A 1153433-nucleotide genomic window follows, 5' to 3' on the forward strand; every position below is an offset into this window, starting at 1 on the left:
CTGAAACCAGGACACAGACCATGGACGTGATACACCAGCTGCGCCAGAGGTACCAGCTACGAGTTCCAGATGCAGTATGTAACAACTTCACACTACATACCATCTCTCCTGCCCTGAGAGACTGCTATCACAGATGGGGCCCAAAGTCATGGACTAAATCAACTCAACAGACTTTGGAGGGATAGCTCATAGATTGAGATAGTGATATCTGTGTGTATATCTATAAGCATGACGTAAATGGTACGGAATAAGGGGTGGATACTGTCCTGGTTTCAGCAGGGATGGAGTTAATTTTCTTCTCAGTAGCTGGTGTGTTTTGTGTGTAGCAGTTTCCTACAGAAGCTACCACCTTAGGCCCTCCCTCACTAAACAAAACCACAACAAGGATGCTTTCTTTTGCCTCCCTCTCCACGAAGCCAGTCAAAAATTGTTTGCGTTCGAATGGGATAACCCTAAAAGTGGTTGGAAGACCCAGCTCACTTGGACAGTGTTGCTGCAAGGATTTAAGAACAGTCCTACCATTTTCGGCAATCAGCTTGCGAAAGACCTAGAATCTTGGGAAACTCCGACTGAGGAAGGAAAATTGTTGCAGTATGTGGATGATATCCTGATAGCTACCAAAACAGAGGAAGATTGTATGGCATGGACGCTACTGAGCAGAAGCACCTTGAGTGGAACAAGGAGACTGAACGAGCCTTTGAGCTACTGAAAAAAGCTTTGATGTCGGCCCCGGCCTTAGGACTCCCAGATGTGAGTAAGCCGTTTCTTCTTTTCTTTCATGAGAAGCAAGGCACTGCCCTGGGAATATTAGCACAAGATCTGGGTTCATATCGATGGGCAGTTGCCGACCTCTCTAAGCAGTTAGACGCCACTGCAAAGGGTTGGCCTGGATGTCTACGGGCAGTTGCAGCCATGATACTGAACATACAGGAAGCCCGAAAGTTTACCCTGGGCCAGAAAATGACTGTTTTGGTGTCTCATACAGTGTCAGCAGTACTGGAAGCAAAGGGTGGGCACTGGCTCTCTCCACAACGATTCCTGAGATATCAAGCTGTATTAGTGGAACAGGATGATGTGGAAATCGTGGTCACTAACATTGTCAACCCAGCTTCTTTTCTTAGCGGGAACACAGGAGAACCGGTGCATCATGACTGTTTGGAAACCATCGAAGCAACATACGCAAACCACCCAGACCTGAGGGACAGCCCCATGGAAAATGGGGAAAACTGGTTCACAGACGGGAGCAGTTATGTCTTAAATGGCAACCGACATGCAGGATATGCCATCACCACCAGTCAAGAGGTAATAGAATCAGGGCCTTTGCCCATGAACACCTCCACACAGAAGGCAGAAATAATTGCACTGACCCGAGCCCTGGAATTGGCCCAGGGCAAAGTTGTGAACATTTACACGGACTCAAAATATGCCTTCGGAGTTGTGCACGCACACGGAGCAATTTGGAAAGAAAGAGGACTATTGAACTCCCAGGGGAAAAATATCAAACATGCAGAAGAAATTCTGAAGCTACTAGAAGCTGTCCAGCTCCCTGAGAAAGTGGCAATTATGCATATTAAGGCACACCAGAAAGTGAGCTCAGATTTGGAAAAAGGGAATGAGCTGGCAGACAGAGAGGCAAAACAAGTGGCCAAAACAAAGGTGAAAATAGAAGGGGCTCTAATTCCTGATAGGCAAATCTCCCTACAAGGTAAGCCAGAATATACCAAGGAAGATCAGAAACTTATCACAGACTTAGAAGGGTCATATAATGAAGAAGGGTGGGCGTATACCCCACAGGGAAAACTAATAATTCCCTCTTGTTTACTGTGGCACTTGATACGGGAGGAACATAGAAAAAGGCATTGGGGAACAGAGGCTCTGTATAAACATTTGATAAGATAAATTGTGGCCAGAAATTTATATACCACGGTGAGACAGGTGACTCAACAGTGTGATCTTTGCCTCCAGACTAATCCTAAAAATACTCCCAAACCAGAAGTGGGCCAGATTGGAAAAGATGATGGGCCTGGACAACAATGGCAGGTTGATTTTACAGAACTTCCAAGAAAAGGGGGGTATCTATCGATATTTGCTGGTATTAACTGATACCTTTTCAGGTTGGCCAGAAGCATTCCCAACCAGAACAGCTAAGGCTCGGGAGGTAACTAAAGCATTGGTACAAGAGATAATACCACGTTTTGGGGTTCCAGCAACCATATCCTGGGGAAAACAGGAAAAAAAAAAAGGGGAAAAGATGTGAAGAAGCTCAGCAGAGAGGGGGAGGCACGAGCCCTGTAGGCTGAATACACAAGATGTAATATACAACAAAATACTGACTTCAGTGAAATCAATGTAAAAGAGTTGTAGTCACATCTAATGGCTCTTAAATATATCAGATTTAATAATTTCCAGGAATTGTTCCATGTCCAGCTAAGCTTGTTGATGTGCATATTATTTAGCACAAACACAACAATTTTTTGCTATCAATATAAGTGTCACTGTGCTACAGGGGATCTTCTGGGTCATCGAGGGCAATCCTCTGCTGACAGAGACATCACTGAATTCCTTTCATAAGCCAACCAAGATCCATCACAATTTTTTTGTTGTTGTTGTTAAGCCTTCCAGTGCTATACTGTGAAATATGATTGCTCAAATTTTCAAGCAATCCTCTAACTTATTAAGTTTGTGGACTGTTTATCTGCATTTATTTCTGTTCCAACAGCAGCCTATACTATTTGCTTTTGCTGTAGTTGCAGTCTCTTCCATATCCAACTGTAGTCAACTGTTAGCCTTCTGAGGAATTAAACAAGAAAGAATCACTATCAAAGATTTGGAAGAGAAGTGAACAAGAGAATTTTGTAAAGGTCTATCACATCACACTGAAGGAAAATTGTAATACCTGCAACACTGACTTTGCATGTAATATTCCAAGACTGGGACTAAGCATATGCAGCTTAATAAAAATGGAAGTCACCATCTGCAAGAAAAAAAGAATCAGCTAACTTTTATATAAAAAACAAACAAACAAAAGCTACACCAAAGAAAGTCTGAACTGGCTAAACCTCCTAGTACATATATACAGTTTTAAATGCCTTCAGTGTAAGTTGTCTTTCTCTGGACATGGAGAGCACTGGAATACCATGCAAGTTTTAGACCCCAATTACAACAATCTAACAGGATAAAAAAAAAAATCTATAACCATATTTCAATGCATAAATTCCTTATTGTTGTTTTTAGTTGACAAATATCTATTTCATAGCAAAACAACATCATAGGAACAGTTGGATGGCAGTTTTAAGCTCAAATGAACCAGCATCACATGCTGGCAAGTCATATCTCTGCTTGCTTTTGAATGGCAGCACATGCAGGTTTATTCTTTGCCATAAGTTAGAACAATTATTTCTCTGTAGTTCACTTTTTATTTCAGACAGTGAGCCCCTGCACCCATTTTTTAAAGAATATCTTCCCTTTCCTTGATAACTTCATTCTGTTCCTCTAGCTGTCTGATCATCTTCTCAAATGACTCCTGCTCAGCTTTCAGTCGTTCTTCTGTCACCTCCTTTTCTTCACTTACCCTGAAAAGAATTTGAGAGAAATAAAATACATGCCCATAACCACAGTGTTTGATTTTCAACTCCTCCACTTTCCAGGTAAATAAGTATCCCTCTCTTCACTCTTAATCAGGTTAGTTCCTCATAATATTTATTTTATTATATTACATTGGAAGATGCATATAACTTTATGCAATACATTGTTTTTTTCAAAGATACCAGTCTCAGTAGAGTACATGCACATTAATGGGCAGCATGGAACAATAAAGTAAGGACCTGAGCCCACAATTAGATTTGTACAGTCTGATTCCCTACAGCCATAATGAAAACAGACTGGAATCCTTACAAGCTTAGGGCATGCAAACAGAAAACTAAATGGGAGAGCTTAGCTGCTGAGACAAGAAGGAAATTAAAAAAAAAACTTTTCTGTTTCTTCATCTATAAACTAATCCTTCTTTCACATTTACTGGTCAAATATAAGTCCAGAAAATGAATAATTGCTCTTGTTAGTTTTCTCTAAACAAAACAGTTTGTCCTCTTCTGTGGATTTTAAAATATCAAGCCACAGGAGTAAATTTTCCTTTCTGTCTGGGCCATGGCACCCTGTATCTTGCTGCCCAGTATAAATAATTGGATCAAGATTAAAAGATGACAATGTAAGGAAGGTTTACAATGATCATTTATTCTGCACCTCAAGAGCAGGCTGTAAAAACAATTATTCTGGTATCACGTAGGCAAGAAGATCATTATGCACAGATGATCCTATAACTATGCTAAAAAATACGGCTTAGAAATCATGGTTCTATAAAAGCTCTACAAAAATATTAAGTAACAAGCTTAGAGTAATAAATATTGCTCTGCACTTCAGCAATTTCTGTTGCTGAAGGCTCTTAAAGTTCAGTCTTTTATGATGATGAAACAGCTGCCACAACACAAGTGACAGGAGACCAAAGCAGTACAACTTTTAGAAAACTCCAATTTTAACTTATTTTAAGTGGAACAATACTATAGGAAGAGGAAAGGGGGTAAAAATATTTTAAGGGGGGGGGGCATTGGACTAAGCCTTCCATTCGTCCCATCAGACTCATTGACATTCTTAATAGAGAACTCCATTCAGGGACTGAGCCATCCATTTGACATCATGATGTTTCCCTTAAGAGGTGTCGTGGTTTTGTTTAGTGAGGGGGGGCCTAGGGTGGTAGCTTCTGTAGGAAACTGCTAGAAGTCGCTCCCCTTTGTTCAGGGGACTTGGCCAGGCCTAGGGCGGACCCACTGCTGGCCAAGGCCGAGCTGATTGGTAGCAGAATGTCTCGTGATAACGCCTCTGCGATAACGTATTTAAGAATGGGAAAACAGAAAAAAAAAAAAGAGAGAAGAGAAGATGTGAAGAAGCTGAGCAGGGGCAGAGGCGCAGAGGGGGAGGCACAGGCCTCATGGGCCTTGCAGGCCTCACCCTCTGGCCTCTCGCCAGGCAGCCGACTGGGCCCGACTCAGTCCAGCCCGGCTGCAAGAAGTGGAAAGGAGATGAGAAGTGAATAAGATGTAAAAAAAAGATCCTGAGAGAAATCTACCAGCCTGTTGTGAGGAACGGCTGCAGACGCCAAGGTCACTGAAGAAGGAGGGGGAGGAGTAATGCGGCTCCTGGCCAAGATTCCCCTGCAGCCTGTGGTGACAACCATGGTGGAGCAGGTTGTCCCCCTGCAGCCCATGGAGGTCCACGGAGGAGCAGAGATCCACTTGGAGCCCGTGAAGGACCCCGTACCGGGGGAGGTGGATGCCTGAAGGCAGCTGTGGCCCGTGGAGGGCCCGCTGGGACAGCTGTTCTGGAGAGACTGCACCCGTGGAAGAGATGACCCACGCCGGAGCAGTTCCACGAAGGACTGTGGCCCGTGGGAGGGACCCCACGCTGGAGCAGGGGAGGAATGTGAGGAGTTCTTCCCCCGACCATGAAGCAGCGGCGTAAAACAACGCGTGATGAACTGACCACGACCCCCATTCCCTTTCCCCCCTCCGTGCCGCTCGGGAGGGGGAGGTAGTAGAGATAATGTTAAGCCCGGGAAGAGGGAGGGGTGGATGGAGGTTATCTTGTTCTCTGTCTCATTATCCTGCTGTTTGTAGTAATAAATGAATAGTTTTCCCCAAGTCGAGTCTGTTTTGCCCGTGACGGTAGCTTTAAGGATTTCTCCCTGTCCTTATCTCAAACCTCGAGCCGTTTTTCCTTATATTTTCTCTCCCTGTTCTCTCAGAAGGTGGGGGGGAGTTGAGAGAGAGACTGCGTAGTCTGGTCCGATCGGGGCTGAACTACGACAAGAGGGCACAGATTTGTTTTGATATTTCAGTAGAAAAGCCATAAATACCACAATTGGGTCACCCACCCCGGGGTGAACTATAGACAGGCAGCATTCCCCAACTCTAAGATCAACCTACAGCCCTTCCCACAACAGCTCGAGACAGCTCGAGCAGACTGCATGAAGTTGGAAATAATAATACTAAAATTCACACCTTTTCTCTACAGACTTGGAGGGAGAAAAATAACATATAGCATACAATCAAATTGTGTAAATTAGGGCAGTTTTAAAGCTTGGAAAAAACTATTAATTGGAAATTTTCTAAATTACACAAAAAAGATACGGATTTAGGGTAAAAACATTCCACCATTCATATGCCCATGGTCTCATTTACAATCCTGTTCCCAGCAGTGTTTATCAACTCATTCCTAGGCCCCTTTCCCTCCACTCAAAGGCTGTCAAAAGGGGTGTGCAGACATCAGAAAATAAACAATGAAAAGGGAACCAGCTGTATTAACTCTGGATCCATCCAGATCCAACACCTAGGTACTCCTCAATTAAGCAGGTGTCCTGGTTTTGGCAGGGATGGAGTTAATTTTTCTCTCAGTAGCCAGTGTGTTTTGGATTTCAGATGTGAAGACCTCTCTCATGCAAATTGTCATCTTCTGAGGTGTGGTTTATAAAATGAGAGAATTAATTAGTAACCTATCCCAGCTGTGTCCCCCAGCCACAGTGTTACCGAAATCCAGAATTAAACTGCTTAACGACAATGAGAAGTTAAGAAGCAGGCCCTCCTTTATTGCAGCGCTGGGCACATGGGGGATTGCTCCACCCAGCGTGCGCACCTGTCTGATCAAACAGTGCAGTTAAATACACACCTGTTATACATATTCACTAGATTTCTGAGAAATATTATACATAAACATTAACTTTCTGAGAAGTCATTATAATCTTCCCCACCCACCACTTAATTCTCATTGTTTTGACAGTGTCATTGCCCTTCGAATCCTTCAGCATGACACTCTAATAAGTAGTATTCATTTTTAGGGCCCCTCCTGGACTCATCCCTTTCCATTCTCTGTTTACCAGTACTTGCTTTTAGGTGGCTAGTATGTACCTCCACCTTGCAAATGATGCTGTTAAGTGATATGCAGAGAAATTTCATAAATAGCCCCTATTATGCAGAATCTTTATGTAGAAGCATCTCTTCATAAGTATCTACAAGCCTGTTGCCTCCTAGATGCCTTAATGTGTCACATTAAAATCTCTTTTGTTGTATTGTGTGTTGTTTGCATTACTCATTATTTAGAGAATTTTTACTCCTTTTTTTGCCTGTGAGAGCTGTTGGGGTAGAAATGGTCTTTATTTTTTATATATCGCCTAATACATGAAAACCTGATTTGAGACTTAAATGTGCTTTTATAATACTGACAATAAAATGTGTTCAAAGCTGGTGTAGTTCAGCCCCAACCGGGACCAGACTACGCAGTCTCTCTCTCACTCCCCCCACCCTCCAAGAGAACAGGGGGAGAATTGGTAAACAAAAGAAAACCAGGAAAAAAAAAAACAAACACCACATGGGTTGAGATTGAACAAAAAGTAAATTTAACAGTAATGACAGAAGAAAACAAAAGTGATGCAATACAAATACAGTACAAAGGCTCACAACAAAGCTCTACACCCAGTTTCTTCCCAGGTAGCAGGAGGCTCCCCTCAGCACCCTCCTCACTGATACACTGAGCATGGTGTCCCATGGCATGGCACAGCCCTTGGGCTAATTTGGGTAAATTAACCCCAGCTGTTGGCTAATTAGTTAACTATCCCAGCTGGGTGCCCCAGCCATAGGGGCCACCAGCTCCAGTTCTCCTCCCAGCTCAGGTGAATGTTAACTCTGTCCTAGCCAGAACCAGGACATTATCCACCCCTTATTCCATGCCATCTACATCATGCCCAGATCCTACACTTTCCGATTAATCATAAACTTTTTCTTCCTTTGATCTACTTGTATGCATACACACAGATGTAACTCCCTTAGTCTATGGCCCATCCCTCCAAAAGGCCGTTGAGTTTATCCAGTCCATAGCTTTGGGCTCCATCTGGCATAACAGTCTCTCAGCGCAGGACAGACAACGCAGTGTTTCCTCTGGTAGTGTATCTGGTGCGAGTGATTTAGCATGTTCATAGTCTGCAGGCTGAAGATCTGTTGGTAGGTGCTAGTTGCAAGAGCCAGTTCTGGTTCCATCACTGCTGCAATTTTTCCTGTTTTGTTAAAGTTCATTCTTTGTGGGTCTAGATGATTTTACTGTAATACTTTTGACACAACAGAAGTCTCTCAGGGTGTGGAGCAGGAGGAAGCAAGGAGGGACATATAACAGCTAAATAATGACATCCAGTACTATATAGTAACCGACATCAAGCACTTCAAATCATTGGCTCTTTTCACCTAGAATCAAATCTCCTTGAGGTACACATCGGACTTTCCCATCCTCCCGCATCACCCACCAAGTACACCCAAGTCCTTGAGCAAAAGCAATGCCATGCATGGGTTTGCCTTTGCCCAGGGGAGGAATAACCCAGACTGTTTTCCCCAACATATTCCTTACGTGCACCACAGGGACTTTATCCCCTTCGACAGTATGTAGAAGTTCTGATTGGGCGGGGCCAACTCCATGGGTGGACCCCCGAGTGTTGACTAACCAGGTGGCTTTTGCCAAGTGTTTGTCCCAATGTTTGAAGGTTCCACCACCCATTGCTCTCAGTGTCATTTTCAACAGTCCATTGTACCGTTCAATCTTTCCAGAGGCTGGTGCGTGATAGGGGATGCGATATACCCACTCGATGCCGTGCTCTTTGGCCCAGGTGTCTAGGAGGTACTTTCAGAAATGAGTCCCATTGTCCTATTCAATTCTTTCTGGAGTGCCATGTCGCCAGAGAACTTGCTTCTCAAGGCCCAGGATGGTGTTTTGGGCAGTGGCATGGGGCACAGGATATGTTTCCAGCCACCCAGTGGTTGCTTCCACCATTGTCAGCACATAGTGCTTGCCTTGGTGGGTTTGTGGGAGTGTGATGTAATCAATCTGCCAGGCCTCTCCATATTTATACTTCAGCCATCGTCCTCCATACCACAGAGGCTTTAGCCGCTTGGTTTGTTTGACTGCAGCACATATTTCACGTTCAAGGATAACCTGTGCAATGGTGTGCATGGTTAAATCCACCCCTCGATCACGAGCCCAATTGTACGTTGCATCTCTTCCCTGATGGCCTGAGGTACCATGGGCCCACCAAGCTAAAAATAGTTCACCCTTATGCTGCCAGTCCAGATCCACCTGAGCCACTTCAGTTTTAGCAGCCTGATCCACTTGCTGGTTGTTTTGGTGTTCTTCAGTGGCCCGACTCTTGGGTACGTGGGCATCTACGTGACGTACTTTTACAACCAGATGCTCGAACCGGGCAGCCAATAGCTTGCCACAGTGCGGCAGCCCAGACGGGTTTGCCTCTGCGCTGCCAGTTGCTCTGTTTCCATTGCTTTAACCACCCCCACAGGGCATTAGCCACCATCCATCAGTCGGTGCAGAGATAGAGCACAGGCCATTTTTCCCGTTCAGCGATGTCTAAAGCCAGCTGGAGGGCTTTCACCTCTGCAAACTGACTCGATTCACCTTGGCCGTCAGCAGCTTCTGCCACTCGTCGTGTAGGACTCCACACAGCAGCTTTCCACTTTCAATGTTTCCCTACAATACGACAGGACCCATCAGTGAACAGGGCATATCGCCTCTCATTTTCTGGGAGGTTGTTGTATGGTGGGGCTTCTTCAGCACGTGTCACCTCTTCCTCTGGTGGCATTCCAAAATCTTTGCCTTCTGGCCAATCTGTGATTACTTCCAAGATTCCTGGGCGATTGGGGTTTCCTATTCGGGCTCGCTGTGTGATCAGTGCGACCCATTTACTCCACGTGGCATCAGTTGCATGATGTGTAGAGGGGACCTTCCCTTTGAACATCCAGCCCAGCACTGGCAGTCGGGGTGCCAGGAGGAGCTGCGCTTCAGTACGAATCACTTCTGAAGCAGCTCGAACTCCTTCGTATGCTGCCAGTATTTCTTTTTCGGTTGGACTATAGCGGGCCTCGGATCCTCTGTATCCCCCAGCTCCAAAACCCAAGGGGTCGACCGCGGGTTTCCCCTGGCGCTTTCTGCCAGAGACTCCAGGTAGGGCCACTCTCAGAGCTGCCGTGTAGAGCACATCTCTTACCTCTTGCCCTGTTCAGACCAGCCCAAGGGCTACTGTATGAGCAATCTCCTGTTTAATTTGTTCAAAAGCTTGCTGTTGTTCAGGGCCCCATTTAAAATCGTTCTTCTTTTGGGTGACTTTATACAGAGGGCTTACAATCATACTGTAATTTGGAATATGCATTCTCCAGAAACACACAACGCCCAAGGAAGCCTGTGTTTCCTTTTTGTCAGTCGGCGCAGCCATAGCTGTTATTTTGTTGACTATATGTTGACTGGGGATCCAGTACTCAGTCGCCGAGGCAACAGCTTTGGTGCCGGCAGGATCGGCAGCAGCGCAGCGCAGCCAAGGGATTCCCGAGGCAGGGAAGCTCAGGGGGGAGCGGAGCGAGGCGCCAGGAGCCCGCAGCTCGCGCGAGAGCGGCTGACGAGACATGGGCGGAGCCAGGGGGCACCGGCGGTCCGGCCCCTCTCCCCGTATAAAGCAGAACCTAGGGAGGGCTAGTGACCAGGACGGGCAAACAGAACGTGGCGCGGCAGGAAGGGTGTGACGCGGCAGTTTGCGCAGGAAGGGCGGCGCCCCGGGGCACTTGGTGATTCACGCCTCTCAGGGAACATGGCCAACACCCGCCTGAGAACAAAGGCTGCAGCTCTGGCCGGGAGGCCTGCACCGGCTCCCCCCGCGGCGGTCGATGCCTCCGTGCAGACGGAGCAGCCGAGGGGGGAGGCTGCGGTGCAGAGCTCGGGCTGCAGGCAGTGCCCGGACCCTGCTCCCGGGGCAGGGGCAGGCGGCAGCAGCCCTGACTGCAGAAGGTGTGCCCAGGTGGAGGGGCTCCTGCGGCAGGGGCTGAGCTGCAGGAGGCGGTCAGGAGGCTGCGGGACATCAGGGAGGCGGAGAGGGAGCTGGATACTTGGTTCCAGGCACAGTCTGCACCGGAACCGCAGCACCCAGTGAACCAATCAACCCCCCCGCACTGACACACGACATCAGCAAGCAGGCAGAAGATGCCACTGAATGGAAAGCTGCAAGGGCAAGGGGCAGCAGGAGGAAGCAGCAGCTTCCCCAGAACCCCGAGGTGCCCCTGCAGAACCGCTTTGCTGCTCTGCAGACTGAAGAAGTAAGACCCAGCACCTCGGGGGAGGCACGGGAGCCGTGCGAGGGAGCCCGACCGGCTCGTGTAATAACTAGCGCTACCGAGAAAAAGAGACGAGTGGCAGTAGTGGGTGACTCCCTCCTGACAGGTACGGAGGCACCCATCTGCCGCCCCGATGCGCTCTCTCGGGGGGGTATGCTGTCTCCCGGGGGCTCGTATCAGGGATGTCACCGAGAGGCTACCTAGCCTCATACGGCCCACAGACTATTATCTGCTACTGGTGTTTCATGTGGGGGCCAGCGACACAGCCGGCAGCAGCCTGAGAAACATCAAAAGGGATTTCAGGGCTCTGGGCTCAACAGTCAAAGGCTCTGGGGCGCAGGTGGTCTTCTCGTCAATCCTCCCAGTGGAAGGGCAGGGACCTGAAAGGGCCAGACGTATCTGGCAGGTCAGCTTGTGGCTCAGGGAGTGGTGCTACAGCCAGGGCTGTGGGTATCCAGACCAAGGGGTGTGCTTTGAGACGCCCGGGCTGCTAGGGGCGGACCGCGTGCACCTAACCGAGAGGGGGAAGAGTGTGTTTGGCCAAAGACTTGCCAGGCTCGTCCGGAGGGCTTTAAACTAGTGCTGCTGGGGGAGGGGGAGCACAGTCCAGCCCACCGCTGTCAGCATGGTGCCAGTGCCAGCACCGAGGGTCCAGAAGCTGAGGAAGGATCGCAGATAAGTGCAAATGAACCTAAACTACGGTCCAAGAGCACCCCTGTCGCTCCAGCCAGCAAGTCGGCTTTGTTGGGGGCCCAGCTGAAGTGTCTCTATACCAATGCACGCAGCATGGGGAACAAACAGGAAGAGCTGGAGATGTGTGCACACGAGCAGGGCGACGACCTTGTTGGCCCCATGGAGACGTGGTGGGACGACTCGTACGACTGGAGCGTCAACATGGAGGGGTACAGGCTTTTTAGGAAGGACAGGCAGGGGAGATGAGGAGGGGGTGTGGCTCTCTACATCAGCAACCGGCTGGAGTGTGTGGAGCTCCGCCTGGGGATGGAGGTCCTCCTCTCTGACAGAGAGCTTATGGGTCAAGATTAGAGGATGGGGACGGACAGGGGACATTATGGTGGGGGGTCTGTTACAGGCCACCTGGCCAGGAGGACAGAGCGGACGAAGCTCTCTATAGCCAGATAGGAGCAGCCTCACGGTCACAGGCCCTGGTCCTCATGGGGGACTTGAACCACCCTGACATCTGTTGGAGAGATAACACGGCAGGGCACAGGCAGTCCAGGAGGTTCCTGGAATGCGTGGACGACAACTTCCTCCTGCACGTGACAGAGGAGCTGACAAGGAGGGGTGCCATGCTCGACCTTGTGCTCACCAACAGGGAGGGACTGGTGGGGGATGTGAAACTCAAGGGCAGCCTTGGCTGCAGCGACCACGACACGGTGGAGTTCAAGATCCACGGGGCAGCGAGGAAACTACATAGCAAGCTCTCTGCCCTAGACTTCAGGAGGGCAGGCTTTGGCCTCTTCAGGGATCTGATGGGCCAAGTGCCATGGGAGGCGGCCCTGGAGGGAAGAGGGGCCCAGGAAAGTTGGTCCATATTCAAGGAGCACCTCCTCCAAGTTCAGCAGAGGTGCATCCCGACGAAGAACAAGTTGAGCAAAAATTCCAGGAGGCCTGCGTGGATGAGCAAGGAGCTCCTGGACCAACTGAAAGTGAAGAAGGAAGCCTACAGAGGGTGGAAGCGGGGACAGGTAGCCTGGGAGGATTACAGAGAGGCTGTGCGAGTGGCCAGGGATCAGGTGAGGCAGGCTAAAGCCCTGGCAGAACTGAATCTGGCCAGGGATATAAAAAACAACAAAAAAAAGCTTCTATAGGTATGTACGGGACAAAAGAAAGTCCAAGGAAAATGTAGGCCGCCTCCGGAGGGAAACTGGTGTCCTGGGTTTGGCAGGGATGGACTTAATTTTTCCTCTCAGTAGCTGGTATGTTTTGGATTTCGTGTGTGAAGAATGTTGATAAACACCCTGATGATACCACTTGTTGTGAATGAGACCAAGGACACAGTCCTGCTTTCCAAGTATCGCTGATTTGCAGATGTGGGAAGCTGGGAGAAGGGCCAGTTTGGGTCAATTATTCTGTCTAAGAGAGTATTCCATGCCATCAATGTCATGCTCAGTATATACGTGGGGGCAGGCGAGGGTGGGTATCTGCCTTCCTGGCATCCATCTTTCTTGCTCCTTTTGCTGGCATCGTTCCCTCTACCTTGCTGGCTCCCTTTTGCTTCTTTGCTTGCCGCTCGGTTTTATTTCCGGGATTGCTGCTCGGAACGGGCTGTATCGGTCATTGGAACATCGGGCGGTGAGAAAACACATATTGTTCACTTTGTATATTTTAATATCCTTATATTCTGTTATTATTGTAGTCTTCCCTTGTTATTTTAGTAAATTGTCTTCATCTCAACCCACGAGTTCTCCTTCCTTCCCAATTCTCTCCCCCATCCAACTGGGGAGGGTGAGGGTGAGTGAGAAACTGTGTGGTGATTCCGGCTAAACCATCACACCTGGTTACCTGGGACATGGAGAAGACTGAGGTGCTCAATGACTTTTTTGCCTCATTCTTCACCAATGAGGGCTCTTGTCATGCCACCCAAGCTGTAGAAGTGGACTGCAAGGATGAAGAACTGCCCACTGTACTGGAAGAGCAGGTTCGGGAACATCTGAGGAACCTGAAGGTGCACAAGTCCATGGGACCTGATGAGATCCATCCACAGGTCCTGAGGGAACTGGCGGATGAAGTTGCCAAGCCACTGGCCATCATATTAGAAAAATCGTGGCAGTCTGGTGAGGTCCCTGATGACTGGAAGAGAGGGAACATAACCCCCGTTTTTAAAAAGGGGAACAAGGAGGACCTGGGCAACTCCAGGCTGGTCAGCCTCACCTGTGTGCCTGGCAAGGTCATGGAGCAGATTCTCCTGGAAACCATGCTAAGGCACATGGAGAACAAGGAGGTGGTTGGTGACAGCCAACATGGCTTCACCACGGGCAGATGGTGCCTGACCAATTTTGTGGCCTTCTATGACAGGGTGACAGCATCGGTGGACAAGGGACGAGCAACGGACATCATCTACCTGGACTTGTGCAAAGCTTTTGACACTGTCCCACACGACATCCTTCTCTCTAAACTAGAGAGACATGGGTTTGATGGATGGACCACTTGGTGGATAAGGAGTTGGCTGGATGGCCGCACTCAGAGAGTGGTAGTTAACGGCTCGATGTCCAGGTGGAGACCGGTCACGAGTGGCGTCCCTCAGGGGTCTGTGTTGGGCCCGGCCCTGTTCAACATCTTTGTCGGCGACATGGACAGTGGGATAGAGTGCACCCGCAGCAAGTTTGCCGATGACACCAAGCTGTGTGGTGCCATCGACACGCTGGAGGGGAGGGGTGCCATCCAGAGGGACCTTGACAGGCTGGAGAGGTGGGCCCGTGCCAGCCTCAGGAAGTTCAACCAGGCCAAGTGCAAGGTCCTGCACCTGGGTCGTGGTAATCCCAGGCACAAATCCAGGCTGGCCGGGGAATGGATTGAGAGCAGCCCTGAGGAGAGGGACTTGGGAGTGCTGGTGGACGAGAAGCTTAACATGAGCCGGCAATGTGCCCTTGCGGCCCAGAAGGCCAACCGCATCCTGGGCTGTATCAAGAGTGTCGGGTAACGTTAGAAGGGGTGCACGTACGCTGGAGGGGCGGTCCGTGGCGACTCACGCACTGGACGCGGATGAATCCATGAGTGCGGGGGTCAGGTGTGTCCACGTATGTGGTGGACACGGATAAGTCCATGAGTGCAGGGGGCAGGTGCGTCCACGTATGTGGTAGGCACGGATAAGTCCATGGGTGCAGGGGGTAGGTGCGTGGCGGGCACGGATAGATCCACGGGCGCAGGGGGCGGGTGCGTTCGCGTGCGTAGCGGGTGTACGGGTATTTAACCCTGTGTTGCGCAGCATTAAATTGAAGGCTTGGCTTGACGGTATCCATGTGATGCCCTGCTTTCCCCGGGGCGGGGCTCCGGTGCGTGCGGGGTAGGTGAGCTGGCAAGAGAGCCGGCAAGTGGTGACCCCGACGTGTGACAGGTCCGGACGGTTTTGAGCTGGGGCCGCGCGGCGGTCGTGCCTGCCTGCTGTTAAGATGGCATCCATCTCTGATACAGTGAAGGTATTAAAGGCGTTGGGTAAAGATGTGAATTGTCCGGTGCATAGGGCACCGTTGACGGAGTTCATCCTATGGATGCAGAAAAGGGGCTTGATTAACAAGCCGGGGGAGGTGATGGACGTGGCGCGGTTACAGGCGGCGGGGAAAGAGTTACTGGAAGAAGGGGGGGTCGGAACGAAGGGTGTGGCGACGCGGCTGGAGATGTTAGGTTCGGTGAAAAGACTGCTGGCTAAGGCTCGTGAGGCGCGCGAAGTGTGGGTTGCGGCTTTAATTGCAATCAAAGGAGAAGGGCGGCCCTCGGAAGGGGAGGGGGACGAACGGGGTCGAGACGGCGCGGAGGGGACTGGGGGGTGGCGCTCCCGTGGTCTGCCTCGTTCGGCTGGGAGCCTCTGACAGTGATAAAGGGGCGATGGAGTTTGGGTGTGCTCCCCCGTGTGTTGCGCCTTGCTTGCCGGGGGGGCCTGGGCAGAGGGGGCGACTTCCCGGATGCGAGGACGCGGGGGTGCCCTCTGTCTCTTCTTTTGCCCCATCGGCTCCACCGCTTGTAAATTCGCGAAGGGGCGATAGTGAGGCGGGAGCCAGTTTCGAGGTGGCGCCCGAGGAGTCGCGGGACGCGGAGCGGGGTCTGAGCGCATTCCCGGTGGGGAAAAGAGCCGTGGTCCCTGAGACCAGAACGACGAGAAGCACTGCTTCAAAGGAACATAAACCAGTTTTAACGATTCTAACAAAAGTGTTAGAAGAACAGAACTGTGCTATTAATAACACTGACCTGAAGAGCTTGTTGACTTGGGTGTCCGCTCACGTATCAAACGCAAACCTCTGTAATATCTATACGGTGGGCTCCTGGAAGACCATAGGTATTAGACTGTGGGACTGTGTAACGCGGGGTGACCCTGCTCTTCAAAGGTTATTACCGGCGTGGCGTGTAATGTTTGAAGCCTTAAAGGATCACGCGCAGAAAGGGGATCCGACAGCACCCGTTACCCCGTCTACTCCTCTGCCCGTAGAAACAAAGACTAACAGCGAGCCGGAAAATCCCTTTGATCCAGGTCCCATAGATCCAGAAAAGGAGCCTTCAGTCTTTGGAGCTTCCTTGTTATAGAGGTGGCGTGTTTGTGTGTGTGTGTGTATAAGCATGAAGTAAATGGTGTGAAATAAGGGATGAATACTGTCTTGGTTTCAGCAGGGATGGAGTTAATTTTCCTCTCAGAAGCTTTGGATTTTATGTGTGAAGAATGTTGATAAAATGCTCTGATGATAAGAGTTGTTGTGAATGAGACCAAGGACACTGTTTGGCTTTCCAAGTCTCGTTAATGAGCAGCTGCAGGAAGCTGGGCCAAAAAAAAAAAAAAAAAAAACAACCAAAAAAAACCAACAAAAACCAACCCCAAAAACAGACAGAATATCGGTAACTTGGACATCGAGTGGGGAGAAACTGTACACTGTTCATTTTGTATATATTAATGTTCTTCTACTTTGTTGTTGTATGTTTCCTCTTAGTAAACTGCAGTATAAGGTAACGTATGATTGGCCGACCCTGGCCCCCATTCCCTCTTCCCTTCCCGCACCTCCCTCCACCCTCCCCCCGCCCCTCCCCGCCCAGTCCCGCTCAGGGGGCCGGGGAAGGAGGTGGACATGGTGTTAAGGGAGGGGGAGGGGGAGGAGGTTGTTTTGTTCCCTTTCTCATTCTCCTGCTTTGGTTTTAGTAATAAATGAATAGTTTTCCCCAGGTCGAGTCTGTTTTGCCTGTGACGGTGGCTTTAAGGATCTCTCGCCGCGGCCGCCGCCAGGCGCACCCCCCACCCCCCGCCATCTGGCGGGGCGGGGGCAGCTTACCCAAAAACTGCCATGGTTACAGATACTCCCGTCTGAGTTGACCAGTGGCCTTTAGCAAGAGAAAAGCTGCACCATTTGAATGAGTTAGTTGACGAGCGATTACAACTTGGACATATAAAGCCAACAGACAGTTCCTAGAATACACCTGTGTTTGTAATCCAGACAAATCGGGTAAATGACGACTCTCACAGGATTTAAGGGCAGTAAATTCAGTAATTGAGGATATGGGACCTTTGCAACAGGGGTTACCATCTCCTTCGAGGTACGAACTTTGTGTAAGTGAAAAGATGAATCCCTCAATATTGTTTCCGATTCTGCCTATGTGGTCAATGTAATACAATGCACTGAATGGACAATGTTAAAGGAAATTAATAATCCTTTGTTATATGACCAGTTTCAAAAAAAAAAAAAACAAACCAAAGCAAACAAACAAAAACAAAAAAAACCCCCCACATGTTGGAGCGAAAATAAGAATCTGGAAACAGGTAATTGGGAAGGACCATTCCCTCTTATGACGTGGGGGAAAGGATATGCTTGTGTCTCTACAGGAGCAGTGAACAAGTGGATCCCTGCACGATGGGTACGACCAGCGCTCCAAGCTGCCTTGTGTTCGTCGGATTGTTAACAAGCTGTGTGGCAGCTCCATGGACATCAGTCATGGAAAGAAGAAATGTGTGGGTAACTATGGCTGATGCCACAGGGTGGGGCGCCATTTGTCTGTCTATATCATCTTCAAATAAGCCTTTCAGAACACGCTTGGTCAATCTGCCAGATCAGATAGCGGTAGGACGGCAACTCTGTGTAAAACAACAGCAGCCGCGAGTGCTGAGTGCTAAATTACAAAAGATGGAACTTTTGGGATCCCTAAAGATGGACTTCTGCCTATTTTCTTTAACTATTCAGGAGCTAATGTTTCTAGAGGGGTAATGATTGTAAATGCTTTAAGACCTATACATTGCAACGATACAGCATGGTGTAATCACACGAGCACATATCAAAATCCAGACAGCATAAAAGACCTAAACGAAGTACACACAGCTTTGAATCTGATTGCCAAGATAATATAGAGTTTTGGAAACCAAGTGAAATTATTGCTGCTGCAATCTTTGCACGTGGTGTGGCAAGTGCCCAGGCGTTAGCTACGCTAAATCAATTGGGCTGTTGGCTTGCTAAGAAAACGCATACAACTGCATTGGTACTGTCAGCGCTGCTAACTGATGTAGATTCTATACCCTATGCTACTTTACAAAACAGAACCGCTGTTAGCCTGCAGAGCACATATTTGACAGGCCTTGCTGCATGTGCTGGCCACACGTGCACCAACACCTGGTCAGTACTCTGCCACTGAATCTGCTGAGGGGATAAACAGGGGTGGCTCGGAGCGGAGGAGAGAGGAGGGACCCAGAGCTCACTCTACGAACAACAGGGGACGCCCTGAAGGTGCTGCGCCTGCCTCCTTTCTCTGCTCTGACCCGGCTGATCATCATCCTCTTGCTCGGCGGTGTCTTTGGCGTAGTCGGGTTGGTAACAGAATAGATCAGTAGTAGATTTTTTATTATTAGCACAAAATCATGGTTGTCAGGATTTTGATGGGCTTTGCTGCATGAATCTGTTTGATTATTCGGAATCTATTCACAAAGTATTCAAAATTTGCAAAAAGGAGTACAAAAAACTGCAACAAAGTGATGATTTTGATATATTCAGAAATCTTTTTGGTGGATTGATAAAAGCTTATTACAAATAGCTGCAGGATGCTTATTCATTCTTTTTATATATGTGTTTTGATCTGTATTCCGTGTGTGTGTTGAAATATGTGCAGACTTTAATAGATAAAGCGTTGAAACAAGCCTCTTCTCATAAACAAAGAAGAGAGAGATGTGGGTATTTCTTGAGCCAGTACGATGTCAGTGAAAGCAAACTGACCTTGGGAGAGGGATACAATCATGCTCGCTGGAAGAAAGCCATGGAATGAGAAGGGAACTTTAAGATACAAGACATTGTTAGTGGAATTTATGGCTTGTTTCAACAGAGGCCTGCAAAAATTAGTCACTGGCTTTGTAGATAAGAAAGTTGCTGAAGTTATTAAGTTTGTAGTAATAGAGAATATCATAATAGAAAATTAGTAGAAAATAGTGAAATTTAGGGGCTTTTTAAAATATATATATATATAAGGTGTCATTAGTAATCTTATTAGCTTGTGTAGGGCATAGCTAGGTGGTTGCTATCCTTAGCTAAAAAATTGTGATACTAGGCATCATACTAGGTATAATCATTAACATTCCGTGCTTGGTCACCTGTCTATAAAAGTGATACAGAGAATAATACATCAGAACGCACACGCCATATGACGTCAGTTCCAACTGCCCATCTCACACGGTTGGGCTGTAGTGCCAGCCTGTCCAGCATGTCAAGCAGCAAAGCCGAACCAGGCCTTGTACTACCCAGGCGTTAACCCCGGAGGTATGCTCCGAACCAGGTACGACAACTAGATATCACAGACTATGCGCTATTTGGCTGTTTCGAATACATTCATGTTGCAATCGACGCCTGCTCCCGAGCTCTCTTCGTGTGCCCATTCACAACATCCATAACACAAAATCCATCCTGCACGAGAGCTGGGCTTTTATTTGCCTAGGATACCTCAGAAAATAAAGACTGACCGTGGGCCGTCACGGGTATCTCACCACTTCCTGCAGACGTGGGGAGTCCGCCATACTTTTGGCATTCCTCTGAACAGCACCAAGCAAGTGATTGTAGAACGTGCACACAGGACCCTGAAAGCACAGCTAATCTGCTTCAGAGAGGGGGGGGAAAGAGGGGTTCGCCAGGAGTCTTGGTCAGTGAAGTACTTGTGGTACTGAATCATATGTCCTTCGCTGACCCTTAACCCGTTTCCCCTATCCAAAATCATTTTTCCTCATGTCAGCTGCTGTTTGGGGGCAAGGCACTCCCGGGGATACAGTACCGCCTGCCAGAAGACCCACGTTGGGAAGGTCCTGCTGATTTGCTAACATGGGGATGAGGGTATGCTTGTATCTCCACAGGTGCGGGGACCCGATGGATCCCGGCCCGGTTGGTACAGCCATGGCTGGAGGATCAGCAGAGTAACCGAGCAGCGTGGCACTCTCCAGCTCATCCTAGTGGGATTAATCCTGATTGTGAGTCTTCCAGTGCCAGTGATAACGACTAATTTCTGGGAGCGGTTCACGAACTACATCAGCTTTACTCAGCACGTGACGAAAGACTGACACAAATGAAGTTGGCATTAGATTATGCCCTTGCGAGGCCTGGCATCGGTTGCAGCAACTTGGAGGGAGTCCTAGGTTTCCTAAGCTACTGCTGTTTAGACTTAAGCAAAAATGCTTCCTTGGCCTCGGAGAAGACACGTGCGCATGCTGCCCAGTTAGTATTCAACGTCAGGGCTCTAAAAGACTGGGGGCAGTTTTCGGACCTCTTCATTTTACCTAGATGGCTAAGAAATATTGTGTCCATAGGTTTGACGATCCTAGTAGTTGCTTTGATAACGCTTTGTTTGTTTCTGTTACTGTTAGCTTTCTTGCATGCTATGATTGAGGGGTCACTAGGCAACTATTCGTAATCAACTATGTTATAGCGGCATCCACCCCAGGGTACCAGCCATTAGACTAGAATGATTTAGCATAGAGGGGGGGAATTGTGGGGTAACGTTAGAAGGGCTGCACGTACGCTGGAGGGGCGGTCCGTGGCGACTCACGCACTGGACGCGGATGAATCCATGAGTGCAGGGGTCAGGTGTGTCCATGTACGTGGTGGGCATGGATAAGTCCATGAGTGTAGGGGTAGGTGCGTGGCAGGCATGGATGGGTCCATGGGTGCAGGGGGGCGGGTGCATTTGTGTGCGTAGTGGGTGTACGGGTATTTAACCCTGTATTCATAGAATGGTTAGGGTTGGAAGGGACCTTCAACGGTCATCTAGTCCAACCCCCCTGCAAGGAGCAGGGACATCCCCGACTAGATCAGGTTGCTCAGAGCCTCATCCAGCCTGGCCTTGAACGTTTCCAGGGATGGGGCCTCCACCACCTCTCTGGGCAACCTGGGCCAGTGTTCTATAACTCGCATCGTAAAAAATTTTTTCCTAATTTCTAATCTAAATCTACCCCCCTCTATTTTAAAACCATTACCTCTCGTCCTATTGCAACAGGCCCTACTAAACAGCCTTTCCCCACCTGGCCCACGTTGGAGGTGTTGGACAGCAATGCCTACTTCTCTCTCATCTCCTACAGTCCTCAACCCCCTTCTACTAGGGAAAGATTACATGATACCGCATTTGGGGAAAAGGCTCACAGGAAAATGGCTGAAGCAAATGCATCAGGAATATATACAAGAAAATTTTAAAAGGCTAGAATATCTCAAGACAGGAAAAAAAAACAAAAAACAAAACAAACCAATAAAAAAAACCCTCACAAAACAAACAAAAAAACCTCACACAACCACACTCTTCCTGTTGTTCTTGAAGCTCTTCTTAACTCCTTCCTCCTCTTTGCCAGCTGCAGTCCTGAGTAATGAATGTCTGTCAGATCTGAGTGGCAGCTTCCTCAGACCCTTTCCTTGTGCTTCATGTTAGCCAACTTGACAGTTTCCTGCTCAGAGGCAGGTGCAGAAAGCTCATAATGACATCCAATCATCATCTGATAGACTATCACTCCCACAATGGCTCCAAGGAAAGGAGCCACAACTGGAACCCACCACCACTGCTTACTAGTCCTGGAAAACAAAAAGAAAGCACACAAGGTAAGAACTGCAGCCTAAGCATTAGAATATTTGTGTTTGGATCTGGAATAATGCAAGATCTGGTCTACTACAAACATCCTAATTGACTTGCAAAAGACAATAATACCCATATGTCCACAGCAATTTTCAAGGCAGATATTGCCTCCTACCACAAGTTCAGGTGACAAGCAATTCAGAACAGCTACTTTGAGGACTTCCAAGTCTATCTCTCCAATAAGAAAGGAGAGAAGCAGTTGCTGTGTCTGAATTAGGCACCTTCACTTTCCTCCCACTGCTTGCAAGAAAGTAGCTCTTGATAGAACATTGCCTGTATTGCTCATGGCTCTCTTAATTGCCCCCCAACAAAAACAGAACCCAAGTATAACAAACACTCAATTTTCTACTATGTCGTAGTTCAGCCCCAATCAGGACCAGACTATGCAGTCTCTCTCTCACTCCCCCCACGAGAACAGGGAGAGATGATATAAGGAAAACGGCTCGAGGTTTGGGATAAGGACAGGGAGAAATCCTTAAAGTTACCGTTACGGGCAAAACAGACTCGACCTGGGGAAAACTATTCATTTATTTCTAAAACCAAAGCAGGAGAATGAGACAGAGAACAAGATAACCTCCCCCCACCACTCCCTCTTCCTGGGTTTAACATTATCTCTACCACCTTCCCCCCCTCCCTGAGCGGCACAGGGGGGAAGAGGGAATGGGGGTTGCAGTCAGTTCATCACACATTGTTTTATGCCACTGCTTCCTCCTTGGGGGAGGAACTCCTTGCATTCCTCCCCTGCTCCAGCGTGGGGTCCCACCCACAGGCCACAGTCCTTCGTGAAACTGCTCCAGCGTGGGTCATCTCTTCCACGGAGTGCAGTCTCTCCAGAACAGCTGCCCCAGCGCGGGCCCTCCACTGGCCACAGCCTCCTTCAGGCATCTGCCTGCCCCAGCATGGGGTCCTTCACGGGCTCCAGGTGGATCTCTGCCCCTCTGTGGGCCTCCATGGGCTGCAGGGGGACAGCCTGCTCCACCATGGTCATCACCACAGGCTGCAGCAGGGGAATCTGGGTCAGGAGCCGCATTACTCCTCCCCCTCCTTCTTCACTGACCTTGGCCTCTGCAGCCATTCCTCTCACAAGAAAAATTCTTCACAACAGGCAGGCAGACACGCCTCAGGGTCTCTTCACAGCTCATCTCCTCTCCGCTTCTTGCGGCCAGGCTGGGCCAAGTCAGGCCCAGTCAGCTGCCTGGCAGGAAGCCAGAGGGTGAGGCCTGCCCCCAGTCCACCAAACAACTTCTAGCAGCTTCTTACAGAAGCTGTCAGCATAGCCTTCCCCCCCCAGCCAAATGAAACCAGAACAACCACCACAGAAACAATTTAAAGCTCACGTACAAGGTGCACCTGAACTTCTCATAGATGGTCCTAGATTTCTTCCTTAATAGCAAAGTTAGGTCATTCACCACTGGAAACTGCCCGGCTTCTATGATCTCTTAAGAAGTCAGAGCATAGTAAACAGTATCATTAAAAATATTTATACGATACAAAGATACTTAATGGGTGCTAAGACTGTAATACCAGTGTTACCGCCTATTTGCACTCATAGTTTTTTTTTCCCCTTATGCGTCAAGGTTTTCATTGGCAAGCACTTACCAGAACACTTCAGTGCCCCAGCCAGGGATGGCTGTGAAAAGACGAGGCCCAAAGTCCCTGGCAGGGTTGACAGCGTAGCCAGAGTTGAAGCCCATGGAGGTTCCAATAACAAGGACAACAAAGCCAACTGTGAAAGCCTCCAGCCCCATGGGGACAGGGTTGTTGTAAGGATCAACAATAGCCAAGACACAAACAATCAGGGAGGCAGTGCCAATGACCTGGAGAGGGATAAGGAAGAAAGAATAATTTAATCCAGATTAGTCTTTTAAGCAAATTATTTCATAGAATCAGAACAGTTAGGGTTGGAAGGGACCTTCAAAGGTCATCTAGTCCAGCTCCCCTGCAAGGAGCAGGGACATCTCCAACCAGATGAGGTTGCTCAGAGCCTCATCCAGCCTGGCCTTGAACGTTTCCAGGGATGGGGCATCCACCACCTCTCTGGGCAACCTGGGCCAGTGTTCCACCACCCTCAGTGTAAAAAAATTTTTCCTAATATCTAATCTGAATCTACCTCCCTCTATTTTAAAACCATTACCCCTTGTCCTGTCACACCAGGCCCTGCTGAACAGCCTCTCCCCATCTTTCTTGTAGGCCCCCTTGAGGTACTGGAAGACCACTATCAGGTCTCCCCGGAGCCTCCTCTTCTCCACGCTGAACAGCCCCAACTCTCTCAGCCTGTCCTCATAAGAGAGGTGCTCCAGCCCTCTGATCATCTTTGTGGCCTCCTCTGGACCCTCTCCAACAGGTCCATGTCCTTCTTGTGTTGGGGGCTCCAGAACTGGACACAGTACTCCAGGTGGGGTCTCACCAGGGCAGAGTAGAGGGGGAGAATCACCTCCCTTGACCTGCTGGCCACGCTCCTCTTGATGCAGCCCAGGATGCGGTTGGCCTTCTGGGCCGCAAGGGCACATTGCCTGCTCATGTTAAGCTTCTCGTCCACCAGCACTCCCAAGTCCTTCTCCTCAGGGCTGCTCTCAATCCATTCCCTGCCCAGCCTATATCTGTGCCTGGGATTGCTCCGACCCAGGTGCAGGACCTTGCACTTGGCCTGGTTGAACTTCCTGAGGTTGGCACGGGCCCACCTCTCCAGCCTGTCAAGGTCCCTCTGGATGGCATCCCTCCCCTCCAACGTGTTGATGTCAGCACACAGCTTGGTGTTGTCAGCGAACTTGCTGAGGGTGCACTCTGTCCCACTGTCCATGTCGCCGACAAAGATGTTGAACAGGGCCGGGCCCAACACGGACCCCTGAGGGACACCACTCGTGACCAGTCTCCACCTGGACATCGAGCCGTTGACCACCACTCTCTGAGTGCGGCCATCCAGCCAACTCCTTACCCACCGAGTGGTCCGTCCATCAAACCCATGTCTCTCCAGTTTAGAGAGAAGGATGTCATGCGGGACAGTGTCAAATGCCTTGCACAAGACCAGGTAGATGATATCCATTGCTCGTCCCTTGTCCACCGATGCCGTCACCCCGTCACAGAAGGCCACCAAATTGGTCAGGCACCATCTGCCCTTGGTGAAGCCATGTTGGCTGTCACCAACCACCTCCTTGCTCTCCATGTGCCTTAGCATGGCTTCCAGGAGAATCTGCTCCATGACCTTGCCAGGCACAGAGGTGAGGCTGACCGGCCTGGAGTTGCCCGGGTCTTCCTTGTTCCCCTTCTTAAAAATGGGGGTTATGTTCCCTCTCTTCCAGTCATCGGGGACCTCAGCAGACTGCTACGACTTCTCTAATATAATGGCCAGTGGCTCGGCAACTTCATCCGCCAGTTCCCTCAGGACCTGTGGATGGATCTCATCAGGTCCCATGGACTTGTGCACCTTCAGGTTCCTCAGATGTTCCCGAACCTGCTCTTCTGCTACAGTGGGTGGTTCTCCATCCTCCCATTCCCTGCTTGTGCCTTCCACAGCTTGGGTGGTGAGACAAGAGCCCTTATCGGTGAAGGCTGAGGAAAAAAAAGTCATTGAGTACCTCAGTCTTCTCCATGTCCTGGGTAACCAGGACACCCGTTTCCTTCTGGAGGGGGCCTACATTCTCCCTGGACCTCCTTTTGTCCCCAACATACCTACAGAAGCCTTGTTGCTTTTGACATCCCTGGCCAGGTTCAATTCTGTAAGGGCTTTCGCCTGCCTCACCTGATCCCTGGCCACTCGCACAGCCTCTCTGTAGGCCTCCCAGGCTACCTGTCCCCACTTCCACCCTCTGTAGGCTTCCTTCTTTACTTTCAGTTGGTCCAGGAGCTCCTTGTTCACCCACGCAGGCCTCCTGGCATTTTTGCCTGACTTGCCCAATTTAACTCCTCTGAAGTCCCATGCTTTTAAGGCTTATTCTCTAAGCTGGAAGAGCTACACTAAGTCATCCCACGGAGCTATCAGACCACAGTAGACTGAGCAACCACTGGAATGGGAGAGGGGAACATGCTCATCCTGGCAGCCCACAGGCTTGATCAAGCCCACACCTTTTTCCCCTACTCACAGAAGAGCTATGAGTAACTGTTTGAGCAGCCAGAAAAGCTGAAGATATCTTCCTGAACCTGCATCCAGCTTGCCACAGCTGGATGGCTACTGTCCCTCTGTGGCCAATGGCAACTTTAAGGAGGCTGTCACCTCCAACACCAACCACCACCTCACACCCAGCTGACCTCTGGGTTGTGTAACAGCCACGGTAGTACCATGGGAGTGAGGAAGAACCATCCTTCTTCATGTTATGGCTCTTCAGGGGCTGAGAGCAAGTGGTATCGTTTTCACTGGTGTCCTGGCCAGTGTTGTACCCCTGGTTAATCCCCTTAACACAAGCCTTCTCACTTTACAGATCCTATGTGCTAGTGAGATACCTGTATCAGCTCTGAAAACCTTTCTGGATATCTTCTCTTTAAACTGCAATTAATTCTCTAACTAAAGGAGAGGCCCAGAACCACCCCAAAAAATTCCTCTTCAAATGCACCTTCATCTTCCCAGCACTCTCTTACCTGGTCAAAGAATCCATTCACAATGTTCAGATGCTGAGACGGGTAGGTGGCAAAGATACCAGCAGTGCCATTCTGTCCTGTTACATACAGCTGGTTACTGCCAAAAGCCCAGATGGCATCTAGGGTGGGGGTATAAATAAATAAAATTTAAAAAAATTAGAGAGATCAGTTGTTTTCCAACACACATCAGAGGACTGTGCTTGGAAGATAACCAAAATGTTGGCTCCACAGAGCCATTTTATTGAGATAAAATTCCCTGAGCGCCACATTGCTATGTGTTGCAAAACCATTTGCTCTAGAGCAAACACTCATTTGGAAAACTTAGGGTGTGATCCACCACAGCATTTTACCAGTCAGGCTCAGATGCAGATGGCCTGAGTCCCTGTTCCTAGCATTTATTGTTTGCCAGGCACCAAGAAAGAGTTAGAGCCAAAAAGTAAACACTAAGGTGACTCCAAATCTCTCCCAAGAGGTACCCAAATGCCTGTGGTACCCGTCTTGGTGTCAAGATATGAGATATTGCTATGAATCTGATCTACAGCTAATAGGATTTGGACTGATCTTGCACTTTCCTCTAAGCCAATATGCAATTAGTTCCATCTCTCAGGTTTGTCTTGTAGAGCAGTCAGCCCCTTGCCTACCACTACATAGCAGCTGGACAACTAGCCTAGTTGGGCTGGCTAGACTCCCTTCCTTGCCAGTGGAGAGAAAAACCAGACACTTTCTGAAGGTAGCTCTTCCATGGTTTAGGCAGCTAAGATGGGATTAACTCTCTTCTGAAGAGGAGACTTCAACCCACCAACTAGAAAAGTAACTGGTGTTGAACTGGAGTCTTGATGTTTACAGAGATAAAGGTAGGTCCCCCCCTGCTTCTTTCTAAAATGAAAAGCAGTTGGTGCTAGGGCTGGAGCAGCAGTTCCCTCCCTTCAAGTGGAAGCTACAGTGACCCAGACGTTCTGCTCAGCTACAGGGAACACTGCTCCTATTGCTTCCTGATATCTGTTTCTGGCAAAGTCTGAATCAAAAAGTCACCCTTGATATTTGAAAAAGAGCAATTTCCAGCACAAAGAGTTGGTTCTTGCCCACTGAATATTGCCCTGTGATGAGGAACACCACTCAGAAGGAATAGATGCATGAGAAACTGGATTTCTAGGATGCTTTCCAAGGTATAGAATAATTTTGATAAGGGTAGCAAACTGCTAGAAGTCCCATTGTCTGGAAGCTAACATGAGACAATGCAGAAGACATCCATGGTGAAGTATGTTTGTTTGTTTTTCCCATCAAGAATGATAAAACAGATCTGAAACAGTGCACAGATATAAAAATCTCAATCACTACTAATGTTTCACTGGCTTTTCTGGAAGATCTACTTTAGTCCAGACAGCAGATACAAGAGTGGTCCAGTGATCATTACTCAAGGGCAAAGACTCGCACATTGACAATGCTGGTTGGCCTTTAGATTGATTTGAGGAGACTTGAACCCATCATCATGAGATCAGGAAAACCCTCCCAGAAACACAGTAAGGAGGATTTGTCAGATCTCTACTCTGCAAGAAAATGCTTCTCTCTGATCTAGAAACCAGCCTCCCTGCAGTGAGTCAAAGAGCAGCAGTCTCACCCCAGCAAACACACAAGGTTTCTGCACTTACTGTAGTACAGCCCAAAGACTATGCCAGCTCCAAGGAAAGCCCTCAGGGTTTGTGCTAGGGCATAAATTGGTAGCTTGATCCAGGGCTCCCGGGCCAAGAAGCACATGGCAAAAGTGACAGCTGGGTTCAGATGTCCACCTGCAGAGAGGTTGGTGGTTAGTGTACTTTTACAGGCAGAAATTGGGTCCCAGAGAGGAGCCAAGGGACAGTGGTTTCCATACCAGTGTCACATAGGAAAAGTACAGCATACAACAATTGTCACAAGTGAAATCCAGCCCACATGGAGCCACAACATACCTGATACTTGTCCTGCGATCAAAATGCCAAGCGTTACAGCAAAGCCAGAGGCCAGGTTGACAGTCAGGAAACCTCCATGGGTCCCTCTGCTGAGCATGATCTGCGCAACAGAGCCACAGCCAAACAGCTAGGAGGAGAAGAAGGGATTAAAATTACCCTCTGTTTCACATCAGGGCCAGTTGCTGACCAATGCCTGCAACTGCTCCACTTATACCTGCATGCACCATCACAGCCCACCCATGACTCAAAGCCTTCAAAGAGTCAACCTTTGGTCACAGTATCTAAGCGTTATCTCTAGGGACAGCAGGGAAGGAGAAAGGACAAGCCTATGTCCTGGCAGGGGGAATCAAAACCAGGGCCAAAGTCAAAAGCAAAATTGGACCACAGAAGGCTGGAGGTCTTTGCCCAACTGTCCTAGTCCTGGCTAGGACAGAGTTAACATTCACCTGAGCTGGGAGGAGAACTGGAGCTGGTGGCCCCTATGGCTGGGGCACCCAGCTGGGATAGTTAACTAATTAGCCAACAGCTGGGGTTAATTTACCCAAATTAGCCCAAGGGCTGTGCCATGCCATGGGACACCATGCTCAGTGTATCAGTGAGGAGGGTGCTGAGGGGAGCCTCCTGCTACCTGGGAAGAAACTGGGTGTGGAGCTTTGTTGTGAGCCTTTGTACTGTATTTGTATTCCATCACTGTTTTGTTTTCTTCTGTTATTTCTCTTAGGTTTTTTTTTTTTTCTTTCATCTCAACCCACAAGTTCTGCCTTCTCCTTCCCCATACCACTGGTGGGTGGGGAGAAGTGAGCAAGAGACTGTGTAGCTTGGTCCTGAGCAGGGCTAAACTATGACACCAACCATCTAATTTTAAGGTGGTAGGTGAGAAGAATCAGCTAGATAGCATCCTGAACAGAGGTATTTACAGTGCAACTGTTCAGATGAGGGATCTGGGTAACACTGTTAAAAAGACAAATTGCTAAAATTGTTTAGCACAGTAGCACATAGATTGGTAGGAGACAATTTTGCTAATGCCTGGAAATACAGACATGACTGAAGAAGGCCATATTCAGCCTGACATTCATGGAGTCCTCTTTCAGGTGACACTGGCTGACAGTAAGGGACTGGGGCTGCCTCCTTAAGCTGAGGTACCTGCAGTTGTCCCAGCCCCAAGGTACATTCTCTCCTGTGGGCATGCTGAGCAGGGCCCACACCATCCCAAACCACTATGGCAAAACCATGTAAGAAAGGATCAGGGCAACACAGCTGACCTATCTCTGCAGCACTGACATGGCATAGGCACCATCAAGAAAAGTCCATACTCTACAGACAGCCTGCCACCAGCAGAACTGGAAGCTTGGCCTTCTGTCCAAGATAAGGGGTGCACCAAGCACTTTCAGGGACAAAAGCTGTTTCTGTTGGGTGACAAAGGGCGTTTCCTAGCAGCTAAGGGAGGCGTGTGCTCTTGCTTGAAGACATTTGCTCCAAGCAGGTAATCCTTCTCTTACCAACAACATCCAAAAGCCATCCTTCCTTTGCTTTAACAACCCAAACCAGTTTCCCCTGGCAGTTCAGTTCATCACTCATCCAACTGGAGGCTTTCTGCCTTGCCAAGTCTTTCCACTACCCACCATGTAATTTAAAGAGCCTGATGATCTGTATGCTTGAATCTTCCACTGACTCCACCTGAATTGATTCTTGGTGTCTACTAGGGATTATCACATCAGCAGGTACTGAGAGCATCCTTAAACTAGGACAGGGATTACAGCTTGCTCCTGAGATTGTCAAATCTAGGGATTAAGGCTTGCCTTATTTCTTCTGACCACATACCCATATCTACACACTCACCAAGACTTTTTGATTCTGTGAACTCCATCATCCCAGAATTACTCAATTGCCACAGAGGCAGTGTCTGCTCCTAGGGGATAAGCCATCAAATACACACAAAGGCAGCAGGGGTAGTTATCAATACTGGACATGCCCACTGAGCAACACATGATCTGGATCAGGGGCAAAGCCAAAACACACCTAACTCATCCCCTCGACAGCTGATGAATTGGAAACAAAGCAAAGACTGCACTCAGCCTGCTGAGATAGGAGCAGCCAGGTAGGCTGCAGGCTGGCTCATGAGGTGGACACTCTGTACACAGGTGCCTCTTGACAAGAAGCCAGGACCTCAACACAGGACTTTGTGTAGAAGGAACAAAGGAACCTGTAGAACTCATTAACTAACAAAAGGGACAGCTAGCACTGCTCTCTACTGGGTGCAGTCAAAACAGCCCCTTCAGTGCCCAGATGGGAAACCATGGCAGAGAAGATGCTCAGACAAAGGCAGAAAAGATGAGTCTTGTTTATTGTGCAGCAGAGCCATCATCCCCAGCTATGCCTAAACTACTGAGGGAAACGTAGCTCCAACTGAGCAAATAAATACTGGCAACAACCAGGGTGACATCTGTTCCTTCCCTTACCCCAGATGAGCCCCAGCATACTTTAGACAGAGGTTTGGAGAGAGTACTTGGCCACAGTGTTTGCCTAAGGCCACGCAGCACATCAGTCTGACCAGCAAGGGGACGAGCCCCAAAATAACCTGCAGTGGGCATCTGAGTTTGGCAGTGTTCACCCCAGTTTCTTCATAATTATGAAGTTATTTGTTATTCACACTGAAAGAACTGGCAGTTCTGCAAGTGGATGGTGGTTGGCTCATTAGCCTCATACCTTTTGATTGCAGAAACCACAGAGTAAAGTTTCCCCTTCCTCCCCTCTCCACCTCCCTGTTCACCTACAAAGGTCTTCCCTTAACCTGGAGGAATGCCAGCTCTGCCTTTTCTCAAGAGGTTATTCCCCATTCTCCTCTCCCCCATCCTTCACCTGGCAATAGCTTTTCCTCAGAAGAGAGTCTATGGGCTGTGCAAAAACACCCTGGAGCCACTTCATAGGAGCATTACAACTATTTATCAGATGAGCCCTAAGTACTATTTGGTTTAAATTCAGTGTAACACTGGAAAACTTGACCCTCAGCAGATAAAAAGAGTAAGGTGATATTTAGAAACAAGTTGTAACTTTGATATACGTGTGTGCAATTCCATCCTGCACCAGTGGAATCCACTAAGCATGAACATATAGTCTCATGCATGACATCTGCCCACAGCATTTGACTTTTAGGAACCAATTCAAATCATGCTCACCAGTGCTTTTGTGACAAGTGGCTTGACATTACACAGTTTTGTTGTGGTAGTGGCTATTACTCTTTAATGACACCATTTCTAGTTCTGCTAATTTCTATTTTTCCTTCCAATTCCTTTTCCCAGGCCATATGAGACAGCAGACCCTCAGCATCCTTTAAAAGTTTAAAAAAAAAAGTCTTCCTTTTCCAGTGCTTGCAGAGAAGCATTTAGGAGCAGCTAGCTTGAGTTGAAATGCAAGAAAAGTCAAATAAAAGCAATTCAGCATTTATCCCAGCAGCTTTTAAGTCTATGTGATGGATGGAAGAGTCCTTAGGTAATATTATACCATTATGGTCAGGAGACAGTGGTGCACACCCAAGGGGGAGATGGCCCCTCATTCTCTTGATTTTAATAACCTGCTTCCAACACCTCCACCCCCCCTTTTTTTTTTTAAAAAAAAAAAACCAAACAAACAAAAAACCCAACAAGCACAACAAAAAACAAGCACAAACCACCCAACAAACACACACACGACACATGAACAACAACCAAACATACATTACTGGAAGAACATCCCAGCCAACTGAAACCCAAGTTAGCACCTCAACATGGCAGTGAGCACAGCAGTCAACTGTTATGCTCCCATGATCCACTAGCCAAGTTCAAAAGCAGATTTAAAGTGCTAACAAAATGATTGCAACAAAGCATTACTCCGATTTATTAAAGCTACTCTCCTAGGACTTGAGGTCAGTGGACCCATTGACCAGGTTAATGGAAGCCTGCTCCCTAATTTCATCTTACTGGCTCTAGCAGAGCTAATGGCTCTTCCTGCCAACAGGAAAGCTTCTCACTCCTCATGAGCTGATCCAACTCCTTGCACTGTGAAAAATAACAAAAATCCATGTTCTGAAGGATCCATGAGTTGAACTGGTTCAAGGGTGGGAGGGACAAACTCCAGAGCCCGTACAAGGAAGAGGACAGCCAGAAGCAGCAAAACCAGGACAAGGTAGCAGGTCATGAGGTGAAACCTCATACTCGGGGAAACCTTAAATTCCCTGTATCCAGGGCATGTTTGGAGAATAGCCATTTGGCTTTGTCACCCAAGGTAAAAACTCCTTGTCTCAATAGCTGGAAACAAAAAAGCCCTGGAGGGGGTCAGGGCTGATAGGAAAGGACCTTGGAGGACAAAAAAAAAAAAAAAAAAAAAAGGTTGAAAAAGCTAATGAAGAAGCCAGGCCACCTGAGTTTATAGGCAGACCTTGTAAAAAGCAGCTCCATATGTGAGCTCAGGAGAAGGTAGTGCTCAGCACTCCCCTGCAAAACAACCAAGTTTCTTCCCTTTCTTGCCCTCTCTTTTTTTTTTTTTTGCTGATACTTTTTCACACCTTCAGGTGCAACACAAAAGGCCTAGATGCACTTGGTCTCAGACTTCAGACAGACTGATCTCTAAAACAAGATGGGAAAGGTTTGCTGGCATAGCCCAAGAGGAGTGTTCTTACCTAAACTACAACTTTCCTCTCCAGCCAGCAAATAAACCAGGGATTAGGCAAGTAGCCCGCTGTAAATCTACCCTAATCACATTGGTAGACAGGAAAGGCTGCTCAGCCCTTGCTGCCCTCTGGTTAGTGGGGAAGATGCCAGAAGGGCAGCCAAACTATGGGTCTACTCTGAAGAAAAAAACCCTAAGATATTGATGGAAGATTTTAAGCATTAGACACACAAAGGGACGCCTCTCTTCACATTAGAGTGAAACTTAGGACTATCCTATAATCCCTTCAAGGGGTGAGACTGGGAGAGGACAGAGGACTATCACTTTATAGCCAGTTCAAAACAATCTCCTAACTCCTTCTCTGCAGCTCAAAGTAAGAAGAGGTTAAAGGTATTGTAAGTCTCCCCCATGGCCTTTTGCTGTCTTCCTCAAGGAACAGGACCCAGCTAGGTAGATCTGAAGATAGATCCATCCCCATTGCTGTTTCTGCTCAAGCAGCATGCAGAGATATTCCTCAACTCCACGGCCTGTATGTCCAGGACGATCTTCACCAGCCACAAAGACAGTGCAAGGAGCACCGTCATCTTTGCCTTTCCTCAAAGCATTTCTCAAACAACCATACCAGTCATTATTTACAATTTGCAAAGCAAGGAGAAACATTAGACTCCACAGTCCAGCTTCTTGTCCAGCACAGCTGGAGACAGCCTGGACAGAAGCAGTCCTACAAGGAAGGGAAGTGGCAGATGGTCTGTCATGTTACGGCTCTTTCCACACCACACGCTGTCCCGGAGCCAGGCAATGCTGCAGGACTCAAGAGATAAGAGGGTCTAAGGAAAAGTTGTGCCACACATACATCACATGCTACAACAATGCTGCACAAAGCTGGAGAGACGAGCAGCATTCAGCACAAGAAACCGAGCAACTGTCAGCAGAGGAGTTGGGCATTAGAGAGAAAATTCACTGTTTTAGCTTGTTCACCGCCCCCCCCCCCCCAAAGCAAAACCCCTTATTCTGACATTCCTGGTATTCCTCAGATCAGGAAAAAGCTGACTTGCACTGAGGGCAAGTCTTGGTGCCTAAACTGTCCTGTTTCTAGGAAGAAGCCACCTCCCTGCTCCTGCATGGGGAAAGCTAGGAGAGACAGTTTTGAACAGTTAATGAAGAGCTTTGAGCTCTTCCGGTGGAAGAGGCGAGGCAGAGCAGCAGCACTGCCATTTCCCATGCCTTCACACCCAGCAGTGCAGACCCTTTTGCAGGGAAGAATCAGCAGCACTCAACATGCTTACAGCAGAGATTTCCAGTCCCCTTTAAAGCCTAGCAAAGGGCATTAACAAAGAAAATAAATTCTTAAAATTAAAAAAAAACACCTAACCCAAAAAAACCAAATCACACCACATTCTCCAAATGCAACAATCCAGGTTCAAGAAAATTGTCACAAATCAAATAGTGACTGTGGGAATGGCTGTGCCACCTCGGATGGCTGTGGGATGAGCAGCAACTTTAAGCTCTGCACTGTCAACAGTTAAACGAGGCTCCCTTTGCCTTGATCATCCCCACCACTTCGCTATTTTGGTTTCTGCGGTCTGCAGCACACTCATACCCCAAAAAGCTCCCACCTGGCCACAAAATCAAGGCAGCCCTGACTGAAAAGCAATTACAAATTGTTTTGTCAGTTCTTTGTGCCTCAATAGCAATGAATCACAGATAAACAGCAAGTTACTTCTCTTGCAAGTGTAAAACCCAAACAGAGCCAGCTTTGGTATTTACAGCCAGCAGAGCAAGGCAAACAGATCAAGCCTTTAGGAGGCACGGAGGCCTGCCACTGGAAACATGGCTTTAGTGAGCTGTTACAGTAATAACACAAACAGGAACTTGGAAAATGCCTTCAACATTTGCATTGCTTAACTATTGCCAGCAAGTGGTGCTTCCAACATAAGTATGAAGTTCAAACCTGAAGTGCCACTCAAAGTGCATTTTGAAAGGGGGGAAAAAGTAATCCTAATTATCAAAGGAAAGGTAGAATCAGCATTACTATTTTTGTAACAGCAAGCTCACTACCCACAAGCTAAAACCACATTGTGCAAGGTGCTGTACACAGCAAAAGCAGCTTGCAAGTAGAGAGCACCTTGCCTTTGCACTATTCAGGGCTTGGCTGCCTCAGTTAGATTATTTTTCTTATCTTAAAAGAGGCACTATTTCACTACCTTTACAACCTCCTTAAAAAATAAAAATAAAATCAAGTACTAGGTTTGTTCTTATGACAAAGCAACTTTGCAGGGGTCCAAAATAGCTTTGCTCTAGAAGACTTTGAGCATGCTGCAGTCATTATGCAAGTGAAAGGGAGGAAAGAAGAAGCTGAAGCCATGCCAATATCCACAGTGGGACAAGTTTTACGTTACACAATGACATTTAAAGTAAGCTGCAAATTTTAAACAGTTTCCCTCCCTTGGGGCTCAGGAAGTTGATTTCAGTGTTGCAGGCTTCTCTTGCCAGCTCACCTACCCCGCACGCACCGGAGCCCCGCTCCGGGGAAAGCAGGGCATCACACGGATACCGTCAAGCCAAGCCTTCAATTTAATGCTGCGCAACACAGGGTTAAATACCCGTACACCCGCTACGCACGCGACCGCACCCGCCCCCTGCGCCCATGGATCTATCCGTGCCCGCCACGCACCTGCCCCTGCACCCACAGACTTATCCGTGCCCACCACATACGTGGACGCACCTGCCCATGGACCTATCCGCACCTAGGGCGCAAATCACTGCAGACTGCCCCTCCTGCATACATGCAGCCCTGCTAACGTTACCCCACAATTCCCCCCCTCTATGCTAAATCATTCTAGTCTAATGGCTGGTACCCTGGGGCGGATGCCGCTATAACATAGTTGATCATGGATAGTCGCCTAGTGACCCCTCAATCATAGCATGCAAGAAAGGTAACAACAACAGAAACAAACAAAGCGTTATCAAAGCAACTGCTAGGATTGTCAGACCTATAGACACAATATTTCTTAGCCATCTAGGTAAACCGAACAGGTCTGGAAACTACCCCAGTCCTTTAGGGCTTTGACGTTGAATACTGACTGGGCAGCATGCACATGCATCTTCTCCAAGGCCGAGGAGGTGTTCTTGCTGAAGTCCAAACAGCAGTAACCCTGGAGACCTAGGACTCCCTCTAGGTCGCTGCAACCGATGCCGGGCCTCGCAAGGGCATAATCTAATGCCAACTTCATTTGTGTCAGTCCTTCGTCGTGTGCTGCTAAAGCAGTCGCCGGTTCAGATATGGCGAGGGCTGTGCGGTTGGCATTCCCAAGAGCCCAACAGGCCACGCGCTATGCAAACCTGAGTAGAGTTGGTGTGTTCTGGTTTTGTTAGTGAGGGGGGGCCTAAGGTGGTAGCTTCTGTAGGAAACTGCTAGAAGTCGCTCCCCTTTGTTCAGTGGACTCGGCCGGGCCTAGGGCGGACCCGCTGCTGGCCAAGGCCGAGCCAATTGGTAGCAGAATGTCCCGTGATAACGCCTCTGCGATAACGTATTTAAGTAGGGGAAAACAGGAAAAAGAGGAGGGAAGATGTGAAGCAGCTGAGCGGGGGGCAGAGAGGGGGAGGCGCGAGCCTCATGGGCCTTGCAGGCCTCACCCTCTGGCCTCCCGCCGGGCAGCCGACTGGGCCCAACTCGGCCCGGCCTGGTTGCAAGAAGTGGAGAGGAGATGAGAAGTGAATAAGATGTAAAAAGGATCCTGAGAGGCGTCTGCCAGCCTGTTGTGAGGAACGGCTGCAGACGCCAAGGTCAGTTCAGAAGGAGGGGGAGGAGTAATGTGGCTCCTGGCCAAGATTCCTCTGCAACTCGTGGTGAAGACCATGGTGGAGCGGGTTGTCCCCCTGCAGCCCATGGAGGTCCACGGAGGGGCAGAGATCCACCTGCAGCCCGTGGAGGACCCCACGCCAGAGCAGGTGGAGGCCTGAAGGAGGCTGTGGCCCGTGGAGGGCCCGCTGGGGCAGCTGTTCTAGAGGGACTGCACCCCGTGGAAGAGATGACCCACGCCGGAGCAGTTTCACGGAGGACTGTGGCCCGTGGGAGGGACCCCACGCTGGAGCAGAGGAGGAATGCGAGGAGTTCTTCCCCTGACGATGATACAGCGGTGTAAAACAACGCGTGATGAACTGACCGCGACCCCCATTCCCTTTTCCCCCCCCGTGCCGCTCGGGAGGGGAAGGTAGTAGAGATAATGTTAAGCCCGGGAAGAGGGAGGGGTGGGGGGAGGTTATCTTGTTCCCTGTCTCATTCTCCTGCTAGTTTTAGAAAATAAATGAATAGTTTTCCCCAAGTCGAGTCTGTTTTGCCCGTGACGGTAACTTTAAGGATTTCTCCCCGTCCTTATCTCAAACCTTGAGCCGTTTTTCTTATATCATCTCCCCCTGTTCTCTCGGAGGGTGGGGGGAGCGGGAGAGAGACTGCGTAGTCTGGTCCTGATCAGGGCTGAACTACGACATGGTGTAATGCATGAGTTGCTCCCAAAAGTTAGTCGTTATCACTTGCATTGGAAGACTCACAATCAGGATTAATCCCACTAGGATGAGCTGGAGAGTGCCACGCCGCTCGGTTACCCTGCTGATCCTCCAGCCACAACTGTACCAACCAGGCTGGGATCCATCGGGTCCCCGCACCTGTGGAGATACAAGCATACCCTCATCCCCATGTTAGCAAATCAGCGGGACCTTCCCAGCCTGGGTTTTCTGGCAGGCGGAAACAGACCTTTGGCAGTGCCTTGCCCCCAAACAGCGGCTGACGGGAGGAAAAATGGTTTTGGATAGGGGAAACGGATTGGGGGTTAGCAAAGGACATATGATTCAGTACCACAAGCGCTTCACCGACCAAGACCCCCGGAGAACCCCTCTTTCCCCCCTCTCTGAAGCAGATTAGCTGTGCTTTCAGGGTTTTGTGTGCGCGTTCTACAATCGCTTGCTTGGTGCTGTTCAGAGGAATGCCAAAAGTATGGCGGACTCCCCACGTCTGCAGGAAGTGGTGAGATACCCGTGACGGCCCACGGTCAGTCTTTATTTTCTGAGGTATCCTAGGCAAATAAAAGCCCAGCTCTGGTGCAGGATGGATTTTGTGTTATGGATGTTGTGAATGGACACACGAAGAGAGCTCGGGAGCAGGCGTCGATCGCAACATGAATGTATTCGAAACAGCCAAATAGCGCATAGTCTGTGATATCTAGTTGTCGTACCTGGTTCGGAGCATACCTCCGGGGTTAACGCCTGGGTAGTACAAGGCCTGGTTCGGCTTTGCTGCTTGACATGCTGGACAGGCTGGCACTACAGCCCAACCGTGTGAGATGGGCAGTTGGAACTGACGTCATATGGCGTGTGCGTTCTGATGTATTATTCTCTGTATCACTTTTATAGACAGGTGACCAAGCACGGAATGTTAATGATTATACCTAGTATGATGCCTAGTATCACAATTTTTTAGCTAAGGATAGCAACCACCTAGCTATGCCCTACACAAGCTAATAAGATTACTAATGACACCTTATATATATATATTAAAAAAAACCCTAAATTTCATTATTTTCTACTAATTTTCTATTATGATATTCTCTATTACTACAAACTTAATAACTTCAGCAACTTTCTTATCTACAAAGCCAGTGACTAATTTTTGCAGGCCTCTGTTGAAACAAGCCATAAATTCCATTAACAATGTTTTGTATCTTAAAGCTTCCCTTCTCATTCCATGGCTTTCTTCCAGCGAGCATGATTGTATCCCTCTCCCAAGGTCAGTTTGCTTTCACTGACATCGTACTGGCTCGAGAAATACCCACACCTCTCTCTTCTTTGTTTATGAGAAGAGGCTTGTTTCAACGCTTTATCTATTAAAGTCTGCACATATTTCAACACACACACGGAATACAGATCAAAACACATATATAAAAAGAATGAATAAGCATCCTGCAGCTATTTGTAATAAGCTTTTATCAATCCACCAAAAGATTTCTGAATATATCAAAATCATCACTTTGTTGCAGTTTTTTGTACTCCTTTTTGCAAGTTTTGAATACTTTGTGAATAGATTCCGAATGATCAGACAGATTCATGCAGCAAAGCCCATCAAAATCCTGACAACCATGATTTTGTGCTAATAATAAAAAAAAAAAAAATCTATTGCTGATCTATTCTGTTACCAACCCGACTACGCCAAAGACACCGCCGAGCAAGAGGATGTTTATCAGCAGGGTCAGAGCAGAGAAAGGAGGCAGGCGCAGCACCTTCAGGGCGTCCCCTGTTGTTAATAAAGTGTGCTCTGGGTCCTCTCCCCCTCCCCGAGTCACCCCCGTTTTATCCTCAGCAGATTCAGTGAAAGAGTAGCCACTAGACGTTGCTGCACGCGTGGCCAACGCATACAACAAGGCCTGACCAGACGTTGCTGCATGTGTGGCCAGCACATGCAACAAGGTCTGTCAAATATGTGCTCTGCAGGCTAACAGCGGTTCTGTTTTGTAAAGTAGTATAGCGTATAGAACCTATATCAATTAACAGTGTTAATAGTACTGATATAATTGCATGTGTTTACTTAGCAAGCCAAAAGCCCAATTTATTTAGCACAGCTAACACCTAGGCACTTGCCACATCAAGTGCAAAGATTGCAGCAGCAATAATTTCACCTGGTTTCCAAAACTCTATATTATCTTGGCAATCAGATTCAAAGCTGTGTGTACTTCGTTTAGGTCTTTTATGCTGTCTGGATTTTGATATGTGCTCGCGTGGTTACACCATGCTGTATCGTTGCAATGTATAGGTCTTAAAGCATTTACAATCATTACCCCTCTAGAAACATTAGCTCCTGAATAGTTAAAGAAAATAGGCAGAAGTCCATCTTTAGGGATCCCAAAAAGTTCCATCTTTTGTAATTTAGCACTCAGCACTCGCGGCTGCTGTTGTTTTACACAGAGTTGCCGTCCTACTGCTATCTGATCTGGCAGATTGCCCAAGCGTGTTCTGAAAGGCTTATTTGAAGATGATATAGACAAACAAATGATGTTCTGTCCTGTGGCATTAACCATAATTACCCACACATTTGTTCTTTCCGTGACTGATGTCCATGGAGCTGCCACACAGCTTGTTAACAATCCGACGAACGCAAGGCAGCTTGGAGCGCTGGTCGTACCCATCGTGCAGGGATCCACTTGTTCACTGCTCCTGTAGAGACACAAGCGTATCCTTTCCCCCACGTCATAAGAGGGAATGGTCCTTCCCAATTACCTGTTTCCAGATTCTTATTTTCACTTTTTTTTTTTTTTGGCTCAGCTTCCTGCAGCTGCTCATTAACGAGACTTGGAAAGCCAGACAGTGTCCTTGGTCTCATTAACAACAACCCTTATCATCAGAGCATTTTTATCAACATTCTTCACATACAAAATCCAAAGCTTCTAAGAGGAAAATTAACTCCATCCCTGCTGAAACCAAGACAGTATTCATCCCTTATTTCACACCATTTACTTCATGCTTATACACACACACACACAAACACGCCACCTCTATAATAAGGAAGCTCCAAAGACCGAAGGCTCCTTTTCTGGATCTATGGGACCCAGATCAAAGGGATTTTTCCAGCTCGCTGTTAGTCTTTGTTTCCATGGACGAAGGAGCGGACGGGGTAACGGGTGCTGTTGAATCTCCTTTCTGCGTGTGATTCTTCACGGCTTCAAACGTTACACGCCACACCGGTAATAACTTTTGAAGAGCAGGGTCACCCTGCGTTACACAGTCCCACAGTCTAATACCTATGGTCTTCCAGGAGCCCACCATATAGATATTACAGAGGTTTGCGTTTGATACGTGAGCGGACACCCAAGTCAACAAGCTCTTCAGGTCAGTATTATTAATAGCACAGTTCTGTTCTTCTAACATTTTTGTTAGACTCGTTAAAACTGATTTATGTTCCTTTGAAGTAGTGCTTCTCGTCGTTCTGATCTGGAGGACCGCGGCTCTATCACCCGCCGCTTTATCCTTGATCTCGGGGACCGCGGCTCTTTTCCCCACCGGGAAAGCGCTTGGACCCCGCTCCGCGCCCCGCGACTCCTCGGGCGCCACCTCGAAACTGGCTCCCGCCTCACTATCGCCCCTCCGCGAATCCACAAGCGGTGGAGCCGATGGGGCAGAAAGAGAGACAGAGGGCATTTCTGTGTCCTCGGATTTGGGGGGTTGTTCTTTCGGGTCAGGCTCCTCCGGCAAGGAAGGCGTGATACACGGGGAGTACACCCAAATTCCATCGCCCCTCTACCACCATCAGAGGCTCCCGGCCAAACGAGGCAGACCACCGGAGCGCCACCCCCTGTCCCCTCCGCGCCGTCTCGACCCCGTTCGTCCCCCTCCCCTTCCGAGGGCCACCCTTCTTTGATTGCAATTAAAGCCGCTACCCACACTTCGTGCGCCTCACGAGCCTTAGCCAGCAGTCTTTTCACCGAACCTAACATCTCCAGCCGCGTCGCCACACCCTTCGTTCCGACCCCCCCTTCTTCCAGTAACTCTTTCCCCGCCGCCTGTAACCGCGCCACGTCCATCACCTCCCCCGGCTTGTTAATCAAGCCCCTTTTCTGCATCCATAGGATGAACTCCGTCAACGGTGCCCTATGCACCGGACAATTCACATCTTTACCCAACGCCTTTAATACCTTCACTGTATCAGAGATGGATGCCATCCTAACAGCAGGCAGGCACGACCGCCGCGCGGCCCCAGCTCAAAACCGTCCGGACCTGTCACACGTCGGGGTCACCACTTGCCGGCTCTCTTGCCAGCTCACCTACCCCGCACGCACCGGAGCCCCGCCCCGGGGAAAGCAGGGCATCACATGGATACCGTCAAGCCAAGCCTTCAATTTAATGCTGCGCAACACAGGGTTAAATACCCGTACACCCGCTACGCACGCGACCGCACCCGCCCCCTGCGCCCATGGATCTATCCGTGCCCGCCACGCACCTGCCCCCTGCACCCATGGACCTATCCGCGCCTAGCGCACGAATCACTGCAGACTGCCCCTCCTGCATACATGCAGCCCTGCTAACGTTACCCCACAAGTGTGAACAATATCAAACCTTAAATCCATCCCTAATAATGTTCTGTTCTAGACTTGTGTTCAGGCCACTCCATCTCCCATGAAGACAATGTCCTAGATCCCAGGTCTTTCCTCATGTATTTTATTGTCTGAAGCCCATAACAGGTATTTACTGGGCTCAAATGCAGTTAAATGCATGTACACCCAGCTCAGCCTGCTGGCAGGGTGGGCAGCAGGGACTTTTGCAAGGTACAGAACAACAATCTCTCCTCCGGGACTATCCAATTTAAACTACTACCCAGACCATCTGAAAAGGGAAGAAAGTAATCTTCAAGATCCTTGTCTGTTTCAGGCAGGTAATGTAATAAAAAGACGCAGAGGAATCCAGGTGGTAGGGAGAAAAAAAATAATTTTAAAGAAAGTAAATAAAAACTAAGTGTCACTTCATTAAGAACAGACTGGGACAGCTCCAAGATGGAAAGGGATAGATGCCCAGCAGACTGATATTGCAGGCTTACTGCCCTGGAACCCATTTCCCTCTCTGTGTACCCTGTTTTTGACTGCTGACAACCTGGGAGCATTCACAGCATTTGGGACTGCCATTTCTCCCACCAGCCCACCACATCAAGAAGATGGGATAGCCACATGGACACAGTACCCACAGCCCTCCATCCACTGCCAAGTTGCTGCAGGAGATTCTAGGTGACTTTTACAAGACCTACGAGGTGGAGTTGAGTTTGTCACTAAAACTGGCATATTATTTGCCCTCAGACACCAGCTCAGGAATTCCTGAACAAGGTGAGGGATTTGCTTGTACACTTACACACACTTAGTTTAAAACACAGCAGGTGTAGTGCTCCTGAGGACAGGGCATGTGTTGCTCATTTTTGCCAGTGGCTGGCATCCATCCAGCCTGGCTAATGGGTGCCCATTACCACCCTTATTTTGGGGGCTGGTTACGATTTTGGACCAAACCCTTCCTCAGGCTCTGAGCACATCCCAACTCCTCTCTGCCCCAGAGAGGCAAGGCTGTAGGGAAAAGTAGTCTCCGTTGTGCCAGCTAACACAGTCAGAACAAGAAATAACTTTTTTTTTTTTCCCCAATCATGAGCCCTTCTGAAATCTCAGATCCACATGGTTAAGGGGTGCCTTGTTTCTCAGCGACATTAACTTGGCTAGCAGGAGACGTTATTCCCCCTTACAAGTCTTACCTTGCTTCAATCCTGAGACTAACTGCAGCAATATCAGTGATTCATAGACAGCAACTTTCTACCTGTTAATCACTTTCCTATCAGCTTCTACCCACCTTAATTCCAAATAACCCTTCCCTGAAAAATCAACAGGACTTGTTTGCAAATCACCAAAGCTGGGTCACTCTGACAATAAAGCCATTGCACTGTGTGAAGTTGCTTTCTTTAAGAGTGGTACCATTTTACAGGGTCTTAGCAGAGTCCCCTGTCCTCCCACACAGGACTCAGTAGCCCCCTCTTCCTCATCAAAAAAAATAATCTTATTTATGAAAGCATAAACTTGTGCATCAGTCCTTGTGTGTTGTTCCCCAGGCGCACATGCAGCTTCATAAAGCCTTCCTCTGCTTTCAGCTCCTCCAGCCATTATATTTCTCCTCAAACAGTCCTGCCATCAGTTACAAAGAGGTGTAAACCCACATTCATTCCACTGAAACCTCTAGGATTGCTCTGGATTTACACCACTTCAGAGGAACTTTCACCTGCAGATATTCACTGTGTGAACACCAACTCATTTCTGCTGCAATATCAACACACCAAACCTGTGGCCCATTGTGCAGTCCTGCCTTTTTGGATGCAGATGCCCAAAGCCATATATCGCTACCCCAGTTTTGCTGCTCTGGTATTTGCTCCCCACTCCTCACACACAACTATCCTACCTGTTCACATCTGCCTTTGACTTCAAAGCAAGCTCAAAACATCTGCAAACAAAGTCACTTATACAGATCTCTACCCTACTTTATCTCTTATATCCCATTCCTTTGGAAACTGAACACCTAAACAGGCAGAAGAGTTTTGTTGCCATTCACCACTTAAAAACACATTGAGTGACAGCCCAGCACTGTCACACATATAATGAGCACAAGCTCCCAATCGGCTGCCAGCACAGGCTGCCATGATATCATGCAGCCTGGCTGATAAGACCCTGGGGAACCTGCAGCCAGCAGCAAAACAACACTACCACAGTTTAAATATTGGCTACTTCTTCTCCATAGGACACACAAGGAAAAGAAAGCAAGGTGAAAAAAAAAGCTTTCACTTCTCCAGGTAGCAACATCTGAAGTATTTCAGTGCCAAGAAAATATTCCAGGGCAAACAGAAAGGAAGTTTTGCATGATCTCTAGCAAAACACTTACTGCTTACACAGAGACATTTTGCTCCCTACACTTCACAGATACACAAAAGCCCTCAAACACCCAATAAGCACTGCTTAGCCCACCCTTTTCCAACAACCCCAAAGCTCACCCTAAAGAAACTTGCATTAATTTTTTTTCCTGTGAGTAGGGACTTCTCCTCAAGTCCTCTTGCAGCAGGTTGCACAAGACCTGGGCTCATCCCTGGTGCAAACTCCAGCAGCAGCACAGCCCCTTCACCAGGACAATTTCCCCCCTGCACCCAGAGGTTAGAGAGCATCCCCACACCACACCAAAAACCTCACCACCAGGGTCAGTGTCCCCAGGCACTCCGCCAGCACCTGCCGCACTAATTTGTTCCGGATCCTCAGGTGCTCCTCAATAGTAGCAAGAATGTCCTTTTGCTTCCCCATCATGGCAGAGGTACCTTTCAAACAGCATCAAGGAGAAAAAACAGCATCTGATAAAACCTCAGCAAGGTTTTTTTTCCCTAGCAGTGCTGTCTTTGCTTATAAATAAGTTCAACGATGCCTGACACACCTCCTGGGTAACCACACCCCTTCCACCTTCTTTTCAAACCCAACTTATCCCCCCCCCCCCCCCCCCCGCCCTTTTCAGCGTGAGACAGAGTGGGTGGTTTTCTTCATTTTCTTTATTGCTTGCATAGATGAGCAAAAGATTCAGGAGTTTCAGAAGAAGGAGGAATTAAACATGGCAAAGATGTCCTGCTCAAACCCCTGTTGTTTTCATCACTTACCACCTAAAACATGGGGCCATAGCTACCCATCTCCAGCTTCAGCTGCAGAGCTAATAGCTAAGTGTGTGGACTGAACAGTGTCTTAACCCATTTGTGTGAACATAGTACCCTGCTTTCAGCTTGCTTTCCCTCCCAAGCTCCTGCAGGATAGCAAAGTGATGAGTGCTCCTGTGCTGATTTAGAGGCTGCAGGTGCTTTTGCAGTGAAATTGTGAGGCAGGAGGGCTTGATCCCCCACACCTGTAATGTAGGCTGAGGCCACAGCACCTCCTGACTCCAGCAATCACTTAGTTGAAGCTGGTATCATGAAACAAGAGCAGAGTGCTCTCTCTTTGAAAATCTGCATCTGAGTCCAAACTCTTGTGTATTGTTACAGTTTGTCTCCCTCTCTCAGGGCTTTGGGAGAGCATTTGCAGCCCAGTCCCCATGAAAGCTGTGAAGAAAAACCATGAGAGATCCCCAGTGCAGAGCCAATCACCATTATAGGACCTTGACAGACTCACTGAACCTCACAGGAATCAACTCTTGCTGCCTTTTCATCCTCAGTAACATCCTGTATCACACTGGGCCAATTCTATGTGAGGGCCTGAATGAAAGCTGTCCCAGTCTGTACCATCTGGGATGAGGGCTGCTAACAGGACATATGCCACTCATGGCATCTGGTTTCTGTTAAGTGAGTAGTAAATGTTCCCTGGGCTCCTTGACTCACCAGGAATTGATGCAGAGCAGCAGGGCTGAATTTGCAGGACTGAAAAGGACCCCTTTCCTGGATTTGTTCCCCCACCTCCTCTGCAAAGCCACAGATACCCAGCTTTTCCTCTTATTTAACCATCAACTTTCCTGTTGAAAAAGTAGAGCTTTTTAGTGCAGTGGTGAATGGGCCTTTATTTCATACAGAAACTGCAGCCAGTCTGAGAAAGCAGAGTCAGGAATGTGGTTAAGAAAGCAATAACGTGTGAGGAATCAAATGCAGGGAAACACTCGGGTCCAAACATAATTACAGGGACAGGAAACTTTCCTCAATACTTTGTGCTCAGGCCTGGTCTGGTATTGCCAGCATCAATGGGGTCCCCTGAACTATAGCAAGCACCCCATCAGCCCCATGCATGCTCACTGTGGCTGGGGTTTGCAAACCGTGCTAAGGACACCCATTTTTAACCTTATCTCCATATCTCTCCCCTCACCCTCTTGCTGTGCATCACTCGAGCCATGGAGGATCCACAGCCACTCCTCTACCTCGCTTCCTCCTGCGCTCCCCTATCCTTTATGCTCCACTCTGTCCTTTTCACCCTGACTTTATATCAAAGCCATCACAGCCAGAAATGAAGCTGTGTTGGGTTTTTTCCCTTTTGGCAGTTCCTAAGCTAAGGTCCGTGGGAAATTTTGCCATTTGTTGAACCACCAGTGTGCAGATGCTGTGTTCTGTGGTGTAGGTTTATTGAGATTTATTTAAACTGGGTCCTGGATCCAGTGGTGGGGACAGAACCATGAGACCAGAGAGAGACAAGTGAGGAGCAAGAGGCATAGGGAGGTGTGATGTTCTCCAGGTAGGTAGGTACATTTCTCCTGTCTGCAGCATCTGAGCTCCTTTGGCTATGAGCTGAGGATACAGAAATTCCTCATGACTGGTGAAGGGAGGGGAGATGTTGTTCTGGTTTTATTTAGTGAGGGGAGGGCTATGGTGGCAGCTTCTGTAAGAAACTGCTAGAAGTTGTCCCCCTTTGTTCAGTGGACTCGGCCGGGCCTAGGGCAGACCCGCTGCTGACCAAGGCCGAGCCAATTGGTAGCAGAATGTTCCATGATAACGCTTCTGCGATAACGTATTTAAGAAGGGAAAAACAGAAAAAAAAAAAGAGAAGAGAAGATGCGAAGAAGCTGAGCGGGGGCAGAGAGGGGGAGGCACGAGCCTTGTGGGCATTGCAGGCCTCACCCTCTGGCCTCCTGCCGGGCAGCCAACTGGGCCTCACTCAGCCTGGCCCAGTTGCAAGGAGTGGAGAGGAGATGAGATGTGAAGAGAACCTGAGAGGCATCTGCCAGCCTGTTGTGAAGAATTTCTTGTGAGAGGAATGGATGCAGACGACAAGGTCAGTGAAGAAGGAGGGGGAGGAGTAATGCTGCTCTTGGCCAGAATTCCCCGTCACCATGGTGAAGCAGGCTGTCCCCCTGCAGCCCAAGGAGGTCCATGGAGGAGCAGAGATCCACCTGCAGGCTGTGGAGGACCCCACGCCGGGGCAGGCGGATGCCTGAAGGAGGCTGTGGCCCATGAAGGCCCCACTGGGGCAGCCGTTCTGGAGGGACTGCACCCCGTGGAAGAGATGACCCACGCTGGAGCAGTTTCACGAAGGACTGTGGCCCGTGGGTGGGACCCCACGCTGGAGCAGGGGAGGAATGCGAGGAGTTCTTCCCCCGACCATGAAGCAGCAGCGTAAAACATCGCGTGATGAACTGACCATAACCCCCATTCCCTCTTCCCTCCTGTGCCACTCTGGGGGGGAAGGAGGTAGAGATAATGTTAAGCCCAGGAAGAGGGAGGGGTGGGGGGAGGTTATCTTGTTCTCTTTCTCATTCTCCTGCTTGGTTTTTAGTAATAAATGAATAGTTTTCCTGAAGTCGAGTCTGTTTTGCCCGTAACGGTAACTTTAAGGATTTCTCCCTGTCCTTATCTCAAACCTCGAGCTGTTTTTCCTTATATCATCTCCCCCTGTTCTCTCGGAGGGTGGGGGGAGTGAGAGAGAGACTGCGTAGTCTGGTCCCAATCGGGGCTGAACTACGACAGATGTCTAGGCTCCCAGGTTGATGACAGAAGATGGTGGTAACACCAGCATCAAAGCTGGAAAAGTCTAGACAGACAAAAGCCCGAGGAGCCAGGGTGGGGTAGACGCTCCAACACCATCTCTGTGGCTGACTCACTGCCTGATCCTGAGCAAATCCTTCACCTTTCCACACCTCAGCTTCTCCATCAGTAAATTGGAGAGAGTGACACTGAATTCCCTTCCTGGGGTGTTGTGAGGGTGAATCACTGCAGCCTCAGATCCAATGATTTAAAATGAGCAATAGGAACTTATGCAATTGCTTTCCCAACAGACAGCCATGTTATTATCTGGGAAGGAGCTTGAGGACAGGGCAGTGATGCAACGCTGGAAGAAGTGGAAGATCTTTTCAGAAGCAATAACTAATCAAAGTGTGAGTAAGGGCTGAAAGACCCCAATTCTGGAGCTTCTCTGTGCCAAGGCAGGAATTGCCCTGTGTAATGGTTTAGCCCAAATTACCACACAGTTTCTCGCTCACCCTCCCCCTCCCCAGCGGGATGGGGGAGAGAAATTGGGAAGGAAGGAGAACTCGTGGGTTGAGATGAAGACAATTTACTAAAATAAAAAGGGAAAACTACAATAATAACAGAATATAAGGATATTAAAATATACAAAGTGAACAATATGTTTTCTCACCACCCGATGTCCCAATGACCGATACAGCCCGTCCTGAGCAGCGATCCCGGAAACAAAACTGAGCGGCAAGTGAAGGAGCAAAAGGGAGCCAGCAAGGGAGAGGGAACGATGCCAGCAAAACGAGCAGGAAAGATGGATGCCAGGAAGGCAGATTCCCACCCTGGCCCAACCCCACTTCTATACTGAGCATGACGTTGATGGCATGGAATACTCTCTTGGGCCAGTTTGGGTCAATTATTCTGTCTGTCTTTCGCCCAGCTTCCTGCATCTGCACATTAGCGAGACTTGGAAAGCAGGACGGTGTCCTTGGTCTCATTCACAACAAGTGGTATCATCAGGGTGTTTATCAACATTCTTCACACACGAAATCCAAAACATACCAGCTACTGAGAGGAAAAGTTAACTCCATCCCTGCCGAAACCAGGACACCCTGCCACACCATTCAGCTGTACTCCAGGGAAACATGATCTAAGCACAAAACAATTAAAGATGTGTGTCAGCAGCAATAGGTTTCCAAACAAGCTCATCTCTCACAGTAACTGGTGCACAGGGTACTGGTACCCATACTGGTGGTTAGAAGTCGTCCACGGTCAGTAGAAGTAAACAAGGAAATATATAGCAGTAAGACTAACAAGGTGGGACCTCAGAGCTGCTGGCCTTTCCTAGTGTTGGGTGGACACAGCGAGATGTCCATGCCTTTAGCATTGCCTTACATGGACATTCAAAGATGCTATTTCACAGCACAAAGGCTCAAAAAAAGGAAATTTCCAAAACTCTGTCACAAAAGCTCATGCCTGACCTCCTGGTGGTGGTGCCAAAGCTACTGAAGCCCAAGCAAGGAAATTCTGTTGTCAATCATGGCCTGATTCAAACATCAGATGTTAAAGTGCCTAGAGTGAACTACCTCTATCAATCCATACAATGTCAAAAAATGAAGGCATTGAGGGGCAGGGAGGCAATGTAACACTTTAATTTATGGAAACTGCTGGTTGCCCAGAGGAAAACCCAACCAGAAAAAGGAAGCTCAGCAGGGAAATCAGAGACAATATTGTTCTGTTGTGCTCCTTCCATAACTCTCAATCTTTTCTTCCAACATCTTCTGAGACCCACAAATACGGCAGTAGCTAGGGATAAACCAAGATTTGAACCCATACTCTCTGACCTCAGTCCAATAGAGCACTTGTCTGTAATGTTCGTCACTTTCTTACTCCTTTCCTTTACCTCCTGTAGAACCATGCAACATGCCACAAGAAACTCGCTCTTCTCAGGCTGTTATTTCTAGACATGATCCAAAATCAACACTTAGGTTCCAAGTTTGCTGTTTGCATTGCCACTTGGCTCCCTCTCATCACTCCATGCCAGGGGAAAGACACAGATGAAATTTTAAAGGAAGAACCAATCCTTGGCTCCTCCCCTTCAGCTGTTTTCCTACTGGTTCTAGTGACACAAAATAAACCCCTTGGCTTCTGCAGAGTGCTGAATCAGACTCCAGCAATGTAATTTTTCCTATTAAAAACCAAGTTTAGCAAAGTAACCAGGATTTTCCTTAAGCAGTTGAATGGATAAACCTGGATCGATGGGTTCCACATCTTGCCCAAGCCAAATTGATTCACTCATCCCAGGTGCAATCCTATGAGGAGAAAAGCATGAATCACACAAATCTGTAATGAGTCATTGCACTGATGTCTGGGTCACCTGGTGCAAAAGCCATTGTGCCAAGAGAGGTCACTGGGTCAAAGCATGACAGGATTCGTTCTTGTGAAATGTCCCTTTGGAAGGTACCTCTGACCATCTCCTTCCCATAATCTACTTGACAGAGCAATATGGTGACATGTTCAGAAGATTTCATTAGAAGTAAAAATTATAGCTTGCTGTGTGAGGGATTTCAGTGATGGTCCGTGTAGGACCACTGTGGGACATCACAAGCTGCACACAGCTGTGAGAACGCGACCTTGGAGAGGGGAGCTAGGAGGGGTGTTATCTCGGAGAGGGGAGCTAGGAGGGGTGTTATGGAGCAGGATGTTGCTGCTATCCGGGAACCGCCGTTAGCCAGCAGGGCACGTACTTGGCAGGCCTTGCTGCATGCGCTGGCCACGCGTGCACCAACACCTGGTCAGTACTCTGCCACTGAATCTGCTGAGGGGATAAACAGAGGCGGCTCGGAGCAGAGGAGAGAGAAAGGACCCAGAGCTCACTCTACGAACAACAGGGGACGCCCTGAGGGTGCTGCGCCTGCCTCCCTTCTCTGCTCTGACCCCGCTGATCATCACCCTCCTGCTCGCGGTGTCTCCGGCGCAGTTGGGTCGGTAAGGCTCTCACAAAGGGAAAACAATACGCTGGTAACTGCTCATGCAACTGGAACTGCTTATGCTGGTAACTGCTTATGCAAGGCTACAACCGAGCAATAAATACCGTTGTGCTTTCAAATATCATATGCTGGGTGACCTTTGTGCATAGGAATCCTACGAACCGTGTACACTTGCCTAGCAAGGCAGGGTAGGAAGTGAGTGGGTAGGAAGTTTATAAGCTTCCTAAATGATTCTAGCTGGAGGGTTGAGTGCAGTGATTTCAACATCCTGCCTTAAATCTCCAGATTTGCAGAGCTAGATGTTAATTTTATGTCTGGGTCTGCTTAGCCCTCAACTTTCAGTTGGAAAACTGGAGAAATTCATCCAAGGAACAAGGGTAGTCTACACAGCTGAGGGTTGTTGATGGCATCTGTGTTTGGAGAAACTTAAGGTGAAATTGCAATCCTAATTATGTTCCTCAGACATCTAAGAGAGACCTGGAAGTTGGAAAACTGGATTTGAACTTTGAATTACAATATGGTTATGGGAATAATATTTAAAATCCCTGAAAACAGTTCTTCATGAAGCCCACTTCTTAGGACCAAGTGGAGCAAAAGGTGACCCTGAGCTGAGTCTATACTTCTTCTTCATAATTGTTCCATAGGGATGGATCCCTCAGAGTTACATTGGAGCATGGACTCACAGCCTGTTCCCACTGTCGGTTCCTTGTCATGTCTGATTTCCTCCTCATCCCAAAGCTGGTCCCAATTTACAGGAATAGACATCATTCATCACATCATTCCTGTAGAGAAGCCATTTTTCCAGTATAAGCAGTTGCATACCAGAACAACTACTGTACACTGAAAAAGCACCAATTCCTCCAGAAGAAAGCTATTACAAACAGCTCTCCTGAAATAGAGTTTTTTTTCAAGAGCTTCTCCCATAAACTGCTCTGTGCAGACAGTCATTCTTATGAGAGCTGCAGAGCCAGTCCTGACTTGGAGACACTGCTGGTGCCGTGCACCATGGCAGGAGAGTTCAAAAACCCTGAAGGCAGAAGACACAGAAATGGAGTGAAACTCGGATGGCGCAAAGTGTGAGTCAGGAGCAATAACAAGAACTTTCCCTACCAGGTGAGGCCATGTCCAGGAATGGAGAGGGTGTCTGCTCTCCAACCTGACCAGAGGTAGTCCCAGCACAGATGCCCCTGGGCACAGAAATGATCTCTTTAAGAGCAAAAAACACTTAGATGTTGCTGTGGTTTTGTTTAGTGAGGGGGGGGCCTAAGGTGGTAGCTTCTGTAGGAAGCTGCTAGAAGTCGCTCCCCTTTGTTCAGTGGACTTGGCCAGGCCTAGGGCGGACTTGCTGCTGGCCAAGGCCGAGCCGATTGGTAGCAGAATGTTCCCTGATAATGCCTCTGTGATAACATATTTAAGAAGGGGAAAACAGAAAAAAAGAGAGAAAAGATGTGAAGGAGCTGAGCGGGGGCAGAGGCGCAGAGCAGGAGGCGCAGGCCTCATGGGCCTTGCAGGCCTCACCCTCTGGCCTCTTGCCAGGTGACCGACTGGGCCCAACTCGGCCCAGCCCGGCTGCAAGAAGTGGAGAGGAGATGAGCAGGATGATGTGAAGAGATTCTGAGAGGCATCTGCCAGCCTGTTGTGAAGAACTTTTCTTGTGAGAGGAACGGCTGCAGACACCAAGGTCAGTTCAGAAGGAGGGGGAGGAGTAATGTGGCTCCTGGCCAAGATTCCCCTGCAGCCTGTGGCGATGACCATGGTGGAGCAGGTTGTCCCCCTGCAGCCCATGGAAGTCCACAGAGGGGCAGAGATCCACTTGGAGCCCATGAAGGACCCCACATCGGGGGAGGTGGATGCCTGAAGGAGACTGTGGCCCGTGGAGGTCCCACTGGGGCAGCCGTTCTGGAGGGACTGAACTCCGTGGAAGAGATGACCCACGCTGGAGCAGTTTCACGAAGGACTGTGGCGTAGGGGTGGGACCCCACAATGGAGCAGGGGAGGAATGTGAGGAGTTCCTCCCCCGACCATGAAGCAGCAGCGTAAAACAACGTGTGATGAACTGACCGCAACCCCCATTCCCTCTTCCCCGCTGTGCCGCTCGGGAGGGGAAGGTAGTAGAGATAATGTTAAGCTTGGGAAGAGGGAGGGGTGGGGGGAGGTTATCTTGTTCCCTGTCTCATTCTCCTGCTAATTTTAGAAATAAATGAATAGTTTTCCCCAAGTCGAGTCTGTTTTGCCCGTGACGGTAACTTTAAGGATTTTCTCCCTGTCCTTATCTCAAACCTCGAGCTGTTTTTCCTTATATTATCTCCCCCTATTCTCTTGGAGGGTGGGGGGAGTGAGAGAGAGACTGCGTAGTCTGGTCCCGATCGGGGCTGAACAAGACAGATGTCTTTTTAGATGTCTACTCCATGTGATCACTTTAGAAGCATCTCTTTGTTGGCTATAAAGGAAGCCTAAAACAACTAGCCCAGATGGAGATATCTACACATAGTTAGTGTAATCCACCCCCAGTCCCTAAGGAAATGCAGACCTGTAAAATGCAAAAGTATTTGTACCATAGATGAGGTGAGGTGTTTGCAAAAGGAGCAGAGAAGTCTTAATATTGTTCCATAATTCACATCAGGGGCTCTCTCTGCAGTACCACATGAGTTCAAGATCACCCGTGCTCAAGAAAGACAAACTGAAAGTGGAAGAGGTGTAAATAAATATCAGAATGACAAGCAGATGGGTGGAGTCTCTCCATTCCAGTATGGGCCAAAAGTACTCAAATACAGTAATTTCACTTGGTAAGGCGAACTCAAGGCCAAATTGGGATATACTGTTGCCAATAAGTACATCAGGAAGCAAAATAACTTTGTGTTGGCACAAGTGCAACTAGGGATGAAACAGTCATGGATAATTTTAGGCTGGAGAGTAAAAACTGTAAGAGCATGAATGTTCTGTAGATATTTTCCAATTCCAGGAAGATGTTTTCCTTTCCCAGGAGATGTAAAGGCAGGAAGTATAAGAGGGTTAAATCTGAAAGGAGGCATAGAGTTTCCTGAAATAGTTAACTCTCTTTCCTCAGTTTCTGTACCCTGACCCAATTCTGTACCCCCCAAGTTTTGCTTGCCCTCATATGGTCTCTGCAAGGGAATTCCTACTAACTTGCACCCTCAGAGAATAGAATCGGGCTCCTGAACTGTAAAAGCACCTTTGGAGCAAACTACACTTTATCTCTTATGACTTCAGGGCTGTTGAAGGCCTTCAACTACTAGTTCACCTGGATGCTCCCTAAATCCACCTCTGCAAATGCAAAGTGAGCTTGCCTACACTTGCTGCAAGTGAGAACAGAGTCTGCTGTCCAGTTTGGGACATTCATTCCTTCAGCTGATCTTAAATCAGCCTGAATCCTGGGGGAATTTCCATACCGGCCTATTTTTTTTTCCCCTGGTTAGTTTAAATATTAAACATCATCCTTAAGCAAACAGGCATTAAGGAACTGCATTGTAATGGGCATTTCTGACATTCCATAATGCAACAGGGATTTGGCACGGACAAACCACCTGAGACGAGCGCCCGTGGCCATGGAGATAACAGGGCTGTAAACAGAAGGGCTGGGCTGTGCGGTGGATAGAACACCTAAAATCTGAAGAGACATAAGCACCCACCTCCCAATTCACCAGGAGAGTCACTCTCCCAAAGAGAAGGACAATGTCCTTTACCTGACAGCTCCTGCACAGACAGACATCAGGAGGCATGGGACATGAGCTGGTTTTGGGTGATAGCTTTTAAACTGATTCAGGAGGCTACAATGAAGGCTTGATCTCATGGGTGGGGAAAAGCAAATAACTTAAATGCTGTTGTGATGAGAGCCACTGTCTCGGATGGAGTTACATTGGTTGACTGACCCTATGACTGACCTGGGGGGACTCAACATTTCCTTAGAAAAATGTCCTAGCCCCTTTTTTTTTTGGCCTTCCCAGAAGGAACAAAAGTGGGAATATACATACTGAAAGCCCAAATAAGAGTCAGCAAATGTAGATGCCAAAATAGGATATTCAGAAATTCAGTTCTAAACTGAATACACTGAAACAGTGCTAATCCTGTTCCCCTGGAATACATCCATTAGTTCCCATGTGTGGACATAGGATATCCAAGCCCCAGTTTGCTTCATGACCCAAGGCATGGATGGGTTTTATCTTGAGAAACCTACTGTCAAATCGAAGTGGTTTGCAGAAGCAGAGGAGAGGACATGGCAGGGGCAAGTCCTCCCCAGACAGACAGCCCAACTCAGACCTCCCTGATCTCCCTGTACCCCTTACATCTGAGGGCAGGGCCAGGTGTTGAGAACAGCCAGCCCAGAAGCCACAGGAGCTGCCTGCCCTGGCACAGGACAGGGGTCTGGGGATCAGAAACCAGCAGACGGAACAGATGCTTTCCTCTAAGTCATCAGTTCATTTGTAGCCAGCACTGGCAGCAGCTCCCAACTCCAATCACCTCCTCCTGGAGTCAGACACTTCTTTTCCCTTAGGTGAGGAAACTCCCAGCCCTACCAGCTGCCAGCACCCAGTGAGGGCAGGATGAGACCTGAAAGCAGCACTGAGTGGAGGCAAGCACAGAGTGTACTGAAGGGACATACAAGGGGTCCTCTCCCTCCACCCACAGAGAGCCCTTGCATCTCTCTCCCCTCTGGGATGCAGAGGGGATGGATCTCATCATCCTTGCGGCCCCACATCTCCTGGCTCCAGCCGTCCCAGCAAATCCCAATAGTGGAGTCCCATCCTCACCACAGCTCCTGTTCACTTTCAAACTGGAGAAGGAGCAATAGGAGGGTGACAAGAGCAGCAGTGGGTCAGGGAGCACAAAAAAAAACCACAAAGAGAAGGAGAGGTTACCCCTCCCCAGGCTGGCAGCAGCCCCAAGTCTCCCCATCACAGGCCATTTGCTGCACCGTGTGTTTTGTGGAGTGGTAGGAGCAGGGCAATGCCGCCAAGGTACCAAAATGTCCACCCTGTAGTAAGGTATCTTGCCACACACCCTACTTGGGAAACCATTTCCCAGCAAAATCTGTCAATGAAAGCCTGTTGTGTGTGGCTGGGGCTTCCCAGGCAGGAGCTCTGGATCCTCTGGGAACAGGCAGCATCTGTCCTGCTTTGCCTGTTAACCTACACACCGATGTACCCATTCCTCAGCTCCAGGCTGGGGGTATCAAACCCCCCAGCCCCTGCCAGGAGGTGCAGGTGATGGGTCTTTGATGTCCACCCCTGTTTCCTGAGCCTGCCACTCAGACGTCGCACCCACCCCTCCTGCTACCACATCCTGCAGGAAGCCCACAGACTGAATCAGACTTGAGTTGGGCAACTGGAGTCAGCAAAGTGGATACCTATTACTGAAAGGCAAGATAAGATCACTTGCACTCATCCCACTTGTGGCTTGGGGAGTATCTATTGCAGGCACCTAGCTGGGGCATCCACTCAGCCTTGTAAAACCCTTATGAAGAGGCACCAACTTGGGCTCCACACATGCTCTCCCACCCCTCCCACAATGAATACACTCAGCTGGCAGAAATGACGATGTGCGGAAGGTGGGAGTGGGGCTTGGCAATAGCCATCACGCTGCTCACTCATCCCTCCACCTAGCAGACTGAGTCAGCAACAATGAGGGAAGGGTGGAGGGGCAGAGAAAACCTGGTGGTATATGCCAGTTTGGACCACTGGGGAGGAATAAGACATGCCAGTCGTTTGTGGAAGGTTTCCATAAGGGTTGTGTCAGGAAGACTTGATACCTGCTGCTGACTAAGAAATCATGGGAAATCTGAACTCAAGGCTATTATTAACCTATATAGGAAACTTCTTGCCTTGCTTCTCCTCTGGGAGAGCAAAGGTGTGTGTGAGGGGAAGGAGAAGCAACAGTCTTCCTCAGGTCAGGTTTGCCATCTCAGCATTTCTGAGATCCCCGAGAGACAGGAGCTATGCCACCCACGTGCCTGCCGCTGGAACAGGCAGTTTTGCAGCATGAAGCAGAGCACCTTCCAGTGGGCATCCCTGATGCCCTGTGGACACAGCACCAAGGTGTAAAGGTGGTGGCTGAGCTCAGCAGGCCTCCAAGCACAAGCTGTCTGGAGTCAGCTCATGTGGACAGCCAGTAAACATTGCTGGGTTTTCAGCCAGGGGCCATGGACTCTGAGCAGCCCACAAGGATCCAGACCCAGGGCATGCAAGAGGGCAAAGCTGTTGCAGAAGGAATCACCTTGGTGGTGGTGGTGGTACCTGCCTCTGGGACTACAGCCCTTTGCTGCTGTGTCTCATATTGTTCCTAGGAGTGGCCACAGCAGCACATCCCAGCTCCTTCAGAAATGAGCCAAGACTCTTTGTTAGCTTTCAGTCAAGAGACAAGAGGTCTGCAGCAGTGTGTAGCCACGTACAACCCATGCTGCCCATACTGGAGAGGCAGGGTACCCCTTGGATCAGACATATCTTTCAGAAAGACATCAACTGGGGGATAAAGACCCATGTCCTAGAGGTGGCACCAAGCCTTTACACCAGCGGTGTCCCAGGAGGGAGGTGCAGACATACACTCAGGCTAAACAACCTGATGGGTTACTTCAAGTTGGACCACAGCAAGCCCTGCTGAGCACAGTCCAGGAACTGAGGCCGATTGCTAGTAACTCTTCCTGAGGCCCTGTATCTAGAAATGAATTCATTTTTGCTCACTGAAACAGAGTTTCATCAGCGGCCGAGGAGGAACGCTGCTCCCTTGACACCAGCCCTGATCATTTTCTGCTCATTACCATTTACCGTAAGGTGCTTCGGAGATGTTTCTGGAATGTGCAGTGCCCTGAGGATGACTCTGGGCCACAAAACTCTAAACCAGCTCGTAGACTATTGACGCGGAAGTAACGGACACTGCTGACGACTAATATGATCAAGCAAATGCCAATTTATTGTTGATACATCCCGGTTAATATAGCCCTTCTAATTCCGTATCATGCGCAAGCTCTCTACTAATTGGTTAACTATATCATGCACACGCTCCTAGCTAAAATATGATTCGTTAAGTCTCTTTGTTCACACGCACGGCTCTCTCCACCTGCACCCTGCTTCATGTTCAGCCCCCAGTCATGTATGCCAGCTGTTTTCCTTCTTCTCAAGGTTGCTTCGTTTACTTTCTCACAGGAAGCTTCATTACTTTCTCACAGGCGGCCTCATTATTTTCTCACAGGCAGCTTCAGTACTTTCTCACAAGCAGCTTCAGTGATGTCCTTGAGGCCTGCTGCTCACAAACATAACAATTCCATTCGGTCTGGATTGTTCACTAAGTGCCCCTGGTACTCCAGGTATCCAACAAATCCCCCTTTTTGTTTTGAACAATCCAGACCCACTTTCATCCTACGTTCCATAGCTTTCACAAAGCATTTTAAAATACACCCCAAAATCATCAGTGTCAACAGCAAACCCGTCAATAATACCAACCCATAAACTATCAAATCTTTTAGCCAGCCTGTGACCCCCAAGGATTTCAACCAGTCTGTTAACCTGCTTTCCACTTGTATTGCATGCATGTTGCATCGTAACTCTGCCAACTGATAGCGTATCGACTTAGAGTGATCAGAAACATTCATGCAACACATACCTTCAAAATCTTCACATCCATGTCCATGCGCTAATAACAAAAAATCAATGGCTGCTAGATTCTGCAAAAATATCATGACGCATGCTATCCATGTCTTCTAATAATCCTGATAACATGCTAGAGGTTAAATTCATTTGCTTTTGTGCCCAACAAGCTAATTTATTTAAGTTAGCTAAAGTTTTTGCAGTTGCTGCCCAAGGAACAAATAAAGATAATGCTATCCGCTCAGCTGTCCCCAACAGGGTTAAATTGCTGTCACAATGGGGAGTCAATACTTTTAGCGATCTTCTTGCTCGCGTATGATTCCATAATGTTCTCATAGATGGAGCAAACATTATCAATTTTCCAAAATAACATGGTCCTCCTATAGCCCTTTTTGATACTCCTGACCTTATTTTACTACAATATCAACTAGGTTCATGGTTGTTTGGGTTTTGGTTTTTTGGTGTTTTTTTTTTTGTTTGTTTGGTTTTTTGTTTGTTTTTGTTTTTGTTTTTGGTTTGTTTTTTTTTTTTTTTTTTTTTTTTGAGACAGATTGTCTGTATTGAGTTGTTAATCATTTTTTGCAAGCATGGTATGTTAATGATTATGCCTAGTATGATGCCTAGTATCACAATTCCGATTTTAACCAAGGACAGCAACCACCCAGTTATGCCACACACAAGCTTAGTTAATAAAATTACTGATCACACGTTATACATATTCATGATTACGAAGCAAAGCTAAGTTTCACTACCTTCTAGTAATTTTCTACTATAACATTTTTCTACTATTATTGGTATAACAACTCCAGTAACTTTCTTATCTATAAGAGCAATTACTAGTTTTCTGCAGGCCTCTGTTGAAACAAGCCATAAATTCTGCTAACAATGTTTTGCATCTTAAAACTTCCCTTCTCATTCCATGGCTTTCTTCCTGAGAGCATGATTGCATTCCTCCCCCAAGGTCGGTGTGCTTTCACTGATACTGTACTGGCTCAGCGAAATACCACATCTCCCCCTTCTTTGTTTATGAGAAGAGGCTTGTTTCAACGCTTTATCTGTTAAAGTCTGCACACATTTTAAGACACAGAATATAGATCAAAATACATATATAAAAGGAATTAATAAGCATCCTACAGCTATTAGTAACAAGCTTATATCAAGTCACCAAAAGATTTCTGAATATATCAAAACCATCACTTTGTTGCTGTTTTTGTACTCCTTTTTGCAAGGTTTGAATACTTTTGTGAATAGATTCCGAATGATCAGACAGATTCATGCAGCAAAGCCCATCAAAATCCTGACAACCATGATTTTGTGCTAATAATAAAAAAATCTATTGCTGATCTATTCTGTTACTAACCCAACTACACCAACGACACCACTGAGCAGGAGGATGATGATCAGCGGGGTCAAAGCAGAGAAGGGAGGCAGGCGCAGCACCCTCAGGGCGTCCCCTGTTGTTCGTAGAGTGAGCTCTGGGTCCTTTCTCTCTCCTCTGCTCCGAGCCGCCTCTGTTTATCCCCTCAGCAGATTCAGTGAAAGAGTACTGACCAGGTGTTGGTGCACGCGTGTCCAGCGCATACAACAAGGCCTGACTAGACATTGCTGCATGCATGGCCAGCGCATGCAACAAGGCCTGTCAAATATGTGCTCTGCAGGCTAACAGCGGTTCTGTTTTGTAAAGTAGCATAGGGTATAGAATCTACATCAATTAACAGCGCTGATAGTACCAATGCAGTTGTATGCGTTTTCTTAGCAAGCCAACAGCCCAATTTATTTAGCGTAGCTAACGCCTGGGCACTTGCCACACCAGGTGTAAAGACTGAAGCAGCAATAATTTTACTTAGTTTCCAAAACACTGTATTATCTTGCAACCAGATTCAAAGCTGTGTGTACTTCATTTAGGTCTTTTATGCTGTCTGGATTTTGATGTGTTCGCATGATTACGTCATGCTGTGTCGTTGCAATGTATAGGTCTTAAAGCATTTACAATCATTACCCCTCTAGAAACATTAGCTCCTGAATAGTTAAAGAAAATAGGCAGAAGTCCATCTTTAGGGATCCCAAAAGTTCCATCTTCTGTTATTTAGCACTCAGCACTCGCGGCTGCTGTTGTTTTACACAGAGTTGCCGTCCTACCGCTATCTGGCAGGTCAACCAAACGTTCTGAAAGGCTTACCCACAGATGATCCACTTGTTTACTGCTCCTGTAAAGACATAAGCGTATCCTTTCCCCCATGTTTTAAGAGGGAACGGTTCTTCCACTTATACAAAGCTCGACTCAGACAGGAGTATCTGTTAACCATGTCAGGGGCGGGGGGGTGGGGGCGCCTGGTGGCGGCCGTGGCCCCGGACATATAAGAGGAAAGAAAACTAAAACCCGAGGTTTAAGACAAGAATAGGGAGGGATCCTTAAAGCCACCGCTACAAGCAAAACAGACCATCACTAAAACCAAAGCAGGATAAGGAAAAGGGGACAAGACAACCTCCCCCCACCCCTCCCTCTTCCCGGGCTTAACACCATCTCCACCTCCCTCCCCTGCCCCCTGAGCGGGACAGGGATGGGGGGGGGCGGTAGGAAGAGGGAATGGGGGTTACAGACAGTTAATCACGCGCCGCTTTATTGATATCAACGGTTTAACTGCTGCACCTACAGCAGCAGCCATGACTGTAGCCTTTTCTTGTTCTAACATTCGCTCGGCAGCTTCCAGCAGTTGCCCTGTACTAGATCCTTTTGGCAGCACACTAAGGGCTCTCTTAGTTTTTTCATTAGCATTATTAAAGGCAAGCATATCTAAGAACTTTGCTTTCATGTCACCATCCAGATCAGGGTGAGCCATAATTGCGGTGTGCAACCGATCAATAAATTTCCCGTATGGTTCTGTGGGACCTTGTCTTATTGATGTAAAGGCAGGTCCGGATTTTTCATCGTACACCCTAGCAAGCGCTCTATAAGCCAAATCTTGGCCCAGTTGTAACACTTTGGTAGCAAATTACGCTTGCCAATCAGATCGTGTGTAGGGTCCCGCTCCCATCAGCATTTGAGTTTGCACCCCGAATAATGGATCACCCTGTTGTCGAGGCATTGCAGCTGCCCTATCACAAGCAGTCTGCCAATGCTGAAAGAACTGCAGCTGCTGTGGTGGTGGCAGAAGCATCTGGACAATCGGGACATCACAACGCGTGATGAACTGACCGCAACCCCCATTCCCTCTTCCCCCCTGTGCCGCTCGGGGGGAGAAGGAGGTAGAGATAATGTTAACCCTGGGAAGAGGGAGGGGTGGGGGGAGGTTATCTTGTTCCCTGTCTCATTCTCCTGCTGGTTTTAGTAATAAATGAATAGTTTTCCCCAGGTCGAGTCTGTTTTGCCCGTAACGGTAACTTTAAGGATCTCTCCCTGTCCTTATCTCAAACCTCAAGCCGTTTTCCTTATATCATAGAATCATAGAATCATAGAATGGTTAGGGTTGGAAGGGGCCTTCAAAGGTCATCTAGTCCAACCCCCCTGCAAGGAGCAGGGACATCCCTGACTAGGTCAGGTTGCTCAGAGCCTCATCCAGCCTGGCCTTGAACGTTTCCAGGGATGGGGCCTCCACCACCTCTCTGGGCAACCTGTTCCAGTGTTCTATAACTCGCATCATAAAAAATTTTTTCCTAATTTCTAATCTAAATCTACCGCCCTCTATTTTAAAACCATTACCTCTCGTCCTATTGCAACAGGCCCTACTAAACAGCCTTTCCCCATCTTTCTTGTAGGCCCCCTTGAGGTACTGGAAGACCGCTATCAGGTCTCCCCGGAGCCTCCTCTTCTCCAGGCTGAACAGCCCCAACTCTCTCAGCCTGTCCTCATAGGAGAGGTGCTCCAGCCCCTGTATCATCTTCGTGGCCCTCCTCTGGACCCTCTCCAACTGGTCCATGTCCTTCTTGTGTTGGGGGCTCCAGAACTGGACACAGTACTCCAGGTGGGGTCTCACCAGGGCAGAGTAGAGGGGCAGAATCCCCTCCCTCAACCTGCTGGCCATACTCCTCTTGATGCAGCCCAGGATGCGGTTGGCCTTCTGGGCCGCAAGGGCGCATTGCCTGCTCATGTTGAGCTTCTCGTCCACCAGCACTCCCAAGTCCTTCTCCTCAGGGCTGCTCTCAATCCATTCCCTGCCCAGCCTGGATTTGTGCCTGGGATTACCACGACCCAGGTGCAGGACCTTGCCCTTGGCCTGGTTGAACTTCCTGAGGTTGGCACGGGCCCACCTCTCCAGCCTGTCCAGGTCCCTCTGGATGGCATCCCTCCCCTCCAGCGTGTTGACAGCACCACACAACTTGGTGTCATCGGCGAACTTGCTGAGGGTGCACTCTATCCCACTGTCCATGTCGCCGACAAAGATGTTGAACAGGGCCGGGCCCAGCACGAACCCCTGAGGGACACCACTCGTCATCAGTCTCCACCTGGACATCGAGCCATTGACCACCACTCTCTGAGTGCGGCCATCCAGCCAACTCCTTATCCACCGAGTGGTCCGTCCATCAAACCCATGTCTCTCTAGTTTAGAGAGAAGGATGTCGTGCGGGATAGTGTCAAAAGCTTTGCACAAGTCCAGGTAGATGATGTCAGTTGCCTGTCCCTTGTCCACCGATGCTGTCACCTCGTCATAGAAGGCCACCAAATTGGTCAGGCACCATCTGCCCTTGGTGAAGCCATGTTGGCTGTCACCAACCACCTCCTTGCTCTCCATGTGCCTTAGCATGGCTTCCAGGAGAATCTGCTCCATGACCTTGCCAGGCACAGAGGTGAGGCTGACTGGCCTGGAGTTGCCCGGGTCCTTCTTCTTCCCCTTCTTTAAAATGGGGGTTATGTTCCCTCTCTTCCAGTCATCGGGGACCTCACCAGACCACCACGACTTCTCAAATACGATGGCCAGTGGCTTGGCAACTTCATCCACCAGTTCCCTCAGGACCTGCGGATGCATCTCATCAGGTCCCATGGACTTGTGAACCTTCAGGTTCCTCAGATGTTCCCGAATCTGCTCTTCCAGTACAGTGGGCAGTTCTTCATCCTCGCAGTCCCTGCTTGCACCTTCTACAGCTTGGGTGGTGGGACAAGAGCCCTTATCGGTGAAGAATGAGGGAAAAACCTCATTGAGCACCTCAGTCTTCCCCATGTCCCGGGCAACCAGGACATCCCTGGCCAGATTCAATTCTGTCAGGGCTTTCACCTGCCTCACCTGGTCCCTGGCCACTCGCACAGCCTCTCTGTAGTCCTCCCAGGCTACCTGTCCCCGCTTCCACCCTCTGTAGGCTTCCTTCTTCACTTTCAGTTGGTCCAGGAGCTCCTTGCTCATCCATGCAGGCCTCCTGGCCTTTTTGCTCGAGTTGTTCTTCTTCGGGATGCATCTCTGCTGAGCTTGGAGGAGGTGCTCCTTGAATATGGATCAACTTCCCTCCAGGGCCGCCTCCCATGGCACTTTGCCCAGCAGATCCCTGAAGAGGCCCAAGTCGGCCCTCCTGAAGTCCAGGGCTGAGAGCTTGCCGTGTAGGTTCCTTGCTGCCCTGTGGATCTTGAACTCCACCGTGTCGTGGTCGCTGCAGCCAAGGCTGTCCTTGAGTTTCACATCCCCCACCAGTCCCTCCCTGTTGGTGAGCACAAGGTCGAGCATGGCACCCCTCCTTGTCGGCTCCTCTATCGCCTGCAGGAGGAAGTTGTCATCCACGCATTCCAGGAACCTCCTGGACTGCCTGTGCCCTACTGTGTTGTCTCTCCAACAGATGTCGGGGTGGTTCAAGTCCCCCATGAGGACCAGGGCTTGTGACCCTGAGGCTGCTCCTTTCTGCCTGTAGAGGGCCTTCTCCGCTCTGTCCTCCTGGCCAGGCGGCCTGTAACAGACCCCCACCGTAATTTCCCCTGTCCCTGCCCTTCCTCTAATCTTGACCCATAAGCTCTCTGTCAGCTCCTCCTCCATCCCCAGGCAGAGCTCCACGCACTCCAGCTGGTTGCTGACATAGAGAGCCACACCCCCTTCTTGTCTCCCCTTCCTGTCCTTCCTAAAGAGCCTGTATCCCTCCATGCCGACGCTCCAGTCATAGGAGTCATCCCACCACGTCTCTGCGATGCCAACATTTTTTCCCCTTCTTAAATACGCTATCACAGAGGCATTATCAGGGAACATTCTGCCACAAATTGGCTTGGCCTTTGTCAGCAGTGGGTCCACCCTAGGCCCGGCCGAATTCACTGGACAAAGGAGAAACAACTTCTATCAGCTTCTTAGAGAAGCTGCCATCGTAACCCCTCCCTCACTGAATAAATCTATCACATCCCTACATTAGGACATTGATACTGCCCAGATTTCAAAGGAGATTTCATGCACAGAAGCAAGTTTTGCTCCTGGTGAAGTCACTGGATGTGGAGAGTACTAGTAGGTTTGGACTTTGCAAGACTGGATTCAGAGAAAAAAATTGAGCTGTGTAAGAATGTGCTTTGATGTTGATAGATGTGCCTTGTGGAGGCGTTAGAAAAAAGAAAAAGCGAGAGAAAGAAGGATGTTGTAAAGGAGGATAAAGTAAAAAAAAAGATGCATGGAATGTGAAAGCATTTGAAGAAATCTTTTTATAAAGCTGTGCTAGGCATGTCTGTTCAAATCTCTCCTGCTGTGCGGAATTTTCATGTTACTTTGCAGATAAACTTGTTGAGAGCATGCTGTCTGCCTCCATGGTGACAGAATGGCATCTTGAAGGAAATGGCCCTGCATCATCATTTCTCCTTCAGTTCCAGGCAGCATCTGTCACTGCAGAGCTGGTCTGTGAGCTGCAAATTAGACTCATGTTCTCCCTGGCCTGGGGAAGCTAAGCGAAGCTGTATTTTGTTCATTGCAGGCTGACTTTGTCAGGGTTTCCTTTGGTCTTGGTTGGGCAGAGTATCACTTGGTCATGAGGGACTTGTTGCTTAGGTCTCTGTTCCAGAAACCATCTCCTGATAATCTTTTTAACTGCTGTTTGCTATCTCAGGTGGCTTTTGTATGGGTAGAGGGGAAGGGAGGCATAGGTGAGGCTGATGTAGGATGTAAGATAACCCGGGTCTGGAGGCAAGCAGGCAGGATGCATGAACTGACTGTCAGGCAGACGGAGGAGCGGATGTGTGTCACTAAGGTCTGGCTTCTTAAGGATGGAAGGGTTAATGCAATTGTACCACAATTTCTGGTCTGTTCCTTGGTGCCTCTCTCATTGTAATGTTTAACCCCCTTGAAGAAGTTTTAGCTAGAGGAGAAAGAAATCTGAAAGTTACTAAGCTCTTGCATGTTTTGTGAAGGTAGGCATCTGCATGGAGGAAAGGTCTCCTCTAAGCCGCTACTGATGTTCACAAGTAGCATCACCTCTGTCTCCTCCTGCTGATGGATAGATCATGGTAAGCACACAATTCCTGTAAGACAATGAAGTGCACACGCACGCACACACATGCACACAAAGACTTTGCCTTGAGTTGTGAAATTATAGGAAATCAGTCTTGGTTCTTCAGTTCACAGAAAATCTTATTTTGGATAGTTCAGATGAAAATGAGGAGACAGGAATACGAAAAAAATTAGAGAAAGAAGGGAGAAATGTGTAACTGCACTAGCAGCTGATCCAACTGAGGTCAATATTTTGGATATTGGAGGAGTAGGAAAAATGTTGGGTTTTTTTTTTTTGAAGGGACTAACAGCTCTGTGCTTTTCCTGCTTGTTCTCAGCTCGCACAGAGGTACATTCACCTTTTCCTAATGAGACCAGCAATCACAGCAGTTCTCCATGGCCTTGCGTTACAGGGGATAAGGATGCTTGGCTTTACCAAGGAGTGCAAGTCAACTGGATGTATGTCAGGGAGGAGGAGGAAGCTCACATCTCCCATCTGCCCACTATGCAAATCCAATGACTGCTACCAGACTCCAGGGTCTTTTAGTTCCTGCTCCGTCCTCATTGCATGTCCTTCTGTACATCACTGGCACTGCACTGCCTTGAAAAGTCACAGACCCTTTCTCAGTTCATTCTTTTCTTAAGATCCCACTGAAGACCGTGCCAGACATTTTCAAGGTTACCTGCATGAGTGAGCCAAGGCATAGCTGGCTGGGAGGCAGCTATTTCTATTCAAACTGCTCTACCCTTGGGTTGTTCTCACATGTTGGCTGCTGTATCCCTGGGATCTCGTTATTGCACCTCCACCTCATTTCTTGTTACACTCAGCTCTTCCCAAAATGAGATTCCCAGCTCTGTAAGCCAAAGACTGCTTATAGCGTCTTTGCACAGCATCTAGGGCATCAGATTGAAAGGCAAGTAACAGCTGACAGTCCTGACTGAAATGTATCCCCTGAAAATATTTCTCAGCAGAAAATGGACTTTTTCATTAAATTGAATCTTTCTATAAAAAAATTATCAGTTCTACAGAAATTTTCCATTTTTTATATAATAAAAAGTTGTTTACCTTTTTGTTTTTGAATGGTTGTTCTGTTTCCAGAAATTGACTGGATGCTGGATTTGTGTATAAATTTATAGGTGCAGAAATATCAGAAATACATGAAGAAAATGTATGGACCTAGGAAGACAAGCCCCATGGAATTTTGCTTGCCCATCTCCATCTTATAATTCTATATCTCTGATTCATCCATCCTGTAATAATCATCCTCTGTGGTAGGAAACAGGTGGGCAGCGTATAGTATCTGTTCTTTTGTCAGGCACTGTCATGGGGTTTTTCTCTGTTAACCTGAATAGTTGGCATCTATTGTTTTTGTTGTTGTTCCTCAGTTAGATTTTAAGCTTTGTGGGTTTGTTTTAGGCACCCATACAGTGTGACAAGTCAGATTATGGCCACTGGAGAAGGACAAATCTTTCCTACTGAAATATTTTCCACAAAGAAAGGTCAATCTTGACTCCTCCTCTGTCCTTCACCTCCTCGGTAATAACTAATAAGGAAAAAACCCCCTCATTTTGAGCCTGCTGAACTTAATGGACTTCGTTGTTGGTTGCATGTGTCAGGGTCCATGTGAATTGCTGCACTCTCTGACAGGAGCCTCAGTTTGTGTAAGCCGTGCTTCCGTCCTCGGCCACTGGTCCTTCTCTTTCACTGAACACTATTTCCTATGAAATACTGAAATATCTTGCTAGCTGGCATCTTTTCTAGAAAGTTGTACTGCTTGTGAATGAATAGTTTTCTTCATTAAAAGTTTCTGTATTTTGAAAGTTTTGGTCCCATCTGGGCTGAAAAATGTACTTTTTGCAAGCTGCAATTCAATTATTTTTTTCCAGTGACGTCTGCTTAGGGAGATGTGTGGTAGATTTGTCTCCCTCCTTCGTTCCCCACAAACTTCAAGTAGGTCAAATGCTATCATCGATGATCTAACTTTAGCTGTGCTCCTTCAGTTCCCTACCAGTCTCCTGGACTCGACTTTACAAGTACTTTTATGTCACTTCACACAGTAGTGGGAGGAAGTAAAAATTATGGGCCGCAGGAAGGGTTCCAAAAAGTGCTCTCTCTTTTTCAGAAAAGGACTGGCATCTTTCCACACGCCGTCATTGTAGTTTATAGCCATACTACAGTATTTAACAGCATAATTTAGTAAGTGTTGGTACTCTGTCACAGAGTGTGGAGAAACTGTCTTATTCAACCTCTGGTGACGTGCGCTGATTCAGATAATGCATTGTGAGGTAATGTTACTGTTTTCTGGAAATGAAATTGGAGTCGGAAATGCCCTTATTGGCCATCAGCATAAGTATTGGTGTCATCCTGATCAGCAAGCAGAACTCAAGACCTTTTACCCTTAAAAGGTGACACTCTCATATTTTAGAATCATAGAATCATAGAATCACAGAATGGTTAGGGTTGGAAGGGACCTTCAAAGGTCATCTAGTCCAACCCCCCTGCAAGGAGCAGGGACATCCCCAACCAGATCAGGTTGCTCAGAGCCTCATCCAGCCTGGCCTTGAACGTTTCCAGGGATGGGGCATTCACCAGCTCTCTGGGCAACCTGGGACAGTGTTCTACAACCCTCAGTGTAAAACATTTTTTCTGAATATCTAATCTGAATCTACCTCCCTCTATTTTAAAACCATTACCCCTTGTCCTATCGCAACAGGCCCTACTGAACAGCCTCTCCCCATCTTTCCTGTAGGCCCCCTTGAGGTACTGGAAGGCCACTATAAGGTCTCCCTGGAGCCTTCTCTTCTCCAGGCTGAACAGCCCCAACTCTCTCAGCCTGTCCTCATAGGAGAGGTGCTCCAGCCCTCTGATCATCCTCGTGGTCCTCCTCTGGACCTTCTCCAACTGGTCCATGTCCTTCTGATGTTGGGGGCTCCAGAACTGGACACAGTACTCCAGGTGGGGTCTCACCAGGGCAGAATCCCCTCCCTCGACCTGCTGGCCACGCTCCTCTTGATGCAGCCCAGGATGTGGTTGGCCTTCTGGGCCGCAAGGGCGCATTGCCTGCTCATGTTAAGCTTCTCATCCACCAGCACTCCCAAGTCCTTCTCCTCAGGGCTGCTCTCCATCCATTCTCCGCCCAGCCTGGATTTGTGCCTGGGATTGCCATGACCCAGGTGCAGGACCTTGCACTTGGCCTGGTTGAACTCCATGAGGTTGGCACGGGCCCACCTCTCCAGCCTGTCAAGATCCTTCTGGATGGCACCACACAGCTTGGTGTCATTGGCGAACTTGCTGAGGGTGCACTCTATCTCACTGTCCGTGTTGCCGACAAAGATGTTGAACAGGGCCGGGCCCAACACGGACCCCTGAGGGACACCACTCGTCACCGGTCTCCACCTGGACATTGAGCCGTTGACCACCACTCTCTGAGTGCGGTTATCCAGCCAACTCCTTATCCACCGAGTGGTCTGTCCATCAAACCCATGCCTCTCCAGTTTAGAGAGAAGGATGTCGTGCGGGACAGTGTTAAATGCCTTGCACAAGTCCAGGTAGATGATGTCCGTTGCTCATCCCTTGTCCACTGATGCTGTCACCCCGTCATAGAAGGCCACCAAATTGGTCAGTCGCGATCTGCCCTTAGTGAAGCCCTTAGTTTAATTAATTTCCCTCCAAATTAGCTACCTCAAAGTGCAGACACACATTCCACTGGTTTATACCTGACACAACAATTGTTGGGTTTGTGCTGCTCTTCATGTCACACCTTTCCCAGCTTTTGAGCACTAGTAGATCATTTATTCACTGTCATTGCATATGGTTGTATCTGAATAAGCTCTTTCTGTTTCCAAAATATATGAAACGATTAAAGTAAATAAAAGTCCTTGACATGGATTAAAAATATATCCTAAAGGTGTCTGCAGAAGACCTACTGCAACACAAAATCTGAGTGAAACTTTACCACCCTTCCAACTACAGTACCCCTTTGTTCCTTGAATGCTTTGAATGCCTGGGGGAGATAGGTCTGACTAGGATCCTAGACTGCCATCTGATTTAGGGTGTTCTATGCATAAAGGGATGTGGAAATAGTGACTCTTCTGGGCTGTCAGAGACCGTTTTGTGTTTACCTCACCTGTGCAGCTACCATCTGTGTCTTATCAGGGGGGTCAGTTCTCAAATAGAGTAGGAAGAGGCAACAGTTGCATCAGAAGCTGGTCAGATATAATCTCCTGAAGAGATTTTAATGTGTTCTTCAGCCCAGAAGGCTGCAATAGTCCATCATAATTTCTATCAGCTGTACCAGACTTTGTACTCAGCATAAAAAAAATCATTGAATCCATGTAATATCATTTAATATCATTCTTCATGCTTCCAGTCACAATGTCAAGCCCTTTCTGCAGGACTGGTGCAGTTTGATCTACACTGCACTGATTTTTGACCTGTAGCCAGGTCTAAGTTGAAGCTTCCTCTGCATATCAGCCAAGGAGTAGTGACTGTTCCTCAAGTCACCCTTCTCTGAGCTTAGAGATGAGTTCTAGTATCAGAGCTGTGCATGCATCAGGTCCTGGCTTCAGTTCACAGGTAGTAAGGCTGGACTTGGCCTGATGAGGGCAGCCAGTGATAAGCTATCCACTGTGCGTGGGGAACCATCTCTTCACTGATTGGAACTGGAACTACCATGTGGGGCAGAGTAGTTCCCCATAGTGTGCACTGAAGTCGTTGTACCTCTGTACACCCCAACATTTCTTTGGGTAAATGCTTTTGTGCTCAGCACCCTCCCTTTCCACATTGGTTTTCCTAAAAAGAAACTCATTCTAGAAAGGAGATGCAGTAAACCCTGGTAGATCTACCAGGTTGGACAACAGTGAGGAGAGGGCTGCATTTGGTGCCTGTCTCACAATGTAGGTATAATTGAGGTTGTGCAAATCTACCTGTATAGCCTTTGTTCTATACCTGTGGTTCTATACCTGCTCTCTATACCTTCTATTCAGAGGGATGGTGTCCATAGTAGTAACATATGCACATCTATAACAATCATAGAATCATGGAGAATCCCAGGTTGGAAGGGACCTCAAAAGATCACCTAGTCCAACCTCTTGTGGCAAAGGGAACCTAGATGAGATTATCTAGCACCTTGTTCAACTGCGTCTTGAAAACCTCCAGTGATGGGGACTCTACCACATCCCTGAGGAGGTTGTTCCAGTGATTGATTGTTCCCACTGTAAAAAATGTATTTCTTATATTGAGATGAAATTTCTCCCAGTGCAACTTGTAGTCTTTGTCCCTTGTCTTCTCCATGTGGTTCCTTGTGAAGAGAGAGCCTCCATCTTCTTTGTAGCCACACTTTAAATCAATAACATATTTCCTCTATAGCCTTCACCTGAAGTTATCAAAGCAGGGAAGGTTGTATTTGAACAAGAATGAGATAGCTGGGCAATGGACTCTTTTGTATTCTTAAAAACCTCCTTTGTAAACATCAAAACCAATATGAAGCAAAGGCATATGTCATTTCACAAATGGATAAAGTGAAGTGATGCAACCCAGAGACAGTGATGAGTAACGCTGCCATAGGCTAAGCACTGATCCATACACTCCTCTCAAGATGGAGCACCTCTCCTATGAGGCCAGGCTGAGAGAGTTGGGGCTGCTCAGCCTGCAGAAGAGAAGGCTCTGGGGAGACCTTATAGTGGCCTTCCAGTACCTCAAGGGGGCCTACAGGAAAGATGGGGAGAGACTGTTCAGCAGGGCCTGGTGTGACAGGACAAGGGGTAATGGTTTCAAAATAGAGGGAGGCAGATTTAGATTGGATATTAGGAAAAAATCTTTTACGCTGAGGGTGGCGGGGCACTGTCCCAGGTCGCCCAGAGAGCTGGTGGATGCCCCATCCCTGGAAACGCTCAAGGCCAGGCTGGATGAGGCTCTGAGCAACCTGATCTGGTTGGAGATGTCCCTGCTCCTTGCAGGGGGGTTGGACTAGATGACCTTTGAAGGTCCCTTCCAACCCTAACCATTCTATGATTCTATGATTCTATGATATAAGCCAAATATAGGACAACTCCTGCTTAAACTGCAGAGCTTAATCTGCAGAGCCAGGTAGTCTCGTTCTCCATCCTGTTTTGGCTTGGACTACTCTGTGCAACCCAACCATCAGTGCAGGAATTTTGAGATCCACCCACCAAACCATCTTCTGATGCTCAGACTGGGCAGGGGAGGCTGACGCATGGATCAAACTCTACAACTCGGAGAGAGTTCTAAAGCAGGCGTGTATATTCGGCGCCGGGTGCGTGGGGGATCGCTCCTCCAAAAGCACGCACGCCGACAGCACGTTTTACCAAAAATGTATCCGGTGCAGGTGTACATATCCATAGGATTGCACAATACAGACATACATGTGCATGAGTGAGGCGGGGTTATTAAAAAACCACTTGCGTTAGCATTTCAGATCTGTCTCTGGTGGTCGTTCACTTCTTCAGGGGTCTGATCTTCCTCTAGATGAGCTTTAGTCATTCACCCATGCTCTCCTTTCACTTGGGGATTTCAGCAGTTTCCTGACCTCTGACCGAATTTGTGGTGGAACTAACATTCCATCCTTTGCTAGACATATCAGTCCTTGAAAAATACCAGTCCCTGATAAGCTTAAGTGAGTTTCACGGCAAACAGGATTGTTAGGCATTCTCTAGCAGACAGTTAGTCTCCTAAATCAAGCAATATTTAGCAGACAGTTAATTCCCTGTATCAAGGTTGGTAACTGGTACCACACACAGGGCCAGCCTGCCCTTCTTAGGTTGCTCTGTGTCTCAGTCTAATCTCACATTTCTTCTCATATCCTACACTTAGCTGCTTGCTGCTTATCAGCTAGCAGAGGTATGCACAGGGACTCAGACCCCCTTTGTCTTTGGCATTTGGGCTGTGGAATGCTAATGCAGATGGCCCCTTGGGACTGGGAGAGTTGGGCCCACAGGGGCAAGTGTTTCTTTGTCATCAGTGTCCTGGTTGCCTGCCCTCAAACCAAACCAGGCTGCTCCCTCGAGCGAACTCTAGTGTGCTTGTATGAAATATGATAGAAAGTGTTAGTTTGATTATTATTATGCAACATTTGTGTGCTCCAGCATGCCCTGGGGTTGCTTCAGAAAGCAGCAATAACAGAATAGACTGAGCGGAAGGAGTTAAAACAAGTAAAAATTGGGCTAACACTTTTCGTCTGTGCTTATATGCCATTGTAACAGTGTCTAGGGGCTTCTATTGGCTTGGCTTAAAAAAGATATTGCTAATGTCTAACATGTGGTGAGAGATGGTTCACCAGTACTGCTAGGCCCATTGTTTCACTTAATAGATCTTTGTTCTGGCTGAAAGAAGATAATCTTTTCTTGTAGAAGTTGGTAGGACGATCTGTGTATAATGTGTCTTCTGACAACCATTACAATTTCGGAGCCTGTTCTGTAGCTCACTGAAGTGGAATTGTCTCCCTTAACCTCTGGAGGAGGGACTCACAAAGGAGGCATCACAGTCATGAGGCCCATTTTGTGGGTGCTTTGGTAGGACTCACAACACTGAATTAAGTAATTGAATTCTCTGTGCTGTGTATGGAAAAAGTAAAATACATGATCCAATCTGCCTCAAAGGGTGAGGAGAAGTTTAGGGCCTCTGTCTCTCTGAGGAGGAGAAGCATCCATTTTTGGGACGTCATACTGTGGCTCCCCACTGAGGAGAGTTAACCCACCCACTCACCAGCTGCCTGCCAACTTGTGTGTTCGTATCTCTTCTTTTTAAGAGCTGAAAGCAATAGCTGTAACCCAGCAATGCATACATCCCAGGAGAGTGCCCTGAGCAGCGGGCCAAGGTGTACCAAGGGAGGACTCTGTATCCCTTTCTCCCAGTGAGATATCCTGTGTCCTGTATAATGTACATCACATTCACAGGAACAGTGTTAGCAGCCTGGGTCTCCTAGGAGAGGTTATGGAGCCAATCGCTCCCCGTTTCTATTTCTATTTCTATTTCTATTTCTATTTCTATTTCTATTTCTATTTCGACCTTTAAAATGAAATGAGGCAGATCAATGAGAGGAGTTGTGAATACCTCCCTGGACTGTTCTACAACTGTATAATCAGATTCATCTTCTGCATCATGGGAGTCTCAGGGGACAAATCCCAGCTTCCAGCTGGACAGAGGAAGAATCTGAACCTGTGCTTATCATGTCTCATGTGAATGCACTGCACCACCGCGAGGCTGCTGCTTACAGGAAAAGGGTATGCTTACCTGTATGTGTGCAAGGAACCTCCTCCCCCAGTCTGTGCTTGCTTGAGGTAGTCCTTGCCAAGTTTAAAACTTACCAGTTTGAGACCCAGAATTCAAGATGGTTTATGAATGCCATGGTGAGAGGATGTTTGCTACCAAGGCGTTTCTTACCATCAGAATCCGTTGTGTGTTTACCAGTAATAGTGCTATACAGGTTCCTCAGCAGCAACGTGGGAATGTTTAAGTTTGGGTAGGCACTAACAAAAGCTTGTGTGATACCAGTGGTGAATGCAAGTGCGCAAAGAGATGGGGCTCTGAGCAACCTGATCTGGTTGGAGATGTCCCTGCTCCTTGCAAAGGGGTTGGACTAGATGGCCTTTAAAGGTCCCTTCCAACCCAAACCATTCTATGATTCTATGAGACAGTAGAATGACCTCATTCCCTAAATAAATGAAGCACAAGGGCTCTGATTTGGTACCTTCCAAATGTTTTTCTTGTATTTCTCTCTTGTGAGTGCTTACTGTAGTGAGAGGGAGCTATGGATTGAAACCTGTTTTAAGAGCTGATTTCCTCACTGAGTAGGACAGCAGTGCCATTCCAAAAAGCATTTTCAGACTCCATAGCTGACTAACTTGAGACTATGGCCTATTCCTATTTCATTGGCTCTGGAGTGGTAGGACAAGCCAGGTAGTTTCAAAAGAAGCATGCTAAGGGACCTTCCTAGGCAACAACATCATCGGGTTCATTCTCTAAGTGATGCTCTGCACAAGCTTGTGCAAGCTGCTTGGGCAGCATTTGCACATTGCAGTGAAGCACCTGGTGCTATGTGTTTCCCCATCTGCCAAACCCCTGTGATGTGTGAGTTCTTCCTGGGACCACAAACGCGAACACCTCGCATGCTTCTAGACCCATGCGACGGTAGCTGCCCTGGTTGGTGTATTTGGGATTGGGGAAAATGTGCTGTAGGAAACTGGAATATTCAAGGTGGAAAAGTCCTCACGTTGCTTTGCAAGGACATTTCCAAATGGCATTACAATGTTAGTTACATGAAGGGAAAACGGGCTCATTCAAAGCCCAGATCATCTCTTAATAAAATAGAGTTGTCTAATGGACATCTGCCTGGAGTGGGGATGGGGTGGAAGTGGGGAGAGGAATCATTTCCTCTTGTGTGTTCAAAGGAAGAGTGGCTTCTGTGGCTACACCAGGAAAGGCTGATATGGAAAAGTGACTCCAGGAAAGGATTTACTGCTTTCTTAGAGACACAGAAATGTGATTAGTGATTGAGGTGTCTCCATGGGACTCCAGAAAGAATGACTGCAAAGCATGCCTTGTACTTGTACCAAAGGTTGCCCTCTGGCTACTCATGGGGATAGGATTGCAGTTTACTGTAATCACAGTGGTTCCATGAAACACCTTGGTGAAGGATGGATGTTTGACCTTTAATAAACCTTTAGTTTTATGTACTATGATTTAGCAGCTACAAATAAGAGAGAGGAGTCAGCATCAAACAGCCACTGGCCTTTGAACCTCTCTTAATAGAGTGTTCCTGATCTGCTGTATCCTGGTACAGGTGGGCAGGCAGCTACAGGCTTTCAGGTTGGCATGGCCTCTCTCTTAATTTTTATTCCTTCATGCTGGGGTTTGGCTTTTGTTATTTGCCAGTCCCAAGAATACAGTCCCATGCCGAAACAAGCCCACATTGCAAAGCTTTATTTGTTTTGCTTTATAGCACCTACAATGTAAAGGGGCGAACTTCCTGAGGTGTCCCCAGCTGGATGCCCCAGGGATGCAGCCCAACCTACTCAGACCATATGGCCATGTCCTTTCAGATACTTCAGGACGTACCTCACAGTCCCAAATCCACTGCAACGGCATAGCATCTACCTCAAGGAGGGTAAGGAAGGGTGCTAGGGAGCCTGAAGGTCACAAGGGAGAGTGGGGCAGGCAGCCTGAGAAATGGGGAGGGAATCAGGCAATGGCTTTTAGTGCTACCTTTGCTGTGCTACAGTGGAAAATTGAGCCTTCCCTATTTGTTGTGGGATTTTCCTTCTTCAAAGGGTCAACTTCACCAACTCTACCTTAATTCCCCAACTGGCCCAGGTCAGAGGATGTGTTTCTCTTTGTTCTCTTCATCCTCACAGCTCAGGGGAGAACACTGAATGGCCTTTAGAGCTGAAACTTCTTACTGGAGACCTAGTCCTTATTTTGGAGCTCAGTGACATTTGAGGCCAATTCCCACATCTTTGGCCTACTCAGCCCTCTACAGAGCATCTTCTCTGCCAAAAAGGCAGGAATGGGATTGGTGTATATGCTCTTCTGTATTTGCCTTTACCTTCAGATGAAAAGAAAATACTGACCATATTCCCTCCTTGTATTCATCACCTGATTTACATTTCATTTATTTCTGTAGCCCTGAACAGACATTAGTAACTCATAAGAGTAATAATAGGAGTTTCTACTGATAGAACTCCTTCCATCTGTGGAGTTCAAATTATGGACAAGCACCATTAGTCCCATTTAGAGATGGATTTATCTGGTGTAACTTGTCCATATGCAGATGTGGCCACAAGAATCAGGAAGAAAATACAAAGGCTCCTGATTTCAGTCCCAATCTCAGCTCATCTGATCATAGAATCATAGAATCATAGAATGGTTAGGGTTGGAAGGGACCTTCAAAGGTCATCTAGTCCAACCCCCCTGCAAGGAGCAGGGACATCCCCAACTAGATCAGATTGCTCAGAGCCTCATCCAGCCTGGCCTTGAACGTTTCCAGAGATGGGGCCTCCACCACCTTTCTGGGCAACCTGTTCCAGTGTTCTATAACTCGCATCGTAAAAAATTTTTTCCTAATTTCTAATCTAAATCTACCCCCCTCTATTTTAAAACCATTACCTCTCGTCCTATCGCAACAGGCCCTACTAAACAGCCTTTCCCCATCTTTCTTGTAGGCCCCCTTGAGGTACTGGAAGACCGCTATCAGGTCTCCCCGGAGCCTCCTCTTCTCCACGCTGAACAGACCCAACTCTCTCAGCCTGTCCTCATAGGAGAGGTGCTCCAGCCCTTTTATCATCTTCATGGCCCTCCTCTGGACCTTCTCCAACTGGTCCATGTCCTTCTTGTGCTGGAGGCTCCAGAACTGGACACAGTACTCCAGGTGGGGTCTCACCAGGGCAGAGTAGAGGGGCAGAATCCCCTCCCTCGACCTGCTGGCCACGCTTCTCTTGATGCAGCCCAGGATGCGGTTGGCCTTCTGGGCCGCAAGGGCGCATTGCCTGCTCATGTTAAGCTTCTCATCCACCAGCACTCCCAAGTCCTTCTCCTCAGGGCTGCTCTCCATCCATTCCCCGCCCAGCCTGTATTTGTGCCTGGGATTGCCATGACCCAGGTGCAGGACCTTGCACTTGGCCTGGTTGAACTTCATGAGGTTGGCACGGGCCCACCTCTCCAGCCTGTCCAGGTCCCTCTGGATGGCATCCCTCCCTTCCAGTGTGTCGACGGCACCACACAACTTGGCGTCGTCGGCGAACTTGCTGAGGGTGCACTCTATCCCACTGTCCATGTCGCCGACAAAGATGTTGAACAGGGCCAGGCCCAACACGGACCCCTGAGGGACACCACTCGTCATCAGTCTCCACTTGGACATTGAGCCGTTGACCACCACTCTCTGAGTGCGGCCATCCAGCCAACTCCTTATCCACCAAGTGGTCCGTCCATCAAACCCATGCCTCTCCAGTTTAGAGAGAAGGATGTCGTGTGGGACAGTGTCAAAAGCTTTGCACAAGTCTAGGTAGATGATGTCAGTTGCTCGTCCCTTGTCCACCGATGCCATCACTCCGTCATAGAAGGCCACCAAATTGGTCAGGCACGATCTGCCCTTGGTGAAGCCATGTTGGCTGTCACCAACCACCTCCTTGCTCTCCATGTGCCTTAGCATGGTTTCCTTGTGCCTTAGCATGTGCCTTAGCATGATCAGGTACAGCCATTTCAAGGGGAAAAAATATAATCATTCAAAAGACAAGATGTGAGGGATGCTTAGGAAGAAATTGAACCTCGTCTCTGGAGACTGCTGAATTTCACAAGGTTTTCCCAAAGCAGCAAAAGGAGCAATGTCTCAAGCTTTGGCCTCTATACTTATCAGCATGAAAAAACCATGAATGTGAAATCAAACAACAGGCTTCAGATGGGAGCTACAATGACTCTAATTTGTATGTACCATTATTTGATCTTCTAACCTACTAGGTTTAAGGAAAACCACAGTGGAATATCAAGCAGACATTAAATGAAACAGTGTCATTATTTCAATCCAATGAGATATGTTTTATATAACAAAGGGATTTGTTCCGATACTCAAACAATGTATATTAATGAAAGAGTTGAAATAGATTAATTTTGTTTTCAAAGCAAACACATTAAGGAAAGCCATCAAGAAGTAAAGAACATGGCATTTTTTTAAACTGTGCTTTATTTAGGGCTAAGCTGGAAAGCGTCATTTAATAATTACAGAAGATTACAAGGAGTTTTAGGGAATTGAGAGTGAAAGAGCAGTTGTATGGAACTGCAGCTGCATTACACATTTGTACTTCCTAGCTGTGAGCTCAGTCTGGCTGTCCTTACTCAGGCAAAATACCCACTACATCCCAGTGGGAGTTCTGGCAGAGTAAGGACTGTAAGATTAGGCCCAATAGGGAAGTAAAATTAAAATAAAATTAAAAAAAAAAAAGAAAGAGAAAGGAAGAAAGTTTGAGATTGAAATAAAAAAACTAAGAAAACCAAACAAGAACATTAAATCAGAGTAAAACCAAATAAAGAATCAGAAACGATTATCACACTGCTCAATCGATGCAAACAAGTGTGAATGATGTAAATCAAGTTTTAAGACTGTGAAAATAAATTATAATAAATATGATATTCTTTAAAATATGTGTTCTTAAATCATTCATTGTTTTTCTGAGTCAGATTTTTTAAAGCAATGTCTTATTTTTTAACTGCTCTGAAGTAATTTACCAAAGATAAATATCGTGCTTTCATTAAATAGTTTTCCTTGTTTTTTCTCTATCATTACAATTAAAAGTCCTACAAAATATGCAAATTTATTTACAGAAAAACAGAGCCAGCATCTTTTTTTAAACACCCCCCTGTTTTTCAGCATTCCTTGTAAACAGTTTCAGAAATTCTTCAAAGAGATTGTTTTTTAATGTAATTTTTTAAAAAATTTTTTAATTTTTTTTTTTTTTAAGATTAAGGTTCTAGGCTAACCCCTTACCCTGAAGGTTTCTAGAGCAAATATGGAAGCTACTGAAGCATAGGATGATGGGAATTTTGCAGACAGCAGATCATGAAGGCATGAAGCATTTAGCTTTGTTTTTTTGTTCAAGTTAGAAGTAATGTCTGATAAAAGGACAGCTGTTTTGTTTCCCATTTGCATTGTCTACAGAATCCAGTTTTGTTTTGGTTTGGTTTTTTGTAATAGCTGGAATGCTTGCAGTTAAAAAAGCTGCCAAAATAGCCATTTCTCTCCTTTTTCTCCTTGACAAATAACAGCATTCAACAGCAATTGGCAGAGAGTAGGAATTTATGCTCAATCTAAACTCTACAAAAATTACAGTTCTACAACATCTTTGTTCTTAGCATTAATGCTAACTTCTATGTAGTATTATTTTTTTTGCTTTTTTTTATATTGTCTAATTTTTCTATTATATAGGTATTTTAAACTTTATTTTTTAAAATTCTGTACAACTATTAGGATTTTAAATGGGGAGAGTTAGAAGCATTTACAAACCTTTTTTGTTTTCCATTTATTATCAACCATCTTTCCTTTCTCTTCTCTATGCCTTTTTATGTATTTATTTATGTTTTTATTTATTTACTTTTTTGCTTTTCATAGATATCCATCTTACCTGCATTAACAGCGCGATCCTTACATATTATACAGAAAACCATATGAAAGCTTCATAGACTCTAATTAATGTATAACCAAAGAACCTCCCAAAGTATCAAAGAACTATTATCTTGCCATTTTAAAAGCATTTCAGCATTTTTTTTTAAATTTGTACATATTTCATATAATTGCTCTCAAAAACTGTTTTAGGAACAGCTCAGAGAAAAGGAAAGAACTTCCATATTTTACATACAGCTACAAGTCTGTGATAAAAAGTTTTGTCCTTTGGTCCCTATATAGCTAAGGAATGACAGCTAAAGATGCTCAGTGACTGTTACCATGGTTCACGTGTGGTAACCACATCCTTGGTGGCAAACAGGCACTCCTTTGTCAGTATCCAGGTTTGCATCTCCTGTTTGAAGAAAAGCCGCTGTGGTGATATCAGTGCGTCTTCAGAAATCCTGGTTGATCTTGTTCCTATTCTGCTTTTACTTATGTGTTTGTTTTCAAGCGCATGTCCTTCAGAGTCGTCAAATGTGATAATTTTATTGAAGAAATGTTACAGTCTAAACAATCAAAGAGAGAATAAGTCTGAAGTCTTCAGCTTGATTGATATTTGCTGATATGTCAAAGGTGAAATCCAACAATTCCTGGTTTATTAAATATATATATATATATTTTTTTTTTTCTAAATGTGGCTCATTCAGCTGCTGCCCTAAAAAAATGAAGAAGATCATTGCAAATGAGGAGGGGGAAGTAGGGAAGGTGGAGGAGTATTTGGGATGGGGGGGGGAAAAGACCTAAAAAATAAAAATTAAATTTAAAACAAGCCTGTTCTTTTGGGCCCAATCCTGCTCCTGATGAAAATAATGGGTGCTTTCTTCTTCCTTCAATTGGCACAGGATGGGGCTTCTGGCTTGGTGTTTTGCTTTTGGAGGCATTGGCTCTGATTCTGCTCCCACTCAACGTCAACAGAATGATTCTCCTTGACTTCAGTGAGAACTGGATCAAATCCAAAGTAAGTAAGGTAGTCACGATCATGATAGAGAAAAATACAATTGTTCCTAATAGTAATAATAATAAATCAAATTAATAGTAGGGCATGTCTATGTAAATCTGTATCAGTATGTATGTGCAGATATCTGCATTTTAATTATTTTTAAGTGCGACTTTACAATGCCAGATCACAATCTTGCTTGGTGGGCTTTTGTAGTGTGAAAGGCATGGAGAAAGAATTGCTCTACGTTTTAATGGGGTGCCACCTATGACAGTGTATGAGCTTTCTATGAAGACATAGCTGCCAATAACATCTACTCCTTTGTGAGTGTCAGAAAGTGGGACTTTGAATAGGCAATTTATAGGAGGTTAAATAAAAAAAAAAAAAGACTTGCAATAAACTTTTTTTTTTAAAAAAAAAATGTAAAGCTAACATTTCTTAAATAAAAAAAGTTATTTAAAAAAATATAATCATGATCTGACTTGACTTGACATTTAAGGAGGATGCTTAATCATTAAGAATTAGCTCTTTCTAGCAAATAGATTCTTCTTATACACTCCGTGATTTATTACATCAAGAAACTTAGAAACTACAAAAGGTCCACTCTGGTGGAAAAGTGTCATCTGGAATATCAATCCATGCTGGCAGGTTTTCACACTGTTGGTTCAACAAACAGCAAACCATACACAGCAGTTTAAACAATTACAACACCAAAAATAATAATAGAATAAAAAAAAATAAAAAACACTAGTCAAGGACCCTTTTTCAGTTGTAAACAAAAAGATGTACTTTGCTTTTTGATCTGGATGATTTTTTTTTCCCACTCAAAACAATCCCTCCCTCCCCCTGAGCAATTAATTTTGGTTGGAGTTGCTGTAATACAGAACCTTAAAATTAGGAATTCTTGAAAAGACATACAATGAGGCTTTTCTTGGGGTTGCTTTTTTTGGATTGCTATAGTTTTCAAACTACTGCTACTATCATTACTCTTTTTGGTTTTTGGTTTTGTTTTGCTTTTTTTTTTTAATTTTTAGAGAGTGATTTGAAATATCCTAAGGGGAAAAAAGGTGTCAATTGAAAAAGGCCCCCAATTCTCCAGAAAAAAAAATAAAATCACAAGATTTTCAGTGAAAAAAAATTAACCATGCATTTTTTTCTCTCTTTTTTTAAAAAATTATTTGTAGTTATAAGAATCCCACTTTTTCTAAAGAAGTAGGAATCCATCTTTTTTTTTTCTTTCTATGTGACATCTAAAGGAGCATAAAATGCTGATGAGAAATCAAACGACAAATAAAGAAACCACTGCAAGTACCAAAAATGAAACAAAAATGAGCACAGCAAAAAATTGTGGCAGCACAAAGTAAAAAAAGGCACATGTGATCATGACTGGCGAATCATCAACTGATACAACATCCAAGAAAAATGCTTCAATCACAGCACCTGCACGAAACTTGACGACATGTCATGCAACCAATTCTTAGCTTGTTACATGACGCCATCATGTCACAGTTTCAACTTCAAGTTGATTTGAACTTATGGCCTGGGGGACTGTATTCTCCACTTTCATGTCATTACGTGAACTTTTTTCCTAGCTCAGTGCGAGACTGTGGTGGATTTGACTGGCTCTTGGTTGGTTTTGTTGGAATTTGATTAAATGACAAAAGAAGAAAAGATTTATATATATATATATATATTTATATATAGTGTGGAAAAAGGGAAAGGTGGGGAAAGAAGATATATAAAAAAATAATAATTTAAAAAAGTTACAAACACAACATCAGTCAAAAAGATCTAATGGAAATACTTGCCATTAAACTATAGAAAATGAAACAAGGAGAGCAAAACGACCTAACTGAACAGAAAGAAAAGAAAGAAAGGAAGAAGGAAAAAAAAATAAAGGAAGGAAAAAAAGGATGGAGGAGGCCTAGCCGGATACACACACATAAAACACACACTTGAATGTAGACACACAGTCAACAATGAACAGTAACAGAACGTTATGCAGCAGCCATTAAGGAGAGCATGCACTGAATGAATGAGCGCAGACACAGATTGTTTTGCAAAATCCAGAAAATAAATACATTTGCTGCCAACCAGAATGCTTTCATTAGCACTGGCCTTTCCCGCACCACCCCCAGCATCCTGGGCTTTGCTGGACAGCTAGCCAAAGTCCTCTGGGAGCCTTTCCATTTCCTCGGATGGACTCTGAGGCAGGTACTGCTCTTATTCGATTACATCTCAAGTTTAAAATCATGGGGGAGTAATAGACCAAGAGCTGCTTTGGCTACTGATAAAAAAAAAAAGAAATAAAAAGAAAAGCAAAGCAACTACTGCTGATTGCTGCAGGTCCATTTAGTGGTTCACAGGACGACAGGCTCCAAAACACAGCAATGCTGATATGGTGTAGGAAGCAGACTTGTAGGAGGACTTGGATGATACGATGATCCCTAAATCAGCATCATTAAAAAGACATTTACTCCTTTGCCGTTTAGCTCTGGCCTGAATTTAAAAAATAATGGAAAAAAATGAGAGGAAGAAAGAAAAAGAAAAAGAGAAAGAGAAAGAGAAAGAGAAAGAAAAAGAAAAAGAAACTGCCAGGGGCTGGTTGCTACAATCTCCAGAAACACCCTGTTCCTTTCCTACAAAGGAAAATGTCCCTTTATTGGCTCAGGGAGTTTTGCCTCAGTAAACACCAAAAATCACTGCACACAACAATACACTTTTCTCAGTCAGCAGCTTTGCACCCTGTTCTTCGGGTATTGCCTTTCTATCCCCTTGGTAGGGCTCATATCTCTCTTCCCAGCCTGTTTCTGAACAGTCACTGCACACAACTGAAATTTCACCTTACATTTGAGTGTCCCAAGAATATTGTTGGCAATTCTGGCAGTTCTCATCCTGAAGTCATGCATGCTGGCTAGAGAAAATTCTTTCTCTGGCTTTTTTTTTTTTTTACTATTTATATATTTTTTTCTGAGCTGAAACATGCTTTCTGGCTACAGCAGTTATGCTCAGCTGACAAGAGATGAAGCTGAACTAAGCCCCTGATCTGATGATCTGAGAATTGGCTTCAGTGCCACACTTTTCCTACAGTTGGCTGCTGTCTTGATTGGAGCGGACTCCTTCTTGATGGCCTGGCCCCAATGTCCTGCCCTTTGATGGGCTGGAAGTGTCGACCTGAGCTTCCTGGAGTTTGTGTGAAGGCAATAGACTGGTACCCCCAAGGCAGATGCAAGATCTGGGTCTACAGTTATTTCAGAAGCCAAAAGGGAGAAAACTGTCTTTTTGAAGATGGCCCAGAGTAAAGCTGTTGCCTTGATTTCTCAGGGCTTTCTGGCTATGTCATATCACAAGAAAAAGAACAGGTGGCGGAAGAAGGACAGCAGGCAGCACCATCATAGAAAGACGTGGCTCTTTCCTCACCTCAGCTGTGCCAGTAGCATGTGTTAGGCTTTACAAGGAAAAGGACTAACAGGCTTTGCTCCCCTGAATGGAGCAAGGGGGTACTGGAAATGGGATAGATCTGGTGGAACAAATAATGCCCTGCTCTGTCCTGGGAAATGACAGTGACACACATGTCCTGCTGGGTTGGAGTATGGGATAGCACCAGATGCAGGGTCAAGGATCACAGGTAAGTGCAAGAGAAACTAAACTGTGGACAAAAAAAACTCCTATTGGTCCAGCCAGCAAGTTGGCTTTGTCGGGGGCCCAGCTGAAATGTCTCTATACCAATGCACGCAGCATGGGGAATAAACAGGAAGAGCTGGAGATGCTTGCACACGAGCAGGGCTACGACCTCGTTGGCATCACAGAGACGTGGTGGGATGACTCCTATGACTGGAGCGTCGGCATGGAGGGATACAGGCTTTTTAGGAAGGACAGGAAGGGGAGACGAGAAGGGGGTGTGGCTCTCTATGTCAGCAACCAGCTGGACTGCGTGGAGCTCTGCCTGGGGATGGAATAGGAGCTGACAGAGAGCTTATGGGTCAGGAATAGACGAAGGAGAGACAGGGGACGTTACGGTGGGGGTCTGTTACAGGCCGCCTGGCCAGGAAGACAGAGCGGAGAAGGCCCTCTACAGGCAGAAAGGAGCAACCTCAGGGTCACAGGCCCTGGTCCTCATGGGGGACTTGAACCACCCCGACATCTGTTGGAGAGACAACACGGCAGGGCACAGGCAGTCCAGGAGGTTCCTGGAATGCATGGACGACAACTTCCTCCTGCAGGTGATAGAGGAGCCGACAAGGAGGGGTGCCATGCTTGACCTTGCGCTCACCAACAGGGAGGGGCTGGTGGGGGATGTGAAACTCAAGGGCAGCCTTGGCTGCAGTGACCACGACACGGTGGAGTTCAAGATCCACGGGGCAGCAAGGAAGCTACGCAGCAAGCTCTCAGCCCTGGACTTCAGGAGGGCCGACTTAGGCCTCTTCAGGGATCTGCTGGGCAAAGTGCCATGGGAGGCGGCCCTGGAGGGAAGAGGGGCCCAGGAAAGTTGGTCCATATTCAAGGAGCACCTCCTCCAAGGTCAGCAGAGGTGCATCCCGAAGAAGAACAAGTCGAGCAAAAAGGTCAGGAGGCCTGCATGGATGAGCAAGGAGCTCCTGGACCAACTGAAAGTGAAGAAGGAAGCCTACAGAGGGTGGAAGCGGGGACAGGTAGCCTGGGAGGTCTACAAAGAGGCTGTGCGAGTGGCCAGGGATCAGGTGAGGCAGGCGAAAGCCCTGACAGAATTGAATCTGGCCAGGGATGTCAAAAGCAACAAGAAAGGCTTCTATAGGTATGTAGGGGACAAAAGGAGGTCCAGGGAGAATGTAGGCCTCCTCCGGAAGGAAACGGGTGTCCTGGTTACCCGGGACATGGAGAAGACTGAGGTGCTCAAGAACTTTTTTTCCTCATTCTTCACAAATAAGAGCTCTTGTCTCACCAACCAAGCTGTAGAAGGCACAGCCGGGATCTGCGAGGATGAAGAACCGCCCACGGTACTGGAAGAGCAGGTTCGGGAACATCTGAGGAACTTGAAGGTGCACAAGTCCATGGGACCTGATGAGATGCTTCCACAGGTCCTGAGGGGACTGGCGGATGAAGTTGCTAAGCTGGTGGCCATCGTATTTGAGAAGGCGTGGTGGTCTGGTGAGGTCCCCAATGACTAGCAGAGGGAACATAACCGCTATCAGGTCTCCCCGGAGCCTCCTCTTCTCCAGGCTGAAGAGCCCCAACTCTCTCAGCCTGTCCTCATAGGAGAGGTGCTCCAGCCCTCTGATCATCTTCGTGGCCCTCCTCTGGACCTTCTCCAACTGGTCCATGTCCTTCTTGTGCTGGGGGCTCCAGAAGTGGACACAGTACTCCAGGTGGGGTCTCACCAGGGCAGAGTAGAGGGGCAGAATCCCCTCTCTCGACCTGCTGGCCACGCTCCTCTTGATGCAGCCCAGGATGCGGTTGGCCTTCTGGGCCGCAAGGGCGCATTGCCTGCTCATGTTAAGCTTCTCATCCACCAGCACTCCCAAGTCCTTCTCCTCAGGGCTGCTCTCAACCCATTCCCCGCCCAGCCTGTATTTGTGCCTGGGATTCCCATGACCCAGGTGCAGGACCTTGCTCTTGGCCTGGTTGAACTTTATGAGGTTGGCACGGGCCCACCTCTCCAGCCTGTCAAGGTCCCTCTGGATGGCATCCCTCCCCTCCAGCGTGTCGACGGCACCACACAGCTTGGTGTCATCGGGGAACTTGCTGAGGGTGCACTCTATCCCACTGTCCATGTCGCCGACAAAGATGTTGAACAGGGCCGGGCCCAGCACGGACCCCTGAGGGACGCCACTCGTGACCGGTCTCCACATGGACATCGAACCGTTGACCACCACTCTCTGAGTGGGGCCATCCAGCCAACTCCTTATCCACCGCGTGGTCCGTCCATCAAAACCATGTCTCTCTAGAGAGAAGGATGTCATGTGGGACAGCGTCAAAAGCTTTGCACAAGTCCAGGTAGATGATGTCCTTTGCTCGTCCCTTGTCCACTGATGCTGTCACCTCGTCATAGAAGGCCACCAAATTGATCAAGCACAATCTGCCCTTGGTGAAGCCATGTTGGCTGTCACCAACCACCTCCTTGCTCTCCATGTGCCTCAGCATGGGTTCCAGGAGAATCTGCTCCATGACCTTGCCAGGCACAGAGGTGAGGCTGAGCGGCCTGTAGTTGCCCGGGTCCTTCTTGTTCCCCTTTTCAAAAATTGGGGCTATGGTCCCCCTCTTCCAGTCATCGGGGACCTCACCAGACCACCACGACTTCTCAAATATGATGGCCAGCGGCTTAGCAACTTCATCCACCAGTCCCCTCAGGACCTGTGGAAGCATCTCATCAGGTCCCATAGACTTGTGCACCTTCAAGTTCCTCAGATGTTCCCGAACCTGCTCTTCCAGTACAGTGGGCGGTTCTTCATCCTCGCAGTCCCTGCTTGTGCCTTCCACAGCTTGGGTGGTGGGACAAGAGCCCTTATCGATGAAGACTGAGGCAAAAACCTCATTGAGAACCTCAGCCTTCTCCATGTCCTGGGTAACCAGGTGTTGTGGTTTTGTTTAGTAGGGGGGGCCTAAGGTGGTAGCTTCTGTAGGAAACTGCTAGAAGTCGCTCCCCTTTGTTCAGGGGACTTGGCCAGGCCTAGGGCGGACCCACTGCTGGCCAAGGCCGAGCCGATTGGTAGCAGAATGTCTCGTGATGACGCCTCTGCGATAACGTATTTAAGAATGGGAAAATAGAAAAAAAAAGAGAGAGAAGAGAAGATGTGAAGGAGCTGAGTGGGGGCAGAGGCGCAGAGGGGGAGGCGCAGGCCTCATGGGCCTTGCAGGCCTCACCCTCTGGCCTCTCGCCAGGCAGCCGACTGGGCCCGACTCAGTCCAGCCCGGCTGCAAGAAGTGGAGAGGAGATGAGAAGTGAATGAGATGTAAAAAAGATCCTGAGAGACATCTACCAGACTGTTGTGAGTAACGGCTGCAGACGCCAAGGTCAGTTCAGAAGGAGGGGGAGGAGTAATGCGGCTCCTGGCCAAGATTCCCCTGCAGCCTGTGGTGACGACCATGGTGGAGCAGGTTGTCCCCCTGCAGCCCATGGAGGTCCACGGAGGAGCAGAGATCCACTTGGAGCCCGTGAAGGACCCCGTACCGGGGGAGGTGGATGCCTGAAGGCAGCTGTGGCCCGTGGAGGGCCCGCTGGGACAGCTGTTCTGGAGAGACTGCACCCGTGGAAGAGATGACCCACGCCGGAGCAGTTCCACAAAGGCCTGTGGCCCGTGGGAGGGACCCCACAATGGAGCAGGGGAGGAATGTGAGGAGTTCTTCCCCCGACCATGAAGCAGCGGCGTAAAACAACATATGATGAACTGACTGCAACCCCCATTCCCTCTTCCCCCCTGTGCCGCTCGGGGAGGGAAGGTAGTAGAGATAATGTTAAGCTTGGGAAGAGGGAGGGGTGGATGGAGGTTATCTTGTTCTCTGTCTCATTATCCTGCTGTTTGTAGTAATAAATGAATAGTTTTCCCCAAGTCGAGTCTGTTTTGCCCGTGACGGTAACTTTAAGGATTTCTCCCTGTCCTTATCTCAAACCTCGAGTCGTTTTTCCTTATATTTTCTCTCCCTGTTCTCTCGGAAGGTGGGGGGAGTCAGAGAGAGACTGCGTAGTCTGGTCCGATCGGGGCTGAACTACGACACCAGGACACCCGTTTCCTTCTGGAGGGGGCCTACATTCTCCTTGGACCTCCTTTTGTCCCCTACATACCTATAGAAGCCTTTCTTGTTGTTTTTGACACCCCTGGCCAGATTCAATTCTGTCAGGGCTTTAGCCTGCCTCACCTGGTCCCTGGCCACTCGCACAGCCTCTCTGTAGTCCTCCCAGGCTACCTGTCCCCGCTTCCACCCTCTGTAGGCTTCCTTCTTCACTTTCAGTTGGTCCAGGAGCTCCTTGCTCATCCATGCAGGCCTCCTGGCCTTTTTGCCCGACTTGTTCCTCGTCGGGATGCACCGCTGCTGAGCTTGGAGGAGGTGCTCCTTGAATATGGACCAAATTTCCTGGGCCCCTCTTCCCTCCAGGGCCGCATCCCATGGCACTTGGCCCAGCAGATCCCTGAAGAGGCCCAAGTCGGCCCTCCTGAAGTCCAGGGCAGAGAGCTTGCTGCGTAGCTTCCTCGCTGCCCTGTGGATCTTGAACTCCACCGTGTCGTGGTCACTGCAGCCAAGGCTGCCCTTGAGTTTCACATCCCCCACCAGCCCCTCCCTGTTGGTGAGCACAAGGTCGAGCATGACACCCCTCCCCATTGGCTCCTCTATCACCTGCAGGAGAAAGTTGTCGTCCCGCATTCCAGGAACCTCCTGGACTGCCTGTGCCCTGCCGTGTTGTCTCTCCAACAGATGTCAGGGTGGTTCAAGTCCGCCATGACGACCAGGGCCTGTGACCCTGAGGCTGCTCCTTTCTGCCTGTAGAGGGCCTTCTCCGCTCTGTCTTCCTGGCCAGGCGGCCTGTAACAGACCCCCACCATAATGTCCCCTGTCCGTCCCCATCCTCTAATCTTGACCCATAAGCTCTCTGTCAGCTCCTCCTCCATCCCCAGGTGGATCTCCACGCAGTCCAGCTGGTTGCTGACATAGAGAGTGACACCCCCTCCTCATCTTCTTCTCTGTTCTTCCTGAGTGGCTCATACACACATACTTGCCGAATGTTTGGCTGTAGTCATTGCTTTTGTGCACCTTGCATGCCATGGACCTGTAGCAATCACACCCTTTCCACTTCTAGCCTCTACAGACTTGCTGTTGAATCCCATCTTGAGCATATATTTATATATGTATGTGAAGTTTTGATCTAATAAATTATCTGGGATTTTCACCTTATCTTCCAGACTTTTGTTTATTTGACTTATCTACTGGTTTGTTTTGTCCAGCTCAGATGTCAATTCTGCCATTGACAATATGTTCCACTTTGCACATCACCATGTCATATATATTCTGAATCTCCAGTTTGCTAAGATAGATGAGGAACTACTTTTAAGCCTTCTCTAACTCTCTAGGACATGAGTTTTGCTGTACAGAAGGAGTAAGACCTCTTTTGGAGCATGAAGTGGGGAGATGTCTCAGAATCATAGCATCATAGAATGGTTGGGGTTGGAAGGGACCTTCAAAGGTCATCTAGTCCAACCCCCCTGCAAGGGGCAGGGACATCCCCAACTAGATCAGGTTGCTCAGAGCCTCATCCAGCCTGGCCTTGAACGTTTCCAGGGATGGGGCCTCCACCACCTTTCTGGGCAACCTGTTCCAGTGTACTATAACTCGCATTGTGAAATTTTTTTTTCCTAATTTCCAATCTAAATCTACTCCCCACTATGTTAAAACCATTACTCCTTGTCCTATTGCAACAGGCCCTACTAAACAGCCTTTCCCCATCTTTCTTGTAGGCGCCCTTGAGGTACTGGAGTTGGATACCTGGAGTACCAGGGGCACTTAGTGAACAATCCAGACCAAATGGAATTGTTATGTTTGTGAGCAGCAGGCCTCAAGGACATCACTGAAGCTGCCTGTAAGAAAGTACTGAAGCCACCTGTGAGAAAATAATGAGGCCACCTGTGAGAAAGTAAACGAAGCAGCCTTGAGAAGAAGGAAAACAGCTGGCATACGTGACTGGGGGCTGAACATGAAGCAGGGTGCAGGTGGAGAGAGCCGTGCGCGTGAACATAGAGACTTAACGAATCATATTTTAGCTAGGAGCGCGTGCATGATATAGTTAACCAATTAGTAGAGAGCTTGCTCATGATACGGAATTAGAAGGGCTATATTAACCGGGACGTATCAACAATAAATTGGCATTTGCTTGATCATATTGGTCGTCAGCAGTGTCCATGACTTCCGCGTCAACATACTGGAAGACCGCTATCAGGTCTCCCCGGAGCCTCCTCTTCTCCAGGCTGAACAGCCCCAACTCACTCAGCCTGTCCTCATAAGAGAGGTGCTCCAGCCCTTTGATCATCTTCGTGGCCCTCCTCTGGACCTTCTCCACCTGGTCCATGTCCTTCTTGTGCTGGAGGCTCCAGAACTGGACACAGTACTCCAGGTGGGGTCTCACCAGGGCAGAGTAGAGGGGCAGAATCCCCTCCCTCGACCTGCTGGCCACGCTCCTCTTGATGCAGCCCAGGATGCGGTTGGCCTTCTGGGCCGCAAGGGTGCATTGCTAGCTCATGTTGAGCTTCTCGTCCACCAGCACTCCCAAGTCCCTCTCCTCAGGGCTGCTCTCAATCCATTCTCCGCCCAGCCTGGATTTGTGCCTGGGATTGCCATGACCCAGGTGCAGGACCTTGCACTTGGCCTGGTTGAACTTCCTGAGGTTGGCACGGCCCCACATCTCCAGCCTGTCCAGGTCCCTCTGGATGGCATCCCTCCCTTCCAGCATGTCGATGGCACCACTCAACTTGGTGTCATCAGCTAACTTGCTGAGGGTGCACTCTATCCCACTGTCCATGTCGCCGACAAAGATGTTGAACAGGGCCGGGCCCAACACGGACCCTTGAGGGACACCACTCGTGACTGGTCTCCACATGGACATCGAGCCGTTAACCACTACTCTCCGAGCGCAGCCATCCAGCCAACTCCTTATCCACCGAGTGGTCCGTCCATCAAACCCATGTCTCTCTAGTTTAGAGAGAAGGATGTTGTGTGGGACAGTGTCAAAAGCTTTGCACAAGTCCAGGTAGATGATGTCAGTTGCTCGTCCCTTGTCCACCGATGCCGTCACCCCGTCATAGAAGGCCACCAAATTGATCAAGCACGATCTGCCCTTGGTGAAGCCATGTTGGCTGTCACCAACCACCTCCTTGCTCTCCATGTGCCTCAGCATGGTTTCCAGGAGAATCTGCTCCATGACCTTGCCAGGCACAGAGGTGAGGCTGACCGGCCTGTAGTTATCCGGGTCTTCCTTGTTCCCCTTTTTAAAAGTTGGGGTTATGTTCCCTCTCTTCCAGTCATCGGGGACCTCACCAGACCACCACGACTTCTCAGATACGATAGCCAGTGGCTTGGCAACTTCATCCGCCAGTCCCCTCAGGACCCGCGGATGGATCTCATCAGGTCCCATGGACTTGTGCACCTTCAGGTTCCTCAGATGATCCCGAACCTGCTCTTTGAGTACAGTGGGTGGTTCTTCATCCTCCCAGTCCCTGCTTACGCCTTCTACAGCTTGGGTGGTGGGACAAGAGCTCTTGTCGGTGAAGACTGAGGCAAAAAAGTCATTGAGTACCTCAGCCCTCTCCATGTCCTGGGTAACCAGGACACCAGTTCCCTTCCGGAGGGGGCCTCCATTCTCCCTGGACTTTCTTTTGTCCCCTACGTACCTATAGAAGCCTTTCTTGTTGCATTTTATATCCCTGGCCAGATTCAGTTCTGCCAGAGCTTTGGCCTTCCTCACCTGATCCCTGGCCACTCGTGCAGCCTCTTTGTAGGCCTCCCAGGCTACCTGTCCCCACTTCCACCCTCTATAGGCCTCCTTTTTTACTTTCAGTTGGTCCAGGAGCTCCTTGCTCATCCACGCCGGCCTCCTGGCCTTTTTGCCCGACTTGTTCCTCGTCGGGATGCACCTCTGCTGAGCTTGGAGGAGGTGCTACTTGAATATGGACCAACTTTCCTGGGCCCCTCTTCCCTCCAGGGCTGCCTCCCATGGCACTTGGCCCATCAGGTCCCTGAAGAGGCCGAAGTCTGCCTTCTTGAAGTCTAGGACCGAGATCTTGCCGTGTAGTTTCCTCGCTGCTCCGTGGATCTTGAACTCCACCGTGTTGTGGTCGCTGCAGCCAAGGCTGCCCTTGAGTTTCACATCCCCCACCAGCCCCTCCCTGTTGGTGAGCACAAGGTCGAGCATGGCACCCCTCCTTGTCGGCTCCTCTGTCGCGTGCAGGAGAAAGTTGTCATCCACACATTCTAGGAACCTCCTGGACTGCCTGTGCCCTGCCGTGTTGTCTCTCCAACCGATGTCAGGGTGGTTCAAGTCCCCCATGAGGACCAGGGCCTGTGACCGTGAGGCTGCTCCTATCTGCCTGTAGAGCGCTTCATCTGCTCTGTCTTCCTGGCCAGGTGGCCTGTAACAGACCCCCACTGTAACGTCCCCTGTCCGTCCCCATCCTCTAATCTTGACCCATCCTGTTTGTTCCCCATGCTGCGTGCATTGGTATAGAGACACTTCAGCTGGGCCCCCGACAAAGCCGACTTGCTGGCTGGAGCGACAGGGGTTCTGTTGGACCGCAGTTTAAGTTCACTCGCACTTATCTGCGATCCTTCCTCAGCTTCTGGACCCTCGGTGCTGGCACTGGCACCATGCTGACAGCGGTGGGCTGGACTGTGCTCCCCCTCCCCCAGCAGCACTAGTTTAAAGCCCTCTGGATGAGCCTGGCAAGTCTTTGTCCAAACACACTCTTCCCCCTCTCGGTTAGGTGCACGCCGTCCACCCCTAGCAGCCCAGGCTTCTCAAAGCACACCCCGTGGTCTGGATACCCACAGCCCTGGCTGTAGCACCACTCCCTGAGCCACGAGTTGACCTGCCAGATACCTCTGGCCCTTTCAGGTCCCTGCCCTTCCACTGGGAGGATTGACGAGAATATCACCTGCACCCCAGAGCCTTTGACTGTTGAGCCCAGAGCCCTGAAATCCCTTTTGATGTTTCTCAGGCTGCTGCCGGCTGTGTCGCTGGCCCCTACATGAAACACCAGTAGCAGATAATAGTCTGTGGGCCGTATGAGGCTAGGTAGCCTCTCGGTGACATCCCTGATACGAGCCCCCGGGAGACAGCATACCCCCCCGAGAGACCGCATCGGGGCGGCAGATGGGTGCCTCCGTACCTGTCAGGAGGGAGTCACCCACTACTGCCACTCGTCTCTTTTTCTCGGTAGCGCTAGTTATTACACGAGCCGGTCGGGCTCCCTCGCACGGCTCCCGTGCCTCCCCCGAGGTGCTGGGTCTTACTTCTTCAGTCTGCAGAGCAGCAAAGCGGTTCTGCAGGGGCACCTCGGGGTTCTGGGGAAGCTGCTGCTTCCTCCTGCTGCCCCTTGCCCTTGCAGCTTTCCATTCAGTGGCATCTTCTGCCTGCTTGCTGATGTCGTGTGTCAGTGCGGGGGTGTTGATTGGTTCACTGGGTGCTGCGGTTCCGGTGCAGACTGCGCCTGGAACCAAGCGTCCAGCTCCCTCTCCGCCTCCCTGATGTCCCGCAGCCTCCTGACCGCCTCCTGCAGCTCAGCCCCTGCCGCAGGAGCCCCTCCACCTGGGCACACCTTCTGCAGTCAGGGCTGCTGCCGCCTGCCCCTGCCCCGGGAGCAGGGTCCGGGCACTGCCTGCAGCCCGAGCTCTGCACCGCAGCCTCCCTCCTCGGCTGCTCCGTCTGCACGGAGGCATCGACCGCCGCGGGGGGAGCCGGTGCAGACCTCCCGGCTGGAGCTGCAGCCTTTGTTCTCAGGCGGGTGTTGGCCATGTTGACCTGAGAGGCGTGAATCACCAAGTGCCCCGGGGCGCCGCCCTCGCTGACGCGCCCTTCCTGCGCAAACTGCCGCGCCGCGCCGCGCCACACCCTGTCTGCCCGTCCCGTTCGCCGCGCTCCGGGTCGCTGGTGCTCCCTAGGTTCTGCTTTATACGGGGAGAGGGGCCGGACCGCCGGTGCCCCCTGGCTCCGCCCACGTCTCGTCAGCCGCTCTCGCGCGAGCTGCGGGCTCCTAGCGCCTCGCTCCGCTCCCCCCTGAGCTTCCCTGCTCCGGGAATTCCCTGGCTGCGCTGCGCTGTGTCGCGCCGCTGCGGATTGTGCCGACTCCGAAGCTGTTGGCTCGGCGACTCAAGATATAAGAATATAAAAGAATATAAAAGAGAAGAGGAGAGGAGAGCCAGCACCATGCTTTGGGACAAAAAGCTGGAATTAAAGAGTTAGGGAGAAAGGATGGAGATAAAGGCAAGAAAGGACAAGAATTCAAGGCAGTGAAGTGTACCAACGGATGACAGAAGGTATAAGTTGAGTGGAGCTGAGCCAGAAGGTAGAGATGAGTTGTTAACATATAGTAAATTGATGAAGGCAAATTTTGTGCTTATATCCTGGAGTGAGAAATGTCTTCAAGAACTGATTCCCAGAAGAGCCTTATGATTCCCCACTCCTTTTCCAAATAGTTTTTCTGCATTTGAGGAGCTACTGTCCAAAGGATACCTGGTAAATCAGGGAAAGAAGGAAAGGACCTAACTTTAGCTGCTCCCCTTTAGAGTAGTTAGATAGGGAAGCCAGAGCACAAGGAAGGTAATAGGATAGAACCCAGGTATAACCCTGGCATGAAATGAATTTAATTGTTAACAAGGGATGGTGTTGTGAACTTAGATGACAGAAGAATGTGAGACTGGATATAACAAGGATCTGAATAAGAGAGACACAAGCAAAACAAAATTTGCAGTGATCCAATGAGCTGTGGACATTTGGTGTTAAGGAAGCATAGGAAAAGGCTTAGCTATGCTTGAGAAAGATTGAGCCTGAGATATCTAAAAGCTATCCCTTGAAAGCAGACATGAGCCCAGGGTTAAATTCTAAAAGTTGCTGCAGAGATTTTTTGAAATATGACTTCCAGGTGGTGTTTGAATTTGTACTGTTTGAGAGGGAGAGAGCACAGCCTGGTTAGTTAGAAACCTCCTTTTTCACTGTTACTAAATTTATGAAATTGTGTGCTAATTAGTGTATGATTTATAACTTTACATAACTGCATGCTACATAAGACAACACAGAATATTGAATGAGGTGATTTAAACTGGCAGAAGCAGAGAAGTCTGTGCTGCCTGGGTGGCTCTCCTCTGGAAAATGCCTCTCCTGATCCATAGCTGCTCCCTGCATCTCTTGAAGGCTTATCTACTCTCAATGACAATAAATGTTTTATAATATTGTGGCTCCATGTAGCTGTGAGAGAACAGACTACCTTGAGCGTCTTGGGCATGGTTGTGTAACAGAGCTTTCACTGTGATCCTTTGATCCTTGGGGAAGGTGTTTGGAAGCAAGTGTTAGGTAAAAAGGAGCAAGAAACCCAACTCGGTCTGGTCAGTGTCGGTGCTTGATGACTCCCACAGTTGTTCACAGAGGATGCTACTGCATCCCAGCTGCAACAAGAGGATGGGAATGTGGGGTAACTGGATTTGATTCCCAGCTCTTGGGAAGCCACTTTACCTTCTTCCATAGCATGCTTTGGATTCTGCTAGTGAAGTGTGTTTACTACCACATCTCAGAGGGGCTATGACTTACATTTGTGCCTGCAGCAGAAGGTGCTGGACATATCCACTATCAATTTGTCTCTGAACTGTAAGCTGTTAGAGCAGAAGTGTATCAGCCAGTCATTCCTATCTAATAGAAGCCGAAGCTCTCAGACTTCATATATTTTGAGGCTTGAAGGGGTCATTTCAGGCATTGGGGAACTAAACTGGAGAAATTCAGATGTCACTGACAGGTGAGACCATGACATACGTGAGGTGAGAGATGCCCAGACGGTCCCAGCAGACAAACAAGCTGCAGCGAGAGCCATCAATTCTAGTTTCCTTAATTCAGGAGTCATTCCGATTATGTGAAAAAACACTTTGTTCACTCATAGCATTCAATAACCAATCTTAAAGTGTAAGTTCATTTTTCTAGTCTCCTGTCTGCAGGAGTGAAAAATTGGAAAAAGTTATCTTTCCTGGTTGCTTACTGGCAACTACCTTAAAACCTTGAAATGTGGATTTGATTAAAGCCATTGTCCAAACATAAAGCATCAAGTGTCATGAGCATTAAGGACAATGTGGGGACTCCTCTGCTAGGCCTGGTAAGGAAGGAAAAGACAAGATAGAATCATAGAATCATAGAATGGTTAGGGTTGGAAGGGACCTTCAAAGGTCATCTAGTCCAACCCCCCTGCAAGGAGCAGGGACATCCCTGACTAGGTCAGGTTGCTCAGAGCCTCATCCAGCCTGGCCTTGAACGCTTCCAGAGATGGGGCCTCCACCACCTTTCTGGGCAACCTGTTCCAGTGTTCTATAACCCGCATCGTAAAAAATTTTTTCCTAATTTCTAATCTAAATCTACCCCTCTCTATTTTAAAACCATTACCTCTCGTCCTAAAAACCATTACCTCTCGTCCTAGAAGATGAATTCACAGACACAAAAGCTGGTTCTTTCTCAAGCTAGAGCTGACTGGAAGTTGCACTGAAATTTTAAAAGCACCTTGTCAAAATCTTCCAGTGTTTAATTATCCTTGCTGCTATGAAACTGCCTTATTTTGAAGTTGAGTTTGTCTAACTTTAATTTCCAGCTGCTGGACTTAGTTGTGCCTTTGGAAGCAAGATTGCAAAGTTCCCCTGTTATCAGACAGTAAGTACCCCCACCACAGTGATAAACTCAGCCTTCTCTTTGACAAGATGGGATCCTTTATGCCTTGTGTCCCAATGTCTGTTTTGCAGCCCCTGGATGATTTGGGGAGCCTGTTTTTTAACTTTCTCCAGCATTTATGCATCTTAAAGGGTTTACGCAGGTGCTGTTGCTGTGAGTGATGCCACTGTGACCTCATCTGCATAGTGTTTCCCTTTTGACACTTTCGGAAGCCTTGTTTGGAGGTGTTGGGCTGGGTACCTGATCTCATTGCACATCAGATCATGGCTCTATTTCTTGGAAGCAGAAAGTCTGTGAGTGAAACCAGGAAACCCTGCTAAATTTAGAAGAGTTGAGGAGGAAGAAATAATGTGAAGTAGAAATACCAAGCAGAAAAAAAAAAAAAAAGATTGCAGGATTCAATTTGGAATGGAGCATGAACCTGGGGGTGCAGCATGTATGAACTCAGCCACCTTGCAAACAATCTCAAAGTCACATGCTTGATGGGATGGGGGAGACTCAGACAGCAGAAATCCTCAGAAGGGGAAAAGTGAACAAAGTACAAGGCGATGATATCTGATAGCAACAAAAACAGACGAGAAGACTTTTGAGCTGCAGGTGAGGAGGTGATGACATCTCCAAATTGCAGACAAAATGACTCCTTGTTGGTGAGTCTGGTGCCCCTCTATTTGCACTAGTACCTTCAGCACAGGGATCTCATTACCAGAGAGTTTACTGGCAGATTGGAGAGATTTCAGTGAGGAGTAATAAAAATGATCAGGGACTGCTAGAATTGACATAATAAGGAAACAAGATGAGAAGAGTCAGATATTTATAGCTTGGGTGAAAGACAATTAAAAGGTGGGATGGGAGATGGACTGTGTGACCTGAAAGCCTTGTCTGTATCTAATAACTTCTTGTTGTCTGCTGTACAGAGGACTTGAATTTGCCAAGTCTGTCAGTCTGACTCTTAACAGCCCTAACTTCCCATGTTGAAAAGCTCAGGTAGATGTACTCTGGCTGCATTGACACCATCAGAATGTCACTGATACTGTACTTTGCTTAAAAAAAATAGTCATCAACCATGTTGTGGAAAAAAATTGACTCACTGACAGTAAAGGGAAGAAAATTAGACCTTCATAAAATAAAAAGCCATTGAAGACCTTGCTGAGAGCAGAGCTGATTGGGAAGGACTCCCAGGTTGTTCAGCTGGTGATGCTGAGCCCTTCTTGCTGCCCATATGGTGACCTGTCAAGTGGGAAGATCCATGCAGAGGGAGCACATGTGAGCACTGTGCGAGGTAGGTGCCTGTGGCACCCAGTTGTGCACGCAGCTGAGCAAAACCGCTGCTTCCTAGTATGCACCGATGTGCACAGGCTGTTGTCTCCGAGAGCTGCTGAGCTCCATGGACGGCTCTTGGGGGCGAGCTCTGTGCCAGCCAAAATGCTGCCGGTCCCACCGACGGCTATGGTCATGCATGGGCTTTCACTTCCCTTCCTACTGCCCCTACGCAGCGGGATCCAGCCCTGGGGGACAGGCAGGCTCTCCCCTTGACATGGCCCGACTTGCTGCCTCACCCATGGGGATCGCTGCACCTGCGTGTGGGTGGATGTTTGCGCATATAGATTTTTCGTGCATATAGTTCCCATATAGTTTTGAACAAACCCACTAAATATGTATTTTTACACATATCCTATCAAAGATGAGCAGCCGTTGTATTCTGGTTTTTCTGAGTTGGAGACCCCTGAGAAAGAGGGGAGGTGGCATTATCGCCCATCTGAATAATTACAGAGCAGTCTTACAGTGAGGGTTATTTAAAACCTTGACTGAGACCACGGCTGTCTTGCACGGTCCCCAGTGATGCAGAGGAGAGAGCCCTGGGTTTGCTCTGGACTTGAGAGACCATGGCAGACTTGGAGACAGCCACGCTGGAGACATCTCAGTTCATGGGTTTGCAGTCAAATTTAAATGCTGCGATGTTTGTTGAGCCTGATGGCGGAGTAGCTGCTCTGTTTTAATGATACCTGTGAGCAAAGGCCACATCTGCTTTCATCCATTTCACATTAATCTGACTTTCACAGAACAGATATAGCCTAGGGTGGTGGAAGGGAAAGAAAGGTGACCAAAAAAAAAAAGCCATCAATTTTTCACTACTTTTTCCATTCTTCTGAGCTGCAATACAAGGCTCTGGCCAAGTGTCCTGGTTCTGGCTAGGATAGAGTTAATATTCACCTGGGCTGAGAGGAGAACTGAAGCTGGTGGCCCCTATGGCTGGGGCACCCAGCTGGGATAGTTAACTAATTAGCCAACAGCTGGGGTTAATTTACCCAAATTAGCCCAAGGGCTGTGCCATGCCATGGGACACCATGCTCAGTGTATCAGTGAGGAGGGTGCTGAGGGGAGCCTCCTGCTACCTGGGAAGAAACTGGGTGTGGAGCTTTGTTGTGAGCCTTTGTACTGTATGTGTATTCCATCACTGTTTTGTTTTCTTCTGTTATTGCTCTTAAATTTACTCTTTGTTCAATCTCAACCCATGTGTTTTGTTTTTTTTTTTTTTCCTGGTTTTCTTTTGTTTACCAATTTTCCCCCTGTTCTCTTGGAGGGTGGGGGGAGTGAGAGAGAGACTGCGTAGTCTGGTCCCAATTGGGGCTGAACTATGACAGTTATTTTTTGTTGCCCAACGTGGGGCACGAAGGGTTGAGATAACAACAGATCTGACTTTTTTTTTTTTTTTTTTTGCTTGAAACAAATTTGTTTATACATGCTCATTGTATTGGTTGTCAGTTATTGGTCATGATGTTGCAGTGGTTGGTTATGTTGTTGTATTGTCTACGCTCTTATATGTACTACGTGTTCCCAGTGGTGGTGTTTATCACCTCAGGGAAAATGATGAGAATTATCCTTCTGTTATACTACGCCATATCCATCTATGACATGGTGACATCAATGGCCTTAGAGATAAATTGGTATTCCTATGTGGACAGCTTCCCGAATTCCTTCACTTCCAGGGTAGTTAAACCACTTTTTGAGAACTTTGAAGATCTGGGGGATGTTCAGGCCACTATGATGTTGTTGTTATGTATCTTGAATGTGTGCCAAGTCTTGTCTAGGGCTGCAAACCCACTTCTTGGGAATCTCCTCCCGAGATTTACCCTAAGGCAAGATACTAATATGTGGCATGGTATGAGGGAGAGTAAACTGACCTGCAATGTAGAGACTCAAACCCCAGCAACAGGCATTGCAGTTGAATCAGAGGGTGAACCTGTGCTGGTATCAGTTGCCCCTGAAGAAGACTTGCAAGAAGACTTGGAAGTGGAAGTCAGCTCGTTTAGTGAGGGATGAAGAAGCCCCTTCTAGGAGGGAGCAGGAGGAAGAAAAGGAAGGTTTATTTGCTTCATGCCCAGGAAGAACTCGGCAGGCAGGCTCTTCCTCAGAGGAAGAACTCCTAAAGGAGACAGTGAGCACCCGATTTCTGTCCCTGAGCGAGCTGCGAGACATGGGAAAAGATTTTAGCTGTCATCTTGGGGAGCACATTATCAGCTGGCTGCTGCAGTGCTGGGATGATGGGGCCAATAGCTTGGAATTAGAGGGCAGAGGAGCTAGGCAGTTGGGATCCATTTCTAGAGAAGCAAGCATTGACAAAGCAGTTGGAAAAGGGACACCAGCCCTCAGCCTCTGGAGGCGACTCCTGTCAGGTGTGAAGGAGAGGTGTCCTTTCAAGGAGGATGTAATGTGTCACCCAGGCAAGTGGGCCACCATGGAGAGGGGCATCCAGTACCTGAGGGAATTAGCCGTGCTGGAGGTCATTTATGATGACCTGGACAATGATCAGTTACCTAAGGATCCAGATGAAGTCAGGTGCACACGACAAATGTGGTGGAAGTTAGTTCGAAGTGCACCGTCATCATATGCCAACTCATTGGCAGTTCTGACCTGGAAAGCTGGAGAGGAAGAAACAGTGGATGAACTGGCTGGCTGACTCCGGCAGTACGAGGAAAGCCTGTCTTCCTCCCCACGGGCCCGCATCTCAGCTGTGGAGAAACTGTCCCAAGACTTCCAGCAATTCAAAGCAGATATGTCCCATTCCCCACTGGTACGGGCCAATATTTCAGCTATTAGGAGTAAACGTTTCCCTGCTCAAGAGAGATGGTATACGCGGCGAGGTACCCTGTGGTTTACCTTGTGTGACCAAGGAGAGGACATGAGGGAGTGGGATGGGAAGCCTACCTCTGCCCTAGAGGCACGGGTACGTGAATTGCGTGGAAAAACCATTGCAAATAGAAGTTCTCACCGGAAAATTGTTGCACCGGTCTCCAATAGGCAGAGTAGAAGGAATAGCTTTAGTTCTGACCCTCTTGAAGGGACCTCTCGTGCATATTTAAAAGAAATGACCAATGAATACTGTGGCCAGGATTAGAGGGGCCCTGCCTCCAGCCAGGTGGAGGAGAGGGACAACTGAGTTTATTGAACTGTGTGGATCTGATGGCCTGGCACATCAGACCCACAAGAGTATAAAGCTCTAGTGGATACTGGTGCACAATGTACCTTGATGCCATCAAGCTGTAAAGGGGCAGAACCCATTTGTATTTCTGGAGTGACAGGAGGATCCCAGCAGCTGACTGTGCTGGAGGCTGAAGTAAGTTTGACTGGAAATGAGTGGCAAAAGCACCCCATGGTGACTGGCCCAGATGCTCCATGCATTCTTGGTATAGATTACCTCAGAAGGGGGTATTTCAAGGACCCAAAAGGGTACCGGTGGGCTTTTGGTGTAGGTGCTTTAGTAGATGGAGGAAATTGTACAGTTGTCCACCTTGCCTGGTCTGTCAGAGGATCCTTCTGTTGTGGGGTTGCTGAAGGTTGAAGAACAACAGGTGCCAATGGCTACCACAACTGTGCACCGGCGGCAGTATCGCACCAACAGAGACTCCCTGATGCCCATCCACAAGCTGATTCATCAGCTGGAGAGCCAGGGAGTGATCAGCAAGTCCCACTCACCCTTTAACAGTCCCATATGGCCAGTGAGAAAATCTAATGGAGAGTGGAGGTTAACAGTGGACTATCGTGGCCTGAATGTGGTAACACCACCACTGAGTGCTGCCGTGCCAGACATGTTAGAACTTCAGTGTGAACTGGAGTCAAAAGCAGCCACGTGGTACGCCACCATTGATATTGCCAATGCGTTTTTTTTCAATCCCATTGGCAGCAGAATGCAGGCCAGTTTGCTCTCACTTGGAAGGGGGTCCAGTACACCTGGAATCAACTGCCCCAGGGGTGCAAACACAGCCCCACCATCTGCCATGGACTGATCCAGGCTGCACTGGGAAAGGGTGGAGCTCCAGAGCACCTGCAGTACATTGACATCATCGTATGGGGCAACATAGCAGCAGAAGATTTTCAAAAAGGGGAGAAAATAATTAAAATCCTCCTGAAAGCTGGGTTTGCCATAAAATGATGTAAGGTGAAAGGACCTGCAAGAGAGAGACAGTTTCTGGGGATAAAATGGCAAGATGGGCGTCGTCACATTCCATTAGATATAGTCAACAAAATAACAGCTATGGCTGTGCCGACTGACAAAAAGGAAACACAAGTGTTTCTAGAGGATGCATATTCCAAATTACAGTATGATTGTAAGCCCTCTGTATAAAGTCACCCAAAAGAAGAACGATTTTAAATGGGGCCCTGAACAACAGCAAGCTTTTGAACAAATTAAACAGGAGATTGCTCATACAGTAGCCCTTGGGCTGGTCTGAACAGGGCAAGAGGTAAGAGATGTGCTCTACACGGCAGCTCTGAGAGTGGCCCTACCTGGAGTCTCTGGCAGAAAGCGCCAGGGGAAACCCGCGGTCGACCCCTTGGGTTTTGGAGCTGGGGGATACAGAGGATCCGAGGCCCGCTATAGTCCAACCGAAAAAGAAATACTGGCAGCATACGAAGGAGTTCGAGCTGCTTCAGAAGTGATTCGTACTGAAGCGCAGCTCCTCCTGGCACCCCGACTGCCAGTGCTGGGCTGGATGTTCAAAGGGAAGGTCCCCTCTACACATCATGCAACTGATGCCACGTGGAGTAAATGGGTCGCACTGATCACACAGCGAGCCCGAATAGGAAACCCCAATCGCCCAGGAATCTTGGAAGTAATCACAGATTGGCCAGAAGGCAAAGATTTTGGAATGCCACCAGAGGAAGAGGTGACACGTGCTGAAGAAGCCCCACCATACAACAACCTCCCAGAAAATGAGAGGCGATATGCCCTGTTCACTGATGGGTCCTGTCGTATTGTAGGGAAACATTGAAAGTGGAAAGCTGCTGTGTGGAGTCCTACACGACGAGTGGCAGAAGCTGCTGACGGCCAAGGTGAATCGAGTCAGTTTGCAGAGGTGAAAGCCCTCCAGCTGGCTTTAGACATCGCTGAACGGGAAAAATGGCCTGAGCTCTATCTCTGCACCGACTGATGGATGGTGGCTAATGCCCTGTGGGGGTGGTTAAAGCAATGGAAGCAGAGCAACTGGCAGCGCAGAGGCAAACCCATCTGGGCTGCCGCACTGTGGCAAGCTATTGGCTGCCCGGTTCGAGCATCTGGTTGTAAAAGTACGTCACGTAGATGCCCACGTACCCAAGAGTCGGGCCACTGAAGAACACCAAAACAACCAGCAAGTGGATCAGGCTGCTAAAACTGAAGTGGCTCAGGTGGATCTGGACTGGCAGCATAAGGGTGAACTATTTTTAGCTTGGTGGGCCCATGGTACCTCAGGCCATCAGGGAAGAGATGCAACGTACAATTGGGCTCGTGATCGAGGGGTGGACTTGACCATGCACACCATTGCACAGGTTATCCATGAATGTGAAACATGCGCTGCAATTAAGCAGGCCAAGCGGCTAAAGCCTCTGTGGTATGGAGGACGATGGCTGAAGTGTAAATATGGAGAGGCCTGGCAGATTGATTACATCACACTCCCACAAACCCACCAAGGCAAGCGCCATGTGCTGACAATGGTGGAAGCAACCACTGGGTGGCTGGAAACATATCCTGTGCCCCATGCCACTGCCCAAAACACCATCCTGGGCCTTGAGAAGCAAGTTCTCTGGCGACATGGCACTCCAGAAAGAATTGAATAGGACAATGGGACTCATTTCTGAAAGTACCTCCTAGACACCTGGGCCAAAGAGCACGGCATCGAGTGGGTATATCGCATCCCCTATCACGCACCAGCCTCTGGAAAGATTGAACGGTACAATGGACTGCTGAAAACTACGCTGAGAGCAATGGGTGGTGGAACCTTCAAACATTGGGACAAACACTTGGCAAAAGCCACCTGGTTAGTCAACACTCGGGGGTCCACCCATGGAGTTGGCCCTGCCCAATCAGAACTTCTACATACTGTAGATGGTGATAAAGTCCCTGTGGTGCACGTAAGGAATATGTTGGGGAAAACAGTCTGGGTTATTCCTCCCCTGGGCAAAGGCAAACCCATGCATGGGATTGCTTTTGCTCAAGGACCTGGATGTTCTTGGTGGGTGATGTGGGAGGATGGGAAAGTCCGATGTGTACCTCAAGGAGATTTGATTCTAGGTGAAAAGAGCCAATGATTTGAAGTGCTTGATGTTGGTTACTCTACAGTACTGGATGTCATTATTTAGCTGTTATATGTCCCTCCTTGCTTCCTCCTGCTCCACACCCTGAGAGACTTCTGTTGTGTCAAAAGTATTACAGTAAAATCATCTAGACCCACAAAGAATGAACTTTAACAAAACAGGAAAAATTGCAGCAGTGATGGAACCAGAACTGGCTCTTGCAACTAGCACCTACCAACAGATCTTCAGCCTGCAGACTATGAACATGCTAAATCACTCGCACCAGATACACTACCAGAGGAAACACTGCGTTGTCTGTCCTGCGCTGAGAGACTGTTATGCCAGATGGAGCCCAAAGCTATGGACTGGATAAACTCAACGGCCTTTTGGAGGGATGGGCCATAGACTAAGGGAGTTACATCTGTGTGTATGCATACAAGTAGATCAAAGGAAGAAAAAGTTGATGATTAATTGGAAAGTGTAGGATCTGGGCATGATGTAGCTGGCATGGAATAAGGGGTGGATAATGTCCTGGTTCTGGCTAGGACAGAGTTAGCATTCACCTGAGCTGGGAGGAGAACTGGAGCTGGTGGCCCCTATGGCTGGGGCACCCAGCTGGGATAGTTAACTAATTAGCCAACAGCTGGGGTTAATTTACCCAAATTAGCCCAAGGGCTGTGCCATGCCATGGGACACCATGCTCAGTGTATCAGTGAGGAGGGTGCTGAGGGGAGCCTCCTGCTACCTGGGAAGAAACTGGGTGTGGAGCTTTGTTGTGAGCCTTTGTACTGTATGTGTATTCCATCACTGTTTTGTTTTCTTCTGTTATTGCTCTTAAATTTATTTTTCCTCCTTGTTTCATCTCAACCCACATGTTTTTGCTGGTTTTTTTTGTTTACCAATTCTCCCTTCTGTCCCATTGGAGGGGGGAGGGGAGGGAGTGAGAGAGAGACTGCGTAGTCTGGTCCCGATTGGGGCTGAACCACGACACCAAGCAACAGTAATCTTATCCAGCATACTGTTGATTTAAGCCTCTTGGATTTATATAACTTTGGAAATGGTGTACTATATTAATTTGCTGTGTTTTCAAGGGAAAGTTATTTATTGAGAGATATTTTTAACTGAAGTGCCAGGAGCCTTATATCACTATAATAAATTCATGCTATTTACTGGAAGAGCAGGTTTGCGAACATCTGAGGAACCTGAAGGTGCACAAGTCCACGGGACCTGATGAGATGCATCCGCAGGTCCTGAGGGAACTGGCGGATGAAATTGCCAAGCCACTGGCAAGTAATAATGGTAATGATAGTGTGAGACATATTTGGCTGTGGAATGACTTCCCAAGGACAATAGCGAGAGGCTCTGATTGTTAGCAAAAAATGTGAGGAAGCGCACTGTAGGGAACGGTTCTCCGTCAGCAGGGAGATGGCTGGATGATCTAATAAGTCTTTTCCTTCTCTAGGTTATGATTCTGTGAATACTGCCTCGGAGACTTCTCTTAAAGTCTCTGATACTGTAAGCTCTCTAGCACACAAGTCCATGGGACCTGTTGAAGTGCATCCGCGGGTCCTGAGGGAACTGGCGGATGAAGTTGTCAAGCTACTGGCTATCGCATTTGAGAAGTCGTGGCAGTCTGGTGGGGTCCCCGATGACTGGAAGAGGGGTAACATAACCCCCATTTTTAAAAAGGCGAACGAGGAAGACCCGGGCAACTACAGGCCGGTCAGCCTCACCTCTGGGCCTGGCAAGGTCATGGAGCAGATCCTCCTGGAAACCATGCTAAGGCACATGGAGAGTAAGGAGGTGGTTGGTGACAGCCAACATGGCTTCACCAAGGGCAGATGGTGCCTGACCAATTTGGTGGCCTTCTATGACGGGGTGACAGCATCAGTGGACAAGGGACGAGCAACGGACATCATCTACCTGGCCTTGTGCAAGGCACTTGACACTGTCCCGCATGACATCCCTCCTATTCCTCTTTACTTCTATTGTGTCCTTCTCCCTAGTCCTTCCTAGCCATGTCTCCATAGATCATCTTCTCTGTCTCTTTTTCTGTGCTGTCTTGGAGGCAAGGAACCTCTCCCTGAAGAAACTCCAAGGCCATTGCTTCTTCCAGCAGCAAAGTGGCAACCTCCTGTGTTCACACCTAGGCCTCTAATCATGACTGAACTTTGCTCATGTGCCCACCACATTTGTAGACTTCTTAACCTTTATACAATACATATTAGTCTCTGTTTACACACACGTGTGTGTGTTTGTGAGCCCATCCAAAACTCCAGTCAGGATCCTGTCCTTCCATCTACTGGAGTCTGTGCTCACGCACACCTATAGCAGTGGAGGTATTTTTCCTATGGGTGACAGATCTTAAGAGCTATTGCCTCCGAGGCTGATCAGTAATATAAAAATTCCAACCCATGTTTTTCTCCCTTACCTTTCTTCTTGTTTCTATAGCAATTTCCCTCTCTGTTGCCTCTGCACCAACTTTCTTCCAATGCTGGATGGCTCTGCTTTCCCTCTGCCTCAGCCCTCTGTGGAGGCAGAGAGTGCAGCACAGCTGTTTGACATTGACGAATTTGGGCTATGTCCTTGAACACCGCTTGCTCAATAACAAAAACCAGCAACTAGCACAAGATAAGGAAATACCAAAGGCAAAAATTTTAAAGACAACCGAAAAGCTACAACCAATCCAAATGAAGCATGAGGTGCGTGAACAGTATATTGCTACCAATCAAATTAGATGATTAAGTGTGTGCGCTTCGCGTGTAACTTAGAGTATAAAAGACTAACGCTGACTAACAATAGAGGTCTCTGGAACACCATCCATGGAGTCTGTGTTTTTACTGCCACCGCCCTCCTCTTCACTATAGCCCAATACCAACCCACACAGATCTCCCCTTCCCTGACTCCTGCCTGGGCTGCCCGGTGGAGGTGGAAGGAGGCAGGGCTCTCCAAAATGGGCTCCATCCCTGCAACAACTGCTGCTAAGGTTGTTGTGGGAAGTCCAAGATTAGGAGCCCAAAGATCTTAGAGCAGGAAGGGCAGTGCGGTGAAGGGGACTTTGCATCCATGCTGAGATTAAATGAAGCCTGATCATTTACACTGGAAATCAATACATTTACCTGGACTCTCGGAGTGTTATTTTTAGGAAGAAAAAAAATAAAAAGAAAAGAAAAAAAAAAGTTTTTGTCAGATGCTTCAGTTCTAACAACTGAAGGTTAAAAAGGAGACAGATATTTTATATGGATCTTTATATACATGAATATGCACACATACATATCATAAATATGTATACGTACAAAGGTACTATATATACATATGTATCAACGGAGACAATTACACATATACAGACAGAGAAGCTAATGTGATCTAACAGGGAGATGGGAGTCCAGCATGTCGAATGCTAATGTTTTCTGTGGCAGTTTTTTTAAAATGCTTGATGGCCCTGCCTCATTTTTCTCATTTATAAATTAAAAGTGATGGTAAAAATTAGCTCTTAAATTATAATGCCCTTCTTTCAAATAATTATATGACTGACTTGCTGTGCAGTGTTGTTACTAGTATTGTTCTCATTTAGCTACGTTACATTAAGAGCTGGTTGAAAAATGAAATGAAATGAATTATGAATGAAAAATGAAATGAATTATTTTCCAGGGAAAATTGTCATTATTTTGGCTTTCTTTCATGTGAATATTTTAGTTAAAAAAGCAAAAGAAATCTAGGGTGGGGGAGGTGGCCAGAGGAATAGATTAATTTTTGTCTTTTTTAATCAATCCGAAAATCAGTACATTTTTAACAGGAATTTAGTGTTTTGAAGGCCAACATTTTTAATCAAGACAGTTTTGGTTTTTGTACTGTTGGCTTTTCTTTTTTAATCTACTAGAATGAAAATTTGTTGCAGAAAGATCCAGTTTGGTCAAAATGTCACTTTTTGGTCACCCCCTCCTCCCCCAGCCAGTTTGATGAAAATATGTCAAGCAGCAATAGCTATGTCACCTCTGATTTATCTATTTTTCTAGAGCCATTAGTCTCAAGCAGTATATGAAAAAGCACCACAACTCCTGGAGAGTCAGAAAATGTCACTGGTTCCCTGTGCGGTGTTGCCTTTTCTCTCCCTGTCCCTGAGTGGTGACAGGAGAGGTGAACACAGCGTGACGGGGATCACAGGGTGGTGGAGACACCTCGAAGGAGATGTGGAGGTGTGTGGTGGGAGGAGGAGCAGGGCTGGGGTGAGATAGAGCGGGGATGCAGGGTGGGCTGGTGCAGGAGGGAGCTCTGGACTGCCCGGCACCAGGGTTGCGGTAGGGAGCAATGGGTAAGGGTTGAGCAGTCACGGCCATGGTTGCTCTCCTCAGCAACATCCAGAATTTACTTGCTCATGCAAGCATAGCCATGGCTCCCTATTCCCCTCTCAGCTGTGTTTTACCAACCAAGAGCTTTACAGGCAAAGGTTAGTGCAATTTTAACTCAGGCCATTTTGGGAAGCAGGGTGGTAGTGATGTTAAAGGTCAAATGTACATTATGTGGCTACTTTTCCAGCAAAGTCTGTAGACTTTTCCACTCCCGTTGGCCAGCTCGGTGGGTCCTGTGCTCTGAGGAGCATTTGTCCTGCCTCATACAGAGTGCTCATTCCTGCTTTTGCTGCTGGTGAATGTTAGGTGGGAGAGGAAAATAAGCTGTGGTAGCTACCTTTCTGCACATAATGAAAGGTTCTTTCTTACAAGGGGGCCTCAAGGAGTTTGCTATCTCCTGAGCATTGTACTTTGCTTTTTTTTGTAAAAAAAAATTTACATTGTAATTTTTTAATTAAAAAAAAGTACATGGTTGAGAACTAAGTCTAATTGGGAAGCTGTGAGCGAGCCTCTGTGCCCAGTCTCCACTGGTTATGCTTTTTTCCCCTCTGTAGATTGAATAGAGCTTATCAAAATGCTGATGAACCCCATGCTTCACTCTCCTGTTCTTGTTGCTTAGGGTTAGGTATAGATGCTATGCCCATTCCCCCTTCCTTTTCCCCATTGGATGCCAGCACCTCCTAGGATGACCTCACGACCCCTAATCAAGCCCAGCTCATGGATCTCAGCAGGTAGGGTTACGCTGCCTGTGGCCTCCAAGTAGATTGCCTGATACCTGGGGCTCAAGTGCCTGCCACGAGACAGGCCATGAGTGGGGGTGGGCTGCATGTGTGTGGGAAGTGCGCAGGAGGGGCGGCCCGTGGCGGTTCACGCAGATAGGTCCATGAGCACAGGGGCGTGTGCGCAGCGGGTGTACGGGTATTTAACACTGTGTTGCGCGGTATTAAAGTGAAGGCTTAGCTTGATGGTATCCGTGTAATGCTCCGGCAAGAGAGCTGACAAGAAGCCTCCCTCCATCTTTCCTGTCCTTGGGCTCTCTGTTGGGTTCTCTGCTCCTTCAGTGCATATGACTGCTCTATTTGGTAGAAAAAGGGAAAAGAAAAACGTCCCATTCCCTCCCAAAGACTGACAAACAGGAATCATAGCTGCAGCATAAGCTTCTCTGGTGGATTCTGCCTCAGCAAAATGAAATTAAGATTTCAGCAAACAAGCTCCAGTTCCTTGGTACCAGTAGACATCTGATAATTGCTAACTCCTTTTGCTTATTCTTTGCTCTGTTCACCCCATCAGTCTCTCCAAATTATATTTTCAGCTGAGTTTAATGAACGCCATTTATTAAACTAACACCAGGGTTCTGCTCTGGCCTCAGACAGATGTGCCTGCTAATATGAATAATTTTGTTCAATTGGATTATTCTGATGGAGAGCGGATCCCTGCCACTCTGAGGAGCGCAAACAAATGGGGAACAGCTTGCCTCCAGTTGTGACCAGCCACTCGTGTTCAGTAGAAGGCAGCTCCAGGCTCTGCAAGCAGCTTGACAGGGTGGTGTCCCCTACTGCTCCTGTCAGCCAGTGCTTCTGCTCCTTTCCATTTTCCCCTCGCGTACAGAGATAGCCCAGCACTCAGTGTGGCCCTGAGCCTGGCTTGTCGTTGGGATGTGAGCATCACTGCTACCTTTCCTGTGTTTACCAGTGTCGTAGTTCAGCCCCGAGCGGGACCAGACTACGCAGTCTCTCTCTCACTCCCCACGCCCTCCGAGAGAACAGGGAGAGATGATATAAGGAAAACGGCTCGAGGTTTGAGATAAGGACAGGGAGAAATCCTTAAAGTTACCGTTACGGGCAAAACAGACTCGACCTGGGGAAAACTATTCATTTATTATTACAAACAGCAGGAGAATGAGACAGGGAACAAGATAACCTCCCCCCACCCCTCCCTCTTCCCAGGCTTAACATTATCTCTACTACCTTCCCCCCACGTGGAGCGGCACAGGGGGGAAGAGGGAATGGGGGTTGCGGTCAGTTCATCATACGTTGTTTTACGCCGCTGCTTCATGGTCAGGGGAAGAACTCTTCGCATTCCTCCCCTGCTCCAGCGTGGGGTCCCACCCACGGGCCACAGTCCTTCGTGAAACTGCTCCGGCGTGGGTCATCTCTTCCACGGGGTGCAGTCTCTCCAGAACGGCTGCCCCAGTGGGCCCTCCACAGGCCACAGCCACCTTCAGGCCTCCACCTGCCCCGGTGTGGGGTCCTTCACGGGCTCCAAGTGGATCTCTGCTCCTCCGTGGACCTCCATGGGCTGCAGGGGGACAGCCTGCTCCACCATGGTCGTCACCACAGGATGCAGGGGAATCTTGGCCAGGAGCCGCATTACTCCTCCCCCTCCTGCTGAACTGACCTTGGCGTCTGCAGCCGTTCCTCTCACAAGAAAAGTTCTTTACAACAGGCTGGCAGATGCCTCTCAGAATCTCTTCACATCATCCAGCTCATCTCCTCTCCACTCCTTGCAGCTGGGCTGGGCTGAGTTGGGCCCAGTCGGCTGCCTGGCGAGCGACCAGAGGGTGAGGCCTGCAAGGCCCATGAGGCCTGCGCCTCCCCCTCTGCACCTCTGCCCCCGCTCAGCTTCTTCACATCTTCTCTTCTCTCTTTTTTTTTTCTGTTTTCCCCTTCTTAAATACGTTATCGCAGAGGCGTTATCAGGGAACATTCTGCTACCAATCGGCTCGGCCTTGGCCAGCAGCGGGTCCGCCCTAGGCTCGGCCAAGTCCACTGAACAGGGGGGAGCAACTTCTAGCAGTTTCCTACAGAAGCTACCACCTTAGGCCCCCCCTCACTAAACAAAACCACAACAACCAGCTGCATGGGCAACAGGATTCACCTTCTCCCTTTTTGTGATGAATGATCCTTGTCTGATCCTTCCCAGTGCACCATGTCTGACCTCCTTTACACTGACACCTGAGAAAATGTAGAGTATTAATTTACTATTGATCCTTCTTTACTCTGATCTTCTCCAATTATTTGGGCAAAGGGAGAGGGATGATATGCTTTTAAAGTCTTGTATTAATCAGAGAAAAGAGATAAAACCCATCTAAAAACTCCCAGACAGAGGTCCTCTCAGACTATTGTTTGGGACTTTAGTGTTGAAAGTTTTGGGTCAATCTCTGTAATACATTGTCTTCAGGCACCAGACATCCATCTATCTTTCTGTCTCAATACAAATTCTACCTTCTGTGAAACATAAAACTCCTGTCAGAGTGACATTACCACTTCTCACATTGACAGAACACACTGAGCGGAAAGTTGCAGAAAAATTACAGAGGCAATTTGAAAGACCAGAATAGAAAAAGTAGAAGATTTCTGCTCCCTGAGCATAAGTGGCCAAATCCCACAACAAGTCTTTATCTGGCACAAATCATCATTGCTTCATTAAAGCCTATTTTTTTTCCCAGGTGAAGGGCAGGCCCAGCACTTCTCCAGCTACTTGTGATCCTCAGGACAACTCATTCTAGAGCATTTCTGAAGGAATAAATGATTTTCTTTGTATCTTAAGCAGCACCCCAGAGTTACTTCCAGAAATCACTTGTGAGTACCAGAAGCCAGACTGACAGAAAGTGGGGCTGTGCTGACAGAGAAAAGACCCCAAAGCCAACCATGGTGCCAGCTCATGTGCCTTTACTAACAGTCCTTAAGCATGCTCCTCAACAAAGCCATTTACTGATAAGTTAATTCCTACATTCAGATTTAAGTTTAGGAATGCTTCTCCAGGAGCAAGGAATTCCTTCACGTCCTGATCAGGATCTGTGCACCTTTCTCTAAATTGTACTACATTGATCTTGATAGGGAACAGGAAAAAAAAAAACCTATAGGAATTCCCGGTGGGATTTTGTTTAACAAAGTCTGTACAGTCTGTACCAAATACTGCCCTTGTAAGCTAAGAGCAGAAGACAGAAAACCCTTGAATACACTCCCTTCTGAAAGCACCAGATCTCTTAAGAATTGGCATGTAAAAGCTCAGTTTTCTAAAGCAGTTGTTGGGCTGCCTGCCTGGCTCCCTTTCTCAGCGCCCAGTCTGCCATGGTGGAGCAATGTGTGCCATGCAAGGAGAATGCACAGAGGAAAATAAAGAGCACAGAAAGCATTCACTTGTCATAAGTCACAGGACATGGGATGCAACCTCTACCGACGACTGGAGATGCTTCAAGAGGGGAGAAGAAAAGAGAATCTTATCCAGCACAGACAAATTTGTAGCAGACTATACAGCCTGTGGGTTTCATAGAAACATAGAATCATAGAATGGTTAGGGTTGGAAGGGACCTTCAAAGGTCATCTAGTCTACCCCCCCTGCAAGGACCAGGGACAGCTCCAACCAGATCAGGTTGCTCAGAGCCTCATCCAGCCTGGCCTTGAATGTTTCCAGGGATGGGGCATCCACCACCTCTCTGGACAACCTGGGCCAGTGTTCCACCACCCTCAGTGTAAAAAATTTTTTCCTAATGCCTAATCTGAATCTACCTCCTTCTATTTTGAAACCATTGCCCCTCGTCCTGTCACAACAGGGCCTGCTGAACAGTTTCTCCCCATCATTCCTGTAGGCCCCCTTGAGGTGTTAAAAGGCTGCTATCAGGTCTCCCCGGAGCCTCCTCTTCTCCAGGCTGAATAGCCCCAACTCTCTCAGCCTGTCCTCATAGGAGAGGTGCTCCAGCCCTCTGATCATCTTCATGGCCTCCTCTGGACCCTCTCCAACTGGTCCATGTCCTTCTTATGTTGGGGGCTCCAGAAGTGGACACAGTACTCCAGGTGGGGTCTCACCAGGGCAAAGTAGAGGGGGAGAATCCCCTCCCTCGACCTGCTGGCCACGCTTCTCTTGATGCAGCCCAGGATGCGGTTGGCCTTCTGGGCTGCAAGGGCACATTGCCGGCTCATGTTAAGCTTCTCATCCACCAGCACTCCCAAGTCCTTCTCCTCAGGGCTGCTCTCCATCCATTCTCCGCCCAGCCTGGATTTGTGCCTGGGATTGCCATGACCCAGGTGCAGGACCTTGCTCTTGGCCTGGTTGAACTCCATGAGGTTGGCACGGGCCCACCTCTCCAGCCTGTCAAGGTCCCTCTGGATGGCTTCCCTCCCCTCCAGCATGTCGACGGCACCACACAGCTTGGTGTCATCGTCGAGCTTGCTGAGGGTGCACTCTATCCCACTGTCCATGTCGCCGACAAAGATGTTGAACAGGGCCGGGCCCAACACGGACCCCTGAGGGACGCCACTCGTCACCGGTCTCCACCTGGACACTGAGCCGTTAACCACCACTCTCTGAGTGCAGCCATCCAGCCAACTCCTTACCCACTGAGTGGTCCGTCCATCAAACCCATGCCTCTCCAGTTTAGAGAGAAGGATGTCGTGCAGGACAGTGTCAAAAGCTTTGCACAAGGCCAGGTAGATGATGTCCGTTGCTCGTCCCTTGTCCACCGATGCTGTCACCCCGTCATAGAAGGCCACCAAATTGGTCAGGCACCATCTGCCCTTGGTGAAGCCATGTTGGCTGTCACCAACCACCTCCTTGCTCTCCATGTGCCTTAGCCACAGAAGGGAAACAGATATGATTTTCACTGCTCTTTCTGTGCAATGTCTTTTATTGATCTGTCAGTTGGATGCTTCTGTGCTGCTCTGTTAAGTTCTTAGTACTGAAAGAGCTGTGAATTATGGGTTTTTCTAGGCAATATTGTCCTATCATGGCTACTACTGACTTAGCATGGATGGGGCACCGGGCAACTAGCTTTGAGACCCCAGTGTGGAGGGCTGGAATGACACAGACCTCTTCTGCTCCCATGGGGAGAATCAGAGGAGCTTGACTTTCTGCCTGTCCTAGCAGTACTCCATAGTGCAGAGGGCTCACGCATCCCCAGGCATGGCAGGTTGTACCTGCAACTTTGCCATATCACAGGGTACTTAAGGGCTCCTAGGAATGGCCACCCAAGTGACCTATGGATTTTATAGTGGTATTTTCTTCATTATTTTTTGCATTTACTGTCTGAAAGACACATGAAATGCCTCTGAATCCTTGCTTCCGAGTCCTGAGGGGGATTTTTAATAGAATATATTGATTTTGGCAGAGTTGCCTCAAATGATCCTTCTCTCTTAGTTTTGCTTCCCCCGCACCCCCCGTCGTAGTTCAGCCCCGAGCGGGACCAGACTACGCAGTCTCTCTCTCACTCCCCCCACCCTCCGAGAGAACAGGGGGAGATGATATAAGGAAAACGGCTCAAGGTTTGAGATAAGGACGGGGAGAGATCCTTAAAGTTACTGTCACGGGCAAAACAGACTCCACTTGGGGAAAAGTATTCATTTATTACTAAAACTAGCAGGAGAATGAGACAGGGAACAAGATAACCTCCCCCCACCCCTCCCTCTTCCCAAGCTTAACATTATCTCTTCTACCTTCCCCTCCCGAGCGGCACAGGGGGGAAGAGGGAATGGGGGTTGCGGTCAGTTCATCACACATTGTTTTACGCCGCTGCTTCATGGTCAGGGGAAGAACTCCTCGCATTCCTTCCCTGCTCCAGCGTGGGGTCCCTCCCACAGGCCACAGTCCTTCGTGGAACTGCTCCGGCGTGGGTCATCTCTTCCACGGGGTGCAGTCCCTCCAGAACGGCTGCCCCAGCAGGCCCTCCATGGGCCACAGCCGCCTTCAGGCCTCCACCTGCCCCAGCATGGGGTCCTCCACGGGCTGCAGGTGGATCTCTGCCCCTCCGTGGACCTCCATGGGCTGCAGGGGGACAACCTGCTCCACCATGGTCGTCACCACAGGCTGCAGGGGAATCTTGGCCAGGAGCCGCATTACTCCTCCCCCTCCTGCTGAACTGACCTTGGCGTCTGCAGCCGTTCCTCTCACAAGAAAAGTTCTTCACAACAAGCTGGCAGATGCCTCTCAGAATCTCTTCACATCATCCAGCTCATCTCCTCTCCACTCCTTGCAGCCGGGCTGGACCGAGTTGGGCCCAGTCGGCTGCCTGGCGAGCGACCAGAGGGTGAGGCCTGCAAGGTCCATGACGCCTGCGCCTCCCCCTCTGCACCTCTGCCCCCGCTCAGCTTCTTCACATCTTCTCTTCTTCTCTTTTTTTTTTTTCTGTTTTCCCCTTCTTAAATACGTTATGGCAGAGGCGTTATCAGGGAACAGTCTGCTACCAATTGGCTCAGCCTTGGCTAGCAGCGGGTCCGCCCTAGGCCCGGCCAAGTCCACTGAACAAAGGGGAACGACTTCTAGCAGTTTCCTACAGAAGCTACCACCTTAGGCCCCCCCTCACTAAACAAAACCACAACACCCCCTTTTTTTTTTTTCCTACAACCACCTCTTTAATTATAAAAAAAAAAGAAAGAGATAAGAGAGGTAGCCATTTTGGAAACATTTTGCCATTTGAATTCTTCAGGGCTTTGCTTGGTTTATTTGCCACATCAGAGAGACCCTGTCAGTGTTTGACAGCAACTTTAGAGCACTTGCAAGGAAAACAGAGGACTTCAGATCACTGTGGCCCAGACTGCTTGTGTCCCAAAAGAGAGATTTATAAGGTAAAAAAAAAAAAAAAGTGTATCCAGAATTAAAACTGAGTGAAGATCTTTCTTTCTTGGTTTTCTTGGATTAAGATTTCTTAATCCACTTCATGTTGTCTTCAGTGCAGCACCTCTTTCAAAGACATTTTGATCCTATTCCTTAATTCTCAGTGGAAAGGATACTGCTCTGAAGACTGGAACAATACATTTGTCAAAGATATTAGAGATACTAGTGAAAAATTAGAACACTTCATAGTTCTTTGGGAAGGTTAAAGATAGGGATTTCCTGCCTCTACCTTAGATGGGTCAAAAAAGGCCTGAATCAAAATCACTGTATCTTAGACATTACAGTTATAATGCCCTGGAAAGGTCACCTAATCCATCTCTGTGTCACTAATTCAGGATTGCAAAGTGCTTGTTGCAGGTTAGGGCCACTCTGAGTTTATTGGGGAATCTCTGTTGTGGAACAGTTTTGACAACAGGGAGACTTCCTGTCTCTGTAACAAACACATACGGTTTTATATTTCTGTTTCTCAAAGAATTATCTAATGGAAAAGTCAGTCAGTGGTGGAAAATATTTCCATTTCTGGAAACATCTTCATTTTTGTTATTGGTGATAGGCTAGGATTCTAATGAAACAAGCTGCTATTTCTGATATTTTTGACACTGTTACATGCATTAGAAGTTCCCTTGGAGCATCAAGCTGGCTCCTTTCCAACAACATGAAGCACGTTCAGATTTGTCTAGGTCCTCACTCAAGCAAAGCTTCCTTAACTTTGGTTGGGTTTTATTTACACACAGAAGGAAGACTTTCTAGAGATGCAGGATGCCCCTGGGGTGGGGACAGTGGCTCATCCCTTTTTAAGCATCCTTCGCACACACAAATGGTTCCTGGTTTATGTGTGGGTGCATATCTGTGCAGTGTGGCTCTAGTCAGAGGCCTAAGTGAAAAAGGCAGAAGCTAGAGAGTCACAAAGCTGAATCTTTTTGAGGGTCTACAACACAAAGAGAGGCTACAACCGTAGCTGACACCCTCTTCCCTATGCAGTTACCTGTGCTAGTGCTTTGTTTCCAGTGGTTCCCGTAACTCTTCAGTAGGGACGATTAGCATCCTTTGGCCTCTTCAGCTGCACCTTCAGCCTCTTCATGCCAATCTGGAAGCCATTCATAGCCTGGATAGCAGTTTGGGCAGTGGCAGGATTGTCAAAACTCACAAAACCTGTCAAAACATGAGGCAAGGCATGGGGCTTAATGAGCTGAAGGGGGCCAAGGCACGTACATGCAACGACCACTGAGAATGAGCATGGGGAAGAGGGTGAGGGTGGTGGAAGGGAGGGAGTGAGCAGGTAGGAGGGTAGGCAGGTGGGCAGGAAAGTGAGGAGAGGATGGTTGCCAATGGGGGACAAAGGGTAGGAGGAGTTGTTACAGATCAGTGTCCCAGGATGCAGTGCCTGGTTTGAGAGCCAGTTTGGACACAAGACTATGTGAAGCACGGAGATCCAAATGCTGGTGCCACAGTACCAGCACACACAAGATTTGTGTCACCTTTGAGCTGGGTGTCAGCAGATGTGATGTATGGTCTCAAGGCACTCTGTTTTGCTCTTTTTCCCTCCATCATGACTGGGGTAAATCTCTAGACCTTCCTTCACTCACTCACATAACCTTTCCTTTGCCTTCCAATATTCATGGTGAAATAAACCTGATATACCTACTGCTACTTCCTTATTATACAATATAAGTAAAATGTGAATTTAATAAGTTCTCCATTATGGTATTCATTGGCATGAATAGTTTGATTGTTGGCCACTTAAGCAATATGAGGAGTTTTATTAACTGGCAATTACTGTAGACTTTACTTTGACTCTGCAGTTGAGAAAGATGAACACTAATACTTTCCTAACATGGTTTCCATAAGTAGTTTCATACCTCACCAGTAAATCAGCCATGGAGTGCATCCAGCAGTAAAAACACCTATAGTGACTGAATATTGTATCTAATGGCCACCTAAAATGACATTCTTTGTCTCAATGGAAAACTTGCTCGCTGGGGATCAGGAGAGCCAAGACAGGTCAGAACCACACAGGATGCAATGCATCTAGCGCATTCATCTTTAGGAAGGGGTTTTGGTGTGGTTTTTTTGTTTTGTTTTGTTTTGTTGTTTTTTTTTTTTTTAATGTTAGGTCCAGGAAAAGGCCTCACTTGCCCAGACTGTATATAACTTTAGTTGGAGTGATCATGGCTCTGAGATATTAGTGAGGGAAGAGGCCATCACATTGTATAAGAATTGCTTCTGCTACGTTTATGAGAAAAGTCCCTGTGTGCAAATAACATTTCTGAGCACAAATATGGGGTAAGACTACCCTGGACCAGCCTGCACTCCAGACAAAGTCATCTGTTTTCCCACCCCTGCAAAGCTCTGGCAGCACAAATCAACCCTAGGAACCCAGTGCCTCTCAATAGAGAGGCTGAAATAAAGAGACAGTTTGAGAGCCCCTCAAAAAGCTAATGCTAAGCATTTGCTGCCAGGTATACAGCTGCTCCTGACAACGGCACCAGGCACGGCTTACAGCCTTGGACTGTACTGTGAATGCATTCAGCAGGACCTCCTCCCTGGTCTAGTTCCTCCTCGAAAGCAAGTCTCACAGATGACACAGGGTGGCTTGCATTTGAAAAAGACACACATACACATGCACATATATGCAAGCACACCTTCTCATTCTTGCATTAAATCTGTACTCCCTGCCTTTGGCTAATAACATAAGTTTATGAGAGGTCATAAAACCTATAGTCTTAGCCTCAAAGTGAGACAATAGGTTTACTGGGTATGGCAGATGTGGTTTTAAGAGGGAGGACGATAGAATAAACAGACATCCCTGTTTGTCCTCCCCTCTTGAAGCCAAGGCTCCAAGTAACTGGCTGTCCATGCAGTTTTCCTGCCAATCGCCTGGATGACGAGGCACCAACACTGTGGCTCTGAAGACGTGAGCAAAATTGTTGCTCAAGCCTTGCAGCAGTCATCAATCTCTAGACAGAAAACTGGAGAGCTATGGTGAGTAATGAGCTGGGGTATTATTCAGTGGCAATGGATCTGCTTTTGCAATCACTTATTAACCAGTAAGCAACTGGTAATGTTCCCAGTTTACATTTGACTAGTTGAATAATCTATCAGTCAACAAGGTCCTATGATTTGATCTCAGCAAAGGAACAAATTAAACATCTCCTGTTTTCACCTGACTTGATTCAGTCTTTAAATACTGCTGGAAAGTCTCTTGTAAATGCTTTACCTGAACTTCAACTTGAAATTTGCTGTCTAGCTACCTCGTATCTTTGAACATAGGATGTAGTGAAAGTCAGTTCTTTTTAAAATTACCTCTGAATTGCTACTAGTCCTGTCCAAGACCCATCAGCTACATCTGTAACAGTAAACTAAAATAGTGCCAGGGAAGTTCAGAGAAACTGTAACCCAATCATCTGTACCACTGAATTTTTAGAAAGGTCCTTGACATAGTTTTGGGTTGTGTCTAACTCTAAACAATTCCTGGACAACATCTGAGTATTAGTACAGAACAGAGGTTGTTTTCAGTAGTTTAGTTTGGATGTGGTCATGATATTCTGGAAAGTAAGAGAATGTAATAGTTTGGGTGTGAGCCATTCTGCACCAGCTGGCCCCAGTGCTAGGGGAAAGTGCCAGGTATGTTTACTTTACTAATATACACACAGCTGACAAATATCAAAGCTGAGTTAGCTGCAGTTGGATAATTGCTTATATCATGCCTTTAGAGAACCTAGCTTGCCTGTGAACTTTGATTTATCATAGAATCATAGAATAGTTTGGGTTGGAAGGGACCTGGTCCTGTTGCAATCTACCTCTTACTGACTAAGTATGCACATCTAAAGTATGTCTACACGTGCATGCATTTGTGAGCAAATCACCTTAGGATTCTAAAACATTCAATGGAGGTCTAGCCAATATAGTCAGTGGAGGGCAGGACATGATTGCTCTCTATTTTCAGGACACTCCTAACTGTGCTCAAATTAATCAAGTCCCACTGGCTGTGTAGCAGGGACCAGTGTTGACTGCAATGAAGGCAGGCACCTAGCTCAAATAGAGGTACCTCTATTGTGGTATTTACCTGGTTCTGCAGTTGGGACTGACATCTCAAAGTACAATGTTGTTAACTAGCTAGTGCCTGGGTGAGTCACTCCCCAAAGTGATATTAATTGCTGAATCAAACTCCTGATGCATGTAAATCCCACCAGAAATGCTACCGAGTATGATGGAAATCTACTATTTGTCTACTTTTGCCAAGACTAGACCTTTAGTTGAGTGATTTAGTTGATGTTGGCATCACAGAGATGTGGTGGGACGACTCCTATGACTGGAGCGTCGGCATGGAGGGATACAGGCTTTTTAGGAAGGACAGGCAGGGGAGATGAGGAGGGGGTGTCGCCCTCTATGTCAGCAACCAGCTGGAGTACGTGGAGCTCTGCCTGGGGATGGAGGAGGAGCTGACAGAGAGCTTATGGGTCAAGATTAGAGGATGGGCAGGGACAGGGGACATTACAGTGGGGGTCTGCTACAGGCCACCTGGCCAGGAGGACAGAGCGGACAAGGCCCTCTACAGGCAGATAGGAGCAGCCTCACGGTCGCAAGCCCTGGTCCTCATGGGGGACTTGAACCACCCCGACATCTGTTGGAGAGACAACATCTGGAATGCATGGACAACAACTTCCTCCTGCAGGCGATATAGGAGTCAACAAGGAGAGGTGCCATGCTCGACCTTGTGCTCACCAACAGGGAGGGGCTGGTGGGGGATGTGAAACTCAAGGACAGCCTTGGCTGCAGTGACCACGACATGGTGGAGTTCAAGATCCTCGGGGCAGCGAGGAGGGTGCGCAGCAAGCTCTCTGCCCTGGACTTCAGGAGGGCAGACTTGGGCCTCTTCAGGGATCTGCTGGGCCAAGTGCCATGGGAGGCGGCCCTGGAGGGAAGAGGGGCCCAGGAAAGTTGGTCCATATTCAAGGACCACCTCCTCCAAGCTCAGCAGAGGTGCATCCCGATGAGGAACAAGTCGGGCAAAAAGGCCAGGAGGCCCGCGTGGATGAGCAAGGAGCTCCTAGACCAACTGAAAGTGAAGAAGGAAGCCTATAGAGGGTGGAAACGGAGACAGGTAGCCTGGGAGGTCTACAAAGAGTCTGTGCGAGTGGCCAGGGATCAGGTGAGGAAGGCCAAAGCCCTGGCAGAACTGAATCTGGCCAGGGGTGTCAAAAACAACAAGAAAGGCTTCTATAGGTATGTCGGGGACAAAAGGAGGTCCAAGGAGAATGTAGGCCCCCTCCAGAAGGAAACGGGTGACCTGGTTACCCGGGACATGGGGAAGGCTGGGGTGCTCAATGAGGTTTTTGCCTCAGTCTTCATCGATAAGGGCTCTTGTCCCACCACCCAAGCTGTGGAAGGCACAAGCAGGGACTGGGAGGATGAAGAACCGCCCACTTGTTCTGGTTTTGTTAGTGAGGGGGGGCCTAAGGTGGTAGAGAAGAGCAGGTTCGGGAACATCTGAGGAACCTGAAGGTGCACAAGTCCATGGGACCTGATGAGATGCATTCATGGGTCCTGAGGGAACTGGTGGATGAAGTTGCCAAGCTGCTGGCCTTTTTATCTGAAAAGTCATGGCAGCGTGGTGAGGTCCCCAATGACTGGAAGAGGGGGAACATGCCCCATTGCCAGCTCATCCCTCCCTCTCCTGCCTTGTGACTCCATCTCCCTGGTCCCTGTCTGTGGAAGTCCACCACTGCTGAGAGATGAAGCGCAGAGGTTTGGGCAGCAGTTTTGGGTCCCCTGCTCCATGGACAGGGGACAGCCCATCCTGGGGATGCAGGTGTCTATGTGGGCTCTGGACTCTGCTTGAATAAACAGGAGAGGGGGAGCTGGAGGAAGGTACAGGGTGTGTTTAGTAGTGATCAATAAATATATTGTACTCCAGCTCACTTTTAATGCTGCAGAAAACAGGCAGTGATTTCACTTAATAAATGTAGACAGTCTTGCGGAGCTATGAGACCATCTATTCTGCTAGACAATTTCTGCACAACAGAACTGCACGTGACCTAGCGCCCAGTGTTATCTACAGCTGAGGCTCTCAGGCCTGTCTCTGATTTTTCATTTTCTTGTTTTAATTTCTCTGAACAGAGATACTGGGCAGCCAAATCCCCATGAGATCTGGTAGAGGGAGAAATAAAAAAAAAAAATTAAAAAATATTTTTTTTAAAAAAAGAATCATCTCCTTAAAGTCACTGAAGGTGGTGTGGATTTGGCCGCTGGGTGGGAGGGGGGCTGGTATTGGAGAGATGGAAAAAGAAAGAACCAGGAAAATTCAAATTTTTGTTGGCAAGGACTGGTTCAAAAATGTTTGTCACTGTGAATTTGTTGGTATGTGCCAGATCTCACTTGTCTGCCCACTCTCTGCGTGTGGTGCTGACGAATTTCAAATTTGCAGTGGCCCTGGCAATCACCACCTAAACTAGTGGTGGCACCTGTGGGAGGAAGGTGAGGTGCAGGCAACATGCTTGGGCTTAGAATCATAGAATCATTAAGGTTGGAAAAGACCTCTAAGATCATCAAGTCCAATCGTCAACCCAACACCACCATGCCTACTAAACCGTGTCCCGAAGCAGGGCTTGCAGCGGATCCCTCAGCTCTGAAAATGCTCTTCGGCAACCTTTGGTGACCAAACACAGGCGAAACTGGAACACCTGTTCACTTCCATCAGGCATACAAAAAATAACACTTTTCCCATCAAATTTAGAGGTGAGTCAATATATTATGGTATGGACCCATGTCAACCAACATGACTAATGTATGTGGTGTATCGTGAATTTGGGTAAGAGAATAGTTTTTGCTATTTAACTGATTCTTCTGGAAAGCAGAGAGATAGTGTGAAATGCAGTCAAAGCTGATGAGTCTCATCTGACTTTCTCATAGTGTGGCCCCACTTCACATAAAAGTAAGTGAGGTTTATTCAGCTGAGGAGCTGACACACTTTTTGAGTTCTCCAAACCAAGGGGTGCTCAGGTCTGGGTTTTTCAGTCTTGTTGCACACTTATGAAGTTTGGAACAACCTTCAGGCTCACAGACTGAGACATGTCTCTGAGGTCTGAATTTGCTTCGTTGCTATCTTTTGGCTCAGGGCCATCTCTACTATACCAGTCACAGTGAAATTTTCATTGAACACAGTTTTAGTTCTGGATTTGTAATTAAATTTAAGGGTAAAATTTTCCTATGAACTTTTTTTTCTGGCTCCCTTCCTAAGCATTTGGTCTATTCAACTAGTACTTAGTGTTTTGCAAATGCTATTGTATGTTATATTGCCAACCACAAGTATGAAAAAAATGTGCGATTTAGAAAAATACTAATACATTTGAGGTCTTGTTTTTGCTTTTATGATCACACTTCAAAGATTTTTTTTCAATGTTTGTTAGAGCTGTAAACTTATGGGGCAGGTGGGAATCATAGAATCATAGAATCATAGAATGGTTAGGGTTGGAAGGGACCTTCAAAGGTCATCTAGTCCAACCACCCTGCAAGGAGCAGGGACAGCTCCAACCAGATCAGGTTGCTCAGAGCCTCATCCAGCCTGGCCTTGAACGTTTCCAGAGATGGGGCCTCCACCACCTTTCTGGGCAACCTGTTCCAGTGTTCTATAACTCGCATCATAAAAAATTTTTTCCTAATTTCTAATCTAAATCTACCCCCCTCTATTTTAAAACCATTACCTCTCGTCCTATCGCAGCAGGCCCTACTAAACAGCCTTTCCCCATCTTTATTGTAGGCCCCCTTGAGGTACTGGAAGACCGCTATCAGGTCTCCCCGGAGCCTCCTCTTCTCCACGCTGAACAGCCCCAACTCTCTCAGCCTGTCCTCATAAGAGAGGTGCTCCAGCCCTTTTATCATCTTCGTGGCCCTCCTCTGGACCCTCTCCAACTGGTCCATGTCCTTCTTATGTTGGGGGCTCCAGAACTGGACACAGTACTCCAGGTGGGGTCTCACCAGGGCAGAGTAGAGGGGGAGAATCCCCTCCCTCGACCTGCTGGCCACGCTTCTCTTGATGCAGCCCAGGATGCGGTTGGCCTTCTGGGCTGCAAGGGCGCATTGCCGGCTCATGTTGAGCTTCTCATCTACCATCACTCCCAAGTCCCTCTCCTCAGGGCTGCTCTCCATCCATTCTCTGCCCAGCCTGTATTTGTGCCTGGGATTGCCATGACCCAGGTGCAGGACCTTGCACTTGGCCTGGTTGAACTTCCTGAGGTTGGCACGGGCCCACCTCTCCAGCCTGTCCAGGTCCCTCTGGATGGCATCCCTCCCTTCCAGCGTGTCAACGGCACCACACAGCTTGGTGTCGTCGGGGAACTTGCTGAGGGTGCACTCTATCCCACTGTCCATGTCGCCGACAAAGATGTTGAACAGGGCCGGGCCCAGCACGGACCCCTGAGGGACGCCACTCGTGACCGGTCTCCACATGGACATCGAGCCGTTGACCACCACTCTCTGAGTGCGGCCATCCAGCCAACTCCTTATCCACCGAGTGGTCCGTCCATCAAACCCATGTCTCTCTAGTTTAGAGAGAAGGATGTCGTGCGGGACAGTGTCAAAAGCTTTGCACAAGTCCAGGTAGATGATGTCAGTTGCTCGTCCCTTGTCCACCGATGCCGTCACCCCGTCATAGAAGGCCACCAAATTTGTCAGGCATGATTTGCCTTTAGTGAAGCCATGTTGGCTGTCACCAACCACCTCCTTGCTCTCCATGTGCCTTAGCATGGTTTCCAGGAGAATCTGCTCCATGACCTTGCCAGGCACAGAGGTGAGGCTGACTGGCCTGTAGTTACCTGGGTCTTCCTTATTCCCCTTTTTAAAAATTGGGGTTATGTTCCCTCTCTTCCAGTCATCGGGGACCTCACCAGACCGCCACGACTTCTCAAATATGATGGCCAGTGGCTTGGCAACTTCATCCGCCAGTTCCCTCAGGACCCGCGGATGGATCTCATCAGGACCCATGGACTTGTGCACCTTCAGGATCCTCAGATGATCCCGAACCTGCTCTTCCAGTACAATGGGCAGTTCTTCATTCTCGCAGTCCCTGCTTGCACCTGCTACAGCTTGGGTGGTGGGACAGGAACTCTTGTTGGTGAAGACTGAGGCAAAAAAGTCATTGAGAACCTCAGCCTTCTCCATGTCCTGGGTAACCAGGACACCAGTTCCCTTCTGGAGGGGGCCTACATTTACCCTGGACTTTCTTTTGTCCCCTACGTACCTATAAAAGCTCTTCCTGTTACATTTTATATCCCTGGCCAGATTCAGTTCTGCCAGGGCTTTGGCCTTCCTTACCTTATCCCTGGCCACTTGCGCAGCCTCTTTGTAGTCCTCCCAGGCTACCTGTCCCCACTTCCACCCTCTATACGCTTCCTTTTTCACTTTCAGTTGGTCCAGGAGCTCCTTGCTCACCCACACTGGCCTCCTGGCCTTTTTGCCCGACTTGTTCTTCATCGGGATGCACCTCTGCTGAGCTTGGAGGAGGTGGTCCTTGAATATGGACCAACTTTCCTGGGCCCCTCTTCCCTCCAGGGCCGCCTCCCATGGCACTTGGCCCATCAGGTCCCTGAAGAGGCCAAAGTCCGCCTTCCTGAAGTCTAGGGCAGAGAGCTTGCCATGTAGTTTCCTTGCTGCCCCGTGGATCTTGAACTTCACCATGTCATGGTCGCTGCAGCCAAGGCTGTCCTTGAGTTTCACATCCCCGACCAGTCCTTCCCTGTTGGTGAGCACAAGGTCGAGCATGGCACCCCTCCTTGTCGGCTCCTCTATCGCCTGCAGGAGGAAGTTGTCATCCACGCATTCCAGGAACCTCCTGGACTGCCTGTGCCCTGCCGTGTTGTCTCTCCAACAGATGTCAGGGTGGTTCAAGTCCCCCATGAGGACCAGGGCCTGTGACCCTGAGGCTGCTCCTATCTGCCTATAGAGCACTTCGTCTGCTCTATCCTCCTGGCCAGGTGGCCTGTAACAGACCCCTACCATAACATCCCCTGTCCGTCCCCATCCTCTAATCTTGACCCATAAGCTCTCTGTCAGCTCCTCCTCCATCCCCAGGCGGAGCTCCACACACTCCAGCCGGTTGCTGATGTAGAGAGCGACACCCCCTCCTCGTCTCCCCTTCCTGTCCTTTCTAAAAAGCCTATACCCCTCCATGTTGACGCTCCAGTCGTATGTGTCATCCCACCACGTCTCCGTGATGCCAATGAGGTCGTAGCCCTGCTCGTGTGCAAGCATCTCCAGCTCTTCCTGTTTATTCCCCATGCTGCGTGCATTAGTATAGAGACACTTCAGCTGGGCCCCCGACAAAGCCGACTTGCTGGCTGGAGCAACAGGGTTGCTCTTGGACCGCAGTTTAGGTTTATTTGCACTTATCTGTGATCCCTCCTCAGCTTCTGGACCCTCGGTGCTGGCACTGGCGCCATGCTGACAGCAGTGGGCTGAACTGTGCTCCTACCATTTGACTGCAAGAGCTGTGACCTTTCCATTTCACCACCAAGCTTACGATCAATCCATAAGCATGTCAGTACTGCCTCTAGTTGCTCTCTGAATTAAAATATTTCCTCCAACATCCAGCAATAAGGAAAATGAAATCTTCAGGTAGAGTTTAGTAGCTCACCTTGAAAGTATTTCACCTCATGCTAAACATTAAGCCATGTAGTAGTGTCTGGGCACTTGTCTACTTGGAGACCCATGGGAGAATTAACTCAAATTCACTTTTAAAGGAGATTAATTAAACTGCATCAGGACCCTATTTCAGCACTCAGAATTAAGATAAGTTGAAGTAAGACCCCTTTAATTTACATTTTAGGGAATGAACTGAAAGAGATGAGAGACCTCTTTGACATCAAATGAAGATGTCCAAGGAGCTGCTGGTGTGGTTTGACTAATCCATTTTACACTATACCTTATTTAATTCAGACAGAATGATCTAATTTAGACAAGCCCTGAGATGTTGAGACTGGGTATGATTGCATTGGGAATATCTGCCTTCACAGCTGTTCTGATGGTATAGAAGGTGTGTAAGAAGCAGGATGAACTATTAAATGAGACAATCAATCTTGGTCTGTACAGAACCACAGTGATGCCGTGGAGCTTTCACAGGTTGAGCAAATGCCCAGTCATACTCTTAAAAAATCAAGATTGCAAGTCTTCATCTGGGATGGGAAATCTCAGTAGAGAAGGTAAACTGGAGATAATAGCCCCCAAATGTTTGCTTTTGTGACCAAGCTTCATCCCACATCACCTTGATATGAGATTGTGGCAGTTCAGTGAAGTTCCCACTGACTAGAAAAGGGGAAACATAAACCCCATTTTTAAAAAAGGAAAAAAGGAGGACCTGGGGAACTACAGGCTGGTCAGCCTCACCTCTGTGCCCGCTAAGATCATGGAGCAGATCTTCCTGGAAACCGTGCTAAGGCACATGGAATTCAAGGAGGTGGTTGGTGACAGCCAACATGGCTTCACCAAGGGCAGACCATGCCTGACCAATTTGGTGGCCTTCTATGACGGGGTGACGGCATCGGTGGACAAGGGACGAGCAATGGACATCATCTACCTGGCCTTGTGCAAGGCATTTGACACTGTCCCACACGACATCCTTCTCTCTAAACTAGAGAGACATGGGTTTGATGGACGGACCACTCGGTGGATAAGGAGTTGGCTGGATGGCCGCACTCAGAGAGTGGTGGTCAATGGCTCGATGTCCAAGTGGAGACCGGTCATGAGTGGCATTCCTGAGGGGTCCGTGTTGGGCCCAGCCCTGTTCAACGTCTTTGTCGGCGACATGGACAGTGGGATAGAGTGCACCCTCAGCAAGTTCCCCGACGACACCAAGCTGTGTGGTGCCGTTGACACGCTGGAAGGGAGGGATGCCATCCAGAGGGACCTTGACAGGCTGGAGAGGTGGGCCCGTGCCAACCTCAGGAAGTTCAATCAGGCCAAGAGCAAGGTCCTGCACCTGGGTCGTGGCAATCCCAGGCACAAATCCAGGCTGGGCGGAGAATGGATGGAGAGCAGCCCTGAGGAGAAGGACTTGGGAGTGCTGGTGGATGAGAAGCTCAACATAAACCAGCAATGCGTGCTTGCAGCCCAGAAGGCCAACCGCATCCTGGGCTGCATCAAGAGGAGCATGGCCAGCAGGTCGAGGGAGGGGATTCTCCCCCTCTACTCTGCCCTGGTGAGACCCCACCTGGAGTACTGTGTCCTCTTCTGGAGCCCCCAACATAAGAAGGACATGGACCAGTTGGAGAGGGTCCAGAGGAGGGCCACAAAGATGATCAGAGGGCTGGAGCACCTCTCCTATGAGGACAGGCTGAGAGAGTTGGGTTGGGTCTGTTCAGCCTGGAGAAGAGGAGGCTCCAGGGAGACCTGATAGCGGTCTTCCAGTACCTCAAGGGGGTCTACAGGAAAGATGAGGAGAAAATCTTCAATAGGGGCTGTTGTGATAGGACAAGGGGTAATGGTTTTAAAATAGAGGGAGGTAGATTCAGATTGGATATTAGGAAAAAATTTTTTACACTGAGGGTGGTGGAACACTGTCCCAGGTTGCCCAGAGAGCTGGTGGATGCCCCATCCCTGGAAACGTTCAAGGCCAGGCTGGATGAGGCTCTGAGCAACCTGATCTGGTTGGAGATGTCCCTGGTCCTTGCAGGGGGGTTGGACTAGATGACCTTTGAAGGTCCCTTCCAACCCTAACCATTCTATGATTCTGTGATCCTAATAAGAGAGATCAGAAGTGCATTTGCTCACTATATTTCGTTTAGACCAGATAATGAAGCTGGGAATTGTACTCTGATGCCGTTGGTATTAGTTGCCTACAGATTTCGACCAGAATTGGATTGTTTAGATTTTTTCTCCGAGGTTGTCCTCATATACACTGCTGCAATATAAAAATCTGCACTGACTAGCTGCTGAGGGTGGAGGGCCTGGGGTGGGAGGGTTGGGGAGAGAGGAGGAGGGCAAATGCACAATTAGTGCATTTTCCTTTTGAGCACATCCTAGGGACAGAGCAGCTAATTCCTCTAGCTTCATTTGACTCTTTTAGATTCAGGGGGCTTGATGTGCTCAGAAGTTGTTGGTGCATACGGCTCTCCCCCTTCCTGTTATTTATGTGGAGTTGTATTTCATATTGTTGAGGTTATTTGGATGGACTCCAAAAAGAAGAAAAGCTGTGGCTTATCCTGAGAGTTGAGATGTCACAGTGGTAAGGAACAGGCAGATAGACAGACAGACAAGCTGTACTAATAATATCACATTCCTTTCTCTTTTCAGGTCAAATACCTACTGGTAGATTGTTGTTGTTGTTATGTGCACTATTGACAGTCAACCATCTTTGTTTCTCCACGTCAATGTCAATAGCGTTAATGGTGCTATGCCAGATTTAAACATGTATGACTAGGAACAGAATATATGTACTGGGAAAATACTTGCTTTCTGAATGGCTTTAATGTTTGAGCCCATGACTATAGGGCTCAAAGCATGATGATAGTACTACAGTTGCTCAAGAAGCTATCTATGCTTTGAACACCACCCCTGCATTGTCATCTACCCTCTTGAAGAACAAAAGAGAAAGGGAGAGGTTAAAAAGCTTGAAGCTATTTCTGTGCATCAGTTAATTAATAATCAGAGAAATATATGTTCTGGTCTGAAGATGGTTGGTAGGAGGACAGGATTTTGTGATAAATCGATTTTATGGGGGGATGTTGGGCTTTTTTTTTTTTTTTTCCCAGGGATTATGTAAAAAGGCTGCTCCAATAAATGATTTACCAAAGCAGCAAAGAAAGAAGAAAAATGCTAGGACTACAGCTCAGGGCATATAATCTTCCTGATTCTGCACAGCGTCTTCCAGGAAGTTACTGATGCTGGAGTCCATGACTTCTCCTGACCTGGTGTTTTCCTGCATGACTGTGTAAATGATTAGCAGGCAGAAACTGGGGTAGCATCTTGGAGAGTGCTTTTGTTTCTCCCCATTTCATGCCTTTCTCATGATGCCAGCATGATCACCAATGGCTTTATGTAATTGATATTACTCGAAGGCTGTTTTTCAGCTGAAATGATAAAGAAGGGAATTAGCAATCTATCTCAGAGTGCATTTGAACACTGTTTTGTAACTGTAAACTTTTCATTCATGGTGTCTCTGCATGGCCATTAATTAGTTTGTGCACTAAGTGCAGTCCTGGATGAGCACAATGTTAGGTTCCCATGGATCCCTAATTGGTCTTCTTGGGTTTTCTGTTTCTCTTTGCATGCTGCAAGGAGAATTAGTGGTTAATGTGCAAAACAGCCTTTTGATGATCTGCTATCAGGTTGGAATAACATGTTGCCTCTCTTCAGCAGAAGCTTTCCTCTGGATGAAGCTCAGTGCTTGCTAACTACACTGAAGATCCCCTAAATCAGAAGTCAAGACCACGGTGAATGACAGGTATACATGCAAGCTTTTGATCCATACTCCTGAACTGGGGGCAGATGGTCCTACAGCAGGTCCACTCATATAACCAGGCTGGTTTCAGGCAATGGAAAGGAAGAGAGGAACCTCAAAGAAACAAATATTTAACTTATCTTAAAATAAAGAAGAGTTATTTGATCTGTGTTCCACATGCTTGCCACACAAAACTACCATCTCAGAGATGCACTTTGCAAGAGATTGCAACAGAAACAAATAGACATTTGTGCTTATTAGCTATTTTAGGCCAGAGATACATCTTTCTGGTTCTGACTGTCAGTGTATTAGTCTGACTGCCATGAGAGATCTTTCTTGGCACTTCATGTTCCTCCAGCTATGAAAGTCACTAGCTAAGCAGAGGATCTCATTCTTCTGAACTTATCATCTTGTCATTCAACCCATGTTCATCTCACTAGAGGGAAATGAGAAAAACAGAAGAGTAAGGATCTGCCCCTCAGCCTGTGGAAGAGGAATTCCTGTGCAGTGAAAGAGAAGAAATGTCACACACGTGGGCTGGGTACTAGTGCAGGAGAAGTCCATGCCCCCTGCTTCCCTTGTGTCCAAAGTGCTGCTATCTAGGACATAAGAGGGGGCCTTGGCCAGACTACTAAGATGGAGCAACCTGCAGAAAGTACTGGCAATTGGTTAGACCAGAGGCCCGGCTCCTTTCCTTCCCCCAAGCATTTGAGTTAGTAATTAAAGAATTAGTTATTAATATAATTGGTTATTAATATAATTGTCTCCTTAGCACATGGCTTCCTTGCTTTTGTTACTAATCAGTGAAGGGTAAGATCTAGGAACGTCCAGGAGTCATTTTCTGCTTGGAAGGCAACGATGAGGTGTTCAAATAACAGGAGTCTTCTCTGTGGGAAAGGTGCTGGGGAGGATCTCCTGCCCTTCTCCCTGCATCGGGACCTGACTGTCTACACCACAGCACTTCCCTGCTACTTTAGTTCATTTCACTCCTAAGACTGCTCAGTTTCTCTTTCTCCATGTTTATTAGTCTTATCAGAGAATGGAGATTTTCCTTTAATTGCCTTGCAAGGTCTTTACCTTGCTATGTTCTTTACACAATGTACTAGCTGCTCTCTTGCAGTTTTTTAGTGCTATAAAGAATTCCAGGATACAATCTGTATGTAAGTAGCTCTATAATGTATGTGTGCATTGGAAGATATTGTATTGTAAAGTGATTTATGGGTACTGGAATACTCAATAAAGGAGTATGTCTGCAGATCAAGAGCATAGCACTTCAGCTGTTTTCCAGTGTCTAATAGGGCTGGATGACTTTTTGGAACATTTAACCTTCCACTGATGTTTAATTATGTCCAAGTGAGATCTGTCTATCCAGTTATCCATCCCATCCATCCATCCACCCATTTTTTTTAATGTATGGTCAGTAACTGGCAAATATGCTAAACAACTACTATTAAATATTTCACATCTACGGGATGAGATAATTGGAACTTCAGAATATTCCAAGAATTGGCTCAGAAATATGTTGAACCATTAATGTTCATTTTAGAAATTTATGGAATATTAGAAAAGTTTCAAAGTGTTCCAGAAAAAAAAATCTAATATTAGTTTTTAAAGATGTAAACTAGATGACATGGTAAACTTAGTTAATCTTTCATAAGCCTAAGTAAAACTATGAAAAGTTCGATATGACATGATATGTCAAAGAATTAAAAGGTGTACAATTAATACTAATCATCATGGTTTCATAGAAAATAGCATCTATCAAATGAACCTGATTGCATGAAATGGTAAGTTTGGTTAATAAAGAAAGTTTTCATACAGTATACTTAAACTTTTCTAGAGTATTTGTGAGAGCCCTTCTTTATAGAAAATGAAAGCAGCCCATATCAAACTTTGTAAAAATGGGATAATAGATAGACTACCAAAAAATTTTTAAATTGTGACTTACAAAATTGAGGAATTTCTAGTAGGCTCCTCCAGGAGCGTGCTGAAAGCTCTGCGCTATTCAGTTTCTCTAACATTACCTGGGAGACATCTAAAGTAATTACTGGTAAAATTTGCCAATTATACAAAACTGAAGTAAGTCATGTTGACCTGGGGCACTGTGTAGGCTGGACTCCGTTAAAGAGTGCTCATTTCAATCCAACCAAATGTAAAACTAAGTATCCACAGGAAAAAGCAAGTGGTTCACTTATAAAAAGGGGAAATCTTCACTAGAAAACAGTGCTTCTAAGAAGAACATGGGTATTATGGGTAATATGATAACATACAAGTGCATGAGCTCTCAGGATTATGTTGAAATACTCAAAGTCCCAAGACTCTTTACAGTCTTGAGATGAAGCCAGTCTCTGCGGAATATCCTCTAGAAGTAGCAGGGTGATGTTACTTCTGAGTATGACTCCGGAAAGATCCTTACCGGAATTCTGCATTTAGTTCTGGTGATTTATCTAAAAAAAAAAAAAAAGTTTTAAGAATTATTCAGAACTACAAGAATAATTCTAGTTCTGAAAAAGTAATGAGAGTTGCCACAGTTTATCAAAGAGAAGGTTAAACAGTCTTCTGACCATAGTCTATAATTTCTAATGGAACGTGTTCTTTTTAATACAGAAAAAAAAAAAAAGAGCTTGATTATTTCTTCTGGATGGAAGCAAACGTTTGACAAATTTAAAATGAAAATAAGACACTGAATATGCATTTTTTAAAAATAGTGAAGGTAATTAACTATTTTGGAACATCTTGTTTAGCAATAGAGGTGGAGCATCTATCAAATTAAATCTTGATTAAGAGATTTTTCTGAAAGGAATGCTATGACTCAAGCAGAAGGTTTGAATCAGTCACATGAGCTGAGGTATCTGGCATATGTCATTTCAGAGTTCAGTTCAAAGGATCAGACTGGTCCCTTCTGATAGTGCTTATCTATCTGTCTGTCTGTCTATTTATTTCACATTTCAGATAGTTAGAAAATCAGTTCTTGCCTACTAATCTGGCATGGACTGTGGTAACAGTCATGATAGAGGTGATGTCGTAGTTCAGCCCCGATCGGACCAGACTACGCAGTCTCTCTCTCACTCCCCCCCACCTTCCGAGAAAACAGGGAGAGAAAATATAAGGAAAAACGGCTCAAGGTTTGAGATAAGGACAGGGAGAAATCCTTAAAGTCACCTGTTGACGCGGAAGTAACGGACACTGCTGACGACCAATATGATCAAGCAAATGCCAATTTATTGTTGATACATCCCGGTTAATATAGCCCTTCTAATTCCGTATCATGCGCAAGCTCTCTACTAATTGGTTAACTATATCATGCACGCGCTCCTAGCTAAAATATGATTCGTTAAGTCTCTATGTTCACGCGCACGGCTCTCTCCACCTGCACCCTGCTTCATGTTCAGCCCCCAGTCACGTATGCCAGCTGTTTTCCTTCTTCTCAAGGTTGCTTCGTTTACTTTCTCACAGGAAGCTTCATTACTTTCTCACAGGCGGCCTCATTATTTTCTCACAGGTGGCTTCAGTACTTTCTCACAAGCAGCTTCAGTGATGTCCTTGAGGCCTGCTGCTCACAAACATAACAATTCCATTCGGTCTGGATTGTTCACTAAGTGCCCCTGGTACTCCAGGTATCCAACAGTCACCGTCACGGGCAAAACAGACTCGACTTAGGGAAAACTATTCTTTATTACTACAAACAGCAGGATAATGAGACAGGGAACAAGATAACCTCCCCCCACCCCTCCCTCTTCCCAGGCTTAACATTATCTCTACTACCTCCCCTCCCTGAGCGGCACGGGGGGAAGAGGGAATGGGGGTTGCGGTCAGTTCATCACGTGTTGTTTTACGTCGCTGCTTCATGGTCGGGGGAAGAACTCCTCACATTCCTCCCATGCTCCATTGTGGGGTCCCACCCCTACGCCACAGTCCTTCGTGGAACTGCTCCGGCATGGGTCATCTCTTCCACGGAGTTCAGTCCTTTCAGAACAGCTGTCCCAGCGGGCCCTCCACGGGCCACAGCCGCCTTCAGGCATCCACCTCCCCCGGTGTGGGGTCCTTCACGGGCTCCAAGTGAATCTCTGCTCCTCCGTGGACCTCCATGGGCTGCAGGGGGACAACCTGCTCCACCATGGTCATCACCACAGGCTGCAGGGGAATCTTGGCCAGGAGCCACATTACTCCTCCCCCTCCTTCTGAACTGACCTTGGCGTCTGCAGCCGTTCCTCACAACAGGCTGGCAGATGTCTCTCAGGATCTTTTTTTACATCTTATTCACTTCTCATCTCCTCTCCACTTCTTGCAGCCGGGCTGGACCGAGTCGGGCCCAGTCGGCTGCCTGGCGAGAGGCCAGAGGGTGAGGCCTGCAAGGCCCATGAGGCCTGTGCCTCCCCCTCTGCACCTCTGCCCCCGCTCAGCTTCTTCACATCTTCTCTTCTCTCTTTTTTTTTTCCTGTTTTCCCATTCTTAAATACGTTATCGCAGAGGCGTTATCACGGGACATTCTGCTACCAATTGGCTCGGCCTTGGCCAGCAGCGGGTCTGCCCTAGGCCTGGCCAAGTCCACTGAACAAAGGGGAGCAACTTCTAGCAGTTTCCTACAGAAGCTACCACCTTAGGCCCCCCCTCACTAACAAAACCATGACAGGTGACAATTGATGTCAATGTCTTATAATAAATGGCCCCAAATTGTGGGCTGCGGACCACTGAGACAGCTGACTGGTACTCATTCTTCATCTTGCTTCCAGCTGAGAGAAACTGAACAGATGAGAAGGGGAGATGAAATGAAGAGTGAAAGTAGATGGCATGATTAACTTTCTCTAAAGGTCAGAACACTCAGTGCAGAAGGTAGCTTGAAATACACAAGCATCTTCCTTATGTCACCTTCCCATCTTCCCGTGCATGAAACTACTTCTATACATTGAGGCAGTGTGAGCTGGAATGTGCAGAGAAGTGGTCCCTGCATTCTCAGCTGAATGCTCTCCAGATAGTGCCCCAAAGAAGCAATATCTTCCCTGAAGAAGGTTGAGGGCTGTAAATACTGACCCTGAATATGGTGGTTCAAACCAAGAAGAGCTTTTCTTCTTATGAGTCTTCACTTTCACAGTCTGTTTGTTTTTTTTTTAATACAGAAATTACTGTCATTACTAACACTGAAAGCACAAGGTTAAGATTCAATATTAGACTACAATTTGGACAGTTTAAATTACTGCACGGTCAGATCTCAGGTTTAGACTCATATATACATCTGGAAACAGGGCACCTGATCAGGACCAACTTTTTCTAGAAAGAGAAAAACAAGTAAAAATCTGATATAGAAAATCACAAAAGATTTCTCAACATAAGACAGAGACACTAAACTAACACAAAAAACTTATCTTTTTCCTGTAAAGACAGCTTGTCTAAAGGACGAGCAACTATATTTCTGACGCTGTGGACTGTGGTTCTACCCATTCTGCTAAGTAGGAGTTGAAGTCATCCAATGAATGGACGGAAGAAGTGAAGGATTCAGGCTTCAGCCATTCTTTGGAGACCTCAAGAATCAAATATTGGACCAGTATGCATACTTGTTTGCTATGGACAAGAAGCATTGTGGTTCTTCTAAAAGAAGCACAATATTCCAACCCGGATGATGATGATGATCTTCCTCACAAGGAACAAACTTACCAGTGAGGAATCATCCATACATAAGTGAATAGTATTTGGTCTTTTTTTTTAATAATGAGAGATGTCAAGGGCAAAAGAAAAGCTTCTATAAATATGTCGGGGATAAAAGGAAGACTAAGGAAAATGTGGACCCTCTCCAGAAAGAAACAGGAGAGCTGGTTACCCGAGATATGGAGAAAGTTGAGGTACTCAATGACTTTTTTGCCTCAGCAAGTGCTCTAGCCACACCGCCACAAGTCATAGAAGGCAAAGGCAAGGACTGGGAGAATGAAGAATCGCCCACTGTAGGAGAAGATCAGGTGTGAGACCATCTAAGGAACCTGAAGGTGCACAAGTCCATGGGACCTGATGAGATGCATCCAAGGATCCTGAGGGAACTGACCGATGAAGTTGCTAAGACATTGTCCATCATATTTGAGAAATCGTGGCGGTCTGGTGAGGTTCCCACTGACTGGAAAAGGGGAAACATAACCCCCATTTTTAAAAAGGGGAAAAAGGAAGACCTGGAGAAATAGAGGTCAATTAGTCTCACCTCTGTGCTCAGTAAGATCATGGAGCAGATTCTCCTGGAAAGCATGCTAAGGCACATGGAAAATAAGGAGGTGGTTGGTGACAGCCAACATGGCTTCACTAAAGGCAAATCATGCCTGACAAATTTGGTGGCCTTCTACGACAAGGTTATAGGGCTAGTGGATAAGGGAAGAGCAACTGATGTCATCTACCTGGACTTGTGCAAAGCTTTTGACACTGTCCCGCACGACATCCTTCTCTCTAAACTAGAGAGACATGGGTTTGATGGACGGACCACTTGGTGGATAAGGAGTTGGCTGGATGGCCACACTCAGAGAGTGGTGGTCAACGGCTCAATGTCCAGGTGGAGACCGGTCACGAGTGGCATCCCTCAGGGGTCTGTGTTGGGCCCGGCCCTGTTCAACATCTTTGTCGGCGACATGGACAGTGGGATAGAGTGCACCCTCAGCAAGTTCGCCGATGACACCAAGCTGTGTGGTGCCGTCGACACGCTGGAGGGGAGGGATGCCATCCAGAGGGACCTTGACAGGCTGGAGAGGTGGGCCCGTGCCAACCTCATGAAGTTCAACCAGGCCAAGTGCAAGGTCCTGCACCTGGGTCATGGCAATCCCAGGCACAAATCCAGGCTGGGCAGAGAATGGATGGAGAGCAGCCCTGAGGAGAGGGACTTGGGAGTGCTGGTGGATGAGAAGCTCAACATGAGCAGGCAATGCGCCCTTGCGGCCCAGAAGGCCAACCGCATCCTGGGCTGCATCAAGAGAAGCGTGGCCAGCAGGTCGAGGGAGGTGATTCTGCCCCTCTACTCTGCCCTGGTGAGACCCCACCTGGAGTACTGTGTCCACTTCTGGAGCCCCCAACACAAGAAGGACATGGACCAGTTGGAGAAGGTCCAGAGGAGGGCCACAAAGATGATAAAAGGGCTGGAGCACCTCTCCTATAAGGACAGGCTGAGAGAGTTGGGTTGGGTCTGTTCAGCCTGGAGAAGAGGAGGCTCCGGGGAGACCTGATAGCGGTCTTCCAGTACCTCAAGGGGGCCTACAAGAAGGATGGGGAGAGGCTGTTTAGTAGGGCCTGTTGCAATAAGACAAGGAGTAATGGTTTTAAAATAGTGGGGAGTAGATTTAGATTGGAAATTAGGAAAAAATTTTTCACAATGCGAGTTATAGAACACTGGAACAGGTTGCCCAGAGAGGTGGTGGAGGCCCCATCCCTGGAAACGTTCAAGGCCAGCCTGGATGAGGCTCTGAGCAACCTGATCTAGTTGGGGATGTCCCTGCTCCTTGCAGGGGGGTTGGACTAGATGACCTTTGAAGGTCCCTTCCAACCCTAACCATTCTATGATTCTATGATTCTATGAGCTGGATGATGTGAAGAGATTCTGAGAGGCATCTGCCAGCCTGTTGTGAAGAACTTTTCTTGTGATAGGAACAGCTGCAGATGCCAAGGTCAGTGAAGAAGGAGTTGGGGGAGTAATGTGGCTCCTGGCCAAGATTCCCCTGCAGCCTGTGGTGATAACCATGGTGGAGCAGGTTGTCCCCCTGCAGCCCATGGAGGTCCATGGAGGGGCAGAGATCCACTTGGAGCCCATGAAGGACCCCACACAGGGGTAGGTGGATGCCTGAAGGTGGCTGTGGCCAGTGGAGGGCCCGCTGGGGCAGCTGTTCTGGACGGACTGCACCCTGTGGAAGAGATGACCCACGCCGGAGCAGTTTCATGAAGGACTGTGGCCCGTGGGAGGGACCCCACGCTGGAGCAGGGGAGGAATGTGAGGAGTTCTTCCCCCAAGGAGGAAGCAGCGGCGTAAAACAACGTGTGATGAACTGACCATAACCCCCATTCCCTCTTCCCCCCTGTGCTGCTCGGGGGAGGGGGGGGGGGTGGGGAAGGTAGTAGAGATAATGTTAAGCTTGGGAAGAGGGAGGGGTGGATGGAGGTTATCTTGTTCCCTGTCTCATTCTCCTGCTAGTTTTAGTAATAAATGAATATTTTTCCCCAGGTCGAGTCTGTTTTGCCCGGGACGGTGACTTTAAGGATCTCTCCCTGTCCTTATCTCAAACCTCGAGCCGTTTTTCTTATATTATCTCTCCCTATTCTCTCAGAGGGTGGGGGGAGTGAGGGAGAGACTGCGTAGTCTGGTCCCGATCAGGGCTGAACTACGACAGATATAAGGAAGAAATTCTTCACCATGAGGGTTGTGATGCAGTGGAACAGGTTGCCCAGAGAAGTTGTGGATGCTCCATCCCTGGAAGTATTCAAGGCCAAGTTGGATGAACTAGATGATCTTTAAGGTCCCTTCCAACCCAAACCACTCCATGATTAGAACTGAAACAGTTTCCTAACTGCTTTCAGGAATGGAAGGAAGTCTTCTTGACTTACTTTCTGAGCCTTCCTTGTAAATGTTTGATGTCATGTTGTATGAATAGAAGATTTATGGGGAAAGTATATAATTGGAAAAAGCAGATGAACTTTTGAGGAGATAAATTCTTCTGCCAGTGTAAAACCAGAATGAGTGTAGGTTTTACAAAAGTTATGAGTGAGATCTATGTAGGTGCTCAGTTAAAGATGCACCGAAGAGTGCTGCTGAATCAAGATGAAGGCTATTTTCTCATTTGTTTTGTTTTGAGTTGTACAATATAAACAAGATGAAAATAACTACTGAAGCTTCCACCAGCCATATCACAATCCATTTCTTATCTTAATCTTAATTTCTTTGCTCCTAGATTCTCTCTTGGATCCCAATTTGTGGCTTCTTGATAAAGAAGCCATGTTTAAACAGTGCAGCTACTGAAATCACCAGTCATCATTCTTAGTCTATAAGAGACCAGTATCATAAAAGTTGACCTTCTTTTTGATAATATTCCATAGTGGGGAAATAAATTCCTTCCTGGGCTAATCAAGAAAAAAATAACAAAAAACAGTCAGGAAAACCAATCAGGAAGGTGCACTGTGAATTGTACTAATGATAGTGACTATTTTTTAACAGTTCTCTCATGTCCCAGGGAGTCTCTGAAATAGATTCATTCTTGATTTAGCAATGTACAGAATCTCCCCAACTTGCTCCTGCTGATCATTACTTAGATGAACAACTAACTGTCTCTCCCCTTTATGTTGCATGCCTGATACTATGTTATGGGTAGGTTGGGGCAACCCAATAGATACAGAAAGACTTGAAGCTTCTCTTGCAGGAAAGTCTGGAAGTTTCTGTTCAGAAGTCAGAAGTAGTGATGAATAGTTTTTGGCCATGCTTTTCAAACCAATACTTTACTTTCTATGGAGGCCACTGTGTGAAAATGAGCTAAAAGAAAGCTAAAAGTGAAATCAACAGGAATAAACCTCCTCATATGTGATGAGTTATTGGGAAACAAAAAGAAAAGAGAAAAATTTTTAATATCTAGACCAGGAGGTTGTGAACTGGCACTGAACTATGCTAGGTACAAAGAGGAGAAAGGAAAGGGTTATACAAGTACATTTTAAGCTGGAAGAAAACATACTGTTCCAGATCCAACCAGCTGTTACATCTGTGGTCCTTTCAGTGTCAATGTAAGACCTCTGTGTTTTCAACTACCTACAATAAACAAAGAAATGATCAGCTGGCTGCTTCTGTCATCAACATCAATGGGAATGAAACACCTTCATATTATAGCGTAGACGATGACAAATTCCTCTGGGTCTGCTAGCAGAGCATTTACCATTAATGGCCTTCAAAAGAGTAACCTGAATCCTAGAGATCTCTATGAAGAGCCTTCTGCAGTCCCTCAGAAGAGTTACAGTCAGTCTATGGGACTTGAATCATATCATAGATTGACTGAAGACTAATCTCATTCTGGCTTCTGGGGCCCCTGCCAAACTCTTGATCCACCATTGGGTGAGAGATAGGAAAATAAGTGTGCATTTTAATTACTTGTTGTTCTGGTTTTGTTAGTGAGGGGGGGCCTAAGGTGGTAGCTTCTGTAGGAAACTGCTAGAAGTCGCTCCCCTTTGTTCAGTGGACTTGGCCGGGCCTAGGGCGGACCCGCTGCTGGCCAAGGCCGAGCCAATTGGTAGCAGAATGTCCCGTGAGAACGCCTCTGCGATAACGTATTTAAGAAAGGGAAAACAGAAAAAAAAAAAGGAGAAGATGTGAAGCAGCTGAGCAGGGGGCAGAGAGGGGGAGGCGCGAGCCTCATGGGCCTTGCAGGCCTCACCCTCTGGCCTCCCACCGGGCAGCCGACTGGGCCCAACTCGGCCCGGCCTGGCTGCAAGAAGTGGAGAGGAGATGAAAAGTGGACAAGATGTAAAAAGGATCCTGAGAGACATCTACCAGCCTGTTGTGAGGAACGGCTGCAGACGCCAAGGTCAGTGAAGAAGGAGGGGGAGGAGTAACGCGGCTCCTGGCCAAGATTCCTCTGCAACTCATGGTGAAGACCATGGTGGAGCAGGTTGTCCCCCTGCAGCCCATGGACGTCCACGGAGGGGCAGAGATCCACCTGCAGCCCGTGGAGGACCCCACGCCGGAGCAGGTGGAGGCCTGAAGGAGGCTGTGGCCCGTGGAGGGCCCGCTGGGGCAGCCGTTCTGGAGAGACTGCACCCCGTGGAAGAGATGACCCACGCCGGAGCAGTTTCACGAAGGACTGTGGCCCGTGGGAGGGACCCCACGATGGAGCAGAGGAGGAATGCAAGGAGTTCTTCCCCCGACGATGACACAGCGGCGTAAAACAACGTGTGATGAACTGACTGTGACCCCCATTCCCTTTTCCCCCCCCGTGCCACTCGGGAGGGGAAGGTAGTAGAGATAATGTTAAGCCCGGGAAGAGGGAGGGGTGGGGGGAGGTTATCTTGTTCCCTGTCTCGTTCTCCTGCTAATTTTAGAAATAAATGAATAGTTTTCCCCAAGTTGAGTCTGTTTTGCCCGTGACGGTAACTTTAAGGATTTCTCCCCGTCCTTATCTCAAACCTTGAGCCGTTTTTCTTATATCATCTCCCCCTATTCTCTCGGAGGGTGGGGGGAGCGAGAGAGAGACTGCGTAGTCTGGTCCCGATCGGGGCTGAACTACGACACTTGTCCTGGTTTGGGCAGGGATAGCGTTAATTTTCCTCTCAGTAGCTGGTGTGTTTTGGATTTTGTGTGTGAAGAATGTTGATAAACACCCTGATGATAGGAGTTGTGAATGAGACCAAGGACACTGTCCTGCTTTCCAAGTCTCGCTAATATGCAGATGCAGGAAGCTGGGAGAAAGACAGACAGAATAATTGACCCAAACTGGCCAAAGAGAGTATTCCATGCCATCAACGTCATGCTCAGTATAGAAGTGGGGGTTGCCTGCAGAGTGGGGGGCATGCATCCATTTTCCTTTTCTTCCATCTCTCTTGCTTGCTGGCATCGTTCCCTCTCCCTTGCTGGCTCCCTTTTGCTCCTTTGCTTGCTGCTCGGTTTTGTTTCCGTGATCGCAGCTCGGGACGGGCTGTATCGGTCATTGGGACATCGGGTGGTGAGAAAACACATATTGTTCACTTTGTATATTTTAATATCCTTATATTCTGTTATTATTGTAGTTTTCCTTTGCTATTCTAGTAAACTGTTTTTATCTCAACCCACGAGTTCTCCTTCCTTCCCAATTTCTCTCCCCCATCCCCCTGGGGAGGGGGAAGGTGGGCGAGAAACTGTGTGGTGACTCGGGTTAAACTACCACATTACTGAAATAAAGAGAGAAGAAATCTTGCTGGAAAACACATTTATGAAAATACTTTTTATTAGAAAAACTGAAGACCTGAGAGAAGCAGGATAGTTCTTGATAATTTGGACAGGGATCTTTATTTGAAGGGATGGGGTAAAAATATGAATCATCCCTAAAAAAAACTATCATCATCTCTTGCATTGACTCCTTATATCAGGTAGCAAAAATTCTTGTCTCATAAGCATTTTTAAAAGCCCAATAACACAATAATCCTCCTGGAGCCTGTTCAGCCATGTCAGGAGATGCACAATGACCAGGGTAAATACTTTACAATTTCTGGAAACCTTTCTAGAGAAGGATTTGAAAGGGTCATTAGAGACCTACCTTTAGAACAATCATATAATTTCACCTTTAAATGGTCAGAACACAATGAGATTTGTAGGTCATATTGCCAAAAAGGGAAAAAATCTGTTGCTTGTGAAGCAGCCAAAGACAGCATCTGCTCTTAGATGTTAGATGCACCTCCTCCCTTTTATAACAATAAACATACCTGGCTAAATATCAAGGACACTGAAGCTCAGCTGGTGAAAGGGGCATAGTCCCACTGTCTTTAGATTTTCCACGGATTACATCACTGAGGTTCTCATTAGAGATGTGTCCTGGCCTGCAAGGAAGACCAATAAGATCCTGAGCTCTATTAACAAGAGCACAGTCAGTCAATTAGGGAAGCGATTACCCTTCTCTGCTCAACATTTATTATATCACACCTGGACATCTAGTTTTGGGCACCCCTTTCCCCCAACATATGAAAGACAGTGCCAAAGTGGAGTGAGTTCATCATAGGGTCATCAGGATGAACAAGGGCTGGAGCACTTGCCCCATGAGAGTAAGAAGATAGACAGAGATAGTCTTTTCACTTCAGGAGAAGATCAGATTGGACATTAGGAAAAGGTTCTTCACTGAGAGAGTGGTTGGTCTGTGGAACCAACTCCCCAGGGAAGTAGTCATGGCACCAAGATTGTCAGAGCTCAAGGAGCAACTGGACGATGCTCTTAGTCATATGGATTAGTTTTAGGTAGTCCTGCGAGGAGCAGAGAGCTGGACTCGATGATCCTTATGGGTCTCTTCCAACTTGAGATATTCTATGATTCACAGTGGTGCATGGTGGGAGAATGAGAGACAAGGGACATAAATTGAAACAAGAGTGATCCAGACTGGGTATAAGGAAAAGTTTTTTCAACTTGAAGGCCAGCAAGCATTGGAGCAGGTTGCACAAATTCAAACCACTTGTTCAGTGGTTTTCGTTGTTTTCAATAACTTGCAGAAATATCTGCTATTGCACAAATATATATATAGTACTTATATGATGTACATATCTACAGATGTGATATATTACGGATCAAGATTGGAAAGAGTGGAGATGATGATGAATTTGGTTGGGGATTTGATAAATGGTTAAGAAAGTTATACCTATTTTTATGGGGATGTGCAAATTGTTACCCTGATGACAGCCTTTGATGATGTCAATATATACTATTTGAAGATGCTAATCTCATCTGGATATTTTTTTTTCATTTACTTAATTGAAAAGGAAAGATATCACATGCACCAATACATTAAAACAATTATAGGGTTGCAAAATGAAGCACTTGAGTTAGAAATGCAAAAAATGATGTTACCTATAAAATTTTAATTCTGTATTGTTTTGTAGATGCATTAAGGCATTGCTTCTAAACACACATTTCTGTATTTTTCTTTTCCATGGCATCCTTGTTTTAATTACTGTAGTGTTCTGGTTTTGTTAGTGAGGGGGGGCCTAAGGTGGTAGCTTCTGTAGGAAACTGCTAGAAGTCGCTCCCCTTTGTTCAGTGGACTTGGCCGGGCCTAGGGCGGACCCGCTGCTGGCCAAGGCCGAGCCAATTGGTAGCAGAATGTCCCGTGATAACGCCTCTGCGATAACGTATTTAAGAAGGGGAAAACAGAAAAAAAAAAAGGAGAAGATGTGAAGCAGCTGAGCGGGGGGCAGAGAGGGGGAGGCGCGAGCCTTGTGGGCCTTGCAGGCCCCACCCTCTGGCCTCCCGCCGGGCAGCAGACTGGGCCCAACTCGGCCCGGCCTGGCTGCAAGAAGTGGAGAGGAGATGAGAAGTTGAAGTGAAAAAGATGTAAAAAGGATCCTGAGAGGCGTCTGCCAGCCTGTTGTGAGGAACGGCTGCAGATGCCAAGGTCAGTTCAGAAGGAGGGGGAGGAGTAATGCGGCTCCTGGCCAAGATTCCTCTGCAGCTCGTGGTGATGACCATGGTGGAGCAGGTTGTCCCCCTGCAGCCCATGGAGGTCCACGGAGGGGCAGAGATCCACCTGCAGCCCGTGGAGGACCCCACGCTGGAGCAGGTGGAGGCCTGAAGGAGGCTGTGGCCCGTGGAGGGCCCGCTGGGACAGCTGTTCTAGAGGGACTGCGCCCCGTGGAAGAAATGACCCACGCTGGAGCAGTTTCATGAAGGACTGTGGCCCGTGGGAGGGACCCCATGCTGGAGCAGAGGAGGAATGCGAGGAGTTCTTCCCCCGACGATGACACAGTGGCATTTAACAACGCGCGATGAACTGACCGCGACCCCCATTCCCTTTTTGCCCCGTGCCGCTCGGGAGGGGAGGTAGTAGAGATAATGTTAAGCCCGGGAAGAGGGAGGGGTGGGGGGAGGTTATCTTGTTCCCTGTCTCATTCTCCTGCTAATTTTTATAAATAAATGAATAGTTTTCCCCAAGTGGAGTCTGTTTTGCCCGTGACAGTAACTTTAAGGATTTCTCCCTGTCCTTATCTCAAACCTTGAGCCGTTTTCCTTATATCATCTCCTCCTGTTCTCTCGGAGTGTGGGGGGAGTGAGAGAGAGACTGCGTAGTCTGGTCCCGATCGGGGCTGAACTACGACATATAGAGAATGAATAACATAACAAGGTGAGGAAAATAGCAATGTATCAGACTCATTATTGCAAGTGTTGGAATGTAGACAGTAAACAAGGCAGGGAAAGGATGGTTTTGTAGTTGTACTACCAAATGTTGCCTTGGAGAACTAGAATTAATTTCTATTTCTGCCATGACATCCCAGTTTTGCTGGATATATCATGCATCACAAAATTCCTTTAATAAGATCTCCTAGGCTACTTTTTAACTAGTAAATAAAATAGAGCAGGCTCTGAGTGCAAATGGTACATCATGGCTTGTATCTACATGATTAAACACTCTTATCCTTCAAAAGAAGGTGGCCTTGTCTATTCTGCTGTCTAGGGACAGTCCCTGGCTGAGCCATGCCCAAGCAACGTCCAGCCATGAGTTAATTGTCATGGCCCACAAACATTTAAAAAATATGTATAGTTATGGCACAGTGTTTGAGCAAATATGTGAGATTTCTTTAGTTTGCCAGTGAAGATGAAGCTTTACTGTGTGCTCCTCTTTTCTTGGTGCTCGTTGCATGACCCGAGATCTCACTGTCAGAAAGGTTGTTGTCTGTACCTGCATTTGAAGCAAACTTAAATGTAGCATGCCCTGCACTGTACTAAATACTTTGAGAAAACAAGCAAACAGACTAATCATGCTCATGATATCTCAGATTATGCATCTAAGATTAATAAATAGTTTTGAATATCTTTCTATGCCTCATCATGCCCTTGGTGAAAATGAAGACATTATGAGCACTGTGAAAATGCTGTTACTTAGCTCTGTGAAACTCTCAAATGCTCTGCTGGGAAGGGCCTTATGAAAACAGATGAGGAAATAATAATAAATTGATATTCATAGCAGGGCTTGAATATTTTGCAGGAAGGAAGGCCTGAGGCCAAGCACAGAGCTGTGAGGACCTATTGGACAGCTGCTCAGTAACTAGCTAGCTGATAGACTTCAAAATGCTGAAGAGTAGTTGTAGTAGTTTAGCCCTACTCAGGACAAAGCCATGCAGTCTCTCACTCACTCCCCCCACCTTCCAGTGGGACAGGGAGGAGAACTGGTAAACAAAAGGCGGCAAAACACGTGGGTTGAGACGAAAACAAAAAAATAAATTTAAGAGAGATAACAGAAGAAAACAAAACAGAGATGGAAAACAAATACAGTGCAACAACTCACAATAAAACTCAATGCCCAGTTTCCTCCCAAGTAGCAGGAGGCTCCCCTTAGCACTCTCCTCACTTCTATACTGAGCATGGTGTCCCATGGGATGGCACAGCCCTTGGGCTAATTTGGGTAAACTTACCTATTCTGGTATTATTTAGGGATGGGGGGGGCTACGGTGGTAGCTTCTGTAGGAAACTGCTAGAAGTCGTTCCCCTTTGTTCAGTGGACCCGGCTGGGCCTAGGGCGGACCCACTGCTGGCCAAGGCCAAGCCAATTGGTAGCAGAATGTCCCGTGATAACGCCTCTGCCATAACGTATTTAAGAAGGGGAAAACAGAAAAAAAGTAGAGAAGAAGATGTGAAGACGCGAAGTAGAGGCAAAGAGGGGGAGGCACGAGCCCTGTGGGCCTTGCAGGCCTCACTCTCTGGCCTCCTGCTGGGCGGCCGCCTCAGCCCAGCCTGGGTGCAAGAAGCGGAGAGGAGATGAGATGGGTGATGTGAAGAGATCCTGAGAGGTGTCTGCCTGCTGATTGCGAAGAACTTTTCTTGTGAGAGGAACAGCTGCAGATGCCAAGGTCAGTGAAGAAGAAGGAGGAGGAGTAATGCGGCTCCTGGCCAAGATTCCCCTGCAGCCTGTGGTGATGACCATGGTGGAGGAGGCTGTCCCCCTGCAGCCCATGGAGGTCCACAGAAGAGCAGAGATCCACTTGGAGCCCGTGAAGGACCACACATCAGGGGACATGGAAGCCTGAAGGAGGCTGTGGCCTGTGGAGGGCCCGTGCTGGGACAGCCGTTCTGGAGGGACTGCACCCTATGGAAGAGATGACCCACGCTGGAGCAGGGCTGTGGCCCATGGGTGGGACCTCACGATGGAGCAGGGAGGAATGTGAGAAGTTCTTCCCCCAACAATGAAGCAGCAGCGTAAAACAACACGTGATGAACTGACCGCAACCCCCATTCCCTATTCCTCCCTGTGCTGCTTGGGGAGGGGGGAATGTAGTAGAGATAATGTTAAGCCTGGGAAGAGGGAGGGGTGGGGGGAGGTTATCTTTTTCTCTGTCTCATTCTCCTGCTGTTTGTAGTAATAAATGAATAGTTTTCCCCAAGTCAAGTCTGTTTTGCCCGTAACGGTAACTTTAAGGATCTCTCCCTGTCCTTATCTCAAACCTCGAGCCGTTTTCCTTATATCATCTCTCCCTGTTCTCTCGGAGGGTGGGGGGAGTGAGAGAGAGACTGCGTAGTCTGGTCCCGACTGAGGCTAAACTTCGACATTATCCCAGCTGTTGGCTAATTAGTTAACTATCCCAGCCATAGGGGCCACCAGCTCCAGTTCTCCTCCCAGCTCAGGTGAATGTTAACTCTGTCCTAGCCAGGACCAGGACATTATCCACCCCTTATTCCATGCCATCTATGTCATGCCCAGATCTTACACTTTCCGATTAATCATCAACTTTTTCTTCCTTTGATCTACTTGTATGCATACACACAGATGTAACTCCCTTAGTCTATGGCCCATCCCTCCAAAAGGCTGTTGAGTTTATCCAGTCCATAGCTTTGGGCTCCATCTGGCATAACAGTCTCTCAGCGCAGGACAGACAACGCAGTGTTTCCTCTGGTAGTGTATCTGGTGCGAGTGATTTAGCATGTTCATAGTCTGCAGGCTGAAGATCTGTTGGTAGGTGCTAGTTGCAAGAGCCAGTTCTGGTTCCATCACTGCTGCAATTTTTCCTGTTTTGTTAAAGTTCATTCTTTGTGGGTCTAGATGATTTTACTGTAATACTTTTGACACAACAGAAGTCTCTCAGGGCGTGAAGCAGGAGGAAGCAAGGAGGGACATATAACAGCTAAATAATGACATCCAGTACTGTAGAGTAACCAACATCAAGCACTTCAAATCATTGGCTCTTTTCACCTAGAATCAAATCTCCTTGAGGTACACATCGGACTTTCCCATCCTCCCACATCACCCACCAAGTACACCCAGGTCCTTGAGCAAAAGCAATGCCATGCATGGGTTTGCCTTTGCCCAGGGGAGGAATAACCCAGACTGTTTTCCCCAACATATTCCTTACGTGCACCACAGGGACTTTATCACCATCTACAGTATGTAGAAGTTCTGATTGGGCAGGGCCAACTCCATGGGTGGACCCCCAAGTGTTGACTAACCAGGTGGCTTTTGCCAAGTGTTTGTCCCAATGTTTGAAGGTTCCACCACCCATTGCTCTCAGCGTAGTTTTCAGCAGTCCATTGTACCGTTCAATCTTTCCAGAGGCTGGTGCGTGATAGGGGATGCGATATACCCACTCGATGCCGTGCTCTTTGGCCCAGGTGTCTAGGAGGTACTTTCAGAAATGAGTCCCATTGTCCTATTCAATTCTTTCTGGAGTGCCATGTCGCCAGAGAACTTGCTTCTCAAGGCCCAGGATGGTGTTTTGGGCAGTGGCATGGGGCACAGGATATGTTTCCAGCCACCCAGTGGTTGCTTCCACCATTGTCAGCACATGGCGCTTGCCTTGGTGGGTTTGTGGGAGGGTGATGTAATCAATCTGCCAGGCCTCTCCATATTTATACTTCAGCCATCGTCCGCCATACCAAAGAGGCTTCAACCGCTTGGCCTGCTTAATTGCAGCACATGTTTCACATTCATGGATAACCTGTGCAATGGTGTGCATGGTCAAGTCCACCCCTCGATCACGAGCCCATTTGTACGTTGCATCTCTTCCCTGATGGCCTGAGGTACTGTCGTAGTTCAGCCCTGATCAGGACCAGACTACGCAGTCTGTCTCTCGCTCCCCCCACCCTCCGAGAGAATAGGAGGAGATGATATAAGAAAAAACAGCTCAAGGTTTGAGATAAGGACGGGGAGAAATCCTTAAAGATACCGTCACGGGCAAAACAGACTCGACTTGGGGAAAACTATTCATTTATTTCTAAAATTAGCAGGAGAATGAGACAGGGAACAAGATAACCTCCCCCCACCCCTCCCTCTTCCCAGGCTTAACATTATCTCTACTACCTTCCCCTCCCGAGCGGCACGGGGGGGGAAAAGGGAATGGGGGTCGCGGTCAGTTCATCACGCGTTGTTTTATGCCGCTGTATCATCGTCGGGGGAAGAACTCCTCGCATTCCTCCTCTGCTCCAGCGTGGGGTCCCTCCCACAGGCCACAGTCCTCCGTGAAACTGCTCCGGCGTGGGTCATCTCTTCCACGGGGTGCAGTCCCTCTAGAACAGCTGTCCCAGCGGGCCCTCCACGGGCCACAGCCTCCTTCAGGCCTCCACCTGCTCCGGCGTGGGGTCCTCCACGAGCTGCAGGTGGATCTCTGCCCCTCCGTGGACCTCCATGGGCTGCAGGGGGACAACCTGCTCCACCATGGTCTTCACCACGAGTTGCAGAGGAATCTTGGCCAGGAGCCGCATTACTCCTCCCCCTCCTTCTTCACTGACCTTGGCATCTGCAGCCATTCCTCACAACAGGCTGGCAGACGTCTCTCAGGATCCTTTTTACATCTTTTTCACTTCTCATCTCCTCTCCACTTCTTGCAGCCGGGCCGGGCCGAGTTGGGCCCAGTCTGCTGCCCGGTGGGAGGCCAGAGGGTGAGGCCTGCAAGGCCCATGAGGCTTGCGCCTCCCCCTCTCTGCCCCCCGCTCAGCTGCTTCACATCTTCTCCTCCTTTTTTTCCTGTTTTCCCCTACTTAAATACGTTATCGCAGAGGCGTTCTCACGGGACATTCTGCTACCAATTGGCTCGGCCTTGGCCAGCAGCGGGTCCGCCCTAGGCCCGGCCGAGTCCACTGAACAAAGGGGAGCGACTTCTAGCAGTTTCCTACAGAAGCTACCACCTTAGGCCCCCCCTCACTAACAAAACCAGAACAGGTACCATGGGCCCACCAAGCTAAAAATAGTTCACCCTTATGCTGCCAGTCCAGATCCACCTGAGCCACTTCAGTTTTAGCAGCCTGATCCACTTGCTGGTTGTTTTGGTGTTCTTCAGTGGCCCGACTCTTGGGTTCGTGGGCATCTACGTGACGTACTTTTACAACCAGATGCTCGAACCGGGCAGCAATAGCTTGCCACAGTGCGGCAGCCCAGACGGGTTTGCCTCTGCGCTGCCAGTTGCTCTGCTTCCATTGCTTTAACCACCCCCACAGGGCATTTGCCACCATCCATCAGTCGGTGCAGAGATAGAGCTCAGGCCATTTTTCCCGTTCAGCGATGTCTAAAGCCAGCTGGAGGGCTTTCACCTCTGCAAACTGACTCGATTCACCTTGGCCGTCAGCAGCTTCTGCCACTCGTCGTGTAGGACTCCACACAGCAGCTTTCCACTTTCGATGTTTCCCTACAATACGACAGGACCCATCAGTGAACAGGGCATATCGCCTCTCATTTTCTGGGAGGTTGTTGTATGGTGGGGCTTCTTCAGCACGTGTCACCTCTTCCTCTGGTGGCATCCCAAAATCTTTGCCTTCTGGCCAATCTGTGATTACTTCCAAGATTCCTGGGCGATTGGGGTTTCCTATTCAGGCTCACTGTGTGATCAGTGCGACCCATTTACTCCACGTGGCATCAGTTGCATGATGTGTAGAGGGGACCTTCCCTTTGAACATCCAGCCCAGCACTGGCAGTTGGGGTGCCAGGAGGAGCTGCGCTTCAGTACCAATCACTTCTGAAGCAGCTCGAACTCCTTCGTATGCTGCCAGTATTTCTTTTTCGGTTGGACTATAGCAGGCCTCGGATCCTCTGTATCCCCCAGCTCCAAAACCCAAGGGGTCGACCGCGGGTTTCCCCTGGCGCTTTCTGCCAGAGACTCCAGGTAGGGCCACTCTCAGAGCTGCCGTGTAGAGCACACCTCTTACCTCTTGCCCTGTCCGGACTGGCCCAAGAGCCACCGCATGAACAATTTCTTGTTTAATTTGTTCAAAGGCTTGCCGTTGTTCAGGGCCCCATTTAAAATAATTCTTCTTTTGGGTGACTTTATACAGAGGGCTTACAATCATACTGTAATTTGGAATATGCATCCTCTAGAAACACTTGTGTTTCCTTTTTGTCAGTCGGCGCAGCCATAGCTGTTATTTTGTTGACTATATCTATTGGAATGTGACGACGCCCATCTTGCCATTTTATCCCCAGAAACTGTCTCTCTCTTGCAGGTCCTTTCACCTTACATCATTTTATGGCAAACCCAGCTTTCAGGAGGATTTTAATTATTTTCTCCCCTTTTTGAAAATCTTCTGCTGCTATGTTGCCCCATACGATGATGTCAATGTACTGCAGGTGCTCTGGAGCTCCACCCTTTCCCAGTGCAGCCTGGATCAGTCCATGGCAGATGGTGGGGCTGTGTTTGCACCCCTGGGGCAGTTGATTCCAGGTGTACTGGACCCCCTTCCAAGTGAGAGCAAACTGGCCTGCATTCTGCTGCCAATGGGATTGAAAAAAAACGCATTGGCAATATCAATGGTGGCATACCACTTGGCTGCTTTTGACTCCAGTTCACACTGAAGTTCTAACATGTCTGGCACGGCAGCACTCAGTGGTGGTGTTACCTCATTCAGGCCACGATAGTCCACTGTTAACCTCCACTCTCCATTAGATTTTCTCACTGGCCATATGGGACTGTTAAAGGGTGAGCGGGACTTGCTGATCACTCCCTGGCTCTCCAGCTGATGAATCAGCTTGTGGATGGGCATCAGGGAGTCTCTGTTGGTGCGATACTGCCGCCGGTGCACAGTTGTGGTAGCCATTGGCACCTGTTGTTCTTCAACCTTCAGCAACCCCACAACAGAAGGATCCTCTGACAGACCAGGCAAGGTGGACAACTGTACAATTTCCTCCATCTACTAAAGCACCTACACCAAAAGCCCACCGGTACCCTTTTGGGTCCTTGAAATACCCCCTTCTGAGGTAATCTATACCAAGAATGCATGGAGCATCTGGGCCAGTCACCATGGGGTGCTTTTGCCACTCATTTCCAGTCAAACTTACTTCAGCCTCCAGCACAGTCAGCTGCTGGGATCCTCCTGTCACTCCAGAAATACAAATGGGTTCTGCCCCTTTACAGCTTGATGGCATCAAGATACATTGTGCACCAGTATCCACTAGAGCTTTATACTCTTGTGGGTCTGATGTGCCAGGCCATCAGATTCACACAGTTCAATAAACTCGGTTGTCCCTCTCCTCCGCCTGGCTGGAGGCAGGGCCCCTCTAATCCTGGCCACAGTATTCATTGGTCATTTCTTTTAAATATGCACGAGAGGTCCCTTCAAGAGGGTCAGAACTAAAGCTATTCCTTCTACTCTGCCTATTGGAGACCGGTGCAACAATTTTCCGGTGAGAACTTCTATTTGCAATGGTTTTTCCACGCAATTCACGTACCCGTGCCTCTAGGGCAGAGGTAGGCTTCCCATCCCACTCCCTCATGTCCTCTCCTTGGTCACGCAAGGTAAACCACAGTGTACCTCGCCGCGTATACCATCTCTCTTGAGCAGGGAAACGTTTACTCCTAATAGCTGAAATATTGGCCCGTACCAGTGGGGAATGGGACATATCTGCTTTGAATTGCTGGAAGTCTTGGGACAGTTTCTCCACAGCCGAGACACTGGCCCGTGGGGAGGAAGACAGGCTTTCCTCGTACTGCCGGAGTCAGCCAGCCAGTTCATCCACTGTTTCTTCCTCTCCAGCTTTCCAGGTCAGAACTGCCAACGAGTTGGCATATGATGACGGTGCACTTCGAACTAACTTCCACCACATTTGTCGTGTGCACCTGACTTCATCTGGATCCTTAGGTAACTGATCATTGTCCAGGTCATCATAAATGACCTCCAGCACGGCTAATTCCCTCAGGTACTGGATGCCCCTCTCCATGGTGGCCCACTTGCCTGGATGACACATTATATCCTCCTTGAAAGGATACCTCTCCTTCACACCTGACAGGAGTCGCCTCCAGAGGCTGAGGGCTGGTGTCCCTTTTCCAACTGCTTTGTCAATGCTTGCTTCTCTAGAAATGGATCCCAGCTGCCTAGCTCCTCTGCCCTCTAATTCCAAGCTATTGGCCCCATCATCCCAGCACTGCAGCAGCCAGCTGATAATGTGCTCCCCAAGATGACAGCTAAAATCTTTTCCCATGTCTCGCAGCTCGCTCAGGGACAGAAATCGGGTGCTCACTGTCTCCTTTAGGAGTTCTTCCTCTGAGGAAGAGCCTGCCTGCCGAGTTCTTCCTGGGCATGAAGCAAATAAACCTTCCTTTTCTTCCTCCTGCTCCCTCCTAGAAGGGGCTTCTTCATCCCTCACTAAACGAGCTGACTTCCACTTCCAAGTCTTCTTGCAAGTCTTCTTCAGGGGCAACTGATACCAGCACAGGTTCACCCTCTGATTCAACTGCAATGCCTGTTGCTGGGGTTTGAGTCTCTACATTGCAGGTCAGTTTACTCTCCCTCATACCATGCCACATATTAGTATCTTGCCTTAGGGTAAATCTCGGGAGGAGATTCCCAAGAAGTGGGTTTGCAGCCCTAGACAAGACTTGGCACACATTCAAGATACATAACAACAACATCATAGTGGCCTGAACATCCCCCAGATCTTCAAAGTTCTCAAAAAGTGGTTTAACTATCCTGGAAGTGAAGGAATTCGGGAAGCTGTCCGCATAGGAATACCAATTTATCTTTAAGGCCATTGATGTCACCATGTCATAGATGGATATGGCGTAGTATAACAGAAGGATAATTCTCATCATTTTCCCTGAGGTGATAAACACCACCACTGGGAACACATAGTACATATAAGAGCATAGACAATACAACAACATAACCAACCACTGCAACATCATGACCAATAACTGACAACCAATACAATGAGCATGTATAAACAAATTTGTTTCAAGCAAAAAAAAAAAAAAAAAAGTCAGATCTGTTGTTATCTCAACCCTTCGTGCCCCACATTGGGCGACAAAAAATAACTGTCATAGTTCAGCCCCAATTGGGACTAGACTATGCAGTCTCTCTCTCACTCCCCCCCACCCTCCAAGAGAACAGGGGGAAAATTGGTAAACAAAAGAAAACCAGGAGAAAAAAAAAAAAAAAAAACCAAAAAAACCCCAACCACATGGGTTGAGATTGAACAAAAAGTAAATTTAACAGTAATGACAGAAGAAAATAAAACAGTGATGGAATACACATACAGTACAAAGGCTCACAACAAAGCTCCACACCCAGTTTCTTCCCAGGTAGCAGGAGGCTCCCCTCAGCACCCTCCTCACTGATACACTGAGCATGGTGTCCCATGGCATGGCACAGCCCTTGGGCTAATTTGGGTAAATTAACCCCAGCTGTTGGCTAATTAGTTAACTATCCCAGCCATAGGGGCCACCAGCTCCAGTTCTCCTCCCAGCTCAGGTGAATGTTAACTCTGTCCTACTTTGAACCAGGACAGTAGTCCTGTGCAGTGGATGAGACAGGATAGATGGATATAAAGAAGTTGAAGATAGATATATGGATGGATGGATGGATGGTTGGATGGATTGATAGATAGATAGAGACTCGTCCATTCTATAGCTTGAATTTGCCTTGCATCAGAGAGGTTTTGGGAAAACTAAAATAAAAACAGATGTAATGGGTAGCCAAAATGCTGTGGTGGGTCTGCAATCTCACAACAGTGGTATGTGGTAAGTCTACGCTCTTCAGATGAATCACCTTGAATTCAGAAATGAGCCTGCCCATTGGAAGGGTCATTATTTCAGACTTCTGAACAGAAACTTCTGGCCTGAATGAAAGTAGCACTAGAGACCCCTCTTCTGACATTTCTACACATGGGGATGTTTGCATTTGAAACTATAATATCCTTGGAGCATATGTAGAACCAGCCATATACAATTAGGGTTTATATACTCTATGTAATGTCAAAGGGTTTTTAGAGGAGGTGGCAGCAGATAGCATGCTGTGCAGGCACATGAGTGCCCGGTCAGGTTCTCTTTCTAGGTCCCAGTGCTGATGGACTGATTTGAAGCCCAGAGCATTAAGTTTTTAATCTCTTTAAAAAAGGGTTTTTTTTTTTTTTTTCTTTTTTTTTTTTTTTCTTCTAGTGTTAAGTATTAACATTGGTCATTTCTATTAGTCGCATCAATAGCCATTTCCCCTTTGAAGGTAGCCATGAGTAGCCACAAAGACCCTGCAGTAATGAGTTCCTCCATCTAATTGCCCCATGAGTAAAACCATTTTAAATGATTGTGTAAGTGTGCATGTGAGTAAGTATGTACAAACATATCCATAACTTAAAAATATTCTGGATGGACTCTATCACTTGTGTGGAGAGATGGATAGAAAAATGATAGACACATGGATAGACAGGTAAACAGAAGATAGATTCTGCTAAAATATTCTTGTCTAATAAATTGTTAAGCTACAAAAGAAAGCAGAATTCCCTGTGTACAATGTATAGATTTTCTTTAATGTTAGTTATTGGGAAAAGGCAGAGCTGTACCTTTACCTGAATTGCTGCAAACAGATGTTCCTTATGCATACATGCTTGCTTGGTCTGAAAGTTTTGGTAAGTCAGTGCATAACTGACAGTTAGATTTATCTCCCCAATAAGCAATCAACATTACAATAAAGGAAAAATGCTTTCAGTGCACCTTTGAGAGTGCATCAGAAATTAATCTAAACATCAAATTAATTATAGTTTGTAAATGAATAGTGGCTCACAGCCCTAATACTTCTCCCACTCCTCCTCCTCCCCCTAAAGCTTCCCCCAACCAACTGCAATGGCTGGAGGTGCTGTGCAGTGAGTTTGATGAGCAGCTCCTTCTCTTTCTTACTCATACAACTCTTTCCTTATCAGCTGGAGAAGAGTCCCATCCTTACTCTGCATACCTGAAGTCTCAGAGCCTGGCTGCTTTTGAGTATAACAGAGAGTAACTAGCAAATAATAAACTTTTGTGCCTCCTTCCCCTTTCCTCTGGGAGCCCTAAGCACCCCTGTAATGGTGTCCTCCTCCTCTTGGCTTACTTTCCAACTAAGCTGGACACCTCATGAATCTCTCCTTGGCTGGCTGGCTGTGCTAGGTCCTTCAGAGTGGAGAGGACCACAACAAACCAGTGCTGATCTGAATCAAAATATCCCATGGGTCAGGCATGCTTAACATGCTTGGAAAATCGTTCCAATATGGTCTCAACTCAGGCACTCAAATTAGTGGCTTCTTCCATTACACTCTGAGCTTTGGTCTGTAGCCTGTAGCTATATAGAAATGACAATCTGATATTGTCCAGGGACTTGAAACAAAATGTATTGCCACTAGATGATGCAAAGCAAAGGACATAGCCTAATTCCATGACCTACAGGGAGAAAGGCTCAGGTAGAGACCTTTCTTAGGAAATTTTAAATCAGGTTAAAAGAAAAAAGAAAAAAAAAATTTAATCATAGTACTGGTAATAGCAGCGAGCAGAGCTCCACCTCTCTCCCAAGTGCTTTCTAATAATTCCTCTATCTGGTGAGAATCTTCCTATTTACCAAAAGAAGAATCAGAAAAGAAATCCCAAAAAACTTTGAGCTGATACTGAAACTCTCCTCATCCATGGATCCTAAAGCCCTGTGAAAATGAGTCAGTGTCCTGCTACAAGAAGGAGAACCAAAGACACACAACTAGGTTGGTCCATGATCGTCCATATGGGGCAGGAACATGCGACTTGAATTTCTTACCTTTACATCACCTTATTCCTGGATCTGCTCATTTCCCTGGATGAACTTAAGGACAGTTGGTTTTTGGTTTTGTTTTTGTTTTTGTTTTTGTTTTGTTGTTTGTTTGTTTTTTATTTTTGGTTTGGTTTTTTTTTTTATTAAATGAGAAACTGCCAGATTTGGCAGGGCATGTTGGAGGCACATTGTGAGCAGGTGCTGAACAATATTTTTCTGATGTACCTCAGGGTCTGTTGTTCCACTCCTATGTGTTATGGAGCACTGCCAATGCACTTAAGATCTGATCTGCAATGCCCCTGGTCCCAGGGTCCTGCATAGCTTTGCCAATGTCCTAGTCTCTTGACACTTCTTTCTTCTTTCTATTTCAGCTTCCAGGTTGAAACTCTCTAGACCATCACAACCTGCCTGCTGCCTTGCATCTCCCACTCCACCTTTCTGCTATCACACTACAGTCTTGAGCTGCTACAGTGTGTTTTTAATAACAAACGTTCAAGGCCAGGTTGGACGGGGCTCTGAGCAACCTGATCTAGTCAGGGATGTCCCTGCTCCTTGCAGGGGGGTTGGACTAGATGACCTTTGAAGGTCTCTTCCAACCCTAACCATTCTATGATACAAACCCTACCCATCCCTCAGCCCTTCTCCTGAGCTCCACCCTCTCCTATGTTCAGTCCTCATTCCTCACTGCTTTTCTCACCTTTAATCTCTCTCCTTTGGCTCCCCTGTTTCTTTTCATAAGCTAGGAGACAGAAGAAGTTTAGTAGGGAATAGAAATATTTAACAACAAAGGTAATTAACTACTAAGACCCTCATCAAGTGATGTTATTTTGTCTCTTTTGGCATCTTCAGAGATGATTGGATGTTTTGCCAAATGGAGTGGCTCACTAGCAACTTTCAAGTGGGCTCCCTGCAGGAATCTGGAATGAAACTCGATGTCTGTGTTGTACCAAGAGTCAAACAAGATGTTTCCTTTAGGCCATATAAATCCATGATCCTAAGAAGCCCTTGCAGTTTGTAGTCAAAGCTAGAATGCTCCTTGCTACGTTTAATGTGGGACATTTCAAAAGGGTAGGACATCCCTTCTGCCAGTGTGAAAGTCCATCTGGAATGCATAGAAAAGGAGAAAAACATCCAGCAGTTGTGGTTGCTGACACCTGAGGTTTCAGACCATGTCGAGCTGAGTGGAGGGAAACTCCAATGTCTCTGTGGCCATAGGAGAGGTTCTTCAGAGCTTCCTGGAGTCATCGTCCCATGGGGAGAAACTGAAGGTGCCACATCGATGGGTATGGGGAACAGTCATATGCCGAGGAGACACATGTGGAGGACAAGGTGGGGACATGGAGCAGAACTGGCCTGACAGTATCTGCTGCTCGATGGCGTGCAAAGAGCAGGCAGATCCAGGTGCTCACTGCTCTCAGAAAGAGGTGACTGGAGGAATGAATTTCCAAGTGTACCAGTAAAGCAATTCCTCCAGCTTTAATTTATCTACATCTTATTTGACACCTTGGGGTAATCATTTGGCCTCTGCTGCTCCATCCAAGACCTCATTTTTCTAATTTCTGTCATGTTTTCCTAATTAATATTGCCCAAACCTATCCTTTTCTCTCTCTTCTCTGTTAAAATATTTTCCTAGAACACGTCTAACTCTGTATTTCACTAGTTTAAAGTCTTCAAATGTCTTCTTAAAATGTATCTTGTGTCACAACGGTAAGTGCTCCTGAAATTAGGACTGTATTGTAGTGTCATCCCACGACAGAGGTAGAGTTAGCCATGTGTGAGCAGCTTGAAGAATGGCTCTTCTCACATTGATTACTTGCCTTAACAGCCTTAACAGTGTCATTTTACTGGAGTTTTCTTTTTGCCTTGTATGCAAACTGATCACATTTAAATTATCTGCATAACTGAGAGGGGAATTATCACCAGAACCATTGAGACCAGCACATAAATGTATTTCATGTCCTGACATTTAGCATACCTACACATGGAAGAACTGACACACATGCAGTGAGAAGGTGAGATACCCAGTGCAGTCTCTGCCTTGCACAGAGACAAGCATCAGGGTCCTGCAGAAGTTGACGTTCAGGCTGTGGCACACTGTACCTTTGTGCAAGACTTCCTAGATCAGCCTGCTGCAAGAATGGGAGTCATTATCTTCAAGGAGTGTCCAACTAAGTGTATTTTTTCCCTGAGTGAGACAATGATTCCTGCTGTGACCTTGCCATTTCACTGGGAATGGACAGCATGGCCCAATAGGAGAAACATGCTGGCTGTAAAAGAAATGCATGGGAAGAGGCTGCAGGTATCAGCTAGGCATTGAGTGAAGGACTAGTGAGAGAGGAGAGAGAAGGGCAGAATGGTGAAGAGCTGTGAAGGTGAAATCAGTAAATCTGAATACAAGAGGGTGGACAGGGCAGTGAGGAGAAACCCAAGGTGATGCTGATATGGTTGGTGTGATGGAGGCTCAGGCCATGCAATAGACAGGGTGTTGGTGAGTGAGAGGCAGAAGTGTGGATTGCACTTGGCAATCCAAACTTGTTACAGCTGCATCAGGCTGGGGGGGAATAAAAGCCAGAGGTCTGGAAAATTATAAGAGAAAATGAAGGATTTGGTTCTAGCCTGGATATGTGCAGCAGAAGAAAAGTCAAAGGCAAAGAAGCCTCCCAAATTAAATAACTTTTTTCAGTGAGAAGTCAGGGTTGTTTCTCAGGCAGTCTTACACACTACAGCAAGCAGTCCTGCTATGGAAAACAATAGACACATTTTGAGCACTTTCTCATTTCATATATGAGATTGGTGTTTGCTGTAGCTTGCATTCCTCACTGCTCCATGTCAGTCAGGAGGCAGCGGCCTCTGAATTAGGAAAGTCAAAGGCTTCATAACCACAGTGTGGTTTCTTCAGTGCATGCAGGTGCTAATGGTTCTCTGCAGGGTCATGGACTCCAGAAACCAGGAGAAAGGCTTGTGGCTGATCTTGCTTTCTTCCTGACACTCCCTTGGCTGTCCCTACGCTACCCTGCCAGTAGTGGCCAAAGGAGATAACTTTATGCTGGAAATGCAGGGGAGAATCCAGAGCCAAAGGGGAAGGAATAGAAGTCCTATTTTGAGATGCTGCTCTACTGACTCACTCAATTTGGGTCAGATGCTTGCAGGTAGTTCAACAGTGAGACATGAGCAGCAAATTATGTATTTTCTGTTCCTGTGGAAAACAACATGGTGACATTTTTCTCCATAGAATTTAAGTTTGTCTAAAGCAGGACTTGACAATTTCTTGACATCCTGGGGCTAGACTCTGTTACAGCAATTTACTTGGGATCTGCATAGCAGATACATTTTAAAAGGTCATATAATGGTGGAATATCTTTCTGAGGCCAGACAGAATTGTCCCCCCAGGCTATCAGTTGGAGAGCTCTAGCTGGGTTTAAAAAAAAGCAAAACAGAATGCAAATGCTATGTTTTCACACATTGAGTTTTGGGAAATGTTTAAGCAGAAAAGGAAAGAGTTTTCTTACTTTCAAAGTTAACAAAATTCTTTCTTTTCCTTTAGGAAAAAGTATTTTTTTTAAATTGTCTTTCTGAACAAAAAATTATAATCTGCACCAGCTTCAGTAGACTTAAGAAAACAAATGAAATATCTGATTTTCTGTAATACTCTCTACATTTTTACATTGCTTTAAAGTTGAAGGTCAGCAGGGTGGGAGGTTTTGAAGAGCAGCGTGACATACTTGAGATAACTAGCTACCTATACTTCTGCTATTTCTAGCCTTCTGGAGGTGGTGCACATTGCAGCATAGTCAACATGTTTCTCTGAGACCAACAGTCTCCTCCTCAGGGCAGGAGGAACTGTGCATAGAGAAGGAGCACGAAACTCTTGGAAGTACTGTCTGACATGCACCATAGCTAGCAAAGGATAAGGTAAGAGTTTTGGGAGGTGGGCTGTCCACAAGGGGAAAGGGGAAGGCAGCATGGAAAAGCAGCATAGTTTGGAGACTGAGAGTGGCTTTAAAATAAAATGAAACTGCAATAAATCTTAACTCTGGAAGTCTGCCTGAGAGACAGAGTCCAGATCAGCTGCAAGTAATAGGAAAAGAAAAGTAATAGTTTGTCCCGTTGCACTTCTCAGCGAAGGTCTGCAAAGAGTGCAGGATGGTGGAGAACCGGAAATTACACATTCCAGTGTTGGGCACATGAATGGGGGAGATCCTCTGTCCACCAGGTGAAATGAGATCAAATGTGGCAGAGTCCCCATGCTGCTGCACTGTCAGAAGGGACTCTTCACAGCAACACCTTTGCAAACAGCGGGATCCCACTGAGACACCATGTGCACATCACCACATGGCTGTTGGCTGGCTGAGCCCTCCTGTCGTGATTGCAGCTCAGGGTGTCCCTATAGTTGGTGGCTCACAGGCAGCTGAGGCTGTGCTCTTTCCATGCTCAAGTGGTGGGGTTGAGCCAGCAGCGAGGCCAGAGTTGTGCAAGTATGGTGCAGCTTTCAAACCTAGCCTGTTATCATGGCCTGAGGTCTGAGGCACAGGGCTAACTCGGTCTATCTGTGTCTGCTGTGGTGCTGACTCGGGACTGGTGAGCTCAGAGCGTAACTGTCTGCGGTCCACTAAGCAGCCATCTGCGTAGAAGACCAGGCTTTCAGCTGATGTTCAGCCCTTGTCCCCTTGCAGTCTAATGCTTAGACAGTTGCCGGAAAGCTGCCCTCACAGCTCTGTCTCCCCTCCAACCCCGTGACCTGTTTTTCCTTTTCCTTAGGTTCAGAAATTCCCTTTCTGCCACATGCTCCTGCTGCTGACCCCATCATCATCTCACCTACCTCCCCAGCCCCCTCCATTTTGCTCCAAGTGCTTTAGTCTTTTCTGTACCCTCCCTACCTCCCTTTCTGGGGTAGGGGTATTTTCCACCCCACCACCAGCAGCCACAGCACCCTGCTGCTGGTGAGATGCCAAACCTTAACCTCTAACCAGTGCACACAACTCTGAGCATGAGACAATCAGGAGAGAAAGAGGGAAGGGGGAAAGTATCGACAGGAGTAAATTGAGAGAAATCATAAAGCTTAAGGAGAAAGAAAGCAGTTTGAAAGGTAAAGTATTCAGAGAAAGCCCTTTCCTGGATGAATCTAGCTGTTTTGTTATCTTTACCCACCAAAGCATTTACTTTGGTTTGTCGCCCGATCCACAAACACTTTCGAGGAGATGACATTACCGAAAGGCAGGAACATCTGCATCAGCTCAGCATCCCCAAACTCCTGGGGCAGATGGTAGATAAACAGGTTACAGCCCTCTGGTCCTATCAAGAGAAAAAGAAGACCCATGAATGGAGAGAAATAGGATATGAGAAAGCACATAGTGGAGATTTACTCCGGCATCTCCTCTCTGACTGGTGAGGGGTCACCTCTAGGAAGCAGTCTGCAGACTCTCAGAGGAACAGACAAAGCAGAAGACCAGGAACTCAGAAAGTCACCTAGAGGCTATGGTAACTTCATTAACCCTCCCAGGACAGACACTAGGATAAAATCTAGAGACAGAGGAATGCAGCAGTACATGTGACCATGGAAAGATAGAATGGAAGAATAAGAACAAAAAGAATGAAAGAATGTGGTTTATAATTTTTCTTTACTCCTCGTAATCTCATTTAATCTGTAGAGTTTTGGGTTACTCACACTAACCTGTGCCTCTTCTCAGTGTCTGCATGCAGAAGATTCATTATCCTTCTTGTATCTGTGTGGGGACTGTGATAACAAGTAGAAAGATATGCACAAACCCACAGGCTTATTTTGTTTTGTAGACTTTTACATTCAACCCCCCAGCTCGACTCAACCCGAAGACTCCCCTAGATCTGGACTGTTTAGCCATGTCCCCCATTGTTGAGGGTTCTGCAAGAGAGATTACGAATGGATGTACATTCAAATTGCTAGACAAGAGGAATTGCCTTTTTTGCCTCAGTGATGTAGCATACACTCTTACAGACTTCAGAGGGTGCATGGAAAAATATTCAGAGATTAGTTCTTAGTTGGAATATGCAGTTTTGTTAAAGTAGAGACTCTCAGAATATGTTCTGTTGAAATTGTATTTTGTGGCAGAAAAGGGAGAACCTGCCTCTGGTCAAATAGCCTAGAATGAAACTTTTCAATGTGACTTTTATTTTTAAGCATGCTGTACTTGAGCAAAAGTCAAAAGGCAATAGGTGATTTTGTTGGAAAAAATGAACAACTAAACCCCTTGCAGTGTTCACTAGCAGAAAACTGTATAGTTTTAGGAGAAAGGGACCGTTTTATTCATGGTCTTATTTCCAAAGGTACTTCCAGTTGCTGCTCTGCTCTGGAGTGATCTCGACAGGTAACTCCAGCTCTGCTTTACCCAGGGGGGGTCAAGATGAGTGAGACAGAGTGCATGCTCCTTGCTGCAAGGATAAGAGGACAGAGGACAGGAGAATTTCCTCCTTTCCCCCCAGCCCATGAGCCTACAACCCTGTGACCTGACTCAGCCAACTTTCCCTCATTTACATCTAGGGCACAGTGTGGGGAAGGAAAGGGTTTTTTTTTAATACTCTCATTTTCTTCATCAGGGCATAATTATGGTGTCATAACACAGCAAATTACAACTTTGCCTTTCCTGTTAGGGAGAGGAGTTCGTCTAGATGCTCTCACCTTTTATTAGCCATTACTCATCCCCCTGGCTGGTAGGAGAAGTATGGTGAAGTCAGGATTCTGACAGATGCCCATTTAAAGTTCATTAAAATTCCTGGGCCTCAGCATGATTGAAGTAATAGACTCTCCACATTTGCTTTTGGATTGCTGGATGTCATAGTTCAGCCCCGATCGGGACCAGACTACGCAGTCTCTCTCTCACTCCCCCCACCCTCCGAGAGAACAGGGGGAGATAATGTAAGAAAAACGGCTCAAGGTTTGAGATGAGGACAGGGAGAGATCCTTAAAGTTACTGTCACAGGCAAAACAGACTCCACTTGGGGAAAACTATTCATTTATTTCTAAAATTAGCAGGAGAATGAGACAGGGAACAAGATAACCTCCCCCCACCCCTCCCTCTTCCCAAGCTTAACATTATCTCTACCACCTTCCCCCCTCCCTGAGCGGCACAGGGGGGAAGAGGGAATGGGGGTTGCGGTCAGTTCATCATACGTTGTTTTATGCCACTGCTTCCTCCTCTGGGGAAGAACTCCTCGCATTCCTCCTCTGCTCCAGCGTGGGGTCCCACCCCTACGCCACAGTCCTTTGTGAAACTGCTCCGGCGTGGGTCATCTCTTCCACGGGGTGCAGTCCCTCCAGAACAGCTGTCCCAGCAGGCCCTCCACGGACCACAGCCGCCTTCAGGCATCCACCTCCCCCGGTACGGGGTCCTTCATGGGCTCCAAGTGGATCTCTGCCCCTCCGTGGACCTCCATGGGCTGCAGGGGGACAACCTGCTCCCCATGGTCATCACCACAGGCTGCAGGGGAATTCTGGCCAGGAGCCACATTACTCCTCCCCCTCCTTCTGAACTGACCTTGGTATCTGCAGCCGTTCCTCTCACAAGAAAAGTTCTTCACAACAGGCTGGCAGATGCCTCTCAGAATCTCTTCACATCATCCAGCTCATCTCCTGTCCACTTCTTGCAGCTGGGCTGGGCTGCCCATGAGGCCTGCGCCTCCCCCTCTGCACCTCTGCCCCCGCTCAGCTTCTTCACATCTTCTCTTCTCCTTTTTTTTTTTTCTGTTTTCCCCTTCTTAAATACGTTATCGCAGAGGCGTTATGACAGAACATTCTGCTACCAATCGGCTCAGCCTTGGCCAGCAGCGGGTCCGCCCTAGGCCTGGCCGAGTCCACTAAACAAAGGGGAACGACTTCTAGCAGTTTCCTACAGAAGCTACCACCTTAGGCCCCCCTCACTAAACAAAACCACAACAATGGAAAATGAAGTCCTAATGAATATTTGCTAAGCACAATTTTCCCCACTGATTTGCTAAAAGGACTGTCACGAAGGAACAGCTGATCCTTTGCATCTTGTGCATTTCCTAGAGGTCATGAGGATGATGACAGGGTTTCTTCCAAATGGAGGGGATAGTGGTACGGTGAAATAATTAACTAATTAGGCACCCGGTCATCTGCTTAGCTAAATTAATTTTGAACCTCAGTGGCTCACAATCAGGCTCTTCTATTTCATGCCAAGTTTTCCCATCTTTCCCCCAACTCCTGTCTGCCTCTTCCTTAGACTCCTCACTGAGCAACTGTGCCTTCTCTGTTCCTTGCTGCAGTTCATTTCCACACAATGTGGAGTTATTGGCATGGTAAACTAGATATGAAACAGTCTGAAAGTGTTAAACAAACAACCACCCCCTACGTGTCTGTTAGAATTGAGAAAATTATGCCCAGAAGACCACAGTCCAGAATAGCAGGGAAAAATTCATTCCTTCATCTGAACATGACCCAGAGCATTTCTGCTGCGAGATTTGAGATTCACATAATAATAGAATGGGTAAAATCTTGGCTTTGCTGCATTAGTGTCAAAATTCCCACTGATGTCACCAGAGCCAGCAGTTTGCTCTGTAAAACTGGCAAATTCTTTCAAAAATACCATCTGCATTTCTTGGGGTCTTGGATGTTTTGTGCATGAATAGGGATTCTGCCTGCATGTGCTGAGAAACACCCACTAAGGCATAAGGCAGACCAGGAGGCACATAACTTTATCTACACCAGGTTTAGAGATTGGGCTCAAGGAGAGAACAACCTTTAGTTCACCTTGAAATCAGCTTTGCCTCACACTGCTCAGAGAACAAGAGGAAGAGACCAGGGAGGATGTGAAAAAGTGGAGACCATCCTCAAAGCCCAGTTCAGCTCTGAAATGTGGCTGGGAAACCCATGCTGTGGCTTCCCATACCAACTCAGACATTCAAGGCCAAACTCACTCTGTTCCTAACTACAGAAGGTTTTTGCTAATGACCAATGCTGATAACTCCACCTGCTATTGAGAAACATCCTGAGGTAGTTTGATTTGTTTTACCATCCTCACATATGAAAATTCTGCCATTAGGATTTAACAAGCAATTTCTTGTTAAATCCATCCATCTGTAAGTTACCTATCACAGTTAAACTCCTTAGTAGAGAATTCACAAAACAAGATCTGCCTGCCTCAGTCCTTCTGCCTTGTTTGTTTTTTTTTTTTTTTCTTAAGTCAAGTTAGTCTGGGCATTCCAGTTTTAAAGGACTCGGTCAGGATCACTGGAGCAAAAGCAAGATCATAGCTGGTATGGCAAAACCTTAGTGAAAACTCTAACTATCTTGTTGGAGAGAAAGATCTTGTTTTGGACTGAGTTAAGGGATTATCAGACATCAGTATACTTGGCAGTTCAGGGCTGAATATGGTACTAAAGTTATTTATCACACACTTTACTTTGGTTTTCAAAAGGGCTGTAAGTCAGCTTGAAATCTAACCCTCATGACACATTATGAGAAGAGAATCAAGGTTCATTTCTACCCTGACATCTACCATGGCTCTTGGTTTTATGGCTTTAAGTTATAGATATCTCTATTTATTAATACACAAGAAACACAGATAGCCTTGATTCAGACAAAAAGGAAAGTTTTAAGGAACACGTAGTTTATAAATGGTCTGTAAATTACAGGCAAACCACACTGGATAATGGAAACACCCATGACTGAGGGCACAGAAGCACATGGTAGAGAATTCTGTGGTGGGTCCATGTTGATTTGGCTTGATTTGGCCCGAGCTGCTAAGCCATTGCTCTACCCATGCTCCTCACCCTCCAGCTCATTGTTAGTTTTTTAGCATGGAGACAGCTGCAGACCCAATCTATCCCTGGATGTCCACTCTTGACATGAGTAAACTCCATATACCTGTGCTGACATCAGTTATCCATCATTGCATCACCAACACTGAGAATCAGTGTCACAAGGAAAGGCTATGACTAGACTGCTCTTCCAATAGTAATTAGAAATGGGCTGTCCCATAAGGTTGTATGAAGTTAGCCTACAACCCTTTGGTCAGCTGCACACCTCACCTCTACAGCAAATACTCAGAGGCTGAAATTTCATTGCCTCTTCTGCATCCACTTGCTATTCAGTCCCCAGCATGTTTGAGCACAGGGCAGATGAGAGTCACAAGCCTGCACCACTTTATTTTAATATCTAAGTGTACTTCTGAGTTTCAGAAACTATGTCTAGAAGAGTAATACCATACAAATTTAAAATTATCCCCCAAGTTTTGCCTGGTTGACATAGCCTGAATCAAGACTTAATCTCTAGCTTTGATTGTTTTGTATCTGTTCCACCCTATGCACCTCGTCAGCTGCCAGCATCCTCAGCGCTCATGTGGAAGTAATAACAGGGACCTTGCAGCAGTCAAGGGGCTCTGGGCTTGTTATCCAACCAGGATCTGGGAGCGGAGAGTTAGCATTGTTATTAACAATGTGATCATCGATGTTATTGTTGTGGTAGGGCTGGTTCATTAACGAATCAATGTTTGTGCACATCTTTCCAAATATAAAGTACTCTTCTCAGCACTGAGTATTGTTATTATTAGAGTTCCCTCTTGCTGTGTTTTCCTCTTAAAGGTTAGAGATGCTTAAAGGTCTTGAGCCTCTGTTAAAAGGCAGCGTCACGCCTTAGAGATTCTCCCTCTAGCAAGCAGCAGAGAAAGAAACAACATCTAAACAATGCAGGAAACTGGAGGACAATAGGAACAGCAACCTGCATTGGACTGATGGTTCATGTATATCTGTCCCCCAACCATCCTCAATACCAGCTGCTTACAGGAAGGAGCAAGGTTTTATAACTTGTCTACTGGGTGACACTCACCCTCAACCCACAGAAACATACCATGCATTGTGAACACAGGGGTCTTTGGCCAGTGGGTCTCCAAAGTGTGCATAACAGCTATGCCTTGCTTCTGATGGTTCCTGGCACAATGCTATGCTGAGCAATGATCTGCTTGCCATTTTGTCCCGTGCTTAATCTAGCCCCAGTAAGTAAAAAAGAGCAAAGTCCTTCAGCATGGGGGAAACATCTCTGTAATATGTTAGATCTGTGCATCTGTTCTCACAGCAGGGACATGTACTAGAGCTAATCAGGAGCTGGAAGTTGTGTTCCCCAGGAAATTCTGACATTGGAAAAAAATTAATTCCAAATTAGATCAAAGTGGCGGCATTTCTAATTTTCCTACAAAATGAGATTTCTCCCCTAAAGTAGTTCTAGGCCATCAGAATGTTTTAGTCTGATAGCGTAATCTTGATTCATTTCATTCTGACTGTTACACTACATTAAAATATTAAATGTCATTATATATATAATAACACATATAACATAGAATATATCTGAATTAGTGACTTAATAGAGGATAAAAGTTGAAATGTAATTATTTAAAATGAGGGTCTCTACACTGAGCTGAAGCACCTGACTCTAAAGGCCTCACTTAAGCAACTGGTCCCCTCTTCTTGTCAAAAGGGAGCAGTAGACTCCCTGGAGGACAATTGGGACTACCTGAGTGGGTTGCCTCTGAGGATCCCACTGCTCCCCATGACTGTAAAGGGAACATTACATGGCATGGTCACCTCCCAAAACCTTTATATGCAATAGTGGGAGATCCACCTCTCCTTACTTTTCATGTGTCCAGTGAAGCCATCCAGTCGTGCAGACTAGATAACCCAAGCTCCTCTCATAGTCTATGTAAAGAAGTAGGTACTTTTACTACATGATTTGTCTCACCCTAATACAGAGATTGTGCTCTAAATGGGCTGATTTCTGTTTCCAGATTATTAAAAGAGGCTGAAAGGACTAGATCAGCTCCTCTAAATAGCAGGTGTCTGAAATCATGTTACTGGCTTCTAATGAAGGGCCACCAGTGCTTTGTTTCCTATTAAATTATTTATTCCAATGCAATTGCATTTTTATTCACATTCTTGTTACTTGTCTCGAACACAGACCCCCACTGAACATTATTGCCTATGTTGTTAGCAGGTCTTTCCATGGCCCATGCACATCAGCATGCTCCCCTTCCTGGGGACTGAGGAGATCTCAGTAGCGATTCCCCATGAGGATGTTCCTGCATCCTGCTTGTGCCACATATGGAAATGGAGAAAAGACTCAGTAAACCAGGTATTCAAAGCAACTGAGCACTTAATGGATAGTCTCTAGGTGTATGAGGAGGGGAATCAACATTCTGGGGCTAGAAAGGAAGACAGCCCATTTACTCACCTTCTCTCTGTTGCTGTGGGATCATGGGAGGTGGCTGTGGGAATGCTTGGCTAATCTGGCCATAAGCAGCAGGATAAGCAGCTATAGGGGAGAGAAAGGGAGAGAAGAAAGAGGGACAGATTTCAGTGCTGGGAAGCAAGGAGTTTTCACTCCATCATACAAAGCTAGAGGTGGGCTTTCCCCCTGCATTTTGGCTCCGTGAAGGGCCATCTTGTGCAGCCTGACACGTGGCAGAAGCACCACGGTCATGCTCCAGGAGGTGCCACACATTCCTGAGCACCCACCTTCCATTCAGTTTCATCAGCAGTAGCACTGGGGACAGCCACATGGTGTAAATGGGGGTCTCTGCTGAGATGTCTCCCAGCAGAGATGTGTAACCATCCCAGATGGTACCACAAACACATTCATTCACGAGCTCAGCACATTGGTGCCCATGCTGACAGCCATGCACAGAGTGCACACACACATTTTTCTCCTGCACCCTGATTAATTCACATGTTTATAAAAACAGTTCACATGTGTGTTTCCTCCCTTACTCTAACCTTCGTATGCTCACGCACTGTATAGGCACAGTTGCACATATTCTCTTGGATATACATTTTCTTTCATGTCCATAGAGACTTCCTCTCTCTCATACAAACACAGTGGAAACAGTATGCAGCAATTAAACAATTTTCCCCACCTCAGCTCCCCCACCAAGCAGACAAGGGGAGCTATTCAGTACCACAGATGGCAGATGATGTGCCTTGCTGCTAAAAATACAGAGTACGGGTCACCTGCGAGCCCAGAGAGAGGGGGATAGGGGCCATGTGTGTGCAGAGGGGTTAATTAACAGCTCAAAGGGTTGAGCTTCTTCCTATCTATCAAACCTCACAAGCAATAAATGACAATAACTAAAACTCCGGCAAATGAGCCTACATGGAGAATTAAATTAAGTTTCCAGATACAGTGCTGACATGAGATAATAGCCATTCCTCAGCGGGAGCCCATGATTGCTCCAATTACCACAGGAAATAATGACTTTGGGGTGGTAGCTTCCTTGCAACATTGGCCATGGACACCTCACAAGGGGAGGCTGAACATGGCAGGGTTGTGGTCTGCACCAGGTCACTTTGGCTGGTGTAATTCCATCAACTGCAAAGGAGCTGCTCAGCACACAGGGCAACACAAGAGAAGGCTCACCCATTGGGAGCCATGGAGAAAGCTGCTGGGAAGCCAGGAGTATGTCTGCGTAGCTCCTAAGCAAGCCTCAAACTAACTAGCTGGGATATGTTCAATGTAGACATATCCTAAAATATGGATACGTGCAGACATACCATACACTGCCAGGCACAGCAGCCGTGGCTCTGCAGGGTCTGGTTGCCTATCTCCTCTCCTCACTGCAGCACTCAGGAGACCCGTTATAGAAAGCGTCCTCCAAATCTGTGGCCTGATTTTGCACTTGTGCACTGTGCTAAGCAGACCTACTGATGAAGCTGCAACGAGGTACAGGTCAGTGGGAACCTTTCCCTGGGGAAAGGGAGGAGGTTGCCTCCTTAGGGAGAGAAGACTCTGGGCTTTATGTTTGTTTTCACAAGAAGTGCAAATTTAATCTGAGAGTCTGTGGCCCCCAGCTTGCCCCTATATCAGCAAACATCTCCCTTCCTCGAGCCCCCTCAGCTGTGTTTAGAGATTAAAGGCTTTAGAGAAGAGAAAGGTTTATTTGGAGAAAGTGTTAATACTAACAACCTGCATACTGCTGCACTCCAGCATAGGCTTGCTGCAAGGGGTCTGCTGCAGTGGGGCTCTGTGCTGTGGAGACACAAGAGAGAGAAGGAATTAAGGGATTAAAACATGACAGGCACTATTTCTTTCTCTTCCCTCAGGGGCTGAAGCTCCCAGAAGAGGAGCAGCTCACTCACTCTACGATAGGACTGCACAGAGCCCCCCATGATGGCCAGGAGGGCTCTGTCCCCAAGCCGTCACTCTGAGACTTTGGAGCAGAGGGTAAGCAAACCTCTCCCCTCCTTTCCCAAGCTTAAATAATAGAGCCCACTTCCTTGGCATTGCAGTAATCAACCCCAAAGAGTCCTCATCTTAAGCCAGGACTGACACTGTGTTAGGTGCTGTGCAAACTCAGATCTCAGTGACAGCTACAGTCACATGGAACTTTCAGAGTAGAAAACAACAGGGATACAGCAAGAGGAAGGAGAAAAGAACAAAGCAGTGGCTCCTGCCATCCCAACATCCCCTTGAACAACTGTGTTGCTGCCAGGAAGCCCCCTGTGAGAGAGGAGATGCTGCTTGGAGGGGAGGGGGACACCACTTGTCTGCTCCAGGGAGGATGCTGTGAATCTCTGCGTAAGGCATGCAGTCCCTTGCTGGCTTCAAAGTGCATTTTCTCTCTTTACAAGTGTGCATTACTCCCCTCTAAAACTGTTTATTTTTATGAAACTTTGAAGTCTAGCTCAAATACAACCAAAGCTAGTTAAGTTTTTTTTTTTCCCTTTTTCCCCTTTGGTTGATAGGGAGAGAAAAAGAGAGAGAGAGGAACATGTTGGATAAGCTCTTTCTTTATCTGCAGCAATAAAATATTTAAAGCAAAGCTTGGCTGAACCTCCAGTCTAAATGTCACCTTGGCCCTAATATTTAACTTCTTGTTATGAGTTTAATTTGTATTGGTGCTGCACGGTTCTAAACTTACACAGTTCTACACTTACACAGTTCCTCTGGCTTCTTACTTGCAGGATGATCCCTTAGGGAGCTGCCACTTTCCCCCCTCCATCCCGCCTTCTTCCTTCCTACAAGTACAGAGGTATGGCTGGAGGCAATGGCTTAGAGGATGTGAAGGTGTGGGCCTCTTGGAGGGAAATCTGGTGCCACTGACCTATCTGAGGAAAGACACTGACTGTATGCCAAGGTGTGGGGGAAGTTGGCAGATGTGAGTGTTATAGATCCAAGGAAAATGGACAAAGTGTTTTCTTACAGATGCAAATACCAGCTTGTGATGGTTTAGCCCGAATTACCACACAGTTTCTCGCTCACCCTCCCCCTCCCCAGGGGGATGGGGAAGAGAATTGGGAAGGAAGGAGAACTCGTGGGTTGAGATGAAGACAATTTACTAAAATAACAAGGGAAGACTACAATAATAACAGAATATAAGGATATTAAAATATACAAAGTGAACAATATGTGTTTTCTCACCACCCGATGTCCCAATGACCGATACAGCCCGTCCCGAGCAGCGATCACGGAAACAAAACTGAGCGGCAAGTGAAGGAGCAAAAGGGAGCCAGCAAGGGAGAGGGAACGATGCCAGCAAAACGAGCAGGAAAGATGGATGCCAGGAAGGCAGATACCCACCCTGGCCCAACCCCACTTCTATACTGAGCATGACGTTGATGGCATGGAATACTCTCTTGGGCCAGTTTGGGTCAATTATTCTGTCTGTCTTTCTCCCAGCTTCCTGCATCTGCAAATTAGCGAGACTTGGAAAGCCAGACAGTGTCCTTGGTCTCATTCACAACTCCTGTCATCAGGGTGTTTATCAACATTCTTCACACACAAAATGCAAAACACACCAGCTACTGAGAGGAAAATTAACGCTATCCCTGCCCAAACCAGGACATAGCTTGAACCTTAACTTCAAAGTTTACCATTGATCATGATGGAAACTTGCAAGGTCTTGCACTTTTCTCCCAAAATACAAGGAGGAATAGTGAGAAGACCAAACTTTGAAGGGACAAACCCAATTAGCTGGCTAAGGATTGGAGGTTCCTGTTCATTATAAGCATTACTGGACTTTGAGGATGGGGTAGTCACAGGAAGAAATAAGTGAGATTGCAGTCTTAGGTTGGAATTTGGTTGATTTCCTAGCTGACTTTTGGCAGGTCCCTCAATATGTCTGTATGTGAAAAGGGAAAGTATTGCCCTACTGTAAGGATTTTCACCCCTTGAAAAGGGAGGTGAGTAGAATACATTGAAACTGGTGGGAGGTCAGTGGAAGGCATAGTAGAGATGCAAAATTGTATTTTTAAAGAGTAGATGCTCCAGGAAACTGGAATAATAGAATTATAGAATCTTTAAGGTTGGAAAAGACCTCTAAGATCATCAAGTCCGATCATCAACCTAACACCGCCATGCCCACTAAACCATGTCCTGAAGTGCCACATCTACACGTTCTTTGAACATCTCCAGGTGACTCCACTACTTCCTTGGGCAGCCTGTTCCAGTGCCTGACCACTCTTTCAGTAAAGAAGAAATGCTTGTAAAATATAAAAGCTATTTCCATTTATTCCTGCCTTCTTGAAGAAGAAAGCAACTAAAATATATTTTTTTAACCTCTACTCAAAACTATTTTCCTCTAAAAATAGAATGTTGAGCATATTGCTCCAGAAGAAAACTGAACGTCTATGAAAGGTTGATACACCAGTTCCCACACCCCTTTGGGAGAACTTGGACCCTCCAAAATGACTAAGTCCTGTGAAGCAGCAGATATCTCCTGAGGAAGGTGAGAGGATGTGGTAAAGGGAGCAAATCTTTATAAGATAACTATGGTTTTGCAGTCTACAGTAAAGGAGATAATCTACAGTGTCTGCCCCAAAGGCAACTGTCCTTCCTTGGTTGCACTCATTTCTTTATAGAGCTAGAAGAAGAAATTGTCTCCACTGCTCAGGAGATAAACTCACAGTATTTCCTTCCTCTGCAGCTGAGGCTTTACCCAGGTATGCTAAATCTCTCTCTGACATGCTGACAATTAGCAATGACTGCCTCTTTGTTGATATGGGAGAAGTCACTGAGCAGTACCTGTATGACTGTGGTCCTTTCCTTTATTCCTTGCCTTAGCTGGTCACACATGGGAACTGCCTGCTCTCCCAGCTATAGCTGAGTCTCTGTCCTGAACAGGACCACCTGGCTCACTGCAGAGCTGCTCTCCTTACCCCGTCTCTGGATATCTCGCCTACCTTTGGAGCCATACTCTGTTCTGCTTAGGAAATACATACTGAAAATCATGGTTCACCTTTAAGAATAAATATTAAAATTGGAAAAATGTTTTATTTAAAGAGTTTGGGACAAGATGCCTTTAAATACAGCCTTTTTTTTTCCCTCCAACATAAAGCTTTTAGAGTTCATTATTTTCCTGAGTCTTAATGACTTGTCAACAAGGCTAGTATCTAACTAGGTGTTTCTTTCTCAGGAGGCTGTCTTGTGCCCCAGATCATGCAGGGAATTTCCTCCTGGCTCATAGCACATGCAAGCCAGCGGGAAGACTCTCCCCTGGTTTCAGTCAGCTTTGCTCCAAGCTGGGAATCATTTACTCATAAGTAAAGAAGATGTAACGTGTCTGGTCTAACACACAGGACATTAACACTGACCCAACCATCCCTAGATGCTCTTGAAAGGGAGCAAGTCAACAGCATCCCTGGGCTATAGGACTAGACAGCATGGGGAGGCAGCAACCTCTGGCTTGGGGCTCTGTGTTTTACTTGTAGTCCCATACCTCAGCTTAGCTGTTTGGGAAGAGCAGTTGTGCTGAGTCACCACTCGCAGGAACTTAACCTGGCAGCTCTTTGCTCACTGTCATAGTTCAGCCCCGCTCGGGACCAGACTGCAGTCTCTCTCTCACTCCCCCCACCCTCCGAGAGAACAGGGGGAGATGAGAAAAGAAAAAAAAAGGCTCGAGGTTTGAGATAAGGACAGGGAGAGATCCTTAAAGTTACCGTTATGGGCAAAACAGACTCCACTTGTGGAAAACTATTTGTTTATTATGAAAAAAAAAGCAGGAGAATGAGACAGAGAACAAGATAACCTCCCCCACCCCTCCCTCTTCCCAGGCTTAACATTATCTCTACCTCCTTTCCCTCCCCGAACGGCACAGGGGGGAAGAGGGAATGGGGGTTATGGTCAGTTCATCACTTGTCACTTTATACTGCTGCTTCCTCCTCGGGGAAGAACTCCTCACATTCCTCCCCTGCTCCAGCGTGGGGTCCCTCCCACAGGCTACAGTCCTTCGTGAAACTGCTCTGGCGTGGGTCATCTCTTCCACGGGGTACAGTCCCTCCAGAACAGCTGTCCCAGCGGGCCCTCCACAGGCCACAGCCCCCTTCAGGCCTCCACCTGCCCCGGTGTGGAGTCCTCCACGGGCTGCAGGTGGATCTCTGCTCCTCTGTGGACCTCCATGGGCTGCAGGGGGACAGTCTGCTTCACCATGGTCTTCACCACAGGCTGCAGGGGAATCTCGGCCAGGAGCCTCCTCCTTCTTCACTGACCTTGGCCTCTGCAGCCGTTCCTCTCACAAGAAATTCTTCACAATCAGCAGGCAGACGCCTCTCAGGTTCTCTTCACATCTCCTCTCCACTTCTTGCAGCCAGGTTGGGCCGAGTCAAGCCCAGGTGGCCACCTGGAGGGAGGCCAGAGGGTGAGGGCTACAAGGCCCACAAGGCTCACGCCTCCCCCTCTCTGCCCCCACTTCAGCTTCTTCACATCTTCTTTCTTCTTTTTTTCCTGTTTTTCTCCTTCTTAAATATGCTATCGCAGAGGTGTTATCAGGGAACATTCTGCTACCAATTGGCTTGGCCTTGGCCAGCAGCGGGTCCACTCTAGGCCCGGCCAAGTCCACTGGACAAGGGGGAACAACTTCTAGCAGCTTCTTACAGAAGCTGCCACCATAGCCCCCCCTCACTAAATAAAACCAGGATACTCACTAAAGAACTCATCTTCCTTCGCTCGAAGAGTGTGTTTACTCAGCAAATGAAGATGTGACTTCCGTACAGTGGATGTGTCCGTGCTGGCCAACATGGCCTATGAAGATGCAGGGACACAGACTCCAGGGCTGGCTGAGTACCCTGGCATGGAGCCAAGGTAGCTTGGGCAGCCATGAGGATATCTTCATGCTGCTGCTCACTCTGCCAGATGAATTAAACCTAGTAAAGAGCATAACTGCCTGCGCTCCTATCTGTAGTGTGGATGAAGCCAACAGCTGGTATGGATCCAGAAATCTCAAGACACAGATTAGACATTTGAGGAAGTTGTGTCCATGCTGTGCTAAGTAAATTGACAGCCCTCCTACATACTAATGACCCATGGGAAGTTCAGCAAGGGCTCAGATGTACAAGGGACTCACAACCCAGAGCCAACCTGCCCCAGGGTTTTACGTGTGACTGTAGGCTGGAGCACACCACGTGCTAAAATTCGAAGTGATGAGGAGACATGAATAATTTCTGTGCTTCAGCAGGAGACGACCATGAGGGAAGGTTGCTATATTCCTCCATAAGATACACATAACTTAATAGGATATGCACCCCTGTGGCCTTCACACAGATCATGCTCCGCTAAGGTAGGAGAGTTACCCTGTCTCAGATACCCTTTCTCCCCATCCAGCTGGCCAGTCTTCTCTGTTACTGCAAATATTAGTTGAACATGGGCATGCAGGGCTGGGAACAGACCTCAGCTCCTCTGCATGCTGTCTGTGCCAGGGTGTAAGCCCACTGTGGCCCAGAAAGTAAAGAGCTACAGGAGACACTAGATGAGGGACATGGAGGCACCTTAAAGGGGCTTTTGGACCAGAACTAGCATGTCTCTAAGTTGTAATATCATCAAAAGACCTTGGAAGTCCTAGTGACTATCTGTGCAAATGTGCCCATAAATAACATTTGAAATAGCTTTCCTTGTGGTCAGACTCATGGAGATCTTACATTCAACATACAGACATTTAAGAAAATAAACGTGATGTAATGTACACACTGAGGATCAGCTGGTGAGGTGAAAGAAGCAGAGAGGCTCCCGAGAGGCCAGAGGACAACTATCAATCACATCAGCCCTGCTGAAGTCCATGTAGCCTTGCTGCTTTGCAGAAGCTGAGGATCTGGCCTTCCCAGGGCAAACTAAAGGTGTACTGTGAAAACAGATGCTAATATAACTTAATTTGGCAGCTCAGGGCAAGAGTCTTATCCCTGGACATCGCCTCTATATTCATTTGATCATTTGCATATCTCCACGGGAAAAATCCTGCTCAGATACAATTGTCCCTTTGCAAGATGATCCTGGCCGAGATGCCACAAGGTGACCATGGCAGATAACCTTCCATAAACCTGGAGACATAAAACAAGCCAATGACCTACTATATGGCCATAAATATAAATTTAACGAAGGCAGCATTTATTCATTAGGCAGAAGTCAAGACACGACTCCCAAGTCCTTCAAAGAAAATAGATCCGTTAATGTCACTTTCCAAATCCTCTGCCTGATGCCAAAAACCAAGGATGATTTTCCAAGTCAGCATGAAATACCAGTGCTTTAAAATTAACACCAGGAAGCTTTCTTACTACTGATATATCTCTAGATTGAAATACAACTTTTAAAGGGGCATTCAGCTAGTGTTATGCCCGGCATTTAGCTTTTGTCAGAGAATGAAAGGATGGAGGTGGCAGAATGAAGCACGTTGTTAAAAATAAATAAAATTCTATTAAAAAAAATTCTATAAAGAATCCCTCCTGAGATGCCAGTAACCCAGCTTCAGTGTCTGGCCAAGACAAGCTATTATATGGGTGCTCCAGGTGAAAATGATTGTAGGGGACAGAGGGCTGGAGTCTGCTCTGATGGTCAGGGGTGTAAATCAGGAGGAGCTGCACTGAAGCCAGTGGGATTGGAGAGGAAAAAGGATGATGGCTACTGATGAGCCATCAAAAGGAGGCCCTCCATTCCCCTCAGTGGGATATGGGACACTGTCCCTGTCGCAACTCAGGGCAAGAGAAAGCCAAGGAGATCTGCTGTCCAAAATCAGAGAGGTATAGTGCTTCTGCGAGACAAAAGCAGGCTCTGGCACATTTTTGGCCCCTAAGACACCCTGGGATTTCACTTTGGTGGAAGGAGTCAGCAAACCTTACACCTATATGATATCCTCTTCATCTCCTGCTTCTGATTGTCTACACATTTCCTGACAGACATGCTTTATTCCATCTATTTCACCCTATTTTGCAGTGCTGCTCCTTGCATGAGTCTACAAAAACGTGTTATCACCTGGATCCACAGCTTTGTGCTCTTCCCCATCTATTCATTTCTCTCACTGTCCCAGAGGTATTTTACATCTCTCCCAGGAGCTACAGCTTGGCCACTTCCACCTCTGGGATGGGGGATGGGGGAGGATGGTGATTAAAGAGAGGCAGCGCTGTTCAGTTGGGGCGGGGGGGGAATAAAATAATGAGAGCAAAAAAATTCTATGTGAAGGCCAGGATTAAAATAAATAAATAAATGAATAGATAACTGAGTGGGAGGGCTCTATTCACCTTCTCCTTAAATCCAATTTAGATCACTCTCTACACCCCTAATCTATATCCATAATTATATCATTTTAAAAAAAAAAGCTTGCAAAGGTCTTAAGAAATTTATATAGATTAAAATTCATGGGTGCCATATTACAGATTCCATATTATTAAGATTGATTAGGACAGCTGATGCTGTGATTAAAGAAGCCGGCAGTTATTTTTGTAATTAATTAGGTATTCAGACACAACAATAACTGCAATAACAGAAAGAATGTGCTGATCCGGCAGAAAACAGAGACTGATCCTGTGTTTTATAGTCTTGTTTTGCCATTTAGGGGCTGGACACCACTCAGTCAAAGCCATCTTGTCCCACTGTCTGTTCCCCTACATGTCAGAGAAGCCAAGAAATCCAGGGCATTTGTGCCCTTTGCTCCATCTTCTTAGTTGGAAAAGTCCTTTTGGTAGCATCCTCAGGTATTGTAGATACTTGCTTTGGACAACATATGGGCCTACTATAAAATTAATATAATTTATCCCTGGAAATGATTTTTATCTTTATTATTTTCTTAATAGTCCCACGTCCAAGCCCCATCCCTAATCAGGCCCCTGCTGAGATGGATGCCATGCAAAAACATGGTACGAGTCGTGTCTGGCAATGAAGATCTTCCAGTGGACAAAGCAAGAAAGACACAGAAGACTCAGAAATGCAGAGAGGTGGAGGTGGCTGGCCAAGGTGGCAAACTAATTCAACAGCAGAGTCAGGATCAGACTTCCGTCCCTTTGCCTGAGGCCATAAACACATAAGTGAGAGTCAGGTTTTAAAAGCTATTAAGGCACTTAACTCCATATTTTTGGGGAGCTTAGTTTAAGTCACTTTTAAAAATAAAGCTCGAGGTCTTAACTCACTTAGGTGCCTCTGAAAACATCAGCACAGAGCTTGATTTGTATTTACACCTTCTTCCAGATCAGAGGAGAAAATACTTTGGCTCTGGAAAGGCTCCCACAACTGCCTTAAACAACTTCATTCATTATGGCTGCAGCACAATCGTTGGAAGTACATGGCATCATTAAAGTAGCTTAGGCTACAATTGAAGATGGCAACTTGTTATTATATTTTTAATGAGTGCATTACTGTGGGGTAACGTTAGCAGGGCTGCATGTATGCAGGAGGGGCAGTCTGCGGTGATTCGCGCGCTAGGCGTGGATAGGTCCATGGGCGCAGGGGGCAGGTGCGTCCATGTACGTGGTGGGCACGGATAAGTCCATGAGTGCAGGGGGCAGGTGCGTCCACGTATGTGGTAGGCACGGATAAGTCCATGAGTGTAGGGGTAGGTGCGTGGCGGGCGTAGATGGGTCCATGGGCACAGGGGGTGGGTGCGTTCACGTGCGTAGCGGGTGTACGGGTATTTAACCCTGTGTTGCGCAGCATTAAATTGAAGGCTTGGCTTGATGGTATCCGTGTGATGCCCTGCTTTCCCCGGGGCGGGGCTCCAGTGCGTCCTGGGTTGGTTTGCTGGCAAGAGAGCTGGCACATTACTTCACTTATTTATTTTACCAGTAAAGCATGGTTTATGGGACGTGGTTGACTGAAGGAAGTCAGTCCTTTTCTCTGCCTGCACAAGTGAAGCCTTGATCTTGCCCAATGCCACTGGATGGTGTCTGTTGTGATCAGGACTGATCCTGGACTGACTGGTCCAGAGCAGCAGCCTGCCCATCAGCAGTGCTGCTAGCTAATTGAAAAGCTAATAGATAAGGCTGTCATATTAGCATGCTGCAACTCCCTCTTCCTACAAAATTAGCTTGGGTAATGATAATCATTACAGATAGAGTTTGAATCCTGTCTCTGCTGGCAGTGGGTGAAATTGATTACTACCTGATAGCTCTTTGTTAGGCCAAGGAAAATGAATTGACGGTCTCAGTTCAGTTCCTAAGGCATGAGTTTCTATAGCACAGTAATTCACCTGTGAGGGACACCTTTATTGCCAGTCTCAGAGGTAGCTTGGAAACATGTGGGCATAAAGGCTTGGCTGCCCATTCGTACTGACAGCTAGTCCTCACTGTAGATGTCTGGACCCCAAATAGGGTATGAAGTGGAGCTTGCTGTCTTGCTAGTCCAGATGTACCCACCATGTAACCAAAGGGGAGTGGGGGGAGCTCTGCTGTGTCTGCAGAGGGGAGAGAGAGAGCTAGTCCTGGCAGTGGTGGGCAGTCAGAAACAGAACTGTGTGCCTGAGACCAGTAAATGAGACGACATGTTTTTAACGTATTATGAGCAACCAAGGAAACTTTGCTTTTGCTTTCCTCAGCAACCAAAGCCCAGACCAGATATACTGAAGAACCCGACATCCTGGAAACCATTCTCCATCTGAGACTCCACAAAGCTGTCATGCCACTGGATCCATCCCTGGCTCTAGTCAAGCTGGACCTGGACATCCCTTGGCCCAGGAGGAATAAGTTTGTTTGAGAGCTGTTGGATGCTATGAGGTGTATTTCTGCTTCTTCCTGGGCACATCACCAGGCAGAAGACCACAGAGCAGTCCTCATTAATTTCTGGGGGCTCTGCTCTGTGCCTCCTTCCAGTTCCCTCATTTCACTGATCCTTTGACAGCCAATCTCTTATCTCTCATTTGCTGCCCTTTGCTTTCTTCATTTTCTCATCTCTCTTATCTATCCTTCCCCTTCTCTTCCCAATGAGGCTTTATTTTTGGAGCGAGTATTTTGTCCAGTCCCTCACAATGCAATCCAGCAGGGTAGGACCTGTTACCAAGGAGCAGAGTGCTGATGGTGTGAGTCACAGCAGTAAACAGTGCAGATGGTCTCCACTATTATTGTACATTACACACTATTACAAGGGAGTCACTAGGCTCTGGGTGGCTAAGAAGCTTTGGCAGAAGAGCGCAATCCCTTTTACTATGGCTAATGTGGAAATGGCAAATGCTCTTGTGCTGCTGCAAAGTGACTCACAAGATCATGGAACAACAGATTATGCTATTTGTCCCCACTATATGTTGTGACACATTGCCATGTTCAATAGCTCTGCAAGCTGAAAGACTAAAGGACAGGCATTAATACACAAAAAGCTCAGATCGCCAAAGGGGCTCAGATGAGTGGAATGGGAAATATTTATTGCCTTCTTATTCTGTCCATGCCAAAAAGTGCACTGCGAGGCATTATGTACTGGCTAAGCCTGGAGAAGGTGAGAGCATGGCTTGCAAAGAGTATGCCTGTAAGGAATGGTTTTCCAGTGCTACTACATGGATCCATAGCCTGGCCAGAGCCACAGAAAAAGCTAATTCCTGCAGGGACTGGGGCTGTGATCAGAGACCTGGTGAGTAGGGACTTTCGACCTACTCTTGCATTTGCCCAAAAGCCATGGGTGGTTCAGTAGTCTGACTCAAAAGATACCATATGTGTCCCTACTCCAGACAAAGGGAATCTTAAAAAAAAGAGCACAGGGGAAGAGAGAAAAAAATGAGTGAAACTACAGAGTAAATACAATTACACAATATGGACCTGTTTTTATAGTGCAAAGACTATGGAGTTCTGGAGTCCTATAGATGCAGCATCAAAAATATTATAGCTAGACACAAAGGTGAATGTGTAGACAAACTGCACAATTAATGGTATTTATTTGGGTCTGAATTATGTGGATGTCATGCCTCTACAAGTTTTGATTGTCCTGTTTTGCTATTTACAGGCAACAAAGAACATTCTGCTACAGGATATAATGGTGTGAACCCACATTTCAGTTTTTTGTGGAGTATGAAAGAGTATCTGAGAGCAAAATTCAGGCTTTAAACAATATATGGAAAGTCATAATCATAGCAAGACTATGGTTATGTCCATAATACTGCAGCACTCTTAGCCACTTTCAGAATGAGAGATGTACCATAAAAGTAGATGTACCATCTTGTTTGGAAGATGCTGATTTTGGATGGGGACAGACATGTTCTTTTCTTCTCTATAATATTAGTGCAATTGCATGCTCAGCTTTAATATTTTATTTCTAACCTTGCATTTAGAAACACAGACATGCAAAACCACAGGACAGTGCCAGTAACAAATGCTACAGAGGAAAGTGCGAAAAATCCCATAATGAACAATGGTAGAATAAGCTGCCCAATTATGAATATTTCTTTCTAACCCCAAGCAATTAGTGGCTGGCTTATATCATAAAGCATGAAGGTTTGTGTCCTTTCTACATTTTTATCCAGTCTAATATAGTTGTGGATGTTCTCACTACCCATATAAATGTCTAATTCTTTTTTCTTTTTTTTTTTTTTTATGCTGCTAAGCTCCAGGCCTCAATAAAGCCTGTGTCAAGAAGTAAAGTTTTGGAGAGTACATAAATGCTCATGAGAAGGAAGAGAATAACATGAAGTAAATACATGATGTGTCCTACACCCACTCTGCTACGAAGGGGCTTGCTTTTAGGGTTTCATTGCAGGCAGAGGTGAGGGTTTGGCCTGCCACTGTTCCCTTTACACCTCTGCTACAACTTAAGATGTCACTAAGTTATGGGGAAGCTGAGCACCAAGAAAGACCGATATATTGCTAGAGACACACCAAGACAAATCCAAACTTTACACAAAGCAGACTATTTGGATGTCAGTTTTACCAGCAGAAAGGAGCCTCTCTGCCTGCAGCAAAGTGGAGCAAGGATGACTGTCACGTTTCAGTGTGTTAGGCTGTTGGTGTTTATGCAGGGACCTACTGAGAATTGCTGGCTGAGCAAGTCTCTCCAAAACTCAGAGAGAATCAAATTAAGGCCATTGACTTTTATATAATCATGGATGAAATACCTAACTGAAAGCTTTATTTAATTATGTGAGTAGTTGGAGATAGTAACAAAAGCTCAAGTCATTAAGATTCATCTAGAAAGATCATATTTTCTCTGATATCTGCAGTAATGGTTCATGGAAGATTAGCTAAAAGGAGCTAGATAATCCAGAGAAAAAGATAGACATAGAAATGGATGAATAAACAGAAAGATGATAGACTGGCAAACAAGTAGACACTTAGATGGATAGAACAGATGGCTATATTTATATAACCTTAAAGACAAGGTGCTTTCTTGGTGCTGTGGTTGAGCTCATCAGGCATACTAAGGACTCCCTGCAATCTTCTGATGCCTCCATAAGCCTCTGAGAGCTCCCCATCCCTCTAAGCTGCTACAAACATGTATACATGTCTAACTTTTAGCACAGTAAGCCCCTTGATTTCAATTCTGCTTAAAGTTGAACTCATGGCTAAATGTTTACAAAGCGTGTGTGTGGAGGATGATAATTATTTTTCAATACTCTTGGTATTTTTGGGCTTTCCTTTGCTGCATTTGCAGAGTAGCTTTTTTTCAGTGACGTCTGAACTGCAACTAGGTAAGAATTTTGTATTTCTACGTTATGTAATATTTTTCCTTGTAGCTCATAAAGTCCCCTATGATGTTGAATCTTCTGAGTTTTCAGGACTGGCTGAGATCAAAATAATTTTTTTTCTTAGGGGTTTTGTGGGCTTTTTGGCTAGAGCATCTGACTCAGTTTTTGATTTCCTAACAGACTAGATCAATCTATGAGCGCCCCAGGGTAAAATACTCCTTTGCCAGCTGGTAGCTAGGATCAATTAGTACTTAATTTTTTATTGTTATGATTGTTATTATTAGTATGTGTACAGCCAGCAATGGTAAGGAATGTCTTCCTAGCAGAAGTACAGCTTGGAGGAGAGGGCTACGTCAAATCTTGAGGATGCTGAAAAAATGTAGGTGCACATTAAGGACTTGTAAACTACTGAGTTCTTGGTGATTACAGCCTCAGAGTGTTCATATATTTTAAGTACAGGTATAGAGGCAGATATGTAGCCTTTAACCTCCCTCATTCATCCCTGACTGCCAGGGCTTGCAAAATCACTCCTTCAGTGCTGGCATCTTTTGAGGTAGTCACAGTCTGAATCCCAGCAGCAGTTCTCTGCTGGTATGCCACAAAAGGGTGAAGCTGAGCCTGTTCTGTGGCTATATTAAAGGAGCTTCAGTCTCCAGGCCTGGTAAGGCAACAGGATTTGGATGCAGCAAGCATTTCGGAGACCAACACCCACTGCCTGCGCACATGGTCTGAGGCATGGAGCAGTTTGTGTCAGCAGCCATGTGAACCCTCTGGATTCATCCTCCCAGAGCCATCCGGCTGCAAGGGAATCTCAGCCTAGCACAGCTCCTTCAAGGCTAGCCAGGAGCAGGACCCTTCTGAGTACTGCTAGGAGATCTGCCAGCATGAACTGGTCAAGCCTCAGATCAAATTTCAGCTGAAGTAAAACATGCTAGGTATCCTGATTGTATTAACCAGACAAGTCATCCAGTAGATGAGCACTTAATCCTTCAGTACAAAGATTTTCCACCTCTAGCATGCCCTTGATGTCTATCAATCATCCATATTTAAGTGTATGACTGTAGCTGGGTAAGACCTAACTACACCAATGCTAGAGTGAGCCCTGATGGCGTGGAGTATAATCCTTCTGAGGTGGCTCATGCTAGACAAAGCCTGTGGATGTGGACAATCTCCCTAAGACTGAGGAGCAGGTTGTGGGCACAGCATTGGTCTGGCTTACCTGGGTAAGGGTGGATGCCATTAGCAAACACGGCTTCTGCGGCAGGCTGCCCGTTAGCCTGCGGTGGGAGGCCAGTGAAACCATTCACCCCAATTGGAGATGGGATGCTAGGCACAGCTGGTGCAGTTATGCCAGGAGGCGTGCTTCCACCTGCAAGTGGGGAGGACACAAAATCAGAGCTGGTGAGTACTGGAAGCAATAACTACACAAAAAGAAAACTGCTCACACAACAGTTGTGACCACCACACAGAAACCTTCTGATAATCCAAGCAATGAAAAATCTCCCAAGCTGTTGTGCAAAAAAAGAGACTGCTTGTCATTGCTCCTTTGTTTGAAAAGCACTTATGAAAGGCTTGCAAAACTTTCTTCAACAGAATTAAGCTTTTACTTGGTGATCATGGTCTTCAGACTAGATCCAAGGCTAACATCAAGCAATAGAAAACTATAGAAATATTCTCCTCCTCAACTTTCTCCCTGGAGTATTATCTGTTTGAATTGCTAAATAAGCAGATGTTTCTTTCCTAGATTTCATTTAGCACCAGAAGCAAATTCTCCATCCCACTTTTCTACAGCAGTTCCTCTCAGTTTCTCTTTGGAGATGTCAGCTTTGTGGATGCACAGATTTCCAGGACTACTCTGTCTGCACTCTCTCATGAATACACATTTCACGTACGAACTCATTCTGAACTTTCTCAGCACCAGGGATCCTTAAAAGGTTTGACAAGTTGATTTGTAGCCTAAAGGCAGCCAGGGATACTTTTTTTTTTTAGTGTTACTTTTCAGCCCAAAGTTGATTTTGTAGAGTTTTAGCAGAGATCTCCCACTCAACAGGGGCAAAATTTGGGCTAGATTTGTTTCTTTCATGGAATCATACTCCTCCCCTTCTTCCTAGATGCATCCTGTGGGGGACTGTAATGCTGCTATTTCAGAAGAACAATTTAGTCTTTATGTTTTGGGTGGGATCCTGTCACCCACTGGTAGAGAATTCTTAAATTTATGAAGGGAGAATTAAATCCATCTGCTACCTCATTGTCTGCTCCTATGTATGTTTAAAACAACTGGGCAGTCTGTGCTTCTTGCAACATATTCAGGATGTTTTGGGGGACCAAAAATGAGTTTTCAGTAAGTATGAAATTGTATTTTTCTCTTGCTAGCTGTGAGTGGGAAGTTAAACTATCTTATCTTCAGCAATATCTTTCTGTATCAGGGTATACTACTGCTTTCAAGCATCATTTTTGCAGTAACCTCTTTTTTAAACCAATTGCAGAAATTTTCTTCACCATAGCAGTATTCCATGATGCATTAGTCCAATAACACACTTTAATGACTGCTTAAATTTGTGTTGGTGTTTTGAGAAAGCCAATACAGATGCATGAGATATTTTAATATGTTCTGATTCAAGTAGCCCAAAAAGCAGGCAATATTTCAGCTCTTTTCTTATACCCTGTATGGACAAGCTGCTGCTTCCTCTTTGCTTATTTAAATGGTGTTGGCCTTTAAAAATGCCCTCTGTGGAGGTACAGGGAGCCAGCAGTGGCAACTGAAGTCCAAAGGCAATGCTCTTAGCATATGCCATCAGCTTGCAAATCACAAAGGCTAGTTAAAATTTCAGTTGCTTTTCTGGATCTCTCCTTCATTTGCTGTTGTGGTTTTGTTTAGTGAGGGGGGGCCTAAGGTGGTAGCTTCTCTAGGAAACCGCTAGAAGTCACTCCCCTTTGTTCAGTGGACTCGGCTGGGCCTAGGGCGGACCCGCTGCTGGCCAAGGCCGAGCCAATTGGTAGCAGAATGTTCCCTGATAACGCCTCTGCAATAACGTATTTAAGAAGGGGAAAACAGAAAAAAAAAAGAGCAGAGAAGATGTGAAGAAGCTGAGCAGGGGCAGAGGCGCAGAGGAGGAGGCATGCCAGTTGTGGATTTCACCCCTGGTTTGAGATCTTTTGCTGCAGCTACACCAGGTGCAGATTTCCAACATGGAAGGAAGGAGGGAGAAAAGAAGGAAGGAAGGAAGCCTAAATGAAATTTCATTTCTAGCCCCTCTGTGCAGTTAACAGTGTCAGACCTATTGCAGACCCACTTTTCACCCAGATTATACCAATGATGGGAGAAATACAAAACTTGAACCAAACTTTCAGAGATATCAATTTAATTGACTCACAGTTACAGACTGTTGTGTGAGATTTATCTCTTGACGAGAACTGTCAAAATGGCAGCAAACAGCATAACATTTTTATGGTCTGAATTACCCACCAGGACTGTCTACTGCACTCCATAGACTACACACAAGCCAGGTGGTCAGTTTTAACTAGATGTCTAACTTCTGTATGTTAAAGCCAGGTGAGATTGATCCTGTCTCTAGTCTGTTAGATTTGCCTGCATCCAAAACTCTTTAAGCTCCTAGGTCCCATGGGAACTTGTAAGCCTGAATGAACTCATGGCCACGTCCCAAGGAACCCACTCCCCTAGAGGCAGGGTGCACAGAAAACCAGCTGGATTAGGAAGCCTGAAGATACCAGCACAGAGGCACGGAAATCCTGCTATGAAGCAGACTGATCATTTTCCATTTGGCTTTCTGAATGCTAACAAAAGCCAGCAGGAGAATTCACATTAGGCTTCAGATATCTCTTGGCTACTCAGAAATCGCTACTAGTGTAGTTTGCTTGCTCAGACATTGTGTGAAACATTTTCTGTGTGTCTTATCACAAGCTTTGTGAGTGTTGTAGTAATACAAGGAGTCATTTCAAAGTCTAAACATTCCACCCAAGGAATAATTGTCAATGGACATTTCCACAACCTGTTATAGAGGTTTTTAATGAAGGAAGCTACCCACTCAGGTCAAATCTGCAATAATGCCAAATTGCATAGGCTACATGATTGAAAATATGTCATAAGGAGAATGCAAAATCTGCCACCATGAAACAGATCAAGGGATTATCTAAACCAGCATCTTATTTTTGATAATGACTAGTCATGGGTGCTCTGGAAAACATGTAAAAAAAATGAGCTTTCCTCTCCTATATTCTGACAACAAGAGTTTAACAGTCCCCAAAAGGCACATTGGAAGAGGAGCAAAGCTTACACAGAAGAAAGGCTGGGCTATTTTTAATGTGCTGGATATCATGGCAGGCACAGAATTTGGCTGTTGTACTGGTATTTACACACCTATGTCACAGAACTCACTTATTCTCAAGACTTATTTATATGCAAAAGAGCTTGTGCTCTTTTGTGGTGGGGCCATCACAAACCACTGCCTGGATTCAGCTTTCCAGACCATGAGAGCGTTTGAATTCCAGGCAGTCTTTGTTTGACATTCTCTCTGCTCCCACCAACACAAAACAAATCTAGCTAATGCAAATATGATAATCTTTCCAGCAGCGGGTTTAAAGGGTGCACATATAATTAAGCCACTTTTCTATTTGGATTTGCAGTAGCTCCATCGACTTGTTTTTTATACATTTATCGTTGTGTAAGCATATATTTCAAAATGTGTGGTATAAAATTTTTGAGTCAAGCGCTTTTCCTTGGCTCTCCATAAGTTCACGTGGAATGAGATCTGCCTTTCTTTCTCTCCCCTTTTTCCCCCCTCATATTCTAATACAAGCAAAGGAAAAGATACATATCTGATCCAATAGCTACTGACATTGTTCCCAGCTACAGATTGCAAAGACATGCTAAGCTGTGTGTGAACGGGGAGGTTTTCTTTTGGCAGAGAGAGGTTAGCAGAGCTCAGTTCATTAGGAACAGCCCCTAAGTCTGCACTGCTGTGGTGCCTTGTCTCCCTGCCACCCAGTGTTTCTCAGCCATGAGGCGTCTTTCCTGGCTGCTTTATCAGATGGCCCTTTCCTGCTCCAGGGTTGATATAAACCTCTTCATGTTTGGCAATGAAGCTGCCCCTTTCCTTTCTTACTGCTCTGCTCTGGAGTCCCAGATCCCACTCTGCCCAGCACTGCCTGCACCACAGCTGGCTCAGGCATGGCTTGCTGTCTCAACCCAAACCTTTGTCAAGCTGGTCCCCTCCAGGCTAGCTTGATGCTTCAAGGTTCACACAAAGGCATTGGTATGCCACATCTTTTTGAATACAGTCCCATCCCCAGTGCCTCTCACAAGAACAAACTGCATTACCCCGGGGACCCTTTTATCCCAACCTGTCCCTTAGAAATGGTCCTCTGAAGATGTACCTTTGAGTCCTCTGCACCCCTACCAGACTCAGTGGTATATTGCAAAGCGCTCCAAATTCTCACTTCTTTCCTGTCATGGTTTGGCCCCACTTTCCCTGCTGCCCTACTTCCCTACTGTTAGGCCACATGTCACTCTGTGACTACCAGTCCTGCCGGTTCCTTCATCTGTTCCTGCCCAAATGATTTCCTTGTGCTTCAAGCCCCAGGAAAGCAAGTCTTGTTTCCATCTCAGCTTAATTCTCTGCCCACTGAACCATATACTGCAGCTCCTAGCATGGGCTTCTTGTGACACTTCACAGCCTAGCCAGATCCTGGTAGCTCTTCACTGACTACCTGTCTCTGCTCCAGCAGCCAGAAACCCTCTCACCAAACACATTCCAGGTAGCACCAGAGGTCTTCCCTGAGTACCTCCTGTCCTATTTCACAGTAGAGGAAAATCTTACATGTCCCAAAGGCATAGTTCATCTCGTTAGTTATATTGCATCCTACCACAAACTTTATTTTGTTTGTCTTTGGACCAGCCTGGTTGTGAAAGCACCAGCACACCCTTGGTCATCCATATGCACCACCAATAAACCAGTGTAGGTCACTGGGGGATGTTTTGTGCCATTTGGATGATGCTCAGGGCTAAAAGAAAGTTGTGTAAGGGATAAGGCTGAGAGGGAAGGCTCATTGCTGAGTGCTCTTTCCAGTGCCTTCCCTGCCAGCACCCTCTCTCCTCTCCAGCAAGCCCATTGCACCTTAGCTCTGGTGGGTCTCAATCCTCTTGCTCTCCTCACCCACCAGTGAGTGCCACTTGGCACAGGGCACAGCTAGCCCAACAGCCCACTGCTGGCGAGCCCTTTGACTTTGCCCTTACAACTATTTCACGATACAGAAGCTGACCCTCAGTTGGCCCCAGCCCTGGAAAAGGCAGTAACAGGCTTCCTCTGCCCCTTTCCCCCTCTCCTAGACCACAGAAAGATCTGGTTGACACCACTCCTCACTTCTGGTGGCCTTCACCAGTGAGACCAACATTTCAGTAAACACTCACTGGGGTTGAACCTGCCAGCTAACATGTCCTGCCAAGTCTCCTCTGGGATGTGGCCAGATTTTCCTGCCTTTCACCCTCTCCACCCTCTCAGCCCCTTACCTGAGGTTGGTGTTATGGGGGCGGCCGCCAGGCCATTCATATTCAGAGCCGCCATCTGCTGCATCTGGGCCGCAGCAAAGGCTGCCATGGGGTTCAGGTAGCCGCCCTGCGCCACCGATGCCATGATCGCGGCTTGCTGCTGCATCAGCTGGAACAAAGAGAGCAGGGAAAAAATATCACACAGTCACCAGCAAGGCAGCCCACGGCACCAGGATGGGGACTGTGGACTGGGGCGGGAGGCAACCCTCTGTTTTGGGATGCCTGTAGTATCCCCAAGCCTGGCCTTCCTCCTCACTATAGGGACCAGAGGCAAAATACATCTTTGCATCTTGGGGTCTTTGTGGTCCCCACCCCCATTATGTGTTTCCCAATGTGGAGTCCAACAATGAGTTGAACTCAGCCTTCTGACTGCCTGGCCCTTCCCTGATGAGAAAGGCAGAGAAAAGACTTTATACATTCTTAAGCAGAGAGGTTTCACGGTTTATGTTGCTTGTAGCAAAGCTCTGGGAAAGTACTGGTGGCTGCTGATGGGAGACAGTGTACGTGGAGTGGTGGGGAGAGGGGATCCCCTCTCCAGAGCACCAAGCTTAGTTAGTTCTCTGGGGATAACTTGATTTATTTCCCTCTGTCAGTGGCAAAAATCATTTTTCCTTATGCTGCTGGGAGGCCTCTCGTGGGCACTGAGCAAAACCATGACCAGAACCTCTAACCAGATTACAGCACAAATTTCCAACACAACCAAGCAGAGACTCCCAGAAGAGCTATACGAGAGAAGGGAGCTCCCCTACTTTAGCAAGATTAATACTGTGTAGAGGAAAAAACCCTTCCCTGTAGTTTGATCTGAGATTATTTCCTTAATTTTATTTTTTTTTCCAGAAAGTGATCAAAATGCTGCTTCTTTTAGAGTACCTACAAAAGGCAGAAACAAGGAACTCGGTCTATGTTTTCAGGCATTTGGGAGTACACATTTTGGAGAAGAATGGTGGTGAATGGTTATGCATGCTGGAAATGCTTCTTACATTAAAATCAGACTTTGCTATCATTATTTTACACTCTGAACCTAGCACACAGTCATTGCTGTTCATGTGTGCAGTATGGCTTGCAGTGGGCTTATAAAATGCTCCTGGTGTGAAGGAGAAGGCAGCTTGGATGAAACTGCCTCTTGTCCCCTTCCCTGGAGCTGTACAAAGAGCCAGATGAGGTATGTCTGATTCCACATCCAACCCCCACTAGTGACCGGTGGTGGATGCTTAGTGAAAGTGTGGGGGAAAGAGGATGGGCAGAGAGCAAAACCTCACTCTATTCATTCCCCAACCTCTGGTAATGTGTGACTTGATGATAATAGTGGAGAAGCAAATTGTTTTTCTGTAGTGAGTTTAGAAGTGACTCATGTCTTTGCTGTCTCCAGAATTGGAGTACCTGTGTTTTACTACTCGCTGTGATTTCACTCTCTCTCCCATCAGGAAATCACCCTCTGATGCTGTTGTTTAAGCACACGGGACATATATCTCAGCATTAAACAGACCTCAAAAGTCATGACAAGGAACAGATTGTTCCCTACTGTTTAGTTTAATATTGAAATATTGACTAAATTAGCTGTTCATACACATACACACTAAAACAAATCCTTGAAATCACTCTGCTCATTCAAATGCTGAAACTTTCCTTGTCACCATCTGTGAAGAGACCTAAGTAAAGGATGCTTTGCCACTGACCTGCTGTCAGTTGTGTAAACTTGCCTTGGTTTCTCCAGTGATAAAATGGGACATGGGGTACCTGCCTCCCCACATAGGAGTGCCTTCAGATCTACAGATTAAAAGTGCTGTAATAGAGTTGAGTACTGTTATTTTTTTTTTGTAGCCTAATGCAGATTGGTGGCAAGTTGGTGGCTTTCCCTTTGATTGTTAATTACCCTTTTTTATTATACCCTGCATAAGACACTTTCACATTTTAATTAGTGATATTCTGTTCTTTGTAATTACTGATGGAGTGATTAGACAATCTTTTCTATTATAGCACAATGCTGATTCCCCTTTAAGGAGTACATCTGTTTCTGGGCATCATTTGAGTTTATGCTCCAGAGGAGGCATTGAGTAGGTGATTTTAGTAAGTATGACAATAAAGTGAATGAGGAAGTGGGAATTTATCCATCTTTAACACTGGATTGACTCCAGTGCTGGGTGTGCTGATCCATATCTCATTTTCTGTGCTGGATATTTTCACCTGGGGACAGCTGAGGATATAACTGTCCAGTTGCAGAAACAATGGCCAAGATCTGTGCCTACAGGATCTGTTTAGTGCTGCTGATCAAAGTAGCATCTCTCTGAGATGGATGCAGTTGCAAAGGCCTAGTTTGGCCTTTGCTGACTTTTCTCTGTGTTTCTCCAAAGCTGACCAGAGCTGCATGAACAAACCCACCTCAAAACACGGAGTGACATATGGCTGGTCATGTGTGTGCCCTGGTCAGTCTGCCTGGCAGATAACATCCTGGTATTTGTACCAGAGACCTTCTAGGGCAGGCAGGGGACTATGTTTTTGTCATTTCCTGTTGTCAGATTCAGTAAACTAAATACAGATGGGGTTTCCTCTGAGATGGTCACCTATTGTGGTTGACATGATAACAGGCAGAGGAGTCTAGGCCAAGATTCATCTCTCTCTTCTGTACCCAAATGCCTCTGGGCAGATGAATTGCAGCTTTGTTTCTCCCTGCTGACTGTATGTGGAGACCCAGGTGATCAGTTCAGCTGCATGCACCAACACAGTCAGAAGAAATAATTCCCACCCTGGTTCCCAGCTGTTCTAGTTTTATTTGGTGGGGGGGGGGGGGGGGGGCGCTACGGTGTCAGCTTCTGTAAGAAGCTGCTAGAAGTTGCTCCCCTTTGTTCAGTGGACTTGGCCGGGCCTAGGGCAGACCCGCTGCTGGCCAGGGCTGAGCCAATTGGTGACAGAATGTTCCCTGATAACACCTCTGCGATAACGTATTTAAGAAGGAGAAAAACAGGAAAAAAAAGAAGAAAGAAGATGTGAAGAAGCTGAAGCGGGGGCAGAGAGGAGGAGGCACGAGCCTTGTGGGCCTTGTAGCCCTCACCCTCTGGCCTCCCGCCAGGCAGCCACCTGGGCTGGACTCGGCCCAACCCAGCTGCAAGAAGTGGAGAGGAGATGAGATGTGAAGAGAACCTGAGAGGCATCTGCCAGCCTGTTGTGAAGAATTTCTTGTGAGAGGAATGGATGCAGAGGCCAAGGTCAGTGAAGAAGGAGGGGGAGGAGTAATGCTGCTCCTGGCTAAGATTCCCCTGCAGCCTGTGGTGATGACCATGGTGGAGCAGGTTGTCCCCCTGCAGCCCATGGAGGTCCACAGAGGAGCAGAGATCCACCTGCAGCCCGTGGAGGACCCCGTACTGGGGCAGGTGGAGGCCTGAAGGAGGCTGTGGCCCATAGAGGGCCTGCTGGGGCAGCTGTTCTGGAGGGACTGCACCCCATGGAAAAATGACCCATGCTGGAGCAGGGGAGGGATGTGAGCAGTTCTTCCCCTGAGGAGGAAGGAGCGGTGTAAAGTGACAAGTAATGAACTGACCATAATCCCCATTCCCTCTTCCCCCATGTGCCGCTTGGGGAGGGGACAGCCCCTTGCTGTCACTTTCCCCATTCATGCCCTTCCCTCTCTGATCGGAGGTGCTCAAGGGTAAATGTTAAAAGGGAAGGGGAGGACGATCCTTCCCAGATGCTGATGGCCACGGCCTGGCCGAGTGCAGTGGCGTAGCAGGGGTGGGAGGATGGGAACTCAGTCACCTTGAAAGAAGCTGATGGCACAGACCTACCTCCTTCTCCCCAGGGTGGCTCCAGATAAATTTACAAAAGAAGGGCAAGTCCTGAAAGGGTCACCAGTCTCCCTTATAAAACCTCTGGGACATTCCCAAGTGAGCTCAAATAAAAGTCACTCCACTCCTTCCCCAGCTCCCCCTGAAGACAAATGTCCCATCAGCTCTCCTTTCACTTTGAAAGACATCCAGTGCATGGTCCCAGTTAATAAAACTGTAGAAAGTGAGGCAGTGACCCCATCAGAAGCAAATCAATAGCAGCAGGGCTCCTGGGTATTGTGTACTTTAAAATATGCCATTTGAAATGCAGATTTCCCCTGCCTGGATTGGGGCCACAGAACACTAATCAGAAAGGCAGCAGCCTTATTATCTCAGACTGATCCAAGGGGATGGAGAGGAGCTTTTCCCTTCCTCAGCTGAAAGGACATATTTCCTTTTGCTTCTCTTACTTCCTTGGCATGATCTTTGCCTCAGCATTTTGAGCTTTTTCCCATCCAATTTTATAGATTCGTTTTTTCTTTCCTCCAACCTGACCTTTACTATTGCTCAAATATTTATCTTCTGAGGAGACCAGGAGATGCTACCCAAACTGGTTCATGCCCATGGGCAGCACCTCAAGAGCTACGAGCCTGCAGTCCCCATCCCAGGGCTTGAGAACTGATGGGGCAGTTGGAAAGGCACTGATAAAGCCATCCAAAGTAGAGGGAGAAGTGATAGTGATGGCTGGTCAACAGAGAGGCGGGAGGATTCATCTCACACACCTTTTTGCTACCTCAAGTATAGCCAGCTCTGTCATTAGTGGATGGACAGGCATCTCCACAGGCTTATCCATCCTATCCTAGTGTAGGAGATTAAGATAAAAAACAGTAAAGGATGCAGTTTTGCAGCACAGTTGCGTCAAAGCAAGAGCTTGCTGATGCACATCTCCCTCTCCATGTCTTGCCACTACCACCAGGACAGATGCACATCCGATGCTGCCAAGTACCAGCTCAGGAGCAACACCAGCAGAGTGTTAACTACACAGCACAAAAACATGGTGCTTACTCCTGGTTTTCCTCCCAAAAGTGGTTCCCTGTTTGGTCATTGTCAGTCTAGTGGCATGGGGTGAGGACATGTTGCCAGAGATGGCACTGGGAATGGGATGGACACCTGGCATCAAGTGACTGTTAGACAGCAGGGTCATGCAACTGCACTCAACAAAAGGAAATATTATCCTTTTCTAAAAGGAGGAACAGGTGTATGGAGAGATGAGATGACTTACTCAAGGCCAAAACCTCCTGCTAGAAATAGGACAAGGGTGCTACAGCCTGCCTTCTCCAGCCCCCTCAAAGAAATACATGTGAAACTGAAAAAGGGGAAGAGGATAGAGAAGGATTATTTCTAATGTGCTCTTTTTGAAACAGCATGATCATTGCCCTTGGAGAAGGCTTACTCTGAACAATCTGATGACCTTCTCATTTTTTTATTGTTATTTTCTATCCTTCTCTCCGAACAACACAATGTTTTGTTTGACTTTTCATATTCTTCATTCAGTAATAATAATAAATTTAATAACAGCATCCCATGCTTCCCACTTCTAATGATCCATACAAACACTTAGCTAATTAATCCTCATGGTATCCCTGTGATAGAAAGAGGTAAATAGAGTGATCAATCAAGCAGTAAGAGGACTCATATTTGGTAAAATCATAGAATTGACAAATTCACGTCTGTTTTGCCTAACTGGCCATTGGGAAATAAAACCAAAAATATCTCCCAAGCCTTTAAACAAACAGAAGATATTCTGTAAAAAAATCACAATAGTCCTTCAGACATTTTAAAATATCTTCTTGGAAATAGAAATTTCTGCTTTGAAAATAAAATTTTAATTTAATTAAGATTTGTTAAAAAACTAAACAAATGTGCAACATCTGTATTCATGTGTCTTTCTGAAGCCTGATACACAATAGTATGTATTTATAACTTCCTGAGAACTGTGGGGAAAAAATCAAAACCTAAAAAAAAAAAGTATATAGAGCCCAAATCCGATGAGTGTTCATTATTTCTGAATTACCACAGAGTTGATGATCAGAAATATGGTATTAGCACTGCTAAAAAGTATTATGGCTTCAAAATAGTTTCCTCTTCTGTAACAGATCAGAAGTAGTGATTTGCATAACAGATAGTATTTACCAAATATACTATCCCATTTTTGGTAATTTAAATATAATAACTAGTATATGCAGAAGACAGTCTATATTCAGTAAATTTTCCCTGATATCATAGGGCTAGCTATATTTTTTAAAGTATCTTTCCAAAATAATTTCACAGTATGAACTGAATAAATATTAGAAGAACCAAGTCTTCCCTTCAGTACTACCTCAGATCATTTAGCAGAAATAACCTTTCATCTCCACAGGAGCTGGGACAGGGAAGCACCGAGGCTTTTACAGTCAGCATGGTAGGCACTGCTGCCCTAACTTCCCAAGATGACCACTTATGATGATGACTGAGTGCTATACAGCACTGGATGTTCCAATATTTGTTGCAGTTTTTGTTTGCAGTTCAGGAGCTGCAGCCATTTGTACTTTTTCAGAGTGAAGGGAGTTGGGATTTACTAATGGGAAAGGGCTTGCTCAAGGCCAGAGAGCAAATGTTACTGTTGCCTATGTTGCCCCTGCCCCCATCTGTCTGTTTTTACTCACTAACTCTGTGCCTGTCCCCTGCTACAGAATGCAATCAGTCCCATGGCTGGAATTTGGCCAGGAGACCATGGCTAACACTCCCACCCCATTTTTTATGCAAACTTGATTTATGACTTTGATCTTATTTTAAATAATGTACAAATTAAATAATTTATACAGTATCTGTCACTTTCCAAGGCTCCTTCCTTTGTTCTTGCTTTGCTCTTCTGCATTTTCCCATCTTCCCAACCCTTTTTGGTCTGTGCACATTTCCTTTTTGGCATGGTGGGGCTGATACAGGGAATTAACTGTCTGCTAAATATTGCTTGATTTAGGAGACTAACTGTCTGCTAGAGAATGCCTAACAATCCTGTTTGCCTTGAAACTCACTTAAGCTTATCAGGGACTGGTATGTGTCAAGAAACTGGTATTCGTCAAGGACTGATATGTCTAGCAAAGGACGGAGTGTTAGTTCCACTGCAAATTCGGTCAGAAGTCGGGAAACTGCTGAAATCCCCAAGTGAAAGGAGAGCATGGGTGAATGACTAAAGCTCATCTAGAGGAAGATCAGACCCCTGAAGAAGTGAACGACCACCAGAGACAGATCTGAAATGCTAACGCAAGTGGTTTTTTAATAACCCCGCCTCACTCATGCACATGTATGTCTGTATTGTGCAATCCTATGAATATGTACACCTGCACCGGATAAATTTTTGGTAAAACGTGCTGTCGGCGTGCGTGCTGTTGGAGGAGCGATCCCCCACGCACCCGGCGCCGAATAAACATGCCTGCTTTAGAACTCTCTCCGAGTTGTAGAGTTTGATCCGCGCATCAGGGCAGCAGTGTCATCAAGACAGCTGCTAACTATTTGCCACTTTCTTAATAGAAAGAAGACTTGTAGGAACTTTTGTCACTGTTGCTTATTTGGGCCAGGACTATACTACCACCATTCATAGTCTGTTTTGATTTTTTACTGCTCATGATTTTGGACTTTTGGCTACCCCATCACTTACCAGGGACTAAGAAGGTGTGCGGTGCTACTCTGAGCTGGAGTGTGTGCCTGTGGGTTCATTCTCAATTGGCAGCAAATCAAAGGTGGTGCCACCAAGCATGAGTCTCCTTCTCTCCATGCTGGGCTCAGATCTATACCTCAAGCTGGCCTTAACTGAGACTGCAGAAACAACTATCAATACTCAGCTGATGTAGATCCACAGTAACCTGGCAACAAAAAGGGCTGGTTCCCTATATATGTGTGAACTAAAATAAATAATTGCCCCATAAAAGGGGGAGTTAAATGAGTATGGGAAGATATTGCTGAAAAGAAAAAACCTAAAACAATTAAAAAAAATCTGAAACAAATTAGTATAGGGGCTCTGGGAGCTTTAGGGAGCCGTGAAGCCTGACTTGCCTTGAGTTGCATACAAAAGAGGTGAGGTGGGTCTGATGTGACTTTCTGTGTCACTGAAACAGCACACAGTTAGTGCCAAGCTTTGTCTGGTCTGCTTGCAGGTGGCACATGAGGAGGGGAGGCAAAAAACACACACAGAGGAGAATCCCCTTTGCTTCCTGATATTTTACCTCTGGATCTGAGGCCATATGGCTGCTGAAACCAAGGACTAGTTGCTTAGCCTATGTGAGGCTGTGGCTACTGTCAAGGTTAAAGTTTCTCAAGCTGAGGTTGAGTGGCTTGGCAGCAAGCTGCAGCAGGGAGTGAACTGACATGGCCATTTGCTGAGCTCCAAAGGAGGTAGCTTAAAGAGGAGCTGAGGCCCAAAGCAGTCCTGGTGGCAATGCTAATGACTATCAGTCAAACGCTGATGGACTGAGACCCTCATTACCTCTCCTCAGTGGTGCTGCTGGGTTTGCAAATCCACGGCTGCCCACTAATCTCTCAAACAGCTGCACTGTGTGGGTTTCTGCTGCAGTGGTCACCTTGGTGCATGGAGACCTTTTTGCAGGAGCTATTCCAGTCCCGGTGATGTGCATGATGCCTCTCTGGGGGAAGATTCAGCAAGAAACTGCTGCCTAGGGGACGTGGCAACCGCCTCCATGGGGACAGATTATTAGAAACTATTGATTAACCAGTTCTCATGGGATTACTTAGGAACTCTTATATGGAGACATCAGTCAAGCTCAGACTGCAGTGGGATAGCTGGAATGACAGGTTATGAGCAAAAATCAGAGAGCTTAGTGTCTCACGCTAGTCCTGACCTTACTACTAAGCACTGAGGCAGTTCTTAAACTTGTGTTACCATCATACCCTTGTGTGAAAACTCATGGAGAGACAGCACAAGAGAGAGCTGTGTCCCTGAGGGAGAAGGGAAAATAAATAAGTCTGATCATCAGCTTTATATGTACATGGGGAAATGGGTCAAATGATTCACCCAAGGTCACATGAGTTGCTGGTGGCAGTGGCATCAGCTGTCACTGCTGTCCTGCTCTTGCATTTTCACTGTTTCAACTTCCCTCCTCTTGACTTGCCTTAGCTCTTCAACTTCAGTTTGGGCTGAATAAAACTGCCCCAATTTTCCCTCTCCCCTATCGATCCCTCCATCTCCCACTGGCATTTGTGAGGTGCCAATCACCCTGATATCTAAGAGTCAGCAGTCCAATATGGATTAATCTGGACTGAGGGAATGTCACAGAGCCTCAGTGCTCCCTTCCTTTCCTTTTGTGTGAGACTGTGAGATGAAGCAGATAGCAAGAGACGCAGATAGGGAAGCTGATGGAGAGACAGCATCTGAGTACACTCTGGGTGTACAGGTACCACATGGAAATGTGATCCCATCGTTTAGACAGCTCTGAAGTCCCCAGGGTAATTGGTGTCACCAGCTTGTCATATCCAATGGATCAAGACCTAAAACTTATTCTTTCCCCCTTATTAGCATATTTAACAGAAAAAAAAAAAGAGGAGGAGTCCAATTCTGCTTTCACAGAAATCAATAGGAAAAATATTAGTTTCAAGTGGAGTGGGAGCAGATCCAGGAATTGTTTTCACTCTTCCTTCAGAAATAAATCCTCACTCAAGCAGCTACCCTCATAATGTCCTGTATTATCTGATGAGAAATAGATGGAGGGAACTTTTGTTGTGTAAATGTGTAGACCTCATCCTCTTTTGTATCATTATAAACCTGAGAGGACTCTATTATCATGGCAATTAGAAGAATTACTCTAGATTAAAAACAGTGAGAAGTGTTTTTGGTCCAGAGCATCAGGACAGTGGTGTCTTTATCACCTCTCCAGCTGCCTGATGAATGCCTGTAGCATAACTCTGGAATCACATCTCCTGCCTGACAACCTCTGCAGATGTTTGTCCTCAGCTGCCCATGGGTTGCCTCCTGTTAATTCCTCTGATACACAGGGGCACAGATGCTGCATCCCTCTGCCAGGCTGCTGGCCACTGGCCTGGGCTCAGCTGTGATTTACTGTTTCTTTTCCCCTTCCTGCAGCCTTCCCCAGCCAGGAGAACAGTTAAATACAGCCAGGCTGGGGAGGGGACAGCTCTTCTGTTGTGTGAGGAGGGGAGCAGGGGACAAAGGATGAGGTAAAGATTTTCTTTGATTTGGAATATAAATTAATAGGGACAAATGGAAGGAAAAATTAAATTTGTCTAGTGGGAAGGGAATAAAAAAAAGTTCAGAATAGCATCGGGTGTACATCAGTCAGGTGAGGTCTCTGCTGACTGGAAAAAGGGAAACATTGCACACATTTTTAAAAAGGGTAAAAAGGAGGATCCTGGGAACTACCGACCTGTCAGCCTCACCTCTGTGCCTGGGAAGATCATGGAACAGACCCTCCTAGAAGCTATGCTGAGGCACGTGGAGGACAGGGAGATGGTTCGAGACAGCCAGCATGGCTTCACCAAGGGTAAGTCCTGTCTGACCAACCTAGTGGCCTTCTATGATGGAGTGACTACATCAGTGGATAAGGGAAGAGCTACAGATGTCATCTATCTGGACTTCTGTAAGGCTTTTGACACTGTCCCCCACAACATCCTTCTAAGTTGGAGAGATATGGATTTGATGGGTGGACTCTTCAGTGGAAGAGGAATTGGTTGGATGGTTGCATCCAGAGGGTAGTGGTCAACAGCTCAATGTCCAGATGGAGGTCAGTCACAAGTGGTGTCCCTCAGGGTTCCATATTGGGACCAGTGCTGCGTAATATCTTCATCAATTACATGGATAGTGGGATTGAGTGCACCCTCAGCAAGTTCGCCGATGACACCAAGCTGTGTGGTGTGGTTGACACACCTGAGGGACGGGATGCCATCCAGAGTGACCTAGACAAGTTTGAGAAGTGGGCCCATGTGAACCTCATGAGGTTCAACCAGGCCAAGTGCAAGGTCCTGCACCTGGGTCAGGGCAACCCCTAGTATCAATATAGGCTGGGGGGATGAAGGGATTGAGTGCAGCCCTGCCAAGAAAGACTTGGGAGTACTGGTGGATGAGAAGTTCAACATGAGTCGGCAATGCGCTCTTGCGGCCCAGAAGGCAAACAGCATCCTGGGCTGCATCAAGAGGAGCGTGGGCAGCAGGTCGAGGGAGGTGATTCTGCCCCTCTACTCTGCCCTGGTGAGACCCCACCTTGAGTACTGTGTCCAGTTCTGGAGCCCCCAACATAAGAAGGACGTGGACCTGTTGGAGCAGGTCCAGAGGAGGGCCAGAGAGATGATCAGAGGCTGGAGCACCTGTCCTATGAAGAAAGGCTGAGAGAGTTGGGATTGTTCAGCCTGGAGATTGCAGCCTTCCAGTACTTAAAGGAGGTCCATAAGAAAGATGGGGACAGATTCTTTAACAGGGACTGTAGTGATAGGACAAGGGGTAATTGTTTTAAACTAAAAGAGGCAGATTCAGACTAGACATCAGGAAAACAATTTTTACACTGAAGGTGGTAGAACACTGGAACAGGTTGCCCAGAGAGGTGGTGGATGCCCCATCCCTGGAAACATTCAAGGCCAGGCTGGATGAGGCTCTGAGCAACCTGATCTAGTCAGGGATGTCCCTGCTCCTTGCAGGGGGGTTGGACTAGATGACCTTTGAAGGTCCCTTCCAACCCTAACCATTCTATAATTCTATGATCTTGACTCTACATGGTCTATGGAAAGGGCAAGCTGGGTTGTACCAAGCGTCCAGTGAGGCACAGGACACTCAGTGGAGGACAGAAATTTCTAGGTCCTGAAGTTAAAAAAAAATCATGTGGATGTGATAAGAAGTCCACAGTGCCAATGTATGAGAAGGAAATAGGCAGGGAACAAAGCAGAGACTTGCGGTCAGTGTGTTGGAGGGAGTACGCTGGAATGCGATTCCTGAGTTGGCCCTGTATTACCTAAGGCAAGTTATTTGGTCTCTCTTAATTCAGATATTACTCTGGAAAATGAGATTAATGGTACTTCTCTCCTGCACACAAATCCAGCACAGAGTACCAGAAGGACACATTTTACCACCAAATGAATGAAACATCTAGATGCACTGTCACTGCCTGCAAATGTTCCTGTTTCATTTGCTCCAGAGAAGGCAGACAAAGTCATCTGGCAGTATTGTGTCTGCCTGCTGCAGGGATCACCTCTACCTTCCTGTGAAATATCTGTCAGAGACTAAGTTACCTGAACCTGATCATGTATTGTAGGTCCATGTTAATTGTACCCTAAGGAGAGGTAGTTATGCCAGAGGCATCTATTTCAGGGCTTCGTCAGGAGCTAAGCTCCCTATATTGTCACACTTTCTCAGGGGCCCAGGGTCCAAGTTAGATATGTGAGTAGGATACCTGAAGTTAGACAGTGCAACACTGCTTTAAATAGCTGATGCATTTTCCCAGTGTGCTTAAATCGTACTGTTTTGGAGAGCTGGGATTGTACGTCTGCATATGTCTGCTTGTCCATTTTAGTATTATCCAGCATGCTTTCATGAATCTAAAAGCATTTCTGTCAACAGCTGCCATTTTATCCAATGACCATTCTGTAGACACCCACAATGATATGTGAGGCAGCAGGGGCTTGGCCAAATGGAGCAGAGAGCTGTCTCTCCTGTTCAACTCAGTCTGCATGGCCTCTAGCAGAGGAGGGCCAGAAAGGTATTTGTGCCCTCACAAACCTTCTCTAGCTCCAGATGGTTCTGACATGGGACAGAGAACTAGCATGAGCTGAATTCAGGGCCTATTTTATCCAAAATTCAAATGCTAGTTGTGTTTGGATTTCACAGCAACAGCTTAGACCCTACCATAAGTGTCTTGCATGGGTACACACATGACCACAATTTGGTTACTGCTAGAAGCAGGTATTGCACCTCTGAGGGAGATGTCCTCTCCTACCCAAGATGGTATGGCTCAGTTTAGTCCCATTGTTAAACCAGTTTAATGGAGAAATCACTAGTTCCTCCTCTGCTCAGTAGTTCTTCTGCTCATGTGTGCTTTGTGCCATTCTAGGTGTTCCCATGAACATACATAGAGCCAGTGTCTATACTTACTGCTTGTGCATAGGCACCATATGCTCCAAACTGGATGGCCATGGGGTTGAACATGCCCATTTGTCCTGCCATTTGCTGCATGCGTCTCATTGTACGCTCCTTGTCTGTATCTGCAAACTTCACCACCAGGCTTGAAGAGGCTCCCTGCAGGACAGGAGACAAAAGGAGGCACACAAGTTAATTAGCCAAGTACACACTGGCTCATGCAATCCATACAACTAACACAGATTTTATAGTGTGGGATCCAGCTGACGCTGATTTTTTCCATGCTTAAATCATAATAGTTTTGAATTGGACCTTTTGAATTGGACCTTTGCAAGAGGCTGAGAGCATCAGGAAGGAAGGAAAGAACCCTGGAGGGTGAACAACTGAGGCCAGCAGCCCAGTTCCTAGTTTCTTCCAATATTCAAACTTCCAGGCTGTTATTAATGTTCTCTCTGCAAAAGTTGTTGATTTATTCTTTCAACATATAGAAAAACTTCTGGCCCAGTAGGTTATCATCATCAGAGGACAAAGATCCGGACTCAGTGCAGCAAAATGTAGAAGCTTTTGCTGGATGAATGTGGTAGGATTTGTGAACTGATTTATTTTGATGGATGTTCTGGTTTTGTTAGTGAGGGGGGGCCTAAGGTGGTTGCTTCTGTAGGAAACTGCTAGAAGTTGCTCCCCTTTGTTCAGTGGACTCGGCCAGGCCTAGGGCGGACCCACTGCTGGCCAAGGCCGAGCCAATTGGTAGCAGAATGTTCCGTGATAACGCCTCTGCGATAACATATTTAAGAAGGGGAAAACAGAAAAAGAGGAGGGAGAGATGTGAAGCAGCTGAGCGGGGGGCAGAGAGGGGGAGGCGCGAGCCTTGCAGGCCTCACCATCTGGCCTCTCGCCAGGCAGCCGACTGGGCCCGACTCAGTCCAGCCCGGCTGCAAGAAGTGGAGAGGAGATGAAAAGTGAATAAGATGTAAAAAGGATCCTGAGAGACATCTACCAGCCTGTTGTGAGGAACGGCTGCAGACGCCAAGGTCAGTTCAGAAGGAGGGGGAGGAGTAACGCAGCTCCTGGCCAAGATTCCCCTGCAGCTCGTGGTGAAGACCATGGTGGAGCAGGTTGTCCCCCTGCAGTCCATGGAGGTCCACCTGCAGCCCGTGAAGGACCCCACGCCGGAGCAGGTGGAAGCCTGAAGGGGGCTGTGGCCCGTGGAGGGCCCGCTGGGGCAGCTGTTCTGGAGGGACTGCACCCCGTGGAAGAGATGACCCACGCCAGAGCAGTTTCACGAAGGACTGTGGCCCGTGGGAGGGACCCCACGCTGGAGCAGGGGAGGAATGCGAGGAGTTCTTCCCCCGACGATGATACAGCGGCGTAAAACAACGCGTGATGAACTGACCGCAACCCCCATTCCCTTCCCCCCCCCCGTGCCACTCGGGAGGGGAGGTAGTAGAGATAATGTTAAGCCCAGGAAGAGGGAGGGGTGGGGGGAGGTTATCTTGTTCCCTGTCTCATTCTCCTGCTAGTTTTAGAAATAAATGAGTGTTTTTTCCCCAAGTGGAGTCTGTTTTGCCCATAACAGTAACTTTAAGGATCTCTCCCTGTCCTTATCTCAAACCTTGAGCCGTTTTCCTTATATCATCTCTCCCTGTTCTCTCGGAGGGTGGGGGGAGCGAGAGAGAGACTGCGTAGTCTGGTCCCGATCGGGGCTGAACTACGACAATGGAATGTGTTAGCTCTGTGCTTGCCTGACCCCCTGAGCTGGATCATCCTTTCACACTTTTGTGATCCCCATATGCAGCGAGAAATCCCTGCCCAGCCTTGGAGACAGGATTCAATATGCTGGGCAAGGTGTAGGTCTCATCACCAAGCAGTATCTCTTCAGCACTGTTAAATTAGGGGAGCAAAAACAGTACCTGATGGACCTGAGTTTCCTCTCCATGAACATGTAATATTATACTTTTCTGGGCAAGTCTTACAGTGTTTGAGTTATGTCTGCAGTCTACACTGGTGCAGAACTACAGATGATCATCAGAGCTTGCTGCAGAAGTCTGGGAAAAACGTAGAGCTTTTGGGAATGGGAGAAATCCCTCTTCTTCCCAAAATGAGATGAAAGGTCAGTAACTGTAATTCTTACATTTCTGATAGGAGGCAGAGATGGGAAGAAATAGATCTACTTAGGAAGGAAGGCACTGATATTTTTTTGGCTGGCTCCAAGGATGTCCTAACTTCATGGATTGGTTGATTCCCCACAGTGTGGTCTCCCTGGGGGAAGAGGGGTGCAGGGGAGGGGAGATCTGGCAGCAGCACTGACAGCAGGCAGACAGTTGCTTTGGGAGCTGGGCTGCCAACGAGCCTGGGGAGATGGGCAGGTGAGCTATCAGGAAACTGACAAAGAGCAGCTGAAATCATCATGCTCCCATGGTACACTTCCCTTTTGACACACTGGTATTCGCTGATGGAAATATACAGTGGGAAAATCGCCAGCTCAGCCTCTGGCCAATGGCAGTAGAGGAAGACCAGCTCCATGCCAGAGGAGCCAGACTGTTACAGGGCCCTTGTTTTTCTAGCAGCAGTGGGATTGCCTGGGATTGCACAGGGGGATTGTAGCTAACTGGCTTAAACATACCCCTGTGTGCCTGTAAGCAGAAAAAAAATAGTCTTGGTGAAAGCAGATTTGCCCTGCTACAAATTTGGAACAGCATAGTAAACCACAACTATGGATGTATATATATGGACAAGCTATACATATTCAGTAGCCTCTCTAGATCCTCAGTTATGAATAAAGACTTGAGGAATTAACCTGCTAAAAAAACCCCTAACAATCTAAGGCCACACAATGAGTGATGTTCCCCTGGATTAGTAGCCTGTTATGGGAAGAAGTGATTTTCATTGGTAAAGAATCTTTCTTTTTGACTTGTTAGTCTCTCTCTAACAAAACTATAACCCACTCGAACAATGTGTTGAAGAGCAAAGCACTGAAACTGGTCTCTAAACTGGAGAGGCATGGCTTTGATGGATGGACCACTCGGTGGATAAGGAGTTGGCTGGATGGCTGCACTCAGAGAGTGGTGGTCAACGGCTCAATGTCCAGGTGGAGACCGGTGATGAGTGGCATCCCTCAGGGGTCCGTGTTGGGCCCGGCCCTGTTCAACATCTTCGTCGGCGACATGGACAGCGGGATAGAGTGCACCCTCAGCAAGTTCACCGATGACACCAAGCTGTGTGGTGCCATCGACACGCTGGAGGGGAGGGATGCCATCCAGAGGGACCTGGACAGGCTGGAGAGGTGGGCCCGTGCCAACCTCATGAAGTTCAACCAGGCCAAGTGCAAGGTCCTGCACCTGGGTCATGGCAATCCCAGGCACAAATCCAGGCTGGGCGGAGAATGGATTGAGAGCAGCCCTGAGGAGAAGGACTTGGGAGTGCTGGTGGACGAGAAGCTCAACATGAACCAGCAATGCGCCCTTGGGGCCCAGAAGGCCAACCGCATCCTGGGCTGCATCAAGAGGAGCGTGGCCAGCAGGTCGAGGGAGGTGATTCTCCCCCTCTACTCTGCCCTGGTGAGACCCCACCTGGAGTACTGTGTCCAGTTCTGGAGCCCCCAACATAAGAAGGACATGGACCAGTTGGAGAGGGTCCAGAGGAGGGCCAGAGAGATGATCAAAGGGCTGGAGCACCTCTCTTATGAGGACAGGCTGAGAGAGTTGGGGCTGTTCAGCCTGCAGAAGAGGAGGCTCCGGGGAGACCTGATAGCGGTCTTTCAGTACCTCAAGGGGGCCTACAAGAAAGATGGGGAAAGGCTGTTTAGTAGGGCCTGTTGCGATAGGACGAGAGGTAATGGTTTTAAAATAGAGAGGGGTAGATTTAGATTAGAAATTAGGAAAAAATTTTTTACGATGCGAGTTATAGAACACTGGAACAGGTTGCCCAGAAAGGTGGTGGAGGCCCCATCCCTGGAAACGTTCAAGGCCAGGTTGGATGAGGCTCTGAGCAACCTGACCTAGTCAGGGATGTCCCTGCTCCTTGCAGGGGGGTTGGACTAGATGACCTTTGAAGGTCCCTTCCAACCCTAACCATTCTATGATTCTATGAAAGAAGTGCTTCAGGAAAACAAAGGGATGGAGATATGAATGCTCTATTCAAGGGTGGAGAGCATTCTTCAGAAGCTATTATGAGAGCAAAACAGAAAGGGAGGGGGAGAATTAAAAAGAAAACTAGCCCAAATTCCCCTGCATTTCTGCTCAAGGCTGGGTGACTTTTCATTTTTATAAATCACATGATGTAGTTATTGATCCTTCCCCAAATCACACTCTTAATTGCAGCTCATTGACAAATGAATATTTTAATGCATACATTTCCTGGTAATTATCACCTGGACAAGTCCTTAATTAGATTTCAACACTCATTTAATTAACCCTTCAACACTCATTTAATTAACCCTGATCCAAGAGACTGTTTGGTAACCTGAATCTAATGATTTAAACCTATTTGTAGCTGTATTGGAGGGAGGCACTGGTCCACAGTGGATTGGGCTGTTCAGAGCTGCTGTTGTGATTTGCAGAGCAGAAGCTCCAGCATGGTGGGCACAATGTAGCATGGAGGATTTTGAAACTGAATAAGATGAATGAGTATTCATCTGTGCAAATGGGTTTTGGAGATGTGACCTGCTCTAGTTAGTAGGACAGAGAAGTTGAAATAAGTTGGTGTCTTATTCCTTCCCCTTTTCTTTCTATTTGCCCTGGAAATCTTAGGGCCAGAGAACTGCCTCAGGAAATTGCTGATGCCTTACACTGTTGAAAACCAAGCTATTATTGTAGATGGCATAATGAAAACATGGGTAACTTCCACATGAAGTTCTTGCTCCTGGAGTGTTCTTCCCTCCTGATGTGAGTCATAGTGACTGCGCAGCAGCCATTTGACCCAATGGGATCTAAGACTGCCTCTCATTAGATGTTTTTCTGGGTTGCCTCTCACAGCAGGACTTTGGGTCTCTTTGAACATCACTATCATGTACACAGGGCAGAAAGGCCATTGGCAAATAGAAGCAAGTTAGAGCCCACACTACAAAGAAAGATGAGAAAAAAGAGGGGGTTTTAAGAGTGCTGTGCAATGAGATGTGCCTGTAAGTGGTTAAAAATATATAGCCAGTAGAGATGCTGCATTGCTCTTTAATATGAAGATTGACCTTGGGATTGATGCTTTCTGTATGAGGTTCCTCATGTGCAGCCCTTTCACATGGCCCAAAGGAAATCAGGCAGTAAACTCTATCAGTTCATCCAGTGCTGGATTTTTAGCAGAGGAGCCAAACAGTGCTGTTCATCTACAGCAGCACAAGGCTGCTTTCTGCTCCAGCGACTCTCACTAATCCACTGGATAGCATTAGAAATGCCCCAGAATGGGCCAGATTTTCCATAGGGTAAAATGAGCAGAGCCCTTCATCTGGACTATTTGTTGCTTCCACAAGCAATTAAACTATGGTGTAAATCAGCTGTTGTCTGTCTGTCCTGTCTACTCGGTCATTTATTAGTAATACATAATCTCCCTCTTGCTCTCTCTGGTTGTTGAACTGGACCTTATATTTCCTCAACCCCCAAGAGAGCTACAGTGGGTAAGTCAATAATGTTTTAAATGTACTTTGAGATCTGTGTGTTAATTCTGCATTTTATCGAGGGACAGACCTGTTTATTTCTCTACCCTGCAGATCCACAGTCAAAAGAGGCTATCATGAAAGTGAGCATTCCTGTTGGTGCCTCTGCAATAGGGTACTTGGAATTGGCATTTATCTCCTTTCCCATCACATCAACCTCCTTTTTCAAGTGCTTTGATAACTACTGATGAAAAGAATAATATAAGGGCTAAGTATTATTATGCTTTCCCTATTCTCTTTTGGGCCAGCAAGTCTACTTAATGTGACTATCTTGCTTCTCTTCCCCTCCTGTGAGCGGTAATGAATTGCTCCCCTTAGTCAGCAGAGTCAGATGCTCTCTAGGATGGTGGGGTGAGGGAAAAATGGAGGAAAAATCATGCTGTGCCACACTCACTTTGTAATCCCTAATCAGAGTCCTCTGTGGGAAAAACTAATTTCCCAGCCTGTCTTGACATGTGAAATAAAGACATTCTTGAAAACAGGAGCTTGACAGGTCGCTTGTGAAATTTCATATTCAACTAAAAATAAAATATCCATCCATTGATATTTCATTTAAAGGCAAAGGAAAACAAATCTTTTGCCTGATTACTGGGACCATTTCCCATTAGTTACAAATTAAGCAAAAGCTTTTCAGCATAATACTGCACAGCATCAGGAAAAGCTGCTTTTCCCTAAAACAACATTAATAGGAAAAGTTCTGTGAAGATGTTTCCTTGCAGAATATATGCCTGAATTTTCTTTTCCTATCAACCCTATAAGTCTCCTCTGACTCAGTAGGTTACCGATCTCTACAGATGGTTAGACACCTTTTTGTTGAAAAATTGATGAATTTGGACCTAATTTGTGAAAGTCATTAAATCATGTTTTACTTTAAGCTTAATGAATATCCCATTGGAAGTAAGCATACAGTTAAGTACTTTACTGCAAGAGTGTCTCTCTCATACAGGTGGATTTTTATATCTTGGTTAGCTCAAATGGAGCCAGTCAAAAGTTCTGCACCAAAAATACTAAAAAAAAAAGCTTGTTACATTAAAGTTCCAGTGACTAATACTCTTGAGTATAAGAGATCTGAATGTGCAGATCCTACTAAGTACCTTCCAGAATGACAGCCATGCACACCAGCCAAGATGCTTAAATGAATAGGTGCTGCTGGATACTCCTCATTTGGGCAATCAGACTACCTTCCTACATGTCACCATGTGAATGGGGTTGCTTGTGTTGGAAATTTTGTGACTGCAAAGCAGAGCTGGGAGGATGCTGATATAAGGATTTTTGACATCAGGATCCGAAAGCCAAAGGAGGATTTCTTTACTTTGTGCTCTGGCAAATCAGGCTGTTTGGTATGATGCCTCCTAAATTTGAAAACAAAACCACTTTTTTTTTTTTTTTAAATGCCTGTGTAGCTCTACTGAAAATAGGGCTGTTGAATTAGCCAGTGAGGGCTTGACCCCGACCTAGGATTTTAGACAAGCAAGAAAGAAACTACTGTCCAATTAAAACTCTAGAGCAGAGGGAATATTAGCTAGGTAGAAATGTAATTACCCATGCTGGAAGATAGCCAGAAGACCAGTGCTAACATCTCTCCCTCTTGTGAAATATGTTATGTTTTTCTTTACTCAGGTGCTTCAATTTCATGTCTCACCTGAAAGATGAGTAGGATGGCAGTCACTAGGAGCGATTTCCACTGTATGGTCCTGCGAGCTGGTTTAGACACACTTGAGACAAGAATGACAGAGTCGGAGTGGGGAAAGGAGGCATTCACCCAGGGCTGGAGTGACAGACCCTTTGATAATGCTGCTCCCTCAGTAGAGAGGATTCTTCATGCAGTATCTAAGCAGAGAGAGCTGCTGCAGGTACTTCCCTTCACAGGTCTCCGGAGTTGTAATTTATTTGGAGTGGAAGCTTGATTTAGGTTTTATTTGCCCATACACTACTTAGCAGGTGTCTCTCTGAGCTAAAGTTATTGCTTTCTGCAGGGCAACAGAATCATTGACTCCTGGTGGCACTGTACCCAATTCTAATTAGAAAGAACTCAATATATAACCCAGATATTAATATGCCCCTCAAATCAAAGCCAGATATCCAAACAACTTGAACTTCAAAGCAGAGTTCTTCAAGCAGCTCTGTGTTTTTCAGCTCGGTCTATGGATGATAAAAGTCCTCACAGAATCATTCTCCTTCCTTAATGCATTATGGAGTGGAAAGTGTTGTTGTACAGGTAGACTGGAAATTCTTACCTGCTATTTAGGCATATGAAAGCAATAAATAATTATTTTTGTCTGTTTGAAGAAAAACTTAAAATCCAGAATTCAAAAGAAAATGTTATAGGTTTCCTTTCCCAATAAGAGTAACATGGTTTGGAAGATAAGGTATGTTTATTTCTGTATTTACTAATACAGATATTTACTAAATAAAATTTAAATTTACAGGTATTTACTAAAAATATACTTTCCCTGAAAATATTCTTACAGCAACAAATGATGATGATGTAATTTTTAAATAAATTATTATTACTATTAAGAAAATATTTGGTAGCTGCAGCATAAAGTCTTATGGACAAAGACTTGCCAGGCTCATCCGGAGGGCTTTAAACTAGTGCTGCTGGGGGAGGGGGAGCACAGTTCAGCCCACTGCTGTCAGCATGGTGCCAGTGCCAGCACCGAGGGTCCAGAAGCTGAGGAAGGATCACAGATAAGTGCAAATAAACCTAAACTGCGGTCCAATAGCAACCCTGTCGCTCCAGCCAGCAAGTCGGCTTTGTCGGGGGCCCAGCTGAAGTGTCTCTATACCAATGCACGCAGCATGGGGAATAAACAGGAAGAGCTGGAGATGCGTGCACACGAGCAGGGCTACGACCTCATTGGCATCACGGAGACGTGGTGGGATGACACATACGACTGGAGCGTCAACATGGAGGGGTACAGGCTTTTTAGGAAGGACAGGCAGGGGAGATGAGGAGGGGGTGTCGCTCTCTACATCAGCAACCGGCTGGAGTGTGTGGAGCTCCACCTGGGGATGGAGGAGGAGCTGACAGAGAGCTTATGGGTCAAGATTAGAGGATGGGGACGGACAGGGGACGTTACGGTGGGGGTCTGTTACAGGCCGCCTGGCCAGGAGGACAGAGCAGATGAAGTGCTCTATAGGCAGATAGGAGCAGCCTCGCGGTCACAGGCCCTGGTCCTCATGGGGGACTTCAACCACCCTGACATCTGTTGGAGAGACAACACGGCAGGGCACAGGCAGTCCAGGAGGTTCCTGGAATGCGTGGATGACAACTTCCTCCTGCAGGCGATAGAGGAGCCGACAAGGAGGGGTGCCATGCTCGACCTTGTGCTCACCAACAGGGAGGGGCTGGTGGGGGATGTGAAACTAAAGGACAGCCTTGGCTGCAGCGACCACGACACGGTGGAGTTCAAGATCCACGGGGCAGCAAGGAAAATACATGGCAAGCTCTCAGCCCTAGACTTCAGGAAGGCGGACTTCGGCCTCTTCAGGGACCTGATGGGCCAAGTGCCATGGGAGGCGGCCCTGGAGGGAAGAGGGGCCCAGGAAAGTTGGTCCATACTCAAGGAGCACCTCCTCCAAGCTCAGCAGAGGTGCATCCCGATGAAGAACAAGTCAGGCAAAAAGGCCAGGAGGCCGGCGTGGATGAGCAAGGAGCTCCTGGACCAACTGAAAGTGAAAAAGGAAGCCTATAGAGGGTGGAAGTGGGGACAGGTAGCCTGGGAGGACTACAAAGAGGCTGCGCGATTGGCCAGGGATAAGGTAAGGAAGGCCAAAGCCCTGGCAGAACTGAATCTGGCCAGGGATATAAAATGCTACAATAAGAGCTTCTATAGGTATGTAGGGGACAAAAGAAAGTCCAGGGAAAATGTAGGCCCCCTCCGGAAGGGAACTGGTGTCCTGGTTACCCAGGACATGGAGAAGGCTGAGGTTCTCAATGACTTTTTTGCCTCAGTCTTCACCAACAAGAGTTCCTGTCCCACCACCCAAGCTGTAGAAGGTGCAAGCAGGGACTGCGAGAATAAAGAACTGCCCATTGTACTCGAAGAGCAGGTTCGGGATCATCTGAGGAATTTAAAGGTGCACAAGTCCATGGGACCTGATGAGATCCATCCGCGGGTCCTGAGGGAACTGGCGGATGAAGTTGCCAAGCCACTGGCTATCGTATTTGAGAAGTCGTGGCGGTCTGGTGAGGTCCCCGATGACTGGAAGAGAGGGAACATACCCCCAATTTTTAAAAAGGGGAATAAGGAAGACCCAGGTAACTACAGGCCAGTCAGCCTCACCTCTGTGCCTGGCAAGGTCATGGAGCAGATTCTCCTGGAAACCATGCTAAGGCACATGGAGAGCAAGGAGGTGGTTGGTGACAGCCAACATGGCTTCACCAAGGGCAGATGGTGCCTGACCAATTTGGTGGCCTTCTATGACGGGGTGACAGCATCGGTGGACAAGGGACGAGCAACGGACATCATCTACCTGGACTTGTGCAAGGCTTTTGACACTGTCCCACACGACATCCCTCTCTCTAAACTGGAGAGACATGGGTTTGATGGACGGACCACTCGGTGGATAAGGAGTTGGCTGGATGGCCGCACTCAGAGAGTGGTGGTCAACGGTTCGATGTCCATGTGGAGACCGGTCACGAGTGGTGTCCCTCAGGGGTCCGTGCTGGGCCCGGCCCTGTTCAACATCTTTGTCGGCGACATGGACAGTGGGATAAAGTGCACCCTCAGCAAGTTCGCCGATGACACCAAGTTGTGTGGTGCCGTCGACACGCTGGAAGGGAGGGATGCCATCCAGAGGGACCTGGACAGGCTGGAGAGGTGGGCCCGTGCCAACCTCAGGAAGTTCAACCAGGCCAAGTGCAAGGTCCTGCACCTGGGTCATGGCAATCCCAGGCACAAATCCAGGCTGGGCGGGGAATGGATTGAGAGCAGCCCTGAGGAGAAGGACTTGGGAGTGCTGGTGGATGAGAAGCTTAACATGAGCAGGCAATGCGCCCTTGCGGCCCAGAAGGCCAACCGCATCCTGGGCTGCATCAAGAGAAGCGTGGCCAGCAGGTCGAGGGAGGTGATTCTCCCCCTCTACTCTGCCCTGGTGAGACCCTACCTGGAGTACTGTGTCCAGTTCTGGAGCCCCCAACACAAGAAGGACATGGACCAGTTGGAGAGGGTCCAGAGGAGGGCCACGAAGATGATAAAAGGGCTGGAGCACCTCTCTTATGAGGACAGGCTGAGAGAGTTGGGGCTGTTCAGCCTGCAGAAGAGAAGGCTCCGGGGAGACCTGATAGCGGTCTTTCAGTACCTCAAGGGGGCCTACAAGAAAGATGGGGAAAGGCTGTTTAGTAGGGCCTGTTGCAATAGGACGAGAGGTAATGGTTTTAAAATAGAGGGGGGTAGATTTAGATTAGAAATTAGGAAAAAATTTTTTACGATGCGAGTTATAGAACACTGGAACAGGTTGCCAAGAGAGGTGGTGGAAGCCCCATCCCTGGAAACGTTCAAGGCCAGGCTGGATGAGGCTCTGAGCAACCTGATCTAGTCAGGGATGTCCCTGCTCCTTGCAGGGGGGTTGGACTAGATGACCTTTGAAGGTCCCTTCCAACCCTAACCATTCTATGATTCTATGATTCTATGATTCTATGAAAGCTGCTATCTGAATGATCTCTCCTTCTAGCTAAATAGGTGTCTTAGTTCAGCGCCGATCGGGACCAGACTACGCAGTCTCTCTCTCACACCCCCCACCCTCCGAGAGAATAGGAGGAGATGATATAAGGAAAACGGCTCAAGGTTTGAGATAAGGACAGGGAGAAAACCTTAAAGTTACCGTCACGGGCAAAACAGACTCCACTTGGGGAAAAAAAACACTCATTTATTTCTAAAACTAGCAGGAGAATGAGACAGGGAACAAGATAACCTCCCCCCACCCCTCCCTCTTCCTGGGCTTAACATTTTCTCTACTACCTCCCCTCCCGAGTGGCACAGGGGGGAAAAAAGGGAATGGGGGTCGCGGTCAGTTCATCACGCGTTGTTTTACGCTGCTGTGTCATCGTCGGGGGAAGAACTCCTCGCATTCCTCCTCTGCTCCAGCGTGGGGTCCCTCCCACAGGCCACAGTCCTTCGTGAAACTGCTCCGGCGTGGGTCATCTCTTCCACGGGGTGAAGTCCCTCCAGAACAGCTGTCCCAGTGGGCCCTCCACGGGCCACAGCCTCCTTCAGGTTTCCACCTGCCCTGACGTGGGGTCCTCCACGGGCTGCAGGTGGATCTCTGCCCCTCCGTGGACCTCCATGGACTGCAGGGGGACAACCTGCTCCACCATGGTCGTCACCACAGGCTGCAGGGGAATCTTAGCCAGGAGCCGCATTACTCCTCCCCCTCCTTCTTCACTGACCTTGGCCTCTGCAGCCGTTCCTCACAACAGGCTGGCAGATGCCTCTCAGGATCCTTTTACATCTTGTTCACTTCTCATCTCCTCTCCACTTCTTGCAGCCAGGCCAGGCCGAGTTGGGCCCAGTCAGCTGCCCGGCGGGAGGCCAGAGGGTGAGGCCTGCAAGGCCCATGAGGCTCGCACCTCCCCCTCTCTGCCCCCCGCTCAGCTGCTTCACATCTTCCTCCTCTTTTTCTGTTTTCCCCTTCTTAAATACGTTATGGCAGAGGTGTTATCAGGGAACATTCTGCTACCAATTGGCTCGGCCTTGGCCAGCAGTGGGTGCGCCCTAGGCCCGGCCGACTCCACTAAACAAAGGGGAGCAACTTCTAGCAGTTTCCTACAGAAGCTACCACCTTAGGCCCCCCCTCACTAACAAAACCAGAACAATAGGCAAGGATGAAAATAAGAGAAGTGGAATAATTCCAGAACCATAAAGTGAATTGTCTATTGTCACAGCAAGGCAGTATTACAACCAGGTATGAAGCCCGTGATGATTCGGAACACTGCTTGCGTGAGCTGCGCTCTTTCTTGGCAGTTCAGGATGAGGGCCTTGAACAGCCTAAGATGACTTGGAAAGAAATGCTGAGGAAATGCTGGCAAGCTGGGTAGATACATTTCAACTGTGCATATGACGTAAGGGAACATTTCAGTGGCACTGAGTTGCAAACATGCTGCACATGACTGGGCATCCCAGATCACTGTCATGCTGTATGACTCTAGGCTACTGTCCTGGTTTCAGCAGGGATGGAGTTAATTTTCTTCTCAGTAGCCGGTGTGTTTTGGATGTCCCGTGTGAAGAATGTTCATAAAAACACTCTGATGATACGAGTTGTTGTGAATGAGACCAAGGACACTGTCTGGCTTTCCAAGTCTCGTTAAAGTCTCGTTAACGTGCAGATGTGCGAAGCTGGGCGAAAGACAGACAGAATAATTGATCCAAACTGGCCAAAGAGACTATTCCATGCCATCAACGTCATGCTCAGTATATAAGTGGGGGTTGCCCATGGGAGGGGGCATTCTTGTCGGGCATTCTTTTCGGGCACCCTTGGCGTCTTCTTCTTCTCTCTTGCTTGCTGGCATCGTTCCCTCTCCCTTGCTGGCTTGCTCTCCCCCTCTTTGCTTGCTGCTCGGTGTCGTTCCTGTGATCGCTGCTCAGGACGGGCTGCGTCGGTCATTGGGACATCGGGTGGTGAGAAATTGTACATTGTTCATTTTGTATATTTTGTATATATTGATATCCGTATATCCTGTTAGCTTTGTAGTGTTTAGTATTTTTAGTAAACTGTTTTTATCTCAACCCACGAGTTTTCCTTTCTTCCCAATTTCTCTGTCCCGTCCTGCTGGGTAGGGGGAGGGTGTGTAAGAAACTGTGTGGTGATCCGGGCTAAACCACCACAGCTATCATGGTGTAAAGCACATTGCTTGACTGGTATTTAGTAAAGTAAAGTAGTATTTGCATTTTTGCAGCATATTTAAAATGAAGATCTCCAACCACTGTACAACTATGGGGTCATTAATTGATAAATAATTCTGCTTTTAGGGAGGTATCACCTAAGATGAAGGTTTCACCTTCAGTACGGTGAAACAAGTGGTCAGCTGAAGCTATGACATAGTGTAAATTCAGTGAAGCTCTGCTGGTTTTGGTGAAACAAGAAGTTGGTTTATGCTGAAGGATCTGCCCTTACTGCATTCCACTCCACCAAGACTGAATTGTGTCTCCTTGCTGCTGTGTGAGACTTCATAACCACTATTCCAGTGAGTACCACACAGACCTTTGGGATGGGAAGTCAAGCATATTCCTCTGTCTGATTTCACTTGCCAGGGGACGTCTGAGGTGTCTGGTAGGATGCTTCGCATTTGTGAATTTGTATGGACTTCAATTGAGGGTCTTATCTGAAAGTTATTGTTTTGATCTAAATACCTCTTTGCCCTTTAAAAATTCATTTTCATCTTTGCCAAACCTATTTGGGTAGTAGCTACTGAATCACTTAATGCTAGCTATGTTTTTAATAGGGATAGCAATCTAGCAATTACTAAGGTCTTTCTGTTTTCATAGAATCTTAAGGTTGAAAGAGACAAGAGGTTGTATGTTATCAATTTAACATGTTTTCAATCTAGACCACACACCTGAGCAGGGCCTGGAAGGAGTGGATTAAAGGGAAACAAGCAGAAGCACCCAGAGTGATTTAATGTTGATCCAGAGCCCACTGAAATCAAAGGTAAGGTCTCACTGATGTAAATGAGGTTTGGAGCAAAAGAAAGAGGAAGAGAAAAGTGGGGAAGAAAGCAAGCCCCACAAAGCAAGCAGAGAGGTAAAGACCTAACACTGACATCTTCAGCTCTCCATGATGGGGAGAGCACATCCTTATTATAGGAAGGTGGTGATGCCCTGTGGAGCTCCCTCCAGTAGGCTGGGAAAACCCCTGCCAGACAGGGAGCGTTTTATGCCTCCCAGGCTTATCAATGTCTCTGATCTCCCAGAAAGGTCAGCACTTCAGAATTATTTTGCCCCCCACAGGTCCTAATCTCATCCAGGAAAATGTTAAGTGCAGAGAGCCTCGCAGAGGCTGTTGCTGATGCCAGGACTTGGGCAATGCTTGGTGGTGGCAGGGTTCCACTCTCACTTTCCCTTGACTACCTCCACAGCTGTTGATTTAGTTCCCAACTCCCCTTGGCCATGTAAAGAGACATTATGGTGCCAATTAAATCCTTTTGTCTAGAGCAAGGCCATGCAGCTCATGAGCAGTCTTATCCCATTTGGAGGCAATGAATGCTGTGGTTTGGAGTGAATGAGGAAGCCTGGGGAGGACAGTGAGTGAAGCCTGTCACATCCCATGGGTCTCTTCATTGTCTTGCCAGATGCCTGTGCGGCTACAGAGATGTGACTAAGAGAAGTAAAGGCCATCTTTGGCACCAGTATGATTCATACTCCTTGTCAGGCAGCCAGGCTGCCTGGATTTCTATTTTGGGACCCAGAAACATGTGATTTATTAGTTCATTTATGGAACAAGGAGAAGGCAGGGAACACGGTCCTATGATTTTTTTTTTTTTTATAGAAAGAATTAAGGGAAATTATGGTAACACTGCAAAACTGCTGGCCCAAAGGTTGTAGAATCAGCTATCTTGGTGGCAGCAGTGGGGTGGGATGATCCATGGACTTTAGTCCCCCTCCAGCCAGAACCCCCTGCCCAAAGGAAAGCGAGGCTGAGCTATCAAGAGCCATTGGATTTTAATGGAAGAAATTACTGCAAATTAACATCTAGGTATTACACATTCATTGCTTTTTTAATCCCAAAGGACAACACGTGACTTTATAAATGGTGTTTTGGTAGCATATTCAGAAAAATTGTTCATTATTGGAAGGAGAGACAGGCCTGCTGCTGGTGAGTTATGAATGACTTCCTAATGTGTTATTATTTTTTAAGAGAAGGAACAGTTGTGCTGTGTCTTGTCCTGAGTTAAACAAACCAGTCTGTGTGTTACTCAAAGACATTACATGGAGTGCATGCTCTTTAGAGAGCAGAAGATCAACAACAAAGAGAAAAAAAATGGGTCTGAGTTGGCATCTCCATTTTCTTATATCAGCTTCTTCAACACCAACAGCGTAAAATGAGGCCTCAGCCTTCTGCATTAATTTGAGCAGATGAACTTGCTTTGATGATACCCCACTCTGCCCTAGACTTTGTGACTTTGGGCAAGTAACTTTAGGGCAAATTCAGCTGTGAAGCATGAAGGGCACTTAGATATTGGACTCTCATCAACTTTTACCTGGAATTACCTTTGAAAAATCCCACCTTTATGTTTCTGTGTTCATGTAAAACTGAAGTTTAATGACTTCCCCATTTCCTATTTACCCTGGCAGCCTGAGGGAGTCAGCAACTCTCTAGCTCTCTACTGACTATGACAAGGTGGCTTTTATTAACTGAGGACTTGAGCCTATGCTGGAATCTAAATGAGAGTAAATTTTGTTGGTTAATTGACACTCTGAATCATGGTCTGTTTAACTGTTATCTATTTGTATTATGAGTTTGTCTAAGGTTCTGTTTATGTTACCTGAATATTTTGAAGACACACCCTTGGGAAGTGAGGTGGTGGACTGATGGCTTCAAGTTTGACCTTCTTAATTCTATGTTTTCCACATTTAAGTAAATATTAAGATTTAGAAGCTCAAGTATCCACTGGTTATTACTTTTCTACTGAGACCAGGAACAAGAGTTGCTGTGACTCTGGCTACGCACTGGTTAAATATACTGATTAATTGTATGTAAGACCAGTTCATTCACAGACATTGTACTGTTTCTTCTTTTGCTTATCTCTTGTGTCTTGTCCCTTAGAGGGACATTCAGATGAACAAATTGCAGCCATTTTGGGTATCTATTCTGGTTTTGGCTGGGATAGAGTTAATTTTCTTCATAGCAGCAACTATGTGCTGTGTTGATAATACGGGGATGTTTTATTTATTGCTGAGCAGTGCTTACACAGAGTCAAGGCCTTTTCTGCTTCTCACCCCACTAGTGAGTAGGCTGGGAGTGCACAAGAAGTTGGAAGGAGACACAGCTGGGACAGCTGACTCCAACTGACCAGAGGGATATTCCACACAATGTGACATCATGTTCAGCATATAAAGCTGGGGGGAAGAAGAAGAAAGGAGAGTACATTTGGAATTATGGTGTTTTGTCTTCCCAAGTAACTGTTATGCATAATGGAGCCCTGCTTTCCTGGAGATGGCTGAACACCTGCTTGCTGATGGGAAGTAGTGAATGAATTCCTTGTTCTGCTTTGCTTGTGCATGCAGCTTTTGCTTTACTTATTAAACTGTCTTTATCTCAGCTCATGAGTTTTCTTACTTTTACTCTTCTGATTCTCTCCCCCATTCCATCAGGGGGAGGTGAGCAAGCAGCTCTGTGGTCCTTAGTTGCCAGCTGGGGTTAAACCACAACCACCATCAATTACTTAAGACAGACAGATTTCTCTCTGAGGGACTAGTCTCTCTCCATCAACTGTAAGAGAAGTGTAGATGATAAGATTACAGATGACCTCAAAGTTTTATACTTTGACCAACACTGATGTAACTCAGCCAGGTCAACCCTGGCCTTTAGTTGGTAAGATGCTGAGTGTGGAAACTTTCCTGTAAGAGGTTTATATGGTGCTTAGCACACAGCAGTTCTATGTAAGATCAACAATAACCACATTTCCAACAGTAGTAGTCTGAGAGGAAATCTGCTAGAGTTTCTAAGAGGGTGAAGAGCATTTTTCTGTTGAGGTGAGACTTGCAAACAGGAAGCTGTAGCTCCACACACCCAGCTCACAGATTTGGTTGACTTCATGAAGATGTGTCTCTGGAAGTGGAATATGCTACAAGTCTTGAACTGCAGTCAAACACCCCCAACTTTGTGGAAATGACAAATCCTCCCTCCGAGCACTAAAGGCTGCCATGAACCTGAGGGGAGAAGGGGAGTGTGCAGCTGGATGTGCGTCCGTATTTGCGAAGAAGGGAGGAGCGACGAGGGAAGTTTCTCCTATGAAAGAAATTATCTAATGTGAAGCAAGCCCTTCATGGGAAGAGCTGTGACAGAGGCTGCTCTGCTCCTGTTAATTTTCATAGTGCAGTTATCAGCAGGTCTGTAAATAGTACACCGCGAAGCCGACACTGCCTATCCACACATCAACCATTCAATTAACAGAAGAAGGAAATAAAGTGCAACACAACCTTCTATCACGGCTTTGACGTTTCCCAGCAATTTATGAAAGTGTACGCAAATCTAATTACAAGCCCCACTGCTTCTCATTTACATGGAGCTCCTCAAGTTCAGAGCTGTTTATATCAAAATAATTGTTAAAAATACCTGTTCTGGTTTTGTTAGTGAGGGGGGGCCTAAGGTGGTAGCTTCTGTAGGAAACTGCTAAAAGTCGCTCCCCTTTGTTCAGTGGACTCGGCCGGGCCTAGGGCGCACCCACTGCTGGCCAAGGCCAAGCCAATTGGTAGCAGAATGTTCCGTGATAACGCCTCTGCGATAACGTATTTAAGAAGGGGAAAACAGGAAAAAGAGGAGGAGAAGATGTGAAGCAGCTGAGCGGGGGGCAGAGAGGGGGAGGTGCGAGCCTCATGGGCCTTGCAGGCCCCACCCTCTGGCCTCCCGCCGGGCAGCTGACTGGGCCCAACTCAGCCCGGCCCGGCTGCAAGAAGTGGAGAGGAGATGAGAAGTGAATAAGATGTAAAAAAGATCCTGAGAGGCGTCTGCCAGCCTGTTGTGAGGAATGGCTGCAGACGCCAAGGTCAGTGAAGGAGGAGGGGGAGGAGTAACGCGGCTCCTGGCCAAGATTCCTCTGCAACTCGTGGTGACGACCATGGTGGAGCAGGTTGTCCCCCTGCAGCCCATGGAGGTCCACAGAGGGGCAGAGATCCACCTGCAGCCCGTGGAGGACCCCACGCCGGAGCAGGTGGAGGCCTGAAGGAGGCTGTGGCCCGTGGAGGGCCTGCTGGGACAGCTGTTCTGGAGGGACTTCACCCCGTGGAAGAGATGACCCACGCCAGAGCAGTTTCACGAAGGACTGTGGCCCGTGGGAGGGACCCCACGCTGGAGCAGAGGAGGAATGCGAGGAGTTCTTCCCCCTACGATGACACAGCGGTGACTTCCGTGTCAGCAGGTGGCGCCCGAACAGGGACCCTCAGATCGGTGTTGGACATCCCGACGGAACCGAAGAAGGAAGGAAGAAATGAGGGGGCAGAAGCCCGTCGAAGTCAAGTGCTGCCCCGGCACTTGGGAAGTCACTATAGCGCAAAAAGGTACAAAAGGTACGGAGGGAATCTCGTCTTGGCCAGGCGAGCGGCCGGGGAGGAGATGGGGTCCATGCTGACCAAAGAGGAATCAGCGGTGGTTAAGCTCCTCCAACATATGCTCTCTATGAGAGGGCTGAATTATGACTCGGCCATCCTAGAAGCTTTGCTGCAGTGGGCAAAGAAAAGGGAATTAATCCCCACAGTTGATGATGCTTTTGAACTCCCAACATGGGAAAAGATAGGAAAAAAACTGTGGGATGAAATAAGTAAGGGATCAAAGGAGGCGAGCAAATTCTCCACCGTGTGGAGGCTGGTTAATGAAACCTTGAAAAGTATGAAAGCCGAACGTTCAGTCGTCGCGTCTGCTTTCGCGGCCTTAACTCCAGCCGGCGGGTCCACCCCCGCTACCAGCATGCTGTTCCCGGGTCCAACGAGCCCTGCCGCCGCCCCGGCTCGTGCTGAGGGTGGGGGGGTTCGAGCCCCAGCAAGGACTCCAGGAAATGCAGCCACAGCCCCTATAACTATAGGTATGTGGGCACCAGAGGGAAAAACTGCCGAAAGCTTTTCACCACCATCAGATGTACCACCGCCAGGCACCCCGCCACACTGCGCCAGTGCAGGCTCAGAGTCACGAGCCTTTTCGCCGGCGCCAACAGCTCCGGTTTATCCCCCGTTACCACCTTCTTCCCTGCCACCATGGCGTGAGGAAGAGGGGGATGAACATTCATCCGGCTTGAAGGACGCACAGCTGCAAGAGACACTAAAAAGGCTGGAAGCCCTAGAGGTTCACCTAGAAGCGTCGCTGGGAAACTTGTCAACTCCTTTGCCTGTGCCACATCGAGACCTGCCAGCGTCCAAACTATTCGTTCCAAATGGAGCATCGGGTGAGATCAGTCTTTTTGCACCTTTGCAAGGGACGCCGGCGGGAGGGGCCGGGGATCCAAATCCGACAGCGCGGTGGAAAGGGGCGATTTGAGATGCCGTGATAGAAGGACAGCCTTTTCCCATGGCATTTCCAGTTGTGACCAATAATACTGGGAAAAGTGTGTGGGAAGCATTAGACTGGAAAATATTGAAGGAAGCTAAAAGTGCAGTTACTCAGTATGGGCTAAAATCATCATATGCTCAATCTGTGTTGCAGCATATTTTTTGTCACAGTTGCTAACTTCTTATGATATTAGAATGATTGTCCAGATGCTTTTGCTACTGTCACAGCAGCTGCAGTTCTTTCAGCACTGGCAGGCTGCTTGTGATAGGGCAGCTGCATCGCCTCGACAACAGGGTGATCCATTATTCGGGGTGCAAACTCAAATGCTGATGGGAGCGGGACCCTACACACGATCTGATTGGCAAGCGCAATTTGCTACCGAAGTGTTACAACTGGGCCAAGATTTGGTTTATAGAGCGCTTGCTAGGGTGTACGATGAAAAATCCGGACCTACCTTTACGGCAGCAAGGCAAGGTCCCACAGAACCACACGGGAAATTTATTGATCGGTTGCACACTGCAATTCTGGCTCACCCTGATCTGGATGGTGACATGAAAGCAAAGTTCTTAGATATGCTTGCCTTTAATAATGCTAATGAAAAAACTAAGAGAGCCCTTAGTGTGCTGCCAAAAGGATCTAGTACAGGGCAACTGCTGGAAGCTGCCGAGCGAATGTTAGAACAAGAAAAGGCTACAGTCATGGCTGCTGCTGTAGGTGCAGCGGTTAAACCATTGGTACCAAAAAAGCAGGCAAAGAGAAAGGACAAAAGGTGTTTTAATTGTGGCAAATTGGGTCATTTCACTAAGGAGTGTTGGTGATTGGGAAACAGGGCACGGACTGCGTTCCACCCACGCGCAACGACACAAGTACAGGGTGCTTGGACCGCTGCACAGCCACCACAATCGGCAGTGCCGGAGTGGACCTGGCAACAGCAGTAGATGTGACATTAACAACTTCAGAGGTTCAACTAATTGATTCTGATCAGCAAGGACCGTTAGGGCATGGGTTAAGTGCATTACTTATAGGCCGTTCATCAGTGTCTCGAAAAGGCATATTTATAGTGCCTGGAATTATTGATGCAGCTTATTGCGGGACAATAAAGATTATGGTGTATACGCTAACACCACCCCTTACCATACCAGCACAATCAAAGATAGCACAATAGGTACCGTTTCGCGCATGTGTTCCTAGGGCACACTCGGTCGTCCGCGGCCGGGGAGGCTTTGGGTCCACTGGCGCGCCAAACATCTTATTGGCAATCGATATCACCAGGGGAAAGCCAGAAGAAAAGGTCACAATTAAACATCCAAATGGACAATCCTTGGCGCTGTCGATGCTAATTGACACGGGTGCAGATGTTACCATTATTCCTGCAACAAAGTGGCCCTGTAACTGGCCATTGGTACCGGCAGTTACCACCGTGGTAGGGGTGGGAGGTGCACAGCGCACGATGATCAGTAAATCAACAGTGTCATTTAATTTTGAAGACGGTACAATAGTTACCACAAGGCCATATGTAATGCACATGCCTATAGCTCTTTTAGGTTGAGACGTGCTGTCCCAAATGAGAGCCTAGCTTGTAACCCAACCTTTTTAGGGGCGGCCATGGTCAAGCAGCCTATTTCAAAACTCACCTGGACTACGGCAACCCCAGTGTGGGTAGACCAGTGGCCGCTAAAGCAGGATAGGCTGCAAATATTACAGAGCCTAGTACATGAGCAATTGGAAGCAGGTCATATTGTGCCCTCTATAAGCCCTTGGAACACTCCCGTTTTTACTGTTCCCAAAAAATCAGGTAGATGGCAACTGCTGCATGATTTACGTGCAGTAAACGCTGCCATGCAGGATATGAGAACTTTACAGTCGGGATTACCTTCCCCTGTAATGATCCCTGAAAATTGGGATTTACTTATTATTGATTTAAAAGATTGTTTTTTCACCATTCCTTTACATCCAGAAGACGCAGAAAAATTCGCACTTACAATACCAGCAGTTAACAAGCAGGAACCTGCTAAAAGGTATCAATGGGTGGTGCTACCCCAAGGCATGAAAAATTCCCCCACAATGTGTCAGAATTTTGTCGCGTGGGCTCTGCAGCCATTTCGGCAAGAGCATCAGTCTTTGTTAATCTATCATTATATGGATGACAACTTAATTGCAGGCGAAAAAATGAATGCAGAAAAAATATTACAAGAGCTAATAAAAACTTTAGAGCCAAAAGGACTAAAAACAGCCCCTGAAAAAGTACAGCGTCAAGGCCCATGGCAATATTTAGGCTGGGTAATTACTGGAAGCACTGTGCGACTGCAAAAAATACAAATTCATACAGACATTAAGAACCTCTCAGATGTTCAGAAATTGATGGGAGACATACAGTGGGTAAGATCCATCACTGGAATCACTAATGACGATTTAGCTCCTTTAGTGCCGCTGCTGGGAACTACGACCAAAGCCAATGAATGGTGAAGCTTATCAGTAGAAAAGAAACAGGTGTTAGACCAGATTGTAGAAAAAATTCTAACAGCTACTACACAAAGAAAAATTAATGATTGACCTTTACAGTTTTTGATTGTTAATTCGTCACCCAAGCGACAACATTTAATAGGGCTCATAGTGCAAGCAGACGAACAGCACATTAGAATTTTGGAATGGGTATTTCTATCTTACCAACCCAAAAACACAGTTTGTACAAGGGTCGAGCTGTTAGCTAACATGATTATAAAAGGCAGAAGAAGGATTTTGGAACTGTCAGCTCAAGAACCTACAAGGCTGTTTGTACCAATAGCTCAAAATTATTTGGACTGGCTGTTGGCAACTTCAGAGACGCTTCAAGTCGCCCTAGCCGACTATCCAGGTACTGTAACTAATCATTATCCATCAGCCAAACTTTTGTCACTGTTGCAAAACCAAGACTTTGAGGAAGCTCCTCGCAGGTCGGAAGTACCAGTAGAAGGACTCACAGTATTTACAGATGCTGGGAGGAAATCTAAACGAGCTGCCATCGCTTGGTACAGTAACAACCAATGGAATCATCAAATTCTTACAGGTTACATCACTGACTCACTGCAGATGCTCGAACTGAAAGCAGTGGTGTGGGCCTTTCAACAGTGGCATGATGAGCCTCTAAATGTTGTTTCAGATTCATTATATGTGGTGGGCACGACACAGCGTATAGAACGTGCCATGATAAAAACAGTAAAAAATAACACTTTGTATATGTTATTGATGCAGCTGTTGTTTTTGCTAAATCAACGCAGAGAACCTTATTTTGTAACACACATTCGCAGTCATCAGTTCAAACAAGGCTTGTCTATAGGAAACAACATAGTAGACAAGCTAGTTGCTGCTGCATGGAAAAATCAAACAGTCAACCTGTTTGAGCAGGCTTGCTTATCTCATAATTTCTTACATCAATCTGCTAAAGTGCTAGCGAAACAATTTGATTTAAAATTCTCAGATGCTCGAGGAATAGTGCAGTCCTGCCCTGCTTGTCAAAAATCGGGAGTTGGTCTAGGCCTTGGGGTCAACCCTTGAGGTTTAGGTGCCTTGCAATTATGGCAAATGGATGTTACTCATATTGCAGAATTCGGACGTCAGAAGTAAGTGTCAATGCTGACATGCACATACTCGCATGCGATATGGGCCACTGCTCAAATAGGGGAAACAGCCAAGCATGTTCTGAAGCATATGCATGCTGCCATTGCCGCACTAGGAGCTCCTCAAGAAATCAAAACTGACAATGGCCCTGCATATGTTTCGCAAACGTTTGTACGTTTTTGCCAACTGTGGGGTATTCGCAGAGTAACTGGTATTCCTCACTCCCCTACAGGGCAAGCCATTGTAGAGCGCGCGCATGCCACCTTAAAATCGCTTTTGCAAAAACAAAAAGGGGGAGAACTGGCACCCTCTGAAAGGCTTGCAAAAGCGCTTTATGTGCTAAATTATTTGAGATTAACAGGAGACTGCGAATCTCCTCCAATTGTAATTCACCATATGTCATTGCAATCTGGACTGCAGAAAAGTGATTTGGTGAAGGTGCAGTATCGGGATTTAAAAACTGGGGAATGGAGAGGTCTGGCAGAAGTGAAAATGACCGGTCAAGGTTATGTTTGCGTTTTGACGGACAAAGGTCCGCGATGGGTTCCAAGTCGATGGGTGAAACCATGGAAGGAAGACCTGGAACAGCAGGATGCATCATCATCGTCCTCCTGATGCTGGTAACTGGGTGTGTCGGTGAGACTGTGGATTTACATTGTATTGACCCCAGACCAAATGTGTGGCTGACATTTGCCAACATTACAAATCAATCATCTTTTTGTGTGTCAATGGCTACTCCTGCTGACCCTTTCCGTACGTGTCTGATTGGTACTCCCTATTGGAATCTGGATGACTGGAAAGGATGGGTCAATAACCACACTGTCTTGAATGAGACGGTGGTGAATCAAACATGCCACGCAAAGATGGAGTGCGCCAGCCTCCGCCCTGGACAAAAACCAGTGTGTTGTTCTGGGAATAGCAATCAAATTGGAATAGCTGCAGCATTGGTGATTGGGCATTTAAATCGTAGTTTGCCTTGGGATCCACAAGAGTTAGAACTAATGGGATCCTTAAATGGTTCAGGGTCTTGTTTTATGCTGGGAGGTCCCCTTTTTACAGGAAAGGGGGTGAATACAGTATGGAACAGGAACCAATGGACCGATGTGACCAGTAAAACGACTGACGCCCAGGGAAAAGCTGTGTATACTTATCAGAGCAGCTCAGGAGATTATTGTAACGGAGCAGTGGGAGCAGAAACCAAAGGGTCAAAGATGCCTCTTTGGGTGAATGACACGGCCAAGGCCATACCCCCGGGATACTTCTTAATTTGTGGGGATCGGGCCTGGTCGGGAGTGCCAAAAGGGGCTATAGGAGGACCATGCTATTTTGGAAAACTGATAATGTTTGCTCCATCTATGAAAGTATTGTGGAATTGTACTCAAGCAAGGAGATCACTAAAAGTATTAGCTCCCAACTGTGACGGCAATTTAACCCTATTGGGTACAGCTGAGCAGATAGCATTATCTTTATTAGTTCCTTGGGCGGCATCTGCAAAAGCTTTAGCTAGCTTAAATAAATTAGCTTGTTGGGCACAAAAGCAAATGAATTTAACCTCTAGCATGTTATCAGGATTATTAGAAGACATGGATAGTATGCGTCATGCTATTTTGCAGAATCGGGCAGCCATTGATTTTTTGTTATTAGCGCATGGACATGGATGTGAAGATTTTGAAGGTATGTGTTGCATGAATGTTTCTGATCACTCTAAGTCGATACGCTACCAGTTGGCAGAGTTACGCCAGAACATGCATGCAATACAAGTGGAAAGCAGGTTAACAGACTGGTTGAAATCCTTGGGGGTCACAGGCTGGCTAAAAGATCTGATAATACATGGGCTGGTATTATTGATGGGATTGCTGTTGACACTGATGATTTTGGAATGTATTTTAAAATGCTTTATGAAAGCTATGAAACATATGATGACTGGGGTCTGGATTGTTCAAAAACAAAAAAAGGGATTTGTTGGATACCTGGAGAGCCAGGGGCACTGTTCTGGTTCTGTTAGTGAGGGGGGGGCCTAAGGTGGTAGCTTCTGTAGGAAACTGCTAGAAGTCGCTCCCCTTTGTTCAGTGGACTCGGCCGGGCCTAGGGCGGACCTGCTGCTGGCCAAGGCCAAGCCAACTGGTAGCAGAATGTCCCGTGATAACGCCTCTGCGATAACGTATTTAAGTAGGGGAAAACAGGAAAAAAAGGAGGAGAAGATGTGAAGCAGCGGAGCGGGGGGCAGAGAGGGGGAGGCGCGAGCCTCATGGGCCTTGCAGGCCTCACCCTCTGGCCTCCCGCTGGGCAGCCGACTGGGCCCAACTCGGCCCAGCCTGGCTGCAAGAAGTGGAGAGGAGATGAGAAGTGAATAAGATGTAAAAAGGATCCTGAGAGGCGTCTGCCAGCCTGTTGTGAGGAACGGCTGCAGACGCCAAGGTCAGTGAAGAAGGAGGGGGAGGAGTAATATGGCTCCTGGCCAAGATTCCCCTGCAGCCTGTGGTGATGACCATGGTGGAGCAGGTTGTCCCCCTGCAGCCCATGGAGGTCCACGGAGGGGCAGAGATCCACCTGCAGCCCGTGGAGGACCCCACGCCGGAGCAGGTGGAGGCCTGAAGGAGGCTGTGGCCCGTGGAGGGCCCGCTGGGACAGCTGTTCTAGAGGGACTGCACCCCGTGGAAGAGATGACCCACGCCGGAGCAGTTTCACGAAGGACTGTGGCCCGTGGGAGGGACCCCACGCTGGAGCAGAGGAGGAATGCGAGGAGTTCTTCCCCCGACGATGATACAGCGGCATAAAACAACGCGTGATGAACTGACCGCGACCCCCATTCCCTTTCCCCCCCCCCCCCGTGCCGCTCGGGAGGGGAAGGTAGTAGAGATAATGTTAAGCCCGGGAAGAGGGAGGGGTGGGGGGAGGTTATCTTGTTCCCTGTCTCATTCTCCTGCTAATTTTAGAAATAAATGAATAGTTTTCCCCAAGTCGAGTCTGTTTTGCCCGTGACGGTAACTTTAAGGATTTCTCCCCGTCCTTATCTCAAACCTTGAGCCGTTTTTCTTATATCATCTCCCCCTATTCTCTCGGAGGGTGGGGGGAGCGAGAGAGAGACTGCGTAGTCTGGTCCCGATCGGGGCTGAACTACGACAGGCACTTAGTGAACAATCCAGACCGAATGGAATTGTTATGTTTTTGAGTAGCAGGCTTCAAGGACATCGATTAGGCTGCTTGTGCGAAAGTACTGAAGCCACCTGTGAGAAAATAATGAGGCCGCCTGTGAGAAAGTAATGAAGCTGCCTGTGAGAAAGTAAATGAAGCAACCTTCAGAAGAAGCAAAACAGCTGGCATATGTGACTGGGGGCTGAACGTGAAGCAGGGTGCAGGTGGAGAGAACCGTCTGCGTGAACAAAGAGACTTAACGAATCATATTTTAGCTAGGAGCGCGTGCATGATATAGTTAACCAATTAGTAGAGAGCTTGCGCATGATAGGGAACTAGAAGGGCTATATTAACCGGGATGTATCAACAATAAATCGGCATTTGCTTGATCGTATTGGTCGTGTGCAGTGTCCGTGACTTCCACGTCAGCATCAGGGTTGGTTTCTTTAATGGGGTGCCTGAGCATCCAAAGCCAGGAAGATGAGAACCAGTGCCCCATTTTCCATGAGTTTGAAAGAGGGCCACTGCACACAATGTGCTGAAAATATCACTTGTTTCTCGGGGCAATTTTTTATAATCTCACATTTAAGTCATTCTCACTTGGTAAACTAAATAGGTTAAAAATTCCACAAGATTACTGTGGCAGTGATAAGCACAGCAGAAAGACTTCAGGGTGGCAAGAGTATATAACTGGAGAGCAAAGGCAATTGTAGACTCTGAGACATCTGCAGGAAGCAAGTGTTTTTAGCTTTTCTTTTTAAGCAGTATGGGTCCTTTTTTCATTCTAAGTTGCACTTCAGGTGATGAACCACTATTTTGAATCTAGCAGGCCATCGGAATCGGACACCTAAAATTAGCTAAAAAGCACACTTCTGTTTGGGTTTTGGTTTGACAGGTTTCAAAATCTATTTTTGGAAAATAATATTCCTCCAGAGGTATCTATTTCTTTCTATTGATTATAATAGAAACTTAGACGACAAGCACGTAGATGACATCCTCAGACATAGTTCCTTATATTCTGGATGTCTCAAGTTAGATGAGATGAGTCCTACCTCAGGTATTCAGTCTAATGCTATTATGGAGATCTCCTTTATAATTAATTAAAGGGACATGCATGCCCAGAAGGTGATTTATCCTGTCCTAGCACAGATAAAGGGAAGAATGCACAAATATCTAGAAATGTCTCTCTCCTTTCTGTAGCAATCGTAGAAGATGTTTAGAATAGATTACAAACATTTAGACTGTTAAAGCTAAGTCAAATGAATGACACTCTTCACTTCTTCTCACCTCTATGCAGAAAATGTAGATAACAGGCCTGTTTTACCCCTCCCAGGAATTAATTCATAACAGAAGAAATTCTGAGATGCCATGGTGAGTGAGATGGTGAAAAAGGTGCAACAGTGTCATAGTTCAGCCCCAATCGGGACCAGACTACGCAGTCTCTCTCTCACTCCCCCCCCACCCTCCGAGAGAACAGGGGGAGAATTGGTAAACAAAAGAAAACCAGGAAAAAAAAAACAAACACCACATGGGTTGAGATTGAACAAAAAGTAAATTTAACAGTAATGACAGAAGAAAACAAAACAGTGATGCAATACTGTTCTGGTTTTGTTAGTGAGGGGGGGCCTAAGGTGGTTGCTTCTGTAGGAAACTGCTAGAAGTCGCTCCCCTTTGTTCAGTGGACTCGGCCGGGCCTAGGGCGGACCCGCTGCTGGCCAAGGCCGAGCCAATTGGTAGCAGAATGTCCCGTGATAACGCCTCTGCGATAACGTATTTAAGTAGGGGAAAACAGGAAAAAGAGGAGGAGAAGATGTGAAGCAGCGGAGCGGGGGGCAGAGAGGGGGAGGCGCGAGCCTCATGGGCCTTGCAGGCCTCACCCTCTGGCCTCCCGCCGGGCAGCCGACTGGGCCCAACTCGGCCCGGCCCGGCTGCAAGAAGTGGAGAGGAGATGAGAAGTGAATAAGATGTAAAAAGGATCCTGAGAGACGTCTGCCAGCCTGTTGTGAGGAACGGCTGCAGACGCCAAGGTCAGTGAAGAAGGAGGGGGAGGAGTAATATGGCTCCTGGCCAAGATTCCTCTGCAACTCGTGGTGAAGACCATGGTGGAGCGGGTTGTCCCCCTGCAGCCCATGGAGGTCCACGGAGGGGCAGAGATCCACCTGCAGCCCGTGGAGGACCCCACGCCAGAGCAGAGGAGGAATGCGAGGAGTTCTTCCCCTAACGATGATACAGTGGCGTAAAACAACATGTGATGAACTGACCGCGACCCCCATTCCCTTTTCCCCCCCCCGTGCCGCTCGGGAGGGGAAGGTAGTAGAGATAATGTTAAGCCCGGGAAGAGGGAGGGGTGGGGGGAGGTTATCTTGTTCCCTGTCTCATTCTCCTGCTAATTTTAGAAATAAATGAATAGTTTTCCCCAAGTCGAGTCTGTTTTGCCCGTGACAGTAACTTTAAGGATTTCTCCCCGTCCTTATCTCAAACCTAGAGCTGTTTTTTCTTATATCATCTCCTCCTATTCTCTTGGAGGGTGGGAGGAGCGAGAGACAGACTGCGTAGTCTGGTCCTGATCAGGGCTGAACTATGACAAATACAAATACAGTACGAAGACTCACAACAAAGCTCCACACCCAGTTTCTTCCCAGGTAGCAGGAGGCTCCCCTCAGCACCCTCCTCACTGATACACTGAGCATGGTGTCCCATGGCATGGCACAGCCCTTGGGCTAATTTGGGTAAATTAACCCCAGCTGTTGGCTAATTAGTTAACTATCCCAGCTGGGTGCCCCAGCCATAGGGGCCACCAGCTCCAGTTCTCCTCCCAGCTCAGGTGAATGCTAACTCTGTCCTAGCCAGGACCAGGATAAACAGTAGTATAGTTTTTAACCCTGTGCACTTTCTGGGTAGGATAAAGGCTACGATGATTTAGGTATGTGGGATAAAGTGTGGAGGAGAGTTTATTCTGCGTGGATGGGTGCACAAAGCCATACCTTGGATGTGTAAGATGTGTTGTGCAGAATGACTCTTCAACATTTGAATGTTGCCTGGATGTGAAGACATGGAGAGAAGGAGAAAACGAAGTTGAAGATGATGCCTAGATAGGAACATGACTGACAGGTAGGATGATAATGTTGTCCACAGTGATTGAGAATGGAGGTGGAGGAGAGAGGAGATAGCGTTTGGGAGGAAAAGTTCAAGAGCTGTGCTCTATACATTATGAGCTTAATCTGACAGCTAGACATCCACTAGGAGATGCTGGAAAGAGAGGCCAAGATTTTACTTTAGACAGGAGTCAGTCCTGCAGTAGAGAAGTTAGATCTGCAAGCTGTCACTACAGAAATAGTACCTGAATTTGTGTTGGTAGATAAGGCTGCTAGGGATGAAGAAGGGGAGAGAATCAAGAGAAGAGACCTGTTTATGTCCCCATATGAATGGGGCAAAGAGACTGGAGAGAATAGAGTAACCAAAGCTGAAGGTGCAGGGCATATAATTGTTATAAATACATTATAAATATATGTAAAAGTATATGAGAATTATGATCTCTCATAAATGAGGTCATGGAGGTCAAGTAAAACACTATCCCAAAGCTGATGGGTTCATAGGAAATGTGATTTTAGAAGACAAAAAAAAAAGGTCTCTCGGCAGGTAGATACAGAAGAAACTTTTGGCCTGCTCAGAAGTAAGGGATCTTGGGAAAGTTATTTCTCAAAGCAACTGATTGTGTGAAAATTGGAAAGTTGTAGACCTGTTTGGTGAGCCCTTAGGAGAAACAAGTGCCTTGCATAGAGAAGTGATAGATGACGGTCAGGCACCTGTCCAAGGAAAGGTTAATAAAAAGTAAATTTAAAAAAGGAAAAAACTTTCATAAAAGAAAGTTGCCTTTTGAAACTATTAGGCAACATATGTTGTGTGAATAGAAAGTCATAGTAGAGCAACAATCCTGACAGCTATGGAGAAACAGGAGTCTGCTGCAGGAACGAACGGCTCGAGACCTGACAAGAATGATGATGGATGCCCCATTGGTAGTACATGAGGACAAGGCAAGAGATGTTTAAATTGGCTGGACCACAGGAACAACTTTGAGTTGGTATCGCAGCTGGACAAATGAGGACAGTCCTAATGGTGAGAGAAGGGAGATTTTACACTCGTAAATATTTTTATTGAGCTTTCCTATATCCTTTCCAAGTTGTCAGCATGCTTCTTTGCCTTTCATGATTTACGCTGTGAATAATTAGTAATAAAAATAATATACTATTATAATAAACCAAAACATGTTGGACCAGATAGATTGTCTTTCCTTGCTGACAGTGGAATGCCTTACATTCCTCTGGGTCTGTGTGATGGTGTACAAATACAATTTGCACAGAAAACACATTTCTATTTCTACTTAACTGAACTATCAGGCTCAAAAACCTCATATTACTAGATATTTGTCCAAGTGGAACAATCCCTCAAATGTTTCCTGGAAGATTCAGCAGTTGGTCTGACTATCTTTCAAAAGCTGAATGTAGGGAACCACATTTATGCCTAGGTAGGCACTTTCGTAGTAGCAGAGAGATGCCCATCTTTTGTGTGATTTGTCTCTAGCTTCTAGTGTGATCACATGAAAATGCTGCTCTCTGCTGAATGCTGGCAAAAAGTTCTTTATCGTTCACCTAGAAGCAGGGACTCTTTGGGTAGGCAAAACAAAGAAGCCCTTAGACACAAGTTTCTGCTTTATTCACCCATCTGAAACTTGAAAGGTTACAGTCATGGTGAGTTTGACTCAATGTTTTTGACATCTGTGAACAATATGTCTTTTTTTCAAGTCATCAAAACTGCTGGTGACAGAACACAGCACCCCTTGGGGTTTTGTACCTGTGTGAAATGACAGTGTCACCTTGGCCTTTCCACTGATGAGTTAAGCACACCCAAGGCCCTGCATGCCTGAGCTGTTATCCATCCTTCCTGGAAGATGAGTTGCAGGGCACAGATAAATCATCCCCCCTCCTCAACCAGGAAACAGAGCAGCAAAGGCTGGACTGATCCTGACTTGCCTGTGTTACAGAGCTACTCACCGGCATTGTCTGGCTGCCATGCAAGGCATTGATGGCTGCTTGGGCCTCTGCATGTGAAGAGTATTTCACAAATGCACACCCTGGAAGAGGAAAAAGAACATAAGAAAGGTTGCATAGGTACTATGAAAGTCCATCTAGATGAGTATCATGTCCTCAAAATTGGCCAATAAAGATGCTTGTGGGGAAAGTATAACAAGCAAATGTGCTCCTGGTTATTCCTTCCCAAAGTCCAGTCATCAGTAGCCTGAGGACCTCTTAAAGCAAAGCTGCATCCAGAGTTCCAACACTGCTTGTAATGGGCACTGATGGACCCAAACTTAGCAAGTACATTTTGAATCCACTTACTTTTTGACCTCCACAGCATCCCATGGCAGAATGTTGCACAATTTTACAATTTATTGGTGTCCTGGTTCTGGCTAGGACAGAGTTAGCATTCACCTGAGCTGGGAGGAGAACTGGAGCTGGTGGCCTCTATGGCTGGGATAGTTAACTAATTAGCCAACAGCTGGGGTTAATTTACCCAAATTAGCCCAAGGGCTGTGCCATGCCATGGGACACCATGCTCAGTGTATCAGTGAGGAGGGTGCTGAGGGGAGCCTCCTGCTACCTGGGAAGAAACTGGGTGTGGAGCTTTGTTGTGAGCCTTTGTACTGTATTTGTATTCCATCACTGTTTTGTTTTCTTCTGTTATTGCTCTTAAATTTATTTTTCCTCCTTGTTTCATCTCAACCCACATGTTTCTGCTGGTTTTTTTTTGTTTGTTTACCAATTCTCCCTTCTGTCCCACTGGAGGGTGAGGGGAGTGAGAGAGAGGCTGCGTAGTCTGGTCCCAATTTGGGCTGAACTACAACAATTGGGTGAAAAATAATTTCTTTTTATTTGTATTAAACTTAATGCTGAATGCTCCCTGCTTTGATGTTATGAGAAACAGTAAGAAAGTCTGTAAAAGTTTTAAGAAAGATGCACGTGCTTGTTATAAGCAACCACAGGCCAACTGTACAGAAGTCATTCAGGTTATTCCAAGCCCACAAGGTACCTTATCATATCACTGTCTGGTAGAGCTCCATGAGAGACTGCTCAGAGCTTGTCTTAGCTCCAAGCAGCCTTAGCCTGAGAAAGCATAAGATAGCTTCTGATGAAGAAACTGGAATGAGAGAGATCCACATGTAATGATTGCCATCTTGCCACCACCAAAATTTGAGTCTTTGTCTTTCATAGGGGCAGAGCCAGTACCTGTACAGGTGTTCTCCTCTGGACATTAGAGAAGTGTAGGCAGTGCTTTTCCAGCCTGCATTGCCACATGAGAAATCTCATACTGAACTCTTACATAACGTTTTAGGGCAGAAAGGTGCATTTATGAATATGTGCTAGAGAGCAGAAATTATCAGCACTTCAAAGGGTCACATGCACCACTGGAGTTGGGGAAAATATTGCTAACACTCTTAGCTACAAGCAAACTGACTCAGAGAGAGGAAGAGTAATTTCCATATGCTAAGGCGGTTTTTGGAACAGATTGGGGGAAATCTGAGAAGTTTTGTCTTCCATTCCCTTCTATTACTACCAAAGACTTTTGAGCTTTTAATAAATTTGCAAAGCCCTAGCTGTTTCCCTGAAGGAGTGCAGATCACTGCGCAGGAGATGCCAGTCCTGACAATGGGATGACTCTTCTTTATTCCCTTTGCAGAATATTTAGAAGGTCCACACCCCCTTATGGATCTATACAGCAGCATTAGAACACCCCACTTGCAAACTAGAAGAATGAGCCCCAAAAGTCCTCCAAAGCATCACTGCAGACTGACAGAAGTGAGACTGAAGAAAGCAGTGACAGCCTCTTCTAAAAATAATACACACATATGAACTTAGCTTACAGTTAGGAGCTCTTCACTTTACATTACTCCCTCAACACCATGCTCAAACTGTATTTCAGGAAAAGCACAATGATTATTACTAATAGTTGGATCTAATTTATAAGGAGCTGAGAGGAGACAATCATGAGAAAATGAGATAGATAAACTTCAGCTGGAAACAATAGGGATCAATTATGACATAACCACAGCCTGGGCTCCTGAGATACTGTGCCTTTATCTTCATTAATCAGAGATAATCCAGAATTAGGGTGTTTAATTATTTACAGAGATTCTTTTGTACTTTCTGCCTCTAAAAAGAAGATGCTGATTAGCAAATATACAAAAGCTTTCCAGCTCCAGTCACCCATTGCTTTTAGAGCAGAATTTTTGGCTGCAGTGTTGCTGTCATGTTAAAGGCTTCAGTCTCTTAAGATGAAATTCACTCCTGTGCTGAGGAACTTGATGGATCAGTGGAGGTGGGTAAAGGTGGGAACTAAGGGACCCACAAGCATTTATCTTCTTTAATGCCCAAGATGCTAATGGAATCCCTCCTGCTGCTTCCAGTAGGTTTTGAGGTAGCAGGATAAATGAAAATTCAGCTTTCACTACTTGTGACGGTTTAGCCCGAATCACCACACAATTTCTCACTCACCCTCACCCTCCCCAGGGGGATGGGGAAGAGAATTGGGAAGGAAGGAGAACTCGTGGGTTGAGATGAAGACAATTTACTAAAATAACAAGGGAAGACTACAATAATAACAGAATATAAGGATATTAAAATATACAAAGTGAACAATATGTGTTTTCTCACCACCCGATGTCCCAATGACCGATACAGCCCGTCCCGAGCAGCGATCCCGGAAACAAAACCGAGCGGCAAGCGAAGGAGCAAAAGGGAGCCAGCAAGGGAGAGGGAATGATGCCAGCAAAACGAGCAGGAAAGATGGATGCCAGGAAGGCAGATACCCACCCTGGCCCAACCCCCACTTCTATACTGAGCATGACGTTGATGGCATGGAATACTCTCTTTGGCCAGTTTGGGTCAATTATTCTGTCTGTCTTTCTCCCAGCTTCCTGCATCTGCACATTAGCGAGACTTGGAAAGCCAGACAGTGTCCTTGGTCTCATTCACAACAACTTGTATCATCAGGGTGTTTATCAAGATTCTTCACACACAGCTACAGAGAGAAAAATTAACTCCATCCCTGCCAAAACCAGGACACTAGTGTAGGGTAGTGAGGCAATAGCAGAGATCCCAACATTTTGGCCCTTCTGTTTGTGTGTTCAATGGGATGGCTTCTGTACAGAGTATCAAATGTGCACATAATTTTCTTCCTTCCCATTTTCACCAGAACTGACTCCTGGACCTCATGAGCTGAGGACGTGAGTCATACCGCTCTCCTCAAAACAATGGTGTCCCTTTGTGTCGTAGTTCAGCCCCGATCAGGACCAGACTACGCAGTCTCTCTCTCACTCCCCCCACCCTCCGAGAGAACAGGGGGAGATGATATAAGGAAAACAGCTCGAGGTTTGAGATAAGGACGGGGAGAGATCCTTAAAGTTACTGTTATGGGGAAAACAGACTCCACTTGGGGAAAAACACTCATTTATTTCTAAAATTAGCAGGAGAATGAGACAGAGAACAAGATAACCTCCCCCCACCCCTCCCTCTTCCCAGGCTTAACGTTATCTCTACCACCTTCCCCCCCGAACAGCACAGGGGGGAAGAGGGAATGGGAGCTGTGGTCAGTTCATCACGCGTTGTTTTACGCCGCTGCTTCATGGTCAGGGGGAAGAACTCCTCACATTCCTCCCCTGCTCCATTGTGGGGTCCCTCCCACGGGCCACAGACCTTCGTGAAACTGCTCCGGCGTGGGTCATCTCTTCCACGGGTGCAGTCCCTCCAGAACAGCTGCCCCAGCACAGGCCCTCCACTGGCCACAGCCTCCTTCAGGCCTCCACCTGCCCCGGTGTGGGGTCCTCCATGGGCTGCAGGTGGATCTCTGCTCCTCTGTGGACCTCCATGGGCTGTAGGGGGACAACCTGCTCCACCATGGTCATCACCATATGCTGCAGGGGAATTCTGGCCAGGAGCCGCATTACTCCTCCCCCTCCTTCTTCACTGACCTTGGCGTCTGCAGCCGTTCCTCTCACAAGAAAAGTTCTTCACAACAGGCTAGCAGACGCCTCTCAGAATCCCTTCACATCATCCAGCTCATCTCCTCTCCACTTCTTGCAGCCAGGCCGGGCCGAGTTGGACCCAGTTGGCTACCCAGCAGGAGGCCAGAGGGTGAGGCCTGCAAGGCCCACAAGGCTCGCGCCTCCCCCTCTCTGCCCTCCGCTCAGCTGCTTCACATCCTCCTCCGCTTTTCCTGTTTTCCCCTTCTTAAATATGTTATCGCAGAGGCGTTATCACGGGACATTCTGCTACCAGTTGGCTCGGCCTTGGCCAGCAGTGGGTCCGCCATAGAATCATAGAATCATAGAATGGTTAGGGTTGGAAGGGACCTTCAAAGGTCATCTAGTCCAACCCCCCTGCAAGGAGCAGGGACATCCCTGACTAGGTCAGGTTGCTCAGAGCCTCATCCAGCCTGGCCTTGAACGTTTCAAGGGATGGGGCCTCTACCACCTTTCTGGGCAACCTGGGCCAGTGTTCTATCACCCTCATTGTAAAAAATTTCTTCCTAATATCCAGTCTAAATCTACCTCCCTCTATTTTAAAGCCATTACCCCTTGTCCTATCGCAACAGGCCCTACTGAATAATTTCTCCCCATCTTTCCTGTAGGCCCCCTTGAGGTACTGGAAGGCCGCTATAAGGTCTCCCCGGAGCCTTCTCTTCTCCAGGCTGAACAGCCCCAACTCTCTCAGCCTGTCCTCAGAGGAGAGGTGCTCCAGCCCTTTTATCATCTTTGTGGCCCTCCTCTGGACCTTCTCCAACTGGTCCATGTCTTTCTTGTGTTGGAGGCTCCAGAAGTGGACACAGTACTCCAGGTGGGGTCTCACCAGGGCAGAGTAGAGGGGCAGAATCACCTCCCTCGACCTGCTGGCCACGCTTCTCTTGATGCAGCCCAGGATGCGGTTGGCCTTCTGGGCCGCAAGGGCGCATTGCTGGCTCATGTTGAGCTTCTCGTCCACCAGCACTCCCAAGTCCTTCTCCTCAGGGCTGCTCTCCATCCATTCCCCGCCCAGCCTGTATTTGTGCCTGGGATTGCCATGACCCAGGTGCAGGACCTTGCACTCGGCCTAGTTGAACTTCCTGAGGTTGGCACGGGCCCATCTCTCCAGCCTGTCCAGGTCCCTCCTAATGGCATCCCTCCCCTCCAGCACGTCAACGGCACCACACAGCTTGGTGTCATCGGCGAACTTGCTGAGGGTGCACTCTATCCCACTGTCCATGTCGCCGACAAAGATGTTGAACAGGGCCGGGCCCAACATGGACCCCTGAGGGATGCCACTCGTCACCGGTCTCCACCTGGACATTGAGCCATTGACCACCACTCTCTGAGTGCGGCCATCCAGCCAACTCCTTATCCACCGAGTGGTCCGTCCATCAAACCCATGTCTCTCTAGTTTAGAGAGAAGGATGTCGTGCGGGACAGTGTCAAAAGCTTTGCACAAGTCCAGGTAGATGATGTCAGTTGCTCGTCCCTTGTCCACCGATGCTGTCACCCCGTCACAGAAGGCCACCAAATTGGTCAGGCACCATCTGCCCTTGGTGAAGCCATGTTGGCTGTCACCAACCACCTCCTTGCTCTCCATGTGCCTTAGCATGGCTTCCAGGAGAATCTGCTCCATGACCTTGCCAGGCACAGAGGTGAGGCTGACCAGCCTGTAGTTACCCGGGTCTTCCTTGTTCCCCTTTTTAAAAACTGGGGTTATGTTCCCCCTTTTCCAGTCATCGGAGACCTCACCAGACCGCCATGACTTCTCAAATATGATGGCCAGTGGCTTGGCAACTTCATCCGCCAGTTCCCTCAGGACCCGCGGATGGATCTCATCAGGTCCCATGGACTTGTGCACCTTTAAATTCCTCAGATGATCCCGAACCTGCTCTTCCAGTACAATGGGCAGTTCTTCATCCTCGCAGTCCCTGCTTGCACCTTCTACAGCTTGGGTGGTGGGACAAGAACTCTTGTTGGTGAAGACTGAGGCAAAAAAGTCATTGAGTACCTCAGCCTTCTCCATGTCCTGGGTAACCAGGACACCAGTCCCCTTCTGGAGGGGGCCTACATTTTCCCTGGACTTTCTTTTGTCCCCTACGTACCTATAGAAGCTCTTCTTGTTGCATTTTATATCCCTGGCCAGATTCAGTTCTGCCAGGGCTTTGGCCTTCCTCACCTGATCCCTGGCCACTCGCACAGCCTCTTTGTAGTCCTCCCAGGCTACCTGTCTCCGTTTCCACCCTCTATAGGCCTCCTTTTTTACTTTCAGTTGGTCCAGGAGCTCCTTGCTCATCCACGCCAGCCTTCTGGCCTTTTTGCCCGACTTGTTCTTCATCGGGATGCACCTCTGCTGAGCTTGGAGGAGGTGCTCCTTGAATATAGACCAACTTTCCTGGGCCCCTCTTCCCTCCAGGGCCACCTCCCATGTCACTTGGCCCAACTTGCTGGCTGGAGCGACAGGGGTACTATTGGACCACAGTTTAGGTTCCCTTGCACTTACCTGTGATCCTTCCTCAGCTTCTGGACCCTCGGTGCTGGCACTGGCGCCATGCTGACAGCGGTGGGCTAGAATGTGCTCCCCCTCCCTCAGCAGCACTAGTTTAAAGCCCTCCGGACGAGCCTGGCAAGTCTTTGGCCAAACACACTCTTCCCCCTCTCGGTTAGGTGCACGCCGTCCACCCCTAGCAGCCCGGGCGTCTCAAAGCACACCCCGTGGTCTGGATACCCACAGCCCTGGCTGTAGCACCACTCCCTGAGCCACGAGCTGACCTGCCAGATACGTCTGGCCCTTTCAGGTCCCTGCCCTTCCACTGGGAGGATTGACGAGAATATCACCTGCACCCCAGAGCCTTTGACTGTTGAGCCCAAAGCCCTGAAATCCCTTTTGATGTTTCTCAGGCTGCTGCCGGCTGTGTCGCTGGCCCCCACATGAAACACCAGTAGCGGATAATAGTCTGTGGGCCCTATGAGGCTAGGTAGCCTCTCGGCGACATCCCTGATACGAGCCCCCGGGAGACAGCATACCCCCCCGAGAGACCGCATCGGGGCGGCAGATGGGTGCCTCCGTACCTGTCAGGAGGGAGTCACCCACTACTACCACTCGTCTCTTTTTCTCGGTAGCGCTAGTTATTACACGAGCCGGTCGGGCTCCCTCGCACGGCTCCTGTGCCTCCCCCGAGGTGCTGGGTCTTACTTCTTCAGTCTGCAGAGCAGCAAAGCGATTCAAGGCCTGGCCGAGTCCACTGATCAAAGGGGAGCGACTTCTAGCAGTTTCCTACAGAAGCTACCACCTTAGGCCCCCCCCTCACTAAACAAAACCAGAACACTTTGACAGGAGCAGATATGGAATTTGAAGGGATTGTGACACACAGAGAGATATATAACCTGTGCTGAGTAGGGAGATACATGTGCTTATGGTTTTTTTTTTCTTTCCTCTCTTCCAGATTATAGAGCTGGAAGGGCTGCTCTTACTGTCTTTTCAACTTGGAGGAGACTGCAGAGTCAGGGCCTAAGGTTATAATTGCAGAGAGTGTTAAGACTCCTCTTGTGGAACTTCTGGTGCCTTGGGAAATCTTTACTTTCTGAGTTGCTGAAGTAGACAACTGCTGAATGGAGAAGAAAAAAAAAAAAAAAAGAGGCTGTCCAGAGAGCAGCAATGCAGACCCTGTGGGTTGTGCTGGCTTGCTGAACTGTATTCACTTCAGCTTCTTCACCTGAAGACTCCTGCTGAGGTGAGCTTCACCCAGAGGGATGCAGGAGCACTCCTTCCTGTCCCACCTCTCCCAGGAGAGATAGGCTCTGCACTCCCCTTCAAGCAGAGAAATGCCTCAGTCCCAGCTCTTCTGGCAGCTGGTTACGTGCTCCAGCCGCTGTGCCTACACCTGAGATTCAAGCAGAGGGGATTTCTGCAGCTCCCTGAAGGGCATACCTCATGGCTCAGGACATCATCCGTGGCTTCAGGCAACTTTCTGGCTGTGACTGGACTTTGGTGGCATTAAATTGGGAAGCTGGGACCCACCTTCTGAGAGCATTGCTTGCATCGTGATACCTGGAGGACTTAGAGGCTCACCACAGGGGCGCCTGGTAGGGCTTCATGTAGTGGGTTGGGTAGGATTGAAGTCTATGGGATTCGATTGCTCTCTGGCACTTGGACAATCTGCTTAAATCTCAGTTTAGATAGAATTTAAGCCTTATGGGTTTTACCCAAAATAAGTAGTTCAAAAAAATGTGTGTCACATATTGGTTTCCAGCAGGTGTAAAACATTACAGACTGGGAATAACTTTGTGGGAGTTGTGGCTCGCCTGATTGTCTCTTAAGATAAGGGCACTAGCCTTAATTTTTCTGTTGGATTGACTGCTCTGTGTGCATGTATGTAACTGTGTGTGTCTGTGTAAATTAGGAGCTTCACATTTTCAGTAAATAGCACCAGCTGGTAATATTAACTCTGTTAATAGATAGAGCAAGTATGGATACAAGTCTGTGGCTTGGATCTCCTTTGGAATGTTTCTTACATATCTCAGACATTATTGCTTTTATTATTACTCTATTTAACTCCTTTGTCATTAGATTTTGTTCGGTACAATTCCAGGTGGAGGCAGACAGACAGTTTTCTGTGCTTTTCTCCACTTTACTGATTTGTTCAGTGAATGTAGTGCTTAACTGCTTACTGTTATGACGGTTGGAGCTCTTCCAGGCCAACATCTTCTACTGCCTTCCAATGGGGCAGCCCCTGTCGTAGTTCAGCCCCGATCGGGACCAGACTACGCAGTCTCTCTCTCACTTCCCCCACCCTCCGAGAGAACAGGGGGAGATGAGAAAAGAAAAAAGGCTCAAGGTTTGAGATAAGGACAGGGAGAAATCCTTAAAGTTACTGTCACGGGCAAAACAGACTCGAATTGGGGAAAACTATTCATTTATTTCTAAAACCAAAGCAGGAGAATGAGACAGAGAACAAGATAACCTCCCCCCACCCCTCCCTCTTCCCGGGCTTAACATTATCTCTACCACCTTCCCCCCCCGGAGAGACACAGGGTGGGAAGAGGGAATGGAGGTTGTGGTCAGTTCATCACGCGTTGTTTTACGCCGCTGCTTCATGGTCGGGGGAAGAACTCCTCACATTCCTCCCCTGCTCCAGCATGGGGTCCCACTCACACACCACAGTCCTTCATGAAACTGCTCCGGCGTGGGTCATCTCTTCCACGGGGTGCAGTCTCTCCAGAATGGCTGCCCTCCCACGGGCCCTCCACTGGCCACAGCCTCCTTCAGGCCTCCACCTGCTCCGGCGTGGGGTCCTCCACAGGCTGCAGGTGGATCTCTGCTCCTCTGTGGACCTCCATGGGCTGCAGGGGGACAGCCTGCTCCACCATGGTCATCACCACAGGCTGCAGGGGAATCTTGGCCAGGAGCCGCATTACTCCTCCCCGTCCTTCTGAACTGACCTTGGCATCTGCAGCTGTTCCTCTCACGAGAAAAGTTCTTCACAACAGGCAGGCAGAAACCTCTCAGGATCTCTTCACACATCATCTCCTCTCCACTTCTTGCAGCCAGGCTGGGCCGAGTTGGGCCCAATCAGCCGCCCGGCGAGAGGCCAGAGGGTGAGGCCTGCAATGCCCACAAGGCTCGCACCTCCCCTTCTCTGTCCCCGCTCAGCTTCTTCACATCTTCTCTTCTCTTTTTTTTTTTTCCCTCTCCTGTTTTCCCCTTCTTAAATACGTTATCGCAGAGGCGTTATCATGGAACGTTCTGCTACCAATCGGCTTGGCCTTGGCCAGCAGCGGGTCTGCCCTAGGCCTGGCCGAGTCCACTGAACAAAGGGGAAACAACTTCTAGCAGTTTCCTGCAGAAGCTACCACCTTAGGCCCCCCCTCACTAAACAAAACCAGAACATTTGGTCACCAGTGATTTTATGGAATAGTAATATCCTTCTGCAGTGTATCATCACTATGAATAGGATTTTTTGCTGTCCTGTTGCAAAAATATGCTGGTTAATGTTGTCACATATCAAATTTCCAGTGAGATACGAACTGCATCAGCAGGACTGGTCTCTTCTCTGGTGCTGCATATTCCAGCACAGTTTATGATATATTATATGCAGAACAATATTGAATGGACACATTACACTGTAAAGAGAAGAGGGCTTCCTATTCAAATTGAACTTACTTTGTCTAAAGACTGATGGAGAAATAAATGACCCTCCTATTCAAGTGAGAAATCTCATTCTTACACCTGGGCTTTAGCAGCGGATTCTTTGTGCTATTCAGGTAACAAGTGATGCCAAAAAGTGGCAGGAAGCAAAGCACCTAGTTTTACAATGAAGCATTTGCATGATTCAAACAGTAAATTTCTACTGAGTGGAATGTTTAAACCAGCACGTGTACTCTTGCAATTGTGATCACTGGCCGGTGTGTACCTGTGCGAAGACCAAGTGAAGAAGGAGAAGACCTGGGGCTGGTGTGCGAGAAATAAGCAGAGATGACTGCTGAGAGATGGCAGTCTGGTGAGGTTCCCGATGACTGGAAGAGAGGGAACATAACCCCAATTTTTTTAAAAGGGGAACAAGGAAGACCCGGGCAACTCCAGGCCGGTCAGCCTCACCTCTGTGCCTGGCAAGGTCATGGAGCAGATTCTCCTGGAAACCATGCTAAGGCACATGGAGAGCAAGGAGGTGGTTGGTGACAGCCAACATGGTTTCACCAAGGGCAGATCGTGCCTGACCAATTTGCTGGCCTTCTATGACGGGGTGACAGCATCGGTGGACAAGGGACGAGCAACGGACATCATCTACCTGGCCCTGTGCAAAGCTTTTGGCACTGTCCCACACGACATCCTTCTTTCTAAACTAGAGAGACATGGGTTTGATGAACGGACCACTCGGTGGATAAGGAGTTGGCTGGATGGCCGCGCTCAGAGAGTGGTGGTCAATGGCTCAATGTCCAGGTGGAGACCGGTGACGAGTGGCGTCCCTCAGGGGTCCGTGTTGGGCCCGGCCCTGTTCAACATCTTTGTCGGCGACATGGACAGTGGGATAGAGTGCACCCTCAGCAAGTTCGCCGATGACACCAAGCTGTGTGGTGCCGTTGACGTGCTGGAGGGGAGGGATGCCATTAGGAGGGACCTGGACAGGCTGGAGAGATGGGCCCGTGCCAACCTCAGGAAGTTCAACCAGGCCAAGTGCAAGGTCCTGCACCTGGGTCAGAGCAATCCCAGGCACAAATCCAGGCTGGGCGGAGAATGGATGGAGAGCAGCCCTGAGGAGAGGGACTTGGGAGTGTTGGTGGACGAGAAGCTCAACATGAGCTGGCAATGCGCCCTTGCGGCCCAGAAGGCCAACCGCATCCTGGGCTGCATCAAGAGAAGCGTGGGCAGCAGGTCAAGGGAGAGGATTCTGCCCCTCTACTCTTCCCTGGTGAGACCCCACCTGGAGTACTGTGTCCAGTTCTGGAGCCCCCAACATAAGAAGGACATGGAACATTTGGAGAGGGTCCAGAGGAGGCCACGAAGATGAGAAAAGGGCTGGAGCACCTCTCTTCTGAGGACAGGCTGAGAGAGTTGGGGCTGTCCAGCCTGGAGAAGAGAAGGCTCTGGGGAGACCTTATCGTGGTCTTCCAGTACCTCAAGGGGGCTTATAAGAAAGACAGGGAGAAACTCTTCAGCAGGGCCTGTTGTGACAGGATGAGGGGTAATGGTTTTAAAATAGAGGGAGGTAGATTCAGATTAGATATTAGGAAGAAATTTTTCACAATGCGAGTTGTAGAACACTGGAACAGGATGCCCAGAGAGGTGGTGGATGCCCCATCCCTGGAAACATTCAAGGCCAGGTTTGATGAGGCTCTGAGTAACCTGATCTGGTTGGGGATGTCCCTGCTCCTTGCAGGGGGGTTGGACTAGATGACCTTTGAAGGTCCCTTCCAACCCTAACTATTCTATGATTCTATGATTGTGGAGCCGGTGAGTCAAGATGTAAAGTGTCAACTTGGACTTTGTTTAAAGGAAGAATTGGCCTGTTCAGAGGGGTGGGGAGAGCACATTTTAAGGGAATGTAAAGGCCCTGTGTTCTGATGGGAGGCTCTGTGCTGCGAGCAAACAGTAATAGGCATCAGTTTGCACGTGGCAAGACGTAGGTCGTTGGGGACATGTGTTTTTAGGTGCAATCTGCTTTTTCCTCTCATGCACAAGCAGACAGCAACCAACAAAGTAATGGCCTCCATTGGCAAATGTGACTTCTCCTAATGTAAGAGATGCAGTCCTGATGGCTACATAGTGACTTTATCACACCGGAAAATTATACATACACTGAGACCTGATCTAGCTTGACAGAAGCCATCACCTTACCTTTGCTGTTGCCATCGGGTCCCCGAAGGATTGTGCACTCCTCGATGTTGCCAAATGCCTCAAATAGCCTGCACACATCATCTTCTGACTGCTGCTTATTGAGCATGCCCACAAAGAGTTTTCTGTCTTCTGGAACAAAATAAAGAGATGCTTACCATATTTCAGGAGGGATTTGAAAGCCAGAATGGCTCAGTATCACATGCGAAATAAACAGTGATTTAATTAAGATTACGTATTTCAGAAGCTGCTAGTCTTTTCAGGTGGCTGACTTGAAAAACCTTAATAGTATATGTCTTCCAATGAGTACTTGAAAATAATTTGGCAATTTAAAAAAAAAACAAAACAAAAAGCAAACAAATGAGGTTTGTTTATATGTAAAATCTTTAACTGCTTCTCAAAATCTAGGCACCAAAGTCTTCCAAATCAGCTTTTTCTGATCAATTTTTGCAGTCAGCTTCCAGTAACTGAAATGACAACATTGCTCAGGCTATGATCCAAGAGGAATGTGGATAAAGATAGCATAGTTTATGTAAAATAACAGAAGTTAGTAGCCCTCGCAATACTAAATAAGTTGCAGGAAAAAAAATGTTTAGCATAAGTTGTTTTAAATCAGGATATAATGGAAGCCACAGCCCGTAAATGGAAAATTGTCATTCATACCCACTCACAGACACATACCTACAAGTTTGGATGAGTTTTTTTAATATATTGTTAAGGTTATTTGAAATAAGCCAAAAAATTTTGAAAGATATATTGTTTTTTGAAACATAAAGTTAACCTCTATGAATACTCGTATGTGAGATAGCTCAAGCAGGTGGTATTTTATGTCAAAGCATGATGTGGTCTGCTAGTAGATAATTGTATTTTGAATTAAGAAGGCTATTTATACGTGAACTTATACCAAGTCCAGAATGAAACATCTTCAGAAAATGTTGGTGGAAATAAACCAAAGTAATGATTGCTGAGTTGGTAAAAAGATCTGAGAGGGTACTGAGTGATGCCTCTAGATCAGATTTATGTTCAGAGACTAGTACCATTAAACTAAGAAAAAAATAAATTTACATAGTTTACATCGTGTATGTAAACAGGCCATTTGCACATGTTTCATAGATGTCATTTATAATCATTAAACACTATGTAAATGAGTGAACCAAGAGATTTTTTTCAAAGCAGTTTACAGAGCAGATGTAAACAATTTCATAGAATAGAATCATAGAATGGTTAGGGTTGGAAGAGACCTTCAAAGGTCATCTAGTCCAACCCCCCTGCAAGGAGCAGGGACATCTCCAACCACATCAGGTTGCTCAGAGCCTCAACCAGCCTGGCCTGGAATGTTTCCAGGGATGGGGCATCCACCACCTCTCTGGGCAACCTGGTCCACCACTCTCAGTGTAAAAAATTTTTTTCCTAATATCTAGTCTGAATCTACCTCCCTCTATTTTAAAACCATTACCCCTCATCCTGTCACAACAGGCCCTGCTGAAGAGTTTCTCCCTGTCTTTCTTATAAGCCCCCCTGAGGTATTGGAAGACCACGATAAGGTCTCCTCAGAGCCTTCTCTTCTCCAGGCTGAACAGCCCCAACTCTCTCAGCCTGTCCTCATAGGAGAGGTGCTCCAGCCCTTTTATCAACTTCGTGGCCCTCCTCCGGACCTTCTCCAACTGGTCCATGTCCTTCTTGTGTTGGGGGCTCCAGAACTGGACACAGTACTCCAGGTGGGGTCTCACCAGGGCAGAGTAGAGGGGGAGAATCACCTCCCTCGACCTGCTGGCCACGCTCCTCTTGATGCAGCCCAGGATGCGGTTGGCCTTCTGGGCCGCAAGGGCACATTGCCTGCTGATGTTAAGCTTCTCGTCCACCAGCACTCCCAAGTCCTTCTCCTCAGGGCTGGTCTCCATCCATTCTCCATCCAGCCTGGATTTGTGCCTGGGATTGCCATGACCCAGGTCCAGGACCTTGCTCTTGGCCTGGTTGAACTTCATGAGGTTGGCACGGGCCCACCTCTCCAGCCTGTCAAGGTCCCTCTGGATGGCATCCCGCCTCTCTAGCGTATCATCAGTGAACTTGCTGAGGGTGCACTCTATCCCACTGTCCATGTCACCGACAAAGAATTTGAATAAATATATGTAAATAAATAAATAAATACTTTGATTTTAAAATTTATTTATTTTTAATGCAAATTTGAACCTGAAGGTGAACAAAACATTGATTTGCTACAACCATTTACTGGCTGACTAATTGGGTGATTTATGTCACTTTTGTTCACCAAGAAATCATTGGTGTAAGCAAATCTGTTCTGCTTCAACCAGTGTTTGATCAAAATTCCCTTCTCTGAGGAAAAAATAGGTTGATGATGGTATATGTGCATTTCTGATAGGGGAGAAAAACACAAATATCCTTCTCATAGATGCAATAAAGCAAGAAATATGCCTACTTTATATTGGAATTGATTAAACAAGGGGACTTTTCGAGGTCTTTGCTGGCAACACAAAGTTCAGGCTTTAATGTTGCACAAACCCATAACTAACACTGTGTAGGTTGTCCTCACTTCAAGAGAAAGTGCTTTGGATACCTGAAAGGTTTCTGTTCTTGTTGGCCAAACTGACCTGCGAAAGAGACTCTCAGAGGTGAGGTATAAGCCTTAGAGAGGCAGCTACTGAAGTTGTGCGTGTGCTCTGTGGGGCATCTTTCAGTCTAGGGCTAGACAAAGCCTTGGAGAAAGAGTCCAGTCCAAACTCCAATAATTGTCCAGATATTGGAGGAAAACCCACCCAGCGAATGAGACCAGCTATCCTGGAAGATGGGAGATATTTTAGGAAGGGGGCAGAGCAATGGGAACAAACTGGGAACACCACCAGCAAAAGGCTTTGCCTAGAAAGTTTGCCTCTAGTAGATTCTTCCAGCACAGAGGCAGTAACTGTTATATTGTACTTTATACAGTTTCCCCTGTTTCAAATAAGCTATATCAGCAAAAGCACTCCTATAGCTGTATAACTGTATTTTCACCAGGCTTTTTGCTAATATAAATGTATCATTAAAAAAAAATCACATCCCTTCTCTGTCAGCAAAACTCTCTAGCGTGGAACTGGCCTGAAACTGCCTTGTCTGGTTTAGTTTATGCAAAGCTAAACCCAGGTGTTTTAGGAACCACTTAATTTTATATATATATATATATATTTAATTTTAGCCTCTTTTTCTGCATCTCTGCAGGACACTAGGAGTAGCAAAGCCTGTCCCCGGAGCTGTCTGACAGAAGACGGGGCACTTTGGTGAGCTGCCCATAAGATGGCCATCAGATCACTAGGAACAAGCTCTGCCAAAGGTGAGGACCGCCTTCCCCAGGGGATGCTGGTCCAGCCACTCCAGGAGAGGTGACATGAAGGGGCCCCCATGGCTAGCCAGGGCTCAGTGCTGCCTGGACATCACCTCCAGCCCCGTCTCCAAATCAGCACCCTGTCTCCCTCATGAAAAACTGTGCCTTGGATTGTCAGGAGAATCATTTGTCACAGCTGCCATCTCAGAAATCTACACAATCACACACTTGGCTGATAAAAAATGAGTCAGTTTAACAAGCTTTTTTCTCTGAGAGGTTCTTCTAACAAAGTGCTGCATTGTGGGGTAAGGTTAGCAGGGCTGCATGTATGCAGGAGGGGCAGTCTGCGGTGATTCACGCACTAGGCGCGGATAGGTCCATGGGTGCAGGGGGCAGGTGCGTCCACGTACGTGGTGGGCACGGATAAGTCCATGGGTGCAGGGGCAGGTGCATGGCGGGCACGGATAGATCCATGGGCGCAGGGGACGGGTGCGTTCGCGTGCGTAGCGGGTGTACAGGTATTTAACCCTGTGTTGCGCAGCATTAAATTGAAGGCTTGGCTTGACGGTATCCGTGTGATGCCCTGCTTTCCCCGGAGCGGGGCTCCGGTGCGTGCAGGGTAGGTGAGCTGGCAAGAGAAGCCTGCACTGCATTTACCTTTCATGTGCCAGCCCTGCTATGGATCTCACCAGCATGATTTAACAAGTCCCCTCACACATCTCGGTTGGGAAGAGAGAGGGAAGGGTCCAGCGGCTGGGACCATTCAGCAGGTTCCAGGTCTTGGCTAACGAGTTTATCCTCTAATGGGCTTGTATGGGCTTCTTACACCCTGAATGTCCCCATATACTGCTCTTCCAGGTCCCAAACAAAAATCTGACATGCCTTGCACCAGGGCAACTACTTCTGCTTTGGAAATATATCTAACAAGGCCATGAGACTGCCAGAATAAAATGAAGAGAGGATGTGCTGGTGCCAGTGTGTCTGAGCCTATGTGCACACCACCGGTGCTCCCCACTAGACTTTTCCAGTGTCCTTGAATAAGAATGGAGGGCAGTACCTTGCTGTACCATTGCTCAGGCCACTCTACATCTTAAAGAAACCAAAGGTTTAGGCTGCACATAACCTGGAGCAGTTCCCAGATCAAATTGTCTCCAAGCTCTGCCTGCCTGTAGGATACATCCCTACCACCCATGGCTGACCCACGCCACCCTGCTTCCACTTCTTTCAGCAAGACACTATCCCAAATCTATGCATCTCGGGACCCACATCTGAATTTCAGAGCCCTGGGCAGACTCAGTCCCCCCATGACCTCCATTGCCAAGTTCAATGCTATCATCCTCATTTCAGATTGTGAGACTGAGGGGTAAAAAGCCTTCAGACCAGGCCCCCTAAGACATGGACAACAGGGCAAATTGAACACATAGTCAAGGGGAGCAGAAATACCACTGTCCAGGGACAGAAGAGAAAGACAAAAAGAGGCTGAGCAGGAGCCCATGATCTGAGATGCCCCCAACATGAGCTGTGGGCATGACCACGTGCTCCAGCCTAAGCTGGCTCATGGCCATGGGAGAGGGAGTGGTACCTCACAGTACCATCCTGTCTTACACAACAGAGGTGGGCTGCCGGCTTCTCTTGCCGGCTCACCTACCCCGCACGCACCAAAGCCCCGCTCCGGGGAAAGCAGGGCATCACACGGATACCGTCAAGCCAAGCCTTCAATTTAATGCTGCGCAACACAGGGTTAAATACCCGTACACCCGCTACGCACACGAATGCACCCGCCCCCCTGCACCCATGGACCCATCCATGCCCGCCACGCACCTACCCCTACACTCATGGACTTATCCGTGCCCACCACGTACATGGACACACCTGCCCCCTGCACTCATGGATTCATCCACCTCCAGTGCGTGAGTCACCACGGACCGCCCCTCCAGCGTACGTGCATCCCTTCTAACGTTACCCCACAGTGGGCAGCCATGAGGAGCAGCCTCTATCTCCTCCCTATGAGTGAAATCAAGACAGTGAGCTTACTTAGCATGTCTAAGGACAGGTGTGATGAAAACCTATTCTATGCACCTTCCTCAAGGCCACACACAGCCATGCATCAAGTATTGATGCACATCTGAGCATCTCCCCTTTGCTTTTGTCAGGAAGGGCCTGTCCAAATTTCTGTCTATTACACACACCAAAGTGACAGTTTCAGTTTCTGTCTCATGCCCAAATACTATGTGTTAGTGAAGAAACCTCGCTAACCTTGCTGTAGAGGCAGCCCTTAACAGCAGCAGTCTGAGCAGTGACACTGCCCTGCGGCCTGGGGGCTGAATGTGATGTCCATGTAAGCCTCTTCTCTCCACATTTTTGTTTTCCCTCATTAGTGTTTACCCCATTATCAGTCCTTCCCCACAACCTGAGTCCATCATGCCTGCTTGGCTTATGAATATAAACATGGATGGATATTTCTCCATGCCATGGTGCCCAGGAGAGCTGAAGAGGTTTTTGCTGGTGCATCACGAGGCCTTCATCATGACCAACCTGGAGGCACCCTGATAATATTGAAAATTAAGTTCAACCCAAGTCTACCCCATTTTGCCATAAACAACCCACAGCAACAACAGGGGACAGCATCCCCTCTTCCTCCAAGGAGGACAGGTAGGGAGAGAAAGGCCACAGTAATGGCAAAGCAGAGTCCCCAGAGATGTCTCCTTGGTGACGTTTCCAATATCCCCATGAAACTAGGCTTCCTTCTTCTTGACCACTCTGCAAGTGATGCCTTGTGCCTGTCAGGAAAAGCTGGCTACAAGGCACACCAGTGAAGAAATGTGATTTGTCGGATAAATATACAGCATCTATAAATCTCCCCGGCTGTGTTTATACGAAGCCTTGGCACCTTCCCTAGTGCAAATAGGGGTTAAATTATATCTGTTCTATTTGTATTTAAATGTTATGTTTCTATGGTAAGCGTAAGGCAGAGGTGTCAGACAGGCCCGGAAGAAGGAGACAGCATGTGTGAAAGGTGAAATAATAGAGCGTTGCAAACCAAGTGCTGAGAGGAGATGGGAAGGGGGGACAGGGGAGTGAGGAGGATAAGGGGGAGAATGGGCACTAATTAAAGAGACAGAAGGGACAATGAGATGCAGGATGTTTGACCCTCTGTGGAGTAAGAGGGCAAGAACAAGAATCACAGCAATTGTGGAGGGACTGGGAGAAAATTAGGGTCACTCACAGAGAGACATGACATAGGTTTGTGTTTATCCAGATAGCACTCACTGTGGAGGCTGTGGCCCGTGGAGGGCCCGCTGGGGCAGCCATTCTGGAGACACTGTACCCTGTGGAAGAGATGACCCACGCCGGAGCAGTTTCACGAAGGACTGTGGCGTATGGGTGGGACCCCACAACGGAGCAGGGGAGGAATGCGAGGAGTTCTTCCCCCGACCATGAAGCAGCGGTGTAAAACAACGCGTGATGAACTGACCGCAACCCCCATTCCCTCTTCCCCACTGTGCCGCTTGGGTGGGGGGGGGAAGGTAGTAGAGATAATGTTAAGCTTGGGAAGAGGGAGGAGTGGAGGGAGGTTATCTTGTTTTCTGTCTCATTCTCCTGCTAGTTTTAGTAATAAATGAATAGTTTTCCCCAAGTGGAGTCTGTTTTGCCCGTGACAGTAACTTTAAGGATCTCTCCCTGTCCTTATCTCAAACCTCCAGCTGTTTTCCTTATATCATCTCCCCCTGTTCTCTCGGAGGGTGGGGGGAGTGAGAGAGAGACTGCGTAGTCTGGTCCCGATCGGGGCTGAACTATGACAGAGCCTCTCTATTTCATCCCAAGTTCATTGCCAGGGCATCACACATGGATAGTGTGTGTGCTTCTTTGTGCAAGAACAAAACTGGGTTTGCATATTTCTGTACGGGAACAAGCATCTTCTGTATGCGCAGGGTATTCAGCAGAGCAGCTCTCTGATGTTACTCAATGCCTTTGGCTTTCTAAGCATCAGGAACAGGTTGCTGTATGGCTTCATTTCAGAAACCAGATGCTAATTAATTCCATTATTTATATAGCTAATAATTATTTGTCCCTGCTGCTATTCCCCTCCTCCCCAAACATTGTTTGCACACACAGTAAGGGACCAGCTGTAGTGCCTCGGTCCAGGCACTGGGAAGGCCTTTAAGCTTATCTCCTTGGCACCATGACAGAAAAAATGAGCAGCCTAGAGAAGTTTTCTGTGCAGGTGTGGGTAAGAAGAAAATGCTGATGCATAGGACCAAGTGGCACATCTACCAGAGAGGATGGAAGAGGCAGAGCAGATCTTCCTTGCCCACTCTGCTGACTGATTCTTGGCAGAGAGAGAAGAGAATGTGACGCTAAGAGTGCCTATCATAGAATCACATAGAATCACAGAACAGTTTGGCTTGGAAGGGACCTTCAAAGGTCATCTAGTCCAACCCCCCTGCAAGGAGCAGGGACATCTCCAACCAGATCAGGTTGCTCAGAGCCCCGGCCAACCTGGCCTTGAATGTTTCCAGGGATGGGGCATTCACCACCTCTCTGGGCAACCTGTTCCAGTGCTTCACCACCCTCATTAAAAAAAATTTTTTCCTGATGTCCAGTCTGAATCTGCCCTCTTTTAGTTTAAAACAATTACCCCTTGTCCTATCACTACAGGCCCTGTTAAAAAGTTTCTCCCCATCTTTCTCATAAGCCCCCTTGAGGTACTGGAAGACCACTATAAGGTCTCCCTGGAGCCTCCTCTTCTCCAGGCTGAACAGCCCCAACTCTCTCAGCCTGGCCTCATAGGAGAGGTGCTCCAGCCCTCTGATCATCTTCGTGGCCTCCTCTGGACCTTCTCCAACTGGTCCATGTCTTTCCTGTGCTGAGGGCTCCAGAGCTGGATGCAGTACTGCAGGTGGGGTCTCACCAGAGTGGAGTAGAGAGGAAGAATCACCTCCCTCGACCTGCTGGCCATGCTTTTTCTGATGCAGCCCAGGGTGCGGTTGGCCTTCTGGGCTGCAAGCGCACATTGCCAGCTCATGTTGAGCTTCTTATACACCGGTACCCCCAAGGCCATGCAGTGGGATGAGGAAAGAACTATAAAACTGAGGTTTTTTTCAGACAATCATGGACAAGGTATCCTCCTCAGGCCAAAGAAGAGAGGAAGAGTTATAGAGCAGAGGGGTGAACCACAGGTGCCCTGAACATTATCAAAGTTTGGGTTGAGCTCTGAACTCAAATCTGCAAGCTCAAACCGGCTCCCCTCTTAAGCTGTAGTGCCCCACCGCTCCCCTCAACTCGTGCTAATCAGGCAGATCAATAGGCTAAAAGCAAGGCATTTCCTGGGGCCTGGGCTGCACACTCTTATTGCCATTTTCACAGCAGTCCTACAACTCCGTGATGATGATTACAGCCCTTTCCACAGGGGAAGTGATTATGAATTCTGTTGTAGCTAATTGTAAATTAGCTAATTATCTTCTCCATGGTACCTTGCTGGAAAATACATGAACCTTATAAAACTGAGGTGTTTCAAAAATTAGGATGGGGGAAAAAAAACAACAACAACCAAAAGCCCAACCCATTCTGGAAACAACAGAAACATACCGCTACCTAACTCCAAACAATAGCAACCAAACCCTCCTTCCACCTGCATGGGCTCCTCTTTCCCCCCTTTTCACTCCTTCTCCCCATATCAAACAACACCCACAAGGGGCTAATTCTGCTGCAGGCTTTAAAATGTTTGCTGAGTTCACCTGTTCCTTGCAGCTGGGTGTTGTGGGGCATCTCTAATCACATCTTAGCAGAAGTTATTTCTTTGTGCTGATCTCTTCCCCTCCTCCCTCCCTGGTTTGGTTCTACTTAACAGATTCTTTATATCACATAGATTAGCAGATATGATTGCACAGCTGCCAGTCTCCAGCTGCTGGAGACAGAGGCTTTGAGACATCCAGGCTAGAGAGAATAACAGCTAATCTGAACAGCTGTGTGATAGGGACAAGCGCAAATGAATATGAGCCCAGGTGTGGGAGCATAATTCTGCATGAAGAAGGAAGCTTCATCCCACAGGTGCATTCCACTGTTGCATCTGAAAAACTTAGTTTGAAGGATTTCTCTTGTTTAATTGCTTGGCTGCATTCTGAGCCTTGACTTGGACATGGATCCTGTATATAAAGTGAAAGAACAGCTGTATGAGAGACAGTAGGTCTATGTGACTTGATGGCAATAGCCAATTGTGGATGTCTAGGAAAGAGCACAAAGACAGGGGAAGCAATTTTGTTAATCCTGCCACATATTCTCCTAGACTCCAGTGCTTTGCAGTTTAGGGACTTCGAGAGTCTGCAGTGGTTTTTTTTTCATATGTAATAGTTTTTGAAGTGTCTTTCCTTGGTGTAATCGTTCAGTGGGCAAACTGTGAGCATCCACCACATCCTGCAGTAAGATGTTTTGCAGCTTAATCACACGTTGTGTTAGGAATCTCTTCCTTTTGTTTATTTTGAACATGCCATAAACTATTTCCAATAGACAGACCCTAGATTTTGTTTTGGGAAAGAGTGGAAATCACTCCAGATCCAGTTATATGTGGGAACAGAGAGTGCAGCACAGCTGTCTGATATTGAAGAATTTGAGCTATGTCCTTGAACACCACTTGCTCAATAACAAAAAACAGCAATGAGAACAAGATAAGGAAATACCAAAGGCAAAAATAGTAAAGACAACCAAAAATCTATAACCAATCCAAATGAAGCATAAGGCACGTGAACAGTATATTGCTACCAATTGAATTCACGTGTAACTTAGAAAAGATATAAAAGACTTATGCTGATGGACAATAAAGGTCTCCAGAACACCATCCACGAGGGTCCTGTCATTATTGCAACAGTTATGGAAGAGTGAACCCATGAGCATATGCAAGAGCTCGGCCAAAGCTCCTGTCTGTACATTTCAGACTGCTATTTGGGACTTCTGGGTCCCATCTCAAGCCATGTTCTGGATATTGTGTAAGGCAAAATCACTTTTCACCCAGAGTGATTTGTTATTCCTGGTACCAGAAAGATGGATGAACCTGTAGTTACTGTTACTAAATACTTACAATATATCTCTGCTAAGGACAGCATCCTCAATGGAAATATGGGCTACATAAATTACCCAGTGCAAAAGGCAGCTTCAGTTTCCCCATCTGCAAAAAGAATAATTGGTGCTTGCACCAGTCAAAATTGGACATTGCTGAGGTTCCTCGGGGTTTGCCACAAGTCATGAATACAGGGAGCTCTGTCAGTAATAATGAAAGGCATCTGGCAGGCTGGTAGTCAGACCTATGGCTGAACCTTCTGATGGTTTCTATCAAATTTAGCATATCATAGACTTATTGAAGTGAATCCAGAGGAGGCCACGAAGATGATCAGAGGGCTGGAGCACCTTTCCTATGAGGCCAGGCTGAAAGAGTTGGGGCTGTTCAGCCTGGAGAAGAGGAGGCTCTGAGGAGACCTGATAGCGGTCTTCCAGTACCTCAAGGGGGCCTACAGGAAAGATGGGGAGAGGCTGTTCAGTAGGGCCTGTTGTGACAGGATGAGGGGTAATGGTTTTAAAATAGAGGGAGAGAGATTCAGACTGGACATAAGGAAAAAAATTTTTATAATGAGGGTGGTGAGGCACTGGCCCAGGTTGCCCAGAGAGGTGGTGGATGCCCACATCCCTAGAAACACTCAAGGCCAGGTTGGATGGGGCTCTGAGTAACCTGATCTGGTTGGAGATGTCCCTTTTCCTTGAAGGGGGGTTGGACTAGATGACCTTTGAAGGTCCCTTCCAACCCTAACCATTCTATGATTCTATGAAATTTAAGTGGCTAGAGCTTCTCCAACTCCTTTTTCATGCAAGAGGAGTCCATAGCGGGGGTAAGTCAAGGCAGAGCTTAGTTCTAAAGGGAAAGGTTTGCTTTTGCAAATGACAACTATGGATCTTGGAGTTATCTTCCAGGGAGAGATTTTCATGTCCTGCAGCAGTGTGATCTCTAAAGACAGTGTCACAGTGATCTAAGTGCATGTGTTCAAGAGAATACACATGTTGGCTGCTGTTGACCCTATGAGCAACTGGAAAGAAATTTAACATCTTGCTAACTGATGAACCCAAAGTCTAAGATTATATTTTTAAATTAAATGTGTCTGGGCCTATTTTCTGCTTACGAGGTCTGTTGGATACCTGGAGTATCAGGGACACTTAGTGAACAATCCAGACCGAATGGAATTGTTATGTTTGTGAGCAGCAGGCCTCAAGGACATCACTGAAGCCGCTTGTGAGAAAGTAATGAAGCTGCCTGTGAGAAAGTACTGAAGCCACCTGTGAGAAAATAATGAGGCTGCCTGTGAGAAAGTAAATGAAGCAACCTTGAAGAAGATCGTAAATAACTTTGAGAAAGTAAAAACATGAAAAGTATGGGACTTTCCAGGTTAACGGACTTTCCAGATTAGCTAACTGCAAGTAGGAGGGATATGCAAATGTAACCATTAGAGCTTAAGCCAATCACACAATGACTAGTAGGCATATTTTATCTTAGCAATATAAATATGCGCATCCGGGACTAATAAATGGAACTACGCTTATTACTCATATTGAGTCTTTTGTCATACGTTCCTCTGTCGCTCGCAGAGGTCCTCATCCAAACTACAGTCCTATCCTCCTGAGCAGAGAGATCACAATGAATCATGCTTTTACACCTGTTTGACAGGGAACTGAAAGAGGCCTCTGGGCTGCATCAGCTGCTAGACCATGCCCAGAAATTGTCTGGGAGAGCAAGCATATGAGCAGGATGGATAAAGTGCAAAGCTAGGACAAAATGGAAGGAGATGGAGAAGACAGTTCAGACCAGGAGGATTGTCCTGGTTTCGGCATGGATGGAGTTAATTTTCCTCTCAGTAGCTGGTGTGTTTTGGATTTCATAAGTGAAGAATGTTGATAAACACCCTGATGATAGGAGTTGTTGCTAATGTTGCTGGCTTTGGGTCAATTATTCTGTCTGTCTTTCTCCCAGCTTCCTGCATCTGCACATTAGCGAGACTTGGAAAGCAGGGCCATGTCCTTGGTCTCATTCACAACAACTCCTATCATCAGGGTGTTTTATCAACATTCTTCACACATGAAATCCAAAACACACCAGCTACTGAGAGGAAAATGAACTCCATCCCTGCCAAAACCAGGACAAGGATGAATGCTGTTTGGGCTTGACTAGCCTGTGCTCCTGTGGTAAGACCTGCTGTCTACCTGCACTGAAATCCAACCTTAAACCTACAGCCTCATCTAGACAGTTCAGATGAAAGCACACTCAGGCTTCCCCTGTGCAGATATGTTATGGACAAAACTTGGGCAACAGGCCAAGCAAACTCTGCCATGAAGACATAGCCTAAATGATTCCTTTAACAGCAGACTCTTCTTGTACAGCTGAGAATATTATAACCCCAAGACAAACATCAGTAGTTCTGACTTGCTGAACAGCGCCATCACAACTGTCCATTGCCAAGAGATGCTATTCCCTATGCAGATCTTAAATGACAGGTTTTATGGTGTTTGATATTGAGCTGGGAAAATGACTCCACTTTATTAGTAGCCCTTGCTTAGGAAAGTTGGTGGTGAGAACAGTCTAAAACCTGGTGTCATGCAAAGCACAAAGACTCTTCATGATCTTTGCCTGGCAGATCATAATTCTTCCAAGTTTATTAATTATCTGAAACATTCAACTGGAATATTTCTGAGAATGATTCATGAGGCAATGCTTTTTAGGAAAAGACTCAGGACTCAAAATCTGATCTTTCTAAATTCAACATGTAGCCCAAATACCCACTTTCTCTTCACCATCCCTCCACAATAGGAAGAGTATATGAATTCAAATCAGCCTTCCAATCATGAAAAAAATTAAGTCATGCCCCTTTCCCTAGATGTTAGCAGCCTGTACTTACAGTTCCCTTTTCCCAGAAACACCTCTGGAAATGTTCATGGGAGAAAAGCACCTAAGGAGACCCAGCATCGAAGACTGGAGGTGTGCAGCTGTGCTGTAACTAAACTTTGCAAGATTTTCCATGACTGTTTGGGCTTCTTCCTCCTGCAAATCTACGGATGTTTCCCTGGCCCAGGATTGATGAATTTCCCGAAGAAGAAGGTGAAGGAGAAGACTGTCTTGTATTATCAAATAACACCTCAAATGAACACTGAATCATGCTTTTACACTCATCTTTGAGAGGCAGCTCAGATTTGAATACAACTACAGGCTTTGATTCTGGGGAATTTAACACATCTTAATTCCTATGTGTAACATCCCCTTTTCACTCTGTGGTCACACAAGGCTGAGGCTGAGCCTGAAGGGCCGTTTGGTTTTCATGCTCATTCAGAGCAAAGCTTAGAAGCTTCTTGACAAACTCTGCAAGGTCAGTGGTGTCAAGGCTGGTATGTCAGGAAAATTAGTTTCAGTTCCTAAACTCATCTCACTGGTGACTTGTCGTGGCTTTGAAACCCTTTCCAGAAGCCTAGAAGGCCAGGACACTGGTAGCACTCCAGCCCTGAGCACTGAGGACTGTTGGAAGACATGGGTAGGAAGGACATATTTTCTCTTGCAGGAGCTGTGACGACATTTCAGATCAAACTAAACTTCAGTTTTTAAAGACTTCAGTGGAGGTAATTGAAACACTTCCTCACAATTGCCTGAACCTAAGTGTTATCTCTCTTTTCCTCTGTATATCGTCCCTTTTCCCCCAAGCCTGAGACAGCCCTGCATGGCCACAGCCTCCTTAATACTAAAGATGGTGATTAAACGGGATTTGCCAAAAGACAAAAGGCTGAAAACCCATCAGTTGTTAATCCCTCTTTTGCTGTGCTTAAAAATTCCATTTCCTTCATTTGAAGAAAGGGAGGGGAAGAGAAGAGAATTATATGCCTATGCCTAATTTAAATTCTGGTGTAATGGGTCCTGTTCCCTTCTCCCTCTCTTGACGTCTGAATATATTACTTTATTACCATTATTACAGTTTTCTGATTGTATTAAAATTCATCCACATGCTTCTTTCCACATTCCACTTTTCTTTTGACAGTTTTTTTGCTAATTCCCTTTTTCTCTCCCCCTTTCCCTCCCCACTTTCAAATTATACAGAATGTCATTAAAGATCGCCACAAAATGCCTCAACTCCTTTCTCTCTTGCTTTTATAAACTTGCTGGCTTTCTTCCTCTCCATCCCCTTGTCTACAAACAAAGAAAATGAAGGAGAGGCAAAGAATACAATAATAATAAAGGAATCCAAGCAGCATGTCTCATAGGTCTCAATAACATATTTCCTACATCATACAGCTCCAGGCCTAATGCTCACTTCAGTTACGAAGCCATATTTCACACAGAAGTTTTGTGCATTATTTGTTTGATGCTTGTACCTGGAATCCTCCGCTAAAATCAAAAGTCGAGTGTGCCAGGCTGTGTATGTAAGCATGCAAAGAGACAGTCCTGCCTGTAACTGTAAGCAGATGTCCTGGTTTCAGCAGAGATGGAGTTCATTTTCCTCTCGGTAGCTGGTGTGTTTTGGATTTCGTGTGTGAAGAATGTTGATAAAACACCCTTATGATACCAGTTGTTGTGAATGAGACCAAGGACACCGTCCTGCTTTCCAAGTCTCGCTAATCATAGAATCATAGAATAGTTAGAGTTGGAAGGGACCTTCAACGGTCATCTAGTCCAACCCCCCTGCAAGGAGCAGGGACATCCCTGACTAGATCAGGTTGCTCAGAGCCTCATCCAGCCTGGCCTTGAACGATTCCAGGGATGGGGCATCCACCACCTCTCTGGGCAACCTGTTCCAGTGCTCTACAACTCTCATTGTAAAAAATTTTTTTCTCATATCTAATCTAAACCTACCTCCTTCTAATTTAAACCCATTACCCCTTATTCTATCACAACAGGCCCTACTGAACAGCTTCTCCCCATCTTTCCTGTAGGCCCCCTTGAGGTATTGGAAGACCGCTATCAGGTCTCCCCGGAGCCTCCTCTTCTCCACGCTGAACAGCCCCAACTCTCTCAGCCTGGCCTCATAGGAGAGGTGCTCCAGCCCTCTGATCATCTTTGTGGCCCTCCTCTGGACCCTCTCCAACTGGTCCATGTCTTTCTTGTGTTGGGGACTCCAGAAGTGGACACAGTACTCCAGGTGGGGTCTCACCAGGGCAGAGTAGAGGGGCAGAATCACCTCCCTCGACCTGCTGGCCACGCTTCTCTTGATGCAGCCCAGGATGCGGTTGGCCTTCTGGGCCGCAAGGGCGCATTGCCCACTCATGTTGAACCTCTCGTCTACCAACACTCCCAGGTCTTTCTCCTCAGGGCTGCTCTCGATCCAATCCCCTCCCAGCCTGGATTTGTGCTTGGGATTGCCACGACCCAGATGCAGGACCTTGCACTTGGCCTGGTTGAACTTCCTGAGGTTGGCACGGGCCCACCTCTCCAGCCTGTCCAGGTCCCTCTGGATGGCATCCCTCCCTTCCAGCGAGTCGACAGCACCACACAGCTTGGTGTCATCGGCGAACTTGCTGAGGGTGCACTCTATCCCACTGTCCATGTCGCCGACAAAGATGTTGAACAGGGCCGGGCCCAACACGGACCCCTGAGGGACGCCACTGGTGACCAGTCTCCACTTGGACATTGAGCCGTTGACCACCACTCTCTGAGTGCGGCCATCCAGCCAACTCCTTATCCACCGAGTGGTCCATCCATCAAACCCATGCCTCTCTAGTTTAGAGAGAAGGATGTCGTGTGGGACAGTGTCAAACGCCTTGCACAAGTCCAGGTAGATGATATCCGTTGCCCGTCCCTTGTCCACCGATGCTGTTACCCCGTCATAAAAGGCCAACAAATTGGTCAGGCACGATCTGCCCTTCGTGAAGCCATGTTGGCTGTCACCAACCACCTCCTTGCTCTCCATGTGCCTTAGCATGGTTTCCAGGAGAATCTGCTCCATGACCTTGCCAGGCACAGAGGTGAGGCTGACCGGCCTGGAGTTGCCCGGGTCTTCCTTGTTCCCCTTTTTAAAAATTGGGGTTATGTTCCCTCTCTTCCAGTCATCGGGGACCTCACCAGACCGCCACGACTTCTCAAATATGATGGCCAGTGGCTTGGCAACTTCATCCACCAGTTCCCTCAGGACGCGCGGATGCATCTCATCAGGCCCCATGGACTTGTGCACCTTCAAGTTCCTTAAATGATCTCGAACCTGCTCTTCGAGCACTGTGGGCTAATGTGCAGGTGCAAGAAGCTGGGAGAAAGACAGACAGCATAATTGACCCAAACTGGCCAAAGAGAGTACTCCATGCCATCAACGTCATGCTCAGTATATGAGTGGGGGCAGGCGAGGGTGGGTATCTGCCTTCCTGGCATCCATCTTTCCTGCTCGTTTTGCTGGCATCGTTCCCTCTCCCTTGCTGGCTCCCTTTTGCTCCTTCGCTTGCCGCTCGGTTTTGTTTCCGGGATCGCTGCTCGGGACGGGCTGTATCGGTCATTGGGACATCGGGTGGTGAGAAAACACATATTGTTCACTTTGTATATTTTAATATCCTTATATTCTGTTATTATTGTAGTTTTCCTTTGTGAGTAAGAAACTGTGTGGTAACTCAGGCTAAACCACCACAGCAGAAAAATAAGGAGGTTGGAAATAGAAGTATAATTTCACCCTGCTTTTACAGAGCTAGAGCTGAAATCCTGTAAGGATTTGCCTATGGATGTGAGCAGTAGGGCTGGGCATGCAGTGCATCTGCTCAGTTGCAGGTGACTAGTTCAAGATCTGAACTCAAACGGGATCTACCCATTTAATCTGTCAGACATCCCACTGACTGCAAGGAGACCTTAAAAGTGACATTTTTTACCCACAAGCCAGATCACCTAAAAATAAGGTGTATCTTTGCTTAAACTAGTCCCACTGTATCTAGGTGGAGCTCTCAGTCTGGGGATTTTATAGATAAAAATGAATGGACTCCTCTCCATCTGCCTTATAAACATTTAAACTATAATGTGGGGGCATGCCATAGTGCCAGTGTGATGAGGTGAGGTGAGTTGATTGATCCCCCTAACCGTCCTTGTGACTCTCCTAGCCCAGCTGAGAGGAAGAAGCTGCTGTTGTGAAACTTTCATTCATTCTCACCAGTTCTTCCCAGGGTGCCTAAGTCAGTTTGGGTTTTTTTTGTTATTATTTTTGTTGCTGTCACCCTCAATTACACTGATATAATGAAATGACTGAAACTGGATGAAAAACAGAATTTTCTTTCTATGGGAAATACTGATGTCTCAAAAAATGTGCTTCCACTTTGAATTGAAAAGGCCAAAGTTCTTGGGAAATGGAAATTCTTCAGTTGTGAAATGTTACAGGGTATTGTCCCAGAGGAATAAAAGGACTTTGTCTTAATAACCTCAAAACATAAAATATATAAAGAAGAATGGCTGTGGTTTTCAGCCAGACAAAAGAAAGTACATTTTCACACACTATATAAATAAATGAAAGATGTTTCTGCCATGGGATGTTGCTGAATGCAAAAGTCATAAATTTGCTCCAAGGAGAATGAGATGGATTAGTGGTGGTTGTGTCCACTCACTGCTATTAAACATGAAGATCCAGATGTAAAATCTATCTTAGTCACTAAACCTCTGTCTGCTGGAAGCTGGAGGATATTAAGGGAAGGGTCACTCTTTATAAAAGTCCTGTTCTTAACCTTTCTAACAGGCACTGCTGGAGCAGAGGATTCAGGACCAGACAAACCCTTGGTCTAACCCAAAATGGAAGCTCTTATGTTCTTGGTGGTTTAATACAATACAGACTTGAAACAAAGTTAATCAAAAAGATCCTGTTAAAATGACAGATTTGTACCTCCTGAAATGAGGACTTGATGCATTAATTTTAAAACAAAAGGTCCCCTGGAAAAAATCTCATTGAAATTGAACTGTTCCAAGGGAACGCTTTGTGTTTTACAAAACTACACATTTGACTAGATAACCATTCCTTTGAAATGCTTTGGCCAGCTCAACAAATGACCCAGGAAATGAATGGGTCTGCTTCAGGATGCCACCTGGCAGGATCTGACTTAACTTATCCACATACTCATTTAGACCATTACCCTAAGATGTCTATGCGAAGGAACATTATATTCCAGCGATGCTATACCAGCACTTGAAATAAATATCAGGGATTCAGGGTTAGAGCTGAAGCTTATTGAAGTTAATGAAAAAGAGTGCAACAGAGCCTTGCAGGCTTTGGTTCAGACCCTCGATTTGCTGAATGTCCCTACTGCTGCTGTGTATTGCAGATTCCTCCTGATGCAGAACAGCTTATTACACCGATGCTATGGGAGGTCTGGTGAGGATGAAGCAGAAGGACAGCAGAGCCTGAATTATGCCAATCACACCTTTCGTGTGCTAGAGTTTGGGAGCCCGTATGTATTTCCCTGATTCGGCCTGTTTTCTTAGCCTCCTTTCACCACTCTTGCAACAGGGAAAAGAAAAACAAAACCCTGTGAAAGTTCCAGCACAGGCAAAACTCATTCTTCTTCTGAGCAGAAGACTTTGCTGCAAGCCCGACCCCAGGTTTTAAAATGGAAGTGCAGACTAGTGAGGGAATGCAGGAAAACTGTGACCAGACAGCGTGGCCTGAAATGCCAGGCAGCAATGGCAGCGCGTGACAGAGTGGTTGCAATAAAATTTATAACCAACGCACTCACAGAGAAACTTTCTTTTAGTGAAAGCAATATTCAGCACACACTTGTCTGGAAGCAAGGCCTGCAAGAAGTTGCCCATAGACGTGGTATGTCCCATGCCCTGGTCTGGAGCCTCCCAGGCACTTCGTTTCCCTGGATTTGGGCTGGTTTCAAACTCAAGGGAGACTCATCCCACTCGGCACATTGAGCCAAAGATCTCTCCTCTCACTGGGGAAAGTGAGACTCCTTTGATGTCACTTAGCATCCCCCTGCAAACGTTTTATTGAAGGTTATTTCTTCCACCCCCCCCAATTCTCAACTCTGACTGGCTTTAAATGCCACTGTCATTTCCATCCACTGACAGAGCTCTTTAAATGCTGCTCCGAATGGCATTCACTAAAACCAACTAATAGAGGAAAATTAGATTAACCTTTAAGAAAGGTGAAAATGAGCCGAGTGCTATGCCAGCAGTAAAGAATAGTTCATAAACAGCATCCCACTGCAGAGGCAGCTTACTCCAGGGGCTGGCATTGCTGGCAGCTCTGTTTGCAGGTGGATTTCAGGGGTGAGCTTGGCCAGCAGAAGGAACAGGACCTCTCTGCTCACAGGGTTTAGACAGCTCTTGTCTGGCAGGCCTGTGGGGACAGTCCCATGACTCTGATCCTGGCTGCTCTTGTCTGAACCCACAGCAAATGTGCATTGGCTGTAGTGGATGTGTACGACATATCGGTGGCTTGCACCAGCAGAGCTTTTATCCACCATTTTCTTCCCTAACATGCAGGAAAATGGGAGTGCTCAGGGCCAAATCCTGCCTTGCCTGTCTCCTTGTTGAGTTCCTTCTTTCCAGTGGTCTGCCCAACACTACGTATTAACTCTGACGACTGATTTAGGGCTCTGCTTCTGTACAAGTGGTGTTGCTGGGTGGTCCTGTGCTCTCTGAAAGACCATTATTGTCCTTTTGTTTTCCTTCAGGTTTAATGAACTTGTCTCCTGGCTCATCCAATAGTTGGATAAAATCTTGGCTTTAAACCACAACTTGATCCTGCGTGTGCCATTCCCAAGCTCACCCCTGAGACCCTGTGCTATGCAGCTTATGAAGGAGAGCAAACGGTGAGAGCTGGAGACCAAAGACTGTGGTCTTCCATACAACAACTGCAAGAGGAGAGGAATCTCTTAGTCTACACAGAAGATTAACAGCATATGATTCTTACAGGAGGGAACTCAATACCTTACCAGTTTGGGTACCAGAAGGAGATGCAGCACAATGCCATGATGGGAACAAGACAAATATTTGTTGAGTAATTTTCTGTTGTTAGCGCTCTGCTTCATCTAATTTTAATTAGACCGGAGAGCCTGAAGGATGCATATACTACTAACTATGTTAACAACAATGGGCAGTATAAGACTGAGTCCATATGAAGAGGGGATGTTGGTCTCCTATTTTCAGTCCATTTTCTCCACTCACTTTATATAAATACATCTCTGTTTTTACAGAAGTGGACTGAGGTTGGTCCTTTGTCTTACCCCCGCACAGTGCTGACCATGCTATTGTCTTTCTCTGGCTATGGCATATTATACATGCCAAAAGTACTTGAAACAGAAAATTTTACACCTAGACCAAATGATCAGTAAGCATAAAACTAAAAAGCTTCCTGAAACAAGGTCTTTAGCAGGTATAAACCAACAATACAGACATACATTGTGCAATGATAGAATTATTTCTCCCACCAACACAGCTACGGCTAGATCAAAAATATAAAAAGTAGTTATCCCATTCCTACCCGAGGTTAGTACCTGGAAAAACTAATTCCCTGATTAGGGGAATTTCCAGCTACTAGAGCTTCACTGTCCATGTGGGAAAATATAACCCTCATTAGGCTCTTTCCACCTCAGATTTCATCACCACTAATAATGCTTTCTGGCTAACAACGCTTTTCAGGGTGTGTGGAGAAAGCAGGGCTGTGCAAGCCAGATCTGAACCTGGCTCCAGTCCCTATTACTGCAACAGTACTGTAACCGTGCAAAGGGGAGTCATCTCTTCCCTTCATCAGTAGCAAGGACTCAGAGAGACAGAGAGCGAAGGTGCTGTTTTATAGCAAGCCTTTTCTGAGCTTGAGAGCTCACTATGCTATTATTTCCCACTTTTTCCCCCTCACTTCAGGCCTTTGTGTTTCATGTTTGGCCCTCGGCAGGCTGAGAGACATGCTGACGAGTTGTAACTCTCGCTTGGCTCCGTGAGGGCTTTGGTCTCTGCATGCGTAGCACAGACTCGCTTCCTCTTTTGAAATGTGACAGCGAGCGATGACATTGATGCAGATAGCCAGTGTATGGTATCAGCATACTCCCTATGCTAAAGACCCTCTCCAGTGATCTGCTGTATCAGTCAGGAAGCAGAGATGGGCATCATGCAGGAAAAAAAACTAGTAGCAAAGACCCCTTCTTCCTCCCAAAACCCCCTTAACCCCAGGATAGTCAGACACTCACAGGGCTTATTGTCAAAAAGAGATTTTAAGTGATCTGATCTCTTCCCCTCTGTACTGGAGATGCCAACAGAGCTGCCCCCAGGAGCTTCCCATCCCATGGCCGAACCACAATGCTTAAGCCATTCTGCTGCTGCCCCACAGCTGTCCTCATAGGTTGTATTTTGGCTAAAATGTGTGTCCTGGAGAGGTGTCAAGTCTTACTATGAGGACATCAGTCAGAGCAACCATCAGCATTATAGTCTGCTTTGATGTGTATCCTCTTGCGATAAGAGGTGCTGGAGCACCTCTCGTATGAGGGCAGGCTGAAAAAGCTGGGGCTGTTCAGCCTGGAGAAGAGAAGGCTCTGGGGAGACCTTACAGAGGTCTTCTAGTACCTCAAGGGGGCCTACAGGAAAGATAGGGAGAAATTCTTCAGTAGGGCCTGTTGTGACAGGACAAGGGGTAATGGTTTTAAAATAGAGGGAGGTAGATTTAGATTGGATATTAGGAAAAAATGTTTTACACTGAGGGTGGTAGAACACTGGACCAGGTTGCCCAGAGAGGTGGTGGATGCCCCATCCCTGGAAATATTCAAGGCCAGGTTGGCCGGGGCTCTGAGAAACCTGATATAGCCAAAGATGTCCCTGCTCCTTGCAGGGGGGTTGGACTAGATGACTTTTGAAGGTCCCTTCCAACCCTAATTATTCTGTGATTACAAGAGCTCATCTTTGACTTCTCACTTTAATGTGTTTGGCATCACATACAAATCAAAAAAGTTTCAGAGAAAAGTTTGGCCTGTCTCCAGCTGATTAAAGCACTCTTTAGTATATAGGCTTTTTTCCCAGAAAAGATACTGTCATAAAGACCCAAGCCTCTTAGAGCTCTCTCAGGCATGGATGAGCACAACTCTTTAATCCTGACACTCTGAGGCATCTGTTTCATTTATATAGGTCTTTCCAAAATCTTTTACAGGTTTTAAAAGGTGAACACCAGTCTGGGATCAGTTTGCCAGAGTACTCCTCCACCAACACTACCTACTAAAAATACTTTGTCCTCCACTTTCCTTGTTTATACAGCAAGAGGTCCCATTAGATAGTTTTGCCCACCACCATGCTGGGAGATAATGTTGACTCCCTCAGCTGTGCTAACCACTTCTCTAGGTCATTGCCTAAGTACTTCTCTAGATCACTGTCTTATGAAATATAACCCTTCATTCTTTAGGCCTGTTTTTTTTTTAGCTTTATTCCTCCATGAGTCAGCTTAGATTCAGTTCTGTAGTAATATGCACATAAAGCCTCAGCCAGCCAAAGCTCATTCAGAGTGACCTATGTGACTCTGATGGCTCTATATCAGAGTCCTGTCCTTACAATTTTCTATTTTGTGTTATCCACAGATTTTATCAGCCAGGATATTTAATTCCACATCATTCATGACAATACTGACCAGCATCAGAGCTGGTACTGATCCATGCAGAAATCTGCTACAGATACCCTTACTCTATCATGCCTTCTCTTTGACAACTGCATTTTGAGATTTGTCTATTACCCGCTTCTTAATTCATTTAACGTTTGCACTCCTGAATGCTATACTCAGCAGAAACTACAAGGAAGTTCCAATTCTAGAGATCGAACCTTTGCAGCTCAAGATAGCTTCTACTGATAAGGAAAACTCAGTCAGTTATGCCAACGGGAACATAAGATCTCAAAGACACATAGCACCTCTCCTTCTCTTGCCTCTGGTATTGTTCTTTCTTACTGGCCTGAACAGCAGGACTTCACCTCTGTTGCAGCAGTTCTCTAACACTGATATTTCAGGAATATTTTATTTTCCTAAATACAGGTGTCGCAGTTTAGCCCCGATCAGGACCAGACTACGCAGTCTCTCTCTCACTCCCCCCACCCTCCAGTGGGACAGAAAGGAGAATTGGTAAACAGAAGGCAGCAAAAACACACAGGTTGAGATATAACAAAAAAATTTAAAACATACAGAAAACAAAACAGTGATGGAATACAAATACAGTACAAAGGCTCACAACAAAGCTCCACACCCAGTTCCTTCCCAGGTAGCAGGAGGCTCCCCTCAGCACCCTCCTCACTGATACACTGAGCATGGTGTCCCATGGCATGGCACAGCCCTTGGGCTCATTTGGGTAAATTAACCCCAGCTGTTGGCTAATTAGTTAACTATCCCAGCTGGGTGCCCCAGCCATAGGGGCCACTAGCTTCAGTTCTCCTCCCAGCTCAGGTGAATGTTAACTCTGTCCTAGCCAGAACCAGGGCAGTGGGCCATGTTCTCCACATATTGTCGTAAAAGCTGGGTATGGTTCTCAGTTATGTCTGTTTTTTGCTCTCGGTTATTACAGCTTATTGCTAATGGCTAATTCATTTACAGGTTGTGTTTGATATGCAGGTGTAGACACTATCTTTGCATATGTAGTGACTCAATTACCACAAGGAGGATCTTGTTCTTCTTCATGATGTCCTTACCATTATTATGTCTGCAGGACCCTGTGATGAAATAGCCTCCACAAGCTAGTCCTACAGAGAGTGTGAAAGCTGGAGAGACCAGCAACTAAAGCAAAAACAAGTCACAATTCTGAAGAGTGTTTCATGCAAGGGGAAACATAGGACAGCTTTTTCCTTTCCCCGCCTCAACATCTTTTTCCTGGGAGCAGAAGTAATTGTATTGAACACACTTAGAGCTTTCCCTGCACAGTGAACCAATCTAAGACAATAGGTTTCTTATCATTCAGCTTCCCTGAACATTTCTCTGAGCTAGAAACAAAGCCCAGGTCCCAGGTGGGATGACATTTATTTAACATATGTAATGTTAACCAAAAGTAAGTCAGGGAACATGCACTGAACCCTGCTTTGACCCTTCACTGTTTAACTACTGCCTTGCTCTGACTCATTTTTAGCCTGTTCCAGCCACTTTGACCTAGACTGAGGAAGCTCTAGCCCTAGGTGATATAGTGGTCCTTGGTCTTACAGGCAGCTACTGGCCTTGTCTTTCTTTCAGGTAGCAGTGTATACCTTGTCTGAGTGGAAGCTAGGACTCAGAGAACAGTGGCTTGAAGGATTTGGTGCAGGCTTTCCTGAATTTTAATAAAAACACTGAAAGTTTGCCTGTCAATAATCCAGTCACAAGTAAGATAAAATAGTTTGTCCCCAGCTCCCTAGGTAGTGGTCTTACATTCAAGAGAAGGCCTTTATCTCCCTGTTTCTACTATTAAATATAAAAGTAGTTGTGGGAAAATCTCTTTGTTTTAATTTTTTCATCTCTCTAACTGCAATCCAGGGGAATTTTAGCCTTGGTTGTCTTGAGATTCAATTCTGAAAGAACATACTATCACAGTAATAACAGCACAGCCATAACACTGCTCTAACATATTCAAATATTGCCCAAGTAATAGTAGATAGTAGTGGTGGCTCCAATTCAGGTTTGGGGAAACTGAGACACAGTGAAATTAAAGAGGAACATAGCCTGGAAAAGACTCTGGGAGTTGTGATTGTTTGCCTTGCAGCACAACCCAGTAGAAATTATGGTCCTTTCCTCTGGGTAAGGACTTTTCTATGGTGCTTTTAGAGCACTCGTCCATAATCCTGACTCCAGAGAGCTCTGCACAGGCTGCTTAAATTATATTAAAGCACAACATTTGGAGTTCAGTTCACTCAGAAAATGCATGTGTATGTCTATGTGTTTGCATATGGATACATGCAGCATGTGGGTGTGATTCCCTAAATACACGGCGAAGTGCCTATCACAGAGAATAGACCTTAAAAGGGATTTCTGAACTGTAAGTGAGAAACCAAAGCTGGGAAGAAAAAAAATAAAGCAAAGAGACAACCTTCCCACCACCACCAGCAACTCAAATTAAAAAGCAGTTGTGTGTGTGTGAGAAAAAGAAAGCTTTGGAAACATAGGGATAAATTACATTTGTTGTGAAAGGCCTCCCCCACTCCTGTCCCCACATGATAAGGTGTTGTGGTTTTGTTTAGTGAGGGGGGGCCTAAGGTGGCAGCTTCTGTAGGAAACTGCTAGAAGTTGCTCCCCTTTGTTCAGTGGACTTGGCTGGGCCTAGGGCAGACCCACTGCTGGCCAAGGCCAAGCCAATTGGTAGCAGAATGTTCCCTGATAACGTATTTAAGAAGGGGAAAACAGGAAAAAAAAAAAAAAAAAAAAAGTAGAGAAGATGTGAAGCAGCGGCAGAGAGGGGGAGGTGTGAGCTCTGTGGGCCTTGCAAGCCTCACCCTCTGGCCTTCCACTGGGCAGCCATCTGGGCCCAACTTGGCCTGGCCTGGCTGTGAGGAGAGGAGATGGGAATGAGATGTAAAAAGATCCTGAGAGGCGTCTGCCAGCCTGTTGTGAAGAATTTTTCTTGTGAGAGGAACGGCTGCAGACGCCAAGGTCAGTGAAGAAGGAGGGGGAGGAGTAATGTGGCTCCTGGCCAAGATTCCCCTGCAGCCCGTGGTGATGACCATGGTGGAGCAGGCTGTCCCCCTGCAGCCCATGGAGGTCCATGGAGGAGCACAGATCCACCTGCAGGCTGTGGAGGACCCCATGCTGGGGCAGGTGGAGGCCTGAAGGCGGCTGTGGCCCATGGAGGGCCTGCTGGGGCAGTTGTTCTGGAGGGACTGCACCCTGTGGAAGAGATGACCCACGCCGGAGCAGTTTCACGAAGGACTGTGGCTCGTGGGAGGGGCCTCACAATGGAGCAGGGGAGGAATGCGAGGAGTTCTTCCCCCGACGACGAAGTAGCAGCATAAAACAGCGCGTGATGAACTGACCGCAACCCCCATTTCCTCATCCACCCTGTGCCGCTTGGGGGGGGGGGGAAGGAGGTAGAGATAATGTTAAGCTTGGGAAGAGGGAGGGGTGGGGGGAGGTTATCTTGTTCCCTGTCTCATTCTCCTGCTAATTTTAGAAATAAATGAATAGTTTTCCCCAGGTCGAGTCTGTTTTGCCCGTAACGGTAACTTTAAGGATTTTCTCCCTGTCCTTATCTCAAACCTCGAGCCGTTTTTTCTTATATCATCTCTCCCTGTTCTCTCAGAGGGTGGGGGGAGTGAGAGAGAGACTGCGTAGTCTGGTCCCGATTGGGGCTGGATGTCAGGGGAACTTCAGGTTGGATTCAGGCAACAGAAATATTTTCAGGTCAAGCTTCATTTGGTTTTAGCTTGAGTTCCCCCATTAACTGGCACAGAACAACTGCCATCACTCTCCAATGGCTTGTGCTCCCACAACAGATCAAGGGTTATGTGGGCAGGTAGCCCCTTCATGGTTTCCTCTCCAGCAAACGCTGTCACCAAAATTCCACCCTACTCTCTGCTTTACATGAGGTCCTGGTGTATGATGACATCTCCATCCCAAGGGCCTGGCACTGTTTTCCAGGGAGCAAACCTGCAGAAGGGCTTGGGGGAGAGGAGAAATTGCTTCCCCCTAGGAGAGGTCATGTGACCCAGGACCCTGCCAGGACTCCCCACTACTCTGGTTCACTTTATGGAGGAACAAGGAGCCAGGCAGGCAGTGCTGCCAACTTCTGGGGATCTGAGGGAGCTGACAGTTGTCAATCAATGCTAATACAAGTGAGAGAGACCCAACTGAAAGGTGCACCAGCAAGAGTGGTGGGTGCCTAGCATGGACAGAGGGAAATCAAATGAAGTATTTAAAATGCCAGAGAGAGTGTGAGAGCATAATTTTTCCTTGGTTTTGGTGCAGTTGAGGTCACTGCCTCATCTCCGTTCCCATCACCCTCAGAAATCTCTGCACGGTGCCGGATCCAGCCCGGCACTGAGTGCTGCCTTGGAGGTGCTGATGGGCTGGCAGGATGGGGACTGCTGCTGATTTACTTCCTTGCTACTGTTTGGGCAAGTGGCAAGGTAGGAAAGGAGGGATGATTGAAAGGAGTGGAGAGAGAAGAAGAAAGGGGGAAGAAAAGATAATAAGAAAGCCCCCATTGCCCTCTGCCTTTGTGCTGTTCACTAGAAGGCTTCCTACAGAATTACACTGTCATCTTGCAGGAAAGCATGTAATAACTGAAAATACAGTGTCAAAAGGAATTTTTCAGGCTTTGACAGCTCATAAATTACAGTTCATTGACTCCTTCCTGGGTCTAGATTTAAGTTAATAGACAGGCAGATATGTATTTCTTTTGATCCTTTCTCCTGAGCAGTAGCAGTTGTGGAAGTGATGCAGTTTCTCTCATCTCCATCTCCCCCTTCCCTCCCTCCCATCCTTACAAGCAGTCTCACCCTGATGCAGAACAGCTCAACTCACTCCCAAACCCCAGGGTGTGGCAAAGTGGTCCTCCCAACACTGCTTCCCCTCAGCACACAAGCAGGGAAAGCAAAGGCAAAGAAATTCCCTGTTCCCTATAGCAAATGTTGTCTTTACAAAATCAAGCCCTTTCAGAGTAGGTATTTGACAGAAAATGGTCATAGACAGCAAAGGTCAGAGATGCTCAGGCAATTTGGTGATGGCTGAGGCATCTGAAGTTAAAGTAAGAAAAAAGAATAGGCCTGTCTTCTAAATAAATCAAAATTAGATGAAATGGCCATCAACAAGCAAATGTGCGTTGCCCTTGCCATGAAAATGTAGGTGCTCACCTATAGTTAGAATAAAGTTGGTTATGTGAATGGATGGATGGATGGATAGGTGGGTAGACAGACAGTTGCATTTAACGGCAAACAAACTAGACAGGAGATCATAGCTCCAGAAAGTAGTCATGTTTTTAAAGGGATTACACTCTGTCTGCCTGAAATCTCTTGCAGATACTTCCATTTGGATGTAATGTTAGACTGCATGGTAAGTTTGCTGTTCTCAGCAGAACAACTACCAGCATTTTGCTACTAGGAGAAATGATCCGGGAAGACTTGATATAAGGAAAAATTTTTTTACAGTGAGGGTAATGAAACACTGGAACAGGTTGCCAGAGAGGTGGTGGATGCCCCATCCCTGGAAACATTCAAGGCCAGGTTGGATGAGGCTCTGAGCAACCTGATCTGTTTGGAGATGTCCCTGCTCCTGGCAGGGGGTTGGACTAGATGACCTTTGAAGGTCCCTTCCAACCCTAACCATTCTATGATTCTAAGATGGAAGTTTGCACACCACTTGCAATGCTCAGCACTCCCCTGTCTGCACAGGTCTGGAGTTGTTTGGTAGTGCATCAAACCACGGTAGGTAGCTGAGATGCTGGAGAAGAGCTGTCGTTTTTTGTATGGTGACGCATTTATGAGTTTGGGGCAGGACAACCTGAGGTCTGTCTGTGCTGTTGCTCTGCAGTTATGAGGAGCTCAGCCTGCATCAGTGATGGCTGTGAAATTCCTAGGAGGATGTGGATTTGCAACACATAGGTAGTAAAATGCGTCAAGTGCTTTTGCGTCCTGCAGTTTGAAAAGGTCTCATGTAAAAAGGAGTTATTAATAGTATTAATGGTTCCTGCTACAAGTTGTAGTGTGTAGCCACCTAAGAAGCTAGGGTGAATACTGGGCTGCATGCTTGGCAGCTCCTGTGAAAGAGCAGTCCGGGATACATTTGTTTTTGGGAGGACGGCAATGACTCAGAGATGGGAGTTGAACATTTCCCTCATTTGCCATATGTTGTGGTTTTGTTAGTGAGGGGGGGCCTAAGGTGGTAGCTTCTGTAGGAAACTGCTAGAAGTCGCTCCCCTTTGTTCAGTGGACTCGGCCGGGCCTAGGGCAGACCCGCTGCTGGCCAAGGCCGAGCCAATTGGTAGCAGAATGTTCCCTGATAATGCCTCTGCGATAACGTATTTAAGAAGGGGAAAACAGAAAAAAAAAAAAGAGAAGAAGAGAAGATGTGAAGAAGCTGAGCGGGGGCAGAGGCGCAGAGGGGGAGGCGCAGGCCTCATGGGCCTTGCAGGCCTCACCCTCTGGCCTCTCGCCAGGCAGCCGACTGGGCCCGACTCAGTCCGGCCCAGCTGCAAGAAGTGGAGAGGAGATGAGAAGTGAATAAGATGTAAAAAGGATCCTGAGAGGCATCTGCCAGCTTGTTGTGAGGAATGGCTGCAGACGCCAAGGTCAGTGAAGAAGGAGGGGGAGGAGTAATGCGGCTCCTGGCCAAGATTCCCCTGCAGCCTGTGGTGACGACCATGGTGGAGCAGGTTGTCCCCCTGCAGCCCATGGAGGTCCACGGAGGGGCAGAGATCCACTTGGAGCCCGTGAAGGACCCCGTACTGGGGGAGGTGGATGCCTGAAGGCGGCTGTGGCCCGTGGAGGGCCCGCTGGGACAGCTGTTCTGGAGAGACTGCACCCCGTGGAAGAGATGACCCATGCCGGAGCAGTTTCATGAAGGGCTGTGGCATATGGGTGGGACCCCACGCTGGAGCAGGGGAGGAATGTGAGGAGTTCTTCCCCGACCATGAAGCAGTGGCGTGAAACAACGTATGATGAACTGACTGCAACCCCCATTCCCTCTTCCCCCCTGTGCCGCTCGGGGTAGGGGAAGGAGGTAGAGATAATGTTAAGTTTGGGAAGAGGGAGGGGTGGGGGGAGGTTATCTTGTTTCCTGTCTCATTCTCCTGCTAGTTTTAGAAATAAATGAATAGTTTTCCCCAGGTCGAGTCTGTTTTGCCCGTAACGGTAACTTTAAGGATTTTCTCCCTGTCCTTATCTCAAACCTCGAGCCGTTTTCCTTATATCATCTCCCCCTGTTCTCTCGGAGGGTGGGGGGAGTGAGAGAGAGAGACTGCGTAGTCTGGTCCTGATCGGGGCTGAATTACAACACCATAGTAACACAGCAAAAGGGAGTGAAAAGCATAGAGCCAGAAGGAATATGGGTCCTGGCTGCCCTTATGGAGGTGTGTGAAGGGATGAGTGTGACAATCACACATTTGAATCATTGGAAAGATCTTTGCGCTCTCACTACTGGCTGCATTAGCGTTGACGCTGAAGGGCGGTCACGTCCCTCTGAGAAGGCAGCTCCTTGTGAGGTGCCACAGGCTCTGGATTTAGTCACCTCTCGACTCAGCAATCCCTGTGAGATGCCCTTTGTGGCGGGGCTGGGTGAGTTCAGAAAGGGGAGTGAGGGGCTCTGGGGGGTCTTGCTCAAGCTGAGCATGGAAAAGGCAGGAGAGGCAGCAGTCTCAGGTGTTTACCCTGCAGGGAGGCCTCCTCAGCAGTGACACAAGGATGTTTCTCATTGAATGACTCCACTACGAAATGGCCAGCCACTGCAGCGTTCGACAAGATCTCCGGATGGTCCCGGTGTGGGCTCCGGTGCAATGACTGCAATGATGCAGAAGGGATGGTGTCGTAGTTCAGCCCCGATCGGACCAGACTACGCAGTCTCTCTCTCACTCCCCCCACACTCCGAGAGAACAGGGAGAGAAAATATAAGGAAAAACGGCTCGAGGTTTGAGATAAGGACAGGGAGAAATCCTTAAAGTTACCGTCACGGGCAAAACAGACTCGACTTGGGGAAAACTATTCATTTATTACTACAAACAGCAGGAGAATGAGACAGAGAACAAGATAACCTCCCCCCACCCCTCCCTCTTCCCGAGCTTAACATTATCTCTACTACCTTCCCCTCCCGAGCGGCATAGGGGGGAAGAGGGAATGGGGGTTGCAGTCAGTTCATCATACGTTGTTTTACGCCGCTGCTTCATGGTTGGGGGAAGAACTCCTCACATTCCTCCCCTGCTCCAGCGTGGGGTCCCTCCCACGGGCCACAGTCCTTCGTGGAACTGCTCCGGCGTGGGTCGTCTCTTCCACGGAGTTCAGTCCCTCTAGAACAGCTGTCCCAGCGGGCCCTCCACGGGCCACAGCCTCCTTCAGGCATCCACCTCCCCCGGTGTGGGGTCCTTCACGGGCTCCAAGTGGATCTCTGCTCCTCCGTGGACCTCCATGGGCTGCAGGGGGACAACCTGCTCCACCATGGTCGTCACCACAGGCTGCAGGGGAATCTTGGCCAGGAGCCGCATTACTCCTCCCCCTCCTTCTTCACTGACCTTGGCGTCTGCAGCCATTCCTCACAACAGGCTGGTAGATGTCTCTCAGGATCTTTTTTACATCTTATTCATATCATATCTCATCTCCTCTCCACTTCTTGCAGCTAGGCCGGACCAAGTTGGGCCCAGTCGGCCGCCTGGCGAGAGGCCAGAGGGTGAGGCCTGCAAGGCCCATGAGGCCTGCGCCTCCCCCTCTGCACCTCTGCCCCCGCTCAGCTTCTTCACATCTTCTCTTCTCTCTTTTTTTTCTGTTTTCCCATTCTTAAATACGTTATCGCAGAGGCGTTATCACGGGACATTCTGCTACCAATTGGCTCGGCCTTGGCCAGCAGCAGGTCCGCCCTAGGCCAGGCCGAGTCCCCTGAAGAAAGGGGAGCGACTTCTAGCAGTTTCCTACAGAAGCAACCACCTTAGGCCCCCCCTCACTAACAAAACCAGAACATTCCACCCCTCGCCTCTGCGAATTACGTATTTAAGTATTATAAGTAAAATACACACACATCAACAGAAGAAAACAGAATTCCCTGCACCAAAATCAAAATAATATCCTCACAACACCAACAGTGGGTAGACAATTAACAAACAATTCACCACTTATCCCTTCACCACAATCAGAACATAAATTCCCCATAATAATTTTGCTCTTTTGTCAAGTTCAATCCCTGTTTTGCCCGTTACTGCTCCCAATTAAACTCAATCCTTATCTCAAATTCCTCGAGCCCCACGTTCGGCGCCAAAATAACTGTCGTAGTTCAGCCCCGATCGGACCAGACTACGCAGTCTCTCTCTCACTCCCCCCACACTCCGAGAGAACAGGGAGAGAAAATATAAGGAAAAACGGCACGAGGTTTGAGATAAGGACAGGGAGAAATCCTTAAAGTTACCATCATGGGCAAAACAGACTCGACTTGGGGAAAACCATTCATTTATTACTACAAACAGCAGGATAATGAGACAGGGAACAAGATAACCTCCCCCCACCCCTCCCTCTTCCCGAGCTTAACATTATCTCTACTACCTTCCCCTCCCGAGCGGCATAGGGGGGAAGAGGGAATGGGGGTTGCAGTCAGTTCATCATACGTTGTTTTACGCCGCTGCTTCATGGTCGGGGGAAGAACTCCTCACATTCCTCCCCTGCTCCAGCGTGGGGTCCCTCCCACGGGCCACAGTCCTTCGTGGAACTGCTCCGGCGTGGGTCGTCTCTTCCACGGAGTTCAGTCCCTCTAGAACAGCTGTCCCAGCGGGCCCTCCACGGGCCACAGCCTCCTTCAGGCCTCCACCTCCCCCGGTGTGGGGTCCTTCACGGGCTCCAAGTGGATCTCTGCTCCTCCGTGGACCTCCATGGGCTGCAGGGGGACAACCTGCTCCACCATGGTCGTCACCACAGGCTGCAGGGGAATCTTGGCCAGGAGCCGCATTACTCCTCCCCCTCCTTCTGAACTGACCTTGGCGTCTGCAGCCGTTCCTCACAACAGGCTGGTAGATGTCTCTCAGGATCTTTTTTGCATCTTATTCATATCATATCTCATCTCCTCTCCACTTCTTGCAGCCAGGCCGGACCAAGTTGGGCCCAGTCGGCCGCCTGGTGAGAGGCCAGAGGGTGAGGCCTGCAAGGCCCATGAGGCCTGCGCCTCCCCCTCTGCGCCTCTGCCCCCGCTCAGCTTCTTCACATCTTCTCTTCTGTCTTTTTTTTTCTGTTTTCCCATTCTTAAATATGTTATCGCAGAGGCGTTATCACGAGACATTCTGCTACCAATTGGCTCGGCCTTGGCCAGCAGCGGGTCCACCCTAGGCCCGGCCGAGTCCACTGAACAAAGGGGAGCGACTTCTAGCAGTTTCCTACAGAAGCTACCACCTTAGGCCCCCCCTCACTAACAAAACCAGAACAGATGGAAACCTAATTTCATCTCATCCAGGAGGGAAATAACCTATTTAGTACTTAAGCCTTCTCATTCTGCAGTTACCTAAGCCCTGAGTTTGACTGTTTAGAGGAAGGTGCTGTTTGGGTATGCTGGTGTCTTGAACAGGAAAGTATTGGGACTAGGTGCTGAAATCCATTAGCTGTGACTCATTTCATGAAAACCTGTTCTGAGGAAAACACTTATTTGCAATGCATCATTCAAAGGAGTACTGAATACCCCAGTAATGGTGATCCTATCTTAGGGGGATGGGGGGGTGGGTGTTGTCATTTGCATTTTAGATGACAGTTTCTCACACGTACCTATATCAGCATGATTTCAATTGGAGTTACTAGAAAAAAAGTGTAAATGACTTCCAAATAAGTAAATGAATTCCTCAGTAGAGTTTCACAAGCCCACTGAAGGTCCTTTTCCATGGCCTCCAGACCACCACAGACCAAAGCAGTGGAAAACAACTTTCAGCTAATAGATACCACACTGCCAAAAAGACTGCGCTGATATCCAGCCTGTGTCCTTTTGTCTTAATTTCAGCTCACAACTATTTCCCATCAGCTCTTGCTCCTGGCCCCTCACTGGGACTATCTAATCTGTTATGCCCCTACAGCCTTCTGTGCCTTACTCTGATGAATACTTACTGCAATCCCCAGCTTTATGATTTGCAAACCAGTATTTTGCAGAGAACGCAAAGTCGGAAGTGACAGAGAAATAAGGCAACCTTTCAATCCATTTATCAAAGTCCTTGAAGTTCCCATTTCAAGGAAACAATCAGAAACAGGGAGCATAAAAATTGAATATGAAATCCAGGACATTTTAAATAATTGTAAAGGTTAACAACAAAGCTGACTCCCCTTGATGATAATAAGAGAAAATCAGTCTTGAGACCTGTTGATCCTGGATGGATCTTGTTTATTAGGAAGAGCCAATTGAATGAACTAATAGAAGAAAAACATAGAAATGAAATGTTTATTCATTTCCTATTTCTGTTTTCTTAATTGAATGTTTTGCTTTGCAAAGTGCAAAAAAAATGGGTCTAATATTGTGCTGTAGTCAAGCGAGACCCATTTAACCACACTCAATGGGTCAGAGTCTATATTAAGCCATGTGCTGTCAAGCTGCACCTGTAATCCCCTGGCAAAGGCATCATTAGCTGACAAAGCACATCCTGACATTGCTGAAGACCAAGAGGCATGTATGAACCAACCCACCCTCACTTGGAAATGGCAACAGTTAAAGCAACAACTAGGCAGGAACCTTACAACTAGACTTGGGATCTAAGAAGTCACAGCTGCTAATTTACTGCTGCCCGTTAGACTGTCTCCTGGCTAAGGAGAAGTGGTTTTCATGATAGTTGTCTGGCATAATTATGTTCAGGCATAGAAACATTTAAATAATGAAGCTCAGAAGGCGTGATTTTTGAGCTGAGATCTCATCTATTTAGGTGTTTACAGCGCATATGTCATGATGACGTCTCAGTTTCAGACTCAATGAACCAATGAGACCTTTAAGAGGTCATATTCTCCCATGTCTGTGAAATATGTGAGGTTTCCTGCATCTTCTTCTGTAAAGTTTGATGCAATCTCTTCTAATGAAAGTGGTGCTGGACAACAGGACCATAGGTCTCATCTTCTGCTCATTAGATGTTACAGCTCTGTGCTAGAATGAGGCATGGATGGAGCAAGCCCACACCTCTTCTGGAGAGGGAACTGGTTAAACACAAGGCAGACAATTAATTTCCCTGTAGAGGATTTACAAAGGAGCCTGTAGGGAATGAGGAATAGTTGAGTATCAAACTCTCTCGGGCTATGTGGGAAATCTCAGATGCTTTTTATTATTGTTCTCGTGATCACAGTCTCAGAGCTGAGTGCCACCAATTTTTTCACTGACTCCAATGATCTTCAGGAGCCCCACAGCCACTTAGAATCCTGTTTCTCATTCTCTTTGTCTGGATATCCTTCTCCTAATTTCCCTCGGTAACCTGCACTGTTAGTGTATTTTCCCTTTCTTGCTGCCAGTGTTTGAGATTGTGATGGCTGTGCTCAGTTTCTTGCCCACAAGCACACGTGACGATGCCCTGAGTGTTGCAACTGACCATGTTTGCCAGAGATTACCTCAGCCAAGCAGCTGAAAAGTGAAAGAGTGAAGGAGCCCGAGCTCCTTTTCACCCTTTGGTTTCAGGTTAGGCCCACAGGAGACTGGAGGGTAGATTACACTGCCTGTCTTGTGACTAAGCAGAGGACTGCTCAGTCTGACATCTCTCATGATCATGAAATGTACTAATTGGGTTTTTGTGTGTGTATTTTTTTATTTAATGGTCCCCTAGGACACTGAACCTGCATTATGATCAGAGGCTGATGAGTTAAGGATATGGGGAATTAGGCTCAGCTGGGCATCTCTGCCAAGGGCTGCAATACCTTATTATAGTCTGTACAGTATTTCCAGCAAAGTGCTTTGAAATCATAGAGCACCTTCTGTGTGAGGGACAGGGAACTCTATACTATCAAGGAGGCAATGTGGAAAAGAAAGCAGGAAGCTTTTAACCCGTCAGTCATCTGTCTGCTTTTCAAACCAAGGCCCAGAAAATCTCCCCCTCTAACTGATGAGATGCCTTTGGTATGACACAGTCCTGACAGCTCCACACTCCCTTAGCATGGAAGCACCCAATTGCGTGTGTGTGTGTGTGTGTGTGTGCATTTAAACCCAAGCAGTTCAAGCAAAATCTGGCACCACCTACTCAGCATCCCTTTGATATCCATATAAAAAAACCCCAACAACCGCCCCAACTCGTCTTAAGGTCCTACCAACCCCCTGCTTCCCCACTCTGTATTTCAGAACGAGTTATTTGCCTTGGCACACAGTGCAAAGGAGTTTTCTCTGCTAGATTTTGTTCCACATGGACTAGCTGTTTCTGAGACCTGGGAAGAGACAAAATATCTATTGCACAGGATGGAAGCCAACATCTAATTCAGAAAAACTGGCAAGGAACTGGTTTGGTGTAAGGCTGTCTTAAAAATGCCTTCGCATCATCTGTCATCAGATGCACAAAAATACAGAGTTTAGTGAGGTGTGATTAAAACAAGAAAAGGAGTGATGGAATGTCGTAGTTCAGCCCTGATCAGGACCAGACTACGCAGTCTCTCTCTCACTCCCCCCACACTCCGAGAGAACAGGGAGAGAAAATATAAGGAAAAACGGCTCGAGGTTTGAGATAAGGACAGGGAGAAATCCTTAAAGTTACCGTCACGGGCAAAACAGACTCGACTTGGGGAAAACTATTCTTTATTACTACAAACAGCAGGATAATGAGACAGGGAACAAGATAACCTCCCCCCACCCCTCCCTCTTCCCAAGCTTAACATTATCTCTACCTCCTTCCCCCCCCACCCAAGCGGCACAGGGGGGAAGAGGGAATGGGGGTTGCGGTCAGTTCATCATACATTGTTTCACGCCGCTGCTTCATGGTCGGGGGAAGAACTCCTCACATTCCTCCCCTGCTCCATTGTGGGGTCCCTCCCACGGGCCACAGTCCTTCATGGAACTGCTCCGGAGTGGGTCATCTCTTCCACGGAGTGCAGTCCCTTCAGAACAGCTGTCCCAGCGGGCCCTCCACAGGCCACAGCCTCCTTCAGGCATCGACCTCCCCTGGTGTGGGGTCCTTCACGGGCTCCAAGTGGATCTCTGCCCCTCCGTGGACCTCCATGGGCTGCAGGGGGACAACCTGCTCCACCATGGTCGTCACCACAGGCTGCAGGGGAATCTTGGCCAGGAGCCGCATTACTCCTCCCCCTCACTTCTTCACTGACCTTGGCGTCTGCAGCCGTTCCTCACAACAGGCTGGTAGATGTCTCTCAGGATCCTTTTTACATCTTATTCACTTCTCATCTCCTCTCCACTTCTTACAGCCAGGCCGGACTGAGTTGGGCCCAGTCGGCCGCCTGGCAAGAGGCCAGAGGGTGAGGCCTGCAAGGCCCATAGGCCTGCACCTCTCCCTCTGCACCTCTGCCCCCGCTCAGCTTCTTCACATCTTCTCTTCTCCCTTTTTTTTTCTGTTTTCCCCTTCTTAAATACATTATCGCAGAGGCGTTATCACGGAACATTCTGCTACCAATTGGCTTGGCCTTGGCCAGCAGCAGGTCCGCCCTAGGCCCGGCCGAGCCCACTGAACAAAGGGGAGTGACTTCCAGCAGTTTCCTACAGAAGCTGCCACCTTAGGCCCCCCCTCACTAACAAAACCACGACATTGAAAGAAAGAAAGCAAGAGAGGGAGGAAAAAAGAAAAGAATAAATGTGATGGGGTAAAGCTTGCAGCACTCAATCCTGCATTTCTCTTTTAGTACAGTGACAAGTGGTGTGAAGGTGTCTGTGTCTGATAAAGTGGACATACAGGGCCGGGTCAGGGAACAACTGATTCTTTAATCCCCTTGCTGATCTGCTGGTCCACTGATTCAGGGTCAGGCTGTGTAGAGGCTGAGGGCAAGTCCTGGGCAAGAGGAGGAACTCCTGGGTCTCCCTACATTTTTTATTCTTTTGGCTTTGCAGAATAGGTAGTATCTTCTAGCAAACTAGAAAACCTCCCTTCTTTCAAGAAAGTAAAGAATAGGCAGGGTATTTCAAAACATACTGATTTTCTGTGTTTTTCCTGAATTTCATAGTCCCTCCTCACTGACTCATGGGGTCCCTGGGGAGCTGGAGTCTGCAGAGAAGCCAGGCCTTTCAAGAGGGCCTTGAAGAGCAGAGGCAAAGCTATGCAGCAGGATCCAAGCATATGTTTTTATAGCCCCACAGCCAGGCTGAGAAAAGCTCCAGTGCTGTGATGTGGAGGCAGAGTGCAGCACAGCTGTTTGACATTGACGAATTTGGGCTATGTCCTTGAACACCACTTGCTCAATAACAAAAAACAGCAACTAGCACAAGATAAGGAAATACCAAAGGCAAAAATTGTAAAGACAACCGAAAAGCTACAACCAATCCAAATGAAGCATAAGGCACGTGAACAGTATATGGCTACCAATCAAATTAGATGATTAAGTGTGTGCGCTTCGCGTGTAACTTAGAGTATAAAAGACTAACAATAAAGGTCTTTGGAACACCATCCATGGAGTCCGCGTTTTTACTGCCACACTGTGAGCAGGAAGATGCTCTTGTATTTATTGGGAATAAATTCAGGTGAGTTGCTCATGTAACTCTTGTACCGTATCATCTCACCACACACACACACACACACACACACACAGATGCAAGCTCCTGCCATCTTGTAAAGGCACTGGAAGGGTTTATGTGCATTGAGGCACCCTAGTTTCTATTGCATCAGATGAAGGCAATTTCCCCCCTCGATCTTGGAGGGTCAGAACCAATTAGCATAGTCCTTCGTACCTCCCATGAAGGCAGGATAGGGTGTAATATAGCCAAGGACTGATCTTGCCATGCATTATCATTGGGGGGTGACACAACTGAGCCCATGATGAGATGTTTGCTGACATGTATCAGGAAGGATCATGGCATGCTTCCCTACATGCCCAGGTGGATTGTGGGTATGCCAAAGGAGGCGAGGGGGCTTGTAGCATTTTCTAATATGGCATTTAAGACAAAAAAGAGTGAACTTAGGCAGAACAAGACAAATTATGTAGGATGACAACTGCCTTAAGGAACATCAGATGTCCAGAGAAAATAAAAATAATTCTTCTCTCAAAGACTCCAATGTAAATTTATATATCTATATCTAAACATACATACGTACATCTGTGTGTGCATGTGCACAAAGGCAGATTGTCAGTTGATACTCAATGGTAAAGGTCCACTGAAGTCAGGAAGGTATACGAAAATGCTTAGACATTGGTTACCTGTTTGCTTCCTGCATGTATGAGTTGAACACATTGACAAGTCATTTATGTATATAGGTGTGCGCATGTGTAAATATTCTTTTAACTCGCTCACAGATCGTGGATACAGAAAGTTTTCAAAGGTGACTAGAATGGGCAAAGATTAGGAAGAAAGCTTGTGTGTATGGATGTGGCAGCTATCTGGATACGTATCTATAAGCATCAAGAGGTGGAAGAATTGAATGATGTGATTCACATGGCTTTGACTGCATGTAAGAGAGAGAAATTAAGGAAGAAAACTTCCACTGAATGGCTTCTTGGCATCTCTAAATCTGAGTACATCCCTCCCACATCCCTTCACAGTCAACAGAGGTATTTGTGCCTCCAGAGGCTGATTCATCCTATCAACACTGTCATCTAAGAAAGGTCGGGCAAACTGCCCTGGGCAAGTGCCCATCACTTTTGACTAAGTATGGAGTAAGTTCAAGCAACTACTTAGACTTAATGGTTAATATTTAGATTACTAAATTTAGGTGAGATCAATCCTGCCCATAGCACATAGCACACGTAATCTTCAGTCCCTGACTGTGCCTCCAGGTATGTTCTTGCTGGAAGTGGTACAGATACATATCTCAGCTTATCTGACCAATCACAAACAACCAACACAGCTGGAATAGCCAATATCAAATCAAACACAGGGATTTTATTTCTGATAAAATTTACATAGGTAAAAAAATGCTCAAAATATGTGGCTTAATAACAGTCTAAAATTACTGTTTGATGAACCCATAATCTGTTTGCACATAGTGCACGGAGAGAAAAAACAAGTCAAAATGAGCCGGGAAAAACTATTATTTGCAAAATATTCCACCACCATTAACACAAAATATAACTGCTACCTGCAAAACAACTTCCTTAGACAAAGAACAAAAACATACAAAAATGCAGTGATAGCTGGCAAGACTCTTCAGCTCCTGAGGTTTTAAGATATTTTAGAGAAATAATATTTTGCACATATGCAGCAGGTTTCACCTGACGATCTCAAAGCACTTTGTAAATATATATGCATTAATCTTCACAGCAGCTCTATGAGGTAAGCACTGTAAATATAATTACCTTGATTTTACAGATGGTGAACTTGAGACTCAGAGCACTGAAATAACTCCCCCAAGTTCACACCATGAATCAGCAGCACCGTAATGACTGGAATCCAGCGGTTCCACTGTCACTTCTCTTTGCTAACCCGGATTACAAAAGTCCCTTTGCTTACAGTAACAATAGACTCCACACGTGGAAAAGAGCTGCTCTGGGACCTCACACTTTCTTGTTGGTAAAGCATTTTCCACCCTTTGAATAGAGGACATGATAAATGCACACAGTGTTATTTATTATTAATATGCTCATTAGCATCTGCATCATTACCACTGGAGGAATGTTGTCAACAGCAGGTCAGATCCTATCCCCAGTATCAAACATGGACAATTTTGGTGGCTGTTTGCTGCTTAAAAGAACGATTTCCTTAATAAGCAGTTCTTAGGAAGGCTCAGACAGCAATCACGCTTCCTGCACATCTTTCATCTTCATTTAGTGTGACATTCTTCTTGTAAATAATCTATGGTTGTCCCTACTGGGGATAAACACAGTTTGATATAATGTCAGCCTGAGCTGAAACTGAGAAAGCTGAGCTTGCTGTGAAGGGTCTCTCAAGTGCCCACATCTGAAATCTTCAACCTACTCTTACCTTAATAAAAAATCAACCTGCCAGCATGTAAATGGTAGTGAACAAAAAAGGATGACATACGGCAAACACAGGCGGTAGTCAGTGGCAATGCTTGTGTGTACGGTGGAGGCACTTGGGCTGTCAAAACCGAGGGGCTTCTGCAGGGGCACCTGATAATCTCCTTTCTCCTTAAAGTAATAAAGGTACTTCATATGGTGGGTGATGCTTTTTGAAAGCATTTAAAGAGAAATTGCTTTATTGTTTTCATCTAGACTAAATTCCTTCAGAGTACTCCATTCGATTCTGCTCTGTTCCTTATATGGAGCCCATCTCCATGGGCTACTTTTGTTTATGGCAATCTGTGCTCCAACAGTGTGTATCAAATTTTTTTTGGGGGGTGAAAATTATCTGCATTTGTATATTATAATATTATGTTCTACTGCCCTGGGATTTGGAAAGGTATTTTCACCCAGTAAGATTCCAGCTGTGTCCCTGCAGAGCTGTGCTGGATCTGAATATCTGCCTGGGAATCCTGAAGGTTCATACTCTTTCAGACTATTCCCAGTATATTCATGTCAAATGGTACTAGACTTCGCTCATTTCCCTCAGTACATGGTAGCTCAACCTCCATAAGAATGTTTTAATGTTCTCCTTTTTGATGTGGCAGAGAACAAGGGGAAAAAAGCAACCCCCAAGCCACTGAGAAGGTAATGGGATCTTATAAGGGTCATTACATACGGGCAATTTGGGCTGACGTCAAAGGCCACAGCTAGTTCCCACTTCACTCCAGGAAGACATCTCCTGCAGCTCAGAGACGGCTGGATGCCAGATGTTCCCCGAGGCCACTTCTGCAAGGGTCTGTGATGACCCCTTGCCCTCGCCCCCATGTAGACACTTGGCCTTTATTGTGGAAGTCAGTGGGGCAGAACCTGTCTGCCTGTGTTTCCTCCTGGGCATCTAAGTCTAGCTGAGGAGATGCTCAGTTTTGCTGTGAAGGTTAGGATATGTCCTCCTTCCTTGCAAATTCTTAGCTGAGGAAATCTGTGTGGGTGATAAGCCCTGAGGACAGAAGGTTATGAGAATCATTCAAAGTCAAATCCCTCTTTGGGCTCTGCATCGTGCTGCCCCCTTGAACATGTGCAGTCCTGGACCCTCTATTCTTCCAAAGATGCCATGCTTCCTTTTTTATTTTAATATAGACTTGGTTTCAAATCCACTTCTCAGCTGTGCCTGCAGGGAGCTCCCAATTGAGGCCAGTAGCAGATGTGTGGACAAATCTGAAAGCAGGACATGTCCCTGACCTTCCTCCCGTACACCATCCCTCTGGGGAGAGACCTTGACTGCTGGGCATTACACAGGCTCTCTGAAGACAGCACATGCCATTTTTACTCACTTATCTTTCTAAAAGTTTATTTAGAGGCGAGGGTAAGAGAGAAGAGTCAGAGAAAGAGCAAGAGAAGCCTCCAAAGTCAGGTGAGAGATTTCTGCAAGCTCTGTCTGAAGCATCATGTGATTCCTTCCCTGCCATTTCTTCCCCAGGTTTGAAAGATGCCCTGAGGTAGGTTGCCATATCTGCATAGATTTACTTGTAAAGGGAAAACTCTGCTAGTGCACATATCCCTGTTGATTGGCACATTGTTATGGGCACCTGGGGAGTCCATAAAGAAAAACAAAGAATAATAAAAAAAACCAACCCATAATGTAAAAAAATTGCAAACAACAAAAGCCATATTGCATTTCCCAGGAAGCCCTGAAATAAGGATGCCTCAAAGAGGAGGCACAGGAGTAAAGCTGACACATTAACACAGCTCTTGATGTAACAGACAACCCCAGATCTGCATCCTATTCTAATTACCATCTTTGTTTACAAGTGTATCTGCTTGTGTGGATCCTTCCAACTACCTTACCATCGTTTCATTTTAGTGTCAATACCGACCATCTAAAGCAGCTTGAAAACTGAACAAGGGAAGAGAAATAGGGAAAAACCACTTCATCTCCCAGCAAAACATGACAATTACCCACCCCTTCTTAAGAGCAGAGCAATTTCCTTGCTGTGAGCTGACATGTTGTTCAGGAGGCATGGGCGCAGCCTGAGATCTGTATAACTGGCATTGCTCATTAGAAAACAGTGCTTCTGGATTGCTTGCACATGGCAAAGGTGCCACAAGACCTTCTGAAAACCTCGTGCTCTTTGTCTCATGGCTCTCACTTGTGACTGGAGGTGGCTTTAACTCTGGGGGATTAAGCTGGTTGACCTGTACATCTACCCAACCTTGCCTTGGAGGTTCCCCCCTGCTGCAGGGCTATTACAGTTGTTCATACAACAGCTGCTGAACTCCTGAAGTTTACAGCTCTCCTACAAAGTTTAAACCACCACTGATTTGGAATTCCACCTTGGGTAATGACATCTGGTAAGCATTATCACCCTGTGCAGCCAGGACCCACGGCTCTTCTCTCTGAAATTGCCATGCTATACATCTACCCTTTAGCTGGCAACATTTTGGAAACTGAAAAGAGATTTCAGTGCATTATTTTATGATTGTACAAGTTGCCAATCTCGAGGTTCTTTGACTTTCTGCCTTCTCCAAATGGGACAAATAATCCTGCTTAAACAGTGAGAAATGCCAATGATGCAAAACCAGCATCTAAAACTTCCCCATGAACTCAAAAACAACAGGGCAACTCATGGAGGAAAAATCCATTGAAAACTACCGGTACAAAGAAAGTACCTCTGGCTCAGCAAATCTCTGAGCTGCCAATTGCAGGAAGCTAGGAAAGTATTGCTCTTGTAATTTTCCCTTCGCTTTATGATTGACTACTCTAGGAGATGGGGTATGTGTGAGAATGACTTTTGGTCTGACTGACTATAATTGTTCTTTTGTTCTCATATGATATTCCTGTGTTCCCTAGGAAGAGTGAATCGGTGCTGTTGGGAATGGGGCATTATTGCAGCACCCTATGGAGAACTATCCCCAGCAGAGTATTTCACCATGGCAAATTTGTAGCCGCCTCCTAAGACTGTCATTTTGCACATTGCCAGGAACAGGGAATGGGAATGAGCCGTCCACTTGTTGGGCTAAGTCAGGTGCAAGACAAGGCCAGTCCTCAGGATGGCACTAATAGGTATCGGGGTGGGGGGGTGGGGAGAAGTGGAAGAAAACAAGGTTTTCTTTCTGACCTTCTCCTCCCAACAGTTGCTTAAAAAGTTTCCGTGAAGAATATTTGCAAAGAAAGCACCAGAAACTTAGACTAATACAGAATATGCCACAGAAGTGTCTGCTTCCAAGAAAAAAAGCTAGAGGTTTATTTGGTTTTAAAAAATGAAAACTCAAAAGCCAAAGCTCTTTTCAGCTGTAAGTGAAAAACAAATAACTAGTTTTAGAGGAATTCTTTGAGTGCGCAGGAAAAAATATCCTATTTTACAAGCAGGTCTATTTGCAGCATGCATCTATGAACAGGAAAGGTTGCTGCAAGTTTGGAAAAGCACTTTGCTGAATCATTAGAGTGTCAGCATGTTAATCTGGATTTGTACTAGAATGTGCTCAAAGATCATCAGACAGAAATTTCTCTATATGATCACTTAACTCCACAGTTCTGTTAGTAAACAGGAATGTTATTAGAGCTAGATAACAGCCCTATTCAAACTCTAGAAAAACCCTTCTTGCTTTAAAAGCCCTCAAAATATTCACCAAATTCTCAAGCACCAGCTCACGATGAATTTTTTTAGACACACTGGATACAAGGATGCTACCAGAAACAAGCAACTATCCTCTTCACTCTACCCTCAGAACCCAGTCTTGATTGATTTCAAAAAGCTGAAACTCAGCATTAGCAAAGACGAAGGTGGTTTAATTCAGGAAGGTGAACCAAACGATGAACAGATAGAGCTGGAGGTGGTTGGACATATGTTGGACCAGGGAACTGCATAGATGAAACCGGACTTTTGAAGTCAATAACTAGGTACAGACTTAGCACTGTAGACAATTACTAAGATAAGATGCAGTTTTTCCAATTGTACATCTGCATGTCAAGCAGAACAAATGAAATCCTTGACAGACTTTTATAGGATACCAATCTAATTTAAAGTGCACAGTACTGAGATGAGAGCAGTAGATATAGGTTAAGATAAATCTTGCCATTTTGCTGTACTTTCCCAGATAATTTATTCAGTCTTCTTATTTATTTTTTCATCCTGTGGAAATTTCTGTGCATGCTCCTTCAATAACAAATTTGGGCAAGCAGTCAACATAAGAATGGGGATTGACAGATTGATTCTGCCTTTTGTGATGAGCATTTTTTACTCTAAGGAACAACATGCAATTCACTTGTAGTACAAAACATTGCTAATTTGATACTAATTTATACGCATTTGATATTCATTTTCATTGAGGATATACTCCCTTGAAAGATGCAGCTGTTAGAGTAAAAGGTTAACCTTGCTGGACAGCTCAAGAAAATCATAGAATCATAGAATGGTTAGGGTTGGAAGGGACCTTCAAAGGTCATCCAGTCCAACCCCCCTGCAAGGGGCAGGGACATCCCCGACTAGATCAGGTTGCTCAGAGCCTCATCCAGCCTGGCCTTGAACGTTTCCAGGGATGGGGCATCCACCACCTCTCTGGGCAACCTGGGCCAGTGTTCTACAACTCGCATTGTAAAAAATTTTTTCCTAATATCCAATCTAAATCTACCTACCTCTATTTTAAAACCATTACCCCTCATCCTATCACAACAGGCCCTGCTGAACAGCCTCTCCCCATCTTTCCTGTAGGCCCCCTTGAGGTACTGGAAGACAACTATGAGGTCTCCCCGGAGCCTCCTCTTCTCCAGGCTGAACAGCCCCAACTCTCTCAGCCCTCTGATCATCTTCGTGGCCCTCCTCTGGACCTTCTCCAACTGGTCCATGTCCTTCTTATGTTGGGGGCTCCAGAACTGGACACAGTACTCCAGGTGGGGTCTCACCAGGGCAGAGTAGAGGGGCAGAATCCCCTCTCTCGACCTGCTGGCCACGCTCCTCTTGATGCAGCCCAGGATGCGGTTGGCCTTCTGGGCTGCAAGGGCGCATTGCCAGCTCATGTGGAGCTTCTCGTCCACCAGCACTCCTGCCCTGGTTTCAGCAGGGATGGAGTTAATTTTTTCTCAGGAGCCAGTGTGTTTTGGATTTCGTGTGTAAAGAATGTTGATAAACACCCTGATGATACCAGTTGTTGTGAATGAGACCAAGGACACCGTCCTGCTTTCCAAGTCTCGCTAATGTGCAGATGCAGGAAGCTGGGAGAAAGACAGACAGAATAATTGACCCAAACTGGCCAAAGAGAGTATTCCATGCCATAAACGTCATGCTCAGTATATAAGTGGGGGTTGCCCATGGGAGGGGGCATTCTTTTCGGGCATTCTTTTCTGGTATCCATTCCTTTTCGGACATTCTTTTCAGGCACCCTTGGCATCCTTTTCTTCTCTCTTGCTTACTGGCATCGTTCCCTCTACCTTGCTAGCTTGGTCTCCCCCCTTTGCTTGCTGCTCGGTGTCGTTCCTGTGATCGCTGCTCGGGACGGGCTGCGTCGGTCATTGGGACATCGGGTGGTGAGAAATCGTACATTGTTCATTTTGTATATTTTGTATACATTAATATCTGTATATCCTGTTAGCTTTGTAGTGTTTAGTATTTTTAGTAAACTGTTTTTATCTCAACCCACGAGTTTTCCTTGCTTCCCAATTTCTCTCCCCTGTCCCACTGGGTAGGGGGAGGGTGAGTGAGAAACTGTGTGGTGATCCGGGCTAAACCACCACAACTCCTAAGTCCTTCTCCTCAGGGCTGCTCTCCATCCATTCTCCGCCCAGCCTATATTTGTGCCTGGGATTGCCACGACCCACGTGCAGGACCTTGTACTTGGCCTGGTTGAACTTCCTGAGGTTGGCACGGGCCCACCTCTCCAGCCTGTCCAGGTCCCTCTGGATGGCATCCCTCCCCTCCAGCGTGTCGACGGCACCACACAGCTTGGTGTCATCGGTGAACTTGCTGAGGGTGCACTCTATCCCACTGTCCATGTCGCCGACAAAGATGTTGAACAGGGCCGGGCCCAGCACGGACCCCTGAGGGACGCCACTCGTGACCGGTCTCCACATGGACATCGAGCCGTTGACCACCACTCTCTGAGTGCGGCCATCCAGCCAACTCCTTATCCACCGAGTGGTCTGTCCATCAAACCCATGTCTCTCCAGTTTAGAGAGAAGGATGTCGTGTGGGACAGTGTCAAATGCCTTGCACAAGTCCAGGTGCTCGTCCCTTGTCCACCGATGCCGTCACTCCGTCATAGAAGGCCACCAAATTGGTCAGGCACGATCTGCCCTTGGTGAAGCCTTGTTGGCTGTCACCAACCACCTCCTTGCTCTCCAGGTGCCTTAGCATGGTTTCCAGGAGAATCTACTCCATGACCTTGCCAGGCACAGAGGTGAGGCTGACCGGCCTGGGGTTGCCCGGGTCTTCCTTGTTCCCCTTTTTAAAAATTGGGGTTATGTTCCCTCTCTTCCAGTCATCGGGGACCTCACCAGACCACCACGACTTCTCAAATACAATGGCTTGGCAACTTCATCCGCCAGTTCCCTCAGGACCCGTGGATGGATCTCATCAGGTCCCATGGACTTCTGCACCTTCAGGTTCCTCAGATGTTCCCGAACCTGCTCTTCCAGTACAGTGGGAGGTTCTTCATCCTCGTAGTCCCTGCTTGTGCCTTCCACAGCTTGGGTGGTGGGACAAGAGCCCTTATTGGTGAAGACTGAGGCAAAAAAGTCATTGAGCACCTCAGTCTTCTTCATGTCCTGGGTAACCAGGACACCCGTTTCCTTCCAGAGGGGGCCTACATTCTCCTTGGACCTCCTTTTGTCCCCGACATACCTATAGAAGCCTTTCTTGTTGCTTTTGACATCCCTGGCCAGATTCAGTTCTGCCAGGGCTTTAGTCTTCCTCACCCGATCCCTGGCCACTCGCACAGCCTCTCTGTAGTCCTCCCAGGCTACCTGTCCCCCCTTCCACCCTCTGTAGGCTTCCTTCTTCACTTTCAGTTGGTCCAGGAGCTCCTTGCTCATCCACGCCGGCCTCCTGGCCTTTTTGCCCGACTTGTTCTTCATCGGGATGCATCGCTACTGACCTTGGAGGAGTTGCTCCTTGAATGTGGACCAACTTTCCTGGGCCCCTCTTCCCTCCAGGGCTGCATCCCATGGCACTTTACCCAGCAGATCCCTGAAGAAGCCCAAGTCTGCCTTCCTGAAATCCAGGGCAGAGAGCTTGCTGCATAGCTTCCTCGCTGCCGCCGAGGATCTTGAACTCCACCGTGTCATGGTCACTGCAGCCAAGGCTGCCCTTGAGTTTCACATCCCCCACCAGTCCCTCCCTGTTGGTGAGCACAAGGTCGAGCATGGCACCCCTCCTTGTCGGCTCCTCTATCGCCTGCAGGAGGAAGTTGTCATCCACGCATTCCAGGAACCTCCTGGACTGCCTGTGCCCTGCTCTGTTGTCTCTCTGTTGCAGATATTAGGAGTTAAAATGAATCATAGAATATAGAAGTGTTAAGAATCAACAGTAATTACAAATTATAACCTTAAAATAAGGAAACTGCCACTGACACCAATTTGCTGCTAGAAATCCCCTACCCTTTCCATCTCGATCTGGGTATCGAGGATCTTAATCAATAGAGATAAGGGAGATTAATGAGATAATTTTATAAATCATAGAACTGTAGCCGCATAGGTTAAATCTTCATAAAATTCGTTTGTTCCTAAAGGGAGTGGGACCCTAGAGATATTATAATACGCATTTGTTAGAAGCTAGCCTAGCATATCTTTAATACAATGGTAAGTCCTAAACACCCCAAACACCACCTGCAGAAATAGGCCCTGAGCCATCACTTTGGAGCCAGGAAAATCAAGGAGCATCACGACCTGTTCTCAAGACCATCTATGGAGATTTCAAGGAGGAGTTTGATCAGCGAATTCGAGGAGGGGGCGTTTTGACGACCACCAAAAGACCCTCAACTCAAAAGACTGAGCATGCGCGAGTGGGTGGGGAAATGATGTAATGGTTTCTCAGAAAATTTATGTTTATGCATATTATTTCTTGGAATTTAATGAATATGTATAATTAATGTGTATTTAACCCGTGCTGTTGATCAAATGGGTGTGCACGCTAGGTGGAGCGATCCCCCGTGCGCCCAGCGCTGCAATAAAGAAGTGCCTGCTTCTTAACTTCTCATTGCTGTTAAGGAGTTTCGTTCCAGATTTCGGTAACATCTCCAACAGATGTCAGGGTGGTTCAAGTCCCCCATGAGGACCAGGGCTTGTGACTGCGAGGCTGCTCCTATCTGCCTATAGAGGGCCTCATTCCCTCTGTCCTCCTGGCCAGGTGGCCTGTAACAGACCCCCACCGTAACGTCCCCTGTCCCTGCCCTCTCTCTATTCCTGACCCATCCTGTTTGTTCCCCATGCTGCGTGCATTGGTATAGAGACACTTCAGCTGGGCCCCCAACAAAGCTGACTTGCTGGCTGGAGCAGTAGGAGTTCTTTTGGTCTGCAGTTTATGTTCTCTCGAAATGTGGAGAGATACAGGTGAACTTCCATAAAGTTTTTCATCCTCACCTATCTTAGGAGCAAATGAATGACCCTGTGAGAGTACCCCTTTGCTTCTTTAGTGATTGTTGAAGCATCTCAGATGAAAAGCTAAGAATAACCATCTAATCTTCATAAGACAGAAGTTATCGGAGAAGAATACGCTCCCCCTCCAAATGACTTGCCCGAAACAATACAGCAAGAATAAGACCAGAATTCTGCTATTCTTATTTCCAGATCTGTGTTCTGCTCTCTGACCAGCAGTGACCTCTGCAGTAGGAATATGTTTCCCTGAGGAAAACCCCAGTCTATAACATTTCCAATCATGTATTTTGCAGCATCTTCTCTTCAATACCATCACCTTTTCTAATTGCTTTGAGGTCTTATAAAATATGTGTATTTTGGCACATCTGAATTTGTTTCGTCCAGAGATAGAAGCAAGTTAAAAGTGAGCAGAGCGAGGACAGTAGTGTCAGACAACACTATGAAGATGACTTAGAGTAACCAGAAATTAAAAAGACTTCTTAGGTTGTGTAGCCCTCTGATGACATGGGACATCTCCCCACTGAATGTTGAAAAACCTTTTGCCTATCATCATTTTAAGTAGTCAAAAGAGTAAGTTACATCTTCTCTCCTTGGGGCTGTCATCCAGAATCTAAGAAAATTCACAATGAGGACTTTCTGCCTTGAACCTTGAATAAATTGTATAAATACGGTTGGACTTGATGATCTTAAAAGTCTTTTCCAACCTAAATTATTCTATTATTCTATGAAATTCCCATTTACTTGAATTTTGTGCACAAAATAGGGCTTCTACTACTTCCTGGAAGAGTTTAATTACAGACCTCTGAATTGTCTTATTGTAGAAGTTTGAGTGCACACGCACGTCCCATCCAATCTCATGTTTGCCAGCCATGGAAGCCACGTATGTCCTTAAGCAATAAAAGATGCTTCCAGCAAAAAGGACATACCCTACTGAGTCTCTGAAAGTACTATATACTACTAATAAATAGATATGATCACACAAAGACAGACACAAGAAAATGCAGAGCTGAGACCCTCTTAAGGTTTAAAGCAGATATCTACCCATGAACCTGTGTGCTCCTTGAACAAATGTGGTCTCTGTAATAGTTGTTGTTACAGCACTGAGTTGCTTTACTGTGGGAGGCTGAACCAGAGAAAATCACTGCAAGTCCTCTCCAGCAGCAGGACAGAGTACGTGGCCCATGTGATTGTGCTGTTGCTGTCTTCTAGACAGATATTTACAATATACACTTACATGGTACTCCACATTGACAAAAACAGGCCTTAATTGTATTTGATAATCAAATCTGCTGCTCCACTCAGGTACTGTACAGTTGGCAATTCAGAATTAATATAACAAATAGGTTCTTTATTTTTTTTTTTTTGGTGCTCTCCTTGATTTGCCCCTAAACTCAATGCAAAATACACTAGGTATATATGATCTAGGAGCAATTCCTAGAGCCAAGATGTTTATATTAATAAAATAATACTAGAAATGGGATTATGTTAATGGAAAACAGTCTCACTTGCATTCTGAAAATATCTTCTCTTCCATCTTATGAGTAATATTTGAAAAAGTACTGATTTCACCCTCCCTCTTTCTCTCTCCTCTCCTCCCTGCTTTCTCTCTGTCTATTACAAGGATTTTAACAGAAAGACATTCAAATTGTAACACTCAGCAGCCCATGCAAATAATTTTTTTTTTTCATTTGCTGGTTACCATATTATTTTGTATAATTGTTGATGTCTGTCGTCTAAATTATCTCACCCAAAAAGCGATCACACAAGTAAAAAAAAAAAAAAAAAATAATAATAATAAGCCTAACAATTCTTCACAATCCAGACACAACCTTGAGGGAAGGAAAACACAAAAGAAAAGCAAAAAATAATAATAATAAAAAAGAACAGGCCATCTAGCTAATTCATCTGCCCAGTAAGTGCATATGTGTGGTGGATCAGATAGTCTTGATGGCAGGTGATGGGGGTCAGGGCTTTGCACACACTCTGAAAGGGTTTTGATGATTGCAATTACTCGCCCAGCTTTGACATAGCACACAATGAAAGACTACAATTAGACAACTATTACTCCTAACTGCTGATATCAATGATGTCCATACAAATGCAGCTCACTTTGTCATTGTATTATTCATACTTGAGGTGCATTTGTGTATATGAGTTTGTGAAGGGAGAGGGCTGGCAGTGTTCTTTGTATTTGTGTCACTGTATAAATTATCTAGATTTATGCACACTGTCTCTGTAAATCTATATTCAAGTACACAGTCATGTACATTGTTTTTTCTGCCTATGTGTGCAGAGTTGCACAGATAGAGATGTGGCAGGATCCTTGAGGTGGTGAAAGAAGGGATTAATACCAAGGAATCAAGCTGATAAATAGTGCTCAATGATTTACTAACCTTGAGAGAAAGAACAGCAGTCATAAACTTAACCTAACGAGATACTTTCAGGATGCTCTAGCAGGAGCTAAGATAAGTTAGATGGGAACATCCTGAGGGGGTACAGACACAGTGGCTGAAACCAAGATAAAGGGACTTAGGAAGTTTAGAACCAACTGATAAGGTGAAATAACCAAGGAAACTGGGAACCAGCAAAGATAAGTCATCAAGAAAACACCCTGGCAGCAAGAACAAAGCAGGACAAAGGTCTGAACCCAGGCAGCTGGACATGGTGATAAGGAGGAGAGAACGACCACCAGAGAGACTGTGACTCCTGAGCACAGACACAGATGGACGCAGAGACTGGGGAATAACCTGTCCTGGGAGGAAACTTATGATAATGATTTCTTGGAAACCTAATTAATATATAACCAAGTCCGCGGGAATTCTATGAATATGCATGTCTACGATGCATAAATACTGTGCCTGTTGCTTAACACGTTGCGCACGTTTGGAGGAGCGATCCCCCATGCTGCCCAGCGCTGAATAAACATACCTACTTTACAATCTTACAGATTGTGGAGTCCGTTTTCCACACGTCAATGGCACAGTGCAGTTCTCTGGGTTTGCACTCAGAGTCCACAGGACTTACATTGACATTTCTGGGTTTTGGATGAAGCCCTGGATGGGTATGTGGGAGACAGGATGTGATTTTCTGTCCTTAGTTTGTGTCTTTTCAGGCTCTCTAATTCTTTGCACCACATTTCCCCTGCATTGCTGTGGCTTCTGGATATGGGCTTGTTATAAAGAGGATTACTTTCACTGTAGAAGATTTTTAAACTAACAGAAGATTAAGACAGAAGATTTTAAAAATTATTTTAAAACTGAAATTATTACCTCTGCTCAGGAGACACAACCCAGTGCTGCTGTCAAACTCTTAAAACTTGGAGCATGGGGACTTGCACTGAAGTCAAAGCACACTGGCCATCATATGCCACTGGAGACATTAAGATATGACTAAATGTGGAGAGTTATTCTGGAATCATTAATTTCTAATAATTAATATTAATAATGCTTAATAATAAAAGAAAGTAATAGCTAGGAAGAATATCCAAAGTCGATTAATCTAATTTGAGCTACAGAAATTTGACTGAAAAAAATACACTCAGATAGGTGTGGGGTAACGTTAGCACGGCTGCATGTATGCAGGAGGGGCAGTCTGCAGTGATTCGTGCGCTAGGCGCGGATAGGTCCATGGGTGCAGGGGGCAGGTGCGTCCACGTACGTGGTGGGCACGGATAAGTCCATGGGTGCAGGGGCAGGTGCGCGGCGGGCACGGATAGATTCATGGGCGCAGGGGGCGGGTGCGTTCGCGTGCGTAGCGGGTGTACGGGTATTTAACCCTGTGTTGCGCAGCATTAAATTGAAGGCTTGGCTTGATGGTATCCGTGTGATGCCCTGCTTTCCCCGGAGCGGGGCTCTGGTGCGTGCGGGGTAGGTTAGCTGGCAAGAGAGCCGGCAATAGGGAATTAATTAAGAAAAGCTATTCCATGTTAAATGCACACTATACCTTAATCTGAACAAACATATCTGTGTAAAGAGCCCTTCTGATTTATTTTACCCTCTGATAGAGGGGATTCTAGTCAAATGTTGCCACAAGGAGTTAAATCACCAGTGGGACAAGCGTGGGAGCAGAGCTGCAGGATATCATAGAATCATAGAATGGTTAGGGTTGGAAGGGACCTTCAAAGTCCAACCCCCCTGCAAGGAGCAGGGACAGCTCCAAGCACATCAAGTTGCTCAGAGTCTCATCCAACCTGGCCTTGAACGTTTCCAGGGATGGGGCATCCACCCTCTCTCTGGGGAACCTGGGCCACTGTTCCACCACCCTCAGTGTAAAAAATTTTTTCCTAATATCCAATCTGAATCTACCTCCATCTATTTTGAACCCATTACTCCTAGTCCTACTCCTAGGCCCTGCTGAACAGCCTCTCCCCATCTTTCCTGTAGGCCCCCTTGAGGTACTGGAAGGCCGCTATAAGGTCTCCCCAGAGCCTCCTCTTCTCCAGGCTGAACAGCCCCAACTCTCTCAGCCTGTCCTCATAGGAGAGGTGCTCCAGCCCTTTTATCATCTTTGTTGCCCTCCTCTGGACCTTCTCCAACTGGTCCATGTCCTTCTTGTGTTGGGGGCTCCAGAAGTGGACACAGTACTCCAGGTAGGGTCTCACCAGGGCAGAGTAGAGGGGGAGAATCCCCTCCCTCGACCTGCTGGCCACGCTACTCTTGATGCAGCCCAGGATGTGGTTGGCCTTCTGGGCCGCAAGGGCTCATTGCCTGCTCATGTGGAGCTTCTCGACCACCAGCACTCCCAAGTCCCTCTCCTCAGCGCTGCTCTCAATCCATTCTCCGCCCAGCCTGGATTTGTGCCTGGGATTGCCACGACCCACGTGCAGGACCTTGCTGAGGTTTGGACTCTGTCTGACGGGTGTTAATAATCAGATCTCCTAGTGCAAAAGGGGGATCTGTCCTCATATGTATGAGGCTGACTACTCAGGGAAGTGAAGGGCGACTGCAGAGAGTCTGCATTTGTGGAAACTTAAGTTTGGCCTCCCTGTAGTAGATTTTGGTCCCTTCAACCACTCGGGGAAGAGAAGGGCGACGCAGGGGAACTGCGTGTGTGGAAACTAAGTTTAGCCTCTCCGAAGTGGGTTTGGTCCCTTCATAATAAGAATGGCAGGAAAAGTTGATGATCGGTACTCTTTGTTAGTGAGAAATCGAGACTCGCTTTATGAGTTCTTGGCACAGCACAGTGCCCGGCCGTCCACACCTGGGCAAGATTGGGCTCGGGATAATTGGACAAATTTGCAGAGCGTAGTAGATCAAATGACTTCCTTGCAGAAGGAGGCGAGGGTAAAATCTGGCAGAGGCAAAGCCATAGTTTGTGCTGTTCTGGGTGCCAGTCTGGCAGCAGCAGTAGAGGACCGCCTTAAGCGGCGAGAGCAGGAGCAACAGATTATTGAGTCGCTCCAGCGTTTGGTGGAGGCCCTTCAGGGGACAGTATCCACCCTCGAAAAACAGCTGGAGGGAGAAAAGGAGCAAAACCTTTTGCTAAAATCTATCTTGAGGGAGGAATATCCAAAGAATTCAGAATTGGACAGTGAGACAGATCTGAAGCTTGAGGAGAGAGGTATTCGACAGATAAGTCCAATACACCCTCAGAAGAAATTGGAGGAAGTGAGGAATTGCTCTGGCGACCACCCTCGGGTGAGACCTTTGGTTAAAACAGAATTCTTTTATTTGAATGATGAGGATAGCAACCCATAGATAGCAACTAAGGAGTCGCCGTATACCGCTACTGAGCTTGCCAAACTGAAGCGGGAGTATGAGCGTCTTGCCAAAGAATCTGAGACGGAGTATGTGTGGCGTGTATCTCTAACTGGGGGAGATCAAATCCAGCTGAGTGAAAAGGAGGCTGAGGGATATTGGGGTCCTGGAGTCTTTTTGACCACAGGAGATAATTGTGCCCCATGGTCCTTAACTCAGCGAGCTGCCTATTGGGCTGGGGGGTTAAACCCTTTGGAGAGAGGGGATCCTCTTGCAATCACTGGCACAGTTGATCAGCTGGTGGAAAGCGTCCAAAAAGCTGCTTGTTTGCAAATGATGAAAGAAAGAAAGTTAACTCCTAGATGTGAATCTCCAATGATGTTGCCGGTGGACCCTGAGAGCATGACTCCCTTGATAAGGGGACTTCCAGAGTCACTTAAACCTTTGGGGATTCAACTTCGAAAGACCATTGAGGCACTCGGTCCCTTAGAAAGATTGGAGGGCTTTATGAGAGGCCGTGGAAATACAACCAATAGCCCCGTGAATGTGTCTCCCTCCGATGTCAGCCCAGCTCGACCCTCGTCAGGTGATAAAGCAAAGGTGTGGACTTGGGGGGAGGTAGCACAGGAGCTGATAAATTATGGGAGAAAATATGGTCCAGTAAAACTCCCAGAGGACAGACCAAAAGGAATCCGTCAGATAGAAATCAGGGACTCTTCCCCCCACGTCAGTCAACCTAGCCCTCGTTTTAAAACAGCGGGGGGAGCACAGCCCATGACCTGACAACAGCGGTGGCTTTTGGGAATTAAAAAGGGTGTTCCAAGAGATGTAATGGATGGTTTACCCATTGAAAAGCTGAGCAAGGTGGTATCAAAATGGTGTAGCCCGAAACAATACCCACCCAAAGAAAAAGAAATCTCACCCATCACGCCCACAGCCCCACCTCTGGAAGACACAGGCAACAGAAACAGTGAGGTTTTTCCGCAGATGCCGGAAAACTAGAACCTCCATTCCCCATCAGTGAGCGAGGGAATGGAGGATGGATTTATATCTGACAGCTCACCAAGACTAGCAGGGGAGATTTGCTAATTACGGTTACTGTGGGTCCAAAACGTGGACTGGTGACCTTTTTGATTGATACTGGTGCCCAAGTCTCTGCTTTGACTAAAGAAGATGCACAAAGGTGTGGTGTCTCTCCCTCCAGGAGATGTTTTTGTGTCCTGAATGCTTTAGGGTCAACAGAAGCCATGAGTGTTGCTCAGGTAAAGCTAACGTTGCCGGGAGAGGAAAACACGGTCACTGTTACAATGGTGATCGGGAATATTCCTACTCACTTCTTAGGAATGGATGTCCTTAAAGGGAAAGGTTGGAAAGACCCAGAAGGGTTGTGGTGGACTTTTGGGACCCCGCAATTAAATATTAGGTTACTTCAAACTGCACCCTCTCTGCCGTTTAGCAAAGTAACTAATGTCAAACAATACCCCCTTCCCCTGGGAGCAAAAGAAGGTATCAGACCTGTTTTGCAGGAACTGCGGGAGCAAGGGGTTGTGATAAACACACATTCTCCTTTTAACTCTCCCGTGTGGCCAGTGCGAAAACCTAATGGTAAGTGGCGACTCACAGTGGATTTTAGGAGATTGAACGCCAACACCGAACCTTTGACTGTCACAGTGCCCAATTTGGCGGAATTGGTAACAATAATTCAGGAGAAAGCTCACCCAATTATGGCAACTATAGATGTTAAAAACATGTTTTTTATGGAACCTTTGCAACCAGAGGACAGAGACCGTTTTGCCTTTACGTGGGAAGGGCAACAATATACTTTCACCCGGCTACCCCAGGGGTATAAGCACTCTCCTACATTGGCTCATCATGCTTTGGCCCAAGAATTGGAAAAAATACCAAAACCTGAAGCTGTAGATGTTTACCAATATATTGATGACATCCTTGTGGGGGGGGGGGAGAAATAAAGGAGGTGGAAACAACCCACCAGAATATAATTTCTCACTTGGAGAATTTGGGTTTGCAAATTCCTCCCGAAAAGGTCCAAAAGCCATCACAAGAAGTAAAGTTTTTGGGAATTTGGTGGAAAGGGGGAATGACGTGTATCCCACCGGACACCCTCACTTCTTTAGATCAGATTAAAATGCCTGAGTCAAAAAAGGATTTACAACATGCTTTAGGACTATTGGTGTTCTGGAGAAAACATATTCCGGACTTCTCCATTATTGCTAGACCTCTTTATGATTTGCTGAGGAAAGGGGTCAAATGGGAATGGATCCCACCTCAGGAAGAAGCTATGCAATTGTTAATTTTTGAAGCAACGGCTCACCAGGCTCTCGGTCCTATCCACCCTACAGACCCTTTTCAGGTGGAGTGGGGATTTGCCATATCAGGATTATCAGTACATATATGGCAACGGGGCCCTGGGGGTCCAACTCAGCCTGTGGGATTTTATTCTCGCAGCTTTAAAGATGCCGAGAGGAGATACACTGCTTGGGAGAAAGGGTTGTTTGTGGTTAGCCTGGCTCTCACAGAAGTAGAGAAAATTCCACGCCAACAACCAATTGTACTGAGAGGCCCATTTAAAGTGATAAAGGCAGTTAGCAGCGGGACCCCTCCCCCTGACGGGGTGGCCCAGAAAGCCTCAGTATGAAAATGGTACGCCCAGATTGAACACTGCTGTAACATTTTCTTAGTCACTGAAGGAGCTTTAAAACACTTGGCTATACAAGAAACAGAAAGCTCGGATGGCAGCCAAGATAAACCTGCCTCTGTCATCCAAGCGGCTCCTCCTTTCTCCCCCGACCGAGCAGTGAGTGCCTGGTTTACCAATGCTTCTGCAAAGAGAGAAGGGAAAGTATGGAAATACCGAGCAGTAGCTCTCCACACCTCCTCTGATGAACAATTACAGAGGGAGTGGGCAGCGCCCAAGTAAGAGAGTTAATTGCAGTGTGGAGTGTTTTCCAGCGTGAAGCTCAAGCCACTTCTCCTGTCCACATTTATACCGATTCCTACGCTGTGTTTAAGGGTTGTACTGAATGGCTGCCTTTTTGGGAGCAAAATGAACAGGAGGTTAACAGAATCCCAGCGTGGCAAAAGGAAAAATGGCAAGATATCTTAAACATTGCTAAACAGGGGAACTTTGCCGTGGGATGGGTAGCTTCTCATCAGGCAGATGGGGGCTCAGCGGGTGAATGGAATAACAGAGCAGATGAGTTAGCAAGGCTAGCCCCTGTACAAAAGGACCAAGTCACAGAAGATTGGGAACGCCTGCTAGAATGGTTGCATGTAAAGCGTAAACACACAGGAGCTAAGGATCTGTATCGTGAAGCCCTTGCTCGAGGCTGGGCTGTCACCAGAGCAACATGCGAAACTTGCACATCTGCCTGTGAGCAATGTCGTAGGCGACTGGAAAGACACCCTTTAGAAGATGATCCCCTGCATCTAAGAGAGGGTAAAGGTTTGTGGGATGCGTGGCAGGTAGATTATATTGGACCCTTTAAGAAATCAGGAGGGAAACATTTTGTGTTGGTGGGAGTGGAAATAACATCAGGACTAGTTCAAGCAGAAGCCTTTAACAGGGCTAGGGAGAAAGCACTGTGAAAGCATTGCGACAATGGTTTGGAACTTTTCCAAAACCACAAGAAATACAGTCTGATAACGGTTCCCACTTCACTGCCAGAATAGTACAGGATTGGGCACGAAGTGAAGGGATTAAATGGATTTTTCACGCTCCTTATTACCCACAAGCTAATGGTATTGTAGAGAGAACCAATGGTTTGCTAAAATGACTTTTGAAACCACAGGAAGGCAATTGGGATGCTCGCCTGTGGGAAGCTGTCAAAGGTGTAAATGACAGATGGGGGGTAAATGGATGCCCTAAAATCACTGCCTTCTGTCCAAAAGCCCCTACTTTAATCCCCTCTTTAAAAGGACCGAATGACTCTAAAAATCCAGCTCACTTCCCAGGACAACCTGTTTTAGTGGAGCTTCCCACTGTGGGAACAGTACCATTGGTCCTAAAAACCCCACTAAATGCATATGCGTGGGTAGCCTCTGATGCCCTGGGAAAGGAACATCGGATAAATACCCGTTGGATCGTTCCATCATTTTAACTGTGCCTCAAGAAAGCAAGCTCTGTTATTTTATCTTGCAGAAGAACTCCGAGGGACAACAGAGAGTGGGAAAAGCTGCACACGGATGATAATTTGGAAGCATAAATTCTAAAAATGACCAATTTTTTAATTGGACTTGTGATTGGGCTTACAATATTTTTCTGCATCTTACCACTAACCTGTAATCAAAAAAAAACACCGAATGGCCATGGTCTCATGCCTACCTTAGGTTTACAGGAAGCATGGGACCACCTTTTAAACGGTTGGACTTAAACTTGGCCACTGTGGTTAAGCATGAAATGGAAATGTACTCAGAGCATGAGTGGGGCTGGGACAGAGACAGCAGGGCTCCCCTCTTGATGGGAACAATTGGAGGAAAAAATTCAAATAGGTTGCCGAATGGTCAATGGATCTATCCATGAAAAAGCAACCCAAATAATTGGAGAATAGAAGAACTAATGAATCTGTACTCACAAAGAGTCTCTGTGCCCTTGAAAAGGAAAAATTGAAATGCTGGAGTAATTTTACACTAACCCAACCTGTCTTTGTAATCTGTCTCTGGAATAACCAGAAAGGTGACGTGGCACTCACATTCAAATTTAAAATGGCCATTATTGAACCAACAACAACTACTACTCCCAGCCCCAACATGACAACAAACACAGCACCTCTTACCACTGAACCAGTTATTGTACTGAACCCGAAAATTTTCGGGATTGGACCATATGTGACCAGAAATATGGGCCAGCAACAGATGTTATTCAATCCATCATGGTCCCTCAAACAAGTTGAATTGTCAATGCAAAATAATGCTTCAGAAATTCAGCCAGCTTGCTCACCTTTCCTAAAAACCTCTTAAGAGGGATGGACAAACTGGCTGCAAAAACGGACCCCTTCCGAGAAACAAATAAAGAGAGACCTAACTGGTGTTTTGGGAACAGGATTGGGAGTTCTAAATAGTATTGATTCAGAGGTATTGATGAACAAATTGGCTACCACAACCAATGACCTGACTAAATTGCAACATCCTTTACGATCTTCCCTATTGGCTTTGGGAACTAATCAATGGATGTTATCAAATATATTACCAAAATGGGAGAAGGGGAATGAAAAAGACCACAAATTGGTTAAAGATGCACTCAGTGTGGTCCAAAACAACCTCTCCCTGGCTCTCAGTTGTATCCAAGCTCAACTGTGGATGCAATCAGTAGCCGCATCAATTATAAGAGAAGGTGAAGAAGGCACTTTCCCCACTGAAATTTGGAAAATAGTTTGGGACAGTGCCACTGACTTTGAAAGGAAATTCCAGTCCTGGTGGTATCTGGTTAATTTTACCTATAACCCCATCAATAGCGTGGCCACAGCTTTTGTGTTAACCATACACAATGCTTCGGTACATACAATATACCCAATCATTGCGCTAGGACCGAACCACAACGGAACTGTACTCCATCCTCTAGAGCACAGAGCATAGGCCCGGAAAAACGGGGATAAATGGCAAAGTATTGATGTTGATGCACATATTGTGCAGGAACAACAAGGATTCATTTGTGAAAGCAATACCATCAGAGCCCAAGACATTTGTCTTGACACTGAACAAACATTTGCCATTTCGAGATTCGCCCTGACAAAAACCCTGAGACAATACTTGTATATATTGGCAAAGGTTGTGCATGCTTACGGACTGTTTGCGATTCCATAGCTGTAAGTGATGTAGTTGTAGATACTAGGAACCACTCACATTTTTGTGTTTGTAATTTTACTAAAATCACTGGATGTGACTTTTCTTACTTTGCACCGGTGACCTCTCACAAACTCTTGCAATCTAATTACACACTGATTCATGAACTGCTACCTGCACCAATTGGAATGAATCTCACTTTGGTAAAAAAAAAATTATTACAACACCAGGATTTGATCAAGATCCTGGGAAAGATCAGGGAAAACGGACAAAAAACCTTAGTAACAGTTCATCATGATGTGGATGAAATCCACAGTATTTTGGAAAGGGTAGAAAAGGATGCAGAGCATAGATGGTGGGACACAGTTTTTGGGTGGTCACCTACTGCTACAGGTATCTTGAACAAATTGTGTCACCCCATTATTGTTCTCTTAATACTGGTCTTAATAAGTTCGGTTTTATCAGCAATATTGTATGTCAAAAATTGGAAAATGATGAATCAGTTGACACATTTGACTTCTGTACTTAATGCACACAGTCTGCTAAATGTTCCAACCTACATAGATATTCCAAAATCTGCTAGTGCAAGGCAGATTGCCTAGAGAAAAATGATATAGAATTAGAAGATTTTTAGTGTATGTTAGAGAAATAGCTTAACTTTTTGCAAATTGTATGGTAATTATGCTGCTGTTACTTTTCTCTTTCTCTCTTCTTTCCTGTCTCCCTTTGAGGGTTATGCTACCACCATGCGGTCCTGACGACAATGTTGAGCCACGGGGTGGTGTAAGGGTCGGTCAGAAAATCAGTATTGTCTCAACCTTGTCATCGAGGACTTCCAGGTGGACTATGGACTTGATCTGGCCTAAAAGTTAGGCTCACAACTTGACATGAGTTGCTGTGAGCAGCCTGCCTGAGATGCAGTTGTTTTTTTTTTCCTCCCGGGAACAGAACGGAACTGTTATGAACAAGGCCGATTCTGGCCTAACAACAAAATGTACAACATCCTTGAAACAGCGGACAGAGTGGTGCGGAGGTGCCACGGCTCATCCCTGTTGTCAAAACTGGCAGAGATAACCATGCAGCTGCTATCGAGGAGGATGAATCACAACTGCTGTCTCAATAACAACGGTGAGAAAGTGCCCTTTAGCTGAACTTTGCTCATTATAACGTACAAAAACCACACTTCTATCCTAAGGGCCGAGAGCAGGCGGAGATCCCCAAAGTAAGGAGGAGCAAGGTTTGCCACTTGGCATAAAAGGTCGACCCCTAATGACGAGACCCCAAAGAGCTCTCCCCACCAAGGATCGACACCGACATCGATTGTGAGGACCGGTGGGACGCTGCTTGGATCTAGGACCATAGGGACGCCTTGGATCCACAGTGGTAGCTATTATCTTATTTTTTCCTATCTTTACTTTTCCTTTTCACTCCCTTTCACCTATTGCACGCCGCTTTACAGGCAAAATAATAAAGTTTGTGCTGTTTGATTGAAACCAACCCCTTTGGCGTGTTCGCCGTAATTTTGCACTTCGAGATCGCATTAAAAGAACCATCACGAGTCCCGAGTGGGCCATGACACTCCCCCAGCAGCACTAGTTTAAAGCCCTACGGACGAGCCTGGCAAGTCTTTGGCCAAACACACTCTTCCCCCTCTCAGTTAGGTGCACACTGTCCGCCCCTAGTAGACCAGGCTTCTCAAAGCACGCCCCATGGTCTAGATACCCAAAGCCCTGGCTGTAGCACCACTCCCTGAGCCACGAGTTGACCTGCCAGATATGTCTGGCCCTTTCAGGCCCCTGCCCTTCCACTGGGAGGATTGATGAGAATATCACCTGCACCCCAGAGCCTTTGACTGTTGAGCCCAGAGCCCTGAAATCCCTTTTGATGTTTCTCAGGCTGCTGCCGGCTGTGTCGCTGGCCCCCACATGAAACACCAGTAGCAGATAATAGTCTGTGGGCCGTATGAGGCTAGGTAGCCTCTCGGCGACATCCCTGATATGAGCCCCCGGGAGACAGCATACCCCCCCGAGAGACCGCATCGGGGCGGCAGATGGGTGCCTCCGTACCTGTCAGGAGGGAGTCACCCACTACTGCCACTCGTCTCTTTTTCTCGGTAGCGCTAGTTATTACACGAGCCGGTCGAGCTCCCTCGCACGGCTCCCGTGCCTCCCCCGAGGTGCTGGGTCTTACTTCTTCAGTCTGCAGAGCAGCAAAGCGGTTCTGCAGGGGCACCTCGGGGTTCTGGGGAAGCTGCTGCTTCCTCCTGCTGCCCCTTGCCCTTGCAGCTTTCCATTCAGTGGCATCTTCTGCCTGCTTGCTGATGTCGTGTGTCAGTGCGGGGGGGTTGATTGGTTCACTGGGTGCTGCGGTTCCGGTGCAGACTGTGCCTGGAACCAAGTATCCAGCTCCCTCTCCGCCTCCCTGATGTCCCGCAGCCTCCTGACCGCCTCCTGCGGCTCAGCCCCTGCCGCAGGAGCCCCTCCACCTGGGCACACCTTCTGCAGTCAGGGCTGCTGCCGCCTGCCCCTGCCCCGGGAGCAGGGTCCGGGCACTGCCTGCAGCCCGAGCTCTGCACCGCAGCCTCCCGCCTCGGCTGCTCCGTCTGCACGGAGGCATCGACCGCCGCGGGGGGAGCCGGTGCAGACCTCCCGGCTGGAGCTGCAGCCTTTGTTCTCAGGCGGGTGTTGGCCATGTTGCCCTGAGAGTCAGGAACATCAAATGCCCCGGGCCGGCACCCTTCCTGACGCGCCCTGCCCACCCGAACTGCCACGCAAACACCCACACCCACACCCACACCCACACCCACACCCACACCCACACCCACACCCACACCCACACCCACACCCACACCCACACCCACACCCACACCCACACCCACACCCACACCCACACCCACACCCACACCCACACCCTGTTTGCCCACCCTAGTTGCTGGCGCTCCCTAGGTTCTGCTTTATACGGGGAGAGGGGCCGGGCCGCCGGTGCCCCCTGGCTCCGCCCACGTCTCGTCAGCCGCTCTCGCGCGAGCTGCGGGCTCCTCGCTCAGCTCCCCCCTGAGCTTTCTCGGTTCGGGAATCCCCTGGCTGCGATGCGCTGTGCCGTGCTGCGCCACGCCGCTGCGGATCATGCTGACTCCGAAGCTGTTGCCTCGGCGACTCCCCATGCTAGGGATGGGTTTAGCCCTTGCTCTTGCCTTAGCTGTGTGCATAGCAGTTCTCACTGTAGATACCAGCAAGACAATCACTTCATGAGTTATTGTTAGATTTATACAGCCTAACTTAACTTCGGCAATTTAAAAATCCAGAGGCAAAAGCAAGTTTGCCCCCATTTTACAATCAATTATGTTTTTAATTGATTTACTACTGTATCATCAGGATGAAAACATCCGTACAGCCCAGCAACACACTCATACCTCCGGCCAGTAAACATTTATTCACTAACATTTTTGGACTGCGTTGAGAATTCCTCCCAGGAAGGTCAATCCCAATGAAATTAAATGCAAGCATACCCATTATTGACCAAATGATAAGGTACAAAATAATACAAAACAGGAGTAATAAAACTCTCCAGTGAATTGCATCATTGTTAATGAAGTAAGTAATCAATAGACCATTGTTTGAAAACATTGCTTGTTGCATGACTGCTTAGATGGAGACCTGAGTAGCAGTAGCAGCCTGAAAAATGTTGTGTCCTTAAAGTAGCTACTCTGTGAGCAATGTTTGAAAATCTAGGAGAACTAGGAGGTCTTTTGCTTATGGCAAAGATTTGCAAATGTATAGACTTGCTCTCCTAAAGAAGGCAACATCCAACCTTCTCCAGCCCCTAGATTCCAGTTGGTGATTTATCAGCAGAAAATAGCAATTTGGGTACCAAGGGGAAAGACGACTCAGCAGGCTGGGGCCCCAGGGAGGGGCTCAGATGATCTGCTTGTGCTGATGCCTGTGCTTCCACAGGTACTCATTACGGTTAGAGGAGACAGACCAGGGGAACGCTGGAAAAGCAGCATGCAGGGAGCCACAGCCAGGGATAATGCAACATGTTGCAGTAGCTCATGCTGCTCTCAGCCAGGGTTTTCTCCTCTCATAAGAAGAGAATGGAGAAGGAGGATAGCTGGGATGAGACACATTTGTTTGCTTGCTTGCCTTTCTGCTTTCCTTTCATCAGGCTGTTTCACCCAGGGAGCCAGCCGCGGAGGTTTCCTAACACGAATGCATTTGGCCTGAGTCAAGGCAGTTCCTTGTCATAAGTCTCGGGCTTTCTTTTGGGAAGCTGGAGTTGTTAATAGCACGTCTGGCTTTCCCAGCTTTTGAGGTGGTCACATCAGGTGGCAGGTGACAGAGCTTGTCACAGTTTGTAGATGTCGAGCGGGGAGCAGGGAAGCCACGCATCAGAGTTCAGGGCCAGGTAGATGTACTTTGCCTCCTGCTGTCTCGTAAACCGTCCAGGCTTCCTTCATCTCCCCAGTGAGGTTTCCAGCTGTAGACGTCCCTGAGACCTGACAAAGAGGTGACAGCCCTGCTGCAGGGTGGGCAGATACATGGCAGAGCAGAGAGGGGATTTGCAGGGATGTTTCTGTAGCAGGACAGGTTGGAAATAGAGGCCTGGGGGTGCCGGCATGGGCTTGCTTTGGCAAAGCAGGTGGCACCTTGTTTTCCAGTAGCACTTTGTTACTGGATGTTTTCCAGCAGCACTTTGCTTTCACAGTGCCAGGAGCAGAGCTCTATAAAATACCTGTCTATCCATCTGAAAAATAATGCACCATGTTTTCAGTGCTGACGTCTAACTACATGTGAAACACCTGCTGTGAGTGCCTGCTCCACAAGAAGGAAACTTTCAAGCTAAAATCCCTACCACTCAAGAAATGGGCCTTTACTGGGTGAAACTTCATCAGCAAAAGGCTCATCCCAAGCACCCGGATCCCAGCTTGGATCCAGATCTGGAAGCCACATATCAGCAAGGGCACTTATTCCCCAACTGACTGTCTGGGATGGATGTTTTCCTGTCTCAGGGAACCCTTTTGGCTTTGCAAGACCTGAGCACGGGAGCTCTGCACAAAGAAAAGGAACTGCCATAGCAGATCAGACTCTGGACCTGGAGCAGCTTATGGGCATCACGGTCTGTACCCCAGCATTATACACCTTCTTTTAGAGATTAAGGTCCCAGCACTTAAGCCAAGTGTGTTAGTCTTAAATACAAGAGCAGCTCCATTGGCTTCGGGGAGACGGTACAGGACTTAAACTATGCATGTGTTTAAGCACCTGGCATATGAACCTTTCTCTCTAGTGCACTTCTCTCTCCCCTGGGCTTAATTTCAACTCCTTCCACTTTATAGTCTGTGGTCTCTGCTGTAAATTCAGAGAGCCAGGGAACTGATTTTTAAAAAATACTTTCTGCTTGAAATATTGCAACTAAAGAGCATATGAGAATATATATCAGTTAAATGATCTTTTAAAGGCATATATGACATGACATAATACACTGGATTCTAAAATTAAGTACAGTAGCAAGGAACCCCCAGCTGGAATTTCCTAAAATATGGCTTTTGTCCTCTGAAACCACTTTTAATTTTAAGTGCTGACTTTCCTGACCCACAATAAAGTTACATGCAATGTTTACTAGCCAGCATAGAAGGGAATTACTCCCTTACTGCATTCCAAGTGTGCAAGCCACTGAAAATCAATATAACGAAGTAAGAAAGAAAGAGTAAGAGCATAGCCACTCATCTCCCCCCCCCCCTCCCCATGTACAGACACACATCCATAGACCTGTCTCTCTCCTCCCCACCATGACACCTATCACCTTAGGCGCCCCCTCACTAACAAAACCACAACAACAGGTAACGAATGGCCCTCTCTAACCTTAGAGGCTAGCAGTGAAGAAAGATGAAGTTGGTCACATTGTTCCCGAGCAGTAAGTTGTACAGCTAGGTCACCTCTCATTTTTAGCTAGTCAGTCAAGACTACCTTTCCATGAGCGGTGCACCGCTGCCATTTCCCAACAAATAGTGAAATCATGAGTCCATGTTACGGCAAAGGACATCATCTAAATTTCTGGTACCTCCTTCAGTTTGGTAACATGATGGGGGATAAGAGGGACATGAGATGGGGTTGATGCGAGGCAGTAATCTCCATAATAGGTCTCCTTGCAGAGGCGGTGAGGGACTGACCTCTGGACATTTCAGAGACACAGGGAGCTGTGAAGAGGTGGAAGGTCACATCTAAAAACTGCTACTCCAGGGCAGGGGGCTGGAGGAAGGAGGCTGATCACTACTTGATGCCAGAGCCTGAAGGCAGACAAGATGCTGCAGGAGCAGCAGTGATCCAGGAGACATCTTCCAGACATCTCGCTTTCTTAACACACTTTGGTGCCGAAGCAGGAGGAAGAGGAGAAAAAGGAGGAAAGGAGGAATGACTCACTTGTCGATTCTGCATCAGTTGCTAAACTTTCTGCAGAAAGGCCACACTGCTCTTAAAATAAGTTGGATCTTGTCTTTGGTAACAAGGATCCTTTTGATTTCTGTGTGGCTTGCAGACTTGTTTGTGGGAGAAACACACGGTCCTGTCTGCTACTTTGGAGTTTGTATAAGTGCTGCTTTTTCAATGCCAAAGCAGAAGTTGAGTGCAAAAGCGACACTCTCCTCTGTCTCCCTATGGCATGGTCTAACTGAGAGTGGTGCTCTTTAAGAACAGATTTTGTTTGCTGGAAGGGCCTGAAAACATTTTTCACCCATGGTGGCATGCAGGGCAGACAGGTCTTATGAAGCAGACATCAGGGTTAGCAGCAATCACCGAGTGCTGAAATTTGTCATGTGTCGGAAGTTAATGTAAGTGGCTCTGTCATCTCAAAAGTCTTTGTGCCCCATAGAGCTTTTCTTCCCCTGGTAATGCAGATGAAGGAGAAGAGAAATGCAGAGCCCCGATTATCTAGCACTGTGAACTGAAGACTGACCCAAGATGAAGTCTCTGCAAGATCAGCAAACCCACCCTATCCTAAGTTTCTCAGATCTGCCCTTAAAATACGTCCCAGGACGTATCTCTAAATGATGCAATCCCTGCCAGTTCTCAGCGGTCATAGCCTTGCCTACAGCCTGACAACTTTATCGCCTTCCTCTCTCCCTCCTGCTCTCTCTCACTCATCCTTTAGTGCACGGGGTATTCAGGGCGATGGCTAGTGCCATTGTTAATGGGAATAACATTTGGAGGCTGCTGGAGGGAATCAAGGCCTCTGTCTTCCCAGGCCATCACTGCTTTGCAAGCTCTGGCTCTCACCTTTAATGTGGAGTCAGCTTTCTTGGCACATGGAGGATTCACCCTGTGGGATACCTTGCTGACTTTTCTCTTCACCTTGACTCAGATATGCACAATAGCAACAGCAGCTGTGGACTCCTATGGTTTCAGACCCTGCCCTGTTTCAATTAGAGAGACACACAGGTTTGCAGAGGAGGCCTTCAGGGAGGATGTGTGGGTTTCCTTTTGAGTCTTAACACATAGAAAAAGAGTTGCACTGAGCTACCTGTTTCTCTTGAGCACCTCCAAGGACCTGGCAAGCAGTCAGTGGTACTGCTACCCTTACTTGTCTGATGGGGGAGCACAGAGTGCACTCAAAGTGCATCACTACCCTTTCACACTGGTCATACTGGCACAAAAGTGTTGCATACTGGCAAAATCCATCCCCACACCTTTGCAGTGAGTTCTCCCAGCAGAAGGACTTGGAGATAACACCAGAGGGTGAAGGGCATCGCTGAGAAGAAGTGATGTTGGAAAGGCAGAGTGTTTCTCACCTCCATGTTACCCCACCCTGGTGACTGTGCAGGCTGGAGCAGGGCTATTGCAATGATGAGGTCACCTCTGTGAACAGCTCAGCCCTGGGGCTGGGGAGGAGGTGACCCTATGTCAGTGAAAAGCACTCTCCCAAGGTCTGCAGGAAAATAGCATCTCACAGTTATCCTGCTCCAGCCCCTAGGCAACACTTTCTCAGCCCAGGTACATCAGGCTCCTGGTGTAGAGCTGGACAGAAGCTAATTTGTCCCCCTAAACACCTTCTGCTGCTGCAGAGGAGATGGGAAATAGCTAGGAGGGCAGTAGGTGATGTCTGACAGCTGAGCACCCCTTGATGGGCATGCTCACACCAGGGCACACTCAGTCTTAGGATAACCTTGTGTCCTGGAAGGTCTCCAAGAAGCACCCAGCACAACCTGAGAAGCACACAATCACCTAAAAAAAAATGAAACCACTTCCACATTTTTTCAGAGGTGTTGGATACCTGGAGTACCAGGGGCACTTAGTGAACAATCCAGACCGAATGGAATTGTTATGTTTGTGAGCAGCAGGCCTCAAGGACATCACTGAAGCCGCTTGTGAGAAAGTAATGAAGCTGCCTGTGAGAAAGTACTGAAGCCACCTGTGAGAAAATAATGAGGCCGCCTGTGAGAAAGTACTGAAGCTTCCTGTGAGAAAGTAAACAAAGCAACCTTGAGAAGAAGGAAAACAGCTGGCCTACGTGACTGGGGGCTGAACATGAAGCAGGGTGCAGGTGGAGAGAACTGTGCGCGTGAACAAAGAGACTTAACGAATCATATTTTAGCTAGGAGCGCGTGCATGATATAGTTAGCCAATTAGTAGAGAGCTTGCCCATGATACGGAACTAGAAGGGCTATATTAACCGGGATGTATCAACAATAAATTGGCATTTGCTTGATCATATTGGTCGTCAGCAGTGTCCGTTACTTCCGCGTCAACAGGTGGTGCCCGAACAGGGACCCTCAGATCGGCGTTGGACATCCCGACGGAACCGAAATAGGAAAAGAAGAGGGGGCGGAAGCCGGTCGAAGGCGAGTGCTGCCCCGGCACTCGGGAAGTCGCTATAGCGCAAAAAGGTACAAAAGGTACAGAGGGAATCTCGTCTTGGCCAGGCGAGCGGCCGGGGAGGAGATGGGGTCCACACTGACCAAAGAGGAGTCAGCAGTGGTTAAGCTCCTCCAACATATGCTCTCTATGAGAGGACTGAGTTATGACTCGGCCATCCTAGAAGCTTTGCTGCAGTGGGCAAAGAAAAGGGAATTAATCTCCACAGTTGATGATGCTTTTGAACTCCCGACATGGGAGAAGACAGGAAAAGAGCTGTGGGATGAAAAAAGTAAAGGATCAAAGGAGGCGAGCAAACTCTCCACCGTGTGGAGGCTAATTAACGAAACATTGATAAGCATGAAAGCCGAACGTTCAGTTGCCACATCTGCTTTTGTGGCCTTAACTCCAGCCGGCAGGTCCACCTCCGCTACTAGCATGCTGTTCTCGGGTTTAACGAGCCCTGCCGCTGCCCCAGCTCGTGCTGAGGGTGGGGGGGTTCGAGTCCCAGCAAGGACTCCAGGAAATGCAGCCACAGCCCCTATAACTATAGATATGCGGGCACCAGAGGGAAAAACTGCCAAAGGCTTTTCACCACCATCAGATGTACCACCGCCAGACACCCCGCCACACTGCGCCAGTGCAGGCTCAGAGTCACGAGCCTTTTCGCCGGCGCCAGCAGCTCCGGTTTATCCCCCGTTACCACCTTCTTCCCTGCCACCACGGCATGAGGAAGAGGGGGATGAACATTCATCTGGCTTGAAGGATGCACAGCTGCAAGAGACACTAAAAAGGCTAGAAGCCCTAGAGGTTCGCCTAGAAGCGTCGCTGGGAAACTTGTCAACTCCTTCGCCTGTGCCACATCGAGACCTGCCAGCGTCCAACCTATTCGTTCCGGACGGAGCATCGGGTGAGATCAGTCTTTTTGCACCTTTGCAAGGGACGCCGGCGGGAGGGGCTGGGGTTTTGAATCCGATAGCGCAGTGGAAAGAGGTGATTCGAGGTGCTTTGATAGAAGGAGAGCCTTTGCCCATGGCATTTCCAGTTGTGACCAATAATACTGGGAGAAGTGTGTGGCAAGCATTAGACTGGAAAATATTGAAGGAAGCTAAAAATGCAGTTACTCAGTATGGGCTAAAATCATCATATACTCAATCTGTGTTGCAGCATATTTTTTTTGTCACAGTTGTTAACTCCTTATGATATTAGAATGATTGTCCAGATGCTTTTGCTACCGTCACAGCAGCTGCAGTTCTTTCAGTACTGGCAGGCTGCTTGTGATAGGGCAGCTGCAATGCCTCGACAACAGGGTGATCCATTATTCGGGGTGCAAACTCAAATGCTGATGGGAGCGGGACCCTACACACGATCTGATTGGCAAGCGCAATTTGCTACCAAAGTGTTACAACTGGGCCAAGATTTGGCTTATAGAGCGCTTGCTAGGGTGTATGATGAAAAGTCCGGACCTGTCGTTACGTCAGTAAGGCAAGGTCCCACAGAACCATATGGGAAATTTATTGATCGGTTGCACACCGCAATTATGGCTCACCCTGATTTGGATGATGACATGAAAGCAAAGTTCTTAGATATGCTTGCCTTTAATAATGCTAATGATAAAAAAAAAAAAAAACAAAAACAAAAAAACCCAAAAAAAACCAAACCCAAAAAACTAAAAGAGCCCTTAGTGTGCTGCCAAAAGGATCTAGTACAGGGCAACTGCTGGAAGCTGCCGAGCGAATGTTAGAACAAGAAAAGGCTCCGGTCATGGTTGCTGCTGTAGGTGCAGCCGTTAAACCGTTGATATCAATAAAGCAGTGCGTGATTAACTGTCTGTAACCCCCATTCCCTCTTCCCGCCCCCCATCCCTGTCCCGCTCAGGGCGCAGGGGAGGGAGGTGGAGATGGTGTTAAGCCCGGGAAGAGGGAGGGGTGGGGGGAGGTTGTCTTGTTCCTTTTTTCATTATCCTGCTTTGGTTTTAGTGATGGTCTGGTTTTCGCCTGTAGCGGTGGCTTTAAGGATCCCTCCCTATTCTTGTCTTAAACCTCGGGTTTTAGTTTTCTTTTCTCCTATATGCCCGGGGCCACAGCCGCCGCCAGGCGCCCCCACCCCCCCGCCCCTGACATGGTTAACAGATACTCCTGTCTGAGTTGAGCTTTGTAGAAGTGGAAGGACCGTTCCCTCTTATAACATGGGGGAAGGGATACGCTCATGTCTTTACAGGAGCAGTAAACAAGTGGATCCCTGTCTGTATCGTCTGCAGGTAAGCCTTTCAGAACATGTTTGATTGACCTGCCAGATACCGGTAGGACAGCAACTCTGTGTAAAACAGCAGCAGCCACGAGTGCTGAGTGCTAAAACTACAAAAGATGGAACTTTTGGGGATCAGTAAAGATGGACCTCTGTCTATTTTTTTTAACTATTCAAGAGCTAATGTTTCTAGAGGGGTAATGATTGTAAATGCTTTAAGACCTACACATTGCAACGACACAGCATGACGTAACCATGCGAGTACTAACATATCAAAATCCAGACAGCATAAAGGACCTAAACGAAGTACACATAGCATTGAATCTGATTGCCAAGATAATACAGAGTTTTGGAAACTAAGTAAAATTACTGCTGCTTCAGTCTTTACACCTGGTGTGGCAAGTGCCTAGGTGTTAACTACGCTAAATAAATCGGACTGTTGGCTTGCTAAGCAAATAAATACAACTGCATCAGCACTATCAACGCTGTTAACTGATGTAGATTCTATACACTACGCTACTTTACAAAACAGAACCGCTGTTAGCCTGCAGAGCACATATTTGACAGGCCTTGTTGTATGCACTGGCCATGCATGCAGCAACACCTAGTCAGTACTCTTTCACTGAATCTGCTGAGGGTATAAACAGAGGTGGCTCGGAGCAAAGGGGAGAGGACGGGACCAGAGCACACTTTATTTACAACAGGGGACGCCCTGAAGGTGCTGCGCCTGTCTCCCTTCTCTGCTCTGACCCGGCTGATAAACAGCCTCTTGCTCAGCGATGTCTTTCGCATAGTTGGGTTAGTAACAGAATAGATCAGCAATAGATTTTTTATTATTAGCACAAAATCATGATTGTCAGGATTTTGATGGGCTTTGCTGCATGAATCTCTCTGATCATTCGGAATCTATTCACAAAAGTATTCAAAACTTGCAAAAAGGAGTACAAAAACAGCAACAAAGTGATGGTTTTGATATTCAGAAATCTTTTGGTGACTTGATATAAGCTTGTTACTAATAGTTGTAGGATGCTTATTCATTCCTTTTATATATGTATTTTGATCTATAGTCTGTGTCTTAAAATGTGTGCAGACTTTAACAGATAAAGCGTTGAAACAAGCCTCTTCTCATAAACAAAGAAGGGGGAGATGTGGTATTTCGCTGAGCCAGTATGGTGTCAGTGAAAGCACACCGACCTTGGGGGAGGAATGCAATCATGCTCTCAGGAAGAAAGCCATGGAACGAGAAGGGAAGCTTTAAGATACAAAACCTTGTTAGCAGAATTTATGGCTTGTTTCAACAGAGGCCTGCAGAAAACTAGTCATTGCTCTTATAGATAAGAAAGTTACTGGAGTTGTTATACCAATAATAGTAGAAAAATGTTATAGTAGAAAATTACTAGAAGGTAGTGAAACTTAGCTTTGCTTCGTAATCATGAATATGTATAACGTGTGATCAGTAATTTTATTAACTAAGCTTGTGTGTGGCATAATTGGGTGGTTGCTGTCCTTGGTTAAAATCGGAATTGTGATACTAAGCATTATACTAGGCATAATCATTAACATACCATGCTTGCAAAAAATGATTAACAACTCAATACAGACAATCTGGATAAAAAAACAAAAAAACAAAAAAACAAAACAAAAAACAAAAAAAAACAAACAAACAAAAAAAAAACCACAACCATGAATCTAGTTGATATTGTAGTCCATACGAGGACCATGTTATTTTGGAAAATTGATAATGTTTCCTCCATCTATGAGAACATTACAGAATCATACTCAAGCAAGAAGATGCTAAAAGTATTGACTCCCCATTGTGACAGCAATTTAACCCTGTTGGGTACAGCTGAGCAGATAGCATTATCTTTATTTGTTCCTTGGGCAGCAACTGCAAAAACTTTAGCTAACTTAAATAAATTAGCTTGTTGGGCACAAAAGCAAATGAATTTAACCTCTAGCATGTTATCAGGATTATTAGAAGACATGGATAGTATGCGTCATGATATTTTTGCAGAATCTAGCAGCTATTGATTTTTTGTTATTAGCGCATGGACATGGATGTGAAGATTTTGAAGGTATGTGTTGCATGAATGTTTCTGATCACTCTAAGTCGATACGCTATCAGTTGGCAGAGTTACGATGCAACATGCATGCAATACAAGTGGAAAGCAGGTTAACAGACTGGTTGAAATCCTTGGGGGTCACAGGCTGGCTAAAAGATTTGATAGTTTATGGGTTGGTATTATTGATGGGTTTGCTGTTGACACTGATGATTTTGGGGTATATTTTAAAATGCTTTGTGAAAGCTATGGAACGTATGATGAAAGTGGGTCTGGATTGTTCAAAACAAAAAGGGGGATTTGTTGGATACCTGGAGTACCAGGGGCACTTAGTGAACAATCCAGACCGAATGGAATTGTTATGTTTGTGAGCAGCAGGCCTCAAGGACATCACTGAAGCCTCTTGTGAGAAAGTAATGAAGCTGCCTGTGAGAAAGTACTGAAGCCACCTGTGAGAAAATAATGAGGCCGCCTGTGAGAAAGTACTGAAGCTTCCTGTGAGAAAGTAAACAAAGCAACCTTGAGAAGAAGGAAAACAGCTGGCATACGTGACTGGGGGCTGAACGTGAAGCAGGGTGCAGGTGGAGAGAACTGTGCGCGTGAACAAAGAGACTTAACGAATCATATTTTAGCTAGGAGCGCGTGCATGATATAGTTAGCCAATTAGTAGAGAGCTTGCCCATGATACGGAACTAGAAGGGCTATATTAACCGGGATGTATCAACAATAAATTGGCATTTGCTTGATCATATTGGTCGTCAGCAGTGTCCGTTACTTCCGCGTCAACACAGAGGTGTCTTGTTACTGAAGCAAGAGTCTTCTCCCTGCCCTACTCCTCCATCTCCCTCACTAGGCTGGAGGGAAATAGTGCAGATCATCTTCCATGATAGGCACCATCCTCGCCCAGGAGAGAGAGGAAGAGGAGGAGACACTAACAGCAAAGATGGGGAGCTAGGGTAAACTCAGAAATTGTTTGAAAAGTAGAGAGAATTAGTTTTGCATTTAATTAGTCTTCTTTATTTTTTTTTTTTGTCTTTAAAGAATTTATATGAGATTGTTATAAAAAAAGTCGATAGCATCTTCCCTGAGACACTTGCCACTTGGTCCTGGGGAAAGTCTGCATGCCCTGCAGCCTTCCACAAGGAACATAACCGTCTGTGAGGGGTAATGCCTGCTAGAGGGCTGCGGCAATGATAGGGCTTAGAAACCAATCAGAATTTTCATAGCAATCTCAAGCTGTTTGAGGCCTTGCCCTCTGCTGTCACGTGCTGTCGTAGTTCAGCCCTGATCGGGACCAGACTACGCAGTCTCTCTCTCACTCCCCCCACCCTCCGAGAGAACAGGGGGAGATGAGAAAAGAAAAAAGGCTCGAGGTTTGAGATAAGGACGGGGAGAGATCCTTAAAGTTACCATCACGGGCAAAACAGACTCCACTTGGGGAAAACTATTCATTTATTACTAAAACTAGCAGGAGAATGAGACAGAGAATGAGATAAACCCCCCCCACCCCTCCCTCTTCCCAGGCTTAACATTATCTCTACTATCTTCCCCTCCCGAGCGGCACAGGGGGGAAGAGGGAATGGGGGTTGCGGTCAGTTCATCACGCGTTGTTTTACGCCGCTGCTTCATGGTCAGGGGAAGAACTCCTCACATTCCTCCCCTGCTCCATCATGGGGTCCCACCCATGGGCCACAGTCCTTCGTGAAACTGCTCCAGCGTGGGTCATCTCTTCCACGGGTGCAGTCCCTCCAGAACAGCTGCCCCAGCGGGCCCTCCACGGGCCACAGCCGCCTTCAGGCATCCACCTGCCTCTGCTCCTCCGCAGACCTCCATGGGCTGCAGGGGGACAACCTGCTCCACCATGGTTGTCACCACAGGCTGCAGGGGAATCTTGGCCAGGAGCCACATTACTCCTCCCCCTCCTTCTTCACTGACCTTGGTGTCTGCAGCCGTTCCTCTCACAAGAAAAGTTCTTCACAACAGGCTGGCAGACGCCTCAGAATCTCTTCACATCATCCAGCTCATCTCCTCTCCACTTCTTGCAGCCAGGCTGGGCTGAGTTGGGCCCAGTTGGCCACCTGGCAAGAGGCCAGAGGGTGAGGCCTGCAAGGCCCATGAGGCCTGCACCTCCCCCTCTGCGCCTTTGCCCCCGCTCAGCTTCTTCACATCTTCTCTCTTTTTTTTTTTTTTCTGTTTTCCCCTTCTTAAATACGTTATCGCAGAGGCATTATCATGGAACATTCTGCTACCAATTGGCTTGGCCTTGGCCAGCAGCAGGTCCGCCCTAGGCCCGGCTGAGTCCACTGAACAAAGAGGAAACAACTTCTAGCAGTTTCCTGCAGAAGCTACCACCTTAGCCCCCCCCCTCACTAAACAAAACCACAACACGTGCACATTTGAGATTTTTTTTCTTTCTTGTTCAATAAATCCCTGGTTTTCTTGACCTCAGGAATGTACTGAAGTTTGAAAATGGCCCACGTTCAAGCTAAAGGCTTAGCAGGGGACAAATAAAGGAACCTCAAATCTATTATTAAATAAATAAAACCTCATGACATCTTGAAGTCTGACTAACATTTTCTCAGTCCTTGAAGTTGCTAATAAACACCAAGCAAATTGCTGGAACTTTGATCCTCAGCTCTGATAATACTTCGGAAAATACTCAGAAATATCATTGTCAACATTTGAAGACTTTGGAAAATTCTCCACATTTTCAAGTTTCGGCAAGCTTGTATACAGGAAGTGTTTCGTAAAGTCAGGGTCTATTGGGTTTGCATGGCAAGGTTTTGGTAACAGGGGGGCTGTAGGGGTGGCTTCTATGAGAAGCTGTCAGAATCTTCCCCCATGTCCGATGGAGCCAATGCCAGCCGGCTCCAAGACAGACCCGCCACTGGCCAGAGCTGAGCCCATCAGCAACGATGGTAACACCTCTGTGATAATGTATTTAAGAAGGGGAAAAAACTGCTGTGCAACAGCAGCTGGATGAGAGGAGTGAGAATATGTGAGAGAAAAAACTCTGCAGACCAAGGGCAGTGAAGAAGGAGATGGAGGAGGTGCTCCTGCCAGAGATTCCCCTGCAGCCTGTGGTGCAGCCCATGGTGAGGCAGGCTGTCCCCCTGCAGCCCATGGAGGTCCACAGAGGAGCAGAGATCCACCTGCAGCCCATGGAGGACCCCATGTTGGGGAAGTCAGATGGCCAAAGGAGGCTGTGACCCCATGGGAAGCCCACACTAGAACAGGCTCCTGGCAGGACCTATGACCCTGTGGGGGACCCACTCTGGAGCAGTTAATGAAGAATTGTGGCCCATGGGAAGGACTTCCATTAGAGAAGTTTGTTAAGGACTGTCTCCCATGGGAGGGACCCCATGCTGGAGCAGGGGAAGAGTGAGAGGAGGAAGGAGCAACAGAGACAACATGTGATGAACTGACTGCAACTCTCATTTCCCATCCCACTCAGAGAGAGGAGGTAGAGAAGTTGGGAGTGAAATTGAGCCTGGGAAGAAGAGAGGGGTGAGGGGAAGGTGTTTTAAGATTTGGTTTTTGTTTCTCATTACCATACTCTGATTTGATTGGTAATAAATTAAATAAATTTCCCCAAGTTGAGTCTGTTTTGCCCATGATGGTAATCGACGACGGATCTCTCCTTGTCCTCATCTTGAGTCACAAGCCTTTTGTCGTACATTTTCTCCCCCTCTGTCTGTGTGAGGGATTTCAGTGATGGTCCGTGTAGGGACACTGTGGGACATCACAAGCTGCACACAGCTGTGAGAACGCGACCTTGGAGAGGGGAGCTAGGAGGGGTGTTATGGAGCAGGATGTTGCTGCTATCCGGGAACCGCCGTTAGCCAGCAGGGCACGTACTTGGCAGGCCTTGCTGCATGCGCTGGCCACGCGTGCACCAATACCTGGTCAGTACTCTGCCACTGAATCTGCTGAGGGGATAAACAGAGGCGGCTCGGAGCAGAGAAAGGACCCAGAGCTCACTCTACGAACAACAGGGGACGCCCTGAGGGTGCTGCGCCTGCCTCCCTTCTCTGCTCTGACCCCGCTGATCATCACCCTCCTGCTCGCGGTGTCTCCGGCGCAGTTGGGTCGGTAAGGCTCTCACAAAGGGAAAACAATACGCTGGTAACTGCTCATGCAACTGGAACTGCTTATGCTGGTAACTGCTTATGCAAGGCTACAACCGAGCAATAAATACCGTTGTGCTTTCAAATATCATATGCTGGGTGACCTTTGTGCACAGGAATCCTACGAACCGGGTATAGCAACTGACGTGAAGAATCTCTAATAAAAAAGTCGCCGAGGCAACAGCTTCGGGGTCGGCACAATCCGCAACGGCGCGACACAGCGCAGCGCAGCCAAGGGATTCCCGAAGCAGGAAAGCTCAGGGGGGAGCGGAGCGAGGCGCCAGGAGCCCGCAGCTCGCGCGAGAGCGGCTGACGAGACGTGGGCGGAGCCAGGGGGCACCGGCGGCCCGGCCCCTCTCCCCGTATAAAGCAGGGCCTAGGGAGCGCTAGCGGCCCGGAGTGCGGCGAACAGGAAGGACAAACGCGGCGCGGCGGTTTGCGGAGGAAAAACACGTCAGCAAGGGCGGCGCCCCGGGGCACTTGGTGATTCACGCCTCTCAGGGCGACATGGCCAACACCCGCCTGAGAACAAAGGCTGCAGCTCCAGCCGGGAGGTCTGCACCGGCTCCCCCCGCGGCGGTCGATGCCTCCGTGCAGACGGAGCAACCGAGGAGGGAGGCTGCGGTGCAGAGCTCGGGCTGCAGGCAGTGCCCGGACCCTGCTCCCGGGGCAAGGGCAGGCGGCAGCCCTGACTGCAGAAGGTGTGCCCAGGTGGAGGGGCTCCTGCGGCAGGGGCTGAGCCGCAGGAGGCGGTCAGGAGGCTGCGGGACATCAGGGAGGCGGAGAGGGAGCTGGACGCTTGGTTCCAGGCGCAGTCTGCACCGGAACCGCAGCACCCAGTGAACCAATCAACCCCCCCGCACTGACACACGACATCAGCAAGCAGGCAGAAGATGCCACTGAATGGAAAGCTGCAAGGGCAAGGGGCAGCAGGAGGAAGCAGCAGCTTCCCCAGAACCCCGAGGTGCCCCTGCAGAACCGCTTTGCTGCTCTGCAGACTGAAGAAGTAAGACCCAGCACCTCGGGGGAGGCACGGGAGCCGTGCGAGGGAGCCCGACCGGCTCGTGTAATAACTAGCGCTACCGAGAAAAAGAGACGAGTGGCAGTAGTGGGTGACTCCCTCCTGACAGGTACGGAGGCACCCATCTGCCGCCCCGATGCGGTCTCTCGGGGGGGTATGCTGTCTCCCGGGGGCTCGTATCAGGGATGTCGCCGAGAGGCTACCTAGCCTCATAGGGCCCACAGACTATTATCTGCTACTGGTGTTTCATGTGGGGGCCAGCGACACAGCCGGCAGCAGCCTGAGAAACATCAAAAGGGATTTCAGGGCTCTGGGTACAACAGTCAAAGGCTCTGGGGTGCAGGTGATATTCTCGTCAATCCTCCCAGTGGAAGGGCAGGGACCTGAAAGGGCCAGAGGTATCTGGCAGGTCAACTCGTGGCTCAGGGAGTGGTGCTACAGCCAGGGCTGTGGATATCCAGACCACGGGGCGTGCTTTGAGAAGCCCGGGCTGCTAGGGGTGGACGGCATGCACCTAACTGAGAGGGGGAAGAGTGTGTTTGGCCAAAGACTTGCCAGGCTCATCCAGAGGGCTTTAAACTAGTGCTGCTGGGGGAGGGGGAGCACAGTCCAGCCCACCGCTGTCAGCATGGTGCCAGTGCCAGCACCGAGGGTCCAGAAGCTGAGGAAGGATCACAGATAAGTGCAAATGAACCTAAACTGCGGTCCAATAGCACCCCTGTAGCTCCAGCCAGCAAGTCGGCTTTGTTGGGGGCCCAGCTGAAGTGTCTCTATACCAATGCACGCAGCATGGGGAACAAACAGGAAGAGCTGGAGATGCTTGCACACGAGCAGGGCTATGACCTCGTTGGCATCACGGAGACGTGGTGGGATGACACATAGGACTGGAGCGTCAACATGGAGGTGTATAGGCTTTTTAGAAAGGACAGGAAGGGGAGACGAGGAGGGGGTGTGGCTCTCTACATCAGCGACTGGCTGGAGTGTGTGGAGCTCCGCCTGGGGATGGAGGAGGAGCTGACAGAGAGCTTATGGGTCAAGATTAGAGGATGGGGATGGACAGGGGACATTACGGTGGGGGTCTGTTACAGGCCGCCTGGCCAGGAGGACAGAGCAGACAAAGCGCTCTATAGGCAGATAGGAGCAGGGAGGGGCTGGTGTGGGATGTGAAACTCAAGGGCAGCCTTGGCTGCAGCGACCATGACATGGTGGAGTTCAAGATCCACAGGGCAGCAAGGAAAATACATGGCAAGCTCTCTGCCCTAGACTTCAGGAAGGCGGACTTTGGCCTCTTCAGGGACCTGATGGGCCAAGTGCCATGGGAGGCGGCCCTGGAGGGAAGAGGGGCCCAGGAAAGTTGGTCCACATTCAAGGAGCACCTCCTCCAAGCTCAGCAGAGGTGCATCCCGATGAAGAACAAGTCGGGCAAAAAGGCCAGGAGGCCAGTGTGGGTGAGCAAGGAGCTCCTGGACCAACTGAAAATGAAGAAGGAAGCCTACAGAGGGTGGAAGTGGGGACAGGTAGCCTGGGAGGATTACAGAGAGGCTGCGCAAGTGGCCAGGGATAAGGTAAGGAAGGCCAAAGCCCTGGCAGAACTGAATCTGGCCAGGGATATAAAATGCAACAAGAAGAGCTTCTATAGGTACGTAGGGGACAAAAGAAAGTCCAGGGAAAATGTAGGCCCCCTCCAGAAGGGAACTGGTGTCCTGGTTACCCAGGACATGGAGAAGGCTGAGGTTCTCAATGACTTTTTTTGCCTCAGTCTTCACCGACAAGAGTTCCTGTCCCACCACCCAAGCTGTAGAAGGTGCAAGCAGGGACTGCGAGAATGAAGAACCACCCATTGTACTCGAAGAGCAGGTTCGGGATCATCTGAGGATCCTGAAGGTGCACAAGTCCATGGGACCTGATGAGATCCATCCGCGGGTCCTGAGGGAACTGGCGGATGAAGTTGCCAAGCCACTGGCCATCGTATTTGAGAAATAGTGGCAGTCTGGTGAGGTCCCCGATGACTGGAAGAGAGGGAACATAACCCCAATTTTTAAAAAGGGGAACAAGGAAGACCCGGGTAACTACAGGCCAGTCAGCCTCACCTCTGTGCCTGGCAAGGTCATGGAGCAGATTCTCCTGGAAACCATGCTAAGGGACATGGAGAGCAAGGAGGTGGTTGGTGACAGCCAACATGGCTTCACCAAGGGCAGATTGTGCCTGACCAACTTGGTGGCCTTCTATGACTTGGTGACGGCATCGGTGGACAAGGGACGAGCAACAGACATCATCTACCTGGACTTGTGCAAAGCTTTTGACACTGTCCCGCACGACATCCTTCTCTCTAAACTGGAGAGACATGGGTTTGATGGATGGACCACTCGGTGGATAAGGAGTTGGCTGGATGGCCGCACTCAGAGAGTGGTGGTTAACAGCTCAATGTCCAGGTGGAGACCGGTCACGAGTGGCATCCCTCAGGGGTTGGTGCTGGGCCCGGCCCTGTTCAGCATCTTTGTCGGTGACATGGACAGTGGGATAGAGTGCACCCTCAGCAAGTTCACCGATGACACCAAGCTGTGTGGTGCCGTCGACACGCTGGAAGGGAGGGATGCCATCCAGAGGGACCTTGACAGGCTGGAGAGGTGGGCCCGTGCCAACCTCATGAAGTTCAACCAGGCCAAGTGCAAGGTCCTGCACCTGGGTCGTGGCAATCCCAGGCCAAAATACAGGCTGGGCAGAATGGAGAGCAGCCCTGAGGAGAAGGACTTGGGAGTGCTGGTGGACGAGAAGCTCAACATGAGCAGGCAATGTGCCCTTGTGGCCCAGAAGGCCAACCACATCCTGGGCTGCATCAAGAGGAGCGTGGCCAGCAGGTCGAGGGAGGTGATTCTCCCCCTCTACTCTGCCCTGGTGAGACCCCACCTGGAGTACTGTGTCCAGTTCTGGAGCCCCCAACACAAGAAGGACATGGACCAGTTGGAGAAGGTCCAGAGGAGGGCAACAAAGATGATAAAAGGGCTGGAGCACCTTTCCTATGAGGACAGGCTGAGAGAGTTGGGGCTGTTCAGCGTGGAGAAGAGAAGGCTCCGGGGAGACCTGATAGTGGTCTTTCAGTACCTCAAGGGGGCCTACAGGAAAGGTGGGGAGAGGCTGTTTAGCAGGGCCTGTTGCAATAGGACAAGGAATAATGTTTTTAAAATAGAGGGGGGTAGATTTAAATTGGAAATTAGGAAAAAATTTTTTACGATGCGAGTTATAGAACACTGGCCCAGGTTGCCCAGAGAGGTGGTGGAGGCCTCATCCCTGGAAACGTTCAAGGCCAGGCTGGATGAGGCTCTGAGCAACCTGATCTGGTTGGGGATGTCCCTGCTCCTTGCAGGGGGGTTGGACTAGATGACCTTTGAAGGTCCCTTCCAACTCTAACCATTCTATGATTCTATGAAAAAAGCTTAATCTATAAACAATAGCCCTGTTACAATGCCACCGATCTGTACAATTCAGAGTAAATGCTGACATCCTCCATTTAAGGACTAGTTTCAAGCTACTGAAAATATTGTTTTAAATCCTGACGACATTTGTTTCTCTTCCATGAGTTAGTTCAAGGAGAATAAATGTGCAAAACAAAGTAAAGAAGGAAGGCAAAGGCACAGTGGTACCAGACAAACACTGCTCCCACAAACCTCCCTTATTTCCATTATCCACTGCCAGGTTTCTTGTTAGAATGTGCAATGCATGATTTACTCCTCATGTCTTTCCTTTCATCGTCCTGTGAGTACAGATTCTTCCATAGGCATCCTTGGTGTTACTGCCATTCCTGTCACTGGTGCAAACTGAAGCTGGCTGGTGGGTTTACTTATATGAGTTTGCACTCTGTGGGATTGCTGCTGCAACTTCTTAGTGGTCTCTGTCTTCATGAGACTATTTTTGGACCTACCTCTCACTCTGTCTTGTCTAGCAATGTCTCATGTCATGGATACTGGAGAGCTAAGTTCATTAAAATGGAAATTGATGGGTTATTGCACAAAATTACCTTTATTTACATCTGCTGCCTGTCACTTTTAATGCTCTATGCCTTTTATCACTTAATACTTCCATTACCTGTCCATGCCAAATTTCATTGGGCAGCAGTTGTAAACTCAGGTTAGCTTTGCTTGCTGCGTGCACTCCTTCCTACAGGAGCTGCCTTTAATGGGCTCTGAGAGCTAGTGTCTTGGCCAAGAATATTTCTTCATCAGTTAGACAGAGCTACAGATGTGCTGATATCCAGAAATGCCAAGAATATCCAGAAATTATTTTCCTAGGCTGAATTATATTTCCTACACTGTTATTAACTCTTTGGCTACTACAAAATGTCATTGCTGAGATCAGCTGGGAAGAAAATAATAAAATTGAAAGTGAGCATTTGGCTGGAGTGTGCACTGAACCTGCGTCTTTCATATCTCAAGTGGGCTGGGCAGCAATATTTCAGCTAAAAGAGAAGTTCTGAATTTTTGCTCATGGAAGACAGCTTAGCAGTGAGTCAGTGAAGGACTGCATAATAAAATTCATGTCTATGAGACATTCAGGAGGTGGAGACCCATTTGAGACCCCAGTGCCTTGAGTTAAAAGACTGGTTAGGCACATGGCAGACTGTGCTGTCTAGTGGCCGAGTCACAGCCTACGGAGCAATTTGTTACTCAAGTCTAGTATACACTCATAGTTGTGTTGCACTGCCTCATGTACTAGAAAATTTTGAACGCCAGCCCATTTTCCTGTCTAATGTGCCACATCCATCACCTTCACCTCTGTTTACTTGTGTGAGCAGTTCATCAGAGACATTGAAAGGATGAAGAGCAGCAGAGTGCATTATTTCCACAGACCTCAGCAGGCACTGGCTAATGTCCCACATCTGCAGAAGCTCAGGTAATAACATTTTTCTTCATGCTTACTGTTAGCATGACACCCAAACACCTGAGTACCACAACAAAGCCAGGAGATCTGCCCCCGTGAAAATTAGGCATATACCAACATGGAACAACTCAGATCTGGATCAGAAGCAATGGCTTTAAAAGCTTCCTTACTCATACTTTCTTCCTGCCCTTTTGTCAGTGAATTAACATGACGTCAAAGTGTCTGCCACCCTGATCTCTGACCATGAGCCTATTAAAATTGGAAGTTAACAATGAGGATGGAAAACAAAGATCAAATGAATAAACAAAGCACTTCAATTAGATAGTGAAGAAAATAATACAAATATATTGGATAGCAAAATATCTTCAATTATAAATTAGATGGGGAAATTCTTTTTTTTTCCCCACTAGGAGAAAAAAATGAAAGGAAATAGAGATACATAGTCTTTGATTGGCTGATGAGAATAAACTGTGGGGATATTTATACTTCTTTGCTGTTCAAGCTTAATAATTTCATGTGTTTTTGCAAGATAACACTTAGGTCATGTGATTTCATCAACCAATCAAGCTGCCAAACTCTTCGCTGACACTTGGTAATGAAGTGATATGCTAGGGTAGGACACAGTCACCTTATCTTTTTATAAATGCGTTGAGTGGCATTTGGGATGCCTTCCTACCTTTCTGGTTCATTTGCATTACACAAGAACCCTCTAAATGTTAAAGCTTTCACTTGCACTGAAAGTTTGATGTTTCCAACAGCATTCAAGGATATCTGTCTTGGAGTGGCATAAAAATAACGATGTGCAGTTTTTTGTGTGTGGGGGCAGGGCTGCATACGCGTGTGCAACAGCCGTCTGAGAGGCTCCAGAGCTGTCTCTGGCACCAAAGCAATGCGTGGTGTCCATTCGAGTTGACAGGCCTACCCAACCTGAAATCATCTAAGTGCAGTTTCTGAAAAAGTTTGAAAGTGGAGTGTCAGGAAGATGTTTGCATGGCGGCTTACATCTCCTCCTGGTGTGGTTTAATGACAGCCCTCCCTTGTCATAATTCTCCTCACGCTTCACAAATAATAAAAATGGTGGAAGGACTTGGCTAGACAGAGTTGGGGGCAGGAATGGGAATGTGGGGAAGGGCTGGGAGGCAGGAAAGAGCAAATCTCTGCCGACAAGACCACTCGAAAAGGCTTGAATCAGCCTGAACATTCATACCTGGGAGCGTTGTGGGCATTTCTTGCTTTCCACATCATTGTACTGTCTTGTTAAACAAAGGATATGGATTTATCTGCCTTTGCCAATCAGCCAAATCTACAGCAGCAGACAAGGATGAAATCCCTCTTGGTATGGAGGTCTGTCTCTAAAGGTGATAGTTGTCTCTATGTATTTATTACAATATGATTAGTGGGTGTAAGGAGGGAGAGGGCAGCAAACACACTGCTGCCTGCAAAAGTTTCCTCCTGTCCTCACTGGGCTTCTGACCTTGGTGGGATGGGCAGGCAGGCTGCATCTGGAGATAGGCTAAAATTAAAAAAAAGGCAAAATGAGAGCTGGGTGGAGTGAAGTGCTTGACCAAGTTGAGGGCTTTGAACTCCCGACTTTTAAAATCAACTCTGCCACCTTCCTGCTGGCTCAACTTGGGCGAGCTGCCCCATGCTTCTGCACCTCAGTTTCCCCCTTTGTAAGACTGGTACGAGAAGGCAGTGCTAGGATTGAGGAATGAAGATTAATTCCAGAGCAGACCAAACACATCAAGAAGATGTGAAGCATGTTACAACATTGTCACATAGGGGATGAACATGGTTCTTTTAAAATGCCCCATCAATACTACATACTCTCAATTAAATGCAATTATAGTCAGGAAAAATGATCAAGAGATAACTGACAGAGTCTTTACTGATTTGATATTTCCCCCACTTCCAAAGAAAGAGGCACATGTTCCAAGCGTTTGTTAATTAGTATTGCCTACTTGTCAGTGTAAGATTGAGAAACCAGACTTCTGGCCCCATTTTTGGTCAGTTCAGTGTATACGGGAAAGATGCTGCCTCTGGATTTCTAGCAGGGGATGCACCCAGCAGAACAAGCCACATCACCCACAAAGTCTGTGTGCTGCCAGGCAGAGGAAAGACTTGGTTCTGTCAGGCATGAAGACAGTGAGAGAGCCGAGGAGCTGGGGAACCAGGTATGCTCCTACCCACGTCTCTGGATGGCTGTCTCAGCTGTCTCCGCAGCCATAAGAGGCAGTTCAGGAACTGAAAGCCTGCATCTGCTGCTGAAAGAAACATGATTTTGTAGGTGCTCAGTGTCTGAGGATTTCAATGTGCAATAAAAAGATAATTTATAGTAATCATAACAATCACGGGTGAAACCTTGAGGCCTTAAACAGTCTTTTGTGGGGCAGAATGACCACATAAGCTGGTGACAAGTTTGCTGTCTCAAGGACTAAGTAAATGACTGAACTGCAGCCCAAGGACTGTCTCAGTAATAATACGGCAAAAGGAATGCAAAGACTCTCCTTGCTTCAGCTAATACACCTGAGGAAGGGCTTTTGTACACCCAAATTTTGTCTTCTCCCCTCCCTTCATATGTAGCAATCTTTAGCATGCAGTCTACTAAGAAAAAATGAGTGAGGTTTTTTGCTTACTAACTTTGTCTAAAACACAGATATGACTGTACTTCACAGAAAACACAAAAGCTTGTTGGGCCAAATATGTCTGATGTAACACATCTGAGCACAGTAGAGATCCACTTTAACCATCATGTCCAGCTATGCAAGGGGTATCTGAGGCATGCATACAGCTCTCCACTGCCCCTCGGCCACCTCCACACACTAGGTACACGGAGAAATCTCCCAAGTCCCTTTTTAAATGTATTTCTGGCAGATGTACAGTGGGCAGGCTACTGTGAGGATGGAGGGCATCTCCTGGAGGACAGGAGTCTGCATTCCTGCCTTTGGTAGTGATGACTGACACTGTGGTAGCCTCTCAGGCTTGCATGTGCTCTGCCAGCCCTTTGGGAGTGTATTTACAAATTAAACAAAAGAGACAACAGATGCTTTCACGTTACTTCACAAGGAACTGAATGACAAGGTCAAGGAAGAGGAAAGCAAGAAAAGAGCTTTTTCAAAAGGAGTGTGTACCTCAGTGGCCAGGATTATCTTAAATGGGCTTGCAGCTATAGCACTAGGGAGTCTCTGTGCATTGAGAAAGCCCGTCCTTTGGATAAGTTGTTCATCCAGCATCCTTTCTCTTGTGTTCTCTTGGCTTTACTGACAGAGGATAAAGGATCCCAGTGCATTTTCCTTATCCAAAGGATTTAATCCTACTGCTATGCCATCATTCCCTAGCTCTGCACAGCAGATTTCTGTTGGATACCTGGAGTACCAGGGGCACTTAGTGAACAATCCAGACCGAATGGAATTGTTATGTTTGTGAGCAGCAGGCCTCAAGGACATCACTGAAGCCTCTTGTGAGAAAGTACTGAAGTTGCCTGTAAGAAAGTACTGAAGCCACCTGTGAGAAAATAATGAGGCCGCCTGTGAGAAAGTAATGAAGCTTCCTGTGAGAAAGTAAACGAAGCAGCCTTGAGAAGAAGGAAAACAGCTGGCATACGTGACTGGGGGCTGAACATGAAGCAGGGTGCAGGTGGAGAGAGCCGTGCGCGTGAACATAGAGACTTAACGAATCATATTTTAGCTAGGAGCGTGTGCATGATATAGTTAACCAATTAGTAGAGAGCTTGCGCATGATATGGAATTAGAAGGGCTATATTAACCGGGATGTATCAACAATAAATTGGCATTTGCTTGATCATATTGGTCATCAGCAGTGTCCGTTACTTCCGCGTCAACAGATTTCCCTCTCCAAGGCTGTGTGTGGGCAGCTATACGGTGCATAGAGATTAGCATTTGTCCCAATCTACACACTGCTCTCCTAGGTTTCAGAGTTTATGAGGAACACATGGGCACACCAGTGAGCAGAGCTGCAAATCAAGGGATCCTCTCTTCTCTTGGAGTAGTTGTCTGTGCTTGCTGCTGGTATAAATGCGTTCCCTGAAAAGAATGGGTGCAGATATGGCATCTGGTTGCTTTGTTGTGCCATGAATATGGTTCAGATTTGAGGAGGTGTTTGTGAGAGTGATGGACTACTTGGAGATGGAAACTGAAGCTTGAATTTTCTGAGGGCTTAGATCAAAGTCTGATGTAGTTAATAGAGTCTTTCTCTCATCCTCATTGGGCTTTAAAGAAGTCTCCAAACTCTTTAGATGAGAATCTCCTGCACCCATTTTGCCTGACACCAAATACCTGAAAATTTGGAGTAAAGGCAAATTGAACCATGCCAGCTCCCTCTATTACCAATGGAAAGATCTAGACTCCTCACTCCGGAGGGTGACTCCTGCTCCAGATATGGAGATATAACACAAGATTCATGCCAGAAATTTATTCATGCCAGTCGTAGTTCAGCCCCGATCGGACCAGACTACGCAGTCTCTCTCTCACTCCCCCCACCCTCCGAGAGAACAGGGGGAGATGATATAAGGAAAACGGCTCGAGGTTTGAGATAAGGACAGGGAGAAATCCTTAAAGTTACCGTCACGGGCAAAACAGACTCGACTTGGGGAAAACTATTCATTTATTACTACAAACAGCAGGATAATGAGACAGAGAACAAGATAACCTCCCTCCACCCCTCCCTCTTCCCAAGCTTAACATTATCTCTACTACCTTCCCCTCCCTGAGCGGCACAGGGGGGAAGAGGGAATGGGGGTTGCGGTCAGTTCATCACACGTTGTTTCACGCCTCTGCTTCCTCCTCTGGGGAAGAAATCCTCACATTCCTCCCCTGCTCCATTGTGGGGTCCCTCCCACGGGCTGCAGTCCTTTGTGAAACTGCTCTGACGTGGGTCATTTTTTCCACGGGGTGCAGTCCCTCCAGAACAGCTGCCCCAGCGCGGGCCCTCCACAGGCCACAGCCTCCTTCAGGCCTCCACCTGCCCCAGCGTGGGGTCCTCCACGGGCTGCAGGTGGATCTCTGCCCTTCCGTGGACCTCCATGGGCTGCAGGGGGACAGCCTGCTCCACCATGGTCATCACCACAGGCTGCAGGGGAATTCTGGCCAGGAGCCACATTACTCCTCCCCTTCCTTCTTCACTGACCTTGGTGTCTGCAGCCGTTCCTCTCACAAGAAAAGTTCTTCACAACAGGCTGGCAGACGCCTCTCAGGATCCTTTTTACATCTCATTCACTTCTCATCTCCTCTCCACTTCTTGCAGCCAGGCCAGGCCAAGTCGGGCCCAGTCGGCTGCCTGGCAGGAGGCCAGAGGGTGAGGCTTGCAAGGCCCACAAGGCTTGTGCCTCCCCCTCTCTGCCCCTGCTCAGGTGCTTCACATCTTCTCTACTTTTTTTCTGTTTTCCCCTTCTTAAATACGTTATCGCAGAGGTGTTATCACGGAACATTCTGCTACCAATTGGCTCGGCCTTGGCCAGCAGTGGGTCCGCCCTAGGCCCGGCCGAGTCCACTGAACAAAGGGGAGCAACTTCTAGCAGTTTCCTACAGAAGCTGCCACCTTAGGCCCCCCCTCACTAAACAAAACCAGGACAATGCCAGAAATTATTATTACTGGTGGAAAAATGCACAAACCAGAACAGTGTGGGTCTATAGAACCAACACCAGTAGATACCAGAATATTCAGGTAAATCCTGAGGCATGCGGAATAGACGTAATGCAGAAAGTCTGCTAAATTTTAAGTCTTACTGTTTAATGCAGAATGAAACTTAAAATTAAGGCCTCTCAGGTGGAGATCCCTGTGAATTTCTTACATTTTATATGGCTTGGCTTCCTCAGATGTCTCCGTGACCCCAGCTAATGTTTCCTCACCACATACCAGCAATGGGTAGAGTTTAATTGTTACTGCCAGAGGGCATTTAAGGTAAATACTGTGCAATTATCTGTATTTAACTAAGCGACTGAGGAGGGATAACTGTCCTGGTTTCAGCAGGGATGGAGTTAATTTTCTTCTCAGTTGCTGGTGTGTTTTGGATTTCATGTGTGAAGAATGTCATATGGGGCAACACAGCAGAAGTTTTTGAGAAAGGGGAGAAAATAATCCAAATCCTTCTGAAAGCCGGTTTTGCCATAAAAAAAAAGCAAAGTCAAGGGGCCTGCACAAGAGATCCAGTTTTTAGGAGTAAAATGGCATGATGGACGTTGTCACATCCCAATGGATGTGGTCAACAAAATAACAGCTATGGCTCCACCAGCTAACAAAAAGGAAACACAGGCTTTCTTGGGCGTTGTGTGTTTCTGGAGAATGCATATTCCAAATTACAGTATGATTGTAAGCCCTCTCTATGAAGTGATTCGAAAGAGGAACGATTTTAAATGGGGCCCTGAGCAACGACAAGCCTTTGAACAAATTAAACAGGAGATTGTTCATGCAGTAGCCCTTGGGCCAGTCTGGACAAGACAAGATGTGAAAAACATCCTCTACACCGCAGCCGGGGAGAATGGCCCTACCTGGAGTCTCTGGCAGAGAACATCAGGGGAGACTCGAGGTCGACCCCTAGGCTTTTGGAGCCGGGGATACAGAGGATCCGAGGCCCGCTATACTCCAACTGAAAAAGAAATACTGGCAGCATATGAAGGAGTTCGAGCTGCTTCAGAAGTGATTGGTACTGAAGCACAGCTCCTCCTGGCACCCCGACTGCCAGCGCTGGGCTGGATGTTCAAAGGAAGGGTCCCCTGTACGCATCATGCAACTGATGCCACGTGGAGTAAATGGGTCGCACTGATCACACAGCGAGCCCGAATAGGAAACCCCAATCGCCCAGGAATCTTGGAAGTAATCACAGATTGGCCAGAAGGCAAAGATTTTGGGATGCCACCAGAGGAAGAGGTGACGCGTGCTGAAGAAGCCCCACCATACAACAACCTCCCAGAAAATGAGAGGCGATATGCCCTGTTCACTGATGGGTCCTGTCGTATTGTAGGGAAACATCGGAAGGGGAAAGCTGCTGTGTGGAGTCCTACACGACGAGTGGCAGAAGCTGCTGACGGCCAAGGTGAATCGAGTCAGTTTGCAGAGGTGAAAGCCCTCCAGCTGGCTTTAGACATCGCTGAACGGGAAAAATGGCCTGAGCTCTATCTCTGCACCGACTGATGGATGGTGGCTAATGCCCTGTGGGGGTGGTTAAAGCAATGGAAACAGAGCAACTGGCAGCGCAGAGGCAAACCCGTCTGGGCTGCCGCACTGTGGCAAGCTATTGCTGCCCGGTTCGAGCATCTGGTTGTAAAAGTACGTCACGTAGATGCCCACGTACCCAAGAGTCGGGCCACTGAAGAGCATCAAAACAACCAGCAAGCGGATCAGGCTGCTAAGATTAAAGTTTCCCAAGTGGACCTAGACTGGCAACACAGGGGTGAACTATTTTTAGCTCGGTGGGCCCATGACACCTCAGGCCATCAAGGAAGAGATGCAACATACAAATGGGCTCGTGATTGAGGGGTGGATTTAACCATGGACACTATTGCACAGGTTATCCACGACTGTGAGACATGCGCTGCAATTAATGAAGCCAAGCGGTTAAAGCCTCTGTGGTATGGAGGACGATGGCTGAAGTATAAATGTGGAGAGGCCTGGCAGATTGATTACATCACACTCCCACAAACCCACCAAGGCAAGCGCCATGTGCTTACAATGGTGGAAGCAACCACCTGGTGGCTAGAGACATATCCTGTGCCCCATGCCACTGCCCAAAACACCATCCTGGGCCTTGAGAAGCAAGTTCTCTGGCGACATGGCACTCCAGAAGAATTGAATAGGACAGTGGGACTCATTTCTGAAAGTAACTTCTAGACACCTGGGCCAAAGAGCATGGCATCGAGTGGGTATATCGCATCCCCTATCACGCACCAGCCTCTGGAAAGATTGAACGGTACAATGGACTGCTGAAAACTACACTGAGAGCAATGGGTGGTGGAACCTTCAAACATTGGGACAAACACTTGGCAAAAGCCACCTGGTTAGTCAACACTCGGGGGTCCACCAATCGAGCTGGCCCTGCCCAATCAGAACTTCTACATACTGTAGATGGTGATAAAGTCCCTGTGGTGCGTGTAAGGAATATACTGGGGAAGACAGTCTGGGTTATTCCTCCTCTGGGCAAAGGCAAACCCACCCATGGGATTGCTGTCGCTCCAGGACCTGGATGTTCTTGGTGGGTGATGCGGGAGGATGGGGAAGTTCGATGTGTACCTCAAGGAGATTTGATTCTAGGTGAAAAGAGCCAATGATTTGAACTGTATATAATCATGTCTGTAGTTCTTTTATGTTCTATCAGAGGTAGTGCAGCAAGAATCACCCTCATCAGTGAAGAACAAGCTTCGATGAAACCGAGCTACGTGCAGCAGTGATGGAACCGGAACTGGCGACCAATAACTTCCTCGAGATCAACACCTTCAACTTGCAGACCATGGACGTGATACACCAGTTGCGCCAGAGGTACCAGCTACGAGTTCCAGATGCAGTATGTAACAACTTCACACTACATACCATCTCTCCTGCCCTGAGAGACTGCTATCACAGATGGGGCCCAAAGTCATGGACTAAATCAACTCAACAGACTTTGGAGGGATAGCTCATAGATTGAGATAGTGATATCTGTGTGTATATCTATAAGCATGACATAAATGGTACGGAATAAGGGGTGGATACTGTCCTGGTTTCAGCAGGGATGGAGTTAATTTTCTTCTCAGTAGCTGGTGTGTTTTGGATTTTGTGTGTAAAGAATGTTGATAAAAACATTCTGATGATACCAGTTGTTGTGAATGAGACCAAGGACACTGTCTGGCTTTCCAAGTCTCATTAAAGTCTCGTTATCGTGCAGATGTGGGAAGCTGGGTGAAAGACAGACAGAATAATTGATCCAAACTGGCCAAAGAGACTATTCCATGCCATCAACGTCATGCTTAGTACAGAAGTGGAGGTTGCCCATGGGAGGGGGCATCTATTTTGGCACCCATCTGGGCACCCTTGGCATCCTTTTCTTCTCTCTTGCTTGCTGGCATCATTCCCTCTACCTTGCTAGCTTGCTCTCCCCTTTTTGCTTGCTGCTCGGTGTCGTTTCCGTGATCGCTGCTTGGGACGGGCTGCGTCGGTCATTCGGACATCGGGTGTTGAGAAATCGTACATTGTTCATTTTGTATATTTTGTATATATTAATATCCTTATATCCTGTTAGCTTTGTAGTTTTTAGTACTTTTAATAAACTGTTTTTATCTCAACCCACGAGTTTTCCTTTCTTTCCAGTTTCTCTCCCCCGTCCCACTGGGTAGGGGGAGGGTGAGTGAGAAACTGTGTGGTGATCCGGGCTAAACCACCACAATAACATATCTATCTTTATCTATATTTTTAACAGAGAGTATACCTACTTCCATTACAGATATTTAGGATGAAGTGCTTAAATGATTTAAGTAGATAAGTATTGGGTGAGTTTTGGTGGGATGTGTGCTCGCTCTCTCTTTCTGTTTTTGATTTGTTTGATTTCTTCTTAGTATAAAATCTACATAATCAAATGAGAATTGCAAACAAAAAAATAACATATATCTTACAGATGAACCCAGGGTGCATATATTTAAATTTGAAGTGTTTCTGAAAGACTTGTCCCTGATTTTTAACAGTGCTGCATTCCCACCTATTTTCAAATAAATCCCTGGAAACAGACGGATGCTTACCGCACTTTAAAAATTTGGTAATTTCTTTTGGCCCTAAACACAAATAGAGAAAAGTAGGTACTTCTTTTTTAATACTTTGTCCTTAAGGGCACTTATTCCTGAGCATCACCCTTACACTTGTTTTACAAATGACCCCAGAGTGGTCGGGATGTCTGTTCATGTTTGAGCTGAAAGACAGCAAGAGAGAGAGGGGCTATGAAGAGCAGTCAGTAGTGAAGACAAGTTTTCAGTCTTCGAGCTCCTGAGCTTTTCTTACTTGAGATGAAGGTGGGGAAGGGGTGTGATGGCTTATCCCGAATTACCACACAGTTTCTCACTCACCCTCCCCCTCCCCAGGGGGATGGGGGAGAGAAATTGGGAAGGAAGGAGAACTCGTGGGTTGAGATGAAGACAATTTACTAGAACAGCAAAGGAAAACTACAATAATAACAGAATATAAGGATATTAAAATATACAAAATGGACGATGTATATTTTCTCACCACCCGATGTCCCAATGACCGATACAGCCCGTCCTGAGCAGCGATCCCGGAAACAAAACTGAGCGGCAAGCAAAGGAGCAAAAGGGAGCCAGCAAGGGAGAGGGAACGATGCCAGCAAACGAGGGAGAAAGATGGATGCCAGGAAGTCAGATACCCACCCTGGCCAGCCCCCACTTATATACTGAGCATGACGTTGATGGCATGGAATACTCTCTTTGGCCAGTTTGGGTCAATTATTCTGTCTGTCTTTCTCCCAGCTTCCTGCACCTGCACGTTAACGAGACTTGGAAAGCCAGACAGTGTCCTTGGTCTCATTCACAACAACTCCTATCATCAGGGTGTTTATCAACATTCTTCACACACAAAATCCAAAACACACCAGCTACTGAGTGAAAAATTAACTCCATCCCTGCCAAAACCAGGACAAGGGGCTATTCCCCAACGTGGGAACGAGCCCACTGCAATGGAAGAGAATGGCTGCTCACAAGCTCTTCTGATGCAGACAGGTCCATTGGGAGAGCTCCTCCTGTGCTGGCACTAATTAATTTCTTAGTGTTTGATTATGGAATCAAGGCTTGTTGTCTGTCCTCAATGGGCCGCAATGTTATTTCTGCATGTATTAAAGAAGTGACTTGTCTTTGTTGACACAGATTAGGATTAAAATATACAAGGGGAGGTGGGGAAAACGATGGAGCTCAAAGCTTCCACCTGTATCTGCTAATCTTTGGAGCTTAGTTTAATAAAAATAGAAAACATATGCAGGTGGCTGGTTCTGAAATGCTTTGCCAGCATAGCAGCTGCTTAAAAGCTTACAAATGCTCAAGATGTTTATGAACTGGGATCTGTCTCTTGTCATCCTCCATCCTTCACACTCCTGCACACCTCCTCTAATTACAAAAAAATTAAACACTGAATAGCAAGTGCATTCAGATGAAGCTAGGGGTCTGGATTTGTCCCTCCTTGTCTCTTGCTATGCTATCAAATCTAGTGATATGAGAGAGCAGTTTGGGCTGACATAGTCTGAGGTGTCCTCCTGTGCTGTCCATGTGTACTTTGTGGCACTTTTTATGTTTTAGAAGGTGATTTAGAGGAGAAATTGAGCCAGTAGTATATATAACTCTAATGCTGGGGTTATAGCCCAAAGTATAAGAACTACAAAACAACAGAAGAGGATAGAGCAGCTCTGCATTAGAGACATTGCATTGCATGGAAACTGAAGTACAGTTCATGTAGTGATGCTCTCTTACCCTCATTCCCCCATACCCAGAGGATGCTGCAGTCAATGCGCTGCATGGGCACACAGAGACTCAGCTTTAACTACACCTTTATTCCTACCAGAGGTAGCTCTGGTTGATTTTTGAAACAAGCCTTCTTGTCTGCAGGAGGACTTTGGGAAGCACTGACCAAGGAGTCTTCCTTCTGCAGCCAGATCTGTTGCAGTCCAGGCATGTTGAGCCTTGTTGTGGGCTCAGTGAATCTGATCCATGTACCAGGCGAAGGAGCAATCCTTCCCTCTATTGCACTGTAACGTGTGAACTATCAGATATTTCTTTTCTCTTCTTTTCCCCACCTCCTGCCCTGCCACCTGTGAAATTTCTAAAACTTTTTTCATTTATGAGGAAAATTAAATAAACAAATAAATAAACCCCCAGAACTCAAAAATTTCTTATTAAAGTTCTGAACATATGCTACTTAGGAAAAAAAAGATCTAAGTGAAATTGGCTGATAAAGTAAGAATCCCACAAAGGGCTGTTCTTCCAATCATCCAGTATTTCTCCTGTAATTTCCTCAGAGATTGTGTAATGATTTTCCAGATGTCTCTGTTCCTTTCAGGCAGTGTGTTCAACATGATTTGGAACAAGGCCAATCTTATGCTTCTTACTATACAGGAGAGATAATATTGCTCAAGGTACACATATGTACAGACTTCCACATTTTTAGAAACATAAATAGCATGTTTCCTTAAGTGTGCATGTAAAGTACAAGTCAGAGGAGGGTGGTTTTCTTGTGAGGCTGACAAAATTGCCCTAAGAAAGATGTCACCTTTTCTGATCAGTAAGAAAAAAACCAAGGGCATTTTGTGCTGCAAGAGCATTTGTAAGGGGTCAGGAGGTGGTATGGTTTTCTACTACTCTTTAATTTGACTCACATAAATCCTGTTTAGCCTCAAAGCCGTTTTGGTTCCCTCCCAAATGCTATACCTCCTTGCTTGCCTGTTAAACATAGACTGGCAGCAGAAATGTGCAACCACGGAGCCAGGGCTGCAGAGAGTGGGGCTTCTGATGCAAGAAGCCTACAGCAAATGAAAATAGCAACAGTAAGTTTGGACCAGTATATTGGATCAGACCAAAAATCATTGCATATTTTGCCTATATTCAGTATCTTGACACATGGGGCAAGGAGATCTGTTGATATATCTCCCTGGAGGACCTCATCCTGTCGCCATTTTCTGCAGGGTGTACTGACGTTTACAGGAGCTGCAGGTGCGCAGCTGCTAATGGGGATCTCCATCCATCCTTCGCCTGTGAAAGAGCATATGTAGCTGACAACAAACTGGATGATTCCTCAACTGAGGAGTCTGCTCCACTTTTCACCCAACAGACAGACTTTTCACCCTGCAAATTTAACTGCTTCTCTGTAAATGAGAACCATCTTTATTTTTGGTACCAGCTCACAGCTCTGCTCTGCATTATCAGAGAAATTAAGCCAATCAGTACTATCAGTGGCCCCTGACTCCCTTCAATGGATGGGTACAGCAGTGTAAATGCCATGGGTGGATTTTAATACTTGTGTTTTTTAAATAACGAGGAGGATCCTTACTGGTAGGACAGACAGAGCTGGACTTTGACTGTGGCAGAGAGAGTTGAGCAGTGCCCTTGAGCAGAGTTTTCATTCTGCTTCCTCCCAGCACTGTTTTCAGCAAGAGTGATAACAACCTATTGGATTTTAAGATGAAAGAAGAAGAGAAGGCATTTCCCCTCCCACTTCCACATTGGCTCCTGTGATATATTTAAATACCTCCAGCATGCCAGCATCATAAGTGAAGCATAAGTGATGGACCTTGAGTCTACATTGCTTCGGCTCTACAGTTCACTATTGCAATTCCCTCAGTTCAGACTCCATGTACATGTGTTTGGCATTTTCACTCATGTTTTTTCAATCGAAGCCCAGCGTTTTCATGGGCAAGTTTTTCCAGCAAAGTGCCTAAATTTTGCTGAAGAGACATTTCCCTTCCTCCAGAAAATACCTGTGATCTTCAAAAAAACTCTTTAATCTTGTGCTGTCAAAAAGATCTTGATGTAATTGAAAACATGTATCGCCAATGGAAAGTGTAATACTCATCATCTATCTGTAATGCCATTTAAGCTATCTATCCAGTTATGTTCTATAAGGAAGTGAGTCTGCTACCTTGTGTGAATACAAGTAACTTGTATTCAAGAAAATCAGGAAAATTAAGAATGGAGTAATTCTAGAAATTTCAAAATTTTTTCCCTTTTCTCAATTGGCGTCAAAGGTGTAATATTTTTCCTAAACTGGTCCTCTAAGGAAAAAAATGAGGAACAGGAAAGAACTTTTTCTCAGCTTAGGCTCACTGAGATTTTCCATCTCCATAATTATATGAATACTAGAATGCTGTGCTATGATTTTAACCTTTTACATATTTACCCTTTTTATGGTAACCCTTTCTTCCCTGCAGTTTTGCCTGCATTTCACACATTTCTAGTACATTTCTAGCAAAAGAGCTTAAGCTTTCCTCAACTACCAAAGCCAATTCAAACATGAATATACATATATTTTTTAATACTGAAACAAGAAATTTGCATAATGTCCACCTGGTATCTCTTGCATTGCACAATGTGTTGAAAACAACACATTGCCTTGAACAGCTTTGGTTTTCACAACTAGCTTTTCCAATCAAGTGTGGGATCCATCTTCTCCAACTGAGGATGTTTAAAATTTAGATGTCTAAGCCGGTCATCCCAGGATTCCTTTATTGTTATTTTGGATGTATAAACACCTCCTGAGGGCAATTCATCTGCTTTTTCTTACACACTGCGGTGGTTTTGTTTAGTGTGGGGGGCCTAAGGTGGTAGCTTCTGTAGGAAGCTGCTAGAAGTCGCTCCCCTTTGTTCAGTGGACTTGGCGGGACCTAGGGCGGACCCGCTGCTGGCCAAGGCCAAGCTGAATGGTAGCAGAATGTTCCGTGATAACATCTCTGCGATAACGTATTTAAGAAGGGGAAAACAGGAAAAAAAAAGGAGAGAAAATGTGAAGAAGCTGAGCAGGGGCAGAGAAGTGGAGGTGCGAGCCTTGTGGGCCGTGCAGGCCTCACCCTCTGGCCTCCTGCCAGGCAGCCGACTGGGCCCAACTCGGCCCGGTCTGGCTGCAAGAAGTGGAGAGGAGATGAAAAGTGAATGAGATGTAAAGAGATCCTGAGAGGCATCTGCCAGCCTGTTGTGAATAATTTTTCTTGTGAGAGGAACGGCTGCAGACGCCAAGGTCAGTGAAGAAGGAGGGGGAGGAGTAACGCGGCTCCTGGCCAAGATTCCCCTGCAGCCTGTGGTGATGACCATGGTGGAGCAGGTTGTCCCCCTGCAGCCCATGAAGGCCCACAGAGGGGAAGAGATTCACCTGCAGCCCATGGAGGACCCCACACCGGGGGAGGTGGATGCCTGAAGGAGGCTGTGGCCCGTGGAGGCCTGTGCTGGGGCAGCTGTTCTGGAGGGACTGCACCCCGTGGAAGAGATGACCCACGCCGGAGCAGATTCACGAAGGACTGTGGCGTATGGGTGGGACCCCACAACAGAGCAGGGGAGGAATGTAAGGAGTTCTTCCCTCGACGATGACGCAGCGGCATAAAACAACGCGTGATGAACTGACCACGACCCCCATTCCCTCTTCCCCACTGTGCTGCTCGAGGTGGGGGAAGGAGGTAGAGATAATGTTAAGCCTGGGAAGAAGGAGGGGTGGGGGGAGGTTATTTTGTTCTCTGTCTCATTATCCTGCTGTTTGTAGTAATAAATGAATAGTTTTCCCCAAGTGGAGTCTGTTTTGCCCGTGACGGTAACTTTAAGGATCTCTCCCTGTCCTTATCTCAGACCTCGAGCCGTTTTCATAGAATCATAGAATGGTTAGGGTTGGAAGGGACCTTCAAAGGTCATCTAGTCCAACCCCCCTGCAAGGAGCAGGGACATCCCTGACTAGATCAGGTTGCTCAGAGCCTCATCCAGCCTGGCCTTGAACGTTTCCAGAGATGGGGCCTCCACCACCTTTCTGGGCAACCTGTTCCAGTGTTCTATAACTCGCATTGTAAAAAATTTTTTCCTAATTTCTAATCTAAATCTACCCCCCTCTATTTTAAAACCATTACCTCTCGTCCTATCGCAACAGGCCCTACTAAACAGCCTCTCCCCATCTTTCTTGTAGGCCCCCTTGAGGTACTGGAAGACCGCTATCAGGTCTCCCCAGAGCCTCCTCTTCTCCAGGCTGAACAGCCCCAACTCTCTCAGCCTGTCCTCATAAGAGAGGTGCTCCAGCCCTTGTATCATCTTTGTTGCCCTCCTCTGGACCTTCTCCAACTGGTCCATGTCCTTCTTGTGTTGGGGGCTCCAGAAGTGGACACAGTACTCCAGGTGGGGTCTCACCAGGGCAGAGGGGGAGAATCACCTCCCACGACCTGCTGGCCACGCTTCTCTTGATGCAGCCCAGGATGCGGTTGGCCTTCTGGGCCGCAAGGGCGCATTGCCTGCTCATGTTAAGCTTCTCATCCACCAGCACTCCCAAGTCCTTCTCCTCAGGGCTGCTCTCAATCCATTCCCCGCCCAGCCTGTATCTGTGCCTGGGATTGCCACGACCCAGGTGCAGGACCTTGCACTTGGCCTGGTTGAACTTCCTGAGGTTGGCACGGGCCCACCTCTCCAGCCTGTCAAGGTCCCTCTGGATGGCATCCCTCCCTTCCAGCGTGTCGACGGCACCACGCAACTTGGCGTCGTTGGCGAACTTGCTGAGGGTGCACTCTATCCCACTGTCCATGTCGCCAACAAAGATGTTGAACAGGGCCGGGCCCAGCACGGACCCCTGAGGGACGCCACTCGTGACCGATCTCCACATGGACATCGAGCCGTTGACCACAACTCTCTGAGTGCGGCCATCCAGCCAACTCCTTATCCACCGAGTGGTCCGTCCATCAAACCCATGTCTCTCCAGTTTAGAGAGAAGGATGTCGTGCGGGACAGTGTCAAAAGCTTTGCACAAGTCCAGGTAGATGATGTCAGTTGCTCGTCCCTTGTCCACCGATGCCGTCACCCCGTCATAGAAGGCCACCAAATTGGTCAGGCACGATCTGCCCTTGGTGAAGCCATGTTGGCTGTCACCAACCACCTCCTTGCTCTCCAGGTGCCTTAGCATGGTTTCCAGGAGAATCTGCTCCATGACCTTGCCAGGCACAGAGGTGAGGCTGACCGGCCTGTAGTTACCTGGGTCTTCCTTATTCCCCTTTTTAAAAATTGGGGTTATGTTCCCCCTCTTCCAGTCATCGGGGACCTCACCAGACCGCCACGACTTCTCAAATATGATGGCCAGTGGCTTGGCAACTTCATCCGCCAGTTCCCTCAGGACCCGAGGATGGATCTCATCAGGACCCATGGACTTGTGCACCTTCAGGTTCCTTAGATGATCCCGAACCTGCTCTTCGAGTACAATGGGCAGTTCTTCATCCTCCCGGTCCCTGCTTGCACCTTCTACAGCTTGGGCGGTGGGACAGGAACTCTTGTCGGTGAAGACTGAGGCAAAAAAGTCATTGAGAACCTCAGCCTTCTCCATGTCCTGGGTAACCAGGACACCAGTTCCCTTCTGGAGGGGGCCTACATTTTCCCTGGACTTTCTTTTGTCCCCTACGTACCTATAAAAGCTCTTCCTGTTACATTTTATATCCCTGGCCAGATTCAGTTCTGCCAGGGCTTTGGCCTTCCTTACCTTATCCCTGGCCACTCGCGCAGCCTCTCTGTAATCCTCCCAGGCTACCTGTCCCCCCTTCCACCCTCTGTAGGCTTCCTTCTTCACTTTCAGTTGGTCCAGGAGCTCCTTGCTCATCCACGCCGGCCTCCTGGCCTTTTTGCCCGACTTGTTTTTCATCGGGATGCACCTCTGCTGAGCTTGGAGGAGGTGCTCCTTGAATGTGGACCAACTTTCCTGGGCCCCTCTTCCCTCCAGGGCCGCCTCCCATGGCACTTGGCCCATCAGGTCCCTGAAGAGGCCCTTATATCATCTCTCCCTGTTCTCTCGGAGGGTGGGGGGAGTGAGAGAGAGACTGCTTAGTCTGGTCCCGATCAGGGCTGAACTACGACACCTTGTTATCCTTCCTCTTATATTTTTCTGTCTGTAATGAGTTCTGCTATGCTCAGTGACGCAGTCATCCCTCCAGCACAAGAAGTCTCTCTTCTTCCAGGCTGGTGTATTTGTTTTGGAAGTTGTCTTGATTCAGGTGAAAGTGTTTGTGGCTTGAATCTATCAGCTACTCAGTGTTGCTTAAATTACTTTCAAAAAGTAATTTGTTACTGATTCCTACATCCAAAAACTTATTGTCAATCTCGTGTTCTTGGTGATCATCTCAGTAAAAGATAGTCACATATACAAAATTAGAACCCGGTTGCTGCAAACTTTGGGGAAATAAAACTAAGGTGCAAATGAAAAAGAGGTTTTAAGAGTCTGTTTCCAATGCTCTCTTTGATGACTTGGTAGAAAGCAGTCTCCAAACTTTGTGGCCGTTCAGCAGCAGTTCTATGCAAGCTATGCACTGCAGGTGACATCCTATGGTTTTCTCCACACTGCTCTCACATATAAAGACACAGACTCATTTGCCTATGAACAATGTCCAAGAGTCAGCAGATACAAGGGGATCTGACAGAGGGATGATCATAGGTATGTCAGTAATAGGGCTTGGGGGCATTCTATGCCAATCCAGTTGGGGCAAATTTCATCTTCCCTGATTTAGGCCTCCTAAAAGCCAGATATCTAATCTGGGTTACTCATGCCAGGCTTTCCTTATAACCCATACAGAATAACAGGTGCCTCCAGAGGTCATTTCATTGCAGCCAAAGTTAAGTGTGTGTCCTAGTTCAGCCCTGATCGGGACCAGACTACGCAGTCTCTCTCTCACTCCCCCCACCCTCCGAGAGAATAGGAGGAGATGATATAAGGAAAACGGCTTGAGGTTTGAGATAAGGACAGGGAGAGATCCTTAAAGTTGCCGTCACGGGCAAAACAGACTCCACTTGGGGAAAACTATTCATTTATTTCTAAAATTAGCAGGAGAATGAGACAGGGAACAAGATAACCTCCTCCCACTTCCCAGGCTTAACATTATCTCTACCTCCTTCCCCCACCCCGAGCAGCACAGTGGGGAAGAGGGAATGGGGGTCGTGGTCAGTTCATCACGTGTTGTTTTATGCCGCTGCGTCATCATCGGGGGAAAAACTCCTCACATTCCTCCCCTGCTCCATCATGGGGTCCACCCCTACGCCACAGTCCTTCGTGAAACTGCTCCAGCGTGGGTCATCTCTTCCACGGGGTGCAGTCCCTCCAGAACAGCTGCCCCAGTGGGCCCTCCACGGGCCACAGCCTCCTTCAGGCCTCCACCTCCCCCTGTGTGGGGTCCTCCACGGGCTGCAGGTGGATCTCTGCCCCTCTGTGGGCCTCCATGGGCTGCAGGGGGACAGCCTGCTCCACCATGGTCATCACCACAGGCTGCAGGGGAATCTTGGCCAGGAGCCGCATTACTCCTCCCCCTCCTTCTGAACTGACCTTGGCATCTGCAGCCGTTCCTCTCACAAGAAAAGTTCTTCACAACAGGCTGGCAGATGCCTCTCAGAATCTCTTCACATCATCCAGCTCATCTCCTCTCCACTTCTTGCAGCTGGGCCGGACCGAGTTGGGCCCAGTCGGCCCACCTGGCAAGAGGCCAGAGGGTGAGGCCTGCAAGGCCCATCAGGCTCGCATCTCCCCCTCTCTGCCCCCGCTCAGCTGCTTCACATCTCTCCTCCTCTTTTTCTGTTTTCCCCTACTTAAATACGTTATCGCAGAGGCGTTATCACGGGACATTCTCCTACCAATCGGCTCGGCCTTGGCCAGCAGTGGGTCCGCCCTAGGCCCGGCCAAGTCCACTGAACAAAGGGGAGCGACTTCTAGCAGCTTCCTGCAGAACCTGCCACCTTAGGCCCCCCCTCACTAAACAAAACCAGAACACAAGGGAGATCTTATGTGGTGTAGGGAGGAGAAGGGTGTAGAGGGAAGTGCTGAGGAGACTTGACTTATTCTGGCCTGTTGAGATCTGAAGTGAAAACTAAAAGGGAGTCCAGAAAGATGAGAGAAGAGAGTAGAAAACACAGTGAGTCTGGCATCTCTGATCTCAGCTCAGCCCACAGTGAGTCTGAAAATGTCCTCAGGCTGGAGATCTCCAGCTGTGACTCTGGGGCAGATGCTCCCCCTTGCCATCATTGGCGAAAGGACAGAAAGAATAATGGCTGCTATTTCCACCCCTGCGTTTACTCCTCAAAAAAACCCAAACCCAACCCTTCTGCCTCAAGACAACTATAAAATCTGCTATTTTATTGCATAATAAAATAGCAGAAAAGGAGGAGTGACCTTGTGAAAACAAACTCCCGAAGGAGAGGATCTCATGCTTTGAGACCTACAGGGCCATTTTCTTTCCCCAAAACACCTTGTGCTGACCTGATCCTGCTCCCAGGGAGAGGGTTTATAACAATCCCTCCTGACTGGAGTAAGGACAGACTGGCCAGCACGCAAGTTCTTTGGAAAGCGCTGTCGATCTTATGTACAGCTGCCCAGCAGGAGAAGGTTGTCTCTCGGCAGGACCTCAGTGGCTACATCTACATTACTCTGAAAGGGCACCATCTGGAGCAGCAGGACACATGGCATACTCTATCTCCTGTGGACTGCCTGCCTGTGGAGAGTTTGTTTGGGCCTGCCTGGTAGCACACTAACCCTCCAGGTATCCCTGGGTCTTGTGCAGTGCTAGCGGAGTATACTTGATACACCTTAGGCCACTCTTGCAGACTCATTATCTGCACAGGGGGTGATTTCCTGGTCTTGAGCTCTCAGGGCTACCCTTAACAGCCAGTGTAGACATCTAACATCAAGCATTACTCAATTCCACCTGTTCACAAGCAGTTCTTCCCCTCTTTTGGACAAGAAAGCACTTTGCATCTGTGTCCACCTGGGTCATTCCTCCCTCCTTCTTTCCACCCAGCTATGCAAAACCACACACAGCACCAGAGAAGGAAAAGCTGATTTACCATAACAGATCAGAGTGTGGGTACATAGGAAAACATGCTGTTTGTGACAGAGGGAGCCATCCAGCCAATTTGATAGCTCAGCTCCCAGGGGATTAAAATACCTCCTTCATCTCAGCAGAGAGCTTGCGCATGGAAAGAACCTGAATTAAAATCTACCTTTTGCTTCAGTGCCTTCAAAACACTGCTGCCTCTCATGGGCAAAGCCAGACACAATCCTGGATTCAGTGTTCCCTCTCAGTACTGTTCAATTTGTTATCTCTCCTTGTTTGTTTGTTCTACTTACTTGTTGTGTACCCCTGACATGAGAAAAATAAAAATCTCTGGAGGAGGGGAGCATCCTCCCTACTGTAATGAGTGGAGCTCTGCCTGCACCCTGATGCTCCTAGACAGTCATCAGTCTCATCTGGCTAATGGGTTTGTGGTGGTCCCCTAACCACAGCATCTGAACACCTCCCCATCTTTGGCTAGCCAGCTAACTCACATTGAGTTATGTCTTTTAAATAGCTAATGTTAGGTAAGGTAAATAAATCTCATCCTAATTGACTGGATCAAGGTAACCTAGGCAGTCTGTGATAGAATAAAACATAGAATTTACACCAGAGGCCAATGTCCTTCCCAGCCTCAGGTTCATGCCCCTAATGTGAAATAAAAATACATCAAGAGCTACCAAATAGAAAGACATCACCTTTGACTCAGGGATCTTTTGAACTACAAATCATGAGACATGGGATGAATATTTTAGGGAAGAATCACTACCTACTTGCCCTGATTTTATATTTTTTCTTAGGCATATACTCTTGGCCATAATCAAAGACAGAATACCAGGCAAGGCAGATGCTTGGGCTGCCCCAGCCTTGCCATTCTTGTGTTCCTCCCTATCTCAGACCTTGGATTAGTCACTTAGGGACAGCTTGTTAGTGCCAAAGTTGTTCCCAACTTTTTTGACCAAGGTCACACGGGAAGTCTGTAAAAGGTCTGAGAATTAATTCCAAATTGCTCAAGTGAAATTTCTACACGTTGAACTGTCCATTCCCTGATTCACAGCTGCTACAACTAATTTCAACTGCAGACTATCAAACTTTTTCAGAAGCTGTCTCTGATCAGTCGATAGTGGGGTTTTATTAAAAAAAAAAAATGAAGAGGGAATACGTCAAATAAATTCAAACAATAAATAAGCCAGCTGAAATCGAAGTCTGCTCACAGATATTCAGTAAGCTGCAAAAGAATAAAATCTGTTGGGTAAATTATTCATTGCAAATTATTTGTTCATCTTGACAGTCATAAAATTATACAATCCATTAAAAAAAAAAAAAAAAAAGCCCAGTCACATTATTTGACTCCAGCCCTGTGCTACAGAGAAAACCCCACTAGGTTGGTATTTGGGATGAACGACACACCTGTGCCCCCACTGATGGGATCTGGGGGTGTCCAGCACCTCCTAATTCAGCCTGGGAGATGGAGTACCATACCAGTAGCTGCTCATTGCCTCTGGGATGGATGATTTTGTTTGCTCTTAGGAGATCTGAGGATATTCCTCCACATTCCTCTCCCTACTCCAGCAGAAAAGAGAGAGTGTGGAGACCACCACGCTTACATATCTCAAATATTTTAAGTGACACAAATCCACTCCAGCTTTGTGCCAGTGTACTCTATTCAAAGTAGGCTGTCGCAATACATCTTGCTTGGACATATCTGTGGCCCTTTATGCCACCTTAATTTGAGCACTAAAGGAAGACTGTTGTGCATTGCTGTCACCTCACAGTGGTCCTGTTTTATAGGTGAATCCTCGGGTTTATTCCAGCAGACAAAATGGAGAGTAGGAGTGTGCTGCTCGACTTCCTTCTGTCTGCGTCCTCTCTCAAATACACACCTGAGACCTTTTCCCTGCACAACTTGATAAATCTGCCTCTACAGAAGGGAGAGGCATTGAGCTACCCTGATAACTCATGACTGGGCACACTCTTTGTGCTCACTTTGCATTGCCAAGTGTGGAGGGGTTGAACTCATGTTGATAAGCACAGAGGTCATGTCAGCAGTCACTTTGCTGCGATTCATCCTACTTCTTACAGCCCAAACCACTGAAAATACTCTTTATTTTCAAAATCAGAAATATAGCAGAGTGCTTATCAACATACAGCAAAGCGTACCAGGGCAGCACACGCTTCAGTGCAGTGGGTCTCATACCAGGCTCTTATATTCCATGCATGGGCTGAAGGAAGTGGAAATGCCTTTGATTACTTTTACACACACAAACACACACACAGGTTCACACACACACATATATATGTCTCTGTGTGTGTGTACAAAGACCAGTGCAATCTGATTAGCATTAGAAAAAGTTGGAGAACTCAGAGAGTAAAAAACTGCTACAAAAGCAGAGAGAAAATAGGTGTTTCTACTCTTTTCTATCTAGCATCTTACATACTACCTTCATCACCACGGCATTTATTTCACTCTCTGATTTTTTCTTCTTGTAAAGGTTTGATCTCAGGCCAGATTTTCTAATGAGTTTAGTGAAAGGATCAAAGGATGAGAATCACCATCTGCCTAAAGAAAACAATAGCATTTCCAATTGCATGATGGTATCTGGCAGGGAAGGCAGATTGTTGGGCTCCTTAGCTACATCATAGAAAAGAGGTGGGAAGAGCATTAGAGAAGGAAACCTTATCTAATCAGATGCCAGTAAAATTTCAAGTATTCCCAAACCCCTGCCAATTATTTTATTTTGGCAACAACAAGCAGGAAAAACAGATTAGAGAAGAGATGAAGAGACGAAAAAGAAAAGAGATGAAAAGAAAAGACAGACAGAGCTTATTGGAATGAACTCATGTACATCCAAAGTAACTCCTCTCCTACCCTATTTGTTCCATCTCTTGACAGATCCCATTAAACTGAACAGTGAGCTAACTGGTTCACAGAGCCCTGTGGGCTGTTGCAAGGGAGTGGATGCTTACGCAGCTCTGATTTCCTGTGGTCCCTTCTGGGGTGAGGGGAGTTGTTGAAACAATTTAGTGGTTGCAAGGACTTAGGCAGGTAGAGATTTAAAGGAGGAAGAACAATTTCAGATTTGTAGCTTAAGACCTTGGAGATGGTTTTGGACTTCTGTTGTGGTTTTGTTTAGTGAGGGGGGCCTAAGGTGGTAGCTTCTGTAGGAAACTGCTAGAAGTTGCTCCCCTTTGTTCAGTGGACTCGGCCGGGCCTAGGGCGGACCCACTGCTGGCCAAGGCCGAGCCGATTGGGAGCAGAATGTTCCGTGATAACGCCTCTGCGATAACATATTTAAGAAGGGGAAAACAGAAAAAAAAAAAAAGAGAAGAAGAGAAGATGTGAAGCAGCTGAGCGGGGGCAGAGAGGGGGAGATGCGAGCCTGATGGGCCTTGCAGGCCTCACCCTCTGGCCTCTTGCCAGGTGGGCCGACTGGGCCCAACTCGGTCCGGCCCAGCTGCAAGAAGTGGAGAGGAGATGAGAAGTGAATAAGATGTAAAAAGATCCTGAGAGACATCTGCCAGCCTGTTGTGAGGAATGGCTGCAGACGCCAAGGTCAGTTCAGAAGGAGGGGGAGGAGTAATGCGGCTCCTGGCCAAGATTCCCCTGCAGCCTGTGGTGACGACCATGGTGGAGCAGGTTGTCCCCCTGCAGCCCATGGAGGTCCACGGAGGGGCAGAGATCCACCTGCAGCCCGTGGAGGACCCCACGCCGGAGCAGGTGGATGCCTGAAGGTGGCTGTGGCCCGTGGAGGGCCCACTGGGACAGCCATTCTGGAGAGACTCACCCTGTGGAGGAGATGACCCACGCTGGAGCAGTTTCACGAAGGACTGTGGTGTAGGGGTGGGACCCCACGCTGGAGCAGGGGAGGAATGTGAGGAGTTCTTTCCCCAACCATGAAGCAGTGGCATGAAACAACGTGTGATGAACTGACCGCAACCCCCATTCCCTCTTCCCCACTGTGCCGCTCGGGAGGAGGGGAAGGAGGTAGAGATAATGTTAAGTTTGGGAAGAGGGAGGGGTGGGGGGAGGTTATCTTGTTCCCTGTCTCATTCTCCTGCTAATTTTAGAAATAAATGAATAGTTTTCCCCAAGTGGAGTCTGTTTTGCCCGTGACGGCAACTTTAAGGATCTCTCCCCGTCCTTATCTCAAACCTCGAGCTGTTTTCCTTATATCATCTCCCCCTGTTCTCTCGGAGGGTGGGGGGAGTGAGAGAGAGACTGCGTAGTCTGGTCCCAATCAGGACTGAACTACGACAACTTCCAAAAGCTACAAAACATACTCTCCTAATAGCAATGCCACTTTAATATGACTGAGAATAAAAAGAAGGACTAAAAAGCTACTGACGACTTTTGTGAATCTTGGCATGTGAATGAGTGTTCCGTAAACCATCAGTCCTAAGTTAGGAAGAGAGCTTTCAAAGAAATTTAGACTGCTGAAGAGATCATCATTCCACTGTCATGCATTGCTGGACAACCATTGAGCTTGGGTGTTAACCTCAGCATTGATCTATACAGGGACAATTGGTGTGACCATGTAACTACACATGTCCATACTACCATGCACCCAGAAATCTCAGACAAACATCCAGTAGCCTCAAATTCTATTTCCACACAGAAACAAAGGAGATTTCTAAGGGAAAATGTGGATGTATGGTGATGCTGCCTAAAGAGGGATGATGGGGTTTCTGCTTTCTCCTTTTTGGCTGCTTTTGAAAAGACCACCAGACAGCTATGCTCCTCATTACAAGTCTCAATCCCTTTAGAAACCTGGATCTGTGTGGTCTGTGTATAAGGTGGCATCTGAGCCTATACTCCATATAACACAGCGAGACAGAGGAGGTTGCATCCCCAACTCTAGACATTGGAGATGTCATTTTTTGCAATCATCTCTCTTTAAGAGGATAACACTCCGTGCTAGCAGAGTATTTGTATTTTTTAATGTTGGTATCAGCCTCTTCCTCCTAGGCAAGTTACAGGTACAGAAGGGTAAATGAGCTAAGCAGTGGTGGAGTGAAGGGGGAGATAACAAATCCACAGCCCTAGAGAACAAGTTAAGCCAAGAAGGACTTGCTCAGGCCTTTAGCGCAGCATTCTCTTTCTGATCAGCTACTTGGCATTCCAGCAGGGTGGGTTAATCCTTTGCCTTTGATGAATCTTTAATCTTGGCACCTTGTGGCTGAAGCCAGCACTAACTAGCAGATCTTGGCAATCAAAGTCATGCACTTAAATATTTCATTTATAAATAAAATATAATAAAATAAAAAATAAAGACTTGGCTTCATGATAGCAATAAGGCAAATTCAAGGGAGTTGTTATTGTCAATTAATCACACTCTTGGGACTGAAGAGGAGCTCCACTGCTCCTTGTAGTTCTAATTGCCCTATGGGTGCAATTATCCATAATCCCCTCTTCCTCTCCCTGTCCAGCCAGTACTTATGGCTTAATTCCAGGGTAGGCTTTCTAGTTTTTAACTTCTGTTGCTCTAAGCCACCCTCTCCATGATCCAGGCTGGGGATGGAGAACAATAAGACTAATTCTCCTCATCTGCATGTTCACTCTAGCCAGCTGCAATGTAGATGTATTCACACCTGCTTCCATGTGCACAGATCCAGGCTGCCAGTGAGGACACACAGGGGAAGCTCTGTGCTGCAGAAGACGATCCATGAGCACTATCTTTTGGGATAGGCTCTGCAGCTCACATTCACAAAAGCAAATAATTCTCACCTCCCACTCAGGACCTACAACTTCCCACTGAAGCTACAGCCTCTACTCAGATCTTGGGGGCTGGACATGAGCCTTGAAATTTTGAGCATGGAAAGGAGCCTCCTCATTGCTATTTGCCCTACTTTGAATGTTTGGCAAATACTAGAACTAATCCTGTTAAAGACACATATCCTTTTCTTCATTATCTATCATTGAAGCATTTCCCAATTTGAAGTTTGGATCTGACCTACAAAACACCTAAACCTACAGATAAATGGAGGCACATGCAACGCTTCCATGGGACTGACAGGAATATATATTTGGGGAAAGGGAAGAAAACATGGCAAGGAAAACACATCTAATGACTTCTTGGGCCTATTTATATATTCTGCAGAAAGGAGTTTCACTACCTGACTGAGTCCCATTAAAAATGAACTTCCCTGGATCCATTTTAAGTGTGCTGCCTGACAATTTTGTTCGGTGATCCCAGTTGTTACACTAGGAGAAGCAGTGAAAGACTATTCTTTGTTCATCTTCCCTGAGACACTCAGTTGTACATACACCTGTCATATGCCAGTTTTATCATGAGATACTAAAGGCACCAGTTAGCTCCTCAAAGAGAAAATTAAGAGTTGATTTAATCACTTTCTGTGGAACAGAAATGTCAGAATATAGAGCTCTCTATTTTAGCAGATGGGGATGTAGGAAGAACCAAATGCAAGAGGACAAAGCCTAACATGTAGAGAGGAAATAAGGTGTCCCTTTGTAAGAGTAATTAATTGTTAAAAGTCTTTACCAAGGGCTATAGAAGGTAATCTGTCACTAGCTACTTTAAAATAGGATCAGATGTTTTTCTAAAATATATATTTTACTTTGACAATAGCTATTGGACTTGAAATGGGAAATAATTCAGAGAAGTCTGAAGGCCTGTTTTATGTAGCAGCCTAGCTTAGATTGTCACACCAGTCTCTTCTGGGCTTAAAAATGCATGAATTATTGAGGTCTGATACTGAGTCTCCATGGCAAATGTTGCTTTCTCTGAAAGGCTCAAGCCTTTAAAGGTTCACTTGTAGCTACTTGTAATGTTCATCACCTGCTGTAGTGGAAGCCCAAAGCTTTGAGTTCAGGTCTTAAGTAAAAAAAAAAAATCAAGATCTGGATTCAGACTGTACGTGTTTTGTGGCTGATCTGAAGTTGGTCACCCCGCTATGCCTAACCATGTGAATCGAGGGCTGCAAAAAAAGTTGTCATACTGCAAGTTCAGAACTCACAATTTCCTTAAAGCCTAGTCTGTAACAATAAAATTTTCCTCTTTTTTTTTTATTCTTTAATATATCCTCAGCTGTTATAAAGGAACAGAGCTCCCTTAACTTCAGCTGAGATGTAGCGATTTACCACATCTGAGAATATGTCTCATTTCACCTCTCCGTTCACTGATGGCATCACCTCTTGAGAGAAAAAAAAAGGCAAATTTAATTCCCATCATCGATTCATTCCTTGCTTTCACTGCTAAGGCAACTAACAATTATTGCTAATCACACATATATACACAGAGCTTTGCAGGCAATCGCTGCAGTTGTCCTGCAAAGAAAATGCTCTCGCTTTCATAAAAATCAGAGACCAAACTGTTCCTACGCCTTGTCCTTTCCTCCAGAATTTAAGGCCTGGAAAACTTGCTGCTTGTGTTGTAATCTTACCCAGCTACAGGATATGTGACTGTGTTGCTTATTCCTCCCCTTTGTAATGTAGACCTCCATGCCTCACATGAGCCAGAGCCTTGTATGAGTTATACGGCTATTATGTTATAAGTAGGACTGATGTATTACAGAATGTTGCCATAGATCCTGTTAATGGAACTCAGGCTCCATTTTTTTCTCCCTGTAGTAAATTCTACACTTTTTTGGAAGTGGACAGCTTCACAAAGATGCAAAGATCCAGTACACGGGAGGTGCTTAGGCAAAGTTTGGGACTTGCAGGGTTAGGTGGTAGCAGAGCACCTCACTTCTCTGCAGTGGCAGAATTGACATTGACATCACCAGCCCCTGCTGCTAGTGTCTTGTCCAGCCTTGAGCAGCACCGCTGCTAAGAGGTTCCCTCACTCCCATGCACTTCACTCCATTGTCTGAATCGCTTTTACCATAATAGTGTTTTCCCTTGTTCGGAATTTACATTTACCTCAGTCCCTCACTACCATTCATTCTTTTCTGCCCATTAACAGATTTTCAGGTATCTGCCCTTTTCATTACACTCTGCTGCCCAGGAGTGAGACGTAGTCTGATATTCACATACAGAGTTGTATACAGAGTGATCTTGATAAGAGACAAAGAGACAAATCTGAAGCTGTTTTTCAGGCTCAAACATCTCTAATCTTCACTAGATAAACATATTTCTGAGCTGAAGTTCCATTCTGCTCTCAGTTCTTTATAATAGGAAAACCCATAAAGTCCAGGATACCATATGTAGGGACCTCAAATCTCTATCTGGGACTGAGGACTGGGGGTCCTCTGTGCTTTTAATAACCAGGATTCAAGCACAACACAAATTCTTTCATTTCATAACAATCTCATCCTCTTGGAACTGTCTTCTTATGAAGTTTGGGTTTTTCTTTAATTTACAGCTAGGTACTGGAGTATAAGTTGGAGAGGAGTTTGCAGATATGAAAGGTAGTTGGATGGGCTTTTCCTTCTTCTCCAAATTTTGAAATGAGGACAAAGGCTTTGATGAGTAAAAATTCCTTAACACTGTGGCTTTCTCTATATCTGTCTGCTAAACCAAGTCAAGGCATGGACTCAGGCACTGTGCTGTGGCCATACAGATTATTATGGGCCAGGTATCCTTTCCAAGAAGAAATTTAGATTCACTCACCCTGTTCTGGGTGGAAGATATTTTAGGTAGGTGGATAAAAGCTGTACGGTGTCACTTGTTCCTTGGGCCAGAAAATGAGCCTTGACTGGTTTAATTTAGTAGTGTAGATATATGTTTTAAGATTACATTGTGTGGCAATGATAACAGGACAGCGAGACATGAAAGTTTAAAGATAACAATATCTTCCTCAGTCTCACTAACAGCTCACTATGACTCTTCTATATCTTACAGTTCATTTTCTTATTTCTTTCCCATATCTTCCCTCCTTCCCAAAACCCAGTCAACATGCATGATTTTGTTTCTCACTGTATGCCTGGAAATGGGTTTGAAAAGATCCAGGTTCTTTGCTTAGAGGAACTGTGGGACTTAGATATATTCAGTGCTGCCTCTGCTCCAGCCTAACTAAATGTTCAGCAACACAGTGAGTGAGTGAATGAGCAGTTGTAAAACCATGAAAAACCATGATGCAATCTCTGCCTGTCACATCTCATTTAGCAGAGTTAGATGGTCTTTCTTACAAAAAAAAAAAAAAAGAAAAAGAAAAATAAGCATAACCAGTGCTTCCATGTTGGAACTGAAACATTAACAATCAGAGCACAGTATTGAAGCAGTGCAGCCAGCGCATCCGTCTTAGGCACATCAGACCAAATGGAAGTCCATGACCAATAGATACAAGAAGCCTAAGTACCTCCATGTCGGTAAGATAGACTCAGCCTGATTACAGGGAAGCTGACTGGGGTCATAAATCTGGTGTATAGAGTGTGAGGAAGGCAGCTCTGACCAGGGGCTGGGATTCAGGACTGGCTTAGCTGAGTGAGGCACAAGGGATTAGGAAATGCAAGTCTTCTTGAACATACACTTAATTTACCACTTAATGAATCAAGATCTTTTTTCCAGAACTCCAGTGTATCTTTTATTTACTAATGAAATAAACTGTAATAGCATGTGGGGAGCATTCAGTAAAGGAAGGGGAAGTAGAGGAAAATGAGACTGAAAAGTATTTGCATTTATTTATTTATTTATTATTTTAAAAGTTACTCACTCTGTAGCTGGAATAAAGAAGTGCTCCAAGTCCAATGTGAGTGTTAAAAATATGTGGCCTGAATCAGAGACATGCAAAGGAACAATGGTCTGTTGATTTGTATCCACTTGCCCCATATCAGGTAAAAGTATCACAAAAAAAGCTAACCTAATCTGACTGCCATCATGATGTTGGGAAGTTTCTGCCACTTTGGACGCCAATTTATAATATTTTGGAAATGTGGTGTCCTTCTCAGGAGTATATTTGCTAAGTTCAGGCTCGGCTTTGACCCTGAGTCCTCCTGAATCTGGATATAGTTTAATTCCTAGCTGGTGTCTATTTTACATATGTTTTATCCTGAACATAACAACCTCTTTTTAATAAAGGGAGGAAAAGACAGATGTAACAGGGGAATTGATACTTCTATATTTGTTCTATTGAGTCCAGAATGGAAAAGATGAGTGGTGGATTAGAGAGAGGAAAAGGAAGAGAATAAATCATGGTCAAATTGTCAAACTAGCCTATTTCTCCATCATTGTCATATTTATCTTTTTCTCTCTTTTTCTTTATTACTAGGGACATTAAGATGAAGGTAATGTCCTTTCCGAGTTGCACTTCTATGACTCCTGCTAGCAGAGCATCTCTGAGTGCCTCACTGATATGATTGCACAAAGCTTCACAGCACCCTTGTGAGAGATGTCAATATCATTAAGGATAATTGTATGTTATGATACATTTTCTAAAGCTCCATCTATGTTACAATTAATCTCAAATTCTAATCCAGTATATGGCCTTCCAAGGTACACATTTACTTTCCATCACACATAGTAATGATTTTCTGTCCCTGGTCCTGACTTTCCACTGGTGTAAATCTATACAGAGCCTGCTTCAGCTCATTTTACACAAGCCCATCATCTCAGACTCTCTCTGATATTTGTTGTCTGATGGTGTTGCGGATCATTAAGATAGATGCTTGTGGCTACCTCGGGACAGGCAGATGTCAGTGTTGGGAAGATGTGTTTCCTTATATATGGTTTGCTGCACTCAGTGGGCTCTTTCAAGGTGGGAAAGACTATCTGAATGCAAAGTGGAATTGAGTGCACAGACTGTCACAACTGTTGGGCTAGAAGACACCTAGAAAGAGCTAATTTTTTTTTTGTGAGAAGACAGGATCAGATATATCTGTGTTATACTTGGCAAAAGTTTGTCTATCCTGCTCTTGCAGGTCTGTAGTCCTGGAGATTCTGTGCCCTGCACGAACAAAGATTTCAGCTTTTTATTGACTTTACCATTGTATGGTGTGTCATTTGCAGCAGTAAATTTTACCTCATCATAAATTTTACAACTTTTATTGAAATTTTTTAAAATTAGCACCTGCAATCCTGTAATGAAGTGATTGTTACTTTGATATTTAACAAATTCCTAGTTTTATCTCCGTGGAAGCCTGTTTCAGGAGGGATAAGAGCTAAACATCTGAGGGGGGTGAGGGGAGAGTGTAGAGCAAACCACCATTTGGGATTTGTGTGTAAAGTAGCCTGGCATTGATTAATGTCGTCAAAAGAAAGTGGGAGGGGAAGTGTACTGAAAATGAGTGAAAGAATGGCATTGTAATCTGCTTTATTGCATTCCTGAGATGCTTGACTTAGCCTCATTATCATAGCAAGATGATGTGTACCCTATGAGTGTATAAAAATATATGAACTTCTGGGACAATATAGTTCAATCTGCTCTGCTGTTACCCATCATGCTCATCTGAGCACAATACAGCTATTAGATCTGTTTGTGAAACAGCTGAGCCCATGGATGGATCTCCTGCAAATGGAGCCTGAATATACAGTTGAGACAGGGTCTGAATGTACAATACATGGAAGGCGAAACAATGGAAATGAATGTACAGTAGGCATGACTGCACAATGGGAAGTGGAATGAATCTGCTCCAACTGTGGATATGCAATGGTAAAATAGACTGATTACCATTGATAATTCACAGTGTTTGCTTCCCTCTTCCCCTTGTCAGATAGCCTTCAATCAGTTTGACTTGCAGGAGCTATCCTTCACTACTGAAAGTTGTTAAAAAGATGTTGTGTTTAACCTCAGACATAGCTGCATTTAAAACACAGGAATTGAGCTATGTATGTACAGAAAACCATGTCCCATGATCTTTCCAGAGGCACCAAAGTAGGGCTATCTCCAGGTGAAGAGCAGCAATGCCAAAGCAGCTCGCTGCAACATCCATACAAAGGCAAAACAGAACAGCATCCAAGAAACCAAGCTCCCTACTAAAATGATGTTAAAAGTTAAGAATATGTACCAGAAACTTAACATCAATATTCTTAAAGGGATTCCATCATAATTCTAATAGCAATTCATTTTAAGGCACCTGAAGACAACTATTGTGCCATACTCACTACTGATACCACTAACACTGATGCTTGATTATCGGTGACACTCATAAAGTAAAAGTCATGTTCTTCTAATCCCACATTATGACAGTTTTTACAGATCTGCATTTTTTTCTAATCATGGTATTGCTGAACAGACTGAAAAATACTAAGGTGTCACACATCGACATCTTTGTAATTCTCTCTGTAAGAAAATTTCCTGCATTCTTAGTACTTCAGTTTGGAAGAATTGCAAAATACTCCAGATGCTTTTTCTGGTCTATGCTTGGGATACTACTCTTCACCAGGAGAGGAAAAGGGGGGGAAAAAAAGCAAATTAAAAAAGCTTGTCTTGTTATTTCCTTCTTTGAGTAACTGCATTTTCCATACCTCCCCCTTCAGAGGCATTTACAGTGAGTTCTGTCTTCCAATGCTTCTACTGATTTGTAGCTCTGCAGAGTGAAAGCCAGATCCTGAAAGAGCCAAAGGGAGTTTTGACTTCATTCTTTAAGAACAAATCCACTGGTGTGCTGAATCAATGCAAAGAGTCAGAGCGCTGGCCTGTTAAACTGGATTTGTAACTGCTGCTCAGAGCTACAGTCACGCGAGCAGCAAAATTGTACCGCTGAATTTAGCCTTTACTTTTTGACTGCCTTTTTAGTGACTGAGTAACATGGGTTAGTGGCAGGTGAAGGTCTTGGACATCCCTTTCCACTCATACAGTTGGTTTATGCATTGAGAGTTGCCCACTTGGTTTAGCCCTACAGGTAGAGACCTGGTTCAGAGCCACCCAAAGGGGTTGTAGGATACCCTGCTGTGAGTAGAGTTGAGAAGCTGCCGCAGTGCTGCCTAGTGATGTGAGGCACAAGGCCATGCAAAGTTTCCCAAGCACAGATGCCCAACATGGCATGTAGTGGTGGACTTTGTATGGTAGAAGGTAGATTTGGCCCAAAGAAAGGGACGTAACTCCCAGTACAACCAGCGGAACTCCAGAAACAAAAATTCACAACAGAGTAAGGGACAGGGTCCATTGCATCATCTCTGAGTTCATATCAAGCTTAAGAGCTGTATAAGCTGTTGACCTTGGCCTCTTTGTTTGCTATATCATCAGATCAATTAGATACAATTGTAATAGCATAGCCTAATTACTTCCTAATTTCTTCAAGAATATCCCAAGCATAAGAATTCAATTAACTGCAACTATACAGAATGTTTGAAGTCTGAGCTATTCTCTTATTGACATCATTTGGATTAAGAGAATGTGAGCACAGATGTTACATTTCTTAAAGAATTCAATTTTTAATTAATTTTAACTTATAACCTAATGAATAGGTTTCTCTTGTAAACTCTCTGAAAATTACTTCCATTCTCCAAAAGCAAGAACGCTCAGTTTGAGAAGGATAAGCTGCTGTTTGCTTGCAAAACAAAGAGACAGGATCCCAGCCTTCACTGCAAAGCAGATTTTTTAAAGTACCAAATCAAGACTATATTCCTGCTTGTATTAGACTTCCTTTTGCTATATGCCCTCACCCCAAATTAAAAATATAAGGCTGTCAGCATCTTCTAGGAAATATATGGAATGGTAATATTAGGTAATGGTTTGTCAGAGTTCTCTTTTCCTTTTAGTCTTGCTCCACTTCCTAATGGCTTGTTAATGCAGTTCAGTGTGCACGATCTCTAAAACACTTTGAGGGTTGCTGAAATACGCAGCACTGTTTTAAGATACCAGGGAAGGGTATCATCTGCACATCTCAGTCAATGTGTGCAACGGAGTATATACCATAGGTACTACAGTAACTGTTTCAATGAGAGTCAAAAGTGTGCAGTTAGTTCCCTTTAAGCCTTGGGATGCTAAGAAATAGCTATGTCTTCAGCTTTCTGCAGTTGCATACTTGGGCAGCTATTTGGCGAGGGTTCTGATTTTGTTAGTGCTGCAATAATAGCAGTGTAACGCAGAGGTACTGGCTTAAAAGCCTTTCATGCTCTTACCCCAGCAGGAGGCCACACTACTTGAACATGCTGGAAAGTGAAGGCAACACAATTTTAATGTGATGCTCTGGGGTCACAGGACACATTATCACAGATCATAAATAGAAATTAAACTCCAAAAGATGAGTCTACATAGCAGAACTAGCTCTAAGCTCCCCAGGTTGGGTGTTAGCTATACAATTGCAGCAGCATGGATGGTAGTGGAAAGTTGCAAAAAATCCCACTGAACTGCTGAAGATGTCACTAGCTGTTAGTCTGTCCTGAGCTCAGTATTGCTGCAGAGCTCAGCTGCCAGCAGTACCTGTGCGAGGTGGTGGAGGGAGAGCTCAGGTGTGTCCACACAGACTGCACCCCTGCATTGCAGGCAACATCTCAGCTTACATCTGACTTGTGTGGTGTTTTGAGCCTGGCTTCGCTGTGCGACCATAAGGCTCAAGATCCCCTAGGTCCAGTGAACAGACACTCCTCATCTCTAGCTTGCCAAGGGAGGCAAGAGGAAGAGGTCTCAGTTACCAAACCTTACTGAATTTCTGTAAGACACTCATGAATTCTGTAAATTCCATCCATGTATTCTTGAGACACAGCTAGACCAAGGCATTGCTGACCTGACCACCTATGGGTGACAGTCCTGCTTTGAGGGAGAGGCTGGACCAGAGACCTTTGGAGGTCCCTTCCCACCAACACTCCAGTGATTTCCCTACAATATTTTAGCTGACATCATCTTATCCTGCAAAGTGGCGGGCAGATCTGCTCTGGTTTGTCTCCATGAGCTGGCTGTTCACTGTGATGCATAGACATCCTCCAGAGAGGAGCTTGGTCCTGCACTGAGCATCGTGCTGCCACATCAAGCACCTCTCAGTTTCTTAGTTTAGTGCCTGGCACAATTAAGTTTCATATCTGAAGGTAAACATCCATGTTTATCTATTTTCTCTTATTTTACTAAAGTCCGAGCATAATCGCTTCAGCCATTTTTTACTCCAGTGAAGAGCGAGAAAAGGACACTTTTCCTATTTGGAAAACTGCAAAATGTCTTTGCTTTTAAGCTTTGCTACAGAAAGAGAAAGCCAAGTGGCCTTTGAAAACTGACATAGAGGCAATTGTCACTGAAGATGGGTAAGTATCTTCACTAGATTGCGGAAAAAGAAGGGGGGGGCGGGCAGAGACAAGCATTTCAAAACGTGGTAATGAAAATGCTCACAAGAAATGTGTTAGATCAGTAAATACAGTTTAATGGCATTTGCACTTATTTAATATCCCTTTTACATATCCAGTATGGCTTCAGGGAGCCTTAATATAACTGTGAATTGGAGTCATAGAGAGAGAAATAATAAAAGGAAATGGGCACAAACTCATGGTGATGCTCTCAACTGGGATGCACTGGCATTACTCCTAATGTATGTTAGGTAAAGATTCAGTCATACAGTATATTCCCACATGAAGATGCAGGCACACAAATGCACACGCTTTTCCTTAAAAGTAGAAAGCTTCACTGGGCCCCACTTCCGATTAAAGAGGACTTACATCCTACGAAAATTCATAAACTCTGCAGGCGTTTCCATGGCGATTTGACGGAGTAATTTCCTGTCATCTCAGCTTCTTGGTAACAATGACAAGAGGAAGATGGATTTATCAAATATACAGTGACACATTTATGACCCTGTTTTGCATAAGCAGGAACCTGAGCCAAAGACTGTGCACCTTGAGACAGCAAGAGAGTTTTTATAAATATTGTGACAAGCAGAAGTGATATTTGGAAGAACATGAAAAAAAAATCTTTCAGTTTTTTCAAGACAGATCACATTGTGGCAGGGCGGAGGAAGAAAGTCTTTATCCTCATTTCTCCACAGTTCAATTTCCCCAAGAGTATGAAGGTGTCCTGGTTTTGGCAGGGATGGAGTTAATTTTCCTCTCAGTAGCTGGTATGTTTTGGATTTCAGATGTGAAGAATGTTGATAAACACCCTGATGATAGGAGTTGTTGTAAATGAGACCAAGGATACTGTCCTGCTTTCCAAGTCTCGCTAATGTGCAGGTGCAGGAAGCTGGGAGAAAGACGGACAGAATAATTGACCCAAACTGGGGTTAGCCAGGGAGGGTATCTGCCTTCCTGGCACCCATCTCTCTCGTTTGCTGGCATCGTTCCCTCTCCCTTGCTGGCTCCCTTTTGCTCCTTTGCTTGCCGCTCGGTTTTGTTTCCGTGATCGCTGCTCAGGACGGGCTGTATCGGTCTTTGGGACATTGGGTGGTGAGAAAACACATATTGTTCACTTTGTATATTTTAATATCCTTATATTCTGTTATTATTGTAGTCTTCCCTTGTTATTTTAGTAAATTGTCTTCATCTCAACCCACGAGTTCTCCTTCCTTCCCAATTCTCTCCCCCATCCCATTGGGGAGGGTGAGGGTGAATGAGAAACTGTGTGGTAACTCGGGCTAAACCATCACAAAAGGCTTAGTTCTCCCTCTCACTTTTAAAAGTTTTTCTGTTAACCCTTCTCCTGCCTCTGCACAGAATACCCTTTTTATAAATGTGTTGTTAGGAAGGGGGCAGGGGGAAATGCTCTCCATCTTTCAGTGACAGAAAAATAACATGGAAAAGCTATAGGAACACAGATGGCACCAATAACTCAATTTATACATGCAGACATGGCAGACCGAGCTCCAGATGCACTGCTGCCTTTACCAGCATGGCTTTTAAATGGGGAGCACCACCAAAGGGCCCACATGCTATTTAAAGTGGTTTTACCCTATTCTTGCGCACAAAATCTCACTATTATGATTATTACTGTAGTTCCTAAACAGCAGTCTAGATAGCTCACAGTGCACTGCACAGGGGACCATCACAGGTTACTTGGGGCTGCAGAAAGTTTTTGTCTCTTTGAGGCAGGACTAGACCTACAGTGATGTGAAAAGGCTTTAGTGCCCAGGTTAAGCAGGGTCTTGAAGAGACACCAGGTCTTTATCACCAAACTCACTCATTCAGTGTCCCAGGCTGGGCACTGAGAGATGGCCATAGTCTCCCCTGCTCAAACTTAGGGGCAGATGAACTGTTTTCTTGCATGTCCCCTTAGCAGCCCTGCCTTCACAAGAAAGAGAGCTGTCAAGAGATGGAGAGATAGCTTCAGCCCGAGATCCCTCCACCAGAGGCCGTGGAGATGCTCCAGACTCAGGAGTCTGCAGCGCACTGAGATTTGCACAGCTGTGCCACACCAGGGGGGATGCACAGCAAAGGCAGGAAGGATGAGTGGAGAAGTGATGTTGCAGAGCCAAGGAATGAGCCCCACAGTTTTATATCCACAACTTCAACAGTAGGAGGTATTCTGAACACTGGCAGATACTCTTATGGAGGCTGGCAGCGAGATAATAAAATGTTTGCACTGTCTTTCAACTTCTCATAAAACTAGGAGGGCTGGTTGAAAATGCAGTAAATGTATCACAAAGAGCTAAAGAAAGAAAACAAGAGTAAGAAATGTGCTTAGATGTTGTTTTTCCTCTCTGGATTCCATTGTTTTTTTTTTTGTGATAATTTATACAACAAAAAAAAAGGAAGAAGCTAAGAGAGTGTTCTGGTTTTATTTAGTGAGAAGGGGCTATGGCAGTAGCTTCTGTAAGAAACTGCTAGAAGTTGCTCCCCTTTGTTCAGTGGACTTGGCCGGGCCTAGGGCGGACCTGCTGCTGGCCAAGGCCGAGCCAATTGGTAGCAGAATGTTCCATGATAACGCCTCTGCAATAACATATTTAAGAAGGGGAAAACAGGGAAAAAAAAAAAAAAAAGAAGCAATGATGTGAAGGAGTTGAGTGGGAGCAGAGAGGGGGAGGTGCAAGCCTTGTGGGCCTTGCAGGCCTCACCCTCTGGCCTCTTGCCAGGTGGCTGACTGGGCCCAACTTGGCCCAGCCCAGCTGCAAGAAGTGGAGAGGAGATGTGAAGAGAACCTGAGAGGCGTCTGCCTGCCTGTTGTGAAGAATTTCTTGTGAGAGGAACGGCTGCAGACACCAAGATCAGTGAAGAAGGAGGGGGAGGAGTAATGTGGCTCCTGGCCAAGATTCCCCTGCAGCCTGTGGTGATGACCATGGTGGAGCAGGTTGTCCCCCTGCAGCCCATGGAGTCCACGGAGGAGCAGAGATCCACTTTGAGCCCATGAAGGACCCCACACCGGGGGGAGGTGGATGCCTGAAGGCGGCTGTGGCCCGTGGGGGGCCCGTTGGGACAGCCGTTCTGGAGAGACTGCACCCCGTGGAAGAGATGACCCACACCGGAGCAGTTTCACAAAGGACTGTGGCCCGTGGGAGGGACCCCACGAAGGAGCAGGGGAGGAACGTGAGGAGTTCTTCTCCCGATGAGAAAGTAGCGGCATAAAACAACGCATAATGTACTTACTGTAACCCCCATTCCCTCTTCCCCCCCTTGCCGTTTGGAGGGGGAAGGAGGTAGAGATAATGTTAAGCCCAGGAAGAGGGAGGGGTGGGGGGAGGTTATCTTGTTCTGTCTCATTCTCCTGCTTTGGTTTTAGTAATAAATGAGTAGTTTTCCCCAAGTGGAGTCTGTTTTGCCCGTGACAGTAACTTTAAGGATCTCTCCCCGTCCTTATCTCAAACCTCGAGCCGTTTTCCTTATATCATCTCCCCCTGTTCTCTCGGAGGGTGGGGGGAGTGAGAGAGAGACTGCTTAGTCGGGCCATGATTGGGGCTAAACTATGACAGAGAGCAACAGTGTGGAAGAAAGAGTTGTGGGTACCCAGGGAGCTCATGTGCTAGACAGACTCAACCAAGACCTGCAATGCTCAATGTGAAACACAACCTTTGTTTTAAGTTTGTTTTCCTCCCCCCTTGCTCCTATTTTTTTCTTCCTCCAGATAAATATATTAATTAAATGACCCTTCTTTAGAATTACACAGAAAAGAGAGAGTTCAGGAACCCTTATTGAACCAACCTGCAAAAGTAGAGCAAAATCAGGTTCTGTTTTTCCTCTCTAAGTGATTTTTCCATTGCATTTCACATCTTATCAGGGACTTGTTTGGGCTTGAAGTTCTGAAGCTTTTTCTGTAGCTCAATGCAATAAGGCACTCAAAGCTGCTTTTCTCTCCATTGATTGAGATGTCGGGTATGGTTTTGGGTTTTCTATATTTTTTTGAAAGTAAAATAATAATCCACTTTTCTGCCTTTTATTGCTTTTATCTTTAAAGGAAAATAGGCATATTCTCATTCTTGTTCCATAAAAAAAATACTCTCTTCACTCTCTTTCTTAAAATGAACTTATCCCATTTCATTACTTGATGTCCAGAAAGGACTCTAGCTTCTCTACCAATATTGCAGTGTTATAAAATTTGGCTCATAGTTTTGGATTCAAACAGTTACTTGACCAGACATGAGATAGGAGTGAAACACCAAATTTGCCAGCCGTTCCACCCCAGGATAAATTGACCCTCTCTGTATCAACAACCATGTTGTACAAAATAGTTCATTTGTTCCAACTTCTATTTTTAATGTCATCATATCTAAGGAAGAGATCAACACATAGGTTGAGATCAGGTGTAAGGGACAGCATGTGAAGATTTTTTAACAGTCTGAATTAAATAATCATAGAATGGTTAGGGTTGGAAGGGACCTTCAAAGGTCATCTAGTCCAACCCCCCTACAAGGAGCAGGGACATCCCCAACTAGATCAGGTTGCCCAGAGCCTCATCCAGCCTGGCCTTGAACGTTTCCAGGGATGGGGCATCCACCACCTTTCTGGGCAACCTGCTCCAGTGTTCTACAACTCGCATCGTAAAAAATTTTTTCCTAATTTCCAATCTAAATCTACTCCCCACTATTTTAAAACCATTACCCCTTGTCCTATTGCAACAGGCCCTACTAAACAGCCTCTCCCCATCTTTCTTGTAGGCCCCCTTGAGGTACTGGAAGACCGCTATCAGGTCTCCCCGGAGCCTCCTCTTCTCCAGGCTGAACAGCCCCAACTCTCTCAGCCTGTCCTCATAAGAGAGGTGCTCCAGCCCTCTGATCATCTTTGTGGCCCTCCTCTGGACCCTCTCCAACTGGTCCATGTCCTTCTTATGTTGGGGGCTCCAGAAGTGGACACAGTACTCCAGGTGGGGTCTCACCAGGGCAGAGTAGAGGGGGAGAATCACCTCCCTCGACCTGCTGGCCATACTCCTCTTGATGCAGCCCAGGATGCGGTTGGCCTTCTGGGCCGCAAGGGCGCATTGCCTGCTCATGTTAAGCTTCTCATCCACCAGCACTCCCAAGTCCTTCTCCTCAGGGCTGCTCTCAATCCATTCCCCGCCCAGCCTGGATTTGTGCCTGGGATTGCCATGACCCAGGTGCAGGACCTTGCACTTGGCCTGGTTGAACTTCATGAGGTTGGCACGGGCCCACCTCTCCAGCCTGTCAAGGTCCCTCTGGATGGCATCCCTCCCTTCCAGCGTGTCGACGGCACCACACAGCTTGGTGTCGTCGGCGAACTTGCTGAGGGTGCACTCTGTCCCACTGTCCATGTCGCCAACAAAGATGTTGAACAGGGCCGGGCCCAACATGGACCCCTGAGGGACGCCACTCGTCACCGGTCCCCACATGGACATCGAGCCGTTGAACACCACTCTCTGAGTGCGGCCATCCAGCCAACTCCTTATCCACCGAGTGGTCCGTCCATCAAGCCCATGTCTCTCCAGTTTAGAGAGAAGGATGTCATGCGGGACAGTGTCAAAAGCTTTGCACAAGTCCAGGTAGATGATGTCAGTTGCTCGTCCCTTGTCCACCGATGCTGTCACCCCGTCATAGAAGGCCACCAAATTGGTCAGGCACCATCTGCCCTTGGTGAAGCCATGTTGGCTCTCACCAACCACCTCCTTGCTCTCCAGGTGCCTTAGCATGGTTTCCAGGAGAATCTGCTCCATGACCTTGCCAGGCACAGAGGTGAGGCTGACCGGCCTGTAGTTACCCGGGTCTTCCTTGTTCCCCTTTTTAAAAATTGGGGTTATGTTCCCTCTCTTCCAGTCATCGGGGACCTCACCAGACTGCCACTATTTCTCAAATACGATGGCCAGTGGCTTGGCAACTTCATCCGCCAGTTCCCTCAGGACCTGTGGATGCCTCTCATCAGGTCCCATGGACTTGTGCACCTTCAGGTTCCTCAGATGATCCCGAACCTGCTCCGCCTTCCTGAAGTCTAGGGCAGAGAGCTTGCCACGTAGTTTCCTTGCTGCCCCGTGGATCTTGAACTCCACCATGTCATGGTCGCTGCAGCCAAGGCTGCCCTTGAGTTTTACATCCCACACCAGCCCCTCCCTGCTCCTATCTGCCTATAGAGCGCTTTGTCTGCTCTGTCCTCCTGGCCAGGCGGCCTGTAACAGACCCCCACCGTAATGTCCCCTGTCCGTCCCCATCCTCTAATCTTGACCCATAAGCTCTCTGTCAGCTCCTCCTCCATCCCCAGGCGGAGCTCCACACACTCCAGCCGGTTGCTGATGTAGAGAGCCACACCCCCTCGTCTCCCCTTCCTGTCCTTTCTAAAAAGCCTGTACCCCTCTATGTTGATGCTCCAGTCGTATGTGTCATCCCACCACGTCTCCGTGATGCCAACGAGGTCATAGCCCTGCTCGTGTGCAAGCATCTCCAGCTCTTCCTGTTTATTCCCCATGCTGCGTGCATTGGTATAGATACACTTCAGCTGGGCCCCCAACAAAGCCGACTTGCTGGCTGGAGCGACAGGGGTTCTGTTGGACCGCAGTTTAGGTTCATTTGCACTTATCTGTGATCCTTCCTCAGCTTCTGGACCCTTGGTGCTGGCACTGGCACCATGCTGGCAGCAGTGGGGTGAACTGTGCTCCCCCTCCCCCCAGCAGCACTAGTTTAAAGCCCTCTGGACGAGCCTGGCAAGTCTTTGTCCAAACACACTCTTCCCCCTCTCGGTTAGGTGCACGCCGTCCACCCCTAGCAGCCTGGGCTTCTCAAAGCACACCCCGTGGTCTGGATACCCACAGCCCTGGCTGTAGCACCACTCCCTGAGCCACAAGCTGACCTGCCAGATACCTCTGGCCCTTTCAGGTCCCTGCCCTTCCACTGGGAGGATTGACGAGAATATCACCTGCACCCCAGAGCCTTTGACTGTTGAGCCCAGAGCCCTGAAATCCCTTTTGATGTTTCTCAGGCTGCTGCCAGCTGTGTCGCTGGCCCCCACATGAAACACCAGTAGCGGATAATAGTCTGTGGGCCCTATGAGGCTAGGTAGCCTCTCGGTGACATCCCTGATACGAGCCCCCGGGAGACAGCATACCCCCCCGAGAGAGCGCATCGGGGCGGCAGATGGGTGCCTCCGTACCTGTCAGGAGGGAGTCACCCACTACTGCCACTCGTCTCTTTTTCTCGGTAGCGCTAGTTATTACACGAGCCGGTCGGGCTCCCTCGCACGGCTCCCGTGCCTCCCCCGAGGTGCTGGGTCTTACTTCTTCAGTCTGCAGAGCAGCAAAGCGGTTCTGCAGGGGCACCTCGGGGTTCTGGGGAAGCTGCTGCTTCCTCCTGCTGCCCCTTGCCCTTGCAGCTTTCCATTCAGTGGCATCTTCTGCCTGCTTGCTGATGTCGTGTGTCAGTGCGGGGGGGTTGATTGGTTCACTGGGTGCTGCGGTTCCGGTGCAGACTGCGCCTGGAACCAAGCATCCAGCTCCCTCTCCGCCTCCCTGATGTCCCGCAGCCTCCTGACCGCCTCCTGCAGCTCAGCCCCTGCCGCAGGAGCCCCTCCACCTGGGCACACCTTCTGCAGCCAGGGCTGCCGCCTGCCCCTGCCCCGGGAGCAGGGTCCAGGCACTGCCTGCAGCCCGAGCTCTGCACCGCAGCCTCCCGCCTCGGCTGCTCCGTCTGCACGGAGGCATCGACCGCCGCGGGGGGAGCCGGTGCAGACCTCCCGGCTGGAGCTGCAGCCTTTGTTCTCAGGCGGGTGTTGGCCATGTCGCCCTGAGAGGCGTGAATCACCAAGTGCCCCGGGGCGCCGCCCTCGCTGACGTGTCCTTCCTGCGCAAACCGCCACGCCACGCCACGCCACGCCACGCCACGCCACGCCACGCCACGCCACGCCACGCCACGCCACGCCACGCCACGCCACGCCACGCCACGCCACGCCACGCCACGCCACGCCACGCCACGCCACGCCACGCCACGCCACGCCACGTTTGCCCTTCCTATTCGCCGCATTCCGGGTCGCTGGCGCTCCCTAGGTTCTGCTTTATACGGGGAGAGGGGCCGGGCCGCCGGTGCCCCCTGGCTCCGCCCACGTCTCGTCAGCCGCTCTCGCGCGAGCTGCGGGCTCCTGGCGCCTCGCTCCGCTCCCCCCTGAGCTTTCCTGCTTCGGGAATCCCTTGGCTGCGCTGCGCTGTGTCGCGCCGTTGCGGATTGTGCCGACCCCGAAGCTGTTGCCTCGGCGACTGAGGCAATTAATAGTCAGAGGACAGATAACAAATATATCTGACCCTACACTGGTAGATGAGGATGACTGCACAGGTCTGCCTCATGGCCCACAAGTCTCCAAGATCTTCTCAGGTGCTGGCTAAGGGTAAGTGTTTAGAGAATATGGGGCAGCAAGTACGAAATGACCCTTCTGTGCCTCTCCAGCCATCTGACTTCGTGAACAACAGTCCACGCCACAATGTCAGAGATAGGCTCTAGACTCCCATCTGTACCTTGGTGCCATGTTCCTCTGAGAACCCTTCTTGATTTCCACCTCTAATTAGTCCTGTTCCAGGAGAAGAACCACCAGAGCATGGCACAGCTTCAGACAGCCCCCAGCATAGCCTCAAACAGTCCCCCGGGTCTACAGCAATGAGCAGGGCTACCTGAAACCCCGAGTGGGCTCTGTGACTCCCACAGGGACTTCTTTGGGAGGATAAAATCCAGGAGCCCCTCAAATAACAGCACTACACACACAAACAACACATCTTCCTCCCCACAGACCCTGTTCAAGCTTGAGGCAGCATTACACTGTCCCAGGTGGAGAAATTCAAAATTGCTATAGCTCTATCCAGGTCACCTTTCTTTTTAGGCATTAGTAAAAATTTCCTATTTCCAGTTGACTGATAATACACTTTATCTGTTATATTATATCTCTTCTTCTCTCCCTCCAGCCTCTCCCTCCTCACAGCAAACAGTTTCATTCAAACCTTCTAAGATTTCTGTGGGGAGTGGTAGGCAATAGGACTCTGCTGCCTAATGGGACTTCCACTGGCATTTGGCATCCTTCCTGGCATTTCACCTTTCATATTATAATTTATAGTGTAATGTAATTTTTTTCATATCACACTATAACATAAATTATTGACAGTTTGTTCTTAACATTCAAGGAGACAGTCTAGGGATTTTCAAACCAAGAAAAAGAATGAAAGAAAGAAAGAACGAGGGAGAAAGACAGATGGAAGGAGGGAGGGAAGGGAGCGAAGGAAGGGATGGGAGGGAGGGATAAATAAAGGAAGGAGGGAGGGAGGGAGGAAGAACATTTATTTACAGAAGAAAAAACCCCAAACCAAACGAGTTTTTCTAAAGGTAAACTTACTAAATAAAATCAAATAAAATAAAGAGGAAATTTTTTTTGTCCTAATAACTTATTAAAATGCTCTGCTTCAGCCTAGGATATATCAATGAGTCCTCAGTGGATCAGAAAGGAGAGAGTCTGAGGAAGAGACCATCAGACTGAAAAATAATATATTTCAAAGTTTCCTTATCTCTCTCACTAGTATGTCCCTTAAATTATTAAAAGTGAAAGACATTTTAATATGACTTGGAGGCTGTTTGTTCATTTTTGGCATCTCATTTAGCCTGGAAAATAACATTATAAAAGACAGTTTTACTATCTATTTACTTTATTACTATATGTTATTTCTATTATGGTTGCAGTTAGAAGCCCCATTGGGTTGGATGCTTGTTAGGGACTGAAAGAGTTAATGTGTGTTGATGTCTCAAACATTATTGTGGCTGTGGCGCAGGGTATAGTCTGCATAGAACAGAGGAAGCTAAAATGCGACCTCTAATTAAAACAAGCTGGTGATGATGGTCATGGAGGAGCTCAACAAGTCACTTTTCATACCATTCCCTATTCCCCACTGATTTGACTAAAATTCAGGAAAAATATTCCCGGGGACCGAGGGAGATGGAAACCGAATATGTGTGGAGGGTGTCCCTCACTGGGGGTGACCGTATTTTGCTCCCTGAAATTCCAGCAGGTGTTCTGGGGCTTGATCTGCTTGGGAGGTGGGTGTTGGGTCTCCCGGCTGTTCATATGCAATTGTTCCAGCCCGCGCTGGAGTTGCCCCCTTCGGGGACCATGAATGTTGAGCCCTGCCCCCTTCCCTTGGGGACCTGCGGGGGGACGGTCCCTGTTATAACTGAGTTGCGAGGGCAGGGGATGATTATTCCAGCCCAATCACCTTGTGGCTCCCTGGTGCGGCCAGTCCATAAACCTAACGGAAAGTGGCGATTAACAGTTGATGATCGACTGCTAAATGCCAATACGGGCCCCTTGTCCGCTGCCGTACCTAACACAGCCAAACTAATTGCAACTATACAGGAACAAGCCCACCAAATCTTAGCAACTATCGATGGACAAGAGATGTTTGTCATGGTTCCCCTGCATTTTGCTTTCCCATGGGAAGGCATGCAGTTTAGTTTTACACGCCTTCCACAGGGATACCGCCATTCACCAATCATTGCTCATGGTGCATTGGCACAAGAGCTTGCCCAAATTACTCTCGGGGAGGGGGTCAAAGTGCATCAGTATATTGATGATGTATTGAGTGGTGGCCCTGATACTAATGTAGTGGGACAAACCCAAACAGAAATTATTACTCATCCGGAGAGTTTAGGACTCCAAATTCCACCAGAAAAGCTACAACCCCCTTCCTCAGAGGTAAAGCTCCTGGGTATTTGGTGGAGGAGCGGGACAGTGCGTGTTTCCCCTCAAACCTTGACTATCCTTGAACAGGTGGGAATGCCTGGAAACAAAAGGGAACTTCAACATGCCCTGGGCCTGTCGGTATTTTGGAGAAAACACATCCCAGATTTCTCCATCATAGCCTGACCCTTATATGACCTGACACGCAAAAGAGCTGCCTGGGACTGGACCCTTGTCCCTGAGGAAGCCTTAAAACTGCTAATCTTTGAGGCTGGGGTATACCAGGCTTTAGGGCCAGTACACCGCACAGATCCACTCCGTATTGAACGGGGCTTTGCAACACACGAGTTGTCCATACATATGTGGCAGTGTGGCCCTGAGGGTCCGACGCGTCCCATTGGGTTTTATTCTAGTGGCTTCGAGGATGCGGAGAAGTGATATTCTGTTTGGGAAAGAGGCCTCTTTGTGGTTGGCCTAGCTTTGCAGGAGACCAAGAGAATTGTGCAGCAGCAGTCGATCATTCTGCAGGGACCATTTGAGATCCTGAAACCGGTACTGGCTGGGACCCCACTCCCTGTAGGGGTTGCACAGTGAGAAACAGTGAGGAAGTGGTACGCACAGCTAGACCACTACTGCCACCCACCATCTGATCACCCAGGCCTAGAACCTCTTCCTTCTTATATCCAACCTGCCCCTCCATTTGAACCTCACATAAAGAATGTGCGGTTCACTGAGGCATCCTCTAAAAGAGGCGGGGGGGGAGATGTGGAAATACCAAGCAGTAGCAGAAGGTGGGGGGGGTGCTCAGGTGGGAGAGTTGATAGCAATTTGGAGTGTGAAAAGGAGAAGTGCTGAGAACAGGGAACCAGTGTTTATGTATACAGACTCATACGCTGTATTTAAGGGATGCATTGAGCGGCTGCCTTTCTGGGAACAAAATCAGTGGGAGGTTAATCGAGTGCCTGTGTGGCAAAGGGAAAAATGGGAGGAAATCCTAAATACTGCTAAACAGGGGACTTTTTTGGTGGGATGGGTGGCTGCACGTCAAAAGGGAGATCACCCAGCCCACATTTGGAACACCATAAAGGGGCTGAAGCTATGGTTTAGTTACCTACCAAAAATGCAATCGATTCAATCAGATAATGGCAGCCACTTTACTGCCAGGGTGGTTCAGGGATGGGCAAAAGGCGAGGAAATACAATGGGTATTTCACATCCCCTACTATCCTCAAGCTAATGGGACAGTGGAAAGAACAAATGGATTGTTGAAGTGTGTCCTTAGACTTCAGGATTCCGGATAGCCTGCGCGACTCCTCAATGCCGTAGCAAAAGTGAACAATCACCGGGGAGTAAATGGCACTGCGTTTTGCCCCAAACCCCCTTAAAGATCCGGTGAAACCACTCCGCTATCCAGGACAATCTGTCTTAGTAGATTCTGCTCAACTTCTATGCCTGGATAGCCACTGACAGAAAAGACCACCAAATCAATACCAGATGGATTGTGCCATCCTTCTGAAACTGTTTGTTTTGTTCAGAAACCTTTGTGGGCCTTATGTTTACATTGTTACCCTTGGTGGTTGCCTGTGTTATTTGTTAGAATCTCTTTGTTTTGTATGTTATAATAGAATGCAATGTTTTGGAAAACCTTTCTCTTCACATCTTCGGGGAGGGAAGAGGAAATGGGTCTCCAAATCTTGCCTGGGCGCTAATTCAGGAATTTGTATGCATCTGAAACCATATTAAGCAAGGAGTTTGTGCTGAGATTTATTAATCTTAATGTCTCCAAATTGTTAGAAAATAAGTTAAATACAGTCATTAAGAACTGTATCACAAGTTGCACTTGGGGCCCAAATTCCTTATTGGCCTCCACCCCTTGAAACAGAACCTTTTGAGATACAAATTCCCGATTGCCCAGGCCAAAAACATAACATAGACAGGACTAGATATGAGTGGGCCTGGTCTGTCAAACATATGATATATGGAAACACTCATCTCGATCATCCAGTTGATGAGGAAAATGGTGAAATTCCTTCCCTAGAATACTCTCAATTAACAAAACAGACTAGCATTGGATATGTTATTGTTCAAAGAACAAGGTGTATGTGAAATGTTAAATCTTACTGATGGAGAATTCTTGCATATTTTTATAATGTTAGGCCGTGGGCTCTTGTTTTTGACAGTTGGGATTGAGATGGTAATTTCTCTTTCTTTATGTTGTCTCTCTTCTCTGTCCTCTATCTCTATGTGAGAATCACCACCATGGAGGAAGATAATATGGACAATGTTTGAGCCACGGGGTGGTGTTAGGGACTGAAAGAGTTAACGTGTGTTGATGTGTCAAACATTGTTGTGGCTGTGGCGCAGGGTATAGTCTGCATAGGGGCAGTAGGAGTCTGGTAACACAGGAGGTGGAGGCCACATGGGGGATGGCAGCTCCCCAGGCCCCTGTTAACGACTTGCCAAATATGGCCAGGGGTCACACAGAGGTCATCTGAGGAGGGGACTTCCGACCACCCCTCACATTTAGCACCCGCTTTGCACCTGCGCAGAGGACTCAGAACTCTCTGGAACCAGACCATACAAGTCCTCAAGGGGCATAACCGGAGGCAGGGATTAGACTGTGTTCTTCATTTGCATCACTTGAAGAAATAATTACACTCTACTGGCTAAAAAATGCCCTCCCTCTGCTCACATAACCCATATCTCCTTTTGGAAGCTCCATCAAAGCAGACAGAGAGAGCAGCAGAGGTGCCCTGGTGTGGTCAAGCATTTGGGGACATTCTATGAGCAAGTCTCAAACTCCAAAATGAAGTGACAGATTGCCACGCTCTTCCATCATTAATTGATCTCAGTAAAAAAAAAAATAAAAAGGAAAATGGAAAGAAAATATTTTTAAACATGCATATGATAGTTTGGGATTTTACTGAGGTTTGAACTATCAGGTCAGAAAGAACCATTTGACCCTTGAACGTGGCCTCCTGTATCTGACAGATTGGTCAATCTCCCTGGGCAAACCCCATGTGAGCCCCAAGACAGTTCACCAAACTATTCAGAGCTGCATGGGAAGGCACAAGCCGGTCCCACCCTTGCCTGTGGCTGCCATGCTGCAGGTAAGGTTGCTGCTGTGTGCCAGGTGGATCTACTTACGTGCTAGGACAGCTGGAGTTAAAAGCTGTAGCCAGCTCCTACTCACAGCAGCTTGGGGCGTTGGATTGCAACACACTTCATTCCTCTATGTACACAGAGTATAGGGGCACATCATGAGATAAAAGTGGTTTTGGAGGAAGCCAGTGCCTCCTTCCTCCTCATTTTGGACAGCGCTCTTGAGGCATGAAATGCTGAGAAAAATTGTAGGCTTTTGGATCAGGATTTTTGCTCTCCCCTCTTCCCTCCCCTCACAGTTTTCAGTAGCTGAAGCAGAGCAGAGAGGTTACAAAACCACCCAGTGCCCTCCAGCTGCAATAATTGCTACTGCTTGTGCAGGGTTTATGCTCTGCAGTTGTAGGATTACACCTATAAAAAGCTCTAAGAAAAGAAAATTGAAAGAAAAAATACTTCACTGTCTCCTCATCCTTCTCCTTTCTCCATGCTCTGCTTTCCACATCTCCCTGGCCCAGGACCTGTGACCACTCATCTCTGGAGTCACAGGGATTTTCCTTCCTCTCTCCAGCCTGTCCTTCCCCCGCAGCCTTTCTTAGCTACTTGAGTGCAGTATTTTAGGGCAGCACCTCACATAGGACTGCTCTTGGGATATAGTGTGTATTTGCCTTTTCCCTGCATGGATGCAGCTTGTGTAGAACACCTGTGGTTTAGCAAAGACAAACACTTCACCTTGTGACAATCAGCTGGATAGAGTTTGCCACCTTTATTATGGGCTGCTCCAAGGTCTGTATACCTTTTGCAGGGTCCATTTTGTAAATATATTTGCAAAAATGGAAGATCTTATGAGTTGTTTTAGAAAAAGGACATCCTAATTGTTTTTTAGAGGAGGGAATATTGATACCTCCATTGTAAATAAGAAGCAATGAAGGTGCAGAAGAGTCCTGTCACATAAGCCTAAATTTGCCTCTTAGAAAAAGCCAAAATAGTGACCCCAGTACTGGGAGTCTCTCTCACCAACTTTGTCCCCTGCTTTTTGAGCAGCAATTTGGAGATTTCATCCTCATTTCCAATTTTAAAAAGAATGGACAAAATCTATGACCCACTTTTTCTATGTATAATTTCCTGGCCACATCTGGTCTTCAGGCTTTTCTCTAGAGAGAGAAAAACTGACAAAGTTAAAGGGGAAAAAGTGCTTCCCCATCAAAAGGAAGAGCATTATAAGGAGAGGGAATTGCAATCTGTGTAAGCTTTACAGGCCAATCTTTGCTTATTAATCCTGGTGTGAAGCAAGCCCAAGAGGACAAAACCACTCACAGATTGATAGTGAGCTACCAGGCTTCCGCAGCTCAGGATTCCTGCAGCAAACTCTCATTTCAGAGGCTTGCACAGGAATATCTGGGCTGGGCTTTAAGACAGAGGTGTGTAACATAACTCATCCCTCCCCCACTACCCTCTACTCCCCCCACAAAGGCTTTTCTTGCTCTTTAGCCCACACACTTCTTAAAGATGACGGTCGTTCATCAAATACCAACACTGAAATAGTTGTGAACTAATTGAACAGATCTATGGTTAAATCTGAAGCAAATAGGGGTACTTTTGTCCATCTGTGCTCATGCCCTGTGACAAGACAACATGAGAAGATACCCAGAATTGTCATGAGAGATCCTAAGGTAGCAGGATGGTCAAGATACTTCACAAGGTAGTTGCAGTGCGGAAGTGGCGCATCATTGCAAATCAGAGGCTAGAAAAAGGGGAGCCACTGTCTTCACTGATGTGTCTAGACAGGAGTTCCTGCAATCAGTGGGGATGTGAAACACAATTACACTTTAGATTTCACATGCCTTAATCTCCAAGTGTGAGTTGAGCTCTAGATTTCCAGTCATACACATGTCAGCAGAGATATCTTGCAAAATATGGGAAAAATCCAAATGCCAATTTGTGGATGGACCAACTAGAAGTGAAGGAAAGGCGTAAAATTTCCAACATGCCACTTAAACAGGAAGACAACCAACTTGACTAACTTCTAGTCTGGTTGTGATTAGAGAAGAAAAAGGAATACTGCAGATATGTATTGAAACAGAAATATAGAACGAGGGAAGGATAGGGAGATATTTCCTAGGTAGATTTACAAAGGTATAGTCCAAAAGCTATCAAAAGGAGTCCTAATTTACATTTAAACCTCCATTGCACACAAATTGAGACTGAAGACACCTACAGAAACTGAAGAACAGATTTCCCTAAAAACCCATTATTTGTGTGAACTTGTTCAATATCGACACATACCGACCACCCCAACATCTGTTGGAGGGACAACATGGCAGGGCACAGGCAGTCCAGGAGGTTCCTGGAATGTGTGGACGACAACTTCCTCCTGCAGGCGATAGAGGAGCCAACGAGGAGGGGTGCCATACTCGACCTTGTGCTCACCAACAGGGAGGGGCTGGTGGGGGATGTGAAACTCAAGGACAGCCTTGGCTGCAGCGACCACGACACGGTGGAGTTCAAGATCCATGGGGCAGCAAGGAAGCTACGCAGCAAGCTCTCTGCCCTGGACTTCAAGAGGGCAGACTTTGGGTCTCTTCAGGGATCTGCTGGGCAAAGTGCCATGGGAGGCGGCCCTGGAGGGAAGAGGGGCCCAGGAAAGTTGGTCCACATTCAAGGAGCACCTCCTCCAAGTTCAGCAGTGGTGCATCCCGATGAAGAACAAGTCAGGCAAAAAGGCCAGGAAGCCTGCGTGGATGAGCAAGGAGCTTCTGGACCAACTGAAAGTGAAGAAGGAAGCCTACAGAGGGTGGAAGCAGGGACAGGTAGCCAGGGACCAGGTGAGGCAGGCTAAAGCCCTGATGGAACTGAATCTGGCCGGGGATGTCAAGGGCAACAAGAAGAGCTTCTATAGGTATGTCGGGGACAAAAGGAGGTCCAAGGAGAATGTAGGCCCCCTCCGGAAGGAAACGGGTGACCTGGTTACCCGGGACATGGAGAAGGCTGAGGTGCTCAATGACTTTTTTGCCTCATTCTTCACCAATAAGGGCTCTTGTCCGACCACCCAAGCTGTGGAAGGCACAAGCAGGGACTGAGAGGATGAAGAACCGCCCACTGTAATGGAAGAGCAGGTTCGGGATCATCTGAGGAACCTGAAGGTGCACAAGTCCATGGGACCTGATGAGATCCATCCGCGGGTCCTGAGGGAACTGGCAGATGAAGTTGCCAAGCCACTGGCTATCGTATTTGAGAAGTCGTGGTGGTCTGGTGAGGTCCCCGATGACTGGAAGAGAGGGAACATAACCCCAATTTTTAAAAAGGGGAATAAGGAAGACCCAGGCAACTATAGGCCGGTCAGCCTCACCTCTGTGCCTGGCAAGGTCATGGAGCAGATTCTCCTGGAAACCATGCTAAGGCACCTGGAGAGCAAGGAGGTGGTTGGTGACAGCCAACATGGCTTCACCAAGGGCAGATGGTGCCTGACCAATTTGGTGGCCTTCTGTGACGGGGTGACAGCATTGGTGGACAAGGGACGAGCAACAGACATCATCTACCTGGACTTGTGCAAAGCTTTTGACACTGTCCCGCACGACATCCTTCTCTCTAAAATGGAGAGACATGGGTTTGATGGATGGACCACTCAGTGGGTAAGGAGTTGGCTGGATGGCCGCACTCAGAGAGTGGTGGTCAACAGCGCAATGTCCATGTGGGGACCGGTGACGAGTGGCATCCCTCAGGGGTCCGTGCTGGGCCCGGCCCTGTTCAACATCTTTGTCGGCGACATGGACAGTGGGATAGAGTGCACCCTCAGCAAGTTCGCCGATGACACCAAGTTGTGTGGTGCTGTCAACACGCTGGAAGGGAGGGATGCCATCCAGAGGGACCTGGACAGGCTGGAGAGGTGGGCCCGTGCCAACCTCAGGAAGTTCAACCAGGCCAAGTGCAAGGTCCTGCACCTGGGTCATGGCAATCCCAGGCACAAATACAGGCTGGGCAGAGAATGGATTGAGAGCAGCCCTGAGGAGAAGGACTTGGGAGTGCTGGTGGACGAGAAGCTTAACATGAGCTGGCAATGCGCCCTTGCGGCCCAGAAGGCCAACTGCATCCTGGGCTGCATCAAAAGAAGCGTGGCCAGCAGGTCGAGGGAGGTGATTCTCCCCCTCTACTCTGCTCTAGTGAGACCCCACCTGGAGTACTGTGTCCAGTTCTGGAGCCCCCAACATAAGAAGGACATGGACCAGTTGGAGAAGGTCCAGAGGAGTCCACGAGGATGATCAGAGGGCTGGAGCACCTCTCCTATGAGGACAGGCTGAGAGAGTTGGGGCTGTTCAGCCTGGAGAAGAGGAGGCTCCGGGGAGACCTGATAGCGGTCTTCCAGTACCTCAAGGGGGCCTACAGGAAAGACGGGGAGAGGCTGTTCAGTAGGCCCTGTTGTGACAGGACGAGGGGTAATGTTTTCAGAGTAGCGGGAGGTAGATTCAGATTGGATATTAGGAAAAAAATTTTTACACTGAGGGTGGTGGAACACTGGAACAGGTTGCCCAGAGAGGTGGTGGATGCCCCATCCCTGGAAACGTTCAAGGCTAGGCTGGACGGGGCTCTGAGCAACCTGATCTGGTTGGAGATGTCCGTGCTCCTTGCAGGGGGGTTGGACTGGATGGGCTTTGAAGGTCCCTTCCAACCCTAACCATTCTATGATTCTATGATTCTATACCAAATAACACCTTTGCTGTAAAAAGCATCATCTTTCTAAGGAAGAGACAGCCCAGCAAAAAAGCTTTCTGTCACTTTCAATAGGAACTTTGGGCTAAATTTTCAGCTGATTTAAATCAGTGTAGCTCCACTGAACTTCAAGTTGATGAAGCAGCTTGAAACCACCTGATATTCATCTTGGGGAATCCACAGGAGATGTTGGTTCACAGGTTATGTATTAAAATAATAATGATAAAAATGACAATGACATAAATGGAATTAGCTATGGGGCCTCTGGAACACCAACAGCAAGTTGAAAATACGAACAGTATAAATGTTCGAATACGAGATTCCTATTATCTCGTAGAAACTTGGGAATTCAATGCTTTATGTATCTTCACTGAGTAACTGATCATTCCACTGCTCTTTTGAAAATGGTGAAATTTGGAAGTAAGATCAGTCAGATGACACAGTAAAAATAAAACTATTCTAAATCTTTTGTAACTGAGTCCCAAACTCATTCACCATGACCCACGTTCTTGTGAAGGAGTTCAATTTTCGTGCCAAATGCATATACACAGCAGTAATGGTGCGCAGAGTAATTTTGGCTCAAGGAGAAAATAAAGTAGATGACAGAGACTACTACGGAAATAAACGTTTGGAGCTGGCAGGGCAGGTGAGTTTTTATATCTAGCAAAGTGCTCTTTTGGGGTTTTGTTACTGTCTATTTTTAGAAGATGCAGAATAAGGAGCATCCCCATCTTCTCAATTGAAATGTTTTTCTTCTCATTTTATTTTTGTTGGCTTTTCTGTGTTGACTCACAACTGTGCTTCCCTTATTGAGACTAATAAATTATATCCTCACTTTTGTATTGCCTCTTCATACCAGATAAAAGGACAGAGCAGTGTAAATACCGCATCAGTTCTAGTTCCATTATAACACTGTTAGTGCCAAGACAGCAGCAGTAAGATCCATCTTAGTGTCCCCCTCTAAGCAACTGGGTAAGAGAATAAACTGGAACCAAGTAGGTGCCTGCATGTCGGGTCTAGGCTGTCCCACTGTGGAGAACCCAGCTTGTGTAGCAGCTCACAGAACAGCCACTTAAGCCTCTTGTAAATTGTAGAAGCCCATAAGATTGCGTATTTGTTGTCAACTGCTTTGCTAGCCTCTGAAATAGCACAAATTAACAAAATAAGTGGTTTAAAGTTAACTTGAGCAACTAATGAAAGTGGATTGTGTGGACTTATCTGCTTGCAGAATTTTGGCACTGGAAGTAGAAGCAGTAACAAAGAGCTGTGAAGGAGGGAATGGTTTGAGGTATCTGACTGGCACCATTCTTTTGCAGAGGGGGTGGCAGTTCACAGCTGTTGGCCAAACTACGTTCTCCTAATGCAATGGGAATTTGCCTATCAGGTGAAGGAACTGCTTGCTTACCATGGCATGGATTCTTCCTTGCCATGTGTGATTATTTGATTAACCAATTTAGATTAGGATTGGACTTCTTTGCTGTGCTCTGTATTAACTTCAGTTGGAGTTTTGGCAGTCAGTATCGTCTCTGGTTATTGATCATGCATCAGAAATTCAGACAAGTATACAAATAGGAAAAAAAAATTTACAATGAGGGTGGTGGAACACTGGAACAGGTTGCCCGGAGAGGTGCTGGATGCCCCATCCCTGGAAACGTTCAAGGCCAGGTTGGACGGGGCGCTGAGCAGCCTGATCTGGTTGGAGATGTCCCTGCTCTGTGCAGGGGGGTTGGACTAGATGACCTTTGAAGGTCCCTTCCAACCCTAACCATTCTATGATTCTATGATTCTATAGTCTGCTATGACAAATTCAAGTTGAGGAATCACATATGTAAAGTATCAGTCATGCATATGTATCATACTGAATATCCATAGAAAACAATGCTGAAATGGTTGGATTTTCAGTTCCCTAGATCTGGATTTCTTCCCCTTGCCCTAAAAGGGAAATTCCGTCACTGTTAGTGATAGCAGGATTGCAAAGGAAGGACTGCCACCACAGAACAAGGTTACTCACGCACAATACAATGCAATACAAGTGGGTTGCATGAAGCATGTAGATGGTTATTGTAGCCTTAAATCTTGTGAAATTGAGCATGCATCCCAGTCTTGCAAAGCACTTGTAAACTGTTCTTCCTCTTTTTTTCACTTCCTTTACGGATGATTTCATGCCATTCCAACCTCTTTTCTCTTTAGATACCAAGCAAACTCTGAGGGCTATGAGGTTAAGAAACTCTTCACAAAGCCTTGGGTCTGTTGCCTCTGAAAGGAGGGTCACAACAATAGCAAAGGGTTGGCAGGACCCTGGAGAAGCTGTCTAGCTCATCTAGCACAATGCAGGATGGGGTCCAACTATGCTATTACTGACAGTTGCTTTTCTCTCATATTTAATCTACCTCTAGAGATGGAGAGCCTCAGCCTCCCTAAACACCCAGTTCTACACTTTTTCTTTCCTCACCATTAGAAAGGATTTCTTTTAGTCAGAATCTTTCTCCATTCAATTTCCTGCCTCTTTCCAGTGGCAATAAGGAAGTGAATAGGCCTTCAAACAAACAACAGAAACACCGTTCTCTCATTAAAGATGTCCATTGCAACATCCGTTAGATGACTGGTGCCATGAGAGGCAGGCATGGATTCAGGGCAGCAAGTTATCCTGACAGGAACAAAGGGAAGGACATGTCCTTCTACTTTCTTTTACCAAACTTCATCAGAGCCAGTCTTTGAAAATTCAGTATTTATTCTGAGCTCCTACTTAATAAACTTGGCAAATCTGACATTTTTAAAACAAAACAAAACCATGCTGTTCACTTTCACTTTTCGTTCTTGATTGGCCCATCTAAAAGCAATCAAGTGAACATTTAGCTGTGGTAGAAAGACCTGCAGGAGACCTCTCCTCCAAATGCCATTATTGAGGAGTGCACAGGAGTGTGGATATGTTTATGGAGAGTGAAAGGCACTCTGCAAATTCTCTTTCAACAGTGACAGAGGAGCAGGAGGATACCCAGGGCTGGGACCACAGGGGGATGTAGGCATCGCAGTGCCCCAGTGTCAGGGACTAGCTGTCTGGGGGAAGTCACAGCCAGATATGCCTGTGGCTTAGGCTCCCTTGATGGTGTCAGGAGAAATTAGGCATTAAAGAATAAACTGTATAAACAGCACACTGAATAGGGAGCTGCCTAAACTTGCCAAAATGAAACACTACAGAGAAAGAGATCTCTTAAGCCCCATCCCTTAACAGGTCTGATACCACCCTTCGTTAGGGGATCAACTTGCTGGGATTTAGGTGCATGAGATGCTTCTCACGTAACATGCCCACCCAGAGGAGGATCCCTTCTCAACCAGCTGCTCTATGAAAGGAAAGGTAAATACCAGACTTAAAGCAAGAGAGAAAGATGCGCATAAAGCATGGATGTAAGCCTGTCTCTCCCACAGCTGAAATGCATACCTGCTAAAGCACTTAATCTGTTTCATGTGCTAATAGTGTTAGAGGTATGGAAATCCTGGCTGGGCTGTTTGGTGTGTGTGATGAAATACATCAGGTGTAGAGATCAAGTTAACTTTTCACAGCAGGTAATACAATTTCTAGAAATACACACACAAGTGTGTCTAGGGCAGGAATCAGATTTCAACAGTGGAGCCATACAGAACATATATTTTGCATTTTAATAGAATTATTAGCATAATAATGCATTAGTCTAATAGAATATTAATATGATGCAGAAATATTAGCATATTACAGATCCTTATTCATTAATATGTTAGACCCTTATTGTATTAGTGGCACAATCTACTAGAGAAAATGTTGCTTTGTGTCTGATACTGCAATCCAAGGAAAAAATTGAGATAGCAAATAGAGAGCCTCTCTGTGTGTCGTAGTTCAGCCCTGATCAGGACCAGACTACGCAGTCTCTCTCCCGCTCCCCCCACCCTCCGAGAGAACAGGGGGAGATGATATAAGAAAAACGGCTCAAGGTTTGAGATAAGGACGGGGAGAAATCCTTAAAGTTACCGTCACGGGCAAAACAGACTCGACTTGGGGAAAACTATTCATTTATTTTCTAAAATTAGCAGGAGAATGAGACAGGGAACAAGATAACCTCCCCCCACCCCTCCCTCTTCCCGGGCTTAACATTATCTCTACTACCTTCCCCTCCCGAGCGGCACGGGGGGGGAAAAGGGAATGGGGGTCGCGGTCAGTTCATCACGCGTTGTTTTACGCCGCTGTACCATCGTCAGGGGAAGAACTCCTCGCATTCCTCCTCTGCTCCAGCGTGGGGTCCCTCCCACGGGCCACAGTCCTCCGTGAAACTGCTCCGGCGTGGGTCATCTCTTCCACGGGGTGCAGTCCCTCTAGAACAGCTGCCCCAGCGGGCCCTCCACGGGCCACAGCCTCCTTCAGGCCTCCACCTGCTCCAGCGTGGGGTCCTCCACGAGCTGCAGGTGGATCTCTGCCCCTCCGTGGACCTCCATGGGCTGCAGGGGGACAACCTGCTCCACCATGGTCTTCACCACGAGTTGCAGAGGAATCTTGGCCAGGAGCCATATTACTCCTCCCCCTCCTTCTGAACTGACCTTGGCGTCTGCAGCCGTTCCTCACAACAGGCTGGCAGACGCCTCTCAGGATCCTTTTTACATCTTATTCACTTCTCATCTCCTCTCCACTTCTTGCAGCCGGGCCGGGCCGAGTTGGGCCCAGTCGGCTGCCCGGCGGGAGGCCAGAGGGTGAGGCCTGCAAGGCCCATGAGGCTCGCGCCTCCCCCTCTCTGCCCCCCGCTCAGCTGCTTCACATCTTCTCCCCTCTCTTTTTCCTGTTTTCCCCTACTTAAATACGTTATCGCAGAGGCGTTATCACGAGACATTCTGCTACCAATTGGCTCGGCCTTGGCCAGCAGCGGGTCCGCCCTAGGCCCGGCCGAGTCCACTGAACAAAGGGGAGCAACTTCTAGCAGTTTCCTACAGAAGCTACCACCTTAGGCCCCCCCTCACTAAACAAAACCACGACACTGTGTCACAGGCATGCCTGAGTTAATGCAAGACCTGAGAAGAAAATGCTTTTGCAGGCAGAAAGGGGTTGATAACTGAGCAGTTTTCCCACTTCCTCTGAATTCAACCTAAAAACTTTTCAAGCTGTTTCCATTAAAATGTTAAAAATTGCAATCCGAAACCCTCAAAAATCACAGAGCAGGAGGAAACAGAGTCCCTTTTCTGGTATTCAGACGCCCTCCTAAAATGTAGGGAACTGAATTCAGATCATTGCTCTCCCATCGTTTCTCATCCTGGGGAGTGCCTCCTCCAGGGACCAGGTGGCCTCCCTGGTGACCAGCATCCCCTTGCAGAGCTCCCCTGTGTCAAACACTACCAAAAAGATTATTTCAGCAGCTTGTATCACGAAATCCCACAATGTGGATGAGCAACCTGACTACTTGTTTGTCTGGTTTTCTGGCATTGGTTCACTTTCTATACCTCCTATCAGAATTGAGAAGACTGTCCTGATAAAAGCTTAATTGAAAACAGTAGTGTCCCATGAGAAGACCTGAAAAATCCTATTAGAATCATAGAATGGTTGTCCGTTGCTCATCCCTTGTCCACCGGGATGTCATTAAGCACCTCGGCCTTTTCCATGTCCCAGGTAACCAGGACACCCACTTCCTTCCGGAGGGGGCCTACATTCTCCTTGGACCTCCTTTTGTCCCCGACATACCTATAGAAGCCTTTCTTGTTGCTTTTGACATCCCTGGCCAGATTCAATTCTGTCAGGGCTTTAGCCTGCCTCACCTGGTCCCTGGCCACTCGCACAGCCTCTCTGTAATCCTCCCAGGCTACCTGTCCCCGCTTCCACCCTCTGTAGGCTTCCTTCTTCACTTTCAGTTGGTCCAGGAGCTCCTTGCTCATCCACGCAGGCCTCCTGGCCTTTTTGCCCGACTTGTTCTTCATCGGGATGCACCGCTGCTGAGCTTGGAGGAGGTGCTCCTTGAATGTGGACCAACTTTCCTGGGCCCCTCTTCCCTCCAGGGCTGCCTCCCATGGCACTTTGCCCAGCAGATCCCTGAAGAGGCCCAAGTCTGCCCTCTTGAAGTCCAGGGCAGAGAGCTTGCTGCGTAGCTTCCTTGCTGCCCCGTGGATCTTGAACTCCACCGTGTCATGGTCACTGCAGCCAAGGCTGTCCTTGAGTTTCACATCCCCCACCAGTCCCTCCCTGTTGGTGAGCACAACGTCGAGCATGGCACCTCTCCCCCTTGGCTCAAAAATTATTATTAAATCAAGGCTCTCAAAATTCCTCTGTATCTTTCCTAAGACTTTGCCAGATTGACATCAGTCCTGGATTCCCATCACTGACCTGTTCTCCCCATCCACCCCTTATCAGGGATAGAGACCTCTTTGAGCTTGTGTTGCTCTCCATGCCTTTGTACTGGTGAAACAGACTCCGAGGGCATTTTTAAGGCAGGCTCCTAGGACAAGTAGAATGTCAAAACAGGATCCCTTTTTGTGATAGGGACTCAATGCCTCCATTAATGGAATTGTATAATACAGTGTCTGCTCAAGCTACATATTGGGCTGCACGACCTCGATGTCCTTATGGCAACTGAATAAACATTCTCCGTAAGCTACGGAAAACAAATACAATCTAGCAACTTAATTCTATGTCTCTCATTCACAGACAGACTGACAAACAGGACTAATTCCTCATATTAATACTTTGAGTATAGGCAGCAATGCTAAGCGAGATGACTCATAGGTTGGATCACGTGCTTTTAGCAGAATAGGAAAATATGTGAAACAGAAAAATGAAGAATATCAGTAGGGATGCAGAGTTTTGAAGTTTGTTGTTCCTTTTTTCCTTTTGAGGAAATGCAGTACAGTCCTTTCCAGAAGCAGATATTCTCCAAGCTCCAGGTAACTCTCTCAAGTAAGGACAACAAAGAGAAGGTGAAAATCATAAATCTTACTCTCTAGAAAGCATTTACATCTACTTGGCATCTCTGTGGCATCAGAATTGTTTGAAATTTCTTCTAAGGAGCTCAGCAAAGTAGGTATTTTGATTTTAAAGAAAAAGCTCTTGAATTGAATTGACCATAGTGCAAATTTTTCTTAGTCTTACATTAGAGCCAATGGGTTGTTTTCTTGGGCTTTTTTTTTCTTCCCTTGATGCATTTAAACAGCAGCTTTTTTTCTTCTCCTTGTGATCATGTTAAATGTTTTATTGCTCTTTGCATTTGCTGATGGCACAACATAAGCCCCTGTAGTAAAAGAGATTTGTGCTAAAACTCAAGTGCTTAAGAATTAAGGAAAGGGGTTATATTTTGGCTCAGTTCAATTATCTCTATTTTTTTTTGAATTTTATATTAATTTTAATATAAGCTGCAGCATAGAATGTTGGGGACGACAGGTATCAGAAGCCATGGGAATGAGAAACAAGGGACTTTCCAAGAGAAGAAAAACAACCTCAAGGACACCTGGTGATGGGAAAACAGGATAAAGGACATCTGGTGGTGGTTAGAGGATCTGAGGGTATATAAGCACAGAAGCTGTAGTAACAAATGTTTCTGTTTAGCATGTGCCAGGGTCTGTGACTATGTTCCCACAAGTGGTGTGTGAATTGGGTCCTATTAGAAGTAGTGAAGATTAGAAGACTGTGGTTCTGGTGGGAATGCCTGGCTGAATGGTAGGAAGCCTGCGCAGCTAATTCATTACTTCAGCTAAGGGAGGTAAGTGGCTGGGAATGAGAGGGAACATGGCTCCAAAAAAAGCCTAGCTGAACAAAGGGTAATCTGTGCAGTATTTTTTACCTTGACTAAGGGTGGTAATGTGGCTAGGAATGATGGGAAGCACAGCTTCAAAGGAACATAAATTCATTTTAATGATTTTAGTCTGGGTGTTTGCTCACGTATCAGATGCTAACACCTCTAATATATACACGATGGGCACCTGGGACACCATAGGTATTTGACTGTGGGACTGTGCAACGCGGGGTGACCCTGCTGCTCAAAGGTTATTACCGGTGTGGTGTGTAATGTTTGAAGCCTTAAAGGATCACGCGCAGAAAGGGGATCCGACAGCACCCGTTACCCCATCTGCTCCTCCGCCCGTAGAAACAAAGACTAACAGCGAGCCGGAAAAATCCCTTTGATCCAGGTTTCATAGACCTGGAAAAGGAGCTGGATTTTTTTCCCACTTTGTCCTGATAATTTGCAAAAGGGTGGCTCCTCAGTTAATTTAACAGCTCTGGTGATGACCACATAATCAGTTGATCGGTGGAAAGAGGTTCGGCAGCAAGCCACTATGGAAGGGGACATAGACTTGTTGAAGGCTGTGGCCGTGCCTGTGTTACTGCAGCCTAATGGCCCTGCTCGGTGGGAAGGGTTTCAATTTGGGCTGATGAAAGAAATATGATGTGGTGTAAAGGAGGTGGCAGCTGGTGCTGCCATGAGTGAGGCGGGTAGCAGCGAGCAGGAGACTGCCCCTGTGGAGGAGGCAGTGGCGGGGTGGCCGGAGCCCACTCTGAGAACAGTCTGGAGGGACCTGCTGCCACCCCTCGCTGATGGACTGTCCCCCCTCCGTTTGTTTGTTGGAGTGGTGCCAGGTACTGGTCTCAGAGAACTTGTCTACAACCAGGGATTTAATCAAAAGATGTCTTGTGTTTTGTTTTTGGGGTTTTTTTTTTGTTTGTTTGTTGTTTTTTTTTTTTTTCTCTTCTTTTCACCTCCGCCCCCTGTGTGCAGCTGGTGGCCCGCTGCAGCGCCCAGCTCCGGAAGCTGTTGGGCTGCCTGGCTGTGCTCTCCACCGCTGTTCTGCCATGTGGCCCCTGGCCGTTTGGGCGCTGTTCAGCACTGTGGGTTCTGGTTCTGCCCAGCTGATGTTTAATGCTACTGATGCTGCTGAAATAAATAATTGTAATAAAACTGTCCTTTTACCTTGCTATGTGACTAATCTAAAGGAGAACAATATATGTGTCATGTTTATTATGTGGGAGGAAACAAGGAGAAAAATCATGTTTCTTGATGGAGCAAGAGAGAAGACTTCCATAACAGTTACCTCAGCAAGCTTACCCCCTATGGCGGATATACTCAAGGGTAATGCCTCTCTAATGCTTAACAGTGCAGAAAGCTGATGTTGGAAATTACAGTTGTGAAGTAATGGAATCAAACAGAAAAGGAGCAATAATAGTTGAAATTAGAAACAGTTCAGTTATCAGTTGCGGTGAGGAAAGTACCTCAACACCAAAGGAGAAATGTGGATCAAGGTTTCTTCTAGTGGAAAGGTCTGTCATCATAATGTTGCTAACTCAAAGTTACACTCCCATAGAAAATGCCTTGACAGTATTTACAGATGGATCAGGAAAAACGCACAAATCCGTGATTGTGTGGAAGAAAAATGATAAATGGCATCATGACGTACAATTGGTAGAAGGATCAACCCAAATTGTAGAACTTGCGGCAGTGGTATGAGCTTTGTATAAGTGGAAAGATGAATCCCTCAATATTGTCTCAGATTTTTGCCTGTGTGGTCAATGTAATACAACGTGCTGAACGGGCAATGTTAAAGGAAATGAATAATCCTTTGTTGTATGATCAGTTTCAACATCTGTAATCGGTATTTCATATACAGGACCATCCTTACTTTATTGTACATCTGAGAGCTCACACCTCGCTTCCAGGACCTGTCACAGAAGGTAACAGGAGAGCAGATGCCACTAATGTGGCCCTCCGAGGGCAAGCTCCAGTGATGGTTAAGAATCTGGAAACAGGTAACTGGGAAGGACCCTTCCCTCTTATAATGTGGGGGAAAGGATATGCTTGTGTCTCTACAGGAGCAGCGAACAAGTGGATCCCTGCATGATGGGTACGACCAGCGCTCCAAGCTGCCTTGCGTTCGTTGGATTGTTAACAAGCTGTGTGGCAGCTCCATGGACATCAGTCACGGAAAGAAGAAACGTGTGGGTAACTATGGCTGGTGCCACAGGGTGGGGCGCCATTTGTCTGTCTGTATCATCTTCAAATAACCCTTTCAGAACATACTTGGTCGACCCGCCGGATAGCGGTAGGATGGCAACTGTGTAAAACAGCAGCCGCGAGTGCTAAACTACAAGAGATAGGACTTTTGGGATCACTAAAGATGGACTTCTGTCTATTTTATTTTTTCTTTAACTATTCAGGAGCTAATGTTACTAGAGGGGTAGTGATTGTAAATGATTCAGGACCTATATATCGCAACGATACAGCATGGTATAATCATGCGAGCACCAACATATCAAAATCCAGACAGCATAAAAGACCTAAACAAAGTACACATAGCTTTGAATCTGATTGCCAAGATAATACAGAGTTTTGGAACCCAAGTGAAATTATTTCTGCTGCAATCTTTGCACCTGGTGTGGCAAGTGCCCAGGCGTTAGCTACGCTAAATCAATTGGGCTGTTGGCTTGCTAAGCAAACAAACGCAACTGCATCGGCACTATCAGCTCTGCTAACTGATGTAGATTCTGTATGCTACGCTACTTTACAAAACAGAACCGCTGTTAGCCTGCAGAGCACATATTTGACAGGCCTTGCTGCATGTGCTGGACACACGTGCAGCAACGTCTAGTCAGTACCCTTCCACTGAATCTGCTGAGGGGATAAACAGGGGTGGCTCGGAGCGGAGGAGAGAGGAGGGACCCAGAGCTCACTCTACGAACAACAGGGGATGCCCTGAGGGTGCTGCGCCTGCCTCCTTTCTCTGCTCTGACCCCGCTGATCATCATCCTCCTGCTCGGCGGTGTCTCGGGTGTAGTCAGGTTGTTAATAAAATAGAGCAGAAATAGATTTTTTTCATTATTAGTATGTTGTGGTTTTGTTTAGTGAGGGGAGCCTAAGGTGGCAGCTTCTGTAGGAAACTGCTAGAAGTCACTCCCCTTTGTTCAGTGGACTCGGGTGGATCTGCTGCTGGCCAAGGCCGAGCCGATTGGTAGCAGAATGTTCCCTGATAATGTATTTAAGAAGGGGAAAACAGGAAAAAAAAAAAAGGAGAAGAGAAGATGTGAAGAAGCTGAGCGGGGGCAGAGGCGCAGAGGGGGAGGCGCAGGCCTCATGGGCCTTGCAGGCCTCACCCTCTGGCCTCTTGCCAGGCGGCTGTCTGGGCCTGATTCAGCCCAGCCCAGCTGCAAGAAGTGGAGAGGAGATGAGCTGGATGATGTGAAGAGATTCTGAGAGGCATCTGCCAGCCTGTTGTGAAGAACTTTTCTTGTGAGAGGAACAGCTGCAGATGCCAAGGTCAGTGAAGAAGGAGGGGGAGGAGTAATGCTGCTCCTGGCCAAGATTCCCCTGCAGCCTGTGGTGAAGACCATGGTGGAGCAGGTTGTCCCCCTGCAGCCTATGGAGGTCCACGGAGGGGCAGAGATCCACTTGGAGCCTGTGGAGGACCCCACACCGGGGCAGGTGGATGCCTGAAGGAGGCTGTGGCCCGTGGAGGGCCTGCTGGGACAGCTGTTCTGGAGGGACTGCACCCCATGGAAGAGATGACCCACGCTGGAGCAGTTTCACGAAGGACTGTGGCCTGTGGGAGGGACCCCACGCTGGAGCAGGGGAGGAATGTGAGGAGTTCTTCCCCCGACCATGAAGCAGCGGCATAAAACAACACATGATGAACTGACCATAACCCCCATTCCCTCTTCCCCCCTGTGCCACTGGGGGGGAAGGAGGTAGAGATAATGTTAAGCTTGGGAAGAGGGAGGGGTGGGGGGAGGTTATCTTGTTTTTTGTCTCATTCTCCTGCTAGTTTTAGAAATGAATAGTTTTCCCCAAGTGGAGTCTGTTTTGCCCATAACAGTAACTTTAAGGATTTCTCCCTGTCCTTATCTCAAACCTCGAGCCGTTTTCCTTATATCATCTCTCCCTGTTCTCTGGGAGGGTGGGGGGAGTGAGAGAGAGACTGCGTAGTCTGGTCCCAATCGGGGCTAAACTACACCATAGTACGAAGTTATCATTGTCAGGATTTTGGTGGGCTTTGCTGCATGAATCTGTCTGATCATTCGGAATCTATTCACAAAGTATTCAAAACTTGCAAAAAGGAGTACAGAAACTGCAACGAAGTGATGTTTTTGATATATTCAGAAATCTTTTTGGAGGATTGATTTAAGCCTATTACAAATAGCTGTAGGATGCTTATTCATGCTTTTTATATATGTATTTTGATCTGTATTCTGTGTGTGTGTTGAAATATGTGCAGACTTTAATAGACAAAGCGTTGAAACAAGCCTCTTCTCATAAACAAAGAAGAGAGAGATGTGGGTATTTCTTGAGCCAGTACGGTGTCAGTGAAAGCTCACCAACCTTGGGAGAGGGATACAATCATGCTCGCAGGAAGAAAGCCATGGAATGAGAAGGGAAGCTTTAAGATACCAGACATTGTTAGCAGAATTTATGGCTTGTTTCAACAGAGGCCTGCAAAAAACTAGTCACTGGCCTTGTAGATAAGAAAGTTACTGGAGTTGTTATGTTTGTAATAGGAGAAGAATGCTGTAGTAGAAAATTACTAGAAGGTGGTAAAACTTAGTTTTGTGTAGCAGTCATGAATATGTATAATGTGTGATCAGTGATTTTATTGAGTAAGCTTCTATAATTTTTGATTGGACAAGCATTGAATAAGGATGGATTATGTTGTTGTTGACCATGGCATGTGTTCTCCCTTGTATTTTACTATGTCTACAAGAAGCCCTCACAAGAGCTTTTGCTAGAAGTGCATATGCTGTGCTGTTAAACCACGAAGGGGGAATTGTTTGGGATGACGAGTATCAAAAGCCATGGGAATGAGAAACAAAGATAAAGGACACCTGGTGGTGGTTAGAGGGTCTGACACACAGAAGCTGTAACAATAAATGATTCTGCTTAGCATGCACCAGGGTCTGTGACTACGTTCCTACCATAGAAGTGCAATTACTATTCAGACCATGTGAGAAAGTCTTGCCTAAAATTAATTTGTGTACAAACCATGCTAGGCATTCAGGGAGGTTAGACAGTGCAGATCACTGCCAGGTCCTTGGAAGGTGTAAATCAGCACTATCACTGGAACTGCTCTGATTTACACCAGGTAACTATGTCTTCCCACTGCTATTTGAGATGGGCTCAAGATGACAGCATTGGGATCATCACTAGAATACAAACTTTTTGTAAGTTCTAAATGACATTAAAGCCATCCAGTTAAGCTAAGATCTAGACCCCCAAGCAAGCCTTTTATTAGTTGGTATCAAGCTATTCAAAACCAATATGTCAGCCACTCAAACTCCATTTAAGTTATAAGGAGAAAGCCTTGCCTCCCACTTTATCATCAGTCCAAGACTGATGTTTTTATGTCCCATTTTGAGTTAAACTGCTACACTCTCTGCCAGGCATAAAAGGCATGTTGAGCACAGGAGAGCCAAACTCCTCTGTGGTGGGACCCACCTCCTTCCAAATTGTTTCAGGTAGCAATTGGTAGATACTTACCTACCTACCATATCTTATTCCTCATGTCTGAACCTACTGTAACCCCTCAGTTGGGCTTACCTAAGGTTTTTGCTGAGTTAAGACCCTTGTCTGGTGAAAAAACAAGCAAATAATCCCCCTTTGTTTCTAGTCTCCAAACTCCCAACCAGTTTGAGTTGGGAGGTTTGCTCCGTGTTTTTGTGAAAGAGCCTTGACTGACAGAACCTGTATAAACTGAGACAATTAATGAGCTTGTATTCTGCAACAGGCTGGGAAAGAAAACCAGCCAGAGACCCTTAATATGACTATTAATGCTGCTTTGTTACCATCCTTTGTTCAGCACTTGTATAGTGCCCAGTAGACAGGGGCTCTGCTGACTGGTGGAGAGGGGGCTCGGGTGATCCTGAAATGCAATTAATGCATAACAGCCTCAACCAATGCATGTCATTTACCTCCAGCATTTCTCCTGGGCTTATTTTCCCCTTTATTTTTTTCTCTCACCATGAAGGATAGCCACTCATCTTTAAAAAGAAAAAAAAAGGGAAAGAATACACAGGAAATAACATGGGTTTTTTTTTTCTGGATTCACCCTGCTTTTTCCCTTCCTGAACACAGTCTGGGGACTCTTTTTTTATTTAACAAAACAAGGTCAGCTCATCAGCACAAAAGCTGAAAGTTTCACAGGGTCCAAGACTGCTTCCATCTATGGAATTACTTTTTAACACATTCTGAGTTAAAATTATCCCCTCTGAGCCAAATGCAGATTGACAGTGAAACACCAGTCACCTTTTGTGAATCCATTTATAGAGGTGCAAATGCCTAATCCAACACCGGTTTGCTCTGTCACCATGGCAATGTTGTGGGGTTTTCTTTTAAAAAAAAACCAAACAACAGAGATTTTGGGAGGGAGACTTTAGCTACTGTTTAAGGGAGAAGAGAGCCCTGGGGCTGTGGGATTGCTCAACACCATCTCAAGCCTGTTTTGCTTGTTTATAGTTCAGAATGCAGCTTTTCTGTTAAAACCTGAAGCCTGTAACATTTTCAAAACCTATCTTCCTCTCAGCTGTGGTGCACATGCTGATGGAGCAAAACAAGGGCACCCAGAGTTCAGTAGCTCTTATAATTTGACCTAAACTGATTTCAGTCTAAGGTCAATTTGAAGAGGAGGCTTCAGGTGCCATTCAGAAATGACAGGAGAGCCAAATGTAAGCCCTAATATTGCAGGAATAATATAGCACTGATCAGTTAGAAATCATTGCTGGAAAGTTGCTGTCGGGATTGTCTTGCTTGCGCATAAGCTATGGATCTAGATCATTTAGACAGACAAATAGACAGACAGATAGATATGGATAAGAAGCTGAAATTCCATTCTTGCTGCTCAGTGATACAATTTAACCCAATTTTCTTCAATTTAATTTTGTGTTCCTTACTACAAAGGTGCCTATAACCTTATTATCTAAGCATGGGAAATGTGAAATTGGACTAATCTGTAATAGAGATAAATAATTATACCATTCAACAGATGTGTACCTATTGCTGCATACCTAACTCTCCTTACCTTTCAGTTTTTAGTGCTGTTGGAAAGGGAAACTTTCAAGGCTTAAAAAAGGGAGAAGGTATATAACATGGTACTTTTGCAAACTAACAGGTGACTCGGTTGACATCAGGCAGGGTTAGAGTGCTGGAGCTGAGAATGGTGCCCCTTGTGCTGCCTCCTAAGTAGAACAAATTCCCACCTTCCACCTCATCTAACCTTAAGGAAGAAAAGGCTCAAAGGGAACTGCTGCCCACCTGCTGTCCCAAGAACTCAAGGGCTGAGCTAATCCCATCACACTAACAGAACATAACAATGTTGTCGTGGTTTTGTTTAGTGAGGGGGGGCCTAAGGTGGCAGCTTCTGTAGGAAACTGCTAGAAGTCGCTCCCCTTTGTTCAGGGGACTTGGCCAGGCCTAGGGCAGACCCGCTGCTGGCCAAGGCCGAGCCGATTGGTAGCAGAATGTCCCGTGATATCGCCTCTGCGATAACGTATTTAAGAATGGGAAAACAGAAAAAAAAAGAGAGAGAAGAGAAGATGTGAAGAAGCTGAGCGGGGGCAGAGGCGCAGAGGGGGAGGCGCAGGCCTCATGGGCCTTGCAGGTCTCACCCTCTGGCCTCTCGCCATGCAGCCGACTGGGCCCGACTCGGTCCAGCCCAGCTGCAAGAAGTGGAGAGGAGATGAGAAGTGAATAAGATGTAAAAAAAGATCCTGAGAGACATCTATCAGCCTGTTGTGAGGAACGGCTGCAGACGCCAAGGTCAGTTCAGAAGGAGGGGGAGGAGTAATGCGGCTCCTGGCCAAGATTCCCCTGCAGCCTGTGGTGACGACCATGGTGGAGCAGGTTGTCCCCCTGCAGCCCATGGAGGTCCACGGAGGAGCAGAGATCCACTTGGAGCCCGTGAAGGACCCCGCACCGGGGGAGGTGGATGCCTGAAGGCAGCTGTGGCCCGTGGAGGGCCCGCTGGGACAGCTGTTCTGGAGAGACTGAACTCCGTGGAAGAGATCACCCACGCCGGAGCAGTTTCACGAAGGACTGTGGCCCGTGGGAGGGACCCCACGCTGGAGCAGGGGAGGAATGTGAGGAGTTCTTCCCCCGACCATGAAGCAGCGGCATAAAACAACATATGATGAACTGACTGCAACCCCCATTCCCTCTTCCCCCCTGTGCCGCTCAGGAGGGGAAGGTAGTAGAGATAATGTTAAGCTTGGGAAGAGGGAGGGGTGGATGGAGGTTATCTTGTTCTCTGTCTCATTATCCTGCTGTTTGTAGTAATAAATGAATAGTTTTCCCCAAGTCGAGTCTGTTTTGCCCGTGACGGTAACTTTAAGGATTTCTCCCTGTCCTTATCTCAAACCTCGAGCCGTTTTTCCTTATATTTTCTCTCCCTGTTCTCTCGGAGGTGGGGGGAGTGAGAGAGAGACTGCGTAGTCTGGTCCGATCGGGGCTGAACTACGACAAATGTGTTGAAAGTACTTACCACATTCCTTGAAATTGAAGAAAATTGCCGTGATTATTAGTAGCTCCTAATGATATTTGCATAGATTAACAGACTTTAATGCAATCATGAATGCTACAATCTTGGGGAAAATAATGACTAAATCCATTATGAGGTAATAAAGTAACTAAGTCAATACAGTAATAGTTTCATCTCCTGCTGCAAGGCAATTTTAATGCACATACCATTTCTGGACAGTTTTATAAATATCACCTTTGAGATAATTAGCAAAATCAAAAAATATATTGCTGGTTTTTTATACGATAAATTAGTCATTAGGTTTAAACTGGCAGGCTGAAATAAAACATATTAAGATAAATGTGCTGGGATTCTTAACACTTCAGAGAAGCTGTTCTCCTCTGTCTTAAGGCTCTTCTGGTGCAAAGCTATTATCGTTGCTGGGTGGTTTCTATGTATGTGAAAACCCAATTATGAAAATCCTGTTTATAACTCTGACTTGCTTAGCAATAGGAGCTGAATGCATTAGCCCATACCTGCCCAGTGGATGAGGCTAAGGTGAGGGTGAGTTGCTGAGGGCCCTATTATCTTGCTTCCCATAGCCAGTCGGAGCCCAGAGCCTGCTGCAAGACTGAACCAAACTAACTTCACTTCAGAGGAGCTCAGGTCCAGGTCATCCTGCAGATATAGGGGAGTGTTTTGCATTCAGGGGCAGGGGAGGGGGAGAATATTAATCATTAGGGGAGTGGTTATCAATTCTAGTTTTTTGCTTCTGCTCTTATTTTGCAATTACTGAATCATTTTCTGCTTTCCAGAAGTGCCTGGAAATCGTAATGGACCTCAGCAACATTTGTGACAACGTGTGCACTGGAGCTAAAAGCTACTACACTTTACAGTGACCACCATTTCCAGTCCTCTGAAATATTCCCTCCATGTGGCTGCGGCTCTGAGAAAGGCTTTGCTGTGTGTTTGGGGAGCTGTCCCAGCCAGATGGCACAGTCTCTCTGAGACTGTCAGAACTGGATGGGGACCAGCTTCTTGCAAGGAGTGCAACTCTTGCCATCTAATAAGCTGGTCTTGGCTCCCTGGAAGACTGTGTTGTGTGGCCAAAGCAAGGATTGCCATTCTGGGCTTCACGACACCACTGTCCAGGAACAGGGGTATTAAGTAATTAGATGGCCTTTGAAAAGGGCATTGTTTGGGTCTTGCTTAGACATTCCATGAGCCAGTTTGCTGTCATCTTCCCAAGGCATTACAATGTCCCACTCTGGCCAAACTCAGCCCTTTACCCACATTTCCCTATCTAGCTGAGATTTCCAAATCCATGTCACTTTGCATTTGGAATGGTAGTAAATGACACAAATTGATGATCCATCAAACTCCAGTCTTCTGTATGGGACAATTCTCAATGCAAAATAGTAATGTCCTCAAAAGCTCATTCTCATTTATAAAAAACTCAACAGAGAGTTCAACATTTAACTGGGAGCAGGCCATGAGTGCTGCTGGAATCTACTATTAAGCCAATATTGTAGCCAAGTAAACAGTCAAAAGACAGAGAAAGTGGCAAAATCCATTGCTCCCCCATTCAGAAAACTACCTCTGGTATATCATTAGGGCAGCACAATATATTGTAGAGCTAAGAAACTCTACTGTAGAAATGCTCCCTTTCCTAATACACCATGGGCATAATTCTTGAAATAAAATGATAGAATTAATATTTTGTTTAGCTTCTTTAGGGAGAATGAATGTTTTTCCCCACCAAGTAGCAATGACTTCACTTTATGGATACTTTCTTATTGATGTACAGTGTCTTATGTAAAAGTTTAGTTTAGGAATCCCGTAAGCTCTGAAGTGCTGGAGGCTATAAGAGCAACTGAGGCAAAAATCATTGCACAGGCACTTTGTTCTGATAGTTTTTCCTAAGCATGCTCTACTGGCCAACATCAGGGAAGGCTGTTGGACTACATGGCCCTTTGATATGACAGAGAATGGCAGTTATTATATAATCATATCACATCCTAGTGCCAATTGGCAGGGTCCATTGCATGCAGTCAGTAGGCTGTATGCTTTGGTTTTCAATGAGACCTTATTAGACTTGAATTTCCAGTCCTGATATTGGGTATGTTAATTGGAAAGCTGTTTCAAAGTGTTGTGACATGAAGAGGACTGCGAGTCTAGGTAAAGCCTCAGAGATTATTTCATTTGCTACTATTTGTGGACACATGTCAATCCCACTGTGCTATCTGTTCTACTGCCTGTGATTTGGTGCTTTTGATTACACAGCATTTACTCTGACTGCTCAAAGGGGAAGATATGTTTTTTTCAGGATCACCCTTTTGGGTGTAGGTTTCCTCAAAGTGGTCTGAGGCTCCTAATTATCCATTAGAGCTATTCCTTCAGCTGATCTCTGTTATGCCTGCTGTGCGATGGATGCATGTGACACAAGTTCTTCTCAATGTTTTTGACCCACGACTGTTCTGGCACCTTCAAAATGATGTTTCAGTGGTGGATTGTCTGTTGGCTATTATACCTCTCTCCCTTGCATGAATTGAGATAAGGAAACACAGAATAAAAAGGGACTATTTTTGAATTACCACATGAAAACACTGAACTATTAAGGACAATTGTGGCTTATTGGTAGCCCCATCCTATCTCTCTCACTAAGGCCTCCTGGCTACATAGAATGAGGCGACAAAGCATTTAAGGACCACTGGGGTAGTCCTGGGGAGTCTACCCCACTTGGCCAAGTTGAAAAAGCTCCCATGTAGTTGACCATTTGGGGCTTAGCTGGTTCATGAGAGGTTTTGGGAGCCTTGCTGCTCAGATCTGTTTTGCACCAGGAATCCTCAGCTCTATGGTCACACTCAGCACTATTAAATCAGACAACCTCAGGGGTGAGGATAGGGAGGAAAAGGCCTAGACATAAGTATCTCCTGTGGAAAAGTTGCTTTAGCGACAAGTGTCTCACAACTGCCATTCCCACAATTGTTCCCCTTGTTGATACGATGACCTTTCAGAGGTGGAAGCTCCTTTTTATTACTCTGTGCGCTGGGGTAAACCAGGCCACGCTGTGTTATCTACCCAGTTTATCAACACTGTTTACAGCAGGTCCATTCCACTGTCTGGCTTAACTCAGTGCCCAGAGACCTGGCATTGAGAGAGGAGGCGGCTGCTGAAGAGAAAGAAATGTACATTCCAGCCTAGTCCCCTAAAGTAAAATAAAAGAAACAAAGTAAATAAGGAAGGAGAAGTAAATACAGTATTGTCGTAGTTCAGTCCCGATTGGGACCAGACTACGCCGTCTCTCTCTCGCTCCCCCCACCCTCTGAGAGAACAGGGGGAGATGATATAAGAAAAACGGCTCGAGGTTTGAGATAAGGACAGGGAGAGATCCTTAAAGTTACCGTCACGGGCAAAACAGACTCGACCTGGGGAAAAAAACACTCATTTATTTCTAAAATTAGCAGGAGTATGAGACAGGGAACAAGATAACCTCCCCCCACCCCTCCCTCTTCCCAGGCTTAACATTATCTCTACTACCTCCCCTCCCAAGCGGCACGGGGGGGGGAAAGGGAATGGGGGTCGCGGTCAGTTCATCATGCATTGTTTTATGCCGCTGTATCGTCGTCGGGGGAAGAACTCCTCGCATTCCTCCTCTGCTCCAGCATGGGGTCCCACCCCTACGCCACAGTCCTTCGTGAAACTGCTCTGGCGTGGGTCATCTCTTCCACGGGGTGCAGTCCCTCTAGAACAGCTGCCCCAGCGGGCCCTCCATGGGCCACAGCCTCCTTCAGGCCTCCACCTGCTCCAGCGTGGGGTCCTCCATGGGCCGCCGGTGGATCTCTGCCCCTCCGTGGACCTCCATGGGCTGCAGGGGGACAACCTGCTCCACCATGGTCTTCACCACGAGCTGCAGAGGAATCTTGGCCAGGAGCCGCATTACTCCTCCCCCTCCTTCTTCACTGACCTTGGTGTCTGCAGCCGTTCCTCACAACAGGCTGGCAGACACCTCTCAGGATCCTTTTTACATCTTATTCACTTCTCATCTCCTCTCCACTTCTTGCAGTCAGGCTGGGCCGAGTTGGGCCCGGTCTGCTGCCCGGCGGGAGGCCAGAGGGTGAGGCCTGCAAGGCCCACAAGACTCGCGCCTCCCCCTCTCTGCCCCCCGCTCAGCTGCTTCACATCTTCTCCTTTTCTTTTTTTCTGTTTTCCCCTACTTAAATACATTATTGCAGAGGCGTTATCACGGGACATTCTGCTACCAATTGGCTCGGCCTTGGCCAGCAGCAGGTCTGCCCTAGGCCCGGCCGAGTCCACTGAACAAAGGGGAGCGACTTCTAGCAGTTTCCACTGTATCCCCCCCCACTAACAAAACCAGAACAAGTATCTCCAGGGTGATTACGTCTATCTAATGCAATACAGGCAAGCATGAAACCAGTAGAAAAACAGTGTTATCCTCTTAGTTATCACCACACACAGAATGTCGTCTCTTGGTGGCCTAAAAACAAAGAAGCATGCCACATCCATCTTTAATGAATATGACATATCTCTCACCCGCTTGTACTTCAGCAATCCCAAACTGCTGAAAAATGAGATAGGACAGTATGTTCTCCCTGTTTGCCGTGAATCCTGAGGATAGATTAAAATGATTTTTATTCTGCTTTATTTTTTAAGGATTACTTTGGGTAATTTTGTTTTCTTTCTACTCTTCTGTGCTTTAAGGGTTCAGGTTTGCCAGCCGTTCTCCACAACTCTGCGATCAAGATGTAATCTTTTGCTCTTTTTAAATGAAACAAAACCAGACTGTTATATGTGCAAATACTTATAAAGACTGTGGGGTAATTGGAAAATACCAAGTATCATGAGATTCACTGTGAAATCACAAGGGTGGCAGTCTGCTCCCTCCATCACACTCAAATAATTTGAGCCTTGGGCCTGCCTTTCTAGCAGGTTCAAATTCACTGAAGTGGCAAAACAGACTGTACCACTTCCCCTGTGGTGCCACTTCCTGGTCTGTAGGATGCTTTGAGCCATGCAATGGAGGGGATGCTGCTCTGTTATTTCACAACGTGTCTTAGCAGATCTCTCTTAACATCATGTCCTCCTGCCATATGACCTGTACTCCCCTCTCCCTTCAACAAGGATCACACCATGGCCATCCATATATTCTTCAAATGAGTTAATATATTCATTATATATTTCTCTATCTTACTCCCCTGCACCTTGCATTGATATCAGTTCTTGATAGCTACACTACTCAAGACGAAACAGGTAGCCATCAATATCCTGGATTTTGTCTTGTATTGTTTAGACTAGTATTGAACTATCACATGGATGGTCCATGGGGACTGTGATGAAGAAAAAAATTTATTTGTTTCCCTGCAGCTGAAATATGGCCCCCATAAACCCCACAGCTGTGGTGTATCACAATGTCTGCACATAGTCAGAAATATAACTCAACCATGTCCTCACAGATTTACCAATCAATCAGAGCAAAATCAGGACACCTGGTGGAGGCTGCTTTCTTAAATCATATTTGAAATATGAAATTAAGAGAATAGCAAGAATAAAACATGAAAGAAAAGATCTGTGTATAAAGAATATTTCAAACAGTTTCCACTGAAACTAAGAGCTCTGTTCAGGTTTTCTATTATAATTACACTTCATTGCTGCCTCTCTCTGGTGACTGCCTAGGAATCTGCCTTTGACAGCCTCCCTTCTAACGCAGGTGCACTCCTTTATTGCTTTCTTGGAGCTGGGAGCCATACCTGTCTACTCCAGGCACTTAAACCAGATGTCTGGCTGAGGCCTGTCCTGGTTTCAGCAGGGATGGAGTTAATTTTCTTCTCAGTAGCCGGTGTGTTTTGGATTTCGTGTGTGAAGAATGTTGATAAAAACATTCTGATGATACCAGTTGTTGTGAATGAGACCAAGGACACTGTCTGGCTTTCCAAGTCTCGTTAAGGTCTCGTTAACGTGCAGATGCGGGAAGCTGGGCAAAAGACAGACAGAATAATTGAGCCAAACTGGCCAAAGAGAGTATTCCATGCCATAAACGTCATGCTCAGTATATAAGTGGGGGTTGCCCATGGGAGGGGATATTCCTTTTCTTTTCTGGCATTCTTGTTGGGTATCCGTGCGGGCACCCTTGGCATCCTTTTCTTCTCTCTTGCTTGCTGGCATCGTTCCCTCTACCTTGCTAGCTTGCTCTCCCCCCTTTGCTTGCTGCTCGGTGTCGTTCCTGTGATCGCTGCTCAGGACGGGCTGCGTCGGTCATTCGGACATCGGGTGGTGAGAAATTGTACATTGTCCATTTTGTATATTTTGTAGATATTAATATCCTTATATCCTGTTAGCTTTGTAGTGTTTAGTATTTTTAGTAAACTGTTTTTGTCTCAACCCACGAGTTTTCCTTTCTTCCCAATTTCTCTCCCCCGTCCCACTGGGTAGGGGGAGGGTGAGTGAGAAACTGTGTGGTGATCCGGGCTAAACCACCAGAGTCTTTTTGGTGCCAAACGTGGGGTTCGAAGGGGCCTCACTAGATCAGTCGTGAGATCATCGGACCTTAGTCTGAGGATCCAAGGTTCAAGCCCCGGTCAGTCCCGAAGGGTTGAGATAAGGACAGGTCTGAACACAGTGTGTTGAAAACAGATTTGTTACGAGTGTTCATTAAGCCGGTTTGGTCATCACTGGTCACAATGTTGTTTTATTTGTTCTCACAGTTGTTTTTAGAGCTGTATTGGGCAGCGCCCTACCTGTCGTATTTTCTGTTTGTTGGTGTTATGCACGGTTTATCAATGCAGTGTGTTGGATTAAGATTATGGTTGTGCTGTGCTATGCGGCACTGATTTGTTTAGTGAGATTGCTGGTAACGGGACCATTTTCATATCTGTACTCAATGACGGCGGGCAGCGTGCAGAGCGAGGAGGCAGAGGCAGTTCCACCCGGGTATTTCGGGAGCCATCTTGTGGGTGTTGTTTGGAACTATACCTGTTGTTTTGTTCCGGGAAGCCAGGCCGCGGGGGGAACATCTGTTTACAGCTTTCCCCATCTCGCCAAGCTAATTTCACCAGCTTTTGAGAATTTTGAATACCCTTTGGATACCCCTACCACCGTGTTCATGGTGACAAGTCTCTTGCAGCTATCTCAGATCTTGATATTGATTAAGTTTAAACAATTTTTTAAAAGTATTATGGCTCCTCCAACCCCCGCAACAGACACTGTGGCTACTCCAACTCCTGCTACAAATGCTGCAGCTACTTCAGCCGCTACGGCAGGCGCTGCAGCTACCCCAGTCCCTGCTACGGGCACTGCGATTGCTTCAGCCCCCACGCCAGACACTGTGGCTACTCAAACCTCGGCAAGCAGTACCAAAGAGAAACCGAAAAACCAATCTACACCAGTATCAGTTGCCCCTGTACAGAAGAAATACACCAAAAAATCAGTTTGCATAGTGAAAGATGATGATGAACCAGGGCCATCATATGATCAGGGAGAGGCAGAAGGGGAGGTAGTCACCCGGTCCCTATCCCTGAGTGAGCTGCGAGATATGCGAAAAGATTTCAGCCGTAATCAAGGTGAGCAACTTGTCACCTGGTTGCTCCGATGCTGGGCCAGCGGGGCCAGTAGCCTGGAATTAGAAGGCAGGGAAGCCAGGCAGCTGGGATCCCTGTCTAGGGAAGCGGCCATTGACAGGGCGATTGGAAGAGAGTCAGCAGCCTGCAGCCTCTGGAGGCGACTCCTGTCAGGTGTGAGGGACAGGTAATTCTTTAAGGAAGATATTGTATGCCACCCAAGCAAATGGACCACCATGGAGAGAGGTATCCAGTTCCTGAGGGAATTAGCTGTTCGGGAGCTGATTTATCATAACCTGGATGACCCACGGACATCCGTAGATCCAGATGAAATTGAATGTACCCGACCCATGTGGCGGAAATTTGCACAGAGTGCACCATCATCGTATGCCAACTCATTGGCAGCAATGAGTTGGAAAGATGATGAGATGCCACCAGTACGTGCAGTGGCTAACCATCTCCGACAATATGAAGACAATCTCTCTTCCCCAATGCGGGCCTGTGTCTCAGCTATAGAAAGACTGACTGAGAAATCTGAAAGCCAGTTTGAAAAACTGTTAGAAAAACTATCCGAGGTGTGTCAGAAACTCGAAGATTCTTGCTCCCCACCTGCACGGACCAATATCTCAGCTATTAGAAGAAGACCTCCTCCTCCTCCTGCTCAAGGGAGACGGTACACCCGACGAGATGACCTATGGTTTACCTTGTGTGACCAAGGAGAGGATATGAGGAAGTGGGATGGAAAGCCTACCTCGGCCCTAGAGGCGTGTGTACGTGAGTTGCAAGGTAAAACAATCACAAAGGGAGGTTCCTCCAGGCAATTTGCTGCTCCAGTCTCCAGCAGGCAGTTCCCCAGACAGCGTAGAAGGGCTGATCTCACCTCTGATCCTATGGAAGGGACTTCTGATTCATATTCACAGAAAGTGAATAGAAAATATTATAAACAGGACAGGGGCCCTGCCTCCAGCCAGGCGGAGGAGAGGGACAACAGAGTTTATTGGACCGTATGGATTAAATGGCCTGGCACATCAGACCCACAAGAGTATAAAGCTCTAGTGGACACTGGTGCACAGTGTACCCTAATGCCATCAAGCTATAAAGGGGCAGAACCCATTTGTATTTCTGGAGTGACAGGAGGATCCCAGCAGCTGACTGTATTGGAGGCTGAAGTAAGTTTGACTGTAAATGAGTGGCAAAAGCACCCCATAGTGACTGGCCCAGATGCTCCCTGCATTCTTGGTATAGATTACCTCAGGAGTGGGTATTTCAAAGACCCAAGAGGGCACTGGTGGGCTTTTGGTATAGCCACCATGGAGCTGGAGGAGAATAAACAGCTGTCCATCTTGCCCAGACTTTCAAAGGACCCTTCCGTTGTGGAAAAGCTGAAGGCTGAAGAACAAAAGGTACCAATTGCTACCACCACAGTGCACCGGCGGCAATATCGCACCAACAGAGACTCCATAATCCCCATCCTTAAGCCGATTCGTCGACTGGAGAGCCAGGGAGTGATCAGCAAGTCCCACTCACCCTTTAACAGTCCCATATGGCCAGTGAGAAAATCTGACAGAGAATGGAGACTAACAGTGGACTATCGTGGCCTAAATGAGGTTACACCATCAATGAGTGCTGCCGTGCCAGATATGCTAGAGCTTCAGTATGAACTGGAGTCAAAAGCAGTCAAGTGGTACACCACCATCGATATTGCCAATGCATTCTTCTCCATCCCTTTGGCAGCAGAATGCAGGCCACAGTTTGCTTTCACTTGGAAGGGGGTCCAGTACACCTGGAATCGACTGCCCCAGGGGTTCAAACACAGCCCCACCATTTGCCATGGACTGATTCAGAATGCACTGGAAAAGGGTGGAGCTTCAGAACATCTGTAATACATTGATGACATCATCATATGGGGCAACACAGCAGCAGAAGTTTTTGAGAAAGGGGAGAAAATAATCCAAATCCTTCTGAAAGCCGGTTTTGCCATAAAACAAAGCAAAGTCAAGGGGCCTGCACAAGAGATCCAGTTTTTAGGAGTAAAATGGCAAGATGGACGTCGTCACATTCCAATGGATGTGGTCAACAAAATAACAGCTATGGCTGCGCCGACTGACAAAAAGGAAACACAGGCTTCCTTGGGCGTTGTGGGTTTCTGGAGAATGCACATTCCAAATTACAGTATGATTGTAAGCCCTCTCTATGAAGTGACTCGAAAGAGGAACGATTTTAAATGGGGCCCTGAACAACGACAAGCCTTTGAACAAATTAAACAGGAGATTGTTCATGCAGTAGCCCTTGGGCCAGTCCGGACAGGACAAGATGTGAAAAACATCCTCTACACCGCAGCCGGGGAGAATGGCCCTACCTGGAGTCTCTGGCAAAGAACACCAGGGGAGACTCGAGGTCGACCCCTAGGCTTTTGGAGCCGGGGATACAGAGGATCCGAGGCCCACTATACTCCAACTGAAAAAGAGATACTGGCAGCATATGAAGGAGTTTGAGCTGCTTCAGAAGTGATTGGTACTGAAGCGCAGCTCCTCCTGGCACCCCGACTGCCAGTGCTGGGCTGGATGTTCAAAGGGAAGGTCCCCTCTACACATCATGCAACTGATGCCACGTGGAGTAAATGGGTCGCACTGATCACACAGCGAGCCCGAATAGGAAACCCCAATCGCCCAGGAATCTTGGAAGTAATCACAGATTGGCCAGAAGGCAAAGATTTTGGGATGCCACCAGAGGAAGAGGTGACGCGTGCTGAAGAAGCCCCACCATACAACAACCTCCCAGAAAATGAGAGGCGATATGCCCTGTTCACTGATGGGTCCTGTCGTATTGTAGGGAAACATTGAAAGTGGAAAGCTGCTGTGTGGAGTCCTGCACGACGAGTGGCAGAAGCTGCTGACGGCCAAGGTGAATCGAGTCAGTTTGCAGAGGTGAAAGCCCTCCAGCTGGCTTTAGACATCGCTGAACGGGAAAAAAGGCCTGAGCTCTATCTCTGCACCGACTGATGGATGGTGGCAAACGCTCTGTGGGGGTGGTTAAAGCAATGGAAACAGAGCAACTGGCAGCACAGAGGCAAACTTGTCTGGGCTGCCGCACTGTGGCAAGCTATTGCTGCCCAGTTAGAGCATCTGGTTGTAAAAGTACGTCACGTAGATGCCCACGTACCCAAGAGTCGGGCCACTGAAGAGCATCAAAACAACCAGCAAGCGGATCAGGCTGCTAAGATTAAAGTTTCCCAAGTGGACCTAGACTGGCAACACAGGGGTGAACTATTTTTAGGTCGGTGAGCCCATGACACCTCAGGTCATCAAGGAAGAGACGCAACATACAAATGGGCTCGTGATTGAGGGGTGGACTTGACCATGGACACTATTGCACAGGTTATCCATGAATGTGAAACATGCCCTGCAATTAATGAAGCCAAGCGGTTAAAGCCTCTGTGGTATGGAGGATGATGGCTGAAGTGGGACTCATTTCTGAAAGTACCTCCTAGACACCTGGGCCAAAGAGCACGGCATCGAGTGGGTATATCGCATCCCCTATCACACACCAGCCTCTGGAATGATTGAACGGTACAATGGACTGCTGAAAATGACACTGAGAGCAATGGGTGGTGGAACCTTCAAACATTGGGACAAACACTTGGCAAAAGCCACCTGGTTAGTCAACACTCGGGGGTCCACCAATCGAGCTGGCCCTGCCCAATCAGAACTTCTACATACTGTAGATGGTGATAAAGTCCCTGTGGTGCGTGTAAGGAATATACTGGGGAAGACAGTCTGGGTTATTCCTCCTCTGGGCAAAGGCAAACCCACCCATGGGATTGCTGTCGCTCCAGGACCTGGATGTACTTGGTGGGTGATGCGGGAGGATGGGGAAGTTCGATGTGTACCTCAAGGAGATTTGATTCTAGGTGAAAAGAGCCAATGATTTGAACTGTATATAATCATGTCTGTAGTTCTTTTATGTTCTATCAGAGGTAGTGCAGCAAGAATCACCCTCATCAGTGAAGAACAAGCTTCGATGAAACCGAGCTACGTGCAGCAGTGATGGAACCGGAACTGGCGACCAATAACTTCCTCGAGATCAACACCTTCAACTTGCAGACCATGGACGTGATACACCAGTTGCGCCAGAGGTACCAGCTACGAGTTCCAGATGCAGTATGTAACAACTTCACACTACATACCATCTCTCCTGCCCTGAGAGACTGCTATCACAGATGGGGCCCAAAGTCATGGACTAAATCAACTCAACAGACTTTGGAGGGATAGCTCATAGATTGAGATAGTGATATCTGTGTGTATATCTATAAGCATGACATAAATGGTACGGAATAAGGGGTGGATACTGTCCTGGTTTCAGCAGGGATGGAGTTAATTTTCCTCTCAGTAGCCGGTGTGTTTTGGATTACGTGTGTAAAGAATGTTGATAAAAACACTCTGATGATACGAGTTGTTGTGAATGAGACCAAGGACACTGTCTGGCTTTCCAAGTCTCGTTAACGTGCAGATGCGGGAAGCTGGGCGAAAGACAGACAGAATAATTGACCCAAACTGGCCAAGGAGAGTATTCCATGCCATCAACATCATGCTCAGTATAGAAGTGGAGGTTGCCCGTGGGAGGGGGCATTCTTGTCGGGCATTCTTTTCGGGCACCCTTGGCACCCTTTTCTTCTCTCTTGCTTGCTGGCATCGTTCCCTCTACCTTGCTGGCTTGCTCTCCCCACAGCTCTCCCCTGTGATCGCTGCTCAGGACGGGCTGCGTTGGTCATTGGGACATCGGGTGGTGAGAAATCGTGCATTGTTCATTTTGTATATTTTGTTTATATTAATATCCTTATATCCTGTTAGCTTTGTAGTTTCTAGTATTTTTAGTAAACTGTTTTTATCTCAACCCACGAGTTTTCCTTTCTTCCCAATTTCTCTCCTCTGTCCCACTGGGTAGGGGGAGGGTGAGTGAGAAACTGTGTGGTGATCCGGGCTAAACCATCACAGGCCCTAAGGAAACAACCTGCTTGCACATGCCCTCAAGTTCGAGCTTCATTCTAGCTGTGGACTTTGGCTATGAAGCTGATACAGCAAGTGATAGGAAAGGAGAAGACAGTAGAGATCAAGACCACATTCCTGTTCATCCTTGTGAGTACTTCACCAAGGGAGAAGGGACCAAGGTCAGCAGGATGCCTCATAAGGGGAGAGTCCCTTGACGCTGGATTAGACTTGCTCACAGCGTGACTGTTGACCACCTCAGATTCCCCATAGCAGGAGCAACAAGCCCTGGGTACACCCGTAGGCAAAACAGAAAGCATGTAATAGGATTAGCTTGTATTATCAGTGATGAACTGTTCCAGTGTCACTAACATTCAGCTTTTGGTAGCTGCCCCCGAGAGTCCCATGGTCATTTGAGCACTGCCAATGTTGTGAGATACCTTTAGCACTCCTATCTGATTGGTTGTGAAGTGTAACACCATAGCACTGAACTTTCCGCAGTGTCTGTTAAAGATAAGGGGGGGGGGGAAACTTGAATTATTTATGTAGTTAGTTTAATTTAAATAATTTATATGCTAGAGTATTGCAAACAGAACTAGAGTTGATAATGAGTCTGAGAAGCACTCCTCGAAGAGCAGGTTCGGGATCATCTGAGGAAACTGAAGGTGCACAAGTCCATGGGACCTGATGAGATCCATCCGCGGGTCCTGAGGGAACTGGCGGATGAAGTTGCCAAGCCACTGGCCATCGTATTTGAGAAGTCGTGGCCGTCTGGTGAGGTCCCTGATGACTGGAAGAGGGGGAATATAACCCCAATTTTTAAAAAGGGGAATAAGGAAGACCCGGGTAACTACAGGCCGGTCAGCCTCACCTCTGTGCCTGGCAAGGTCATGGGGCAGATTCTCCTGGAAACCATGCTGAGGCACATGGAGAGCAAGGAGGTGGTTGGTGACAGCCAACATGGCTTCACCAAGGGCAGATGGTGCCTGACCAATTTGGTGGCCTTCTATGACGGGGTGACGGCATCGGTGGACAAGGGACGAGCAACTGACATCATCTACCTGGACTTGTGCAAAGCTTTGGACACTGTCCCGCACGACATCCTTCTCTCTAAACTAGAGAGACATGGGTTTGATGGACGGAACACTTGGTGGATAAGGAGTTGGCTGGATGGCCGCACTCAGAGAGTGGTGGTCAACAGCTCAATGTCCATGTGGGGACCGGTGACGAGTGGCATCCCTCAGGGGTCCGTGCTGGGCCCGGCCATGTTCAACATCTTTGTCGGCGACATGGACAGTGGGATAGAGTGCACCCTCAGCAAGTTCGCCGACGACACCAAGTTATGTGGTGCCGTTGGCACGCTGGAAGGGAGGGATGCTATCCAGAGGGACCTGGACAGGCTGGAGAGGTGGGCCCGTGCCAACCTCATGAAGTTCAACCAGGCCAAGTGCAAGGTCCTGCACCTGGGTCATGGCAATCCCAGGCACAAATCCAGGCTGGGCGGGGAATGGATTGAGAGCAGCCCTGAGGAGAAGGACTTGGGAATGCTGGTGGATGAGAAGCTTAACATGAGCAGGCAATGCGCCCTTGCAGCCCAGAAGGCCAACCGCATCCTGGGCTGCATCAAGAGGAGCATGGCCAGCAGGTCGAGGGAGGTGATTCTCCCCCTCTACTCTGCCCTGGTGAGACCCCACCTGGAGTACTGTGTCCACTTCTGGAGCCCCCAACACAAGAAGGACATGGACCAGTTGGAGAAAGTCCAGAGGAGGGCCACGATGATGATACAAGGGCTGGAGCACCTCTCCTATGAGGACAGGCTGAGAGAGTTGGGGCTGTTCAGCCTGGAGAAGAGGAGGCTCTGGGGAGACCTGATAGCGGTCTTCCAGTACCTCAAGGGGGCCTACAAGAAAGATGGGGAGAGGCTGTTTAGTAGGGCCTGTTGCAATAGGACGAGAGGTAATGGTTTTAAAATAGAGGGGGGTAGATTTAGACTAGAAATTAGGAAAAAATTTTTTACGATGTGAGTTATAGAACACTGGAGCAGGTTGCCCAGAAAGGTGGTGGAGGCCCCATCCCTGGAAACGTTCAAGGCCAGGCTGGATGAGGCTCTGAGCAACCTGACCTAGTCAGGGATGTCCCTGCTCCTTGCAGGGGGGTTGGACTAGATGACCTTTGAAGGTCCCTTCCAACCCTAACCATTCTATGATTCTATGATTTGAACTCAGTTGCAGATTCTACTGCATTGTAATTCTTGCAGGATATAGGATTTCCTAGCAGTATAAAGGCTGGGGAGTGTAAACAAGGTAGTTGCTTGAAGAAGAGTCTGTACAGACTCCTTCTTTATCAATTACCACCCGATCATCTTATGTTCTCTACAGCTTGTTCAGTTTGAGCCTCCTGAAATTATCAAGAGCTACATGCGTTTCCTCAAGCCACAGAGAGAAGCCTGGCTCCATTGTTTGACAAAGAACAGTTTGTAACTGGTGTAATCTGTAATCAGGAATCATCTAAAGAGATATCAACAGGAAAGGAAAGATAAGGGAAAACTCAATTGATTTGAGTGCCAGGATATTTTGTGTTGATCTATGACTCCTCCCAGAGTTCTGTTGTTATATGTGCAAATCACAGCTTTCAGTAAAAAATTAAATACCTTTCCAGACATGAATTTCTGTGAACAACAAAAGCTTGAAAATGTAAACCAAGTTCTGAGCCCTGAAGACTTGAAAACCACAAAAGAAGTGGAAGGAAGCCACAAATTTTACCACTGGAAAAGAAAAAAAAAGTAATAATTTTTAAGCTCATCAGTGTTAAGATTTTTAGAGGGTTTTATTAATCACTTTTGAACATCTGCAGACTGGCACAGTTGTGAAACTGTGAAAGACTTTGGAGCTTTTCCTTGTAAAATGCCAAGATTTGTATCATTTCCTCTTGTCAGTTGTACAATAGTTAGAGAATTCACATGTCCAGTGAAAAAAAAAATACTGATGATGGCACAAAGAACTTGTTTTGGGAGCTTCCCAGGATCCCAAGGAGGTCAAAGACAAAACCTTAATGTGAGGAAGTCCAGAGGTTACCCTCCTCCCCAGATTGCCAAGGAAGACAAAGGGAGCCCAGACTCTCTTTGTGCCCCACACATGGACTTGGGAAAGGTCATACAAGTACAGAAGACATGGTTTTGAGAATAACTACCTCAGGTGAAGGACCTAATTGCATTACTAAAAGTAGGAAAGATTTTGGGAAGCTGGGGTCATAATCTCTGGGACTAGGTTTTGCTAATTGCCAAGACGTGCATCTTCTTGTATCTCAGTCAATACTTGACTTAAGCAAAGCAAAATTAAGCAGAGATGAGCTCCTGCAGTCCATATCTGATTTTTCTCACTGAACCTCCTACCCTTTGCTTGAAAAAGCATTTACTTCAGTATCCGAAGCAATCATTCCACTGACATCTGCCACTGAGTTTTATAATCTCACATTTAAAGGAATAGGAAGGCAGAAGTTTTGTTTTGGTACAGTCATCATTTTTCTTTTCTAAACAAACTGGGATATGTGACAAGGAAACCTACTCTTTACTAACCACAAACAAAAGCAGGAAAGTGTAGCTGGCTCCCATCTCTTTAGTTCTAGTAGTTTATCTTATACATCAAAAATTGCTCCAGTTTCTCCTGGTGCTGAATTAGATGATATCCAGAGATCACTTCCAACCCCAGCTACTCAGTGATAAACTGAACCTAGTTGAACTATCTTTAGAAACTAAGAGGGGAGAAGGGGGACAATTAGGGACTGGCCATGCTAGGTATGTTTCATAGCATTTCAGCATGTAAAGATGGCTAGAAATAAAACTTATCCAATTGAGTTAATTTCTTCTCCAATTTGTCAGCAAGCATTTTCAAGAGAGAGAGTCCAGATTTACATTACTGATCAGAATTTAGCTTAGCCAAGGATGACATAAAGCCTGGCATAGAATAGTTGACTCATCTATATTAAGTATTTTGGGGTTTGGTTGATGTCTCTGCAGCTGAAATATTGTGGGTATTAAAAGAGATAACAAAATTTGCTGTACTGAGCTGTACAGTGTTGGTCCTTGTCTTCTGCCTAGATGGTGCTTGCTGTCTTGGAAGATTGTGATCTCCCCATTTCACCCCCATAATTCACTGAGTCAATTATGCAAAGCTAGACAGAGATAGTAGAAGAATTATTTCCTGACCCCATGCACCGTCAATTGAGAGATTCCTTTATTGTTAGCTAGCAATGCCTTGAGACCAACAGGAAGTTATTGCCACTGCTGGTAAATAAAGGCGTTTAAAATCCATGACAGTAAGATATGTAATGAGTCTTCTTTCCATCAAGATCTCTTTGTCTTGTTCAAAACACAAGCAGGGATGAGCCTTTCTCCCAGTGGTGGGTGGTAACGGTTGGAGCTCCTTTGACCTCCTTGCATCTGACAGTCCTTTCCCTCTGCTCTTTAGGGAGGGAAAGGTTAAATGTCACCTCTGCCTTTCTTGTTTCTTTCCCTGTTACTCTCTGAGAAGGAAAGGCCTGAAATTCATATCGGTGACATCAAGTACATGCTCTGCACTTTTAAATTAAAAAAGCATCCAAGATTCAATCTCTGCCTCTTGGCTTCTTTCTTTCTCATTCAAAGCTAAGCTGACCAAGCATTCCCTCTGCCTGATTTCCATCTAGGACTGAGCATCCCTGCTCTGCCCTCCCAACAGCAGGCTCAGCTTTTCCCATTCCTCACTTACTGTGGGACTTCAGCAAAACAATGGGAAGAGAAGATGGAGGGGAAGCTGATCATATGCATGTGTGTCTCTCTTGAAAATACACATGGCACCACACAATACACCTCTCACTTTCTTTTGCAAATCTGTGTTTCCACAAATCCTAAAAATGTTTTCCAACCCACACAGCCCTTTGCCTTCTTGCCTTTCTTATTTCCTTAAAATCCCTTCACGCAGTCTTTTTTTTCCCCCTATATATAGGATATAGTGATATCCTTCAGGTGATAGAGGAGCCAATGAGGAGAGGTGCTATGCTGGACCTTGTTCTCACCAACAGGGAGGGGCTGCTGGGGAATGTGGAGCTCAAGGACAGCCTTGGCTACAATGACTATGAGATGGTGGAGTTCAAGATCCTCGGGGCAACAAGGAGGGAGTGCAGCAAGCTCTCTACCCTGGAATTCAGGAGAGCAGACTTTGGCCTCCTCAGAGATCTGCTTGTTGGATATCTGGAGAATCAGGGGCACTTAGTGAACAATCCAGACCGAATGGAGTTGTTATGTTTGTGAGCAGCAGGCTTCAAGGACATCGCGGAGGCCGCCTGTGAGAAAATAATGAAACAACCTTGAGAAGAGGAAAAACAGCTGGCATACGTGACTGAAAGCAGAACATGAAGCAGGATGCAGGTGGAGAGGACCGTGCGCGTGAACAAAGAGACTTAACGAATCATATTTTAGCTAAGAGCGCGTGCATGATAAAGTTAGCCAATTAGTGGAGAGCTTGCGCATGCTACGGAACTAGAAGGGCTATATTAACCGGGATGTATCAACAATAAATCGGCATTTGCTTGATCATATTGGTTGTGAGCAGTGTCCGTGACTTCCGCATCAGCATCTGCTTGGTAGGGTACCATGGGATAAAGCCCTGAAGGGAAGAGGGGCCCAAGAAAACTGGTTAATATTCAAGGAGCACCTCCTCTAAGCTCAGAAGCAATGCATCCCATTAAAGAGGAAGTCAGGCAAAAATGCCAGGAGGCCTGCATGGATGAACAAGGAGCTCCTGGACAAACTCAGACACAAAAAGGAAGCCTACAGAGGGTGGAAGCAAGGACAGGTAACCTGGGAGTATTACAGAGAGGTTGTCTGAGCAGCCAGGGATCAAGTTAGGTAAGCTAAAGCCCTGATAGAATTAAATGGGGCCAGGGACATCAAGGGCAACAAAGAAAGGCTTCTGTAGGTATGTCAGAGATAAAAGGAAGACTAAGGAAAATATGAGCCTTCTCTGGAAGGAAACGGGAGATCTAATTACCCAGGTTATGGAGAAGGTGGAGGTACTCAATGACTTTTTTGCCTCAGTCTTCATCGACAAATGCTCTAGCCTCACCGCCCAAGTCACAGAAGGCAAAGGCAGGGACCGGAAGAATAAAGAACCACCCACTGTAGCAGAAGATAAGGTTTGGGACCATCTGAGGAACCTGAAGGTACACAAGTCCATGAGATCTGATGAGATCCATCCGCGGGTCCTGAGGGAACTGGCGGATGAAGTTGCTAAGCCACTATCTGTTATATTTCAGAAGTAGTGGAAGTTTGGTGACTGGAAAAGTTCCCACTGACTGGAAAAGGTGAAACATATCATCTGTTTTTAAAAAAGGGAAACAGGGAAGACCCAGGGCCAGTCAGTCTCACCTCTGTGCCTGGCAAGATCATGGAGCAGATCCTCCTGGAAACCATGCTAAGGCACATGGAAAATAAGGAGGTTAATTTGTGACAGCTAACATGCCTTCACTAAGGGCTAATTGTGCCAAATTTGTGTGTGACAAATTTGGTGGTGTTCTAAGATGAGGTTACAGTGCTTGTGGAAAAGGGAAGAGCAACTGACGTCATCTACCTGGTCTTGTGCAAGGCATTTGTCACTGTCTCACATGACATCCTTGTCTCTAAACTGGAGACATGGGTTTGATGGATGCACCACTCAGTGGATAAGGAATTGGCTGGATGGCCGCACTCAGAGAGTGGTGGTCAACGGCTCAATGTCCAAGTGGAGATCAGTGATGAGTGGTGTTCCTCAGGGGTCGATATTGGGACCGGTGCTGTTCAACAATGTTGTCAGCAACACAGACAGTGGGATTAGACTGCACCCTCAGCAAGTTCGCCGATGACACCAAGCTGTGTGGTGTGGTCAACATGCTGAAGGTAAGGGATGCCATCCAAAGGGACCTGGACGAGCTTCAGAAGTGGGCCCATGCAAACCTCATGAAGTTCCACAAGGCCAAATACAAGGTCCTGCACCTGGGTTGGGGCAATCCTCATTATCAATACAGACTGGATGGAGAATGGATTGAGAGCAGCCCTGCTGAGAAGGACTTAGGGGTACTGGTAGATGAAAAGCCATTGTATGATTCTGTGAATGAGGCTGAGTTTGCCAAATTATATGTTTAATTCTTTTTTTTTTTCTTCTTACCATATTTACCTCCACTGCTAGCATCAGCATCACCACCAATCTGATTGCTTGGTGTTAAAATCTTGGCTGAGCCAGCATGGAGAGGGGAGATGAGGATAACACACATCTCAATGTCACCGTGGCAGGTGTGGGGCTACCTTTTTTTTACCACTTCCTCCTATTCTTGGAAATTGCAAATAAAAAAGAAATGGAGAAGTAATTAAAAAGAGACATAGAAAAAAGTCTCCCTGTAAAGAAGATAGGTATTTAGCAAGCCAGCTGGTGTGATCCACTTGTAATTACTGCTCTTTTGCTAGATTCAAGAATCTCACATACATGAAATACAGCTCCTTCCCCTCTCCTCAACTAAGCATTCAGGATCCGTAATTGTTTATGATATACGTCTACAACTGTGAAGCTCTTCACTTTGTAAAGAATACTCATTACTTCCCTTTCCTGGACTACTCCTGCCCTCCTTACTGGTGAGATGTAACTGAAAACACTCTGGGGAAAAAAAATCTGCAAACCATCAGGGTAATTTTTTTTTAAGGCAAAGACTTACATGTGGAGTCTAAACAAAGCAACCTGAATTGCTCAAGTCACCGAGTTTGCTGAAGCCTGAGGACTGCATTCATTATTATTAGTGCATTTAATTAGCAATAACACATCATTGTAAATTATGCAACAGAAAATAAGATCCAATCCCTGTCATTTATGTCTCAAAATCTAGTAGACTAGATGCTTTATGGAAGAGTGTTGGTCAAACTGACTGACAACACAAATATCACATCAAATACAGCGAACAGTTTTTTGTGGTTTTTTTCTTTTTTTTTTCTTCTTCAAAATTTTGCACAATACACTTAATTCTACCTTTCAAGAATGTGGTTTAGGTCAAATGTCCCCTTTTCTCTGCTAAACCCACAGATCATTTTCTCCTTTAAATGGAGATAATTTTCTATTGTTTGAAAGAAGATAATTGAAGGACTTCTGATGAAAGTGGAATTTTCCCACAATTCAAATAATAGTGCTGAGAGCCATTTCTTGTGAGAGCAATAGTTTAGCTGTCTCACGTCCCCATCCTTCACAGGGCTGGGCTCCTGTGCCAGGCTACAAATCCCACAGTGCTCCTCATCCACAGTATTTGCCTGAGGCACTGTGACAGCTCAGGTCTGGCCACCTGGAAATTGAATTTCAATCATCTGAGGAAAGTCTAAATGTTCTTCTTCAATCAAAGATGTCAGACTAAAAAGTTTCAGCATTTCTGGAACTCCTTGTGCCAAGACGAGTTTTGATATTCCACCTTTTCATTCCAATTCAGGACAAAACCAAATGTTGACAAAACTGTAAATGCTTAAGTCAGCTTTCCTATTTAGGTGTGTTTTGTTAGAGTAAGGCAGAAGACTGTGAGGACATTGCTACTTCTACTTAGTTCATTTAGGGAAGTTTTAAAATAAGGTGGAATCAGTTGCCCTCTTAAAGGAATAACAGAGACTAGTTTAACTAGTTTAAGTAAGGCCCTGCTTAAATGGTACAGTAATCTAGGTATATGGCATCAGTTAAAGTATTACAGAAGCATGGGGCACGTGAAACAAAGTGATGATCTTATATACTGCTGGTTCACATGTCTTTGACGTTTTAACTGTGTTTCAAAAAGTTTCATATTGAATCTAAGGTTCGACTGGAATCTGGGATTAATGCCCAGTTGTATAAAATCTATTTTTTATTCTTCTACGTAAAATTAATGTTAAAACTTGAAGTCTGTAGCAAGGTTAGCTCACTCACAATGTAAATTTGATTGTGTGCTCACACCTGATATGGATAAATTAACACTGCAGTGCTTAGTGCATAGCTCTGTATCAGAGATTTTGGTGCAATACATGATCTCTCTCCCTCTGCCAGCTGACCTGATATAGCTCTGCTGCTCCTGCATGGAAAAAAACCCATGAGAACCCCAAAAGGTGGATAGTAACTCATGAGCATTGTTAGCTCGGTAACTTCAGAGCATGTGGCCGCACTTCAGTTCAGTTTGATTACACTAGTACAAGCATGCTGCAGATGAAAATTTAGGTTAATTCCTGATTTTAGAGCCGTAGACAAAAGTAACTACAATATTATATACCTGTGAGATGGCACCAGTAATGTTTAGTCACCTCCAAGGTAAATATAGATTTTTCTTAACTGCTAATCCTGCCCAATCCACTTGTGATCTGAATACTAAAGTACCGGGCTCAGCTTTTGACATAACTGTAAAGAAATAAAGATGCCATACTTCATAGTCTGCAAATGGCTGCACAGGGACAGACTGCAGATCCAGGCTAGCACATCCCATCTCTGACAAAGGCCAGCAGTGGATGTGTGGGAAAGCTCTGTGAGAGCAGGTACTGATACTGCCTGAGGATGTCTTCCTTGCCTTGAAACTTAATCGATGATAAATTTGTTGACAAGGTGTATGATGTAGAATACCATCGTCATATGCTTTCTTACAGGGAGACTGCCAAAGTGAAACTATCACCCTTCTACCAGCGATGGACTTTGCAACACTCATTCAGTGACTGACAGTCAGTTGCTGGGCTTTCACATTGCAGCAAGGGAAGAAAAGGCATTTCAAAACATGTTTGCGAGACAACAGAAATCAGCAAGGAATACTCAAGAGCAAACATAGCACCTGAAACTACTTGTAATTCACATTTTGTTCCTGAGGAGGTAGCACGTGTTGGCAGTGTCCCTTTAACTGCATTGACACCACAGAGCTGGCAGCAGCAACAGATTCTCCCTGCCAGTAACCAAGTCGGTGGCAATTCAAAGACACACCGGACTACGTTGAATGCAAGCGTGCCGCTTTCAGTGCCTTTACTGAAATACCTCATTCTCTAATATTATTCCTCTTCAATCTCCTATTTCTCAGGGCACTTTGTAACTGCAGTTTGTCTGGTCTCACAACAGCCCTCATGATAACTAACCCATTTCCATGCAGAGGAATGAAAGCAGGAAGAGATCAAATGCCTGTCCTGAATGCACCTGAGACCCAGCAGCAGCAGGTGTATACCTCTGGGATAACATGGGCTTAAGAATAACCCCATGTATAATTTAAATAATTCTGCCGTGCATTATAATCACTTATTTGATCCTGACATATGACAGCTGCTAACTAAACAAGTAACACGGGCAATAACACAAATAATGTATTTTAAAACCAGTCTAGGAAATGAACAGTTGAAGCAAGTCCTCACTGTATGGATGATTACACTGAGGCAGAGTGAATATGGTAGGAGCTGCCTGAACTGTTCAAAAGCTCAGCTGACCTGTGGTCTCAATCAAAACTCTTCAATTATTCTTTTAAATACCTAAAGTTGATGAGGTTAATGTGCATTTAGAGTTGTACTTCTTATTCACATGGAGAAACGAGCTTATGTTCCCAAACTGCATCAAAAAAACAGGGCAGTCAAAACAAATTTTCCCATTTGCTCCAGTGCTTTTGGAAGATGCTCAGCAAGAACAGAAGTGACCTTTGCAGAACTGCACAAAGTGACTGCCTAACAGTTCTCCTTTCACACCTCACTGAAGGTAATTCTTGATTTTGTGTGGCATGTATCCTCTGCTCTCTGCAGGCCACCATTAAAGTCACCTGAACCCATGCACAGAGAAGACTACATCGAGACTGTGCCATCTCCAGTCTTCTGTCCAGCATGGGGAGTAACAAAACAAGGCACTCTCCTGCCCTCAACCCAAGGATAGCTATGCACTGAACCCTAGTAAAGAGATCTCTTCTGATCCAGCATGAGCATTAAAATTGAGAGTTTGGCTATGTGTTATCACCAAGGAGCAATTTACCTATCTGTGGAGACTTTGGGCAATTCTTCCTTAGAAATGCCAAGAATTGCTTAATTTCAGTACCTCTAAAAATATCTGTCAAAGAAAACAACAGAGACTTTAATGAAGAAGTGAGAAATGACCATGAACCATGTACTGCCCATGTACTGGCCATGAGCACCAGGAAGTCATGCTGTATTTGAGAGATCTTAACCCTCTTTCCTGCAATAACCAGAACCCAGATGCACTACAGACTGACTAAGCTAACTCTAACTACAGGCAACTGTGGGAGTCGACCTGAACCTGTGGAACCCCAGTCACAGGCACTCTGGGTGCTGAGCAGCTGGGCTGTGCTCACAGGAAGAGTTTCCCACCGTTCTGAGACCAACCCAGCTGCCCTTGTGAAGGCAGTCATGACGTTTCAGAGCACCTTCACCAGGGCACACCTATCAGGATGGCCAAACAGCCACATGGCTTGGTCATCAGTGGAGAAGGAGATTTTCACAGTCCAGTCTGGACAACTATGGTGACAGACGAAGATGTTAATCCCAAATTAAATTGATGCAGTCACAACAAGAGCCAAGCTTCCTTCCACTCCCTGTTGAAGTGCAGGATAGCTTGTGAGAAGTGCATTGCTTTCAGCAGGAAAATCAGTTTTCTGACTGCATATAAGAAAAAAAATATGAAACAAACAAAACCCAGGGAGACAGTGGGGAAAGAAAGGGGTGAAGGGGTAAAATGTATGTCTCTCCCTAGACACATAAATACCCAACTCTGTCTTCTGAATCAAAATACTGATGTTGGAAAGCATGCAGACTCAGAAGAAAATAACTGTAATTTGTGTGAAGAAGGCATTTGCAGCAATTCATTATAATTCCTTGCTTGCTGTCACCCGTCTCTAAAGTCACTGGCAATGCAGTACTTGTGTGAAGCTATTAAGGCCAAACTCTCTTTATATTCATGCCAAGTGCTGAATGACAAGGCGAGAGCCCAGGTAGTGATAAAGTGACATGCCATACCCTCTTCCTCTCCCCCACCCCATCACCATCATGCCAAGGATGAAAACATCGTGGATTTTGCAAATCAAAGCCACCTCTCCTCTCTCTGCCCTATACTGGGCTCTACATGCCACACACACATTTCCTTGAAGCATGCACGCAGAGGAGGGGGCAGGTGGGAGTGGAGGAAGGCAAAGTAAAATGTGCTTTTCCTCACTTTCCTTCGACAAAGATCACACAGAATTCTCTCAGAGGTTCCCAGACAGATGACATGTGTGTGAGAGACAGATAGGCAGGCTGGGCAGAGGAGAGATCCAGGTGGGAACTTTTCAGCTGGGATAGAGATACTTCTTTAAAAAAATTATATATCTATCTATATGAACCGATTGGTAACTTATCTATATCTAGGTTTATCCCTCTATCTGTGTTTTGCTGTTCATTCCAGTAACCCCCAAGACTAGACAGAGGAGAGGCAAATCTCTTACAGTTGTACAGACTTCCAGCAAATAAAATGTGTAAGTAAAAGGTGATCACTCTAGAGATCAGGGTTCCTTTCAAACTGCATTTCTCTGTCCTCTCCTCTTTTTTCTTGCATCCTTGGCCTCTATAATTTTTTCCTTCCTCTCCCTGTCCCTTCTTTTCTAAGCTGGGCAGAAAAATCAGCTTAAAGGATAATACTGCTCAGCTTTCAGTAGGATAACATAGCCAGCCCACAGGGAAGATTAAACCTCAAATCCAACCAGAACAACGAAAACAAGTGGGTTATTAAAGGTCCTCCTAAAGTGACAGCTAAACTCATGTTTGCAGATACTCACAGGCTGTTGCTCAGCAGTGAGGATCTCTGGTTCAAATCCAAGTGCTTGCCAACAGTAAGGTTGTAGTGGGAAAAAATTCCTCTCCTCTCTCCTAGCCTCTTACTCTGTAAAAGCCACTCTGTTGTAGTTCAGCCCCGATTGGAACCAGACTACGCAGTCTCTCTCTCACTCCCCCCACCCTCCGAGAGAACAGGGGGAGATGATATAAGGAAAAACGGCTCGAGGTTTGAGATAAGGACAGGGAGAGATCCTTAAAGTCACCGTTACGGGCAAAACAGACTTGACTTGGGGAAAACTATTCATTTATTACTAAAACCAAAGCAGGAGAATGAGACGGAGAACAAGATCGCTTCCCCCCACCCCTCCCTCTTCCCGGGCTTAACATTATCTCTACCTCATTCCCCTCCCGAGCGGCACAGGGGGGAAGAGGGAATGGGGGTTACAGTCAGTTAATCACACATTGTTTCACGCCTCTGCTTCCTCCTTGGGGGAAGAACTCCTCACATTCCTCCTCTGCTCCAGCGTGGGGTCCCACCCCTACGCCACAGTCCTTCGTGAAACTGCTCCAGCGTGGGTCATCTCTTCCACGGGTGCAGTCCCTCCAGAACAGCTGCCCCAGCACAGGCCCTCCATAGGCCACAGCCTCCTTCAGGCATCCACCTGCCCCAGCGTGGGGTCCTCCACGGGCTGCAGGTGGATCTCTGCTCCTCCGTGGGCCTCCATGGGCTGCAGGGGGACAACCTGCTCCACCATGGTCGTCACCACAGGCTGCAGGGGAATCTGGGCCAGGAGCCGCATTACTCCTCCCCCTCCTTCTGAACTGACCTTGGTGTCTGCAGCCGTTCCTCTCTCAAGAAAAATTCTTCACAACAGGCTGGCAGACGCCTCTCAGGATCCTTTTTCCATCTCATTCACTTCTCATCTCCTCTCCACTTCTCGCAGCCGGGCCGGGCCGAGTTGGGCCCAGTAGGCCATCTGGCAAGAGGCCAGAGGGTGAGGCCTGCAAGGCCCATGAGGCCTGCGCCTCCCCCTCTGCGCCTCTGCCCCTGCTGAGCTTCTTCACATCTTCTCTTCTTTTTTTTTTTTTCTGTTTTCCCCTTCTTAAATACGTTATCACAGAGGCGTTATCACGGAACATTCTGCTCCCAATTGGCTCGGCCCTGGCCAGCAGCGGGTCCACCCTAGGCCTGGCCGAGTTCACTGAACAAAGGGGAGCAACTTCTAGCAGTTTCCTACAGAAGCTACCACCTTAGGCCCCCCCTCACTAAACAAAACCACAACAATGCTATTTTAGCAGCATAGGGATACTCATAGGCTCTGAGCATAATCTGTCAGAAGCCAGAGAGGAATCACCTTGCCCAAAAGATTTCTACAAGTTAAATTAATCTGCAGTCAGTTTCTGCCCATGTTAGGTTTAACACTGCAGTAAAACCTGTATTGCCAAAACTTCAAACCGGTGAGCAAGGCTATTAAGAGGCAACTGATGGGACAAGATATTTAACTACATTTTGCTGTGTGCTCATGCACTGGGTCATGGCCATCCCTGAAGTTATCCTTCACACTACAGTACTAATGACCCATCTCACCTCCCTTTATACTGGGGAGAACATGTAGACCTTTTGAAGTATGTCTGAAAATTCAACACATTCTAAATCGCAGAAAAGCAGCCTTGTATTCTTCTCCAATCAGTGCCTGCAGCCAGGGAAAGGTCTATCAGCAACCACCCCTCACTGTTCTGCCAGGAGGAAACACCAGTGCTGTTGACTTTTCTGGTCTTAGCATGGGGAGAGAGGTTTTAGGCCCCAAACACCTGAGGCTTTCAGGTGAAGCTACCCTCTTGACCAAACCAGAGAGGCCCGTGGGGCATGGATGCCCCATGATGAGAAAGGAGAGGGGCCTTGACTCCCTGAGGGAGCAGAGCACTCTTACTCCACTGAAGATAATAGGAGTTGTCCCCTGAAATGTATTGGGGAACCCAGGAGTGAGCTAACTCTGAACAAAGATTTAAGGCTAGAGTACGATATAAATGCACACACTTGTTTAAATTAAAATTGCCCATAATCCTTTTATTTCCTTGCATCTGATTCTTCCCTGGCAGATGACAAGAAATTGCTGGTCGTTTGCGTTTTTTTCTTGCAATGAAAAGCTACAATCAATCATGCTTTCTTCTGACCCTGCAGTTACAGGGAAACAGAATGACTCTGGGCTATATTTTCAGACTCCACAGGTTGCTCTGACTCTGTATTTGGTGCCCTCTCCTCCTTTTCTGCTTCCATATTGTAAAAGATCAGGACTCTCTTTGTTAAAATAGTTCTGGCATTACTATTATCACACATGCCTGAGAACAGGGATGCAATTGAACTGAATAGTGTGAAAAAAAGAAAGGAAAGAGGGAAAAAAGAAAAAGAAAAATCAAAGCACAGCCGAGTTGATTATTTAAAGAGCTGCATAAAATTTGCCATCCTTTTAAGGCATCCTGGGCTCTGGAATATCACTGTGTCACTTAATGTTTGCAGTTAAGTATTTACAGATCTGTTTCCATGGCAACCAATTCTTCAAAGTTACTTTTACAATTCTGTTTTCTAAAATGTGTTTCTTTGGTTGATTGCACAGGCATATTTGGAAAGCAGCCAGGTCTAATTAATGATTTTTTTTCCATTAAGGAGAGGTCCTTTCCAATCATGTTTAGTTAGTTCTTTGATGGTTTTATCTTGATTCGAAAATGTATTTTGTTTTTTGTTAGCAGGTGGGAGAGAGAAGGGGGGAGAACACGAACAAGCTTTGTGGGGCTTCAGTAAAAAAAAAAAGATGTTGGAAATTAGGAATGTGAAATAACCTTGTCTGAGTTGATTTTTTTTATCCTTTCACTGTTTAGAAGAGTAGGCCTTTAACAACAAATAAATAAATAAATAAATGCCCCACTGACAGTTTGAATGCATTTCAAGGCCACAGGAAAAGATGACTCACTTATTAATTAGCCAGGGAGATGGCAGCACAGGGATAGATGATGAACACTAGTAACAGTGCAGAAATTGAGACAAGTGGATCCAGTATGTGAAAAGCTTATTTGCCCCAGGTGTACTGTGACACCTGCATGGGGCCAGCTAAGGCTTGTCCCACCAGTAAGGGGACATTTCATGAAGCAGTAACAGGGAAACAGTCATGAGCTTTGCCACAGTTTTCTTTGCAACTGTGGACAAAGTAATTTGAAATGTGTCTGTGTGAAGAGGTGAAGAACATGTGCAAGTGTCCTGAGCCTGCTGACCATACTCTTCCCATCACTGCAGCACCATCTCCTCATCCCTCCAGCTGGCCCCTAGTCCATCCCAAGCACACGAAAGTGAGCAGAAGAGCTTAATCTAGAGAGCAACGTGTCAGAAGCCATACAAGCACGTGGGATAGATAGGGAAGGGATGTACTAGTTCCCTGTCATAAGGTATTGTCCCTACCTGAAGTCAGAGATAAATTTGAGCTTGTCAGGGTGCCTGAGAAAGGACTGTGCTTGGCAGTGATGTAGGAAAGGTGTAAACTTTGGGTACATGTTGGAGGGAAAATCAGCTCAGATATGCTTGTAAACCTCACCACAAGCAAGGAGTCCTGCAATGCTCAACAAGCCACCTACCAGGCAAAGATGTCCCCGCTGATGAATAACTTCAAATAGGGGAAAGGAAAAGTATTGAGTTACTTGGCTGGACCCACTGGTTGGGGTAGCTGAAGGTGAGCCTTTAATAATCATCAGTATTTCACTCCTGTTTTCCACCATGCTACAGCAGGCAGGAGTGTATATCTCAAAGGAAAGGATAGGACCAGAAGACAGAGTATTACAGAGCAATCAGAGTATCATAGAACATTAAGCAGAAAAGATTGGTGGGGTATCGGGCATTCATAAAGTAGATTAAATATGGACAGATAATTACAATAAGATGAGGCAGGATGGGGAGAGGGATAGCCTGATCCATATTTTCCTGTGCTTTTTGTGAGACAACATCAGATGGTCAAATCAAGCAACGAGGAGTCAGGACTCCCGGGCTCTCTTTCTAGCTCTGCCACTAAATAAATATGCGACCATTCAGGCACTCTGTGCCTTCACTAACCTAAACTTCCAGGATTGTTGTCAGATTCAGTTAATTATTGTCTGCAAAGAGCTTAGAAACCTACACAGGAAAGATGTCAGACAGGTACTCTGGTTTTAATGTTAAAGTTCAAAATATTATAATTGGAGAGCTGAAAAGGGATGTGGATCTGAAACTGAAGCAACAGAATTGCAGGAAATCTTATAAAGTGAAGGAAAACTAAGGAAAAAAAAACTTGAAGAATAAAGAAAGGAAAATGAAGGCAGGTGACAGGCAAGGCAAATTTTGGCTGACTGAGATAATAAGCCACTCTTGAAACTTTTTCACTTTTTCCTCTTGCTGCAGAAACGCTCCATTAACTCTCAGAAAGATGATTTACCATTTGCCCGTTATAGACAAAGCTGAAATAGTAGGAACATCATAGCAAAACATATGACCCAGCTTTTGGCACACCCTGTGGCTCCAAATCTTTAATGTACAATACAGAGTCTTGGAATCTGAAGGGAGATGATAAAGAGATGCTGGCTTGCTATAATGTTTATTAAATGGACAACAGCTACTAAGAGGACCAGGAGAAGTTGCAGGGGGCAGATTCCTTACACAAGGGGAGTGGAGGGACTTGATTTCTCCTGATTTATTTACCCTTCAGTCTATTGGGTGAAAATAAATCTTCATTATGCATGACCTTGAGGACAAAGAAGCAACAAGGGATGGGCACAGTCACCTCAAAAAAAAAACTCAGAAAGGAGGGTAAAAGAAAAGGAAAAGAAAATCAAAATTAAACATAGTAACAATGGAGTTTGACAGTGACCTGCTATATTATTAATTTTGGCTGTCTGGTTGGTGTTCGTAAAATAGGATCCGAATCACAAAACCAACAGGTAATAATAACTGCTCTTATCACCTCCTCTTTCTCTCTCTGGTCATTTGTTGGCTAGTCCAACTGAGTGACCCGTGAGTAAATGATTGCTGTATGAAAAAGAGAATGATCTAACCAGCTCTGGATAACTAGCTCTTGAGCCTCCAGGCTCAAGAGCACAGTTGGAGAACGAACAGAAAAGCTTCCCCATGCTCAAAGATACAGAATTTCAACTATTGGAAACTAGCCCTTCATTCCTAAGAGGCACTGGATATGTTTGTATGGCTAAATAAAACAGGGCTAGGGACTGTTCTCTAGCACCAAGGCCAACTGACGTAGTCTGACCACACTCACAGTAAGTTTGTTATTTTTTGTGGGCTCTGCTCAGAGTAATGGGGGGAGAAACCACATATAACAGACCAGAGTTTTCAAAGCCTGAAAATGATGTCCTAATGCCATGATGTGTGACATGAGGATGCATCAGCACCCACAAGCATGCAAAGTCTACTGGAAACACAGTGGAGGACAGAGCAGGGTGGAAGGAGACAAACCTGGTAAAAATTCATTCACACTACTTTTGGGAATGGTCCTTGGCATGACATAAGCTCTCATGTAGGGACCGGTGAGCAGTTTGGACACAGGTCAAAACTACCAAGGGATATGCTAATGATTCAGTAGTGTGGGAAATTGTAGGGCAGGGCTCATGCCAACATCCTGGTCTGTTTTATTTACAGGTAGAGTTGTAGGCATTGTTGCCCAACTTCAGCCTTGCAGTTGCTCTTTGATTTACACTCTGTTGAGAAAACCAACCCCAGAAGACACTAAGATCTAGGTTTTTCTGGAGGTCTCTAACTTTGTATACTATTATTTCATTAGGATACAAGTAAATATTTTTCTTCCTGTTTATATGGGAAATATGTTAGAGAGGAGTCAAGACAAACTAGGTTTTCTCTCATAAGCTATACTTTATAGCACATTCATTAGTGTTATATAGACATCTTGGAAAGAAACTTTTCTAAGCCAGCAGCTCTTTAAGACTTTCATATATAATGTAATAAGTTTTTGTCCAGTCCTTCTGGAATGAAACAAGATGACTTCACTAATAGTCTATTGAACTCTCACATCTCCATTATAAATAATTTTAGTTGCAGACATTTAATTAATGTTATAAATATACTATTAATGTTGTGCTTTGGGAAATGAGTAGTTCTCTCAGTATATATCACATTTTGATTTATTGTTTTACTTTGCCTTGCTGCAGTGGCCAGGTGACTTTCAGGTTCCCGAGCAATCATAGCCTTTGTTATGGGAACTCTCCCTTCAAATTCCCTCCTTCACTGGGGAGACAAGAGCTTACTATCTTTTTTGAGTCTTTAGGCATCTAACTTAAATGCAAGTAGGAGCATCTGGAGTGAGTAGCATACAGATGAGATTCACCTAAGGATTAAGTGTCTAAGAGTTAGGTGCCTACCCCAAGCTTTTCACTTAGCCTCCCTGTGTAGTCAGGGGAGAACAACAACAGTCTACGTACCTGCCTAGGACTGGCTGGGTGATCCACACTCTTTACTTGCCCATTTTTCTCTCCTGGGCCTAAAAGAAAATAAACTCAGACTTCTTACCTTGACTTCTAAATGCAAAAAATAAAGGAGATTAATCCCATCCCTATATAATGAATAGAGACACAGAGACGCCTACAGATTTCATAGGATTTGCTTCAGATAGCTACAGCTAGACAGTATTAACACTCCCCTCTGTGCTCAGGCTCTGATTCATCCCTGTGGTTGTTTCCATCCTAGAAATGTGCTGTCAGGCTTGGATTTTCAAAAAGAAGCCAGAGGACTGAGAAACTTTGATGAGATTAAAGTCTGCAACTGTATCAGACCCCAAGGAAAAGCCTAGACTGAGTTTTCAGAATAATGCCATTCACAGAGTGGTAGGATTGACTCCAACAGTGCATTTTTTGTAAGAAAAAAGTTTGTTGGCTACTCTGAGTAAGTTCTCACCTTTATGCAGTGATTTCCATCAGAGGATCTGAAACATCTTACACAGTTCACTCTAGAAGAACTCAAAACTCATGATGTTTGACATTGTCATGACTTGGTATTTTCTTTTTTTTGATTGAGTGAAGTTTTGTACATGTGCGAAGTGTACCAGTGTTCCTTGTATTTGTGAAAGCTGTTCTGATGTATTGCTGGCTTCCCATAAGCTTCAACACATGCAACATGTGCATACACACATGTACTCACTCGTTCACACACACAAGATAGAGTCTTCTGCCACTTTCTTTCTGGCAACATATTAATCTTGTGTTTCGCATTCTCTAAAAGTTTCACCATTATAACATAATTACTGCTGAAATTGACCTTTAAAATATATTCCAAATTTCATATGTCTTTAAACCCCTCAGTGAGCACCATTTTTCAATTTCACATATTGTTTTCTTTTTTTATGAGAGTTGGGATAAAAGATGGGAAAGGGGATTAGCAAATGAATGTCAGCATGTAACATATGCATGTAGTGATAAAACAAAATCCTGCAAAAATGTACCTGGGCATTTTTAATATCCAGTCTTCAAGCAGTTATAATTTCCCTTAAGGCAAATGAAAATGTAATAAGACTAACTAAAATGTTGCATTTGTGTCTCACCCTTCCCTAAAGTATTTCAATCAATCAGTTTAGCTTCACTAAAATTCAAATGTGTATCTGATACTGGAAATATAAAAGTTCAAGTACTCCTCAGCCTCTAAATACATTTAAACTACCTTTATTAGAACATGCACTTTCCTAAATTTGTATTAGTACCTAAAATTAGTTGTGTTTCTAACTAATCCTTAAAGGAAAACATAACCCTGCCTGCAAATGAGATGCTGAACTGTGTATGGAGGCAGATTTCTGTAATGCAGTATCTAAGACTGAAAATGTGTATATTACAATGCACAGATGAACTTGTGTATGCTCACATTACTGTGCAAATAAGAAAGTATAAAAGCACGTGGGATAACTTCCATCCAGCAGCATTTGCATCCAACTTCATTCCTTCCATCTCCCTACCCCCAGGAAAGGGAGGGCAGAGGACCTGGATGAGAGGGAAGGAAACTCCCATCTCCTGGAGGAGCCCTCCCCTGTCACGGTGTGTCCCTGCCCTGGTTTGGGGCATCCAGGGGAAGGACTGCTGAGGAAGGGTGCTGTGCCTTTGGCCAGTGAAAAGGCAGCTTGGGTTTATTCACATGGTTTCCAGTTGTGGACTATCCTAGGGAAATCCCAGCTGGAAATGATCGCTCATGGACCTCTGTCTTCTCCCACACAGGCGAGTGTACAGTCTGCATGCAGGGACTGCTTATACACATATGAGTCTACTCACCCTTGCAAATATATGCTCAAAGGACACTTTGCAATCTCACACTAAAAAAGCCTACTTAGGCTGTGGAGGGGTTGTCGAGGTATAAAAAGCGAGAGGGAACTGTACCCACAGAGGCCCCAGCCTGTGAATCACATGCTGCACTTCAGAGGTTGCTTTGAGTACCCACCAGCGCCGAGTGTCTGAAGCCAAGAATAACTCTGGATTTATGCTTAACTTCTCAGGCCCCTTGTGGGGTCTCAGCTCCTTCCCATCAGCATAGCTGCCCGCATCCCTGAGCAAAGCACCAGGCCTGAACAGCACCTGGCAGATGAGCCAAGGAATTGCCTGCATGTTCTGCAAACCTTCCCTCATGATTTGTCCAGACACTTTCCTAACTGCCCAAGAGGACACTGATACTCCAAAGGGATGTAACTTTGGAGGACCAGCTCCAGTCCTGGGAGGCACATTAGCAACAACAGGCCAATGATCACATTGCCAAAGCATGGGTTGGGCAGCTCCTCAATGGAGATAATAGGGGGCAGCCTCATTGAAAACACTTTTTTTTGGTGTCCGTTTACTCCAGTTGAGGATCCAGTCCATTATTTCCAATTAGGTTTGATGGAGGATTAACCCAATCTCAAGTGTCAGTTTTCTGCTCCCTGATCGCTGCTCATGGCATGACGTGTGTGCTGTAACCTGCTGGCCTATCTTACCTTTCCCTTTATGAAAAAATGCCATGCAGAGTCAAGCTCACTAGAAATGAAGACAAGTGAAAATCATTGGAAACCTCATTAGTGACCACTCAAAAGCTTCACTGAAAGGTAGATGGTTTTTGCTTTCCCTTGCATACAGCTGTTTAAGGTTGTGGGGTTTTGTTGTGCATATCATCCACACCTCCCCTCCCCCTTTCTCCTTCGTCCCTTCTATGAGTTGGTGAGATACTGCAAATAAATTGCTCTGCCTATTTTGCACAAAGGTTTACATATTGTTCTGTTGATAACATTTTTGGTATGCCTAATAGATGTTAGAGGGAAATATCTGTCTGTATCACTTCTAAAGTTTGTGTATTATCTAACTAGCTCACACTGCTTTAGAGGTTTTAAGCCCTCCATAAGAAGTCCTTTTGCCTGTGAATCTTTTATGTTACACCTAGGTGTCCTCATTATAAGGGCTCTACTATTTGACAAGCAACACTTGTCTCTGCAGTTGGTGATGAACACAGTATGACAGGCAATGTGTGCCTCTGTCCAAGGCACTGAATCACAACAAAATGGTAAATTACTGTCTGTCATAGCTAGAAACTGCAGTGACTAATATCCAATTCCCTATTCTACATAAGATGAGGTGTGTGTTGGGGAGGAGGCTGCATTCGTTTGGTGATGGTGGGAAAAGCTTGCGTTACATTCCTTTTTTTTGAATCCTTGCAATTGAAAATGTACCTGGACACCAAGAAAGAAAGCAAAAGAGGGGTTTTAGCAGGAGGAAAAGGATGAATTACTATCAAATGGCATTATCATTGGAATATTTTTGGACAGCTCAGAATTTGTTAGTGTTTGGGGATCATCAGGATAGAGATATTTGCAAACGGGATTCACTCTTCTCAATCTCTGGCAGAAATACAGAATTCATTTTCAATTAAAATGCAATAATAATTGTCAGTTGGGCTGTGTGTCACTGCTGCTCAGAAAGGCCCCCATTAGAGAAGCCTCTATTTTAAAAGAAGCCATTCATCATCAGAGTATAATTTCCAGTAAATATATTGTTTGTTCAACTGTAATGCTAGAGATAATGTTTAAAATTCTCCCCTCCGTTCTGGTTTTGTTAGTGAGGGGGGGCCTAAGGTGGTAGCTTCAGTAGGAAACTGCTAGAAGTTGCTCCCCTTTGTTCAGTGGACTCGGCCGGGCCTAGGGCGGACCCACTGCTGGCCAAGGCCGAGCCAATTGGTAGCAGAATGTCTCATGATAACGCCTCTGCGATAACGTATTTAAGTAGGGGAAAACAGAAAAAGAGGAGGAGAGATGTGAAGCAGCTGAGCAGGGGCAGAGAGGGGGAGGCGCGAGCCTCATGGGCCTTGCAGGCCTCACCCTCTGGCCTCCCGCCGGGCAGCCGACTGGGCCCAACTCGGCCCGGCCTGGCTGCAAGAAGTGGAGAGGAGATGAGAAGTTGAAGTGAATAAGGTGTAAAAAGGAACCTGAGAGGCATCTGCCAGCCTGTTGTGAGGAACAGCTGCAGACACCAAGGTCAGTTAAGAAGGAGGGAGAGGAGTAATGCGGCTCCTGGCAAAGATTCCTCTGCAGCTCGTGGTGAAGACGATGGTGGAGCAGGTTGTCCCCCTGCAGCCCATGGAGGTCCACGGAGGGGCAGAGATCCACCTGCATCCTGTGGAGGACCCCACGCCGGAGCAGGTGGAGGCCTGAAGGAGGCTGTGGCCCGTGGAGGGCCCGCTGGGGCAGCTGTTCTAGAGGGACTGCACCCCGTGGAAGAGATGACCCACGCCGGAGCAGTTTCATGAAGGGCTGTTGCCCGTGGGAGGGACCCCACGCTGGAGCAGGGGAGGAATGCCAGGAGTTCTTCCCCCGACGATGATACAGCGGCATAAAACAATGCATGATGAACTGACCGCGACCCCCATTCCCTTTTTCCCCCCCTGTGCCGCTTGGGAGGGGAAGGTAGTAGAGATAATGTTAAGCCCGGGAAGAGGGAGGGGTGGGGGGAGTTTATCTTGTTCCCTGTCTCATTCTTCTGCTAATTTTAGAAATAAATGAGTGTTTTTCCCCAAGTCGAGTCTGTTTTGCCCATAACGGTAACTTTAAGGATTTTTCTCCCTGTCCTTATCTCAAACCTCGAGCCATTTTCCTTATATCGTCTCCCCCTGTTCTCTCGGAGGGTGGGGGGAGTGAGAGAGGGACTGCGTAGTCTGGTCCCGATCGGGGCTGAACTACGACACCCTCATATGTCATTATGAAGTAATTGATAGCAACATGGCCATTTCTTTTCATTTGCAAGGCTTTTTTTTTGTTGCTGTTTTTCTCCCCATCTTCCTTTAAGGCAACCTATTGAAACAATCAATATCAGCAGTTTCAAAAGCGTGATACAATAAATACATTTCTCAGACAATGACAGAGAACATCCTTATTATAATAAATTTACCATATATAAAACTGTGTGTGATATTCCTAAGAGCCATTTTACATGAATGCCTTCAAATTTTGTGCAAGGAGAGAGAGGAAGGAGGGGGGGAGTGGGGAAGAGAAGAGGATGAAGATGTGTATTCAACAAATTGCTTAATTCTCAAAATATATTAAATTCAGCTTGCTATATGGTGCATACAGAGTAAACTCCTCCCCCTTTGCAGAAATACACTGTATTTTTTGGAGTTGTTTAATTAATATTGGCCTTGATTATCATATATGAGTGCATTATCTGCATCCTTTTTTAATAAAATACATTGCTACAGCAGAGTTTGTACCTTATCTGTTGTCTCACAAAACACTTTTGGAGTATTTCTGTTGAAATATTGTAATAAACCAAAATCAAAAAGGACCAGCTGCTTTTGCCACTGAGGTCCAGCTTTGAAGTGACCCAGCAAGAACATACCAAATGGATTTAAATATTAACACAGGTCTGAAATTTAGTTTATATCCTGCTTGGTACAGTATAAAAATTCCTATTTCATAATCTTTTCTTCTCATTTTGTACGCCACAATCCAGCATTTCGTGTGAGCTTGAATTTTTGGAGAAAATTTCTCCTCTCCCTCTCCTTCCCATTCCTGCTGGCTTCAGTAAAACTGGGGCTCCACTGAGAATTTGGCTTTCTCAAGCCTAAAGCATGTGCTTTAATTTAAGTATGTGCATAACTGATTTGCTGAAGAAGAATCAAGCATATGGTTAACCTTACAGAGATGTCTTCTTTGACTTTGAACAGAGATACTTCGGGTGTCTACACAAGGGACCAGAACAAGGAAAGGCAGATTTTTATGCAAGACTTGCAATCTCTTAGGATTTGATATTGGCACTGGGACACCGTGGTACAGAGGTGGTAAAATACAGGCAGACACGGAGAAAATGGGCTCCTCTGAAATTTTGGATTGTTTAGATTGAAATACTTTTTCTTTGCTGGAAGTCTTATACTTTCCTACTGACTTGTGCTGGTGTTATCTGAACTTCAGAACTATATTATTTAGAGAAAAAAGAAGAAATAATACCTGGTAGGTGGTATATGTTTTATTATTAATAGTAATACTTGGCACTCAGTTGTCACTTTTCATCTCCAAAGCACTTTACATAATTAGCTAATTCATCTTCACCATTGCTGCTTGAGATGGAGCTTTTCACTGAGGCAGCATGGGAGCTCACACATTCAGGACTGATGCTGTTCATAGAGCAATCAGGCTATCCAGATGGGACCACTTTTGGGTGAAAAGCAGCTGATCTGTCCTAAGGACAGGGCTGCCTTACGACATTGTGCATGGATATGTGCTAAAGGAGTATTTCCATTGAAAATGTTGTCATGTGGTTCCCCAATACTCACCCCAAAGCTCTGCGTACCCATGCAGAGAAGGATGCTATGCAGAGCCCGTCCTAGTGACTCCCCTCTCCAAGGCTGTCCCTGTGTCCTGGTGACTCCCTGGCCCTCTGGGTACTGGGAGGGCACTGCCTTTCCTTCCCTCCTCGTTTCTCCTCTTCTTTCCCTCTTTCTTCTCCTCTATATAAAGGAAACAACTGGATGCCAGTCTCAGTTCCTCGACACCTATAAGACCTACAAGTCCACTCAGAGCCATCCTCTGCCTCCATTGGGAGCCAGTGGACACAGGGTGCTGCTTGGTCCAGGTCTATTGGCAGAACCCACATGTGAGGAAATCTCCTGTGAAACCTGCCTTTCCTCCTGTTTAGATCAGCATCAGCATTTCTAGGCAAATCACAGCAGTGACAAAGGGCATCTTGCGGACTTGGCTTGAGGCTCCTTGCTCAGCAACAATATTTGCTGCAATTATTATATTATTTTCATCTATATTTCTTTTCCCTATGGGATGACAGAACTTTTGCATCAGGACCCAATCCAAAACACCTTGAAAGTTGCTTTTCTGCCCTTTTCTGAATGGTCTGGTCATATCTGTGGGCCAAATAGAGATATCTCCGCTCTGTCTGCAAACGGCTTGGGAGGGATGGTGGGATGACACATACGACTGGAGCGTCAACATGGTGGGGTACAGGCTTTTTAGAAAAGACAGGAAGGGGAGATGAGGGGGGGGTGTCGCTCTCTACATCAGCAACCGGCTGGAGTGTGTGGAGCTCCGCCTGGGGATGGAGGAGGAGCTGACAGAGAGCTTATGGGTCAAGATTAGAGGATGGGGATGGACAGGGGATGTTACGGTGGGGGTCTGTTACAGGCCGCCTGGCCAGGAGGACAGAGCAGATGAGGCACTCTACAGGCAGATAGGAGCAGCCTCACGGTCACAGGCCCTGGTCCTCATGGGGGACTTCAACCACCCTGACATCTGCTGGAGAGACAACACGGCAGGGCACAGGCAGTCCAGGAGGTTCCTGGAATGCGTGGACGACAACTTCCTCCTGCACGCGACAGAGGAGCCGACAAGGAGGGGTGCCATGCTGGACCTTGTTCTCACCAACAGGCAGCGACCATGATATGGTGGAGTTCAAGATCCACGGGGCAGCAAGGAAACTACATGGCAAGCTCTCTGCCCCAGGCTTCAGGAAGGCGGACTTTGGTCTCTTCAGGGACCTGATGGGCCAAGTGCCATGGGAGGCGGCCCTGGAGGGAAGAGGGGCCCAGGAAAGTTGGTCCATATTCAAGGAGCACCTCCTCCAAGCTCAGCAGAGGTGCATCCCGATGAAGAACAAGTCGGGCAAAAAGGCCAGGAGGCCGGCGTGGATGAGCAAGGAGCTCCTGGACCAACTAAAAGTAAAAAAGGAAGCCTATGGAGGGTGGAAGGGGGGACAGGTAGCCTGGGAGGATTACAAAGAGGCTGTGCGAGTGGCCAGGGATAAGGTAAGGAAGGCCAAAGCCCTGGCAGAACTGAATCTGGCCAGGGATATAAAATGTAACAAGAAGAGCTTCTATAGGTACGTAGGGGACAAAAGAAAGTCCAGGGAAAATGTAGGCCCCCTCCAGAAGGGAACTGGTGTCCTGGTTACCCAGGACATGGAGAAGGCTGAGGTTCTCAATGACTTTTTTGCCTCAGTCTTCACCGACAAGAGTTCCTGTCCCACCGCCCAAGCTGTAGAAGGTGCAAGCAGGGACTGCGAGAATGAAGAACTGCCCATTGTACTCGAAGAGCAGGTTCGGGATCATCTGAGGAACCTGAAGGTGCACAAGTCCATGGGTCCTGATGAGATCCATCCACGGGTCCTGAGGGAACTGGCGGATGAAGTTGCCAAGCCACTGGCTATCGTATTTGAGAAGTCGTGGCGGTCTGGTGAGGTCCCCGATGACTGGAAGAGAGGGAACATAACCCCAATTTTTAAAAAGGGGAACAAGGAAGACCCGGGCAACTCCAGGCCGGTCAGCCTCACCTCTGTGCCTGGCAAGGTCATGGAGCAGATTCTCCTGGAAACCATGCTAAGGCACATGGAGAGCAAGGAGGTGGTTGGTGAAAGCCAATATGGCTTCACCAAGGGCAGATGGTGCCTGACCAATTTGGTGGCCTTCTATGACGGGGTGACAGCATCGGTGGACAAGGGACGAGCAACTGACATCATCTACCTGGCCTTGTGCAAAGCTTTTGACACTGTCCCGCACAACATCCCTCTCTCTAAACTAGAGAGACATGGGTTTGATGGACGGAACACTTGGTGGATAAGGAGTTGGCTGGATGGCCGCACTCAGAGAGTGGTGGTCAACGGCTCGATGTACATGTGGAGACCGGTCACGAGTGGCGTCCCTCAGGGGTCCATGTTGGGCCCGGCCCTGTTCAACATCTTTGTCGGCGACATGGACAGTGGGATAGAGTGCACCCTCAGCAAGTTCGCCGACGACACCAAGTTGTGTGGTGCCGTCGGCACGCTGGAAGGGAGGGATGCCATCCAGAGGCACCTGGACAGGCTGGAGAGGTGGGCCCGTGCCAACCTCAGGAAGTTCAACCAGGCCAAGTGCAAGGTCCTGCACCTGGGTCAGAGCAATCCCAGGCACAGATACAGGCTGGGCGGGGAATGGATTGAGAGCAGCCCTGAGGAGAAGGACTTGGGAGTGCTGGTGGACGAGAAGCTCAACATGAGCCGGCAATGTGCCCTTGTGGCCCAGAAGGACAACCGCATCCCGGGCTGCATCAAGAGAAGCGTGGCCAGCAGGTCGAGGGAGGTGATTCTGCCCATCTACTCTGCCCTGGTGAGACCCCACCTGGAGTACTGTGTCCACTTCTGGAGCCCCCAACACAAGAAGGACATGGACCAGTTGGAGAAGGTCCAGAGGAGGGCCACGATGATGATACAAGGGCTGGAGCACCTCTCTTATGAGGACAGGCTGAGAGAGTTGGGGCTGTTCAGCCTGGAGAAGAGGAGGCTCTGGGGAGACCTGATAGCGGTCTTCCAGTACCTCAAGGGGGCCTACAAGAAAGATGGGGAGAGGCTGTTTAGTAGGGCCTGTTGCGATAGGACGAGAGGTAATGGTTTTAAAATAGAGGGGGGTAGATTTAGACTAGAAATTAGGAAAAAATTTTTTACGATGTGAGTTACAGAACACTGGAACAGGTTGCCCAAAAAGGTGGTGGATGCCCCATCTCTGGAAACGTTCAAGGCCAGGCTGGATGAGGCTCTGAGCAACCTGACCTAGTCAGGGATGTCCCTGCTCCTTGCAGGGGGGTTGGACTAGATGACCTTTGAAGGTCCCTTCCAACCCTAACCATTCTATGATTCTAACTGTTTTAATCCTGCTGAAAGCCCAGACATGTAATGATAACTTCAGTGGCACAGGTCCTGACCCTGCACTAGAGATCCTACCAGGCATCTCCCAGCGCCAAGCTCTGGGGTGTTATGGTTTTATTTAGTGAGGGGGGGCCTAAGGTGGTAGCTTCTGTAAGAAGCTGCTAGAAGTTTTTTCCCCTTTGTTCGGTGGACTCGGCCAGGCCTAGGGCGGACTCGCTGCTGGTCAGGGCCGAGCCAATTGGGAGCAGAATGTTCCGTGATAACGCCTCTGCGATAACGTATTTAAGAAGGGGAAAAACAGAAAAAAAAAGAAAGAAGAGAAGATGTGAAGAAGCTGAGCGGGGTCAGAGAGGGGGAGGTGCGAGCCTTGTGGGCCTTGCAGGCCTCACCCTCTGGCCTCCCGCCGGGCGGCCAACTGAGCCCGACTCAGCCCAGCCTGGCTACAAGAAGTGGAGAGGAGATGAGATGTGAAGAGATCCTGGGAGGCATCTGCCTGCCTGTTGTGAAGAATTTCTTGTGAGAGGAACGGCTGCAGACGCCAAGATCAGCGAAGGAGGGGGAGGAGTAATGTGGCTCCTGGCCAAGATTCCCCTGCAGCCTGTGGTGAAGACCATGGTGGAGCAGGTTGTCCCCCTGCAGCCCATGGAGGTCCACGGAGGAGCAGAGATCCACCTGCAGCCCGTGGAGGACCCCACGCTGGGGTAGGTGGATGCCTGAAGGAGGCTGTGGCCCGTGGGGGGCCCGCACTGGGACAGCCGTTCTGGAGGGACTGCACCCCATGGAAGAGATGACCCACGCTGGAGCAGTTTCACGAAGGACTGTGGCGTACGGTGGGACCCCACGCTGGAGCAGGGGAGGAATGTGAGGAGTTCTTCCCCTGATCATGAAGCAGCGACGTAAAACAACATTTAATGACCTGACCGCAACCCCCATTCCCTCTTCCCCCCTGTGCCGCTCGGGGGGAAGGTAGCAGAGATAATGTTAAGGCTGGGAAGAGGGAGGGGTGGGGAGAGGTTATCTTGTTCCCTGTCTCATTCTCCTGCTAATTTTTACAAATAAATGAATTCTTTTCCCCAAGTGGAGTCTGTTTTGCCCATGACGGTAACTTTAAGGATCTCTCCCTGTCCTTATCTCAAACCTCGAGCCGTTTTCCTTATATCATCTCCCCCTTTTCTCTCAGAGGGTGGGGGGAGCGAGACTGCGTAGGCTGGTCCTGATCGGGGCTGAACTACGACAGGGGAATAAACAGAGCAAAACAACAGAAGTTAGTTTGAGGGGACAACACAGGGCAGAAAGCCCATGTAGGCACTCCACTGCTTTCTTCTCCTTCCTTGTCGATACAGAAAGCTCAGAGAGAAATGACTTTTTTCACAGGCTCCCTAGCATGGCACCAAAAACTAGGCTGCACAATCTTCTGCTCTGCTGAATGTGGGAAGTGATCAGCTTTTTTCTTGGTGTGTGGCCATTCGCATGTGCATGGGAGTAGCTCCCTGCCAGAAGGTGTTTTGTCTGAACCTGCAATGAAAGCGAAAGCCTGCAATTACAGGGAGTGGCTGTACTTAAAAGAGAGATGGAGAACATCCCAGCACGCGCTTGGATTTATCATATTGAAAGAACATAGTCCTCTTTCTACGCAGTTGCAGTTTTTGATAAACAGCCTACATTAGGACACCTCAAAGGTGCACTGCATCATTAATTAACAGAGTATATGCTGAAAAGGAAGTTAATAAAACTTGCCTCTTGCATGGAAGTGAGAAATCTTACTATCTGATGATTCCTGATGGAAGAAGATGTTTCTGAAGCCACATGTGCAACCTTGTACAGGTAATAATAGCAAAACACTCCAAGGAGTCTTTTATGTTTGAGGATGGCATTTTTATTTTTGATTTATAGGATACTAGTGGCTTTTATCTTTTTTTTTTTTTTAAACCAAGAGCCATGGTAAAAATCAACTGATGATGCTCAGATTCAGAAGGAAAAACAGAAAAGAAAACAGAACAGAATAAAATGGGACAAATATGAATCTCTCTGGGAGGAATGCCAGCCACTAGCTCTGCTATTATTATACTGGAGAATCTTATAAAACTCTAGCCATTCATAACAGGCTGCTGCCAGATATTGATAATTTATTCAAATAGTAGGTCTGGATTTCAGGGAGCAGATGTTCCTCATGCAGACACTTTCACAAAATGAATTCCAAAGAAACAAAATATCATTTGGTGCTATCAGTAGAGAGGAAAGTCAGTATTTTAGTGTGCAGTCAACATCTGGACTGCCTTCTATTTTTATTGTCCCTCTTGCCTCTGGTTCTCTCCTACCCATCCACTGCTATCACTGGATGATTCTGCTGCTCTTCTTTGTAGATGTCAAGTAAATAAATAAATAATCTGTTTTGTCTCCTGTTTATGTTACAATATATCACAACTGATTTCACTGGTAGTAATGGGATCTGACCAACTTCGAATCACTTTGAGCAGCAGCAAAGCCTCCAAATAAGCCACCTATTAGGAAGAGTATAAATTGATTTTGATCCAGAACAAATTCCTCTAGTAATTTCAATGCTTCAAGGCTGCTCTACCCAATATGGGGCTTAGTTTGCCTCCAGCAAATTCACAGATTTTCTCTCTCTCTCTCTAAGCCTTGTTGAGTTGGAGAAAGGCTGGGTATTCATAAACCCAAAATCTCACTTGCACAGATGCTCCAAATTGAAGCAAGCTGTTCTATCATCTTCTCCAGTTGTTGGCTGCTTCATTTGAAATCATCCTAGACATGGTGCAACAGAATGTGCCATGTGTCCAAAAATTGTTAAACATATTTCCTTGGGCACAGTGACAACTGTTGATGAACACTAAACTGTAATGCTTGCTACCAGTGGTCCTGTTCTCTCCGAAAAAAGAAGCCAACATCTAGGACCAAATCCAGAGGTTGTAGTGAGATTGTGTTGGCCAGATGTTACTCCTGGGAGGTCACTTCTTTTTACAGATCTGTGTGGTTCTGTGCTGCTTGGAAAGGTAAGTAGGTCCAAGACTGCCAAGGGAACTAGGATGGTGGTCTAATTTTCAGCACTTTACAAATGAGTGTACAAATTTACATTCCCAACTAATCCCATTTTACAATTCCCATCCATTCCCAACTAATCTCATGCAATAACCTATCTTCCAGCCACTTGTACATTGCCATCTGTCTCTGCTCCTGACTGATCCCAAGTTGCCATCTACCCCTGGGCAGTCTTTTTTAGCTACATACCATTTGGAGAGGTACATAAATGATGATGCTTCGAGCTGTCAGTTTTTCAGTCTACTCCAAGCCTCTGACCAACACCCTGCTTTCACAGCATGCAGAGATTGAGGGACACCCTCTTGACCCACCTCCTCCCCTCCCCCCCATGACACACAGCCTCTTTCTTTGCAGTAAATGCTACAAAGGGAACCAAAGATGGATTAGTCTGGGGAACTACACAACAGGACATTGGAAGTACCAGGTGAGGGAAAGAATAGTCACAAGCAATTTATTTGCAAAGGGTGTGCAGATGCAGTTATGGGGTCACTGCACACAGTGAATAATCCAAAGACTAGTTAAGAGTCCCTCTGTTCACTCCCCACTGCCTTGTCCTCATTGTCCATAATGACAGGCATCCAGGGAAGGCTCTTGAATGGTAGGAAGCTAAAAGTGATTGTGCCTAATTTCCCCCCAAAGCTTGAAGTATGGCTTTCAATACCTCTTCATGAAGAATTCCCACTGCTTCTGAGGCTGTCTTGCTTGGAGTTCTGTTCCCTTTGTGGGAGAAACAGAGTATAGCTGTTGCAACATTCCTCTGGGTCAAATTGTCTCCCTTTTGTCTTCCCTGTGTTTAGGTGAGAGTAAAAACCTCCAAATTTCACTCTGATGGGTAACAGCACTTCACAGTTGAATATTTGAAGGGGAATGGAGTCATTAGCTCACTTCCCATCCTTAGCAATGCTGCTCTGGTCTCCAATGTTGCACTTCTATGCATGACGTGGAAAAAAGTGGAGGGATCAGGGCCCAAAGAGTGTCTCTTAATTTTTCCTGTGCCCAGTTACCAGCTGCCACTAACTTTGCAAACTTTATTGACTGCTGCAATGTCTGATGCTAAGTATCTTCAAACTTCATTCCAAGTAATTGGAAAAAAAAAAAAGGGGGATAATCAGCTAGTTCCATGATGAATGAAGCCCATGTGTCCTGGTTTCAGCAGGGATGGAGTTAATTTTCTTCTCAGTAGCCAGTGTGTTTTGGATTTCCTGTGTGAAGAATGTTGATAAAAACATTCTGATGATACGAGTTGTTGTGAATGAGACCAAGGACACTGTCTGGCTTTCCAAGTCTCGTTAAAGTCTCGTTAACGTGCAGATGCAGGAAGCTGGGAGAAAGACAGACAGAATAATTGATCCAAACTGGCCAAAGAGAGTATTCCATGCCATCAACATCATGCTCAGTATATAAGTGGGGGTTGCCCCTGGGAGGGGACATTTCTTGTCGGGCATTCTTGTTGGGTATCCGTGCGGGCACCCTTGGCATCCTTTTCTTCTCTCTTGCTTGCTGGCATCGTTCCCTCTCCCTTGCTGGCTTGCTCTCCCCCCTTTTGCTTGCTGCTCGGTGTTGTTCCTGTGATCGCTGCTCAGGACGGGCTGCGTTGGTCATTGGGACATCGGGTGGTGAGAAATTGTACATTGTTCATTTTGTATATTTTGTATATATTAATATCCTTATATCCTGTTAGCTTTGTAGTTTTTTTAGTATTTTTAGTAAACTGTTTTTATCTCAACCCACGAGTTTTCCTTTCTTCCCAATTTCTCTCCCCATCCCACTGGGTAGGGGGAGGGTGAGTAAGAAACTGTGTGGTGATCCGGGCTAAACCACCACACCATGTCACTCAGAGAAAATGAATATTTCTTTGCAATAATGAGCAGATGGTAGCAAGACTCAGATCCAAATTAAAACATGCATGATAAATGCCAAGAAAACATAGAAAAACAAAAACCCAACCTGGAGTGAAATCTCTCTATATATCTCCCCCCCACCCACAACATAGGCACTTCTAATGGGAATTAAATTATTAAGAAATGTTGCAAGGAGAATAAAATGTGAGTCTTCCTCCTTCTTGGAACTTTTTGAAAGAGTATTTCAGCGCAGCTAGAGCTGGCTTTTCTTCTCCATATGAGAGAGCACTGGGATGAATGGGATCTTTTAATGTAGAAGCACAGGTAAAGTACTAATCCAGAAAATAAATTATACATTGGAGTTGGCATAGACATAGAATATATTTTGCCTCCTGCAAAGTTGACCTATGGAACTCCTTGCTGCAAGAAATTATTGCAGCTGAAGGTCTTCAAGGACTTAGAAAGGGGGTAGTATTTGCAGATAGTAATACCATTTAAAATGATATTAAACAGAACAAATGTGAATAGTGGTTTTACAATATCTTAGTTCCAAGTGGATGCTAAAAATAAATCAATGGTGTTAGAAAGCAACGTTGTTATGAAAAATGTAGAGTCCACCACTTTTCTGATGCTTTTTCATGAAGTATGTGATATTTGAAAGTGCTATGATCACGACAAAGGACAACAAAGGACTGTGGACTGCTGGTGCTGATCTAACATGGCATTTGCAGGGATATTTGAAGGAAATCTGTGTTTTGGCATCCTCCTGGATGGCTGCTGGGCGAGCTAAGCCTAGCCCTTCACTGTCTAACCAAGCAATACCCTCAGAAACCTTATATTTAACTGTGTGTTTCTGATCCTGCATGATCCCTTCTATGTCCCATTCCTTCTATTTGCAAATCTCATGGTGATACAAAATGGATGGTCTCTCAGGGGGCTGGCTCGTTCCTCCCTGTTGGCACTGACACCTTTCCCCAGTACTAAGTTAATGAGAAATATTAAATTACAGAGGCACATGCACACTTTGGAAAGAAACATGGTGTTTTATTCCCCCCAAACTGCCAAGCTCTGCTTAAAATCAGTAACAAATGCTCTTCCCCAACAAGATGTGATTAGCTTTTATACCTGTGCAGATTGTACAAACACACAGGAGGGAGCTTTTAAATGTCATTGATTTGCCTATTTGAAATTATTAATTTCAAATTTGGCTGGAACAGCCTTTGCTAATTGTGGTAGTTAGAGGACCCACAAGTCTAAGTTTAAATTAAGAATGGGAGGGGGTAGGGCTAAAGAAGAAGAAAAAAACCCCTGAAATAACTAAAATTTCATTTAAACTCAGTAGGTTTCCAGTTAATTACATTTTCACACCTATCCCAGTAGTTACAGATGTATGCCTGCCTTGGTGATTAATGAAGACTGCATTCTCCACGGACTCTATGAGCCAAAATTTCTTTCCTACGGCTAAAAGACCTTCCGTATTAATTGTAATCACATCCAAATACTGTCTGATTTCACTTGTAATGGCTAAAACTATCTTCCTTCCCTCCTTGTTTCTCCTCTTCTTTCCCTCTTTCTTCTCCTCTATATAAAGGGAACAACTGGATGTCATGTCTCTGTGATCCGCTCTCCATGTTGTAGATCCCACAAGAGCGACCATGGCTGATATTCAGCCCTTCATCACCAAGTCACAACTGGTATCTCACGACTCTGTGGAGTGAAACAGGCTCCTCCAGCAGTCAGTTGCCCTGTCTTGTTTTTGAGGTGGAGATGAATTGCTGTCCAGAATTACCTTTTCCTCTCTGCTGGCTCTAAAGGGAGCCATAGGTCATTAGCTCATTCATAAATAAACTTTTGTGATAACTAAATTAAACCAGATGAACTCCATCCTAAGAGACTTGTCAGGATCATTTGAGGAGGTTGTTGCAGATAGGACTGAATGTGAGTACACCTCAGAGCATAAAACCAATGTTACTGAGCCCATTCTGTAGCTGTGAAGGGTTCCTGTATCTTTGGGATGGAGCAACAAGGAGTGGAGACAGAGACTTAGTTCTGCAAATCCCCTCCACTCCACTATCTGTTCCTATGGAATGACCAGCTTTTTCTGAGCTTGTCCCCTCGGTTCAGAAGTCCCCAACTCTTCTGAGGAGCACTGGAGAAGAGCCCCATTATTGCACTCCTTAGTCTGTATGCATTTGGCCTCTCTAAACATTCTGCATATTCACCTGGAGCCATATGAACAACAACTTCCCGCTGGAGTAAGAGGCTCTGAATGACAGAAACACCAAAGGCTTGCAGCACAGCCAAAGGTTTCTTAAGAGATCTGTGGAAGGAGCTCCCACAAAAACTACAGCCACCACAGACTTCAACCACCTTTCAGTTGTAGAAGTAAGGACGCTTCCTCAGCCTGCCTTCTCTACTGCACACCTCAAGTGTGGACATTGAGACAGGTTTCAAAAACAAAACCAACAAAAGCAAAGTGATCATGTACCTAAATTTGCTCCCCTGAGAAGAAAATGAGAGAAAAGCCTGCACTGGAGACAAACTGGTTATATTGCTTAATGCATAACTGGAAGGCACTCTACTATGGTGGTACTGAGGATGGGATGAAAATCTATCTGGAACAGAACAGCACTCAAGAGATTATTCACAGCCACAGCATAAACAGTGAAAATTTACTGGAGTATATAGACTACCCAAGTGTGCAGTTAAATGAGCTTCATAGTAATGGATTTGCCATATCCCCCTGAATTGTACCTCAGTAAGGCTACCATGCTGTTTCAAAAGCAAATTCAGACTAGATGGTAGGAGCCAGATTATTAGAATACAAGCCATAGGGAGAAGATAAACAGTCTAAGTTGATAAGGATAGCTTGGACTGCTCTTACAGGGCAAAAACAGTGCGAGCAGTCAAGGAGACAAACAGGTTGTGGAAATATGGCAATGTTACAGCTAAGGTTGCAGAAACACTCACCTGAAGTGGCATTGTACTATCTGAAAAAAACCCCTATGATTGCTGGAAAAAGGCAGCTATTGGTCTGATGTCAATCATGTCAATCAGCATAGCTCCATTGATGTCAGCCTCTTTTCTTGGTAGTGTAATGTGCTGCTTCTTTGCTAATATAATGCAATGTAATTTCACATTTTTTTAAACTTCAATGGAGTTACACAGACTTCCATAAAGTGAGGGCTTGGTTGACAACCTTATTATGATGCACATTCAGAAGAAGGCAGAGTTAAGATTAGAGAAGCAACCTTAACCTCCTTTCCTGACACCTGAGTGCTCAGCTGCAGAGCCACAGTATTACTGTAGTGTGGCTTGCTCCAAAAACACATCACCCCCCCTTCTAACCACTTCCATTTACAGTCCTCTCCCTGCATATCTTGAAGAGCCTTACAAATGCAACTGAATGCAACCTTCCTACCCAACCATCACAGCTGATCTGCAGGTGGCAAAATTGACATAGTAAGATGGTGGCTGGTTCACAGAGGTCACACAGGCTGCCCCTTTTTCTTATTGATTTTTCACTTTCTCCCTGATTACACTTCTATCAGCAGCAGTCAGCATGAAGCCATAGCCAGTAGATTACTGTTCCTAGGGGTAGTTCTAGAAGCTGAGGAGAGTCAAAACACTGTGGTCATCTCATTGTCCAAGTGTCATGGTTTTGTTAGTGAGGGGGGGCCTAAGGTGGTAGCTTCTGCAGGAAACTGCTAGAAGTCGCTCCCCTTTGTTCAGTGGACTTGGCCGGGCCTAGGGCGGACCCGCTCCTGGCCAAGGCTGAGACAATTGGTAGCAGAATGTTCCCTGATAACGCCTCTGCGATAACGTATTTAAGTAGGGGAAAACAGAAAAAAGGAGAGAGAAGAGAAGATGTGAAGAAGCTGAGCGGGGGCAGAGGCACAGAGGGGGAGGCGCAGGCCTCATGGGCCTTGCAGGCCTCACCCTCTGGCCTCTCGCCAGGCAGCCTACTGAGCCCGACTCAGTCCGGCCCGGCTGCAAGAAGTGGAGAGGAGATGAGAAGTGAATACAATGTAAAAAGATCCTGAGAGGCGTCTGCCAGCCTGTTGTGAGGAACGGCTGCAGACGCCAAGGTCAGTTCAGAAGGAGGGGGAGGAGTAATGCGGCTCCTGGCCAAGATTCCCCTGCAGCCTGTGGTGACGACCATGGTGGAGCAGGTTGTCCCCCTGCAGCCCATGGAGGTCCACGGAGGAGCAGAGATCCACTTGGAGCCCGTGAAGGACCCCGTACTGGGGGAGGTGGATGCCTGAAGGCGGCTGTGGCCCGTGGAGGGCCCGCTGGGACAGCCATTCTGGAGAGACTGCACTCCGTGGAAGAGATGACCCACGCCGGAGCAGTTTCACGAAGGACTGTAGCGTAGGGGTGGGACCCCACGCTGGAGCAGGGGAGGAATGTGAGGAGTTCTTCCCCGACTATGAAGCAGCGGCGTGAAACAACGTATGATGAACTGACTGCAACCCCCATTCCCTCTTCCCCCTCCTGTGCCACTCGGGAGGGGAAGGTGGTAGAGATAATGTTAAGCTTGGGAAGAGGGAGGGGTGGGGGGAGGTTATCTTGTTCCCTGTCTCATTCTCCTGCTTTAGTTTTAGTAATAAATGAATAGTTTTCCCCAAGTGGAGTCTGTTTTGCCCATGACGGTAACTTTAAGGATTTCTCCCTGTCCTTATCTCAAACCTCGAGCCGTTTTCCTTATATCATCTCCCCCTATTCTCTCGGAGGGTGGGGGGAGTGAGAGAGAGACTGCGTAGTCTGGTCCCAATCGGGGCTGAACTACAACACCAAGGAATTAACTTGGGCTCAGATGTTATGCTCTGGTCATCTCTGTTGTTTCACTACTAGTGCACAGACTGGGATGGTGCTAGCCCTGGTCAGCTAGCACTCTCACAGGCAGTACTTGGGCACAGTTTGGGGGTACCACAAGCCAGGAACCTTTCCCAATAGGAAGAATGGATGATGCCATCTGATTTTAGGGAGAAGAGTATTTCTAGATGCGTGGGAATAAGTTACGCTAGTCCACTTGCCTGCATAGCAAGAGGAAGTCTGGGGCTAGAGCTCAGGTAGCTGCTCAGATTTCTCTCTCCTGGCACTAACATTAGCACAGTGACTTCATCTTTTTTCTACTCAGAGCTGTTTAAGTGAGGAACCTCTACTAAGGCACAGGAACAAAGTCCTATGCAGAGTGCTTTGCAAGGAGAGGTGCCTCTGGTTACTGAGAATATCCTGCTTCTGAGATGCTGGTCAAGATCAACGATTTGGTGGCCCTGATGCCAGCTCATAGCTCCTGGGTGCTGGGTCCCTCGGGGGACAGGGGCCAGCCACTCTCCCTAGCTCTGAGTGCTTACTCAGCAAAGGAGGGGAACGGGAAGCGGGGAAAGGTAAGGAAGAAGGAAAGCAAAAATAAATCCTACTAAACCAAACAAAAATGTTTTCAGCCTCTGTCAGGAAAAGGAAGATTGGAAATGACATCGAGTCAACACTCATTGATTCTCTTTTGTTATGACCATTATATACAGCCTTCCAATCCCCTATGTTTTCTTGACTGGCAAATGTTGCCTGAGCACCTTAACTCAGAGTCTCCCAGCCACCCTCTCCTATCTTCTCTTTTTAAATTATTATTATTTTTCTCCTCATTGTTTTTAAATCACTCTCTATATAACAATTGTTTTTCACATTAAATAACATCAGATGAGAGCTCACCATAGTCAGAAGAATGAAACTGTCATCTCTAATTTGCCTGGCAGAAGCCACGTTGACAGGAAGTTGTCTGTGGTTGTTTAGAAATAAAATAATGCTCTGAGGAGAAGTGCAGAAACTTAATAGGACTTTAAAAACAACAGGAGCCATGGGGACTGCAGATGGTTCCTAGGCCCAAGGACTAAATAAACAATGATTTTATAGGCAAAAATGTAGCATAGGGGAGATGGCCTCTAAAGAGATGTTCACACATATTGTGTCCAACACCATTAGACTGCCCAGTAGGAGCAAACGTTCAGCAGTTAAAGACATTTTGAAAAGGAAAAATCAGCCTCGAAAGATGCTTTAAATGAACAGGAGGTGGAAGAGCAAACTGTCTGAAGAACTTTGCACAGCTATATGACTCACCAAACATCTGTCTCAAGGACCAATAATTTGAAACTGATTGACTTACTGGCTGTAAAATGTATAGATTAATGTAGAGGAAAAAAAATAAATAAAAAACATCCAAAAGGGAAGGTGGGATTTGCTGCAGGAAAACAAGAGACAGGGCTTGGTGCAGAAGGGGGGTTGAAATAAATAAGTAGCGATAAAGGCAGCGAGGATGAGCTCTTTTAAAGATCCACAGCACACCTCACATTCTCTCAATCTCTCTCTCTCTGAGGTTTCATATAAGCTTGGCACATCCAAGTGCAGAGATAAAAAAAAAAAAAAAAAAAGAGACAACCTGATATTCACTGACTGGAAAAGCAAACACAGGGACTAGCTTTGAAAGGGCTCCAGCATTGCTATTTTGAAAATAAGGGCCTTGGAACACAAAGTACAATCTTCTACCCAGGGCTGCTAAACTCTTTCTGCCAAGCCATTTACATTTATAAGCCCTTCAATCATGTGGGGTTTTTTCCCTTTTCCCCCTTCCCATCCCCCACCCCACTTCCTCTCTCCCTCTCCTTTCTGCAGAGTGCTCATTTCAGACTCGCTCTTTTGTTACACCTGTTTGCAAGTGGATATTTTGCAGTTAACTTAAGCTGGTCTCTTCATATTTATGGCTTTCAAGATAGGCAGAAGGTGGAGTGAGGGGAAGAGCTGAGCCAGGCTTTTTGTAAAGAGGTGTGGTAGATTTTGCATCTAGCATTTTTTTGGCTGGAGGGTTTGCTACAAAGAAAGGAATGTTGATGTTGCAGCTGCTGCTGGAGAGACCTTTTTCTGCTATGGATCGAGAAGAATGGTGAAGTCTCTATTGTGTTAAAGCCAAATCCTTATTTTTGTATCTTGATAGCTATATATATATATATATTAGATTCCAAACATTTTCTTAAATTAATTACATGGAATAAGCTTGCATTTCTAAAATAACAAATTCTTTTATAACTGGAAAGATCAGAATTTTTTCTTGGCAGCAATATCAAAACACAACATTTTGTCAATTTCTTGAGATTTCTCTCTGGATTTTTTTTTTAAAGGTGAAAGGCACTGTTTTTAATGGTCTGGCATTTCCTAATAAACTTAGCAACAAAAGAAGCCATCCAAGCCAAGTAAAATACAATTTATTTGAAAATTCCTGACCCTCTCGCTGGACAAGGTCTGCTTTTGTTATCCAATCTTACTTTTTAGCCTTCCTCTGGAGTTGGCAGTTTAATTGATATGAACCAGGTTGACCTGTTTTTTCACACATTTGAGGGTACTTGAATCATATTCTGTGTCCCTTGAAGCAGTAGAAAAATAGCATCAGTGCTTTTAAAAATAACAGGATGCTCATCACCTTGTTTTGTAAGATGAACACCAGATAAAGAGAATCAATAATCTATCTCAAAGCAGCAAAAACATCAGAGCAAGCTCTTCCACACAACCCTCAAAGGCTCTCAGTGAGTCACCATCAGTAAATGTGGATCGTGTTTATGCCTCTCACGCTATCAAGATAACGCACTAGAAATAACACCACTGTTTAGATCTCATGTAGCATTTGTAGGAGGGAAACAAGCCTCTCAAAGCTCTTGGCAAAGGCGGTTGAAGCATCACTATCCCCATTTTGCAGGCTGAGCGAAAGAGGAACCCTCAGGAAGAGTGTGGGAGCCAAGCTGGCGACTCCTAATGAGCAGCTCAGTGCCCCATCACCAGCCCATGGGCTCCTCTGCTGTCCATGTCACCAAAGGCATCAGTGGGGAAACTAGCTTTGGCTGCAGGCACTAGGTGTGGACAGCCATTTCAAACACTCTTTTGAAAGTACCTGACCCATTTCCACAGAAACTCTGTACCCAGGAATCAACTTTGTTCATGTCAGGATAGAAAGGGTGATTCCTAACTCCAAAGGTCCAAAGCATCTCTAGAGAAGGAGTAAGTGGATGCTCCTGGTTGTAACTGGCATTGAGGAGCAAGCTTAGTTCTGCCCCTACCACTCAGTTGCCATCTCTGCATGCAACCTTCATCTACTCTCCTGCACCAGTGTTTTCAAATGTGGGTCCCTGAAATTAAATGCTTGAATCCTTATTCAGGCATCAAAATAGTTGGCCTTTGTCTCAAAGTTGCTAGGCAACCATTGCTCACACCGGAGCCAACCGGATCTGCGTACCATCTCAGATAAACAGGTCACTCCTCTGGTCCCTAAATGCTGAAGGTTTCTGTGTTTAAGAAAGTGGGGATGAACTTTCTGATCTTAATTTCTTCATGCCTCAGTGTTTCCTTCCATGAAATGGTTATTGCACCTCACTGAGCGTGAGGATCTCTCCTGCAGTGTGTCTGAAAAACACTTCAGACTGATTTTGTGAAAGAAATTGCAAGCAGGAAAGGGGCAAAGCAGAGGGGCAAAGTAGATAAAAGCAAGTGAAAGCCCTGACACATAATGATGTGGCATTGGGGCGGTACAAGGCATAAGCAGCTTTCATTTTTCTGCAGCTGTGCTGTATAATTAAATCCTCATATTAATAAATGATGCCTCACAGACAAAGCCCTGCTAACTTCATATGCCCATGCAGAGTCCTATAATAGGCATCTGGAAAGCCATGTGTGAGGGCTGAGGTGGGGAGGTAGGGGCTTGCAATCAGTTGTGAAGTTCAGAGAGACTCCAAAAAACCATCTAGTTTAAGGGTGGACAACCTGGTCCTGGGATCTGGCTAACAGTCAGGTTAATTTGCAGCTGGGCAGGCAGATCAGCTGGCAGATCAACCAAAATGCAGTGTGCTAGGACAGCTTGTGTCTGAGGAGAGGAGTGTGGCCCCTAGCCTGCTCGTATGGGATGTATCAGATCAAGTCAAGGGCTGTGCAAACATGAATGCATTGGTCTGGCACCCTGAATACCTGACTGAGGATCAAAGTGGTCCTGGTCTATTGCAGTATATTAAATCATGACCAGAAATTGTCCCTGCCACTGGAACTTGGTAATTAATATGCTTATACTGCTACAATGGCCCATGAGGTGTATTTTTGCCTACATTATCTAGCATTCGACTAAACAATGCCCTGGATGGTTAGGAAATTAAGATGGGCCAAAGACTATGCTCAACATGCAGTGTGGATGTGAACACCCTGTTTTGGAAACTTAGAGACCTTGATAACACAAGGCAATCCGTGTTGGTTGGCCTCAGTGATTGAGAGAGGTCCCAACAACATTCACTTTAACAGTCACCAGAAAACCAAGAATCTGGACATCTTTCATCTAGTCCAATCTCCTGAATACACCAAACTGAAGTATTTCACCCATCAGCTTCTGCATGCTGCTTGTTTGAACCAGAGTCTCTCTTTAGAAGAACATTCAGTAGCATTTGTCCATGGTTTCTTCCGTCCACCACACTTCATTCATAGAAATTAGTCAAGTGAGTCTCACAAAACACTTATGAGGTCATTTCCTGTCTCTATAAGCATTTCATAGGGTTAGGAGAGGGAAAATGCCCCATGGACCAAGTGCCCCATGACCAAGTGGAACCTCAGCAGAACTAGGAGCAATGCTGAGACATAGGGATTCATAGTCTGTTCCACAGCACACGTCTGGTGAGTGAAACTCAGTCCTGTGTGGATGAGGAGCATGCTGTCTTTTACGGAGTGGTAGGGTGGGAAACAGGAGACACTGTGGTGCACCATGGTCAGCAGCTAACAGTAGTTGGGAAAGGTAAGAACAGAAAGCTTTTGCCAAGAAATGCAAGGGAATGAGGGACATTATTAGGGATACCATTATGGCTGTGTCCAAAGAAAAATCACAGTGCTGAAATTTGGTCCAGCCCAGATAATCCTGGCCATTTCATTGGCTTTCTTGTTTTCTTGCTCGCCCAGGACTTTTTCCCAAACTTGGAAATTCCTCCCTTGTTATTACCATTTTTTGTCTGCCTTTGCCATGTCTAGCTTAGACTGAGTTTAAGAAGTGCAGGAATCTCAAATAAATGAATACACCACTATTTCAAAAGCACCAGATGTAAAGGAAAAATGGGCTTTGGTGCAGAATTTGGGGCAAATTCTTACTGTTTGAAGACTCCAAGTCAGTAGTGTTCAGGTGCTTTCTTGTCTGTAGCTCCAACTCTCTGGCCTGACCCTACTCCTCCCCTCCCTTCTCTTCTAGAAAACAAATTAAGAGAGATTCTGATGAGCAGGGACAGGAAGAAGCTGTGGCATATAAAAAGGCAGTCTCTGCCAGGCTATGCTTGCACAAACAACACCCTGGTGCTTGTGAGGGGAAAAAACACGGGAAGAAAGCAAGCAGACGATATAAGCAGCCTGGCTATTTTCAGATCCCATTCCAGGCAAAACTGGTACTAAATTATTTACTAACCAGTTGTGGGAAGGAATCAAATACAGTGGCACCCACATGCAGCACTCATAACCTACTAACTGCATTAAAGCAGCTGAGAATTAAGGAAGATTTTAATTAAAGTAATGGGAAAGAAATCATGTGCTGAAGTATTTAGATGTAGTCACTTTTAGAATCATAGAATCATAAAATGGTTAGAGTTGGAAGGGACCTTCAAAGGTCATCTAGTCCAACCCCCCTGCAAGAAGCAGGGACATCCCTGACTAGATCAGGTTGCTAGTCTAGTTTTCATGCTGCCTTGATGCCTAGGGACTCATCTTCCCCCTTCCCTGGCAAGTGACTGCAGCCAGCTACTAACCATTGGTGCTGACAGCTTCCAGCTCAGCCAAGCTTCCATTTTGGAGATTGAATTTGCAGAGGATGCAGCTGGGTCCAGGAGAAAAAAAACCAAACCAAACCAAACCAAAACAAAAAACAAAAAAAAAACACCCAAAAGAAACAACAAGAAAACAGACAAAGAGAAAGGAAACCAAAATAAACCCCCAGTGCTTTGGGGACTATCTGAATTAGTAGCAAGGGGCTGGCAATGGGAAGGAGAAGTCTGTTAAGGGTTGTCGTAGTTCAGCCCTGATCAGGACCAGACTACGCAGTCTCTCTCTCGCTCCCCCCACCCTCCGAGAGAATAGGAGGAGATGATATAAGAAAAAACAGCTCAAGGTTTGAGATAAGGACGGGGAGAAATCCTTAAAGTTAACGTCACGGGCAAAACAGACTTGACTTGGGGAAAACTTCATTTATTTCTAAAATTAGCAGGAGAATGAGACAGGGAACAAGATAACCTCCCCCCACCCCTCCCTCTTCCCGGGCTTAACATTATCTCTACTACCTTCCCCTCCCGAGCGGCACGGGGGGGGAAAAGGGAATGGGGGTCGCGGTCAGTTCATCACGCGTTGTTTTACGCAGCTGTATCATCGTCAGGGGAAGAACTCCTTGCATTCCTCCTCTGCTCCAGCGTGGGGTCCCTCCCACGGGCCACAGTCCTTCGTGAAACTGCTCCGGCGTGGGTCATCTCTTCCACAGGGTGCAGTCCCTCTAGAACAGCTGTCCCAGCGGGCCCTCCACGGGCCACAGCCTCCTTCAGGCCTCCACCTGCTCCGGCGTGGGGTCCTCCACGGGCTGCAGGTAGATCTCTGCCCCTCCGTGGACCTCCATGGGCTGCAGGGGGACAACCCGCTCCACCATGGTCTTCACCACGAGTTGCAGAGGAATCTTGGCCAGGAGCCGCATTACTCCTCCCCCTCCTTCTTCACTGACCTTGGCGTCTGCAGCCGTTCCTCACAACAGGCTGGCAGACGCCTCTCAGGATCCTTTTTACATCTTATTCACTTCTCATCTCCTCTCCACTTCTTGCAGCTGGGCCGGGCCGAGTTGGGCCCAGTCGGCTGCCCGGCGGGAGGCCAGAGGGTGAGGCCTGCAAGGCCCATGAGGCTCGCGCCTCCCCCTCTCTGCCCCCCGCTCAGCTGCTTCACATCTTCTCCTTTTTTTTTTTCTGTTTTCCCCTTCTTAAATACGTTATGGCAGAGGCGTTATCACGGGACATTCTGCTACCAATTGGCTCGGCCTTGGCCAGCAGTGGGTCTGCCCTAGGCCCGGCCGAGTCCACTAAACAAAGGGGAGCAACTTCTAGCAGTTTCCTACAGAAGCTACCACCTTAGGCCCCCCCTCACTAACAAAACCAGAACAGATGGGCAGAGAGAAGTCTGGACTTTGGGGTCAGGCAACGTCTTAATGCAGACTCAGTGCAGAGGATCTGCAAATGGGTATCAGAGGAGCCTGGCTTTGACAGTGGGCTTCATCCCATGGACCACCACCCAGACCCTGTGTGGAGTGGTATTTGACGGCAGTGGTGACAGTGGGGAGGGTTATCTCTGCAGAGCTCGTAAACCAAGGACACAATCTGGCCCTGCATAGTCAAACCCTGGAAGTCATCATGCACTCAGCTCACACACAGGCCTTCTGTTACAGGGAGAAGGAAACATTAGTAAAGACATTGAGGTGAAATCTCTTCTGGGAAAGTTACACTGGGATCTTTTTAAGCTCTTTTTGGACAGCAGCCACTAGAGATGGGAAGGACAAGGGAGCTCCGGTGAACAGCTTATCTGAAGGACACTAGTCCTGAGAATGCAACCTTGTACCTCGGGGCAGCCCAGAGTTGAGGTTTGGGAACAGACACCTCTCACTGAGCCATATTAACTGCAGCCTTTGTAAATCTGAGCCTGAAATCTTTATTCACTCCCAATACCCTATGTAATATGAGTTTTTTACATGGCAATCGATGATGCAGTTTTCAAGGGTAATGTTTACTCTTGCCAGTAAAAGGTGTCAGGATCAGACCTTAATGGTGGGAGAGGAAGAAGCCAAGAAATGCATGTCAGAGTTGAAAGCTACAAAAATAGCAACTAGTCTGGATTTCCCCCAAATCCAATAGTAAATGAAATCCAATCAGACTTTTCATTCATTTCATCTTGCAAACGTTTCTTTTCCTCTCTCTCTTTCTCGTGACAACTCTACAAGACAGATGTATACATATCTCTTGTACTTTGCATAGATCAGGAAACTGAGGCATGAGCAGGAAGGAGAGGTACATGACTTGCTCTGCTCTGGATAGCTTGGATTCAGACTGGCATCTGTTCTGGTTTTGTTAGTGAAGGGGGCCTAAGGTGGTAGCTTCTGTAGGAAACTACTAGAAGTCACTCCCCTTTGTTAAGTAGACTCAGCCGGGCCTAGGGCGGACCCGCTGCTGGCCAAGGTCAAGCCAATTGGTAGCAGAATGTCCTGTGATAACGCCTCTGCCATAATGTATTTAAGAAGGGGAAAACAGAAAAAAAGGAGAAGATGTGAAGCAGCTGAGCAGGGGGCAGAGAGGGGGAGGCGCGAGCCTCATGGGCCTTGCAGGCCTCTGGCCTCCTGCCGGGCAGCCGACTGGGCCCAACTCGGCCCAGGGCTGCAAGAAGTGGAGAGGAGATGAGAAGTGAATAAGATGTAAAAAGGATCCTGAGAGGCGTCTGCCAGCCTGTTGTGAGGAACGGCTGCAGACGCCAAGGTTAGTGAAGAAGGAGGGGGAGGAGTAACATGGCTCCTAGCCAAGATTCCTCTGCAACTCGTGGTGAAGACCATGGTGGAGCGGGTTGTCCCCCTGCAGCCCATGGAGGTCCACGGAGGGGCAGAGATCTACCTGCAGCCCGTGGAGGACCCCACGCCGGAGCAGGTGGAGGCCTGAAGGAGGCTGTGGCCCGTGGAGGGCCCACTGGGACAGCTGTTCTGGAGGGACTGCACCCCGTGGAAGAGATGACCCACGCCGGAGCAGTTTCACGAAGGACTGTGGCCCGTGGGAGGGACCCCACGCTGGAGCAGAGGAGGAATGCGAGGAGTTCTTCCCCTGACGATGATACAGCTGCGTAAAACAACGCGTGATGAACTGACCGCGACCCCCATTCCCTTTTTCCCCCCCCCGTGCCGCTCGGGAGGGGAAGGTAGTAGAGATAATGTTAAGCTTGGGAAGAGGGAGGGGTGGGGGGAGGTTATCTTGTTCCCTGTCTCATTATTCTGCTGTTTGTAGTAATAAATGAATAGTTTTCCCCAAGTCGAGTCTGTTTTGCCCGTGATGGTAACTTTAACGATTTCTCTCCGTCCTTATCTCAAACCTTGAGCCGTTTTTCTTATATCATCTCCCTCTGTTCTCTCGGAGGGTGGGGGGAGCGAGAGAGAGACTGTGTAGTCTGGTCCCGATTGGGGCTGAACTACGACACATCTTAACCTCAACCTTGACTCAGGAAGTTGCCAGATGAACTGACTGAAGTCTTGAGAGCTGGTCAGTGTCAGCTGAAAACAGGACTGCCTATGGGATGAGACAGATGCACTGTAGTAATCGGGTGTAGGAAGAACCGTGAGAGCTGTATACATGTAACTTTTCCTAACTATATGCAACATCAGCTATAACAACAGATCTTCCAAACCACCCAACACCCCTCAGCAAATCCTGTTTGAAAACTACAGTCCATTCCTGTCTGTGTGAATGATTAATACCGTGGCCTTGCACATACAGACAGGGGCTCATCAATTTATTTAAATGGTGATGGCTCTCGAATGCTTCACCTAATTTCAATGAATTTGCAAATCCCATTTTGTTTTACTTGAGCCTGTCCCCAACGTTGTGCAGTTTCTCTGAAAATGTGTGTTGCTTTAGAACTGTGCTTTGTAATTGGTTAACCACCTACTTAACAGTGTTTGTCATTTGGAATTTTGTTTTTTTTTAATAGTCTTAAATCTTACCAAAACATGAATCCTAAATAAAATTCCTCCTGCCAACTACCAGTCATGGAGTCATTATTGGAAATGGTAGCTGGTGGAGGATAGCAAAGCTGAGCTCAATGCTGCTATTTGGAAAGGACAGCTTTGTACTTAATAATAAAAAAAGTAACAGAATGTTTAAACTCTGTTTTCCCACACCTCTTAGTATGCAGCCTGATCAGAGTTTAACTCTTCTCTAGAGGGCAACAGCTGATTCAAAACCAAACTGACCTTCTTTGGTTAATAGTAATAACATTGAAAAAAAGAAATAGCATTCATGAGCATCTCCTTAACAAAAGGAAGCACTCAATTTTATGCAGGAGCTATTACATTCCTTTGAGCCAATATCTTCTAAAGCAGGCTGTAAATGAAAAAAAACCCAAAACATAAAAGCAGAACAGACTTGTCATATATTTTAACTTTTAATCATCCTATCAAGCTGATTAAATAAACAAAGAAAGCAGAAAATTATTTGACTGAGGGAAGGAGGTGACAGGGAAACTTTGAATGCATTCAAGGATCAGATATGGTGTCATATGCCAAGCAAGAAGTCAGATAGAGAAGGAAATTCAGCTCTAAGATAGTATTTTCTTTGGACTACCTGGTTCCCAGCTCACCTGTAGCTCATTATTGTGAACAGACACCAAATTTGCAAATGAAACAAGGTTTAACTCACAGTGTAAATTAACCAATTGCCTCCTCCCCTAGCATGTTACCACCCTAACAGAGAATGATCCTGGAAAAAAAAAATCCTGAAAAACAAACCAGCAAAAAAGGTTCAGATCTGAGTTCTCAGTTAAATCTTGTTGCTATTTTTGGCCCAATTCTAACCATCCTGTACACTAGCACAACTTGTAACAAGATCCTGGAACCCTTTATTCTTCATATTATTAAATCTCTATCTACTGTCAGATATCACTCTTATTTTTGTTTTTACCCCTTTGTTCTGGTTTTATTTAGTGGGGGGGGGATACAGTGGCAGCTTCTGTAAGAAGCTGCTAGAAGTTGCTCCCCTTTGTTCAGTGGACTCGGCCGGGCCTAGGGCGGACCCGCTGCTGGCCAAGGCCGAGACGATTGGTAGCAGAATGTTCCGTGATAACGCCTCTGTGATAACGTATTTAAGAAGGGGAAAACAGAAAAAAAAAAAGGAGAAAATGTGAAGATGTTGAACGGAAGCAGAGAGGGGGAGGCGCGAGCCTTGTGGGCCTTGCAGGCCTCACCCTCTGGCCTCCCTCCGGTTGGCCATCTGGGCCTGACTCAGCCCTGCCCAGCTGCAAGAAGTGGAGAGGAGATGAGAAGTGAAGAGATCTTGAGAGGTGTCTGCCTTCCTGTTGTGAAGAATTTTTCTTGTGAGAGGAACGACTGCAGACGCCAAGGTCAGTGAAGAAGGAGGGGAAGGAGTAATGCTGCTCCTGGTGGAGATTCCCCTGCAGCCTGTGGTGACGACCATAGTGGAGCGGGTTGTCCCCCTGCAGCCCATGGAGGTCCACGGAGGGGCAGAGATCCACCTGCAGCCCGTGGAGGACCCCACGCCAGAGCAGGTGGAGGCCTGAAGGAGGCTGTGGCCTGTTCCCCCGACAACAAAGCAGCAGCGTAAAGCGATGTGTGATGAACTGACCGCAACCCCCATTCCCTCTTCCCCCCCCCGTGCTGCTTGGAGGGGGGAAGGTAGTAGAGATAATGTTAAGCCCGGGAAGAGGGAGGGGTGGGGGGAAAGTTATCTTGATATCTTTCTCATTATCCTGCTTTGGTTTTAATAATAAACAAATAGTTTTTTCCAGGTCGAGTCCGTTTTGCCTGTGACGGTAACTTTAAGGATTTCTCCCTGTCCTTATCTCAAACCTCGAGCCGTTTTCCTTATATCATCTCCCCCTGTTCTCTCAGAGGGTGGGGGGAGTGAGAGAGAGACTGTGTAGTCTGCTCCCGATCAGGGCTGAACTACGACACCCTTGTACTTGAGAGTTACAGTTGTGTAACAAAGGCTGTACAGAACACATATGAATCATACAGGCAGGTTCGGGTGAACAGCTCTTTTATTAGTCACAAAAGCCTGAAGAACAAGATGAATTATGTGCATGCCAGTCATTGGGAGAAGATTCATTAGACCACTGGGCCTTGAGCTTGGTTAAAATTGCACCCTTTTAAATCACCCTGGAGAGGTTTTCTGGTGTGGAGGATAACTCACTAGAGAGTGACTGAGAGAGCTGGGGTTCAGGCAGGCTCTGACATAGCCAGCAATATGACCTTGGAAAAGTCCTTTTCACCTCTGTGCCTTTGTTTCCCCTCGTATATTCTCTATATGGCCTGGCAAAAACTGCAGGTGAAGAACTACTGCATCTTATTAGGTGTATATATGTTGCCTGGGACCCTCAAATCACTCACAGAGGGCACCTGGAGTTGCTGCTAGAAGGCAAACAGTGATGCTGAGCCCACACATGCACAAACTGATAGAGAAACCACAGTACCAAGGCATGCTTCCCATCGCAAAAATATTTCAGAATGACAATGCAGGGAATTGCACTAGTCTTATGAACACCAGGACTTACTTCATCAAGCCAAAACAAACTGGAGAGAGGGAGAAAGGGGAACCTAGAAGAGCTAAGCCCTTACCTGCCATATGAAAATTGAGGCTGGCCCAGTTGTGGGAACAGAGAGTGCAGCACAGCTGTCTGATATTGATGAATTTGGGCTATGTCCTTGAACACCACTTGCTCAATAACAAAAAACAGCAATGAGAACAAGATAAGGAAATACCAAAGGCAAAAATAGTAAAGACAACCAAAAATCTATAACCAATCCAAATGAAGTTTAAGGCGCGTGAACAGTATATTGCTACCAATTGAATTAGATGATTAAGCGCGTGCATTTCGTGTGTAATGGAGAAAAGATATAAAAGACTTAGGCTGACGGACAATAAAGGTCTCCAGAACACCATCCACGGGGTCCGTGTCCTTACAGCAACACCCAGTAGCTGCAGAAATTTTACACAATTTTCAAGGAGCAGCAAATACACAAGCCAGAGGCTGTGTATAACCAGCAAGTGAGATGTGAGTAGCTTATTATGCGTTAAGTATAAACAAATACAAAAATGAAATTAACAAGAAAAAAGATCTGTGATCAATACTCTCTTAAATACCTGTCTTATCAAGCCTGGCATGTTGATTGCAGCCTAACCAAAATGACCTGCTGTGAATGATTCCCAATCCTTTTCTCCTTAATTTTTATTTTTTTCATTCCTGCAGTCAGATAATCTTTTATTGATATGATACATGCTTGTAAGAACAATGCTGCAGAGATTGTGGGCTTGCATCATTTCACAGGCAATGTCATGTTCAGGACTTTTTCATCCCATCTACCAAAAGTACAGAGGGACACAGGCAGGATTTTCAAAGGAGTCTAAACCCATTATTTATGTAAGAGTTGGAAATCCCAGGAAGACAATTAAATTCACTGAGCAAAGGCTGTTCGGAAGCAGGTAAGAAAGGAATTTTTGTCCTCAGTAGTGTTAATTTACATCAGTGAATGATCTGGCTCTTTGTTTATTACTTCCATTTTAACAAAGGTAAAACAGAGGCCCAGAAAAACTAAAGTCAGTAGGAAAAAAAAAACTGTAGCCATCTTGTTGTAACTGAAGAGAATTAGTGAGCATAATTAACCCATGAGGGTAATTAACCATTGAGACTAGGGATATGGCAACCTCTCTATTGCTTTGAGAGATTTCAAGGCAATTAGATATCTCTGGCTGAGCCAGAGGCTGTGGGACAGATGCAGGAGTCACTAACTGAGATTCTGCACTGTGTGTGAGGCCAGACAGAGGTGTCAAAGGCTACTCCTGGCCTTCAAACCTCCACTGAAGAAGTGCAAAAGTTGAAAGTGCTGTAATTATCTGTACCAGCCTTTTGGTTTATACTCCCAATACAAGAGTCCAGAGCTTATCCATACAATTGCAGCACCATCTCTTCTCTGACTAAGGAGTTGCAGGTACTACATATATCTGGAATTTCTGAGTTTTCCATCCAAAGTATCTCCCTTAAAATAGAAAAGAAAACAAATAACTCCTCTCTGCTTGCTTCACATTTGACTCTCCATCTCAAAGGAATTCACAAAGGAACATCAAATGAACATATTTAAATAGCATTATTTGGACATAGTAACAAATCTGATTAAAATTAAATGATTGCATGAACGTTTTGCATGTATCTAAGAACTCATGGGCCATTACACCCTCTAATTTTATGAGTTGGACATGCTGGATGTTATAAGGCAACATCATTGAAAACTCACGCAGCTGAACAAGGCAGAATCTGAGGTCTGAAATACTTAGAATCATAGAATCACAGAATGGTTAGGGTTGGAAGGGACCTTCAAAGGTCATCTAGTCCAATCCCCCTGCAAGGAGCAGGGACATCCCTGACTAGATCAGGTTGCTCAGAGCCTCATCCAGCCTGGCCTTGAATGTTTCCAGAGATGGGGCCTCCACCACCTTTCTGGGCAACCTGTTCCAGTGTTCTATAACTCGCATCGTAAAAAATTTTTTCCTAATTTCTAGTCTAAATCTACCCCCCTCTATTTTAAAACCATTACCTCTCGTCCTATTGCAACAGGCCCTACTAAACAGCCTTTCCCCATCTTTCTTGTAGGCCCCCTTGAGGTACTGGAAGACCGCTATCAGGTCTCCCCAGAGCCTCCTCTTCTCCAGGCTGAACAGCCCCAACTCTCTCAGCCTGTCCTCATAGGAGAGGTGCTCCAGCCTTCTGATCATCTTTGTGGCCTCCTCTGGACCCTCTCCAACTGGTCCATGTCCTTCTTGTGATGGGGGCTCCAGAACTGGACACAGTACTCCAGGTGGGGTCTCACCAGGGCAGAGTAGAGGGGGAGAATCACCTCCCTCGACCTGCTGGCCACGCTTCTCTTGATGCAGCCCAGGATGCGGTTGGCTTTCTGGGCCGCAAGGGCGCATTGCCTGCTCATGTTAAGCTTCTCATCCACCAGCACTCCCAAGTCCTTCTCCTCAGGGCTGCTCTCAATCCATTCTCTGCCCAGCCTGTATTTGTGCCTGGGATTGCTCTGACCCAGGTGCAGGACCTTGCACTTGGCCTGGTTGAACTTCCTGAGGTTGGCACGGGCCCACCTCTCCAGCCTGTCCAGGTCCCTCTGGATGGCATCCCTCCCTTCCAGCGTGTTGACAGCACCACACAACTTGGTGTCATCGGCGAACTTGCTGAGGGTGCACTCTATCCCACTGTCCATGTCGCCGACAAAGATGTTGAACAGGGCCGGGCCCAGCACGGACCCCTGAGGGACGCCACTCGTGACCGGTCTCCACATGGACATCGAGCCGTTGACCACCACTCTCTGAGTGCGGCCATCCAGCCAACTCCTTATCCACCGAGTGGTCCGTCCATCAAACCCATGTCTCTCCAGTTTAGAGAGAAGGATGTCGTGCGGGACAGTGTCAAAAGCTTTGCACAAGTCCAGGTAGATGATGTCAGTTGCTCGTCCCTTGTCCACCGATGCCATCACCCCGTCATAGAAGGCCACCAAATTGGTCAGGCACCATCTGCCCTTGGTGAAGCCATGTTGGCTGTCACCAACCACCTCCTTGCTCTCCATGTGCCTTAGCATGGTTTCCAGGAGAATCTGCTCCATGACCTTGCCAGGCACAGAGGTGAGGCTGACTGGCCTGTAGTTACCCGGGTCTTCCTTATTCCCCTTTTTAAAAATGGTGGTTATGTTCCCTCTCTTCCAGTCATCGGGGACCTCACCAGACCGCCACGACTTCTCAAATACGATAGCCAGCGGCTTGGCAACTTCATCCGCCAGTTCCCTCAGGACCCGCGGATGGATCTCATCAGGTCCCGTGGACTTGTGCACCTTCAGGTTCCTCAGATGATCCCGAACCTGCTCTTCGAGTACAATGGGCAGTTCTTCATCCTCGCAGTCCCTGCTTGCACCTTCTACAGCTTGGGTGGTGGGACAGGAACTCTTGTTGGTGAAGACTGAGGCAAAAAAGTCATTGAGAACCTCAGCCTTCTCCATGTCCTGGGTAACCAGGACACCAGTTCCCTTCTGGAGGGGGCCTACATTTTCCCTGGACTTTCTTTTGTCCCCTACGTAACTATAAAAGCTCTTCTTGTTACATTTTATATCCCTGGCCAGATTCAGTTCTGCCAGGGCTTTGGCCTTCCTTACCTTATCCCTGGCCACTCGCGCAGCCTCTTTGTAGTCCTCCCAGGCTACCTGTCCCCCCTTCCACCCTCTATAGGCTTCCTTTTTCACTTTCAGTCGGTCCAGGAGCTCCTTGCTCATCCACACCGGCCTCCTGGCCTTTTTGCCCGACTTGTTTTTCATCGGGATGCACCTCTGCTGAGCTTGGAGGAGGTGCTCCTTGAATATGGACCAACTTTCCTGGGCCCCTCTTCCCTCCAGGGCCGCCTCCCATGGCACTTGGCCCATCAGGTCCCTGAAGAGGCTGAAGTCCACCCTCTTGAAGTCTAGGGCAGAGAGTTTGCCATGTAGCTTCCTCGCTGCCCCGTGGATCTTGAACTCCACCGTGTCGTGGTCGCTGCAGCCAAGGCTGTCCTTGAGTTTCACATCCCCCACCAGCCCCTCCCTGTTGGTGAGCACAAGGTCGAGCATGGCACCCCTCCTTGTCGGCTCCTCTATCGCCTGCAGGAGGAAGTTGTCATCCACGCATTCCAGGAACCTCCTGGACTGCCTGTGCCCTGCCGTGTTGTCTCTCCAACAGATGTCAGGGTGGTTGAAGTCCCCCATGAGGACCAGGGCCTGTGACCGCGAGGCTGCTCCTATCTGCCTATAGAGCACTTCATCTGCTCTGTCCTCCTGGCCAGGCGGCCTGTAACAGACCCCCACTGTAACGTCCCCTGTCCGTCCCCGTCCTCTAATCTTGACCCATAAGCTCTCTGTCAGCTCCTCCTCCATCCCCAGGCGGAGCTCCACACACTCCAGCCGGTTGCTGATGTAGAGAGCCACACCCCCTCCTCGTCTCCCCTTCCTGTCTTTTCTAAAAAGCCTGTACCCCTCCATGTTGACGCTCCAGTCATATGTGTCATCCCACCACGTCTCCGTGATGCCAATGAGGTCGTAGCCCTGCTCGTGTGCACGCATCTCCAGCTCTTCCTGTTTATTCCCCATGCTGCGTGCATTGGTATAGAGACACTTCAGCTGGGCCCCCAACAAGGCCGACTTGCTGGCTGGAGCGACAGGGTTGCTATTGGACCGCAGTTTAGGTTTATTTGCACTTATCTGTGATTCTTCCTGAGCTTCTGGACCCTCGGTGCTGGCACTGGCGCCACGCTGACAGCAGTGGGCTGAACTGTGCTCCCCCTCCCCCAGCAGCACTAGTTTAAAGCCCTCTGGACGAGCCTGGCAAGTCTTTGTCCAAGCACACTCTTCCCCCTCTTGGTTAGGTGCACGCCATCCGCCCCTAGCATCCCGGGCTTCTCAAAGCACGCCCCGTGATCTAGATACCCAAAGCCCTGGCTGTAGCACCACTCCCTGAGCCACAAGCTGACCTGCCAGATACGTCTGGCCCTTTCAGGTCCCTGCCCTTCCACTGGGAGGATTGACCAGAATACCACCTGCGCCCCAGAGCCTTTGACTGTTGAGCCCAGAGCCCTGAAATCCCTTTTGATGTTTTTTAGACTGCTGCCAGCTGTGTCGCTGGCCCTCACATGAAACACCAGTAGTGGATAATAGTCTGTGGGCCGTATGAGGCTAGGTAGTCTCTTGGTGACATCCCTGATACGAGCCCTTCATATCTAGAGGATGTTTTGATTTGATTAAAAATCATGCTTAACAGTCAGGTTCAAGGAAAGCATTGTTCATCCCTTGGTCACATGGATGAAGAGATATTCAGACAGAGATGGATTTTATGCCCTTGGAGCAGCAGTCTACAGTCACTAGTGCTGTTTGATTCCAGTTAATGTCTTCCACATCTGTTGCTTGCAAGGAGTCAGAACAAATCTCTCCACTGATTCTCTCCCCTGCCCCATCTTTGGAATTCATGACAAAATCCTCATCATCTTGTCAGTCCCTCATGTAGTCTCTTTTCTTCTCCAACTGTCATCTCTTCCTCCTTCACTATCAACCTACTTTCCCTCAGCTTGAAACTTCCCTTTAGCTCCTCATCTCTGTCCCTGTTTTTCTGTAGTCCTCAAAATCCCCCTCAATCTTTTCATATGAGGTATTTTTCCTCTTATCTGCAGCTGCTCAAGGTTTAGTCCAGAGCACATATATGTTTTAGTTTTTTTAACAAGAGGTTCTGAACTAGCACATGCATCTGATAACACCCACTCTATAAGCATCTCAGCTCATTTGGCAGCACATTACTTGCCAAATGGGATGTGTGGGCTCACACATATTATTTGCTGTCCTTAAGGGAAGCATTAAGGAGGTGGTTGGTGACAGCCAACATGGCTTCATAAAGGGCAGATCATGCCTAACCAATTTGGTGGCCTTCTATGACGGGGTGACGGCATCGGTGGACAAGGGACGAGCAACTGACATCATCTACCTGGACTTGTGCAAGGCACTTGACACTGTCCCGCATGACATCCTTCTCTCTAAACTAGAGAGACATGGGTTTGATGGACGGACCACTCGGTGGATAAGGAGTTGGCTGGATGGCCGCACTCAGAGAGTGGTGGTCAACGGCTCAATGTCCAAGTGGAGACCTGTGATGAGTGGCGTCCCTCAGGGGTCCGTGCTGGGCCCGGCCCTGTTCAACATCTTTGTCGGCGACATGGACAGTGGGATAGAGTGCACCCTCAGCAAGTTCGCCGATGACACCAAGCTGTGTGGTGCCGTCGACACGCTGGAAGGGAGGGATGCCATCCAGAGGGACCTGGACAGGCTGGAGAGGTGGGCCCGTGCCAACCTCAGGAAGTTCAACCAGGCCAAGGGCAAGGTCCTGCACCTGGGTCAGAGCAATCCCAGGCACAAATCCAGGCTGGGTGGGGAATGGATGGAGAGCAGCGCTGAGGAGAGGGACTTGGGAGTGCTGGTGGACGAGAAGCTCAACATGAGCCGGCAATGCGCCCTTGCGGCCCAGAAAGCCAACCACATCCTGGGCTGCATCAAGAGGAGCGTGGCCAGCAGGTCGAGGGAGGGGATTCTGCCCCTCTACTCTGCCCTGGTGAGACCCCACCTGGATTACTGAAGTACTAACCATTCTATGATTCTATCTTGGGCTTGCAGGTCTAACATCTCATTCATAGTTTGCTCAAAGCATGCTGAGAAGGGACAATGGATAAACCAGTTGTCCTTTCTGAAAGGGCTGCTGGTCCAAGGGGAACAGATTTCCCTTTCCAGCACTTTCCCATCTTTTTCAATCTTTCTAACCTTTTCCACTTAAGATGATAAAAGGTAGTGAGAAAGTCAGCCTGGTCACTTCTTTTAGATTCAAGACAGAAGAAAAAAAAAAGCTAGAAATAAATGGATCCTATATATAGCAGAGCAATTGAATAGCACAGCCAGCATTATGATCCACTGCTGATTTCAATCCTTAGCTACAAGTTTTTTCCCCTAAGGATGGATATAATACTTTAAAAAGAGAGTAAAGGCTTGTGATGTTGTTAAAGGTCAGCATGTTACTAATGTCTGCAAAATGGACGTTTTTTTCCCTGATTATTTGACCATGTAAATTCTGTCATTCTACAATGTCTGTTGAAATGCAACAAGACCCATTTCTGTGAGCACTGGCTAAGGCAGGTGAGATATTCCTATTGAGATGGGCACAGGATAACTTTCTGAAAAGCACTGGAAATATCTCATCTGTTTAGCACATGGTGAGACTAGGAAGCTTGAAACTCAAGGAAGAGAAACATTTGTGTTGGTGTGGAAATGTGGTATGGGGAAAATGACAGCACTGCTCATCTGGGACGATGTAGAAGGAGTCATGCAAATTGCTTCCTTTGCATCTGAATATTCACTTTCCAGGAAGCTTCCCTCTCAGTGCTCTGAATGAACTCCATTGTGTGTTGAATACCTGGAGTATCAGGGGCACTTAGTGAACAATCCAGACCGAATGGAATTGTTATGTTTGTGAGCAGCAGGCCTCAAGGACATCACTGAAGCCGCTTGTGAGAAAGTACTGAAGCTGCCTGTAAGAAAGTACTGAAGCCACCTGTGAGAAAATAATGAGGCCGCCTGTGAGAAAGTAATGAAGCTTCCTGTGAGAAAGTAAACAAAGCAGCCTTGAGAAGAAGGAAAACAGCTGGCATACGTGAAGGGGGGGGGGGGCTGAACATGAAGCAGGGTGCAGGTGGAGAGAGCCGTGCGTGTGAACAAAGAGACTTAACGAATCATATTTTAGCTAGGAGCGTGTGCATGATATAGTTAGCCAATTGGTAGAGAGCTTGCGCATGATACGGAACTAGAAGGGCTATATTAACCGGGATGTATCAACAATAAATCGCCATTTCCTTGATCATATTGGTCGTCAGCAGTGTCCGTGACTTCCGCGTCAGCAGGTGGCGCCCGAACAGGGACCCTCGGAGAGAGGGTACAGGGACCCTCAGATCGGTGTTGGACATCCCGACGGAACCGAAGAAGGAAAGAAGAAATGAGGGGGCGGAAGCCCGTCGAAGTCGAGTGCTGCCCCGGCACTCGGGAAGTCGCTATAGCGCAAAAAAGGTACAAAAGGTACGGAGGGAATCTCGTCTTGGCCAGGCGAGCGGCCGGGGAGGAGATGGGGTCCACACTGACCAAAGAGGAGTCAGCAGTGGTTAAGCTCCTCCAACATATGCTCTCTATGAGAGGACTGAATTATGACTTGGCCGTCCTAGAAGCTTTGCTGCAGTGGGCAAAGAAAAGGGAATTAATCCCCACAGTTGATGATGCTTTTGAACTCCCGACATGGGAAAAGATAGGAAAAAAGCTGTGGGATGAAATAAGTAAGGGATCAAAGGAGGCGAGCAAATTCTCCACCGTGTGGAGGCTGGTTAATGAAACCTTGAAAAGTATGAAAGCCGAACGTTCAGTCGTCGCGTCTGCTTTTGCGGCCTTAACTCCAGCCGGCGGGTCCACCTCCGCTACTAGCATGCTGTTCCCGGGTCCAACGAGCCCTGCCACCACCCCGGCTCATGCTGAGGGTGGGGGGGTTCGAGCCCCAGCAAGGACTCCAGGAAATGCAGCCACAGCCCCCATAACTATAGATATGTGGGCACCAGAGGGAAAAACTGCCGAAAGCTTTTCACCACCATCAGATGTACCACCGCCAGGCACCCCGCCACACTGCGCCAGTACAGGCTCAGAGTCACGAGCCTTTTCGCCGGCGCCAACAGCTCTGGTTTATCCCCCGTTACCACCTTCTTCCCCGCCACCATGGCGTGAGGAAGAGGGGGATGAACATTCATCCGGCTTGAAGGACACACAGCTGCAAGAGACGCTAAAAAGGCTGGAAGCCCTAGAGGTTCGCCTAGAAGCGTCGCTGGGAAACTTGTCAACTCCTTCGCCTGTGCCACATCGAGACCTGCCAGCGTCCAACCTATTCGTTCCGGACGGAGCATCGGGTGAGATCAGTCTTTTTGCACCTTTGCAAGGGACGCCGGCAGGAGGGGCCGGGGATCCAAATCCGACAGCGCGGTGGAAAGGGCCGATTCGAGATGCCATGACAGAAGGACAGCCTTTTCCCATGGCATTTCCAGTTGTGACTGATAATACTGGGAGAAGTGTGTGGCAAGCATTAGACTGGAAAATATTGAAGGAAGCTAAAAGTGCAGTTACTCAGTATGGGCTAAAATCATCATATGCTCAATCTGTGTTGCAGCATATTTTTTGTCACAGTTGTTAACTTCTTATGATATTAGAATGATTGTCCAGATGCTTTTGCTACTGTCACAGCAGCTGCAGTTCTTTCAGTACTGGCAGACTGCTTGTGATAGGGCAGCTGCAATGCCTCGACAACAGGGTGATCCATTATTCGGGGTGCAAACTCAAATGCTGATGGGAGCGGGACCCTACACACGATCTGATTGGCAAGCGCAATTTGCTACCGAAGTGTTACAACTGGGCCAAGATTTGGTTTATAGAGCGCTTGCTAGGGTGTACGATGAAAAATCCGGACCTACCTTTACGGCAGCAAGGCAAGGTCCCACAGAACCACACGGGAAATTTATTGATCGGTTGCACACTGCAATTCTGGCTCACCCTGATCTGGATGGTGACATGAAAGCAAAGTTCTTAGATATGCTTGCCTTTAATAATGCTAATGAAAAAACTAAGAGAGCCCTTAGTGTGCTGCCAAAAGGATCTAGTACAGGGCAACTGCTGGAAGCTGCCGAGCGAATGTTAGAACAAGAAAAGGCTACAGTCATGGCTGCTGCTGTAGGTGCAGCAGTTAAACCGTTGATATCAATAAAGCGGCGCGTGATTAACTGTCTGTAACCCCCATTCCCTCTTCCTACCGCCCCCCCCCTCCATCCCTGTCCCGCTCAGGGGGCAGGGGAGGGAGGTGGAGATGGTGTTAAGCCCGGGAAGAGGGAGGGGTGGGGGGAGGTTGTCTTGTTCCCTTTTTCATTATCCTGCTTTGGTTTTAGTGATGGTCTGTTTTGCTTGTAGCGGTGGCTTTAAGGATCCCTCCCTATTCTTGTCTTAAACCTCGGGTTTTAGTTTTCTTTCCTCCTGTATGCCCGGGGCCACGGCCGTCGCCAGGCACCCCCACCCCCCCGCCCCTGACATGGTTAACAGATACTCCTGTCTGAGTCGAGCTTTGTATAAGTGGAAGGACCGTTCCCTCTTATAACATGGGGGAAGGGATACGCTCATGTCTTTACAGGAGCAGTAAACAAGTGGATCCCTGTCTGTATCATCTGCGGGTAAGCCTTTCAGAACATGTTTGGCTGACCTGCCAGATACCAGTAGGACGGCAACTCTGTGTAAAACAGCAGCAACCACGAGTGCTGAGTGCTAAAACTACAAAAGATGGAACTTTTTGGGATCAGTAAAGATGGACTTCTGCCTATTTTTTTTAACTATTCAGGAGCTAATGTTTCTAGAGGGGTAATGATTGTAAATGCTTTAAGACCTATACATTGCAACGATACAGCATGGTGTAACCACGCGAGCACATACCAAAATCCAGACAGCATAAAAGACCTAAACGAAGCATACATAGCATTGAATCTGGTTGCCAAGATAATACAGAGTTTTGGAAACTAAGTAAAATTATTGCTGCTTCAGTCTTTACACCTGGTGTGGCAAGTGCCCAGGCGTTAACTACGCTAAATAAATTGGGCTGTTGGCTTGCTAAGCAAATAAATACAACTGCATCAGCACTATCAACGCTGTTAACTGATGTAGATTCTATACGCTACGCTACTTTACAAAACAGAACCGCTGTTAGCCTACAGAGCACATATTTGACAGGCCTTGTTGCATGCACTGGCCACGCGTGCAGCAACACCTAGTCAGTACTCTGCCACTGAATCTGCTGAGGGGATAAACAGAGGTGGCTCGGAGCGGAGGGGAGAGGAGAGACCCAGAGCACACTTTATTTACAACAGGGGACGCCCTGAAGGTGCTGCTCTGACCCGGCTGATCATCATAGAATCGTAGAATCATAGAATGGTTAGGGTTGGAAGGGACCTTCAAAGGTCATCTAGTCCAACCCCCCTGCAAGGAGCAGGGACATCCCCGACTAGATCAGGTTGCTCAGAGCCCCATCCAGCCTGGCCTTGAACCTTTCCAGGGATGGGGCCTCCACCACCTTTCTGGGCAACCTGTTCCAGTGTTCTATAACTCGCACCGTAAAAAATTTTTTCCTAATTTCTAATCTAAATCTACCCCCCTCCTCCTGCTCGCGGTGTCTTTGGCGTAGTCGGGTTGGTAACAGAATAGATCAGTAGTAGATTTTTTATTATTAGCACAAAATCATGGTTGCCAGGATTTTGCTCGGCTTTGCTGCATGAATCTGCCTGATCATTCGGAATCTATTCACAAAAGTATTCAAAACTTGCAAAAAGGAGTACAAAAACAGCAACAAAGTGATGGTTTTGATATATTCAGAAATCTTTTGGTGACGATATAAGCTTGTTCCTAATAGCTGTAGGATGCTTATTCATTCCTTTTATATATGTATTTTGATCTATATTCTGTGTCTTAAAATGTGTGCAGACTTTAATAGATAAAACGTTGAAACAAGCCTCTTCTCATAAACAAAGAAGGGGGAGATGTGGGTATTTCTTGAGCCAGTACGGTGTCAGTGAAAGCACACCAACCTTGGGAGAGGGATACAATCATGCTCGCAGGAAGAAAGCCATGGAATGAGAAGGGAAGCTTTAAGATACAAAACCTTGTTAGCAGAATTTATGGCTTGTTTCAACAGAGGCCTGCAGAAAACTAGTCATTGCTCTTGTAGATAAGAAAGTTACTGGAGTTGTTATATCTATAATAGTAGAAGAATGTTATAGTAGAAAATTACTAGAAGGTAGTGAAACTTAGCTTTGCTTCGTAATCATGAATATGTATAACGTGTGATCAGTAATTTTATTAACTAAGCTTGTGTGTGGCATAACTGGGTGGTTGCTGTCCTTGGTTAAAATCGGAATTGTGATACTAGGCATCATACTAGGCATAATCATTAGCATACCATGCTTGCAAAAAATGATTAACAACTCAATACAGACAATCTGGCTCATTAAAAGAAAAAAAAAAAAAAAAAAGGAGATTCAGTAGAGGCCTACATGAACCTAGTTGATACCGTAGTAAATAAGGTCAGGAGTACCAAAAAGGGCCATAGGAGGACCATGTTATTTTGGAAAACTGATAGTGTTTGCTCCATCTATGAGAACATTATGGAATCATACTCGAGGAAGAAAATCGCTAAAAGTATTGACTCCCCATTGTGACAGCAATTTAACCCTGTTGGGTACAGCTGAGCGGATAGCATTATCTTTATTTGTTCCTTGGGCAGCAACTGCAAAAACTTTAGCTAACTTAAATAAATTAGCTTGTTGGGCACAAAAGCAAATGAATTTAACCTCTAGCATGTTATCGGGATTATTAGAAGACATGGATAGTATGCATCATGATATTTTTTCAGAATCTAGCAGCCATTGATTTTTTGTTATTAGCGCATGGACATGGATGTGAAGATTTTGAAGGTATGTGTTGCATGAATGTTTCTGATCACTCTAAGTCGATACGCTATCAGTTGGCAGAGTTACGATGCAACATGCATGCAATACAAGTGGAAAGCAGGTTAACAGACTGGTTGAAATCCTTGGGGGTCACAGGCTGGCTAAAAGATTTGATAGTTTATGGGTTGGTATTATTGATGGGTTTGCTGTTGACACTGATGATTTTGGGGTGTATTTTAAAATGCTTTGTGAAAGCTATGGAACGTATGATGAAAGTGGGTCTGGATGGTTCAAAACAAAAAGGGGGATTTGTTGGATACCTGGAGTACCAGGGGCACTTAGTGAACAATCCAGACCAAATGGAATTGTTATGTTTGTGAGCAGCAGGCCTCAAGGACATCACTGAAGCCGCTTGTGAGAAAGTAATGAAGGTGCCTGTAAGAAAGTACTGAAGCCACCTGTGAGAAAATAATGAGGCTGCCTGTAAGAAAGTAATGAAGCTTCCTGTGAGAAAGTAAACGAAGCAACCTTGAGAAGAAGGAAAACAGCTGGCATACGTGAAGGGGGGGGGGGGGCTGAACATGAAGCAGGGTGCAGGTGGAGAGAGCCGTGCGTGTGAACAAAGAGACTTAACGAATCATATTTTAGCTAAGAGCACGTGCGTGATATAGTTAGCCAATTGGTAGAGAGCTTGCGCATGATAGGGAATTAGAAGGGCTATATTAACCGGGATGTATCAACAATAAATCGGCATTTGCTTGATCATATTGGTCGTGAGCAGTGTCCGTGACTTCCGCGTCAGCAATTGTGTCCATAGACACAATGAAGATTTTAACCTGTTCAGCTTCAGGATTATCAGACTGCTGCACCTTTTCTAGGGTCTCTTTAGAAAAAACTGGAAAACTTTGCCCCAGGAAAACATTGCCGCTCATGTTTTTGTGTACAGGAGGTGGGGGGAGGCATGTGTATTTAGGTCAAATAACAAGTTTCCATCTAAATTATTTTGGTTGGAAAATATATCCTACTATCTGTAGTTGTTACACATAATTGATCACAAAAATTAATTGAACTGATTTTCAAAATTATTAAAAGCTTTTCAGAAAGTTCATCTCTGCAATTCCAACCTGTTTGATATCAAAGTTGTGCTGAAGCCTCAAAAGAGTCATTCTTTGGCTAAATTTATTCTTCAGTCAAATGCAAGTCAGAAGTCTCTCTCAGCACAGAACATCTGGGTGAAAATTTACAGTCAGTTTATGCAAGAGGTTAAATGAGATCTAACAATTCCTTCTAGATCTAAAACCTATTCATTTCCTTTTAATCTAGCCAGAAACACCAGAAGAATGGCTAGTGCTCCAGTGTTTTGATCTTTTCTCTCAAAGTCCAAACTTCAATAAGGGAACATTACAGGCTCTATTAAAAACCACATTGCCTGTAATACCAGGGAAGAGTTCTGGATCACACACTGAGATCAAGGAGAGACAGGGATAAATTCAGCTCATTGCAAACACCGCAGAATATACTTGCATCAGGATCTGAATTTCTGTTGTGAAACATGATGTTTGACCCCTGTTTTGTTCTAGGTGGCTCCAGTCCCTTTGAAGAGTTCCCTGTAAAGAGGCAGTTGGTATTCAGGGATCTCTATATCCCAGTTTCCCCCCGCACCCTTGTTTCTCCCACAGTACTCACGCATCTGCCTCCCCTATAGAAAGTGGCCTGGTGGCATAACAGGCTCCCTGTCAGTGCGGTGTGTCCCTCAGGCATCTGCTGAACCTCAGTTTCTTTTCCACTAGCAAACTTGTACACCAAAGACAGCTGCTTGGCCTTAGCTATGACCAAATACGCCAACCAGGATCACATGGTATGAGTGTGCAGGAGAAAGGTCCTTGCCAACAAGGAGGCCATGCTGTTAGATTAAGGTCTCGTGTATGTTATTCAGGATGTCACTTGCTTTGTCTCAGAGGACGTGCCCCCACAAGGAGTTTTGCTTGAAGGCCATCCTTAATATTTCTTTTCCCTAGGTAGACCCTAACTCCACAGCCCCTGGCCTGATGTAACAGTTTCATTTCCAGTTGTGCAATACAGTACAATGCTTTTTCTCACATCTGGGAAGACACTATATGACAGGTTTGCATCCAGACACTGTATCTGGTCTCATCTTTAGAGAGTAAGCTCTTTCCTTAAGAGGGCCTTCGTTTCTTCTGTATTGTACAATGAACCTGGTGTCATGGTCCATAACTGGTCTCCCAGGCACTGCCGCAAGATAGATGATAGTAAATAATTAGATTTCTGATCTAGGGAGTGGAGAGACTGCTTTGGTTCAGTCCAATCTCTAAAGTCATTAAACTCATACTATCTTCATTCCCCCTTGCCTGAGGTTCTGGCCCATTCTCCCACATCTCTTCTTTATTAGCTATTCATAATAATAATAGTCATAGTCATTTTGGGAAAAAAAAACAATATCCTAGAAAGCAACTCATCCAATGTACCTTACATTATGGCAACGTAATTTCATGTTAATTGGATAGCTGCTTGGAAGTGTCGATATTTTGTGGTTTATAATCAATGCATCTGGCCATTCATCAGCAACTCAAGAGATGGATAAAATAAAGATTTGGGGGGAATTCATTACCATTCATATGGCAGTTCATGGCAGGAAGTATTTTACTAGCTATGAATTCCTGCATACTAGTTTTGATGCTACAAGAAAGCATCCCTCCACTAAGGCCAGTCCTAATACATTTGAGTTACTTGAGTTACTTTTAACACTCTTCTAGTCCCATTCATTGAGCGATCTCAACTTGTGTTATGAAACAAACCTATCCTGGCACGGGACATGTCCTGCTGCAGTTCCCACAAGTATGAGCAGGCAGTGTCTCCTACAGGAATGAGTTTGAGTTGACTCCACTGTAAAAGTGCAAGGAATCAACCCCACAATGTTGGCTCCAACTGTTTGGAAGAACATCATTATTTGGGGAGATTTTCAAAGGGAATATTTAGACACCCAAGGCCCATTGACTTTATGTGAGATTTGAGCAGTGAAGCACATTTGACATTTTTTGAACATCTCTATTTATCTAACCAAGTTACTTCTGTGGAACTAATGATTAGGAGAACCTGAGCACCTAATAATCTTTAATGCATGTATCCTTGCAGCACCAATACTATTTTATAGAAGGAAATTGGAATCAGAGAAAGATGTTTGGCCAATTATATGTATATATTCAGTCAAAGATAATATTAGTCACCAGATAGAGTGAGAATAATAGCCTGACCCTAAGTAACCTCTTCAAGGTCAAGGAGAAAATCTGTGGCAAGGCAAGAAGTTAAGCCTCAGTTTTCCAAACTGCAGTCTATGGCCCTGTGTAGAGTTTTCTCTTCCTCTGTGCAGGATCAGGCTGCAAGACTGCCCTTAAAATTGAAAAGAAAGGAAACAGTCCCTCACTAATTGAAACCAACTGTTTATCCTCCCTGGGGGAAAATGTATCAGTGCTGTGCTGCCTTGAAAATTACCTCTCTACAAATGAATTTACAACAGGGCATATTTATTTTCCATCACGGATTCCAAAACAAGCTGGTTTTAAAGATAAAAATATTATTCTTAATTATGAAAACACATTTTACAGACACTGATGTTAAGCACTGCTTTTAATTTGAAGCCTTTTTTTTTTGAGTTCCCTTTCTGTCATGAGAATGGGAGTGGTAGCAAACCCAGATACAACAATTAAAATGGAAATTGACTTTAAAGAGAAATTAAAATTGATCAGATTATCTCTATTGCTCAGGCTGATTGGGATGTAACCCCTCTTATTCTTCCCCTGACTTTATGAAGCAAACACATTAATGGAGAAAGATGCTTTCCCTTTTTAGGACAAAACCCCAGCATATCCTACAATCCGTAGGTTTTATATAGAAATTTTTATTCATAGATCTTAACTAGGGTTTCAGAAAAGTCAAGTATCATCATTCATATGATATAGATGGAAAATTGTGGCATGTAAAGGTGAAAGTTGCAATTCGTCTCACCTCTCTCTTCAGGTGTCTAAAAGTGAGATATCTGAACCTGAGTTAATTGCCATAGGTTCATTCCAGATTCAGTGGAGAGAGAGAGAAGGGAAACTTCCGAGCATCATTGATCCCATCTGTCTTAGGATGGAGTGAATCACAGTTTGGAAGCACCTCTCTCCCTCCATTGTCCACAGAAGGAGCCTAGATGACTAATTTAGACTATATGCATAATATTTTGATGCTAAAGCTAGGCATACTGAGTCCTGCCTGAAATATAACATTTTAAGGACAGTGGCATAGAAGCCCTATTTAAAATTTCTTCTATACCTAAGTCCAAGGCTCCTAAGAGGCCCAGTTTCTGAGTAAAAGCATTAGATAGTTTACTCAGAAAGCTAAATTATTTACATTGGGATTTTCTACCTCCCAAACTGATTTCACATACATACTGAAAAATACATATAGCAACTGGAAAATGATGTGTATGCCTTGGAGAAAAGTTTTCTCGACCTTCAGTATCTCTTGAGTCTTAAAACTTCTTGCAAGCTGTGATACTATAATCTGAGATCTCAGCAGGCAAGGGGCAAAACCCTTCTCACTGAAATTCCCACTCAGAGAAGAGTTCAGTCTGCATCAAAACTGCAGGGTTGAGCCAGTCTTATTTTAGATTACTCAATAATAATCTCTGTGTGCCAACAGATGAGGATGCTGACTATAGTCCAGACATTTCCTAGCTCCTACATCACACTAAAACTCACTTTCCAGAAAGACTCAGGATTACTCTAGAGTCAAAGGATACCTTACACCATTTTTTATTGTTAAGTACAAAACGTGCCTCTTTTTATCCCAATTTTAAATGACCTGCAACCAGTGAGTTTTCTGCCAGATACCTCAGTTTCTTTTGTACTAATTCTTCTCTTTGCCATTCCTCCTTACATTACATTTTGCACCAGACCTCTTCTAAGACCTCTGCCTTCCTGGTGCCGCAATCAGCAATATTTTGACATGTGGAGAAAGGTGGGATGTTATTCATTGCAGGTCTTTCCCAGGGATTGCTTGTGCACTTTCATTAAAGTATTGCTTGGTAAAATACAGAAAAAGAACTCACACAATAGGAGTAAAGACAACACCAAGCCCCTCATACCTAACTCATTGCTGACTGTATAGGGAATGTTGGTGCATCACTGTTCCAGGAGCTGGGCTTGGACTCAGTGTGAGAACATTTTGATCCTTTGTGAATGTCAGACCAAATGCACAAGGAAGAAGCTTGGAAAATCTTAACAAGCAAATTAAATCTGTAAGGTGCACGCATCAGTCACCCTTACTTTATTAAACATCAGGCAAAAAAAATGGCCTATATGTTCCCTTTCCACTAAATGCTTCTCTGAAAGAACAGTAAAACATGCCTTCCATTTTTTTTAAAAAATGCCCATGTAACCATAGCTACAACTTCGTCAATAGAAAAATACATAATAAATGGATTGTTATTTCAACTCTTTTGTGAGACAGTTCATTAGAAACTTCATTTGTCTACACGGACTGCACTTATTCAGCTATATTCTAATAAAATGCACATTGCTTCCAATAAAGGGAATGTATTTACTATTGATGTGCTATAAACTACTATACAGATGTGTTATTATATCCCTGTGTAATAACAAGCCAATTATAATGATCAGCAAAACCTTTACAATAAAGTCGATGCATGAGGAGTGATTATCATAATGAATTCTAACTGTTCAGTGCCATAAATGCTCTGCAATAAATTGTGTAGTGTATCTATAAATATATTATTAATGCTGTATAAAACTCCATTGACAAGCAACCTTTACATTAAAAAAAAGATACTAGGATTGTAATGTGTCCCTGAGTTCACCTAGGATGTTGAGCTGTATTTACAAATGTGGATTTTCTTACAGGATTACATGTTTATTTTCTCCACTCTCCTCCTCCCACCACTTCTTCTATTTTGGTCCTGTCATTGAAAAACTTCCAAATATCAGCCTGCAGTGTGAGGGTCCTTGATCATCCACCATATTTTATTTTTGGTCCTGTACGCATCATTTTGGGCACAAGTACAGGCTTTCATTGGTGTCTTAACCCTATGACACTGACAGCCTGACATGCAAGAATGCCAAAGGCACTAGCCACAAGAAATGAGAAAATAAAAGCATATCACAACCTAAGTAGGCAATGCAGAGTGAGAAGAAGGGAATTGAAGTTACATAATTGATCAAAACTTGCATGGTAGCAGAGAAAAGAACTGATATAAAAACCTGAAGGCAATGAGCTCCCCAGCCTCTCCCCAGACTCTGCTCTAGACTCTCCTCCTTCTTGTCAGTAAACTATTATGTTACAGATGCTTTATGAAAAATGTGCAATATGATTTTTTTTTCCTTTTATTCCCTTAATATTTGATTTTAAAAGGTTGTCCTTAGGACATATGCTAGAACACAATGTTCTGTGGATCTTTTCCAGTTCCTATTGATGGGCACTCTTTCATCGATTTCAATCACGATGGAAAGGGCAGATGTGAACAAAAGTTTGATGTCCTTTATACTCTTTCATCAGGTGAGTGTGGAATGGAGCACATCAACCTTCAGCAGAGTTATTGAATATAAAGCACTACACATGAGGATCCACCAGAGCCTTTTTTCTCCCCCAGAGTTAAGTCTTACCAGACAGTGCAGAGCATGAATGGGGCCATCCAGAGCCACTTTGAATTAACTAATTCATTTGCATGCTGGTACATTCTGCCTGCGTGAATATACAGCTCTGTGAGGACACAAGGTGTCAGCTGTCAGTGGGGTCATGCAATCCTGAATTTCCACAATGAATCAGGAGATTTTTATTTCCCATTGACTGTAATCAGTCCCTCAACAAGCCACACCTAGAAAGAGAAGATTTCCATGAGTACTAAAATGCTCTTTCTAGATCAGGTTTATTTAAGGGCTAAAGGGAAAACACTACAGATTTTAACAGATATTCAGACCTGGAACAAAATCCAATGGACAGATCTTCCCTTTGAACCCAGTGGCTTTGAGCATTGCTGTAGAAGGATCCATCATGCACAATGGGCTCTAAAGCTCAGCTCTTCCTTTCAAAGACTGTGGCTTCACCTGAACTGAGAGAAAGGAAGAATGTCCAAATCTGGGTGAGATTCTTGATTCTGACCTGGACTCGATATGTCCCTGTTCACATGGGGAAAAAAACAGGACATATAGGCCAGAAGGGGCCAGAGTGATGCTCCAGACTGTGGGATATCTAAGGTGGCCTTCGTTGTCCTAGGCCCAGCTCCTTCACCAGTCCTTGACTAGACAGACAGAGAGGTGAATGCACTTCAAGGCATTGGCATCTCTCCCTCTTAATACTACAGCATCTCCAACAGCCATTCCTCAGGAGCCTACCTTGTCAATGATACCAAGGTTTTCTGTTCATCCTGACACTTCCCCAGCCTCTGGTTAGGTTCTTGCTTTTTCTTTTTTTCCTTTGACTCATTAACTCATCTCCTCTCCGAGTGGATTTTTTTAACAGAATATTAGATTATTTTTAAAAAGTCATTCCTTCTCTTTACCCTTCACATAGACATACTGCAACTCAGCACCAGTGTGCTGTTTAATATTGGATATGTAATTAATAAATATATTTAGATTTAGGTATGGGGGTATTTTTTTTTAATTCATCCTGCAAAAAAAGTGAAAACCAGCTAATTAATCATGTTTGGGGCAAATGTCAGGAAGAGGAGATGTATGAGACTTAGGAGGAGGATTTAGCATGGAGTTGGAAATCTCCTTTCAAACTGTAAAGGAAGATAAAGAGGGAGAGAGATATTGTTTAAACTGTTGTGGGCACCAAGGAAAAGAAAAGGGAATATGAGGCCCTGGGGGTGGTAAATGATTTATCCAGAGGTCTTGAGTCCAGACCTCATAAAATGTGAAGATAGGAGCTGTTATTGCCCAACTAATAGTCTTAGCCCTACAAGTGCAATGGTCACAGCAAAGGCTGGCACACCTGTGTTGTATGACTTCTGCAAGTCCCTGTCTGTGCCTGGCTCTACTTGAGCTATGAAAGATTAGAGGGAGTCATACTGGGCTTATGGAGATGCTGAAAGAGTTAAAAGGGATGTGTTCATGGAGAAATAAGCTTGGATCTTTTCCCCCAACTGTGAGAAGGGAGAACATTATCTGTCTCCTTGGGGTATTTGCCAGTGCCATCTGCCTGCTCCTGCTCAATGAGTGTGGGGACCATAAAAGAAGAGATGAGCAGATGAACAAAAAGTTGTGGCAGGCCACATAAAATTAGGTTGTCCTGGGAACAGGACATTTCCTTAGCATGCTCTCCAGCTTCTGGGGTGGGGAGTCTTTTAAAGACCACAAAAGGCATAAGATAGGGAATTGCTGGTAAAGTGGCTTCCACAGAGCTTGATGTGCCAAGCAACACATACAGCTCAGAGATAAGGAAGAGATGAGAATTTCAAAGGTACAACCCTGATGCATGCATAGTCCCAGACTTAAGACTTCTTGCACGCAGGTATAGCCTAAACTCCAGCAGTTTAGAAGAGGCTCTCTTCTTCAGACCTTTCTGGTCCGAAGGTCTGAGCAATGAAATTACTCTTTGCAAAGTGCTTCCAAGAAAGAAGGAAATCCATGTGACATTGTTACATGTGAAGCCAAATCAAGCTGAAGGTAACCAGTTTTGCTTGATTTCAGCACCTAAACAGGCCTGAATCTGGCAGGTCGAGGGAGGGGATTCTGCCCCTCTACTCTGCCCTGGTGAGACCCCACCTGGAGTACTGTGTCCAGTTCTGGAGCCCCCAACACAAGAAGGACATGGACCAGTTGGAGAAGGTTCAGAGGAGGCCACAAAGATGATCAGAGGGATGGAGCACCTCGCCTATGAGGACAGGCTGAGAGAGTTGGGGCTGTTCAGCCTGGAGAAGAGGAGGCTCCGGGGAGACCTGATAGCGGTCTTCCAGTACCTCAAGGGGGCCTACAGGAAAGATGGGGAGAAACTCTTCAGCAGGGCCTGTTGTGACAGCACAAGGGGTAATGGTTTCAAAATAGAGGGAGGTAGATTTAGATTGGATATTAGGAAAAATTTTTTACACTGAGGGTTGTAGAACACTGGCCCAGGTTGCCCAGAGAGGTGGTGGATGCCCCATCCCTGGAAACGATCAAGGCCAGGTTGGACGGGGCTCTGAGCAACCTGATCTGGTTGGAGATGTCCCTGCTTCTTGCAGGGGGGTTGGACTAGATGGCCTTTGAAGGTCCCTTCCAACCCTAACCATTCTATGATTCTATGATTCTGTCTTGCAGCCCTAATGAAGTCTTTTGATGTGCTCCTAAGATATATGGCCTCCTTTTTAGCATTCTATTTGACATGTCTGCTTTAACCGGTGGGCTGGTGAAGAATGTAAGTTTTCATACAATGATGCCGCCCTTGGGTGCCAATTGTTCTTTTCTCCCATAGTTGCCCTTGAGTCATGCCGTCCTGAAACATCACCATCCCAGAAGCAGTTTGTCAGTGGGGAATTAGGACAACGTGTCTTTCACACCAATGATGAGTGCACCCACTTGGCCTCTATTTATGATAGGAGCAATATGGGAGCAGAGAGGATGAGAAAAGATGAGGTTTCTGTATATTGGGGAGATAATTACCTAAAATACAATGGGGAGGGAACCACTGGTATGACAGATAATGTAGAATCAAACCGCCACCAGAGCCCTTTGCAGTTCAAACCACCCCTCCTGAAAGCAGCTGCTCTTAGCAGAAGAGTTTGAAAAACCTTCCCAGAAAGCCAGGCATGTGTTCTCTATTAGTGATTTGCATTAAAAAAGAAAATAACTAAGAGTGATTGAGAGCTACATACCCTGTAGGTGCACTAAGCAAATTGTCCAGCCTAATTATTATCTTTTGGTATATTTAATTAAATAGACAAAAGGCCCTCCCTTCACTCTCTCTGTTGGTACAAACTCCACTGGAATGCACATAATATCCCCTCACTTGCCCAGGCAGCTGAGCCTTTCCCTTTTCCCCTAGGAGGTCGACATTGACAACTGTCCATGGCTTACCCACTCCTACTCAGACATGGAGACAGATCATCAAATGGGAAGAGAAAGGGAGTAAATTGGTCTGGTTGTGTTAAAAAACACTGGACAATGCCGTATGATGTGACATGCCTTTGTTGCAGGTTAGAAACATGCCGTGGCCCTTGATAATGGAACTTGCCACAGCCCTTCCTTACAGAGCCTCTGTCAACCTGCTGGTTTCACCATTCCGTAACACCAGCCCTTTAACTACAAGCTATGTACAAAGTCTTGCAATGACTTGAGTCACTGGAGAGTTTCAGCCTCACACTGACACAGTCAAAGCCTCTGGAATCCAAAGCTTTCAACTGAAAAAAGAACACAATTTCATTGCCTTTTGTCTGTAAGACATCTTACTCCTTTTAACTAGTTGTTGCTGGGGATTTCCACTAATGCCAGCACAGATAGTCATCCCATAAATGAGCAAGAGTTTACATCCATGGTGGAAATGAGAGTTTTCACACATCTAAGAGCCACATCATTAACAAATGACAAAATCTACTCCCACATTTATATGATATGTAAGCACTAGTGTTTTTACTGCATATATGGGCAAAAGCCTCTCCTTTTTTTCCACAAAGAGATAATGATAGAGAAATAGGAAGCATCATGTCATTGTATATATTTGTGTATATATATAAATGTATAGATATTAAAAAAAAGCAGAACCAAAATTTATCCAGCATAACAGACCATCTCACACTTTCCCAGCGAGCTCTGTGTTTGATCTGACAGGCTCCTATTAGAAGAATATGGTGAAGCATCACCACATCAGTTCTGGTAGAAAACCTTTTACAGGAAACACCTTATCACAGGTGATCTATTGAATGGACACTTAGCAAAGCCTTCCAAATCTACTGTGCAGGATCGAAAAGCAAAAGACCAGCTCCTGATTTCAACTACACATGCGCAAATCCTGAATAACTCCCTGGGACTGAGAGAAGTCTTCAGTTTCCACAACCGGTTTATCCAAATAAGCTGATACAGGTGCAGAAAACCCTGCTACCTCAGAATTTGCTTTTTCCAAAAGCAGAGTTGCTTCAGTCCAAGCAGAAACAACATGGTCAGAGAAACCATAAAATATCTGCTTTAACCTAACAAAATTAAACACCTCTGCAGCTCAGCCCAACATAGGTTTGAAAAACTTATGTTGCCATCACTGCTGTTAAACTTGGTTAAGTCAGCACCTGATGCTTCACTTCTTAACGAGGCAGTTATTTGTTTCCCAGGCAATCGCTGGCACCTGCCTACCTTTTAAAATAAAATAATAATTGAATATGAGGAAAAGGAGATGAAGTAAAGGAGATTTAATAAAGAGAATCTTTGCTGCAGAGGGAATTTCTTTGGCAGTGATTATGTTACTAATTGATCAGCGCATTGCCTGAGAGAAGCCAGAGACAACAATTATACTTAGCACTGTGGCTGAAAGCAATGCAGTCAACTACCTCCTCGGCTTTCACTGTCCGCTGGTTTCACCTGGATGGGTCTGTTCATCTGTAAGAAAGAGCAAAGAGAGATACATAATTAATGGTGGAATCAAACATTCATATACAGAAGCTTGCTTTGTTTTTTTTACCATGTATCATAGTTAGCATCAGAATTTACTCCACAATTGGGGGAAAAAGCAATTAGTAAGCAAATAAGTAACTGCAGAGTACAGAATGCTTCTTGGTCTGAGGTAAATCAGTGTTACCCCATTTACCTGACAGGGGCTCTGTTGAATCACATTGGGAAAGGGATCTGACTAATTTCACACAGGTCATGAAATTTTAAACATAACTTTTAAAATTTCTAGTAGTTTCCTCTGGAAACACTACTGTGTCAGAGCAGACATCATCTACCTGAACTTGTGCAAAGCTTTTGACACTGTCCCGCATTACATCCTTCTCTCTAAACTGGAGAGACAGGGGTTTGATGGATGGACCACTCGGTGGATAAGGAGTTGGCTGGATGGCCACACTCAGAGAGTGGTGGTCAACGGCTCAATGTCCAAGTAGAGACCTGTGATGAGTGGCGTCCCTCAGGGGTCCGTGCTGGGCCCGGCCCTGTTCAACATCTTTGTCGGCGGCATGGACAGTGGGACAGAGTGCACTCTCAGCAAGTTCGCCGATGACACCAAGCTGTGTGGTGCCTTTGACACGCTGGAAGGGAGGGATGCCATCCAGAGGGACCTGGACAGGCTGGAGAGGTGGGCCTGTGCCAACATCATGAAGTTGAACCAGGCCAAGGGCAAGGTCCTGCACCTGGGTCATGGCAATCCCAGGCACAAATCCAGGCTGGGCGGAGAATGGATGGAGAGCAGCCCTGAGGAGCGGGACTTGGGAGTGCTGGTGGACGAGAAGCTCAACATGAGCCGGCAATGCGCCCTTGTGGCCAACGGCATCCTGGGCTGCATCAAGAGGAGCGTGGCCAGCAGGTTGAGGGAGGTGATTCTCCCCCTCTACTCTTATACCTCTCTCTCTCAAAACAAGCATTTGGGACCATCATTATCCCCAGAGCTGCTCACTCCCAGGAGACAGGGCAACAGATATCCACAATCATCTTCACTGGTAGTGCTTAACATGATGTGGGTGTCTGATGAACAGGGGTGAGGATATACCCCTCCTGTTAATAGCTTGAGATGCAGATTGGATCAGAACCAGCTGAGATTTTAATCTGAAAGCCCTTCCCTGCCTCTTCCTCCATGTCACTGAAAGCATTCCATACACTATGAATATGGACTATTCAAAATACCTTTCTGCATGTGGAATGAAATTATCATTAGATTTGGCGACCAAAGAAAGTGCAAGTTCAAACAGGCGTCATCACAAGGAGCAGGAAGTCAGAAGGCAATGGGAATCTCCCAAAATATTTCAAATTGGCTGATGACTGTCACAGGGTGCCTTCAGGTGGGTGATACTGTCCCTCCCTTATTTGTGGCTTATCACAGTTGGGTAGCAAGGCTGTTAGTTTTCTTTTTTCTCTTTTTCCTAATTTCCCTTTTTTTTATAGTAGTTCATAATCATTTAGATTTATTCTAATTGCTCTGCACACATATTTAGCAATAAAAAGTTATAAAGCTGGCTGACAAGTACGTTAAGATGATGGAGAGCCTAGCAGATCCTGCTGCATTGTTGTCTCTAGAGGAAAATGTACTTAGCCATAAACTGACTACAGTTAAACTTGCACTCAGGAAGAGAAGGATCAATGGCTCCAGACACTACTGAGCAATTTCTGCTCTCCTGTATGCCTGTATCATCCAACAAACTCCAGACAGTTGAAGTGCTAAAACCAACAAAGAATTTGGTACTGGACAAACCTTTTATCAGCCCCTGCTTCCACAACTGTAACGATGAACTGCTCTTTTTCAGAGTTGGATGTGATCAATTTGCAAAAGGCAGAAAAGATCATCAGACCATTTAGTAAAAATGAGAGGAGACTAATATTTGTGGGGTTTTGGTTGGTGGTTTTTTTTTTTGAGATTGAGGCATGAAAAAAAGAAGACAATCCTTAAGAAAGGGAAAAAAAAAAGAGGGAGTGAATGAGCATCCAACAGAGGAAGAAAAAACTGGGGAAATTAATAAGTAATAGGCTAGTGTAATTTAATATACACTACGATTTATACACTTGACAATTTATTTATAGACCAAAGAGAAAGTGCTCCCTGCACAGAGCTCATAATACAAATTGAGATCATCTTGACATGAAAGATACCAATTATAGGGAGAAACACTGAGAGGAAAATATTTAAGTTTCCTCTCTCCATTTATGGAACTTTTTTTTTTTTTACGCAGACACTCTGGGAGCAAGGAGCTTGTATGGGGAGCAGAAAAGGGCTAAGTGGCGAAATAATATGGCAGAAAGATGTACCTTCACCAATCCTGGGAAACACCTTCTTGGGGAGAAGGGAATTCAAGCTTTCTGCTTACTATTCAGCTGGGAATTGTCATGGGTTTAATGCAAAGAAACCAAAGTTTATACTTCAAAAATTGCAGTCTTCTGAATAGTGGTTGGAGGAATATTGATAAGGAAATCTTTAATATCTGTCCTGTCTTGGTGAACCATGACAGTGTGCTAGGAGAAAGATTTGCCAGTCAGCAAATCTGATTAATGCCATGGGTATCCATATGGAATCATAGGAACTACAGATGTGGCCGTGAGGTTTTATTGATCCTTATCACTAGAAGTCTTCAAAAGATATTTGATAACATGGGAAAAGACCTAGGTATGCTGATCCAGCATTTAAACTGACAGATGGACTGGATTAACTCTGTTAGGCTCTCCTCTAGGATGTGCTACACTTTTGTACATTGCAATGGTCCTTCTCTCCTCTGCGCATGGATGCATTTGTGCTCTCCTTTGAAATATGATCATGGTTCCTTATTCTGTATTATCTCCATTCTGCCACAGTGAAAGAAGTATACTATTTTACCATTAGTTAACCCAGAAAAAGTTTATCTCCTCTTTATAGCCTCCCTCCTGTCCTTTAGGACCTGACTAAAATTTTTTTTTCTCTACATAAGCTGTGAAGATTCCTGACATTATGGTACCAGAATGCCTAATAGTCATCAAACCATAATAAATCAGGACATTGTGTTTATCCTCATTCATGTTTCAGAGTCCAATTTGGCCACAAATTTACTTTGAAGAGCCTCACTTAGCAGCAATGCCATAACAGAGGTGTGCTGAGGACCACCGAGGCACTAAGGGATTTAGGCAAGAACAAAAAAATTTAATTTGGGTTTATGGTTACATATGACAGACTCAATTTCCAAAAGGATGTCAAGCGGATGGCAAACCAGAGTTTTATTCACAACTGTGTTCTCAGTGTGGCCTCAGGCATAACCTGTGTCTCAGATTCCTTGTCTGTATTGGAAAATACGGGCACTGGGTACCAATACAGCTGTGAATTGGTCCCATTTCAGGAAGAGGGGTTGCACATCCTTTTACCACAAATGCCATAAGCACTTGGGTTGATGGAGAAGTTAGAACTTCAGGTGCATCACACTTCTCATTTTCATTTCATCCTTTGTATGTTCATCACTGCTGAAAACCACCTTTACACCTTTATCACCTTTGCACACCTTGGACAAGATGATCATACTTGTTACACTTCATACCCTTCATTTTGGGTTTTCCTTCCTTTTGCCTCAAACTAACCCATTCAAACCATGCCAGATGTCATCCTCTCATACCAACTTGGCAATTGCTGCACCTACCCCCACGCCAATCCTCCCTGAAAGTAGAAACACAACATCATTTTTCATGTCCAATTACAGCCACTGTGGTGTCACTGTTAAAAGGGAGCACAGGTACTCCTGGCAAAAAAAGGTTTTGAGTTACAAGAAGCAATGAATTACAGCAAGCCCTTTTTCAATTCTCCTCAGAAACGAAATGTCAGAGCTTGACATCCCAGCGCCATCAGCTACAGGCCACTGCAGGAATTAGATAGGGGACAGATGTTTTTCTGCATCATGATTTTTTTTTTCCTAAGGTTGTCATTTTCTTCCCCACTAACCTTTTTCTGCTCCCTCTGGCTTTGATATTAATTTAGAGCAGGTAAAAGGATCACCTGGGACAGAAGAATAGGAAGCAGAGACAGCTGATTTCTCATTGTCTCCATCTTTCTTCTTCTCACTGTTCCTACTACTCTTTCCATTCTTGTCTGACTCACTTCTTCTTTAGTCTTTAATATACTTGGTGTTTCTAGCCAGGACAAAGACTCTACTAGGCTTGAGAATGGACAAATGCAGAGATAAAAAGAAGAAGAAAGGAAAAAAAAAATAAAAAAGGATAGAGACACCCTGAATAGCTTCAAATGTGATCTAAGACAAGAAGGAAAGTGAGAAGAGGGAGAGATTACTGAAGATCACTGAAAGGTCATTAATGTTTAGGAAAATCATGTCCAAGGCAGAAGAGAGCTGTGCTTGAGATAATCTGCTGATTGTGCTTAAGGAAGAAGTCACTTCAGGAGATAAAAAGTGATTCTAGAGCTTGTATGACCACGGAAGATGACCACAGTGATCATCTATCTAATAATAGTATTTCCACCCCTCCTTAGGGGGCTTAAGAAATTTGAGTACTCACTGAGAATAGATTGGGGGGTTTGATTAAGGCTTTTTATCAAAAACTGTGAGGAAAGGTATTCTATTGTCTATGTTTCCCAAAATTCTGAAAGAGCAAGTCTGATACAGTGTAGAAAATAGAGGTGTTAACCTCTGACAAGGCCTGTTTCCAGCTCTGCACTAACCTTCTGGATGAATTTGAACATATCATTACATCTGCCTCTTTCTCAGCTTTCTCTTCTGTACAATGAAGATAAAGATACCCTAATGTACCATGAAGGTGGTTGATGAAAAAAAAGTATCTAAATGCTGATGTTAAACAAACAAACAAACAAACATCCAGTCATTTCTATATCTGAACTATGTGGATATAATAGCAAATAACAAAACTTTTGTTGTAGTTCAGCCCTGATCGGGACCAGACTGCGCAGTCTCTCTCTCACTCCCACCACACTCCGAGAGAACAGGGAGAGATGATATAAGGAAAACGGCTCAAGGTTTGAGATAAGGACAGGGAGAAATCCTTAAAGTTACCGTCACGGGCAAAACAGACTCGACTTGGGGAAAACTATTCATTTATTTCTAAAACTAGCAGGAGAATGAGACAGAGAACAAGATAACCTCCTCCCACCCCTCCCTCTTCCCGGGCTTAACATTATCTCTACCTCCTTCCTCCCCCTCCAAGCAGCACAGGGGGGAAGAGGGAATGGGGGTTGCGGTCAGTTCATCATACGTTGTTTCACGCCGCTGCTTCATTGTCGGGTGAAGAACTCCTCACATTTCTCCCCTGCTCCTTCGTGAGGTCCCTCCCACGGGCCACAGTCCTTTGTGAAACTGCTCCGGCGTGGGTCATCTCTTCCACGGGGTGCAGTCCCTCCAGAACAGCTGTCCCAGCGGGCCCTCCATGGGCCACAGCCTCCTTCAGGCATCCACCTGCCCCAGTGTGGGGTCTTCCACAGGCTGCAGGTGAATCTCTGCTCCTCTGTGGGCCTCCATGGGCTGCAGGGGGACAACCTGCTCCACCATAGTCGTCACCATGGGCTGCAGGGGAATCTTGGCCAGGAGCCACATTACTCCTCCCCCTCCTTCTTCACTGAACTTGGTGTTTGCAGCCGTTCCTCTCACAAGAAAAATTCTTCACAACAGGCTGGCAGACACCTGTTGGATACCTGGAGTATCAGGGGCACTTAGTGAACAATCCAGACCGAATGGAATTGTTATGTTTGTGAGCAGCAGGCCTCAAGGACATCACTGAAGCCGCTTGTGAGAAAGTAATGAAGGTGCCTGTAAGAAAGTACTGAAGCCACCTGTGAGAAAATAATGAGGCTGCCTGTGAGAAAGTAATGAAGCTTCCTGTGAGAAAGTAAACGAAGCAACCTTGAGAAGAAGGAAAACAGCTGGCATACGTGACTGGGGGGGCTGAACATGAAGCAGGGTGCAGGTGGAGAGAGCCGTGCGTGTGAACAAAGAGACTTAACGAATCATATTTTAGCTAAGAGCGCGTGCATGATATAGTTAGCCAATTGGTAGAGAGCTTGCGCATGATATGGAATTAGAAGGGCTATATTAACCGGGATGTATCAACAATAAATTGGCATTTGCTTGATCATATTGGTCGTCAGCAATGTCCGTGACTTCCGCGTCAGCAGACACCTCTCAGGATCTTTTTACATCTCATTCACATCTCATCTCTCCACTTCTTGCAGCCGGGCCGGGCCAAGTCAGGCTCAGTTGGTCGCCCGGCGGGAGGCCAGAGGGTGAGGCCTGCAAGGCCCACAAGGCTCGCACCTCCCCCTCTCTGCCCCCACTCAGCTGCTTCACATCTTCTCTTCTCTCTTTTTTTTTTCTGTTTTCCCCTACTTAAATACGTTATCGCAGAGGCGTTATCACGGAACATTCTGCTACCAATCGGCTTGGCCTTGGCCAGCAGCAGGTCTGCCCTAGGCCCGTCTGAGTCCACTGAACAAAGGGGAGCGACTTCTAGCAGTTTCCTACAGAAGCTACCACCTTAGGCCCCCCCTCACTAAACAAAACCAGAACACCTTTCTTGCTCAGTCATGTTCTGTTGTGTTTGGTATTGTTCAGATATTGACACTCTAAATCTATGATGAAACACTGCTGTGACGTAATCACAAAGGACAGGAGGATGATGGGAGCTAGCAGATCTTACAAGAAGTTTATTGGGCACTACTGCATCTCTGTAGATGGAAGAAAATCCCATCCCAGAACAACTTGCTTCCTAAAGATGCCATGTAGTTCTTGATGATCTCATGACATAGCTCAGATGTTAATTGGAGGTATGAATAGTTTAATAACTGCCCTGAAATTTCCAGAAAATATGGTTACTCCTTATTTCTTCAGTAGGAAAGGTTTCTCTGTTTAAAAACTCCCCCGAAAGCACTAAGAAGAATTTCATTTTACCACTTCTGCCAACTTTTTGGGGGTCTGCCATGTACACAATGGTAATTCCTCTGAAGTTAACACAGCTGTTTATGTGAGTAAAGGTACTGGCAGGAATGTGTTTGTAGGAGTGGGTCATAACTTTTAAAGCATTGAGCAAAATCTGCCATGATTGAAGGTCCTAAAGAAATGCAAAGTATATTAGTGTCAAAGTTGGAAAGGCCAAGAAAATCACCTACAACTGAATTGTGTGTGTGCAATTTCAAAGTTCAAGTAAATCACTCTGTACCTGATTCTGAGTGACATAATTGAATTACAGTGATCTAAACTAGATGGCCATAAGAGTGAATCCAAAGCTATCTCCTCTCTCTGAAGAAAAAAAACAAAGCCAGGGCCCAGGTCCTCAGCTGAGGGAAATTTCTGTGAATGTTACAGAATCAGGAAAGCTGCTTCAACATAGGTTAGCTACACAACCAGCCTTCTATATTTGTAAGGCATAGAGCAAAAACCTGCCTCTGTGGGAATATAGGTAAGTGCTGTGTTTGCATGAATTGCTATGTGATTACACATTAAGCATACTTTTGCGTGGGTAGTGCAAATTGATAGAATGTTGAATTAATGAAGGAGTAGGGAATGGAAGTGTTTTAGAAAGTTTGGTGAAAAAAATCACATTGGCTTGCCTTGTGGGAAGCACTCACTAGTAATGCATTACATCTGAAATGACTCTATCCCAAACCTTATCTGGGTAGTGGACTCTTAATTCCTCCCTACCACCCTCTTCCTCACCTGACAAGATGTGTGTCATAGACATGTACACAAATAGATGAGAAGACCTGAAATTGGAATGTATGAGACACATAGACAAAGGTAGTCCATATAGATGTAACCAAGATAGCCTTAAGCTCCCAGCATGGCTAATGAATAACTGTATCTAGGTGGCAACATAGAACTTAAATGAGTGATGTGAATATGTGCCAAGGGTCCTAGATCAGTTTTGCAATGTGCACTCAGTTCAAGTGTTTGTGGTTGTAGGTTTATCGGTGCCTGCACTGCCTATTTTAAAGCTTGCTCTCAGACCTTGTATCTGAGTGGTCTCACAGATGCTGTCTGTACTGATCTGCTCTGACATTGCCCAGCACTGCCTGCAGCTGGTTCTCATCTGGGCAGAAGCACAGTTTGGAGTGTGCTCAGGAGTTGCCTTGTTGAGGAAGTGCAGATAAGGTGGAAGGTAGGGCGTTCTCTGCATATGGGGCATGCCATGATTTTGTGCGTATTGGGCACACTCCACCAAGGCCAGAGGTCTCTTCAGCATGGATGTGAGCAGGGCAGGCAAGCAGACCAGAGAGACAGATGTACTACTCAAGGCATTATAGACATAACCCCTGCCCCCTCACTTAGAGATGAACATCTGTTCTTGTCTTTTCCTTATCCTGAGCCCATGACCTCTGGCTGTTGGCACTTCCCTGCTGTGCTCTTTCCTTTCTAAGCTTTATCTCTTCTTCTGAAGCAAGACCCAAATGCTACCTTTGGCACTAATGGTTGCTTGGCTTGATTCTGCAGACTTTAGGCAAGGCCAAGCTCCCATTGACTTCAGTGCTTTGAGTGCAAAAGGAGCTTGGCCACCATCCATCCAAGAAGATTAGACCTTCTGTGCTTGTGGCTTTGTATGCCTGGCCACAAAGATAAGAACCACAGCCAGCCCTTTTGCCCATGGACTGCCATTTAACAAACAACTGAGTAAACAGTGTAAATTAACTAACTGCTTTCACCAACTGCCAGAATAATGAAATAAAGGCTCTCAAAATTAGATATCTGAAAAACTTGCCTAAAGATAAACCCCTTAGCTGTGCACTGGATCAGCACTGCAGTTCCTGAAGAAGCTGGCAAAAAGGAAAATAACAAACAATAATTTTAAAAAAAAAGAAACAAACAAGGAAAGACTGAGGGAAAGAATAAGATTATCTTAATCTTGACGGTGCCCCTTTGAAGAACATTTTCTGTGAAGGGACTTAGAGCATTAACTTTTTCTTCAGTCCTTTTTCACAGCTAGAAAATGTATATTAGGGAGGATTTTAAGCCCATCCAGTTGCTCAAGTTAGTCCTCTGTTCCTAATAGCAAATGAACAAGCACAGGCAGGAACCTTGCAAATATTAGTACAACGTTCAAAAAGAGGAGAAAACAAAAAAATCCTTAGCTTCTCAAACATTTCCCAAATTGGGAAAAGCATGGAAGGCTTAAAAAACAAACCAAAACACCACAGTCTTTCCAAATTCCAGATCCTTAGAGTCAATGCAATTCCTGGTGCTAGTTTCAGCCCGTACAGAATCAGGCTCTCCAACACAAAAGGAGCTACACCTCTCCCTCATCTATGTATAACTGGTATCATCTGGTCCTATGTTTTGACAATTATCTATAACATAATTACCAGTCTGATGAGTGTCTCTGATTAATTATGCCATCCTTCAAAGTTGATCTGGGTACTTAGAATAAACAAACACCCTGGTTGGGTGACAAAGGTGATTTTCTGTGTCTGTCCCAGCCAGCAAAGGCTAACAATCTCATTCCACCATGTAGGGATGTGGTTGGAGACTCCCAGGGATACGTTTCTGATCTGTCATTCATGTGGACCTGCTTCTATTCTAGTCCCTGACCACACCCTGGTTTCCCTCTCCCAAATGATAAATATTTCCTCTCCACTGAGAGCTATCCAACAAGAACGATACAGGAACGATGTCTGATACTAATGCATTGCTGATGCTTTCCTCCTCTAATTATGCCTAAATGTTGCCTGCCTTTCTTTTCCTCCCTGAAAAACCACTTTTTTTCTTTTCTTGCATCAACATGTACCAAAGCATTAAACAAGACATTCCATTAATTTCTTCATCATCATAACTTAAGCCTGGGACATACTCTTTAAATATTCATTCAGCTATGAAAACTGGGCATTAAAATTTTAATAATATCAAGCTCATTTTAACTGACCTCCTGGGGATCTATTATGAAACAATTAGAATAAATATGATGATTGATTTGGTGTAACAGTTCACCTGTCCACATCTGTTAGTGGCCAGAAACAGCATGTCATCTTTGGCATCACAGCTGATAGCTCTAAGTTATTTACACCCTTCCTCCTCACCCTCAGTTGCTTTTCACTTGCTTGTGAGCTTGACTCCCTTGCTTGCTTGCATAGCATGTTCATCTTGGATAAAGTTGGAAGAGGCAAACCAGAGAGGCCTCATTGAGAAGAGAGAGCTCATCCAACTGCATTTCCTCCCTCCTTCCCCTTCTTGTGCTGTGGCATTTGATTAAAGATGGAGCGTTGATCAGAGCCACTAGAAGTTCAGCTATAAACTTTCTAGTGGTATTAGCCATTAACCTTTTTACAGTATGCATCTGAACTCCCAGGATCTGATTCTTCTGTGTGACTCAGTAGCAAGCCTAAGCAGCATTGACATGTTTGAACCAGTGTGGAGGAGAACAAGGCTTGCTGTTTTCTAGCAGCATCCTTCCAAAATCACAGCAGATAAATATTCTCAAGATGTGATGCTGAGAGTAAAAAAATCACAGAGAGGGAAATCGAGCAAGAAATCACACTACTTAAGAAACCTTCTGTTTCAAACTCAGGATGTTCTCAAATACACAGAAAGATAATTAAAATTAATTTTGGTCCACTGGGTGCTGAGCATATTTGAAATTTTGGGCCAGATTGTACTTGCTCTCTCTGCAATGTGAATTGAGTGCTACATGGTGTAAATATGAAATGAGATAAATTAGAGCCATGACCACTGAGAACAATCATGTTGGGCTTTTTTTAATCATCTACTTTAAATAATCTACTCATTAATTCTTTGAATTAGGGTATAATGCAAACCTCTCTGTATTTAAAGATAACCCTGATCTAGCCCTTTTTACAAGCACTGCCACTGTTTCTAGTTTTTGAGGCTTTACCATCAGTCTCCTGACATATGGTTTTCCTTAAATCCTCAAGTTCTGGACCCAAGCAACTTTTTAACAAGAATTTTAATTCCAGAATAAAAGAAAATTCTTAATGTCCAAAATATAACTCAAAAAAAAAGAAGATGTGAAAATAAAATCTCTCTTATTTGCATTATCATATCATACATGATTGCGCAAGGTAATTTATGATGGATGCATCTTTACAGTAGACGATGTTAATTATTAGAAGCATTATTTGCTTTTCACTGTTTTAAGCAGTTTCTTTCCTCTCTGTACTTTGCTTAAAGCAGATACTGGTCCTAAATCAATCATTTTCTTTTTCAAATTCAAATCAAGTACAGTTCTTGCTCCTATCCATCGTCTCTACTTCTGCATTATTTGCTTTTCAAAACCTAGTAAAAATATGTAAAGCTGCCCCAAAAAACTTTTTCTACTGAAAACTAAAGAAAACAAAAATACTTTGTCTAATTTTTATAGAACAAAAATGTACATAAAAAATCTTGAGACAAAATCCTTACATTTAGGATCGGCTCTTACTGTCAGAGCTCATTGTTACTTCTGTATGATGGACCTGGCACTTCATTTAGTTTACTTAGCGAGGAAACATAATACCTTATGGTAACAATCATTTGAGATCAACAGGTCTGTTTTTAGTGTTGGATATCACTCTCCAAAATCTTTGCCATGTTATTTGTTTTCAAGATACTTCTAACCATAATTCTTATGCCCTATATGCAACGACTTTTCCCATCTGAACCTTTTTATCTTTGCAGTCTCTGCACAAAAGATCATAGGTACACATGTCTAGTTAGATGAGCTCCTGTGACCATCCTCGTTATTTGCTGTCAGATCACATAAGTGAGGTGACACAGGTGAACTTGTGGGTGTTTCTATGCTGAAAGTGAAAAGTAAAATTTCTTGGGTTCATGCAGTTGGGGGAAATAATGGCTATGAATTGGCACTGACTGTTGAAACCATGCCTATTTGATTCCCGAAAGCATCCAGAAGCACAAGATGTCAACCACTACTAGCACTAAAGGCAGTTACCAAAGGTGCTTATCTGTAATGAGTGTAACCTACTCCTGTAAGATTTCTATATCCATTTAGGGTCTCCCTCTCTGTCTCTCCCACCCCCTGAAAAAGGAAGAGATGTTTTAAAATAAACTCAACTCATTACACATTATAATATGAAGATAAGAAAGGGATATAACAGTCACTTGATGTTGATTTTCTCAGAAGGAAAGAAGCAATTTGGAAAGTCTGGAGTCTACTTACTATGAACGAAGACTGTGTAAAGATATGGCCTTGAACTCTTTTTCAAAGTATATTACCTATGATTTTCTTCCCCACTTAGTTTCCTCCATGGATAAAGGCATTAGACAGTAATCTTTACCTTCAGGGCCCATTGTGAGGATTAATTAGATATTATTCCTACAAAATTGTAAAGTTCTAAAATGCTATATAAGCTCTCAGTGTTATTATAATGTGCCGTACTCTGCATAATGTATACCATTGCAATATTACTCCTTAGTTGTTCAAGACTACAGAACTGCTGCTACTAATTGATTTAATGGCTTCATATGTTGGTGATTTAATAAACCAGACTGCTTAAACCAGCAAGATTTTGATTAAATGGGATGTGTGCAAAGGGGAATTTATATTTGTTACAGGCTCCATAAATCCAAGGTATCAAGGCACAAATAATGCCGGTATAATAGTCAATTACACAGAGAGGAAGGAAGGACAGAGCTGGAAGCCATCTTTTGACCTCATTGTCATGTACTGCTGTAGTCAGATATTTTGGGCTTATCTTAGGAGTATGCACAAGTGACAGTGTGCACATACAGATGAGACACTGTGCTTCTCTGCTTCACTGCTCCCAGTGATTTTTTAAAGACAAGGAGGCTGTATCCTAGGTTATCATGCCCCTTACCTGACTTTAGAGAGAAACTCAATTGTTTCTTTCCAGCTGGCCTTATCCCCTAGTTTAGCTCTAATACTGGAAGGAAAATTGGAAATTTTGGGAGAGATCCTATTTGCTTAATGACAAGACTTAGATTGTACTTAAATCACAGATATCTCATGAAATACCTTCCTGAAGTAAGCGCCTGGCCTTGCCCATGCAGAGAAACATGCTGCTGGGAGAACTCCAGAGGGAGCTCTTGGCTGCCTAAATATAGACAACTAAATTATGCAGACCCAATTTCCTAGATGGAAAAATTAAGGATTTACTCCGGGAAGCCTGCTTCATTAGGTACTTAAAATGTGCTCAAAAGTTAGTTACTTCAGTACACAGACTGGATCACACCTTCAACTCCAGCAATTGCCTGTCTGCAGTGGTTCTGGACTGCGGGAGTGTCCCACTGCCTGCTGGAGTCAGTAGGAAAAATCTGCCCTGAACTTGGAAAAGCAAGGGAATGAATCCCTCCGTCTTGACAGTTTTCTGTGCTGTAAACGCCAATTCACAGCTGCTTCCATACCACAGGTCTGCACCACTGAGAGTTAAAAATTTTCTTCTTGCATTATCTCTCAAGAGCTTCAAGTCGGGCAAATCTGAAACCAAAGAGATCTTTTCTTTTGTCCATCTGACTCTGAAAAACAAAGTAAGCCAGGCACAGCTAGCCTGACTATTTTGTATATAAAGAACAGCACCCACAAAGCTAATGAGAAGCTTTTGTGGCTGTTTGTTGAGCATTGATAGATAATCAGGAACAGGTCCAAGCTGCAAAGTTTCATCCGTCAAAAGTTAGGCAGAAACTTTCCGTAATAGGGGCCAGCCACAAAATTCAGACACAAAGACAGCCAGCTTAGGAGGGCATATATCAGTTGTGCTAGTGGCTGGGATTATATCTTGTTCAGAAATCTGGCTCAATTAAAGTTACTCACATCTTTATCTGACCCAGCCAAGCTCAGCAGCCGAGACATCTGCACTTCTACAGGGCTCCATTCAGACACAGGAAGCTGCTGGGGTTTCATAGGAGATGAGGATGCCGGACCCTGCAGATCCAACCAGACAATGGGGACCTGAGGCTAAGCATGAGCCCTGAGCAGGCTTTCCAGCAGGACAGCCAACATTTTGTGGCTCCAAAGGAGCTGATGTCAGCACTTCCACTTTGGAGGGGAAGAGCTGGCTCAGCAGAAACAAAAAGTAGTAGGAGAGTGGGAAGTCTGACATCAAAACTGGATGTTTTTCCTTCTCCCTAAATATTGTGCTCCAGTTCAATGACAGATTATTGGTCCTGGTATTCATTAGTCTCTAGCCTACCTTACGGCAGGGGTCAGGCTGCTTGATGAAAATTGTCCTCCTTAGACTTAAAATCTGTCAACTTTGCTGAAGTTCAGGAAAGGTTTGTGCCCTCACAGAGCTTTGAGTAAAGACTCAGGACAATTTGCTTGTGGCTCCAAGTATTGTGCTCATTCCCTCCCAAGAATCTTATTACAGCATTGTCAGAAATGTTGTTTTGATTAATGTTAATTTCATGCCGGACCAAAGTGCCCCTCTCTGCGGTGTGACAAGCTCCATTGAGCCAGTGCTGGACAAAGGGAATTAAAAATTCAGTTCCTTCATGTGAGATGGTGTGTGTGTGCTTTTACTAAATAATTTATGGTCAATAATGCCAGGTTATTATAGGTCAATAACTTTCAATTATTCACTAGCCTTGCTGTGCTCAAACTGTCAGGCAGCACATCGGCATGTCAGCTCTCGAGAAGCAAAAAGTTCATGATGGGAGCTTTGGAAAAGCAAGCACAAACACAGCTTGAGCAGAGAAAAAGAAAACAGAGGAGGGAGAGAGTGTGAGAAGTTCTCATTGCTCTCAAGAGTATCTTGGGGAATGTGTGTGAGACATACTCTCTCTTTCTCATACATGCATGCCCACTCAGCCCCAAAATTCATTATTCCTGTGCTCCCAGCTGGTCAGATGTGCAACAGTCCAGATCTCAGGGCTGCGTAACCATAGAGTTGGTCCTGAATGAACATTATCCCTCATTAAGGTCTACAAGCTTGGGCTGAATGCCACAGTAGCCTGCAGGTTGTCTATGCTTTGTGTGTGGACAGTTAATGCTCACAGCTGTCTGCTCTGCACTGAGTACCCAAGAAAGGAAGAGTATCAGGTCTTTTTCAAGTCAGAGTGCAAATATCAAAAAAGAAACAAAAATGAAGAAATCAAAATTGCAGAACATCATGAAAATTGTATTTGCCCCAGTCACTAGTGCACTGGCACTAATGCTCTGTCCTGTGTCTCATGAGAAAAGGTGGTCAGGAGCCTCGAACAGTAGGCATGTGTAAATAATAGTCTGTCCTCATGGAGACTGCAGGAGGCAAAAGCCAGCCCTGTGATTTGTCAGCGACTCATTTTGCTCCTGTGGAGGGTCTGAGCATGCTGCTCGCAACCAAACATTTTGAGATGACAAGATAAGATGCAGGAATTGTGGCATGGACTCATCTCTTGTAAAGGGCAACCAGTGGAAAACGAGCTTCTGTGTGGAAAGTGGAAGCAGAGAGTAAGTCAAAGCCTGGGAGAGACAGGGAAGAATAGCTCCCACTTTTCATTGAAAATAGATTATCTAAGCTATCTGCCTAGAAGCCTTTTTGGATCTTAGCTGAGCAGTGTGTTGACCCTGCTTCCATCTAGCACTGAGAAGGTGCCTCCTTTATGAAACAGCTCGGCACTGATCACACTTTGTATGTGGAGAGGGACTCGACTTCGGGAAAAAGTGTTGCCTTTTCCTGATGTCTCAGGTAGTGGTCACTGCTGGAGACAACATCCTTGGCAGCCTTGGCTTTGCTGACTCCCATGTCTGCACAGCTGCCATGGGCAATGAGGAGTTAACAGCAGCTCTGAGGAGCTGGTCCATTTTTAATGTGAATAATGGGAATACTCTCCTTCAATTGCGTATTCAGCACAGGGATGTACAGAGATATAAAGTTAATCACTAGCTGGGCCACCTCTATTTTGAGAAAAAGAACTTTAATACCTCCTTTATCCAATGAAGTACCATTGTTATACCTGCATACTATGAAGGGTTTATTAAACCAGTGACTATCTATTCAAGATAAAGTGATCTGTATGGCCAACTGAGCACAGATCAGACAGAATGATGGGAGGTTATTGTTAAGATATGCAAATTCACATCCTATTGAAATGCAAACCCTCCAGATAAGATTTTTTAATAAATCTGGTCTTTTTTCACTGCATGAAAGTGGAATGTTTATTGATTTCAAGACCATATAATGGAATGTAATATCTGTTAGTCAGATCCTTGCCTCTCTTTCGATTACTGGAGGTACATGTTCTGGCTCCCGAAGAATTTTTGTTTTATGGTTTGGTACAAAAGAAAAGAGATTAAAACCCCTGAAATTAATTAACTTCCTTCTACCCAACACCCTCCTTGCTCCTCAACTGCTGTTATTAGTTACCCAAGTAAAAGGAAGCAGTACCCATCAACTGAGAAACTGTCCACTATTTCCAGTGTTAGGAAAAACAGCCAAAGGGAGAAATGCTGCTAGTGCAGAACACCTCTGTACAGCATAAGACAGAAATTAAGACTTTTGGATACCTTCCTTGGGATTACTACTACCATACTAGAGAAAGTTGAGTGAAGTTTTATTTCAACCTTCTGTAAAATAGGACTATGAAATAGCTTAACCTGACTTCTGTGTGTGTTTCTGGGTGTAGACTTGTTTAATGCATATATTCAGTGTGCTTTTATGAATTGTGGGGGACAGGTGGTTACAGAACCAGACACATTTTCAGATACCAAAGCAGCAGCTGAAATAGAGGCTTTTATTTTAGTGAAATGCCAGAGCTGTGATAGCAAAAGTTGAGAATCTATTTTTGCTTAAAGGTCGCTTCTCCTCAAACCCTGTAAAATCTACATGTTGATGTAGATTGATCTGAGATTTGAGGTGTCTGGTGGAAGTGGAATGTGGAGGCAGAGAGTGCAGCACAGCTGTTTGACATTGACGAATTTGGGCTATGTCCTTGAACACCGCTTGCTCAATAACAAAAAACAGCAACTAGCACAAGATAAGGAAATACCAAAGGCAAAAATTGTAAAGACAACCGAAAAGCTACAACCAATCCAAATGAAGCATAAGGCGCGTGAACAGTATATGGCTACCAATCAAATTAGATGATTAAGTGTGTGCACTTTGCATGTAACTTAGATAGACTATAAAAGACTAACGCTGACTAACAATAGAGGTCTCCGGAACACCATCCACGGAGTCCGTGTTTTTACTGCCACATATGGCACTCAAACAGGGACCTTGACTCGTGGAAAGAGAGCAACCGGTGGCAGCCCCTGGCTGGACAAAAAAGCAGCGGAGACAAGAGCTGCAAGCGGTGGAGACAAGAGCCGCAGTCCCCGAGACCAACGATAAAGTGGCGGAGATAAGAGCCGTGGTCCCCGAGACCTAAATCTGCGCATCGGACGCAGGTGAGCAGCCAGGGGAGATGGGGTCTTCAGTGTCAGCCGAAGAGAAATTTGTTAGAATCTGTCAAAATCCTCGGAAGTTGTGGGTTAAAGTACGATGAGATGCAGCTGTGTCTGCTGCTAGGAACGACGAGAAGCACCGCTTCAAAGGAACATAAATCAACTTTAACGATTCTAACAAAAGTGTTAGAGGAACAGAATTGTGCTATTAATAACACTGACCTGAAGAGCTTGTTGGTTTGGGTGTCCGCTCACGTATCGGATGCTAACACCTCTAATATATACACGATGGGCACCTGGGACACCATAGGTATTTGACTGTGGGACTGTGCAACGCGGGGTGACCCTGCTGCTCAAAGGTTATTACCGGCGTGGCGTGTAATGTTTGAAGCCTTAAAGGATCACGCGCAGAAAGGGGATCCGACAGCACCCGTTACCCCGTCTGCTCCTCCGCCCGTAGAAACAAAGACTAACAGCGAGCCGGAAAATCCCTTTGATCCAGGTCCCATAGATCTGGAAAAGGAGCCTTCAGTCTTTGGAGCTTCCTCGTTATAGAGGTGGCGTGTTTGTGTGTGTGTCCTTTGTGTCAACCCTGTCATACTTGTTACTGTTCAGTGTTGTTGGTGTGGACGTGAGCTTATTCCAGCTGATCTATATTTGTGCTACAGCTGAGTGTTCTGGTGTGTGCGGTGTCGCAGGTCGACCCCGTTGGAACAAGTGACACATCCAGGTTGGTATTGTTGCCGTGCAAGGCGCAGCGTTAAAAGATGTTGAAGTGGAAACGGACAGGCAGTGCAAACAGAGAAATTAACAGATTACAGTCCAGAGGAAATTAAAAGTTTCCTAGACAGGTATAAGCAGTCTGTGTGTGTGCGTATAAGCATGACGTAAATGGTATGGAATAAGGGGTGAATACTGTCTTGGTTTTAGCAGGGATGGAGTTAATTTTCCTCTCAGAAGCTTTGGGTTTTGTATGTGAAGAACGCTGATAAAAACGCTCTGATGATCAGAGTTGTTGTGAATGAGACCAAGGACACTGCCTGGCTTTCCAAGTCTCGTTAACGAGCAGGTGCAGGGAGCTGGGCCAAAGGCAGACGGAGTATTGGTCATTTGGACATTGGGTGGTGAAAGATTGTACATTGTTCATTTTGTATATATTAATGTCCTTATATTTTGTTATTATTGTAGGTTTCCTCTCAGTAAACTGCAGCGTAAGGCAACGTGTGATTAACTGACTGTAACCCCCATTCCCTCTTCCCGCCCCTCCTGCCCAGTCCCGCTCAGGGGGCAGGGGAAGGAGGTGGAGATGGTGTTAAGCCTGGGAAGAGGGAGGGGTGGTGGGAGGTTATCTTGTTCCCTTTCTCATTATCCTTCTTTGGTTTTAGTAATAAATGAATAGTTTCCCTGGGTTGAGTTTTTTTTTTGCCTGTAACAGTACCTGTTCTTGTCTCACACCTCAGGCCTTTTTTTTTTTTTTTCTTCTTCTTCTTCTGTGCCCGGTGCTGTGGCCCCCGCCAGGCACCCCCCCCATCCGGCGGGGCGGGGGCAGCTTACCCAAAAAACTGCCATGGTTACAGATGCTCCTGTCTGGGTTGGCCAGTGACCTTTAGCAAGAGAAAAGCTGCACCATTTGAATGAGTGAGCTAACGAGCAATTACAACTTGGACGTACAAAGCCAACAGACAGTTCCTAGAATACACCTGTGTTTGTAATCCAGACAAAAATGGGGTAAATGGCGACTCTTACAGGATTTAAGGGCAGTAAATTCAGTAATTGAGGATATGGGACCTTTGCAACAGGGGTTACCATCTCCTTCAATGATACCTCAAGGTTGGAGTATTATCATTATTGATTTGAAAGATTGTTTTTTCACTATACCTTTACATCCTGAGGATGCTCCACGAGTCGCATTTTCTGTGCCTTCAATCAGTATGGGAGAACCCAGTCAGCCATATCGTTGGACAGTGCTTCCGCAAGGTATGAAAAATAGGCCAACCATCTGCCAATGGTACATCACACAAGCCATAGCACCAGTAAGGCGCTTACATAAGAATAGCCTCATTTATCATTATAGGGATGATATCTTGCTTGCAGCACCCAATGATTCTCTGGTGGACAGAGTTCTTAATGATATCACCAGTGCATTATCCCAATTTAAACTGGTTATTGCTCCAAAGAAAATTCAAAAGGTACGTCCCTGGCAGTACCTCGGCTGGCGAATTATAGAATCATAGAATCATAGAATAGTTAGAGTTGGAAGGGACCTTCAACGGTCATCTAGTCCAACCCCCCTGCAAGAAGCAGGGACATCCCTGACTAGATCAGGTTGCTCAGAGCCTCATCCAGCCTGGCCTTGAACGATTCCAGGGATGGGGCCTCCACCACCTCTCTGGGCAACCTGTTCCAGTGCTCTACAACTCTCATTGTAAAAAATTTTTTTCTCATATCTAATCTAAACCTACCTCCTTCTAATTTAAACCCATTACCCCTTGTTCTATCACAACAGGCCCTACTGAACAGCTTCTCCCCATCTTTCCTGTAGGCCCCCTTGAGGTACTGGAAGACAACTATGAGGTCTCCCCGGAGTCTCCTCTTCTCCAGGCTGAACAGCCCCAACTCTCTCAGCCTGTCCTCATAGGAGAGGTGCTCCAGGCCTCTGATCATCTTTGTGGCCCTCCTCTGGACCCTTTCCAACTGGTCCATGTCTTTATGGAAAGAACAATTGCACTGCAAAGGTTAAAAATCCCTCAAACAGTGTTTGCCTTAAACGATTTGCAGAAATTGCTGGGAGCTATCAGCTGGGTACGCCTGGTATTAGGCCTCTCTACAGAATTGCTTTCTCCACTACTCAAAATACTTGAAGGAGACTCAGATTTAACCTCTCCGAAGAGACTGACTCCAGAAGCACAAAAGGCATTACAAACAGTTTTGCTACAGGTCTCCATTCATTGGCCCAAGCAACCAATGCTGCAATTTCTAGGAGAATTAATGTTGTATCCAGCAACTCATCTAAGTAACACTCCCATAGAAAATGCCTTAACAATGTTTACAGATGGATCAGGAAAAACGCACAAATCCGTGATTGTGTGGAAGAAAAATGATAAGTGGCATCATGACGTACAATTGGTAGAAGGATCAACCCAAATTGTAGAACTTGCGGCGGTGGTAAGAGCTTTGTATAAGTGGAAAGATGAACCCCTCAATATTGTCTCCGATTCTGCCTGTGTGGTCGATTTAATACAACGCGCTGAACAGGCAATGTTAAAGGAAATTAATAATCCTTTGTTGTATGACCAGTTTCAACAGCTATTATCAGTATTACGTGTGCGGGATCATCCTTACCTTATTGTACATCTGAGAGCTCACACCTCGCTCCAAGGACCTGTCACAGAAGGTAACACGAGAGCAGATGCTCTCACTAATGTGGCCCTCGTTCCAAACACACTCATGCAGGCTAAGCTATGCCATGAATTTTGTCATCAAAACTCTGCAGCCCCTCAACGACAATTTAAGCTGACACGGGAATAAGCTCGGGCAATTGTGCGTTCCTGTAGCAGTTGCCAGAACACAATTATGCCACCTCTATATGGGGTTAATCCGCACGGTTTGTGCTCTCAAGAATTATGGCAATCTGATATAACTCATGTCCCGTCACTGGGCCGACACAAATATGTATATGTAACCATCGACACCCATTCCAGCTTATTGTTTGCCTCTGCTCATACAGGAGAACGTGCTCGAGATGTTTGCCAACATTGGACGTCAGCGTTTGCTTTCATGGGGGTTCCCACGCGTATAAAAACAGATAATGGGCCAGCGTATGCTTCTCGCGCAGTCCAAGCCTTCCTTGCTCTTTGGGGCATCGAGCACGTTACTGGTGTCCCACATAACCCCACTGGACAGGCCATCACTGAACGTGCCCATGGCATACTTAAAAATATGCTGTTGAAACAAGAAGGGGGAATGGAAGGGAGATCTGCAAACAAAAAGTTAGCGAAAGCAATGTATGTGCTCAATTTTCTAAATCACTGGAGTGACAATTCTTCCCCAATACAGAAACATTTTGGATCACCTACTGCACATGAGGCCATCCCAGGGCAAGCTCCGGTGATGGTCAAGAATCTGGAAACAGGTAATTGGGAAGGACATTTCCTCTTATGATGTGGGGGAAAGGATACGCTTGTGTCTCTACAGGAGCAGTGAGCAGGTGGATCCCTGCACGATGGGTACGGCCAGCGCTCCAAGCTGCCTTGCGTTCGTCGGATTGTTAACAAGCTGTGTGGCAGCCCCATGGACATCAGTCACGGAAAGAACAAACGTGTGGGTAACTATGGCTGGTGCCACGGGGCAGGACACCATTTGTCTGTCTGTATCATCTGCAAATAACCCTTTCAGAACACGCTTGGGCAATCTGCCAGATCAGATAGGGGTAGGACGGCAACTGTGTAAAACAACAGCAGCTGCGAGTGCTGAGTGCTGAACTACAAGAGGTGGAACTGTTGGGATCAGTAAAGATGGACTTCTGTCTATTTTTTTTTAACTATTCAGGAGCTAATGTTACTAGAGGGGTAATGACTGTAAATGCTTTAAGACCTATACATTGCAATGACACAGCATGGTGTAATCACATGAGCACTAACGTATCAAAATCCAGACAGCATAAAAGACCTAAACGAAGCACACATAGCTTTGAATCTGACTGCCAAGACAATATAGAGTTTTGGAAGCCAAGTGAAATTATTGCTGCTGCAATCTTTGCACATGGTGTGGCAAGTGCCCAGGCGTTAACTACGCTAAATAAATTGGGCTGTTGGCTTGCTAAGCAAATGCATACAACTGCATCGGCACTATCAGCTCTGCTAACTGATGTAGATTCTGTACGCCACGCTACTTTACAAAACAGAACCGCTGTTAGCCTGCAGAGCACATATTTGACAGGCCTTGCTGCATGTGCTGGCCACACGTGCACCAACACCTGGTCAGTACTCTGCCACTGAATCTGCTGAGGGGATAAACAGAGGTGGCTCGGAGCGGAGGAGAGAGGAGGGACCCAGAGCTCACTCTACGAACAACAGGGGATGCCCTGAAGGTGCTGCGCCTGCCTCCTTTCTCTGCTCTGACCCGGCTGATCATCATCCTCTTGCTCGGCGGTGTCTTTGGCGTAGTCAGGTTGGTAACAGAATAGATCAGTAGTAGATTTTTTATTATTAGCACAAAATCATGGTTGTCAGGATTTTGATGGGCTTTGCTGCATGAATCTGTCTGATCATTCGGAATCTATTCACAAAGTATTCAAAATTTGCAAAAAGGAGTACAAAAAACTGCAACAAAGTGATGATTTTGATATATTCAGAAATCTTTTTGGTGGATTGGTAAAAGCTTATTACAAATAGCTGTAGGATGCTTATTCATTCTTTTAGATATGTATTTTGATCTGTATTCCGTGTGTGTTGAAATGTGTGCAGACTTTAATAGATAAAGCGTTGAAACAAGCCTCTTCTCATAAACAAAGAAGGGGGAGATGTGGGTATTTCTCCAGCCAGTACGGTGTCAGTGAAAGCTCACCGACCTTGGGAGAGGGATACAATCATGCTCGCTGGAAGAAAGAGTATAAATTACTAATGCTGACTAACAATAGAGGTCTCCGGAACACCATCCACGGAGTCCGTGTTTTTACTGCCACAGTGGAAGGTTTGTTTCTCACTCCAAAGTGAAGGTCAGCGGAGTGAAAGTATCCTGAAATACAGCCTCCTAGCTCCTTGGAAAAGCCTTGCCCATCTCAGAGAGACTTTTTCATATTGATAGGCTCTCACAGCTGTTTTGTGGTCAAATCAGGATTGTGATCATGTCTAAAATGGTCCCATCCACTCAACATTTGCCCCAGCTGGTTCTTGGTGGTCACAGAGTGGAAGCAGTGAGACAGAGGGAGGGGCTGGGCAGGGGCTGTTGTCACTGCAGGGGCTGGGGCAGGCAGCTCAGCTATGGGCAGGTACAGGAGGGATACAATAGGGAACAGAAGATGTGCAAGCTGGGATGTGTAAGCAGGTGTCTACACTTGGTTATCTGAAGCAGCTATGCCTTTTCTGACCCATGCTATTGTGCACAGATAGGGCTATACAACAGCCCAGGGGTAGACTTTTTAAGTACAACCAAAACCTTTCTAAGTCTGGTCCTCTCTCTCACAGCAGACTTCTGGCTTCCATTGCAACTGAAGAATAACCCAAGCTAAACCTTTCTGGACAGTTCATCTATTAGGCTGATGTGGATGTGCATAAAATGTGCTGCCTGCCTGTATGTCTGTGGTGGGAACGGCACTTCCCATCCCCAGTCTGCACCGCTGCCAAAACACAGACACTGCCCAGGCACCCTTCTCATCAGTCACTTCACTGGATATACCACCAGTTACAAATTAGCACTTAATCAAGATAAATCCCATAGAAAGGATATGGAGCATTAAGCCTGCAAATTAAGATGGTCTGATTTAGCCCTGGCTTTAAAACTCCCAAGCTTGCGTTAGGACCAATGATGAATGGATGTATGTCCCTGGTTGGACAGGAGCTCTGTCAGGGCAAGGCTGCCCAGCAGTGACAAAGTCAGTGCGGAGCAAGTGCTTAATGTTCATTAGAGCTTCCACACTCTCTCTGTTTGGGAATGTCCTTTCCCTCGCTGTGGATGGTTGTAATAGTGACACTTCTCCAGGATCTATTGACTTAATGGACCTGGAGTTCATTAATAAAACCTAACTGAGGGCAGTGGCTGCTGGCATCATTTGCCCACTGATCAGAGTGGGGAAACTGAGGCACATGGAGCCATATTTGGAAAGGCTGACCTGCACTGTGCCCAGAGCTTTCCATTCACTGGCTCTAAACAGGACCCTGTACATCACCTTGCTTAGGCACTCTCAATCACGCTTGGGAATCTCTCGTTCTTTCACTAACTAGCTGCAGGGATGTAGGTGACATTTCAGCTCTTTCAGTGTGGCCCAATGTGGTTACAGCTCAGTGGCATGAGTTTTCCTAGCAGATTAGTGGAGGAGCACAGAAAGGAAACTCTTTCCCACTCCATCTCCTAGGCTGCAGTATGGATGATGCAGCAGGATGGTCCTCAGTGCTCTTTGCTCCAGGTACAAATATAGCTATTTCTAATGAGCGCCCTGCTCATGCTACAGCACACTTTGCAGATATACAATTGAAGATTGTTTCTGTCCCTGTGTGACTGAGCAGTCACAGAGCTCTAGTTAGCCTCCCTTCCTGCCTCAGCTCCTGCAAGACCTGAAAAAAGCCTGTTATCAGGTTTCCCATCCACTATATATAGTCCAGAAAGCAATCTCTGCATGAGATCAGGGAGGAATAAAACTCATTAGCAGCTTGTTCACCCACTAAGGTCAAAGTCCACATGGGCTGGAGTACACTAGGGTACAAATCCTGAAAAATGCAGGGGAGCTGCTATTTCAGGGAAGGATCTCTGTGATGGAGATTTCAAGAGAAATCAGTTTAAGATTCACAGCTGGGGAGCAGCTGCAGTCTGCTAAGGGTTAAGGGGCTTTGTTCTGGCTGTAGAAGTAATTTAGGGAAGGAAAATTCATTAAAATAACAAGCATGGCAACATCTGTGGGTTTAAATGTACTTTTCTTCAGATTTGCACTGGTGTGCAAGCTTGTCACAATAGGGTATCTTTCCTGGATGTCATACTGCACTTATTACTGGGAACGACTACTTTCTACAGTGCATCTCTACTTTATGGCTTTTTAAGATATGGATGATGTCATCATATTCCCCAGAGATGTGTTCTGGTTGGTTCATGGAGAGGCTGTTTTATATAATCTCCTGTGAAAGATTAAAACAACAGCAGCAGGAACAACAATAATGCAACAAACTACCTCCTGAGAAAAACAACAAAGTGGTGGCACAGGCAACAAAATCTCATGACTCACTGCAAAGTGGCAGAAAACTCAATTCACATGGCCACGCTTCTCATTCCACAAGAAGGCTGGATCATGTCCATTCCCAAGAGGACCAGCCCTGTCACACTGTCCTGGGAAGAGCTAATATATGACTTCATCAAATGACATCAGAGTTTTTTGAAAGATCCAAGTGGCTTGGGACAGAACATAGAAGTTATGACTGCACTTGTGTGTGATAAAAACAAGGCTCCTGCATGGGCTGATGCCCACTGAGTGTTGTGATCCACCATGCATATCTCCTGATGCTCTGGGCTGCTGCTCAGTTGTCCTCACCTCTTCCTAATCCACCTCACAGGAACAAGGGTTTGGTTTGCTCAGAGAGACCAAACACAGTTGAGTGTACAGTAGCAAGCACACGACTGATGTACAGTAGAGCCTGAATGGTAAACGAGTATGCAAAGGAAAGTCTGCCTCCAACAAAGCATGCCATCTCTCCACCGCTCTCCTCCCCTCCAGTATCACCAGTCTCTTCTGCACTGCCATCCTCCCTGATGTGCCTCTCCCCAGCAGCACAGATCAGGTACCAGCAAGTGGAGCTCTCTGCCAGCCAGTGCAGCTCCTGATGGTATCCGTTCTTTTCTGGCCAGAAGATGTCAACTCTCACAGTTTATGACTATTCTTCCTTATGCCTCCCTCTACTCCTTGCAGAGCAAACCCCAGTCAAAGCAGAGGTGATGGCAGGAGAGAAACTGGGGGAGAAGGTGCAATATTAATTCATAAAACACTACTAGTGAGGACAAGGGACTACCCTGGGGTACCTCACTGTGTGATCCAGAGTGTCAACATGCCCCAGTCTAAGCAGAAAGTGAGAGAAGCTGTGTCCAGCCAGAGATACACAATAATTTGTCAGGAATTGACAAAGCCAGAGGTTATCTTTTTATCACTGTTACTTTTTCATTGCCAGACAGCACTTTAAGCCACATATCAATAACAAGAAGGTTGGTATGCAGCTTATGCAAGAGGAGAAAGGTGTCTTTTTTCCCTTTCCCTTTCTTTTATTTACTTCCCTTCTAAGATAAGAGGCCAGTAGCTGATGATCCACAGGAAAGAAGAGGGCTTTGTGATGAGGGAGCAGGATTAAGGTGGCTTCTTGTTAATTTTGATACTGCTGAAGATACATATTGAGCTGAGGGAACAGGATATGGCTGTGCCCTGGGGGGAGGCTGTATTTATGTTTGTGTGTGTGTGTTTCTCCAGCTCCCAGGCTGAGGAAAAAGAGGCCAAGCAGAAGAGATCTCTGTATGCTTTCACTTGACTGTAACATGCTTCTGGCTTTACTTCAAATTCAGATTAACACCATGGATTTGAAAGTTTGACCATTGTCGTAGTTCAGCCCCGATCGGACCAGACTACGCAGTCTCTCTCTCACTCCCCCCACCTTCTGAGAGAACAGGGAGAGAAAATATAAGGAAAAACGGCTCGAGGTTTGAGATAAGGACAGGGAGAAATCCTTAAAGTTACCGTCACGGGCAAAACAGACTCGACTTGGGGAAAACTATTCATTTATTACTACAAACAGCAGGGTAATGAGACAGGGAACAAGATAACCTCCATCCACCCCTCCCTCTTCCCAAGCTTAACATTATCTCTACTAGCTTCCCCTCCCAAGTGGCACAGGGGGGGGAAGAGGGAATGGGGGTTGCAGTCAGTTCATCATACGTTGTTTCACACCGCTGCTTCATGGTCGGGGGAAGAACTCCTCACATTCCTCCCCTGCTCCATTGTGGGGTCCCTCCCACGGGCCACAGTCCTTCGTGGAACTGCTCCGGCGTGGGTCATCTCTTCCACGGGTGCAGTCTCTCCAGAACAGCTGTCCCAGCGGGCCCTCCACGGGCCACAGCTGCCTTCAGGCATCCACCTCCCCCGGTACGGGGTCCTTCACGGGCTCCAAGTGGATCTCTGCTCCTCCGTGGACCTCCATGGGCTGCAGGGGGACAACCTGCTCCACCATGGTCGTCACCACAGGCTGCAGGGGAATCTTGGCCAGGAGCCGCATTACTCCTCCCCCTCCTTCTGAACTGACCTTGGCGTCTGCAGCCGTTCCTCACAACAGGCTGGTAGATGTCTCTCAGGATCTTTTTTTGCATCTCATTCACTTCTCATCTCCTCTCCACTTCTTGCAGCCGGGCTGGACCAAGTCGGGCCCAATCGGCTGCCTGGCGAGAGGCCAGAGGGTGAGGCCTGCAAGGCCCATGAGGCCTGCGCCTCCCCCTCTGCGCCTCTGCCCCCGCACAGCTCCTTCACATCTTCTCTCCTCTCTCTTTTTTTTTCTGTTTTCCCCTTCTTAAATACGTTATCGCAGAGGCGATATCACGGGACATTCTGCTACCAATCGGCTCGGCCTTGGCCAGCAGCGGGTCCGCCCTAGGCCTGGCCAAGTCCCCTGAACAAAGGGGAGCGACTTCTAGCAGTTTCCTACAGAAGCTACCACCTTAGGCCCCCCCTCACTAAACAAAACCACGACAACCATGAACATGTGAGTTGAATACTTAGGGAAAACTGTTCAAGGCAGACAAACAAATAGAAATGCAAAACTGCTGATGGAGGACGAGGGAAGTGATGTAACAGCTGGGAGTGATTAAGAGCAAAAAACAAAGGCCTGCAGTATAAAGGACCTGAAAGCGCGAAATTGAAAAAGTCTCATAAAAAAGAAGTATAACAAGTGCTATCATGGATGATTATAAGGGTTTGAACCTGTCACCTACAGCAACAAGAGCACTGGCCTTTCTCACTTGACCTGAGGAGAATGCTGTTAGCTGAGGTTAGAGAGAGCAGGTGATGAGTCGCTATTCAAATACAAAGCAAAGATGTCCTTTCACGCCAGATAATTAAATGAAAAACATAAGCAAACAAGGCCTGAAGTTCTGGAATTTCCTGGCAAAGTCTCTGAAATCCCTTAAGAAATGATGCTAGACCTTCTCATCTCGACAACATTCACCCATCCTTATGAAATGCCATTATCTTGGGGATATTCTGTTCCCTGGTGTCCGTTTAAAAATACCAGTCTATACAAAACCAAACTACACCCACAGCCACATCTCAAAATGTCCTGTGGTACTTCACAGTACAGTGAATAGACACAGAAATTCCTGCATGACACTGATGAAATGCAGACATTTCCAGGAGGTAACATAGATGCCATTTAACCATGTGTTCTGGTTTTGTTAGTGAGGGAGGGCCTAAGGTGGTAGCTTCTGTAGGAAACTGCTAGAAATTGCTCCCCTTTGTTCAGTGGACTCGGCCAGGCCTAGGGCGGACCTGCTGCTGGCCAAAGCCAAGCCAATTGGTAGCAGAATGTTCCATGATAATGCCTCTGCGATAACGTATTTAAGAAGGGGAAAACAGGAAAAAAAAAAAAAAAAAAAAAGAAAGAGAGATGATGTGAAGCAGCTGAGTGGGGGCAGAGAGGGGGAGGTGTGAGCCTCATGGGCCTTGCAGGCCTCACCCTCTGGCCTCTTGCCAGGCGGCCGACTGGGCCTGACTTGACCCGGCCTGGCTGCAAGAAGTGGAGAGGAGATGAGATGTGAATGAGATGTAAAAAGGATCCTGAGAGGCATCTGCCAGCCTGTTGTGAATAATTTCTTGTGAGAGGAATGGCTGCAGATGCTAAGGTCAGTTCAGAAGGAGGGGGAGGAGTAATGCGGCTCCTGGCCAAGATTCCCCTGCAGCCTGTGGTGATGACCATGATGGAGCAGGTTGTCCCCCTGCAGCCCATGGAGGTCCACGGAGGGGCAGAGATCCACCTGCAGCCCGTAGAGGACCCCATGCCGGGGCAGGTGGAGGCCTGAAGGAGGCTGTGGCCTGTGGAGGGCCCACACTGGGGCAGCTGTTCTGGAGAGATTGCACCCCGTGGAAGAGATGACCCACGCCAGAGCAATTTCACGAAGGACTGTGGCCTGTGGGAGGGACCCCACGCTGGAGCAGGGGAGGAGCATGAGGAGTTCTTCCCCTGATGACAAAGCAGAGAGGTAAAACAACACGTGATGAACTGACCACGACCCTCATTCCCTCTTCCCCCCTGTGCCGCTCAGGGGGAGGGGAAGGTGGTAGAGATAATGTTAAGCCCAGGAAGAGGGAGGGGTGGGGGGAGGTTATCTTGTTCCTTGTCTCATTCTCCTGCTAGTTTTAGTAATAAATGAATAGTTTTCCCCAAGTCGAGTCTGTTTTGCCTGTGACGGTAACTTTAAGGATTTCTCCCTGTCCTTATCTCAAACCTTGAGCCGTTTTTCCTTATATCATCTCCCCCTGTTCTTTCGGAAGGTGGGGGGAGTGAGAGAGAGACTGCGTAGTCTGGTCCCGATCGAGGCTGAACTACGACACTGTGCACCACTCAACTATGCAAGACAGTAAAAGTGATGGGAGAAAGTAAATTCCCTCTTCAAAGGACAGGAACAAACTGCTTATAATTTTTTCTTTATCTATTTTGTGTGCTTCCTATGAATATTCAAACACTTGTGTTGTATAGCAATGAATATTCAACTCCCACCTAAATTTCCAAGACATATATAAAAATATTAAAGGAAGTCAAGTGCTTCATTTTCACACAGATATGTGTCTTCTTGTTCAATCAAGACTGTGAAACAGCACCATAAGATTTTCCTGATCAGTCACAACTCGCCAACACAACCTGAAGAGTGAATATGCATAGATAACAATCAAAATATGCAAAAAGGGAGAGAAAATGCAACTTATAGTTAAGAATAATTACAAAGGGTGAATTAACAATTAGCCAGTCATTAATATAAATTATTTCGGATGAGGGGCTACACTGGCCATCTATGAATATGTGTAGCCTAGAAATTAGGAAAAGGATTATCTCCCATCAACAGTGTGAAGTCCTAGACTGGTAGCCCAGCAGGAAAAGTGGGGAGCAAGGTAAAAGAAAAAGTTCAAAATGGACTTGACAAGTTCATGCAGTGGCAAACGATGAAACTTGCTGATCCAGGAATGTTTTTCACTGTCGTATGCTTTCCCCTTATTATTTTACTTTGGATTTTATGCCAATGCTATCAAAGCAAGGGTGCCTCCTGCAATGCTGTTATCAGCTCTGAGTCTTGTCTTAGAAAATGTTCAGATTTTGAATATTTCTTTATTTGAAAGTAAATGTTGTTCAAGCTTTTCTATAAACACTGGTAGATAGAAACTTAAGTTATATTTGATTATTCTTAAGGTGAATCAGCACCAATTCACATGCCTCAAAAGGCAAGAGATTTAGGAAACAGATTAGCAAATGTTGTTGTTGTTGTTTTTTAATGATAAAAATTATTGTGAGAACTGGCAGAACGGCTCAGGAGTTTCAGTTTTCAAAACCAGTTTCCAAAAACCTGGACAAAGGTGTTTTGATTATCTCATCATCTGTTCAGGATACTTAGTTTTCTCATTTGAAAGTCAAATAAGCTGATGTCATTTGAAATGAGAGACACTGCCTGACGCATGTGAATAGGAGTCAAGGATTTCTTCGAAGTGGTTCAGAAAACTGCCAATTTGTGTGTGTGCGAAAGTAGTCGCCACCCTCTTGACAAAGCCACTGAGTTTGAATCAAGGACCTCTGGAGCAGTGGGCTCCAGCTCTACAGCTTGTCTTGAAAAGCTGGCAGATGCCAGCTAGAGGCTTTAAAAACTCATATCTTCTCAGAGCCAGAAAGGATGGGGCTCATAACATATGAGTTTCTGATGCTTTTAATTTCTGTCACACATTTTGAGAAGGGACAGGGAGGAGGCTGAGGAAGAGAAGGATTCAACAAAAAAACTAAAATGTGCAAATTATTTATTTCCAGTTTCTGGCAAACATTTAGATTATGATTATCCATAAAGAATAACAACATTTGAAAATGCAAAGCTTTTATTCTTTTAGTTGAAAGCTGATTTTCTTTCCTGAACTCCCCTCCCCTGGTATTTCATCAACACCCAAACAATTTCATCTTAAATAAAACAGCAACAACAAAGGCATGTATTTCATAGTGTTTATTTTGGCTGAAAAGCCAGTTTTCATATCCATACATGCACAATTTCAATCAACACTTTTGCCAGTGCTGCTCCTGTGTTTAAATATGAGCCCTGGTATTGTCTTTTATACCTCAGTTTCCCTACAATGAAGATGTTACTCACCTTCCCCCTTCACAGATATTCAATTAATCATTTAAAACTGCTTTAAAGATGAAGAACAAAAAGGCAATCTTGAACCCTGAATATTTACATCTATTAACTTTGGGATTTGGATCTCAGTTTTGAAGAGTGGGGATTACATCAAATGTTTTAAGTCACATTTAAAATCCAGGGACAGAGATTTGTGATGGAGAAATAATACAGTGTAAACAAATACAGATAGATTGAGAGATAATTCCTAGTCTCCTAGTCTAAGGATTCAAAACATCTTAAAAAAAAAGAAAAGAAAGAAGAAAAAAGTGGAGACATTAAAAAGGAAAAAAAGAAATACCACTGAGATGTGCAACAGAATTGTCTTCAAGCAGAAGGCTGCTCTAAGACTTCTCTGTAGGCATGATTATTCCTGGCTGGGAGAAAAGCCCCATTAAAAAGCATTTCTGCTCCCTCCCCTGGTTATGGGACACCATCCTGAACAGAAATCATTGACAAGCCTGCCTTTTTCTAAAAGGATTAGCCAAACAAATTGTCTTTCTCACCAGAGCTCCTCTCCTCGTTTCTGCCCTTTTGTCTTTCTCTTTTCTTGTTATTGTGAGGAGTGAACATTTTGGCACATTAATTAAAAATAGTAATAGTTGCAACAGAAGAAAGAAGAGGAGGAGTAAGGTGGGGGAAGCTGATGGGGGATGGTAACTGCAGCCCTAATTAATAGAATTACTCTCAGTTGAAAGCCGGTCTCTTGTCCTTGAATAAATACTCTGTGTGTCTACGTATGTATGTATATGTGCATATATATAGATAAATGTACACGTAAACACAGTTACTCTGTTGCTTAGCAGCCAGTAGTGTCCTTTCACGAGAAAAGAAAATATATGTGACAAACTGCCTCAAAAACATGAAGTTCCATGAGTATATTTATTTTCTCGTAGCTATTCAGACAAGATGGAGAGTGGCCCTGAAATTAATGTCTCATCCAACGACAAAGACAGAACTAAGCTAATTGGATTCCATTCTATTCCAAACATAGTCTCAACATCACAAAATAATAACAAATAATATGATAATCATGGCTAACAATTAATCTTTTAGTTTAGATTTTTTTACAGGGTGCTGAATGGAACCTAATTTCACACAAATATAGATTGCTGTCTGGACATATCCTCTGGACAAAAAAGAAAAAAAATCATGGGTCCTCTGTGTGGATTTTGCAATAGGAAAACCTCCACAGACACCCAAAATCCAGCTGTGATGTAAGTGGGACTAAGTCTGCCGAAAGCAATTTCCCCATTGTTGCAAATGGCAGAGCTGGGTGTAGAACCAAGATTTTCCGTGAACTTGTGAACTTCCCCACATATCTATGTAAACTTTTACCATCTACAGCAGCTGGTGGCAATGAGATGCTTAACTCTGCTTTGCTACATGAAAATCACCTCTTTATCTTTTTTTGACCTGGTTGCTTAGCAGCTTCGTTCGATGCTCCTTAGTTTTAATTCATGCTGAAGTCAAGAGAGATACTGAAGAGAAGCAGGGCTAAGCCATGAAGTTGTTATTCCACATTGGTGTGAGCTCTTAAACATCTGTTACATCCCAAATCTAAAATAGCCACCCTTTAGTGATGAGAGAAATGTTTTCTATATGGCTATAGCTGTAAACAAATGGATAGATGTAAGGTGATAAGTGGAGCTGGAACAACCAGTTAGTAAAGTTTATAAAGTACTTTGGGGGTCCATCTGGATGGACAGTACTTTATAAATGCAAGGCTGTTATCAGTGCCTTCTAACAACACCTGAATATCATTCAGCACTTTTTGGAGGGACAGTTAAAGAAAACACATAAAATATATTCCTTGGTAGATATTTCACCCAGACTTTTACTTGCAACAGCAGAGATCAGGGCTTTCATTTGTACAGACCATTCCCATTTTCAGTCACAGGGAAAAATCTGCAATAGCTCAACTCATGAAGTTGCTGGATTTGTTATGTTTGAACAATGAGGCTTCACAGCACAGCCCTGGAAATAAATGAATGGTTTGGGGATTTGCTAGTGTCAGGTCTCTTGCTGCAGTAGGGGACAGGATAACTAAAGGGATAGTGATGGGAGAGGCATAGGGTTTTTTGTTGTTTTTTTTTTTTTTCTCTCCTCTCAGGGGCACTGCCCAGAATTAAATTCAAGTGGTAATTATTGAAAAAATAGATCACCTTTCTGGTGACAAGGGGATGCCATGTGTGAATGCTGGACATAAGCAGAAGTTGTACAAAATGCTCATTTTCCCTGTGGTCTCCTGGATGGTCCTTGGGAGTATGGCTGGTGAAGAAACTGGAAGATATTGCTCCTGGATGTGACTTGGAGACAAACAGAAAGATCCCAAGGATCTTGCTGAGACTTCTTCACAAGGTCAGGACAATCTTATTCCTCATAGGACTTCTTTGGCTAAAGAAATCTGGGGGAGGGTTGGATGACTGCACTCTGGAGGAAGCCTGTCCTCTTGGGTTTTAATCACCATTAAGTGTGAAATCAGATGGCATTTTCAGAGAAATTTAGGATTTGAGCTCTACGTTATTTTCATTAAACAAATGTGATGTCTATGGAGAATCTTTTTTTTTTTTTCCCCTTCAAATCCTGGACACCTCAAAGATTTCAGTCTGGAGATGCTGCCAGAGGAAGTGTGTTTTCATTTCCTATGCTACCATCATTCTCTGCTTTGAGATGGCTTCCCTAGACGTACCAAACCTCTCAGGATAGTTTGTAGGCAAAAAGTTCCCATGATTAACTATCTTTTTCCACTAAGACTAGAGACTATTATTATACATATCATACCCCTGTACTCTAATTTAGGATTATGGTTTATGGAAGAAGATATAAGCATGAGTTACCCAAATTGCTATTCACAGCATGGTGACCTTTTCAAAGATAAATATTTATTCAAGCATTCACTTATTATTTGTCCATGGAATCAAAATATTCCATGGACAGTTTTAAGGACCTTATATAATTGGTTTTTTTCAACTTTTTTTTTTTAATGAGGAAAGGGAGCGTAAATTGAATTGTTTACATTTTTATTACAGACCTAATTTCTCTCTATTTGTGTCACTACTGATGTGATATTTAAACCCTTGTTAAGAGATAATGTTGGAATAAGCTGTTTATTTACTTGAACTTAATTTCCAGTTGCAGCAGATTGGAAGAATGATGACAGAACTGATGCCTAGTTATAAAAACATCTTTTTGGGCTTGGAGATCAGTTCTCTCAAATCTTCATTTCATTTTCAAAACTTTGACACTATCATTAACTGTCAAGATGATGGTCAACCAAGATGATGGTAACTTCTCAGGGAGGTCTGCCATAAGAGACCAGTATGAACTTGTCTTTTGACTTCTCAAAACCTATCCATCTGCCTTTCATTAGCCATGACAATAATGGAAATGGGAAAAGCAGACCTATTCTGATAATACAGGAGCTACACAGTCCTGCTGTGCTAATCCTGACATTTCTGAAGGTCTTTATATTTGGTAACTAGGAAACTGGATTGCAAGCAAGTAGATGGGTGAGTAGACAGGTTTTAAGTGTTGTTAGTTGCATGCTATAAAAGACATACATAGTCAAAGTAATAAAGCATGAAGGAGTTAACACACATGACGGCCCAATGCTCACAGTTGTAGAGCCCCAGTAGGAACCACCATCATGTAAGGATTTACAAAGCACCTGTAACAATGGCAGTATTTAGGTGCTGAGTAAAGTTACTAGTCAATGCAGTGTAAACAAGTCTGCACACCCAGGAAAGTTACATTGATCCCACAAGAAATGCAGGAGGAAGCATTATAGACTATATAGAAGATATATGCCATACAAATAATTGCCTCCAAAGAGGACTAGGACAAAGAGCTGGAAGAGGATGTCAAGGCCAAATTATTATTTTTTTTTTTTACTATAGCAGCCAGACGGCTCTCAAATGGTTGTTTTGAACAGTTCTAATAGAACAATGTCATTAAAACCCAACAGTCAGTGCTCAGGGAATGACATTGCTGAGTTGCTACTGATGTCTTAGCAGGTGAATATGAAGGTTCATGCCATTAATGATTGGCATTTGTAATGACTCCTGTATTTCATTTCAGCAAATACTCCATTTCCAAAGGACCTCAAAGATAAGGATGGGGAATTGAATCCACATGCATTTTGGGCTCATACAAGCCAGCAGCCTTTAGCTTGGTTACAGGAAGATCAAGCAGAGACCCCTTTCTACATTGTCACCAGCCAGCTCTTGACATTGTTCTTTCAATTACCTTCATAGTGTCCTGGTTTCGGCAGGGATGGAGTTAATTTTCCTCTCAGTAGCTGGTATGTTTTGGATTTCATGTGTGAAGAATGTTCATAAACACCCTGATGATAGGAGTTGTTGTGAATGAGACCAAGGACACTGTCTGGCTTTCCAAGTCTCGCTCATGTGCAGGTGCAGGAAGCTGGGAGAAAGACAGAATAATTGACCCAAACTGGCCAAAGAGAGTATTCCATGCCATCAACGTCATGCTCAGTATAGAAGTGGGGGCTGGCCAGGGTGGGTATCTGCCTTCCTGGCATCCATCTTTGCTCTTCGTTTTGCTGGCATCGTTCCCTCTCCCTTGCTGGCTCCCTTTTGCTCCTTTGCTTGCCGCTTGATTTTCGTTTCCATGATCGCTGCTCGGGACGGGCTGTATCGGTCATTGGGACATCAGGTGGTGAGAAATCGCACATTGTTCATTTTGTATATTTTAATATCCTTATATTCTGTTATTATTGTGGTTTTCCTTAGCTATTTTTACTAAATTGTCTTCATCTCAACCCACGAGTTCTCCTTTCTTCCCAATTCTCTCCCCTATTCCCGCTGGGGAGGGGGAAGGCGAGCAAGAAACTGTGTGGTAGCTTGGGCTAAACCATCACACATAGCTGTGTCTTTTAGTCTCATTAATATTCAGCATTTGCATTGTGAAATTGATTCTAGTCCCCACATGTAAAGGGGCAATTGCCTGTACACCATCAATGTCACAGCCTAGGTCCCAGATTCAGCTGAGGGCTTCAGCATGTTCTTAATTTCAAACACAGGCATACAACCTATTCAACTCAGTATGACAGAAGAAAGTGTTGAACCTGCAGCATGGGGCAAGGAGGCAGCAGATGGGAAATTGGCACAGTAGAGACTGTGTTCTGGTTTTGTTTAGTGAGGGGGGGGCTGTAAAAGACTGTGTCGAAATATCAATTCTGAGAAAAGCTGGAAAAAAAAAAAAAGCTGGAAAACCAGCTCTTGGAACACAATGAAAACAACCAACATAAAAGGGGAATACACATGCGACAGAATTCACATTGACGGAAATCAACATCGAAACGACCAACATCAGACAGATTGTTTCCCCATCTAGTGAACTGGACTGTCCGGACGCCGCAGCGCCAGTGGTGGTAGCTATTGCAACTCTTTTCCCTCTTTCCTTTCTTTCTCTCCTTCCTCTTGCATTTACAAACTTATTGTCAGGTTAATAAAGTTACCTGGGGCTTGACTCCGTTTTGAGTCTTAATTCTGTTCCCGAGAATACGAGCAAAACCACACTCCAGTGTGTGAGAGGTTGGTCCAGCTGCCCCTAGACTCCCAGATTCGTCTGAGGTCAGCTAGAACGCAAGGGGGCCTTCCTCTCATCCGAAATCGGAATGTGACAGGGGCCTAAGGTGGTAGCTTCTGTAGGAAACTGCTAGAAGTCGCTCCCCTTTGTTCAGTGGACTCGGCCGGGCCTAGGGCGGACCCGCTGCTGGCCAAGGCCAAGCCGATTCGTAGCAGAATGTTCCGTGAAAACGCCTCTGCCATAACGTATTTAAGAAGGGGAAAACAGGAAAAAAAAAGAGAGAAGAGAAGAGAAGATGTGAAGAAGCTGAGCGGGGGCAGAGAGGGGGAGGCGCAAACCTTGTGGGCCTTGCAGGCCTCACCCTCTGTCCTCCCACCATGCAGCCGACTGGGCCCAACTCGACCCGGTCCAGCTGCAAGAAGTGGAGAGGAGATGAGATGTGAATGAGATGTGAAGAGATCCTGAGAGGCGTCTGCCAGCCTGTTGTGAAGAATTTTTCTTGTGAGAGGAATGGCTGCAGATGCCAAGGTCAGTGAAGAAGGAGGGGGAGGAGTAATGCGGCTCCTGGCCAAGGTTCCCCTGCAGCCTGTGGTGATGACCATGGTGGAGCAGGCTGTCCCCCTGCAGCCCATGGAGGTCCACAGAGGAACACAGATCCATCTGCAGACTGTGGAGGACCCCACACTGGGGCAGGCGGGTGCCTGAAGGAGGCTGTGGCCCGTGGAGGGGCAGCTGTTCTGGAGGGACTGCACCCCGTGGAAGAGATGACCCACGCCAGAGCAGTTTCACGAAGGACTGTGGCCCATGGGAGGGACCCCACGCTGGAGCAGGGGTGGAATGTGAGGGGTTCTTTCCCCCCAACAATGAAGCGGCGGCGTAAAACAACGTGTGATGAACTGACTGCGACCCCCATTCCCTCTTCCCCACTGTGCCGCTCGGAGGGGGAAGGTGGTAGAGATAATGTTAAGCTTGGGAAGAGGGAGGGGTGGGTGGAGGGAGGTTATCTTGTTCCCTGTCTCATTCTCCTGCTAGCTTTAGAAATAAATGAATAGTTTTCCCCAAATGGAGTCTGTTTTGCCCATAACGGTGACTTTAAGGATCTCTCCCTGTCCTTATCTCAAACCTTGAGCCGTTTTTCTTATATCATCTCTCCCTGTTCTCTCGGAGGGTGGGGGGAGTGAGAGAGAGACTGCATAGTCTGGTCCCAATCAGGGCTGAGCTACAACAGACTGACATAGCACTTTTAGCTACACGGGGTTTTTTGTTATTTATACCTATAGGGATGAGCGGAGAGGGAAGGAGGGAGAAAGGAGGAAGCAGACATGGAAACAGCAGGAGGAGGAAGGGAATTAAATCAACACATTATACGTCAAGGCAGAAGGACTGATAAAAGTTTCCTAAAGAGAGAGATTCCCCAGTCAGGTTTGGGTCTTTTTATTACTTTTTTTCCCCCTTATTTTCTTTTACGTGTGCTAAAAGGCAGGCAGAAGTTTAGTCACTAGACAAGACACCAAGGAATAGGAAGGATGGAGTGAATGTCTTATGCACGTGTTGGTGTTCTAGCAAAGCTAACTAAAATGTGTGGAATAAGCCTTGTTTCCCAACAAGGGCCTGCCAGTGACAAGTGAGCTACTCAAACTGGTATGTGAATGTCTCCCAGAGAGCTAAGTGCCTCCTCCTGTGCATGGAACAGCTAGTGCCACACTCACCAGCACTGGTGCTACCTGATTAAAGTGTATTTCTTAGCAAAACAGAACAGGAGCTGCAATCATCTGCTTCATGATTCCATTCTCATCCCCCCTGTGCACAGCTTTTCTTGATCTAGGAGACAAACAAAGCCTCCAGCATCCTGTCTTTCCGAGACTAGCTGCTTATTTCAAGTGACTTGGGAATGGATCCTGACCTTGTGCCATGTAAAGGCATGGTCCCTAGTCAAGCTGGTGTAAGCTGAATGTTGATATCGTCATTGATATTTCACATGGTTTCAGACTTAAAAAGCACTTCTTACTATCCCCCATGGAAAGCAAGGATTAGTAGTGCAGAAGTTAACTAGGACAGGTAGAGAGGACTTCTCTCTTCGAGTTAAGAAGGCAAGGAATATCCCACTGTGCTAGCCTGTAGCCCTCTGGCTCCTGGCAGATGCTGAACGCTGTCTTCTCCAGGGCCTTTCTGGTGGGGTTGACCCATGCTGGAAGTAAGATAGTGGACTGCCTCTGTGCTATGCTTGTACTCCAAGAATTAACTCCCACCAAGGTAGCATCTTCTCCATGCCAAGGCCTGTATGTCAAATACAAGAGACAATCATTGATGCAAAGAGTCTGTAAGCTACGTAGGCAATAGGTGGGAGTAGGGGAAGAAGCATGGGGAATACAACAGAACTCTTCACAGTCATATCACTCATTGGAGTGAAGAAAGGAACTGAACCAAGGACAGTGATCTGCAATTTAACACTCTCCCTGCTAGATCAGCATGGGCCTCTTTGAGATACCCATGCCAGGAGCTTGTTTGCAAGGTACTTCACTGCTGACCCCAAAAGCCCTTGGGAGTACGCTGGGTACACTTTGGAGAGTCCTGCTGATGCCTAATCTCTGTGTGAAACGAGCTCTAATAAAGAGCAACTCTGGTGGCCAAAAATGCTGCAGCAATTTTCAAGCAGACTACAAGCTAATTCCTAGGATCACGATTAACATGTTTATTTTGCTCAGTTAAACCGATTCTGATGTCCAGGGCTGCATGTAAGCATTCCTAAGAACACAGTCACTAAGCTGCTAGCTTTGGGCTGCGTTTGGTGATCTAGATGGCCACCCCTGACTATAATAACCCTGAGCTTCTAGAGAGTGGAGAGGCGGATTTATTTATTTTTTATTTATTTGTTTGTTTGCTTGTTTATTTGATTTTCCAGACCTAAAAGCTGCTCTGGTCTACCATTGAGCAGTCTTCCTAAATATAAGACCATTGTTCTTTTTAGTTAGTCACTTATTGTCCTAGATTTAGGCATTATATTTTCCCTTTCGTTACTCATCTAAACAAATTTTCACAGCCCTGGAAAAAAGATTTCTTCTCAGTATATAGTAGAAGAAAGGGAATTGAGAGATGGAGAAAATAGCTCTCCCCTACTTGTCCAGATACTGCCAGGTTCCATAGTCAGGGTTTCCTATAATATAGGAAATGAAAGGAGCTTGGTCTCTTGGACGTTGGCTTGCTTTTTGCTCTCAGAACAATTAAGTCATAAGACTTTAAAATAATAAATGATTCACTTAATAGTCACTAACAAGAGAGCATTCCTGCAACCCACACCAGACCTTTCCTGACTGAGAGCTAGAGTATGTGCTCTTCTATGACTTGATTTACATGTCAGCTTTCATGATTAGTGGGGAATCCTTCACACTCCCCTTTCTCCCCCAAGCATGTGATGGAAGAAGAGAGGAGGAAGCATGAATCAGCTTTCAGGGAAACTACACAGCGGAGTGATATCAGGAAAACCAGACTTCAGCTAGAGATCATGATGTGCAGAACAGGAAATATTCTCTTGTGCTTTCTGCAAAACACCATCCTGCTACTGACATAGTCCAGATACCTCAGAAACTTTCTATGTCCTTTGGATATCTTCCCACAACCAACCATTAAGGTGTGCTGCACCCGAGCAGTCACTAATTGCATCAGAGGAAATCTGAGCTTAATTCAAATTGCACATGCAATACCAGGTCCTTTCTTCTCATCTTCAGAGATCTAGGCAAGCCAGTATCTCTGCCTTCTCATGGCATCTGGTAGTCACTGACATCATCCGTGGTCCCTGATGCTACGCTCTGAATTGTCTTCTCTTATGCTGTACCTTCCATGCTGTCCATTTCCCATTCTCCTCTGGGCTTTATGTGTTTAACCAGCTCCATCACAACAACAGCTGAGTGATTCAAGGGTTACAGGGCTGAGGAATGACATAGGCAGAACTAAACCTGCCTTGGGTCCCTAAGATAGGTTAGTCAACCTCTGAGTGGCTCCATGTTTTATCATTTCATGCCTTATCCTCCCAAACAGAAATTAAGGAATATGTTACCAATAAACAGAAAAGTCAATTAAAAACTAAGTTTTAAGGGGATCTGAATAAGTCAGAAATCTGGTCAACATCCATAATACTTTCTGTGAAAATAAGGGAGAAAAGGGCTTTTGAAATACAGAAGAATGATGAAATTTTTCCTTGTGTCAAAATGGCATGTTTTTTCTTTTAAACTGAAAGGACAGGACTGAACTAACCCCTGAAGAGCATTTCACTGAAATTCAGGAAAATCTGGCAGTACTTCTGCTTCTGCTTCTCCCTTGATATGTTTTTTTTTTCTTAAAAAACAACAAAAAAATAAAAGTTACTTGTCTTTCATTTCTTCTGTTTCCCCAGACCATCACCTCTCTTTAGATGACAGGATTTCTGGAGCAGGGAGCACATCGTGGGTTCACACCATCCTCAGCATTTTCAAATCTAGGAGTTGCTGAAATATCTATTTAGTGATAAGACCCCACATTGCTGTAAACACAGAAATTGCACAATAAGGTGGGTCGAATAGGATGCACAGGTTCAGTCCCTGCTCTACACAGACTTTTTGTATGATTGTGGACAGAAACTGGGCTTTAGTCTATACAGGTACAGTACCATGGCTTTTCAGCACAGGCAGGGACGTCCACGCTGTCTGCCTGTTTTCCTGTACACTGGATATGATCCGAGGCAAGCCAAATATCTTTCCAGGCAGAGAAACTCCTGCATGGACCAGAAGACTGGTCCATAGCAGTACTTTAATTACCTGGATACAACTGGCTGAAATTTTGAGCCCACACTCAAGTGGTTCAAGTGCCTCTGCTCAGCAACAGCAACAGTCCTGTAGCAGGCAATGTCACTAAGGGGCTGCATGCACTCAGACTGCAGTGTGTTGACCCCATGGTAATAAGTCAGTTAAATGAATATCTGGGTAGATAGGTTTTAATTAATCAAGCATATGACTTGGAGAACAAACAGTCATTGAAAATATCTAGACAAGCCTGGAAGAGTGCAGCTGTTAGCAATGCAGACTACATTATCACCACATATTTAGATTGTTATTAAGTGAACTTTAAGTAAAGCATTCTCCATTTGTCATTTTCCCCCTGGTGAATTCAGCTACCAACATACATTGATTTGTTTGGTTTTTTTTTTAATCTGAAAATTTGGCTATCAACTTTTCAAAACTTATTAATCTGTTTTCACTCTATTGGTAGCAGCTTCCCACCACCTTCTACTTAGCTTGTTAAAACTCAGAGTTGATTAAGGTCCTGCACCTGGGTCGTGGCAATCCCAGGCACAAATACAGGCTGGGCGGAGAATGGATTGAGAGCAGCCCTGAGGAGAGGGACTTGGGAGTGCTGGTGGATGAGAAGCTTAACATGAGCAGGCACTGTGCCCTTGGGGCCCAGAAGGCCAACTGCATCCTGGGCTGCATTAAGAGGAGCGTGGCCAGCAGGTCGAGGGAGGTGATTCTCCCCCTCTACTCTGCTCTAGTGAGACCCCACCTGGAGTACTGTGTCCAGTTCTGGAGCCCCCAACATCAGAAGGACATGGACCAGTTGGAGAAGGCCCAGAGGAGGGCCATGAAGGTGATCAGAGGGCTGGAGCACCTCTCCTATGAGGACAGGCTGAGAGAGTTGGGGCTGTTCAGCCTGGAGAAGAGGAGGCTCTGGGGAGACCTTATAGTGGCCTTCCAGTACCTCAAGGGGGCCTACAGGAAAGATGGGGAGAGGCTGTTCAGTAGGGCCTGTTGTAATAAAACTAGGGGTAATGGTTTTAAAATAGAGGGAGGTAGATTTAGATTGGATATTAGGAAAATTTTTTTTACAATGATGGTGGTAAAACACTGGAACAGGTTGCCCAGAGAGGTGGTGGAAGCCCCATCCCTGGAAATGTTCAAGGCCAGGCTGGATGAGGCTCTGAGCAACCTGATCTGGTTGGAGATGTCCCTGCTTCTTGCAGGGGGGTTGGACTAGATGACCTTTGAAGGTCCCTTCCAACTCTAGCCATTCTATGAAATATGACACAACAGTAAAATATTACATAAGCACATGAGAACTTTTATTTCATTATCAGCACAAAGTGAGTCATCTTGAATATGGCAATGGCTTTGGCTCCATTTTCTCTCACTTTTTTGCTCTGGTTTTATATTTAATCGCAGCTTTTTTCTCCCTCTCTTTGCACATATGATTTCACTTTTCAAATCCACAGCAGAAGGATCCAACTTTGTTCTTATGCTATTAATTGACACCATGCTATAGTTTCCAACATGCTTAAATGATGGATAAGGTTAAATTCCAGACAATGTTCTGTACATTGCCATCAATTAACAATTTTTGAGGCAGCACTTCATTAATAAACATTGATCAGTAGAGCTCTTGTATGGAGTTCATTGGAGCTGAGAATTTGTACCAGAGCTTCTTTAATATGTGTGCTGGAGTATGTGGTGTGGGTGAGCATGTGCACCAGTGTGTATGTATGCATGTGTGAAAAAAAATCAATGCAATATCCTAGGAAACTCATCAGCACATAATCTCCTTAAAGGTTAATTAAGAATTTGAGGAAGAACAGAGGGGCTGAAGCAGAGGTGATGGACATCCATGTCTCTCCAGATCATGAAGTACTAATTAGGTTTGGAAAGTCTATTGAGCTTCCTTGGTCTCATCAAGCCATATGGATGGTCCCTGGATACCTCAGTGTGAAATGCCATCAGCACTATATCTCCCTTTATGAACAGGATGCACTTCAGTCTCAGGTGTGCCTGCTGTCTCTCACTCTATGTGTGTATGCCTCTTTCAGTATGTGTCTGATTAAGCTATTTTATATACTACATTAAAACTGTGTGGAGAATACAAACTGTTTCAGAATCATATATACTGCAGCATTTTTGCTGTAAGGTAATGAGGCCAAAAAAGGGGTAAAAAAAAAATGCAGGAAAACTTCCTGTAAGATATAAATTCAGAATTCAGGGGGAAAACTTACAAGTCCATATGAAACCTCTTGATGTGCTAGAAGTTCACTTAGGGAGGACTTCCAAACCGGGGAACTACAGGCCTGTCAGCCTGACCTCAGTACCTGGGAAAGTTATGGAGCAAATCATCTTGGGTGAGATCACTCGGCATATGAGTGGCATCCAGGGGATCAGGCCCAGCCAGCACGGGTTCACGAAAGGCAGGTCGTGCTTGACCAACCTCATTTCCTTTTACGACTGGGTGACCAGACTGGTGGATGAAGGAAAGGCTGTTGATGTGGTCTACCTGGACTTCAGCAAGGCCTTTGACACGGTCTCTCACAGTATTCTCCTAGGGAAACTGGCTGCCTGTGGACTGGGTAGGTATACCCTTCTTTGGATAAAGAATTGGCTAGGGGGCCGTGCCCAGCGGGTGGTGGTTAATGGAGTCAAGTCCAGCTGGCAGCCTGTTACAAGTGGTGTCCCCCAGGGGTCGGTACTTGGGCCCATCTTGTTCAATATCTTTATTGATGACCTAGACGAGGGGATTGAGTGTACCCTCAGTAAGTTTGCAGATGACACCAAGTTGGGTGGCGGTGTTGATCTGCCTGAGGGTAGGGAGGCCCTTCAGAGGGATCTGGATAGGCTGGATCACTGGGCTGAGCTGAATGGCATGAGGTTCAACAAGGCCAAGTGTCGGGTCCTGCACTTTGGCCACAATAACCCCATGCAGCGCTATAGGCTCGGAGCTGAGTGGCTGGAGGACTGTGAAGAGGAAAGGGACCTGGGGGTGTTGGTTGATGCTCAGCTGAACATGAGCCGACAGTGTGCCCAGGTGGCCAAGAGGGCCAACGGCATCCTGGCCTGCATTAGAAATAGTGTGGCCAGCAGGAGCAGGGAGGTAATCATCCCCCTGTATTCGGCACTGGTGAGGCCGCACCTTGAGTATTGTGTTCAGTTTTGGGCCCCTCACTACAAGAAAGACATTGAAGCCCTGGAACGTGTCCAGAGAAGGGCAACAAAGCTGGTGAGGGGTCTGGAGCACAAGTCTTATGAGGAGCGGCTGAGAGAGTTGGGATTGTTTAGTCTGGAGAAGAGGAGGCTCAGGGGAGACCTCATTGCACTCTCTAGCTTCCTGAAGGCAGGTTGTGATGAACAGGGGTTTGGCCTCTTCTTCCAGGCAACAAGCAGGACCCGAGGAAATGGCCACAAGTTGCACCAGAGGAGGTTTAGATTGGACTTGAGGAAAAACTTTTTCTCTCAAAGAGTGGTAAGGCACTGGAACGGCCTGCCCAGGGAGGTGGTGGAGTCTCCGTCCCTGGCAGTGTTCAAGAGGTGGCTTGATGAGAAGCTACAGGATATGGTTTAGTAGCTGTGGCAGCAATGGTAGTGGGAAGACGGTTGGACTAGATGATCTTATAGGTCCCATCCAACCATGTGATTCTATGATTCTATGACTTCCCCTTACTTATGTTTCCTGAGCTCAAGATGGAGGTGGGGCAAGATGGGAGCTCCACAGTGAAAGTTATCAGAGCAAGACCCCACCATGCAGCTTCAAAGAAACCATAATACATATTTTGCTAATTATTGCTTTTCAAGCTCTTAGCAAGAAGTGCTGCACAGCTAAATCCCAGAAGAGGTAGTGACAGTTTTTTAGAAATGTCTTGCATGGAAGGTGAGATGCTGCTTTTAACTTAGTTTCCTGGCTTTTCCATATTTCCCAGTCTACAGGTCTTACAGGGACAGACTTTTCTCAGGATATTTCCTTTAAATTTAATTGGAAATACAAATTTAGACACTCAGCTATGGACAAGGATCTAGCAAGCAATCCACTTTGTGCCTGAAATAAACCTTTGAGGTGCCCAGGGACCGAGTCAGCTCTCAGTGCTAATGTGCAAAGTAATTTAAACCAGATGCCAGTGACCAGATAGGTTCTTCTGGCAACCAGCCTTGATGGTACTATTAGAAAAAAAAACCACAGCTGTCTTTATTATGAGGGTTCCCTGAACTTGGTAACTCAATAATATTTGTTAATTCTAGCTGTTAGGCAGTTTTAAGCTAGAGGGATGGCATAAAGCTGCTGAAAGGTAAAGGAAGAATGGGCCTGGTAGCACTTCGGCACTGTCAGTCCAAAGAGATTCTTATTCAGAATATGCAAGAGGTGTCTTCTTTATATATAAAGAGCTAATCCACACCTAATGACACACCTATTCCCTTTCTCAGGATGGAGAGAAGAATAATGTACCTTAAGATGTTAGCACTCATTTAACAAAATGATACTGGAAAGGGTTCTCCTCTGAGCTGGCATTTTCAAGGAACACCTGGTATAAGGGAGGATGTTGACATTGGGGATAGTTGCCATTGCCTTTTTGAGCCTCACTGAACTTTGACTTTGATTGCACCCAATGGAATGAAAGTTAATGGTTCACTGGCTCAAACCGTTGCCCTGCTGATACTGTGCTATTAACACTTTGGTTATTAAGAGCAAGTCCAGTTGCATTAGCAATGTCACAGGGGTGAAGGGAGCAATCTGGAAATGACTAGGATGTGAGTTCCTTGGGATGCTTCTGGAATTAAAATCAACTCCAACTCCCACCACTACCGCCACACAATTTTCAGCAGGAGATGGCTGAATTGAAAAGCTACTGATAATGTTGCAGCCTGCACGTCTGCTCCAGAATAACAAGGATCCCTTGATAAACCCACTGCAATGCCTGGAGCACTTCATCTGCAGGCGACTTTCTCTCTACAATATGGAGATGATTGCCACTAATCCTGGTGCATTACTGTTCACTTGACAGAAGTCGCCTGAAACAACATGCATCTGTTCTTGTCCTGATTTGCTGTCGGTATTTATTAAGAGCACTGTGTTTAAAATGGCACACAATGTAGCCTGCAGATAACATCTTAAGCTTCCTGTCTATACCAACAAAAAACCACACCCCTCCCACTCCAAGAAAATCTCCTCCAAACATTGTCACTCCCCACTTTGCTCAGCCGTGTCATCGCTGCTGCTTCCTCCCCAAGAGGTCCCTGCGAGAGCAATGGTGGTAGCAAGAGGGACCTTATCTCTGGTTTTACTGATAACCATTCCTGAGCCGTTGCAAAACAATTTTTAAAACTGAAGTTTAAAGCCACATAGTGTTATAAAACAAAATATTAGCCACTCAAATCAGCTCTATTTTCATTACTTCAGTAGAGAAAGGTGTTAGACTGACAGCATCTGTGGTCTTCTATAGACCAATGAGACCTTCATGTTTGTCCCCTTTCTGGCATAATGGAACATTAACCTCCAAGGACGTAAAGATATAACAGCTTCTCTGAACATTCAATCTTAACCATTGTACTTAGAAGTAAACAAGACTCACTGTTGAAGGCTGAATATGCTGATGGTTATCTGATGTGGGCATTTATTTACCAAGAAAGAATACGATTTGACTCAATTAATTTTCCAGTTTCCTGTAAGGGCCCTACAGTATTTCTAGTTGGGTTCATTACAACAGTTTCTCCTAGCTTTTGATATCTCTTGGTTTCAGTATCATCATAGACCAAGAAATATTATCAGTTTGAGTAGCAGAAGACAGTTCTCAAGCACACCAGCAAAGATAATCTGCTTTTCTATGTTTCCTACACAAAAACTGTGGTTCTTCTGCCAATTTGACTCAAAACTATTGATACAGGGAATTAACTGTCTGCTAAATATTGCTTGATTTAGGAGACTAACTGTCTGCTAGAGAATGCCTAACAATCCTGTTTGCCTTGAAACTCACTTAAGCTTATCAGGGACTGGTATGTGTCAAGAAACTGGTATTTGTCAAGGACTGATTTGTCTAGCAAAGGACGGAGTGTTAGTTCCACCGCAAATTCGGTCAGAAGTCGGGAAACTGCTGAAATCCCCAAGGGAAAGGAGAGCATGGGTGAATGACTAAAGCTCATCTAGAGGAAGATCAGACCCCTGAAGAAGTGAACGACCACCAGAGACAGATCTGAAATGCTAACGCAAGTGGTTTTTTAATAACCCCGCCTCACTCATGCACATGTATGTCTGTATTGTGCAATCCTATGAATATGTACACCTGCACCGGATAAATTTTTGGTAAAATGTGCTGTCGGCGTGCGTGCTTTTGGAGGAGTGATCCCCCACGCACCCGGCGCCGAATAAACATGCCTGCTTTAGAACTCTCTCCGAGTTGTAGAGTTTGATCCGCGCGTCACTATCATACAGAAATATAAGTCTGGGAGGAGGTGGATAATCAGGGGTTTTTTTTAAATAAGGAAGGTATTAGAGAGCTTAAATGAAATCCCTTTGTGCTTCCTTTGCTAGCCCTTGAAGATTTTATCTTGGTAAGCTGATATTTCATTGTTAGTAGTGGAAATTTTCAGACCTATCAGGTCTTTAAAGACCTATTTCTTCTACTCTTGGATGGATAGTATGCTTAAGAATTTAGCATCAAATAAGCATTTTCTTGGGGTTTTTTTTTTTTGGTCCCAGCAAAAAAAACTCCAGCAAAACAAAACCTGTTCCCATTCACACCCCAAAACCTGAATATGGTCCTTTTTGTGCCAACTGCACCACTACACTACTGTGTTCTCTCTTGCCATGATTTTTTTCAGATGCCTATGCAGTCCGTGAACAGCTGGAACAGCCCAATTTTGCAAGCACAAAGTATCATGATTGCATTGATTTGCATCATAAATCATATTTTCCATCCTCTGTCTCTCTTTCATTGCACTGACTGAATTAAGCCTTTGTGTTTTCTTTAGCTGCTGCCAGAGTTGAGGCTTGAGATGATATTAGGGTAATGATGATAAATTTTACCCTCAAGCCAAACCATTTCCACATTACAGATAATGTTTTTTTCCAAATAAGTTCTGTTATTGGAATCCAGGACCCACCACATCCGCAGGCTCAGAGACTGCCTCAACACAGTGTCTTTGCTGTAATGGGTTTATAGATTTGAAAATTTGCTCTAAACAAACAAATGAGAGAAGAGAGGAAAGAAAGAATGAAGGAATGGAGAGGGAGAATCAACCAGAAGGAGGAGAAAAAGAAAAAAAGGAAAGGGGGAAAAAAGGAGAAAGGAAGAAGACAAAAAAAAGGAGAAAGAAGAAATAGAACAGTGAGAGGAAAAGCAAATAAGGAGAAAAATGAGATGATGCACGCAGCAAAGTACTAGGAAGCCTGCTGCTAGCTGCGTGTGTGTCTCTGGGAAGGAGCAAAGCTGGTCCTACAGACAAGCACCAGTGCCACACAAGCATGCAGATCCAAAGCTATGTGTTTCAGATTTCAGCCCCGCCTTCTTAAAAGACCATTCCCTGGCATATCATCTCAGAAAGACCTTGGAGAGACTAATGTAATAGTCCTGCAAAATCTCAGCTCTCTCCACAATGCACTAGGATGAAGCTGAGCTAAGACTGACCCAGTATTAGTATCTGTAATATGGCCTCAGTCTCAGGTGGTGTCTTACTAGTCTAAGGTTATTCTCATTTTTCTGAAGCTACTGCAAAGCAGATCATCTTCCAGCTTTCATGTGAGGGGAATTCAGCTTGTGCAATCAGGCTTGAAGGATAGTGTCCCATGCTCAACAGAGTATAGATTCTGGGCACGATGACCTTCAGTACAGCAGCTAAGGGAGGCCAAATCCATTACTTACTTGTTTTTCAGCCACTATAAAAGGAGGCAGTTCACCATGTCACTGTGGCATCTTACAGGGGCAACCCTGTGTAACCCTGCACCCCTCACTGATGGTCCATCACTGACTTAGAGCATGGCTCAATAAATCCGATGTTCCATGTGTGGCTTATAAGCACCTAGGTCCCTCTCTGCTCTGCCCCTCACATTCACTAGACCATAACTGCTTAAGTGTTTTTTTGCTTATTACTCTACTCAATGAGTGAAGTTCCTCATGGGGGACCACAGGCAAGGGTATCAGCTTCAGCAGCAGACAGCCCTTGGAAATCAGGCTGGGTCAGTGAAAAAGGAGTTCTAAGGAGCTCTAGCTGGGGAAATCACCTACACACACAGACACTATCGTGGAAAAAAAGCACACCTTGATTCCTACTCTATTTTTCTCATGGTTTGCCCTGCCAGGAGAGACTTTCTGAGAAAGCTGCTTAGCACCTGCCACCATTTGTGTATGCAGAGGAAGAACAGTTTCATATCACAGAATCATAGAATCATGGAATAGTTAGGGTTGGAAGGGACCTTCAAAGGTCATCTAGTCCAACCTCCCTGCAAGGAACAGGGACATCTTCAACTCGATCAGGTTGCTCAGAGCCTCATCCAGCCTGGCCTTGAACGTTTCCAGGGATGGGGCTTCCACCACCTCTCTGGGCAACCTGTTCCAGTGTTTTACCACTGTCATTGTAAAAAAATTTTTCCTAATATCCAATCTAAATCTACCCCCCTCTATTTTAAAACCATTACCCCTCATCCTATCACAACAGGCCCTACTGAACAGCCTCTCCCCATCTTTCCTGTAGGCCCCCTTGAGATACTGGAAGACCGCTATCAGGTCTCCCCAGAGCCTCCTCTTCTCCAGGCTGAACAGCCCCAACTCTCTCAGCCTGGCCTCATAGGAGAGGTGCTCCAGCCCTCTGATCATCTTTGTGGCCTCCTCTGGACCTTCTCCAACTGGTCCATGTCCTTCTTGTGATGGGGGCTCCAGAACTGGACACAGTACTCCAGGTGGGGTCTCACCAGGGCAGAGTAGAGGGGCAGAATCCCCTCCCTCGACCTGCTGGCCATGCTCCTCTTGATGCAGCCCAGGATGCGGTTGTCCTTTTGGGCCGCAAGGGCACATTGCCTGCTCTTGTGTGGGGTAAGGTTAGCAGGGCTGCATGTATGCAGGAGGGGCAGTCTGCAGTGATTCACGCGCTACGCGCGGATAGGTCCATGGGCGCAGGGGGCAGGTGCGTACACGTACGTGGTGGGCACGGATAAGTCCATGAGTGTAGGGGTAGGTGCGTGGCGGGCACGGATAGATTCATGGGCGCAGGGGGCGGGTGCGGTCGCGTGCGTAGCGGGTGTACGGGTATTTAACCCTGTGTTGCGCAGCATTAAATTGAAGGCTTGGCTTGACGGTATCCGTGTGATGCCCTGCTTTCCCCGGAGCGGGGCTCCGGTGCGTGCGGGGTAGGTGAGCTGGCAAGAGAGCCGGCAAGTGGTGACCCCGACGTGTGACAGGTCCGGACGGTTTTGAGCTGGGGCCGCGCGGCGGTCGTGCCTGCCTGCTGTTAAGATGGCATCCATCTCTGATACAGTGAAGGTATTAAAGGCGTTGGGTAAAGATGTGAATTGTCCGGTGCATAGGGCACTGTTGACGGAGTTCATCCTATGGATGCAGAAAAGGGGCTTGATTAACAAGCCGGGAGAGGTGATGGAAGCGGCGCGGTTACAGGCGGCGGGGAAAGAGTTACAGAAAGAAGGGGGGGTCGGAGCGAGGGGTGTGGCGACGCGGCTGCAGACCTTAGGTTCTGTAAAAAGATTGCTGACTAAGGCTCGTGAGGAGCGTGAGTTGTGGCTTACGACTTTAGCTGCAATCAAGGGAGAACAGCGGCCCCCGGAGGCAGAGGGGGAGGGGGACGAAGGGGCTCGAGACGGCGCGGAGGGGACGGGGAGTGGCGCTCCCGTGGTCTGCCCGGTTCGGCCGGCAGCCTTTAAGGATAGCAAAGGGATGGTAGAATTTGGGTGTACTCCCCCGTGTATCACGCCTTCCTTGCCGGAGGAGCCTGACCCGAAAGAACCCCCCAAATACGAGGACACAGAAATGCCCTCTGTCTCTCCTTCTGCCCCATCGGCTCCACCGCTTGTGGATTCGCGGAGGGGCGATAGTGAGGCGGGAGCCAGTTTCGAGGTGGCGCCCGAGGAGTCGCGGGGCGCGGAGCGGGGTCCAAGCGCTTTCCCGGTGGGGAAAAGAGCCGCGGTCCCCGAGATCAAGGATAAAGCGGCGGGTGATAGAGCCGCGGTCCTCCAGATCAGAACGACGAGAAGCACTACTTCAAAGGAACATAAATCAGTTTTAACGAGTCTAACAAAAATGTTAGAAGAACAGAACTGTGCTATTAATAACACTGACCTGAAGAGCTTGTTGACTTGGGTGTCCTCTCACGTATCAAACGCAAACCTCTGTAATATCTATACGGTGGGCTCCTGGAAGACCATAGGTATTAGACTGTGGGACTGTGTAATGCGGGGTGACCCTGCTCTTCAAAAGTTATTACCGGTGTGGCGTGTAACGTTTGAAGCCGTGAAGAATCACACGCAGAAAGGAGATTCAACAGCACCCGTTACCCCGTCCGCTCCTTCGTCCATGGAAACAAAGACTAACAGCGAGCTGGAAAAATCCCTTTGATCTGGGTCCCATAGATCCAGAAAAGGAGCCTTCGGTCTTTGGAGCTTCCTTGTTATAGAGGTGGCGTGTTTGTGTGTGTGTGTGTATAAGCATGAAGTAAATGGTGTGAAATAAGGGATGAATACTGTCTTGGTTTCAGCAGGGATGAAGTTAATTTTCCTCTTAGAAGCTTTGGATTTTGTATGTGAAGAATGTTGATAAAAATGCTCTGATGATAAGGGTTGTTGTTAATGAGACCAAGGACACTGTCTGGCTTTCCAAGTCTCGTTAATGAGCAGCTGCAGGAAGCTGAGCCAAAAAAAAAAAAAAAAGTGAAAATAAGAATCTGGAAACAGGTAATTGGGAAGGACCATTCCCTCTTATGACGTGGAGGAAAGGATACGCTTGTGTCTCTACAGGAGCAGTGAACAAGTGGATCCCTGCACGATGGGTACGACCAGCGCTCCAAGCTGCCTTGCGTTCGTCAGATTGTTAACAACCCGTGTGGCAGCTCCATGGACATCAGTCACGGAAAGAACAAATGTGTGGGTAATTATGGTTAATGCCACAGGACAGAACATCATTTGTTTGTCTATATCATCTTCAAATAAGCCTTTCAGAACATGCTTGGTCAATCGGCCAGATCAGATAGCGGTAGGACGACAATTCTGTGTAAAACAACAGCAGCCGTGAGTGCTGAGTGCTAAATAACAGAAGATGGAACTTTTGGGATCCCTAAAGATGGACTTCTGCCTATTTTCTTTAACTATTCAGGAGCTAATGTTACTAGAGGGGTAATGATTGTGAATGCTTTAAGACCTATACATTGCAACGATACAACATGGTGTAACCACGCGAGCACATATCAAAATCCAGACAGCATAAAAGACCTAAACGAAGTACGCATAGCTTTGAATCTGATTGCCAAGATAATATAGAGTTTTGGAAACCAGGTGAAATTATTGCTGCTGCAATCTTTACACTTGATGTGGCAAGTGCCTAGGCGTTAGCTATGCTAAATAAATTGGGCTTTTGGCTTGCTAAGTAAACACATGCAATTATATCAGTACTATTAACACTGTTAATTGATGTAGATTCTATACGCTATACTACTTTACAAAACAGAACCGCTGTTAGCCTGCAGAGCACATATTTGACAGACCTTGTTGCATGTGCTGGCCACACATGCAGCAACGTCTGGTCAGGCCTTGTTGTATGCGTTGGCCACGCGTGCAGCAACGTCTACTGACTACTCTTTCACTGAATCTGCTGAGGGTAAAAACAGAGACGGCTCGGAGCGGAGGAGAGGGGAGGGACCCGGAGCACACTTTATTAATAGCAGGGGACGCCCTGAAGGTGCTGTATCTGTCTCCTTTCTCTGCTCTGACCCAGCTGATAATTGTCCTCTTGCTCGGCAGTGGTGTTATTGGCATAGTAGGGTTGGTAACAGAGTAGATAACAAAATCATGATTGTCAGGATTTTGATGGGTTTTGCTGCATGAATATATTTGATTGGAAAAAGAAAAAAAAAAAACGAAAGTTAGATTGATAGAAGCTTATTACAAATAGCTGTAAGATGTTTTACTCATTCATGCTTTTATATATGTATTTTAATTTGTATTTTGTGTGTAATGAAATGTGTGTAGATTGTAATAGATAAAGCGTTGAAACAAGCCTCTTCTCATAAACAAACAAGGGGAGATGTAGGTCAGTGAAAACACACTGACCTTGGGAGGGGGATACAATCATAGTCATTGGGAGAAAGCCATGGAATGAGAAGGGAACTTTAAGATACAAGACATTGTTAATGGAATTTATGGCTTGTTTCAACAGAGGCCTGCAAAATTAGTCACTGGCTTTGTAGATAAGAAAGTTACTGAAGTTATTATGTTTGGAGTAATAGAGAATATCATAATAGAAAATTAGTAGAAAATAGTGAGATTTAGGGGCTTTTTTTAATATATATATAAGGTGTCATTAGTAATCTTATTAGCTTGTGTAGGGCATAGCTAGGTGGTTGCTATCCTTAGCTACAAAATTGTGATACTAGGCATCATACTAGGTATAATCATGAACATTCCGTGCTTGGTCACCTGTCTATAAAAGTGATACAGAGAATAATACATCAGAACGCACACGCCATATGACGTCAGTTCCAACTGCCCATCTCACACGGTTGGGCTGTAGTGCCAGCCTGTCCAGCATGTCAAGCACCTATCCCGAACCAGGCCTTATACTACCCAGGCGTTAACCCTGGAGGTATGCTCCGAACCAGGTACGACAACTAGATATCACAGACTATGCGCTATTTGGCTGTTTCAAATACATTCATGTTGCGATCGACACTTGCTCCCGAGCTCTCTTCGTGTGTCCATTCACGACGTCCATAACACAAAATCCATCCTGCACCAGAGCTGGGCTTTTATTTGCCTAGGGTACCTCGGAAAATAAAGACTGACCGTGGGCCGTCACGGGTATCTCACCACTTCCTGCAGACGTGGGGAGTCCGCCATACGTTTGGCATTCCTCTGAACAGCACCAAGCAAGCGATTGTAGAACACGTGCACAAAACCCTGAAAGCACAGCTAATCTGCTTAAGAGAGGGGGAAAGAGGGGTTCGCCAGGAGTCTTGGTCAGTGAAGTACTTGTAGTACTGAATCATATGTCCTTCGCTGACCCTTAACCCGTTTCCCCTATCCAGAACCATTTTTCCTCATGTCAGCTGCTGTTTGGGGGCAAGGCACTCCCGGGGGTCCGGGACCGCCTGCCAGAAGACCCACGTTGGGAAGGTCCTGCTGATTTGCTAACATGGGGATGAGGGTATGCTTGTATCTCCACAGGTGCGGGGACCCGATGGATCCCAGCCTGGTTGGTACAGCTGTGGCTGGAGGATCAGCAGAGTAACCGAGCAGTGTGGCACTCTCCAGCTCACCCTAGTGGGATTGATCCTGATTGTGAGTCTTCCAGTGCCAGTGATAACGACTAATTTCTGGGAGCGGTTCACGAACTACATCAGCTTTACTCAGCACGTGACGAAGGACTGACACAAATGAAGTTGGCATTAGATTATGCCCTTGCGAGGCCTGGCATCGGTTGCAGCGACTTGGAGGGAGTCCTAGGTCTCCTAAGCTACTGCTGTTTAGACTTAAGCAAAAATGCTTCCTTGGCCTCGGAGAAGACACGTGCGCATGCTGCCCAGTTAGTATTCAACGTCAGGGCTCTAAAAGACTGGGGGTAGTTTCCAGACCTGTTCGGTTTACCTAGATGGCTAAGAAATATTGTGTCCATAGGTCTGACGATCCTAGCAGTTGCTTTGATAATGCTTTGTTTGTTTCTGTTATTGTTACCTTTATTGCATGCTATGATTGAGGGGTCACTAGGCGACTATTCGTGATCAACTATGTTATAGCGGCATCCACCTCAGGGTACCAGCCATTAGACTAGAATGATTTAGCATAGAGGGGGGGAATTGTGGGGTAACGTTAGCAGGGCTGCATGTATGCAGGAGGGGCAGTCTGTGGTGATTCGCGCGCTAGGCACGGATAGGTCCATGAGTGCAGGGGGCAGGTGCGTCCACGTATGTGGTGGGCACGGATAAGTCCATGGGTGCAGGGGCAGGTGCGTGGCAGGCACGGATAGATTCATGGGCGCAGGGGGCGGGTGCGGTCGCGTGCGTAGCGGGTGTACGGGTATTTAACCCTGTGTTGCGCAGCATTAAATTGAAGGCTTGGCTTGACGGTATCCGTGTGATGCCCTGCTTTCCCCGGAGCGGGGCTCCGGTGCGTGCGGGGTAGGTTAGCTGGCAAGAGAAGCCTGCACTCTTGTTAAGCTTCTCGTCCACCAGCACTCCCAAGTCCTTCTCCTCAGGGCTGCTGTCAATCCATTCTCCGCCCAGCCTGGATTTGTGCCTGGGATTGCCACGACCCAGGTGCAGGACCTTGCACGTGGCCTGGTTGAACTTCATGAGGTTTGCACAGGCCCACCTCTCCAGCTTGTCAAGGTCCCTCTGGATGGCATCACTCCCCTTATCATACGATCATAGAATCATAACAGTTGGAAAAGAACTCTAAGATCATCAGGTCCAACTGTCAACTCAACACCACCATGCCTACTAAACCACGTCCTGCAGTGCCACGTCTACAGGTTTTTTGAACACCTCCAGGGATGGTGACTCCACCACTTCCTTGGGCTGCCTGTTCCAGTGCCTGATCACTCTTTCAGTAAAGAAGTTTTTCCTAATATCCAATCTAAACCTCTCCTGCTGCAACTGGAGGCCATTTCCCCTCGTCCTATCACTAGTTACTTGGGAGAAGAGACCAACACCTGCCTCCCTACAGCCTCCTTTCAGGTAGTTGTAGAGAGCAATGAGGTCTCCCCTCAGCCTCCTCTTCTCCAGACTAAACAATCCCAGTTCCCTCAGCTGCTCCTCATAAGACTGGTGCTTCAGACCCCTCCCCAGCTTCATTGCCCTTCTCTGGACTCGCTCCAGCACCTCAATGTCCTCCTTGTAGTGACGGGCCCAAAACTGCACGCAGTATTTGAGGTGCGGCCTCACCAGTGCTGAGTACAGGGGCACAATCACTTCCCTACTCCTGCTGGCCACACTGTTCCTGATGCAAGCCAGGATGCTGTTGGCCTTCTTGGCCACCTGGGCACACTGCTGGCTCGTGTTCAGGCAGCTGTCTACCAGCACCCCCAGGTCCCTTTCCGCCAGGCAGCTTTCCAGCCGCTCCTCCCCAAGCCTGTAGCGTTGCATGGGGCTGTTGTGACCCAAGTGCAGGACCCAGCACTTGGCCTTGTTGAACCTCATACAGTTCACCTCGACCCATCATTCCAGCCTGTCCAGATCCCTCTGCAGAGCCTTCCTGCCCTCAAGCAGATTGACACTCCCGCCCAGTTTGGTGTTGTCTGCAAACTTACTGAGGGTGCACTCAATCCCCTCATCCAGATCGTTGATAAAGATATTAAACAGAACTGGCCCCAGCACTGAGCCCTGGGAAACACCGCTTGTGACTGGCCAGCAACTAGATTTAACTCTGTTCACCACAACTCTCTGGGCTCTCCTTCCTTGCCTATCCCTTCTGAGAGCTTGTAGCTGTCCATTGCAGCATTCCAGTCATGAGAGTCGTCCCACCATGTTTCTGTGATGGCAACTAAGACATAGCTATCCTGCTGCACAGTGGCTTCCAGCTCCTCCTGCTTGTTGCCCATGCTGCGTGCATTGGTGTAAATGCACTTGAGCTGGGCTATTAATTTCACTCCCAGTCTTGGTACGTCACCCCTAGGCTCATCTCTAGTGAGCCTGGTTGTATCCCCTTCTCCCTTCAAGCTTAGTTTAAAGCCCTCTCAATTAGCCCCGCCAGTCTATAGGCAAGAATCCTTCTCCCCCTCGGACACAGCCAAACTCCATCTGCTGCCAGCAGGCCCGGTGCCACATAAACCTGCCCATGGTCAAAAAGCCCAAAATTCCAATGATGGCACCAGCCCCTGAGCCAAAAATTAATCAGTTGAGTTTTCCTGTTCCTCTCAGTATACTTCCCTGCCACAGACAGGATTGAGGAGAACACAATCTGCGCTCGGTCCTGATCCTTCAACCAGTTGCTCCAGTGCCCTGAAGTCCCTTTTGATCACTCTTGGACTTCTCAACCTCATCGCTGCCAACCTGCACAACCAATAGCACGTAATAATCAGTGGGGCGGATCAGACCAGGAAGTTTTCTAGTAATGTCTCTGACCCAGGCCCCCCGGGAGGCAGCAGACTTCCCTGTGGGGGATCTGGTCCTTGGTTCATCTTGAACAGTAAAATTGCATCTCATTAGCTTACACTGTGACAGTGAGATTCATCTGAATGAAAGCAGTTATAGAATCATAGAATCATAGAATCACAGAATGGTTAGAGTTGGAAGGGACCTTCAAAGGTCATCCAGTCCAACCCCCCTGCAAGGAGCAGGGACATCCCTGACTAGGTCAGGTTGCTCAGAGCCTCATCCAGCCTGGCCTTGAATGTTTCCAGGGATGGGGCATCCACCACCTCTCTGGGCAACCTGGTCCAGTGTTTTACCACCGTCATAGTAAAAAAATTTTTCCTAATATCCAATCTAAATCTACCTCCCTCTATTTTAAAACCATTACCCCTCATCCTGTCACAACAGGCCCTGCTGAACAGTCTCTCCCCATCTTTCTTGTAGGCCCCCTTGAGGTACTGGAAGACCGCTATCAGGTCTCCCCAGAGCCTCCTCTTCTCCAGGCTGAACAGCCCCAACTCTCTCAGCCTGTCCTCATAGGAGAGCTGCTCCAGCCCTTGTATCATCATCGTGGCCCTCCTCTGGACCTTCTCCAACTGGTCCATGTCCTTCTGATGTTGGGGGCTCCAGAACTGGACACAGTACTCCAGGTGGGGTCTCACCAGGGCAGAGTAGAGGGGCAGAATCGCCTCCCTCGACCTGCTGGCCATGCTTCTCTTGATGCAGCCCAGGATGCGGTTGTCCTTCTGGGCCACAAGGGCACATTGCCTGCTCATGCTGAGCTTCTCGTCCACCAGCACTCCCAAGTCCCTCTCCTCAGGGCTGCTGTCAATCCATTCTCCGCCCAGCCTGTATTTGTGCCTGGGATTGCCACGACCCAGGTGCAGGACCTTGCCCTTGGCCTGGTTGAACTTCCTGAGGTTGGCACGGGCCCACCTCTCCAGCCTGTCCAGGTCCCTCTGGATGGCATCCCTCCCTTCCAGCGTGTCAACGGCACCACACAACTTGGTGTCGTCGGCGAACTTGCTGAGGGTGCACTCTATCCCACTGTCCATGTCGCCGACAAAGATGTTGAACAGGGCCGGGCCCAGCACGGACCCCTGAGGGAGTGTTGACCGTTGACCACCATCAAGCCCATGTCTCTCTAGTTTAGAGAGAGGGATGTCGTGTGGGACAGTGTCAAAAGCCTTGCACAAGTCCAGGTAGATGATGTCCGTTGCTCGTCCCTTGTCCACCGATGCTGTCACCCCGTCATAGAAGGCCACCAAATTGGTCAGGCACCATCTGCCCTTGGTGAAGCCATGTTGGCTGTCACCAACCACCTCCTTGCTCTCCAGGTGCCTTAGCATGGTTTCCAGGAGAATCTGCTCCATGACCTTGCCAGGCACAGAGGTGAGGCTGACCGGCCTGTAGTTACCCGGGTCTTCCTTATTCCCCTTTTTAAAAATGGTGGTTATGTTCCCTCTCTTCCAGTCATCGGGGACCTCACCAGACCGCCACGACTTCTCAAATACGATAGCCAGTGGCTTGGCAACTTCATCCGCCAGTTCCCTCAGGACCCGTGGATGGATCTCATCAGGACCCATGGACTTGTGCACCTTCAGGTTCCTCAGATGATCCCGAACCTGCTCTTCGAGTACAATGGGCAGTTCTTCATCCTTGCAGTCCCTGTTTGCACCTTCTACAGCTTGGGCGGTGGGACAGGAACTCTTGTCGGTGAAGACTGAGGCAAAAAAGTCATTGAGAACCTCAGCCTTCTCCATGTCCTGGGTAACCAGGACACCAGTTCCCTTCTGGAGGGGGCCTACATTTTCCCTGGACTTTCTTTTGTCCCCTACGTACCTATAGAAGCTCTTCTTGTTACATTTTATATCCCTGGCCAGATTCAGTTCTGCCAGGGCTTTGGCCTTCCTTACCTTATCCCTGGCCACTCGCGCAGCCTCTTTGTAGTCCTCCCAGGCTACCTGTCCCCACTTCCACCCTCTATAGGCTTCCTTTTTCACTTTCAGTTGGTCCAGGAGCTCCTTGCTCATCCACGCTGGCCTCCTGGCCTTTTTGCCCGACTTGTTTTTCATCAGGATGCACCTCTGCTGAGCTTGGAGGAGGTGCTCCTTGAGTATGGACCAACTTTCCTGGGCCCCTCTTCCCTCCAGGGCCGCCTCCCATGGCACTTGGCCCATCAGGTCCCTGAAGAGGCCTAAGTCCGCCTTCCTGAAGTCTAGGGCAGAGAGCTTGCCATGTAGTTTCCTTGCTGCCCTGTGGATCTTGAACTCCACCATGTCATGGTCGCTGCAGCCAAGGCTGCCCTTGAGTTTCACATCCCCCACCAGCCCCTCCCTGTTGGTGAGCACAAGGTCGAGCATGGCACCCCTCCTTGTTGGCTCCTCTATCGCCTGCAGGAGGAAGTTGTCATCCACGCATTCCAGGAACCTCCTGGACTGCCTGTGCCCTGCCGTGTTGTCTCTCCAACAGATGTCGGGGTGGTTGAAGTCCCCCATGAGGACCAGGGCCTGTGACCATGAGGCTGCTCCTACCTGTAGAGGGCCTCGTCCGCTCTGTCCTCCTGGCCAGGTGGCCTGTAACAGACCCCCACCGTAACATCCCCTGTCCGTCCCCATCCTCTAATATTGACCCATAAGCTCTCTGTCAGCTCCTCCTCCATCCCCAGGCGGAGCTCCACACACTCCAGCCGGTTGCTGACATAGAGAGAAACACCCCCTCCTCATCTCCCCTGCCTGTCCTTCCTAAAAAGCCTGTACCCCTCCATGTTGACGCTCCAGTCGTATGTGTCATCCCACCACGTCTCCGTGATGCCAATGAGGTCGTAGCCCTGCTCGTGTGCACGCATCTCCAGCTCTTCCTGTTTGTTCCCCATGCTGCGTGCATTGGTATAGAGACACTTCAGCTGGGCCCCCGACAAAGTCGACTTGCTGGCTGGAGCGACAGGGGTTCTGTTGGACCGCAGTTTAGGTTCATTTGCACTTACCTGCGATCCTTCCTCAGCTTCTGGACCCTCGGTGCTGGCACTGGCACCATGCTGACAGCGGTGGGCTGAACTGTGCTCCCCCTCCCCCAGCAAGACTAGTTTAAAGCCCTCCGGACGAGCCTGGCAAGTCTTCTCTACTCTGCCCTGGTGACTCTACTGCCCTGGTGAGACCCCACCTGGAGTACTGTGTCCAGTTCTGGAGCCCCCAACACAAGAAGGACATGGACCAGTTGGAGAGGGTCCAGAGGAGGCCACAAAGATGATCAGAGGGCTGGAGCACCTCTCTTATGAGGACAGGCTGAGAGAGTTGGGGCTGTTCAGCCTGGAGAAGAGGAGGCTCCGGGGAGACCTGATAGCGGTCTTCCAGTACCTCAAGGGGGCCTACAAGAAAGATGGGGAAAGGCTGTTTAGTAGGGCCTGTTGCAATAGGACGAGGGGTAATGGTTTTAAAATAGAGGGAGGTAGATTTAGATTAGAAATTAGGAAAAAATTTTTTACGATGCGAGTTATAGAACACTGGAACAGGTTGCCCAGAAAGGTGGTGGAGGCCCCATCTCTGGAAACGTTCAAGGCCAGGCTGGATGAGGCTCTGAGCAACCTGATCTAGTCAGGGATGTCCCTGCTCCTTGCCGGGGGGTTGGACTACATGACCTCTGAAGGTCCCTTCCAACCCTAACCATTCTATGATTCTATGATTCGTCCAAACACACTCTTCCCCCTCTCGGTTAGGTGCACGCCATCCGCCCCTAGCAGCCCGGGCGTCTCAAAGCACACCCCTTGGTCTGGATACCCACAGCCCTGGCTGTAGCACCACTCCCTGAGCCACAAGCTGACCTGCCAGATACGTCTGGCCCTTTCAGGTCCCTGCCCTTCCACTGGGAGGATTGACGAGAATACCACCTGCACCCCAGAGCCTTTGACTGTTGAACCCAGAGCCCTGAAATCCCTTTTGATGTTTCTCAGGCTGCTGCCGGCTGTGTCGCTGGCCCCCACATGAAACACCAGTAGTGGATAATAGTCTGTGGGCCGTATGAGGCTAGGTAGCCTCTCGGTGACATCCCTGATACGAGCCCCCGGGAGACAGCATACCCCCCGGAGAGAGCGCATCGGGGCGGCAGATGGGTGCCTCCGTACCTGTCAGGAGGGAGTCACCCACTACTACCACTCGTCTCTTTTTCTTGGTAGCACTGGTTATCACGCGTGCCGGTCGGGCTCCCTCACACAGCTCCCGTGCCTCCCCCAAGGTGCTGGGTCTTACTTCTTCAGTCTGCAGGGGCACCTTGGAGTTCTGGGGAAGCTTCTTCTTCCTCCTGCTGTGCCTTGCCCTTGCAGCTTTCCATTCATTGGCATCTTCTGCCTGCTTGCTTATCTTGTGTGTCAGTGAGGGGGGTTTTGATTGGTTCACTGGATGCTGTGGTTCCAGTTTCCTCATCTCCGCCACTCACCTTTGGCGTGGCCTTACTTAACCTCCTCTTTGCTTTTTTTCCACTCTCTTTGATTTTATCCATGCTGCTCATGAAATCTATGTGGTCCTTGCCACAAGGACAGTCCCTCTCTGAATGTTTACGCAATACTTTACCCTGCTTATGGTCAGGGCCTCAGAAACCCCTGTTATACAAAAATACAACGTTTCACCACAGAGCAAATTTCACGTATTTACCACTGTGGAGGAAAACAATCTTATTATCAGCTCCCATCATATAGTATCTCTGATCAGATGACAATGTTCTGAAATTTTTGCAGATAAACGTTTCCTGACAATGAAATCATAGATGGTCATATCTTATGCTGAAAGGCATTGGTATGGGTACTTCCATAATCATTATGAAAAAGTATGTGCGGGTTTCAGTTGTTTCAAAGTAATTTTCCTAGAGGAAGAAACTTTTATCACTGAACTCTTTATTAAGGGCTCTTTCTCCTAGCCCCAGGAGGGACTGTGCAAGCTTTAAAGAAAGCACAGCAAATGCTCTCACCACTGAAGCCACTAGGAGTATATTTTATAAAGCAATATTAAAGAAATACTGAGAGCAGAATAATTTAATCAGATTCATGAAATCAAATACCCCCAAGGCAGCGATGAAGATGCAACTCACCAAGTGCTGGCATTTCATTCCATAGGAAGAGGAAAATTCATCAGCTCCTTTTTTTCTTTTTTTCCCTTCTCTTTTTTTCTTTTCTCCTTATAGAAGTAAAAATTGATGCTAAATAAAATTAAAGTCAAATAACCCTAGGACATGAGGATTAGTGCAAAGGCATCTTGGACCTCCACTCAGTCACACTCTGTCCTGTCTCTTCTTGTTTTGGAGCTGGGAACTATTCAGGAAGTTGGAGGGAAGGTTATCAAGTGCCTCTTTAAATGGCTTTTTTTTTTTTCCCTGATCACATAATCAGTCAGTGGCAAAATATTTCATCCCCTTTTCTCTTTCTACTTCTATCATATTGCCATGACTGTATGCTCTTCTGGTAAAGGGCAGCACAGCAGACACTGATCCCCACCCAGGGTCTCTTCATGCTGCAGAGAGATGTAACAATAATATATAAAAGCTGGATTCAAAAAATTAGTAGAGGGAGAACTCTCTAAATCTTGAAACTTAAGGTGCCCATGTGTCTTAATTGTCAAAAATCTCTGGCAAGGAAAGAGCCTATCAATCATTTTTGTTCTTTTATTCTGTTACTCATACATTCAGCTGGTGGCTGCTGGCCTTCCTGGTGTTGATGCAGGAGCAGTGTTTCTGTAATTATATCAGTGTAGGCTATGAAAATGAGGAGTAAACTGACTTTGATGTCAACTTGTACTGCTAACTAGGAGGCCTTGGGAAAAACTCTTGTAGGGAAAGAAGGTATGATTCCTTGTGATGGTTTAGCCCAAATCACCACACAGTTTCTCGCTCACCCCCCCCTTCCCCAGGGGGATGGGGGAGAGAACTGGGAAGGAAGGAGAACTTGTGGGTTGAGATGAAGACAATTTACTAAAATAAAAAAAGGAGACTACAATAATAACAGAATATAAGGATATTAAAATATACAAAGTGAACAATATGTGTTTTCTCACTGCCCGATGTCCCAATGACCAGTACAGCCCGTCCCGAGCAGCGATCACGGAAACAAAACCGAGCAGCAAGCAAAGGAGCAAAAGGGAGCCAGCAAGGGAGAGGGAACGATGCCAGCAAAATGAGCAGGAAAGATGGATGCCAGGAAGGCAGATACCCACCCTCGCCTGCCCCCATGAGCATGACGTTGATGGCATGGAATACTCTCTTTGGCCAGTTTGGGTCAATTATTCTGTCTGTCTTTCTCCCAGCTTCCTGCATCTGCACGTAAACGAGACTTGGAAAGCAGGACGGTGTCCTTGGTCTCATTCACAACAACTGGTATCATCAGGGTGTTTATCAACATTCTTCACACACAAAATCCAAAACATACCAGCTACTGAGAGGAAAAATTAACTCCATCCCTGCCAAAACCAGGACAGTATCCACCCCTTATTCCATACCATCTACGTCATGCGTATACATATACATATATATACACACACAGATGTAACTCCTTCAATCTATGGGCCATCCCTCCAAAGTCTGTTGAGTTCATTTAGTCCATGACTTTGGGTTCCATCTGTCATACAGTCTTTCAGGACAAGAGAGATGGTATGTAGTATGGGGCTGTTGCATGCTGCATCTGGAACTCGCAGTTGGTGCATCTGGCGTGGCTGGTGTATCATGTCCATGGTCTGCGAGTTGAAGATGTTGATCTTGAGGAAATTGTTGGGCGCCAGTTCCTGTTCCATCATCGTTGCATCTCTCTTGGTTTTATTGAAGCTCATTCTTCACTGATCAGGGTGTTCCTTGCTGCAATACCTTTGATATGACATATAAGAACTATAGAAATGATTATATACAGTTCAAATTATTGGCTGTTCTCACCTAAAATCAGATCTCTTTGAGGTACACATCGGACTTCCCCATCCTCCCGCATCACCCACCAAGTACATCCAGGTCCTTGAACAAAAGCAATCCCACGGGTGGGTTTGCCTTTGCCCAGAGGAGGAATAACCCAGACTGTCTTCCCCAGTATATTCCTTACATGCACCACAGGAACTTTATCACCTTCAACAGTATGTAAAAGTTCAGATTGGGCAGGGCCAGCACGATTGGTGGATCCCCGAGTGTTCACTAACCAGGTAGCTTTTGCTAAATGTTTGTCCCAGTTTTTGAAGGTTCCACCACCCATTGCTCTCAGCGTAGTTTTCAGCAGTCCATTGTACCGTTCAATCTTTCCAGAGGCTGGTGCGTGATAGGGGATGCGATATACCCACTCGATGCCATGCTCTTTGGCCCAGGTGTCTATGAGATTGTTTCGGAAATGAGTCCTGTTGTCTGACTCAATTCTTTCTGGAGTGCCATGTCGCCAGAGAACTTGCTTCTCAAGGCCCAAGATGGTGTTTTGGGCAGTGGCATGGGGTATGGGATAAGTCTCTAGCCACCCAGTGGTGGCTTCCACCATTGTAAGCACGTGGCGCTTACCTTGACGGGTTTGTGGGAGTGTGATGTAATCAATTTGCCAGGCCTCTCCATACTTATACTTCAGCCATCGTCCTCCATACCACAGAGGCTTTAACCGCTTGGCCTGCTTAATTGCAGCACATGTTTCACATTCATGGATAACCTGTGCAATGGTATCCATGGTCAAGTCCACCCCTCGATCACGAGCCCATTTGTATGTTGCATCTCTTCCTTGATGGCCCGAGCTGTCATGAGCCCACTGAGCTAAAAATAGTTCACTTCTGTGTTGCCAGTCTAGGTCCACTTGGGAAACTTTAATCTTAGCAGCCTGATCCACCCTTTGGTTATTTTGGTGTTCTTCTGTGGCTCGACTCTTGGGTACGTGGGCATCTACGTGACGTACTTTACAATCAGATTCTCTAGCCGAGCAGCAATATCTTGCCACAGTGTGGCAGCCCAGATGGGTTTGCTTCTGCGCTGCCAGTTGCTCTGTTTCCATTGCTTTAACCACCCCCACAGAGCATTTGCCACCATCCATCAGTCGGTGCAGAGATAGAGCTCAGGCCATTTTTCCCGTTCAGCGATGTCTAAAGTCAGCTGGAGGGCTTTCACCTCTGCAAACTGACTCGATTCACCTTGGCCATCAGTAGCTTCTGCCACTCGTCGTGTAGGACTCCACACAGCAGCTTTCCACTTCCGATGTTTTCCTACAATACGACAGGACCCATCAGTGAACAGGGCATATCTCTTCTCATCTTCTGGTAAATTATTATATGGTGGGGCTTCTTCAGCACGTGTCACCTCTTCCTCTGGTGGCATTCCAAAATCTTTGCCTTCTGGCCAATCCATGATTACTTCCAAGATTCCTGGGCGATTGGGGTTTCCTATTCGGGCTCGCTGTGTGATCAGTGCAACCCATTTACTCCACGTGGCATCAGTTGCATGATGCGTAGAGGGGACCTTCCCTTTGAACATCCAGCCCAGCGCTGGCAGTCGGGGTGCCAGGAGGAGCTGTGCTTCAGTACCAATCACTTCTGAAGCAGCTCGAACTCCTTCATATGCTGCCAAGATTTCTTTTTCGGTTGGAGTATAACGGACCTTGGACCCTCTGTATCCCCAGCTCCAAAAGCCTAGGGGTCGACCTCGAGTCTCCCCTGATGTTCTCTGCCAGAGACTCCAGGTAGGGCCATTCTCCCCGGCTGCGGTGTAGAGGATGTTTTTCACATCTTGTCCTGGCCAGACTGGCCCAAGGGCTACTGCATGAACAATCTCCTGTTTAATTTGTTCAAAGGCTTGTCGTTGCTCAGGGCCCCATTTAAAATCGTTCCTCTTTCGAGTCACTTCATAGAGAGGGCTTACAACCATACTGTAATTTGGAATATGCATTCTCCAGAAACCCACAACGCCCAAGAAAGCCTGTGTTTCCTTTTTGTCAGTCGGCGCAGCCATAGCTGTTATTTTGTTGACCACATCCATTGGAATGTGACGATGCCCATCTTGCCATTTTACTCCTAAAAACTGGATCTCTTGTGCAGGCCCCTTGACTTTGCTTTGTTTTATGGCAAAACCGGCTTTCAGAAAGATTTGTATTATTTTCTCCCCTTTTTCAAAAACTTCTGCTGCTCTGTTGCCCCATACGATGATGTCATCAATGTATTGCAGGTGCTCTGGAGCTCCACCCTTTTCTAATACAGTCTGGATCAGTCCATGGCAAATGGTGGGGCTGTGTTTCCACCCCTGGGGCAGTCAATTCCAGGTGTACTGGACACCCCTCCAAGTGAAAGCAAACTGTGGCCTGCATTCTGCTGCCAAAGGGATGGAGAAGAAGGCATTGGCAATATTGATGGTGGCGTACCACTTGGCTGCTTTTGACTCCAGTTCATACTGAAGCTCTAGCATATCTGGCACGGCAGCACTCAGTGGTGGCGTAACTTCATTTAGGCCACGATAGTCCACTGTTAACCTCCACTCTCCATTAGATTTTCTCACTGGCCATATGGGACTGTTAAAGGGTGAGTGGGACTTGCTGATCACTCCCTGGCTCTCCAGTCGATGAATCAGCTTGAGGATGGGTATTATAGTCTCGGTTGGTGCGGTATTGCCGCCGGTGCACTGTGGTGGTAGCAATTGGTACCTGTTGTTCCTCAACCTTCAGTAATCCCACAACACAAGGGTCCTTTGAGAGCTTGGGAAGGTGGCCAGTTGTTTATTCTCCTCTGTCTCCACAGTGGCTATACCAAAAGCCCACCAGTGCCCTCTTGGGTCTTTGAAATACCCACTCCTGAGGTAATCTATACCAAGAATGCAGGGAGCATGTGGGCCAGTCACTATGGGGTGCTTTTGCCACTCATTTCCAGTCAAACTTACTTCAGCCTCCAATACAGTCAGCTCTTGGGATCCTCCTGTCACTCCAGAAATACAAATGGGTTCTGCCCCTTTACAGCCTCATGGCATTAGGGTACACTGTGCACCAGTGTCTACAAGAGCCTTATACTCTCGTGGGTCTGATGTGCCAGGCCATTTAATCCACACAGTCCAGTAAACTCTGTTGTCCCTCTCCTCCGCCTGGCTGGAGGCAGGGCCCCTCTAATCCTGTTCATAATATTCGTCGCTCACTTCCTGTGAATATGAATCAGAATTCCCTTCCATAGGATCATAGGTAAGATCAGCCCTTCTATTCCATCTGGGGAACTGTCCACTGGAGACCGGAGCAGCAGTTTTCTGGGGCGAACCTCTATTTGCAATTGTTGTACCCCGCAGCTCATGTACCCGTGCCTCTAGGGCTGAGGTAGGTTTCCCATCCCACTTTCTCATGTCCTCTCCTTGGTCACGCAAGGTAAACCACAGGATACCTCGCCGTGTGTACCGTCTCTCTTGAGCAGGGAAATGTTTACTCCTAATAGCTGAAATACTGCTCTGTATGGGCAGGGAGTAGGACCTATCCTCTTTTAACTGCTGGACCTCCCGAGACAGTTTCTCCACAGCTGAGACGAGGGAAGAAGAGAGAGTGTCTTCATATTGCCGGAGCTGAGTAGCCAATTCATCTATTGTTGGTCCCTCTCCCTCTTTCCAGAGCATAATTGCCAATGAATTGGCATACGATGATGGTACACTCCGTAGAAACTTCCGCCACACGAGCCGCGTGCACCGGAATTCATCTGGATCTTGGGGTGACTCCTCGCTGTCTAGGTCACTATAAATGGCTTCCAGCACAGCTAATTCCCTTAGGTACTGGATACCTCTCTCTATGGTGGTCCACTTGCCTGGATGATAAGCAATATCTTCCTTGAAGGGATATCTTTCCTTCATACTTGACAGGAGTCGCCTCCAGAGGCTGAGAGCTTGTGCACCTCTTCCAATCACTTTGTCAATGCCTGCTTCCCTAGAAAGGGATCCCAGCTGTTTAGCTTCCTTACCTTCTAATTCCAGGCTACTGGCCCCATTATCCCAGCATCGGAGCAGCCAGGTGAGAAAGTGCTCGCCTGGACGGCAGCCAAAATCTTTTTGTATATCTCACAGCTCACTCAGGGATAGGGATCGGGTGGTTTCAGTCTCATTTATGAGTTCCTCTCTTACGAGTTCCTCTCTCATGAGTTCCTCTTCTTTCTCCTCTGTTCATGATGGTCCTGGTTTTTCCTCATCCCTTACTAAAACTAAACGAGCTGACTTTCGCTTCCAAGATTTCTTCTTCTGTACAGGGGCGACTGATACTGACACAGGTTGGTTCTCTGATTCGGCTGCAGTGCCAGTAGCTAGAGTTGGAGTAGCCACAGTGCCTGTCGTTGGGGCTGGAGTAGCCGCAGGGCCGGTAGCTGGGGCTGGAGTAGCTGCAGTGCCGGTAGCTGGGGCTGGAGTAGCTGCAGTGCTAGTAGCTGGGGCTGGAGTAGCTGCAGTGCCGGTAGCTGGGGCTGGAGTAGCCGCAGGGCCAGTAGCTGGGGCTGGAGTAGCCATGGTATCAGTCGGTTGATTTTTTTCTCCCTTCTTCCTGAGGGTGCTGCACAACGTTAAGCAGTGTTTGGTAGATACTAGCCAGTGCCCAACACAGAGCGATAAGCTTTGCCTCTTTGGAACAGCCATGGCATTTTCCTTTCAAATATTCGATCACTTCATCAGGATTCTGTAGTTGTTCGGGAGTGAAGTTCCAGACCATTGGAGGTGAGAAGCTCTCTAGGTACCTGCCCGTCTTCTCCCACATACCATGCCACCCCTGCCCCTCCAACCTCAAGGCAGATCTCTGGGTGAATTTTTTAAATAGTTGTTTAATCCTAAACAACATCTGAAACCCATTCAGGAGACAGAGCAATAGGAGTATGCTGGCTTGCACATCCCAAGGATATTCAAAATTCTTGAGAGCTGATGTGACTCGCTCAAAAGAAAAAGGGAAGGTAAAGGAGTAGGGGAAGGTACCCTCCTCTGACTTCCCCATAGATTGGTTCTCCGGGGAGAAAAAGAAAAATGTGCGATTATTAATAATTCTTACCAAATGGCATCCAAAGTACGGAGTTGCCAGCAATGCCGAAAACAAGGACCAGACTAATTTCACGACCAGTGATGTTACCATATCATAAGCCAGTAGTGCCCAGTAAATCAAAATGAAAATTCTGATCCATTTCCGAGAAGTGATAAACAGCATCAAAGGAAATATGTGATGCAACTTAGGACAGACATAACACAACCATGTGAACACGTAGTACAACATTGTGACCAGGGACTCAAATAAAATAATGAGCACTTGTAACAACTTTACCACACTCTAGTCAGATCTGTCCTTACCTCAACCCTTCCAGCCCCACGTTGGGCGCCAAAAAGACTGTGATGGTTTAGCCTGAATCACCACACAGTTTCTCGCTCACCCTCCCCCTCCCCAGGGGGATGGGGGAGAGAATTGGGAAGGAAGGAGAACTCTTGGGTTGAGATGAAGACAATTTACTAAAATAACAAGGGAAAACTACAATAATAACAGAATATAAGGATATTAAAATATACAAAGTGAACAATATGTGTTTTCTCACCACCCGATGTCCCAATGACCGATACAGCCCGTCCCGAGCAGCGATCATGGAAACAAAACCGAGCAGCAAGCAAAGGAGCAAAAGGGAGCCAGCAAGGGAGAGGGAACGATGCCAGCAAAACGAGCAGGAAAGATGGATGCCAGGAAGGCAGATACCCACCCTCGCCTGCCCCCATGAGCATGATGTTGATGGCATGGAATACTCTCTTTGGCCAGTTTGGGTCAATTATGCTGTCTGTCTTTCTCCCAGCTTCCTGCATCTGTAAATTAGCGAGACTTGGAAAGCAGGACGGTGTCCTTGGTCTCATTCACAACAACTGGTATCATCAGGGTGTTTATCAGCATTCTCCACACACGAAATCCAAAACATACCAGCTACTAAGAGGAAAAGTTAACTCCATCCCTGCCAAAACCAGGACATTCCTCAGCATCTACTGTGGCTCCATTGAAATACCAATTGAGCAACAACTTTGAGTGTATATCTATCCTTGAAACATCTCTGGAGAAGTCAGCTTATTCTCATTTGCCAGGTACATAACTGAAGCTGAGAGATAAATTAATCTCACTTAAATTTAACCATCCGAAGCTGGACATCAGGTTCATTCCAGGCATCTCTATTTGCTGTATCATGAACAGAGAGACAGATGCCACATGCAATGAATCATCCTGTGCTGCAAGAGGTGGTATCCCATCACCTTACAAAGGTGCCTGTCTTTCCCTGCTGACTATAGAGAGAGCTAAGAATAGTAGCTTAGACTGAATACCTTCTTTTTTACAGAGCTAAAATTAGCTGAGAAGATTCCCATATAGCTGTCTTCTCCAAAGTAACACAAGAGAAAGTGGATAGCAGAGTAAATTATGCCTTCAGTTCAGCAGGCATATATGCTGGGCAGGGGATCACCTTTCCTTTTTGTATGGCCATCAAACTATCTCTGCGGTAAGGGGATGGAGTTGAAACATGAAATCTATGCACCTGAGGTCTGGGTGAATGCAGTCCACAAGCACTAAGGTAATCTGGAAAAGCTGAGTGAGTACAGAGGAACACCACATTTAGGCAGCACATGATCCTGTCAAGTGGCAACAATATCCCCAAGATAGATTTTTGAAAAGTATGGAGAGAAGAGCCTTCAGTTTATGATGCATATTTAACAGCTAAAATATAGCAGCAATACTGTCCTGTCCTGCCTCATGGCTACTTTTTCCAACAAGGCCACCATAAATTCTGCCTCAAGCAAAACAGAACTGATTGGACTCAATTTATTCTTCTTTAAAACACAACACATTCACTAGGGAAGGATATAGAAGTTCCAGGAAGGAGCCGTAACTCAATTGCCATTATAGAACAGAAAGATAATTAAGTAAATGTAGGCAGGGGACAGCATTGAATAACTTCAGCAGAGTGAAGAGTCTCTGCTTTGCCCTTTGCAGAAAGCATACAACATTCTGCAGAGATCCCACCCTAAACTGGTTTGGATAGCTTCCTTTTCCCTGAAGGAAATCAGAGAGAACAGAGCTGGAAGGGAACTCCACAGGTCAGTTTCCCCCAATACAAGGCAGGATAAAATCAAGCTAAGCTAGTAAAGATGCATGTTTTCTCTGCTGGTGGGCAGGAGATTGGTCTGTATGTTGTACAGGTATGCAGTTAACTCTTCCCATATTAGCTACCTGGAAATTGGGAGGATCCAGGTAACATCTAAATCACTTTGATCTGGTTTTGTTTAGTGAGGGGGGGGCCTAAGGTGGTAGCTTCTATAGGAAACTGCGAGAAGTTGCTCCCCTTTGTTCATTGGACTCAGCCGGGCCTAGGGTGGACCCGCTGCTGGCCAGGGCCGAGCCAATTGGGAGCAGAACGTTCCCTGATAACACCTCTGTGATAATGTATTTAAGAAGGGGAAAACAGGAAAAGAAGGAGGAGAAGATGTGAAGGAGATGAGCAGGGCAGAGAGGGGAGGCACGAGTCTTATGGGCCTTGCAAGCCTCACCCTCTGGCCTCCCGCCAGGCGGCCGACTGGGCTCGACTCAACCCGGCCCGGCTCCAAGAAGTGGAGAGGAGATGAGATGTAAAGAGATCCTGAGAGGCATCTGCCAGCCTGTTGTGAAGAATTTTTCTTGTGAGAGGAACGGCTGCAGATGCCAAGGTCAGTTCAGAAGGAGGGGGAGGAGTAATGCAGCTCCTGGCCAAGATTCCCCTGCAGCCTGTGGTGATGACCATGGTGGAGCAGGTTGTCCCCCTGCAGCCCATGGAGGTCCACGGAGGAGCAGAGATCCACCTGCACCCCGTGGAGGATCCCACATAGGGGCAGGTGGATGCCTGAAGGAGGCTGTGGCCCATGGAGGGCCCGTTGGGGCAGCCGTTCTGGAGAGACTCACCCCGTGGAAGAGATGACCCACGCCGGAGCAGTTTCACGAAGGACTGTGGCCCATGGGTGGGACCCCACGATGGAGCAGTGGAGGAATGTGAGGAGTTCTTCCCCTGACAATGAAGCAGCGTCGTAAAACAACGTGTGATGAACTGGCCGCAACCCCCATTCCCTCTTCCCCTCTGTGCCGCTCGGGGTGGGGGGAAGGTAGTAGAGATAATGTTAAGCTTGGGAAGAGGGAGGGGTGGGGGGAGGTTATCTTGTTCTCTGTCTCATTCTCCTGCTGTTTTTAGCAATAAATGAACAGTTTTTCCCAAGTGGAGTCTGTTTTGTCCGTGACGGTAACTTTAAGGGTTTCTCCCTGTCCTTATTTAAACTGTCCTGGTTTCAGCAGGGATGGAGTTAATTTTCTTCTCAGTAGCCGGTGTGTTTTGGATTTCGTATGTGAAGAATGCTGATAAAAACACTCTGATGATACGAGTTGTTGTGAATGAGACCAAGGACACTGTCTGGCTTTCCAAGTCTCATTAAAGTGTCGTTAACGAGCAGATGCGGGAAGCTGGGAGAAAGACAGATGGAATTATTGACCCAAACTGGCCAAAGAGAGTATTCCCATGCCATCAACGTCATGCTCAGTACAGAAGTGGAGGTTGCCCATGGGAGGGGGCATCTATTTTGGCACCCATCTGGGCACCCTTGGCATCCTTTTCTTCTCTCTTGCTTGCTGGCATCGTTCCCTCTACCTTGCTGGCTTGTTCTCCCCACTTTGCTTGCTGCTCGGTGTCGTTTCCATGATCGCTGCTCAGGACGGGCTGCATCGGTCATTCGGACATCGGGTGGTGAGAAATTGTACATTGTTCATTTTGTATATTTTGTATATATTAATATCCTTATATCCTGTTAGCTTTGTAGTTTTTAGTATTTTTAGTAAACTGGTTTTATCTCAACCCACAAGTTTTTCTTTCTTCCCAATTTCTCTCCCCCGTCCCGCTGAGTAGGGGGAGGGTGAGTGAGAAACTGTGTGGTGATCCGGGCTAAACCACCACACAAACCTCGAGCCATTTTTCTTATATTATCTCCCCCTGTTCTCTCGGAGGGTGGGGGGAGTGAGAGAGAGACTGCGTAGTCTGGTCCCGATCAGGGCTGAACTACGACAAGTTTGGAGTAAAGACAAGCTTTTTAGAAATTTATTAATAATAAGTGAGACATAAGTAGACACCCTGAAATGTAACTGGCTTCTGATCGTGCCTGGGTTCCCAGAGCACAAGGAAGCCATGAGCTGCAGTTGCTAATTATTTCCAAGGGCAGATAAATAGCAGCTCTGCTTTTTATTTGTCCCATATGGTGATCCACTGGGTTTGTAGACTTTGGCACATTTTATGTCTCAAATTTATCATGAGTTTTTAGCCAGCCAATAAGTTAACAGAAGAAAAAACCCCATCATTGTAAATCTTGTAAGCCTGTACTGTTTTCAACTAGAATATAAGAGAGAAAGAGCACATGTGAGAAGAAAAGAAAGAAAACAGAACAGTAACATGTTAAATTGGCAAGGCTGAGTTAATTCTCATTGAGGCAGGTAGGTTTCAAGATGGCTTCTCTTTAATGTCAGTGGGTTTTGAATACTACATTTCTTATTCTTCTTTCTGAGTTAATTGAAATAATTGTATATAAAATGCTATGCATGTGTATGGAGCCACCTTTAAAATATAATTATTTTAAATCAAAATCTTAGAAATAATTTATCTCACTTTCTATCATGGAAGGCCATACAAACTTCTTGGTAATTAATCTTTGTCTAAAACATATTCTGCAATCTTTGCATAATCATGTCACTATATTTCATAGACTACACCTTCAAGAACCACCACATGATGTGTGAAATTAAGCAAAAATAGCAGATATCCTTAGACTGACTTTGGTATGGCAGTGCTAATTTCTCAACCTTCAGAAAGATCAATGTAATCTTAAAGTTTCAAACACATTAACAAAAATATCTTTGAGGGAGAAACAGAGATGGGCCATTTTCATTTAATAGGAAAGTTAGAACAAAGAAATTTTGGGCTATTACCACACCTGAAATGTATGGTAGGCTCAGGATGAGAAGAAATGTTTCATGGTTGCACAATCACAGGCAGTTCCACCCTTATATGACATCTTTACTGCTGTATTTTGTATCTTAGGGTTTGTCTAATAGTCTCATTTAAAAAATGATACTTTGAACAATGCTGTCCTGTGCTTATATAGGAAAAAGAAGACAATCAATAAGAAAAATACATCCTACATCTGATTCAGCAAAAAAACCCAGCAGTATTATGCTTATCCAGGGCATTGGATAAAAAGTAAAAAGTATACACAGTAAAAAGTATACGTATTTAGCATATGATACATTTCATCTCAGTCAATCCTAACTTTAACAGTATAGCATTTAGTTTGACCTAATCATTCCAGCTCCTTCCATGATCAAATAAGAGAAGCACATACCTCCAAAAAGAGATTTCTTTTGTTCTTAGGCATAGCACAAGGATATAGAAGACAAACTTTCTTTTGTGATGGTCCTCTTTCTCCATTGACTATAGAACTGTTCTAGATGACCAGAATAGCCTCAGCACCTGACTTCCAGACATCTAAAGGCTGTGTGTGTTGAATCCAACCCAGTAAGATCTTTCATTTCAGCCTGAAGTGGCTAAGATAACAGTGGCTGAAAAGCAGCTGATAAATCATAGGTGTGTTTTTTAAATGCAATATTGGAGAACATAGATGACCTGATTATAATTTATGATAACCAGGAAGCTTAAGCTGCCTAAAGACTTTACAGTGTAAGCAGAGATGATGGATAAGAAAGGATGGAAAGTTACAGGAACTCTAGCACTGAGATTAAGTGACTTCCTGAAGGTCATAACAGCTATCTTGTATATGAAAAAGATAGGAATTGGAGCTGAATTTCCTGAAACTCAGCTCAGAGACCTAACTGCAAAACTCTTCTTCCCTCTTAAAACTGTGCTAAACTACCTAAGGTAGAATGATAGTTCCTCACATATGAATTGTGAGGTGGAATGGCATCAAAACACTTGTAAGCGTGACCAAGAGTCCAAAAAAAAAAAATGTATTGGATTGTGGCTGAGATCCACAGTGAACCCACAAGCATGAAAGTGAAATTAGAACAAGAAAACCTCCTCAAAAGGGAAGAGCATCAGCCCCTAAGTCATCAGCACATGGTCCTTCAGACGAGCAATTTTTCCACCTTAGTACTAAGAAGGTATAGATAGAGACAGTACAGCAATGGGTAGCTGGAGAGGAAAAGGAGTGTGTTTGTGTCGTAGTTCAGCCCCGATCGGGACCAAACTACGCAGACTCTCTCGCTCCCCCCACCCGCCGAGAGAACAGGGAGAGATGATATAAGGAAAATGGCTCGAGGTTTGAGATAAGGACAGGGAGAAATCCTTAAAGTTACCGTCACGGGCAAAACAGACTCCACTTGGGGAAAACTATTTGTTTATTACTAAAACTAGCAGGAGAATGAGACAGGGAACAAGATAACCTCCCCCCACCCCTCCCTCTTCCAAGGCTTAACATTATCTCTACTACCTTCCCCCTCCCCGAGCGGCATAGGGGGGAAGAGGAAATGGGAGTTGCGGTCAGTTCATCACGCGTTGTTTTACGACGCTGCTTCATGGTCGGGGGAAGAACTCCTCACATTCCTCCCCTGCTCTGTTGTGGGGTCCCTCCCACAGGCCACAGTCCTTCGTGAAACTGCTCCGGCATGGGTCATCTCTTCCACGGGGTGCAGTCCCTCCAGAACAGCTGCCCCAGCGGGCCCTCCACAGGCCACAGCCACCTTCAGGCATTCACCTCCCCCAATGTGGGGTCCTCCACGGGCTCCAGGTGGATCTCTGCTCCTCTGTGGACCTCCATGGGCTGCAGGGGGACAACCTGCTCCACCATGGTCATCACCACAGGCTGCAGGGGAATCTTGGCCAGGAGCTGCATTACTCCTCCCCCTCCTTCTGAACTGACCTTGGCATCTGCAGCTGTTCCTCTCACAAGAAAAATTCTTCACAACAGGCTGGCAGATGCCTCTCAGAATCTCTTCACATCATCCAGCTCATCTCCTCTCCACTTCTTGGAGCCGGGCCGGGCTGAGTTGGGCCCAGTCGGCCGCTCGGCGAGAGGCCAGAGGGTGAGGCTTGCAAGGCCCATGAGGCCTGCGCCTCCCCCTCTGCACACCTGCCCCTGCTCAGCTTCTTCACATTTTCTCTTTTTTTTTAATTTTCTGTTTTCCCCTTCTTAAATACGTTATCGCAGAGGCATTATCACGGAACATTCTGCTACCAATCGGCTCGGCCTTGGCCAGCAGCAGGTCCGCCCTAGGCCCGGCCGAGTCCAATGAACAAAGGGGAGCAACTTCTAGCAGTTTCCTACAGAAGCTACCACCGTAGCCCCCCCTCACTAAACAAAACCACAACAGTTTGACACAGACTTGTGTTTCACTAAGGGTTTGAATTTAATATCAGTTTTCATTAGACAAGGCATCTAAGTTATTTGTATCAGGTTCCCTCTGCAGTCATCTGAAAAAATAATGGCACCTCTTGAGAATGAGTTAAATTGTCAAGGGACTGAATTGCCTCTTGGAGTGCCCTTTCTATGCATGGACTGTAAGGTAATATAATACTGACTCCACTTAGAAATACAGTGTCTCAAGTTTGATGGGAAGAAAGTACCTGCAAAGATCAGATGAATGGATGAACAAATCATGTAACATGGATCTGGATAATTTGAGAATCATCTTATGGATGAACAGAGTTTGACATTGGGCATAAAGTGTTGCCAGAGCTTTGCCACTGATTTCAGCAGAGCCTGGATTTTACCTATATTGCAGAAGCCCAGAGGAGGAGCTCAGTTTACAGATACGACTTCTACAGGTTGTCTGAGCTTGGGATAAGCATCCAAAGGATGAATAGGACATCTACAAGTGGTCTAGGCTTCAAATAATCCTCTAGGAGATCATTACCAGCAGCAGATCTCTGTATTTGAGGCTCATCTGTCATAATTTCTTAGTGAAGAAAAATGAAGGAAAAGATCTGCCAAAAATATATATGATGGATCAGCCAAATTGTTTCTAAATGGTACCTTAGTCATAGATCTCCACAGGGGACCACCAGCCAGCTGCACTACACTATAGAGTAAATGCTACTGTGTTAGAAAAGAATCAGTGGCAAGTTATTTGCATTAAACGTATATTTTTTTATTTTTACTGTTGTTGTTTTTGTTGCTATTTTTGGCTAACACAGAATTGCATCAGCATGTGAAATTCAGAGAAAAAGTGCCCAGTTGCTGATTTCTAGTATATTTTTTATCTCCATGTTTAGAGATTTTACTCCCAACAGGGAGGAGGAGGAGGAGAGTAGCACGGTGGAGGTGGTGATAGGTAATCAAAACAATCCAAGCAACCAGAGAGACCATCTAGAGCCAGAAACAGCTTTTGTCTTCCAACATTTTCTTTCAAGCTCATGAATAAACAGAAATCTGTGAATTCAGAGCACCTGCGGTTAGCTAGACTTGGAAAGGAAAACAGAAGAGGGAGAACTAGACCTATACTGAAAGCCACTGTACTCATTAATATGAACAGGGAGCATGGAAGTAAATGAAGCCCAGGGATTCATGTATCTCATTATGGGCTAGAGATGCTTTCAGCATATGGCTGGTATGTGTCTATTTAAGCTGCTTTTGGGACTGCTGCTCTCCTGCACACATTTGTCCTGGATGATTGTTCTCACTGATGTGGTGTGATGAAATTCATATCTAAATACTCACAGGTATATGTAGGCTCTAGCCATAAGACTGGTCACTTGCCCAGAGCAGGACATTGCTAGGGGCAGCAAAATGGCTCTGCCCCTCAGCTTGCCTGCTCTCATCTAGGGAAGTGTTGGGTCTGTTGAGGAGATGTTATGCTCATCCTGCAGCCACCACTCTCTGTCTGCTGACAGCAAAGGTAAAGATTAGATTTTTCAGGGCTCTGTCCCCAGCTCTACTCCTTCCCTCCTGTGACAGAAGCAGCCCAGCCAAACCAAGCCCCTCATCCATGGAAAACTTGCATGCTTCCAAGTGTTATCTCTACAGATTTTTTTCATATACTCAGACATACATGGATTTATGTGCAAGTACAATCACATAAACATCTGCAATTATTATAATAAGGATAAATATAGGATAAATATGCAGGTAGGTGTATACATTAACATGTATCATATATGTGGACACATATGTATGGATTACAAAGGCAAGCAAATACATTAAAAGATTCAAAAAATCTGAGTCCAGAAAAGACCACTTGAACAATCCAAGAGGTTTTCTGCCTTGCATTAACCAGTCTTTATTATGTAAAGTAAGCTCTGTTAGGCTATGGAACATACTGAAATCATACAGTATGATGAGAAAAACAGCAAGAACAAACAATGAAATATTTAATATTCTCTAGTGGCACTGGCACAGTATTTAAGCACAGGGCAGTACATTAACACTGTTCACTGTGCCTCAACACAAGTGGCTAGAACTCAACTATGGGAGACAAAAAGTGCAGAACAGTTCTTACAGTCCTTTTGCACTGAAAAAGCTTCAGCTGAACTGAGGTTTGGGCACTGTACTTGAAGAAATATGTGGATTGATCAGTGAATTCAAAGGAGGGAGGATTAGAGACTGAGAAAACACCAGCCATGAGAAACAGGCAAAAGAATTGTGCCTGCATAGAGTGCGGGAGAAAAGAATGAGTAAAGATATGAAAATAGTCTTTGAGTATGTAAAGCGTTTTGCTCAGAAAACAGATATTAAGAAGTTTCAATTAAAATATGAGATGCTTTTGCCTGGAAAAGTTACATATCTTAGGGTAAGATAGCTCCTATCTTCTTGAGATGTCACTTTCCACTGCCTATGGAGCAAGCCTAGCCAACATGCCTAGTTTTTGAGTGTGATGATGAGAACCCTTTCCAGGTGTGACAGCACTGCCCAAAATACAGATGTTTCATGAATCAGGGCCATCACTGGCAGGCTACACTTTCTTTTTGATGCCTTTTCCCTGAGTATGTGCCACTTGCCACAGTTAGACAGGACACTAGCCTGGTGAATCTTTAATCTGACTCCACAGGATAGTACATATGATCTTACATAAAAAGCCCTACCAGAATAGCACTGAATTTACTTTGGACTGATGTGTACAGTATGAACATGAAACTATATCTAATTTGAGATCCCTCGCCTCACAGATAGCATGTAAGGATGGAATTCACATCTAAGAATCAACAGCCACATTTTAAATACCCTGCAAATTCCTGCGATTCCTGCACTCTTTGGATCAAATTAATGAAAAGTTTGACATCTTGGGTAAAGCAACAGTGCCCAAGTCTGACACAGAGTCATTCCCTGCCTTTTAAAATGTTCCTAGGATCATCTATAGGCTTTGACACCTTATAGAGGCAGTTCTGTTGGAAGGATTTGGCTACATTTTAGGATTTTGTTTTGTTTGGTTTGTTTTGTTGTTGTTTTTTCCCTGTGAAAGTTCAAAAACCTCACCTCTCCTTTGTGAGATTTTTTTGGTTACCTCTTTTTCCTTGCTGCATAAGAAACATATTTACAAGTCACAAAAACCAATCAAAGATCTAGCAAAATACTGGTTTCCTTGGCCTGCCTGAAATATACTGCTTGAGTGCATGAAAAGGACACATGCACAGTGATTACTGGATCTGCTGTTCAAGCAGACCTCTTCTCTCTAGGTTTACTGGTCCTAGATGAGGGTTGTTTCTTTTTAACTCCACCTGAGGCAAACTCAGAAGAATATGGCATTCACTGTAGCGGAGGAATCAACTTAAAATTCAAACACCCTGACTTTCAGCTGATGAAAGTCTCTTCCCTCCTAAATACCCTCTTGACCACTCAGCCACATATCCAATGTCTGTACCTCAAAGGCTGGCAGGAACTCCCACGTACTCAGAGCAGATTTGGTAAATGAGATCCAGTGCTCAGACTGCAGGTGAGCTAATTAATTGCCATTAGCTGCAGCCAGGCCTTCATCTCCTCATTAGAAAAGAGATAAATTATGCAAAGCATACTCTCAGTACAAGCAGCAAGACCTGACAAAGCCACAGGAAAGAGAGAGATGGAAGGAAAAGTAGTCTGCAAAGCAGGGCAGAACAAATGCAGCATGCCGGTGGGAGGGAACCCTCATCCTGGGTCAGCACCTGGCTGGCAACGTGGCTGTGAACAAAAGACTTTACCTTCCTTGGCCCCCATTTCACTCTGCCTAGCTGCAATAACAGTCAAGCTGAAGCAAGGACTCTCCCCTTGTATGCTTTCCTGTGCTCCAAAGGTCCCTTGCTAATGTACTTAAGACTTTCATAAGAAATTGAGTTACGTAAAACTCCAGAGCCCAAGAAGGAAAATCTTTATCTCTTATATCTCAAGCAGACCCCCCCAAAGGGAGCCTCTTCCCTGACACCACTTTCAAAGCCTAATTTTTTCTTAATGGTTGTCCCTTGAAGCATGGTATCAATGTGAGCTCTTCTCTAGGTTGTGCTTATTTTATTTTCAGAAAAAAATACAATAGGGAAGAAAGTGACTGTGTGAAATATCCTACAACCACCTGAGCAAGATAAAATATCCAGGATGTGGTTAACATTAGCTTAGATACCAGACCCCTCTCAATCCTGGCCCCTGCAGGACTGTCAACATGGTGACCAACCACTCTGGCACTCTTCTGTAGGAGGGAAATCCTGCCAGGAGCTGGGCTGGACTCACATTAATTTTCTCCTGGCCAACAAAGACTGACTAGATTGCAAAGACTGTGAATTCACGACCTTGATTTGTTTCCCCTCTAACAGCCCCCTGGAACATTTAGTTTTTCAGTCTCCTCTCTGCATAGGAGCCATCATGGGGGCAGATACAGCCCTGATAACGTGAACCTGCCCCACAGGGGTGCCTGCCCCACAGGGGTGCAGGAGTAACGCTGGATGCTAACACAGCCAGAGTCTATCACTCATCCCCCAGCACAGGTAGGACTGGCTGGAAGGACGGCACATCAAAGACAGACTACATTTAGCTGGATACTTTCCTTCGATCACTGCATTAGCTTGTCCTGATCTTACAGTTAAAACCAGCTATTTATTCTATCACTACACACTGGCAAAGATATATTGCACCAAGTAAGCACCTACAATTATTATAGTACACAAAACCTTTGCTGTAGCACATTTACTGCTGCTATTTATCAGACACAAGGCTATTACACCCTGGCTCCCAACAAGGCTATACAATTCTGGCACCCAGGAAGATAGCAGGTGTTCTGAATTAAACAAGAACTCAAAGACTTTCTCTTCACCTTCCTCTGGCTTTCCTTAATAGTCTAGCAAGGATTGGGAGACTATTAGGAAAGAAAAGGGTTGCAAGAATGCACTCTGTTTATCTGACACTATGTCTTGGCATCATGAAATATACGTAGGGGGCAGTTTGCTGTGTTGTGAGGGAGGTGACAGAGTCTCTAGAAATCAGAATCAGGTTATATAGTTCCGCAAGGTGCCAAAGCCACAGTATTTAATTATAGCAGAGATTTATTTGTGAAATGCTTATCTGTAGGGTAACATTAGCAGGGCTGCATGTATGCAGGAGGGGCGGTCCGCGGTGATTCGCGCATTAGGCGCGGATAAGTCCATGAGTGCAGGGGGCAGGTGCGGTCGCATACGTGGTGGGCACGGATAGATCCATGGGCGCAGGGGGCAGGTGCATTCGCGTGCGTAGCAGGTGTATGGGTATTTAACCCTGTGTTGCGTAGCATTAAATTGAAGGCTTGGCTTGATGGTATCCGTGTGATGCCCTGCTTTCCCCGGAGCAGGGCTCCGGTGCGTCCTGGGTTGGTTTGCTGGCAAGAGAGCCGGCACTTATCCAATACTACCTGATACTCAAGAATACTACATGTCATGGTCCACCTGCCTATCCAGCCATCAGAAAGTGTACTGATATCACTGCTGCTCCATTCATATGCAAGCCCAGGGCTCTGGACATCTGTTCATCTTTGCTATATCACCAAATCTTTATTATTCCCAGCAAAACTATCTTGCCAATGATCTGCACGTCAGATTAATTTGTTTTCATGTCTTACAACAGAATTATATTTAAGACAGTATTTCTTAAAGAATCCTCTCCAATTTTCTAACTTCAAGGTTGCTAGTAAACTGAAAATTTGGTTCACAAAGTATACAGATTTATTGTAATGATTAAAAAAGAAAGAGAAAGAGAGAGAAAGAGAATAGCTGATTGATCAGCAAAAAGGGAATTGTTTGGATACTTTCCCGAAATCTGCTGTTCCAGAGATCTCTCTCTCCCACTGTCACCAATTTTCAAAAGAAATTCAAGCTTGAATCTAAGACTTCCCTGATTATTTCTTTCTGGAAAATTATGCATTTTCTTGCAAACATGATTTTTCAGTAAAAAAAAAAAAAAAAAGGTGTCAAAATTACTTCAATATGCCCTTGCCAACATCTTTCCAGTCAGAGCTGCCAGAGGCTACATCAAGTAATCTGGGTGTGGTCTCCATGGAGCTGTAGAAAGAACCATAGCTGGTGATTACACATGATAGAAATGCCAAAAGGCACTCGATGTCTGTCAAGCCCAAATGTTTGCAGAGGCAGAGGCAAAGCTGGAGAATTTCTAAGTTCTATAAGAGGGCCCAAAGGCAGAAAAGAATTTATAGGAATGGCTTAATGGGGTTCAATACCCAGCCAGGTACATAGGACTAAGTAATAACTTTCACTGTGGGCTGGATGCATGTCGTAGTTCAGCCCCGATCGGGACCAGACTACGCAGTCTCTCTCTCACTCCCCCCACCCTCCAGTGGGACAGAAGGGAGAACTAGTAAACAAAAAAAACCCAGCAAAAACACGTGGGCTGAGATGAAACAGAAAATAAATTTCAGAGCAATAACAGAAGAAAACAAAACAGTGATGGAATACAAATACAGTACAAAGGCTCACAACAAAGCTCCACACCCAGTTTCTTCCCAGGTAGCAGGAGGCTCCCCTCAGCACTCTCCTCACTGATACACTGAGCATGGTGTCCCATGGCATGGCACAGCCCTTGGGCTAATTTGGGTAAATTAACCCCAGCTGCAATGGTTTTCCCCTGCCACTCACGTACCTGTGCCTCTAGGGCAGAGGTAGGCTTCCCACCCCCCTCCCTCATGTCCTCTCCTTGGTCCTGCAAGGTAAACCACAGGGTACCCCGCCACGTATACCGTCTCTCTTGAGCAGGGAAACGTTTACTCCTAATAGCTAATGTCTGTTGAGTTCATTCAGTCAATCACGTCGGGCTCCATCTGGCATAACAGTCTCTCAGGGTAGGCCAGATGACACAATGTTTGCTCAGTTGGTGTATCTGCTGCGAGTGATTTAGCATGTTCATAGTTTGCAGACTGAAGATCTGTTGCTGGGTGCTAGTTGAGAAAGCCAGTTCTGGTTCCATCGCTGCTGCAATTTTTCCTGTTTTGTTAAAGTTCATTCTTTGTTGGTCTAGATGATTTTACTGTAATACTTTTGACACAACAGAAGTCTCTCAGGGCATGGAGCAGGAGGAAGCAAGGAGGGACATATAACAGCTAAATAATGACATCCAGTACTGTAGAGTAACCAACATCAAGCACTTCAAATTATGGGCTCTTTTCACCTAAAATCAAATCTCCTTGAGGTACATGTTGGACTTCCCCATCCTCTCGCATCACCCACCAAGTACACCCAGGTCCTTGAGCAAAAGCAATGCCATGCATGGGTTTGCCTTTGCCCAGGGGAGAAATAACACAGACTGTCTTCCCCAGTATATTCCTTACACGCACCACAGGGACTTTATCCCCTTCGACAGTATGTAGAAGTTCTGATTGGGCAGGGCCAGCTCGATTGGTGGACCCCCGAGTGTTGACTAACCAGGTGGCTTTTGCCAAGTGTTTGTCCCAATGTTTGAAGGTTCCACCACCCATTGCTCTCAGCGTAGTTTTCAGCAGTCCATTGTACCGTTCAATCTTTCAATATAAGAAAAACGGCTCGAGGTTTGAGATAAGGACGGGGAGAGATCCTTAAAGTTACCGTCACAGGCAAAACAGACTCCACTTGGGGAAAACTATTTGTTTACTATTAAAAACAGCAGGAGAATGAGACAGGGAACAAGATAACCTCCCTCCACCCCTCCCTCTTCCCGGGCTTAATATTATCTCTACCACCTTCCCCCCCCGAGTGGCACGGGGGGGAAGAGGGAATGGAGGTTGCGGTCAGTTCATCACACGTTGTTTTACGCCGCAGCTTCATAGTCAGGGGAAGAACTCCTCACATTCCTCCCCTGCTCTGTTGTGGGGTCCCACCCCTACGCCACAGTCCTTCGTGAAATTGCTCCGGTGTGGGTCATCTCTTCCACGGGGTGCAGTCTCTCCAGAACGGCTGCCCCAGCGGGCCCTCCATGGGCCACAGCCGCCTTCAGGCATCCTCCTCCCCCTGTGTGGGGTCCTTCATGGGCTCCAGGTGGATCTCTGCTCCTCCATGGACCTGCATGGACTGCAGGGGGACAGCCTGCTCCACCATGGTCATCACCACAGGCTGCAGGGGAATCTGGGCCAGGAGCCGTATTACTCCTCCCCCTCCTTCTGAACTGACCTTGGCGTCTGCAGCCGTTCCTCTCTCTCACAAGAAAAGTTCTTCACAACAGGCTGGCAGACGCCTCTTAGAATCCCTTCACATCATCCAGCTCATCTCCTCTCCACGCCTTGCAGCCGGGCCAGGCCGAGTCGGCCGCCTGGCAAGAGGCCAGAGGGTGAGGCCTGCAAGGCCCATGAGGCCTGCGCCTCCCCCTCTGCACCTCTGCCCCTGCTCAGCTTCTTCACATCTTCTCTTCTCTCTTTTTTTTTTTTCTTTTTTCCCCTTCTTAAATACGTTATCGCAGAGGCGTTATCAGGGAACATTCTGCTACCAATTGGCTCGGCCTTGGCCAGCACTGCGTCCGCCGTAGTCCCGGCTGAGTCCACTGAACAAAGGGGAGCAACTTCTAGCAGTTTCCTACAGAAGCTACCACCTTAGGCCCCCCCTCACTAAACAAAACCACGACACTGGGCGATTTGGGTTTCCTATTCGGGCTCGCTGTGTGATCAGTGCGACCTATTTACTCCACGTGGCATCAGTTGCATGATGCGTACAGGGGACCCTTCCTTTGAACGTCCAGCCCAGCGCTGGCAGTCGGGGTGCCAGGAGGAGCTGCGCTTCAGTACCAATCACTTCTGAAGCAGCTCGAACTCCTTCGTATGCTGCCAGTATTTCTTTTTCGGTTGGAGTATAGTGGGCCTCGGATCCTCTGTATCCCCCAGCTCCAAAACCCAAGGGGTCGACCACGGGTCAGAGGAGGGCTACGAAGCTGGTGAGGGGTCTGGAGCACAGGCCTTATGAGGAGCGGCTGAGGGAGCTGGGATTGTTCAGTCTGGAGAAGAGGAGGCTCAGGGGAGACCTTATAGCTCTCTATAACTTCCTGAAGGGAGGTTGTAGTGAGCTAGGGGTCGGCCTTTTCTCTCGTGTAGACAGTGATAGAACTAGAGGCAATGGTTTCAAGCTGCGCCAGGGGAGATTCAGGCTGGACATTAGGAAATATTACTTCTCGGAAAGGGTAGTCAGGCACTGGAATGCACTGCCCAGGGAGGTGGTGGAGTCACCGACCATGGGGGTGTTCAAGAAACGTTTGGATGTTGTGTTGAGGGATATGATTTAGCTGAGAAGTATTGGTGATGGTTGGACTGGATGATCTTTTAGGTCTTTTCCAATCTTGATAATAATTCTGTGAATTCTGTGAATTCTAAAGAACTAAAGCTATTCCTTCTACTCTGCCTACTGGAGACTGGTGCAGCAATTTTCCGGGGACAACTTCTCTTTGCAATGGTTTTCCCCTGCCACTCACGTACCCGTGCCTCTAGGGCAGAGGTAGGCTTCCCACCCCCCTCCCTCATGTCCTCTCCTTGGTCCTGCAAGGTAAACCACAGGGTACCCCGCCACGTATACCGTCTCTCTTGAGCAGGGAAACGTTTACTCCTAATAGCTGAAATATTGGCCCATACCAGTGGGGAATGGGACATATCTGCTTTGAATTGCTGGAACTCCTGGGACAGTTTCTCCACAGCCGAGACACAGGCCCATAGGGAGGAAGACAGGCTTTCCTCGTACTGCCAGAGTCGGCCAGCCAGTTCATCCACTGTTTCTTCCTCTCTATCTTTCCAGGTCAGAACTGCCAATGAGTTGGCATATGATGACGGTGCACTTCGAACAAACTTCTGCCACATTTGTCGTGTGCACCTGACTTCATCTGGACCCTTAGATAACTGCTCATTGGCCAGATCATCATAAATAATCTCCAGCACAGCCAATCCCCTCAGGTACTGGATACCCCTCTCCATGGTGGCCCACTTGCCTGGGTGACACATTACATCCTCCTTGAAAGGATACCTCTCCTTCACACCTGACAGGAGTCACCTCCAGAGGCTGAGGGCTTGTGTCCCTTTTCCAATTGCTTTGTCAACGCCCCCTTCTCTAGAAAGGGATCCCAGTTGCCTAGCTTCTCTACCCTCCATGCTATTGGCCCCACTATCCCAGCACCAGAGCAGCCAGCTGACAATGTGCTCACCAGGACGACAGCTAAAATCTTTTTTCATGTCTCTCAGCTCACTCAGGGACAGAGATCAGGTGGTTATTCTCATTTAGGAGTTCTTCCTCTGAGGAAGAGGAAGGGCCTGCCTACCAAATTCTTCCTCAGCATGAAGCAAATAAACCTTCCTCTTCTTCCTCCTGCTCCCTCCTAGAAGAGGCTTCTTCATCCCTCACTGAACGAGCTGACTTCCACTTCCAAGTCTTCTTTCATACAGGGGCAACTGATACCAGCACGGGTTCACCCTCTGATTCAGCTGCAATGCCTGTTGCTGGGATTTGAGTCCCTACATTGCAGGTCAGTTTGTTCTCCCTCATACCATGCCACGTATTAGTATCTTGCCTTAGGGTAAATCTCGGGAGGAGATTCCCAAGAAGTGGGTTTGCAGCCCTAGACAAGACTTGGCACACATTCAAGATACATAACAACAACATCATAGTGGCTTGAACATCCCCCAGATCTTCAAAGTTCTCAAGAAGTGGTTTAACTACCTTGGAAGTAAAAGAATTCGGGAAGCTGTCCACATAGGAATACCAATTTATCTCTAAGGCCATTGATGTCACCATGTCACAGATGGATATGGCGTAGTATAACAGAAGGATAATTCTCATCATCTTCCCTGAGGTGATAAACACCACCACTGGGAACACATAGTGCATATAGGAGCGTAGACAACACAACAACATAGCCAACCACTGCAACATCATGACCAATAACTAACAACCAATACAATAACTGTGTATAAACAAATTTGTTTCCAGCCAAAAAAAAAAAACGTCAGATCTGTTGTTATCTCAACCCTTCGTGCCAGGAAATAAATAAACTCTCAACCATAAAAGAAGAACCAATCTTCAAATTCTTCCTGCAAATTTGAGACAGATGTTGTCGAGGGTTACAATAGTTTGAGTTGATCTCATTGCAGCACAGGATATGAGAAAGCAGAGCACAGCTGAGTGCTTAGGTAGGACTCAAGTGATGCATAGGCTTCATGATGGCTCTATGCAGGAGATGTGAATATTGGATTGCAGTGGCTTTCAAAGCATCTTGCTGATAATTCATGTGGCTACAGATCTATAAACCTGCTGGTTCTCATGCACCTTTCCCACAGCTATCCATGTTAATGGAAATGGGAAATGAAGCATATATTTTTCTAGTAATGGATAAACATCAGGAGGTCCAGGGAGTTTGAATTCTTATTAGAAGACTACTCTACTTGTGAAAAGCCCTTCCAACTCTGGAGGAGTTTAGATCTAGATTCACAGAATTCTTTATAGCTGGTACGTGGGTTTTTTTGTGGGTTGGATCTCAGATTTCAGAGCCTCTGAAATCTTGCATTTTTAAGATCTGGTTCTGGAATTTAATATTGCTGTCTGACATCAGCACTGTCATGATTACCTTGTATTTCATGTGTTGTGCTAAGATCAGCCTAAGCCTGTGATCATTCATGATGAGAGCTCAGTCTCAGCACAGTGAAATAGTTTAATAGAAGTAGTTTTCAAGCACATGAGATGTCCAATCTATTCCTTTAAAGAAACCGTGGCATTGGGGCAGATAGTAGCCAGACTATCTAGGCTGGGATTCATCTGAGCAAACACAGACATCACATGGTATAACCATCTGTATCGCAAAACAATCTCTGTGGTCCATGGAGAAGAGTTCGTACTTGCAAGATGATGCTCATACTAAAGCAGACATGTAAAAGGTGGCACCCTTCCCATCCTGGAAGGGGCCTGTTTTCCTATATTGCCTCTAAAGGAGGTCTAATGCCACCAGCACAGCAGAAAAAAGTTTAGATACAGTAAAAGTGCGAAGTTGAATGCTATCCAAAAAGTAGTCTGCCTAGAATATGAGTGTCTTCATCTGAGCAAGTGACCTGAGGTTGCTTTTAGAGACAGGACAGTTACTGAAGTTTAGGCCACAGTTCATCTTACCCCAAAGTGGACACTCACATTTCATCGAGTGAATAGACTGAAGAGATTTCCACTGATTACAGGAGAACCCTAGACATCTACCTTCCGGATACCTAAATTTAAGTAACAGGAATCCTACCCAAAATAATTTAAAAGCTTGACTAATTGCAGAGGAAAGTGAGCTAGGTTGCATTTAAATCATCTACCAGAAGGAGGAGTGAGTGAAGTTTCTGTTTCAGAGGGATCTGAACATGGGTGGGCTGAGGAGACTTGTAAATGAGCTTAGAACAGTTTTATTACTATCTTGGTAACTCTTCAATAAATACAATTAATGAGTTCCATTGTCATCCACATCCCCACCAAAGAGGATTCAGACAATTCTCCTATCTCCAGAACGGCTCTAGGAGTCTCGCTCCTCATCTGCTTTCTGATGATATTTTCTTTAAAAGAAAGATCCATTTAATATGTTCCTCCCCAAAAACTATTCGCAATTAATTCTTATGAAGGGCAATAGCTGATTTGTAAGATTACTTCTAAATTGGTAATTAATTAACCTATTACCAAAGGAGGGAGGGGTGCCCTGATTGTCAAGAGGTTAGAGCTGATAAGTGATGAATGGTTGGGACCTTGGCTCCCCTCTCTGATCTGTTTGGATGTTACCTAACCATGCATTATATTTGAACATGAATCACAACTCCTCAGTCTTTGTATTTTCTAAGCCAAAGCCTGACACACAGAACTATGTATAGAACTAATTTATTATTGTTTAATTAAAGGCTCAATGCACAAAGAAATGGCTCTTGCTTCACTTTAGCTAGCCAGCAAGATCATAATTGTACTGATGTCAAGGTCAGCTTTCTAAGTAGCTTTTGGAAGTCACAGTGAGGAAGATCTGAGCTGTTCTGTAGGGAATTCTACACAACAAAAGTTACACTCATAATTTTTAATTGAGAAATTATTTTTTTTTTCATTGGGCTGCACCATTGATTTCTTCTCATTCTTCACATTTCCAAGCTGGAGCACCACAAGTAAAAAGGAACAATTAGTTATTTTTTCTTGGTTTTATTTTTTCTGACTAAACAAAAATGTTTTTAAAAACATTTGGATTGACCCAAAGAATATCTTTTAGCCCTGCTACCACAACAGCTATATGTTCTCTCAGCACAATAAAATAAATATTTCAGTTTATCTATGATATATCCTTACAGTTTTCAGAGTTAAATATTTTTAGATACTCCATTAGAGACATGTATATAATAAAAAAAAATTCAAAATGGCAGATTTATGTGACTCAACCATAAAACAGCTGTAAAAAAAATTCCAATTCTTCTGTTTCATTGTTTACCTTTTTAGTTAAAATAATTTTCCCCAGATGAAGAATACTTCCAAATGAGTATGGGTTTATTTAGCCTCCCATTTTTCTCTGAAAGAAATTCCACAGGTTTGCAAGGTGACAGACAAGGTGTAAGAATGAAAATGATCAAATTGCATTTTTTTGGCAGAATCTTTCTCCTAAGATGATGTAAGATCTTGATAATACATGACCCATCCTTAGGGTAGTGTGCCAGAGCTGAGAGTTAGAAGAAAAAAAAACCAGTTTTTCCTTAACAAACTCAGCCTGGAAACGTTATCAGAGAGAGAAAATAAAATATGAAAACCCCAGATGGCATTTTATACAGAGTCACTTTCCTGACTGTGAGTGTGTTTTAAGGAATTGTTCTGCACTCTGGGATGTTGTAAATCCAGCTTGATATAGTGCCGCACTGCTCGGTTGCTGTCTGAAAACTTGCATCCTCGACTTTATTTGGGGCTTGGGGTTTGGTTTTGTTTTTTACCATAAAGAAATAGGAGCGTTTTGTGTGCAAGACGGGAAGAGTGCAGGCAGGAAGTGTCCTCTCCTTGCTTCCTTGACTATGCTATGCTCCCCAATAAGTGAGATATCTCCATAACGTGCAAATAATGAGAGACCAATTATGCTTGAGGAAGGAGGGCAAGGATAGGGGTCTGATGAATAGTAAGCAAGACTGAATTACATGGAAAACAAACCGAAAGCTTCCTTTCAGCTTTTAGAAGTTATTCGCTAGCGCTGCCAAGCATAGCCTGCTGTCCCTATGCGAGGCATTGTATAGCAGTGCTGTGGGATGCAGGCTCTGCTCAGCCAGGCAGACCAAGCAGGGAGTAAAGGAGCTTGTTCCCTGCAAGCACAAGTGGAGAGCAGCATCATGATCCCAGAGGCTTCTGGCATTCCCCTGATATCTATCACTGATGGCTGTGTTTTGGTTTAGCAGATACCATGGGCAAATTTATCACCTGGGATGTGAACCTGTCCATGACTCAGGAAGCTGCTGGGAGAAAAAGGTGGAGATATCCCATGTCCTTGTGCTTATCGATTTTTTTATTCTGCTCTCTACCACAGGGAAGGCTCTCACTAGCTACCATCAATTCTCCAGCCCACCAAAGTCTTTTCCTCAGATTGAAAAATCATAGGAATGTGCTTCTTTCTGTGTGTGGGTGTGTATGTACATGAGTGGATGAATATGGATGTATATACAGTTACAACTCCATACATTTGTACATACAAATATGTATAAAAATATTGAGAGAAAACAACTTAGTTTCATGATTTCTCTTTTGATACCCAAAGACAAGACAGTAAGAAGAATATGTACTTAAAAATAATGATGTAGTGTTTGAAAGAAAAGGTGGAAGCTGTCTGTGAGACACTGCAAGTGCTTAGTCTTACGCTGAGATATGAAACAGGAGTCCTAGCGAATACCTAATAAAAGTAATAATAATAATGGAAGGGAAATTAATGAACTAAATGGAAATGACAGCTCTATCTGCAGCATTGCAGAGGTCTCCCAAAGATATAGCAGTGTCTCTGGAGAGGTGAGTCCCTGCCCTGTCTCTCAGGGTGCAAATAATCCTAGACTTGCACATTGCTGTGCTAATTTGCAAGTCCTAGAGGATATGCTCCCAATTTTCACCAACCTCTGTCCTATCCATATAGGGCCTATGGCTGTGTGTGCTTGCTGTTGAACCAGGTGCTGTAAAACAATCCAACACCAGCTGTGTTGGCAGATTTTAAAGGTGTGCTTCATGGGATAGTGCACCAGAAGTGTAAGCACATCTTTTAATTTTATTTTTTTATAATTTTAAAAATTTACCTATCTTATTTCCCCCCACAAAGTGTACAAGGATTTTTATTGTTATTATTTATCAAGCCAGTAATCAGTGGAAGACTAAGCCTTATGAGCATTCCCACATTTAAGAAACTACTGTGCACCTGCAAAGTAATGAACGCCATATCTTGTAACTCTGCTTTCAAAGTACTACCAGAGATAACCCGTGTAGCTTGGAGGCAGCAGCAGCCAGTGCTACCAAACCAGATCTCTGCTTCTTTGATCAAATCCAGTGGCAAACAGGTATGCCCAACTTGTAACATGAGCTCAGCCTACAATAACAAATCACCTTGTGCATGGACATGGCAGAAGGATTTGTCTATACTGGGAAAACAGGAAGGCAAAGGAAGCTGGAATGGGAATTAGAGGGAATGCAAGTGTATTCAAAAATTTGCAGATATTTTCTGAACTGCTTTTTATGTGAGCCAGCAGAGGCTAGTGGGCCACAGGTGAAAAAACACTGCCCAGTTTACTCTGGAAAGACTTTCCTGTGTAGACAAACCCTAAGGAAAAGATGTTTTCAGTTCCTGATAGCATCTCTGCAATATCAAACCACTGCACTTCTTCCTTTAACTAAAATTTAGCAAAGCTAACTGCATAACTGAGTGCCTCTGAATAACTGTACAATGACAAATTATTGCTTGCTTTTGGAAGAGCTGACAGGATTTTTAGTTGGCATTTGAATGTGTGGCAACTTACAAAAGAATCCTTTATATAGAAACTGGTTTTTAATTGAAATGTCACTGGCTATCGTATTTGAGACGTCATGGCGGTCTGGTGAGGTCCCCAGTGACTGGAAGATGGGTAACATAACCCCCATTTTTAAAAAGGGGAACAAGGAAGACCCGGGCAACTCCAGGCCGGTCAGCCTCACCTCTGTGCCTGGCAAGGTCATGGAGCAGATTCTCCTGGAAGCCATGCTAAGGCACCTGGAGAGCAAGGAGGTGGTTGGTGACAGCCAACAAGGCTTCACCAAGGGCAGATGGTGCCTGACCAATTTGGTGGCCTTCTATGACAGGGTGACAGCATCAGTGGACAAGGGACAGGCAACGGACATCATCTACCTGGACTTGTGCAAGGCATTTGACACTGTCCCACACGACATCCTTCTCTCTAAACTGGAGAGGCATGGGTTTGATGGACGGACCACTCGGTGGATAAGGAGTTGGCTGGATGGCCGCACTCAGAGAGTGGTGGTCAACGGCTCATTGTCCAAGTGAAGCACAGGAGGACAACAGCCTTTGTTTTCCCAGTGTGACTGCCCAGTGTTCCCCAGCAGTACACAGCACACTGACCTAGTCCCCTCATTTAGTTTTAGTCAAAATATTAAACTTTTAGCAAACTTGGTGTACTTAAACTGTGCCTGTGGTTGCCAACATACTATCTGTTTAATTTTCTTAAACTTGGGATAACTAACTTTATGATAGTGATGTTGAGTAGCCATTAATTCTCATTTCTTTCAGCTATTCCTCAACTCCAGCTTATGAGTTCTTCAATAAAAATCTCCCAAAGTTACCTCAGCGACTCATACATTTGCCAAGCTGACAGATTTATGACAGATACATATATAAATATGTATATGCTGCGGCAATGCTATTTTTAAAGGCAGATATGCACACTCTCATCGAGACTTTCAAACAAGGCAAAAAGCACTCACACAATGTGACATAACCACATACAAGTCAGTGTGTATCAATACATGCCTGAATACACAGCTATGCACACTAATGATCATACAGACTTTCTGACAAGCATGTAGCATTCATACTCATAGGCAGCACTCAAAGACTTTTCAGCAAGTCAGATCATGCTAACATATGTGTAGCTGTAATATACATCCATACATTCTTCAGACACCAGAATAAAACCTCCTATTTCCTGCACATTGGTGGACAAGGCAGCATCGGAACACACCTCCCATAGGAAGAGACATGATGCTTTACACATGCAGTTTATATACTTGAATCAGACATTGACATGCAGACACATTCATTATTTTACATTTACAATAAAGTTGGATATATGACATCAAAGAATCTCCTACTCAACAAACCCAAATTCAACTGTAAATATATGACCATACACGTATACAGCCATATATCTTGTAATGATTACAGAAATATTATAATTGGAAACAACTATCTTTATTTTTTCCCTGTCACACGCTCATGTACACATACTACTTCCTCCTCTTCAGAACTGACTGAACCTCCTTGTGTTGAATTGCCCTAGGCTGGTGACCAGAGCAAATCCTTAGCCTATAAATTCTGGTGATGAGTTCAGCTGTTTTATTATCAGGCAGAATAGATGGAGATGATACAAAGTCCAAAAGAAAAAAAGAGGAGGGGGCTAAATAGAGGGGAGTCAATTATGTGGAAACAACACAGCAATTTATAGGAGAAGCCAGGGATCTTTTATTTTTGTAAGACTGAGGGCTTGCGTTATTAGCATCCCATTAACCAAAAACATAACTCTGAAGAAAACATTTTATTAGCTCCATCTTCCTTTTCTTTGTCTGAAAGTCTAAATTTAAAATCACTTTTTTCTCCCTCTTCTCTTACTTTAAAAATAGATCTGAGTTGAAGTTTTTCCCCTCCCTTGATTTTGATGGGGAAATCTTGATGGCTGTTTGCTTATACATTCAGAAAACATTACAGGGAAGTAGTAAGACAGAGACCAAAAAACTTTCCTGTGAACAAAATGCCTTTCTGTTCTAGTGTTTCCACTTGAATTCATTGCTGCTGCTTCTAATCTCCAAAACTTTGACTTAGTGTGGAATGTGCAACAAAGGGAGAGAGTCCCCGGCACAAGCTGGGACTGGGAGGATGAAGAACTGCCGAATGTACTGGAAGAGCAGGTTCGGGAACATCTGAGGAACCTGAAGGTGCACAAGTCCATGGGACCTGGTGAGATGCATCCGTGGGTCCTGAGGGAACTGGCGGATGAAGTTGCCAAGCCACTGGCCATCATATTTGAGAAGTCATGGCGGTCTGGTGAGGTCCCCAGTGACTGGAAGATGGGTAACATAACCCCCATTTTTAAAAAGGGGAACAAGGAAGACCCGGGCAACTCCAGGCCGGTCAGCCTCACCTCTGTGCCTGGCAAGGTCATGGAGCAGATTCTCCTGGAAACCATGCTAAGGCACATGGAGAGCAAGGAGGTGGTTGGTGACAGCCAACAAGGCTTCACCAAGGGCAGATGGTGCCTGACCAATTTGGTGGCCTTCTATGACGGGGTGACAGCATCAGTGGACTAGGGACGAGCAACTGACATCATCTACCTGGACTTGTGCAAAGCTTTTGACACTGTCCCACACGACATCCTTCTGTCTAAACTGGAGAGGCATGGGTTTGATGGACGGACCGCTCGGTGGATAAGGAGTTGGCTGGATGGCCGCACTCAGAGAGTGGTGGTCAACGGCTCATTGTCCAAGTGGAGACCAGTGACGAGTGGCGTCCCTCAGGGGTCCGTGTTGGGCCCGGCCCTGTTCAACATCTTTGTCGGCAACATGGACAGTGGGATAGAGTGCACCCTCAGCAAGTTCGCCGATGACACCAAGCTGTGTGGTGCCGTCGACACACTGGAGGGGAGGGATGCCATCCAGAGGGACCTGGACAGGCTGGAGAGGTGGGCCCATGCCAACCTCATGAAGTTCAACCAGGCCAAGTGCAAGGTCCTGCACCTGGGTCATGGCAATCCCAGGCACAAATACAGGCTGGGCAGAGAATGGATGGAGAGCAGCCCTGAGGAGAAGGACTTGGGAGTGCTGGTGGACGAGAAGCTCAACATGAGCCGGCAATGCGCCCTTGCAGCCCAGAAGGCCAACCGCATCCTGGGCTGCATCAAGAGGAGTGTGGCCAGCAGGTCGAGGGAGGGGATTCTGCCCCTCTACTCTGCCCTGGTGAGACCCCACCTGGAGTACTGTGTCCAGTTCTGGAGCCCCCAACACAAGAAGGACATGGACCAGTTGGAGAAGGTCCAGAGGAGGGCCAGAAAGATGATCAGAGGGCTGGAGCACCTCTCCTATGAGGCCAGGCTGAGAGAGTTGGGGCTGTTCAGCCTGGAGAAGAGAAGGCTCTGGGGAGACCTGATAGCGGCCTTCCAGTACCTCAAGGGGGCCTACAGGAAAGATGGGGAGAGGCTGTTCAGTAGGGCCTGTTGTGACAGGACGAGGGGCAATGGTTTTAAAATAGAGGGAGGCAGATTCAGATTGGATATTAGGAAAAAATTTTTTACAATGAGAGTTGTAGAACACTGGAACAGATTGCCCAGAGAGGCGGTGGATGCCCCATCCCTGGAAACATTCAAGGCCAGGTTGGATGAGGCTCTGAGCAACCTGATCTAGTGGGGGATGTCCCTGCTCCTTGTAGGGGGGTTGGACTAGATGACCTTTGAAGGTCCCTTCCCACCCAAACCCTTTTGTGGTTCTATGATTCTGTGACTCCAAGTTCAGTTACCTGGCTAATCCTCAACCTAAGCCAAATCACATGGTGTAAGAGCTAGACAGCGCTGACATTAAATATTTGTGGCATTTCATTCTCACTTACATGTATCCTTCCAGATATTACAGTACTTAAAAACGTCATGGGTAAAATTATTGTTGCCCAATAATAATAATTTTTGTGATATTTTTACATTAGCTTTTTTTTTTTCAAAGCATCCAGGCCTTCAAGTACGCAAAGTCAGCTCCTCACTCTCAGTCTTTTGAACATCTGACTTTCAGTCATCAGCCTTCCAAGTTGTTTCCCAGTTCTGCTGCCACAGCTTTCCTTAGGATCTGGTCCAAAACCCTTTAATCCCAAGGAACAGCTTCAATAGCCATGGCTTGTACACTCTGTTCAGACATCTAAGTAAGCTCTCCAGTTTTTCTTCCTGTTGTAGTTCAGCCCCGATCAGGACCAGACTACGCAGTCTCTCTCTCACTCCCCCCACCCTCCGAGAGAACAGGGAGAGATGATATAAGGAAAACGGCTCTAGGTTTTACGGGCAAAACAGACTCGACCTGGGGAAAACTATTCATTTATTTCTAAAACCAAAGCAGGAGAATGAGACAGAGAACAAGATAACCTCCCCCCACCCCTCCCTCTTCCCAGGCTTAACATTATCTCTACCTCCTTCCCCCACCCCGAGTGGCACAGGGGGGAAGAGGGAACGGGGCTTGCGGTCAGTTCATCACACGTTGTTTCATGCCGCTACTTCATTGTCGGGGGAAGAACTCCTCACATTCCTCCTCTGCTCCTTCGTGGGGTCCCTCCCACGGGCCACAGTCCTTCGTGAAACTGCTCCAGCGTGGGTCATCTCTTCCACGGGGTGCAGTCCCTCCAGAATGGCTACCCCAGCACAGGCCCTCCATGGGCCACAGCCGCCTTCAGGCCTCCACCTGCCCCAGCGTGGGGTCCTCCACGGGCTGCAGGTGAATCTCTGCCCCTCCGTGGACCTCCATGGGCTGCAGGGGGACAACCTGCTCCACCATGGTTGTCACCACAGGTTGCAGGGGAATCTTGGCCAGGAGCCGCATTACTCCTCCCCCTCCTTCTGAACTGACCTTGGCGTCTGCAGCCGTTCCTCTCAGAAGAAAAATTCTTCACAACAGGCTGGCAGACGCCTCTCAGGATCTTTTTACATCTTATTCACTTCTCATCTCCTCTCCACTTCTTGCAGCCAGGCCGGGCCGAGTTGGGCCCAGTTGGCTGCCCGGCGGGAGGCCAGAGGGTGAGGCCTGCAAGGCCCACAAGACTCGCGCCTCCCCCTCTCTGCCCCTGCTCAGCTCCTTCACATCTTCTCTTCTCTTTTTTTTTTTTTTTCCTGTTTTCCCCTTCTTAAATACTTTATCGCAGAGGCGTTATCAGGGAACATTCTGCTACCAATCGGCTCGGCCTTGGCCAGCAGCGGGTCCGCCCTAGGCCCGGCCGAGTCCACTGAACAAAGGGGAGCGACTTCTAGCAGTTTCCTACAGAAGCTACCACCTTAGGCCCCCCCCCTCACTAAACAAAACCAGAACAGGTGCATTTTTTTCTTTTACCTAAAAAATCTCCTTTTTGTAGCTATCATAACTGAAATTCTGGATTGTTTTAGGGCCCTTTTCTGGCTGTGAGAGGCAGTTTGTTCTTTCAGTAATTTTCTTATTTATTAGCCCTTATTCACCCAGATTTACTTATTAAACTATAAGCCTGATTGAATCCCATATAAGGAACATCCATGCTATTCCCACTAAATTCCATAGGATACGGATTTAATTGAGGTCAAGGCCTCATAGTATTGGGAGCTATTGAACTTATGATGTACACCTCAAGACTAGGATCTGGTTTGAGGCAGTTATATTGTCCAGTAAGCAAGTTCCAAACTGCAGGCTGCAAAGGAAGTCAATATTATTTTTCTTGAAGCAGCAAAACCAACTCCATTTATCTTTGTTTTGATTTTTTTTAGGTAAGGCAACTGAGTCACAAAATGCAAAGGTCACCTAGAATACTGTTAACTAAACCAGATCTCCTGGTGAACTAGATCTTGGTTCACCGGTGACTCTGGGATTTCCACCCATTGTAAAGATATTTCAGGCTGCCAGAGTGGATCGATAAGATTGGCAGGAGTTGGACCCGATGGACTTACTGCAGTAAAACAAGACTGCAGTCCTTACGAGTAGAATGATCACATTTAAGGGGCCTGATGCTCTTACAAGGGAAACATTAATCTGCACTTTAAAATACAAAACACTTTGTAGAACAGCTTCCAAGCAATGAGTGTCCCAGAATAGCTAAAAATTGTCACACTTCAGGTGAATGAAATATCAGCTCCCTCAAGATGAGGGCAGTGAGAAAGTGGAGCATCCTTAACAGATTAAGCATAAATTGAGTCTCAGGACCTCCAGGTATAGTCTTATTATTGAAGGGAAAAACAGAAATTCAAGCACAATTTGAAGGGAATCCATGAGGCAGACAGTAAGATAAAAACTACTGTTCTGAGAACAAGAGCCAAAGTGAGAAAGGCTCACTCACCAGTAGCGAAAACCAGTTAATGTTTGATAAATATACAATTGAAAAAAAGGAGGGAGTAAACTGGGGCCCAGACCTTGGCACATACTTAAAGCAAGCAAAACTCTTTAAATGGAAAGCAGAGATCCAGGGACTATGGGGAAAGAGCATCTGGCTAAGCACTGGTATCATCAAAAAAGAAAAGGAGATGCCTCCATTTTCTTTGCATTGGAGTTGATGTGTCTAAGGCAGGAAACATCATTTCCCACTAGTTTGTTATGCTCCCTGTCACAAAAAACAAATCTACTCCAGCACTGACCCTCTGTCCTATAAAATGTCAACTCCTGCTATCCAAGCGCATGTCTTTGAATAATGAATTCTGAGAGCAGTCGCGAGAGAATTCATAGCAAAGCTTACCTAGCTTTCCCAGATGCCAGGCTGCTAAGTTCAGATTTAGTGAAGAGTTTTGAGAAGCTCAGGTAAAGAAATAAGAAGTGGAAAGCTTCATTATTATTGCTTTCTGTGGCTAGAGATACAGAGAACTAGTAAGCTAGCAGCAGAAAACTGACAGCTTTTCAAATTCCCTCTAAAAAATTGAAGGTGCTTTGCAGGATTTTTTTGTTCATCCCAATGTTGTCTTCTCTGTTCCTCTGTGTGTTTTGCTATTTCCACTTTTGCTGGTGCTGTAGTAATAGAACAATTATTTTTTAAGACCAAATCTTAAAATAATGGCAAAGTAGTGGAAAGAATATTTCCATTGAGAAAATAGGGAAAAAGGAAATACCTTCATCTCCCAAGATAATGCCATACATGATGAATGCATCTCTCGATCACATTAAAGTGCTTAATTCATGTAAAATTACAAAGGCATGAAAATGAGCAGGATTCCTTTTGAAGTCAAGACAGTTGACATCATCTTGGTGATAATTTCTCAGGGAGGTAACTCTGGGCTTATTAATAATGAAACAGAACTGGGGAGAGGGGGTGTTTTTGTAATTTTCTGGGTGTTTTTTTTTTTCATTTCTTAGGAGAAACAATCTATGTCACTTGGAGTACAGAGTATTCTGGCATCTAGAAACACTGACATCCCTTGAAATAGCCCTAGAATTCCTACCTGTTCAAATAAATTATTGTCTCAGTCATTTGCTGTAATCACCAGGATAATTTGCTCTCAGCCTACAACACTCTGATGAAGCAGGACATTATAACCCTGTCCCTGCTATGGTCCAGGAGTTTCTACATAACTTTTACCCACTGCCAGCAGCAGTAGTCATATATATCACTAGAAATTTGGGTACCTCTGTTGTAGACTATTCCATGCTATTGGATCTTTTCTGAGACAATATTGCAGCAATAGTAAGATGCGAGTGTCTGAGACACCAGATACTTACTGAGATCTTGGTCTGTGCTCTACATGGCTGCAGAAGAATGGTTTGAGTTCAGTGTAGGACAGCTCAGTTTGGCATGAGTGGTATCAAGGTGAGGTTTGCATTAAGAGAGATGACAGTATATAGTATGAGAGATGATAGCATATAGTATGCTGTTTAAAGACATGAAAAGTAAATAGGAGGATGTATTCATTCACTGAAAAGAGGACTCAAATATAGGATTTGCTTGGAACTTGGACATCTGTTCTCACCTTGCTTCACATAAAGAATGTATATCGGATCATGACAGGTAGTTCAACAAATGTAAGATAGTATCCAATGTATGGTTTAAAGGATATTCTTGCATTAGGACCAAATACCTTAAACTCAATTCCTCCATTAATTGTATAGTGACCTGAGCAGCAGTGGACCAGTGGTCAAATTAACGAAGCCTTCTCTCTGGAAGTCTTCAGTGGCACTCAGCAGACCCTACTGGTAAAGGAGGAAATTGATGAATATATTTACAAATAACTCAATTATTTCAGTGCTTAATTTGAGTGAGCAAGATACCACACCATTCTGATAAGTTTACACAAGACCACTCCAGAGCTTCATTAAAGAACTAGGAAGAAATTGCCAGAGTCCTATGTCCCATACTCTCCTTTCCCCCCTGTATTAAAGGTCTATAATCTTTCACTGGTAAAGAAAAATTATAACCTGGGGTGAGGGTGAGATCCATCTGTCCTAACCTTGAAGGCCAAAAGACAGACATCTAAGTCTGGACTAGTTATGCTAGACTCCCTTTACAGTCAGTGGAGAGAAATAGTCCTCTCTCGAGAATCATCCATCACATCCTGAGATACACATCGCAGATAACTCAACTGCATGTTTCCAGGGCTTGCTTCTTTCTTTCTATTGACTACAAACAAAAAGTCTTGACTGTCCAACTGTAGATGTCTAAGTACAAGTGAGATTCTTGTTATCTTGCACCCGCCTGAGAAGTCTCAAAACTTGCCACCATCAGGTACTATATCTCTTTAGTAATTTTAGTCTTCTCCACCAACCACCCATTCCAAATAGTACCAGTATTTATGCTTGGAAAAAGCATTTGAGGGAGATAACCTGTATATAAGCTGAATTATATTTAAAAATGTCTCACCCATCAACACAGCACTTCTGAGGAGTCTGAGCAGCAGATGTCCTTAGATGGAAGTTCACACTGGACATTTAGGTTAAGTTAATTCTAATTTCTGCATGTGTGTGAGTGAGTGTGTAACAGTCCATATGACAGGATAGTGTGTATGGGAAGAATAGGTGAAGCAAGCATTGTATGCTACAGTAAATATCAGAGATAATGATATTGACTTTAAGGTATTGCAGCTTCAAATGTCAGTTCTACTCTATCTAACACTCTGTTGGATTTGATTTACATCTCTTCCTCCCACTTAAAAAGCTGCAAAAGGAGATGTTGGCAAGAGGGACTTGACACAGACACACTTTGTCTCTATTTCCTGCCTCCTCTTTTGATAATTTTTGTGTTGCAGATTTTTGGCCAGGGCTGAAGAACTAACTCAACAGCCCTTGTCTCATGCTTTAATTTCTGATTGTAAGTAAGCGTGCTTCAGGCTCAGGGGTAAATCAAATAAATGAAATACCAGCAGCCTTGAAAGGGAGTTCTCTTACCAAAGGTGCTGCAGCAGAATCAAAAGGTCAAGGAAATATTAGTGGCAGTTTCAACAGAAAAGAAACCAGCCCCCAAAAATGAAGAACTCATAAGAACAACATTTAAACAACATTTCCTAGCCCTTTACAGACATTAACTAAGTAATCCTCATTGTACCCTGGTGATATAAGGAGAAGTACAATGGTGATATTGATACTGAAGTTTAGCACTAACATGCACTTTGCAACCAAATATGCACCCTGTAATTTAATTAAGATCCTGTGTTTTAGATCCTAAGAAATTGCAAAATATAGTCTGAAAACTCAAAGTCAATAGGAAATAGATTTTTCCTCCAGCAAGAACTTTGCTTCTCTCTGAATCTATACAAGGGAAGTTTAGGAACTCCTAATTTGTGGGAGGGAGCCAGCAGAGAAAGAGATGATCTACTTGATTCAATACAGGTATTTTGCTTTCATACTCCTAAAATGCTGCATTTTCTTTTCAGGTCTTCGGTTTTATTTTATCTTTTAAAGGAGTGTTGCAGTATATCATACATCATAAAAGATAAAGGTTACTAAGAAGGCCAATATAATGTGGGTCACTTTTCCTAAGATCCAAAAAGGAAACAGTACCAGATAACTCCCTGTTCTGGTTTTGCTTAGTGAGGGGGGCCTAAGGTGGTAGCTTCTGTAGGAAAGTGCTACAAGTCGCTCCCCTTTGTTCAGTGGACTCAGCCGGGCCTAGGGCAGACCCACTGCTGGCCAGGGCCGAGCCGATTGGTAGCAGAATGTTCCGTGATAACACCTCTGTGATAACGTATTTAAGAAGGGGAAAACAGGAAAAAAAAAAAAAAAGAAGAGAAGATATGAAGAAGTGGGCAGGGGCAGAGAGAGGGAGGCACTAGCCTCATGGGCCTTGCAGGCCTCACCCTCTGGCCTGTCGCCAGGCGGCCATCTGGGCCCGACTCAGCCTGGCCCAGCTGCAAAAAGTGGAGAGGAGATGAGATGGATGTAAAAAAGACCCTGAGAGGCATCTGCCTGTTGTGAAGAATTTTTCTTCTGAGAGGAACGGCTGCAGACACCAAGGTCAGTGAAGAAGGAGGGGGAGCAGTAATGCGGCTCCTGGCCAGAATTCCCCTGCAACCTGTGGTGATGACCATGGTGAAGCAGGTTGTCAGCCTGCAGCCCATGAAGGTCCACAGAGGAGCAGAGATCCACCTGCAGCCCATGGAGGACCCCACACTGGGGCAGGTGGATGCCTGAAGGAGGCTGTGGCAGCTGTTCTGGAAAGACTGCACCCCATGGAAGAGATGACCCACGCCGGAGCAGTTTCACAAAGGACTGTGGCCCGTGGGTGAGACCCCACGATGGAGCAGAGGAGGAATGTGAGGAGTTCTTCCCCTGATAATGAAGTAGCGACATGAAACAATGCATGATGAACTGACCACGACCCCCATTCCCTCTTCCCCCCTGTGCCGCTCAGGGGAGGAAGGTGGTAGAGATAATGTTAAGCCTGGGAAGAGGGAGGGGGTGGGGGGAGGTTATCTTGTTCCCTGTCTCATGATCCTGCTAGTTTTAGAAATAAATGAGTGTTTTTCCCCAAGTGGAGTCTGTTTTGCCCGTGATGGTAACTTCAAGGATCTCTCCCTGTCCTTATCTCAAACCTCGAGCTGTTTTTCCTTATATCATCTCCCCCTGTTCTCTCAGAGGGTGGGGGGAGTGAGAGAGAGACTGCGTAGTCTGGTCCCGATCAGGGCTGAACTACGACACTCCCTCTGTTGTGTTTTTAATATTACTAGATGGATTTTGTCACTTCAATGTAAATCCTTTTCTTTCAGCTTTTTCTTCTAATACTCTTACCCGTCCACTATATGTAAAACTTATCTGGTTTCTCTTAACTATCCTTTGTGTTTATAGGCAGAGGAAATTATAGAATCATAGAATAGTTTGGACTGGAAGGGACCTTCAAAGGCCATCTAGTCCAACCCCCCTGCAAGGAGCAGGGACATCCCTGACTAGATCAGGTTGCTCAGAGCCTCATCCCACCTGGCCTTGAACGTTTCCAGGGATGGGGCATCCACCACCTCTCTGGGCAACCTGGGCCAGTGTTTCACTAATGTCACTGTAAAAAATGTCTTCCTTATATCTTGTCTGAATCCATCCTCTTTTAGTTTAAAACTGTTACCCTTTGTCCTACCACAACAGGCCCTGCTAAAGACTCTGTCCCCATATTTCTTTTAAGCACCCTTTAAGTATTGAAAAGCTGCTATAAGGTCTCCCCGGAGCCTCCTCTTCTCCAGGCTGAACAGCCCCAACTCTCTCAGCCTGTTCTCATAGGAGAGGTGCTCCAGCCCACTGATCATCTTTCTGGCCCTCCTCTGGACCCTCTCCAACTGGTCCATGTCTTTCTTGTGTTGGGGACTCCAGAAATGGACACAGTACTCCAGGTGGGGTCTCACCAGGGCAGAGTAGAGGGGCAGAATCACCTCCCTCGACCTGCTGGCCACGCTTCTCTTGATGCAGCCCAGGATGCGGTTGGCCTTCTGGGCCCCAAGGGCGCATTGCCGGCTCATGTTGAGCTTCTCATCCACCAGCACTCCCAAGTCCTTCTCCTCAGGGCTGCTCTCAATCCATTCTCTGCCCAGCCTGTATTTGTGCCTGGGATTGCCATGACCCAGGTGCAGGACCTTGCACTTGGCCTGGTTGAACTTCCTGAGGTTGGCACGGGCCCACCTCTCCAGCCTGTCAAGGTCCCTCTGGATGGCATCCCTCCCTTCCAACGTGCCGATGGCACCACACAGCTTGGTGTCATCGGCGAACTTGCTGAGGGTGCACTCTATCCCACTGTCCATGTCGCCGACAAACATGTTGAACAGGGCCGGGCCCAACACAGACCCCTGAGGGACGCCACTCGTGACCGGTCTCCACATGGACATTGAGCCGTTGACCACCACTCTCTGAGTGCAGCCATCCAGCCAGCTCCTTATCCACCGAGTGGTCCGTCCATCAAACCCATGTCTCTCTAGTTTAGAGAGAAGGATGTCGTGTGGGACAGTGTCAAATGCCTTGCACAAGTCCAGGTAGATGATGTCAGTTGCTCATCCCTTGTCCACTGATGCTGTCACCTCATCATAGAGGACCACCAAATTGGTCAGGCACCATCTGCCCTTGGTGAAGCCATGTTGGCTCTCACCAACCACCTCCTTGCTCTCCAGGTGCCTTAGCATGGTTTCCAGGAGAATCTGCTCCATGACCTTGCCAGGCACAGAGGTGAGGCTGACCGGCCTGTAGTTACCCAGGTCTTCCTTGTTCCCCTTTTTAAAAATTGGGGTTATGTTCCCTCTCTTCCAGTCATCGGGGACCTCACCAGACCGCCACGACTTCTCAAATACGATAGCCAGTGGCTTGGCAACTTCATCCGCCAGTTCCCTCAGGACCCGTGGATGGATCTCATCAGGTCCCATGGACTTGTGCACCTTCAGGTTCCTCAGGTGATCCCGAACCTGCTCTTCGAGTACAATGGGCAGTTCTACATGCTCACAGTCCCTGCTTGCACCTTCTACAGCTTGGGTGGTGGGACAAGAGCCCTTATCGGTGAAGACTGAGGCAAAAAAGTCATTGAGTACCTCAGCCTTCTCCATGTCCTGGGTAACCAGGACACCAGTCCCCTTCTGGAGAGGGCCTACATTCTCCCTGGACCTCCTTTTGTCCCCTACGTACCTACAGAAGCTCTTCTTGTTACATTTTCTATCCCTGGCCAGATTCAGTTCTGTCAGGGTTTTGGCCTTCCTCACCTAATCCCTGGCCACTCGCACAGTCTCTTTGTAGTCCTCCCAGGCTACCTGTCTCTGCTTCCACCCTCTATAGGCTTCCTTCTTTACTTTCAGTTGGTCCAGGAGCTCCTTGCTCATCCACGCAGGCCTCCTGGCCTTTTTGCCCAACTTGTTCTTCATCAGGATGCACCTCTGCTGACCTTGGAGGAGGTGCTCCTTGAATGTGGACCAACTTTCCTGGGCCCCTCTTCCCTCCAGGGCCACCTCCCATGGCACTTGGCCCATCAGGTCCCTGAAGAGGCTGAAGTCCACCCACTTGAAGTCTAGGGCAGAGAGCTTCCCATGTAGCTTCCTCGCTGCCCTGTGGATCTTGAACTCCTCCGTGTCGTGGTCGCTGCAGCCAAGGCTGTCCTTGAGTTTCACATCCCCCACCAGCCCCTCCCTGTTGGTGAGCACAAGGTCGAGCATGGCACCCCTCCTTGTCGGCTCCTCTATCACCTGCAGGAGGAAGTTGTCATCCACGCATTCCAGGAACCTCCTGGACTGCCTGTGCCCTGCTGTGTTGTCTCTCCAACAGATGTCAGGGTGGTTCAAGTCCCCCATGAGGACCACGGCCTGTGACCGCGAGGCTGCTCCTATCTGCCTATAGAGCACTTCATCTGCTCTGTCCTCCTGGCCAGGCGGCCTGTAACAGACCCCCACTGTAACGTCCCCTGTCCGTCCCCATCCTCTAATCTTGACCCATAAGCTCTCTGTCAGCTCCTCCTCCATCCCCAGGCGGAGCTCCACACACTCCAGCCGGTTGCTGATGTAGAGAGCGACACCCCCTCCTCGTCTCCCCTTCCTGTCTTTTCTAAAAAGCCTGTACCCCTCCATGTTGACGCTCCAGTCGTATGTGTCATCCCACCACGTCTCCATGATGCCAATGAGGTCGTAGCCCTGCTCGTGTGCACGCATCTCCAGCTCTTCCTGTTTGTTCCCCATGCTGCGTGCATTGGTATAGAGACACTTCAGCTGGGCCCCCGACAAAGCCGACTTGCTGGCTGGAGCGACAGGGGTTCTGTTGGACTGCAGTTTAAGTTCACTTGCATTTATCTGCGATCCTTCCTCAGCTTCTGGACCCTCGGTGCTGGCACTGGCACCATGCTGACAGCAGTGGGCTGAATTGTGCTCCCCCTCCCCCAGCAGCACTAGTTTAAAGCCCTCCGGACGAGCCTGGCAAGTCTTTGGCCAAACACACTCTTCCCCCTCTCAGTTAGGTGCACACCGTCCACCCCTAGCAGCCCAGGCTTCTCAAAGCACACCCCGTGGTCTGGATACCCACAGCCCTGGCTGTAGCACCAGTCCCTGAGCCACAAGCTGACCTGCCAGATACCTCTGGCCCTTTCAGGTCCCTGCCCTTCCACTGGGAGGATTGACGAGAATATCACCTGCACCTCAGAGCCTTTGACTGTTGAGCCCAGAGCCCTGAAATCCCTTTTGATGTTTCTCAGGCTGCTGCCGGCTGTGTCGCTGGCCCCCACATGAAACACCAGTAGCGGATAATAGTCTGTGGGCCGTATGAGGCTAGGTAGCCTCTCGGTGACATCCCTGATACGAGCCCCCAGGAGACAGCATACCCCCCGGAGAGAGCGCATCGGGGCGGCAGATGGGTGCCTCCGTACCTGTCAGGAGGGAGTCACCCACTACTGCCACTCGTCTCTTTTTCTCGGTAGCGCTAATTATTACACGAGCCGGTCGGGCTCCCTCGCACGGCTCCCGTGCCTCCCCCGAGGTGCTGGGTCTTACTTCTTCAGTCTGCAGAGCAGCAAAGCGGTTCTGCAGGGGCACCTCGGGGTTCTGGGGAAGCTGCTGCTTCCTCCTGCTGCCCCTTGCCCTTGCAGCTTTCCATTCAGTGGCATCTTCTGCCTGCTTGCTGATGTCGTGTGTCAGTGCGGGGGTGTTGATTGGTTCACTGGGTGCTGCGGTTCCGGTGCAGACTGCGCCTGGAACCAAGCGTCCAGCTCCCTCTCCGCCTCCCTGATGTCCCGCAGCCTCCTGACCGCCTCCTGCAGCTCAGCCCCTGCCGCAGGAGCCCCTCCACCTGGGCACACCTTCTGCAGCCAGGGCTGCCGCCTGCCCCTGCCCCGGGAGCAGGGCCCAGGCACTGCCTGCAGCCCGAGCTCTGCACCGCAGCCTCCCGCCTCGGCTGCTCCGTCTGCACGGAGGCATCGACCGCCGCGGGGGGAGCCGGTGCAGACCTCCCGGCTGGAGCTGCAGCCTTTGTTCTCAGGCGGGTGTTGGCCATGTTGCCCTGGGAGTCGTAAATCACCAAGTGCCCCAGGGCACCGTCTTCGCTGACGCGTCCTTCCCGCGCAAACTGCCGTGCCGTGCCGTGCCGTGCCGTGCCGTGCCGTGCCGTGCCGTGCCGTGCCGTGCCGTGCCGTGCCGTGCCGTGCCGTGCCGTGTTTGCCCGTCCTGGTCGCTGGTGCTCCCTAGGTTCTGCTTTATACGGGGAGAGGGGCCGGACCGCCGGTGCCCCCTGGCTCCGCCCACGTCTCGTCAGCCGCTCTCGCGCGAGCTGCGGGCTCCTGGCGCCTCGCTCCCCTCCCCCCTGAGCTTCCCTGCTTCGGGAATCCCCTGGCTGCGTGTCCTGGTTCTGGCTAGGACAGAGTTAATATTCACCTGAGCTGGGAGGAGAACTGGAGCTGGTGGCCCCTATGGCTGGGGCACCCAGCTGGGATAGTTAACTAATTAGCCAACAGCTGGGGTTAATTTACCCAAATTAGCCCAAGGGCTGTGCCATGCCATGGGACACCATGCTCAGTGTATCAGTGAGGAGGGTGCTGAGGGGAGCCTCCTGCTACCTGGGAAGGAACTGGGTGTGGAGCTTTGTTGTGAGCCTTTGTACTGTATTTGTATTGCATCACTGTTTTGTTTTCTTCTGTCATGACTGTTAAATTTACTTTTTGTTCAATCCCAACCCGTGTGTTTGGTTTTTTTCCTGGTTTTCTTTTGTTTAATAAATCTCCTCCGTTCTCTCGGAGGTTGGGGGGAGAGTGAGAGAGAGACTGCGTAGTCTGGTCCCGATCAGGGCTGAACTACGACACTGTGCTGTGCCACGCTGCTGCGGATTGTGCCGACTCCGAAGCTGTTGCCTCGGCAATTGAGGCGACTCATTTCACTTGAATATACTGTAGTTGATATAGCTGGGAACAGACAATCTGACTTTCAGGGCCCTAAAAGACCTTTGAGATCCCTTTATATCACTGCAATGGTCCTCACTGGTTAGTGTATAAATTAAGTTCGGGTGGGATTTCTCTCACTGATCTTTCTAAATCTAAATGGTTCAAACCTCTACTCAGCCTACCTGTCCAGGCTGGTCAGATGCGTGGAATTTTCCGTTTCTCTCCTCTGACTATATAATAAAATGAGAAGATTAGTTTGAATGTAGATACAGATTAATTAAGATAGATTACTTGTTTGATAGATTACTAGATCAGCCCACGCCAGCAACAACACGAGTAACCTTGTGAGGCGCCCACTCCTGTGAAGAAGCTCCATCCTTTCAAAGATCGTTGTTCAGATTAGGAGCTCCTTAGAGAAGGACTTGGTCTTCCTGCATACTTAGAGTTTTGTCTCATCATGGCTGGGGCCTGGAGGTATCTGCTGCCCAAGGGTATAGCTGAAGCATCATGGAGGAGCAAAGCTGCCTTCCTACTCTTCTGCCATGACTCCAGCTCCTAATTCAATGTGGAGCACGCAGTGCAATGTAGGCTCTGCTGGCCCAAGTGGAAGGAGAAGTAGGTAGCGTGTTTTAATCTGAGCAGACGTGCCTTGTTTTATTGTGCTGCACTCTGATACTAGCCATTCCCTAGCCTTAGTGGTCCGTGCTGGATTCAGTCTGAAAGGCTGGCCCAAGAGGAGAGGCCAGGCGGCCACACAGACCCAACATATCGGAACAGTAAAAAAAAAACCAGTAGTTTTTGGCCACGGAAAGCAATATCTCTATGTATATGAAATGAGCATCTGAAAGAAGTCAGGAAACCAAGTACAGAGAAGAGCTTAAACAGCCAGGATGCAGAATCTCTTCTTTCAGGGTAAGTTGATGGGTTTTATCTCTCTTTTAGTTTATATTCTCTAACCTTAGTATCTGAAGAGCTCCCATAATGATTTTCTTGATTCTTTTCTTGCTGTAATAATCTGTCGTAGTTCAGCCCCAATCGGGACCAGACTACGCAGTCTCTCTCTCACTCCCCCCAGCCTCCAAGAGAACAGGGGGAGATGATATAAGGAAAGAAAGGCTCAACGTTTGAGATAAGGACAGGGAGAGATCCTTAAAGTTACCGTTATGGGCAAAACAGACTCAACTTGGGGAAAACTATTCATTTATTACTACAAACAGCAGGAGAATGAGACAGGGAACAAGATAACCTCCCCCCACCCCTCCCACTTCCCAGGCTTAACATTATCTCTACCTCCTTCCCCCTCCAAACGGCACAGGGGGGAAGAGGGAATGGGAGTTGTGGTCAGTTCATCACGTGTTGTTTTACGCCGCTACTTCATGGTCAGGGGAAGAACTCCTCACATTCCTCCCCTGCTCCAGTGTGGGGTCCCACCCATATGCCACAGTCCTTCCTGAAACTGCTCCAGCATGGGTCATCTCTTCCACGGGGTGCAGTCTCTCCAGAACGGCTGTCCCAATGGGCCCTCCACGGGCCACAGCCGCCTTCAGGCATCCACCTCCCCCTGGTGTGGGGTCCTCCACGGGCTCCAAGTGGATCTCTGCTCCTCTGTGGACCTCCATGGGCTGCAGGGGGACAACCTGCTCCACCATGGTCATCACCACAGGCTGCAGGGGAATCTTGGCCAGGAGCCGCATTACTCCTCCCCCTCCTTCTTCACTGACCTTGGCATCTGCAGCCTGTCACAAGAAAAGTTCTTCACAACAGGCTGGCAGACGCCTCTCAGAATCTCTTCACATCATCCAGCTCATCTCCTCTCCACTTCTTGCAGCCAGGCCGGGCCGAGTTCGGCCCAGTCGGCCACCTGGCAAGAGGCCAGAGGGTGAGGTCTGCAAGGCCCATGAGGCCTGCGCCTCCCCCTCTGCCCCTGCTCAGCTTCTTCACATCTTCTCTTCTCTCTTTTTTTTTTTTTTTTTTTCTGTTTTCCCCTTCTTAAATATGTTATCACAGAGGTGTTATCAGGGAACATTCTGCTACCAATCGGCTCGGCCTTGGCCAGTAGCGGGTCCGCCCTAGGCCCGGCCAAGTCCACTGATCAAAGGGGAGCAACTTCTAGCAGTTTCCTACAGAAGCTACCACCTTAGGCCCCCCCTCACTAAACAAAACCAGAACAACTGGACAGGGACTTAGTTCTCCTGATTTCCAGTCTAGTTTTGAGTCTAGTCCTAGTCTTGACATAGACTTGTTCAAAGACATTATAGTGATGAGAACACTTATCTGGAGAAGGTGCTGATTGCAAATGCTTGTAGGTAACTCGCAGTGGTTAGGCTGCAGATTACAGTAATAGATTGACATGACTTAACTGCTTCTGTAACTAACCAAATCTGATGGAGCCTATAGATTTCCCTTTCATTGGAATGGAAAATCATAGACTGATCTCATTTTTTTTCAAAGCAGTTGTTCTGCTATGGCCTTAAACAATTAGTTTTATATTATTATTTGGCACCTTGGCCTCCTGGGATATTCTTTTAGTTTCCTTAAGTGAGAAATGGAAGAAAAGATAGCAGTGGTGACACTTACTAGTGCCATATTTCTGTATCCTACCATCATATTGGTATTTACTCTGCAGAAAAAGTAAGTGACTTGTCACTTGTAAAGGAAAGTATTCGGAACCAGTAAGGAATTTATTTTTCTGTGTTTGAACTTACTCATTCCATGAACAAATACAAAGATAACTCATTTCATCAATCTCTTTCCTGATTAACTATGAGAATTTAGGTAACTCCATAAAGAGAAGTGATGGTATAAGAAAGAAAAAATGTACAAGGAATTCAGAATTAATTACACAGTAAGGAAAAAATAAAACAAATCATAATAAATAAATAAAATCCAATAATTGGGACTATATATCCATAGAAAGTTCTCTCCAAGCACCATCAAAGAGGCCAAGAACTATCAAAGCTGAAACTCAAAGCTTTTTGGTTGCTTTGAAATAATAGCAAATTAAGCAGTATATTTTTGGGGAACAGTATTGCATTAGCTGAAGGTTGGACTACATGACTTCACAAGGTGGATCTGTTTCTTTTTCTTGAGATTACTTCTGACTCGATTTTGTTTAGTGTTATGGGGTTTTACAGTTCTCCTGCCCTGCAGATTTTAAGAGTCCTGGGAGATTGTCAGCAACTCAGTTCAATGCAATTGCATGCCAATTCAGTAAGAGAAAGTACATTTTACAGTGTAATCACAAAAAGGGCATGTACCTATGGTGATGGCTTATGAATGAGCCAGCCGTGTGTTATGGGGCTGTGAAATGGACACTACAGTTATCAAAACATGTAGAGGTCAAAATTACAGTTCAGAGGCCTCTTTGTTGAGGACTATATATGTATATAATGGACAGATAGTTCCAGTACTATAACATTTTTTAATATCCAGATTCATTCCACTGAACTGAGGAGTCTTGACACTCTTGGAGGTCAGTTCAGCCCCTGGTCTGAATAGCTCCCTGGAGAGGCCTAACTCTCACCCATTTCTCTTCATTTTCTATGAAGTCAAATGGTGGAGACTTGTCCTCTTCAATTAGGTGGGACAAACTCAGTCAAAATCCTTCACTCTTCAAATACTGTCTATCCAAAACAATTGTGTTGTTACTTAATCTGAGCATCTCAACATCACTAAATGTTCTGGTGAGTCAAGGAAAAGCAATTTATCTATTTTATAAGTGGGGGAGGTGGAGAGTGGGAAATGAAATAGAAGGAGACTGGTCCACAAAGGCTCAGACAGCGCTAGGTATCCAGATCCACGAGTTCTGCACCTACATATCCATACACCAACAATATATGTTCCAGCAGAGCAGATGTGACTCTCCAGTCTAAGCACAGGAAAGGGTAGAAGTTAGTTTCATTGATCTAAGAAGAGATCAAAGTAAATTCCTTTCCCCTATTCCTATCAGTAGTTAGTGTGCAGTTCATTTCAGCTAACTTGGCAGTCTATGTGTCTGAGTTAGTTATATGGAAGACCTTGTCAACAGAGAGAAATAAGTAATTTTGAGTGACATTCATATGGACTCTTTTATTTATGAGATCCATGCATCCTTCTTCATATACCACTGCTTGCACTGTACCCTAGAAACACTATTTCTTTCCTGAACACAAACAGATTTTAACTGTCCCCTTTCTATAGGACATCTGCAAAACTTTTGGTATCTCAGTGATTGCCTTGATCACTCACAGCCCTTCTCATTCTCTTCCAACCTTGCTTCTCTCAGCAAAGAAATCAGCAGAAATAGCCCTTCTATCTTCTTACCTGGCTCAGATCACAAGTTGAGTTAGTGGCAATCTGAATCCATCAGCCCCTGCAAGGCTGCCTGGGAAATCTGACATTCTGTCGTGTATCTGTGCAGCAGTGGTGAGAACTGCATGAGAGTGATGTCTGCCCCAGCCACAGCTTACAACAGCCAGGGGTAAATACGGCAAAGTCCTCCGGCTCTTTTTGGGGGCTGACATATTTGGAAAAAGAGGCAGGAAGAATCAGAGATTCCTTATACTATTTAAAAGTTACACTCTGATAGTTTAAAAAAAAAAAAAACAAACCAAAAGGAAACAAAACAAAAAAAAAACCCAAACCTATCAAAGAATGTAAAGCACAGAAACAACAAAACCAAACATGTGCAGAGACATGCACACAAAATGTTCCTTCAGCACAGAGAGTCAAAGTTGAATTTAATATTGAGAACTTTTTTTTTCCTTTTAAACTGAAACCTCCAATAATTGCCTAGCGTTCATAGGAATGTAAATTACTCTTTTTGGTCTCTATGTGGGGAGCAAGGGAGCAAGGAGATGAATGGGAGTCTAAATTGGTTTTGCTTCCTGTTCTCTGCAGTGGATGCAGGATTAGACCACTGTGCCTCTTTGCCCTTCCATTTCCTTGAAGACATGGGGAAACCTTCATTTTGCCAGGAGTTACTTACTTATTAAAATGAAGCAAACAAGCCAGATTGTAGCAGACATTTGAAAATCTGCTATCTGTCAAGAACTTTAAATTTAAAATTAACATTGAGTCCTCCATTAAGACAAAAACCTTGACCTTAAGTTGCATAGTGATTGGCAAGCACTCCCCATCCCCGACTCGATTAACATTTAAATGCCATTTTGTGTGAATATGAGTGGCGCCTTTGGAACAAACAAATTACTAATGTCTTCCTGCAGGAATGGAGCATCAGAAGTGCCTTATTAATTTGATGTCTAGTTGAAAATCCCTTCCTTATTCTACAGATGTCTATGGGGCCTAGGGAAAGTAGCCAAGGGGTACCTCTTGGCCGCTACGGGTGATATCTCAGTTAGCCTATTCTTCCTTTATTTGTGTTTCTGGGAATACTCTGCAGTGGGAAAAAGAGGAACACAGGGGAAACCTTGTCTTAGATGAGGAAACATTTTTTTTATTATTTTATTCTTCTAAGAATGAGCAATAAGGAACAATTTATGACCATTAAGCTTTATAGTCTGTAGTACAGTACACAACTGCCTTACCAGTGAATAAACAGAACTATTGAGAATTTTAGATCTTTCATGCAAATTAACAGAACAAGCTGGAAGCAGAACTCAGAAGTTCTGATTGAGCAGCTGGGGTGTTGATGTTGTAGGAGATTAACACTTTGCAGCCCTGGCCACTATCCATACTACATGTTCAGCTCATCCTAAATAGTGTTTTCTGGACCTCACATCTCTCTTTGTAGCTCCTGTAGGCTATATGTCCACCTATTGATGAGTACACATTAGAGGTACCCCACTTCACATGACTCAGAGAATAGTTTCACACTATATTATGATTCCAAGTTTGCAGGTTAGCCTATCAGTGCTTTGCATTTCAACAAGATATCTGAAGGCCTGTGCACTTAGCAGAGGAAAGAATAGAAGAGAATGCTTCACCAGCCAGCACATTTATCTGTCAGCACTAATTGTGCAAATGGGGAGAAATTTGTAAGATGCAAAGGTGCCGCTCAGAGAACAGCAGAATTTGCTGCTACATCGAATAAATAAATATGAATATGCAAATTACAAATGGGCTGCTTTTTCATTTTTTTCTAGGATAATGCCCACCATCTCCTTCAAATTATGCCAATTTGACACTGTAAATTTGCAAGGTACACACAGGAATCCTGATATACCAAATCTGGCGCTCATTCTATTTGGAGTGTTTTTCCCCCTATCTCATTAACTCTGTCAGTTAATTGTTGTTCAGCCTCTTTACCATATTCTATATTTAAATTTTGAATAAGAAAAGGTGAGATTTTATTTAATTGCTCCCTTGTCCCACCTTTTCTTACTAGAACTCCCATTACAGTCAGTATATGCAGACATGATACACAGATTTTTAGGTATATCCATTTGAGCTAATCAGCATGGGCTTCTGTTACGGTCAGTAGAGAAAAGTACACTCTTTTATGATGCAATTCCTCTCGTCCTAATGTTGAAATCTAAAATCAGTCAAATGAATTGTGTCCCAAAAGCACCCGTTTCTCTTTGTTGATTATAGAGAAAATCAAAAGTGACTAGCTCAGATGGAGTCATCTACGCTCAGTGACCACATCTGGCTGAATAAACTTAAACTCACTCCAGCCTCCTGGAAGAGAAATGTCCCAGAGGTACCAAACCCAAACTGTTATCTCCTACTCCTCAAGCAGGACTCCTTAGTTCATTGCAGCACTGTGATATCCATGCTGTTAAAGTTAGAGATGTGTGAAAGTGAAGTTGCATCTGCATATGAGAAATAATGTACAAATGTTATAACAAAAAGTGTTTTTACAAATACATTAACAACAAAAAGAGAGACAAGGAGAATCTGCATCCTTTATTGGATGTGGGGTGGAGGAACATTGTCAGTAAGGATGAGGAAAAGGCTGAGGTACTTAATGCCTTCTTTGCCTCAGTCTTTAACAGTCAGACCAGTTATCCCCAGGGTGTTCGGCCCCCTGAGCTGGAAGACAGGGATGGAGAGCAGAATAAACCCCCCACAGTCCAGGAGGAAGCAGTTAAAGATCTGCTACACCACCTGAACACACACAAGTCTATGGGGCCGGATGGGATCCACTTGAGAGTACTGAGGGAGCTGGCAGAGGAGCTTGCCAAGCCACTGTCCATCATCTATCAGCAGTCCTGGTCAAGAGGGGAGGTCCCAGATGACTGGAGGCTTGCCAAAGTGACACCCATCTACAAGAAGGGCCAGAAGGAGGATCCAGGGAACTGCAGGCCTGTCAGCCTGACCTTGGTATCAGGGAAGATTATGGATCAGCTCATCTTAAGTGCGCTCACCTGGCATGTGCAGGACAACCAGGGGATCAGGCCCAGCCAGCATGGATTCATGAAGGACAGGTCCTGCTTGACCAACCTGATCTCCTTCTATGACAAGGTGACCCACTTAGTAGATGAGGGAAAGGCTGTGGATGTTGTCTACCTGGACTTTAGTAAAGCCTTTGATACTGTCTCCCACAGCATCCTCCTAGAGAAGCTGGCAGCTCATGGCTTAGACAGGTGTACTCTTCACTGGATAAAAAACTGGCTGGATGGCCGAGCCCAGAGAGTTGTGGTGAACAGAGTTAAATCTAGTTGCTGGCCAGTCACAAGCGGTGTTTCCCAGGGCTCAGTGCTGGGGCCAGTTCTGTTTAATATCTTTATCAACGATCTGGATGAGGGGATTGAGTGCACCCTCAGTAAGTTTGCAGACAACACCAAACTGGGCGGGAGTGTCAATCTGCTTGAGGGCAGGAAGGCTCTGCAGAGGGATCTGGACAGGCTGGAATGATGGGTCGAGGTGAACTGTATGAGGTTCAACAAGGCCAAGTGCTGGGTCCTGCACTTGGGTCACAACAGCCCCATGCAACGCTACAGGCTTGGGGAGGAGCGGCTGGAAAGCTGCCTGGCGGAAAGGGACCTGGGGGTGCTGGTAGACAGCTGCCTGAACACGAGCCAGCAGTATGCCCAGGTGGCCAAGAAGGTCAACAGCATCCTGGCTTGTATCAGGAACAGTGTGGCCAGCAGGAGTAGGGAAGTGATTGTGCCCCTGTACTCAGCACTGGTGAGGCCGCACCTCAAATACTGCGTGCAGTTTTGGGCCCGTCACTACAAGGAGGACATTGAGGTGCTGGAGCGAGTCCAGAGAAGGGCAATGAAGCTGGGGAGGGGTCTAAAGCACCAGTCTTATGAGGAGCAGCTGAGGGAACTGGGATTGTTTAGTCTGGAGAAGAGGAGGCTGAGGGGAGACCTCATTGCTCTCTACAACTACCTGAAAGGAGGCTGTAGGGAGGCAGGTGTTGGTCTCTTCTCCCAAGTAACTAGTGATAGGACGAGGGGAAATGGCCTCCAGTTGCAGCAGGAGAGGTTTAGATTGGATATTAGGAAAAACTTCTTTACTGAAAGAGTGATCAGGCACTGGAACAGGCAGCCCAAGGAAGTGGTGGAGTCACCATCCCTGGAGGTGTTCAAAAAACCTGTAGACGTGGCACTGCAGGACGTGGTTTAGTAGGCATGGTGGTGTTGAGTTGACAGTTGGACCTGATGATCTTAGAGTTCTTTTCCAACTGTTATGATTCTATGATCCTATGTCCTAGGTACTTCTGTGGCTTCCGCTTTACCAAAAGGGATTGGAGATGCAAAATAAAATAGAATTTATTCTGTAAACCATGCATGTGTGAACCTTGAATTCCTTTAACTGTGTCTGATTATTAGATTTTCAGTTTTCTAAAAAGGTGCATGCAGTGGCTGAATCTTTGCTTGTGGTCAAGGTGTTCATGATGACTCTCACTATTGTGGATTCTCTGGTGTTTAATAAGAGTGAGCTGCTAACATCATACTTTCCCTCAGTGACAGTGCTAACTTGTTTGAGGCTTTATTTTTTTTTCTGTCCTGATATACATTCAACTGAACCATGCAATAATGTAATCAGGAAGCAGTCATATACTAGCACACACATAACTTGATCACACCAGCTTCATTTCTTTAGAAAACCAAACTCTACTTACTAAAAAAGGACTCTCTCGCTCATTTCAAACTACAGTTGTGTCCAAGAACCAAAGATTTTATTCTGTCTTGGCTTTAAATCTGTCTCATGTTTTAGGGAAGATTGATTAGACATTTTAAAATCCTTTAAAATTAAAATGTTACATTTTTCATGAAGAGTAAAGATAGCATTAGAGTATTTCTTGATACTATTATCAAAAAGTGTCACAAAATTATTGGAGTTCAGGAGAATATTCAGGGTAAATATAATCTTCGTTACTGACATTTGCCCTAAGCACCAACTATTGGGGAGAACTGATGAGAGGAACTTTAGCTGGATGGACCTATTCTCTGATCCAGTAGAGCTGCTCTTATTCATTAAAAATATCTAATGACATTTGGTATCATTAGTCTCCTGTGATAGAAAAATGGCATCCATCACAATGGGAAATGAGCTGAAGGGAAACCTGAGGATGCTTCATGCCAAACACGCACATAAAGTGGAGTTGTGTGCAGTGGCTATGTTCAGGATTGCTGAATGGCCCAAAATAAATGACCCAAGTCCTCCAATCCAATGTGTCTGCAACAATGTGGTAGAAACAGATGTATGCTTTAGATGTGATAGCCTTTCAAAAACCTTTATCTGCATCCTCATTTACTTACTGGCTTTTGCATATTCAATGGGAGAGTGTGTTTTTGCTATGTGATGTAGCAAGGTTCAGCTCTTATCCAATTGCATGCAACACACTTGCACCTCAAAACACTCAAAATATGAAATAAGACAGACACAGAGTGGAGAATTTAAGCACAGAAAGATTAAGTGACTTGCCCACAAGCATCCTAGGAGTCTGTAGCAGAGCCATGGACTAACCTCTGCTTTCTAGCCCTATCTCTTGCTTCAGTCCATCACTTGTTTTGTTTTCATGTTTTTATATGGCCCTTCTTTCCCTGAGGGCAGAGAAATTTCCCAAGTCACTGGATCATTTTGTCAAGGAAGATAGATAACTTTCCAGTTCCTCCTTCTCTCCACCATCTTCCCCCCATTAGCCAATCCAATTATAAAGAATCAAACATCTTGCTAGAGCCAGTCATATTCAATTACACAGGTACTTCTAGGTAAATTTTGGCAGTTTGCTGGCTTTACTCAGAATTTTCTCTTTAATAAAATGCTCCCAGTTGGGGCTGTTCAGCCTGCAGAAGAGGAGGCTCTGGGGAGACCTGATAGCGGTCTTCCAGTACCTCAAGGGGGCCTACAAGAAAGATGGGGAAAGGCTGTTTAGTAGGGCCTGTTGCGATAGGACGAGAGGTAAAGGTTTTAAAATAGAGGGGGGTAGATTTAGATTAGAAATTAGGAAAAAATTTTTTACGATGCGAGTTATAGAACACTGGAACAGGTTGCCCAGAAAGGTGGTGGAGGCCCCATCTCTGGAAACGTTCAAGGCCAGGCTGGATGAGGCTCTGAGCAACCTGACCTAGTCAGGGATGTCCCTGCTCCTTGCAGGGGGGTTGGACTAGATGACCTTTGAAGGTCCCTTCCAACCCTAACCATTCTATGATTCTATGATTCTATGATTCTAATCCAGCTATGAAGTCTTCACCCCAAACAGTGATGTCATCCATTATAGGCATGACATTCCCATTCAGAACAGCCGACTGTCCAATGTAGGGATCAATTACAAATGCTTCAATTTGGGAGGTGACCCTCCTATGGGGTAGGGGCCAAAAGTGGGTATTTTGTCCAGGAAAGGTGCAGTGTGACACACAAGTGTGTTTCAACATTATGGAGTCAAGATGAGCCATCTGTGACGAGCTGTTTGAGGACACTGTAGACTGTAAATGAGTGATCATTCCTTGGACACAAGATATAGAGGAGAGTCTGCGACTCGTACAGCTGGGTATAAATCATGCCATGATTTTTTTTTTTCTCCCACCAGTCAAAGAGTCACTGTTTTAATGAAGACTTTGTCATATTTAATAGTGCTGTTAACCTTGCAGTTTTGCTGGCCTGTTAATAAGAAATTCCAAAATGACACTATTGACCACTCTTCTCCCAGAGCTGAAAAGGCAGTCAGTATAGAGCCTTACTTGTGGTGGGATGAAAGCCTTCATGGTGCGAAAATGATAAGCTAACGTCATCCCCCAGGGTAACTACAAGAGAATTGGGAAGCCACTCTACCATCTGTCTTGACAGTAGCAGTTACAAGGGAGTCAATCTAAACCCTTGTGAGCTGACAGCCTTTCTTTCTCTTGGAAAGGCTAAAAGCCAAGTGTTTGGCTCAAATCAGACATGACTTTTTAATTATATTTAATTATAAAGTAATTGACTGAAACTAGTTATTATTAGGAGGTTGCATGGCTGAAGTGGAAATGACCATAAAGCTTATTTACCTACCTACCTGGATATACATGGATCTAAGGCTCATTTTATGACATAACACTCTGTAATGATATAACAGAACTGAATTTGGTATATCAGAACCTGGCTTTGACAACAGTAACAAAAACAGTGACTTTCCTAGCCATATGTGTTAGTATTCAGGCACCTACATCCAAACAAAATTAACCCTCGATTTGGATTTTAAAACACCTAATTTTAGTCTAGTTTCTTAAGAAACAGGATTTATGCAATCAGCCTCTTTGTATTCCTGTCCATCTGTTCCTCCTTCTCAGGAACTGTGGAACCACTGAAATTTGACTGATCTGTGACATATTTGGGGTCTCCAGTTAGGTTTCAGATTTTGAAGTCAGTGGAGCTAAATCAGCATGAAATTTGGCCCTTCTGAGTGACTTGGCTTGCTTCTTAGTTTAAAGGAGAGACAGATCATGTTATATTCTATGTGCTAATGAAAAAGCAGATGCTACCAAGATCCTATTGCTTTGCTGGGCAGGAGTATCCCAGACTACATTCCTCATAGCCTACTCTAAAGAAAGACAATTTGAGGTGAGTGGTGCCCGTGGCATTAGCCACATCGAAGTAAATTAAGGCTAAACTGAGGGCATACACCCTTTTCCTCAGTTTACCAGGAAATTCCTGCAGAAAAAAAAAATACTACTATGGGATTAAGACCCACATGGATACCATACAGTCAGAAGAAGTGGAAAGAACAAAGTAACTTTTACTCTTGTTATTTTTTGTCATAATCCACCTGTCCATATGCTCTTGTCTTATAATTAGGGTGAAAGTCACTTGAGATAGAAATTATCTTTTCTTTGTTTTCTTTACAGTGCTGATTATAAAGGGGTTTTGGTTCACATCTGGAGCATTATGTTTTCTTTTGATACAAATAATTTATATTTTTATTTTAACTAGGCTCAATTAATCCTCTGTCCCTTAGATTCCCAATCTGTAAGGTAGAGTTAATAAATACCTCCTACTTACAGAACTGCTGTTTAAAATTAATATTTGTACCACTACTTTGCAAAGAAAAAAGCCCTTTGCAAGTGCAAAGTAATTATTGAAGATGCATTTACAGATGTATGATGATAGACAACTGTACATGAAAATCCAGCTGCAAATCCTAAACACAACTAGTTAGCAATAGCATACTTCTTTACTAAAATTTATGGATTAAGGGACCGAAAGGGATTTGGATTTGAAATGGATCAAGCCCCTCCAAGGTTCCTATTGGCCACATATTTCCAATATAATCCCACTATCATTAATGTATTTTCATGTTCAACTTGAAAAATGACATTCAGTTTCCCATCTCTTCAAAGATTCCTGGACTGCAAAGTCGTTGATTACAATTCAGATGTTAACTGAGGAACTGGAGGATGCATGTGGGTTTTTTTTGCAGTGGAATTTTTTTCTGGAGAAAAGAGGTGGCAAAGGATGTTTTTGACAAATTTAATGCTGCTACGCACACTATTCCTATCCCTGCAGGGTCTTCCTTTTACAGTCCCACAATGTCCTAGTTTCCAGAGGCTATGACTCTGATTATCTTAAAGTTGACAGCATTCCAAACAGTCAGCAACCCTGTTTTAAACTAAGTTGTGGTGATTGGTTGAAAAAGACAGCCTGAAGATCTCCTGATCCAGGAAGCCACTTACACATATGACATCTTCCCCGTACCCTCACTTCTTCAGATCCACTCAATACCAGTTTCTGCCATGATAGTGCCCTTGGAAAATCAAACAATTAGTAATGGCTGAGAAAAATGTGAAGTTAATTGATGCTTGTTTTATTATTCAATGAAAACTCTAGTTACTCATGACAGATCTGCAATACTATTTATCTTCCTCTGTCTTCCCTTTTGGCACTGCAAAATCTTTGGGTCAGAGAAAGTGATTCCATATGTATTTGGTAAGTTTCTGGACTAAATTAATACTTCTGTTGGGAAAACAAGAGCTTTCCCCTGAATACGTAAAACTTTTTTTTGCTTCATATCTTGAATGTGCCTTGTAGAAAACTAAAGTTGATTTAAAGATTTTAAGACTTAGAAAATTGACTCACAGTTAAAATAAACTGTACTGTAATTTTAGACTTAGTTTGTCTAGTGGGATATTTTGTGGTGTCTTTACCTCCTAAACTAAAATGCTCTCTGCCATCAAAAATAATAAAGAACAACAGACTTTTCCTAACCTCCCTTTGTGAAGCTACATATGTAGAATCCCTAAATCCATTCCTGAAATAAGGTTTTCAAGTCCCTAACTGATTTTTTAAAACTCTTCTAGATCCATCACTTATTAATAGTGTTCAATTTAGAAAATGGGCAGTGGGGAAAAGTGCTGTTTTGTAGTAACATCCTCAGTAAAGCCATATGGTCCCAACCATTCATCACTTATCAGCTCTAACCTCTTGACAATCAGGGCACCCCTCCCTCCTTTGGTAATAGGTTAATTAATTACCAATTTAGAAGTAATCTTACAAATCAGCTATTGCCCTTCATAAGAATTAATTGCGAATAGTTTTTGGGGAGGAACATATTAAATGGATCTTTCTTTTAAAGAAAATATCATCAGAAAGCAGATGAGGAGCGAGACTCCTAGAGCCGTTCTGGAGATAGGAGAATTGTCTGAATCCTCTTTGGTGGGGATGTGGATGACAATGGAACTCATTAATTGTATTTATTGAAGAGTTACCAAGATAGTAATAAAACTGTTCTAAGCTCATTTACAAGTCTCCTCAGCCCACCCATGTTCAGATCCCTCTGAAACAGAAACTTCACTCACTCCTCCTTCTGGTAGATGATTTAAATGCAACCTAGCTCACTTTCCTCTGCAATTAGTCAAGCTTTTAAATTATTTTGGGTAGGATTCCTGTTACTTAAATTTAGGTATCCGGAAGGTAGATGTCTAGGGTTCTCCTGTAATCAGTGGAAATCTCTTCAGTCTATTCACTCGATGAAATGTGAGTGTCCACTTTGGGGTAAGATGAACTGTGGCCTAAACTTCAGTAACTGTCCTGTCTCTAAAAGCAACCTCAGGTCACTTGCTCAGATGAAGACACTCATATTCTAGGCAGACTACTTTTTGGATAGCATTCAACTTCGCACTTTTACTGTATCTAAACTTTTTTCTGCTGTGCTGGTGGCATTAGACCTCCTTTAGAGGCAATATAGGAAAACAGGCCCCTTCCAGGATGGGAAGGGTGCCACCTTTTACATGTCTGCTTTAGTATGAGCATCATCTTGCAAGTACGAACTCTTCTCCATGGACCACAGAGATTGTTTTGCGATACAGATGGTTATACCATGTGATGTCTGTGTTTGCTCAGATGAATCCCAGCCTAGATAGTCTGGCTACTATCTGCCCCAATGCCACGGTTTCTTTAAAGGAATAGATTGGACATCTCATGTGCTTGAAAACTACTTCTATTAAACTATTTCACTGTGCTGAGACTGAGCTCTCATCATGAATGATCACAGGCTTAGGCTGATCTTAGCACAACACATGAAATACAAGGTAATCATGACAGTGCTGATGTCAGACAGCAATATTAAATTCCAGAACCAGATCTTAAAAATGCAAGATTTCAGAGGCTCTGAAATCTGAGATCCAACCCACAAAAAAACCCACGTACCAGCTATAAAGAATTCTGTGAATCTAGATCTAAACTCCTCCAGAGTTGGAAGGGCTTTTCACAAGTAGAGTAGTCTTCTAATAAGAATTCAAACTCCCTGGACCTCCTGATGTTTATCCATTACTAGAAAAATATATGCTTCATTTCCCATTTCCATTAACATGGATAGCTGTGGGAAAGGTGCATGAGAACCAGCAGGTTTATAGATCTGTAGCCACATGAATTATCAGCAAGATGCTTTGAAAGCCACTGCAATCCAATATTCACATCTCCTGCATAGAGCCATCATGAAGCCTATGCATCACTTGAGTCCTACCTAAGCACTCAGCTGTGCTCTGCTTTCTCATATCCTGTGCTGCAATGAGATCAACTCAAACTATTGTAACCCTCGACAACATCTGTCTCAAATTTGCAGGAAGAATTTGAAGATTGGTTCTTCTTTTATGGTTGAGAGTTTATTTATTTCCTGGCACGAAGGGTTGAGATAACAACAGATCTGACGTTTTTTTTTTTTGGCTGGAAACAAATTTGTTTATACACAGTTATTGTATTGGTTGTTAGTTATTGGTCATGATGTTGCAGTGGTTGGCTATGTTGTTGTGTTGTCTACGCTCCTATATGCACTATGTGTTCCCAGTGGTGGTGTTTATCACCTCAGGGAAGATGATGAGAATTATCCTTCTGTTATACTACGCCATATCCATCTGTGACATGGTGACATCAATGGCCTTAGAGATAAATTGGTATTCCTATGTGGACAGCTTCCCGAATTCTTTTACTTCCAAGGTAGTTAAACCACTTCTTGAGAACTTTGAAGATCTGGGGGATGTTCAAGCCACTGTGATGTTGTTGTTATGTATCTTGAATGTGTGCCAAGTCTTGTCTAGGGCTGCAAACCCACTTCTTGGGAATCTCCTCCCGAGATTTACCCTAAGGCAAGATACTAATACGTGGCATGGTATGAGGGAGAACAAACTGACCTGCAATGTAGGGACTCAAATCCCAGCAACAGGCATTGCAGCTGAATCAGAGGGTGAACCCGTGCTGGTATCAGTTGCCCCTGTATGAAAGAAGACTTGGAAGTGGAAGTCAGCTCGTTCAGTGAGGGATGAAGAAGCCTCTTCTAGGAGGGAGCAGGAGGAAGAAGAGGAAGGTTTATTTGCTTCATGCTGAGGAAGAATTTGGTAGGCAGGCCCTTCCTCTTCCTCAGAGGAAGAACTCCTAAATGAGAATAACCACCTGATCTCTGTCCCTGAGTGAGCTGAGAGACATGAAAAAAGATTTTAGCTGTCGTCCTGGTGAGCACATTGTCAGCTGGCTGCTCTGGTGCTGGGATAGTGGGGCCAATAGCATGGAGGGTAGAGAAGCTAGGCAACTGGGATCCCTTTCTAGAGAAGGGGGCGTTGACAAAGCAATTGGAAAAGGGACACAAGCCCTCAGCCTCTGGAGGTGACTCCTGTCAGGTGTGAAGGAGAGGTATCCTTTCAAGGAGGATGTAATGTGTCACCCAGGCAAGTGGGCCACCATGGAGAGGGGTATCCAGTACCTGAGGGGATTGGCTGTGCTGGAGATTATTTATGATGATCTGGCCAATGAGCAGTTATCTAAGGGTCCAGATGAAGTCAGGTGCACACGACAAATGTGGCAGAAGTTTGTTCGAAGTGCACCGTCATCATATGCCAACTCATTGGCAGTTCTGACCTGGAAAGATAGAGAGGAAGAAACAGTGGATGAACTGGCTGGCCGACTCTGGCAGTACGAGGAAAGCCTGTCTTCCTCCCTATGGGCCTGTGTCTCGGCTGTGGAGAAACTGTCCCAGGAGTTCCAGCAATTCAAAGCAGATATGTCCCATTCCCCACTGGTATGGGCCAATATTTCAGCTATTAGGAGTAAACGTTTCCCTGCTCAAGAGAGACGGTATACGTGGCGGGGTACCCTGTGGTTTACCTTGCAGGACCAAGGAGAGGACATGAGGGAGGGGGGTGGGAAGCCTACCTCTGCCCTAGAGGCACGGGTACGTGAGTGGCAGGGGAAAACCATTGCAAAGAGAAGTTGTCCCCGGAAAATTGCTGCACCAGTCTCCAGTAGGCAGAGTAGAAGGAATAGCTTTAGTTCTTTAGAATTCACAGAATTCACAGAATTATTATCAAGATTGGAAAAGACCTAAAAGATCATCCAGTCCAACCATCACCAATACTTCTCAGCTAAATCATATCCCTCAACACAACATCCAAACGTTTCTTGAACACCCCCATGGTCGGTGACTCCACCACCTCCCTGGGCAGTGCATTCCAGTGCCTGACTACCCTTTCCGAGAAGTAATATTTCCTAATGTCCAGCCTGAATCTCCCCTGGCGCAGCTTGAAACCATTGCCTCTAGTTCTATCACTGTCTACACGAGAGAAAAGGCCGACCCCTAGCTCACTACAACCTCCCTTCAGGAAGTTATAGAGAGCTATAAGGTCTCCCCTGAGCCTCCTCTTCTCCAGACTGAACAATCCCAGCTCCCTCAGCCGCTCCTCATAAGGCCTGTGCTCCAGACCCCTCACCAGCTTCGTAGCCCTCCTCTGACCCGTGGTCGACCCCTTGGGTTTTGGAGCTGGGGGATACAGAGGATCCGAGGCCCACTATACTCCAACCGAAAAAGAAATACTGGCAGCATACGAAGGAGTTCGAGCTGCTTCAGAAGTGATTGGTACTGAAGCGCAGCTCCTCCTGGCACCCCGACTGCCAGCGCTGGGCTGGATGTTCAAAGGAAGGGTCCCCTGTACGCATCATGCAACTGATGCCACGTGGAGTAAATAGGTCGCACTGATCACACAGCGAGCCCGAATAGGAAACCCAAATCGCCCAGTGTCGTGGTTTTGTTTAGTGAGGGGGGGCCTAAGGTGGTAGCTTCTGTAGGAAACTGCTAGAAGTTGCTCCCCTTTGTTCAGTGGACTCAGCCGGGACTACGGCGGACGCAGTGCTGGCCAAGGCCGAGCCAATTGGTAGCAGAATGTTCCCTGATAACGCCTCTGCGATAACGTATTTAAGAAGGGGAAAAAAGAAAAAAAAAAAAGAGAGAAGAGAAGATGTGAAGAAGCTGAGCAGGGGCAGAGGTGCAGAGGGGGAGGCGCAGGCCTCATGGGCCTTGCAGGCCTCACCCTCTGGCCTCTTGCCAGGCGGCCGACTCGGCCTGGCCCGGCTGCAAGGCGTGGAGAGGAGATGAGCTGGATGATGTGAAGGGATTCTAAGAGGCGTCTGCCAGCCTGTTGTGAAGAACTTTTCTTGTGAGAGAGAGGAACGGCTGCAGACGCCAAGGTCAGTTCAGAAGGAGGGGGAGGAGTAATGCGGCTCCTGGCCCAGATTCCCCTGCAGCCTGTGGTGATGACCATGGTGGAGCAGGCTGTCCCCCTGCAGTCCATGCAGGTCCATGGAGGAGCAGAGATCCACCTGGAGCCCATGAAGGACCCCACACAGGGGGAGGAGGATGCCTGAAGGCGGCTGTGGCCCATGGAGGGCCCGCTGGGGCAGCCGTTCTGGAGAGACTGCACCCCGTGGAAGAGATGACCCACACCGGAGCAATTTCACGAAGGACTGTGGCGTAGGGGTGGGACCCCACAACAGAGCAGGGGAGGAATGTGAGGAGTTCTTCCCCTGACTATGAAGCTGCGGCGTAAAACAACGTGTGATGAACTGACCGCAACCTCCATTCCCTCTTCCCCCCCGTGCCACTCGGGGGGGGAAGGTGGTAGAGATAATATTAAGCCCGGGAAGAGGGAGGGGTGGAGGGAGGTTATCTTGTTCCCTGTCTCATTCTCCTGCTGTTTTTAATAGTAAACAAATAGTTTTCCCCAAGTGGAGTCTGTTTTGCCTGTGACGGTAACTTTAAGGATCTCTCCCCGTCCTTATCTCAAACCTCGAGCCGTTTTTCTTATATTGAAAGATTGAACGGTACAATGGACTGCTGAAAACTACGCTGAGAGCAATGGGTGGTGGAACCTTCAAACATTGGGACAAACACTTAGCAAAAGCCACCTGGTTAGTCAACACTCGGGGGTCCACCCATGGAGCTGGCCCTGCCCAATCAGAACTTCTACATACTGTCGAAGGGGATAAAGTCCCTGTGGTGCGTGTAAGGAATATACTGGGGAAGACAGTCTGTGTTATTTCTCCCCTGGGCAAAGGCAAACCCATGCATGGCATTGCTTTTGCTCAAGGACCTGGGTGTACTTGGTGGGTGATGCGAGAGGATGGGGAAGTCCAACATGTACCTCAAGGAGATTTGATTTTAGGTGAAAAGAGCCCATAATTTGAAGTGCTTGATGTTGGTTACTCTACAGTACTGGATGTCATTATTTAGCTGTTATATGTCCCTCCTTGCTTCCTCCTGCTCCACGCCCTGAGAGACTTCTGTTGTGTCAAAAGTATTACAGTAAAATCATCTAGACCAACAAAGAATGAACTTTAACAAAACAGGAAAAATTGCAGCAGCGATGGAACCAGAACTGGCTTTCTCAACTAGCACCCAGCAACAGATCTTCAGTCTGCAAACTATGAACATGCTAAATCACTCGCAGCAGATACACCAACTGAGCAAACATTGTGTCATCTGGCCTACCCTGAGAGACTGTTATGCCAGATGGAGCCCGACGTGATTGACTGAATGAACTCAACAGACATTAGCTATTAGGAGTAAACGTTTCCCTGCTCAAGAGAGACGGTATACGTGGCGGGGTACCCTGTGGTTTACCTTGCAGGACCAAGGAGAGGACATGAGGGAGGGGGGTGGGAAGCCTACCTCTGCCCTAGAGGCACAGGTACGTGAGTGGCAGGGGAAAACCATTGCAGCTGGGGTTAATTTACCCAAATTAGCCCAAGGGCTGTGCCATGCCATGGGACACCATGCTCAGTGTATCAGTGAGGAGAGTGCTGAGGGGAGCCTCCTGCTACCTGGGAAGAAACTGGGTGTGGAGCTTTGTTGTGAGCCTTTGTACTGTATTTGTATTCCATCACTGTTTTGTTTTCTTCTGTTATTGCTCTGAAATTTATTTTCTGTTTCATCTCAGCCCACGTGTTTTTGCTGGGGTTTTTTGTTTACCAATTCTCCTTTCTGTCCCACTGGAGGGTGGGGGGAGTTAGAGAGAGACTGTGTAGTCTGTTCCTGATAAGTGCTGAACTATGACAGATAACTAAGCAAATAAAAGTGTGACGTATAACATTCTTATACCTCAACATTATATTATCTCATTAGGTAATTATTAGACTGATGATCTGATTTTTCTTCCCATCACTTTTTGGGGTTTTGTTGGTGAGAAAGAACGTGAACATGCTTGTATGAAAATTCTGCTAAAGAGGAAATCTCCCCATCTGTACAGAGAAAATTTGAAGAGGAAAAAAAACAACAAGGAAAATAATAAACCTCCCTCATTTCTATTATTTCAAAATAATAATTTTGAGACAGGAAGTGTTGGGTAAATATCACTAGAAAATTACTTTTTGCGTTGAAATTGCGGTTCATACATAAAGGACTACTAAATATAGGAAGATAAAAAGCAAATTAAATAGTTTAAAATAATGATCTTAAAATGCATTCACCTGATCTAATCTGATTTTCTAAATTGTTTATTTGCCACATTTTTCCCAATTTTACTTTCCATCACAACTGGAACAGAAAATATTATATAAAAAGCAATCTCAGGAACTCTTTTCCAATGGGAAGAAACAATTCCTGTTCAGCTCTGATGTGCCACTGTCCAGTTTTGGATATGTAATTAGAATAATATTTTTTAGCCATTCACCTGCTGATGAAAATTCTCCGTGAAGTCAGTGGTAGGGACTAGTGTTTGTGTGCAGGAAGACCTATTTTCAAGCCTCCCTGTCACCATGAAATTCTAAGTGGCCGCAGAAAGAAGTATAAGAAACACCATAAAGTCACAGACACCAACAGGTTTGTTACAAAAGCGTTTGCTGCTAGGAATATGAATAGCATTGTTTCTATTTCTAACTGCAGCACAGTTCCTAAAATGTTTTCCCTAGAGCCATGCAAACCTGTTGTTGCAAGAAAATTAATGGAAACTAGGTTTCTTAGGTGTTGGGGTTTTTTCCCTGATCAACACATGGGGCTGAAATTTGGCTTTTGTATGTTTAGAGCCTTCTGACTTTGATAAAAAAGTTGGTCTCAGATCCAAGCAAACCATTTATTAATTCTTGGGTAGCATTCAGTTTCATTTCAAATTGGGAGAACTCTACTGGTGAAACTCAACATCTTTATGAATCTTTATGAGTAAACAGGGATGTGAAATTCAAAGAGAGATTTTTTTTTTTTTTAATCTACAAACCTGTCCAAAACTGGAACATAGCCTCCTCTGAACAGAATCCCTAGAGATTCACAGTCCCTGCTAACCCTTCAGCCCTGCATTCCTCACCAAATAGATATACATCATTTCTGAAACTCAGACAACAAAGGGGAGCTATGAATGTGCATTTCCTAGAGGCAGGAGTAAATGATTCCCCTGACATTTTTTTTTCATATTTCATATATGGCGTTCCACCACCTATTGTCCACTTCGTATGCTTCCTTCTTCCTGGTAATACCCCCAAGAGATGTCTGATGTCCCTCAAAATAGCCAGACAATGCATCTTTAATTGGGTCCAGAAGAAAATGTATTACTCTGTAGCTATCTTCTTTTTTTTTTCTCTATAACAAATTATCTTAATGATCTGACCCAGGACCAGATGTTAATTTCAATGGAAAGTAATAAATTTCCTTTACTGAGTGTGAACTCATTTGCAAGGTTAGTCAGTGAGCAGATATGCAGTTCTTAATGAGGCAAGAACCTAGCAGACTTTCTGGGTTCCTTGTGTCGATTCCAGGTTTACTGCATTGCACCCGTTTTCACTCTACCCATCTTTAGCCAGGCCACTCTATTAAAAAAAGTAGCAATGAAAAAATCGTAATCTATCTCTAATCACTTGGTAAAGGATGGAAAAAACATAATAATGCAACAACCAAAGCCATCTGAGAGCAGTAGATTCTGAGAGACAAATTCACCCTCTGTATATATATAAAAATGAAAATAATAAATATGTAAATCACACAGGAAATTATGGCTAACGGCATGTTGTTTAATAGAGGGTATTATTATAAATATGGGAGATGCTCAAACAACAAATTAAGCCTGCAGTATTCAGAGAAAGAGCTCAGAGAACGCAACCTAAATTCTAACTTGGCTGCTGTCTTCAGTGCTTCTGTGCTTTCATCTGGGTTTTATATTACCACCGAGTACAGCTTTAAGAGGGAAAGGTTGGACCATCCAGAGCGATAAAAATATGAAGAGGGGAGGGTGGGAGCAGAAGAAGGTACTTAATCTTCCAGTGTACTTCTCAAAGATAGTTTTATAAGGAAGAGCTTTCACTATGGCTGGATGTGAAGAGTATTTTCTGTCCTGGGGAGGACAGGAGGAGGAAGGTTATCTGTTCAGCAGCCACCAGGATAGCTGTAACAGTGCAACCTTGAGTGTATTTGCACCAGTGGAGCTGAAAATTGGAGTAAACACCACAGTTGTGAAGAGCAGTTTAGCCTGCCTACCTAGGGGTTGCAGTGGAGCAATTACACCCTATTGCTGCTCACGGTAAGTCTCTAGTCTACCCTGGCTCTGTGAAACAACTTGGTTTGGTTTGGTTTTTTTATGAGAGGATAACCTTCCCCTCCAGCTTGCTCTCAATTCTTAATTCTAAAGCAAGCCCTGGTGCTTTTCAGCCCTTTTTTTTAGTGTTCAAAATCCCGTATCCACCATTTCATGCGTGAAAGAGGATCATAAATTTAAATCAAGGCCTCTTCTAACCAAACTTAGTTTTAAAATATTGATGCCCCATTGCATCAAGATTGAACCTCATATCTCTGTTAATTGGGAAAGTTTAGATACAAAATGAAATAATTGTTTCTCACGGGGAGTTCTTCCACAAAATCCTCCAAGGTATACCAGCTGTCAGAACAATCTCTATCCTAAGGATACTTCTGGACAGGAGGAAGAAAAGCATGCTATCAGGCAAGTGATAATAATACCTAGGTCCATCACTCCCTTTCAGAAGAAGGTGTCTCACATCTCCAGTCCCAGCAAATTATTCTAGGAATTCACATTTTTGGAGACTGGCAGTACCACTCCAGGGAGGTGCACAACTCAAATGAGCCCAGACATGAGGGCAATGTGCTATGGAAGTGATGGAGGGAGGTGAACAAGAGAAATCTAAGGGAATGAGGATTAATTAAAAGAGGAGGAGGGAAAACTAATCCATCTCCATAATATATATTTATTAATATATGTTATAGCAGCTAATTGCAAAACTGAAATCTCAGTGGCCCCCAATGGAGTTACATAAAGCACTAGTAATTTTCAGTGCATTCAGCTAGAAAGGGGTATTGGAAGGTGCATTCTGCATCTGTCTACGTTAATAAATAGCGGTTCTGTAAGAGACTTTCTCAGTGATGAGGTCACCCCCATGTTGTGCCTATATTAGAGATTCTTTCAAAGTGCACACGACAGGTTGTTCTGCTACGTCAAGGACACGGTTCGATGAAGCCTGATAGCTTCCCAATTTGTTTGAGGTGAATACAAATTCTGGAGGTGAGGGGGGATGTGCCCGTGGCTAAGGGGGAAAATGTGCCTTTCACTGACACCTCTCGTGCACTTTCAGGGGCAAAATTTGAGTGGGGGATTTAGCATGGAGTGGCTTTCCCACTAAATTGAGTTAATTAGGAAGGATGTTTAAGGAAGAAAATGTATCACTGTGGTTCTGTCTGAGGAGAGCAAGCGTGCACCAGCTCTGCCCACAGAAAAGAAGCTGCAACTTTTGACATGCACCCTGGAGTTAGCTCAACTCAGGGAACAGGAGCAAACGTACTTTATAAAAGTCCTTTCCTAGCAGTCTTTCTCATCTGACCCCTTTATACATTTAAAGTGGAAATCAGAAGATCAAGTGACTGTCACTGAATTTGTGAGAAGATGAACCCGATAACTACTCGTGGTGTTGGGCAACTGAAGACTTTGGACCATCGTGGTGCAGAAGCAGCCCTGGTCACAGCCAGCCCCAGCCATTGAGTCCATCATACCCCTCTCTGCTTGCAACAGGGAAGGAAGAGCCGCCCCCGGGGCTATTACGCACCAAGCTGCTTTGGCAAAATTGATAACAGCACAGTGAAGACCTCAAACCTCTTCACCTGAAGTTTGATCTTATCCACTCACAGCTCTGGAAGCCCAAAGCCTGTTTATCTGCCTGTCAGACGCCAGCCCAAATATCTGCATGAGTAATCACTGCAGATCCAAAACACTGCATGTGACTTAAATGCCACTTTGTCCCTCACTTCTCCTTTCCCCATCTTGCCCAAAATAACAATAACACGACTGTTATTTTCACCTCTTCCCCAGAAGAGACCTCCAAAAGCACTTCTCTGTCTACTTATCACCTCTCCCTTCTCCTCAGAGACTCTGCGCACCAAGAAAGAAAGTTTTTTTTTGCTGGACATTCTGTGAATATGCCTTAGTTTTCTTGTGGTTGCTTACAAAAAACTTTTCAGTAGAGGATGCAGAATGTTACCAGGGAATGCACTAAGTCATTAGGATAAAGCTGCAAAGAAACTGCAGAAAATATCACAGGTTCACAACCTGTGCCATGAACCCCAGACCCCACACAAACGCATTTTCTTGGTCCACTAAGGGTCAGGTTTGGAAAGACTCAGACAAATTCAGCCAGGCTTATTAGCCTGGGCCTCATCCAGCATGTTGGAGCTTGCAGCAGGGCTCAAAAGAGGGACTTGGGTGCAAAGTATGGGTGATGCAGGAGGTGGGGAAGTGTAAATAGCGTGGAAAGAGGGAGGTGGAGGCAGTGGCAGGAACCTGGGGCACAGGGTGCTCAGGGAATGAGGGGGAGAGATGGGGTCAGCAGCCAAGGCAGCAAGAGCACATGGAGGAAGAGGAGATGGCAGCAAGGCATGGATCGGGAGACTGCCATGACACTGGGCTTAGTCACCCACTTCAGCAGTTGCCAATACACTGGTGTCCCAGAAAAGGTAACCCCCCACGCACAGCATTTAGCCAATTGTGCAGTGCTGTGTGTGGGGAAAAAGAAAATTCTTCCTGACCCCTGCAGGCAATCAGTTTATGTCCTGAAGCATGAGATTTGATAAGCCTCATTATCTCAGCTTACATAACTGTAAACGTTATTAATGGTAATAAAATTATCTAGCCTGTTTTAATAATACAGCCACAGTATTTGTCTCAATGACCTCCTGTGGCTGTAAATCCCACAGGGGACTGGCACACAGCATAGTGGTTCTTTTTATTTATTCTAAATTTACCAGCCATTAATTTCACCAAGTCATCTCTTGTTCTCTGTGATGGTTTAGCCCGAATCACCACACAGTTTCTCACTCACCCTCCCCCTCCCCTGGGGGATGGGGGAGAGAATTGGGAAGGAAGGAGAACTCATGGGTTGAGATAAAGACAATTTACTAAAATAACAAGGGAAAACTACAATAATAACAGAATATAAGGATATTAAAATATACAAAGTGAACAATATGTGTTTTCTCACCACCCGATGTCCCAATGACCGATACAGCCCGTCCCGAGCAGCGATCATGGAAACAAAACCGAGCGGCAAGCAAAGGAGCAAAAGGGAGCCAGCAAGGGAGAGGGAACGATGCCAGCAAAACGAGCAGGAAAGATGGGTGCCAGGAAGGCAGATACCCACCCTCGCCTGCCCCCATGAGCATGATGTTGATGGCATGGAATACTCTCTTTGGCCAGTTTGGGTCAAATATTCTGTCTGTCTTTCTCCCAGCTTCCTGCATCTGCAAATTAGCGAGACTTGGAAAGCAGGACGGTGTCCTTGGTCTCATTCACAACAACTGGTATCATCAGGGTGTTTATCAACATTCTTCACACACGAAATTCAAAACATACCAGCTACTGAGAGGAAAAGTTAACTCCATCCCTGCCAAAACCAGGACATTCTCCCATTATGGGATGGAGTGAGAAGAAGCCGATTAGGTCTCAGTGCACCTTTCCTAATGCCGAACGCAAAGTCTGATTAATAAGTTTAGGAGTAGACACCACCAGGCCTTCAAGCCTTGGGATTAATCCTCTCTCCCTGGCTATCAACTAATGTATTCCCATGATATCATGGGACTTGACCTGGACTCTTTAAAACACATCATGCAGTTAAAGAGATTTAGTATGCTAGATGTGAACCCAGTTACTTGAAGTCTAAACTACAAATTTGGCTTCCAGGTATCCCAAAGTAACACAACTGCCCCGACCTGTGTGGAGAGGTCTTGCCAAGAGAGAAGCAACAGCATCACTTCAGATTTCAGACATAACATCTTACTCTATCTCTGATGTTCTGCTTTCTGCCTCTGCTGAAGCCACCAAGCAACAATGCAAATCTCCCTCGTGCCAGAGGATGATGTTTCCCCCAGAGGTCTTCCACCAGGGGTGTTCAAGAGAGGAAAAGCTGGAGATGGTCACAAACACTTCTTTAGGTGATGTATGATTGCTCCATTCTATGAGAGGTAAAGGAAAGTCTTGCCTTGTCTCATCTTATGCAGAGAAGTAGCTGGGCAAATCAGATAAAGGAGAAAACAACCTATCCCTTGTCTTGCCTGCAGCAGATTGTAGCTGCCTATATAATTTTTATGGAAATGCTGAGAATCTGCTCCTGTATCCACACTTTTATATATAAAAGATGGTATTATGGGACAAAGTTAGGGAAAATTTGTAGAGTAGAGAAGTAATAAAGAGTTACTACTTTACTGTGCTTCTGCATACAGTGCTGTACTGTGTTCTCATAGAATCATAGAATCATAGAACGGTTAGGGTTGGAAGGGACCTTCAAAGGTCATCTAGTCCAAACCCCCTGCAAGGAGCAGGGACATCTCCAACCAGATCAGGTTGCTCAGAGCCTCATCCAGCCTGGCCTTGAACGTTTCCAGGGATGGGGCCTCCACCACCTCTCTGGGCAACCTGTTCCAGTGTTCTATAACTCGCATTGTAAAAATTTTTTTCCTAATTTCTAATCTAAATCTACCCCCCTCTATTTTAAAACCATTACCCCTTGTCCTATCACAACAGGCCCTACTAAACAGCCTCTCCCCATCTTTCTTGTAGGCCCCCTTGAGGTACTGGAAGACCGCTATCAGGTCTCCCCGGAGCCTCCTCTTCTCCAGGCTGAACAGCCCCAACTCTCTCAGCCTGTCCTCATAGGAGAGGTGCTCCAGCCCTTTTATCATCTTCGTGGCCCTCCTCTGGACCTTCTCCAACTGGTCCATGTCCTTCTTGTGTTGGGGGCTCCAGAAGTGGACACAGTACTCCAGGTGGGGTCTCACCAGGGCAGAGTAGAGGGGCAGAATCCCCTCCCTCGACCTGCTGGACACGCTTCTCTTGATGCAGCCCAGGATGCGGTTGGCCTTCTGGGCCCCAAGGGTGCATTGCCTGCTCATGTTAAGCTTCTCATCCACCAGCACTCCCAAGTTCTTCTCCTCAGGGCTGCTCTCAATCCATTCCCCGCCCAGCCTGTATTTGTGCCTGGGATTGCCACGACCCAGGTGCAGGACCTTGCACTTGGCCTGGTTGAACTACATGAGGTTGGCACGGGCCCACCTCTTCAGCCTGTCCAGGTCCCTCTGGATGGCATCCCTCCCTTCCAGCGTGTCAACGGCACCACACAACTTGGTGTCGTCGGCGAACTTGCTGAGGGTGCACTCTATCCCACTGTCCATGTCGCCGACAAAGTTGTTGAACAGGGCCGGGCCCAGCACAGACCCCTGAGGGATGCCACTCGTGACCGGTCTCCACATGGACATTGAGCCGTTGACCACCACTCTCTGAGTGCGGCCATCCAGCCAACTCCTTATCCACCGAGTGGTCCGTCCATCAAACCCATGTCTCTCTAGTTTAGAGAGAAGGATGTCGTGCGGGACAGTGTCAAAAGCTTTGCACAAGTCCAGGTAGATGATGTCAGTTGCTCGTCCCTTGTCCACCGATGCCGTCACCCCGTCATAGAAGGCCACCAAATTGGTCAGGCACCATCTGCCCTTGGTGAAGCCATGTTGGCTGTCACCAACCACCTCCTTGCTCTCCATGTGCCTTAGCATGGTTTCCAGGAGAATCTGCTCCATGACCTTGCCAGGCACCGAGGTGAGGCTGACCGGCCTGTAGTTACCTGGGTCTTCCTTATTCCCCTTTTTAAAAATTGGGGTTATGTTCCCTCTCTTCCAGTCATCGGGGACCTCACCAGACCGCCACGACTTCTCAAATACGATAGCCAGTGGCTTGGCAACTTCATCAGCCAGTTCCCTCAGGACCCGCAGATGGATCTCATCAGGACCCATGGACTTGTGCACCTTCAGGTTCCTCAGATGATCCCAAACCTGCTCTTCGAGTACAATGGGCAGTTCTTCATCCTCCCAATCCCTGCTTGCACCTTCTACAGCTTGGGTGGTGGGACAGGAACTCTTGTCGGTGAAGACTGAGGCAAAAAAGTCATTGAGAACCTCAGCCTTCTCCATGTCTTGGGTAGCCAGGACACCAGTTCCCTTCTGGAGGGGGCCTACATTTTCCCTGGACTTTCTTTTGTCCCCTACGTACCTAAAGAAGCTCTTCTTGTTGTATTTTATATCCCTGGCCAGATTCAGTTCTGCCAGGGCTTTGGCCTTCCTTACCCGATCCCTGGCCACTCGCGCAGCCTCTTTGTAGTCCTCCCAGGCTACCTGTCCCCACTTCCACCCTCTATAGGCTTCCTTTTTCACTTTCAGTTCGTCCAGGAGCTCCTTGTTCATCCACGCCGGCCTCCTGGCCTTTTTGCCCGACTTGTTCTTCATCGGGATGCACCTCTGCTGAGCTTGGAGGAGGTGCTCCTTGAATATAGACCAACTTTCCTGGGCCCCTCTTCCCTCCAGGGCCGCCTCCCATGGCACTTGGCCCATCAGGTCCCTGAAGAGGCGTAAGTCCGCCTTCCTGAAGTCTAGGGCAGAGAGCTTGCCATGTATTTTCCTTGCTGCCCCGTGGATCTTGAACTCCACCATGTCATGGTCGCTGCAGCCAAGGCTGTCCTTTAGTTTCACATCCCCCACCAGCCCCTCCCTGTTGGTGAGCACAAGGTCGAGCATGGCACCCCTCCTCATTGGCTCCTCTATCGCCTGCAGGAGGAAGTTGTCATCCACGCATTCCAGGAACCTCCTGGACTGCCTGTGCCCTGCCGTGTTGTCTCTCCAACAGATGTCAGGGTGGTTGAAGTCCCCCATGAGGACCAGGGCCTGTGACCGTGAGGCTGCTCCTATCTGCCTATAGAGCACTTCATCTGCTCTGTCCTCCTGGCCAGGCGGCCTGTAACAGACCCCCACTGTAACGTCCCCTGTCCGTCCCCGTCCTCTAATCTTGACCCATAAGCTCTCTGTCAGCTCCTCCTCCATCCCCAGGTGGAGCTCCACACACTCCAGCCGGTTGCTGATGTAGAGAGCGACACCCCCTCCTCGTCTCCCCTTCCTGTCTTTTCTAAAAAGCCTGTACCCCTCCATGTTGACACTCCAGTTGTATGTGTCATCCCACCACGTCTCCGTGATGCCAATGAGGTCGTAGCCCTGCTCGTGTGCACGCATCTCCAGCTCTTCCTGTTTATTCCCCATGCTGCGTGCATTGGTATAGAGACACTTCAGCTGGGCCCCCGACAAAGCCGACTTGCTGGCTGGAGCGACAGGGGTGCTATTGGACCGCAGTTTAGGTTTATTTGCACTTTTCTGCGATCCTTCCTCAGCTTCTGGACCCTCGGTGCTGGCACTGGCGCCATGCTGACAGGAGTGGGCTGAACTGTGCTCCCCCTCTCACATAGGATGTGGGGGGAAACATATCTTCAGCTTTTTCTTTCAAGAGTAAAGACACAATGAGATAATTAATGTTCTTTGTTTTCAAAAAAAAAACAACTATTTTTTGCCTACTTGTTCAAAATATCCTATGTAAACATTTGCTCATCATCACAAATGAGGCTGCCTCTAAGTTACTAAACCAAAATGAGACTAGTTGAAAATAAACAGTAAGGTCAACATGGAGGTTGTACTGTTGATTGGCCTAACATAATTCATACTTTAGATGAAACCCTTCCATTTCTTGTTTCTCCATTTGGAGAAACCATTTTGTTCTGATTTTATTTAGTGAGGGGGGGCTACAGTGGTAGCTTCTGTAAGAAACTGCTAGAAGTCGCTCACCTTTGTTCAGTGGACTCGGCCAGGCCTACGGCGGACCCGCTGCTGGCCAAGGCCAAGCCAATTGGTAGCAGAATGTTCCCTGATAAAGCCTCTGCCATAACGTATTTAAGAAGGGGAAAACAGAAAAAAAAAAAGAAGAGAGAAGAGAAGATGTGAAGAAGCTGAGTGGGGGCAGAGGTGCAGAGGGGGAGGCGTAGGCCTCATGGGCCTTGCAGGCCTCACCCTCTGGCCTCTTGCCAGGCGGCCGACTCGGCCTGGCCCGGCTGCAAGGCGTGGAGAGGAGATGAGCTGGATGATGTGAAGGGATTCTGAGAGGTGTCTGCCAGCCTGTTGTGAAGAATTTTTATTGTGAGAGAGAGGAACGGCTGCAGATGCCAAGGTCAGTGAAGAAGGAGGGGGAGGAGTAATGTTGCTCCTGGCCAAGATTCCCCTGCAGCCTGTGGTGATGACCATGGTGGAGCAGGCTGTTCCCCTGCAGCCCATGGAGGTCCACGGAGGAGCAGAGATCCACTTGGAGACCGTGGAGGACCCCACACAGGGGCAGGTGGAGGCCTGAAGGCGGCTGTGGCCTGTGGAGGCCTGTGCTGGGGCAGCCGTTCTAGAGAGTCTGAATTCCGTGGAAGAGATGACCCACGCCGGAGCAGTTTCACAAAGGACTGTGGCCCGTGGGAGGGACCCCACGCTGGAGCAGGGGAGGAATGTGAGGAGTTCTTCCCCCAACCATGAAGCAGCGGCATAAAACAACATATGATGAACTGACTGCAACCCCCATTCCCTCTTCCCCCCTGTGCCGCTCGGGGGGGGGAAGGTAGTAGAGATAATGTTGAGCTTGGGAAGAGGGAGGAGTGGAGGGAGGTTATCTTGTTCTCTGTCTCATTCTCCTGCTGTTTGTAGTAATAAATGAATAGTTTTCCCCAAGTGGAGTCTGTTTTGCCCGTGACGGTAACTTTAAGGATTTATCCCTGTCCTTATCTCAAACCTCGAGCCGTTTTTCTTATATCATCTCTCCCTATTCCCTTGGAGGGTGGGGGGAGTGAGAAGTGAGAGAGAGACTGCGTAGTCTGGTCCCAATCGGGTCTAAACTACGACACATTTTTAGAGCCATTCTGATCCAAATGAGCAACTGGGTTAAAGAATTGCTCTGGTTTGTAGGAAAAAGGGCAATTCATCAGAGACCATGTCAGGGGCAGGGAAGCAGGAGTGGGATGAAGGATGAATTTGCTCTGCACACCATGATTACATTTGTTCACCTATAGCACATGCACACAGGGTCTCACCCCAGAAGCCATTGTGTGCTATTCCCTCCTGAAGACATCACAGGTCTTCTGCAACAAACTGTGCAAGATCCAGATCTGTCATAAGAAAAAGACCCATGAGACTTTAATCTACATACCCTCAGTAGTTTTGGGAGGAGAGAGTGCAGGCTCCTCCCTGAGGGTACAGCTGCTAATATCGCCATTGGGCTGCTTCCCTTTCCCTTGTTCAACCAACAGCTCTTTAATGCTAGAGCTGAATCCAGCCAGCGTCCTTAAGCCAGGCAGGAGAGTCCCTCATTTTGGGAAGTAAAGGCAGGAAGAGACAGAGTGAAACCCCGTCAGCTTTCAGAGTGTGGGGCAGGTCCGAGTACGCCTCATGGAGAGCCAACGTCCTCCAGGCCTTCCCCATGCAAATGCTGCTCCTCATTACCACCACGACAGCATAAATCTGTGTAGATAAATTCTCCACAGTGAAGGCAGAGCTGAATTCCCAGTCCACAGCATTGACCAACTAGTTAAGCACTGGAGTGCCGTTTGCTGGATTCCCAGCACAAACATATGCTTTCAAACACAAATTGGGATTCTTCTAGCAGATTAAAGCTGTTTTCCTTCCTTGGAAAATAGCCTGTGAGGAAGAGAACTAAAGGCTCGTCTGCCTTACTGTGCTCCCTAGCTCAAGAGGACTTAATATTCAAGTCGCTTGTCTTCCATCCTCCCGCCCCCCTTCCCCTCTCCCCCCACCCCGCAGACCATCTCCACATCTGGTGCCTTCCTCCTACCGATTTCCCTCAGGTCAGAAGAACTCTGTCATCAATCCCCCACTGAGACTTATTTCCAAAGATCAGCACTGACCCAGAAGTCACTTGGCACAGCACAGTCAGAACAGCATGTGCCAGCACTGCTGAGAGGAGAATCTCACAGAGACTGGATTCAGGATGTTGGGCCGTCTGCTAAGCACTTGTCAGGCTCCCTTATTTCAGAAAGAAATCTTTATGTGGCTGACCCAGTGACTGGAGGATGTATTTATAAAACAACACACAAGGGCCAGGTGGGTTGACCCCGCTGTAACGCTCTGCATTGCTGAGCAGAAGGGCCTGTGCTAGATTCCTGGTTCTTACTGCTCTGTCCAAAGACAGGAGTGGGGCAGGAGGAGGCTGCTGCAGAGCTTGGAGTTGAGGATGGGAAGGAGGCAAACACTCAGTGTCGGGGAAGTGCTATGGGATGAAGGTCTATAAGGAGAGTGGATAGAGATGTATGAGAGTTACCTTTTGAACTCTGCACCCTGTCAGGGGCAGAGGGCATTCCTGGGGTCACACAAGAGGAAAGACTTCCTACTTAGGGCTGGTGTGAGGTAGGGACAAGGTAAAAAGGTTTCTTCAGCTCAAGAGCCTACACTTGAAACCCTACACAACACTGTATCATCTTTCCTGCTCTGAGACTTCAGTAGCTGCTCAGTGGACCACATGTTCTTCAGACACCTCCATCTGGCAGAGGAAGTCCAGGGACAAGGAAGAAGCAACAGCACTGTCCTGCAGATATACTCGGTCCAGGAAGTGGCAGGGCAGTATCTACACAAAGGATTGTTTGTAAACATAAGCCAAAAGGTAGCTTAGACCCTGTGCAAGAAAGAACAACAGAGCCCTATGCTACAGATTAAAGAGGGAAGGGACTTTCTCCCAAAATAGACAATGCAAGGAAATGCCTTGGCACTGAGGAGCTAATCCTTCTACCTAGATGTTTCCACTCCATTGGGATTTTATCCGCAGCAAGTGATAGCCCCACCCAGCTCATCATCTCTCAAGACAGCATATATCCCTGAAAAGGAGGGAGCCTTCTCCACAGGAATACAAAGTACAATTTGCAAACATCCCTCACGCAGTCTCTATGGTCAGAGCCTGAACATACTGATACATTTTTCATCACAGCCTAAATACATCCCTTGGTGCCTGCCATCTAAGAAGACATAGTTTTCCCAAATCTAGGGCCACTGGATTGCATCCTGCACGCAGACATGGAACAGCTGATCCCACAATCAGAGCAGGACAGATGGAGAAAAGTGTCTTGCTTTGGATACATAGATGCCAATCATAAAGGAACCTCATGATAAGAAACAGTTGCACTGACTGTGTTCAGAAACTATCTGAGACTGTACCTTTTCGCTGCATAAAGGGAATCCATGCCAGGGACCATCAGTGCTGACTTCACCAGTGTTATCTGGTGTTTCTAAGCAGGCAAGCATGAAACAACAGTGACGTTTACTCAAGCAGTTTCGAAGGTGCATATCTGAAATTTGAACCACTGCTTTTTGCTGCAGTTGGTCAGAGTATGACATGCCATTATGGTTCTGTCTTCTGGGATGAACGAAATACATTTTTTTGTGGTGATATTTCAAGTTGTCATGCTCACAGCTTTGAATTTTGCATTCTCTGAATACTGTTAAATCCTCAAGGGCTTAAGTGTTCAGAAGAAGGGAAAAGGCCACTAATGGGAGATGGAGAAAGAAAAGGAGCCACAACATAATGCATAGCTAAACACAAGCATACACAAGCACACACACAATCAACTCAGTCCTAGTTTGAATGGAATTACTCCAAGAAGAACAATTCCTTTCATTCCAGGAATTACTGGGTGAATTTCTCCAGCTCATGATATGTAGGTCAAAGCAGATTATCACAGTAGTCCTCAGGGCTTTAACATCTATGAATATACCCAGCTGATTGCTGAGCAGGCCTTCGGAGTGGCTCGATGTAACGTGCTGATACTGTTCAGAGACAGAGGGCAGGTGCATGCCTGAGCTAAGAGGACTCTATTTTTCAGTTATAAGTCACAATTTTCAGTGCTGAGATGCCAGATTCACATCTCAGTTCACTTACTTTCTCAGCCTTCACTTTGTTTTCTGTGCGGTCTGGGAAAGGGATATGGAACTTCAGCTGTCACTGCAGATCCACAGGACAGCTCTTCTTGGCAGCAGGAGTTAAAATCCCTTTTCCTACCCTTTTCTCAGGATGGCACTGGTGCTTGTCTGACTCCACATGGGTCCTACACCAGGCCTGGTCAGTCCAGCTGCATGAGCTGGTTCACCCCAAGCCTGATGAGCACTGGTGGAGCAGGGAGAGCACAGACATGCAGCGAAGGGCAGGAGATGACACTGTCCCTTTTTGTGGCAGCTTGCCATTGGAGCTATTTACTTATATCATCAAAACACATCCTTTGCTGTCCTGGCTTAGGAGCTCTGGTGATTTATGCAGGGCTGACTTCAGACATTGCTCCCCTCTAACCCAGCTAAGTGCCTCAATAGCGATGGCAGAAGAACCGAAGCTGCCTCCTTTCCCAGCATCTTGGTAGAGGATGGCTCCAGCAGGAACCAGAGCTGGCATCTGTTGCACGTTGCATTAGGACCCTGGGCTGTGAGCTGTAGCAGCATGGAGCAGACGTGCCTTCTGCTCCGCCACCCTATCTATGGGGAGACAGGCATCGCTACAGATTCTTTGTTATAAAACACCAGGAGCTCTGAGCCAGAGCAGGGGTCAGGTCTCAGGGCATTTTAATCTGCAGTCTTCCAAGCATGGGTCCAGCTGATTTTCAGGGTCCCCATCTCCTTCCTCCCCCTCCACATAAGGACTGAGTTATAAGGACCTCAGTATTTATCCCCCAGTACAGGTAAAACCAACATTAATTCTTTGCCCCACCCCCTCACCATTTCTATTTCAGGAGCTCTTGGTACCTTGGGATGCAGCCCTTTTACTCTAAGTTTAGTCCCCAGATAAATCCTCAGAGGTGGCTGTACCTACTCTTTCTATGCCCATTACTTTAAAAAAAAAATACAATAAAAAGATGACCGCATTAGTATGCAGAGAAAGCCAATTTATACAGAGCATTAGGCATATAGTATAAATGAGGCTACAGGAAGAGCAGAGTGGATGGCGAATGTTTATGGAATAAGTTAACAACTGGGAATGATGTTGCATTTTCCATGCAAGCAGACAGACAGATATAACATGGTCCCAACAGGGAAGAATAAATCCCTGTAGTTTGTGGCCTACTTTCAGCTTCATTAATGGAATAAAGGCCAGGAGGCATCTACCTCATGAAAGGAGACCAGAACCAGGTCATACCCACCCTCTCCAACCCTGCCTTATTGCAGTGAAGAAGTAAACCCAGAGGACATCCTACTAAAGAAGGGAAGATCTAGCCTTTTCCTCCTTTTCCACTTTTGCAATATTTTAATTGGTAAACCCAGTGTTTTCCTCCATGGTTTGTTTTCACTGTGAGTGACTCATACACACATACAAAAAAATCAATATTTTCCCCATTGCATAATATTTTGGTTTACAATAGTAACTCCAGGAAGAGACCAAAATTCAGTAGTATCATTAAAAAATCGGTCACAAGTTTTCATACTAATCCAAAGTTTGTGGCATCTTGGTACGCTCCTGTAATGCAATATCCTTAGATCAAATCCTTAGCATAGTTATAATCATAAGCAAACTAGACCTTTCCCAAATTTCTGTACATCCATCACTGGCATGAACATATTTGTTACTCTTTTCTGAATCTACAATATGGGGAGTGCACTGACCTTTCTCCCAGAAAATGCCCATGGCTTTACTTTGTCCATTCAGCTAAAAATGCTGCAAATACCGTATGGCCATGAATAATAGAGAGCCCAAAAGTTGATGTTGCCAAGAATGGGTGACTCGGGAAGTGGTTCAGACATATACATGAGAACATTTAGCCCTGCAATTCATCAAATGTGGATGCGTTTCTCATATTTATCATTTTTATTCCAATACCAAAGCAGAATCTACTGTATTTATTAAAAAAATAACAGTCCCTGCAGCAAAGTAGTTCCCTGAAGATGAGCACACCTCTGTGTGAGGCCAAGATCCCACTCTCCTTGCCTTCCTCAGTCGGGCTGTGTGTGAGGGGGATACACATGTCCTGATACATTTCTGTGTTAGAGTTCACTGTGTGGGGCAGGAACATCCTGTGAAGTTTTGAGTGGCTCTAGTTTGCTCATATTAATCTCCATATATAGACCCTACAGCACTGGCACCACTCCGGTTTCTACTTTATCACCTATGGGCACCCTACATCTCCTTAAATCCCATGTGTAACAGTCTGCGGATTCAGAAATGAGCTGAACTGCTCCATAAACGTGAATGTACCACTGGAGTGTGACTGATATTCAGGGACTGAAACTCCCTTTTGCCTCAGCCGTCTATCCCCCACTTGATGAATCACACTGATGCTGGCAAACTGAGGCGCAAAACAAGGAAGTGAGATGCACAAGGTCATGAAAGAAAGTGATAATGGAGTTGTGTGCCAGTGCTCCAAAACATGATCTATAGCCCTAACCCCAAATCAAACATCCTATCTACCCTGCACGGCTCCTCCCCTCTCCCCCTTCCTGCTCCTCCATACAACTCCCAGTGTGATACTACTACAGGGCATCTCTGTAATGTATGTTAAGTAAGCGTGTGTCTCCGGGTGCACTTGTCTCCCATTGAGATGGAGCTATTTTCTCTCTCTCGGCATCTTTTGTGCAGGTGCATGCTTTACAAAGAGAAAAATCAACACTCTGCAAAAGTGTTTCTGTTAACATTTATCACCCCTTCCCTTAGTCATCACCACAGCAGCCCTCCCCGGGGAATGGGAATGCTAATTCAAGGGAAGATGTAATGCTAGCCTGTTGGGAGCCCTGGATTAGAAAAAAAAACGCAAAAGAGAGAAGGAGGAAAAAAGAGAGACAAACTGAGAAAGGGTCCTTCTAAAGACAGAGAAAGAGTTGAAGTCTCATTCCCTTTTATTGCAGCCCCACGCTTTTTAATTGTTCTGCCTGAGTAAATCCTTCCTCTGTGATCCTGTTAATGAAAAAGTCCATTGTGGTCATTCTGCCAGCTTTAAGCTTATGCTTGTCCAATGGTTTCTTGAATCCCAGAGCTGTTAATATATCTGGAGTGGAGCAGCTGCAGGGCAACCTATTTCTATGATAATGTGTATACAAAGCTTTTATCTTTTTTTTTCGGGGAGGTGAGGAAGAGGAGAGTGATGCTTAACTGTTATCCCCTTTCCTCTCCTTCACTTCTGATCTTTCTCCTAAATAATTCCAGAGGGTCTACCCAGAGCCCCAGGTGTTACTACACAACTTCAATTTTGACAGTCCACTACTAGGGACTGAGACTTTATATCTGAGTTGTATAAGGCTCAGTGTTGCCACTGTAAAATCATGAGTGTACAATGGTTAATCTCTATAAAGAACTAGGCTGGTAAAATGAAAATCCCAAGCTAGTCCAAAGTGCTTTCAAACTGCAGCAAAACCTCTGGTTTTGAATTCCAGGAGTAAAATGATTTCACCCTCCAAGAGTTCCCACAGATGCACAGTGATTGAAATTGAAATCTGAAGTTTCACCCTATAAAACTGTAAAATGTTACAACATGAAACCAAATAATTTTGCAAACTCCATCCAAAACTGCCAGCATCTGTGTTTGAGGCATATATCTGTCGTAGTACCATGTGGAAACCTATTATAATCAATATTTGCACAGTTAAATTTAGTAGTCATTTCCCTGCCACATAGGTTTGACAAAAAGTATGTAGTTTTTTTCCCTCCATTCCTGAAAAATGATGAAAGTTTTAAAAATGAACATGAAACAAGCTGAAATATTCAAAAAATGTCTCAGATGCCCCTCAAAAGACAACAAACTCCCAGCTCTATCCCTCAATTTCCCCCTTTAAAAGGCCGAACATTTCTGATAGGAAAAAAAATTGCATACATTAGCAACAGTTTTCTAGTACAAAATATTCCTATTTTTAGCAAGAAGTGTAGTAGAGTGAGGATTGCCCTACAAAGCTAAGCACGACATATAAAAATGTTAAGCGCATCAAGACACAGAACTTAGCCATATTATCTGTAGAGATCCATTGGATCACAATTTGTACAAGAAAGGAGAAACTTCCTTTGGTCATATGCATCAAAAGCACATTCAATTTGAAGACTGTAGCACACGATATTTTCTTTAAAACTCTGTTAAAACCAGAGACATCTGTGCAGGCAATAAAGCAGCAGTAAAGAATTCAACTCTTCCTCTTTTAGATTTTCATATTGTTCAAAACCAAACCATCCAAACCACAAATTTATTTAAGTGTTACCATAACAATTATGCATCCGCAGGCCCTGAGGGAACTGGCGGATGAAGTTGCCAAGCCACTGGCTATCGTATTTGAGAAGTCGTGGCAGTCTGGTGAGGTCCCCGATGACTGGAAGAGAGGGAACATAACCCCAATTTTTAAAAAGGGGAACAAGGAAGACCCAGGTAACTCCAGGCCGGTCAGCCTCACCTCTGTGCCTGGCAAGGTCATGGAGCAGATTCTCCTGGAAACCATGCTAAGGCACATGGAGAGCAAGGAGGTGGTTGGTGACAGCCAACATGGCTTCACCAAGGGCAGATGGTGCCTGACCAATTTGGTGGCCTTCTATGACGGGGTGACGGCATCGGTCGACAAGGGACGAGCAACTGACATCATCTACCTGGCCCTGTGCAAGGCATTTGACACTGTCCCGCACGACATCCTTGTCTCTAAACTGAAGAGACATGGGTTTGATGAACGGACCACTCGGTGGATAAGGAGTTGGCTGGATGGCCGCACTCAGAGAGTGGTGGTCAACGGCTCAATGTCCATGTGGAGACGAGTGGCATCCCTCAGGGGTCCGTGTTGGGCCCGGCCCTGTTCAACATTTTTGTCGGCGACATGGACAGTGGGATAGAATGCACCCTCAGCAAGTTCGCCGATGACACCAAGCTGTGTGGTGCCGTTGACACGCTGGAAGGGAAGGGATGCCATCCAGAGGGACCTTGACAGGCTGGAGAGGTGGGCCCGTGCCAACCTCATGAGGTTCAACCAGGCCAAGGTCCTGCACCTGGGTGGTGGCAATCCCAGGCACAGATACAGGCTGGGCGGGGAATGGATCGAGAGCAGCCCTGAGGAGAAGGACTTGGGAGTGCTGGTGGACGAGAAGCTCAACATGAGCAGGCAATGCGCCCTTGCGGCCCAGAAGGCCAACCGCATCCTGGGCTGCATCAAGAGGAGCGTGGCCAGCAGGTCGAGGGAGGTGATTCTCCCCCTCTACTCTGCCCTGGTGAGACCCCACCTGGAGTACTGTGTCCACTTCTGGAGCCCCCAACACAAGAAGGACATGGACCAGTTGGAGAAGGTCCAGAGGAGGCCACGAAGATGATAAAAGGGCTGGAGCACCTCTCCTATGCGGACAGGCTGAGAGAGTTGGGGCTGTTCAGCCTGGAGAAGAGGAGGCTCCGGGGAGACCTGATAGCGGTCTTCCAGTACCTCAAGGGGGCCTACAAGAAAGATGGGGAGAGGCTGTTTAGTAGGGCCTGTTGTGATAGGATGAGGGGCAACGGTTTTAAAATAGAGGGAGGTAGATTTAGATTAGGTATTAGGAAAAAAATTTTTACCCTGAGGGTGGTAGAACACTGGCCCAGGTTGCCCAGAGAGGTGGTGGATGCCTCATCTCTGGAAACGTTTAAGGCCAGGCTGGATGAGACTCTGAGCAACCTGATCTGGTTGGAGATGTCCCTGCTCCTTGCAGGGGGGTTGGACTAGATGACCTTTGAAGGTTCCTTCCAACCCTAACCATTCTGTGGTTCTATGATGGATCTCATCAGGTCCCATGGACTTTTGCACCTTCAGGTTCCTCAGATGTTCCCAAACCTGCTCTTCCAGTACAGTGGGTGGTTCTTCATCCTCCCAGTCCCTGCTTGTGCCTTCCACAGCTTGGGTGGTGGGACAAGAGCCCTTATTGGTGAAGACTGAGGCAAAAGAGTCATTGAGCACCTCAGCCTTCTCCATGTCCCGGGTAACCAGGACACCGGTTTCCTTCCGGAGGGGGCCTACATTCTCCTTGGACCTCCTTTTTTCCCTGGCATACCTATGGAAACCTTTCTTGTTTCTTTTGACATCCCTGGCCAGATTCAATTCCATCAGGGCTTTCGCCTGCCTCACCTGATCCCTGCCCACTCGCACAGCCTCTTTGTAGTCCTCCCAGGCTACCTGTCCCCGCTTCCACCCTCTGTAGGCTTCCTTCTTCACTTTCAGTTGGTCCAGGAGCTCCTTGCTCATCCCTGCGGGCCTCCTGGCCTTTTTGCCCGACTTGTTCTTCATCGGGATGCACTGCTGCTGAGCTTGGAGGAGGTGCTCCTTGAATGTGGACCAACTTTCCTGGGCCCCTCTTCCCTCCAGGGCCGCCTCCCATGGCACTTGGCCCATCAGGTCCCTGAAGAGGCGTAAGTCCGCCTTCCTGAAGTCTAGGGCAGAGAGCTTGCCATGTATTTTCCTAGTGAGCACAAGGTTGAGCACCTCTATCACCTGCAGGATAACTCATAACTCATTTGAGTGGTGTACTGGGATTTAGGTCAGGTCCAAGTTCTTTTGAGATATAGAGTCTCTCCTTCCTTAAAGACTGAAATATTTATTGAAAAGCAATTCTGCGTGAAAAGTGTTTCAATGGAACTTTATGGATTTGGCTTTTGATTCAGACGTTGGTTACATTTCCCAGCTCATTTTTGGTAATATTCTACTCTGCCAAATTATTATTTCACTAGAAAGTGACAGCGCCTTCAAACAGCATAACCTGTGGAACAGGTCCCTCTTCAGCCACAGAGAGAAGCAGGGAAACAGCATTTCGTTAACACATCTGGTTTGCCATTATAAAAATGAACCTACATGTTCAGCTTGATCCCAACCTTCCAAGAACAGAACAACACAAATTGCACAGACAACGATGCCAGTAGGTCAAAAAGAGGGAAAAGCTGGTCAGATTTCTTTCCAACTGTTTTCTCCCACTGATAATGGAGAACAGTAGTGGAATAGATAGTAGTGGTGGAATCATTCCTATCCTGCATCTCATAACAGCAAAGAGAGGAATGTGACTGAGACAGTAACATGATTTTTGTTCAGAACGTAGCAGGCTGGTGCAAACAATGCAGATCCTTCTCATCCTGTTTACAGAAAGTAACTAGTTCACTCAATGACTGTCCCATTAAAGACAATAATTATATAGATTATGGAAGTTGAACTAATCTAACAGCCTCTATGACAAAGACAAACAGTTATTCTCTAATTCTGGTGGATTGCCTGTCAGCATGGTGCCAGTGCCAGCACTGAGTGCCCAGAGGCTGGGGAAGGATCGCAGGTAAGTGCAAGAGAACCTAAAATGAAGCCCAAAGGAATTCCTACTGCTCCAGCCAGCAAGTCGGCTTCATCGGGGGCCCAGCTGAAGTGTCTCTATACCAATGCACGCAGCATGGGGAACAAACAGGAAGAGCTGGAGATGCGTGCACACGAGCAGGGCTACGACCTTGTTGACACCATGGAGACGTGGTGGGACGACTCGTACGACTGGAGCGTCAACATGGAGGGGTACAGGCTTTTTAGGAAGGACAGGCAGGGGAGACGGGGAGGGGGTGTCGCTCTCTACGTCAGCAACAGGCTGGACTGCGTGGAGCTCTGCCTGGGGATGGAGGAGGAGCTGACAGAGAGCTTATGGGTCAGGAATAGAGGGAGGGCAGGGACAGGGGACATTACGGTGGGGGTCTGTTACAGGCCGCCTGGCCAGGAGGACAGAGCGGACGAGGCGCTCTATAGCCAGATAGGAGCAGCCTCACGGTCATAAGCCCTGGTGCTCATGGGGGACTTCAACCACCCTGACATCTGTTGGAGAGACAACACAGCAGGGCACAGGCAGTCCAGGAGGTTCCTGGAATGCGTGGACGACAACTTCCTCCTGCAGGCGATAGAGGAGCCAACAAGGAGGGGTGCCATGCTCGACCCTGTGCTCACCAACAGGGAGGGGCTGGTGGGGGATGTGAAACTCAAGGACAGCCTTGGCTGCAGTGACCACGACATGGTGGAGTTCAAGATCCACGGGGCAGCGAGGAAGCTACACGGCAAGCTCTCTGCCCGGGAATTCAGGAGAGCAGACTTTGGCCTCTTCAGGGACCTGATGGACCAAGTGCCATGGGAGGTGGCCCTGGAGGGAAGAGGGGCCCAGGAAAGTTGGTCCATATTCAAGGAGCAACTCCTCCAAGCTCAGCAGCAGTGCATCCCGATGAAGAACAAGTCAGGCAAAAAGGCCAGGAGGCCCGCAGGGATGAGCAAGGAGCTCCTGGACCAACTGAAAGTGAAAAAGGAAGCCTATAGAGGGTGGAAGTGGGGACAGGTAGCCTAGGAGGATTACAGAGAGACTGTGTGAGTGGGCAGGGATCGGGTGAGGCAGGCGAAAGCCCTGACGCAATTGAATCTGGCCAGGGATTTAAAAAACAGCAAGAAAGGATTCTATAGGTACGTAGGGGACAAAAGAAAGTCCAAGGAGAATGTAGGCCCCCTCTGGAAGAAAACTGGTGACCTGATTACCTTTGGACATGGAGAAGGCTGAGGTACTCAATGACTTTTTTGCCTCATTCTTCACCAATAAGGGCTCTTGTCTCACCACCCAAGCTATGGAAGGCACAAGCAGGGACTGGGAGGATGAAGAACCGCCCACTGTACTGGAAGAGCAGGTTTGGGATCATCTGAGGAACCTGAAGGTGCACAAGTCCATGGGACCTGATGAGATCCATCCGCAGGTCCTCAGGGAAGTGGCAGATGAATTTGCCAAGACACTTGGATCGAGACCAGCCCTGAGGAGAAGGACTTGGGAGTGATGATGGATGAGAAGCTCAACATGAGCAGGCAATGCACCCTTGCGGCCCAGAAGGCCAACCGCATCCTGAGCTGCATCAAGAGGAGCGTGGCCAGCAGGTCGAGGGAGGGGTTCTGCCCCTCTACTCTGCCCTGGTGAGACCCCACCTGGAGTACTGTGTCCAGTTCTGGAGCCCCCATCGCAAGAAGGACATGGACCAGTTGGAGAAGGTCCAGAGGAGGCCACGAAGATGATCAGAGGGCTGGAGCACCTCTCTTATGAGGACAGGCTGAGAGAGTTGGGGCTGTTCAGCCTGGAGAAGAGGAGGCTCCGGGGAGACCTGATAGCGGCCTTCCAGTACCTCAAGGGGGCCTACAAGAAAGATGGGGAGAGGCTGTTCAGTAGGGCCTGTTGTGACAGAACGAGAGGTAATGGTTTCAAAATAGAGGGGGGTAGATTCAGATTGGATATTAGGAAAAAATTTTTTACAATGCGAGTTATAGAACACTGGCCCAGGTTGCCCAGAGAGGTGGTGGAAGCCCCATCCCTGGAAACGTTCAAGGCCAGGTTGGATGAGGCTCTGAGCAACCTGATCTAGTAGGGGATGTCCCTGCTCCTTGCAGGGGGGTTGGACTAGATGACCTTTGAAGGTCCCTTCCAACCCTAACCATTCTATGATTCTATGATTTTTTTTGTTTTGATACTCTCTCGTGCCTTTTTTTCTGAAGGATCTGTTCTGGTATATCAAAGGCCATAATTTCAGTCAGTTCTGAACATCGTGGTTGAGGTCTTGCACCTCTGGATGAGTAGAAGAGATTACTCCAGGTGTCCCTGTAGAAACAGCTCTTGTGGCTACACCCTAGAAAGGACTAGTAAGTTTATATTTGCATTATCATTCTCAGTTGATAACCAAATTTTCTAATTGTGAGTTTCATAAACTCTAATCTCTATAAAATTGACCAAATTACCTTATTTTTCTCAAACTAGGAGATCTCTGATCCACCACCCTCCCACCCCCCCCCCCCTTCCTTGGAGGACCATGAAAGCACAATGGGATAACTGAATAAAAATATTTTTATGTAAGTGTTTGAAATTTCTAAAACAGGTATGAATTAGTCTTTGAAAGCTGGCAATTTTTCAAGTGGCTCCATCCCTAAACTTTTCCAACATGTAATTTTTACCTCCATTGTTTTCTTTCCCACGTATGTCTTTTGTGCTAAAACGAATTTAGAAAGTACAAAAAAAACCTCCCGTCCAGAACTCACAAACATTCTCATTTTAATCTTATATATGAAGTAGAAAGAAAATAATATGCATTACTGTCAAGATGTGTCTCTTACAAGCAAGCACTACTATTTTGGGGAAGCAGAATGTGCGGAAGGAACATCCTGGCCTAAAATTGTTGGATACCTGGAGAGCCAGGGGCACTTAGTGAACTATCCAGACCGAATGGAATTGTTATGTTTGTGAGCAGCAGGCCTCAAGGACATCGCTGAAGCTGCTTGTGAGAAAGTAATGAAGCTGCCTGTAAGAAAGTACTGAAGCCACCTGTGAGAAAATAATGAGGCCGCCTGTGAGAAAATAATGAAGCTTCCTGTGAGAAAGTAAACAAAGCAGCCTTGAGAAGAAGGAAAAAAGCTGGCATACGTGACGGGGTGGGGCTGAACATGAAGCAGGGTGCAGGTGGAGAGAGCCGTGCGCATGAACAAAGAGACTTAACGAATCATATTTTAGCTAGGAGCGCGTGCATGATATAGTTAGCCAATTGGTAGAGAGCTTGCGCATGATACGGAATAAGATGGGCTATATTAACCGGGATGTATCAACAATAAATTGGCATTTCCTTGATCATATTGGTCGTTTGCAGTGTCCGTGACTTCCGCGTCAGCATAAAATAACTCTTTATATATTTTTACTTGGGATTTTTCTTCAAGTATAGAATCATAGAATCATAGAATGGTTAGGGTTGGAAGGGACCTTCAAAGGTCATCTAGTCCAAACCCCCTGCAAGGAGCAGGGACATCCCTGACTAGGTCAGGTTGCTCAGAGCCTCATCCAGCCTGGCCTTGAACGTTTCCAGAGATGGGGCTTCCACCACCTTTCTGGGCAACCTGTTCCAGTGTTCTATAACTCGCATCATAAAAAATTTTTTCCTAATTTCTAATCTAAATCTACCTCCCTCTATTTTAAAACCATTACCTCTCGTCCTATCGCAACAGGCCCTACTAAACAGCCTCTCCCCATCTTTCTTGTAGGCCCCCTTGAGGTACTGGAAGACCGCTATCAGGTCTCCCCGGAGCCTCCTCTTCTCCAGGCTGAACAGCCCCAACTCTCTCAGCCTGTCCTCATGAGAGAGGTGCTCCAGCCCTTTTATCATCTTCGTGGCCCTCCTCTGGGAGGGCTGATTTTGTTTGGTTTTAAGGATCTGTTTTAGGTTAAGTGTGGTAGAAAAAACAATCGGTATCTCAAGGAAAATGTCTCACTTCAAACAATGGTCACTGTTCTGATTTTATATAGTGAGGGGGAGGCTACAGTGGTAGCTTCTGCAAGAAGCTGCTAGAAGTTGCTCCCTTTTGTTCACTGAACTCGGCCAGGCCTAGGGCGGACCCACTGCTGGCCAAGGCCGAGCCAATTGGTAGCAGAATGTTCCCTGATAACGCCTCTGCGATAACATATTTAAGAAGGGGAAAACAGAAAAGAAAAAAAAAGGCGAGATGATGTGAAGACGCAGAGCGGGGGCAGAGCCTTGTGGGCCTTGCAGGCCTCACCCTCTGGCCTCCCGTCAGGCGGCCGTCTGGGCCTGACTTGGCCTGGCCTGGCTGCAAGAAGTGGAGAGGAGATGAGATGTGAAGAGAACCTGAGAGGCATCTGCCAGCCTGTTGTGAAGAATTTCTTGTGAGAGGAACGGCTGCAGAGGCCAAGGTCAGTGAAGAACGAGGGGGAGGATTAATGCGACTCCTGGACAAGCTTCCCCTGCAGCCTGTGGTGATGACCATGGTGGAGCAGGTTGTCTCTCTGCAGCCCATGGAGGTCCACGGAGGAGCAGAAATTCACCTGCAGCCCGTGGAGGACCCCACGCTGGGGCAGGTGGAGGCCTGAAGGAGGCTGTGGCCTATGGAGGCCTGTGCTGGGGCAGCTGTTCTGGAGGGACTGCACCCCGTGGAAGAGATGACCCACGCCGGAGCAGTTTCACGAAGGACTGTGGCCTGTGGGAGGGACCCCACAATGGAGCAGAGGAAGAATGCGAGGAGTTCTTCCCCTGATAATGAAGTAGCAGTGTAAAACAACGCGTGATCAACTGACCGCAACCCCCATTTCCTCTTCCCCCCTGTGCCGCTCGGGGTAGGGAGAAGGTGGTAGAGATAATGTTAAGCCCGGGAAGAGGGAGGGGTGGGGGGAGGTTATCTTGTTCCCTGTCTCATTCTCCTGCTAGTTTTAGTAATAAATGAATAGTTTTCCCCAAGTGGAGTCTGTTTTGCCCATAACGGTAACTTTAAGGATTTCTCCCTGTCCTTATCTCAAACCTTGAGCCGTTTTCCTTATATCATCTCCCCCTGTTCTCTTGGAGGCTGGGGGGAGTGAGAGAGAGACTGCGTAGTCTGGTCCCGATTGGGGCTGAACTATGACAGTTACCCTAACACATCTCCATTTGTTCAGCTTCCTTTCCCTTTCAGTTCTATTTTAATGGGGTCTCCTCCTTTTTGCTCTAAAATAATCCCCCTACATCTTTAGAATCAATTTCTCAATGGCACCAAATGCCTTCCTGTTGCTGCTCTAAAACCCTCGTAAATGGACTGGAAACCAGTGAGGATCAGGTGTTCTCTCCAGAGGTTTCAAATGCTCACTCATCCAGACAGGCATTGCTTTATTGAGGAAGGCTGTTCTCCTCAGCGCATTAGTATTTCTGCTTAAGTGCTACCTCAAGAAGTTGCACGAATGCATAAAATACAACACTTCTCTCATGCCTCCAACACTAAAAATTTGATACTTTTCTGGCTTTGGATGAACATGACTCTAATGAATGCAGCTTTCACCTGGATCAGGATCAACATCAATATACGCGAGAAAAGTTTAGCTGAATCCAATAAAGTTTTGCTTTTACATCAGCTACAGAATTTGTCCTTACTTTTGCTATCCATCACTATTTTGCAAAAAGCAGCTACATCCTCCTATTCGGAAATGAGCAAGTTAAGGAATTTGTCTAAGTGCATTAAATAAATCCATGGCAAAATTAGGACTAAACCTCCATCCTCTGCTATTATTTTTTTCCTTTGAGCCTTGCTAGGTGATAAACTGATCTACCACCAGTTGATTGAGGGCCCGCATTTTCTTAATTATCTGCTCAGCTCATATTCCAATCTAAAATAAATAAATAACTGATGAGGAAAAAGGATTCTTTCTTCAGATTCCCACTACCTTTAGTCTCCTTTCCCTCTCCACTTGCCCATTTATCATTCAGGGAATATAAATAATTGAAAATAACAGTACATAAAATTAATTGTAAAAAACACAGGCTTTTAACTTCTCATCTGCATTAAAAAATAAACCAGGGATGCTTGAGCACTCCATTTTGTAAAGTCACTTCCAGCAGACTTTCTGTATCTGCATAGAATTAGCCGCAAGACTTAGCAGCACCATTGAGCCTGTGAAGATGTTCTTATCTGACACCCATAGATCTTTATCATAGGAAAACATTAATTGAATATTTATTGTCAAACACCAGAGAGAGGCGACAAGGAGAGGCTAACAGAGTGGGAATGGAAGGAGACAAAAAGAGGCGAAAGTGTATTTGGAAAAGTGGGAATGGAAACATTTTACAGCTGTTCCTTTTATAGATGGCCCTGACTGGTCTCCCTCCTGCTATGTTCACTCACTATGTTATATCAGAAGAATAAAATGAGTGCAGTGCTCTTCCTCAGCAAGACCTTACTCTCAGCAGTACAACTGCATGCTATGACTTTAAAAAAGGACTTGAAGAGAAAGGCTACAATGGTTTGTGCTGTTGCTCTCAACACATCCAGGCAGAATGAACCTGTCCAGGACACACAACCACCACCATCATTTCCAAGGGCAGCCTCTGCCATCTGCCCTCCATGCAAAGGATCAGCAGAGGCAGTGAACAAGCCCAGCACAGGACCAGGATGAATCTTGAACATCCTGTTCTACCCAATTTTCCTAAGGAAACAGGGCTTAAAGAGTCATGCTATATTTATTACCTACCTCCTTGTCCCATTCTTTCTCTGTCAATTTTTCTTATACCAACTGGGCATTTTTAACCAAATTTGACAGAGTCAGAGAAAGAAAATTCTTCAAGACAAAAAAAGACATTACTTTCCATAGACATTTATGAGACTGGACAGCTGAGTAAAGGAAAGCTTTGCAAACCTCTTCTGCGAGAAAGCTGAAGTATGCTCACTTGTTTATATTAGACATTGGAGAATCCACAAAAAGGATGTGATAAGACAAAGGAAGGAGATTGGATAACACTGGAAACTGGGCTCCATTCCTTCTGCTGCACAAAGATAAGTTATTTTTGTCACCAGTACTTAAGTGCCTTCCAACCATAAATAAAGTGACGTAACTGATGTCTGTCAAAAATGTTTTGTGCCCTTTCTCTTCTACCTCCCCCACCCGAGGGAGAAGCGTGTGTAGAGAGCAGACTTTACTCTGAAAATTTTATGGTAAATGTTTTTTGTGGGTTGCTGTAGAAGATGGGCTGATGAAGGGCAGCTGGAACAAAACACTCCGGATACTCTGGGAAGAGGAAAAGTAGAAAAGGAGGTAGAAACTGGGGTAAAGCAAGAAACAGTGAATAAGGAAGGGACAAAGTGGTAAGGTTGATAAGGGAATTCTGTTTGGGTCAAATAAATGGACTCCAGGTTCAGTGAAATCAGGGCTGGCATCAGGACATCTCCACCTGCAGTTCTGTCACAGGCTTAGTATGGATGTGTGGTGTCCAATTTCCTGATCTTTCAGGAGCTGGGGATGTGGAAACAATACATAACTGTCTCTGAGATAGGTGGAGAGGGACTGTGGACTGGAGGAGAGGAGCACTGAGGTAGTAGAGCCCAGCCACACAAATGCCACTCAGAAAGAGACCTAGAGCCAGGATGTTCTGAAGTAATTTACACCAATGATGGCTTATTGCAAGGAGTAATGGGGTGGCATTAAAAAAGGGAAAAAAACAGGCTGAATACCTGGGGGAAGACTCATGGCAATGAGATGATGCAATAGGCTCCTGAGGGAAGTGGTGAAGGCTACTTTACTTGAGATATTAAAACCCAAGCCAAGTAAAACACTAGAAAATATACATCAGGAGATACTCTTACATAGTCCTCACTTCACTATGACTGTCCTAGCAACTTTTAACTGTAGTTGTAGAAACTCAGCTTCCTTTCCCTCCTTTTTTTTTTTCTGGAAGAGCTCACAAACTTTCTTTCAGAAGACACTGAGATTCTCAGCTCAAACTTTACTATTGACAGAGACCTCAGGTTTGTTTGTGCCTTGACTGAGAGTCTGATAATCCTGACACAAATATTGCATAGACACGGCAGCTTTGCTCTCACCAGCAAACTCACAGATGTGTGGCCCAAGGGTGTGTATGTCACTGTTGTGCTTCTCTTAAATTTTGGGTTTTTTAGTAGAGACATAGCAAAAAGACAGACAATGTCAACTTGAGCACAAGGGGTAGCACCTTCCCCTCTGCAATTCACTTAGGGTCCTCTCTGCTCATGGGCCTCTGATAAAAGGACATGTCCCTCTCTATGTTGTTGTCCATGGGTTAAGGGCTAACCGAAGTCTCAAGAGATGTAGTTTTAATTCCCTCTGTGGTTTGAGGCAAGACACTTAGCCCAACATCCACATAGGAAAATGTAAAAACACTGCATTTCAATGCAATCAGAGACAAAGTGTTTCATGGTGGAAATGTCAAAGGAAAAACAAAACTAAAATAAAATCTTTGTTCTTGGAAATTGGGCTTGTCTTTTCAAAATGACTTTATTAAAAAAAAAGAATCTTCTAAATGGGGGGCAAAAATGAGGGCATTTAGAAAAAAACCCCTGATAATTACATAACTTTCCATCATCTGCCCCATATTAAGCAAGGCAAGAGAAAAGGGTTTCAGGCTTCCCCTGAAAGAGATTGTATTTTTTACTTTGTTTCACATAAAAATTGTACATTTTGAGTCAACTCAGACTGAAAGCAGGTTTCTCCCAACTCCAAACTGTAATTCTACTTTGACCATCCAGCACAAAATTCAAGCTCTAACTAGAAATATGTAAAGGAAATTGAGGAGAACAAAGGAAAGAGTTGACAATGAGATAATTTCAAGTTGCTTCTTGCTTTGCTGTTGTTTTTTCAGTCATAGATAAACAAAAGTAAGCCAAGAAGACAAATCTAATAGAAGTGAGAGTCTCTTAGAACATACGATCTTGACACAGAGATTTCTGAAATGAAATAGTCTGGCTATCAGCCAGTTGCTCTGCTTAAGACTGATGTGACAAATAATTAACTGAGATGGGGAATATATCTTTAATGCACTGGTTATGTATAAGTTGCTCTTTTTATGTATCTGTTCCTTTTCTCCCCTATCTTTTTCTGACCACCGGACTACTTGCACAAGACACTTTGAAAGCCCATTGCTTGTGAAGATTTTGATCGCAACTTTCCTGTGGTGGTGGAAGAACTCTGGGAGGGCATTCAGCATTTCATGCTCAAAGCATTTAAAGGAAGAGAGAGAAAGACAGAAAGGAAGACAGAAAGAAAGAGCTAAGGAATTCAGAGGGATGCATTATTCAGCACTCTTGGAAATAACCCTTTTCACTGGCTCCACTAAGCCTAAATGCCCTGGAGGTTTTCACTATCTATCTTTTTCCAATGCAGCTCAGAAAAAAAAGCTCACAGCTGTCAAGATCACAGTTTCAAGAGCCCCAATTTATTCAGCTGAATGGGATTAAAGAGTCTGTTTGGAAAAAGATTTGAAAGGGGGGGGTGGAGGAGGGAGACTGTCCAGTTCCTACCTCCAGCTATCTTTCTAACTCTGTGTGCACGTGTGTGTGTGTGTATAAAAAACACACTCATTCAAATACACACACAAGCAAAGCTGTCTGCACTCCTACAAGCACAGGACTGTTTGTCTATCTTCACACAGGGCAGTTCTGCAAATCTCACATCTGTCAAGAGCTGGGCAGATTTACATGCATTGACCTATAGATATGCAACCTAAGCACATATGGATATGGTATAAGGAGATATAGATACATATGGGAGGCTGGGAGTGTGAGGAGAAGGAAATATAAGGGAAAAGCTTAAAAATCTTGTTGACTTTTTAAAATCTCTGCCCTTCTTGATCTGCTAAATGCTGTCATAAAAACATTTATTAATATGCAAATTCTAAGTAGCAATCTGGAGCCAGTCAGGATGCACTAATTTGCACATTAATATCCCTCTTTTTTGCCTTTGCTCTCCAACTGAGGAGAGGAGACAAAGGAATCTCGTGCTATATCCTTTTAAAAGGCTTGTCAGGTGGTGGTCCAAAGTTTCATTTGAAATGCTGATGCACATTTGAAGAGGAGAAATACAAACAGCATCTAACTCAGATGCAGAGGACAGGGCAGAAAGAGAGAATGGAGTAGGTATGAGAGAAACCACTGCCAGATGCTTTCCCCCCAAATCCCATAATTGCACTATAATTGCAGGCTGCAAAGAAGGCAGCACTGTAATAAAATTAGTCTCAGAAACTGGCTTTGGAGTTCTGATTGTTTTCTCTTGTGGACTGATTTGTGTTTTCTCTGGCCTGGTTGCCTCCTAGGACGGATTTCCCTACAGATTGTAGCTCACAGATACGAGGGGAGGGGGTGGGCATGTGAGAAAGAAAGAAAGAAAGAATGAAAGAAAAAAAAAAGCCATCTCTCTAAGGAAAAAAAAAAACCAAATGGAAGAGGAGGGGAGAGGAGAGGAGGGGAAACAAGAGGAGGGGAGGGAGCTTCCTTTAAAAAATAGCTTTCTCTTTAAAATCTGGTTATAGCAGAATGATCCCCTTTCCATCCTGGAAGAGACATAGCTGAGGCAGGAGGTAATGGAGGTCCATAAAACTCTCAGTAACATGAAGAAACTGAATGATATGGAGTAGATGAACAGTGAATGACTAATCTGATCCCTTCCAGCGTAGGGATCAGAGACTATAATGTGAAATTAGCATGTAGTGAGTTCAAAATACAGAAATTGGGTTGATTCTTCACACAATACTTAACTTATGAAATACTTTGCTTCTAGATACAGGTACAAAAGATCTGCTTAAGTCCAAAAGCTATTACAGAATTCAAGAGAGAAAAGTCTACACAGTGTTCCTAACTGCAAAGAACTCATCTCAGAAAATGCCTGAGCCTGAATTTGCTGAAAGAGTGCTGTCAGGACCTAGCAAAATGTTTTTTCCTTCATCTTATACCTTTATTTGAGCATTCCTGTACAGCCACTTTTGGAGAAGAGGCTGCTGGATGAGATGAATTTTTGATCTGAGTTAGTAAAGCTCTTCTTACAAAGATTGGGTTATGCTTAGGTAACTAAACACGAAACAAAACCTGCAAGTAATCATGGGAGCTGAGCAGTAGAGTGATAAAGTGGCTGATCCTGTAATTATGGGCACATTCTTGCAACTTGCTTAGATAAATCTTGCTCCTATGTATGGTGTATTTCCTCTTGGGGAAGGCGAGGCCAGGGAATAGAGTCTTGAATTAGGTACTATACTTTATTAAGGCAAATAAATGCTTTACACTGGCAGGGCTGGGGAATGTTTAGTTAAAAACCCATTTGTTCTTACAGGGAAACTGAAACATTGAAGCAAGACACCGGCAGATTCTTGAACAGTCTTTCAGAATTTTCCCTTCTGATCTTATGTCAGGCTGGGAGATGAGATAATTGTATTCTTATATATTCAGCCTAAAACTGAGAGAAGAGTGGTTTTGTGATGTGAACTTAGTCAGCTATCCCTAGTATAACTAAAATTGATTGAGATCTCCATACTCTGGACTTCTTTCTCTAGAGACTAGGTTGAGACCTTCAACTTGCTCTTATCACTTGATAACAGACACTTTTGCTCCTGACTGCCCTAAGTCAAATAGAGTCCAGCGGCCCTGAGATGAAAGGATCATTTCCAGCCAACTTGATCAATAGCCTAAGTCTGTTTTGCAAAATTGTCAGGCAGATTTACCAGCCAGGTCATCAAGTGTACTTACGCAGACTTTCACTCATGATGTTGATTGTAAAGCTAATGATATTTTATTCACACACTGCAAAAAAAAAAGAGTTCTGTTACGGGCTCAAGCCATAAAGTCCCTGTTGGTACTGGTTCTTCAGTCCCCGTAACCAAGTGTAATTTTCTGTTAAACCGATGCAACGTTATCTGCCTTTATTTTACACATATACATAAAGATATAAATGAGAGGCAGACAAATGGATCTACTCGTCTCATCTAGAAGTGCAAAGCAGAGTTAATGAGGATGAAACACATCTTACCTAATTTTAGCTACCTTGAACATGAAATATCTGCTTTAACCTATTTGTTCACACTCCTTCCACCTTAAATAAGAAGACATCTCTCTCCTGGAGATTTATCCCATTCTGAGACAGTTATCTGCAGTGGGTGTGAGAGTAGACGAACCTTTCTCATCATTGTCTGCAGAAGAACCAGAACAGCTAGTTCAGATTACATGCACAATTTTGAGCAGTCTGAAATCTGATGATATGATAATCCCTCCTCCCAGGAGATAAAATGGCTGTGATTTTAATTCTAGCCTTTGGCCCATACTAGGCTCACGTTTATGGGGACCGGCTCCTTGTGCCAACATTTATCTTAGTGCAAAGTGAGTGTAAAAATGCTAGCAAAAAAGAAGGATGGTGCTTGCTTTTACTTTGCACTATGAAAACAAGCATGTGGAGAAAAGTACAGGATCCACTATTGCTATCATGGGAGCTGATGCAGACATGATTAGAGAGGGAGGATGCCTTTGGTGAAAACTGGACCCATTGACAATCCCAGACAGGCAGGGGAAGGTGCAAGGTCAACCTGTAGATCACTGAAAACTAAGCGCTTCCAATCCATTAATTAATTACATAGCTGGAAAGAGGGGACTGTAAAAGGTGAATACAATGACATCGCTGGCAACAGGAGCCCTCTATTTATCAGTCATAATGAGCTGCTTCTGCCCCCCTGCATTCTCCCTCCCCAAGTGCTGCAGCTACACTGATGTGACTGAGCACTTAGGCTCCCCTTCCGCTTCCCAGCCAGTCCTCTCCTTGCCAACATGGAGATGACTCAGTTATTCATGTCAGTTAGGCCTGGGGTATCTCAGTCTGTACCAGGCTGCTTGGAGAGTAAACACTACCCCACCAATTGCAACACATCTGCCTGCTCTTTCCTTGGGCTTCTTTGCCCAACAGCTCCTTTTCCTCCCCTCTTGACATCTTGTGCAATAAGCCCCTGGCTGAAATTGGAGGGCTGAAAACAAAAGTGCCACCACCTGCTCTGAATACTTGAAGCTAATGAAGTGAGCATACAAGCATGCTGAAAGTAAGGGTTTGCCTTTTTTTTTTTCTTTCTCAAATGCTACAGAAGTCAGTCACTTGTTGCAGGAGATGCTGAGGCAATCAACAGCAGAAACAAACTTCAGAAAGATAGACTAAACAAGTTCACAGGTCTATCAGTATCTACTGAACACAATTACTTCAGAGCAGGAAGTCCTTACAACATTAATTCCGGGTGAAAAATCATTGCCTATTCTTATATTATGTCCCCAATCATCTACAACTAACTTTTAAAAAATTAAATACTAGGATAGATGGACCTGTGATCTCACCCAAATCAGACCTACTCTTAAGCTAGCATGCTACAAACCAACACTCATAGCATGCAAGCCATAATTTAGACCTGAGACAACACCACCATTTGTTCTGCCCCATAATGTTCCTTCTGGACTTGCCTAGTAGAATCCTCCACTGTGCTCTATTGCTGGAGAACAGCCTCACTATACATAGGGAAACTGAGGCAGAGCTAAATTATACACAAAGTTAGAATAGAATAGGATCATTAAAGTTGAAAAAGATCTCTAATATCATCAAGTCCAATCGTCAACCCAACACCACCATGCCTACTAAACCATGTCCTGAAGTGCCACATCTACACGTTCTTTGAACACCTCCAGGGATGGTGACTCCACCACTTCCCTGGGAAGCCTGTCCCAGTGCTTGACCACTCTTTCAGTAAATATTTTTTTCCTAATAAAAATCTACTTTATTTTATTTTTTCCTAATAAAATCTACTTTTTTTGAAGGCAGGAGTGAGAACACACCACTTTCTGAAAAGTGTACATCTTTTAGTTAACACATTCTCTCTCTTCCAGTGCCAACTTCATTAGGTAGCTCAGAGTTCATGTTGGAGAGAAGTGTGCAATGGATCAAACGAAACTGTATTTCTAGGAGGGGAGCTGCAAACTCATGAGTGTTATCCCTTATGAACAGAAGAGTAGAAAGATGTGAACTTGTCATTTGGGAGAATGGAGTTGAGGTGCAAATGATACACCTTTAGTAGTCTCCTCTCATTTACAAAGGCTAAGAAAAGGAACAATGCCTATTACTGTCTCCTGCTTTACTCCACACTAATGGATGCCTCTGAACTAACAGAAGTTGTTCCCATTAAATTCCTGCATTATCAGGCCATTACTTGACAGGGCAAAGATTAATCACAAACTTTCCGGGGACCATTTATTCCATTTGCCAATCTATCTCTCCTTGTTACGCTGCTTTGGTTGTGTTGTCAATTTTTCAAGTGCCAAGGAGTTTGGACCAATCCAGTTTTCTGTCTATTCATCTGTCATGCACCTGTCAATCTGGTTCGATTTGAATGCTTTGGGAAAGTCAGAGGAGGAAGGAAGGTGAGCGGGATGTTGAATGGTGTAGGAGGCAGAAGGTCTGTGTTTGAAAAATAAACAGAAAATAGATTAGCAGGCTGTATTATATAGAGAATGGAGGATTCAGAGAAGCCATAGATGTAAGACTGAAAATTTAACAACACAAATTTAACATCTCCCCTGGTGCTGCAGGCTGACTCACATTATTAGTCTGAGAAACTATGAATGGGGTACCTCAAAACACCTGTGGATTTATGGTTATAGTTCATTTTATTGTACTGCTTGGTGCAGGGCAGTGTGTGAAATGGATTGAATAGGAGAACAGATCTTTTAAGAAAATAAACTTTTAACTCAGTGGTCTAAGTCATTATTCAACATCTTCAGAGCTTAGCACCAGGAGTGCTCAGGAAATGTAGCAGAGGGAAAGTGAATTGTACAAACACTTGAGAGAGGAGTTAATTACCCATCCTATTTTCCTTTTAATCGGTATGCATTAAGGCAGTGAGTTTGTTCACCGTTAGTTTGGTTTTAAAGAAGGCGACCTTTCCTTTCTAAGCTGTTCTACTTTACCACCAGTGTACTTGTTCTGTGACTAAAAGGTGTTCTCGCCTCACTGGTAGATATCACAGGAGATCCTGCTGTTCAACTCAACTCAGAAATAACACTCTGTGCTTTGCCATGCAATTTGTACAGATTTATGATTTGGAAATGGTCTTGGTTCTGAATTACAATCCTGGTGAAATCCATCTAGGTTCAAGAGTGACTTAATTGGACACAGTGGTCCAGATCCCTCCATGTAACTTCAGGTACTTAACTAAGATACTAAAGCTTGGAGTTCATCCATCCTAAGCTCTCACTATAGTCAGTGAAGAAGAAAAAAAAAAAAAAAAAAAAAAGCAATTCAAATATTAAGTGGTGGTATTCCTCTGGAAATTAACCTCTCCCACCTTTAGTAGACTGGTTTTTAGACAACCAGTATAAGTGCCTCAGTTTAATTGACTAAAGCTAGATGGGTTCAATCTAAGCCACAAGTCCATCTGGGATCCACCTTTAGGTCAAAAGATCCTGATCTCCAGGAAATAGGAAATCCTAGAGTTCAAAGGCTGCAGCATCAGTTTCAGTATTCAGGACTGTCTTGACACTCCTGTTCATTCACTCCTTTTTCACATCAAATTTGCTAGGAAGCACATGGCAATGATTACACCTTGCTCCTCCTCCCCATGATAATTAATCAGACTTTGCAAATATCTTGTGTCCTGTCCAAATTGGTCTTATTCATACCTTCCTTAGAGCCCTTGTGCTAGACAACTGGGTACAGCTTCCTCAACAGGGACGTCCTTGTGGATCAGCTTACAAAAAAGTAAGACCTAAACTTTGCAAAAGCGTCAAGTAACTGACAACCTCCAAGAAAAGATGACAAAAAAATTACAGCTCACAAAAGCCATGTTCAAAACATTTCACAGCAAACTCCCTTTAAGGATGTCTGAAATCAAAGATGCACAACAGAGACACTGATCCCAAACTTGGATGAGCTGGAACAGGTAAATAACTGTCCCTTTACAGAGCCACGATGTAGTGTCTTTCAGAAGCATCAGAGGTGGGAGATGTTTTATTTTTTTAAGATTTCTTCTTTCTTTATTTGCATGCAACAGTGTAGAAGACAAATTTTGATTTTTAAACTTGCTGAACAGTAAATGACCTCCACAGAGCTGATGCTTGTGAGGATCACTGTTGCAGAATTATCCCTTAAGCATCTTTACCCCTTCCTTTTTGCCTTTTCCCCATCTTTGAAACTGAAGGTTAAAAATGAGACAAAGTGGAATGATGTTCTCAAATGAGTTTGAAAAATCAGACCTGCCAGCTTTATCCCATCGTTGTGGAGTGTCAGCTCCACTTTCATCAGCCCACGTTAGAGGTTTCTAACCTTGAGTCCATTCAATCAAGGGAAAACAGTGCAGGCAAATGGAATAGGACAGTTGATCTAGCATCTACAGAGTCAGATTGGAACAAGCCTTCCAGCAAAGCCTCAGTGGAGATGGAAAATATAATTAAATATAATTAAATTAATATAATTAAAAAAAAAGGAGTTTCTTCTTCATTCCCGCTAATAACCCTCCCTCTCACCTTTCATCACCTCCTTTGCATGAAGTATCAGAGAACAGTGTTTCCATTTCCGTCTTCTTGCATTAGAAAACTGCTTTGTAAAATGGAGGAAAGGGCAAGGGATCTTGGAATATTTCACACTTGTTAGGAGGCTTACAATCATGGATTACTTGTTTGAATCCAGCTTAGAGTGACCAACAGAGCCCAGAGCAACGTTGAGGTGATCTATCTGGAGTAAAGTGGGCAAGAAGTTTCTAATGGAGAGCTCTTGAGTGACCTCTACTCCTAGCAATTCACATCACTTTGCACTCTTGTTACAGCTGCACAAGGACTGTGGGAGAGAAGATGACTGGATAACCATAATGTTAAAGATAGATAGCTCCTTCAGGATGGGGCTGAGACATCCTGGATGAGGCTGGCTGGAGAAATCCAGTCTGGTGAGAGCACCAATGTTCAAAACTGATGATCCTAAACCATTCATCAATAAGGACATGCTTAGGTAGGATATTTGGAAAAGTAAAAGATGAGACAGTAACAAAATCTTCTTTAGAAAACCCCCCCTCTTGGTGTCAAATGCAGGTGAAGCCTGTACAGCTGTACAGTTGTTAAGTATTATTATTTCAGCAGAAATGTCAAAACTTTGCACTTTAAAACAATGGAATGGGAGAACCTGCACATTTTTCTGTGCTGAATAGGGGAAAAGACTGTGAGAGAACTGTAATAATTCATCAATGATTTAGAACAGGACAGGACTTTGACTCCTCTATCTCAATTTTAACAAAAAGATAGGATGGAAAAGCCCGCCATGCAGCTGAAACAGCAAATGGTGCATTACTGTGTACACAGGAAGAATTAGGGGCAAAAAGTGTGTAGTCACTTACTCTTATACCCAAAGCTGCCTCTTAGCATGTTTATATTGTTCTAGTCAATACAATGCCAAGAAAAAACTAGATTTCTGAGGCAATGGGTATCCACACAACAAACGTCCTAGTATTTACTTAGACAACAAACACCTTATTTGCTTAGATCAGCTAGAAAAAAAGTGATGCAAACTCAAGCCCTCTGTATAGCCTCACTATTTAGGCTTCTATGTGCAGCATTTCAGGCAGTAAGAGACAGCATCTTACGCTGTCTCTCAGTTGTACCTCACTGTCTATTCTGCTTTATTTCAGTGCCAAGCCAGCGTCATTGAAAACAGAGGTCAACAACTGATTGTGCAAGTGCCAAAGATGGCATGGAATAAGCCAAAGAGTGGGGAGACATGGCTTTTTGAAAGACACATTTGTGAGAGACAGGTGCCTCACAGAGAAGCAAGATATTGCTGATCAGCAGTGTGTGTCTTTCAGTGGCAGTCTCCTGGCTCCCGTTGGGTATTTACCTGTACATGTAATCTCTAATTTTGGAAACAAAATGCCTTACACTGAAAAGAAAAAAAAATAAAACCCCAACATGTCGCTATTTAATGATTGCTGATTCCATAGTTTAATTCATTATTCATTATATAAGTTTCACCTTGCTTTGAAACAATTAGGAGCCCTCATATGACCAGTTACCGAGTCTCAGTTGGGAGGTAACAATTTATGTCTGAGATGCTGGAGGTGACAACTTTTGAAAGTGCCTTTCAATTGCATCTCCCCTCAGTTGTGATAAATGTATGTAATGATGTAAACATATATTTAGGAAAAAAAAAAGTTAAGGAAGAGTGATGTTAAACAAGAATCACAGCCAGTGGTGCAGGCTGATGTACAATGCTGTATTATGTGCAGCATAATATAGTGAAATAATTGCATGTGTTCTCAGAGAAGAAAAGGACCGATGGAGAAATCTAAACTAAGTCCAATTCTCTATTTGAAGAAGCATGATGCAATGTAAAGCCTTTTGTAAACTGACCGTCACTGAAGATTTGCATGAGGTACTGAAGAAAGATACCCCATGAAGACCAAAAATCAGTGAGAAAGGGGTGAGCAACTAAACTAACAAGTGCCATAACATGAACACATGCTGCCCCCATCCTTCTAGCTCAGGGGAGAGTTAAATGTGTTTCAGGATGGCACCAATAACCTTGCTCAGGCATTCTTGTGTGCTGTGCTCCCACTGGGAATATTAGAACAGGTTCCAGCAGGGTGGGGATGAGCAAAGGGGGAGCACGTTGCTAGTCTTCAGTGATACACTGTTTATCCAGCTTAGCCATAAAGCAACGTAAATCAAGCATGTCATCCTATCTAATTGCATGTTCATATAGGACTTAATCAGTAATATTCCTGCAACCCAGCTCCTCAACCTTCATGTTGCATTGAGTTCCTCTCAGAGACTAATGAGCTTTATACAACAACAAACATTTAGGTCTGTTGTTCTAATTCATTAACATAATGGGCAATATAATGAGCAGTTATGATAATAAACACTAATAAGAGGCACTAGCAACACTTATTCCTAGCAATACCAGGGCTGTACAGTGTGCTTGTACAGTGCAACGGTATGTTAAAATGGGGGTAGAGTCCTTCCAGGTCCTCTCTCAGTAGCCACCCAGAGCATCAGTTCCAGGTCTGCCAGCTGAAAGTGACACCACTGTAAATAATTGCTATAGCAGATGACGAAACAGGACCAAAACATCATAAATGTACAATTATAATTTTTTTTTTGGTAAAAGAATTTGAGAAAGGAACATGGAAGACAAGGGGAATAACGGTGTTGAGTAATTTTGTGAAATACACTGGCCCATCCCAATAGCTATGGACTTGGCTGCTGCCTGAAAAAAATTAAGCTGTTCTCTTGTTTGTAAATGCATTTTAGTATGCACAAGAAAGGGAAACACTAACAGAGAAAATGTTTTGATTTTTTTTCTTGCCGCTCAGATCAATCACCTTTGACTACATTTAATTTTCCATGGTCAATTGACACTGTAATTAACCACTAGGACTATCTTGTTCCAAAATGCACACATATGTGCACGTATACACTTGCAAAAGTTTTTTAAGACTTCACTGAACATAACTCTGGTTCACTGCAGCTTAGTCCACTATTATATCAATGTCTCTTAGATTTCAGATTATGTGTAGAACACCACGTTGCCATCAGAAAAGCTCATTCCCCTTTTTATTTCTCCGATAGATAAAACCAGGTAATAATGGGGACCTTGCTGAAAAGTGTACTATGTGATGATGATAACCTTCAGCACAAATCCATACCCACTGCTTTGTTACATTTTAAGCAATGATCTAAGCAAGTTCAGATCTTACACTATCTGGTCCCTTAAAATCTTTTTTTAATCTCTGGCCTCTTCGTCCTTTTTGGACTATGGGAGAAAATGCTTTAATCTAGTTAGGATGACATGAATGCACTGCAGGTAGGACAGACCTACAGAATTATGCTTTATTCTTCATCATGTCAAACTAATCACCTTAACTTAACAGTTGCATGCTTGGGAAGCAAGGTATCATTTACCTTTTAACTTGATCGCTAAAAATGGCATCCCATTTACAGGACAGGTTTTTTTCCTCCCTTTGCTCTTCTACGAAGAGAGACCTTTTATTTCTACAGCCATACTCAGGTTCTCAGTGACAGACATTCCACAAGCAAAGAAATATAAGGGTATAAAACTGTATGATTTCCAAAATTTATGGCCAGAGCTTTATTACAATGGAAATATTTTTTCAAATTGAAATTTACACTGCTATTACGACACTAATTCAATTATTGCTTCCATTCCATTCATCATAATTTTATCTTCTTGTAAAAGAAAAGTCACTTGTTGCCCTGACATAGGTAGAGTTGGCTAAAGAAGGACAGGGTGAATCCGCACTCTAACAAAATTATTTTGCAATTAAGCATAAAGGAAGTATTAAAATAAAATCATGGAATCATAGAATCATTTAGGTTGGAAAAGACCCTTAACATCATTGAGTCCAACCATTAACAATAAAATAAAATAGAATAAAACCATGTGGAGTAATAATAATCATAGTATAGAAGTGTCTTGTTCATCATGGTGACAGCCAAGATAGCTTCACCAAGGGCAGATAATGCCTGACCAATTTGGTGGCCTTCTATGATGAGGTTACAGCATCAGTGGACAAGGGCCGAGCAACTGACATCATCTACCTGGACTTGTGCAAGGCATTTGACACTTTCCCACACGACATCCTTCTCTCTAAACTGGAGAGGCATGGGTTTGATGGACGGACCACTCGGTGGATAAGGAGTTGGCTGGATGGCCGCACTCAGAGAGTGGTGGTCAACGGCTCAACGTCCATGTGGAGACCAGTGACAAGTGATGTTCCTCAAGGGTCCATGTTGGGCCCGGCCCTGTTCAACATCTTTGTCGGTGACATGGACAGTGGGATAGAGTGCACCCTCAGCAAGTTCACCGACGACACCAAGCTGTGTGGTGCCGTCGACACACTGGAAGGGAGGGATGCCATCCAGAGGGACCTGGACAGGCTGGAGAGGTGGGCCCGTGCCAACCTCAGGAAGTTCAACCAGGCAAAGTGCAAGGTCCTGCACCTGGGTCATGGCAATCCCAGGCACAAATCCAGGCTGGGCGGAGAATGGATTGAGAGCAGCCCTGAGGAGAAGGACTTGGGAGTGCTGGTGGATGAGAAGCTCAACATGAGCAGGCAATGCACCCTTGTGGCCCAGAAGGCCAACCGCATCCTGGGCTGCATCAAGAGAAGCGTGGCCAGCAGGTCGAGGGAGGTGATTCTCCCCCTCTACTCTGCCCTGGTGAGACCCCACCTGGAGTACTGTGTCCAGTTCTGGAGCCCCCAACACAAGAAGGACATGGACCAGTTGGAGAGGGTCCAGAGGAGGGGCAAAAAGATGATAAAAGGGCTGGAGCACCTCTCCTATGTGGACAGGCTGAGAGAGTTTGGCTGTTCAGCCTGGAGAAGAGGAGGCTCCGGGGAGACCTGATAGCGGTCTTCCAGTACCTCAAGGGGGCCTACAGGAAAGATGGGGAGAGGCTGTTTAGTAGGGCCTGTTGTGATAGGACAAGGAGTAATGGTTTTAAAATAGAGGGAGGTAGATTTAGATTAGATGTAAGGAAGAAATTTTTTACAATGAGAGTTGTAGAGCACTGGCCCAGGTTGCCCAGAGAGGTGGTGGAGGCCCCATCCCTGGAAACGTTCAAGGCCAGGCTGGATGAGGCTCTGAGCAACCTGATCTGGTTGGAGATGTCCCTGCTCCTTGCAGGAGGGTAGGACTAGATGACCTTTGAAGGTCCCTTCCAACCCTAACCATTCTATGATTCTATGATTCTAAATCTTACCCCACCCCAGCAATGCAAACTCCTAATGGAGTTTGGTCTTGGAAAACAGGGAGTAGGGAGACAAGTTGATTGTTTTAGAGATGAAAATTATTCTCTGCTTTCTCCCATCACAGCCCTTTGTTTTCCACCTGGATAACATACTTCATACTTGAAGGCAATAATATTATTTTCCAAAAAAAATAAGAAGATGAGGATAGGACTCATTGGTAACTTTGAATTCCATCTTTGACAATCTCATCATCCATTTATCTACAGCTTGACTGTGAAAGATGTATTGGTGGTAGCTCACTTAATGATTTTAGAACTAGTACTGCCAGTGCCCCAATTCATTTTGCCATTAAACAGCAGAGACTTGGAGCCTTTCCACTATACAGTCTAATTTCTGAATATAACTTAAACCTTTAGATGGGATGTCTCTGCTATAATTGCAAATTAATTGAGTTTGGATATATGGTCTACAAGATGTTGGACTGTTGTTAAGGCCTGCTGCTCTTCCCACATAATTCCAAAAGAACCCTAACAAAACCACCATAGTTATGTTTTCAGAAAGTAAGTGCATTCATTCGGAAATTCTGAAGATCTCTAGATCCTTCAACTGCAATTGCAAATCTTTCAGGTCTCCATCAGTGCCAGACACAGCACCAATGCCAACAGTTCTCCATCACTGCTTTTGTCTGACCCACTGCATAGGACAGGGCACTGAATTTCCCCATTATATCTTTATTAAGTATAATGACTTTTTAAGTAGAAATCTATCTTCCAAAAGAGCCCTCTACTCTTTTTGAAGAAACTAATAGAAAATATAGCACTTATTTTTCAATAGCCAGTTATACTCATTGCTTTAAAAAAAAAAAAGGCCATTTGTCTGATTTTAACTTCTGGTTTTTGTTTCTTGCAATATTTGCTCCCTTATATTGAAGAATCTTTTATTACTCAATATTTTCTTCCTTCTGAGGGCTAGCCACATAGTCATGAGCTAACAAGTCAGTGCATTATGTATCAAGTCATCATTGGGTTGTGCACATACCTTTAGCTCAGACCTTTTACTTGGTGACGGCTGTGCAATAATAGCATGGCTGGTTGGCCGCTGTGTCTCATCAGGGTGGTGGTAACTTCTTCAGTGGCAAAAATATTGTTTGTAATCCCGTAATTGTGCTCAGCTCCTTCCACTCTGTCTCTGCTTCCCCTCCCACTCCTCATCTGTTTGTGCCTTTGGACATGCTGTTCCCCACTTTTTTCTTTCCAAGTTGGATCTCCCTGCCACTGTCTTCTCCTCCTCCCTTCCCTTACTCCATGACTTCTTGCTGCTCCCAAAACCTGCTTGCCTGGCAACACCACCTCCTCAGCTCCTGCTGCTGGGGCTGGCAGTTCTGTTTCCTTGAGTCGTCAATGTTAGTAATGGCAGAAAATCTCATTAGCTTGGATTCTGTAACTTCATTTTAATGCCAGTGAGCTACATTTCAACATCAGGAGCCAGTGATTTAGACTGCAAGCTCTGTGAGACAGGGCCTTTACTCTGGATATGCACAGTAATGACATCTTCTCACCGATTATGGTTCTTATGACTTCTGGGGACCTAGTAACAATTATAATAAGTGATTTAAGTTATGATCTGTGTAAGTAATTTGATAGCTGTCTCTCCCTCTCACCTTCCTGGGACCTCTCTACACATGATCCATGTAGCCTTTGATTATCAAAATTGTCAGGACCTTTCCTGACTTGTCTGTGAACCTGGATTAATTCAGTCTGTGTCTGCCTCAGTTTCTCAAGGCTATGAGGACCAAAGTTGTAGTGTTTGCATCATGCTTTAGGATCCTTCAGTACAAAGGCTCAGGATAAATGCAGTGTTGTGTTGTTACAGAATCAGAATACTGCATAGCCTCATTTTTTAAATTTCACTTATGTTTCCAGCATTATTTGATTGTTTGCATCTAGGAGCATATTTTCAATGGCTCAAAGGAAAGACAGAGAGGGGGTTGCCACTGAGTTTCAATGGAAGATGGGAAGTCAATCACCTTTTGTCCTTCTGGAAATCTGTTTTTACAAAAGGACTGGTAAATCAGATAAAACTTTCTGGCAATAAATGAGTGATCCTTCTTTCAGGTCAGAGAAGGGACAAAATCCTAACACCAAGTGTCATAACCCTCTCTGAAATGAAACAGCTGAATTTCACAAAATTTCTGTCATTGTAATTTAAACATGACCTTACTAAGAAATTCACTGGTTTATCCAATTCTAAGGAACGATTTAAGTGGCAGGATGCAAACATAGGCTCAGGCATCTTTAGAGCAGTGATACTCATTCCTGATTGATTAACTTCTGGCATGTTGTGACTGAAAGTCACTCAGATGCCCAGGCTAATATTTAATTCTTAAAACCTAGCAGAAATTGCCAAGGATTTATTCTAGACAAGAGCTGGGGTTGGGAAAATTAGGAAGTTCTGTGTGATCTTGAAAGGAAAATCCCTGGACCTGTGTTACTCTAACAGATTCTGGCTCACAGGCTTTATTTGCTTTTTAAATCTCTCAAGATCTCCTCATTCCTCTCTTTCATATATTTTAGCTTCAGGAGAAAATGAACCCTTAAAAATAAATAAAGGATTTATAACTATATAGAGGCCTAAATTCTGTATGTAACTGATGTTTGCTTGAAGCCTTTGGCAGTCATTGTCTAGTTTCTAGGATAATGAGATAGATACAATTTTTATATTGCTATTGCAATAATAATTATTATCTTCATAAATGTATATTCTGTTCATGGTGTCATCCCATTACCTTAATCTAAACTGTTTGGCACAGATCATTCTGTCTTTCTGGTGCTAGTCTAACTTAACATCTGGGAAATATCTGCTGCAATTCATACACAATTTTAGGATTGACAGATGACAAAAATCTGGAGATGGCTGCCATGGTCCAAAAACTTGACATGTACTCTCAAATAAAATCATGGCAGAAATATTGTCTTTAGGAGAAATCTGAACAGATCTGCAAACTTCTAGAGGATAATTGGATCATCTTCTACTATTAGCTCAATTCTAGTACCAGAGATGGAATAGTCCAGTACTTTTTAAATTTATGCAAGATACCTGAGAAACATATATGTTTCTTATCAGCATTGCTACCAAGTTTCACTTTACTATCCATATTTGAATTCAAACATTTTAGATATTTTCCAGAGGAAAAAAAAACATTTCTCCTCCATCTAGTCTTTCACCAAAACACGATTAAATCTTTTTTTGCTTGAGTAAGTGGTGTTTTCTGTTTTGTGGGGTAACGTTAGCAGGGATGCACGTACGTTGGAGGGGCGGTCCGTGGCGATTCACGCACTGGACGTGGATGAATCCATGAGTGCAGGGGGCAGGTGCGTCCATGTACGTGGTGGGCACGGATAAGTCCATGAGTGCAGGGGGCAGGTGCGTCCACGTACGTGGTAGGCACGGATAAGTCCATGAGTGTAGGGGTAGGTGCGTGGCGGGCATGGATGGGTCCATGGGTGCAGGGGGGGAGGGTGCGTTCACGTGCATAGCGGGTGTACGGGTATTTAACCCTGTGTTGCGCAGCATTAAATTGAAGGCTTGGCTTGACGGTATCCGTGTGATGCCCTGCTTTCCCCGGAGCGGGGCTTTGGTGCGTGTGGGGTAGGTGAGCTGGCAAGAGAGCCTGCATGTTTGAGGGGCAGATATTGGAAGGCAGAGGGGGCTGATGTATCATTGAACAATAACAATTAAATGAATTTCATTTAGTAGGTCATAAAGTTAATGTGCCTAATTGGAACATAAGGATAGAAGAAAGAAAGGAAAAAAGAAACCCTTATATTATCCTTTCTATTTCTTCCTCCTTTCTTTTTAAGAATAGCCTATCATTAGTCATCATGAAAGCTCTCGGTGACCACTGAAACAGAGGAGGGACCTTTGACACAGCTTGACCAATCCTAATTGAACAGAACAGAGGGACAGCAGCCAAAAGGAGGGGACCCAATCTTTGCATTTGACAGCCTTGTCCTTTTTAGTTTGTCAGCTGTCAGAAAACATTGGGGCACTCTCAGGGTGCATGTGAATGCTTTAAGTTGTCATACAATTTTTTTTTGCTACATGAAGAAGATTGTTTTAAGGCTTGAAAGGTATCTATCTGGTCTGCTTAGAAGATCTAAGATTCAAACATAGGGAGGTACCTGCTGGAGTCAGTGAAGTAAATGGGAACTTTGCTAGGTGAGGCTTTGCAGTTTTTCCTCAGATTAACAGAAGTTTTGGTTCCATTCCCCATCCCATATATCCCAATCCAAGTTGATCATCATTACCATTTTATCATTTACCCTCTGCTTTGCACAGGAGTAGGATATGAGGCAGAGAAGTCTGAGACTCAGTATTTTCTGTGACACATCCCCCCTGAAGATACTTTCTGTATACTTCTGCATTTCTCTTGAAAAGTTAATAGCTTAAGAGAAAAACTGAACTCCTAGAAAAATTGCATGTATGGGAGCAGACATTCATTGTCTTTGCACTGCTGTAAATGGGCAACATCCTTTTGACTAAGAGGTTATTCTACATAAGCCCTAGCATAACTATGACTTGACCTGAATAAATACTTATAGGAATATAGAGGTGAGGGAGGAAAGGGGACAGAAAATTACTGCCTTCACTCTTCCTGCCCTCCCATCCTTTCTCATGCAGCTATGCTAGTATGGCATCACTACAACCAAGGAAGTGGTTTCCAATAAGAAATTTCAAGCAGTAAATAGGGGAGTAGAGTAGGAAGATGTAGGGTTAGTTAAAAAAAAAAAAGAAAAAGTCTTAGCCTAAAGAACATCAGTGAAGATCTTCCCTTCACACTCACAACAAGTACTTTCATACTCAGCTCGGAGGCCCATTTACTAGTGCTGACTTCCCAATCTTTCCTCTTTCCATTATATATAATTTTTGGGGATCAACTTTGCCTCTCCTGACTATTCTTTGCATCCAAGCACCAGACCACCAAGGGAATTCAGTGCTTTCACACTGCTTTCAGCTTGATGAGGAGTTTAAAATGCTGAAAATCTCCTCAGAAAATTCATCCTAACTGAGTCTCCATCCCATCTGTAAAAATCTAAACAATTAAAAATTCTTGGAGGTGCTACCATCATCTCCTCCTGTGTTAGTCAAGGCTCAGTCACAATTGCATCTCATTTCTTCTTTCACATTTTGACAAGTCAGACAGGAACTTAAGAAAGGTCCACATTCTTGTCACTTCCCAATCACCTCCCTTACCACATTTGCTTACAAACCAAGCTGTCTTTTCTGCTATAAGGACTGTCTCCCTCCATGTATTTGGCAGAGAAAATGCACACGAAGATCACATCTCCTCTAGCCATCAAGTACATCAAGAAGACACCTTCTTCATGAGTTGCAGGGGAAGTTACAATTATCACATTGACAATTCCTCTGGGAAAAGTTTGGAATTTTGTATCTATTTCTACAATGAAGGATTTGTTGCAAGCTCTTCTTATTGTGTTGTTCTCAAAAGGACTCATCTCTAGGCAACTGATGCACTGCACAACGTTAATAGAATTAAACCAAAAGAGCAACCACTCCAGCAAAAATGGAAAAGAGGAACTCTCAAAGAAAGAATGAATAACTTAAGAAAGATCAAAATGGTCATCTACACTGTAATGACTGCAAAGGTCTTAAATAGACCCTGCATGGCTATAGAGGGAGTTGACAGACATCCACAGGGAAGGTCTGAAGCTGGACTGTGATGGTGAAATTTTCTGTCATATTCTAGAAATTGTCTCAGCACTGAAAAGCCAGGTGAACTCAACTGCACTGGAAGTATCATCTGAGCTCTGACAGGCCATATCTAACTCTTAATGTAAAGAATTCACAGGAATCTGCTCTCCCATTATTCAGCTTATGTTGAAAGATAGGAATTTCACCTTGTTGCATTGGTTACTCCTATGACAGTTGAGTACGGCTATGTGTCCAGGAACAGCAAAATGCTGTATTCTCATGCTGTATTTCCACTGACAAATGTCTCCCACTGTGGCAGCTTCATAGGATTTTAATTTCCACCTAGAGCAAAACAGGTACTGATGTTGGCCACCAAGTCCCTTTTAGTCCCAGAAAGGGGAAGGGCCATGAGGGATGTAGTGTAAACTATTTCCAAACATGTCAGTCTGTAATTTAGAGAACTCAGGTCTCTGCTGAATTTAATCTTCCAATAAATAAACAAAAATGATGTGAAACTCAGGTTTCCTTGCCTTGGTGTTTCCAACAGAAACTTTTCATTCTCCAGCTGCCCATGATTCACAGAGATGTATTGAAAACCAATTTAAGACCCAGCATAACTGAATACAGTACCACATTCAGTCAACTGTGGAGATTCATGCCAGTGCTTCTGCCACAGGACAGATGACGAATGGCTGGTGGTGTTTGGGAAGATTCTGCAGCCTAGAGCATATTGCCTTGATATTGAGTGTCAGAGAACAGATCGTGATACTGCTAGCAATACCGGGAATATCTGGTTCTTATAGGTCTTCTTTTTATCATAGCAAAGAGAGGTTTAATATTAGGAAAAGCAGAAGGGAAGGAAAGTGTAAGGTTTGAAGATGAGTGGCTATGAAAAATTACAAGCATAAGGTGCCAGGGTTGCTGGCAACGTTCCCTTCCAGCTTAAATAGGAAATTCAAAGGTGCAAGACAACCCTGTCTATATGTAACACATCTCACACTTTGACTTCAAGAAAAAAAGTAATTTTACTCAGGATAGAGATATCTTCTGGCGAGAGGAGAAGAAAGTCATCTGTGACTGTTACCATTGATGGTCGTCGGTACAATGACGAAACAGTTCCTAAATGTACAGACTGCTCCATGTGGATTGTCCACCTGCTGCAGGAACCAGGAAGCCAATCTCTATAGCCTGTCGAGCACAGCAATCTAACTAGATAACATCAACTGTCTCTACTGACCTTGACATGAATCAAGAACATGTTGAGAACTTTTCACATATGATGACACTTTATTTCTGGTCTATGACCATGTGGGATTTCCTCCCATCTTCCCGCATATACACATTTCTCAAGTATTTGAGCACAAAAGTGTTGGCTCATACATAAACATCTCACAGTGCTTTAAAAGCTTCTTTGTCCCTCAGCAAGGAAAAAAGTTCCCAGTCCAGAGTCTCAAAAAGCACAAGAAAGAGAGAAGCCATAGGAATAAAGTTATGTCCTTCATACATATGGAAATATTATGGTAGGGAGTTGAGGGCAAGACAGAGAGAGATTTAGTAACTGGAATGAGATGACTGGAAAAGAGACATACTGAGTGATGGACAGACAGAGAGGGGCTAAGAAAAGGAGAGTCCCAAAACAGCTGCTTTAGAAAGGACACAGGTTACAGGAAAACCAAAAGAAAGAACAAATATAACTTTTTTTTTTTTTTTACTTAACATTTGGAAATGAAGTAGTTCCTATTTCAGCATTCCTGTCCTTGGACCTCCCATATCCTACTATTGATCTGATTAAGTCCAAAGATACATGCACCACTTGCTAGTTGTAGCACACTTTCCAAGGCATACATTAAGAAAGATACAGCAGAAAGCACAAACATATAAAACAGAACTTACATGTGTATGGCAATCAGTGGCTTACCATTGTGTGCAATTTGGGTTTCATTGCCATAGGTCTATGATGTTCTAGAAACAACTCTAAGAATTTGGTAGATAGCATTCCTGAAAACTGAAAGTTTTATGAAACTGGTGAAGAATTACAGAAGATTTTTATAGTGAGGAGAACCTTTGATAATATTGAAGTTGCCATGCCTTTAAACTTCAACTGAGGAGTAGTAAAATTTGGTGTAATTGAAAAACAGTTGCTTAGCTCATTACAAGATCAGATGTGCTTTTTGGTGGAAATTAATGTGAAGACAAGAGGAAAAGACAAGGAAAAAAAAAGACAAGAGAATCACTATATGGTTCATTACAAGTAAATTTGATTCTGTTCAAACAACCCTGACTACAGAGACATTTGAATCAGCAAAATTAGATACTTAGCAAGGAACTGCTACATCTCAGTCTTGCTGGACTGTCCTAGGTCTTCATCCCTATAGTAGTAATCAATTCAAAAGAGTTAGTCATATTTCACATCTGCTTATTACAGAGATGGTTTTGGTGTTAAGAGTCTGAAAGTCCCAGATATGCTATTTCTAAAGTAGAAATAGAATAATGAATGACACTCTAATTCTACAAAGCCAAAAAAAACCCCTCAGGAGCAAATTCTTGCATGATATTCTACTGTAGCATGAGAGGGGACTTTTTGCATATTTTTTTGTGGTGTCGCCCTCCCATGCCTTTTGCATGGCACAAAGCTACATTTGTTTCACTCTATTTTAATGATAAAATCAGTGGTAGTATATTATTTAACTCATTCAAAAAAATTGAGAAAGAGTGAAATGTCAATTTTCTCCAAATGTAAGCACATTTCTCTCACTCTATTTCTGCTGCTAACTGTGCAAGAAAGTCCATGGGAAGAGATTCCTAACCCAGCCATCAAAACCAATACTAGCAGGCTATAACTTGTAATCAAAGATTGACCTCACTCAGATTGTATAGAACTCTAGGGACCATCTTGGGAACTACAGACTGGTGAGTTTGACTTCCATCCCTGGTAAGATGAGAGACTCTATAATAAACAATAAAATCATACAGTACATGAATATTATTTTCTGTTGGGAAACAGTCAGCACGGCTACTGCAAAGGGAAACCCTACCTCAGTAACCTGCTGGATTTCTAGCAGGGTGACAGCAAACACATGAATAAAAGGCAAGCAAGATTCAAAAGAAGAGGCTTTTCAAGAGAAAAGTCAATAGGGGTTGGTCCTTGAAGCAATTCTATTCAACATCTTTGTCCATGACCTGGAGAAGAAAGAAGAAGAGGAATATCCAACTTTGCAGATATGATAATCACTTCTAGAAAGTCAAAAATGCTTTCCTATTGACAAGGAATTGCAGATGGATCTCATAAAACTGTACAAATGATTGACAAATGAACTGCGATGTAGATAAACCTAAGCTAGTGCAACTAAGAAAAAAAATACTTAAACCATTACTGATATTTCACAATGCTGAACACCAACCTGGCAGTTATAATTCAGGTAAGAAATCTTGGCATCTTGTTGATAAGTGTCTGAAATCTTTGGCTCGATGTGAGGTGGCAGCTGAAAAAGCCAATGAGATACTGGGGACTATCATGAAGGTGTTGATAATGAGAGAGGATACATCAGTTTGCCTCTCCCTAAAAGGTGTGGTGCACCCACATCTTGAGCACTGTGTGCTTTTCCAGCTTCCACACCTCAAGATAGACATACTAAAGTTAGGGAAGGTACAATTAAGGGCAAGTATAATGATCAGGGTGATGGGGCAGCTGCCTCCTGAGGGGAAGTTGAAAGACTGGGACAATTCAGGAATCTGAGGCAAGCTATCACTGGGATTTACAAAAGGTAAAAGTACTAGATTAGCTGAATGTGGAAAGGTTGTTCAACACATCATGCAATAAAAGAAGTAAAAGAACAATGGAAGTAGCAGTAGGTTGTTTTAAAACAGACAAAAGGAAAAGCTTTTTTAATGCAATAAGTGGTGAACCTCTGGAACTTGCTACAATGGGATATTTTGTGGAAGGACAGTATCAGCTCGTTTATAAAGGGACTAGACATTCCTAGACAGTATGTCTGTAAAATGGAGACCAATAGGGTAAGGCATGGGAGTACAAAAGGAATAGACTGCAGAAAGTAGCTGGTTTTACATGCTCTCCCTGAATAGTATCTCTTACTGCTACTGCTGCATACTGAACACTGGGGTAAATAAACAATTGTTCTGATTCAATGTGAATTTCTTATTTTCTTACATCTATGTGCTACTTTCATGGCAGTCATGATTTCCATGCCCATATTCTAAGGGTCTACATGCCAGTTCTGAATCAAAAGCCACATAGCAATAGTTGATCAGGAGTTTACTCCAAGCTAAATAGCTATACTGAAAATCAGGGAATATAAGGCCAAACTCAGTACCATGCTAATATGAAACTGCATGACCCAGCCTAGAGATGACTTGCACTTGGCCAGCTCAAAGCTATGTGAGAACTAACTAAGGTCTATCGGGAAAATAGTTCACGGGTATATCTCATTATAATCTGATATCATCAGGGTAGGGTCAAAGGTCTACCAACTATCTCCTGGAACACTGAGTCGAATCCTCTGCTCCAGCAAATACCTTGTTATCCATAGCAAAATGAAGTTTAAGGGAGTTACTGACTGAGGATATATTTTGTGAAATATTAGCTCATTATTTATCTTCTGGTACTTTTATACCCCAGGTGGGCCAGTAGTATGAATATTTCACAAGAGGCTTTGTTTATCACTCGGAACATAATATGAGAAAAAAATTACTCTTCTAAGAGGCAGCTGTGTCTTCTGATCCAAGAGCTTGGGATGACCTGTAGCTGTCATTTTTATAAAACTAGTCAGCAAGGGCACTGGAGTCTAAATGATAGTGACTGATGCTATGGAAATACCTTGTCCTTTGTGAAGAAATTTTATCACAGCACTCATAACTGAAAGAGTGAGTGTATAGACCCAAAGCAAGGATTCACCAGGGAAGTCCTGGCCATGCTGTTAGAAAAATTTTCTTTCTAAAAATATGGTAGAACAGAAAAATAGAAAAGAATCATAGAATAGTTAGGGTTGGAAGGGACCTTCAAAGGTCATCCAGTCCAACCCCCCTGCAAGGAGCAGGGACATCCCCGACTAGATCAGGTTGCCCAGAGCCTCATCCAGCCTGGCCTTGAACGTTTCCAGGGATGGGGCTTCCACCACCTCTCTGGGAAAACTAGGACAGTGTTCCATCATCCTCAGTGTAAAAAATTTCTTCCTTATATCTAATCTAAATCTACCTCCCTCTATTTTCAAACCATTATCCCTAGTCCTGTCACAACAGGCCCTACTGAACAGCCTCTCCCCATCTTTCTTGTAGGCCCCCTTGAGGTACTGGAAGGCCGCTCTCAGGTCTCCCCGGAGCCTCCTCTTCTCCAGGCTGAACAGCCCCAACTCTCTCAGCCTGTCCTCATAGGAGAGGTGCTCCAGCCCTCTGATCATCTTCGTGGACTCCTCTGGACCTTCTCCAACTGGTCCATGTCCTTCTTATGTTGGGGGCTCCAGAAATGGACACAGTACTCCAGGTGGGGTCTCACCAGGGCAGAGTAGAGGGGCAGAATCACCTCCCTCGACCTGATGGCCACGCTCCTCTTGATGCAGCCCAGGATGCGGTTGGCCTTCTGGGCCGCAAGGGCACATTGCCGGCTCATGTTAAGCTTCTCGTCCACCAGCACTCCCAAGTCCTTCTCCTCAGGGCTGCTCTCCATCCATTCTCCGCCCAGCCTGGATTTGTGCCTGGGATTGCCATGACCCAGGTGCAGGACCTTGCACTTGGCATGGTTCAACTTCATGAGGTTGGCACAGGCCCACCTCTCCAGCCTGTCAAGGTCCCTCTGGATGGCATCCCTCCCTTCCAGCGTGTCGACGGCACCACACAGCTTGGTGTCATCGGCGAACTTGCTGAGGGTGCACTCTATCCCACTGTCCATGTCGCCGACAAAGATGTTGAACAGGGCCGGGCCCAACATGGACCCTTGAGGAACATCACTTGTCACTGGTCTCCACATGGACGTTGAGCCGTTGACCACCACTCTCTGAGTGCGGCCATCCAGCCAACTCCTTATCCACCGAGTGGTCCGTCCATCAAACCCATGCCTCTCCAGTTTAGAGAGAAGGATGTCGTGTGGGACAGTGTCAAATGCCTTGCACAAGTCCAGGTAGATGATGTCAGTTGCTCGTCCCTTGTCCACCGATGCCGTCACCCCGTCACAGAAGGCCACCAAATTGGTCAGGCACGATCTGCCCTTGGTGAAGCCATGTTGGCTGTCACCAACCACCTCCTTGCTCTCCATGTGCCTTAGCATGGTTCCCAGGAGAATCTGCTCCATGACCTTGCCAGGCACAGAGGTGAGGCTGACCGGCCTGTAATTGCCTGGGTCTTCCTTGTTCCCCTTTTTAAAAATGGGGGTTATGTTCCCTCTCTTCCAGTCATCGGGGACCTCACCAGACCGCCATGACTTCTCAAATACGATGGCCAGTGGCTTGGCAACTTCATCCGCCAGTTCCCTCAGGACCCGCGGATGCATCTCATCAGGTCCCATGGACTTCTGCACCTTTAAGTTCCTCAGATGTTCCCAAACCTGCTCTTCCAGTACAGTGGGTGGTTCTTCATCCTCCCAGTCCCTGCTTGTGCCTTCCACAGCTTGGGTGGTGAGACAAGAGCCCTTATTGGTGAAGACTGAGGCAAAAACCTCATTGAGAACCTCAGCCTTCTCCATGTCCCGGGTAGCCAGGACACCAGTTCCCTTCTGGAGGGGGCCTACATTCTCCCTGGACTTCCTTTTGTCCCTGATGTACCTACAGAAACTTTTCTTGTTGCCCTTGACGTCCCTGGCCAGATTCAGTTCCGTCAGGTGTTTATCCTGCCTCACCTGATCCCTGGCCACTTGGGCAACCTCTCTGTAATCCTCCCAGGCTACCTGTCCCCACTTCCACCCTCTGTAGGCTTCCTTCTTCACTTTCAGTTGGTCCAGGAGCTCCTTGCTCATCCATGCGGGCCTCCTGGCCTTTTTGCCCGACTTGTTCTTCATCGGGATGCACCTCTGCTGAGCTTGGAGGAGGTGCTCCTTGAATATGGACCAACTTTCCTGGGCCCCTCTTCCCTCCAGGGCCGCCTCCCATGGCACTTGGCCCATCAGGTCCCTGAAGAGGCCAAAGTCTGCTCTCCTGAAGTCCCGGGCAGAGACCTTGCTGCGTACCCTCCTCGCTTCCCTGAGGATCTTGAACACCGTGTCGTGGTCGCTGCAGCCAAGGCTGTCCTTGAGTTTCACATCCCCCACCAGCCCCTCCCTGTTGGTGAGCACAAGGTCAAGCATGGCACCCCTCCTTGTTGGCTCCTCTATCACCTGCAGGAGGAAGTTATCATCCATGCACTCCAGGAACCTCCTGGACTGCCTGTGCCCTGCTGTGTTGTCTCTCCAACAGATGTCAGGGTGGTTGAAGTCCCCCATGAGCACCAGGGCTTATGACTGTGAGGCTGCTTCTATCTGCCTGTAGAGGACCTCGCCCCCCTCCTGGCCAGGCAACCTGTAACAGACCCCCAATGTAACGTCCCCTGTCCGTCCCTGTCCTCTATTCCTGACCCTTAAGCTCTCTGTCAGCTTCTCCTCCATCCCCAGGTGGAGCTCCACGCACTCCAGCCGGTTGCTGACATAGAGAGCCACACCCCCTCCTCATCTCCCCTGCCTGTCCTTCTTAAGGAGCCTGTATCCCTCCATCCCAACGTTCTGATCATAGGAGCCGTCCCACCACGTCTCCGTGGTGCCAACAAGGTCGTAGCCCTGCTCGTGTGCACGCGTTTCCAGCTCTTCCTGTTTGTTCCCCATCCTACCTGTGTTGGCATAGAGCCACTTAAGCTGGGCCCCCGATGAAGCCGACTTGCTGGCTGGAGCAGTAGGAATTCCTTTGGGCTTCATTTTAGGTTCTCTCGTACTTACCTGTGATCCTTCCCCGGCTTCTTGGCACTTGGTGCTGGCACTGGTGCCATGCCAACAGTGGTGGGCTGGACTGTGCTCCCCGTTCTCCTGCAAGATTAGTTTAAAGCCCTCTTGACAAGCCTGGCAAGCCTTTGGCCGAAGACGCTCTTCCCCTTCTCAGTTAGGTGTACCCCATCTGCCCCTAGTAGACCAGGCTTCTCAAAGCAAGTAGTTATGATAGTTATGGTAGCAGTTATCATCTATTTTTGGTAAGCAACAGATGACTGGGAGTGAGGAATGGGTAAAAACCTGACCTCATCCACTCCTTCATGAGTCCTGGAAATATGAGGCCCATCCTTGTTCCATTGGAGGTGTAGGGAAGGGCCTGGTTAGGATCTGCAGAGCAATGGACACAGTAAGTTAGGACCTATTCAAGCTTTGCACTTGGATGAACGTCATCCTTGGCATGATCCCAGTGAAAGACTTTCAGCAAACAACAGAATTACACATTCAGCCCATTTGGCTGTATGTAGTAGCTCTACTTCTCTTTTAAATCAGAAAGGGGACAGACTCTGCCATCTGTTACTGCTAATGAAAGGTTCAGTGGCCCAAGACTCCTGTCCCTCAAGTGGAAGCCTGTTCACAGCTGCAGTCTTGTAATCCGCTGAAAACAAGAACTGCTCTGATCTTGTGCTAGCCAAACTATAGGTGGGCTCCCCATTACCCTCTTTTTATCAGACAACTTCATTATGAGCTCCCCTCAAGGATTTAGACTGACCACTGTGCTCCCTTTGTGCCTTGCATTTGTCTCTCCAGAAGTACAAGCTTTTCACCTGATTCATGCACCATTACTATGTCTAAGGAGTGAGAAAACCTCAAAGCCCCTTGTGGCCCACATTCACAGCACTAGCAGTTCTTTATGAAAAGATATAGGTAAACTCCTGAATTCTATCATCTCTTCCCAAGCAGACAGTTAAAAAACCACCACTTTAAATAGAAGCATTAAAGGGTGTGAATGAAACAATACTTTTGTTTCCCCATAGACTTTGTTGCTCACTTGTAAGAATAAATCACAAATAGAACAGTGCAATTAGCAATAAATGGCACAAGCATATCTGTCCACACAGTAGTTCTATGTGCAGTTTTTGAACAGTTTCTCAGAAGAGTCTGAAATGTAGAGAGCTTGAAAGGAACTTAGGGGACTAGCTTGCTATATGCTTCTACTGTACATATTTAAGATTAGGAGACAGAATAGACTATTATGTTTACCAACTGAATACACTCAGTTGCACCAAGAAACCTATTTTAACTCCAGCATAGCATGTTGCTAAAGCTATAGTGAAGATAAAACTTGCCATACACTACACACTACAATGCTCATCAACAGACAGTACTAACACTTATAGTAGAAGATATTTTTAAACTGGCCACGTTCTGATGCATTTTCTGTCATATTCATTCCTCAGAACTTGAATAATGAGAGAACTCCTTTAAAATCCACCAGGTATAAAATCATTTGCAAAAGAGATCATCATATACTCTTTCTCAAAATTCAGAGGAAAGAAATGCAATGAATCAAAAAACTGGAAAACACCTAAGTACTCGTCAGTATCTTTCATTTATCCTAAGCATTGCTACAGATAAGTCTTACCAGTGTTATTGTTCACTTTTTTTTAAAAATGATGTTACAACCATTAAATTTGGCAGAAAATTGATGAGAACAGAAATCATAAATATGTCTGGTTTTGACCAGTTTCCAACTCAGCTGTACAGGCTGGCAAGTTTTGAATAATTCAGTCAGAGAAGTGTTTGACTTCATGAGTGATTTAGACTTGTGAGTGAACCAGTTGAGGTTTGGTTATGTGATTAAAAAAAGAAATTCCTTCTTGATTTCAAATATTGCTTTTCTTCCCAAAGGGTGAAGTATAGGATACATACAGGAGGTGGACCATAGTAAGAGCCAGAGAGATATGGTATCTTAAGGCCCTGGAGAAGTCCTCATTTGAATTCTATTATTAACTTCTTGGCTTAGGCCTCTGTCTACATTCTCCTGCTTTTATTCTCTTTAATTGTGCACTAACAACTTTAAGGCTTGTGCAGTGTGTAAGCTGATTGCTTTGAATATAAATGGGTAGACTATTAGAAGCAGAATACAGGCTTCTAGACTCATAAATCATAAAAGGAAGCATAAATTCTCTGTTTTAGTGGAGATTTAAATTCCTAAATGGGTTTTATAGGAGCCACATAAGACCTATTGACAATATCCCTTTATGATAAAAAGTAAACAGAAGTGACAAAGTCAGAATTAAAAATGCCACTGCTTAGCTCCCACTAGCCTGAAGACCAAAAAATGGCTGGAGGAAATCTCAGAGGGAAACAAATGATAACATGAAATTAAATGTGTAATATTCCTTTTTATGCTGTGTGGAGGAAAAAAAACACTCAGAGAATGAGCTGATACATTTGCATAACAAAGGAAATAAACAACAACAACAAACTGCTATCATGTTCAAAGCTGATAATAGCACAGATGACAACAAGAAAGTGCCTTTCTTCTCAGCTCTCTAGGGGACAAGCCTTGTCGAGATGAGGAAGAAAGGTGGAAAGTGACACCACTTGCTTTCATGAAAATTAGCAAGCTCAGAAAATGTCTTTGGTGCCAGGGGGTGGCCAGTGAATGGTGTGAATGCTAATGAATACAATGAGGGAAGAGGCTCACCCAATGTTCCCATCAGCTTCTTCAGATGATCAGCAACTGGCAGCAGACTCTTCTTCAAATCACCCCCATTCAGCCTACCAATGACCAACTCACCTTGTCAACAAAGTATTTTTGGAGAAGTTATTTTTGAGGGAGTTCTGAGTTTTTTGTTTTGTTTTAAATTATTATTTGTTTCTCTGTTGATGTTTTCTCTTAGAATTGCATTGGATTTGAATACTTAAGACCCTGTAAAATGTGGGAATCTGTCCTGCTTCTGTTCATCATGGCCCCAAGTAATGATCCTCAATATTCTCAAGTTGGTTATCTGGACATCTCACTTCACTGGGATCAAGGGCAAGGTACTTGCAATCACTACGTCCTCTGAGGTTCCCAAGCCCTAGAAGAGTTCTTGCTCTGGAGAAATAGGTACTTCTCTGGGCACCAGCAGATTGCCAATTGTAACTGGTTTTGTCTGCATGAAAATATGTATATGCTTCATCTACAAGATGAAACATAATTCAATTTATCCAATGACTTCCTGGAAGTACTGTGACTCCAGAAGTCTACTACAAGTGCTGAAGAGTGGTAATATATATTTTTTTTTAAATTATACAGTGGTAGAGTGTCCTTGAAAAGAGCTCTGAAACTCTTTGGAAGTTGTGATGGTTTAGCCCGAATCACCACACAGATTCTCGCTCACCCTCCCCCTCCCCAGGGGGATGGGGGAGAGAATTGGGAAGGAAGGAGAACTCGTGGGTTGAGATAAAGACAATTTACTAAAATAACAAGGGAAAACTACAATAATAACAGAATATAAGGATATTAAAATATACAAAGTGAATAATATGTGTTTTCTCACCACCCGATGTCCCGATGACATCGATAAAGCCCGTCCCAAGCAGCGATCCCGGAAACAAAACCGAGTGGCAAGCAAAGGAGCAAAAGGGAGCCAGCAAGGGAGAGGGAACGATGCCAGCAAAACGAGCAGGAAAGATGGATGCCAGTGTCGTGGTTTTGTTAGTGAGGGGGGGGCCTAAGGCGGCAGCTTCTGTAGGAAACTGCTAGAAGTCGCTCCCCTTTGTTCAGTGGACTCGGCCAGGCCTAGGGCGGACCCACTGCTGGCCAAGGCCGAGCCGATTGGTAGCAGAATGTTCCCTGATAACGCCTCTGCGATAACGTATTTAAGAAGGGGAAAACAAAAAAAAAAAAAGAGAGAAGAGAAGATGTGAAGAAGCTGAGCGGGGGCAGAGGTGCAGAGGGGGAGGCGCAGGCCTCATGGGCCTTGCAAGCCTCACCCTCTGGCCTCCCGCCGGGCAGCCGACTGGGCCCAACTCGGCCCGGCCTGGTTGCAAGAGGTGGAGAGGAGATGAGAAGTGAATAAGATGTAAAAAGGATCCTGAGAGACATCTCCCAGCCTGTTGTGAGGAACGCCTGCAGACGCCAAGGTCAGTGAAGAAGGAGGGGGAGGAGTAATGCGGCTCCTGGCCAAGATTCCCCTGCAGCCTGTGGTGACGACCATGGTGGAGCAGGTTGTCCCCCTGCAGCCCATGGAGGTCCACGGAGGAGCAGAGATCCACCTGCAGCCCGTGGAGGACCCCACACCGGAGCAGGTGGATGCCTGAAGGCGGCTGTGGCCCGTGGAGGGCCCGCTGGGACAGCCGTTCTGGAGAGACTGCACCCCGTGGAAGAGATGACCCATGCCGGAGCAGTTCCATGAAGGACTGTGGCGTAGGGGTGGGACCCCAGAAAGGAGCAGGGGAGGAATGTGAGGAGTTTTTCCCCCGACCATGAAGCAGCAGCGTGAAACAACGTCTGATGAACTGATCGGTGGATTTCAAGATCCACGGGGCAGCAAGGAAAATACATGGCAAGCTCTCTGCCCTAGACTTCAGGAAGGCGGACTTAGGCCTCTTCAGGGACCTGATGGGCCAAGTGCCATGGGAGGCGGCCCTGGAGGGAAGAGGGGCCCAGGAAAGTTGGTCCATATTCAAGAAGCACCTCCTCCAAGCTCAGCAGAGGTGCATCCCGATGAAAAACAAGACGGGCAAAAAGGCCAGGAGGCCGGTGTGGATGAGCAAGGAGCTCCTGGACCAACTGAAAGTGAAGAAGGAAGCCTACAGAGGGTGGAAGGGGGGACAGGTAGCCTGGGAGGACTACAAAGAGGCTGCGCGAGTGGCCAGGGATCGGGTAAGGAAGGCCAAAGCCCTGGCAGAACTGAATCTGGCCAGGGATATAAAATGCAACAAGAAGAGCTTTTATAGGTACGTAGGGGACAAAAGGAAGTCCAGGGAAAATGTAGGCCCCCTCCAGAAGGGAACTGGTGTCCTGGTTACCCAGGACATGGAGAAGGATGAGGTTCTCAATGACTTTTTTGCCTCAGTCTTCACCGACAAGAGTTCCTGTCCCACCACCCAAGCTGTAGAAGGTGCAAGCAGGGACTGCGAGGATGAAGAACTGCCCACTGTACTCGAAGAGCAGGTTCGGGATCATCCGAGGAACCTGAAGGTGCACAAGTCCATGGGTCCTGATGAGATCCATCCACGGGTCCTGAGGGAACTGGCGGATGAAGTTGCCAAGCCACTGGCTATCGCATTTGAGAAGTCGTGGCGGTCTGGTGAGGTCCCCGATGACTGGAAGAGAGGGAACATAACCCCAATTTTTAAAAACGGGAATAAGGAAGACCCAGGTAACTCCAGGCTGGTCAGCCTCACCTCTGTGCCTGGCAAGGTCATGGAGTAGATTCTCCTGGAAACCATGCTAAGGCACATGGAGAGCAAGGAGGTGGTTGGTGACAGCCAACATGGCTTCACCAAGGGCAGATCGTGCCTGACCAATTTGGTGGCCTTCTATGACGGGGTGACGGCATCGGTGGACAAGGGACGAGCAACAGACATCATCTACCTGGACTTGTGCAAAGCTTTTGACACTGTCCTGCATGACATCCTTCTCTCCAAACTGGAGAGGCATGGGTTTGATGGACGGACCACTCGGTGGATAAGGAGTTGGCTGGATGGCCGCACTCAGAGAGTGGTGGTCAACGGCTCAATGTCCATGTGGAGACCGGTCACGAGTGGCATCCCTCAGGGGTCCGTGCTGGGCCCGGCCCTGTTCAACATCTTTGCCGGCGACATGGACAGTGGGATAGAGTGCACCCTCAACGAGTTCGCCGACGACACCAAGCTGTATGGTGCCTTTGACACGCTGGAAGGGAGGGATGCCATCCAGAGGGACCTTGACAGGCTGGAGAGGTGGGCCCGTGCCAACCTCATGAAGTTCAACCAGGCCAAGTGCAAGGTCCTGCACCTGGGTCATGGCAATCCCAGGCACAAATACAGGCTGGGCAGGGAATGGATTGAGAGCAGCCCTGAGGAGAAGGACTTGGGAGTGCTGGTGGACGAGAAGCTCAACATGAGCAGGCAATGCGCCCTCGCGGCCCAGAAGGCCAACCGCATCCTGGGCTGCATCAAGAGGAGTGTGGCCAGCAGGTCGAGGGAGGTGATTCTCCCCCTCTACTCTGCCCTGGTGAGACCCCACCTGGAGTACTGTGTCCAGTTCTGGAGCCCCCAACACAAGAAGGACATGGACCAGTTGGAGAAGGTCCAGAGGAGGGCCACAAAGATGATAAAAGGGCTGGAGCACCTCTCCTATGAGGACAGGCTGAGAGAGTTGGGGCTGTTCAGCCTGGAGAGGAGGAGGCTCCGGGGAGACCTGATAGTGGCCTTCCAGTACCTCAAGGGGGCCTACAAGAAAGATGGGGAAAGGCTGTTTAGTAGGGCCTGTTGCGATAGGACGAGAGGTAATGGTTTTAAAATAGAGGGGGGTAGATTTAGATTAGAAATTAGGAGAAAATTTTTTACGATGCGAGTTATAGAACACTGGAACAGGTTGCCCAGAAAGGTGGTGGAGGCCCCATCTCTGGAAACGTTCAAGGCCAGGCTGGATGAGGCTCTGAGCAACCTGATCTAGTCAGGGATGTCCCTGCTCCTTGCAGGGGGGTTGGACTAGATGACCTTTGAAGGTCCCTTCCAACCCTAACCATTCTATGATTCTATGATTCTATGACAGCAACCCCCATTCCCTCTTCCCCCCGCCCCGTGCCGCTCGGGAGGGGAAGGTAGTAGAGATAATGTTAAGTTTGGGAAGAGGGAGGGGTGGGGGGAGGTTATCTTGTTCCCTGTCTCATTCTCCTGCTGTTTGTAGTAATAAATGAATAGTTTTCCCCAAGTTGAGTCTGTTTTGCCCGTGACGGTAACTTTAAGGATTTATCCCTGTCCTTATCTCAAACCTCGAGCCGTTTTTCTTATATTATCTCTCCCTGTTCTCTCGGAGGGTGGGGGGAGTGAGAGAGAGAATGCATAGTCTGGTCCTGATCAGGGCTGAACTACGACAGCCAGGAAGGCAGATACCCACCCTGGCCTGCCCCACTTCTATGCTGAGCATGACGTTGATGGCATGGAATACTCTCTTTGGCCAGTTTGGATCAATTATTCTGTCTGTCTTTCTCCCAGCTTCCTGCATCTGCAAATTAGCGAGACTTGGAAAGCCAGACAGTGTCCTTGGTCTCATTCACAACAACTCCTATCATCAAGGTGTTTATCATCATTCTTCACACACAAAATCCAAAACACACCGGCTACTGAGAGGAAAAGTTAACTCCATCCCTGCCAAAACCAGGACAGTATCCACCCCTTATTCCATACCATCTACGTCATGCGTATACATATACACATATATATACACACACAGATGTAACTCCTTCAATCTATGGGCCATCCCTCCAAAGTCTATTGAGTTCATTTAGTCCATGAGTTTGGGCTCCATCTGTCATAACAGTATTTCAGGGCAGGAGAGATGGTATGCAGTATGGGGCTGTTGCATGCTGCATCTGGAACTCGCAGTTGGTGCATCTGGCGTGGCTAGTGTATCATGTCCATGGTCTGCGAGCTGAAGATGTTGATCTCTTGTTGCATCTCTCTTGGTTTTATTGAAGCTCATTCTTCACTGATCAGGGTGTTCCTTGCTGCAATACCTTTGATATGACATATAAGAACTATAGAAATGATTATATACAGTTCAAATTATTGGCTGTTCTCACCTAAAATCAGATCTCCTTGAGGTACACATCGGACTTCCCCATCCTCCCGCATCACCCACCAAGTACATCCAGGTCCTTGAGCAAAAGCAATCCCACGGGTGGGTTTGCCTTTGCCCAGAGGAGGAATAACCCAGACTGTCTTCCCCAACATATTCCTTACATGCACCACAGGAACTTTATCACCATCTACAGTATGTAAAAGTTCAGATTGGGCAGGGCCAGCTCGATTGGTGGATCCCTGAGTGTTCACTAACCAGGTAGCTTTTGCTAAATGTTTGTCCCAGTTTTTGAAGGTTCCACCACCCATTGCTCTCAGCGTAGTTTTCAGCAGTCCATGGTACCGTTCAATCTTTCCAGGGGCTGGTGCGTGATAGGGGATGCGATATATCCACTCAATGCCATGCTCTTTGGCCCAGGTATCTATGAGATTGTTTCGGAAATGAGTACCATTGTCTGACTCAATTCTGTCTGGAGTGCCATGTCGCCAGAGAACTTGCTTCTCAAGGCCCAAGATGGTGTTTCGGGCAGTGGCATGGAGTATGGGATAAGTCTCTAGCCACCCAGCACGTGGCGCTTACCTTGACGGGTTTGTGGGAGTGTGATGTAATCAATTTGCCAGGCCTCTCCATACTTATACTTCAGCCATCGTCCTCCATACCACAGAGGCTTTAACCGCTTGGCCTGCTTAATTGCAGCACATGTTTCACATTCATGGATAACCTGTGCAATGGTATCCATGGTCAAGTCCACCCCTCGATCACGAGCCCATTTGTATGTTGCATCTCTTCCTTGATGACCTGAGGTATCATGGGCTCACCGAGCTAAAAATAGTTCACTTCTGTGTTGCCAGTCTAGGTCCACTTGGGAAACTTTAATCTTAGCAGCCTGATCCACCCTTTGGTTATTTTGGTGTTCTTCTGTGGCCCGAATCTTGGGTACGTGGGCATCTACGTGACGTACTTTAGAATCAGATTCTCTAGCCGAGCAGCAATATCTTGCCACAGTGCGGCAGCCCAGATGGGCTTGCCTCTGCGCTGCCAGTTGCTCTGCTTCCATTGCTTTAACCACCCCCACAGAGCATTTCCAACCATCCATGAGTCAGTGTAGAGATAGAGCACAGGCCATTTTTCCCATTCAGCGATGTCTAAAGCCAGCTGGAGGGCTTTCACCTCTGCAAACTGACTCGATTCACCTTGGCCGTCAGCAGCTTCTGCCACTCGTCGTGTAGGACTCCACACAGCAGCTTTCCACTTCCGATGTTTTCCTACAATACAACAGGACCCATCAGTGAACAGGGCATATCTCTTCTCATCTTCTGGTAAATTATTATATGGTGGGGCTTCTTCAGCACGTGTCACCTCTTCCTCTGGTGGCATTCCAAAATCTTTGCCTTCTGGCCAATCTGTGATTCCTTCCAAGATTCCTGGGCGATTGGGGTTTCCTATTCGGGCTCGCTGTGTGATCAGTGCGACCCATTTACTCCACGTGGCATCAGTTGCATGATGCGTAGAGGGGACCTTCCCTTTGAACATCCAGCCCAGCGCTGGCAGTCATGGTGCCAGGAGGAGCTGTGCTTCAGTACCAATCACTTCTGAAGCAGCTCGAACTCCTTCATATGCTGCCAGTATCTCTTTTTCAGTTGGAGTACAGCGGGCCTCGGATCCTCTGTATCCCCGGCTCCAAAACCCAAGGGGTTGACCTCGAGTCTCCCCTGATGTTCTCTGCCAGAGACTCCAGGTAGGGCCATTCTCCCCGGCTGCGGTGTAGAGGATGTTTTTCACATCTTGCCCTGTCTGGACTGGTCCAAGGGCTACTGCATGAACAATCTCCTGTTTAATTTGTTCAAAGGCTTGCCGTTGCACAGGGCCCCATTTAAAATCGTTCCTCTTTCGAGTCACTTCATAGAGAGGGCTTACAATCATACTGTAATTTGGAATATGCATTCTCCAGAAACCCACAACGCCCAAGGAAGCCTGTGTTTCCTTTTTGTTAGTCGGTGCAGCCATAGCTGTTATTTTGTTGACCACATCCATTGGAATGTGACGACGTCCATCTTGCCATTTTACTCCTAAAAACTGGATCTCTTGTGCAGGCCCCTTGACTTTGCTTTGTTTTATGGCAAAACCAGCTTTCAGAAGGATTTGGATTATTTTCTCCCCTTTCTCAAAAACTTCTGCTGCTGTGTTGCCCCATACGATGATGTCATCAATGTATTGCAGATGTTCTGGAGCTCCACCCTTTTCTAATACAGTCTGGATCAGTCCATGGCAGATGGTGGGGCTGTGTTTCCACCCCTGGGGCAATCGATTCCAGGTGTACTGGACACCCCTCCAAGTGAAAGCAAACTGTGGCCTGCATTCTGCTGCCAAAGGAATGGAGAAGAACGGGTTGGCAATATCAATGGTGGCGTACCGCTTGGCTGCTTTTGACTCCAGTTCATACTGAAGCTCTAGCATATCTGGCACGGCAGCACTCAGTGGTGGCGTAACTTCATTTAGGCCACGATAGTCCACTGTTAGTCTCGACTCTCAATTAGATTTTCTCACTGGCCATATGGGACTGTTAAAGGGTGAGCTGTTTATTCTCCTCCGTCTCCACAGTGGCTATACCAAAAGCCCACCGGTACCCTCTTGGGTCTTTGAAATACCCACTCCTGAGGTAATCTATACCAAGAATGCAGGGAGCATCTGGGCCAGTCACTATGGGGTGCTTTTGCCACTCATTTCCAGTCAAACTTACTTCAGCCTCCAATACAGTCAGCTCTTGGGATCCTCCTGTCACTCCAGAAATACAAATGGGTTCTGCCCCTTTACAGCTTGATGGCATTAGGGTACACTGTGCACCAGTATCTACTAGAGCCTTATACTCTCATGGGTCTGATGTGCCAGGCCATTTAATCCATACAGTCCAATAAACTCTGTTGTCCCTCTCCTCCGCCTGGCTGGAGGCAGGGCCCCTCTAATCCTGTTCATAATATTCGCCTCTCACTTCCTGTGAATATGAATCAGAATTCCCTTCCATAGGATCATAGGTAAGATCAGCCCTTCTATTCCATCTGGGGAACTGTCCACTGGAGACTGGAGCAGCAGTTTTCTGGGGAGAACCTCTATTTGCAATTGTTTTACCCTGCAGCTCACGTACCCGTGCCTCTAGGTCTGAGGTAGGTTTCCCATCCCACTTTCTCATGTCCTCTCCTTGGTCACGCAAGGTAAACCACAGGGTACCTCGCCATGTGTACCGTCTCTCTTGAGCAGGGAAACGTTTACTCCTAATAGCTGAAATACTGCTCTGTATGGGCGGGGAGTAGGACCTCTCCTCTTTTAACTGCTGGACCTCCCGAGATAGTTTCTCCACAGCTGAGACGAGGGAAGAAGAGAGAGTGTCTTCATATTGCCGGAGCTGAGTAGCCAATTCATCTATTGTTGGTCCCTCTCCCTCTTTCCAGAGCATAATTGCCAATGAATTGGCATATGATGATGGTACACTCCGTAGAAACTTGCGCCACACGAGCCGCGTGCACCGGAATTCATCTGGATCTTGGGGTGACTCCTCGCTGTCTAGGTCACTATAAATGGCTTCCAGCACAGCTAATTCCCTTAGGTACTGGATACCTCTCTCTATGGTGGTCCACTTGCCTGGATGATAAGCAATATCTTCCTTGAAGGGATATCTTTCCTTCATACTTGACAGGAGTCGCCTCCAGAGGCTGAGAGCTTGTGCACCTCTTCCAATCACTTTGTCAATGCCTGCTTCCCTAGAAAGGGATCCCAGCTGTTTAGCTTCCTTACCTTCTAATTCCAGGCTACTGGCCCCATTATCCCAGCATCGGAGCAGCCAGGTGAGAAAGTGCTCGCCTGGATGGCGGCCAAAATCTTTTCGTATGTCTCGCAACTCATTCAGGGATAGGGATCGGGTGGTTTCAGTCTCATTTATGAGTTCCTCTCTTATGAGTTCCTCTCTCATGAGTTCTTCTTCTTCCTCCTCTGTTCGTGATGGTCCTGGTTTTTCCTCATCCCTTACTAAACGAGCTGACTTTCGCTTCCAAGATTTCTTCTTCTGTACAGGGGCGACTGATACTGACACAGGTTGGTTCTCTGATTCGGCTGCAGTGCCAGTAGCTAGAGTTGGAGTAGCCACAGTGCCTGTTGTTGGGGCTGGAGTAGCCGCAGGGCCGGTAGCTGGGGCTGGAGTAGCCGCAGTGCTAGTAGCTGGGGCTGGAGTAGCCGCAGGGCCAGTAGCTGGGGCTGGAGTAGCTGCAGGGCCGGTAGCTGGGGCTGGAGTAGCCATGGTATCAGTCGGTTGATTATTTTCTCCCTTCTTCCTGAGGGTGCTGCACAACGTTAAGCAGTGTTTGGTAGATACTAGCCAGTGCCCAACACAGAGCGATAAGCTTTGCCTCTTTGGAACAGCCATGGCATTTTCCTTTCAAATATTCGATCACTTCATCAGGATTCTGTAGTTGTTCGGGAGTGAAGTTCCAGACCATTGGAGGTGAGAAGCTCTCTAGGTACCTGCCCGTCTTCTCCCACATACCATGCCACCCCTGCCCCTCCAACCTCAAGGCAGATCTCTGGGTGAATTTTTTAAATAGTTGTTTAATCCTAAACAACATCTGAAACCCATTCAGGAGACAGAGCAATAGGAGTATGCTGGCTTGCACATCCCAAGGATATTCAAAATTCTCGAGAGCTGATGTGACTAGCTCAAAAGAAAAAGGGAAGGTAAAGGAGTAGGGGAAGGTACCCTCCTCTGACTTCCCCATAGATTGGTTCTCCGGGGAGAAAAAGAAAAATGTGCGATTATTAATAATTCTTACCAAATGGCATCCAAAGTACGGAGTTGCCAGCAATGCTGAAAACAAGGACCAGACTAATTTCATGACCAGTGATGTTACCATATCATAAGCCAGTAGTGCCCAGTACAACAAAATGAGAGTTCTCATCCATTTCTGACAAATGACAAACAGCATCAAAGGAAATATGTGATGCAACTTAGGACAGACATAACACAACCATGCGAACACGTAGTACAACATTGTGACCAGGGACTCAAATAAAATAATGAGCACTTGTAACAACTTTACCACACTCTAGTCAGATCTGTCCTTATCTCAACCCTTCCAGCCCCACGTTGGGCGCCAAAATGACTGTGATGGTTTATCCTGAGTTACCACACACTTTCTTGCTCACCCTCCCCCTCCCCAGTGGGATGGGGGAGAGAACTGGGAAGGAAGGAGAACTCGTGGGTTGAGATAAAGACAATTTACTAAAATAACAAGGGAAAACTACAATAATAACAGAATATAAGGATATTAAAATATACAAAATGAGCAATGTATGTTTTCTCACCACCCGATGTCCCAATGACCGATACAGCCCGTCCCGAGCAGCGATCATGGAAACAAAACTGAGCAGCAAGCAAAGGAGCAAAAGGGAGCCAGCAAGGGAGAGGGAACGATGCCAGCAAAACGAGCAGGAAAGATGGATGCCAGGAAGGCAGATACCTGCCCTGGCCCTCCCCCACTCATATACTGAGCATGACGTTGATGGCCTGGAATACTCTCTTTGGCCAGTTTGGGTCAATTATTCTGTCTGTCTTTCTCCCAGCTTCCTGCATCTGCACATGAGCGAGACTTGGAAAGCCAGACAGTGTCCTTGGTCTCATTCACAACAACTGGTATCATCAGGGTGTTTATCAACATTCTTCACACAGGAAATCCAAAACACACCAGCTACTGAGAGGAAAATTAACTCCATCCCTGCCGAAACCAGAACACCCTCCTAACATACTGCTGTAGCTCTTGCAGTAGTCAAGACTGGATCCCATTAGCAAAGATCAATTTCAGAAAGAAGCAGAAGCACATAGAGCTAGCTGGAAAAAAATTACCACATGTGAAATATCTTATTTAACTCTAGAACTCACTCTGTGATGGCAATGAATATACAGAAGACAATAGTTCAAGAAAATTGTGGTATTTCAGCTTGAGGATGCCCTGACACTTGAAAAGAAATGCAAGACTTTCAGCTTTAAGAAAGTTGAAGAAAGGATAGATCCCTTTTTTGTACCACAAAAGAGTGACATGATAGTCCTCATGCATACACATAAGTCTGGGCTTTGACAGCACCTCCTATGAAACACCCAGTAACTTATTTTTAGCATAAAGAACCAGTAGTATAGGGACAGTTGTGAGAGCTCATTACTTGAAACTTAGCAAAGACTTGGCACAATGACCAGAAAAAACCCCATCAGATTGGTCTGCGCAAAATCCTGCAGATGCACTCCTGCCAAAGCAGCTGAAACTAAATTGGTTTTCTCTTTGACAGCCATTAAACCTGGGTTATGCTCCACTGATCAGTCGATCTAATGGAGAGGTCAATTTTCATGAGATGTGGTGGATAGAAGAGCTAAGGAGAGGGGTCATTTTTCATTCATGTATCTGGCTTTGGCTTTATAAGAAATTATCTTGCAAGAAGAGTGAGATAATGTTCTGGTTTTTGTTAAGCGAGGGGGGCCTAAGGTGGTAGCTTCTGTAGGAAGCTGCTAGAAGTTGCTCCCCTTTGTTCAGTGGACTCGGCCGGGCCTAGGGCAGAACTGCTGCTGGCCAAGGCCAAGCCAGTTGGTAGCAGTATGTCCCGTGATAACACCTCTGCGATAGCATATTTAAGAAGGGGAAAACAGGAGAGAAAAAAAAAGGGAGAATATGTGAAGCAGCTGAGCGGGGGCAGAGGGGGGGGAGGCGCGAGCCTTGTGGGCCTTGCAGGCCTCACCCTCTGGCCTCCCGCCAGGCAGCCGACTGGGCCCAACTCGGCCCGGCCTGGCTGCAAGAAGTGGAGAGGAGATGAGAAGTGAATAAGATGTAAAAAGGATCCTGAGAGGCGTCTGCCAGCCTGTTGTGAGGAACGGCTGCAGACACCAAGGTCAGTTCAGAAGGAGGGGGAGGAGTAATGCGGCTCCTGGCCAAGATTCCCCTGCAGCCTGTGGTGATGACCATGGTGAAGCAGGTTGTCAGCCTGCAGCCCATGAAGTTCCACAGAGGAGCAGAGATCCACCTGCAGCCCCTAGAGGACCCCACACTGGGGCAGGCGGATGCCTGAAGGAGGCTGTGGCCTATGGAGGGCCTGTGCTGGGGCAGCTGTTCTGGAGGGACTGCACCCCGTGGAAGAGATGACCCACACCGGAGCAGTTTCACGAAGGTCTGTGGCCCGTGGGAGGGACCCCATGCTGGAGCAGGGGAGGAATGTGAGGAGTTCTTCCCCCGACAATGAAGCAGCGGCGTAACCCCCGTTCCCTCTTCCCCCCTGTGCTGCTTGGGGTGGGGGGAAGGTAGTAGAGATAATGTTAAGCCCGGGAAGAGGGAGGGGTGGGGGGAGGTTATCTTGTTCTCTGTCTCATTCTCCTGCTTTGGTTTTAATAATAAACAAATAGTTTTCCCCAAGTGGAGTCTGTTTTTCCCGTAACGGTAACTTTAAGGATTTCTCCCTTTCCTTATCTCAGACCTCGAGCTGTTTTTCTTATATCATCTCCCCCTGTTCTCTCGGAGGGTGGGGGGAGTGAGAGAGAGACTGCGTAGTCTGGTCCTGATCGGGGCTGAACTACGACAGATAAATACAGAAAAGTTTAATGAATGTTCTAACCTCTTTCCCTATAAACTTCAACTCCATCATACTATTATGCTTTGCTTAATCTCAAGGAAATAACCTCAGAAAAAAACAGGGTGATGTCTGTACTAATCGCAATCGCAATACAACAAATTCACCAGTAATCTATCAAAGATCCCACTTGCACTCCAGAAACTTTTTCCCATGCTCATCTCCTTGTCGGGCTCTATTCTGTTCCCTGCAGAACATGGAAGGGATGGCTTGCTTGGGGATGGGGGAAGCAGGCATCCTTGCAGAAGCAGTCTTTGCTTCCCAACTCAGAAAAGTTTCAATCAAAGGAAGAGATAAAGACCTGAAAAGGGTAAAAGTACCAGCAAGTCAAAGCATCTGTTAAGTGAGAATCATGTGCTCTGGGAGCATAAGCCAATCTTATTAAATGCTGAACAGTCACAGCTGTACTTACAGCAAAGGGGAGGGGAGTGCTTCCCAGGGATATGTGGCAAGGAGTCTTTTCCACCTAGGTAACTGTGAGTTCTGTCACCCAGGGATTAGGTGCAGGCTTTGCACACTGTCGCAGAACAAGGAATTTGGCTATTCAAATGGATTTGAGGAAACACTTAGCAAATAATTATTCCGTGTCAATTTAATCAGTTTCTTTTTTAGAGATACAAATTCAAACTAGGATATTTCATTTAACAAAAAAGCTAGGTGGATATTCTGAGATCCAAATAAGTAACAATTCCAAGTTACATTCATTTATCTTACGTGAATTAGAGCAGTTAAGAAAAATGTTCATAGGTCTTCAAACTACCCAAATACATTAAAAGAATATATTATAATTAAACATGTATTTTGTCAAGGATACTATGTCAGAAACAATTGAGTAGCACTCCTCTGCAAACATTTCTGGTCTAGCCAACTATATCTACAAAACTAAAACTTTATGAGATTTATTCTTTGAATGAAATGTCAGTGATAAACTAGGATAAAACTCAGGATGTAGCTAAAAGGCTCTTATTACATACCATTTAACTGTCACCACTCCGTAATTGCAATTACAAATTGCTGTAGCTTTACAGTCACCAATCTGAGATTAAATACTTGGGAAAAGTACTGAATAGACACGCCAAAGTAAATGATCTCTGCCCTAGTTTGCTAATAATTTAGGCATTGAAATTCTTGGATAAAACAGACTAATGGGGTGGGCTGGGAAGACTGGTACAATGAAAGAAAAAGAACTTGCCAGTCAATCCTAAACCACAGATTGTCATTTAATTATCAAAGGACACATGAGAAACATCTCAAAGGCACGGACTATGCATGCAGAAGAGACCTAATGAGTGAGCTCTGAAAGCCTGACAGACTTTTTCTCCACATGGATAAGTTAAATGGGAACCATGATTTTCAAGACAAATACAGTATTTTGGAACAAACACAGGAACAAAGGAGCATTCTGGACACACCAATCTCTTGTTGGCAATTTAAGCTCCTGCCTCAAATGCTCATACAGAGCAGCACATGGATTGCAAAGGCAGAAACAAAAGAAACCCTATCGAAACGCTACCCCACTCACTCTGCTGGGGAGATGACAAAGAAAATTAGCTGCAGGTGACACAATAGCCCAGCTGGTTAGGACACTATTGGAAAGTGTTCAGATACAGCAATGAGGAGATAAGAAAACTAGAATTGACAAGAACAGTCTGTAGGGTAAAAGTATACTTAAGAAGGAATTTGTGAGATGAATGAGATTGTAGCTTTGGAAAAGGTGATACCAAAATAATCCTGCTTGTAGAGCTCAGACTCCAATCTGTCTTAGCATCCCTGGCGTTCAAGGGTGTTGTAGTTCAGCCCCGATCGGGACCAGACTACGCAGTCTCTCTCTCACTCCCCCCACCCTCCGAGAGAACAGGGAGAGATGATATAAGGAAAGAAAGGCTCAACGTTTGAGATAAGGACAGGGAGAGATCCTTAAAGTTACCATCACGGACAAAACAGACTCGACTTGGGGAAAACTATTCATTTATTACTACAAACAGCAGGAGAATGAGACAGGGAACAAGATAACCTCCCCCCACCCCTCCCTCTTCCCAAGCTTAACATTATCTCTACTACCTCCCCTCCCGAGTGGCACAGGGGGGAAGAGGGAACGGGGGTTGCAGTCAGTTCATCACATGTTGTTTTACACCGCTGCTTCATGGTTGGGGGAAGAACTCCTCACATTTCTCCCCTGCTCCGTTATGGGGTCCCTCCCACGGGCCACAGTCCTTCATGAAACTGCTCCGGCGTGGGTCATCTCTTCCACGGAATTCAGTCCCTCCAGAACGGCTGCCCCAGCGGGCCCTCCACGGGCCACAGCTGCCTTCAGGCATCCACCTGCCCCAGTACAGGGTCCTTCACGGGTTCCAAGTGGATCTCTGCTCCTCTGTGGACCTCCATGGGCTGCAGGGGGACAACCTGCTCCACCATGGTCGTCACCACAGGCTGCAGGGGAATCTTGGCCAGGAGCTGCATTACTCCTCCCCCTCCTTCTTCACTGACCTTGGCATCTGCAGCTGTTTCTCTCACAAGAAAAGTTCTTCACAACAGGCAGGCAGACACCTCTCAGGATCCTTTTTACATCTTATTCACTTCTCATCTCCTCTCCACTTCTTGCAGCCGGGCCAGACCGATTTGGGCCCAGTTGGCCGCCTGGCGAGAAGCCAGAGGGTGAGGCCTGCAAGGCCCATGAGGCCTGCGCCTCCCCCTCTGCGCCTCTGCCCCTGCTCAGCTTCTTCACATCTTCTGTCCTCCCTTTTTTTATTCTGTTTTCCCCTTCTTAAATACGTTATCGCAGAGGCGTTATCACGGAACATTCTGCTCCCAATCGGCTCGGCCTTGGCCAGCAGCAGGTCCGCCCTAGGCCCGGCTGAGTCCACTGAACAAAGGGGAGCGACTTCTAGCAGTTTCCTACAGAAGCTACCACCTTAGGCCCCCCCCTCACTAAACAAAACCACAACAAAGGGACACTCCTGCTCCTGCCTACAGCTCAGCTAGCGCACAGAGAGAGCAGCCGTCACCACCGGTCTGGTGCAGCTCTGCTTTCCAACAAATGTGAAATCGGCATTTGGATGTGAAAGCCCTATTCCAAAGCACCTGAAATTTGTATCTGCATTTTTAATTGACTGAGAGACCCATTAAAGGAGGGAGCTAAACACAGCCTGCAGGTACACAATGCCTGACAGCCAGTGTTAACAACGGCATATTTAGCTTGCCTAAAGAAACAAACAAGCACAGAATTGATAACTATTTCATGAGTGAGCTGTAGCATGTTGTTTTAAAAACAAGCTGTCAGAAGAAAGATACAAAAAAACCCAACACATGTTATTGAAGGGCAGTTGCTATTATCTGGTCTATTAGCAAATGGAAAAAACTATTAAAGCAGAAACAGTGTTAGAAATCTAATTCACTTTTCAGCATTCACTCTTCTCTTAAGTTGGAACAGAGAAAACGGACTAATCAATTTTCTGTCCTAGTCCTAGCACAATTTTTTAGCAGTGCCTGAAACAGTGTTTTTGGACTGCATAGAAAGTAGACAGACATGATCTCAACAGAGAAAAGGAGTTGTAATGGATGGAAGAAGTTTAGAAGAATGTTGACAACATCAGGCTCAGTTAATTCCATAATTTCTGGGGATAATTTAAATTTTCCTATAATTTACAGTAATTTTTTTATTTTCCAGTTCCATTTAGAGTGTTCAAAAATTATGAGGACTCTGGTGTGTTCAACACTGTTCCCAGAAGAAAACATATTCCCTGCCATTCACTAGTATATAGCTAGACAAGATAGCTAATGAATTTGTGAAACCAAATACCACCTTCTCTCCTTTACTCCTCCTTTTCAAAGAGTTCTCACGTCCCACTCAGGGCTCCTAAAGCAACTTTGTGGCACAGACAAAAAATGGCTCCTGAATCCTACTACTTTAGCTAAAATCTCATTGCTTATCCTCACAGTCAACTTTAACATCTGTGGACCCTTTGAAGGTAGTGGACTATATAAGGGAAATGAAAGAAAAGGAAGTAACATGGCATTTGGGGCACAAAGAGGACAAAACCATAAATTAAAATAAGGATTTGGAATTTTACTGACTTTTTATTTTTAATGTTTGGAAATGCTTCTGCTGAACTTAAGTTTGTGTAAAATCATGAGTTTGAAACACAGAATAAGCACTTTAAATGCAAGCTAAAGGAAAGCAATATACTGTTAGTACTATTTCCATTTAAACTGCTTAGCCACACACTTGTAGACATGAAACAACTCTGCTGAGGTACTCCTGCACTAAGGAAGTTCTTCCTGGGTCACTGACCATCATTTAAAGGGCACATCTCAGCCCAGAGTCCAGCGTGAATTTTTCAAATTGGCCTTCAGTTGCTGCTCTGCAGTACACATGATTGTGCTCAAAAACCCTGAGCTTCTCAGAAAGGCCCTTATACCCATTCAACAATCAAAAACCAATACAAGAATATATACTTTCTATATTTCACATACTGTGCAACCATGTACACAGGTCCTATAAAAGTGAGACACCAGCTCCCTTGAAGGCTCTTTATTAGGCTTGCATGCCTTTCCAAGAGAGCTGCTATGATTCAGCCAAAGTGACAGGGGAATCACTGTAATCCCATTGCCTCTATTATATCCAGAAGGTCAGGAGAAATGATAGCTTCTGTCCTTAAAAGCCTCTGAGTCCTTAATATAGAAGTAGGCATGGGAGAGCCTTTTGCGACAGTAGGTTCAGATAAACATACCAACAGCATGATAGTGTTGGCTTAACCTCAAAGCTATGTCAGCTGTTTCTACTGTCCAGAGACCTTTGTGTACCAGGAATGTGAAAGTCCTGCCAACATCAGAGGCGTCTACTACAGAGTCTGCCTTGCCATCCCTCCTTGAAACTCACCTTTGCAGTGACACTTCCAAACCACTCGACACCCACAAGGCAGCTGGTGTGCTATCACTGCAGCTTCTCAAACAAATCATAATCACAGAATCATAGAATCATAGAATCATAGAATCATATAATCATAGAATGGTTAGGATTGGAAGGGACCTTCAGTGGAGCAGGGACAGCCCCAACTAGATCAGGTTGCTCAGAGCCTCATCCAACCTGGCCTTGAATATTTCCAGGGATGGGGCTTCCACCACCTCTCTGGGCAACCTGTTCCAGTGTTCTACCACCCTCAGCGTAAAAATTTTTTTCCTAATGTCTAATCTGAATCTACCTCCCTCTATTTTCAAACCATTACCCCTCATCATATCACAACAGGCCCTACTGAACAGCCTCTCCCCATCTTCCTGTAGGCCCCCTTGAGGTACTGGAAGGCCGCTATCAGGTCTCCCCAGAACCTCCTCTTCTCTAGACTGAACAGCCCCAACTCTCTCAGCCTGGCCTCATAGGAGAGGTGCTCCACCCCTCTGATCATCTTCATGGCCCTCCTCTGGACCCTCTCCAACTGGTCCATGTCCTTCTTATGTTGGGGGCTCCAGAACTGGACACAGTACTCCAGGTGGGGTCTCACCAGGGCAGAGTAGAGGGGCAGAATCACCTCCCTCGACCTGCTGGCCATGCTTCTCTTGATGCAGCCCAGGATGCGGTTGTCCTTCTGGGCCACAAGGGCGCATTGCCTGCTCATGTTGAGCTTCTCGTCTACCAGCACTCCCAAGTCCTTCTCCTCAGGGCTGCTCTCAATCCATTCTCTGCCCAGCCTGTATTTCACAGAATCACAGAATTATCAAGATTGGAAAAGACCTAAAAGATCATCCAGTCCAACCATCACCAATACTTCTCAGCTAAATCATATCCCTCAACACAACATCCAAACGTTTCTTGAACACCCCCATGGTCGGTGACTCCACCACCTCCCTGGGCAGTGCATTCCAGTGCCTGACTACCCTTTCCGAGAAGTAATATTTCCTAATGTCCAGCCTGAATCTCCCCTGGCGCAGCTTGAAACCATTGCCTCTAGTTCTATCACTGTCTACACGAGAGAAAAGGCCGACCCCTAGCTCACTACAACCTCCCTTCAGGAAGTTATAGAGAGCTATAAGGTCTCCCCTGAGCCTCCTCTTCTCCAGACTGAACAATCCCAGCTCCCTCAGCCGCTCCTCATAAGGCCTGTGCTCCAGACCCCTCACCAGCTTCGTAGCCCTCCTCTGAACGCGTTCCAGGGCCTCAATGTCTTTCTTGCAGTGAGGGGCCCAAAACTGAACACAGTACTCGAGGTGCGGCCTCACCAGTGCCGAGTACAGGGGGACAATTACCTCCCTGTTCCTGCTAGTAACACTGTTTTTGATGCAAGCCAGGATGCCGTCGGCCTTCTTGGCCACCCGGGCACACTGTCGGCTCATGCTCAGCCGAGCATCAATCAGTACCCCCAGGTCCGTTTCCTCCACACAGTCCTCCAGCCACTCCGCCCCAAGCCTATAGCGCTGCCTGGGGTTGTTGTGGCCGAAGTGCAGGACTCGGCATTTGGTCTTGTTGAACCTCATCCCATTGGCTTCAGCCCAGCTCTCCAGCCTGTCCAGATCCCTCTGTAGGGCCTCGCTACCCCCAGGCAGATCCACACTCCCAGCCAATTTGGTGTCATCTGCGAACTTACTGAGGGTGCACTCAATGCCCTCATCCAGATCATCAATAAAGATATTGAAGAGGACAGGCCCCAGCACCGACCCCTGGGGAACACCACTTGTGACCGGTAGCCAGCTGGATTTAACTCCATTCACCACCACTCTCTGAGCCCGGCCCTCCAGCCAGCTCCTTACCCAGCCAAGAGTGTACCCATCCAAGCCATGGGCTGCCAGCTTCTGCAGGAGAATACCGTGGGAGACAGTGTCAAAGGCTTTGCTGAAGTCTAGGTAGACCACATCAACAGCCTTTCCCTCATCCAGCAGATGGGTCACTTGATCATAAAAGGAGATCAGGTTGGTCAAACAGGACCTGCCCTTCATGAACCCATGCTGGCTAGGCCTGATCGCCCGGCCATCCCGCACATGCCGCATGATCTCCCTCGAGACTATCTGTTCCATAACCTTCCCTGTAACCGAGGTCAGGCTAACAGGCCTGTAGTTCCCCGGATCCTCCTTACAACCTTTCTTGTAAATGGGAGTCACGTTGGCAATCCTCCGGTCTTCCGGGACCTCACCAGTCAACAAGGAGCGCTGACAGATGATGGAAAGCGGCTCGGCTATCACCTCCGCCAGTTCCCTCAGCACTCTTGGGTGGATCTCATCCGGCCCCATGGACTTGTGGCAGTCCAGTTGGAGTAGTAAGTCTCTGACCGTTTCTTCCAGAATCACAGGGGGGTTAGCGTGCTCCCCAGCCGAGACTACCAGGTCAGAGAGAGGAGTACCCTGAGGATAACTGGTCTGACCTTTAAAGACAGACGTAAAGAAGGCATTCAGAACCTCCGTCTTTTCCTTATCCTCAGCGGTCACATTCCCAGCCTCATCCAGCAAAGAGTGGATATTCTCCTTTGTCCTCCTCTTACTGGTAATGTATTTATAAAAGAGTTTCTTGTTCCTTTTCACCCCAGTGGCCAGGTTAAATTCAAGCTGGGCTTTTGCCTTTCTGATTTCACCTCTACACATCCTAACGACTTCCTTGTATTCATTCTCAGTTGCCCGTCCCTCCTTCCACAGGCGGTAGATTCTCTTTTTCTCCCGGAGCCTCAAGAATAGCTCCCTATTCATCCACGCCGGTCTTCTTCCCCGCCGGCTCATTTTGCGGCTCAGGGGGACCGCCTGCTCCTGCGCCCTTAAGACTCCCTTCTTGAAGAGCAACCAGCTCTCTTGGACCCCTTTGTTCGCTAAGACTGAATGCCAGGGGACTCCCCCTACTAGTCTCTTGAACAATTCAAAGTCCGCCCTCCGGAAGTCCAAGGTAGCAGTTTTACTATTCCCCCTCCAAGCTCCACCATGAATTGAGAAATATATCATTTCATGGTCACTCTGTCCAAGGCAGCCCCCAACCTCCACATCTCCCACCAGACCTTCCCTGTTTGCGAACAGCAGGTCTAGCGGGGCAGTTCCTCTCGTGGGCTCTCTAACCAACTGCATTAGGAAGGCATTCTCTATGCACTCCAAAAACCTCCTAGACTGCTTCTTCTGTGCTGTGCTGTACTCCCAGCATATGTCAGGGAAGTTGAAGTCCCCCATGAGGACTTTGTGACTGGGATTGCCACGACCCAGGTGCAGGACATTGCTCTTGGCCTGGTTGAACTTCATGAGGTTGGCACGGGCCCACCTCTCCAGCCTGTCCAGGTCCCTCTGGATGGCATCCCTCCCTTCCAGCAAGTCGACGGCACCACACAGCTTGGTGTCATCGGCGAACTTGCTGAGGGTGCACTCTATACCACTGTCCGTGTTGCCGACAAAGATGTTGAACAGGGCCGGGCCCAACACGGACCCCTGAGGGACGCCACTCGTGACTGGTCTCCATTTGGACATTGAGCCGTTGAACACCACTGTCTGAGTGCGGCCATCCAGCCAACTCCTTATCCACCGAGTGGTCCGTCCATCAAACCCATGTCTCTCTAGTTTAGAGAGAAGGATGTCGTGCGGGACAGTGTCAAATGCCTTGCACAAGTCCAGGTAGATGATGTCCGTTGCTCGTCCCTTGTCCACCAATGCTGTCACCCCGTCATAGAAGGCCACCAAATTGGTCAGGCACCATCTGCCCTTGGTGAAGCCATGTTGGCTGTCACCAACCACCTCCTTGCTCTCCATCTGCCTTAGCATGGTTTCCAGGAGAATCTGCTCCATGACCTTGCCAGGCACAGAGGTGAGGCTGACCGGCCTGGAGTTGCCCGGGTCTTCCTTGTTCCCCTTTTTAAAAATGGGGGTTATGTTACCCATCTTCCAGTCATCGGGGACCTCACCAGACCGCCACTACTTCTCAAATACGATGGCCAGTGGCTTGGCAACTTCATCCGCCAGTTCCCTCAGGACCCGCGGATGCATCTCACCAGGTCCCATGGACTTGTGCACCTTCAGGTTCCTCAGATGTTCCCGAACCTGCTCTTCGAGTACAGTGGACGGTTCTTCATCCTTGCAGTCCCTGTTTGCACCTTCTACAGCTTGGGTGGTGAGACAATAGCCCTTATTGGTGAAGACTGAGGCAAAATGTAATTGACCACCTCAGCCTTTTCCATGTCCCTGGTAACCAGGACACCGGTTTCCTTCTGGAGGGAGCCTACATTTTCCTTGGACCTCCTGTTGTCCCCTACATACCTATTGAAGCCTTTCTTGTTGTTTTTGACATCCCTGGCCAGATTCAGTTCTGTCAGGGCTTTAGCCTGCCTCACCTGATCCCTGGCCACTCACACAGTCTCTCTGTAATCCTCACAGGTTACCTGTCTCTGCTTCCACCCTCTATAGGCTTTCCTCTTTACTTTCAGTTGGTCCAGCAGCTCCTTGCTCATCCACGCAAGCCTCCTGGCCTTTTTGCCTGACTTGCTCTTCATCGGGATGCACCTCTGCTGAGCTTGGAGGAGGTGCTCCTTGAATATGGACCAACTTTCCTGGGCCCCTCTTCCCTCCAGGGCCGCCTCCCATGGCACTTGGCCCATCAGGTCCCTGAAGAGGCCCAAGTCTGCTCTCCTGAATTCCCGGGCAGAGAGCTTGCCGTGTAGCTTCCTTGCTGCCCCGTGGATCTTGAACTCCACCGTGTCGTGGTCGCTGCAGCCAAGGCTGTCCTTGAGTTTCACATCCCCCACCAGCCCCTCCCTGTTGGTGAGCACAAGGTCGAGCATGGCACCCCTCCTTGTCGGCTCCTCTATCGCCTGCAGGAGGAAGTTGTCATCCACGCATTCCAGGAACCTCCTGGACTGCCTGTGCCCTGCCGTGTTGTCTCTCCAACAGATGTCAGGGTGGTTCAAGTCCCCCATGAGGACCAGGGCTTGCGACTGCGAGGCTGCTCCTATCTGCCTGTAGAGGCAGGCGGCCTGTAGCAGACCCCCACTGTAATGTCCCCTGTCCCTGACCTTCCTCTAATCCTGACCCATCCTGTTTATTCCCCATGCTGCATGCATTGGTATAGAGACACTTCAGCTGGGCCCCCGACAAAGCCGACTTGCTGGCTGGAGCGACAGGGGTTCTGTTGGACCGCAGTTTAAGTTCACTTGCATTTATCTGCGATCCTTCCTCAGCTTCTGGACCCTCGGTGCTGGCACTGGCACCATGCTGACAGCGGTGGGCTGGACTGTGCTCCCCCTCCCCCAGCAGCACTAGTTTAAAGCCCTCCGGACGAGCCTGGCAAGTCTTTGGCCAAACACATTCTTCCCCCTCTCGGTTAGGTGCACGCCGTCCGCCCCTAGCAGCCCGGGCTTCTCCAAGCACGCCCCGTGGTCTGGATACCCACAGCCCTGGCTGTAGCACCACTCCCTGAGCCAAGAGCTGACCTGCCAGATACCTCTGGCCCTTTCAGGTCCCTGCCCTTGGACCGGGAGGATTGACAAGAAGACCACCTGCACCCCAGAGCCTTTGACTGTTGAACCCAGAGCCCTGAAATCCCTTTTGATGTTTCTCAGGCTGCTGCCGGCTGTGTCGCTGGCCCCCACATGAAACACCAGTAGTGGATAATAGTCTGTGGGCCCTATGAGGCTAGGTAGCCTCTCGGTGACATCCCTGATACGAGCCCCCGGGAGACAGCACACCTCCCAAGAGGGCACATCAGGGCAGCAGATGGGTGCCTCCATACCTCTGAGGAGGGAGTCACCCACTACTACCACTCGTCTCTTTTACTTGGTAGCACTGGTTATCACGCGAGCCGGTCGGGCTCCCTCGCACAGCTCCAGTGCCTCCCCCAAGGTGCTGGGTCTTACTTCTTCGGCCTGCAGAGAGGCAAAGTGGTTCTGCAGGGGCACCTCGGGGTTCGGGGGAAGCTGCTTCCTCCTGCTGCGCCTTGTCATTGTTAGTTTCCATTCATTGGCATCTTTTGCCTGCTTGCTTACCTTGTGTGCTCTCCCTCCATCTGTTTGTTGTGGCCTCTCTCAGGAGTAGTTTTGGTCAAGGACCATCTTTTCGTTTTGCATGTGGTAAGCACTAAGTACTCCAGATCTTTTACCCTCGAACAGGACCTCCCCATCTCATGGCAATAAATCACCACCAACAACAGTCCTGAGGGCTGGCCCAGCTATGGAATAGGACTGGAGTAGCCCATATCAGCCTCAAACCCCTTCAGGTTATCCTCTCCTCATGTTACCGAAATCCGGAATAAAACTCCTTAACAGCAATGAGAAGTTCAGAAGCAGGCACTTCTTTATTGCAGCGCTGGGCGCATGGGGGATTGCTCCACCCAGCGTGCGCACCTGTCTGATCCAACAGCGCAGTTAAATACACATTTGATATACATATTCAATAGATTTACGAGAAATGTCATGCATAAACATCAACTTTCCCAGAAATCATTATAATATGTCTCCTCCCATTCGCACATGCTCAGTAATTTGAGTCAGGGGTCTTCTGGTGGTCTCAGGGGTCGTCAGGACGCCCCCTCCTCAAATTCATCGGTCGAACCCCTCCTTGAAATCTCCATATATGGTCCTGAGAACAAGGTCATCTTGTCCTTGAATCTTCTGGCTTAAAAGTGATGGCTTAGAGTCCAAACTACATACCTGGTGCCTCGTTCTACCACTCCCAAACTTTCCCCAAGACATTGGACCAATTATCTAAGATAAGGAGGTGTCATCCTTCTAAGATAAGGAAGTTTTATGTTCATTAAGGTAAGGATACTTTATATATAAAATTTAACCCTATATCTATGGTTAGTAAAATCACTCTACATTTACATTCCAGAATCACATTGATTAAGTATTCTCCTATTATTAATCATTGATATTGTTACTAATTATAATTCTACTGATTAAAGTCCTCGATACCCAGATCAAGATGGAAAGGGTATGGGGTTTCCTAGCAGCGAGCTGGTATTCGTAACAGGTTTGCAACACTTCGAAGGTTTTGTAACATTTGTTTCAGAGGTTTTGCAACACTCACTTGTTGCTCACAGCACAGCAGAGATGCTGCAGTGACACCAGAGCAGTTTCATAGGCAGCCCCCACCCAGAAGCATCACACGTGCCTTGTAGACAGACAGAAAATCGTCCCTCCTCCTGCACCATGCCCTCGTCCTTGGTCCCTTTGGATGCCGCTTCCATCAGCTCCACGCTGTTGGGACTGTAATCCTTGGGTCTGTGCCAGGAGTGAGTGGAAAAAATCCATCAAGTTACTAATGTGGATTTAAAAATACCTTTACATGTACTTTCTTCCCTAAAACCAGCAGCAGCAATAAAACCCACTGCTTTCTTATTTCACTGACAGATATCTGATAATCTGCAGCAATAGCATAAGTCCTTATTTTTCTTCTTCCTTTAATTAAAACAGAAGAAAACAAAATAATCCTCTTTGGTCATCCATGATTTAAAAGAACAAAACTGAAAAAGAAAAAGATAGTTGGGAAATTACATTGGAGATGCTATTTTATCCTGTTCCAGTACACTTAAGGCTCCATTATCTCCAGATAAATAAATTAAATAAGATATAATCCTTCTGTTTGCTTTAGAAAGCTTGAATCAGACCTTAAGAGGGCACCATCTTCCCCCAAAGTGCTTTAACTCCTATCCTCTCTCCTGCTCTACATCAGGTCAGCTCTGTTTGCCCACTGCAGAACAGATAATACCTTTCTCCACTATTTCACTTGCCTACTTTGATCCCAATCTCTCCAGAGCAAGATCCCTCTCCTACATATTTGTACTTTATCTACCTCAGCAGACCTAACTCCATGAAAAAGTTTGGTGTTCCCAGATTTTTTCTGGTGTCCCATGACCACTGTCAAACTCAAGGCATAGTCTCTTTTTTTTTTTTATAGCATTATAAGAAACTGAAGCAGTGGGTCGCAACAGGATCTAATTTGACTCTCTAGGAAGTCCTGTCCACTTACTCCTTTATAGACCCCAAGAACTTAGCCTTGACTATTGTGCGCACAGAGGCCCAGATTTAGGAAAAGGTGATAAGTATGTGAGCAAATCCTTCCCTCTTCAGGACAGGATTTAAGCACATCCTTAGCTAGATGTACAGCACGTGTTTCAGTGTTGTCCAAAATAGGGTTGATTTCCCAAAGTAGTGCTGCAAATTTTAGGCAGGACCTCTACTGCCAGTGTAATTTTGATTTTCTTTATTTTCCTAATTCCTTTGTTTTACAAGGAAATGCATGTACAAGGAAAGGCTTGCAAAGCAACCTTAAAAATATATAGATTCTCTCTCCTGTACTTTCCAGTCTCAGTCTCATGATTTTTAAACCAGCCTGGTGATTTTGAGTTCCCTGACATGATTCTTCCTTTCCAACCCTGGGGTTCAAACACGCTGCTTGGCAAACAAAGCACCAGCCCAGGTTTCGTGGCAGAGTTGCCAGCGAGTCGTTCGGTAGCACAATTAAATGAGCTGCAAACCAGCTGTCCCGAACTGCAAGGGAGCGTGCTGGGCTACTGAAACTCTTCTCCTGAGTGGGTATAAAATTGAGTCGTGTCCACTTGAGAGTAGGAATACTGCAGGGTCTTTTTGACAAGCATGCCCCAGTGATCAGGAACAAATCCTTTCTTTCAGTCTGTCCCTCTGGTTTCCATGCACAGGGTTATGTCTGTATAAATATTCTAAGGACCTGGGACATGGGAGCTGAGGTAAGGAGGAGGAAATCTAAGAAAATATATTTACATTTTAACTAGCAAGGACAGTCTCTTCTCCTCTTTCTGTCTCCTTGTGGGCTTTTGCAATAAAAGAGATATTTTATTTGTATTTAATAAAGTCCAGTGGTAGAGATGCTTATGAATCAAGTTGCATCATGCATGGAGCTAGGAAAAATATATATTGGGATTTTCTAGCTCACTAGAGTTATTAATCTGGCTCAAAGCCTGCAGTAGGATTTAATATATTAAGTGAAACTGCAGACCTTTGCCCCTGTCTTTTCACTAAGACAACAACATACATACGCCATATTAGATTCCATTTTTTGTACATTTCAGATGAGTGGATTAAATAATGAATGAGATTCCCATTACATTGAAATTTTGCTTATTTCAGGCAACCTCCTCCTCTCTCCCCTTTTTTTTTTTTAAATCAAAATGACTCCACAGTGGAATATTTTTGCATTGATTTGAAGGGATTTTTTAAGCACTCATTAAATTTGCATTTACACATCTGACATCCTAGTGTTCTGGTTTTATTGGGGGGGGGGGGGCTACAGTGGTAGCTTCTGTAAGAAGTTTCTAGAAGTTGTTTCCCCTTTGTTCAGTGGACTCGGTCAGGCCTAGGGCAGACCCGCTGCTGGCCAGGGCTGAGCCAATCGGTAGCAGAACGTTCCCTGATAAGACCTCTGCAATAAAGTATTTAAGAAGGGGAAAAACAGAAAAAAAAAAAAAAAAAGAAGGAGAAGAAGATGTGAAGAAGCTGAAGCAGGGGCAGAGAGGGGGAGGCGCGAGCCTTGTGGGCCTTGCAGGCTGTTCTGGTTTTGTTAGTGAGGGGGGGCCTAAGGTGGTAGCTTCTGTAGGAAACTGCTAGAAGTTGCTCCCCTTTGTTCAGTGGACTCGGCCGGGCCTAGGGCGGACCTGCTGCTGGCCAAGGCCAAGCCAATTGGTAGCAGAATGTCCCATGATAACGGCTCTGCGATAACGTATTTAAGAAGGGGAAAACAGAAGAAAAAAAAAGAAGAGAAGATGTGAAGCAGCTGAGCAGGGGCAGAGAGGGGGAGGTGCGAGCCTTGTGGGCCTTGCAGGCCTCACCCGCTGGCCTCCCGCCAGGCAGCCGACTAGGCCCAACTCGGCCTGGCCTGGCTGCAAGAAGTGGAGAGGAGATGAGATGTGAATGAGATGTAAAAAGATCCTGAGAGGCATCTGCCAGCCTGTTGTGAGGAATGGCTGCTGATGCCAAGGTCAGTTCAGAAGAAGGGGGAGGAGTAATGCAGCTCCTGGCCAAGATTCCCCTGCAGCCTGTGGTGAAGAACATGGTGGAGCAGGCTGTCCCCCTGCAGCCCATGGAGGTCCACGGAGGAGCAGAGATCCACTTGGAGCCCGTGAAGGACCCCGTACCGGGGCAGGTGGAGGCCTGAAGGCAGCTGTGGCACATGGAGGCCCCGCTGGGGCAGCTGTTCTGGAGGGACTGCACCCCGTGGAAGAAATGACCCACGTCGGAGCAGTTTCACGAAGGACTGTAGCCTGTGGGTGGGACTCCATGCTGGAGCAGAGGAGGAATGTTAGGAGTTCTTCCGCCGAGGAGGAAGCAGCAGCGTAAAACAACGTGTGATGAACTGACTGCAACCCCCATTCCCTCTTTCCCCCTGTACCACTCAGCAGGGGGGAAGGTGGTAGAGATAAGCCCAGGAAGAGGGAGGGGTGGGGGGAGGTTATCTTGTTCTCTGTCTCATTCTCCTGCTGTTTGTAGTAACAAATGAATAGTTTTCCCCAAGTGGAGTCTGTTTTGCCCGTAACGGTAACTTTAAGGATTTCTCCCTGTCCTTATCTCAAACCTGGAGCCGTTTTCCTTATATCATCTCCCCCTGTTCTCTTGGAGGGTGGGCGGAGTGAGAGAGAGACTGCATAGTCTGGTCCCCATCGGGGCTGAACTACGACACTCAGACACTGAACATTGCATTAAAAATATATATGTATATACACATAAAAAGAAACCCACCCTGCTTTCGTCTTGAGTTGTGTGAAATATTTCTCTGGCAGAGTGCGTAAAGATCAGAAGACTTTTGAGATTCCCCATTACTTGAGTAAGTCAAGTGAAAGACTCCACTGTAGCTTTGGTGGACATCATGAGGGTCACCGTAATTTATATAAGAGGCAGAAGACAGCAGTGCTTCCCATCTTACTTACTCCTATCAGACTTATATGGGATTGTCCCTTGCAAAGCACATTCTGGTATTCTCACCAGAATAGTAGCATTCTCACCTTAGGCCTCCAGGTTCTCGACTTTCCACCACCCTACTGAGAAGATGTCTTTCCTTAGGCTGGTGTTGGAAAATTCCTGTTAAGTTCAGTGAGCACTAATACAGAGCTATGAAGTGAATTGATCCCAGTTTGGAAAGTAGAGATGCTGGCTTCAGTTTACTTACCAACTAAACGGTAAGTTTTCTAACTTTATTCTGAATATAAACCCCTGCCATGAGAAGACAGCCATATCTTATTTTTGAGCTGCCTAGGAAAAAGTTCTACCAATCTGTTTGTCTTTAGAAATGTCAGCAATAGATGATCAACAACTTGACTTATGCAGCATTTGACCAGATAACATGGTCAAGGTCTAGCCAAGCTACTGCTAGAGTACCAAAGTTGGTTAGGTTTAGACAAGGATTTTTACCCATCTCTACTTCACATATCAGAGGGAGAACTTTCTCTTCTCTACACAAAGCCTTTTCTCAAATAGCAAGACAGGGCAGAAAGTAATCCTTCCCTATTGCCTAGAAACAATGGATGCAGGAATGAGCTTGCCACCATTTGCCCCTTCTCACTATCAAAACGTTACAAAAATATTTATCATTGTTATCTTACCCTTAACAAAATTCTCCTGACATTCAGCTGAAAATTTCCTTTGCTTAATTTCCTACTACAACTTCTAGTAAATCTCCCTTTGTACCATCATAAGCAGTTCATCTCCTGCCTTGGAATTTACATCCTTGCAAATATATGGAGACAAATATCACCTTCCTGTCCTCCCTCTCCCCTCAGTCATTCTTTAGTCAAGCTACACGTGTTTGATTATTTTAATCTCTCCTTGCAATTCAACTCTCCACAGGCCCTTCATCATTGTTGTGACTCTTGTCTGAACTTCTTCCAATTTGCCTGAATCTTACTGGTGAGAAGATGCCAAAATGGAAAAAAAATGGGATGAGCCATTTTCCACTATACATATCGTGAACTTGCTACTGATACTGTGCAATGAACCCTCCGTAGCCCATGGGACAGATATCCTGGAGGCTAGTTCCTCCATCATGATATTTGGCTGACAGGAAACGGCATTCTGAAACTTTGTGTGAAAATAAAGATATCCTAGCCTCATACCAGTCATGGATTTTTTTTTCCCCTCTCATTACTTTTCTGTTTTCAGCCACAAAAAGTGGCTAGAAAAAAAAAAAAAGTGTTTTCTATGTTTATATTCAAAATCTGAAAACATTGATGTAACAGAGAACATAATATTTTCATTAATATCTGAGTCAACAAAAAAAAAGTGATCTAGTGTTAGGAACAGGAACTAATGAGCATGCTATCTTAGAGAATGACTGAACCTAGGCTTTGTTCCTCCCTTCTTCCCTTAAATTCCCTTTTGGTCCAGGACCGTGCAACTCAGTAACAAAGGAAAAGGTCCTGAGTGACTGCATTTCTCTGCATTTTAGGAAGTTAGAGGCTTGGTTCACTAGAGCAGATAAAGCACTGAGATCCCCAGTCAGGCGTGCAAATCCTTTCTTAGCTATTGGGATATACTGGCTTCTTTCCGGCTGCTTAAAGAACAAATGCAGTCAGCACAGTAATGACCTACCACCCAACACATAATTGTATATTTTTACAATTGCAACATCCTCAACATATTCCTTTTGAATCAGAATCTCCATGATGGGTGCTGTACAGGCAAGGCACAGGGCAAACAGCCAGCTGCCACCCCACACATACTCAAACTCTGTTTCAGCTCAGTGCCAATAAATGGCAGGGGTGTGCAAAAGGACAGTTTTGGTCAGCCTGAAAAATCAGTGTTTTCCGCATCGTGGCAACTGACTATGGTTACTAGAGTTTTATTTACAGCAGTATGAGAGCTTTTTAATTGTACAGGAAATAAAACACCAAAGGACTCCTCCCTTCTATCCATTTTTTGCAGAAGAAAGATTTAGTTTACAAATCTATCCTTTAACAGATCCTTTGCACTTTTATTTTTTCACCAGAAGATATACTTGTTATTTACAAATACAATTAAATGTGGAGAGGAGAGACTGTAAATTGCAGGGACTCAAGAGGAAAGTCTACCAGCCAGGCCCAAATTTAAAAGCTGGATTCAGTGAGTATAAAGCACAGCAGTTCCCATGTGCTTTAGTGCACAATCACTTTGCAGAAATGGAGAGAAAGGGTGAAAAGCATGAAAAGTTGGGGAAAGTCAGGACATCTGGGTTCTTTTCATGTCTCAGTCACTGTGTGATAACATTAAGTCATTTATCACCTTTGGGACTCAGCTCTTCTGCACCTAAAAAGCCAGATCTTCCTTCCATAGAAATTTTGGGAGCTAAATTTAGAGGGTCAGCTGAAACAAAAATGAAAGACCTGTGTTTCCCCGCCTCTCTCTCTTCCTCCTTGGCCCAAATGGAGACCTTATAGGGGTTCAGATGCATTCAGAAACACACGCCACAAGGACAGGGTTTATTTCTGCAGCTAGGTTAAATTTTCCACTGATAGGAATGGCCAAGTCCCTTTTGAGGTCTGCATATTTCTGCCCTCTCCCAGGGTGTCATCATGGGCTTACACCCACAGTTCTTGCTACTCTTTAGATCAGAAGTTCCCACACATTTCCACTGATGTGGTCTCGAAAACTATTCTTTGGGAACTGCTGCTCCAGCATTTGTATTGGGGTGGATAAAAGCTTCCATACTACAACAGCCAGCGGAGAAGCCCACTGTGCACTGTGCTCTCCTGAGTCCCAGGGCTCGCTTTGCTAATGGGCACTGCCTAGTCCTCTCAGGGCAGGCAAACTGTCAAAAACAAACGTGGCATGATTGGGAAATAAAACCCAGAGCAATTGGGTTAACATCTATTAGCCTGGGTCAGAGAGACTGTGGGTCTGGGCAAGGCATTCCTGAGGTGGCAGCTGCGGTAGCTGAAGCCAGTCCTTCTTAAGGATAGCTCAGCATCATCAGTAGCAGTTTGGAAATCCAAATCTTCTGATGGATCCGCTCATAGACTGCTGGATTCTAATTATCCATCAATTAGACACATCTGGTCCTGCCTTGCAGCTGAACAGACACACTTTCAAGATCCCTTCCAACTAGTGCACTGTACTAGGATTTTCTTCATAATGATTATCTGTGATATAAAGTGGATATATAGAGCAAGAAGGGATGGACAGACAGAAAAAAATGATTTTCATTTGAGTGAGAGCTAGGAAAAAGGTCAGTGAGAGCAACAAGGTGAGGGGAAACTCTTTCCTCTTCCAGATTTCAAGCAAACAGCTTCCCTGTGTTTCTTCCTCCTTTTCTTGCAGAAAAGAGAGACCCCTCTGTAAAACTCAAAGGCACCAGAACTCTTTTGCAAGAAATCAGGAAACGAGTAATAAATATGGCTCAAAAGCAAAGGAGCTGAGCTGACAACTAATAACAGATTGTTCAAAAACTGCTATTCACCTAAAAGAAAGAGATAGAAGGAGAGTGGGAGTGGGTGAAGGGGAAATCCACTGAAATGAAGACAAATAGATATAAGTAACTGTCATCTGCTTTCGTTTTGTGTTCATGATAAGCTCTTGTTTCAAACTCCAGTGTCCCACACCACAGGCTTGTTTTTCACATTAACCCTAGAAAAAGTACTGTTGTCAAAATCTCCTCTGCCCCAGAACCACAGCCTTGCTGGAATGTCCAGCTTGACATGGACACGTTGTGTTTGAATCTAAGACTGGGACAAGAAAAGACGTGGCTCCTCTGACATGGTCTAGGGGAACTCTGGGCAGCCCCTGGACCCCTCACTGTCCCTCTGCACATGTCCCAGTAGCTACATAGAGGTACCTCAGGTGGTATCTGGGGAAAGCAAGCAAAGGACAGGGAACTGGAAGAGGCTTACTCTCTACTATTCTCTCTTCTTCCCCCACCACCTCCATAGGCAGCTGTGGAAGGAAAGATATCCTACTGACTGACTGGCAGTCCCAGGATAAAGCAGTTATCCAGACTCCAGAACTTTAATGGGGAAAACCATCTCTCCTGCTCCTGCCTGCAAGGGCAGAGTGCACTTTTTGTGCCCTGGATGCTGAAACCAGAGAGAACACTAGGTCCGTTGCAGTCAAGCAGAAGTCGTTGCTCAGAAGGATAGCAATGGAGATGAGCCAGCCTCTGTTCCTCCTATCAGACATCTGACCAACACAGACCCTCATAGCAGGTATATCTATCTATCCTAGCAAGAAGGAAAAACTGCTCACATTAGATCATACAATCCATGCTATTTCATACAGGGTTTACCATCCTTCCTTCATATTGTCCACGCAATATCACTTTTCACACCAGCACTGTGTTCTGAAGGGTAGGATGAAGTACACTGCATCATGGGAACAAAAGTCATCCTGACTACAAACGGCTGTGACCAGTGTCCTGCACAAAGGCAACACAATGGGCAAAACCTTTCCTTTGAGCGATGCAAAGCCTCTCAGGATACCACTGATCAGTTACTTAGTAGTTTCTCATCACTGTGTGCAGCAAGTGGTAAGTCACTCCCACTGAGTTCTTAATAAAATAATTTCATCTTGAATTTGGAAAGAAAAATATATTTAACCACGACACTGATAGAGGAAACTCCAAAAACAATAAAAACTTTTTTTTTCTTTTTTTTTTTTGAAAGACAAGCTCAGAAGTTCACCATAGACTTCTTCCAGGAGATCCTTTCAATCCTTGCCTCAATTTCCCCACTCACACACTAGGGAAGTAACAATTTCCACTCTCTCCCCAAAATCTTAGCAGCCTCTGTACATTGAAGGCTACAATTGCCATCAAATAGTAAGGAAATATGCTGTTATTCTCATTGAGTTGCATATTTTTGCCTTTCTTAAGCAGAATACTTGATATTTTCCAAACACTTTGAGATTTTCAGATAGCTTTGAAGTACTGAAATATTTTATGATGTAAGAATATCTTATTACCAAGTTTTTCTTGTTTTCACAAAGAAAAGACTGAGTGGAACCACAGACAGAATAAATCAGCAAAACTCTGCTGATGTCACTGTTGCAATAATCAGATTATTATACACAGAGAACACTTGGCCTCTTGGATCTAATCACGGCAGTTTTCTCTTAACCTGCCTCACTTTTGTTTTAAACACACCTTTGCAGATCCTGCAGGGACCATGCTTGCTGGCTCCCTGGTGGAAAGTTGTCCTGCTTTTATGAAGTGTGAAAGCAGCTTCTTTCCCTGCATGCTTCTCTATTATTTGAAGCTTAGCCCCTGGGAGAATGCATAGCTTTTTAGATCAGACCCAAAGGAAAGTATGTCACCAGAAGGAAATTTTTTGCATATTTCAAAATACTCTATGACATCATTATTTTTAATCACTGCAAAGGGGTTAATGGCTTCCTCCTTGAATTCAAGGTTCCAATGCTTGTTTATAAAGGTCATCATAAATCTGCTACAATTATCAGTTTCTCATCCCTGAGCAGCTTTGTCAATCTGTCCATGGCTCCTTCCCAATGAATCCTGGTTCAAGCTTCACTCTGCCTCAGTAGCACTCAGACTACCCAACAAACGAAGATGAAATAATGAAAACAGTAGTACTAGACCAAATTAATGATTCCTCAAGCCCAGCACCTATTTCAGGCAGTAATCAGGAGATGTTTATGGATGAAGGATAAGAAAGAGCACAAGTCAATTCCTCCTAGTCAGAGCTTCTTATCCTCTGGATATCAGCAATTATGGAAATTTCTCAGAAATAGGTTATGTGGGTAATTGCATCTGAGAGTCACCATAGATTCTTTCTCTGGAAATTTGCCTAGTACTCTTATTTATTTATTTATTTATTTATTTAAATTTTTCACTCCAGGAATACTTTTTTATCTTCACAATGTTCTGCAACATCTAGTTCCACATTTTGATTATTGCTTGGGGAAGATTTCTTCTTTTCAGTAGAGCAACTTCTGTCTTATATTTAGATCTTAATGTCTTTACTGCAAACTATCTCAAAGATGCTGCTTTGCTGGAGCCTAGCTAACTTTTCCTCTGTTTGCCTCAATGCACTCAGGACTGACTGTACATATCTTGAGTCTTTCAATTATATTGGTATTTTTCAGGGACATTACATTTTTCTAAGCTAAAAGTGGCACATCCTCCATATACTGTGAAAACTTTGGAAATAATAATTGCTTTCTCAAAGTATGAAGCCAAACTAATGAAGCTTGGCTTGCTACAGATCTGTATCTTAGGCCTCCCATGCTCTCCCATCCCAATAATCCAGCCTCTTCCACAAGTTACACTATGTTCAAAAGACTGTGAGCTCTGTAGCTAATGCAGAGTACTGTGCATGCCAGTTGCATTGGCCGGTACATGGGTGCAGACTGGACAGCTGCTGCCCTGGCTGAACTCTGCCCACCGTCTCCTCAACAGGGAAATGCATTTTTATCCTTTTTCTCTGCCAATTTTTGCACAACTAGTGGAATTGCAATTATTGTCAAAACCTTCAGGGTTTTTAAAATGTGATTGAAACCAATTGATAGGTTCAAAAATATCATAGGGGAGTGTAGACAGAAACTGGAGTAGGATGGAAGCAGGTGAACAGATGTGGGTGGGCTGTGTGACTGAATAAGCTGTGTTTTCTTTGGAAACAAAACCAAAAACATTGCTCAAATCCAAGAAAAAAGAAGGTTTGCCTCACCTCATTCCTCCCACCAGATCACTCCAATTGGAGCCACTCTGCGTGTTTACTGAATGCACTTACATGCGTTACAGGCTACTGCAGTTGAGCAAGTGAGAGCAAGAGACAGCAGAGCTCCAGCCTTTTCTGCAGTCTGGGGTGAGCCCCTCACATTGGCCTTGCTGAGGAGCAAATCCTTCCTCCTCCTTATGCGTCTGGTGTGTCAGATATCTCCTCTCTCTACATCTACTGGCATTTCCTACTGAAGAGGAAGAGCAGAGAAGCTCCAATGATAGCACATTTCCTTATCACGAAGGTCCATTAGAGTGGGCAGGGAAAGGACACATCCCCTTCCAACATTCCCAACTACGGAGGATTCCCTATCAGTGTATTTCCATTTTTAATTCTTTGAGTGGGTCAATATTTGGGTGGGTCAGGAGGGAAAAGAAGGGGTGTGAAGAATTTAATCCTGTCTGCCAAAAAGCAATACAAAATCTGCTCCAAACAGAAACAGACATATTTGAAAGAAAAATTAGAGAGAAGGAAAGTAAAGAAGGCTTGGGGAGGGGGGGGGATCTTTTCATAGCTATTACTAATGTTTAACTTGAAAGGACTTCAAGAAAAAAAATTCACCATCAAGAATGAAGATTTCAAGCTAAGATATTGAGTGGTCTCAGCTCCCACCACGCCCAATGGTAGGATCACAGGACTTGTACCTCTCTGAGGTTCTGTTATTTGAGACATTTCTTCAGGGTCTAAATATGAAAGTAATAAAGGCAGTTGATTATGTTGGTGTCCTGGTTCTGGCTAGGACAGAGTTAACATTCACCTGAGCTGGGAGGAGAACTGGAGCTGGTGGCCCCTATGGCTGGGGCACCCAGCTGGGATAGTTAACTAATTAGCCAACAGCTGGGGTTAATTTACCCAAATTAGCCCAAGGGCTGTGCCATGCCATGGGACACCATGCTCAGTGTATCAGTGAGGAGGGTGCTGAGGGGAGCCTCCTGCTACCTGGGAAGGAACTGGGTGTGGAGCTTTGTTGTGAGCCTTTGTACTGTATTTGTATTGCATCACTGTTTTGTTTTCTTCTGTTATTGCTCTTAAATTTATTTTTTGTTTCATCTCAATCCAAGCGTTTTTGCTGCTGTTTGTTTATCAATTCTCCCTTCTGTCCCACTGGTGGGGAGTGAAAGAGAGACTGTGTAGTCTGGTCCTGATTGGGGCTAAACTACGACAGTTGGCGATGATGAATCGGGAGGATCCTTTTCCTCTAACACTGAGCTTGACTACAGTAAGAACATCAGTATTATCCCAACAGTGGCTCTGTCTGTACTCCAAATCTTCTTGTCTCATTTCCTACTAAAGGTTTAAAGCAGCAGCTTGTATCCTTTACAGGTCTCTCCCTCCTTCTCCTGCTTGCAAAATTACTGCCAGAATTAGCAGGTCCCATTTCAGATAATCTCTGGTTTGCCCTCCTTCCTCTCAGTCTTTCTTATCCCTTCTATCAGAAAGTGTAAAGCAATGGCCCTTTAGGTCAAAATCTTTTGTTTAAATCTCTGAAAGATGAGACTCAAAATGGATTTTAAAAAGGTCAGAGATCTAAACTTCCATTTCTCTGTGAAAGTGAAAAGCCTGAAGCCACTCCAGGGCTCCACTGAGCAGAAAGACATGGGGATGGGAAAAAATTTATATGGGACTGCTATTTCTAAATCTGCTTTATCATTTTCCCCTTCTTCCCTACCTACATCTATATTGAGGCCACAGCTGCTTCACTCTGCAGCTCAAAAAAATCAATAGTGAATGGGGAAATTTGTGTTCTTTCTCTCCATGCTGCGCTCACTATTCTCTTTTTCTGTAGTGGCAACGCAAAATATCCCATTGAGGTACCTGTCCTTACAGACAGTGGAAGCTAGAGGGAAGGGGAGGGGGAAAGAAAAGAAAAAAGCCACCTGAAAAGAAAAGATAGGAAAAAAGTTGGAGTCATCCGACAGGGAACATATTTCACAGGCTTTAAAGCATTCAAATCACAACTGTACCTGATTACCATGAAGTACATCACTCACTTTAGAACCAAATTTACGCACACAAACTTAATGTTCTTTCCCTGTTTATTACTGTAAGTTATTGCCCTCTAAAATGCTGACTCATGAAATTCAGCTTATGGAAAATGTTCTATATATTAAGGCAGTAAATCCTCACACCATCTCTGCTGCTGCAGTTTGTGTCTTTCCTGCTACAAGTGTCAGCTAGGACATAAAGCAAGGGATTTGGTACTACTGGTTTCTTATTCTTGCTTCTTACACTGATGATATATATGATATTGGGCACAATACTCTAATTTAGACTTCCCCTTTATCTACCCAGTTGTCTATAAAATGAGAATTGAGTGCCCAGTACTCTCAAAAACAAACATTAAGACATACTGAATTGCTTTCCTCAAAAAACATAAGATTTTTATAAATTATATTTTTTTCTTAATTTTGAGATAGGTTAGAAATTTATTTCTAAAAAAGAGGTGAAATGGAATCTCAGCTTCTTATATAATCACATTTCTAGCAGGCGAAGCTTGGTGGAAGGTCCAAATATCATCATGCAGGTGAAAAATATATACAGAACCAGAGATGGGGAGGAGAAATAGCAAATCTGAAAGCCTGTCCTCAACAGAGGAGTTGTCAGGTCTCAACAGTTAATGTTATCAAAAGTGCTTTGGAAGAATCTCAGGAGAAAAGTGTAAAAAAAGTGTACAATGGTTATTTGCTTTCTGAAAGCTAAATATCACATTTTAAAGACCAGAAATGCATGAGTCCAGAAGGGTTTAGGCACCAAGAGAGTATATCTTCTAGCCAAGCCCAGACAGACAAGAACAGGGAAGACTTGCTATTTACATCTACTTTACAATTAAGCAACAGTACAAACATAGTACTACAGCTTCCCTTAACTCAATGCTAAAGCTCCTGGTTCCAATCCTGCATGGGCTTCCTGCACATACTTAACTTGTGTTTTATTGAGTTCAAAGGGATTACTCATGCATATAATGTCATTCATACGAGTGAGCGCTCACTGGATCCAGGGCGGGAATAAAGCAATCCTTTTCAAAGATTCAGAATATTCAGCAGCCTTTATTATTAGTTATCGCTCTTTTACTTTTCATTTAATATCATGCTGCATTTTTTCTTCTTGTGTTATAAACACACACACGGAGATTAGCATCTGCCATTGTGCCATTCAGCAACAGCAAATCCAATAAACTATCATGAGAAAGACTCTTCTCAATTTTAATTCTGGATCAATGAAAGCCAGGAAGCCCTACAAATCACACCTGAGAAAGATCTTCTGAGTGACTTTTAGTCACCAGAGGTCTGGATTAGTTCTGGCTAGAAAATTGATTTTCCTATATACTCAGATAAAGAAAAAGAAAGATTGAAAAAAAAAAAAATTTTAATTGGATTCAGTCTAGGGGAAACATCAATTTTTCATTGAAAATAAAAATAATTTTTTGGCCAAAACTTGATTTTCATCTTTACCTTCCACTTTTAATTTATCAATGACAAATCACTATTTTCAAGGGAAAAAATATTAAAAAAAATACTAGCTAGGTCAAATACCTAGTTACTCCCAAACACAGCTGTGATAGAATATTATTACTAATCTTTATTTGGACACAACTTACAAATATTTCTCTGCTTCCTTTTTGAGGTCCTCTTCTTACACTTTCCAATTGCTGGTTTTTCTGGTATGAAACTGCAAAAATCAGACCTACCTCACTTACATTACATAGGTGATCACCATTTTCTCAAGCTTGCCTTGTTGCTCTGCCACAGCTGATCTATGGTCTTACACAGCTTAGGAATAGCAGAACACAGTTTTTTGGAGGATAAGGGGTACTGTCTGTAATGCATATTCTCAAGTTAGCCTTCTTCCAGAAATTTAGGAAAATGCCATTTGCAGTGGCAAACTTCTCTGGTGCCACAGCCAGGCTGGGGATCCTATGCTCCTTTGTCAGCACTAGAACGTGCTGGTGAGATGGGCCTTCTACAATCGACAAGGAGTGGGTCTTGCCTGCAGACAAACAGTTGGGGTCACTGCCTCTTCCCAGACACTCCTACACATGCTTTATACAAGCTCGGTTGGACAAATCTTGTTCTCCACAGGAAAGATCACCAAGTTTCTGCACTGAAAGTTTTCCCCTAGGAGAGCTCCTCACTCTCCACTGACTGTACAGGGAAAGGAGGGACCTCTAACACCAGGCTGTGCAAACACCCCATCCTGGTCCTTCCCTGAAGGGTGAAGCGGTCTACCCGGGTCATGCAGTAAGTCAGTGGAAGCCTACATTTTCCAAGTCCCATCCTAGTTCCTTCTCCACAGCTTTATGCTCTTCCCTTTGTTTTAGCTGATGTCCTCTACACTGACAAGTCTGACTTCCAGAGCCCTCCTGGCCCCGTCTGTCATCCCAGCTGAAAGAAACTCCATTCAGGCTGCCCAACTTGGGCCAGCCCAAGCAAGCAGAGCTCACAGATGGTTAAATGCAATTGACATTTCACTGCAGGGCCTGCAGCAGAAATCCTTGCCTGCTGTAGCAAGAGCCCCAGATAGTAGCAAATCAAGGCTCTTGGCTCCAATGCTGTGTGTGCACACTCTGCTGTGAGTTAATATTATTGGCTTGCCCCTCAATCATGCCTTTCCCAGCTAGCTGCTCCTGTCAAAGCACATCTCATTAGGCCTGAAGGCTCAATGAAATGGAAATTCATGTTTAAATTTAAAAACAACATATTGACCCTGGGAGCCAGTGATGTCTACATTTTTAATAACTTACTGAGAATGAGTGTATGTATATGGAGGAAGGGGGAGGGCTGAGTGTCAAGAGAAAGAGGGAACATAGAAGTAGAGGGAGGATGAGTGGATAGGGCAAATAGCCAGCCACGGACTCTGGTCCTCTCCACTTCCCTCCAGCTCCATTCTCACTTTATTCCTCCCTCCTGCTGTGTGGAAAAGAGCTCAGGCTTCGCTTAAAGGGATCTCATAGCCTCAGCAGCAGAGTATGTCCATAATCTGACCCTAAAACAATGAGGGAGGGAGAAGAGCATGCTCTAATGAAGCCTGTACATATACATACATGCATACCCATCCACAGGCATGTGCACACACACGTGTGAGCCCTGGTCCCCAAGCCCCGAGTGTCCCAGTGAGATGCATTTTATTTGTACAGAGAAGCAGCGTGCTGAAGAGCGCAAGTAAACACAGAGCCTTTTGGAGGAGGACGTGAAGACAGCCATGCTGCATGTGACTTGCCATGTGGCACCAACTCCAGCCCCCTACACCTTGCTCTGACATCCTTCCCAGTCAGAGAGGCACATACAGCTCCCTTGCTTCTTCCACCAGAACAGTTAGGTAACCCGAAGGGGAGGTGGAGACAACATGTCTTCTCCTCTGTGATTACAGGAGGAGTGATTCTTGTCTTGCTGGGCTTCAGTGTTCTCTGCTAGCACCCAGGGAGCCAGGGAAGGGGAGGCGAAGGTGGGAGATCATCTTATTGTGTGATCACAGTGGACCTCTTGAAAGTAAGCAATCTGACAACATCATCTTGGCCGGCATCCAGCTTGGGAAATCACAGGCTGCACAGATAAACCCACTCTGGCTGTTGCGTCTCCGGACAGAGATGGGTTGCTGCGCTGCTGCACGGTAGCAAGAGGCTCCTGGTGCAAGCCACATCTCAGCAGGAGGGAAAGATTGAGACTACTCATTTTTGACAGGAGCATGGAAAGACAAATTTGCAACAAGCTTTGAGATCTTTGGATGGAATTGCTATAGATGAGCAAAGTATGCCTGTCTAACAAGGGAGAGCTGAAATCTGTTTCAAAGAGCTTAGTTGTTTCTCCTGCACTCCCTTCACTTTCTCAACACAGTGTTCCTGGAGTACTGAGCAGTCCTCTGGTGATGCCTCTGGTCTGTAGCTCAGCCATGGTCATCTGTCTGGCTCAGAGGGACATGTTTGTCTGTGTACCAAGAACCTGAACAAAAGAGGACTGAAGACTTCCTGAACTACATTCCTGTTCAAAGATGTCCACTGCAATGCAAACTAAGCTCTAAACATTGTAGTCAAGTGAATTTTCCAGGTGTTCCTCATTTTAACGTGAGATCTCCTATGCTCTACAGCTTTTCCCTCTGTTGTCCTGCAAATTATTCTCATATACTTTCTTCTAGACTGCTTACCATTAGCCCTCAGTTCTGCACTGCCTTTCCTATCTTCCATCTTTGCAGTCTTTGACTACTTTGATAATTTCCCCAGCATTTTTCATTCTGACACTGATGGTTGTTTTTGATTAGTACTGTTGTCATTTTCCAGATGAACACACAAGACTCTGTTCAAAGAGTTTGAGGCCAGATTTCTCTATATTTTGCCTCCTTGACATTACACACCACAATTTCCATTCACCTTGCTCTTGGCTAAAGCACCTTTTCTAGGAAGGCATCCAAATCTTTATTTGAAAACTTCAAGCAATGAAAAATTCACCAAATTGAAGGTATGGCAAAGTTCAATTACACTCACTGATTACAAAAAAGCATACCTTACTTATCATTTTTTTTCTGGCTTCCTTTCACAGGTGTTAGTTCTTGGTGTCACTTTCCCTGATAAGCTAAAGAAATTTTGTTGTTCACATCAATTATGTAATGACACACTTAAGTACTTTTCATCTTACGCAGGCCTGCTCCATCTGTCTCACCTTCTCCTTTATGGCCCAGGGAGTGATTCTCCATCTCTAACACCTTTTTCCTGATGTCCCAGATACCACCACAAGCCCTCACTTGCTGTCCCACATCACTCAGGTGCCCTGGTGAAGTGCATTTTATATACATAAGAACCCATGGTGGCCTTTCAGACTGGAGTGCAGGGGCTGTGAATCCTCTCTGCAGCCTAGATACCAGACACCTGAGAGCCCCTTCAGAGAGGTGCCTACACATCTTACCAAAAGGCTACAGAAGTCCATGGAGCTCCTTCCATATCCCACCCAACTCCAAGGCCTCATGTGCAAACAGGAAGAGAGAGAGGGGGCAGAAAATCTGCAGAGGTCACATGTGAATGCTATTAAATAGCCTTTAGGCTTCTATTTTATTTATTTATTAAGCTAGATGACGAGGGCAAAAAGGGATGGAGGTACTTTGTTTCTCAATATGTGTCTATTATCTATTGAAATTTGACATAATGTCTCCACAGTTCTCCTTAATATTCCACTGTATATAGAATGTGACTAGCTCCACCATCTAATGTGACAGCTTAGGAAGATTAAAAAGAAAAGCTAAACTAGCAGTAGTTGGAGATGAGGAGAAGTAGCACATTTATGAATAATTTCAGCTAAATTCTAACAACATTGCATTCCCTGGACAGGACACATGTATTATCTTAGTCACCATGACTACTGCAACATTAGTGATTTGTTACTGAATCAATTATTAATTCATATGAGCGAATAAGGCTCTGTGTCGTAGTTCAGCCCCGATCAGGACCAGACTACGCAGTCTCTCGCTCCCCCCACCCTCTGAGAGAACAGGGAGAGATGATATAAGGAAAACGGCTCGAGGTTTGAGATAAGGACAGGGAGAAATCCTTAAAGTTACCATCATGGGCAAAACAGACTTGACTTGGGGAAAACTATTCATTTGTTACTACAAACAGCAGGAGAATGAGACAGAGAACAAGATAACCTCCCCCCACCCCTCCCTCTTCCCAAGCTTAACATTATCTCTACTACCTTCCCCCCCGGAGAGGCACAGGGGGGAAGAGGGAATGGGAGTCGCAGTCAGTTCATCACGCGTTGTTTTACGCCGCTGCTTCATTGTCGGGGAAGAACTTCTCGCATTCCTCCCCTGCTCCAGCATGGAGTCCCACCCACAGGTACAGTCCTTCATGGAACTGCTCCGGCGTGGGTCATCTCTTCCACGGGGTGCAGTCCCTCCAGAACAGCTGCCCTAGTGGGCCGTCCACGGGCCACAGCCTCCTTCAGGCCTCCACCTGCTCCGACGTGGGGTCCTTCACGGGCTCCAAGTGGATCTCTGCTCCTCCGTGGACCTCCATGGGCTGCAGGGGGACAACCTGCTCCACCATGGTCATCACCACAGGTTGCAGGGGAATCTTGGCCAGGAGCCGCATTACTCCTCCCCCTCCTTCTTCACTGACCTTGGCATCTGTAGCCGTTCCTCTCACAAGAAATTCTTCACAACAGGCTGGCAGACGCCTCTCAGGATCTCTTTACATCTCATCTCCTCTCCACTTCTTGCAGCCGGGCCAGGCCGAGTCGGGCTCAGTTGGCCGCCCGGCGGGAGGCCAGAGGGTGAGGCCTGCAAGCCCCACAAGGCTTGCGCCTCCCCATCTCTGCCCCTGCTCAGCGTCTTCACATCTTTTTTCTTCTTTTTTTTTTTTTTCTGTTTTCCCCTTCTTAAATACGTTATCGCAGAGGCGTTATCACGGAACATTCTGCTACCAATCGGCTCAGCCTTGGCCAGCAGCAGGTCTGCTGAGTCCAGTGAACAAGGGGAAACAACTTCTACCAGTTTCCTACAGAAGCTACCACCTTAGGCCCCCCCTCACTAAATAAAACCGGAACACTCTATCACTTAACTCTTCAGCTGGCCATGCCCATTATATACTGATTGCGATTTTTAACTCTGTTTTCTCTCCCCTTCAATCACCCTCCTTATCTTTACCCTCCCTCCACATTCATAGTGAAACAAAATGATGGTTTCCATTTCAGAAATCCATTTGACAAAAGCCACTTTTTTCCCTTTTGATTGTGAGTCTCTGCCCTGCGAAGCTCCTCTTTTGACACACCAACTTTTTACCCAAATGGCCAAGGAGGCAGTCTCAGAAACTGGTTGAGTGAGACTTGATCTGTGAAAGAAATTGGTTAAAAAGATCAACCAAATGAAGACATCTTCCCTCAATAGCTTCTTAGGTTCCCACCACTGTAGTTGCAGGAGCAAGACTTGTAAATGGTTTGCGGTGTTTGGTCACTAGGTTATAAAGCATACTACAACAAAATATGCAGATGGTAGGTTTTGTACTCCAGTGGTGAAATACAGGAACAGATGAGCTCATGGACTCAATCAAGGCCATCAACCAAAGCAGAAGCAAAGATACAAGTAATACCCACACCATCTGATCTCACACTTGCAGCTAATATAGCTCTGTCTGTCAGCTAGTTAGAGAACCAGGCCACAAATTTGAAGAGCGGGATTGCAATCAAGGTTTCTTCACTGGTTTACTGCCATGGGCAGTGATGATCACATCTGAATTTTGTCACTCCACTGCCTTTGAAAAAAAAAAACACTAGAAAGAAAAGGGAACATACTAAAATCTTCACAATATCAATTACAAGCAATTGAAATGACAGTCATTACTTACTCCTTGTCATGTGCAAAGCATAGCCTACCTATCAAAGGTCATTAGGCAGAAGGTAAAAACAAACATATTAACAGTAACTACTGCCAATGAAATATATTGTGAATAAGCTCTAAACTGTGCTTAAACCCTATGTGTACAGTGACCGAAGAATGCAAGCTACATAGCTCCAGGCCAGGACTACTTGTTATCTGAATTTCTCCTATAGTTCACTGGAGCAAGCCGTAGGCAGCTCATCTCTGCCTGATGCAGGCTAGATGCACCTCTAGCTGCATTCCTGATCTTCCAAATAATACTGTGTCAGTTCAGAGTGGCAATCAGCCAGTCCTTAGTGTTGACCAAAGCAACAGCTGTCATACGTAGGAGTGATGCAAATGTAGCTACCTGTCCATTGTAACAAGCAGCAATATCCATCCCTAAGGAAAGGAAAAGGTTGCAGGATCCCAAGTGTGTTCTCCTTGGATCTTTCAGAAGGCTTGAGTCTGTCCATGCTCATCATTCAACAGCACAATCTGCAGATAATGCTATAAATGATGTTCATAATCACCAAGAACCCTGGACCCCATACCAACATACTTGCTGAAACTCACTGGTTTTGTTTGATAGGAAAGTGACTTTCACCTCCTAAACCTTTGGAAAGGATGAAGGTTTGTTTTTTTTTTTTTCTTTGCTCTGTCCTTCTCATTCTCTCCTCAAAAAGTTTCAGTGGGACTAAGTTTCAAGACAAGGAAAAATGACTTGGTGTAAAATCTAAGACAGGATCTCTCAAAGGGACTTGGGTATGTTTACCAGAACATAGTTTTCAGAAGGTAGGAAAATGGTAATTTCCATATCACACCTATGAAGCACATCAACATAAGGCCATCTTCCAGTAGTGATGACTGAAAATGGAGGGCCTTCCAATATCTATCACAGAGAAACTCCGTCTCTGACTAGTAACAATTCTGACTGGCATCTTTTGGATTAACAGAATTACCTGGAAACATAGATCAGTCTAAAGCTAGAAAGATAGCACTGAAATCAACAGAGGTCTTTCAATTTACTGCTACCACAAATGAAGTTTTCAGGGCACATGACTCACAATCCTTACTACCAAATAGCGTTTCTCTCATAATACGATGTATGTCAAGGGTCAATATGAAACCTTACCCACTAGGTTTGTAAGGATAGTTCTAAAGTGAAAATTTCCCTCAAATTATGCTTTGTAGTTCTTTAATGAGAGACCGGAGAAACAAGATAACATTTTTAGGGAGGAGATTCTACACCATGCTTCCTCACGGCTGGTACCTGATGGTGTCAGGTTGTTCCTTTCAGCGACATCATCTGATAGAAACTTTTATATTGCCATGAAAGGACTAAAGGCATCTAGCTTATGAACAAAGCCTCTCTTCACCCATCTTCCTTCCAACTTCACTGCCCAAACTGGGAGCACCACAGGAGCTAAAGTAAATAGCCTAAATGATGACAGGTCAATTAGAGGATTGAAATCATGTCCGATTTCATAATCTGAAGTGTTATAAGTAACACAGAAAGGATATATCTACATGCACAGGAGTAAATATTTGATTTTTATCTTGACATTGTCCTTTCAAGGAAAGTCAGAGAGAGGAACAGACAGAGATTATAAAGAGAATACTAACATATTGAAAAGCAGATGGTTTATGGTTAACGGTTATGTAGCACAGGGAGGATGTCATCAAGTCACTGTAGCTGGCAGAAAAAGTGACCAGTCACGACAATATGACCCATTCTGTCTACTAAGAGGGGGTTAAAATGGGGCTTAATTAATCTGTGTAGAATCAATCTTCTCACACAGTCACAACCAGTGACTTCTGCCCCACACATCCTGCAGTCACGCAAGGTGCTACACAGATTAACATACACATGCAAACAAAAGTACACATTGCACTGCCTGCTTTGCTTGTAGCAAGAGCTATTTGCTACAGTCATATGACGAAGTCACTGGTAAAAGGAATAATACTCAACCTGTACAGTCCTATTCCAGCCAAAACCAATCAAGATCTGGCTGCTTATTTTTTGTTGAAGTTTTGTCTCTCACTTCATCTTCCCACATCTGGCTCAATATTTTCCAATATTCCAGTTCTCTCTGATCTTGGCAAGGAAAAAGAGATATGTCTTGAAAGTTGTTTGCAAGAGTTTTATTCCATGCTTGAAAAACTGAAATTCACCTCTCGGTTTTCCACAATTAGCATTATAATTAAAGTGGCTGTGAAAGACATGCAAGGCCTCTGCATCAGCTGAGCTGGCTTGACATAGACCTCAGGAAAACAAAGCTACTCATTGAAAATGTTTGTTTATAAAAGCCTGTCCCGGGTTCATTTAGTGAGGGGGGGCTATGGTGGCAGCTTCTGTAGGAAACTGCTAGAAGTTTCTCGCCTTTGTTCAGTGGACTCGGCCGGGCCTAGGGCGGGCCAGCTGCTGGCCAAGGCCGAGCCGACTGGTAGCAGAATGTTCCCTGATAACGCCTCTGCGATAATGTATTTAAGAAGGGGAAAACAGAAAAAAAAAGAGAAGAAGTGAAGATGTGAAGATGTTGAACGGAGGCAGAGAGGGGGAGGCGTGAGCCTTGTGGGCCTTGCAGGCCTTCACCCTCTGGCCTCCTGCCAGGCAGCCAACTGGGCCCAACTCGGCCCAGCCTGGCTACAAGAAAGTGGAGAGGAGATGAGATTTGAAGAGAACCTGAGAGGCATCTGCCAGCCTGCTATGAAGAATTTCTTCTGAGAGGACAGGCACAGGCAGTTCAGGAGGTTCCTGGAATGCGTGGACAACAACTTCCTCCTGTAGGCGATAGAGGAGCCGACAAGGAGGGGTGCCATGCTCAACCTTGTGCTCACCAACAGGGAGGGGCTGGTGGGGGATGTGAAACTCAAGGGCAGCCTTGGCTGCAGCGACCACGACACGGTGGAGTTCAAGATCCACGGGGCAGCAAGGAACCTAAACGGCAAGCTCTCAGCCCTGGACTTCAGGAGGGCAGACTTGGGCCTCTTCAGGGACCTGATGGGCCAAGTGCCATGGGAGGCGGCCCTGGAGGGAAGAGGGGCCCAGGAAAGTTGGTCCATGTCCAAGGACCACCTCCTCCAAGCTCAGCAGCGGTGCATCCCGATGAAGAACAAGTCAAGCAAAAAGGCCAGGAGGCCTGCGTGGATGAGCAAGGAGCTCCTGGACCGACTGAAAGTAAAAAAGGAGGCCTATAGAGGGTGGAAACGGAGACAAGTAGCCTGGGAGGTCTACAAAGAGGCTGTGCGAGGGGCCAGGGATCGGGTAACGAAGGCCAAAGCCCTAGCAGAACTGAACCTGGCCAGGGATATAAAATGCAACAAGAAGAGCTTTTATAGGTACGTAGGGGACAAAAGAAAGTCCAGGGAAAATGGAGGCCCCCTCCAGAAGGGAACTGGTGTCCTGGTTACCCAGGACATGGAGAAGGCTGAGGTACTCAATGACTTTTTTGCCTCAGTCTTCACCGACAAGACTTCTTGTCCCACCACACAAGCTGTAGAAGGCACAAGCAGGGACTGCGAGAATGAAGAACTGCCCATTGTACTCGAAGAGCAGGTTCGGGATCATCCGAGAAACCTGAAGGTGCACAAGTCCATGGGACCTGATGAGATCCATCCGCGGGTCCTGAGGGAACTGGCGGATGAAGTTGCCAAGCCACTGGCCATTGTATTTGAGAAGTCGTGGCGGTCTGGTGAGGTCCCCGATGACTGGAAGAGGGGGAACATAACCCCCATTTTTAAAAAGGGGAATAAGGAAGACCCAGGTAACTACAGGCCGGTCAGCCTCACCTCTGTGCCTGGCAAGGTCATGGAGCAGATTCTCCTGGAAACCATGCTAAGGCACCTGGAGAGCAAGGTGGTTGGTGACAGCCAACATGGCTTCACCAAGGGCAGATGGTGCCTGACCAATTTGGTGGCCTTCTGTGATGGGGTGACAGCATCGGTGGACAAGGGACGAGCAACAGACATCATCTACCTGGACTTGTGAAAAGCTTTTGACACTGTCCCGCACGACATCCTTCTCTCTAAACTAGAGAGGCATGGGTTTGATGGACGGACCACTCGGTGGATAAGGAGTTGGCTGGATGGCTGCACTCAGAGAGTCGTGGTCAACGGCTCATTGTCCAAGTGGAGACCAGTGACGAGTGGCATCCCTCAGGGGTCCGTGCTGGGCCCAGCCCTGTTCAACATCTTTGTCGGCGACATGGACAGAGGGATAGAGTGCACCTTCAGCAAGTTCGCCGACGACACCAAGTTGTGTGGTGCCGTCGACATGTTGGAAGGGAGGGATGCCATCCAGAGGGACCTTGACAGGCTGGAGAGGTCGACCCGTGCCAACCTCATGAAGTTCAACCAGGCCAAGTGCAAGGTCCTGCACCTGGGTCGTGGCAATCCCAGGCACAAATCCAGGCTGGGCGGGGAATGGATTGAGAGCAGCCCTGAGGAGAAGGACTTGGGAGTGCTGGTGGACGAGAAGCTTAACATGAGCCGGCAATGTGCCCTTGCGGCCCAAAAGGCCAACCGCATCCTGGGCTGCATCAAGAGGAGCGTGGCCAGCAGGTCGAGGGAGGTGATTCTGCCCCTCTACTCTGCCCTGGTGAGACCCCACCTGGAGTACTGTGTCCAGTTCTGGAGCCCCCAACATAGGAAGGACATGGACCAGTTGGAGAAGGTCCAGAGGAGGCCACGAAGATGATCAGAGGGCTGGAGCACCTCTTCTATGAGGACAGGCTGAGAGAGTTGGGGCTGTTCAGCCTGGAGAAGAGGAGGCTCCGGGGAGACCTGAGAGCGGCCTTCCAGTACCTCAAGGGGGCCTACAAGAAAGATGGGGAGAGGCTGTTTAGTAGGGCCTGTTGCGATAGGACGAGAGGTAATGGTTTTAAAATAGAGGGGGGTAGATTTAGATTAGAAATTAGGAAAAAATTTTTTACAATGCGAGTTATAGAACACTGGAACAGGTTGCCCAGAAAGGTGGTGGAGGCCCCATCTCTGGAAGCGTTCAAGGCCAGGCTGGATGAGGCTCTGAGCAACCTGACCTAGTCAGGGATGTCCCTGCTCCTTGCAGGAGGGTTGGACTAGATGACCTTTGAAGGTCCCTTCCAACCCTAACCATTCTATGATTCTATGATTCTATGAACACAGTGCAGAGGGCATAGCCCAGGAATTTGTTCACGATGTAGAAAGGGCTGGCATTATGCTAACCAATGCCTATCCAAATGGGATAGGAAAGGAAGGTCACAATCGGGTAACTCCAGAGAGAACGCGAGTCGCAGGCGCGTGCAGACAGAAGTACCTCGATAACATTCCCAAGTGGGTGCAGCCACCTCTGAGCAGGGACCACCAGTAGCGCAGGAATGGATGTGGCCACACTCAACACAACAAACATCATAGATTCCATGGTCTACAAGATTCCGGTGAATGCAAAAGGACCCATAGGTAATGGCCTAAGTGCACTTGTGCTGGGGCGATCAAGTACAACCGTATAGGGATTTTTTTGTTTTACCGGGAAAAATAGATGCAGATTTCGAAGGACAAATTCAGGTTATGGTTTGGACTCCTTCGCCACCGATTGTTTGGCTCAGATAGCCCAACTGATACCTTTTCAGGGGCAATCTTTAAATGTGGAAGATAAAAAAAAGGGGAGATGGAGGTTTTGGATCCACGGGCCCTGCAGCCTTGTGGGTACAGCCGGTAACAACACAAAGACTTAAGTTGACATGTACAGTACGCAACTCAAAGAGCAAGCCAACTGCTGTTACAATGACAGGAATGATAGATACCAGCGTGGATGTCACCGTAATATCATCCACTAAACGGCCGTTCTCGTGGCCGGTACAACCTGTAAACTTTGGATTAGCAGGCATTGGAGGGACTACCACATCCTATCAGAGTGTCGACTTAATACAAGTGGTGGGTCCAGACAGACAAGTCTCCACCACTTGCCCTTATGTAGTGAGAGTTCCACTTATCTTATGGGGATGAGACGTTTTGGCATCGTGGGGGGTAACAATTAGTACATCACATTTTGCCTAGGGGTCACTGCGGCGCGGCCCATTGTTACTATTAAATGGTTCATAAAACCATAGAATCATAGAATGGTTAGGGTTGGAAGGGACCTTCAAAGGTCATCTAGTCCAACCCCCCTGCAAGGACCAGGGACATCCCTGACTAGATCAGGTTGCTCAGAGCCTCATCCAGCCTGGCCTTGAACGTTTCCAGGGATGGGGGGGCATCCACCACCTCACTGGGCAACCTGGTCCAGTGTTCTACCAACGTCAGTGTAAAACTTTTTTTCCTAATACCTAATCTAAATCTACCCCCCTCTATTTTAAAACCATTACCCCTCGTCCTGTCTGCTCCATGACCTTGCCAGGCACAGAGGTGAGGCTGACCGGCCTGGAGTTGCCCGGGTCTTCCTTGTTCCCCTTTTTAAAAATGGGGGCTATGTACCCTCTCTTCCAGTCATCGGGGATCTCACCAGACCACCACGACTTCCCAAATACGATAGCCAGTGGCTTGGCAACTTCATCCGCCAGTTCCCTCAGGACCTGTGGATGGATCTCATCAGGTCCCATGGACTTGTGCACCTTTAAGTTCCTCAGATGATCCCGAACCTGCTCTTCCAGTACAATGGGCAGTTCTTCATCCTCCCAGTCCCTGCTTGTGCCTTCTACAGCTTGGGTGGTGAGACAAGAGCCCTTATTGGTGAAGACTGAGGCAAAAAAGTCATTGAGTACCTCAGCCTTCTCCATATCCCGGGTAACCAGGATATCAGTTTCTTTCCGGAGGGGGCCTACATTCTTCCTGGACCTCCTTTTGTCCCCAACATACCTATTGAAGCCTTTCTTGTTGTTTTTGATGTCCCTGGCCAGATTCAGTTCTGTCGGGGCTTTAGCCTTCCTCACCCGATCCCTGGCTACTTGCACAGCTTCTCTGTAGTCCTTCCAGGGTACCTGTCCCCACTTCCACCCTCTATAGCCTTCCTTCTTTACTTTCAGTTGGTCCAGGAGCTCCTTGCTCATCCACGCAAGCCTCCTGGCCTTTTTGCTTGACTTGCTCTTCATCGGGATGCACCTCTGCTGACCTTGGAGGAGGTGCTCCTTGGATATGGACCAACTTTCCTGGGCCCCTCTTCCCTCCAGGGCCGCCTCCCATGGCACTTGGCCCATCAGGTCCCTGAAGAGGCCAAAGTCTGCCCTCCTGAAGTCCAGGGCAGAGAGCTTGCTGCGTAGGTTCCTTGCTGCCCCGTGGATCTTGAACTCCACCGTGTCGTGGTCGCTGCAGCCAAGGCTGTCCTTGAGTTTCACATCCCCCACCAGTCCCTCCCTGTTGGTGAGCACAAGGTCGAGCATGGCACCCCTCCTTGTCGGCTCCTCTATCGCCTGCAGGAGGAAGTTGTCGTCCACGCAGTCCAGGAACCTCCTGGACTGCCTGTGCCCTGCTGTGTTGTCTCTCCAACAGATGTCAGGGTGGTTCAAGTCCCCCATGAGGACCAGGGCTTGTGACCACGAGGCTGCTCCTATCTGCCTATAGAGCGCCTTGTCTGCTCTTTCCTCCTGGCCAGGTGGCCTGTAACAGACCCCCACTGTAATGTCCCCTGTCCCTGCCCTTCCTCCAGTCTTGACCCATAAGCTCTCTGTCAGCTCCTCCTCCATCCCCAGGCGGAGCTCCACGCACTCCAGAAAATGTATCATCATTTTGAACCTGCAGAACTGATGCACATTCAGCAGATGAGCAAAGTAAGCCCTAAAGCACATCTCTTTCTCCTCATGTGGAATCGAGTGCTACACTTCAGTTTTTTTAACTGCAGAAACACTTTTGGCAACAATCAAGTTCAGACCAGATTTGCAGCTCCACGTTCAGAACTGTTGATATAAGTGGACAGGAAGAAGATGTCCCATCATGCATGAACAGGAGACATATTTTCCCCATCCCAATTTGTATGTCAGTAGATGTGCACACACACACACACACACACACACACACACACACACATCTAATGACAAATATGTTAGGTCAGTGAAATCTCTCATATAAATTTTTAAATGTAAAATTATGTTAAAAACCCTGCAACTTTACACATTTAACAGGTTTAAAATCTCAGGATTGTTTAAAATATGAAAGCCAAGAATTTTGCTTAAAGCCATATCAAAATAATATGCTTCCATAATTTCTAAATATAAACACAGATCTGAAAGTGGTGGGACACCCTAGGGAAAAAAATAGTTCTTTGTGTCATCTAATTGTTTCTGGCACTTTTGGAAAATGAACAGTGAAAGCCAACTAACTATTAAACAGTAACAAAAGTTAGGAAAAAAATACCATCAGAGTTAAAAAAAAAAAAGATAATTCCTCTATCATCGTTAATGAGATTTATTACCCAGCATCTGTTATCGTACCTTTAAAAAGTCAAAGCCCACTTTTAATAATTGCCTTTTGTTTTTATACGTTATCTGGCACTCACACAGCTTCCTTGATTAAACCTCAAAGCAGGTAAGCACTGTGATTCAGAGAAAGAAGGATTCTGAGGTAAAACAAATTGCTCAGTTTTAGAGAAATTGGTGTCAGAGCAATGAATCAGAGGTCCAAGCTCACATTCTATATAATAAACTGCCCTGCAGCTGAAGTCTTGGCTACTATTCTCTACTATTAGAACATTATTCCTCACCATTAGTGTGCATTTTGCAAACTTGATGGCAGCGAAATCTCTGTAGCTGGAGTAGTTACACACAAACATAAATAGACTCATCAGAAGAGACCTTGGCTGTTTACATGGACACAGTAAAACAGGTGCTTGCTGCTGTTCATGGGGCTGATCATGTGTAATACCATCAGAAGAAAACTAATAGGTGCCAACGTGTTGCAAATGTCTTGAGACCTGAAGGTTTGCAATGTGCAAAGGAATAAAATTCCTGAAGAGTCCGAGTGAATTAATACTCAGCTTTACTAAAGGCTATGATGTAGTAGTAGCACTGGAAGGGGAGAAGAGTGGGTAACTGGGATGCTCCTCCTGGTCTCGTGTTAAAGACATTACAGGACAGTGTGTGGGGCAGGGAAATAACTCACCCCATCTTGTATCCACTTCTGACAACCATATTTTTTTTGCTTGTTTTTAAATTAAGATCTCACTCTGTTTTGATGAATTTCATATTGGACAAAGCAAGTGAAAACATTTGAGCTGAAATTTTACTAGCTGTGAAAATCTCAGCTGTAACATAGCATTCCTGTAGCAGCAATTCTTGAAGTGTGTTTATCAAAACCATGGCTCATGCCTATAAATTTTATCCTATCTTCCTGCAATCCTTTCAATAACGGAAAATGTAAGCAGAGTTCAAATTGTCTACAGATTCATGTACATTATATTTAAAAGTAAAAAGAAAGGGACAAATATTAAAATGTTTTCACACAAATAAAAAGATAGATAGAGCTCTAAAAGCAACTAGAATAGCTCTTGGGAACAGCTCTTGTCTCTTGAATAAATACTTTGCAGTTTACAGCTTTCTATTAAAAAAAAAGATATTTCCTTTTCTCCAGCTTTCTTCAAGCTACACACAAGCTTTGTGTTGTAAAACAATGAGTTTGATAAGTCTGAGAATGTGCTGCCTGTATGTGTATCTGAATACGTGCATTTTAGACTGGGTTTAAGAAAAACGCATGTACAGCCTGTGCCACATACCGAGACTGTCCCTGCTCTAAACACTTTGGTACATGCCCGCAATTCAAGGAGTGCATGAGAGGCACAACTTGGAGCTTCATAGATGAAAGACACCAGTGGAAGGCAGAACTGCAGGGACATCAAGAGAAACTCAGATCTTTCTCATCAAACTGAAGTACCTACATTTTCTTCCTCTGTTCTCTACTCTCATCTTCCTCTTTCTTCCCCATCCAGCTGTGGCCTCCACACTCATAGGTATCTCTAGTATTTACAGCATTCACAGTTTACTGGACTTTTCCCAGACAATCCTTCTTGCTTGCCAATAGGGATTTCATTAAAAAAAAATATTCATGTTAGCACTGCAGGAAGGGTCATTGCTTAAAAAAAACCGATCTATACAAGCTAATTTTGAGGAAGATGGGCAGTTGTCGACTCAGAACAGAATAGCCCAGTGGTCACACACGACTAACATACTCTCTTATTGGGGTAATCTCTCTCCATAGACTAGCCAAAAAATAGTTTTGCTTACTCCTGTCTGATTCAGTTGACCTCAGGCAACCTTCCCCTGACTTGTCACAGTGTAGGAATCATCAAGTAAAGAAAGTGCAGCGTGAAATCTGGAAGTTCAAGAGCACAAGAGATTTTTATTTGTTCTTTTAAAGAAATGGGATGTGCCTCACTTATAAATGGTTCTTTAGGTTTCGGGAGTGCCCGACCCATACAGCAAAAGAGCAAAAGTTTTAAGTGTTTAGCTCCTACTTTACTATCTAGAGTAAGTGACACGATGTTAAAGTCTTGAAGGCAGAATATCCCTGTGAACAATAGGAGTTGCTCAGTAAGAGACAATCTGAGAGAAGTACAGGGACCTTATCTAAGACAAACATGACTGTATTTAATATCCAGGCTATTACTGTAATTCTGTTATGTCATATAACTTGTCCTGTGATGCAGTTTTCCCATCCTGGTAACAGGGCTAATGTATTTTTTTTTATTTTAATCTCACAGTAAAGTTATGTGGACACAATCCATTAGAATTTACTGAGAATTGTGGTTGAGTTTCTGAAAGAAACCCAGCCTTTATTCTGATTCTTAAATATGTTTAAGTGTGTTGAACTCTTGTTGTAGTTTAGCCCTGCTCGGGACCAGACTACGCAGTCTCTTTCTCACTCCCCCCACCCTCCGAGAGAATAGGGAGAGATAATATAAGAAAAAAGGCTTAAGGTTTGAGATAAGGACAGGGAGAGATCCTTAAAGTTACCCAGATGGATGCCCAGTGGGAGGCCAGAGGGTGAGGCCTGCAAGGCCCACAAGGCTCGCGCCTCCCACTCTCTGCCCCCACATCAGCTTCTTCATATCTTCTCTTTTTTTTTTTTCTTCCTGTTTTTCCCCTCCTTAAATACGTTATCGCAGAGGCGTTATCAGGGAACATTCTGCTACCAATTGGCTCGGCCCAGGCCAGCAGTGGGCCCGCCCTAGGCCTGGCCGAGTCCACTGGACAAAGGGGAAACTACTTCTAGCAGCTTCATACAGAAGCTGCCACTGTAGCCCCCCCTCACTAAATAAAACCAGAACAACTGTAAAAACAAAGACTAGTTTTCTTTTTCTTTTTTTATCACCACAATAATGTATATTTTTAAAGGAAAATTGAATTTTGTATAGTACTTCCTGCATATGTTTCCAATGTTGCACAGAATTAATAATAGAAGTTCTGAATTGCAAACAGAAATAAATTCTAAACACAGGCATAATTAAAAATGTAAAAGGACAGAATTAGGCAATAATAATTCTGGTCCAAGAGCAAGAGGAAAAGTGAGTCCAAATCTCAGATGGAAGCCTGACCATTGAGCCACAAAGCAAAACTCAAGTTTATCAAACCATAAACCAAATGGTTTATGTATTCCAACCTATATAGCTCGCAACAAGGATCAGGACAAAATGTGCACTTTTAAGTCTGACATCTTTCCTAACCAGTTAGGAACTGGTTCACTTGTACAGTAGCAGAGGAAGGCACTGAGGTACATAGCTCACTTCATGAGAGAACTATACTTACATGGTTACTGGGATGCAGCAGAATTAGGCGATTAACAGCAGTGTTTCGGGGGGCTAAAGCCTTCATCACTCCATAACACAGTTTAAAAGAATCTTGCTCTGCAAACTAGTAGAACTTAGCTAAGCTATATAGGCTTTAAATCCGCTCCCAAGTTTCTATTCCCTCTTTCTGGCAAGGGACCTCCAACCCCTGTGATGGCATCACAGTTTTGCATCAGCAACACAATCAGCGCATCACAAGAGATTTACAACTGTGTTAGACTGAAGGAGGCTGGGTGAGGGCAGCTGCACAGCAGAATATTTATTGTGCATCACTTAGGAGATGCAGAATAGTGCTTAGACACTTTAATAGATGCACCAGTGTTAAGTGATTTGCTCTGAGGCACCATATGCTAATCAAAAAGGGTGCCATGGATAATGTCACATTAATGTCGTAATAAAGGAAATCTTGATGTGTTCCGTAATGTCTTTATGATTACTTTTAATTTTAGATAGCAAGTGAAGGAATGCGTATTCAATACCTGGGTCTACTGTCTAATTACCAAGGATATAACAAACCAAATGTACGATAAAAGGCCAGAGGTTATAGTGAAGATCACTGCTGACAACTGTCGTAGTTCAGCCCCAATCAAGACCGGACTATGCAGTCTCTCTCTCACTCCCCCCCCACCCTCTGAGAGAACAGGGGGAGATGATATAAGGAAAACGGCTCAAGGTTTAAGATAAGGACAGGGAGAGATCCTTAAAGTTACCGTCACGGGCAAAACAGACTCCACTTGGGGAAAACTATTCATTTATTTCTAAAACTAGCAGAAGAATGAGACAGGGAACAAGATAACCTCCCCCCACCCCTCCCTCTTCCCGGGCTTAACATTCTCTACTACCTTCCCACCCCGAGCAGCACGGGGCGGGGAAGAGAGAATGGGGGTCACGGTCAGTTCATCACACGTTGTTTTACGCCGCTGCTTCATCATCAGGGGAAGAACTCCTCACATTCCTCCACTGCTCCATCATGGGGTCCCTCCCACAGGCCACAGTCCTTTGTGAAACTGCTCCGGCGTGGGTCATCTCTTCCACGGGGTGCAGTCCCTCCAGAGCAGCTGCCCCAGTGGGCCCTCCACAGGCCACAGCCTCCTTCAGGCCTCCACCTGCCCCGGTACGGGGTCCTCCATGGGCTCCAAGTGGATCTCTGCCCCTCCGTGGACCTCCATGGGCTGCAGGGGGACAGCCTGCTCCACCACGGTCATCACCACAGGCTGCAGGGGAATCTTGGCCAGGAGCTGCATTACTCCTCCCCCTCCTTCTGAACTGACCTTGGCGTCTGCAGCCGTTCCTCTCACAAGAAAAATTCTTCACAACAGGCTGGCAGACGCCTCTCAGGTTCCCTTCACATCTCCTCTCCACTTCTTGCAGCCAGTCTGGGCCGAATCAGGCCCAGTCGGCTTCCTGGCAGGAGGCCAGAGGGTGAGGCCTGCAAGGCCCACAAGGCTCGCGCCTCCCCCTCTCTGCTCCCGCTCAACTCCTTCACATCTTCTCTTTTTTTTTTTTTTTCCTGTTTTCCCCTTCTTAAATACGTTATGGCAGAGGCGTTATCACGGGACATTCTGCTACCAATTGGCTCGGCCTTGGCCAGCAGCAGGTCTGCCCTAGGTCCGGCCGAGTCCACTGAACAAAGGGGAGCAACTTCTAGCAGCTTCTTTCAGAAGCTGCCACCATAGCCCCCCCTCACTAAACAACGCCAGAACGACAATGTAAACCATAAATAAGTCTTACAATCTTTACAAGTCTGAAACACCACAGTCTGATTGGCATGTACGATTGTTTTTGGCATATTTTGAGTTCTTTTCATCTTTAGTCACCAACCTGGAAAAAGGAAATATTTAGACACAGAGGGATGTAGCTTCAAAGCTGCTCCCAGGAGAATTAAATACATGGGTCCAACAGATTTTTTACATTTACTTCTACAAATAAACATACTCACAGTTCTATTGTTCAATTCAAGCCATCCCTTATGCTTACAACAGCCTTTCAGGTAAAGTCACCTTAAGCCTGCTCATATTTTTCATAAATGTTCTTACTATTTCCTTTACTTAACACACGCACAAATACACCTACTTTTTCAGCTTCTGAGAGTTTGAAGCAACACACAGAATAAGGCCTTATTAACAGCATTTATGTTTCAGAGTTGTTTTGTTTTATGTAATTTGCCTAATCCTCAATGTATTTTGCATAGGAAAATGGTAACTATTTCCCTTTTATAACGGATGAAACTGAGGCACAGAGTTCCAATAATCTGATACAGGTGACAGCACTTTGGAGGTGGGATTAGGTGTCAGGTCTCATAAGTTCTAAAACAGCATCTGAGCAAATAAATGCTTGGGATGGAGTTTCCAGAAGGAAAAGTTTGACTATGCTGTGTCAGGTAAGAGGGGGATTAGGAGTCTTGTACAAAAGAGGACTTGATTTAAAGTGATATCTCTGTTACCAAAATTCTCACCCAAAATCTGGTGCACATATAGAATCATAGAATGGTTAGGGTTGGAAGGGTCCTTTAAAGGTCATCTAGTCCAACTCCCCTACAAGGAGCAGGGACATCCCCAAATAGATCAGGTTGCTCAGAGCCTCATCCAGCCTGGCCTTGAATGTTTCCAGGGATGGGGCTTCCACTACCTCTCTGGGCAACCTGGGCCAGTGTTCTACCACCCTCAGTGTAAAACATTTTTTCCTAATACCTAATCTAAATCTACTTAACTCTATTTTGAAATTGTTACCCCTTGTCCTATCACAACAGGCCCTACTGAACAGTCTCTCCCCATTTTTCTTGTAGGCCCCCTTGAGGTACTGGAAGACCACTATCAGGTCTCCCCAGAGCCTCCTCTTCTCCAGGCTGAACAGCCCCAACTCTCTCAGCCTGTCCTCATAGGAGAGGTGCTCCAGGCCTCTGATCATCTTTCTGGCCCTCCTCTGGACCCTTTCCAACTGGTCCATGTCTTTCTTGTGTTGGGGACTCCAGAAGTGGACACAGTACTCCAGGTGGGGTCTCACCAGGGCAGAGTAGAGGGGCAGAATCACCTCCCTCGACCTGCTGGCCACGCTTCTCTTGATGCAGCCCAGGATGCGGTTGGCCTTCTGGGCCGCAAGGGCGCATTGCCCACTCATGTTGAACCTCTCGTCTACCAACACTCCCAGGTCTTTCTCCTCAGGGCTGCTCTCGATCCATTCTCCACCCAGCCTGTATTTGTGCTTGGGATTGCCACGACCCAGATGCAGGACCTTGCACTTGGCCTGGTTGAACTTCCTGAGGTTGGCACGGGCCCACCTCTCCAGCCTGTCCAGGTCCCTCTGGATGGCATCCCTCCCTTCCAGCGAGTCGACGGCACCACACAGCTTGGTGTCATCGGCGAACTTGCTGAGGGTGCACTCTATCCCACTGTCCATGTCGCCGACAAAGATGTTGAACAGGGCCGGGCCCAACATGGACCCCTGAGGGACGCCACTCGTCACCGGTCTCCACTTGGACACTGAGCCGTTGACCACCACTCTCTGAGTGCGGCCATCCAGCCAACTCCTTATCCACCGAGTGGTCCATCCATCGAACCCATGTCTCTCTAGTTTAGAGAGAAGGATGTCGTGCGGGACAGTGTCAAATGCCTTGCACAAGTCCAGGTAGATGATGTCAGTTGCTCGTCCCTTGTCCACCGATGCTGTTACCCCGTCATAAAAGGCCAACAAATTGGTCAGGCACCATCTGCCCTTGGTGAAGCCATGTTGGCTGTCACCAACCACCTCCTTGCTCTCCATGTGCCTTAGCATGGTTTCCAGGAGAATCTGCTCCATGACCTTGCCAGGCACAGAGGTGAGGCTGACCGGCCTGGAGTTGCCCGGGTCTTCCTTGTTCCCCTTTTTAAAAATGGGGGTTATGTTCCCTCTCTTCCAGTCATCGGGAACCTCACCAGACCGCCACGACTTCTCAAATATGATGGCCAGTGGCTTGGCAACTTCATCCGCCAGTTCCCTCAGGACGCGCGGATGGATCTCATCAGGCCCCTTGGACTTGTGCACCTTCAAGTTCCTATCAAGTTCCATCAAAGCTTACATGAGCCCAACATTGACTAGGCCAGAAGGATCAGTCCATGCCCTTAGGATTGTTTTTCTGGGCTCCTCCCTATCTTCCCATCAATATCAGTGGGAATTTAGCTTGGTTGTCAGTAGGAGACAGTTTGATTCCCAAGAGGTGTATAACACTTGGCATTTACTCTGTGTAGCATCTTTCATGAGAAGAGCTCAAAATACCTCTCTGCATGAAGTCTCACAATATCCTCAAGGGGAAAGTAAGCATTATCTTCATTTAATTAATACATTGCCAAAGGCTAAAATTCGAACTAATGGAGACTGATCCCTCAAGGTACACAGTTTGCTTAGATTCTGGTGAAGTTGGTGGGGAGGTGAACAAACTTAGCATCAAATAGAATTAGTCTCCAAGACCAAGGTCAGTTTTCAGATCAGAAATTCTGGTCCAGCACTCTTCATCCAATGTTTTAAACAATGCCTTCACCCACTGCTGGGTCAAGACCCAAGTGATAAAAATAACAAGACATATTTTAAATAATTTTTTTAATGGAGATGAGTATATGTACATAAGCCAGCCAATCCGGAAGCGAGTTTCAGAACCACGTAAACTGATATGGCCCCCTTCTCCTGCCAATCAACAGTAGAAAGGCTTACTAGGAAGACACCATCTTTCACAGGACTTGGATTCAATTCCTGCACTGGCCAGGGCTTGGCATATGGTCCTGAGGTAAGTCACCATACCTCTGTTCAACTCCTACCTACTTCCATCACCATGACACTAGTGATGAGTATCTTACTATCAACCATGTGCTTCCTAAAAGCAAGTAAGAAGGAAGGGGAACTGAGGCACAGCGATGCTAAGTAACTTCTAAAGTCATGTAGGATGTCTACTGGGAATTCAACAGAGTTGACAAGTTGACAAGTCTTTGTGGAATTAAAGTTCTGTCCATTGGACTGCAAGGAAAGAACAAAGATGTAAACTTCTCTCTGCCTATTCTTGTCTGACATCCACCCCTTCCCTACTCCTTTATGGTCACAAAGCTGCTTATTTTCATTACATCCTAAATAGTTCCAGGCTTTCTTTACACAGTTGAAGCAGACTTGATAGCTTGATTGAGACTCATAACAAACATGTAACCAGATAGATCCCTAAATTAGCTAAAGAATCCTGTTAGATGCATCGTTATAAGAAAATAAGGCAACAATGGGGGAAAAGAAAACATTACCATGGTGCAGACCAAAAGCTAAATGCTCAGCATTCTGGTAAAACCCAGCATAATTTTTTTCTACATAGCAGCTGTAAAATAGAATTAAGTTAGCACGTCACTGAAAATAGGATGTCACCTGTGGAGGATAATTGTAGGCAGCTAGGGTCTGGCGGCCGGAAGATATCGCGCTGTACGGGAAGATAGGACCCCTCTCCGGATAGCCAATAGCGTTTAGTCTATGATAGCCAATAGCGTTTAGTCTATGATGTAAGCAGACGGAAGTGACGTTGTAAACCCAAGCTATATAAGGCCGTGTTACCTACCAATAAAGGCCATTTGCCGTCCACCACATTGGTGTCTGCAAGCTGATGGACCGAGCGGCCTGGGGGTGGTCGCCGTGCCAACAAAGGCAACAGATAATGCCTACCATCATCTCAGAGCAAATTGCTGCTCTATATTAAAAGAACTCCTGAGTTTCTACAATAGGCAGTCTAATTGCAAACATTTGCTGTTAATGTTTGATGAGTGGAAGCACAGCAAAGTCAAGGTGTATTTCAGAACAGTATGTGCACTTTCTTTGCTTCAGGAGCAGGATAAGACATCCATTAGAAGGTGATGAGCTAACTGCAATCTTCTTGGAAGATTTTATGACTATACTAGGATTTAAAGAGGTGTTACTAAATGCATCTCAAATAGGTCCAGGTGTGAGACCAAGTCACATATAAGTACTCTGACAGAGTGACTTTGAACTGAGGAACAAGGATTTCAGGATCTGAAGCTGAATAAACAAGGCAAAGAAGAGGCCGGACAACCCGGTAAGTCTACCACCAGTCATAAAACTACCAAGCACAGTGCAGCATATGCTGTAGGCGATTGCTATCGACCAGTATTACTGAATTAGCCTGTGTCTCCAGCACAGCCTTGAGAATGTTAATGGTGGGGAAGGTGCATGAAAAAAACCTAAAGATGTCAGCTTGATTAATGCCAAAAAGTTTCTTCAAAACCTGATTCTCCAGTTGTGTATTTGTGTGCTCTTTGTCCACAACTTCTGTTGCCAATAAAATGCAGGTTCTGTTACAATAAAGTTCGGCTGTGATAATGTGCCTGTTCTGCAGAATATTCATGAAAATTTTAAATTCAAAGTTTCTGGAATGTTTAATTCTTTTTTTTTTTTAATTGAAGCAATTCTCTCAAATTTTTGTATGACTTGGTAGTGAAAGCTACTAAACCAGACACAAATAAAATATATTTATATTTTGACAAAACTTTTTTTAACCTGAAATTCCACAAGTAGGATACCATATTAGTATATGCTTAACACATAGAGTTTATAAAAGAAAAGGACTCACGTAAATCTTCTGACAGAATACTTTCCTTGATTGTTAGGTATTCCTTAGTGCATGCTCCAACCAAGTGCCACTGTTATAAACCCATAAACAACCCAACCCATAAAAATTCAACACTAGCTTCTAGTTATATATTGTTACTTACTATTTACTTTATTATATTAAACATCTCCCATGCTCTGGGTATTTTACAGCTCTTAGGATAGTTAATGCAATTTAAATATATATAGTGACTGTATTGAGCTTTCATTCAGGAAAGGAACTGTAATCTATCAGAAAAAAAAACCCCTAATTATAGTTTATCCCATTGATTTATTTCTCCCCAAGCCTCCCCTTCCAATTTTTTGTAAGTATTATAAACCTTAGGTTGTAATTTTGATATATGCTGCTAGATAGATTAAATACCAACTAATTCTCATATAAAACTGGTAGTTTGATCAATACAGCTAAAAGCTTCGTTTCTCACATATGTATTTCTTAGTTTTAGAACTATCAATTTTAATCTCATGTGTCGGGATTAGATAATAATCAGACCAAGAATTCAACTCCACAGAATTCAACAAAACCTCCCATTCAAATTCTTTAGTCAGAAAAGAACAGTTGATCCCTCTTTGACATAAGAAAGATGGACTGGATAACATTACCGGCTTCTGTCCGAGGCTACATCCTGCTCTTCTGTCATCTCCCCCTTGCCTTCCTCCCTCTCTCTCCGCTCCCTCTCTAGGAAGTAACCTCCTAGAAACAGATGTGAGAGAAAACACCTAAACAGAGTTAGAAAAGGTAATTTCTGATATTATTTGTTTCCCAGGCTAGAAACACAAGAGAAAAGTGTAAAACCACCAAGAAGTTTGCCCTCACATTCTGCAAAGAACTGAGCAAATCTGTTTTGTCCTTCCTGTAGAATCAAATTGATTTCTCAATGAGTGAGTTATTTAATTTCCCAGATAGCCCCTACATCCTTCTTGTGAAGGAGGGCACAAGAGAGAAGTGAAAAAACAATAAATAAAAATAGCTTGGATTCAGCAGCGATGGGTGTCATGTGGGAACCTGGTTAGAATGTCATAATGTAGCTCTGATATAGGAAGCTAAATAGAATAGAGTAAGCAGTCTACAAAGCTTTTGCTTTGAAATAACATTTATTGTCACCCTAAAAAAAAAAAAAAAAAGAAAAAAGAAAAAAACAGTCAAGCAACGGAGTTGGTGCTGGATTTTCAAAAGGGGTTTTCTACAATAACTTTGAAGAAGGTCATGTGAAGAAGAGAGGAAATTGGAGCCATTTCCCTCCACAGAGGAAAATAAATGGATGACACTATGCTAATGAAGACAATTTACTCCCAGGATGAGTCATTCAGCAGTAGCAAGGTCTTTGTCCTGCCTGTTGATTCATATTCTTTTCCCTCTAGCATCAAGAAGTGTTCTTAAAAGGGTTGGCTGGGTGACCTACTCACTAACAAATTTGGGTTTGATTTTGTTATTTATTTGGTATTAGTATAGTGTCACCCCCAGAAAATTTTCCCTTCAGTGATGGAATATCCTCTGAGTTATCTTCTGCAGGGTGGGATGGAGCAAAGCTTGAAGCAAGACATGCCAGAAGAACTACTGCAGAAACAAGACATGAGCAGGCAGCATCTCTGTTGGTGGGAAGGTCAGCTTGGCCTCCACCTTGTAGTGCAAAAATTAAGATAGGATTTTTTTTCACCTTGAAATCTCATTGTTGCTGTATGAATAATTCCTAATGATTCTATTTCTCTCCACTGCTTTGACACACAGGAGCTTTTAAACAGATCAGCCCCTCAGATGTGAGAGCTCAGATCTGAACTAGCACAGTGATGGGATATAGGTCCAATTATGCAAAGCTTCCTTGAGCAAAAATGTTTAAAAATAAAAATAAAATGTTCACAATGCTTTTTGTAACAAGAGTATCAGCTACACAAGGACTCTACATCTGACCCAATCGACTGCGGTGCAAAAAATTATAAACATTGTCCTTCAGAACTAGAGCATTTTATTTTCATTTAATGACAACTATGATGGTCTTTTTAAGCAGCAAGTAAAAATTAAAGTAGTATTTTAAATGTGTATTTTTAAAATGTATCACTTTATGAAGATATTAGTAACCAGATAGCTCGTATAAACTGTCATATTTCTAGTGACTGAAGGCAGCTGAATCAATACTTTAAACTAGGTTCAATATTTGAATGCAGCAGTACGGAAGGTGGTGTAATCCACTGTTATAGATTAGATGACATGTCAATCCTAAATTGCACATTACAGAAGAACCTTTAGTTAGAGAGACTTTTCCTCTAAAGATAGCTATTTTTTTCTGAATGGTAAATATTCTTTGTACTAAAAGTCATTTAGTCCAAGTTTTCCCTTGTTGTTGTACAATGTAGAATTTGTCTCCTGCATCTATCACATTGCAAATAACACTCAATAAAACATCAAATTAATTATCAAAAAGTATTTAAGATCAAAATCTTTGATTGCCTGTAATCCAATTATGCTAATCGCAGAAAAAGTGTCTGTTTAGAACTAATCATCAGAAACACATTTCAATGTGGAATAAGCAATGATCAGTATGACAAGAATAATAAAAAAAGAATCAACTGGACATATATTAAGCAGGGGCTCTCGTACATTAAATATTCATTTTATGCTTCACATTAAGACCTATAACTTAGTAAATAAATTTTAATGTTTATTGGAGATTTCTTAACTTTCAGTAATGATCTTTTGAAAGGAAAAAACAAATCTATTTAGAGAACTCTTTGAAAAGGTGAATTTCAGTTCCATAATTCAGACAAATACTTTACCTCCAAGTTGTAAGAACATTGATAAAAATAAATACCTCTTCATCTTTTACTCCTTTTTGTTTAAAAGGTTGTTTTTCTATCAACGAGGGCCCCAATTCTGCTCTCCATGAAATTAAAGGTAAAAGTCCCATCCACTTCAACAGCAGCACAAGAGGGACTCAAATTTGCGATGTACCCTCTCTCAACAAGTCACAAAATCTTGCACTGTCTTTTCCCTGTCTGGACAGGCTGATGCTACATTGCTTGGACAGAGAGCTGAGGGGCAAAGAGGCATCCAGACTAATGTGAGACAGTTTCCCACCTTTTGCTATACCAGTGAGAGTCTCAAGTAACTAAATGAAAGCTGAGCTGTGCTACACCAGGGTTGCCAAGTCTCAGTAGCAGCAGTACCTGGCTCTGATATTACATACAAAGCCACTGGAGAAGACAGATCATTTGTGATGGGCAAAGACTAGATCAGCTTTGGAAACTTCCCTCCTCCCTCTTGTTTGAATAGCAGAGGTTTGTGCTTGTCTGGAGCTTCTGCAATGGCAACCCATGGATTGTACTCCCTTATATCATCATTAGCCTGAAAAAACATGTGATCCACACTCCAATTTACCAGTAAGGATTGGATAGATGGCTCTATTGAAGGCAGCTATGTCCTGGCAGCCCTGCTGCAGCGACAGTTAAAGGTATCTTGTACTCAGATTGGTTCAGCAGATTTGCTATCTGTGAAGGTTTGACATGAAAGAGAGCCAAGCAACTCCAACAGAAAAGCTATTTTTTTGTTTGGATAGAGGTTGCTTGAGAAGGGCACATTAGGTGCATGGGACCTCATTGAACTGTGTTCATGTATATAAGTTTGTCTCCTTTATGGGTAGGTGCATCATGTCCCCATGAGTTCCCTCAATCACAGCTTTGAGTGGGCTCCTGGGCCCCTGTCCTATACCTCTGTGCAGAATTACTGGGTGCTGGTCTCACAGTTGCCACACTCCACTGCAGAGCCAGCTCCTGTGGAAAACACCCTTACAACCACTCTCAAGTCAGCTACAGAGCCCACATTTGTTTAAAAACGAGGAAAGCATTTGATATGAAGCTCTAGTAGTATTTTTCTGTACCAGTAAATTGCTTATCCCTGTTCTCCATCTCATGGAGCCCCAGAGAGTTTTGAGGAAAGGTACCATGACCTGTGCTGCTAGAAATGCTTGCATAAAGTCCTGGTTTAAAACTGCTTTGTGATGTTTGTTAGGCCAAACTGGACATCCAGGTGAAAAGTGTGAGATTCTGTCTATAAACAGTATAGAGTTCTTCTAATTCTCATTCTGGCTGGCATTTTTAAAAAATTTATTATTTATTCCTGTCGCTCCAGCCAGCAAGTCAGCTTTGTCGGGGGCCCAGCTGAGGTGTCTCTATACCAATGCACGCAGCATGGGGAACAAACAGGAAGAGCTGGAGATGCGTGCACACAAGCAGGGCTATGACCTTGTTGGCATCACGGAGACGTGGTGGGATGACACATACAACTGGAGCGTCAACATGGAGGGGTACAGGCTTTTTAGGAAGGACAGGCAGGGGAGACGAGGAGGGGGTGTCGCTCTCTATGTCAGCAACCAGCTGGAGTGCATGGAACTCCGCCTGGGGATGGAGGAGGAGCTGACAGAGAGCTTATGGGTCAAGATTAGAGGATGGGGACAGACAGGGGATGTCACGGTAGGGGTCTGTTACAGGCCCCCTGGCCAGGAGGACAGAGCGGACGAAGCGCTCTATGGCCAGATAGGAGCACCCTCATGGTCACAGGCCCTGGTCCTCATGGGGGACTTCAACCACCCCGACATCTGTTGGAGAGACAACACGGCAGGGCACAGGCAGTCCAGGAGGTTCCTGGACTGCGTGGATGACAACTTCCTCCTGCAGGCGATAGAGGAGCCAATGAGGAGGGGTGCCATGATACAGGGAATTCACGGTCTGCTAAATATTGCTTGATTTAGGAGACTAACTGTCTGCTAGAGAATGCCTAACAATCCTGTTTGCCTTGAAACTCACTTAAGCTTATCAGGGACTGGTATGTGTCAAGAAACTGGTATGTGTCAAGGACTAATATGTCTAGCAAAGGACGGAGTGTTAGTTCCACCGCAAATTCGGTCAGAAGTCGGGAAACTGCTGAAATCCCCAAGGGAAAGGAGAGCATGGGTGAATGACTAAAGCTCATCTAGAGGAAGATCAGACCCCTGAAGAAGTGAATGGCCACCAGAGACAGATCTGAAATGCTAACGCAAGTGGTTTTTTAATAACCCCGCCTCACTCATGCACATGTATGTCTGTATTGTGCAATCCTATGAATATGTACACCTGCACCGGATACATTTTTGGTAAAATGTGCTGTCGATGTGCGTACTGTTGGAGGAGCCATCCCCCACGCACCCGGCGCCGAATAAACATGCCTGCTTTAGAACTCTCTCCGAGTTGTGGAGTTCGATCCGCCCGTAAATTCAGCCATACTTGACCTTGTGCTCACCAACAGGGAGGGGCTGGTGGGGGGATGTGAAACTCAAGGACAGCCTTGGCTGCAGCGACCACGACACAGTGGAGTTCAAGATCCTCGGGGCAGTGAGGAAGCTACACAGCAAGCTCTCTGCCCGGGAATTCAGGAGAGCAGACTTGGGGCATTTCAGGGACCTGATGGGCCAAGTGCCATGGGAGGTGGCCCTGGAGGGAAGAGGGGCCCAGGAAAGTTGGTCCACATTCAAGAAGCACCTCCTCCAAGCTCAGCAGAGGTGCATCCCGATGAAGTCGGGCAAAAAGGCCAGGAGGCCTGCGTGGATGAGCAAGGAGCTCCTGGACCAACTGAAAGTGAAGAGGAAAGCCTACAGAGGGTGGAAGCGGGGACAGGTAGCCTGGGAGGACTACAAAGAGGCTGTGCAAGTGGCCAGGGATCAGGTGAGGAAAGCCAAAGCCCTGACAGAACTGAATCTGGCCAGGGGTGTCAAAAACAACAAGAAAGGCTTCAATAGGTATGTAGGGGACAAAAGAAAGTCCAAGGAGAATGTAGGCCCCCTCCGGAAGGAAATGGGTGACATGGCTAGCCGGGCCATGGAGAAGGCTGAGGTACTCAATGACTTTTTTCCTCAGTCTTCACCAATAAGGGCTCTTGTCTCACCACCCAAGATGTAGAAGGTGCAAACAGGGACTGTGAGGATGAAGAACCACCCACTGTACTCGAAGAGCAGGTTGGGGATCATCTGAGGAACCTGAAGGTGCACAAGTCCATGGGACCTGATGAGATCCATCCGCGGGTCCTGAGGGAACTTGCGGATGAAGTTGCCAAGCCACTGGCCATCATATTTGGGAAGTCGTGGTGGTCTGGTGAGGTCCCCGATGACTGGAAGAGAGGGAACATAACCCCCATTTTTAAAAAGGGGAACAAGGAAGACCTGGGCAACTACAGGCCAGTCAGCCTCACCTCTGTGCCTGGCAAGGTCATGGAGCAGATTCTCCTGGAAGCCATGCTAAGGCACATGGAGAGCAAGGAGGTGGTTGGTGACAGCCAACATGGCTTCACCAAGGGCAGATCGTGCCTGACCAATTTGGTGGCCTTCTATGACGGGGTGACAGCATCGGTGGACAAGGGACGAGCAACAGACATCATCTACCTGGACTTGCGCAAAGCTTTTGACACTGTCCCGCACGACATCCTTCTCTCTAAACTAGAGAGACATGGGTTTGATGGACAGACCACTCGGTGGATAAGGAGTTGGCTGGATGGCCGCACTCAGAGAGTGGTGGTCAACGGCTCAATGTCCAAGTGGAGACCGGTCACGAGTGGCGTCCCTCAGGGGTCCGTGCTGGGCCCGGCCCTGTTCAACATCTTTGTCGGTGACATGGACAGTGGGATAGAGTGCACCCTCAGCAAGTTCACCGATGACACCAAGCTGTGTGGTGCCGTTGACATGCTGGAAGGGAGGGATGCCATCCAGAGGGACCTTGACAGGCTGGAGAGGTGGGCCCGTGCCAACCTCATGAAGTTCAACCAGGCCAAGAGCAAGGTCCTGGACCTGGGTCAGGGCAATCCCAGGCACAAATACAGGCTGGGCGGGGAATGGATTGAGAGCAGCCCTGAGGAGAAGGACTTAGGAGTCCTGGTGGATGAGAAGCTCAACATGAGCCGGCAATGTGCCCTTGCGGCCCAGAAGGCCAACAACATCCTGGGCTGCATCAAGAGGAGCGTGGCCAGCAGGTCGAGGGAGGTGATTCTGCCCCTCTACTCTGCCCTGGTGAGACCCCACTTGGAGTACTGTGTCCAGTTCTGGAGCCCCCAACATAAGAAGGACATGGACCAGTTGGAGAAGGTCCAGAGGAGGGCCACGAAGATGATCAGAGGACTGGAGCACCTTTCCTATGAGGACAGGCTGAGGGAGTTGGGGCTGTTCAGCCTGGAGAAGGGGAGGCTCCGGGGAGACCTGATAGCGGTCTTCCAATACCTCAAGGGGGCCTACAAGAAAGATGGGGAGAGGCTGTTCAGCAGGGCCTGTTGTGATAGGATGAGGGGTAATGGTTTTAACATAGAGGGAGGTAGATTTAGATTGGATATTAGGAAAAAATTTTTTACACTGAGGGTGGTAGAACACTGTCCTAGTTTTCCCAGAGAGGTGGTGGAAGCCCCATCCCTGGAAACGTTCAAGGCCAGGCTGGATGAGGCTCTGAGCAACCTGATCTTGTTGGGGATGTCCCTGCTCCTTGCAGGGGGGTTGGACTAGATGACCTTCGAAGGTCCCTTCCAACTGTAACCGTTCTATGATTCTATGATTTTATGATTAGAATTATATTACCTCTCTGAAGGAGCTGATTGCTAGGAATTCTGCAAGTAGGTGCACAATTGGTGGAACTAATGAACAGTAATTTTTCCAGTCTTCTGCCCAGTTTGCATTCTCCGGTGTCGAAATAATATGCTTAATCTTAACTGAGGCTTTTCACTCAGTGGGAATTAGGCATTCCCTCTTCCGTCCACAGTCCTATTTTCATTAACTTTGTAGGAACTGAATACCTTTGAGAGGGCTTATTCCAGAGAAAAAAAGACTTCAGAAGTTTGAAAAAAGACGAGAATGGAAAATAGAGCTACAACACAAAAGTTTAGAACTTGTGTTCTCAGTAATCCAGTCTTAAGATAGAATAAAAAAATATTCTGGTGATTTTAAAGATGGAGCTTCTTGATCTATTTACTACCAATAATATTTGCTCTCATTTTGTTCACGTGATTAAAAAAATAAACAATAGAGAAAGCAAAAAATAAAACCATGGGAATGAAAAATGAATTACAAGTTCAAACAAAAAATCTGGTTGTACTGGTTGACTGGTTAAGCTGCATGCATTGCCAGCTCCTGAATTCTGACACTGAAGTCTTCTGTCTCCTACACCCTCTCTTGTGTATTTGTCCACCTCTTTTGTTATGGTACACACTGATCTTCTAGGCATCAGAAGATGTCTGGCATATTTTCTAAACACCTTTGAAGCTCTCCAGCCTTGGTTTCAACCACTGGCAGTATTATTGGTAACCATAGCTATTCCTGCCCGTGATTGTGAAACACTAGGAAACAGCATCAGGAGTGCAGACACAGAGCAACAGGAAAAGTCAAGGCATCATTAAAGCAAGGAGGTCTGAGTCTTGCTAGAATTTAAAAAGACTCTGTATGCCTAAGACAAAAATCCAGCTTCTTTCAAGACAGAAGAGCCTCTGGCCATACACAGTGAGTTCAAAATGCTATTTACAGACCTGCCACACCAAACAGGGTTTAACTTCTGGAGGGCAGCTTAATTCCCAGTTTCAGTGGGGACATGTTGGGGAAGGATTGAACCTATAGGTGTTTCAAACCAAATTGGAAGCAGAAAACACTAACGTAGCATGTGGAGAGATAAAAATAAGCTGTACTTCTCTCACTAAACACTTAAAGGAAAATACCATTTTCCTGTGCAGTGTAACAAAAATGACAGCTGACTCAAAAGTTGTGTTTTGTCACTTTTTGTGACATCTCCTGTCTGCTCAATTTTTCAGTGGCTCAAGGGACCAAGCTTAGTCTGATCTTGTTCAAAAGCTCATAGTCTGAGCTGCTGACCTAGAGAAGACTCTTTTATTCTCAGGTAGTTGAACAGCAAAGTTTCTGATGCAGCAGAGGCCACCTAGTGCCAAAAAGTATGATATTCTGCAAGATGGACACCCTAGTACCAGGCTGAGGTCTCCTAGGTACTGTGGGAAGAAGAGCAGCTGATAATAAAAAAAAGATAAAAACTAAAAAGATTATTTTGGACCCTTCTGTTGAAACAAAATAACTAATTTTGATTCAATCAGAAATCTAAAGTATTGACTTATTTTCAGGTTATCTTGTAATTTTAATCCTTTTTTGAGAAATGAAAAACAACCTTTCTGAAAAGAAAATTATAAATTTAATTTTCTAAAAAGGGAGAAAGCAATAATTTTGTCTCCTTCAAAGTGCAGCCTTTTATCACATTTCACATGTTGTTATTATCCAAAATAGCCATCAAATTTGACCCAAACTAGTTAAGTCCCCACGCACTTGTTGTTAAGCTTAAGATTTAACAAAAATGTTCAACTCTGCCCTTAAATCACTGGTACATAGGAAAATAAGGTTCAAAATCTTGGCTTTATCACAAGTCTTCTGTAAATAACGTGAGAAATTTTATTGTTCATCATATATTAGCTTGTCCAGCCCTCTGGCTCATTCTGGAACCCCTCTATGCAAACACACTTGCAATCCCTGAACACTTTACAATTTGAGTCCAAGATACAAAAGCAGGAGAAGATAAACAGGAAGGAAAACCAGTGAGGCAATGCCAGAAGAGCACATTATGTATAAAACATTTCCCTTCCCATGCTACTGTAGATTTTGTCTACATAAAAAAAAATACTTCAGAGCAGACATTATCTCTTAGTAAATGCTTACAGAGCCACAAGCACAACAGATCACAATACCTAAGCAATACAAATAGTTTCAACTCTTACCAATGAGGCCTTTGAAAATATGTATCTGTTTCTAGATTTTGTGAATTCTGGAAAACACACAAACTATTGTGCATCGTAAGAGCAAAGGTACAAGGTTTAAACACACCATCCAGTCTTCTTACTCCACCATTTCTTATATGCTGCAAAGACAGTAGCCTTTCTATGTTGGGCATCTAGTTCTGTAGATGCTGTAGAGACCTTTAGTTCTTCATCTCAGTTCTCTGTCACACCTAAGCCATTTCCTGCATTAAACAGTATGAAACCCTAAATATGTACTTTAGTGTAAAAAAGACAGTCCTCTTTAAGAGAAGATGAAGCTACTTTACACTTTGCCAGAATGACCGTATTGCTACATGGGGGTCAAAACAGATGAAGGTCAAAAACTTGCTCAAGGTTAGGACAGCTGATGTACCTAAGCATCTGTAGTCAGCAGTGCAGTAGGCAGTGGCTACCACAATGTCCAGGCACAGGATAGACACAGAACATGTAAATTCATACACATGGTTTTTACACATGTCGTGGTTTTGTTTAGTAGGGGGGGCCTAAGGTGGTAGCTTCTGTAGGAAACTGCTAGAAGTCGCTCCCCTTTGTTCAGGGGACTTGGCCAGGCCTAGGGCGGACCCACTGCTGGCCAAGGCCGAGCCGATTGGTAGCAGAATGTCTCGTGATGACGCCTCTGCGATAACGTATTTAAGAATGGGAAAACAAAAAAAAAAAGAGAGAGGAGAGAAGATGTGAAGAAGCTGAGCAGGGGCAGAGGCACAGAGTGGGAGGTGCAGGCCTATGGGCCTTGCGGGCCTCACCCTCTGGCCTCTCGCCGGGCGGTCGACTGGGCCCAGCTCGGTCCGGCCCGGCTGCAAGAGGTGGAGAGGAGACGAGAGGTGAATAAGATGTAAAGGGGATCCTGAGAGACATCTGCCAGCCTGTTGTGGGGAACGGCTGCAGACGCCAGGCTCAGTTCTGAAGGAGGGGGAGGAGTGGTGCGGCTCCTGGCCAAGATTCCCCTGCAGCCTGTGGTGGCGACCATGGTGGAGCGGGTTGTCCCCCTGCAGCCCATGGAGGCCCACGGAGGAGCAGAGATCCACTTGGAGCCCGTGAAGGACCCCGTACCGGGGGAGGTGGATGCCTGGAGGAGGCTGTGGCCCGTGGAGGGCCCGCTGGGACAGCTGTTCTGGAGAGACTGCACCCGTGGAAGAGATGACCCACGCCGGAGCAGTTCCACGGGGGACTGTGGCCCGTGGGAGGGACCCCGCAATGGAGCAGGGGAGGAATGTGAGGAGTTCTTCCCCCGACCATGAAGCAGCGGCGTAAAACAACATATGATGAACTGACTGCAACCCCCATTCCCTCTTCCCCCCTGTGCCGCTCGGGGGGGGAAGGTAGTAGAGATAATGTTAAGCTTGGGAAGAGGGAGGGGTGGAGGGAGGTTATCTTGTTCCCTGTCTCATTACCCTGCTGTTTGTAGTAATAAATGAATAGTTTTCCCCAAGTTGAGTCTGTTTTGCCCGTGACGGTAACTTTAAGGATTTCTCCCTGTCCTTATCTCAAACCTCGAGCCGTTTTTCCTTATATTTTCTCTCCCTATTCTCTTGGAGTGTGGGGGGAGTGAGAGAGAGACTGCGTAGTCTGGTCCGATCGGGGCTGAACTACGACAACACGTTAAATAACTTCTCCTGACAACTTATTAACTCATTGCTTTACTTGTTAATTACACTATACTCTTATAAGCAATCGACAGAAATGTACTTAAAATTCTTCTTTAAAGGTAGCTTTTTTCACCTATGCCTTTCTTTTTTTTTGGTCCATGCAACTGCTATCAGAGGTGAGCAGCAAATTCCTAATCAACACATTTAATCACACTGTCTCTTCAGAGAGGCCACTGTAGTGCTCACGTAATCTCATTTGTCTGGGTTCCTGGAAATTACTTGGAAAAACAACGGTGTGCAGCTACAGAAGTGCTGCAGGGTGAATAGGGAAAAGAGGTGCTCCAGCCTCTTTCTCAGCTCCAGCATTTCTCCCTCACTTTTGAAAATGCAGAGGATCCAATTAGTAACATTGAGTAGGGTTTCCAGAGCTATTGATGGGGCTCTGCATGGAGCACTTTACTCAGCTAGAGAAATAGCATACCTAACCCAAAATGAAGCCTGTACTACTAACACGTTTATATTATATTGGCTAACTGGCTTTGGGGAGGCTAAAGTTATCATCACCGTTGCTTAGGATTTGTCATGTGGGTACCTCAAATAGATGTTGGAGATTTCAATGGGCACATCTGACATCAACTTAAAGGGACATCAACTGTTCAATTTATCTCATTAACTTCAGACTCTTAAGTAACCTGTCCTTCAGAAATGCTTCAAGAGATTTCATTGACTGCAGAGTGAACCGAAGGAGATGATTAGCTCCTAACTTGACATCTCAAGCTGTAGTAAATCAGAGGCCAGCAGTGAAAGACAAGAGACTGAATCACTAGTTCTCTTCATAGCTGTACTGCTGGCTACTTGTGAACAAGCCTTCCTTTACTCCACTTCTCAGCCATCCCTCTGTGCTCCTTCCCTAGACTGGAAAGCTCCCAGAGGTAAAGGACACCTCTGCACATTTGTGAGACACTGAACCCTGTAGAGTCCTGACTTTCACTGGGGCCTGCAGCAATTATTGATGCATAACTTTACAATCTGAATTACTAAATCACCAGCAGAACTCATTTTGACAAGGCAACAGTACACGTTTAAAAAAAACACCCTCCAAATTAGATGATTCTAATGGAAGTACAATTTTCTACATCTGAGTAGAATATTAATGTAGAATTGGAAACAGCACCTTAGTATTAGGAGCCTAGTCCCTAAGTTCACTATATATTGAATTAACAGAGATTGGCATAGGCAGATGGCAATTCAGATCCTAGGTAGGCTGAATTGACCCCTGGAAGTGTCTGTGAATATTAACAGTTCCTCTTAATGATTTGGAAAGCACATCTTAATTTACACTGAAGCCTCTAGTGTATTTCTTTCCTTTCCCACCCACCTCACAAAACATTGACATAGAAGACACCAAAGCAGAAAATCCCTCCAAAAAACTCTTAAATATTTTCTTTCATCTTCTTCTTTTTGGAGCTATCTATGCAACAGATTGTTTTTACCCATTTAGCTGCATTTTCTGGAATAAAACATCGTTGCAAACTAAAATTTTATAATTCTGGATTTCAAATAATAGATCAAAAAGCATTTAGGTGCCACATAGTACAACAAAAGGGCAAATTCTGCATCCATTGACACAAATGTCAAAGGTCTCATTCTTTTGCAGGTTTCAGCTTTAAATGGTAAGGCCACCACAGCAGTATCGTTGGAATTGGGACTATTGTAAATAATGGGGGAAAGAAAAAAGAACATGAAATGAAGTTGTCCTTGCACCAATATATTGTGTTTCCCTATTTTCACAGAAGAAGAGAGGAAACCTGGACATAGGCCTATTCATACGAACAGCTGCTCCTGCTAATTACCTGTCGGTTTCTAAATTCCTCATCGGAAGGCAAGGGAAAAGCATTCCCACCACTGGAATTATTAAAAGATCATCTGTTTCTATCATTAGACCAGAAATGGAGACTCATCTGACCAGGATGCTTAGTAAGGAAATTTAGGAGGGAACTGTAATGGACAAGGATTCATTTATCTCAAATTCTGCCACTGTACTTCTGCCCAAGACCTTTTCTATTGCCACCTGCTACAGTGGGAGATTCTACTCTGAGAGTACCATGACTGAGGTTCCATTAGGAGCTGCACATTCATGGGTAGCATAGGAAGGGAACAAGATGGTAGTGTACATGGATGACTAGAGACATGAAAAATGAGTTGGGAGTAACATTCTCTAAGATAGGAACACTGTCCTCAGTTGGAAATTCACTCTGAGATCTTTTTCACTAGCCCTTTCATGTGAGTTTCAGGCTGGAAAGGAAAATCCCAGACTACGTGTTTTCATGAGCCATTCACAGTTGTTTGAAGCCTTTGCTGTAACTGTTTGTAGGTGCTAGCGAGATAAGAGTGGAAGCGGAAGGCAAAATACAACTCATGAGACCAGCAACATTTCAAAAACTTTAAGAAGATCTTTTGGGGCGAAATAAGTTTTTCCCTGGGAGATTGTCAACAAATCATAAAGGGAGCTGTTCAGATCTTTCAAAAACATCTTGGTGAGGAACAAAAGTGGAGTCTGGATCCAAACTCACTGAAGCTAATAAAAAGATTCCTGCTATCATTAGTAAGGTTTGGATCAGGCTGGCAGATGCTCACCAGGCATTTGCACCAATGACTTATTAAGACCCTATGTTAGGAAATAATTTAATGCATCCACAAAAGTCAGAAGGTTTCAAGGAGATACTTCAGTCATCTTCTGTCCCAGACTTTTGAATATATCCAGTCTCATCCAGTTTATGTAAAGAGCAGACATAATGAAAAGTGTAATCAGCTCAGTAAAAGCTTAGTATTAGCCACTGTTAAAAGCCTAAATCACTTTTGTTCATTATCAATATGTGATACCAAATCCAACAGAGGAAAGAGTTGGTGGGTACTGTATACAGTATGGATTTTTCATGCTGCCAACAATTAATTTATCCCACAAATGAAACACCTTTCATATCATTTTGTCAGGGAAATACCAACTTGCCATCAGTAGGGTCTTTTGGCAGTGTAATTTATACATAATTTTTACCCATCTGTTAGCATTAAGGCTTTCTGTTGTTCTGGTGGTGGGTTTTTTTTATATCCTCTTCCAATTCTCCTTGAAAACTGAAAGGGATTAGGTTTGGATTGGGTTAGTGTTTTAAGTGAAAAGTCACAAAGATGGATGAAGATACTTTCAAAGAGATAATACTGCCTCACTACCTCACTACAAATTGTCCCTAGGTGGGAGGATTTTCCATATTTATTTATTAAAAACCCTCTGTATCATTTATATTTTTTTTTGCTTCTCCCATCAAAGTAAACTGGCTGAGGTATCACTTAGCTTCATTTCCTGAGTCCTGACTGTGTGAGGGATCTCAGTGATGGTCCGTGTAGGGCCACTGTGGGGAATTACAAGCTGCGCACAGCTGTGAGAACACGACCTTGGAGAGGGGAGCTAGGAGGGCTGTTATCTCAGAGAGGGGAGCTAGGAGGGGTGTTATGGAGCAGGATGTTGCTGCTATCCGGGAACCGCCGTTAGCCAGCAGGGCACGTACTTGGCAGGCCTTGCTGCATGCGCTGGCCACGCGTGCACCAACACCTGGTCAGTACTCTGCCACTGAATCTGCTGAGGGGATAAACAGAGGCGGCTCGGAGCAGAGGAGAGAGAAAGGACCCAGAGCTCACTCTACGAACAACAGGGGACGCCCTGAGGGTGCTGTGCCTGCCTCCCTTCTCTGCTCTGACCCCGCTGATCATCACCCTCCTGCTCGCGGTGTCTCCGGCGCAGTTGGGTCGGTAAGACTCTCACAAAGGGGAAACAATATGCTGGTAACTGCTCATGCAACTGGAACTGCTTATGCTGGTAACTGCTTATGCAAGGCTACAACCGAGCAATAAATACCGTTGTGCTTTCAAATATCATATGCTGGGTGACCTTTGTGCATAGGAATCCTACGAACTGGTTACACTGACCAAGGGTCAGCAATTACCTTGAACTGATGTCTGACATTAGCAAATAGACAAGCTCCTCTTGTTTCCCACTTGGTGAATTAGCAGTCCCCATGCTAATCATGTTGGCAGATTTTGCTAAAGCAGAGGAAGGGGAATTCCAGGTTGACAAATAGGTCCCTGGAGAAATGCACCTGTCAGTTACAAGAGAGCCTACATGACAACACAGAGGCAAAAGCAACAGGATGGATCCGTGCCACTGAAAGTGATATTCACAGGGTCATGGCAAGAGTGAGCTATGCTGATTCGCACAGGTTACCGGGCAGCACGCAATCAATAGGTATTATCCACCACAGACCACAGAAAGAAAAACCAAAGCAATTCATCATTTAAAAGCACAGCAGTGCAGAAACAGAAGATGCACTGGTCAACTGACCTTTCGCTCCTTTTGTTGTTTCTTGCTGTATTACTATCCAACATCTATATACCATCAACATCCTAATAGTCTCTAGCTCTCTATTACCCAAAAACATTCCCCCAATCAGTTGTCCCAGAGAAAAATACTAAATCTTCTAAAACTTACTACCCTCCTAAAAGGTTTATTTTATAAACTTTTCAGGGAAAGGCACTATATTTTTTTCCACTTTCTTTCCAAATAGAGTCATTACTTCCTCTCCCACACTGAATACAAACCAACTCTTGTGCCAGATCCTGAGCCAGAACCAACTACAACATTTGAGGTTTTAATCTTGCAAGTAGGAAATCTGGAACTGCTACATCGTTCAACGTGGGAAGAAAAATACAGACACAAAGACCACCTTTGTGACCTGTTGTGGGAAAGGTGATTTTTAAAGGAGTAGGATAGATGGAAATAAAGTCAGGAGACTGGGGATGGAAGGAAGTGGCTGGGCAATGGATTGGCATCTCTCTTTTCTCTTCCTCCCTGCTCTCTGTAACCTCCTTTCTCTCTGTCACACCAAGGCAAGCTGGGGACTTGGCTGCACTGAGATGATTTCATCCCACATTGGGAGCTACAGAACTGAAAGTACAAAATGCCTCTCTCAACTCAGAAATCTCCATTAACTCCCCACTTCTGTTGCAGCCCTGCTCACTGCAGCACTTTGCTAGGGAAAATGAGTACCACCATGAGCTGGGGAGAGCATCTCACTGACATCTTCTCCCCGCAGAGCAGGAGCCAAGTCTGTACAGTCCTACAATCAGGACATGGCAGGACAAGACAGAGCAAAACACAAAATTAATAGTGCCAATATTGCTATTATCACATTAGCACAGGCTCCAAATCCTTTTGAATTACAAGACCAGCCTGGGATCAGCCTTCTCAAACAAGTAATGGAAAAGCAGAGAACATACTTCTCCCTAGCTGTCAAATTGTGCTTTTCTCTCAAGCAAAATGTAACTTTTACTTTCAAAGAAGTGAAAAAGAAATTTCATGGGAAGCTGGCATTTCTGTTTTAATAATGAAGTGCACATCAATCCAATTTTACTCATCAAGAACAGAGAAGCTTTGAGTGTCCTGAATTCCAGTATTCAGGTGGCCACTGATGCCCAAATTAGCTCTGTTTCACAGCTGTTATTAGTAGTGCTTTGTGCCTGCTTTACAACTAACAAAAGAGTTTTATATTACCACAGGGACCTAAATAAATTTGTCCATTAAACACTACTGCATTAGACCCAAGGTGTCCCTTACAAATATCCCAGTGGAGTGTTCTAAACAATCTTGGCTAGAGCAACCTTGGGAGGGAAGTTTACTGAGAAACATCGCTATTAATAATAACCCTTCCAGGGCTGAATCCAGAGTATAACACAGAGGTGTTCTGAAAGTGTGACTAAAGCTATGCCATCCTAGTGGGAAGAGGGAAAAATAAACTGTTACAAGTAACATAAAGAAAAAAAAATCCCAGCAGAGAATGATGTGATCAAAGATTTAGATTCAAAATCCATTACGTTAAGTAGGGTCTTTCCCCTCCCCCCTGCATTGAAAATGATATTGCAACAAAAGTATATTCCTGACAAATCAAAATGAGATTTTTATCTCTAGAGGGGAAAAGACTTGTTAATTTCTTGGTGGGCTGGGCAAAGCAATGAGATTCATATTGTTGTAATTATTAATTTCTTAAGCAAAGTGTTAAATCTCCAGGTACTTTACCTATTGGCTACATTTTTTTGTATTTCCAGCAAAGCTATTTAGTGTTTCATCTCCTCAGAGGAAAGAAATCTGAATGGAATTAAGGATGCATGATCACAGCTAGCAAAACTAGCAGAGACAGGGAGAGGGACAGAAAGAAAAAAATTAAATAGTTTAGACTGCCCAGGAACACCAGTGGAAAAATTTTCTCTGCAATGTTAATTTGTTCTTATTTAGGTAGATTTTCTATCCTGATCAAAGCCATTATTCACTACTTTGGTTGTGCCAATGAGTAGATATTGGTTGTATCAGACCAAAAATATTCTCTAGAAAGAGATACTCTTTCAAGATGGTATTGATCTAGAAGTAGCACACGCACGCAAATGTACCCAGTCTGAATACAAACACGTACGTATGTAATTTCTGCCCACAATTCTTTTCTGAAAAGCAACCACTAGTAGCTGTGATTTCTGGTAAATTGCACTATGATCAAAGACTTTGTGACTGCAGATCTCCCCTGAGTTCTCCTTCTTCCTGATAAAGCTGTGTTGTTACAGCCAGGGAGTGTAGGTTGGACAGAGAAAGAAAAGCTGGACTGAGGATCACCTGCTGGAAGTTACTGTCACTGTCTTTCCCTACTCTTCAGTCCAGGGAACAAGCCTGATCCAGGCCCCTTTTCCCCTACCTGTGACCTGCTGAGGCCCATTATGGAGGGATGGGACCATTATGGAAGCGCTGGGACTGGTAGAACCAGTTTGGGAAGCCTACTGGGCAAGGGGATCACACTGCATAATGCCTGTGCACCACCATTTCCTGGACATGTGCAAGAGAGGGGCCACCAAGGATGTGAATCCAAACTCCCTTCATCCAAAGTCGGTGCCAGACTAGAGAGGATAAAGGTATCACATTAGATGATGCACTAAAAGCAGTCTGACACTTAGCAAATATCTGAAAAAAATCTTTAAGTCCCAATTAAGGAATTTGTTCAGCCCTAATTATTTTTTTCTTTTTTAAGTTTATTGAAAATGCCAAGATGATTGTGCTGGGGGACAAGCCAAAAGGTTTTGCTTTTAATCTTTTCTTTATCCTTTTTCCTTTCTTCTTTGTGCTTGCTCAGTGCTATTCATAAAGCATTACCACCTAGGGACAGGTTGCAAAGGGTCCATATGTGATGACAGTTTCCATATCACTACCTGAGACTAGGAGAGGCCAAGGGGGAATGTACTTCCTATTGAGCTTAATATTTTCAAGGAACAATGCCCATTACAAAAACAGTGCCACTGGGCCCTGAATTCTGCTTTTATTAAGAATTAGTTAATGCAGCTCCACTTTGGGAAAAATCAGTCTCCAAGCCTCAGCCATGAGTCTTTCTCAGAAAAAGAGGTTCTTTCCATCCTTGCTGCAGCAGACCAGGATGCTAATTGGAAAAGCAAGGCTAATTAAAACCAGAGAGGCAAAAGAAACTGTGGGGGGAGTGGAGGTGGAGGGGGGGAAAAAAAAGGTAAATTCAAGCACATAATAAAGAATATTTCTGCCCTGCTGTTCCTAGGAGGGATCTCGTAACAGTGGTGCAACAGCCCAGAGGCTACAATGAAAAAAATTAAGTTACTGTGTATAACAATGAAAACATCAAACCCTTTGTGTACCATCAAAAAGGAAACCAAGAAATAAAGTTAAGATGCTAAACATGCGTTTGAGGACCACTGAAGCATGTGGTATGTATTTGATTTCCACCTTCTGGGGAGTGCAAGGAGGTATGACTGAAAACTATTAAATCCAGTGATGGCCAAATGCTCCACATGTGCATACAGCTCCAGTCAGGGCACAAACTCTGAAGTTCAGACACACAGATTTTGAAGGGTTGTCCCATCAGGCAAACACACTGCCTCTCTTTCCTCTATAGAGAAGTATCCGTCATCTCTTGGGAGAAAGTGTCATAACCTTTCTCAGTGAGGATGCTTAGAGATGCTACACGTGCTCATCCTTCGACCAGACACTTTTGTCTCTGTCACTCTGAGACCAGCCTACGTCCCATCCACCACAGCAGGAAAGTGTCATTGCATGCAAGGTAGTTGAAGTTTGTAAGAAACCTCTCCTCACAAATGTGACATCCAATTCCTCGTAGCCTGTAATGCACTGGTGTATACAACAGCTTGCAGATGGAGCTACTGGGGTTAGGAAAAAAAAAAGAAGAAAGATAAAGTAATATATACTGAGAGCATGAACACTGTTTTGCATCACAACAGGCTTGGAGGTGGAAGGGTACATTTCAGCATTTTTGTCCCCTCACAGTCAAACCACCCTTCCCCAACCTGCCTCATCAGCTTAGGAGGAGTTCCTGTTTCTAAGGAATTTTGACCTCACTCCCTTTGCTTCCTCACCAGGATCACAGTAGGTGTGACAGGACCTTAAGGACAAAGAGAGGAAAATAAATAAATAAAAGCAGGCAAGGACAATCACAGAGCAGCCAGTGTTAATGTCACCGTATAAAGGGTCTGTCAGCATTTTCATTAGAAACTCCTATTTTCAAAGGTTTATAACTTAACCATAAAAATTCACTCTGAGCAGCTGGAAACTTGGCAAACAAAATCTCACTCAGCTTCAATTGATTTTTCTTTTCCTTTCTTTCCCTCTGTTCCCCATCCACCTTCATCCTCTGTCTCACTCCCCCCATCTACCCCCATTCTTCTTTTGTCCCCCTTCTAGACAGTAAGTTTGGGTGGATTTAACCTAAGGAGTGCAAGAACAGGCATCTTGCCACACATTGTCAGATGCACTAACACTGCTTACATTTTGCCTTTTCTATTTCCTAGTGCTTTGTTTATAGGGCCTGCATTCTTCTGGGGCTTTTGCTTTGCTTCCAAATATTTTGAATAACGCATTCTCCAAAATTTTCAGGCCAGAGCTCTACTTTGGGCTGACTGCAAGTATCACATGTCAATATACCAAAACTCCACAACTTCTTGGAAAATAAATAATTCATTAAAAAGAGAAACATTCATCATGAAAGTGCATGTTGCAGTCAGTCCTTTGCGGCATGTGAAGCCCAGTCAGAAATGTCAGGACAGCTCAGTTAGAAATAGAAAATGCTGCATCGCCTGGTCTGTGTTGGTTTTGACCCACCAAATCCCTCTTCCTGTCATATGAAGGGCTCATCCACATGAGATGTTTAAGTGAATAAGACAGCAGCAATCTTGCCTGACACCTGAGACTAAACTTGATACTCTAAGCATGACGCTGTGCAATTTGAATTAAATTGCCAAGGCAGATGGACCACGCATGGAGAGGGGATATATAACATGTTGAACAGTGGGAAGGCAGCTCTGTAGGTATAAGGAGTGACTTGAATAAAATGCAGTTTGCCCTGGTACAACTCACTCCCCCAACAGCAGCTCCAAGTACTCACAAATAAAGATAGGGAGAGGAAGGAGGAAAGGAAAACAGGTAAATAAGCATCATTGGACAGGGAGATTTTAAAAGAAATCCCACTGAAAGTAGGTTTTAAGGTGATGCCAAACAACCATTGTTGTCGTAATTCAGCCCCGATGGGGACCAGACTACGCAGTCTCTCTCACACTCCCCCCACCCTTCGAGAGAAAAGGGAGAGATGATATAAAAAAAACGGCTCAAGGTTTGAGATAAGGACGGGGAGAGATCCTTAAAGTTACCGTCACGGGCAAAACAGACTCCACTTGGGGAAAACTATTCATTTATTACTAAAACTAGCAGGAGAATGAGACAGGGAACAAGAAAACCTCCCCCACCCCTCCCTCTTCCCAAGCTTAACATTATCTCTACTACCTTCCTGCCCAACCTGAGAGGCACAGTGGGGAAGAGGGAATAGGGGTCGTGGTCAGTTCATCACGCGTTATTTTACACTGCTGCTTCATTGTCGGGGGAAGAACTCCTTGCATTCCTCCCCTGCTCCATTGTGGGGTCCCTCCCACAGGCTGCAGTCCTTCATGAAACTGCTCCGGCGTGGGTCATCTCTTCCATGGGGTGCAGTCCCTCCAGAACAGCTGCCCCAGCAGGGCCTCCACGGGCCACAGCCACCTTCAGGCATCCACCTCCCCCTGTGTGGGGTCCTCCACAGGCTCCAGGTGTATCTCTGCTCCTCCGTGGACCTCCATGGGCTGCAGGGGGACAGCCTGCTCCACCACGGTCATCACCACAGGCTGCAGGGGAATCTTGGCCAGGAGCTGCATTACTCCTCCCCCTCCTTCTTCACTGACCTTGGCGTCTGCAGCCGTTCCTCTCACAAGAAAAATTCTTCACAACAGGCTGGCAGACGCCTCTCAGGTTCCCTTCACATCTCCTTTCCACTTCTTGCAGCCAGACTGGGCCGAGTCAGGCCCAGATAGCCGCCTGGCGGGAGGCCAGAGGGTGAGGCCTGCAAGGCCCACAAGGCTCACGCCTCCCCCTCTCTGCCCCCGCTCCAGCTTCTTCACATCTTCTCTCCTTTTATTTTTTTTTTTCTTTTTTTTCCCCTTCTTAAATACGTTATGGCAGAGGTGTTATCAGGGAACATTCTGCTACCAATTGGCTCGGCCTTGGCCAGCAGCGGGTCCGCCCTAGACCCGGCCGAGTCCACTAAACAAAGGGGAGCAACTTCTAGCAGTTTCCTACAGAAGCTACCACCTTAGGCCCCTCCCTCACTAAATAAAACCAGAACAATTGTGAAAATGGACCAAGGAAACTGAAAAGGAAGGCATGAGAGGCTGAGAGTTCAGGTTCAGAATCTTCACAGTTTTTGAGATGCTTCTCTGTACTGCCTGAATCAGCAAAAAGGAGATGATGCTGGGGAAGCAGTGGCCTCTATCATGAGATTTTTCATCCCAATTTGCACTGGCAAAAGCATAAACTCACATAAAAAATAAAACAAAGGAGAGATTAAATGAGAAAAAGAAAGACAAAATATTGACGGTCTGAACTTCATAGAGTCATAGAATGGTTAGGGTTGGAAGGGACCTTCAACGGTCATCTAGTCCAACCCCCCTGCAAGGAGCAGGGACATCTACAACTAGATCAGGTTGCCCAGAGCCTCATCCAGACTGGCCTTGAACGTTTCCAGGGATGGGGCATCCACCACCTCTCTGGGCAACCTGGTCCAGTGTTCTACAACTCGCATTGTAAAAAATTTATTCCTGATATCCAATCTGAATCTACCCCCCTCTATTTTGAAACCATTACCCCTCATTCTGTCACAACAGTCTCTCTCCCTATCTTTCCTGTAGGCCCCCTTGAGGTACTGGAAGACCACTATCAGGTCTCCCCGGAGCCTCCTCTTCTCCAGGCTGAACAGCCCCAACTCTCTCAGCCTGTCCTCATAGGAGAGGTGCTCCAGCCCTCTGATCATCTTCGTGGCCCTCCTCTGGACCTTCTCCAACTGGTCCATGTCCTTCTTATGGTGGGGGCTCCAGAAATGGACACAGTACTCCAGGTGGGGTCTCACCAGGGCAGAGTAGAGGGGCAGAATCCCCTCCCTCGACCTGCTGGCCACGCTCCTCTTGATGCAGCCCAGGATGTTGTTGGCCTTCTGGGCCGCAAGGGCACATTGCCGGCTCATGTTGAGCTTCTCGTCCACCAGGACTCCTAAGTCCTTCTCCTCAGGGCTGCTCTCAATCCATTCTCCGCCCAGCCTGTATTTGTGCCTGGGATTGCCATGACCCAGGTGCAGGACCTTGCACTTGGCCTGGTTGAACTTCATGAGGTTGGCACGGGCCCACCTCTCCAGCCTGTCAAGGTCCCTCTGGATGGCATCCCTCCCTTCCAGCGTGCCGACGGCACCACACAGCTTGGCGCCATCGGCGAACTTGCTGAGGGTGCACTCTATCCCACTGTCCATGTCACCGACAAAGATGTTGAACAGGGCCGGGCCCAACATGGACCCCTGAGGGACGCCACTCGTGACCGGTCTCCACTTGGACATTGAGCCGTTGACCACCACTCTCTGAGTGCGGCCATCCAGCCAACTCCTTATCCACCGAGTGGTCCGTCCATCAAACCCATGTCTCTCTAGTTTAGAGAGAAGGATGTCGTGCGGGACAGTGTCAAATGCCTTGCACAAGTCCAGGTAGATGATGTCCGTTGCTCGTCCCTTGTCCACCGATGCTGTCACCCTGTCATAGAAGGCCACCAAATTGGTCAGGCACGATCTGCCCTTGGTGAAGCCATGTTGGCTGTCACTAACCACCTCCTTGCTCTCCATGTGCCTTAGCATGGTTTCCAGGAGAATCTGCTCCATGACCTTGCCAGGCACAGAGGTGAGGCTGACCGGCCTGGAGTTGCCCGGGTCTTCCTTGTTCCCCTTTTTAAAAATTGGGGTTATGTTCCCCCTCTTGCAGTCATCGGGGACCTCACCAGACTGCCACGTCTTCTCCAATACGATAGCCAGTGGCTTGGCAACTTCATCCGCCAGTTCCCTCAGGACCCGCAGATGGATCTCATCAGGACCCATGGACTTGTGCACCTTCAGGTTGTTCAGATGATACTGCACCTGCTCTTCGAGTACAGTGAGTGGTTTTTCATCCTTGCAGTCCCTGTTTGCACCTTCTACAGCTTGGGTGGCAGGAAAAGAGCCTGTATCGGTGAAGACTGAGGAAAAAAGTCATTGAGTACCTCAGCCTTCTCCATGTTCCGGGTAACCAGGACAACAGTTCCCTTCTGGAGGGGGCCTACATTTTCCCTGGACTTTCTTTTGTCCCCTACATACCTATAGAAGCTCTTCTTGTTGCCCTTGACATCCCCGGCCAGATTCAGTTCTGCCAGGGCTTTGGCCTTCCTCACCTGATCCCTGGCCACTCGCACAGCCTCTTTGTAGACCTCCCAGGCTACCTGTCTCTGCTTCCACCCTCTATAGCCTTCCTTCTTCACTTTCAGTTGGTCCAGCAGCTCCTTGCTCATCCACGTGGGCCTCCTGGCCTTTTTGCCTGACTTGTTCTTCATTGGGATGCACCTCTGCTGAGCTTGGAGGAGGTGCTCCTTGAATATGGACCAACTTTCCTGGGCCCCTCTTCCCTCCAGGGCCGTCTCCCATGGCACTTGGCCCATCAGGTCCCTGAAGAGGCCAAAGTCTGCTCTCCTGAATTCCCGGGCAGAGAGCTTGCCGTGTAGCTTCCTCTCTGCCTCATGGATCTTGAACTCCACCGTGTCGTGGTCGCTGCAGCCAAGGCTGTCCTTGAGTTTCACATCCCCCACCAGCCCCTCCCTGTTGGTGAGCACAAGGTCGAGCATGGCACCCCTCCTTGTTGGCTCCTCTATCGCCTGCAGGAGGAAGTTGTCGTCCACGCATTCCAGGAACCTCCTGGACTGCCTGTGCCCTGCCGTGTTGTCTCTCCAACAGATGTCAGGGTGGTTGAAGTCCCCCATGAGGACCAGGGCCTGTGACCGTGAGGGTGCTCTTATCTGGCCATAGAGCGCTTCGTCCGCTCTGTCCTCCTGGCCAGGGGGCCTGTAACAGACCCCCACCGTAACGTCCCCTGTCTGTCCCCATCCTCTAATCTTGACCCATAAGCTCTCTGTCATCTCCTCCTCCATCCCCAGGCAGAGCTCCACACACTCCAGCTGGTTGCTGACAGAGAGCCACACCCCCTCCCCGTCTCCCCTGCCTGTCCTTCCTAAAAAGCCTATACCCCTCCATGTTGACACTCCAGTCATACGAGTCGTCCCACCACGTCTCCATGGTGCCAACAAGGTCGTAGCCCTGCTCGTGTGCACGCATCTCCAGCTCTTCCTGTTTGTTCCCCATGCTGCGTGCATTGGTATAGAGACACCTCAGCTGGGCCCCTGACAAAGCTGACTTGCTGGCTGGAATGACAGGGGTTCTGTTGGACCGCAGTTTAAGTTCACTCACACTTATCTGTGATCCTTCCTCAGCTTCTGGACCCTCGGTGCTGGCACTGGTGCCATGTTGACAACGGTGGGCTGAACTGTGCTCCCCCTCCCCCAGAAACACTAGTTTAAAGCCCTCCAGACGAGTCTGGCGAGCCTTTGGCCAAACACACTCTTCCCCTTCTCAGTTAGGTGCACGCCATCCGCCCCTAGCAGCCCGGGCTTCTCAAAGCATGCCCCGTGATCTAGATACCCAAAGCCCTGGCTGTAGCACCACTCCCTGAGCCACGAGTTAACCTGCCAGATACGTCTGGCCCTTTCAGGTCCCTGCCCTTCCACTGGGAGTGTTACATGACATAAACGTTGAAAATTAAATATCAATATGAGGTGATTCTTGCTAACTGTAGAACTGTAGTCACATAGGTTAAATTTTATATGAAATCTATTTGTCCTTAGAGGGAATGGGACCTTAGAGATATTATAATACCCATTTGTTAGAAGTTAGCCTAGCATATCGTTAATACAATGGTAAGTCCCAAACACCCCAAACACCACCTGTGAAATTAGGCCCTGAGCCATCACTTTGGAGCCAGGAAAATCAAGGAGCAACGCGACCTGTTCTCAAGACCATCTATGGAGATTTCAAGGAGGAGTTTGACCAGCAAATTCGAGGAGGGGGCGTTCTGACGACCACCAAGACCACCAGAAGACCCTCGACTCAAAAGACTGAGCATGCACAAGTGGGTAGGGAAATATTATAATGATTTCTCGGAAAGTTAATGTTTATGTATAATATTTCTCGGAAATCTAGTGAATATGTATAACAGGTGTGTATGTAACCTGCGCTGTTGATCAGACAGGTGCGCACGCTAGGTGGAGCGATCCCCCGTGCGCCCAGTGCTGCAATAAAGGAGTGCCTGCTTCTTAACTTCTCATTGCTGTTAAGGAGTTTTATTCCGGATTTCAGTAACAGTTTTGGCGACCCAGATGGGACCTTGCGAGTGAGACTGAACGAGATCGAGTGTTGATTGAACTCCAGTCGGCACCGAGGTATTCTCGGGGAGACCCATCGCTCTCGACTCACAAAGCTCCTCACAACGTTCCCTGGAGAAAAGGGTAAGGCACTTCTTCTTTGAAATCTGTCTGCTCTGGATAGCCTGCCCGTAAGGCGCGGCGAAAGCCTCTCAGGGTTGGGGCTCAGAGGGTACCCGTTTGGTTTGGAAGCCTAGGCATCTGCCCTTAAGTCATAAGCGAAAGCTATTTCTGGGTTGGACATTTGTGTATTTGGGACAATTGTCATTTGCATTTGTTTGGTATTTGGCATTTGGTCTAAACTGTTTAAGAGTAAGAGTATGGGGAGTATTGGTAAGATTTGTACATAGCTTGGAAAGGGGCCCCAGCATGTTTTATAAGTGATTTACAAGCTGGTAATTGTTGCTTCAATGCTGTTTTTTTTTTTAAGTCTGTATGCATGTGTTGCGGTGTACGGGACTTGAATGATATACAGTATTGCATTTGGGGTTTTAAACTTTTCTTGGTGATGGGATTGACTTTGTCTCTGGAACAGTGTTATTGTCTTTTTGGTACCAAAAACTCTTTTGTAAAATATGGGAAAACACGTATCTTCTATGTCTACCTCAATGGTAGGGGAAACATTAATGAAGTCTCCACTGGGATGTGTTCTTAAACATTGGGAGGATATAAGGGGAGACCCAATGACTAGGAAAAAAAAAAAAGAAAAAGAAAAAAAATTGATACAATATTTTACAGTTGATGTTATCTTGTAGAAGGGAAGGAAAGTGAGATGTGGTCCCCTATGTTGATTTGTTCTTTACTTTGGGAAATCATCCCGAGTGGCAGAAAGATTGCAGATACGTCCCCAAGGATCCGATGGTTTTGGCATTAAAAAAAAAAAAAAAAGAAAAAAAAAAAAAGAAAAAGGAAAAAGGTTGAAAAGGTTGAAAAGATCCTGGCTTGTAGTATAGAAAGTGGTGTTTAAAATGTGGAACTGAAGAGGAAGACATAGAATTCATGTGTTAAATTTCTGTGTTATCTTTATGTGTTGTCTGTAAGTGTTGATGCAGGTTTAACAAATGAAACAGTAGAAAAAGGGGCCAGAACACCGAACCCCTGGTGGGAGCTGTAGAGTGGGACAGTTGAATGATGAGGGTTTCAGTCCTATTGCAGGGAGAACTGGAAGCCGACAAGACCAGACAGAACAAGGAGCGGCTCAAGCCTTGCCCCCCCGCCACTTTGACAAGCGGTAGGGGAACAAACTGGGGATGAGATCGGGGTGTGGTAGAGGAATGGATAAAATAACTGCAATAGGAGAGAGATTGGGAAAATCAGTGTGCAAAGTGTGAAGAATGGTGGCATTGGAAAAATGAATGTCCTTATTCTGAAAAAGAAACTAAAACTGGCAGCACAGCAGATGCCTTTGTCAGAGGTGCAAAGGGGACTGGGGGAGAATTCCCCAACAGAACCCCTGGTTACAATCCAGCTGGGACCCAAACCATGGATTTTCTATTTTGATACTGGAGCTACCTATTCAGTTTTAAGTACTTGTAGAAGAAAATTGAGTAAAAAGCATGTAGACAAAATTGGTGGCACAGGGAAAGCTGAAAAGAATTTTTTCATTCAATCCTTAACTTTAAGGTGGGTAAACAATGGGGGATTGGCCAATTTTTATATATACCAGAGTGTCCTGTTGCCTTATTGGGAGAGATTTATTGAGCAAATTGAAAGCACAAATTAGTTTTTTAAACTGTGAAATTCAATTAAATATACCCTAATCAAAAGCCAGAGAGGCAAGAATTTTTATGTTACAGACAACTCCAGAGCCATATGAAATCCCTCAAGAAGTGGACAATGCAGTAACCCTTTGGTGTGGGCTGGTGAAGTTCCCGGACATTCAAAAGCAGCAGAACTGGTAAAGATTTTTCTAAAGGAAAGCACCAAACCGGTAAGACAAAAACAGTACCCTTAAAATTAGAAGCTAGAAGAGGCCTTGAGAAAATAATTGAATTTTTTTTTTAAATATCGACTAATCAGTATTCAATACTCCCATTTTACCTGTGAAAAAGCCAGAAAGTGAGGAATATAGGCTAGTACAAGATTTTAATAACATTAAATTTAATAGTTCAAGATATTCACCCCTTAGTGGCAAACCCATATACCTTGTTGACAGCTTTAAAAGAAAATCACAAGTGGTTCATTGTATTGAACTTATAGGATGCCTTTTTTTCTGTATTCCCCTTGAGAAAAATAGTCAGGCATATTTTGCCTTTGAACTGGAAAATCCCACAACTGGGCAGAAGACTCAGCTCACCTGGACAGTGCTACCTCAAGGATTTAAAAATAGCCCAGTGATCTTTGGAAATCAATTGGCTAAGGAATTAGAAACATGCAAAATAATTTATCCTGAAAGACTGGTGTTGCAATATGTAGATGACATTTTAATAGCCACAGAAACCAGAGAAGAATGTTTCAACTTGACTACTGACCTGCTAAATTTCTTGGGCCAAAGTGATAACAGAGTTTCCAAGAAGAAAGCACAGATTGGAAAAGAGACTGTCATGTATTTGGGATTTGAAATCACACAGGGACAAAGACAACTTGGAAATGAGAGAAAAGAGGCAATTTGCCAAATGCCGGAGCCAAAAGGAGCCAAGAAGCTGCGAACGTTTCTGGGAATGGCTGGCTGGTGTCACCTGTGGATTAAAGGAATCGAAGGAGGGACCCCTTGTGTGAGAACCTGAAGCTCGAAAGGCATTCCAGAATGTAAAGGTAGCTCTGATGTTCACTCCTGCTCTAGGGTTGCCTGATTTAACCAAACCCTTTGAACTGTTTTTTCATGAAAGACAACATTTGGCTCTCAGAAGAATCCTTTCTTAGAAAAATGGAGAATGAAGAAGACCGGTTGGTTATTTCTCCAAACAATTGGACAATGTTAGCCAAGGATGACCAGGTTGTCTATGAGCTGAAGCAGGAACTGTCCTCCTGACTTAAGAAGCTCGTAAGCTGACAACGGGACAGCCAAGAACAGATTATGTACCGCATATGGTACTTTCTGTTCTGGAACAGAAAGGAGGACACTGGTTATCCCCAAGCAGGATGCTCAAACATCAAATTGCCCTGTTGGAACAAGATGATGTCAAATTGAAAACAACTACAACAATAAATCCTGCCATCTTTTTAAGTTCAATAGAAGAAGAAGTTCTAAGTCATGACTGTCTACAGACCATCAAACAAGTTTATTCCAGCAGAAGTAACAGAAGAGTGAACATACCTGACCCGGAATTCGAGATATGTACTGATGGAAGCAGCCTCGTGAGAAATGGAAGAAGATTGGCTGGATATGCAATAACAATAACAAACTCTGTTATTGATGCAAAGCCGCTCTCAGTGAACACCTCAGCACAAAAGGCTGAATTAATAACTAGCCCTCATAAAAGCCCTAAAATGGACAGAAGATAAAAAGTGAATATATGGACTGATTTAAAGTGTGCTTTTGGAGCAGTACATGCCCATGGAGCCACATGGAAAGAAAAAGGAATGCTGACAGCACAAGGAATATCCATTAAACACCAAGAAGAAATCCTGCAATTGCTCCAAGTGGTGCAGAAACACAAAGAAGTTGCAATAATGCACTGCAAAGCCCACCAATTTGGGAATTCCCCAGTGAATATTGGAAACAAATTAGTCAATCAAAAGGCAAAGGAGAGAGCAGAAGAAGGCATCATGACAATAATACTGGTTAAAGAAATGAAATTTGAACAATAAACCCCAAATTACAGTAAGGTTGATTTGGAATTAGCTAAATCAATTCAAATAAAAATGAAAAATGATCATTAGTCCTAAACATCAAGTTGTGGTCTCACCACAATCAAAGCTAAAAGCATAGAGAAATTCATTGGGAAATAGAGGCAATGATCAGTGATTTCAGAAGACAGGTGATTAGTGTTAGGATGATAAAGCTAATAAAATCAGTAACAAAATGTGTGAAATTTGTTTAAAGAATAACCCTAGAAATATTAAATAACCACCTCCAGGAACCACATATAAGGGAAACTTGCCTGAAAATTCTTGGCAGATTGATTTTTCAGAATTGCCACAACAAAATGGATAGAGATACCTATTGGTATTAGTAGATACGGCCAAAAGTTGTTTTTTTTTCCTGTCGCACCAATAGGCAAGAGAAGTCGCTAAAAATCTGCTAAAAGAAATAATATCATGGTTTCGAATCCCCAAAAGAATGTCATCAAATAGAGGTCCTCATTTTGTAGTTTAAATTATTCAAATATTGAGCAAAATTCTGGGAATTAAATTGAATTTACACACTCCTTGAAGGCCACAATCTAATAGATAAGTAAAATTTGTCAGAAAATATCTTTAAAATGGCCTCATGCTCTTCCTTAAGCACTTCTGAGAATCAAGATTCAACCCAGATCTAGGACTAAAATTAGTCCATATGTTAATGTATGGAAAATCTTATCAGACTCTAACCCTTGTTCAAAATGTGACTGCTACTGGGGATAATGAAATGGAATCGTATTTGATATCCCTTGGAAGAACTCTGAATTCCTTAAAAAGGATATGGAACTGCCACAGAGCCTCTTTCTTTAGATTCCCCAGTTCACCATTTTCAACCAGGAGATCATGTGTACCTGAAAATTTGGGAATCAGAATCTCTTCAATAAAAATGGAAAGAACCATATCAGGTGCTTCTAGCAATATATACAGCCCCTAAATTTGAAGATATTGATTCTTGGATTCATTATTTGAGAGTCAAGAAGCACAGCCTCCAAAACAGAAACAATGGATTTCTGAAGAAACATGTCATTTAAAGTTAACAGTCTCTCATTTTTAATGAATTAGACAAAATCATATCAAAACAATGAAATCTATCAAAGGAATTTTAGTAGTACTGTTAATAATACTTTTTGTTTTACTGATTATGGAGATTAGTTATAAGTAAATGAGACTTATTGAAAAAAAATAAATAAGTCTCAAAGGGGGGAAATGTTACATGACATAAACGTTGAAAATTAAATATCAATATGAGGTGATTCTTGCTAACTGTAGAACTGTAGTCACATAGGTTAAATTTTATATGAAATCTATTTGTCCTTAGAGGGAATGGGACCTTAGAGATATTATAATACCCATTTGTTAGAAGTTAGCCTAGCATATCGTTAATACAATGGTAAGTCCCAAACACCCCAAACACCACCTGTGAAATTAGGCCCTGAGCCATCACTTTGGAGCCAGGAAAATCAAGGAGCAACGCGACCTGTTCTCAAGACCATCTATGGAGATTTCAAGGAGGAGTTTGACCAGCAAATTCGAGGAGGGGGCGTTCTGACGACCACCAAGACCACCAGAAGACCCTCGACTCAAAAGACTGAGCATGCACAAGTGGGTAGGGAAATATTATAATGATTTCTCGGAAAGTTAATGTTTATGTATAATATTTCTCGGAAATCTAGTGAATATGTATAACAGGTGTGTATGTAACCTGCGCTGTTGATCAAACAGGTGCACACGCTGGGTGGAGTGATCCCCCATGCGCCCAGTGCTGCAATAAAGGAGTGCCTGCTTCTTAATTTCTCATTGCTGTTAAGGAGTTTTATTCCGGATTTCGGCAACAGGAGGATTGACGAGAAGACCACCTGCGCCCCAGAGTCCTTGACTGTTGTACTGTCGTGGTTTTGTTTAGTAGGGGGGGGCCTAAGGTGGTAGCTTCTGTAGGAAACTGCTAGAAGTCGCTCCCCTTTGTTCAGGGGACTTGGCCAGGCCTAGGGCGGACCCACTGCTGGCCAAGGCCGAGCCGATTGGTAGCAGAATGTCTCGTGATAACGCCTCTAGGATAACGTATTTAAGAATGGGAAAACAGAAAAAAAAGAGAGAGAGAAGAGAAGATGTGAAGAAGCTGAGCGGGGGCAGAGGCGCAGAGGAGGAGGTGCAGGCCTCATGGGCCTTGCAGGCCTCACCCTCTGGCCTCCCGCCAGGCAGCCGACTGGGCCCAACTCGGCCCGGCCTGGCTGCAAGAAGTGGAGAGGAGATGAGAAGTGAATAAGATGTAAAAAGGATCCTGAGAGGCGTCTGCCAGCCTGTTGTGAGGAACGGCTGCAGACACCAAGGTCAGTGAAGAAGGAGGGGGAGGAGTAATGCGGCTCCTGGCCAAGATTCCCCTGCAGCCTGTGGTGACGACCATGGTGGAGCAGGTTGTCCCCCTGCAGCCCATGGAGGTCCACGGAGGAGCAGAGATCCACTTGGAGCCCATGAAGGACCCCGTACCAGGGGAGGTGGATGCCTGAAGGCAGCTGTGGCCCGTGGAGGGCCCGCTGGGTCAGCTGTTCTGGAGAGACTGCACCCGTGGAAGAGATGACCCATGCCGGAGCAGTTCCACGAAGGACTGTGGCCCGTGGGAGGGACCCCACAATGGAGCAGGGGAGGAATGCGAGGAGTTCTTCCCCCGACCATGAAGCAGCGGCGTAAAACAACATGTGATGAACTGACTGCAACCCCCATTCCCTCTTCCCCCCTGTGCCGCTCGGGGAGGGGGAAGGTAGTAGAGATAATGTTAAGCTCGGGAAGAGGGAGGGGTGGGGGGAGGTTATCTTGTTCCCTGTCTCATTATCCTGCTGTTTGTAGTAATAAATGAATAGTTTTCCCCAAGTTGAGTCTGTTTTGCCCGTGACGGTAACTTTAAGGATTTCTCCCTGTCCTTATCTCAAACCTCGAGCCGTTTTTCCTTATATTTTCTCTCCCTGTTTTTCTCGGAGTGTGGGGGGAGTGAGAGAGAGACTGCGTAGTCTGGTCCGATCGGGGCTGAACTACAACAGTACCCAGGGCCCTGAAATCCCTTTTGATGTTTCTCAGGCTGCTGCCGGCTGTGTCGCTGGCACCCACATGAAACACCAGTAGCGGATAGTAGTCCGTGGGCCGTATGAGGCTTGGTATTCTCTCGGTGACATCCCTGATACGAGCCCCCGGGAGACAGCATACCCCCCGAGAGAGCGCATCGGGGCGGCAGATGGGTGCCTCCGTACCTGTCAGGAGGGAGTCACCCACTACTACCACTCGTCTCTTTTTCTCGGTAGCGCTAGTTATTACACGAGCCGGTCGGGTTCCCTCGCACGGCTCCCGTGCCTCCCCCGAGGTGCTGGGTCTTACTTCTTCAGTCTGCAGAGCAGCAAAGCGGTTCTGCAGGGGCACCTCGGGGTTCTGGGGAAGCTGCTGCTTCCTCCTGCTGCCCCTTGCCCTTACAGCTTTCCATTCAGTGGCATCTTCTGCCTGCTTGCTGATGTCGTGTGTCAGTGCGGGGGGGTTGATTGGTTCACTGGGTGCTGCGGTTCCGGTGCAGACTGTGCCTGGAACCAAGCGTCCAGCTCCCTCTCCGCCTCCCTGATGTCCCGCAGCCTCCTGACCGCCTCCTGCAGCTCAGCCACCTGCCGCAGGAGCTCCTCCACCTGGGCACACCTTCTGCAGTCAGGGCTGCCGCCTGCCCCTGCCCCGGGAGCAGGGTCCGGGCACTGCCTGCAGCCCGAGCTCTGCACCGCAGCCTCCCGCCTCGGCTGCTCCGTCTGCACGGAGGCATCGACCGCCGCGGGGGGAGCCGGTGCAGACCTCCCGGCTGGAGCTGCAGCCTTTGTTCTCAGGCGGGTGTTGGCCATGTTGCCCTGGGAGGCGTGAATCACCAAGTGCCCCGGGGCGGTGCCCTTGCTGACGCGCCCTTCCCGCGCAAACTGCCACACCACGCCCTGTTTGCCCGTCCCGTTCGCCGCGCTGCGGGTCGCTGGTGCTCCCTAGGCCCTGCTTTATACGGGGAGAGGGGCCGGGCTGCCGGTGCCCCCTGGCTCCGCCCACGTCCCGTCAGCCGCTCTCGCGTGAGCTGCGGGCTCCTGGCGCCTCGCTCCGCTCCCCCCTGAGCTTCCCTGCTTCACTCTTTCTATTTTAGCATTAATCTAAGTAAAATAAACAATTATATTAGAAGGGCATAAGGAAATTACATCAGTATGGAAGTAGCCTCTTTATATCATTATCTCATTTTTCAGACTCTGCATACAGAATTATCTTTGGAGGGAGATGTCTCCCTCTGCTTTCTGTTTTGCACACACTAAACTGTTTAAGAAGAAATTTAGGGCAGTGTCTCTATCCTCCTCAAAGTATTTTATATTTCTGCATCAGTTAAACTTGAGAAGTGAGTTTAGATGCACACAGTTAAAAACTAAATCCAAGCTCTGTCAAAATTCATATTCAGGGTTTTTTATCCAAATTCCATACAATCATATTTTGTCAATGACCTAAGATGTAAGCATACTTGCTCAGTGGTTTAGGGTTTATCCTATAGAACACACGAGCTCATTTAAGTCAAACTCTTATGTCTTAATTACCCCACATGCAACTAAGACAACAATACTTATCTATCCTTTGGTGCAAAAATTGGTACTTTAAAGAAATTTTTACAAGTCAGTATGAAATTAAACAGGAAGACAAATTTAGTTAAAAATCATACGCTTACATATCTGCCAGAGCACGTAAGCTCATCAAGTGCTTGTTTTCCCCTATTAGAGTAGCAGTGTTTCCTAGCAGTGAAAGAAAATGCAAGCAAATAAAATGTCAGGAGAGAATATGGGGCTGCAAGGAAGCTCACAGAGAAAAGAAGGAACACAGTAATTAGGAGAAGGACTTAGGGAAAGAGTTACACCATCCCATGGAGTAAGAGATCAAGTGGAAAGGAGAAGAACCAGGAGAGACTTTGTTTTTTATGTTTCTAATTGATGCAATGCATGGCTGATGCCTGAAGATTTGCTACCAGTTTTGTTATTCTAATTAGCAAAGTGTATAGACAGGCAAGCCAACATTAAAATCCTGATCCATCTGGCAGACCTCAGGCAGCTTCAGCAGCAACTGAGGAGATGCATAAAGCACCATGACACCAGACACCTACACACTTAAAGAAGAGATTTATGGGCTAGCATGCAAAACTGACAGGGAGACTGTCCATTATTGTGGGATGGAGGCACCTTTGGTGAGCTATAACTGCAGCAGCAGAAGTAAGGCTGAGCATTATAAGCACAGACACAAGGCTATAGCTTAAGCCTGCACTTGAGGGGGGCAGGGGTGTTTGCTTGCTTTTTTTTTTTTTTTGACAGACATTCATTAATATGTTTGATATGTAGATGTAGATTTATATCACTTAAATTAAGCTAAGTAAAGTTACCAGATAAGAGAGGCTAAGGAGGTGTATGGTTAGGGATTACAGTGCGATGATAAATGATAATATGGTTTCATAATTAAATCAAATCTTACGTTAAAAAGGACTGGAGTCTGTTTGACTGGTAGATAGGTTTTTGGGTCTATTTACAGTCCAAAGGCACATTTAAACTGCTGAATCCCCCAGTCCTAAGTAGATCCTTTGACTGTGTGATGAGCATATTTTTCATTTTCTTACCAACTCCTCCTTATTCAGGGCACATCTCGGTTTCTGAAGGAAAAAGTTTTTTCTTTGTGATTGCTATCCTGAGGTTGAGCTTGGAAAATGTGACCTAGTTCTGTAAATATTTGACCTCCCCATCCCTTGCACATTCCACCCTCACCTTCCTCTGTTTCCTCACATAAACTGCCAGCAAAACATCTTCCCAATGGCATCATATCTCGCGAGGTAGGGGAAAGGCAGCACAAAACCAAAAATTGAACACAAAAAGTAGCAGCGCTGATGTTTTCTTCTAAGGGTATTCACTTTACAGTTCATAAAATGGCTACCCAGCTATAAAAACATCAGTGAGGGATTTAAGTGCATCATATATATATATATATATATCAAGACAAAATAAACTTGGATATAACTGGGTATATCACAGTCCCAAGTAAATGACTCGAGGCATCGCAGCTATGTACAAAGCTAATCTTGGTATCATATCATCCCAATTACCGGTTTATTATTTCTTCCGCTTCCATTCAGAGATGGATTTTCCAGTCTGATAAAGCATATACCAATCTGAAATTAGGAATTGGGGCTATTCACATGTAAGAGCCAGACCTGAAAATTATTCTTTGACATATTGAGTTTGAAATTATTTCAACAAAAATGAACACAGTTTTCAAAATCAGGTTTTTTGAGGTTTTTTTTGGGGGGCAGGAGGGGGAGTATGTTTCAATCATTCATGGAGCTCTTTAAAACACAAACAGAATAAATCCCCCTAACAGTGAGCTCCACCCTCCACAAAGATTTCCTATTCCCTGTCACCCCAATCTTCCCACTATTCTGTTTGGGTTTTTTTCTTAAATGACTCCAGGAATTTCCATTTATTTTTTTCAAAACTTTCATCTCATCACTCTCCCTGAACAGTACTTCCCTCACATAAATACCACGAAGTGCTGAACATATTTTTCTCTGAGGAATCCTTCAGACCATTGCTAAAGGTACAGCATGGCATTTGGGTGATTTTAGTTTCTCTGGATTCAGGCTAACTTGTGGCACACCATTCCAAAATTCATCTTGTAGCTTTAGCTAGACTCCTATCAGTGCTCAGTGTAGGATATTGTTCTGGTTTTGTTAGTGAGGGGGGGCCTAAGGTGGTAGCTTCTGTAGGAAACTGCTAGAAGTTGCTTCCCTTTGTTCAGTGGACTCAGCCAGGCCTAGGGTGGACCCGCTGCTGGCCAAGGCCGAGCCAATTGGTAGCAGAATGTCCTGTGATAACGCCTCTGCAATAACGTATTTAAGTAGGGGAAAACAGAAAAAAAGAAAAGGAGAAGATGTGAAGCAGCTGAGCAGGGGGCAGAGAGGGGGAGGCGCTAGCCTTGTGGGCCTTGCAGGCCTCAACCTCTGGCCTCCCGCCGGGCAGCCGACTGGGCCCAACTCGGCCCAGCCCAGCTGCAAGAAGTGGAGAGGAGATGAGAAGTGAATAAGATGTAAAAAGATCCTGAGAGGCATCTACCAGCCTGTTGTGAGGAACGGCTGCAGATGCCAAGGTCAGTTCAGAAGGAGGGGGAGGAGTAACATGGCTCCTGGCCAAGATTCCCCTGCAGCCTGTGGTGAAGACCATGGTGGAGCAGGCTGTCCCCCTGCAGCCCATGGAGGCCCACAGAGGGGCAGAGTTTCACCTGCAGCCCGTGGAGGACCCCACGCTGGAGCAGGTGGAGGCCTGAAGGAGGCTGTGGCCAGTGGAGGGCCTGCTGGGACAGCTGTTCTGGAGGGACTGCACCCTGTGGAAGAGATGACCCATGCCGGAGCAGTTTCACGAAGGACTGTGGCCCGTGGAAGGGACCCCACACTGGAGCAGGGGAGGAATGCAAGGAGTTCTTCCCCTGACGATGATACAGCGGCATTTAACAACGCGTGATGAACTGACCGAGACCCCCATTCCCTCTTCCCCCCTGTGCCGCTCGGGATGGGAGGTAGTAGAGATAATGTTAAGCCCGGGAAGAGGGAGGGTGGGGGGAGCAAGAGAGAGACTGCGTAGGCTGGTCCCGATTGGGGCTGAACTATGACAGATATCTACACCCAGGATGCGCACAGTATCATATACAAGCCTGAACACATACCATGTTACATATGCCCATGGGTGTATACGTATGTATATGTACATACAAAACGTTCTCAGTAGGCTATTAAGCATCCTTTAATCAAAGTCCCTAACTTATTCTATGCAGTCTTATGATCACCTCACAATACCTTGCTATGGAAAGTATGGGATTGCCTGACATGATTGCTTACAGTGGAAACAGGAACACCATGATCAAGGAGATCAGTAGAGAACATAGGACTGAAATAATGAATTTCAGGCAAAGTGATGCCTTTCAGCAGCCAGGCAGTCAGAAACAGAGCTGCAGAGAGTTGTCTGACCTCTGAGAACTATGCCTTAGACATGGGACCTTACGGACATAATCACTGCCGGTTTCTCTGACTGCAGCCTCCATCTACCCTGTCCCCCAGGCAAAAAAAACATTCAGAGATGTAACCCCATTCACTTACTCAGGGGGAATTTTGCATTCCCAAAAATGCAGATCACAATGAGGTTCCTTCCCAAAACAGAAAGTTCATACGGTCCCCTGGCACCTATAATTTTACACACACAAAGGGAAAGAGCAGGAGGACACAGCTGTATTCATCAGTACAGATTATTATAATTCCAAATTAAAAAACCCAAAGGCCAGACAAACACACTCTGGACATCCACATTTGTATGGTTTATGGCAGGTGCAAACCTAGAGGCCATTCAAAATAGAAGTCTAGCTTTTAGAAGACATGTCCACAGCTTAGCGTCTTTTGAATAACATCGTCGCCCTCATTATATTGAATTTACTTTGTGAATCATCTTTCCCAAGAGCAGTTCTTCATTTTTTCCTCCTCATCTTTTTTCTTTTTCCACAAATGGGAGGCTTAAGCCTTTGAGCAGCATTGGTTGCCTCCCAAAACTAGTGTCATCTGTGGCACTTTATACAGATATAAGATAAGAACCATATTAATGATGATGTTTTCCATGCTTCACTGCATTACTACAGGCTCCATGAAGAGTTAAACTCCTTTGCTAGAAATGATGTGTAGCTAAACTTGTGTGGGAGTTTAGTATATTCACAGCTGCAGACAAGTTACGTATGGTATCTCAAAGACCCTGCGTTCTTTAAGAGTCTTGCAGCAAACGTTTACTTTCAGCACAACCAACTAAACCAAAGCATTGTTTATTAAGTGATAATTCTATAACCCACATGGACACAATGAAAGGTCTTCACACCGCCCAGGTAGACCCAATGGAACTTCTTGCATAGGCAGAGAAAGCCAGTTAGCTCAAAAGAGTGATTTCAAAGCTGACAGTGAACATATCTGCTCTGAATAACTCTTGAAAGGGCCCTGTCTCTGTTGACTGTCAAGGGACATCAACCATAGACTGGCACCTCTATTTGAGTGATCCATTCACCCAGCTCCCATTCCCTCTCCAGTGAGCTATCTGGAGCAATTTATGAGTGCTCCTGTCCACTGCACTGAGGACTCTGGTTCTCTACCAAGCAGACTTTCCTCTGAGATGCAGGAGGCCCACATCCAGCCTGAAGAGGTGACGCTCCCAAGGAACACTGTGTCAAGACCCACCACAGCACGCACGCACTATTCTGAGTCCAGGAGCAATGTATGTGTGTGAGGATGGCAGTGTGCAGGATGACAGGAAGAGTTACATAAAGGTTAAGTGACTTATTTCAGAACTTGATGTATTTGTAAGAGAAATTTAATGCTAGGAAACAGCTCCTATTTCCTCCTTAATAGGAAGGAAAATTACAGTCTCTAACAGTAACACAAAAAGGTGCTGGAAACTAACGCTGGAGCAGAGGTTTTTTTTCTGGCTATGGATGTTTTTTTTCCACACTTCATTAGAACGGGTGGTTGTGAAAGGAAAGGCAGTAGAGAAGCTCCGGTGCTTCAGCATCCTTCAGAACAGCAAGGGCTTTGCAAATTGCCATATCCAACTCAATTAATATGGACATACATAGGGGCAGCAATTTAGGTGTGGGTTTATGTATGGCCAGATAGATGCAGATATCCTCACAGTATGCTTGCATATAGATATATATTTATCTATGTACATATATATAAAATCTTCAAGACAGATAAAATGCACACAGCTGTTAGCAGCTGAAGCAGGCCTTAATTACACTCAGGTTGTCATGGTAACATCTAACAAGCTTTGCCTTCCTGGATGGGAACATTTGCCCTCTTGGAGTTTCAGCATACCAAGAGAGAGGTTCTAAGGAAAATTTGAATAAATCGCACAACTTTCCCTGGCCTCTATGTCTTCCTGCCAAGGCAAAAGGGCCAGGAAATAGTAATGCTCCACAGGCCTGACCCATCAGAATAAGGCAAGAGTAAAATGGTACAGGAATTTAAAGTATGTTGGCACTTAAAATACTTTGTTTTGCTTAGAACTAACATCCACCCTAAGATCTCAAAGCATTATTATCATTATTTTTTAACATATCTTAGGTATCATTAACGTCAATAAGTCTGGTACCTGAAACCATCAGTAGTAACATCAGAGCTTTTATTGCTATTATTCAGATAAAAAGATAAAAGATAAAAAAACAACAGAAACAGCAAAATAAATTTCTGTGCCTTTTCACACCCCATTAAGTCTTCAAGAAAGCTAAACTTTAAAAAACTAAGAACAGAAGTCTGACCGACAAGGAAATACATTCTCATATTTTTGTTTCCATTTGTTTAAAGATCTAGGGGGAAAACCCAAATCCCTTATAGGTCAAAAACCTATCATCTCCACCCCTTTAAAAGCTCATGTTTATGAGGCATTTCAATAAAACCAAGAAGAAGAAAAGATTTTATATTTTGCTGAAGAACAAAACCACAAAAAATACCTCCAGGTGTATATAACATAAGGAAGGCACCACTCAAACACCATTATATGCATTCCCATGCACCTAATTTCAAGACTTTTGATGGAAAAACTCATAAAAATGTTGTACAGTATCAGCTGAGAGAGGTAGGCCAGTTTGTTCTGGTTTTGTTAGTGAGGGGGAGCCTAAGGTGGCAGCTTCTGTAGGAAACTGCTAGAAGTCGCTTCCCTTTGTTCAGTGGACTCGGCTGGGCCTAGGGCAGACCTGCTGCTGGCCAAGGCCGAGCCAATTGGTAGCAGAATGTCCCGTGATAACGCCTCTGCGATAACGTATTTAAGTAGGGGAAAACAGAAAAAAAGAAAAGGAGAAGATGTGAAGCAGCTGAGCAGGGGGCAGAGAGGGGGAGGCGCAGGCCTCATGGGCCTTGCAGGCCTCAACCTCTGGCCTCCCACCAGGCGGCCAACTGGGCCCAACTCGGCCCAGCCTGGCTGCAAGAAGTGGGGAGGAGATGAGAAGTGAATAAGATGTAAAAAGGATCCTGAGAGACATCTGCCAGCCTGTTGTGAGGAACGGCTGCAGACACCAAGGTCAGTTCAGGAGGGGGAGGAGTAATGCGGCTCCTGGCCAAGATTCCCCTGCAGCCTGTGGTGAAAACCATGGTGGAGCAGGTTGTCCCCCTGCAGCCCATGGAGGCCCACAGAGGGGCAGAGATCCACCTGCAGCCCGTGGAGGACCCCATGCCGGAGCAGGTGGAGGCCTGAAGGAGGCTGTGGCCAGTGGAGGGCCTGCTGGGACAGCTGTTCTGGAGGGACTGCACCCTGTGGAAGAGATGACCCATGCCGGAGCAGTTTCACGAAGGACTGTGGCCTGTGGGAGGGACCCCACACTGGAGCAGAGGAGGAATGCGAGGAGTTCTTCCCCCGACGATGACACAGCGGCATAAAACAACGCGTGATGAACTGACCGCGACCCCCATTCCCTCTTCCCCCCTGTGCCGCTCGGGATGGGAGGTAGTAGAGATAATGTTAAGCCTGGGAAGAGGGAGGGGTGGGGGGAGTTTATCTTGTTCCCTGTCTCATTCTCCTGCTAATTTTAGAAATAAATGAGTGTTTTTCCCCAAGTGGAGTCTGTTTTGCCCGTAACGGTAACTTTAAGGATCTCTCCCTGTCCTTATCTCAAACCTCGAGCCGTTTTCCTTATATCATCTCTCCCTGTTCTCTCGGAGGGTGGGGGGGAAGTGAGAGAGAGACTGCCTAGTCTGGTCCCGGGGGCTGAGCTACGACGCAGTTCTAACTGCATGTGTCACTCTCCCTGAAACAGGAGAAAGGACAAGGGATAGGTATGAGGATGGCTCTGTTTTTCCTATCTGAGTCCCACAAGACTATAAAATACGTATGTTAAATGCCTCACTGACCACTGAAAAAAGATTGTGCTAGGTGCTGCACAGAGGCAGACAGCATCTTTAAGAGCTTACAACCCAAAGAGATAAGACAGTAAAAGGAGGTAACAGCAAGTGGCTTTACAAGGATCACAGCCAAAAGATAAAGTGGAAGCAAAATCCAACTTTTCAGCCCAAAGGAGCCCTTGAGTAAGGTTTGGGGAGAATCTGCAAAGGGAAGTGCTGCCCCGGGTACTCTTGGAGATATGAATAGCAGAGGACTGTTCTCCAGCTTTGAGATGAGACACACAGGCATCCTCCCTGGAAACTCACTCAACTAACACAGCTGTTGCTCTTCAGGCCAGTGCTTTGCAGTTCCTTTGTGCAGATTCCAGAGGACAGGGAGTTTTTTCTCACAGGGAGGAGGCGATATATCTGGGATGGGGGGTCACAGCAGTGGGTATTCCCGCATATCCCAGTTCCCCAGGCTACTCTGCAAACACTTTCTCCCTTGTTTAACTCCCCAGCAGAGCTGCACACAGAGCTGAGCTCCTTATGCTCCATTTCATATCCCTTGCCTTATAAACCTTTATTAAGGCTTTATGTTACACAACTATAACCAATACAAAACTATTGCATTTAGGCTTCCAGGCGACTGAGTGTATTAAAACTCCTTACATGGAACAGCAGGAACCAATTCCTCATTTTTACTGGCTGGGAACTAAACCTTAATAGGCCACAGAGGACAAAACTCATAAACCTCCGGAGTAAGGGAAGGAGGAGACAGGGGGAATATGAAGAGAGGAGGGGGAGAAGTTTGCTGCTAAGGTTAGGGAATTATAACAGGAGAAAACAAAAGATGTGAAGCAAGGGCAGGGCGTGGTGAGGAATTCTCTCCACGCATGGCGGAGTTAACCTTGCCATCGATGCCCAGCAGCTGGAGGGGAAACAAATAAAGCGGGATCATGCTCCTTGACACTGGAATAGCAGCAACCTTCATCTCGAGCCCTCAGCTCCTCAGGAGAGGATGGGGATTGCTGGTTCAGGCAGGAGCTTCCATTGCCTAGCAACCAGCGCAAAGTCATCTGTCACCTTGGCCTACAGTTGCTTCATCCCGCCTTCCCCCTTTCTCCACACACCGTGCAGGGTCTCCAAGCTCGTTTGTCAGACTTCAGCTCCATCCACCTCTAAGCTCATCCAAAGAACACGCCGCTCCCGTACCGACTACAGGTAGTGTGACGGTTTGCACCTTTGGGTCGTTCATGCTGTCCCACTTCATCATATTCTACTTTTGCAGCCCCTCATTGGGTAGCTCTTGGAAAAGGGACCATCTGCTTTGAGAAAATACTTAAACCAATGGATTCACCTAGGAAGCACTGGCAGAAACTCCTGCAAGTGCACACACATCTCTTTCTGCCTGACTATGATGTTAAAATGTCCGTTTCTGCTGATGGAAACACATTCTGGGTGCAAGGATGTTTTAAATACAGGACATGGGAAAAAGCAAAAAAAAAAGAAAAAAAGAAGACAGTTGGAAGGTAATTTCTAAGAACTGCTATCCCCAGTATATATCAGGTGCTGTAAATGCAGAAACAATTCTGCAGACTGGAGAGAAAAAGTCAAATCTACGACTCGGAAAACTTCCCAGTTAAATTAAATCCTGTGACCATTTATTTTGGTCCTGAAAGTTACTGCTGGGATCCTGCCATGCTGTGTCACTCTGACCTGAACCACAACGGGCAAGGGATGATACTGCTTCCAGGAAAAGCAAGAAGTCATTTCACCCCCTCACCCAAGGAAAGAACTTACTAGGAAATTAAACAAGCTGAAACGCACAAGACAAGCCTAGTAAACACAGCTGTGCTCCAGTCAGCATCAGAAGGGCTGGCCGGACTCCAAAAGTTGAAGCAAGTTAGTCTCCACATCAGAGTTGCTTCAGATCAGATTGGAAAATAATTGCCCATTTCAGGCACCAGAAGGATATTTACTTCAGTGTGTTCTGACTTAGAAAATGGAAAACTATGAGATATATGGCAGAAGATACCTTCCAGAGCTTAAATTTATAATAATGTGATTCTTCTAATTACAAATTAGACTCTTAAGAGCAAGGGCCAAGAAGAGCCAGATTCTAGAGGTAAGAGTAGTGTGAATCAAGTAAGCTGACCTTGGAAACTACCTGGTATCACATCCCAGCCCACCATCAGGAATCCTATCCCCTCACTATGAGGCTCCTCTTTCAAAGTATAAACTGTTTTTTCACATTTTAATACTTACAATAAATAAAGAGGAGCCTTATTTATATTTATAGAACTTATACTTAATATAGGCTTAGAGAAGCACATGAGGAGGGGTGCCATGCTGAACCTCGTTCTCACCAACAGGAAGGGGCTGGTGGGGGATGTGAAACTCAAGGACAGCCTTGGCTGCAGCGACCACAACACGGTGGAGTTCAAGATCCACGGGGCAGCAAGGAACCTACGCAGCAAGCTCTCAGCCCTGGACTTCAGGAGAGCAGACTTTGGCCTCTTCAGGGACCTGATGGGCCAAGTGCCATGGGAGGCGGCCCTGGAGGGAAGAGGGGCCCAGGAAAGTTGGTCCATATTCAAGGAGCACCTCCTCCAAGCTCAGCAGTGATGCATCCCAATGAAGAACAAGTCGGGCAAAAAGGCCAGAAGGCCCACGTGGATGAGCAAGGAGCTGCTGGACCAACTGAAAGTGAAGAAGGAAGCCTACAGAGGGTGGAAACGGAGACAGGTAGCCTGGGAGGATTACAGAGAGGCTGTGTGAGTGGCCAGGGATCAGGTGAGGCAGGCTAAAGCCCTGACGGAATTGAATCTGGCCAGGGACATCAAGAGCAACAAGAAAGGCTTCTACAGGTACGTTAGGGACAAAAGGAGGTAGAAGGAGAATGTAGGCCCCCTCCGGAAGGAAACAGGTGACATGGTTACCCGGGACATGGAGAAGGCTGAGGTGCTCAATGACTTTTTTTCCTCCGTCTTCACTGATAAGGGCTCTTGTCCGACCACCCAAGCTGTGGAAGGCAGAAGCAGGGACTGCGAGAATGAAGAACCGCCCACAGTACTGGAAGAGCAGGTTGGGGATCATCTGAGGAACTTAAAGGTGCACAAGTCCATGGGACCTGATGAGATGCATCCGCGGGTCCTGAGGGAACTGGCGGATGAAGTTGCCAAGCCGCTGGCCATCATATTTGAGAAGTCGTGGTGGTCTGGTGAGGTCCCCGATGACTGGAAGAGAGGGAACATAACCCCCATTTTTAAAAAGGGGAACAAGGAAGACCCGGGCAACTCCAGGCTGGTCAGCCTCACCTCTGTGCCTGGCAAGGTCATGGAGCAGATTCTCCTGGAAACCATGCTAAGGCACCTGGAGAGCAAGGAGGTGGTTGGTGACAGCCAACATGGCTTCACCAAGGGCAGATCGTGCCTGACCAATTTGGTGGCCTTCTGTGATGGGGTGACAGCATCGGTGGACAAGGGACGAGCAACTGACATCATCTACCTGGACTTGTGCAAGGCATTTGACACTGTCCCACACAACGTCCTTCTCTCTAAACTAGAGAGACATGGGTTTGATGGACGGACCACTCGGTGGATAAGGAATTGGCTGGATGGCCGCACTCAGAGAGTGGTGGTCAACGGCTCAACGTCCATGTGGAGACCGGTCACGAGTGGCGTCCCTCAGGGATCCGTGTTGGGCCCGGCCCTGTTCAACATGTTTGTCGGCGACATGGACAGTGGGATAGAGTGCACCCTCAGCAAGTTCACCGATGGCACCGAGCTGTGTAGTGTGTTCATGTTCTGGTTTTATTTACTGAGGGGTGGCTACGTTGGTAGCTTCTGTGAGAAGCTGCTAGAAGTTGTTCCCCTTTGTTCAGTTGACTCAGCCAGGCCTAGGGTGGACCCGCTGCTGGCCAAGGCTGAGCCAATTGGTAGCAGAATGTCCCAAGATAACGCCTCTGCGATAACGTATTTAAGAAGGGGAAAACAGAAAAAAAAGAGAAGAGAAGATGTGAAGACGCTGAGCAGGGGCAGAGAGGGGGAGGCGCGAGCCTTGTGGGCCTTGCAGGCCTCACCCTCTGGCCTCCCACCAGGCGGCTGTCTCGGCCTGATTCGGCCCAGCCCGGCTGCAAGAAGTGGAGAGGAGATGAGATGTGAATGAGATGGGAAAAGAACCTGAGAGGCGTCTGCCAGCCTGTTGTGAAGAATTTCTTGTGAGAAGAATGGATGCAGACGCCAAGGTCAGTTCAGAAGGAGGGGGAGGAGTAATGCGGCTCCTGGCCAAGATTCCCCTGCAGCCTGTGGTGAAAACCATGGTGGAGCAGGTTGTCCCCCTGCAGCCCATGGAGGTCCACGGAGGGGCAGAGATCCACCTGCAGCCTGTGGAGGACCGCACGTCGGGGCAGGTGGAGGCCTGAAGGAGGCTGTGGCCCATGGAGGTCCCTCTGGGGCAGCTGTTCTGGAGGGACTGCACCCCATGGAAGAGATGACCCACGCCGGAGCAGTTTCACGAAGGACTGCAGCCTGTGGGAGGGACCCCACGATGGAGCAGGAGAGGAATGTGAGGAGTCCTTCCCCCGACGATGACACAGTGGCGTAAAACAACGTGTGATGAACTGACCGCAACCCCCATTCTCTCTTCCCCACTGTGCCTCTCAGGTTGGGGGGGAAGGTGGTAGAGATAATGTTAAGCTTGGGAAGAGGGAGGGGTGGGGGGAGGTTATCTTCTTCCCTGTCTCATTATCCTGCTTTGTTTTTAGAAATAAATGAGTGTTTTTCCCCAAGTGGAGTCTGTTTTGCCTGTGACGGTAACTTTAGGAATCTCTCCCTGTCCTTATCTCAAACCTCGAGCCGTTTTCCTTATATCATCTCCCCCTGTTCTCTCGGAGTGTGGGGGGAGTGAGAGAGAGACTGCGTAGTCTGGTCCCAATCGGGGCTGAACTATGACAATATTTTTCATTTGAAAATAAAATTCCTTTTTTTTTCTGGGAGGGAAATTTGAGCAGTACAAGGAGGGTGCTGCACAGGTCAGTTCTTGGGATGTACCAGGTCCTGGGAAATCACACCCACGACCCAGCCTGATAGCCAGCACAGTGCTATGAGAAAGTGTATTCAATCATGCAAACCCTAGACCAGCATTGGCCAGAGTGAGACAAATGGTCATTCTCACCCTGCTGAGTTGCCACGACAGCACTAAATTTTCTCATCGAAAAGCTTTTCTCTATAAAAAGGTAGAAGAGATAATGTTTTTTGTTAACATTTTTTATAATATCAAATTCAATTGAAATGAGCTACTTTGTCATCACAGCTCTTTATCGATGGCAAGCTGAACATTCTCAGCAAAACTGGGATGAGCAAGATTAAAACTTACATAAAAAGCACAGTTCTATTGATCACAGCAGCCACCACTGGCCCTCCACTGAAGCAACAACCAGCTACTTTTACAAAAATGTAATCCTCCAGTAGAGAGGAACTCATCTGCCTTCCAATCCACTCTCCATCATACTCTTCCAAACACTCTTGAGAGAGAAAGCAGACCAGTCCATCCCCCTGTTAAAACACTATTACTATGCAGTGACACCATCACACTTGATTTAAGTACATCTGGCATTTTCAGGTGTAATGCCTGAAGCAATAATACTAAAAAACCAGAACAACCCTAGTTACACCCTCTGGGAGTTGCATATGTGTCAACTAAGTAACTTATAGAGCTTTTATTTCCATAGTATCAAGCTCTTTACATTCTGTAATGTATTTATCCTCCTGCTACCCTGGGGAAGGAGAGGTCAGTGCTGCTCCTCTTGCTTTCCCAATGCTTACTTAGGTCTTCATTTTCTATTGCATGGAAGTTGGAGACCTCAAGATCGGTGTGGGTTTCAGGCTAAGAGGCTTGGTCGTTGCTGTGTGGGAATACATTGCTGTGGCTGAGAGCTGGCTTTGACACACAGAGCTGGCTCTGCTGGAAGCCATTTGTTCAAACCAAGTGTGATAATTACAGCAACTGTCCCTGAGGATGTATTGGGACTTCTATCTCCATTTCTGCTGCTAGGAAATGACATCCAGCTCTCCACAGATGCTGTTGTACACATTTCCCTTACGATCACCCACACTGCCACAGCAGTATGCACTTTTAAGCTAGACATGGGAAAAAGGAGGCCCAGAGCCCCCTGCTCTCATGCTGAACCTTGTGAGAAATCACTTGCACTGTCATTCTCCTCCTCTTTCAGCATTTAGGCTTAGACCTAGGAGCCTCTACCTCCAAAAGGTTCCTGAAGAGGAACCCTGGTGACCCCCTCCCGTTCCTCATCCTCCTCACATTCTCCACAGCCCTGCCTTTACGCTCCCTGGGCCCATTTCAAAGAAAGGACCAGGACAGTGGGCACACAAATGGATTCAAGCTTGCTTTTCTGGACAGCACTGGGCAGTTCGGATTCAGCAAGCAGAAGAGGTTCAGGAGACGACTGAGGGTACATGGAAATGGAGAGCCGGATTTTGATCTCATACAGAGCAAATAGGCAGGGAGACATACAGACCGATGGAAGCCCATAGGGATATGCAAGCGTGCAAGGAGATAGTTGGAGCAAGGGAATCATCCGTCCTGCAATCATAACTTAAGAACAAGTCTGATTCCCTACTTGTGGTAACCCAGGAGCAATTCCTGACAAATGGGTGGATCCACCGCTCCACGGGAAAAGGGGTGAGGAGATAGAGCAGAAGCTGGCAAAGGGAATTCAGTTCCCTTCAGTCACAGGCTGGACCCTCGCACAATAAAGGACACATGTAGCTCCTGTGTGGACACGTGATGCTGGGGACTACAGTGCCTCTGCTCAGCAAGCCAAGGAGTTAACAAATCCCCTTTATTTGCCTCAGGGTCAAGGGTCAGTGTAAGTAAATCATTAATTAACATGCTGCCGCTTCAGTGCTATTGACAAGGTTTTGTGTACACAGTGGTACTGTGGCACCCCTTGCAATTAAGCAGGCAGTGAACTTTCCTCCTCCTGCTGTCTCCCGCTCGGCTCGAGCAGGCTCACTGACTGCCCTGTCCTCATCAGAGTCTCCTCTCTGTTCTTCCTCTTGGCATGGGGTACCAGCCACCTCTGTGCTCAGGCTTCTTGCCTGCCCAGCAGAGTTATCTTCAGAAATCAAACCTCCTAATTTTGTTGCTTTCTAACTTCATGCAGCACCTGCTCCTTTAAAATAAACTCACTGGCTATGCATCCATCAGCATATGCATTATTTTACCTCCCTGCTCATGTAAAGCTGCACCTACAGACTCTAAAAGAGCTCACAGGTGCTTGGTGATAACTCGTCAGACTTCAGACACTACAGTGTCTCAGAGGGGGGAAAGAAATCTTCACCTGTCAGCCCCTAGATTTTAATAAAAACCTGAGATCCTAATACCTTACTAATGGCACCTGGATTTATTTCGATTTTTTTTTCTTTTCTAATCAAAACAGATCTGTTGACAGCCTGATTTCTATGCCAGTTGGGAAACTGCCATATAAAGAGCAGTCATTTCAGAGACTCCACAGTCACAGATCCTCTTAACAATCAGGCCTACAGTGTTAGAGGAGCTCACAAGAAATGTTTTACACTTTTCTTTGCAGAGGAGTCTGCTTTCTTTTGATTGCTTTGGGTTTCAGAAAGGTCTTGGCCTGCTGTCTGAAGGTCTGAGGTTGATAACAAAGAGCAACTGCCTCAGAGCTACATTGCACTGCGATGAATGCTGGTTTCAAAGCTGAACTTCAAGTTCCATGGAACTTCAGCTGGAAACCCAAGATCAGGGTTCATCATTCCCAAACCCAGAATTAAACATCCTATCAGTGTTCTGTGACGGGACAGCCAGTCCTGGAAGGTCTGCCAGTTCTCAAACTACAAATTAGAGACTGTCCTAGCAAAATCCTCATGTATATTTGTGCGGCTACTAATCAAAAAGAATTACAGACACTCTGATCTACTTAAATACTTTTGAAATAAAAGCATCTGGACAGCCACCTTCCTCTACTCACGAAGCATCGTATTAGTTCAATGTTGTCTTAAAATCTTTGACATATCTTTCACGTAAAATAGGAATGACATGATAAACATGATCTTAACACAGTAGGACCTCTGACAATCCTTTCCCCTCAAACACCTACAAATTGCTATTATGATAATCTGGTTCCCACCACAGTTTGCCCCTCCTCCTCTCTTTTTTTTTCAAATTCAGAAAATTCAGGTAAGTGCACAGTCATTTCTTCATTATATCATTGAGAAATTGCTACTTTGGGGAAACAGTACAGTAAAGATCCTCTGGTACAAAGTTGATTAGCTTTCCACAGCACTTTCTATATGGAGAAAAAAGCACAGCCTGTGCAAAGCCCCTTTTCTCCCTGCCAGTTGCAGGCACTGGAAGGTCTGATGAAAACTAGAAGGGGGAAGAATACATCTGAGCATCTCCAGAAGCTGTGCAAGGGCTTTGCTCAGATTTTGAGGCACCTTTAGCTATGACAGACTAGTACATCCTCAAGAATTTAGATAACACACAAGTCTGCCTCATTTCAAAGCTTAAATGCCAAGATATCAGTAATTTTAAAGGTACCTCCAATGCATTAGAGACAACTGACATTTCAGGTATGCTGATGGGACTAGCCTGTCCCAACCTATGCCTCCCTTCCCCTCCCTTACACCCAGGTACTCTCTTCTTGCACTTGCACATTGTTACCAGGAATGGTAATCTTTGCTTATATACTCTGTCTACATAAAAAGAGTATCTACACACTGGCAACATTTCTCTATGCAGTGCACTTGTGGATTATGCATCCTGGTATTTCTGGTCACCAGGAGAAAGGTTGAGGGAATCAACACTTCCCTCCTCTTTCAGAGTATTCCACTGGTATTTGCTGTCTTTGTATTTTAGAATCCAGTTCACAGCCTTTGCACTGGTTACATGAAAATGCCAACCTGTACGGTTCCTGAATCCAATGGATGTTAAAAGCACAAAGCTGCTAGCAGACAAATTAACAGCACATAATTTGTCTCATGCATAAACCTCTTTAAAAAGTACAGGGCATTTGGTGTCAAGATTAGACAATTAACTTTGTCAGAGCACAGGAGAATGTGCTGAAACACTTACATTTGCAACGTAGTATTAAGTCTGCAATTTTCACCGGGACTTGTGTGAGTAAATACTCTAGGTCAAAGCCCTGACAGCCTTATTTAGATTTTGCTCACTTAGTGCAGGCTCTGCTCAAGTAAAGACCACATATTATCCAAGGAAAGACTTCAGAGTTTGGCTCTGTGTTTTGACAGCCTATAAAAGACTGGCTGGAGCGTAAGCAGGATCAGCAAAAGTAAGCCCTTCCATATACACAACTCTGTCTGAAACCAGTGCTGTTTTACATGCTAGCCAAAACATGACTGTTCACTGCAGCATATTCTGCAGTGCCCCAGCCAGCTAAGCTTTAAAAACATCCCAAACTGGGGAAGGGCTTCTGACAATCCCCTTTATGGTGAGATGTGGCATCAATAGAGTGATCCATCAGCAGTTCATATCTATGATCAAATGGGCTCTTTCTCTGGTGAGCGGCAGACCCAGGGAGATTAGCACCTGTCTCTCTTCTGTTTATCACTGGCAGGTGCTTAAGTGAAGCAAGATATGGCTCTGCTAAAGCAAACAAAGCTCCCAAAAGATAAGATAGATGTGCTGGGCTGCTGAGCTAATGCTCGCTCAGGAAACAAAGCAAATAAGCCTCTGTTTAGCAAAGGTGGCTTTGTGAGCTGATAAGAGGAACATGGTAATTCATTAATATAGTGAGTATTAAGTGTCAGTGTATAGTTACTAGGAGAAAGCCTTCTGCAGCACAAACAAAATAAATTTACTGCCCCTGCAAAATCTGAGGACCTAGGTGACTCTACAATGTCAGGAGCAGACAGGCACAAGCTAGCTCTGTTCAAGCTAATCCCAGAGCTGGAAGATCAGGGCATCCCAGAGCAGAGGCACAGATGTGAGCCAGTTCTGATCTGGAGGCAGTCTGGCCACATTCATGCAGCACCTGAGCTAACAAGCCCCCCTTCTCCCTAGATAGAACTCCATGCAGCTTAAGTTCATCAGCCAGATAGGTGGATCTCTCTATCCTATTCTATTTTGCAACCACCTGGTGTAAATACCAGATAGTAAACCAGCTTTTTAAAATATAACATTGAGGTTAACTATTGTAGGAGTCTCTTCAGCATTGAAGAACTCAGGTGTGTGGAAGGCAAGAAAACAAGATGAGAATTTAGTCACTAGGCTTGCGGTTTCATCAGACTATGTAAAAGCTAGAAGAGGATGTTGTCATCACTATGTGAGTAAGTGTTATAAATGAGTTGAGTCCCAAAACAGGATTCCAATTATAGTTTCCAATTTATTGAATAGAAACAAGCAAACAGCGCTGGGTGCGCTGGGAGTCTTCGCTCCACCAAGATGCACACCCCTTTGTTTACAATTACAGTATTTATAACCTCTCCCGGTCCCCCCATCGTGCCCGTCTCCTTTTTTTTGGGGAGCTCACAATCTCCACTCCATTGGTTACTCACACCGTTCGTGGCAGGTACTGATTGGCCAAGAGCGTACCACTAGCCGCTATACAGGTGTTAATTGGCTGAAAGTACAGAAGCGGCTGGTCCCATATTTGGGGTTGTTTACGTGCCCGTGGCCATCAGCCCCAGCCCGCCTTTCCCGCCTTTTGTTCGCTCCATTGTCAAGTGTCCTTCTTATGCAAACAGCGCTGTTAAGCGGGTAAAATCCTTAATTATGTCAAACTACTAAGGCAGGAGTGTATCCTGCCAAACGCATTTTTAATAACTTAAATAAACCTCCCAAATACGTTTATAACTTTAAACAAAACTTACAGAACTATGTACACATCTTCCTGTTTGCCCTAAGCCTGTGGCTGTATAAGAACAAACAGGATAATCAAAGATTCCATAAACAGAGAGGGTCACATTTCACCATGCAGCCCTAGTATTGCTTCACACTAACACGAATCAGGTGAACATATCTCACAGTAAGGAATGGAGAAGGAAAAATATCCCCCTTCTTTCACTTTTGCTTAAATGTTTTCTAGACATCTGTAGGAACACGTTTCTTTTATTCAAATTACTAGGCATACAGCAACAGAACAGCACAAATGTTGCAGTCATTCAACCAGAAGCAGAAGTTTAGTACTGTAATGCTGCTTCTTGCACCACTGAAGTCTCCAAGTTTTCACAATTCAGAGACTTTGCAAAAATATTAACTCACAAACACTAAAAAACTTGCCTGACACAAGAACAGAAATGTCTGTTAAAAGCTCTGACCCAACATGCTGGTGTTTAACATCTTTGTCTAATATGAAAATCCTTTCACATAGTAAAAGTAGATGTCATTTGGCCTTCTCAGTTTAAGGAAAAAATAGTTCCTTGTGAATTTGTTTAATGTAAATAAACCCTCTATTTATCTTTGTCTTTAATAAATTCATACATTATTAGAAAATTATTTATACAAGAAGACCCCCTGAGCTATATCATCTCATTTTAAAACATTTCCTGTTGGTGGAATACAAAGCAGCCACCTGCAATTGCCTAGTGCTCAAAAGGATTTAAATAAACACACACAGATAATTAAATCAGTTAACCTTCCAAATTAAAACAAGCACATTGCATTATCTTCAGTTTATCCTAAAAGAAAATATGAAGTTGCCTCAGATAAATAGTTTAATAAAGACAGTGAAGAGCTTATACAAGTGGCATAATGCTAAATCTTCTAAGCATGTGGGCTAATAGGATGAAAACTCACTTTCTGACTAGCTTCATTTTGGAGAACTGGCTACTGGTTTGCACAGGACTAGGGGATCAGATTTATTTCACAACCCACATTGCCAGAGCAGTTTCACCTAACATCATTCAGGCAGCCTAAGCCATTGGTCATGGGTCACTCTCTATTCAATTGAAAAGAATAAGTGGGATGAGAGGCCACATTCAAGTACTGCTCTCCCATGGCTGTAGAAGAAAGCCAAACATTTAACCTTCATAAGACTGAAGTTAGAGCAGATGAATCGTAGCCATGGTCACAAAATTCCACTTTATGGCTCAAGTATCCACTGCCTTTTTGTAAAGAAATAATGGCAGCTGGGGTAAAGTTCCTTACACAACCAGAAAGCTAGGCACCACTCATTAGTTACGCTACAGAGAAAAGAAGTCCAGACTGAGAGTTGCTCTAGCAGCTTGGTGACACCAATTGTCCATTAGTATCAGTGTGCCAGCTTGGGTCACGGTAGGTCACCTACATGCAGAGAAGTTTTCCTTATGGTCAGCAGTTTAGGTGTGCAGCACACAAGCTGAGCCAACAATTGCCTTACCAGCGTCAGTCTGCTAGAGGCTGGCCAGAAAAACACTACTCCATTTAACAATTTTTTCTAGCTTTGAAGTATATTTCTCTTGTGTGAAGAAGAGAAGAAATATCACTGCAGATTATCCAGTGCTGAGATGTGATTTTAGAGGAGAGTTTTCTACCAGTTTCAGAGCAGGTTTACTTACTGGTTTTTAATCCCAGATATCATCAAAACAGGATAAACAGAACATCTTGTTAAAAATACTATCCTGGATCTGAGACACCATCAAAATAAGAAATATGCTAAAAGCAATATTGTTTCAGAAAACATTTCAATGCTTTCCAGGAGAAGAAAAAGTTTTGTTTGCTTATTTTTCCATCATCTCTGCTCATAAAATTTGGCAGCACCTTATGTTTTAAGCAGGAAAGGAAACAGTTACAATTTTAACAGTGAACCGGACTGCACTACAGACCCTGCACACAGCTCCTATAATCACATCTCATAGGCCGCTTGCTGCTCAGTGCTGGAAGGTCCTGTAGCCAGGAGCTGCTATTACTCTGGCAGTTCTGTCACTGTTGCTGATGGCATTCGTTTTCATGACCAAAACTGCTAGCTTCTCAAAAATGTTTTGTGAAAACCTGCTCTAAATGACAAATCTAAGGCTTTTTGGTGGGTTTTTTTTGTTTTTTTTTTGTTTTTGTTTTTGTGGTTTATTTGTTTGGGGGGGGTGTGTGTGTGTGTATATATATATGAATAAATCCCCATACAGTTGAAGTAAATGCCATTCAAGCACCAAGGACAAAAAAGGTCTGTTGGCTACAACAGTGGCAACATTTTTGCCCCAGTATTGACCCCAAAACAAGTTTGTGGAAGTTTTGGAAACAAGATGATCCTATACTGAGGCTACTTAGGAGATCTACAGAGAAATAAGCTGGTACCCCAAATAAAAAAAAGATAAAGAAGTTTAGAGTGAGCACTTGCTGCTATATCACCTAATCTGACTTACCATGTAGCATGGGCCACTGAGGTTTGCAAAGATATTACAAGCCCTAGCAGAAATTGGTACATACAGAAGTAAACTTCACAGAACTAGACTGAAAACTGAATCAAACATGGGAGCTGAACTGATTTTTTTTTGCTCAGGGTGCATTTAGGTTGCACACCAAGCATATGCCAAATCTCAGTTGGATCTTCAGGCTTGTTTCTGTACACATAATAAAATTCCTAAGTCAAGGCCTGATTACCCACTGCCCTTGCTTACCAAATTGTTCAATTGTTCTGGTTAGCCTAGCAAACAAGCCCAAATTTGCATCTGCTGCTCTGTAGATAAATCCCCTGGGCTGGTACAAGAGAAGGTCATGGCACTGGGAGTACATCCTTTAATGCCACAGGCTGTACTATGCAGCCCTGTAAATAAATACAGGGAGCTTAGTTACTAAGGCTATCCCTTCTGCACCTCTTACTGGAACTTGAACATTAACAGGAAAAAAACAAAACAAAGTGAAAAACAACAAAACACAACACCAAGATTAAAAAATGCCAGAAAATAATCTGGCTGCTGCCATGCTAAGGAACAGATCTTCCCTCATCTATTTTACAGCCCCTGCTTTCTGCTGCAGATCCAACACATGTGAGTTGCATTTCAGAAAGTAAAGCTGCTAAGCAGCTACCAAATGACCTTTGCCTCTCCTATGAGTATTTATGGCAGGTAACACATGCATCAAAACCAACAAAAAGTTTCCCCAGGAATGAAAATGTTTCTGCCAGCAGTGTATCTTTTACAAGCTTGCAAGATGTACCGGGAGTCTAATAATCAGATTAAAATCACATCAAACTGTTTGGAAGTCAAGGTGAAGGCCTTTGGATTGTTCTTATGAATAGCCCTATCCAGACCTACCAGGTGATGATAAATTCAGTTTTTTGCTTGGTCAGTGTTTTTCAAATTTATTTTAAGGGCTTACAGTTTTTAAAAGCCAAGAGGTGGGGAAAGAGTTGGTGTTTTAGCAACTCTTGCCAGCATCTGACAATAGTGAAATGGTTAAGAAAAAACACATGATTTTTCCTGTGCAGGAGGAACAGTGGACCTGGTAATAAAGACTTGATCTTTCTACGCCACTTCACAAAAGAGTTCAAGAGCTTTGACTTCCTTTTACAGGTAGAAGCCCAAGCCTCTGAGAGGCAAAGTGACTTGCCCAATATTGTTCATATTTCTAATAGTTAACCTAGGAACAAACATGAAACCTCAAGTCCCAGGATGGGGTTTTATTTCCTCCCAGGATCACTGGGAACCAAATTAGTGGATGGATTTACTGCTTCTCCTTACTGCAGAATAGGAATGGTCAGAGTTTTAAGTTCCTAAGCACAAGGAGAAATGCTGAAGTCTCAGTGCTTTATTTCTATCTCCCATTGAGTGCTTGCCTGGAAGTCTGGCTTGAATTTTTCATTTCCAGATAGCGTAGAGCAGCCTGTGTATAGGTGCTTGAAATGGATGCTACATCCACGTTGCTCCCTGCTTTTCCCTCCCCGCAGAAGGCCACCAGGGAAATACAGACAAGCGTTGACAAAAGAAACACTGTAATCTCTCAAGGTGGATTATTAGGTGTGAGAATAGGAGTTCAAAGTGTTAATACTTGCTCTGCAGATGTAAAGAATAATAAAAGCCTACCCAGATATCTGCAGTACCTGATGTGAGCAGCATCCAGCCAGCCTAGCTACAGGTGAGCATCTAAACTACAAAGCCTTACCCAGCTTATGGCAGCAATGCCACAGTCACCTGTGCATCTCTCTACAGTACAGGGAGGCAGTATTTTTGCGTTCAGGCTCAGATTAATCAGGTTTGTCCAGAGCAGCAATTCAAATAACTTCAACCACCCAGCTGATTGTGCACAAAGCCAGTTTGGGAACAGTCATGTGAGACTGCAAAACCAATGGGCAATAGTGCCATTCACTCTTTCCACTCAAGTCCAGCAGAGGACAGCTCTCCATAGCCTGTAGGATCACGCATCAGGGCTCTTGACATTATGAAAGAGTCAGTGAACTATGGGAAAAAGCCGATGCTGAATACACTCAGGAAACTGTAGAACGGCCTTGGATGTCTATAAGGATGCCTATGATTTATTTTGCGCTCTCTCTGGCCTTTGACAGCCAAACCAGCTAGCCTAGAGTTAAAGCACTAAATCCCAAGGAGAGAGGTTTTGAGAGAGGGAAGGGTAATAGCTGGATAAAGAGGCTGAGACCAGTGAGCTCACACAAAAACACTGCAATGCCAGAATATCACACCTGCTTTAGCTTAATCTAAAAGTCAAATCATATAACTTCATCTTCCAGTTTAACTTGCATGTCTGCCACCACCAAGCCAGCTTCTGAGAATTGTATTCACCTACTCACTGCACAACTCCTACCAGCTTCCCAGTATAAGAAAAACAGCTTCCTTTGAAATAAAAGAGCTCTATCATTAGCGAGACTTGGAGAAAGCTCACTAAACCCTGTTCCACTTCCTCCCACACATACTGAGAATGGACAGTATGGATAGCTCACACAAAAAGAGGGGTTTATCAGACTTAGATCTACTTCCAGAGAATCCAGATTAAGTTTTTTCACTGGTTCCAATGGGAGCAGAACAAAGCAGATACTGAACATATATTTAAGAAAAATCTACCCACCTATTTCCAGAAAATCCAATCTACTTTATCCCTACCCCTAGTACTAAGTTGAGTTCTCTGCACAGAAGTGAGTAATTTGTAATTGACTAATCCACAGAGAGATATCAAAACCAGCAACAGACAAAGCCTGAAGAGCCTCCTCATTGTCTTCCCTATGGAAAAGTAAAATTGTGCTTTAATTCCAGCTTCAGAAAGCCTCTAGTTTTTCTACACAACTGCTTAATCCCATGAACTCCTGAGATGACATCAGACACCAGCTGGACTTCGCCACATGGAGAGGTGACCTCTTCTAGACACATGAGCATTGGTTGTAAAGGCATCAGTGAGTCAGTAGAGAGCAGATTTACTATGTGTACACACAGGCCATATGCTACTGGATGTATCATCTTTCTGTAGAAGAACTCACAGGCTCCAATATGTTCATGGAGTTCCCTGCCTACCCTAGAGAGAAGTGGTCCCTCACATCATTACAGCCATACCCAAGGCTGGTTTCACTACCAGACCAAGCAGAGTCATCTCAGTCCTGAGTCACCTGAAGCCTGTGCCAAATGCCAGGCATTACAAAACAGTTCACCCAGCCCAGAATCCTGAGCTTCAGCAGGGAAATTGGCAACTAGTGAGAAAGATGCCCCAGTAACCTCAGTTGTGCAGAGCAGTTTGAGGTCTGAGGGGTGGAAAGATTTGCCTGTGGTGATGAATAAGTGTGTGGCAGAAAGTTGTCAGTGCTTCCTGTGCCAGCCCTTCGAGAACTATGCTGAGCTGGTCCACACAGCCCACATCATAATCTAGAGAGCTTAATATAACAGGATTTTACCAATCTCTTCCTGTTAGAGTCTTCCCCTTCCTCACTGAAAGATGTTTCAGCACTTCTTGATGTATTCCAGTTTAGCAAGGGTCCCTCTTTTCTTTTAAATCACTTTTAAATCATTCTTTTACTTATTTTTCAGAAATTTAAATCTTAATCAGAATTACAAGCAGTATTTTCATTTAAATGAAGTTGTTTTCATTACATGAAATTGCTTCAGTGTACTTTTGAAGGAGGTTTCTATAATGCTTATTTTCATAGAGAATTTGAAAAACTATGAATGCATTCCTTTCAAAAAAAAGTCAAATTTTGACTTCACTTAAGCATACCAGCTTTCATATTTCCCATGAAATTGTTTTCCCAGATTTTCTCTTGATTGTATTTCTTAGAGGATAGGGAAGGGGGTGAGATTGCGATCCAGAGGTGGACAGTCATCCATAGAATGGATTTCAAAATTTGTTAAAATTTAGATAAACTTATTGGAGTTCACATCAAATCCCTCTATGCCTCCCAAGTATTACACACATTTCCTCATATTAAAATGCATATGTATACACTACTATTTGTTTTGTGCAACCATTTGCCTTGTGGAATTTTGGACTTTCAGTCAGGAATGTGAATTCATAATTATTTTAACAGTTTTTATCCCGTGCTGCTGCGCATCGGTGTTACCACATCAGCTATCTATAAAGAGCAGTGGGGATTTTTCTTGTTAAAGAAGCTTAGACCCTTGTGTAGTTTACTTTGCAAGGCATGTGAGGAAAGAATTTGAAGGAATTAACTTTGGGAGAGAAAGGCACGCTACCCTCTCACTTTCAGTACGTGCTGATTAGAGAACGTTGTCTCTTGAATGTGTCATCCAAACTAACAAGCAAAACAATTCTTCAGAGGGGGACTAGCACCTCCTCACTTCAGACAAGATAGAAAATACACCTTATGCAACTGGGAAATTAACAGTTGTTTACCCTGCATGCACTCTAGAAAAGAGGCTATTGAGGTAAGCCAGTAAGCATGTGATCCTGTAAGGAGTAATCACAGACTGAAATGGGTTCGTTTCTTTTACTTCCTGACAAACAGTTTTGCAGAGTATATTATCTGCATTTTTTTCCTATCTTATCTTCTGAGGACCTGTGTACTTGTACCCTAAGCAGAGTGGATGCTCAAAATTAGACAAGAAATACCAGCTAGGAATGAAACTAAAACTCTTCTGGCAAATAAACAGACCCTGATGAAGTGGGCATCAAGGGAGGATTTCTAATTTTCTTCTTGAAAGCAATGTTTCATCTGTGTGCCACTTATAAGTGAGTGCTTCTTTCCATCGCTATGTATCAGGATGAACCAGAACAGTACCAAATCCAGTAACACTATGAGTAAACAGTAACATCCTTGAACTTAATTATTAAAACCAGCTTTTTATTGACTGATTTTTTATAATAGAATGCAAAATATAGGGTATGAGGATTATTTGTTCAGAAATATTAATCATAAATTATTTTCCCTAGTAAAAATATGGATTTTTCTTGAATTAATGTGGAGAATAGTATTATTTATTGTTTACACTCCTTACTTTTGCATTTTCCTGACTGTACAGGAAGTGGCAAAGAAAAAATAATTTATTTTTTTCCCAAGGTCCAAGGAGATTTGTCTTTTGAAAAATAATTTTTAAAAGATTTTTATCAAATGTTCTGAAAAATAAACACAACAAAACCCCAAGTTGTGCAGGAAATAGTGTTTTCAGAGTACTGGAAATTAATGTGAACGACTACTAACGGGATTTGCAAAATTATTATTTGCATTCAATTTTCAGTGTCTATGTCACTTAAATTTTCAGAAAGCTTTTCAGAAGCCCAAAGAAACAGAATACAAAAGATCCAAGTTAGTCAGAAAACTGTACATTAGTACTTATATTTTCAGTGCTTCTCCTTTGAAGGTTTGCTTGAAGCTGTACGAAGAAAAGACTCATAGGAAATAGTTGCCCATAGTAACTAGTATCCTATATTGAAAACCATTTATTCAACTTTCAAAACATATTCTGGACCTACCTATTGCTTCAAACAACAAAGGTTATATTGAAGATCTATTTGAACAGCAGGAATCTTATAGGGAAATGAGGAACACAAGATATTAAAAAATACCATCAGAATGATGGTAACAAACAGGCAAGTTTCTCAGTCCTCTCTTTCTTGCTTTTTACATTAGATACATTTATCCTCCATTAAAGTTTTCAGTCTTCTACTTGATACAACAAGCAAAACATATAGCATGGGTATATTAAATCTCTCTCCAAAGTTTCAAGAAAGCTATTCTTCCTTTTCTTTCAGCTAAACTTAGCCTTTTTTTCCCTTCCCTCTCCTTCTGAAGAATTGGGGGGAAAGGCAGAAGAGAGTTTCCTTGTGAAATCAAAAGCTACCCTTGAATCAAATCTGATAGGCTGCTGAAAATGCAGCACAGAAACGTGTTTCTGTCAGTGAAAGATCTTGTTTGTAACCGTAAGCATTGCATGCAGCACGTTGTTTGATCCTATGAGGACTTTGATCTACACTAGCACCTCAAATATAGCAAAGGATGTCACTAGACTTTGGAAAAAGAAGGGAGAGGAGAGATGGAAAGGGAAGGAAAGTGCAGGTGTGTGGTGCCCACCAGATGACACTGAATTCTTGATGCATTGGTCAAGTGAAATCAGGCTTCGGACAGAGGAGAGCAGGTGTCACACCCCTGGAGAGAACTAGATTTCACCATCTACCCCAGAAAATACCATTCAGAAACAGAAAAGATTCAGTGAAAGGATCTCAGATCAGCTCTGGGCATGGAATTTGAAGCAAATAATTCCTTTGCCTACATGAACTGACTTCAAAGCCTTTTGTGAAGCACGAGTGAAATGAAATTCACTGGTCTCTCCTCCTTGTTTCCAGTTGTCTCACCAGACATGAATGAGGTTTGATTGAGGCTCAGTGCTGAAAGTATTCTTGAGGGCTAGAAACAGATGCTGAAATACAAAAGGGTAGGCTGATCAGGACTCCTGGGACACCACACTGCTGTGGACATTGATGCAGAACTGGTAGGGCAAGACATATAAGGACATCAAGGCCAAGAACCATCCCTAGATGTGAACGGGTCAGAGGTGGGTGCAAGTCTATCACAGCACATGAATTTTTCTGGTGTGGGTGGACAGTGTACAGCTACGGCATGGAATCTCACTCAGTGTTAAGACAAGATATGACCTATTCTGCATACAGGCAGGTGCCTAAAGTATGCGCACCTGTGAGCAGCATGGGAGGCCTTGGGTAGATGGCACTGAAAGGAAGCTACCTAGGACCATCTCTTTCATATGCCAATGCGTCATTTCTTCATTTCTTTCCAGGACACTGTTCATTCACAAAAAAAAACCAACATGCAACCTCCCCATGAAGTAATAGCAAGGAAAAACTATGTTCCCCTTGACAAAAGCCCTCCTTTCCTCCTGCAATTCTCACTCAGATAGAGGGAGAGGACACCTATGATCAAGCAAGACAATGTGAATGCTCCACCTCCGTATGCTCATTGATGCTAGAGTAACTTAGAGGAGCCTCGCTCCCTGCACTCTTTCTGTGCCCTTTGGTGAGATGTGGTGGAACATGATAGATTTCTTGTATTATGTCTTGGAGAGAAGCAGAGAAGATAGAAGTGAGGAATACTTAATACAATGTAGATGTTCAGCACAGTGACAAGTCTCTATTATTCTTGACATGACCCTAATACAAGCATAGGGCTGTTTGTAGGATGCCTTTTTATTGAAAATTATATCTCACCCAAATTTTATTACAGATGTCAAATACAGTATGGACAAGTACAGCATGAGTCTGTTATAAATGAGTTGAGTCCCAAAACAGGATTCCAATTATAGTTTCCAATTTATTGAATAGAAACAAGCAAACAGCGCTGGGTGCGCTGGGAGTCTTCGCTCCACCAAGACGCACACCCCTTTGTTTACAATTACAGTATTTATAACCTCTCCCGGTCCCCCCATCGTGCCCGTCTCCTTTTTTTTGGGGAGCTCACAATCTCCACTCCATTGGTTACTCACACCGTTCGTGGCAGGTACTGATTGGCCAAGAGCGTACCACTAGCCGCTATACAGGTGTTAATTGGCTGAAAGTACAGAAGCGGCTGGTCCCATCTTTGGGGTTGTTTACGTGCCCGTGCTCATCAGCCCCCAGCCCGCCTTTCCCGCCTTTTGTTCGCTCCATTGTCAAGTGTCCTTCTTATGCAAACAGCGCTGTTAAGCGGGTAAAATCCTTAATTATGTCAAACTACTAAGGCAGGAGTGTATCCTGCCAAACGCATTTTTAATAACTTAAATAAACCTCCCAAATACGTTTACGACTTTAAACAAAACTTACAGAACTATGTACACATCTTCCTGTTTGCCCTAAGCCTGTGGCTGTATAAGAACAAACAGGATAATCAAAGATTCCATAAACAGAGAGGGTCACATTTCACCATGCAGCCCTAGTATTGCTTCACACTAACACGAATCAGGTGAACATATCTCACAGGCAAGTATTGAATACAGATTTCCTAAATCCTGATTCTGTTTCAGCTCTCAGAACCACACTTTATCATAGGTATTTTCTCTGTACACTCATGGCCTCACTTTCCCACCTAAAGGAAGGCAAAGGAGATTCATTTCAAGATAGACAACTGAGAGCTGCTAACATCTTAATGAAATCTGAGGTCAGCTACAGTAAATGCCCAGTCTGTATGCCTAGTCTCATCTCATTACAGCATGTCAAGACCCTACATATTCTTATTAAAATCAATGAGCTCTAGTATTGTGACTCAATGATCGATATAATCACAACTCTTCATCCACTCAAAAAAAATCCTTAGTATTTCAGGTAAATTACTTAGTGATTTCTGTTAAAATAGAGATGAGTAGAAAATAAAGAAAGTGCATGTGCAAATGTTGTCTTCAAATAGCCAAGAATCTGTTGAGTAGGAAACTTAGTTGGGGTGGGGAGAGAAAAACCAGCGTCTGTTCACTTCTTAGTTTGAATTAGGTAAGGCAAGGATTTGTACTGAGGAAGCTCCATATGTCAAGTAAATGTCACGCCTGCCAGTTTGGATTGATTTCTGTTTTTCTGGCCCTTACATTTGAACAAGAATTTTCTAACAGATCCAAGAAATCAGTCTCAAATAAATGCGTGACCAAAACCACCATGATACTTCAAATGGAAAGGTCTTGAATTTACATTTTCTAGAGAAAATAATTTAATTAAAAAGAAAAAAATCAAATATAAGGCCTCAGGAAGAGCCTTATGCATTACCAAGCATGCTGTCTAGGCTAGGAAAAAAAAAAAAAAAAAAAGAGGAGCCAGATCATGAGATAACAGAGACTAGTAGACCTCCAAGTCAAGACAGCAATGTTGATTTCTTCTAGATACGCAGAATCAGTATCTAAGCATAGCATTTGGGAAGCTTAAGCACTGCATATTAGTGTTATCATGGAAAGTGTGTGGGAAACAGACCCACTTGCACTTAGACTTCTTCAGGAGAAGTCAGGGTTAGGAGTTTTATTTACTTCAGTCAAAGGAGAAATGGTATGAAATGTTCATTCTGGAAATATGTCTTTCCTCACAGTTCGAAAATAAATTTTAGGATGTGTTGGGTAACGTTAGCAAACAGGTGGGTGTTGCAAGGCAGAACTTACAGCCTAGCAACAAGGCTACGAGCGGGAATGGGCTGCACGTGCGCGGGAAGGGCTGCGAGTGGGGCCGCACCTACTCAGGAGGGGCGGTCCGCGGCGATTCGCGCGCTAGGCGCGGATAGGTCCATGGGCGCAAGGGGCGGGTGCGTTCGCGTGCGTAGTGGGTGTACGGGTATTTAACCCTGTGTTGCGCAGCATTAAATTGAAGGCTTGGCTTGACTGGGATTGCTATGAGTTTTCAGCTGGAATTGGTGGAAAGCCAGAATATAGCCCCAAGGTACTAATACCAAGAAAGGGAAGCGTTGGTAATGAGGGGATCTGATTGCAAGGCTATTCAGAAAGTCAGCAGCAATGCCAGATCTGGAGAATAACTCAAGTTGTCACTCATACTTTCAGTGCTGGAAAGCAAAGAGGTGCTCAAAGAAAGCTGGATTCCCCAAAGTGAACAAGTTCACCAACACAACCCTGGCCCAGAAAAAAAAAAATAAAAAATTACTTTCCAGCTCCCCTGGCTGTATCTGTAAAGTGCAAACACAGCTGAAGGGAAGCAGCTTTACAGGGCATCTAAAGAAAGAGGATAAGATTCTCATTTGAGCTGCACTGATGTAAAGAATGCGGTCTTCCAGTACCTCAAGGGGGCCTACAAGAAAGATGGGGAAAGGCTGTTTAGTAGGGCCTGTTGCAATAGGACGAGGAGTAATGGTTTTAAACTAAAAGAGGGTAGATTTAGACTAGATATAAGGAAGAATTTTTTTACAATGAGGCTGGTAGAACACTGGAACAGATTGTCCAGAGAGGCGGTGGAAGCCACATCCCTGGAAACGTTCAAGGCCAGGCTGGATGAGGCTCTGAGCAACCTGATCTAGTGGGGGATGTCCCTGCTCCTTGCAGGGGGGTTGGACTAGATGACCTTTGAAGGTCCCTTCCAACCCTAACCATTCTATGATTCTATGATTCTAAAGAAGCTTAAACTCTCCAAGAGTCCATGCAGTTACTCTGAATTTACACCTAGCAGACAAGAGTACAGAATGAGAGCCCCCCCTCACTGGGAAGCATATTTCTTAGCTGCATAATGAGCATCACATTAGATTATCCAAACTGAAATAATTGTAAATACCCAATTTATCTGGATCCATTTGTGCTGTCTGCTTAATTGTTGCACTTCACTCAACAAGGACAATGAAATTAGTTTGGACAGGCTCCCTTTAGAGGCATTACCACTGTGCTATAGCAGCTTGGGTTCAGAGTGCTGATGGGAAAGTTTTAAGGCTTAATAGAATAAAAATAAAAGAGAAACACATAGCAATACAGATAAATTTGGGACCTCCACTGGGACATGAGACACTGCCTGTGAAGGGTGTCACATCTGTATTTTACTCTTTGCAGTGTATCCACATTTGTAGAGCCTGTACTATAGTTTCCAGAACCCATACAGAGCCCACAAATATACACATGTTCTCAGGATCCCCTCAGCAGCAGTCTGCTTGTTGGATGCTGGTGAGATGTGCCCAGCTTCCTCAGGACTGTCTTAGCCTCTCCCCTCCCAGGTGAAAATGTGTGTAACATCAAGCAATGTGAAGGTCCAGCGGCAGAAAAAATAACAAGCTGGGAGTAGCAGGCTGCTACCACCAAAATAGCTAGTCTGCAAGGCTCATCCCCACCTGCACACATCCCACCTCCCTTCCCCTGTGCAGGATAAGCATGGACACAAAAATCAATCCCTAGTCACTCCCCAGTTGCTCTAAGGAAGAATAAGCAAGAGAACATCGCATGAACAACCTTCTCCTGGCTGCCTTGTTTCTCTTGGGCAACATGAACATACACTGAAAAGCTCAACTACGCTAAGCTTCATAATTTCAAGAAATATCAGATTTACAAAAGCCAACTCTGCTATCAATATACGTGTAGCGTTACAAAATGTGAAAAGGATCAGTAATCTAATTCTCTCACTTCGCCTGGGAAAAAATGCGTGATCTCCCAGGCAGTAGTTGGGAAGCACAGTGTTCCTCCTCAGCAGCTGTAATCTCAACTCATTTCACACCAGGCAGGCATTACATGAACACAGGGTAATGTTTCCAGTAAATCTACGAAGGAGATAAGAGATGGCAAGGACAGATGTGCAGAGCGAGATGGGACAGAGGAGAAAAGAAGGAGAAAATTCTGTTCGGCCAGACAAGAGGCATTAATGTGTCTTTATTGAGAAAGGACACCACAAAGTAATGCAAAAGACAAGTAATGTCTCAAATGTTTACCAAGGAAGATCTTGACAGGAAGTCAGCCATCAATAAAAAGACCCAGAAAATCTGATTCCAGTTTTACCACCCTGGAAACAAAATGCTATTCCATTGATTAAAGCTATAAATGAAATCAGAAACTCATGACAGCCTGTCTTATAAGTTACATATTTACCATGCAAAGTCACTATAGTAGCACAGAAATGACTGAGCCATTCACAGAACAAGAGAAAAATAAATTCACTCCATCTGTTTGAAGGAGCAACATGAGCTTAGAACAGATTAGTTATAGCTGGACAAGACTTGCTCTGCCAAAACCTACCTACAAAGCCAGTGATCAAAACAGTCATTTTTTGCAATATGTCAAAGAAAATATGCAGTAGGAAGTAACTGAGGCTTTGAGGATTGTACTTTACCATACCTAAGGGGAAAGGAAGGGAACAACTGCATTCTAGCACCATAGAATTCATTTGGTGCTGAAAATGCATACATATCAAGGTCAAAATATGGTACAGAACTCAAAGAAATTTGAGGGCACATGTTTTTAAAAGGAATTGTATTTTTAATTTTTTTTTTTAAGAGATGAAATGGTGGGAAAGGGAGGGGAGAAAAAGTATGGGAAACAAGATATAAGAAATTCCCATTAAAGAGAAAAATGGGAGATGTACATTTCTTATTTGAAAAATAGGTTAGGCTTAATTTTGTCCTTGTACTTACAGGAACTAATCGGAGATTTGGCATTGCTGGGAACCTACCAAATGCAGGAACTCGTACATGCAGTGCCCCTGTAAGTCTCTCACTGCCGCTACACAACAGAGCAAAGTCACTTCAGATATCTACTTGCCTCAACTGATAGTGCAATCTCATGGTCAGTCATTCCCCACCACTTTCTCCCTGCCAAAGTAAAAGTGCAGCACAAGTGAAGCACAGAAGCTATGGGTTGCACCATGTCAAGTCCTATCAAAAGTTATCCCTAAGTGGAGAGATGGGACAGTTTTTGCCACTCCCAAAAGCATTTCAGCTCAGCTAGTTCTTTAAAAGGTGTTCTTAACTTTAAGTACAGCTTTAAGCTTAATGCACAAATCATGCCCTTGGTCTATTTAATACAGAATACACAGGTTTTTTTTAAAGATCTGCAGCCAGTGGCTGGATTTCACATGGTAAGGCTTGCAGTCTGTCTACACTGCAACTGAAAGTCTGTTTTCAACATGCGCAGATGTTCCTAACCTACATAGCATAAGTAGCACTAACAGAAATAATGTTTCAGGTAAAATTCAAGTCCTTATTGTAAAATTGGCCCCCAGGAATTACAGTTATGGAATGCAGTTGCTCCACAGTATTTAAGTCTGTGGTTTCGTGTTTTCATTGCTATTATACATGCTATTTAAATTAAACTAGACCAAGACACACCTCTATGGGTTCCAATGATAATAATTTTGGTGGTGGACATACATACTTGATTCTTCACTCTTGTGTATGGTTTTCAACCTTTGTACTTTAAAAAAAAACAAACAATTTTTGTCTCATTGAGTATCTGAAGGATTTAAAGACATGTATACACTGCATGAAGAAACACAGGGCAGACAGCTTACACCAATGTAAGCTATGAGTAGTACAGCTGCCACTGGTAAACCTATAGTATAGGTGGGCATATTGCCACAGGCAGAAGTCCAAATCACATAATTATGCAGCATCATCACATTCTAAGCACTTTACTGAAAGCTTACGTTGGCCTTGCATTACAGATCACAATCAGCACATGCTTCTCCATTACTATATAGTGCAAATACAGGAAGTGAGTGTTTATGGAAAGGTTAGCCTATGAACGATGACCCCTGAACTAGGTAATGCCACACAATATCATCCATATGACTGAATAGATGAAAAATAAATTGACTGTTGAAAGTTGCCTGTTCTTATTTTCCTCTCTCTCTCTGGGACTGAGAACATGGGATGAGAAGTGGAGTTTCACTGCTTGCAAGTTATTCCTGGGCATATCCCATCTTCACTTGAATCAGTAGGGTGATGCAACTGGAAACCTCAATGTTTACGGTTGCTGTGTTCTATGAAAATGGAAACTTCTGGGTTTTTTTCTGAGATCCAGGTTTGTCCTCGAATTGTTACACATTATCTATTTATTTATGCATAAACAGTGGCATTATGGCTTGGAGAATAGGGGCCCTTTGATGGGAGGTAAGCTTGACTAGCCTATGGGAGTTTACTGCTATGCATATAAATAAGGCCATACATACAAATATGCAGAACAGACAAGTGAAAATATACAGCATTTCTTTAAAATGAAATACTTTGATTGCTCCAATCACAAGTTGTAAAACTACCCTGAAGAATTAACAGCCTCAGTACATGCTAACTACATCCATCATAAATTCGTCTTTAGTTTCTGTTATCATATCACTGTCTCTTGGGACCTCCAGTCCTGTCATCATTTGACCTTTATAATTTATTCAGCTTGTACTTGCCTGAATCCTTTCTACTTATCATTCATCTTTACAGTTGTACATAAATTTAGATTGATCCTCCTATGGCAGACACATCAGAGAGAAAAGTTGTCATTGAATAACACATAAAGCAAATGAAGGTCCAGCAAAAGCTTTTGTTGAATAATTTGAAAATCATCCTTTGAGAGACAAAAGGTGTCAAATTAGAAAGACAAGACAATACTACCTTATTTTTTGCACACCATTTTTCAATTGCCACCAAATTTCAAACACAACTGAGAAGCCTTGTTCCCATTTTGCATATCAAGCTAAGCTTGGTTAGCCACCACAAATGTGATGAATATAGCAGTCTCAGCTGAGATAACAGCATCCATCCAACATACTGGTTCTATTAGAAAGCTTGCACTGTATCCTTTTCCTCCAAAGCTCTTTGGACTGGGTGGCAGAGACAGAGTTTACTTTCTATTCTAGAGGCTGCTGTATAGGGATACAGAAGCCAATCTTTAACTAGTGAAATGGAACTTTAATGTTTATCAAGCAGATAGGACCCAGGTGTTTCATCTCATCTGGTGAACAGAACAGCACTGTCAAACTACAGGGGTTTTTAGCAAATGGAAAGTGCATATGGTTTCCTCTCCCTCTCTTGCCCCCTCCTTTCCCCAAAGCAAGATCCAAAAGTTCTTTTACTGACTGGTCAGTCAGATTGAGGAAACAAGGGGTAAAAAAAAAAAAAAAAGGAAATATTTTTAACCATGATATTGACACCCAAAGATTTTAAAGCACTAGAGAATTTCTACAGGACTGTTTTTGGCAAGTCTCTTACCTCAAATCTGTTTTTATTCCTTTTCATCTTCATTTTTAACTTCAGAAAACAGACATGTTTCTCCCAAAGGAACAATTAAACGTGTTTTCTTTCAAAATCTAAAGGGCATGGTGAGCAGGTTGTGTGTTCAGCAGGCTACTTTAATCAATGGAAACCATCCAGTCTGCCACTGCTGATCAAATTGCAATTTACATTGGCAGAGAAAACTTTTTAAATGGGAAGGTGTGGGAATATAATACCATTTTTGGCATAACACAATGTGCAGGGTGATATGTAGTTTAATGGTTCTCTAATAAGCTTTTGGAAAAAGTTTTGAAACATTAAGAAACGACAATAAGACTGTACAATTACAGCAAGGTCTGCTTGAACAGTGAAATCTATGCTATATGCACAGGACTTCTGAAGTCCACATGACACTCATTTAAGCTTTATTACAAGGATTCAAGAAGGGCTAGATACTACAAGACATCCTCTCCCCTCCCCCCACCCATGCTCAGGTGTCTTTCATCACATAAGAATTTCATACATAAGAATTTGAGCCAGATCAGAGTAATAACATGGAAAAACTTTAATTTTTTTTTAAACTAAGCATAATTTTAGTTTCATTAGAGAGGGAGGATTTTTTGTTTAAAAATGGGTTTAATATGAGTTTTATAAGCTCACCTGTCTTCTAATGTTAAGGATGCATATTTTTGCATATGATGTAGAATGCATTTTTTCTAGATGGCAGAAGAGATAAAGGATATCAGAACAGTTAGGAACAAAACTATGTTATGGACAGAGAAATTTAGCATACCAGTAGTACCACTCTCCCTTTCAAGAAGAATAGATACATTAAGAAAATTCAGTCTATTTCCCAGCCTGATTAAGCCCCACAGATTGCTGAGGTTAACAGTTTCTTAGCTACTTAATTTCATAGTTATTCTTTACAAGTCTTACAGGGAGGTTTTAACATTATGCAAAGAAGCAGTGCCTCCAACCCAGTATACACAGACTATTCACTCTCATTGCCTGAGAGAACCACAAAGAACTAGAGAAAAAAATGCTGTTGTGCTTATCATACATGAGCTCAGTTTATTTGTGCTATAAATAAAAGTAGATCTTGATAGTGTAATTACATTTCTTAGCATTATCCTCTGCCATTCACTTCAGAAAGAAAAAAGAAAGGGGAGAAAAAGTTGGCTTCACTATAATTTGTAATCAAAATTACTACACTTAAAACATAATTTTATTTCCCTGATTTCATTTCCTGTGGAGGTTTGTGGGGCAAATACATAATATTATACCAAATCTGCAGGCAAATAATTCTCACATCCCCTGCCCTTTCATTGCCTAGATCACTTTTGCTCCCTCCCTGTGCTTTCCCCAAGACCATGGGCTATGGTTTTGATATTGCATTTTATCATTGAGAGATATATCAGCATCAGAAATCCTAAGGGGGAATCAACTTTTACTTTCTCTATTTTCTCTCTTCTACTCCCCTAAATTATTCTTCCTTGCCTAATTTGCTTTTTATAATGTTGGGGAGGGGGAAAGTGGTTTCCCACTATGAAGGATTAGCATAGATTATGATGAACAGTATTAATTATAGGTGGAGAAAGAGAATAGCGCATCTCTCTAATCTGTTCTTGATTTCCCCCGTGTCTGTCTGGCTGGTAGTAAGCCTCCTTTAATCTGGCAGTCCCTTTGGTGAAATCAGCACCACGGACAGCAATATTGATTGCTTCTGAGAAACCATCACAGCTGCTCTACCAAATTACCTTTGATATGTGACCTTTAATGTAATTACTGCAAGATCAAAGCATTTCCATAAATTATTAAAGAACTAATATACTTTATCATCCAGCTACTCTATTATATGTAAAATAAACAATCACAAGTAAACGCTAGAATTTGAATTGTCCGACACTTGCAAAGTGCTCTTTACACATACTTATACACTCTGCTAAGTTAACTTTCCGTTTTAGGCAAGACAATTTCAAACTGTCCAAAACAGCCTAATTCATTCAGATGAAGAAGATTCAACTAATAATTTTATGTTTTACATTCCATTCTAGTTGCTTCAAAATATCCATCATGATTCCTTCCCGCCCAAAAACAAAGTGACGTAAAGACTTTATTAAGCAACACATACCTGCTTGGAAGTATTTTGATTATTCCACAAGATGACTTTATGTCCCATATATAACATAGAAATATGTGAAACATATTTCTGTCATCTTACAAAGCATATCCAGAAAGTAATTACTGTAAAATATGCGCATGTAGCCACTCCACTAAAAACAAAGTGATACATAGCTAAGGGGCAAGGCATCTGAATCTGGACACAAACTCCTCATGCCTCACCATACCCATACATTAGCATTCATGTGCATATTATTAAAAATGACTCAGTTCTGTGTTTTATAATACAAAGAACATAAACAGCAGTATTGCAATAACAGGAAAATACACAGTTTACTAGGAGATGGGAAAGAATCGTCTTGATTCAACAGCTCACTGTAGTACTATTTTCTTTTTTCCTATACTGGGTTTGTTAATTATTTTTGATATCTCCTCAATAGTGCTGTTTGTGTCACAGACAGTAGAGGGTCAAGAGAAGGTGTTATATATGTGTCATTTGTGAACTCATGTGAACGAGGACTCAGACCCCTGACCATACAAGTGTTTGTTATTTTATGATGATGAAGTATGCTTGATATTGTTGGTGCATGTTATCAAGAACAGTCAGGTAAGTCATAAATAATTCTCTGCTACTCACATAGAAACCATAAAACAGTATCCAGGCATGACAGTTTATCAAGAGACAAGGCTGGTTTCTTTAAATAAACTACAGTGACATCATTCAGAAGATGAGTTCAGAAACTTGGCAGAAAGCTGTATGCAGAGGGTTTGCTGGTGGAAAGTAAACCTTTACCTGAGACAAACAGAACTGGAAATTAAAGGGGTGGGAGAAGTCAGTGCTCAGAACTCTCAAAAACCTGGTTGCTATTTTAGACAGAGGATTCACCGTTCCCAATTCAATCAGATACTGATGTGTCACCTCAAAGTGTAAAACAGAACAAAAAAGACTTCTCAAGTCAGCATGGTCAGTATGGGCTATATGTGATAGAAATTACATAAACCAAGGAAGAAATGTTCTGCCTGTAGTCTAGAATCAGTCAGTATAACCTCTGAAGGAAGTCTTGATCCTAATGTAAAAGCTGGTTGAATTTTGCCACTATCCAAGACAACAGCTTTTACTTTAAGTGTTTTGTGATTTGAAATCTCTAAAATAAGATTCAGAACTGAGGATATATAAAGAAGTAATTTGAAAAAAAAACCAAAAATACAAAAAAAGAAAACCTAAATCATCACTTGCCCTCCCCTCCCCAACTCTAAGCCCTCAGTCTCACTGACCCAGTGTCTTCTTGAAGATATTCCCATCATACAACTTTCAGGATCAGATTTTAACCTCATAGAGAAGATATGAGCTCCATATGCAAGTGAGTGGTCTGGCTCCTAATGAAGTGAGCAAATAGTCTCAGTGAAAACAATTGGAATTCCAGTTACTATCTTTTATATACATAACACTCTACACTCTATTCATCACAAGCATATCTCTAGTTTTGATAAATATGTATTTGATTTCAAGCATATTTCAGTAAATTTCAGGTAAAATGTTACCTGAAACATCTCTATTCAAAATATTTTCATTTTTTGTACATCCAGTTCTATCATTCAGAGGACAGAAAAGTAAAAAGAAAACATCACCTGTTAGGGGAAAATAAAGGAAAAAAAAAGAAAAACCTAAATCTCAACAAGACTCAATTTACTTTCAATCTGCAACTAACAAGTTTCTAGAAAAAAATAATCCAGAGGGAGTTGTCAGCTGACAGAAATGTATTTTTAGGAAATGAAGTGTGTATATGTTTACATAAGGTATGGCCTTTAAAGCAAAGATAGATGTAGATGAGCACGTGCGTGGGCACCTCCATACTAGCAAGGTGGCATGGAGATAGGTAAATAGACCCAGGATGATGGAAACAAGCAGAGCAGAATCAACACTTTCTTCAGCAATACAGAGCAGTTGTTGCATCTTAGGTTTTGTGGAAAGGTAGGTTATGGGTATGCAGGACTCAGTCATTCAACACCAACTAATAAAGGCCGACTTTTGGATCAATTTCCTCTTAGTTTACATGCAACCTGGAACCCTTAGGATTCCACTCTTAATTACCTGATCACTGACTTTTGTGTCATTGTGAAACCAGCCCTCTTCTAGCCACAGGAGCACTGCGCTTGGCTGTTTCCAAATCATGTACCCTGGCTGAATCTAAATAGTCAATCTCTCTCTCCCTCCTCTTGGTTATTGCTAAACTGGAAACCCAACCCAGCAGGGTAGGTCTTCCCCACATAATACTGATTCTATTTTTAGTTCTGTTTGTGTTGTCTGAACCTTAGATCTTGCTCTTTTCCTCATTATCTTGTGTTCGTCTCTCCTCTCTCTCCTTTCTCCTTGTCTCACTGCCTTTCCAATCTGCTACATCTGCTTGAATACTAAAGTCAAACCACTTTGTCATCGGGAATATGTTTTCATTCTGTGATAACTCAGTAATGTGATCTGTTTCTTGATTTCTTGCTGCCACACCTTGCTTCAGAGAAGAAAAATAGTAAGAGGTAGCACCTGGTGAGCACTTCTAATATTTTGTTGTAGTGGTCAGAATCCTAAAGCCTTTTCCTCAGCTGAGTAAGGCTGGTAGAGTCCAGCCCATAAACAGTTAAGTACTGTTTTCCTGACTCCCAATAAGAGCAAAAAGCTTTTCAGTTTGTGCATGGAAACCATTTGGGTGAGTTGGCAGTATCATTATTTTATTAGCACAATGCAAATAGTGAATCATCCAAGCAAATGGAGACATTATGTTTCCAAACCCAAGATGAGAACTCCATATGTAACCCACTTAGAATTGAAAGAAAAAAAAGTTATCAATCTGGACTCACCCCTGGCAGTGTCTTCTGTTCATGCAGTGCGCTCTGGGCCTTTAGAGCAGACTCCCTTTCGCAGTATGTTAGGAAGGCACAGCCTGTAAACAAAAGGCAAAACCTCAGTAAGAGCAGTGCTTCAGAGGAGATCTGTTTAAAACTGAGGCATAGAGCAAACCACTTTCCCATCATCACCCCATTCCCAATCATAAAAAAAATCTCTCCTTAGTAGGTCAGTAGTAAAGAGTCAAGCAATGAAGCTATCATCACTTCTTCTGAGCCCTGATGAAAAGTGAGCAACAGTGTGGCTACAAGTGCTTATTTTTCTTTGAATACATGCTTAAGTGTCAGATATAGAGGGTTGTACAGGATTAGGGATCTCAAAGAACCCACATGGTGGCAAGATGGGGCATGAGATCCCACTCCTGCACCAGTAGCAGCACTGGAAACAAGCCCCTTACTGCCATATCATGCTGAAGGTCTCATGTCCTTCTTTTGTACCAAGTACTTCAGGTAAAGGGCATACAAGGACTTGAGACTTACTTCCTACTGCAGAGGAATACGTCTATTGTTTAGACTGACTTGCATCCACAAGTAGTCTCCCTGTTTGCATCACACCAGAAAGCCACCACCCTGCAGTTGCTGCTGCAAGGGCTCATTGGCTTCCAGCCATGCATACAAAGACAATCACAGCAAAACCCAAACAATCAATCCAAAACATTCATGTTGCTTTACAGATCATTAGAACTCCAGAGATGCTCCAACGGATCATGTATTTGATTCTTCCAAAAAGTTGTCTTATCAACTACAAAGGCTAAAGCCCTGTCATGGTAGGGTAGAGCAAAAACTGTACTCTGCATTTTTTCCCCACTTCCATACTTACCTTCAGGTAAAACTAGTCAATTTTGCAATGTCTTACACCAGTTGTGTGTGTGTGTCTGATGTAATCAGATTATTCCTTCTTACTGCAGTATACTGAAAATCTGCCAGTTCCTGCAGCAAAAGAAGTGCTTGTTATGCAGAGGACATTTTCTCTGAAGTCACTTCAGAATGTCTGCAACATTACCAGCTCCTTGAAATGGAGGTATCATATCTTTCAAGGTTCAGCCATCATGTCCATCAAACAGTGGGCATCTTCCAAGAGCAGCACAAGTACAGAGACTGTCAAAGAAACAAACATGTGCCATAACCTCATCTTGATCCACTCACCCCATGAATACAAAAAAATATGCAACAGGTGAGTAAACAGTAGACTATGAACATTTTTTTTTCAGCTCTGATCACCACTGTGATCTTTTTGTCCATCCTATGTTCACTGTTTTATCCAAGTTGGTTTCTTAGACAATATTACTGAAGAAATATGCACTTGTTCTTTTCTTCTTTACAATTTTTTAAATAGATTAGTATGCAGAAGAGACTAGGGAGGTTTTTTTTAAACATAAATATATACATATATTTTCTTAAAGATTGTCTTGTGGAAGCCACCCTACTCCTCTCACAATGAAGCTACAAGCTGGATGAATGTTCCAATTTGGCATGGAAAGAAAACCTATTTTTGCTCCATTTCTTTCCCTATATTACTTTCTGAAGGTCTTGTTCCTTTGAGTTGTCGTGGTTTTGTTAGTAAGGGGGGGGCTAAGGTGGTAGCTTCTGTAGGAAACTGCTAGAAGTCGCTCCCCTTTGTTTAGTGGACTCGGCCGGGCCTAGGGCGGACCTGCTGCTGGCCAAGGCCAAGCCGATTGGTAGCAGAATGTCTCGTGATAACGCCTCTGCGATAACGTATTTAAGAATGGGAAAACAGAAAAAAGAGAGAGAGAAGAGAAGATGTGAAGAAGCTGAGCGGGGGCAGAGGCGCAGAGGGGGAGGCGCAGGCCTCATGGGCCTTGCAGGCCTCACCCTCTGGCCTCTCGCCAGGCAGCCGACTTTATTCAAGCCATTTCCTATGTCTCAATAATTGTGACTCAGAAGCAGAAGTCAACAATTAAGGAAGGAGACAGAACAATAGCAAAAGTTTACATACTCTAATTGGAATTATTTGGATTCTTTCCTCTCTAACTTTAAATGGATGAGCTTTCAGTTAGTCTGCATCTAGCAGAGAAGAGGAAGAAACTGTGGCAGAGAGTTTACAGCAAGTATAAGTAATGGAATGAAAAGGATCCTTAAAAGTCACCCATAGCTTGATAATCAAATGGGAAACTATGCTTAAATTTAATGTCAGTGCTAAATCACAGGCTGAAAGCCCTCTGTTGACTAGACACAATAAGAAAATGTCCCTTTAGTAGCAGATGTGGAGCAGCTGATACAGTCTAAATAGGCACATCATAATGCACTGCTATAGAGATAAACTATGCAGTGTAAAGCTCCCATAATGATAGCTATATTTTTCTCCTCATTGTGATGGCCATGATGACAGTTCAGAGTAACAGTGTCCTGCAACTTCTACCATATCATGACTGTAATTCAGACTGAGTATACAGAAGACTACTCCTCTCTGAAGGAGCACAGTTTCCTTCCAAGATCAGCATAAAGTGTGTGTGTGGGTAAGTTCTCATCAGGGAAAAACCTCCACTAAGTCCTCTCCAAACATGTTTGTACCAGTGGTAGAAGTATCAAACTCCCAGAAACAGTACTTAGTTGAATGCATTCAAACATCACTGATTTCCCAAAAAAGGTGTTAAGGACAGAAAGGCTTTGAAATGGAAAAGACTAAATCTAGACTCTCATATGGTCAGATAAAGAAAAAACATGTTTTTCAGGGACAAAAAATGTTTCATGGAGGTATTTATTTTTCCTTTGCTCCTTAAAAATATGTAATGCACATGAATTATGCTCTACCCCACTCTTGCTTGGCAAAAAGTAATTTATTTAGGAAAAATAATAACTCATTTACTTTAAGTAAATCCTGATTGCTTAGAGACAGTAAGAAGTTCCATCCCAGCCATGGCCAGCTGGAAAAAAATAGAGCTTAATATTCATAATAGGCCTCAAGTCTGAACTTGAAAAGGCCAGTTCCTGGGATTTTTTTGTCTTCTTACACAAGATTGCTCTATAAGGCACAAATCCAGCATCAGCCATCAGCTACAGTAGTATTTTTCAAAAATATTAATATATTGCTTGAAATAAAACAATACATATATATTATTCCATCCTGCAAGAATTTCCATATTTCAACTCCTTGTGCATTAGGACAAAAGGCAAAAAGATTTCATGCCTCCTTCTCCCTAGAAACATCAAAATACCTAATCTGTCTTCTGTATTGTGATGCTTAATGGAATTACAACTGTAGCACCTGTTTCAGGTGTTACTTTTCCTACGCTACCTCTTTCAGTGTGCATCCATGTGACCCCACCAAAGGATTCTTCCTTCCTGGAGAATGTTGCTTAAAGAACAGAGCACTGAACACTCAGGTTTATACTACAGGATACAACACCCTAAGCAAATGAGTCTTGAAATAATGTTATATGAAGCAGCTATATTGAGTTTTACAGAGAAAAGTTAAACTGGTGAAAAAAGTTCTTTTTTTCATTTTGATTTTCCAGACAGAAAACAGTTTCAGGGAAATCAATTTTATCCACTGAAACTTTTGATTGTGTACAGAACCACTTATTTCACTGGAAGAAAAACACACAAAGCCCAAACATTTTGATAGTAAACTCTTAAATAGCTCAACTTAACAGCTCACTTGCCATCAGCTGTTTGGGTGGGATGTGAATCTGACTTCTGGGTGAAAGGCTTCATATTCCATTACAAATCTTTCGCACCATCCAGTCCCCTGGAACACCCTAGATTCAACAGTATAATGAATATTTCTGAACACATCTCTTAAGGAAAGACAGAGTGAAGGCTATGCATTATTTCTGTTATCTACTTGTATGGGTGATAATGACTGAGTGAGTACAGTGCTTCAGAATTATATTGGAATTTGGACAAAAAAAACCCCCTAACTGATTAATTATTGATAACGAAAGATTTGATCCTAGCTGTTCCTAATTTCAATTCCATTTCTCTCAAATATGCCAAGTTTTCCAGTCATTTTGGCCAAAGACTTGCCAGGCTTGTCCGGAGGGCTTTAAACTAGTCTTGCTGGGGGAGGGGGAGCACTGCTGTCAGCATGGTGCCAGTGCCAGCACTGAGGGTCCAGAAGCTGAGGAAGGATCACAGATAAGTGCAAATGAACCTAAACTGCGGTCCAATAGCACCCCTGTCGCTCCAGCCAGCAAGTCGGCTTTGTCGGGGGCCCAGCTGAAGTGTCTCTATACCAATGCACGCAGCATGGGGGACAAACAGGATGGGTCAGGATTAGAGGAAGGTCAGGGACAGGGGACATTACAGTGGGGGTCTGCTACAGGCCGCCTGCCTCTACAGGCAGATAGGAGCAGCCTCGCAGTCGCAAGCCCTGGTCCTCATGGGGGACTTGAACCACCCTGACATCTGTTGGAGAGACAACACGGCAGGGCACAGGCAGTCCAGGAGGTTCCTGGAATGCGTGGATGACAACTTCCTCCTGCAGGCAATAGAGGAGCCAACAAGGAGGGGTGCCATGCTCGACCTTGTGCTCACCAACAGGGAGGGACTGGTGGGGGATGTGAAACTCAAGGACAGCCTTGGCTGCAGCGACCACAACACGGTGGAGTTCAAGATCCACGGGGCAGCGAGGAAGCTACACGGCAAGCTCTCTGCACGGGAATTCAGGAGAGCCAACTTTGGCCTCTTCAGGGACCTGATGGGCCAAGTGCCGTGGGAGACGGCCCTGGAGGGAAGAAGGGCCCAGGAAACTTGGTCCACATTCAAGGAGCACCTCCTCCAAGCTCAGCAGAGGTGCATCCCGATGAAGAACAAGTTGGGCAAAAAGGCCAGGAGGCCCGCAGGGATGAGCAAGGAGCTCCTGGACCAACTGAAAGTGAAGAAGGAAGCCTACAGAGGGTGGAAGTGGGGACAGGTAACCTGGGAGGATTACAGAGAGGTTGTGCGAGTGGCCAGGGATCAGGTGAGGAAGGCTAAAGCCCTAATGGAATCGAATCTGGCCAGGGATGTCAAAAGAAACAATAAAGGCTTCTATAGGTATGTAGGGGACAACAGGAGGTCCAAGGAGAATGTAGGCCCCCTCCGGAAGGAAACAGGTGACCTGGTTACCCAGGACATGGAGAAGACAAGAGGCTTAATGACTTTTTTGCCTCAGTCTTCATCGATAAGGGCTCTTGTCATGCCATTCAAGTTGCAGAAGGCACAAGCAGGGACTGTGAGGATGAAGAACCACCCACTGTACTCGAAGAGCAGGTTCAGGAACATCTGAGGAACCTGAAGGTGCACAAGTCCATGGGACCTGATGAGATGCATCCACGGGTCCTGAGGGAACTGGCGGATGAAGTTGCCAAGCCACTGGCCATCATATTTGAGAAGTCATGGTGGTCTGGTGAGGTCTCCGATGACTGGAAGAGAGGGAACATAACCCCAATTTTTAAAAAGGGGAACAAGGAAGACCCAGGTAACTACAGGCTGGTCAGCCTCACCTCTGTGCCTGGCAAGGTCATGGAGCAGATTCTCCTGGAAACCATGCTAAGGCACCTGGAGAGCAAGGAGGTGGTTGGTGACAGACAACATGGCTTCACCAAGGGCAGATCGTGCCTGACCAATTTGGTGGCCTTCTATGACGGGGTGACAGCATTGGTGGACAAGGGACGAGCAACGGACATCATCTACCTGGACTTGTGCAAAGCTTTTGACACTGTCCCGCACGACATCCTTCTCTCTAAACTGGAGAGACATGGGTTTGATGGACGGACCACTCGGTGGATAAGGAGTTGGCTGGATGGCCGCACTCAGAGAGTGGTGGTCAACGGCTCAATGTCCAAGTGGAGACCAGTGATGAGTGGTGTCCCTCAGGGGTCGGAATTGGGCCCAGCCCTGTTCAACATCTTTGTCAGTGACACGGACAGTGGTATAGAGTGCACCCTCAGCAAGTTTGCCAATGACACCAAGCTGTGTGCTACCGTCGATACGCTGGAAGGGAGGGATGCCATCCAGAGGGACCTTGACAGGCTGGAGAGGTGGGCCCGTGTAAATCTCATGAAGTTCAACCAGGTGGACGAGAAGCTCAACATGAGCCAGCAATGTGCCCTTGCAGCCCAGAAGGCCAACCGCATCCTGGGCTGCATCAAGAGAAGCGTGGCCAGCAGGTCGAGGGAGGTGATTCTGCCCCTCTACTCTGCCCTGGTGAGACCTCACCTGGAGTACTGTGTCCAGTTCTGGAGCCCCCAACATAAGAAGGGCATGGACCAGTTGGAGAAGGTCCAGAGGAGGGCCACAAAGATGATCAGAGGGCTGGAGCACCTCTCCTATGAGGCCAGGCTGAGAGAGTTGGGGCTGCTCAGCTTGGAGAAGAGGAGGCTCCGGGGAGACCTGATAGCGGTCTTCCAGTACCTCAAGGGGGCCTACAAGAAAGATGGGGAGAGGCTGTTCAGCAGGGCCTGGTGTGATAGGACAAGGGGTAACGGTTTTAAAATAGAGGGAGGTAGATTTAGATTGGATATTAGGAATAAATTTTTTACACTGAGGGTGGTGGAACCCTGGCCCAGGTTGCCCAGAGAGGTGGCGGAGGCCCCATCCCTGGAAACGTTCAAGGCCAGGCTGGATGAGGCTCTGAGCAACCTGATCTGGTTGGAAATGTCCCTGCTCCTTGCAGGGGGGTTGGACTAGATAACCTTTGAAGGTCCCTTCCAACCCTAACCATTTTATGATTCTATGATTATCTATATCTTAATTAATCTATATTATATATGGGTGGAGATGAAGATGATGCATACTGGAGATCTATTAATAACTGTAATTAAGGCCTTTTTCCTCCTTTCTTGTTTTATTCTGGCAGACAGCCACAGGTATCCTGGCACAGTTTCTCTTATTTGCCCATTGTTTAGAGCAAAGAACAAGCACTTAGTGACTTATGACCCCTTCTTTGTGTGATGTATTTTGGTGACATGTTATGATTTTATTACAACTGCATAACCTCACAGAAAGCAAGCCTTTAGCTTTTTCATATATCTAAATCCAGAGGCATTGTCTAAGAGGTAGACTATAATCACCATAATTTCCAGGTATTTGCTGTCTGTCCGAACAGGGCAGTAAAGGTCCAGTCTAAATCTAATGAAAAATTATTTATGTACTTCAACAGGCTTTGGAGAAGGGCCTCTTAATCTTTCTGGGCCTATGTTTACTCTTTGGAATTATGAGGGAAAATTTAAAAGTTTGTTAGGTGCTTCAAGACTGTTGGATGAAAGCCAAGAGCTAAAGCAGATTCTGAGCTCAGAGGTGTAAATCCAGTCAAGGGGAGAGCTTGCATGTAACTCAGCAGAATGATGCAATACACTAACTTAAAATTAGTTTCACTATTTGACCCATAATCTACTGCCTCTCTTGGAAGTATCTTTGGCTCAGACACTGACTACAGCTGAATTGGTGATAATCCAGAACAGTTAGGATAACCCTTGGTTTTGAGAAGACTGGCTCAAGTGGTCTAAGACAGTTTTTGATTCACAAACATTTGTGATTGTAGAGTATGCACTCAACCAGTTATCACAGTTCAGCTGACAGGTGATAACTTCTGAAATCACAGCCCTTCTGATACCTGCATGTGTAACTAAAATCAGAATCATTGCCCAAGAAAAGATAAAACTATCACAATGCTGTCAGTTTTTTGTTGCTTTTTCTTCTTCGAGTCAGTTAGCTTCATGCTTTTAGTAAAAATAATAGCCATTGAAATTAACAGTGAGGTGTCCTAAATTGGCCTTCCTATGTTGTTTTATGTTAGACTCCTGTATAGCGCATGAACTAGTGAATGAGATACCATTCTGTTAACAGTTACGCAAGAAAGACCAAAGAAATCAATTCATGGTGTCTGTTACTGTAGAACCTTTTCCCCTAACACCTTTAATCTACCTAAATTCCCAAAATCCCAAGGCAAAGAAGCCAAGGGCTTTACTCCAGCAGCACACTATGGAATTCAAGAAAGCAAACTGCAATTCAAGCACAGCTATCCAAGACCTTCATGCTATATATAAAAAACAGAGGAGAGTAATAATATTGCATACGTTAGACAACATGCTAGTGGTCATGCTTCAACTTAAGAACAGCTACAGTCTTGTAGAGGAGCTGATTTGAGAACAAATAACTTGTGTCTCTGGGAAACAGAAACTCTTAACTGGTCACAGGTCTGAGCATCTCGTTTAGTGATGCTTCAAGTCTCTCTGTGCCCTAACTACCTTTAAAACATTTAGACCAAGGTGTTCAAGTTATCTGTGGTGGACCAGAGATCTGTACCTCATCTTCCAAGGTCTAGGTTTGTGTTTAAGAGAGCTCTTCCTCTGAAAATAAAACAGTTCCTTGCTTCAAGATTCAGAGATCTGTTACACAGAGAAAGATTGTAACTGTCGTGGTTTTGCTTAGTAGGGGGGGGCTAAGGTGGTAGCTTCTGTAGGAAACTGCTAGAAGTCGCTCCCCTTTGTTCAGGGGACTCGGCCAGGCCTAGGGCGGACCCACTGCTGGCCAAGGCCAAGCTGATTGGTAGCAGAATGTCTCGTGATAACGCCTCTGCGATAACATATTTAAGAAGGGGAAAACAGAAAAAAAAAGAGGAGAAGATGTGAAGCAGCTGAGCAGGGGGCAGAGGCGCAGAGGGGGAGGCGCAGGCCTCATGGGCCTTGCAGGCCTCACCCTCTGGCCTCTCGCCAGGCAGCTGACTGGGCCCAACTCGGTCCGGCCTGGCTGCAAGAAGTGGAGAGGAGATGAGATATGATATGAATAAGATGTAAAAAAGATCTTGAGAGATATCTACCAGCCTGTTGTGAGGAACGGCTGCAGACGCCAAGGTCAGTGAAGAAGGAGGGGGAGGAGTAATGTGGCTCCTGGCCAAGATTCCCCTGCAGCCTGTGGTGATGACCATGGTGGAGCAGGTTGTCCCCCTGCAGCCCATGGAGGTCCACGGAGGAGCAGAGATCCACTTGGAGCCCGTGAAGGACCCTGTACTGGGGGAGGTGGATGCCTGAAGGCAGCTGTGGCCAGTGGAGGGCCCGCTGGGACAGCTGTTCTAGAGGGAATGCACCCGTGGAAGAGATGACCCACGCCGGAGCAGTTTCACGAAGGACTGTGGCCCATGGGAGGGACCCCACGCTGGAGCAGAGGAGGAATGCGAGGAGTTCTTCCCCTAACCATGAAGCAGCGGCGTGAAACAACATGTGATGAACTGACTGCAACCCCCATTCCCTCTTCCCCCCTGTGCCGTTCAGGAGGGGAAGGCAGTAGAGATAATGTTAAGCCTGGGAAGAGGGAGGGGTGGATGGAGGTTATCTTGTTCCCTGTCTCATTATCCTGCTGTTTGTAGTAATAAATGAATAGTTTTCCCCAAGTCGAGTCTGTTTTGCCCGTGACGGTAACTTTAAGGATTTCTCCCTGTCCTTATCTCAAACCTCGAGCCGTTTTTCCTTATATTTTCTCTCCCTGTTCTCTCGGAAGGTGGGGGGAGTGAGAGAGAGACTGCGTAGTCTGGTCCGATTGGGGCTGAACTACGACAGTAACACTTAAGAAAACTCTTGCCTTAAAATCAACATTTCAGGTTACATCTCCCAGCTAGGATTTCAAAGTGAAAAATAAATATTTTTTTTGCTTTAACTATCCTAGCTCTATATATCTGGTTTTGAAACAAATCTCATTTGCTCTGTCTACAGTGGAGGGTTTCAGAGACTGAGCCAAATTTTCTTGAGGGGGTGTCCTGGTTTCGGCAGGGATGGAGTTAATTTTCCTCTCAGTAGCTGGTGTGTTTTGGATTTCGTGTGTGAAGAATGTTGATAAACACCCTGATGATACCAGTTGTTGTGAATGAGACCAAGGACACCGTCCTGCTTTCCAAGTCTCGCTAATGTGCAGATGCAGGAAGCTGGGAGAAAGACAGACAGAATAATTGACCCAAACTGGCCAAAGAGAATATTCCATGCCATCAACGTCATGCTCAGTATATAAGTGGAGGTTGCCCATGGGAGGAGGCATCCATTCTGGTATCCATTCTGGCATGCATCCTTGGCATCCATCTTCTTTCCATCTCGCTTGCTTGCTGGCATCGTTCCTTCTCCCTTGCTGGCTTGCTCTCCCCCACTTTGCTTGCTGCTCGGTGTCATTTCCGTGATCGCTGCTCGGGACGGGCTATGTTGGTCATTCAGACATCGAGTGGTGAGAAATCGTACGTTGTTCATTTTGTATATTTTGTTTATATTAATATCCTTATATTCTGTTATCTGTGTAGTTTTTAGTATTTTAGTAAACTGTTTTTGTCTCAACCCACGAGTTTTCCTTTCTTCCCAATTTCTCTCCCCCGTCCTGCTGGGTAGGGGGAGGGTGAGTGAGAAACTGTGTGGTGACTCAGGCTAAACTACCACAGGGGGACACAATCAATTAAGACTTTTGGAATTGGAAATGTTTTATCCAATTTCTTCATCTGTTTCTCTCTCAGTGATTAACTACCTTTTGACAAAAGTTTACATCTTTGCTGGTAAAGAACATTCATTTGGCTAGAACTTTCTTATTCTCCATCTCCCCTGCTGCACAACTACTGAACACTAACTGTTTAGAGAAAAAGATAGGAATAAAAATCTTCCTAGATATCAGCTTCCCTGTCAATTATACTGCAAGGCAGATTAACATCCGAAATGCCCTGCTGTGTGGAATGCTAATTTTCTTTTTCCTCTTATGTTATTTTCCGTTAACTATTATGATCCTGTCATTTTCCTACTATAGATAACTTGCTAGGGGTCTGTATGTAAAAGTATACATAAGGCACACTCATATACACCCATGAACCAATATTAAAAAAAAAATTAAGAGTCCAAATCTGGAAATGCAGAAGTTAACAATATTTGCATATTATTATCGCACTTAAAATGCATTTATGATATTTCAAAATGAGACATGGATATGCACAATCCAAATCAGTCCTTTCTCAGACTAAGTAGTGCTTAATTACATTTAGCAGTGTCCAGGCAGACAGGTGAGAGACTTGAGTAGCTGTTGGTGGATGTAAGCATTTCAACAAAACACAGACAATAGTTTCATCTTGATTTTTGATAACAAGTGGGTTTTTAATGAAAATCCCAGTTTTAAAAAGCCAAAATTTCTCATAGGAAGTTTCAATTAAATATTTCACCAAGAAGCGTTTCTCAGCCCCATGATATAATTTCTGATCAAAGCCTACAGCAAGAGAAATTTGTTCCAGGACAGTCAGTAGTCCATACTCTAATCTGAATCAGGCAAGCAGGGCCTTGATCCCAGGGCTTCTACACATCAGAGCAGAATGCATTGTCGCTGGCAGACCCCTGAGGGTCCATCTCTATTTCTTCCTAAGTAACTCCACAGCTACCTTGTCTCCATCCCACTGTAGAACTGGAAATCTTTTGATCTCTCCATTTTTTTTTTCCCTAGGATGAGGGAACAGGGCTCTGATTCACACAAGGATAAGTTTCTCCTGGGGTCTTGAAAGATTCTTGCAAATTGCTTCGAACCATCATTTGCTGACTGGCACACTCACAATAAGAATGAACCACTTATTTGACATAGCATGTACCAGGGCCTGTTTTCCCATAGCTGCCAACATTTTAGCTTTAAATTTTATCCTGAAACTTCTGAGATATTTTTGATCATCTGAGCCCAAGTCAATCCAAGATTCACTGCTCAAGTTTCTGCAAGTCTAGCCATCTAGAACATTTTACTTCCCAGAATAGGTGTCTAATTTCTATATGCACAGCAAGCTATCAATGAATAGACTCCACGTTAGAGAAATAAGAATGTAGATTACTGGTTAAGGTAGTTTTCTACCAAAGAGATTGCTGGTGTGCCTAATAGGGCCTGCAAACACTTGATGCTTTGAATTACAGTAGGAAACAGTTTTAAACAGACCAGCCTTACTTCAGCTTCTTATTTGTTGCCTAATAACTGTGGACTCCATGTTGTTAGGAGAGATGCATGCCCTCAGGCCCTATTCATCAAACAATTATGGCATGCTTTGATTTTAAAGTATAAAAAGGCTGACTTTAAAGTGAAACTCATGATCCAGTGCTTTTCTGTACCAAGCAACAGTGTTCCCAGTATTTCAGAACTCAGTCACTGATGAGAAAGTCATGGCCAAAGTCTAGGGATCATTCAAGTGAGGATGAGAATAAGTAGGTTCCAGCTTCTATTCAGTAAAGAAACAACAAGTTTAAGTTAAAATCCTGATCACCTCTAAGCTTGGCTCACTTCAATCTACCTATTATGTCAAAGAAAAATCCAACATATTTGTCTTATCCATTTTATTTTGCAGCCTCAGAAAAAAAAAATTAAAAAATTATCACGAAGTCTTCAAGATTTCTTGTTTCCAGTGTGATGATAAACAAAGGAAATACAGAATGTGGGGTTTTGCCTTGTGATTCACCAGTGAAAGTCAGGAATATAACTAGAAACAATCCTGCTACACTACTGCTTTCATTCAGACAGTTATGCGTTAAACCTCCTTAGAGTATGTGCATTAATTAGACTGTACCTGCTGTTCTGGGTCCTGCCTTCTAGTTCTTTCTATTGTTAGCAGCATATGAATAACTCAGTGGATTTTCTAAAACATTTAGCTTTTCCAGAAGCTTTTCTCTCTCTTCTTCATTTTATTTTGATTTTTGGATCTACTTCTTTTGGGCAGCCTTCAAGAATTCTCAACTAGTCTCCAGATGTTATGCTACTGTTAAACAATATTCACTTTCAATGCCTGGAATCTTAGCAAAATAAACATAAGCAAAACCATCTCTAAACAAATTAGACTGCTCTGCTGCACAGAACTTTTTCCAAGTCTTGCCTTTCTGCATCCACATAGGATTGTTTTAGGGATCTTTTTGCTGGTCATTATCATTCAGCAGGGTGAGGAACAGACATTTCTTAGAAAATAACATCAACTCTGTGTGCAGGAAATATTAAAATATTAAAATATGTACTTAAAAACATAAGAAAAGTTGGTATTTTTGCCCTTTAAAAAATGCCAGGGCCATGCAGTGAACATCTTGTTGATAGCACCATCAAACGATTAGTTATTTATGCTTTTGTCTCAGGAACATGCAATTATCTTGTTCTAAATACAAACTTGTATGCGCTCCAAACAGCCTCATATTCTTTCTTCTCTGAGACAGAGCACATGTGTCAATATAGAGTTCTGACATTTCCAGCTCAAGGTTGAAAGCAAAAGGCACTGAAACAAATGCAGGAAAGAGCTATTATTAGACAACTTCTAGCCCATTCAGAAGCAGATTGTTGTAATTATCTCTCTAGAGTTATTGTTCTTGCTAAGTCTGCCAGCCTACAGTTTTCCAATTCAAGAAGTTCAGATTCAGAGTGGAAACTTTAAGACATCTCTCAAAATCAACCTCAATACCTTTCTATTACTTATGATCAAGTTTTTCTCCTCACCTTGTATGCAAGAACTGCAAACAGGACAACATTAGAACCTCTTTGTTAAGCTCCACAGGGTTTTGTTAAGTTTAAATTCAGGTAAGTGTATCTGAAGCCACCTTAGGACCTTTATATTACAAACCAAATCTAAACTCACAAAGAATGTATTTCCTGATTCCAGCTGATATAGAAATGAAAATCTTTAAGCTGCAGCTGTTCCTACAAGATTATCATCCTGAGACTGGAAGTCTCCAGAAACTTGTAAGAGTCACAATATGAGCCAGAGAAAACTCTACAATACCAGCTGGCTTCATGAGATTTCTGGAGACAAATTTCAGCTGTCAGAACAATTAACATCGAGGCTCCCATAACCAGATGCTGTTTTCCATATGTTTTGACTTTGAATAGTTTCTTTTATCCTCTAAGTGATGTTAGGAGAAAACAAGTATTGTCTCTTATCTCCTGTTTCTTTCTCCTTACCATTCTTTCTCAATTTGACTTGTTCATTAACTATAGGCAGTGGAATAGCATGAAGTTCTTCTGCAAGCAGCCAGAGATGAAGTAATCTTCTTAATCAATAAACCTCTATCTACTTAGGGCTGAGAACCACAAGACACATACATTGTGTCTGTGCATGAGAGAGAAAGCAAGGTGAAATGAGATGCTCTGGGAGTATGGCAGGAGAAAGATGGCAAAGGCTTCTCAAAGGCCCTATCTGTTACAGCATAAAGGAAGAGAGGTAGGTCCCAAGAACAAGGGCCTCCACTGCTTCTCTGTCAAAAAGCTCTAAATTGACCCATTGTTGCATTGTACAAGCTTGCTTTAAGAGCCTGGCTCAAATATAAATTATTTAGGAACAAGACAAGGCATGCAAAGGCTGGAAGATTTAACCGCCTGTCCAAATCCACACAAATAGTTTGTAGTAAAAGGTCAGCCTTGAACCAAAACCTCACAAGACTCTACCTAGAGCTATGAACACCTATTAGTCTGCTTTTCTTAAACATGAACAGATATTCCTGCATAGACTCACAAATACATTATATGTTCCAAGTAGATTCTCTCAAAAAAGTAAATTGGAAACATTATTGTCCTTTGCATCCAGGTGGACTTTCCCATTCACTATTGTGAGATTGATTTCCTGGGTAAGAAGTTAAAAACAAACAGTGCAAATTTAAGTCTAAAACTTCCAATTTTTACAAGAGGTATAAAGATGTAATCTTTGAAGTGAAAAAGAAACAGTGAAATTAATTACAAGAAGATCTGTGTAATTTAAAAGGCTTCAGTGCACTGAGTTTAAAAGGGCTCTTGTCAATGTGAAGTGAAGGAAGTAAAATTTCCTGATGAAGAGAGAACACAAAGTAAAGTGTGTAGCAATCACTACCAGATAGAAATTTTTTAATTTGATCAACTTAAAAATTAGTGAACAATGAGTATATAGTAGATTGTTTCAGTTAAACATTTGATACAGCTTCTAGCAGAAGTTTTTGCTTTGAGGACTGAATTCCTATTGGATTGGATGAACAGTGTAGCCCCGAAAGCACTGAGGACTGGCAGGAAGGATGTGCATGATAAATATCACTTGCATCAGGATGGAAGAGCTATCTAGCAAAGTAGAAGATCTGATCTTAAATTTGAACAGTGCAGCAATGAAGATTACAGACATGAAAAGGAATGGAGAATAAATTGCAACAGATCCTAGAGGGTGCTGAGCCTCTTAATAACGTGCCCAGTCACCTGAATCCCTGCTGGAGAGGATTAGTCATGCTTAGCACCTTGCATGATTCAGCCCTTAAAATACAGATAGAGAATAGCCACAGAGGCAAATGTCTGAATGTTCAACAGGACATATGAAGCTGAAAGGCAGTAATGTCAAAAGACACTTTTAGATGATAGTGGACAATATCACATACAATAATGTATATGTCACTTCCAGATCAAAGACACCTCCTTCCTTTGGTGTCAATAGAAAATACACATCTAAAATGATCCTGTCAGCTATGATCACCTGGAAGTATTCAGAAACACATAGAAGGAAAAAAAGGAAAAAGAAAAGATGGAATTTAGAGATAAGCAATATAAATTCTTAATGGGCTAGGAAGACTGACTTATGAAGGAAGATGAAGAGAACGAAATATGTATAACTTGGGTAAATGATGACTCAGGGGGATAGATGATAACCAGCTACAAGCCTTGAAGGTCTAAACACAAAGTATGGAGAAAGGTTGTTCAGGGTAATGCTAGAGAATAATAACCAGGAGTAACAACACAAAATTCAACAACAGAACATTTAGACTGAGCATCAGAAATGCTTCCTAACTGTTTGGAATAACAGTGTTTCCTCCCCCCGCACAGCACCCAAGGTGGCTTTTGCATTTAACTGATCTGTTAGTCAAGAATATATTTAAATTCATTTTCATTTAAGTTTACATGCGTGAGTGTAGTGTATGACCACATAACCTAAGGTTTTCCAGATCCTACAAGTTCAGGGACAATAGTGGAATCCCTTAAAACATATTTGAGGGGTATCTATGTATGTGTATGTTGGAGGCACGGGTGTAGAAAAGGCAGTGAGGGAAAAGAAGAGTTAAAACAACATGGGGGGGTGCCTCTCAGTGCAGACTTTTAACTCAGCAATTTTCCAACATCTTTCATGTCACTGTTCCATATGACAGTTCTGAAAGCTTTTTGTCTCCCTATTCCACTGTGAGGCATAAAGAGAGAGAAATGCTTGCAAACATAGAACAGAATCACAACCACAGATTCTTATGCAATTTAGGACAATTGCAAGTTATAAGATGGAAGTTTATGACCCTACAGAAGGTAAAAGTAAACATTACTAACGGTCTCTCCCAGCCATTAGAGTAAATCAGTCCTTCATGGAACTTTTATTGCTCAAGTCACTTGAAACCATAAACAAAAGTTAATATTGATCCAAGAGCAAATGCATTCAAAGGGCCTCCATTTCCCCTCTTTTCCCAATTTCTAACTTTTGCAATTCTATCCAACAGTTTAATACATTGTCTAACACAAGACAAAGCCCATTCTTTTAAGAAACCAGTTTCAGTCATCTTTCTTGGTGAAAACAAATTAGAATGTCAACTGACTGAGATAGAAAGTTGTATTAAAATGCAATCCATTCATGGTCAGCTGAGCAACTGCCTACAATTTTTAAGGGGTTGGACAGAGCTGAGGAGCCAGCCACTCACCAAGGTTTTCTGAGTGGTGTATTTTTTTATTTTATGAAGATCAATTTCAGGGAAAAAATTGAGAGTCAATCATAAAAAAAAACAATTATAATTCTACTAGGGTTGTTTTAAAGGTTTAATATGACAACTTGCTTGATATTTATTCCTCCACTGATTTAATACAGATGAGAGAAGCTCTAAAACAAGAATGAACACAAAAGCATATACAACAGAGTACCAGCAAACAGTTGTCAATGGGAAAGTATTCATACTGTAGAGCAGTCTCTTCAAAACAGACTAGTGGAAGCCATTTTGCCCAAGACATTAAAAAATGGATGAAAGAAACTTTCTAGGATACCTCCTGAATACAGTGGCCTAACAAAACTTTCCCTGTTACCAGTCTGTGAATCACTGGCTAGTGGATGCCTGGAAACACACATTAATGATGGAGTTTCACTTTATTATTTTTTTAATCAGGAAATATAAAAATATTGAGCCAGCTGCTGAGCATCTCTGGGAGGCTGAAACCCACTGGAGAATCCCTGCTGATGTCAGAAAGTAGGAGAGTAGAGTTTAATGAGTTTAAAAAAAAAACAAAACAACAAATACTGTTGTCTTCAAAAGGAGTGGATTAGAACATTATATAAGGATGACAGTACTAGGTCAGACAAAGTCCATCTCATACAATATCCTGTCTCTAACAGTGTCCAGAAGCAGATGCCCAGAGAAGAGTATAAGGAGAGGATGTGCATAATGCCTCCTCTGGCTATACTTCTCAGTCTCCAGTCTTGTGGCTCAGAGACTTCTGGGCCAAATGCCATCTCTGTGTATAAAGTAATCACTTGATGAAACTGAATCTCTCATTTTCCACAGCCATTTGTTACATTTTAACATTCCAGTTGTTGTTTTTCCTATAAACAGATTTAAGGTGGTCTGTTTGCTTGTTTTGTGGGGTTTTTAATGATTGATAGTGAATAAATTTTCCAGGAAAAGTAGTAGACTCCGCTCTAGCAAGTTTCAGTCTTTAAAACATGCACCATAAGAGCCTGCTTCCAGGACCACCTATAATCTGATCTCATTGAACAGTCCAAAAGGTGAATCAAGAGGTTACAGCTTTAAAAGTGTGACCCACAGGGTTCCCAGCATCTTACCAACCCATTTACAGACAGTCAGGGAACCTTTCAATACCCAAGTAGATCAACTGGCAGAAGCTTTGAAATTGTAGTTCAGCCCCGGGACCAGACTACGCATTCTCTCTCTCACTCCCCCCACCCTCCGAGAGAACAGGGAGAGATGATATAAGGAAAACGGCTCGAGGTTTGAGATAAGGACGGGGAGAGATCCTTAAAGTTACCGTCACGGGCAAAACAGACTCCACTTGGGGAAAAATACTCATTTATTTCTAAAACTAGCAGGAGAATGAGACAGGGAACAAGATAACCTCCCCCCACCCCTCCCTCTTCCCGGGCTTAACATTATCTCTACTACCTTCCCCCCCTCAAGCGGCACAGGGGGGAAGAGGGAATGGGGTCGCGGTCAGTTCATCACACGTTGTTTTACGCTGCTGCTTCATTGTCGGGGGAAGAACTCCTCATATTCCTCCCCTGCTCCATCGTGGGGTCCCTCCCACAGGCCACAGTCCTTCGTGAAACTGCTCCGGCGTGGGTCATCTCTTCCACAGGGTACAGTCCCACCAGAACAGCTGCCCCAGCAGGGCCTCCACGGGCCACAGCCTCCTTCAGGCCTCCACCTGCCCCAGTGTGGGGTCCTCCACGGGCTGCAGGTGGATCTCTGCTCCTCCGTGGACCTCCATGGGCTGCAGGGGGACAGCCTGCTCCACCATGTTCTTCACCACAGGCTGCAGGGGAATCTTGGCCAGGAGCTGCATTACTCCTCCCCCTCCTTCTGAACTGACCTTGGCATCTGCAGCTGTTCCTCACAACAGGCTGGCAGACGCCTCTCAGGATCCTTTTTACATCTTATTCACTTCTCATCTCCTCTCCACTTCTTGCAGCTAGGTCGGGCCGAGTTGGGCCCAGTCGGCTGCCCGGCGGGAGGCCAGAGGGTGAGGCCTGCAAGGCCCACAAGGCTCGCGCCTCCCCCTCTCTGCCCCCGCTCAGCTGCTTCACATCTTCTCCCTTTTTTTTCTGTTTTCCCCTTCTTAAATACGTTATCGCAGAGGCGTTATCACAGGACATTCTGCTACCAATTGGCTCGGCCTTGGCCAGCAGTGGGTCCGCCCTAGGCCCGGCCGAGTCCCCTGAACAAAGGGGAGCGACTTCTAGCAGTTTCCTACAGAAGCTACCACCTTAGCCCCCCCCTTACTAAACAAAACCAGAACAGAGATGAAGTATTTGTTAAATATTTTTGTTCCAGTAAATCAACATTGCTCAATATGGAACTAATTTATCACAGGATTTCTTCTCTAGTTCTACCTCAGCTGATAAACCAAATTTCCATTATGATACCTTCTGCATGATAATAAGAAAATACCCACAGGAACATGAAACAATATTCCCCCGACCCCAAGAAAAAAAAAAAAAGATTATTTATACCGCCCCAAAGCTATAAAATCTCTGCATGGTCCTTACATTTTAAAGAGTGAAAATACAAGATTTTCTGAGTTGTTTTTTTAAATGCAAATCAGAAGTCAGGAAATATTAGAATTTAAATTGCCCCTATAGCAAAACTACAGTAATACATGTATGCTTTATAGGAGTTGTCAGTTATATGATTACACACTATTTTTCCATTCTCTGTACTCTAGCTTCTGTCACTGAACTGTCTTTGTTCTGTATTTGTACAGATCCTAGCAGATCAGCATCCTTATCAAAATAAGTGCATGCAGCCACTGTCTCCAGTAAAACTGAAGTAATTCACTGCCTGAATTGAAACATGTGATATGAGCACCATATGATTTAATTGTAACAGATTAGGTTTATGTCATGGTTTTGTTAGTCCGATCGGGGCTGAACTACGACAGTTTATCAGTATAGGTAGAATGTTGTGCTATAGCTAAGAAGGCAGGATTCCTTTACCTTGGGAAGGGGCAAAATAGTCTCAGCTATTACTAAACAACCCCAATACTGGATGTCTCCAAAAGGCCCATCTCGTTTTCCTAACCTCTGACATCCATATCTTCTTCATACCACACAAACTCCACTCACGCAATACTTTTTTTCCTCTCCTCTCTCTTCAAAGAGATTTCAGAGATGCATTACCAAGGATGCATCCTGTAAGAATTTCATACCCAAAGATGATGAGGCATGTTTTGCAGATGCTTGCTTCAGTTTTAAATGTCTTACCAAACTTAACAGCTAAATGGACAAAATTTAGCATCTATAGCTCATGCAATATCAATATATTGTTAGATATCCATATGTAATGATGTAACATGGCATTTGACGAATCTTGCTCAGGTCTGTCCAACTAAAAAGCATTCTTCAGTGACAACTCACAGACGCACTGGACTGGGGGCTCATCTTTGTAGATAATTACTGTGTTATTCTACCTCTTGTCTTTGTTCTCCGTGGAGTACAGCCAGGTATATCCCCAAAGTCTCTCATCTGCTCTGCATTACCATGTCTGAGACTTTCTCAGTTCTTGAGCAAATGCCCTGCAGCCATACCACCGCCCCTTTGGCTACAGTTCCTGGAGAACTCATGAAACTCTGTGTCCCCAGAAGAACTCCACTTTTAAAGGCTTTACTTGCATCCCACATCAGGCAGGACTATATGCCATTAGTCTTTCCCCTCACACATGGTTTTGCACTGTATGTTACTTTGTGAATGAGAGGGCAAGCCATAGCAACTTGCAGCTACTCTTTCTTCTGGTTTTGGTCAGCATTCAAGATCCAAGTAGGTCTTTGCAAGGTCAGAGACTGCCTGGAAATGTACCAAGTCAGTGGTCATTGAGCGAGCATTACATGACAGGATATGCTATGACATTTTGAAATGCACGTCCAGGGGTGTCACTATTCCAAATTAGTCATTTAAGATCTCATAACATTCCTTCCTTCAAGTGCAAAAAGGAAAGGACAGTGGCTTCATCTCAGTGTGTTGCTCTAATGCTGCCTCCAGCAGTTAAAATAAAGCCTGTGCCAAGAGGAATATTCAAGATCAGGGAAAAGAGTAGCATTGCTATTAATAAGGGTGTTGTGAGGCCACAGCATAAACAGGGGGTACCATTCCCCACACTTGTGCTCCAAGAGGTGGAATACAAAATCTTGAGCCAGAGAGATATTACTAAGTTTGTGTTTTATGTAAGAACTAACAGCTTGCTCTGTCTGTCTAGCAAAATGGAAAAAAATCTCAGTATAGACAGGATTGTTAGCTACATCCTCGCAGTAAATATCACTGAGAAAAGAAGCAGCATTTAAAATAAAGGAGAATGTTGCACAAGGACAAGTAAGTATAAATTAAACATGAATAAATTTTATTTGGGAATTAGAAAAAGGTTTCTAACCATCAGAGGAGTGATGCTCTGGAACTGCTTTCCAACAAGGATAGTGAGAGCAAACAATCTAAGTTTAAAGATGAGGCTTGATAAAATTATGAAAGGGATTATGCGATGCAGTTATCTGCAATAGTAGGAAACAGGTCCTGATGATCCAGAATTTCCTCCCAGTCCTGTGTTCCAGACCACATCCTGTCAACCTAAATTCTCAGCTGCAGTGCAGTGATTTACCAGGCATCACAGAGACTACCCATTTTTAAAACAGGACGGGCTTCTGTTTTCCAAAAAGCAGAGGTTTCAACTTACACTGCAAAGGAACATTTCCTACTAGGCTGAAAATGCAAGAAAAAAGGAAGGGGAGAAGATGCCCATAGAAAGCTTTATAGAAGGTGCAAAATGAGAAACATAGAAATTTGTCATTGAAATTAAGGCGGGGGAAGAAGGGAAAGATTATTTCCATTGGAAACTTGGGCAAAGTACTCCATTTTTTTGAGAAACAATCATATAAGCAGAAAACCATTTTGATATTTAATGAAAATCAGTCCATATATTCGTAATTTTTGTTGCAGAAGACAGCATATCTAGATAAGCATATTAGTCATGCAAACCGTATTTTCTATTCAACTCTACAAATTGAGAGCAGTACTCTTGGCTGCATAGCAGTAGTAGGTGAATCACAGAACTGTCAATTCACATCAATTATTATGAAATCACAGAATCACAGAATCACAGAATTATCAAGATTGGAAAAGACCTAAAAGATCATCCAGTCCAACCATCACCAATACTTCTCAGCTAAATCATATCCCTCAACACAACATCCAAACGTTTCTTGAACACCCCCATGGTCGGTGACTCCAACACCTTCCTGGGCAGTGCATTCCAGTGTCTGACTACCCTTTCCGAGAAGTAATATTTCCTAATGTCCAGCCTGAATCTCCCCTGGCGCAGCTTGAAACCATTGCCTCTAGTTCTATCACTATCTACACGAGAGAAAAGGCCGACCCCTAGCTCACTACAACCTCCCTTCAGGAAGTTATAGAGAGCTTGGGAGGTCAGCTCATCCAACCAGCTACCAAAACACACAGCATAAGTGAACCATTAAACATTTTTTGTCCAATCCATTCCTAGAAACTTTCAGAAATTAAAAAAAAAAATTAAAAAATCTACATTTTGGAATCATAATGCAATATATATTGCCTCATTCTGAATCTTATTGAGCATTAGGGTAGCAGGTGAAGGAGATTTAGAATATAACCATTCCTCCATTTTCAATAAAAAACCTTATGTTGTACTTCTGCAAAGTTAAAGCTGTCCCAGGATTATCCCAACAGTAGTCTTGATATTAGCTGTTATTTTTTTCCTTAAGATAATCAATAAAGTTCCCAGGAAAGATCAGTCTTGATATGCAAAGCAGTCTCACACTGCAAGGTAAATTATTTTCTGATAAGAATATAGAGCAACTACCTCTGGACTCTTGAGAGATCTTAAGGGTGTCTTAGATTCACCAAATAATTCACAGTGGGTTTTTGCCTGACCACTCCGACTTAAATGTTTCCTGAATTAGATCACTGCAATCATGGCTATTAAAGCCATTGGGACAGATCTCCCCATTTCTGTCATTACCAGAAGGAAACCAGGCTGCACAGACACAGTCCGGGGTGTCAGTTCTCATCTCTGTCCTCTATACAGAAATGCAATAGCTAATGAGTACAGTGTACTAAACTTCTAAAGCCATAGGGTTTTCTACTCATGTTGCAAGAGTCTTCTGCAATTTTGATTTGTTTCCTCTTCTGAACCAGTGCTAGAGAACAGGGATAAATTGCTATCCCTATTTCACAGATGTTGAAAGAATATTTAAAAGAAAAGCAGAAAAACTCTGACTACTTTTCCTACCGATACATACAAAGTACTTAGGTCAGGGCTGTTTATCCTAGATACCAAGTTAAAACCAATATTTTGCCTCTTTCAGCTTTTCCCAACTTGTCCATAGTACATTTTACCTTCTCTCAACTTAGTCCATAAAGAGATTTGGGATCTTTTCTGGAATGGAAGATGTTCTACAACTTCAAGCTGTTATAGCAACCAGCCTGCCTACTGCTCTCCTGGGCACCTGCATTATGCAGAGCTTGGTGTTCTCACTCTTTGCTTCAGGATTTGGTGCAACGCTTTCCAAACACAGCAGACTAGAGATAGGATATTTAAAAGAGATAAAAATCCTTAAGAGTAGCTTTAAAAACTTAACTTTTCCAATGTTGTTAGGAAGAGGAGTTTGGAGACCAAAAGAAGTACAGATGTGTTGGAGAGAAGCACAGGCAGTAGGAAGGATGTAAAGGAGCCAGAATTATCTAGTGGCAGACACTAACATCTTCCCACCTTGTCTCTTCTGCTTTGGTATTACACATTAAGAAAAAGGAATGGGTTCCTCTGTAAAACCTGTCCTCCAGCTCACTTTCAGGATGCACAACCAGCAATTCAGCAGAGAGACTTGGTTGAGCTAATTTTGACCTATGAAGCAGGGCCAATACTTCCAAATACCTAAATGGTTCTTGAACATTTAAACCTCTTAATGAAGGACAAACAACTCCTTCCTTCCCTCTCACTGTAATGTCAAAGTCTTTTCCTAGCTCCATCTTACTTCTGCCACACAATACTCCTGAGATTCACTTTAAAGATGAGCCTGTTCTGGAATCACACTTTCTTACCGCCTGCTTCTTGCAGGAGCAGAATAACATATTCTGAAGCATGCTAACAAAGATGCTTAAATGTATGCATAACAATTCATCATTCTGTATCTTTAAGAGATGAACAATGAATGTCAGAATCTTCTTTAAATTCTCCTAACTCACTTAGAAATCACTTTCTCAAATCACTCTGGAAACTTCACCGAATGTTTTATTCCTTTACTTATGTCCTTTTAAAGGCTGCCAAGTTGCATCTTTAAAGCTTGGGCTCTATTCCACCAATTTTGTGAACACAAGCCATTTGTGACTCAATTCCCTTAGGTACGTGAGGGTCAAAGAATAAAAACATACGCTAACCCAGACAATTTCAGGGAGGTTATTTGGGAATGGGGAAAGAGGAGGAAGAAGGTGCAAGGCCAGAACAATGACATTATTCTTGAAAGAAAAGTCACAAATTTGAAGTTTATAAGGAGCTTTGTTCTGAATCAAAAGACTGATGAATATTTTTTTTGTCCAAGGTAGGAGGCAAAGGGACCAAAAAACTCTAAACAAAGCTTCATTTCAGTGTAATTTGTTTTTCTGTCTGTGTCAGTAACCTGCTGCTGCATCTGTAAGTTCACAACAGTGAGACAAAGAATAATTCCCATTTTCATGTCTTGATTTGTGCTGAAATCTCAGTGTTAAGTTTAGAGCAGTTGAAGGACTATTCCAAGAAAGCTCTGGAAAAGGAATAAATGGAGTCCAACTCATCCTCAATCTTATGATTTTATGCCAATGACACAAAATATCAAGTAAAGACTTCCAAAATACTTCAGTCACTGCACAGTTGCATTCTATGTAGTTCAATACTGTTTCTGTGAAAGGAGTTTGTGCACTTAAATTTAGGTATTTCAGACTACTTCCACTGAAATCAGTGAAGATAAAAGGATCCTCTGTCACTGTGTCATAGTTCAGCCCCAATCGGGACCAGACTACACAGTCTCTCTCTCACTCCCCTCACCCTACAGTGGGACAGAAGGGAGAACTGATAAAACAAAAAAATCAGCACATGGGTTGAGATTGAACAAAAAGTAAATTTAACAGTAATGACAGAAGAAAACAAAACAGTGATGGAATACAAATACAGTACAAAGGCTCACAACAAAGCTCCACACCCAGTTCCTTCCCAGGTAGCAGGAGGCTCCCCTCAGCACCCTCCTCACTGATACACTGAGCATGGTGTCCCATGGCATGGCACAGCCCTTGGGCTAATTTGGGTAAATTAACCCCAGCTGTTGGCTAATTAGTTAACTATCCCAGCTGGGTGCCCCAGCCATAGGGGCCACCAGCTCCAGTTCTCCTCCCAGCTCAGGTGAATATTAACTCTGTCCTAGCTAGAACCAGGACACACTGAAATTATGGTTTTGTCTTGATGATGTCTGAGTCAGCAAAAAGGTTGATGGCCAACTCCTGTCCTGCCCAGTCTCTTCTCTTCCATGTTGTTGCTTGGGGCTTTGACTCCTGATGTCCACTGACAGAGATTTGCTTTAGGACAGGTGGCTCACAGATCCTGTCTGCTTTGCAGCAGATGTCGGGCTCTTTCAGGAAGGATTTGGCAGCATCTTCTCCACTGTTTGGTGTTGATCAACCAGCATGGTTGCAGGAAACATTAAATAACAGAAAGAGACATGCCAGACATAGCAGACTGGTCCCTCCATGACACAGGTAAATATGCACTTAGAGCACAAAGCCTTTATTCCCTCTCTTTTTCCTCTGTTCCTTAAATCAAGCACACCATGGGTTTGCATATGCTTTGCATTGATGGCCAGCAGGTTGGGACTCGAGTGCAGGCTTAGATTCAGCTTTCTTACAGAGTGCAGAAGTATCCTGAGGCATTTGAGGAAAAGCTATAGTCAGACAAATCCTCTTGCTTCCAGCACAAAATACAGACAAAGCAACAGTGGATCTGGATGGGGAGCAATTGGCCTTGTTACAAAGTGTGGGGAGTGAGAACAAAACTAGGCTCTGGGCCTGCCCAAAGTTTGTCTCTACTCCTCCGTGGCTTTATTCATGCTGCAGCTATAAATGTGTGAGTCTACAATTTAGTAATAATATACTTCTTGACTGACCTTTCCTGGCAAGTTAATGACAGGAGAGAATAATAAGGACATGCTTTTTAATCTAACATCAGTCAATAATAGTATACAACTAATAGACTTAGACATCTGTCGTGGTTTTATTTAGTGAGGGGGGGGCCTAAGGTGGCAGCTTCTGTAGGAAACTGCTAGAAGTCGCTCCCCTTTGTTTAGTGGACTCGGCCGGGTCTAGGGTGGACCTGCTGCTGGCCAAGGCCGAGCTAATTGGTAGCAGAATGTCCCGTGATAACGCCTCTGCGATAACGTATTTAAGAAGGGGAAAACAGGAAAAAAAGGGAGAAGAGAAGATGTGAAGCAGCTGAGCGGGGGCAGAGGCACAGAGGGGGAGGCGCAGGCCTCATGGGCCTTGCAGGCCTCACCCTCTGGCCTCTCGCCAGGCAGCCGACTGGGCCCAACTCGGTCCGGCCTGGCTGCAAGAAGTGGAGAGGAGATGAGTAGTAGTCTGGTCGCGATCGGGGCTGAACTACGACAACATCATACATTCAATAATCGTTTTTACTTAAAACCCTTACAGTTTGCCCACTGAGACACAGCATGTCAGCAGCACTCGCTGCCTATTAATAGGCACCAGCAAGACATTTATTCATACCTTTCTGTCTAGTTTACCTTCTCCCTGAGCATCCATCACACAAGTATCTAAGCACTGAGATATACATTCATTTATATACACACACATTCTGGCTCAGCTGCCGCAGAAGCCGGGATCATTATACGTTTCTCAATAGAGAGCTAGCTCTCCTACAAGTACACCCATTTATTTCACTTCATTGCAAGAGGAGCTTACTTATATCTTCTAATACCTAGAAATCCCAACCAGAATAAGTACTTTCTTCATGTTAAGAGGCGTATGCATACCCGGGACCACATTCAGACAGGCTGAACATAAAGATTTTTCCTTTATCTATGTCTGTCTCAATCACTTTTCAGAGTACTAAATAAAATACTGAAGAGGGAAACAGTGAGTAAGAAGCACTTGGTACTTCAGAAGGATTGAGTCAAGCAGGATATGACCTCAGATCATGGCCAAAGAGTTGAGAGATCCCTGTACCAGGTCCTGTAATGCTACGAGAGAAACGGGATGCCTCACCCAAAGTCACCCATCAGGGAAGAGCACCCGGATTTTCTGTCACCCAGCACTGATCCATAGTACCCCTCAGCTTTTATTGCCACTCAAGCACAAATTTTTTCAGAGAGCAAAGAACAGATTACCAGGGGTTCAGTTAGAACAGAGACATCTAGAATGACAACAATTAACTTTATTTTTTTTCATATGAGCATTATTATTCTTCTTCCTTTTGGTAGGGGGCAGGAGAGACACATTAATAGTTAGTTATTTAGACAATAGCTGCCCCAGGGTTAAACTGCTAAAAACACCCTTCTTGATTGTTATCCTTGTTTTCTTGGAAGTATTAGGTTCATCTCATTTTACATGGCAAAGATGAATGACCCAGTCCACTGGCAAGGTCTAAATTGCAGTCCTTTGCATTCTGAAGTCTTCCACCACTTACTCTTGTCACAAACAGCACCCTGCAATACATTTAGTTTCATTTACAGCAGATTAATTTCTCTCTGACCTTTGGCTCTGCTGTCAAACAGGCCTGAGACAGACAAGAGCATAGGAACAGCAAGTGCATTTGATGATGTCAATCACTGGACCTCATGGATATTCTTAACTTCTCATGTGCCAGAACAGCACAAACAAAATCTGTCTCTTTCTGCTTCTGAATGCCAGTGTCCACACCAACTCTGTTGTTGCTAAGCAACCCCTACACAGTCCCCACAACTAGCCATAAATGAACATGGAAGGCAAATATTTTAGTTATTTTAAACTTATTTTCGAATCTCACTCCATTCCTCCTCTGACAATTAGATTTATTTTCTTTAGGTTAAGTTTTAAAGGCAAATTCCTTAATGTAAGGGTTATACTGTTCAAATTGCTACTCCAGCAATTTTATTGCCTTATTGTCATTTGCATACCATTACCCAGTGGGCCTTGCAGCATCATTACTTTGCTTTCAAGACTACATCCCTATGAAAAAAAGCAAGCTATAGTCACTCTGCATAAGGAAGAAGACAGCTAAATTCAACTACTGCCTGTCTTATTCTCCAATAGAAAGGTCTCTCTCCCCTTCACCTCCTGTTCTGGTTTTGTTTAGTGAGGGGGGGCCTAAGGTGGTAGCTTCTGTAGGAAACTGCTAGAAGTTGCTCCCCTTTGTTCAGTGGACTCGGCCAGGCCTAGGGCAGACCCGCTGCTGGCCAAGGCTGAGCCGATTGGTAGCAGAATGTCCCGTGATAACGCCTCTGCGATAACATATTTAAGAAGGGGAAAACAGAAAAAAAAAAAAGGAGAAGATGTGAAGCAGCTGAGCAGGGGCAGAGAGGGGGAGGTGCGAGCCTTGTGGGCCTTGCAGGCCTCACCCTCTGGCCTCCCGCCGGGCAGCCGACTGGGCCCAACTTGGCCCGGCCTGGCTGCAAGAAGTGGAGAGGAGATGAGAAGTGAATGAGATGTAAAAAGGATCCTGAGAGGCATCTGCCAGCCTGTTGTGAGGAACGGCTGCAGACGCCAAGGTCAGTTCAGAAGGAGGGGGAGGAGTAACGCGGTTCCTGGCCAAGATTCCCCTGCAGCCTGTGATGACGACCATGGTGGAGCAGGTTGTCCCCCTGCAGCACATGGAGGTCCACGGAGGGGCAGAGATCCACCTGCAGCCCATGGAGGACCCCATGCTGGGGCAGGTGGAGGCCTGAAGGAGGCTGTGGCCCATGGAGGGCCCACTGGGGCAGCTGTTCTGGAGGGACTGCACCCCGTGGAAGAGATGACCCACGCCGGAGCAGTTTCACCAAGGACTGTGGCCCATGGGAGGGACCCCACGATGGAGCAGGGGAGGAATGTGAGGAGTTCTTCCCCCGATGATGACACAGCGGCATAAAACGCGTGATGAACTGACCGCAACCCCCATTCCCTTTTTCCCCCCCGTGCCGCTCGGGAGGGGAAGGCAGTAGAGATAATGTTAAGCTCGGGAAGAGGGACGGGTGGGGGGAGGTTATCTTGTTCCCTGTCTCATTCTCCTGCTAGTTTTAGAAATAAATGAATAGTTTTCCCCAAGTCGAGTGTTTTGCCCATAACTGTAACTTTAAGGATCTCTCCCTGTCCTTATCTCAAACCTCGAGCCGTTTTTCCTTATATCATCTCCCCCTGTTCTCTCGGAGGGTGGGGGGAGTGAGAGAGAGAGACTGCGTAGTCTGGTCCCGATCAGGGCTAAACTACGACACCTCCATCATGAGTAAATTCAACTGTATGTCCATCCAGAACTGAGATTTTGTCCAGAAGAGAGGAAAGACAATTTTCTTTCCAAGGCACAGGGATTGTCTGTGGTTAGAAGCCAGGAACTACTTTCATAAAATCATAGAATTGTTTGGGTTGGAAGGGACCTTAAAGATCATCTTGTTCCAACCCCCTGCCTTTGACAAGGACACCTTGCACTAGATTGGATTGCTGAAAGGCCCATCCAATCTGGCCATTAACATTTCCAGGGACAGGGCATCCACAACTTCTCTGGGCAACCTGTTCCCACACCTCATCACTCTCATAGTAAAGGATTTCTTCCTTACATCTAATCTAAATCTACCTTCTCTCATTTTAAAGCCATTATCCCTTGTCCGATCACTACATGCCTGTCCTGGTTTCAGCAGGGATGGAGTTAATTTTCTTCTCAGTAGCCGGTGTGGTTTGGATTTCGTGTGTGAAGAATGCTGATAAAAACACTCTGATGATACGAGTTGTTGTTAATGAGACCAAGGACACTGTCTGGCTTTCCAAGTCTCGTCAAAGTCTCGTTAAGGTGCAGATGCAGGAAGCTGGGCAAAAGGCATACAGAATAATTGACCCAAACTGGCCAAAGAGAGTATTCCATGCCATCAACGTCATGCTCAGTATATAAGTGGGGGTTGCCCCTGGGAGGGGGCATTCTTTTCGGGCATCCATTCTTTTCGGGTATCTGTTCGGGCACCCTTGGCATCCTTTTCTTCTCTCTTGCTTGCTGGCATTGTTCCCTCTCCCTTGCTAGCTTGCTCTCCCCCCTTTGCTTGCTGATCAGTTTTGTTTCCGTGATCGCTGCTCAGGACGGGCTGCGTCGGTCATTGGGACATCGGGTGGTGAGAAATTGTACATTGTTCATTTTGTATATTTCTATTTTATAGCACTTTATATATTTTGTATATATTAATATCCTTATATTCTGCTATTTTTGTAGTTTTTAGTATTTTAGTAAACTCTATTTATCTCAACCCATGAGTTTTCCTTTCTTCCCAATTTCTCTCCCCCATCCCGCTGGGTAGGGGGAGGGTGAGCGAGAAACTGTGTGGTGATCCGGGCTAAACCACCACAATGCCCTTGTCAAAAGTCCCTCTCCAGCTTTCCTGTAGGCCCCCTTTAGGTACTGGAAGGCCGCTATAACGTCTCCCCAGAGCCTTTTCTTCTCCAGGCTGAACAGCCTCAGCTCTCTCAGCCTGTCTTCATTTTGTCTATCTTCCTTCCAAAAGGAGAAGAAATGATTCACATCAACTGTCAGGCCTCTACTCATCGTTGGACTATTTCAAGGCAGTAGGCAAGGCTGAAAGAAAAGAAGGCAGTTAAGTTACAAGGTCTGGTTGGGCTCATATGCAACAATTCACTCCCAACTCAGCAGTGCTCAAGAGCATGATGGGAGTTGGACTCCTCACTATTTCCAGGACCACCTGGCAGAACTGCAGGACTTCACATGTCACCCAGCCTCAATGCAGCCTCTTCCTGCAGCACTATGCAAGTCCTTAAGATTTTCTTTCTCTCCTCCATGCTGTTTACTGCAGCAAGTTAGACATTTCCATTAAAGAGAACACTCTGAGTGGAATCAGAAGCATCTTTTCAGTCTCTGTTCAGGAAGTCCTTCTGCAGTGTTGGCAATCGCTTGTGGAAAATTATTTTCCAGAGCACATCCAGACCCTCTTTCCTGTAGCCATATGCTAAAAAGTCATGCTTCATATTCTGAAAGGCTCAAAATGATTTGAAGGTCTGTTATTTTTCCTTTCTCACAACTGTAAAAATTCTTAAAATAAGTTCTCCATTACTAAAAGAACTTAGATTTTTCAAAAGCAAGCAATAAAGGGAAATTTGCAGAACTGAGTCATTTCTGTCAGCATGTTTCTTAAAAATAATAATCTCCCTCCTCCCGCAGATCTACTTCCTCTTCCAGAAAAAAGTATATCCATGTAGATAATTCTCACCTTCATTTTTAACTATCGCTTCTTATAGTTGGGACTAAACACAAACGTGCAGCAACAAGAGAAGTTTCTGCCATTAATCTATTACAATAAGCACTCTCATGTAACTTTACATTTTGAGCAACATCTCTGACCAGTCTTTCCTTGTCTCTTCCATTTACACTATTTTAGAATGAATTTTGTTTAGCAGCTAGTACAATAGGCCCACCGATTTCAGATAGAGCACTACAACATCAAGTGGTAAGTTAAAACATAAAAAAATCCAAACACAAAAGAACACTTTTTCAAATCTTCCCCTATATTTTGATGTATTCAGACCACCTGATTTCATTCTTAGCTTTCGTTGAAGATTATTTCATTAATTTAAAAGAAACCTTGCCAGAGATGGCATCCGGTTATTTCAAACTCTGACAACACTTTTCTAACTTCCTATGTCAGGTTTCTGTGTGTGAGAGAGAAGCTTTAAGTGTTTTGATCTCCTTAGACAAAAGACACTGCACGAATCTGTGTAATTATTAACAATATTATGTAATGTTGTATGCCTGTGAATTTATATGCATGACACTCCAGGCATATGAATGCATGCAGAAACGCAGATATGCAACATTGTACAAAACCATTAAATGCTTAGCACTTTCGTAGTGTCTTTTAGTCAAAAACTTTGAAAAACTCTCCAAAGCTAAAGGAAGCCTCAAAACATAAATATGACAGGTAGAAAGAGGAGCCAAATGTCCCATGCTTAATCCTAACTGCTAGGTCATACTCCACCATCAGATCAGTATGGTTGTGTCCACACCAGTCCACCAGCCACCACCTTCTCTAATCAGGTGTTTTTGTTTCTCAAGTACATGTGTGAGGATGAGAACAGACAAGGGTGAGTGCTTAAAGAGTTCATCAATTACATAACCATTTCATGCTCATCCGACCAACATGAATCTTTTTCCTCCTTCTCTCTTTGTTCTTACATGCCCAACCTGCCCAATTCACTCAGAAGGGGTCTTATAAAACCAATCTAAAAATTGAAGCATGTGCTTATGCAGTGCTCCTTTTCTGAGGCTGTGAATAAGTGAAAAAGAAGTTGATTTAACATACTGATGTGTGCTTTCTCTCCATGCTCCACCTATCCCTTACACAGATCTTCCAAAAGCAGCAGATGCACAAGTGCCATAATGCGATATGGGGATTTGATGCAGGAAAGTTGTTTTATTTTTAAATGGCTGACTACATTGGAGGGTAAAACTTGCCTACACCACCAACACGTCTGCCTCTTACTGTTATCTTGGGGCTTCTGCAGCTTATTTTATAAAAATGTTTTCGTTTTTTGCCTGCCTGAGTTGGGGCTTCCTCTTGGTGGCTGCTTTCCAGATATAGGCGGTCTCCCATGGTGCAGAGCCTAGAGGACAATTATGGGAGCAGAACTGGTGAAGGCAAAAATTTAATTTCAAGTAGCTTGATAGAAGAGAGTTTAGAGCTTTCTCAATTTGATTGCTTGAAATATTGTCCCTCTTCTCTACCCATCTCCAGCTGAAGAAATATGCTACATAAGTTACTCATATTGAAGTTAAAAAAACTGGCTATCACATGTTAGAGACACTACATATCCACAGCAAGTGGAGGTTGCCCAGCTTCTCCAATGTTATCATTTACAGGTATGAACTGGACAGTTATTAGGAAGTTTTACTGTTCCTCAGATCTGGTAACCTGAAAACCAAATCCAGGTCTCCCTCCCCATCTGAAAAAAAAAAACCAACACACAAGTTGAAACAAGCGTCCTGGTTTCCACCTTGGAGTTGCATGATTCACCTCTAACATCTGAGGTGGCCACGAATAGTTGACTTATGTCTCGTACAGGAGATTTGCAGAGAGCAAGGTGAGGATGACTCCTTTGCTTCTCCAGGGGAAATCTGGAACGTCTCTACAGTCTATAAAAACTGTCACCTGGAGCCTGTGCACTCACCATTGCTTTCATGAGTGCTCTCTGTGTGACTACAAGACTACTCTAGCCACAGAGAAACAGCTATCTTTGAGCCCCGCTGCATTGCTATAGCTGCTCAGGAGACAGTGTGTCAAGTCCTAAATAATGGTGCCCCGTCTTGCACCTAGATCTGTTCTGACTTTTTTTCAAAAGAGAGATCTTTGTTTCCGAATAGTAGCAGATTCTGTAATTATGTACATTTAAATATGAAGGGAGAATCAAGAGCAATTTTAAGGGCACATGGATCTGGTCTTCTGCCAAAGTGCTTTATTCTATAATGAACTCTTCCTTTTAAGCCACTTTGCAGACACTTTGGTCTGAACCCAATATCAATAATATAGGTTAAATTTCACACGCTTAACGATATTTAACCCTGGGGGCTCTTCTTTGGCCATTAAACACCAGACAATACACCAGCCCGGGGTGCTGGGATAGAAGGTGAAAGCCAGGAAAGCAACCCTTCGATGGATAACTAAAAAGAGAAAGAAAAACCTTGACCTATGCTGTATGAGTTCAGCATTGCAAACAGTAAAGCAGACCTTTTCTTTCAGGCTGTTTGTAGTCACATTTAAATAGTCAATAATTCATCACTTACAGTGAGAATGTTAAATGCAGAAAGCAGCAGAATGTAAATTGAAATGGCTAATCCTTTTTAGCATGATCCATTAACAACATAATATTAAAGGTGAATGGAAGAATGAGAAGAGACTTCATGGGTGAATTCATTGGCCTTTTACCTCCGAGGAAAGGTCTGTACTCAAAGCTTCATTAGGTTACAAGCATAAGTGGGTCGCACAGGCCTAACAGACATTTGTCCATATCACAAAACCAGTCTGCAAGTACGACCTAGAGCCTCAGATAAAGCCAAGGTTATGAGAGGACCCTGTTCAACTCTGTGCATCCCCCAAGCTGTGTGGTACTGAGCACACTGCTCTGTTTCTTTAGCTCTGCCTCCTATTTGCAAGGGAGTAGTAACTCCTGTGCATCTCCATAGTGCTGGAAGGATTAGCAAGTTAAACCAAATGCCTGAGGACTGTCATTATGGGGGAAGGGAGAGGATATTACAAGTGGAAGTGACACTATCTAAAATACTGATGCCACTGTGTATGAAAACTGGGATGTAGAAGCTGAGCTAGAGAGTAAAGTAGCAAGAGAGGATGGAGCTTAGGATGCCGTTTTACACTTTTACTGTGTTTTCATTTAAAATCCTTACAGAAAAGATTAAAACTCTAAGAGAACAGTACAATGTCAGAGGCAAAGCAGCTTAACGAGTACTTCCTGTTGATTTGGGAACACAATCTCCAAACCCTTTGTGGTGGTTTAGCCCGGATCACCACACAGTTTCTCACTCACCCTCCCCCTACCCAGCGGGTCGGGGGAGAGAAATTGGGAAGAAAGGAAAACTCGTGGGTTGAGACAAAAACAGTTTACTAAAAATACTAAAAACTACAAAGCTAACAGGATATACGGATATTAATATATACAAAATATACAAAATGGACAATGTACGATTTCTCACCACCCGATGTCCCAATGACTGACGCAGCCCATCCCGAGCAGCGATCACGGAAACGACACCGAGCAGCAAGCAAAGGGGGGAGAGCAAGCTAGCAAGGGAGAGGGAACAATGCCAGCAAGCAAAAGAGAAGAAAAGGATGCCAAGGGTGCCCGAACAGATACCCGAAAAGAATGTCCAAAAAGAATGCCCCCTCCCATGGGCAACCCCCACTTATATACTGAGCATGACGTTGATGGCATGGAATACTCTCTTTGGCCAGTTTGGGTCAATTATTCTGTCTGCCTTTCACCCAGCTTCCTGCATCTGCACCTTAACAAGACTTTAACGAGACTTGGAAAGCCAGACAGTGTCCTTGGTCTCATCAACAACAACTCGTATCATCAGAGTGTTTTTATCAGCATTCTTCACATACGAAATCCAAACCACACCGGCTACTGAGAAGAAAATTAACTCCATCCCTGCTGAAACCAGGACACCCTTAAAACAAATCAAAAGATCAACTATTTTAACCAGGATACCGAAAGACTAAAGGATCAGCTCTGAAAGTGGGCTTTATAACCTTTCAGCACTTGAGCTTAACCTATTCAAATTGAACACTGACATTGCTGCAGATTGTCTCTGCAGGGCCAGAGGTTTGGTGCTAGAATGATGTTTTCAAGTGTTTGTTGAGATACTAGAGTTCTAAAGAAGCAGAAAGTATTATCAGAGCAATATATCAGAATGGGGTCTTAGTGGGCTTCTTTGGAGTTTGGGTGTATTCCTCTGGAACTCTGCTCATTCATTACCTCTCCAAGACAACTTATTTACTCCAAGATTTAGTTGGGTGTTCATGATTTGGGTACCTCCCACTCCATCACCACTTCTGCTTCTGAAATCTGTGCCCTGAAGCCATTTCTGTTTAGGCAGTGCTCCAGAACACAGCATTTCTACTGGGAAATGACGACTGTAAACAAACATAGCATCTACTTAGCAACAGAAAGAAAAAGAAAGAGAAGTGGAGTTTCTTTCAGTTTTTATAAAAGGTGCAATAATCTCTCACCTGAAGAGTAGTATAAGCACCTCTCATAAAACATCATAAAACAATACAGTCCTGTAAAACCAAACAACATGTCAAAGCCCTATTTATTCCTTTCACTAACCTGATATAATCCCAAGAAGTTTCTAATGTAACATGCATTGAATTGATGAGTCTTCCTCCAGCCTCTCAGCTTACACAAAAGAGATAGAACAAATATAAATATATCTACACTTTACACTCAGTCTTAATTTGTTCAAAGCTTGAAAGAGCTTAAAAACCCACCAGTGCCTCATGGAAAACTGACAAATATTCTATTTAGAGAGATTTTGGCTGCTTATGCCCTTGTTTTTCCTGTAGTCTTCCCTTCCCCCTGAGCAAGGGCTCATTCACATTGGAGACACAAGAGTTTTATTAACATTTGCTGAGGAAGAGCCCTGCCACCCAGCATAAACCACATCCCTGCTAGCAGGGAACTGTTCCCCACAGCCTTCAATTGTGGTATGAATAGTCAGCGAAACTACATTTCCCCCTTGTCCTGGTTTTATTTAATGAGGGGGGGCTATGGTGGCAGCTTCTGTAAGAAGCTGCTAGAAGTTGTTTCCCCTTTGTTCAGGTGACTCGGCCGGGCCTAGGGTGGACCCGCTGCTGGCCAAGGCTGAGCCGATTGGTAGCAGAATGTTCCCTGATAACGCCTCTGGGATAATATATTTAAGAAGGGGAAAAAATAGGAAAAAAAAAAAAAAGATGTGAGGAAGCTGAAGCAGGGGCAGAGAGGGGGAGGCATAAGACTTGTGAGCCTTGCAGGCCTCACCCTCTGGCCTCCTGCCAGGTGGCCAGCTGGGCCCGACTCAGCCCAGCCCAGCTGCAAGAAAGTGAAGAGGAGATGTGAAGAGAACCTGAGAGGCATCTGCCTGAGCCAATTGTGAATCATAGAATCATAGAATCATAGAATAGTTAGAGTTGGAAGGGACCTTCAACGGTCATCTAGTCCAACCCCCCTGCAAGAAGCAGGGACATCTCTGACTAGATCAGGTTGCTCAGAGCCCCATCCAGCCTGGCCTTGAACGATTCCAGGGATGGGGCATCCACCACCTCTCTGGGCAACCTGTTCCAGTGCTCTACAACTCTCATTGTAAAAAATTTTTTTCTAATATCTAATCTAAACCTACCTCCTTCTAATTTGAACCCATTACCCCTTGTTCTATCACAACAGGCCCTACTGAACAGCTTCTCCCCATCTTTCCTGTAGGCCCCCTTGAGGTACTGGAAGACCGCTATCAGGTCTCCCTGGAGCCTCCTCTTCTCCAGGCTGAACAGCCCCAACTCTCTCAGCCTGTCCTCATAGGAGAGGTGCTCCAGCCCTTTTATCATCTTCGTGGCCTCCTCTGGACCTTCTCCAACTGGTCCATGTCCTTCTTGTGTTGGGGGGCTCCAGAACTGGACGCAGTACTCCAGGTGGGGTCTCACCAGGGCAGAATTTCTTGTGAGAGGAACACCTGCAGATGCCAAGGTCAGTGAAGAAGGAGGGGGAGGAGTAATGCTGCTCCTGGCCAAGATTCCCCTGCAGCCCGTGGTGAAGAACATGGTGAAGCAGGCTGTCCCCCTGCAGCCCACGGAGGCCCACGGAGGAGCAGAGATCCACCTGGAGCCCGTGGAGGCCCTCACACTGGAGCAGGTGGAGGCCTGAAGCAGGCTGTGGCCTGTGGAGGGCCTGTGCTGGGGCAGCCATTCTGGAAGGGACTGCACCCCGTGAAAAAAACCAGCCCACACCAGAGCAGTTCACAAAGGACTGTGGCCCGTGGGAGGGACCCCATGATGGAGCAGGGGAAGAATGTGAGGAGTTCTTCCCCCAAGGAGGAAGGAGCGGCATAAAGCGACGTGTGATGAACTGACCGTAATCCCCATTCCCTCTTCCCCACTGTGCCGTTCAGGGTGGGGGGAAGGTGGTAGAGATAATGTTAAGCCAAGGAAGAGGGAGGGGTGGGGGGAAGTTATTTTATTCTCTTTCTCATTATCCTGCTTTGGTTTTAATAATAAACAAATAGTTTTCCCCAAGTGGAGTCTGTTTTGCCCGTGACGGTAACTTTAAGGATCTCTCCCTGTCCTTATCTCAAACCTCGAGCCATTTTTCCTTATATCATCTCTCCCTGTTCTCTCGGAGGGTGGGGGGAGTGAGAGAGAGACTGAATAGTCTGGTCCTAAGCGAGGCTAAACTACGACACCCCTTTTGAAGACCTACCCACCAACCACAAAAAAAATCTTGACATGTTTTCTTCCTAAGATAAATATATTAATTAGATTTAATTAGTAAGTTCTCCCTGACCTCTATAATGTTCATCACAGGTTTTCCCCTGTTTAGTTTCATCCCCAGTTCTTTATGAATCCCAATTTAGAACCCACCTCCCAGTAACTAGATTTTATCAAAGGTCTTGCTGCATAAGGTTAGACAGGAGGAAGACAGGATGCAATCACTGGAAAGGAGGAGTCCACCACCCTTCAAATTTTAAGCAAGGATATTTGTGATGCCAATTCCTGTTGAAAAAGAAACGGATGTATTTGATCTAGCTCAACCTGGGAAGAACAAGCAAACATACTGCACTTCATAGCTTTATCTCTACCAGAAAGCAAACATTAGCAAGGGTGCTGCTCTGTGGAAGGCAGCAAGAGTATATAAACAGATGGTGTTTGAGCATTTCACCACCGCAATCCAAGCATGACTTTGCAATGAATATACTAGAGGCCTTGTTTACCCTAGAGCTTTGGACAGTGCAGCTGCTACTCCAGTTCTGGTAGAAATTTTCAAGCACAGGTATGCTTGGTGAGGGGCAGGGATCACTACCCTAGATGGCCAAGAGGCACTGTCTCAAATTCAGCAGTGCACTCTGTATAGAAGCTCTCCAGACACTCTCCATTGCTGGTCTGCACGCTGAATTCTAACCAGGATAGCTGATGGGTGCATCAGTATCTGAGAAATAAGAAATATTTGGCCCATACAAACTCTGTCAACCAGTACTTGAGGGTCTGACTGTCTTCTCAGCAACCAGGAATACAAATGTGTTTTAACTGCCCAGCTGTAAACTTCATCCTACCCACACCCTCCTCACATGTTTCTTCTTCACTAACTATCTGCATGAGGCTGAGAACACAAATTTCAACAGAAGCGTATCTTTTCTTCTGTCCATGATGAAAATAGCTATGGATGTTTGGAGATGCTACTTACACAAATCTAAAGATGAGAAGAGAGCAGGATGGTCTATATAGGAATAGAAATTAGGGAAATAACCAATAACTCCACATTCTCAGGTAAGAACATTAATGTCTGAATGAATTGCCAGTGTTTTAGTCTAAGTCTATTTCAACAAACGTCCTCCTTGGGCATAAAGACCAACAGGAACCTGATAGAACTCTAGTTCTCTACTGAAAAGCCTACACCCTGACCTCCAAAATCAGATCCTAAATATCCTCTATTTTTTTAAGCAGCCAACCAAATATAAACAAGTACAAAACCAAATCCAAATTGCTTTAATGTCACACTGCCTGCAGTGCAATGGCGAGGTGATCCCTTGCCTCCCATTACCCACCCCAATAATTCTTTTCTGTGGAGTGGGAAATGATTAGAAGCAGCAAAAATAATTTAGGAAACAAGAAGAAACTAATTGTATAAGCTTGCTTGGGGAAAACACAAAGGACAATAGCAAATCTGGTAGAGATACTGACAGATACAGTACTGGTATATTAAAGCCCACATATGTATTAATAATAAGCTAACTAATCGTCCCTTGCACAATACACAATGAATTTACTACACAGCAGCCTGCTGCTGTGGAGCACTGTGGCTCCACACCACAGAGAAGATCACAGTTTGTGAAGTAGGAGAATTTAATATCATGTCCAGTCCAATGACTTTACACTGTGTTTAGGGAGAGACCGAGATTTCAGAGTGCAGCTCTGGGAACCCAAAAATCTCCAAGCCAGCAATGTTTCTGATTACATCTTCCAGTTCCAGGCAAGTCGCAATCTACCTCAGTGCCCACCTCCCCGAAGTGGGCACATACACATATCAATAAGTGGCATTACTCTGCAGCAGCACTACTCAGGCCTATAACTAATTCTGTGGCTCAACCTTCAGGGATTAAACTAGTCTCTCTGCTTCAAAATATAGGCCTTCTCGACTGAGCTAAAGGATGCTCTCCATCAGCAATACAAGTCAATGGAAACATTTATCCATATCGAAGGTCCTTTTTCTTTCTGCAGAGCATGCTGGCAAGACAAGAGGTTATCTTAGTTTACTAAATGGGGAAACCAAGGTATGGTGTTCATTAGAAAGCTCACTAAAGATCACACAGGAGGCTGAGGTTGTGGGAAAGTTAATCCATAGCTTCTGCATCCATGTCATAGAATCATAGAATCATAGAATGGTTAGGGTTGGAAGGGACCTTCAAAGGTCATCTAGTCCAACCTCCCTCTATTTTAAAACCATTACCTCTCGTCCTATTGCAACAGGCCCTACTAAACAGCCTTTCCCCATCTTTCTTGTAGGCCCCCTTGAGGTACTGGAAGACCACTATCAGGTCTCCCCGGAGCCTCCTCTTCTCCAGGCTGAACAGCCCCAACTCTCTCAGCCTGTCCTCATAAGAGAGGTGCTCCAGCCCTTTTATCATCTTCGTGGCCCTCCTCTGGACCTTCTCCAACTGGTCCATGTCCTTCTTGTGTTGGGGGCTCCAGAAATGGACACAGTACTCCAGGTGGGGTCTCACCAGGGCAGAGTAGAGGGGCAGAATCACCTCCCTCGACCTGCTGGCCACGCTTCTCTTGATGCAGCCCAGGATGCGGTTGGCCTTCTGGGCCGCAAGGGCCTCACCTGAGCTGCCTACTCAGAACTCCTCTGCCATGTCAGTGCATTGCTGCTTATTTCTCCATCACCCACTGCAGCTGCTGGGTGGCACTGCTGTTTGTTTACCCATCTCCTGCACATCACCCCAGCAGTGGCTGAATGTCTGTGCCAAGGCTAAAGGTTTCTAAAAGTTTCCTCCATGCGTATGCACAGTTTTGTAAAGCACTTCAGGATCAAAGGTGTCAGTGAAATGCAAGGTTATTATAAAAGTCCAGAGTTTCCTCACAGCCAACTCGTCAACTAACTACAGTTGTGTGCTTTGCTGAGAAGCTCTGAAAGGTATCAAGAGCAAAACCTCATGGCATCATCTGACATTAACAATGCTGTAGCCGAGAGTGCTGCCATTTTTTATGCTTTCAGGACTGGTTTTGATTTGGACGTGAACTTGCATAGATATGTGCCTGATGCACAAGTCAAGTGCACCAGTGCAGTGATTCACCACACTTTCCATCATTTTACACTTAACTGCATGCCAAGCCTTCATAAGTTACACTCGCTGCTTTCCAGTCTGCCTCTGACGAGAGCGCAGTCGACCTCAGTGTCACTTGTGTCAGTGGCGCAGAGTGCAGGCAGCAGCTTGGATAGAGGACTGCTTGACAAAATTTTTCCTTCTGAAGGAATCATCACAAACTCGCTTCTTTCTGCCTTACTCTCCCTGAAAAGCTACAGGTGACCTGCAGCATGGACGGACTGACAGTGTAGACCTTGACAAGAAAATTATTTGTCTGGGGTTACTTAGGACAAATTTGTTCAGGACAAAGCCAGAAGCAGAACTTGGTCACATGAATCTCAGTGCACCATCTTAGAATATATGATACGGGGAATTAACTATCTGCTAAATATTGCTTGATTTAGGAGACTAACTGTCTGCTAGAGAATGCCTAACAATCCTGTTTGCCTTGAAACTCACATAAGCTTATCAGGGACTGGTATGTGTCAAGGACTAATATGTCTAGCAAAGGACGGAGTGTTAGTTCCACCGCAAATTCGGTCAGAAGTCGGGAAACTGCTGAAATCCCCAAGGGAAAGGAGAGCATGGGTGAATGACTAAAGCTCATCTAGAGGAAGATCAGACCCCTGAAGAAGTGAACGACCACCAGAGACAGATCTGAAATGCTAACGCAAGTGGTTTTTTAATAACCCCGCCTCACTCATGCACATGTATGTCTGTATTGTGCAATCCTATGGATATGTATACCTGCACCGGATACATTTTTGGTAAAACGTGCTGTCAGCGTGCGTGCTTTTGGAGGAGCGATCCCCCACGCACCCGGCGCCGAATAAACATGCCTGCTTTAGAACTCTCTCCGAGTTGTAGAGTTTGATCCATGCATCATATACACTGGCCATCTCTTGAGAAAGGACTGGTATTTCAGCACCAGATGTTCTTTGTTTGATCCTGCCTAGTCTGGCACACATGGATAACATCCCCAAGCAGGTGACTGCATGGGTTAATTGAGGAAAAGAAACTGAGTGCGCCACATCTTCCAGCTTCTTATTCTAAGTGCTCTGACAACACATCTTCTTTTCTTTGCACTCTGTATAAGAAATATCAGAGGTTGAGGGTTTTTTTCCCTCCCCCTCTGAAAGAAGGGATTAATACTAAGGAATCAAGCTGATAAACAGTGCTCAATGATTTACTAACCTTGAGAGAAAGAACAGTAGAGTCAAAAACTTAACCTAAGGAGATACTTTCAGGATGCTCTAGCAGGAGCTAAGATAAGTTAGATGGGAACATCCTGAGGGGGTACAGACACACTGGCTGAGACCAAGATAAGGGGACTTAAGAAGTTTAGAACCAACTGCTAGGGTGGAATAACCAAGGAAATTGGGAACCAGCAAAGATAAGTCAGCAAGAAACCACCCTGGCAGCAAGAACAAAGCAAGACAAAGGTCTGAACCCAGGCAGCTGGACATGGTGATAAGGAGGAGAGAACGACCACCAGAGAGACTGTGACTCCTGAGCACAGACACAGATGGACGCAGAGACCGGGGAATAACCTGTCCTGGGAGGAAACTTATGATAATGATTTCTCGGAAACCTAATTAATATATAACCAAGTCCGCAGGAATTCTATGAATATGCATGTCTACGATGCATAAATACTGTACCTGTTGCTTAACACGTTGCGCACGTTTGGAGGAGCGATCCCCCGTGCTGTCCAGCGCTGAATAAACATACCTACTTTACAGTCTTACAGATTGTGGAGTCCATTTTCCGCACGTCACCTCCTTCTTCACAATCACTTAAAAAGAGACTGTTCTGGCTCTTAACAGGTAGTTTATGAAAGGAATTAAATTACGTGGTCACCTGCAACAGCAGGGGGCAGACTCAGTGACTCAGGGGGTCCTTTCTAGAGCTGTGTCAGCCTATGACTAACGTCAATAAAAATTATTTCATCCCAGCTTTTATGTGTAGGCAGGGGAGCAAACAACAAATTAATGAGAACAAGAAGCTCTGAAAAGCTGGAGGGAGGGGAGTGGAAGAGAATGACAAAGCACACACGTGATGTTTGGTGCAGGGAAAACAAGCATTCAAATTGGACTAAAATATGACTTACGAGGCTGTTCATTTCCACCCCTACTCCCACGTACCTGAAGGGAATAGAATTTAAGTGTCCCAGCTCTGGCTTTGTAAGTGATTTGACAAATTGTTTTCTGTGCTGTTGCCACAGTCACCCAAAATAGGTAAAATATTTCATTTTGGAAAGGAAAACATTTACATGAGGACTTGACCTTTAACTCAATGTCAAAAACTCTCCAGGTGGTAGGCGAGACTGATGGTAGCTTCAGCAGAGTCTAGAAACCTCCTGGAGTAATTACTGTCTCCATGGCAACAAAACACTGACGTGGAGCTACAAAGCAGCCCAAAAGCCTGGAAACAAAGAAGTGCAAGTTTTTAATCAGAACTACTCAAAAGCATTCAATTTAAGGGAAAAAAAAATCACAGAAGAAAAAGCTAGAAAAAAACAGAATCCTTTCAGACTACTGTTGGCCTGCTCTCATCATCACTTAACAAGCCAAGTGGACTGACTGATTATTAGATGCTTCACCGTAAAATTAGAGTTTCTGGCCAGGAATTTCCACAGGGCAGAGAGAATTCAGCAAGTTACCAAGACAGGAAGTAAAACTAAACCCTCTCAAAACCAAAGAAGCGCGCACGCTGATGACCATCTTCACAGAATCACAGGATAGTTGAGGTTGGAAGGGACCTCTGGAGGTCATCTTGACCAAGATCTTCCCTCTCTTTGGTCTGTATCACCTCACTCAAAACATGGAGAGGCCATGTAGGGTTTGCTCTAGCTCCAAAGACATTCTCCATTTAGGAAAATGAGATCTGCCTCAGAAGCAATGCTATGTTCGGGTCCTACGTGACACTGTGTACTCAAGTCTCTTAACCCAAATTCCTTGCTAATGGCTGGAAGTGCTTTGAGGAAGAAAGGAAGGTGGAGGAATAAGAATTTTGCCTCCTGATTTTAGTACAGAGAAGATAATATTTTTCATCTTGGTGCTAAGCAACAAATGTTTCCTCCTCTTCCATTCAAGGTTTGTGTTTTAAGCCATTTTATTCTCTTTACTCCCTTCTCTTTCTCCCCTCCCTCCATTTACTTACAAAATCTGTACCATTCAGTTTAATTGGAACAGATGGAAATACAGAAAGTTCCTTTTAAAAATATAAATAAATTATATACACACACACTTATATTATCATGCGGAGAGGGGGAAAAAACATCAAAATCTCTGAGAGCAGAGAATATGAAGAGCTAGTACTCATTGTTCTGATGCTGAACTCTAATTTTAGATGTGTTTACAAATGTGTGCCTCAAAAAAAATTACAGAAAGTGCTGCTCCGTAATATGTTTTTGTTTCTCTTGCTAATGCTTTTTGCTAGGAGCTAGCAGTTGAAATCTTCATGCAAAGCAATTCCATCTCTCAGAAATAGGGAAGAAGTGGACTATGAAGTTCACCAAACCCTTCTCCCCTCACACACACCTTCCCTCTCCACATAACTTCTCTCATTTTCCCACCACCCCCTTCTTTTGACCCTGGTACATTTAACTTTCTCTACAATTATACATTTTGCATCTGAATTTAATGCTTCTGACAATTTAGTGCTACTGGATTAACAATCTGAGAGAATGACATCCTATTTATCCAGAAAAGGGGTACAGGAAGCCATAGCTCTCTACCTACCACGTTAATCCTACTGTGCTCTTGGAAAGGATTTTTCATGGGTAAATCTCAGAGTACGTAAGGAGGTCTGTATCTTTACTCCATTTGTCAATGAGAAGACAGAGGCTTGGAAGAATGTGGAGTGACTTGCCCAAGGTCAATCAAGAGAGGTGTAGCAAAGCTGTGTATGCAATCCACCTCCCTCAGGGTCATCTCTCTGTCCATCTTGCCTACTCATCCCCTCCATCATAAAAGGCAACACATTTCCTTCAGCTCTTACCTCAGCCAAAGTGTATTTTCAGGTCAAATGAACACACCATGGACAATACAAACTGTAGAAACCACTGAAGCTGTCAAAGGCTTCTTCAGGGTGTCCCTCTGCTCACCATAAATAGTAAGATACATACTCACACTAATTTCCCCTAGGCTATTAAGCCAGTAATTAATAGTATTACTGCCATCGTGAGTAACCCTGATTTTATACGTTGCTTCTTTTCCAGGCATGAGAAGGATCAAACTTGTAGACAAAATAAAAGTATGAAAAGTCTACTTGCAAATCTCCTCCTGGCACCACTGAAGACCCCTGAGCAGGAACATAACACCTGAGAGATGCTACCAGTCTGCCACGGGACAGAAAACCAGAGCAGAAGGCTGTATTTCTCTCGCATTTAGAAGTTCAGATGATTCAGTTCATTTAATGCAATGGTAAGAACATTACAATTAGCAGTGTCTTCTATCAGCCCTGTTGACTACCAAAGCTCTTAGTTCATATTGTACAACCACAGCTAAAACTTCACAGTACCAGCCAGAAAGCAGAAAGATGAGAAATTAAGTAAGGGAAAAAAAAAAATTAAAAGTCAAGGTCTAGTCTTGTTTGGAACGTATTGTTCACCTGAAGATACGTGATGTCTTTCTACCTGTACTGTACTACGAGAGAACATGAGATTTCCCAGGATCTGCAACTGAGAGGTAGAAGTTGCTAGAAATACACACTTAATACAGGTAGAAATAAATTAAAAAGGCTGAATTTTCTTTTGTTATTAGCACTCTCTCAGTGAACATTTTTCCAACTACAAATCTCCAAAAGGAACAGGAAATTTGAGGTGTAGACTAGCTAAGAGACATACCACCAGCTCAGGCTAGCAAGAGTCATAGGCTGATCCTTGAGTCTTCTCCAGATGATCCAGACAGTGTCCAGATGGATCTCTGCCTCACCCTTGAATCTTACATTGAGACTGTTACAGGAGGCCAAGATTTGTAATAGAACTTTGTTGAAGATGGATCAGAAGAAATCTGGATGAGCAAGGAGGCAGAGGTACATGGATCTTCTGAGGGTGCAGAGGGGAGAAAGAAAGATAGTAAACAAGTACATGCTAGATGCATATGGTCAGCAAGATCAGACTCCATCATTCCACTACATATCACTCTGTCTCCCAAGGAAACAATTTTCTCCCCCTGCCTCTCAAGCAGGATGTTTCAGCGTCTGCTGTAGAAAACAGTACAAACAAGACAAAATACTCACAATATGACTGATGTCTCCCCACCCTTCCAGTTTATATAAAACTTGGAAATATTTCTCCCAATTCTAGACCTCTTCCTTGGACTTCCTGCCACTTTCTGTGAGTTCACATCATTAGGTAGTTTTCCTGGCAAAGACAGATGAGAGGAATAGACGTAGAGAGGCTGAGAGAGTTGGGGCTGTTCAGCCTGCAGAAGAGAAGGCTCCGGGGAGACCTGAGAGCGGCCTTCCAGTACCTCAAGGGGGCCTACAGGAAAGATGGGGAGAGGCTGTTCAGCAGGGCCTGTTGCGATAGGACAAGGAGTAATGGTTTTAAACTAAAAGAGGGTAGATTTAGACTAGATATAAGGAAGAAATTTTTTACAATGAGGCTGGTAGAACACTGGAACAGATTGCCTAGAGAGGCGGTGGATGCCCCATCCCTGGAAACGTTCAAGGCCAGGTTGAATGGGGCTCTGAGCAACCTGATCTACTGGGGGATGTCCCTGCTCCTTGCAGGGGGGTTGGACTAGGTGCCCTTTAAAGGTCCCTTCCAACCCTAACTATTCTGTGATTCTATGTATATTTGCATCCCCTTAATGCCATCCTAAACCAATCCTCTGCCTCCTTGAAGTTGTGCCAGTCAAACACTGCACAAGAAGATCAATGCCATGCTGCCTGCCGGTATGGAAGATGTGGGTTCAATTCCCGTATTCACCACAAGCTTCTGAGGTAACAGGTGGGGTTTATTTTTCCCTCTGTAAAACAAGCTTTGCATTTCATTACTCCACAAGGAATTTGGGAGGATGAAACCCCAGTGATGTTCCAGCAGCTCAGATTAAAAACTGGTATAAATTTTATATTAGAAATACTTTGAAAATGGGGGAGGGGAGCTATTTTGCCCCGCAAAATAATAGAAAAATTCCACATGCTCATTTCTAAGGTTTCTGTAAAAGAGAAGGAAAAATTCCAGCTAAAGTTCCAGGCAAAGAAACATTATCACCTGTGTGTGTCCTCCCGGGCCAATTTATTCAACAAAAAAAAAAAGACCAAGAGCCATTTGAAGAGACATACCAGCACTTAAAAAAAATAAATAAATATTGTCCCTTTTTAAAAAAACAGCACATTCTGGTCAATTCCCTAACACAGGTAAGGGCCACCCTAGAGCCTGACTCTCTTTAGAAATATATCAAGACAAGCATTCTTTTTCCACTTCACTGACAAATAGCACTGTGGAACTAATGGGTGAAGACTGGAAAACTTTTCCTTTAAACAGGCAGGGCCCATGAATCCAGGAGTTACAAGGTGCCAGGTGAATAACTAGACGAGATAGAAAGGATTGTAATTTCATACAGACACAGATCATTCTAATCAGATAGACAATTTAAAGATGCATTTTGTCTTTTCTTCTTTATTAGTAATGAACATAAATCACAAAGGTAACAAAATCATCAGTGCTCTCCCTCCCCTCCAATTACCTGCCCATGAGCTCTAAGAGAATAGAAAGCATGAAAGAAATTTTAGCATGTTTTATTTTGGACCATCAAGCAGCAGTTTGTACTGATAGATGTATTTTCAAGAGCATACAGCTGCCTTATTCACTAATTAAGGCTTCTGAGAGTGTAATGAAAAACTGTGTGATTTCACTGCATGGCAAACGGCCAGCACAATTTGATCCATATATACAAAAGAGATTTGAGTTGCAGATTATCTGGGTAAGGGTAGGGTGAGTTTCACGCAGGTGTGCAGCAAAGGCAAGGGAAAGGGGGGTGGCACCGTATTCCCAGCACACCTGCAAATCCTATCCTTGAAATTTCATCCAGAGACAAAACCCCACAAAGCACGGGTGACATTTACCTCTTGTTCCACTGTAACAAGCCCTACCGGAGTGGTGGACGGTATATGCCATATGTACCTGATAACACTAGAGGGAGCATGTAGAAGAGGAGGAGGAAGAGCAGTTACATTTTTGTTGAAAGTGGTAAATTTGCAAGCTAGTGTAACTTTTGCAATATGGCCTATTCAAGTAAAGGACAGGATTTCTGCTTTCCATTCCTTCTCTTGATGCGTATTAGCTGGTGTGAAAGTCCCTAACAATTAAACATCTTTTGTTCTTGCTACCAAAGGGAAGAGAAAAGCCTCTTTCACATTGTGAGCAGCAACACCTATAAAACAGTTTATGCTTGCTCAAAATTAAGGAGCACTCATGCAACACAACTCAGACAAAACAGTCTACAGACAATGGCTGGTGTATGAACATGCCTCTGAACAAAGTTGATTTTTCAGCAGTCAAAAAGATAGAGCCTAGGCAAGATGCCAAGACCAGGAACCCCAAGAATTGCTGAAAGGCTAAAAAAGCACTAACTCCACAATAGCAACTATCCCAGAACATCACTCTCTAAACTAGAGAGGCATGGGTTCGATGGATGGACCACTTGGTGGATAAGGAGTTGGCTGGATGGCCGCACTCAGAGAGTGGTGGTCAACGGCTCAATGTCCATGTGGAGACCGGTCACCAGTGGCGTCCCTCAGGGGTCTGTGTTGGGCCCGGCCCTGTTCAACATCTTTGTCGGTGACATGGACAGTGGGATAGAGTGCACCCTCAGCAAGTTCGCCGATGACACCAAGCTGTGTGGTGCCGTCGACTCGCTGGAAGGGAGGGATGCCATCCAGAGGGACCTGGACAGGCTGGAGAGGTGGGCCCGTGCCAACCTCATGAAGTTCAACCAGGCCAAGAGCAAGGTCCTGGACCTGGGTCATGGCAATCCCAAGCACAAATACAGGCTGGGCGGGGATTGGATTGAGAGCAGCCCTGAGGAGAAAGACCTGGGAGTGTTGGTAGACGAGAGGTTCAACATGAGTGGGCAATGCGCCCTTGCGGCCCAGAAGGCCAACCGCATCCTGGGCTGCATCAAGAGGAGCGTGGCCAGCAGGTCGAGGGAGGTGATTCTGCCCCTCTACTCTGCCCTGGTGAGACCCCACCTGGAGTACTGTGTCCAGTTCTGGAGTCCCCAACACAAGAAAGACATGGACCAGTTGGAGAGGGTCCAGAGGAGGGCCACAAAGATGATCAGAGGCCTGGAGCACCTCTCCTATGAGGACAGGCTGAGAGAGTTGGGGCTGTTCAGCCTGGAGAAGAGGAGGCTCCGGGGAGACCTGATAGCGGTCTTCCAATACCTCAAGGGGGCCTACAGGAAAGATGGGGAGAGGCTGTTAAGTAGGGCCTGTTGTGATAGAACAAGGGGTAATGGGTTTAAATTAGAAGGAGGTAGGTTTAGATTAGATATTAGAAAAAAATTTTTTACAATGAGAGTTGTAGAGCACTGGAACAGGTTGCCCAGAGAGGTGGTGGATGCCCCATCCCTGGAATCGTTCAAGGCCAGGCTGGATGAGGCTCTGAGCAACCTGATCTAGTCAGGGATGTCCCTGCTTCTTGCAGGGGGGTTGGACTAGATGACCGTTGAAGGTCCCTTCCAACTCTAACTATTCTATGATTCTATGATTCTATATCACCCTGACCACACTGGCAGCAGCCCTGAGCTAGCAGAGAGTGTGAAAGATGCACGGTACCAAATTTACATACATCAAGCAGACAACAGTATGACCAAAATTACAAAGCTACAAATACATAGCAATCTACCAAATTGAAATTCTGGACTCTTTGGAAATCCAACTCCATGTCTGTATCTATTATATTATGAACATGATCTCTATGACTATCGGCAGCTAGAATATAAAAGGCTTGCTTTCCTTGGTATTTGGAGGAAGGCCTCACTCTTTATCCCGGCGGTCCATAAATAGGACTTTTCCTACCAATTTCTCTGTGCTATAATCCAGATTATATCCCAAATCATCAGACAGGAGCCATCAGCTTTCAGATATTAAGGAAAATACTAATCCATGAAGAAAAAACATGTTAGACAACCAGATACCTCTCACTGATGGAAATAAAAACATTTTTTCAGACAAACCTCAGCTTCAGGCAGAGTTTTGACAATCTGATCAGTACAAGGAAAAGTCATAACTAAACACATGTAAGATCTAGCCACGTCACCCAAGTTGCGGAAGGCACAAGCAGGGACTGGGAGAATGAAGAACCGCCCACTGTACTGGAAGAGCAAATTCAGGAACATATGAGGAACCTCAAGGTGCACAAGTCCATGGGACCTGATGAGATCCATCCGCGGGTGCTGAGGGAACTGGCGGATGAAGTTGCCAAGCCGCTGGCCATCGTATTTGAGAAGTCGTGGCCGTCTGGTGAGGTCCCTGATGACTGGAAGAGGGGGAACATAGCCCCCATTTTTAAAAAGGGGAACAAGGAGGACCCGGGCAACTACAGGCCGGTCAGCCTCACCTCTGTGCATGGCAAGGTCATGGAGCAGATTCTCCTGGAAACCATGTGTCGCAGTTCAGCCCTGATCAGGACCAGACTACACAGTCTCTCTCTCACTCCCCCCACCCTCCGAGAGAACAGGGGGAGATAAAAGAAGAAAAGGGCTCGAGGTGTGAGATAAGGACAGGGAGAAATCCTTAAAGTTACCATCACGGGCAAAACAGACTCGACTTGGGGAAAAATACTCATTTATTTCTAAAATTAGCAGGAGAATGAGACAGGGAACAAGATAACCTCCCCCCACCCCTCCCTCTTCCTGGGCTTAACATTTTCTCTACTACCTTCCCCTTGCCCCGAGCGGCACAGGGGGGAAGAGAGAATGGGGGTTCCAGTCAGTTCATCACACGTTGTTTTACGCTGCTGCTTCATTGTCGGGGGAAGAACTCCTCACATTCCTCCCCTGGTCCATTGTGAGGTCCCTCCCACGGGCCACAGTCCTTTGTGGAACTGCTCCGGTGTGGGTCATCTCTTCCACAGGGTGCAGTCCCTCCAGAACAGCTGCCCCAGCGGGCCCTCCATGGGCCACAGCCTCCTTCAGGCCTCCACCTGCCCCGGTGTGGGGTCCTTCACAGGCTCCAGGTGAATCTCTGCCCCTCCGTGGACCTCCATGGGCTGCAGGGGTACAACCTGCTCCACCATATTCTTCACCACAGGGGAATCTTGGCCAGGAGCCGCATTACACTTCCCCCTCCTTCTTCACTGACCTTGGCATCTGCAGCCATTCCTCACAACAGGCTGGCAGACGCCTCTCAGGATATTTTACATCTCATTCACTTCTCATCTCCTCTCCACTTCTTGCAGCCAGGCTGGGCCTAGTTGGGCCCAGTCGGCCGCCCAGCGGGAGGACAGAGGGTGAGGCCTGCAAGGCCCACAAGGCTCATGCCTCCCCCTCTCTGCCCCAAGTCAGCTACTTCACATCTTCTTTCCTTTTTTTTTTCCTGTTTTCCCCTTCTTAAATACGTTATCATAGAGGCGTTATCACAGGACATTCTGCTACCAATTGGCTCAGCCTTGGCCAGCAGCAGGTCCGCCCTAGGCCCGGCTGAGTCCACTGAACAAAGGGGAGCAACTCCTAGTAGTTTCCTACAGAAGCTACCACCGCAGCCCACCCCTCATTAAACAAAACCAGAACACCATGCTAAGGCACATGGAGAGCAAGGAGGTGATTGGTGACAGCCAACATGGCTTCACCAAGGGCAGATCGTGCCTGACCAATCTGGTGGCCTTCTATTACGGGGTGACAGCATCGGTGGACAAGGGACGAGCAACTGACATCATCTACCTGGACTTGTGCAAGGCATTTGACACTGTCCCGCACGACATCCTTCTCTCTAAACTGGAGAGACATGGGTTTGATGGACGGACCACTCGGTGGATAAGGAGTTGGCTGGATGGCCGCACTCAGAGAGTGGTGGTCAACGGCTCAATGTCCATGTGGAGACCGGTCACCAGTGGCGTCCCTCAGGGGTCTGTGTTGGGCCCGGCCCTGTTCAACATCTTTGTCAGCGACATGGACAGTGGGACAGAGTGCACCCTCAGCAAGTTCACCGATGACACCAAGCTGTGTGGTGCCATTGCCACGCTGGAAGGGAGGGATGCCATCCAGAGGGACCTGGACAGGCTGGAGAGATGGGCCCGTGCCAACCTCATGAAGTTCAACCAGGCCAAGTGCAAGGTCCTGCACCTGGGTCGTGGCAACCCCAGGCACAAATACAGGCTGGGCGGGGAATGGATTGAGAGCAGCCCTGAGGAGAAGGACTTGGGGGTGCTGGTGGACGAGAAGCTCAACATGAGCCGGCAATGCACCCTTGCGGCCCAGAAAGCCAACCGCATCCTGGGCTGCATCAAGACGAGTGTGGCCAGCAGGTCGAGGGAGGGGATTCTGCCCCTCTACTCTGCCCTGGTGAGACCCCACCTGGAGTACTGTGTCCAGTTCTGGAGCCCCCAACGCAAGAAGGACATGGACCAGTTGGAGAAGGTCCAGAGGAGGGCCACGAAGATGATCAGAGGCCTGGAGCACCTCTCCTATGAAGACAGGCTGAGAGAGTTGGGGCTGTTCAGCCTGGAGAAGAGGAGGCTCCAGGGAGACCTGATAGTGGCCTTCCAGTACCTCAAGGGGGCCTACAGGAAAGATGGGGAGAGGGTGTTCGGTAGGGCCTGTTGTGATAGGACGAGGGGTAATGGTTTTAAAATAGAGGGGGGTAGATTTAGATTAGGTATTAGGAAAAAAATTTTTACACTGAGGGTGGTAGAACACTGGAACAGGTTGCCCAGAGAGGTGGTGGAGGCCCCATCCCTGGAAATGTTCAAGGTCAGGCTGGATGAGGCTGAGCAACCTGATCTAGTCGGGGATGTCCCTGCTCCTTGCAGGGGGGTTGGACTAGATGACCTTTGAAGGTCCATTCCAACCCTAACCATTCTATGATTCCATCTATAAGGGAAGGCATTCTCAATAGGAGAAGGAACAGGTGACTTCTAACAGATTCATTTAACAGATTCATTTAAATTCACCAGAGGGCAACAGGGCTGCCATGATCTACATTTTTAGCTACAAAGTTTTATAAGTCATTGGGTTTTTAGAAATGATGTTGCACTTAGTAAAATTGAATTGTCAACAAGATATTTTTAAAGAAAGTTTGGAAGACAATAGCATCATCAAATACTGGACACTCTTGTTCAAGCATTCAAAGTTCCCTGTAAAGCCAGCCTTTACCCTTAACATAGCTGTAGGGAACAACTATGTTTCATAGAATCATAGAATTGTTAGGGTTGGAAGGGTCCTTCAAAGGTCATCTAGTTCAACCCCCCTGCAAGGAGCAGGGACATCTCCAACCAGATCAGGTTGCTCAGAGCCTGATCCAACCTGGCCTTGAATGTTTCCAGGGATGGGGCTTCCACCACCTCTCTAGGCAGCCTGTGCCAGTGTTCTACCACCCTCATTGGGAAAAATTTCTTCCTTATGTCTAATCTTTATCTATCCTCTTTTAGTTTCAAACCATTACCCCTTGTCTTATCACAACAGGCCCTGCTAAAGAATTTCTCCCTGTCTTTCTTGTAGGCCCCCTTGAGGTATTGGAAGACCGCTATCAGGTCTTCCCGGAGCCTCCTCTTCTCCAGGCTGAATAGCCCCAACTCTCTCAGCCTGTCCTCATAGGAGAGGTGCTCCAGTCCTCTGATCATCTTCGTGGCCTCCTCTGGACCTTCTCCAACTGGTCCATGTCTTTCTTGTGTTGGGGGCTCCAGAAATGGACACAGTACTCCAGGTGGGGTCTCACCAGGGCAGAGTAGAGGGGCAGAATCCCCTCCCTCGACCTGCTGGCCACACTCCTCTTGATGCAGCCCAGGATGTGGTTGGCTTTCTGGGCTGCAAGTGTGCATCATCAGCTCATGTGGAGCTTTTCATCCACCAGCACCCCGAAGTTCTTCTCCTCAGGGCTGCTCTCCATCCATTCTCCGCCCAGCCTGTGTTTGTGCCTGGGATTGCCATGACCCAGGTGCAGGACCTTGCACTTGGCCTGGTTGAACTTCATGAGGTTGGCACGGGCCCACCTCTCCAGCCTGTCCAGGTTCCTCTGGATGGCATCCCTCCCCTCCAGCGTGGCGACGGCACCACACAGCTTGGTGTCATCGGTGAACTTGCTGAGGGTGCACTCTATCCCGCTGTCCAAGTCACCGACAAAGATGTTGAACAAAGATGTTTCTTTGCTAAGCTATTTTATTTTTTCTAAAACATGACATGATTTTTGTTTGTTTTTAAAAAAATTCCTTTTCTTTAGTTGCCTTTCAAAATAATTTTTTGTTACATAACAAAGAAAATCTCATTAGAACTTGCAATACATTTGTTTCCTATGATTTTTTTTCGCTCAGAATAAAATTTACTATTTTCCTGCCTGCCCTAGCTCACAGTGAAATCAGTCACCTGTCCTATGCCTCAACAAATCATGGCAATTAGCAACAAACACCACCACAGCACAAACATTTCTAAAGACTGTCCACAATACACATATTCAGAACACGTATCAAGAAGCTCTTAAAACATTAGTCATGGAAAACCTAATTAATCTTATTCAAAACAAACACTGTAGCCAAACACTAAGTGACATTAACCAGGCTATAAAAGACTTCTACAGGAACAAAGTGAACCTTTGACATGGCCAGCGAAGCAGTACTGCAATTCAGAGGGTGAGGGAGGTTTGTGGGATGAATTGGTGCAAACCACGGTGTATTCAGAGTAAAACAAGCAGGAGAAAAGCTCCTGTTCAAAACACTGAGCTCCATACAACCCCGGCCTAGGTATATCTTACCATGATACATTATGAGAGCTAGAAATCAGCATTCCTCCTATAAAACAGTAGCATGATTTTTCAGAACCGCTGAGCACAGAGATGCCCCCATTGATTTCAGTGGGATCTGCTGTGTATTTGGTATCTCTGAAAGCTAGGCTACACATTCAGGTGCCTATATATAGCCTTACAAGTCTAACATTAGGCATCTATTTAAAAATAATTTACAGAAATCTCAACCTCTGTTCTTAGAAGTACCATCTTTGAGAAAAGATGCGAAGCCCACAAGGGGCCAAGCATTGCCCCTGCCATTTCAGATCCTATTGCCCTCCCCACAAGAGTAGCATTCAATCTGTTGCTGTGGCTGTAAAATCTTTCCAGGAAGAAGATACCGTGGGCCTACCTGTGTTCAGGTTGAATCAATGCTTCATAATTATGAAGGAATGTGGAAACAAAGGCCCCTGTCTGCATTACTAAAAAAAAGATATCAATATTATGATGATGGTCAACAACAAGTTCTTCAGTCCTTTACTCTGTTCAGGCCACATGTCCTTATCTACTAGCTAAGGAACAGTGCCCCAATATGGTTAAAAAAGCTGTTATGCACCACCTCAGAGTAGATGCATTTCCCTTCTTAAAAATACAAAAATAAATCCAATTTATATTGAGAATGGCAGGTCACCTTGAAAACATCACAAAAGAATATAGCACTGAGAGCTTTACATGTCTTAGAGATGTTAACTAGTGACTTTACCAGCCTGCACAGCTTCTGTAGTATGTTAGGTGCTTCAAAAAGTTTACGATATTACCTGGTTTTAAGCATGATAATATATGAGGATATTACCTCTGAATAACTACCATGCTTCATTTGACAGAACAGGTCATAATGAGCCTTCACTTTACACCTTTGAGGCTTTGAATCAAGGGTAGGATTTTTGTCCATTTCTGTACTAAAGCTACTAAAATTGAGGTCTCTTTTCTCTCATCACCACAGAGCTTGTATTTTTTCCACAGCCCTAAAAAAAGTAAATACTCTTAAATCAGGGACATATGTTGTTCTAATACCTAATATTAAGCTGTTACAGCACTGAAATATGAAAGGATCAAACATATTGCTGCAGTTGCCACACTAATGAACTAAGGGTTTATACAAGTCCAGTTTTCTTTAGTAAATGGTTTTTCATTACCAAAAGCAGGCAAAGAAAAAGAGCACCAAATATATTCCCTTGCCCAGTATCACTTCTGGGTTTTGGAGAGCATTTGCCATTCACCATTATGGTTTTAGTTTTTACTTGACTAGAATAGGCCTGGAGGCAGAGATTCCTCCCTCCTCACTTTAGATATTCTCAGAACAGGGTGTGATGGCCCAAAATTATTTATGTAGCCAGTGAATGCAGAGAGAGGGGTCTCAGGAGGGCTGTTTATAACCACAGCCTGCTGGGTCAGCCCCAATATCCATTTATTCCAGTATCCTGTCTCTGGCAGTGGTCAGTAATGGCTATTAAGTGAAAAAGCACAAGAACAACACAAATATGTATGCTCTCTCCCTAGTATACTCTCTTAACCTCTACTGTCTCCATCTCAAAGACTTGCTGACCCCAAGGTAGCAACCTTAGACTAAAAAAATATTGAGTGGAGTTATCTAAACATTTGCCTAGTCACTTTGAGTTGGGGAACTTGTGCCAATCCCATCATGCTGCAAAGAGCTCATCAGTGCATAGGCAATGATGTAGAAACCACTGCCATAATATCACTGCTTCAAAATCTTAGGAGGATTCTCTTATCCCATTGTAAGATACAAGTAGGCATCACTAAAAAAAATCCAGGGGAACTCCAGCCCCTGGAAGCAGAGGTAGAAATGCCACAGAACCAAGACCAAACCACTTTTTGAGCATCCAGGTAACCCAATAATGCAGAAGCACTATGGGCACTTCTAATAAGAGAAGCCACCAGCATTAGTCTCATTTTGCTGGAGATGGGCTGAAAGAGTGTCTTGCTTCAAGCTGCAGAAGAGTTAGGAAACAATGAGACTCCTGACCCTCAGCTCAGCTGTGTAATCCCCAGTCCAGGCATCTTCTGTCAGTTCTACAGTAACTATTTATCAGAAGCAAAGACACTGCTGAATGCTGGAAAGGTTTCTGTGGGGCTTCCCAGGAAACACTTTGAGATATTGAAATGCTATTTTCAAAGGGGTTTTCTAAGCAATATATTTAGCTTTATAAACTCATCTGAAAAGCCCAAAATTATTATAAGGGAAAAGAAAAAAAACAAAAAGCACACACAGAAGATGTTCAGAAAAACTTGTTTGACAAATCATTTTTCCACAGTCTGTCTTTCAGCTAGCAGCAAATACACAGTTGTAGAACTCTTCTAAAGGCTCATAGTGAGTCAGTTGGATACCTTCTGTGTGCTGCCTACAATTCTCAGCATCCTGTGTGAAACACTTTCAGGTCCTACCACTTTTTGCTCCCAAACTGATACACTGATCCAATAATCGGGTATCATGCTATCTGTTTAGCCAGTCCAGTCAATACATTGCTATTTAAGTTGCATTATCACTGAGATATATTTGGTACAACATCCGCAGGGATTGTATTACAGAACACTTGTTTGCTACCAAAACACAGGGCTATTCAATCTGCCCCATGCTAGTCAACAAGAGGCCTTGAAACATGACCCTATCTCACCCCATATCGGAATTGCTTTCCCAGACAGCTTTAGGGACAGTATCTGATCAATATCTTCTGGACTCCAGTACTGGCTGCAGCTGCAGTGGACTGCAGAAAACCTAGTACTTGCATGTGCAGAGCTCACAGCACAGTACTGAAAAAATACCACAGAGCTGCTTGATGTCCTCACCCTCCACAAAAACATAGGCTGAGTTGAAAACCAGACAGTGATGCCCAGTGTGATTCATAAACAGTGCTTTAGGACAGAGTGAAGGAGGAGAGCAGATACCACTAGTGGATGGCTAATGTTTAAAAGGCAGAATTCAGAGGGGGAAAAATAGTGTTTTAAATAAGCTCTAAGTTAGCAGTGTCCAACTGAAAAAAGGGAAAACGCCTGGAGTCACAGGACTGACTGCCTCTGCATGGATCTGCTAGCCAGGCCCAGACATGAGGGAAAACATTATCTTCTGCTTTGCATGAGTTGCTTATTACCATGTTCCTTCAAAGCCTCCCAGAGAGAAAAGCATCTCCCACCATCAGGCTCCACCAAGGTAACATGGTTGCTAGGAGACTCACAGTTGCAGATACCTACTACAGAGAGGTAAAAAGACAAATCCGCTCTGCATGTGCGACCAAGGCTTGTGGCTCAGCCACTTCCAGATAGCTGCTGGCAGCCTGGATATTACCTCTAAGATAAATAAATAAGAGTTTAGGTCTTATTGAATTACTGTTTATTGAACTTTATAAATTCCAATTAACAGACCCCTGAGCAATAAGAGACATGTAGTGTACTCTTCATTTTATAGTGCAATTATTACTGAGTTTATCCTTAGTTGAACAAGAGGTATTAACGGATAAAACATGGGAAAGAAGACATACTAATAGATAAAAGCAGATATTGGAGAAAAGGAGATAAACAGGTACAACTAGGAGAAAATGCACAAGGCAAGAAAGAGCATACATGTTTGGCTGATTAGGTTATTTCATTGCTTATACTGCTATGCAGGAGACCTGCAGGAAATAGATGAGACAGTTACACAGATGAGCAAGTGTCCTAAATATGCAAGCAGGAGAAAAGAGGTAGGGAGGGGGAAGGGGGGGGGGGGATATAAAGAGGTAAACAACAGTCAAAATAGGACAGAATTTGGAAATTATGTTGAGAAAAATCTCCCTATTCAGCATTTTGCCAGCATGGGGAGAAAGTTGTACTACTGAAGCTTTGGTACTATTTTAAAAAAGGAAACATGCTCAGGGTGTTCATCCATCAACTAATTTATACAAACAAGATGCAATGCAATCCCTCCATCCCCACCTCAGTATCAACAGAAGCCAAGCTGCTAACACAAGATCTGTGGAAACTCAGCTCCATTAAAAGCCATGATGAAAGGAAGGTATTTTTAAAGCACTGCCACTAGTTCTTTCAGGCTATCCTTGCCCCCTCCTCATTCCCACTTGCCCTTTTTTATATTTTTAATTTATTGAGCCAGTGCATACTGTCTTTTTCAGAGATAAGAGGAGTAGGTATGTGTATAAACTCCAGCAGTAATAACTACATCAATCCAGTCCTCATTGCCAGGGTTTCCTGGTATCTTCACGTGCTAAATATAAGAGCTCCCCTATCTGTCTGCTGCAGGTATTATGAAGTGGAAAAAGGAAAGAGATCCATGTTGTCTTAATTTCATGCTTGAACTTTCACATTATGATTCCCCACTGGTGGGAATATCAGCGTGGTAGTTCCCAGTTCTTTCTCCCCCATCCCACCACAATGTCAGAGCCCAGATGCCCTCTACAAATTTAGGTGTCCCTCAGAGAACTCGCAGCTTATGAGATAATGCAAAAGGTGGGTGGTGGGTGCTTTGCTTCCTAAAGTCTCAAACACAGTTAGCGTCAGTTACTTAATTCAAAACAGGGATCCAAACATTTCTAATATTGGATGGCTTCTTTTTGGCCCATAGAAAAATCGACCCAGCAACACTAAAACAAGCTGAAGACATGATTTCATCGGCAGGCTTAACACTTTCCTCCCTGTGAACCAATGTCAAGGGAGATGAGGGTCAGGGAGATGATCAGACATACTATGCATCACTAGCAAGTTAAAATAAGATCAAGTGGCTACATCTAGGTGTTGTGTGCACTTGCAATGAAAGATAGCCATGTCCCAGCACAGTCACAGTCCGAACACAAGGTTTGCAAAGGGCAGAATGGCAGAGCTGTACACAAGGAGGAACACCGTTGTTAGGGTATTTAACTTCTACTTCATCTGTGACAGAGCTCGAAACAGGTCCTAGATCTGTTCTCCCACAAATTATTTCTTCTAGTTACAGAAGAGTTGCAAGGGAAATCTTGCTATGATCTTGTTCAGTCTCCCTGCTCAAAGAAAAATAGATTTAGTTGCTGCAGCCTATTCCAAGTTTTTTCTTTTCCTAAGGATCCTAAATATGAACTCCACTGAAGCTGCTGGTGTCAACTGCAGTAGGTAACAGACTGCAAATACTCCACATCTTGATCATCACCTCTGAATACTATCTAGCAACTTCTGCCCATGCAAAGGAGGTGTAAGAAGGTTGATTTGTTATTGTTTTGAATGAACAAGTCTTTTAACATGAGGAAGAAGATATGAAAAAAGATAAGGCCTGTAACTGTTTTTTAAAGCTTTCCTCCAAACATCAGGGTGATTTTTCCATAATACAGCAACAGTCGAGTTTAAGAAACTTGATGGCCTCAGCCCTATTTTTCCAGCTCCCATCTCTGCAGCTGTCTGCAGCCATATCAATCATAGGAGTTACACTTCTCAACTACTTTCCTGCATTCTATTCCCCTGTAGATACTTGGAAGCGGTAACGTCCATCTCTTTTAAAGCTATTAAGTAGGAAGTGGAAGTAAAATATTTATCCAAGAATACATCTTGTTGATAAAATATAATCTTTTTATGCAAACGCTAACACAACACAGGGACATCAGCAAAGCTGCAAACTCTCCTTTAGGTTAGAGGTTGCAAAACGCCTCAAGTTACATGAAAGACAGCAAACAAGCCTCAGATTAGTGAGAGTTAATGTACTCCAGGAACTTAACGTATCTAAGAAAGTATTGCAAACTAATAATGGTGTCCTGGTTTTGGCAGGGATGGAGTTGATTTTCCTCTCAGTAGCTGGTGTGTTTTGGATTTCGTGTGTGAAGAATGTTGATAAACACCCTGATGATACCAGGTGTTGTGAATGAGACCAAGGACACAGTCCTGCTTTCCAAGTCTCACTAATGTGCAGATGCAGGAAGCTGGGAAAAAGACAGACAGAATAATTGACCCAAACTGGCCAAAGAGAGTATTCCAGGCCATCAACGTCATGCTCAGTATAGAAGTGGGGGCTGGCCAGGGCAGGTATCTGCCTTCCTGGCATCCATCTTTCTCCCTCATTTTGCTGGCATCATTCCCTCTCCCTTGCTGGCTCCCTTTTGCTCCTTTGCTTGCCGCTCAGTTTTGTTTCCGTGATCGCTGCTCGGGATGGGCTGTATCGGTCATTGGGACATCGGGTGGTGAGAAATCGTGCATTGTTCATTTTGTATATTTTAATATCCTTATATTCTGTTATTACTGTAGTTTTCCCTTTTTGTTTTAGTAAATTGTCTTCATCTCAACCCATGAGTTCTCCTTCCTTCCCAATTCTCTCCCCCATCCCCCTGGGGAGGGGGAGGGTGAGCGAGAAACTGTGTGGTAATTCGGGCTAAACCATTACAGTCTTTTTGGCGCCCAACGTGGGGCTTCTTCAGCACATGTCACCTCTTCCTCTGGTAGCATTCCAAAATCTTTGCCTTCTGGCCAGTCTGTGATTACTTCTAAGATTCCTGGGTGTCGTAGTTCAGCCCCGATCAGGACCAGACTACGCAGTCTCTCTCTCACTCCCCCCACCCTCTGAGAGAACAGGGAGAGAAAATGTAAGAAAAACGGCTCGAGGTTTGAGATAAGGACAGGGAGAAATCCTTAAAGTTACCGTTATGGGCAAAACAGACTCCACTTGGGGAAAACTACTCATTTATTACTAAAACCAGCAGGAGAATGAGACAGAGAACAAGATAACCTCCATCCACCCCTCCCTCTTCCCAAGCTTAACATTATCTCTACCACCTTCCCCCCTCCTGAGCGGCACAGGGGGGAAGAGGGAATGGGGGTTGCGGTCAGTTCATCACATGTTGTTTTACGCCGCTGCTTCATGGTCGGGGGAAGAACTCCTCACATTCCTCCTCTGCTCCACTGTGGGGTCCCTCCCACGGGCCACAGTCCTTCGTGGAACTGCTCCAGCATGGGTCATTTCTTCCACGGGTGCAGTCCCTCTAGAACAGCTGTCCCAGTGGGCCCTCCACGGGCCACAGCTGCCTTCAGGCGTCCACCTCCCCCGGTACGGGGTCCTTCATGGGCTCCAAGTGGATCTCTGCTCCTCCGTGGACCTCCATGGGCTGCAGAGGGACAACCTGCTCCACCATGGTCTTCACCACAGGCTGCAGGGGAATCTTGGCCAGGAGCCGCGTTACTCCTCCCCCTCCTTCAGAACTGACCTTGGCGTCTGCAGCCATTCCTCACAACAGGCTGGTAGATGTCTCTCAGGATCTTTTTTAACATCTTATTCACTTCTCATCTCCTTTCCACTTCTTGCAGCCAGGCTGGACCGAGTCGGGCCCAGTCGGCTGCCTGGCAAGAGGCCAGAGGGTGAGGCCTGCAAGGCCCATGAGGCCTGCACCTCCCCCTCTGCGCCTCTGCCCCCGCTCAGCTTCTTCACATGTTCTCTTCTCTCTTTTTTTTCCTGTTTTCCCATTCTTAAATACGTTATCGCAGAGGCATTATCACGGGACATTCTGCTGCCAATCGGCTCGGCCTTGGCCAGCAGTGGGTCCGCCCTAGACCTGGCCAAGTCCCCTGAACAAAGGGGAGCGACTTCTAGCAGTCTCCTACAGAAGCTACCACCTTAGGCCCCCCCTCACTAAACAAAACCACGACACTGGGCGATTGGGGTTTCCTATTCGGGCTCGCTGTGTGATCAGTGCGACCCATTTACTCCATGCGGCATCCGTTGCATGATGCACAGAGGGGACCCTTCCTTTGAACATCCAGCCCAGCACTGGCAGTCGGGGTGCCAGGAGGAGCTGTGCTTCAGTACCAATCACTTCTGAAGCAGCTCGAACTCCTTCGTATGCTGCCAGTATCTCTTTTTCGGTTGGAGTATAGCAAGCCTCAGATCCTCTATATCCCCGGCTCCAAAAGCCTAGGGGTCGACCTCGAGTCTCCCCTGGTGTTCTCTGCCAGAGACTCCAGGTAGGGCCATTCTCCCCGGCTGTGGTGTAGAGGATGTTTTTCACATCTTGTCCTGTTCAGACTGGCCCAAGCACTACCGCATGAACAATCTCCTGTTTAATTTGTTCAAAGGCTTGTCGTTGTTCAGGGCCCCATTTAAAATCGTTCCTCTTTCGAATCACTTCATAGAGAGGGCTTACAATCATACTGTAATTTGGAATATGCATTCTCCAGAAACCCACAACGCCCAAGAAAGCCTGTGTTTCCTTTTTGTTAGTCGGTGCAGCCATAGCTGTTATTTTGTTGACCACATCCATTGGAATGTGACGACGTCCATCTTGCCATTTTACTCCTAAGAACTGGATCTCTTGTGCAGGCCCCTTGACTTTGCTTTGTTTTATGGCAAAACCGGCTTTCAGAAGGATTTGGATTATTTTCTCCCCTTTCTCAAAAACTTCTGCTGCTGTGTTGCCCCATACGATGATGTCATCAATGTATTGCAGGGGCTCTGGAGCTCCACCCTTTTCCAGTGCAGCCTGGATCAGTCCATGGCAGATGGTGGGGCTGTGTTTCCACCTGTCGTAGTTCAGCCCCAACGGGGACCAGACTACGCAGTCTCTCTCTCACTCCCCCCACTCTCCGAGAGAATAGGAGGAGATTTGACAAACAAAAAAAAAACCAAACACGCGGGTTGAGATTAAACAAAAAGTAAATTTAACAGTAATGACAAGAAAACAATAGAGTGATGGAACACAAATACAGTATAATAGCTCACAACAGATCTCTACATCCAGTCTCTTCCAACTAGGAGAGCCTCCCTTCAGCACCCTCCTCACTTATATACTGAGCATGATGTCAGATGGGATGGAATAGCCCTTTGGCTAATTTGGGTAAATTAACCCCAGCTGTTAGCTAATTAGTTAACTATCCCAGCCATAGGGGCTACCAGCTTCAGTTCTCCACCCAGCTCAGGTAAATATTAACTCTATCCTGGCCAGAACCAGGACATTATCCACCCCTTATTCCATACCATCTACATCATGCCCAGATTCTACACTTTCCAATTAATCATCAAATTTTTCTTCCTTTTATCTACTTGTATGCAGACACACAGATGTAACTCTCTTAGTCCATGGTCCATCCTTTCAAAAGGTCTGTTGAGTTTATCCAGTCCATAACTTTGGGCTCCATCTGTCATAACAGGCTCTCAGCATAGGACAGATGACACAGTGTTTCCTCAGGTAGTCTGTCTGGTGCAAGTGACTTAGCAAGTTCATAGTCCGGAGACTGAAGATCTGTTGGCAGGTGCTAGTAGCAAGAGCCAGTTCTGGTTGTATCACTGCTGCAATTTTTCCTATTTTATTAAAGTTCATTCTTTGTTGGTATAAACGATTTTACTATAATACTTTTGACACAACATAAGTATCTCAGGGCGTGGAGCAGGAAGAAGCAAGGAGGGACACATAATAGCTAGATAATGACATACAGTACTGTATAGTAACCGACATCAAGCACTTCAAATTATTGGCTCTTTTCACCTAAAATTAGATCTCCTTGAGGTACACATCGGACTTTCCCATCCTCCTGCATTACCCACCAAGTACACCCAGGTCCTTGAGCAAAAGCAATCCCATGCATGGGTTTGCCTTTGCCCAAGGGAGAAATGACCCAGACTGTCTTCCCCAGTATATTCCTTACATGCACCACAGGGACTTTATCCCCTTCTACAGTATGTAGAAGTTCAGATTGGGCAGGGCCAGCTCGATTGGTGGACCCCCGAGTGTTGACTAGCCAAGTGGCTTTTGCTAAATGTTTATCCCAATTTTTGAAGGTTCCACCACCCATTGCTTTCAGAGTTGTTTTCAGCAGCCCATTATACCTTTCAATTTTTCCAGAGGCTGGTGCGTGATAGGGGATGTGGTATACCCACTCGATGCCATGCTCTCTGGCCCAGGTATCTATGAGATTGTTTCGGAAGTGGGTACCATTGTCTGATTCAATTCTTTCTGGAGTGCCATGTCGCCATAAGACTTGTTTCTCAAGGCCCAGGATGGTGTTTCGGGCAGTGGCATGGGGTACAGGATATGTTTCCAGCCATCCAGTGGTTGCTTCCACCATTGTAAGTACATAGCGCTTGCCTTGGCGAGTTTGTGGGAGTGTAATGTAATCAATTTGCCAGGCCTCTCCATATTTATACTTCAGCCATCGTCCTCCATACCACAGAGGCTTTAACCGCTTGGCTTGTTTGATTGCAGCACATATTTCACATTCAAGGATAACCTGTGCAATAGTGTCCATGGTTAAATCCACCCCTCGATCACGAGCCCATTTGTATGTTGCATCTCTCCCCTGATGGCCTGAGGTATCATGGGCCCACCGAGCTAAAAATAGTTCACCCTTATGCTGCCAGTCCAGATCCACCTGAGCCAGGTCAATTTTAGCAGCTTGATCCACTTGCTGGTTGTTTTGATGTTCTTCAGTGGCCCGACTCTTGGGTACGTGGGCATCTACGTGACGTACTTTTACAACCAGATGCTCTAACCGGGCAGCAATATCTTGCAACAGAGTGGCAGCCCAGATAGGTTTGCCCCGACGCTGCCAGTTGCTCTGCTTCCATTGCTTTAACCATCCCCACAGAGCGTTTGCCACCATCCATGAGTCAGTGTAGAGATAGAGCACAGGCCATTTTTCCCGTTCAGCAATGTTTAAAGCCAGCTGGATGGCCTTCACCTCCGCAAACTGACTCGATTCACCTTGGCCTTCAGCAGCTTCTGCAACTCGTCGTGTAGGACTCCACACAGCAGCTTTCCACTTCCGATGTTTTCCTACAATACGACAGGACCCATCAGTAAATAGGGCATACCGCTTCTCATTTTCTGGGAGGTTGTTATATGGTGGGGCCTCTTCAGCACGCGTTACCTCTTCCTCTGGTGGCTTTCCAAAATCTTTGCCTTCTGGCCAGTCTGTAATTACTTCTAATATGCCTGGGCGATTGGGGTTTCCTATTCGGGCCCGCTGTGTAAGTAGTGCAACCCACTTGCTCCATGTAGCATCCGTTGCATGATGCGCAGAGGGGACCCTTCCTTTGAACATCCAGCCCAGCACTGGCAGTCGGGGTGCCAGGATGAGCTGTGCTTCAGTACCAATCACTTCTGAAGCAGCTCGAACTCCTTCGTATGCCGACAGGATTTCTTTTTCGGTTGGAGTATAGCAGGCCTCAGATCCTTTATATCCCCGGCTCCAAAACCCAAGGGGTCGACCACGAGTTTCCCCTGGTGCTTTCTGCCAGAGACTCCAGGTAGGGCCATTCTCCCCAGCTGCGGAGTAGAGCACATTTCTTACCTCTTGCCCTGTCCGGACTGGCCCGAGAGCCACCGCGTGAACAATTTCTTGTTTAATTTGTTCAAAAGCCTGCTGTTGTTCAGGGCCCCATTTAAAATCATTCTTCTTTCGGGTGACTTTATACAGAGGGCTTACAATCATACTATAATTTGGAATATGCATCCTCCAGAAACCCACAACGCCCAGGAAAGCTTGCGTTTCCTTTTTGTCAGTCGGTGCAGCCATAGCTGTTATTTTGTTGACTATATCTATTGGAATCTGACGACGCCCATCTTGCCATTTTATCCCCAAAAACTGTATCTCTCTTGCAGGTCCTTTCACCTTACATCGTTTTATGGCAAGCCCAGCTTTCAGGAGGATTTTAATTATTTTCTCCCCTTTTTGAAAAGCTTCTGCTGCTGTGTTGCCCCATACGATGATGTCATCAATGTACTGCAGGTGCTCTGGAGCGCCACCCTTTTCCAGTGCAGTCTGGATCAGCCCATGGCAGATTGTGGGGCTGTGTTTCCACCCCTGGGGCAGTCGATTCCAAGTGTACTGGACGCCCCTCCAAGTGAAAGCAAACTGCGGCCTGCATTCTGGTGCCAATGGGATTGAAAAGAACGCGTTGGCAATATCAATGGTGGCATACCACTTGGCTGCCTTGGATTCCAGTTCATACTGAAGTTCTAACATGTCTGGCACAGCAGCACTGAGTGGTGGTGTTACCTCATTCAGGCCACGATAGTCCACTGTTAACCTCCACTCTCCACTTGATTTTCTCACTGGCCATATGGGACTGTTAAAAGGTGAGTGGGACTTGCTGATCACTCCCTGGCTCTCCAGCTGATGAATCAGCTTATGGATGGGGATCAGGGAGTCTCGGTTGGTGCGATACTGCCGCCGGTGCACAGTTGTGGTAGCAATTGGCACCTGTTGTTCTTCAACCTTCAGCAACCCCACAACAGAAGGATCCTCTGACAGACCAGGCAAGGTGGACAACTGTATAATTTCCTCCATCTCTAAAGCACCTACACCAAAAGCCCACCGATACCCTTTTGGGTCCTTGAAATATCCCCTTCTGAGGTAATCTATACCAAGAATGCATGGAGCATCTGGGCCAGTCACTATGGGGTGCTTTTGCCACTCATTCCCTGTCAGGCTCACTTCAGCCTCCAATACAGATAGCTGTTGGGATCCTCCTGTCACTCCAGAAATACAAATGGGTTCTGCCCCATTATATCTTGATGGCATCAAGGTACATTGTGCACCAGTATCCACTAGAGCTTTGTACTCTTGTGGGTCTGACGTGCCAGGCCATCGGATCCACACAGTCCAATAAACTCTGTTATCCCTCTCCTCCACCTGGCTGGAGGCAGGGCCTCTCTAATCCGGGCCACAGTATTCATTATTCATTTCTTTTAAATATGCATGAGAGGTCCCTTCAAGAGGGTCAGAACTAAAGCTATTCCTTCTACGCTCCCTATTGGAGACTGGTGCAACAATTTTCCGGGGAGAACTTCTATTTGCAATGGTTTTTCCACGCAACTCACGTACCCGCGCCTCTAGGGCAGAGGTAGGCTTCCCATCCCACTCCCTCATGTCCTCTCCTTGGTCACGCAAGGTAAACCACAGGGTACCTCGCCGCGTAAACCATCTCTCTTGAGCAGGGAAACGTTTACTCCTAATAGCTGAAATATTGGCCCGTACCGGTGGGGAATGGGACATATCTGCTTTGAATTGCTGGAACTCCTGGGATAGTTTCTCCACAGCCGAGACACAGGCCCTTAGGGAGGAAGACAGGCTTTCCTCGTACTGCCGGAGTCGGCCAGCCAGTTCATCCACTGTTTCTTCCTCTCCATCTTTCCAGGTCATAACTGCCAATGAGTTGGCATATGATGATGGTGCACTTCGAACAAACTTCCGCCACATTTGTCGTGTGCACCTGACTTCATCTGGATCCTTAGGTAACTGATCATTGTCCAGGTCATCATAAATAATCTCCAGCACAGCTAATTCCCTCAGGTACTGGATACCCTTCTCCATGGTAGCCCACTTGCCTGGATGACACATTATATCCTCCTTGAAAGGATACCTCTCCTTCACACCTGACAGGAGTCGCCTCCAGAGGCTGAGGGCTTGTGTCCCTTTTCCAACTGCTTTGTCAATGCTTGCTTCTCTAGAAATGGATCCCAGTTGCCTAGCTTCTCTGCCTTCTAATTCCAAGCTATTGGCCCCATTATCCCAGCACCGCAGCAGCCAGCTGATAATGTGCTCCCCAGGATGACGGCTAAAATCTTTTCCCATGTCTCGCAGCTCGCTCAGGGATAGAAATCTGGTGCTCACTGTCTCCTTTAGGAGTTCTTCCCCTGAGGAAGAGCCTGCCTGCCGAGTTCTTCCTAGGCATGTAGCAAATAAACCTTCCTCTTCTTCCTCCTGCTCCATCCTAAAAGGGGCTTCTTCTTCCCTCACTAAACGAGCTGACTTCCGCTTCCAAGTCTTCTTGGATACAGGGGCAACTGAAACTAGCACAGGTTCACCCTCTGATTCAGCTGCAATGCCTGTTGCTGGGGTTTGAGTACCTACATTGCAGGTCAGTTTGTTCTCCCTCACACCATGCCACGTATTAGTATCTTGCCTTAGGGTAAATCTCGGGAGGAGATTCCCAAAAAGTGGGTTTGCAGCTCTAGACAAGACTTGGCACACATTCAAAATACATAACAACAACATCATAGTGGCTTGAATATCCCCCAGATCTTTAAAGTTCTCAAAAAGTGGCTTAACTACCCTGGAAGTGAAAGAATTCGGGAAGCTGTCCACATAGGAATACCAATTTATCTCTAAGGCCATTGATGTCACCATGTCATAGATGTATATGGCATAGTATAACAGAAGGATAATTCTCATCATTTTCCCTGAGGTGATAAACACCACCACTGGGAACACATAGTACATATAGGAGCGTAGACAATACAACAACATAACCAACCACTGCAACATCAGGACCAATAACTGACAACCAATACAACAAGCACGTATAAACAAATTTGTTTCAAGCAATAAAGAAAGTCAGATCTGTTATTATCTCAACCCTTCGTGCCCCACGTTGGGCGCCAAAATAACTGTCGTAGTTCAGCCCCAACGGGGACCAGACTACGCAGTCTCTCTCTCACTCCCCCCACTCTCCGAGAGAATAGGAGGAGATTTGACAAACAAAAAAAAACCCAAACACGCGGGTTGAGATTAAACAAAAAGTAAATTTAACAGTAATGACAAGAAAACAATAGAGTGATGGAACACAAATACAGTATAATAGCTCACAACAGATCTCTACATCCAGTCTCTTCCAACTAGGAGAGCCTCCCTTCAGCACCCTCCTCACTTATATACTGAGCATGATGTCAGATGGGATGGAATAGCCCTTTGGCTAATTTGGGTAAATTAACCCCAGCTGTTAGCTAATTAGTTAACTATCCCAGCCATAGGGGCTACCAGCTTCAGTTCTCCACCCAGCTCAGGTAAATATTAACTCTATCCTGGCCAGAACCAGGACACCACCCCTGGGGCAGTCGATTCCAGGTGTACTGGACACCCCTCCAAGTGAAAGCAAACTGTGGCCTGCATTCTGCTGCCAAAGGGATGGAGAAGAACGCATTGGCAATATCGATGGTGGCGTACCACTTGGCTGCTTTTGACTCCATTTTATACTGAACTCCCTTACCGCCTCCCAAGCCTGTATGATCCTGCAATAGATCATACAGAATGGATTACATGAATTTTCTATAAACTATATCAACTTGAGTGGCATATCCTTAAGGGTTAGGTGATTGATATCCACAATGAAGTCTTATAATCTAAAATCATATTAATATTAAATATTTTCTGTCCTTTATGTGCATCACTAAATTCTGAGTAGAAGGTAAAATTGACAACATATATTTTGACAGCTTATCTATAATAATTACTCAAATCTTGATACCAGCATGTCATCACAGACTTTGCTGCTCCTTGAAATATCAGAGATCCTTTCTTTATATTGCATTTACAGTGAAAGCATTTTGTATGACTGAGATTTTCATTGGTTTAGTCTTCAAGCACAATGATAGGGGCTTCATATTCCATTGGCAACAGGAGCACCCCTCCTCCTGTCTCCTCTTCATGACACTATGGTGTGGAAAAAAATTCAAGTGTTTCCACTCTTTCTTTGCTCTTCTTGCAGCAAATGATTTTTTTAAAAAAACATACTCTCTGAAGGCATCTTAGCAATGCCTTCCCTTAGGCTCACATGTATTTCCAGAGGAGATGGCTCAACACAGTAGGTTTGGATTTGACCCAGGAGAGGAATTAAATTAATAGACAGGATGCCAGCTGTCCTTAACCCTATGAGGTCACCTCAGACCTGTACAGTGCCACTCCACTCAGATATACGGCACAGGGAATTCAGAACCCCAGCTCTAATGGAAGCAGTATTTCAGAGCAGTATCCTGCCTGTTCCTGCCCAATAGTCACACAATCCCAACCCACAGATACCCACTCCATCATATAACCTGGTACACAGCATCTCATGCCTCTGTATTCACAGAAGTTCAGAAGTCCAGCAACATGATCTTTCTTCATTTCCACCCTGTTACTTGCTAGGACAATGCATGTGCAGCGTGAGGCAATACCACTCCTGGGCTGCAGCATAACACTTGAAGTTAAGAGATCCAACCCAATAGTCCTGTGCTGACTTTAATGCATTTTGCAGCCCTCAGCCCTTTCCTACCTCCACTCTCCTTAGCAGAGGCTGCTGCCAGACAACAGTGGCAGGAACAGTGTTTGTTATGTGAAATTGCTGTGACTAGCATAACAAATATCTAATTTTGATTGGGAATTTGAAGCATAACTAACCTAAACAACTAATCACAATTTTTACACTACCTTGAGAGAGAATGTGTACATGTCCATGTGCACATACAACTGCTCTCATTATCTCCTTCTAAATTAGTCCTCGCATCTTCTTGTTAGTAGAAAAAGGAATTGAAAGGAAATATAAAGAGTTTTTCAATGAGGACAATAATTCAAAAGAAACCAATCTGAGGCTATGAAATTTATTATTTCAAGGTCTGTTATAACTGTTTATTCCTGAGAAGGGCAGGGCACAGGTAGAACAGGAACAAAAACGTTAAAAAATACTGAGCCGTCTTTGCTTCTGGTATCTTCTGGCCAAAGCCTGACCCTGGCCATGAAATGTGGGATATGAACAGGGCAACATGAAAGCATGAAGTGTGCAATAGGGGCTTCACCATGGAATCCATGTGTGTATATGGACAGTTGTGCTGAACAGGAGGCAATAATGCAAGGTAGCTTACCCTACACTCAATAAAAGATTAAAATGCTGAGCCTTTACTATATAGCAAAAGCATGAACACCAGCAGTTTGAACAGAATAATTCCCTTCAATCTCAGGGAAGACAGAAGATTTATAATTTGTTCAGGTGTTGAAACCTTCAGGGTCTCTTATTCAAAAAAAAAAAAATGAGTAGGGATTGGCCAGGGAAGACCAGACCATTTTTCCATAGACTTTTCAGTGCTGACACATCACTATTGCCTTGCAGCTACCACTACTCACCTTTCACTAAAGTCACAGGAATATAAATTTCAAAGCATCTAGGCTTAGTCAACAGCATCCACCCTCCCATGACAGGCTTGCATGGAGAGTTTAGTGCTTCAGAAACTCCACTTTCAAGTATGGGTAAGTTGTTTGGAGCCTGCTAGGGAAATTCTGCTGCTGGAGAGGGAAATCTGTGTCAAATAAGGCATTTCCCAATTCATCCTGTCAGCAGCCAGCCTCTGCTCACGGCCACACCATACAGCAGCTGCACACCATGAGATGCAGTTGATGGCTGCCACCTTGCCTGCCATCTAGGAACCAAAGCAGGAACTTCCTGAGCTAAGAGATGCAACTCCAAAACCTGAGCTATAAAGAAAGTGAGCTCTGCGGAAAGGGTTGCAATCTCTGCAAACTACAGAGAGAGGTATCAACAGGATGTGTTGCCAATGCTGACCCCAAGAGAGGCTGTGCCTTCAGAGAACGAGCGGGCAAATAAAGGAGGTTTTATTTCTTCTTCCCCTGCACCATTCTCACAAATAACACTCAGCTCTTGTGTTGAATTCATGTCTGACTAATCCTCCCCTGCTCTACTTTTTATTTGTGTTAACTTGACTGGACCAAATGAAAATAAAGAAGGAAGCCTACAGAGGGTGGAAGTGCGGGCAGGTAACTGGGAAGAATACAGAGAGGCTCGCGAGCGGCCAGGGATCAGGTGAGGCAGGCTAAAGCCCTGACAGAATTGAATCTGGCCAGGGATATCAAAAACAACAAGAAAGGCTTCTATAGGTATGTAGGGGACAACAGGAGGTCCAGGGAGAATGTAGGCCCCCTCCAGAAGGAAACCGGTGTCCTGGTTACCCGGGACATGGAAAAGGCTGAGGTGCTCAATGACTTTTTTTCCTCCGTCTTCACTAATAAGGGCTCTTGTCACGTCACACAAGTTGTGGAAGGCAGAAGCAGGGACTGTGAGGATGAAGAACCACCCACTGTACTCGAAGAGCAGGTTTGGGAACATCTAAGGAACCTGAAGGTGCAGAAGTCCATGGGACCTGATGAGATCCATCCGCGGGTCCTGAGGGAACTGGTGGATGAAGTTGCCAAGCCACTGGCCATTGTATTTGAGAAGTCATGGCGGTCTGGTGAGGTCCCCGATGACTGGAAGAGGGGGAATATAGCCCCCAGGTTTAAAAAGGGGAACAAGGAAGACCCGGGCAACTACAGGCCGGTCAGCCTCACCTCTGTGCCTGGCAAGGTCATGGAGCAGATTCTCCTGGAAACCATGCTAAGGCACATGGAGAGCAAGGAGGTGGTTGGTGACAGCCAACATGGCTTCACCAAGGGCAGATGGTGCCTGACCAATTTGGTGGCCTTCTATGATGGGGTGACAGCATCGGTGGACAAGGGACGAGCAACGGATATCATCTACCTGGACTTGTGCAAAACTTTTGACACTGTCCTGCATGACATCCTTCTCTCTAAACTGGAGAGACAGGGGTTTGCTGGACGGACCACTCGGTGGATAAGGAGTTGGCTGGATGGCCGCACTCAGAGAGTGGTGGTCAACGGCTCAATGTCCAAGTGGAGATCAGTGATGAGTGGCGTCCCTCAGGGGTCCGTGTCGGGCCCGGCCCTGTTCAACATCTTTGTCGGTGACATGGACAGTGGGATAGAGTGCACCCTCAGCAAGTTCGCCGATGACACCAAGCTGCGTGGTGCCGTTGACACGCTGGAGGGGAGGGATGCCATCCAGAGGGACCCTGACAGGCTGGAGAGGTGGGCCCGTGCCAACCTCATGAAGTTCAACCAGGCCAAGTGCAAGGTCCTGGACCTGGGTCATGGCAATCCCAGGCACAACTACAGGCTGGGCGGGGAATGGATTGAGAGCAGCCCTGAGGAGAAGGACTTGGGAGTGCTGGTGGACGAGAAGCTCAACATGAGCAGGCAATGCGCCCTTGCAGCCCAGAAGGCCAACCGCATCCTGAGCTGCACCAAGAGGAGCATGGCCAGCAGGTCAAGGGAGGTTATTCTCCCCTTCTACTCTGCCCTGGTGAGACCCCACCTGGAGTACTGTGTCCAGTTCTGGAGCCCCCAACATAAGAAGGACATGGACCAGTTGGAGAGGGTCCAGAGGAGGCCACGAAGATGATCAGAGGGCTGGAGCACCTCTCCTATGATGACAGGCTGAGAGAGTTGGGGCTGTTCAGCCTGGAGAAGAGGAGGCTCCGGGGAGACCTGATAGCGGTCTTCCAGTACCTCAAGGGGGCCTACAAGAAAGATGGGGAGAGGCTGTTCAGTAGGGCCTGTTGTGACAGGACTAGGAGTAATGTTTTCAAAATAGACGGAGGTAGATTCAGATTAGATATTAGGAAAAAATTTTTTACACTGAGGGTGGTAGAACACTGGATCAGGTTGCCCAGAGGGGTGGTGGAGGCCCCATCCCTGGAAACATTCAAGGCCAGGCTGGATGAGGCTCTGAGCAACCTGATCTAGTCGGGGATGTCCCTGCTCCTTGCAGGGGGGTTGGACTAGATGACCTCTGAAAGTCCCTTCCAACCCTAACCATCCTATGATTCTATGACACACCTTAATCCCTGACTCAGCTCCTATTTCTTGTTAAGCCAAAGGTAAATTATACCAAGTCTACCCAGCAATGTTAAAGCCGGCAGGATTTAAAATGCAAAGCACCTGCTAAAAATACCCAGGCGGGTGTACCAACTGCGAGAGCTTTCCACAGTGCCAGAGACAAACATGTCACACCCAAAAGATGCAAAGCAAGACAAGGGTAAAGCAATGCAGTTCATGAGAGACCAGGGTCCCTATCCTGACCCAGGGCCTAACGAAGGAGAAAGCAGAGGCAGGATAACTTCCCTCTTGGCCTCTGCTCATGCAGTGATTTTTCACACTCCTTTCCCTTGGCACCATGGTTGTGCCACCTCTCACGTGAGCATCACCCTGTCACTTGCTAAACCATGCCTGCATAGTCCCTTGGAGCAGACAGTGTGCTTGCTTGCCATCACGCACGTATTCATCCTTACTCACAGGGACTCCACACAGAGGAGTTTCATCTCACTCTGGGCACTGCCTGTGCATACTCACCCTCAGCTCGCATACGCTCCGTCAGTGCCACAGTCCTGTACTCTATTTTTGCCTCTCTCCCCATTTGTGTCACTCTGTCCAACACCCTGCCTGACTCTGCCTCTTGCACTTGTACAAGCTGATGTGTTCCCCCTGCATCCATGTCCCCAGCACTGCGTGCAATTTGCACTTCCTCTCCCTTCCTCCCTCCCTGCTGACGTCAGTCTCTCTTCCAAGCTTGCAAGAGCCCATGTGCCAGGCAGGAAGACTCTTTTTTTGATTCATCCACATAATCAGCAAAGTGTATCCAGATCTGAACAGCCCAGTCAGCTCTTGAGAAATGAAACAATAGCAAGTATCTGGTGAATTTCATGGTTATCAACACTCCTAATCTAGCAGATTAACTGGAAAAAAAAAAAAGCATTCATTACTTTGAACTAATGATTCCTTAACATCTTTGATTTTTCAAGACTTGACTCACTTCAGTTTCCTATTTTTACTTTTAAATGAATTGAAAATCCAGTCCTTTTTGCCCAGGAATTTCTGCAATATCCCGGAGCCTGATATCTCATTCCCTCCTCCTGCTTCTGTTTGCAGAGCATCATTCTCATTATGTAATGATGTTTCTGTCGAGCTGGCAGAGTTGCATAGTAAAGCACATTAACTTGGTGATAACAGATCACTTACATTTTTTTATCATGATCTATTGCCAAGTTAGCACACTGGGCCACGTCCAATAGCACCGCGCCCTTGATAAATTAAGTGTGCTGGCCTAGAACCTGTGATGGAATATTGTTTGAATTTCTGGTGGTTCTGCACCTAATTGTATTTTTCCCCATCTGTTTGCTTTGCTTTGACTTGGGGCTGTTGCGGGGGGCGGGGGGGGGTGGGGTTAGAGGATGAGAGAATAAGAGATCTGTCTGTATAAGGTTTATCCCTTGGCACTAATTGTCTCACCCACTCTTTCATTAGGACCTCTCCCATCAACTCATTTCCAGTTGATAGCCTCCAACTCTGCCTGATCCAGGCAAGGTGCTGAGCCCCTCCTTACTGTTCGTAGGGAGACAAAGTCTTCTGATGGCTGCTAGCAGTTTCTGTAATCAGATCAGCTCAGGAGTCCTACATCTCTGAAGTTATCTCAGCCAAATCTGGAACAGGACTGGGCTCTCTGAATTTTTTACTTCCCACTGTATTGATGTCAATTACAAACCCATATGCCTCAGAAAAAAAAAAATTAAAAATCAAACTGCCAAAGCATACCTCAAGCCAAGGGATAACTACTTATGTGACCAACAGCAAATCCCATATAACTTCCAGATCCTCACTCAACGTAGAAATGATAATGGTTTTTGAACTCAGTAGGTTTTTGTGAGGATAACAACATTAGATATTTTTTTCAGGCTCAATGGTCAAGACAAGATCCCTGCACAATGATGGCAGGACAAGAGAGGAATGCCTGCAGTCATCGCAGTTGACCTTTCAGGCAAATAAAAGGGGATACATGTTGCTATATTGTCTTTGCTCAATAGTATCTGCAGTGGACACACCTACCACAGCTGATAAGAGGGGATTTTTGTTTCCTTTTTCATCAAAGTCTCGTTTAATTTCCCTGCACTTCAACAACTAGGGGCAAAAATAAATCGTATTGCCACTATTTACACAGGGCCTACAAAGCCAGATTGTGGCATTAGGTATTTCAATGCATAGGCCATCAAGAGTTGACCTGTTATTACTGCAAACTAAGCAGGTCACTAGAGAGATCTAGAGGTCCCAGTTCTGGAAACTTATGCATGTAATCCTTATGCCACTGCTGACCACAACAAGTTTATTTGTGTACTTAAAGTTAAAAAACTTCATGAAGTGCTTGCAGGATCAGAGTTCTATTTCCCTGTATGGTAGTTCTGCTGCTGGCAAATAACTGCCAGGAAATAGAGCAGAGACATGCTGGTTTGTGCATCCCCAGGCACACGGAAGACAGAAGCAAACTCTAATATTTACCAACCTGAAAAAAAAATGGAGTTTCCAGCTTCTCTGACAGTACTAGCAGCAGAAGAGTGAAAAAAATTAAATAATCATGCCATAAATACTAATTAATTGCCATTAAAAAGTACTCAAATCATTTAAAAGAAAAATGCAGCCATTAATCAGAATAGCTCAGGTACCTAAATAAATATTTACTATTATGCGTGCATATTTAATCTACCTACCCATCAAAGACTAATGCTCTGTTCCTTGCCAGTGAGGCTTATTAACATCCTAGAGGGATAAAACAGTGCCCCAGAACTGTGCAGGAATGGGGCATAGGGATTTGAGAGTAAAACAGCTGCATAGGTAAAAGTATAACCCTGGAAATGTGGTCCTATATATAGACTTACATACAGGAATAACCTCACCTTATTACTTGTGTTTAAACTAACAGTTCTAGGCTCTAATACACAAACTCATTTTTCCAAGCAAGCCCTTCTTAATGGATAGACCCCATCCCAAAGAGCTCCTAAGCCCACACATCAAAGTCTCCTCAAGATCAGGATTTAACATATTGTGTTAATGGGAATTACTTTCAAGCAACTGTGCAAGAACAGGTCTATCTATAGCTTTTAGAAAACAAAAAATCTCCACGTTTGAAGTCTGCTCAGAGATGATTTGTAAGGGAGGTGAGTCGGAACAATTTTCAGGAGAAAAAAAAATTATTCTAGGAAAGAAAAACAGAACTTCTAAGCTTTAAAAAAGAGGGAAAGAGACATAACTAGCTTTGTTTGAGAACACACAATCCAACTCAAAGCTCACAAATAAAAATTACTCACCATCTGGAACAGAGAGATTTAGCAGTCTACTGCCTACTGCAAAATGGAGCCTTTAGGGCCTTTGCAATGCTTCTGCCCCTCATTTTAAAGGGTCATCCTCTCAAAAAGCAGACTAGAAAGTACTCTCATTGAAGGAAAACTAACAAAACATAGCTTGAGGGAAAGAAACTATAAAAAGAAAGTACATTGGGGGCTTGTTCAGATGCTATTATGTGATGCTTCTGGGGTAGTCCTGAACTTGTCTGCTCCTGAGCAAATTGCTTTTCCAAGTGTCTTTAGGGGAAATTAAATATAAACAATTAATAAGTATTGGAAAGATTATTTTTAAGTGTTCTCAGTAGGCACTTGCTATGATTGCTATTATTTCTAATAAAATAAATGAAGGGAGAGGGTTTGGTTTTTTTTTCTCCTAATTTTTTTTTTTTTCCAATGAAATACAAATAGTTACTTCAGTCATGACAAAGCTAAAAAATAATCAAAGAACAAGCAAGTTGATTAAGTTTTTGAGTGGAGCTTACTACAATAGCTTGCTTGGTATGGTTTTCTAAAACTTTTACTAGCTTCTTACATAGAGTTAAAGGGTTGTAAGTAGGTAGGGGCTACTCTAGTAATCAAGCTTTTTAAACACTACTGCCAGTAAAATAGCAAATATATTTTCCACTTGCTCACTTTCCTGATGTCTTGTTTGTTTCTGTGGAAAGTGAATTGCAAAGCTTATGATGTTTATCCCTTAGTAGTTAAAAGAATACTGTTTGATAGCTCTAACTTTCTAAGGGAAGCTTGGAAACAAAGACACAGGAAGTACTCACTTCTCAGTGATTAAGAACTAAATCCAAAACCAGAGTCAAGTACATAATTCCAAAGGAATTTCAATAACAGATTTACCATCTATATAACTTCATAGATGCAACTCTACATCTCTCTTATTGTCTATTCTACCCATTCATAAAAAAAAAAACACAGGGAGAAACAACTAGCTAGCTGCCTTCAGCCATAGGGCATCTGTGTAGTTTTATTGACTTCAGTAAAGTAGTTCTAATTTACACCAGCTGGGAACCTGCATGACAAATATAGTCAGTGGGAACCAGGTCTGATCTTGCAACAAGCTCCTGCTCCCAGGTGGAACCACTTCAGCCTGGAAAGCCATCAAGGGCAGGAGTAGAGCTTTGCAAAGGAACCTGGCAAGGTCCACCTTCATTTCTGAGCAAAACATGTGTCCCCTTCTCCTAACTACATGTAAGAAATCCCTTTTGTCTTAACCCTGTACTGCTGCTCCTTCTTTAGGTAATCCTGATTTTCAGGAAATAGCTTGGTGCTTTTTAAGGGGAAACAGTAGAAAGTGCTTGGGTAGCAAAGACAGCAATTGCCTAGCTGATACCTTCCCAGAAGTGAGATGAGGTTACCAGGAGATAAAAAAAAAAAAAAAAAAAAAAAAAAAAAGGAAAATATATTAAAAAAAAAATTAGTTTATTCTAAATGTTGGGTAAACCTGGCTTGGTGGAGATATCTAAGGGGAGAGGACTATGCAGGTGTTTAGGGTTAAAGAGCATGGACATGAAACATCTGTTGACAGCATGTGGACAATGTCTTCTAAACCTGGTGTTTGTTCTGTGACTGCGTAAAACTGATATTCCCTGTTCTTGGGTTGCTGTGGTGGCTGTGGAGAGCACCAGTGCTGTTTTGGTACAGAGGGAAGGAAGAAGACTCTCTTGTCACTCACCTTTCAGTAGTGTTGAAGAATCTCCTGCTTTTCACTGATGACACTGTTTTTTTGTTGCTTTGTTTTCCAAACAGCATATGTACTGCTTTGCTCTGCCTCATGGCTCTGAGCTGTGGCTGTACAGTCAAACAGAGGAGCAGAACATGGATGTGGCTCCATGTGGCTTAGATGCAGCCTGGGACTTGCACATGCAAAGATGGAGCAGGTGTGGCGTGTCACTATAACTGCATGGGGTCTCTTGCATGAGCAGTCCAGCATGTGTCTCTTTCTCAAATCTAAGTCAACCTTCCAGCTGTGACATCTTCCAGAAATGTTTGCAGGAGAGGGATAAACTAACCTTGGTGACTCTTGACATGTCCTTGAGGAGAAAAGTTCTTCTAGGCTGGTTCTGCAGGAGGACCTTAGTGTTTAGATTTACTGTAAAAGTCTAAGTTTTAAGATGATGGGTGTGTTTTTTTGCTGATTCCTTCTTAGGATTTATTGTCTGTCTTATTTGCTTTAACTGTAAGGCAAGTTCAAATCAATGTTTTAGAAAATAGCACCTTGATTCTCTGTCCTTGACCCCAGCCTGTTTTTCTCTGCAAAGAAGCAATGTTTGTTCTGTCAAATGTTAGAGAAAATACAAGCTTTGTGTTTCTATGACCTAGCTTGGTTTTTAGTGCCAAGGATATTTTAGCAGAAAATCCTCAAAAACCCCAATGCCCTAAATGTTTCAGGTGGACATTTGTTTCATGTATGTAAGTGGAGAGAGAGTGGTTTTGGTTGGGGATCTCGGGCATAGAGGAGGGCAGCCAGCTGACCTGGGCATGCTAAGCATAGCTAGGGGATGCTGGTGCTGGAGATGGCTCTCTGGACAGGTGAGTGAGTACCCCACCAAGTACATGGTAGTGATTTGATGTGGCAGCTACTACTGTTCCCAAAGCAAATGGTGTGTGCCAAAAAGAATCAAGGTGGTGCTTGGGATGCTGCATTAGCAGGGGATAAAGATGTTTTGCTACTTCTTGTATCTTAATTCTGAGGCAGAGAGAGTCTGAGAGAACGATGCTCTGGTAAGGGCATTTATGTGCCTCAGAGGAGACCTCAGATCTGGGCCCTGTTCCAAAATATGGATTTGTTAGAGAAGGCATATTTATGCTGATAGAATAGGTACTTTGGGGGTTGAATAGAAACTGAGCAAGTCATTTGAGGTTGGGACATAAGCACCACAAATTATGGTCTAGACATTTTTATTTATTTATTTATTTGTGGCTGTAGCTCCAGCTTTTGCCTATATCTCAATTCCTCTTATGTAACTGGGAACAGAAGTTGTTTTTACTTTCTAGGGGCAAGATAAGAATATAGGTTGTGAGGTGCTCTTGCATGTTGATAATGGAAAGTGTATAAGTATGTAAAACTCTTGCTGACCTCACTGATGGAACAGTGCATGGTGCAGCGTAAGGACACTGGGCTGATGGTAAAAAAAATTAAGTTCATTTTTTCCCTTGGCTGCTAGGTTGCTACGTGGCCTTGAGTGTATGACTTCCTCTCTTCTGCTTCTTTTGGCTTGCATTTTTGTTAAAGTACGAACAGCACCTTGCACTGTGGGGCACTGATTGCAGCTGAGCTTTCCAAACACAACCATATCGCATAAGGCAATTTCTAATGGTTGCCTGATAGAAAACAAAATTATTTTTACTCTTGGAGTAGAATGTCATTGCTATTACAAGGAAATGGAGTTTCTCCCAGCTGTGAAAAGCTGGTGACAGAACTAGGGAGCTTTGAACTTCCCATGAATTTGCTAATGCATGAATCATCTGTGACTAGCAAGTAGAATTTTCCTTCGTGCTTGTTTGTGGGTGAAATTAATTCCTCCCTGTTTAGGCTTATATAGCTATTTAAGCTGAGGCTGACGTAGAAGGCTTAAGGATTGCATAGGTGTGCAATTACTCTCTACAGAAGAGTCCAAGCTTATAATCTCCTGTCTGCTGTTAGCTTTCCTCTAAGATGGGGTATGTGTTGGTGATGTTGGATGTCTCTTCAAATCATCTGGAGTTTGGAGCTAGAATCAGAGTTGGTGTGAAGAGTTAAACACTGATTTCAGTGGAGCATCTTCTATTTACAGAAGTGTCCTGAATCAGATACTGGGAATTTAATTCATTGACTATTGGTTTTGTATCAGTTGACTGGAAGTCACATACTGTTTCCTGGCTGCTGTAAGACCAGAAAGACCAAAAGACCTGCTTCCCTTTGCATATCAGCTTCTCTTCTAATGCTAGACAGAGGTACTCATATAGACCCAGAACTCACTAATCATGTCTTAAAGACTAGAGTAACTCTGTGCTAGTGCAAAACTAAAAAGATTTCTGGATTGCTCACAGGAAATTCAGGGTACTGTGTATCCTTGCAGACTACCAGAAACTGTTCTGTGGAGAGGGATCAACACAGCTTGAGTGGGGCAACCTGCCTGCCAGCTGGTGTTACCTTCTCTTCATGGAAAGAGGGTGTATTTTTAGCTTAGTTTTTAAAAGACAAGGCCTATGTGATGGTGTCATCACTGCCTCTAACTCTTCACTTCTCTGCTTCAATGATTTCAGAACCTATTATCCAACCTCAGATAATTTGACTAGGTCAAAAATCTAGTGACTAAACTGGAAGAAATTTTATGAAAATGGGTGTTCAAGTAGAGAAAAAATATTTAAATTAAAGATGCCCTAGAGAGAGACCACAGGGACGGCTCAACCATATTAGCTGAAAGAACTCAAGTTCAATTGGTCAAAAAAACCAGAATCACAGAATTATTGTCAAGATTGGAAAAGACCTAAAAGATCATCCAGTCCAACCATCACCAATACTTCTCAGCTAAATCATATCCCTCAACACAACATCCAAACGTTTCTTGAACACCCCCATGGTCGGTGACTCCACCACCTCCCTGGGCAGTGCATTCCAGTGCCTGACTACCCTTTCCGAGAAGTAATATTTCCTAATGTCCAGCCTGAATCTCCCCTGGCGCAGCTTGAAACCATTGCCTCTAGTTCTATCACTGTCTACACGAGAGAAAAGGCCGACCCCTAGCTCACTACAACCTCCCTTCAGGAAGTTATAGAGAGCTATAAGGTCTCCCCTGAGCCTCCTCTTCTCCAGACTGAACAATCCCAGCTCCCTCAGCCGCTCCTCATAAGGCCTGTGCTCCAGACCCCTCACCAGCTTCGTAGCCCTCCTCTGAACGCGTTCCAGGGCCTCAATGTCTTTCTTGCAGTGAGGGGCCCAAAACTGAACACAGTACTCGAGGTGCGGCCTCACCAGTGCCGAGTACAGGGGGACAATTACCTCCCTGTTCCTGCTAGTAACACTGTTTTTGATGCAAGCCAGGATGCCGTCGGCCTTCTTGGCCACCCGGGCACACTGTCGGCTCATGCTCAGCCGAGCATCAATCAGTACCCCCAGGTCCGTTTCCTCCACACAGTCCTCCAGCCACTCCGCCCCAAGCCTATAGCGCTGCCTGGGGTTGTTGTGGCCGAAGTGCAGGACTTGGCATTTGGTCTTGTTGAACCTCATCCCATTGGCTTCAGCCCAGCTCTCCAGCCTGTCCAGATCCCTCTGTAGGGCCTCGCTACCCCCAGGCAGATCCACACTCCCAGCCAATTTGGTGTCATCTGCGAACTTACTGAGGGTGCACTCAATGCCCTCATCCAGATCATCAATAAAGATATTGAAGAGGACAGGCCCCAGCACCGACCCCTGGGGAACACCACTTGTGACCGGTAGCCAGCTGGATTTAACTCCATTCACCACCACTCTCTGAGCCCGGCCCTCCAGCCAGCTCCTTACCCAGCCAAGAGTGTACCCATCCAAGCCATGGGCTGCCAGCTTCTGCAGGAGAATACCGTGGGAGACAGTGTCAAAGGCTTTGCTGAAGTCTAGGTAGACCACATCAACAGCCTTTCCCTCATCCAGCAGATGGGTCACTTGATCATAAAAGGAGATCAGGTTGGTCAAACAGGACCTGCCCTTCATGAACCCATGCTGGCTAGGCCTGATCCCCCGGCCATCCCGCACATGCCGCATGATCTCCCTCGAGACTATCTGTTCCATAACCTTCCCTGTAACCGAGGTCAGGCTAACAGGCCTGTAGTTCCCCGGATCCTCCTTACAACCTTTCTTGTAAATGGGAGTCACGTTGGCAATCCTCCGGTCTTCCGGGACCTCACCAGTCAACAAGGAGCGCTGACAGATGATGGAAAGCGGCTCGGCTATCACCTCCGCCAGTTCCCTCAGCACTCTTGGGTGGATCTCATCTGGCCCCATGGACTTGTGGCAGTCCAGTTGGAGTAGTAAGTCTCTGACCGTTTCTTCCAGAATCACAGGGGGGTTAGCGTGCTCCCCAGCCGAGACTACCAGGTCAGAGAGAGGAGTACCCTGAGGATAACTGGTCTGACCTTTAAAGACAGACGTAAAGAAGGCATTCAGAACCTCCGTCTTTTCCTTATCCTCAGCGGTCACATTCCCAGCCTCATCCAGCAAAGAGTGGATATTCTCCTTTGTCCTCCTCTTACTGGTAATGTATTTATAAAAGCCCCCATTTTTAAAAAGGGGAACAAGGAAGACCCGGGCAACTACAGGCCGGTCAGCCTCACCTCTGTGCCTGGCAAGGTGATTCTGCCCCTCTACTCTGCCCTGGTGAGACCCCACCTGGAGTACTGTGTCCAGTTCTGGAGCCCCCAACATAAGAAGGACATGGACCAGTTGGAGAAGGTCCAGAGGAGGCCACGAAGATGATCAGAGGGCTGGAGCACCTCTCCTATGAGGACAGGCTGAGAGAGTTGGAGTTGTTCAGCCTGGAGAAGAGGAGGCTCCGGGGAGACCTTATAGTGGTCTTCCAGTACCTCAAGGGGGCCTACAGGAAAGATGGGGAGAGGCTGTTCAGCAGGGCCTGTTGTGATAGGACGAGGGGTAATGGTTTTAAAATAGAGAGAGGTAGATTCAGATTGGATATTAGGAAAAAATTTTTTACACTGAGGGTTGTAGAACACTGGACCAGGTTGCCCAGAGGGGTGGTGGAGGCCCCATCCCTGGAAACGTTCAAGGCCAGGCTAGATGAGGCTCTGAGCAACCTGATCTGGTTGGAGATGTCCCTGCTCCTTGCAGGGGGGTTGGACTAGATGACCTTTGAAGGTCCCTTCCAACCCTAACCATTCTATGATTCTATTAATCCCTCCAGGGATATTAAAGATGGAGAGCATAGTTCAATCTTGGTGGCATCATGTCCAGAGGGCCAGTGGGAGAAATCCTCCTTGCCTAGTTAGACTTAAAGGGAAGCTTAACACGAGGAGGATGACTAAAGTGCATTTAGAGTGAGTGATTTATGTAAAACTATAACCTTTATAAAATAGGATTTTAAGTGCCAATGTGCTTACATTTGGATGGAAAATGCTTGTTATTTGCCCTGCAAGAGTTATGGCCAGTAGATCTCTCCAGAGACCGAGGAAGAGACAGAGTGTCTCAGTCGCTTTTTCTTTTTCCCTCTGCTCCTGCCCCCCTCCTTCTTTCATTAAAGCTACACATCATATGAAGTGGCACCAGACTCAGAGAATCTCTGACAAAACCATTGCATGGAGCCTCAGGACAGAACTTGCTGCAGTTCTTTCCCTCTGTTCTTCCTCTCCCTGCCTTTTGCTTTCCAAGTGTACATCCAATAACTGAGATTAAACTTAATCTTGTTTGCTCTGTCTCTAATTCTCTCTTCCTTTCTCTATTCTTTTCTCTTGCTGCTCTGCTTCCTTGTCCCTCCTCTGCCCTCCAGCTTCAAGTTGTGTTTTATGTTGCTCTAGAACAGCAGCACTTTTCGGGCTTACCTTTATAATTTCCTGTTTCTGGCCTTCTCCCTTAGTTTTGGATCAATAACCAAACAGTGGGCAAGGGAACATCAGTGGAATAAAAATTAGTTGATACAGCTCAGTCCCTAGTTTATGTCTTTTAAGTAGCTGAATTGGCTGATTTTACAGTAGAGGTGTACTGGGAGCAGAGGGAACAATTCTGGATTTTTGCTCTGAGGCCCACAGGTATTAGGTGCTCCTGCTCAGAGATCCAAATGCTGTCTTGAAGACGAATCCCTTGCCCAGGAGGTGCAGGCAGTTGAGTGAAATGATGCACTGGTCTGTGATGATGTTCTGATTTTATTTAGTGAGGAGGGGCTACGGTGGTAGCTTCTGTAAGAAGCTGCTAGAAGCTGTTCCCCTTTGTTCAGTGGACTCAGCCAGGCCTAGGGCGGACCTGCTGCTGGCCAAGGCCGAGCCGATTGGTAGCAGAATGTCTCGTGATAACGCCTCTGCGATAACGTATTTAAGAAGGGGAAAACAGAAAAAAAAGAGAAGAGAAGATGTGAAGCAGCTGAGTGGGGTCAGAGAGGGGGAGGTGTCAGCTTTGTGGGCCTTGTAGGCCTTCACCCTCTGGCCTCTCGCCAGGTGGCTGACTGGGCCTAGCCCAGCTCAACTGCAAGGGGAGGGAAGGGGGGAGGGAGGCGAGGCGAGGCGAGGCGAGTCGAGTCGAGTCGAGGAGTCTGCCAGCCTGTTGTGAAGAATTTTCTTGTGAGAGTAACGGCTGCAGACACCAAGGTCGGTGAAGAAGGAGGGGGAGCAGTAATGGGGCTCCTGGCCAGAATTCCCCTGCAGCCTGTGGTGATGACCATGGTGGAGCAGGTTGTCCCCCTGCAGCCCATGAAGTTCCACAGAGGGGCAGAGATCCACCTGCAGCCCGTGGAGGACTCTACTCTGGAGCAGGTGGATGCCTGAAGGAGGCTGTGGCCTGTGGAGGGCCTGTGCTGGGGCAGCTGTTCTGGAGGGACTGCACCCTGTGGAAGAGGTGACCCACGCCGGAGCAGTTTCACGAAGGACTGTGGCCTGTGGGAGGGACCCCACGCTGGAGCAGAGGAGGAATGTGAGGAGTTCTTCCCCCGACAATGAAGCAGCGGCGTAACCCCCGTTCCCTCTTCCCCCCTGTGCTGCTTGGGGTGGGGGGAAGGTAGTAGAGATAATGTTAAGCCCGGGAAGAGGGAGGGGTGGGGGGAGGTTATCTTGTTCCCTGTCTCATTTTCCTGCTTTGTTTTTAGTTATAAATGAATACTTTTCCCCAAGTGGAGTCTGTTTTGCCCGTAATGGTAACTTTAAGGATTTCTCCCTGTCCTTATCTCAAACCTTGAGCTTTTTTTTTTTTTCTTACATTATATCCCTCTATTGTCTCGGAGGGTGTGGAGAGTGAGAGAGAGACTGCGTAGTCTGGTCCCGATTGGGGCTGAACTATGGCAGTTGATTAGTAAGGAGCTGATCTCACAAGGCTACATTTGCCAACACCCAGTCCTGGGTACTTTGGGATTTGCTTTGGGTTGTTTTTCAGGTTCTGAGTATCTGTAAAAATCTACCAACAAGAGATCTGTTCCTGCAACATGAACTCAGCTCTCTAAGAAGATGAACTGCCATTGCCTTGCATTTTTTTTATTTTTCTTTCTTTTGGTTTTGTTTGGTTTCAGGTTTTTGGGTTTTTGTTTTTTTTTTTTTTTTGTACAAAAATCTAATTAACAGACAAGGTGCCCTATAATTACTGAGCTGAGAACTCAGACTTGTACCTTTATTTCTGTGCAGAAACTTTCTCCTTTTTAACGCCTTCCTCTGTGGAAAATGGGAAACATCACCCACCTGAAATGATGGAAATAGAGAGCTCAAACAATTTAAAAATAAGCACCGTTTATTGAAATCTGACTCTATTAATTTCTTGGGTTTAGGAAAATCTTCCCCTTTGAACGCTGGTGGGAGAACAGAATTATTGGTAGACTTTGCTTTTCACATGTGCCTCTACTATCTGAGAAGGAAATTGTGAGTATAAATCAGTTGGGGGGCTCTGATTCAGCTATTCTCTTCTCTTTTTGAGTGCAGATTGCTGTTTTTCTCCCTAAGAAAGGGGAATTAGCCTCGTGGAAATGCAAGGCCTGTGAATCTGATTCTTATCACGCTCCAGTTTTCTGCTGGTATTATTGCAGTGACTTCCACGTTCTTTACTCCTGGTATATATTGGGATTTATGAAGATAAGGGTTGGTGCAATAAGATTCCTCAATATTAGTGAGAATAACTAATTTCTAATCTGAGCCCTAACATGACATGTGCCAGTTATTGATGGATAAATAGTAAAAGGGGCAGAGCCTTCACTCAATTTGAATTCTTGCTCCTCCAAACCTTTTCAATATACTCTCAACTTTAGCTGTAACGTTGCATTTCTGCAATAAGTCCTTTCTCAAATTTTTCATCTTGAGTCAGTATGATGTCTCTCTCAAATGGTTACCTGCAGCTGTCAGGATTAGTAGCACTGATCTGCTCTCTAGACAAAACATGAAGACACTTTCACAACTTGGCTTTTTCAGATTTCCAGCTCTCCTGTTCTTGGCTAAATTGGCCACACTCGAACAACAATTTTTCTTCCAGCGACTTTAGTTTAGTGCTGGAGCTCAGAGCACCACATTGAGCAGGGAGCCAGGAGAGTGCGGAGGCAACTGAACTCCCAACACCCAAGACATCCCAAATCAGTTTAATTACAGTTTTGCTTGAAAGCTGGGTCCCTTTGAGCCTAAATGGTTGTCATATTTTACAGATTGATTATTCTGAATCCTTAGGGAGGGGAAAAAAATTAACAAGGAGGATAAAGTAGAAAACCACTGTTGCAACAATCACACCAGCTTCAGCTACCCAATGGCTGCTGTTGTGTAATGCAATCCCCGTATACAGTGTATTACCAACTTCTTATATGTGGTAATATTTGCATTAGCATTAGGACACCATCAAGCCTTTACTTATCCACATAGTTAAAATTGTTATCTGTATATGAACCCCAGAGATGATATATCTAGTTGTCAGCAGTGACCTGATGATAATAGCAGTACAATTTAGTTACAATATACAATATCATTAATCATCCAAATGTAGCATAAACAGAATGGGCCATTTGCTAAGGTCTTGCCAGGGATGGGAGGAAGGTCCCTCACTTATAACAGCTGTATATGCCAGAGACTTCCCTAAGGAAAGGGGCTGGCAGGATGGGGGGAAGATTTTCCATCGAAACCAGAATCACCTTCAAGGGTGGTACATGCCTCTATTTATTAGCATTATGCTACATATGCTAATGGCAAACTGTACACTATTTCTGAGCATTAACATCTGCTCAAAGCAACAGACTTTCACTTACAGAAACTGATTTAAACTCAGTGAAGCAGATAAACACAGAAATCTAAGCAGGTGGCTGTGACTGAAGGAAGAATTCTCAATTCCTGCACTCAACTGATGAACTTCACTAAAACCACAATTAATATTCAGATAACTATATTCCAACACATAGAATAAACAAGATCATTTAAAGAATGCAAATGTCTACCTGGGACAAGGGGAGGCAGGGGCTTGGGTTTGGAATACAGAGCGGTTTGAATAGAAATCCAAAGCACTCCTTAATTTTGTACTGCTGCCTTTGATGTTGGCCTGGGCCAGAAAACACAAATAGCAAGAAGACATTATTGCATCATTCACAGGCACAAAGTAGGAATTAAACTTTTAAACAAGCAATATGTAGAAGATGATGATAGAAATGAATATTTCCTTGTAGGATGCTGGATGGTGTAAAGATCTTGTTACAGAAGTGCTTGTAAATTTGGTCACTACTTGTAATACCCCAACCTTTCATTGGGGAAAAGTACAGACATGATAAAAATATGAACAAAATAAATCTTTTTCCTTTCTCTCCAGTCACACTTACTCGAGCTTTATTTTGAGCACTGATAGCTGTTTCCAAGTGAAAGACTCACCAATGTTTCATCCACAGAATAATGTTGCAAAAGCAAAAGTCCTCCCTGTTTCACTCAAATTACATACTCATCTGAAAGCTTGGATGGACTTTAAATCTAATCTAGCTGAGCCTGAAGCTTGGAGTGAAATGTTAAATAGGGGTGAATTTTACATGGATTCAGGTTTTATTGCAGGCATTTGATCTGGTTCCAGATGTTCCTTTTCTCCAAAGAGTTATGTGATAGTTCTTTTTCTTATACTAGGAGTATATATCCTTACGGCTAGTCCTAAAAGGCATATTCAAACCTTGTATGCTCCAGCTAGGTCTCTGAACTGGTATTTTCTTTTGGGTGCTTCCAAAAGACTCTGCTCAAGGCTTTGTGGTGCACTCTGAATTACTTTTCTCCTCTCTGTTGACCAGGTGCCCAGACTTAGGTGGAAGATGCAGTGCACATATCGGTACTAAGTTTTCAAGAATTGTGGATCAGATCCCCACAATGATGAAATTGTTAATTGTATTTTATTACATGAAGAAATTAACCACATCAGACTTTGGAAATCCTCTGAGTTGAAAATGGTGAGAGGCTAGGAGAATGTTTGAGGGAGGCATTGTATATACTTGCCCTGTTATTACTGTTCTCTGAGCATCTGCTTATGGCCACTGCTGGGTGCAGAGTGGCCTTGTGTACTCCATACCTCTGGATCAGTACGACTGTACTTATATTCTTAAGAAAGCAACATTTTTTTCTTTACATTTTCTTTCTTTTTCTCTTTTAATCTTTAATGTTTAAAAGCTTTTCTAAGCAACCCTCAAGGATGTAAGCTTTGATTATAAAGCTGGTACCTGTGTTCACTGAACTCCAGGAGAAGGTGAATGGGAATGAATAGCAAGTAAAGCAAAACTTAAAGGATAATATTGACACCTGAACCTCAAAATAACTAAATACACTTCGTGCATACTCAAAATACCTATTTGCCGTTCTTTTTTTGGTATTGCTATCTCTTCCAGTTTCTACAAGCCTGGTGTGCTTTGCTGTGCTTCCTCACAATCAGCTCCAGAATGTGTGAGAAATATGAAAATATCAACTTTTTTTTTAAGTACATTTTCAAGCCTGTGTGTTAACTGAGAAAATCTGAATTTTAAAGATTGAAATATTACAAAACAACAATTAGAAATCTCAAAATGTACTATTTTGAGATAAAATGATTGAATGTCTTTTGTCTCAATATTTTTAATCCAACATTGTAATTTGGAGGGTCTCTTCCATTTTTATGAATGCAGCAGAGCTGGGAATAAAGCGCTATTAACCTTTAAACTCCAATTTCTTGTTTTCCTTGAAATTCAAAGTGGCAACTTCATGGCCTTCCAAACTCTAATAGCAACTCCCTCTTCTGTGTACACTGGGAATCACAGGGTATAACTGTGCTACCCTGTTCTTTTGGGAGGAGTCCTAGGATATTGGATACCCAAGATACCTATATTGCTGTGAAGATTTGAGGTTTACTCCTGCTGATCCACCCTCCTGCATTTTCACTCCCCAAATACAGGTCCTCCTATTTTCCCTCTATGGATTCTGGATGTTGGAGTCCGCTAGGTATTTTTTGTGCTACAAATTATCAGAAATGCGAGGGCAAATTCTGCTACACCCATGCAATACGCTTGACTTGAGTGAGGCTGCACCCCATTAAGTACTTCATCATATGCTCAACAGAGTCAATAATAAAGCTTCTACTGGCTTCAAGTGTGTGGGATCAGGGCCAAACTGGGGGCAGAATGTATGATGTTCTTATCACTTTAAAATTTTTAGCTTCCATATGTTCCCAAATTTGTGGATATTTAAAATGACTGTTAGAGGTATGCATGACTTTTTGAAATTCTTTTCAAAAGGATTTGTTACTTCAGAATATTAACAATCTGGAGGATTTTTCAGATGAAATTACTAGGCTGTTGTAGCTTTTTCTTCTCTCCCCCCCACCTTGTGCTTAATTGTATGCACGCAAATGGTTTCATTGACTGCTTTGGAGGAGTGTGAAAAGATCTGCCTGAAAAAGTGTTCTGTATAAAGTCACAAGGGGGAAATGAAAAGAATGCCTACCAATCTGTTAAAAAAAAAAAAAATCACCGAAGTGTGTGGTATCTATTTCCAGGGAAGAAAAAAAAGGATATTTTCAAGAGCCCCTAATGCAGTCCTAAGTAAGTCTTTGCTGCCAGTTTAAAAGAAGAATTTGTGTGAGGAAAAACAAAGTAAAAGCAGCCACCAAAGAAGGAGCATGCCTGCAAACCAAAACTTTCTTTAGAAAGCGTACTTGCAGCCATTGACAGACCACGCTGCAAAATGCGATGCAGTTACAGCCATCTTTTCCTCCTTGAATTCCCCTGCCTTTTTCTGCCTGTGTATGAAATGCCTGGCTGTTATCCACTCGGCGCAGTAGGGTCACTAAAGATCGGATGATATTTGTTTAGCCAGCCATGACTGAGCAAAATACAGCGTCTATGTTTGGAGACGGGGCCCCAGTTCTGCACCGTTATTTATTCAACCATCAGGAGACACAGACTCCTGTTGCCTTGAACGGGAACAACCATGAGGTTGAAGTGGAAGGTGTGGAGATGTTTTCAGGATGGGGGCTGCTGGTGTAGAGGGCAGGAAAACGTGTGTAATGGGTGGACAGGCTCTGCAGCTAAGCCATCCTACTGCCTGAAATACGTCAGTCACTCTGCGTCCTTTGGGTACTGGGAATGCTGCTGCTTTCCTCCTCTCCGCAAGTGAAGGAGAGGTAGAAGGTTTGCAAGGCAGTCAGACATCTCTGTTTGAGTGGTCAGACAGCTGTACGAAGATGTATAGTTATTATAGACATATATATATCAAATAAACCCAACTGAAATCAGGACATCAAAAGACTGATACTCTCTCCCAAGTATTCATCCTTTAAGTACTGTGTCTTTCTTTCTTTCTTGTTTTGTTGACTGCCTATTAATGTGCTAATCTCTTGAGGGAGATTACTGAACAAATATCTGTTGGATAAAAATAATGACAGGGAAGGAAAGCATGAAAAAAATGTAAGAAATAGAGGAGGGGCCAATGACGGTAGAAGCAGAGACACATGAAAGCACTCACTCGTCTAAGGGTGCAGGAGGGCAAAAAGCCTAATTTCCTAATAGGTCAACGGGAAAGGGAAACCAGCTCTGCACCAAAGGGACTCAGCACCCTCACAGGATCTGTCCTTGCCTTCCCCAAAAGGTGTAAGCCCATATCCTATATGTGAGCGGTAGCAGGTCATGCCTAATTCCCCTCATCACTGTTCCTGCAGGGGCGATGGTTGCTGTCCCTGTGAATGCTTCGGATTAAAACAATGATTTCCTGAGCAAAACAGCCTGAGTGGCAACTGAGAGCCATGACAGACTCACATCATCCACAGATCTAGTGTGGATGGGACACATGCAGCATACCCCAAGCCATGGGTGATGCCAGCCACCAGCAGGGACCTCCACCATCTCCGAACTCGGCATCTGCAGCCCCTGCTGCTGCCCAGCCCTGGCCCCACTGGAGCCACAACTCAATGCCAGGCAGAGCCTTAACTGATTTTCCAGGTAACTCATTCAGAAAACAAATCTGTTGTCCACGTTATGTGTCACTGTCGTAGTTCAGCCCCGATCGGGACCAGACTACGCAGTCTCTCTCTCACTCCCCCCACCCTCCGAGAGAACAGGGGGAGATGATATAAGAAAAACGGCTCGAGGTTTGAGATAAGGACAGGGAGAGATCCTTAAAGTTACCGTTACGGGCAAAACAGACTCCACTTGGGGAAAAACTATTCATTTATTTCTAAAACTAGCAGGAGAATGAGACAGGGAACAAGATAACCTCCCCCCACCCCTCCCTCTTCCCGGGCTTAACATTATCTCTACTACCTTCCCCCCCTGGAGAGGCACAGTGGGGAAGAGGGAATGGGGATTGCGGTCAGTTCATCACGCGTTGTTTTACACCACTGCTTCATCGTTGGGGGAAGAAATCATAGAATCATAGAATCATAGAATCACATGGTTGGATTGGACCTATAAGATCATCTAGTCCAACCGTCTTCCCACTACCATTGCTGCCACAGGTACTAAACCATATCTTGTAGCTTCTCATCAAGCCGCCTCTTGAACACTGCCAGGGACGGCGACTCCACCACCTCCCTGGGCAGGCCATTCCAGTGCCTGACCACTCTTTGGGAGAAAAAGTTTTTCCTCATGTCCAATCTAAACCTCCTCTGGTACAACTCGTGGCCATTTCCTCGGGTCCTGCTTGTTGCCTGGGAGAAGAGGCCAAACCCCTGCTCATCACAACCTGCCTTCAGGAAGCTAGAGAGTGCAATGAGATCTCCCCTGAGCCTCCTCTTCTCCAGACTAAACAATCCCAACTCTCTCAGCCGCTCCTCATAAGACTTGTGCTCCAGACCCCTCACCAGCTTTGTTGCCCTTCTCTGGACACGTTCCAGGGCTTCAATGTCTTTCTTGTAGTGAGGGGCCCAAAACTGAACACAATACTCGAGGTGCGGCCTCACCAGCGCCGAATACAGGGGGATGATTACCTCCCTGCTCCTGCTGGCCACACTATTTCTAATGCAGGCCAGGATGCCGTTGGCCCTCTTGGCCACCTGGGCACACTGTCGGCTCATGTTCAGCTGAGCATCAACCAACACCCCCAGGTCCCTTTCCTCTTCACAGTCCTCCAGCCACTCAGCTCCGAGCCTATAGCGCTGCATGGGGTTATTGTGGCCAAAGTGCAGGACCCGACACTTGGCCTTGTTGAACCTCATCCCATTCAGCTCAGCCCAGCGATCCAGTCTGTCCAGATCCCTCTGAAGGGCCTCCCTACCCTCAGGCAGATCAACACCACCACCCAACTTGGTGTCATCTGCAAACTTACTGAGGGTACACTCAATCCCCTCGTCTAGGTCATCAATAAAGATATTGAACAAGATGGGCCCAAGTACCGACCCCTGGGGGACACCACTTGTAACAGGCTGCCAGCTGGACTTGACTCCATTAACTACTACCCGCTGGGCACGGCTCCCTAGCCAGTTCTTTATCCAAAGAAGGGTATACCTACCCAGTCCACAGGCAGCCAGTTTCCCTAGGAGAATACTGTGAGAGACCGTGTCAAAGGCTTTGCTGAAGTCCAGGTAGACCACATCAACGGCCTTTCCCTCATCCACCAGTCTGGTCACCCAGTCGTAAAAGGAAATGAGGTTGGTCAAGCACGACCTGCCTTTCGTGAACCCGTGCTGGCTGGGCCTGATCCCCTGGATGCCACGCATATGCCGAGTGATCTCACCCAAGATGATTTGCTCCATAACTTTCCCGGGTACTGAGGTCAGGCTGACAGGCCTGTAGTTCCCCGGATCCTCCTTACAGCCCTTCTTGTAGATGGGAGTCACATCGGCAAGCCTCCAATCCTCCGGGACCTCCCCAGATAACCAGGAGCGCTGGTAGATGGCCGAGTGGCTCAGCAATCACCCCCACCAACTCCCTTAGCACCCTAGGATGGAGCCCGTCCAGTCCCATGGACTTGTGGCAGTCCAGATGGAGGAGGCGCTCTCTAACTGTCTCCACCTGTAGCACAGGGGGTGTATTCAGCCTGGCATCCCAGACTTCCAGATTAGGGCATAAAGTGCCCTAAACTCCTCGCATTCCTCCCCTGCTCCAGCGTGGGGTCCCTCCCATGGGCCACAGTCCTTCATGAAACTGCTCTGGCGTGGGTCATCTCTTCCACGGGGTGCAGTCCCTCTAGAACAGCTGTCCCAGCGGGCCCTCCACGGGCCACAGCTGCCTTCAGGCATCCACCTCCCCCAGTGTGGGGTCCTCCACAGGCTGCAGGTGGATCTCTGCCCCTCTGTGGACCCCCGTGGGCTGCAGGGGGACAACCTGCTCCACCATGGTCATCACCACAGGCTGCAGGGGAATCTTGGCCAGGAGCTGCATTACTCCTCCCCCTCCTTCTGAACTGACCTTGGCATCTGCAGCTGTTCCTCACAACAGGCTGGCAGACGCCTCTCAGGATCCTTTTTACATCTTATTCACTTCTCATCTCCTCTCCACTTCTTGCAGCCAGGCTGGGCCGAGTTGGGCCCAGTCGGCCGCCTGGCAGGAGGCCAGAGGGTGAGGCCTGCAAGGCCCACAAGGCTCGTGGCTCCCCCTCTCTGCCCCCGCTCAGCTGCTTCACATCTTCTCTCTCTTTTTTTTTTTTTTCCCTGTTTTCCCCTTCTTAAATACGTTATGGCAGAGGTGTTAGCAGGGAACATTCTGCTCCCAATTGGCTCGGCCTTGGCCAGCAGCGGGTCTGCCCTAGGCCCGGCCGAGTCCACTGAACAAAGGGGAGCGACTTCTAGCAGTTTCCTACAGAAGCTACCACCTTAGGCCCTCCCCGTTAAAGAAAACCAGAACAGTCACACAAATATTGCCACTTCCTGGGAGGAGCTATTTGTCTGTATTTGCCTAGGATTGCTTTTGAACTGGACATTGAACCCATTGCCATGCAATGATTAACACTGGTGGCAGAGCAAAGAAAGGAAAATAAAGGAAAATAGCTTGGAGTGAGCTGGTTTAAAAAAAAAAAAAAGAAGAAGAAAAAAATCCCTGTGGTCTGATAATGCTACAGTCAAGGGACGGCATTCTGTAATCTGGGAACAGTCCTGTGTATAGCAATATGCCTGAGTGCCTCTGGAGATCTGAAGCACTTATAAATCTCACGTATTAGATGGAGGCAGAGTACAGCACTCTCTCTGTTCATGTGGAGATGGCTGTTTCTAGTGATTCTTGTGCATCTCAGAGTAATATCCCCGTATTCCAGGCTGCCACTTTAAGAGAAGAAGAAATCCTTTTTGCTTTTTTTCTGGCCTCCTTGGCTCTTTCCTAATTTCTTTTTTATTTTTTCTACTTTTTGCTTGGTTTGGAGAGACTGAGATCAGACCATTAGCTTGATGACTAGACTTGCACAATTTTTTTATCTGCTGATATTTGTGGAGGAAGGAAAGCTGTTCGCAGATTTGGAGGAAATTTGGCAAGTTGTTTCAAGAAGGACATAAAAAGGATAAAGCCAAAACATTTTATTTGATAATCTAAAAAAAATCAGTTTGTCTGTGGGAATAATTTATCTTCCTAAGTAGCCAGGGCTTGGATTTTTTTATTATTTTTTTAAGAAAAGTATAGATGCAAGATGCCCCAACATGAAAATGCTCAAAAGTAAAATACCTTGGGATATATGTATTTTTTTTAATTTAGAAAATAAAACAAACTATTTTTTAAGCTTAACATAAATTTCTTTTTTTTTTTTTTTTTCCTTTCCCAGCAGTTAAAAAATATCCCAAATCTCCCAAGTCAGACTCCCTGGAGCTGCAGTCACTGACTTTCATCGCCACCTCCGTCACTGATGTCCTTGGTCAAGTCATCAAATCTCTTACTAAAGATTTCTTTCTCCATATATGCATGTGCAGCACCATGCACAGAGGGGACTGGTTTTGGTAGTGACCTGAAGGTGTCACTGCTACACAATGAATCCTGGTACCCTCCATGTCCAGTTCTTTAGCAGCAGGATGGCTGCACTGCAGTTACAATGAACGTGCAGAAAAATTGCAATAGGTATCACAAAGTACAGTTTTAGCATTTAAAAACCACCAATATATTGATCCATTTTTGTCGATATTTATTCCTCAGCAGCTGCATTACATTGGCATATAAGCCCCTATCTAGCTTCCATTAAAATCGGTGACAAACTCCCATTGACTTAAATGGTGCAGGATAGAGCCCTAAATCTTTAATGTAGTCATGTACATGTCTTTTTTTTCCAGATAATGTAACCACTACAATGTAAAAATACATCTATTATGTGCACTTTGCTCAAATATCTGTAAATGTGTCAGTAATCACCCTTTAATATTATATGCTGTATATCCACAAGTTATTTCTGCTTAGTGAGAAAGCAAAAAAAAGTTCTTAAAAAGTTCTTTTCCAAAAATGCAAATGTACCTCCATATAGAAATTCCCAACTAAGATTGTCTATAAATATTAATTCTTCATAACATATACCAAGGCTGTCTCATACTAGGAATTTCACTCCAAAAGATTCAATCCTTACGCAGTCACTGCATGCAAATATTCCTGGGTGCCTATATATCCCCTCGTTAACAGCACCGGTTGGGTTAAAATAAGGCTGGCACTTATACGGAATGCTGTCACAGGGGATGCCAGATCCTTTTCAACCTCACTGCAGCTTGATCCTGCAGTTAGGATCAGGTTATGGACAGTTTTACTCGCTGTAATCAGCAGCTGCTCCTGAAGCGTCTTCCCCGCTGCCACCCCACAGCATTATGTCTGACTGGCAGCAGTGAGGATGTCACACGAGTGCCTATATGTCCCTTCTGGCTATCCTCACAGGGCCAGATCCTCAGTGGATGAAAAATCAAGAGCTTTACCCTTCTACCTGCTGAGAGTTTGGTCATCTCAAAGCAAATAAATGGAGGAAAATGCTTTCCCCAGCTGTATTTGCAGCCTTTCTCACACACTGCCAGCTCCTCCTTCCCTGCCCCATCCTGTCGGTGAACATCTGCAGCTCCTGATTCCTTAAAAGCAAGGGCAACGGGCTGCAAAGGAGTCTGCTATGTGAAGATACGTGGGTAAAGTAGACCCTCCCAGGCCAGGTATCTCCCCAACGCTCCCGTCGGAGTGGCCAAGAGGCAAGGACATCCCTCCCTCCTGCCCTTTCTCAGGTTGGGGTAAAGAAGAGCTGCAAGGGCAAGAAGGGACCTGCTGGGAGACATCCCAGGGTGGCTGTCATGTTTGCTGAGTTAATTAGCCAAGACCAAAAGCCATTCCCCTAGCTGTTGCTGAGCCCCCCTCTCACCCCTGGCTCTTGCCCGGGCACCTGGAGCGGTTGGATCGCTGAGATGGCTGCCAGTCATGTTGCCGAATAACGTCTCAGCGTCTCCTCACACTTCCCCCATCTGTCAGTATCCATCTGCCGTCTCTCATCCCCTGCTTGGCATCCCAGCACCTTGAGGCAGGAAGGTGTCTTTTTGTCCCCCATCTGTGCAGCACCCAGCACAGGGGGGCTCCGGGCCCCGTCGCAGGTGACACGGGGGACAGCTCTAGCCCTGAGCTGAGGCAACCCCAAGATGCGACCACGCTGCGTGAAGCAGGAGGGTGCATTTAATGCAAAGAGGAGGCTGAACTGCCCTGCCTCTACTTGCTCTCTTTTTATACCATCATGTGGATTTTCTTTCACTGTAAGAGGAGCCGTGGGCTCATCCTGGGTACTGAGGTGCACCCCAAAAGCTGGCTCACCGCACCCTATGGGAAAGACACAGCTTCACAGAAATGGAGCCGGTTCCCCCAGAAGTGATATCTTTAGGCCTGGTCCTCAGTAGGATTTGGAAGATGGGAATTAAAACACATTAATCCTGCAGCCTTGTTGAAGCAATGTCTAAATAGCTTATATTTATTAAACACTCACAGCCTTTACTGCCCGAGCCTCTAGAGAAGGTCCTAACCAGACACCAAGATAGAAAACAAAATAAAACTTTAGACAGCCTGATCTTAAGCAGGGGTGTTTGGAGAAGGAGAGTTAGGGGCACAGATTACACCTCAAGTGACCCTGATGCTCTTTTAACTTGCGGGTTTCCTATCATCCCGGCGGGTAAGTGCACAGGAAACCATAGCTACAGTATAGTGACTCATGCTCCTCTAGAAAACTCTCCCTGCGTGCTCCAAATCCTCACTTCAATCCTACAGTATCAGAGAGCAGCCAGCAGGCTTGTAGGAGATGACTGAACTTAAATCAACACATTCAGCATAATTTTTTTGGGTAGGCTTTAAACCTGTTCCATGAATCAAAGGAGCTGTATCGGCATAAGGGCTCCCCCACCCCATCCCCCTATATAACTGCACTAAACTAGTTATCTGTCAGGGCTGTGATCATTTTGGAGTGTATAACACAAATGTTTGACTTCTAAAATGTCTTCTGGCCCTGGTGACTTTGCAGTAGCTTTCACAAGGTTTGGATCTGGCCCCTCCTGTTGTTCTGTAGCTGCGCCTCTGATTACATGAATGTTAGTGTCTGGGGAAGGGAGAGCAAAAAGGTCCCCATCTGTCCTGAATCCAAGAGGCTCACGCCTGATCCTTCCCTGCCAGTCGCTGTGAGTAACACTGCCCTGCCAGACCGTGAGGGGCAATAAGAGATTGCTTGTGAGGAGTAAAGGTGGAAGAGGAGGATGTCAGACAGCCCCTCCTGGAAAGATTTATAAATGCACCATAACTGACTTCACAGGTTTAGTATCTTGGAGAGTAATTGAAAAAGATGTTCCATATTGATTTTTTTCAGAAAGTTCAGTTTGTCTAATCCATCCCCTTCCTAGAGCCAGGTGAAAAATGTTTGAACTTGTAGTGCTGGGGTTGGATTCTGCTCCCTGTCACCTGGATGTAAACCTAGGGAGGGAGCTCTGAAGGCCATAGCAGTTTCCATGGTGGAAGGGAGAGCAGAAGCCAACCCCAAGCGCAAAGTCTACTGGTGTGTCTGTAGCTGGAGTTGGTTTGAAGAAAACCATTTTTGTCACTGCAGGTTTCCAGTGATTTTATGGGACGAGCATTATGTATCCATGTTGTGATGTGAATGCAAGGGATTTATTGCACAAAATATGGAGAGGTAAGATGATTTTGTGATTAAGAAATCAGACTGAGACTTGTATAATCTGTGTTTAATTCCCAAACCAGCTGTAGATTGCTGCTCTGCCCTTGGATAAGTCACTTATGCTCAGATCTATAAAGCTATTTAGGTATTTAACACCCATTGATTTCAATGGGAGTTGGGCTCTAAGTGCCTTTAAGGATCTGAGTCTTAATCTCAGTGCAACTCAGGGTTAGGAACCTAACCTATTAGATCACGATCTGGTACTTCTTTTGTCCTACTGGATGCATGTTTGTTTGTGTCCATTTGGAATATGGTAGATCTGGATGTGCCTGTGCAGCATCCAGCACAGTGGGGTCCTGATCTCAGCTGTTGCTGGAAAAATGTAATACAAATGTCATCACAATTGCAAAAAAAAAAAAAAATACATCGAAGTCTAAAATGCAAGAAAATAATCTAAGTACCTTAATATTAAAGTTTATTTTTAATGTTCTCTTGTGCTTTAAAAATTATTAGCAAACCCCATGTCTTTTGCTGTGCATTGATCTCCTGTGTCCTTTTAAATTATTCAGCCCTTCTAGTGACTCTTCCTCAAAGCATCTCAAGTATTTTACAAGTGTGACTTAGGCTTTGCATCCTACCCTTCCAGACATGGCATTATTGACTTGCTTACTTTGTAGTTCAGGAAACCGAGTCACAGAACTTTATCCCAAACAAAAGGTACGTAAATAAGTATTTAGGTCTTGAAACAGCAAAATATCCCAGTAAATGCTGCCCTGGAACAGACTCTCAGTCCCCTTGTTTCAGTCAGAGCTACAAGTATTTTGACTTTAACCAGATCTCTGGGGATGGGAGTCCCAGTTCCCCTCCTCTGGTTACTCTTTTCTGACACCTCCTCCTGCTCCTCACTAGGTTTGTTCTTCTAATAACAGCATTCTTCACTCTGAAGTTGTCCCTCTCCCTCAGTAAGAGCAGGCAATGTGTGGTCCTTCATGTGATTTTATGCCAATAGGAACATAAAACTAAGCAACTACAGAGAACACACTGTTTTCAGGGTTGTGGAGCCTTTCTGAATAAGAAACTGTTTAAACCTTGTACCAGATACACCATCAGGTGTCTGGCAGTGTTTTCACAGCATGAGGATTGCAGGTGTGTCCTTTGCTAATAGCCACCAGGGAGAGATGGAGAAATGACAGAGTTTTCTCTGTTCTTATTCACTGGGGCTACCCCACACTGCGCATGAGGTGTGGGGAAATTCCCTGCCTGCAGTCGATGGTTGGGGTTTGCAGGGACTCAGGCACAGCTGTGTGTTATCACACTTGAACATGAAAAGCCAACCTCAAAATCTAAGCCTGCTTCCAGGAAGGATAAGACACTTCCATGGATGAGCACTGGATTCTTCTTGTCTGGGGCACATTTTCCCCAGAAATCATAGAATCATAGAATTGTAGAATGGTTAGGGTTGGAAGGGACCTTCAAAGGTCATCTAGTCCAACCCCCCTGCAAGGAGCAGGGACATCCCCAACCAGATCAGGTTGCTCAGAGCCTCATCCAGCCTGGCCTTGAACGTTTCCAGGGATGGGGCTTCCACCACCTTTCTGGGCAACCTGTTCCAGTGTTCTATAACTCGCATTGTAAAAAATTTTTTCCTAATTTCCAATCTAAATCTACCCCCCTCTATTTTAAAACCATTACTCCTTGTCCTATTGCAACAGGCCCTACTAAACAGCCTCTCCCCATCTTTCTTGTAGGCCCCCTTGAGGTACTGGAAGACCGCTATCAGGTCTCCCCGGAGCCTCCTCTTCTCCAGGCTGAACAGACCCAACCCAACTCTCTCAGCCTGTCCTCATAAGAGAGGTGCTCCAGCCCTTTTATCATCTTTGTGGCCCTCCTCTGGACCTTCTCCAACTGGTCCATGTCCTTCTTGTGTTGGGGGCTCCAGATGTCACAAATAGTGACTATACATGGTATTCTTGCATTTTTTTTAAAGTGTAAGTTCCTAAACTTGTGGCACTGCCCTCCTACTCTTTGTATTTCAATATCCCCAAGGGCCAGATCTGCTCTGAGGATTCACTGCACAGAGGCAAATCATGCTGTCTGGGGAGCATCGAGGATGAATGGAGAACCAGAGACATCCAGTGCTTCCTGGTTGTAATGGTTCATATCATCCTAAAAGAGCAAGAGAGTTTTGAGGGGATGTTATCGCCTTACATAGAAACAACCTTTCAGTATAAAGCAATTAATTCATTTCCTGAATTAAAAGGAGTCTTTGAATGCCTAGTGGTGTTGCAGTACACCTAAGACTTGCCTAACCAGGACAAAATGGGGATAATCATGCCAGGAGGAGGCCATTATTCTTATTGTATCCAGGAAAATGGGAGCAGTTACACCTAGCATTTAATTCATGTGATTGTTGCTGATGTGTTTAAAGCTCTTCTGGTTTTCTCATGTGTGTGGGGAAAAAACAACCACCAATGACAGAGCTCTCCAAAGAAATTAAAGGTCTTCCTTTCCTCTACTCAGTTGCCCTCTCTGTCACATCCCTCGCTCTCACTCCTTCCTTTCTCCCCTGTAAAAAATAATCAGTGCAAAATAAATGATTGAAAAGCTGGCATCTTACCCAAGCATCTTTGTGGAAAGGTTTCATTTCCTGCCCTGCTGTGTTTTTGTGTGTGTGTGTTTTTCTTTTCCCCAAAGGAAGGAAGGAAATAAAGAAAAAAGCAATGAGAGAAAAAAGAATCAAGAACTTGACAGCCAATAAAGAGAAGGGATGTTTAGGAAAAGAGCGGCCTGATCCTGCCCTCATTTCTATAAGTATATTTTCTTTGCATCAAAAGGATCAGCCACATTTATAAGGATCTGGAGCAGGGGGTAAAACATAAAGCAGGCAGTGTCTATCAGAGAAATGAAGTTTGGCATTGCTACACCCTCCCTTCCAACTTGGAACATCTTTGTAGGAAGCACCAGCAGCCACGCAAGACAAACTATGGGAACGCACAAGGGGCTTGTAATTTATGGCCACTGGCAAGGAGGTCTTTTTTGGTCTCTGCCTGTTGTGGAGGCAAGTGGGTCTGGGTGGCATCCCCAACCACACAGCATGTGAGTTGGAGTGCCAGGAGCCCTCCCTGGAGAGAAAGCCAGGATGCTCTCTTGCAAGATCCGAGTGCCAGGCGAGTGTGTGCGGCAGAACAGATAGGAAGGAGCCACGATGTGGCAGCATTGTATCTGGTGAGTTGGAGAGACAGCGGGAGTCAAGCCAGGCTGACCTTGGTCTTGCCTACATTACATCCCAGCTGATTTATTAGGAGAGAGTCAGTGCTGAAGGAGACACACGAGGAGTAAAGTTTGTTCTCAGGTATTGGTGCCTCAGTAAGTATTCCTCTCTGGAGAAGAGGAAAAAGGAGAAATAAATTGAGGTGGCTTGATTATTATTCACCAAAAAAGGCTGGATTCCCTTGAGCAAGAATATGGCAAAGCTCTGCCTGTTAGGAAATATCTGTTAACACAGGATGTGCAAGTCCAACGAGGTCTGATCCCTGATATAAAGTGAATATCAATTTGTTAACTTTCTGGAAGATCTCAAAGTTCTTCATGGGGCAGTATTATTTATCCAGTTTTGTAGAGCAAGTATCAGAAACACAGTACTGATGTTAAATATCTGAGTTTTTAAAATCAATCCCTATTTTATAAGTGTCCAGCTTGAAATGTCAATTGCAGTAGGGACCCTCTTTCCCAAAGCACGTACACAAGGAGCATACAAAACAAGTAGGCACTAAAAAAAAGTGACAACCAGTTTTAATTTATCTCTAGAAATGACTTGCTCAGCATCTATGAAGTAAACCAACAGCTGAGCTAGGAAAAAAAAAGCCATCTCTCCTAACTCCCAGCTCTCAACAACACGGTAATGGTGCATTAAAAGTCCAGATAGGGCTGCAAATCAAAGAGTGTCCTCGTGGCAGGACCTGGGCAGGGTGGGTGGCTTTTTCTGGGCTCATCCCAGCAGCTCACCTGAAACAGAGAGGAAATGAACCACCAAGACAGGCCGCTTGCTTGTGAGGTTCATTTTTGTCTGCAGCTCCTCAGAAGGATTTCTATGCCTCTCTTTTTCCACCCCTTAGAGAGAGAACGGCTCCCATCAGGAAAAGGAAAAAAAAAAAAAAAAAAGGGAAAACGCATTTGGGTTGTACAATTTGAGCACGAAGCTGACATAAAAATAAGAGCTTCAGCATCTGGGCTTGGTGAGGGAGGGGAAGAGGGAAGAATTGGAGGAGGGGTAAGGAAATAACAATTTGCTGTCACCTGAAGTATTGTTTAACATTTTACTTAAAAAACTCTGACAGCTTCTGCACAGCTGTATCCATGATATAAGCAGCTTGCTGGCACATTAATAAAGTATTAAGATGAGTGCAGATCTGGGTACGATACAAAGAGACGAGAGCTCCTTGCAGCTGAATTAAGGCAACGCGCACAAAGTAACCATTACCTGGCAAAGGATCGTTTCGATGCCGGCATCTCTTATTTTTATTTCAGATCAAAGAGAAACTAGGTGGTTTAGGGCTGGCACTCTGAGTTGCATGGGTAACTTATCTGTGCCATTCAAGCAGGCATTACATTGTCCACTTGTAAGTAGGGAAAGATCTGAAACACACGAGGGAGGAATGGAGAGACAAGGGGGAAAAGCAGCGACAACTCCACACCGGGGAGAGGTGCAGCCTTGAGTCCTGCAGAAGTGCATTTAAATACTTGTCTTCTGTACAAAAGTCCAAGTACAAAGTCCTCCTGCTGTTCTCAGTCTGGATAGTCTCGCTCCAGACACAGATCTGAGGTTGTCTCTGCTCTTAGGAAGCTCTTGCTCCTGCACTGGGACACCCTCTGGGTCCGCAGCCCTGATCCAGCCTAATGCCACCTTGTTACGGAAAACATCATCCCATCAGACCATGGAGGGTGTGCACAGCCGTACTGGTGTAAAAATGCCTGATGCCAGCATGCTTTTACTTTCCTTCTGCTATTTGTGTGTGCTTGTGTGTATTTATATGTCAGTGTAACCATTTATGTACAGGTATTGTAATGCCTCTAATAGAGAAGTTTTGTCATCCTGATGATGCTGCTGCAGTTAAAACAGTGTAGTTTTTCTCCTTCAACAGACCTAAACAGAGTCCTGCAAAGTGTTAATCCCTGTCAGTTCCTGCAGGCTTCGAGGGAACCTCAAAGCCTCTTTTAACAGGGACTCAGCAACTCTTTCTGCTCCCCAAAGGAGAACTGGTGGGCCATAGCTTGATGAAAAGTAGGGCAGCTTTCTACTATCAGCTTTCTGAGAGGGTGCTTGGCATTTTTGAGAAAGAGCGACAGAGAAAATTCAAGTTACCAAGGCAATGGGCAACCTCAACATCGTGAAGGTAGATGTAAATATACAGGCAGGAGGCAGACACAGCTGCTCTGAGACAGGCTCACTACTTGCACTGAGTAACCTTCCTGCCTCAGTTCCCCTTTGATTTCAAGGAGGAAGATGATGCTGGCTCACCACAAATCAGCACTATGAAGATGTTGCAGTCAAGATTTCTGACGTGCTGCTAAATGACTCGCTCTCTCTAAAGCATAAATATCTTGTTTGCGTTGCATTCGAGTCAAATAGATTGGCTTTTCTGCTGCCCCTGTTGGAGTCTGCATTGAGATGAGTTATGCAACCTACGATCCCATCCCAGCCCATGCACACTGCAAAGGAAAAAAGAGAACTCCGACTCTTTCTCTTCCTTCTTCCTCCCACCAGACTGGGCCACATCCTGATTTCATTTATATCACAGTAATCCTGGAAGAAATTCATGGGAGTCAGTTCCTCTAGATTTATATGGGTATAACTGAGAACAGAATTCATCACCTTCATAGATTGCTCCTAAGCAGGGAAAAATATTAGGGCCTCCTTTATCTTGATGGCGCAAGATGGCTCAATAAATGTAAAGCATGTGTTATATAACAGTAGAATAATCTATGGTATTGAGGGCTAACAGATCCTGAAAGTCTTTTCCGCTTGCAAGGGAGGGGAATTAAATATGGAGAAAAATATATGTTGAATAAAGTGCTTGTTGCAGAATATTTCTTTAAATACTGAACTGTGAAACCTAAAGTAGGGCAATACCCTCCCTTTCAATAATATTTTGACTTCCTACAGTCAGCAGATGCCATATGCATAGGATTCAGAAAGATCCCATTAAAATTCATTAAATCGTGTTTCCAGCTACTTAGTAAATTTGAAGAAAAGAAACCTATTGCCTTTTCTGCTCCATATGATGGCCTCTTTGAATGTAATTAACCCTTCATTCATGGATCTTTCTATCCAACTAATCTCCCACTCCATGCCTTACAATGCATTTTTTAATACTGCAGCTAATACCGCCACCTAAAATCCTCCAGCAGTCACCATGCAATAGAGATCTTTGCACAGGCAAGGTACTGTAAATCTCCATAAACAGTGCTTGGATGAACAGCAAATTCAGATAAGTGATGTGTTCTTTTTCATGCCTTACAGTTACAAACAGGGGATGCTCTTCATCCTTCGAGGTAGATTTTTATCTGGGAATGATGTTGGTTTCATATATGCCCAGGGGATTTAGCTGCTGGATTTGGGCAAGCTGGGCAAGAAGGGGTGTAAGGAGAGGCAAGAGGGCATAAATAAATAGTGAAACAATAAAGAGAGGCCTAGCAATATACATGCAAATAAACCTCCAAAATTAAAATGAAAAAAAATAATGGATCCAGCATCAAGAGATGCTACACAAAGTGTCAACTTTATCTATGTAAAGTGTAAAACTCTAGTCTCTTTATTACATGGTTGACAGAGACTCAAGACCCAATCTGGTCTAGTCCTGAGTGCAATAAACTGTGACCAGTTTCAGATCGGAGCTCGTATTTACAGAGGTGCTAAGCGGAGAGGGAGATTATATCATCCAAGCAGAAGAAACCAAAAATATTCTTGTTCCCCCTTCCTCTTTTCCCATCTGATAAATGAGCTGGTTTGTCAAAACAGAGAGTGGAGCTGTAGGAGCCAGGGTTTGGTATAAAAAAAAGAAAACTGAAGATGAGAACTGAAAATATTCTGTTTCTCTTTGCTCAGAGCAAATCCCATTCCTGGGCCAAATCTAATCAGAATCTCTCCATAAAAAAAAAGATCAGGAAGGAAATATTTTGAAATATAGGAAGAGTCTCAGGCTGATCCATGCTGCAAGGTGTTCAAGATACACGGTGTTTCTTTCATTATTTCAATGTTCTGCCACAGCTATGAAGGAGGGTTATTTCTGAGTCACAGAATTATGCTTTTCACTTGGCTTCTGTAACACCCCTATGCTTAATTATTTCATCTGAACTGCAGATTTCCACAGATCCAGCAAAGCATTTAAGTACCTGCTCAACTTTAAGAACCTATTGCTTTCAGGGAGGCTTTCCACAATATTAATTAAGTGCACACTTTGCTGGATGGACGGCTCTATGCCATAGCTACATTTAATCTGGAAGAGATACAGGCCCTTTCCCAAGGGGTTCACTGCTGTTTAGTATGTTGGTCTAAAATTTGTCCATGAGTGTATGTGCATTTTTTATTGAAGCTTTTGTTGTAACTGATCAAACTCTGGCACAGTGTCTGTGATCAGTCTTGGGCAACTCGGAAAGGACTAATCCTGGCACTGCAGGACGGGACACAAGCGTTACAGTTTGCGAATCGGATGTGAATATCACCCGAAACCACTGGGAAGCCAATCTCAACTCTGCCTGCTTAACAGAGAGGCACTACCATTGCCTTGCTCTGCCAAATCAGGGTATTTTAAAGAGAAAACAGAGCAATTCTGTTTAAAATGCACAAGACATCTGTACAGAGGATGGGAATTTCAAAGTACGGCACAAGTCTTACTTTATTGGGAAGTATTATTGTCATTGTTCTTCCAGAGCTGGAAAGGAAGGAGAAAAAATGTATAGGAGCTCAACTCTGCAAAATTTACAGATCTGAGTGGCAGGCTAAGTGCTACACAGCAAGCTGTGGAAAAATATCAGCAATCAAATACCAAAAATCTGGTCTCCATGCTTCCCATTAAATGATGTACTATCCTCCTATCCAAGAAAGAGTATCAAGTATACACTGAAAATTTAGAAGTTAAAAACCAATATAGGGGGATATGTTAACTGCTCCACACTTCACTGGCACTGGGCATGTCACTTGTAATGCCATGGAAATGTGTGTGCAAGTTAACAGCAAAGTTCAGTCACTGCGAGATGTGTATGGTTTCGTCTGCTTTAATTGTTTCAACAATTTAAGTATTAGGCACTAGGAAATTAATCTGGGCAATAGTCAAGACAATCTGCACGAAGCTGGGTCCAGTGTTGCTAAAACAAGCAGGCTGAAATGAAAAAGTGCAGCTGTGACTCTCTGCCTGATACCAACACACACACACACAAACACATGCACATACACAAAAATGGCCCCCGATTATTATTTTTATTATTTATGTACACAGATGAAAAGCCAAAGGGGGCATGGTAATGCACACAGATGCTGATTAGCTGGAGATTATATTGATGATGTAATAAAAATCCACTTTGTCTCTTAACCTGCACTGGGAAAATCAAAGAGAGATTAGATAAAAATCAGAGAGAATGAATAATAGAAGGGAGAGGTAACATCGTAAGCCATAACTCCCTGCAAAATGTTCTACCTCTGAGTACTCCTGGTCAGAATAAATAAGGACTGGAGGGTGTAAATACAGCCCAAATGGATGTAGGAAGGAGGTAGATGTGGCTTTGTACAAGTGTTATTTATCAGTAAGCAGCCAGATATGCACGTCTACCTGCACAGGTTTGCAAATGCACACTGTCCTGGTTTTGGCAGGGATGGAGTTAATTTTCCTCTCAGTAGCTGGTATGTTTTGGATTTTGTGTGTGAAGAATGTTGATAAACACCCTGATGATACCAGTTGTTGTGAATGAGACCAAGGACACCGTCCTGCTTTCCAAGTCTCGCTAATGTGCAGATGCAGGAAGCTGGGAGAAAGACAGACAGAATAATTGACCCAAACTGGCCAAAGAGAGTATTCCAGGCCATCAACGTCATACTCAGCATAGAAGTGGGGCAGGCGAGGGTGGGTATCTGCCTTCCTGGCATCCATCTTTCCTGCTCGTTTTGCTGGCATTGTTCCCTCTCCCTTGCTGGCTCCCTTTTGCTCCTTCACTTGCCGCTCGGTTTTGTTTCCGGGATCGCTGCTCGGGACGGGCTGTATCGGTCATTGGGACATCGGGTGGTGAGAAAACACATATTGTTCACTTTGTATATTTGTAATATCCTTATATTCTGTTATTATTGTAGTTTTCCTTTGTTATTTTAGTAAACTGTCTTTATCTCAACCCACGAGTTCTCCTTCCTTCCCAATTCTCTCCCCCATCCCCCTGGGGAGGGGGAGGGTGAGTGAGAAACTGTGTGGTGATTCGGGCTAAACCATCACAACACACATAGACATCTACATGCACGCACCTTTCTAACTCTGTGGAACAGGTGATGAGAGGGAGCGCAAGAGAGAAAGCATTGTATTTGGAGAGGGACCTATGGACACAGAAAAGCATACGGGGTAAATTATTAGAAGCGTATGGGAAATTACCTGAGCGTGAAAGATGTGAACTTGCCAGGGAAAAAACAACTCAGTCTCTACCTGACAGGGTAAGAGACACACATACAAACCCCCACGTGCACATGTATTTACATAGACATGCACCAGTGTGGGTCCCTGTCTGAAAAATGGATCCCTCCAGCCTCAAAAAATCCCAGTCAGAGAGATGGGAGAAAACTTTCTCCTCTTAGAGAGCTTGCTTGAAAAGGAGCAGAACTCCTGCACATCCAACGTTGGTTTAAGTTTACTGACCATGTTTAATATTTGATTAAACCTTTGGCATAGCTGACTATCCTGATCTGAATAGATGATCTGACACTTTCCCTGGTAGTAAAGCCAAGCGTAAGTAATAGCTGTCCTCTGACTACTGCTGCCTTATGCATATGAGCAGGATTTTGCCATGTCTGAAAACCTGCTACCTGCTTATGGATTCTTTTCAGCTGCTCGATATTTTCAGCTGTGTTTTATGAAATCAAACAAAAAAAAAAACCCAAATTATTCTCCCAGACATGATGAGGGCTGCAATTTATTTGTAGCTGAGGAAAAAATCCCTTCCTTCCAAAGTCTTCCCTGGCTTAAGTACTTTACCTGTTCTCCTTGCTGTACTTTTCGCCTGCGGTTTGCATTATTGCTTGCTAAATACATTAGAAAATACTCATCAGCTTGCTCGGCAGCTTGGGGATGTTTGTGTGGTTGCCCGCACACGCGCGCACACACACATACATGTGACAATTTTAGAAATAAATCACCGTCACAGGGGTGAGGAGAGTGCATGTGGTGCTTTCTATGGGAGCAGAACAGCAAAAAAGAAAGGACATCTCCAGGATCAGAAAATAGGGGCTGTCAGAGTTTCTCTGCGCCTCTTAATGCTTGTGAGATGGCCACTGCTGCTGATCACAGAAGGTGAGAGAAGGGGACACCAACCCAGGCTGCTTTTCCCCTGGCCACATGGGTGAGGAAATGCCTAATTCCTCAACACAGACAAAAAACAGGCCTAAATAATCAGTCTTCATGCTTTACACCTCAAATGAGACAAGGCTTGCTGGAAGAGTGTTCTGGTTTTGTTGGGTGAGGGGGGGCCTAAGGTGGTAGCTTCTGTAGGAAACTGCTAGAAGTCGCTCCCCTTTGTTCAGTGGACTCGGCCGGGCCTAGGGCGGACCCACTGCTGGCCAAGGCCGAGCCGATTGGTAGCAGAATGTTCCGTGACAACTCCTCTGCGATAACGTATTTAAGAAGGGGAAAACAGGAAAAAAAAAAAGAGAAGGAGAAGATGTGAAGCAGCTGAGCGGGGGCAGAGAGGGGGAGGCGCGAGCCTTGTGGGCCTTGCAGGCCTCACCCTCTGGCCTCCCACGGGGCAGCTGACTGGGCCCAACTCGGCCCGGCCTGGCTGCAAGAAGTGGAGAGGAGATGAGAAGTGAATGAGATGTAAAAAGGATCCTGAGAGGCATCTGCCAGCCTGTTGTGAGGAACGGCTGCAGACGCCAAGGTCAGTTCAGAAGGAGGGGGAGGAGTAATGCGGCTCCTGGCCAAGATTCCCCTGCAGCCTGTGGTGATGACCATGGTGGAGCAGGTTGTCCCCCTGCAGCCCATGAAGTTCCACAGAGGGGCAGAGATTCACCTGCAGCCCATGGAGGACCCCACGCCAGAGCAGGTGTAGGCCTGAAGGAGGCTGTGGCCTGTGGAGGGCCCGCACTGGGGCAGCCTTTCTGGAGGGACCGCACCCCGTGGAAGAGATGACCCACGCCAGAGCAGTTTCACGAAGGGCTGTGGCCCATGGGAGGGACCCCACGTTGGAGCAGAGGAGGAATGTGAGGAGTTCTTCCCCCAACGATGAAGTAGCAGTGTGAAACAACACGTGATGAACTGACCACGACCCCCATTCCTTCTTCCCCTCTGTGCCACTCCATGGGGGAAGGTAGTAGAGATAATGTTAAGCCCAGGAAGAGGGAGGGGTGGGGGGAGGTTATCTTGTTCCCTGTCTCATTCTCCTGCTGTTTGTAGTAATAAATGAATAGTTTTCCCCAGGTCGAGTCTGTTTTGCCCGTGGCGGTAACTTTAAGGATCTCTCCCAGTCCTTATCTCAAACCTCGAGCCGTTTTCCTTATATCATCTCTCCCTGTTCTCTTGGAGGGTGGGGGGAGTGAGAGAGAGACTGCGTAGTCTGGTCCCGATCGGGGCTGAACTACAACAAAGAGGTAATATCTTTTATTAGACCAACTGATATAGAGGAAAAAAAATAGACAAGCTTTCAAGCACAGAAGGAAGTCTGTTGTTTTTTTTCCCAGCTATATCAGCTGGACTAATAAAAGATATTACCTCTCCTTACAAATGTTGTCTCATTTATAACTTTAGACCATCACCGCTAAAGCTACAGCATGACTTCTACCTTAAATACGCACAAAGCTCTTTGCAAAGCTGGATACCGTAAATTCCTCTTTACACATAGCAAACTGAGGAAGAGCAAGGTCTAGGATTGGGATCTGGCAGGACACAGAAGGTTAGTAAGAGGGCTGGGCCAGAAATAGGCTCCTAATCCCTTCCTACCTACCTCTGAATGAAGAAGACTCTGATGCAGCACTACACCAAAGGCTTGTTTTGCCTTCTTGCTTTAATTTGAGGTTTCTAAAGAAGGGTCCTGGGGCTGAGGGGTAGCTATGTTTCAAAACAGCAAGGAAAAATATTTTTACAAGAAGCTGAACTGTAGTCCCAGAAGAGTCTGCCAGGAATAGTGAAGAATAAGATCACAATTTTACAAATTCAAAGGAAAATGTATGCAGGATTTTTGTTCAGGTGTGAGAAATTTGCTGCTGATTTAATGAAACAAGAAAAGTAAAAAAAAAAAGGTGCAATTGCCTTGGAGAAATTATAGACTTACTGCACTGTGTTTTTCTAATCTTTGAAAGATGACGTCAAGGTTTGAACCTCAAAAGAAAAATACCCCACCTTTTCTGTGTACTCTCTCAGTAGTTTATGTACCGAAACCCATATGTTTGTGCACCTGTGTGTGCATGATTTGTGGGTGTGGGTCTTTCTGTTACTACCATGGCTTTTTTCTTTTAGAAAATACTTGGTCACTGTGGCTCCCTTTTCCCAAACCCTGTTCGGGGAAGAGCTGAGAAAGGAAAGGAGAGATAACATGGTCTGAGGGAATCAGAGTGGTGACTCATGAGATGAACCGCTGAAGTGCTCTCTACAGGGGTGAGAGCCAGTGACAGCATGAGGGCAAAACGTCGGTGCAGAGCTGAACTGAGGGAAGAGGAGCGTGAACAGCGATGGCAAGAGCCAGGGAAACAGGTCTGTAGCAGCAGAGGTTGGCTATGGAAAATAAGCAGCTCAAGAGCACAGGTAGGCTGAGGAGGACATGTTGGGAAACGGGCAGTGAGCCTGGAGTGGCACCCAGGGAAGGGACCTGACCCTGGGGAGAGGTCTGCATGTGTGGTCCCCTGCAACCAAGGGAGTAAGCTTCAGAAGGGAGGATGAGGAGCTGGTCTTGGATGCAAACCCAGACAGCAAGAGCCCAGGTGCAGCTCTTGGAAAGCAAACGCAGGGACTGGGGATGGAGAACTGAGTCTGGGGAGCGAGCTGCTCGCCCAGCAATTGGACCAATGCCTTTTGCCAGGTAGCATGGAGCAGCATCACTGGGCTCACTGGTGGCTTGGCTGTTTCTTTTCGGATTAAGAAGCTGCTGCCAGAAGTCCTGTCCCTGGATCAGTGTAGAGGAGAAGACAGGGGAATGACACACCTATTGTGCACCTCCTTTTATGAATAAATTAGTAAAATCTAATTCTACCAGCACCTCTCTGGCCTTTTTCAATGAGCCAGTTAGTAACAAATGATCATTTAACAGCACAAAGCAGCCATTATGTAGGAGAACATATTGAGGCTAATACAACACACATTCCCCTCCAAACAAGAACCCAACATTCCTCCTTCAATTTTTTTTTCCCCATCTGCAAACACTGTCAGTAAAGCTGAATAATTATATAAATAATTAAACAAACAAATACTTTCCCTGCTGCCCCTGGGCCTTTGAAACTGAGACTTAGTTGGATTTCAGACAAACAGCATCACATTCACACACTCACACTGCACGCACATTTCCTCTCCACCTTTGACAGAATTGCATTGACTTGAGTGCACTGTGATGATTTCAAATAGACTAGGGGTTAGATAATCGACTCTGCACACACATACACACATACACACTCCAGCTCTTCCATTTGTTTTGTAAAAGACATAAGCACAGATGGGATGGAAACACAAACCACTCCCCTCCACGTACGTTGCTATTGACGAACTAACTAAAACTGCAACTGAAATAATAAAATTTAAAAAACCAAGGAATCTGATTCATTTGTTTGTCAGATCTTTGCTGCAGGAGATCACCTGAAACTCTCCTTTTAAATGAAAAGATTTCTAAATTAGTTTTGTTGTGGATGGATACTCAAGGTCACTGGAATCTTGTTTATTCCCCACAATAAGGTACTTTGTGGGTAGCAGCAGTGAAAACTTCCTTCTGGGCTACCTTGCTCTGCCAAAGTCAGGGACGTTCACATCCCTGCTTAGGGATTCACATGGTGTCTGTCTGTTGTTTGTGAGGCTGGGTCAGAGTCTAACTATTGACTTCAGAGAGTGTGGGGTCGGTCCTCAGCAAATGGACAATGACTGCCAATTCCATCTGCCCATACTGAGGGCGGGAGTACACTTGTCTAGAGGGAACTTGCTCTTTTTATTGACTCAGTGAAGGCAGATACATCCGGCTTGATCCAAATTGTATTGCAAACAATAGGTTTGGATCAGGCCCTTAGAGAAGAAAGGTGGGATGCAGCTCTTCGTCAAATCCTTGAGCTTTGCGGCTCCCTCAGTTGCCATAACAATGAAGAGTATATATGCGATTCACTAAAAGAAGGAAAAAAAAATTCAAGATCCTGAGTCAGTGAATGATGATATTCCTGTAGACAGAGAAATTACGAAGGTTGAATCCTGCTCACACAAAGAAAACTGGCAAAATTGCCATTGACCCTTTCTTGGCAAAGCAGGGACAAATATGTGTTTACAAGTGAAATGAGTAAAGATAATTTTCCACCTCTCCAATGCATGTTTTTTTAAAGCATATTTTCCTGATCTGCACTGAAAGGGGCTCTGATGTAACACATTTGTCATCAGAGGTGCACCACAATCTTTACCGAGAAAAAAAGAAATGTCAAATTTATGCTATTAACTTCTCCCTCATAAAATAAAATAAAATAAAATATAAACTAAACTAAACTAAACTAAACTAAACTAAACTAAAATAAAATAAAATAAAATAAAATAAAATAAAATAAAATAAAATAAAATAAAAAATCTGACTAGGCTAATATTGCGGATGAGGAAATGAAAGATCAATAGCTCACTGGAGTCAATGGGAATCTTTCCACTGATTCAACAGGTTTCAGATCAGGCCTGAAGGCACTGAGCTTAAGTGACTCCATCAGAGAGTGTTGGTGAGTAATTATCCACACAGTGATTAGAACCCAGGCATCCTCATTGCTTGCCCTCACCCACCAGATAATGCCCTTCCTTTGAATGAAGCTGCAGGCACAGGCAGCTCTGAGGTGTATTAGCCACTAAAAAATAATCCAGAGGGAATGGCAATGTTTGCTTTTCTTTCTTGCTTTTTGTTTAATGTAGTGTTAACTTTTGCTAACTAACAGTAGAATGTAAAACCTAGCATTGCTCTATCACCTTTATCTCCTGCAAGATTTTTGTGTGCATTTCCTTCCCATGTTTCTATGGGTTGTTTTGTTGGTTTTTTTTCCTTCTCTGTCAATGACTAAACTTGGAGTTAAATCACTTGTAAGATACTCTTTTCTTTGATATCAAAATTGGCTGGATCCAAACTCTTGCAAATAAACAGGCAGCAATGGTATGCTTTTAAAGACTTTGCCAAAGGATTTTTGGTGGTTGTCTTGCCCATTCCTCACTTCCACTCCTACTTTTCTAATTTATTGCCAGTATCTTGAAAAAGAAAAGAAAAGAAAAGAAAAGAAAAGAAAAGAAAAGAAAAGAAAAGAAAAGAAAAGAAAAGAAAAGAAAAGAAAAGAAAAGAAAAGAAAAGAAAAGAAAAGAAAAGAAAAGAAAAGAAAAGATCCATAGTAAAAAAAAAAGATAGGAAAAAGGAAAACAAAGAAAAAAAATGACCAGTCTCCCTCCAAATGCATAAAACAGAACAAAACCCGCAGTATAACTGAATAACAATATATCTTTATAACAGAGGGTGAAAAAATGCATCCTCATCCATGTATTACTGAAGATGGAATACGATCAAATAAATCGCTTTTAAAAGCAATTAAATGCTCACAAAAGAAAAACTCTTGCCCTGTAAAGTGAGAGAAGGCTGTTGTGGTTTTGTTTAGTGAGGGGGGGCCTAAGGTGGCAGCTTCTGTAGGAAACTGCTAGAAGTCACTCCCCTTTGTTCAGTGGACTCGGCCGGGCCTAGGGCGGACCCACTGCTGGCCAAGGCCGAGCCGATTGGCAGCAGAATGTTCCCTGATAACGCCTCTGTGATAACGTATTTAAGAAGGGGAAAACAGAAAAAAAAAGAGAAGAGAAGATGTGAAGAAGCTGAGCGGGGGCAGAGGCGCAGAGGGGGAGGCGCAGGCCTCATGGGCCTTGCAGGCCTCACCATCTGGCCTCCCGCCAGGCAGCCGACTGGGCCCGACTCGGCCTGGCCCAGCTGCAAGAAGTGGAGAGGAGATGAGCTGGATGATGTGAAGAGATCCTGAGAGGCGTCTGCCAGCCTCTTGTGAAGAATTTTTCTTCTGAGAGGAACGGCTGCAGACGCCAAGGTCAGTGAAGAAGGAGGGGGAGGAGTAATGCGGCTCCTGGCCAAGATTCCCCTGCAGCCTGTGGTGACGACCATGGTGGAGCAGTTTGTCCCCCTGCAGCCCATGGAGGTCCACGGAGGAGCAGAGATCCACTTGGAGCCCGTGAAGGACCCCACACCGGGGGAGGTGGATGCCTGAAGGCAGCTGTGGCCCGTGGAGGGCCCGCTGGGGCAGCTGTTCTAGAGGGACTGCACCCCGTGGAAGAGATGACCCACGCCAGAGCAGTTTCATGAAGGACTGTGGCCCATGGGAGGGACCCCACAGTGGAGCAGGGGAGGAATGTGAGGAGGTCTTCCCCCGACCATGAAGCAGCGGTGTAAAATGATGTGTGATGAACTGACCGTGACCCCCATTCCCTCTTCCCCCCTGTGCCGCTCAGGGGGGAAGGTAGTAAAGATAACGTTAAACTTGGGAAGAGGGAGGGGTGGATGGAGGTTATCTTGTTCTCTGTCTCATTATCCTGCTGTTTGTAGTAATAAATGAATAGTTTTCCCCAAGTCGAGTCTGTTTTGCCCGTAACAGTAACTTTAAGGATTTCTCCCTGTCCTTATCTCAAACCTTGAGCCGTTTTTTTTATATCATCTCTCCCTGTTCTCTCGGAGGGTGGGGGGAGTGAGAGAGAGACTGCGTAGTCTGGTCCCGTTCGGGGCTGAACTATGACAAAGGCATAATGAAATGCAAACCATCTTGAAACTACCATACAGAAACTGGAACAAGACACTTCAAGCTGAATGGTATAGCGAAAGGAGTGAACTAGCATACCTAGATAAGGCAGCCTATTGCTAAAGAGGGAGTAGTGAGGAAATTCAGAAGCAAGCAGGTCTCTGTATCTGGATTTAGATGAGTAACAACCTTAAGGCGGTCACATTGCATATTATCTGTGGTTCCTGCCTCAACGAGGAGTATCTTGCAGAACTGCTGGTAACTTAGGGCCCAATCCAAACATTGCTGCAGGCAAGGCAGAGTTTTCCTGAAGGCTTCAGCAGGCTTTGGAGCAGATCTGTAGCTGCTCTGCAAAGTCCTTTCCTGTCAAATATAGATTATGCATATCAAAAAATATATGTTACTTCCACCCTCTTCCTCCTCTCCATTTCTTAAATGCTTCTACAGGTGGGGAAAAAAAAAAAATCAATCAAGCACTTCAATTGCATTGCTGTGTTGAGAAAGAGCTCTCTTAGATTAATACTGTTCTGACAGGGGCTAAACTGGTTGACCAAAATGGTCCTGGTTGCTCTGAGTTTCTCAGACCCCTGGCTTCTCTGCAGCTGCCAGGTAAAGACCCGATCATAGAGAAATAAGTATCTCATTTCTGTCTGGGTCAGGTGAAATAATGGGCAAGAAACAGAGCCTTGCCTGTAAGAGGCAAGAAAACTGAGTTTTCTCTGGGTTAGCTTTCAAAGAGGTGCAAACCAGTTCAATCTACTCAACAAAGGTATCTCTCTCTCTCTCCCCCTCCTCTCTCTCTTGCACCATTTCAAAGAAGTGCATCTTTACCTTATTATATTATTAGAATAAATCAATATTATTAATATTAACATATTAAACTTTGCATATAATTCCAGGAAGAGTCTGTTAAGTCACCTGCCACTTTCAACCAAGAGTCTCTGTATTGTCTTTCATAAAGGAATTATTTAGACACGTATATCAGCCTGTCTGTACTGAATGTATGTTTTCATTAACATGTTGTCGTAGTTCAGCCCTGATCAGGACCAGACTACGCAGTCTCTCTCCCGCTCCCCCCACCCTCCGAGAGAACAGGGGGAGATGATATAAGAAAAACGGATCAAGGTTTGAGATAAGGACGGGGAGAAATCCTTAAAGTTACCGTCACGGGCAAAACAGACTCGACTTGGGGAAAACTATTCATTTATTTTCTAAAATTAGCAGGAGAATGAGACAGGGAACAAGATAACCTCCCCCCACCCCTCCCTCTTCCCGGGCTTAACATTATCTCTACTACCTTCCCCTCCCGAGCGGCACGGGGGGGGAAAAGGGAATGGGGGTCGCGGTCAGTTCATCACACGTTGTTTTACGCCGCTGTATCATCGTCAGGGGAAGAACTCCTCGCATTCCTCCTCTGCTCCAACGTGGGGTCCCTCCCACGGGCCACAGTCCTCCGTGAAACTGCTCCGGCGTGGGTCATCTCTTCCACGGGGTGCAGTCCCTCTAGAACAGCTGCCCCAGCGGGCCCTCCACGGGCCACAGCCTCCTTCAGGCCTCCACCTGCTCTGGCGTGGGGTCCTCCACGGGCTCCAGGTGGATCTCTGCCCCTCCGTGGACCTCCATGGGCTGCAGGGGGACAACCCGCTCCACCATGGTCTTCACCACGAGTTGCAGAGGAATCTTGGCCAGGAGCCATATTACTCCTCCCCCTCCTTCTGAACTGACCTTGGCGCCTGCAGCCGTTCCTCACAACAGGCTGGCAGACGCCTCTCAGGATCCTTTTTACATCTTATTCACTTCTCATCTCCTCTCCACTTCTTGCAGCCGGGCCGGGCCGAGTTGGGCCCAGTCAGCTGCCCGGCGGGAGGCCAGAGGGTGAGGCCTGCAAGGCCCATGAGGCTCGCGCCTCCCCCTCTCTGCCCCCCGCTCAGCTGCTTCACATCTTCTCCTCTTTTTCCTGTTTTCCCCTACTTAAACACGTTATCGCAGAGGCGTTATCACGGGACATTCTGCTACCAATTGGCTCGGCCTTGGCCAGCAGCGGGTCCGCCCTAGGCCCGGCCGAGTCCACTGAACAAAGGGGAGCGACTTCTAGCAGTTTCCTACAGAAGCTACCACCTTAGGCCCCCCCTCACTAACAAAACCAGAACATTCCACCCCTCGCCTCTGCGAATTACGTATTTAAGTATTATAAGTAAAATACACACACATCAACAGAAGAAAACAGAATTCCCTGCACCAAAATCAAAATAATATCCTCACAACACCAACAGTGGGTAGACAATTAACAAAGAATTCACCACTTATCCCTTCACCACAATCAGAACATAAATTCCCCATAATGATTTTGCTCTTTTGTCAAGTTCAATCCCTGTTTTGCCCGTTACTGCTCCCAATTAAACTCAATCCTTATCTCAAATTCCTCGAGCCCCACGTTGGGCGCCAAAATAACTGTCGTAGTTCAGCCCTGATCAGGACCAGACTACGCAGTCTCTCTCCCGCTCCCCCCACCCTCCGAGAGAACAGGGGGAGATGATATAAGAAAAACGGATCAAGGTTTGAGATAAGGACGGGGAGAAATCCTTAAAGTTACCGTCACGGGCAAAACAGACTCGACTTGGGGAAAACTATTCATTTATTTTCTAAAATTAGCAGGAGAATGAGACAGGGAACAAGATAACCTCCCCCCACCCCTCCCTCTTCCCGGGCTTAACATTATCTCTACTACCTTCCCCTCCCGAGCGGCACGGGGGGGAAAAGGGAATGGGGGTCGCGGTCAGTTCATCACGCGTTGTTTTACGCCGCTGTATCATCGTCAGGGGAAGAACTCCTCGCATTCCTCCTCTGCTCCAACGTGGGGTCCCTCCCACGGGCCACAGTCCTCCGTGAAACTGCTCCGGCGTGGGTCATCTCTTCCACGGGGTGCAGTCCCTCTAGAACAGCTGCCCCAGCGGGCCCTCCACGGGCCACAGCCTCCTTCAGGCCTCCACCTGCTCTGGCGTGGGGTCCTCCACGAGCTGCAGGTGGATCTCTGCCCCTCCGTGGACCTCCATGGGCTGCAGGGGGACAACCCACTCCACCATGGTCTTCACCACGAGTTGCAGAGGAATCTTGGCCAGGAGCCATATTACTCCTCCCCCTCCTTCTGAACTGACCTTGGCGCCTGCAGCCGTTCCTCACAACAGGCTGGCAGACGCCTCTCAGGATCCTTTTTACATCTTATTCACTTCTCATCTCCTCTCCACTTCTTGCAGCCGGGCCGGGCCGAGTTGGGCCCAGTCAGCTGCCCGGCGGGAGGCCAGAGGGTGAGGCCTGCAAGGCCCATGAGGCTCGCGCCTCCCCCTCTCTGCCCCCCGCTCAGCTGCTTCACATCTTCTCCTCTTTTTCCTGTTTTCCCCTACTTAAATACGTTATCGCAGAGGCGTTATCATGGGACATTCTGCTACCAATTGGCTCGGCCTTGGCCAGCAGCGGGTCCGCCCTAGGCCCGGCCGAGTCCACTGAACAAAGGGGAGCGACTTCTAGCAGTTTCCTACAGAAGCTACCACCTTAGGCCCCCCCTCACTAACAAAACCAGAACACATGTATATATAATAAATGGTTGCACATGTGTGAAATATACAGACATGGCAGGCACACTTGTATCTCTCTGCATGTTCACTTTTCAAGTAAAAGTTAATTCTTGGCTGCACCTTTCATGCAAACTATGTCTTTTTATGTTTTTCAGATTTAAATAAGGAAGTTACAGACCTCAACAATGTAAAGGAGAAGAATAGCCTGAGTTACAAACTATGTCTATACTGCACCTTAGTCTATCAAACCATAAGCAACTTTCTGGTGGCAAAATACTTTGACGAAACTAACAGCGAAGGCTCCTCTCACCAGCAGCGATATTTTCCTGGAGGCATCAACGTTGCCAACAAAGCCATCTATGAAATAGTTAATGTTAAACAATGGTTGTCCGTGTTCAACAAAGTAGGGAGAAATAAATAGGTAAGAGTGAGGTAGATAGAAATCTGCATGCCTCATTGGCTGAGCTGTCGGATATTTCTAATGCATCTGAATGGTTTGTTACTAAGAACCTGTTAAGTATCTTTAAACCTTTGATCTGTAGCCAATCTTAACAAAGGTGACAATTAATTAAGGGAGAGTGTGTTGCAATAAAGTTACATTGTGGTCAGTTTATATATACTGTCCAAAGCTGGTTCACAGAAGTCACTGTCAATTAAAGTCTTCTTGGAGTCCAGTTCATTATCAGTTTTTCCCCTTTGCCTTGATCAATATTTTTGGCTGCTTCTGCTTGACAAATTTAACACAATGTCTGTATCTATATGTCTTGCCATTTATTTACATGGAATAGATGGCCATATATGATTTATTTTTAGCTACTCTATATAGTCAGGCACTTTATTTGAGAGGTTTAGAGCTCTCATCCATCTTTATTTTAAGGAGAGACAATAATAAGCCCTCTCTTCCTTCGAGGGGATGTCAGTTGGATATAATGAATGTACATTAAAAGCTGCATTCACCTGTGTGTGCATTCAGGCTGTGCCCCACGGCAACAAAAGCAAACAAATACAATATCTATGGTGACATCCTGACTCCAGCCCACGCCAAGCGATACAGCACAAAGTGATTCAATAGGTCCTGTGATTCCCAAAATGCAACAATGCATCTCAAAGAGTTACAGAGAGAGAGGCCCCTATAATGTATACCCCAGCTGAGTCAGTGAAGTAACAGTGGAAGAAAAGCCATAACTTTAACTCGCCATGGTTATTATTTTTCCCTTTTTCCGCTGCAGATTTTAATACATAATGGTCACTCCACCATGACAAACCCCAGCAACAGTCATACGGGCATCAGTGGAGCAGTTAAGTGAGTGAGAAATGTGGCAGGGGTCAGGCTTTTTTCAGTTCCTCAGCTTTGTTTTAGTTTTAGTTTCACTTACAGAAGTTAAGGGACAAGCCAGCAAGCATAGGAGCCAGTAACATTAACTGCAAGTGTTGTGGTTTGCTACGTGAATCCACAATCCAGAATTTTAAAGGGAATGTGAAACACCGAGTAAGTGCAAGCCTGCACCAGGATTTCCAAACATGAACCCACCAAAGTGATGGCAAAAATCTCACTGACTTCTGCCCAGCAAGCAGGCAATAGGCCTTTGCTCCCTAAGTAAAGGTGATGCTGGGATTAATGAAACACCAGCCTATCTGTTAAGGCTGGGATTCGACTTAGCTCACTTAATACCTCATCTGCTTAGTGCAAACTCTTATGGGGCAGAAACCAGACAGCGCTTGGTGGACAGGTCATGTTGAGCTCTGCAGCCTCCTGCTGTTATGGAATATTATTGTAAGGCTATAGCCAGCACCTACGCGAGTCTTCGGGTATCTGATGCTTTTTCTCTATTTTAAATTTAGGTAAGCACCTCAACAGCTGTGATCATGTCCCCCACTTTTTCTCCCTTGGAACCATTACTGTCTGTCGTATAAACCCGCCTCGGTTCACACTTGATTGACGGGAGGGACGATAACAGCTCCTTTAATGTCGTTATGGTCTGTCGAGTCAGTGCAGCTGGTATGCATGCACACAGGGTATGCATGATAAAAAACCACCCTGACGTCTTGCTGAAAAATGTGGCTGCATGTTTCCAGCTCTTAAGGCTAGAGGAAGCCCTCCTCGATCATCCAGCCCCTTCTGCCCCTTGCTCTTGACCACCATGCACAGACAGTCCTCTGCCCGCCCTCCTTGACAAGTACAATCTACTTTTGGATTGAGCACAAAACACTTTCTGCAATCTCACTCACTCTTTACCCAGGCAAAATTTCCACATACTCTCTGACAACTTATTTCAAAAGACTATTCCATCAGCTGCCTGGCTTTTATTATGCTATGCAATTTCAATTCTCTGCTAAAGAAAGCCCTGTCTGTGGCACTGGCCACTGGCCAAGGCGGGATGCAGGACCAGATGAACCACACTTTTCATCCAAGGTGACAAGGATCCTCAATTTTTCCCCCTGCTTCAGTGTTGATGTGCCCGATCTCTTCTGGCTGAATACAGGAAAAAAAAAAAAAAAACAAACCAAACAAAAACAAACTGTCCCCTATTTTTGTTGTTATACTTCAGAAATTAATAAGTTCCTGACTCACTCTTTAATTAAAACCTTGGTTTGGCCAAGTAAATACCACTAAATTTGGCTGTTGTTGCTATTTTTTTTTAAAGAAAAAAAGAAGTATATTTTTTCCTTCCCTATAATTCCCAAAGGCACCAGTATATATAGACACTGAGGGACAAAACCAATCGTAATCCGTAAATGTGTAGGAAATGTAAGTCTAACCTGGAGAAAGGTAAGAGAAGAAAGAAAAGCTCTAGAAACACAAACTTTAATTTCTCTTTTTCCTCCACATTATGTAACTTTAAAATGAATCCATTCTTGTAAGGATGATTGGATGATTAGTTGATATGGTAGTGAGGCTAGCTGAAGAACAGCTTTCAGTGCAAAACTTAACAGCCAAGTGAGAGATCCCAGAAAACTGGAGTTTGTATTGGAAATGCTGACACAACTGTAACAAGAGCATCATAACTGTCTGCAGCTGCTTTTAGAAACCAGAATCCATATCCAAACCCCTGAAAAAAAAAGAGTTAACATATAGCCTTCTAATTTATGAAGCAATCTGAGCTAACTGTTTGACATCAAAACGCATACACACTCATCTGTATGGGAGATTATAATGTACAGGGGGTTGCTTTTTTCCTTTCTCTGCCATCGAGCTATCCAATTGCATTTTGATTGTTTTAAGGAGTTGTTCTTTACACCTAAGGCATAAAGCCTCCTCTGTTTTATTCCAGTTTATTTGTGCATTTACCTCCGTAAAACTTGTTTGGTTTGCTACCATACTAAATGCTGTATGTGTTGCTTTCAGTCAGGCAAGTCTTATGTTTCAATTATGAAGGAGTTTATTCAGCATCTGTATTGTGTTGTGCTTCTTTTCAACTAAATTTCCATTTCCCAAAGTCTATATGCATGAATGTGTATACATCTCTTTTTTCTGTATGTACACACACACACAAAAATCTATACATTTATACATTTATACATATATATCATCTTAACTGAATGCTCATTTTCATTGCACCTTTGAATTTCTGAGATATCCAAAACTTTCATGATCATCCTTAGACTTAACAAGGTTTTAATGTTTCTGTCATCTATCTTTGTAATCAAACAGAACAGAATAGAATGAATGGAAGCCTTGTTTACCTACCTCTGAGGTGTCTTGAATTTCAAAATTATTTATACTTTTGTGAAGGTAAAGCAGCAAAAGAACTAAACTAATTTTTTCATACTGTATATTTCTAGATGCATTGAATGCTTATTGAGTGAGGTTTGGGTCAGGTAGGAATGGTGTACTTCAAGGAGGTTTGGGGGGTTTTGTGCTTTTTTTCCCCTCTAAATAAGGGTTGAAATAATGTTGTACCTCTCAAGTCTATGGAAGACTAGATTTCCCACTGCACGTTATCTCCACTCTTTAAGTGCACTCACCAATGTGTGTTTCAGTAAACCTCAGTTAAGTGTGGAATGCTGATTTCTTCTGACTTCCTAAATAGAATATTATGGAGACTTGTGTGCTTTAAATTAAAACACATTCTAGGCCTTGGGTACAAGCAAGCTTCAATAGAAAAGGCTGTTTAAACCTATGGGGACAGTCCTATATTTAGATTACCTTAATTAATAAATGTTATACTAAATACCACTTAAATTAGCCTTAAATGACTTCAAAGATAATGCATTATAATATGGCTGTCCTGAGAGCACTAACCTTTATGTCTCCCAGTAACTCAGCCTTTAAGCATACTCCACTGCTAGATAAGAAGGGGGGGAAGTTATGAATGAATGGCTTGCTAAATTGTTCAAGTGTGATTAGTTAACTCCATGTGTGTGTGTGCCCGCACGTGGGTGGGTCAGCTCAGCCCTGGTAGATTTCTACTGGAGGATCTCAGCACACAGCCTCTTCCCAATCCTAGAGCAAAGTACCACAACAGGAGCCTGTTCCTGCACCATGTGGAGAGAAGCAAGGATAGGGGGAAATATGCAGCAGCTACACTCATGCCATGAAAGCTTGTTTTCTCAGGGACCTGGCAAGCCTTTCTTGCCTTCTCTCACATGCTGCTTCCCCCGTACCCTTTTCTCTCTTCACATGTCTGCAAGAGAACTGTGTTCCCCTGCCTCTTGCCTGGTATCAGCCAGGGCTACTGGTGAGAGAACCTGGGACTTCACTCTCCTTTTGTGATAGTGGTTTTTTTTGGGAGAGGGGCATAGTCATGTACTTTATCTTCAGGTTCTTAATTTTCAATTTCCTTCTGCTATACAGGAGCACCACAATAGGATCTCTTTATAATATTTTCAAGAATGCACAACCTGTGCTCTTATTTAAATGGATTTACACCTGAAATTATTTCCATTGCTATGCTTTTGCTTTAAGCAAGTCTCTTCCCTCCTCCCAACACAAACCCACCTTCTTCCCCTCCACACCCAAGGTTTGTTCTCCATACACTTAAATAAACTACAGCCCACTATTAACCCTTCAAGGTATACCACTGCCACAGTCTCATCCCCTGGATTAGGAATGAAATCAACTGAGAGTGACTGATCAATTAATGTGTAAGCATTATGCATCACTTATGGAAAGCATCTTGGGGTTTCATATTGCCATCCTACCCCTGAGAGCCAAGTTAGACTATCTTTATGCAATTCTTCACCTATGCCTGCAAAGCAAAGCCAAAATAGGGAGATATGAGTGAATACTATGCTTCACATGACTGCATTTAGAGAAGGGAAAAGAAAAAAAAAATATTAAAAAAGAACTAAAATGAAATCAAATAATTTTTTAAAAGCCACAAACAATCCTCATCCTTCAAAGGCCCATCATGTTTTTTTTGACTTAATAGTAATTAATCACTACTGGCAAGAAAGTAATTTTTTTTCAGGTAGCCAGAGGCATATTTTTATCAGGATTAGCTAATAAATCAGCGGCATTGCTAGAAAGGAGTTCAAACTCTTCTTGGATGTACTAAATAAAACCAATCTCTGAAATGCTGGCAACTTGGTGTCCATTGAAGCTTCACTCAAACCTTAGCCTGTGAAATAACAATCATCATCATCATCATCATTTTTCCTTCCAAAGTCCAAAACTTCTAGGAGGTTAAAAATGACTGTTTCTTTCAAGATGAATTCATGCAATTTGGTTTGATGAGGTGACAAGATTTCCCACTTGGCTTTTTTCCTAAGTTGCAGCTTTAGAACAGAAACGAAATGAAAGAAAATGAAGTTAGTATCTTGCATAATTCAGGAATATGTGTTAAACACATCCAAGCAAGATAAATGATCCCACTCTCTCTCTCCCTCCCTCCTCCCCTTCCTGAGTTTGTCTCTGTGAATACAGGCATACAGTAAAAGCAAAAGTGAACTGAAAGAGGAAGAATTCACTACTATGAAATAGAAATTAAAGTTAACACATAGATTGATTAATTACAGGTTTAAGATAGAACATAACAAAAGAATAAAATCTCATCAACAAATCAAAATAACCTATTCCCACCACAAAAATCTTGTATTGAGGTGTTAGCTCAAAGATTTCCTCTATACTATGTTGAGTGATTCTCTTCAGTGTAGCTTTTACTGCTGTTATTTTTATTTTACTGAAACCTTAGATAATTTTTGCCAACACATGCGCGCACACACGAGCTCAGTGTCTACTCTCACTATTCCTCATCTATTAGATGAAACCTCCCAGGACCTTTCTTTCCCTGTGCTTCTTACTATTATTTTTATTTTTATTATTAATGATTATTATAGTACAGATGTCATTTTTAAATGATGCTTATCAGACCTTGATGTAGCTTCTAGGAACCTAGTCTGAAAAGAAAGCAAGGTTTGAAGGGGCTACACTGATCATTGTAAATATGAGGAGAGTGTTTGGAACGACCGGCAAGAAAGGAAGGAAGAAATATCGTATAACTTGGACTGAGTCCCTGGTCCCTGAACCCTGAACATTTTCTCTAGTCTGTGTGAAACTAATACTTTGCACTGTCAGGGTATATTTTCATTTGCATTTCCTGAGAGTGGAAGAGAGGAGGAGAGTGAGTGGGAAGGGGGAAGAGATGCCTGCTAAACATGCTGTTAAGTTCAAGATTTACAACTCGCCAAGGCATCTGGAAAGCTGGAAAGCCAGTAATGCCATTACCAGTGACTATCCCTGCCAGGAGTCCACCAGGCTGGAGTAGACACTGCTACTGAACCTCTCCTGTAACAGATGCAACGTCCACTCCCTCCATGGCCCCCTGCAAAAGCCTTTCTCCTCCTGCACTAGATCTGGAGTCACACCCCAATCACTTCTGGTCTGATCTTTTTTCTTTTCCTTTTTTTTAATAACTACATATCTAATGACATAAACAAACACACACATATATACAGAACCTGAGTTAATAAATTGGCTCGCTTCACTCCTGGGTCTCTCCTGCTTCTAAGCAGGGCTACCATGCAAATTATCTTCAACTTCCTCCCTGCAAGTCCTACTTTCCTACCTGAGGATCCGAGTATCTCTCTCCCACTATACACACCCTCCCCCACTCCCAAAACATAGCATCATCTAATCTGAAATGCACCTCTGGAGAGCCTAAGCTAAGCAGGGAAAGGAGTGGGCAGAGATGGAGCGTGCGAGGCATCGCATGGGGAGTATGTTTCTACTGTCTTTAAAGAAAACCTTAAAAGTTTTCATGATGGACTTTGGGCACATTAAAGTAGTGCTTGGAATATGCCTGCTTGGAGAGTTCTCCTCTCTGGAACTAAACTGCCACCCGTCTCTCCTGGCTTGCCCTCTCCAACACACACATACATGTTGTGAATTCATACATCTGCCCCCCGCCCCACTTGAGATAGATAGGCTTTTTTATTGTTGTGTATATCCCTGTTCCCATTCTGAACAAAACCAAAATGAAATACTCTCCACGGAGCAACTCACTCTCCTCCACCTCTAGCTTTGGAGCGGACTACAAATAATAATTGCAACAGCAGTAAAAATAAAAATAAAAAAAAAAGAAAGAAAAAGAAAAGGTGTCAGTGCCAGCTACACAACAGTTGTAAAATAGGGGCTTCCCAGCTCAGCGCAGGCACACGGACAGACATACACTCCTGGGTAGAAAATGTGCGGCTCCCAAAGATAAATAAACCCTCTTCCTCGTTTCAGCACCACGGCGAGCGGACAGCTGCCTACCCGCCCGGCTTTCGCGAGGGGCTGCAGCTCACTCATCAGAAAAGGAGGGGAAAGAAATAAAAATACTGATAAATAAACCAAACGGAGCTGACTCCTTTCCCTTCCTCTCTCTCTTCTATTTCCAGGAGAGTCTATTATTTCTTTCCCTGCCCCCCCCACCCCCCTCAGCCTGCCGCCTCCACCCCTGGGCCAACCAAAAATGAAATAAAGCGAAATGAAATCAAAAGGTAAGAGAGAAAGAGAGACCCTGGGAGGGAGGGAGAGCCTGCCTTCCTCTCCCGATCTCTCCCGGAAAAGTTCAGGAGGTAACTCACCTTTGTGCATGCCAGTGAACCTGTCCTTCAGCACAGTCAGTTCATAGATCTTCCCGAACTCCTCGAAGAGCGGTTTGAGGTCTTTCTCGTCCAGGTTACGGGGGATCTGCCCAATAAAGAGCTTAATGGCATCGTGGTCCTTCATTGGGATGGTGGATGGGTTTCCGGGACTACGGTTTAATCCATTCATATGCCCGTTGGTGCCAGGGTTGCTGTGATTGCTACTCAGGCTGGTATTGTCTGGTTGTCCGTTTGCTAACGTGGCCATCTTTATAAACATAGAGAAAACCTTCTTGCCTTTTTTTCCCCCTCTTCTTTTCTCTCTCCCTCCCTCTCGCTCTCTCGCTCCCTCTCCCTCTTTCACACTCACACACACACTCACACACACACACACACACACTCCTCCCTCTCCGTCTCTCTCTCTCTCTCTCTGGGTCTGATCTGATTTTTTTTTTTTTTTTTACATTGAAGATCTGTATCCTTTCCGTTTAAACAAGCTGGATCAGTTCAAATTCCCATCCAGACTAGGGGGTGGGGTGCGAGTGTGTGGATGTGTGTGTGTGCGGGGAAGGGAGGCTGGGGGTGGGGGATCGCTTTTGCCTCTACTCTGGCTAAACCCCCTCCTCCCATCCAAACAACCCCCCTGTCTGCCTGCCCGGGAGAAGCTCAATGGTATCTTCCAACACAGCCCCCGGCTATAAAAAGCACTAGGCGCATGGCTCTTTGAGAGACAGTCAATTTCTATTGTGCCAAGTGAGCAAAGGGGAACGGTTGCGTTTTTAGGAACAATGATGATAATTTTATTTTCTTTTTTTTTTCCTTTTCCTTTGCAAGCCCTCCGATCAATCGCTGTCATTATAATTTCAGTGATCATCGGGAAATCTGACTTTTTATTTGGGGGGGGGAAACAAACCCAAGGTGTTCTGACTTCTTTCTATTATGATGATGTCTCTTATTTATTAATTACTCTTATTATGATTTCGCAATTGATAATAAAAGCAGTTCAGATACGGACGAATCCTCGGGCTCAGAGGTTGCTTTGGCTGTTGTTGTGGTTGTGATGTTACAAGCTCTCTACTATATCTGTTCTTGTTGCATCCAAAAAAAAATGCATGCTCTTTAACCTTTTTTTAAAAAAAAAAATATGCTGATGATGATGACATCAAGCTAAGAAAGGCACAAACTGTTGTTATTGTAGCTCTTTGGAGGGAGACGAAAAATATCGAGATGACTATTGTTAATTTTCATGCTGCCGATATTTATTTTACGTGCAATCAGTGCGGGCGTTATCTCCTATATTAGTTGCGTGTGTATTGGAAAGGGATTAATTAGATAAGATTTTCTTGCCCGACTTTCAAGCTATCAGGATATTCTGTCTCTCTCTGATGGAAATATAAATCGTATTGTGTAGTCATCAGGGATCGGGAGTTGCTTGTCCGAATAATGCTCTCTAGACAAAGTGTACTGTATGGTGGAAATTAAATCAGCTCTCCTTTCACAGCATCTGGGGGTGGGGAGGGAAGGGAACCTCGGATTAAGGACACAACTCCCCCTCGTCCCCCAAATAATAATAACAGTAATCCGGACAGTAACAAAACAAGGCTCTGCGTGTGCTCAGAGCAATTTTTCCTTTTTTTTTTTTTTTTCCTCCCTTTTCCCCGGCTCCCCTGCAAGCTGTGCGGGGATGAAGCTCGGAGAAACAGGCGAGCTCACAGCAGCCTGCGAGTTACCTGCCCTGAACCCTCCCCAAAACCCGCCGGTCTGCACCCACTCAGCTCCCGACCACCACCTCCCCTACCCCGGGAGGGCTCGCAGCCCCCTCAGCCCGGCCTGAGCCGCCCCCAGGCACGGTGGGGGCTCCCGGCCATTGTTCCCAGCCCCGCCGGCTGCTCCCCACGGCGGAGGCGGCCCCGGGTTGGGGAGGGGGAGAACACGGGCGAACTAGGAGTGGGGACCCCCCCGGGAGCGCCGGTAACACGTGTGGCTGTAAACGGAAGGGGCAGCCGCGGAGGCGGGAGGTGATTAGTTTAAATTTGCAACGTTCCTGCGTGTTTTGTTGACCGGAATTTATTTTAATTTCTATTTGAAAAACAAACAAACAAGGATCAGCACCACAACACCTTCGTATCAGTTTTCACTTTATTTGGCTTTTGTTTTAAGAACAGAGCAGCGAGGTGGTGTCCTGCCCCCCTTCCCTTAAAAAATACAAAGAATTTTAAATATATATATATATAAAAGCAATGCACGTGGCTCAGCTATCGCAACTACTCCGGCGGCTGCGAGTCCTCCCGTGCCTTCAGCGAGCGCCCCTGCCAGGAGACGAGCGCGGAGGGACCCGATCCTGGGGAGGAGGGGGGTCTTGGGGGGCGGGGACTGGCCCGACTCCGCGGAGCCACCGGATCCCCTCCTCTTCACCCTTCCCCCGGTGCCCGCACCTGGGGGGCCCGGCCCCCGGCAGTCCCCGGTGCCTTTTGCTGCTCTTTTAGATGTCCTCCGCCGCTAAAGGGGAGGTAGCGGCTGTCAGACGCCCGAAGCTGAGCTAGTGGCAGGCACCGCGCACTGTCTGACCAGGCATGCCATTTATTGGGGTCTAAGGGGGAAGAGGGGGGGAATCTGTCTGTCTTCCCGGGCACACACTGAAAGGCTAAAGGCACGGAGATCTGACAGCGTGGGAGCTGCGGGTGGGTAAAACCCTCAGGCAGCCCCTCTCAAATTCCCAGCCCCGTGACTCACCTGCTTTCAAACCCTGCCTTGTGCCTCGGACTGCGATAAAAGAATGACAACAACAACAAAACTCGCATAAAACAAAATCTTCTGGCACCTCCCTCCCCGCCCTGAACCAGCACATGAAAAATCGTAATATCCGCGCTCCTTCCGAACCTTCAAACCGCACCCGTGATAGAGCTGGGAAGGCTCACTGAAAGAAGACTTGTTAAACCTTTTTTAAAGAAGGAATATCCACTACAGCGAAAAGTGAAACAGCACCCGGCACGGATCCATCCCAGGGACAGCTCTGTTAACACCTTGTCTGTGAGCAGGCTGCTCTGCCTGCAATCACGGCTTATCTCAAATGAAAGCAAATTAAAAGAACAGGGCAGTGAAAAGAGTCGTTTTGTCGCTCAGCAAAGGCGTCCCTTTTATAACAATATATATTTCTTAAAACTTCCAGCTGGTCTACGCCCCATTTTCACAGAGCCACGAGTACAGTCATTTAGAAATGAATGCTGTTTGAGTACAGCCCCCTGATGCACAGGCACAGCTGTAAGGGGCGGCAGGATGACAGACACAAATATTGCTACAAGGGCTCTGAGATGAACACAGCTGCTGCTGTGGATGGAAATACGCTTATACCCCCATAAGCACCTTTACACATGTACAAGGGGCTGTACTGGATTTTAAACAGATACAGGCAAAGGAGGAGTGAAATTGTTATCTATAAACCAGCCTTCGCTGAACAGTTCCCAAGTGAGAAATGTTCCCAGTGTAATCACAGTGGGTCCAGTTCAGCAATCCATAAGCAGGGGAGTCCACAGGAATTTTATAAAAATAAGTGTTATAGTTTATCTGCCCTCTTTGTCCAATTAACTGACAGAGATTGGCCAATTAAAAATTTGGTTTATTAAAGCAAGCGACCAGTAAGCAAAACAGCGCTGGGCGGCCGGGGAGTCTCCTGCTCCGCCAACGGCGCGCGCCGAGATAGCAAACCGCCCCATTCTTATACAGTAAAAACAATAAATATTTCGTTGATGCTTATATATATTAATTACCTAAACCCACCTACTCTCGCTTCGTATGTTAATTAGCTTATCAGTCCTTCGCGCTTGCGCAAATTCTCCCAGGAATTGTGGGCGAGGGTCTTCGGGGGTCTTTTGGGAGGAAGGCCGTAGGTCTTCTTCACGGTGTACTTTTCACCTTTGCCTGGAATGTGCTGTTTCCACAAGTTGGCAGTGTCCTTATCAGTCTGAGCCGATTCGTGTCCTTCTTGAATGTTATAAATTGGGACCACAACGGATCATAATCCAATTAAAAAATTTATTAATTATAGCAAGTAGAATATGAGCAAAAACAGCGCTGGACGGCAGGGGAGTCTGCGCTCCGCCAACTGCCGTGCTGAGCAGTTCAAACAGCCCCTTTTTATACATCTTTACTTCCGTGTTCATGAGGTAGTGGAGACATGCTTCAGTTGTTGTTAGGGGGTCGTTTTCTGCCTCCTGGTGTTTGTTGAGGCCGAAGTAAGAAGTCTTCCCTATATGGGGTTGTTTGCCCTGTTTCTGTTGGTTCCGGGATACCTGGTGGTTATCTTATCTCGTGACTCTGATTCGATTCCCCGACGGGGAGCCGTCTGGTGGTTATCTTATCTTGCACAAGCGGTATCCGGTGGCTGTTTTTAGTTTGCATAGGTGATTTTTGCTGTTTGACCTTTACATTGGGCTTAACATAAATCTTAATAAACAATACCCTAGTCCATGGTTTCTCACATTGAACAAGGAGATTTATGTGATGGGTGCCATCCTGTTTTCGAATCCTTGCTCCTTTTAATCACTCCCTCACTCCCTCGAGATAATGTGAGACTGTTTCTTGCTCCAAACCAGACTTCCCCCTCCCACTAATTGCTTCTTCAAACTATATGGTTAGAAAGTTACTGGTTTTATACCCTTCATCTTTATGAGCCCCCCCCCCGCTCCCTCCTTTCGCAGTCCTGCATGCCGTTTTTACATAGCCAGGTGCCTGTGGCTGACCTTGTGTATTTAATGTAACTTTCTTGTGGCCGACTTTGTGTATTTCATATAACTCTCCATTGTTCTGACAAGGTTTGATGAACAAACAGCTCACAGGTTATTACAATCCCCCCTTTTTCTTTTCACTATTTTGTTCATCAAATCGCTTAAGCACCTGCTGGCTCAAAATGAGGGTCTCCTCCACCTCCGGTATTCCTCCCAGAGGTTCACGCTTGGCTCTCATAAGCATCAAATGAGCTGCTTCTAATCTGTTTTTTACAATTGTAACTACTCTATTGAATATACAGGGTCCAAAAGTTAATACCAGTATTAATATAATCAAGGGTCCTGCAATGGTAGATAGTAATGTGGTAAGCCAAGGAGAGTGGTTAAACCAGGACTCATACCAGCTTTGTTGCGTTTCTTGTTCTCGTTTTTGTTTTTCTAGGCCTTCCCGAAGTTTTGTCATAGTATCCCTTACAATCCCTGTGTGATCAGCATATACACAACATTGTTCTCCCAAGGCAGCACATAGCCCACCTTGTTGTAGAAACATTAAATCTAACCCCCTTCGGTTTTGTAGCACCACCTCTGATAATGATCTAACAGATTTTTCCAAGGCAGTTATTGATTGTTCAATTCTTACCAAGTCTTCGTCTACTGCTATTCTAAGTGATTGAAATTTCTGATTTTGTTGGACCAATGATGTTATTCCTGTGCCCGCGCCTGTTGCTCCTACAGCTATCAAAGTGGCTATTGTCAAAGCCGTAAAGGTAAATGGTTCTCGTTTCTGTAAGTGGTGACTCTGGGTATTCTGGTTATTATGCACAAATTCCTCAGGGTGGTATATGATCCGGGGGATTATCATCACTTGGATGCAATATTCCTCATATTCGTTGAACAATTTAAGAGATAAACAGGGAGTGATTCCAGTTTTGGAGCAGATCCATTTGGTGTTACGGGCTGGTATTAGCCAATCAGCAGGGGGCTTCCCTTTCAGGGAAGCTCTTATCTTGCATAATTTATTTTTCTCTGGGGGTACATTCCCAATACATCTCCCTTGTCCCGATACATGTTGCATCGTCAGGCCTGGTTTTCGACCTTCAGAATCCCATAAACATTGTATTGGGTTTGAACCATTTACCCTTTTCGCCTTTGAGTGGATGCCTATTGCCTCATAGAAGGGAGGTAACACAACCAGCAATGTTGGGTCATATTTGGGTTTGTGTGGTTTAATACCAGGTAACTGGCTTGCATCAGTTTCCAAAGAGGGTTATCCCCAGAGTTTTCATCAGGGGTTTGGATGGCTTGGGTCATTACAATAACTTTCCTTCCTACTAGCCAGCTAGGGTCCTGAGGTCGGGTCACATTCAAGTGCCAGTAGTTGCAACTCCACTTTGCGATACTGACAGCTGATGAGCTTGGTGGCTCAGTTTCCCCCATGTTTGTGGTAACATTAAAAACAGAATAGTCAGGACGTACCGAAAAGGGTGAAGCCTCCAATTTTGTTTTAAGCCAATTTGACTAGTGCCTTTTTCCCATTTGGAACCTCGGGGCCTTTTCACTTGGAGGGCCTTTAAATCATCTGCAGTGACAGGGGTCAGTTCTCCACAGCACCTTGTCCCTCCACCTCGCTCGTCAACTCGGTTGCTTCGAGCTACGAGGAATGTCATCTTCTTGGTGGCAAGGACAATCTTCAGGAGAAATGTGATAGTGAATCGGCCCTCACTTATTTATTTTCTGTTCGGCTCCCGATTCTCCTGGGAGTAGCACTTTGGTATTTTATTTTTAAATTGTTTAAACGAGGCTACTCCTGTTTTCGGCACTTCCAAAGATATGTAAGTTCCTTCCCTGCTACTACCAAACTTATTACTACAATTAATATGAACTATGTGACACATCACTTTTCTTAAAGGATCATATATATAATGATAATTACAATTACAACCACAATTCTGATTTCAATATAGTCCTTACGTATCCATGTATTTTCCAGGTCTCCAAGTGTGGTTCTTCTGTAAAAAAAAGGTTAACAAGCGAAGCGTCTCTGCCTTACCGATACATGTTCATTGCTCAGTTCAATTTATTAGTCTGTCTTTTTCTTCGCAGTTTTAATTTCAAGGTATTCGGGTCTCCAGAGCTCTCCCACTGCTCCTCGGAGATGGGTCCTTTTACCCGGCTGGCATGGGTCCACCCCCGTTCAGCAGTCCGGATGGCGGTTTCTGTAGTGAGTAAAACAAGATAAGGCCCTTCCCAGCGGGGAGTTAGTGAGGACTCCTTCCATGACCTAATTAAAACGTTATTTCCAGGTTGTATATTGTGTATTGCAATGTCCAACAGAGGCCTTTGTACTGCTAAGCCTTTATCTCGCAATTGTTTCCTCATAGACATGAGTTGGATTATGTACTGTTTCAGTTGTAAATTTTCAGCCTGGGGATGATCTTGGGGAACCTCCAAATCATAAGGCATTCCATATAACATTTCGAAAGGGGAGATTCCCACATCCGTGCGAGGTTGGATTCTAATATTTAATAAGGCTAAGGGAAGGCATTTTACCCAAGATAATTTGGTCTCCATCATTAATTTGGTCAGTTGTTTCTTTATCTCACCATTTACCCGCTCTATTTTTCCCGAACTCTGTGGGTGCCAGGGTGTATGATATTCCCACTTGGTCCCCAAAGCAGTAAAAACTTCTTTTATGATTTTTGAAGCAAAATGTGGTCCCCTATCAGAGTCAATAGTTTCAATAGAGCCATACCTAGGTATCACATTTTCAAGCAATAGTTTTGTCACCGTTTGGGCAGTGGCCCTGACTGTTGGAAATGCTTCTACAAAGTGTGTTAAATGATCTATTATTACCAACAAATATCTATACCTGCCTACTTTCGGTAGTTCGGTGAAGTCTATCTGAATTTTGGCGAAGGGTCGGTGAGCCAAATCTCTTCCCCCTAATGGTCTTTCTCTTAATTGGTGCTTGTTCACTTTTTGGCAAATTAGGCAATCTCCAATTATTCTTTTTGCTATATTATATACCCCAATGCAAGCATATTTTATGGCAAATTGATCTACTAGTGCTTGAACCCCCCAGTGGGTGTTTTCATGGTACTTGCGCATGATTCTTATAGCCATAGTTTTTGAAATGACCTCTCGTCCATCAGGAAGTTCCCATTCTCCAGATTTGACTTCCCTTGCCCCCATTCGGACTAACTTGTCTTTCTCCTGCACAGTGAAGCTGTACAGGTGGTACTCTTCCCCATGCACACAACAAAACTGATAATTAGGATTCGCACAGCTACAATGAAGTGTGCTCTTCCAACAATCCTTGCAAGGAAACTTTCTATCTTTCTTTTCCTTGAAGATCATTAAAGCCGCTCGTTTTGCTTCTTGATCTGCTAGATTGTTTCCCCTTGCCAGTGGAGTTAATCCCCGCTGATGCCCTTTTAAATGGACCACTGCTATTCCTACCGGCCTCCGTAAAGCCTGCAAAATTTCAATTATTAACTCCTGATGAACCAATCCCTTTCCCTGGGAATTTATTAAGCCTCTTTCTTCCCAAATTTTCCCAAATGTATGCACTATTCCAAAGGCATATTTGGAATCCGTATAGATGGTGCCGATTTTTCCTTCTAATAATTGTAAAGCTCTTAAAACTGCGTATAACTCGCATGCTTGAGCCGACCAACTGGGACTCAGGGGCCCTGATTCTATTACCTTAAATGTTTTTCCATTAATTATCGCATATCCGGATTTTCTTTTCCCCTCTATTACCCGGGAAGATCCATCTACAAAAAGTTTTTCCCCATCCTCTAGCTCTTCTTCCTCCAAATCTGGTCTAATTTTGGCTTGTTCTTCAATAGTGTGCAGGCAATCATGAGTTATTTCCTCTGACGGTTCCCCGTACAGAAATTGTGCTGGATTCTGTAAACCAGTAACTTCAAGTTCTAGTTTAGGTGAAGATATCAGGATACCCTCGTACTTCAGGAGCCTGGCATCAGTAATCCACTTTTCAGCTTTCTGTTGTAAAATTCCTCTAATATTGTGGGGTGATAATACTTTCAGTTCTCCCCCAAAGGTAACTTTGTGAGCCTCTTCCACTAGCAGAGCCGCAGCCACTATAGCTTGTAGGCAGATAGGCCATCCTCTGCTTACAGGGTCTAACAATTTAGAAAGGTATCCTACAGGCTTTTTCTTCCCTGCCCATTCTTGCACTAACACCCCATATGCTGTTCCTTCATCAACATTAATAAATAAATAAAATGGTTTCTTGACATCCGGTAAACTCAAAACAGGAGTGTTTACCAAATCCATTTTTAAAACTTCCAATTGTTCATCATCATCCTTAGACCATTTTAATAGGCCATCCTTAGATATCTTAGCATATAAAAATTTTACTTTCCTACTATAGCCTTCAATCCATTGTCTACAATATCCCAAAAGGCCCAGCAATTGTCTGATCTGTCTCTTAGTTTTTGGAGCCGGCAATGATAATATGCCCTGAACTCTTTCTGGGTCTAACTTCTTAGTTCCTTTACTCAATCTGTGCCCTAAATATTTCACTTCCTTTTTGACAAATTGCAGTTTTGATTTCGACACCTTTAATCCCTGTAAACTTAAAAAATTTAACAACCTAATACTCTCCTCCCTAACTGCCTCCTCATCGCTGCCGGCCAACAGTAAATCGTCCACATACTGGACAAGGGTCACCCCCCCACCTAATTCGTACCCCCTCAATATTTGTTCTAATGCCTGTCCAAACAAATTTGGAGACTCGGTGAACCCTTGAGGTAAAACGGTCCACCGTAATTGTTGTTTTCTGTAAGTGTCCGGGTCTTCCCATTCAAAAGCAAAATAATCCCTGCAATCTTTCTTTAAGGGGCATGCCCAGAAGGCATCCTTTAAATCAATTACACTATACCACTGATCATTGGGGCCCAGCTGGCTTAAAAGTGTATGAGGGTTTGCCACTACAGGGAATCTGGTAACCGTTTGTTTGTTAATTTCTCGTAAATCATGCACTAATCTGTATGTCCCATCAGGTTTCTTTACAGGTAAGATGAGGGTGTTAAAAGGGGACATGCAAGGTTCTAATATTCCTTTTTCAATTAACCTTTGAATCTCAGGTTTCAATCCCTGTCTCCCCTCCATCGGTAGGGGGCATTGTTTTATTCTCACTGGTATTTCTGGGTTTCTTATTGTCACTGAAAAAGGTTCAATATCCAATTTTCCAATGGTCTCCGGAGTGTACCATACCTCAGGGTTTATTTTCCCCTCATCAACTGTCTGTAAAGGACACAACTTAATCCTTAGTTCATTTTTTTATGACTTCTAAGCCAATCCCTAATTCTATCATTAAATCTCTGCCCAATAAGTTATAGTCCGCCTCAGGCACTAACAGCAAGGACCCCACCCCAAATTTAGAATCACTTTCCAAAACCACATTTTTTATTACGGGAACCCCAAAAGGCTCTCCTTTTGCTCCAATAACTTCTACTTTCTCCGAGGATGTCTCACACCCCCGGGGCAATTTTTGAACAGTAGATCTTTCTGCTCCAGAGTCCACTAGGAACTCTATTTCTTGTCGCTGGGGACCCACTTTTAATTTTATCAAGGGCTCAGTTTTCTCCTGGGTCCCCAGCAGATAGAGCCCCTGACCCCTCTAATCTTCTTTAAACATTCTCTCATCCATCATCCTCTTCCTACAATCCTTCTTAATATGCCCCGTCTTTCCACAATAGAAACAGGTCCTCATTTCCTTCTCCCCTCTCTGGTCCCTACTTTCCTTTCCAGAGGGTCCTGATGGGTTAAGGTTCGTATTCCGTCTGGGCGGAGGACCTCTCTGTCCTTCCCTTACTGCTGCAACCAAAAGCCTAGCTTGTTTCTTCTGAGTTTCTTCCTCTCTCCGAACGTAAACTTTCTGCGCCTCCCGGAGTAACTCATCTAATCCCCTTTGCTGCCAGTCCTCCATCTTTTCTAATTTCTTCCAGATATCAATACATGACTTAGCCACAAACTGAGTTTTCAATAATGCTTGCCCTAAATCAGTGGTTGGATCTAACCCGGAGTACAATTGTAAACTCTTCCTTAGTCTTTCTAACCATTCTGTAGGGGTTTCATCTTTCTTTTGTTGTTCATTAAGTGCTTTGTTAATGTTTTGTCCTCGAGGAACAGCTTCTCTAATTCCCTGTATAATTATTATCCGCAAGTCGGACATGTGGCCTCTATCAACTTCATTCTGATTATTCCAATTAGGTCTCTGGATTGGCCACTTTATATCTGCTGCCGGACCCCCTTGATGTTGATGGTCCCATATCCTCATTCCAGCTCGTCTGATCATATCTCTCTTTTCAGACGTAAATAAAATACTCAAAATTGCTTGTAGCTCATCCCAGGTATATATATTAGGACCTAGGAACTGATCCAATCTTTCCGAGACCCCTAGGGGGTCTTCCAACAAACTCCCCATCTCTTTTTTAAATTCTCTCACATCCCCCGAGTTAAGTGGGATGGATACATACCCCATGCCAGGTTGAGGTCCCCCCATCGCAATTTCTCTAAGGGGATATAACTCTGCCCGCTCCTCCCTCCGTCTGGTTTGGCTACGGGTTACTACCCTATTTTCCTCAGGGGAACTAGGAGCAGAGTCATTCTCATACCTTGGTGCCACTAGTGGGGGGGGCGCCAAAGGCTGTGGAGGAGGGGGTGGTGGAATATAAGGGGGAGGTGAGGTAGGAACCCCTTCCTCATCCTTCTGTTTCTTTCTCCTAGCCCCTTCCTTTTCCTTTAAGGGATATAGATTCACTCTGGTCTCTGACCCAATCCACAAATGTGCATATTCACTTTCTTCTAAATTAAAAGGTTCCTTTGAATGTATGTAGATGTTTAGGGCCTGGCAAATCCAATCTTCAAAGGACCCAAATACAGGCCAATATAGATGGTCCCCTCTAATTTGTTTACCACCCCAAACTTCCATGCAATAGTGAATCATTTTTACTTTATCCTTACCCCGCCTAGAGGGGTAATCATCCCAATGTTTAATCATTAAGCCTAATGGACTATCCGGTGGTATCTGCGGGAGCCTCACCTGGACCCCAGACCCACCCATGGGATCAGAGGGCTTGCTTTTCCTCTGTCCCATCTTCCAAAGCGCCTTCTTTCACTCACACACTCACTTCCCCTGGTTCGTGGCCCAGCCCCTCGCGGGGTTTGGGAACCGCACTACTGAGGGTCCGCACTCACTTTGCCCGGTGGACTACTGAGCCCAATGGACGTCTCACACAAGCACGCTTCAGGATACCCAACCCCAACCGAACGGATAACCGGCCTATACTCACGCGTCCTGCGTCTTCGTCCGGGGCTTCGTACACAAAGATTATGGGGTTAACTGGTTTTATTTGCTTACTGTCTAATTTAAGGTTCGTCGGTAAAGGATTTAGCATAGAAGCACCCTGACAAGGGCCGCTTATTCAGTGGGGCGCCTCCCCTGCCAAGGACCTCAGGCCAGATTGCCTTTATCCGAGTCACGGCACCAAAATTGTTATAGTTTATCTGCCCTCTTTGTCCAATTAACTGACAGAGATTGGCCAATTAAAAATTTGGTTTATTAAAGCAAGCGACCAGTAAGCAAAACAGCGCTGGGCGGCCGGGGAGTCTCCTGCTCCGCCAACAGCGCGCGCCGAGATAGCAAACCGCCCCATTCTTATACAGTAAAAACAATAAATATTTCGTTGATGCTTATATATATTAATTACCTAAACCCACCTACTCTCACTTCGTATGTTAATTAGCTTATCAGTCCTTCGCGCTTGCGCAAATTCTCCCAGGAATTGTGGGCGAGGGTCTTCGGGGGTCTTTTGGGAGGAAGGCCGTAGGTCTTCTTCACGGTGTACTTTTCACCTTTGCCTGGAATGTGCTGTTTCCACAAGTTGGCAGTGTCCTTATCAGTCTGAGCCGATTCGTGTCCTTCTTGAATGTTATAAATTGGGACCACAACGGATCATAATCCAATTAAAAATTTTATTAATTATAGCAAGTAGAATATGAGCAAAAACAGCGCTGGACGGCAGGGGAGTCTGCGCTCCGCCAACTGCCGTGCTGAGCAGTTCAAACAGCCCCTTTTTATACATCTTTACTTCCGTGTTCATGAGGTAGTGGAGACATGCTTCAGTTGTTGTTAGGGGGTCGTTTTCTGCCTCCTGGTGTTTGTTGAGGCCGAAGTAAGAAGTCTTCCCTATATGGGGTTGTTTGCCCTGTTTCTGTTGGTTCCGGGATACCTGGTGGTTATCTTATCTCGTGACTCTGATTCGATTCCCCGACGGGGAGCCGTCTGGTGGTTATCTTATCTTGCACAAGCGGTATCCGGTGGCTGTTTTTAGTTTGCATAGGTGATTTTTGCTGTTTGACCTTTACATTGGGCTTAACATAAATCTTAATAAACAATACCCTAGTCCATGGTTTCTCACAATCCCCCCTTTTTCTTTTTATCCTATTATTGTTTATTAGACGCTACTTTCATTCTCGGCACTGCAAGCAAACCTTTTTCCACAATCCAAACATTTATCATAACACTCACAAGGTAATATCTCACAATTACAATAGGCATAGTTCTCACGTGGCATAACGCATTCACAACAATCTTCATCCTCATTAATAGATACACTCTTATATTTTGCCCCAGACCTCGTAGTTAAAATAAGCAATTTAGCTATGTCAAACCGTTCTTTAATAAAATGTAAAATATAGCGTAATATACAAGGCCCAAATATAAGTCCCAAAATCAACATGATAAGCGGTCCTGCTAAAGCGGATAACAAAGTGGTTAGCCAAGGTGAAACATTAAACCAGTTTTCATACCATGACCTGCCCGCCTCACGATCCTTCTTACGTTGATCTAACCTTTTCCGGAGTTCAGACATGGTGTCCTGGACTACTCCCGTATGGTCAGCAAAAGAACAACATTCTTCATTGAGAGCTACACATAACCCTCCTTCCTTTAAGAACAATAGATCTAATCCTCTTCTATTTTGCAACACTACTTCTGATAAAGACTTTACTGAAGTGGCTAAATTTTGGATAGATTGTTCTATTTTTGCTAAATCCTCATCTACAGCCATCTGCAAACTTTGTAATTCCTGACCTTTTACTAGGGAGGCTATGCCTGTACCTGTTCCAACTCCGCCCGCTATCAGCAGTGTAGCTAGGGTTACCACTGTAATTGGCTCTCGTTTTTGTCTATTCAGGTCTCCTTCAAAGTGGCGTAACACCTCCTCAGAGGTGTGATAGATCAGATGAGGAACAATAATCACCTGTACACAAAACTGAGATTGATTAAACACGTTTAGGGATAGGCAAGGCGTTACTCCGATGTCTGAACAAACCCATTTAGCTCCCGGTGTCGGGATAGCCCATTTGTTATTTTGATTCTTGTGTTTCTCTATATTGGTGTTAGTAACTGTTCGGTTGCACAAAGGCTGATACTTTTCGGGCACTGTACCTATACATTTTCCTTGACCTGTTACTAATTGAATAGTAATTCCTTGCGTATGGTTCCTCTGGTCATTCCATGGGCATTCTCGTGGGTTTGAACCATTAGACCATCGAATCCTTCCTGGTTTTCCAATTGCCTCAAAATATGGTGGTCTAACATTATAACATAACCAGCATTCCTTAGTTAAATTTGGTTTACTTTCATTAAGGGCACGATAAGAGGCTTGCATTAGATTCCATAAGGGATCTTTGGATTCTGACAACTCTAGATCCCTGGATAAAGAGAATTCAGTCACAATGTCATTAGCTGTTTCCGAAAGGGAGTCTGGAGAAGATGTTACAACAACTACGGGGGCAATCTTTTCTTCGGAGAAAGTGGGTGGATTCAAGACCAGGTTTGGTCCTACTGGTAAAGGATCGTGGGGCATCGGTCTCTTCATTATTTGAAAAATTCCTCCTCTGTCTGCACCTGTTTCCCAATATCTAATTCCCCAATATTTCCCTGCCAGCCAAAAGTCCTGAGCAGGATTTTTTTATAGTTATATTGATGCCCACACAAGGAATCGGTTTACTCAAGCAATGACCCCACCGGTCTCCGTGTAATTTAGGTCTCTCGCATCCTTCCGGTGACCACTTTATTTCTAGATATTGGTCTCCAGGTGCGGACCACTCAGAGGCCCATGTTTCGCACCCCCAATATGCACAGTAATAATGACCTGGAGAATTACAGTATCCTTTACCAGGGTTTGATGCTGGACATATATAAATTGGTTTACATATATCCGCTTCATCTCTACGATCTTCTTCAGTAATTAGATCATGCAAACTCACATTGAAACTAACTGTGCCCGGTGTAGTTCGTGCTTGGATTGGATTACTTGGATATTTTATGTTTGTTATTGTCCAGTTCATAGGTTCATGAGGGTTTCCATTTGCTTGGGTTATTATCAATAACAAAACTAACGGTATACCAGGAAAAAGGGTGTCTGTCAATTTTGCCAATTTAAGTAAATTTTTTTTACCAGTCCCGGGGAAGTTTGGCCATTGTTGCTTTAGTGTCCCATTGTTCTGGTTCTTTTCTCCATAGTTTGTTCCTCCTCTGCCTTGCCCGTCGACTCGGTTGCTTCGAGCCACGGGGTGTACCATCTTCTCGGCAGCAAGGGAATTCTTCAGGAGAACAGCTGCTTCGGGCTTTCTGTCTGTTTACATAGGCTTCCCACTTTGCAGCTTTAACTAATGGGGCAAAGCAAGACACGGTTAGTACTTCCCTTCTGCACTTTATAGCCAAGATTTCAGCTATAAAGGGGACTGGTTCGGTGGAGTGGTAACAATAATATTGAGGGTTTATTCCTTTGGCAAAAATTTCCCACCACTCATGGGATTCTTGAATAATTTCTTGTTTAGACTCTAATTGTTTTAATTTCCACTCAGTAAGAGTTCTTTGGATTTTCCAACACTGTGTGCAAACTCCTATTGGAGGGTATCCACATTCACAGTGTGTCCACCATTTATTCTGGCATACCTTACACCTGGAACAAGCAAATGGATAACAATTGCAGTTCAAATTATTACGTCTAATTCGTATATCTAGAGTGCATATATTATTTACATCAGCATATCTTCTATACTTAATATTGTGTGGTTGCATAAGTTTAGCAATTTCCTTCAACACACTTTGTACGCTTCCATATATAATAGATAGAAAAGAAATAATTATAGCAAATATGAACAACAATAAACACTTTATACCAAAAGGTAATGCGGCAAAATAATCACGGCATTCTTCTGCCAGTGGACAGGCCCAAAAGGCATCCTTTAAATCAGCCACACTATACCAGGAATTATGGGGTCCTAGCTTGCTTAGCAGTGTGTATGGATTTGCTACTACAGGGAACCGGGTGATAGTTCTTTTGTTTATTTCCCTTAAATCATGTACGAGCCGATACTTCCCATTTGGTTTCTTTACAGGCAGAATGGGAGTGTTAAAGGGTGACATACAAGGCTCTAAGACTCCTTGTGCTAACAATCGATCAATTTCTGGTTTTAATCCTTTCCGTCCGTCTAGGGATATGGGATATTGCCTTACCCTCACAGGTATGTGGGGTTCGGAAATTTGGATTTTAATCAGTGGGATTTCCAGTCTACTAATTGTGTCCGGAGAGTACCAGACATCGGGGTTAATTTGTTTTTGATCATCCACGGTCAAAGGATAAGCAGACACCGTTAGCTCTTGATTTTTCACTTTAATTTCTAATTGCAATTCAACAATTAAATCTCGTCCTAACAGATTAAATTCTGCTTCAGGGACGAGCAAGAGTTCACCCATTCCAAATTTATTTTCAGTTTCGAATACCACATTTTTGATTTTGCTTACTTTAAAGGGTTCTCCTTTTGCTCCAATTACTTGTACTTTTTCAGGGGAAACTTTACATCCCTCAGGTATTTGCCTAATAGTCGATTTCTCAGCCCCAGTGTCTACTAAAAAGGTGAACTCTTGTTTGTGGGGACCTATTTTTAATTTTATCAAGGGCTCATGATGACTCCGGTCCCCTAAGATATAGAGCCCCTGACTCTCCTATTCCGTTTTCAATACTTCCTCATCCCTGATCCTTTCTCTGCAATTCTTCTTTATATGTCCTTTTTTTCCACAGTAAAAACAAAATCTCTGTTCCTTCTTTACTACTACGTTCCCTTGTTTCGTTCCAGCAGATCTGTGTTCACCAGTCCGCCCTTTGCGATCCTCTCTGACCGCTGCTACCATCATTTTTACTTGTCGCTTGCTGCTCTCTTCTTCCCACCTTACATAGGCTTTCTGAGCTTCCCTCAATAATTCATCCAACCCTCTATTCTGCCAGTCTTCTAACTTTTCAATCTTCTTTCTGATATCTTCCCATGATTTTGCCACAAACTGAGTTTTGAGGAGCGCTTGCCCTAAAGGGTCGTCGGGATTGACCCCAGAGTACAGCTGAAGGGCTTTCCTCAGTCGTTCCAGCCACTCAGTAGGGCTTTCATCTTTCTTTTGCATTTCATTAAATGCTTTATTGATATTTTGGCCACGGGGTACTGCTTCTCTAATTCCCTGAATTACTATAGTTCTCAGGTCCTGCATATGGGTTCTATGCACCGGATCCTGATTATCCCAACTAGGTCTTTGAAGTGGCCATTTAATATCTGCTTGGGGTCCCTGGGCATGTTGAGCATCCCACAGTCTCATTCCTGCTCGTCTAATCATATCTCTTTCCTCGGTAGTAAATAATTGACCAAGGATAGATTGCATCTCATCCCAAGTATAAAGGTTTGGTCCCAAAAATTGATCTAATCTTTCTGCCACTCCGAGTGGGTCCTCAATTAAGTTTCCCATCTCGGTTCTTTTAAAATCTCGTAGGTCAGCCGAGTTTAGGGGTACGGAAATATATCCGATCACAGGTTGAGGTCCCCCCATGGGTATTTCCCTTAGGGGGTACATCTGAGCTGCCCCTTTTTGACTTCTAGTTACGCGTCTAGGAAGAGGGGGAGAGCCTTGTTCTGACTCTGGTGGGGGAGTGGGCGCTCTGGGGACCTCTGCAGGAGCAGGAGGAGGAATGTAAGGAGGGGGGGTTAGAAGGGTTTCGTCTAACGCTTCCTTCTTTTTCTTTTGTTTAGTTTTTATTTCATTCAGCGGGTAAAGTCTAGCTCCCGGTCTTTCTAGCCACACTTCCGCATATTGATTCTCCTCCGGGTTAAGGGGTTTTTTTATTATTAACCCAGAGGTTTAATTGCTGTCTTACCCAATCTTCTTCTGACCCGTAGACTGGCCAAAAGACATTTTTAGAAATCTTCTTCCCTCCCCATATCTTAGTACAATATTCTATCATTTTCTGCTTATCTTTCCCTAGGGTTCCAGGGAAATATCTCCAATTGTCTAAGATATATGCCAGAGGGGTATTCTTAGGTACAGTGGGTACCCTTCCCATGGGAGTCGAAGGCTTGCTGCCCTTCGCCCCCATCTTCTGGAATATCCACAAACATACACTCACTCGCTCCCCTTGTTCCTGGCCCAGTCCCTCGCGGGAGATGGGAAACGCAGTACTTAAGAGTCCGCACTCGCTTGGTTCAGTATATCGAACCTCTCACTCGTTATATTCCAGGAAACCCAATCCCGCCCGAACGGCAAACCCGCGAACAAATTCGCAATATACTTACGCGTCCTGCGTCTTCGTCCGGACTCCCGTGCACAGAATTTTATGGGATTTTACCGGTCCTTTTTTGCTCAATATCCTAGAATTTAGGTTCGTCGGTAAGGTTGGAGTAAGCTGTTGGTCGTGGGGCCGCGAAATGTCGCGGGGTGCCTCCCCGGAGGACCAAAGCCCACCGTTCCTTATCCGAGTCACGGCACCAGAAATTGTTATAAATTGGGACCACAACGGATCATAATCCAATTAAAAATTTTATTAATTATAGCAAGTAGAATATGAGCAAAAACAGCGCTGGACGGCAGGGGAGTCTGCGCTCCGCCAACTGCCGTGCTGAGCAGTTCAAACAGCCCCTTTTTATACATCTTTACTTCCGTGTTCATGAGGTAGTGGAGGCATGCTTCAGTTGTTGTTAGGGGGTCGTTTTCTGCCTCCTGGTGTTTGTTGAGGCCGAAGTAAGAAGTCTTCCCTATATGGGGTTGTTTGCCCTGTTTCTGTCGGTTCCGGGATACCTGGTGGTTATCTTATCTCGTGACTCTGATTCGATTCCCCGACGGGGAGCCGTCTGGTGGTTATCTTATCTTGCACAAGCGGTATCCGGTGGCTGTTTTTAGTTTGCATAGGTGATTTTTGCTGTTTGACCTTTACATTGGGCTTAACATAAATCTTAATAAACAATACCCTAGTCCATGGTTTCTCACATTGAACAAGGAGATTTATGTGATGGGTGCCATCCTGTTTTCGAATCCTTGCTCCTTTTAATCACTCCCTCACTCCCTCGAGATAATGTGAGACTGTTTCTTGCTCCAAACCAGACTTCCCCCTCCCACTAATTGCTTCTTCAAACTATATGGTTAGAAAGTTACTGGTTTTATACCCTTCATCTTTATGAGCCCCCCCCCCGCTCCCTCCTTTCGCAGTCCTGCATGCCGTTTTTACATAGCCAGGTGCCTGTGGCTGACCTTGTGTATTTAATGTAACTTTCTTGTGGCCGACTTTGTGTATTTCATATAACTCTCCATTGTTCTGACAAGGTTTGATGAACAAACAGCTCACAGTTTATTACATAAGGTCTTTTGTAACAGGCTCCAGATTCTCCCAGAGAGTAAAAATTATTTATCTACTTGGAACCGAAATAAAGCACTTCAATTTTTTTTCCTGTTCCCCTCCCCCCTCCACGTGTCTACTGTCAGGGAAAAAAAAGGAAGGCCCCTTCCAAGCCTATTTACAACTCTATTTGCTCCTACTCCTCTCCGGTTAATGGTTTTGGTTTTTGGGTTTTTTTTTTTTGAGGGGGGGAACACAAACGCTGTTTATTTTGGGGTAGACTGCCAGCAATTTTCACCCCACACCAGCACAGCTAGAAAAATGCACAGACGTTGCTAGACCAGGAGCAGAGACCAGACGCAGGTACAGACACACCTCGTGTGAGAAAGGGTTTGCAGTACCAGGCTTTGCCTTTCAAAGGGCTTGATTGATTGCTGTTAATCCTGCGAACAACTTCGGTGTTGTTAACAGGACTGCTCGCATTACTAAAGGTACTTGCATGCATTAGTATGCTACTCGTCCCTATGACGTCAATAGACAGCTTTCCCATGACTTCCAGGAGGGCTGGATCAGGCCCTTGCTAGCAGCAAGTTTTTAATGAACACCGTTTGGTGCAGGGAAGGGGGGTGGGGAAGCATTCAGTCCTGAATATCTTCATTCTCCAGGAAACGAGCGAGTAAAGAAGAAAGGCAGGAATAGGCCAAAAGGTTGCTGGAGGAGGATTCTTCTGCTGAACTTCAAAACCCTGGACCCATAGCACACAGAACCGTCGTTCACTGAATGATATAAAATAAATTGCAGGCAAGTTTTGTTCCAAATAAATAAACAATATGTGTGAATTCTGTTTGTAAACAGTAATTTATCCTTCTTTAGACCTAGGTAGCTAAATCAGCCCATATACTCCCATATACTGTCTGCTCGCTTATTTTGTTGAGATTTTCCAAATAAAACATGAGACCATGAATAGAAAAAATACACGTTCTAACCACAATTCAAAGATACGGCTCTCAGCTACTATTAAAGGGCTCAATCCTGCCAAATCGTCTAACTCAGCTGGGATTGTTTACTTCAGTTTGTTAGGCTTTCTAGGGAGCACTGACAGAATCAGGGCCTATTAGCTACATAATAAAATAATTGAGAGCTGCATGTGGGCCTCAAATGCATCTAACAATGAGAGAAGGAGTTAAAGAAATTTTAGTAGATATGGCGTTGATTAATGATTGCTGTGCATACCAAGAATCAAGCTGATAAATAGTGCTTAATGTTTTGCTAACCACTTGCTTAATGATTTGCTAACCATTATGCAAACTATCTGAAGCAGAAAGTCTTGCAACAGTTCCTGATAAGGACTAGGGGGTCGCTTCAAGAACCAGCTAAAACTGACCCCGCTGCCTGGATAAAAGCCAAGGGATAACTGAGTTTGCGCAAGAACAAAAGGATACTAGCGGTGACGAAGAGGAGTCACCTGCCTTCATCCCCACGACCCCCGACAACCACCACTAGGAGGCACTGCGCAAGCCCAGCTGGGAGGAGTTTATGAAAATGGCCCCTTGGGACTAATTTTAATACAAAGCGGGGATAGCTCATGCATATGTATAGGCGTGTTTTGAAACTTCATGTATATGTAACACCTGGATGTATAAGTTCAAAGTGAGTTGCCGCGTCAGGCGCGCGCGGTTTTGGTGGGACTACCCCCCGTCGTGCTGCCCGGCGCCAAATAAACATACCTACTTTACAATCTTACAGATTGTGGAGTCCGTTTTCCGCACGTCAACAAAAGGTAAGGGACCCTCATCCCCTAAATTTCGAGTGAGAACCCAAACATCAGGGTACGGGCCCGATCCTGAAAACCTTAATCTGCATTGTTGTTAATCAGTCTGCTGTGGTCAGAGGGATTATTCATCTGAGGAAGGATTACTCATTTGAACATTTGCAAGATTGGTCCCTGAATTAATGTGTGAATCAATGTGGGTTGTGTTTTTTTTTTTTCTTCCCCTCTGCCTTTGACGTGCGGAAAACGGACTCCACAATCTGTAAGATTGTAAAGTAGGTATGTTTATTCGGCGCCGGGCAGCACGGGGGGTAGTCCCGCCAAAACCGTGTGCGCCTGATGCGGCACCTCACTTTGAATTTATACAACCAGGTGTTACATATACATGAAGTTTCAAAAAACACGCCTATAGATATGCATGAGCTATCCCCGCTTTGTATTAAAATTAGTTCCAAGGAGTCATTTGGTTGGTTTTAGCTGATTCTCGAAGGAGGCCCCTTAGTTCTTATCAGGAACTGTCCGTCTGAGGAGGTGCAGGACTTCTCGCTTCAGATAAAGAGTTCAAAGCACAAAGCAAGGCCCCTTGGTTCTTATCAGGAACTGTCCTTGTGAGGAATGCAAGACTTCCCCCCCCCCACCACCCCGGATAGTTTTTACAATAGCTAGTTAGTAAAGCATAAAGCATCATATGTATGAGCATGCACAGCAATAATCAATACATGCCATATCTATTAAAGTTTCTTTAACCCCTTCTCTCACCTTAGTTAGAATCAAGAAGGTTGATTGAGGAGAGAAACGAAAAACTATTTGCAGCCAAAGGAGCTTAGTACAGGATTGTAGTCAATGTAGGTAACAAAAGATATCACTGTAATAAAAGGAAAGCTTTGTTTATGGAGCCCTTTTGTTATTAAAGTAGCACTGGTGAGTTTCAGATGGTAAAGTAAAGGCTGCGTAGAAACCAGGGGTTAATAGAGGACAGAAAAATAGAAAAGAGTGTGTATGTGCGTGTTCGCATGTACATTTAGACATAGGATTTGTGCAGACACATACATACACATCATTACACTCCACGCAGTGGATTGTGCTACTTAAACAGAGCTCTCCGGAATATTCCTATTACCTGTGCTGTGAACACTGTAAACATGTTGTATTAGTCCTTTGAAAAGAATATCAAGTTTATTATCTCTCCATCCCTTTTCAGTAAGATGTGTGTCCCTATACATAATGAGTAATGGAAGCAGGTAAGCTTGTATTGTAGGGACAATAATGCTTCATGTTATTATGGTCCTTTTCATCATCAAATCATTGTGCAATCATTAACAAATGAATGCTCACAGTGCCCCTGTGAGGAAGGGAGATTTCACTTTAATAGGATCTGGTAGCACCGCTAATTACAAATGTTGCCTGAGATTTCCTATAATAAAATCCTATTCAGCTTTGATAAACTGCACATGTTTTGACTGAAACTCTAAGTTGAGTGCCTGTATTCTGTTCAAATTCTTGAATTATTTTTGGAAAATTTCAGCCAGAGCTACTTGTCTGTCCATGAGAAAAACCCAGAGGAGAACTGTGCTGGTTTGAACTGAGTCAAATGAGATGCTTTGTAAAGCTCTCTTGTCAGAGCTGACAGGAGGTGAAGCTCTTTCTCAAGTCTTTTTGCTGTCTTGGGAAAAATCTGCCCCAAAGTGGCCAATTAAAAGCCTTGGGAAAATGCAGTTCTCAAACGCTCACGAGAGATGCAGATTTCCAAAACCAGATTCCCCAGTGACTCAGCTTTCACCAGAGACAAGAATTATTCCTGTCATCACATGTCGTAGTTCAGCCCTGATCAGGACCAGACTACGCAGTCTCTCTCTCACTCCCCCCACCTTCCGAGAGAACAGGGAGAGAAAAATATAAGGAAAAACGGCTCGAGGTTTGAGATAAGGACAGGGAAAAATCCATAAAGTTACCGTCACGGGCAAAACAGACTCGACTTGGGGAAAACTATTCATTTATTACTACAAACAGCAGGATAATGAGACAGAGAACAAGATAACCTCCATCCACCCCTCCCTCTTCCCAAGCTCAACATTATCTCTACCACCTTCTCCCCCCCGAGCGGCACAGGGGGGAAGAGGGAATGGGGGTCGCAGTCAGTTCATCATAAGTTGTTTCACGCCGCTGCTTCATGGTCAGAGGAAGAACTCCTCACATTCCTCCCCTGCTCCGTTGTGGGGTCCCACCCCTACGCCACAGTCCTTCGTGGAACTGCTCTGGCGTGGGTCATCTCTTCCACGGAGTGCAGTCCCTCCAGAACAGCTGTCCCAGCGGGCCCTCCACGGGCCACAGCCGCCTTCAGGCATCCACCTCCCCCAGTACGGGGTCCTTCATGAGCTCCAAGTGGATCTCTGCTCCTCCGTGGGCCTCCATGGGCTGCAGGGGGACAACCTGCTCCACCATGGTCTTCACCACAGGCTGCAGGGGAATCTTGGCCAGGAGCCGCATTACTCCTCCCCCTCCTTCTGAACTGACCTTGGCTTCTGCAGCCATTCCTCACAACAGGCTGGTAGATGTCTCTCAGGATCTTTTTTACATCTTATTCACTTCTCATCTCCTCTCCACTTCTTGCAGCCGGGCTGGACCGAGTTGGGCCCAGTCGGCTGCCTGGCAAGAGGCCAGAGGGTAAGGCCTGCAAGGCCCACGAGGCTCGCACCTCCCCCTCTGCACCTCTGCTCCCACTCAGCTTCTTCACATCTTCTCTTCTCTCTCTTTTTTTTTTTCTGTTTTCCCATTCTTAAATACGTTATCGCAGAGGCATTATCACGGGACATTCTGCTCCCAATTGGCTCGGCCTTGGCCAGCAGTGGGTCCGCCCTAGGCCTGGCCAAGTCCCCTGAACAAAGGGGAGCGACTTCTAGCAGTTTCCTACAGAAGCTACCACCTTAGGCCCCCCCCTACTAAACAAAACCATTACACTGGCCTGGGACAGGCTGGGAAAAATTGGAGTCTGGATACTGGAGACAAAAGCAGGGAGTCTGTCTTCCCTGTGCTTTCAGGGTGATCCAACAGTAAGACCAGAGCAGAAACTAAAAAGAGACAGCTAGGGGGAATTCAGGAAAAGCTGGGAAGACAAAGGAGGTTGGAGTACACTGGGATGGATCGAGAAGACACACAAATGGGGAACAGACTGGGGTTCAGACTCAAAGACAGTATCTGTACTAGCAAATTAACCAGGTCCAGAGTGCAGATTTAACAAATTAATTAATTACCTTAATCTTAGCACAGTCTTTGACATGAGTTTAGCCCATATCGGCCTCCCAGGCACCTTCTGGGTGCAGTTGGGAGGTCATCATAGACCAGTTGGGTGTTTCCAATAGGCACTACAGACAAGGATAATGTGGTTTTTGGGAAAAGAGAGTTTAGCCATATGGATATGTGGTGCTATGCCATTTGGACCCACAGTTAAAGAATTCTCCTGTTATTTATTTGCATTCATCCAGTTAGCCATGGAGAGCTTGGGAGGAAAGACTGCTGAGATGCAGCAGTCTGCTGCTCAGTAGGAAGAATCTAGGAAAATGGAGAGAAATCAGAGGGGAGGTAAATCTAATGGGGAACCATCTGTGTTAGAATAACAGGGAAAAGGGAGGGATTAATACACAGAATGCCATGTAAGGAAACGTTGGAAAATAAACTGTGGGAAAGCATAGAGGATCTGAGAGCTTTTGGGGCTGGTAAACTCAGGGACAGGTGTGGTGGTTTAGCCCAGATCACCACAGTTTCTCACTCCCCCTACCCAGTGGGACAGGGGAGAGAAATTGGGAAGAAAGAAAAACTCGTGGGTTGAGATAAAAACAGTTCACTAAAAATACTAAAAACTACAAAGCTAACAGGATATACGGTTATTAATATATACAAAATATACAAAATGAACAATGTATGATGTCTCACCACCCGATGTCCCAATGACCAACGCAGTCCGTCCTGAGCAGCGATCACGGAAACGACACAGAGCAGCAAGCAAAGGGGGGAGAGCAAGCCAGCAAGGGAGAGGGAACGATGCCAGTAAGCAAGAGAGAAGAAAAGGATGCCAAGGGTGCCCAAATGGGTGCCAGAATGGATGCCTGAATGGATGCCCCCTCCCAGGGGCAACCCCCACTTATATACTGAGCATGACGTTGATGGCATGGAATACTCTCTTTGGCCAGTTTGTGTAGGCAGCTAGGATCTGGCGGCCGGAAGATATCGCGCTGTACGGGAAGATAGGACCCCTCTCCGGATAGCCAATAGCGTTTAGTCTATGATAGCCAATAGCGTTTAGTCTATGATGTAAGCAGACGGAAGTGACGTTGTAAACCCAAGCTATATAAGGCCGTGTTACCTACCAATAAAGGCCATTTGCCGTCCACCACATTGGTGTCTGCGAGCTGATGGACCGAGCGGCCTGGGGGTGGTCGCCGTGCCGTTTCTGAACCAGGTCGCCACGCCAACAAAGGCAACAAGTGGTGCTGAAACCCGGGAAAATCGCCTGGACGGGTGAACGGCGGCCGGAGCGGCAGGACCAGCCCGGCGGGGAGGACGCTCCCGGACCAACAAGGAGCATGGAAGCCCTTGTGAAGGTCGTATCACAATTACATAAGCAGTGGGGTATTGATTGTAAGCCCCAAGATTTTACTCTCGCAGTTGCGAGGCTTTTAAAGATTGGGGTCATTGACCAGCCGGTGGATATTCTCCACCCTGAAGTGTGGGATAAATGCACTAAAGCATTAGCCGAGGAGACTATGTCCTCGGGTAGTGGGAAAAACCTTAAGTCGTGGGGGAAAGTCGTACAGGCCCTGCAGAAGGCTTTACAAGAGCAGGAAACCTGGAGGGCGGCAAGGGACTGTTTGTTGGCCACCCCGAAATTGGGAGTCGGGGCAGCCACGCAGACTCCGCACCCCCCAAACGGCAATGATTCCGCAGAGTCTAAAGACTTACGAGAGGGCAATACACCCCCTCTACCCCTGAGCCCTTCGCCCCCTGAACCCCTGAACCCTGACCCGCTTACGGAGGGGCAGAAGTGCACACTGTCCTTCTGGAGTGGGTTAGCTGAGGAAGCCAGGGGCGCCGAAGCCCGGGAAAGACCGCCGCCTTATGCGCCCCAAAATGGCGCCGAACCCCAGGGGGGAGGGCGGGACAAAGACGTCCCCGGCGGGAAAACGGAGGAAGCGCTTGAACTAACAAGCGCACACGAACCGGAAGGGGAGGAGAACGAGAAGGAGAAGAGTGGTGGAGGCGACCGGAAAGAGGAGAGGAGCGCGAGCGAGGGGCGGAGAGCGCCCATCTGAAAACACGCCCTCATAGGGCAAACACCCCGCCGAGCAGAAGGAGGGGCGAGCCAAGAGGGAGGGAACGGTCCGCCCGCAAGGGAAGTGGGCGGGGCCAGAGCCCAACGAGAAAAACCGGTCAGTCGAGTTCCGACTCCGGATCAGATAGCAGCTCGGACGACTGGCTTGCAACTGATTCAAACTCAGAGGAGGAGGACATGAGGGTAAATAGAGTCAAAAGCAAAAATACCCACATCCAAAATAAAAAGGAATTGCGAAGGGAAAAAATTCCTCTCACGGATTGGAAGAAAATAAATATTGCCTGTGCCGATTGGGTCCCATCGGCCACGTTGGCGTTCCCGGTCCGGGTGGCAGACAGGGGACAAAGGATCTACTCGCCAATAAACCCCAAGGATATACAAGCGATTGTTAAAGCAATTGTGGACAAAGGGCTCAATTCTGCCCTGGTCTCCACCCTCATAGACGGTGTCTTTGGGGGAGATGACATGCTCCCATTTGATATAAAACAAACTTGTAGACTGATCTTTGACGGGGCAGGGATGATCGTTTTTAAACAAGAATGGGAGGACAACTGTACGAAGCAACTAGCCCAAGTAACCGGGGCAGATCACCCGCTACACGGCTCCAGCCTGCAGCGGCTGATGGGTTCAGACCCGACAATGATTACCCCCCAGGCGCAGGCCCAGGGCATGCGGGCCCATGAAGTTATGACAACTACGCGTGCGGCCAGAGAAGCTATTCGCACAGCCTCTAGAGCTATTGTCAAGCCATCACCCTGGTCCACAGTAAAGCAAAAAGAAAGCGAAAGCTTTGCGCAATTTGTGGATCGCCTTCAGACAGCGATTGACTCCTCGACCCTGCCTTTGGAAGCGAAAGGCCCGGTTGTAGCAGAGTGCTTACGTCAGCAGTGTAATTCAGCAACCAAAGAAATCCTACGATCACTGCCAATGGGGTCGAGTATCGCGGACACGATTAAGTATGTCACGAATGAAGAGCATTTAGCCCCGATCCAGGTGGCTGTCCGCACCGCAATAGCTAACGTGATGGCATGTTTTAAATGCGGCCAGGTGGGCCACGTTGTAGCAAACTGCCCTCGGTTGGGGAACCTGCCAACAGCACCCCCCCCGCGCCAAAATCGACCCAGAGGACCGTGTTGGGCCTGTGGAAAGAAAGGGCATTTCGCTAAAGAATGCAGATCTAAAATCCAGGGAAACGGGAGGGGGAGAGGGCACCTGGGCCGCACACAGCCCTCTCCCACTTGGGACACGAGGCGGCCCAATTGTGCCAACCCCGGATGGGGCGAAACGCTCCCGAACCCGCTGCCCCCTCGAGAAGAGATCAACTTTATGGCTCAACCAACAGTCCAGCCGAATCTGCCCCCATCTCAGGAACAGCAAGGACCACCCTTTGGGGGCGGGACCCCAGGGTGGCCCTGACAGTAAAGTGTGACAACCCGCCAGTGGTGTGGGGGATCTGTTCCCTCTATAATGCCTTAAATGACACCACTATTAGTGTCCCCTTTTTGATCGACACTGGAGCAGATGTTACAGTTATCCCTGAGACGAATTGGCCCCCGCATTGGAAATTGGAAGGCGCCCCCATGGTGGGTGGAGTCGGGGGATTAACCCAAGCCCGGAAGAGTGCTCAATTGGTAGCAATCACGCTTCACACTGAAAAGGGACCGGAGAAAACTATTATCCTCTTCCCATATGTCATGTCAGGAGTCCCACCCCTGTTGGGAAGGGATGCTCTAGCCCTACTAAAAGCCAGGGTGACAAATTTACCATAAGGGCTACTGCTGCATACCCACTCCCACCAATCAGACTGACATGGAAATTGTCCGATCCAGTGTGGGTCGAGCAGTGGCCCCTATCAAAGCCTCGAATGGACGCTCTTCTTGAGCTACTTGACCGCGAACTACAACGAGGTCACATAGAGCCTTCCACTAGGCCGTGGAACACCCCAGTTTTTGTAATACCCAAACGATCTGGCGAGGGGTTTCGCCTCCTCCATGACCTGCGTGAAGTAAATAAGAGAATTCAACCAATGGGTCCTGTCCAAACACTGTTGCCTATGAACTCTATGATACCAGAAGGACAACCTTGCGCTGTCCTTGACATTAAGGACTGTTTCTTTTCGATACCCCTGCATGAAGAGGACAAAGAGCGGTTTTCTTTTTCTGTCGTGTTCCCGAACAGCCAACGCCCCAACCTACGCTTCCAGTGGAAAGTGCTGCCTCAAGGAATGATCAACTCACCCACTATCTGCCAGATCACAGTGGACCGGGCGCTGGCACCGGTTCGGCGCAGTGACCCAACCGCCACTATCATTCAATATATGGATGATATCTTGATCGCCGCACCGTCAGGAAGTCAAGTGGACCAACTGGTGTCAACGGTCTCGGAAACTTTAAAAACTAACGGATTCGAAATTGCGAGCGCAAAAATCAAAAGAGGACCATGTGTGAGTTTTTTGGGAGTGGGAATTACAGGTTCTTACATAACCCCTCCCCAAATAAAGATCCGTTGGCGTATCAAAACGCTCCATGACATGCAACAGCTAGTGGGGTCCTTGCAATGGCTTCGTAACATCGTCTTGATCCCTCCAGAAACCATGGCCCCCTTGTACGATCTTCTAAAAGGAAAAAACCCATGGGAGCAAAAAACTCTGACGACGGAAGCAATGAACTCCCTCGACTTCATCGAGCAACAGGTATCGTCAGGCACGCTCGCCAGATGGAACCCAGGTGCACTGCTCGATCTGTATGTACACTTCACGGAAAAGGGGGGAGTAGGGGCACTAGCCCAGGGTCCCCCTGAAAAAGCGCAGCCAATACAATGGATAGTCCTGGGAAAGCCGTCACGTGCATTCTCTCCAGGAGTCGAGTGTCTTGGCAACCTCATCATGAAAGGCAGAAAACTTGCCCTGAGACATCTAGGCATCGAACCCGCCAGAATATACCTACCCTTCCGCAAACAGCTTCCAACGCAGTCAGTGGCAATGTCAGAACATTTAGCCATAGCCCTCGTCGGATTTGGAGGAGAAATCCAGTATGCTGTAAAGCCCCCTTGGACTCAAATGCTGGCAGTTGTCGACATCGACCTTCCACGAAAAATCATGGACCGGCCCCAACAGGGACCAATGGTCTTCACAGATGCATCCTCGGCGACCTCAACCGCAGCAGCAGTATGGCAATCGGAAGGAGAATGGAGCTGCATTAAAGTGACCGATCGTGCGCTTTCAGTCCAGCAGCTAGAAGCAACGGCAGTAGTACTAGCCTGCGGACTGTTCCCGACAGAACACCTTAACATTGTGACCGATTCGATGTTCGTGGCTAATCTTTGCTTGGCCATGTCGGGGCCTGGCGTGTCAACATCCACAACAGCACTGATGCTAGAAGAAGCACTTTCTTCCCGAAAGGGCACCATATCGGTCATCCACGTCAACAGTCACAGTCCAATCAAGGGATTCTTCCAAACTGGTAACGACAAAGCAGATGCCGCTGCAAAAGGGCTGTGGACGCGAAGAGATGCCCGTCAGCTACACGAGTCTCTCCATATTGGAGCTAAAGCGCTGGCGAAGACGTGGGATTTCAGTCACGGACGCGAAACACGTAGTAGCTACGTGTCCCCACTGTCAGAAAGCGCCGCTATGGTCCAGTGGAGTCAACCCCAGAGGTCTTAAAGCCTCTGAGGTGTGGCAAACGGACTTTACGCTGTGTCAGCTACTGAAGCCTCGAGCGTGGCTAGCGGTAACTGTAGACACGTATAGCGGAGTGATCGTAGCCACACAACACCTTAAGACTGACTCCAAAGCAACCATCCAACATTGGCTGACAGCCATGGCGTGGCTTGGCGTCCCTAATCAGATCAAAACGGACAACGGTCCGAATTTCGTTTCTAAACCAGTCCAAGCATTTGCTTGAAATGGGGTATTACTCTAATACACGGTATCCTGTACAACAGCACGGGACAAGCCATAGTTGAACGGGCAAACCAAACTCTAAAATCTAAATTAGAAGTTCTAGCAAAAACAGAAGGTTTTACCAACTCCATTCCTTCAGGGGACCAAACACGCCTTCTGGCGACCGCTTTGTTAGCATTAAACCAATTCCCCAGGGGGGAAGAGGTGAATAGCCCCACCCAGAAACATTGGGCCACTCGAGCACTGGAAGAAGGCCCATTGGTTACAATTAGAAATGAGTTGGGAGAATGGGAACGAGGGTGGAGTCTAGTTCTAACAGGGCGAGGGTATGCTGCTGTCAAAAAAGATGGCAGAATCAAATGGTGTCCGCTTAAGTCAATTAAACCGGACCTCCAGAATAAAGCTAATGAAAACTGCGAGTTTTTGTCCACAGGATCGGATTATCGAACACCCCCGTGATCCGTATGCCCCGGTGACAAGAGAGGACGACAAGTCGGCAAGCACCTCGTCCGCACCCCGAAGTTCCACATCAGCGGATTCCAAACAACGGCGAAATAGCCCCCACAGGTGGAGGCTGCGACGGTTTTGTGTGATTTTAATCTTGGGGCTTGTATCATCATCTAGTGGCTTATATGACCATCAGCCATGGGAATGGGTGCTAGTGAGATGGGAGGATCAGAGGATATTACAAAGAATCGTTACCTCAGGACCCCCTAGCTTTAACGTGTCCCCCTGTGATCTAGTCCCCATTGATCCCTGTTTAAAATACATGATGTACTACATGTGCCCCAGCTCTAATCCCGGCAGATCTTATTGCAACGCCCCTAATCAATACTATTGTTCCTATTGGGGATGTGAAACTATAGCCTCTGATTGGGCGCCAGGTGCGGGACCAGACAAGTATTTAAAGGTACAATGGGGGCATTCTGCTACCAATCGGCTCGGCCTTGGCCAGCAGTGGGTCCGCCCTAGGCCTGGCCAAGTCCCCTGAACAAAGGGGAGCGACTTCTAGCAGTTTCCTACAGAAGCTACCACCTTAGGCCCCCCCCTACTAAACAAAACCACGACAGCTTTGAAGAAATGGATGAGTGAGGAAGTATCTATTGTTAGGTTTTTGTTTTGTTTTCCTTAGCAATATGGCTGCTTTCTACTCCAACTCACCTTGTTCCTATGCTTAAATCATCCTTGTTAGAAAAATAGTACCACCATAATGTATTGCACCTCTGGAAGAAGAAACCAGCAATGCTCACCTCTGTAAACTAGTCTATAAGAAAATTAACTTTTCCTTTCTCAGCCTACAAAATGACAAACACATACAAAGCACATGTTGCAGTCTGTCATCTTCTCTCTGTGCTGAGGAAGCTGCCATCAGCTGTTCTTGCTCCAGAACCAGTGGACTCAGGTGACCTGCAAGGAAGGATCATTTGTGCAGAGCTGAAGAAGAAAACTAGATTTTACTCTTTGGGTTTCCCATTAAACAAATACATGAATAGTATTCTGATACACATCACTTACTTTCAACATGGCTGTGATCAAGAAAAAATGCAGATGATGAAGCATGGCCAGTTCAAGTTTAAGCAATATGGTGTTTACCTGTTTCCCACAGCCTGGCCTCAAACCCAAGCAAAAGGATTTGCTCCACTTCTTGCTTTCCTGCTCAGCATTCATAATTTCATATCATCTTCCTGCTCCCCTGCTAAGGTGTAGGTTGGTTTTGGTTTGATTTTTTCCTTTCTTTTTCTCTTTTTTTCTAAGTCTGTTTACAATAATTTCTTCTTCTCTTTCTCCTCTCTTCTGTAATCTCAGGCTCAGGAGTTTGGTTGTCTGAAGGCCTAGTTTGGTGTCCCTTGTTTTCTTGTTTCATCTCATTTGGTAGCCAAAACCCATTTAAATTCACATTTAACTTCCCCAATAAATCCTATTATCCCTGCCCAGTTGCCAGCCTTCTTACTCACTGTTATTATCAGCTATATCCTATTTGCACTAATCTAGTTATTTAGTCTTTTTATCAGCTTATCTTACCAGCTCTCACTCAAGCTAAACTCCTTTGAATCCAGTAGCAGGCAAGAGAAAGGCACTTCTGTCCTCTTTGGAGTGGATAATTCAAAAACTCAAAGCATATGACAAGGTAATTCTGAAAGAAGACTTTGAAAACATCTGTCACGCTCCGATTTCGGATGAGAGGAAGGCCCCCTTGCGTTCTAGCCGACCTCAGACGAGTCTGGGGGGCTAGGGGCGGCTGGACCAACCTCTCACACACCGGAGCGTGGTTTTGCTCGTATTCTCGGGAACAGAATTAAGACTCAAAACGGAATCAAGCGCCAGATAACTTTATTTGCCCGACAAGAAGTTTGCAGATGCAAAAGAAAGGAGAGAAAGAAAGGAAAGAAGGAAAAGAGTTTCAGTTGCAATAGCTACCACCACGGAGCTGCGGCATCCCGACAGTCCAGTTGACTCGGTGGGGGAACGTTCCGTCCGATGTAGGTAGTTTCTGTCCTTTTATCATTCGTCTTATTCACGTCACATATTCCAAGAGCGGGTTTGCTTGGCCGCACCCCTCACCTGGCGGTGATACGCATGCCCAATACCGTCTCTGGGCCCCTCTGTTTTTCTGGCCTGGGTCTGGGCGCATACATAGGGGTAAGGCTAAATTTTGCAGAATCAGCTCTGCATTCAGGTTCGTGGGAAAATAGGAGGAAAAAACGGGAAGCTTCCAGCCCTGTGGCTTGACTGGCTTGCAAGATAAGGGAATCATCTTGCAGGAAAACAGGAAGACTCCAGTCCTATGGTTTGACTGATGTCCCATTGTTTAGGTGATGGTTTGACGCTTCGACAATGTTGAGACAAACATTCAACACAGTCTCTCACAACATCCATGCAAAATAGCTCAGGGCAGTGATTCTCTTCAGAGGCCAGGTAGGCGAAATGATTCCACCCAAGCCATGCAACAAGCAGTCATCTGGGAGTAAGATCACTGAGACTTTACTCCATAGCATCACACTACATAGCCAACAAAATCCTCCACTACTCCCACAACTGGCAGCAGTATATTTCTATACTTGCCCACTTCCTAGCCTCTCCCAGACTCTTCCAGGTACTCACTGATGAAAAACAGTCTCTTGGCAGAGAGCATTTCAGCAAACTACTCACTGTATCCCTATTTCCCATGAATAATATAATGTTTCTTATCCACCGTCATCCACTGTTATGTCCATCAGAGCCTGGACTAAAATTTTGTACTCAACTATTGCTTCTGATTACCTAAAAGGAACATCTTGAAATGTTTTAATTTTGTATGTAAAACACCACCTTTCATATGCCAAGCCCTTTGGAAAATCTCAACAGTTCTCTGTGTTGAATCAATAGCCCAGAAGTGTGTTAGATGTTACTGCAATGTTAGACATGTCTTTTTCAGATGAGATGTAAAATTGTGGTCCTAAGAGGCCAGAGATTGTTGAGAACAATGTCTGTTTAACAACAGCTAGCAACCAGGCAAAGTTTTAGATCTGGAAGTGAAGGAAAAATCTCTCCTTCACTGATAATGCAGCATCAATACATGGAGTGTCAATGTAATTATTCTGTTTGGACTTTGGGTAGAACAGGCTTTGGGATCTTCAATAGCTATCAGTAGGCAGGGCTGGATTTGATATCTTGTTTGAAGGAAGGCATCTGCAAGTTCACAATATCCTTCATGACCTCAGCAGAGCCCTGCTTGGTAACTGGCATGAAGTGGAAAAAGAAAGAGGTCTTTTACTGACTCATTCAGATTTCCTGAGTCACTCAGGTTTCCCTTGCAGATCTCCAATTAAGCATTATTCTAAGTTTGCATTACTGGCAATGCCATAATTAAAACTGAGTAGTGATACCTTATAATGTAAATTTCTCCTGCATTACACTTTAGTGATTGAATTCTTTCTCCAATTTTGGGGTCAAATTCATCAAAAGAAAAATACATTTTCTAATGTATTTTTTTTCCTCTTCCACATTAAAATATACTGATTCTTTTACTGATAAAACCTTTAAAGACAATTTATCTAAAATTGTGAATATAATTATTTTGGGGCTTTTTTTCTGATATTTTTTTCAATGCCTCTATTAATTTAAGACAATTTCTCCACACTTCCTATTTCACCCTCTCACTCATCTTTAGGATTTCTCAGTCATCTGCTGTGTAGTGGGAGTTGAAATAATCAGCAGAAAAGTTGAGCTCTTGTGTCTCCTTTTTTTTTTCCCCTAATGTCATAGCTGAATCAAGACATGCCAAGGAAAAATGAGGGACTTGACAAAGACGCATTTTTTAAAAGTTACAAATAAGCTACAGTGTTAAACTAAATTCATGCAGCAGAATCAAATTAATAGTAATATTGTTTTTAAACTTTTGGCTGTTGTGGGGGTAGGCAATTCTAACAACGTAAGGGGGGACAATTCAACAACTATGATCTAGGAGATGGAGAGTCAATTTCCTCCTCAAGCATGAACTCTCTGTGTGACTGTTTCTGTTGCCCATATATCAGGGAAGAATTATAGCATCTCTTTCCTTCACAGGAACATTGGTAGGATAAATACATTGAGGACTGGGAGACAGGTCCAGATTCATCCCACTTAACTCTGACACCTGTTTGAAGAAACTAAGAAGTTTAGTTATTCAAGGATATATAAAGTTGAAGCAGAAGGATGGACATCTGCAGAAGGCGATTCAGCCTGGTGGAGATGTGAGTCACCTTCAGGGACTGTTTATCATTTTCCATTGAACCCATAGCAACTAAGTACCTAGGGATGGGATGCAGTTGTCTGAACACAGGTATCTAGTGAACTCTCAAATACCCTACAGAAGCTAAGACATGTGCTTGGGGTAGATAGGTAAGACACAGCCCTTCCAGGACACAGTGGGATGTCCCACAGCTCTTTCCGTGACAGTGGATGTCTATGTTGAAACAACTGAATTTTTGCTCAAAGTGTTTAATATAGGTAAATAAATTTGGCCTCCAGGACAACATCAGTGAAAGTTGTTTAGGAGTTAAAAAGTGAAACTCTATTAGATGTAGAAACACCCAGTTGAAGACTTCTGCTGAGAGAATATTGCGGCTACCTTGGAAAGTGTCGAGCCTCAAAGGTACCTTTCCTGTTCTGTTTCCACTCTTCTTTCAGCTTTCAGTTTCACCTGACTGTTTGTTAGCTATAAGTTTAGCTAGGAATAAGGACAGGTAAAAGATGAAAAGGGTAACACTATGTTACATTACATGTGATTTTTTAATGGAGTGTTAGAGCAGTGGCATTTCCTAACCAACCTTGAAGGAAGTGTTTTCTATACCTCTGTTCTCAGACTGGTGGCAGCTCTGTGCGTGCACAGGCATAGATTTGTCCCTGAGCAGATTTTACTGTGCTGATGAAAGTACAGGTGATCTTGCAGCTCTGTTAAGAGGTAGCAAAGATACCATGTAGAAAAATCTAGATAATCCCTGGAAATGCCACGGAGGTGCTCTTTACCAATGTTTCCTGAGCATGTCATTCATCATCTTAGTCTCCCTGTAGGTGTATCCATGGCCCTCATTGCTCTAGGCTCTGAACATCCCCCTCATCTCAGATAGTTGCAGATCTTAAGAAATTTCAATTAATAGGTTAGTTGCTGTAAGCTCCCTGTAAAGTCGATGGAGAGAGACAGAAAGCCCCAGTCAGTGATTCAGATCTAAGATGGGCTGAATTCCTCTCCTGAGGTGCTGTCTCCATCAGCCTAGAACACCTCTGCACTTAGCCTAGGTACCCCAGCTCAGTTACAGCTGTGCAGGCCACAGTGGCTTAAAAATATATATATATTTAGGAATCACAACAAATTCCTTCCTTGCCAGTGGAGTTACAACCCTGGTGTATAATGTCATTCCCTCTCCATTTTGTTGGCTTCTTTCCCCATCCCTTAGCTCCAGAGCCTCGCCTCTGCCTTGTTGTATCTGAAAGATTATAAACATTCTTCTCTGTCCTCTTGATTATTCCTTCCAACCTTGCTAATAGCTGACCAACTTTCCACTGTGCTGTAGCACAGTATATAATAACCTGCAATTATTATCCATTTAGGCTTTCCCCTGGGTCTCCTTTATTCTTGCCATCAGTGGACCTGTACACTGCTTTTCTGCTGATTTTACTACCAGATTCATTGCTGCTGAGAAAAAAAAAAAAAACAACAAATCACTGATGATCTACAATCTGTTATATAACTTTCCCATCTGTCGTTCTTTTTTTTTTTTTTTTCCCAGTTCCTCGGCCTACTGTAGAGACTTTACAAAAACTGCTTTATTGCCTTCCTCAGCTCTTGCATCCTGTTCTGTACTGGATCACTCCTTAAGTATTTTGCTGCTGCCTTCTGTACAGCAGTTACAGTTTGCATGTTACCTGGAGATCAGTGTGCACAATAGCTCTGCTGCATTTTCACCCTCTTTGACTTGGCTTCTCCACCCTTTTTCCTGCTCTGGACAGCCAAGGTAGCTAGAATCCTAGCTCGGATATTACAGTTTATTGCCTTTCATTTTCATTAGGAGGTAGGAAATTATTACCCCAGATCTGACCTATTTCTTAGCATCTACACATGAAATTTACTCTATCTACAGAATATCTATCTCCTGTCTTTCTTCTTCTTCTTGGGTTATACTCCAGATCTAGGTTAGGTAGGCTAGTAAACCTTTCATCCAGTGAAACTCTTGGATTGAAATGCAATTGCAATTGCAATTGCAATTTCTCAAGGCAAAGCCAAGTGGCAGTTATGTGACTTATAAGCCAAAGGGTTATTGGTGGGAATAAGATTGCTAAACAGTTCAGAGGATCCAGGCTATTGTACACCTGAATTTGCAGAGGCACACTGTTACATTTAATTCTTTCATGTGGTTGTTTGTTGTTGTTGGGTTGTTTTTTTTTTCAGTATACCACTGAGTAATTCCACCATCTTTGAATTTATCCAGAGTCTGTTCCTGTAAACATTACAATTGGGGTTCTGTGCACTCTTATGCAGGTCCACATGTATGGTGCTCAAAAGGTTAAATGTATATAGTTGCTCATTTAAAGAAAACCAACCTCTGCTGCAAATTATTAATATAAATGTATATGTAACCTTCTTTACCCCCCCCCCCAAACCACACTTATGCCTGGTTAACAGGCATGATCATCCATATCTAGATCTAGTCAGTTCATAGGTGGCTTCACTGCTGAGTTGAGCAAAGGCAAGGAGTGAACTCTGATCTTTTGTTCACAGCCCCACACTGCTGTTTCACCACCCTGCTATGCCTCATCTGTCCCCTATAGGCTATGGGGTGTATGGGTGTACTTGGATCTTGTCTCCAGGAGGCTGTTTGTGCTACCCTCTAGTGACCAAAGCACAACGAATGCAGTCAAATTAAGAGCACATACCAATTTTGACGCAAAGGTGATAATGGATTTTTTTTTTTTTTACAATATGAAATCAAAGCAAACCATTTTTGAAACTGGAAAAAAAATCCAACAAATAAATCTGTTTAAAGTTAAAGGTTGGGAATGAAATGGAACTTCTAAAATATGAGTGTCTTCTAAATATGTGTAATTTGCATAATACAAAATCTTGATTAAATGGAAGGTGATTTTAGAGTCAAGGCAGAGACTCAGAGTATTTTAAATATACCAGAGATTTCTTGTGTGAACAGAAGGCAATAGCTTGATGTTCCCACTCAACCTCAGTAAAATATGACAAAAATAATGTTTCCCCCACTATTTGTCTCTTGTCGACTATAAACTTTTTCAGCAACAGAAACTCTCCTACATTGTTCATAGAGCTCAGTGAAATTCTTCTCTTTGTTGAACCCTACCACAACAGTAAAAGGAATAAATAATATTTGATGAATTACAAGGTTCTAGAAAATGAGATAAGATGGAACTCAGTAATGGAGAACTGCTGACCAAAGACTGTCTGAGAGTTGAGGGGAAGCATGAGATAGGGTTTTCAAAGTTGTTGAGCTGTCTGAGGTTCTGGATACTGCCGTAGGGCTCATGTAGGGCAAGTGAGAAAATTCAGGGAAATATAAATAAGGGTAGAGGGACAACACAGCTAACTGACCACTGAAGAAAAATGGGAAAAGGATGTGAGGCTCTGAGTGCTGCAGAGTCCCAACTGGGACCGAGTTTTAATATTTATAAGAAAGTAACCAATCATCCTCTGATGTTCCTCTCCTTCCTAGTCCTCATCAACAATACTTTCAAACATCCATTTAGAAATATGTCTATTCTGACTTCTTAAAAGTCATAGATTTTTGCAGAGAAAATAAGCTCAACAAGAAACATGTGAAATGTTGGGGGGCAGAACCAGCAGAAACACTATTCTTCCAATCTTGCTTTTCAAACCAGTGCAAATAACATTAGGCAGAAGACCTGTTTGATCCCAAACTTGAAACAGGGACTGTATTGCTTCTTGTAATGTTGCTGGGAGCTATGGAAGAAATGTTCCCACACACTTACAGCTGGACTAAAAGTTCTCCCCAAAAGGAGGACTCCTCCCTTTAGCAAAGAGTTTCAGAAATACCAGAGGTCTCCTCTGTGCATCTACAATGAGGAAATTTAATTACTCATTGTTCGAATATTCAGATGGTTCCAATTGCTTTCAAAACATAAGGCTATTGTCTTCCAGTAACACTTGTGTTCTCACTTGGGATAATACCAAACTACTGTACAAACAACAAAGGAGCAGCTTACGTCGAATTTAGGATCATAAGTTTAAGATAAAAATCCCCAACCTTTTAAAACTACTTCAGGTACTTTTTATCTAATTTTATTACCTGATAGTTCATAACCATCTTACAGTAATGTACTGTCGTAGTTCAGCCCTGATTGGGACCAGCCTACGCAGTCTCTCTCTCACTCCCCTCACCCTCCCAGAGAACAGGGGGAGATAATATAAGAAAAACGGCTCGAGGTTTGAGATAAGGACGGGGAGAGATCCTTAAAGTTACCGTCACGGGCAAAACAGACTCGACTTGGGAAAAAACACTCATTTATTTCTAAAAATTAGCAGGAGAATGAGACAGAGAACAAGATAACCTCCCCCCACCCCTCCCTCTTCCCGGGCTTAACATTATCTCTACTACCTCCCCTCCCGAGCGGCACGGGGGAAAAAAGGGAATGGGGGTTGCGGTCAGTTGATCACACGTTGTTAAATGCCGCTGTGTCATCGTTGGGGGAAGAACTCCTCGCATTCCTCCTCTGCTCCAGCGTGGGGTCCCTCCCACAGGCCACAGTCCTTCGTGAAACTGTTCTGGCGTGGGTCATCTCTTCCACAGGGTGCAGTCCCTCCAGAACAGCTGTCCCAGCGGACCCTCCACGGGCCACAGCCTCCTTCAGGCATCCACCTGCTCTGGCGTGGGGTCCTCCACAGGCTACAGGTGGATCTCTGCCCCTCCGTGGACCTCCATGGGCTGCAGGGGGACAACCTGCTCCACCATGGTCGTCACCATGAGCTGCAGGGGAATCTTGGCCAGGAGCCGCATTACTCCTCCCCCTCCTTCTTCACTGACCTTGGCACCTGCTGCCGTTCCTCACAACAGGCTGGCAGATGCCTCTCAATCTCTTCACATCATCCATCTCATCTCCTCTCCACTTCTTGCAGCCAGGCTGGGCCGAGTTGGGCCCAGTCGGCTGCCTGGCGAGAGGCCAGAGGGTGAGGCCTGCAAGGCAAATGAGGCCTGTGCCTCCCCCTCTGCGCCTCTGTCCCCGCTCAGCTTCTTCACATCTTCTCTTCTTTTTTTTTTTTTCCTGTTTTCCCCTTCTTAAATACCTTATCGCAGAGGCGTGTCGTAGTTCAGCCCCGATCGGGACCAGACTACGCAGTCTCTCTCTCACTCCCCCCACCCTCCGACAGAACAGGGGGAGAATTGATAAACAAAAGAAAACCAGGAAAAAAACCCAAAACACGTGGGTTGAGATTGAACAAAAAGTAAATTTAACAGTAATGACAGAAGAAAACAGAACAGTGATGGAATACAAATACAGTACAAAGGCTCACAACAAAGCCCCACACCCAGTTTCTTCCAAGTAGCAGGAGGCTCCCCTCAGCACCCTCCTCACTGATACACTGAGCATGATGTCAGAGGGGATGGAACAGCCCTTTGGCTCATTTGGGTAATTTGACCCTGACAGGCTGGAGAGGTGGGCCCATGCCAACCTCATGAAGTTCAACCAGGCCAAGTGCAAGGTCCTGCACCTGGGTCGTGGCAATCCCAGGCACAAATACAGGCTGGGCGGGGAATGGATTGAGAGCAGCCCTGAGGAGAAGGACTTGGGAGTGCTGGTGGATGAGAAGCTCCACATGAGCAGGGAATGAGCCCTTGCGGCCCAGAAGGCCAACCGCATCCTGGGCTGCATCAAGAGAAGCGTGGCCAGCAGGTCGAGGGAGGTGATTCTCCCCCTCTACTCTGCCCTGGTGAGACCCCACCTGGAGTACTGTGTCCAGTTCTGGAGGCCCCAACACAAGAAGGACATGGACCAGTTGGAGAGGGTCCAGAGGAGGCCACAAAGATGATCAGAGGGCTGGAGCACCTCTCCTATGAGGACAGGCTGAGAGAGTTGGGGCTGTTCAGCCTGGAGAAGAGAAGGCTCCGGGGAGACCTGATAGCGGTCTTCCAGTACCTCAAGGGGGCCTACAAGAAAGATGGGGAGAGGCTGTTTAGTAGGGCCTGTTGCAATAGGACAAGGAGTAATGGTTTTAAAATAGTGGGGGGTAGATTTAGATTGGAAATTAGGAAAAAAATTTTTACAATGCGAGTTATAGAACACTGTCCCAGGTTGCCCAGAAAGGTGGTGGAAGCCCCATCCCTGGAAACGTTCAAGGCCAGGCTGGATGAGGCTCTGAGCAACCTGATCTGGTTGGAGATGTCCCTGCTCCTTGCAGGGGGGTTGGACTAGATGACCTTTGAAGGTCCCTTCCAACCCTAACCATTCTATGATTCTATGATTCTATGAAATTAACCCCAGCTGTTAGCTAATTAGTTAACTATCCCAGCCATAGGGGCCACCAGCTTCAGTTCTCCACTCAGCTCAGGTGAATATTAACTCTGTCCTAGCCAGAACCAGGACATCATCCACCCCTTATTCCATGCCATCTACATCATGCCCAGATCCTATACTTTCCGATTTATCAACTTTTTCTTCCTTTGGTCTACTTGTATGCATACACACAGATGTAACTCCCTTAGTCTATGGTCCACCCCTCCAAAAGGTCTGTTGAGTTTATCCAGTCCATAGCTTTGGGCTCCATCTGGCATAACAGTCTCTCAGCGCAGGACAGACAACGCAGTGTTTCCTCAGGCAGTGTATCTGCTGCGAGTGATTTAGCATGTTCATGGTCTGCAGACTGAAGATCTGTTGCTGGGTGCTAGTTGAGAAAGCCAGTTCTGGTTCCATCGCTGCTGCAATTTTTCCTGTTTTGTTAAAGTTCATTCTTTGTGGGTCTAGGTGATTTTTACTATAATACTTTTGACACAACAGAAGTATCTCAGGGCGTGGAGCAGGAGGAAGCAAGGAGGGACATATAACAGCTAAATAATGACATCCAGTACTGTAGAGTAACCAACATCAAGCACTTCAAATTATGGGCTCTTTTCACCTAAAATCAAATCTCCTTGAGGTACATGTTGGACTTCCCCATCCTCTCGCATCACCCACCAAGTACACCCAGGTCCTTGAGCAAAAGCAATGCCATGCATGGGTTTGCCTTTGCCCAAGGGAGAAATGACCCAGATTGTCTTCCCCAGTATATTCCTTACATGCACCACAGGGACTTTATCCCCTTCGACAGTATGTAGAAGTTCTGATTGGGCAGGGCCAGATCGATTGGTGGACACCCAAGTGTTGACTAACCAAGTGGCTTTTCCTAAAAGTTTGTCCCAATGTTTGAAGGTTCCACCACCCATTGCTCTCAGCGTAGTTTTCAGCAGTCCATTTTACCGTTCAATCTTTCCAGGGGCTGGTGTGTGATAGGGGATGCGATATACCCACTCAATGCCATGCTCTTTGGCCCAGGTGTCTAGGAGGTACTTTCAGAAGTGGGTACCATTGTCTGATTCAATTCTTTCTGGAGTGCCATGTCGCCAGAGAACTTGCTTCTCAAGGCCCGGGATGGTGTTTTGGGCAGTGGCATGGGGCACAGGATATGTCTCCAGCCACCCAGTGGTTGCTTCCACCATTGTAAGTACATAGCGCTTGCCTTGGTGGGTTTGTGGGAGTGTGATGTAATCAATCTGCCAGGCCCCTCCATATTTATACTTCAGCCATCGTCCTCCATACCACAGAGGCTTTTTCCGGCTCTCTTGCCAGCTAACCTACCCCGCATGCAGCGGAGCCCCACCCCGGGGAAAGCAGGGCATCACACGGATACCGTCAAGCCAAGCCTTCAATTTAATGCTGCGCAACACCGGGTTAAATACCCGTACACCCGCTACGCACGCAAACGCACCCGCCCCCCTGCACCCATGGACCCATCCATGCCCGCCACGCACCTACCCCTACACTCATGGACTTATCCGTGCCCACCATGTACATGGACGCACCTGACCCCTGCACTCATGGATTCATCCGCGTCCAATGCGTGAGTTGCCACAGACCGCCCCTCCAGTGTACGTGCAGCCCTGCTAACATTACCCCACAGCTTTAACCGCTTGGCTTGTTTGACTGCAGCACATATTTCACATTCAAGTATAACCTGTGCAATAGTGTCCATGGTTAAATCCATCCCTCAGTCACGAGCCCATTTGTATATTGCATCTCTTCCCTGATGGACTGAGGTGTCATGGGACCACCGAGCTAAAAATAGTTCACCCTTATGCTGCCAGTCCAGATCCACCTGAGCCACTTCAGTTTTAGCAGCCTGATCCACTTGCTGGTTGTTTTGATGCTCTTCAGTGGCCCGACTCTTGGGTACGTGGGCATCTACATGATGTACTTTTACAACCAGATTCTCCAACTGGGCAGCAATATCTTGCCACAGTGCGGCAGCCCAGACGGGTTTGCCTCTGCGCTGCCAGTTGCTCTGTTTCCATTGCTTTAACCACCCCCACAGGGTGTTTGCCACCATCCATCAGTCGGTGCAGAGATAGAGCTCAGGCCATTTTTCCCGTTCAGCGATGTCTAAAGTCAGCTGGAGGGCTTTCACCTCTGCAAACTGACTGGATTCACCTTGGCCTTCAGTGGCTTCTGCCACTCGTCGTGTAGGACTCCACACAGCAGCTTTCCTCTTCCGATGTTTCCCTACAATACGACAGGACCCATCAGTGAACAGGGCATATCGCCTCTCATTTTCTGGGAGGTTGTTATATGGTGGGGCCTCTTCAGCACATGTCACCTCTTCCTCTGGTGGCTTTCCAAAATCTTTGCCTTCTGGCCAATCCGTGATTACTTCTAAGATTCCTGGGTGATTGGGGTTTCCTATTCGGGACCGCTGTGTCATCAGTGCAACCCCCTTGCTCCATGTAGCATCAGTTGCATGATGCACAGAGGGGACCCTTCCCTTTGAACATCCAGCCCAGCACTGGCAGTTGGGGTGCCAGGAGGAGCTGTGCTTCAGTACCAATCACTTCTGAAGCAGCTCGAACTCCTTCATATGCTGCCAATATTTCTTTTTCAGTTGGAGTATAGCGGGCCTCAGATCCTCTGCATCCCCCAGCTCCAAAACCCAAGGGGTCGACTGTGGGTTTCCCCTGGTGTTCTCTGCCAGAGACTCCAGGTAGGGCCATTCTCCCCAGCTGCGCTGTAAAGCACATTTCTTACCTCTTGCCCTGTCCAGACTGGCCCAAGAGCCACCGCGTGAACAATTTCTTGTTTAATTTGTTCAAAGTCTTGTCGTTGTTCAGGGCCCCATTTAAAATCATTCCTCTTTCAGGTCACTTCATAGAGAGGGCTTACAATCATACTGTAATTTGGAATATGCATCCTCCAGAAACCCACAATGCCCAGGAAAGCTTGTGTTTTCTTTTTGTTAGTCGGTGGAGCCATAGCTGTTATTTTGTTGACCACATCCATTGGAATGTGATGATGCCCATCTTGCCATTTTATCCCCAAAAACTGTATCTCTCTTGCAGGTCCTTTCACCTTACTTCGTTTTATGGCAAACCCAGCTTTCAGGAGGATTTTAATTATTTTCTCCTCTTTTTGAAAAGCTTCTGCTGCTGTGTTGCCCCATACAATGATGTCATCAATGTATTGCAGGTGCTCTGGAGCGCCACCCTTTTCCAGTGCAGCCTGGATCAGCCCATGGCAGATGGTGGGGCTGTGTTTGCACCCCTGGGGCAGTCGATTCCAGGTGTACTGGACACCCCTCCAAGTGAAAGCAAACTGTGGCCTGCATTCTGCTGCCAAAGGGATGGAGAAGAACGCATTGGCAATATCGATGGTGGCATACCACTTGGCTGCTTTTGACTCAAGTTCACACTGAAGTTCTAACATGTCTGGCACGGCAGCACTCATTGGTGGTGTAACCTCATTCAGGCCACGATAGTCCACTGTTAACCTCCACTCTCCACTTGATTTTCTCACTAGCCATATAGAACTGTTAAAGGGTGAGCGGGACTTGCTGATCACTCCCTGGCTCTCCAGACGACAAATCAGCTTGAGGATGGGTATTATGGAGTCTCGGTTGGTGCGATATTGCCGCCAGTGCACTGTGGTGGTAGCAATTGGTACCTGTTGTTCCTCAACCTTCAGTAATCCCACAACAGAAGGATCCTCTGACAGACCAGGCAAGGTGGACAACTATATAGTTTCCTCCATCTCTAAAGCACCTACACCAAAAGCCCACCGATACCCTTTTGGGTCCTTGAAATATCCCCTGCTGAGGTAATCTATACCAAGAATGCAGGGAGCATGTGGGCCAGTCACTGTGGGGTGCTTTTGCCACTCATTCCCTGTCAGGCTCACTTCAGCCTCCAGCACAGTCAGCTCTTGGGATCCTCCTGTCACTCTAGAAATACAAATGGGTTCTGCCCCATTATATCTTGATGGCATCAAGGTACACTGTGCACCAGTGTCCACTAGAGCTTTGTACTTTTGTGGGTCTGATGTGCCAGGCCATTGGATCTACACAGTCCAATAAACTCTGTTGTCCCGCTCCTCCACCTGGCTGGAGGCAGGGCCTCTCTAATCCTGGCCACAGTATTCATTGGTCATTTCTTTTAAATATGCACGAGAGGTCCCTTCAAGAGGGTCAGAACTGAAGCTATTCCTTCTACTCTGCCTATTGGAGACTGGTGCAGCTGTTTTCTGGGGAGGACTTCTACTTGCAATGGTTTTTCCACGCAACTCACGTACCCGTGCCTCCAGGGCAGAGTTAGGCTTCCCATCCCACTCCCTCATGTCCTCTCCTTGGTCACGCAAGGTAAACCATAGGATACCCCGCCACGTATACCGTCTCTCTTGCGCAGGGAAACGTTTACTCCTAATAGCTGAAATATTGGCCTGTACCAGTGGGGAATGGGACATATCTGCTTTGAATTGCTGGAACTCCTGGGACAGTTTCTCCACAGCCGAGGCACAGGCCCACAGGGAGGAAGACAGGCTTTCCTCGTACTGCCGGAGTCGGCCAGCCAGTTCATCCACTGTTTGTTGCTCTCCATCTTTCCAGGTCATAACTGCCAATGAGTTGGCTTATGACAATGGTGCACTTTGAACAAACTTCCACCACATTTGTCGTGTGCACCTGACTTCATCTGGATCCTTAGGTAACTGATCATTGTCCAGGTCATCATAAATGACCTCCAGCACAGCTAATTCCCTCAGGTACTGGATGCCCCTCTCCATGGTGGCCCACTTGCCTGGGTGACACATTACATCCTCCTTGAAAGGATACCTCTCCTTCACACCTGACAGGAGTCGCCTCCAGAGGCTGAGGGCTTGTGTCCCTTTTCCAACTGCTTTGTCAATGCTTCCTTCTCTAGAAATGGATCCCAGTTGCCTAGCTTCTCTGCCCTTTAATTCCAAGCTATTGGCCCCATTATCCCAGCACCACAGCAGCCAGCTGATGATGTGCTCCCCAGGATGACAGCTAAAATCTTCTCACGTCTCGCAGCTCGCTCAGGGATAGAAATCGGGTGCTTACTGTCTCCTTTAGGAGTTCTTCCTCTGAGGAAGAGCCTGCCTGCCGAGTTCTTCCTCGGCATGAAGCAAATAAACCTTCCTCTTCTTCCTCCTGCTCCCTCCTAGAAGGGGCTTCTTCATCCCACACTGAACGAGCTGACTTCCACTTCCAAGTCTTCTTTCATACAGGGGCAACTGATACCAGCACGGGTTCACCCTCTGATTCAGCTGCAATGCCTGTTGCTGGGGTTTGAGTCCCTACATTGCAGGTCAGTTTGTTCTCCCTCATACCATGCCACGTATTAGTATCTTGCCTTAGGGTAAATCTCGGGAGGAGATTCCCAAGAAGTGGGTTTGCAGCCCTAGACAAGACTTGGCACACATTCAAGATACATAACAACAACATCACAGTGGCTTGAACATCCCCCAGATCTTCAAAGTTCTCAAGAAGTGGTTTAACTACCTTGGAAGTAAAAGAATTTGGGAAGCTGTCCACATAGGAATACCAATTTATCTCTAAGGCCATTGATGTCACCATGTCACAGATGGATATGGCGTAGTATAACAGAAGGATAATTCTCATCATTTTCCCTGAGGTGATAAACACCACCACCGGGAACACATAGTGCATATAGAAGCGTAGACAACACAACAACATAGCCAACCACTGCAACATCATGACCAATAACTAACAACCAATACAATAACTATGTATAAACAAATTTGTTTCAAGCAAAAAAAAAAAAAGTCAGATCTGTTATTATCTCAACCCTTCAAGCCCCACATTGGGCGACAAAAAGTAACTGTCGTAGTTCAGCCCCGATCGGGACCAGACTACGCAGTCTTTCTCTCACTCCCCCCACCCTCCGAGAGAACAGGTGGAGAATTGGTAAACAAAAGAAAACCAGGAAAAAAAAAAACAAACACGTGGGTTGAGATTGAACAAAAAGTAAATTTAACAGTAATGACAGAAGAAAACAAAACAGTGATGGAATACAAATACAGTACAAAGGCTCACAACAAAGCTCCACACCCAGTTCCTTCCCAGGTAGCAGGAGGCTCCCCTCAGCACCCTCCTCACTGATACACTGAGCATGGTGTCCCATGGCATGGCACAGCCCTTGGGCTAATTTGGGTAAATTAACCCCAGCTGTTGGCTAATTAGTTAACTATCCCAGCTGGGTGCCCCAGCCATAGGGGCCACCAGCTCCAGTTCTCCTCCCAGCTCAGGTGAATATTAACTCTGTCCTAGACAGAACCAGGACAAGGTGTTATCATGGGACATTTTGCTACCAATTGGCTCGGCCTTGGCCAGCAGCGGGTCTGCCCTAGGCCCGGCCCAGTCCCCTGAACAAAGGGGAGCAACTTCTAGCAGTTTCTTACAGAAGCTACCACCTTAGGCCCCCCCTCACTAACAAAACCACAACATGTACCTAGGCAACTCTTTTTCTTCTACTGGGCATGTGGAAGAGGGTTGCCATTTTGATTTTGCTGTGCTATTGGAGACCTATCTCCTGTGAGGCTATTTTAGTTTCATGAAATAGTAACCCTTAATTTGAGGGGCTTGATGCAGTAGGTAAAAATCAAAGTAAGACTTACATTCATAAAAAACTCATGAGTTTGGCAAATAGAGGGTAAGGCAGCAGCTGGGAGTTTTGAATTGAAAACTTAGCAGTTAGATCACGGTTGCTTAGTGCTTGTCTTCAAAGCTGTTCTCCCAGGAAGGAGGGCAGGCAACCTAGATATTAAGTGGAAGATCAGATTAACCCTGACATTTCTAGGTCAAGGAAAGAACTGAGATCATGCCTTTCCCATACCCACCAAAGTCACATCTGTGCTGATCAGAAGTGCTCATGGAAGTACTGATAGAAAATTCAGAAGGGCAAATGGTACCATGTTGTAGTTCAGCCCCGATCAGGACCAGATTACGCAGTCTCTCTCTCTCACTCCCCCCACCCTCCGAGAGAATAGGAGGAGATGATATAAGAAAAACAGCTCAAGGTTTGAGATAAGGACGGGGAGAAATCCTTAAAGTTACCGTCACGGGCAAAACAGACTCGACTTGGGGAAAACTATTCATTTATTTCTAAAATTAGCAGGAGAATGAGACAGGGAACAAGATAACCTCCCCCCACCCCTCCCTCTTCCCAGGCTTAACATTATCTCTACTACCTTCCCCTCCTGAGCGGCACGGGGGGGAAAAGGGAATGGGGGCCGCGGTCAGTTCATCACGCGTTGTTTTACGCCGCTGTATCATCGTCAGGGGAAGAACTCCTCGCATTCCTCCTCTGCTCCGTTGTGGGGTCCCTCCCACGGGCCACAGTCCTTCGTGAAACTGCTCCGGCGTGGGTCATCTCTTCCACGGGTGCAGTCCCTCTAGAACAGCTGCCCCAGCGGGCCCTCCACGGGCCACAGCCTCCTTCAGGCCTCCACCTGCTCTGGCGTGGGGTCCTCCACGGGCTGCAGGTGGATCTCTGCCCCTCCATGGACCTCCATGGGCTGCAGGGGGACAACCCGCTCCACCATGGTCTTCACCACGAGTTGCAGAGGAATCTTGGCCAGGAGCCATGTTACTCCTCCCCCTCCTTCTTCACTGACCTTGGCATCTGCTGCCGTTCCTCACAACAGGCTGGCAGATGTCTCTCAGGATCCTTTTTACATCTTATTCACTTCTCATCTCCTCTCCACTTCTTGCAGCCAGGCCGGGCCGAGGTGGGCCCAGTCGGCTGCCCGGCGGGAAGCCAGAGGGTGAGGCCTGCAAGGCCCATGAGGCTCGCGCCTCCCCCTCTCTGCCCCCCACTCAGCTGCTTCACATCTTCTCCTCCCTTTTTTTCCTTTTATCCCCTACTTAAATACGTTATCGCAGAGGCGTTATCACGGGACATTCTGCTACCAATTGGCTTGGCCTTGGCCAGCAGCAGGTCCGCCCTAGGCCCGGCCAAGTCCACTGAACAAAGGGGAGCGACTTCTAGCAGTTTCCTACAGAAGCTACCACCTTAGGCCCCCCCTCACTAACAAAACCAGAACATACCGCTACTCTTTAAAATGCAACATGTCAACAATTACTTATGTATTCAACAATTACTTATGTATTCACTCACTACATCACTGTGTATGTTCTACTCTGTCTCTCTAAAGCAGTCTTACAAATAATTTAAGAGAATGGTTCTATTTTTACCTCAGATATCCTAGCCTTGATATCTTATGAATATTTTCCAAATTAGATCTTAAGTTTACTAGATCATTTTATTACTAGCAACTGGCTGTTTTATTCTTTTTGCTGGTCTTTACTTTGGGGAACAATAGCTTGGAGGCAGAACAATCAAGCAACTAGCTACTGTTTGATGAAGAGCAGCCAGCCTTTCTGGTTCCTGGAATACATTTATCTCCTGTTTTTATATGTTATGGAGAGTTTCTGTTGAAGAAGAAACAAAAAATTGACTTTAGTTAGTAATACATGGGAGGGTTAGAGTGTGGTGAATGAAGAATCATTAAATAATCTGTTCCTTTGCCCTTCTAAGGCAGATTTTCTGCCTATTGCAGGTCTGATAGTTATTCATTGTGTTTTAAAAAACCTCCAGCAATGGATATGTTACACACTTTCCAAACAGTTTACTCAGCTGCTTAACTATTCTCCATCAGAAGATTATTTTCCTTGTGTCTTATTTAAATCTTCTTTGCTGTAATTTAAATCCATGCCTTCTTTTCCTATCCACAGTGACTCTGAAGAATAATTCATCACACTTGTCAGCTCTTGAACTGAAGAACCATTACCTTGCCTCAAACTAGTCTTCTATTTTCTAGACAAACTGCACCAGTTCCTTCACTCTTTCTTTTGGAGACAAACAGGACAGGTATAGCTTAACTATGTAGCAACATATTTATGTCCATGGCCCTGTTTTTAATACTCCATTCTATTATTTTCTCATTACGATCATATTTTTGTTAATTCTTGTTCACATATCAATGTAAATAGGAATGATTTTATATTTGGTCTTGACTGCCTATAACTCTGTATGTCACTCTACCATCTTGATACAGGGAACTAACTGCATATTGCTTGATTTAGGAGACTAACTGTCTGCTAGAGAATGCCTAACAATCCTGTTTGCCTTGAAACTCACTTAAGCTTATCAGGGACTGGTATGTGTCAAGAAACTGGTATGTGTCAAGGACTAATATGTCTAGCAAAGGACGGAGTGTTAGTTCCACTGCAAATTCGGTCAGAAGTCGGGAAACTGCTGAAATCCCCAAGGGAAAGGAGAGCATGGGTGAATGACTAAAGCTCATCTAGAAGAAGATCAGACCCCTGAAGAAGTGAATGACCACCAGAGACAGATCTGAAATGCTAACGCAAGTGGTTTTTTAATAACCCCGCCTCACTCATGCACATGTATGTCTGTATTGTGCAATCCTATGAATATGTACACCTGCACCGGATAAATTTTTGGTAAAACGTGCTGTCGGCGTGCGTGCTTTTGGAGGAGCGATCCCCCACGCACCCGGCGCCGAATAAACATGCCTGCTTTAGAACTCTCTCGGAGTTGTAGATTTTGATCCGCGCGTCAATTTGGCGACCCAGGTGGGACCCTCTCTGCTCGACCGCAGGACCGGCTGAGAGAGGGACGTCTTTGGCGCGCCCCGAGCCTTCCTCGGAGGAACTCCCTCCCTCGCCCGATCACTGCGGGAGTAGACAAGGACCATCATCAGCGGACCAGGTTGTTGGAGAGGGGATACCTGTAAGTCGTGAGGAGATGTCCTACATGAGGGAAAGGAGCTGTTGCTCACTCCTGTGTAGTCCGGACCGGGGGGACTTTGCGGGAATCCCTGAGGGCAGTACGTGGGTCCCTGTAGTGATGTGAGTGCTTCTCACTGGAATAGTGGGAGCCCTGTGTGGGACAGCTATTGTCCATCTGTTGTAACCCACGGGAATTGGAATTGATATAATTGCAGCTGTAATTGATTTATGATAGTCGTTATAGGCTGTCTACTTAAGAAGTTTTATGTGTCCGGTACCGCGGGTTGTGGGATAAGTGTTTTATTGTATTGTTAATGTTTTATGTTGCTGTCTGAAGTAAGCTGGGTGAGTGAGACGCAGTCTGATTGCAGAGCGAGCGTGGAGTCCTGATCCACGGCTCTGTGTTCTCTGCGAGGAGAGCGGCCGGAGACAGACGAAGCGTATAAGAGACTTTGAGACCGTGTTAGTCGAACCGATTGTTAACACCTTATTGTCCTGTACATGTGCATCAGGATTTTTCATGCAACCCAATATATGTTTTTGAATGCTTTGGTTGTAAACAGAACATTCAGGTACTGTTTGGGGATGATTTTTGTGTGGTGAATGTCAAGGGAACTGGCCTGACTGGGATAGAATCAGGCGTTCAGATGAGCTTGGTGGGAACTTAAAAGGGTGTAAGGAATCAGTAAGAATGGCACTGGTGTAGAGCGGAGTAGTGTCGGGTCTATTTGGTGTGGAGCACGGACGAGTGCCATTGGTGTGTGGGGTAACGTTAGCAGGGCTGCATGTATGCAGGAGGGGCAGTCTGCAGTGATTCGCGCGCTAGGCGCAGATAGGTCCTTGGGCGCAGGGGGCAGGTGCGCCCACGTACGTGGTGGGCACAGATAAGTCCATGGGCGCAGGGGCAGGTGCGTGGCAGGCACGGATAGATTCATGGGCGCACGGGGCGGGTGCGTTCGGGTGCGTAGCGGGTGTACGGGTATTTAACCCTGTGTTGCGCAGCATTAAATTGAAGGCTTGGCTTGACGGTATCCGTGTGATGCCCTGCTTTCCCCGGAGCAGGGCTCTGGTGTGTGCGGGGTAGGTGAGCCGGCAAGAGAAGCCTGCAACCATCTCCACCTCCTTCCCCCGCCCCCTGAGCGGGACAGGGCGGGGGGGGCAGGAAGAGGGAATGGGGGCCATGGTCAGCCAATCACACGTTGCCTTATGCTGCAGTTTACTAAGAGGAAACCTACAATAATAACAAAATATAAGAACATTAATATATATAAAATGAACAATGTACAATTTCTCACCACCCGATGTCCAAATGAATGATACTCTGTCTGCCTTTGGCCCGGCTCCCTGCACCTGCTCGTTAACGAGACTTGGAAAGCCAGACAGTGTCCTTGGTCTCATTCACAACAACTCTGATCATCAGAGCATTTTTATCAACGTTCTTCACATACAAAATCCAAAGCTTCTGAGAGGAAAATTAACTCCATCCCTCTATCACGAGGAAGCTCCAAAGACTGAAGGCTCCTTTTCCGGATCTATGGGACCTGGGTCAAAGGGATTTTCCGGCTCGCCTGGATTCGAAGGGAGTGGCTTCGAAGGGAGTGGCTGACCCTCGGCTGGGGCCAGCGGAGTCCGCTTCGCCAACTCTTGAGCCAACTCCCCGGAACCCACAGCTAGCCAGCGAATCTCCGTCAGCAAACGGTGTACTAAGTCTTACCCCCCTCCATCGATGACTGTGGACCCATCAACGGGGGAAGGGGAACCCCCTCCGGCCGGACTGAGGGCATGCTTGTGTCCTCAAGCGGGCCCTCATAGGCCAGTGGCGCAGAGGGCGGAGGCCTCGCCAAAGCAGGTGTCACTGGAAAATCGGGCTCCCCCCCGAAGAACAAATCAGCCACGGCATCCGGCTTATAAGCTGGATCCCCTTTCCCCACCGGGAAGGCGCTAGGACCTCGCTCCGCGTTCTGCGACTCCTCGGGTGCCACCTCGAAACTGGCTCCCGCCTCACTATCGCCCCGCGTATCACTGCCAGCCCGATCGTCGGAACCCGAGTCGGGTCTCCTTTCACTCGGTGGATCCCTGCGAACCACTGAGGCAGCGGCTTGCCAGGCACCCCGAACATCGCGGACCTTCTCAAGGCACCTCTTGACCGCCCCCCACTCGGGAATAAGGGACAGGGCGGTTTTGTTCCCCGCGGCGGCAGAAGCTAACAGCTCCCCCCCACCACTACTACCTTTTCCAGATCCATCACCTGCGAAGGCTGTTGGATCATCCCCTTACGTATCATCCATTGGATGAGATCCTCCGTACCGCTAGAGGAGACCTCCTCATCCACCTCTGTAGCCAGCACCTTCAGAACCTTCACCGTTTCCTTGACGGATACCGTCGACATGATGAGGTCTGGATTACCCCAAGCCCCACTCGCTTTGGTGCACCGAAAACCCGATCCGTCAGATCACATTGGGGTCACCACTTGTCGCCGTGCGACAACGAACAGACCCCCCCTACTGGGATCCCATCCCGGGGAGACAGACACGGACACGGATGCCGTGGAGTCAGCTCTCAATTTACTGCTGCGTCACGTTGCAATGTATACCCGTACGCCCGCTACGCAAGCCTGTACACCCGCTACGCAAGCCCATACACCCGCCACGCACGCGAACGCACCCGCCCCCTACGCCCATGTACCTATCTGTGCCTAGCACAAGGCACTGCGTCAGCAAGCGCATGAATCGTTGCGGTCTGTTCTTCCTGTGTACGTGCAGCCCTGCTCGTAGCCTTGTTGCTGCCCACAGGTATGGGCTATGAAAAATGGGAAGAAATGGCAAACTATTGATGTCGAGGCCTGTGCTGTGCGAGACCAGCAGGGATTTACTTGTGAAGGTAATAGCATAAAAGCGCAGGATATTTGTCTGGATACGGAACAAAATGTTTGTCACTTTGAGATACACCCCAACGAAACCCCAGAAACCATTGTAACTTACAGGGGTATGGGATGTGTTTGCTTGAGGACTCTGTGTGATTCTGTACAAGTTGATGACCTAATAGTTGACATGAGTAGCCATTCAAATATTTGCATCTGCAATTTGTTAGTCTCACAGGATGTGATTTTAATTATACTGCTCCTGTCATTACCTATCAATTGATACGATCTAGTAATGAATTGATTCAAGATTGGCAGCTCACCCCTGCTGGAATGAATCTTGCTCTGGTAAGGGAACTACTGCATCATGAGAATTTAAAGAGGTTGATAAAGCAAGTCCAGGAAAGTGGCCGAAAGACTTGAATTACTATCCAACATGATGCAGAAAGAATACACCAAATAACGGAACGAGTGAAGCCAGACAGAGAGCACTATTGGTGGGATGTGTTCATCGGTTATTCCCCGTCTGCCACCGAGATCTTAAACACACTGATCCATCCAATATTGATTTTACTGATAGTCATGGCAATGTTAACAGTAGTAAATCTTATCTTTTGGTATAAACTGGAGAAGCTTGCTGAACAAATATGGGCCTTAAAAACGGTAATGAAATATAATGAACCACTTAAAAGCAAAAGAATTTGCTTAGGGGAAAGAAAAGGGGGGAATTGATACGGGGAATTAACTGTCTGCTAAATATTGCTTGATTTAGGAGACTAATTGTCTGCTAGAGAATGCCTAACAATCCTGTGTCATGGTTTTGTTAGTGAGGGGGGGCCTAAGGTGGTAGCTTCTGTAGGAAACTGCTAGAAGTCGCTCCCCTTTGTTCAGGGGACTCGGCCAGGCCTAGGGCGGACCTGCTGCTGGCCAAGGCCAAGCCGATTGGTAGCAGAATGTTCCGTGATAACGCCTCTGCGATAACTTATTTAAGAAGGAGAAAACAGAAAAAAAAAGAGAAGAGAAGATGTGAAGAAGCTGAGTGGGGGCAGAGGCACAGAGGGGGAGGCACAGGCCTCATGGGCCTTGCAGGCCTCACCCTCTGGCCTCTCGCCAGGCAGCCGACTGGGCCCGACTCGGTTTGGCCCAGCTGCAAGAAGTGGAGAGGAGAAGAGAAGTGAATAAGATGTAAAAAAGATCCTGAGAGACATCTACCAGCCTGTTGTGAGGAATGGCTGCAGACGCCAAGGTCAGTTCAGAAGGAGGGGGAGGAGTAATGCGGCTCCTGGTCAAGATTCCCCTGCAGCCTGTGGTGACGACCATGGTGGAGCAGGCTGTCCTCCTGCAGCCCATGGAGGTCCACGGAGGAGCAGAGATCCACTTGGAGCCCGTGAAGGACCCCACATCAGGGGAGGTGGATGCCTGAAGGAGGCTGTGGCCCGTGGAGGGCCCGCTGGGACAGCCGTTCTGGAGAGACTGCACCCCGTGGAAGAGATGACCCACGCCGGAGCAGTTCCACGAAGGACTGTGGCGTATGGGAGGGACCCCACAACGGAGCAGGGGAGGAATGTGAGGAGTTCTTCCCCCGACCATGAAGCAGTGGCGTGAAACAACATATGATGAACTGACCACGACCCCTATTCCCTCTTCCCCTCTGTGCCGCTCGGGGGGGGAAGGTAGCAGAGATAATGATAAGCCTGGGAAGAGGGAGGGGTGGGGGGAGGTTATCTTGTTCTCTGTCTCATTCTCCTGCTGTTTGTAGTAATAAATGAATACTTTTCCCCAAGTGGAGTCTGTTTTGCCCATAACGGTAACTTTAAAGATTTCTCCCTGTCCTTATCTCAAACCTCGAACTGTTTTTCCTTATATTTTCTCTCCCTGTTCTCTTGGAGTGTGGGGGGAGTGAGAGAGAGACTGCGTAGTCTGGTCCTGATCGGGGCTGAACTACGACATCCTGTTTGCCTTGAAACTCACTTAAGCTTATCAGGGACTGGTATGTGTCAAGGACTAATATGTCTAGCAAAGGACGGAGTGTTAGTTCCACTGCAAATTCGGTCAGAAGTCAGGAAGCTGCTGAAATCCCCAAGGGAAAGGAGAGCATGGGTGAATGACTAAAGCTCATCTAGAGGAAGATCAGACCCCTGAAGAAGTGAACGACCACCAGAGACAGATCTGAAATGCTAACGCAAGTGGTTTTTTAATAACCCCGCCTCACTCATGCACATGTATGTCTGTATTCTGCAATCCTATGGATATGTATACCTGCACCGGAGTCATTTTTGGTAAAACGTGCTGTCGGCGTGCGTGCTTTTGGAGGAGCCATCCCCCACGCACCCGGTGCCGAATAAACATGCCTGCTTTAGAACTCTCTCCGAGTTGTAGAGTTTGATCCGTGCGTCACCAGCACAATCTTTCAAAATTTATACGTATAGAACACAACACTATATAGAGTTATTTCTAATTTACATCAGTAAGACTCTCCTATATGCAGTGCTTTTTGCTGTGGTTTACACCACCGTTGCAGAGCTCAGAGTCACAATCACATCTATATTTATGGTTTACACAGTTCCTGTGGATGTATGTAATTTTTACAGTTGAATAAAAATAGCAGGTCCCTAGTTAAGGATCTTATCATCATAGATTCTTAATTACAGCTATGTTAAAGTATCCTCCACGGTGGCCCATGAACCAAAGTAACGATAAATAAAAGGGACTGTAAAGTGAGTAGCTTCTTCCAAAGGGAAATGTCAACCTGCACATGGAAATATCACCAGTGCAATAACATTTCCTGCTGCAGCACAGGTCACTGAGCAGGAACGAAGCAGGAAGAAGAGCTGGTGTCTTTGTGAAGGGTGTGCTTGGTGAGAGGCTATGGACAGACAGAGCTGTCTGTCCTCTGGGCCAAGAAGGAGAAGCTGCCAGGGCAGGGGGTGATCAGAGCTACCCATGGAGGAACTGGATTTCCAGAGTGAGCCAAACTGCAAACCCTGGGCTTGACTGCTGGAATAAGGCTGTTGCACCCCTTCGACATCAATGCCCCTTTTTGGAGCTATTTATTTTAGTTTAGACCCTGCACACTCTTCTCTGGAAGCAGAAGAGCTTTTCTTTCCCCAGATGAGTTCCTGTTTCTGCAGCAGTTGCCTCCGTACTGTCAATCAAAAGAGAGTGGACTTGCAAGAACTTCACATCCCTCTGTCTTCTGGTTTAGGTGGTTTCAGGTGATTTTGTCTGGTAGGATGAGAATACAGCAGCAGAAAACAGATATCCTGCAGTAGAAGCCTTGTATGGAAAAAAAAAGGAGCAGGAAACCTAATTTTCCTGCAGGCAGTGAGTGTATCTGCAGTAGTTTGTTTCTTTCCTAAACCCTGCTTGCATTCTTATATAAACTCTAAACCATGGCTTTGATTTTGCTCTGGATGCAGTTTGATTTTGCCCAGCCTCCAACTACGTGGGCTGCACACACAACCCTTTGGTCCTGGGTTTGCAGTGGAAGAACCCCCTGGGCCAGTCAGCTTCAGTCTTTTGCCTCTTATACATCCACTTCTTGGGACTTCAGATCTCTAATCCATTGTTACTTTCATTGCAGAAAGAGATCTTCTTGCCTCATTTGTTGAATCTGAAAGACCATGCTTTAATGAACTCGGTAATTATCTCTGATCTGACAGCAGCTGTAAGAGCTCTTGGTGTAGTAATGTACACCATCAATGTACAGACCACTCAAACCTCAAAGAAAAAGGGAATCTGCTGATTTTAAGCATTCGTTAAGCTTAGTACCTATAAAAAGCAGTAACAAGGCAGGTGAAATTTAGGGAAGCATCTATGACATGGCCTGAAATATGCTCAGCCACAACCCTAGGAGTGTCTGTTAGTTTAGGTAGTATGGGGGAGTGAGATTTACACAGGGTTTTCCAGGCTGAAGATATGAATCTGCATAGTGAAACCTAAACAGTATTGCATTATATGCTACATGTAAATGACAAATAGCACACCTGATCAACTACATAAGGCATATGATTCCCTCTGCAGATGGCCTTAGCAACAAGTGTGAAAAGGTTTGCAGGGCTTTTCCCTTCCCCTTCCCCTTCCCTCCCCACCCCTCCCTGAACTGGTTCAAAGATGCACTGAGAATCAGACCACGTGCTTAAGGGGAAATCAAAGGGGAAATCAAACCTAGCAAATGCCTCTGGCCCTACCCCTCCAGTCTGTGCCACATCATATTACTAAAAGATCCCACATTATATCTGAGAAGAACTAAGCTTTTGATGTTGCTCACAGATGACATCTGCTACCAATGCTCTTTACCAATTTTAACTGCCAGACTCCTAACCCAGAAAAAAGGGCTTAATTTTCCCAGCAGAGGTGAAACATTTTTTTCTTCCTCCTCCTCCCCACTCCCTCCAGGCCCTTTGCATCTTTTCAATTTACAAAATGCTTTGGGATCATTCTGGTAGAAAAGCTTAGTGCAGTATAACCACATTAGCTTGTAAAGCAAACACAGAAAAAAATGGCTTGTTGGTCATAAACAAGCTGTCTGCAAATTTGTCATATGCAAGCTATGCACTGGATCTTATTCAGGACTGCAAGATGTGGTGGTTTGTTTTATACTGATGGGCACTGTTACCAGGGATTCCATCCCAATATAGATGTTTGTAATATACATCGTGTGACAGTCTCTTCAGTCAGTTGTTGGTAATAGAGTTTGAAAGGCATATAGTGACATTATAAATGCATATGGTATATCTGAGTATTTTGTTAGAAGACTGATGGGTCCCAGCTGCTTAGGAGGCTACATGGATTCCCATGCAACCTGCATTTTTATAAACTCTGTCTCCCAAATTGGAAACAAAGAATAGCCATACTGGGCTCCCTTTATTGTCAGCTGAGAGAAATCTGGAAGGCAATTCATCGGACCTGTCTTTGACCTTTGTCTTAGAATGAGATTAACTTCTCTCTGTATTTCTCTCCACTGACCATGAAAATAAGCCTCAGGCGACTAGCTTAACACTTAGAGCTAAATTCAATTGCTTAAACATAGGCCCTGGGCTATTCTGGCTGACCTCTAGCTTCTGGGTGCAGCATCCCTTTGATCCTATGTGGTATATGCCAGCCCTTTTTAGCTGTCTCAGATAGTCTAGAACATCTCAAGGAGCAAGGAGCTCCTGGACCAACTGAAAGTAAAGAAGGAAGCCTATAAAAGGTGGAAGCAGGGACAGGTAACCTGGGAGGATTACAGAGAGGCTGGGCGAGCGGCCAGGGATCAGGTGAGGCAGGCTAAAGCCCTGATGGAATTGAATCTGGCCAGGGATATAAAAAGCAAAAAGAAAGGCGAGGAGCATGGCCAGCAGGTCAAGGGAGGTGATTCTGCCCCTCTACTCTGCCCTGGTGAGACCCCACCTGGAGTACTGTGTCCAGTTCTGGAGCCCCCAACATAAGAAGGACATGGACCAGTTGGAGAAGGTCCAGAGGAGGGCCACCAAGATGGTCAGAGGGCTGGAGCACCTCTCCTATGAGGACAGGCTGAGAGAGTTGGGGCTGTTCTGTTGCAGTAAAAACACGGACTCCGTGGATGGTGTTCCGGAGACCTCTATTGTTAGTCAGTGTTAGTCTTTTATAGTCTAAGTCACACACGAAGCGCACACACTTAATCGTCTAATTTGATTGGTAGCCATATACTGTTCACGCGCCTTATGCTTCATTTGGATTGGTTATAGTTTTTTGGTTGTCTTTACAATTTTTGCCTTTGGTATTTCCTTATCTTGTTCTAGTTGCTGTTTTTTGTTATTGAGCAAGCGGTGTTCAAGGACATAGCCCAAATTCGTCAATGTCAAACAGCTGTGCTGCACTCTCTGCCTCCACATTTCCTCCTTTTTGTTTTTCTGCTGTCAATACCTGATGTAGCATTCTCTGTATCATTTTTGTAGGCAGGTGACCAAGCACGGAATGTTAATGATTATACCTAGTATGATGCCTAGTATCACAATTCCGATTTTAACCAAGGACAGCAACCACCCAGTTATGCCACACACAAGCTTAGCCAATAAAATTACTGATCACACCTTATACATATTCATGACTGCTAAGCAAAACTAAGTTTCACTACCTTCCAGTAATTTTCTACTACAGCATTCTTCTCCTATTACAGACATAACAACTCCAGTAACTTTCTTATCTACAAGGCCAGTGACTAGTTTCTTTTTTGCAAGCCTCTGTTGAAACAAGCCATAAATTCTGCTAACAATGTTTTGTATCTTAAAGCTTCCCTTCTCATTCCCTTCTCAGGCTTTCTTCCTGCGAGCATGATTGCATTCCTCCCCCAAGGTCAGTTTGCTTTCACTGATACCATACTGGCTCAGCGAAATACCACATCTCCCCCTTCTTTGTTTATGAGAAGAGGCTTGTTTCAACGCTTTATCTGTTAAAGTCTGCACACATTTCAACACACACACGGAATACAGATCAAAATACATATATAAAAAGAATGAATAAGCATCCTACAGCTATTTGTAATAAGCTTATATCAATCCACCAAAAAGATTTCTGAATATATCAAAACCATCACTTTGTTGCAGTTTCTGTACTCCTTTTTGCAAGGTTTGAATACTTTGTGAATAGATTCCGAATGATCAGACAGATTCATGCAGCAAAGCCCATCAAAATCCTGACAACCATGATTTTGTGCTAATAATAAAAAATCTATTGCTGATCTATTCTGTTACCAACCCGACAACGCCAAAGACACAGACGAGCAAGAGGATGATGATCAGCCGGGTCAGAGCAGAGAAAGGAGGCAGGTGCAGCACCTTCAGGGCGTCCCCTGTTGTTCGCAGAGTGTGCTCTGGGTCCCTCCTCTCTCCCCCGCTCTGAGCCATCTCTGTTTATCCCCTCAGCAGATTCAGTGGAAGGGTACTGACTAGACGTTGCTGCACACGTGGCCAGCGCACACAACAAGGCCTGTCAAATATGTGCTCTGCAGGCTAACAGCGGTTCTGTTTTGTAAAGTAGCGTAGTGTATAGAGTCTACATCAGTTAGCAGCGCTGATAGTGCCGATGCAGTTGCGTTTGTTTGCTTAGCAAGCCAACAGCCCAATTTATTTAGCGTAGCTAACGCCTGGGCACTTGCCACACCAGGTACAAAGATTGCAGCAGCAATAATTTCACTTGGCTTCCAAAACTCTATATTGTCTTGGCAGTCAGATTCAAAGCTATGTGTGCTTCGTTTAGGTCTTTTATGCTGTCTGGATTTTGATACGTTAGTGCTCGTGTGATTACACCATGCTGTGTCATTGCAATGTATAGGTCTTAAAGCATTTACAATCATTACCCCTCTGGTAACATTCGCTCCTGAATAGTTAAAAAAAAATAGACAGAGGTCCATCTTTACTGATCCCAACAGTTCCATCTCTTGTAGTTCAGCACTCAGCACTCGCAGCTGCTGTTGTTTTACACAGAGTTGCCCTCCTACCGCTATCTGATCTGGCAGATTGACCAAGCATGTTCTGAAAGGCTTATTTGCAGATGACACAGACAGACAAATGGCGCCCCACCCTGTGGCACCAGCCATAGTTACCCACACGTTTGTTCTTTCCGTGACTGATGTCCATGGGGCTGCCACACAGCTTGCTAAGAATCCGACAAACGCAAGGCAGCTTGGAGCGCTGGTCATACCCATCGTGCAGGGATCCACTTGTTCACTGCTCCTGTAGAGACACAAGCGTATCCTTTCCCCCACGTCATAAGAGGGAATGGTCCTTCCCAATTACCTGTTTCCCGATTCTTGACCAACCCTGATACTACCTCCACTCCAACTAATACATACTGTTTTCCTTCAGATTTCCGGAAAGGTCCTATATAATCAATTTGCCAAGTGTCCCAAAGGCATTTTCCATAGCGTAAGTGTAGGGGAGGTTGTTCTAAAGGATGTCTATCCAATTGCACACGGCATTGTTCACACGCAGAAATGCAGGCACGACACATTTCTCGGGTCACTGGCCACCCTCTGCTAGCTGCTTCTCGATAGAGATCATGAGCTCCGGTGTGGCCTCGTTTTACATGCAGCCACTCCAAGAGTCTGTCCCATTTTTCTACCAAGGCTTCTGTTTGCAGTGTTGCCAATCTAGCCAATTCATCGACTTTGCCATTGCAGCGGCTTGTTGGGGTATCGTCTTCCTGGTGGGAGGCCACCCACCCTACCAGGAAGGTTCCCTTTTTTGCTATAGAAGAGATTTCCTGCCATTTCTCCTTTTGCCAAACAGGTGTCCTATTTACTTCCCAGTTATTCTGTTCCCAAAAGGGAAGCCATTCGGTACATCCTTTAAACACTGCAAAGGAGTCTGTATATATACGTACAGGGACTAATGCCTCTGATTCCCGATCAAACACGCTCCATACAGCTATTAATTCTCCAACTTGTGTGCTACCTTCTCCTTCTGTGATTATTTTGTCGCCTGTCCCTATCTGGAGAGCCACTGCTCGATATTTCCAAACTCTTCCTTCCCGTTTGGATGAGGCATCGGTAAACCAAACAATCTGAAATTGCTCTGAAAACGGAGGGGCAACTTGAATAACAGGGGGAAGGGTATTATTTTCAACTTCGGGAGTGGTCTCCTCCTGCAGGGGAAGGAGTTTAGGGATCCCTTCAGTTATTTGGAAAATAGTACAATAGTGCTCAATTTGAGCATACCATTTCCGAATGGAGGCACGCTGGGCTATTCCATCAGGAGGAGGAGTTTCTGATAAAACCGGCTTTATCACTTTGAACGGTCCCCTTAAGATAATTGCTTGCTTATGAATGACCCTTTCCACCTCCCGAAGGGCAATGCTTATGACAGAAAGACCCTTTTCCCAAGTAGAATACCGTTTTTCTGCATCTTTGAAACTACAAGAGTAAAATCGGACCGGTCGAACAGGGTCATCAGGTCCTCGTTGCCACATGTGCAGTGACAGTCCTGAATTCGCAAATCCCCATTCTATCTGCACGGGATCTGTGGGGTGGATAGGGCCTAAAGCCTGGTGAGTCATAGCCTCAAAAATTAAAAGCTGCAAAGCCTCATCATGAAGAGGAGTCCATTCTCAAGTTGCTCTTTTTTCGCAACAGATCATATATGGGCCATGCAATTATTGCAAAGTCTGGGATATGTTTTCTCCAAAAGACTAATAAGCCTAAGGCGTGCTGCAACTCCTTTTCATTTTCTGGAATTTTTACCTGATCTAGTGCCGAGAGGGTGTCTTGAGGAATACAGACTGACCCTCCTTTCCACCATATCCCCAAAAATTTAACCTCATTTGCCGCAATTTGTATCTTTTCCTCGGGAATCTGGAGTCCCAGGGACTCTAAGTGATGTATAATCCTTTCATGTGTCACCTGCACTGGAATTTTTTGATCTCCTCCTATCAAAACATCATCGAGATATTGATAAACTCTAACTCCCGGTTCTGGGGGAATTTGGGCTAATTCTTGTGCCAAAGTGTGATGTGCTAAGGTGGGAGAATGTTTGTAACCCTGAGGGAGGCGAGTGAAAGTATACTGCTGTCCCTCCCATGTGAAGGCAAAGCGATCGCAGTCCCCTTCCTGCAGTGGGACCACAAAAAACATTTCTCTTACATCAATTGTGGCCGTCACCTGGTGAGCTTGTTCCTGAATAAGTGAGATTAGCTCAGCCATATTAGGCACTGCCTCTGTCAGGGGCCAGTATTAGCACTGAGTCAACGATAGCCCACGGTCAGTCTCCACTTTCCGTTTGGTTTACGCACTGGCCACACTAGGGAGTTGTACGGGGAGTGGGTGAACATTAAAATCCCCCGTTGTTTGAGATCCTCAATCACGGGGGCTATCCCTTCTCGGGCCTCCAATGGCAAAGGGTAGGGTTTCACATTAGTGATCTTGGATGGGGGAAGGGCAGGTGCCACTTGTAATAAACGCACTTCTGATCAGGATATTTTGGAGAGTTTTCTAATTTGAGGAGTGCCAAAAGACCATGAATTTCCCTGGGTGTCATACCACTGCCTGCCTTTCAATACGTCTATGCCCAAAAGATTTGTCAGAAAAGGGCCTATTGCAACCTTGGTGTGCACTGGATCTTCCTCCCTGGGCAACCATAATGTTACCGAGGCCATAGATACCGATTGGGTTTTTCTCAAAGCATTTAAGATAATAAGGTTTCTCAACAAAGTCAAAATTCCACATTGCTCCGCCTCAGTCTGCACCAGTGCGGTGATTTGTGCTCCCGTGTCAATTAAAAAGGTTACTGTTTTTTTTTCTGTGGCCCTACAGCCACAGTAATCAATAAATCTCCTCTCACATTTAAGGTGAGTTGTTTTATAAACATCCATCCTCCGTTTCCCCCCCACCTTCGGGGAACAGAGGATCTAGTTTCCCATCACCCTCTTTTCTGCATCAGTCTCTTCCCTAAGGTCTGTCAATGGTGGGGCACTAGGGGTTGTTTCAAAATTGACTTTTTGCCCCGACCATGTTTGTACCAGTTTCTCTAATTTCTGGGTTGGAAGCCCATCCATTAAATCTCAGGGAACGCCTGTCTGGAGCCCCAGTTGCCACCATTCCTGACGACTGAGGGGTCTCCCTCTCCCATGATCAGTAAGCCGGACCAACTTAGAATCGTGACTTCTCTTGACCAGTGCTGGCCGCCCTTCACCTTTTCGGTCCTTTGCCCGAATCCACCAACTGGACCGTATTTCTTCCCAAAATTTATGAGTTCTTGGGCTACTTCTCCCCATGTCCACACTTTCCTCCCTGTCCTTCTGTGATCAGGGGTCACTGTTCCCTCCAGAGCACCTGTAAGTATATCTGCCACAGGGGTACTTTGTATCTTCCCCTGTCACTGGATCCCAGTGGGTTTCAGGGAATCAGGAAGTCCTCGAATTAGAGGAGTCATCCGTTCAGGATCCACAGGCATCATCACTGGAGAGCCCTGGTTAGGTTTGAGCTCTCTATCATACATCATTTGCAAACAAGCAGCCTTTTGCACACTCTCTACCAGTTGATCCACTGTGCCTGTGATGGCTAGGGGGTCTTCCCTCTCCAAAGGGTTCAGCCCCTGTTATAGATGAGTTGAGTCCCAAAACAGGACAGGTGAACATACCTCACAGCCCCCCCAGCCCAATATGCTGCCCTCTGTGTCAAAGACCATGGGGCCCGATAATTATCGGTAGTTAAAAATACACCCGGACCCCAATCTCCTTCTGCTTCCCTTTCTGACAACAAGATTCCATCTCCCCCGACAGCAACACTCTCCAGACATACTCTGTTTCCGATTCCTTTGGAGTCCTTGCAAAATCCTTCCTTAATTTTGCCAACTCAGTTGCTGTAAATGGAACCTCTTTAGTAACAACTTGGGGATGGTTATCAGTTTCTCCCTCATACACATACTCAGTTTTAACTAGGGGATACATGTGAGGGGGCTTCTCTACAATTTCTTTTGCTTTTTGCAAGTCCCCCTGAGGGTAGATTTGCCTGATCCCCTTCTCTTCTAACTTCAACTCCACCTCTCCACGCGAGTCATTTTTTCCCCACAATTCTTCCTTCAATGTTTGTTTTAGTAAAACATTCCGGTGTTTCTCCTCCTCCAACAACTGCTGGGTCTCTTTTAATTGTTCTCGTAAGGATTCAACTGCCAGTTTCAAAGAGTCTATCACGGCATTATCTTGGCACAATCTCTGCCTCCTATCTTCTATAGCTGCTGCCATGACATGCGGAAAACGGACTCCACAATCTGTAAGATTGTAAAGTAGGTATGTTTATTTGGCGCTGGGCAGCACGGGGGGTAGTCCTGCCAAAACCGTGCGCGCCTGACGTGGCAACTCACTTTGAACTTATACATCCAGGTGTTACATATACATGAAGTTTCAAAACATGCCTATACACATGCATGAGCTATCCCCGCTTCGTATTAAAATTAGTCCCAATGAGTCATTTCCATAAACTCCTCCTATCCGCGCTTGTGCAATGCCTCATGGTGGTGGTCATCGGGGGTCGTGGGGATGAAGATAGGTGGCTCCTCTTTGTCACCGCTAGTAACTTTTTGTTTTCGCGCAGACGCAGTTATGTTTTGGCTCTTATCCAAGCTGTAGGGTTGGTTTTAGCTGGTTCTTGGAGGGAGGGCCCCCTGGTTCTTATCAGGACCTGTCCTTGTGAGGAATGCAAGACTTCCCACCTCAGATAATTTACACAATAGATAGCACCATTTGTCTGAGTATGCACAGCTGTAACTAATCAATGCCATATCTACTAGAATTTCTTTAACCCCTTCTTTCAGTCCCCCCTTTTCTAGAGAGTTAGTAAATTCCTTTACTATACCTAATTCTAACATGACATTTCTTTATTTAGCATTTTCTCAAAGTATTGGTTAGACTCCATAGTTGGTTTTTTTTTCCAGTAACTATAGGAATTTCCTGTGCTCTGAAAACACCACAAGCTGCATCGAATTGCTTTAGGGGTCCCTGAACGTCAGAAGTCCAGAGTTTTCGTGGTGCCTTTTTTTACCCTAGTGTGGTGTATCCAGGCATTCTGCTCTCTGATCTTGACTGCTGTAAAGGAGGTGAGGAGTCCCTGGTACGGTCCTTCCCACTGTGGTTCCAAGGTTTGTTCTGCAAGAGACTTTACATATACATAATCTCCAGGTTGGATATCATGAACAGGTTCATCTAGACCTCTTCCCCGGGTCCCAATTACATGCTTTCCAATTCTATTGAGCTGTTTGCTCAATGCCACCACGTAGGAAGTCATAATTTTGTCCCCAGTTTGCATAGACACCCCCCTCTGTATTCCATAGGGTCGTCCATACAAAATTTCAAAGGGGCTCAGTCCTTCCTTCGCCCTTGGTCTCGTTTGTATACGCAAAAGGGCTAAAGGGAGAGACTGGGGCCATGTCAGGTTTGCTTCTTGTCCCAGTTTCACAATTTGCTGTTTGATTAAGTGGTTCATTTTCTCTACTTGGCCACTCGATTGGGGGCGATATGGGGTATGAAGTTGCCAATCTATTCCCAAATGGTGGCTAATTTGTTGTACTATTTTTGAGACAAAATGTGGTCCTCTGTCAGAGGATATGGTTGCTGGAACCCCAAAACGTGGTATTATCTCTTGTACCAATACTTTAGTTACCTCCCGAGCCTTAGCTGTTCTGGTCAGAAATGCTTCTGGCCAACCTGAAAAGGTAGCAGTTAATACCAGTAAATATCGGTACCCCCCTTTTCTTGGAAGTTCTGTAAAATCAACCTGCCATTGTTGTCCAGGCCCATCGCCTTTTCCAATCTGGCCCACTTCTGGTTTGGGGGTATTTTTAGGATTAGGCTGGAGGCAAAGGTCACACTGTTGAGTCACCTGTCTCACCGTGGTATATAAGTTTCTGGCCACAATTTCTCTTACTAAATGTTTATACAGAGCCTCTGTTCCCCAATGCCTTTTTCTATGTTCCTCCCGTATCAAGTGCCACAGTAAATGAGAGGGAATAATTAGTCTTCCCTGTGGGGTATAAGCCCACCCCTCTTCATTATATGACCCTTCTAAGTCTGTAATAAGTTTCTGATCTTCCTTGGTATATTCTGGCTTACCTTCTAGGGAGATTTGCCTATCAGGAATTAGAGCCGCTTCTATTTTCACCTTTGTTTTGGCCGCTTGTTTTGCCTCTCTGTCCGCCAGCTCATTCCCTTTTTCCAAATCTGAGCTCACTCTCTGGTGTGCCTTAATATGCATAATTGCCACTTTCTCAGGGAGCTGCACAGCTTCTAGTAGCTTCAGAATTTTTTCTGCATGTTTGATATTTTTCCCTGGGAGTTCAATAGTCCTCTTTCTTTCCAAATTGCTCCATGTGCGTGTACGACTCCGAAGGCATATTTTGAGTCCGTGTAAATGTTCACAACTTTGCCCTGGGCCAATTCCAGGGCTCGGGTTAGGGCAATTATTTCTGCCTTCTGTGCGGAGGTGTTCATGGGCAAAGGCCCTGATTCTATTACCTCTTGACTGGTGGTGATGGCGTACCCCGCATGTCGATTGCCATTTAAGACATAGCTGCTCCCGTCTGTGAACCAGTTTTCCCCGTTTTCCATGGGGCTGTCCCTCAGGTCTGGGCGGCTTGCGTATGTTGCTTCGATGGTTTCCAAACAGTCATGATGTACCGGTTCTCCTGTGTTCCCGCTGAGAAAAGAAGCTGGGTTGACAATGTTAGTGACCACGATTTCCACATCATCCTGTTCTACCAATACAGCTTGATATCTCAGAAATCTTTGTGGAGAGAGCCAGTGCCCACCCTTTGCTTCCAGTACTGCTGATACTGCGTGAGACACTAAGACAGTAATTTTCTGGCCCAGAGTAAACTTTTGGGCTTCCTGTATGTTCAGTATCACGGCTGCAACCACCCATAGCCATCCAGGCCAACCCTTTGCAGTGGCGTCTAACTGCTTAGAGAGGTAGGCAACTGCCCGTCGATATGGACCCAGATCTTGTGCCAATATTCCCAGGGCAATGCCCTGCTTCTCATGGGAGAAAAGAAGAAATGGCTTACTCACATCTGGGAGTCCTAAGGCCGGGGCCGACATCAAAGCCTTTTTCAGTAGCTCAAAGGCTCGTTCGGTCTCCTTGTTCCACTCAAGGTGCTTCTGCTCAGTGGAGTCCATGCCATACAATCTTCCTCTGTTTTGGTCAACAATTTTCCTTCCTCAGAAGGGGTTTCCCAGGATTCTAGGTCTTTCGCAAGCTGATTGCCAAAAATGGTAGGACTATTCTTAAATCCTTGCGGCAACACTGTCCAAGTGAGCTGGGTCTTCCGACCACTTCTAGGGTTTTCCCATTCGAACGCAAACAATTTGTGACTGGCTTCGTGGAGAGGGAGGCAAAAGAAAGCATCCTTCCAATCTAAAACAGTAAACCAACTTAGTTCAGGTGCTAACACAGTCAGCAGGGTATATGGGTTCGCCACTACTGGGTAGAGGTCTTCAGTTATCTTATTCACCGCCCGTAAGTCTTGGACCACCCGATATGACCCATCGGGTTTCCGAACAGGTAATATAGGGGTATTGAATTCTGACTCACACTCCTTTAATAGTCCTAACTGCAGAAATTTTTCTATCACCGGCCGTATTCCTTCCCTATCTTCCTTCTTTAGGGGATATTGTTTAATTCTTACCGGTCGTCGGCCTTCCTTAATCTTAACTTCGACAGGTGGAGCACTTTTCACTCTTCCAGGTACGTCGGTAGCCCATACCCCCGGGTACACTTGGTTTAGGATTTCCTCATTAATTTTTCCTTCTGAGGGGAGACTGGTTAAGGTTAGACTCAATATCTGAACATATTGCTGATCTTTTACCTCCAGAGTAATTTCTCCTTTTTCAAATGTGATTTTTGCTCCCAATTGTTCCAACAGATCTGTTCCCAAAAGTGCTTTCGGGGAGTTGGGCATATATAAGAATTTGTGGATGCCCCATTGTTTTCCCAGTTTGTATTCTAGAGGCTTACAAAAATATGTCTTTTCACTTTGGCCAGTTACCCCTTTTACCATAACATAATCGTTTCCCAGAGGCATCGAAGCTTGATTCAAAACCGAGTATGTTGCCCCTGTATCTACTAAGAATTCTACTTCTTGTTTTTCCCCTAGCTTAATTATAACCAGTGGATCCGCTAGGGTAGATTCCCCAGGTTCCCATCAATCTTCTTCCACATGGGCTATCGTTCTTCCTGTTTGAGCCCTTTGGCCTTCTTTCTTGTTCCTTGAGCATTCCTTTTTCCAGTGACCAAAATTTTTACACAAAGCACATTGATCCTTGCCCAGTCAGGGCAGGTCTCGTCTAGTCCTTCTTCCTCCCTCTTCCCAGATAACGGCTATCAGCTTCTTTTGCCCTTGCCTATGTCCTTCCTCTCTGTTACTGATTACTCTCCATGCTTCATCTAACAGTACTTCTAAATTCCTGCTTTCTGTAGGGCGTAATTTCTGAAGTTTGTGCCTTATATCCCCTGTAGATTGACCCAAAAATAGGGAGACTAATTGCTGTACTCCTACCTCTGACCCAGGATCCAGCGGTGTACTGCGGCGCATCACGTCCCTCAATCGATCCAGGAATTCGGATGGGGACTTGGAAGGATTTTGCTTGACTGCATATAAAGCTGACCAATTTATAGTTTTGGGGATTGCCCTCTCCATTCCCTTTGAAATCCACTCCTGATACGCCTGTAATCTTTCCATATGTGCAGATCTATTAACATCCCACTTTGGAGAGGGAAATATTCCTTAACATCCCCTCCTGTAATCTTATAATGGTCTTCGGCCAGATTCCCTGCTGTTTTTAAAATTACTTGTTTCTCTGTCTCAGTCATATATTCCAGTAATAGTTGTATATCCTTCCAATCAGGATTATGTTGCTTTACAATAAATTGGAAATGCTTAGTTACACTTACCGGGTCACTCCTATAATCTTTTACAACCTTTCTCCATTCCCCTAGTGTGAGAGACTGTGTCGAATGTTTGTCTCAACATTGTCGAAGCGTCAAACCACCACCTAAACAATGGGACATCAGTCAAACCATAGGACTGGAGTCTTCCTGTTTTTTCCTGCAAGATGATTCCCTTATCTTGCAAGCCAGTCAAGCCACAGGACTGGAAGCTTCCTGTTTTTCCTCCTATTTTCCCACAAACCTGAATGCAGAGCTGATTCTGCAAAATTTAGCCTTACCCCTATGTATGCACCCAGACCCAGGCCAGAAAAACAGAGGGGCCCAGAGACGGTATTGGGCATGCGTATCACCGCCAGGTGAGGGGTGCGGCCAAGCAAACCCGCTCTTGGAATATGTGACGTGGATAAGACGAACGATAAAAGGACAGAAATGACCAACATCGGATGGAACGTTTCCCCCACCGAGTCAACTGGACTGTCGGGACGCCGCAGCTCCGTGGTGGTAGCTATTGCAACTGAAACTCTTTTCCCTCTTTCCTTTCTTTCTCTCCTTTCTCTTGCATTTGCGAACTTCTTGTCGGGTTAATAAAGTTACCTGGCGCTTGACTCCGTTTTGAGTCTTAATTCTGTTCCCGAGAAATACGAACAAAACCACGCTCCGGTGTGTGTGAGGTTGGTCTAGCCGCCCCTAGCCTCCCAGACTCATCTGAGGTCGGCTAGAACGCAAGGGGGCCTTCCTCCCACCCGAAATCGGAGCGTGACACCTAGGTCAGCAGTAGAAAAGGGTACTTTAATTAACATCGTCCCACCATCCGGCCCCACCACCTCCCGGAGAGGTGCTTGCAAAACTGTTGGAGCGGATTTCTTCCTGGTACGGGAAGATACGGGACTGTCCAGGGGGGTCAAAGCTCTGTCCGAGTCCGCATCCTGTTCCTGTGGTCGAGGGGGAGGCTTAAACAAATCAGTTAAATCTTGTTCTGGTGCCTGGTGAATCTTACTTGCCTTAGTACATCTTTGTCCAATGCTACATGCCGAACAACACCGCCTCAGTTTACCTCTGAGCTCCTTGTTGTTTTCTCGCTCGAGTGCGAGTACCATAGGGTCCTGTGGGGGTACCATTCCACAGCCCCTTTGCCACTCCGGGTGGTTTCGGAGGGTGAAAAACATATCTGCATATGAAACCTCGTCCCATTTCCCTTCTCTCCTTAAAAACAGCATTAGTTGTAAAAGGGTGTTATAATCTATTGACCCACTGAGCGGCCACTTAGCCTCGCCTTCTAGCTTATACAACGGCCACCACTGATTGCAATATTTGATAAGGGTCTTCTTACTTTCCATACCTCCAGTCCCAACAATATCTTTCCAGTGAGCAAGTATGCAACCCAGAGGACTCTTCTTTAATATTCCTCCGCTCTGACCCCCTCCCATATTTATTGATTTATTATCTGATCCTCTCTTTGCTCTGTGTCCAGCAACTCAGTTGCTGTACCACCCCTTCCCCAGAGTCTGACGGGTGCTGCCACTCCCCCAGAGTCTGACTGGGCAACTACTTCCTCTTTGGAACAAATATAGGTTTACAAGAGTTATCGTGGTGTAAAGGACACCATTCAGGACCGTCGGGGTCCCACCACAAGGGAACAAAAGAATATACAATGACAAAACACAATAAACTACTACTGTGGTTACAAACACACACACACTTTGGATCCAATTCAATCTTTGCACACAAACAATACAATTCCACAGAAAATCGTCTCTCACACTTCTATGTAAGCTCTCTTCGTGCCGATATACAAAGGTACTCACAGTGTCCACACTCTCATGGACATCCACACACTCTAGTGGTCACACAATCATACAAGAAACTTTGGAAAGAGGAAAGTCCCTTTGCTTTCTAGCCCACCTCAGAAGAATCTGGGCGGTTAGGGGTGGCTGGACAGACCTCACGCCACACACACAGTCACAGCTTTGCTCAGATTCCCGGGACTCACTCACTCTCTCACAACACAGGCATTTACACCATAGAAGGTCCCGCACACAACATAGAATTTTTACCACACAACACAGAAGATCACCCACACAAAAATCCTTCACACAAACACTATGGTTCAATGAGTCCAAATCAGTAGCCAACACCAAATGCCTTATTACAACAGCCAAAAATCAATACCGGCAAAACATGGACTCACTCGATCTACTCCCAAAATCGCTAGCGGCCACTCTATCGGTCAGCGAGTCCCCAATTGGAGCCCCAAACCAAAGTTACAAGAGGCCCGCTTCTCTTCTCCTGCTTCTCATATACCAGTCATCAGCAGGTCCCTCGGATGCAGCGGTTACCTCGGACTCACTCGATCAGTGAGTCCCCAATTGGAGCCCCAAACGAACCTGGGTACCCACCCAACGGGGACTATGCTGCACGCCAGACATCTCTGAGCGATTTACCAGCTGCCCCGGCCACGCGTACGACTTACAGGCCCCCTCCGTTAAACATACCGTTTGGTCCGCGGCTTCAGGAGGTTGTTGTCTGCTCCCGTGGAGAGCAGCTGGCAGCGGAGGCTCCTCCGAGGAAAATGCTTGGGGCGCGCCTAGGAGCGTCCGCTCCGCAGTCGATCCCACAGCCAAGCAGAGATTCTCCTGGCTGGCTCGCCAAACTGACGTGCGGAAAACGGACTCCACAATCTGTAAGATTGCAAAGTAGGTATGTTTATTCAGCGCTGGGCAGCACGGGGGGGGGGGGGGTAGTCCCGCCAAAACCGTGCGCGCCTGATGCGGCACCTCACTTTGAATTTATACAACCGGGTGTTACATATACATGAAGTTTCAAAAAACACGCCTATAGATATGCATGAGCTATCCCCGCTTCGTATTAAAATTAGTTCCAAGGGGTCATTTCCATAAACTCCTCCTATCCGCGCCTGCGCAATGCCTCATAGTGGTGGTCGTTGGGGTCGTGGGGATGAAGATAGGTGGCTCCTCTTTGTCACCGCTAGTAACCTTTTGTTTTCGCGCAGACGCAGTTATGTTTTGGCTCTTATCCAAACCGTAGGGTTGGTTTAGCTGGTTCTTGGAGGAGGCCCCCTAGTCCTTATCAGGAACTGTCCTTGTGAGGAATGCAAGACTTCCCACCTCAGATAATTTACACAACAGATAGCACCATTTGTCTGAGTATGCACAGCTGTAACTAATCAATGCCATATCTACTAGAATTTCTTTAACCCCTTCTTTCATAATAGCTACTGATATGGGGATCTTGGTCTCTGCTAGGGTTATTAAATGCTGCTGCAATACAGGCATCAAGTGTGCCTGCAGTTAGACATGGGTAATCTAACACTGAAAAGTAGGGAAAAGAATAAATTTAATGCCCTACCATATTAATTTGCACATTCACAGTTTTGGAGATTAGTCTTAAATTATTTTGAATTGCAAATCCAACTCTACTTTAATTATGATTATGACCTCTACTTTGTGGCACACAGTTCAATCTATAGAACCATAGTCTATGTTAAATCACTATAATGGTGCTGTAGATGCACCATAACACAGAGCCTTGCCCTATATCTGTAGACAAAGACATGCATGCACATACACATTTTGACTTGCGACAACCTCCTAATAATACAGATTTATTCTCCTTTAGTTTTGGTTTTTTGGCTTCCCTTCTCTCTCCAGGTCAGGTAGCAAGGATCCAGTGACTTAGTGGAAGAAATATGTAGAGTATGTTAATTTCTGTGGAACTTAGGCGGCCTCATAAGTCTTAGAGATTAATAAGAATCTGGGAAGTACCTATCTTCTGGTGATGCTTTAATTTGCGCAGTAATAAAGCTCGTCTTTCTTGTTTAATAAAAACAATGAGGAAACAAATGGGTGTGCAGGCATTGGAACTTTTGAAGAATTAATTCAAAAGCACAGAGGAAAGTTTTTTATCATGCTGTAAGCATCAGAAAGGTGAAAATTACTCTTCCTTGGAGCTCTCACCCTCTGTGTCCCTTATCTCTAAGTTGCACCAAACTTAAGGCAAAATCCTGAGAAGGTGCTAAGTGTCTCTTGGAAAGTGCTGATCATTATCCTGAAAGGTGATGGGCACTTTTCACTGAGACTATCAGGAGCTTGGGAGAGTTCTGCATGATTCGGTTCTTCCCTTTCCCATTGGAATGATTTCCTGGTTGAACATGCTCTCTTCATCCAAATGAAATTTCTGTGGAAATTTTCAACTTCAGTGACAATTTTTGTGGCTTCTTTTTCTTTTTTTTTTTTAAAATTCTTTTTTGGTTTTGGAGAGATGGCAGCGATTTTCTCTGGCTGTTCCCTTTATCCTCCATCCCAGAAGATCCTTGTCAATTTAACTTTCAGTGCACAGACAGGCAATTGACAAAAGTGGGAGCCTCGCAATAGGTAGGGGGCCAGGGGCTGAGCACCCAGCTCCCACCCTACTCCCAGCCTCCCTATAGCTCCAGCTGCCAGGGACACACAAGGCCAAGTTACTTAGCATCCCCACATCTCCCACAACTCTGGCTGCCAGAGAGCTGGAGCAGAGTGAGAACTTGTAAAAGCAATTTTCTTACCCCTCAAAAAAAGAACTTTAGAAGTTAACACAGTTTGATTTCATTTAGGCATCAGAATTTAGAAAAAAAAACTGTTTCAAAACTTTATTTTCCTTAGATATACATCAATGCACTTATTATATTAAAAATGCCTTTAATTACTCAATCTACAGGGAAGAGGAATGTGACACAGATCTTCATTCAATACTAGGCTGTCTTTATACCCAGCCATCTACAGACTCTGTTCTCAATGTTCTTGTTTTCCAATAGACATGTTCCTATGGCTTGTTTTAAGGACTGTGCACCTCTGACAATTGGGGATATGCGCTAACAGACAGTCCTCTGCCTGTGGCCAAGAATCGCCCAAGTCTCTCTCCAGCCACCAAACTCAGTTGCCTACAGCGGCCATGTGCAGTACCAGCAATGAAGGCATGGTGCAGCAGGAGCCTACCGAAGGTCCTGAGCCTCCTTGTGTTGCTGCAATGATACTTGGTGATCTCGGGAAATGCACCTACTCTGGAGTTTCTACAGGGGGAATTTATCTTAGAGAGTACTGACCAATCTGATATTTACCCTGCTTCAAGCAGTTCTTTATTTTCACTGCTTATAACCCACATAGATGAGACTATAATATACAGAAGGTGGTTGTTTGATTTGTGCTGCATGCAAGCATTGCCATCTTTCTAGTTCAAAGATGGACTGGATACCTTGGTTCTGTTTCTCTCAGTGGCAGGTCATTTAAGCTCCCTGTCCCTGAACTGAAATTTGTGTAAGTGGCAGTAAAAATTCCTGTTTATCTTGTTGTGGGTAACACCTTGGCAACCTGATAAATAAATTCATTGGAATATTATTCTTTCCTACAGCAGCTTCATCCAGCCTTACTCTATATACCTGCAAAGCCTCCAGGCCTGTCCCGTGAGTTGCTGAGGTTTGTTCTCATTTCTTTGTTTTTGCAGCTGGATCACATATTACCTGCAGTATTTATCCTCCATGTAATTCCTGTTGTGGCACCTTTAAGGATGCTCCAGCTCTGTCTGGATGGAGAACATGCAGAAGTCTTTACACTGATAGAAACACAGTTCCTGCTTACAATCAGGAAGCGTCTTTGCTTCTGTTTTGGAGTCGATACTATGGCACAGATCTGGGTCAGCATATTATGCTTATAAGCATATTACAGTGGATCTGTTTTGGCCCTGATTTTAACCTTCACTTAATAAAAATGTGTTCTAGCCACAGGCTATAAGTTCTCACGACTAGTAAAGGTAGGGACCTTTGCAATGCAATAAAAGAGTGAGGAAATATTGTGATAGATAGCACAGCTTCTGCTTTCCCCTTCCCATCTTCTTGCACCCTGAAGTGAAACCCTTATTTTAGAAATAAACACTCTGGAACTTAAATCAGGTTTTCTTTAATCAAGGCCACTTTTTAAATATTCTTAAATAAAAAACTACTTAAAATGGGTAATTTTACATGAAGTGGGAGAGAAAGAGTGCAAGAACCTACAGTATATCAGATTGAATTAGTTTTTCATGCTACGAGATGTAAACAAATCTATTTAATTAGAACACCTTGTTCTTATTGCATCCAGAGTAATTTTTTATACAGACAGAAAGAAAAAAAAAAGTTTTGGCAGCAAATTTCCACAATGCTACAAAAAAAAATCTGAACTGTGTGTTTCTCTCACTAAAATGGACTTTTTTTTTCTCTCATTCTTATTGTTGTTTGAATTGGGATCTCAAAATCAAACCCTCCATCACAAAGATGATCCCTGAGCCACGTACACACATTTCTAGAGATCAGCTTTGATTTGAAACTCTTCAGTGGAGACAACAGATATGTAGTCATGCAGGAGGAGGCTGGTCCTTGAAATAACTTGTTTAGATCATGCATACCAAGACCAGTACTCCACCCCCGGCATCTCTTGCCTACACCAAGGCCATGAGATCCCCATGCTTGCTCGCCTCTGCTGCAGTCTGTCAAAGTTTCACCATTATCCCATCTGTGTAACCCAGGGACCTTAGTGAATTTCATCTCTTTGCTGTTGCTTTATCTCCTTTATAAGGTAAAATGAAATCTGGAACAGCAACAGGAGGAAAAAGTGAGGCTGTATGCTCAAGGGCTTTGTTCAATCCCATAAACTTTCTCTTTCCTCGGCAGTAGCCGTGCAAGGAGCCCACTTGGCTGTACGGTCTCATTAGTCACAACAGAAAGGCAACACAAGGTCCCACAGTGACAAGCTGCCACCTAAATCTAGGTAATGTGCCATGCTAAAATGCCATACACTGGCTTGCAGCAAGATCTTAGTTCCTTGCTAAGGTGATGTTTCCATTTATTTCTGAATTCTGGACCTGGATTTACCACCTTTGTGGCTCATGCCTTCCTGGATTCACATTTTAAAATGTATAGTTTCCTGGCCACACATATCCAAAACCTCAAATGGGCAACAGAGGCATGCAAATTGTATCTGAGGACATTATCCATAATGCCAGACCTCTAGATCCAGTTACCACGTGGAGATTCTCAGGCCAATGTTCAGGTAGGTTGAGCTATTAAACATCAGTGTGGGTGTCTTTCCTCTCCTCTGTACCTAGTAACCAGTTCTGTCCTACCAGACTACTGTTAAGAGAAAGATTCCTTAACCATGCTGTGCTGGAAAGGTCTTATGATGGGATCTGGGCAAAGAAATGGGAGAGATTAACTTCCTGAAGAATAGGAGCTCCAAAACAGTGTTCACCTGAGAGTGTCCCTGAGCTGCATGAATGGCAGCTGTAAGCATGAATTTGGGCTATTCCTGAGACAATCTTATGTTTTCTATGACAATCCAGCTGCCCAATAAAGACCCCAGATGCTGCACACTGTGGCTTTGATTAGTGGTGGGCAGCACTAACATTTTTCAAGAGGGCAGATGATAATTCCACATTCAGACAAGAATTCTTGATGTGGCATCTCACCTTGGTAAATAAAGCGCAACCAGAGCAGACCAGTGAAATAACCATTTTCACTGGAACAGTCCAGGGCTACAGGAATTGTCTTGTAATTTTAATCAGATCCCTCGGGTCCTTCTTGTGCCCTGTGTTTTCACACAAAGCATGCAATTTTTCCCAGTCCTTCCCTTTCACATGAAGACCATCCAAACTTACCCACTACCAGAAGAGCCTGAAGAAAAGAAGTGATCTGACCGAGTGTCTGTATGGGGATGCACAATGCAGTCAAGGAAGTACGTCTTCATCCCATAATGCAGTCCTGACTTCTCCCTAGTACGCTAGACAGTCATGCTATGGCCCAATGCCAGAAGTCTGTGGAAGTAGATTAAATAGCAGTTTAGTAATCAGGAGATTTGCATATTGTTCCTCTCTTGGCCAGAGACCTGCTGTGCCTCCTGAAACAAATCTCTTCTCTGCATTTCTTTTTTCTCCTCCCATCTTTCTTTTGCCCTGCCCATTTATATGACCAGCTCTTCAAGGCCACCTGTTTTGTTCCACACTAATCACCAATGGACCCCAGTCTCATCTGAGGTGTCCAGACATAATCGTTGCCGAAATAATAATAATCACGCTGAAAGCAAAATGCCAATATCTTTGTACTGATGTGACGCCTGTTTTGTATTCCTCTGGCTTTGTCCCCTACATTAGTGATGCTTAGAGGAAAAACAAAAAACTGATCATCTTACCACCATTAAATTTTATTAATGACTTTTAAACAATTGTCAACGAACTTAAGTGCTTGTGTAAGTGAGGGATTAATAAATATCTCAGATACTTATGGGCAAACTGTCAGTGGTGCCTGGCCTCAAAAGTCTCCATCTGGAGAAGCAGCCAAGCAGCACACAATGACACTCTTGTCAGAGCCACCCTCCCCACTCCCGCCCAGGACCCACAGCTCACTTTGTCAGTCTTCCAGTCTACTCTCTGTAATGCAGCCTTCTCTCCTCCTCCATTCCTATCTCACTAATGTTTTTCCCTTGGTTGCCTCATACGTCTCCCGAAATATGCTGTCCACATCCTGCTTAACATCTACCCTTTTTTTCCTGTCTCCTCCATCAGATACATTTTCCAGGGAACATAACCACAGCACTGCTCTCGTGAATAAAGGACAGAAGAGACTTAGAAGATCAGTATGATATGGTCAAACAGCACATTATGCCCAACTGCAGTCCTGGTAGAAATAGAAACCAGTGTGAGCTTATGGTGAAATCTAGGGCCTGAACAGCATACTCTATTATTGAAGTGACCCAGCATAATAAGACAATGACGTCAGCAGAAAAATGATGCCCCTATATCAGATTCTTCCTGTTTGCATGCCATTTCCAAGCTCTGGAAATGTAAATGAGTGTTGTTACATCCATTTCACAGGTCTCCTCTACCTGAGAAACTTTGGTGTAGGAAGGTTGAGCTATTTTGTCCAGATTTATAAAAGACGCTTATAGCAGAACAGAGACATTAATTCAGGTCTTTTGGCATTTTGATCATTGGTCTTTATTTCATAGAATCATAGAATCATAGAATGGTTAGGGTTGGAAGGGACCTTCAAAGGTCATCCAGTCCAACCCCCCTGCAAGGAGCAGGGACACCTCCAACTAGATGAGGTTGCTCAGAGCCTCATCCAGCCTGGCCTTGAATGTTTCCAGGGATGGGGCATCCACCACCTCTCTGGGCAACCTGGGACAGTGTTCTACCACCCTCAGGGTAAAAAATTTCTTCCTAATATCCAATCTAAATCTACATCCCTCTATTTTAAAACCATTACCCCTCATCCTGTCACAACAGGCCCTACTGAACAGCCTCTCCCCATCTTTCTTGTAGGCCCCCTTGAGGTACTGGAAGGCCACTATCAGGTCTCCCCGGAGCCTCCTCTTCTCCAGGCTGAACAGCCCCAACTCTCTCAGCCTGGCCTCATAGGAGAGGTGCTCCAGCCCTCTGATCATCTTTCTGGCCCTCCTCTGGACCTTCTCCAACTGGTCCATGTCCTTCTTGTGTTGGGGGCTCCAGAACTGGACACAGTACTCATGGTGGGGTCTCACCAGGGCAGAGTAGAGGGGGAGAATCACCTCCCTCGACCTGCTGGCCACACTCCTCTTGATGCAGCCCAGGATGTGATTGGCCTTCTGGGCCGCAAGGGCACATTCCCTGCTCATGTTGAGCTTCTCGTCCACCAGCACTCCCAAGTCCCTCTCCTCAGGACTGGTCTCAATCCATTCCTCGCCCAGCCTGTATTTGTGCCTGGGATTGCCCTGACCCACGTGCAGGACCTTGCACTTGGCCTGGTTGAACTTCATGAGGTTTGCACAGGCCTACCTCTCCAGCCTGTGATTGCTAGTCTCTAAATTTTTGTTAATTCCCAGGAGGTAAGATTTTTTGTGAGAAAAAAGCTTGGTTCTTTTACTGACTGCGTGAGGAACATGGTTTAATCAGATGATTTTCAAAACAAATCCCAAGTGCCTTCCAGAGGCTTATTACCTTCCCTATGGTCTTACTTCTGAGTATTTACCTCAGAAGAAATACTCATTTGCTTTTCTCACTGGTATCCTCAATCCTTGCCCCATACCTCTCTTTCTGCTTGGACAACATCCCTGAAACCTTTCTGTTGTCCCTTAAATATCTACCCATACAAACAATGAACTCATTTCTGCATTACCCCCAAGGAAGAAAATTTCCTTTGTTATAAGCACAGCAAGAAATAAAACCTAAATCTGAACAAAAGCAATGGCCCTTTCCTACTGTGATGTGCAAAATACTTCCCCGAGACTGGTATCAACTCCCTCCATTTAAGTGAAGCTCATTTGCAGGCACTGGTCTATTCATAGTGGATGGGCAGCCAGAAGAGCCAGGGTTGCCTGTCAGGAAGATGAATAGACAGATGGCAAGGACAAAAATGGTCACATTTGGTCCGAGCCAGGGGTGCAATTTTTAAGGTCAGGCCTTCATCTTGTAGTGGCCAGGAGGAGGCCTGTGATGATGATGATGACAGTGCATTTGGAATGATACTACTATTTGTTTATCATGATTTTTGAACAGGAAGTACCAATTTTAGTAAACACAGGAGGAAAGCAATTGAGTTAGCCCTGCAGCAGCATCTGAAGATCTTCTTATCTGCATGGATGACTCTCTTTTTACCCACTGTACATCAGAGTTTAGATAGTGAAATGAAAGCTGTTTTCTTTCCTGGGGAAACAATGAGTGCTTCTTAGTCATCGCTGAATTTCTTTCCATCTCTTGCTGGAAAGAAGAGCTACCTGTAACTCCATCAGAGATTTACCTGCAATTTTCAGCCATGCATTAATCAGAATGACTGGATCCTTCCCTGGTGCTTATCCCAGTGTCACAGATTTTTCATGGAAATAGATTTATTTGGAAGCTTGGCAAGCATCACTATCCTCAGATGACTAGACTTAGTTTCCTTGGTTAAACTGAACACATCAAAAAGTGGCCTCCTCCCTCTTCTTCCCCACTGGCAGTCTTGTGCAGACAAATGCTAGACAAGTAACACATTCTTCAAGTGGTGAAAGTTGATGCAGGTTCTCAAAACACAAACATGATTATTTACAACAAAAAATCTTTCCTTCTGGTATATATAATGTACTTCTACTCATAAATAAAGAATAATTTGGATTAGTGATACGTTAGCCCATTGCAAAATGCAATTCTGTGTGCATGTGTGTTTGGTTTTGAATATCAGAAGCCAAGTTCAGCAATGTGATGTCAGGAAAAGGGTCCCTTTCCAGAACGGGAAATCAATCAAGTTCTTATGGTTCTGATGTGATGGTGGTGCCATGGTAGCATAGAATTTGAGACTGGAAAGAACCAAAAGGTTGTGTGACCTGTTATACATTGTAACACAGGGTAAAGGAAAATAAAGCATACTGCCTCTACCTCATTGTCTGCATATCCATCCCAATTACTTGTTTCACTAGACAGGTACCTACAGTCTCTCTGTCTGTCTGTCACAGTCCAAAGAGGAACCAGGAACACCATCCTGCTGGGATAATACTCATGGTGGGGTCTCACCAGGGCAGAGTAGAGGGGCAGACTCACCTCCCTTGACCTGCTGGCCACACTCCTCTTGATGCAGCCCAGGATGCCATTGGCTTTCTGGGCTGCAAGTGTGCATCACCAGCTCATGTGGAGCTTCTCATCCACCAGCACTCCCAAGTCCTTCTCCTCAGGGCTGCTCTCAATCCATTCTCTGCCCAGCCTGTATTTGTGCCTGGGATTGCCCTGACCCAGGTGCAGGACCTTGCACTTGGCCTGGTTGAACTTCATGAGGTTGGCACGGGCCCACCTCTCCAGCCTGTCAAGGTCCCTCTGGATGGCACCCCTCCCCTCCAGCGTGTCGACGGCACCACACAGCTTGGTGTCATTGGCGAACTTGCTGAGGGTGCACTCTATCCCTCTGTCCATGTCGCCCACACAGATGTTGAACAGGGCCAGGCCCAACACGGACCCCTGAGGGACGCCACTCGTCACCGGTTTCCACTTGGACATCGAGTCGTTGACCACCGCTCTCTGAGTGCGGCCATCCAGCCAACTCCTTATCCACCGAGTGGTCCGTCCATCAAACCCATGCCTCTCTAGTTTAGAGAGAAGGATGTCATGCGGGACAGTGTCAAATGCCTTGCACAAGTCCAGGTAGATGATATCCGTTGCTCGTCCCTTGTCCACCGATGCTGTCATTCCATCATAGAAGGCCACCAAATTGGTCAAGCACGATCTGCCCTTGGTGAAGCCATGTTGGCTGTCACCAACCACCTCCTTGCTCTCCATGTGCCTTAGCATGGTTTCCAGGAGAATCTGCCCCATGACCTTGCCAGGCACAGAGGTGAGGCTGACCGGCCTGTAGTTGCCCAGGTCCTCCTTGTTCCCCTTTTTAAAAATGGGGGCTATGTTACCCATCTTCCAGTCATCGGGGACCTCACCAGACCGCCATGACTTCTCAAATACAATGGCCAGTGGCTTGGCAACTTCATCCACCAGTTCCCTCAGGACCCGCGGATGGATCTCATCAGGTCCCATGGACTTGTGCACCTTCAGGTTCCTCAGATGATCCCGAACCTGCTCTTCCAGTACAGTGGGCGGTTCTTCATCCTCGCAGTCCCTGCCTGTGCCTTCCACAGCTTGGGTGGCGGGACAAGAGCCCTTATCGGTGAAGACTGAGGCAAAAAAGTCATTGAGAACCCTCAGCCTTCTCCATGTCCCGGGTAACCAGGACACCTGTTTCCTTCCGGAGGTGGCCTACATTCCCCTTGGACTTTCTCTTGTCCCCTACATACCTATAGAAGCTCTTCTTGTTGTTTTTGACATCCCTGGCCAGATTCAATTCCGTCAGGGCTTTCGCCTGCCTCACCTGATCCCTGGCCACTCACACAGCCTCTCTGTAATCCTCACAGGCTACCTATCCCCGCTTCCACCCTCTATAGGCTTTCCTCTTCACTTTCAGTTGGTCCAGGAGCTCCTTGCTCATCCACGCTGGCCTCCTGGCCTTTTTGCCCGACTTGTTCTTCATTGGGATGCACCTTTGATGAGCTTGGAGGAGGTGCTCCTTGAATATAGACTAACTTTCCTGGGCCCCTCTTCCCTCCAGGGCCGTCTCCCACGGCACTTGGCCCAGCAGATCCCTGAAGAGGCCAAAGTCTGCCCTCCTGAAGTCCAGGGCAGAGAGCTTGCTGTGTAGTTTCCTCGCTGCCCCGTGGATCTTGAACTCCACCGTGTTATGGTCGCTGCAGCCAAGGCTGTCCTTTAGTTTCACATCCCCCACCAGCCCCTCCCTGTTGGTGAGCACAAGGTTGAGCATGGCACCCCTCCTTGTCGGCTCCTCTATCGCCTGCAGGAGGAAGTTGTCGTCCACGCAGTCCAGGAACCTCTGGACTGCCTGTGCCCTGCCGTGTTGTCTCTCCAACAGATCTCAGGGTGGTTGAAGTCCCCCATGAGGACCAGGGCCTGTGACCGTGAGGCTGCTCCTATCTGCCTGTAGAGGGCCTCGTCCACTCTGTCCTCCTGGCCAGGCGGCCTGTAACAGACCCCCACCGTAACGTCCCTGTCCATCCCCGTCCTCTAATCTTGACCCATAAGCTCTCTGTCAGCTCCTCCTCCATCCCCCGGCGGAGCTCCACGCACTCCAGCCGGTTGCTGATGTAGAGAGTGACATCCCCTCCTCGTCTCCCCTTCCTGTCCTTTCTAAAAAGCCTGTACCCCTCCATGTTGACACTCCAGTCGTATGTGTCATCCCACCACGTCTCCGTGATGCCAATGAGGTCGTAGCCCTGCTCGTGTGCAAGCATCTCCAGCTCTTCCTGTTTATTCCCCATGCTGCGTGCATTGGTATAGAGACACTTCAGCTGGGCCCCCGACAAAGCCGACTTGCTGGCTGGAGCGACAGGGGTGCTATTGGACCGCAGTTTAGGTTCATTTGCACTTATCTGTGATCCTTCCTCAGCTTCTGGACCCTCAGTGCTGGCACTGGTGCCATGCTGACAGCAGTGGGCTGAACTGTGCTCCCCCTCCCCCAGCAACACTAGTTTAAAGCCCTCTGGATGAGCCTGGCAAGTCTTTGGCCAAACACACTCTTCCCCCTCTCAGTTAGGTGCATGCCGTCCGCCCCTAGCAGCCCGGGCTTCTCCAAGCACGCCCCGTGGTCTGGATACCCACAGCCCTGGCTGTAGCACCAGTCCCTGAGCCACAAGCTGACCTGCCAGATACCTCTGGCCCTTTCAGGTCCCTGCCCTTCCACTGGGAGGATTGACGAGAATATCACCTGCGCCCCAGAGCCTTTGACTGTTGAACCCAGAGCCCTGAAATCCCTTTTGATGTTTCTCAGGCTGCTGCCGGCTGTGTCGCTGGCCCCCACATGAAACACCAGTAGCAGATAATAGTCTGTGGGCCGTATGAGGCTAGGTATTCTCTCGGTGATGTCCCTGATACGAGCCCCCGGGAGACAGCATACCTCCCGAGAGAGTGCATCGGGGCGGCAGATGGGTGCCTCCGTACCTGTCAGGAGGGAGTCACCCACTACTGCCACTCGTCTCTTTTTCTCAGTAGCGCTAGTTATTACACGAGCCGGTCGGGCTCCCTCGCACGGCTCCCGTGCCTCCCCCGAGGTGCTGGGTCTTACTTCTTCAGTCTGCAGAGCAGCAAAGCGGTTCTGCAGGGGCACCTCGGGGTTGTGAGGAAGCTGCTGCTTCCTCCTGCTGCCCCTTGCCCTTACAGCTTTCCATTCATTGGCATCTTCTGCCTGCTTACTTACCTTGTGTCACTGCGGGGGGGTTGATTGGTTCACTGGGTGCTGTGGTTCTGGTGCAGACTGTGCCTGAAACCAAGCATCCAGCTCCCTCTCAGCCTCCCTGATGTCCCACAGCCTCCTGACTCTCTCCTGCAGCTCAGACACCTGCCACAGGAGCTCCTCCACCTGCACACACCTTCTGCAGTGAGGGCTGCCGCCTGCCCCCGCCCCGGGAGTAGGGTCCAGGCACTGCCTGCAGCCCGAGCTCTGCACCGCAGCCTCCCCCCTCGGCTGCTCCGTCTGCACGGAGGCATCGACCGCCAAGGGGGGTGCCGGTGCAACCCTCACGGCCGGAGGTGCAGCCTTTGTTCTCAGGCGGGTTTTGGCCATGTTGCCCTGAGAGTCAGGAACAGCAAATGCCCTGGGTCGGCACCCTCCCTGACACACCCTGCCCTCGTGAACTGCTGCGCAAACTGCCACACCACGCCCTTGCTGACACGCCACGCCCTGTTTGCCCGTCCTGTTCGCCACGCTCCAGGTCGCTGGCGCTCCCTAGGGCCTGCTTTATACGGGGAGAGGGGACGGACAGACGGTGCCCCCTGGCTTCACCCACGTCTCTTCAGCCGCTCTTGCACGAGCTGCGGGCTCCTGACGCCTCGCTCAGCTCCCCCCTGAGCTTCCCTGGTTTGGGAATCCCCTGACTGCGCTGTGCTGTGCCGTGCCGCTGCGGATCATGCTGACTTCGAAGCTGTTGCCTCGGTGATCAAAGTTTACCAAGTGGACCTAGACTGGCAACACAGGGGTGAACTATTTTTATCTTGGTGGGCCCATGACACCTCGGGCCATTGTGGTGGTTTAGCCCGGATCACCACACAGTTTCTTACTCACCCTCCCCCTACCCAGGGGGACGGGGGAGAGAAATTGGGAAGAAAGGAAAACTCGTGGGTTGAGATAAAAACAGTTTACTAAAAATACTAAAAACTACAAAGCTAACAGGATATAAGGATATTAATATATACAAAATATACAAAATGGACAATGTACGATTTCTCACCACCCGATGTCCCAATGACCGACGCAGCCCATCCTGAGCAGCGATCATGGAAACGACACTGAACAGCAAGCAAAGGGGGGAGAGCAAGCTAGCAAGGGAGAGGGAACAATACCAGCAAGCAAAAGAGAAGAAAAGGATGCCAAGGGTGCCCAAAAAGAGTGCCCGAAAAGAATGCCAAAAAATAATGCCCCCTCCCATGGGCAACCCCCACTTCTATACTGAGCATGACGTTGATGGCATGGAATACTCTCTTTGGCCAGTTTGGGTCAATTATTCTGTCTGTCTTTTGCCCAGCTTCCCGCATCTACACGTTAACAAGACTTGGAAAGCCAGACAGTGTCCTTGGTCTCATTAACAACAACTGGTATCATCAGAATGTTTTTATCAACATTCTTCACACACAAAATCCAAAACACACTGGCTACTGAGAAGAAAATTAACTCCATTCCTGCTGAAACCAGGACAGCCATCAAGGAAGAAATGTAACATATAAAAGGGCTCGTGATTGAGGGGTGGATTTACCCATGGACACCATTGCACAGGTTATCCATGAACGTGAGACATGCGCTGCAATTAAGCAAGCCAAGCGGTTAAAGCCTCTGTGGTATGGAGGACGATGGCTGAAATACAAATATGGAGAGGCCTGGCAGATTGATTACATCACACTCCCACAAACCCACCAAGGCAAGCGCCACGTGCTGACAATGGTGGAAGCAATCACTGGATGGCTGGAAACATATCCTGTACCCCATGCCACTGCCCAAAACACCATCCTGGGCCTTGAGAAGCAAGTTCTCTGGCGACATGGCACTCTAGAAAGAACTGAGTCAGACACCGGGACTCATTTCCAAAACAAAATCATAGACACCTGGGCCAAAGAGCACGGCATTGAGTGGGTATATCGCATCCCCTATCACGCACCAGCCTCTGAAATGATTGAACAGTACAATGGACTGCTGAAAACTACACTGAGAGCAATGGGTGGTGGGACCTTCAAACATTGGGATAAACATTTAGCAAAAGCCCCGTGGTCAGTTGTCGTAGTTCAGCCTCAGTCGGGACCAGACTACGCAGTCTCTCTCTCACTCCCCCCACCCTCCGAGAGAACAGGGGGAGATGATATAAGGAAAACGGCTCGAGGTTTGAGATAAGGACAGGGAGAGATTCTTAAAGTTACCGTCACGGGCAAAACAGACTCGACTTGGGGAAAACTATTTGTTTATTATTAAAACCAAAGGAGGATAATGAGAAAGAGAAGAAAATAACTTCCCCCCACCCCTCCCTCTTCCTTGGCTTAACATTATCTCTACCACCTTCCCCCACTACAAGCAGCACAGGGGGGAAGAGGGAATGGGGGTCGCGGTCAGTTCATCACGCGTTGTTTTACGCTGCTGCTTCATGGTCGGGGGAAGAACTCCTCACATTCCTCCCCTGCTCCATCGTGAGATCCCTCCCACGGGCTACACTCCTCTTTGAAACTGCTCCAGCGTGGGTCATCTCTTCCACGGGGTGTAGTCCCTCCAGAAAGGCTGTCCTAGCGGGCCCTCCACGGGCCACAGCCGCCTTCAGGCATCCACCCCTCCCGGGTGTGGGTTCCTTCATGGGCTCCAGGTGGATCCCTGCTCCTCCGTGGACCTCCATGGGCTGCAGGGGGACAACCTGCTCCACCATGGTCATCACCACAGGCTGCAGGGGAATCTTGGCCAGGAGCCACATTACTCCTCCCCCTCCTTCTTCACTGGCCTTGGCATCTGCAGCTGTTCCTCTCTCAAGAAATTCTTCACAACAGGCTGGCAGATGTCTCTCAGGATCCTTTTTACATCTTATTCAGATCTCATCTCCTCTCCACTTCTTGCAGCCAGGCCAGGCCGAATCGGGCCCAGTTGGCTACCTGGCGAGAGGCCAGAGAGTGAGGCCTGCACCTCCCTCTCTCTGCTCCCGCTCAGCTTCTTCACATCTTCTCTTTTTTTTTTTTCTGTTTTCCCCTTCTTAAATACGTTATCGCAGAGGTGTTATCACGGGACATTCTGCTACCAACTGGCTCGGCCTTGGCCAGCAGCGGGTCTGCCGTAGGCCTGGCTGAGTCCCCTGAACAAAGGGGAGCGACTTCTAGCAGTTTCCTACAGAAGCTACCACCTCAGGCCCCGCCTCACTTAACAATACCAGAACATTAGTTAACACTCAGGGTCCACCAATCAAGCTGGCCCTGCCCAATCAGAATTTTACATACTGTTGAAGGTGATAAAGTCCCTGTGGTGCGTGTAAGGAATATGTTAGGAAAGACAGTCTGGGTTATTCCTCCCCTGGGCAAAGGCAAACCCACCTGTGGGATTGCTTTTGCTCAAGGACCTGGATGTACTTGGTGGGTGATGCGGGAGGATGGGGAAGTCTGATTTGTATCTCAAGGAGATCTGATTCTCGGTGAAAACAGCCAGTTCTTTGATCTGTATATAATCATCTCTGTAGTTGTTATATGTCCTGTCAGAGGTATTGCAGCAAGAACCACCCTCATCAGTGAAGAATGAGCTTCAATGAAACCAAGCGACATGCAGCAGTGATGGAACCAGAACTGGCACCAAACAATTTCCTCAAGATCAACATCTTCAACTCGCAGACCATGGACATGAGACACCAGCCACGCCCGATGTACCAACTGCGAGCTCCAGATGCAGTATGTAACAACCCCACACTACATACCATCTCTCTTGTCCTGAAAGACTGTATGACAGATGGACCCCAAAGTCATGGACTAAATGAACTCAATAGCCTTTGGAAGGATAGCCCATAGATTGACAAGTTATATCTGTTTGTGTGTATGTATATATACACACATGATGTAGATGGTATGGAATAAGGGGTGGATACTGTCCTGGTTTTGGCAGGGATTGAGTTAATTTTCCTCTCAGTAGCTGGTGTGTTTTGGGGCAAAACGCAGTGCCATTTACTCCCCAGTGATTGTTCACTTTTGCTATGGCATTGAGGAGTCGCGCAGGCTATCCGGAATCCTGAGGTCTAAGGACACACTTCAACAATCCATTTGTTCTTTCCACTGTCCCATTAGCTTGAGGATAGTAGGGGATGTGAAATACCCATTGTATTTCCTCGCCTTTTGCCCATCCCTGAACCACCCCGGCAGTAAAGTGGCTGCCATTATCTGATTGAATCGATTGCATTTTTGGTAGGTAACTAAACCATAGCTTCAGCCCCTTTATGGTGTTCCAAATGTGGGCTGGGTGATCTCCCTTTTGACGTGCAGCCACCCATCCCACCAAAAAAGTCCCCTGTTTAGCAGTATTTAGGATTTCCTCCCATTTTTCCCTTTGCCACACAGGCACTCGATTAACCTCCCACTGATTTTGTTCCCAGAAAGGCAGCCGCTCAATGCATCCCTTAAATACAGCGTATGAGTCTGTATACATAAACACTGGTTCCCTGTTCTCAGCACTTCTCCTTTTCACACTCCAAATTGCTATCAACTCTCCCACCTGAGCACCCCCCCCACCTTCTGCTACTGCTTGGTATTTCCACATCTCCCCCCCCGCCTCTTTTAGAGGATGCCTCAGTGAACCGCACATTCTTTATGTGAGGTGCAAATGGAGGGGCAGGTTGGATATAAGAAGGAAGAGGTTCTAGGCCTGGGTGATCAGATGGTGGGTGGCAGTAGTGGTCTAGCTGTGCGTACCACTTCCTCACTGTTTCTCACTGTGCAACCCCTACAGGGAGTGGGGTCCCAGCCAGTACCGGTTTCAGGATCTCAAATGGTCCCTGCAGAATGATCGACTGCTGCTGCACAATTCTCTTGGTCTCCTGCAAAGCTAGGCCAACCACAAAGAGGCCTCTTTCCCAAACAGAATATCACTTCTCCGCATCCTCGAAGCCACTAGAATAAAACCCAATGGGACGCATCGGACCCTCAGGGCCACACTGCCACATATGTATGGACAACTCGTGTGTTGCAAAGCCCCGTTCAATACGGAGTGGATCTGTGCGGTGTACTGGCCCTAAAGCCTGGTATACCCCAGCCTCAAAGATTAGCAGTTTTAAGGCTTCCTCAGGGACAAGGGTCCAGTCCCAGGCAGCTCTTTTGCGTGTCAGGTCATATAAGGGTCAGGCTATGATGGAGAAATCTGGGATGTGTTTTCTCCAAAATACCGACAGGCCCAGGGCATGTTGAAGTTCCCTTTTGTTTCCAGGCATTCCCACCTGTTCAAGGATAGTCAAGGTTTGAGGGGAAACACGCACTGTCCCGCTCCTCCACCAAATACCCAGGAGCTTTACCTCTGAGGAAGGGGGTTGTAGCTTTTCTGGTGGAATTTGGAGTCCTAAACTCTCCGGATGAGTAATAATTTCTGTTTGGGTTTGTCCCACTACATTAGTATCAGGGCCACCACTCAATACATCATCAATATACTGATGCACTTTGACCCCCTCCCCGGGAGTAATTTGGGCAAGCTCTTGTGCCAATGCACCATGAGCAATGATTGGTGAATGGCGGTATCCCTGTGGAAGGCGTGTAAAACTAAACTGCATGCCTTCCCATGGGAAAGCAAAACGCAGGGGAACCATGACAAACATCTCTTGTCCATCGATAGTTGCTAAGATTTGGTGGGCTTGTTCCTGTATAGTTGCAATTAGTTTGGCTGTGTTAGGTACGGCAGCGGACAAGGGGCCCGTATTGGCATTTAGCAGTCGATCATCAACTGTTAATCGCCACTTTCCGTTAGGTTTATGGACTGGCCGCACCAGGGAGCCACAAGGTGATTGGGCTGGAATAATCATCCCCTGCCCTCGCAACTCAGTTATAACAGGGACCGTCCCCCCGCAGGTCCCCAAGGGAAGGGGGCAGGGCTCAACATTCATGGTCCCCGAAGGGGGCAACTCCGGCGCGGGCTGGAACAATTGCATATGAACAGCCGGGAGACCCAACACCCACCTCCCAAGCAGATCAAGCCCCAGAACACCTGCTGGAATTTCAGGGAGCAAAATACGGTCACCCCCAGTGAGGGACACCCTCCACACATATTCGGTTTCCATCTCCCTCGGTCCCCGGGAATATTTTTCCTGAATTTTAGTCAAATCAGTGGGGAATAGGGAATGGTATGAAAAGTGACTTGTTGAGCTCCTCCATGACCATCATCACCAGCTTGTTTTAATTAGAGGTCGCATTTTAGCTTCCTCTGTTCCGGGAGAAGGTCTCTCTTGTATGTGTTCTAAATCTTCAAAAGGGTCTAACAATTCTAATTCCTTTCCCCGGTCAGAAATTATATCCATGTTTCTCACACCAATGCGGGAATGAGTTTCATTCAATTGCTTCTTTAATATCTTTTCCCGCTCCAAAGCCTCTGCCAAAGCGCTGTGTGGCCTCTGGTTATTCGCCCACTTGGCGGCAAGACTACACTGTTTGGAGAGACCTTTTGTCTCATTCTCTAGTTGTTCTTGTAAAGCTTTGACTTTTGTTGCCTCCCTCTCTGCTTGTCGGGTCAGATACTGGAGCCCCACCAGGGCAGCTTCTAAAAACCCGCAAACCAATGCTCTTCCCTTTCCATGTTTAAATCTTCCTTTTGTCAGACTGGAGATTTGATCCGCTACAGCTTGTGGATCCCATTGTGCTGCCACCAGAGCAGCTCCTAAAACCCCACAAACCAACGCCTTTCCCTTTCCAAGTTTAAGTGTTCAACCCCCTACAACTTTTGTCTTGTACTATGTTTTTCTCAGAAACCTGCTTCTTTCACTTCTGGAGGAGAGAAAAAGATATTCTCCCTGCCAATTACACCTCTGTGAAATCTCCTCAAAGGACAGCACTTGCACCTATACTTTTCCTCCAAAGCTGCCATCTGCTGTAATACATCTCTATTTTAAGCTTTAGAGTCACGTGACTTAAATCCACATAAGTGTTGATTGTACATGATTGCCTTTATTGATTCTTCCTGGGACATAACTTGCTGTATCCAACTTCATATATAGTTTTATTTTGGACTTTTCTTCCACTCTTTCTGTAATACTTTATTTTCTTGTCCTGTGGTAGTGCCTGGAAAATTCAAGTAGTTAGAAAAAGTCCTATTAATCTATATGTGCAACAAGTGTTTCTCCAAGAATGTAAAGAACACCTCTGTCTTGTCTGAAGAGTATCTTACATTGTAATAATAGCCAGTAAATTTGAAAAAAAAAAAAAAGCAGCCTGAGTATTCTAAAATTAGGGAAAAAATAGATATAGTGAGGAAATTTTTTAAAGAGTAGTGTTAAACATGTATTACTCTGCTTTTGGTGGGGATGAGTAAGTAAGACTTAGTCCCTTTTGTTTCAGATCATTAGATTGCAGTAGAAACTAGATATCGATATGTGTCTTTTGCCAGACTGCTTCTGGGATGAGGGGTCTTCTGACTATCTCTTACGGTACTTAATGGAAACATTTAGACCCATGGTTTGGGACTTTTCTCTAGGTTTTTTTTTCTGATCAGTAGAATCTGCCAACAACTACTCAGTTATTTCTCTGATTTGCTTTTGTCCTTCCTTATCTCTAACAAATTCAGTGGTGATACTGTGTTCAGCATTAGCACTATTTTAGGTACCTCTATATGGATCTGAATTTTACTATATAAACTGATATTCAGCTTCCTTCAAATTTTCTCTAAAACTAAAAACTAACTAGTGCTTGCTCCGCTGTTTATAATTTATATCCTTTTTCCATGCAGGGATTGATCAGGTATCCTAGGTGCCAGAGCAGCCCTGATCAAATCAGCGTGTTACCCATATGCTTAGAATTAGGCACCTGGTTACACTGCCTTCCTAGTGAACAGCTGAGTGAGTGAAATGGCTCATGAACATCTTGACAACAAATTTCCAGATTTATCTCCAAAAATACTTCCTAATGCTTTAAAAATATAATTTCCCAGTATTCAATCAGGAGGGAGTGTGACTCCTCTTGGGTAGGATTTGACTTTAGAAAGTAAATAGACACTTGAGAGGAAAGATCCAGAATGTTTCCTGCTTTTATTTATACTGTTTTTTTCCTCTTTTTTTCTCCTCTCTTTTTTTTTTCTTTAAATGATGGACATAGTCTCAGATAATTTGCAAGACTTTTGGATACAGATCAGCAACCATATACAGAGAGTATGAATCTTGAATCTTCCATTTCACACTCTGCCTGAACAGGATAATAGCTTGAGGTGCTGTCAGGACCTTCATCTGTAAGAAATTATGAGAGTAGCAAACTTTCTGTGATTACACAGCTGGAAAACAGGCCAAAGGATCTGTGGATGACTGAACCAGGGAGAACTAAAAAAACATTTGATTTTTACTGATGCTTGCATGTGTTCACACTGGAGCTGATAAATTAAAGGAAGAAAGACTATATTCCTTCTCTGGACAGGAGGGAGATGAGAAGATGAAGTATAGGGATGAAATTCAGCTAATTTGGGGTGCAACATTGCAGTAAGCTGCTTAGTAGTCTTGTTTGAGGATGGGGTAATTGTGACCCTGCTTGTGGTTGTGAGTGGATGGGGAGAGGGAAAGAAAAAGGAGTGGTGAGGACATGTGACTACAGGGTTTATCAAATAGAATATGTTCTGGAGGGGTGGCCAGGAGCTGGGAGGGTGTACACATTTACAGATTCCTACTCTGTCTGGGAATCTTCCTCTAAATCTAAGGAAGTCAGTATATTTTGTCTTTTGTACCAAAGGATTTGATAGAGATTTCTGCTCACTATTTCCTTACAGATTAAATTTAAAGAAAACCAAACATCTTAGATATTCAAGTGATGAGATCCTGTGGAGTTTAATGCAGAAGACAACTGATGCATAGAGCTCAAGCTGATTGTCTCCAGAAAGATGTTTTTCCCTCAGATTTTTTCAGCCATCACTAATGAAATATATTTTTGTGTAGGTATCATGCAATCATATATCAAAACTGGCTAAAGAGAAAAAAAAAAGAGGCTATCTAAAGGAATAGTCAGTTCAACATGTCTATTGCAGCAACTAGAAATGGGATTTTTACTTTATCTTTAAAATGGGAGAAGCATTAACATTTAAAGTTGGTTTCAAGAGGAGCCTCTGAATCATTACACATTAAGAATGGGATTACAGAAAGCAGTCTTGGACGCACCAGGCCCAGCAGAGTACTTGTGAGCTAATTGATTATAGGTGGTTTCTCCTTTTTTTTTTTTTTTTTTTGTAATTTAGAAGAATGCAATTAAAACTGAACTTGATAATTAATTCTGAACCAGTGAGAACAAGTTCCAGAGATTATGACTATAATGCTATGCAGCCATTTATATAAATATTCATGAGGTTTCATTGTTTTATGGTTTTTTTATGAAGCATACAGCTTATCTGAAGAAGTAAAATTAAAGTACTATTATTTAACATTACAATGTAAATAAGACTAAAAATATATGCACAGTAAAATGTGACATACATATTCTGTAAATATGTTTATGGGTATTTGTGCATTTGAATGTGTGTGCTGTATGCTGTATTATGTACTTCTCTATATTATGTACAGACATTGTGTAGTTGGATTATTAGACACTCTTTTACAAGCATATACAGAGTCACAACATATGAAGCTATTGCACTGAAAGGACATGTGCACATATTCCCAGAATCTCCATCATCCATAAATACAATAGAGAATTAGAAAAAACTAAACAAACTTGGATCTCAATCTGGGCATTATCTGGTGACTGAAATTCATAGAAATTTATTATCCTACCACCAAAAATCAATCAATATATAAAACTAATCATGTGTAGTTGATGACAGAGTAACAAAATGGCTTATCTTATTCCATTCATAGCTGCCTCCAGAGCAAAATCCCTTTTAAACATGGAATCTTGAATAATCTCAGAAAAATAAAAATACGCTGACAAACAGTGCCTAAAGAAAACAATAGAGCTAAAGGAAAGCTCAATACCTGGTGTCGTAGTTCAGCCCTGATCAGGACCAGACTACGCAGTCTCTCTCTCACTCCCCCCACCCTCCGAGAGAACAGGGAGAGATGATATAAGGAAAACGGCTCAAGGTTTGAGATAAGGACAGGGAGAGATCCTTAAAGTTACCGTTACGGTCAAAACAGACTCGACTTGGGGAAAACGATTCATTTATTACTACAAACAGCAGGATAATGAGACAGAGAACAAGATAACCTCCATCCACCCCTCCCTCTTCCCAAGCTTAACATTATCTCTACTACCTTCCCCCCCCCCCGAGCGGCACAGGGGGGAAGAGGGAATGGGGGTTGCGGTCAGTTCATCATGCGTTGTTTTACGCCGCTGCTTTGTGGTCGGGAAGAACTCCTCACATTCCTCCCCTGCTCCATCGTGGGGTCCCTCCCACGGGCCACAGTCCTTCGTGGAACTGCTCCGGTGTGGGTCATCTCTTCCACGGGGTGCAGTCCCTCTAGAACAGTTGTCCTAGCAGGCCCTCCACGGGCCACAGCTGCCTTCAGGCATCCACCTCCCCCAGTATGGGGTCCTTCACGGGCTCCAAGTGGATCTCTGCTCCTCCGTGGGCCTCCATGGGCTGCAGGGGGACAACCTGCTCCACCATGGTCATCACCACAGGCTGCAGAGGAATCTTGGCCAGGAGCCGCATTACTCCTCCCCCTCCTTCTTCACTGACCTTGGCATCTGCAGCCGTTCCTCACAACAGGCTGGTAGATGTCTCTCAGGATCTTTTTTACATCTTATTCACTTCTCATCTCCTCTCCACTTCTTGCAGCTGGGCCGAACCGAGTCAGGCCCAGTCGGGTGCCTGGCGAGAGGCCAGAGGGTGAGGCCTGCAAGGCCCATGAGGCCTCTGCCCCCGCTCAGCTTCTTCACATCTTCTCTCTTTTTTTTCTGTTTTCCCCTTCTTAAATACGTTATCGCAGAGGCGTTATCAGGGAACATTCTGCTACCAATCGGCTCGGCCTTGGCCAGCAGTGGGTCCGCCCTAGGCCTGGCCAAGTCCCCTGAACAAAGGGGAGCGACTTCTAGCAGTTTCCTACAGAAGCTACCACCTTAGGCCCCCCCCACTAAACAAAACCATGACACCTGGCTAGATTGAAACAGGCAAGAAGGTAACAGAAAATAAAAGAAAAATAATCTACAAAGGAGAAGTTTCACATTCAGTATACTGTTTGAGCTAACTTCATTTTTTTCACCTTTTTAAAAAAAATTAAAGTAGAGATATAGTGGCTTAAACAAAATTACTCCATGCACTATTGGAAACCTGGGGAAGCTGACTGTAGTTCAGGCCCTCCAGTCAGCAAACACAATGTTCAAATTGGAACAAGATTTAAATCTCCATCAATGGTATGTTCAGTTCATTTATTGTGAGGCGCTGAAAAATCAAATTCAGTATTATGTATGTGATTAAGCTAAATCTGTCTCAGCACAAGCAGTAACTATATTTCTTTAAGTTCAGCAGGTGTTTTGCAACGAATCTAAAGGATTTTGCACAAAATTAGTGCCTATAATAAAGTGCCAGTGATGAAGAGACAGCTCTTTATATCACTGATATATTATAGTTTCGTTCTAATAAATGTCATTGCCAAATATTTCAAAACCTAAAACAGGTTTGCTGACTGAACTGTTTTGCAAGCATATTTGCTATGCCTTATTGCAAAGATGTTCTTTTATAGACATACAGTTTAGAAATTTTATTTGACACTGCTGACTACTAAATTAGCAGCTTTTCAACTTTGCCAGACTCGTGCAACACAATTGAGATAAAATGTAAAATGATGTCTGCATTAATTCTTGTTGTCAGTGTCATAAGAATCCTCAAGATGGGTTAATTGAGCCTGGAGTGTGTGAAAAAAATGATAAAGCCCCTCTCCCACCTTGAGATCCTCTCTTTGCTCTTCCTTTCTGTCTCACTTTGTTCAGTCTGCACTAAGTCTATCGTTACAAGATATGAATGCAGCCTGAGTACAGTATGGCTTGCACTGAGACATGTGGCTCTCCATAAAGAAAACAAGTCTTCGGTATACCCTGCTTCTTGTGAGGGTGTTTGAGAGAAAAGAAGTGACCTTTCCAGCTTTCTTGTTCTCATTTCTTGCATTTACTGTTGAGGAGTTGCTTTCGGCTATGATTTTAAGTGTGTAAATGTACAGATTCCTAATGCATCAGGGTCAGGGATACACCTAGGACACAATCCTATTGAATTTCCAGTAGAATAGCCTCACAAAGTTCCCCCAGAAGTTTGCAAAACTTTCAAGACACAGAATTCAACAGTGATTTGTCTTTATTTAAAGTCAGATTTGTAATATGAGTATTCATTTTTTCAGTATTGATTTTTACATAGAAATAAAAATATCTCTTAAAACATAATTTTAAATTAGAATATTTTTTATCTTTTCATTAAAAAGATGGAATTAGCAAACAAAAAGAAGCAATATTCTCTAAATTTTATAAAAGTATAAAGTTTTGGGAAGGATAAATAAAATATATGTTTTCTGTGGGGTTTTTTATTTGGTTGGTTTTTTCCCCCCTGAAATTCTGGAGCAAAATTTTATGACAATTTTTTTCTGTCATTTGTGGCATAGTTTTCCAGCAATGTCCAAAAGCCTGAAGAATATTGGGACTGTGTGATAATGAATACAAAACTATAAAAATAAAACATTAAGTGGGAGGTTCTGATTCCACCACATGCTTGGTCAGCAAAGACCGGAGGAGGTCACTTGGATTCATGTAAGTTCATATTGAAAATTGACTTTTGGCGAGCTGGGGGGCAAGGAGCTTCATTGACTCTGATTTGTCTCCTAAAAAGTACTAGAGTAGGCAAATCAGGCCAAGTAGACTCAGGAAGAGGTTGGTCATGTTAGTTCTATAGCTTTTAATTTCAATTGGCATACAAATACAAGTTGTACAATCTTTTATTTAAGCTATGAGGGAACAGCAAAAAATTAATCATTTTTGGATGAGAAATGTAACTTGCAAGCAAAAAAAAAAAAGAGAGGAAAGTGCAGCTCAAAACTCCACTTAAAATATGTTGAAATATGCTTCAAACACTGTCTTTAATCTTATCTCGTAATTATTTTACTGTCTAAGCAACTTGTATATAAAGACCCATATTTGACTGACGTAACATAAAATATCTGAGGTATTTAAACTAGGAATGCAAGTGCTTTAGGTTCTTCCCATTGTTGCTGGAGAGAAAAAAATGCTTTTCAGTTCCTAGGTCAGCCAGTCCACCCTTCAGAGACACTTATTTCTTTCCATTTATTATGGAGGGAGCCTACTGTGGCTATGCTTCTAACTTGGGCATCTCAGTTAGGTTCCCATAGTGAGCTAGGATGAATCCAAGCCAAAATCAATAGCAATAAAAAAATCTATGTCAGACTTCTGGAAAGAAAAAAAATCCCAATCTCTACCTCTCTCCTCCCCTCCTCTGATAACCACATAAACCGAGAGCCTTCCTTCAGTGTGCACTTTCTCTGGAGCACTCCAGCTGTTCTGCGTGGAGAATGCCAAAAACAAGGAGAAAATGTACAGAGCGTAGCTCCAAAAATAACTTCTGCAACCTGTTGCTAGAGTGCAGGTCCCTCTACAGAGATCCCTTCTGGGTTCGATGGACCAGCTCAGCAATGAATGGTGACTGATGGAGAAATCTTGTGTACTTTTTATGGTGTTGCTGTGAATGGATACCTGAAATTTACTTTCAAATGAATTTATCTGCTATGACCCTGAACTACTGCACAAGAAGTTCCTTGAATAACCACTTGACTCCCAGAGTTTCATTAAAACATGTAAAAATGAACACCAGGAAACACTGTATTTCTGGTTGTTTTTCTTTTAAGAATAGAAACAAGCAAGGCGAAGTAGAATGCCAAACAAAGCCAGTTGTAAGCTCTGTTCTCTGAAATCTCTATTTTTACAAAATATTTGAGTCATATTTTCAAATTTATTGTTGAAGGTGATAAACATTTTTAGCTAGAGCATAAATTTATGGAAAGGCAAAATATTGTAATTATCAAAAAAATGAAGGCTCTAGTTAAGCATTTTGTCTGTCATGAGGTAAGTCTTCTGGTTTAGTTTTCAAGAGTTTGCAATAACATTTTCAGTGAACCATTCTTTCTAGTAGAAAAAAAATAAGAAAAACACAATGAAACAAAATGTTAAGGAGGTTTCCATCCTTTCCATCTACCTAATTGTTGTGCCTTGATAAAAGTTTAACAATGGGATTTGATTGCCTCAAATCTTCTTTTCTTTCTTAACAGAAAGTCAAAATACTTGATCAGTTTCATGTAGGAAATTGCACCCCATTTGTAGTTAGTACTCTGGCAAGAAATTGTATGAAATATGAAAAACGAATCTATAAAAATAGAAAATATATTAGAATTAATGACTGTGCAAATGCTGTGAAAAAAAAGAATATATGAATCTCATTATTTCCACACCTGCTTATAATGCAATGTGTCAGGGAAACATCAGATAGGTAGATGATTTTCTCTCTGTAAGGCCAGAGTTTGTGGTTTAGCTGAATCTTTCACCTTGTTTTCAGTAAAATATTTCAGGAAATACATCCACCATCTGTAGAGATTTTGGAAGAAGAAATTATTGGAGAGCTTAGAAATATGTTTTTGGGATGTGATGGCACTGTCAAGTCCTACAAAAGATGGAAATAATCCCTTCTTGCTGTTATGACAGACAGGACAAGAAGTTGCTCATTTAAATTGCTGCAAGGGAGTTATCAACTATGAGTTAAGAAACTTTTCCATCGGTGAGGCTAGTTACGGGCCAGAATATAATTTCATAAAGAAATTGTGAGGTTTCCAACTTTGAAAAACTTTCAGAATAGTTTAGACAACTGTTAACTCAAAACAATAGGAGTGGTGTCAGATTTGGCACATGCCTGGGCCATAGAATCAGCCTGTCTGACCTCTTGACATCTCTGAGCCATGTTCTTCTGTGATCTTAGAAAGAACCATTTGGGGATAAAGATACAAAGGTGAGCATTGATAATAAGAATTAAATTTCCAGCTCTTCCCAGACTTTGTGTGTCCTGCAGCAATTATCTTTTGTCTTTTCATACCTTAGCTTTGTAAAATAATACAAATTCCCTGGTTTGTCAGGCCATAAAGATACTGATGAAATAGCATCTGAGAGAATGTCCGGTACAGTGGTGACTGAAGCTGTAGAAGAGCCAGGAGAGATGAAATAGTGATAAATATTGTAACTACTTACTCAGCCTGAAAATAGGCTGTATTTGCATATCCATAAATAGATGTAGCTGTGCAAAGAAATATTGTCAATACTGGTTTACAGATAAAAAATTATAGGTCCTATGAAGAGGATAAAAATACTCAGAAAAGAGATTTTGAGGATATATTTAACTAAATATTTGTGGTAGGTTAATTTAAATGAACGCTTTAATTACTTCTATGAAAAAAATAGACAGGATAGAATGGATAAATAGAATAGATATTGATGCCACTGTTTATATTTCACTTATTTCAAAGGGCAAAAAAATGTAACTGTACATTTATCTCTCTCTTTGACCAAGAACTTCATTAAAAAACCTAGACTTATCCCTTAACCTCTTTTCTAAGAGTTGAGGTCCATTGGCAAGCTGTTTGAACTACTCCTAGGCAATGTTACATGTGTTTTATTCCTGCAAATGATATGCTTACATCCCTTTTATAGTCACTTCAGTCTGGTGACTAAAAGGCAACTGTTATTGAAGTTCAGAGCTTGCATGTAGCCCTGTACCATCCTGCATTGAGCTGTAGTGGCTAATAATGAGAAAAGGGTGAGGGTGGTGTATGAATGAGCTGGAATTTTGTTTTGGAATGAAAGTGAATTTAAATTGTTATTTTAGTGCATCAGATTTTTTCTTTCTCTTTTTTTTTTTTAGAGATATGAATTCTCTGTTATTTATGGAACACTGGCTATATTAAGAGCATATGAAATTTTAAAGAATCAGGCTTCCAAAAACAGAAAAAAAATATACAAATGGAAACCAGACTCTTTCCATATTATCACAGATACAGGCATATTGTCACGCTCCGATTTTGGATGAGAAGAAGGCCCCCTTGCTTTCTAGCTGACCTGGGATGAGTCTGGGAGGCTAGGGGTGGCTAGACCAACCTCTCACACACTGGAGTGTGGTTTTGCTCGTATTCTCGGGAACAGAATTAAGACTCAAAACGGAGTCAAGCGCCAGGTAACTTTATTAACTCGACAGAAGTTTGCAAATGCAAGAGAAAGAGAGAAAGAAAGGAAAGAGGGAAAAGAATTTCAGTTGCAATAGCTACCACCACGGAGCTGCGGCGTCCCAACAGTCCAGTTCACTCGGTGGGAGAACGTTCCATCCGATGTTGGTTCTGATGTTGGTTCCATCAATGTTGGTTCCTATGTTGCGTCGATGATGGTTCTGTCGATGATGATTTCCTCCTTTTTTGATGTTGGTTGTTTCTGTCCTTTTGTCGTTGTCTCATTGCATATTCATTATCCTTAAAACAGGAAGTCTCTAGTCCTGTGGTTTGATTGGCTTGCAAGAGAACAGGAATTGGCTTGCAAGATAACGGGCCTGTGGTTTAAATGATGTTTCATTGCTTAAGTGGTGGTTTGACGTTTTGACAATGTTGAGGCAAACATTCGACACAATCTCTTACACATATTCATTATTTAGCAGTAAATAATGTAACTGAGACATTGAGTCACCGCATTAGGATGAAGTAGTGACTCCACTACCAAAGTGCAACTAGTGGTTCATTATAAACCTAATTCTGAATCATTCCTCGTACTCCTTCTCCTCAAACACATCTAGGAAATGACTTGTAAACAGCTTGCTTTTACTTTAAAACTATTTTATAAGCTTTGATGCTTGGGAGGTTTTCTTTATTTTGACAACTTTGAATGTAATCAAAACAGTTCACTCAGAGACATAAGAGAAGAGCCTGAGCCATTTTCCCCTTTAGGGAGAGATCTCCTAATGTTTATGGAAAGAACTTCAAGGATCAAAAATTACCCTATCCAATGTCAGCAAATAGATTACATTTAGATGTCTGCAAGAAAAAACAGTGACTTGGACCCTTTTCAAGAAAAGGGACTGAATCTGTCTGCATTTCCTGTGGAAGAACCAGTCTTTAGAAAATTCTGAAATTGCTGTCTATTGCCAAGTTTGTAAACATGGGTCTACAGTGAGATCTATTACTTTCTTGCAGCCATGCATAATTGCATTAATTGTATTTAAGCTCTGAATCAATGTATATTAGTAGGTCATACAAACAAAATTAACATAGAGACAGCTCTACTAAGTCAGACCATCCATTTATCCTGTCTCCAACAGCAGTCAACAGTAGATGGCTGATAAGGAATATAAGAATATGTCAGTCATTGAATGGTACTTTACCACAGTACTCTTTGGACCTCCAAAAATTAGGGACTACAGGATTTTTTTTTTTGAGAGAGGTGATATCTTTGTATTTACTACACTGAAAAATATTATTCTTTCATTAATTTCTTTGTCTTTTGACAATATAAAATTTTAACATTCATGAATTCCTTCTTACATGCATATTATGCAAAGAAATGTTCTCAGTTTTGTATTATGTGAAATATAATTGAGAATTTAATTTAAGGTGTGGTAAGTTGGAAAAGACTATGAGAAATTGTTTTCTATTCACCTTCTCCATGCCACCCATGGTTTTGTTTAGTCTGTCTTGTATGTACTGGCACTACAGTAGCAACTGACTTAATCTGGCCAACATATGCAAATTTGGCTGCCTATATTCATAAAGCTTAATTTACAGTTTATCATTCAGGCTAAAAAATATTAATTTATTTTATTTGACATTTAAGAGATACTGGACACTTACCTGCCTTAAATACCATTGGAAATGTTATCTCTAAAGATAACATTAATAAAAAAAAATCCTTTCTATTGTCAAACAATTGAAACCCATGAGAGAGCTAAGTTTGTAAAGTCCATTAATAGCAGACCTAAAGAGAACTAGGGGATAGAAATCACATAAGACTTCAGGACCTAAAAATAGTTAAAGAACTTCGAAACATGCTTAAACATCTAAACCAGATAGACTGTATTGAGGCGAAAATGCTTTTCATTTATGAGTGCATATACACTTTTCTCTTCAGAGCAACTCTTCAGTTGCTCAGTTGCTCAGCGTCATGCTTTTATTGTATAGTTTACTTGTTACTGAAGTCATGCCTTTCTAGGTCCTATGCCCACTCGCAAACATCTGTTTAAATGAGGGCAGCAACATGATGTACTGAGTAGGACTTCATAAACAGAAGCTACAACCATTTAATTAAGAACATTTGCATTGGTTTGGACAAAAGTTATCCTGTCTCTGGCAGTGCTCAATGCTGAGGCAGTATTTATCAGAAACTAAATGGGCAGATAGACAGAAACACATACACACACATTCACAGAGGGATAGAGATATGGATATATATGTATGTGTATTGTGTTCATCAACCTGAGACAATTCTAGCTACTGACAGAGACAACTTGGATGAGAGGTTGTATCCAGAGCCTGATTTTTGCTTAACGTTGCTTCATGATCTTTAAGTGCTCTTTAATAAATAATTTCAATCCCTTCCCTATTAATTCCCTCCCTCTCTTTTCTGAAGTTGTATAAAGATGCATTTTTTCAGATTTAATTTTTAGTTTTATGATGCTCTTTTCTTTTTAATTTTCCTTTCAAGCACTGCAGGCTACCCATTGTCTCTTATTACGTTATGTACTTCACCTAGCACCATGGAGATGTGGTATTATCAGGGGATTCTAGACATTACTGAAATGCAAATTATGATAATTACAGTACTGCAGCTGCTCAGCTGGTATTTTAGTTTGCAGCCGAAAAAGTTCCTCTCTTCTTTCCTCACACCCTATTTCCATCTTTATAGATTTGCAGATGTAAAGAGGAGAGCAAAACAACAATAAAAAGCCCTTGAAAGCCCTTGTGATTGTTTTCTGGAAGGGACAATACTTTTATAAATCTCCCTTGAAGCAGTACTTGATTTCATAATAAGTTTTTCTTTCTCTGGCAGTGCTCCTTGGAAGGGGCTGCACATGTTTCAGGGAGTAGAGGGAGAGGTTGCAGGGGAGAGAGAAAGAGGAAGGCAGAAGGGAGGCTGACAGCTTTGTAACTAAAAATTATATCCTCAAATCCTTTAAAAAAATATCTTCCATGTCCTCGAGTCCCCATTGAAGATCAGATGTTTGCAGCCTTGAGTACGGAACCAGCCATCTTCTTTTGCAGCAGATACTTTTTGGGAGGCATCAACAATGTCAGTGATTTCAGCATTATTCATGTAAGGAGGCAGAATTAAATTCCTCAACTTCTGGCGGAGCAGAGAGGAGGCTGGAATTTACCTACTGTTGTTCAAGCATAGGATGATTGCAAGGCTACAGCTGCTTGGCTCCCTCTTAAACAAACCTCCTAACCTGCCACCATGGAGCGTCTTTTGCTCTGTTCCCATGGCAACGCCTCTATCCTCTGGTGCCCATGGTGTCTCTAATGCTTTTGACTAGTTGGATTCCTTGGCACCTGCCTCCAGTGCCAGGTCTCGTCAAACCTTATTAGACTGAAAAACCATTTCAGCTGCACTAGTGGGAAAAGAAAGCAGACAAATTTAGTTCACCTGAGATCTCTTTCAAATCCGAGTAAAGTCAATTTCTCAAGTTTCCAACTAAGAGCTGAACTTGCCTGGGGCAAAGATGTGCATGTGCACACACACACAAATACACAGAATTTCCTGTCACATGCGCTGTCTCTTTCTTCTTCTGTAGAGTACATATCATAGAATCATATGTATGATCACACTCTCTTGTGCTCACAGACCAATATAGATGGTCTTCCTTTTGTTTGCAACAAGAAACCCCCTAAAAAACCCTGGTTTTTTATGCATGAACAAACTGTCATACAGAAACAACTTGCCCCTCAGGTTTTACACATTAGCTCATCTCTGTTTTACAAGCGTTGATGTGATTGACATATGCAGACTCACAATAGAACACACTTACTTTGTCTGTTCACACGCTCACTCTTCTACAGTCACTATAGCTCCTATAAAGTCATTATGTTTGTCTAAATATAGACAAAATTTACCATTTTAGCAGAGAAACAAAAGGCACATTTCTAACCAATATGTATGCTTACTGACTAGGAGGAATAGTGTTATAAGTGCACCTAGATGTGACTATATTCCATACTTATAACCTTCACATCTAAGTATCTATATATGTATAAGCATATTAATATGCAGGAATTACCTATATGCTGGTAACTGCGCCGCATTTTTGATAGGCATATTTTGCCAGTTAGGACGATATCTGTTTTTACCTTGATCCCGAAACTGACTTTTTCAATCAACATGAAGTTCAGAGTCTGAATTTAAGTGTTTAACAGAGATACACTGCTACTCTGGCCTCCATCTGTATTTGATGTTGTAGACTGATGACTTGGTTTAGTCAAGTCTGAACAAGATGTATCGAGTGGTGTCTAATCTAAATAAGTAATCTAAGTTCTTTCTACAGAGACAGAAGGGAAAAGACTTGTAGAAGGTGATTCAATGCACTAAACTTCCTCTTAAATATCTTATTTTTAAAGGAACTCAGATGATTGTGTACTTTGCTAAGCATATAAGTTACATGTCTAAAAATGAATCTGGGGCAAAATTAGTAGGCATTTGAATCCTGTTTTGGAGGAAAAGCTAAGAATATTTTCTTCAGATTAACTTCCCATGTGCAGGATTCTTTCAGCAAAGAATATATCCATTTCCTCTGTTAATACTCTCCCCTAGGCTGTCCAAGGAGCAGCTTAGACCTGGGTCCTCACTGTATTTGCCTTTTTACTTAGCTGAGTGATAAGCAGCTCTGTATCTATCTGAACAAAACAATTTTGTTGAAAATCTTCTATCTTTTAAAGTTGTCTCCATTACTACATGTTTATGTGACACAATTCAGGGTGCAATTGGTCTGGATTATCTCCAGCTTCTAGGGAATGTTTAAAGCTAAGTGTTGCTCTTAGCTTTATAAATATGCTGGGCATCAATTTCTGGAATCACGTCATTGCAGAATGTTTTTTCAGGGAAATTTCTCTCTTCATTAAACTTTCAGTACATTCAGACTTGTTTGGTTAGCTATGATCTTAAATAGGATTCCCAGGAGCAAAGAATACAAGTATGAGAAGGAAAAAAAATTAAGTTATAGGCCATTTCACAATCTCCTCAGTGTCCACTCAAGGATGTGGTAGGTGATTCAATCATGAAGACCAGTCTGTATAGATATATTCTTGTGTTGCCACATCCCCCAAAGTGTAGTGACATCTAAAATATCTGCCCAATTCTAATGAACTTTATTGTGGAGAAGGAATGCAGGAAAGATGTCGGACTGTCTACTACTTAATTTTTCTCATGTGTCAGTTTTGTATAAGTTCATGCTTATCACAGAACATGGTTAAAAATAATTAATTCATTTTATTCTGTCTTCAGTAAAGATTAAAGGAAAATTTTAATGTTTAGTGAGATGGTTACAAAAGTAAATCTGATAAATACACTGATTGCACAACATGAGTGAGGCCTGTTGTCAGGAATTCCTCTCAGTGAGGAATGACTCAGTCTCCTTCATAACACTTTTGTCACAGACTAGCTCGTTCAGTGGGATGTCATCCAGCACAGGACACAAGCTCCATTTACAAAACTTCCCAAAATTCTTTTGCTCCACTGTACCGGACAGACTTGTGTTTGGAGGCTGGCAACTGAGCCTGCAGCTTAAAAGTATATTTTATCCATTAATTTTGAGTACAATACTAACAACCACTACTTCTGTCAGAAGCATGCTTTTCTAAACTGTATCACAGATGCTTACATGCATCAGAACTCTAAGTAGGACTTTCTAACATACAACTTTCCTCTCAGGGCTGAGTAATCAAAAAATGCCCATCTGCTTTCTCTTTCACTCATAACTTTAGTGGAACTCACAGTAGTTGCATTTCAAACTTACCTAATTAAAATTAATCATCAAAGAAAGCCAAGGAACTTGTTTATTCATAGAATTCAGCATCTATGCAAATATCTTAGCTTGGGCTATATGTTTGATTCTTATAGTCTAATTGAAAGACTTGGCTTCTGCCATCTCTCTGGTGCATCCTAAAACAATCCACAGTTCAGCTTATCTAGTTGTACCAATTATGTTGTTTAAAGATAATTGCATAAAATCACAGTAGTATCACTCAATTCAATTTCTCCTTAAGAATTCGTAACACATAAACATAACAGGAAGCTAAATTAAGTGTAGGGTATTGTGATTGCTTCTCACTGACAGTTTTGGAATACTTTTCAGTTTTTCAAGGCTTCCCATTGGGTAGCTATGTATCTGGGAGCCCCAAATTAATCCAGAGGTCTCAGAACTTTTAAGCCTCTTGTTTTAAGCTATCCACCTTAGGAGGGCAGTGTATTATTGATTGATAAAGTAGAAGAATCCTTTCTGCAGGAAGTGCTGAAATTCTTTGCCTTCAAACCATTATGTACACTTTTTCTTCTTTTTTTTTAAACTCTTATTTTCTTCCGAAATGGAGTAATGAGTTTCAGACAGCAGTGGTTTATTCCTTGTGCTTGTGTGCAGCCAGAAAAAAAGGTTTTCCTAATCATATTCTATTTTGTAATCTCAGACTCATCTGTGCATCAAGATAACCTGAGATCATTACATTCTTATGTTAGTTGAGTTTAGAGGTGGTGTTCCTTTCATCAGAAAAGTTTTAATCCCTGGAGAATAGGGTCTCTATTTCTCCTTCACAAATAGTCTAGGCAGAAAGATGGATAACCTTGATAACTGAAAATTCAACCTTGCAAAAATTCATCTGCTGAATAATAAGATGTAATTTGTACATGCACTTGTTAATTCCATTCAAAGCTCTGGAAGTGATGTTTCAGAGGCTTCAGTGCATTTAACTAACCTAAATTGTACATTTCACATTCAAGACTTAAACTGAAACAATAACCCATTTAACTAAAATTTAGAATCCAGAAATGTTAGCGTAAAAGTAAAGATTGTCTAATGAAATTATTTTATTTTTTATAATGTTTTTTGGGGTTTTTTTCTCCACTATTTATGAAGCCCAGTTAGTATAGGTATAAAACCACAATATTTCTTCACTTAGCTTTTCATGGTTTTGTCATCTTTAAATCTGAAAAAGTAATTATTCCTTCTCCTTCGCCCATTTTGCAACTGTATCCTTCTTCTTGGCCGTTTTGCTCTAATGCACGGCAGAAGAGCTGTGGCTGGAATGACACATAGGGCAAATTTCAGCCTCCATTTCAGCTACAGGCTTCTTGACTATATGGGAACAAGTGATTTCTATTGTGATCCTGAAAACCCTTAAATTTAAGCACATGGAACAAGTGAAACAAGAGATTGAGTGCTGGTAGGCTGTTTGGTAGGTGCTCGTTCATGCTACTTGGTGCTCCTGGTCGGATAGGTTCCTATGAACTTCAAAACTGCAAATTTGGTATAGCCGTTCCTTAACAAAATTTGGTATAGTCTCTCCTGGATCTGAAAACCTACTGAAGGTATAAAAAACCTGTGTCTTTATTAACCATCTTGAGTTGAAAAGAAAGATTGCAGTATCAAATTAACACAGCAGCTTTGCATCAGGACCCAATCTTATGAAACTCTATGGTTCTGTCCTATGTCAAGCCACCTAAGAGACCCACTGAATTTCATCTCAACAATTTCTGTTCTATTTCACATTATCTGATGCAGATATATTGATGTGCACATATAAAATTTATTTCAAAGAGATTCTTGCCTTGAACATACCCTCTAAGATCAAATGTTACAAAGTCCGAAATGTTCTCATTCCTTGAACTGAGGTCACATTGGTACATTCTCTGGTCCTTTTCACTCACAAATGTGGGCTGGAGCAGTAGTTTAATGGAAAAAAAATTAACTACTCAAGTGGTATTAGAGATGGATGATTGAGATGACAATCACCCCTAGAGATCTCTTCCTTAATTAGTGACTCCATTTGCTTTACCTGGAAATTCTTCATTCCATTGCCTCATACCATAAAATACTTTGGACCTCTGCACAAGGAACACATACCTTCTCATATTATTTTTTCTCTAAGTAGTGAATGAAAAATGAGGTAAAAAGGAGAATTATGCAGACACACTTTTTAAATCCATATGAAAGCACACAGTCACACAGGACAAATTGTTTTTCTTCTAACTTTTCTTCTGTAGAAGTGAGGCAGGTATTCCTAGACTCTGTCTGTAGCACATTGACAGAGGAAGAAACCTTCAGAGATGCTTCAGCTCACATATCTTAAGGAGCTTTCTTAGCAGGGGATATCTCCACGGCAAATAGAGAGAGCCTACATGACCAACTTAGACTCAGCACCCAGCAGTCACAAAGTTAAATAGGTCAGATGTGTCATAGTTCAGCTCTGATCAGGACCAGACTACACAGTCTCTCTCTCACTCCCCTCACCCTCCGAGAGAACAGGGGGAGATGATATAAGGAAGAACGGCTCGAGGTTTGAGATAAGGACAGGGAGAAATCCTTAAAGTTATCGTCACGGGCAAAACAGACTCGACTTGGGGAAAACGATTCATTTATTACTACAAACAGCAGGATAATAAGACAGAGAAAAAAATAACCTCCCTCCTCCCCTCCCTCTTCCCAAGCTTAACATTATCTCTACTACTTCCCCCCGCCCCGAGCGGTACAGGGGGGAAGAGGGAATGGGGGTCACGGTCAGTTCATCACGCGATGTTTTACGCCGCTGCTTCATGGTTGGGGGAAGAACTCCTCACATTCCTCCCCTGCTCCGTTGTGGGGTCCCACCCATATGCCACAATCCTTCCTGAAACTGCTCCAGCGTGGGTCATCTCTTCCACGGGGTGCAGTCTCTCCAGAACAGCTGCCCCAGAGGGCCCTCCATGGGCTACAGCCGCCTTCAGGCATCCACCTCCCCCGATGTGGGGTCCTCCACGGGCTGCTCCTCCGTGGACTCCATGGACTGCAGGGGGACAGCCTGCTTCACCATGGTTTTCACCACAGGCTGCAGGGGAATCTTGGCCAGGAGCCGTGTTACTCCTCCCCCTCTTTCTTCACTGACCTTGGCATCTGCAGCCGTTCCTCTCACAAGAAAAGTTCTTCACAACAGGCTGGCAGACGCCTCTCAGAATCTCTTCACATCATCCATCTCATCTCCTCTCCACTTCTTGCAGCCGAGCTGGGCTGAGTCAGGCCCAGTCAGCCTGCTGGCGAGAGGCCAGAGGGTGAGGCCTGCAAGGCCCACGAGGCCTGTGCCTCCCCCTCTGCGCCTCTGCCCCCACTCAGCTACTTTACATCTTCTCTTCCCTTTTTTTTCTGTTTCCCCCTTCTTAAATACGTTATTTCAGAGCTATTATCAGGGAACATTCTCCTACCAATTGGCTCGGCCTTGGCCAGCAGTGGGTCCACCCTAGGCCCGGCCGAGTCCAGTGAACAAAGGGGAGCAACTTCTAGCAGTTTCCTACAGAAGCTACCACCATAGCCCCCCTCACTAAACAAAACCACAACAGATGAAACACATAATTGATTTCCTTGGTTCACCTGCAGAAGGTAAATACCACCTTAGATATTAATTCAATTGTTATCATGGACAGACTACTTGGTGGATAAGGAGCTGGCTGGATGGCCGCACTCAGAGAGTGGTGGTCAGTGGCTCAATGTCCAGGTGGAGTCCGATCACGAGTGGCGTCCCTCAGGGGTCCGTGTTGGGCCTGGCCCTGTTCAACATCTTTGTCGGCGACATGGACAGTGGGATAGAGTGCACCCTCAGCAAGTTCACCGACGACACCAAGCTGTGTGGTGCCATCGACACGCTGGAAGGGAGGGATGCCATCCAGAGGGACCTTGACAGGCTGGAGAGGTGGGCCCGTGCCAACCTCATGAAGTTCAACCAGGCCAAGTGCAAGGTCCTGCACCTGGGTGGTGGCAATCCCAGGCACAAATACAGGCTGGGCGGGGAATGGATTGAGAGCAGCCCTGAGGAGAAGGACTTGGGAGTGATGGTGGACAAGAAGCTCAACATGAGCAGGCAATGTGCCCTTGCGGCCCAGAAGGCCAACCGCATCCTGGGCTGCATCAAGAGGAGCGTGGCCAGCAGGTCGAGGGAGGTGATTCTGCCCCTCTACTCTGCCCTGGTGAGACCCCACCTGGAGTACTGTGTCCAGTTCTGGAGCCGCCAACATAAGAAGGACATGGACCAGTTGGAGAAGGTCCAGAGGAGGCCATAAAGATGATCAGAGGGCTGGAGCACCTCTCCTATGAGGACAGGCTGAGAGAGTTGGGGCTGTTCAGCCTGGAGAAGAAGAGGCTCCGGGGAGACCTGATAGTGGTCTTCCAGTACCTCAAGGGGGCTACAGGAAAGATGGGGAGAGGCTGTTCAGTAGGGCCTGTTGCAATAGGATGAGGGGTAATGGGTTTAAAACAGAGGGAGGTAGATTTAGATTGGATATTATGAAAAAAAATTTTACCCTGAGGGTGGTAGAACACTGGAACAGGTTGCCCAGAGAGGTGGTGGATGCCCCATCCCTGGAAACGTTCAAGGCCAGGTTGGATGAGGCTCTGAGCAACCTGATCTAGTTGGGAATGTCCCTGTTCCTTGCAGGGGGGTTGGACTAGATGACCTTTGAAGGTCCCTTCCAACCCAAACCATTCTATGATTCTATTCTATGATTCTATGATAGATTTCATTTTCTTACCCCTCAGATGATGATATGAATTAATAAGATGTCTTTTCTTTTTTTCAATCATTATTTTCATGGAACATATTAGAATTTAATAACTGTAAATATCTTCTGTATTATTTGTGAACAAAACTAAGTAACAGGTTCACAAGCTGTTTAAGATGGAGCACTGACACAGAGAAACAAACAAACGTGCACGTATTGACATAAACACAGAATGTTATTTTATCAGCTTCATTTACTTAGAAAACCAGGCTGCAATATATATAGAAAGTAACAATTCTATATGCAGACCAAGTTTGATAGATGAGAATATGTGAGTTTTTCAAGATCTAACATGCAAGTTGAACCAAGCCATAGACCAAGCTAATATTCAGAATAAGATTTCTCAATTTAAGTTTCATGAGAAACGTCTGTGTGTGATTCAAATAAGGGATATTTGGATCAATACTTGAGTGAGAGCCTGGTTCATCTGCAGTAAAGCCATTGTCTGAGTGCTCAAAGTAAACACTTGACTCTGCCAGAATATGATGTGTATTCTAGGGAGCCAAAGAAAAATCCAGTAGTTATGAATGAGTGATACTAGCAAGGATAAGACAACAGGGGACCTCAGCCCTCCTGCTTCAGGGCATGAATTGTTTAAGAAAGATGAAAGGCATTTTCACCCCTTTTTTCCCTGAAGTATAATACTGAACGATTGGTTCTTCTGGATGCATGTCAGAGTCTGTTGCTCTCAAGTATCAAACACTGACCATCATTGACAAGAGGGCAGTAGGAGAGTGAGACCCTTGGATGCTAATTCTTGTTTGCACAGAAAATCAAGGCATGTAGGCAGATGGATGCCTCAAAGCTGGGAAAAAAGCTGTGTAGCTGCTTCTGAGAGCTAGAGGTGGAGACATGCAGATCCCTATGCCTCTAGGCATCCTCAGCCTCTGAAGTGATTAAATTTGTCCCAGTATCATTACAAAATGAAATTAGCAGCAATTCATGGATCCATAGTAGCCTGGGGGTGATTTCAGTTGATACAGTGACACCACTCTAATAACAAGGGCCGAGAATGACACGTCACAATTACTGTTGGTGCTGCTGTTGATTTACATCAATGCAACAATTCCATGGCAGCCATCATTCAGTTTTATGTTGATATGCTGGCAAGTATTTCTGGATATGTAAATGCTACCAAGGCTTTGGGATGTACTGGTGGGTCACAGAGAGAGATCCATCATTTTATGAAGGTAATAATGCACTGAAATTGGACATTAGAAGAAGGTTTTTGACAACCAGCTTTCAAATAGGAGAATTGAGGATGGAAAAGAATGACAAAAATATAAACACTTTTAAAAATAAAAGTAAATCTATTTTAAAAGGATTGTGCAAAGTTATATTTATAGTGGGAAGAAATAGTATTTGATGATTCTATGAGTCTTCTTCAAGTCTCTGTGTCTCTGAGAAGAAAGACACATCACTTTCATTTCTGCTTTGTTGAAGTTCTCAGTTCTCAGTTCTTTATTTCCTCTTTTTTTTTGATGATGGGAAGTATTAGAAATTGAGCTGATCCTCTGTGTCCTTTTTTTTTTTTTTTTGATATCCCAAACCATAATATCCACCAGATTTAGTGTAAGTCACAACAAAATACTTTTTTTGATGCAATTCAAGGCCAAGTTCATAGTGAACCTGAAGTGAGCTTTAGCTAATCTTTTGGCTTAGATAGAAACAGTACAAACACTGATTTCATTTCCCCAACACAAGGTAAACACCCATTCATTCATTGCAGCAGCTAAGAAAGAGGTGAAGGCTGTGTTGATAGAGATAAAGTCTGTGGCAGGTATCCATGCCAACAGACAGAAGTATTCCAAAGCTCCAGTTAAAATGTATTTAATGCCAACAAAGAAACAAAAGAGCATGAAGACTAAAAGCCATCATTTTTTCATTTCCAACAAGATTTGAATTAAAACCAAGCAATACTTCTAATTCTTCCTACTTACCTCTCTTCCTACTCTATTTCTTCACTTATTTGAAAGTAGATGCTTCCCTTCTGTTAATCTCTAGATTCACTATATCAGTGCAACATATCGGAGAGTGAAAAAATCTATTAGATATCTTAGGTCTTTTATATCATACTCTGAAGAACAGAATCAAATGGGACCTTTGAAATATGTGGAGAATTCATTGTGTAGAAGCCATTTTTCTTCATATGAAATAGCCTGAGAAACTCACCTCTCTCACAGGAAGTAAAATCTTGTTGAGCAGATTTAAGTGAAATGATCCTTCTTTTGGCAAACCGAATGTAATTCTAGATTGGTCAAGAAACAGAATTACAGACTTGAGAATTAAAATCATTCCTTAGCATAGAAAAAAATTCTAAAGTATTTTATTTTTTTAATTTTATTTTATAATCCAATCTGTATCATTTAACAACCTTCTTACCGTCTCCCTACCCCAATTCTGAATTTAAACTTAGTTGAGAGAAGTGTTACAATAACACAGCAGTTTTAAGATTCTTCCTAAGACCCTATATAACCTCTCAATTATAATGTTATAATTCTCTGAGCACTTAAAGATTTTTTTTCTTTGCAGCTTTCTTGAGCTGACATAAAGGTTGACAAGCCTGGTGACATAATGGCTATTATTTCGAATATTTCATTGAAATTATAGGTTTCTTTATTTTTTATTAAACAATGGCTCTCAGCTCCCATGCTATATTTCCCGGGCAAATTTCCGATGAGACTGCATGACTTGCTATTAATGCAGTTATCGCTGTTGGCATTAATGGAAGCATTGGCTATACTGACGTCTGCATTCATGGTGTCACTTGTAAGGACAGAGTTATAAACAGTATTTGTTATTTAGCCTACCTGTGTAAACCAACCAAACAAATAAATAAATAAAGATACAAATACTACAAAATAAAATAAGTTGCTAATTCAAAATATATCCAGATCAATAAGAGCAATATTTATAAAAATGCACTGATGAGACATCAACTGTGAATGTGAACAAGAAGCTGATAAATTCTCATTACCTGCTTGGGGCTGAAAACTGAAATGACCTGCTAGGCATCTGCTGCAAATTCAATTATGTACCTACAAATAGCAGACATCCCCTGCAAAAATCCAACATGTGTAGGGTTTCACTTAGTGTTTAGGTGTTCCATCACTGTGCAGTCAGGAGTGGAGGAGGCCTGTCAAGATTTCAAGCTTGTCTAAGGCACAAGGAAACGTTAAAGGGCTTGCTTTATCCCTTTTCCTCCCAATCTCATCCTACTATGAGGTTTGTGTGTCTTAGTTTCTAATAAGGGAATCAAAACCAACCTTTTTTTTTGACAAAACTTTGATTTTAATATCCTTTAGCATCAGTCAAAAGAGCTCATGATTATAGGGCAGGTGGATATTGGCTCCACTCATCATGTTGGCTCCACTCACATGAGTCTGCAAACGTTTAAACCAAAGGAGGAAGTGATAACCATGTTGGTGACAGACATTAAGTTTTAGGTGGCCTCAGGAACTTTGTACTGGCTCCACCAATGTTGAAAGAACTGCCTCTCCAGTCACAGCTCTCTCTCTCTCCCTTAACTCATGTTCTGAAAACCCACAAACCCTCTTACTAAAACTTATTAATATTCTTCTGCTCAGTCCTAAAAATTTACCCCAGATTCCCCAAAAAATTACTTCCTTAACTGAGATCTCAGTGGTTTTCTTTTATTGGATTACATCACATATGGGCTAAAACAGACTTCTTATTGAGAAAAAGGAAGGACTAGTACAGTCTAAGGATACATCCCATCCAGGGTCTGAGAAGGTATTGAAGACATCTATGACAATCCCAAAACAATGTTAGGCAACTCTGGAAAGAGAAACAGAGAGGCTGAGCTGATACTTTTGTAATCAAAAAAAGTGAAATCAAGGTAGAGAGACTATTAATGTAACTCATACAGCATTTGAGAGAACTGCCTACAAATGTGATTGCACTTGTCCAAGGAACATAAATGCCAAGTTGGATCAAGCTGTTGAAAAGCTTCAGGATTGATCTAGGAAAGGAGAACTTATTTTATGAAATCAGTTGTATTTGTCTAGATCAGCAAAATGAAGGCAGAGAGGGAATAAACTGTTCCCTGTTAAAGAAATAAACACTAGTAGTTCACTTAGTTTTACTAATGTCCTGGTAAACTAAGATATTTAATACAAAAGACTAAACAAAGATATTTCTGCTGAAAGTTAAAGAAATTGCTAACTATCAGAGTAGTGTTATTCTGGAAGAGCCTTCTATTAGGAAGAGTGAGGGCAAATGACCTAGGTAATCTATGATTTCTTTGCTATTTTTTGCTTGTTGCTTTTTTTTTTCCTAAGATTAATTGTGAGTAGTTTGTTGATGACATTATATACCTTAGTTTCCTATAACAACAGGAGACTGAATTCTGTGACAGAGATCCCTTTCCATCATGTGTTCCTATGTGTTATAGTGATATATACCATTACAACAAACAAACAAGAAAATTCAAAATCTCCTTGATAGAGTGGATATATGTTTACATATTCTGAAGTAGCTGATACTCTCAGAAATTTTGCAGGTGAGACATATCCAAATGTACACAATTAACAACACTGCAGTACCTTCCATCTGATTAAATCAACTGTATATAGGAGAACCCTGAGTTCATTCAGGCAAGCAAAATGGCGCTTATGAATTTTATCTGAATTATCTGCTCCAGATCCTTACTCTTGAACATATCTTAATAATTTAGTTGAACAACAGATTTGTCTACGTAAGACTGGTAACTTATCCTATTCTACTAAGTAGTCATTAGGCTGCCTGCCCTAATGACTATGATACAGATGTAAAATTCAAGGAACTTGGGTTTTATTCTGTCATTAATTCAATGCACAATTTTTGAACAAGTAACTCCTGTACAATGAGAACTTGCATAACTTTGGGCTATTCTGTGAAGTAGGTGAATGAAAGCTGTCATGTGGATTCAGTTACTATTACCCTTGAAAAGTGCTGGTTTCTCTGCATTGGATATAACAGGAGCATAGACTGCTGGTCAGACTTACACATCTAAATTTAATACTTAAATTAGATAAATAATTCTGACTGTATGCTTTAAAAAAAAAGATTTTGGCATTAAGAGGCAGTAATTCATAACCTCAAATCCTTTTTTCTAGATTTCAGTGTGAAGAGTGTCTAATTAAAAAAAAAAAAAAAAAGAAAATATTCAGAAATTCAACCAAACAGGAAGAATCCCTAGGGAAGTCCAAAGCAAAGCAAAAAGTAATGCTAAGGTCAAGGAGTCTAGCTTGAATATCATCCATCAGATAAAATGAATGATCCATAACATAACCAATCATAGATATGCAGAAATTTTGATTTTTGGAAGGAGTTCTCACCCTTCTTTTTATACAACAGACAGGTAGATCCATATATAATTTAAAACAAATATTTTACCTTTAGGTTGCTGTGGCTACTCCAGCAGATTTTAATGTTCCCTCTTTCTCTCAGATCTTTTTTTCCCAACATCATTGTCCAGGCTGAACACAATGTACTATGGGATTACATGCTTGCCATCCTCAGAAATGGTCCAACCATACTGCAGCAGGAGGTTTTAATAATGGTACAACACTACCTGAGTCATAGTTTCCATACCTTAGTATCCCAGTTGGCCATAAATAATAAGGATCTTCCTCAGACTAGGATTTTGGAAATAAATTAGAGCCTTTGACTGATTATTTTTCTTAATGGAGAAGATGGAGTTCTTCAAAAAAGGCTAGTGATAGTGGGAGAGCAAGTGCTACTTTTCGGGCAGCCTACCCTTGTAGGCAAAATGAAGGCTGTCCAAATCACTACTACCATCAAGCTCCTTTGTCTTTAACACCATAAGGTTATTTTACACATTAGTCAAAACAAACAAGACAGACCAAAAATGCATGACAAGTTGTAATCTATTCAGTTTTATTCTTCTTCAGATGTAGTAGATTCACGTACTGCCTACATTAATGAGGTACCTAAACATTTTTGTTGAGTGAACTGGAAAAAGTGTAAGGCTTAGCACAAAATTTAATTCCTTTAGGAGATTTGTTCCATGGAGAGTCCCAGTCCTTGTCTGCACACAAGCTTCTCTCACATGAAGACAAAAGAGAGACAAAATCCCAAACAACAAATAGACCCCTCAGCACCTTCTCTGATTGTCCTGGTTTTGTTAGTGAGGGGGGGCCTAAGGTGGTAGCTTCTGTAGGAAACTGCTAGAAGTCGCTCCCCTTTGTTCAGGGGACTCGGCCGGGCCTAGGGCGGACCCGCTGCTGGCCAAGGCCGAGCCAATTGGTAGCAGAATGTCCCGTGATAATGCCTCTGCAATAACGTATTTAAGAAGGGGAAAACAGAAAAAAAAAAAGGAGAGATGTGAAGCAGCTGAGCGGGGGGCAGAGAGGGGGAGGCGCGAGCCTCATGGGCCTTGCAGGCCTCACCCTCTGGCCTCCCGCCGGGCAGCTGACTGGGCCCAAGTCAGCCCAGCCTGGCTGCAAGAAGTGGAGAGGAGATGAGAAGTGAACAAGATGTAAAAAGGATCCTGAGAGGTGTCTGCCAGCCTGTTGTAAGGAACGGCTGCAGACGCCAAGGTCAGTGAAGAAAGAGGGGGAGGAGTAACGCGGCTCCTGGCCAAGATTCCCTTGCAGCCTGTGGTGATGACCATGGTGGAGCAGGTTGTCCCCCTGCAGCCCATGGAGGTCCACGGAGGAGCAGAGATCCACCTGCAGCCCATGGAGGACCCCACATCGGGGCAGGTGGAGGCCTGAAGGAGGCTGTGGCCCGTGGAGGGCCCGCTGGGACAGCTGTTCTAGAGGGACTGCACCCCATGGAAGAGATGACCCACGCCGGAGCAGTTTCACGGAGGACTGTGGCCCGTGGGAGGGACCCCACGCTGGAGCAGAGGAGGAATGCGAGGAGTTCTTCCCCTGACGATGACACAGCGGCATAAAACAACGCGTGATGAACTGACCGCAACCCCCATTCCCTTCCCCCCCACCCCGTGCCGCTCGGGAGGGGAGGTAGTAGAGATAATGTTAAGCCCGGGAAGAGGGAGGGGCGGGGGGAGGTTATCTTGTTCCCTGTCTCATTCTCCTGCTAGTTTTAGTAATAAATGAATAGTTTTCCCCAAGTGGAGTCTGTTTTGCCCATAATAGTAACTTTAAGGATTTTCTCCCTGTCCTTATCTCAAACCTCGAGCCGTTTTTCTTATATCATCTCCCCCTGTTCTCTCGGAGGGTGGGGGGAGCGGGAGAGAGTCTGCGTAGTCTGGTCCCGATCGGGGCTGAACTATGACACTGATCTAAAGTTACTAAAGTCACATGAGTCATATTAGCAACTTGATCAGATTCATATCAGAAGTTTGGGCAAAGTGAAATGCTTTCAAAGAATTCCCCTAACTCCAGAAAGAAAGGACAACAGCTTCAGAGCCGGCAGGATCCACAGCAGCACGGCCCAGCGCAGTGCACAGAGGGGATTCCCGAACTGGGGAAGCTCAGGGGGGAGCTGAGAGAAGCGCCATGAGCCCTCAGAAGCCATGAGCCCTCAGAAGCCCGCAGCTCGGCGACAGCGGCTGAGGAGATGTGAGTGGAGCCAGGGGGCCCCTCTCCACGTATAAAGCAGGCCCCAGGGAGCGCCAGCGACCAGGAGCACGCGAACAGGGCATGGCACGTCAGTGAGGATGTGGTGTGGCAGCTTGCGTGGCAGTTTGGGAGGGCGCCAATCCAGGGCATTTGCTGTACCCAACTCTCAAGGCAACATGGCAAACACTCGCCTGAGAGCAAAGGTTCCAGCTCCGGCCGGGAGGCCTGCACCGGCTCCCCCTGTGGCGGTCGATGCCTCCGTGCAGACGGAGCAGCCGAAGGGAGAGGCTGCGGTGCAGACCTTGGGTTGCAGGCAGTGCCTGGACCCTACTCCTGGGGCAGGGACAGGCAGCAGCCCTGCCTGCAGAAGGTGTTCCCAGGTGGAGGAGCTCCTGCGGCAGGTGGCTGAGCTGCAGGAGGTGGTCAGGAGGCTATGGGACATCAGGGAAGCTGAGAGGGAGCTGGATACTTGGTTTCAAGCGCAGTCTGCACCAGAACCACAGCACCCAGTCAACCAACCAAAAACCCCCCAACAACACACAAGTTAAGTAAGCAGGCAAAAGATAACGAAGAATGGAACCTTGCAAAGACTAGGGGCAGCAGGAGGAAGAAGCAGTTTCCCCTGAATCCTGAGGTTCAGTCTGTACTGGACACCTCTCCAAGTAAAAACAAACTGTGGCCTGCATTCTGGTGCCAAAGGGATGGAGAAGAACGCATTGGCAATATTGATGGTGGCGTACCACTTGGCTGCTTTTGACTCCAGTTCCTCAGGGGTCCGTTTTGGGCCCGGCCCTGTTCAACATCTTTGTTGGCGACATGGACAGAGGGATAGAGTGCACCCTCAGCAAGTTCACCAACGACACCAAGCTGTGTGGTGCTGTCGACATGCTGGAGGGGAGGGATGCCATCCAGAGGGACCTTGACAGGCTGGAGAGGTGGACCTGTGCCAACCTCATGAAGTTCAACCAGGCCAAGTGCAAGGTCCTGCACCTGGGTCAGGGCAATCCCAGGCACAAATACAGGCTGGGCGGGGAATGGATGGAGACCAGCCCTGAGGAGAAGGACTTGGGAGTGATGGTGGATGAGAAGCTCAACATGAGCAGGCAATGCGCCCTTGCGGCCCAGAAGGCCAACTGCATCCTGGGCTGCATCAAGAGGAGCGTGGCCAGCAGGTCGAGGGAGGTGATTCTCCCCCTCTACTCTGCCCTGGTGAGACCCCACCTGGAGTACTGTGTCCAGTTCTGGAGGCCCCAACATAAGAAGGACATGGACCAGTTGGAGAAGGTCCAGAGGAGGGCCACGAAGATGATCAGAGGGCTGGAGCACCTCTCCTATGAGGACAGGCTGAGAGAGCTGGGGTTGTTCAGCCTGGAGAAGAGGGGAGACCTGATAGTGGTCTTCCAGTACCTCAAGGGGGCCTACAGGAAAGACAGGGAGAGACTGTTCAGTAAGGCCTCTTGTGACAGGACTAGGGGTAACGATTTCAAAATAGAGGGAGGTAGATTTAGATGAGATATTAGGAAAATATTTTTTATGCTGAGGGTGGTAGAACACTGGAGCAGGTTGCCCAGAAAGGTGGTGGATGCCCCATCCCTGGAAACATTCAGGACCAGGTTGGATGAGGCTCTGAGCAACCTGATCTAGTGGGGGATGTCCCTGCTCCTTGCAGGGGGGTTGGACTAGATGACCTTTAAAGGTCCCTTCCAACCCTAACCATTCTATGATTCTATGATTTTTCTAGCTCAAACTGTGATCAAAGAGTGACAGTAGAATTGAGATCCTAAAAGCCTGACTGGAAAGACAAGAACACCTATTTCAGTCCCCAGAGCAAAAAGGAAGGGAAATTGTAGTATCAAGAGATTATATATTTGAAGGTTATATTTTTCTCAGTTCATTTTTGTGATGTTGGACTCGCCTTCCCTGACAAGGTCTGAAGAAGTTGTAGTTTATGAGAGTGGTTCAAGTGTGATAAAGAAGCTGCAGGTTGAGGACATGAAGGGTTAGGTGCCCTTGAGGAGCGGATGGGCTCGAGTGCTCTGCAAGTATTGATGTTATTAAATTGAATTATTATTATTAGCACTTGTACAACATAAAGAATGGATGAGTAAAAGAAGAAAAAAACTAGACATGAGTAAAAGGAAAATTAAAATGCAGTGCAGAAAATATTGCAAGAACTGTACTAACACTTTGTAATTATGCATATATATGTAATGTACACTTAAAGAAAAAGAAAGTTGAAGAAAAAAGAAAACACCAGCATGTCAGATGATCTTGATGCTTCCTTTAGGCTCTGCCTTTATATCTGTTTAAAATCGGTGCTGGTCCACCAAATTATGCAGTAACGTGCCTTCCCACAAATGCCTCCTTAACCCTTTGTAGCTAGGAGCTACACTATGTGTCCTACTGAACAATGTTTAATGGGAGTTAGCAGAGACTTGCTGATATAGGGCAATTATGGTAGCCAGTTCATGGAGAAAGATAACACTACATCTAGATTTTTATATATAGATAATTAGATACACATACATGTATCTATATCTCCTACATATGTCTCTGAGTGCGCATGTGTGTATATAAATATACATATATATGTGTTTATGTGTGCACATAGGAGAAAAAAAAAATATATATATTTAGAAAAGACCAGCTCTGCTTGGATTTGTTAAAGGATAAATACACTCTATTGAATAGCAAGCCCATTGTTTCTATCAGAAACATAGTCATGCAATAACCTTAAGATATTACACCTTTATTTTTCATTTCCCACTCTTTTGCTCCACAATGTGAGCTGTTTGGCCCGTGATTCATATTTTTTCGATGGTTTTTATCACTCATTTTTCAGATGAAGAAGAGACAGAGGAAGGGATCTACCATTCACAGTGGCTTTGATGAACCTTGCTAGCATGTACACGAGAAGATAATATTCTAAATTGTATATCAAGGGAGGGGAACATAGGACAGCATTAATGGGGAAGCAATGAAAAGAGAAATCTGTGCAATCACTATATACAAGGCAGGTGGTGGCAGTTGTCGTTGCAAGACAATGACATATCTAATACAGAAATATGTTTACCTCTCCAAAATTGTCATTGCCCTTTAGATGGGCTTTTGCAGGCTCTTCTTAACTGACCTTCAGGGTTTAGTTTGGACTTAAAGTTATGCTAAACATAACTCCTAGCTTCCTTTCTGGAACTGGCTCATGTTTGGCAAAAGCAGAGAACAAAGCTCAAGCTCTTTCCTCTGAAGGGTTCATTGGTATATAATTGGTACACAAGCTCATACAATTTAACATACCCACAAATTCTGGAAACAATGAATTCAACAATTTCCTAAAAATACAATGAATATATGTCATGGTTTAACCCCAGCCAGCAACAAAGCACCCCACAGCCGCTCGCTCACTCCTCTGGAGTGGGATGAGGAAGAAAATTGGAAGAGTAAAAGAAAACTCAAGGGTTGAGATAAAGACAGTTTAACAGGTAAAGCAGAAGCTCCACACACAGGCAATGCAAAATAAGGAATTTATTCACCACTTCCTGTCGGCAGGTAGTTGCCTAGAACCATCTCCAGGAAAGCAGGGCTCCATCAAGCATAATGGTTACTTGGGAAGACAAATGCCATCACTCTGAATGTCCCCACTTCCTCCTTCTTCCCCCAGCTTTTATTGTCGAGCACAACGTCATATGGTATGAAATATCCCTTTGGTCAATTGGGGTCAGCTGTCCAATCTGTGTCCCCTCCCAACTTCTTCTGCACTCCCAGCCTACTCACTAGTAGGGTGATGTGAGAAGCAGAAAAGGCCTTGATGCTGTGTAAGCACTGCTCAGCAGTACCTAAAACATCCCTGTGTTATCAACACTGTTTTCAGCAGAAATCCCAAACATAGCCCCATACTAGGGGGACTATGGAGGAAATTAACTCTATCCCTGTCAGAACCAGCACAATGTACCACTACTGGAATGCAAGAAACTTCTAAGTGATGAGTACTGACACTGATGATGATATCTAAGTAAAATTATTTTGGGTACTTCATGTTTAGTCTAAGTATCCATATGGCAAGCACTTCCATAATTTTGACCAGCTTTCTCTTCATGAATCCTCATAATGTCGATTTAATGAGAGCATATCTTAGAGAATATCTCATCTTCATCACAGCTCATGTTCCCACTGTGTCTTTGTTATGGTGTTCCCCACAAATATCAATGCTTTATTTTTCCAAAACTTGTTTGTCAAAGAGCCAAAGGGATGATTAGAGCAATGTGCCATTCATAATCACTGCTAGCCATGGACAGTACCAAGGAACTCTCACCCTCGACTTACCAACAAGTGGGGGAAGCCTTAGCATTGTGCACAGCATCAGATCATTCCACAGCAATAGCAGAGCTGATAGCCCTGTATGTGTCAGGTCCTCCATGCCATAATAAGGCTTGACAGTTTTAGAACAGTGTACATTTCTGCTGGCTAAATATGTCAGAAATCTAAAAGGAAATTGCCACAAAAAAAACTTCTTTTTTTTTTCTTTTTTTTTTGCAGGAAAGCACTTTAAAAAAAAAAAAAGAAAAAAGTATTAATAAAACTACACTGCTTGAACTGACAATGCCAGATGGGTCGAAAATAATGACAAGGGACAGACAGTGAATGGAAGAAAAAGAGGGTGACAGGTAAATGAGAATGATACAACTCCCATTAAAGCTAATTGGATGCCAGTCCATGGTGTGTTTGGCTTATTTAGTCCAACCTAAATCTCTTATGAAGGAAAAGTTCACACTGAGGGAAATCAAAGCCAGAAGACCAATTGTCCCCAATCACATTCCAAAGTTTGAGAGTGCATTTATCACAGCTCATTCTTTCTCTGTGCATGCTCATGTCTTCATGAATTAATGCAGGCCTACATATGAAAATCCATGTTTCTTACACATATAAACACCGTGGATCTGAATCAACTCTCAAAGCCAAAAAGGGTTAAATATTTAAACAAGCTATGTACTGAAATGCATTTTTAATGCTGTGAAGTCATTTTGATGAAAGATTACTCAAGAGCTTTCATTACTGAGTTTAGAGAGTAATGTGGTATTACTGGAATAGATGGCACAGCTGTGTGCCGCCTCAGCCTGGGCCCTCCCCCCCAGGCACAGTGCCACTCCTGCGCAAAGTCATCCGCTGTCAGCCAGTAGACTGAGTGGATGGATGGCTGTGTCTAGCTTGCACATCCATAGATGACAGCCAGGACAGCTAAAGTCTTTAAGAACAGGCTCCTTAAAGAGAGTGACGCCTTCTGTAATCTCTTGTTTTCTCTGTGCAGCGGAAGGCAGGGAGGGGAAGAGGAAAGCAATGCCATGAGCATTGAGAATGAACTTGCTGTGCTTCTCTGTGAATTAATTGCTAGGATTATGTGGTATCATTATGTCAACTGCAATGATCTCTGTTAATTTCAAACTGGCATCTCCCCCACCTCCCACCCCCACCTCGCCTTTCTTTCTTCCCTCTCCCTTGCCGAGTGAATGAGTATGGGTGTTGGGAGAGTGGCAAAGAGAGGGGAGAACCAGCCGGACACATTTTGATGATTATTAATTTAAAAAGACGAAGGAAGAAACAGGTGAGTGTGAAGTCAGGGTCTATGCTGTGGCAGTCCAAGAAAGGATTAGTTGCATGGCTGTTAACACTGTCACAGCTGTGGAGAAGAGGAGCCTCGCACCTCAGCAGAGTACTTCTGGAGCTTTCCCTTGCATTGAGTTTTCAGCTGGATACAGGTACAAAGAACGTCAGTTTATGATTAAGGTCCTGGCTTCTAGATTTATATGACAGGATCAGTTTTATCACAGTCCCTTTAGTCTGTATTTGCAATAATACATACAAAGAGGGTGCACAAAGCCTCACAATGCCTCTCTCCTGGTCTTGCACTGATGTAATCTAATTGGTTTATGTGAAAAGATTTCTAGTGTACACCTCTTTATCCACCTAGTGAATAGCCTGAGTTTTTGGTATGGTTATTATTACAGTTATTCAACAACATTCGTCATGCTGCATGGTATTTTGGAATAGAAGCCAGAATTAGTCACTAGCCAAGGCGATCAGGTCCGGTGCAGGCACATTCTGCATTGGAGTGGGAGATCTTGGCATACAGTGGGGTTTTCTGAGCCAGGGAAACCCCACTGGAGCGCAGAGACCTGCCGGGAGCCAGCAGTTCTGATGCAAGTGGCTGATGAGGTGTGAGCGGGGCTGGGACTAATGGCAGCCACCCCCCACTCCCACAAAAGGGAGCCCCAGGGAGCACTGCTGTTGGGGAGGACGAGTATCAGAAGCCATGGGAATGAGAAACAAGGGACTTTCTGAAAGAAGAAAAATAAGACAAGGGACTTTCCGAGAGAAGGAAAACAAGATAAAGGACACCTAGTGGTGGTTGGGCGATCGGAGGGTATATAAGCACAGAAGCTGTAACAATAAACGATTTCGCTTAGCATGCAGCGGTGTCCGTGACTACGTTCCCACAAATGGTGCCCAAATTGGGTCTTGTTAGAAGTAGTGAAGATTAGAAGATTGTGATTCCGGTGGGAACGCCCGGCCGATTGGTAGGAAGCCTGCGCAGCGAATTCGTTACCTCAAGGAAGGGAGGTAAGTGGCCGGGAACGAGGGGGAGCATGGCTCCAAAGAAGCCTAGCCGAACTGGGGAAGTCTGCGCAGTATCTGTTACCTCAACTAAGGGAGGTAACGCGGCTAGGAACGATGGGAAGCACAGCTTCCAAGGAACATAAATCGATTTTAACGACTCTAACAAAAGTGTTAGAGGAACAGAACTGTGCTATTAACAGCACTGACCTGAAGAGCTTGTTGGTCTGGGTGTCCGCTCACGTATCAGATGCTAACACCTCTAATATCTGCACGGTGGGCACCTGGGACAGTGTAAGTGTTAAACTACGGGACTGTGCAATGCGGGGTGACCCTGCTGCTCAAAGGTTATTACCGGTGTGGCGTGTAATGTTTGAAGCCTTAAAGAATCAGAAAGGGGATCCGACAGCACCCGTTACCCTGTCCGCTCCTCCGCCCGTGGAAACAAAGACTAACAGCGAGCCGGAAAATCCCTTTGATCCAGGTCCCATAGATCCGGAAAAGGAGCCCTCAGTCTTTGGAGCTTCCTCGTGATAGAGGTGGCGTGTTTGTGTGTGTGTCCTTTGTGTCAACGGTGTCATATTTTTGTTACTGTTTGGTGTTGTTGGTGTGGTCGTAAGCTGATTTATATTTGAGCTATAGCTGAGTGTTCTGGTGCGTGCGGTGTCGCAGGTCGACCCCGTTAGAACAAGTGATACATCCAGGTTGGGATTGTTGCCGTGCCAGGCACAGCGTTAAGTTATAAGATGTTTAAGTGGAAACGGACAGGCAGTGCAAACAGAGAAATTAACAGATTACAGTCCGGAGGAAAGTAAAAATTTCCTAGACAGGTATAAGTAATCTGTGTGTATATGTATAAGCATTAAGTAAATGGTGTGGAATGAGGGGTGAATACTGTCTTGGTTTCGGCAGGGATGGAGTTAATTTTCCCCTCAGAAGCTTTGGATTTTGTATGTGAAGAATGTGGATAAAAACGCTCTGATGATCAGAGTTGTTGTGAATGAGACCAAGGACACTGTCTGGCTTTCCAAGTCTCGTTAACGTGCAGGTGCAGGGAGCTGGGCCAACGGCAGACAGAGTATTGGTCATTTGGACATTGGGTGGTGAGAAATTGTACATTGTTCATTTTGTATATATTAATGTTCTTATATTTTGTTATTATTGTAGGTTTCCGCTTAGTACACTGCAGCATAAAGCAATGTGTGATTAACTGACCGTAACCCCCATTCCCTCTTCCCACCCCGTCCCGCTCGGGGTGGGCGGGGGGAAGGAGGTGGAGATGGTGTTAAGCCCGGGAAGAGGGAGGGGTGGGGGGAGGTTATCTTGTTCCCTTTCTCATTCTCCTGCTTTGGTTTTAGTAATAAATGAATAGTTTTCCCCAGGTTGAGTATGTTTTGCCCGTAACAGTAGCTTTAAGGATCTCTCCCTGTTCTTGTCTCAAACCTCAGGCCTTTTTTTTTTTTTTCCTCTTATGTGCCCAGGGCTGCGGCTGCCGCCAGGCGCCACCCATCCGGCAGGGCGGGGGCAGCTTATTACATGTATGGGATCACCCTTACCTTATTGTACATCTGAGAGCTCACACCCCGCTTCCAGGACCTGTCACAGAAGGTAACACGAGAGCAGATGCTCTCACTAATGCGGCCCTCGTTCCAAACACACTCATGCAGGCTAAGCTATCCCATGAGTTTTATCACCAAAACTCTACAGCCCTTCAGCGACAATTTAAGCTGACACGGGAACAAGCTCGGGCAATTGTGTGTTCCTGTAGCAGTTGCCAGAACACAATTATGCCACCTCTATATGGGGTTAATCCGCGCGGTTTGTGCTCTCAAGAATTATGGCAATCTGATATAACTCATGTCCCGTCACTGGGCCGACACACATATGTACATGTAACCATTGACACCCATTCCAGCTTATTGTTTGCCTCTGCTCATACAGGAGAACGTGCTCGAGATGTTTGCCAACATTGGACGTCAGCGTTTGCTTTCATGGGGGTTCCCACGCGTATAAAAACAGATAATGGGCCAGCGTATGCTTCTTGCGCAGTCCAAACCTTCCTTGCTCTTTGGGGCATCGAGCACGTTACTGGTATCCTGCATAACCCCACTGGACAGGTAAAACAAGAAGGGGGAATGGAAGGGAAATCTGCAAATGAGAAGCCAGTGAAGGCAATGTATGTGCTCAATTTTTTTCAATGTTTTAAACCGTTGGAGTGACAATTCCTCCCCAATACAGAAACATTTTGGATCATCTACTGCACATGAGGCCATCCGAGGGCAAGCTCCGGTGATGGTTAAGAATCTGGAAACAGGTAATTGGGAAGGACCATTCCCTCTTATGACGTGGGGGAAAGGATACGCTTGTGTCTCTACAGGAGCAGTGAGCAGGTGGATCCCTGCATGATGGGTACGACCAGCGCTCCAAGCTGCCTTGCGTTCGTCGGATTGTTAACAAGCTGTGTGGCAGCCCCATGGACATCAGTCACGGAAAGAACAAACGTGTGGGTAACTATGGCTAATGCCACAGGACAGAACACCATTTGTCTGTCTGTATCATCTGCAAATAAGCCTTTCAGAACATGCTTGGGCAATCTGCCAGATAACGGTAGGGCAAAAACTATGTGTAAAACAACAGCAGCCACGACAGCTGGGTGTGACGATTGGTATAATAAGTGGGATGGATGGGTTCCATATTTGCCCCTTCTTCCAGCTGAACCACAAGAGATAGAACTTTTGGGATCAGTAAAGATGGACTTGCGTCTATTTTTTAACTATCCAGGAGTTAATGTTACCAGAGGGGTAGTGATTGTAAATGCCTCAGAACCTATACATCGCAACGACACAGCATGGTGTAATCATACCAGCGCCAACACATCAAAATCCAGCACTACTCCAGTGGGCCTCCCTGATGGTGTGTTTTTCATATGTGGAGACCGTGCGTGGGCAGGGATACCCTCCCGTATAAAAGGGGGCCCCTGCACCATAGGAACCTTAGGGATGTTTATACCCAATAATATAAAAATTTTACACCACAGAAGACCTAAACGAAGCACACATAGCTTTGTATCTGACTGCCAAGACAACATAGATTTTTGGAACCCAAGTGAAATTATTGCTGCTGCAATCTTTGCACCTGGTGTGGCAAGTGCCCAGGCGTTAGCTATGCTAAATAAATTGGGCTGTTGGCTTGCTAAGCAAACAAACGCAACTGCATCGGCACTATCAGCGCTGCTAACTGATGTAGATTCTATACGCCATGCTACTTTACAAAACAGAACCGCTGTTAGCCTGCAGAGCACATATTTGACAGGCCTTGCTGCATGCGTTGGCCACGCGTGCAGCAACGTCTTGTCATACTCTTCCACTGAATCTGCTGAGGGGATAAACAGAGGCGGCTCGGAGCGGAGGGAGAGAGAAGGGACCCAGAGCGCACTTTATTTACAACAGGGGACGCCCTGAAGGTGCTGCGCCTGCCTCCTTTCTCTGCTCTGACCCCACTGATCATCATCCTCCTGCTCAGCAGTGTTTCCGGTGTAGTCGGGTTGGTAACAGAACAGAGCAGCAACAGATTTTTTGTTATTAGCACAAAATCATGGTTGCCAGGATTTTGATGGGCTTTGCTGCATGAATCTGTCTGATCATTCGGAATCTATTCACAAAGTATTCAAACCTTGCAAAAAGGAGTACAGAAACTGCAACAAAGGGATGATTTTGATATATTCAGAAATCTTTTTGGTGGATTGATATAAGCTTATTACAAATAGCTGTAGGATGCCTATTCATGCTTTTTATAGATGTATTTTGATCTGTATTCCGTGTGTGTGTTGAAATGTGTGCAGACTTTAATGGATAAAGCGTTGAAACAAGCCTCTTCTCATAAACAAAGAAGGGGGAGATGTGGGTATTTCTCCAGCCAGTACGGTGTCAGTGAAAGCACACCGACCTTGGGAGAGGGATACAATCCTGCTCGCTGGAAGAAAGCCATGGAATGAGAAGGGAAGCTTTAAGATACCAGACATTGTTAGCAGGATTTATGGCTTGTTTCAACAGAGGCCTGCAAAAAACTAGTCACTGGCCTTGTAGAGAAGAAGGTTGCTGGAGTTGTTACATCTCTAATAGTAGAAGAATGCTGTAGTAGAAAATTACTAGAAAGTAGTGAAACTTAGTTTTGCTCAGCAATTATGAATATGCATAACGTGTGATCAGTGATTTTATTGGGTAACCTTGTGTGTGGCATAACTGTTGATTGGACAAGAATGAAATAAGGATGGATTATGTTACTCTTGAAAGGAGCCATTATTATAATTATAGCATTGTTGACCATGGCATGTGTTCTCCCTTGTATTTTACGATGCCTACAAGAAGCCCTCACAAGAGCTTTTGATAGAAGCGCGTATGCTGTGCTGTTAAAACAAGAAGGGGGAATTGTTGGGGACAACGAGTATCAGAAGCCATGGGAACGAGAAACGAGGGACTTTCCGAAAGAAGAAAAATAAGACAAGGGACTTTCCGAGAGAAGAGAAACAAGACAATGGACATCTGGTGGTGGTTGGGCAATCGGAGGGTATATAAGCACAGAAGCTGTAACAATAAATGATTTCGCTTAGCATGCAGCAGGGTCCGTGACTACATTCCCACACACTGCAACCATCTACCCCAGCCGCAGCCGATGCCTCCGTGCAGACGGAGCTGCTACTGGAGGGAGAGGTTACAGTGCAGAACTCGGGCTGCAGGAAGTGCCTGGACCTTTCTCCTGAGGCAGGGACAGGCAGCAGCCCTGCCTGCAAAAGGTGTGCCCATGTGGAGGACCTCTTGCCGCAGGGGGCTGAGCTGCAGGAGGTGGTGAGAAGGCTGTGTAGCATCAGGGAGGGTGAGAAAGAGTTAGAGAGCTGGTTCCAAGCTCAGTCTGCAGTGAACTCATGGCTAAATAGCCAAAAACTCCCCCAACAGCATGCACAGAAGGGAAAGAGGCCAATGATGTAGAAGAATGGAAGCTTGCAATGGCAAGGACCAGCAGGAGGAAGAGACTTCCCCCGAAGCCTGAGGTGCCCTTGCAGAACCGCTTCACCTCTTTGCAGACCAAAGAGGAAAGACCCAGCACATCAGGAGAGATGCTGGAGCTGAGCAAGGCAGCCCAACCTGCTCCCCATATAACAACCAGCACAACTAAGAGAAGGCCATGGGTGATAGTAGTGGACAACTCTCTTCTGAGAGGTATGGAGGCACCCATTTGCCAACCTGATGCGCTCTCTAAAGAGGTGTGCTGCTTACCAGGAGCTCATATCACAGATGTCATTGAGAGACTACTAAGCCTCATACAGTCCACTGGCTATAATCCGCTGCTGCTGTTTCATGTGGGCACCAGTGACACAGCCAGGAGCAGCCTGAAGACTATCAAGAAAGATTACAGAGACTCTGGAATGCAGCTAGTTTTTTCATCAATCCTCCTGGTCAAAGGGAAGGGGTTTAAAAGGGTCAGTCAAATCTGGTGAATCAACAGATGGTTACAGGAATGGTGCCACAGCCAGGAGTTCAGCTGCTTAGACCATGGGACTCACTGTGAGAAACATGGTCTACTGGGGGCTGATGAGGTCCATCTGACAAAGAAGGAGAAGAGCATTTTTGGTCATAGGCTTGCCAATGTGGTGGTTTAGCCCGAGTTACCACACCGTTTCTCACTCACCCTCCCCCTACCCAGGAGGACGGGGGAGAGAAATTGGGAAGAAAGGAAAACTCGTGGGTTGAGATAAAAACAGTTTACTAAAATACTAAAAACTACAAAGCTAACAGAATATAAGGATATTAATATATACAAAATGAACAATGTACGATTTCTCACCACTCAATGTCCGAATGACCGACGCAGCCCGAGCAGCGATCACAGGAACGACACCGAGCAGCAAGCAAAGGCAGGCAGAGCAAGCTAGCAAGGTAGAGGGAACGATGCCAGCAAGCAAGAGAGAAGAAAAGAAGGTGGATGCCAAGGATGCATGCCAGAATGGACACCAGAATGGATGCCCCCTCCCATGGGCAACCCCCACTTATATACTGAGCATGACGTTTATGGCATGGAATACTCTACACATTCCAGGAACCTCCTGGACTACCTGTGCCCTGCTGTGTTGTCACTCCAACAGGTATCGGAGTGGTTGAAGTCCCCCATGAGGACCAGGGCTTGTGACCTCGAGGCTGGTCCTATCTATCTACAGAGGGCCTCATCTACTTGCTCTTCCTGGCCAGGCGGCCTATAGCACACCCCCACTGTAATGTCCCCTGTCCGTCCCCGTCCTCTAATCCTGACCCATAAGCTCTCTGTCAGCTCCTCCTCCATCCCCAGGCAGAGCTCCATGCGCTCCAGCTGGTTGCTGACATAGAGAACGACACCCCCACCTCCTCTCCCCTGCCTGTCCTTCCTAAAGAGCCTATACCCCTCCATCCCAACACTCCAGTCATAGGAGTCATCCCACCACGTCTCCGTGATGTCAACAAGATCGTAGCCCTGCATGTGTGTACACATCTCTAACTCTTCCTGTTTGTTCCCCATGCTACGTGCGTTGGCATAAAGGCACTTAAGCTGGGCCCCCGATGAAGCCGACTTGCTGGCTGGAGCAATAGGAATTCCTTTGGGCTGCATTTTAGGTTCTCTTGCACTTACCTGTGATCCTTCCCTGGCCTCTGGGCACTCGGTGCTGGCACTGGTGCCATACTGACAGTGGTGGGCTGGATTGTGCTCCCCCTCCCCCAGCAACATTACTTTAAAGCTCTTTTAACAAGACTGGGAAGCCTTTGGCCAAAGACACTCTTCCTTTTCTCAGTTAGGTGTACCCCATCTGCCCCTAGTAGACCAGGCTTCTCAAAGCAAGTCCCACGGTCTAAGTAGCCAAAGCCCTGGCCGTGGCACCATTCCTATAACCATTTGTTGACTTGCCAGATTCGACTGGCCCTTTCAGGCCCCTTCCCTTTGACCGGGAGGATAGATGAAAAGACTACCTGCGCCCCAGAGTCCTTAACCATTGCTCCCAGGGCCCTGTAGTCCTTCTTGCTGCTCCTCAGGCTGCTCCTGGCTGCGTTACTGGCACCCACGTGAAACACTGGCAGTGGATAGTATTCCACAGGCCGTATGAGGTTTGGTACTCTCTTAGTGACACCCCTGATATGAGCCTCCAGCAGACAGCACATCTCCCTAGAGAGCGCGTCGGGTCGGCAGATGGGTGCCTCTGTACCTCTCAGAAGAGAATTGCCCACTACTACCATCTGTCTCCTTTTCTTGGTTGCACTGGTCGTTACGCGAGCAAGCCGGGCTGCCTTGCTCACCACCAGTGCCTCTCCTGAGGTGCTGGGTCTTACTTTTTCAGCCTGCAGAGCAGCAAAGCGGTTCTGCAGGGGCACCTCAGGGTTTGGGGGAAGCCTCTTCCTCCTGATGGTCCTTGCTTTCACAAGCTTCCATTCCTCAGCATCATTTGCCTGCTTACCTACTGAGTATGTCGGTGTGGGGGTTTTTGGTTGATTGACCGGATGCTGTGGTTCTGGTGCAGACTGCGCTTGGAGCCAGGAATCCAGCTCCCTCTCTGCCTCCCTGATGTCCCGCAGCCTCCTGACCTCCTCCTGCAGCTCAGCCACCTGCCGCAGGAGCTCCTCCACCTGGGAACACCTTCTGCAGGCAGGGCTGCTGCCTGTCCCTGCCCCAGGAGTAGGGTCCAGGCACTGCCTGCAGCCCGAGCTCTGCACCGCAGCCTCTCCCTTTGGCTGCTCTGTCTGCACAGAGGCATCAGCCACCTCTGGGGTAGCTGGTGCAGACCTCCCGGCCAGAGCTGGAGCCTTTGCTCTCAGGCGAGTGTTCACCATGTTGCCTTGAGAGTTGGGTACAGTGAGTGCCCTGAGTCAGCACCATCCCTACGGGAACTGCCGCACAAACTGCCATGCCACACCCTGTTCACCGTGCTTCCTAAGGCCTCCTTTATATGTGAAGAGGGGCTGGGCTGCCAGTGCCCCCTGGCTCTGCCCAGGTCTCATCAGCCTCTCTTGCATGGGCTGCAGGCTCCTGGGGGCTTGTGGCGCCTCTCTCAGCTCCCACCTCAGCTTCCCCGGTTTGGGAATCCCCTCTATGCGCTGCACTGGGGTGTGCCGCTGCGGATCCTGCCGGCACTGAAGCTGTTGCCTTGGTGACAGTATATTTCATAATATACTTGAACTTAATAAAATTGATTCGTATTTGACAGTGTTATGTCAGTTGGGGTTCAGGCTCACCAATAATTTCAGAAAGAATTGGACAGCATTGGGCAGAGAGAAACACAGAAATGCTGAACAGTGTGACCATACATATGTCTCTATTTAGGAAGGAACTACGAGAAAACAAGATAATTTTCATAATGTTTGCTGAGTGAGATAGTCAGACCCACATCTGCCCCCCAGACACTCACAGTGATTGACCCATAAGCCACTCACCTTATTTTATTATTTCTGTATGTGATATGTGCAATATTCTGCTGAACTGAAAAATATTTAACCTGCAGTGTAAATAACAGAGGAGTAGAGAGTAGCCTTTAAAACAGAAGTGGCATCTCTGCTTACAATATGGAAGTCTGAGCAGCTACAGGTGTGGAATAGAGAGAAATGACTCTGAAGTCCAAAATTGCTACAGATTTGCTATAACAGCATATAGGAATTTATGTTTATGTCTTGTGAGGATGTTCTGTCTGCACACCCAAAAAGTCTGTGAACAGCAGCCATCAAGGACTGATATTTGAGCTTTATTAAGGAAGACAGAGCTACTAAACTGGAAGTGCTCTAATGGACTACAGTTGCAGCCGTGCTTCTCTGTAGAATGAGCAGAACTGTCTCACAAAGGAAAGTGGCTAGTTATTTCTCATTCAGAAGGACATTTCTAGTTAAAATTCATACACTTTCAAATCAGTGCTTAAAAAGTATATATATAATTTTTCCAATATGTTATTAGACTTTTTAAAACTCTATAATCAAATCAGGCATCTTTGTCTAATTGGCAGCTGATGTCAAAACTCATTCTTTCCCATTCAATATCTTTAGCTTGAGTCATATATAAAAAAAGGAAACCCTAAAATTCCAATCTTTTCACCATCTATATGTTCTTTGTGTTCACTACAGCCTCCCCTCACGAATGTCTCATTCTCTTCCCTTCATTGCTCCTGTAATAGAAAATCAACTATTCAGGGCTGGTTTTTTTACTAATCAATGGCTCTCAGGTGCTAGGACCCTGAAGCAATACTTTTTGCACATGGGTGTGTAAAGGTCGGTCAGAAAACCAGTATTGTCTCAACCTTGTCATCGAGGACTTCCAGGTGGACTATGGACTTGATCTGGCCTAAAAGTTAGGCTCACAACTTGACATGAGTTGCTGTGAGCAGCCTGCCTGAGATGCAGTTGTTTTTTTTTTTTCCTCCTGGGAACAGAACGGAACTGTTATGGACAAGGCCGACTCTGGCCTAACAACAAAATGTACAACATCCTTGAAGCGGCAGACAGAGTGGCGCAGAGGTGCCACGGCTCATCCCTGTTGTCAAAACTGGCAGAGATAACCGTGCAGCTGCTATCGAGGAGGATGAATCACAACTGCTGTCTCAAAAACAACAGTGAGAAAGTGCCCTTTAACGGAACTTTGCTAATTATAATGTACAAAAAACACACTTCTATCCTAAGGGCCGAGAGCAGGTGGAGATCCCCAAAGTAAGGAGGAGCAAGGTTTGCTACTTGGCATAAAAGGTCGACCCCTAACAACGAGACCCCCGAAGAGCTCTCCCCACCAAGGATCGACATCGACATCGATCGTGAGGACCGGCGGGACGCTGCCTGGATCTGGGACCATAGGGACACCTTGGACCCGCAGTGGTAGCTATTATCTTCTTTTTTCCCTTCCCTTTCTTTACTTTTCCTTTTCACTCCCTTTCACCTATTGCACGCCGCTTTACGGGCAAAATAATAAAGTTTGTGCTGTTTGATTGAAACCAACCCCTTTGGCGTGTTCGCCGTAATTTTGCACTTCGAGATCGCATTAAAAGAACCATCACGAGTCCCGAGTGGGCCGTGACAGGGTGTGAGAGACTGTGTCCAATGTTTGTCTCAACATTGTCGAAGCGTCAAACCACCACCTGAACAATGGGACATCAGTCAAACCATAGGACTGGAGTCTTCCTGTTTTCCTGCAAGATGATTCCCTTATCTTGCAAGCCAGTCAAGCCACAGGACTGGAAGCTTCCCGTTTTTTCCTCCTATTTTCCCACGAACCTGAATGCAGAGCTGATTCTGCAAAATTTAGCCTTACCCCTACGTATGCGCCCAGACCCAGGCCAGAAAAACAGAGGGACCCAGAGACGGTATTGGGCATGCGTATCACCGCCAGGTGAGGGGTGCGGCCAAGAAAACTCACTCTTGGAATATGTGACGTGAATAAGACGAATGATAAAAGGACAGAAACAACCTACATCGGACGGAACGTTCCCCCACCAAGTCAACTGGACTGTCGGGATGCCGCAGCTCCGTGGTGGTAGCTATTGCAACTGAAACTCTTTCCCCTCTTTCCTTTCTCTCCTTTCTCTTGCATTTGCGAACTTCTTGTCGGGTTAATAAAGTTACCTGGCGCTTGACTCCGTTTTGAGTCTTAATTCTGTTCCCAAGAATACGAGAAAAACCACGCTCCGGTGTGTGAGAGGTTGGACTAGCTGCCCCTAGCCTCCCAGACTCGTCTGAGGTCGGCTAGAATGCAAGGGGGCCTTCCTCTCATCCAAAATCGGAGCGTGACATTACTTAATTGGCGTAGTCAGCAGGATTCTCGGAGAAACAGAAAGTGTCCGGTTGCTTTATTAGAGACTCTAGTGTGTGTGTGCGTGACTGAGACGTACATTGGTACGAAGCGAGTGCGGAGTCTGGATCCACGGTTCCGTTTGTCCACGAGGAAAACAGCCGGAGAAGGACGAAGCGACAGAATTGGGTGAAAGATGAGTCTTTTTTGTGAGAAATTTGAAAGGTGTGTCCTCCTGAGAGTGTATGAGGGGAATTGTGATAGAAATTTAAGGTGTGTCTCTCTCAGGACGAAATAACCCCTCTTTGGTGAAATGAGTGCCTGCAAATCTTTAAATGTCCATGATAAGATCCCTGCAACGGTATTGAATGGGGATTTAGAGAAATTGGATGACCTTTTGGAAAATTATCATGCTCGCCCGTCCCTCCAAGGACGAGAATGGGAGAAAAATCATTGGTTCTAACCGCAGGGTATAGTGGATAGGATCGAGATATTACAGAAGGACTCTAAACTTAGGCCCAGTGTTGTGGTTCTGTTTAGTGAGAGGGGACATAAGGTGGTAGGAAAATCTATAATTTGTGCTGTTTTAGGAGCAAGCCTGGCAGCAGCTATAGAAGATAGGAGGCAGAGATTGTGTCAAGATAATGCCATGATAGACTCTTTGAAACTGGCAGTTGAGTCCTTACGAGAACAATTAAAAGAGACCAAGCGGTTGTTGGAGGAGGAGAAACACCAGAATGTTTTGCTAAAAGAAACATTGAAGGAAGAATCGTGGAGAGAGAATGACTCGTGTGGAGAGGTGGAGTTGAAGTTAGAAGAGAAGGGGATCAGGCAAATCTACCCTCAGGGGGACTTGCAAAAAGCAAAAGAAATTGTAGAGAAGCCCCCTCACATGTATCCCCTAGTTAAAACTGAGTATGTGTATGAGGGAGAAACTGATAACCATCCCCAAGTTGTTACTAAAGAGGTTCCGTTTACAGCAACTGAGTTGGCAAAATTAAGGAAGGATTTTGCAAGGACTCCAAAGGAATCGGAAACAAAGTATGTTTGGAGAGTGTCTTTGTCGGGGAGGGATGGAACCTTTTTGTCAGAATGGGAAGCAGAAGGTTATTGGGGTCCAGGTGTATTTTTAACTACCGACAATTATCGGGCCCCATGGTCTTTAACACAGAGGGCGATGGGAAACTAGTTCCTCCATTCCCCAAAGGTGGGGGGAGGAACGGAGGATGGATGTTTATAAAACAACTCACCTTAAATGTGAGAGGAGATTTATTGATTACAGTGGCTGTAGGGCCACAGAAAAAAAACAGTAACCTTTTTAATTGACACAGGAGCACAAGTCACCGCACTGATGCAGACTGAGGCAGAGCAATGTGGAATTTTGACTTTGTTGAAACAAGCAGAAACTCCAACCCCAGCGCCTTGCGCGCCCCCCCCCCCCCCGCCCCCTTCAGTCTCTCGGTCACTTTTTCCTTTTTTTTTTTTCCTCTTCTTTTTTCTCTCACCTGAGAAGTGAGTTCTGTTTTGTAGGAGGAAGAAAGCACCAGACCAGAACCCGACAAACCTACAGAGGAAGTGATAAAACCTATCAGTGAAGATGTCTGTAAACACTGTTGTTTTTTTTTTTTCCTCAATTATATTGCTCTGGGGATTTGCCTGAGGTGGGGAAGAGAGGCCAGCTCATCCCCCCCCTCTACCTACAAAATTCCTTTAAAAGTAATGAGTTTATTTTGTTAGCAAAATCTGTGAGTAAAGCTTTTAACTTAAGCCATTGTTGGGTGTGTGGAGCAGCTCTAGGACTATCAAGCTGGCCATGGACCTCCATGCCCCTCACACCAGGACAAATCATGAGCAATTACAGCGAGGTCAATAACACCACTTGGGACGATTCCAAAACATGGCCAATTCAATTCCCTGCCATAGGTTTAAAGATATTATTATATATATTTCATATATATAATAATATACATTATTAACATATTTAATATATAAAAATAAATTATTAATAATTATATATATTTAAAGATATTGCTTAAATCGCACCCAAAAAGGAGGAGTCAGTGTGGGGGAAAGCAGATGTCAGTGGACACTCACATATAAGTTAATTAACAAAGATGTTAGTCTTAGTATATGGATGTGGGTTAATAAAGCCGGACGCAGTAAGAATTTTGGGGGATTTTGGTCAAATAAAAATTAATCCTTTGACATTCGGTGGCCCGATGGCCGAGGTTATATTCAAACTTGTGAGTGGAAAAATGACACGGGCGCTTGGTACTGCACTGGACAAACACATATTCAGCTGGGAAAACGTAACACCACCTTCTTTAGCCCTTTAGGAAACTATAATAAAACTTACTTGCAACACCCACAGACTGCAGCTGGACCGTTTGCTGGAGGGGTCAGAGCCAGAAAAGGACACTACTGGATCTGTGGACACACTGCCTACAAAATACTACCAGCAAACTGGTCAGGGGTTTGTTATAGTGGAATTATCCGGCCTCTATTTTTCCTGCTTCCAGAAACAGAGAGTCCCCAACTAGGAGTGAAACTGTATGCTAATTTGGGTGACGAAGGTGTTGCACACAATAAGCGAGCTATCGAGATTGAAATAGGTGGAACACGAAAATGGGGGAAAAATGAGTGGCCTCCCGAGAGGATAATACAGCATTATGGGCCGGCCACTTGGGATCCTAATGACTTGGTAACAGGGGCCCGGGAACCAATTTATAACCTAAATTGCATAATTCGCTTGCAGGCAGTTTTGGAAATCATTACCAACAAAACTGCCGATGCTATAGATCTCTTGAATCAACAATCTCGAGAGACGCGCACTGCGATCCTGCAACACCGCTTGGTTTTGGATTATTTGTTGGCTGAAGAGGGAAGAGTATATGGGAAGCTAAATATTTCTAATTGTTGTTTAAAATCAGTGATGTCGGTGAGGTGGTTCTACAACTAACCACAGACATTAGAAAACTGGCCCATGTCCCCACTCAGACATGGAATGGCTGGGATGGTGATTTGTGGTCCTAGCTACCAGGAATGCTATGGATAAAATGACTTTTACTTTATTCACTATGTGGGCTAGCAGCCTTAATTTTTTTGCCTTGTATTATACCGTGCCTGTTGGATACCTGGAGTATCAGGGACACTTAGTGAACAATCCAGACCGAATGGAATTGTTATGTTTGTGAGCAGCAGGCCTCAAGGACATCACTGAAGCCGCTTGTGAGAAAGTACTGAAGCTGCCTGTGAGAAAGTACTGAAGCCACCTGTGAGAAAATAATGAGGCCGCCTGTGAGAAAGTAATGAAGCTTCCTGTGAGAAAGTAAACGAAGCAACCTTGAAGAAGATCACAAACAACTTTGAGAAAGTGAAAACATGAAAAGTATGGGACTTTCAGGTTAACGGGACTTTCCAGATTAGCTAGCTGCAAGTAGGAGGGATATGCAAATGTAACCATTAGAGCTTAAGCCAATCACGCAATGACTAGTAGGCATATTTTATCTTAGCAATATAAATATGCGCACCCGGGACTAATAAATCGAACTACGCTTATTACTCATATTGAGTCTTTGTCGTACGTTCCTCCGTCGCTCGCAAATGGCGCCCGAATAGGGACTCTAGAAGACACTGATATCGGAGCGGCGGAGGCAGAGAAGCACCGGGAGCAGCGACTGGGAGGCAAGATCGACTACGCATTTGTCCTTCAGATGCGACGATCCGGAGCCTGAACCGTTGAAACAGGGGTTCGCCGTCTTCCAGGGCTACAGGACAAGCTGCAAAAAAGGGGTGCCTTAATCAGGGACCGCCTATTGTGAATACTTAATCAGGGAATAAAAGGGGTGCCTTAATCAGGGAGCACCAATTGTGATCACTTAATCAGGGAGTAAAAGGGGCGCCTTAATCAGGGAGCACCAATTGTGAAACTGCCGGCAGTAATGGAAAAGGAGGTAGCCCTTGAATTATTATGCTCTCTATGAGAGGACTGAGTTATGACTCGGCCGTCCTAGAAGCTTTGCTGCACTGGGCAAAGAAAAGGGAATTAATCCCCACAGCTGATGAACCTTTTGAACTCCCGACATGGGAAAAGATAGGAAAAAAGCTGTGGGATGAAATAAGTAAGGGATCTCCACCGTGTGGAAGCTAATTAACGAAACATTGAAAAGCATGAAAGCCAAGCGTTCAGTTGCCGCATCTGCTTTTGCGGCCTTAACTCCAGCCGACGGGTCCACCTCCGCTACCAGCATGCTGTTCTTGGGTTTAACGAGCCCTGTCGCCGCCCTGGCTCGTGCTGAGGGTGGGGGGGTTCGAGCCCCAGCAAGGACTCCAGGAACTGCAGCCACAGCCCCTATAACTATAGATATGCGGGCACCAGAGGGAAAAACTGCCAAAAGCCTTTCACCACCGTCAGATGTACCACCGCCAGGCACCCCGCCACACTGCGCCAGTGCAGGCTCAGAGTCACGAGCCTTTTTTGCCAGCGCCAACAGCTCCGGTTTATCCCCCGTTACCACCTTCTTCCCTGCCACCACGGCGTGAGGAAGAGGGGGATGAACATTCATCTGGCTTGAAGGACGCACAGCTGCAAGAGACGCTAAAAAGGCTGGAAGCCCTAGAGGCTCGCCTAGAAGCGTCGCTGGGAAACTTGTCAACTCCTTTGCCTGTGCCACATCGAGACCTGCCAGCGTCCAACCTATTCGTTCCGAACGGAGCATCGGGTGAGATCAGTCTTTTTGCACCTTTGCAAGGGACGCCGGCGGGAGGGGCCGGGGATCCGAATCCAACAGCGCGGTGGAAAGGGGCGATTCGAGATGCCGTGATAGAAGGACAGCCTTTTCCCATGGCATTTCCAGTTGTGACCGATAATACTGGGAGAAGTGTGTGGGAAGCATTAGACTGGAAAATATTGAAGGAAGCTAAAAGTGCAGTTACTCAGTATGAGCTAAAATCATCATATGCTCAATCTGTGTTGCAGCATATTTTTTTGTCACAGTTGTTAGCTACTTATGATATTAGAATGATTGTCCAGATGCTTTTGCTACCGTCGCAGCAGCTGCAGTTCTTTCAGCACTGGCAGGCTGCTTGTGATAGGGCAGCTGCATCGCCTCGACAACAGGGTGATCCATTATTCGGGGTGCAAACTCAAATGCTGATGGGAGCGGGACCCTACACACGATCTGATTGGCAAGCGCAATTTGCTACTGAAGTGTTACAACTGGGCCGAGATTTGGCTTATAGAACGCTTGCTAGGGTGCACGATGGAAAGTCCGGACCTGCCTTTACGTCAGTAAGGCAAGGTCCCACAGAACCATGTGGGAAATTTATTGATCGGTTGCACACTGCAATTATGGCTCACCCTGTTCTGGTTTTGTTAGTGAGGGGGGGCCTATGGTGGTAGCTTCTGTAGGAAACTGCTAGAAGTTGCTCCCCTTTGTTCAGTGGACTCGGCCGGGCCTAGGGCGGACCCGCTGATGGCCAAGGCCAAGCCAATTGGTAGCAGAATGTCCTGTGATAACGCCTTTGCGATAACGTATTTAAGTAGGGGAAAACAGAAAAAAAAAAGGAGAAGATGTGAAGCAGCTGAGCGGGGGGCAGAGAGGGGGAGGCGCGAGCCTCATGGGCCTTGCAGGCCTCACCCTCTGGCCTCCCGCCGGGCAGCCGACTGGGCCCAACTCGGCCCGGCCCGGTTGCAAGAAGTGGAGAGGAGATGAGAAGTGAATAAGATGTAAAAAGGATCCTGAGAGGCATCTGCCAGCCTGTTGTGAGGAACGGCTGCAGACGCCAAGGTCAGTGAAGAAAGAGGGGGAGGAGTAATATGGCTCCTGGCCAAGATTCCTCTGCAACTTGTGGTGAAGACCATGGTGGAGCGGGTCGTCCCCCTGCAGCCCATGGAGGTCCACGGAGGGGCAGAGATCCACCTGGAGCCTGTGGAGGACCCCACGCCGGAGCAGGTGGAGGCCTGAAGAAGGCTGTGGCCCATGGAGGGCCCGCTGGGACAGCTGTTCTAGAGGGACTGCACCCCGTGGAAGAGATGACCCACGCCAGAGCAGTTTCACGAAGGACTGTGGCCCGTGGGAGGGACCCCACGCTGGAGCAGAGGATGAACGCGAGGAGTTCTTCCCCTGACGATGATACAGCAGTGTAAAACAACGCGTGATGAACTGACCGTGACCCCCATTCCCTTCCCCCCCCCCACCCCGTGCCGCTCGGGAGGGGAGGTAGTATAGATAATATTAAGCCTGGGAAGAGGGAGGGGTGGGGGGAGGTTATCTTGTTCCCTGTCTCATTCTCCTGCTAATTTTAGAAATAAATGAGTGTTTTCCCCCAAGTCGAGTCTGTTTTGCCCATAACGGTAACTTTAAGGATTTCTCCCCGTCCTTATCTCAAACCTTGAGCCGTTTTTTCTATATCATCTGCTCCTATTCTCTCGGATGGTGGGGGGAGCGAGAGAGAGACTGCGTAGTCTGGTCCCGATCGGGGCTGAACTACGACACACCCTGATTTGGATGATGACATGAAAGCAAAGTTCTTAGATATGCTTGCCTTTAATAATGCTAATGAAAAAACTAAGAGAGCCCTTAGTGTGCTGCCAAAAGGATCTAGTACAGGGCAACTGCTGGAAGCTGCCGAGCGAATGTTAGAACAAGAAAAGGCTACAGTCATGGCTGCTGCTGTAGGTGCAGCAGTTAAACCGTTGATATCAATAAAGCGGCGCGTGATTAACTGACTGTAACCCCCATTCCCTCTTCCCGCCTCCCCCCCCATCCCTGTCCCGCTCAGGGGGCAGGGGAGGGAGGTAGAGATGGTGTTAAGCCCGGGAAGAGGGAGGGGTGGGGGGAGGTTGTCTTGTTCCCTTTTTCCTTATCCTGCTTTGGTTTTAGTGATGGTCTGTTTTGCTTGTAGCGGTGGCTTTAAGGATCCCTCCCTATTCTTGTCTTAAACCTCGGGTTTTAGTTTTCTTTCCTCTTATATGTCCGGGGCCACGGCCGCCACCAGGCGCCCCCACCCCCCCGCCCCTGTCATGGTTAACAGATACTCCTGTCTGAGTCAAGCTTTGTATAAGTGGAAGGACCGTTCCCTCTTATAACATGGGGGAAGGGATACGCTTATGTCTTTACAGGAGCAGTAAACAAGTGGATCCCTGTCTGTATCATCTGCGGGTAAGCCTTTCAGAACATGTTTGGTTGACCTGCCAGATACCGGTAGGACAGCAACTCTGTGCAAAACAGCAGCAGCCACGAGTGCTGAGTGCTCAAACTACAAAAGATGGAACTTTTTGGGACCAGTAAAGATGGACTTCTGTCTATTTTTTTTTTAACTATTCAAGAGCTAATGTTTCTAGAGGGGTAATGATTGTAAATGCTTTAAGATCTATACATTGCAACGACACAGCATGATGTAATCATGCAAGCACATATCAAAATCCAGACAGCATAAAAGACCTAAACGAAGCATACATAGCATTGAATCTGGTTGCCAAGATAATACAGAGTTTTGGAAACTAAGTAAAATTATTGCTGCTTCAGTCCTTACACCTGGTGTGGCAAGTGCCTAGGCATTAACTATGCTAAATCAATTGGACTGTTGGCTTGCTAAGCAAATAAATACAACTGCATCGGCACTATCAACGCTGCTAACTGATGTAGATTCTATACGCTACGCTACTTTACAAAACAGAACTGCTGTTAGCCTGCAGAGCACATATTTGACAGGCCTTGTTGCATGCGCTGGCCACGCTGCATGCGCTGGCCACGCGTGCAGCAACACCTGGTCAGTACTCTTTCACTGAATCTGCTGAGGGTATAAACAGAGGTGGCTCGGAGCGGAGGGGAGAGGACGGACCCAGAGCGCACTTTATTTACAACAGGGGACGCCCTGAAGGTGCTGCGCCTGTCTCCCTTCTCTGCTCTGACCGGCTGATAACCATCCTCTTGCTCGGCGGTGTCTTTGGCTTAGTTGGGTTAGTAACAGAATAGATCAGCAATAGATTTTTTATTATTAGCACAAAATCATGGCGGTCAGGATTTTGATGGGCTTTGCTGCATGAATCTGTCTGATCATTCGGAATCTATTCACAAAAGTATTCAAAACTTGCAAAAAGGAGTACAAAAACAGCAACAAAGTGATGGTTTTGATATATTCAGAAATCTTTTGGTGACTTGATATAAGCTTGTTCCTAATAGCTGTAGGATGCTTATTCATTCCTTTTATATATGTATTTTGATCTATAATTCTGTGTCTTAAAATGTGTGCAGACTTTAACAGATAAAGCGTTGAAACAAGCCTCTTCTCATAAACAAAGAAGGGGGAGATGTGGTATTTCGCTGAGTCAGTACGGTGTCAGTGAAAGCACACCGACCTTGGGGGAGGAATGCAATCATGCTCTCAGGAAGAAAGCCATGGAACGAGAAGGGAAGCTTTAAGATCCAAAACATTGTTAATGGAATTTATGGCTTGTTTCAACAGAGGCCTGCAGAAAACTAGTCATTGCTCTTGTAGATAAGAAAGTTACTGGAGTTGTTATATCTATAATAGTAAAAGAATGTTATCGTAGAAAATTACTAGAAGGTAGTGAAACTTAGCTTTGCTTTGTAATCATCAATATGTATAAGGTGTGATCAGTAATTTTATTAACTAAGCTTGTGTGTGGCATAACTGGGTGGTTGCTGTCCTTGGTTAAAATCGGAATTGTGATACTAGGCATCATACTAGGCATAATCATTAACATACCATGCTTGCAAAAAATGATTAATAACTCAATACAGACAATCTGGCTCAAAAAAAAAAAAAAACCCACCAAAAAAAAAACAAGCAAAAAAACCAACCAAACAAAACAAACAAACAATAAAAAAAAACCAAAAAAAACCCCAAAACAAAAAAAACCAACAACAACAAAAACCAACAACAAAAAAACAAAACAAAACAAAAACAAACAACCATTAACCTAGTTGATATTGTAGTAAAATAAGGTCAGGAATACCAAAAAGGGCTATAGGAGGACCATGTTATTTTGGAAAATTGATAGTGTTTGCTCCATCTATGAGAACATTATGGAATCGTACTCGAGCAAGAAGATCGCTTAAAGTATTGACTCCCCATTTTGACGGCAATTTAACCCTGTTGGGTACAGCTGAGCGGATAGCATTATCTTTATTTGTTCCTTGGGCAGCAACTGCAAAAACTTTAGCTAACTTAAATAGATTAGCTTGTTGGGCACAAAAGCAAATGAATTTAACCTCTAGCATGTTATCAGGATTATTAGAAGACATGGATAGCATGCGTCATGCTATTTTTTCAGAATCTATCAGCCATTGATTTTTTGTTATTAGCGCATGGACATGGATGTGAAGATTTTGAAGGTATGTGTTGCATGAATGTTTCTGATCACTCTAAGTCGATACGCTATCAGTTGGCAGAGTTACGATGCAACATGCATACAATACAAGTGGAAAGCAGGTTAACAGACTGGTTGAAATCCTTGGGGGTCACAGGCTAGCTAAAAGATTTGATAGTTTATGGGTTGGTATTATTGATGGGTTTGCTGTTGACACTGATGATTTTGGGGTGTATTTTAAAATGCTTTGTGAAAGCTATGGAACGTATGATGAAAGTGGGTCTGGATTGTTCAAAACAAAAAGGGGGATTTGTTGGATACCTGGAGTATCAGGGACACTTAGTGAACAATCCAGACCGAATGGAATTGTTATGTTTGTGAGCAGCAGGCCTCAAGGACATCACTGAAGCCGCTTGTGAGAAAGTACTGAAGCTGCCTGTGAGAAAGTACTGAAGCCACCTGTGAGAAAATAATGAGGCCGCCTGTGAGAAAGTAATGAAGCTTCCTGTGAGAAAGTAAACGAAGCAACCTTGAAGAAGATCGCAAACAACTTTGAGAAAGTGAAAACATGAAAAGTACGGGACTTTCAGGTTAATGGGACTTTCCAGATTAGCTAACTGCAAGTAGGAGGGATATGCAAATGTAACCATTAGAGCTTAAGCCAATCACGCAATGACTAGTAGGCATATTTTATCTTAGCAATATAAATATGCGCACCCGGGACTAATAAATCGAACTACGCTTATTACTCATATTGAGTCTTTGTCATACGTTCCTCCGTCGCTCGCACCGTGCCTAATTCAATTAATCCAAAGCGTGGTCACTCGCATGCAAGCGGTCACTGTGACTTCACCCGATGAGGTTAAACATATCAGATTTGTACGGCAAACTCAACACGTAACTTAAAATCATATAACTTTGCCACTTTTAACTGTTCTGTTTGCTATAGAGACTATCAGCTTTTGTCAGCCAAACCGCATGGCAGTTTCCCCTTCCCCCCCCACTTCCCACCTTTGCTTACAGATCCACCATAAATGTGAACAAGAGACTCCTGAATGAACTGCAAAACTGCTTTATTGTAAAACATATATTAACTAGACTAACAACAACTAACAACACACAAAACACACAAAAACTGTGAAAACAGCTTATGCACAACAATCATAGTAGTAACAGTAAAGCAGAGAACCTAACAAAAAAATAAAACCGATAATTGCAGCCCCTAACAGCAAGCACATTAACACCCACAGACACCCGCAATCGACCTCTTCGACACCCTCGCCGCGGACAGTGCCAGCTCCCTCTCTCTCTGTCCCTGCAGCAGGTACCATGAAGCTGGAAGTAGAACAACAAAAGGAGAACCTTAACAATCATGAAAGTTAAAGGAGACCTCTTGAGATTAATGATACCTACCTCACTGATCGCCTTGCGTGGTGATCGGGCACTTGTTCAGGTCTCTCCTCTTCGCCAAGTGGCGCCAGTTCATTAGTGACATTCTAATGATAAGAGAACATTACACCACCATAGCCAAGCAACAGGAAAAGTAAAGGAATAAAGGAAAAGAGAATACTTACTGCTGGTGCATCTGCCGACGTCTTGAAAATGGGTGCTGCAGGTGGTGACTCCTGCCGCTCAGGTGGTGTGTGTGTGCGTGGCACCTCGCGGTTGCCCCTTTTATAAATTCCAAGTCTGGGATTGCGCACGCGCAGTCCCTCCCTTGGAAAGATCTAGAAGCGGATCTCGGGGTTCATATACGCAGTTCCTTCTTCCAGAGGATGTTGGTATTGAAGCGGGAATCCTGGGTAGTAGTCCAGCTTGCCTTCAAGCCCACAGCTCCAACCTGGCGCAGGCGCAGTCACCCCATTTTTGGAAAAACACAGGAAAAAACACTGCCCCGCTCCCATGGAGTCTATATCAGCCACACCACAACTGGCAGAGAATGGCTCCAGACAATTTTCCAATTGATGACATATAAAACTCAAAAGTGGCCTATCTGACAGATAGACCTTTCCCCAAAAAACGTTTGTTCCCCCTCCTGTTTGAAGGCAAACCTGGAAACCTACCTAAAACTTTATTTTTAGGACTCACAGGGTGGGAAAAATGGTCATTATATTGAGATTTGAATCTATGTTTTTGATGATTAATATAGAAATTAATTGTTAACCTATTAATCTTTATTTGTGTTATATCTATGATTTTGAATAGTTTATTTGACATCATTGGATCTGTGAACATCATATCCACAAAGTGCTGTATGTGAACTGGATTAAGGTATGTTACCTTGAGGTGGTCCATATTAAAAATGAAGAAACCCCTCAACATATCATACAACAATATAAACCTATTTTGTGGCCACATATAAGCATAACTAAGTCCCCTTACCCTTTCTTCCCACCCCCCCGCCCCCTTTTACCTTTTTTTTTTTTCCTTTTTCCCCTTTCTTTTTCTTTTTCCCCCTTCAACCTTGATGAGTGATGCTGAGCCACGGGGTGGTATAGAGACTGAAAAGGTTAATTAATGTCTCAACATTGCTAGATGATGGAAAGAACCGAACCATACCATCAGCAATAGAAATTATTTGAGATGTTTGTTTTGGTTTTTTTTTGAAACCACCATAGATCCACAGGGTGATATAAAATTGACAGCAAAATTATAGTGTTATTGTTTATTGACTGTGTTCTGAGTTGGAGGCATGGAAATCTACTTTCCTGCTGTGTATCCAGACCCAAGTTCCAGTGGACCGAGATTACACAGCCACCAGCTCCACGAGGACCTAGTCGCCAGCTTCACCAAAAAGCAAAAACTGAACTGTTTTGCTGAAGGAAAAAAAAGGTCGCAAAAAATGAACAAAATGCTTAACATTTTGATGGTGCTGTATCTTGGGGCATTTATGATGTTGTGCATTGCTATACTTTTGTTGGTTTATCTTTGTTTACCTTGTGATTGTCCTTGTAAACAATCACTCGCTTCTTCTGAACCCCCAGAGCCATAAGCCTCAAACTCGGCCTGGGACACATGCTTATATGTTAAAACCATTTACTCAGATAAGATAAATGTCGTTAATTAGATTTAGATATGTTAAGATCATTTACTTAGATAAGATATTGTTAATTAAATCAAAGTATTTAGCATTGTCGTAGTTCAGCCCTGATCAGGACCAGACTACGCAGTCTGTCTCTCGCTCCCCCCACCCTCCGAGAGAATAGGAGGAGATGATAGAAGAAAAACAGCTCAAGGTTTGAGATAAGGACGGGGAGAAATCCTTAAAGTTACCGTCACGGGCAAAACAGACTCGACTTGGGGAAAACTATTCATTTATTTTCTAAAATTAGCAGAAGAATGAGACAGGGAACAAGATAACCTCCCCCCACCCCTCCCTCTTCCCGGGCTTAACATTATCTATACTACCTTCCCCTCCCGAGCGGCACGGGGGGGGAAAAGGGAATGGGGGTCGCGGTCAGTTCATCACGCGTTGTTTTACGCCGCTGTATCATCGTCAGGGGAAGAACTCCTCGCATTCCTCCTCTGCTCCAGCGTGGGGTCCCTCCCACGGGCCACAGTCCTCCGTGAAACTGCTCCGGCGTGGGTCATCTCTTCCACGGGGTGCAGTCCCTCTAGAACAGCTGTCCCAGTGGGCCCTCCACGGGCCACAGCCTCCTTCAGGCCTCCACCTGCTCTGGCGTGGGGTCCTCCACGGGCTCCAGGTGGATCTCTGCCCCTCCGTGGACCTCCATGGGCTGCAGGGGGACAACCCGCTCCACCATGGTCTTCACCACGAGTTGCAGAGGAATCTTGGCCAGGAGCCATATTACTCCTCCCCCTCCTTCTGAACTGACCTTGGCGTCTGCAGCCGTTCCTCACAACAGGCTGGCAGACGCCTCTCAGGATCCTTTTTACATCTTATTCACTTCTCATCTCCTCTCCACTTCTTGCAACCGGGCCGGGCCGAGTCAGGCCCAGTCGGCTGCCCGGCGGGAGGCCAGAGGGTGAGGCCTGCAAGGCCCATGAGGCTCGCGCCTCCCCCTCTCTGCCCCCCGCTCAGCTGCTTCACATCTTCCCTCCTCTTTTTCCTGTTTTCCCCTACTTAAATACGTTATCGCAGAGGCGTTATCACAGGACATTCTGCTACCAATTGGCTCGGCCTTGGCCATCAGCGGGTCCGCCCTAGGCCCGGCCGAGTCCACTGAACAAAGGGGAGCGACTTCTAGCAGTTTCCTACAGAAGCTACCACCTTAGGCCCCCCCCTCACTAACAAAACCAGAACAAGCATTTATATACACTAACTTGCCTGACAAGCAATAATGTTTAAAATTGTATATATCTTTTTTTTTTTCTCTCTTCTTCTTTTTTTTTTTTTTCCTCTTTTCCTCTATCATTTATGCCACCACGGAACCCCATCCCTGAGGCAACAATGTTGAGCCACGGGGTGGTGTGAGAGACTGTGTCCAATGTTTGTCTCAACATTGTCGAAGCGTCAAACCACCACCTGAACAATGGGACATCAGTCAAACCATAGGACTGGAGTCTTCCTGTTTTTTCCTGCAAGATGATTCCCTTATCTTGCAAGCCAGTCAAGCCACAGGACTGGAAGCTTCCTGTTTTTCCTCCTATTTTCCCACAAACCTGAATGCAGAGCTGATTCTGCAAAATTTAGCCTTACCCCTATGTATGCGCCCAGACCCAGGCCAGAAAAACAGAGGGGCCCAGAGATGGTATTGGGCATGCGTATCACCGCCAGGTGAGGGGTGCAGCCAAGCAAACCCACTCTTGGAATATGTGACGTGAATAAGACGAACGATAAAAGGACAGAAACAACCTACATCGGACGGAACGTTCCCCCACCAAGTCAACTGGACTGTCGGGATGCCGCAGCTCCGTGGTGGTAGCTATTGCAACTGAAACTCTTTCCCCTCTTTCCTTTCTCTCCTTTCTCTTGCATTTGCGAACTTCTTGTCGGGTTAATAAAGTTACCTGGCACTTGACTCCGTTTTGAGTCTTAATTCTGTCCCTGAGAATATGAGCAAAACCTCGCTCCGGTGTGTGAGAGGTTGGTCCAGCCGCCCCTAGCCTCCCAGACTCGTCTGAGGTCGGCTAGAACGCAAGGGGGCCTTCCTCTCATCCAAAATCGGAGCATGACAATGGGGCAAACAGGTGTTTTTGCAAGTGAGGCCTTGAGTAATTCAAAGAAAACATTCCTGCAGGTGAAACCGAAAAGTGTCTCTTGTGTTAGAAAGAGAATATCTACAGCAGTGGCTCTCAACCTTGGAGAACTGGAGTGCCACTTCATCACTGAATAGAGCCACATGGTAATTATCCTTCTACAGTGTTATGCTGTTGCATTGTTTTTAATTCACTATTATAAACCACTGTATGGTGATTTAACATGTTGTTAGGTCCAGGATGAAAAATCTGTAGAAGGAAAAATAAGAAAATTATGTTTTTACCCAGGGTACTTATCCAGCACGTGTAGTAAGTCAAAATCATTATATTTTGCATTTTGAATTTCCAAGCCCTATACTGCCTTTTGTTAGGAGCCTTCTTCAAAGTGCTTTTAAGTCAGTGGAAAGTTCCTGCTGAAATACATAAATTTTGGAACGGACACTAAAAGAGTTAAAATAGCATAAACTACTGTGAACCTTAATCTGAATATCTAATTACTGTTTTGTTTTTATCCCAATGTTTTTCTTCATGCTGTGTCAGATAAATGCCTTTCTTGCTTTTTTCCTAAGGCACTAAAGCTCACATGGTCACACTGTCTGTGTGATACTGAGTTGGTTCATGTCTTCACAATATCACTGAGCTCTCTGGCCAATCTCAATCAAATTTGACAGTAAATTTAGAAGTCTGAGAGATCATTCAGATCCTGCAAATACCATGAGGAAAGGCAATGAGTATAAAACTTTTTTTTTTATTTTTAGCTACTGAAAGAAGGGCTTAATGTGAACTCAGTTCATATAAAACACCCAGGAATCTGAGTGAGAGATACAGACAAGGAGGGAGAGATAGACATCATGAGACCTGAAATGAAAACCAAAGATTCATTTCAACATTACCCCTCATCTAATGACCATGAATCCATTTATAAGATACAAAATCGTATATAACCTACTCTCACTTAACCTTTTGTACACAGAATGTGTTCTTTGAGCACCAGTTTGCAAAAGGGATACTTTTGACCACATAACATGTATAAGAAATACAATATAAAAATAGTAGAGAAGATAGTTCTTATCGGGTAACTGGTGGAAGTAATTTAATACCATTGCTTGGACTGAATCTGAAGAGTTTACCAAGTCAGTTACATGGTCTGAAGAAAGGAAAAAGTAAGTAAATGTCAAAGGTTTGCCAGTCTTTCCTACTGGTGAGAAGCAACATCAGGAGGGCTGAGGAATGCCTCTAATGGTTTCTGGCCTGGCACTGAGACCAAAATAATCTCATTTACTTTCTGGTATTAAACTGAGATATACCAAGTAGGATTACAGATTCTCTGTATGGACAATTAAAGTGTTCCCCTAAAAGGCAAAACATCTTTTCTCTTTGCTTCTGGGAGAGATCTTCCACTTATGGCAGCTCTAGTATCCCTTGATATGGACGGGTGGTGTAGTAGGTTGGACTGAAGCAACTGTGAAGGCTTCAAGATTGACATTAAATCATTGCTCTATCCACATACAGATTTTAAGATGGTTAGTATGTTACAGTTCATAGGATATAACAGAGTGAGACAAGGAGAGATTATCCTAGGGTGAGATCTCACCTAACAAGCCCTATGAAGATTAAAAAGTAATTGTACCGATGGGGATAGTCTGTACCAGAGCTAAAGCTGGTAGGTCACTGACACTGAGCTATGTGGACATAACACATCTGATCATCACAATATCAGATTTTTTTTGTGTTATATTCCACTGACCATATTCCCATGCATCCCCAGAGAAATAGTCTCAAAATGAGCTCTGAAGTCAGGTGGAACCATTGTAATAAGACTTACTGAAAAACACAAACTATAGAAATTCAATCAGCACTTATTTAAATTATTATTTTAGGAAAGAGAAACAAATGGTAATCTTACTGTTTTCACTTAGATGTTCTTAGGAAGGGAGCACACATAGCAATGCACTGTAAATTTGTTGAATAGTGGAAGACTGCTTTTATAGAACAAAAAGGCAGGAAAAAAACGATACAACTTGTAGTCTAAATAGCTTAAAGTGATCTGATCTAACTTCAAATACCAAAATGAAATACTTCCAGGTGTAATCATCTCAGTTTTCCCCAGTAGATGGAGGAGAAATACAGAGACTTATCAAGAATGATTAAGGTACCAAGTGGATGGAAAATACATTTGCTCAGCATTCAGCCTCTGGATTTCATATATCTGCTAACTAAGCTGAAGAACCTTCTATTAGCACACTTCTGCTCCTTGTAAGGACATTAAAAGCAGGATTCATCTCAGTTAACTTTAAGTGTTGGCTTAGGCAAAGCTAATTGGCTCATCTCCCTTTGTAGTCAATGCAGTCAGAAATAGGCTCCTCCAAAGGGTGATTCATTTCAGCTGTCACAGAGCCTAGTGAATCACCACTAGAGCCATCTCTATGACAAAGCAAACAGTCTTAGACTTTGATAACTGTTAGAACTATAGATCAAAGGTGGATGACTCTCTTAGGCCCAGTCATACCTTTAATCTTTTTCTGTTTACCTAACCAGATAGAGGTTCTTGAGTCTAGCACTTAATTTTATGGTTCTTCTCTGCTTTCTTTCCAATTTGCAGATCTCCTTTTTGATCTGTAAAGATGAGAAATGAGCACAGTATTCCAATTGCAGCTATACTAGTGTTAAATAAAGAAATATTACAATTGGCTTGGTCTAATTTGCCCTTTTTTTTATGTTCAGTGCTCATACTAACCTTTTTGACCACTATGATGAAGTCCTTTCCAGAATAATCCATTCTCAAAGCTGAGTTTCCCTACTCTCTAATAATAGCTTATGTTCATAATTTCTTTTCAAGTGACCAGTTCCAAAGGGTTTTTCTCTTCATTTTTTAATGCTGCCCGTTAAGAAAACATATCCAGGGATGATGTTCTGCACAAAAGCATGTCCACTTTAGAGGGATTCCTCAATTTCATTTCAGTTTGGGATCTAGCCTATTTTGAAGATAATGTTGACTTTTCTTGACAAAATCATTTCTGATATCAGATTGAATCTTTGGAAGTTTAAATATTAGATAATCAGAACTGGCATCATCACTCTTCACTTGTATTTTACAAAAAGGCATCAAATTACTGTAGACCTATTTTAATAAACCAATTTTATTTGATATTAGTTATATTACCTTCCTTTAGTTCTGTGTTAATTAAATCTCATGTTAGCTATTTTATTGTTTGTCTTAGGTTAACTGACAGAAGGACATTTATCAGGGTCATCCCATTTTCATTTCTAAATGTTTCAGTACCTTGAATTTTTCCAGATCTTTGAGGATTTTTCTGTGCCACAAGAGTCCCTGTTATCCATTATATTGCAGAGAAATCTTCACCCAAATCTTTTGAAACTCTTGAATGTGAATACTGGGGTTCTGAGGATCTCCTCCTTCACCTGTGGGAACATAGTCATGGATCCTGCTGCATGCTAAGCAGAATCGTTTATTGTTACAGCTTCTATGCTTATATAACCTCAGATCATCCAACCACCACCAGGTGTCCTTTAGGTTGTTTTTCTTCTTTCGGAAAGTCCCTTGTTTCTCGTTCCCATGGCTTCTGATACTCCTCATCCCCAACAATTCCCCCTTCTTGTTTTAACAGCACAGCATATATGCTTGTTCTGGTTTTGTTTAGTGAGGGGGGCCTAAGGTGGTAGCTTCTATAGGAAACTGCTAGAAGTTGCTCCCTTTTGTTCAGTGGACTCAGACAGGTCTAGGGCAGACCTGCTGCTGGCCAAGGCCTAGCCCATTGGTAGCAGAATGTTCCCTGATAACACCTCTGTGATAACGTATTTAAGGAGGGGAAAACAGAAAAAAAAAAAAAAAAAAAAAAGAGAAGAGAAGATGTGGAGCAGCTGAGCGGGGGGCAGAGAGGGGGAGGCGTGAGCCTTGTGGGCCTTGCAGGCCTCACCCTCTGGCCTCCCACTGGGCAGCCGACTGGGCCCAACTAGAGAGAGAGATTCCCTTCACAACTGGCTTATTGAGTAACACTCAATCCTTGGCTTTACCTCTTTATAAAGAGTAGAGAATTAATAATTGATTGATAGCATCAGAAGTGAAATTAGGACCCGGTATCCTGAATAAACACCACCTCCATCTGCCAAAATTGCAGTTGGAATGAAGCTAGTTTAAGAAATGTACGCTACTGTGAAGGAGGTGCTGCTACAGTTAAGAACATATGACTGTTTAGTGAGGGAGGGGGAAAGAGAAAAGCTGTTTCTCACATACTGGAAACATTCAAAGCCTTGTGTATGTTTGGTATCATCCAAATGTAATTTGAGAAGCTCACTTCTAATCTAGTTTGGGCTCTGATGATAATAGCTTCAATTTATACAATCAGAGCCATTGCTGAGTGAGTTTGCCTTCCCCTACATCAAAGGTTATTATTATTTTTATAGTTCAATTAGCAAACATTACATTTCTGTTTTCCTTGCCAAGATGGCACCACCTAATTTAACAATAACATACTTATCCCTGATGCCCTCTCAGGAACATGATGTTATTATAATAGACTCTTCTGGACCTATTGATTCCTGGGAGCAAGTTTCCTTCCAATTTGCACCTTTCAACCCTTTTCTTTAAACTTACACTAATAGGGTAATTTGCCAGTTGTAGATAATAGCTTGCACTATTAAAAGAAATCTATACAGCATTTTGCACCAGAACAGTGCTTTTAATACCTTTTTATCTTACTGACCAGAAACAGCAAAGATGTGTCTGTTTCTTTGTATATAGATCCAAGTAAGAGATGATTTTCCTGTACTGTAATAATTATTTTCCTGAGATTTCAAAAAATGATCATGTCCTGTCCTGATGAAACTAATAGTGCCCCCTCTCCCCACAAAAAAACAGCACTCAAAAGCAGGAAAAGAAGGACTATTCCATTAGGCCAGCTCTAAGGAGATTTATCCAGTTGCCCATAAGATAGAGATCTGAAAATCTGATTTATTTACAGAGGTTTGGGTCAGCCATCTCTCAAGTGAGCTTTCTAATAACTCATGCAGGTGAACGTCTATCAGTCACTCAGTCCACAATGTGTTGATATAGTTTCCTAAAACGGAATAGTCTAAGTTTATCTCCTGTATTCTTAGGCCTTAATATAGGATGTTTAGTTGCTCTATCATCCCTAGAGAGTTAAATGTAAGAGAGAAGCAATTGCAAAGGTCAGACAAGTTTTGGATGGGCTGACGCTACCTCTAATGAAAAAAATACCTCTCTCCTCTGACTGCAGGCTAGACTAACTGGATTGAATCTATGACAATAATCCTTACTGAAAAGAATAAAATAACTGGCATAATTACTTTGGTTATTAGAATAGAAATCTGGAGCATGAACATTTTTTCTCCTTGATCTGTTTTAATCAGGACCAGATTTTTAGCTTGATCTTTTGTTGCCGCGCGACAACTAACCGACTCCACCTACCGGGATCCCATCCCGGGGAGAGAGACACAGACACGGATGCCATGGAGTCAGCTCTCAATTTACTGCTGCGTCACATCGCAATATATACCCGTACACCCGCTACCCGTACGCATGCGAACACACCCGCCCCCTACGCCCATGTACCTATCCGCGCCTAGCACGAGGCATTGTGTCAGCAAGCGCGCGAATCGTTGCGGTCCGTTCTTCCTGTGTACATGCAGCCCTGCTTGTAGCCTTGTTGCTGCCTTGCAGGGCCCCACAATCTTTCATAACATAATACCCTAACTATTTTATTATCATGTGAGATCTTTTCTAAGTTTAAGCTTTGCTCATAAATTCCACTGAGGACTTGAGATGTTTGTCGTAATGAAAGTTTAATTGGAACTAATATGTCTCTGTAAGAAATTCATGACTCTAACAAAACATTTTCTCATTAAAGAATCTGTTTTCAACTGGAGGCAGTGAAGGGAGACAACACCAAAACTCAAAGTCCTAAGCCATTTCTTAGGAGGCTATTCTCTGTTCTGCAGGAGTTGGATAATGATTTATAGTTGCCCTAGGTACTCTGTATTGTACTTTGTATTTTCCAGACTCCTGAAATGGTGGGGAATCCTGAGGAATGTTGGCAGACTGCTTCTTGGGGATCATAAAGACTATTCCTTCATATTTTTCCTAACACCATTTCAGCCAAAGCTAGTCTCACACTTCCCTTTGTCATGTTAGTAGCAAGATATCCTGGTGTTATCTGAGACCCCCATTCTGCTTCTGCCTTAACCTTTAGGCTCTAGCTAAACATGTTTAAGTCTTTGTCACGTTCCACTAGAGCATGTTTGCATTGATTATGCACAATTATATCCTTGCATCATGGCTATTCACCTGTGCACACTAGCCCCTACCAGAGTGATTTATTACTAGCTAAATTGTTCCTAGCAGAAACCTGTTTATCACTGTCACATATGCAAGCAGCAGATATGAGTATCTGTATGATCAGACTGTGTGTGTGCGCGTATGTGTGCGTGTGCATGTGTGCATGTGAAGGTGTGTGACCTGGCAGTAGATGAAGGCTCATGGACATTTCTAATTAACTCTGTCAGTCCATCCCCAATTCTCGACCACCCATCACTGCTTTCCAGTTTCATGCAATTTCTAGCACAAAAATTGGTGATTACAGAAATCTCCGTTGATCCTGATGTAACTTTATTGATCCCTTTCAAACTCCATCCATATAATGTCATTGAAGAGATTCTTAAGGAAACAAGACAATTAATCAGAACCCAAGTTAATTAAAGATCCACAATGACACTGGGAACCTTTAGTAATGATGGAAGGACCCTGGAAAATAGGGACATTTTGACTTTCAGGAAACATGCTTGCTCTGTGTTCTTCTAGCGTTTCTCTCTTTCAGATTTTAACAGGATTAGACAACTCAGGGGATTGTTTTACTCCCTACAGAAAATGATCCTTCAATGTTACATGTCTTTTATTGATCTTTTGCTAGCAAACAAGGGTGCAAAATGACATAGCAATGATTTGCTTCATATCAAATTTTAAATAAAGAAACATCATAAAGCATTAAAGGAATTGCTGCCTTAACATTTTACAAGCCAGATCTTCCACTGAAATATCTTAAAGAAGCCAAATGAATAACAACACGCTACAGAGGATAGGAGCCTGGATGTGCTGTTCCCTACTTTCACTTTCTTTTGCTTCACAGCATACTACCTGTCCACTTAAAATCTTGTGCTTAGTTGTACTTAGTTGTTTCACTTTCTGATGCGATGGCTGTCAGTGATCCTCCACTGAACTGGTAGTCTCAGACCAGTGAGCACAACATCAAAGTGCACATCACACAGCTGGCACTACCTGGTACCCTGATTTGCAGTCCCAGCTGAGTGGTGAAGTATTTTCCCTCTTGCTCTGAGAAATGATCCCTGGAGAACAGTTTTGCTATATGATGATGGAGTGTATATGTGTGTGATGAAGGGGCAGGGAGTGAAGCTCCTGCTTTGCCCCATACCTTTTCAGTGGCTAAAACCATACAGACTGGCCTTTGATGTGAAATGCAGGCCATGAATAAAGCCTAGATTCAGACTTTCCTGAAGTCTGTGAACAGATTGGATCTATTTGATCTGGATTTATTTGATAAATGCATCCCCATAGTACACTTGGCAATGGTTTAAAGTAAATAGATATATTTTATTTATTGATGCATGAAACATATAGGCAGTTCAGCCCAGTGGCCTAGTGTTACGACCCAGGGCTGTAGCAGGATCGTGATTCCCTCGGACTAAATTAAGGTGAAATGACACCAAATGATCGATTTAAGATTTTATTTAACATTCAGTGGAACGACTTAGCTTTGAAAACTTGGAAAACATAAAGGGGTTGATAGCCAGGGCTCTTATCAGAACATTTCTAAGAAAGAAAAGGAAAATAGCAAGAGAAAGAGAAAAAGAGGGAAAGAGATATCACCACCCTTGGATCCAGGGATGACGATGACGGGCGGGTGCACAGATCCTCCAGTGGGGTGGCGGGCACACAGATTCTGGTGGTGGGGGGTGCAGTGATGGGCAGCTGTGATGATCTTCTGGTGGGGGACTTGCACGTGGCTCCCTGAGGCAGTGTCTTTTATAGTCTAATCCCTGCCTCCGGTTATGCCACTTGAAGACTGGTATGGTCTGGTTCCAGAGAGTTCTGAGTCCTCTTTGCAGATGCTAAGCAAGCGCTAAATGTGAGGGGTGGTCTGAAGCCCCTTCCTCAGATGACCACAGTGTGACCCCGGCCATAGTTGGCAAGTTGTTAACAGGGGCCTGGGGAGCTGCACATCTCCCATGCGGCTTCCACCTCTTGTGTCATCAGACTCCTACTGCCCCTATGCAGACTGCACCCTTCTGACACAACAATGTTTGGGACATCAACACACATTAACTCTTTCAGTCCCTCACACCTAGAAGCACTGTGCCCTCTGCAGCCAGAGTGAAATACAGAGGATTACTCATTCCAAATCTGAAATTAATGCATCACATCCATCTTGCTCCAGAAAGTAACTGACTTTTAACTGGTTTTAATGCACAAATGGCCAAACTATGCTGCTGAATTCTTATAGCTCCAGAGCTGATGAAGCTTTTTGAAACACTGAGTTTTATGGGAGTTGGCAAAATCATCCACTATCCGAGTGTCAGAACTTCTGAGGAAGGTCGGTCTATGTTTCATAGCTAGCATGATACTATCCCACACAGTTTTAAAGACAGCTTATGCTCTTTTTGTTCAAAATGGCTTGTTCAAAGATCTGGACAATGATCTAATGTTGGGCAATTGAGAATGTTGGTTTTGTTTTGAATACTTTTTAACTCCTATGTTTTGTAAGCTGGACTTGTTTTGGTGCTCCATATCTGTATCTTAAAGAAATTTTGCTTCTGGAAATCCTTTCAAAAAGAAACTTCTCTGCCCAATGGGCAGAAAAAAATTTCCCAAGCTTGCTGTCTAGCAGTACAAAAAGAAAGATATTTGAAAGTATCCAAAAGGAGATTCTGTATGGCTACAGTTAGATATCTATGTTGGACAGACAAAATCTTTTCCTGCAGGCCTTCAAAAACACATAAAACACCTGAAAGTTAGACACAAATTAAATACCTAACTTATGCACAGTGGGTTCCATTACAGACCATTACAGACAGATAGCTTGCTTTTATTTGAGTCTCAGTGAAAGGCATTGTCATAACTTTAACTCTTTATCTAAATGACTTATTTGTAATTTACTTTGTTCTTGGCATCAAGAAGCTCAGACTGGTTGGACTTTCAACTGCATTTGGAATAGCCATGTCTTTACTTAAGAATGAATATTGACTGGCTAAAGACAGATTATTTACTGTGTAATTCTGTAATAATTTATTTTTCTACATTGACTAATTTCTGCTATGGAAGTAGAGAGATATTGCATTAGCAGCTAATGATCTTTTTTTTTAATATTCAGAAGTATTTAAAGATGGAAATAGGTGTCTACCATGCTGCAGAGAGGTACATATCAAAATAAACATACTCTCAAAAATTCCCTTTGAAGACTTTTTTCCCAAAAAATCTGTGTCTAATTGAATTAGCTAACCTAATTGAACCTTGGTAGAAAATAAAATATTTCCTGGGTAATATTCCAATCCAGATTCAAAGACTTAAATTTAAGTTTCTGCTTTATAGATTTCTACACATGTCCTAGTTATCTAGACCCATTAGAGACTCTGACATTGAGTTCAGTCCCGAAGACACAATACAGTCTACATAGCTATGCAGACATTTCATTTAATATAAATTAGCTCCAGTGATCTGACTGGACAGTAAGTTCATTAAGCAATCAGTTAGCTGTGTAAACTATGTAGTTCATATACAAGTATCTGGTGTCATATAGAATCATAGAATGGTTAGGGTTGGAAGGGACCTTTAAAGGTCATCTAGTCCAACCCCCCTGCAAGGAGCAAGGACATCTTTGACTAGATCAGGTTGCTCAGAGCCTCATCCAACCTGGCCTTGCATGTTTCCAGGGATGGGGCATCTACCACCTCTCCAGGCAACCTGTTCCAGTGGACAAATGCTAATTAATGCTAAATGATAATATTATTATTACCTTATAACTTGCAGTAATTTCCTGGCACAGAATATAATGAACATAGCTACTTAGAAAAATTACATATATTTTCTGGGAGTGAATGGCTGATTTTTCTTTCTATTTTTTGGTACAATCTTTAATTTTGTCTTTGTTTTGTCTTTTTATAAAGGTATATATCAGAGGAATGGCAGCAGTTGGGTGCATAAATGCTTCAACAGTTAAAGGATTAAATTAAAGTTCTCTAATTTAAAATGTTATTATCTAGATTCAGGACAGAGAGAGAATGGGCTCTGTTGATGCAGTGTGGATGTTGAACCTATGATAAAAAAAAAAATTGTTGGATGCTAGTGCTTAGAGGTAGTGGGCTGTAAAATGTCAGTAAATCAAATTATTAACATTCTATTATTAACTGGGGATATTTAGGAATTTAGCTGTCTGAAGATGGCAAGGTATCTACAAAATGTAAGGAAGAGTTAAGGACTAAATAACAGAAGATTAACTTAAAACAGAATAAACTCAAGGTAACATTTGCGAGCAGGAATTTGGAATAGAGAGATAATTCCTTATCTGATTGCCTTATCCACAATTTATGAAGCATTCTACAAAAAAATTGCAAAAAAACAATGAGAGAAAAAAATATATAACTATTAATAGCCAAGGTGATGTAATTTGAAGATTTTTCTACATTTGTGCAGGGTTGTTCTACTTTCTAATTATCTATAGAGAGACATTTTTATTATTTGAACAGAGCTGATTATCAACCTGCTCCAAAGTCAATCAAAAGTCAACAGAAAGACAAAGTGACATTTTTCTCTGTCCAGCAAGACTAGAAAAACTTATCTCTTTTTATACGTTGATTATAGAACCTGGACATTCTTCCTGTGTTAATTGCAAAAAGCTTAACTCCTTCTGGGTGGAAAGCTAAAAGACACATTAACTTGTCCAAAATATGAAAAAAAATATATATTTGGGAGAGCCAAACCTTGAATTAAGGTATTCAAATTCCTAGTCTTGATACTTTTTTCTTTTTCTAAATATGTTCTACTATCATCCAACCAAAGTTTAGATTTTGCTTTTTAGAGTTTGCTTTTTTTTCCTTTAGGCTAACTAAAGGAAATATGCTTGTGTTGTAGTTGCAGAGCATATCCAGTCATTCCACCTCAGTTGACAAACAGTATTTCATTAATCCTTTGAAATCTGATTGCTTATGAGCATCTGTACATATTCTGAATCTTGGATACACATGGACATATCTTCACAGTAGGTTCTGAAAGTAATTTACAATGATTAAAGAATTAATGTTGGCACATAGTTTTTGAGCAGGATAATAACAATATACAGCTGGTGAAAGAGAATCATGCACAAATTATGTATCTAATACAATACATACAATTTTTGAAAAGATAAGAAACAAAATATAGATATGACTGCCAAGTTTTCTTCTTTATTGTTCAGGTAGAGAGTAGCCATAGTTCAGGGGATTTCCACAGGAGAAGAGACAGAGGGAATGAAGGCTACTTAATTTGAAAAGAGAGAAGTTATTATGTATTTCATAAAGTAAATAAATAAATAGGCAATAGATATAAAGATTGCTAAAGATTGCTTGATACTGATCTCTGCTTCACATTTAGAGAGCGTGAGAGTAAAGCAGAATTAAAAGACAGAAGAAAAAGGCTTGTCAGAATAAAAGCACAAATCAAACTCAGCCTTGCATAAATGAATTTGATTTGAGGAGTCAATAGAACTGTGTTCTTTTAAACAAAGCAAAATCTAGTTTCTTATTTGTGCAAAATAAAATAGATATTGGTTGCTCCACATCAGTTCTTTGGCATCTCTAATTTCAGCTAGAGGTATCTAGTTTAAAAGAAAACATGCTTATTTATTTCTTTATTTGTAAAGGAAAATGAACTAAATGAGAAATAGTGAGAGACATTTCCCTGAGAAGTGTCACACTAACAACTGATGTGACATCCCTGGAGCTAACATGATAATATAAAGGCATGGATCAGAGGCCAATAGGCTAAATAATTCCTCAAGTGAGTGTTCCAGGCATGACTAGACACTCTTCATGACTATTTAATTGTTTGTGGTTCCTAGAAATAACATTTCAGGGGCAGGTCATGAACCTTCAGTTCAGTCTACTTCACTCACAAGTAATCTCTCTCCCTCTTTCTCTGTTTCCCTTTCTTTGAATCTTTCTAGAAGTTCCGTACTTCATTGCTGCAGTTTAGCCCCAATCGGGACCAAGCTATGCAGTCTCTCACTCACTCTCTCCACCCTCTGAAGGAATAGGGAGAGATAAAATAACAAAAAGGCTCGAGGTTTGAGATAAGGATAGGGAGAGATCATTGAAGTTACCATTACGGGCAAAACAGACTCGACTTGGGGAAAACTATTTATTACAATTAATAAAAACAAAGCAGGATAATGTGGAAGACAGCAAGGTAACTTCCCCCCACCCCTCCCTCTTCCCGGGCTTAATATTATCTCTACCTCCTTCCCACCCTGAGCGGCACAGGGGGTAAGAGGGAATGGGGGTTACAGTCAGTTCATCACATAATACTTTCTGCAGCTCCTTCCTCCTTGGGGGAAGAACTCCTCATATTCTTTTTTAAAATTATTTTTCCCGTTCTTCAATACGTTGTTACAGAGGTGTTATCAGGGAACATTCTGCTACCAACTGGCTTGACCCTGGCCAGTGGTGGGTCTGCCCTAGACCCATCCGAGTGCACTGGTCAAAGGGGAAACTTCTAGCAGCTTCTTGCAGAAGCTGCCACCGTAGCCCCCCCTCACTAAACAAAACCAACACATACACACAAAGTGACTCTGCATTATCATGTCCACTCTGTCTCTCTAAACTGCAATACATTTTTGTTTGACCAAGGCCAGACACTGCCACAGAAAGCCAGTATTCCCAAGCCCGTGAGACTGTCTTTCTGTTCAGAAGATATTATCTTAAGTATATGGGCTGACAAAGGTAGTAAAAATTCACTAAATTCACAGTAAAATTCACTATCCTATACTATATAGATATGATGGGATAGGTTTTTCATTCAGTTCCATAGGGATCAAGATAGAGGTTTTCCTTTATTCCTTCTCTCCTCTTTTTTTTTTTTTCCTCTTCAATTGAAATAAATTGGCTTCTTTTCTCTAGTTTCACCTTTATTTTTTTAGTACCCCTTGACATGGTAGCTACTATCAACTGTAAAAAATGTAATTTCTCTCTCTCCCTCCCTGTCGTAGTTTAGCCCCGATCAGTACCAGACTACACAGTCTCTCTCTCTCACTCCTCCCACCCTCCGAGAGAATAGGAGGAGATGATAGAAGAAAAACAGCTCGAGGTTTGAGATAAGGACAGGGAGAAATCCTTAAAGTTACCGTTATGGGCAAAACAGACTCGACTTGGGGAAAAAATATTCATTTATTTCTAAAAAAACCAAAGCAGGATAATGAGACAGAGAACAAGATAACCTCCCTCCACCCCTCCCTCTTCCCAAGCTTAACATTATCTCTACTACCTTCCCCCTCCCACCCTGAGCGGCACAGGGGGGAAGAGGGAATGGGGGTTGCGGACAGTTCATCACACGTTGTTTTACACCGCTGCTTCCTCCTCGGGGGAAGAACTCCTCACATTCCTCCCCTGCTCCATTGTGGGGTCCATCCCACAGGCTGCAGTCCTTCGTGAAACTGCTCCGGTGTGGGTCATCTCTTCCACGGGGTGCAGTCCCTCTAGAACAGCTGCCCCAGTGGACCCTCCACGGGCCACAGCCTCCTTCAGGCCTCCACCTCCCACATTGTGGGGTCCTCCATGGGCTGCAGGTGGATCTCTGCTCCTCTGTGGACCTCCATGGGCTGCAGGGGGACAGCCTGCTCCACCATGGTCGTCACCACAGGCTGCAGGGGAATCTTGGCCAGGAGCCGCGTTACTCCTCCCCCTCCTTCTTCACTGACCTTGGCGTCTGCAGCCGTTCCTCTCACAAGAAATTCTTCACAATCAGGCTCAGGCAGATGCCTCTCAGGTTCTCTTCACATCTCATCTCCTGTCCACTTCTTGCAGCCAGGCCGGGCCTAGTTGGGCCCAGTCGGCTGCCCAGTGGGAGGCCAGAGGGTGAGGCCTGCAAGGCCCACAAGGCTCGCGTCTCCCCCTCTCTGCCTCTGCTCAGTGTCTTCACATCTTCTCTCCTTTTTTTTTTTTTTTTTTTCTGTTTTTTCCCCTTCTTAAATACGTTATCACAGAGGCATTATCAGGGAACATTCTGCTACCAATTGGCTCGGCCTTGGCCAGCAGCAGGTCTGCCCTAGGCCTGGCCGAGTCCAGTGAAGAAAGGGGAACAACTTCTAGCAGTTTCTTACGGATGCTACCACCGTAGCCCCTCTTCACTAAATAAAAACAGAACACTCCCCCTCTTCCTTTTTTCTTCCTTTCTTCCTTCCTACCTTCCTTCCTTCCTTCCCTTCTGTCACGGTTTAATCTCAGTTGGCAACTAAGCACCACACAGCTGCTCAGTGAACCTCCCCCTCCCCCTCCCTAGTGGGATCGGTGAGAGAATTAGAAGCGTAAAAGTAAGAAAACTCGTGGGTTGAGAAAAAGACAGTTTACTAGGACAGCAAAGGAAGAGATAATAACAATATGAATAAATATATTAATAGTAATAGAATATAAAATATGAGCGATGCACAATTTCTACAAACGATATAGGATGTCTCACTATCTGACAACCTGATGACTGATATAGCCCATCCCGAGCATCAATCACAGAACGGAACCAAGAACGATCTTGGAAAGATCTTGAGCAACGATCTCGGAACAGCGATTTCCCAAGAAAAAGAGAGAGACAGCTGCCCACTGGCCAACCCCCACTTATATACTGAGCATGATGTCTATGATATGGAATACTTCATTTGACCACTTTGCATCAACTGCACTGGCTATATACCTCCCAGCTTCTTTCACCTGCACATTAGCAAAACCTGGGAAGCTGGAAAAAGTCCTTGATCTCTTAGCAACAACTAATAACATCAGTGTATTGTCAACATTCTTCAAATACCAAATCCCATACTAAATCCAAAACACAGCAGCTACTAGGAAGAAAATTAGCTCCATCCCAGCCAAAACCAAGACACTCCTTTTCTTTCTTTCTTTATTTTTCTTGCATTCTTGCATTCTTTCTTTCTTTCTCTTTTGTCTGTATTTCTTCTTGCTTTCTTCCTCCCTTTTTTCCTTTCTTCCTTCTTTCCTTCCTTCCTTCCTTCCTTCCTTCCTTCCTTCCTTCCTTCCTTCTTTCATCTCTTCCTTCCTTCTCTTACTCCTCAGTCTTCAATGTGTTAGATACAAATAATAAGTATATAATCAACTCTGTAAATTCCATTATTTTAAATAGTTTATAATTATTTCCTGTACTGAAATAAGTTGACATTATATTTGTTTTAGTATAGATTGCACAATCAAATTAGTAGTAAAAGTCTGACTGCCTACTAGGAAAAGAATACAGAAATATCATTCCCTTAAGGTATTCACATCTCATCTGAACAGCTGAGGTGATAAATGCTCTGTAGATATGACAGCCAGACAGCCAGAAAGGTTACAGCAGTTGATGTGTTCCTTTTACATCATAATGATTTCCTGGTCCACCTTACTTCCCTGAAATATAACAGTACGCTTTACCTGAAGAACTGGAGCGTATCCTTTGTAATGATATGTTATGACTCTGAATAAATCTTTGGAGTGGTATAGGTTCTTGGCTGCAAAAGTAGACCTCTAGCAAGATGTTTTCCAAACTGTAAGATTTAAAGTGTGAGCTGAACATTTTGCTAAACTGCTTCCTCTTATATATTAATTTGGTAAGGGCAGGAAAGGAAGTTCACTCTAGTTCAAAAACCATATGCCTGTCAAATCAGAGAGAAAATATTTTTCAGTAGTAACTCCAACTGAGTAACTACTCAACAGAGTAGCTTCCAGCTGAGGACAGGATACTTTTGGGTGATTTTTTTTTTCCACTTCTGTAGTAGTTATTGAGTTGAATACACGAGTAATTTACTGAAGTTGTTGAAGTAGATACTGATTTGACTTCTCATGTTTTAATACATTTTTAACATATAATTTCAAGGGAAGTTCAAACAGAAAAAGATTTAAAAGAGAATAGCTCTAATGATGCCAAGAACAAAAGCAATAACTTAGGGTAAAAAAAAGTGGAGTAATTTAGTAACTTGGTAAGATTCTGTTTGAATAAAAGCTTAAGTATTGAGTGTGTCGTGGTTTTGTTTAGTGAGGGGGGGCCTAAGGTGGTAGCTTCTGTAGGAAACTGCTAGAAGTCGCTCCCCTTTGTTCAGTGGACTCGGCCGGGCCTAGGGCGGACCTGCTGCTGGCCAAGGCCGAGCCAATTGGTAGCAGAATGTTCCGTGATAACGCCTCTGTGATAACGTATTTAAGAAGGGGAAAACAGAAAAAAAAAAAGAGAGGAGAGAAGATGTGAAGAAGCTGAGTGGGGGCAGAGGCACAGAGGGGGAGGCACAGGCCTCATGGGCCTTGCAGGCCTCACCCTCTGGCCTCTCGCCAGGCAGCCGACTGGGCCCGAATCGGTCCGGCCCGGCTGCAAGAAGTGGAGAGGAGATGAGAAGTGAATAAGATGTAAAAAGGATCCTGAGAGACGTCTGCCAGCCTGTTGTGAGGAACGGCTGCAGACGCCAAGGTCAGTTCAGAAGGAGGGGGAGGAGTAATGCGGCTCCTGGCCAAGATTCCTCTGCAGCCTGTGGTGACGACCATGGTGGAGCAGGCTGTCCCCCTGAAGCCCATGGAGGTCCACGGAAGAGCAGAGATCCACCTGCAGCCCGTGGAGGACCCCGTACTGGGGGAGGTGGATGCCTGAAGGCGGCTGTGGCCCATGGAGGGCCCGCTGGGACAGCTGTTCTGGAGAGACCGCACTCCGTGGAAGAGATGACCCACGCCGGAGCAGTTTCAGGAAGGACTGTGGCGTATGGGTGGGACCCCACAACAGAGCAGGGGAGGAATGTGAGGAGTTCTTCCCCCAATGATGCAGCAGCAGCGTGAAACAACGCATGATGAACTGACCGCGACCCCCATTCCCTCTTCCCCCCTGTGCCGTGAGGGAGGGGAAGGTGGTAGAGATAATGTTAAGCTTGGGAAGAGGGAGGGGTGGGGGGAGGTTATCTTGTTCTCTGTCTCATTATCCTGCTAGTTTTAGAAATAAATGAATAGTTTTCCCCAAGTCAAGTCTGTTTTGCCCGTAACAGTAACTTTAAGGATTTCTCCCTGTCCTTATCTCAAACCTTGAGCCGTTTTTCTTATATCATCTCCCCCTATTCTCTCGAAGGGTGGGGGGAGTGAGAGAGAGACTGCGTAGTCTGGTCCTGATCGGGGCTGAACTACGACAGAGTGAAAATATCTATCAATTCTTGTCAGCTCTCCTCTTCTTCCTTGCTTAAGTTTAATGTTAGCTAAGCTGGCAAACTTTTGACATGGAAAGAAGAGTTCCTGTGGCCTCTGTTTGTCCTTAGAAATGTTTAGCATTGCAAGATCTGTCTTTTCTTCCCTTCCCCTTTGTTTGTTTAAGAGGGTTTTATTGGATTTCTTGCTTATCATGTCACTTAGGTTTAGAAAATATTGTCAAAGCTTTATAATAAATAGCAAATCATTATTACATACTTTGGTGTTCATTGTAATACAAGTAATCATCATAAACTTGTTTTGGTATGTTCAAGCAGATGAAATAGCTAATATCAAAGACAGCTTAATTCAGAAAAACATTCAATTTATTATTATACTCTCATATTTAAGGGCACAGAAAATATATTGTGCATGAGCTAGAGTGAGTAGGCATTATTAGATAAATGATGGATAGGATGGAATAGCTAACCAGTCTAGTATTCAGTTTCATATTGTTGGTAAGTTATTTACTGCTGAAGTGTAAGTAATGAGACCATTTAAGCTGCTTACTCTAGAGCTATACTAACCTTTCTAGAAAAATGGAAGGGAAAGATATCCTTGGCATCCCAGTCACATTTTGTTTAAAGGCCTGCTACAAGGCCTTATTTATTTTTTATTTGTTATTTTTTACTGAAGTCTCATGGGAAATGTATTAGGGAATACAAAGCAGGATCTCACTGCCAGCTCTGTATCACTTTCACAGAAGAAAAGTATGGCAGCTGCTCCCCTACATGCAAGGAAATTGGTTAGACATACAGGGTTGTAGGATATATCACATTATGACATCTGGCAAGATTCAGTCAGGCAGTAACTCTGAATGGAACTCTATGACTTCAGTAATTCTGATCTAATGTTTAGGCTTTTAACCATGAATTCCAGATGAATCAGCTTAATTTCTCCATGGTCTTATTAAAAAAAATAGTGGATGGAGGTATTTTATTTAGTTAAAAATATTTTTTGCCAGAATATCTCATGTTCTTTGCATATCAACAAAGTCCAAGGCAGGATTTGGAAGGAATCCGACTCTGTTTCTGGAAGGCCTATCCTAGGCCTATCCTAGGCCTCCCCTAGAGGTGGGGACCTCAGTTTGCCTCTCTGGTTCCTTTGTAAAATTAATATTAATGTAGAAACATAGAATAGAATCATAGAATAGGACCATATAATAGTTTGCATTGGAAGGGACCTTTTAATAGTTTACTTTGACTTGTCCGTTTTCTGAAATCTTATTCTGATTCTCCATTGCTTTGATACGAATATAGATAGCTTTAAATCTTTGCAGTATCTCACTGGATATATAAATTGAGTGTCTTACAGGAGCATTCTTATTTATCTGAATGCTGTTGAGGCCGCAACAAAGAATCATAGAATCATAGAATGGTTAGGGTTGGAAGGGACCTTCAAAGGTCATCTAGTCCAACCCCCCTGCAAGGAGCAGGGACATCCCCCACTAGGTCAGGTTGCTCAGAGCCTCATCCAGCCTGGCCTTGAACGTTTCCAGAGATGGGGCCTCCACCACCTTTCTGGGCAACCTGTTCCAGTGTTCTATAACCCGCATCGTAAAAAATTTTTTCCTAATTTCTAATCTAAATCTACCCCCCTCTATTTTAAAACCATTACCTCTCGTCCTATTGCAACAGGCCCTACTAAACAGCCTTTCCCCATCTTTCTTGTAGGCCCCCTTGAGGTACTGGAAGGCTGCTATCAGGTCTCCCCGGAGCCTCCTCTTCTCCAGGCTGAACAGCCCCAACTCTCTCAGCCTGTCCTCATAAGAGAGGTGCTCCAGCCCTCTGATCATCTTCGTGGCCCTCCTCTGGACCCTCTCCAACTGGTCCATGTCCTTCTTATGTTGGCGGCTCCAGAACTGGACACAGTACTCCAGGTGGGGTCTCACCAGGGCAGAGTAGAGGGGGAGAATCACCTCCCTCGACCTGCTGGTCACGCTTCTCTTGATGCAGCCCAGGATGCAGTTGGCCTTCTGGGCCGCAAGGGCGCATTGCCTGCTCATGTTAAGCTTCTCATCCACCAGCACTCCCAAGTCCTTCTCCTCAGGGCTGGTCTCCATCCATTCCCCGCCCAGCCTGGATTTGTGCCTGGGATTGCCATGACCCACATGCAGGACCTTGCACTTGGCCTGGTTGAACTTCATGAGGTTGGCACGGGCCCACCTCTCCAGCCTGTCAAGGTCCCTCTGGATGGCATCCCTCCCTTCGAGCGTGTCGACAGCACCACACAACTTGGTGTCGTCGGCAAACTTGCTGAGGGTGCACTCTATCCCACTGTCCATGTCGCCGACAAAGATGTTGAACAGGGCCGGGCCCAACACGGACCCCTGAGGGACACCACTCGTGACCTGTCTCCACATGGACATTGAGCCGTTGACCACCACTCTCTGAGTGCGGCCATCCAGCCAACTCCTTATCCACCAAGTGGTCCGTCCATCAAACCCATGTCTCTCCAGTTTAGAGAGAAGGATGTCATGCGGGACAGTGTCAAAAGCTTTGCACAAGTCCAGGTAGATGATGTCAGTTGCTCGTCTCTTGTCCACCGATGCCGTCACCCCGTCATAGAAGGCCACCAAATTGGTCAGGCACCATCTGCCCTTGGTGAAGCCATGTTGGCTGTCACCAACCACCTCCTTGCTCTCCATGTGCCTTAGCATGGTTTCCAGGAGAATCTGCTCCATGACCTTGCCAGGCACAGAGGTGAGGCTGACCAGCCTGTAGTTACCTGGGTCTTCCTTATTCCCCTTTTTAAAAATTGGTGTTATGTTCCCCCTCTTCCAGTCATCGGGGACCTCACCAGACCACCACGACTTCTCAAATACGATAGCTAGTGGCTTGGCAACTTCATCCGCCAGTTCCCTCAGGACCCGCGGATGGATCTCATCAGGACCCATGGACTTGTGCACCTTCAGGTTCCTCAGATGATCAATGCACATCATGAACAGGATTAATACTACATAACTTTCACCATCTAAAAGGTATTGATCATAAACTAGTAATTTGTTTTACCTTTCATCAGTAGGACCCTCAAGAAGATGGACAAATAGCCCCTGGAAGGAACCCACCCCTCCCTTTTCATTGACTTGAACTGCTCAGTTGTATACAGCTAAAGTTAACCAAAATTTATCTCACCCTGGCTACGCAGCCAGGAAGGAAATCTGAGTTAGGAAAATGCTTAATCCCAAATCATATTGATAATTTACAGCAAAACCAGGAACTAAAGCCAGATATTACCATACCCATCTTAGGGTCTAAAGATCAGGTACCTAAACTTAAATTTTTTTAGATATGATTGATTTCTGAATCTGCCACCAGAAGTTCAGGAGACAGTAAGCAAAAACTGCTTAGGTAAACAACAGGCTGACTTCCCAACTTTGAAATGAGAAACTCTTATTTCAGGCTCATCTCACATGAGCATGAAGCTCTCATTCATGGAAACACGTCCATCTTTCCATGATTAATCTTATAGGCTCAAGTATTCTCAAGAATGCACACTAACCATTTCTATATTTGCAAGAAGGGGGCTACATCTGAGAGATTCATTAAGATTCAAGCAGCTTCCACCAGATTATTGATTATCATAAAAAAAGTCATTAGCATTATTGAATCCTCTTTGTTATAACAGTAATCAGCAGCTCCTTCCTGGATTACTGTGAGCATTTTTGAAAGGTTTATAGCTTACTCCTGATGTAGATAAATGTTTTTAGAATCCATGGTTTTGCCTTTCATGAATAAAAAGGTGATTGAACAAAGACTGCATTCATCATTCTGTTTATCACCCTGAAACAACAAGTGTAATTTATAAACCAATAATACTTTTTATAGTATTATACACATGTTCTAAAAGAATGGATCAGATTAATGCAGGCCCAGAAAACAACACCACCACCAGACTAATACATCCAAATCCTTAAGGGATTTGAAAGAATCCAACCAGCACGGTGACTTTGATAAGTGCTTTGGCTTTTTAAAATTTTCTTTTATTTCTTTTTTCCCTCCATATTTTAAAAATAAAATGATTAATGTCTTCTAATATTACATCAATTCTCTTAACATTAACATAGGCAATGAATGCTTATCCCTAACTAATGTTTTCAATATTAACCCTAGGGAGTGTATGCATATTAGAGAGTCAATCTAAAGAGGTATATGGTTGTGTAACTTGTCTAGATGTGAAGAAATATCTAGAATCAAACATAACCCTTTCTCTGCAGTCCCCTGAGAGGCATCACTATGTACATCCTACTGCTCCAGAAAGGGGGATTCTGATTTCTACTTAGCATCCTGAAAAATTCCCAAACCAAAAATGGCACCTGCATCCTGTATTTTACCAGAAAGAACCATTAGGTCACCAACTCAAGGTTCCCAGTATACCTCACACCTCTTCCACATTGGACTTCAATCCTCAAGTAACAAACTCTTAACAAACAGATAATATTCACGGAGGGCGGTCAAACCTCTGAATATAAGAGACTTGAGAGATGTTGAAGCAGGAAGGTCTACCAGAACAACCCAGGATCACATCTATTCCTTAACCCAGAGCATATGGTTTGGGCATTTCTCCTGGCAACAAGAACTAAATTGCTTATGTTAATATTAAACTCCTTGGCTTTTAAAGACTAAGCATCCCATTGCATGCAATTCTCTGTTTAACTATTCTCCCTTCTGAGAAATTAGATTCTTTTCCAGTGATGAACTTTGTTAATTTACGTGTCCAGTTGACTTTTGTTATGCTTTGGCTGGTAAGAATGAAAGGCCCCTGAGTAACTTACACTTTTCCTTGTGTAAGTGATTTCAAATAAAGGTGAAGTCCCTCTCCTTCTCCCTTTTGCCAAGATGGCTAAACTGATCTGCTTATGCCTTAGCCTGTAAAGCTATTTCTCAGTCTTTAGATGCTGCCTCATATCTCCCTTTGTTACAGATGGTAAATATTATATTTTATCCACAGTGCCAGACAGAATCATAGAATTGTTAGGGTTGGAAGGGACCTTTAAAGGTCATCTAGTCCAACCCCCCTGCAAGGAGCAGGGGCATCCCCCACTAGATCAGGTTGCTCAGAGTCTCATCCAACCTGGCCTTGAATGTTTCCAGGGATGGGGCATCCTCCACCTCTCTGAGCAACCTGTGCCAGTGTTCTACCACCCTCAGTGAAAAAAAAAATTTCCTAATATCTAATCTGAATCTACCCCCCTCTATTTTGAAACCATTACCCCTCGTCCTGTCACAACAGGCCCTACTGAAGAGTTTCTCCCTGTCTTTCCTGTAGGCCCCCTTGAGGTACTGGAAGACCACTATAAGGTCTCCCCAGAGCCTCCTCTTCTCCAGGCTGAACAACCCCAACTCCCTCAGCCTGTCCTCATAGGAGAGGAGCTCCAGCCCTCTGATCATCTTTCTGGCCCTCCTCTGGACCCTCTCCAACTGGTCCATGTCCTCCTTATGTTGGGGGCTCCAGAACTGCATGCAGTACTCGAGGTGGGGTCTCACCAGGGCAGAGTAGAGGGGCAGAAACACCTCCCTTGATGATGGGATGGATACATCCACCTACTTCATTCCAAATACAGAACAGAAATATATACCGTATATTTCTGCTTTTTCTAGGTCTCTATATTTTTACCATCTGGAGCTAGCAGATATTCTTTTTTTCTATATTATATTATAAAATACTTTATTCTTTCATAATTCCCATTAGTCATTAGTCAACAAGATTTTTTTTCTTTGAATTCTATTATCTCATGTCTACATTATTTAACTAGCAATCTATATTTTTTACCATATATTTCCCTATTTCCATAATTTTTATACTGGAACTTAAAAAAGAAAAAAAAATCAGACTTTCACATCTTGATTTAAATTGGATGACTTATCATCATAAATCTCTCTTTTTTCAGTTTCTGTATTTTGGAATCTGACTACTGATGGATGATTGTTGTAGTTCAGCCCCTATCGGGACCAGACTACGCAGTCTCTCTCTCATTCCCCCCACCCTCCCAGAGAATAGGGAGAGATAATATAAGGAAAAATGGCTCGAGGTTTGAGATAAGGATAGGGAGAAATCCTTAAAGTTACCGTCACGGGCAAAACAGACTCGACTTGGGGAAAACTACTCATTTATTACTACAAACAGCAGGAGAATGAGACAGAGAACAAGATAACCTCCCCCCACCCCTCCCTCTTCCCAGGCTTATCATTATCTCTACTACCTCCCCCCCCCCCCGAGCGGCACAGGGGGGAAGAGGGAATGGGGGTCGCAGTCAGTTCATCATGCGTTGTTTCATGCCGCTGCTTCATGGTCGGGGGAAGAACTCCTCACATTAATCCCCTGCTCCTTCGTGGGGTCCCACCCCTACACCACAGTCCTTCATGGAACTGCTCCGGCGTGGGTCATCTCTTCCACGGAGTGCGGTCTCTCCAGAACAGCTGTCCCAGCGGGCCCTCCATGGGCCACAGCCGCCTTCAGGCATCCACCTCCTCCTGTGTGGGGTCCTCCATGGGCTGCAGGTGGATCTCTGCCCCTCCGTGGACCTCCATGGGCTGCAGGGGGACAGCCTGCTCCACCATGGTTGTCACCACAGGCTGCAGGGGAATCTTGGCCAGGAGCCGCGTTACTCCTCCCCCTCCTTCTTCACTGACCTTGGCGTCTGCAGCCATTCCTCACAACAGGCTGGCAGATGTCTCTCAGGATCTTTTTACATCTTATTCACTTCACTTCTCATCTCCTCTCCACTTCTTGCAGCCGGGCCAGACCGATTCGGGCCCAGTCGGCTGCCTGGCGAGAGGCCAGAGGGTGAGGCCTGCAAGGCCCATGAGGCCTGCGCCTCCCCCTCTGCGCCTCTGCCCCCGCTCAGCTTCTTCACATCTTCTCTCCTCTCTTTTTTTTTTTCTGTTTTCCCCTTCTTAAATACGTTATCGCAGAGGCGTTATCACGGAACATTCTGCTGCCAATCAGCTTGGCCTTGGCCAGCAGCGGGTCTGCCCTAGGCCTGGCCAAGTCCCCTGAACAAAGGGGAGTGACTTCTAGCAGTTTCCTACAGAAGCTACCACCTTAGGCCCCCCCTCACTAAACAAAACCATGACAATTACACAACAACTATGCTTAAATAGTTTAAATGTTTTTATTTCTTTTTCAGATTTGAAACTTTTGTCAATAATTCTTTGAAAAATCATTTATTTTTCTTGATTTCAGGGTAGTTTTAAAGGTAACTAGAAAGATATTACAAAAAATTCAAGATAGAAAGATCATAAATTTAATACCTTAAAGACTGTTAATGTTCACGTCAATAAATTATGTTAAGAAAATAACTTATAATAATAATAATAATAATAATTTCTGTTATGTTAAGATTCGGTATTAAATTATTGAAACTAAAATATTTTTTTCTTCTGTTGTAAAATAGCTTTGGCTTGGGTTCTTCGTTACACATTATTTCAGGCATTTAAGCAAGAGATCTACAGTATATATGATTATTTTAAGGTTTTTAAAATTTAGGTGCAAATTAAATACCTGAATTAGATATTCTAAATGCCATGCTCAGATGATTCCCTTAATGGATGTCTTTCTTGCATTACTGTTTGTAAAGGGATTTGTCATAATAAGCAGCCTGCAGGCTGGTTTTAATATTTAAGCATGCACAACTTGATTGTCATAGTACCATTTTCCCTCATTTATGTTGCTTTAAAACCCTATTGATAATCCCAGTAAATCTATTAATTGCAAATGCTATCCTGTATAATGAGATTAGCCTATGAAGTGTTTTGAAAGAATAAGAGGTAGCAAAAAGGCTTTCAAAAATATGTCTCAGAAGGTTGTGCCAAATCTGTGCCAGTAAATTTAGGATTTCTCCAATTCAAGATATTCAAGTCAGTTTTTAATAACATAGAACAATCTTTAATTAAACAAATTTTGTCACATCAATATCTCCCTCTTTCAAGATGAATTAAAGATGTATGATATGCCCATCTACCGAGATTTAAATGCAAAGTTTCTCCATGGGCAATAATGAGGTTCCTGTATACTCCTTTGGCAAAAAGATATGATATTTTCCTGATCCATTCTGAAATACTTGAGAATACAGTCAGACTTTAGATGGTATATATAGGCTATGTAGCACAAATAATAGTTCATTTCATATTTTGAGTTTTAGATATTTTTGAGGCCAAATGAAGACTCATCCTGTCCAAAGTCATATGGGGAATGATTCACCCCATTTACATTCCCTTGATTAAAATTGCTAGCATCTCACCAAAATTGTTTGTCCTAGCTCCAGTTTTAGTTAATGGAGAGAAATAGAGATATGTACAGGGTCATTCATTGAATGGTAACAGAGAGCTATGTGAAAAGAGTTATCCTGTGCAGTGCCCTCTCTCTCATCATTGTCCATAACTATAACTTAAACAGCTACTTTGGACCAACTCCTCATTTTTTAATAGCTAAAACCGGGTAAAATCATACTCATCTCCAATAATTATGACTAATAACTTGTAGTGCAATTCCTTTCCTTTATTGAAACATATATGCCTAATAATCTTAAAGTGCACTAAATAATTCCATTGTGAAACTCCTTGCTCCAGGATGCAGTGGTTATTGCAATTTTATATGTATTACAAAAATGATTGGATATGGTCATGGAAGAGAAATTCACTGAAATCTGTTAGATGCAAAGACACAAGCTCTAGGTAAGAAAGCTTTTTGCTGAAAATCATTGCAGAATAAGAATCTTCTGCACAGTACCACAATATATTTATTTTATATTTAGAGTCGTTCCTGAGACACACATGTGTGAGATGGGATAATAAGCTAAGTGACTGCTTGATCTGTTCCAGTATAGTTATTTGTATATTCTAAGTTCAGGTAAGGATAAAGTAGCAGTACTCATTTAAAATTAGAATTCATAGGCCAGTGGCTTTTACGTAAGTTTGAGAAAATAAAACTACTTTCTGTACCCTTCACCACTGGGAACTAGAAAGTAAAACTAACCTGTCTACTTTGATCAAATTAGATAAGTGAGGTGCAAAAAGTACAGTACATAAGATTTTTTTTTTTATATGTGAGAGTCTTTGTTTCAGAAAATAAAAGTAGAAAGATAAATATCAATGTATCAAGTCTGATTCAAAATCTGTTTTGTTTTTTACATAAGAGATTTTAAAGGACATCACAGCGTCCTATCCTTTGGGACAGCCCCAGGCAAAATTAACAAAACTGGCACAATTAACATGAAATAAAGATTTGCTCAAGTATAGCTGTCAGTCAAATAAGACAATAGTCAGGCCCTGATAAAAGTATTTGGAAACAAGATTTCTGTTAAAAAAAAAAAAAAAGAAAGAAAGAAAACAAAGTTCTGCAATTTGTTTTCATTTCACTGTAGATATAAAATAAAAGTCCTTAATTTGTTACTGAAAAAAAAACCAAACCAACAAACAAACCATCAATAAGCAATCAAAAATAAAAGAAAAAGCATGTGATCTGGGATTATGCAATAACCCATAACTAAGGACAGTTACAGACATGAGAAACATGGAGCTTTTAGACCATGTTCTCTTGCCGTCTCTTGTCAGTAGCGTAAACTGCTGTCTCTCCTGTTGAAGCTGATTGACTGCAGTTTAGTTGTTGTATTGTTGATATGGTGGCTAGAGTTCTTGACTACAAGGTGAGGGGTAGAGAGTCAAAAATATTCAAAACCAGAGAAATCAGAGCTTGGGGCTATGCTGAAGGCCCTTCCTCTCAAGAAGATTCCGTAGAGATTATTTTCCAGCAAAACCTAGTGTCCTGGTTTTGGCAGGGATGGAGTTAATTTTTCCTCTCAGTAGCTGGTGTGTTTTGGATTTCGTATGTGAAGAATGTTGATAAACACCCTGATGATACCAGGTGTTGTGAATGAGACCAAGGACATCGTCCTGCTTTCCAAGTCTCGCTAACGTGCAGATGCAGGAAGCTGGGAGAAAGACAGACAGAATAATTGACCCAAACTGGCCAAAGAGAGTATTCCATGCCATCAACGTCGTGCTCAGTATATAAGTGGGGGTGGGCCAGGGCAGGTATTGGGCTTATTGGCGTCCATCCCTCTCTCCTTTGCTGACATTGTTCCCCCTACCTTGCTGGCTCCCTTTCACTCCTTTGCTTGCTGCTCGGTTTCGTTTCCGTGATCACTGCTTGGGACGGGCTGTATCGGTCATTGGGACATTGGGTGGTGAGAAAACATACATTATTCATTTTGTATATTTTAATATCCTTATATTCTGTTATTATTGTAGTTTTCCTTCGCTATTTTAGTAAACTGTTTTTATCTCAACCCACGAGTTTTTCCTTTCTTATCTCTTTTCCTTTCTTCTGCAGGTTAAAGCCCTGACAGAACTGAATCTGGACAGGGATGTCAAAAAAAAGAAAGGCTTCTATAGGTATGTAGGGGACAAAAGAAAGTCCAAGGAGAATGTAGGGCCCCTCCGGAAGGAAACGGATGATCTGGTTACCCGGGACATAGGGACGGCTGAGGTACCCAATGATTTTTTTCCCTCAGTCTTCACCAATAAGGGCTCTTGTCTCACCACCCAAGCTGTAGAAGGCACAAGCAGGGACTGCAAGGATGAAGAACTGCCCATTGTACTCGAAGAGCAGGTTCAGGAACATCTGAGGAACCTGAAGGTGCACAAGTCCATGGGACCTGATGAGATCCATCTGCGGGTCCTGAGGGAAATGGCGGATGAAGTTGCCAAGCCACTGGCCATTGTATTTGAGAAATCGTGGTGGTCTGGTGAGGTCCCCGATGACGGGAAGAGAGGGAACATAGCTCCATTTTTAAAAAGGGGAACAATGAGGACCCAGGGGCAACTCCAGGCCGGTCAGCCTCACCTCTGTGCCTGGCAAGGTCATGGAGCAGATTCTCCTGGAAGCCATGCTAAGGCACCTGGAGAGCAAGGAGGTGGTTGGTGACAGCCAACATGGCTTCACCAAGGGCAGATGGTGCCTGACCAATTTGGTGGCCTTCTATGACGGGGTGACGGCATCGGTGGACAAGGGACGAGCAACTGACATCATCTACCTGGACTTGTGCAAAGCTTTTGACACTGTCCCGCACGACATCCTTCTCTCTAAACTAGAGAGACATGGGTTTGATGGACGGACCACTCGGTGGGTAAGGAGTTGGCTGGATGGCCACACTCAGAGAGTGGTGGCCAACGGCTCAATGTCCATGTGGAGACCGGTGACGAGTGGTGTCCCTCAGGGGTCCGTGCTGGGCCCGGCCCTGTTCAACATCTTTGTCGGCGACATGGACAGTGGGATAGAGTGCACCCTCAGCAAGTTTGCCGACGACACCAAGTTGTGTGGTGCTGTCGACACGCTGGAAGGGAGGGATGCCATCCAGAGGGACCTTGACAGGCTGGAGAGGTGGGCCCGTGCCAACCTCATGAAGTTCAACCAGGCCAAGTGCAAGGTCCTGCACCTGGGTCAGGGCAATCCCAGGCACAAATACAGGCTGGGCAGAGAATGGATTGAGAGCAGCCCTGAGGAGAAGGACTTGGGAGTGATGGTGGACAAGAAGCTCAACATGAGCAGGCAATGTGCCCTTGCGGCCCAGAAGGCCAATCACATCCTGGGCTGCATCAAGAGGAGTGTGGCCAGCAGGTCGAGGGAGGTGATTCTCCCCCTCTACTCTGCCCTGGTGAGACCCCACCTGGAGTACTGTGTCCAGTTCTGGAGCCGCCAACATAAGAAGGACATGGACCAGTTGGAGAAGGTCCAGAGGAGGGCCAGAAAGATGATCAGAGGGCTGGAGCACCTCTCCTATGAGGACAGGCTGAGAGAGTTGGGGCTGTTCAGCCTGGAGAAGAGGAGGCTCCGGGGAGACCTGATAGCGGCCTTCCAGTACCTCAAGGGGGCCTACAAGAAAGATGGGGAGAAACTCTTCAGTAGGGCCTGTTGTGATAGGACGAGGGATTATGGTTTTAAAATAGAGAGAGGTAGATTTAGATTGGATATTAGAAAAAATTTTTTACAGTGAGGGTTGTAGAGCACTGGAACAGCTTGCCCAGAGAGGTGGTGGATGCCCCATCCCTGGAAACGTTCAAGGCCAGGTTGGATGAGGCTCTGAGCAACCTGATCGAGTTGGAGATGTCCCTGCTCCTGGCAGGGGGTTGGACTAGGTGCCCTTTAAAGGTCCCTTCCAACCCTAACTATTCTATGATTCTTCCCAGTTTCTCTCTCCTATCCTGTTAGGGAGGGGGAGGGTGAGTGAGAAACTGTGTGGTGATTCGGGCTAAACCATCACAGTCTTTTTGGCGCCCAACGTGGGGCCCGAAGGGTTGAGGAAAGGACAGATCTGACTAGAGTGTGTTAAAGTTGTTACAAGTGCTCATTATTTTATTTGTGTCCCTGGTCACAATGTTGTACTACGTGTTCGCATGGTTGTGTTATGTCTGTCCTAAGTTGCATCACATATTTCCTTTGATGCTGTTTGTCATTTGTCAGAAATGGATGAGAACTCTCATTTTGTTGTACTGGGCACTACTGGCTTATGATATGGTAACATCACTGGTCATGAAATTAGTCTGGTCCTTGTTTTCGGCATTGCTGGCGACTCCGTACTTTGGATGCCATTTGGTGAGAATTATTAATAATGGCACATTTTTCTTTTTCTCCCCGGAGAACCAATCTCTGGGGAAGTCAGAGGAGGGTTCCTTCCCCTACTCCTTTACCTTCCCTTTTTCTTTTGAGCGAGTCACATCAGCTCTCGAGAATTTTGAATATCCTTGGGATGTGCAAGCCAGCATACTCCTATTGTTCTGTCTCCTGAATGGGTTTCAGATGTTGTTTAGGATTAAACAACTATTTAAAAAATTCACCCAGACATCTGCCTTGAGGTTGGAGGGGCAGGGGTGGCATGGTATGTGGGAGAAGACAGGCAGGTACCTAGAGAACTTCTCACCTCCAATGGTCTGGAACTTCACTCCCGAACAACTACAGAATCCAGATGAAGTGATCGAATATTTGAAAGGAAAATGCCATGGCCATTCTAAAGAGGCACAGCTTATCGCTCTGTGTTGGGCAATGACTAGTATCTACCAAACACTGCTTAACATGCAGCACCCTCAGGAAGAAGGGAGAAAAAAATCAACCGACCGATACCACGGCTACTCCAGCCCCGGCTACCGGCCCTGTGGCTACTCCAGCCCCGGCTACCAGCCCTGCGGCTACTCCAGCCCCGGCTACCGGCACTGCAGCTGCTCCAGCCCCGGCTACCGGCACTGCAGCTGCTCCAGCCCTGGCTACTGGCCCTGTGGCTACTCCAGCCCCAATGACAGGCACTGCGGCTACTCCAACTCTAGCTACTGGCACTGCAGCCGAATCAGAGAACCAACCTGTGTCAGTATCAGCCGCCCCTGTACAGAAGAAGAAATCTTGGAAGCGAAAGTCAGCTCGTTTAGTAAGGGATGAGGGAAAACCAGGACCATCACGAACAGAGGAAGAAGAAGAGGAACTCATGAGAGAGGAACTCATGAGAGAGGAACTCATAAATGAGACTGAAACCACCCGATCCCTATCCCTGAATGAGTTGCGAGACATACGAAAAGATTTTGGCCGCCGTCCAGGCGAGCACTTTCTCACCTGGTTGCTTCGATGCTGGGATAATGGGGCCAGTAGCCTGGAATTAGAAGGTAAGGAAGCTAAACAGCTGGGATCCCTTTCTAGGGAAGCAGGCATTGACAAAGTGATTGGAAGAGGTGCACAAGCTCTCAGCCTCTGGAGGCGACTCCTGTCAAGTATGAAGGAAAGATATCCCTTCAAGGAAAATATTACTTATCATCCAGGCAAGTGGACCACTATAGAGAGAGGTATCCAGTACCTAAGGGAATTAGCTGTGCTGGAAGCCATTTATAGTGACCTAGACAGCGAGGAGTCACCCCAAGATCCAGATGAAGTCCGGTGGACACGGCTCATGTGGCGGAAGTTTCTACGGAGTGTACCATCATCGTATGCCAATTCATTGGCAATTATGCTCTGGAAAGAGGGAGAGGGACCAACAATAGATGAATTGGCTACTCAGCTCCGGCAATATGAAGACACTCTCTCTTCTTCCCTCGTCTCAGCTGTGGAGAAACTGTCTTGGGAGGTCCAGCAGTTAAAAGAGGAGAGGTCCTACTCCCCGCCCATACAGAGCAGTATTTCAGCTATTAGGAGTAAACGTTTCCCTGCTCAAGAGAGACGGTACACACGGCGAGGTATCCTGTGGTTTACCTTGCGTGACCAAGGAGAGGACATGAGAAAGTGGGATGGGAAACCTACCTCAGACCTAGAGGCACGGGTACGTGAGCTGCGGGGAAAAACATTTGCAAATAGAGGTTCTCCCCGGAAAACTGCTGCTCCGGTCTCCAGTGGACAGTTCCCCAGACGGAATAGAAGGGCTGATCTTACCTATGATCCTATGGAAGGGAATTCTGATTCATATTCACAGGAAGTGAGCGATGAATATTATGAACAGGATTAGAGGGGCCCTGCCTCCAGCCAGGCGGAGGAGAGGGACAACAGAGTTTATTGGACTGTATGGATTAAATGGCCTGGCACATCAGACCCACGAGAGTATAAGGCTCTAATAGACACTGGTGCACAGTGTACCCTGATGCCATCAAGCGATAAAGGGGCAGAACCCATTTGTATTTCTGGAGTGACAGGAGGATCCCAAGAACTGACTGTATTGGAGGCTGAAGTAAGTTTAACTGGAAATGAGTGGCAAAAGCACCCCATAGTGACTGGCCCAGATGCTCCATGCATTCTTGGTATAGATTACCTCAGGAGTGGGTATTTCAAAGACCCAAGAGGGTACCGGTGGGCTTTTGGTATAGCCACTGTGGAGACGGAGGAGAATAAACAGCTGGCCACCTTGCCCAAGCTCTCAAAGGACCCTTCCGTTGTGGGATTACTGAAGGTTGAGGAACAACAGGTACCAATTGCTACCACCACAGTGCACCGGCGGCAATACCGCACCAACCGAGACTCCACAATCCCCATCCTCAAGCTGATTCATCGACTGGAGAGCCAGGGAGTGATCAGCAAGTCCGGCTCACCCTTTAACAGTCCCATATGGCCAGTGAGAAAATCTAACGGAGAATGGAGACTAACAGCGGACTATCGTGGCCTGAATGAGGTAACACCACCACTGAGTGCTGCTGTGCCAGACATGCTAGAATTTCAGTATGAAATGGAGTCAAAAGCAGCCAAGTGGTATGCCACCATCGATATTGCCAATGCGTTCTTCTCTATCTCTTTGGCACCAGAATGCAGGCCACAGTTTGCTTTCACTTGGAGGGGTGTCCAGTATACCTGGAATCGATTGCCCCAGGGGTGGAAACACAGCCCCACCATTTGCCATGGACTGATCCAGACTGTACTGGAAAAGGGTGGAGCTCCAGAGCACCTGCAATACATTGATGACATCATCGTATGGGGCAACACAGCAGCAGAAGTTTTTCAAAAAGGAGAGAAAATAATCCAAATCCTTCTGAAAGTCGGTTTTGCCATAAAACAAAGCAAAGTCAAGGGGCCTGCACAAGAGATCCAGTTTTTAGGGGTAAAATGGCAAGATGGACGTCGTCACATTCCAATGGATGTGGTCAACAAAATAACAGCTATGGCTCCACCAGCTAACAAAAAGGAAACACAGGCTTTCTTGGGCGTTGTGGGTTTCTGGAGAATGCATATTCCAAATTACAGTATGATTGTAAGCCCTCTCTATGAAGTGACTCGAAAGAGGAATGATTTTAAATGGGGCCCTGAACAACAACAAGCCTTTGAACAAATTAAACAGGAGATTGTTCATGCAGTAGCCCTTGGGCCAGTCCGGACAGGGCAAGATGTTAAAAACATCCTCTACACCACAGCCGGGGAGAATGGCCCTACCTGGAGTCTTTGGCAGAGAACACCAGGGGAGACTCGAGGTCGACCCCTAGGCTTTTGGAGCCGGGGATATAGAGGATCTGAGGCCTGCTATACTCCAACCGAAAAAGAGATACTGGCAGCATACAAAGGAGTTCGAGCTGCTTCAGAAGTGATTGGTACTGAAGCACAGCTCCTCCTGGCACCCCGACTGCCAGTGCTGGGCTGGATGTTCAAAGGGAAGGTCCCCTCTACACATCATGCAACTGATGCCACATGGAGTAAATGGGTGGCACTGATCACACAGCGAGCCCGAATAGGAAACCCCAATCGCCCAGGAATTTTAGAAGTGATCACAGATTGGCCAGAAGGCAAAGATTTTGGAATGCCACCAGAGGAAGAGGTGACACGTGCTGAAGAAGCCCCACCATATAATAATTTACCAGAAGATGAGAAGAGATATGCCCTGTTCACTGATGGGTCCTGTCGTATTGTAGGAAAACATCGGAAGTGGAAAGCTGCTGTGTGGAGTCCTACACGACGAGTTGCAGAAGCTACTGACGGCCAAGGTGAATCGAGTCAGTTTGCAGAGGTGAAGGCCATCCAGCTGGCTTTGGACATCGCTGAACGGGAAAAATGGCCAAAACTCTATCTCTACACTGACTCATGGATGGTGGCAAATGCTCTGTGGGGGTGGTTAAAGCAATGGAAGCAGAGCAACTGGCAGCGCAGAGGCAAGCCCATCTGGGCTGCCGCACTGTGGCAAGATATTGCTGCCCGGTTAGAGAATCTCGTTGTAAAAGTACGTCACGTAGATGCCCACGTACCCAAGAGTCGAGCCACAGAAGAACACCAAAATAACCAAAGGGTGGATCAGGCTGCTAAGATTAAAGTTTCCCAAGTGGACCTAGACTGGCAACACAGAAGTGAACTATTTTTAGCTCGGTGGGCTCATGACACCTCGGGCCATCAAGGAAGAGATGCAACATACAAATGGGCTCGTGATCGAGGGGTGGACTTGACCATGGATACCATTGCACAGGTTATCCATGAATGTGAAACGTGCTGCAATTAAGCAGGCCAAGCGGTTAAAGCCTCTTTGGTATGGGGAACGATGGCTGAAGTATAAGTATGGAGAGGCCTGGCAAATTGATTACATCACACTCCCACAAACCCGTCAAGGTAAGCGCCATGTGCTTACAATGGTGGAAGCCACCACTGGGTGGCTAGAGACCTATCCTGTACCCCATGCCACTGCCCGAAACACCATCCTGGGCCTTGAAGCAAGTTCTCTGGCGACATGGCACTCCAGAAAGAATTGAGTCAGACAACGGGACTCATTTCCGAAACAATCTCATAGATACCTGGGCCAAAGAGCACGGCATTGAGTGGGTATATCACATCCCCTATCACGCACCAGCCTCTGGAAAGATTGAACGGTACAATGGACTGCTGAAAACTACACTGAAAGCAATGGGTGGTGGGACCTTCAAAAATTGGGATAAACATTTAGCAAAAGCTACCTGGTTAGTTAACACTCGGGGATCCACCAATCGAGCTGGCCCTGCCCAGTCAGAACTGTTACATATTGTAGAGGGTGATAAAGTCCCTGTAGTGCATCTAAGGAATATGTTAGGAAAGACGGTCTGGGTTATTCCTCCCCTGGGCAAAGGCAAACCCACCTGTGGGATTGCTTTTGCTCAGGGACCTGGATGTACTTGGTGGGTGATGCGGGAGGATGGCGAAGTCCGATGTGTACCTCAAGGAGATCTGATTTTAGGTGAGAACAGCCAATAATTTGAACTGTATATAATCATTTCCATAGTTCTTATATGTCATATCAAAGGTATTGCAGCAAGAACACCCTGATCAGTGAAGAATGAGTTTCAATAAAACCAAGAGAGATGCAACAATGATGGAACAGGAACTGGCGCCCAACAATTTCCTCAAGATCAACATCTTCAACTTGCAGACCATGGACATGATACACCAGCCACGCCAGATGTACCAACTGCGAGTTCCAGATGCAGCATGCAACAGTCCCATACTACATACCATCTCTCTTGTCCTGAAAGACTGTATGACATATGGAACCCAAAGTCATGGACTAAATGAACTCAACAGACTTTGGAGAGATAGCCCATAGATTGAAGGAGTTACATCTATGTGTGTGTATATATATACGCATGACGTAGATGGTATGGAATAAGGGGTGGATACTGTCCTGGTTTTGGCAGGGATGGAGTTAATTTTTCCTCTCAGTAGCTGGTATGTTTTGGATTTTGTGTGTGAAGAATGTTGATAAACACCCTGATGATACCAGTTGTTGTGAATGAGACCAAGGACACCGTCCTGCTTTCCAAGTCTCGCTAATTTGCAGATGCAGGAAGCTGGGAGAAAGACAGACAGCATAATTGATCCAAACTGGCCAAAGAGAGTATTCCATGCCATCAACGTCATGCTCAGTATATAAGTGGGGGCAGGCGAGGGTGGGTATCTGCCTTCCTGGCATCCATCCTTCCTGCTCGTTTTTGCTGGCATCGGTCCCCCTACCTTGCTGGCTCCCTTTTGCTCCTTTGCTTGCTGCTCGGTTTTGTTTCCGTGATCGCTGCTCGGGACGGGCTGTATCGGTCATTGGGACATCGGGTGGTGAGAAAACACATATTGTTCACTTTGTATATTTTTAATATCCTTATATTCTGTTATTATTGTAGTTTTCCCTTTTATTTTAGTAAATTGTCTTCATCTCAACCCACGAGTTCTCCTTCCTTCCCAATTCTCTCCCCCATCCCCCTGGGGAGGGGGAGAGTGAGCGAGAAACTGTGTGGTGATTTGGGCTAAACCATCACACTCTGTTAACCTAATTAGCGAAGAAAGGATATTTCAGCCAATTTGCTAAGACCCCAGTCCCTACAACATAGTCACACACAAACTGCTTCTCCGTTTAATCAGATTGAAATTAGAAAAGCGTCTGTGCTTTTTAAACTTTATGCAACCATTTCATCCATTAGGTAAATTACAGAAAGTGCAGGAAAGTCTCTGAATTTTCATGTGATTAAAATACCCAGCAGAAAGCTTTCACTTGCATAAACTTTATGCTTAGAAATGCATATATATTTTTAAATTAATAAAAGAAAAAAGAAGCAGCTTTTTTCCAATGAGAGCTATTAAAATTTTACGTCTCGCTGACAAATTGCTTCCATTTCTCTTTCTTCTTGACACCAGAGAGGCTATTAGCTCTTTATTTTTGTCTCCCTTTTTCTCACCCCTACCGTGCCCCACAATCCAAATAATAAGAAAAACTTCAATCTGCCTCTTCCTGGTTGGGACACCGTACTTGCTATCTTTCCACTTTATTAACTTAAGCATTAGCTTTTTGAAGCAAGTAAAATTATAAAAGACATGTAATCCTATGCTGGGTGGCAGAGGGCTGCTTTCTGAAGCCATGATTGACTGAGATGAACAGGGAAAGGGAAAAATTTGTTCTGAGGGTTGCAGAGTGCCAAGTGATATGCCATGGCTTCTGGCAACAAGAGCAGCATTGTATTTATAATCAGTGCAACATGCTGAGAGGGTAAATTAAGCTGCAGGAAGCCCAGCTGTGGCAGTGACATAAGGGGCCATACTTTATTCCATATCCTTTCACAGATGTTAACTTGTTCTGGAGCCACAGCTCCAGTGGTGTATTTTGGGTCTCATAGAAAACAAGCTCTGCTCACAGATGAGGCATCACTCTTTCTCAGCTTGCGTGGCATGGGTCCTTGTATTTCACCAAGTTGTTTAGTTCTATAAATCCCAATAGCTGTCTATGCTTATGAAAACTGTTCCAAAAGAGGCTGACAGACCCCACTGTAAATTAGGATCTCTGTTCAAGTTGGGCTGGAGTAATAAAATGAAGGCTAGTGCGAAGTCAGACCCAGTAAAGCAAATGTCAAAATTATGTCAGCAGTTGTAATTTGTATTGCAATAAGACTGAAGTCTAGATCCACAGTCACTCCACTTGTGATGTTTCTGCTGCACAATGCAGCATGAATTTTAAACTCGTTGTTAGTTACCTTTTAATCTCCACTTCAGGACCTGAGAGAGACAGGGAAGTGTTAGTGGCAGGCAATGCCATGCTAGTATCTGGAGAAAGGGAGGCCAGAACTTCAATAAAGCTTAAGGGAACAAAGTGCCGAAAGCCCACGATTACCCAAATCTAGAAACTTGTATGTCAGTGGTAGCTGCATGTGAAGTAACCTGAAAATTCTTTTAAAATCTCACACCTCAAAGAAACTCTTCAGCTCAACCAAAGAACATCCAGTTTGGTTAATTTTACATAGATGAGTAGAGATCAAAGTCCTCTTAGCTGAGACTAGAAATCTTGAAGCTTGGGTTATCAGCCCCAAACTACATCAAATCCTGCCTCTCTGAGGAGCTTTTGAGTCGGACACATTGTTAAAAATATCAATGATTTCACTAATTACTTGTAAAAACAGAAAAAAAAGAGAGGAAAAGAGGAGTATAGCAAAACTGTATTTGAAAACAGACAATGGCAGGAAATGCCTTAAATATTATACAGTTGACTCAAACTATATAAAATAATTTGTTCAAACTAAGCTTATTCTTAACTCATGTCCCTTTAAAAGACTATTCTTTCTAGTTTATAACATAGATCTAGCAACAGGTTTTGTTGTAGAATGCATGAACTGCAAACATTAATTCTGCTGTAGTCGAAAGAAATACTTCAACTTGTTTCTGTACCAGAAGTGAGATGCAGACTCAAGTTTTAGCTTAGATGAAGTTATAATCCTATCTCCATATCTCTCATGCATCTTGGACCAGGCATAATGGTAAGTAAGTAGTTGGCAATATGTTTTTTCTCTTGATATTAAGGTTCTGCAGATAGTGATAGCAAATCAGCAGAGAATCCAGGTGTTTTGTTATATTAAGTATTAGCTTCAGTGAAAACATACAAGAATGTATTTTAAAACTTTTCAAATTAATTGCCAAATTTAATTATTTACAAATCAGGAGTGAAAACCCTCCAAATTATCAGAATGACAATTTTCAGAGGAAAAAAAATGTGAAACTATCAGCATGTTTTGCAAGGAAAAGTTACATTCTGACATTCCTGGTGCATATATATGGTTTTATTTCAATTATTTAACTCAGTACAGATTTGAGCCATTGGAATTACTCTTGTTTCTGATGAACTTTGAACAGGAAGATGTTATTCCAAGCTAAGTATTTGTCAATTTGCTTGGGTTGTTTCCAAAATCTTGAAATAGCCTTTCCATTATTATATCCTTGGAGCCTTAAAAAGCTTGGAATTTTGGCCTTTCAAATTTCCTCATTTTTATATAAGTTCCACTGAATTTGTAGCCATTAATTTGCTGTAAATCAAACATTAATCTTCTACAGACTATGTACAGTTTTGAGGCTCCAGATGTTGGTATAATATTTAAATCCTGTCCACAGTTCCCTTTTGTGCTATCATTTGCCTCCTGAGATCTGCCTGGACATATATTCGCATATGTGAAACACTTAAGTTAAACTACCTTAAGCATGGCTCATTGTTGAAGCTGTCAGAGACTATTTTCTTACAGCATCCATCATGCAACACCTTGGCTATATCAAATTCTAATTTTGCAGATTCTAATCTATCTCCTGCCTGTGCACTATCCGGGATCAAAACGCACATGGAAGTTTAATCATATCTGAATTCTGAATAACTTAGGTAAGGCAATGTTGTTTTGCATGTCAAACACTTCAAAAAAAATAAAGATCTTATTTTGTCACAGACATCAATTAACTTATTCAGATGATATTTAGCTAACATCTAAAGTAATTACATGGCTTCCATTAGAGTAGTTTCAGATATTCATCTCCACAACAGTTCCAAGAGGCTCCAAGAAACTATAGCCTAGATTTATTCTACCCAATTTTACGCATTTATTTGAGAGACTAAAATAAAATTCTAGTCACCTTGAGCTCTATCTTCAGGACAAAACACGAATAGGCCTCTTCAGACAATTATTTAGCTCAGAGGTGGGGTGAATCACTCTCTGGAAGTGCCTTTTTCTCTATCAGCTGCTGGAGGGAATTAATTACAATGTGAATTAGGTCCCTCTGCAGTAGATTGGATGTTTCTGGACCTAGATGACATGTCTAAGAAATGTGTGGCACAGCTCAGGATGGAAACAACACAAAAAAAACCCCACACCTTTGTTAACTTCTACTCTGGATTCCTGTCCTCACATTGTTCTATTGACTCTGTGTTTATTTTTAAAGTTACATTAGATTACTCAGTAACTGAGACTGAACCATATTTAAAGCCTTGAAGAGAGTTTTTCCATGTGGTACTGCCTGCTTTGAGAGATCCCATAGTAGTCCACAACTTCTTTCTGTAAATAAGCCAAAAACAAATGAACATCATTCAATAAACTGTTATCTCCCTTTTTCAGAACAAATTTAATAAATTATATCCATATTAAAAATCTAATAAGAAATGGTAGAGAGTGATGTTGTACAGATACTTACATGAATAAATATACCCAAAAAAGCGATAATAATAAACATACTAAAAATTTCAGAAGGAAAATGTTTCTTGATGGAAATGTGTTTTGATCAATATTATTTATTTTAAATAATACCCTGATTTGAAGAACTGAAATGAAACAGTCAACTTACTTACACTGGTATTTCCATTTCAAAATGACCTTCAAGAAAAGCCATGTATCTTTCAAACACAATAAAAAGTTGTATAAAAGTTGATGAACATTCCTATTGGATTGTTTAATTTTTTAGATATTTTTGACATTTTTACTTTTACAATTCCAGTCTGAATTATTCAATGTTTATTCATTCAGTGATATTAAACTTGTGCCATCACTTGGAAAGGAGATTCATTTTTCAATGTTGCCATTTTTGCATGAAAGAAAAAAACCCACATTTTAAAAAATAGTATTCAAAAGAGAAATGGCTGAAACAGGAGGATAAATTATGGAAATAAAACCAGGGTTTCTCTTATATACTGATACAAACTACTGAGACTTGAAGTGTACTCGACTACAGTAAAGACTGGCTTTGATGTTGACCATGCAGGCCAGTCATCCAAGATGTACACAATTTTCTCTGTTAATGTATAAGGTTAAATGATGATATGCTCAAAAGAGTTGTGATCTGTAAGCAATATGAATTCTAATATTATTAATGTCAATAGACATGTTCTCAGGACAGTTTCAGATTTTTTTTTTTTTTTTTTTTTTAATACAATAACTGCTAAGCAATCAGAGCAGTTCCCGGAGCACTAGATATCAAGGCAGTTTGTGATTCACTTTGCCAGTGCAAATATATAAGGTACTTAATTAATTGTTGGAGTATATCAGAGATATTTCTGGATTCATTTGGAACAATTAATTTAGTGGTTGAGAAACATCAATATTTTTGAGGGTCTCCACAAGTTTATGATATACATATTTTCTTTTTTTTTGTTGTTTTTTTTCCTTTTTAAAGTGCACTTTTATTCTTCTAAGTGCACAACTAGACACTTAACTTTCAGTTTATCCACAAAAAAGATGAATTTATAAGTTCTGGCAAGTTCCATATACCTAGCTATGGATAGTATCATGTTTTTTTACACAGCCCACAGTTAAGCTGTGGAATTTAGTGCTGTACGAGGTAGTGCATGTAAAAAGCATGCATAAGTTCAAAATGGAAAAGAAGAAAGTGAAGGAAGAAAATTCTAATGAGCCTTGTACAACAAAGAGGCCACTTAACGGCTCAGAAATTTCCTGTGCACACGAACTGTTGATGTTTGGGAGAATATATTAGGAAAATGTTTGTCCTAATCTTATTTGCTTCTCCAGGTAGCTGCAATTGGTCAGTACTGGAAACAGGACACTGGGATAGATATACCTTGGTGTGACCTGCTCTGGCTTGTCTTCTGTTCATTCTTCTGCTCACTACTTGAAGGGATCAGAGATCACACCTTTGCTCATTCACACCTTGGCCTCTCTGCTGTTACTGCCCACAGAGATCTCTCTTAATAGCAATTTCTGTGATAACTTGAGTGATGGGTTCCTTGATGGCTGGATTCTTTACTGACCATCAAAGTCATCATTGCTCCATTAACTATGACAGAGCAATGCCAATTTATACCAGGAGTGAGTAAAGCCCTGAGTTATTGAAACAGGTCTGTAATCACTACATTCATTTTAAACAGGGTAGCAGGAGGCCATTTGGATCAGAGAACAACAGCATTTATTATAATTTGTTGTGCAGGAAGAGGCTGAGGGCTGCACCCTTGAGCAGAAATGGCATTCTCTTCAAATTTATTCAAATGACACAGAACTAACAATGGGAGTGAGAAAAGAGTTTCATGAAGAATAGATAGATTTCTGTAAAAGTTTGTTTAAAACAAACAAGCAAACTATTCTCAGATGAAAATAATAGACTATTTTTTTTTATTCCATCATAGCTAAAACTGACCACATATGCATAAAGGCAAATAGGTAACCAATTAGCTGAAATCCTTTACAGTTAGTTTTTTGCAATATTTCCTGATATGCCTTTCTTAATCCCTTCTTTGAAATGTGTTTTTGCTTTTCAGTAAGAAATAAATAGCACAAATAGCAAGTTGTAGGGTGTTTTTTTTTCCTTACTTGAAAAACAAAGCTGAAGGAATTGTTTTGCAGTTGAAAATTAATGTAACCCATTATGTCCAGGAAATTTCTTGAATATATTACTTGCCAAGTCTTTGGTTCTCGTGAAGAAAATAATTTTGATTTATCTCATTTTTCACAACTGAGCCAATGATTGTTTAACCCAAAGTGCCATTGTGACTAAGTAGAGAAATATCGGAGTTCTTGGTCATTTTATATGAGCTCAGCTATTAAGTCCACTAGGTTAGCACTGAGAATCACAGAAATTGCCACTTCAGAAGGAAAAAGTCCTAAAGGATGTAAAAGAGGATGAAAATATTTCATTTGGCTTTTTTTGCACTGCTTTGGAGCATTAAATAGAAAATTATAACTTTGCTATAAAACTCAGAAAGGTGAATAAAACCAAGCTATATGAAGGTTATAATTTTCGATTAAATATTATAAATGTTTGGAGTTAATTCCTTAAATGTTTATATGTATTTGTTAGCCCTTGTATAAAACTACTATTATTGCTACTGTAGGCACTCATGCTTGTTTTCAATTTCATGTGCTTTTAGCTGTTCCACTCAAATCAATAGCTCAGAGCTATAAGTCAAGCCAATTTAAAATTCTGACCTGCAATTTCTGTCAATATTCTGAAATTCACCTTTGGAAATTTAGCTTTTCTGCCAAGGTACTTATGAGAAATATTCACCTTCGATCTGCTGTAGTATGATAAAAATTCAAAAGCAAACATTATAGGAATAGCACTGTAGATTCCTAAATCAGAAGCAGATTCCCTTTGGAGTTGCCTTTTGCCAAGTGTCATAGTTGAGCCCAGCTCAGGACCAGACTACGCAGTCTCTCTCTCACTCCCCCCACCCTCCAAGGGAATAGGGAGAGATGATATAAGAAAAAAGACTCGAGGTTTGAGATAAGGACAGGAAGAGATCCTTAAAATTACCGTTATGGGCAAAACAGACTTGACATGGGGAAAACTATTCATTTATTACTACAAACAGCAGGATAATGAGACAGAGAACAAGATAACTTCCTCTCACTCCTCCCTCTTCCCGGGCTTAACATTATCTCTACCTCCCTCCCTGCCGAGTGGCATAGCGGGGAAGAGGGAATGGGGATTATGGTCAGTTCATCACTTGGCACTTTACACCACTGCTTCATCCTCAGGGGAAGAACTCCTCACATTCCTCCCCTGCTCCAGCGTGGGGTCCCTCCCACAGGCCACAGTCCTTCGTGAAACTACTCCGGCGTGGGTCATCTCTTCCATGGGGTGCAGTCCCTCCAGAACAGCTGCCCCAGCGGGCCCTCCACGGGCCACAGCCGCCTTTGGGCCTCCACCTGCCCCGGTGTAGTGTCCTCCACAGGCTCCAGGTGGATCTCTGCCCCTCCGTGGACCTCCATGAGCTGCAGGGGGACAACCTGCTCCACCACGGTCATCACCACAGGCTGCAGGGGAATCTTGGCCAGGAGCCGCATTACTCCTCCCCCTCCTTCTTCACTGACCTTGGCATCTGCAGCCGTTCCTCTCACAAAAAAATCTTAACAACAGGCAGGCAGACGCCTCTCAGGTTGTCTTCACATCTCCTCTCCACTTCTTGCAGCCAGGCTGGGCCAAGTTGGGTAAGGCATACTCTAAGTCAAAGGTAGCCAAAAAAATCTTTAGTGCCATGAGAGTTTTTTTACTGTTGATAGAATCAGTGTTACCCCATAAGATAACAAGTAGGCAGCATGGGACAACGTTGTGTTAGCAGCGGGAGTTACTCAGCCCAACTTTGAGAACCTGCCCTGCATTAAAGCTCCATGTGTTGTGGTTCTCCTCACCACAGAAGCTCTGAGTAAGAAAAATCTTTTCAGTACTAAAACTGACATTCAAGACCTTCATCTCCACTGCCCTTTCTGTAGATAATTTCATGCTCTTTTTTTACCTTTAACGTTGCAAGATGATGCATGTAGCACTAATACTCATATGCTACAACACAAGAGGCAAGTCTGCTAGTCGCCGAGGCAACAGCTTCTCTGCCGGCAGGATCCTCAGCAGTGCATCCCAGACAGCGCATAGAGGGGATTCCTGAACCAGGGAAGCTCAGGGGGGAGCTGAGAGAGGCGCCACAAGCCCCCAGGAGCCCAAAGCCAGCTCAAGAGCAGCTGATGAGATCTGGGCAGAGCCAGGGGGCAGTGGTAGTCCAGCCCCTCTTCACATATAAAGCAGGCCCTAGGGAGAGCCAGTGACCAGAGTGGGCAAACAGGGTGTGGTGAGGCAGTTCATGAGGGCAGGGTGCACATGGAGGGTGCCAACCCAGGGCACTCACTGTACCCAACTCTCAAGGCAACATGGTGAACACTCGCCTGAGAGCAAAGGCTCCAGCTCTGGCCGGGAGGTCTGCACCAGCTACCCCAGAGGTGGCTGATGCCTCTGTGCAGACAGAGCAGCCGAAGGGAGAGGCTGCGGTGCAGAGCTCGGGCTGCAGGCAGTGCCTGGACCCTACTCCTGGGGCAGGGACAGGCAGCAGCCCTGCCTGCAGAAGGTGTTCCCAGGTGGAGGAGCTCCTGCGGCAGGTGGCTGAGCTGCAGGAGGAGGTCAGGAGGCTGCGGGACATCAGGGAGGCAGAGAGGGAGCTGGATTCCTGGCTCCAAGCGCAGTCTGCACCAGAACCACAGCATCCGGTCAATCAACCAAAAACCCCCACACCGACATACTCAGTAGGTAAGCAGGCAAATGATGCTGAGGAATGGAAGCTTGTGAAAGCAAGGACCATCAGGAGGAAGAGGCTTCCCCCAAACCCTGAGGTGCCCCTGCAGAACCGCTTTGCTGCTCTGCAGGCTGAAAAAGTAAGACCCAGCACCTCAGGAGAGGCACTGGTGGTGAGCAAGGCAGCCCGGCTTGCTCGCGTAACGACCAGTGCAACCAAGAAAAGGAGACAGATGGTAGTAGTGGGCAATTCTCTTCTGAGAGGTACAGAGGCACCCATCTGCCGACCCGACGCGCTCTCTAGGGAGATGTGCTGTCTGCTGGAGGCTCATATCAGGGGTGTCACTAAGAGAGTACCAAACCTCATACGGCCTGTGGAATACTATCCACTGCCAGTGTTTCACGTGGGTGCCAGTAACGCAGCCAGGAGCAGCCTGAGGAGCAGCAAGAAGGACTACAGGGCCCTGGGAGCAATGGTTAAGGACTCTGGGGCGCAGGTAGTCTTTTCATCTATCCTCCCGGTCAAAGGGAAGGGGCCTGAAAGGGCCAGTCGAATCTGGCAAGTCAACAAATGGTTATAGGAATGGTGCCACGGCCAGGGCTTTGGCTACTTAGACCGTGGGACTTGCTTTGAGAAGCCTGGTCTACTAGGGGCAGATGGGGTACACCTAACTGAGAAAAGGAAGAGTGTCTTTGGCCAAAGGCTTCCCAGTCTTGTTAAAAGAGCTTTAAAGTAATGTTGCTGGGGGAGGGGGAGCACAATCCAGCCCACCACTGTCAGTATGGCACCAGTGCCAGCACCGAGTGCCCAGAGGCCAGGGAAGGATCACAGGTAAGTGCAAGAGAACCTAAAATGCAGCCCAAAGGAATTCCTATTGCTCCAGCCAGCAAGTCGGCTTCATCGGGGGCCCAGCTTAAGTGCCTTTATGCCAACGCACGTAGCATGGGGAACAAACAGGAAGAGTTAGAGATGTGTACACACATGCAGGGCTACGATCTTGTTGACATCACGGAGACGTGGTGGGATGACTCCTATGACTGGAGTGTTGGGATGGAGGGGTATAGGCTCTTTAGGAAGGACAGGCAGGGGAGAGGAGGTGGGGGTGTCGTTCTCTATGTCAGCAACCAGCTGGAGCGCATGGAGCTCTGCCTGGGGATGGAGGAGGAGCTGACAGAGAGCTTATGGGTCAGGATTAGAGGACGGGGACGGACAGGGGACATTACAGTGGGGGTGTGCTATAGGCCGCCTGGCCAGGAAGAGCAAGTAGATGAGGCCCTCTGTAGATAGATAGGACCAGCCTCGAGGTCACAAGCCCTGGTCCTCATGGGGGACTTCAACCACTCCGATACCTGTTGGAGTGACAACACAGCAGGGCACAGGTAGTCCAGGAGGTTCCTGGAATGTGTAGAGTATTCCATGCCATAAACGTCATGCTCAGTATATAAGTGGGGGTTGCCCATGGGAGGGGGCATCCATTCTGGTGTCCATTCTGGCATGCATCCTTGGCATCCACCTTCTTTTCTTCTCTCTTGCTTGCTGGCATCGTTCCCTCTACCTTGCTAGCTTGCTCTGCCTGCCTTTGCTTGCTGCTCGGTGTCGTTCCTGTGATCGCTGCTCGGGCTGCGTCGGTCATTCGGACATTGAGTGGTGAGAAATCGTACATTGTTCATTTTGTATATATTAATATCCTTATATTCTGTTAGCTTTGTAGTTTTTAGTATTTTAGTAAACTGTTTTTATCTCAACCCACGAGTTTTCCTTTCTTCCCAATTTCTCTCCCCCGTCCTCCTGGGTAGGGGGAGGGTGAGTGAGAAACGGTGTGGTAACTCGGGCTAAACCACCACATTGGCAAGCCTATGACCAAAAATGCTCTTCTCCTTCTTTGTCAGATGGACCTCATCAGCCCCCAGTAGACCATGTTTCTCACAGTGAGTCCCATGGTCTAAGCAGCTGAACTCCTGGCTGTGGCACCATTCCTGTAACCATCTGTTGATTCACCAGATTTGACTGACCCTTTTAAACCCCTTCCCTTTGACCAGGAGGATTGATGAAAAAACTAGCTGCATTCCAGAGTCTCTGTAATCTTTCTTGATAGTCTTCAGGCTGCTCCTGGCTGTGTCACTGGTGCCCACATGAAACAGCAGCAGCGGATTATAGCCAGTGGACTGTATGAGGCTTAGTAGTCTCTCAATGACATCTGTGATATGAGCTCCTGGTAAGCAGCACACCTCTTTAGAGAGCGCATCAGGTTGGCAAATGGGTGCCTCCATACCTCTCAGAAGAGAGTTGTCCACTACTATCACCCATGGCCTTCTCTTAGTTGTGCTGGTTGTTATATGGGGAGCAGGTTGGGCTGCCTTGCTCAGCTCCAGCATCTCTCCTGATGTGCTGGGTCTTTCCTCTTTGGTCTGCAAAGAGGTGAAGCGGTTCTGCAAGGGCACCTCAGGCTTCGGGGGAAGTCTCTTCCTCCTGCTGGTCCTTGCCATTGCAAGCTTCCATTCTTCTACATCATTGGCCTCTTTCCCTTCTGTGCATGCTGTTGGGGGAGTTTTTGGCTATTTAGCCATGAGTTCACTGCAGACTGAGCTTGGAACCAGCTCTCTAACTCTTTCTCACCCTCCCTGATGCTACACAGCCTTCTCACCACCTCCTGCAGCTCAGCCCCCTGCGGCAAGAGGTCCTCCACATGGGCACACCTTTTGCAGGCAGGGCTGCTGCCTGTCCCTGCCTCAGGAGAAAGGTCCAGGCACTTCCTGCAGCCCGAGTTCTGCACTGTAACCTCTCCCTCCAGTAGCAGCTCCGTCTGCACGGAGGCATCGGCTGCGGCTGGGGTAGATGGTTGCAGTGTGTGGGAATGTAGTCACGGACCCTGCTGCATGCTAAGCGAAATCATTTATTGTTACAGCTTCTGTGCTTATATACCCTCCGATTGCCCAACCACCACCAGATGTCCATTGTCTTGTTTCTCTTCTCTCGGAAAGTCCCTTGTCTTATTTTTCTTCTTTCGGAAAGTCCCTTGTTTCTCGTTCCCATGGCTTCTGATACTCGTTGTCCCCAACAATTCCCCCTTCTTGTTTTAACAGCACAGCATACGCGCTTCTATCAAAAGCTCTTGTGAGGGCTTCTTGTAGGCATCGTAAAATACAAGGGAGAACACATGCCATGGTCAACAATGCTATAATTATAATAATGGCTCCTTTCAAGAGTAACATAATCCATCCTTATTTCATTCTTGTCCAATCAACAGTTATGCCACACACAAGGTTACCCAATAAAATCACTGATCACACGTTATGCATATTCATAATTGCTGAGCAAAACTAAGTTTCACTACTTTCTAGTAATTTTCTACTACAGCATTCTTCTACTATTAGAGATGTAACAACTCCAGCAACCTTCTTCTCTACAAGGCCAGTGACTAGTTTTTTGCAGGCCTCTGTTGAAACAAGCCATAAATCCTGCTAACAATGCCTGGTATCTTAAAGCTTCCCTTCTCATTCCATGGCTTTCTTCCAGCGAGCAGGATTGTATCCCTCTCCCAAGGTCGGTGTGCTTTCACTGACACCGTACTGGCTGGAGAAATACCCACATCTCCCCCTTCTTTGTTTATGAGAAGAGGCTTGTTTCAACGCTTTATCCATTAAAGTCTGCACACATTTCAACACACACACGGAATACAGATCAAAATACATCTATAAAAAGCATGAATAGGCATCCTACAGCTATTTGTAATAAGCTTATATCAATCCACCAAAAAGATTTCTGAATATATCAAAATCATCCCTTTGTTGCAGTTTCTGTACTCCTTTTTGCAAGGTTTGAATACTTTGTGAATAGATTCCGAATGATCAGACAGATTCATGCAGCAAAGCCCATCAAAATCCTGGCAACCATGATTTTGTGCTAATAACAAAAAATCTGTTGCTGCTCTGTTCTGTTACCAACCCGACTACACCGGAAACACTGCTGAGCAGGAGGATGATGATCAGTGGGGTCAGAGCAGAGAAAGGAGGCAGGCGCAGCACCTTCAGGGCGTCCCCTGTTGTAAATAAAGTGCGCTCTGGGTCCCTTCTCTCTCCCTCCGCTCCGAGCCGCCTCTGTTTATCCCCTCAGCAGATTCAGTGGAAGAGTATGACAAGACGTTGCTGCACGCGTGGCCAACGCATGCAGCAAGGCCTGTCAAATATGTGCTCTGCAGGCTAACAGCGGTTCTGTTTTGTAAAGTAGCATGGCGTATAGAATCTACATCAGTTAGCAGCGCTGATAGTGCCGATGCAGTTGCGTTTGTTTGCTTAGCAAGCCAACAGCCCAATTTATTTAGCATAGCTAACGCCTGGGCACTTGCCACACCAGGTGCAAAGATTGCAGCAGCAATAATTTCACTTGGGTTCCAAAAATCTATGTTGTCTTGGCAGTCAGATACAAAGCTATGTGTGCTTCGTTTAGGTCTTCTGTGGTGTAAAATTTTTATATTATTGGGTATAAACATCCCTAAGGTTCCTATGGTGCAGGGGCCCCCTTTTATACGGGAGGGTATCCCTGCCCACGCACGGTCTCCACATATGAAAAACACACCATCAGGGAGGCCCACTGGAGTAGTGCTGGATTTTGATGTGTTGGCGCTGGTATGATTACACCATGCTGTGTCGTTGCGATGTATAGGTTCTGAGGCATTTACAATCACTACCCCTCTGGTAACATTAACTCCTGGATAGTTAAAAAATAGACGCAAGTCCATCTTTACTGATCCCAAAAGTTCTATCTCTTGTGGTTCAGCTGGAAGAAGGGGCAAATATGGAACCCATCCATCCCACTTATTATACCAATCGTCACACCCAGCTGTCGTGGCTGCTGTTGTTTTACACATAGTTTTTGCCCTACCGTTATCTGGCAGATTGCCCAAGCATGTTCTGAAAGGCTTATTTGCAGATGATACAGACAGACAAATGGTGTTCTGTCCTGTGGCATTAGCCATAGTTACCCACACGTTTGTTCTTTCCGTGACTGATGTCCATGGGGCTGCCACACAGCTTGTTAACAATCCGACGAACGCAAGGCAGCTTGGAGCGCTGGTCGTACCCATCATGCAGGGATCCACCTGCTCACTGCTCCTGTAGAGACACAAGCGTATCCTTTCCCCCACGTCATAAGAGGGAATGGTCCTTCCCAATTACCTGTTTCCAGATTCTTAACCATCACCGGAGCTTGCCCTCGGATGGCCTCATGTGCAGTAGATGATCCAAAATGTTTCTGTATTGGGGAGGAATTGTCACTCCAACGGTTTAAAACATTGAAAAAAATTGAGCACATACATTGCCTTCACTGGCTTCTCATTTGCAGATTTCCCTTCCATTCCCCCTTCTTGTTTTACCTGTCCAGTGGGGTTATGCAGGATACCAGTAACGTGCTCGATGCCCCAAAGAGCAAGGAAGGTTTGGACTGCGCAAGAAGCATACGCTGGCCCATTATCTGTTTTTATACGCGTGGGAACCCCCATGAAAGCAAACGCTGACGTCCAATGTTGGCAAACATCTCGAGCACGTTCTCCTGTATGAGCAGAGGCAAACAATAAGCTGGAATGGGTGTCAATGGTTACATGTACATATGTGTGTCGGCCCAGTGACGGGACATGAGTTATATCAGATTGCCATAATTCTTGAGAGCACAAACCGCGCGGATTAACCCCATATAGAGGTGGCATAATTGTGTTCTGGCAACTGCTACAGGAACACACAATTGCCCGAGCTTGTTCCCGTGTCAGCTTAAATTGTCGCTGAAGGGCTGTAGAGTTTTGGTGATAAAACTCATGGGATAGCTTAGCCTGCATGAGTGTGTTTGGAACGAGGGCCGCATTAGTGAGAGCATCTGCTCTCGTGTTACCTTCTGTGACAGGTCCTGGAAGCGGGGTGTGAGCTCTCAGATGTACAATAAGGTAAGGGTGATCCCATACATGTAATAAGCTGCCCCCGCCCTGCCGGATGGGTGGCGCCTGGCGGCAGCCGCAGCCCTGGGCACATAAGAGGAAAAAAAAAAAAAAGGCCTGAGGTTTGAGACAAGAACAGGGAGAGATCCTTAAAGCTACTGTTACGGGCAAAACATACTCAACCTGGGGAAAACTATTCATTTATTACTAAAACCAAAGCAGGAGAATGAGAAAGGGAACAAGATAACCTCCCCCCACCCCTCCCTCTTCCCGGGCTTAACACCATCTCCACCTCCTTCCCCCCGCCCACCCCGAGCGGGACGGGGTGGGAAGAGGGAATGGGGGTTACGGTCAGTTAATCACACATTGCTTTATGCTGCAGTGTACTAAGCGGAAACCTACAATAATAACAAAATATAAGAACATTAATATATACAAAATGAACAATGTACAATTTCTCACCACCCAATGTCCAAATGACCAATACTCTGTCTGCCGTTGGCCCAGCTCCCTGCACCTGCACGTTAACGAGACTTGGAAAGCCAGACAGTGTCCTTGGTCTCATTCACAACAACTCTGATCATCAGAGCGTTTTTATCCACATTCTTCACATACAAAATCCAAAGCTTCTGAGGGGAAAATTAACTCCATCCCTGCCGAAACCAAGACAGTATTCACCCCTCATTCCACACCATTTACTTAATGCTTATACATATACACACAGATTACTTATACCTGTCTAGGAAATTTTTACTTTCCTCCGGACTGTAATCTGTTAATTTCTCTGTTTGCACTGCCTGTCCGTTTCCACTTAAACATCTTATAACTTAACGCTGTGCCTGGCACGGCAACAATCCCAACCTGGATGTATCACTTGTTCTAACGGGGTCGACCTGCGACACCGCACGCACCAGAACACTCAGCTATAGCTCAAATATAAATCAGCTTACGACCACACCAACAACACCAAACAGTAACAAAAATATGACACCGTTGACACAAAGGACACACACACAAACACGCCACCTCTATCACGAGGAAGCTCCAAAGACTGAGGGCTCCTTTTCCGGATCTATGGGACCTGGATCAAAGGGATTTTCCGGCTCGCTGTTAGTCTTTGTTTCCACGGGCGGAGGAGCGGACAGGGTAACGGGTGCTGTCGGATCCCCTTTCTGATTCTTTAAGGCTTCAAACATTACACGCCACACCGGTAATAACCTTTGAGCAGCAGGGTCACCCCGCATTGCACAGTCCCGTAGTTTAACACTTACACTGTCCCAGGTGCCCACCGTGCAGATATTAGAGGTGTTAGCATCTGATACGTGAGCGGACACCCAGACCAACAAGCTCTTCAGGTCAGTGCTGTTAATAGCACAGTTCTGTTCCTCTAACACTTTTGTTAGAGTCGTTAAAATCGATTTATGTTCCTTGGAAGCTGTGCTTCCCATCGTTCCTAGCCGCGTTACCTCCCTTAGTTGAGGTAACAGATACTGCGCAGACTTCCCCAGTTCGGCTAGGCTTCTTTGGAGCCATGCTCCCCCTCGTTCCCGGCCACTTACCTCCCTTCCTTGAGGTAACGAATTCGCTGCGCAGGCTTCCTACCAATCGGCCGGGCGTTCCCACCGGAATCACAATCTTCTAATCTTCACTACTTCTAACAAGACCCAATTTGGGCACCATTTGTGGGAACGTAGTCACGGACACCGCTGCATGCTAAGCGAAATCGTTTATTGTTACAGCTTCTGTGCTTATATACCCTCCGATCGCCCAACCACCACTAGGTGTCCTTTATCTTGTTTTCCTTCTCTCGGAAAGTCCCTTGTCTTATTTTTCTTCTTTCAGAAAGTCCCTTGTTTCTCATTCCCATGGCTTCTGATACTCGTCCTCCCCAACAGCAGTGCTCCCTGGGGCTCCCTTTTGTGGGAGTGGGGGGTGGCTGCCATTAGTCCCAGCCCCGCTCACACCTCATCAGCCACTTGCATCAGAACTGCTGGCTCCCGGCAGGTCTCTGCGCTCCAGTGGGGTTTCCCTGGCTCAGAAAACCCCACTGTATGCCAAGATCTCCCACTCCAATGCAGAATGTGCCTGCACCGGACCTGATCGCCTTGGCTAGTGACTAATTCTGGCTTCTATTCCAAAATACCATGCAGCATGACGAATGTTGTTGAATAACTGTAATAATAACCATACCAAAAACTCAGGCTATTCACTAGGTGGATAAAGAGGTGTACACTAGAAATCTTTTCACATAAACCAATTAGATTACATCAGTGCAAGACCAGGAGAGAGGCATTGTGAGGCTTTGTGCACCCTCTTTGTATGTATTATTGCAAATACAGACTAAAGGGACTGTGATAAAACTGATCCTGTCATATAAATCTAGAAGCCAGGACCTTAATCATAAACTGACGTTCTTTGTACCTGTATCCAGCTGAAAACTCAATGCAAGGGAAAGCTCCAGAAGTACTCTGCTGAGGTGCGAGGCTCCTCTTCTCCACAGCTGTGACAGTGTTAACAGCCATGCAACTAATCCTTTCTTGGACTGCCACAGCATAGACCCTGACTTCACACTCACCTGTTTCTTCCTTCGTCTTTTTAAATTAATAATCATCAAAATGTGTCCGGCTGGTTCTCCCCTCTCTTTGCCACTCTCCCAACACCCATACTCATTCACTCGGCAAGGGAGAGGGAAGAAAGAAAGGCGAGGTGGGGGTGGGAGGTGGGGGAGATGCCAGTTTGAAATTAACAGAGATCATTGCAGTTGACATAATGATACCACATAATCCTAGCAATTAATTCACAGAGAAGCACAGCAAGTTCATTCTCAATGCTCATGGCATTGCTTTCCTCTTCCCCTCCCTGCCTTCCGCTGCACAGAGAAAACAAGAGATTACAGAAGGCGTCACTCTCTTTAAGGAGCCTGTTCTTAAAGACTTTAGCTGTCCTGGCTGTCATCTATGGATGTGCAAGCTAGACACAGCCATCCATCCACTCAGTCTACTGGCTGACAGCGGATGACTTTGCGCAGGAGTGGCACTGTGCCTGGGGGGGAGGGCCCAGGCTGAGGCGGCACACAGCTGTGCCATCTATTCCAGTAATACCACATTACTCTCTAAACTCAGTAATGAAAGCTCTTGAGTAATCTTTCATCAAAATGACTTCACAGCATTAAAAATGCATTTCAGTACATAGCTTGTTTAAATATTTAACCCTTTTTGGCTTTGAGAGTTGATTCAGATCCACGGTGTTTATATGTGTAAGAAACATGGATTTTCATATGTAGGCCTGCATTAATTCATGAAGACATGAGCATGCACAGAGAAAGAATGAGCTGTGATAAATGCACTCTCAAACTTTGGAATGTGATTGGGGACAATTGGTCTTCTGGCTTTGATTTCCCTCAGTGTGAACTTTTCCTTCATAAGAGATTTAGGTTGGACTAAATAAGCCAAACACACCATGGACTGGCATCCAATTAGCTTTAATGGGAGTTGTATCATTCTCATTTACCTGTCACCCTCTTTTTCTTCCATTCACTGTCTGTCCCTTGTCATTATTTTCGACCCATCTGGCATTGTCAGTTCAAGCAGTGTAGTTTTATTAATACTTTTTTCTTTTTTTTTTTTTAAAGTGCTTTCCTGCAAAAAAAAAAGAAAAAAAAAAGAAGTTTTTTTTGTGGCAATTTCCTTTTAGATTTCTGACATATTTAGCCAGCAGAAATGTACACTGTTCTAAAACTGTCAAGCCTTATTATGGCATGGAGGACCTGACACATACAGGGCTATCAGCTCTGCTATTGCTGTGGAATGATCTGATGCTGTGCACAATGCTAAGGCTTCCCCCACTTGTTGGTAAGTCGAGGGTGAGAGTTCCTTGGTACTGTCCATGGCTAGCAGTGATTATGAATGGCACATTGCTCTAATCATCCCTTTGGCTCTTTGACAAACAAGTTTTGGAAAAATAAAGCATTGATATTTGTGGGGAACACCATAACAAAGACACAGTGGGAACATGAGCTGTGATGAAGATGAGATATTCTCTAAGATATGCTCTCATTAAATCGACATTATGAGGATTCATGAAGAGAAAGCTGGTCAAAATTATGGAAGTGCTTGCCATATGGATACTTAGACTAAACATGAAGTACCCAAAATAATTTTACTTAGATATCATCATCAGTGTCAGTACTCATCACTTAGAAGTTTCTTGCATTCCAGTAGTGGTACATTGTGCTGGTTCTGACAGGGATAGAGTTAATTTCCTCCATAGTCCCCCTAGTATGGGGCTATGTTTGG

At 45.7% G+C, this 1153433-nt stretch overlaps 3 protein-coding genes, 1 long non-coding RNA gene and 1 pseudogene across 4 annotated transcripts; 3 read left to right on the forward strand and 2 right to left on the reverse strand.

Moving 5' to 3' along the window:
* Window positions 1-21762: 21762 nt before the first annotated feature.
* LOC147596650 (aquaporin-3-like) lies at window positions 21763-45006 on the reverse strand. Its single transcript, XM_086769669.1, has 6 exons — window positions 44899-45006; window positions 28511-28637; window positions 28214-28351; window positions 26565-26683; window positions 23592-23809; window positions 21763-21931 (listed from the first exon to the last, which is right to left on the reverse strand). The coding sequence occupies exons 1-6, from the start codon at window positions 45004-45006 to the stop codon at window positions 21763-21765; spliced, it is 879 nt and encodes a 292-aa protein (XP_086625795.1).
* Window positions 45007-118086: 73080 nt separating this feature from the next.
* Window positions 118087-947353, reverse strand: LOC104482491 (CUGBP Elav-like family member 4). Its single transcript, XM_086769726.1, is given in 14 exon segments — window positions 118087-118214; window positions 163256-163399; window positions 170319-170399; window positions 172044-172109; window positions 173103-173127; window positions 173129-173184; window positions 186152-186301; window positions 191459-191606; window positions 204401-204544; window positions 236015-236094; window positions 248357-248485; window positions 490928-490976; window positions 818499-818581; window positions 947074-947353. Coding segments are annotated over 14 exon segments (1563 nt in total).
* Window positions 302983-383078, forward strand: LOC147596651 (uncharacterized; annotated as a pseudogene).
* Window positions 453943-776463, forward strand: LOC147596652 (uncharacterized). Its single transcript, XR_015261362.1, has 2 exons — window positions 453943-454015; window positions 776354-776463. It is a non-coding gene; the product is annotated as an uncharacterized LOC147596652 (long non-coding RNA).
* A 25476-nt stretch (window positions 947354-972829) lies between the features above and the next one.
* LOC147596653 (endogenous retrovirus group K member 21 Gag polyprotein-like) lies at window positions 972830-975006 on the forward strand. The gene is made up of 2 exons (XM_086769746.1): window positions 972830-972862; window positions 974245-975006. The coding sequence occupies exons 1-2, from the start codon at window positions 972845-972847 to the stop codon at window positions 975004-975006; spliced, it is 780 nt and encodes a 259-aa protein (XP_086625872.1). The 5' UTR covers window positions 972830-972844.
* The last annotated feature ends 178427 nt before the right edge of the window (window positions 975007-1153433 follow it).

The sequence above is a fragment of the Chlamydotis macqueenii genome, chromosome W, assembly GCF_036417535.1.
Source record: "Chlamydotis macqueenii isolate bChlMac1 chromosome W, bChlMac1.mat, whole genome shotgun sequence".
Lineage (NCBI taxonomy): Eukaryota > Metazoa > Chordata > Aves > Otidiformes > Otididae > Chlamydotis > Chlamydotis macqueenii.

Bases quoted from the DNA above. Each gene is read 5' to 3' on its own strand.
- LOC147596650 (XM_086769669.1), bottom strand. From the start codon at position 45,006: ATGGGGAAGCAAAAGGACATTCTTGCTACTATTGAGGAGCACCTGAGG. The intron at 28,638-44,898 runs GTGAGGTTTTTG...TTCTCCTCCTAG, and splicing joins TGGGGACACTGACCCTGGTG to CTGTTTGGCTGTGGCTCTGT. The intron at 23,810-26,564 runs GTAAGAGAGTGC...ATCCCTCTCCAG, and splicing joins TGAATGGATTCTTTGACCAG to GTCATTGGCACTGCCTCCCT.